General features: G+C 42.2%; 7 protein-coding genes across 17 annotated transcripts; 4 read left to right on the forward strand and 3 right to left on the reverse strand.

The window, feature by feature from the left end:
* Positions 1 to 19,053: 19,053 nt before the first annotated feature.
* GDA (guanine deaminase) lies at positions 19,054 to 83,476 on the reverse strand. 3 transcript variants are annotated; one of them, XM_054986324.1, is made up of 16 exons: positions 83,208 to 83,476; positions 73,018 to 73,106; positions 63,592 to 63,763; positions 54,854 to 54,941; positions 52,566 to 52,671; positions 49,920 to 49,947; positions 47,146 to 47,253; positions 43,184 to 43,291; positions 38,367 to 38,464; positions 36,890 to 36,957; positions 35,076 to 35,219; positions 29,349 to 29,467; positions 27,257 to 27,284; positions 25,500 to 25,559; positions 21,090 to 21,205; positions 19,054 to 19,333 (listed from the first exon to the last, which is right to left on the reverse strand). In XM_054986324.1, exons 1-15 carry the CDS (start codon positions 83,328 to 83,330, stop codon positions 21,093 to 21,095), a joined length of 1,452 nt encoding a protein of 483 aa, XP_054842299.1. In that variant the 5' UTR covers positions 83,331 to 83,476; the 3' UTR covers positions 19,054 to 19,333; positions 21,090 to 21,092. The 3 variants fall into 3 exon arrangements, with proteins under 3 accessions (XP_054842299.1, XP_054842298.1, XP_054842300.1); XM_054986323.1 differs by having other exon boundaries at positions 19,054 to 21,205; XM_054986325.1 differs by lacking the exons at positions 19,054 to 19,333; positions 21,090 to 21,205 and having other exon boundaries at positions 21,281 to 25,559.
* Positions 83,477 to 91,317: 7,841 nt separating this feature from the next.
* LOC129334768 (cell division cycle protein 20 homolog) lies at positions 91,318 to 92,917 on the reverse strand. The gene has a single exon (XM_054987076.1). The coding sequence runs from the start codon at positions 92,882 to 92,884 to the stop codon at positions 91,373 to 91,375; it is 1,512 nt and encodes a 503-aa protein (XP_054843051.1). The 5' UTR covers positions 92,885 to 92,917; the 3' UTR covers positions 91,318 to 91,372.
* A 40,092-nt stretch (positions 92,918 to 133,009) lies between these two features.
* On the reverse strand, positions 133,010 to 165,339 carry C8H9orf85 (chromosome 8 C9orf85 homolog). The gene is made up of 4 exons (XM_054986567.1): positions 165,026 to 165,339; positions 150,075 to 150,181; positions 138,417 to 138,530; positions 133,010 to 135,872 (listed from the first exon to the last, which is right to left on the reverse strand). The coding sequence occupies exons 1-4, from the start codon at positions 165,125 to 165,127 to the stop codon at positions 135,692 to 135,694; spliced, it is 504 nt and encodes a 167-aa protein (XP_054842542.1). The 5' UTR covers positions 165,128 to 165,339; the 3' UTR covers positions 133,010 to 135,691.
* Positions 165,340 to 165,397: 58 nt separating this feature from the next.
* ABHD17B (abhydrolase domain containing 17B, depalmitoylase) lies at positions 165,398 to 183,199 on the forward strand. Of its 3 annotated transcripts, none has more exons than XM_054986565.1 (5): positions 165,398 to 165,745; positions 165,977 to 166,179; positions 172,322 to 172,796; positions 177,024 to 177,203; positions 178,912 to 183,199. In XM_054986565.1, the coding sequence occupies exons 3-5, from the start codon at positions 172,330 to 172,332 to the stop codon at positions 179,129 to 179,131; spliced, it is 867 nt and encodes a 288-aa protein (XP_054842540.1). In that variant the 5' UTR covers positions 165,398 to 165,745; positions 165,977 to 166,179; positions 172,322 to 172,329; the 3' UTR covers positions 179,132 to 183,199. The 3 variants fall into 3 exon arrangements, with proteins under 3 accessions (XP_054842540.1, XP_054842541.1, XP_054842539.1); XM_054986566.1 differs by lacking the exon at positions 165,977 to 166,179 and having other exon boundaries at positions 172,322 to 172,555; positions 172,643 to 172,796; XM_054986564.1 differs by lacking the exon at positions 165,977 to 166,179 and having other exon boundaries at positions 165,399 to 165,745.
* Positions 183,200 to 199,508: 16,309 nt separating this feature from the next.
* On the forward strand, positions 199,509 to 260,165 carry CEMIP2 (cell migration inducing hyaluronidase 2). Of its 2 annotated transcripts, none has more exons than XM_054987086.1 (24): positions 199,509 to 199,593; positions 217,320 to 217,659; positions 220,457 to 220,597; positions 223,296 to 223,857; positions 229,443 to 229,606; positions 230,042 to 230,230; positions 235,509 to 235,678; positions 236,977 to 237,186; positions 238,726 to 238,931; positions 239,649 to 239,718; positions 240,921 to 241,049; positions 242,950 to 243,038; positions 243,829 to 243,960; positions 244,698 to 244,733; positions 245,085 to 245,240; positions 246,731 to 246,908; positions 248,627 to 248,842; positions 249,246 to 249,454; positions 251,121 to 251,303; positions 252,611 to 252,830; positions 256,027 to 256,125; positions 256,921 to 257,069; positions 259,464 to 259,567; positions 259,776 to 260,165. In XM_054987086.1, the coding sequence occupies exons 2-24, from the start codon at positions 217,332 to 217,334 to the stop codon at positions 259,964 to 259,966; spliced, it is 4,131 nt and encodes a 1,376-aa protein (XP_054843061.1). In that variant the 5' UTR covers positions 199,509 to 199,593; positions 217,320 to 217,331; the 3' UTR covers positions 259,967 to 260,165. The 2 variants fall into 2 exon arrangements, with proteins under 2 accessions (XP_054843061.1, XP_054843060.1); XM_054987085.1 differs by lacking the exon at positions 199,509 to 199,593 and adding an exon at positions 206,079 to 206,277.
* A 129,374-nt stretch (positions 260,166 to 389,539) lies between these two features.
* Positions 389,540 to 899,717, forward strand: TRPM3 (transient receptor potential cation channel subfamily M member 3). 4 transcript variants are annotated; one of them, XM_054986519.1, is made up of 26 exons: positions 389,540 to 389,716; positions 676,471 to 676,550; positions 678,591 to 678,795; positions 689,801 to 690,014; positions 691,514 to 691,638; positions 708,331 to 708,502; positions 729,505 to 729,679; positions 760,207 to 760,330; positions 784,417 to 784,489; positions 798,135 to 798,235; positions 801,753 to 801,887; positions 809,249 to 809,299; positions 834,177 to 834,212; positions 834,377 to 834,517; positions 837,669 to 837,698; positions 841,111 to 841,400; positions 842,791 to 843,019; positions 843,416 to 843,583; positions 865,233 to 865,373; positions 867,081 to 867,209; positions 870,624 to 870,875; positions 873,588 to 873,762; positions 887,179 to 887,329; positions 892,841 to 893,040; positions 895,631 to 895,763; positions 898,268 to 899,717. In XM_054986519.1, the coding sequence occupies exons 1-26, from the start codon at positions 389,540 to 389,542 to the stop codon at positions 899,715 to 899,717; spliced, it is 5,157 nt and encodes a 1,718-aa protein (XP_054842494.1). The 4 variants fall into 4 exon arrangements, with proteins under 4 accessions (XP_054842494.1, XP_054842495.1, XP_054842496.1 ...); XM_054986520.1 differs by lacking the exon at positions 837,669 to 837,698; XM_054986521.1 differs by lacking the exon at positions 834,177 to 834,212.
* Positions 899,718 to 966,334: 66,617 nt separating this feature from the next.
* KLF9 (KLF transcription factor 9) lies at positions 966,335 to 989,571 on the forward strand. Of its 3 annotated transcripts, none has more exons than XM_054987485.1 (2): positions 966,335 to 967,678; positions 979,339 to 979,958. In XM_054987485.1, exons 1-2 carry the CDS (start codon positions 967,153 to 967,155, stop codon positions 979,476 to 979,478), a joined length of 666 nt encoding a protein of 221 aa, XP_054843460.1. In that variant the 5' UTR covers positions 966,335 to 967,152; the 3' UTR covers positions 979,479 to 979,958. The 3 variants fall into 3 exon arrangements, 2 of the variants coding, with proteins under 2 accessions (XP_054843460.1, XP_054843458.1); XM_054987483.1 differs by lacking the exon at positions 979,339 to 979,958 and adding an exon at positions 984,852 to 989,571 and having other exon boundaries at positions 966,337 to 967,678; XR_008597562.1 differs by lacking the exon at positions 966,335 to 967,678 and adding an exon at positions 971,990 to 975,666 and having other exon boundaries at positions 979,339 to 979,458.
* The last annotated feature ends 7,056 nt before the right edge of the window (positions 989,572 to 996,627 follow it).

Here is a 996,627-nt window from a genome sequence, read left to right on the forward strand (position 1 = left end):
AGACTGGCACAAGCGGCTCCATCATGGTGAGCATCCCTTGCTTTCTGACACTCATTCTACTTATTCCAGCTATATGTGATATTCAAAAAAGATCTCAGTCGCACATGTCACACACCTTTGGGTAACATAGACTGTTGCCTCAGCATGGAGTGTGGGTTGATTTCTTTTCAAAGAAGCAAAATGATTGCATCTGTGCCTTGCAGGGTTTTTTCTAATCTAGAATGATCACGAACAGTGAAGTTTGTTTTAGTGAAGTTCAAATTCAACGGCAAAGCATCTTTTGCTTGGCACTAGATTAAATGTTTTTGCTTTGCAGTGGAGAGAAGAGTGCCACCTTCTGGATCCAGAGAGTCATAGCAAATAATAACATTTGAATTTCTTTAGTCACTCACAGATCCAGAGGAGTTAGCTGTGTTAGTCTGTAGTAGAAAAATGGCAGAGTCCAGTAGCACCTTTAAGACTTACCAACTTTACTGTAAGCTATCGAGAACCACAGTTCTCTTCGTCAGATGCGTGGACGAAGAGTCCAATGGCAAAGAGTCCATGCTACTGGACTCTTTGCCATTTTAGTCACTCACAACACAAAAAGCTTCGTCGCCACTTCATTACTTTGCACCACTGAGGGATCTTTCTGCAACATGGAGGCTTTCAGATGAAACAAACGGCTCCAGCTCTTTTCATGGGAGAGCTGCAAAAGAATCTGCTTACTACATGTCCCAGTACAACAACAGCAGCCAAAGTGAATAGATTTCAGATTGAAATGCTTATGAATTTCAAAAGCTAAGTGACTCAGAATCTAATTTTACCAAGCAGAATACTAATTAGCATTTCTGAAACTGGGCTTAATATGAAAGTAATCTCAGAAGTAATTAGGGATTTGCAACCAATGTTTTCCAAGACTTGAAAGTACAGAACCAAGGAATGTGGATGAGGGGGTTGAGGGCTTATAAAACTTTCATGTTATTCCCACTTCGATACGTTCATCACTATTGCCATGGCCATTTGGTGCAGAGTCACCAGAACTGGCACAGGTAGCAAGAGTTTGGCTGTCCCGGTCACAAAGGCTCAGGAGGCTGGATGTGGTCTAGCCTCAGGCCTCTTCTCCTGCCATCCTCTCTAGCATTGCCCTGCTGTCCGCTCCCAGCTCTGCAGAGGGGAACATACTGCAAGTTCTGAGTTTCATATTTTGGACTTGGCACCTTTGCCAAAAAACAACTAAAAGACTGACCACCTGGGCCTTTGTAGTTTCTTATCATTTGTTATCATTTGGTAAGCTCCCAGCATAGTAGTTCCCTATCACTTTTGAATTCTTATCCTTGCATCTTACCTTCATTTTTTAAAAACATTTTCCTATAAGCAACACAATTAACAACAATCATGGGGAGAGGGGAGAGCATTAAAATATGAGGCACCCACAAAGCTATCATCCTGAGGAACCAAAGGCCCCTCTGAAGGGTTCCATTTAATAAACCCTTCTAATAGGATTGCAAACTGGAGTTGAGAAATTCCTGGGGATTTGGGGGTGGAGCTTGGGGAGGGTGGGATTTGGGCAGGAAAGAGGAGGGAGCTCAGCAGGGTATAAGGCTATAGAGTTCACCCTCCAAAGTACCCATTTTCTCCAGGGGAACTGATCTCTGTCATCTGAAGATGAGTTGTAATTCTGGGAGAACGCCAGACCCTACCTGGAGGTTAGCAACCCTACCTCTTTTCATCCAATAACAGCTCTATGATACAATGATATTCAGTGGCATATAGCTTTTCTTAGTCATTTATGACCCAATAGACAAAAGAAGTAAAACAACTGCAATTGTTACACCTGAACTGTAATAAGCATTTCCCTTCACCAGCTGTTGGGGCAAGCTGGTGAACCTCTTAGCACGTACAGAGTTCTAGCACATGACCAAGCTGTAAGCATGCAAATGAGGACTGACACAACTTTTCTTAACCAAGAAAGATCTTTATTGAACTATAACAGACTACAGAATATAAGAAGCACACAAGTTAGGGAAAATAGATATTGTACAATGTTTGCAGCTACAAAAGAAAAGAAGATGCTATTGTCTGTCTCCGTAAGAATTACCACAGATTACCAAGTTCATTTCCTTCTCGAGATGGGCTTCTGGAGGAGGAAGCAAGCCCACAGAGTGGACCCTCTCTCTTCTGCATTCAGAACCTCACTGGAGCAGCGCAGCTAAATGGCTGCAGGTTCTTTTTGTACCCTCTCTTTCCCAAGGGTGGGGGAGAGTTCTGTCCTCTAAATCCAGCCTCTTTCCTAGCTAGCCATGGCTAGCTGCCTCCCTGTCACAGATTTCTTGTCTCTCAGGTTCCTAGTCTTATGATGGTACCAAAAGGCTAAAGCAACACACAATTATTTATCCCAAGTTGTCCATTTCCTGAATATCTAAAAGAGAGGTGTCAAGTTGAGCAAATGGCTTTTCAATTGCCCTGCTGCTCCGGCTCTCCAGGCTAGCTCAGAGCTTGATGATGAAAAGGTCACTCAGAGCCCGTTTGGTATGAAGAGGCCTAGGCCCAGTCCTAATAACGAGGGTCTTTTTTGGATCCTTATCAGCAAATAGAGATGTAACTATCTCTCATAGGGATATGAATCTGAACAAGCTGGCAAGCATGGTGAAATATAACACCCCCTGAGATTAATATACAGAGGGCACTCCAAAAGAATGTGTGCAACAGTTATTTTGAATGAAAGTATTATAAAATATGAATTCTGGAACTGAATTTTCAAAGTGGATGGAAACCACATATACAAACCAGCAAATGTCTCTTTAACATGGAAAATCGAAATAGCAAAAGGAACTCGACAGGGCTGTCCAATATCACTATTATTATTTATCTTGGCAATGGAAATATTGGCCACAAAAATTAGACAGGATACTAAAATTGCTGGAAAAAAAGAAGATAAAGAGTATAAGATGAACAGCTATGTGGATGATGTTGTTTTAAACGTAAATCTTTTTTACTGAAGTTGCTATAACAGTAAAAAACTCCAAACATTTCTTTGTATATATATAACCAGCAACCAAGACCATTGTAAAAACAATGGGCTCTAGAAAATGGCACTCCTCCCTGTGCCATGTCTGTGGAGAGGGGTGGGTAGGGACCAACAGGGAGGCCTCCCCCTTGTGGGACCCCCCAGCACAGGGCCCAGGCTGGACAAAGGAAGAGAAGCTGGCTGGCTGCTGCTGCTGCCTGTTGCACTCCCGGCCCAAGTGGGAGGTCGTAGCTGGGCCTTCCCATTGTGCTGGGCTTTCTTGAGCCTGCCAGCTGCCTCCATTGCCGCAGAGGTGGCAGGGAGGCCCAGTGTGGTGCCGCTCCCCTCTCAAGGCCCTGCAGCAATGGAGAAGGCTGCCGTACCCGTGCAGTCCTCTGGAGGCTTTTTTGGGAAGGCTGCTTCTCCAGGCTTATCCTAGCACAGGCACAGTATTGCCAATGACTCACTATGCCTGCGCCAGGATAAAAAAGGAGTCGCCAGAAACACGGGTTGCCTTTTATATATTAGAATGGAACAAATAATTAAACTTGGAAAGTATTCTGGATATAAACTGAACAAAAAGAAGACCAAGATAATGTTACCATTAGCAACTAAAGAAGAACAAGAAGAGAGAGAGAGAAATGACAAAATGTGTTTTCACCAAAAAGCCAATAAAATATTTAGGAATACATAAAACAATTTATATAAAAATAACTATCAAAAAGTCTGAGTAAGCATTATTGAAGATCTACAAAGATGGGAAATACTGAAAATTTCATAGTTAGGAAGAATTTCTGCTATCAAAATGATTGTATTACCAAAGTTGAATTTTCTGTTTCAAATGCTATTCAAAGTAACATCAAGAGCTAGAAGTTTCTCATGAACAGTCTTGAACCAGCTAGATCTATAAGAATCCCACCAAGTATCCATTACTGCTTAAATGTAGCCTAATAAATAGTCTAAATGCTTGCAACCAAGCCCTTGCCTCAAGGGAAGGTTGACCTAATTCAGAACAGAAAGCTACATCAGCTACATAACAAGGGATATTTAACAATTTCCATAAAAAAGATAAAAGTAAATTGTCAATATTTTCATTAACAGACACAATCCTTATGGCTACTCCATAAAGAATATTGGGAAAGACTTTGAAGTTGAAAATTATACTCCATGTAGTGAAAAAATATATAAAATTAAGTAACTAACAGTTTGCTGCCCTTTAATGGCACCCAAAATTCATCCTTGAGGTTGCCAATGCATCCTGCCACTCCTCCCCCCACAATAGATCAGGTGGTACAGACAAACCAGAATTTGCCACAAGAATAAAGCAAGCACATTGTAACTAGCAGCAAATTGCTTCTGGTAATTATTATATAAACGTAAGATGGAAGCAGACAAAATTATGAGGGAATTTGACAAGAAACATTTATGCCTGATCCCAAATTCCTCCAAGTACCCTTGGTCTTTAGCTGTGTCTTTCCTAACCCATCTCCTCCCTTCCATTTTTGTTGCCTTCTACCCTCCTCACATTTGGTGTCTCAACCCATACACCTTCTGGATCTGCTAGGCATTTTTCCTTTTCCAGTTCTTTTTGGGGGCACACAAGCTGTCCAGTAGAAATGGGCCTTGATGTCAAACATGCATTTCTCTCTAGGCCACTTTCCCCTTTCTACTTTTGTGTTGTCATCTTGTTGTCAGCCATCTTAGTAACAAGCACAAGCAGCTCCTAGAAAATTGTAGATGTTGAACATCACTTGAGAAAAAACAGCAAACAGGTTAATATGTAATCTTGCATTGGTTTAACACATTAAAGATGAAATCAGGGGTGCTGCTTACCCATTATTCCTCATTTCAACGGCACTTGCCTTCATGGAGTTCAGGTTCAAGGAGTTCAATTTAGTTTTATAACCATAATGGTAGGCATTGGTTGAGAAACAGCCATTTGCTGTATTCCACATCAAAACTCAACATAATCCATTAGATCACACTGCTTCTATAAAGTGGTCTCTCTTGCTGAAGTTATTTAGACCAGCATTATAAGGCTGTTCTTCTGAAACACTTATGCCCATAAGGATGCCGTTAAGGATACAGATCTGTTTGCATAACGCTTCCCGTGGTAAGCTTTGATATTGGCACAGAAAGCTAACCTTCGAAATGCTGCCTTTGTTCAATTCTGCATAAAGGCTTTCAGTTGTGAGTCTGATCTTTTAGTTCCAGCAAATTCATCTCCATGGTATCTGAATGCCTGGCAAAACAGGCTTTTTTCCCTCTCCAAGGCAATATATGAGATGGAACAATAGCTGAAAATGTTCAGTTGACTCACTGAAGTGGAAAGTAATAATTGTCTGTGGTAATGTTATATATTGTTCTCCGAATTTTGCCCAGGACTGGGAAAAATCTTGGGTGCTAGGTTGCCCACTGGCTATTCATTTATATAACAGATACTAAATATATTTCCCTATCATGGCAAACTTATCTCTTGGAACAATAAGCAGGAAGCAAAGCAACATTTGGCTTTCCTCTTGAAACAGCATACAAGTTTAATTGGCTTACAATATGTGGAACTGGTCCCAGGTTTGATTCATGGGGACCATATAGCACTCTATTTTTATCCTTCAAGATTACTTTCTTTAATATGGTCTAAAGAATTTTATCTTAAATCATAGAATCACAGAATCATAGAGTTGGAAGGGGCCATACAGACCATCTAGTCCAACCCCCTGCCCAGTGCAGGTTCAGTCTAAAGCATCTCTGACAAGTATTCATCCAGCCTCTTCTTGAAAACTGCCAGTGAGGGGGAGCTCACCACCTCCCTAGGCAGCTGATTCCACTTTTGAACTACTCTGACCGTGAAAAAGTTTTTCCTAATATCCAGCCGGTACCTTTGTGCATGTAATTTAAGCCCATTGCTTCGGGTCCTACCCTCTGCTGCCAACTGGAACAGCTCCTTGCCCTCCTCCAAATGACAGCCTTTCAAATATTTAAAGAGACCAATCATGTCCCCCCTCAACCTCTTTTCTCCAAACTAAACATTCCCAAGGCCGTCAGCCTTTCCTCATAGGGCTCAGTCTCCAGACCCCTGATCATCCTCGTCGCTCTCCTCTGCACCCTCTCGATTTTGTCCACATCCTTTTTGAAGTGAGGCCTCCAGAACTGCACACAATACTCCAGGTGCAGCCTGACCAAGGCAGTATAGAGAGGGGCTATGACCTCCTGCAATTTCGATGTTATGGCCCCTTTGATACAACCCAAGATTGAATTAGCCTTTTTTGCCACCGCATCACACTGACTGCTCATATTTAGCTTACAGTCCACTCTTACCCCAAGATCCCTTTCACATATACTACTGCCCAGAAGTGTATCCCCCATCCAGTATTTGTGCTTCCCATTTTTGTGGCCCAGATGTAATACTGTGCACTTGTCTTTGTTGAATTGCATCCTATTCACAGCTGCCCACTTCTCCAGAGTATTCAGGTCTTGTTAAATTTTAATTCTATCTTCTTGGGTGTTTGCTACTCCTCCCAATTTGGTATCATCAGCAGCAAATTTAATGAGCAGCCCTTCCACGCCTTCATCCAGATAATTGATAAAAATATTGAAAAGTACCGGGCCCAAAACCGAGCCCTGCGGCACCCCACTGGACACCTCCCTCCAATCTGATGAAATGCCGTTGACCACCACTCTTTGGGTGCAGTCCTCTAACCAGTTCCCTATCCACTGAACTGTCCTATAGTCCAGTCCACAGTCTTCCAGTTTGCCCATCAGAATGTCATGGGGGACCTTATCAAAAGCTTTATTGAAATCCAGATAGATCATGTCAACAGAGTTCCCCCAATCCAGTAAGCTCGTCACTCAATCAAAGAAGGAAACCAGCTTGGTCTGGCAAGATCTGTTAGGAACAAAACCATGCTGACTTCCCCGGATCACTGAGCGGTCCTTCAGATGCTTAGATTGATCCCTTTAAAATCTGTTCTAATATCTTCCCAGCAACAGCAGTCAGACTGGCCGGCCTGTAGTTTCCCGGGTCATCCTTCTTCCCTTTCTTAAAGATTGGGATAACATTTGCTCTTCTCCAATCTTGTGGCACATCCCCAGTCCTCCAGGAGGCCTTGAAGATGATGGACAGAGGTTCTGCAATTTCTCTAGAAAGTTCTTTCAGCACTCTTGAGTGCACCCCATCTGGCCCAGGGGATTTGTATTCATCCAGTGCAGCCAGATGCCTCTCCACAACCTCTCTGTCAATGTAAATTAGCCACTCAGGTGTCCTGCCACATTTTCTACTATCTCTAGATGTGCCTGAGTTCTTCAGGGAGAAAACAGAGGCAAAAAAGTCATTAAGCCTGTCTGCTTTTTCTCTGTCCTGCATCAGAGTTTCTCCATCTATAAATGATTCAATATATATCCTGTTAGAGCTTTTGATTCACAGAGGCTAGTTTCTTTATTTCCTAGGAAGTCTCAGACTAGGGCAAAGACTAGAAAGAAAAGAGATTTGTCAAAAGTCTATGCTCATTGATTTTGCCTCACCTTCCCAGCAAGCCACCAGATAAAGATCCCAAAGAATGAGACTGCTAAGGCAGCTACAGGATCTCATTTTGAACCAATCAAAACACATTTGATTGGTTCATTTGGGGTTCTACCTTTTGGTGAGCAAACCCATATAATCAATAGATTTTACTGTGACCCATTCCATTTGATGTCTAAAGCCCTCATTACATAAAATATAGAACATGACTCAGGTTACACAACTGACCAGGAGGTTCATCTTTAAAATTGGTGGGGGGACCAAATAAGTTTTAGAGCATGGTATGGTGGGAAGAGGGGCTTTAACCTTCCTTGCCTTCCATCCTGTGTCATTTTTTGCAGTATAAAAACAGTCATGATGTCTGGCCATTTGTCCTGATGCTAGTTCAGCATCAGGGCTGTCAGATGTCCAGTTTTGAGCTGGACAGTCTGATATTTGTGTTAGCTGTCTGAGAAATATATTGAGAAAAAATGGACATAGGAATGCCTGATATTTTCTAATTGAGACATCCAAGAAACGGGCAGCTCCAAAGGGAAAAGTTCAAGGGAGCTCAAAGATTAAAATAGAAAGGGAGTGAGAAAATAAAGGAGCAAAAGAAGAAATCAAACCCTAGGGCTTGACTGTGAAGTGTGGGTACTGGAAGGGAAACTGCAAATACTGCTAGCTTTTTCCATTGTTCTCCCCATCCTCAAGCAGCAGAGTAGTTTCTCCCCTCCTTGAAAGGGGCAGGTACAGCTTTATTATCCATGTGGCAGGCTCTCCCCTATGCTGGAAGGTAGGCAGTTAACTTTTGCTCAATGCTGTTGTGTTTTCCCCCCCTTTTCCCTTCTCAGGGAGCTGCTTTGCCTGCCTTGCCTAACCCCTCCAAGCTAGTTGCGTTTTAGAAACAGAGAAACATAGAGCTGGAAGAGACCCCAAAGGGCATCTAGTTCAACCCTCTGCCTAATGCAGGAAATTCCCAGCTATCCCCCCATCACCTCCGCCACTGACCTCTGCTCTACACCCACAAGAAGGGAAGAGACCTCAAGGATCTCCAGCCAATATTGCCGGGAGGAAAATTCTTTCCTGACCCCAAAGAGGTGGTCTGCATAACTCTAGGGATGTAAGAAGGGCCATGAGAAATTAACACCGTCTTATCCCTTCATGCCGTCCCTCGCCCCATCTGTGTACATTCATATTGAGTTGTAGAATCAGGTGGCCATCTAGCCTCTTCTTAAATACTTCCAAGGAAGGAGAGCCCACCACCTCCCAAGGAAACCTGTTCCACTAAGAAAACACTGTTAGGAAATTCCCCCTAATGTTTAGTCAAAAACTCTTTTGCTTTAATTTTAACTATTGTTTGTGGTCCAACTCTCTGGGCAAAAGAAAGCATCCATTTCATCCTCTATGTGACAGCCCTTCAAATACTCGAAGAGGGCTATCATATCACCTCTCAGTCACCTCCTCTCCAGGCTAAACATTTTCAGCTCTTCCAAACTCTCTTCATAGGACTTGGTATCCAGATCCCACACTATCTTTGTTGCCCTCTTTTGGACACGTTCCACCTTGTCAACATCTTTCTTAAACTGAGGTGCCCAAAACTGAACACAGTTCTCCAAGCAGGGGCTTTACCTCGCTCGCGGCCGGCCGGGCGCCCCCACGTGCGCACGAGTGCGCGTGCGCACCGGCCTGCGTGATGACGTCATGCGTGACGTTATCACGGGAGCACACGCGCCGCTGCCGGCCCGATTGCTGCGGCGGGCGGCCTCCGAGCTCTCCCACTCGGTTGCCTGCGCCGCCGCAGATGCCTGCCCGCGGTGGCTGCACCTGGCCAGGGGCTTGTGCTGGCGGTGGCAGCGGCACGGGGTGGGAAGGATAGGAGGCTGGTGCTTTGTGGCGCGCGCTCCCACCCGCCGAGCCTCCTCCGGCGCTCCCTCCGGCACCCCGCGCCTGCGGCCACCGCCTACCTGGCCTCAATAGGCCCGCCGCCCCTGTCTCCAAGTGAGGTCTAACCAGAGCACAGCAAAGTGATTTGAACACTATACTCCTGTTGATACAGCCTAAAATCACATTTGCCATTTTAACTACCGCATCACACTGCTGATTCTTCTTCAACGTATGATCTAGTACGAGCCCTAGATCCTTTCACCAAGACAAGTCTCCCCCATCCTATAATTAGGCCTTTGATTTTTCCTACCTAAATGCAGAACTTTGTTTATCTCTGTTGAAATTCATTTTGTTAGTTTTAGCCTGTCAAGATCACCTTAAACCTTTTCTGGCTCCCATTTTGGAAAAAAGGGACAACTTCTCTCTTTCTCTCAGTGGAATGCAGCTGCAAACAGAATGGGGGCAGGGCACTGTTCTAGCCAGTATTGGGAGCACCCATGATGAGGAACTTAAATTCCCACCATTCCCTCCAACAGCCCAATATTGGTAGCATGGTTGACCAGACAGTGGGGTGGGGGGTAGGGGTCTTGTCACTTTTCCAAAATCAGTGCAATAGGTCCCAAATCACTTCAGAGGTCATTTGTGCCACTGAGAACTAGTCTTGTTTCCCCATTCCACCCCTTGCCTTCTTCTCTCCCTTGGCAATCAGTGGCAGCAGCTTTTCCCATGAATCCCCCACTGTCTGGATTCCAGAGGCGATGAGGATGATATCGAGGGCAGGGGTGGCATCACTTTGCTTTATGCATCTTAATGGTATAAATATTTATTTACTTTATTTACACCCCAGTTTTCTCCCTAATGGGAACCCAAAGTGGCTCACAACATTCTCTCCAAAGCCATTTTATCCCCACAATAAAATTGATGAGTTGGGTGGAAATAAAGGAGGTGTGGGAAGGCATTCTTGACCTTTGCCTAGGGTTCCAGAGTCACTAAACCAGCCCTGTCTGTTGGGGGATCTGCCTGCCAGCACTGGTGTGGTGTAGGGTTGCCAGTCTCCCAATGGGGGCAGGGCATCCCCCGCTCCTATCCTCTGCCCCCTGCCACCATTCACCTGGCCAGTGGGGGGGGGAGATGGAGAATGGGCCTCCTGGGGTACGCTCTCAGAGCAGTGCAACAATGTTACTCCCAGGAGTGACGACTTCATTATGCAGGGCCTGGGAATGCTCCCACACTTTGTGCGGGGAAATTTAGGGCCCAAACAGGCCGATTCTTCAAGAAACTTGGCCCAGCATGAAGTTTGGGAGCACTCTCGGGGCCTGTGCGATGATGTCACTCCTGGAAGTGATGTTATCACACCATGCTGGGAGCTTCAGGAACTTCAGAAGGTAAATGCTGGATCTCCCCACCACCATCACCAGGAAGGTAAGAGAACCTGGCAACCCTAATGTGGTGTAAAGTGCACATAAGCAGTGATGGCACTTTGTGGGCTTCCTCTGTCACTGCCTCCTGCTTGGTGGACCACTTTGGCAAGCCATGTGATTCCCGCAATGTTGATAAATTTTATCAAGCATGTCTAGTATTTTTGTTGAACCCATCTGGCAACCCTAGTTCTACGTATCTTCCAAGGACACATGGGAAGACATGTGGAACTAAGAGTGGGACAAACAGCCCCTATGACCTTTTTGCTGCCAAAACCAGTGTGGGATGGAAGGGCGAAGACTCTCTTCCCACCATGCCATGCTTCAAAGCCGATTCAGGCTCTCTACAAATTTTTAAGGTGATTCTCCAGTCTAACCCTCCACCTTACTTGTTATGTCTCAAGTAATGAGGGCCCCAAGATGGGAAGTGTTTACAGTGTGGATTTTGGTTTAGATTGGGAAAATATTGGAACATGTTACACTAGAGGATTTTATGTGTCACAAACAACTCTGCTTGACTGTTCATTAAGACTACCATTTTTTATTCTTTTACACCAAAGGTCACTTGATTTCTCTAATACATTAGATCTCTATTTCATAGAAGCAGAATTCTAATATGCTATGAGAAATCAAGGCCCCTTTCATACGCGCCAGTTATCCCAATCTAACACCTTTCTTTTGAATTGCTGATTTCCCAGTTTCTGAAGTCTTCGTACATTGTTTTAAAAAATCCTTTCCTCTGATTTTTATTGAGCTGCACAGCTGAATCACTGCAGACTGTTACTTGAAAAGACTGAGGGCTATGGTGCCTTTAAATATGCCATCCTCTTTTCTTCCAGTCTTCTGTCTCCTTCCTCAGGCCCACCATTGGCCTTTGAGCCATGCACCCCACAATAATCCAGGTGCCTTTCTCCCTTCTTTTTGTTTCTTGAGCCAAATGAGTTTGGGTTGCCAGCTCTGGGTTGGGAAATTTCTGGAGATTTTGGGGAGTGGAGCCTGGAGAGGACAGGGTTTGGGGAGAAGCTTGAATGGAGTATAATACCATAGAGCGTACCCTCCAAAGCAGCCGTTTTCTTCAGGGGAACAAATATCTGTCACCTAGAAATCAGTTGTAATTCTAGGAGATCTCCAGTCACCACCTGGAGGCTTGCTCTGCAACGCTGTGAGGCACGCAGAGACAATTCTGCAAAACAGCTGAGAAGTAGGCCTGCCCCTGCTGGACTGCTATGGCCTTCTTCCTTCTTCCTGGTTTTTCATAGGAGCCTTATGCCTCCCCCCGCCCCACAACCTTCTAACTCCAGCTGGTTCAAGAGAGCAGGTAGGCAGCCACTAAGGTTGCCAGCCTCCAGGTAGTGGCTGGAGATCTCCTGGAATTACAACTGGTCACCAGGCCACAGAGATCAGTTCACCTGGAGAAAATGGCTACTTTGGGGGGGTGGACTCTATGGAATTATGCCATGCCAAGGCCCTTTGCCTCCACAAACCCCACTTTCTCCAGGTTTCTCCAGGTTTCACCCCCCAGATCTCCAGGAATTTCCCCACTTGGAGCTGGCAACCTTAGCAGCCACACAATCCTTAAAAAAAAAGTATATAATACGAGCACAAATCTTTAAAAGATAGAGAAAAAGAAGATTAAAACCAGATTAAAATCTCTGTTCTGCTCTTGCTTCAGAAAAAGCCAAGACAGCAAGGCAGAAAAACTGCACAAACATTGCATTGTGAAAGGGGCCCAAGTTACCATAATTATTTAGTTGAAAAGAAGGAAAACAGCTAGCTGTGCATGACTGATTGGTGTGCAGCACCAAACTCTGCTTTTATTAGTGTGTTCTGTATGGAAGCAGGGCCGGACCTAGGGTTGCCGGCGCCCAGGGCAACCCTAGTCCGACCCCTCTCGCGCACACACTTCTGTGACATTATCACGCAGGGCAGAATGTGCTGCCCGCATAGCATGCCAGCGAAAGCAGCATGTGGGGCTGGTAAGCCACCCGCGCCATTCGCCTCCCCGCAGGATACTTACTGCCTCTGGATGTGGAGGTTCCTTTTAGTCACCATAGCCACCAATGTGCATGACTAATGGTAGCTTCCATACAGGGCCGGATCGAGGGGGGGCAGGGGGGGTAGTCTGCCCCTGGTGCCGCCAGGGAGGGGGCGCCAGGAGCAGCTGCCAGCTGCCGCATGCTCCCAGCAGCTGGCAGCTGCTCCTGGCGCCCCTTCCCTGGTGGCGCCGGGGGCAGACTACCCCCCCTGCCCCCCCTCGATCCGGCCCTGTATGGAAGCTACCATTAGTCATGCACATTGGTGGCTATGGTGACTAAAAGGAACCTCCACATCCAGAGGCAGTAAGTATCTGAACACCAGTGCTGGGAGGCAGCATCAGAGCCTTGGCCTCTATGTCCTGAGTGTTGGTCCTCGAGGGCAACTGGTTGGTTGCTGTGAGAAACAGTATGTGGGACTAAATGGACTGCTGGCTCTTCTGGTGTTCTTCGGAACTGATGTTGCTGGAGGACAGGAGAGGGGAAGTGATAAAGGGGAAGGATATATTACCAACATACTCTGGAGTCTTGGACAAACTGTTCACAATTCAGTACTGAGTTCTGTGCACCTTAACCCCATCATTTCAGTAAGCTTTCAGTGTGCCTAATTCTGCATTTGGTTGTGGCTATATACTTCCATATTCATGGCAGCTGTCACTTTTTAAATAAAATTGTTCATTTTAGGAATCCAAATATATTGAATACAGATTCCAGGAGTATGGAACTGTGAAAAATTAATAGACCTGACTATTTATAGCCCGTAATGTCTAGATCTGGACTACAATTAGGCTTGGTTTAATCTAATGCCGTTGAGAAAATAGAAGCCTCATCCCTCTGTTCTAGACTCCAACATGCTGCATGCATAAATAACTATTTTTAAAACAGAAATTGGATTTTTCCAGTCAGTCTTTTCTCAGTTTTAGCACTTGCAAAGTAAATCTATAAAAATGTCTTTGCACAGAATTCATCAAAAAGGCAGTATCCTGTTTTTCCCCCTTACTGCTGATTATTAAAGACTCTTAACAACAAAGAGTACATTTGTAGCACTTGCTTCCCAGAGGGAATGGTGTGATGCTAATGCAGTTTGATTCCATTTTTATATCATGTGATGAACCTTAATCTAAAGGCAGCCATAAACAAGCTATATGCAAGGATGGCAGCCAGCTGTCACTTTGTACTCAGGCACAATAGCAGTAGCTGTTAATTCTAATATATCATTGTATTGATTTTACTGTTCTGCGTTTTTTAGTTAATTCTAATCAAGGTTGTATGAGACCTTTCCTGCTGGAATTTTCTTACTCGTTTAAGCATGCACACTCTACATTTATCCAGTTGGAAATAACATAAAAACAGCCTCATGCACCTTCCCATTACAAGGTTGACTCCTATGCCTACTTCCGCAATGTCATTGGTGCTCTGACATCTCACCAGTGATACCGGCTCCACAGACGCAAGAGGCAAATGTGGTGTCACTTTTAATGGTTTCCTCCTTGTTGTAGCTGCCTGTTTTGCATTGTTTGTGGTCTGTCGGGGTGCCCTCACTCTTGGCACTATTTTTCCAATGCTCACAGGTGGATGCTGTTATGACTTCCTCACACTAGCCCTCTGACCACCCCTGTGACTCTGACTCAGAGGAAGAGCCTGAAGAACAAAGGTTTGGGAACCAGGAGGACCAGAGAGTTCAGGCAGGGCCTGACGCTGCAGAGGCACCTGCGGACACCATCCTACCAGAGTCCACCAGAGAGAACTTGCCACCGGCCCTAGAGATAACCACTAGGTATCCACTAGCCAGGACATAAACCTTGGGCCTGTAGCTTCTCAGGATCCCACCCCACAAGAAGGGTGTTGGCAGAAGGCCTGGGCTGAGATAGAACGAAGGAGGCAAAGTGCCAGAATAGAAGCACACAATTCCAGCCCGGACCCAGAACAGGTCTCTGTGAGTAGGATCTAAGGCACAGCTCAGTCTCAGGAGCCTCAACACCTGCCAACAAATGCAGATGAGCACCTATTAAGGCCGAGGCTTGGAGAGACTGCATTGCTGGATTAACTGGTCTACTAGGACCCAGTCCCTACTCCTGAAGCAAGCCCAAGGCTTTAGAGAAGCCTAGACTTAGCCAGCCTACTGAGGGCAGGACAGATTTTGAGTGGAAAAGGAGGAAGATTTGCCTCCATGAATGCCTTCTGCTGGCCCTGCATAGAATTCAAATAGGAATGCCAGCTTGTCATCCGCAAATAGCTAAAAGTGATGTCACAAGACATTGAGTGATTCCGCGCACGTTGGATAATGCACTTCCAATCCTCTTTAGAGATCATTTGGAATGGATTTTTTCATGTGCAAAACAAAAAATCCACCTCAAACGATTGATAAAGTGCTTTGAAAGTGCATCATCCAACATGTGCAGAATCAGCAATTCAATGCCCCCCAACATTTTCCTCCTGCTGCCCAGAGGAAAGCATTGGGAGGGCAGCAGCGAAAGCGGGAAAACACCCACTACTACTGGGTAAGTGGCAACCCCAAATCTTACCTATCCTCTTTCTCCATTTCAATGGTCAGTAATAGTTGTTTAACAGCAATATTACAATGAGTGACATCTTTTCCAGAACTAAACAACAGTCTTGTGGCACTTTAAAGTCTAAAAATTTTATTGGATCATAATCTTCATGAGTTAGAGACTACTTCGTCAGACGCAGGAATTATAACATTGAAATGGCAGAGAGATTTAGACCCAGACTGAAATACTTCAGCAGAGAACTTTCAAAGGGACTTTCCAGAAAGAAGCTGCTAAATTGAAATTCATATATAGATTTGATACTATTGGAGTTTGTGAAGACTTGGGATGGTAAGCTATACAAAAAGTAATTATTCTTCCTTACAGGTTTATGAACACTAGTCAGATGCATCTACATATTTTGCCAATTCATCAACAAGTGGGAGAGGTCCACATCCAGTCCAAATAGATTATTCTTTTGACTGGAAATTATTTTTATTTGCATTGCTGCAGTTCAGTTCACATTCTGCTCTCCTGTTGCAAACAGAGAGCCAATTTATTGTTGCTTGACTGTTCATGAGTAGTTTGAGCCTGTTTCTTGGGTTATTTTTTGCATATCAAAACAGTACAATAAATACCGTGCAATCAGCAGTGTTTCACATGTATGCTCTCACATGGATGGATAAGAGTTCTGATTTCCTCCTCCCTCACAGACCGGTGTCACTGCATGCTGCTCAGGAACCAATCATAAATAAATAGTGAGCAAATTAATCAGTTTGCCAATAGTTATAGTTTTTTTAAAAATAAAGTCTTACCACTTGATGTTCAAGACTGTGCATTACGATTATTTTACACATGCACATATTCACAAAGCCTTATGGGAAGCATCCCTGCCATGTCATTTAATTACCTGACCCAGCATAGGGAGGAGAATTAATATCACTGACTATTCAGATACAAAAGCACTTGCAAGATAAGGACACAAAACACCCCACCACAGCTATTGTGCAGCTGCTGTGATGTTGGATAGCTGTTCAGCTTGGATTCCAGCAAACAGATCCAAGGCTCAGCTCATGAGTGATCATGCCTATCAAACATTAGGTCTGCCTGTTCACTGCAAAGTTTGCAGCATCCTAAAGTGGAATGTAATGCAACATACCTTGTTTTGGGAAATGAGTCTTCTGGCTCGTCTTTGAAAGCCTACCTCCAACCTGGATTTTTTGCTTTATGGCTCTGGATATAAATCACTGCCAAACAGGGCTTTTTTTTGAGCCGGAATGCCCCGGAACAGCGTTCCAGCAGCGCTTTAAAATACCCACGTTACCGGTGTCATGGCAGTATTTTAAAAACGGCCTATTTTGGCCATTTGGGGCCCGGATAGGGCACAAAACAGCCTAGACCAGGCCGCTGCCAGGCAGGGGACAGTTCCCCTGCCCAGCACTGGCCCGATCCAGGCAATTTTGGGCCATAAATGGGCTCAAAATAGCCTAAATGGCCCAAATCGGGGCTGAAACAGCCTGGATCAGGGCTGAAACAGCCAGGATCAGGCTGGTGCCAGGACGGGGAGGGTTCCCCTACCCGGCAGCAACCTAATCCAGGCCATTTTGGCCCCAACTTGGTCTGTTTCAGCACCGTTTGGGGCCCATTTAGGGGCAAAAATGGCCCAGATAGGGGCCAAAACAGCCAGGATCAGGCCGCTGCCAGGCAGGAGGACCCTCCTGTGCCTGGCAGTGGCCCGATCCTGGCTGTTTTGGCCATTTTGGGCCTATTTAGGGCCCAAAACGGCCAGGATTAGGGCCGAAATGGCCCGGATCAAGCTGGTGCCAGGCAAGAGAACCCTCCCCCGCCCAGCAGTGGCCCAATCCTGGCGATTTGGGCCTGAATTTGCCTCAAAATGGCCCAAAGGGGCACAAAACAGCCAGGATCACGCCTATGTCAGGCAGGTAAACACGCCCCCCCCCCACGTCAGCGGCCTAATCATGGCCATTTTGGGCCCCTTTTGGGCATTTTGGGCCCAATTCAGGCTCAAAATGGCCAGGATCAAGCCCAAAATGGCCAGCATTGGGTCCCTGCCACCCAGCAGCAGCCCGATCGTGGTCATTTTGTGCCCCTTTTTGGCCCAATTTGGTCATTTTGAACCCCTTATGGCCATTTTGGGCTCAAAATGGCCCGGATCGGCCTGGAACAGGTTGCTGCCACACAGGACAGCACTCCCCTGCCTGGCAGCTGCCCAATCCTGGCCATTTTTAGCAACTTTCAGCAATGTTGGGCCCAATTCAGGCCCAAAATGGCCACAATTGGGCCCAAAATGGCCAGGATTGGGCCGCTGCCCGGTGGGGGAGTGCTGTCCCATGTGGCAGCAGCCCATTCCAGGCCAATCTGGGCTGTTTCTGGCCCATTTGGGCCAAATTTAGCCCAGAATGGCCCGGATCACACCCTAAATGGCAACCTGGAACAGGTTGCTGCCACACGAGAGAGCACTCCCCCGCCTGGCAGCTGCCCAATCCTGGCCATTTTTGGCAACTTTCAGCAATGTTGGGCCCAATTCAGGCCCAAAATGGCCAGGATCGGGCTGCTGCCCTGCAGGCCAGCGCTCTCCCATGTGGCAACAGCCTGTTTCAGGCTGATCTGGACTGTTTTGGGTCCATTTGTCTTTCACTGCTCTGCACTTTAAGATGATGCAGACAGCTCTTTTGGCAGGGCGTTATTCTCACACCCCTATGGAACATCGCACCTGCATTTGTGGATTACCTACAGTGGAGAACCTTTCCTACTACCTACTTTATTGTCCATTATATAGTGTACCCAGAGCTAAATTTTTGGCTGGAATCCTATCAGTGACAAACAAATACTCTGAAATCGCGAAGATTGTGTTTTTGTTATCTGACACTGATAATCATGTGTCCTATAGAATCTCTCAGTTTGCACTTGCAGCCAAAAAGATGAAGATCTAAGGTGGTACTGAATTAGGCTGTTTCGTGACTCCTGGGATAATTTGGCATACTGTATTGTTTTAATTAATTTTAGTAACCTCTATAAACTGTGATAAGGGATTTAATTGTTTATTAGTCAATGTTTGGTGAATTGGGATGGCCTATGGCTATAGACAATAAACTCTTTGGACTTTGACTATATGCAGGATCTGAATCAGAATAGTAGTAGCAATTGAATTGCCCTTTCCTTTTGGCTCTTACTTGACAAAGGAAAGGCTTGACTTTGTGGTTTTATTTATTGTGGATAAAATCAGCTAGAAAAGAATAAAAAAATCACCTTGACAGAGTAGCACATCATTTGATTTTGTGACTTGTAGAATTCTTGTTTTCCTTTGTATGTCACCCAATGACTTGTGTAGCTAGTTATTTCATTCTGGGGTTTCCACAAGTAGACCCAATGCAAATCACTGCACCACCACCTTGTTTGTTTAAATCTTAAACATATAGCCCCTTTTCCACGTTTGGCAGAAATCCCAGATCAGACCCAACCAGGAATGGCAGTGACAAGAACATAAGGGCTTACTTGGGTGTTGTTGAAGGAAAGCAGCATATTGAGAAAGGGTTAAGCATCTCTCTTCCTCCGACTGCTTCCCCAGTGCAAACTGCACCCTTCCCTCTCCCATGCTTCTTTGCAGCTATTTGGCCAAGGGCTAGGCTGCAGGCCAGCACCAAGGTGGGGAGGAGGGCTAGAGGCAAAGCGAAAAAATACACAGGACAACCATAATAGAGTTTAAAAAGGCCACAACTTTATTGAATTACAGCTCACAGAGCACTGGTGCTGCATAAGGCACAGATCCGAGCATCGGCTGAACCACCTGCAAGCCATTGAACTGCCGCACCCCCTCAGACCAGGGCTTAAGGGGAGGGGGAACTATGGGGTGACAGTCAGTGGGATACCCCATGGGTGGACACCCTTGTGTAGATCCTCTGCCACCTGGGAGTGAGGTGGACCTGACAGCCCCCGAGCTGGGCATGCACTGGGGTAAGTTCTCAGACCTGGCTCTCCACCAAATATTGACTTCTTTTCTAAGGTGTAATAGAATTAAGGTGAGTAACAATGAACTTTGGAAGGCAAAAATGGCACAGCCAAATACTATCCACGTCATCTTAACTAACAACAGTAGGGTATATGAACAAATTCAGAAGACCTTTGTGCACATCGACAACATTTGTAGATCTATATAGAACTAATTACCTTCTGCTTCTGGATTTTTAAAAAATTAATTCAGTTTACTTTGTAGTGGCTGTAACAAAATGGAATTGGCAACAGTGTGTAATAATAAAATGGTTGCATTGTGTTTTCTAAAAAAATCTCAATATTTAGCTTAATATTATTCACTGGTTACTGCATCTGCTAAGCTCTGTATCCTTGGTTCATGCTGATTAAAAATATATATATTACTCTCAAGTTTCATTAACGGTTTCTTTCCTTGTCAGTTGATGGAATAAATTAGCAGTTTTACCCTCAAATGTGACTTCTAATCAAATCTTCATACATTATAAATAGTTGCTGTGCTAGGGCCTGGCCCAACCAGCTAAGCATGCCCAAGTGCCAATTGCAATGGGAAAGTTAAGCATGGGTAATAATCAAATTAAAAATATGCTTTCCCCTTAAAAACAACTATTGAAAGAGCAGTAAGGTGAAATAAATAGAATATGAGGAGGAAAAAGAAGAAAAAGAAAAATCCCCAAAATTTAAAGTTTAAACTTCAGAATTTTTATTACTGCTCACATGTTAACTTTCAGTTTTCACTACACTTGCCAAATATCCAGATCTTGATATCTAACTCAACTGCTGTAATTTGCTTTGGCTGTGGGCTGTGTACATCATCATCATCATAGATTTATATACCGCCCTTCAGGACAACTTAATGCCCACTCAGAGTGGTTTACAACGTATGTCATTATTATCCCCACACCATACACCCTGTGAGGTGGGTGGGGCTGAGAGAGCTCCAGAGACCTGCGACTAGCCCAAGGTCACCCAGCTGGCTTCAAGTGGAGGAGTGGGGAATCAAACCCGGCTCTCCAAATTAGAGTCCTGTGCTTTTAACCACTACACCAAACTGGCTCTCAGATTTTAGGTGCCCTTTGCTGAAATATTGATTCCTGTAGTAGAATGCTGATAACTGAAATGAGTATTTAAAATTGGTGTTTGAAACGTATGAGTCCACATTAATAGGAGTCTTCAGTTGTAAGCCTGACTATTGGAAATTCCAAATAGCAGCACCACCACCTGTATCCTTATCAAATCTGCAAGATCTGAAGATAGGTTTGAATTCCTTTGGTGGTTGGGATAACCAAGGAGGTTAACAGGTTTATTCTTTTAAGTTGAGTAGCACTTTATGCTTGCAGGGCTATAAAGGAGAGGCTATAGTCAGGACATACATAGGGGGAAAAACACCTCTGGCCATTCATCCTTTTGCACATCAGTATGAAAGTTCAGGAATTAAGCATCTCTCAACATTTCTCAAGCTACTAAACATATTTGCAGATGTCACTGCTCCTTTTGATTAGCCATTTTTCACTTGTTTCTTGCCTGCTTTTTCAGGACCAGCATTTGACCTATACTTTCTAAAGCCACTAGAAGACTAAAACTTCTGGACTGCCCAAGAAAACTAAAGATTCAAATCTCTCCCATTCCCCCAATTCTCAAAGATTCCCTCCCTCCAAATAACAGGCATCAAAAATACTAATGGGTCCACCTAAAGTCTGTATTTAGGCTATGGCACGTGGAGAAGGTAGCTGTTTCTCAAGATGTTTACCATAAAGTGACACTTACCATTCATAGGACCACAATTTTTGTGACAAATTCAAGTTCACCAATCTGCAAGGACCCTTGCCCAAAAGCTAAGCCCAAAGAGAAGTCATTCAGGGTTTCTCTGTTCAACTGTGTTTCTGCAGAACAATTCAATGAGGCATTATTATTCTCCCTCTGCCCCCCCCTCCCCCAGCAAACAGTCAGAGGGTAGCTAAAGTAAACACAATATCTTTATTTTGTTACATCTGCACAAAGGTGCTCATTTGGCACAACTGACAACAAAGCAGCCAGAACACTGAGCAACAATCACTATCCCAAATATGTTTCTCATCTGAGATTAAAAAAAAGAAGGTAAGGCCTAGCAAGGGCATTTCTTTGAAAAGCAGTTTAACATTTCTGCAAAATGGAATCAGTGTGTACTTTATGCCTGTACTGTTTTCTGTTACACATTGGAAAAAAGGGCTGAGTGCTCCCTTCCCCACATTTTACATATTCTAAATTTAGTCAACAAGATAAACACCCCACTACCTTTCCCTGTCTTGTGCATATGATTCATTAATCATATACAAACACAAAATGGCTATTTTTTCCCCTTTTGTTGGCTTCGGTGCTATGTGAAATCTTCTGGTGACAGTGAAAACGGGGCAAGCTGGCTTAATACTAACCAGCATAGTGGACACCAACAAACATGAGGATGAAGCTGCAGAATATAATGTCCCAACACAGAGAGAGATTTTTCTATGCTTTCTCCTCGTATCTACGGTAGATACCATTTCCCCCATTTGCTTCTCCTTGCTTCCAGTGATAGCAAATAAGACAGTATAGTGATAATATACGTAACTGACAATTTCCTTAAAAAATAGAAAAAGCCCACCAGCAATGGGGGGGAGGAAATGGAGGTGCCGAAATCCATCCCTTACTTCACATTTTCCCTCCAGCCCCTTCGAGTATTGATTGCCTAGAAGGATTGCACCAAAGCAGGTTTGGGGAAACCCACAGCAAATCGAGTAAAATCATGGAAGGTGGCTGAATGCAGAACATCATCATGCAAAAGCCCACATAATAACTACTGCAGTTTGGAGCAATGAAATACTGCTGGATCTTCCCAGAACAAAAAGGAGAACACTGCACTCTTATTCCAAGAAAATCAACACCATTGTAAAAATACTAGCATAAAAACAGTCATGGTATCTAAAATCTGTGAGTGCCACATTTTGGAGAACATTTGAATTGTGGTTATAGTTCAGCTAATATAATGTTGTTCAATTGTCATATGAAATTGCCTATATTTCTATTCAGTATTTAGATAATTTTTACAAACAGTAGCCCTACATTTTTGGTGTAAACCATCAGGGTGAAGCCCTTTATTTATTTATTTTGCCTTTTTCTCTTTTAAAGAAAGTTTACATACCCAATGCATTGGGGGAAAGTATTTGCTCTAAGTAAAGTGCAGTCCTTTGCCTTCACGAAAGCATCTGCTTGCAAATACTGCAGAACACAGAACACTAAAGGCAGGGCAACATTTTAAAGTGCAGAGACCTCTACTTGCCACACAGAAATAATTCAAATAACTGCATAAAGCACGGGCTATATTCAGCAGCAGGCTTCATTAACATCTTCACACAGAAGGTTAACAACTGCCACAGTAAGATAAAGACAGATTGAAACATTTAATTAAACTCCATTTGTAATAAAAAAGAAGGTGCTTGTGTCCACAAACTTAAGCAATTGTTCCCAGACAACTAGATTTCCATAATCTACCCCATATCTAAATTGCATGTTGGCATAGGACATATGAAAAAAAAAAAGAAACACCCAGTATCAAACTTTCTGAAAATTAATGTGATGGAGAACTTGAGGTTTCTCAACAGATGTCATCTGTTTGCAATGTTCAGGAATAGGTCCTTGATGGTCAATGCAACTCCTTCAGGTGACATCAGGACTTCGTTCTGCCTATTTATTTTGTTTTCCCTTTGCAACTGACCTATTTGGCAAGGATTTCTATTTTGCCTATATAACAATGAACAGGCATGAAGGCATCAATCACCTGTTCCTGTCAAACAAACCCAGGGACAACACTGCATGACAGATCCTAAAAGTATCCCACAGTAATATGAAAAGGATAAAAAGAAGGCACACATCCTTCCAAAAGTGCTATTTGTGTAATAATATTTATACGGTTCTTTTCCTAAGCAGACCTCAAACCCTGACTTCTATCAAAGTAGGGTGTTGATGCTCACGTACAATATTTTGCTTAAGGCTTCCCAGTGAGTCCCATGGCTGAACTGATATTTTAGCTGGAGTCACCTTCACAGTGCATGTTCTTAACATAATACCCCAGCAATTGAGACTGCTTTTATAGCTCAACCAACTGCACTCCAGATTAACAATCAGGGCTGCTACTAAAAGGAACAATAGCAAGGGATCCTTCTCTCTCCAAATTTTGAAAGGGGAAGTATTCTCTTTCCAATGAGGCACAGTCACTCCTGATTTATATCCCATTAGTCTACTCTCATTTATCAAGAATTTTAGAACTCCAGAAGAATATCGCTGCTTCTGACTCTAGCTCAGATGGCACCAGGAGTCTCTCACAATTCGCCAGATACAAAGCGAATCTAATTGCTGAACACACCGTGGCTGTTTGACTGGAAGGCTGGTGTAGGTCAGAGTGTGGGGATCTGGTTACTGTTGCTTCCCCTGTGCCAGCCATTTAAAAAACTTCTTATAGATAAACATTGCAAACCTATCATGAAAGTATACATCTAAATGTTTTACATTTTTACATAAATTTCCAACATCTGCTGCTGTAAAAGGAGCATGACATCTGCAGTGTTTACACCGGGATTTATACTTTTAATATTAAAATTAATACAGCGCCACCCCACTTGTTCAGTTTTATGCGCCATATTTCACTCATTTGACATCATATGAAATTTGTTCTTCTTACAGGAAAAGAACTCTGGAGGGTTTGAAGACCTCCTCTAAACTGAATCGCAAGTACAAGTTGAATAATTTTAGTGCAAAATGCAATTGTTTGTAAGGCATTGTTCATAAGGCCAGATTGCCTTATGCACATTGGCAATTATGCACACTACATGCACAGTGGTGTGAAGTCACCCCCAAACACTTCTGAAACCAGGAAAGCCACTTCCATAGAAGTAGCTGGAGAAGCATTTCCATGAGGAGGTGCATCACTTTGTCTCTGCCACCTGCCCCACATCTCCCATCCTAACAGCTTCTCCTCTTGAAGGGAAATATTCATTTACACTGTCATGGAGAGACAAAACTGGAGTGGGTGAGTTAGAACAGGGAAATGAACAAAGGCAAAGAGAAAAGGATGTGTATCTCCCCCCACCGCCCTGCTATTTCTCTGATCCCAAGTATATGAAGTGTTTTTACCCTGTTTCAGATGGAGAAGTGGTGTGATGTTACACACAAATGCACGTAATATTTCGTTTGTCCCTTAACATGTTATTCATATGAACATGCAATACAGACGGCTTAGAAATGAGCAACAAGGCAAGTATTTAGATCTGAAGCAGCATGGGACCTGGGATTCAAGTGTATGTGAATGTTCTTCTGCAATTGTTTGTCCAAATGAGATACATGACAATGCTAAAAATACACAAATATTTAGTAGTGCTTTAAGAAAGTAGACAAGCAGATTGTGATCTTACTGCTGGTCTTTCATCCTCAAGTGAAAGTGCTTTTCAAGGGAAGAAGGAAATAGGATGTTACCAAAATGCAGGAGATGGTTACAAAATAGGATTGTACAGAACTCGGACAAATCTGGATCTGCGCTCCGTTTTCCCTGGCCCTTTCTTAATCTTCCCTGTGAATAATTCCTGAGTATTTTCTGTTGTCAGCAAGGATGGGAAAAAATGGCTTTACATTTTGCTAGTTTTACTGTTGTATTTTGCTGTGCTCAACCAGTATTCTTAAACAGTGTCAGGGTTCAAAGAGCTGTTCTGATCCTCTTTCCTGTGCGCCCTCTGAAAAGCCATTCCAGAGGATTGGAGTAGCATGCACAAGTCAATGCAATCCCTCTCCCCCCATTCCATAGACATGCAGAGTGCTTTCTACTCAGATGTACTCTTGGATCTCAGCTGGTGCTCGCAAGCTTCTGTTTATGAGGGGAGTCCCATCAATTTGGTGGAACATACATATTCAGTATTACCGCTCTTATAAAAATATGTCAGTGGGTTGGGGGTCCATAGATGGAAGGCCCTCATCATATAAGTGGGATACATTTTTGGCACCATACTTATTTTGTATCTGATGAAATTCACAATCTTTTGTGCAAATCAGAAACATACTAAACAAAGGGAGCACAGCATAACAACAAGGCACCGCATTTTCACTCACTCCTTCCAAGCTACAGAATTACCACCAAAGCATGATGCAGAAAGAAAATCTAATCTTATACTGAACTTGAAAATGGGACCACCAGTTTGCCAGCCACATAGACTTCTTCAATATTCCGGTCATCACCTGAAATACCATACACACACAAAGAGTTAGGATTACCTAAATGTATGCATTCTTGTACCACTATTAATTATGCACATTTAGGTCTTCATATGTTTGCCCTAATTATGTCTAAAGTGAAGAGTGGCGTGCAATTTAAAGCACAAAAGGGCACACGGCTGAGGTGTGTGTGTGTGTATGTGCTGGATTCTTTTCCTGTTTTCTGCCATTACCCTTAGAATGCGTCTTTTTGTCCTCAACTGTGTTCTGGAGCCAGAAATGATTATGGTAGGAAAAAAGACATGGGGGCAGGGGAGGTATGATGAAAACGATAACAGGTAGAGCTAGGGTTCCAAAATCTTTACCCACACACATTTTTGGTGCTTTAAATTGACTGCTTCAGGCATATTGAGAACAAACCGTGTTGAAAACATCACAGGTTGTTTGGGCCTAAAGGCTAGTTCAGGCACATTCAGGCATATTGAGAACAAACCATGTTGAAAACATCACAGGTTGTTTGGGCCTAAAGGCTAGTTCATGCACATTCAGGCAAATTGAGAACAAACCATGTTGAAAACATCACAGGTTGTTTGGGCCTAAAGGCTAGTTCAGGCACATTCAGGCATATTGAGAACAAACCATGTTGAAAACATCACAGGTTGTTTGGGCCTAAAGGCTAGTTCATGCACATTCAGGCATATTGAGAACAAACCATGTTGAAAACATCACAGGTTGTTTGGGCCTAAAGGCTAGTTCATGCACATTCAGGCATATTGAGAACAAACCATGTTGAAAACATCACAGGTTGTTTGGGCCTAAAGGCTAGTTCATGCACATTCTTGTCTGTTCAGGAAATCCTGAATTTCCCTATGTACGAATCTGCATGAAGAAATGAAACATGTGAACCAGTTCATCATGGATATAACTGCAGCACTTGTTACAACGGCAGCTGTAAACTTCTGGGCCACACATTATATTGTTTGGTGTAAGGTATGCACAGTGAAGGCTGGGACTGTGTGAGTGAAGGAAAAGTATTTCCTCACCACTTTCATTCCACTTTGGGACAAGGAAGTGTGTACTGGAAAAATAAAATATATTGGAAAAATCTGGCCCCAGCAATAACCCTCTAAAAAGTTTTCTGTGCAACTTGAAAAAAGTGAGGGTAGCCATTGTGCAGTAGCTCCAGACAGTGTGGGACAGCGTTCCTTTCTTATTAAATGTTAGATGGGAATATATGTTTCCAAATGTAATGTGCCAGGGAAGCAGACAATGCCTTTATAAGGCATATGAGCAGCTTCACCTGCATCTTGTGCCTGAAGATGTCGTCAGCACCCACACATCGACACCAGCTTACCCATGTACAGTGGCATCCAATGCTCATCTATACACAGGCATTAGGTCATAGGATCAACCATTATTATTGCCCTCCAGTCACAATGCAAGTTTGTTTGCACATAGCAGGAATTCTACACATGCAGTCATCTTATTCTATGGAAAAACAGCTGGAGTGACTAATGGCCTATTTCAGTTTAGTCATTGTGAAACACTATTTTAATTCTCAAGAAAAACATTAAGAATAGATATACTAGATTAAAAATCTATGACTTAGCAAATTGAATAAATTTTAATTCTATTAAAGGAAGAAGATTTAGCTAAACAGAGCACAAGGATATCTGGTTTGCAATTCAATCATTAAAAAGATTTGTATAACTAATACATACCCAGATACAGGAATTTCTGGATAATATCCTAAAAAGGAGGAAAAAAATAAGTATTGAAAAAAACTGTTCATCTGTGCTGATAAAAGTAAACAGGCAACAACAACTTAATACTTGTTTATAAAACCAAACAAATGAGAAGGCAATTCACTTCTTAAGACAGTTTAGAAAATTCAATATTAACTTGAACTATTATAATAAATTCTGGTGTAGAAATTTTTAAATGCACATTATCAAGGCTGTTTTTCTGGTGAAAGAGGTGGGAGAACTGTCACCCATGGCAACTCCTGGGAGGAGGTGGTGTGTCTCTCACTACATGCACTTGGCGCATGCTCCTGGGACTGCACAATGATGTCACTTCCGGGAAGTGACATCATCACGCAGGCTCTGGCCGCCCCGGGAGCGCTCCTGTGCTCCATGGGGAGGAGGGTCCAATTTGGCCCAGATAAGGCTAAATTCAGCCCGGATCGGGCCTGAATCAGCCCGGAATGGGCCGCTCCACTGCAGAGGAGCAATCCCTCGCCCAGAAGTAGCTCGATTCGGGCCATTTTGGGTCAAAATTGGGCCAAAACAGGCCCAAAACAGCCTGGATCAGGCTGCTGCTGCACGGGAGAGCACTCCCCTGTCCAGCAGCAGCCCAAACATGGCTGTTTAGGGCCTGATTCGGGCCATTTTGGGCCCCAATTGGACCAAAATGGGCCCAAAATGGCCCAGGTCGGCCTGGAATGGGCTGCTGCCACATGGGAGAGCACTCCCCCACTGGGCAGCAGCCTGATCCCGGCCATTTTGGGCCCGATCCTGGCTGTTTCAGGCCTAAATTGGGCACAAAATGGCTGAAAGGGGCCAAAAATGGCCAGGATAGGGCCACTGTTAGGCAGGGGGGGGGTGTTACCCTACCCAGAAGAGATCCAAATCTGGCCATTTCAGGCCCATCCCAACTGTTTTGGGCCTGACTCTGGCCATTTGGGAGCAGAATTGGGCACAAAATGGCCCAAAGGGGCCCAAAATGACCAGGATCAGGCCACTGCTGGGCAGGGGAGTCTCCCTCTGCCTGGCAGGGGCCCGATCCTGGCCATTTCCGGCCTGATCCTGGCCATTTGGGCCTGAAATGGGCTCAAAACGGCCAAAACAGTCCCGAAACGGCCTGGATCGGGGCTGAAATGGCCTGGAACGGGGCACTGTTGGGTGGGGGAACCCTCCCATGCCTGGCCCTTTCAGCCCCAATCCAGGCCATTTTGGGCCCTAAATGGGCTCAAAATGGACAAAACGGCCTGGATCAGGGCTGAAACAGCCTGGAACAAGCTGCTGCCGGGCAGTTTTGGACCCTAAATGGGCCCCAAATGGCTGAAACGGCTCAGATCAGAGTCAAAACAGCCTAGAATGGGCCGATGCCAGGTGGGGGGTGCCTCCCCCGCCAGGCACTGACCCAATCCTGGCCATTTCGGACCCTAAATGGGCCCAAAATGGCCGAAACAGCCCAGATCAGGGCCGAAACGGCCTGGACTGTGCTACTGCTGGGCGGGGGAACCCTCCCCCACCCAGCAGCGTCCCCATCTGGGCCCAAAATGGCCAAAACAGGCCATTTTAAAAAATACCCATGTGTCACCAGTCACATGGGTATTTTAAAGAGCTGCTGGAACACCGTTCCTGGGCATTCCAGCTCAAAAAAATCCCTGCACATTATTATTTCCTATTACATCTTCTGTTGTTTCTAACATTGTCCAATAATCTTGTTTTCTTTTTTTTTCCAATGGAGTCTTTTAAAGATAACTCTGGGTTTCAGAAACAATAACAGGCGTGAATTAATTCATATTATTGTCATAAGTCTTCTGAGATTGTTTAATTTATCCATGATAAATGCCTTCAGATATTTTAAAAGCACTCTCTTACTCTTACATGAGATAGAAAGCTAGGAAACAAATCCAGGGTTTTCCTTATTTACAGTATCTTGATGTTAACACAACTTACGTGTTCCAATTTATCCTCATAGAGATGAAGCAACCATTAAGTCATGCACTCCAACCCATAGGCCTGAACTGGGATCCCCTTCCTCCACACTCTGACAATATGTTCCCATTACACAATATTTTATTACCTCAAATGTATCAGAAGCAAACAAGTCAAAAGGACTATCTGAGGCTTTGGTGTTGATAAGCAGTGCATCAAATTCTTTGCCAGCCTCAAAGTTTCCAATGACAGCATCTAGACCTAGGGCTATGAAACAGTGTCAATTAATACATTAACCTTTTCCCTTTCACACAAGCAAATTTTGTACACAAATATCTGATTCAACATGAGATGCAATATCTTTCAACTGAAATAAAATGTCCAACTGGATAATTACTGGTGAGCTAGTCATTGGATCGTCTCTGCTGCCATTCTCTGCTGCTGTTCTCTGCTGGAAATTGCTCCAATCTGACCAATCATTGACAAGCTACACGTAAGATTTTTTTTTAAGAATGTAAGACTAGTCTTCCTCCAGAGATGAGAGTACGTCCTCCAAAGCCTCCAATTAGTACTAAAATTAAGTACCAACCATAGTTCTTGACATTATCAGCAAACTATTCTCCCTACATACAATACATGCAGGAGAAACCTGGTTGAGACCATAATTCCAACCCTACAGGGTCACCATAAGCCACCTGTGATTTGATGACACTTTCCACCATAAGAAACATTTTTTAAAAAAATCTTCTCTATTCAAACTGGTGAAGGGTGGAATCGCATCAGTAAAACTCAAGGCAAACTCACAGAGGAGAAGCCAGACGGCTGTTATTCAGGGTGTCTGCCATTCCATGATGGGTCATATAAAGCAGTACATCCTCATTTAGATGGGGTAAATATATATCAGCAGTCAGACTAGTTCTTTGAATTAGAGCAAAATGCTCTAATTCAAAGAACTAGTCTGACTGCTGATATATATTTACCCCATCTAAAGTTTTCTGCCCCTTGGCAGGAAACTTTGAGGTTGGCAAAATCGGGGCATCAGACAGACGCCCTAAGATATATCCGATTCCTGAACTACCTTAGTAAAAATCTGAAGTGCTGACCTGATGAAGACCACAGGCATGGCTGGAAGGCAGGATTGTTTCTTTAGAGAAAGCCACAGCCACAGGATTCGCCGTGGGAATCCTGTACTGCCTATGCATTTCCTTGGGGAAAGGATATATATTAAGAGCAGAATTTTTATTCTGAATTATCATCTTCTTGCTTAGCAGGAAAAGTCTCCAGTCATGTTACAATCTTATCTGTCATTATTTTAAGATAGCCTGAGGGGGCATATTTCATCTCCTGCTGCCTGAATGCTCCCTTAACTCATAGTCTCTGAGTCTCTCTACATGAGACACCTTACATGAGGCTGCTCAAGTGTAGGGAGATGCAATGTTAGCCAGGAAGCATAGTTTAAAAAGACCTCTCTACACAAAGGTAGTTTTAAAAGAGAGAGCTCCTCAGAGAGAGCTCCTCAGAGGGTTCGCAGGAGGAGAAGATGAAATTAACAAACCCTCTGAGGGGTTTGGTGGTCAATCTCTGGAAGGTGTTTGTCAGTTGAACTCCAGATAATCTACTCCATCAATAGCCAGGCTTTCTGCCCCGTGGCAGGAAAGAGAGACTGAGGAGGCTCTTTCAACAGGCCTGTCTGGCCCAAACAGCTGCCATCTGATGCCTCTGATTCCATCCATGATGAGCCTCTCTATAGGGGAAAGGAGCCAACTACAGACCCCTCCTTTCCACTGGCCTATTTTCACGCATTGTGTTTTAGGTTTGTTTTGCTAGCCATCTTGAATTTTCTTGTGAAAAAGAAAAATGGCATATCAATACAATAAATAAATAACATGTATTTACTGATTTATTCTGATTTATCAGATTTGTTCTTGCTGTCACTATACTACCTCCCCCCACAAATAGTTCTCAAATTGTAGCATTCTGCCAGTGAATTCTCCTGGAAAATCCACTGAAAGCTGCTAATGAAATTTCACAAAAGGTAGCCTCTGGGATTTCAATCTGTGACATGGTAGTAGAAGTGTTCCTTGTATTTGGAAAGAAAACAGGAAATCCAATTAGTTTGTATGAGGAGATTTTCTTTATCTATATATATAAAGACAAGTGCCTGACTGACTCATCACCACCCAGCCCAAACCCCTGGACCTAGAAACATGAAATTTGGGGAGAACATTCCTTTCACGATGTAAACACCCACTAAGAAGGGATTTTAAGAAATTTGCCCCCTAAGGGTATAAAAAAGGGTTAAATGTGTTTTCCCAAAGGGATGCAGTTTCCCTGTGTGGTCAGTAGGCTGCTCCCTGCTTGCGTCCCCGCCCACTGCCAGCTCAACCCCTCTTCCCTGATTGGGCCAGCCTTTCAAGGTCTGATTGGGCTCACAACATTCCACACCTCTTACCCCCACCAGAGACAGTTGGAACACAGAAGTCATTTGCGTATGTGGCCTGATTGAGCCACACACCCACATTCTAAACAGTATGCAGTTGCTACTGGGAGGCACTGAATGTGTCCTGAAGTAAAATGTACTTCCTAGTCTTACCCTAAAAGTTTACTAGGGTTGCCAATTAACACCACCCCCCAAATGTTACATACCCGTAAGTATTGTAACTGGATTTAAAGTAGTTAAAATACTGTAGTGAAGCACAGATATCAAGCTCGTATTTACATATACTGTAAAAATGTGCTCTGACTTCCAGAAGCACAACAACAGTCAATGCAAAACTAGGCTGTTTAGTATATCAGGGTTACAAAATATCAGATTTTTGGAGACATTAAAGAATGAACGGACTTATTTTATTTTTTCCACTTCTGACTGAAATAAACTCCATGTATTATAAATTAGCATGAGATGAGAAAAGATACATTTCATTCTTTAATTTTTTTATTTTTAAAGTTACATTTCTGCCACAGAAAAATGAAAAAGAACAACGGGAAAATGATACAAAGGAAATTCTAACAATAGTATCTTTATAAGATTCATAGATAACAACCAATAAATGATTGAATCAGCATGACTACTGATGAGCATAATTTATCCAGTGGTGTCTCTGGTGCAATTTCCACATTAAACACAAGAGGGAGGTAAGAGATCAATATTCTTGCATGTTAGCCATACCCAGAGAAAGCTGAAGAAGTTGATGTTATACTCCAATTCCTGTAATATTCTAATTCTAAAATGGTAAAGCTGCTTCTGGGGAAATGATTGGAATCAGAAAAAGTGTCTAGCCCTTTCCCTAGGACTTGCAGGGGCATCTCATGTTCTCCTCCTGCCTCATGTCCTCTTTCCCTTCACTGCCTCCCACAATCTCTCCCCTTTTCCTACTTCCTTTTCTCCTTCCAATCCGCCTTTGTCTCTCCCTTATTTTCACCTTTCCCTCTTCAACCCCAGGCAGCCTCTCCCCTATGGCCCAGTTGCATTGTGCTGGCTGAGCTAGGCCCAGTTGCATGGTGAAGAATCTGCAAGGACTTGCAGGGTACTTCACTTTTCCCTACATCCCCTTCCTCACGCTATTTCCTCTTTTCCTCCTCCTGGCAGCCCCCATATGCTTACCTTTCCCTATGTCCTTCTCTCTTTCAAACCAATTAAACAACTTACCTTTTATCTGCTGCCATCTTCATCTAAATTTACTAATTTACTTCAGTTACATTCCACCTTTTTCCACAGTGGGGAACCCAAGCAGCTTACATCATGCTTCTTGCCTCCATGTTATCCTCACAACAACCCTGAGAGGTAGGTTAGGCTGAGATTGTGTGACTAGATCAAAGTCACCCAGTGAACTTGCACAGTAGACTGGTGATTTAAACCTGGGTCTCCCACATCCCACTCTGAAACTCTAACCACTACACTATATTAGTTTTAGGGGGAGACTGCTGTTGAGCAGCAGCCAGGGCTGGGTGAATCATGCAAGTAATGTGGTATAAAGTCATGCATTAGTTGTTTATGGGCCTGGTCCCAAGGAGTCCTCCCTCAAAGGCCAAAATAGCTATGGAAAAGGCCCTCCTGCCTTTTCCTGACAGAAACCAAGCCTGGAATACCTAACTGTTTCCTGGTTGCCTAGCAACAGCCACTGAGGGCATCTGGATAAAGCTACATGAGTTCCTTTCATTGTTTTGGGGTTTTTTTTAAAGCCCCAATGTATTTTTTTTTTAGTTTTCAGATTTTTCTACAAACTAGGGGAATTTTTCAGATGTGTCGGAAGATTGGTCTTGTCTGTTCACGGCTTCAGTTTGCAGGTTTAAGTATCCAAAGATAAGGGCCACTTGGCTATCCTAAGATGTAAAAGGCAAACCGTGTTGCCAACAACTCGCTTCTTATCCCCATCCATGCACAGAACGCAGGGATAAAAAGTGAGTGGGGGCAAAATGGTTTGCCTCCCCATCACACGGCTTTGGGAAGGCCCAGCGCCGTGGTGACAGGCCTTCCCACTGCTTCAGAGCTTCTCAGCTGGGCAGGAAGAAGGCGGGCGAACCACCACTTTCTCTCTGCCCAGCTGATCCGCGGCCTGGCCTGGTGGCCCACTGCTAGAGCCCCTTGTATTTTTTCACAATGGACTCTGCCGTTAGTTAGTATGTAAGATAATTCCTCTGTATACTGTAGACACATTTTATCCAGTTAATGTATATGATGACAATACACCATTAAATTGCTCAGCTGGGGGGCGGGCTTGCACACATCATCATGCTGGTTCTAAGGATGACTTATGGGGGTCTCAGGGCTTCCCTGTTTCATCTGGATCATAGGAAAACTTCTTTAAACTAATTCAAACAAGCAGGGAAATTAGAGGTGGCTGTGGGTGGGGCTTCCACGTAGAATGTCTGTCCGCAGCCAATGCAAGGAGGGGGTGGAGCTAAGGTCTGCCTTCACAATAGCAGAACTAAGCTCCACTTCTTATACTCTTTCAGCCCTTTCATGGGGAGAAGGGGGAGTTGTCGGGCTGCTGGGGGCCCCAGCTGGAGACTGGTATCCCCTCAGTACTTCTGCATCAATGTGATAATGGGGAGGTGTGGGTGGCATCAGTAGTGAGGACTGAGGAGTGCAGATACAGGGTGCGCAGAGAGCATCCCTACCTGCTCCACTCCACTCACTCCTGGTTCCACACTTGGAGCACCTTTTCACCCTTTATTTGACTACATGAAATGGTTCCTGTCCAAATAAAACATTTTCTTTTGTTTACTACATTTGTTTTCTATTTTCAATTTTTTTTACTGCCTCTCAGATGGCAAAAACTAAAATACATATATTAAGGTGGCATAGGGTCCTGTGCTTTGTGGGTCTCTCTCTTGCACTGGGTATATTAACAATTTTAGTCACAGGCAGTTAGGCATTTATACTTGTAAATTTCATAAGATTATAAAATAAAAAAATTGTGTAAGCTAAATTATAAATGAAGCATTTTTGCATTATTAAAATAGTAAAATGGGTTTAGTTTTCATTATAAAGTATTTATTACATATCTCCCCCTTTGCATGACTTCAAAATTGCTAGAAATTTTACATCTCTAATCTTATCGCAAAACTTTGAGCTTTGACCTACTTTGCCCACAGATTTTCACCAAATGCTGAAATCTCCTCCTAAATGGAACATTCATTCAGAGCCAAATTCAAACATCAAATACAAAATACAGATTTTAAGATCCATAGATGACCATGTAACCAGGAGGAAATCTCATTTGAGAATATGAGAACAAATATGTCACATTTATTTTAGTGTCAGCTGTAGCTTTATATTCTAGAGTCTAGTGGGTTCTTGAAAAAATTATCCTACAATTTGTTGAATTTATATTTCCTAGTGTAAAGAAGTAAAAAAAGTATGTTTCATTACCTTGGCTTCCTCCAAGAGTTGCTAGTCTAAACATTTCCTTAAGTGTTGAGCCTTCTTCATTCTCTTTAATTTTCAAGGTATTTGATACAATAACTGCCTTTCTGATAGCATCAAACATAGAAGCTGAATAACCACCAGCAACATCTGTAACAAAACCAGGAAATCAGCCTGTGGGAATGTACACTGTGTGAAACCATACGTTTAATTAAATGTGTGGATTAAGAGGCAAAGGCTCATTATTATAACACAGATGTGTCATAGGGGAAGCTTCTAATGGGGGAACCTCTTTTGCAACTGCCATTCCTCCTGTAGGGAATTCCCATCCAATTACTAACTGAGACTGACCCTGCTTAGCTTCTGAGGTCTGATGAGATTAGGCTCTCCTGGGCTATGCAAAGTAATAAATAATAATGGAAACGTTAGTGACCCAACATGTTTAGGATTGCACTAAAAGAGATTATTCTTCTTTTCCTATAGTAGTTCTTCAAGTTCTGTTAGTCAAGAAAGCAATGGAGGACTACACTTAGTTCCCACAATATTTTCTAAATGTTCCAATAAGACATTATAATCTATAGCAGTAGTTCTCCAACATCTTGATGTGGAACCCACTTCTACATTTATTCTACCACTGTAATCCAGTGATGCAGTGCTGTAGGCTGCCAGTAATGTGAATCTGAGAGGCACTGTGTGTGTAAGGTATGTCCATTGCCTCCCATATCACTGGGGGTAATGAATGGGGTCACAAAGTGATGGAGGGGAAGATGAGGGACTGTAGCACCTCCACCCCTTCTTCTTCTTTTCTCACTGCTGGAAGAAGGGTGGTGGTGAAACAGAGCCTTCTCTCCCAATGGAATTTCAGCCTTGCAATCTTCCTATGAGACACTCCTGACCCACTTTTGAGTCACAACCCACAGTCTGAGAAACACTGCTCTATAGCACCCAGAGTACTTGATAAATCAAAAAGAATTAAAAGTTCCTTTATCAAAGCCAGACTGAAAAGTGTCAAGGGCAGATGGGCTATCCAGGAAAGCCTGGAGTTGCCACCACCCATTCAATCACCCATCTTATTACTGGCACATAATCTGCTGCCCCTTCCCCTCCAGCTGGGGTCTCAGCTACACTTCTTTTAAAGCAGGGGGCGGGATTCCATTAGCCAAAGAAGAATTAATGATCTGATTAGTAGTATTTTCACCTTCTGCCATGTTTCAATTAATCAGGAAGGGTATCGATCTCATTTATAGGGGGCGGCCTTCAAAGCCCCAAGCACCCTGTCATCATTATTCAGGAAGATCAATTCAATCCTAATCATAAAAAAACATACTGGTGGTTCTACTAGTAGGCTGTATTTTTGATCTCGCTTCCAAGTTGAATCAGGTAAGAGAAACTTTACTGGAAAAGAATTTCACAAAACTGTCATAGCTAATTCAAATCTCTTCAAATGGATCTGTGCTATAAACATTCTGAGGGGATGAAGTACAAGTGACGCAGTATTAATGAAGCAACTTGTTTCGTGATTTGTGCCTCAGCATGCTGTTCCTTCACCCTTGATGGGCATTGCCAAATGGCCCTCCGCAGATGTTCTGAAGAACTATTGCTCTTATGGGAAAGTGCCATATATAGTTTCTATTGCACAATGCTCCACCTGTTTTCTTTGAAATTGTACATGTTCAATAAGCAAAATATAGTAATACGGCTTTCCATGTCACAGAAAAAGTGGTAATTTCTGTAGTAAAACAAAAGTTCCTCTCAATATGTGTCCTATCTTTAGTCTTTACAATGTGTTAAAATAAACAATTACACTGAAAATTACTAACCTGTGCCAAGTCCAAGCTTCACATTGTACTTCAGAACCTTTTTTACATTCAAAAAACCACTACACAATCTAGATAGGAAGAAGGGGGGAAAAAGAGAGAAAAGCCATCTTTGAAATTAAGGAGAATTACGAAAGACTGTGTTGAGACAGATGCATGGCTGTGACATTTCCAACATGAAAAGCCTTTCAAGTGTGAAAGCCTACTAAAAGAGAAGAAAGGGCTTGTGTACATTAATCTCCATTATAAATCTTGGCCCTTAAAAGGACTTTAAAAATAAAATCACTAAGTTATTTTCCATCGCTCACATTTCTTGCTTCCTTCCACTGTTTAGAGCTGGGAGTAAGTCCAGAACTACACAGTTACATATGCCACAAAGATGTTGCCAAAAACAGCTGTTCTGTTTGGAGTACTCCCATGACTCTCATTGTAGTGTGTAGGAACATTCATCATTTAACATGATGTCTTCACACTGCCACTTTATCTGACCCTGCTGCATATCACTAACTGTTGCTGGTAGGGAAACTCACATTGTGATCATGCCACATCACAGGGTAAATGTTTACATGTGCTTTGGCTTACAAAGGAAGAACTCAACAAAGACGGCAAATTTTGGCAGCATCTCCACAGTTTTGGTCTAACACATGGTCTCACTATCAGAGAGGACTGAAATGGAAGGCATGCCTCCAATTCTCTATTACAGCTTGGCACAGTAATGCTGCTCTTGAAAGTCATGTGTTGGATTCAACACAAAATCTCCATTAATGGAATGGATTTCTGTCAGCAGAGTGGGATTCTCTGCCTTCCTCTATTCTTCTCCCACCCAGGAAAACCATGAGGGGGCAGTTGGAGGTCTGGTGTGGTAAAAATCCTCCCTTCTGTCAACAGAAATTTCCATAGGATCCAGTCCCCCCGCTTCATCTTTATATCCAATTCGACACGTTCAGCAGCGAACAGACTGACTTGCTCTGATCCTGTTTGCATCATCAGAAGCTGCACTCCTTCTGTAACTGTTTTTGAAGCCTTCCCCCCACCATCTTTATTTTCATTCTAGGAAAAGTTGCAGCTGCTTACTTTGCAGCACAAGCCTATGCAGAGTTATTCCAGTCTAAACCCACTGAAATCAATGGATTTAGACTAGAGTAACTCAACATAGGATTGCACTTCCAGTATGTTTGTTAATGGTACAGGAGCTGGGCTGGTAAAAAAAAAAAAAGGCAACCTTAGAACGCCCAGATCTACTATCAGAGGTTGGGAACCAGAAATAAACAACTCTTCCCTTCCACAAATAGGGCACAGTAAATATCCATTCCCCCTGTAAGACTAGTCCTATGATTATTCTGTTTTAAAATTATGTAAATCTTCAGGTTATTTAGATTAAAACTTCAAAATCTAGATAAGACAGACAGCATTTTCGGGGGGGAAACTCTGTCTAGATTACTTAATTCATTTAATAATAAATAATACTATTTTTACTTACGCTATGTTTGAATTGGGGCAATGTGCAATGGCAGCTCCTCTAAGATTAAACAGTTTCAGTTCTTCATCCGAAAGATAGCAGCCATGAGCCAATATCGTCTAGAGACAAAACAGCATAATTTGCTTCCACTAGTGGTTGGGAATTACTACTGCTTTGTTTGTTCTTATATTTAGGAAGGATATGCAACACTGAAGGGTTATCTGACAGGACCTCTTGTCATGATGAGATACCAGTTCTGTTACCAGTTTCATGCCACAGAATAAGGGTGCTGTCCATTCCTTTGCCTGTATACAGAACCAGAATCCCATCCACTACAATGCAAGAAGGAAAGAGCTAAATGAACAGGCCACAGAGAATGAAGAAATAAAAGAGCTTCAGGACACTAATCAGAAGGTTTAGCAAAGTCATGTATTGGTCTATGTAATCGCTTCAGTATAAGCTACTCACACCCTGTAACCTCTGAATCTCTTGGATCTGCAGTGCAATCCTAAAAGGAGTTACTTTACCCTAAGCCTACTGAGTAACTCTTCTTAGGATTGCACTGCTGGAATTCAGTGAAATCTGTTTTCCACTTTTTTGGCAAAGTTCTGGTGAGAAGCTTTGAAACTTAACCTTTCTTCTAAGAGTCAAATTAGGTATAATAGGAATGACATACATAGTTGATTTCTATGGGATATACCATTTGTATCTATTTAATGTTTTGTTTAATCAGATATAGAGTGATCAGATTATTTTTAAATAAAAGTTTTAATGAATACATTGACTTTTTTGGCTGGGAAATACAGGGTTTTACTTGGAACTTGGAACAAATAAACAATCTTCAATGTCTTCTTTAGTGACTGAGGGATGTGCCTTGCAAAGACTAAATGTTGGAAGGGAGTATTCAGTCATCAAGCAGCACTTTGGTCTTGTGGATAATGCATTACTTTAATTCAGTCAAAGAGGTATTAATCTCCATCTGACTGTTTAAAGTAATGCCACCTTACAGCTGGGTCCCAGTGACCACTAAGCCTGAATAATAATAGATTTAAAGGTTCCAGTCCTCCAGCTGAACAGTTTCAAAGGGAGACTTCTGCAAGAAGCTGTTGGACAGGAATCTATGTGCAAACTTGATATTATCAGATTTGGAATCAACAAGGATTTGGAGTAGTTGGCATACTGCAAAAAGTAATCATTCTTCCTTAATGGGTTATGTGCATTATTCAGATTCATCCCAACTTGCCATTTCATCAACAGTTAGGAGTGGTCCACACCCAATCTGAAGGGTTTGTTTACTCTTTTGACTGGATCCTGTTTTCATATTGTATTTATTCATTTAAAACATTTATGTGCCACCTTTCCACTCAAATAGAGTCCCCAAGGCAGTGAACATTAAGGCATTCAAACATTTAAACCATATTTAAAATGTATATGTAAAATAATTAACAATGCAATAAAAGTATATAGATATATGAACACAACACAGCCAAGGAGGAGGGCCATAAGAGTTTACTGGGGATATGCCAAACAAAATGAAAAAGTCTTCACCTGCTGGTGGAAGAGAATGTTAGAGGGAGACAAATGAATCTCCTTGGGGAGTAAGTTCCAAAGTTTCAGTGCCACAACCGAGAAGGCCCTTTCTCAGGTTGCCACCTGTCTAGCCTCAGGTGGCGAGGGCATCTTAAGCAAGGCTTCCAAAGATGACTGGATGGGTTGGTTTGTATGGGAGAAGGTGGTCCTTAAGGTATGCTCACCCCCAAGCTGTATAGGGCTTTAAAGGTCAATGCCAGCACCTAAAAGTGGGCCTGGAAACTAATTGGGAGCTAGTGTAGATGGAACAAGACTGGAGCGATAGAGCAACCCACTCCAGTCAACATTCTGGTCACAGCATTCTGTATCAACTGCAGCTTCCAGACAGTCTTCAAGGGCAGCCCCACAAACAACTCATTGCTATCTCCATGTTATCAGAGCATGAACCACAGTGGCAAGATCTTTCCTGCCCAGAAAGGACTGCAGCCAGACTTGGTGGAAGGTATCCCAGGCAACTGCTGCCACCTGTTTATCTAACAGGAGGCCCAGGTCCAGCACCACCCCAAGCTACAAACCTGCTCTTTTATTGGGAGTACAACCCCACCCAGAACAGAAGATATCCCCATTCCTGGGACAAGCATTCTCTCCACCAGTAACACCTCTGTTTTGTCAGGGTTAAGAGTTTGTTAGCTCTCATCTATTCTAAAACTGCCTCCAAGCACCTGTTCACACTTTCCACAGCTTCCTGGGAAGCACAAGATAAGAGCTGAGTGTCATCTGGATATTGGTGGCAACTCAGTCCCAATCTCCAGACAACCTCTTTCAGGAGCTTTATATAGATGATGAAAAGTTTGAGGGACAAGACAGAGCCTTGCAGAACCCCAAGATGCAGAGCAGCAGTACCCCAGCATCACACTCTGAAGCCTACCTTCAAGGTAGGATCAAAACCACTGCAAAACAGTGCCAATCCCAAGCTTGAAAGGTAGTCCAGAAGGATACCATCATTAATGGTATCAAAAACCACTGAGAGGTCCAGGAGTCACACACACCCATCCATTTCCCGGTGCAGGTCATCCACCAGGTGACAAAGGCCGTTTCAGTCTTGTGACCAGGGCCGTCGTCACACAGGCATCTGTTCCGTTAAATTTACAGCATATAGCGTCATCGCTGATATCGGCACAGTAACGTTTCTTTGGGTCACCTTGTGTTTCTTCACGCTCCCAGCTGTCCACACCTAAGTGCTCTGTTCCGTTCTCTCTAATGGGCGCAGAAGCAGCTCCCCCCGCCCTTTTTTTGGCAGTTAATTTCGCTATAATGGAATAACATTAGCTTCCTAATGTACTGCTGTTTCCTGAATAATCTGAAATCCGTGTGCACAACTGAAGTTGTTGTCAGCTGGATGAGGCTGCAGTCTTCCACGCCTAAGATCCTCTTGGTAACGCAAAACTGAAAGCGGAAGTCAGATAGAACGGTTGCAGAGTTTAAAATTTTCCCGCGCAAAAAAAATAAAGGCATTATATCGCTATAACATCGTAATTAAAAAAAACCCCGGAAAATGACTGAACCAGGCCATTTTTAGCAAGGTGTGGTTTGGGGTTAAAATAAAAATTTCTCTAATGGCAATTCAGTCATTTTTACTTGTTTTCTTCAGCAGAAAATTTTCATTGTGTGATGTCGTTATAGCGATATAAGGACATTATTACAAAAAAAAGGGGGAGTTGCGGGAGAAATGGATTCTGGGATTGAGGAGAGAAAAAAAGGGTGGGCCTATGGCATGGCGAGGCGAAAAACATTGATGTGAGGCATTCACACTGAGGCGCAAAATATCGCGACTATCAAGCACAAAGCAGAACAGAGAAAATCGTATCAGTGTTGGAATAAGGTGGGAGTTTGCTGGGAAATTGTGCCATTTTCGCGCTAAATAGAAGCCCGTGTGACGACGGCCCAGGACTGAACTAGATTGCAATGGATCCAAACAATCCATTCAAGAATCCCTGAAGTTGCCCTGCCACCACTTGGTCAATCACCTTGCTCCAGAATGGTACATTTGAGACTGGATGGTAGTTATTCATCTCTCCTGGTCCAGAGGGAGTAGGTTTCTTTAGGAGTGGACACACCACTGCATGCTTCAAGGCAAGGATGACCAACCCCTCTCTCAAGAGAGGGGATTGGTCACGGATGCATTGGTCCTGGATGCAGTCCACTGACCACCAGCTTTGGCAGATTTAAGCAACCAGGAGAGGCAAAGGCCATACAAGCAGGTATTACTGTACAGGTAGTGGTATGTCTTAGACTTCCAAGAATCCTGTCCATATCCTCTGACCGGACAAGCTAAAAGATGCATTGTCCTGTATCAAAAAGGTGTGCTGTGCTCTTAGTGTTTACCTGCTCATGTTTTCTTTTGCTAATCTCTTGAGAGCTTTTATTTAAGCGACTCAAATTCAATTAAAGCGATGACTTGGAGTTTATGATGTTTGTATCATGTTTGCTTAAAAACGGAATGCTTTCTTAAACAAAGACATTGTATTTCTTGAAACAGAAAGTAATGTTTGTTTCTTAGAAACACATCTTCATAGCTTGCAGTTAATCCAGAAGATATACAATCTTTTGAACTGTTGGTGGTTCCAGTTTTAATAACTTTACGTAGAAACATAACATTTAATTGTCGAGTGACTGATGTTTTAGAGACAAACTGCTAATTAACACTATTTCTGCTAAACAAATACTATGCAACGCTGAAAATCCAAAGAGAAATTTTCAAAGAAACCTAGTCATATTCCCATGAGATTTTCAGCAATTGGATACCCTGCATGTCCTTGAAACACCTACCTTACAAGAATAATATATAAATTTATAATTTATGTTTCTAACAGTATCCTTCTAAGCAAAGTTAGACCCTTCTAAATTTATTGAAATTAATGGTCTTAGAAGAGCATAACTCTGCTTGAGATGACACTGAAAGTCAGGTTTACATTAACAGCGGTATCAAACTGCATTTATAATCTACTACAGAAATCACAATTAAATTTTTTAATGTTAAAGTGCTTCTTTGGCAAAACAATCACAAAGACGGCTTCTGGAAAACTCAATGCATTTATGATTTGTATCTTTTGTCAGAAGACCCTTACAAATTGGATCAAGCTAAAAGTAGATTTGGGATTAATATACTTTTATGCTTTCCCTCTTCTTGGGGCAAAAGACTGTGACTTTTTAATTAATTACTACTTTGAGAAACAGCATTTATCTTAACAGTAAACATTTACTCATGCATTTTCTACAATACATTTGTGTTCCTTAATATACTGTACCTTGTTTGTAAGAAGTTTATTTTTATCATATAATTCTGTATAATTTTGATAAGCAGGAAACATTTTTTCTACAAGCTTGATTTCTTCCTCTGTCTCACTTACGTGACTCTGTGAAAAGAAGAACCAGTCACCGTTTCATCAATTTCAACAACAAGGAACTATGTATTACATCTTTTTCAAAGCTTCATCACATAATGGCTTCATCACACAGAGTAGAATACACTGAGCTACACACACGGGGCCAACCAATTTGGGGCACCCTAGGCTAGGGCAGGGAAGCCATTCCTCCCCCATGAGACAGGGAGATGGGAAGATGTCATCCACTCTCCTCACTGCATGCACTGTGGTGGAGGGAAGAGGACCTTCTAGGCAGCCTACCAGGGCTGCTGCTTGTTACAACAGACCCCAATGCTGCCGGCAGGTGGGACAGCAGCCAGGCTGAATGGCATCCCTTCATGTCTGGCACTCTTGATGATTGCCTTGTGTGCCCGTAATGGATGGGCTAGCCCTGTTGGTGTTGGCAGAGTGCAAACAGAGCAGAGAAGTTATGCTGTGCTGATTAAAGAGGCTAAAAAGTTCATTTAAGAAATACATACATGAGAGTGAAGTGGAGAGATAGAGATATCTGACTACATCTTGTAGAAGAATGAATAAGGCAGGAGAGAGAAGCAGGATATTGCCCTATTTAGACCAATAGGAGACAAGGAAATGACCCCCAGGAAACAAGAGAGATGATGCTCTCTCTGTCTAAACTAAGTGACCCTTGCTGCCCCCTGCATAGAAGGCACTTCTTCCCTTCTTGCTGCTGCAGTACACCAGACATTGCAATTTCCAACAGTAGGAAGTGCTTTGAGATGCAGAGATCAAGTTAATCAAATAGGTTTAATGGAGAGCAGGAAGTTAGGACTGAATGTTGGACCAGCATCTTTAAAAGAATTAAACACACACACTCTTGGGTGTTGGGTTGGATTGGACTGGAGAATCTCACAAGCAGCCCACTTGTGTACATATAGTATCTAGCTGGATTGGTAGAATATGTTATAGGCACTTTGTAAATAATAGGAATGCCAGCAGCCATATTGTGGCTTTTGCTTACTTTCACCAGTACCCCAAACTAAGAGTGTGTGATCCAGATCTGGAAAACCAAAACAATTTTGTATCCCTAAAATTTGATTAAAATTCTCTAATCTGGTAGAACAAGATTAGAGAATCCTGAATTTGTCCAGCCCATCCTATGGGGAAAACTATCTTGGGGCCTGGGGGCAGGGGGGCTGTTCCCCACCAGCCTGGCATCAGTCTCCTGCCACAATGTGGAGCTGGCCTCCACTTTGCGCTGCTGTCTTCTCACTCACTGCTGCTCTGCACCTGCTGCGGCTGCCTGCTTTTCTCCATGAGGTGAGGGCCACGTGGCCCTTGCCTTGGGGAGAAAAGCAGGCAGCAGAGGCAGAGCAGCAGCGAGTGAGAGTGCTGTGGTACAAAGTGGAGGCCAGCTCTGTGCTGTGGCAGGAGAGTGGCAGACAGGAGGCAGCAGGCAGAGAGGCTGGGAGAGAAGCCAGCTGGGAACTTGGGGAGCCATGAGGGCACAGGCCAAAGGGGACAGTCTTGCCTTCCCTTCTCCATGCTTGGGGGGGGGAAGCATGGAGAAGCTGAATAATCCAGCCCATCAGAGTCTGGCTTCCAATCCGGAATACTCCAACGTACAGCTAGATTATGCTGGATCAGCATAAATACAGCTATTTACCTGGTTCATGAATCCAGGATCGCACACCACTACCTCAAAACTATACTGATTGAACTCTTTCTTCCTAGACTCTCTGTTGTACTCGTCTCTCCAAGAACATCTTTAAGCCAGGGTTAACATTTTATTTATTTTAAAACATTTACCACCTTTCAGCCAACCACTTCGAAGGTGGCTTCTAGAAAAAACATTAATTAGAAATGATTAAAATAAATAAGGAGCATTGTGTAGGCTTTAGTGCTAGACTGGGCATTATCCCTATGCAATTGTGAGCCCTTACCATTTCCCAAATGGAAATACTGTTCAATTAGATTAAAAATTAAAATTAAATCATTTAGACAAGTATTCTGCTCTAGCACTATGACCTGTGCAAGCAGAAATAGCTTTCTGGATATAACGTGTTTTTCTTTGTGCAACAGCATAGTACAACTTTAAAAAAACACTTCCACTAATATAATACTTTTCTCATCAATAGAAATGGACTGCAGGATACACACCTTTAAGCTTAATTAGTAAAACCAGAACATAGCAGAATAACTACATTGAGTTAAAAAACCCTGTACATTATCACAAAAACTAAAGATTTTTTCCTAGCACCTAAAACTAAATAGCAGACTATAAACTATAAGAGATGTAGAACTGAGGTGCCACTGTGAAAGAGGCCCTGTTTCAGGCATCCATCCCCCTGAAGAGTGAGTGGTCAGTGTACAATATCTAAATTTTCAGGCATGTTCATATGCCTCTTAGAAACTCCAGAAAAGGTATTTCAACAGCAATGAGAATGGGGCAAGACCAAAAGTAATGAAGACTTATATTTCCATTACTTAAATGTTTATGTAATTATAGCAACTCATATTGTGTTGCTGAATGACCAGTTCCAAGCAACTTTGATGAGAATCTTCTTAAGGGCAGGGAGAAAAGGACAGCAAAATAATCCCAACATTACTAAGAATGTAAGCACTTCATGGCAGAGTCTTATCATCTTCTTCTACCTTGTAATGCACCATGCAAATGGATAGCTTCATATAAAGAAACAAATAAAGCCTTGTTCTGGGGAAACAACATATCTTCTACTTAAAAAATAATAGTGGAAGATTTGTAAAGCCTTGACAGTACTGCCAGTATAGTGAAGTGGCAACAGTTTTTGAGCAGGATCTGTAAGACTCAGGTTCAAATCACCATTCTGCCATGAAAGACCTTGGGACAGTCACTCTCTCTCAGTCTAGCCTACCTCACCAGGTTGTTGTGAGGACTAAATGCTTTGGATCCCCATTTGAGAGAATGAAGTACAAAAATAAATAAATGTTGCCAATAGGGAAAAGGAAAACAGGTCAAAGACTCATGGAATGAAGAGATGTTCCTGTTTTGGGGTGAAGGTAAAGGAACAAGTCTTACTGGCACTCAGCACCCTTTTGCTTTATGTTGTTTTGTTTTAGAGGTGCTTAACACAAATATGTGTGTGACTAGTATGGGGAAATGGATAGTTTAAACCTCTAAAGTTTTTAAAAAATAAAGCTTCTAAAATATTAATATATTTTTGTGGGCAGATTCATAACCAGTAGATACCTCTTTTACTTACATAATCACCTTTCACACCATGTTCCAAATTTTAGTCAATTAGTAAACTGTGGAAAGAATCACATTTTCCCAGCAACAAAATATTTGAGTGGTGGCAAAAGTCCCCCACAAAAAGAAACACTACCTTGGAGAACAACACCTGCATCCCCAACAATAAGCAAGACACAATTTCACATTTATAGCGATAGACAACAATAATTCTCTTTTAACAGAATTGGCACAAATACATGGAATTCATGGCGAAGTAAGAAATGAATACAAAGGTTCTTTTTGTTTCCTGCATTAAGATTTGCATTCTGCAGGGAAATTAGGGCACTCTCAAAGAACAGTACAATTTTTAAGTCCCCATGGCTGATCTGTAAGCACACTTCACATGCAAGTTTATTCTTTCTTATGCTGCTCCTATGAACCTGAAGGAAACTGTTTCTGGCCTTCCATATGATCTTTCCCATGCATATCATGACTGACGCATCCGATATGAGAAGTTTATTTTTTTTAATGTGGTGCTATTGGTTACCCCAAAACCGCTGGAAGTTCCACTAACGGCGCAATCCTCTGCAGGGACAGCAAATCTCACTTCAATGGCTTTAGACTAGAGTAACACTGCATAAGACTGCATTGCAAATAAAACAAGAAAAAGTCTTACCTGCACATGAATGTCATGAGCCTCTGCCAGGTCCCCAAGGTTACTAAGCATCTCCTCTGTGCAGGATGGTCCAAAACGAGGTGTTACTACGGGATGCACTCTTGGATACTGGGAATATTCAAACGGGACCAGAAGTATAGAACAGAGATTTATATACTGTTGAGCTATACCTAGATATACCTAGATATCAGTTTGTTTCTTTAGTAATGATTTTTTATTTTATTTTTTATTTTATATTTCAATTTATATACCGCCCATCCTCAGGGGCTCTGGGCGGTGAACAGATTAAAATCAATAAAAACAGGAAAACAACCATACTAAAATCAATATACAAAACAATAATGAAATAAATTAACCAAATGCAATGGTGGGGATAACCCCCCCACCCAAAGGTGGGAGGCCGACATGGTACCACCCCCTTCAACCACCGAACGCCTGGCAGAACAGCTCTGTCTTACAGGCCCAGCGGAACGATAATATATCCTGCTGGGCCCGGGTCTCCATTGACAGAGCGTTCCACCAGGCTGGGGTCAGGACTGAAAAGGCCCTGGCCCTGGTTGAAGCAAGGCGGGCTTCCTTAGGGCTGGGGACCACCAGTAAACATTTATCCGCTGATCGAAGCGGTCTCCGGGGAACATACAGGGAGAGGCAGTCCTGAAGATATGCTGGTCCCAACCTGCTCAGGGCTTTAAAGGTAAGAACCAATACCTTGAACCTGATTCGGAATTCAACCGGAAGCCAGTGCAGCTGGCACAGGGCAGGTTTGATATGCGACTGGTAGGATATACCAGTCAGGACCCGCGCCGCCACATTCTGGACCAGTTGTAGTTTCCGGATCAGGCCCAGGGGTAGCCCAGCGTAGAGTGAGTTACAGTAATCTAGCCTGGAGGTGACCATTGCAATTACAAGGTTCTTCTCTATTAAAAGAGAGCAGCAAAGGAAAATGAAAAGATGACTTGTTTTTTTTCCCAAAGCACACTGTTTTGGCTTTAATTTGGTGAAAGCACAATACACACATAATAAAACAGTGGCATCAACCAGCTACTGCACAGTGCCCAGTGTGTACAATTTCAGGATTTAATTAGTTATTATTTACAAGGAGGGGACTATTTCATTACCAGGAAGTTTGTCTTCTTTGATTCAAGTCCAGCACAAAACTATTGTGCATTTAAAATAATGTAGTATCTTTCTTATATGTATAATGATAAATAGGCAAAATAAGAAATTATTAGGCAAACAAGGAAGGAAGAATTTGCTACTTTTTTATAAGGATCTGAATAAATACCAATATATAACTTACAAAGTATATTGTCTTCCTCTTACGCCTCATATAGCAACCCTGTGACGTAGCCCTTTCACATTCCCACTTTGCAGAACTCAATAACAGAGAACTCGGACAGCAATTTAAAGCCCATGATTTATAATGAACTAGGCACAACAGTGCAGACTCCATCTCTTTAAAGGAGGGTCCACCTCTACCTGGGCAGATCATGAGGGGGAGGGCAGGATGGGTTACATCAGTGCTTAGTTCTCGTGGTCCTTCTTACACGCCCAGGGTAATGCCAATCACCACCTTGGGGTCAGGTAGCAATTTTCCACAGGCCAGTTAGTCTAGGGATCCTGGAGGTGTTTTGCTATCTTCTGGGCATTGAGCAGGGGTCACTGGGGCAGTCAGGGCGGGGGGTAGTTGTGAATTTCCTGCATTGTGCAGGGGGTTGGACTGGATGACCCGAGAAGTCCCTTCCAACCCTATGAGTCTATGTATCAAATGTGTGCTGGGGATCCTGTGTTTAGAGCAAATCCACTTCCCACTTGCAGTTTTCTGACCCCAATACTGTTCCTTATCATCACTCTTCCTTCAGTTGGGTTCTAATGCTGGAAATGAAACCTGCTGGGATAAAAGAATCTGTGAGAGGGAAACTGTGGCCAAGAGGATGCCACTTTTTGCTTCAGACCCTGCTTTATGATTGAGAGGATCAGATCTACATTTAAAGAGATGGGTCTGCCATGTCTAGAACTCAGAAGCCCCAAAGTCAGCATTTATTCCATTAGTTCATACTTCCAATGACTCTAAACACAATGGTTGAGCTGTTCCCAGCTGTCCTGTTTTCTTTTGTAAGCTACCTTGAGTTCCCACATGAAAAGAAGCTGGAGTATGAATATTTTAACAATTAAATAAGTAAGTAAATAAATAAGCTCTTGCATAGAAAAGCATTCTATTTTTTTCATGTAGGCTGCATTCAGACATCATGACTAAAATTTGTGGTGCACAGAAACATGGCTAGGTGTTATGCTTGCATGCTCTTGTCTCTCCTATCTTTGCACATGAATGTGATTGAAAGTTGTTTAGTTTCAATTAAACTCCAGTGTGCTATGAATTCCAAATGCAGGTACCTGGGCAAATGGAGTTTATTTCCTCTCTACAAACCAGGGTTCTAAACCATGGTTTAATCCTTGTTTAAAATCCTGGTTTGAGGAAGAACCAAACTCCAGTTTGCTAAGATGGCTGCTTTGGGACTTTAGGGCTAACTGGAATTTTATGAAAGCAGAATCATTCAATCATGTTATGCAAGGGGAAAGCAGAAGCATTCGATCATGTTATGCAAGGGGAAAGGGAAAGAACGTGCAAGTCACTAACATACCAGGCTCGGCATCATTATGAACAAAACTTGTTCATTACGTGTGAATAGGGCTACAGGGGGGGAAAGGATGCATTTATAACATAGAATGATTAGTTACAGTTCTACAAGGATGAGAGATGCAGTTCTACTTACTTTCTTCTCGAGGATTCCTCTAACAAACCTGAGAAAATTGAGGATGGAAATTAAAATACATAAACAGTATTAGTTTCCATATTGTAGTTTGATACACAGATTGCTTATTAGATGTACATACAAAAAAGAACTGTGAATGCACAATAAATAAGCACTATTTTATACCAGCTAAGGATTTTGACCTAAAAAATGCATAAGCTGATAGTAATTAGCGACAGAGAAGTGGTCATTACTCTGCTTCCTGTGACAATGAAATAGATAACATAAACCATCAAGGGAAGGCATAATTATATACTACAGTGGCAGGTTTTTTTTTAAGTAAAAAAAGTCAATTTTGCTTGTGTATCAGAAAACCGAATGTATGCTATTTTGGTAGTCCTATTTTTAGATCGCATTAATTTATGCTTCATTTACAGTAATTATGTATACTGAAGATTTTAGAGAAATTTGAGATCTAATTTTACATTTGCTTCAAAACATCTCCTTTGATAATGTTAACCTCGTCTCTATCCAGAAAGGGGCACTTAGCTATTTGTAGAGACTGTAATGAAATGAACATTTCTGTGAAGGCATTTAAGGACACCCATTGGCTTTACAGCCTATATTAGGAGCACTTGTTCTTTCACTCTACAGGCATGTCACAAACACATCATGTATGTGAAAGTACTTCTGATATAGCTAGGTATTCTGCCACAGTTGAGCCAGTTATGTATAGGCACGTTAATACTCAAGTCTGGGCATTTTTTGCTAGCTGCCTAAAAACACACACTAAATGTGGATAGGAAAAACATTATCCGATGTAAGCCAGTACCTGCATGTACATGCAGAAATGTCAAGGAGCGACTACCTACAGGCCTGGTTAATTTCATAAAGTAGTACAACATCTTGTAAATTTGCACGTGTATACTAACTTATAGGATGTCTCAGTTCCTTGCTGCTAGCCACTGAGGAGGAGATGAGTGCTAAACGTTCACAGTGCCTTCTAAGCCCATAGATTTAGAAGGCTGAAACGGCACTGTCATTGACTGAACAGATAGGTAACCAGGTATTTTTATATGTCCTCGCAGTGTTTTTTCTGCTATATTTGTTAAAAGGGAAGTAGGAGCAAACGGCTACACAGCTTATCAAGTTTATCCTTCTCTTGAGCTTTCATCATACCCACTTCCAATTTTTCACACAAGGACAGTAAATAGAACTACAGTTGTAAAAAGAGAGACAAAAAGTGATTATAGCTCTAAGGAACAACAGGCTGTGGGATATGATGACTGATCCTGGGGAAAGCCTACAGTGCAGCATTCACTTGGTTGAACACATAGTTGAACTTAAGCCAATGCCTTTGTAACAGCCTCCTTTTACATTTCCTCCAGAGTTATTAATATGTCTTCTTGTGGTTTCATTCAACATACTGCACTATATGACGCTGAAGTGCATTGTGTGGTTATTTCTATAACTAAGGAAAAGAAATGGCAATGAGGGTGAAGGCTCCTGAAATGCAGGTGGCATGGAATTGAGGAGCAAGCAAAAAGTTACTTGAAGATGCTAAATCTGGGTAGAGGTTTTAGGAAACCTAGTCATTATAAGAATTTTATATATGATATTAATGGGAGGGGGTAAATTTGTATACCTTGGCCATTTCCAGAGGGCTTACCTGCACCTGGGACATCGCGCAACGTTTTGGATCGTGCCGGGGAAAACGCAAAATATCGCGTTTTCCCCGGCACAATCTGAAACATGGCGCGATGTCCCGGGTGCAGGTAAGCCATCTGGAAACGGCCCTGGTTAAACACTGTTTTTGTGAGAAAGGAGATTAATAAAAAATTTAAAAAAACAAAAAATGTATATCATCACTTGCCCCGTTTTTTACCTCTTTCCTCCTGGTCTATTATTCTTGTCATTAAATTGCATGCATTCAGAAAGCAACATATAGTCGTCGGGGAGGGCAGGGATACAGGGGGGCACCGCCAGTATGCCAGCATTATGTTACTTCTGGCAGAAATGTGGAAATGACATCATGTCTTTCCAGGAAACACTTTCAAGTTTTCCCCAGAAGTGACATCATCACGCTGATGGTGATTTTTTTTCTCCCACTGGCTAACAGAGTAGCAGTGGGCAATGGGATCTGCCAGCGGATAGATAACCCTACAGGGACTTAATATTGCACAGCACCCACAACATATTAAATACTGTTCAGGACAACACAGGCTCTACGTTTCTCTAACCCTATCGCATTATTTTTAAAAAGGCCTATTTTGACAAAGTTCTTTGCGAACTGGACTGGAGGTGTGAAATAAGCCCTAAACAGTGAAAACTAGTTCTGCTTACTGATATAAAGCAGACAGTTAGGCATAAGGAAAATAGAAACAGACACCACTTGTTTAAAAATACATTTGAAATATATTAAAGAAGAAATGTGCCACTTCAGTAGTAACTATTCAGATGGATTTTACGTGGCATAAAAATAGCTGGAACAGTAGAATCAGATTAAGACTTTCTGACAAAACCTTCAGCGTCTCCATTTTGATCAAGACTTTGTTCTGAGTTCCAGATGCTACACCTCCTGTTTCATCACTTTTAAGAAAAATATGTACAGGAAACATATGTACAGGGAAGCGTGTACAGGAAAGAGGAGTTGCATAAGATTTTTACCTTTCAGTCTCCTTGATAGATTCAGAGGTGGTCTCTTTATAATCAGGAAAACTCTCATTAATATCCATACAAACTTTACCCACAAATGCCCGTTGTCCAAATTTATCTGTGAGAAATGAAAGAGAAAAAACTCAGAAGAATGTTTTTCACCTGCACTGTTGCCAAGTCCATCTTTTTATACCACGTCAACAAATGTTGTCCTTGTAGGGCAAGTAGAGAGAGACAGTAGGAGATGGGGACATGCAAACTGCCATTGTTTCAATAGCACAACATCACTTCCAGCTAGAACCTTAAATAACATCATTGCATGAGGGTGGCAATCTAGGATTCCACTGTAACTACCATAGAATTTCTGTAAAGTATTATAGTCCTGATCTGGATGGCCCAAGCTAGCCTGATCTCATCAGATCTCGGAAGCAATCAGGGTTGGTTCTGGTTAGTACTTGGATGGGAGACCACCAAGGAAGTTGAGGGTTGCTACACAGAATCAGGCAACAGAAACTACCTCTGTTCATCTCTTACATTGAAAACTCTATGGGATCATCATATGTCAGATGCAACATGACAGCACTTTACACACACGCTATTTAAGATAATTTGAGCATGCAGGATACACTATGATCAAAACCTAATTAAATAAATAAACTTGATTCAAATCTCATCTTGGCAGCGAACACACAAGATGATCATAAGCAAGTCATTATCTTTCAGCCTCAGCACCCCACCTGCAACATGGAGATGATGACAGTAACCTACCTTACTGATAGGTTACTTACAGAACTTACTGAGCTAATGCTCTTTGTGGCCAGGTATCTGCATATCTGAATGGCTGCTTCTTCATGTACAAACCTGAGCAGTAGCTACTCTTATCATTTTCGTATCTCCCTTCCATCTCTATCATAAGGAGGTCTAGACGGTAGTGGCTCATTTTGTGTTTTTTTTACCGGTTGCCCAATTCTCTGGAACAGGCTATCTCCTTCTTAATAGGTTTAACTAGAACTTGTAAAATAGTTTTGCTTCAAAGAGTTTTCTGTGGATTTTTTTCTGGGTGGTTGTTTGGTTAATGTTTAATGGTATATATGGTTCTAGTCATTTTTACCTATATGGATTGTATTTTTCTGTTGTCTTTTATACTGTAAACTGCCTTGAGCTTGTGTTTATGGGGAAATGTGCACTAGAAATATTTTGAAGGAAGGAAGGAAGGAAGGAAGGAAGGAAGGACGGAAGGAAGGAAGGAAGGAAGGAAGGAAGGAAGGAATAAGCATACCAAAGGAGCTATTAAGTGCTAACTATTACTAGTGGATTGATTCCTTCTATAAACAGGATTCTTCCCCTAGCAAAAGGAGAAACGTTTTTTGTCAGACCATCAGACCGTCATATTGCAACTTACTCTGATCTTGAGCTCCCACCTACCCCCAAAAGCAGTATTTTAGACAGCACAGTGGGTTGGAGAGGGAAGGAGGACAGAAAAGTCCATTCATGACCCTGTGGATCCAACCTGCTATAATTTATACATAGCTGAGCCCTAGCTCAGTAGCAGAGCAACTGCTTAGCAATGCAAAAGGTCCCAGATTTAATCCTCAGCATCTCCAGTACTGATCAGGTAGTAGATCTCTGCCTGAGACCCATGAGAGCTGCTGCCAAGCTGAGTAGGCAATACTGACCTCAATGGACCAATGGTCTGATTCAGTATAAGCTATCTTCATTTGTAAATATGTATTCACAAATACATATTCTCAACTATTCATTGAGAACAGTTATATCAATAACTATTACATTCAACAGGCTTATGGACAAACAACATGGATATTTCCACCATACCGTGTTTGTGAACTTTCCAGAGAAACTTCACTGGCCATTGCTGGAGACAGACTGTAGACTGAGTAATATACAATGTTATCTTAAACTGATCTACTCAAAAATCCTACCAAAGTCTATTTAAGGAGGCTTATTCCCAGGAAAGCGCTCTTAGGGTTGCAGTGCTGTTCTTACCCAGAAAGGCAGGTCTTACACTATTAACCACATGAAAAAACACATGAAGAATCAGAGAGGGTTGTAAGGAACAAGCTTCTACAGAAGCGGACTTCCCACATTTGCCTTTGATTTCATACCATGGTACTGTACAGAGACCTTTTTCACAATTTCATTTGCAGTGCATTAGCCTGGGTCACAGATACAAAAGCCTTCTGTATGAATCACTGCACTGAAGAAATAAGTGATATCTAAGTTGGCTTCAGTTAACAACCGTGCCTTCTGAAATATCCTCTAGAAACATCTTATCATTTTACCTATAATATCAGCAAGAAGCAAAGAGGCATCTGTGTGAATTGTTGCAAAGTAGCAGGCTGTAGTTGTGCCATTCTTGAGTGTTCGCCTCTGTTAAGAGAATTCAATGTTTAATTAGTTGCAGAAAGAATTAGCAATATGCTCGCTACTTATTAAAGGAGTCATCACAGAGACAATGTCAGGTGCTCGGGATAACCTGTCATATTCAATACCCTCCTGCAGCCGAAGCTAATGCTGTTGGGGTGATTCTGTTATTCGAACCTGAGGTGGGGGAATGGGAGGTGTTCGTTCCTGTTGTAATCGCTCCCGAGCCTGGGAGCCTGCTTGACCTTGAACAGTCCATGAATCACACAGCCTTTTTTCCTGTCTGCAGAGTTAGAGGACTGTTAGGAGAAAGGGAGGAAATTAGGAGTAGCCTTGGGGAATCTATATCTGCTTGATACTTGTCTGTAGCTGCCAGTCCTAGCAAGGATGGCTTAAGTGTATGATACTGGCATCTTATCAATAAAGAACTTTTACTCATGAAGTGAAATCTCTTGAGAGTTGCTTGCCCGGCATCCTTACAGATATCTACTATGTTAGTGATCAAGTGGCCCAAAGACTACAATCACTGACTAATTGGCCTCTGTAGGGTATTTATCAGCATTATAATCTTTGGTAAGCAAATATGGCAGGTTTCTATGGAGTAACAAAAATCTTCAAGTCCTTTTTGATCAAAGACTATACTTAAAGCAACAAAAATCAGTATGCACAACACGGGCAATTATGTCTCTGTTATATCATCTACAACTCTATAAAATAATTTTTTGTTTTCAACCTGTATGATACTTTCAAAAGTCACCTCTAAGATTCCAAGTTTCCATCTTCAGCTTTTTTTAAACTGGCCTTCTGCCTTCTTGTTCCCTCTTTCCTGATCAGTTCGTTCTTCCTATTGTCTGCTCTTGCTTGATTGTACCTTCTTCATCTAGCTTTTTTATTTTATAATTACTAGGGTTGCCAGGTCCCCTGGCAAATGACAAGAGCTGGGGTGGCAGGGATGAGAACGTACCTGAGCACACATGCATGATCATGTCCCCAGCCTATAATGTCACTTTCAGTACAACCTGGAAGCAATGGTGTCATGCTGAGTCCAATTCTTTAGTAGCCAAAACCAGAGTTTTTGCCCCAAATACTATGGTTTCAGCCAAGTGTTAAAGAACTGGTCCTGGTGCAATTCTGTCACTTCCAGGTCATGCTATAAGTGACATTATCAGCTGAGGACGATGATGGCACACACACACCACACTTATTTGTTTTGTCTGGCATTCCATCAATGATCACTCCTCCTTGCCCTATGTTTTGTTGTATATTAGTTTTGTTGTTTATTGTTTTTATGGTGTGTTTTTGCTTTGTTTTAATGGTTTTTAAGATGCGTTTTTATTATGTATGTTTTTTATTTGTTAGCTGCCTTGGTGTCCCTGATGAAGGCAGAAAGGCAGAATATAAATTTTGAAAATAAATAAGCAACACAATCTGTCTTTTTCTCTATTTTACTTAGCTTTCTTTCCCATCCTATCTTAAGGAATTAGTGCAGGTTGCAATATATGATAATTTGGCCCTTTATTAACTTAAAAATATGAAAAGATATAGTAAAAATAACCCTTAAATATATTAATCCATAACAGCATAATCATTTGCATGTTTAAGCAAATATAAAACCCACAAATTCATTGGGACAAGCTTCTAGGTAAGTGTGCATAGTATTTTATTTCTCCTATTTCTTATTATTCTGAGTACAGAGGTCAATAACATTAGTAGCAACTTCAGAGTATGCTATGTATCTCAGTTGCTAGTATTGTGACCACAATTCAATTATGATTTCTAATTCAGGTTTGTACGAAGCCTAAAACTTTGCTGAAAACAAAGAAGGGAGAGATGGATTTGGAGCAATCAAAGGGAAGAGAGGGAGAGCAACAGCCCAAAGTTCACATCATGCCGGAACATGCTCTGGTGTTAAATATGTACTGAAATTTATGAGCACATTAGGGGCTGCAGTAAGATCAGCAAATTACTAATGTAGGGGAATGCTCACAACAATGCATAAACAGGGTTAACATACCTGTAACTTATGTTCATCGAGTTCTTCTGTGCTGACACACATGGGGGACTGCGCAGGCGCAGGCCAGCCGCCGGAGAATTTTCTAGAGCTTCCATGGCTCCGAAGGGGCCGTTTGTCGCGTGCCTCAGCGACCGTCGTCCCGCCCAAACGGTCACGTGATCCTCCAGCGACCAACGGCCCCTTCCCTCAGTTCTCCTTTGCCGCCGCTTGACCAACACACTTAGCCGTAACACCTTAAAACACATCAGATTCAGTTACAGCCACCACATCCTTGTGCATTGGAATTCACAGCGGGGTAGGAGGGAGGGTTGTGTGTCAGCACAGAAGAACTCGATGAACATAAGTTACAGGTATGTTAACCCTGTTTTCATCTTCGTTCTTCTGTGCCTCCACACATGGGAGTGTACCAAGCTTCACACAATAAGGAAGGTGGGGTGAAGTCCAACACAATTTTATTGAACAAACAAGAACAACAACAAATAGATATGCATATATACATCTATGTAAACTGTACAGTGATTCATCAGTAGTCAGTATTTACACATATATACACCCAAATATACATATATATATACACTCATTCACTCAAGGGTACCCAGCAGGTACGCCAAGAAAAACTACCCAAGACTCCCTCAGGAAAAAAGGGAGTGTAGGACAGCCCTAGCCACAGATACATCCTGCTCCGCATTGACATCAACGGCGTAATGCCTGACAAAGGTGTCTGCAGAGGACCATGTGGCTGCTTTACAAATGTTAACCAGGGGCACCCCCCTGAGGAGTGCCGAAGAGGATGCTTGGGACCGCGTGGAGTGGGCTCTGACATGAAGCGGGCAAGCCACCCCTGCTAGGGAATAGGCCTTGCTAATGGCCGTCACAATCCACCTAGACAGGGTCTGTGAGGAAGCCCTGTTACCCTTGTCCTTGGCCCCAAAACATACAAACAGGTGAGGACTGGAGCGGAATCCCTTCGTCCTATCCAGGTAATAGGCTAGGGCCCTCTTCAAGTCTAGGGAATGGAGGGCCTTTTCCCCCTTAGAGGAAGGTTGAGGAAAAAATGCAGGCAGTGAGATATCCTGCGAGAGGTGGAAGGCGGACACCACCTTGGGCAGAAACCCGAGGCAGGGACGCAGGACCACCTTGTTGGGATGAAACACAAGAAAGGGAGGGTCAGACCGCAGTGCAGACAGCTCACTGACCCTTCTGGCCGATGTGATGGCCACCAAGAATGCTACCTTGTAGGATAGCATATCCAAGGGGTATGTAGCCATAGGTTCAAATGGAGACAACATGAGACGTGAGAGCACCAAGGACAGTGACCACTGAGGCACTGGCGCCGACACAGGTGGGTAAAGATTGTACATGCCCTTAAGGAACTGGCGGGATTGTGGGTGAGAAAACACCGTAGCACCCTCAACTCGGGCGTGAACAGCTGATATCGCTGCCAGGTGGACCTTGAGGGAGGACACCTTCAAGCCCAGGCCACGCAAGTGGCACAAATACTCGAATACAACCCCCAAGGGACTGCTGTCAGGCACCACTCCTTTAGCAAGTGCCCAAAGTTCAAACCTGCGCCACTTGGCCGCATAAGCGCGCCTAGTGGATGGCCGACGGGCGTTCAGGAGGACCCTCTGTACCTCGTCAGTAAAGCCTACAGGGGAGGAACGATCCGCCAAGCCGTTAGGTGCAGCTTCCTGGGATCGTGGTGGACTAGGCTCCCGTTTAGGAGAAGGTCTTGCCGAGGGGGCAGACTCACATATGTCCGTTGGGACATCCGCAGGAGCTTCGGGAACCAAACCTGCCGTGGCCAGAAGGGGGCCACCAGGATGCAGTCCGTCCCGTCCTCCTCTATCTTGCACAGGACCCTGGGAATCAAGGGGAACAGAGGAAACATGTAGTGCAAGCCCTGCCTCCACGTAAACTGGAAGGCATCCCCAATAGAGAGGGGTCGCTCCCTGCCCTGGAACAGAACGTGTGGGCCTTGGTGGTCGCCGCAGTGGCGAACACGTCTATCACTGGATGACCCCACATCTGGAAGATCGGCCCAACGCACTCTACGTTCAGTTCCCACTCGTGGTCCAGCAAAGGGACCCTGCTGAGGGCATCTGCCCGGGCATTGTCTGACCCAGCCACGTGTATAGCACGGAGCGACACGCCGTTCCTGATAGCCCACTGCCAAGTGAGCGTGGCTTCCCGGCACAGGGCCATGGACACTGTGCCCCCCTGCTGATTCACGTAGTACATGGCAGTCATGTTGTCCGTCTGCACCAACACCTGACGATTTCTCAGCAGTGCTGTAAGAGACACAAGTGCGAAACGAATGGCCCTTAGTTCAAGCACATTGATATGGAGGGTCTTTTCCCTCTCAGACCAGACATCCTGCACAGACACATCACCACAGTAAGCCCCCCATCCCAACAGAGAGGCATCAGTGGTAACCGTGACGTCATGGTGCTGATACCCAAAGGGGGTCCCTTTAAACAAGTTGTCATCAGACAGCCACCAGTTCAAGGAGGAGAGGATGACCCTCGGGATAGAGAATTTGAGGGATGGAGGGTGCAGCAGAGCATCGTACCTCCGCACAAACCAGTTCTGGAGCGGACGCATACGCAGCCTAGCAAAGGGCACCACAGAGGTGGCCGCTGCCATATGCCCTAGTAAGCACTGGATAGTGCGCACAGACTGGAATCGGTTCCTTTTAAACATGGACACTAGACCCCTTAGGGACCGAGCCCTCTCCAAGGGGAGCAGGGCCTTACCCTCCACAGAGTCTAACAGTGCACCAATGTAGGACACCTTGCAGTTGGGCACCAGTTTGGATTTCTCAAAGTTCACCAGGAGCCCCAGGCGTTGGCAAGTGCTAAGTACCAAGCCAATGTCCTGCATCAGCCTAGACTCCGATTCAGCCACGATGAGCCAGTCATCGAGGTACGGAAAGATGGTACAGCCTTCTTCCCGCAGGAAGGAAACCACAGGGGCCACACATTTCGTGAACACTCGTGGGGCAGTGGACAGGCCAAAGGGGAGCACCTTATACCGGAAAACCCTTTGCCGGTAAACAAAGCTCAGGTATTTCCTGTGCTCCTCCCGTATCCCCACGTGAAAATATGCGTCCTTTAAGTCAAGGACCGCAAACCAATCCCCCTGTTTCAGCAAGGCGATCACAGCCGCCAATGTAACCATTTTGAATTTGGTCACCTTGAGGAAGGCATTAAGGCCCCTCAGATCTAAAATGGGACGTAAGCCCCCATCCTTCTTAGGGACCAGGAAGAACCTAGAGAAGAATCCCTTTACAGAGTCCTCATAGGGCAATTCTTCCACAGCACCCTTGGCCAAGAGCGACACGATCTCCGCATCCAGCTCGGCCATAGTGTTATTGACAGCTGTCAGGGGTGAACTGCATCTAGGCAGCTCAACGAACTCCAGCCCGTATCCCAGTTCAACAATAGTTAAGACCCATGAGTCAGATGTTATTGACTCCCACTCAGAGAGGAGTGGACTCAGTCTGTCCGAAAAGTTCGGGGATACGGCTGGCGTGACCCGTCAGTACTGCCTCCCGGCGCCCTGCTGATCTCTCTGCTGGGCTGGTTGTTGTGCCGGACGAGGCTTGAAGGGCCGACGCCTCCTTTGCTGTTGTGCGGGAGGGTAAGGCCGCTGCTGGTAGGCAGGATACTGTTGGTAGCCCGGCCGCTGCTGTTGGTATCTGCCCTGGTAGTGGTAAGGGCCGGACCGGGGAGCGTACCGTGGCCTGGAGGAGGGCTTGTCCGCAGGAGCCAGACCCAAGGATCGCGCCGTCTGCCTGTCCTCTTTTTTCTTTTTCAGGGTCTCGTCGGTGGACTTGGAGAACAGCGAGTCCCCTTCAAAGGGCATGCTCTCCACCCTGGAACGCACCTCCTGAGACAGGGCGGTCGACCGCAACCAGGAATGGCGCCTGAGGACCACCGCCGAAGCCATCCCCCGAGCGGCAGTGTCGGCAGCATGGCTCCCAGCATTCATTTGCTGTTTAGACAGCCTGACAGCCTCCGTTTGTAGTAGGGACACCACAGCCTTCTGCTCAGGTGGGAGGTCTCGGGTATAGGACGCCAACTTCTCCCAGAGGTACAGTTGGTACCCTGCCATGATGGTCTGGTAGTTGGCAATCCTCAGACCCAGCGAAGCGACGATGTACTGGCGCCTGCCCATGGCATCAAGCTTTCTGCCCTCTTTATCGGCAGGCACCGAGGAGTGACCCGATCGTCGGGGGTTGAATTCCTCCGTGACCAAAGAGGAAGGCGGAGGGTGCTTCACCAACGCCGGCCAGGTGCCCTGTTTGATTTTATACAGCTGCTTGATGCGCTTGGATGTCGGAGGCTGGTCACAGGGCACCTTCCACACCTTCTCCACGATCTCCTCAATACCCTCGAGCATGGGGAAGCCAATGGACGCCGGGTTGTCACCGTATATCCGCTTTAGCAGCTTGTCTTTGGTCTGTGGGGTTGCTGAGGAGATGTCCATCTCGAGGGCCTGGGCCATCCTCGCCATCTGGTTGGCGTAGATGCGGAGGTCCTCGAATGGGGAGCCCGTAGATGGCACCAGATCATCAGCCGGCGATGGTTCAGACCAGGATTCCGACTGGTACTCGGCCAGGCTCTCAACTTCTCCCTCCTCGGACCCGAGCTGGGAGTCCTCACCCTGGACTGGAGGGGGAAAACACGTTCGCCTCGACGTCGATGGCCCCGGTTCCGACTCGGAGAAACCAGCAGGTGCCCCTTCCCACTGGCAACGGTATGGCGAGGGAAGGTAGGAGGCTTGACGATGCCAGGATGCAGTGGATCGGGCAGATCGAGTGCTGTCCCCAGAACGGCGTCGCTCACGACTGTCCGCAGGTGGAGATGGACGGACAGGAGATGGACGGCTCCGACGAGGAGACGGGCTCGGTTCCAACCTCGGCGACCGAAGGGCAGGTGATGGTCGGCTCCGACGGCGCGGGCTGGGCTCCGGCCCCGACGAAAACTCTGCGGGCACCGTTTCAAAGGCCATCGGATCCGGCACCGGCACGGAGAGTTCCTCTGGTTCGGGGGAACCCAGATGAGGGGAAGGCGTGTGAGGAAGCACGATGACCTCCTCCTGGGGAGCGGGATGCCGATGATGTTTGGTCATCTTCTTTTTTGCCGGTTCCGAAGAAGACCTCGGAACCGACGCGCTCCTCGCCTTCGAAGGGGACCTCGGTTTCGACCTCTTAGACTTTATAGGGATCAAACCGGTCGTCGGTTCCGACCGGGGACTCGGTACCAGGATCCTCGGTTCCGATGTCGGTCTCGGATCCGACCTGGTGGATGACGCGCTACGGGGCGGCCGCGCCGGTCCCTGCGCTGGGGAGGCCGCTCTCGACGCTGAGGCACTCGGGGGACGCAGTTTCGACCCCGACCTCGCGGAGGCCACAGAGCCAGCTCTTGAGCGCCTTTCGGCAGAGGGGCTAGGGCCGGCCTTAGGTAACGGGGTCCCCTCGGACATGACCGACTGCCACAGCGACGAATTCAGTCGGGCCCTCCGATCTTGCCGGGCCTTGTTGGTGAAGCCCTGGCAGATCTTGCAGGCCGACACGTTATGGGTCTCCCCCAAACAAAAGAGGCACAGTTCATGGCCATCGGTTTTGGCCATCTTGGTGTGGCATTGGAGGCAATGCTTGAAGAGAGCAGTTGAGGCCATCTTCAGGGGCACGCGAAAGAAGGGTCAAAAACAGTCCGAGTCAAATTACCGAGTATTTCGCCAAAGTCCAGAGGGAGCTCCGATAGAATAGTCGAGGTCTGAAGTCCGAAGTCCAAAATCCAAGATTAATCAGTCAGAAAAGCACGAAGCACAAGCACAGAGCGCGAAGCTCAAACGTTCTCTCCAAGCGGCGGCAAGAAGAGAACTGAGGGAAGGGGCCGTTGGTCGCTGGAGGATCACGTGACCGTTTGGGCGGGAAGACGGTCGCTGAGGCGCGCGACAAACGGCCCCTTCGGAGCCATGGAAGCTCTAGAAAATTCTCCGGCGGCTGGCCTGCGCCTGCGCAGTCCCCCATGTGTGGAGGCACAGAAGAACGAAGATGAACTGTGCGGACTGGGGCCAGCGTACCTGAGGGACCATCTCTCCCCGTATATTCCCCAGAGGACCCTCCGATCAGGAGGAAAGAGATTGTTATCAGTCCCTGGCTCCAAGGAGGCCCGCCTGGCATCGACTAGAGCCAGAGCTTTCTCAGTCCTGGCTCCTACCTGGTGGAATGCTCTGTCTACCGAGACCAGGGCCCGGCAGGATCTGCTATCTTTCCGCCGGGCCTGTAAGAGAGAGTTGTTCCACCAGGCTTATGGCTGAGGCTGGGCCTCTACTGGCTGGAGGATACAACATCTACCCCCCCTCCCTATGAGAGCTGCCCACAGCTGTTCTTAAACTGCTGCTATGTTCAACTGTACTGTTGCACTATTTGTTATTAACTGTATTGCCGCCATAAAAAAAAAGAGTGCTGCTATTTTTATATTTTTGTATGGTGCTTTTAAATGTTTTATATGGAATGTTTTAAATGTTCTTAATGCTGTTATCCACCCTGAGCCTGCTCGCGGGTAGGGCGGAATACAAATACGATAAAATAAAATAAATAAATAATACTGTTATTAAGGTATTACTTACCACAGCTCTAGTGTACACCTCTTCGGCAAAATCACTGTCTTTGTATTTAGATTCTGTTGGATAAGTGTAATTCTTCAACCACTGCAAAAGAGGCAGATCCACTCGTGTTCCTAAAAAAGAGTACTGCGGAGCATGGATGTGTGTATCCACCAAACCTGGCATGAAGAACTCACTGAGGAGGAAAACCATGGGGGAAACTGTCTCAGTTTGTAAAATATTTTATAAGAATCTCATGCCACTGATCCCTGTGTCTTAACAATACACTTAAGCAATAATCCTCACTAGGATAGCACAGATTTGAGTCCAGTTGCACCTTAGAGACCAACCAGATTTTCAAGATATGAGCTTTCAAGAGCACAGTAATAATAAAAAGCTCTATAATAAAAATACTTTAATGAAGGAATTATTCCTTTTTCACCAGAAGCAGCTGCTGAGCTTATTTGGGCTGCGATAGGCATTTAGGGCTCAAGCCGCTCTAGAGTGATCTGGAAGTCCGAGACTTCAGTCTTAAAAGCATCAAACCTTGACAAAGTGACTCAGTGCTGGAAGAAGGTTTCCTGCATTAGTGACCTAAGAGGCAAAGTGCACAGACTGTGCAATCTCTATGTGCCATCATTGATTGTCATCTGAAGAAGAGAGAAAACCATGGGGAGGGGGCCGTGGTTACCTAGGGGTCCACTTAGCTGGACAAGTGATTTATTTTCCTGTGATGCTTGAGAAGTATTTCAGAGCGGTAACAGTAGCCCAGAGAGCATTTTTACCTAGAAGCCCATGATGGCACAGATCAGGCACTGCCAAGCATGCAGCCTGTACCAATATGGCCCAACATTTATTACTTATTTTAACCCTACCATTTCATATAAACCAGTTCTCAGAACAGTGAACAAGAATAAGAACAATCAGTGAACAAGGCATCATGAAAAAATAACATGAAATGAATAACAGCATTATCAGCTAGCACCATGTGAACTGAGCCTCAGCTCTGGGTTGGGAAATTCCTGGAGATTTGGGGACAGAAGTGTTTTGGGAAAGGAGGTAGCTCACCATGAATGTCATGCCATAAAATCTACCATCCAAAGCTGCCATTTTCTCCAGGGGAACTGATCTCTGTAGACAAATGGGAGTTCTGGGAGAACTCCAGACCTCACCTGGATGTTGACAACCCTAGCTATCCAGTTACTTGAACTATAAAGAAGGAATAGCAGGCTTAAATCAGAAGAACAACACTGGATGCAGAAAAGCAGGTTTGCAGAAATGGAAAGATAAATTGAACTCTGCATATTAGGGTTAATTCGTGGATCTAGAGACTGAGGAAGAAGTTACATATTAAAATGAAGGCATGGAAGATTGCTATAAAGAAATATGGAGCAAAATGTGCAAACATATGTGACATAAAAAGAAATTTTTATTGAATGACATCATTATGTGTGTTTCTTAGGGTTGTCAATGAGAGATGGACACGAAACGGGAAAAAAACGAACCCTGAGTTTCGTGGTTTGTCACATTCCATGAAACACGAACTTTCACAAAACTGGCCTGTTTTGTGAAATAATTTGTTAGGTTCGTTATTCGTCAGATCCCGGGGCCCTACAATGGCCCTCTTCATACTCAGAAATGTCAGACTTGTAGGGAGACTTCAGCAGGCTCTCCTCCAGCCACCCTCCAAGTAGCTCTCTTAAGGCTCTCTTTGCTGACTTTTCCCTCCCATCCTCCTGGCCTCCTGCTTTCTGCCGCTGCTGGAAGAAAAGTCAAGTGGAGCGGATCTGCTTACGTTTTCCTCTCTTCGGGTTCTCTTTCCTAACTTTTCCTTCCCGTCCTCCCATCCTCCTGTTGCTTTGGCGTGCCCTCCCCCCCCCCACCTCCATGTTCTCAAAGGAAAAGCCGAGCAGAGCGGATCTGCTCCGGGGAGCTTGGGGACAGGGAGTGGGAGGGCATGTCAGAGCAGCAGGACAGGAGGTAGAGTGTCAGGGAAGGGTTCCTGAAGCTGGCAAGCAGCGGCAGAAGTAGCTGCTCAGGCTACCGCTGCCACTGCTGCTCCACCATCCCGTTCTTAAAAATGGAGAAGGGACAGAGAGAGGGGAAGGATTCTCCGACTACAGTTCCCAGGTAAACTTGCACAGACTTGCATTCCTCAGCTCTCAGGTTGGCAGGGAGAGCTGCCTATCAAGGTTATGTGGGCTGAGATTGGGGTTTCCATGGCAACAAAAAGTCTGCGGACATTCCGGGCCTATGTTGCCTAGGGAATCAATGGATCAGCGCCAGCCTGTCTAGCATCACAAAGCATTCATGAATCAAACAAATCAGCCCCAAAAGTCATGGATTTCGTGAAAAACATGGCCCTACGAAATGCATTTTTGCAATACATGAATCGGCCTCATTCGTCACAAAATTTGATTTGTATTTTGATTTGTGCCCATGTCTATTGTCAACACTGGGTTGGGAAATTCCTGGAGATTTGGGCATGGGACTTGGTAGGAGTAGAGTTTGGGATGGGGAGAGAAGTCAGCAGAGACGTGATTCCATAGTATCTGCACTCCAAAGCTGCCATTTTCTCCTGGGGCGAGGGCTGAACTCTGCAGTCTGAATATCAATTGTAATTATGGGAGAATTCCAGGTCCCACCTGGAGATTGGTAATCCTAATATCTCTTCTCCCCTTTTCTCCCCTGCCCATCTCCCCCTTCCCTTTTTTTCTTTCAGGATGTCCTGCTTATGTGATTATCTCTATGTGTATAGAGAAACAGCACAGCATACACAAAAGACTTTAAAAAACTAAGGTTTTAATTAAGGAACTCATATGGGAGATATAAAATTGAGATGACTATGTTGAAGGACAAAGGGAAGGTGGGGAATTAAATGTGGGTAAATGTGCGCACAATAATAATTAGCTTGTTTAAAGCTAATTATGTTGGTTGATATGCCTTAATAAAATAAAATTACAATTAACAAAAAAGTAATGAAGAAATATTACACCTCCAAATATTCTAACATACAACTGCTTGGCCTCTTTACGTAGCAGCATGATTTTTCACCAGAATAATTTTCCCAGTTCAGGATCAACTGTACCTAAAGTTATTTAAGTTCAGGTCAATTATCACTCAGGAATTGGTCCAGTGCCTTTTATTCAACCACTATTCCGTCCCAAACCAGTTCATAAAGGAAAATAGCTCATTATGACAACAAGAAAGGTTGGAGGAAACTAAAAGTTCTATGCTTGCTTTACCAAGCACAGTTTTAGTTAAATAATCAGCAGTGAGATAACAGCAATGGCTCTGAAGGAACAATTAATGTGCCAATTCATCTTGACTGAATAAAGTTAAACGAATTGAGATTTTTGCTCTAGAAGGCTGACTTTGCGTCCGTCTTGATTTCTGCAAAATGAGAGACTAGAAAAAGCTCTGTTGTGTTTATATAGCCCAAATTGTCCCAATCTCCTACCCCAGCGCAGAGTAGCACAAGTAGCATTACCAACCTTGTTATGCCTGAAATAGTTAACCCTCTGCACCCTTCTCAATTAGACACAAAGGGCTGGAGTGAAGGGAGTGGTCTATAGAACTTTAATTGCAATTATAGGAGAGAGAACAAAATGCCAAAACTAGTTCCCTCTGGCTCCTCCCTTGAGCAGCCGAGTTTTTATAAGAAGCATGACATCACAATATCTGTGTATCTAATTACAATATAATTGGTTTACAGTTTATGTCGCAGTTAGAAATTTCAGTACACGTCACCTTTTTTAGTGCAAAGTCAGCTCATGTTACATTTGCACATCTGAGATCCTACAGAATAAGCTATTGTCTTGAGTATGGTTGTTGGGGGTTTTCCGGGCTGTATTGCCGTGGTCTTGGCATTGTAGTTCCTGACGTTTCGCCAGCAGCTGTGGCTGGCATCTTCAGAGGTGTAGCACCAAAAGACAGAGATCTCTCAGTGTCACAGTGTGGAAAAGATGTAGGTCATTTGTATCTACTCAGGAGGGGTGGGGTTGAGCTGAGTCATTCTGTAAGAGTTTCCCAGGGTGTGGAATGCTAATGGCGGGAGGCTTCACTGTATCCTGAGGAGGGTCTTTTGCATATGGATTGGTGCTTGATGTGCTAATCTTCTCTGCAGGGCTATTGTCGGGTGTGGAGTGTTTTGTTGGCCTGGTGTTTTTCAGAACTGGAGCCCATGCTCTGTTCATTCTTAAGGTTTCTTCTTTCCTGTTGAAGTTTTGCTTATGCTTGTGAATTTCAATGGCTTCCCTGTGCAGTCTGACAAAGTAGTTGGAAGTGTTGTCCAGTATTTTGGTGTCCTGGAATAAGATACTGTGCCCTGTTTGAGTTAGGCTATGTTCAGCCACTGCTGATTTTTCAGGCTGTCCAAGTCTGCAGTGTCTTTCATGTTCTTTTATTCTTGTCTGGATGCTACGCTTTGTGGTCCCGATGTAAACTTGTCCACAGCTGCAGGGTATACGGTATACTCCTGCAGAGGTGAGGGGGTCTCTGCTGTCTTTTGCTGATCGTAGCATCTGTTGTATGCAAGACTGAAGCACAGCCACCTAGACTATATGGACTCCCCAAAATACATAAAGATTCAGTCCCACTCCGACCCATTGTGAGTGCCATTGGTTCACCGACATATGAATTAGCTAGACATCTGGCAGATCTCCTGCAGGACCACATCGGGAAAACCTCGTCTTACATCAAAGATTCAGCAGATTTCATCAACAAAATCAGTTCTCTGAAACTCAATCCACAAGACATACTTGTCAGTTTCGATGTTGTATCCCTGTTTACCAAGGTTCCAGTAAAAGACACTATTGCACTGATTAATCAGATTTTCCCAGAGGATGTAACAGCCTTATTCCATCATTGTCTGACAACCAGTTACTTCCAATGGGACAACGAATTCTATGAACAGATGGATGGGGTGGCCATGGGGAGCCCACTCAGCCCAGTTATAGCAAACTTCTACATGGAACATTTTGAAAAAACAGCTCTAGAATCAGCACCCCACAAACCCAGTGTATGGTTCCGGTTTGTGGATGATACATTCATCATTTGGAGCCATGGGGAGGAAGAATTGAGGGAGTTTTTGAATCATCTCAACAACATCCACCTGAACATACAATTCACAATGGAGAAAGAAAGTGAGGGAAAACTCTCATTCCTGGATACCTTGGTCATCCGCAAAGCAAACTTTCAGTTAGGTCACAAGGTCTACAGGAAACCAACTCACACTGATCGGTACTTACACAAAAACTCCAATCACCACCCCCGACAGAAAAGAGGCATAATGAAAACATTAGTGGATCGTGCAAGACGGATATGTGAGCCGCGCTTTCTCAATGAGGAAATTAATCATCTAAACCACGCACTTCAGGCAAATGGCTACTCCAGAAATGAAATCCGAAGAGCAATCAAACCCAGGATGAATCAAACAACCAAGGAAAAACAGTCACCTACAGGAAAAGTGTTTTTGCCATATATCAAAGGAATTACTGATCAGATGGGAAAGCTTATGGAAAAGCATAACCTTCAAGCAGTATTCAGACCCACCCGAAAAATACAACAGATGCTACGATCAGCAAAAGACAGCAGAGACCCCCTCACCTCTGCAGGAGTATACCGTATACCCTGCAGCTGTGGACAAGTTTACATCGGGACCACAAAGCGTAGCATCCAGACAAGAATAAAAGAACATGAAAGACACTGCAGACTTGGACAGCCTGAAAAATCAGCAGTGGCTGAACATAGCCTAACTCAAACAGGGCACAGTATCTTATTCCAGGACACCAAAATACTGGACAACACTTCCAACTACTTTGTCAGACTGCACAGGGAAGCCATTGAAATTCACAAGCATAAGCAAAACTTCAACAGGAAAGAAGAAACCTTAAGAATGAACAGAGCATGGGCTCCAGTTCTGAAAAACACCAGGCCAACAAAACACTCCACACCCGACAATAGTCCTGCAGAGAAGATTAGCACATCAAGCACCAATCCATATGCAAAAGAACCTCCTCAGGTTACAGTGAAGCCTCCCGCCATTAGCATTCCACACCCTGGGAAACTCTTACAGAATGACTCAGCTCAACCCCACCCCTCCTGAGTAGATACAAATGACCTACATCTTTTCCACACTGTGACACTGAGAGATCTCTGTCTTTTGGTGCTACACCTCTGAAGATGCCAGCCACAGCTGCTGGCGAAACGTCAGGAACTACAATGCCAAGACCACGGCAATACAGCCCGGAAAACCCCCAACAACCATCGTTCTCCGGCCGTGAAAGCCTTCGACAATATGTCTTGAGTATGTTACCTTTTAAGAATTCTTTTCTGACTGAATGTATCTGGCAAACACACAATGCTAGCCTGTACCGTTATCTCGCCTTCGGCACTCAATGTAGCTAAACACAGCTTCTCAAAGTTACTAAGCAACTGTGAACTGCTTATAGCAAACACATAAGAAATCACTGCTTGTATTAGGTCCATCAGCATATAATTAATTATTATAGCTGAGTTTGGCCATAGTATCAACCTCAAGGTACAGCCTAAAGTTCTCCTAGGACTATAACTGATCTATAGACTATCAATACTTCTGGAGGAAATGGAAGGTTTGGAGGGTGGAGTCTATGGTATCATTTCCCTGCTGTGCTCATTCCCTTCTCCAAATTCTACCATCTGTGGTTCCCAGCCCTGCACCAGCGTATGCCAGGAGATTTTGGACTATTTGACGTTTAGTCTTGATTTTTAGTCAAATATTATATGCTGTTCGTAAGCATTTTGGCAAAAACTCAAGCCTTTTCTCATAGCATTAATTCTGCCGCAGTCCAACAACAACTTGACCCCTCTTGTACCAATCCTTAGCAATAACAGTTGTTTACCATGAGTATAAATCTTGACAATCTCAATAATCATAGAAAACAACCATGGACAGATTGAAAACAAGAATGTGTATCCAAGTGTATTATTTATTTTTAATGAGTGTTGGGTGAGTACTGTGTGAATGTGTTACTCAGCTGGATATCAGGCATATGATATGCACAAATGTGTCTTACATACACTGAAATCTGCCTTCCTTTCAACTGCACCAAAAGTAAAACAAAGAGATAGCACGCTGCTCTGCTAATTTTCTGCTATGCAAAACAACCCATATTTATTAACTCAGCAGGAGTTTGGAGCCAACCTGTTCTGGCAAAGCTTTATAAATGTAAACCAATGAAATCATTTCTGCCTCAAAGGAACGTTCTGTCTTCAGTACAGAGTACACTCCAATTGCAAATGCATTCACTTGCAAGAAAGGTTCACTGATTAAAGTTGGACTTCCAAGTAAATGTGCTCAGGATTGTAGCCTACAACTGCAACCTCCCACTTTTGAAAAGAAAAAGCGCACAATCTTTCAAAGACAGTGAAAAAGAGAAAAGAAACATGTTTGCAACGAGACGTAGAGGAGAAAAAAAAGTTTTGCAGGCCGAGAAAAGGAAAGGTAAGAAGGAACGCTAAGAACATTAGTAGGAATAAAGACCAAGCTTCAACAAGAAAATTCAGGAGTGTGAGAGGAAGTGCAAAACCCTCTTCCAAATGTGTCCTTAGCAATGTTGAAGAAAGAACCTCTCTGATATAAATGTAGGGAAGTCTATCAGGTATGTTTCAGCTCATCAGCAGTGTCTCAAATAAAGGGGGATTTGTTTCCTCAAAATTTCTGGAAATTCAAACTTCCCACTACTTACCAGGACACAAACTTTAAATGTGTGAAGTGTCCTGAACTGCTTTTTCTTATGCATCCATCTGTCATCTCTGAAATTTTGGCATTTTATGAACCTTTCCTAGTGATCATCCACATGAAATTTCATAGTGATGGGACAACTTATCACTTTGTTATAATGTCTGCAATTAAGGCATGTCACATTCCCTGTTGAGTGTTAAGAGCCACATAGCTGCCCAGGCAAATATCACCCCCCCCCCCCCCGCCCATTCTCCCCCAGCATGCAGGCTCTAATCAAATGCCACATGAAAACCAATTATGACTTGCCTGTTTCCATGGGCCTCCAAGATGATAACCCCCTCGCCCCCAGAACTTTCTCCCACTGTTTGTCTTGTTAGCTCTGCCCCTGTTAAAATTGTCAAAACTCTAAAACTCTACTTTTAACATTCTTAATTTTATAAAAAAATTCTCTGTGCTTTTAATTGTGTGATATTATGTGAAATCTGGTGTGGTTTTAATCTATAACTTGTACATTTTTAACAGACTTTTAAAATCTGTGTATTTTTAACATTGTTAGACTATTTCATTTTGTGTCCTTGAAACCTAGTGTAATACAATGTTTTAAATAAATCAAAATAAACAAATATGTGGCAGAAGTTTCTTAATTTAGTTCAAAACATCATTCAGTTATATAGAAAGAAGTTGAAAAACAAAATGGACAGCTCATGCACACTTCTGCTGCAACAGCAAAGAATTACAACGGTTCTCCAGACTATAGAGATTAGTCCCCATGGAGGAAATGGAGCTTGGGAGGGTGGAGTTTATGGCATCACGTCCCTGCTATGCTTTCTTCCCTCTCCAGATTTTGCCTTCAAGGGTTCCTAACCCTGCACCAGCAAATGCCAGGAGATTAGGGGGTGGGGTGCCTGGGAAGAGTGGAATTTCAGGAGGGTGTGTGACATCTTTTCTGAGTGACACTCTAGGAATTTGCTCTGATCTCTATGTTAAAGATCATAGTGACAAGAAGACATTCTTGGAGAATCACTATCTATGCCATTCCACTCCTATCATTTTTTTCTCTCATTCCTCAGATTATTAAGGGTGGGTTATTGAGGGCAGGGGTAGAGGGTTGCCCACTGGCAGCAAGCAAATGGCAAGCTTACAGCTTTCCCTTAGATAAGTCTTAGATGTACTGCTAACTCTATCCCTCCCCACAGCTGTAATTCAGAGACAATATATATTCCATTAGATTTATAGCCTACCATGTTTCTATCATGGTGCTCAGAGCAACATACACAGAATTCCCAAGAGGCTCCTATCCAGGCATTGACTAGATCAGACCTGCTCCAGGAAATCTTCTGTATTTGGTGCCCTCTAACCATACTCTGGTAAAAGAGGCCCAGCGTCATACAGTGACCAGGATTGGACTAGGATATGAAAAACTGGGGTTTTGACCACTTAGGCCATGAAGCTCTCTGGCTAGTCCCCGCACCCTAAACTATGCCACAGGTTGCTACAAGGAAAAATGGGATAATTCCATCTATGTACAACACCTGAGCTCCTTGGAGGAAGAACATGAATTTGAGGAATGAATAGTATCGATATATCTTACAGGATTTTTGTAATGATTCATAGAAAATGCATAAGGCACTTTGAGCAGCCAGAGAGTCGTGTTTCATAAATATTACTATTAAAAACATACAGGTGAAAATACATGATGACAAAAGGAAATTAAAATAAATGCATACTTGTTACTGAGCTCCCGTATTTCAGATGCTTTGAACCCCCATTTCTTTGCCAATTTCTCCTGTTCTTCAGCTGGTTCCAAAAAAGCAATCTAAAAAGAGGGGAAAGAATAAAGGTCTGTGTACATTTCATACAATTCTGCATTTGTGCTTCACATGGATTTAAAACAATTAAATTAGTTAGGTTACGAAACTCACTCAATGGCTGTGGCAAGCACTTAACCCTTCAACCTCAATACCCCACCTTCAGTATGGAGGTATTAATTATTACCTACCTTCCAGAGTGATGTAGAATTGACTAAGAGTAATGTAATGTACTTTGTATACCTCCAAAAGTGTGATGTAAATGCTAAGAATTATATTGGCTTGAATCCAACCAACTCTTGGAAGAAGGTTCTAACAGACAGGGCTCATTTCGAGGGGGAACACGCAGGAACGCAGTTCCAGCAGTTCCCCAAAGAGGTCACATGACAGGAGGCCCTACCCACCTGACTCTGAGCCATTTTGGCCTGGATTGGGGCCGGAACAGCCCGGATCAGGCCTCTGACGGGTGGTGGATCATTCTCCCACTCAGCAGCAGCCTGATCCTGACCATTTTGGGGCCCTTTTTGGCCACTTTCATCCCTTTTGCCATTTTGGGCCCAATTTCAGCCATGAATGGCCAGGATTGGGTACAAAACAGCCAGGATAGGTGATGTTGGGGGTGTGTGGCATATGTAAATCAGTTATGCTAATGACACTTCCGGTGATGCAAGGGGTTGGGCATATGCTAATGAGTTATGCTAATGAGTTCCTCCAGCTCTGTTTCTATTAAATGACCCCTGCTAACAGATGTTTATTTTTACTACACTCCCCTTCTCCCAGTTGTACATGGAGTTCCAGAATGCACACAGACAAAAAGTCATGAAAGCTGGGTAGGGCGGGGTTGTAGTGTAGGAAAAGGGGTGAAATCACTCCTCCTCCCTTTTCTAGCAATGGTACCACACTTGTACATGGCAGGTGATTTTGTATCTTCTTCTTACTCTCTTTAGCCCTGTCCCTTCTATGGCTTTTTGTGCAAGTGGTCCTACAGCACTAGGAATCATCTTTCCTTGAGACAGAAGAAACTACTGGGGTGGGAAGCACAGGGAAAATTGGAACATCCTCTGCTAGAGCTCCCAGGTCCCCCAGTGGGGGCAGGGGATCCCCCACTTCCACCCGCCACCAATCACCTGGCCGGTGGAGGGGGAAGGGTGGAAACAGGCTTCCTGGGCACACTCCAGGGGTGGCACAACAGCACTCCCAGGAGTGACATCATTGTGCCACCCTGAGAGTGCTCTTGGGCTTTGCAGTGTGCCAATTTGGGGCTGTTTGGGGCCCAAACCAGCCTGCTGCAAAGTGAGCATGCTCCCGGGCCTGGTTTCCAGGTCCCCCTGCCCCCCGGGCAGGAGGTGGGCAGCCTGGCACCTACCTTGTCTTCTCTGGCCATGCACACACTCCCAGCCTGCATGACATCACTTCTGGGAAGTGACATCATCATGCGGGCCACGGGCCACCCTGGAAGCACTCCCACGCTCCACAGGGGCCTGAATCAGTCCAAACTGGACCCAGATTGGACTGATTCAGCCTGGATCAGACTGCTGCTGAGTGTAGGAACGCTGCTGTGCTCTGCAGCATCCCAATCTGGGCTGATATGGGCCCAACCTAGGCTGATTTAGTCCTGAATTGGCCCCAAATTGTTGCCCAGATTGGGCAACTATGGTGCACAGGAGCCCACTGCACAGCCCGGGAGCACACCCCAAGAGGTGCGTTCCCCCCACTGGCCAGGAAAATGGGTGTGGAGAGTGGGAGCGGGGAATCCCCTGCCCCCAGTCGGGGACTGGCAACCCTACTACATGATGACATCCCTTTCAGGAAGGAGCGACAAAAATGTGAGTGCTGGGCCCCCCCATACTGGGAAGGTAAGGGGACCTGGCAACCCTATCCTCTGCTGATGGCTGATTGGATATTTGCTCAGATGGCCTACAAGAGAAGTTAGACACTTGTACATTGGATACAACAGTGGCTATTAGTGACAACAACAAAACTTCTAAAAGCTACACTTGGAAATAGGACGCTGGGCTGGACTGACCATCTGACACAGCAAGACAATTATTGATTCATGTGGCATTTACAAGTCTGAAAACTAGTGCTCTTACACAGTTAAAGAAATCTTAATAGATTAATAACATGAGTTTTAATCTGTCAATGAAATAGCCTGTATTTCTGAAGAAAAGGCACTGTTTTTGTCTTTAGATTATATATGCCCATATAACAGCAGATAATGCCTTAGAAGAGGCATTTCCTCTTGTGTTACCCCACTCCAGACCATATAAACGTTGCTGGAGAAAAGCAGAGTTACTGAAACCACCACAGCAAAAAAGATTGCAGGGGTTCTGCCTCATTCAAGTATTCAAACGATTTATTATCCATTTAAGTTATTTTGTAACTATTTCAACAATAGCTGCAATACAGCACAATACCCCTGTAACATCATCAGTATTGCTGCTGTTATTTTGGGGATTTATATGCCCCCTCTCCAGACCTGCTCAATAGTACCAAAATATTGCACAGAAGCTTCTAAACAGGACATGTTTTCAAACCAGTTACCCACACATAGTGACATATAGCTTGGCTTCCATGATGGCAAAAGCAGAAGGGGCAATAATTATGATGGGGCATCCTGTGTGGTAGCATCAGAAATACCTGTATGAACACACTGGACTCATCATGTGCGCTGTCTGGGCTTGTCCTTTATTAAGTTCCCTGATGATGAGAACTTACATTCACAGGAAACAGGTACTGAGAAAGTTCTGACTAAAACCCTAGAGAGCTAAGGGCAATCAGAACAAACTAAGGCCTTTTCCATATGGCATACTTACAGCGGGTTTTCCAGGTATTCAGCTCACCAAAATTGGATTCATTTTCAGGTTCTGTAATTCTGTACTTGAGAGAGCTGAACCAAAGCAGTGTTTGTTTTTTATTTCTGCACTTTAAAAAATGCCCTGTCTCTGCTACAGGGTTTTTGAGGGAAGACAAATGTCAGCGATTTCGTCAACGTGTTTTTTTGGCTGGATGGATTTTTGCACATGCATTGCAACATTGCAGCATTTGGACATTAAGGGAGTTGTGCTTAATTTCTACCTCACCCTGGCCGTTTTCACACTGTCTATAAATAGCCCGAGACTCACGGAAGGCTGCCGACTTCCTCGTGTGATTTTTAACACCATCCGATTACAAAACACCATAAATCAGTTTGTGCCGTTTTGTAAACCGATGGCGTCAAAAATCGCACAAGAAAGCCAGCAGCCTTCTGTGAGTCTTGCGCTATTTATAGACAGTGTGAAAACGGCCCCTGCTTGGGCTCCAAAGTTTAAAAGAAAATCCTATGTTTTGATTGGCTGAGGAATTCTGGCGGGAAAGTTTAAAATATTAAGCAGGATTTTCTCTTCTTTAAAATAACAATATTATATGTTGCAACATTATTGTTTTTTTTAAAAAAATTACAAATGAAAAAACAACCTGGACTAAAAAAACCCAGAAAACACAAAAAACTCTCACATAATCTTGTGCTGGTAGGAGTGTAAATTTACTGCTGAGGTCATACACACATCAAACAATGACACTGGGGCTAAGAATGGTGGAGGAAGAAACATTCACAGGAAACAGGTATTGGATGCAGGGGGATAAAAGGGAGGACAACAGGCAGGGCTTACACAGAAGAAAACATTCTGTTTAAAAGAGGTCTTTTAAACTTCGCTGTAAAAAAATCAGGGTTTGTGTGCATGAAGAAAAACTGCAGAATACCCTGGGAAAAATTGATTCTGCAGCTGATTCACCCTTTCACTGTGCAGAACGCAAAAAAGTCTGTGAAGCATTTTGGAGACTGGAGATCTCTCGGAATTACAACTCATCTCCAAACCACAGAGATTAGTTTAGCTGGAGAAAACTGTGACTTTGGAGGGTAGACTCTATGGCATTATACCCTGCTGAGCATCTTCCGCTCCCCAAACCCTACCCTCTCCAGGCTCCACCCCAAAATCGCCAAAAAATTTCCCAACCTGGAGTTAGCAATAATAGACTGAACCAAAGTATTCTGACCGAGTATACAGAACTTGGCAGAGACATTGAAGCTGTATGAGGTCAGAACTGGAAAAAAAGCCCCATGTGGAAAAGGCTTAAGCTAGATGGACCAATGGTTTTACTACATATAAAACAACTTCATACATTCATACATGTTTGTTGAACTAAATGGGATTCCCCTTTCATGACCTGCAAACAAGTACTTTCTCTGGTATTTTGCAATATGTCAATATATTTACGTTTATAAGTAATCAATTCATCAGTTAACACATGGACGCGCTGCAGATTTAAAAATTGGTCAACAGATCACATTTGTGTTTACTTCCCACTCTCCACCTCTAATCATTTGATTTTTCTCTTAACACTGCTTGATGGTTAGAAGATGCATCATTTGCAATTCACCAAATCTTGTTTTTAATTAATTAAACCTTTCCTCAGGCATTGGGTTGGTCTCACATATAAATATTTGCTGCTGATCATACAAAACAGAAACCCTAGAATTATTCACTAACTGTTCGTGCAAGGCAACAGCTTTGGGGTGGGGAGTATTATTATTATTTAAAGTGGCATGTTTTGGCATATTCATCTGCATTATCCAATTACTTAACAGATGCATATGCTTTATAACTCAGATTTTTCTGATGAACAATAAAAGAAATGCCACAGAGATGCTGAATACAAACTGGAAACAGGATGACTAACGCCACTTACTGAACACAAACTAGCTAACCAGAGTAAGTGAAAGAAAGACACGTAATGCCAGATGGCCAGTCTTGGAAGCAGGTTTGTAGTCATGGAAGAGGAGCTGCCAGTGCCTATACAGTATTCTAGCAAGGAGTGTTGCAGTGGTTCAGCTCTGCAGTTGCATCAATGCTGTACCACAATAATGAGAATGTCACTTTGAGAAGAAAGACAATGTAAAGACAACAAAGCAAGAAACACAAAGTTATTTTCATTTAAGCTGCAAAAGTTTAGACCGACACCAGGTTTTGATTTTCTGATGCTTTTGCACACAAACCTTCAGTTGTGAATATTCAACCTGTTTAGAATGATGAAGCAGAAGTCTGTTGAAATATACACGTTAAGTGTTGCTTGGTTTCTTATCACTCTTGATGCCTCATGGCTTAACATGTGAACGCACGCCACTGAAAAATTGTGGTTTGACATATTCATATGAATATCTGGTGTTTGACAAGCAGGCTACTCATCATGTCTACTCAGAATCATACTCAGGTCTATCTAATGGGGCTTGCTGCCAGCAGCGGCACCAGGGTTTTTGGCGCCTGTGGCCAGCCAGCCGGCCAAGCGCCCGTGCGCGCATGCACACACGCACACCAGCCTGTGTGATGACGTCACGTGTGACGTCATCACAGGTGCACACGTGCCGCCAGTCCGATTGCTGTGGCAAGCAGCTGGGATGGCGCGCAGGTGGCCTCTGAGCTCTCCTGCTCAGTTTCCCTGTGCCGCTGCAGACGCCTGCCCACCGCTGCTGAGCCTGGCCGGGGGAGTGTTCTGGCAGCGGTAGCGGCTCGGGGCAGGAAGGCTAGGAGGCTGCAGGTCCATGGCGCACGCTCCCGCCCCCCGCGCCTCCTCCAGCGCCCCCTCTGGCACCCCGCGCCCTGAGGCCACCACCTACCTGGCCTCAATGGGTGCACCAGCCCTGCTTGCTGCAGTGTCCTTATGACGGCACTTTTAAGTAAGGTAGCCCTCTAGTTGTCCCTGTAATATCAGTTTGATCTGCAGCAAATATTTCTGCTGTTACGGTCTCATTCACATGCAGCTTGAAAATAAATATTAGTAGTTTCAGTAACCTGTATCCAACCATGTTGTTCCTCCAATGGAACAGCATTTTGTTTATGGAGACAAGGGCAATGATTTCCACCAATTCTTTTTTCTACTATAGACAACCACTTTGCCCCCTATGCTGAGGGTCTACTGACTCCTAGGTACAAAATTTCAAGGGTCTCAGGGGTCTGCAACAAGAGGCAGAAATGGCCAAGTCTCGTTTTGTGAAGTTTGATACACAACACTGCTTTTATGATTTATGACTGTTTTATAACTATTTTAGATTGTTGTACAGCTCTTTGGATACTCATCTATTTTATGAAATTGAGTTGTTAAATGCCTAGCATACATAAAATTGTTGGGCACAAGAAAGAGGACTTTGGAACAGAAAAAGCCTGGAGGAACATAGCAGGGACCTCAGGACAGATCTAATTCCAGGGAAGTAGACATGTTAGTTTGTTGCTTAAAAAAAAAAGAGGGGGATCCTGTAACATCTTAAAGACTAATATTTATTGAAGCATAAGCTTTTGCAGGCTAGAGCCCACTTCAACAGATTAATTCAAAATTTTTACAGGCTGATGGAAAGAAGAAAAAATGGAAATGCAGATCATGACTTTTCTATGCAAAACTCAAAACTACGTAAGTACAGTGACAATTCACACTGGCAGCTGCTGTAGTTGGTGATAACAAGTTAACCTACTTATATTAAGTAATTTAACACCTGCAGTGGCTAAAATGAGAACTCTGATTAACTCTCTGAGAAAATGAGAACTCTGATTAACTCTTTGTTGATAGTCCAATGATTGAAAAATTATAATTCAGCATTTTTTCTTTGAAGTTCCTTTGAAGAAGAAAGCTGGCTTACAGATCAGCCCAAAATAAAGCCTAGTAGACTGAAACGTTTTCTGCATTAGCTATTTTTTATGTCAAATTTTTATCCATTAATTCTTTGTTTTGGAGACTGACATCTTTGTCCTATGTAGACTGTGGATCAGCATTGTTGACAGATAATTGTACATACCACATTAGAGGAGAATAGTATGGCTGACATTATTAGATCCTGTAATACTGTGGCCTGAGATGATATAGGGGCAGAATTGGGATCTGGGCTTGTTGCATGGTCTGCTCCCTGGGCTTATATTTCTTTCCATTAGGAAGTTTATTTTAGGATGATAGCACTAGAGAGCATGGTTAAACTGTAAGAGGCTAGCTAGAGTGGCAGCAGTAAATAAGTCCAGTTTTTAAAAAAGAGGATCAGGAGGAGAAAGCTTAAGTTTGCCTTCACTCCTGCAACATTATCCTTAACACATTCATCTCATTTGTTTGTTTGTTTGTTTGTTTGTTTACTTATTTATTTGGGTTATTTCTATGCCCGCTCTTCAGTGTCCTGCTCAAGATGGCTTACGACTAAAACAACATAACAAGATAAAAGCAAGTCATTAGACATAAACAGAGTAAAAATTATCCATAGAATAGAATTAGACCATTAAGATGGTAAGATAAAACCTCTAATTAAAATCCTGGGTAAAAAGATGTGTTTTGCCCTCAATCCTAAAAGAAAGTTAAGCTGCATCAGGCGAGCTTCAAGAGGGACAGTGTTCTAATAAGTGAGGTGCTACCACAGAAAATGCTCTGTTTATAGGCTCCACCCACCTCAACTCTGAAGGTGGGGGCAACAGAGAGCGGGGCTCAAGAGGCAGATCTTAACTTGCAGGCTGGATAGTATTGGAGGAGATGGTTCTGAATCTCATGAGAATACTTTAGGGCCAGCCTTTCCCTTTCCCCTCCCCAAAAGCCTAATCAGCAACCAGATATGCCAATGGCCTGTTTCAAAAAGGGAGCTGAACAATGAGCCATCAATCCACATTTGCTGAGACTACCATTCTCTCTCTATCTCTCTCTGGCTTGTGTTGGCATCTGGGGGCCAGGTGGCACTTCTCGATGGAATGGCATTGACTCTAGGACAACCTGTTGCTGAGTTTCATTTTAGCATATTATAAAAATATATGATAATAAAGCCAGCTTGCAAAGCTTCGTTTACTATTGTATATAAAATATGTGGTCTGAGGAAACGAAGAAAGGGACTATTAAATAGTCTGTAGAACAGAAGCTGCAACGCATGAATCAGATATCACTGCTATGCCAAACATACTTATTTATTATTCCCTGCAATCATACGTTGTCTGCACATACATGCACAATAATCAACTGCATTAAGGTTTTAAGCACTTACTTAAAGATGAACGTGGAACATATGATTGCACAACTCATTAAAAGAGCATCTAATTACTGACAAGTGTTTGCTGGCTCTAAGAATACATAAGGCCAGATGGCCAAAGCAGCAAAGCCTGCAAGCATTAAGCAATATTATCTGAGTAATGGCTCAGCAAAATTTGTATTTGCAGGTTCAATAAGTGGAGGAAGAAACCAAACATATATTTGGAGAAACTGAAATGCATAAAATACAAGAACGCAATATGATATTTATTATAAATGTACTTTTTGGGAATTGAACAACACAGAGGAGCAGAACGGGGGTGGGAAACAGTTATTTACAAGGCTGATTGGAGTAATCTATTCAGTGATGTAAATATATGGCTTTTAAAAAGCCAGTCTTGTGGATATATGTTCTGTAAGCCACTTATAAAGCAGATCTGCAGATGAATCATATTCATTTATTATTAATCTGGGAAGCAATCTCAGGGAGGAATGATTATTCACAGCTATAGATAGGATCAACCCATTATATAGCTGGAAATTTTCAGGGCAGCCACAGCTTTGAATTTCAAATCATATGAATCTAACAGAAACACTGAGCATAATTTGTGCTTTTTAAAATCCATTAACCATGCTCCACCCAATGAGTTTTTTCTAGCATTACTATTTTAAAAATCCTCAGAGATATTTAAAGTATTATATTTATATGAATTACTGATACACACCTGAAGCATATGTGACCAGTATTTATGACAAACAATGCCAAGAAATCCGTTAACTGCTTTTTATATCCCAGAATAAACCATACATACTTTCAGCAGTAATTTCTTATTCATAGTCTTCGTGCCAGCATGCAACATTTCCTTTCTATCATATATTCAAATACTCTCATAAACTCTTAAATATTATAATTTTACTTCAGAAACCTTAGCACTAATTTATGCTTTACATTTAATAAACACTATTGTATTTTCAGACTCTCAGGGAGGGAATGGTTATAAACACTTACTGTTTAGAACTATTCCCTCCCTTAGAGTCTGAAATAAAGGCAAAGTAGATTGTCAATTTCCTAACATATACTTATATGCATAAGAAATCAGGATTGTAACAGAACTGTAAAACAAGACAGTGTTTCATTATTTCAGTGCAGATTTATGAACCTGCCTGTGCAATCTATGTAAGCAATGCAAGCTCAGACAGCAGCATCATTTCTACTTTTAAGAAGCAACCTAAATATTGTTAACATTGAGCTTTCTCGAGCATATATATGAATTGAGTATATATGAATTATCATATTATTAAGTCTATATGAATTATCAATGCACATTCCAAACACGTTGTCCTTACGTAAGACAATGTCCAGAAATTGTATTATCATTTTATAGCATTTTTCTCTATGCTTCTGGCTTCAACTAAAAAAACTCACTCCGAAAACTCGTCATGCAATAAAACCTATCCCGCCTTCCAGGACTATCCCAACACGCCTCGGCACAACCTGCGATCTTTTGCATTTGGCACCATCTCGTTTAGTCAGTCTGCCAAGATCTCCCCAGACTGCCATTTTAAGACGGCACCACACTGCAGGTTGGGTTCCCACCGTGCCCTTCCAGCAACATCGCCTGCGCTCTCTTTGGGCTGAACACTAACCCTGCAGAACAGTGCTGTGACACACTAAATCCAGCCTGCTGCTTTGTGTGATGTGTGTGTGTTCACCATGCGTGCCTCGATTTGCGAGGGACTGATTCCGCGTCTCCTAGGAGGACGGGCGTTCCAGTGAAGGCCCGCCTCCCCTCATCTCTCTTGGTCACACCTCCGCCTCAGCGTTGCCTCCCCACCCCCAGTCCAGTCTTATATAACCCTCGTGGCCCCTTTACACCCCGCACCGCCTCCCTTGCCACAGCCCTCCAGCAACTGGAATCCGCACCCCCGCACACCCCAATCTATGGGTTATACAACCCCCGTGTCTGGCCCTTCTCCCCACGGCTCCCCGTCTCCCGCGCTGCCCTCGCCGCCACCCACGCCCTCGTGTTTGGCGAGGCGCGTCCACCAGCCGCGCACGTGCCAGCCGCCTCCCCTCGCGCCGGGCTCACCTTCCCGCTCTCCTCAACCCCCAACAGGTGGCCTTGCAGAATGTCCATCGGCGAAGAGCGGCTGGAGTGCACAAAGCTCCCCTTGAAGATGTGCGCCAGCGGCGATACCTGAGGAGAGCCCATTGCGCGCGCCTCAGCGGCCGACCGGGGCGAGGCGGGAGACGGCTACCGCGGGTGCCCGCTGCCGCTGCCGGCCTCCCCGCAGAGGCGCCCAGGAGCCGACGTCCTTCCTCTTTCGATGCCAAGAGCAGCTCCCGCAGCACCTGTCACCATCTCTCCACCCCCACCCGAAGACTTTCCCCCTTTGGGGTGTGGTTACAAGCACTGGCAGGCTCCCCACCCTCCGCTTCATTCCCGCCCAGTGGAGTCTGCAACTCGGCAAAGTGTCCGGCTCGAGCCTGGCTGAGAAGGAGGCGGGGTGGAAGCGGTGCGCGACTCTCCCTCACCTCAGCCTGTCCTGAGTGCGGGAGGAGCGACGTGGCTCTGACTCACTCGCTCTTTCGGTAATAAAAGCCACTCCTCACGGTAGCGAAGGAGCCGCGCCACAAAAAGCTCTTTTCCCAAAATCAAGATCACCAAGGAACAGCAGCCATCATTGCACGACGAACCGGTGGGTCCCAGACTGCAGCCCAGCCCCAGTCATTTATAATAGTAATGCCTGCTAAAGGAGATTCTGCTCCCCACTGCCTGGCTTTCAGTCCTATAGATAACACGAGATGAGAATCAACGATTGATTTTTTGTCATGACATCTCATTATTGAGGAGGGCAGAGTTGCAAAACAACGTGTAGCCCAGTCCCTAATAATTTCATCTCGGTTTGGGCATGTGTGAAAGAACATGTTTTCCATTGAAATCAATAGAAATGACTCTTGCATTGATTCCCTAAGATGATTAGTTTTACATCCAATGCTAAAAATTCAGCTCAGTTTTTTCAAGAGACATGTGACCCAGCTTTGGATCTCACTCTCCTGTCTCTGGAGACGATGTCCACCCCGTCTCTCAGGTGTGCTATGGGCTTTGTTCAGACCAGAAAGGCTGAAGTGTGAAATGCTCCAGCCTGCTATACAAAACTAGATAAAGATATATGTAGTGACAATGACTCATTAAGGGGAAATGGAAACATGTCAGAGTTGTATATTGCAATTTTAGAGCAAATGCACAAATTGAATACAAACCAGAACTCTCTAGTGCATCTTGTAAGTTATTACTGATAGGGATGCTGATACACCTACAGACCCAGCTTGTGTGGTGCTCCCCAGTGGCAATCAGGGCTCCTCTGCTGCTCTTAAGAAGTCTGATCCTATGTGTCAGGCTACTCATTAAAACAGCATGGTACAGTGCAGTGCAATCTCCAACACCTTGCCTATGCACGCTACAACAATGGAAGTCCTACTCTCCCTGCTGCCCACCAGACTCGCCACTGCTTCTCACCACTTGGCAGCCGGCCACATGGAGAAACAGTATTCAGATCGTCAGTTGTCCAGTGGCTACAATTAAATACTGCATTTCGTAAGGGGTCTTTGTTTGCTTTCATCTTTTTCTGTCTCATCATTGAAGCCTGTTTCACTCATGTATGCATTCACACAGCCCCAGGGAGTCACAGCACACACTGAATTCAGCTGCCTGACATGACTCTCCATGATCCAAGGGGGGAGTTAATGCAACCCACTGTGCAGATGAAGTGGTGACTGGCAAGGGAAAAGGAGGTAAAGCTGGACCATTTCAGTCATTTTGCAGCAAAAATGCTGCTTGGCAGCTGCCCAAGGTTAACTGTACCTATTAGAAATAGTTATATTTTGTTTGGTAGCAGAGTTACCCTGTCAGAAGCATTTTCCCCAATGTGCAATAATTAACCTTCAGGCAATTAAATTGTAGAAAAGATAGAACTTACAGTTTATTGAGGTAGATTCCATTCACCGCAATATCCTATAGAAGAACAAGAGTCTTAGATATCATCATCATCATCCTCATTTAATCATTACCAAAACATCTGCAGTACACAATACATAAAAATAATACACAAAATAAGCAAATATGCAGGAATTATAAATCTAGAAGTGATAAGAATATTAAAATACTAGACCAACTGCTTCCCAGTTGAACACACCAGTATGTAGAATCTTGCCACCTTAAAAGTAGTTTCATTAAAACAGTCAACTAGGAGAAGTATAAAAGTCATTGGCTCTGCCTGGATATTTGGATATAATTGGGATAATGTACATTTTCTAAGTGTCCTTATAGAATGAACGATCTAAAAGGACATGTTCAATTGTGTCTGTTGTGCCAGATTGACAGGGCAGAGACATTGGGAGTATGGGATACGTGCATATCTCGGTTCAAGAAGAGCAGATGGTAGCATATTAAAAAAGGCCAAAGTAAAAGTTCTGTGGCATTTAGGAAGTTCTAGTGTGTAAAGGTAATTTGTGGGACAAAATTTTTGTCACAGTTCCTGACTACTGGAGCAGAATGGGCCTGTAATCTATCATCTTGAAGGGCTGGATCCTGTATTCTCTGTTTAATTAATGCTCTGGCTTCCAAGTACCTAAGATTCAGTATGGCTGGACAGGAGAAACCAGATAGTTGTAATTTCTCCACAACTGCTCTCACCCGCTCTGAACGACAGTTGTCTGAGAGAATTAGTAAAATTAGCTGGGGCGGGAGGAGAAGGCTGAGCCAAAAACACATAGCTTGGAACCAGCCGTGTGCTTCAAGTGGAAGCAGCCCCTCCTCTACACAATGAGGCACCCCAAATATGATGTGAGGAATTTGTATTGAATTGCCTCTAGATGAGATAATTACCTTGTCCTGAAAGATGTTTATTGCATATGGTATATGAGAACCTTCTTTTGTTTAAAAAAAAATTGAAGTTGCTCTGACTGCTCTTTGGGCATTCTCAATTACATGGGAAAACAGCTCTCCATGAGCCAGACAACTGGAAAATTACTTCAAAATATCTGAATGTTTTAACTTGGTCAATCTCATGACAATCAATCTGTCACTTGTGTTTGATAAATCTTTTGGTGAAGACAAGAACTTTGGTCTTAGGGAAATTGATTGTTAACTGCTCCTCTTTACAGCAGGCCATAAGTGCTGGAGGGCTCTTCTGAGCCCTGCTTCTGAGTAGGATAGAATGACCATATCATCCACATATAACAATGTGGGGATTCGTCTCTTTGCCAGATTAGACAGATGGAAGTTGGATTGGTTAGGAGTCCTAGTCTAAAGCAGTACTTTCCCAATGGCACAGCGGACTTGTGCGTCATCCAGGCTGTATGAGTGTAAGAGGGAAATTCCCCATTTCGAGAGAGAGAGGGGTAGATGCAACTTCCGTTCGGAGGCCAGGACGCAAGAGAGGATACTCTCTCAAGGGAGACAGCGAGAGAAGAGGAGTCAGGAGGTGTTTCCACCTTAAACAAAGACAAGCAACTTGCTTATCAGGAAAGTGACACAGACACAGAGACACACGTAGCACTCCCCAATGTCCAAGGCATGCTGAGTTGCCTATCACAACAAGTGCCAAGGTGGGGAGATCCAAGGCTCAGCCTTTGAGCAGTTACAAGTAATTATTAGATGCAACAGATAACATATGTATGGAGCAAGATCCTCACATTCTTTTTATGACAGTCAAAGTTCAGTTCGCAAAGCAGGAAGAGTCTTCTCTAAGGAAGCACAAGCAGTTGTTGCCTAAATAGGATTCTTTCCTTTGCTTTGTGTGGCTTGCGGGGGGGGAGAGAAACTTCAACTATCGTTTTTGGCTCAGAAAATCTTTAAGAGTAAATTTTGTTGCATGGGAAAGTTAAAATGAAACTGTTGGCTAGTTCAAAAAGAGTTACTTGCTACATAAGGTAAACATTCCCAAGGTTCAAGAATCAGAGAGCAAATGAAATTTTATATACAAAGCAGTTTGAGGAAGTGGGAGTGGCAGGCTGCAGGGGACTCTGATTCAGGCACACAGTAGGTTGGATCAAGACTAAATTTTCTAATGAGAGAATGAACTTACCTGCCTCCCTCCTCCCACTGCAGCTCAATGATCCCCATGAAATGCCGCTCCTGAGGGACAGGAGACCCAGAGGGATGACATGAGGGGTGTGTGCAGCAAGAAGGAGAAATCTGTGGGAACAGCCAATTTAGTATCAATCCAATCCAGTGACATCACTCTACCACACTGGCATTCTTACAACTGGTTCACATCTGATGTCACTTCGTCCCTGTGGGTGCCTGAGGCTTATGCGGGGTTGCTGCTGAGTCATACTCAGACAGAGGCACCAGTTGTATGAATGTGCACATCTGCATGGGGTCTGTCGTCTGTATATGTAGCCACTGAGATTTAAGCCTTTTTGTTGCTTTTCTCCCCAGAGTGATCAAAAGCAGCTTATGAAATGGAAAAAAGGAACAAATTACAAAAACTAAACATACACACACACAAACTAACACAATAGCTGAGACTTGCAAATCATCACTCTGCCATGCTTCAAAGCAACCATGTAGAAGAACCTGTTCATACTACTACACATTGTGAGTAGAGGGAACTTCTATGTTCAGAGACAGGAAGCCTCTGAAACCCACTGCTAGGAAGTGACATCAGGGTTTAGTTTCTATGCCATGTTTGTTGGTCCTCCAGGACAACCAGTTGGCCACCGTGTGAAACAATGCTGAACTAGATGGGACTGTTGGTCTGATCCAGCAGGGGTCTTCTTACATTCACAGAAAAGGCACTGCATATATATAGATCCAGACAGCCGAGTTAGTCTGCAGTAGCAAAACAGCAAAGAGTCCAGTAGCATCTTTAAGACTAACCAACTTTATTGTAGCTTAAGCTTTGGAAAGCCACAGCGCTCTTCATATATATATAGACAGCATATATAGACAGCCTGGTTTCAAGCTCAGAATATGATCCACATGTTCTTGTAGTGTTCAAATGGGAGTGGCCATCATTGAATATAAACTGGTAGACCAATAGTAGTGTACATATAAATATACGTATAAATCCATGATGAATTTTGAGATATCAGCATGACTTAAGTTCCTGGATGGTGGTTGCAAATTAACCGTCAAAAGCACAAAGGAAAATGGCACCTAAAGAATTGTTCTGCCATATGGTATTAAAACCCCATTCTGTTTTGCTATGTTACTTAATTAATGTAATGGCTAACTATTCTATAGAGTTGTACATTTTTTCAGAAGATCTGTTTCTTTTATTTTAGAAAAGCACTAACTGCTGTTTAACTGGATTGAACAGTCTGCTTTGGGTGATAATGGTAGTTCAAGGTCTATTTCCCAGTTTTCTTGGCATTAAAGAGAGTTTTTCCAGGGACTCTCAGAAATCCATCAGTCAGAAAACAATGCATTTAAGGCTAGAACATTATTTATTTAATGTTATTTATTTAATGTTCTAGCCTCATTATTTAAGGCTAGAACATTATTACTGCCCTTAAGCAATAACCCAGCGCTTCATTTACTTAAGTCACCATTCAACCAAAAATTATTTGCATACCACACTTTCGATTTTAGCAGAAAGATAAATATACTAAATAACAATTTAGAGGAAGTGCACTTCTATGTATTTGTCCTTAGGATTGCACCCTGAGTTTAAATGAATCTTGATTTGTTCAGATCAATGGGCTGGCTGGAACTAATACTCTGCATAGCCACATCCCAGCACAATGATATTATCTGCTTTAGCTTTCAGCTGTTAGAAAGTTACTGAACCTAGAGGGTTGTGGTAGACCTCAAAATTTTAAATTCAAATCTTGGCTCAACAACAGGTTTGCCAAGTCCCCTTGGACAAGTTCCCACATTTCTTGTATAACATGTAGATTTTGTGGACAAAGTTCTTACATAGCTATGTCCACATGTAAACATAAATGGAGACTGATATGTTCTAACTATGAACTGAATCCAAGATATCTAGTTGTACTGCTGTATTGTTCGTTAATAGTTGTATTGCTGCCGCCAGGCAAAGAGTGCTGCTATTTTTATATGATGTTTTAATGTTTTAATATGGAACATTTTAAAATGATTTGAACGTTGTTATCCAACCTGAACCCGCTTGCGGGGAGGGTGGAATACAAATATGAAATAAATAAATAATAGTGTTGACCATCAAAGTCCCAAATGGCTTAGAATCAGTATACTTGAAGAATGATGCTTATCAGTATGAATCTGTCCAGGAAGTGAGGCAATTATTGGTGTCCTGTTCTGCACTGAATGAAGGAAAAAAATAAGAGGCTGCTTAGGGAGCAAGGCCCTTTCTGTGGTGGTCCCATCATTGTGAAATTCCAAGCTCCTGGAAGGTTGCATCACTCCTTTCCTTTTGGCTTTTTGAAAATTAGTTAAGTTTGTTTTGCAGCAGAGATCCTTTAATGGTTTTGTGCCTTGACCCACTGGCATTTAGCTCTTATTATTATAGATTTTATGGATAATTGGTTGCACTTATGTTTGTGTTAATGAAACACTTAGGTTTGTCTTAATGATCAGAAACAAGTTTCCCCCCTCCACTAATGAGGTTCACATCTGAAATTGAACCGCAAAACCTACACATCATTTTTAAAAAACAATGAGGAAGGCCATCACTTTAAAATACAATCTGTCATTTCTCCCTTTTCAAGTTCAGTACATTGTGCTCCTCTTGCTACAGAGAAAATTGATTTTAATGCATTGTTTACAGAACACTCTTTTTGTTTAGAATAATAAACCTGAGTGCTTCTAACAGAAAAAGATTCAGTACAAACCCTGCATTGTTATTATATTATTGTATATATTACAGATATTAATTATGGTTCTTTACTATTAGTATTAGTATTTTCTGTAACATGAAACAGAAGTCACAGAGTTGAAACCATTTGCTCTGAAGGTACAAGTTCCTGTCATGATAGTTAATTATTACTCCATTACATAAGTCATTTAATTTTATATTATGTAGCTGAGTTTAGTGGAAAACACTAGCAAGTTACAAAATGCTTTGACTTATTATTAGCTAAAAGCTCTTGTATAATAAGCACTAGGTTCAAACATAACAGAATTGTATAAATAGAATTTATTTTGTTATAGGCAAATAGAACCAATGAAAAAATATACCTGTATGGAAGATAGGCATCATACACTGGGAGTTCTAAGGGAATTGCTCGGTCTTAAAGGTCAATATAGGAACACACTAAACAGGAGAAAAAGAGGAAATGTACAGGATATAGGGCCCCTGATTTCTGTAGTAAACAACAAAGATTCTAGGCTCTTTTGGTCATTGACCTCTAGAAATTTAGGTAGAAGACTACCTCCCTCTTATTGTAACTTTGTTTCAGAATGGGTGTTATTTTTTAAGGAAATGTTCTCCTCTGAAAATCCTCTTCCATGTGATTTGATCCCTGCTGACCGCCCCTCTCCCCCGGCCTGATATTACTGAGATGGAAGTTACCTCCATGATTAAGTGCATACACTTTGGCAAAGCCCCAGTTGAGCTTAATAACAACAGCAACAACAACGACAACTGCATTTATATACCGCTCTTCTAGACAGATTAGCGCTCCACCCCAAGCAGTGAACAAGTCAGTTTTATTATTGTCCCCACAATACAGCTGGGAAGCTGGGACTGAGAGGAATGGCTTACCCAAGGCCACCTACTGAGCTCATGACAGTAGTGGGATTCAAACCAGTAGCGTACTGATTCACAGCTGAGCAATTTAGTGCCTAATAATTTGCTCAAGGCTAATCCAGCATGATGGGCTATGATTTTAGCGCCAATTTTCTCTGAGATTAACCTTTCAGAGAAGAGTCCTCCAATCTGGATGCATTCTATCATTGTTCCAATCTTTAAGAAAGGTCCTATATCAGACCCAGCAAATTATTGCCCTATTAGTCTTCTCTTGTCAGTGGCAAAGCTGTATACATCATATCTTTACCTCAAATTAGAGGAATGGATAACCTTAAACAACATCTTTGGGTGGGAACAAATAGGCTTTAGAAAGGGCTTTGCATCTCAAGATCATTGTTTGAGCTTAGCCCACCTAGTCAAAAAATACTCCTCACCACCCAAAGTTAAACTGTATGTTGCATTCACAGATCTTAAGAGAGCTTTTTTTTTTTTTTTTAGGGAAGCAGAGTGAAATTTATTAAATTGTTTAAAATTCTGTACATAAAGCAAATAGGGTGGGAGAGGAATGAGACAAGACTCAGCGGATGCCTTGATGAATAATGCTGCTCTTGGTGTTACTTTCTTTATCTTTCTTCCGTGATGGGTCCAGCTCAAAACAGCGCCAAAGTCTCAATGTCTCATCTGCTGCAGCTGATGCAACTGTGGACCCATCTGGGCTCATAGTCAGGCTTAGTACTCTAGCAGTGTGATCTTTCAACTCTGTCACCTTGGACACGGTTGGGTATTTCCACAATACAAGCTGGTTCTGAGCAAAGCCATGACCAGATACAAGCTCTTTGTAATTTGTAGACCAGCGGATAGCACACACCTGAGACTGTGCATCCACAGTGTTTAGACAGGTGCCCGAACATACATTCCAGATCCTGATATGCCTGTCACTGGTTCCACCTCCTGTTGCCAGGACATTGGACTGCCATGGACTCCAAGCCACAGCCTTAACAGCTCCCTGATGCTGTGTGAATGTTTGCACAGGACAATACCTCCCATTGTCCCCTTGGGTGTTTGGCCAAATGTTTACCAGGTTGTCATTTCCCCCACTAGCTATGTAACGACCATCAGGTGCCCATTTAAGCCCACACACTTCTTGTGTATGGCCAGCCAATGTTGTCACATGGTGCTCTGCCACACGAACATCATGATGATGAATGTGACCAGTCCGTGACCCACTGGAAAGGATGTAATTATTCCAACTTAGGGAGCTCACACGGGATGAGTGGCTGATCATGTTTCGTAGACGCTTCTTTTGCTGGACGTCCCACAACTGGACCTCTGCATTACTTGTGCCAATTGCAAGATAATTTCCTTCTTTAATCCAAGACACAGAGGAGATGTAGTCATCTGGGTGGTCCATCTGCATGAGCTGGATTATTTCTCGAGAATCATAGTTCCACAGATACACAGTTTTATCCAAAGCCACAGCCAGAAAGTTGAGGGAGCTCCAGTCAATAAGGTTCAAATAGTAGTCATTGCGGATATCTGGGGCATCTAGAATCCGATCTGACATGGAGGCTATGTATCTACCAGTCTTCTGAGTCGAGCCTGGAGTGTTCTTCTGGCTGTAGAGCACTTTGAGATTGTTCTGGTAGCCTTCAGGGGCATTCTGGGGCTTCCCACTCAGACGCAAGATTTTTGCCTCTTCTACATCAAAGCCGTTCAGATTCATTGCCCAGGCTTTCTGATGCTCCTTCTTTGTAGGTGTCTCATCAGAGGAGTCCTCTTTGGTCAAGAGGAAGTTGGCCACATCCATTTGCATGGCACTGCGATTAGGAATGTACCTGTCCCCTCCAGTTTTGTTTGGAGTATTCTGTGTTTTGGAGCCAGCCTTGCCTGGTGTCTTGGAGGGAGTTTTGCTGGTGCTATGAGACCTGTTGACTGGCTTCATGGGTGAAAGAGTGGTGTCTGGAGAGGGGCCAGTGCTAATAACAGCTTCTTTGGCTTTGCGCTGCCATCGTGCAGGAGGTGCATTGGGTATAGGAGCATCCAACTTCAACAGCCCATGCAAGTCACTCTCAAATAGGAACTGTGCCATCCGGATGAAATGCGTTTCTACAGCTCCAAACGAAACTCTTCGTACTGTTTTCCCCTTGCAGGATTTTAAATTCGCCACCTAGCACCACTATTGGTGATTTTGAACGTAACGGTCGTTGGGTCTAAGAGAGCTTTTGACATAATATCTAGGAGCAGACTGTGAGAAAACCTGGAACGCACTTCAATCGATAAAAGATTTCTCTGGCTAATAAAAAATCTCTGCTCGTGTGTGGCTCAACTCTGCTGTAGAGAAAAGGGAGAACTTACAGAGTGTATTCACCTTGACAGAAGAGTGAAGCAAGGTTGTCTTTTAGCACTTTTACTTTGTATTTGAATGACCTTGCAACAGTCCTTTCCTCAGAAGAATTCCATCCTTCGTATCTATCTTCAAATGCGTTAAATTTACTTCTTTATTGGATGATGCCATTCTTATGTCCCACGCTCAGGTTGGACTGAGAAGACTTTTAAGTTGCTTTTCAAAATACTGTAAAGATAAAGAACTAAAGATCAACTATTCAAAATCAAAGGTTATGGTCTTCTTCAAAGCTTAAAAAACTGCCCCCTCAGTCTGGAGACCTGATGGTGTCCAATTAGAGTAAGTCTCCAAATTTCCATACCTGGGGGTGGTCTTTGACTCCCTCTGTAACTGGCAATCTCTTTTTAAATTTGTAACAAATAAAATTAAACCTTTGGGATCAGCAGTTGAACGCTTTTTTTTTCCAAGGGAGGCAAATACATCCCAGGAGGTTTGTGTATATTTAATATGAAAATCATTCCACAACTCCTTTATGGAGTTTCAGTATGGATTCTCCAAGTAAACGAGAATTTAGATTATCCACTTTGCCATTTTCTGTGATGTATCACAGGAACCCCAAAATGTATAGCTGGGATAGCCTTAAGATTAGAACTGGGTCAGGGCTCTATTGAAGCCAAGGCATGGCTGCATGCATTCAAACACAGGCTAAAGGTTTTCTTCTCCACAAAGATGGATGGTCTGCTTTGCGAGCTAAATCAAGACCAATACTTCTCGCACTGGATGCAAGAAATAGATAAAAAACTATTTAGCCTATGGTTAGTAAAGGAAGATATACTGATATTTGGGAAGAGTTAATCTTTATCAACCATCAAGAAACAAATAATAGATCTAGATTACTCTAGCTCAGTTATACGCGCTTGGAGAATATGCTTAACCCAGTTCTTTGGCATTCTCCATCTCCAACCATCACAGCCTACATTAAACCCTTAACAGCTCCTCGCTATTGCAGAGCATTTATTTTTGCACATCTTAATGCTGCTCCTTCAGCAATTTTATATGGGAGATACTGTAAGGTACCCTATACAGATAGACTTTGCCAATGTGATATGGAAAAGGGCTCCTGCTCTCCTTACCCCCCCCCCCCCCGCTGTGGAGAAATGCTGCAGGGGAGGCAGAAAGAAGCACTTGCTCTTATGGCACCCACTGCCTTCTTCTCCCTGCACTGTGGGAAGGGGTAGGTGGAAAGGTGGCACCTACTTTCCTCCCCCCTTAGTGTTGCAAGGAGGTGAGATGGCACCCACTCTCCTGTCCCCCCCCCTCACTATCAGGAGACAGGAAGATGGTGCCTGCTCTCCCATGCTGAAAGGAGGCAGGGGGATGAAGAAAGACTGCTTTCTCTGTGATGAGAAGCTGTAGCCCACCTCCTTGCCCTCCCCCAGTCAGGTTCAGAAAAGGTGGCTTGGTGCAGCCAAGGATGGAGGAGGCCCACCATGGGATTGGGCAGTGTATCCAGGGCAGACCACAGTGCTGTGGGTAGGTGGGGCAATAGGGTTAGATGAGGTCCCCTCACCTATTCAAAGCAGTTTACAAAATAAAAAAAATAACAAGGGGTCATCATATAATCTGCTCCAAATGTTGAGTAGGGATTGCAATCATCAAGTTGGAAAGGGTCTTATAGGCCACCTAGTCATCCTCCTGCTCAATGCAAAGAACCCAAAGCAAGAACGTCTTTTGCAGATGGCTGCCCCAGTTCTGCTTGAAGGTCTCCAGCAACAGAACGGCCATCATCATCCCCCACGTAAACAATACGTAAGGGCCAAACATAGCGCTTTCGAGAATGGAGCCAAAATATTTGAGCAACTTCATACGTGGGGTTACATGTTTAGATAGCTGCACACATGAAATCATTTTTTAGTGTTCAGGACAGGAGAACTCCCCTTTGTGGGATTTTCTTCCTTTGTTTGCTATACTCATTGTCAAGGACTTTATTCCAGCATATTCCTGTGGGGCTTTTTAAGTGTTTTATTTTTCCAGTGTTTTCATGTCTAGTGGAAACTAGCATCCTCCTTTCATGTTCTATTTCAGGTCTATGTTTGTCGGTCTTCTATTTATATTTCAGTATTGTTGCTGCTTGTGAAAGTCAAATTCTGAACACTCACATTTACTTCAGAGTAGTTTGGCATTTCTGGCAAGTGGCTGAAAGCATTTAAGGGTCTGATGTCATGGCTTCAGTGGTATTGTTTGTTGGTTTAAACTTATTTCTTTCTAAAGGTGCTAAACCGTAGAACTTTCATAATAGTGAAAATCTTGCAGATTTTCACATTATCTAAAGCTTGGTGAAATGATATTCCATACACTCCAGCTTTTTAAAAAAATAAATCCTACTTTGAAGAGCGGCAGTGAAAAAGGTGAGTCCCATGAACTATGTTTTCATGAATCATGAACTGGGCCGGACCGTGCAAAATGTTGGTCCGTTTTCCAGACCGTGCCCACCTCTAGTGCACACTATTGCAGCCTTATGAGTCATGATACATACTGTTTCACTAAATGTGACATCACTTTCCTCAAAGTACATACCAATAGGACAGAACAATGCAATCCTAAATAGAGTTAGGACTGCTCTCTTAGTGTCAAATCTATTAATGGCAATTTTAAAGTGGGGGAGGTATAGCTATTCTCAGTGAATTCACATTATCTCACTTGCTATTCTGTTCTGTGTTCTGATGTGGTGAAGGGGTAAATTCTCTAGCATACAACACATTGCATACTTGGACAGTAGAGATGGTGGCTATATCACCAGAAACTGCTGCAGACAGAGGGGGGAAGGGGAGAATAGATGCAAATATTTCCTCCACAAACAAAAGACTCGTGTGTGTGTGTGTGTGTGTGTGTGTGTGTGAGAGAGAGAGAGAGAGAGAGAGAGAGAGAGAGAGAGAGAGAAAGGAACCAAATTAGACAAGAAACAAGAAATCTATGATGAGTAAGATCTTTGTACATGAGCTCTCGTGATGGTTTTAGTTTTATTTAAACTTTAAAAGGACATTGTTTTCATTGTTTTCAGTGGGCAAAAGAATCCAGAGGCCAGGTCTACTACCCTTTATTTAGAGCCCCTCCCCAGCTTTTTGATAGTATTTGTGCCCTTTAAACTTTACCAGGTTGTTATTTTCTATGAAGATAGACCTGGCCTCTGGAGTTTGGAAACCTGGTCTTTCCATCAAAAATAATAGCCCTTTAACATTTAAATGGCATGTATGCTATCAAGCAGCTGCTTGCTGGGACAACCTCTCTCTCCCTCCCTACTCATTTGCCTTCTGAAACTTAAAGCACTCCCAAAATTCCAGAAGATAAATTATCATTACTCCCAGAATTTTGGGAGGGTTTAGGGTAGTTTTTGATAACTCTGAGCTGGCCCCAAACTTCTAGGTTCAGATTTATTTTCTGCTCAGGTATACCCAAACACACACCCCTAATACCCCTAATCCAACGGGAGGCTGCTGAACTGGAATTCATATGCAAATTTGACTCTGTCAAGCTGGGACTGAATAGGGACTATGAATGGTTATCACATTATCACAGGTAACAGATTTCCTTTACAGAGGCGGGGTCTGGGGGAGCTCAGTGGCACCTGGCATGGGCTTTCGGGGACCACAGATCTCTTTGTCAGATGCATCTGGCAAGGAGAGCTGTGGTTATTGAAGGCTCATACTGCATTGAAATTGGATGGTCTAGCTGTTTGGCTGCTACAAACTAACAGGGCAAACTCCTTTGAAGCCAACTGATCCACACACCAAAAGGAGATGTTTACATATACTAGCAAAGGAATGTTTTGGTTGCACCCTCCCCCCCTAATTGCCTCTTCTCTCTCCTCCCCTTCTCCTCCCTCCTCTTCTATATTTGACCAGTCTCTGTATCATGCATCTGACGAAGAGAACTTGATTCTTGAAAGCTTATGCTACAATAAAATTGGTTAGTCTTAAAGGTGCTACTGGACTCTTTTTGATTTTGCTACCACAGACTAACACGGCTAACTCCTCTGCATCAATACGTAGGTAATGTATCCTTTCATCACATGTACATAGACAAACTCATAGTTAGAACTCATCATTTAAAAAAATCACAGTGTTTATTTATCTATGACTAACCAACTCTTTTTGTCCCTTCTCTGTTTAATCAACCAGGGGAAAATACAAGGCAGTGGTGACAAGTGTAGGTGGGTGGGTTAATGTGCACAGTAGATGCATGGGAAGTAACCCGGTGAACCACCTGAAATGCTTGCTGAACCATCAGCTCCTTGCTTGCAATAAGTGAGCAAAATGTGAACAGATAGATGCTTGATCCTGCCTACCATAAACCAGTGGCTGGAAGCAAGCTGAGCCCTAGTGGTGCACTAGCACCTCCCACCTGGCCACCCCAAGCATTTGCTTGTGCACAGAGCTGTCCCTGCTCACTTCAAAGATGCCTGACATGATGGGTTTTTTTGTAAAATTAAAAAAACCCCAGAAATTAGATTATCACCAAAGGATGTTGCTATGACTCATAATAACAGATATGACTCAGAAACTTCTGAAGTGTATGTATGTTCCAAACCTGAAATAGCTCAGGCAGAAAGAAGTGGATGAACAATTCATTCTCTTTGAGAACACTATCGTGGACATGTATTCATTCACAGGCTTCCGGTGCTAAAGTGCTCCTTTTTGCAAGGAGTTTCACTCAGGTACAAAAGAGGCACAAAAATAACAATAAAACCTCACTGTTTTTAATAGTGGAAATTATCCTACCAAAGCAAAATTGATACAGCTACCTATGTAGCTGTTGGAAGATGCTTTCATCTACATTCCATGATTCAAATAATTCCATGATTCCATAATTCATCTACGTTCCATGACTCAAATATTTTTCTAGGGGAGAAAAGTATTTTAAACAGGGATCCATAAACTCTGCCATAATGAGTAAGTTAAGGGGGGGAAACAGGTGTTTAGGCTTGCTTAGTTTGAAATGGCAAAGACAGCTAGTTGCTTCTAAGTGCTGTTCCTTGAATGGTCATCTATATATTAGTCACCCATATTGGTCCTGAAGTTTGGCAGGATGTTCAGCAATATACCTTACGAGCCATAAGGAACAATCTTAAGGAAGGTCTGTTCTCAAGCCAGTCCCATTTTATTCAGTAGGCTTACTCCCAAAGAAGTGTTCTTAAAATACATAACCTGCAACCGACAGCATATGAATTGGCTGTAGAGCAGCACAGAACTGACTTTTGAACACCTGTGCAAAATCAATGCAAAAACCCGGTAGAACTCTACACTGGAGTGGATTGTTACTAAGAAACCACCTGTAACGTTACTATAGTCATCATCATATACCTAATAACCAAGAGACCACCACCATCCCGAATGCAAATCCTTAAACCCGCAGATCAGGGCCAGTTGGCTACAAAGCAGATGCTTCTGCAATCTTGAGGGACTCTCCAGAGTTGCCGGAAAAACACCAAAAATACATCAGATATTTAAACACCCCATAGAGAATAGACTTGTCTACACAAGTGCAAACACAATGCATCTACCTCCAGCCTCCAGAGCAGAGGAGGCAAAGCTGTGGGTACCTGGCTGCCCAGGGATTTGCCACTGCCACTGCTGAGGGCTTGAAGTTGGAGCCAGGTAGGAAGTGCCACCACCTCTGCCACCAAAGAGATGAAGTTAGGGCAAAGTGTCTGGCTGCCTGGGAAGTCACCACCCCTGCTACCAAGGGCAAGGACCTGGCACTGGGTGAGGAGCAGTCTGTAGCTGTGAGGCCAAGAGCCATCCTCCAGCCACAATTCTCTCACTGAAGTGATGTGGATGGACAGGTGGGCCCAGAGAGTCCATTCAGCTGCCCCTGTTGAGGTCGGGATCCATGCCAGGCCTGATACTAACAGCAATGATGTTGGGGGGCAACTCCCTGGAATACCCGCTCTCCCCCCCCCCCAATTCTCATGGGTCCTCTGGCTTGTTCTAAATAATAATTATGTATACTAATTCCCAAAAACCCTTCATATATTAACTTGGTAATGAAAAGAAAAATACAGCAAGGATTTATAGATGATGTAATTGCTGCATTGTTTAATGTATCATGTTTAAATTGCTTATGCTTTCAATATTCGTTCTGTATTTGATTGTTGCTTGCTTATGCTTTGTATTGTTTAGTTTTAATTCTGTATCAGATTTCTGATAGTTTATGCTTTCTTTCAGTATTGTTATCCCTCTGTATCAGATTTCTACTTGTTTTCAAATTTTCTGATATCTAATAACCTATTGCATTGTTTATTTAATGTCCCAACTGTAGATCATATTGGCTTACAGTGTCTCAGTGAGAAAGGCAGACTATAAATAATGTAAATAAATAAGTAGCCTCCTCAGTGACACAAATTAAATAATGATCATGGGCATGGGCAGTGGGTACCATCCCCCCCCACACACACACACTTGCATTTCTTGGCCATTATCAGCTGTATGAATTGCTGAATAGTTTGTGACCAAATAATGTTTAATCATGCAGATTACCAAATAGCAATCCATGTTGCCAGTGAAGCTTTGTCTGGCCTCTGAGTGCCTTTACTGGTGACTCTTCCTAGAAATGTGAGCTTTCTGTGGTGATGTGGGTTTCTTTTTTTAAAAATGCATATTTTTATTTTAAAATATTTATACCCTGCTTTCCCTTGTGAATCAAGGTGGCATCATTATATCTAATTCTGAACTGATTATATAGATTTTGTGTATCAAAAATGTACACAATGAGACCAGGGACTCATGCGGGGGGGGGGGGGTCTACAAATTTGGATGAATCACCAAATTTGTAGAGAAACTTGAAATGTCAAAAAATAATACATTAGGATTTTAAAAAGCACAAAAATCAAAGAAACAATGTCTGCTTTCTTTAAGAAAATGTGACTGAGATCTCACAAAATTATGTTGCTTGTGGGTGTTGCTAGGCAATACTTAACCAAAATTTATGAGGCTTTGAAGCCTCATTTAATGTAAGTATCGGAGTGGGGGTTGAGATCTGCTTAAAATGGTAAAAGATAGGAGTAAGGGATGGTAAAGATGGAAGGGGAGAAGGAAACATGTAAAAAGGGAAAGCTGAAGACAGGTTCGGAAAAACAGGGGAGAACAGAGAGATTGTGTCAGGAGAGAAAAAACAAAGGAGTTAAGAGAAGGAATGAAGAAGGACTGACAAGAGGAAGATGGAGCGGGGAGGGGGGGAAGGTAGAGCGGGGGGAGAGGAAGCTGCAGGCACTACCAGGGAAGAGAAAGACATAAAGCAAGGTGGGAAATGAGCTCCCTTGGAGTCTTTATCGGTTTCTCACTTACAGAAATCTAAATTAAAAATTTATATTATATAGAAGAACCCCATTACAAGAAAATGCTTGTTTTTAAAAGATAACACACATTGTGGATAACAACACAGAGCATGTGTTTCCCTCTCTATGCAGGACAATTCAGGCAGACCCAGGTTGATAAGATTTTAGTCTCTTCAGTCCAGCTTTGGATCTCACAGCTTTTGGTTATTTCTTCTTTCCCTGCCCTTGGGGACAGTTGGGGGAAACCTGTTGGGAGGTGAAGCAGGTAGCTGCTGTAAGTCTTATCCGAACCTCAAGGGCTCTTCTGTGAACACGCTAGCCTCTTCTCAGCCATACTGCCACTGGCCAAAGGGAGTTATTTATAGTAAAAGCAAGTTGGGCACGAACAGGGAAAAAATTCTGAACACCCTGTTCGTTGTTCGTTGCCATCCACGAACAATGAACAACAAACAGAACAGAACATGTCCCCTTAATGAACATGTTCGGTGTTCGTGTTTGTGGCCCTTTAAAGATCCCTTTAAACTATCAGCTGACAGGTGGCAGGGGGAATTCCCCCTTGCCACCTGCCAGCTGATAGTTTAAAGGGCCCTTTCCTGCCACGTGCAAGGAGCAGGGCCCTTTAAACACCCCACAACCCCCACCCTCCACCCTAGCGCCGTCGGGCTGCTGCTGCCAGGTGCAAGAGGGACGGAGAGATTCTCTCCATCCCTCTGACAGCGGGCAGAGCTGGTGCCACAGGCTGCTTCTGCCCGCTGTCAGAGGGACAAGGAGGTTCGCCTCGTCCCTCTGACAGTGGGCACAGCCGGTGCCACCGTGGGGCCACTTCTGCCTGCTGTCAGAGGGACAAGGAGAGACTCCTCTGGTCCCTCTGACAGCAGACAGAGCTGGCGCTGGCACGGGGCCACTTCTGCCCGCTGTCAGAGAGATGAGGAGAGACTCCCCTGGTCCCTCTGACAGTGGGCAGAGCCAGTGCCATCGCAGGGCCGCTTCTGCCCGCTGTCAGAGAGATGAGGAGAATCTTCTCATCCCTCTGACAGTGGGCACAGCCGGTGCCACCGTGGGGCTGCTTCTGCCTGCTGTCAGAGGGACAAGGAGAGACTCCCCTGGTCCCTCTGACAGCGGACAGAGCCAGTGCCACCGCGGGGCCGCTTCTGCCCGCTGTCAGAGGGATGAGGAGAGACTCCCCTGGTCCCTCTGACAGCAGGCAGAGCTGGCACCACGGGGCTGCTCCTTCCCAGTGCCAGCAGGACAGAGAGATTCTCTCCATCCCTCTCACACCGGGAGAGCTGGCGCCACCCCCTTTGCTGTCATTTTCTCTTCACAGTGGCAAAAACTGTACTGCCTGTTGGAAGCTACTTTGGGGGGTTACAAAACTTACCTTCCCAATGTCCAATACCCACCAAATTTGCAGGGGACATAGTCCTCACTGTCCTCTGAAGACCCCCCAAGGTTCAGAGAGATTGCAGCACAGGAAAGGTATGATCCATGCCCCCCCTTTGCTGTCTATTTCTCTTCTGAGTGGCAAAAACTGGACTCTCTGCTGGAAGCTGAAGGGTTAAAGCCAGAAGGAAAGCCAGAAGGAGTTCAGACAGAGTTCAGTCCTTGCCGTTGCCAGGGGAATTGATTGAAGGTGCCTGAGTGTCTGGCTTCCTGAACAGCGGCCGAACGGAACGAACGAGGCGTGCGACAACCACCTGTTAGTTTGGAATGGGGACTCACAAATGGCCCATTTGCGAACAGACAAACGGGCTGTTCATGGGGTTTTTTCGTTTGTATTGCTGTTCGTGCCCATGTCTACTCAGGAATCCACCTCAAGAATTCCATGATAATTTCCCTTGACCATGGCATTCTGAACATTTGCATTATATTCTGGGAAATTAGGCTTTTGGTAGCTCTTGGTCATAGAGTTCTGATTCCAAACTATCAAGTTATCTGTGTTTATGTGTTCTCCTTTGAAGTACTGACTTCCACAATTTCCTTTAGAAAGTAGCAACGATTTATGAGATAAGAAACCACTACAGTTCTCTGAGACAGGAGATGGGTGAAACACATTGCAATGGGAAAGTTTTGTTTTTAATCCTTTACAACATGCAAAGCAGAATAAAATCTGTACACTCAGCTCTCATGGAAGTACTCACAAGAGATCATGTCACCCATATGGAACTTGGTAAACTGTATCATGTAGTACAGGACTGTTTTAGATGTAACCAAGAGCTAAGCTTTAAGAAGTTAGGACAAGGCTGTTGAGCCAGAAGCAGGTGAATAATTATAACATAGTAAGAGTCATATTCCAAGATAGAAAGGTTGTTTATATGCTTTTAGCAATGTACTCCTCAAACTTCTTCTCTGTTTCCCTTATTAACTTGCATTTGTTTTTGCCAGAGTTTGTACTCTAATTTTTCCTTATTGGCCATTATTATGCCTTTTTGACGCTGATGTTTAGCCACTCTGATGTCCTCTTTAACTTGTTTGTACCCTTTGTCATTTGTGATATGCATTTTAACTAGTGGGATTGCAGCTTCCTATGAACAAATAATTTTTGAGGAATGCCTAATTTCTGAAATTAAATGTGAATATGTTAGACATTCTGGACATTTTTTTAAACTAGCTAATGTTGCTGTCACTGATCACAAGTGTTCACAAGTGATAAGCACTGTTTAATCTCTAACTAGATTTATTTCCTGCTTCTCTGTATAGAGAAAAATGCTTTTTTTACCTAACTTTTGCAGAGGCCATGGCCATTTCCACATGGCTTACCTTCCCTTGGAACGACCCGGAACATTGCGCAAAAAACACAGATACGCATTGGGGAAAAAACGCAGAAGATCGCATTTTCTCACATGAGATTGGCACGACGGCGTGCAAATCTTGCGCGAGAAAACATGATCTTCCACCGTTTTTTGCGTGATGTTCCGGGTCGTTCTGAGGGAAGGTAAGCCATGTGGAAACAGCCCCTGTCTCCTGAAACTTTGGTCAAGAAGCCTTGCTGTTTTACTTAGAAATTCCTTAAGCCCAACTCCCCCATTTTCTCTTGTTAGCAGCCTCCTAAGAACAGAGCCGTCTCCAGGGTTTCAGCTCGCACTGACCTTGGAGATAAAGATAACGTGTTCTGCTGTGAGCAACTGAACTTCCATGGACAGTCAGATGAACCAATTGACATTCTTGATTTTGAGAACCAATTTGCACCTGCAAGATAGAGGGTTGGTGCCAGGGGCTGCAGCCTTTGCACCCATCCCCTTTTGCACGTAGTCCCCTGTTGCCAGTGACATCAGCATGTTGCTGCCTGATTGGATGCAGAGCCTGTACCACTGAGGCACCAAAATATAAACCAACTATCCAACATGGAGATTCAGACCTTAGGTGGGTTACAGTGAGCTTCCATTGTAACTCGCCCATCGTCTCCCACTGGATGGAAGCTCAGGCAACCACCCGTTTTGCTTTGCTGTGAAGCCTAGCCAGAGGCTGTGCCTCCCGCACCTTTGACAACCCTGTGATTTACCTTCTGCTGAAATACTCTTTTGTATAGTTAGAGCTTACAAAGCTATAGGCTTTTTTATCCTCACATCCTGTCTCATGCATTTATTATGACCTTGCACCTTAAATTAAATAGCTATATTATATTTCTGTGTGGGTTTGTTGACTTTAGAGTCTCAAAGCTTTAAATCATTCTGCTGAACTCACTTTTGCAAACACTTGTGAACCACCGACCATAAAGTTATTTTGCTGTGGGCTCTACTTGCAAAACCATTCTTGCAAGGTAGACTTCATTTTGCTTAGTTCCCTTACAGTCTTGGAGTGGTGTCCCTACACTCCTAGGCTTTGGGGAAACACTGAAGGACTGGTGGCAGATTTGTAGGGCATTTGGGGGACTTTCCCTCATTTGCCAGTTTTGTAACTTGTGTGAACTGGTCTATAGGGCACTGCCAGCTCTTCCCCTCAGCTGGGTTGAGGTGCCAGGGTCCTGTAGCTGCAACACTCTGGAATAATACTCTTCCACATGAGATCCTGATTCTCTATAACAATTAAGGAGTTTTCATTAGATGTGTGGGACCTTTCTACAATGTCTCTGGACTGGACTATGACATCTTGTCCTCTCTCAGATAGTTCAGGTCAGCCACCTAACTTCAAGAGAACAGGAGTGTCCCCTAAGAACTATAGAGACTATTACAATGAACACACTTGTATAACAACTTCTTTTCCTTCTACTTGAACTTTCCCACTAATCAAACTCTTGCCCAACCTTTTTAGCACACACTGCTGGTTATGATTCTCATTTGCTGTCATTGGGGTTCTCTTCATGAAAGGAGGCTTTTGCAGACAAAAGCAGTTCCAAAAATCATTTCAAACCAACACTAAAAACTAGAACAATACTTAAGAAGAAGAATGGGAACACAGTGATTTGGGAGAAAGGTCATTCATATTGCTAGGAATAAATGAGTGAGTAGATGGTTTCAATACTAGAGGGGGGAAGGTTAGTATAAAAGCATCTTCAAATTCATCCCTGAATTAATGTGTTTTTCAATAAAGGGAGGGGGTGGGAGGCAATAAGGGAAACTAATGCTAATAAAAAGTCCATCAAACAAGTTACTCAGGTCTGTATCATCATTCCTCTTCTAAGAACTATTTAAAATATGATAATCATAACAAAAGCTGTAAACTTGAAACCAATTGCTTTGATATCAGTAATTGCATGCATTGCTCTGTTAAAGGTTGTGAGTGATTTCAGCCTACATTTGTTTAGTGAAAAAAATCTGTATTCACAAATAGAATGAAGTTCTAAAGTTTTATGGCAGTTGCTATGCTAAAATAATTGCACCAGCTTAACTAAAAAGCATACGGATAATGGATCAGCATGCAATTTCTACAATTCATCTCCACTCTTTTTTCTTGGGTTTTCTATTTGAGCATCTACTTTTCTAATCTAATTGCCTAAGGCTTTCATTTTTAAGATAGCCTTTGCTCCCATATATGAAAGGCTTCTCTAAATAACACAACCTAGTCTGAGGATTTTTATTCTAATTTACCCCCCAAACATCTCTGCTACTGTGGCCATTGGTCACTAATCGTCATACTACCATCTCACTTTTTCTGATTTTATATTGGAGCATTTTTAGGCTGACTTTCTCTGAAACTGGACTGAGTTTCTTACCAGAATGGGAAAAGGAAATGGATGCCCTGGACATTTTCCTTTTTTATTCTCTCTGGGAATGGCTGCTTTTCCTTGTTTTTCCTTATTCCAGCTTCAAGAAAAAACAAATATGATTTACCCTTCATACTTTTTAGGAAAACCATGTATTAATGAAAGAATTTTTTAATAACTTTTTATTTATTCATTTTTATATAACTTTCACATAATGAAAGAAATTTCAGTATTAGGACATGCCGTGAAATAAGCTAATAAAGATATAGCATTTATAAATTCCTACTTTTCTTTCAGATTATTTCACCATCATTGCAATGCTAATAAAATTGCATGATGGGGAACGCTTGTATCATTGAGTCTGTAATACTGACCCAAAGTATTGGAATTGATGCCACTCAGGCCAGTGAAGGCAGAGCAGCTGGTCTATTTGCAGTCCCCTTGAATAAAACTTATAGGTTCATCTCTTCAGATGGGGCCCCAGTTGGTACAGCAGTTAGATTCTTGACTGGCACTGCCTTTTGGGAACAAATTTCACCACTTGTGAAAGCTTCACTTTCTTCCAGATTGAAAGTGTAGGTTATTACCTAAACAGCTTTGTGCCAGAAGGACCACCTGTTCCCATAGAAACCTGCCCACTGATTGTGGTAGTCTTCTCAGGCCACTGTTCCATGTTCTTCCATCTTCAAAGGCAGGGGAGGGGTACAACAAACTGACGAGTGTTCTAAGTGGTGGTTGCTCAGCTATTGAATGCACTCTTCTCATCTGTTTGGCTGGCACCAAGGCTACTGGTCTTTTAGCCAGTATTTTTTCTCTCAGGCATTGTTGATTTTTGATGGGTACATGTGTTTTGTAGTCTGACCTGCTATGAAGCATTTTAGTGGGACCTGGCACAATATTGCGGGTTTTTTATACTCAACTTTTAAATCGGTGGTTTTCTCTTTTTCTGTGAATTATTTTATTTAAATTCTAAGATTTTAATTGATATTTTTAGTACAGCCCTAAACAAAGTTAGACTCTTCTAAGACCATTGACTATATTTTTAGTATATCTTTATATTAGCCACCTCAGGTAGCACATTGGCAGAGAATTAGAAATATACACTAGGGCTGAGAAGAGCTGGGTTCAATGATCTGAAGGTGACGGGTCATTATTACTAACCTACCTTGCAGAGCTGTTTGGGGGATAAAAAGAGATTGATCCCTTCTAACAACTGATTTCCCGTTTTAGTATAATTCTTAAAATTGGGATTACAATTCCAACTCACTTCAGCAAGAAATATCAGTGCTTCAGTCACCTCATTATCTTGGATCATTCACATGTCACTGTGTTTCTCTACAGAACTGTGCATTCTGCCCACCAGAGAGAAGTCTTCTGTTGTTTATAGGACTATTAATCCAAGGTGAAAGAGAGATAAGAAACTTTGACCTTGCTAGCAATTGCTTAATTCCTTTCAGCCCATTACAGCCTGATTTGCCTTTTCAATAGTAAACAAAACCACCAAAGTTCAGTATTGCGGAGGTGCTGTTATCCCAGTGCAAACAAATGTTCAGTATTGCGAATATAACATATACCTTTGCATATCTTTTAATATCATCCTGTTCACAATGCAGATCTGGAATTGCTGTGAAAAAATAAGACCAGATACGTATTCTATCACTATAAATATGTGAAAGACTGATTGCAACATCTGTTACATAAAACAAGTTGACACCTGGCTTTTGTCTGCAAGCCCTTTCTAGCCATGGGCTCAGTTGCTGAGATAGCATGGAATGTTCACACACTTCTTGAGACAGAGTGTGCAGCTTATTTATTTAAATATTTGTACCTTGTTTTCCCTTCCAAACAGATCCCAAAGCAGCTGAACATATACAACATATACAAAACCATCCGAACAACCCTCAAAAAATTACATCTTGTCCAATCCTATGGCTATCAACCATGGGGAAAGAGTCATCGGGTTCTTGTTCTTTGGCTCCTACCTCTGGCCACATGCAAGCTTTATACCTGTGACAGGAAGGGAAAAGTAAACACTCAGCAAAGATGTTACAGCTGAGAAAGATGTTCTCCCCATTTTTTTCCAAATTGGCTGTAAAAACTAGGGAATGAAACAATTTCCATTTCAGTTTTGCATCTGGGGATTCCAAACTGTTATTGTTTTTCCCCAGCTGGGGCATTGCTGGCTCTGATCCAATCCATTTGGTGTGTTTCATTAGCATGAGTTTCTGCCCATTCTTTGCAATGGGGCAGGTGTTTTTGCACTGAATGGCACCAAAATTGCACAGAACACAGTCCCGCCTCTAAACCATTGACCAATCAAGTTTTTTCTCAGCTACACCACACACACACACTCAAAAACAGACCTGGAGAAGGTGAGTGTTGGCAAGTGCACATGGTAAGAAATTTTAAGCACTAGTGAATCAATGTCTGACTTACATCTGAGTAGAAAACAAGGTGTTGCCCTGCAAGGTTAAAAGAAAGTAGGGAAGAGGCAACCACATTAAAAACAATCCTGCTTTATGTTCACTTTTTTCCCTATAGTGACAATACATTATTACCTTTGGTGCTACGTTTCCTTCTCCTTCTTCCCACAGAAGTGTCTGTGGAATTGCAGCATATATTGAAGTCTTCCAGGACGTTTATCAAGTCACTTGATTGAAAAGACCATCACCTCCCTCCCACCACACTTTTCCTCACGGCGATCGTCCAAGTGCCCTGATTGGCCAGGGGTGGGGGGACAGAAAAGTGCCAAGATGGCACTGCAAAAAAAGCCAAGATATACCTCAGCATACCAAGATATACCTCTACTCAGATGTAAGTCACACATTATTCACTAGTGCTTACTCCCAGGGAAGTGTCTTTCGAATTGCAGCCTGTGATTGAAGTCTCTCTTCCAAACGTTCCAAAGCTGATATGTGGGGAAGGGAAGAGTTTCCCATTGCAAGGACCTGATTGACAGGGAAGCAATGCCATTTCCGGGGTGCCGGTGTGTGTGTGTGTACACTCATGCACATTGTGGTCATTCCCCCTTCCTGCCAACAGAGTTAATAAAGTAAGGGCTCTCTTCCTTTGGGATCTTATTGGTGAATGCTGTTCAGAAAAACAAGTTGTTGCCCTGCAAGGCAAGCCCAATGCCTGCTGCTACAAGGTACAAACTAAAACAAAACACAAACAGTTTTGTGTGGGAGGAATTTGTTACAATGTAGTTTCCTGAATTTGGTTCAATATTCCAGAAGCTGCTTCATTTCCGGGTGTATTTCAAGCTTGTTTTTTTTCGATATGCACAGGTGAGCTTGATCTCATCAGATCTCAGAAGCTAAAAAGGGTTGGCCTTGGTTAGTAATTGGATGGGAGACCTCCAACGAAGGCCAAGAGTGCAGGGACAGGCAATGGCAAACCACCTCTGTTAGTCTCTTGCCTTGAAAACCTCAGCAAGGGTTGCCATAAGTCAACTTTGACTTGAGGGCAGTCTCCAGCACACCCTTAGTGAAAACTCTTGCTCAAACCTGAGTGCCATTTTCGAGGAAAGCAAGATTTGCTAATGGGTAGCCAAGGAAGCTTTAGAAGTTTTGAAGGAGGGAAGTTTTAAAGAAGTTGAAGGAGGGAAGCACTTCATATACTAGTTTTAATTACTCAGCCAAATCCTTTATCTTTTCTCCAGTGGTAACTACTAACATTAGGCCAAGGTGATGCAGGCTGTAGCCTTCTCCAACTAGTCCCACTTTTAGTGGGGTCAGTGCAGTTCATCTCATATCTCATTCCCATCTCATATTTCCACATTTCTTGTTTGAATTGCACCCCGTCCTTCTGAGCTACGTGACTGATTGGCTTTCTGTCCCAAGGTGGCATTGAATGGTGGGGCAATGACCCATTTAAAGCGAGGATGCATTTAATTTACCAACATCCCATCCCATATTCTTTGCTGTCAACAAACACATGGCTTGCTACCTTTCAACAGAGAAGTACAGCTACTGCAATTACTATGGTTACAAATACTGCCAGCTAAACATAGTGACTGCAGTGCTTCTAGAATATAATTGGGCTGCCCACACTTTTTTTTTGCTTCAGGTTTCTTTACTAGTAAACGATATTTCAGACTTCATAGATATAGAACCAAGACCACGAGTGGAACATCACCATTAAGGGTGAGAGCTCATTTTCAGAGCAGGTGAATGTTCTGCTGGAAAAGATTAGAGGGGGAAAGAGACAGGAATGTGCCGTGTTGAATCCCTACTCTATCATGGAAGCTACCTGGGTGACTTTGGGCCAGTCACACACACACTCAGGTCCTCCTATCTCACAGGATTGTTGTGAGGATAAAATGGAAGACAGGAGAACTATGTGAGCTGTTTTGAGTCCCCACTGGGGAAAAAGCAGGGTTCAAATGAGGTAAAATAACTACATGTAGGCTGTAGGCATTATCTAGTCCAATCCCCTTTGTAGACATTGTGCCAGGACCTATAGTAGCTCTTCAAAGTCTCATGGGAACAGACACCATCACCTTCTACTAGACAATGGATGCTGCTGGAAATGAATTGCAGCCACATTCAACATCTGCCAGCTGATCATCATATATCCTTGTGACAAGCTTACCTTCAAAAGTCCTGGTCATTTTGCGTGGGTCAGACAGTCACAAAGGTGTGGGCAGGTCAGGACACTGTAGTGATTAATAGATTTGTAAAGCCATCCTAAGCAGTTACAGCCTCCTAAGCCCATTGCCCTCATGGGTGTAACTCTGATGACACAGTAGGATTGGAGAGAGCTGGGTTCATATTCACATTTAATTATTCTGTCTGAGACTAACCTTCCTCAAAGAGCTGTTGTGAAGATACAATGGAAGAGGGGAGTACCAAACACACTACCTCTAGCTCCTTCAAAGAAGGATGGAATAAAAAAAGCCAAAAAGGCAAGGACAGTGAGGGGAAGGAATAGCTGCTGTGGTCATTTCCTCAAAAGTCTAAAGAAGCAAAGGAAGCAAACAAAAGACATGAAATAAAAGCAAGAAAAAATGATTGAGTTTATTTTTTTAAAATCTGTATTTTCTTCACTATGCTGCTATTTCAAAAAAAGATATGAATTGTTTACTTATAACTGACTTAAATGTATATATAAAGTAGCGCAATCAGCTTGCTGGAAAAAAGAGGATATTAATACATTATTAGACAACTACCAGTAAGCTTGAAGCTAACAAAAAGAGGTGAACTCTTAAAATGTCATCACACTGATCTTGGGAATTCATGTCATGTGGCTGGATGCTTATTATTAACATATGTCTGGACTTTAAAAAATAAAAATTGGCTAATAACTATGATGATGGTCACTAATTGACAACAACTGCAATTTATTCATATTCTGTGTTACAGTAGTGGACATCTAGAACATCCTTCAACTTCTATAAAATACCAACTTTCATTAATTAAAAAAATTAACACCTTGTTTCATAATATGAGTCTTTTGTAATATTTTATTGCAAAATATTATTACCCCAGGAATATTGTTCAACAGGTGATGATGTACGAGGTACAATGTGAGAGTGGATCCACACATCATTTAATACTGGGCTATTAGAGTCATTCACCTTTGAGATTTTCCTGTCCAGACAGGAACTGAATGCTCACAACAGACCATTAGGTGTGGATTCTCCTGAGAAAAGTAACAGTTAAAAACAGAGGAGGAAGTGGGAAAAGATGGCAACCCTACACAGAACAGTGATATTTGTTCATAGCGCTGCAGGTATATGAGATGGGAATGAGGTATCATATACACATAAAGCCCAGCTGTACTCCACCTGTGATCTATCTGGATATTTGTACATAAAACAAATATTACAAACACACCATAAAGTTCTTGTGCCTTTTCTTCAAAAGAAAACCAACCCAGATAGCTGTTGCCCCACAAACCTCTTCCAAAGGTGGAAAGCATATGGAACATACCTTTACTGGGATAAATCCTGGTCCAAAAGCACTTAAAAGCCAACTAGATTACCAAGGTATGAGCTTTCAAGAGGCAAAGCTCCCTTGGTCAGATATGAGGAGTGGAAAAAGGAAGGAGTTTTTATAATCCAGGCAGAGGGTGGGAGGAGTATTGAAAATCTGAGTGTCAGGAAGTTAGCTATAGTTGGTGAAATACTTTAAATACTCAAAAGTATTAGATAAATGTAAAACAGCAACAACAGTATTTTGTTTGATTCACATTTTATCACAGGTGATTCATCCTGTATGTTTTTCTGTTCTCTATTTTGTGGTGCTAATTGCTTTTTCAAATAACTGATACCTGACCCTTTGGAGTCAATAGCATCCGTCCTTCCTCCCACACAGCACATCAATATATAGACACACAGAGCCAGTATGCATTAATATTGAGAAGGTTAAAAGAGAAACTAGGCAGATTCTGCTTTTTCCTGTTTGCAGAGGGAGTATTTTGAGTGTGTAGCAACACTGAAGGCCATAGTGAAGCATGCAGCAGGGTATAATTACAAGAACCCTTTTGCATACACAGATTAAGTAGAATTTACTCTGGCTGGATAAACTTTTATAAAATCTCAGATCAATGGAGGGTATAAATGACTGTATGTACTCTAGAGATGGGCACGAACCGAAATACGAACCAAAGTTTGTGATGAACCGGGACAGTTCGTGGTTCGCAAACTGGCAGTTCGTCAGAGCCCATTTCTGACAAACCACCATGAACTTTAGGCTGGTTTGTTTGGTTCAGGTTTTTTTTTTAAAAAAAATTTTTTTATTGTTTTCCAACACATATATATACCAACATGAGAGTTTTTACTCTCATTTTAATTGTAGATATCTATTATCTATTTCTTTATCTCTTATATTCCATCTTATTACATCAATTGTGAGTTCTATTATGTCATTATACAGTTAATCTTAGTATCATATTTATGTTTACCAATTATAGTTATTTGTCATCCATTTTTAGAAGGGATCCCATGGAAGAAGACTTCTCTGTACCATTTGCCCTTTCATTAACAATGTAAATTTATCCATTTCCACCATCTCCATTACCTTTGTTATTAATTCTTCTTGCTGGGGTATTCTTTGTTGTTTCCAATAGGTTGCTAATAAGATTCTAGCTGCTGTTACTATATGGATTACTAAGTGTTCTTGCTCTCTCTTTATATCCGACATATAGTTTAATAGAAAAAATTCTAGTTTCAAAGGATTTGTTATCTGTAAGATATTTTGTAATAACTTATGTACCATTATCCATTATTGTTTGCAAGACCACTACATGTGGAAAACTGTCCCTATACCTTCTTTACATTTCTAACACTTATTTGACATATTTTTAAACATTTTAGCCAGTCTAACTGGCATTAGATACCATCTATGGAACATCTTATATAAATTCTCTTTAAACACAGCAGATTTAGTTACTTTAACATTTACTTTCCATATCTTATTCCACTGTTCAATATCATTACCTAAATTCTGTATCCATAGTTGTAATGATTTCAAGAAATGGGTGCATGCGTCTTTAAATGTTTGGTGAGATAGGTGAAGAGTGGGGGAGAAAGAGAGAGATGAGTGAGTGATATGATTGGTTGATGACAGAGTGGGTGGAGTGAAGGCAGTTTTCAGTTACTGAGGGAGAGAAAAAGATTCAGTTAGGGCAAGAGAGGCGAGCTGTGTGCAGCCTGAGTGTGTTCATGTATTTGTGAGGGAAAGGCAACCTGAGTGGAAGCCTGAACTGAATGTGTCTGTGAGACTATATATTCACTCTATTTGAAGCAGGCAAACTGTGTGTGCGCCTGAGAGAGGAAGAATTGAGAGTGAAAAGAAAACAGGCTATCTGTGTGCTGTCTGAGGAGTTCTCTGTGAGAGAAATATAGAGCCTAGAGAAAGAGACTAACTGTGTGTGAAGCCTTAAAAGAGATCTGTGTGAATGAGTTTGGATGAAGCAACTAGAAGAACTAAGAATGACTTTTATGTAACCAATACGCTTCTTAAAAAAATAAACTTTGTTTTGTTATATCCCAGAGTTATCTCCCATTCCTATCCTCAGGGCCACATAGAACCACGAAGGAGCCTGACGCTCAAACACGTTACAAAAGGGAAAATTTAAATAAAACATTTTGGAATAATATATTCCTGGTGGCAGCAAACTACCCAGAGGGTGTAAGGGGGAGATTTAAAGCAAAATCCACCCTAAAGAAAGTGAAGATCATAACAATAGTGTTTTACATTTCTCCACTCCATCATTTTCTTTCATTTCCATTAGGAAGATATACATTTTATCAACTTTTCATCTGAGTCACATAACAGTTTTTCAAACTCTTTTGTTCTAGATATCTTTATTGTATCTGGATTCAATCTGAACTCTTGACCACCAGTCTAAATTAACATCTTGGTTTTGTAGTTCTTCTTTCGTTTTAGTAGTCCTTTATCGTCTAGATGCAGAGGAGTTAGCTGTGTTAGTCTGTAGTAGCAAAATCAAAAAGAGTCCAGTAGTAGCACCTTTAAGACTAACCAACTTTATTGTAGCATTAGCTTTCGAGAATCACCGTTCTCTTCGTCAGATGCATGGAGGGCAAGAAGAAACTGGTCAGATATATAGGTGGAGAGGGGAGGGCGGAGTAGATGCAAACAGTAGCTTCTGATATGGAGATCAGTTTGCTTCTGTTAAGGAAGTCGGTTGCTTCTGATAATGAGATAACCATTCATAGTCTCTATTGAATCCCAGCTTGACTGAGTCAAATTTACATATGAATTCCAATTCAGCAGCTTCCCGCTGGATTTTGTTTTTGAAAGGTTTCTGTTGAACTACAGTGACCTTTAAGTCCTTGATGGAATGTCCTGGTAGATTGAAGTGTTCTCCCACTGGTTTCTGGATGTTGCCATTTTTAATGTCAGATTTGTGTCCATTTATTCTTTTGTGCAGAGGTTGGCTGGTTTGTCCAATGTACAGAGCAGATGGACATTGTTGGCACATGAGGGCATATATCACATTGGAGGATGAGCAGTTGTAAGCTAGCAACTCTTTATATCTAATAATTTTACTTGCTGAACATACATTTGGTTGGGTGAATGCTTCTAATGGGGAGACCAATTGAGGGGTCTTCTCATATATTTGCGGTGCAATTTTTCCCCATATTGTCATAAGGGATTTCTTTATCAGGTGGTTTTTAAAATATTTATGTCCAACTGTCTTCCCATACCATACAAATGCATGCCATCCCAGCTGTAAGTCATGACCTTCAAGGGCTAGTAGTAATTGGTCTCTGCAGACAGCCTGGCACTGATCAATCACTTTCCTAGGCAACAGGGGATGGACTTCCTGCAGACTTTCTGTTGACCTGGAAGTGATGAATTGCTGACATGGATGTGACGTTTTCACGAACCAAACGAACTGGTTTGTGAACCAGGGCAGGTTTGCGAAAGTTCATGTTTCATGAAATGCAATGAACCACGGACTGCACTGTTCATTTTTTTCTAGTGTACTCTATCCTGGAAACAAAAAGCCACCTGGCATGGAGGGCTGCAGTGAGGAGGAAGAATCAGGTAAAATTGTCCACACTCCATCCATTGTCTACAGGGCTATTATGATCCTTAGCAATGCCTCTTCAGCGAAGAGGTATGTTGGGAAATGATCTACTACCATAAGCACTTCTGCTCAAGATTAACAGGATATCAACCATATTTTTTCTTATCATTAAAATTGCATGGAAATTCCTGGAGATTTGGGGTTGGGGGAGTTTGCAGATGATGGAGTTATAGGAAGGGAAAGAGCTCAGTGGGGCTATCGTTCCATATAGTCCCCCATCCAAAGTTGTCCTCATCTCCAGGAGAACTGATTTGATCTATGTAGTCTGGAGATCAGTTGTAATTGCAGGAGATCTCCAGGCCCCACCTAAGTACCATGTGGGGGTGGGGGTGGGGGATTCCCTGCTTCTCCCCTCTGCCCCCCTTGCATACCTTACTTGGACGGCAGGGAGGAAAGGTGTGGGATAGTGTAACAATGTCACTTCCTGTTTGGGGCCCAAATTGGCCCACTGTGAAGCATGTGCATGCTCCTGTACATGCTTATTATGCAAATAAGTGTCTTGAAAGGAGATGGGATTAACATAGTTGACCCTCAGATAAACGTCCCCTAGCACTTTTTGTTGCAGTCTATTTACCTATTTTGAATATTTATATTTCTCTTTCCAGTGAATGTACTTGAGGAGGCTCAGACAGTAAAATCATAAAACAGAATAAACACTATTAAAATTTGAAAAACTCATAAATAGCAAAGTACCCAGAACATAAATACAGCATAAAAAATTTATCAGTCTAAAATTGCTTCATAAAAAGCAGCAGATCATAAAAGCAATTTTAAAAGATCAACCCCCTAAAAAAAAATGTTTTGCCCTAGCATCTAAAAGATTAGGTTAGGTGGGAGGCATACCCTGTCTTTGGTTGCTACCCACTTCACCTTTGCAGGCAGGATCTCAGAGAAGTTGTGAAGAAGATCTTAACTAGCAGACTGGACAGTGTAGGAGAAGACAGTTCTTCATATATGAAAGATTATTAATACATTTGGTAAACATTTCCATTAGTTTGAATGGGAAACACATTCCCATCTCTAACTTCTCCACACCAACACATGTCTGGGATGAAATGTTCAGGAACTATATCACTTAAGCAAGGGAACCTTTTCTTTAGGGATGCCAGGTCCCTCTACCCTCCCAGTGGGAGGGGGGACATGGTGCTTACCTTTTTGGCATTTTTGGGTCCTCTGATGCCTACATGATGATGTCACTTCCAGAAAGTGATGTAATTGCACATATGTGGGACCATGCATGTGCTTATCAATGGGCCAATCTGGGTCCCGAATGGTTCACTTCCAGAGATGGTGCAATGATGTCACTCCTAGAGGTGATGTCATTGTGCCACCTTGGGAGCACACTGGGGGTGATGGTCCCCCACCATTCTTTCCCTGCCAGCCAGATGAATAGAGGTGGGGGGGCAAAGGATGGGAGCAGGGGATTCTCCTGCCCCTAGAGGGGGAAAGGCATCCCTGCTCCAAGCTTGTCATGGGTCAGTCTGGGCCCAGTGAAAGTGAGGACTCCTCAGGAAGAGAGGAGCCTTGTGTAGCCAGCCCTGACTCCTCAGGAGGAGCTTTGTTTAGCCAGCCATGACTCAGCAGAAACCAGTGATCAGGAAGAACAGGTGCTGGCTAATCAGAGTCCACAGCCAGCAACTGAGACGGAGACACTGGCACCTTCCATCCCCAACACCACAGAGGAAGCTCAGCCAGGGGCTTCCACCCCCCACCCCCCAGGTTTGCCCACACCCAAAGAGCACTGCAGATGAAGGTAGAGAGTGGAGCTGCAGGTGAGATGGCACAGTGCTTGCTTCCTGGGCTGATGCCAGCTGCTTGGAGATAGCGACAATGAGTAGCATCAGAACAGAGCCCAAGCAGCTAGCTGCAAACCACACCTGGCTATAAAAGCCAGTCTAGAGGAACTGCTAGGCATGGAAACAATGTGTTGGATTCCTGCTCCTGCTGTGACTACTCCCTTGAACCTTGCCTTGCTCCTATAGCTTTTGGACCGTGCCCTGTCTCCGCCTGTGCCTGCATCTAGACCTGACCTTACCAGTAACTGACCTATGGACCTCCTGACTTGGTTTTTGTATTTTGGACTCAGTCCTAGCTTTGGACTCATGCTCTGACTTTGGACTGGACTCTGACTACTCTGCTTGGGCTGACCCAGCACACAACAAAGCTCCTCTTCTCTAGAGGCAATGAAAGATGCAACATACTTCTAGTTCTGTTTTTTTTTTCTTGAGGATACACATTGGTACAGAGTACCATGATCTCTATGACATTCTCAAATAGCACTGTTGTAATTCCTTCTCTCCATATCACTGGGAGAAAATTCTCAGGGATTATAGCCCTCATCCAAGGGATTCTCCCGATCAAACTGCAGAGAGAGAAGGTAAAGGGTCTCTTTTTTACAGGCTATTAAATTCTGCCCTGTATAGGGACTGCAACAGAAAGTTAAAGTGATCTGAATTTTCTGGACATGAGTTCCACCCTTTAGCAGGGACTGAGTAAAAGAGTTCTACTCCCAGTTTGGGGATATCTTACTGCAGAAGAAAAGGCTTGCAAAAATCCAATTAAATCTGGAGAACTAGGCTAGAATAGCATCACATCCCTCAAATGAACAGACTAATTCTGCCGGGTATCAAACTTAATAGAACAGGAATTTCAGAGACAGTTTGATTGTTGCCTCCAGTTGTTGCCTAGGCGACAGATATGGCAAAAAGCATTCTATTAGGAATGACTGCTTGCTGGCCATCTCTTAAAATGGAATGTGTGCCTTTTAAAAATGAAAGTAAGTCATGCAAAGTTAGCTAAACTTTAGTCATTGTGGCTAACACAGACCTGCTATTAGTTCCCTCATCTGTTGTGACATATCTCAGTTCTATTCATTCTTTTATTTCTTAATTTGTCTGCAGCATTAAAATGATAGCTACCAGAGAAATAGCTCAACAGATCATAAAAGATGCGCTATAATGCTTGAATAATAGGTATTATGTGACAGTGTGCTGTAGTGATTAGAGAGCAGGATTAGAATCAAGACAGCCAAGGTTCCCGTTCCTGTTTCCAGGGGGCCTTGGGCTACTTGTTCTCTCTCAGGCAAACCTAAAACAGAGGCGGTGAGACTCTGTATGCTGCCTTGAGCTCCTAGAAGGAAGGATAAGATTTAAAAAATACAATAAGAGCCCTTACAATGATTAACAAAAAGAAAATGTCATGCACTCTATTCACTATTCATAATCAGCATTTTTTTTAAAAAAAACCCACCTTAAATATATAAACAGGCATTTAGAGTTGACAGTGTAAGAATAAAATAATAACACTGAATGCACAGGTTATGATCTTTGTTTAATGTTATTGAAGCAATTAACTTGCTTTGTTTCTGGGTTGGTATCCTCAGTTGCACCATATTTACACTCACATTTTGAACAGGTGCTGTAGTTTGTCCTCTTAAAATATACAGAAACTTGTGTTCCAACACAGCCAACGAGCAGTTTCCAGGGGAAAAAAATTAGATCTGCCTATGCAAATCAAGAGGCTAGATAGTAAAAAGGGTTAGGAAACAGAAGAAGGGGACAGTAGAGCATTAAGTGGTAATCTGAACTCTACAAGACACCCCACTTCAGCCAGTAGGGATGAGTCTTGGCCCTATATGCCCAATCTTTACCTGAGCCAGGGCAATTTCCTGTCTAAGCCGCCTGTGGAGAAATGCATTCTAAGGCCATTTCCACACAGGTTGAATAATGCACTTTCAATGCACTTTAGCAATCCTTTAGAAGTGGATTTTGTGTTTCACACATGAAAACCCAATTCCAAATGATCATTAAAGAGCATTGAAAGTGCATTATCCAGTGTGTGTGGAAGCAGCCTATTTGTCTGAGAACAGGTGGGAGGAGGGGAAGCTGCACCAAGTCTGGGGTTTTGGTCCTGTAGTTTTCGCTGCCTGGAAGAAGACAAAGGAGATGCCTTTTTACCTTCTGCTAAAAGCTGACCCTTCCAGGGTTTTTTTTTGGGGGGGGGGTGATGGCAGAGATTTGGAAGACTAAAATGCCAGAGATGATTCCTGTGGCCTTCAGGAAAAACTTCTTTGACCTGCCCAGCGGGTGAGCAAAGGGAGATAATAAAAACTCCTGGAGCAGGGAGGAGGCTTTCTTTCTGGCTAATTTCATCTGGAGGCTGAAGGAGCTCAGACCCCTGGCTGCTTGTAGGCAGCAGCCATTGGCCATGTGGAAGCTGGAGACCTGAACCAGGACTGTAAGGTATGAAAACTTCTCAGAAGCTTCGCTCATCTGAACAGGGTCTTCTGCATCTGCCATTCTGCACAGGGGCGAAATCAACAGCTGCCCATACATGGGCATTCTCTGTGGTGCCCCCCACCCTGTGGAACGGCCTGCCTGAGGAGGTCAGGAGAGCCCCCACTCTCCTGGCTTTCCACAGACTGAATTATTCCAAAGGGCTTTTTCACTCGGACAGGAGGGCTATATTGTAGGGAGGGGATCTCAAAAGAGTTACAGACCATAGACTTCACAACTATGTTGCCATACATACTATCTATTGCTTTAAGTATGTGCTTGTATGTACTACAGGGTATGATCCTACTTGGCAGCTCTGTGTTGTCTATGTCATTCCTAGAATTGCTTATGCTCTATTTCAGCATTTCTTCAACTCTGTATTGAATTTTGCTAATGTTATGTCTTTGTAAACTTGCATTTATTTACCCTATGGCATTGTTTACAGAAATGTCTTTGATATTGACTGTACTCATCTCATACTATATAATCTGCCTTGAGAAAAGCAGACTAAGAAAGACAGACAGACAGACTCATTAGGGTCAGTCTGGCAGTAACCACCAGATGACTTGCTACCATGCAAGTGCATGACTCACCCAGGCCTGACTGCTAGCTACTGTCCCCACAACATTTATATTTATTTATTTATTTTATTTATACCCTGCCCTCCCCGCAGATGGGCTCAGGGCGGCTAACAACATTAAAAAAATATGGGTGGGTGGGGCTGAGAGAGCTCCTAGAAGCTGCGACTAACCCAAGGTCACCCAGATGGCTTCAAGTGGAAGAGAGGGGAATCAAACTCGGTTCTCCGCCACTACACCAAACTACTACACCAAACTGAATCCCTAACTCTGCTGCAGAAGTTCACTGAGTTACACACCCTCAGCCTAATCTACCTCTCTCTTTCATTCCTTTTTTCTTTTTTTGTTTATGTTCCTGTTCCTTCATGTGAATCTTTGCTTGTTATCTGTTGTAATAAAATAAAAATAATAAAAAAGGGAACAAAAAGAGTTGTTGTGAGGATAAAACTGAGAATGGTATAAGCTGCTTTGGTATCCATTGTCATGATAGACGGGGAATAAGTGAAGTAAATAAATAACCCATATAACTAACCAATATAACTGAATATTCAGGGAAGATAAAAGTTTGGTTGCTGGGTGGGAAGAAGAGAAGGAAGCAGGGAAAGATGAGGATTTGGAGGTTGTCAGGAAGAGGGAAAGATGAAATAGTGGGAGAGAGGGATACTAGAGAAAGTGAAGTTTCCCCCACCAGTCCTTGCAGGTTTCCTACCATGCAAATAGGCCTGACAGGCACCATGCAGGTGCATTATGTCCTGGCAACTGGAACCACACAACTCAACAATATGTATTGTCGAAGGCTTTCACGGCCGGAAAACCCCCAACAACCAACTCAACAATAGTTTTACTATGACAGATGGAAGTAGGAAAATGGGAGAAGCTATGGGGGCTGCTAAGGAATGAAGAAACAGGGTGGGAGGATTAAATGAGATGCCCCTACAAGTTTTTGCTGGTGTCCCATTTGTCGACATATCTATTTCTCAACATGGCCAAATCTATGGACACGTAAATCCAGAGACTGAAGCCATGAACTGACCAGACAGATCTTTCTACAAATCTGAAAAAGGTCCAGGTTTCCAGAAGAATCTGAAATCCAAAATAAAAAAACAATGGGGGTTAAATGCTCCAAAATGATAGAATCACCTATAACTGTAACAACAACAACTGCCCTCAGTGGCCACTACTAGGCCACCATAGTACTACTGCCAGCCTTCAGCCATGCTTTCTGTCTCTGTAGAAGATAAAAGGAACAGGATAGGGCCCTTTCCAGGACTCTTTTGGCCTTTGAGGGAGAACTTATTGGGGCCACATGCACGTGCACACTCCCATGCCTACACTTCCTGGAAGTGACGTCATTGTATAGCACCATGAACAACAAAGAGGTAAGCGCCTGGCATCCCTATCACTTGGTGACTTTGGGCCAGTTACATCCTCAGACTAACCTACCTCACAGGATTGTTGCGAGGATAAACTTGGAGGACAGGAGGTCGATGTAAACTGCTTTGCATCCCCATTGTAGAGAAAGGCAAGGTATAAATTAAGTAAATAAATAATAAATATTGCTGAAGATGAGAAACAGATAAAATGCTGGATGGTTGGTAGATGGGAAGGAGAAGAAACAGGGAAAGTGGAAGATATGGGAGTTGCCAGTAGAAGGAAAAGGGGAAATATAGTAGGAAGATTAATACAGGTGTAAGTTGAGATGGCCCCTACAAGTCCTTGAAGGTTCCTCACTGCCAAATCCAGCCTGACAGCAGGCACTACACAAATGGGTCACGGTTTTACCAAGTAGAGGCTATAAGACAGAGGGAAGGAGGGAAAGCTAAAAATGGGGGAAGACAAAAGTAGATTGTTTGGTGGGTGGGAATGAGAAAGGGGAGCAGGAAAAGAGGGCTTTTAAGGAAGGGGAGGGGAAAATAAGAACTCCTCCCACAAGTCCTCACAGGTCCCCTCTTGTATTTTCTAAAATTTATCACTGGTAAAATGGATTAAGAGGACTTTGCCCTTTGAAATGTATAATTTCTGATTATAAACCTCATGGATTCAGGGATCATTTGCCAACTCCAGTCAAAGCTTTAGGTGGCTTATTCTAACTTGGTACTAAGGGGACATAATGCAAGGGATACCAGGACATTGTATTCAGACGTAATCCTTAAGACTGCTTAAGCTTTCTCCTGTTGATTTTTGCGGAAAGATTGACTAGCTCAGTGATATTCATTCAGCAGCTTGGGAGCGGTCTATGGCTCTTCTGAACACCATTCTCCAATTTACCACCTGTCCCCAGTTTTAGGAAGAAGGGCAAGAGCCTTGCCCAGTAGGGCTTCTGGTTGTCAGGTGGTGCTCACCCTGAAACAGCTGCTCTCAGAGGATCAGGTAAGCTGCAGACCTCCCTGAGGTACAAGCATCATGCCATGGATGGAAGTAAATGTGACTGTTTTGGTTGATAATAATGATAAATGTAGCTCTCCTATGAGCTGTGAACTGAGTACTAGACTAGTAGGTTGACCCCGATCAGTAGGAAAAGAAGACCCAACATGAGATGGATTGACTCAATAAAGTAAACCAAGGCTTTCCATTTGCAAGCAAAACTGTTCTAACAGCAAAACTGTTAATGATATGATGTTTTGGAGGACATTATTTCATAGAGTCACCATAACTTGGAAGCCATTTGGCAGCACATAACACCCGCACAAATCTGTGTCTTGCAACCACTAAGGCCTCTACTTTACTACAAATACATGGGAGGATGCTCAGCAGCCAGCAAAGTTCACTGCTGAAACTATGCTTTCCTAGATGGTCCTTCACCATGAGTAAGATTCTACTTCAAGGGGAACTGTGTGAATAACAGTAGCTTGCGAAATGTAAACTAGCCCTGTCTCAAGCTATTCTGCATTTGCACTGAATTTCAAATTCCACAAATCTCTGTTTATCTGAGATAATGGCTACATTATTTATATAACTGGCAGCAGTGAAAGAGTATACACCCACCCATCCACCTATGTAATATATTCAACTCCCTATTTGGAATCTAAGGTGTTACTGCCCAGAAAGATCTAAATAGATATGTAGTCTGTCTCTCTTTTTCTTGTGTGGATAGGCCAAGCAATGTGTTCTTTGTAAAGAAAACATTCAAAGACAGGACTCACATGATGCCATAAAGCCATGAAACTTGCTGGGTCATTTCAGCCAGCCACATACTTTCAGCCTAGTGAGGATAAAATATAAGAGGTGAACAATGTAAGCTGCTTTAGCCCCCCACTGAGGATAAAGGTAGGGTATAAGTGAAGCAAAATAACCACAATACACCCACAATAATAAGGCTAAGATGCTGAAAAAGAAATTGCTTATAAAGAAGTACTAAAAATTAAGTCCGATAAGGTTACTCAAGGTAAGCATCAGTGGCCTAGAACATCATTAAATATTTAGAGCCTCTTGAGGTACTGTGAGAAGCACATGTGTTGTCACACGTTGTACATCTTTCGTCCATGGAAATCCATTGTGAGTGGATGGAATATGGGTCACTCAATAGGAGCTTGCAAGACTTTTACATCTGTGGAACAAACAAGTCAGGCTGCTTCAACACAGAGCGCAGGAGACTGAAGAATATTCTGACCTCCATTAATTTCTACAGTTAAGAACAATCTTGGAGAACAAGGCTTCCAACCTTTATTTCAGTGACATCTAGTGTCTAAATGAGTATCTTCACAAGTGCTATCACAGTGGATATTAAATATAAGTGCCCCTTGTGTTTACATACGAAAAGTACACCCTATCAATTTAAAAGTACAGAGTTTTTTTCAACTGCTTCATAATACCCTTGGTAAGCAAATAAAAATAGCAATTATTGTATATGCAGATTCTTTCCAATATTTGCTACTGTCCTCCTTCATTTTGCATCGATTCAAAAGACACTGGAAACATCGTTCTGGGATCTTGAAATGTTTAATCTCCAACCTATAATTTGCTCATACAATAAATCATAGCGTCTTTTGAAATTTTCAAAGCTCCCACTTTATCTGCCATTCCTGGTCATCTTAGTCACCCATGCAGACCTTGATCCTGCTTTTGGAGACAGCAACATACAAATACTTCTAGTAGTCTATAATAGCAAACAGGTTAGTTAGCCCCAGACTACCACAGGTAGCACCGAGTTCCTTCTGGAATCCCCTATGCTTCTCGAGGATCAGGGTACAGTATAGAATGCAACATGGAGAAGCAATGTGAGAAGGGGAAATGGAAAGAAATCCCTTTGGTACACACACTCCTGCTCCATTACTGCCCACTACAGCAATAGTCATGGGGGCAGCGCTGCTGGTACTTACTGAGGATGGGACCATAAGAAGCATCAACAGATGACATCACTTATCAGGTTCCAAAACTACACCCTGCCTTTGGGGGGGAACAAGGGAAATGCCATGCCAGTCAATTTAATCTGGTGAGCCACTGTTTTGAATCCATGCCAGGGGATTGCTTACCTCTGGTATATATCATATATATTATATATGTCATATATATGATATATGCTTATTTTTTATTTTAAGAGACCCCCCCCCCCCCCGCTTTCCTTTCTCTGTTTTACAGAAGGGGCATACACGTATACAAAATGGACTGAACTTTTTTTTAAAAAAGCAAAATCCATTGAATAGAGAACACACATTAGGAACGCATGTGGGTCATTTAAATTGTACGTATCAAGGGCTTGTTTTAGCTTACTAACCTGTAAACAAAGAATCAGGAAATGACATAATGCTCCAACAATGGATGTAAGCATAGGTAGAATAAGTTCTTCATTTCATGGAAACAAGATAAGTCAGTCACTAGGGGCAGAGAATCACAGAACAGTACACAGCCAGTGATGGTAGTCTGTATTTTAACAGTTCAGTAAACCTTTAAGCAGCAAGCAAATTTTCCTACAGTGGCTAGGCTATCAGTACCATCCAGTTAGGGGTTTAAAACTGGAGTGACTCTGCCTAGTGTTGCACTGTTAACCTTGTAGCTTTGAAAGATTCCAAAATCTCTGGCTGACTATAAACCAAAGCGATTAGCTCTTTCTCCAAATCGTTTTTGCTGTCCAGAGGCTGTAGTTACCATATCAAAGTACCTAAAGATTTACATGGTGGTGATGGAGTGGTGTGATTCACTTTGATAAGATACCAAAGAGTAGTCATTACTTCTTGTTTGCATGACTGCGATGTCTGCAAATGCCTGGCCTTGCTCACGTGAGCTAGGGCTCTTTGAGTTAGGCGGTGTACAAGCCTGTGCCTTTAGACAACCATGGTGTGGAAATCAACACATCTCCCTCTGAAATTTCATTTCTGCCAGCCATTTTTAAGGAGGACTGGCTGAAACTTAAAAAATCCATGCCTGGATTTTTTCTTGCATCTTAAGCCACCCAGAGTATCCATTACTTTGAATGAGATCTTGTGCTCAGAACAAAGGACAATGTTTAGAGTACTTTTATTTTTAACTGCAAAAGAGCAACATCTGGAGGGCAGCAAGTGTGCTTACTAAAGCAGATTTCTGAAATGCTCCCAGTGTTACAACATCTGCATTTATTGATGCCCTTTATTTGGTTTGGCTCTTGTAAATGCAGTCATGCACACAGACAGGCTTCAATTGCTCAGCTTCACATGTTCAATGTAGCCTCCAGTGTACAAATACGAAATTATATGTGAATGGTAGTCTCCTGTGTATAAACACGAAATATATGAACAGTGTGTCACGGGCTGGGCCAGCCCAAGCAGGGTGGTGCAGGTCCAAACCTTGATACCAAGTCCAGAGGGAGTTTCAGGAGCCAAAAGCCAAGTCAAAGCAGTGGTCAGAGCACAAGCTAATGCCAGAGTTGAGTCCAGAGTCCAAGAGCAAGGTCAGGCACAGTCCAAGGTCAGTTACTGGTAGTGTCAAGTCCAACTGTAGGCACGGGCAAGGTTCACGGAGCACGGAGTGGTTGCAGGCAGTAGAGACGTTGCTTCCACGCCTGGCTGTTGCTCCTGACTGGCTTTTATAGCCAGGCATGGTTTTCAGCCAGCTGCTGGGGCTCCATCCTGAAGCTACTCATCATCACTCTCCAGCAGCTGGTGTCGGCTCAGGAGACGAGCACTGCGCCGTCTCTCCTGCAGCTCCAGTCTCTGGCGCTGTCTGCGGCGTTCTCTGGGTGTGGGTGAACCTAGGGGGGTGGAAGCCTCTGGCTGGGCTTCCCCTGTGGTGCTGGCAGTCCATGACTGAGCTTCCCCTGTGGAAGTCCCTGGCTGCACTTCCCCTGTGGTGCTGGGGCTGGAGAGTACTGATGGCTCTGCTTCAGCTGCTGGCTGTAGGCTCCGATTAGCCAGCAGCTGTGGCTCCTGATTACCAGCCTCTGCTGAGTCAGGGCTGGCTGCATGGAGCTCCTCTTCTCCTGAGGAGTCCTGGCTGGCTACACAAAGCCCCTCTCCTCCTGAGGAGGAGTCCTCGCTCTCACTGAGCCCAGGCTGGGCCATGACACAGTGGTCACCTCAGAAATCAGGAAAAATGGCTTCTGTAGATAATAATCTAAAAGTGTGTATACAAGACCTAGGTGAAGCTTTCAACAGTGGACAGGTGGTACCCAGGAGACTGCCAGCCCTGTAAGCCTTCTTGCTGTTGCTTTCTCTACACAGCTATTACTTAACTAACCCTAAATTAGTTTGGGAGAGGTACTAGTTCCAATAGCCAGATATCCCAGCAAGTAATTAAACAGAACTAGTCAGGCTTTTTATACCATCTCAGTACCTTTCTGGGACCATATGATAGCTGGATGGAAATGCTTAGGAAAGCCTATTCTTTAACCACAGCGTAAGCACATATCAAAATATCCGTGGCCTATCATACACAGTATATATACCCTACTAGGAGAGTCGCAGTCTAGTTCTGAAATAGCAATTTCCCATCATTCAGTTCTCATTAGAACTGAACAGTGCTAATCCAAGAGAATTGCCTCCAGATGTAGTTTTCAAATTAGATGTCAGCAGGCCATAAAACACTGCACAAGTCCTCCTGCGCCACTCCCCTTGTACTGAGCACTATTCCTCATCCCTGCTCCCCTTATCCACCTCTATGGACAACACATATAGTATTTGTATATCATTTGGGGAGGGGGGGCAACAGAAGCAGATTTGATTAAAAATACTGCCATGATCCACAGCATCGTAAATGAAATGGGTTGTAAATAGATCCTTATCTTTCCTCCGGCCTCTGTCCATTGACCAGTGATGAAGAGCTGATGCATTATGCCAGCATATTTAGCAAACAAGGTAGCAAGAGGCTTTATACAAATGGAAAGCAGGTATGTAGAAGCAAAAGTTACAATGGCAGTTTGGTATTTTTGCACTTGCATTGCCTGCTCACTGTAAGATACATGACCTCATTGCTCACAGATCAGAAAAGTGCTGCCGTAAGATAACTTCAAATAGAACTGGTTATTTTAAACAAGTGAGTAAGTAAACCTTACTGAGTTATCAGGTTGCTGAAAATGACACCAGAAGTTCAAAACTCTTGTGTAGGCTCTGCAAGTATTTGCATATTCAACAATCGGGCAGGTAGCCACTTGAAAGAAGCCATTTTGAACAGCACAATGTGGGTCACTTTGAGCGCATAGCTCCTTACACGGCCTTAACCATTTTAAAATATGCTGATGCAGATAAACCATTTGTGTGCGCATTGTCTTAAATGGGAAAATTTTAAGCAAAGGACCTGTAAATGGCAGTGGTGGTGGGGGGTTGGATATGGATAAAATCAACTGCCAGAAAGCTTACTGCAGGGGCCATCTTCCACACCGTTACTTTTTAAGAGGCTGCCAGCTAGGTTGCTTTAATAGCCAGATTGAACTTGTGCTAAATTGGGAGACTATTGCTACCAGTTGGAACAAATCTCTCAGACTAAGTATCTGCAAGCTGAACAATGAGTGTAAACAGAGGAGTCACTTATTTCAGGAAGTATTAAATATCATCCCTACCTCACCGCACCCTTCTACTTCCTGTTTTGTCCTCCTCACTGTGCCAGTTGCTTGGTTTGCCTTGCCAACAAAACTAATAGGTTTGACCACCGCAGCAGCAGCAGCAGAAACTGCCCTTTAGTTTTCACAACTGACAGTTCTGTGACGTATTTTCCTACCATGTCAGGATTTCCTCTCACCTTTTCGTGTGATAAACCACATAACTAGCAATGTTTTCCAGCCTTATTGCTGCTCACTGAAAGGATGTTTGCCCCATCTAAATTACTCTCTTGAGTAGAATTGATTACACAAAATATTCAGGATTTCCATTCCCAAAAGGTGCGAATGTGTCAGTTCTCTTTGCTAGCACCTGCACTGACGCAGCGATAGCAGGAAGGTAAGAAACACGGGCAGTGGCCAACGTCAGAGTTGCCTCAGGAAGACCCCCTTGAATAATAGTGAAACCTGATCTTTAAGCTTAATTAAGCTTAGTCCAAATGTCCACTGATCCACTTCCTATTATGATTGCCAAGCTGCAATGGATTATTTATCCATGTCTCATTAAAGCTTCCAAACTGTCCAGTTAAAGAGATTTATATCTCAACTATGAACAGCTCCACAGGATTTAATCATGAGACCTAAAAACAAAGATCTCTCTTTGAAGATCCTGTTACTTGGTACAAATAATTTATATGGGTTCTCCTTGTTTTAACTCTTCCCATCAAGGCACAGAGAGACTTCTATTAGAGTTTAATGTTTATTCTTTTTTTAATCTAATCTTTTTAATAAAGCAAGATACTAAGATAGAAAGGGCTATTAAAATAAAACTTATAAGCAATGAAGGGGTACATGCAGTAAGAATAATCTCTCTTAACATCTTTCAAATCTAAGATAGATTTAAAATCAGATATTATGAAATGCACTGAGTTTTCAATAGATGCACAGATATTTTTCTCTCCTAGATCTACATGAGATTTCCTTCATCAAAACCCTGATCTGCTATTTGGGTTAGCATCTTATATAGGAATTAGCATGTGCTATAAATAGAAACATCTTAAAATCTTTCACACATGACAACAATATAAAATATTACTGATTTTAGATTCAGCTGATTCTTTAGACTTTCAGTCATGCAACATTCTACCTAGCAAAGAGTGATGCCTAATCCAGTTGCAAGATAAGTGCATAAATCACTAGGTAACAGAAAACTTAAGTGAGCAGATCATGAATGGCCCAGAATCATTTGTCTACTACTGTCCCTACTTTTTTTTTTCTTTAATAAATTTTTATTGGATGGGTTGACATACATTTTACCAGTATTTTTACAACATATTTCCCCATACATTCATATATGCAGCCCACCCCCTCCCCCTCTCCCCTTTTCTATGTAGACTCCCAATAGCACTATGACTCCTTTATTTCTTATCGTTAACTCTATGTTACTTTCATTTGTCCCTATAACTAAAGGTAAAATCCTAACTTATTGTTTCTTACTACATTTCTATAATTATCAATAGACTACCCTTATTGTTTCCATCCCTTTTACAAATAAATTTAACTTTTACATTTTCCCAATCCAAACACTTTAATTTTGATCCCTAAGATAACACTTTAATTTAAAATTAATAACTTATTCCTTCAAAAAAAAATCCCTTCTGTAATTTCCATATCTTTTACACATAAATTTAACTTTGACATTTTACTCTCCCATAAAATTTTTTTTTTAAATTTTATTCTCCTTATTTTCTTGTCACTTCACTTATTTAACTCTACATTTTATATTTTCCAATTTGTTCATTTATCTTAGATTATTAATTTCCTTTAACTTTACATTTTAACCATGAATTCCATCCCCTAAGAAACTCTTGTAGCTTAAAGCTAAAAGCTTAGTCCTTTAAGTAATTCCTTCTTGTAACTTGAATCTTATGTTTATGTCTCTTTTCCAGGCTCTCTCTTTCACTTGAACAATCTTATCACTTGGCAACTTCTTAAAGTTGAACATAACTGGAGTTGGTTCTGTATTTCATGTTTGTTGTTAACTCTTGTAATTGCTTCTTTGAAAGTCCTGACAAAACTTCAATCATTTGTTCCTGCACACACTGTGTTTTCCCTGCTTGATATCTGTAGCTCTGTACTCAATTTCTGCCACACAATCTTGAAACACTTGTTCTTCCTCTTTAAAACTCGGTGTCAAATCGGTGGTTTTTTGCTCCCTTTCTTGAGTCATCTGCTTTGCTACTTGTAGCTCATTCTTTGGCTCCATTTCTGCTTTTAGTAAATCCTTTATATTTTTAATTAAGCTCTCTTCCATTTTCTGCATAGATTGTCTCAATCCTTCATAGCCCTCTGTAATTTTTTCCCCCAGCTATTCTATAGCCGATCCTATGGCAGCCTGCCATTCCTCCTCCACTTTCTTCATACTTCTTCACTAGATTTCTTCCCGCCCCAGATATCTTTATCATCTTTTAAAAGTTCAACTATTTTAATCTCACCAGATATCGGGTGGAGAGTCTCTATAGTAGCTTGCTTCGTCCTTTTCTCTTCCGGAATGGTGGGTATCCACTTCCTCTTGTCCTCTCGTTGCTATAGCTCACGTTTTCTTTTGTTTTCCTTCCGAGGTCTTCCTTGCTGTTTTCCCTTCCTTCTTCTTGCTCTCCAGATTAAGTCTCTCTAGGCAGTGCCACTTGCTGTTCTCCTTGCATTCTATTCTCTCGCGATGTTTGCTCCGCAGCTTCTCCACCTCTTCCCTTTTCTCACTGCTGGCTATCTCTCTCAAAACCGCAGGTATGTGTAAACAAATATTTTCACTTCTTTTACACTTTATAGTCTATCAAATTTCAATTTTTCCTTCAAGATGTCTGGCTCCTTTCTTGTTCTATCAGCTCAGTCCACAATTTTAACTTTTGATTAAATTCCTCTTCTCATTTTAAGTCCGAAAGCAAGATAAAGATCTTTTACCTCAATTTGTTCTGTTTGGGTCTTCCGTGCTGCCTCCTTCGTTTCCAATTGGCCAAATCTGGTTCTGAAGCTTGGTTTCTGGAGACCTTATGCCAAACAAATGACTCAAAGAGTACTGCAGAGATTTTAGCTTGCCCTTCTCCGAGGGGACCTCAAGGTGATGAGGGAAATCCTATATCCAGGACCTTCCCCACTGCCAAGATCACTCTCTCCGGGACTCGTAGTGTTCTAGCTCCTCTTCTACCTGTAGAGGAGTGGCAGCTGGTGATCTGAGCACCTGGCCTGCCCAAAACAGTCACTCTTGATGGTCCAGCTCCCTGGATGCACGTCAAGTCTCCATTAGCCAAACCAGAACTCTACTACTGTCCCTACTTTTAATTGGTTGTCAAATATAAAAGGAACACCTGTGTGGTTATATAACCTGTTGACAAACTATATTAATGTTTATACACAGTTCACTAGAATACATGTGTACAACTTGGGTATATTGTAATCTAATCCATATTCCCATTACAAAGCCATAACTGCTTGAACTACCTGTTGCTCTGCTGCAATAAATCAATCCCAGGTTGCTTTTTTAAATAAGATAAAGCCTTGTGTCAAGTCTTATGTAACTGCCAAATATGCAAGTTTCATAAGAAATTCTGGGCATGCTTATATCAACTGTCAAGTGCAGGAATTGGCAGTTTATTCTTAAACCCATTCTGTACCAGAGAGAGGCAACCTAATTGCCAATAGACACTACTTGGCTTCAAGGCTGTTTTTTAAAACAGCCTAGAAATTGTTGAAATCATGACAATCTTAGCTTTCATGCACAGGGGTGGGGTGGGGACTCGTATTTCTAGCCATCAGTGTTGTAACAACATCTTTGATTTGGTGAGGACAGGGATTTCATATATGATGCTGTGGATGCACCCATCTCCTTCTACATAATTTTTTAGTATATTGCTAAAAATACAACCAAACCGATTTAATCCTCCAAGCACTGCACTACTGTGCAACTCCCAGTCTTTTTAAAGGAGCTTTCAGAAAGGTCTCAAGCAAAAGCATCATTGAAATAGGTTTACATAAAGCAGGTAAGATATACATAAAGCAGGTATAACAAACTTGGGCAGAGAAGGGACTAACAGTGCAATCCTATGGAGTGTTACTCCAGTCTAAGCCCATTGAACTCAATGGGCTTAGACTGGAGTAACTATCCATAGGATTGCACTGCAAAAGTCTACTGATCAGTATTTGAATAATTTCTTACATAACATTTTCTAGATCTCAAGAGTACTGTAAGACTTATATCAAAATGTATGTTGTTCCAATATTATTAGATACAAGTCTGTAACAAAATATACAATTATTACTTATACAATAAACATGGGTGGAGGGCTTAATTGTGCAGATTTTCATATTCAGGAGTGCACCTTCAAACAAAATAGGGAACATGGCTGCTTTTACACTGGGATAGTTTTCAGTGGTGGTCAGGTTGCTGGTACAATTGTGTGTGAAATCACCCTTGTCATGGAGATCCCAGATGGCAGAGGGCAATGTATTTTCTCTGTATTGTTAACTGTGGGTTTCCTTTAAACCTGGTATGTATTGAAGCCCTCACCACACCAGCATGTTCTTATGCAACTGTCAGGACTTTTCACAACCCTCTTTTAATTTTTTAAAAACCTGGGCAGTGCCGCATAGGATAGCATAATATTACAACCTTTTAAAAGACTCCACATATTTATATAGGCACCACAGAATAATTCCCCATCACCCCTGTTTAAAGGTAAGCTGAGATGTGGATAATTCTCTTCTGTTATACTAATTGTCACTGCTACAAGGAAAAAAATGACAAGATAATACATCACAGCAATTACACTTGTTTTTGAGTATTTTTTCTTTAAATGTTTTGGCATTAGCAAAAGGCGGCTGGGTCCTCTCCTCTCCGTCAGTGTTGAAATACATTAATAATCATTTTATTGTGTAATTGTGCACTATTCTGAAATATCTACCCTCCACCTCAGGACAAATCATGAAGGATTAATAGTATTATTTATTTATAGTCTACCTGTCTCACTGATAGACAAGGTGGCTTACACAGTGCAAGTGAAAACAACAGTTAGGACATTTGGTGAGCAGATACTATAGGGAATGGTAAAAAAATAATAATCTGAAAACAAGCATAAAGTCAATGACAGAGATGAAATCTTTCTGAAACAAAGCATAACTTGCTAACTTGGCATATTTAGCAACATAGAAACTCCCAAAACATAATCACAGAACAGAACAGTGGCAATGTACTGCTGTTAAGTATGCTACAATGTTGCTCTGATCTGATCCCCAAAATAAAGTTTTATTGGTGCCAAAAATACTGGTGGAAGTTTCCCAGCAACTATAGAGAAGTTCACTGAAAAATGCAAAAGAAGAAAGGAAGTGAAGGGGCATTTCCTGTAATTTAAACATAAGGCATATTTTCCCTTTCAGACACACACAACTGTTCATGCCAATTGTCTGAGTAGACAATAGTGACTTGGATGGACCGAGGGTCTGATTCAGTATGAAGCAGCATTGTATGTGCAATAGCTTCCTGCCAGGGAAACACCATTTTTTAAAAGGTTTAAAATATAGCATGTATTTTTGAGGATGGAAAACGCTATTCTCAATTTGTGCACAAATACATGAACAAAAACAGAAAAAACCTACACGAGTCAAGTAGCTGAAATGTGGAAAATGCTTGGTAAAAGCAGCCCTGGAATGTGTTCATATGTTAATTCAAATCTCTGGAAAGAAATGAATGCAGTTACAGAAATATGCTATCAGGTGACGCTTTCTCTCATTTTGGATTCAAGTATAGGAATCATTTATGTTTTTGGCACAGAACACTTTATGACCAGAAGGTCTACAGGTGCTTCATACATAGAGAGCTCCCAGTGTTCATTATCAAGATTAGTTCCATATGGATGAAACGGCAATGCAGGGACAGAGTAAACCCTCAATTAAAACAACTGGAGAGCTATGGTTCAAAGAGCTCTATATGCACGTCTAAGTATCTGCAAATAAATTCTGGTTCAAGGAATATGTATGGCAAGGACTGTTCTAATTTAGGAAAAGTGACAACTTTTAGGCTCTGTTTATGAACTTAATACTCAGACAGATCCCTCAGGGGACTTGGATCAAGATACCCGAGACCTATAGGCTAATTTCTGAGTGCAGATTTCCAGAGGGATACAGCACCAAGTCAGGCACAAAATGATCACATTGTGTATATTTCATGTCCAAAATAAACCATTTCTACAAACACAAGCAAGAAAGATCCATAGTTCTCTAAACACTGACAGACACACCCTGGACAAAATCATTGCTTATGAAGATCAAGTGGAAACAGTTTCCAAATTCCCAGAGTACATACTTAAAACAGCACTGTTTCTTTTTCCAGTACTCCTCCTGGTGTGTGGTCAGTTCAAGCAAGGGTAAGCTATTGGTCCTCATCTAGATAAGACGCAGGGGAAAAAATTAAGGGAAAGGATGGGATGGGTTTATAAAGGCCTTTTCCCCTTTCGATTTCTCCAATAGGAAAAGACTCCACTGTTTTTTCTCAAATTTCCACTAAAAAAAACCCTGGAATAAAATCTGGGTTTCCCCAGGACTTCAAACACTGTGAAGATTTATTCCTCTGCCCCCGTTTGTGATTTAGCAACCTCTCACACAGCAGCTATTCTCCTTCTCAGCAGAAGAAGCCCTTATGTAGCTGTTGCCTTAGTCCCAATGGATGTAGTATCCCGTTCTACAAAAACAACTAATCACTGATAAAGGTCATTTCTAAAACTCACTTCAACATGATCAATAAGATTACTCCCTCATGGCCCTAAAACATTTGGTTCCCTAATATCACTGCCATTGCCATGGTTGTTTAACATATTGTTAGAACCCATCAACTAGGTAGTATATGAAATGCTTGCGCTCTTGCCCTCTTGTTTTACTGTTTTCCTGACCATTTCAGAGACTGCTTGTGGGTTTCTCAATAGCATCTTGCTGACCAACATTCATACAACATCCTCTTTAAAGATAGACCTTTGTTCTGATCCAGCTGTTCTAGTCACTGGGTAAAAAATGACTGGAAGTGTACAAGAAGTAGAGTTTCAATGTTTAAGGAGAAAAACCCTCTCACAAAATTAATCAAGTAAAGAAAAGAATTTGAAAGATGACATTCACTTACCCAATAAAGAGGGGAGGCTGTTAAGCCAAAGGTAGCTGGATGACATGGTGTATGGCAGCATGATAATCAGAAGGATTAAAGGGGAGGAAGCACAGTCAAGTTGTACAGCATTACTTCATTCAGACGACAATTTAGTAAAAGAAAGGTTTATTAAGTAATAGAATCCTCTAACAGATTTTGTTAATAAGACCTTTAAGGCAGCATAGCCTCATTAGTTTGCTGCAAACTATTCTCAATTGGCAGGAAGAAGAGGACTATTTCACACAACAGGCCATTGATCCACAGAACTCACTGCTACAAGATGTGGTGATGGGCACTGATTTAGATGCATTTTAAAAGGAGACTGGGCAGGTCTATCATTGCTGAGTAGTCATGATAACTAAATGAATGGCCACAGTTGGAAACAGGATGCTGTACTATATGGACCATTGGTTTGATCCAGCATGGTTATTTTTATCTTCAGATGTCTTTTATTAATTCCTTCACAGTGAAAGGCAACAGTCTTACATACGGCCTTCTGGCAAGAAATTCAATTCTTATCAGAACTTTCTTTGCAAAGAGGTCACTGGACTTCTGTTTTTTCAGGTTTCAAATTTTTAATCCGTTGCATGAGTAACTCCAGATCATCTTCCAAGCCACCTCCTAAGTTTAATTCACCACCACCCTCAAGGGTCTCTCTTGTGCTCTTCTGCTCATCATTTTGGGCTGCCTGTTCCTCAGTCTTCACTGGACTCGTCTGAATCCTAAAAAAAACCAACAACACACACACAGCAACATCTCTTGAGCTGAGCTTTTCCTGAATTTTCAAAATAGGATCAGACATATAAAAATTTGTTCCCTTTTGATTGCAGTAACCAGAGAGAAGCACTCCGGCCCAGAAAAAGCAGATAAATACTTTGCTATGTTAAGAGGAAACTGCTGTTACAAGCGAAATAAAAACCGGTGCTATACTCTAGATGTCACCCAGGTTTAGTTTCTTTTCTCTGTTTAGTGTTAATGGTGAGCCATTATTTGACAAACCCAAAGCATCTGCCTCTTTTACGACACGGCATTACTTAATCTTGCTTAAAGCTCTGTACTACAAAGTAGACATCAGCTTTATTGAAGTGACAAAGCTGTGCATTCAAAATACATTACACATTTTGGAATGTGGAATTATAAACTCACCGGTAGAGTGTTTATATGATAAAATCCCAGCAATTAGTAGCAGGAGAGAATACCTACTACTAAAGTATCAAGCATAATCTCACATGTTACTGGTATTTTACAAAAAACAGCACTCTCAGTGAGTTTCAAGATACTTAGGGGAAGAAGGGTGGGGTGGGTTTATAGCACTAGAAACTTGTGTTAACCCCAATCAATTCCTAGTACTGCCACTGTCAGACCCTATATAATGAAAATGTTTATAAATGGGTTTAGTACAGGTGAGAAGATACAGTCCTCTTGGTCTGTGTCCAGGTTCCACAGCGCAGCCCCCGGACTTGCCAGGAGGAGGAGACGGGAGACAGCTGGGAGACAGCCACCCAGTCGCCCCAGCAGGCTCCCAGAACCAGAACCTACCTACACAGGAGGGAGGGAAAGAAGCACCCAAGCCTCAGAGGGTTAGAAGGGGCAGGTGGAGGCCAGCTAGTCCCACCCTCCAGTGGGAGTCTAGGAGGCCAGGCAGGGAGAGTGGGTTCAACCCAGAGGGGGCCAGAGCAGAGGGAGAGGGAAAAGGAAGTGCAGACAGACAGATAGCAGCTGACCAAACAGAAACTGTACCAGCCAGGGAGGAGAAGCAGCCTCAGCAACCCAGAGCCAGGCCCCTGCCTGCAGGCCAGCTTGAAAGCAATAATCTAGCCCAGGGGAGGCCAGGAGCGAGGCAACACCAGGTGGAGCTGCCTGAGGCAATCTGGGGGAGAAGATGGGCAGTCAGCCAAAGAGGCTCAGCTAGACCTGCCTTCAGCCGTTAGCCCTGCCAGAGAGGCTGGATAGCCAGCCAACGAGGCCCAAGTGGCCCGGCCCAGTGCTTCCAGCCAAACGAGCACAGGTGCAGCTGCCTAAGCCAGCTAGGGCCATGGTTAGAAGGCAGCAGGAGGGCATGGCTGGCAGGTAGAGCATGGCAAGGCTGAGGGGATAAAAGGGAAGCCCTCTTACAGGGCATGGTGGGTTGAGTAGGAGTGATGGAGTGGAGGAGGAGTGGAGAGAAGCGAGAGAGTGCAAGGAGGAGAAGAGGAAAGCTGATGAAGGAGGAGAGGAAGAGTGATGATGGGGTCGGGTTCAGCAGGCCAGTGAGTGGACTGAGAGGGAGTCTGGGTGAGGTATACTGCCCCTCCTTCCACACAGCAGGGTCCCTGCAGTATCCCTTTGAAGTCAGAGCCAGGCCTGCCGGTGCCCCACCCAGCGGCGCCCGCAGCAAGCCCTGGCAGTCTTTTTGTTTTGTTAGGGGACATGTTCTGATGCCTGTGCTTCAGAACATGTCCTCCTCACCAGAACTCCTCCTCATCAGCATTCAAGAGCACAAGGAAAGAATAGCAAATAAATCAGTCATCATGGATCTGAAGGGCATTAATGTGGACAAAAGAGGTGCTCTTGCTGATGATTGCTACTTTACAAAACAAATGCAGAGGCTGTAATACTGCAATGGGGAAAACTATTTTCCTAAATGATCAAATTTTGATACAGTTTAGAAAGTGTCCCAGACATTAGTTGACATATAAATGCACACAAGAGTGGTTTACTGCTTACCTCAAGTGATGCATGGGCATCCAACAAATACCCGGGAATATAATTCAACCACATTCTACGTGCTGTACACATGTTTGTTCGGAAAGAACTGAATTTCTCCAGCAATAAAATGTTGCAATATGATTGCTGGGAAAATACTGCACACAATAGAACAGACAAACTACCTTAAGGCAAAAATGATAAATAGTCCTAAAACCAATGCATGAAGAGATCTTCAGCAAGCATTTCCATTAACAGACTGATCTGTTCAAGCAGGTTCATCCTAGTTACATAGATGGGAAATATCAACCAAGTTGTAAAGAGTTTACATTACCAAGAACAGATTGTTTGACCAAGCTAGCAATTATGTATATAATTTCCTCACCTCTGCTTAGCTTGTCGTATAAATTTCGGTTTCACTACCGTAAAGACTGAAGGTAGATTCTTAATGTATATTAAGAAGACCAAATAAATACATGCACATGTAACTCAAGTCCCATTTTCAATGTATGTATCATAAAACAATCAACTACATAAGAGCTCTAGGCACAAAAAAATCCCCCAATTTTAAGCATGCTTACGGAATAACTATTGTCTCTTGTTTCCCACACTTAGCACACAGCTCCAGTTCACAAGCACATGGTTTGCAGACTATGTGGTAAGAATCTTTGACAGTCTTCTGTAGACATTTCACACTATTAAGAAAGAAACAAAAGTCAATTAGGTTACTGTCCGTCATACCAATCTGCTAACTAAAGTTTTTATAACTATCCATCTATCTATAAAGAATTCTTACTATATTTATAGTCTGCCTTTTGCACTGAGACTCAAGGCAGATTACACAGTGTAAATTAATGCAATCAACAGAATGAGATATTCAATAAGCAATATAAAAGGCCTCAGACAACAAAAACCTGAAACAAAATCTGAAACAAGGCATATAAAATAATATTGATGCTGAAATATCATAGGAAATTTAAAGTGATAAAGGGGCCTTATTTTTTAATATTTACAAATATATCTAATGTAAGTGTTTGCATTCACACTTTTTTCATCACTACCAGGTGAACAGGCAGAGATTTTTTGGCACAACAACATCTACTCTATACTGCACCATACCTGTTTCTAAAAATACAAAGACACAAATTAATGTCTTTGGTCAGAATGCAATGTTGGCTTACATGGTACAGATCAGGTTGCTGAGTTTGCTGAAAACTGTAGTGAGTACTGTGAAAACAAAAGTGAGCATTGAAGCAATGCTTTTGTAACATGTGGGAAACATTGCAAGGTGCACACACCCTGGTGGGTACTTGCACTGCAGCAGGTTCTGGTGAGTGTATTGGCTTCATGTCTAATACTTAGTTAGCCCAACACAACTTCCTTGCTATGGACAATTTCCTGCCTTGCTTCTTGAGGGGCATGTTTAATCATGAATGGAGTATTGAACTCAAAAATGTAGATTATTGATTCTTCTAACTTTCCCACAGTTCTCTACATGGTAACATCAATCAGATATGCAGTGATTAACACAAGATCATGTTCAACTTAAGGCCTTAAAAAGCTTCAGCTACTGATTTCTGCATCTGGATACAAACTTGGGTTGAGTTTCCTACTCTGGTTGCATTTTTGTTGGCAAAATGGCTGTACGACTTTGTCCTCTTAGGACACTGCCATCTTTACAAAAATAAACAATGTCTCCAAATACAGCCAGTTACCACTTATAGTTTTCTTTCTCTAAACAAAGCAGCAGCTGTAGTCGAAAACCACCCCAGAAATTTTTGTATTTTGTCACTGGGACATTTTTTAAAACCCAAGCCTATTTAACATATTGGGTAAAAAATATCCCTCTAGCTTTTAAAAAAAAAGAAAACAGTGATCCAGGGAACCATTTTTAAGCACTCTGGATACTCCAGAGAATATTTGCAACAGCATAGCACAGAGAGATATGCTCATCAGGTAGAATTTTAAAGATACAAAAAAGTTAGAGATTAGTAATTTTAGATGTTTTCCTTTACAATTCCTTAGGTTCAAAGCACGGTTCTTGTTTCAAATAAAATCACAATACAGTATGTATAAGATTTTTACACGGAAGTCAAAGGATTACCTCCACTTTTGTCCTTTTTGGTATGTGTAGTTCAAAATATTAGTGGGCTTCCAAGACAAATGAGAAGCAAGCAGAGGCACCTGCCCCTTCACATCATGGACAGGAGGCCTAGCTTGGTGAGTTTTCAATATGGCTGTTTAGCTGAAGGAGGACTATATTGCCTGAAACAAGTTGGAACCTGCATGGTCTTAGGAAAGACTATTGTCTGCACTGGATTCTGTCTTCTTTTGCAGTCTCTCTATAACTATCGTTCTTCTAACTATACAACTACAGTACATAACTATGCACAATACAACTGTAACTATCGTAGTTTCCTTATGATAGTAAGCCACCTTGAAGGTCAATCAAAACCAAAGATATACATTTTCCAAATAAAAGCAAACTTAAGTGATTGATCAACCTGTCTCTTGACCGCACTTCAGGTGAGGGCTCACGTGACTGAAAGCTCCTCCATGCCAAACATTCCAACTGCATAGCAACTAACATTAGGGAGAAGAGTTTTAGCTTTGTCTTTTGTCTTAAATGCTAGAATGCAGTATTTTTTTTTAAACCTCCCCCACCCCATACCTGTAGCCTGAAATGGAACAGCTCAAGTTCAGTTTTATTGCTTCCGTGAGAATTAAGCTTTAGTCAAAAGGTTTACTTCACATGCCTTATTTCTCTCAACAGAAGTTTTATACAGTAATGTTGACATGGCAGCTTTTAAACAAGAGTAATCTCAAGGGTTATTTACAAGATAACCAGAAAAGAATTTTCTTGCATGCATCATCTAGTGATGCAAACACAGGTACCGCCACTCCAGAGGCAAACTACACACAAAGACATATAAATGTCAACTTTGTTTTACAATAAAAACAGCCAGCAATCATGAGTGACAGGTCTTAAGTCTGCATCCCATTAGTCATTTTTAGTTTCCCCTTTCCTGGTGGCTTTTCTCCTTGACTGGAGTAAGTGGGGGGTGAGGTGAGGTGAAAAACAGCCCAAAGCGAAAGCATTCCTTCCCTCATCTTCAGCTCAAAATCACTAAATAAAGAGATTTGCATGGAATGTGAAGGTTGCTCCTGAACGTAGAGTACAAGGGCCAATATTTATTCAACCGCTGTTGGTTTGGGACAGTGTACTTTCAATACTATTTACCTGGATTAACTTTTAAGGAGATGTTTCATGGCTCTTATGTAGAAGTGGGCACGAACTGGGAAAATACCGAACCGTGCGGTTTGTGATTAGTTCCATTTCATGAACCATGATTTTTCACAAACTTGCCCTGATTTGCTTGGTTTGTGAAAATGTCACTTCTGGTGCAGCAGAAGGTCACTTTGGGGGCTGCAGAAAGCCTATCCGCCCTGTTGCCTAGGAAACTGATTGATCGGCACCAGGCTGTCTGCAATGACGAACCAAACGAACTAGCCTAAAGTTCATGGTGGTTTGTCAGAAATGGGCTCTGATGAACCACTGGTTCGCGAACCATGAATTGGCCAGGTCCGTGACGAATTTTGGTTTGTATTTCTGTTCGTGCCCACCTCTACTCTTATGTAATGAAAGTAGTTGCAAAGGTTTTAATCATTTCCTTAATATGTTTCATTTTTTACAAATTAATACTTACAAATTAATAATAAACACACTAATGAGAAAACAGAGTTGCGCTTACCGTAACTACTGTTCATTGACGTCTTCTGTGCAGACACATATGGGACTGCGCCTGCGCAGGCCTGCCAACCGGAATTTTTCTTTTCTAGCCAACGTCCACTAGGGGGCGCATGTACGCACCAATGCGCATGCGTGGCTTTTCCCGCCCGAGCAACATTGGGCGACGTCGCCCCCTTCCCCTCAGTTTCTCCTTTGCCGCCGAATGCCTTCACATTATCTGGAAGAACACAGCGGGGTAGGAGGGAGGGTTGTGTGTCTGCACAGAAGACGTCAATGAACAGTAGTTACAGTAAGCGCAACTCTGTTTTCACTGTCCATCTTCTGTGCAGCCCCACATGGGAGACTCACAAGCCACTTACCCAGGAGGTGGGCATGTGTTCTCACTGAAAAAGAGACTGAAGTACTGCTTGACCAACAGCAGCCTCTTTCCTTTCCCACACATCTAGTGCATAATGCTTAGCAAACGTGTCAGAAGACGACCACGTTGCAGCCCTGCAGATGTCTTGCAAGGGCACGCCCCTAAGGAAGGCTGCAGAGGTAGCTTGCGCTCTGGTGGAATGAGCTTTAACTTCCAAAGGGCAAGGTAACTTAGCATGCGAGTAGCAGGCCCTAACAGTCTGAGTAACCCAGCGAGAAATTGATTGAGCTGTAGCAGCTTTTCCCTTCCTGGGCCCATAATAACACACAAACAGTTGTTTGGCACACCTAAACTGTGAAGTACGTTGAAGGTAAAATAAAATAGCCCTTCTCACATCCAAGGAATGTAAGGCCCTTTCAGAGTTATCAGAAGGGTCAGGAAAAAAGATAGGCAGGACAATGTCCTGTGAGGTATGAAACTGAGTGGAGACTTTACGTCTAAAACGAAGGTCAGGCCTCAGAACCACTTTATTTTGATGGACCTTCAGAAAAGGCGGATCCCACCTTAGGGCCACCAACTCACTAACTCTGCGGGCAGATGTAATGGCAATCAAGAAAGCCACTTTCCAGAACAACCATTTTAACTCACAAGTAGCTAGCGGTTCGAAGGGCGGTTTCATACTACTTGCAGTGACCACTGGGGAACAATTTCCTTGACTTGTGGAAACATGTTATGCAACCCTTTTAAAAAAGATTTCGACAAACTGTGGGAGAAAACCGTTTTCCCATCTATCTTAGGGTGGAAGGCTGAAATAGCTGCCAAAGAAACTTTAATGGAGGAATTAGAGAGTCCCCCATCCTTTAGAGACAGAAGGAACTCAAACACAGATGACAGATGGCAATCCCAAACATTCACCCCTCTGTCATTAGCCCAAGCTTCAAAACGCTTCCATTTAGCAGAGTATGACCTGCGAGTAGTGTCCCTACGCGCATTCAGCAAAATCTCAGCTACTCTGTCAGACATCCCTTCCGGCCCAGAATGTGCCAAGCAGTGAGGCTCAGTTTGGGTAGGTCGTGATAGCAAACCCCTTTGTCGGACAGAAGGTCCGGGTTCAGAGTGAACCGATAATATGACCCCTGTGAAAGCTGCATGATATGTTGGAACCAAGCTTGTCTGGGCCAAAAGGGCGCCACCAGAATTATGTGAGGCCCATCCCTCTGAATTTTGCTGATGACTCAAGACAACAGCAGGAACGGAGGGAAGGCGTAAAACAGGTGCCCTGTCCAGCGTATCTGGAACGCGTCCCCGAGGGAGAGGTGACCTAGACCTCCCCTGGAGCAAAATCGTGGGGCCTTCTTGTTGTCCTCCAATTCAAAGAGGTCTATGTCTGGAAACCCCCAGTCCAAAAAGATGGCGTTCAGGTAGCCGTCTGCTATGGTCCATTCGTAGCTGTCGGATCGCATATGACTCAGTTTGTCCGCGATGACATTGGTGGTGCCTGGAATATGGACCGCATGAATGAACACGCCTCTGTCCATGGCCCATTCCCAAATCCGAACGGCCTCGTCGCAGAGGGCCTTGGAGGTAGTGCCCCCTTGCTTGTTCAGGTAGAACATGGTGGTGCAATTTTCCGTGAGTACCTGAACGGATTTCTGCTGCAGCGTGTCTGCGAATGCGATAAGGGCATAGCGGACCGCTCTCAATTCTAGCAGGTTAATGTGATCTTCCCTTTCCTGCTCTGACCAGACCCCATGTGCCCTAAGGGCACCACACTGGGCTCCCCATCCTATCGTGGAGGCATCAGTCGAGATCGTGATCTCGGTTCGGATGGACCCAAATGCAATACCCCCAAGGAGGTTAGACTCATTGAGCCACCATCGTAAGGCACAGAGAACCCCTCTAGGAATGGAATTATCTCTTGTTCTGGGATTCGTGTTCAAAATCATGAACAGATAGGAACCACAGCTGGAGTGGTTGCATGTGCAATCGGGCCACAGGGGTAACTGCCGCAGAAGAGGCCATAAGACCCAGCAGTCTCTGGATAGCCGTTACCGACTGGAACCTACATCTTGAGAAGAGATTCACCATCCTGCCAATCTTTAGTGCACGTTCCCTGGGCAGAAAACCTCTATTTACATTGCCATCCAGTTCCATACCGATAAACAGTATTCTCCTGGATGGGGTAAGGTTAGATTTTTTGAGATTAACCAAAAGTCCTAACCTGGAGCAGGTGAACATCAACCTTATTAATTTGGGCCAGGAGTGCATCAGCAGAGGGTGCTGCCAAAAGCCAATCGTCAAGATAGGGATAGATGGTACAACCTTGTTCCCTCAAGTATGCCACTACAACAGCCATACATTTAGAAAAAACCCGGGGGGCTGTTGACAATCCAAAAGGGAGTACCTGATAATGGTAGGCCTTAGTGTTACAAATGAACCTAAGGTATCTCCTATGACTAGGATGAATGGCAAAGTGGAAGTATGCGTCCCCGAGATCCAGGACAGCGAACCACATATCCTCAGGCATTAACTGGAGGACTGTATTTAAGATTAGCATTCTGAACCGCTTTACGAGAATGAATTTATTCCATTCTCTCAGATCTAAGATGGGCCGTACGCCTCTATCCTTCTTGTCTACAAGGAACACCCTAGAGTAAAAACCCAAGAAGGGGTCCTGAGGGAGTACCTCCTGTACAGCTCCCTTCTCCAGCAGTGCTACAACCTCAGCCTGTAACTTATCAGAAGAGGATTGTACTGAGTGGTCAGGAAGAGACAACACTGGGTAAACATCAAACTGAATTTTATAACCAACTGTAACAATTTTAAGCACCCAACTATCAGTGGTAATCTCTGCCCATGCTGAGGCAAACTGAGCCAATCTGTTACCGAACACGACAGATTGTTCAAATTCTAGTCAGAACTGTTTCGGTTGAGTTGCTGACTCTTTAGCTTCGTGGGCCTGTTGACCGCGACGTGGGAGGTAGCTAGGCCTCCGGCACTGGAAAGAGCTCGTAGGCGGCTGGAACTTGCTGTAGGACCCATAACGTGGATACGGTTGATATCTCTGCTGTCGACCACGATAGCCCTGCGAGGAACGATACTGGAATCGATTCTCGGTGAATGGCCTGGTTGGGAGAATACCGTAGGAACGGGCTGTCAGCCGATCTTTATGTTTCTGCGACAGGTATTCATCCGTTTTCGAGGAAAACAGCAACTGACCCTCAAAGGGCAGATTTTCCACTTTGTTTCGTGTCTCAACAGGCAGTGCAGTTGTGCGGAGCCACGAGTATCTGCGGAGCACGATGGAAGATGCCAAAGCTCTAGCAGAGGTGTCAACCATGTCGCGACCAGCATTTATCTGTTGCCATGACAGTCGTAGGGCCTCATCCAGCACCACCTTTGCCAACACCCTCTGGTCTGCCGGAAGCTTTTCCATGAAAACCGCCATGTGATTCCAGAGGAAAATTTGATAGGCACCTATGATGGCCGAGTAGTTAGAGATTTTTAGTGTTAGGGCAGCAGACGAATATAATTTCTTGCCCAACGAATCGAGCTTTCTGCTCTCCTTGTCGATGGGTACAGCATAGGACCCTTGGCGTTGATGGGTCTGCATCTCCTCAGTAATGAGGGAAGAAGGCGGTGGATGTGAAAAGAGATATGAACAGACGTCATCTCTTGTCTTGTACAGAACTTCTAGTTTACAAGATGTCGGGTAAACTGAGGCTGGCTTCTCACAGATCGTGTTGATGATTTCCACCAAACCTTCAGTGAACGGGAATGCAATGGTTAGAGGATTCCCAGACTGGACATACTGCAGGATCTTATCCTTTGGTTTCGGATTCACAGCCGAAATCTCAATGTCCAAAGAACGGGCCATTCGGATCATCTGCTCAGTATAGAGCCGGTAGTCTTCCGAAGGTGAAATACGACCCGTCCCAATAATGATGTCATCAGGTGATGGGTCAGACTGAGGGCTAGGGCTTGGACCTTGGTAAGGCTCAGGCTGCCGGTAGGGCGAAGCACGCCCGGGAGAACCATAGTTGGAGAACTCACTCCGAGTGTCACCCCAATATTCTCTGCCAAAAGACGGAGAATAGGATCTGTGAGACCTTGCATAGAGGGAGCCCTCCCTGTCATATCCGCTCCTAGGCAAGTGATAAGGCAGGTTCTCTCTACCAGTGTAGTCGCCAGTAGACCACTTCTGGGTCACACGAGGTGGAGCGTCGGGCAGGTCACCGTCATCATCAGAGGAACGGTACGATGGGGGCGACAGGTGTGGTGAAGGGGTTGCGGGCTTCTCCCAGAGCACTTCATCAGTTTGGATGGAAGTCGATTGTCTGTGCTTCGACTTCCTTTTGGCCTTCTTCTCGCCTTTGGAGGCTAAGCCCTGTTCGGCACTTCGACTCCATTCCATCAGATCCGGAGGTGTCAAAATAGGCAACAGATCTGACGTCTTTGGTTCCGACGTAGCACTAGGCTGAGGCGAGTCAGCTCCGCGCGCTTCGGAACCGATGATGTTGGTTCCAGTGTCGGATCCGACAGCCCAGGGGCCGAGCCTGCCGGGATGTTCGGATCCGATGAAGTCCTGCGCACCTTCGGAGTCGACGTAGCCGGCTGTTCCGACCTCGAGGGAGACTTGGAGCGGTGTCGCTGCTTCCGAGTCAGCTCCGATTGCGGCGGTTTTGCGCGATCCGAAGCAGAGCCCGAAGCATCTTTCGGATCTGAGGGCGGAGTCGGGGCTTGTCGGATCCGATCTGGCAAGCGGGAGCGGGAGGTGGAAGCGGAGCTACGAACGGATCATCTGACCACCGAAGGGGTTTTGGCCGTCCCACTAACTGGTGGTGGTCCCCCAGGGGTATCAGGGGCTCCTGATGCCCGCATAGCCCACCTCCAAAGCAAGGCATTCAACCTGTTCGCCCTCTCAGTCCTGGTCTTGGGCATGAACCGTTGACAATGCTCACATCTCTCAATGATGTGTCCTTCACCCAAGCACTCGAGACAAACGGAATGGCCATCCGTTCTCATCATTTTCGTTGAACAGGTCGAACAGCGCTTAAACAGCGACTTCTCAGACATACTCTGACAGAAAGATGAACGATCTCACTCTCAAAAAATGTCACTCGGGCGGGAAAAGCCGTGCATGCGCATTGGTGCGTACGTGCGCCCCCTAGTGGACGTTGGCTAGTAAAGAAAAATTCCGGTCGGTAGGCCTGCGCAGGCGCAGTCCCATGTGGGGCTGCACAGAAGACAGACAGTGAATTTTAAGTTCTGGGGCCATACTCTACTTCCTAGAAATTCTGACATCTTAAAAAAAAAAGGAAGACTTGATCACAGCAGCATCCCACCACAAAGGGACAACAATCCTTCACTGAGTTTGACACCCTCAGCCCCTCCTCCTGACAAGTAACCCATAAGAGACAGAAATGCAGAAGACTCCTTGTATGGGAAAGTCATCAGGGCAATCCATTGAGATTCCTTAAAGCAAGGAAGAAGCTAAAGCAGCTACTGTGGTAAAGCAGCTGAGCTGCATCCTCATGCCTCACTTGCCATACAAAGGCTACCAGTTCAGTGGAAAATCAGGTTATTACAAAGGAGGATATTCAACCTTGAAACGTGGCCAGATAAATCTAACACGTTACATATAATAAAACTATGAGTAACAACAGAAATAATTTGGCATTGTAGTGATACAATCTTCCTTCTGACAAACAAAATCAGTATTTTTAACCACTACTGGGACAACATTTAAAACAAAAATGCAACCAAGCCAGTATTTTAGAGCACTAACAGTGCAATCCTAAGCATAGTTACACCTGTCTAAACCAATTGAATTCAATGGGCTTAGACTGGCATAACTCTGCTTAGGATTGCACTGTAAGTGTTGTTTTACAGATGTTTAGCAACCCATAAGTGTGCTGGAAAAAAATAAATAAGCTACAAGTATTAAGTTTCTGACTGCACGACCTGGTTATTTACCCCTCTAATATTTCCAGCTCTGAATCTTTCCATCCAGCATACCAAACACTGAAGCAGTATTGCTAAAATGCATAGATGACTACAGCAATTGGAGCTTGGAGCTCTGATCGTCCGCGTTGTTTTCAGGTTGATTTTCTCCTGCCGGGAGGTTGGCAAACGCGTTGATGCGTTCGCACGGGAAAACTTCTGCTGCAGCCGAGTTTCCTGCCGAAAAAGAGCTCCGCCGTGCTGCAGCGTCCTCAGCTGGCTGGATGGGGTGCGCGGCCTTCCCCTGCTCCTTCACCATCTGTGGCCGCTTAGGGGGTCTGGCCTCCACTGCTGGACGTTTCTCGCCGGTGGACCGTGCATACCTTGGAATGCCGGTGCTGGCTGTGCTCGGTCCTGCCGTCGGAAGGACGGCCTCCTGGGCACGATCCAAAGCCCTGTTCAGGAAGCTGTCTTTGGAGTCCAAAGACGCCCTGGATGCCATGGTTCCTTTTCCCGCTCTCCTCCGAGTAGAAGGGTGAAAAAATAGGAAGGGAAAAGGATCCAAGGGAAAAAGACTAGGAATAGAAACAGAAATAGAAAGTAGAAGGTAGGGAATTCAAGATCAGGAAAGAAATAGTAATGGGCTAGCAGAGCTATCCACAGGCAGAACTACTCTCCCCAGAGGCAGGAAAGAACTGAGGTCAGAGAGGGTGGTCCCACCTACTAGAGGAAGAGGAAGAAATTCTACTTCCTGCCTCCCCGATAGGATGGTGGGAAACACCCAAGATGTCCTCCGCCTCAGAGGGAGAAAGTGTCTTTCCTTATCACCTGAAAGTAAGAATCAGAAACTCAACTAGTATTTCCATCAACAGTTGATTGCTAGCAATCAAGCATAAAGAAGACAGGGTTTCTGGTTACTCATTTGTTAAAAGCCAATTTTAATTGGTTATTTTATAGGTAGGTTTTAAAATGTATTTTAGGTCAACCTGCATGACAGGCAGCTATGAAACTGAACAAAATATTTTCTTGCCAGTTTTCAGTGTGATGGCAGAATATAACGCTCTATTTCAGTGATGAAAGCTATTCCACAGAAAAAAATAAACCCTGTAAGCATTTTTTTCATATTAATATTAAAAAAACATACATTTGCTTTGACAGTTGGCAATTCGGCAAAACAGATTCAAAGTGGCTTCTTTAAATGGTTGAAATCTACCATATTTGCTGTATATACTACTGCAACACAAGTTTCTCCATCATTTATTTCTTTAACTCTTGAAAAGGAGCCACGTTTCATTCAAGGAATGTACCTAGATTCTGGTTTTCAATTTGTATATGAATCTCGAACCAGGAGACTGAGTGACAACTTATCTATCCTCTGCCCCATCATAATACTAATTCAGAAATTCTGTTTATAAGGAGCAATAAGAATGTGTGTGGGGGGGAGAGCAGGGGTCAGAATGTTACCCTTCAGGTACAAGTTTCTCTTTTTTTCAGAGATGTTTGTGTTAATTGCTAAAATGATCCTTACGGGTCCACAAGCTTCCAAGGGTAAGCAAAATCCCCAGTCAAGCTATCTTGTGCATTACGGAAAGGAGTGATACAAATATTTTAAATAAGCTTGTTTTTTCCTTCACTATAGCTGAGAAAGAACAAATGGCTGTAGTGATCATCATTTAGCCTGTGTATTTCTAAAACATATTTTCAAAAAGCTACTTGATTTTTTAGTAATCCTATATAGTTACAATGTCAAATGGCAATATCACATCTTAATAATATTTACCTCAAAGTAGTACTATAATTTTAACTATTGTAAAACAATCTTTGCCAAAAAATCATCACAAGGGTAAGTGTTCCATACTGACCCACAAAGAAAATATTGACACATGTCCAGAAAGAGAGAAAACCATTAACTTCTACATTATGATAAATGACAGACATTCCAAATATTCTTTTATTAAAAAGATGTGTATTGTAATATCAAAGGCGACATATATTAGTCTATGAATTTAAATTCAGAAGATTACACAACTGCATATTCCAGTCAAAACACTTTGTATAACATAAAACCACAGCCTAGGCACAAGAAAAATTCTCTATATCAAGAACAGAAAAAGTTGCATTTGTCCGCATAAACTTGCATGCATTATTTTACTGGGTAACAGCTAAGAAACTGTAAAATTCACTCACCATTTTTTAGGTTTAGTTAGTGGTTTGTACTTGTTGAACTTCACACGCCATTCTAAGACTTCTTTACAATGTTGACACAAACCTTCATGTAGTTTTGCATTAATTTTCTAGAAGAAATATAAAGAAGTTCACACTTACTTAATTGTATTTGAATGACAAATTTCAAAAATAGTTTAACTTTGATTTAAGAAACTTAAGATATTTTAATTACAATTTCCTTATAGCCATAGTCCACAATGCAAAGAGGTCCTTTCAGGGAACTGAATGCCTTCCTTACATTTACCAGGCTTTTTGTCTTTTTTCTTCAGTTCCCACATGTATATCGCCTTGGGAATCCCAAAAGCTATATGCTATATAGTTCGAGAAGCTGTTGAGCAAAGAACAAAGATTTCCGAATATATAGTGTTACCTGCATATTTCTCTGGACTATTTTGGACAAAGAGGATCTCTATAATTTTATGGCAAGACCAACCTATTGTAGGGGATCCAGAAGGAAACTTTTCCAGTTTGCTGCTCTCACTCCAGCCAACCATACCAACAAACTGCTGCATCTGGAGTCAGGGAACCCCCAGAAATAGTACTGTATGTTATGTGGGAGTCTGCAGTGAGAATGGGTGAGAAACACCCCTCTTCTGACAGCAGAAGCACACTTTTGTTTCAGAAAATGAGATCTGGATCCAGCTATTGTCTTTATAATTATTATGCAGATCTCTTGGAACCAAGTCCTTTAGCCTGACATAACAAGCAGTCAGGTTTTTAAATAAAAGTAGAAGTAAGCTTGGCCAGATGGAAGAACCACCATATTTGGGCTCAAGGGCCTCAGCATAACCAGTGGGATTTGACGTCTTTCTTTTCTTAATCTGCTCCTGAAAATCCCCTCAGTTTCCAGAAAGCTTTGCCAAGTGGCATAAAGCTTCTATAGCTTATAGGTTAAACGATGAGGTCCATTTACTCTTCTCAATCCCGTACAAACTTGTAAAGTATGCAGAATGATCTCAAGGCCATCCAGTCAGCTTCATGGCCAACTGGCAACCTGGGCCACCAACATTAAACCCAACACTAGCCATCAGTTCACACAAAACTGTGCTTATTTGATGATGCCTGGACAGCTAACTCTATTTTTATGGGCCCTTAGGCACATTGTCCACTTAGACCCCCATTGCACCAACACAACATTTCACCTCACCTCTTTCAACATACTTTTTATGAGTCAAAACAAAAATTGCCAATAACTTTTCCATTAAAGATGTTTAGCATGGCAAATATCTTTAATATTGTATTAACATGGTAGCAAGAATAACAGTCTAGTAGGAAACCTCCCCACTTGCAGCTAGTGTGAGGCAGACGTGGCTCAGCTATCTCAAAAGAGAACACATCACTGAAGAACATTCATCCTACTGCCCCAACATCCCTTCAGGAAGGTGCCTACTATTTGCTAGCTATTTAGACTTCAAGTTTTCTATACACCTCATAAAATATAGGGACTCTGATAAGCTAAGTGCAGAGCCTTTTCTGTTGGAGGGAAATTCCACACAGCTACGAGGAGTGGTATGATGTACTCAGACTTTCCTACCCATTTAGAAATGCTTATCTCTTCTCAGTCCTGGATACTAACAAAGAGTAGAATCAATAGGTGTATCACCTATGGTTCATAATCTAGCAAAGCATATCCTGCAGGATTTATAATAGTAGAAGGTGTGAAGAACTGAAGGTAGGAATCAGATCCTTCTGTGACGCGAGTTTCACTTTTCTTTTCAAATAAGGCCACATTGCAGTGACGATTTCTTTTAGCTGCACACAAAAGATATGACTTCCACATGATTAAGAACAATGAAGTCTCATAATTATTAAAACATATCTAAAATGACCATATTGTTTAATAATCATGTACCATAATCCACATGAGCCATTGGTGAAGAGTGCCCTCAAGTCAGAGTTGACTTATGGTGACCCCTGGTGGGGTTTTCATGGCAAGAGACTAACAGAGGTTAGAGGCTCATTAAGAAATATGTGGAACTGTAGTTCTCTTTGTAATGGTCAGTGCTGCAGCTCCCAAACTGATAAAAGGAGCTACCGAATCAATGAAAACATTTATACTTCATGTTGCCTTCTGCTCCAGATACGAATTTTACAACAGGCTTGGCTTGTTAACTGCAAAACACAGTTCACTTATGTTTCTATAAATGGCTCCTTGGAATGAAAGCATTTTTCTTATTTATTCTTATCCTGGGACCATTACCATGTTACATATGCAAGGCCTGTCCTACAGCAATTAGAGGGGGCACCGATTTCTGTGATTCACTAGATATACTGCATGTGTTTTCAACCTTATCTTCACAGTCACACGGACTAGAAATTTACTTTAAAAAAACCCTGAAAGGTGAGCTCTGAGAATGTTAAGTACACACAGCACATCTGCTATAGATGAACAATGGCTCAAAGCTGAACCAAAGCATCACCAAGCTGATACTTCGGCGTAAAATAAACTGTGGGATGCAAAATTCCCCCCCTCCCAGCTAACTGTCCTGATATATGCTTAATTCTTTTGTTTGCAAACTTCAAAGCCACATAACCAAGGCCACAGCACCAGGAAAAGAGAAGGAGTTACACATCGGTATAACTAATATGCCTGCCTGCCTTTTAGTACTGTGCTGAGAAGCTGCACTGTAGCATGGGAAGCACCTCCATATTACCTAGGGAATACATGGACACACCCACCCCTGCACAATGAAAGGCGAGGCAGCTTTGAAGTCTTCACTCCACACCACCTATCTATCGATCTATCGATCTATATATATATAGATATATATAGATAGATATAGATAGATATATAAAGACAAGTGTCCTGACTGACTCATCAATGCCCAGCCCAAACCCCTGGAAACATGAAATTTGGGGAGAACATTCCTTTCATGACACTCACTAAGAAGGGTTTTTAAGAAATTTGCCCCCTAAGGGGGTAAAAAGCAGTAACATGTGTTTTCACAAAGGGAGACAGCTTCCCTGTGTGGCTGGCAGGCTGCTGCCTGCTTGCACCCCCACCCACTGCCAGCTTGGCCACTTTTCCCTGATTGGGCCAGACTTTCAAGGTCATTTGCATATGCGGGATGATCGGGGTTCACAACATTCCACACCTCATCCCCCACCCCCCAGAGACAGTTGGAACAAAGAGGTCATTTGCATATGCGGCCTGATTGGTCCTCACCCCCCACATTCTAAACAGTATGTGATTGCTATTGGGAGTCATTGAATGTGTCCTGAAGTAAAATGTACGTCCCAGTTAAATACTGTGGCGAAGCACATGTATCAAGCTAGTTAAGTATAATATAGCAGTTTAAGGGCGGGGGGGAGTCAATAGCCTAAAATTCAGAACTGCTTCTGAATTCAAATTAGTGATCTGTTAATCTGGTGGCTGGAAGGTGGTTTAAATTGCCTAGATAAATTGAGCAAGAAAAGATGGCTCAGTGTTCAAGGTCAAAAGAGGCAGAAAAAAGTTAATTTTTTAAAAAATGTTACACAATAATGAATCTGATATTAGAGAGAGTCAAAGCAATGAAGAATAATTTGTAGAGGTATGATAACTAGGGCTATGCACTTCAGGATCCGCTTCGGGTAAAAAAACCAGAAGCGGACCCAATCCAGAAACCTTCGGTATTCCCAAAGCGGGGCCAGGAATACCGAAGCAAAGCTTTCCGAAGCATTCGGAAATGCTTCAGATAGCTTCAGGGCTTGTTTAAAGGGCCCCGCTGCTGCTTGAAAGCAGTGACGGGGCCGTTTAAACATCAACCCCCCACCTCCACCCCACCTACCTTGCAGTGGCCCTGGTCCAGCTCCTCTGCTGCCGCGCCGCCACCCCAGCCTGCCATTTGAGGGGCCAGAGGAGGCGGAGAAAGCCCTTCCTGCCTCTCAAATGGCTGCTGCGGCGCCAGCACACCGTGGCCATTTGAGAGGCAGGAAGGGCCGGAGGCAGCCTGTTATGATCTTTACTTTCCTTGGGGTAGATTTTGCCTTTAATCTTTCTCTTATACCCTCTGGGTAGTTTGCTGCCACCAGGAATATATTATTCCAAGATATTTTATTTAAATTTTCCCTTTGGTAATGTGCTTAAGCGTCAGGCTCCTTCGTGGTTCTATGTGGCCCTGAGGATAGGAATGGGATATAGCAATGACAGCTACTCTGGGATATAACAAAACAAAATAAACTTTTATTTAGTCAAGAAGCGTATCGGTTTCATAAACATAGTTCTCGGTTCTTAAAGTTACTTCATTTACTCTCATTCACACAGATCTCTTCTAAGGCTTCACACACAGTTTGCCTCTTTCCCTAACTCAATATTTCTCTCACAGAAAAGCTTAAAACTCCTCAGGCAGCACACAGCTAGCCTCTCTTTCTCTGACTCTCATTCACAGAAATATTAAACCTGCTCAGGCAGCACACAGCTGGCCTCTCTTTCCCTGACTGAGTGTCCTTTCACAAACATGCTCAGTTCAGGTTCCACACAGGTTATATTTCTCTCATAAATACTTCAGTATACTCAGGCAGCACACAGCTAGCCTGCTTTCTTCTGACTGAAACTTTTCTCTCTACTCTCAGTCTCAAACTGCATTCACTCCGCCCACCCTCTCAGTCATCAACCAATCATATCACTCACTCATCCATCTCCTTCACCCCCCACTCTTCACCTATCTCATCAAGCATTTAAAGATACAAGCACACATTTACTTGGAATCATTACACAGCCACTCCAGCCTTCCCCACCACCCTGCAGGCTTCGGCGGTGGCGCAGCGGCAGAGGAGCTGGCTGGCTCCAGGCCGCGCAGCCTTGTGCTGCTGCCGCCCAGCTGATAACCCTCCCGCCACCAGGTAAGTGGGTGGGAGTTGGAGGGGTCTCCCTAGGGTTGGGTGGAGGGTGGGGTGGGTCTCCCTGGGGGGTGGGGGTTGCCCCTGGGACGGTGGTGGTAGAGAGTTTCCCCCCTTCACTTCAGTATGCTCTGAATCTTCATGGAGCATACCGAAGCAATTTCCGGAACCAAAATCCGGAACTCAAATCCGGAACTCAAATCTGGCTTGCCACTTAGGATTTGGGGGTATTCTGGATCGGTTTCCCGCTTCGGATAAACCCAAAGTGGGAATACCAAATCTCCTTGCCCGCACACAGCCCTAATGATAACAGCAGAGTAAAGAAACTTAATGTTAAAAACACTTGTTTTCTTAAATTAAATATAATATATGAATGGCACTAGTTCAAATACTCAGAGTTCCAGGGCTTGTTGAATACAATAGAATAGCTGGAAGTTAATTTATTGCATAGTGGCAATCATTTTAGAACAAAGACATAAGACTATAAAAGAAAGGGATGTTAGCTTTAAAGTTAAGATGGCAGAATATAATTGCTAGTTATAAGACTCTTAAAGAAATACTCAGCTAATTTCAAATGTACAATACAAGGCAAATTTGTATACAATATTGAAAAAAAGTCGCTTAATTCTCAATATTTTTTAAAAATTACATTATTTACAGTCTGTCTCAGTGACACTCAAGGTGGATTACATAGTGTAAGTCAATATGAACTACAGGTGGAACATCCCATAAACAACATAATAGGTTATAGCAACAGTCAGTACATAGCAGTATGGTCTGCAGTCCCTATCCCTTTTCCAAAGCATCTCTCTGAACCATTTCACTACAGAACAGATTTACCGACCTTTTTTACCGATTTTTTACCGATGTAAAAAAGTCCTCGTGAATAATTCAGTTTTGCATAGTTTGCAGAAAACCAGGAGAGTGGGAGCCTTCCTAACCTCATCAGTCAGGCCATTCCACAATTTTATTTATACTTGCATTAACAAAATGCACCTATGAAAGTTAGAAACTATCAGCTTTTTGAGAAGTGCCTGGCATTTCAAAATGTCACTTGATTCATTTTTCTGCAACCATACATTGCATATTAAACAGAGGCAACCCTTATTTGTTATCAACTGGGGAGGGGGGGGGGAGAATCAGAGGCAATGAATCAATGGAAGACCAATAGCAAATGACAAAAACATTCATCTTATTAACACCATCCAAAATCAAAATGAAAAATGTTATTTTAGCATTTTTGCTGTGCTTCTGTGGCCACAGCTGGTGAGAAAACAGAAAAAGGCTGTACCTTCCACAAAGCTAAAAAGTATTTCAGTAGTCATGTTACAACCTTAAACTCATGCTGGACAAAAGAGTCAGAAATATTTATTTACCTGATCTACCCAGTGACATTTTCTTTGTCTAATCTTTCAAGCTCCATTATCTAACAAGAATTCCTGCTGTAACATGATTATCAAAGAGTTATTGTATGGGAGAAGAATGTTTGAGCGCTGTTATCCTGTGACTGAGGCTTCAGCTGATGGAAGCCAATAGCTTTAAGGACTGGAGCAGAAAGAAATAATCTTGAAATGCTGCTTTCCTGCTTCCATGAACAGTCCAGAATTATGAAGGGTGCAGTTCAGTTGGCTGGGATCTTATCTTTTGGATCCTGGTGTTTCAGAAGAAAAGAGATAGCGCTAAAAATCTGGTTTGTTTTCCTTACTGTTGGTATAATTTCTTACTTGCAGCATTTTATCTTGCTTGTGTGTGTCTAGGTATATCAGATCCGTGTAAAAATAAATATTAAAGAAGCTTTGAAAGTGGCCAAAAAAAAACAGCAATAGAAAAGGAGTCACCCAGTACTATCACAAAGTAAAATGTTTCTCACAGGATTTTCCAACAAAAGTAGCAGTGAACATTATGGCATGTGTTTACAGACTTCACAGTGTGGGGCTTCTCCCTCTCACTGCAGCCCTCTGAGGTTTTGTTCCAGGGGGTTAGCAGGCCCTCAGGGGAGCATGGAAGGTAAAGTGAGGATCTGTGGGGGTAGGGGGAAGTTGACAGAAGTCGCTCTTCCCTCTTACGAGCTCTTTAAATGTTGGCATATATCTGCTTCCCATGCAGTTCCAAACTGTCATTGTCAACTGCCACTGAGGAGGCCATCTGAGGAAGGGCAAGGAACATTCGAACATCTTGTTTTTATTGATTTTAACTTGTTCACTGCCCAGAGCCCCTGAGGATGGGCGGTTTATGAATTGAAATATAAACAAATAAATAAATAATGCCGGAATTCAGCTCAGCCGAGAATCCTTCACCAAGGAATAGTTTGCATTACATTTTTGACTGCTGACAGCTGCTTTGATAATAGATTCTGGCTGAAAAGCAGGATAAAAATATGATACATAAATGTAAGTCAAGCACAACTGTGCAAATTCTACCCTTTCAACATCGAGTTCCCTTCTGGCTTGTAAGAAATTATTAATGGTATCTTAGTCTCTTGGGTCTGACTGTTTTTTGTAAACACATATTCATTAATCTGGTATCTTTGCTGTAACAGGCTTCTCTAAATCTCAGGTGATGAATTCGGGAGGACATAGACAAGACTGCTCTAAGTGTTCAGATGGTAGGTGGATGAATAGACTGGGAAATTCACAGAGCATCAGCAGTAAGGCCATGCTGCACTATACAGAAGAGTATAATCCAACCCAACTTAGCTACTGTGACCAGAACTCTCAAAGGTTCAGAAGCAGTAAGTGATTGAGACAACCTTCAAGCTATATACTACTTTTTTAAAGCATCATCAGCCAAGGTGTCCTGATATAAAGTAACAAATGAAATGAGGGTAGGACACACAAACACTACAGAGTATATGACAAAAGCAAAGCCATAAAGGTGCAGTTCAATTTTTCTCAAATACAAAAATCTCTTCTCAATCACAAGTGTGTTGTAAACTACCGAACACATTTCAAAAATCTCTTTTGGGAACTTTTAAGACTAGATACGAGCAACTGTTCCCAACACAATACAATATTTGTAAGCAGGATTTAAAAACTGTCAGGGGTATACTATCCTTGACTTCATGGAGGAAGGATAGAATAAAAATGTAAATAAATAAGATGGTGTGCTAATAAAACCACGACATCAGTCTGGATCGTTAGACTATTGCTTCACTGGTTCCATTTCTACTGGAATATTGTCTACAGAAGACGAAGTTGGAGAAGAGGTCATGGTGTTCAATTATCTCCCCCTATGCTTTAACGTCTAGATGACACTGTTGGGAGAAGTTATCAATAATATGCATGTCACAAATCATGGACAAGGATGTTCTGAACTGGTACTTGAAGGCAGTAATGGGCTGATAAGGTCCAATAAACTGTTAGCTCAACTCAGAAGATTTAAATACTGTTCACTGGTGCTGTTCATGAATCAGGAGACAGCCTACTCTGAATGGGGTTGTATTCCCACAGAAGGAAGAAGAATGCCTGGGGTGTATGTGTGTGAAAATCAAGTTCAGATTTCATCTGTGTAATATCTTTAACTACCTGATTCATCAGCTGCTGCCCTTCCTCAGCAAGCATGGCCACAGTGATCCATCATCTTGTTACTTTCAAGTTAGCTGTAATATGCTCTTGAAGATACTTTGGAAGCTTCAATTAGCCCAGAATACAACACCAAGACCACTATTTCATGTGGATGATGGAGAACATATACTAGTGCTTAAAGACGTTCCGTGGCTGCCTGTTCATTTCTAGTTTCAATTCAAGATGCTGTTTTTGACTGATAAAGACTTACATAGCCTAGGTTCAAGATACTGCCCGTAAAGAGTCCAACAGGCACAATGCTGATAGCCCCAGGCCCTACTTTGTGCTCTCTTGCCTTCAGAAGGGAGGTAATTGGTTGCAAAGTATAAGAACTTTTTCACTCATATTCCCACTCTATCTAATACTCTTCCCTTTTCCCTGCAGTGAATATTTTTCAGGATCAGGCCAAAACCTTTTTTTGTTTTTTAAAGCTATGCCCAGGGCTTTTTTTCCGTGGGAACGCGGTGAAAGGGAGTTCTGGCACCTCTTGAAAATGATCACATGGCCGGTGGCCCTGCCCCCTGATCTCCAGATAGACGGGAGTTTAGACTGCCCTCTGTGCCGCCAGTGGCACGGAGGACAATCTAAACTCCCCTCTGTCTGGAGGTCAGGGGGCGGGGCCACCGGCCATATGACCATTTTCACCGAGGGCGATTTAAACTTTAAAAAACTCCCCCCTTGTTCCAGCTGACCCAAAGTGACGTCATTGTGCGGCCCTGAGTTCCACTACTGAGTTCCATTACCTCTTTTCCCAGAAAAAAAGCCCTGGCTATTCCCCCCTTTAAAAAAAAAAGGAGGGGGAGGGGGCATAGCTACCTTTTAATTGCTGGATTATTTCTTTTGACCTGTTTCAGCAGAAAAGGTAAATAAATCAGGATGTTTTTATAAAAATAAAATAAATAACATATGGAACAATTCTTTGGACTCATTCTTGGAAATTTTTCAGCTAAATAAAGCAAATTACCACACAATGCATAAAATCTGAAAAGGTAGGGAATTGACCATGATCCTAGCAGTTTTATACTGCTGAAAAAATTTGCCACAGATTCCAGTTATTCTGAAGAATCTATCTCTATTTTAGTTTATGTATATTAAGATATAAGTAAACATCACCCATTACCTGGTTTATTTCAAGAAGGCTATCAGGATAGATGTGCATAGGGAAGGCAACATATGAATAGCATACTGAAATAACTAGCCACACAAGATAGTTTCTATTTGTACTTCCTCACACTTGTTTTGTATTAATTAGTAAGCACAAAAAACAGAAGAAGATATAAAGGGATTTTGTATTCCTGGAAGCATTCTGGTTTCATTAACCATTTTAACAATTCGGGAGGCACCAAGCAAACTTCAAGGGACAGACCTGAAAGAAAACTCAGCGTTGCTAAGCAAGTCTCTTGGATGAAGAAAGAGCTCCAAGCTTGTCTTCCAAATACTTTACTATTCCATGAAAGCACTATGACATTCCAAATGAAAAGGGAAATGTTTCCTCCTAACCAGTATTTTTAACTATGTAATTTTGAAATGCGTTATTGGTTTTTAAACTGTACAAACTATTTAATGTAATTTTAAATTATTTGGTTGTAATCCGCCCTGAGCCTGCTAGTGTGGGGAGGGTAGACTATAAATCGAATATAAATAAATAAATAAAATAAAAAAGGCACACTCAACAATGCTTTAAGGTACTTAGCATGCAACAAGGCATGCACAGGAGTGCTTCATGCATGTAGCTGTAAACTGAACATTATTTCACAAGGATTACTCCAAAACCATTAATCACTAGTGGCTTGTCAAACAGGAATCTATCTATGATAAGGCTCAAGAGCCATTATTTTAATAGCAACAAAACATGAAATACAGTAATTATGAAACAAAAGCATGATACTCATTTCCTGTTTGACATACACTTCCTACTCCAGTTTGGTTTCTGCAAAGGCTAACTTTTAATGGTGTTCGCACATAATCTTGTAGTTGGCTAGACTTTCCTTTTATGTTAAATATTATACGTACCTCCATAAATCATACCAGCTACAAGACACCCGTAAAACTGGGGAAGGGAAGAATGAGATAAAAAGGGTCTAACCTAATTCCCTCTTTTGCAGCTTTACAGGGAAACTCTGGAAAAGGAAGGGAAAGGGCACACATTCCTGTACTGCTGTTCCTGAAGCTACAAAGCTGGACAGCCTGGCTGCCTCCAAGTCTCCTGGCACTGGAAGGTTAGGATAAAACTTCCTCCTCTGCCCTGCTGCCTCAAGCTTGCTTATTTTTATGTGAAGTTTAAGCAAAAAAACACACACAAAAATAACAATACATACACATTAAGAGGGGGACAAATAAAAGGGACAAAATCTAAATAGTGGCATAAATGCTTTCCCTTGCAATCAGAATGTCTCCAAAAATTTGTGCTATGTTGACATGCTGTAAGAGTTTTGCACCTCTTTTGTGGATGGCTATAGCTACACATAGGAAACTGGATAAAATTTTATTTAGGACTATTAGGACTAGAGGAAGATTGTGATTCTTTAAATTTAGGAGGTTAGATTTTTAGAATTTATTCATTATTTGGAATATATTTATTACATGAAATTTAATTTATCCAAGGCCGCTCAGTAAAGTTCACCACTTAATCTCAAAATAAAATGGATCACTGTTTAACGAGAGAAAAAATGACTTGCGCAGTTTTGAATAAATAAGATGAACTGATAGGGGTATGTGCTGAAGGCAAATGACTAAAGGAAAATGTCATCATTCTCCTGTAAATATGTATATTTTAAAGGAAAAGAGCCCGGTTCATAGGGACAAAGTTGGGGAAGAAAACTAAACACACTCTGAAAGAGCTGTCTTCAAAGTGTCTGAATGTACAAGATGTGCCAGGTAGCTTAAACCAGTCACTCTGCACAGCACAAGGGGATACAAATTAGAGCAATGACAAATGACTGTCTCAATCACCCACAACACACCACATCTATTATCTGAAATCAGGGCACTTTCTCCCATCCATCCTGTTTGCACTAACATACAAACCCAAGAGTGAAAGACAATCCTGCACAGATGCATCCAAGACCTCCAAAGCTTCTGCCCTGCTTATGCTCACCTCTCTTTTTTTGCACAGTGCACCTAGAAAGTGAAAGTGACTCCAATCTGAGCTGAGTTCAGCAGCAGGATAACTGCACAGTATTCCTAGTTAAAGTCATATGCTTCTGATCAAGCAACTTTTATGAATAGAATCTAACCATAGATATTTTAAAAGTTCTTTTTTAAGTTGAAGTGGCTTGAAAAGTATATGGACTGTGTGCACTGTACAACTTAAAAATTAAGTTGTAAAGTTCAACTTTTTAAAGTGGAAGTGGCTTGAAAAGTATATGGACTGTGTGCACTTGTACAACTTAAAAACAATTAGAATTCTGCACAATCAGAATTCTTTACCAAGCAAAGCTAAACTCTGCATCCTGCAAAAAATATGCAAATTTGAACATATTCTTCTGTTGACTTAATTTATTCTGCAATTTTCACTATTTGCATAACTATTTGCATAACTTTGCTCTGGTTAGGCAGAGCAAAAAAAGTGACCAATGCAAGGTGATCTAATGAGTCATAGCCTGACAAGGCATTCAGACCCTTTTCTTTCCAGCACTATTACACCATGCTGGTTCTCAGAGTTATCTGAGGCTACAAGTCAGAGGGGGTGGGGAATGTAGATAGGCTGCTTGGTATCAATCACACAGTTGTGACAATTCCATCTGCAAACTAGTGCTCTCCTTGGATGGCTGCTAGAGTGTGGAGGGCTGTAGCATTAGTGCTTGCGTAGCAACATGAATCCACTCAACTTAAGGTAACCAAGATGGAAAACAATAAAAACAGTAAAAAAAGTTAAACTCTTATGGACTTATACAAAATGATTAAAACAAACAAACTCATGAATGGAAAGTGTGTGTGTGTCAATGAGACTCAGTGAGGGAATGTCAGACAAAATATTAAAGTCAATATCCCTCTCGTTGAAGATCATGACAGAAGAGGACAGTCAAATTTCCCTGGGAAGGGAATTCTATAATTTTGGTGCCACAACTAAGGCGGCCCTTTCTTGGGTTGCTCCTCATATAGTAGGGGCACCCAAAGAAGATCCTCTGAAAATGACCATAATCATTGGGTAAGTAGGTTCATATGGGAGTAGGTAGTCCTTATGGTATGTTGGCCCCAAACCATATGGGGGTTTTAAGCACCTTGAACTGCACTCAGAAGCAAATTGGAGCCAGTGTAGGTGGGAAAAGACTCAAGAGAGGTGGTCCTTACTACTCATTCCCGCTAGAATTCTGGCTTCAGCTGTCTGCATCAATTGTAGCTTCCCCACACTCTTCAAGGGCAGCCCCACCTAGAGTACATTGTAGTAACCCAATAAACATTTTACTAAAGACAGGATCTTTTTTGCCAGGAATGGTAACAGCTAACTCATGAGTTGAAGCTGGTGAAAGGTACTTGTGGCCACCACTGCCACCCACTTTTTCACCAGGAGGTCCAGGTTCAGCAACATTTTCAAACTACGAACCTGCTCCCTTAGGGAGATTTCAACTATATCCAGAACAGGAAACACCTCCATTCCTGGGTCAGTTATTCCTTCCACTTCTAATACCTCTGTTTTATCAAGATTAAGTTTCAGTCTGTTAGTCCTCATCCATCCCAAACCTGCCTCCAGGCACTGGTTCATAGTTTCCACAGCCTCCCTGGGGTTCACTGGAAGCACAAAATACAGGGGAGTATCATCCATATACTGATGACAACCCAACCCAGATCTCAGGATTACCACTTCTAGCAGTTTCACATAGATTTTAAAAAGCACGGGGGACGAGATGGAACCTTGGACAACAGAGACTAAAGCACTGAGCAGCAGTCTCCCAGCACCCACTGAAACCTATCTTCCAGGTAGAACTGAAATCACTACAGGATGAAGCATCCCAGTCCTAACTCAAAAAGGCAGTCAAAAGAATACCATACTCAATTGAATTAAAAGCCATGGACTGGTCTGGGAAAATCAAAAGGATCACACTCCACCTGTCCATCTTTCAGTGCTGGTCACCAAGGGCAACAAGGCTATTTCACTCCCATAGCCAGGCCTGAAATCGAACTGGGAAGGATTAAATCAATTTTCTTCACCACATGTCCAATCACCTTGCTCAATAATGGTATATTTGAGACTGGACTTTATTTAATCACCCACAATAAGTTATGATGTACCTTTCTATTGCTAGCAGGCATAGTCTGGATGTGACACAATGATTGACAAGGTGCTGCACTAGGGACTCTACAGCAAGGCTGTTAGCTGTTTTTCCTCTGGATGCTGCCTCAGCCAGCCAATCTGATATTGTGTTGAGGACAAAGCATAAAAAACTGTGCAGTTTCTGCTGGCCTAAGCTGCCTTCTCATGCAGACCACTGGACTATGCTACACGTAATTTTTGACCATCACTTGCTATGGTCAAAATTACTACTTTAATTCTAACAAATGTGCTCATCACACTTAGCACCAATTAAAAGTATATCATAAAGTACAATAGCCATTTTAATTATGTAGCTGGCACTAAAAGTCATTGTCTGAGTTGTATTTCAGATTTACAATTGAGAAGTACCAACAAGCAAAGCTTTGCTTGTAAATTAAAACAAAATTATGCAACACTTTCAAATAACTTCCTAAGTTTAGCTAGATTTTATTCCTAGCTGTATCACTGACTCATTGTGTAGTTAACGATGAATCAGTAATGAGTCACTAAAATTGCCAGTCTACAAAGATAATATTTACACACTTCCCTGAAATATGTTGATTTGCTAGTGTGAGATAATGTGGGTAAAAAGGGCTGCATGCCCTTTCTGAGATATACTGATTCTTTCGGGTCAGATAAGGTGCGTAAATAGTAACCAGAGACTTCCTTTTGGAAGATTCAACTCTGACAAGGGCGACTGCAGGTAAACTCCCTTATCCTCAAGGAGTTTAAAGATTTAAGACTACTTTGTAGACATGTTTATTCTTCCTACACGCAGATGTCCTACTCAGCTACTTAAGTTTTTGAGGCTGAAACCCAACATTTTTAGATTGAAATGTTCAAATTTGTCTAAAGAAACAAGAATTCTTTTTCTAACCCCCCCCTTCAATTAAAACAAAACTATTAAGAGTCGACGTTCCTTCGCCACCATATAAAAGCGTTCAGACGGTTCTACTCATGTGTAATTAAATAAATAAACAGCATTGAAAATGCTTCACAGAAGATGTTATCTACATTTTCTTGCCTGGCAACGTAAGCCATCGTCATTAAGCCACTCGCAGCGTGACGACTATCAGCACACTGAACTTAGAGCGCTAGTACGCCTCCATTTCTTCTACTTTCACCCAGGCACTCCCAGTTCCCCAAGCATTAGGATAAACAAGGCGTACTCTCTTCTTTCAAGCAAACGGCCGAGGGTCACCAGCTTCCCTCTGCAGCCTACAGAGACCTCCTTTCTGGAAGGCGGAGGCAACAGCCCTGCCGCTGTGACGCACCTTGCGATGGGCGCTCGTGTCGTGTTTATCATTTCTGAAGACCTCCGCATTCTGGTGCCGCTGCGGCCGCGTGCGAACCACGTTTCCCCTTTGAGAGCTCATTCCCCACACATGCACTCAAACCCGGAAGTAAACCTTCGGGGTAGCGCCTCTTCACTTTCGGCATCGGATTGGCTGAGCCACCGCCAGAAAAAAGATCTTTCCCCTTGGCCCTTCGACCTCAGCGAGGCAGCTGAGATTGGCTCGGAAGCCGATGGTTCCGCCTCCATTCCAGGATCATTGGCGGCTACCTCCAGCGAAGAGTCTGACCTCATTCGCGGGTTTCTGAAGAGCGGCCGGTCGGTGAGGCAGAAGCCCCGCCCCTTTGCCCTCCTCGGCTGTCTTCTGTTTGCCCAGGCTTTCTCTTCCCTAATTCAGTTACTCGGGAGTGGAGCTACGGACAGACTGGAGCGCAGGCCGCGGTCACACACACTCGCCTCCATCGTTATCGAGCTTTTCGGGGAGTCCCTTTTCGGTGTTTGCCACGGCTGCGAGCAGAGCGTTGCCCGAGGCGCGGCGGTTACTCAGCACAAACCGACTCCTTTCAAACCTTCGAACGGCCCTTTGAGGCGGTGGGGGGAGCCGCGTGTCCCGTCCGCGAGCGAGCGAGCAAGCGCGCGCGCCGCCGCCCGACCAGGCAGTTGGCCGCGGCCGCGCGCTCTTGACGGAGCGCTAGGGAAGGTGAGTGGGCCGGTGGCCCTCAGCCTTGCTGGCCTGAGGCAGAACGGAAGGCACCTGCATGGGTCACTGCTCTGTGGGGTAGGGACGGACGGAGCTGGAGAATGGCTGGGAAGCCGCCGGCTCGCCCCTGGGGTGGCCCTGAGTGAGCCTGCCCTTCAGGGACTGGCAGCCTTGGCTCCGGTGCGCGCGCAGCCTCTCCTCCTCTTCCCCCCTTTCCCTTTTTTCATTCAGACCCGGGGCTTCGACCATCCGCAGCGCCTTGCTGGTTCTTGCAGGCCCGGGCGCTGCGATTCCTCAAAAGCGATTGGAAGGGTGGGCCGGATCGCGGCTCACTCGCGAGGTGTCAGCTGAGGGTAACTACTGCCATAGCTTGGGTTTGGGCAGCGATACTGGAATCAATGGCACGGCTGAGCTCATCTCGCAGGCGAATGAAGGTGGGGGTAGATCGGATGACATATTATGAACGGGAGGGGGTGTTATGGGAGAAACGTTCCTCTGGAAGGGAGGGGGACCTGCAGTGCAATCAGTGCCTCATTTGTATGTGAGAGAGCTGTTTCTCTTGGGTATAAGAAGTGTACTGTTCCAAGGGAATAGGCAAGAGCCAAGCAGCGCAAGCTTCTTTTTAAAAAAAAAACAGCGACAACGAAGCCTTTTTATCTTTTGTCTCCTCCACAACTGTATCCGTTTCTAGCCCTGTTGGATTTTAAGTCTGTAGAAAGTGTAAACAAAATTTTGGCTTAGAATCGTTTTGCTGGGTGGGACGCTTGTAAATAATTGCTTCTAGTTTGCCTGTCTTGTCAGCTAAAATAAATAGGAAAACATCTTGCTTCTGGTTGTTTCTGAGTTTCCAAAGCTACCCTAAGCTTTCAATCTTGTGATTGTGCAAAGAGGTACCAGTCTGAGATGACAAAATACACACAATTTTGGTAGCTGTGAATGGGCAGATTGTTGTGTGTGTTTTTTCTTTTCATAAAGGGAATGCTATAGTATAGTGATTTGGAATGTGCAAATATAAAATAATATGCAAATATTATGAAATAGGTTGCAGGTTGAGAATCAGCTGCTCTGTTTCTACTTGTTCATAACTTTACTTTTTAAAAAAATAAACTTGTTTATTTGAAACAGATCAAACATTCTTGGAAAACAGCTGGTATGACTTATGTCCTTCCTAGCAGCACAAGTATTTTCTACTCACCATTACTTCATGCTTTCAGTCTTTAAAAATACACTGTTATCTTATGGAGAAATAGAAAAGTGAAATCGCTCAAACCCCCCCCCCCCAGATTTGATGTTATTAATTTAGAATGGATGGTGGAGTAATTTTGCATTTGCACCCATGGCTTGTCAGTTTGTATACTGAATAATTTCCAGTCTTGTTTGTATGTTCATCATATTTAGGTATACTTCATTGGCATTAGTTGGCTTCAGTGAATCTTGTCCATGTGATATGTGACTTTAAAGTGGCTGGGAGCATGTTGAGTACAGCAGTATGGAAAAGACTCTAAATAGCTACAAAAAACATATGTCCACTTCTGACAAAATTAGGATACAATTCTATAGACATTTATCTGTGATGTTTTGATAAGCAAACTTTAAAAATTTGAAGGAACTTCACTTTATCACTTGCTTTGGAACTACCTTAAATCTTCAGTTGTGATGTCCCTAACACCGCCTTTAGTGAGCTATGGGTTCCAGTCTTCCACTTTGTTGATTATCAGTATTAACTTTCCGAAGAAACCTTTCTATAAGGAAATACTGTACTTAATTGAACAGTGTGCATATTAATATTTAGTGAGCAGACAACCTAATGAGATGTGGCAAATTCTACTGCAAGATTATTTTCCATGGATGTATTTAATATGTGTGGGAAAAACACAGTTTCAGAAAACTTTCATGAATATTCTGCAAATGTTGTTTAGTAGGGGTAAAATATCTTATTGGTTTCCAACGTTGAATGAAGTGAAAACATAGCTTACGTGTTTCATCTTTACGCTCTAAAGCGATACTAGGCCTAGGTTGCCATTACAAAAATAACAACTGTCCTTTATCATGGTTGGGAACATGGCTGTGTAGAATGGTCTGAAAAGAGGTCATGTATTCTCTGGATGAATCTAAATATCCACTAAAGACACACCTACAATTTTGATAAAATTAGGGTATATCTCATAGACACTTATTTTCAGTAAATCCTATTGAATTAATTTAAACTTCCTTAGATGCACAGAATGATGTTGCAAAACTGATCTATGAAATTTTCAACTTTAGAGAAATTGAATGGAAATCTTATATCACTTTGTTTTATATGATTCTGTTTTGAGAAGGTTTGCAATTTCTTTCAGATATTGATCACCTATTGTTGTGACTATAGCATACAATATAGTATTCAGTCTCAACAATACTTTTTTCGTACCGTTACCCAATACTTTTTGGAACGTTAATGTTTAGCTGCAATCCTAGGCAAACAACTGAAAATAAGTATGATTGAAACTTTGATATAACTGTTAATCACTCTGGTGTTAGTAACTAGGATCAAAACTTCCCAATCTATATCATTAAGAAAAATGTTTCCTTTGCCTGTTGCAACTTTTTGAATAGAAGCATGGTAGCTGCTTTAGTCTTGGTGTTTTATCTGCAGTCTTTTTAATTGGGAAGTGACATTTTTACATTTCTGTGCAAAAAATTCTTTTGAGGCCATCTTGTTATCACGGAACTTGTTGGACACCTGTACACCAAAAGTACAGTTTTCTGTTATCCCTCTTTATACTTGCCAGCCCTTCTGACCCTGGAAACATGATTTTGGGGATTGTGGAATCCACACAGAAGACTTACCCACATTGGTCAGGGGACTCTAGGGAGGGTGCTGGAGGTGGTAAAACCACCCCTCCTCTTTCTTCTGTCATTCAGAAGAATAACAAAAGACACAGTGGCTTCATTGGAGAGGGGCAATGACTCAATGGTAGAATATCTGCTTGGCATGCAGGAGTCTCAGGTTCAGTCCTGGCATCTTCAGTTATAAGAATTGGGTAGTAGGGGAGGTGACAGACCACTACCTGAGATACTGGAGAGCTGCTGTCTGTCTGAGCAGACAATACTGACTATAATGTACCAGTGGTCTGATTTAGTATAAGGCAGCTTTGTATGTTTCACTGATTCATATAGGCATTCTTCCATATGGGGTCTATGACCCCAGGAATTATCTTTCTGGAGATTGGAAGTGGCTGCAGAAACTGATAGAAACTGGAAAATCAGCATTCCTTGTTCATATGATAAAATACAGGCCATTGTTAATGTTGGTCTTGTGTAGTCAAATTGTTTAGGTAGTGAGACAGAAGCATTGCTTAGAATATACTTGAAGGTAATAGCATGAGCTACTCTTGCTGAAGGTAATGAGTTGCTGTATGTTACGCTTTCTGTTTAAATATCCAAGAGCTGGATAATGCTTTAGGGAAACATTTGTAGTAAGTGTTCTTCAGCAGACTTCATAACCATGACCATTCTAACAATAGACAAAATGTTATGGTTGTCTAGAAGTTTGCATCCAAAGAATTGGCTGTCTAGTACAAATCAAGATGCTTCCTCTTCCTTACTTGTATTCTGTTTTGTACTTGGTTAGCTGGTAGTGAAGTCAGAATTGTAATGGACAGAGGAAGATTCTGCCCTCATTTCTTCCTCAGTCAGCTCTGACCAATCAGATTTTAAATACTGAATGGAATGTTGGAGTGGGGGGAAATGAGGTGGTTTAACATCCAAGGACCAGCTGAAAAATGGGAGTTAGGTTTTTGGAGGGAGAGGTGGTTGGCAGTATCCTGGATTAGGCAGGGAGTCCAATAGGGACTTCAGAGTCTTGTTTAGACAGGCAGGGTTTGGATGCTGTTCCTGTTAAAAACAGTGAAGTTTTATTGCTTGCCTGGTCATTCCTTTCAATTTCAACCTCTTAGAAAACTTTGCAACCGCTAAGCATAGAGCACCTCCCAGCTCTAGTAACTTGTGCCATCTGTCATACTAGGGTGGGAAGGCGTTTAAATGTAAGTATGTTTGTTACCCTTGACTCTTGTGTTCTCATCAACCCATATAACCCACAGCAGACTGTATAGATTCTAGGGAGAAAGAGTTCTGATTGGTATCAGTTGTGCTCTGTTTTAAGTATCAAATTCTCTTGTGTAAAACAAAAGAAATTCACTTTGCCTTGCACTCCTAAAGCTGATGGTGGATCTTTTAATAAGGTGGGTGTGAGTGATGAGGTTACCTGAGGGATTTGTTTGGGGGTGGGTTAAATATATTAAAAAGTGAAAGGCCTGATCAGGGATTGCAACAACAGGTTCTCAGGCAGGCAGCCAAATCAAGCCAAACTGGAGGTATCCTTTGTTTCAAGAATAGGAGCAGAAGATTATGAATACCAGATCATAAAGGATTCCTCTCCCTTTGAAGTGTCTTCCTTTTCTGAGCAGCCTTCCTCTGCCATTAGGGACAGGCCGAGGAGGGTCAGGACACTCTACTTCGTTCCCTCTTTTGGTAGTCATATTACAATGTTAAAAAGACAATAGAAGGCACGATGGGCAAAATTCCCCTTTTCATGCTGTTTTAAAGCTAAAGAGATGTTCCCTAAGTCAGCTTAACTCCCTAGCCCATAGTTCCCCACCCCTCCAAGTGTTGCTTTCCCACTCAATTTCTTTCTTGCCAATATATGTAACTTCTCTTGTTCTTTACCAACTGTATGTAAGACTTTGCCCCAGTCCTTCCTCTTAATTCTTCCTTCAGAAGGCTTAGTCTTCGTATGTAGTGCAGTGGTGTGATAATGAGGTGTCAGAGTGCTGAGGTGGTAGAATGGATTGTATCACTTCAGACTGTAAGTGAGGGGTTCCATTTTTTTAAAGCTCCCCCTGTAAATAGAAAGCTAGCATGCTGATCTTTTACATGCAGGGTATTTTTAGAAGGGGAGGGGCCATAAAACTATGACTGCCCACCCACAGCTTTAAGTGGTACAGCTCATACTACCACTATTATGAGTATGACCCCTTTTCTAGGGTAGATTTTGCCTTTAATCTTTCCCTTACACCCTCTGGGTAGATTGCTGCTACCAGGAATATTATATTCCAAGATATTTTATTTAAATTTTCCCTTTGGTAATGTGCCTAAGCGTTAGGCTCCTTCGTGGTTCTGTGTGGCCCTGAGGATAGGAATGGGATATAGCAATGATGATAAAGCAATGACAGCTACTCTGGGATATAACAAAACAAAATAAACTTTTATTTTGTCAAGAAGCGTATTGGTTTCATAAAAGTAGTTCTTGGTTCTTAAAGTTACTTCATTTAAACTCATTCATACAGATCTCTTCTCAGGCTTCTCACACAGTTAGCCTCTTTCTCTAACTCAGTATTTCTCACAGACGTGCTTAAAGTTACTCAGGCTGCACGCAGCTTGCCTGCTTTCTTCTGACTGAATCTTTGCTCTCCACTCTCAGTCTAAACTGCATTCACTCTGCCCACACTCTTAGTCATCAACCAGTCATATCACTCACTCATCCCTCTCTCACCCCCACTCTTCACCGATCTCACACCAAGCATTTAAAGACACATGCACACATTTACTTGAAATCATTACAACCACCTTAATCTGCATTTGTAAACCACATTTAAGGTAACTTTTTTTTTTACCAATTCTTTTAGCCTCCCTGTCACATGTCCATCTTTTGTTGTTCTTCTGTAACATAGATTTGATGGAGTAGTCTTTTTAGCCCTGGTTCTTCCCTGTCAATAGCACAGTGATTCAAATTTCTGCCTTATGTAAACTCTACATCACCAGTTGTTTCGGATCTGTCACTGAATGTGAATATCTTTGAACAATCTCTGTATAGTATAGCTATTTCTAAGGTAATTTGTAGCAGCTTTTGCATAAACAGCAAATGATAAAATCCACATATCTATTTCTAAGGTAAATTGTAGCAGCTTCTTTGTGTAAAAAGACCAAATGATAAATATCACAAATTTTATGAGTATATAAACCTAAGCATTTCATATGCTTTTCTGAAGTCAGTTCTAATGTATTGTGTATGTGGTTTTAAAGATGGATGTGGTAATCTGGAAATAATACATTTTTAAAAATGTAGAGCTATTTGGTATTTCAGGATTCTGAAGATTTAATCTCTGAGCTATAACAAACTAAAAACATTATTTGCTGACTTATGTGTATTTCTCAAGACAAAGATGGGCATTGTCCTGTCCTATGTTTACTCATTTTTTGTGCTTTTGCATACATATTTTAGTTGTGGTTTTAATTATTTTTACAATGCTTGTTGTAACTTTTACCTGTCTTAGTTGACCTGATGGACAAGAAAAATGGAGTACATTTGTAAATAAATATAAATAAGCCAAATCAACTTTTGATCAAATTAATTTTGATATAAAGTTTAATATTTTATAGATGTTTAAACAAACAGTATTTTGTTTATTTAGACATTAATATCCCAAACACTTATAATTTGTACTAAAATATATGCAATCCTTATTCTGAAACCCCTGTTAAATGAATGTTCATGGAAATCCTTCCAATGGCTAATTTTTTCTCTTCTTATTTCAGATTAGAAGATGAATAATCTTTCATTTAGTGAACTCTGCTGCCTATTCTGCTGTCCACCATGTCCAGGCAAAATTGCTTCCAAACTGGCATTTTTGCCCCCAGACCCCACATATACACTGATGTGTGATGAAAGTGGGAGTCGCTGGACTCTACATCTTTCTGATCGCGCAGACTGGCAATACTCTTCGAGAGAAAAGGATGCCATTGAATGTTTCATGACTAGAACAAGCAAAGGTAACAGGATTGCCTGTATGTTTGTGCGTTGTTCTCCTAACGCCAAGTATACTTTGCTTTTCTCACATGGAAATGCTGTTGACTTAGGTCAGATGAGCAGCTTTTACATAGGACTTGGTTCACGGATTAATTGCAACATATTTTCATATGATTATTCTGGATACGGAGCAAGTTCTGGAAAACCAACAGAGAAGAATCTATATGCTGACATCGATGCTGCTTGGGTAGCTCTTAGAACAAGGTAAAGAGACAACTTATTGTAGTATATTTATACTAAATTTGAATGGAGTGTTTTTTCAAGAAGTTCTCAGTTTAAATTTGTGTTTCTTCTAGGGATGTGCACCAAAAAAAATCCAGAAATTCAGATCTGGGTTTCAGGGATCCCAAAAAAACCCAGCAATGTTTCTCTGACAAATCAGAGAATCCGGGATTTATTTGGCCATTATTCCTTATGGGAAAACCTATTCCTTATGGGAAAACCTATTCCTTATGGGAAAACCTATTCCTTATGGGAAAACCTATCTGGACATTATCCAGAGGGCTGGGAGGGGGCATTTTTCAAGCAAATTCCACCACATTTCCAGGGAACTGATTATACTCTAAAAACCAACCAAGTTTCAGGAAGATTGGAGCCTGGGTCCAATTCTGTGGATCCCTGAAGATGGTGCCCAAACCACTCTCCATTGTTTCCTATGGGGAATCCTTTCCAAGCAGGCTGTCAGGCAGAATCACACAGGGGCAAGGCTGCCAGTGGCCAAAGGCACCCTCCCAAATACAAGAAGAAGCCCAACAGAACGAAACTGAAGCAAGGGAATGGATAGAATCCCCCCCAGAACCAAAGTGAATCAAGGGAACCAACATCAAACCAGAGAATCAGATCAAAACAGAGAGAATTCCACCCAAACTGAAGCAACGGACACTGTTGCAACTTAATCCAGCTGAACCAGCATCACTCACAGAAGCTAGGCAGGTGTGGGGAGCTCCTGTATGAATTGACTATTCACTCCCCCCCCCCCCCCGTCTCTCTTTCCCTTCCCTTTTTGCAATAAAGTGGGGAAAGACCAGGAAGGGGCCAACCAGTGGCTGAAGCCATATTTCCCAGATTTATCTGGGGGGTCTGGATCTGGGCTCCCGGATTGGATCAAGGATTTTTTGATTTGATGAGAAAAGGCTGGATTTAGCCAGATTGGGAAAAATCTAGCTCCCCTCTCCAGATCTGGATTGCACACCCCTAGTTTTTTCACTCTCCCTCTAAAGGAAGTGAAATCAATTTAGTATGGCAAGCAAAAGTAGCAATTTGTTCTTATGCCAATAGTGATCAAAGTGAATGGGTAAATTACTGGTTTTATTCAGTAAAATCACCAATTCAGCAGCAAAGAGAACCAAATTAGTGGCTTAAAACTGCTCTTGATCTATACTTAGTTGGAAGTAAGTTTAATACAGTGGAATTCAATATGCACAAGATTGCATCTTTAGACGTCCTGTTGAAAATGCTCTTTATGCTGAGTTGTATGTTCAGGCAAAAACACATCGCGCTCCTGGAACAGTGTTGCTACAAAAAATTCAGTTCAGGGACTGAATGTTGCCATACATCAACATCTGTAGTCATTCCTGTATTAAAATATGGGTCAGAAGCTGGACATGAGAATTGAACTGGATAATTATTATAGGAGCATGGCTGAGGGGCATCCTGTGATTTGATAGTTACAAAATATACAATACAAAATTGCCCCCACGTATGCATGCACACATAAGTTCCTGGAAGCTGTACTCAGATACTATTTTATTCATGAAGTTTTTAGTGCAAACCACTCCAGACATTTAAAGGCTTACTTTAATAATAATGAAGCCCAGTGTTTTTTTATTGTTGTAATACATACATGAATGGCAGATAATTGGGAATAGCAAAATGGTAGTTTTGATAGAAGCAAGTCTATATAAAGTATGGTTTTTGTTTCTGAGGTTTTTTTCTGGCATTGGTATGGGGAATCTACAAGTGAGAATGAAATAAAGTTCTCTAGAAGAGCTTTTCTATACTTTAGTGTAAAATGTGTTAGAAAACTAGAATGCCATTGACATGAGCTGTGATATTGATAGCTATCAGTATTGCCTAAGAGTTATAAGAATTTGGGGGTGAGGGTGGGCAGAGCCCTATTATTACTTCACTTTTTCTAGAAGTTGATCTGCCAGATTTCCTTATACTCCAGATGTAGATAGAAGGAGGGAAAAAGGACTCCAATGTTGCTTTCTAAGCATTTGCATTTAATTTCCTTCTTTCTTGAATTAGTGCTATGGGAGGTGGAAAGGAGCTTGATGATGCACAGTTTATCCACCCCAACCTTTATTGCAAATGAGGGTATGGAGATTGCCCAGATGCTGGGGGAGGAGGGGTTGAAACATTTATGGTAGCATTGCCTTGCATATTAGTGGAGTGCTAGCAGTCTTGAGGTTTTGTAGAGATGTGACATTTCCAGAAATTTTTGAGATTGCATATCTTAGTTTTTACAGTCTGAGAAGGAAAATTACAATAGGGCTAGTAGTATAGTTTTATACTAGAAGTATAAAACCCTCTTGGGCATTTGGAAGAACTTGAATGGTTCTTCGGATACTGACCATTTAGCCTCTCTTATCACCTCTTCTTCCTGATACATCCTCTAACTTAACATGATCAATACTGAACATTAGAGATGGGCACAAAACGAACTCCGGAACAAAATTCCATGCGGAAAAGCCGGTTCGTAGTCAAAGATCCACGCGGTCCGTGGGACCACGTTTTCTGAACCAAACAAACTTTTCTTACCGTTCCGTTGCCAGTTTGGACACTTTTGGCTCCAAACACTCCCTCGCCCAAGCAACAGTGGCAGTCTTTAGCTTGCCCCCAATCTGAGGCCTCCAGGCTTGATTGGCAGCTGTCCCTGCCAACTAGAGAGCTCCCACTCTGGCCTATCCAGCTAGGAAAGGCAGGGGGAGGGTTAGAATCTCCAAGGCAACTAAGGAGATAGGCCTTCATCAGCCATGGTAACACCAATCTCTTCCTTCCAAAACCATGTTAGGCAGGTTTTTCTGCCAACCAGAGTGCTCCTGTGTTGTTCAATCTCTTGGCTTTTCCCATAAATAGCGGAAGCCATGTGAATCTTGGTTTCAGTTTCTCTAGAGTGGGAAAGAGAGGAGAGCTTGGTGGCTGGCTGTGGTGTTTGGATTGGGATTGGAACTTGGATGTTTGGCTGGCACTTCTGGCTGCTGGAAAAGGGGTTGAAAAGCCTCTTTTCTCTTGCTTTCTTTTTTTCTTACTGACTGGGGACTGGGGAGGTGTTTGGGAAAAGGGTGCTTTTTCCCTTTCTTCCCCCCATCCTCGTCTTAGCTTTTCACTCCCCTCCCCCAAGCCTTGTCTTAGGCCTTTGGCTGGAGGAGGGCCTACTGAAAACTCCCTGTGAGTTTGGGCTCTCTGAGCATGAAGGAGGCCGTCCTGGGCCACCTCGAACTGGTTCGGAAATTAGGTGAGTTTGTTAAGTTCGTGTTCCATGGAAATTAACAAACCATGAACCGAATGGTTCGGGGTTTTTTGTTCCGTGCCCATCTCTACTGAACATACTTTGTCTGGTTTTTTTTTTTTTTTTGGAACCACTTTGTTAGGGGTTTAAATAGCTTTTTCCTTCTAAATACTGGAAAGCAATGTGAACTCTGTCTGAGTGAGAAATATCTTTGTAGATTATGTAGTATATGATATTTATGTGTGTTCAGATTTGCCAGATTTCATAATGCTGCCAGATTTCATAGTGCTGCTGTGTGGACTCAAACAAATCCACTTTTTTCCCATTTTTCTTTGTGTTAATTGAACCAGTACATTTTTATTAACAGACCATATCATGTGCTAATATTGAAGTACAGTGTAGTGTATATTTTTGAATCAGTTGTATATGAGTGCTGTAAAAGAAACAAATTGTGACAATACAGCAACAGAAATGGGTGAAGCATAAGGGCTCAAAACAGCAAGAAAAACAAATAAAAAGGATATATGTATGCATCCCTACTTAAAAGAGAAGAATTTGCATAATTTTGTTTAGCAGATGCTTTTTCACTATGCTTATTTTGAAAGCAGGCAAACATTGTTTGCAGCCATATTGGTTCAAAAGTAAAATTTAGAAACAACAACCCCTCCTTAACTATCTCCATATTGCTTTTTATTAAGACCAAACAAAGTGACACAAAATAGCATGCAAGCTCTCAAGTCCACCAAAGTTCTTTATCAGGCTGAATGTTACAAAAATAAAAATGAGATGTGTACAAGAAAAGAAAAGATGCCTCAGGCCATGATTTTATGCACGTTGCAGAACGTGAATAAAGTTTCAAACTTGATGAAATGGCTGAAAATGATTTATTGTGCATAGTTCATATATGATGTACAAATCCAGGCTACCTGCTTTATTCATAAGGTACGTGTTTAACAGTAAACATTAACGTTTTTCAGGTATGGAATCCGCCCTGAAAATGTGATTATATATGGCCAAAGTATAGGAACAGTGCCATCTGTGGATCTTGCTGCTCGTTATGAAAGTGCTGCTGTAATTCTTCATTCTCCTCTGACCTCAGGGATGCGCGTAGCTTTTCCTGATACTAAGAAGACCTACTGCTTTGACGCATTCCCAAAGTAAGCTGTAGTATTTTTAAAAGTTTGAAAGTGGAGGTGAGCTACCTGGCACATTCCTTAAAGGAAAACCAGAAGGAAATACAATATGTGTGCGTGTAAAGTGCTGTCAAGTCGCAGTGACATAGGGTTATCTCATAGGGTTTTCAAAGCAAGAGGTGGTTTGTGTAGCAACCCTGGACTTTCTTGGTGGTCTCCCATTCAAGTACTAAGCAGAGTTGCTTCTGAGATCTAATGAGATCGGGCTAGCATGGGCCATTCAGGGTGTACAAAATGTTACTCTGTTTTACTCATTAACCAGGAATTGGTACTTTCTCCCCCTCACTACCATAATATATTTATAATTACAAGTAAAGACATCATAGCTGTTTCTGATCATGCCTTTATCCTCCTCTAGTTGCTAATCAATAGAATAGTTTATATTTTTTAAAATGTGACTCAGTAAAATTACTGAAGCACTAGATTACTTTCATTCTAAATGCAGACTCTGTACCTTTTTAGGCCACAGTTTAAAATGTGTACCTGTATATTATTCCCTACAGCTCAGTTACTGCCACCCCCCATAGAAGGAGCAAGTTAATCTAAAAGTAAAGGCCACTGTTAAAGGATCGCTAACCCAATTTGCCACATAACCTACCCCACAGAATTAGAAACAATTGACACCATGCAAAATATCAATTGGTAAAAATTATATTCCTAAGAGACTGCATTTACCCCTGCATATTCAATGCAGCGGTGTTGGGGGTGGGGGGGAGGACAGAGTTGATACCAAATTACTATCTAAAACAAATGTGCACTGGAAATTTTATCCAATTACCCACGAATGCAAATCAAATTCATGAGACAATGGTAAATTTCTCAAACCCTACAGATTTGTCAACTTTGGTTTTCTCCACTGTATTAGTTATCCAAGCTGGAATGCTTGTCTTGCCCTGCTCGAAAATGGGACAAAATGGATTATAAAAGACCAGAGACCAACTATTTTCCATTGGAGTGGTAGAGGATAGATACTAATGCCTGACCTTTACTGGAAAGCTCTGGAAAGTGGGAAAGTTACCCCCAATGCTGTATGATGCCTATTAATCATTCCCAAATTAGGCAAAAATCCATATAGTATTTCAGTTACAGACCTATATCACTGCTGACACAAATTCTAACATCAGTCCTACTAGATAGGTTATAAATGGAATTGCATATGTCCAAATCAAATAAACTTATTCATAAATACCAAGGCAATAGTGAAGACCTAATTTGTTAATACAAACAAAACTAGAGCCTGCATTTAAAATGTTTATGTTTAGTCATCTAAGTTGTGGTATGTACTGGCTTAAATGCTTCCAGTAAACTACCAGCAAGGAATGTAAAAAAGCAGTAGCTCCTTAAAGACCAACTGGGTTTCCAGGGTATAACCCTCCCACCCTCTGCTTGGATCATAAAGGCTCCTGCCTTTTTCCACTCCTTGTATCTGATGAAGGGAGCCTTGAGTCTCAAAAGCTCATTCCCTGGAAAGCTAGCCGGTCTTTAAGGTGCTATTGAACACAAATCTTGCTCTTCTACTCCAGACCAACACAGCTACCCACCTGAAACTCTTAGGTAATGTACATATTTCACAACCTTGGATATTTTAAACTCTACATTTAATTAAACATCAAGTAAAGATTATGACATTTTTATTATGACTAGTTGCATACTATTTTTTGTGTTCCTACAGCATTGACAAAATCTCTAAAATAACATCTCCAGTATTAATAATCCATGGGACTGAAGATGAAGTGATTGACTTTTCACATGGCCTAGCATTATTTGAACGCTGCCAAAGACCTGTGGAACCACTGTGGGTGGAAGGAGCAGGACACAATGATGTTGAGCTTTACGGACAGTATCTTGAAAGATTAAAACAATTTGTATCACAGGAACTGGTGAATTTGTAAATGGCTTTATATAGTTTATTGCTGTTGATTTTGTTGCAGAACTGCACAGCTTAGTAACCACAGCATAAAACCTGATGGTTTTGTTTTCAAATCAGGTCAGTTGCCTTCATAAATGTACAGGTAATGATTTGTAAACATAATTAATGAAGGTTTTAAAACCAGTGTTAACTGGAACAGTGAATGAGAAAGACAAGCTGGTGTGGTTTGTATATTTTGTGCAAGTTTTCTTAGACTACATGTAACTCAGTTTGCAAGTCTTTCTTAAGATGTACAAAAATCATAGGGAGAAAAGTAAAATTTTAATTATGTAAAATCAGATGCTGTAAAGTGTTGCCAAATGCTTTAGCATATCAAACAAATTTATATATGATATTTTTAAAACATCTCAAAATGTACTGTGACTCTGTTGCACAGGTGTAATTGAAGCAGTTGTAAAGTACAAATAGCCATTGCATTTGGAGGAATAAAGAAGGCTATGTAAACAACCACTGGATTTTATAGACCCTATTATATAGGGAACAAGTAAAAATGTTTTATTACTTTTCATGTCTTATTCTCAATGTTGCCTCTCTCTTTTCCTGGATGATTGATAGCCAAAACTGCCTATTTGGCCATTCACGTTGCTCTGCAAAAATAGGCACAAAATGTTGATTCTTCGTAAAATGTCCGGTTGACTGGGTCCATAGTAAAGCAACCAAATACTTAAGTGATTTTCCTGAACTCATTAATACTTGTTAAGAACTTTCTATTTGGCCATTTTGAAATGATCATGTGAAAAACCAGAACTTCAGTAGCAACTCTTAATATTGGTCTGAGTTTTGTACTGGCAACATGCAAAGTTGCAGTTGTCATTTCAGTTTTGATTTGAATGTTGATAAGTGTAGGACTAACTGTTTCAGTTCTGAGAATTCTACTAATGTACTCCTGTATATTGAAAAGAATGTTGACAATTAACTCGTAGTAAAATAAGTTGCCTTTCCCTTAAACAAATTCTGCTTGAATAAAATATAATAGATCTACAAATGTAGCCTAATAATTTGTAAACAAAGTAATACTCCAGTACACACTGTGCTTCTAATTTTAAAGCCTTATATAGTTTACTTGTTCTGCTGAATGTTGTGATTGTCTGTCTGAGAATATTCAATAATATATTATGTATTGTGAATACTTAGGTTCCAGTGCGTTAAACTAAAATAAGAGAAATGCCACATACTTGATACTGAGTTGTTTCTGCAAAGCATAAACTGTAAGTTCCTGACTAATTCATTCTTTGTGACAAGAGAAAAGCTAGAATAGCATAATTTCTGATAAGACTATCTTGCCAAAACCTGCTGCTCTGATTACCTGTCCCTCTTTCCTTCCAGAGGTCTTCCCTGATTTTGTCATGTTTCTGTTTGAGCTAAGGTATTCTGCCAGTCTGTAGTTTGCTTAAAAGTCATGCTGGTTTCTAATTTAACTTTGAATAGATTTTGTTTTATAAATGAAGGATTGAACACATTAAGTATACAGAGTAGGTCATTTTTAGACTGTCATATAGGAGGTAGCAAATGTCAAAGGTTTCAAGCAGTTACTATAATTTAGTGTAATGCCAAATTCAATTGAAACATGAGGTAATATGGTAACAGAACACACTTGTGCGCCCTTTGCCTTCCATCTCTCACCCCCCTCTCACATACAAGAGTGTACAGGGGAAAGTGCTGCTATGGTCAGAATTATGGCTGCAGATCATCTCCCCCTGTGTCACCCAGACTTGTTTGTGTGGTTCCCTACACAGGAGTAATTAGGTTGGGGGGAAAGGGAAACTAATTAACCCATGTGAACTGATGTTGTGTTAATGAAGAACGACTTTCAGTGCCAGTAGAAAGAACATCTCTCTCGTTCAGTTTTTTAAAGACCATGAATTGGAAATGTGTGTGCTAGCTTTGCTTCATACTCCCTGAGCTAATTTAATTGAGAAAATTACTTGGCATGTAAATACAAGTGCCTGAGTAAATCTGGTGGCTTACAATACTGCAAAATATGCATGCATTTCATAACAATGTGATCTTTGAAAGTGTCATAACTTACTACAGCAATTTTATAGTGTGCAACTTGAACTTTTATAGGCTCCATCTTCTTGCAAATACATTTGATCTACTCTGCACTGTTAAAATCAACTAGTTTAGTTATCCTTCACAAGAACAGAAACCTCTTTACTCCTTAAGTCCAGTTCCAGGAATGTATCTGTATTTTCTAATATCAAATTTGTTTGTAAAAGATGCATCCCTGGAACATGGTTCCTAAATTGTTTTTAGTTCAGATATGATATTGTAAAAGGGGAAATTGTTGGCTACGTTAATTGCTGCAAAGTGGAAATTTATTGTTGCTTTTCAGCTGAAATGATTAGAAGACACACAGCAGTGTTACTTCTGCATCACTTTGGTACTGTTGTTTGTATAATTAAAAATCTTACGTAGTATTTCACATTTTAAAATCTTCTGAACAGATGAAATTAATCCTACTGTCAGTGCATGTAGGCTGTAAGAAAACTTTAATATTGGCAATATTTACTTTTTTAAAAAAAAGAAAATTGACACTATATTTTAAGTAGCTATATATCTGCCAAGAATTGAGCTGCAGTTGGTAGCTCTGCTACCTCTATGCAGTCCATGTATTCGCTCTACTTTGGCAGTGATTTGAGATTAAAAATGCCTGTTCGATGTCAGTTTGCTATAAGGTGGCTGCAGCCACGTGGAGAGCTATTATCAGTCATTCTGAGTAGGTAGGTAGGTAGGTGCATTTTTCTCTCTCTCTCACTACCTCATATTTCAGATTGTAGTTATGAGGCAAGTGGAAGAATTTTCCTCATATGTGGCTGAAGTTGCCTTTCTGAGTTTACAAGTGGCTGTTGCGGCAAACTAGGCATTTTTATTCACTTTGGAGGATTCTGTGATTATACCAGTTCATTTCTTTATCAGCTAGAAAAGATAAACTTGTGGAAGATCATAATTATTGTCAAATAAGTGGTGCCAGCTATGTAAAAGGCTGTATAAACTGTTTCTCTTATATGGAGAAACATGATGAACTTTGTCAGGCCATGCCTATTCTGGAGAGCTTTTGACTAACCTGGGTCATGTATGTTTAGTGTTGGAGATTGGAAGATTCCACGTCAAAACTGAAAGAGAAACTACCAAAATATTATGCTTTTTGGAGATATTGAAAGCAAAGAATGTTCACATTTGTTCATGCATAATAGAATCAAGTTGCCTACTTAACATATTTTACACAAGGCTTTTATGAGGAGGCGTGTTACAGAGAACCTTTTTGTGCTAAGAGATGTAAGTATAGCTTCTGTTGTACTTCCATTCAGTAGAACCCTGATATTAAAAACAAATTTTATTAGCCCATACACTTCCAGTTTTGACCTGATGCTGATGCTGATTCTCCACTAAGACATTTTATAGAGCTACTAGCTACTAGTGTGCAGTGATTATTGCATTCAGTGAAAAGCCATTGATCAAAAAGTCTAGCTAACTTATAATTGGGACTAATGCTTGAAGTATTCCAAGGAAGGAAGGGAAAAGGCAGCTTTAGACTAGCAGCTTTGTTTTGTTTCTGTGCTGTGCATGGTTGGTCATAAAAGAAGCTGAGCAAAAGAAATGTGGCAGGTAGTAAAACTGAATCCCACTAACTTAGAGAGCAAAATGGATTCTTGTTTCACAACATTGTCTGCTTTTTTCTGAGCACTACCTCAAACTGCTCTGTTACTTTGGGATACTTGAGGCCCTGCCTTTGGAAGAGTTTGCAGCAGTTAAGGATGTGTTTTATTAATACAGTGTCTAAAATATGTTTTCCGTAAACACTGCTGGTAATTCTCTGAAATGAACTCTTTGCATTGAGTTAAAGGTGAAATATGTTAAATGTACTTTACAGCCACTGGCTAACTTTTTTCCTTATTTTTCCCTTCTGATAAGAGTGGGATTAATCTTAATGTTGAGTCTGAACTTTATCCACTGTCTTAACTGCTCAAAAATTCTGCCGATTATTGTACATTAAGACAATTCAAATAAAACCCAGCTTTTGGCTATATTCCTGTCTCTACTGTATGGTTCTGTGTTTTGCACATTATAGTTCCATTTCCAAATATTGGGAGGGGAAAAGATCTGATTTGAGTAATGATCCGCAAGTGTGCATTGTACAGTGATGTTAGCATACCTAGCTGATTTTCAGTAATGATTGTGTGCAACTTTACAGGACCGATTCACACAACACATAGAGTTTTTGTTCCCATCATGAAGATATTGTATCGCACATGTACTGGGAGTTCTGTGCCTCCCAAGCCTTTAGGGATCATAATCGGATGGTGACTCTAGCATGCCTAGAAAAGAGACTTAAGCCTTTCTTGCTTACTGTTTTCACAAACTGAATCTGCCCTCCTTTCAGTCTGTGAAAACAATGCAGAATATAGCCCTTGTGCACATGGGGTACAAAGTCCTTGTGGCTGCAGGGATTTTGTATCATTGGGCCTGCTGACAGAAATCTATTTTTTAAATATATTTTATTAAAACAAAAAAGGAATACAGAAAAAGAAAGGGGACAAGCAAGACAAATAGTGCTACAAGGATTATTAAAATACAGAGTACAAAAATCATAACTTTTATAGATACTAGAATAATAATTAGAATAATAATTAAGCCTATTTAGTGTATATTTAAAAAATAAAATAAAGCTCATTTAATTATCACTCCATCTTATTACCTTTTCTTAATAACAATAACAATGCTTATTACTTAATATAACCAATGGTCATAATCTTTAAGAGTGTTAAGGTACAGTAATATTGGAAATTCCAACCTGTTTCTATTCCTTATCTTAAAAAATGAAAAAAAATCCTTATTTCCCCTATATTTATCATTACGTTTTACTTATGCATTACTTAACAATAACAATGTTGACTTTTTGCCAATATTTCAATATTATCTACCATACAGTCTATTCTATCAATTATCTTTATATAGCTAATTATCTTACAGTCAGATTATAAAATACTATGGCACTATTTTACCTGAACAAGCAGGGAGGAACAGCATCGCTCACTCTGTGCTGAGGCGACAAGTGTTTGGAAGTACACGATAGACAATAATATCTTCCCTCAGGTCATTCACATAGCTGGCACAACAAACATCAGGGCGAACTTGCTCAGCCGATTGTTCCACCCTCATCATGAATGGGTGATCAACGAGGGATACATACTACCCATTTTCCATCAGTGGGGCTTCGTAGATGTTGACCTATTTGCAGACTCAAGCAACACAAGGGCCAAGACCGTTTGTTCTCTAACACAGTGGGATCCCAAATCCCTAGGGACGCATTTCAGATTACGTGGGACAAGGGACTATCCATTCCCTCCTATACCCTTGCTTCCAAGGGTATAGGAGGGAAGAATAGCGTTTTTCAGGACAGTGTATCCTTATCACCCCTTTCTGGCCCCATTGGGATTGGTTTCCCACTCTCTGGGGAGTTGGTTAGGGGTCAATTTATCCAACTTTCCCTGGAATCAGACCTGTTACAGAGGGAATTGTGTTCTCCCTCTGAGGCGGAGGACATCTTAGGTGGTTCCCACCATCCAATCAGGGAGGCAGGAACTAATTGTCTTCCTCCTGTCTAGCGTGTGGGACACCTCTCTTCAGTTCTGTTCCTGCCTCCAGAGAGAGCAGTCTTGTAGCAGACAAGTTCTGCTACTTACTAGGATTTCACTTTCCCATTCCTATTCCTTTGCTCTTTTTCCCCTCTAATCTTTCCTTTGTCTTTCAAACTCTGTTGACTTAAACTTTCATAGTTCCTCCCTATCTTCTTGCTGTTCTCTCCTGTCTCTTACTACTCTTCCTGGCTGACTGAGAGGATCACGGCAGCCATTTGGGGCTTTACTTGCATCCCAGACCATTCTCATGTCTGTACCTTTGTTTAAGTTTAATTCAAAATAATTCTTTTAGTTTATTTTTAAAGTCTTTAATAGTCCATTTTGTAACAGAGCTTCATTTAGTCTCCCCCTAAAGTCTCCCTTTTCCTGCTATAAGTCATGGTTACTGGATTATGATCTGAAAATGTCTTGGGTAGTACCTCTATTTTAACCACCTTGGTGGCAATTTCCCTTGATGTCAAAATCATATCTGTTCTTGAGAGAGATCTATGTCTTTCTGGAAAAAAAGTATACTCTCTTGCATTACCATTTTTCTGTCTCCACAAATCAATCAGACCTAAATTGTCCATTAGATCAAAAAAAGCTTTAGGTAGTATACCCTGATTCATCTTAATATGTTTCTCAGAGCATCTATCTATCTTTGGATTGATCACTCCATTCCAGTCCCCCATCAAACAATAGTTTTCATATGCTAGATTCATTAATCCCCAATTTTTTTATAAAATCCAGTTTTATTCTCATTTGGAGCTTAAAGACCCACCACCAATGTTTTTGTCCCTTGCACATCAATTTCTACCGCAACATATCTTCCATGCTCATCACCCATAAATTTAGGCTTTAAATGTGGCTTGATGTATAAAACAATTCCATTCTTCCTTTGGTATCTGCTGCTATAAATTTTTCACCAGGCTCCAATTCTTCATAGGCTCCAATTGATGCCTATATTTTTCAAGAAAGTCTCTGGCTTTATGTACTGAGTTCAGTTTAATCTTCGCCCTTGAAATGTAAAAATCACACCACCTGGAGTATCCCATCAAAAAGCAATATTTTTCTGTTTTAGCTTTTCCACCAGAAAGCTATAATCCTTGTGTTTATACAGAAATCAGATGGGAATTTCTTTCAAAACTATAATCTGGGCACCACCAATTATTAATTTTGTGATATAGTGCTGTTGCAGAATTTGCTTCTTCACTTTTCTTCTTACAAAGTGAACCAGCACATCCCTTTGGATCTTTCTCATTTTAGCAAATTTAGAGTTAGTTCTGTATATTCGATCAATTTCCATTTGCATTGCATCCTGATCCCAGTCCAAAAACTCCGCCAAAGCCGCAGTCATTTTGTCTACAATATCCTCACCATCTTCTTTGCATGGGTAAAAAACAAATCAATTGGCAGTTCTGAGCCATCCCTTTCGGCCTGTCCACCATGCCAAGATTGTTCACAAAGCTCCTGATCAACCCCATCGTATGTCTCAGAGAGAGAGGTGTTCATGTTCACTTGTGCCCAGACAAAATCTCCTGATCAGATCAAGTTCAAAAGAAAAATCTCACTATGACAATCAGTTCACCATTCAGTTCCTACAAGCTGGAACACCTGGGTATGATCATCAAAAGAGTGTTGTCTATCACTCACCAAAGAAAAGGTCACAAAGACCAAACAGCTCACCAAGACTATCATTCTCACGACACTACCCAAACTGATGGGTTTGCTAGTGGCCAGCAACAAGACGATACCTTGGGGTCGTCTACATGCAAGACTGCTTCAGACCTTTTTCAGATATTAACAACAGATCACAGAGAAGGCAGATCTGAAGTGGTACCATTCAGGTACCACTTCAGATCAAAAGATTCATGACCCCTTGAGAACAACAAATATTTACAGATGTAAGCATCACAGGTTAGACTCATCTTCCTATCCATATCTTGGAAATGTGAGCAATTTGTCTGGCCCTGAGATCAGATAATGAATTCACACAGAATTCGTGGAACAGAGTGTATCATCACATAAAATGCTGTCGTGGAACAGAGTGTATCATCACAACATCGACACACTCAGACTGACAGCATGGTTGATTCTACAGGAGGATCCTATTCAGCTGGTGTAGCTGATGTCCTCCAAAATGCCAGGAGACTGTCTACCCGCCTATCTTACAGTGTCAAATGGGATAAATTCAGGGAGTGGGTGAAACACAAGGGTCTGGACCCTATGATTTGTCCTTTTTCAGATATTTTGGAAATTTTGCTGAGTTTGAAACATGGTGGACTCTCTAACTCTTCTGTTGAGGTTTATTTGGCTGCTATTTCAGCCTTCCACCCTCATGTTGACCGGAAGACTTTTTTTCCCACCCAGCTTCGAAGTTGTTCCTAAAGGGACTTAATAACCTGTTTCCTCCAATCACTTCTATTGTACCACAGTGGTCCCTACCTTTAGTGTTGGCCAGGATTATCTCTAGACCTTTTGAACCCTTAGCTATGTGTCACCTACATTATTTGTCGATGAAAGTGGCCTTTTTGGTGGCTATTACTTCAGCACAGAGGGTGGGGGAATTAGCTGCTTTTGTGCAGATCCTCCTTATTTGAAAATCCACGCCAAAAAGGTGGTGTTGAGACCTAAACTAAGCTTCTTGCCTAAGGTAGTGTGAAAATTCCACCTAGCCCAGGAACTCACATTTCCTGTATTTTTTAGGGCACATTTGACAGAGGCTGAACATGCCCTCCATATGTTGGATGTGTGAAGGGCGCTTTTGTTTTATTTGGACAGGACAAAGCCCTTTCAAGTAGATTCTCAGCTTTTTGTTTGCTTTTCATATCCCAAGAAAGGGAGCAAAGCGAGTTCACAGACCTTAGCTAGATGGGTTGTTCAGGCGATTTTGTTATATGACAGCTAACTTGCCTTGTCCTTTGGAGGTTCATGCTCATTCCACTAGGTCACAAACTTCGTCTGCAGCACTGCTGAAGGGTGTACTATTCCAGGATATCTGCAGAACTGTGACGTGGGCCTCCATTGATACATTCGTGAAGCATTATGCCCTGGACATCCTGGACAGGAAGGAGATGTCAGTGGGCACGGCAGTTCTCCAGTCTTTTTTCCTGTGATGACTTCACTTTTTCCACCTCCCAGGTAATTTAGCTTGTTAATCTCCCATTTGGGACTGCACAGGAAGACCGATGATGAAAAAACAGTGTTGCTTACCTGTAACTGTTGTTCATCTAGGTCTTCCGTGCAGGCACACATACCCTCCCTCCTTCCCCACTGATGCTTTTGACTGTTTCTGGGCACAGCGGTGGCAGAGGACTGAGGGTATTGGGGGCACTCCCCCCACTTAAGGGGCCGTTTTTGGCGGGAAAGGACAGCCGCACATGCGCGCTAAGTGGCAACAGTGCCCCCTAGTGATATTAAGCTAGACAATCTCCAATATCGGTAGGCCTGCGTGTCTGCAGTCCCATATGTGCCTGCACGGAAGATCTAGATGAACAACAGCTACAAGTAAGCAACAGTGCTGGGGAGTGGACTCCCAACTGAAACCTCAACCTGAAGTGAGCGAATCGGGGCTGGAACTCCCGCAAGCTATAGGGGGGGAAGAGTTAAACCATCAAGGTAGCACCCTATTAGTAGCTGATTTATAATCTGTAATCATTCCTGGACAAAACCAACCTAGCTATTGTCACACACTATTTAGTAATCAGATACGATTATTCCAACATGTTCTAGATGGTGCTGCTCTTGAAGATATTTCAGAACCTTCTATTTGTCCAAAATGTGATAGTTAGGGTCTTTATGGGAACTTGCTGAAGTATTCATATGAAGTTAGTACTATACTATTTGTACCAGTTTCCAGGCTCAATATAGCTTGCTGATTTTGACACTCAAAGCTATAATTAGCTTACACCCAGAGTGTTTGAAGTATCATTTCCATTCTTATCAACCAAACTGAGACTTGAAATCAGTGCATGAGGCCTTTCTCTGAAAGCCAGCCTTAATAAAGGCTTGCCCGGTAGGAATCTGGAAACACAGGCAGAGCTGCCATTCAATACCAGCTGACAGGGAAGGTAAAAAGCTGGAAGTGCTAGGAAAAAAGTATACACATCTTTGGCTCTTAATTTTAAAATAGCAAACTATTCTGCAATAATGGGGGCCTATCAGATTTTTGGACCAAAGCGCTGGCCAGAGTCATCCAAGACTGTTGCCTCTCAAAGCAACAGATTAACGCAGTGCAGAATGTAGCTGACTCCTCCACAAGGACAGTGGTATCCTCATAGTTCTCAGAAGACACCCTTGGCTGCATTCTACTGCACTACCGATAGAAACAAGGTTGTTTGAGGACCAGACCCTATTCTCAGCTAAGACTGATGAGTACCTGTCCCAGAAGTGTAAAGATCATCAAGACTTTCAGGTCACATGGAGTCTTCCCTCCTTCACACCAACCAAGAAACAAGGCTACTGGCAGATACCAATCATACAGACGACACCAATTTAGGTATCAACCTTACCAGCAGTATCCTCATCATTGCTTGTTTCATGGCCTCAGCATCAGAGAAAACTCTTGCACAAGCCAGGACAGGGTACTCTAGCTTCTGCTCCTAAGAACCCATCCCAAAGTCATAAACAACAGTTCTGACTAGGAGGGGAAACCCCAGTGGTTTTTGGCAACAGGATTGCCCATTTTCTTTCAGGCTGGAAAAACATCACCACAGATCAAGTCCTTGAGTTGGTGGTTGTCTAATACTCACCTACATAAGGAATTAGAGTTTGAGTCCTTGGAGGCTGATGTCAGCCTCACCACCTACACCTCAATGGAAGCCTGGGGGGCTCATTGCCAACAAATGTTGGAGGGAGAAAAATTACATATCAATGTATTAGAATTATGAGCCATACATTATGCACTTGCCCCCTTTGTAGATACCACAGAGAGCCGAAGGGTCACAATACACACAGACAACTGCACAGCTATGTTTTATTTAAACAAGCAAGGGGAAACCACGTCAAGGACCCTTTGCAAGGAGTCCATTATGACATGAGACGGGTGTACTACATAGGGTACCTTACTAGGAGTTCACATTGCCAGCATGTCAAATATTACAGCCAACAAACTGAGCAGATTGTTATCTACCTTGTTTGAGTGGTCCCTGAAGGATTGTTACATACGACTGGTCTTCAACCATTGGGGCTCCCCAGAAGTAGACCTGTTTGCCACCAAAGGAAACCACAAAGCAACCCTATTCTGTTCCAGGGGGGAACAGATTCAGTAGGGGGTGCTTTTCAAATCAAATGGTTAGGATACCAGTTTTATGTTTTCCCACCTCTACCACTGATCTCGAGAATGATCAGGAAAATGCAGACAGATAAAACCAGATGCATATTGATAGCAACATTCTGGCCACATCAACCATGGTTTCAATGGTTACCTCTTCTAACCAGAAACAACTATCTCCACTTTCCAGTGGCACCAGGCTGAGCCTCACAGCATGATTAGTTTCCCCATAGAAAAAACTTTTTAGCTGGGGTAGCAGTAGCTATTTTGGAAACTAGAAACCCTAATTCTCACACTACACTTCAAAGCTGTTCCTCAGCGGTCTCTGCATTGTGTTCCCACCAGTGAAACCAATAGCACTGTAATGGTCACCATTCCTGGCATTGGCCAAGTTATTGTCCAGAGACACTTTGAACCTTTGGCAACTTGCCGCTGGTATTTTTAGTGGCTATCACATCAGATAGGTGTGTGAGTGAATTAGCCACATTAAGAATGGATCCACTTTTTCTTGTTATACACAAATAAGGTGGACCTTAGGCATAGCCTCCAATTCCTTCTTAAAGTAATATCTAAATTTCACACTTCCCAGGAAATAGTATTACCTATTCTCTTCCCCTCTCCCATTTCAGAGTCAGAAAAAGCTCTCCATTCACGCAGGCAGTGTTATTTTATCTGCACTACCTCCTTTTAGTCAGAGGTACAGTTGTTTATTTGTTATGTAGGCCATAAGAAAGGGGAAAAGGCATCTTCCCAAACCATCTCCAGATGGGTAGTTCAGACTATTAAGCTCTGTTATGAACAGGGTAACTTACCATGTCCATTGGAGATTAATGCCCATTCTACTAGGCCTCAGGCATCATCCGCAGCTTTCATCAGAGGAGTTCCCATATAGGACATCTACTGAAGTCAATAGGCTTAAAACAGCGTAATTCTGCTTAGGATGGCCGTAATCTTAATGGCACTTTCCTGTGTGTAAGCCCCTCTGAATAACATGCAACATATTCCTGAGTAGATATTCCATAAGGTAGTAATATAATTTTATGTGCTAATGAAGTTATAAATGATGCATTTTACAGTACAACAAACAGGTTGGACAGGAAAATAAGTATTGCATATATATATTTCCCCTATTTTTTTCCTGTGGTGTCATGATTATAGGCTTGTCAGATGTCCCTGGCAACCAGTGGGGGAGCAGAGCTTACTATGCTTCTTTCACGCAAGCACACTCCTGGCCAGCGTGCAATGATGTTACTTCTGGACGTGACATCAACATGCTGGCCACAGCAGTGCTCTCTATTTGGGGTTGAAATCAGCCTTGCATGAAGTGTGGGAGTACTCCCACAGCCAGTGCGATGATGTCACTTCCCGCTGATCTCCAGCAATCAACAGGCAGAGGGGCAAATTGCCAGGAGTTTGCCCACCACCAGCAGGCACTTGGGCAAGTCTAGCCATGAATCTGGGTTCCTGTGTCACCAATTATAAGTGTCCCTTCCCTGGGCCCAATGCTGATTAGTTGAGTGACCTCTATCCCATTCCCTGAGACTTTGATGTAGATATTCCCTCTTGACCTACATTTCCCAGGTACTCTCCAAGCTCAGGACTGGACCTGGTAGAATTGGAGGAAAAAGGTAAGCCAATTGTCACAGCAGATGGAGGATCTTGAAGAAAGTTAATTCAAGATCTTACTCAAAGAGGGGTGTGTTATCAACTCCCTAAAGCAGGACTGCAGTGAGACTGCTTTAAGAGGGAGATTGATCTAAATGGGATTAGGTATTGAAGAGGTAGGAGTTCATCTTAGGGAACTTCATTGTTTTCAGAGCTAGTTTGGTATAGCGGTTAAGAGCGGCAGACTCTAATCTGGAGAACTGGGTTTGATTCCCCACTCCTCCACTTGAAGCCAACTGGATCACCCTGGGTCAGTCACAGTTTCTAGGAGCTCTCTCAGCCCCACCCACCTCACAGGGTGATTGTTGTTGTGGGGATATATACTTTGTAAACTGCTCTGAGTGGGTGTTAAGTCATCCTGAAGGGCGGTATATGAATTGAATATTATTATTCATTGTTTTCTAGCTGGTTTTCTTGTTTAAAAGCCTACGATGCTATGGGGCTAAAAATTTAAACCCGTTGTTGTAAAGTTGTATTTTCTCCTCAGTGAATTGATATTTTAGCATTTATCTTCAGTGTTCAAGATGAAGTCTTCAACAAAAGCTAAGCCCTTCCTATCTTGACCTGGGAGCAGATCTAGAAGAGCAAAGGACAATTCATATTGTCCTTTGTCACACTTTCTCCCATAACTATACCTCCTCTCACACCATGTTTCTACAAAGTAAAGGTAATTTTTTTCACTACTGTAGTCTCTCTACCTCTCCTCTTTTCTCAACGAAGGGCTGATTCATCCATGTGCAATCTATCTTCTAGGCAGGCTCCCTAAGTAACTTATGACACACAGGTAATCTTAGCGCTGTCACAGGTATAAGATGTAATTGAGAACACTTGAACTCAACCCATTTCAGGTTGTTTCTGGTAGGGTAATCGGTTCACGTGCCTGTAGCCTGAAGTGCAAGTCTACACTTCTTGCACTCGACAGCCATAGTTGCACAACAGCTACCATTAAACTGACATAGGAACAGATAGGGTTAGCTTAGGATTCTAGATCTACCACAAGCTGTGTCTGCATCTGCAGGCTAAGGTCACAGAAGCTATACAAATTATTTTTATCTACAGTAAGAGTTTATTTGTAACAAATGAGATGGGGCTGGACTTATCTGCCTCTTTTGCTGAGCATAGAATGCCCATAAATTCCTCTAGTATTCTCTGAATTCCTTTGATACTCATATTTAATGTTAATTTCATGATTGGTAAATCCAATAATGGGTGAGATTGTGTTGACTTCTTTTTTTGTATCTGAGCAAAAGTAATTGATATTTTGTCAGTTTTTAAACAAAGTACATCTGAAAATAAATAAAATTGCTTTGCTACTCATAAAGTTTGTTTATTTTTAGGCCTCAACTGAGTGGTAAACTTGCTTTTAGGCTGTCCCAGTTCAGACTACAGATAAGGATTCTCATGGCTGAAAGTTTCTTCAGTTAAAAAAAAAATCCTCAGAAGACTATAGAGGTCCATCAGTGGCTATTAGCCACAAGGTATAGATGGAACTTTCTGTCTAGGGCAGTGATGGTCCGTATTCTTGGTGTTTGGGGGGGGCAATCAGTGGGAGGGCTTCTAGTGTCCCTTCCCCACTGGCAGACCTCCTGAGGATACCTAGTTTTTGGCCACTGTGTGACACAGTGTTGGACTGGATGGGCTATTGGCCTGATTCAACATGGCTTCTCTTATGTTCTTATAATGTCAAAGAGAAAGCTAGGCTAGAACCCTTTCCCTTAACACTTGTTTTAATGTGTCTTTTAAAATGGAGGAACATTAAATCAGGAGAGCGCACACTAGCATTCTGAAGCAGTGTGTGTTCTAGTCATAGGCGTAACACCTTAATGAACTAGGCCTTTGTTACAGGTTTTCTGAAGAGTATTTTAAATCAAAATTGCCGATAAGGCTTTCAGAATGAATACATGCCCTCTGCTGATGCTCACCTGTATTACAGGGATGACTAAGAATAATTGACTGTTGCAGACAAGTTTTGTTGATAGGAAACCACTGTTTTTTCCCCACATACTGCCAAATTAATAGAAGAAGTCAGACAACATTTTTTACAATTAACATATAAACCTGGGGGTGGGGTGGGGAGATTGTTAAATCAAATACAAAAGGAAACTTGGCTTAAGCCCACTAAAACAAAAAAAAGTTATATTAAGACCAGAATGTGTTCCATAATACCATATGCTATCTAATACTTGCTACCATAGCATAAGCTGCCACTAAATCTTAAATCTTAACAGAGTTTCAGGAGTTTATACCACATGCCATAAAATAGTTTCTGAAGGAGCAGTACTTAAATAGTTGTAAGAAACTGTTTAAAATGTTCTGTTTTATTCCATTCCAATTCATCCTACCTATAAAAAGCTCACAATGGTGTACCTGGTTCTCTCCTGTGTTTTATCTTCATGACAGTCCTTTGGGGTAGGCTAGTGGGATGGTGAGCGACTAGCCCAAAGAGTCAGCTTTGTGGCTCAGTGGGAATTTGATTCTGGGTCTCTCCAATCATAGTTTGACATGTTAGCTACTACATCATGTTTGCTCTCAGTATCAAAAAACGGGGGATCATTTTCAATTTCTTTGCATATACCACAAACCAAGCACGTCTTCCATTTAAATGTTTTACTATTAGCTTCATAGAATCCTCGAGTCATGGGAGGATGCTACATGCAAGCATACTCTTTATTTTAGCAAGCTTGCATAATCGTACTTCAAGTACACATGTGGTACATGTGATTTTTTTTTAAGTTCTAGGAAATGCAGAAGAATATGCACAGTAAAGAGGTGTATTTAAATATCTAAATCACATTCATTCAAGAGGATTTAGGCATTACTGAATGTTTTGGGACTGAGTACTTGCTTAAGATGGTCAACTGTCCAGGTGTTCATGAAATCAACAGGTACAGAAACTCCAACTAATTTTTCCTTCTAAACTAGTCTGTGTTCTGAGGCACTTTAGACTAGATGTTAGTGGAGCTAATGGATTACAAGACTTATGATTAGATCTGATCTCTGTGGGAAAATGTCCTAGAGGGAAGGATGATCTTGAAGACGAGGTTGAATCCAGCAGGTAGGCCACAATGCAAACAAAACTCCACTGCTAAGATCTCTCTATGGAAAAAGAAATGGTAACTATAAACAGTAATATAATTCCAAGGAAATGTATTCATTTCTCCCTTCAGTCACACTTTTGTGTATAAGTAGCACCGTTGTGTACAGTTCCATTGTTCTCTTATCTTCAAAATGGCTTTCAGTGACCATAAATGTTGAGCTTAAAAATAATTTCTGTTTTTATTATTGCTTCTCTGAAGCTAGCCTGAGCAGAAACAACACGTGACAAAATAGTATGTTAGTACTGATTTAAAACTACTTTGCTGTAGCATACAAGCATTTCTATGGGTAAAAGAAGGATGAGGGGGAACCGTTGGACCACTGAAAAGGCTATGTTGGGGATCATGGGATCTGTGTAGACAAAAGCCACATGGGATGGTAGCTACAGTAAAGAGACTCAGAAGAGAGAAAAAAGAAAAAATGAAAAGACACAACATGCACACACAAAAATTTCCTGTCAAATCCTGCCAGTATTGTGGCCCGTCCCCTGATGGATCTTAAAATGCATGGAATCTGTCTTGATCTCTTAGTGTGCATGTGAAGCAGTCACCTATGAGATCCTGCATTGGCGAGCAATGATAACCAGCAAGCTTGTGTGTCATACAGAAAGCATTTACAGTTCTTGGCCTTCTAGAGCCAACAACAAGGTATTTGCCCATGGTTTTCCAGATAGCAGTGAGTGCTCTTACATTTATGAAATACTGAAGTATGTGTTGCAATGCATTTTATGGAATTTCTGCTCAAATGGGGTTTGGGTGATAGGCATTTTGAGTGCTTAGTCACCTGCCACCCACACATTGGGGGAGACTTTCACATTCCTATCGCTGCTATTCCAGGCAGACTAGCAGGAACAGCACAGGAGACAGAGAGCTAATGGTGAGAAGTGATAGCTCTGAACTACCACCACAAGAAATACCATATGGAAAAGGCATTTGCTTCTTGCTTGCTCACTGATGCTACTAATTGGGGTATGAGGCACTGCTAGTCTGTGACTTCTAAATAGAAAAGAAATACAAAGGAATAGAAATACAAATGGGTTGGATTGCAGCAGTCTGCTGACCTAAGCCTGAGCAAGGAGTCTTCCTCGACCACCTAAGTAGTGTGTCCTTTGCCAGGGTTTAAGTTCTTTGACAAGAGAGGGATGGTCGGAGCCAAACCATTAACCATTATTCCATGTTTTGGAAATATACTGTCCCATCAGATGCTTGCATCCTGAAGATTGTCCCAAACAACTAGGTGGAGAACTACATGAAAGCAGGACATTCATGGCAAATACAGAGTGGGCCTGGTAGAACAGAGAAAGGTACCAGTTCATCCCTCTCTATAAATCGTACTTTCCCTTATGTCAACTTCTGAAGCCTTATATATGCCAGCCAGCTATCATGTTTGTCATTAACTTGGCTTTATTATGGCCATGTCTTGGAATTAAAAACATTTTCTTTGACATGCACTGGTAATGTTATTGAAGAATCCATCATCATATAGTTGCTTATCTGAGCTTACTGACATTATCGGTGACAAAAAAATGCCTTTATTGGCTTCTGCATTTTCCTACACGACCAGTGAGTATTTTGAAGATAGGAAGTAATATAAAATCATTACCTATCAACCCAGCTTTCTTAGTAAGCATATTTTAGTATCATTTAAACAGCAAGGATACTTGGCAATGGCCAGAAATTCTCTCTCTTACTAGAGTCTTACATCCTTTGAATTCATCACTTCACATTTATTTTAAAAGGAACAAGCAGGAACCTGCAACAACTTGTGAAGTGCATTTCATTTCCCCTTCCCCACTATTTACTCTCTTCCATGAAAGCCCCCATTGCCTCGCCCCTTTCCCTGTTTCCTTCTAGCCTTCCCACTCACCAGCCAACTTATCAGCCTCACCCCCACCCCCTTCCCCTCAACCATCTTCAGTTTTCCCACCTTCCCTACCCCCGGCAGCCTCTTCCAAAGAAAACTATGGCTCAGTTGTGTGGTGCTAGTTGTTGAGCCAAGGCCAGTTGCACAGTGGGGAACCTATAAGGACTGGACAGGGGTACCTCATTTTCCTTCATCTCCCCTTCCCCACTATTTCCATTTTTCCTCCTCCTGGCAACACACACAACCTCACTTTCCCCTGCTTCCTTCTCTCCTTCCCACCAACCCACCCACCCACTTTTATCTGCCCCCCATCTCCAGCTATATTTATTATTTAATCACTTCATTTATACCCCTCCTTTCTCCATCACTTGGATCCAAAGCAACCTACATTATTCTCCTCTCCTCCGTTTTATCCTGAGTCTAGTCATGTGAGTAGGGGCTGGCTTGGAGTGAAAAACTCTGGAAAATATGCCTTTCCCCTGGCCCTGCTCCTCAAAGGAGGGAGACAGAGAGGAAAATACAGTACTGGACCCTACCAAACCCTCCCAAAAGATGGAGAGAGGAAGGAAGTGGCAGCTTACTTAACCAATTGGCCAGACGCTGCCACCTCTATCTCAGGAGGGCTGAGCTTGGCATCTCTTGCCTTACACAGGCTCAGGCAGGAGTCACCTCCCTCATCTCACGCAGGCTTGGGTGGCTGAAGCCCCTCACCTCACATGGGGCTTGGGCGTGCCAAGCCAGGCAACACCTCCCTTATGTGGCTCAGGAGGGCCAGGTCAGGAGCCACCTCATTTGTCTTACACAGTACTTGGGCAGGCAAAGCTAGGAGCCACTTCCCATGGTCATGTATAATAGGTTTACTTTGTAATATCCATATCAGCTTTAATACACTTTTGAGGTTCTCTCATGGTATTAATAAATGAGGAAGAAATAGCTGTGTTTGCAGCAGTATACATTCAAAGTATGTTTTTTCACAACCACCAGATTCTCTCAAGTAATTTCAAAGTATACAAACAAATAACACTTGCCAGATGTCTGGAGCCAGACGGGGAGTGCCGCTCAGACGACACAGATGGTGACCCCCTCCCCCGGTGTTGCCATAGGCAGCACCTGCCTGAGACCAGAGCAGCAGGCCAGCAAGGACGCTGCTGAGAAAGGCTCAGCCAAAGAGAAGCACAATGGTGTGCAGTCCCACAATCCAGGGATAAGCAGCACAGAGGACCACTCAGCCTCTGTAGAGGCTGACAAGGCAGTGGGGCTCAGCCATGGCGAGAGAGACAACAAGGTGCCTGCTAGCAAAGGAAGCTGCCCCCACTGGCCTATCATGGTCCAGGCTGACTGTCAGCAGCCAAAAGAAATGCAGCTGGGCCCATGCCACCAGGCTGTGGCATCATCACCCAGCACCATGGCACAAGGCCCTCACTTGGGGCTGGGGCTGGCAATCACCACTGGAAGGCTGGGCCAGCTGGGGACCATCAACAAAGCACAAGAGCAGGGCTGGGGCAAGGCCATATAACAGCCCTGGGCCCAGGAGATAAGCCTCACCCTGGGGAGCAGGATGGGGCATCAATATAGGCTGGGAGGGGTAAAGAGGGCCTTCCCTGTCTGCTAAGGGTGGTTTCCTTGAGGTGATGCAACTCTGGCCTCCCATCTGCCATTTCTGAGGCCACTTGGGAGCCCGTGACCGGATGAGGAAGCCCCCTGACGAGCTGCCAGCAGGTGGCCAATGACAGGAGGGACCCCAGGGGCCAGCCATGGCAGCGACACCACGGCAGATGGGTGGATGTTGGACCCTGCACTAGAGGAGTCCCACACCAGATAACATAAATCCATTTGATTACAATAATCTCTGCGCCATGGATTTTCACAGTGTGCCAAAAAGGCCTCCCCAAATCCTGCACATGTCCAATCTGTAGTTTGCATTCAGACATCATAATAAACTATCATTTACAAACCATGAATCTGATTGGACCACAGCTGTACTCTCTAGATTCAAATAGCACCAAACCAGCTTTGAAGCCAAGATTTCAAACTAGGATTTGCAGCTGACATGTTATAACATCTGAATTCATGGGTTTGTTGAGCAGCACCACCGGTCATGGCTGCCTGCCTAGAAAGGAGAAGTGGGAGAGAGGGAAGCAGCAGAAAACCTGGGCCTATGCACACACCAGAATTTGTTTCTTGTATCTAGTAGATTAATTAGAGTTTGTTACACAAAGCACTTTAAACAGAACATGGTGTATTGTGATCCCTGAGTGCACCTTCACAATCTACAAATAAATTTTTAAATAACAAAATCTAGAATCAGTAGTCAATACAGCCAAATGTCGTAGTCACAGCTGCCTGCTTAAACTGATTTTACCATCTGTAACTTCGTATTAATCCAATGATGCAGAGCGCTATTATTTCATGTGAATTGAGATCCTGAATGGTTCAGAGGCACCTAAGTATTTGAACCACTGTTGATGTTCAGATCAGTTTCCTGGATGGTACTAAGCACCTGTGGCTCACCACTGAGAGAGTCAGAGCCATTCATGATCACAAATTCTGAGTTTATTAACCCAAATATGGAGTTAGGTCCGACACGTAAGCCTCACTAATGATGGTAGGAAAGCTTATTTCAAACGGTTAAGACTTCCAAGTAACATTTGGCTCAAAACAACATGTCACATGAGACAATTCCTGTTTTTGTAAGTCAGAAAAACAGAGTTTGGTGTGACATCCTGAGCCGAGTATGTGACAGATAATGCTCTTCCTGTGGCAGTGCTCAGCCTTTATATTCATTCCTCCCTGACAGCAAAGAAGATTATCTGCCTGTTTGCTAACTTTCCATACTGTTAACAGGGAGAAAGCAGATTCTGTGTTCTGTCTCTTCATTAAGAGGTTTGAACTCTCATAACAAAGCAGGTAAGTATAAAACTTTTTTGATTCTAGATTTATTTTAAAATTCTAAATACGAAGTCATATTCTAGTCATCAAATCTTCTAGCTGAGAAATATTTTGGCATATACCCAGTAATGTGATAATTGAAATATTGTACTTTTGCTTTTTAATTAGAAGAGATTGTGTCTTAGGGAATCTGATTCTAGCTTTGTTACATTATACTTCCAACAATGACAAAATTTCTCTCCAGTATTTCACTTTTGCTGCAAACAAAATATACTACATTTTCAGAGTAACAAATAATACTGTTCCTGGAGGTAGGAAATCCAGATTCTGTCCACTCACAAGATCTGGTAACTCTGATCTGTCAAGAACTAGAAAAAGAATGGCATCTTTGCAGACATTTCCTGAAGTCATTTACACTGACTTTATATATTTAAATATTTGTTGTGTAAAAATATTAAACCAAAACTCTCCTCCACATTTTAATTATCTGTAGCTGTTTTACCAGAAGTTTGAACCAGAAGCACCCATTTTGCACTTTGCTATGAAGATATGTGATTTTTGGAGGTCAGTTACTAGTAGGCAGCTCTTGGTAACAGTCACTAGGAGCTCTCTGTTGTATCTGCTCTCCTGTGTGAATATCACTTTCATCTTTGCAAGAAACCTTGTTGTCTTCAGTCATGCACTTATGCAACTTTGTTATTTATTGTGGTGCTGGTTGGATGTCATGATTGGGATGGTTCTCCTTCCTTCCCATCTGGCTCTGGCTGTTTGCCTAGCAAAAAGGATGGTTGTTTATGGGCTGACTGTGCTTGTGCTGTCATATCTGAACTCCTGTCAGTAAGAATGCTGAATTTTTTGGCCATACGGCCTAATTACTGGTCTCCTGGCCAGTGTGCTACTGTAGACTATTTTCTTCTTTTCAGTGGTGGCTGCTTGATACTGCAGCTGGTTTACCACAAAAGTGATACTTCTGCCATTCCAATTATTCCCACCTGTCCTTATTTGCGTCTCCTCCCATGCAAGCAACACTCCTACAAGCCATCTACTTCAACAGAGACTGAGGAAAAAAATATGGGTCCAAATCCAGATAGCAAGTCTTTGGCCAATGCTCCCCACTTTAACCAATCCATGGCATATGACTAACAGATAAGGCATAGAAGATGCACAATCTCCTCACATTCCTAATTTTTCTTAAAAGCAGGCACCAAATCAATCACACCGATGGTGCTGGGCTGGGATTCTTTTTTTAGTTCTCATTGAAGCACCAATTGTAACTCTCACTCAAAAGATGCTCCTCACATTTCAAGCACAGGGCAGAGAATGTCTCTGTGCCCTGCAAGTTCAGATCTCACAGCTTCACTTGCTCTCAGTGAGGTTCAACTGAAACCACAGAAGCTGCTGGAGACGCAAGAAAACTCCCCATGAACCTCCACTCCATTGTTCTTAATGCTGTCTGGGCATACCCAAGTTTACATAAACTGCCTCCTGGAAGCCACACTTGATATGGTTTCTGATAATATTTGCACATATGCAACACGAAGAAGGCTTTTGTAGATCCACAAAATGTAGATCCCACCAAATGCAGGCTGTAAAGCTGTATTTCCTCTTTTTAAAAAATCATAGCAAGCAGGGGTTCAACGGACTCCTGGAACTATGATTGTTATTGTTACTAGTGTGTGGAGGATATGTGTGTACTGGATTGGATAATATAAGGGGTCAATCAGCCATTGGACTATGTTGATGCCCTCCAAGTTTTGGTCATCATCACCCAAGCCTTTATAGATCAGGATTTACAAGAGGCCATCCATACATGCTTGGAATTTTTCATTGAACCTTGATGTGGATACATTAGAAGTGTTACCCAAATAAAACACTGTGTTTCCTCTGTTAGAACTCAGGTTAAGTTTAGGGTTACAAACCCTGCCATCTGCTTAGGAAAATAGAGAAGTAAGAAAAACTGCTATAATGACTAAAATAACTGAATTTCCTCAAAACTAAGAAAATGGAAATATTTAAAATATTCTTGTAGTTCTCCAATTAGCTGATTTTCATGTCATTTGCACTTGTATGGTAAATACAAGCGCTCACTCATTGCATGATCGGTCATGCAAATACAGAAGTCACTGTGTAGAAATTATATACTAAAAATCATCTTGTGCTTAGTTTGCCATGTCAAAATACCATGAAATTTAAGCCTATGGGAACCCTTAAAAGGATGGCATTTCCAATCATTGTTATTTTCTAAATCCTGGAACCAATACAATTTTATGGAACTAGCCTTTTCTCTTTATTGCATTGTTGATAAGCATCTACTTCCAGTCTTATGGCCAAACTACATGAGATGCTAGACACGTGATCTTCATGTGTCAGGTCGCGCAAACTTACCTGGAGGGGTAGCCTTTAAAAAAAACCCCAGCTGCCTGATGTGATTCTCAGCTGGAAAGAATTGCAACTGGAGGGACTCTCTCTCTCTCTCTCTCTCTCTCTCTCTCTCTGTCAAAAATCCTCCAGGAGCTCGTGATGGGGAGGGGACAACGTAACAGGAGGCAGGACAAAAGCCAAGGTTTTTTTACATGTGAGAGAGATTCCCAATCCCTCCCATTGTTTTTCTTCCGGCAGGGAATCACACTGCTGATTTTTTCTCACATGCAGCTTTTTTCCGGCTGCCTTCTGTTACACCCCCATCTCTGAGCTCCTGAAGGAAAACCAAGCTGAGTGGATTTTCTTACAAAGAACAGCCGTTCTACTGGAGAGATTCTTTCAAAAATCCACCTGGCTTGGTTTTCCTTCAGGAGCTCAGAGATTGCGGCAGGTCAGGGAGGATGTAACAGAAGGCAGCAGTAAAAAAAACCTGCACATCTGGGTAGCTCACTCGTGCTGGTGCCATGCAGGAAGACCAGGGCCTGGGCTGGGTGACACAGTTGCCAGAGGGGAGGGGCCAGGTGTTCAGTATTTGGGGAATATTTCCCTTGGATGGTCCCCTAAACTACTGGTGAATACTGGACACCTGGCAACCCTAAATGTGTATGTGTGGGCAACTTGATTTTGCCCACTTGCAGGGTGGACCTACAGAAAGTCCTGTCCAGATGAGTGAAATATAGGGGGAAAGAACTGGTTAGACCTTTAAAAGCCAAGGCTTGGACCTACATATCTAAAGGCTTATCTCCTCCCATATATCCTTCTGCACCAACTACTGTTGCCCCCTACTGGCTGTTCCCCACTTAAGGTATCCTGTTTGGCCTGTGCCTTTTCCACTGTAGCTCCTACTTTGCAGAAGCTCTTCAGGTGGGGGTAGGTGGGTGGATACCACTGTCTTCAGAAAAAAATAGTAGATGCTTCAAGGTCATATTTATTAATTTATTTACTTTACTTTTGAGAGCCAGTTTGGTGTAGTGGTTAAGAGCACGGGACTCTAATCTGGAGAGCCGGGTTTGATTCCCCACTCCTCCACTTGAAGCCAGCTGGGTGACCTTGGGCGAATCACAGTTCTCTGGAGCTCTCTCAGCCCCACCCACCTCACAAGGTGATTGTTGTGGGGTAATAATAGCATACTTTGTAAACCGCTCTGAGTGGGCATTAAGTTGTCCTGAAGGGCGGTATATAAATCAAATGTTATTATGTTATTATTTATTTATACCCTACCTTTGTTCCCCATGGGGACCCAAAGTAGCTTGCATCATTGTCCTCCCCTCCAGTTTATCCTCAAAAACAACCCTGTGAGGTTAGGCTGAGCGTGTGTGACTGGCCCAAGATCTCTGTGAGAGCTTCCATGGGAGAGCACAGATTTGAACCAGCGTCTTCTAGACCCTAGTCAGGCACTCTAACCACTATTCCACAAGCACACTCAGGGCTTTGAAAAGGGAATGAACTGCAGGTATCTCTTGTGGGGAAAGGAGGGGTTAATCAGGGGTTTTATGTTGTTGGGTTTTAAACTGAAATGGTTTTCATTATGGTTTGTAAAATGGCTTGAGGAAAGGTAGGATATAAATATTTAAATATATAAGATGATGTTGGATAGTGATCATATCCTTTTATGGGACTACAGTGTGTGCCTGGCTTAGATATTCAAATGAGCAGCATTTTGAGTACATTGATGACAATGGAGGAATAAAAGGCCATTTTATAGACTTCTGTGCTCCTACAGTGTAGGATTCTGATTACTTCATATGAACAGCAGCAAAAAGAATGACAGAACGCCCACACAGCAGCCTAGTTTCATCCTTTAAAAGGCAAAGTATAGACACACACACAAAACAGAAGACTCTCAGACCCTTGCCTGCATTCCTCTCCAGTGCATCTGATGTGCTCAGTCTGACTCCCCAAAATCTATCCCGGAATAAATATTCTTAATCTTTAAAGGGCACCTTAATGAGAACTTAGTTTTAATGGATGGATTTAACTGATTAAATCTACACTATTTGCATAAATAAACCAGTAGTTACGAAGAAAAGGCACTCTTAAGATGATGCATGGATCACAGCAGGGCCCATCTCAGAAGAGGAATTCCCTGCTGCGTTGCTGAGTCAGGGGCTCACCCGGTAGTCTCAAACTGACCCTCTGGGCTCACGTGACCAAATGTGGAGACCCAGCACCACAAACGCAGCAAAGCTCGAGAAGTAAGCAAAACGTTTTGTCAGTGGTTTCCTTGTTTAACTGCCAGAGGTCCTTGCACTGCTGGGGGCAGCCAGGACAAGAGAGCAGCAGCAGCAGCCACCTCCTCACACGGAAGAGTCACATGGAAGAGATGGGAAGGGAGAGCTCCCTCCAGTACAGATAGAAAAGATGGCTCAAATGTCCAGTCAATGCCACACCATTCTGTTGCAGCAAAGGCAGGAAAAAGCCTTGTGGGCTCTTCAACATCGAGGCTGCTATCCTATCCTTCCCTGCAGTGAACTCAGTTGAGCATAGTTGGACTTCTGACTGTACATTCAGACATCTAAGGTCTAAGTGGTTTCTTCCCTTTCCTAGGTAGGAATTGCCTATATCAGAGGCCAGGGGGCTGACAGCACCTGCCTTTAACTGAGGAAGTTAGATTTAGAGATCTACCAGACCACCTCTCTTCCTGTGCTCTGCCAGGGCAGCTTCACCCATCTGAACAGGGCCTTCTGTGGGTGCCACCTTGCAAATGGGCAAAATCAATAACTGCCTTGCACATGTGCATTCACTGTGGTGGCCCCCGCCTTATGGAATGGCCTGCCTGATGAGGTTAGGAGGGCTCTCACTCTCCTAATTTTCTGCATGCTATGCAAAACTCAGTTATTCAGGAGGGCTTTCTTACACAGGGAATAGGGCTGTAAGGAAATGGTTTAAAGAGATGCTTCAGTAAAGGAATAGGGATCATAGGCTATACCACTGTGTACTATATATTGATGCAAGTATGTTCCTACTAGGTAATTTCTGCACTGATTAACATGTCATGTTTAACTACTTATGGTCTGTTTTAGCATTCTTTCAGCTCTGTATCAGATTTCTGCTTGCAAATGATGTATTTGCAATATCCTATTGCATTGTTTATATGCCAACTGACTTACACTGTGTAGTCCACTTTTGAGTATCTGTGAGAAAAGAGGACTAAAAATCATGTAAAGAGGACTGTGAGAAAAGAGGACTAAAAATCACGTAAATAGGACTAAAAATCATGTAAAGAGGACTGTGAGAAAAGAGGACTAAAAATCATGTAAAGAGGACTAAAAATCATGTAAGTAAATAAATAAATAGAGGCTATTATTGTGCTTATATCCTTGTGTATAATCAGCCTTCTTTGCAAAGACCAAATACGCTGGAATACGTTGGAGCTGCAATTCTGTACTTCATATATAAAGGGGCAGTAAGACTTGCTTCCCAGTATATGTCCTACCTACAGAAACTTACAATCCAGTCCCATTGCGCTCGCAGGGGTCGCATAAATGATCGAGCTGTTCCCAAGTTATTGCACTACTTTTTCGTCGGCAACAGCAGTGACCTACTTCAACAGCACATACATTTCCCCCTTTCAACATCTGGAAGAGAGCTTCACCTCCAGCAGCAACTGAAAATTTTTGTATTGTGTCACAATCCTGCAGAACTTGTTTGAACCGTGGAACAAAAGAGCCGTGCTTAAGTAAGAGGGAACCCTCTTGCAATGACTTCCCCTGTCTTTAAACTATCCCGAGTCCGGCCTAAAGCTTTCATCCTGTAGCCCTTGCCCCATTAAACTCATTCGTAGCGCTGTACTAAAGGAAAAGCACGCAAAGAGAATCGGCCTCGGTGTGCGGATGCGAAGTCTTTCTTGCACATCCGTGCAAAAAGTTTCAGCCGAGCCCAGCAGTGGCTTCCGTCCAGGCCCTGCTGGGCAGGGGACGGGCGTGAAGCCACGGCTGCCTTCTGTTCCTCCCCCAGTAGCAGCCCAGGAAAAGGGGCCGCGCCTCGGCGGACTCCGCCTCCCGCACCGCCGAGGGAAGGAGAGGAGGGGGATGCCCGAGAAAGCCGGCCGAGCGCCGCTGGGGAGAGGAGGGGCCTGCGGCCGACTGGGCGGTGCGGCGTCGCGTCGGGCACAGCTTTTCGCCCACCAGGCAGCCGGGGGCGTCAGTTGTGTAAGGGCAGCAGTTCGGGCCGCCGGCTGGCGGGGCGCGAGAAGAGGCGCAGCAGCATGGCTCAGCCCCCTCCGCCCTGACCGCGCCTCCCTCTCCGCAGCCTCCTCCACAGCCCGTCCTCGAGGCCACGGTGAGTGCCGCCCTCCCGGCTCTTCGGCTCCCCAGGCGCAGAGCCTCTCGCCCCCGCCGCCTCCAGAGGAGCCCTCGCGCCGCGCCGCGCCTGTCTCTCCAGCTCTCCCTGGCTCCGGCCCCTTCGCCGAGCCGCTTTCCGCTCTGCTTCCTTCCCCACCTAGACTTCTTTTCGCCTGCCTCGCCTCAGCCGCTTTATCTCCTGCCTTGCCCCCCTTCTCAAGCCCCTGCGCCGTTCATTGTTGCCTTTCTTCTAGCTGCTCTCCCCTTCTCGGAAGAAGTCTCTACGAGCTGCAGTGCCCACCGGCCACCTTCGTCGTGCCCGCAGAGAAGATTACAGTCTGCAGTCAGAAAAGGGGGAGGGTTTGGACCCCCCCCCCCGATTTCTCTGTAGTTACCCTGGCTGTGAGTGAGTGGGGGGATGGGGTCATGTGCTGTGCTTCTTCATCGGTGTCGAGCATCATGCGCACAATCCCTCTGCTCCAGGTGCTAGTTTGGCAAGTTGAAAAAACCAAATGGCCATTACCCTGCTTACCTTAACTTGAATTGCCCTGTTCTTCTGCTCCTCCTCAGAATTGCTTCATAACATCCTCTTAGCAGTGTTTTGAAATTATGAAGGCTTATTCTGGGTTTTTGAACTGGAGAAGGAGAAAAGAAAAAAAGACCTGAACTCGCCTGTCCTCCCCCCTCCCCTTTTCACAGCTGCTTCATAACCTGCTTGGCCTCAAGAAAGTGGGCTGAGGGGATGCAGCTGTCATGTTCTTCAGCAGTTTCTCACCTCAGCAAGTACTAACCTCAGTACTAATGTCATAAAGTTTATCCATTACCTCTCACGCTAAATCTAATTACAGATGTGAAGGATATCCTCCTTATCTGTCCTCTTGTGAAAAGTGAAAGATTCTTAGCCTTTTCTGTCCCACTCCCCTAACAGTGCTGTGAAGAAACAACCCATCACTTATGTAGACAACTCTTACAGGGAATTAAGCTCCTATCAGCTTCTCTGGCATGAGTATCTGTTACTGAAGCAGAATGGGATTCCCAACCAGTGTCCCCTCCAGCTGGAGGATTACTCCCCTCCTCTGTGCACCACAACCATCTTACTTGTTTCAAATTCACAGACCACTTCTCAGAAAGTTGGTGTTGGATTGAAGGAACCTGAATTCTTAATATGTTTGTGTACATGAGTGCAAAAGTTCTCATCTTGTACTGAAGTCTTCTGGATTTTCACAAATATATGAGAATTTTGGCACTTCTGGAAACACAGTTTCCTACACTCTTTTCTTCCTCTTGGTTAGTATGCTGTAAACTGCTATGTCATTGCTGTCAGGTTGCTTAGTGAGTTGCTCAATATTGTACTTACAGATTTTATTGATTGTATGGGGAGAGGGATTATAGTTAAGTAAAGTGCATACTGTGCATTTGAAAAGTCCCAGATCCAATTCTAGGCATCTTCAGCCAAAATCAGGATCGTAGCCAAAACAGCTATTTACTCTTGAGATGCTGCTGGGCGATTTGCAAAATAGAAGTGTGTATTATAATTGGTTCTAAAAAGTTGGTCCATTATATTAGAAATGTGACATTCCTTTAAATAAAGGGATTGTAGCAGCTGTTAAATATTTTCTAACTTCTTTAGGTTGCCTTCTCCACAAGATGTATGCAACAAGGAGAAGTTTTAATGGGGAGGGTTGCTGGTTTAGGGTAGCATGCATGCTTTGCCCACAGAATATCCCTGGTTCTGTCTCTGCATCTCTAGCCACATGGGACTTGGTGAAGCTTTGTATATATTTATATATTTTGTATCAGAGAAAGATCTTTCCCTGAGAATTTGGAGAGCCCCAGTAGAGGCTGGACCAAGTATAAGGCAGCTTTATGTATACAGTGGTTATGACAATGAGCATGGTGCAAAACACTTGTTCTGGTTTCTTCTCTCTCTTGCTGCCCTCTCAACCTTTCAAACTTAACAAGCCATTCTTTATCTGTAGGGCTGTGTGCACACACAGAATTGAATTCCATCAGGTTAAAGAAAAGGTTAACAATCAAAGAAATGTACACTGAGTTTCTGTGGTGTTAAACGTGAATCATGATGATAAATTCAGAATGCTTAATAAGTAAGGAATGTTACATGTAACAGAAAATTATCTGTACCAGGATTCTTGCCTAAACTAAACAAAACTCACAAATTCAGTTATGGTGTTTTATTTGAACAGTATTTGAGTTGCTTTTCCTTTCTAAGTATTAAAACTCAAAGCCACATACAAGGATCAAAGCTTTATTAGATTGATCTGGTGTTCGTATTTATCTTTATCTTCTATGATGAACAGTATCGTAGGGAAGAAGTAGAAGAATTTTTATAATGTTAGTATAATATATTATGGTATGATTATATTAAATTAACCAGTATAAAGCAAGGCAGTGGGAAAGTAGTGGGTGAAACCAGCAAGCTTGCTTTTTGAAACTAGCCCTAGGCAACATTCTTAAGCATTTTCTTCTGAGCTGACATGTTTTTAAATTTTTGGCAAACTCAGAAGCTGCAATAGAATCACTAAGGATATTCAGATGTCCTTTTCACTTCAAGTTGTGGTGATATTTCCATTCAGCATGTGGGCATGATCAACATCATAGATTTTAAGGGAAAGAGATGAAAAAGTAAATCCTAGGAAGTGTACCTTTTTTTAGAGCACATAAATGTTTTTGATATGACATAAGGGACGGTTGATGGCCAGTCCCAACCTTGTCAGTCTGTAGTGGTGGTTCCTTCTTGGTACGGTGACCCATAAATCAAAATTGACTTGGTATGGTGACACATCCAGGGCAACCTGAGGATTTTCTGCTGCTCATCTAGTCCAGCATTCCATTTTGTATAGCAGCCAATCATATGTTTTTAAAAAAACCAACAAATGTCACACAAAGGGCACAGCTGCCCTCACTATGAACCCTAAGCAAGTGACACTCTGAAGTACACAGCCTTTGCATATGGAGGTTACATTCCGGCCTTTGACCATCCTCTTTTTCTCCATTACTCCCTCTACCCCCCCCCCCCAATTCTAAGAAACTCACTCTAGTAACCATCAGGACATGTTTCTCAATCAACATGCATGTGCAGTTGGTTCTTCTAGAAGCAGCTTCACCTGTGATTTTTCTACAGAGAGAACTATTCAAAAAGTCTGCCAAGAAAATGATGTGATGCGACGTCCCCCCATGGGTCAGTAATGACTCAGTGCTTGCACCTTTACCTTTTTAAACTATTCAACACAGGAAAATGTGTATATATAACATAATGTTATATTTTGCTTACTGAGATGGCACAAATGGTTACATTCATCACCCATGTCAGCATGTGTTCTTTTTTCAACTAAGAAACATGCAGGTAAACCACATACAAATGTCTTAGTTTTCAACCTCAGTACTGTGCAAGGGACTTAGTGTGGTACAAGCTGTGAAAGTACCACTAGTTTCCATCTAAATTTAGAAGCTATACATGGTTCTTTATCACTGGGTAAGAGCCATCATGCTTGAGAAAGGTAGATGCTAGGACCAAACGAAGCAACACCTCATCCTTGAGTCCACCAGATCTTGTTCTTAATGTTTAAAATCTCCATAGGGACCCAATCTTGCTTGAGACGGCAGTGCCGAGGGATGGAGACTCCTTTCTCCATCCCCTGCACAGTTTCCAAAAGCCAAATGTCTCCCCTCCCCATTAAAGTTGCAAGTTGGGGACTTGGGAAGGCAAGAACATGAGAAGTTGGCAATGAAAAAGAGGAGAGCAGTGTGAAGGATAGGAGAAGCAGCCGTTAGGGAGGGCTCCATCTCTGGTCTGTGTTTTTAGGTATATGACTTGTGTGTTAAAATATGGCATTCTATAAGGATGCTTCAGATAACAAGTTTACTAAAGCTACTGATGTCAATCCTCTCTGATCATTATTCACATGTGCAAGTGTCCTTGCTATTAGTGGGCTTGTATCTAGGACTGGAATTATTAAGTGCCTGCAATACTAAGCCAAGGATTGGAGTCATTGGCCAGCACAGCTGAGAGCACAGCTTATTGTTCCTAAATCTGTTCTCTGTGTATGTGTGTAGGAAAGCTTTATAAAAGTGTTTTTATATGAAATTTTATCCAAGTGTAACAAAGGAGTCATTGTGTATGGTTTAAATCTCTTGTGCAAACCTTCTGTGCAGCTTTGTTGGATTTTACTGAGTATATATTTATTTGCTATTTTTGGGGGGGGGAACTGTTATATCTTCCTTTAAGGAAGGATAGGATTTTTGAGCTTCTCAGTAGCTATTTCATATCATTACAAGTCTGGGTCTTTTAAAATTGGATTTTCAGTATATAACAGATGGAATAAAAGAGGCATTATAATAACTCCTAAAATACATAAGGGAGCACTTTCTCTCTTACCTTATTATTCCAAGACATTATAAACGAAGCTTAATAAATTTATCTGAACATTGAAACTTACTTCTCTGTGCTAAAGTTGCCACTTCTGTCTTGGGAAATTCCTGGGGATTGGGGGGGGGGGGGCGGTGCCTAGGGATGATGAGGTTTGGGGAGGGAGGTCAGCGGAGATGCTGTGCCCCAGAGCCTGCTCTCTAAAGTTGCTTCTCGCTCCAGGGAAGTGGATATCTGCTGTATGGAACCCAGTTGTAATTCTGAGAGAACTCCAGGCCCCAGCTGGAGGTTTGCTAAACTGCTACTCTATTCTGGGCCTTTTGATAATACTGTGATTTATTTAATAAGACAGTATTCCACACATGGTAGAGCCATTCAGTTTTGGAAGGAGGGTCTAACTTTTTCACGTTTCTTCTGTTGTTGCCACTGGTAAATAGGCTGAGAACCACTTCTACATCTGAAAGGGCAACATGTCATTTTACATCACTAACTTTTGCATAAGGGTATATCACAATCAACAAATCAAAACACCAGTTTCCCAAAGGGTTGAATTTTTAGCTTCTGAAACAGCGTAGATTAAATTTTGTTAGTGGCATAAGTCATGGAGGTTTTAGAAAATACAGTGGCCACAAACTTGCATCTTTAACCAAAAAGCGGGGACAAATAGACCCTGAGGCGGGCAAAAAATTGTGTGTGTGTGTGTGTGTGTGTGTGTAAAAACTTCATACTCTGCATATGCCTTAGTTAATTAGTTCAGTAGCCCCTTGGATTTTTTTATGCTTCCCCCACTGGTACTTTGTAAATTATCATGTATAGTAGTGTTCGCAGTTTTTGCCTTTCTGTAAATAAAAAACCTGACCTTTGTATAAAGATAACAGTGGTGAAAATATATTTTCTTACTTTCTCCCTGATGCCTTTACTGTTGTTCTGTTCCTTTACTGCCAAAGGGAAATACTTAATGAAAGGCTGGTGGGTTGTTTTTTTCTTAGCAGCTGGTGGCATACTTTGTGCTACCCCCAAGGGGAGACTATTTAACCCCCCCCCCGTACCAGATCTGTAAAGAACACTATTTATTTTGGGTAACAGTTACATTTAGTGGCTTTTGTCCAGAGCAGTGTTAGAAGATGAAAGCTAGTTGACCTATCCAAAGAAAGTTTGTGCAAAAACATGAAGTTTTTGGCTAGAATGAGTAAAAGTCATAAATCATATGAAATTCAATATTTTTACAAAGTTCAGCAACACTGTTGAATACAGAAGCTACTTAAAGGCTTCTCAGCAAATAGGAAGAATTTGTGCTTCTTGTATGGGCTAGCTCTGAAGAGTCAACAGTTTTTAAACACTGATTCTTTCTAAGAGCTATGCATTTAAATGGTTGCTGTTGATCAGGAACAATTTTGTACGGCATTTAATACCTGTTGAGTGAGCAGAGATAACCTGTTGTAGTGTCACCTTTGCAGGAGTGGATTATTGCAAGCCATTCTCCTACTTGGATAATATAGTCCTAGAGAATTCTCCATAGAAGCTAAAATGACAAAACTGAGGCTATAGTACTTTGGTCACATCATGAGAAGACAAAATTCTCTGGAAAAGTCAATAATGCTGGGAAAAGTGGAATACTTAAAACTAGATGGCTTGACTCAATAAAAGAAGCCACACCGTCCTCTAGTTTGCAAGATCTGAGCAAGTCTGTTAATGATAGGATGTTTTGGAGGTCTTTCATTCACAGGGTCAACATAGGTTGGAGGCAACTTGATGGCACATAACACACACACACACAGAAAAACCATGCCTTGTCTTGTATACCAAAGGGATAAATAATATTATTCATTGTTACAGAGCCCAGTAAGTTCTGTGGCCTAGTAAGAATTTAAGAGGTTCTCACTCTCTCAACTGCCTAATCTTTATGGTACTTACAAACTTACAAGTTATAAAAGAAAAACTTCTATTTTTTTTTCCTGAAGTAAATCAAGGATGCCCTTGAGTCATCAAGTCCTGGTAAAAATTACTAGTTTTCTTATTATTTCCCTTCCTGTTCCATGTTTTATTATTTGTATATTGATTTTAGTTTTTGTGTTTATCAATTTTAACTGTTCACCGCCCAGAGCCCCTGGGGATGGGCGGCATATACATTGCATAAATAAATAAATAAATAAATAAATAAATAAATAAATAAATAAATAAATAAATAAATAAATAAATAAATAAATGTTTCGATACTGAGTAGCAAACCTGATGGTCCTGTGCCTGTTAGTCAGGCAGCAAAATAAATAGCCCTTGTTTCTACAATTAGTCTGCAAATTAAAGAAAAGAAGAAAACCTCAAAAAGCCTGAGCATGTTCATTGTACCTAAGAGCCCACAGAATGTTTTAAGAAGTTGCAAGTCAGTTAAAGGGCGGAGGTGGAAGGACAAGGGCAAGTATGTGTGGGGGAAGCGTCTTGCTCCAGCCTTCTCCCCCTGTTTGGGATGAGTTGTGCTTTTGAAGGACTCTGGAACGAAGAGTCTTTGGCCTTGGTGGAGAGAAGAATTAATTAGTATTGGAAGACAAGTGTGTCAATCCTAATTAATCTCCACCCCACCCTGGAATTTCAGTAACCTGAGGGTGAAATTAGGTAGGGTGAAGGTGTGTCCCTTTCTGCATACATCTTCTCTCGTTTTTACATGCCGCTGATTGAACGGGATACCATTTATTGTTTTCACTGCACCAACTTTGGATGTTCTGTGTCCTTACTTAGAAGAAAGTGAAAGTAGAATATATATATGTTCACCATTTTGCATGACATGTAAAATGAATTTTGATTTTAAAAAATGCTTGTTAAGTTGAGATTAATGATCCAGCAAGTAAATGTTTCATTATTTTCTTAGCCAAAATATAAATATGCTGTCAAAGCAGCTGCATAAGGACATTGATGCTGACTTAGATTTTTATTGATATATAATATGATACAGTACCGATTGATATGAAAATGTAATTATTAAGCCTCAAAACTATAGAAAGACAGGTGAGAGGGAATAGAAACTTTTAAAAAAGCAACTTATTTAATAATGGCAACATTAGGCAATTATGCCTACCACAGAAAGCAGCTATTATATTAAAGCATGCAAATTTCATGGAATGATGGTACCAGCCACTAGGGCATTCTTTCTTACTTACTGGAGTAGTCTCGGGGCTCTTTGTTATGGCTCACATCCTTTCTTCCTCTAATGGCATTTGTCTTGCAAAGTGGAATTTGGAAACTTGATCCCATAAGCGGGGCCCTGAATAGCCTGACTCCCCCACCCCCATGAGATCAATCCATTCTTTGAAAAGGCTAGAAGACCAATGTCTTTATTCAGGGATAAAGCAGGCAGAACATACAATCCATATCCTGTTGAATTTATGGGTTCACTTCTTAACTGGCAGGCTGCGTACATCTAGACAGACAAAAATAAAGAATTTAGAAATGTGACATTGTATGAAAGAAAGCATTGTCACAAATTTGACGTTGGGCATATTTAGCGTTGTTTGAATCTTTTTAAAATTAAAAATTGGTAACTGTTCTAAATAGTTCTCATATGGGTAAAAGAAATAATAAGCAATGGTTTTTTTAAGTACAACAATTGGTCACTGTAGGTATTCTAATTAATTTATTTCATGAGGTTTGGCTCTTTACTATTCCTCATCTGCAGATTCCAAAGAAGCACCAGCATTTGCATAGCAATAAGTTCTATCCTGTTCTATGATCAGCATCTGTCGCAGATGGAAGTGTGTCTGCTGAGGACAAGAAGCTATGTTCTTAAACTTGAAAAATACAATCCTGTTCAAACGATTACTGGCTATTCCATCAATTCTGTCAGCTTTATGTTTCATATTTAGAACAAAAGAAATCCTTTAAAGACACTTTGTCCATGTGCTGTGGGGCTGTCCATTTTGCCCATGGAGTTTTATATGGCACAGGGACAGGTGCAAGGAACATAGAGTGCTTCAGCATGCTTTCTGCCCTGCATTGTTCTTACTCCTTCTAATGTTTCATTCTTCTCTTTGCTTTCATGCCTGAAAGAATACTGTGTCCTCTGAGGCATAATAATATTTTTTCATCCTGAAACTGGCGCCATAGCAAACTTCACCGCTTAAAAAAAATCTTCTTTATTTCTTGTTAAGATTTAAGATGTTAAATTGTTTTTTGTTGGTTTTTATGGGAAATACTGATTTATCTTCTTCTAGGTTTGCTGCCCTAACACACTGCACTAGATTTTAGTTTAATCTAGTCAAGTATACATTCACTACAGAAGTCCATTGCTGCTTACTAAAAACTTGATTTGGAGGATTGTCAGGATATCTCTTGCTTTAGGTTTTGAGAAAAGTGGTATGAACTTTGCATCCACTAGTCTGCAGTGGCACGAGAGGCCAAGGCACATTTTGCTGCAACAAATTAGCATTGGGCCATTCTTCTGAAATTGAGATGCAAGTGATGTGAAGCGCACAAAGGCCTGTGGCACGCTTGTTACATCAGATGCATTTTGTAGTAATCGGTCTGCATCTCTAGAGGTGTAAAATTTCTAGAAATACTTGAAATATGTGCAATACTTTCCTATGAAACCAAAACTTTTAAAAACTGAATTAACAAAATGAAATGCATTATTAATAATATCCGCATATATATAAAGTATGCCTAATACTTGAGAAAGAGTTGTGAACTGCTGCATCCTATGCTGCCATAGTACATGTGTCTCCAGTTTTTGCCATCTGAGAAGTAGGAAAAAGTAAACATTGAAAGTATGAAAAAATCAGAGTAAGTTTGTGAAAAATCAGAATTTGGATAGAAGCTCTCTCAAAGGACTCACAATTGGTATGACTGCTAGCATGTTTGGATAGTATGCTAAACTTTATAACACTGAGAACAATTAAGTCTTTGATAATGTATTAGCATAAAACACATAGTTGCTAAAATTTACATATAAACAAAAATCTTGAAAATACTGTATATGTTTACAATATAAAAGAGGATTTCCCCCCCTCTGCTTCCCAAAATTAGTTCTCAGACTTTGTGTTGTAGATTTGTAATGAGTGAAATGCTTTGTAGGATAAGGTATTTCTTACTCAGAAAGATAAAACGTTTCATAGGAGGTTTTTTCAAGTACTGTCAGTGATGTGGGTTTTCCAGAAAAAAAATTCCAGAGATTTTTCCTATTCAAATTTAAAATAATAATTTAAATGACAGCAAAATTTAAATGATATTAACAAAAGAAGGCAACTATAACACGTACAAGCCTGAACCGTCTACAAGAATTGGGGCTTGTCCAGGCTTCATATCCCACGTTCAGTCCATCTAACATGATGAATATGCAGCACAGCATCCCCAACAACTATAGATAAATGGACTACATTTTTATGTGTTTTGAATGTGAAAAACCTCACATTTTCTTCATTCTAAACTCAAAAAGTATTGCATGGAGTTTCTTTTCAATATTCCCCAAATTTTCCCATTTTTCTCTCCCAGAATTTTTCCAGGTTCTTTTCTGGGTCCTCACTTCCCTATGCATTTTACCCGACAACTAAAAAAAGTGACAAAGCCTAGAGAGGTCATGTAAATCCCATTCTCTGTTACACAATCCCAGCATCATATGAGTTGCTTGAACAGGATGCAGGCAATCCACTTACAGAGTTATCTGCTGATCTAACAGTCTGTTTTTCAGTTTTCAACAGTCCGGTTAAGTGTAATATCTTTAACTACCAGTCAGACCTGGAAGCTGACCTGGTGTGCTTTGGTTGGGCGAAGAGGAATGGGTAGATAGAACTCTCCCAATTGTGCTCTCTGTGTTTCTGAGTGCAGCACCAGCCTAGCTTGGTGGGGTGGGGAGGGGGGAGTGGCTGTGGTGCCTCGGGCTTTTGTGGCATTCTTTGTCAGCGAGAGCCCCAGTTTTGAGTGTATGTACCTGTTGCAAAGGACTAAGGACAGAATAGAAGTTCTCTTGGTAAGCTGCCCATTCTTCTGCACATCAGTCTTCCTGCCTGAGCTGACAGAGATGGTCTTTAGACTGCTGCTGAGGCCCTATTGGGTTTTTGGCTGTCAGAGTGTTGCTGCTGCTGTTAGTTTTGTTGAAATGTATTGGTTTGAATTTTCAGTTGTTTTCTTACTTATCGTTAACCACCTCCAGGTCCCTGGAGATGTGGCATATACACTTTCTAAGTAGAATAACAGTACTGACTCTTGACTGCTAAATTTCTTAAGCATTTATATTTATTAATGTAGCAAGCTTTAGTTGGGTTGGGGGTATATGAATCAAAATGTAGTCATAGTTGTCATGACTTGGATATGTGCTTCTATTTATTTTTTATGTGCTTCTATTTATTTTATATAATTACTTGTTTTCTAATTGCAAAAGCCGAAATACTTGTCCATAACTGGTTAATATTCTGTTGGTTTTTGCTCATCAGTGATATATTGCGAAATTGGCACATCAATGCTGATGTTGCAGTTCAGGATGGATTTTTCTTCCATGGAGCAACTGAATTTTGCGTATTGTTTTAGTTCCTGAATATTTGCAAAAAATTTTCCCTCTGCCTTAGTCAGGATGGTGCAAGTGGCAGGATACATACTAATGAAGTGTGTGATTCAAGTGAATTATCTAACAACTTGGATTTTAAATTGTAACTCTTTTGTTCTTGTTCTAGTGACTGTGTAACATGCAAGCCATTGATCCCAAGGGGAGTTCTCCTGCCTTCCTTCAGCCTCAGAATGGAAGCAGCCATAAATCTTCAGGATATGTCCCAGGAAGAATTGTCCCTTTTCGTCCTCCACCCCCTCCAAAGAGCCAGGCTTCAGCCAAATTTACCTCTGCAAGACAGGAAGCTCATGCGACAGTAGCATCCTCGGATGAGCAACGTCGTCAAGCAGAAGCTAGCAGGAAGAAAAGACACAAAAATACACTCATTTGCTTTGCCGTGTCTAGCTTTTCATTTTTTGTTGCACTTGCAGTTATTTTGGGAATAGCGTCAAAATATGCTCCTGATGGTGAGTTATTTATGTTTAAAACACCTAACTTGCTTTTACACCTATTTCTTTAAAAGGAAGCCTAGTGCAAGCTGGTATCACTTTAGTCTTGTTCACAGGTCAGGTAATCTGTGTTGAATGAATGTGCAGTGGAGTAATGGGATTATGCCTGTCAAACTTGGTCAAGCTCACCTCCATGCACTGGGCAGAATGTGTAAACAGTTCTCAGACACATCCAGTTAAATGTGCATAAGGCCATTAACTCAGGATCCCTACCACTTAAGTTTTGCTAGGTGGATTATCCCACTCATACTGACATCTACAGAGGTGTGTCCTTATGCTGCTTCCAGATGCCTCCACTTTATTGTTTGTTCGTTCTGTACAGATTACCTGATGAATAAAGAAGGTTTATGTCAAGACAGACTGTATTAAGGTGTTAAATTCTGAATAATTGCCAAGTCTGATGTAGTTTAACAAATAAAGGGTTTTTTTGTGTTGTCTGCCATACCCCCAATATCTGTTATTGGCCTTCCCCCCTGCTCTTTGTATTGTGTGAGTGTCCATATTTTTGAATTGCTTTAGTACCATTTTAAATATTGATTTAAATAGTTTGAAAATGTTGTTATAAAATGTTCAGTAGTGTTTTAATGTTCAGTAACTTAGTTTTAACCATTATATCTGCATTAGTGATTGACATCTACCTAACTTCATGTGCTTAAAGATAAATGTTTGGGATGTATGCCAGAGTGAAATACATATCTTCAGATAGATGAAAAATGAGAATAAAGTAGAATGCAGATATCATCAAACACTGCTGGAAACCATTAGGACTGAGGGATGTATGACATGTAACATATTATAGTTAAAGGATTGCAACATATGAATAATCCTGACTTCATAGTACCAAAGTTCTATGAAGTGTAACATGCTGTTTCTGGCAGTTTAAGCCACAATTATGATGAGTGTGCTTATTTCTCTGTATCTAAAAATCCTGCTATTGTCTGATATCCCGTACTTGTTTCTGAGAAACTTATACATGCATCAGCACCAGAGTCAAGCTATATATTACACATCTGTACATGTGACTTTATCCAGATGTGTACCAAGGTGCTAAAGGTTTGTATAATATCTGTTGTTGTGGTAAGAAAGAAGTAGGTAGAAGAGGCACTCAGTAGTAGTGATGAACGTATTTTATTTGCACAAATCTAAACTGGAAGCAATTCCTAAAAGCCTAGTGGATTGGTTTGTAAAATTGGCTCCAAAAGGGATTCGAAACAACTCTCATCCACAGGGACTGAATCAAAGGAAAGGCAAGCACACTGTTGGGAAACATTGTGACTCACTGGGGAAGAGGAATGGAGAAAAGAGAATGGGCAGGATGACCTAATGAGCTAGTAACTCTGAATCATTCCGGTTGGTGATGGGAACGTTACAAACAGCTGTCAAGATAATTTCACACAGAAGATCAAAAGAGTGACAGTCTCAGTTTCTCAGTTAAATGATAGTAGAGTAGAGGGTGTTTTAACCATAAAAATATCTGAGATTTGAAACAAGATTAAAGTGTCCTGGAACACTCGATATTTATATAAATGCTCTTCCTGTCTACCAAAATTAATACGCAATATGTACTGGTTTTAGTACATATGAAGAAAGAAAAAGTGCCCTGTAGCATAGTGGTTAAGTGGCTCGGCTTTGAATCAGTAGTTTGCTGATTTGACTTTCACCACTGCCATGAGCTCAGTCCGTGGTCTTGGATAAGCTTTTCCTCTCAGCTCCAGCTTCCTAGCTGTATTATGGAGATAATAATAACACTGTTTTTCTTCACTGCTCTAGTATGTCTAGAAGTGCAGTATATAAACACCCTATTGTTGTTGCGGTATTACCTTCCGAAACACTGAATTAGACCATCAGTCCATCGAGGTCAGTATTGTCCGCTCAGAGTGGCAATAGCACTCCAGCGTCTCAGACAGAGGTCTTTCACATCACCTACTGCCTGGTCCTTTCAACTCGAGATGCTGGAAATTGAACCTGGGTCCTTCTGCATGCAAAGCAGAATCTCCTCAACTGAACCACAGCCTGTCCTCCTTCAGTGGCTTTTAAAAACTGTTACGAGTTGGTAGCAATGACTATAATTACAGAGATCAGTTGAACAATCTTAGAAAGTCTTTTTGTGATTACTTGGGCAGAGCTTACAATGTTTTTGCTGAAACATGCTACAAATACTGATGTTTCCAAATGAAATAGTGATGAAGGATAGCAGAATGTATTGATCCATAGACTTCGTGGAAGTACTGCCTGATAGTTACATGGAGTGGTCTTATTATAGTAAGTCACTTGCTAGTTAGACAACAGAGGTCATGTGCATGAGAAAGTGTTGGTGCAAATGCAGAAGCAGCAAGAGAATGAAAGTTTGAGGATTGTCTGCTTGGATTTATTCATTGACTGGTGAGGGGTAATTTCTGTGTTCATAAGGATCACTCTAAACTCCAGGCAGTGGTCAGAAATGTATTCTGCCATTTTGTCTATGCGTGTACTTAACTGGAAGATTGCATTAAAAGTCAGAGAGAGAGAGAGAACTTGGTGTATAATTAATCTTTGTTCTTTCCTTTTTAACTATCTGAAACTCTTTTTTTTATTATCCATGATGATCCCTAATAGGAAAACGTTTACCACAGATTGGTAAAAATATGATAGAATTGTTGTGGGCCAGAAAAAATGTGTCACTGACCAGTGAGCCATCAGTTTGTTATCCCCATTATGAAGAGTTTCCCAGCTATTGAGGTGCTTTGATCTATAATTGTTTGCTTTTATATTGCAGAGAATTGTCCAGATCAGAATCCTCGCCTTAAGAACTGGAATCCTGGCCACGATAGAGAGAAGAAAGTCATAATCAAGCAGGGAGACTTGTTTCGTCTGACTACGGATGCCACAGTGTACTCTGTAGTTATACAGGATGGAGGTATGTCAAGCAACTGCATTGATTCAGCATATCTTGGAGGCATTTACATATAAAGTGAGGATGAGGGTCTGTATCTCATTGTTTGTACTTGTAGTTGGTAGAAATGCTAGTATTAATGGAAAAGATGGCATGAGTAAGGAGCATCAGGAAAAATTTAAGTAGTAGTTCATAATTTTCTTTTTATTTACCTGAGGCAGTTTCTTCCAAAGCATTTTAAATGGTGTGCACCAATGGCCTGGTTTTGCGCCTGTTAGATTTTTTTGAAAACATAACACTATCCTTGCTTTAGAACCCTACAGCATTTTAAAGTTTTGCATGATTGCATTCAAAGGGAGCAAAAAAATCCGTTAGTTCAACAAAAGTATTGCGGGATTAATTCAGTGATAGTGCACAATATTGTATTACATTTCAGCAGTTTCTCAATGCCACTTTGCACTTTGGAAAATACCACATCCTTAAAATGTAAGTTGTATCATTACAGTTGTGGGTTGCAGATGACATTCTCTCACCCTGGGAATTAAGGAAATTTGCATTTGTGAAGGTTCCAGTACATCTTGGTGATTTCTAAGAATAGAGAACAGAGTATGCAACTTTAGAATAGTCAATTGAAACAGAGTCTTCCTAAAGGAAGTTTCCTCCCAGTTTACATCCTGTGCAGCGGAAACAAGATATTACAATTTTATTCACAGCATTTAACCTAATATGGTACTAGGAACTGCGAAAGAACATTGCACAATGACAGTAAATCCAAGTGCCAGAAACCTAGGAGTAGTATCAGCAGCTTTACCCCAATATTTTTTTTAAAAAATTATTTTATTTATAATCTGCCTTCCTCCCTGAGACTCAAGGCAAATTAGACAAATTGCACAGTTTAAGTCAATACAATCAATGGCTCAGTAATCAATGGCTTCAGTAACAATGCAATATGGTATGAATTTCACAAATTTCAGTAAGATACAGGAACTGAAACAAAACATAAGCAATTAGACATGGCATATTAAATGACGCAGAAACTACCCAGTAGTTACACAGTAATATAGTCCACAGCCTCTATTCCTTAACTAAAGCACCTGTCGGAACCATTTCCTTATACTACAGCCCTCTCAACTATGTAAAAAAGCCCTTGTGAATAATTCCGCTTTGCATAGTTTGCAGAAACACAAGTGGGAAGGATCTCATCAGGCATGTCATTCCATAAGCTGGGTGTTACCACAGAGAATGTATGAACAGGAGTTGATTTTGCCCATTCGCAGGGTGGCATCTGCAGAAGGGCCTGTTAAGATGGATGAAGCTGCAGTGGCAGAATATAAGGAGAGAGGTAGTCCTATAGGTATGATGGACCAAGACCATGAAGAGCTTTGTATATGATAGCCATTAGCCAGTACTTTGAATCGAGCTTGGTAAGTGACAAGTAGCCAATGGAGTGATTGCAAAATTAGAGTAATATGCACGCTCTGCCTAGCTCCTGATAGTTACTAAGTTGCGGCATTTTGCACCAACTAGAATCTCCAAGATTACCTTCATTGAAAGTGGGGAGCACAGTGTCCTTCAAGATCTCTGCCTTCCCAACCAGCATCACTTCTGTCTTGTCTGGGTTTAGTTTCAGTTTGCTCACTTTCAACCATTTGACCGCAGCTGTCAAATCCAAGACATATACAGCATCACCCAGTGATCTGAATAGTGAGATATAGAGCTGGATGTTTTTTTCGCTTAGCATCACTTTTTCCCCTCCACTTCTTCAGAAGCTCTGCAGAGCCCCAGCATTCCATTCATCAACCAGTTGGTACCACTGTTACCCTCTTGATGTCACTGAGGGTGGAATTAGACTTTTAGCAGCTCTAGCTGTTCCTATGATAGCTGTTGATCTTTGGAGGATCTTCTGATCTTTGGATCAGAAGAGATCACCCGGAGCATTGGTGTTAAAAACAGATTGCTATTTATATATTCTCTTAATATTTAATACTGCTTTATCTTGCCCTTCCAAGGAGTTCAGGGTGGCAAATGTTTTTACTCTCCTACTTATCCTATCAACAAACTTATGCAGTAGGTTTGGTTGAGAGCGAGTGACTGCTTCAAGGTCATACAACAGGTTTCAAGGAAAATTTGGGATTTGAATTTGGCTTTCTCAGATCCTAGTCAAACTCTCTAACCATTATACCACACTAGCTCTCATCATTAAAAAACAAACAAACCTTGAAAGTTACTGTATAGATCTACATTCCATAGCTTGCCTATATAGGGCAGTTGATTTTATTAATCTGGTATATTTTAATCTTGTATTGTTGCCTTGACTCTCAGGACTCTTTTCAGTATATTTCCTGTTACTGTGTCCAAGTGGATAAAATATAAACATATAAAATATTTCTCTGTCATCTCTGTTTGTCTGTGGAGGCAGGATTTGGTTGGTAACTGTACAAGAACGTGATTGGGCTTGTAGCAAGGAGTACAGAATGTTTTGTTCAGCTTCTATGATGAGATCTTTGTTCTGTGTATCTGTTCTGATACTTCATGACATGCCGAACAATACTCATTGTTTCCTTTGAAAACTTATTTGTGTACGTAAAGTTAATGTTTACTAATGCTTACATTTCATTGTTAGTACTGTTATTTGGGTTGTTTTTTAACAACACAATGCAGTCATATTCTTCAAAATGGATACTACTAACTTAATTGCTTACCAAAATACTGTTTCTTGTAGGATTACTAGTATTTGGTGACAACGAACAAGGATCTAGAAACATTACACTACGAACACGTTTTATCCTGATAAAGGATGGTGGAGCGCTTCATATTGGAGCAGAGAAATGTCGCTATAAATCCAAAGCAACTATAATCTTGTATGGTAAATTGGAGGAAGGTGATTATATGCCAACATTTGGCAAAAAGTTTGTGGGTGTGGGCCCTGGTGGAACACTGGAATTGCATGGAACTCGAAAGTTATCGTGGACTTCTCTGTCAAAGACTCTGCATTCTTCAGGACTTGCCTCTGGCTCATATACCTTTGAAAAGGAGTTTTCCCGAGGCCTAAATGTAAGGGTTATTGACCAAGACACTGCAAACGTTTTGTGGATAGATAAATTTGATACTCATGAATCTCAAAATGAAAGCAGAAGACTCCAGGATTTTCTGAAGAGCCAAGATCTTGGTCGCATTGTTGCTATTGCTGTGGGAGATTCAGCTGCTAAAAGCTTACTAGATGAAACCAGAACAACCATACAGAATCTTCTGGGAAGTAAGCTCATCAAAGGATTAAGTTATAGGTAAAAGAGGGGGAAAATATTCTATTGTTCTTGCAAAAGGAAAATGTCTTATTTGAAAAAGTCTTATTTGAAAAACTGCTTTCTAAAAGTAAATTCTTCTGTTTTTAGTTCCCAAAGGGTTTGGAATGCTGCAGGGAGAAAGGGGATGGACGCATTCTGTGACTGTCTTCATTCCTAGTTCATACTTACATATTAATCTCCTTAATATATGGCAATATAAAGAACCCTCTCTTCCCATTTCTGTAAGAAAAAAATACAAATTCTTCTACAACTGTAGTTTTAAAATTGAATGTTTTGTGCAGTAAATATTTTAACAACTAATGCTTTAAAGACCACTTTAACCCTTCTTGGAACCCAGGCAGCTGCTTCTCAGTTAAAATTGCTGCAGGTAGTAAGCTCCTAACATATAAATGTGCAGCAAACAAGACATGGTAATTGATATGTGTCCAGTTTTCCCACATTGGTGTACTACCTGTGTAGGAAAGTTGTCTTCTGAGAAGCAATCCTCTTTTGAATTTTGTCCCTGGATCCTGAAAGTGTGCCTTCCTGTTAAGATTCCCTGAGTTGCTTTTACTTACTACTGGATGGCAGCAAGAGTGAGGAAGGAAAAGAAGAGAAAGGTATGGAATCCAAATACAATGAGCTAACCTGCTGTGGTTGGTTTACTTGTAGCTTGTATAGTCTTGGAGTTAGTTGAAAGAAAAATCTGGAATGTTTGATTTAAAAACCCTGTTGTTCCTTTAGCTAAGCCCTTATAACATTTTTACTGGCTACCTGTAATTTTAGAAGATGAGTAAGCCTTTTTCATTGTTGTTGCTACTGACATGTAATAACTCTATATTTAAGAACTAGAGAGAATCCTCTGTAAACATATACACAACACTACTGTACACAAATGTATGCGTGTACATCATATTCTTATGTCAGCCTCAGGTCTATTATTATTACTCCAGGTAAGAATTATTCTTTAATATGCTTTGTTGCTCTTAGGTGAAGAATGGTTAAAAGTGACTTGTTTCCAGTCTTTCTATCTTCAAGAATAAGAGGTCATTCTAAATTGGCTTAGGTCCTGGGACTGGAAAGTAGGGCAACAGGAATTTGCCTGGGGTTGATATCTTAGCTCCCAATTGTCTTTGTGCCTTGTCAGGCAGGCAGGAAGACAGGGCCAGTGTTGTGTAGTGGTTAGAGCATTAGACTGGGATCTGAGAGAGTCGGGTTCAAGTCTGTATTCTTACCTTGAAGCTTGCTGGGTCAGTCGCTTTCAACCTAACTTACGTCATAAGATTGTTATAATGATAAAAAGGAGAAAAAAGCAAATAAATAAGGACTCAGCCATAGGATATATTAGGGGGGGAGTCCTCCCTTTTGAAGTAATGCTTTAGAAGTGTTTCATTTATTTCAAAGAAGAAAAAATATTGCATAGCAGAGGTTTTAGAAATTTGTTACGCTCTCCCAAAAATTGCGGGGTAGGGGGGAGGTCCTGGTAGAGCATTACCAAATGGTTCTGTCTCCCCCCCCCCCCATAACATCTCTAGAGTCAAGTCAGAAGGGATGGGCCATGAGGTATATTGCAGAGAAAGTCATTGCTGAGGGAAATGTGGGCTTGGAAGACATTTCTTCTCCCACAAATTCATAAAGGGGGGAGAGCAAAGTGTGAAGTGATAACATTAGATGCAAATGCAAAGATTGCAGAGCCAATCCTACTTTGGTGCATCCGTTATCCATGCAGTCCCCTGCCACAAACCCTTCAGAAGTCTTCCCTGGAGGAATAGAGATGAGTCAGGATGGGAGAGTTCCAGTTTTTTTCCTATTCTGTAGGTGAAAATTGTTCACCCTGATTTTGTGTGGTGCCTTAAAGACATGTTTAATTACAAGCTTACAAGAGCTCTAGACAAGACAAAGCTTGCCAATATAGAGAAAGCTCAACATTTGTTGTAATGGTTGATTTTCTGCTTGCAAACATGCAAGCCCTCCACAGGTCTTGTGGCAAGAGCATTTCCCCAAGAAAATTGCCTAAGGGGTTGTTTAGGGCAATTCTTAAGCAAGGCCACAATTCCTTTCTTGTAATAATGGGTGGTGGAGGAGGAGAGTGCTGTCAAGTTCTAGCGAACTTATGGCAACCCTTAATGAGGTTTTCATGGCAAGGGACTAACAGAGGTGGTTTGCCATTGCCTGCCTCTGCAATGCTGGTCTGAATTGGAGGTCTCCCATCCAATTACTAACTAAGGCCGACCCTGCTTAGCTTCTGAGATCTGATGAGATCGGGCTTACCTGAGTGGTGGTGGGGAAATACACTAGGCACTCATCCCCTTTTTCTTAGGGGGTGCTTTTCACCAAAAGCTTGTTCCTTTCTCCAAAGCCAAGACAAAACTGCCACAGCTTCCAAATCCGTACAGAAATCCCTTCAGGAGACTTGAAAAGTGCCCTGAAGTGCTTTCTTAACATACCCACAACTACTTCAGGTGGGAAAGGAACATATCCACCATCTTGATCTCCTGTGCCAGCCCCTCCATACAAGGGTTCCAATAATCATACAGGAGCTTCTAGATCCACCTCTTCTGTATATTCATATTACATAGCCACAGACCCCAAGACAGACTTCTTCCATCAGAGGTGGTTGTTAGACAAGGCTATAAATAGTTTGCAGTTACCTTCTTTAACGGTGCAGTTCTAAGCAGAATTACACCCTGCTAAACCCACTTACTTCAATAGGCTTAGAATAGTGTAACTCTGCTTAGGCTGCAAGTCTTCCAGGCCTGTGGAGTGTGGATCTCGCTTTCTTATATGCCCCAGCTTCTGCCTTAATGATACTTTTAAAGCTATACAGGGGGAAAAAAGTGTGGGGTAAGCCTACCAAATCCAAACCTTTTCTTCTTTATACAAGCTTTATTTACTTTCAGAATATTACATGTATTTTTACTTAATTTATACTCCTACCTTTCTCCCCAATGGGGACCACCCAAGGTGACTTACATAATGCTCTTCTCCACCATTTTAATGTCGCAACAACCTTATGAGGTAGGTTAGGCTGAGAGTGTGTGACTGAGTCAAGGTCATCTTCCATGGTAGAATGGGGATTCGATCCTGGTTCTTCCAGATCCTAGTCCAAGACTCCAACCACTATACCACACTGGTTTTAAGTTTCAACGGTTCAGAAATGTGTTGCTGCTCCCACATTAACCATTAACTGCCCAGATAGAGTTCTCTGTAAAGACTTTGAGAGTTTTATAGTGGCCATGTGTGCTTCAGGAAGGATGGCAAGGATGAAGTCCTAAGTATGGGTGCACAGCAGTGGATGGGTGCACAGCACCAATAATAAGGCAGGAATGTGATTCATCCTCATCTGCATGACTTACCTCCCTCTTCCAGAAACACCACTGGGAGGTTGCCTGTCAATTTTTGGATACTTGAATTAAGATTACTGCAGATAAATGAGTTGTATGAGCAATGTATCTGCTGGAATCTCTCATAAATTCCATATAGTTATTTTCTGGCATTTCCTTCAGGAATCCAGAAAAGAAATTGTAGATAACATGGACAATTGAGCTATTAATGAGGGCTATTAAGCGGGTTCTGACCAAGGACCACCATGGTTCCAGAAAACTCGGAGTGACTAGGGAAATTCTAGTTTTCAGAGTGATGTGAAATGCTGGACAGAGACATCTGTGTTTAATTTCAGCAGAACATCTAAAGGGTACCCTGAGCTTATAGGTGTGTTGGCCTAAGTTGCCAGAAGGTGGATGTGGCCAGATGGATCAGACCAGTGTCCCTCCAGATGTTCAAGCAGTTTGGCATACTGGAAATAGACATATTTGCCAGTTGGTTAGACACGAAAGTTACGAACTTTAAAAGCAGATATGACGATACAGAAATCACCCTCATAGATTTCACAGTGTTAAATATCTGTGTTTTCACCCTGGTATATCTTGTATTGATATTTTTTTAGTTGCAGCTTGCATGGTTGCCATCCTATGCTTTATTCTGTATATAGCCCATTTGTTACTCTGCTGCTGCACCCATGCTTTCCTACAAGCTCTCCTCATGCCAAGACACATAAAGGGAAATATAAACAAATATATATCACTGAAGCAGAGAGAGCATGGATGCACAAACAGGATTGGTCATGCACAGAATAAAGTATAGGATGGTACACATGCAAGTGTGCATTTGTAGCTCTGACATGCACAGTGTGTTTTGTATTAAGGTTCATGGTTGATGTAGTTAATTATTTGACCTGTTTCATTTGGGCAAGAAGGAAACTCACGTTGCCTCTGCTGTGTAATTCTCATGCCACTTCTCATGCCAAGAGTATGCCTAATGGCAGCAATGGTAGAAAGCCACTTAAGTGGCATCCTATCTGACTTAAACATTCCTTAAGCGTGAATAAAGTTGGTCTGTAAATCATGTACAGCCATATGCAGAGTAGTTTAAGTTACAATAGGCGATTCATGATTGGACATGTTTTTCAGAAATTACTTCTGGGACAGAATGCGTATTAAAAATGCCAATCATTGGTTTTCATGAATAAACTTGTTCTGTCTAAATTTAGCTCTCCAGTTTTGAAAGTTTTAAATCAAGTAATTGCTGGAAATGTTGATACCAGTTGGCAAGCAACTTGAAGGGAAAGATGGTAGAGAGACTAATTCCCTTGGCTTCACTGCTATCAAGGGAGAGCTGGATTAAATTAAAGCTAATAGGAGGAAAATCAGGAGTAACCATAATGGAATGAATGTTATGTCAGAGCAGTATAGCTTTTCAGAGTCAGAATTGGGGAGGAGGATCTTGGCTTGCTTTGTGATCTTGGGCAAGTAATTTATAGGGTGTTTACAATGAGGGTTTTATACCAGTCTGATAAAGTGTCCTGTTATGTCCCTGGGAGTCTGTTTTCAGTAGGGTTGCAGGAAATTTTAGAGTTCCCAATGTCTTTCTCTGTTATTGACGTTTAGTATTGGGCTATCCTGAGTTTGCTTAAATATTGCAAAGACATACAGTTAGTTTTGTCTTGGAGGAATATTCTCAAGTTTCCCTGTTTATAAGATATGTATCATATATTTTGCTCTCCATTCCCATTTGTTGTTATGTGCTAATTTAAAAAATTGTGTTGTCTAAAAAAAGAATGTTAGAGTGACATCCAGTGACTAATACAATTATCATACTTTCACCTTTAGTAAATTAGTATTGCAAACCCTTACGTGTTACGATACTTTATGCACAGTCCTCTTCTCCACTTTCTAAAATGGCAGAATTTCCTACAACAGACCCTTCTCTAGTAATGCTTTAAGTGCAACAGAAAATGTAACTAAATTAATTTGGCTGGGGATATTTTTTAAAACATTCTTGTTCTTTATTATTTTTCTTTACTGTCTTTTGACATACAAATCTCTGCATATGGCTCGATTCTAAAAGATACTCATTTCCAAGCAGGTATTTTCTGTTACCTTCTATCTCTGAGGTTTACTGCTTTGGTTTGGTATTAAAGTTTCTACTTCAACAGCTTCAAGTAAAACAAGAGTTGTTGTTTTCACTTACAGGAACGTTGTTTAGGAGGCCTTTCTGCTTAAGATGTGTGCTTTGTTCTTTTGCAGGCAGGCCTGGGCTTTAGTTAGTGTTATTGGGGATGCAGATTGTAATGAATCGGTGAGAGACTATGAAAACCACAACACCAGAGGGAGAGCTCTTGCACAGAGAGAGTTCTTCACGATGGATGGTCAGAAGTTTGCTGTGAGAGCGTTCAGTGAATGGATTGATGGTAGGAATGTAATTTCTTCTTAAAAAAAAAAGTAATGAAAATGCTGTTGGAGCCACTTAAAAATTCTAAAAACACCTTTCTGTAGTACACACCTGTGTTCTCTTTGTGGCATGCTGGAAGCCAGAAGTTGTGTTGGATTCAAAGTTAAAATAATTCTAGATTGAATGGGAATACGTATATTGTTCTGTTCCTACAAGTGCCTTACCTTTTGTACTTGTTCATGAAGATAGGAGATTTAACACCAACTCTACCTGGGGCCTCACTGCCAGTATTAAGCAATTTGCTTCAAAATAGGAACAGTAATGGAAATCATATGAGAGAATGGTTGTTGGGTTATTGGCATTCTTTCAATATTGATGTTCATGATTTAAAATTCATAGTAGTAAAATGATATTTTATGAGAATTAACTTAGTTATTTACTTTATTGGTCGAAGGTGTCCAGAAATCAGGTTTCCAGGTTGAAGTAGTTCATGGAGTCATACTGGATATGCTGGAAGATGTTAGTACTTGGAAAGCTGAAGACCAAATTGTTGTTGCAAGCACTGATTATTCAATGCACCAGGCAGAAGAATTTACTCTCCTTCCTTGTCCAGAATGCAACAGATTTCAAGTCAAAGTTAGAGGTATGAGCTGAAGGGGTGGGGGAAGAAGCATATATATTAAGGTTCATATTTTCTTTTTATTTACAGCACTGCTGCCTTAAATTAATACACTTGCATTGATTTTCTGGCTTTTAGAATATGTTCCAGCTGCCTAACATCCGCTTTTGTCTAAATCCTCATTTGACCCTGACATGTACACACACCCTTTCTATCTACAAAACATTTACGGAACGGAAGTTTCAGCTCTTATGTGCGGCCTTTTGCGATTGGCTTAAATCTCTGTTTTTGCTCTGGTCTGGATTAAAATACATGTAGATAACAATGTCTCTTTTTTACTGAGCACATCTTATGCGCTTTCCTTTCAATCAGTGGTTTTGTGCTTCCTTAATTATACAAGCATTTGGAATTCTTAATGTCATTACTATCTCTTCTTACAAAGTTTTGTAGAATATATACTGGAGGGATGGTAGTGAGACATAAATTGATGGCAGGTATGTGATTTTCATTTTGACTGGGGTACATATCTAAAACTCTGATCTCGTTACTGAACTAAAGCAATTAAGAGTGTGTGTTCTCTTTTTCTCTCAGGAGTGAATCTCCTCTTGCTCACCATCTTTTATCTGTAGTTAAATCATATCAGCACCAAAACTATTTGCAGCTAAGGCCAACTGGGATTCTCTCAATCAGGGTAAAAGCTAGTTTTCGACTCCTGGTTAAGAGAGAAATCTGAGTACCATCAGCTAATCATTTTATGTATAGCGATTCCTCCATTGGATGCATGGTTGCATCTGCCTGCTGCTCTTCATCTCAAAAACTCTTCTTCTTGTTCTCAAACTCCCTTTCTTACTATGTCACAGCTGTTCAGACATTGAAGGGACCTCATTGGTCCTTTCCCATTGAGTTTCAAGCTGAAGGCAGTTGAGGTTGGTAACTAACAAGGTATGGACGTACATACAGGTGCAGCCATGAAATCATCCAAACATTTACTGAACAGCATAAGGAACAGAATCCATCTGATCTGTATTCAGAAGAGGATTGCCAGCTCTCTTCATGTTGTAAGGCTCCTATGTCTTTAAAAGCTGCCCACAGGCATCAGAATCATAGCTGTCCCTATGATTCCATGTCCATAGCAGGTACAGCTATGCTGGTCAAACAACTGCCCATTAAATAGTTTCCAGTAATGTAAGAACAGGCTAGAACAAGAGTTGGCAAACCCACCACAAAGCAGATTAATGCACACAGACAGCCACAACTGTATGTCATGTTAGTATGTCATGTTATAGACTCAGCCCTGCATTGCGCATCTTGGTGCCTATCCCTGTTAGTGTGCCACCTGGAAAGAGCCGGCAAATATCACTGGTACTCTGTGATATTTGGGCTGCTCTATGGAACTCTGTCCCTGCAAGGCAAAAAGGGGTCATGAGCATCTGGCCAGAAGACGCAGTGGTTGACGTGGCTGGTGTTCACCAGAAATATGGTTCTGCTTCTTGTTTCCCCTGCTTGTCTAGCTGGTGTAATCCTGCATGGTTCTTGCTAGTACCACAAGCTTGTTCTGCGGCATATCTCAAGGGGTTGACCCCATTTGAGAGCCAGTTTGGTGTAGTGGTTAAGAGTGCAGGACTCTAATCTGGAGAACTAGGTTTGATTCCTCATTGCTCCACTTGTAGCCAGCTGGGTGACCTTGGGTCAGTCACAGCTTCTAGGAACTCTCTCAGCCCCACCCACCTCACAAGGTGATTATTGTTGTGGGGATAATAATGACATACTTTGTAAACTGCTCTGGTGAGGGCGGTATATAAATCAAATGTTGTTGTTGTTATATTATTTCTGCACTCTGCATGTTTACTCTGTGCCCTCTATGGCAGACACCGCTAGCAACTCTTGATTGAGGGAGACATCTTGAGCCAATATACAATATGTGCTTATTTCTGGAGCAAAAGGAAAGAGGTGTTTGCAGCAGTCAAAATTTGAGGCAGAGGATGTCATTTCCTTGTTTATCTCTGTGGTGTATGTTGTTCTTGCATCCCTAGCTAGGTAATGAAACATGCAGGTTGATTTTTCTGTCCTGAGGCTGTGTATCTGTAAGGGTTCTGAGAAGTGCTAGCAATAGTGCATATTCTTCCTGGCTGTTCATGCAAAATGCTCTTTTTTCTGCAAAGTGCCTTTTATTTAGAGTTCCTTTCATGGAAGTCTCCCTCCCCCCATCTTCCCCCACACTTAGAACATCAAGGTATTCTAGGTGTGTCTGATTGAGGCCAGAGAGATGTAGCCCCATGCCATGCGTTCTCTCACTGGAGTTGTGGGCATCCTGGCTGGCATATATGTATGTGCAGTATATACTGCTTAGGAGAGCTGTGACAGGCTATAGACTCACTCTGTATCCTAAGCAGTGGCACTGCTTAGCTGTAGCGGGAGGCAGGGGAGGACTTGATCCCATTGAGATCCGTAGGAGTGTTTATAATTAGGTCAGCATTTCCATCAGTGTAAAGTGGCATGAGGTGCTAATTGTGCTGACCAAACCCTGCTCCTCCCTTCATGCTCCTCTAGTGCTGCATATTTCTGGTTCCTGTGCTGGCCCAGCATCAGTGGAGCACTAGGCCAGCATATCTGGTGTAGTGCTTACCTGGTGTCTTAAGCAGTTTCCACACGCGGCTTAGGATTGTGCTGTTAATGTCTGAATGTTCATTCCCTATGTCATGTTGTTCAGTGATGTTATTGACTGCCAGGGATATGTTTGTTATGCATAATGGCTTGTTGAAAAATTAATCTCTTTGATCTACTGCTCTCCAGGAGTTCATGATCACAGAATTTCTCTAGTTTTCCCATCAATTATATGCAGCTTTCCCCTGTTGTCTCCCAAATGCATTATGGGAAAGAAATAGAGAGCTAGATGATAACTCACTTCTTCTGAGCAGCCTTTATTAGACTCATCTAGGAAAAGGAAAGTCAACTGATTACTAGAATAGATTAAAAATAAAGCACACTTAGCCATAAGGAAATATGATTGAGGGCTATGTTGAAGGTGACTGAGAGTTCAGGTATCTGGAGTTGTCTAGGAAAACAGGGTGGCAAAAGGAGTTGAAGTCATCCAAACCTAGATGATATAACACTGTTATGAGAGAGAGAAAAATAGACCTAAGGTAAGTAGGGTTGTACAGTGTTATAGTATTGGTCAGTGTTACGTAAAAAGAGTGCACAGCTTCAGCTTCCAAGCACAGCTTATACATTTTATTTCCTTTTACAGATTGTGCTTTTAGTTTTATTTTAATTCTGAGTATTCTCTTGGGCAGCTTTTGGCCTGTAGAATGCTGCCCATTCTTCAAATACAGATCTCTTCATCTTATAGTAAATTCTTTCTCTGCTTCTTTTAGTCCTCAGACTTCAGCATCTGCAGAAAACTTGTGCCAACTTTCTCACACGAACAAGAGAAAGCAAGCAAATTATTCCCATATGCAAGAAGTACTTCGGCCTTCTATTCATTTAATATCCAGTTTCTTTCAGTGTTCCAAAAATGTGTCAAGGTCCCCATGCCTTTTTATTTCCTTCTCTTGGCTATTTATGATCTCGCTGGGTTTGGGTGCAAGAAAATCAAATTGGGCTTTTAACATCAGGAGCAGCCTCTTTGTATTTTAAATTTCCTTTACTTTTTATAGTTTGCATGTAATTGAGTGTCCCATTTTTTTGAAACATTTTTAAGAGGAATGTGAAAGTAAGATGATTTGTGAAAGAAGTTGTCAGTATTTTTTATCGGAAAGTAAAAGCTCGGAAGATGTTAAAAACGTTACCCAGAACTAAAACATTGTGAGTAGTTAATTGCCGTCGCCATTTTGTACTCTTTTTAAATATGCAAATAGCTCTAAAATTATTGTTATATAGCCATGAGACATATAAAGTCCCAGAGGCCAGTACTGTCACTTCTACTTCTGAAAATATTAATATAGGTCTTGTCTAGTGTTGGCATCCTATCCCAGTGTTTGGTGCATGACTTAGGCAAGCTTATCATGAGGCAGGCTCTGGAAGAGCATATTGTGAGAGTCATGTCAAGGGTCCCTTCAGCTGAGGCATGAATTTTTCAGGATTGCCCATGAGTCGTCATCCATGACCATTTCCAATATTGACATTCTGATTCCTGAGAATGCTCTCGCAAATAATTTCTTTGTGGAAAAGACTTCAGTATTTATATAGCCACACGTTCATACTTAACAGTATGTAACGTTCTTACAGGCCTTGATACAAATAACAACTAAACCCAATAGCCATTTTTATTCAAGTTGTCAGTTGATGACTTGCACCAATCCTAATAAGTTTCTAAAATGTTAGGCCATGTTTGAAATCCTTACTGTACTTGATCCAAGCCATGGTGGAGGGGTGGGTTTCTGGGTTTGTTTTTCCCAGGAAAAAAATGGAAAATTTGGGATAAATTAAAATTTGTGCAAAAACTTTTACTGAAAAATTGGAAAATTTGGGAGGAAATTAAAAGGTGTGCAAAACTTTTTACTGCTTTAACATCATACCATGCATTATTTATAACTTAACGTATACAGTCGTACAACTTGACATACTTATGATAAATAAAGAATAGAGGAACGTCTAAGCAAGTTTACTCAGAAGTAAATCATATGTTTTTCAGTGGTGCTTAATTGCAAGAAAGTGTCCTTAGGAAGTATTCAAGAGACCTGCAAACTTTTGCACCATGTGCTACTTTAGCAGATGTGTTTTTCACCTGAAAAATAAAGTAGAAACGCAAATTATGTAATAAACAAAAGGAAGTTTTAGGGAGTTGTGCATAAACAATCTCATACAGTCATGATAGGACTAGCAGCACATTTGGGTATCAAGCTAAATTTTTAAACATTAAACAAAACTGATGTTTTCAACTGCATTATATACATTATAGAAGATTAATTTTGGACCACAAAAGTCGCAACATATTTTCTAAATATTTTTATTGTTTAAATGTGCCATTTACAGTATCCATAGAAGTTACACCTAATTTTGTAGTTTGTTTCACATAAAGACCTTCATATTAGACATTTTGAGTGAATAAAACCTTGTCAAAGATAGTGTTTCACTCACTCCAGAAGAAAATAGTTTGTAGGAGCTTTTTACAGTGCTCTCCCAAATTAGCAGTTTTTCCACATCGGGAGGTGGGCAGGAGCCACAACCAGTAACTCCCCTCCCTCCAAACTCCCTCTAGCTTTTACATAATGAACTTTGTCAATTAAGCTTAGTAGATGGTACATATTCATATTAGATATGCAACAGTTGGTTTCTTTCTCTTGGTTTCTACATGAAACAGAAACTCCTCAGTTCCTTCATATAGGAGAAATTGTTGATGGAGTGGACATGAGAGCAGAGGTTGGAGTTCTTACCCGGAACATCTTAATTAAGGGAGAAACAGAAGATTCCTGCTACACTGGCAAGGACTGCCAGTTCTTCAGTTATGATACTTTTGGTGGACATATCAAGGTAGGGTGGGGCAGAATGTTTATTTGCTTCCAGGCTGCTCAGCATAAGACTGAAAAGTTTCCATAGATACCAAGATTAATTTTTATTTGGCAGAGACTTGGCTTTGCCATTTGACACTTCATTATTTTTCAAAAGCTTAAATTAATTGTCCAAAAAGGCATAGTTTTAAAAGTCAGAAATAAGGAAGGATACACGGAAAGTGAGCACAACTGTATTGAATTTTTACTAATCTAAAGATGGCAAATTTAGAATTTTCACACTAATAACAAAGCCCATTGTGGGAAAACATACAACAGACTCTAGAAAGGGGAGGGTGGGCAGGTGGACATTGCCTTCTACTCCATGACTGATCCTGGCCAGGTGAGGTAGGGGTGGGCATTGCCTCCTGCTCCACACCTGATTCTGGCTGGGTGAAGGGAGGGGCGGGCATTGCCACCTGCTCCGCTCCTGATCCCAGTTGGTTGAAGGGGAGGCTGACATTGTCTCCTGCTCTGTGCCTCATTCCATCCAGGTGAAGGGGGACGGGCATTGTTGCTTGCTCTGCGCCTAATCCTGGCTGAGTGAAGGGGGGAGGGCATTGCCACCTGCTCCACTCCTGATCCTGGCTAGATGAAGGAGAGGTGGGCATTGTCTCGTGCTCTGCTCCTGATTCCATCTGAGTGAAGGGGGGGCATTGCCACCTGCTCCGCTCCTGATCTCAGCTGGGTGAAGGGCAGAGGGCAGGCATTACCACTTGCTTCGTGCCTGATCCCAGCCTGGGCTTCCTGCTGCAGTGGGCTCTCGGAGGGACAGGCTGCCCCTTCTGGGCTTTCCTTCATGGCAGCGCCCTCTGGAGGCGCACCAGGGTAGGATATGAATGGTCTGGAACTTGGTTAGCCTTTTATATACTAGGATAGTTCTTGATTGATACGGAGAAGGGTTTTGTGGTTTGTAAAAGTTACACAGGAAAACAGATTAGGGCTGTGACAATCCTGTGTTACCAAGCAGATTAGGTAACAGATTCTCAGGGTAGTTAACAGAGATCCTTTAAACAGGAACTGCTAGTAAATGAACCTGGTATTTTATTCATGCAAAGTATGTATTTTATTAATGGCCGCTGCTTTTGTAACGGCAAGCAGCCAAATTTCAACTATGGGTGTTCTGCACAGTTATGAGTCTTGTTATGTTTTCCTGATCTTGTATATTGTTACATTTTCTCTGGGGTGAAATTGATGCCATAAGAGTGTGATTGAACAAACTCTTAATTCTTTTTTAAAAACAATAAACACTGCATAATCAATTGGATTTTTCTCTTTCAGATTGTGAAGAATTTCACATCTGTACATCTTTCCTATGTGGAGCTTAAACAAATGGGTCAACAGGTGCGAGGATCTTACTCTGTTCACTTTCACCAGTGTGGGGATGTGGATGAGAAAGGAGGATACAGCTACAAGACTTACATAGATGGTCTCTCAATTCATCATTGCTTCTCCAGATGTGTGGCCATTCATGCAACAAATGGCTTGTTGGTAAGAGCAGTGAAAAAATTATTTCTTCTAATGGCAATCGTGAAGAACAAAATGTTATTCCTTAATTTACTTTTAAGTGCAGTGACTAATGAAACTGCACTAAGAAGAACTGCTGGTTGTGGGGATTTAGGGGACAAGCAGTCCCTCTTCCAGGGTGGGAGTAGGGTCTGGACTGTACCCACTTTGGAACAGATACGAGAGTCTGCAGTGGGAGGAGGATAAACTGTTATAGATTTCCCAAGCATGGTTAGGAGATCAAGTAGCATTACATCTGCATAAGTCTTTGACAGTGGTTCAAGGGAGTGAACCTGTGTTTGGATCTAGCCATCATTTTCACTGAATCTAAGCCAATTCTCCTTCTTACTACAATCCCTTTCTTTGCAGCTCCCCTGATCTGAACAGCCTTTTTTTTTTGGTGGTCCAAAGGGGGACTCCCTCTTGCCTAGTTCTAAAAAAGCTTACTGATTTAACCCTGATCTACATCACCTTTGGTATTGGTGACTGTGAAGTATTACTTTCATGTCCAGTTTTAGGACTTGGACATTCACAGGGCTTGTTTTAGTGGTTCTGCTTCTGCTTAGCAAAGAGAATATGCAATATGATGGCAGTCTGATCTTCATTTTCCCAATATTTAGTGCCTTCAGAAACTATTACACATTTTCATATTTGAGTTGCTGTTTTGTTGCTGACATTAAGATTTTTTTTTGTTAGCTTGGGAATGTGATTGCTCCAGTATACCTCAGTACATGGTTAGCTGCATGTATATTTTATTGATTTATTTAAAGCATTTCTGTGCCACTTTTTGGACCTAACTCAGGCCCCAAGGTAGTCTGCAATCGCTGCTGGACAGCAGTGATAGAGAGACGGATGAATCTCTTGGGGAGAGGAGTTCCAGTGTTTTGGCACCACAACCAACAAGGCCCTTTCTTGGGTTGCCACCCTTCTAGCTTCAGAACGTGAGGCACACAAAGCAGGACCTCCCAAGATGACTGAAGTGGTTGAGGAGGTTCATATGGGAGTAGGTGTTACATAGTGGTGCTGGATTGTTTGGGCAATTATTAACTGTTCAGGAAAAATTCATTTTAAAGAAAAGTAAAGTTAAATCCACTCAGACATTGGTTTAAATGACGAACCAAGCAAAGAGAAACCACTGCAGTTTGGGTCCCCAGTGGCAGCTGTGTCTGTAGGATAACACTGGACAACCCATAGTGGGTTTCAGCCTTTTCATTAGTATTTACTTAGAAACATGTTTTTAAGTCTCTTTTCATTGTGATTGACACTGGAGGGTCAGAATTCTTGCTGTCTATTTATAGACATGTCTGGAGAAATGGCGATGCACGAGATTTAGTCAATATTCCGTTAGATGGCAAGAATTTCGAGTTTCGGCTCATGTTCTGTAGTTGAACAGAGATTATTTGTGTGGGCTATGGCTGTCATTCGGATTAACTCCCTCATTGCTTAGACTCGCAAATTGCAATTATACTAAAAAGTCTTTATAAAGGCAATTGGGAGTGACATTGCAAACTTTTATTTCTGTAGATAAAAGACACGATTGGCTACGATACACTAGGCCATTGTTTTTTCATGGAGGATGGCATTGAACAGAGGAATACACTGTTTCATAATCTAGGGCTGGTCACCAAACCAGGCACATTGCTTCCCACAGACAGGAATAGCACAATGTGCCTGGCTATGAGGGATCGAGTATATGGAAAATATGTGCCAGTGCCAGCCACAGACTGCATGTGAGTAGTTGGCTATACGAGGTACAAAAAGTTGCAAATCCTGTGCATGTTGACTTGCCCATCTGTTGAGGGGCAATTCCTTTTCAAGGTTAAGCTACTCACTAAGGACTCTCATGTTAATGGTTTTAAGGGGGAAGTGCGGTACAGGGGATAGTATTTTTGGTTTGGTCATAGAAGTACTAGATTAAAACCTCCGTTGATCTATGAGACTGATTGCATGACCTTATTCAAAACAGCTTAGCCTAAAAGGCATCTTAATAAGATTAAATTTGATGTATAGCACTGTGCTACAATATGGTTCTTTAGAAGTAGAATGCGTACAACATTCCTATCCTTTGTAGTAGAATGTTTAGCATTCTGAACCTAATTAACAAGTGCCATTAACATGATTTTTCAACCTTATGGATCAAACTTGAACACATCCCATCTTCCAGAGAAAATGCAAACTCTATGTAATTTTACTTCTGCTCTTTCTTAATCCTCGGTAGAGGAAAAGCAAATTCCTTTATGAAAGCCAGGTTAAGAGTATCCCATTTTGTTGCCAGAAATTGAAATGCTGATATATGCACTATTTCAAGAACTGAAGCTCAATTAATGGAAATATTAGAAAAGGCAAAGAATGATGCATGAAAAACCTATTACTTAATACTGGAGCTAGAAACTTTCTGTAAGACAGGTCTTTCATAATGTTCACTATATTTTACTAATATGTTGCAGGGCTGTTTCAACCTTTTGGATTGCTCATCCTAACAATCACCTTATAAATAATGTAGCTGCAGGCTCACAGGTGAGATTCCTGGGCATTGTGACTAACTGGTCATACTCTCCAAAACAAAGGCATATCTTCTACTGTGTGAAGGTCACATTTCACTCCATATTTGCACAATGAGCTTCCACTACATAGAGTTGAACTGTGAATGTCATCTTCAGAAGAGAATGCATTTCTATACTGTAACATTCTAAAGTGTATTTTAATGAACCTGTAATTTGGGACCTAAATGTCATGGAACATACAACGCATACCACTTTTTCTAGAGAATGTTTTTGCCTTAGAACTGAAAATTCTAATAAAAGCATGGATGGACACACTTAATTTTAAAAGAGGAAAAAATGAGTTAGTATAAAAATTAGTTGGTATAAAAATAGAAGAACATCAATGTTGTTATTCTTGCTGTGGAATTTCAGTGGAAAAAAAGGTATGCTTTATTAAATCTGAGGACGTTTCTGAACTTAAATTATTTCTACTTTTTCATATTCATATTCTTAATGGAGTCATATAATAATAATCATACATTCTTATTGGACTGAAATAATAGGTGGTTCAGTTTAATTTTATTGTTTATAAAGACAGACGTAAAAATCTATCCACAGGAATCTAGAGAATTTGGAAACCCAGGAGTTTGCAAGCTAGGCAGGAGCAATGTGATGACATTGTGAAAAGCAATATGCCATTTGGAACTGTATAAATATGCAATGTATTCTAGGCAAACATTTTGACATGAGATACTTGGAACTGATCCCTTTTTTGACTTAAAAATATGTAAACAATCCAGGGAATATTTGGAACAGAGTAATGAATATGTTAAAGGCTTTTCAGGACCAAGAAACTGAAGGAGACAAAAAGAACTGAATTTTTGTTGCTCCTTATTTGCCAGTGATTTGCACACTCACTGAATGGAGGGATAGATAATAAGTCTCATTCTAAGTCAGACTAGAATATTTCTTCTCTGGGTCAGTTTTTTTCTGTCTCGGACGAGAGAAGGAACCCATTTTTAAAACCTACTCTTCTTATTTAAAAAAAGCCCTGAAGGGAACATATCAACAGTTCTGTAACTACTGGAAAATTTTTACGTTTTCCTTGGTTGCTGAGGACAGAGCAATAGAAAGTTAAACTTACAAAGAGACTTGGTGAGGTATTAATGATAACATTGCTATGTGCACTTCTAAAATGACCTGTGACTGTAATTATTTGTCCTTTCTTAATTTAAGGATGCTGGAATATGGTATTTATTTCACAAGGTGCCTACAGGAGAATCTCGTGGATTGTTTCCTGAAACCAAAGCTGAACTCACACCACTAGGAATTTTCTATAACAACAAGGTCCACTCCAATTTCAAGGTGAGCAGTCTGGCAAGCTGTAGCCATGCATGGTTTACAGTCTCAAATCAAACTGGTAGTTAGCCCCTTGTCCAAAGTAAGCCCTAATTTAAGCTAGGCACAAGCTGTTACATGGTATACACATGCATGTGTTAAACGTTTTTGAGAACTAGGTAACATATTTTTTAATGTACATCATTAACAGTGTCTATCATCATATGTGAACATGTGTGTATGTTGTAGCCAATATGTTTAATTGTTATGGGAAGCTGCTTTTTTCTCTCTCCTATATTTGTCTAGCTGGCAGTTTTAGGTCCAAATGGCTACATTAATATTGCAGTTAATGGGCAGTTATAGGAAGTAACCATGTTATCTACTCAACTCATATACAAGACACTATGAACAAACCATGTATCTGTTTCTGTAAGTGACTATATATAATTATAAAAACACAACTGTGAGGGGTTAGTGGACTCACCCTTGCACTCACCTACTCCAGAGGAGCCCCCAGCAGAGAGCATCCCTCACCCAGTCACCACTGGGGCAGGCAGCTCAACTGGGGCTGTGGGGAAAGGAGCAAGGATGAGGCCATGCTCAGCAGTGTACAGCAGCAGTCTCAGAGCCTTGCAGGCCCAGCATATGATTCAGAATGGAGCCAGGGCTCTGGCAGCAGATTGCACCTGGAAGCTGGAGGAGGATACCAGCAGCAGCTGTAGCCTCCTGGGGCCTGAGCAGACAGGCAGAGAAGCCTCTTAAACCTTTAAGGAGGGCAGGACAGAAGCAAAGATGGCCTAGCCCAGGTTCCCTTCACTCATCTATGGTCCGTCCTGAGGAAAGGGTGTGGTCACTGCACTGAAGGGGAATCCTTCAGTTAGGCCTTGTTCCTATCTGATACACAGACAGTAGTTGTGGATACACATGAGGAGAACAGTGCAGGGTACTCAAACCTGTCTCGCCCCCCCCCCCCGGCCCCGTGACAAATGTGGAAGCAGAGACATTTTCAGGAAAGAAATCAGAGGGCCTACTAATTTCTCTCCTCCAGATGTCCCCCTCACACACACACATTTATTTTTGCCTCAACTGGCTTTAAAGCTCGAAACAAACTTGGCTGAGAGAAGATGCTAGTGGGGCATTTGTGGGAAAGAATCCACACACACGAGAAAAATTTATATAGAACTTTTCTGATCAGAACCTCTCCTTCATGCTTACTAATTATCTCCTACAATTGCCTCTTCTGCATCTAAACAAATAAAGCTCCGGACATCTGTTTTTATATGCCTGAGGTAAAACCATACCCCTTTAGGTATGTGTGATGAGCCGAATATATACCTGAAAAATAATTATTCAGCATTATTCAGGTATATCCAGAGATATCTGTCTTATTTGGGTATATTTGGATAAACCAGTATTACATTTTTGAATTATCCAGATATGTTCGGGAATATTCGGGAATTATATTTTAAAGAGTGCAGCAAAATATATTTAAAGAACTTCCAATAGTCTCTTTGTTTAGCAATAACAATGTAGAAATTTGAAAGCTAGTTTTGAATTCAGTTCAAAAAGAGTGTCAGGGCATCTGTCTCTGACCTCTTGAAGGTAGGGCATTCTGAAATGTTTACTTTTATATAACATTGTAATTTCCTGGTTTCTTTCAGTTTGTGAAAACTCCAAGCCCCGTTCAGAAATAGAATCTTACGCCTTCTGTTTTCATGTGGGAGGAGTGTAATTAAGAGCTGAAAGATACTGTACATAATATTGTATCATAGTGATTGGTCAGATTAGTCTCTTACTGCATAATTGCAAGCCAGCATGGTTTAGTGATTAGAGTGTCAGAGTATGATCTGGGAGATTAAATTAAAATAAAATGAATTAATAATAGCTGGAGGTGAAGAGACCTAATTTATTGCTTCATTTATTGTAGGCTGGTTTATTAATCGATAAAGGTGTTAAAACCACCAATGCGAGTGCTGAAGATCCAAGGGAATATCTGTGTTTGGACAACAATGCAAGGTAGAATATATTCCTTGAACTGAAAATTAGAGTATTAAATATAGGACACTCTTTTTTATTGATAGTGTATGTTTTATTGTTCTAACTATATGTTTGATTTCTTAACTCAGTTTTACAAAGTTCTTGCTCCAAGGCTAGGTAAAAAAAATTCAACATAGTTCCAGTCTTGTTGGTAACCTGGGTCACTGAACTCTTCAAGCTGTTTTTCTCCCTCTGACGTCAGGAAAAGCTGCCGTCCAAGTTTGTTTGCAATTCGTGTTCATCTCAGTTGAACTCCTGAGTTTAGTTACATTTGCTGTTAGGTGAAGCCGTTGTTGTATACTGAGATTTTAGAGTGATTATTGGGGATGTTTTGTTCATCAAAGCATAAACACTTTGCCTGTTTACTCTTATGTAAAAGCAAACACATTTGAACCATTGGTGTGCTCAGAGATAACTGCTTTTATCCATTTCTTTCATTTTCTCTTGCCTCATCAAGAACATGGAAAAGCCCAAGTGGCAAATGATTGTTATATTCTTTCAAGAAATAAAATGGTGTTAAATTGCCTGTGTTGCCTGCTTTCAATACATGGTGGCCTGTGCAGTTCAAAGCTTCCAAAGATTCATTTGTAGAGTGGAAATCGAGCATTACTTCAGGCCAGACTTAAAGTAAACCTCCTCTTCACACATTGCCTTTTTCTCCGTGCAAAAACTAATCTTGTTTATTTGCTGAACTGTAGTTTTGGGTGCCATGAAAATATGTGCAAGTATATTCAGAGCCATTTCTGATGTTTTTTTTTTCTTCTACAAGATTCCGGCCCCATCAAGATGCAGATCCTGAGAAGCCCCGTGTTGCAGCTGTAATAGATGGGCTAATTGCTTACAAAAACAATGACCACGGGGCTTGGGTCAGAGGAGGGGATATCATCATTCAGAACTCTGGGTAAGAGCCCAAGAACAACTATGTAAAATAAATGGTTCTTTTGAACAGCACTGCAAGAGCTAACTGTGCCAGTAAAACTGTGTACTGTTAATGTCTTGAAATATAAAGCTAACAAATATCAAAGTTTATCTCTTAAGGATTATCGCTTTTGCTTCGAATAATGAAAGCTGTGCATTTTCAGGCTTATATGGAAGTTTCAGAAGAATTTGGGGCAAAGCCAAGGATGGAGATGAAGCAAGTTAATTAAAAGTTAAACAATATGTTTTTCTAGAGTTGCATCACAGCAGTTGCTCAAGCAAAACATTTCCAGACTTCTAAAAAGATTTCATACAGCTTTTAGCTTTCATGCTTGGTAGTTTTCATCATTGCTCTGAGATTTAGGCTGCAATCCTATGCATGCTTCCCTGGAAAAAAGTAAAATTGAATTCAGTGGGACTTGCTTCTGCATAAATATGCCTAGGACCAGGTTATTAATTTCCACTCCGTTTTAAAATAAAGCATTCATTATTTCATCTCTCCTTTTACAAAACAAATCATTTTGATATCTTACAGTAAAGTAATTTACACTGACTATAAACATTTGTGGTGCCCCACCAAATGCCTACATAATGCGTCGGTGTATGTTAGTACAGTCATTGACATGCTTCTTCCAGTGGAGTTATTTGCTTCATATTGTATAATGTCTGAGGTCTAGATCATAGTGTTTGATTTTTGAAGCAGTGGTTTTTCTTTTCTAGATTTGCTGACAATGGAATAGGCCTGACCTTTGCCAGGTTAGTGCTATTTTGCTTAATTTCTTCACTTTCTTACTAGCCTTCTTTATTTTGGAATGTGACTGCACATTTTGTTTGTGCAGTTGTAATGAACTGGAAAGCAACAGCTAAAGCTGTGGAAGGATTTCTGTAGCCACTGGCTCAAAATAATGTCTGAGACCCGGGTTCCAAGCTAGCTCACCCACAGACTTCCTGTGATCTAAGTGTTGATGTACCATTAAAAAAATGTATATTTAGGATTTCCAAAAAAAGGTTTTTTGCTTTGGTGTTAAAGAAGGGATAATGTTGCCTCTTGGAAAGTCATTACAAAATCCTGTTGCTGATAATGATCCCTGACTTTGTTTTTGATAGTGATGGAAGCTTCCCAAAAGATGAGGGCTCTAGCCAGGAAGTTACAGACTCTCTGTTTGTTGGTGAAAGCAAGAATTATGGCTTTTCAGGTGGCCAGAACAAATACTGGGGAACCGGAGGAACTGACAGCAAAAATCGCACTCTGCCTAGAAATCGGTAAGAGAACAGAGTAGTCCTTCCAGAAATATTATTATTCTTTTCATTTTTCAAAAATGCAGTAAATATGGTGGTTAAACATAAGCTAGTTCACTACTTCTTCCATTGCCTCAAATCCAGGTTTTATGGCCTAGCCATATACAAACTCCAGTGTGGTAGCCAAGTTAGGCTGCTGTAGCAAAAAAGAAATCCAGTGGCACCTTATTTATTTATTCTAAGATACATATTTATACATTTATTCCAGGATAAGCTTTCATGAGACAGAGTTCACTTCTTCAAATACAATAAGAGAAATAAACTCCTTAACCTCATTTTTGCAGAAACTTGCAAATTTGCAAACAACTCTTCAGTTATTTGTGTGGCTTATTCCTGCTTTGATAAGAATCTCTTCACTGCTTCTCTACTAAACAACTCCCTGTTAGACAACATATTTAAACACACATGTGCACACTCACTTGCCTAAAAGATTCATCTGTTAAGTTCCAGAATGATTTGCCTTATGTCTGGAAGCAGCTAAATCCAGATCCATGAAAATAATTGCTTTGCTCATGCCTTTGCTCATTGCACAGTTCCTGTGCAAGTCAGCAGGCAGTTGCAAAGAACGTTGCAGAACAGGTATTTCACCCTCTCCAGAACTCCCATTTCTTTGTGGCTTAAATAGCAATGGGAATGATTATCTTTGATTTGCATGCACATTTATTTGGAAGTAAGTCTCACTGAGTGAAGCACTCTGAGCGTCGCCTTTGGCACTTATAATGTATGCAGTCTTTTCAGGGCTGTTTCCGGACAGAGCCCTTGTTGGTGCGCTGATTCAGCACTGTGGCAAGTCTTAGGCCAATTCACGTTACTCTGTGGGGGGCTAAGGTCTAGCAGGATTAGAGCAGAAAGCACAGTGCGAAAGAGGGATAATTGCACACAGTTTGCCTGTTATTTTGTGAAAGTTGTAATCCTCATACTCTGATTTAGTTAGCTTCAAAGGATGCTGATGTCTGTATGTACCCTTAAGTAAAGGACTTCCAAAGAACAACGGGAACAAGTATTGAGTTCATTTATAAATCTGATTGTGGTTCCCCAACTGAAATATACATTTACTTCAAAAATTTATTTTTTGCAGCTAGTTTTAACATGTTGGAGTGGGCTGTGGGCCCTTGGGCTAAAACAGGAATAGAAAGTTCATTAAATAGGATGTGAATATGGCCAGAATAAATATTATTGAAAAGTCTATTTTTGCCAGTACAGTGTGTGAGCACTGTTCTTAATGAAAAGCTGCCCATAATTTAAAAGAGATCTCACTGAATTTAATTGATGAATGTTGAACTTTTACAGCCCAATTTTAGGCATGTTTTAGGGTTTTTAAAGATTATATTGAATTTGCTCTTTGGTAACTACATAGCATTGCCACTTTTGTTATGAATATCTATACTAGCAAGTGTGTGTATGTGCTGTGTGGTTAAAAAGGTGTGTGTTTAATATATGTGTGATTTAAACAGGACTTTCCCAATCAGAGGCTTTCAGATTTATGATGGACCTATTCATCTCACCAGATGCACATTCGACAATTTTGTGCCAACTTCAGATAGATTCACCAGTGCAGTGGGATTTCTGTTGAAAAACACCTGGCAAATGACACCAAAAAACAATATTTCCCTAGTGAAGTTTGGCAAAAATGTAAGTTTTAGGGCTGAAGTACTAAAATAGGAGTGGGATTACTACTTAAAGGTAGTTGTGGGTTAATTTTATCTCTGAGGCTTCATTTGTGCATATTTGCTAACCCTCTGTTGTTGTTTTCCTCCAGTTGGTGAAGACTTTTTTCTTTGGTTTGGTGTTCCCTTAATTACCCTCATTCCCGTTTGTTAATTGCTGTTTTTATTTGTGTGTGCGTTTGTGGGGGGGATATATGTATTAATGTATATTAATGTGTTGTTTTTTTTAAAGTTGATTTTTTCATATCTTTTTTAATTGTTCACTGCCTAGAAGGCCCTCTTTTGGTAGAATGGTGGGATAAAAAATATTCTAAATAAATATCTTCTTATTGTTCCAGTGGCTTTATCCTTAACAAAATTTGTTAGTCAGTGCCTCCTCCATAAAGTTATTGAGCTCTGATCTGGCATCATCATTATATCTGGTGATTAATGGCTATAAAACTTTGGAAAGAGAAATTTCTTGAATTGGCGCTCTGCTAGCCTTCTTTGATGTTTTGTGAGTAAGAGCACTACTAAATGTATGCAAAGTTGAGGTTGTATTTTTGGTTACTTCAACAAATGCTGTCTTTCTAGACAGTTCCCTGGCGAGATCTCTTTGCCCAGATGCATTTTTATCACTCTTCCAACCTCTTTAGGTCAGATATCAACAAATAACTATAAAGAGATGTTTCTGGGGATACGAGTTGCAGGGAAGGTTGTTAAATATTTTTAGGGCACTGAGGAGACCTTCAGTCCGGCATTGTTTTTAGCGCTTCGGCGCGCTGTGTGTGTTCTTATGGAGCCTGTGCTTGCATGAACGATGGGGCTGATGGTGGGGCTGCTCCATGTTGAGGTGGCATCATCCCATCCCCCGAAAGTTTATCCCCACCTTTCTCCAAGACGCTTTTGGTTTTGATGCTATTGAAGCTAAAGGATTGAATAAGAACTTGTGGTGGAAGAGCCCACTGCCCCATAGGCAGTGTCCTGCCTTTCGAGTTGTCTCGGCTCCACTGGCTGCCCAAATCTGTGTCTGGTGATGCACTACTCTCCCAGCGTTCCTAATGCTCAGAGGGGTGTTCGTTCTCGTTCTCTCGTTCTCTCTCTCTCTCTCTCTCGTTCTCTCTCTCTCTCGTTCTCTCTCTCTCTCTCTCTCTCTCTCTCTCTCTCTCTCTCACTCACTCACTCACTCACTGTAGGAATTACCCACTGAGAGGACCAGTCCTTCCAGCTTCTCTTCCCTGCACTGAGTGTCTAAAGCCCCGCCTCATGCCTGTGTCTCCCTCTGTCCAGCAACTGGTTACTGCAGGGTCAGCTGCAATTGGTCACCAATAACAGTTTGTAGTAGAACCGTAGGATTTGAGTCAGCAGCACTTTGGAGACCAACAAGATTTCAGAGTATAAGATTTTGAGAGTCAAAGCTCCCTTCATTGGATTGAGCAAGGAATCCAAAAGGAAGGTGTAAACACACTATGTCTCTCACTCTGTACATGCAGTAGCTGATCTTATTTTAAGGCATAGATCCAGGGGAGTTAGCCATGTTAGTCTCGTCGCAAAATAGTAAAGAATCCAGTAGCACCTTTAAGACTAACCAACTTTATTGTAGCATAAGCTTTTGAGAACTAAAGATCTGACAAAGAGAACTGTGGTTATACTGTTAGTGAATGGTTAAGGGCAAAAGACTCATTTTTTTTCTTGTCTTCTAAGGTTTCTCTGAAAGTCTTTTTTGGAAAACCTGGTCCTTGGTTTGAAGAGAGTGATCTTGATGGTGACAAGAATTCTATATTCCATGATGTAGATGGATCAGTAACTGGATACAAGGACACATATGTTGGTAGAATGGATAACTACTTGATTCGGCATCCAGACTGTATTAATGAGACCAAGTGGAATGGAGTTATCTGCAGTGGGACCTATGCTCAGGTTAAAGGAGATGTCATTGTGTATTTTTGTGGTTAACATCCATAAAACGAGTTTTCTTTTCCACTTTTTACAAAAAATGAATTTGTATTTAGAATTCAGTCTATTCAGTAGGCCCAAAGATAACAGCAGAGAGATAGCTGTGTGATTTTTCATTTCATATAACCAGAAGCTCTCAGCATGTTGTCCTTTCCAGCATCTGAACCGAGCCTTTGCTTATATGCTCGGTCTCTGCTTGTCATGTCAATTCCGCACGTAATCCAGTGTAAACAGGATTTTTATCTAAACTTGGATGCACACCAAACTATTCAAACCTGTTAGGGCGTAGACTCTCTCCTTCCTTTTCATTTGTATTGTTTCCAGTTGATGTAATCACTATCTTTTCTAACGCTTGTTTTCTTTCTAGGTATATGTTCAGACATGGAACCCACAGAGTCTAAACATGAGTGTGGTGCGGGATGAATACCCTTACAACCCTATGATATTGCGGGGTATTAATCAGAGAGCTGCTTTCCAGCAGTACCAGCCTGTTGTGATGCTTCAGAAAGGCTATACAGTACATTGGAATGGACAAGCCCCACAAACAACCTTTTTTTACCTCATTAACTTCAACAAGTATGTTTCTTTTAATGCCTCATTTGGGGTTCAGAAGAATAGGATACTGTAGGCCTCAAAAAAAGAAGAAAAAAGTGTTACAGATGAATTTTCATCAAAGCAACAAAGCAAAAAAGGAAAAAATCTCAGTTCAATTAAAATACTTCTTGTTCCAGTAACAACCAACAATGCAAACTTAATTGATTTAATTTACACCTGTTGCCAATGAAGTTTAATGCACTGATTTTAATTTATTTATTTTCATAAATAGGAAAAATAGGGTATAAAGGTGGATTTTTAAAAGTCAAATTGGGGCCAGAATCCACCTGAAGTTCTCCAACACAAATCACATTTTAGTGTACGTCAGCAACTCCCATTCATTTCAATAGGACTTGTGCAGGAAAGAAAAAAATACAACCTTTTATCTTAGTTCCACACAGTAGAAAAATGTATTTTGTCTTGTATGCCATCTGTCTTCTGTTACCCACATTTGCAGTATTCAAAGAGATGGGTGTGGTCTAGAGCAGGGGTGGGCAAATTGCAGCCCGTGGGCCACATGCGGCCCGCTACAGAGTTTTCTGTGGCCCGCCAAGACAGTCAGAAAAATCTGCCTTGAACCGAGATTTGCAGCTATAGATGATATGAAATTAGCACAATAAATAAATTGAATAAAACTACCACTATTTTATTTAATTTATATTTATTGATTTTTATGATACAATTTATACCTTTTCTGAAAGGCAGAGTTAACTAATGAATGCAATCATTTTAAAAGGTGCGGCCCACCGCTAACCTCCGCTCCCACAAAGTGGCCCCCGAGCTAAAACAATTGCCCACCCCTGGTCTAGAGTATTACAAGGTCTTGGTTTAGGGGAACTTGCTGGGAGGATTCTGTTCAGTTATAGCCGGTTTTATTATTCCCAGTTTAGTTAAAGAAGCCATTTTGTTGCCGGTATTAGGCATGTGCAGTTCAGGAATTTGATTAGGAAAAAATGCTCGAATTAGACCTGATCCGTAAAGATTCAGGATTTCTGAATCTGGCCCCAATTCGGAAATCCCAAATCAGAAGCTTTGGAAAGCTTTGGGGCTGAGTTTAAAGGGCCCTGCCGCTGCTTGCAAGCAGCTTTGGGGCCCTTTAAACATCACCCCAGCCCCCCACCCACCCCCACTTACCTTGGCAGCAGCGGCAGCAGCAGTAGCTCCGGCCCTCCCCGCCACCCGCAGGCCGCAGCCATTTGAGTGACAGGAAGGGCTGGAGGAGGTGGCTCTGGCCTTCCCCACTGCCCTGCAGGCTCGCCACCCAGCTGATCACCCTCCCCCTCTCCCTCGGCCAGGTAAGTGGGTGGGGGGTGGAGGGGTTGCCCCGGGGTGGGGGTGGGAGAGTTGCTCCCCCTCACTTCAGTTTGCTCCAAATATTTATGGAGCATACCGAAGTGAGTAAATACCATCATTCCAAAGCGGCTTGCTGCTTCGGAATTATGGCATTTCCGAATTCCCCCCCCCCCCGCTTTGGATAAACCTGAAGTGGGAAACCTGAATCTTTTCAGGATGCACACCCCTAGCAGGGATGTGAGGATGGCTGCAGTCAGCATTGGCACATTTATAATGTTATATAATAATGATGAGTAAAAATAATTAACTGTAATAAACAGTAAAAGAAATATGGTTTTGTCTTGTTCTTTTCTAGGAATGACTGGATTCGGGTAGGCCTCTGTTACCCACCAGACACCTCTTTTCAAGTAACCTTTGATGTATTCCAAAGGCAGGCTTCTGCTTACTATAGTGTGGAAGACTACGTACCAGTATCTTCAATGGCAGAATTGCAGAAGAGGCAAACAGAGAAAACTTTCTACTTTGATAACAGCACTGGGTAGATACTTAGCATATCCAATGAATAATACTCAACTTTTTAAATTCAGCCTCAGATTTTGTACTTTTATTTTATTATATTTTGTGAGCAGTTTATGAAGTGTCAGCATAATTTTTTTTAAAATTAAACCTTCATAGTGTTTGTCACTTGCTTCCCTCTTCCAGACGGCATTGTACCATGAGTATAATACAGACTCTGTGTGACTTCTCTTTATAAATGGAGTAGCTTATCAACTTGTCATTTTGCCAAAGGTTATCTTATGTAGGCTGTTCTGAGTACACAGAATAACTGGAATTTCTGTTCATGAAATTTATTACCCAGCTTAGAGCATGGCATTCTGTACAGGCCTTTTTCAGAGTTGTTCTGAAGAGGACTGAAATAAGGATTAAACATTTTCTGTGCTTAAAAAGGTCTGTGTTTTTATGGGTAAGATAAATGTTAGTGTGGATGGGCATCTGCAAAGTGAATAAATATGGCTGGAGGTCATCTGTCTCTTTTCTGGAAGGGAGGAGAAGGCGGACTACTTTTTTTACCAGTTGAAGTTTGATGTTGACTCCAAGAGGTGCTTTCAGATTAGAGGAATTTTTTGATTTGTTTTTTTTTAATATTCAGCATGTTGTCATGGTACACATGCAAGGCAGATTGGAACTTGCAACTCTCTGATAACTCTTACAAACTTTATTGACATCTGAGGCTGGGGTTAAGCTCAGACAGTGTGATTTGCACAGTCCTATTAGAGAACCATCCAGGGATTATTGGGTAAAATGCCACGCGTTTTGTATTTTTTTAGGGGTCTGGCTACTGAGGCCTGAGCTTCCAGCTTAGCATTTAAGTCATTCAGCTAGTAATGCTGAAATATCTGTGTTGGTAGCATTGTTGTTGTTGGTATGTCATTTTAGTACATATTTCATGTTCATGCATAAAATATGGAATATTTAGACAGTGGAACAAATTTTAAACAGCATTATAGAAAACAAAAGCCCTGACCTGCCTAGCCCAGGCAAGCCCAATCTCCTCAGATCTCGGAAGCTAAACAGGGTCGGCCTTGGTTAGTAGTTGGATGAGAGACCTCCAGTGAAGACCAGGGTTGCAGAGGCAATGGCAAACCACCTCTGTTAGTCTCTTGCCATGAAGTCTCCACCAGGGGTCAAGTCAGCTATGTCTTGACGGTACTGTCCACCACCATAGAAAACAAAGGGTTAGTGATGAGTTGTGTGAAATAAATTTATATTACCTCCAAAGCTGGCTTTGCAATAATTCATGCTGTCCCTGTTCTCCCCCCTCCCTCCGTGGGTTTTCACCTGCAGGCTGCTGTTTCTGTTTCTTCATGCCAAATACCACAGGGATGGCCACAGTTACTGTTCATCTCAGGGATGTGAAAGAGTCAAAATTCAAGCTAACTTCCAGTCAACAGATCTCAGTAACTGCTTAGCAAACACTTATCCAAAGTATGCCCAGCAGCCAACTGTTACGAAGAGAATGCCCCCCAAAGTTACAGGTTCCTGTCAAAAATGTGGTGCAGCTCAGGTGAGAAAAGAACAAACTGAGTGTTAGGAATGATGAATGTTTAGTCTCTTAAAGTTATGTTCAAGATTTTCCGACATGGTGACGGAATACTTGCACAAACAGTTGAAGGAAGCAGGATTTAAAAGAAGAAATCCGAGATGGCCTAATGGCTAGAGGGGACATGGAGAGCCACTACTGTGGTAAAGGGTGGAGAGCACCAGATTAGGATCAGTGAGATCTGGGATCAAATCTCTGTTAAGCGATGGAGGGGACCTTGGACAGTTTCACAGTCTCAGCCTCATCTGACTACTTAAATGAAAAAATGAGACAGGAGAACTTGTACACTTCCTGAGCTTCATGAAAGGATGAGGTAAAATGTATAGAACAGTCCAGAGGGGAAAGTGAGGGAAGAAACCCAAGGAAATCGTTAGACTGGATAGTGTTCTTTTTACAAATCTTTAAAAATCTTTTGGAATCTGACGTTGCTTGAAAAAATTTGCACCATAATTATGACTTTCTAATGCCAATAGAAAGGATATTTCATACAGTGTTTGGTTTTAACATTCTCTGTGTGTTAATAGGCAAGGTGGTGAGTAAGGGGTCTGGTGGAAAGCTGTTTCATTGAAAAACAGTGCTGATAGCTAAGCGGCACATATTTGCATTTCACAACTTTGTGTATGCCTATTCTGATTTCCAGCTTTGAGAAAACTTTATTTAAAATGTTCCTCCATTTTGTTGCCTACTGGTTTCAATACTTAAACATGAATGCAATCATAATTTAGTATGATTGTATTAATTGCTTCCATGTGATCAAAATTAGGGCCACCCAAAAGGAGCAATAAAATGTATAAGTATCACTTTCCTAACGAACATTTTAAAATAATAATTAGTTGTCCTTTTTTGTATACTGTAAAAATTTTCCATACAGTTACTTGGCACAAACGACATCATTTTATATTCAGAGTATTGGGTAAAACAATTTATAGTTAACTTTAAAATAACTCTGTTAACAAGGCATGCCAGCATGTGGCATTTGGAGAACTTACAGATGGATCACTGCTTTCTCTAATGAGATGCAGATATGCACAAGCATAGCCAGGGCGGCGTTAAGGTTTCTGGCACCTGAGGCTGCCCCCCAGACTGCATGATTACGTCACTGTGTGTGATGTCATCACGCAGCAAGCCGGCCCCATTGACCGGCGGGCGGCTGGGACGGCATGCAGAGGCTGCCTGTGCTCCCAGTCGGGCGTGGCAGGTGGCTGGGGAGGTTTCACATGCCACCCCAGACACCTGCCGCTCCTGGCCCACAGCTGCTGCATCCGGCCCGGGGGTGTGTTGGTGGCAGCGGCACAGGGTGGGAGGACTGGCAGGCTGAAGCAGCTGCAGGCCAGGCATGCCAGCTCTGTGGCACGCGCCCCCTCCGGCGCCTCAATGGACGTGCCAGCCCTGTGCATAGCAAATGATGGGCATAATAGTAAAAATTAAAGTCTACTTCAGTCTTACTCGAATCTATGAGATTTAAGCACACAAATGTTCACTTTTATCACTCATTTTATTGGCATTACTGTTGTTTGGATTGCAGTTGAGGTTCAGTAGAACATTATTTATTTATTGTTAAATTTATAGTCTGTTTCCCCTGCAAGTGGGCTCAGAGTAACATCACATATCATATATCACAATAAAGTGACATTTAAAAAGAAGCATAAAACAGAGAACTCTAGGTGGCAGCCCATATTGCATTAACCTGACCAAAATACCTTTTGAGATAGGAACTGGCAGACAGTATCAAGCATATCAGTGGAAAGCTGGGCTCAGGAGGTTTCAATCCCCTCTCAGCAGGGGACCCCGCCGCTGGTCTGACCTCAGCCATACGCCTGATGGGACATTTCTGTCTTACAGGCCTAGTGGAAGGATAGCAAATTTTGCTGGGCCCTAGCTTCAACAGACAGAGATTTCTACCAGGTTGGTGCCAGGGCCAAAAAGGCTCTGGCTCTGGTCGAGGCTGGGCAAGCATCCTTGGGGCCAGGGATCACCAGTAGCTGTTTTTCAGCTGAGCGGAGCACCCTCCAGGGAACATGTGGTGAGAGGCAAATATGCTAGTCCCAGTCCGCTAAGGGCTTTATAAGTTAGTACCAAAATCTTGTCAGAGGCAGACAATGGCAGATCCACCTCTGTTAGTCTCTTGCAATGAAAACCCTACTAGGGGTTGCCATAAGTCAACTATGACTTGAGGGCACTCTCCACCACCACCAAAACCTTCAACCTGATCCAGAATTTCACTGGGAGCCAATGCAGCTGGCACAGAACCGGTATTATATGTGCCCTATATGTTGTCCTCATAAGGACATGTGCAGCCTCATTCTAGACTATTTGTAAGTTCTGGACCAGATTCAAGGGAAGCCCTGCATAGAGTGAGTTACAGTAATCTAATCTGGAGGTGACCATTGTCTAGGTCACAATCGTTAGGTCATGGGTTGAGAGGTAAGGGCGAAGCTGCCTGGCCTTTCGCAAATGGAAAAAGGCAGACCTGGCAATTGCTGTGACCTAGACCTCCATTGACCAAGGAGGCATCCAAGGAGGCATCCAGGATCACCCTTAGTCTCCTAACCATCTGAGTGGGCACAAGCGATGCCCCATCAAGGGTCAAGAGCTGGATTTATGAACCCAACAGCCCATGACCCAAGTACAGTATCGCCATCTTTGTGGGGTTCAGTTTTGGTTGACTCTGTTTCAACAATCCAGTCACAGCCTCAAAAGCTCTAGCCAAGGCAACTGGGGCGGAGTTGGGCTGGCCATCCATCAACAGATACAGCTGGGTGTCATCCAAGTTAGGTGCTGTAGTTCTGCCAGTAGAGCTTGCTTCATCAGTAACAACACTATCCCAGAAAGTAAAAAATGAATAAAGTTTATAAAGAAATTAAGAAATGTGCTGGACCTCAAACAAATCCTTACCTTTTAACAGGATAGATAGAGTGAGTGAGTGAGTGAGTGAGAGTGATTGATTGATCGATCGATCGATCGATCGATCGATTGATTGATTGTGCTTTGGTCAGACAGTAATGTTTCCTCTTTTATGTTTTACTATGTTAGTAATGTATGTCCTTTTGCCAGTTGACAATAAAACCTAAGGGCAATATTTTAAATTTAAATTAAAAAATTGTCTCAGACTTAAGTCTACAATTTTTTTACTACTTTTACTTGTATTTTTGTTATTTAGTTGGTATTTACCAGTTATCCTCATAAAACCTACCTCCTCATGCAAATTCAGACTTTGAGCAAAGAAGAGTTGCAAAGAAACAAAGAATCTTCAATCTCAGTGAGTATTTTTGTAATTTTTTGTGGGCTTTAATTTAACTGCACATTATGATATTAGTCCGTCATCCTTCCATGCCATAGAAGTAAACCAGCTTTGTGATGTTGAAATTCTGCTGTAGAAGTTTTAAATATATTTTTAGATAATACTAGTTGTTGGTCTGCTACAACTTTTCCATTTGGGCACCAAATACGAGGCTAGATGTGCAGCCATCCTTGGGGATTTGGATTTAGAGTTTTAATTCGTATTTATGACCTATAGCTTAATGCAGTTGTTACTATGAACTTTTAAGAATCTCAAGCACTCTGTGTGTAAAAAACATATACTGCTAGTATGCATAATATGATGGGCGGAGGGATTACTGCAGCAAATTTAAATTGTTTTACCTTTTAATAACAAGTTTCCATAAGCCAGTTAAAGTGAGCAGACTTGTCATTGGAGACAGTGGTGGTCTCATTTTTGTAAGGATAAGTAAAAGAATGTTTTTCTCACTGTGATATGGCTCAAAAGGTGATTGTTAACTTGGTATGGTGGTTTATGTAATGCAGAGGGAACAGGAAAAAGCCTAACCAAGGTTCCTTGGAGGCCATGGAATTCCCATCAACAGAGGGGTGTTTCTTTTTTGAAGAACAAGACAATTAGATGGCAGATTGTTGATTGCCAGAAACACACTGTAGCCATCTGTAAGCCAAATTATGATAAATGGGATAGAGCTGCTAGTTACAACAAATTATTGTATTTACAAATTACTGTTGTAGAAGGAAAAGGAAGTTTGATTTATGAGATCTCTCATTTCAGGTCAATGGAGTCACGTTTCCATTCAAAGATGTGGGTATATTCACTGTAGTCATTGATGCCTGTACTGGACAAGTAACAAAAAAAACATTTTTCCCTGAACCAGACATCAAGAAACTAGAAGAATATATAAAAAATGGAATTCCCCAAAGGTACATGATGCAACATAAACCCCTCTCCTTGCTAATAGCATTTTCTGTGAGCATTGCTTTTAGACCTTTCCTGTTTAGTTGAAATGCTCAGAGTTGCTTTGTTATAATAGTTAGTGTTTAAATTGCATTTATGGGACTTGTACTTTTGCTATGACTTGTTCATTGCATTTCTCTCTATATATGAAAATACAGAAGGAACTTGAATATTCTGGTATAAAAACTGACCAATAAAAGTTTCTATGTTGAGTTGCACATGGTCTTAGGTCTCAGAGATCTAAATTTTGTGCCAATAACAGTTGGATTATGCAACATAAACAAATTATGCAGATCAGACATACGTATATTTGTTCATTTTGCCTAATTTGCTTTATCTAGCCATAAGAGAGGAAAGAAAATTACTAGCATACTGAAGCCCTATCTTCTGAGTTAGGTGGTGATTTCAGATAATGTACCAACCTATGTATTTTGAAGATTACCTTTTAAGCCACAAAACTTGATTTTTAGTAATGCAAGCAAATTGAGATACTCAGTATTCTGAAATACACAGTATTAGATAGCTTTTCATAGAGTAGTTATGGAGACATGGAATGTACACCACCCTGCTTATATTCATTATAATCACTAGAGCATTTTTATAAACCAAAAAGCATGAATAATTTTAACTGAAACACTGTATAAATTGAATGCTATCTATATGTTTGTTCTTCTGTAAAAAGGTGGTGGTAATAGCAGATTTCTAATAACCTAGTCTCCATGGTTCATGTTTATGGTCTGCTTTCTACAACATACCAGGAATCATTGGTAAATAGAATTTTAAAAAGTAGTTGCTAGGATTAAATCCACCTTAACATACGCTATAATTTAACAGTTCTAAATGTATTCAATAATGAAGCAGTAATACTTTTCATTAATAAGATACAGTTTAAAGATCAACTTGTATAACTGAGATGGAACCCTACCAGCTTCCAATGTTTAACAGTATAACTGTAGATAATTATTATTCTCTCAGTAGTTGAAAGGTTATAGGCTTGTGTGTGTGTGTGTGTGTGTGTGTGTGTGTGTGTGTACATGCATGTGCACACGCCATCAAATTACAGTCGACTTACAGAGACCCCAGCAAGGGGCTTACAAGGCGAGTGAGAAGCACAGGTGGTTTGCCATTGCCCTTCTCTGCAGAGTCTTGTTTGGCAGTCGCCCATCCATGTACCAACTCTGCTTAGCTTCCGAGATCTGATAAGATCAGGCTATACCATACCGCCTTCCCTCTCATGGGCTTCTTTACCCCATGTTAATATCTATCTCAGCGGGTCAGAAAACAGATTTCGATAACTGTAACCCTAAACAGAACTATACCCATTGGTGTTTAACTTTCCTTAGGATGTTTCTGTAAATAGGTCAAGCTAGTTATTTATAACCGCAAACCAATATCCTCCTAGTGTATGTTAAAGTTTTGGCTTTTATTTCTTTAAGCTGAATACTTATCCAAGGTGACCTTGGCAAGCAGTTTGGCTTGGTTAGTTATAGGAAATCCATAGCAAACAGTAGCTGTTTCTGGATTTTGAAGTCTTCTCTACCTTGGCCAAAAACGGGGTGGGTGAGTCCAAAGTTAATCATTTAGGCTGTGTCGCAGCAGTTGGAAGAGATTTCCCCCTCAATAGAAATCCATTTCAATGTATGAAGTTGTTGTTGTTGTTACTATTATTATTATTATTTACTTTATACCCTGCCTTTCTCCCCAGTGGGTACCCAAAACAGTTTACATTGTTCTCTCCCCCATTTTATCTTCACAACAACCCTGTGAGGTAGGTTAGGCTAAGTGTGTGTAACGGGCCCATGGACACCCCACAAGCTTCTGTGGCAGAGCGGGGATTTGAACCTTAATTTCCCAGATCCTATCCCAGCACTCTAACCACTGCAGCACACTGGCTCAGTAAGATGCAAGCCATGATGTATATAGCTTGTATCTTATGAAGTATTAAAAAGACAGCTGTAGCATCTACTTCATAGACATTTGTTTTTGCAAGTAAACACATGTTGAAAGTTTCATGAAATGTCATAATATGAATGCCTGTCACCTAAATCTTGTTCCATAAAATACATTTTTACAATTTCTTTTCTTGGTAGCATCTCCACTTTCAAAAACAACTAGACAGTTAAGCTGTAGAAATAGTATTGATACTGTAGTAGGGCTATATGAACAACATTGTAAATTTAACAGAAAGAGAGTCTTTGTGAGAATATTCTTTGTTTGATATATGATCTTCTTCTAGCAATGTATTGACTCTACTACATGCTGCCTTTTAGAATTCAATAAAGATCATGCTTCTCTGTAAAATACATCTTTTTAGTATGTGTATTCAGTATCCAACCTTTCCTCTTCATCCTTTCTCTCAGGTCAATAGTTGTATTAAGCACCAGGGGAGATATAAAAAATCTTAACATTTCCCAAGCCTTAATGACTCTGGGAGCTGCAAAACTAGCCGGTCTTCAGAATACAGGTTTGTTCTGTTTTACAAATAAAATCTGTACAGTCATTACTGGTGACTTTTTGTGCAAATTTCTTGTTTTTTTATTAATGAGTTCTGGTCACTTTCAAGATAGATTGGTTGACAGTAGAATTTTTAAGAATGAATTTTTAATATGAATATTATTAATCTCTAAATATGTTGTTTTCTGTTCTGAAGTTTTTTTCTTTTCCTGTTACAGGGAGCACAAGCTTTCTGGGCTTCAAAGGAAATTTTAAACCATCATGGGTAAAGCTCTTTACTAGTCCTGCAGGGCAGGGTCAGATTGAAAAGTATATCCCTTTACAAGTGGAAGAATATGGTTGCACCCGAATGAGCACTAGCCGACGGAAAGATCTGGAACTTCTAAAGCAGGCTATAAATACACAGTAAAAGTTAAGGTGCCTGTGAGCACTGAAGACAATGTGAACTAATTTATTTATTTTAGAGGATTTGAAAATGTACTGTTTTCCCAAGTACATCACTTTGCTGTTTGGTCGGATGTACATCTACATTGATGCTTGAATGCCAGTCTGTGCACCTTTTGGATTGTAAAAAATATTAAAGAATTAAAGTATTTGTTTAAAAAGTGGTTTTGAGGGAAAGTATTTCTCGTTTTTAAATATTTTATTTAACAGTAATGGTTGCAATAACTTTTAACAACAAATATACAATAAGAATGAATGAACAAAACTATACAACAGTAACTAGTGGTTGACTTATACAAGCAAACAGTTGCAGACTGCAGTCTATTGAGGGAAAGTATTTCTGATGTTTGCATTTTTGTATTCTTGAGAGAATTGTTGAAAGTTCAGCTGTCATCTCTTGAGATGATTAAAAGTACAAAATTGGGTCTCGAAATATAAAAGATGTCTTCCACTAAAAACACACACATATGCAAATAATTTAAAATATTGTGTAATATTTTCCTTTATTTGCAAGCTTTCATATGAGTTCTGCTTACATGAATAATGTACATGTCAGCTAGGATTTTAGGAAAGAGTCCAGTGGCACCTTTAAGACTAACCAACTTTACTGTAGCATAAGTTTTCAAGAACCACAGTTCTCTTCGTCAGATGTATCTAATGAAGAGAACTGTGGTTCTCAAAAGCTTATGCTACAGTAAAGTTGGTTAGTCTTAAAGGTGCTACTGGACTCTTTCCTATTTTGCTACTACAGACTAACACGGCTAACTCCTCTGGAGCTAGGATTTTGACAGCAGAAACTGATGGATCAAGGAAATAAATTTTTGAAGTTATCCAGATCATGAAAGCTGAAGCTTTAGTGTTCTTTCATTTCACATATTAACATGTGAGCTGAGAAAAAGGTAATCAGTTATGTGTGAAGTGACCCCAAGTTTGGTTATTTAGCCAGTCTTTGAATAGTTTCAGGTGATTCTGTATGTGCTTATAATTCATGGCTACTGAAGACATGTCAAACAGCCTGTCTGCTCTCCTCTCCCTTCATCTCTAGGTGAAAGATCATTAGGATGGTTTCAAGTGAAAATATTTGCTGGACATTTGAAATCTTGCCACATGGAGGCATCTGCTGTCCCTGGTCAACTGTTGCCACGCACATGCAATCACTTAAAAACCTGGAAGAAGGGGCAGAGGATAGCTCTGCAACAAGTATGTCACTACTAGAGGTGGGCACGAACTAAAATACGAACTGAAGTTTGTCACGAACCGGGCCGGTTTGTGGTTTGCGAACTGGCAGTTCGTGGAAGCTCATTTCTCAAGAACCATGATAAATTTTAGCCCGGTTCATTTGGTTTGTATTTTGGTTCGTCACTGCAGAGAGCCTGGTGCCGATCAGTTTCCTAGGGGGTGGGGGTGGGCTCTCTGCAGTCCTTCTCCTGACCCGGAAGTGACATTTTCATGAAGCGAACAAACCGATTCGTGAACTGGGGCAAGTTCATGAAAGTTCGTGGTTCGTGAAACATGACAAACCACAAACCTCACCATTTGGAATTTTCCCAGTTCATGCCCTTCTCTAGTTCCTACGTGCTGTAGACCATTAACGCTCTATGCAGTAAGGCATCGTGCTTTTTTCAATAGCCAGCACACTTTTAAACCGCAAGATTTTGTTAACTGAGCAGTTGGAAATCCTAACTATACCCAGAACTTTAGACTGGTTGTGAAACAGTTTATGGGGTCATAGGATTATCTGACAAAGTGGACTCTGCTTTATACCATAATAAATCCATTAGCCTTTAAGGGACTACAAGACTTTTATTTTTATAGCTGCTATAGATTAACACAGCTATTCCCTCAGAGTAGCTTTTTCAGAGCATCATTGCTAGGGGGAAAAAGTGACCCATCATATAAGGACTGCTTTCTCTTTCAATTGTCCAGAGTGCAGACATTGCTTTAGGGATAGCACTTTCTCCTAGGGAAAAGGTAGGATCATTACTTTCACCTGGAGAGGAGAATGCCCTCCCTACTAATACAAAACTGGCAGGGAAGCCCTGCACTTCCTCGTCTTTCACTAATTGCTTTCACAGTTATCAACTATTTAAAAACAGAAAGACCATTGAGGAATATCCCTTTGGATTCTAAAGATGCCTGCCACACATACTTACAAATGTATGAATGCATACCAACCAGAAGTCTATAGCTGACAGCCAAGAATGGGAATTTACAGTAAATAACTTCCTTTTCTCTCCAAGTATCCAGAGAGCAGCCTGTATATCTGCAATATACAAAAGCCATGATTTCCCTCATCTCGAGTCCCCTAGAAAATGAGGACCTTCTTTTCAACCTGTGCCTTAATACTATACGGCTGAGAGTGTGAAGTTGCAGGCACCCCTGACACTAACCTGTATATTCTTTAGAGGAGATATTTGTAAAAAGTCTGTTGTCACCATTCCTCACAGCAGAGCCTCTCCAATCTCCAACTAGAAGTCAGGAAATACCTGGTTAGTAGAAAGTTCCTTGTCTTAGACTCTTTACAAAAAAGTTGCTAGACAGATCCTTTGACCTCCAGGGAGATAGATTCTAAGCTCTTTCATTTCTTACTACTGTTAAAAGGCAGAAATGTGTATTTGCATAGGATATATTTGATCAAAGTAGTATGTTCATATGCAGGGTTATATGATACATATTTGTGGTAGTACTTTCTTGGCTTTTTGGATAACTTTTTTCAGTATATAGATGAGACCAAGGAAGAGTTTATTACATAAAACCTGAAGTGAAATCAATGCTGTTCATGAATCAGTACCGTTCCAGAGATTATGGCTTGGATCCAGCATCATGTTTCTGTGGGCATTAAGGTCACTTCCCCTAAGAGCAGCATTTCAAGGTGTCATTTCAGGCTGCTGCTGTGCTGAGAGGTGAGAGTAGCATTCTGTGAGCAGAAATCTGCCCATGGAAATGTTGCACTGGATCCACATTCATATTCCCCCACGATTCTTAATTTTTCATATGTAAATTTCTGGATGGATTCTGTAGATGAACTGATACATGGATACCTGCTGCATATGTGGCCTGATGAAATGTGTTCCTCCCATCAGGATGGAGGTTTTTAAATCTATAATATTGCTTCCTTCTGGTAGAAAAAAATGACCAAGAAAACACATTCTAGGATGAGCTGCTAAGGCACCCTTTGGCAATGCAGAACTCTGTTTAATGTATGCTTTGCCTTTCCCCTACTGATGCAGTTACGTTTCCCTTTAGGAACCACACCTTGCTTGAACTTCTTTTGTTGGCTTTGGCACCCCTGTCCCCACTGCCAAAGAGGCAATCCTTTGTTCAGTTTAAAAACCTTCAGGGAGACTTGATTTAATCAATGGATTTTTTAAAATTTATGTTTGAGTCATTCTGTACACAAGCAAGGACACTGAGCAAGATAAAATTACTTTTGTTAAGTGCGCTTGCTTGTGTACTAAATCCCCACCACTCTCCCAGGACTGTTAGTTTCTTTGCAGGAAGTGTTTATCTGTGAAATGGATCATAAACATGCATGCTGTTTGCTTGATTGTAATCTATAGATAATTTGCCACTGTAAAGAAAGCAATACATAACCTGTTGTGGCATATTTCTAAATGACCTAGAAATCCTATTTCTCATAATGTGAGAAAGAAAAGAAGGGAGTGAGGAGAGAGAATAGCAAAGAGTCCAGTAGCACTTTTAAGACTAACCAACTTTACTGTAGCATAAGTTTTCGAGAATCACAGTTCTCTTCATCAGATGCATGAAGGGTAAGAAGAAACTGGTCAGATATATAGGTGGAGAGGGGAGGGGGGAGTAGATGCAATCAGTAGCTTCTGATAATGGGATCTTCTGATAATGAAATCAGTTACTTCTGATAATGAGATAACCATTTATAGTCCCTATTCAATCCAAGCCCGACTGAGTCAAATTTACATATGAATTCCAATTTGGCAGCTTCCCATTGGATTCTGTTTTTGAAAGGTTTCTGTTGAAGTACAGTGACCTTTAAGTCCTTGATGGAATGTCCTGATAGATTGAAGTGTTCTCCCACTGGTTTCTGGATGTTGCCATTTTTAATGTCAGATTTGTGTCCATTTATTCTTTTGTGCAGAGGTTGGCTGGTTTGTCCAATGTACAGAGCAGATGGGCATTGTTGGCACATGAGGGCATATATCACATTGGAGGATGAGCAGTTGTAAGAGCCGGAGACGGTGTAGTTGACGCCATTGGGTCCTGTAATTGTATTTCCTGGGTAGATATGAGGGCAGAGCTGGCATCTGGGTCTGTTGCAGGGTCTGGTACCTGTGTTGGTGACTCTGCTAGCTGATTCATGGTTGTAGGTGAGAAATTTTTTAAGGTTGCGGGTAGGCAACCTTAAATGACTTCTCACCTACAACCATGAATCGGCTAGCAGTCACCAACACAGGTCCCAGACCCTGCAACAGACCCAGATGCCAGCTCTGCCCTCATATCTACCCAGGAAATACAATTACAGGACCCAATGGCTCCAACTACACTATCTCTGGCTCTTACAACTGCTCATCCTCCACTAAAACTCTGGCTGAATGTGTAACTAGTGCTTAAATATACATGCATGCATGCACCTGACTTGTGTACACCACAACTTCAGCATTGTAACCTCTGTCCCTGTGGTTGCAGTAAATATTAGAGGCAAAAAAATTTTGTGCAGTATTTCAGTGCCAATTAGGTTGTTAAAGCAATCATATGCTGCAGACTTCAGGCTTCCTGTCATGGCCACAAGACATGTTTGGTTTTTGATTCTTGAATAGAAAGTTTGTTAAGTGTCTGATTAGGGCTGATTTTATGGGTTTTAGGCAATAAGAATAAACAGTAATGTTGATGTAAGAAAACATTGATTCCTTGCTCTCTGTTTCAATGGTCTAGTGAACTATACACACCGTATGCCAGAGCTAAGTAATTAATGGGAGCCATTTAAAGAAAAGCACAACAGATTTTGACACTGTTGTTAAAAGCTACACATGAGCATTCTTCAAAAATGAGGTTAGTAAGTTAAAAAAACACTAATAAGCACGTGCTAACAGATGCTGTTTATGGAGCACAATAAAACAGTGCAGAACAAAGTATTGAAGTGACTACTAGTGTGTACATACATATGCATGTACCACTTAACCTGTAAATGCTCACAAAGCAGAGCTGTTATGGAGGAAAAATAGTAACTGTTAGCTATAGAAGGTAACGATTAAAGGCCCTGTTGATACCATCTGTTGTTTGTATCAGGCATGGGACCATCAATTTGTAACAGATAATACCTATATTCTTACTATATACAAACAATTCTCTTCAAGCTCCCATCAAAGACTAGTTTTTACCAGGACTTCCTGGTAGTCTGGAACAGCCATGAAAAGAGACTTCTACAGATGCACAAAGGAAGTACTGATTTTCAGACAGTTGCATCTGGAGCCATATAATTTTATTGAAACTGTGGACCTCCCAGTCCAGTAAAAACTTTTTCCAAGTGTGAAAACATGAAATTGTATCTGCCTCTGACTTTGGCTTCCACAAATGAGAGAGGCTGTTCATACTTAGGCTGAAAGGGAAATGAAACATGCTAGATGGGCCAATCAGGATTATGATGCTGCTGAATGGTACTCTGAATTCAGCCATTCACATTGTAGCCCGCCCTCCAGATGGAAAATATCGACATGACTATTGTACAGCCTGGGAGGTGAGGCATCGGCCATGAACCACAGCGGGAACCTTGTTCCTGATGTCTGCCAGCTCTTTGGGATCATAGGGTGGCCACAGATAAAGCTTGCTAGCCTACAAGGATGATAGGTTTCTATCTATGTGAACATGTGTGATATTTTTTATTTTTGTTAATCTTCCGATGGTCATCCGAGAGGGAGTTGCCCATTTTACAGCACACCTGCTTGTAGTTAGTTGGTTGGATAGTCAGAATTTTCCAGATATTGCAAAAGGTAGAGATTGGTTCAAAAGTTAGCGTGCAGAGGAGTTGTGTATCATCTATCCCACAGTCAAAAGTAATGTGACTTGAAGCTTATCTCTACTTCATGTTCCACAGAGTTAAGTGGCTGTACATGAGAAGTTAGGGCACTGAAGAAAGTGTCCTCCTTGTGTATAGTTCCTGAAACATCCTGCTTCTACTCCAGCGAAGCATGAATAGGGTCATGGTGCTTGGAAAAGTTGTGTGATCTTACTCCTTAACCGTGGGGAGAATTCACTGTTTATTTTTCTTTGACAAATAAGCTGTCTAAAAGAGTCTGCACTATTTAAACTGTTGTCAGTAATGAGTTTTGATCACAAAACTGCTGTGCTGAATTGACATCTTGAGTAGGGGTGTGCAATATATACTCGAAAAATATTTGGAATTATTTAGGTACATCCCGCATATTCAGATAAACCAGTATTTACCTTATGAAATTATCTGGATATATTTGGGGGCTGCATTTTAAAATTTAGGAAAACTCGTAAAGGTATAAACGCAATCCTCTTTCCCTCAGTATAAGACTTATCCCTGTGATGTTAAAGAGAGAAAGATCGTAACAAATGGTTCCAGCTTTGTTGTTCAGGTTCTGTTCATCTTTTACCTTCTAATGGCTAGTCACCTCTCTTAAGGCTGTTCCAGAGAAGGGTGGTGCTCTGTAGCTTGGCATTTGAATTTGTGTTAATTTGGTTGCAAGCCATGCAGGTTTGCCTGGCATCCAATTTGAAGTAAAGAGTAGTCTTTGCATTACACAATTTGTAATGCACATATACTTGATACACTCTTAGGAGTTCTGAACTGGGAATTCTGAAGACACTCTACCACCCCTTGTCAGTGTGTGATTGATATGACTGCATAAAACCAAGCTAAAACAGAATCCATATGATAGTGGTGATGCTGGGTGGTAAAGATGATGTTCTGGAAGGGATTGCTTTGCTAACCCTGGATAGCTTGATCCTATTGCTTGATTCAGTGAAGAGTTTGAGATTTCATTACATCCTGCCCTGTTGATGGAAAAATGGATTACTATTAGTTCAAAAGTGCCTTCTACTAATTGCATTTTCTGAATAGATTGTCATCCCTTTTGAGAATCAGTTGATCTATGCTATATTGTAACCTATAGTACTTGTCAGCTCTTAACACACTCTACATGGGGTTGTCCTTAAAGACAATCTGGAAACTTGAAACATTGCAAAATGTGGTCTGTTGGCTGGAGTGAACGTATCACACCAGTTTTGTAACATTTGCATAGAGTGCCTATTTGTTTCAGGACCCTCACAGTCTGGGTCCCACGTTCCAATGGGATCTTCTGTCCTTATTTGAATTCATGAACCAGTGACTTCCCTCACAACATTGTCTTGTTGATCCATAACCATCTGCCGTGAGAAGTCAGGAGTTTATCTGTATTTCCAGTTTATAGTAAAGTATGCAAAAATATTTTAGTTACAAGGAATTTTTTAAAGGGCAAACATGAGGGCAAACATTTTGCCACATGGTTATGATATCCATTTATTGTGTGGTTTTAACTGTTTGTTGTAATTGCTGTTATTTTCTATAATATAATGAATGTGAACTGCCTTTGGCCCCCTTTTTGGGTAAGAATCTGTACAGTCACAACGTGATGCATTCATGAATATTGTGTTGCAAATTAGCTATTTTAAAAATGGGTGATCATTTATCTTGTTTATTGAAGTCATTTTGTCATCTTTCATGTCCTACAAAAGAAACACGTAGGCACATTGTTGTTTTATTGACCTAAACAATTCTACTTACTGCAGTTATAGACCTGTGCTTGGTCACAATTTGTTCTGCTGGTAGTAGGTTTTAATGGAAGGGTTTGGGGCTTATGAATTATTGTCTCTGAAACAGCAGTGCCATCCTTTTCAGTCTGTGTCTTCTGTCTTGTTGTGCTTTAGAAAGCAGAATCTTCAGGTATGAATAAAACATGTACAAGGCCTTGAGATGCTCTGCACAACTTACTGTTGAGCAACTCCCAAGTGTTTTTTTCCTAGCATCTACTGTTGTATCGGAAGAAGGCAGCTTTGACTTTCAAAGGCTCATACTCTGAAAATCTTGTCTTTAAGGTGTCAGAGGATTCAAACCTTGTTGTTCTACTGCAGACCCACACAGCTACCCTTAAACTATGTTATGCTCTAATTGTCCTTTCAAAGTCCCCCATATGCTCTTTCCCCAACCTGCTCGTTATCTGAATGGGTATGAATACATTTCCTAAGGTCCCACCCACAAAAAATACAATTTTTCAGCTGCCATTCCATCACAGCCACAGTTTTTGCTCATTGCACCACCAGCAAACTTTAGAAGTAATTAATAACTGCTATTAAGAACTCCCATGTGGAAACTCCATTGCCATTGCAAATAATCTGTTGCAAATTGTTCATGATACTATGTCCCACCTCAAGTCACAGTTACAGGACTACTTTCATTCCTATACAGATTTTTTCTTCTCTCTCACCCCAATCATGCATCTATGATTGTTTATGATTTGTACAGCTTCTCTCTTCTTGACAACCAGCCTATTGATTGTTATCAACTGTCTGGACTGTGCAGTGGAATGAGTCACTTTTCTCCTCCTGTAGCTGGAAGGCACTTCACTAGATGATAACTGTTCCACCTAAACTGTCTGGAAGATTCAGATACAGAATGACTGGTTCCACAGACAGATCACTGCCTCCAAGAAAGTTCAGTTGTCAGTCTTGGCATGTGGCCAGCAATGGCTGTCTTCTAAACAGAAAATCTCCAGAGAACAAAGAGACTCAGGCAAAAAGTAATGCCCAGTGTTTTCACTGATTAAGGTGAAGCCATTCTCACAAAAGGTCATTTTAATCATTAAAGTTAATGTATGCCCCTAATTTGAAACTATAATGAAGGAGGGTCTCAAAGTAAACCCTGGTTCAATTGAATTAACACTATTTGCCCAGGCTCTGTGTAAAGAAATACAAAGAGCTGTTGCTATGGATACCGGTGTAAAGATGTCTTGGTTGGAGGATGGATTAAAACCAGCACCACAAATGACTTTGCATAAGAAAAAGATTTTCCATTTCTGTAGCATTTACTCTAGAGAATTAATTTCCAGATGTTCATTACTAGAAACCTCCAGCACATGTGCCTCATCAAAGAGAACCTGTACACTGGAGATTTAATAAATGCTTAGGATTGTCCATCGCTGAATAATGATTAAAGGATGTCACTTTTTAAAAATCAGTTCCTTCTCATATTTGAGAAATAGCGGTTAAGATTCCTGAGCTGTGCCACAGATTACAGACAAATCTGATTTATAGATATGCACCTTTGACGTCTATGGCTAAAGCTTTGATGACTTGTGAGTTTAGATTAGAAATACAGAATTGATGAGCTGGTATTTTTACTGAACAGTAGTTTGACGTCGTGCAGCTTTTGAGTTCAACTTACTACTTTATAAGGCAAAATAAGCTACTCAGAAATGCCCACCCTGAAGAATTGTGGAGAGCACTTAGGTTGTCTCCTTTCCTCAGGAATTGGAAGACCATTCTTTTCAGCATCAAGGGGTCATAGAGACCATATCATTCTAGTCTCAGTACATTCAAGGTGCTAGTGCTTTAAAGGTGCTTTAAGGCCCTATGTGGTTTGGGACCAGCATACCTGAAGGACTGCCTGCTCCCATCTAAACTGACTGCTTACCAACCTACACAGTCATCTTCTAAGGCATTGCTTTGGGTGCCCGTGTCTTTGGAGTTTAGGAGAGGGTCTTCAGTCAGCACCAAATTCTGTCCCCAGACAGACTTGCCTAGCTCCTTCTGTTGTCGTCCTTCTATTGTCGTCTTCCACCAGCAGGAGAACATTTCTTTGTTTTGTCTGACATTCAGTGATCCCTCCTTCCTGTCCTATGTTTTAATTGTTGTTTTTATGTTTTTGTGTGCTTTTAGCTTTGTTTTTATTGTTTTAATGATGTGTTTCTGTTTGGATTAATGGTTTTTATGACATGTTTTCATAATGTATGTTTTAAACCAGTTAGCTGCCTTGGTGACCCTGATGAAGGCAAAAAGGTGGGGTCTACATTTTGTAAATAAAATAAATCTTTTCAGGTGAGGATTTAGCAGCTAATTTATCAAGGAATTTCCTGGAGGGCTAGCAGTGGTAGCTGATTTTTTTTTCACGAGGGTCAGATTTCTTTAAGCCATCATAGTCAACAGGAAAGATGGTTTAATAAATAAGGAAGGGGGTCATAGTTTTTTACATTCGAATTAAAGGTAAAAGTAGTCCCCTGTGCAAGCTCCAAGTCATTACTGACCCATGGTGGGATGTTGCATCACAATGTTTTCTTGGCAGACTTTTTGTTATGGGGTGGTTTGCCATTGCCTTCCCCAGTCATCTACACTTTACCCCCAGGAAACTGGGTACTCATTTTACTGACCTCGGAAGGATGGAAGATCGAGTCAACTTTGAGCCGGCTACCTGAACCCAGCTTCCGCCAGGGTCGAACTCGGTCACGAGCAGAGTTTGGGCTGCAGTACTGAAGTTTACCACTCTGCACCCCGGGGGCTCTTACATTTGAATTATAGGTATCAAATTTGGAAATTTTGTCTAGAGACAAAGGATCAAGTGGTAGGTGATGCGAAAGATCTCTGCCTGAGACCCTGGAGAGCCACATTCTGAGTAGACTAACCCTGAAGGAACTATGGTCTGATTCAGTATAAGGCAGTGCCATATGTTCATGTGGCGCCTGTTCAGAGTTGTGCCACCTTGGATGATCAGATCATCAGTGGGAGGAATGGAGCCATTTGGAATAAGCTTCAAAAGGAAATACCTCAGTGTATCCCCTTGGTGAGATTCAAGAACTCTTAAAGCTCCCCTTTTGAAAGTCATCCTTTGGCAAATGAGTCAGTTGTTGCCATTTTGGGTCTTTAGCCTGCTGTTTTCTAATTTGTCATTTTCACGCTGTTGATTTGTGGCTGTAGTTTCTTATCTACCACAGATGGTAATGTTTGTGCAAGTTTTATAATATTTGGTTTTAATTTGTTGGTAAGTGGACTTGAACAGTGGGAGAGGCAGGATAAAAGTTTTAAATAGATAATTAGATGTTTGTTTAGCTATATGAAGGCAGCTCTCGTTAGCCCTGATCTGACTTCTTTATAAAAATAATTTCTTGCCTTTCCATCCATATGGAAACTCAAGGTGCTCACACCAGCTCCATGAAAGCAATAATATATGTAACACAACTGAAGCTTCAAATCAAAACATTCCTATAAATAAAACATAATACCACAGGCAACAGTCAAAAAACCTTATTTTGCCTCTTGAAACTTGGCATGGATAAGTAGGCCTTTTTTTAAAGGGGTAAGGGAGATAGTGTATTGGACCATATCCATGAGGAGGGCTTACATTAGCATTGATGAACAGTACTCTTCGTCAGTGTTAGAAATTAACAAAGTCTTTTCCTTCCAAGATAGTTACAGCGGTCAGTGAAAATGTATTCCTAGGATGAGGAAAAATTTCAGGACTTTGGGTTTCTACCACAGTCCATTAATAGGCCACAACAGCTGACTTACACAGTCTGATTTATACAGTCAGCAAAGAAACTCTTTTTGTTCTTGCCAAGTAAATCAAAAGGTTGACTGAAGGTCAAGCTGAACAAGATTCCTGGTAAAATTGAGTCACTCCATAGCCAGTTTGGTGTAGTGGTTAAGAGCAGCAGGACTCTAATCTGTAGAACCGGGTTTGATTTCCCACTCCTCTGCTTGAAGCCAGCTGGGTGATCTTGGGTCACTCACAGCTCTGCCAGAGCTCTCTCAGCCCCACCCACCTCACAGGGGGATCGTCATGAGCATAATAATGACATACTTTGTAAACCTCTCTGAGCGGATGTTAAGTTGTCCTGAAGGGCAGTATATAAATTGAATACTACTACTACTACTACTACTACTACTACTTCTACTACTACTACTACTACCTGGGAACTGTAGTTTTCAAAGACAGAGCTGTACCCTGGGTAATGGGTTAGGGGAGTGATTCCCCTCATAGCCCTCCACCTGGTTGCTGCCACTACTGGCTGCTCATCCGGCTCCATTCCCATCCACCCCACTCTAGCTGCTTGTCTGCCTCCCTCCCTCCCTCTGGGTGACAGTGCAGGCCATTGCACACCACCGCCAGTTCCTTCCTGCCTTAACTCTCTTCCCTTGAACTTTGGGTAGCTGCATGCCCACACTTCCGGAGGAAGGAAGTGGCAGTGGTGCACAAGGGCCTGCACTGCCACCCAGACTGTGGGAAGGAGGCGGGCAGATGAGCAGCTGGAGTCAGGGGGGAGCCAGCATGAGGAGGGCTGTGAGAAAATCCCTCCCCCATCCCCCAGCACACAGCTCTGTCTTTGAAAATGGCAGTTTCCAGGTAAAATTGTGTCATCCGTCACAGGTTTAAAACTATACCCACAGTTTCATGTAGCTCCAGCCAATCATAGAAAAAAGTATTTACTAGCTAGGTCCAGTTTATGAACCAAACTTTATCTTCTCAGAATCTAAGTTTTGTAATCCCCAAACAATGGTGGGGTCCCATTGGCAGAAAGACTGCCGTATTTTTTAAGTGAATCCAGTAATAGTATGTATACTTTTGCTTTCTTGAAACACAAAACCTTAACATACTTCTGTAATGAATTCAGATATCAAATACAGTAACTTTTTCAACGATCATATGCATAACTTAATGTGGAGAATATAGACAAAAGCAGGGCTTTTTTTTCAGCCGGAACGTGGTGGAACTGTGTTCCAGCACCTCTCCAAAGTGATCAGGTGGCCCCACCCACCTGATTCCATTTCCTTCCTGTGTGCAGCCGAAGGCTTCCCGCTCTGTAGCTGCATGCTGAGCCAGCACGGGAAACAGGAGCAGGCCCTGAACCCCAGCTTGCTGAGGGGGAGCTGCCTCTACCACCACTTCATCGATTCCCCCGGGCAGAATGGAGCCTCCCCGAGAACACCACAGGAGATTTCCAGACAGACAGACAGTGAGTCCGCCCTTCCCTTCCTTGTTCCTGCGCTCCCACGGCACTGTCCTGCGTGTCTTCCTTCCTGCTAGCCTGCCCTAGTGCAAGCTGCAGAAAGGCCCTTTGCAACCCATGCTGGCTTGCTTCAGCTGTCCTGCGGGGAAGTCCCCTTTCTCCTTGCACACTGTGAGGAAAGGGGCCCTTTGCAACCCAGCTTCAGTTCACCTGCAGGGAAGTGCCAGCCAGCCAGCTGAAGCAGTGAGGGTTTAAAATTTAAAGAGCCTTTTTCTCCATGGCTTGCACACCACTTGGAAAATGACCCTTTGCAACCCAGCTTCAGCTGGCCTGTGGGGAAGTCCCTGCTAGCCAGCTGAAGGCACGGAAGTTTAAAATGTAAATATCCTGTCTGTGTGTGGTTTGCCAGCCACAGGGAAAGGGGCACTTTGTAACCTCGCGTCAGCATGCTTCAGCTGGCTGGCGGGGAAGCCCTGCTGGTCAGCTGAAGCCATAGGTTTAAAATTTAAAGACCCCACTGTTTGCATAATGAGACTCCTCCCCTGCCTTCTGTTTTACAGTGCTCCTGGGGGCAGCAGCGCCCTGAGCAATGATGTCACTTCCTGCATGTGTGCGTGTGGTGGCAGGGTAGCCACCTCCTGCTGGGAGTTGTCCCAGGTGCTGAACTGCTACCCTGAGTTCCACCACTGGTTTCCCCAGAGAAAAAAAGCCCTGGATAAGAGAATGCTGGGCTCAAAGCAGAAATTAGTACCTAGGCTTTGCAGAGCTTTACAAGGGATCTGTGAATGGACAGTAGCATAGTCATGATGTATTTTCTGTGGAATTCCAGCTTTGATATCCCACCCCAGTTGGTCTAGTCTGTGGCTTTAATGAATTAACTGCACCAGAGGTGCAGTAGTACTTTATCAATTGGCCTTCTTCTGCAGCATTTTCCAAGATATGCCTTGATCCAGACTTATATGTGTGAAATCCTACTTCTGCCAGGGTGAGAGTAGCTAGATAAGAGATTGTTTATCCATATTGGCAGTTCCGCAGGCACAGTCAGCAGCCAGAGTTATCTAAATTCATGCAGCCTTGTCAGATAATCAGCCATAGCCTCATGGTGTGTGTGTGTGTGTGTGTGTGTGTGTTAGACTTAGTCCCTCCTGGTCCTTCCCCTGCCAAGTGAAAAGACTACAAAATAAGGAGGGGTATGTAATTGTCTAAGGCTGCAATCCTATGTACACTCAACAGAGACCAAGATCCACTGAATATAGTGCATAGAAGCATGGGAAAATACAATAAATAAATTAATGCAGCATATGAACAAGGAAGAAACATCTGTATTTCTGTGAAGATTATTCAGGAAGCTGTACTTTATGTATTTATTTATTAAAAATACTAAATATCCATCCATCTCAGGTTAATTGCTCTGTCTGGGCAAACTAAGAATCCAGTCTTCTTAATATTTGTTAAATAACTGTGCAGAAATGACATCAGTATCGTAATTTAAAGGGGAAAATCAGCCGCACTTTTAAATTTTTAAGTTTGTATGTTGAACAGATACCACAGTAATACAGAACTATATTTCCTTTTTTTTTTTTTTTTTGCTTAGGTCTCCTTATTTCAGTAGAGGGCACTGTAACCATAGTACTGTTTGAGACCAGAGACAGTTTTTCTCTGTTGCACTGGCTTTTAAAGTGCAGTAAGTTTTTAATGGAGAAAAGCTAAAACATTTGGGAGTTTTTACTTTATAAAAATAACAAAGGGCATCTATTTTAGAGTTTTCAAAGTTAGCAATGATGTAGAAAGTAGATACAGAGTATTTTTGCCCTCTTTGCCCTAGGAAAGGCTGCAGCTGGCTCAGCTGCCAAAGCTGGTGCCCTTGCAACCACAGCAACGTGTTTACCCAACAGCAAGCCTAGGTCCAGCTTCACTCCAAGCTATGAACGTGCTCCTTTAGGAGGAGTGCAACCTCATCCAGAGCAGGATGAGGCTCAATTCCTGAGCCACCCACCCTCTCCTGTAGCACCTCCATTTTGTCAGAATTGTTTCCGCTTGTGAGCCCTCATCCATCCCCAAACTGCCAGAGGGATGCCATGATCAATGGTATCAAAATTCCCCAGTCTAAGGGAATGAACAGGGCTCACTCCCCCGTGCAGCTTCCACCACAGGTCATGCAACAGGCTATTTCAGTCCCACAAGCAGATCTGAAATTGGATTGGAACAGATTTTAAAAATTCACTTACTTCAGGAATCCCTGAAGTTGCCCAAAACCTTGCTCAGAATTGCCCATTTGAGACAGGGCAGTAGTTATTCAACTCTCTTTAGTCCAGAGTGGCTTTCTTTAGGAGCGGATACACCACTGCCCATTTCAAGGCAGAGACAACCCCTCCTCTCAAGGAGGCATTTACTGTCTCCTGGACCCAATCCACTGCCCTTCCCAACAGATTTAAGTAACCAGGTCATATAAACACATGGAAGAAATTAAATTTCCAAGGACTCTGTCCAATCTTCAAAGTAGACAAGCTGAAAGGTATCTCATGCAACTGGGTCAGTCGGCACTCTGGGATCATCTGATCTTGTCACTGCTGATGCAGAGTCCAGGTAGGAATAAATACAAGAGTTTTTATATGCCAAGTATTGAGGAAAATGGTCAAAAGTGTGCTACGGAGCGATCCACTTCCTCCTGTAGGCCAGAACCCAACAGGCCTCTGACCACCTACAACAATTCCACAGGTCTACAGTACAGTGTGCATATGCAATGGTTGCACAGGAATACTGTTTCTTACCACCATCACCACCTTGGAGGAAGCTTTTAAAATGAGCTCCAGCCCTTCTCAAATTTGGCCTGAGCCTTTATTCACTGTCATTCTAGCCATCTCCCTTATTATGTGCATTGTGTAATTCTCATGCTACATTCAATACAACAGAACATACAACTCAAAATACAACTGAACATGTGATTGAAACCCCACATTTATCTGGGTATTGATCCGCATTTTTATTTGTACAACATGTGCACATTGGCTCATTCTTATAAACAGTTTTACATGCAGGGTGTATGTGCATTCACTGTAACATGTGAATAGGGCTGATGTCCTGGCACACAGAAAATTAGCTTGTTAGAGAGAAGGCTAGGCTACAGAATCTGGGTTTCTGTGTGGGTGAAATTATTTTTTTATATGACGAAGCATTCCATATGTAGGCAGAGTTTCCATAAGCTATGGCCAACTGCTCCTGCCAATGTGTCCAGTTGCACAAGGTTTGTGGAAAATAAAGGTGGGCCAGGACTATGAGCTGATTTCCTATAAGTAGAGAAGCACCATCACTCTAGCACAGTTTCTTCTTTCCTAGCACCTGGCTGAAGTCATTTGATGAGGAGATGCTAGTTTCAGGCACAGGATATCTGTAGAGGAATGAACAATATGTGCCAGGCCAGCTACATTCCTGCAGTATCAGGACTAGATCTTCAGATCTCTTGGGGAGGCCCAATCCATCTGAGGAAGATTCTCAGAGTTTTATGCAGTTTAAAATATTGTTATTAGCTGAGGTTAAAGTATTATTAGCTGAGTTTAGCTATTTTATATGAATTGGTTTTATTAGTATTTTAAATGGTTATAAATATCGTAAATATACTATGGTTAGTAAACATATTGTGAACAGGCCTCAAAGTGATAAGCTGACATCCCCCCCCCCCTTTGGTCAAATTGGATTCTGAGCAAAAATTTCTAGCACTTATGGGTCCCCATTATATGCAGTTAAGAAAACAGGCTGTATTTGTCATTCCATGTCTTCTTCTTTTTGCCTTGGAATAAGTGTGTATTTGTTCATTTTGAAATTTCAGGCATGTGGATCGCCCAACATGCAAGACAGGTGTAAGAATACTTGAGTGGCAGTTTCTTGTGTGGGATCTTCTTTCTAGTGGACAGATCTAGTCCTGCCCCCATCAAATCTGAATGACACAGGGATCGCAGGTGAGGTGGTCTCATCAGCACGGCAACTATTTGGGCAAAAACACAGTGGAAGCTTTCCCTCTTTTGTTTCCTTTTCTTTGTCTTCATACTTTTACAGTCCTTGGTCCCTCATCTGCAACGTCCTTTGTGTTTTTATGTGTTTTCTTCACTACATTAATTCTATTGCCAGCAGTGGTACAAGATGCTTATCTTTGCCTATATCTCCCATGTCTACACCATGGTGACACTGTAAAAGAAGCTGCAGCTTTCAGTCTGCAAGACCAGAACCAGGCTGTTAATGATAGGAGATTCTGGAGGTCCTTAATTCATATAGTCTACATAATTCAGAAGTAACTTGATGCCACATATCCTTAAATCAACATCTGATTTGAAGAACTGGAAGATGCAGAAGTCACAGAATCACAGAACCACAGAATCACAGAGTTGGAAGGGGCCATACAGACCTTCTAGGCCAACCCCCTGCCCAATGCAGGATGAGCCTAAAGCATCTCTGACAAATATTCATCCAGCTTCTTCTTGAAAATGTCCAGTGAAGTCAACAGACCCATTCCTGTTATTTGATTTAAAAAGGCAATGTGCCATATTGTATTTACAATTTCACCAAGTTACTATGAGAATGACTATGGACATTATACCACTACAAAGAGTCACATCTTGGCTTCCTTTGGTCGTGACTCTCTCCTTTGCTGGACTGTTCCTTTGGTTGGTGACAGTTTGGGGGACTTGTCCGCCCCCCCACTCCCTGCCAGGTCATGAAAGAAGCAAACTCCATAATATAGCTGGGGCGGCCTCTTGAGATCAAAGCTGCTTTTCTCATCATTTGAGAATGTGTCCTTGGTTTAGGAGTTTCACCAAACTTTGAAGCCTGCACTTTTGATTTTTAAAATGACTGCGGGGGAGAGAAGCATCTATATTATTTGTTTAGGCTTTTACTTTACTCCCAAAGACCCAAACTGGAGTTGTAACATGTTAAAATGAACAACTGGAAAGCTACATAATATAAATTGTAGCATAATTACTCTACTTAGTCCTGGTCAGTCTAAAATGTCATGGTTATACAACATATCTGGTATATAATGAGCCATGGGAACCTTGGGAGCAAGCAAAGTTCATCTTAAAGAATAAACTATAGTTGCACCACAAGATGGCAGAAGCAGCTTAGCCTTGGTATGCAATAACAGGTGAAAGTTATGGATGTTAATAAGCAAAACATAAAAAGTAGACTCAATAATACTTCTTCTGTGGGAGTTGGTAGGAGAACACAAATAGAGGCAGGCCTGTTCATTGTCAATGCTTTTGCTGGAAGTATAATAATTCTGTGTCTGCCATGGCAGTGCCAGGCTACAGTGTATTACACAGCTTGCTCACTGTTGCTAGCATGGTGTGCAAGATTAATGACTTCTCCAGTGCCCTGGGAACAAAGGCTGTCTTGCTGAATAGATTTAATTACTGTGTCCTTATAATAAAATGCACTAATTATACAGCTGGTGCTTATGAAAGGAGAAAAACACTATATCAAGGGAGAGGTTACCTGTCGCCATGTGAAACTTTCAGGGTTTTAGTCAATATTCCCAGCAGGACAAGTCTTTCATTAAATGAAAATACATATGTATATGCCTGTGTAGAAAGAGACAGGAAAACCACACAAAATAACAGTATATGTTACAAGTGGGAAGGATTTCACTCAGACAGTTTCAGCTGCTTTATTTCTGAGGAATCTGCTCCCTCCCCTCAATAAAAAAACCATGTATAATTTGACAGGAATGGATACAGTAATTCAGCTTTGTTTGCTAAATTGAGTTGATACAAGCTCACATAGAATTGATTTGATTGATAAGCATGTGCCAAGCATAGTCCAGTCTTACATGTGTCCAATGTTCAATGTTTCAAGTGCATAAAGTAAGTCTGGATAGGGTCATTGTAATGATTCTAAGTGTGTGTGTCTTTAAATGCTTGGTGTGGTACGGATGAAGTATGGGGGTGAAAGAGAGGGATGAGTGAGCAATATGATTGGTTGATGACTGAGAGTGTGGGTGGCATGAATGCAGTTTTTAGTTATTGAGGGAGAGAAAAGATTCAGTCAGGGCAAGAGAGGCAAACTGTGTGCAGTCTGAGTATTTTTAAGCAGTTCTGAGAGAAATATTGAGTCAGGGCAAAAGAGGCGAGCCGAGTGCAGCCTGAAAGTGACTGTATTTTTGAGAGAGTCAACCTGTGTGGAAGCCTGAACTGTGTGTGTCTGTGAGACTATATATTCATTCTATTTGAAGCAGGCAAACTGTGTGCACCTGAGAGAGGAAGTCTAATCGAGTCAGAGGTTGATATCTGAAGCAGGCAAACTGTGTGTGAAGCCTGAGAGAAGATCTATGTTACTGTGTCTATGAAAAGAAACTTTAAGAACCAATAACACTTTGAAACCATCAAGCTTAAGAAATAATATGAAACTGATACGCTTCTTACAAAAATAAAAGTTTACTTTGTGTTTTTTTTAATATCCCAAAGTATCTGTTGTTCCTATATCCCATTCCTATCCTCAGGGCCACATAGTACCAAGAAAGAGCCTGATGCTTGAACACGTTACTAAAGTGGAAATTTAAATAAAATATCTTGGAATATAATATTCCTGGTGGCAGCAATGTACCCAGAGGGTGTAAGAGAAAGTATAAAGGCAAAATCTACCCAAGAGAAAAAAAGGGTCATAACAGTCATCCATTCTTTCTGAGGAAGAGAGATCCATGTATGGTTCCTCCTTGGATGAAGGGAGCTACACACATATACTAGATAGTTGAGTATGTGTGACGCACAGACATCCCTGAGAAGAAGGAAATAGAACACAACCTCTTCAATCCTGCAGTGCTGGCAGGCCTAAAAGGAAAATGAAAACTCATATGCTGCTACTGCCAGGTGCTTCTCCAGCCACGAAAAGGGAAATTGCCCCAGAGGTCCATTTGATACTCCAGGACCTCATGAGTGATCTCAGTTTTCCATGGGAGTGGATGGGGGGGGGTAAGTACTTCTGGTTTGTAGTGGGCTTTCTACCAAGACTGACAAATGCTTCACCATGCCAATCTTGACATTATTCCTAAGGGCAACTGTTTATTTCCTGTCAACCTCCCCCCCATCCCACTAGCAAATGGCAGCCATTCAATTATATAGGAGGAAGTAAAGGCAAGTATTCCATAGACAATCTATGGAGATAGTGGTGAGGCCTTCTCATGTTGCCTAAATCATTTTACTTTTATCTTTGGTACTACTCAGTGGGAGTCACTGGGATCTGAATTACCTCTATTTGCATAGCCAGCCCTCGGTCTCATTGCCTGACACTAGAGTATGATTGATTTCTCAAAACTAGCATTTATGTCTACAGTTACTGTGAGATTAGCCCACTGCCAGTAGCCTAAGGGCTCGTTGATGAGAACATGGCGGTTTGGTGACAGCCTGAGTATAATGACAGGCTCTCTCTGTTCCTTTCCTGAGCCACAGCAATATCACAGTTCCTACTTCTTCCCAGTGACTTGCAGCTTAAAAGGGCCCAGCTCCCCTTCCGTGGTTCTGTTCTCCTCAGAGGGAGCCATCTGTCAACAGATACCTCTGACGCAGGAGACAGAGAGAGAAAGATTCACAGCAATATAAAGGTACGAAAGGTGCCCTGATCATAAACACACTAAGGTGAATGTTCTTAGGGGATCATATTGCTCTCAATAGGTGTGAAGCTGTTAATGGGAGACCGCTGTGCTTATCTGAGACTTACCAGGTCCCAAACATTTATCAGTAAATACTTTGAACTTAACTGGTGTATAAAATGGTGGGCTTAGCTGTGCCTGCCTTCTCAAACACAAAAGAAGGGAGCAGAGAAAGCACAGCTTCAACAGGATTATTATTGTTCTTGTGTGGTAGACAAAATCCCAACAACTGTTTTAAGAGCCTTATTTTTTTCCAGTGTTAAATGACACTATAACAAAATAGAATTGACAAATGAAAGACTAGAAAATATAATGGGCAATCAAGAAAGTCACTCTTGGGATAAATCCAAAAGGTCTGACATACAAGGAAAATTCCATTGTCCATCCTGAGAGAGAGAGAGAGAGAGAAGGATTTCAAAGGGAGATGACTTCACAGTCTCAGGTCCGAAGGTATAAAGGTCCTGCTTCTAGAGCTCACATTGTACAAATAGAAGATAACTGAAGGACAGATGATGACTAGAGATAGGTAGAGGACTGATAAAGGGAGCCACATTCTGTAAAGTCTCTGTTGGTGGAGGGGCTTCATTAGATAAAAGACTCAACCGGTACAGCTGATGAAGTAAAGGCAGCACCTGCTTCTGGCTCTTACCATTCAGGGGAAGAAGGCCCCAACAGTTGGCACTGAACTGAAGGTTCTGAGTCATCCGCAAGGGTAGCCTCAAACAACACCCATCACAAACAGTTAAAGCTGGACGTCAAGCTACATGTGGCATTTGGGACAATGGATCCTGGATCTCCTAACGGGAAATTTATTTCCAAAACAAAACAAAGCAGCTTTGGGGAACACCAGCGGAATTGGGATGGATAGGTTAACTATTCCCCTGAACATTTTGTTTTGTTGACTGAAAATGACCCCAAAAGGTGTCCATATTGTGCCTGTATTTTTCCTCTCTAGCACAGCAAAACTGCCCTCCCTTCTCCAGCACCATAGGGGTAATCAATATTGCCTCCCTCCTCTGATGCTGCCTTTTGCCACTAAATTACATTTCAGAGAATCCTGTTGGGGATCCCCATCACAGCATGTAGTTTGACTCTCATAACATTTAAGGAGCCATGCAATGCAAGAGTGAAAATGTGATCCAAGCCCCCATCCTTCCTGGCGCTCGTTTGCAAGCTCTACTTAGGAATTTAGCCACTGGCTAAAAAGCAGTCAGAAGAAATGACAGATACAAAACAGCTAAAAAATCTGCTTTCTTGGTGCTAAAATGTGTGTTATATTTAACAATCCTCTCCCTGCTTTCCTTGTGTCATTTTGGCTTTGTCTGCGGAAAAAGTTCAGCAGACAGCTTTTATTAGGTTTTCCCCAAAGTCAGTTCATAAATTACGACTTGCTGAAGTTGCTTCTCTCTCTCTCTCTCTCTCTCTCTCTCTCTCTCTTTTGGGGAAAAAAAAGTGGCAGTATAATAGTTTCCTGCATTACTCAATCCCTGGTCAAAGTAACAGAAAGCAGAACAAAAGTCTTCCTGTGAATCGCATCAATTTTTAAAAATTGAACAGTTCAGTTGATTTTAATTCAAGACAAGTTCCCTAGTGAGAGTCTGGTCTTCCCTTGCAGCAGGAAAGTTTCAAGCTGTTCTTGAAATCTTCTTTCAGCTGGAGAACTCAAGAACAGTGGTAACAATTCCTCTCTACTTGTTCAAAATATGAGTTGGCAACTCAATTATTTTTTTTAAAAAAAAACCAAAGCAGAAACTGTCATCCAGGGGTTCCAACAGGCAGAAAACTTGAGGAGTAACTTCTTACTTTTAAAAAAGATATCTTTAAAAGTCTTTCAGTGGAAAAATTGGCTGCTGCCATATATGATCTCTGGATGCTGCTGAAAATGTAATCTTGTGTGTTCCAAAGGGACAAAATTTATAAAGTTAGTATTTGTCTCTCCTTTTTGCATAGGGAGGGAATGCAGTTGGCATACCAGTTTTATTGATGAAAGAAACAATCTTTGCTGCCGTTTCCATTTGGAGATCCAGGAGCAATGCTGGATCCAAGTGTACACCCAAACAGCTGCAAACCCGAGTCTTAAAATCCCATCCAACATGTACACCTACTTCCAGTTAACTCGTCTAAATTCAGTTTGTTTGCCCATATCATGTTCATGTTACTAATATCACACACTCATACTAGAATTATCCCTTGAATCATCTGGAAATGTCTTCCACATATAGGGGGCATTGCACCTCAACATTCCAGATGACCCACACAACCCTTTCATGTGAGACAACAAGAGCATCCCATGTACCAATAGCTATGGAATGGAGTAACGGTCGCCTAGCACATTCATCTGAAACTCCCCCCAATCCAATGCTAATTATCCAATCAACAAGGATATCACTATTGATGGTGTCAATAGCTGCTGAGAAGTCCAAGGGAATTTACAAGGATGTACTTCCATTATCCATCTCCCAGTATCCACTAGCGTGATCAGAGCTATTTCAGTACTAACCCAAGATAATATTCAGATTGAAGTGGAGCTAGACATGCTTGAACATCTTGCCTAAGAATATTATATTGGAGACTGATTGAAAGTAAGAATAAAGCAATTGGGAACCATTTCAAGTCAATAATGTACTTTTATCTTTTTTAAAACTTGGTTTTCAAAAGGAATAATGTAAAAAAAAATACAGCTTTGGTCATGCTAGTGGATAACCCATACATCCTTATAAATTCCCTTGGACTTCTAAACAGCTTTTGACACCATCTGTAGTGATATCCCTGTTGATTGGCTGGTTAGCCAGTGTTCTTTTTATGAGACACTAAATGGAAAATTAGTGAAATAATAAAGGATCAGATCATATATGGAAATAGAGTTTTTGTTTTTAAGTAGTGATTCACTAGATGTTACGAATTAGTAACATGCTGAAGAGATCAAAGATATAACTATACCTGGTTTTATTTTTCCATGTCCTATCTTATGTGATTAACTGGAATTTTACTGAATTTCATATATGTTTTATTATACATGCATCACCTTAATATTTTATAGCTGGCAAAAGTCACAAATAATGTGAAAATGAAGCCAAGTCAACAAAGAATGTACCAGTGAAAGTAACTGATACCATATAAAATATAGAAAGAACAAAACACGAATAGAAAAGATTTCTCTAATGAGAATGCAGCAAGTAATTTATTAATGGCAGAACATCTTCAATTTGTTTGTACCTCAAAGCTAAATGGCATTTGATTCCCTTCCTTAACTGTTATAAGCTGCCTGACACATTCATTGTATGAGAGAAATTTGCTCAGTTCTGTTAAATCAAGAGACATAGCCCATTGATATTCCCCATATTTATATATATACTATAAATAAAATAACACCTCCACTGCCCATTACTTCCAGTGACTATTTCTTAGTATCAATCAGTGCTAATGACAGGCTTGGCAGCTGAGCAGGAATTGCTGTTCTCAGTTTAGACCCCATCCAAATGCCACCTCTCTTCATTTGCACACTTTTCAAACATGTCAGCATTTCAGGTTCTTCCTTGGCAAAAGAGTTTTGAGCACTGCTGGTGTGACAATCTCTGTCTGTTGCCTTGGGTATCTTTTAATCAAGAGTGAATATTCACTTACCACAAGGCCATTAGAGGGGCAGACCACCAGAAACTTAGCTTCTGGAATATATTGAAAACTTTTTCTTTTTGCCTAGAGGCTGTGAAGCTACATGTGGGTGACTCAGCCATTAGTTTTCTAAATCTCAGTGTATCTTCACTAACAATGACATCTCATTGCTAACAATTCTATAGTCTTAAAATGCTTGCAGTTCCAGGGGAAGCAACCTTCCAATTGCTTTTCAAGCTGTGTGAAGTAGATTAACTTATTTACCAAAAAATAAATGTTATTGTAAAAAACCCCAACAACCATAAGCATACATTTAACAACCTAAAAGACAACAGCCTAATAGTGTAATCCTAAACAGAGTTACTCCAGTCTAAGCCCATGGGCATAGGTTTAGATTGGAGTAACTCTGTTTTGGATTGCACTGTAAGTCTAGGAAAATATTTCAGTATTTATACCCAAATGGAAAGAAAATGAAATGTTGACTTCATGTTCAATTTGTTAAACCAAGTGAACAAACTAGCATAAACTCTGCTTTAAGGACAATAAATAGTAAGTCTTGTCTTCAGCAGGGAGTCATAATTGTCTCCTAAGCACAGGCCATCTTTCAGTTCAATGTTTTTGGGAGGTGGGTTTTGCCTCCTTGTTTTCACGCAGCATTGTGGAGCATTCATGTATTTCTGAGGCTATCCTCAGCTTGACTCCAGTCTTTCTCAAACTGGCCTTGCTCTGAAGTATTGGGAAAGACGGAAGTAAAGCCTGGAGAGTTGCCGTGTGCATGGGAAAATTTGGATTTTCCAGCCTGCACGGAAGCCATTTCCCCAGCCCTGTTCCCATGGCAAACATTTCTTCTCCTCTCCACCTTGGGCGGCTTTAAAAAAAAACAACTAACACTATAATACCGATACATAGATAAACCATTGTAATGACAGCCATAGCAGCTTCTCTGGATTCTCAGCTTTCATTTAAAAAAAACAATAATCTCTAGCTCCTTCCTTTGCAAAGACAAGGGAAAAGGGAAGGGGCTAGATACACGCACACATTTTTTTAAATAAACAAAAGCTGAAAATTCAGTGAACCTGCTGCAACTATAGTTACAAAGGTATATTAATATCATGATATTCTGCTGTCAGTTTTTCAAAAACAATTGCAAAAGCCCTAGTGAGACCAGTCATTTCTGAGGGATCGGAGCAGGGAAACCTGACATACAGAAGCTATGGGTGTGCACTAAAAAAAATGATATTTTTTTGGATTTGGGTATCTGGAATACCATATATATTTAGTATTCCCAATATTAACGTCCAAAAATACTGCCATATAGTCGAATTCAGGGTTTATTTGGAATTCTGGATATATTGGTGTTTAGAAAATTGCTCAATATTTTTTGTAGCCCCCAGTGTTTGAAATATCTTATTTTTCTCCTTTTGTTTCCAGGATTAATTCCTGCAAACAAATTAGTTCCAGTATGTTATATTGATAGTCTGAGAGCTGCTGCAGCATAACTCCTACCTGAACTGTCCAGGTAAAATGGGAAGCCCTGCACCACATGCCCATATCCAAACCTTAGAAAACTAGGTTAATGCTGGTTTAGGAAGAAGTTGCAGAACAGATACCCACTGTTTGACCTGGGGTACATGATAGAAGGATAGCCTGAGACGAGATTACCTTACCTTTTTCATTTGTAGTATGGGGTCATTACACTTGTCAAGAATGTCGGCACTTTTGGAATTTTGAGGCAGGGTATTATATTCCAACTCAAGGGCAAACATGAAATGCCTGCTTTGGCAAGGAGATACTCTTTGGTTTCAGTTTCCAAAAAAAGGCAGGGGTTGCTTCCTCTTTAGCCTCAGCTAGGCTCAAAGATGAAAAAAGTCTGAATCTATAGCCACAGCAAAGGTGCATGGCTATGCCTGTCTTAGGTTCAATGCTTTGCTGGCAGGGAGCCATCTGAAACTCCCAGGTTTTTACTGCTATCCAAGTCACTTTGAATTTTATTCCCAAGACTCAAGAAGCAAGAGAACACCAAGAAATAAACCCCATGGACACCACATTGGGGATCTTAGGGACGATTTAGAAAGAATAGAATGAGAATTTATTGATTTAAAAAACAACAGTACCAGAAGCTCTTACAAACAATCAGTCCGATAGGAGACAGCTCAGGGCAGAGAAAACCTTTAACACAAGACCTATGTCACGTGTTTCATGCTGTTGCAGTCCCCTTCCAAGAATCACACTGATTCAGAAAGAAAGCTAACGAAGCACCAATTAGCTTCTTTCATCCAACTGCTGTTCAGCTATCACCTATCACCTTGGAGCTGCCAATCACAGTATTTCTTGTTTGACTCTCCCCTGTTTGGAAGCCATCTTCCATATATAGGAGAGGAGAGGTTCTAGGCACCTGTGTGTCTGTGTAAAGTGCCATCAAGTTGCTGCTGACTTCTGGCGACCCTAAAGGATTTTCAAGACAAGAGAGACTTGGTTTGCCATTGCCTGCCTCTGTGTGGTCTCCTATCCAAGTACTAATTAGGGCTAACCCTGCTTACCTTGAGATCCAAGTTAGAGACAGACAAAAAAAAGGGGAGGGGGCTGGAGAAACCATCAAACAAAGCAGCCAGCTATCCTTAGATACTCGGAGCGGCATCAGTCAGTCTTGTTTCAGATCAGAGCCCTACAGTGGTATCTTGCTTCATTATGGGTACCTCCAAAGTGGTTTTGAAGTGGGGTGATTGATTTCAGAGCATAATCGATTCTGAAACAAAAGTACACCCCAATATTTATATGCAACCAAGACAATTTCTTTTCTGCAAGTAAGCATATGAAACCATGAACCAATTGTTTAATTCAGTCTGTTAAATGGATAAAGAAGCCACTTAAAGGGTCAGCTCAGAGGAAAAGTTTTTTTTCCCTCCTTGAATACTTTGTGTTCCCAGCCCTCATAATTCCACAAGGGGATGGTGCTAAACCTTCTTGCTGATCCCTGGTGGTCCAAACAGTTGAAAGAGATTTGCAGCATCAGCATGGTGGGCCCAGAGAAAATGAGGGATTTATTCAGGGTTGGTTGTATAAACCCTGTATACAGTATGAGGTCTTTTTCTTGTGGCCACTGTCTCTTGCACCTTTGCATTAGCGCTACATCTTGCAAATAGTAGCATGGGAAGCTGCCATTTGGATTCAGCCACATTGATTATGAATAGCTATTTAGCAGCCATTTTTCATTTTAATTTATGGTTATTTGTAGTGTCCCTCTATGGCTTACATCTTTAAAAGAAAGAGGGGTGAAAACCATTTTTTTTAAGCAGTGCTAATAATCTGATTCTAATAAAGCCCTCGTCTGTCATCTTTTAATATATCATACTAATTAATCTATTTCAGCAAGGGAAAAAAAACATGGTCTCAAACACTTTCCAACTAATTTAAGGCTTTTTCTTGGCACGGGACATCCATTATTTTCATTTGAAAGGGCTCTAGGCCCATCAGAGTAAACCAGCCTTGGCAGAGACAACTTCCCACTGCCCTGCAAAATGTTCAGGGATGGTGCATGCCAGCTGCTTTCAAGAAAAAGGAAAGTTCGATGCCAAATGCTAAACTTTCAGTAGAAGTATGCCTCTTTAAGGAAAAGCTCTTCATTCCGTGATGACTTAGGAAATACCTGAAAAGCTTTTGATGTTACACGTAAACTCTATGGCAATGAAATTCTTATCTTTAATTAACACCTTTATTGTGGCTGCATAGAATTGTTTGTGTATTTTCTTTTTTGGTCTGCCTATACCAAATATATATTCGGACTTTTTGTCTCCTAGTCATATCAAAGACATTTATGGAGTCTGGGAAAAGTGTAAGACAAAACAACTTGTTAAATATTTGCTGATTAGTCTGAAGTGTGTGTGTGTGTGTGTGTGTGTGGGAGGGAGCAAGTAGAATTTAGTGGCAATAATCATAGGCCTGGGAAGCCCAAGTGATTCATCCAGTGAAATCAACCAACAATAAATTCAGGCAAGACCAATAGAAAAATAGTAGTTCTTTATGAATAATTGACAGAATTCGTTATAACAGCACACAATGGTCCATTGCACAAATTGGTTTAAAAAGAGGTTCAAGTAATGTTTTTCAAAGGGGATTAGATAAATTAATGTAGGATAGTTGTACATTAGCCATGAAAGTCAGGAATGGACCTTTCTTCTTTAGAGTAGGGTTTCCAAGCTTGAAATAAATTTGGTACCGTAGCAATGTAAGGGTGGGGCTTGGAGTAGATCAACTGCAGAACGCAATGTGTTGCCAAGGAGCAATGGTTCTTTTTGATCTGAGGACAATAAACACACAAGTGTTGAAGGAAAATAGATGTATTAAATACATGCAGAGAAAACACTCTGTACATCTAAGAGGTCTGTATTACAGTAGCATATATTTTCTACCAAGCAATATCCTTGCAGATGATATTGAGCCACTTCAGTTTGAACACATTTCAAAATGAAACAGTATCACAAACACAAACCAGGAACTAAAATGTATGTATTAGAGATCATTTAAAATAGAGAGAGAGACATAAAAAATAATGGATAGAGCAATGCACCATTTCTATAAGTAATGAACGATAATGTTGACTATACAAGATCTGATTGCACTTTGTTATTGTATACATGTTTAATTGATTGATGTTTAAATTTATATTTAATAATTAAAAAAGAGAGAGACAGACAACTCATTCCAGAGAGCCCAGGCTTATCTCCCATGTTATCCTATATAAAGCCTTTACATAGGCTTCTATGTAAAGCTTTTAAGAGAAATTAATCATAGCTATGGAATTGGATGTCATCAACATGCAGATGATACTCAGCTCTATATTTCACTATCCAAATCCCCTGGTGATGCACTAGTGGTCCTGTGTTACTGCCTGACAGTTGTGGTCAAATGACTGAAAGTGAACAAATTGAAACTGAACCCAGACAAAAAAGTGATGCTGGTTGAGAAGGCAGAGACCTTGAAGGACGTTTTGCTTTCTGCCTTCAGTGGAGTTCAGTTTACCATTGCAGATTTGGTTAACAGCCCAAGGCAGTGTTTCCCAATCTTTTCTCTATGGAGCCCCCCCCCCATGTTTACTGGCTAGAAAAAGTTGATGTTGGGGAGCACAGTTCAATTACTGCTAAATTGTTGTCAAGAAAATCAGTTCTAAAGAATTGTTTTGTGTGTGCATGCATGCTTACATAACCTTAATAACCACAATATTGCAAGTGATATTTGGAATTTTTCATGGTACTTCAGATTATTTTTTATTTATTTATTCCATGATTTCTCATGGAACCTCTGGTCCTGAGGAACCACAGAGTTCCATGAAACCCTGATTGGGAAACACTGGCCCAGGGGTTATACTTGATCCGGCATTGTTGCTGGAGAAGTTAATGTTTATGTGTAAAAACTGCCTTCTTCCAACGCAGTTTAGCATGCAAGGTGATCCCCTTGACACGACCAATCTGGCCACCTGGATCCATACCTGGTAACCTTGAGACTAGACTACTGTAATGTACTCTGCATGAGTCTCTCCTCAGCTCAGAGACACCAGTTGTGCAGAATGCTGCAGCGTGCTTATTATTGGCAGCTAGGCAGACCATGCATATTGCTCCCATTCTGCAGTCACTTCATTGGCTTCCCATTAGTTACCGGGATCAATTCAAGGTATTGGCTATTACAAGAGCCAGTTTGGTGTAGTGGTTAAAAGCGGCAGGACTCTAATCTGGAGTATCAGGTTTCATTCCTCACTCTTCTGCTTGAAGCCAGCTGGGTGACCTTCGATCAGTCACAGCTCTTCCAGAGCTCTCTCAGCCTCACCCACCTCACAGGGTGATTGTTGTGGGCATAATAATAACATAATTTGTAAACAGCTCTGAGTGGTTGTTAAGTTGTCCTTGAAGGGTGGTATATAAATTGAACTGAATTACATATAAAGCCCTCCATGACCTTGGTCCCTTGTATCTGCGAGACCACCTCTTTCCCTATGCTCTACCATGGCACTTTGCTCATCTACTGCAGGTACCACCCTCCAAAAGGGCAAAATCAACAACCACCCATACACATGCATTCTCTGTAATGGCCCCCACCTTATGGAATATCTGCCTGATGATATTAGGAGGGCTGCCACTCTCTTGGATTTTGCACAAATTGTGCAATTATTCAGGAGGGCTTTTTTACACAGGCTGTATGTAAGGAAAAGGTTCAATGAGATGCATTAGTAAAGAGATAGGGACTATAGATTATACTACATATACTGTCTGTTGCTGTAAGTATGTTCCTACTGGGTGGTTTCTACACTGTTTATTATGTCATGTTTAATTACTGGTAGGTTGCTGTGTTGTTCTGCTGTAGAACGGCAGTATATGAGTCCAGTGGCACTTTAGAGACCAACAAGATATTCAGTGTATAAGCTTTTGTCAAAGTTCCCTTCTTCAGACTCAGATACATCTATTTGAATAAGGGGGCTTTGACTCTCAAAAGCTTATACCCTGAGTATTGTGTTGGTCTGTAAGGTGCCACTAAACTCAAATCCTGATGTTTAATTATTTATGCTTTCTTTCAGCATTCTTTCAGCTCTATATCAGATTTCTTCTTTTCAATTTTCATGTGCATACCTATTGTATTGTTTATTGAATATCTCAGATGTCAGTCATATTAACATACACTATGTTATCTGCCTTGAGTCACAGTGAGAAAAGTGGACAACAAATAAACAAATAAATAAAAATACAAGCCAAATCATGCACATGAAAAAGAAATATATATGACATTAAGGATGCTCAGAAATTATATTAAGAGAAAGTGATTGTGTACAAGGGGGAAATACAACTGCAAGCTCCAGCCTATTCCAAGTGCTTTCAAAATTGCTTGTGACGAGAGCCGAAGTATGTATATGATCTCTTTCTTTTTTTTTGTTCGGATTCTATCGGGCTAATTTAGAAATCAAACTTGCAACACAAATGTAATTTAAGACATTTCTTTAAACCAAACCTTTCAATGATCAAAGCAATACAACTGTTTTTTAAACCAAACACCTAAGTACAACAAAGAACAGAAACTTGCAGCCAAGCCAAGCAAATGGTTGTCTTTTGAAAACACTTCAGGGTAGGCAAAGTCCAACTTTTTGGGTCCCACCAAGTGCCAGAGTCCTTTGCTCTATGGACCAAGGATATAAAATTTACAAGCTATCAGTTACTTAGAGAGAATTAGTACAAAATGTTTTTTAGATGGTACACTACTCCCAAAGACATTGCGAGAATCAGTAAGGGTTAGTGGACAGTGCTGGAAATGTCAATGCACGGATGCAACATTTTATCATATGTGGTGGACTTGTAAGAAAGCGCAAAAATATTGGATAAAGATACATGAAGAGATGCAGAAAATTTTCAAATTCAGATTTGAGCTAAATCCAAAAAACATGCAATTAAACATCTTCCAAAATAATGTCAGAAAAGAACAGGGAGACCTTTCCTGTTACATGGTGACAGCAGTAAGAGTGCTATGCGCAGCAAAATGGAAAGTAGATATGTGCCCTGATGTGTCAGGGTGGATAGATAAGATCTATAAATATCCATCAATGGCCAAATTAACCACTTATGTACATAATAGACAAATAGCTGAATTTTGGGGGAAATTGAAGGCTTTCTTTGACTATTTAGGATAAAATTAAGATTAATTAAGGTAACTCAGTACAAAGATAAGAAGATTAACTAGGGAAATGATTAACCAAAACAGTTGATATTAAAGATTGTATAAGTAACCAAGGAGAGGGAAGGAAAGCTATTACACAGTTAAGCTCTGTTATTATAAATTTTGACTGTATCTTTCTATTAGTTTAACCTCATTTCAAATGTAGTGTATATGTTTTAAACTAATTTCAAATGTACTAAGTTTGTATAAATTTCAAACTAATCCCAAATGTAGTATTTGTATAAGTTTTTATGCACTTTCTATTGTTACATCTTTTCTTTTTAAATACATTTCTATATTTTTTAAAAAATTAAAAACCCTAACTTTAGATGTATTCTGATGGGTTTCGAACTGACTGGGACCAAGACTGAAAAGATCCTGAAGTTATAGTGGATGGCTCAATGAAACTATCAGAGTGCAGCAGTGGTGAAAAAAGCAAACTCCACGCAGGGGATTATTAGAAAAGGGGTTGGGAATAAAATGACAAATGTTGTTGTGCCCGTGGTGCAATCTCATTTGGAATACTGTGTGGAGTTCTGGTCACCATGTCTCTGAAAACTGGGGAAAGCACAAGAGAGGACAACCAAGGTGATTAAGATGTTGGAGCACCTTCCTGTGAAAAAAAAATCCTGGGGATTTTCACTCTAGGGGAAAAAATATGGCTAAGGTGGGACCTGGTATACATTTATAAAATTATGAATGGGGTAGAGAAAGCAGATGTTTTCTTCTTCCATAATACTAGAACTCAGGGGCACCCAAGTAATTTGATGGACAATAGGTGCGGGGCAGGCAAAAGGAACTATTTCTTTACTCAATGAGTAATTCAGTCGTGGAATTCACTGCCAGCGTAGATAGTGATGGCCATGAGCTTAGATGGCTTTAAACAGATTCATGAAGGATTAGGGTGGCTGCAAGCCGTGAAGAACCATGACCTCCATATTCAGAGGCAGTAAACCTCTAAAACCTAGCACTAGGGTGCAATATCAGGGGGCCTTGGCCTCTGTGCCCTCTGTTTGTTAGGCTCTCTAGGGCAACTAGCTGGCAGCCGCATGAAACATAATGCTTAACTAGATGGACCACTAGTCTGATCCAGCTGGCTTTACTTAAGTATAGAGCTAAACATGAGAAGTGGGGAATGTTGAAATTCAAATGATTTAGATTAATGAGATACATTTTTTTTGCTCCTGCTAGTATTTTAAAATTGTACATCTTAGGTTGGCATAAGCATGTACAAATTTACAAGATCTTCTCATTTTTCTTTCATGCTACTCTTAATTCTGGTTGATTCTCAAATCTTGCATAAACCTATTCAAGTTTAATTGATCCAATATTGGAAGTATTTTTATCAACATAATGACATAATGACAGAGCCCCTGGGGGATGGGCGGTATATAAATTGAATAAATAAAGTAAATAAAATAAATTTTTGAAAGTATATTTAACAAATGTGTCTCAAATGCTAACAGCACCACTCGGCAATATTAATTGATATTAATTGGTTGGTTTTTAAAAACAATGTTGTCTATAGGCTTAATGACTGGCTTAATAGTAAGACTGCGCAAGCACGAGGCATTACTGACCCATGGGGGGGACGTCCCATCACAAAATTTTCTTGGCTGACTTTTATTATGGGGTGGTTTGTCATTGCCTTCCCCAGTCAACTACACTTTACCCTTGGGAAACTGGGTACTCATTTTACTGACCTCAGAAGGATGGAAGGCTGAGTCAACCTTGAGCCGGCTACTTGAACCCAGCTTCTGCCAGGATCGAACTCAGGTCATGAACAGAGCTTGGGCTGCAGTACTGCAGCTTACCCTCTGCGCCAATGCAAATTTGCTTTTTCTTCCTGCTATTAGCTTGCAATTTCTATTTGTCACTGCATTAATAATGGTATAGAAGGAAAACTTGCTTTCTGTTTCTCCTGTTGGTTGTTAATGACATCATATGAACCATACTTAATTCAGATGTTATTCTAAATGTTATTCTTGCCTGCCCATATCTGAAGAAGAGAGCTTTTACTCTCAAAGGCTTATAACCCGAATATTTTGTGGGTCTTTAAGGTGCCACTGGACTCAAACCCTGCTGTTCTACTGCCCCCTAGTGGCTGATGTTAAGCATATATGCTGTGATCACAAACATGAAGCTGTCTTACACTGCATCAGACTATGGCCATTTTCACACTACTTACTTGCTTCTGGAACATCGCGAAACGTAGCACAAAAACTGTGGAAGATAGCGCCTTCTCGCGAGAGTTTTGCGCGATGTCGTGCAAAACTCTCGTGAGAAGATGCTATCTTCCGCGTTTTTTGCGCTACATTTCGCGAAGTTTCGGAAGCAAGTAAGTAGTGTGAAAACGGCCTATAGGTCCATTAAGATTGGTATTGTCTACTTATATGGGTAGTAAGTCTCCAGGGACTCAGGAAGAGGCCTTTCACATCACCTACTGCCCAGCCTTTTTAACTGGATATGCCAAGGTTTGAACCTGTGGCCTTCTGCATACAAAGCCAAGGCTCTTCTACTGAGCCGCAACCCCTCCCTTTTGAAAGGAATCCTCCTCTGTATGCATTGCCCCTTTGCTGGCCAGTTCCTTCTGGCTTTTGAACCATTTCTGCACGCACGTGCTCTCTCTCTCTCTCTCTCTCTCTCTCTCTCTCTCTCTTTCACACACACACACGCACGCACGCATGCACGCACGCACACCTGCCTTTCTGGATCAAGCCAAAGGGCCATCTAGTTGAGCATTTGATTTCCTTTGGTGACTTTTAAATGATAATCTCTAAATTTCAGCAAATAAACAACAATGGCACAATAAAATATGATCCAGTACTTTGTTTTTGAGCATAAATACAACATCAAGACCATTCGAAAACCCTTAAGGAGCAGGATCCTAAAGATCATTCTTTATTTTTATTTATTCTTTATTTTATTTATGTTATTTATAGTCTATCTTTCTCGCTGAAAATCAAGGAAAATTACAGTAAGTCAATACAATCAACAGTGGGACATGCAAAAAAGTACAGTAGGGTTTAGATTGCAAATATTAGAAAATAAGCAGAAATCTGATATACAGCTGATACGAGGCTGAAACAAAGCACAAGCATTTAAACACAACATGTTAAACGATGCAGAAATTGATGTATTGTCGAAGGCTTTCACGGCCGGAGAGCGATGTTTGTTGTGGGCTGGCATCTGAAGATGCCAGCCACAGCTGCTGGCGAAACGTCAGGAACTACAATGCCAAGACCACGGCAATACAGCCCGGAAAACCCACAACAACAATCGATGCAGAAATTACCTGGTAGGAGCATAATTACGGCTACATACCACATTAGGAACTATACAGTAGTAGACTCTACAATCCCTGTTTCTTAACCAAAGATTCTCTCTAAACCAGCCCTCTTACCTGTGTAAGAAAGCCCTCCTGAATAATTGTCTTGCATAGTTTGTGGGAGCTCTTCTCACAATTGTTAAGTGCTAATGTTAACGTTGTCCCACAGGTATTGTTCTGTGCCAGCTGCTCCTAGTCTCCAGGAATATAACTGGTGTGGTTCTCCCTCTGCTATACTGAGGGAATCTTCTTCCACTTATTGCATGTAGTAGATGAGCCTAGCTGTGCTAAATTTGCCTGGGCTCCCGTTGCAATTGGAAGGGTTTGTGGGATGCTGGTAATTTATGATTTGCGTGCATATTCTGTGGTGTTGTGCAATGATGTCACTTCCATTGTGACTTGGAAGCAACAGTGTCACACCAGAACTGAATCTACCTGGTGTGATGGTGTGGCTTCTGGGTTGCATCAGAAGTGATGTCATTAGCTGGGAATGTGGGCATATCCAGGCTGTTTTGCCTGTCTGCCTTCCGGCCTGCCTCCTCTTGCTGGCTGCCATCTGGCAGCCCTAGTTGCGCACCCCGGGTGAAGAGCCATAGGACGAGAGTCCTTGTGCTCTCATGCTTCAGCTCATCCCAAGAGGCTTGTACTTCTGACGAGGGGCTGGCTCTTTGAAGCTGGATAAACTGCCATCTGATTTCACCTTTATAGACAAAGCTTAATGTTGTTGGACTTTGTCCTCGTTAAACAAAGCCTTTGTGACTTAAGCTTTCATTTTGGAAGAATTTAAACTAAGGGATAGTGAAGTATAATTTTTTAAGCCTGTCGACCCATAGGCCCATAACCCCATAAAAATGGCAGTCAATGTGTACAAAAGTCGAAAGTCAGCCCGTTACTGTTTGTATTCTGATTACTGAAACTTAATAAAAAGATGTGTGGGTCTTCTTTGTAATGCGTATGGGAAACTGATCCAGGTTGCTGACGTGCAATGTAAGGACTGTGAACTGTGTCTTGCTAAGACTTTTTCCCTAGGAAAGCTTTACTTTCCCCAACTGATCTGGGATGAGACACCATGCTGTGGAAACAGATGGCCCTTGGTAGTTAATGTGTGACCTTTGGAGTGTCTATATTAGGCCTAAAATCTAACATGTTAATTTTATCCCATTCTTCCTCCAAAGAGTTCAGAGTAGCATACCTGGATCTCCCTTTTCCATTGTACCCCTACCTTCCAAGGTAGGTAAGGTTCACAGAGCATCACTGGTCCAATGTCATTAAATGACCTTCATGGCTGACTGGATATGAATTTGAGTTACCTCAGTTCTAACCTGACACTCTAACTGCTATACCACACTGTCTCAATAGTTCTTAAAAGGTATAGCTTCTTGAGCAAAGACTAATATAGTTTCAGCAAGAAAATTCTCAGCAGTAAGTCCAATATCTGAACCAAAAGCATGCAACTAGACTGTAGAGATTCATCAATCATACTTTATTTCTCGCTGTTCCTGGCAAGTTGCCCTCTGCCCTCCCTCCGGTCTCAGAGGTCGTTCCAACAGTTCTTATGTAAAGGTATAAGTACAAGACTAAATAAAAAGGCCGAAGGTGTAAATCTTCACCAAGTGAAAAAATCAAATGGATGTTGTGGTGCTCCCAAAACAGGCCTATTAGATCTGTGTGTCAGAAGTACACCAGGCTTTTCCAGTGTGCAGAAAATACTCTCTAAAATGCTGGAACTTCTCCTCAGCCATATAATCTACTAGTTAGTGCTGTTGAAACAATAGAATTTATCCAAATATATGGAGGAGCAAGACAGTGTCTCTAGCTAAATACTATAGGTGGAGATATAATTAATCTCTTATATGAAAGGATTCATGTGTGAATTGAGCAATTATTGAAAATGGGAAGTAACTGGATTTGCTAATCCCAGCTGTTTGCTTCCCTGAGCCTGTGCAAATAGTTATCTAGAGTACAGCTGAGTGGACAGACAAGGGATCAAGAATGTGCCCGCTGGCCCTGTCCTGACAGCTACATATCCAAAATCCTGTCCAAACAGGACCTGCTGTGTGATTACACTCTTGTGTGTAATAAGTACCTCACACTTTGCAGGGTAAGACTGTGTGCACTTAAGCTCTAAGTGAACAAGGGCATGTGACAGCAGCAGCTTCCTCTCAGCATATTCATGTGTGTGCTGTCATGACGCTGGGGGTAAAAGTGAGGAGAATTTGGTGGCTCAACAATACTGAGGGATGGATGTGCTGTTCTACACCATATGTAGAACATGGTGATGTATAAGTGGAATATAACAGAACCTGGCTGGTCATGAGAAGAGGCTGGCAGACATTATAGACTTTTCAAAGTTCTGTTCTTGATTATCTGCTAGAAGACATTTTGTATCTGGCTGGTAGACAACTGCAGTGACAGGCAAGCAAAACAGGACCATTGTAACTAAGGCTGGTTTGGGATGATACAATCAATTTGATTACAACTAGCAGAATGCTATTAAAATGCTTTAACACTTCAGATACCCTGGATGGTTTTCATCAGTCTACCATTCTGGAGGTACTTGTTACTAGACGTCTGTAAGAGGGTCAATGGCCACCAAACATAAATATGTTCTGAGCTATCAGTGTTTCCATAGTGGTTGTCTGCAAATTTATGCTATGACCTGAGAGTGACAAACATCCTGTGCTAGGATAAAGCCTTATCCTAGTGCAGTCCAGTTCAAACCAATGTGGCTCTTTTTAAAACAGGCAGGCATGACTTTTGAATGAGCCGGTGCAGTCAATCAGCCACGTATTTGGGTGTACCAAATGTTAGACAACACCTGTTCTAGAAGTCAGGGAACCCCCCTGGAATGGATGCCTGGGTGTTTTGATGGATTTAAAAACAGCATACATTCTAAAACTAGCAGAGAGTAAATATGTGCATATGTAAATACATGTGTTTGTTTACATTGCAGTCTAAAGTGGGAAGGTGCATCGTTCTGTTATACATTAAATATGAGTGTTACTTGGGTAAGAGGCTCTCTTAAACCCACTGAAAGTGTCAAATGCAAATACATCAGGTTTGCTGTGTGGTTTTCTGCAGGCATTTTCTCTTATGAATCCCAAATATAAGATACAATTGCCAATGTCTAGTTATTGTGCATTTCTACAGAAGCTGATGTTTGCATAAAGGGCAATCTCTGAATAAATGTAATCTCCTTCCCCCAGTTCTATGTAAAGGTCATATTTTTATCCCTGCATTGTCATTCTTCCTATTATAACCCCCCTCCAGTTATTATTCATATCGCCTGGCTAACAATATCCTGTATATTTGCAGTATTTATTACTCTCTGCTAAGCATCTCACTCAACCTCTTTCCTGAGTTAATAGGCTACTTCCAGTGGTCTTTCTGAACTGCTCTCCCACCAGTTGAGAAGAAAGTGTGACTTTAGTTTTTATTGCAGAAATAAATTCAATGAAGCATTTCCTCAAGAGATGGGAGGGGGCAGGAAGGTAGGGACATGAACTAAGGAGGTTGTTGGTTCAGGCTCCCAGGGGGTTATTCTCCGATTTGCATTTTTATCTCTTAGGTTCCACTGATTCCATCTTCATACAATCTCTTGGATAAAGTGAAAAAGGGAAAATATAAATAATGCATGATGTTATTGGCCAAGAAATATTGCGAGAATTCACTTCAAACAGCATACTCTATTACATTGTTAGATTCTCTGAGCTGTTCCATTAGAGCTCATTTAAACATGTAATATTTCCCAATTAAGTGTGTTGGTGGGAATTATTCATTTTAATAATTAAATAGTTTCCAACGCTCCCTGAAGAGTGTTACCATGGAGGATTTGACCCACTGCTGGGAATATTCACCGCATGCTAATGTACCGTGTGGGGTGACTGCTTAATGTCAGAGCGGCATTTGCATGATACTAGCCTTGACAATTTGGAGCTGCGCTTCTGAGGCTATCTTTGTCGCTGCTGCTTTCTTTTAACTAAACAATCTGGTTTCAGACTAAATAAACCTGTGATGGGGCAATCCTAAGCATGTCTCCTCAGAAGTAAATTCTATTCTGATCAAAATCAGCTTAGTAGGGAGTATGCTTAGGACTGCGGCCAGAATGTAGTGACTTTCTAATCAGTTCTGAACTGAGCTCCCTACATTACAGTGAAGGTTTGTCAACCACAATAAAAATGTACATGGAGTTCATGTGTTCACACATCTATGTCCATCATTTATTTAATTTCTGATCCTATAGTGACTTGTAGATGGATATAAAAGCATTGTATTGGAGGTGATATGAAATGATAAAGGATTTGTGGTATTTGATCTGGAGTAGCTGATTCACACATGCATTTTATCACTTGATGTCAGGGTCCAGTGATGAACATGAGTCAGCTTTTATTTTCCCTCCCATCATACCATAAAGCCTGAGAGAATAATATATAGCCACTGCTTTTTATTTCTGAAGAACATGTAATCCTATTACTTCTGATGAACATTAATGATATTGTCTCTGTGGAATACAGGGAATAGTTTATCTTTGGCTTCTCTATTATTATGCTGAATTGGCTAATATACAAGGAATGACTCTAATGAAAATTATCCAGTTTCCTTTTTTTGCAACAAAATATAGCCAATCACACCTATTTTAGTAATTTTTAAATGTGTAGAAGTCCTGCTAAATTTATATTAAATATCAGCTTGTGTGTTCATCCATACTTTATCGCATAGGTGAAAAGTCAGTAGTCAAGAGATGAGTATCACACTGCACTACCTAGATTTGAGTAAACAACATGGTATTCTTGGTTTAACTGTATGGATGAGAGCTATAGGTGGTTTTGAGTTGGCTGTCATGCGGTTAATGGGCATTTGTTCTCAATATCTTATTCAAAAAAAGAAAAGCTGCACTAATGCAGGGCACAAGTTTAGAAAAGAAAAATAAGGTGCTGTAGGAGGATAGTTTTACTGGCAATATAGATCCCAACACATTTCGCTTCAAGTTTCATCAGGGAACTGATTAATCTTCACCTAATAAAAGAATGCATGACACGTGAATCGCAACAAGCAAAGCACAGCAGGACATTTGTGAGGTAGAATTAGAACTGAATGTAATGTTCTGGCATTGAATAAGAGACAGTGGATTTATAAAAAATGAAAATGTGGCTAGTGGGTAGCAACAACATCTCCAAAGGAATTCATTATACCATCCAATACTATTCACAATCTTTCTTATTTTTAATAATCTTCAAATAGCCAGTGAAGTAGGTTGTACAGACTTACTGTTCCCATGTTTTTCTGTTTTCCCTTGTCCTATCTAATCTCTTTCCACCACCTCCCTCCGCCACCCACTTCCAAATGGTTACCAATCTGTGAGATTCTTGCTCATTTGAGACAGTTGTGAGAGCTGGCCCTGCTCTCTGTGGAAAAACAACTCTACCTAATTTCCTTCCTACATTGCAATCCCATATGTGTGCTATCAAAACATTGTCCTCTAGAACCACATTACTATAGCAACTTCTACTTCTTCCTTATATCTTAATTTTCTTGGTGATAGCATAGATGATATTTGAGATTACAAAAAAAATTGCTTAGTAGATTTTTGTGTGATCATTAAAAAAACCTTCAAAACGTCATGGGTAAATAAACCCATTTGATGCCAGGTGGAAAATAGCAAAGTATATATTCTCGAAATATGTTTTGGTTTATTTTTGAAAATAATTATTTTAGGGTGGTTTTTGTTTGTTTTTTAAAATGTTATTGTAAGCCAGTTTGGTGTAGTGGTTACTACACCATGATTACAGTTTGGTGTAGTGATTAAGAGCGCGGGACTCTCATCTGTAGAACTGAGTTTGATTCCCCACTCCTCCGCTTGATGCCAGCTGGGTGACCTTGAGTCAGTCACAGCTTCTAGGAGCTCTTTCAGCCCCACCCACCTCACAGGGAGTTTGTTGTGAGGATAATAATAACATACTTTGTAAACCAGTCTTAGTGGGTCTTAAGTTGTCCTGAAGGGCGGTATATAAATCGAATGTTATTATAAGCATGTTTTGATGTTTTTATTCATAGAGAGTCATAAGATTCTAAATGCAGTTATGGTGTTGTGAATGTTGTAGCACTCAAATGGTATAAAGCAACTTCATTGACTCACCTATGGTTTAACAAAACACCGTTTTGTGATATCTGAATACAAATTGTTCAATGAACTAAGAACCTGGCTTCTTAATCACAATTTGTACTAATTGTGGTTTATTGACATGTGAATTAACAGCCAAAAAGGGGGGGGGGGAGCCTGCACCAATGTACGGTCCAGGAAAAGAAAAAGAAAAAAATGCAGTGGGAGAATTGTTCTTCTCCACTTAAAGCCAGCTGGGTGAGCTTGGGCTAGTCACAGTTCTCTGGAGCTGTCTCAGCCCCACCCTCCTCACAGGGTGTTTGTTGTGGGGATAATAATGACATACTTTGTAAACCGCTCTGAGTGGGCATTAAGTTGTCCTGAAGGGCGGTATATAAATCAAATGTTATTATTATTATGTTATTATTATAGATCCCAAGGTGTTTCCTTGTAGCATTGTCAGGGGATCTAATAAAAAAGAATTAAAAGAAAATTGTATTAAAAGTAAGTAATTTATAGTAGTTGGATCTGATTTTCTGTTTGTTGCATTTTGTTCTTTTGATAGGCTTCAGTTGAAATAGAGGCTTGAATCCAATTCCTGCATTCCACAGGTGCTTCACTCCAGCTACAGCACAGCACAGCACAGCACATTGCCTCTGCCACTATTACTTGTGTTTGCACAGAGATGAATGGATTTCAATGAGCCTTGCACAAACAGAAGTACTATAGGCAGCCAGAGTGCAGTGTGTACAGAACATGGTCATAGGATCCAAGCCAATAAATATGAACTTGGATCTAGGCGATTAAAAGAAACATTATTCATAGCAGGATGGATGGCGCAACATTATGTCATTGTAGAACCATAGACCAAGGTTCCCTGCTGCCAAGGTTTTACATACAAAGTGCATTCACAGTAGGTGGGCTAGCATCCAATGCTCTGTTCCGCCATTGAACTAACCCTGCACAGGTGATCCACCTGCTTGTTCACTCACTATGCAGGGAAGTACAGAGGGAAATAGCTCACTGGCCACATCCTCACCTCCATGCAATTGCTGTCCGGTCTGGATGGTGCAAATAAGCAGACAAAGTGCCTGTGTGCACATGTTCTTCCTGTGAACAGCAATGATCCAAAAGTAGTGCTACTGATTATGGGGAGGGGGCATACCCATGGGCACTTCCTCTGCACGTTCACCCCATGCAGACTGCTCAGCAACTTTGTGAAAGGGGGGGCAGAGCAGCAGCTTATGCCCATTCTATCTCCCTATGCAGTGAGTTAACGCACCAGAGGGGCTGCTTGCATACGGCTTGTGAGAAGACTGCTATTGTGTAGCTATCACTCACTTGAGCTAACGTTTTGTACCAGAAACACTCTGAGTCCAGTGGGGTGTAGTATATGTAGAGGTCATCGGGATGAACTCATTACAACTTTTGGCATTATCATCTCTGCCATTAATAGTTTTGGTGTCAGTCCAGTCCTTATCTCTTAGCTTCAATTCAGCAGCTCTCCAGTGAGAATAATTGTGTCTTGTCTTGCCTGCAAACCAAGGGGCACATAAACATGTTAGAAGTTTAAAGAGTAGTTTGGGTATTTGTCATAAGAGGACTTTAAAGGGATGATGCTGGTGGTGCATATTACATTACTTGTGTTTCCCTATCAAGAGTGAACATACCGGTTAACTATGGCCAGCCAGCACAGTGGTGATTATCACTGCTGTGGCACTCATTTAGAACAAGATAAGCACTTGTAACACATGTTGCAACTCAACAAGAGTAATGATTAAGGATAACGGTGACAATAAATAGCCCAAATAATTTGGAAACCAGGAGACCTGCTTACTCTGACCATTTCTACCAAAAGTGCCAACATCTGCGCTCGTATAATTTATTTTCTACAATGAACATTGCAGGTTACGATATCTTTTCCATTCTGAAATACAAAATGGTTTATTCATTTACATATCTCCTTATTATCACTTCCTTGATGAACTTCATGAATGGAAACGACCAAAATTAGAATATTTATGTGAACCACTTTCTTTCTTAGCTAACATGTTCTTTTGCCTCCTCTCTGTCTGCTACCTAATCTATTAGAGCCGATGATCAATTAGAGTCTGAAGAAAGAATCTGGCTTGTGTAGGAAAACCAACCAACACATGTTTAATTTAGCTCTAAAAGCAGAGAGAAAAATGTGACAGGCAAATTCCTCTTGGGATAAAGCAGAGACATCTGTCTGCGTTTTCTGATCATGATAATTAATGTGTACAAGCCATTGAATGAGAGTAGGATGGTAATTTTAGATATACCTGGTTATGGTTCGTTCACAGTCTTCATCTGGAAATCCATATCCAGGAAGAAATGCTTGAATCGCCTACACTGGTAATTCAGATTAAATTATTTGCAATATTGTAGATTTATAGCTGGATATTTATCAAGAACTTGTTATCTAAAGTGAAAATTCTACTGAAGAATGATAGGGTATGGACAAAATCTATCGTTAGGCACTGAGGACAAGAAAAACGCATGAAGACTATTCTTTTTGCAGGACTAAAACTTTATACGAAGGAAACATTATCTGTACCCACAAATTTTATATGATTCCAGATTTACTTTTTAGCTAAGTAACTCAATATATAATAAGAACCACTTTACATGAAAAAAATCCAGCCCTCCCAGCCTGCAGACCCAGCTGTTAGGGCTGGGGGCTGCCTTTGCTGCCCTGGAAGGGGAAAGCAGCAGGGCACACCTCTGGCCCTTGGGGCGTTCAAGAGGTGGGGTGGAGCTGAATGCCTTAAAAAGGCAGTTCTAGCCCCCAGCCCTTTAGTGTTCACCTTGTGCTTGGCCCACCTGTCTGCCCTGTAGCAGTGCAGGTGTCACCAGTTGCTGGTTGCCAGGGCCAGGTAGGATTTTTTCCCCCCTTTCCCCCTATTGGCCATTGGGAAGAGGTGTTTTTTTGCCTACCTTGTACTGCGTGCAGGGGTTGTGGTAATTGGTTCCAGGTGGAGCTGCAAATAGGTTGTTAGTGGCAGGATAGAGTTTGGGAAAAGTCAGCAGGCTGGTGAGCACCCTTGGCATATCCTCATTGGAGGGGAATTGGGGTCTGTCAGGAGTTGCTGGCTGCTTCACGTTCCAGTTTTGAGGACAGACTGCCTGGTGGGGAAGCCCTGGACAAGCTGGTCCTCTCCCAGGCTTCACTGCTTGGGTGGTTGGAGCTTTAGGGGGGGGACCATTTTGCCTGGCTTGGGTTCCAGCCATGTACATGGATGGTTTGCAGTGGGGCTCATGGAGACAGGTCAGGGTGAAGGTCCAGGGATGACCCCAGGGCCTGACCTGTACCGCTAGTTAGGGCCTTGCCATGTTAGTGTTTATATTGTTGTCAAATAAATGTGGCCCATTAGTACCCAAGTCTTGTTTCTGCCTCTTTATTCCGACGGGGGCGGGGGGCAAACCTGTTTTGCCTTGTGCAAGATGAGATAATTAGCGATTCCTGCTTTTGCAGGAAACTACTGTTTCCCATAACAACCAAACTGGTTTGTAGTTTCCTTACAATCCAGGATTATAAATCAAGATTAAACCACTATTGGTTTGTAGTTTAGATGACACAAAATATTGTTTGCCATGAAAGTAGAAGTAAATCACTATGTCACTAAGCTCAAGAGAAGGGGAATGAGAAGGTAGACTCTTTCAATCGGTCCAAAAGTAAAAATACTTTTCATTAGGACTAATCCAATGATACATAACAGTGTTCAAGTGGTTTAGTTTCTCAGAACCAGGATTGCCAACCTCCAGATGGATATGCACAAAGGAGAGTATCACGGAAAAAAACAAACCAAAACAACCAGCTGTGAAAACTATGTCACAAATCAAAGAGATACATTTTTTTAAAAAAAATAGTTTTCTCATATAAGGATAGGGGAAACGGTAGGAAGTAAGGTAAACAGTAAACATAATATCTGCTTGAGTTAGAATTCTACTTATCTACACATTTTCATCTTACCATTTGAGCAATCATTTAACTGTGATTATTAGTAACACATTACAATAATATCTTCATATGTTTACTACATTCAAGTCATTGTTTTTTATCCAATTATAAAATGGTGTCCATGGGGCAGCAAAATCTTCTTCAATTTGTCCTTTCATTAATGAAGTTAGTTTGCCCATTTCTGCATTTTCCATTATCTTCACTATCAATTCTTCCTGTTGGGGTATTATTGATCTTTTCCAATAAGATGCTAGTAGGATTCTTGCTGCTGTTACTCCATGAATTATAAAGTATTTCTGATCTTTATCCAGCTCTTTTGGCACACAGTTTAACAGAAATATCTCAGGTTTAAAAGGAATTATACACTGTAAAAATTTTTTGCAAAAGATTATGTACCATTATCCAGAATTTATGCACTTCTTTACAAGTCCACCACATATGATAAAATGTTCCTGTATGCTTCACACACTTCCAACAGTTATTTGACATATTTTTGTACATTTTAGCAAGTCTATCCAGAGTCAAATACCATCTATAGAACATCTTGTATAGATTCTTCTTAAATGCAACTGACTTAGTTATTTTAACATTGACCTTCCGTATCTTATTCCATTGCATTGAATCTAAATTACATCCTAAATTCTGTGCCCATTTAGTTTTATATTCTTCTGCCCCCTCATTTTTCTTCTTCATTTGCATTAAAAAGACATCTTTTTATCAACTTCTCATCAGAGTTACCGAGCAAGTTTTCAAAGGCATTTTGTTCTACATAAAAACCTCCCAGCTTTTTATCCTTATTATATCTGGACTCAATCTGGGCCCTTGACCACCTGTAAATTGATACCTTGCCTCTGTAGTTCCTCTTTTGTTTTTAATGCTCCTTTATCGTCTAGAAGGTCTTTGTATACAAAGAGATATATCATATACATCATACAATGACACATTTAAAGGTATAAACCCAATAAAGTTTTAATTTATATGCATTTAATCATATGCCATCATTTTAGTATCTAATAAAGTTCTCTAATGCCTAAGGAAAAATTTCTCAATAACATAGCAGAGGTAGGCTATATAAATTTCGAGCCCCCTCAAAGAACTAGCAAAATATCCAAAGCTTATACATAAAGACTATCTCAGAATAGTAAAGTGCTAGTGCATTCAAACCATTCAAGAAATATATTGTACAAACAGTTTGATTAGTCCTCTATGTAATACCAGTCACTACGAAAAAATTCACAATCTAATAGTTCATCATATAGTAGGAAAAGTCCTTTTAAACCATTCTTTAAAGTGTGTCAGTGCAAATATAATCCATTCATAAATAGTTCATGTAAAGTTGTTGTCTGTCCTGCAATACTTGGGTCAAATCCACATTACTCATTCTAAGTCGCATGTTCCCCGCGTTCCCCACGCAATCCCGAGTGCCGGTCACATTACCTCATTAAACAGACGCATTTCATTCGCATTTCTCCCGAATATGTGGTCACAGGTTTTCAACGGGAGTTTCACGGTGGCTGTGAATGGACCAATGCGCAATTTACGCGTTTTTTTTTTTAAAAACCACCCCCCTTCCTGTCTCTCCGGCCGTTCCGAGAGTTCTTATTGGCTGATTCAACTTGCAAGTGCTCCGTAGTCTGCAAAAGACTGTTTTTGACTTCATAGCATTGGCTTTATTGATTATGCTGTTTCTGAATCAAATCTGGTAGTTTGAAAAATCATTTTGGGGTGAATCCATCCTCAGAACGGACTCACGAAACTTCCTTTTTAACTGTTTTTTATTTTTTTTATTTTATATTACTGTAATATCGAAATTACAAAATATCAAAATAATGACACTCCAAGGAAGTGAAACTTCATTAAAATTCAGGCACTGAACTGTCCTGCATAGGAAATGCCCACGAAAGCTTCCCACATGCTTCCAAATTTCCAAAAAAGAAACGGGAGAGAGCCATCAGTGCTGTCAGTGGGGGAAAGAGAGGCATCATTATCTTCAATGATGTTTCTTTATAAGGCAAGATCGAAATAACGGAAAAGTGTGCTAAAATTTTTTTTAAAAATGGGCGGGAAAAAAGGTCCCACCCAAAAAAGCGGTTTTCGAGCGGCCGTGTGACCAGAGGGACGCGCGAGAAAGACGGATTGGAAGCAGGAATGTGAACGAAGAGGAAAAAATCGCGATTGGAGGCAAATGGAAGATATCCGATAAACATGCGGGTAATGGGTGAATGTGGATTCGACCTTGAAGTAATCCAAATTGGTCCTTTGCTCCTTCTTAGTGAATACATTTCGAACTGTGATCATAACGGGTAATCTGGTTCATTTTCCCCGTTTCCAGACTTCTTTTTCAGAGTAGTCACACTTTCTAAAACATGAATATAAAAAAAATCAAAGATCAAGCCTGATAGATATACAATTAAATTGCAAGGAAAAACACATTTCTGAGTACTCACAATAAGATTTTCACTGTATCAAGATGTCATGATCTGGCTGTGCCCTGGCTGTGCCAGGAAGGCCTAGTAAGGCCTTAGAAGCCTGTTAGCAGTGGGAGTAGGCCTGCCTACAATTCCCAGGAGCCCCTGGGCCATTTTGGCGCCCTTTTTGGCCAATCAGACCACAGGGGGCTAGTGCTATATAAGTCTGGGAGGAAAAAAAGCCTGTGCTTTTTCTCCCAGGGAGCAGGCCAGAGGAGGTTTCTGCTAGGGAGAGAGGCCCTCATCCAGGTAGGGTGAGAAGACAGGCCTGGCAGACAGAGGGACAGTGAGTTCAGTCACGCTAGGGCCTTTTGTTTATTTTGCTTTCACCCATCTATTGTTGCTAATGCGCCTTGCTTGCTTGTTTGTTTGTTTGATATTAACTGACCTCCTTGTAAATAAATCCTTTTGTTTGTTGTTACTCTGCTAGGTCCTCACACCTGTTTATTGGCCAAGCTATGGAGGTCAGAAGGATTGGGAGGGTACTCTGGGCCCTAAATCCCAGAGTGGTGGCAGCATATGGTGGCTCACCCTACCTGAGGCATGACACAAGTATAGATAGTTTGGTTTAAACGCCCCCCCCCCTGAGATGGGGCCTGGAAATCCCCATTACAGCTGATCTCTAGATAAGAGATCATTTCCTCTGGAAAGAATGGCTGCTTTGGAGGAGGGTCTCTATAGCATTATACCCCATCGAGGTCCCTCCTGTACCCAAACACTGCCCTCCCTAGGCCACACCCCAAATCTTCAGGATTTTCCCAATCCTGAACCCTTTCCGGAACTCATTATCAGGCCACTTGTTACAAAAGAAGAGGAAAGTAGATCTTCCAGGACATTATTTTAAGACCTTGTCATGCCAGCATATGCTGTGTATATCTTCTGCCTGCTTTCAAGTTGCTGCAGGCAAAGGGCCATAAAAGCAAGAGGTAGTGAATGAACTAAACTCCATACCAACACTTCCTCACCAACGTCCCTCTTAGAGAGAATCCAAGTCCCCCTTCAATATTTTTTTAATGTATTTGAACCACACAGTATGATCTCTCTTCCTTGGCCACAGTCTACTGAGAGCTAAGCTACAAGAGAGGAATTACATGAGGAGGAGCACGTGAAAGGAGTTGCCATGTTAGCCAGGATGCTTAGTGTTAAAAGAGATCGGAAGACTTTGTCAATTTCCCCTGTCTACAGAGCCAGAGAGATGGCTGCTCAGATGGCTTATTCCTGTTCGCCTCTTAGGGAGGTGATACTGACAGAGCCTTCCAGAGGCAAAGAGGAAATTAACAAACCTTCTGAGCAGCATCTCCCTAGCTCTGTAGAGAGGGGAAATTGATAGAGCCTTCCAATCTCTTTTAAAACTTAGCTTCCCAGCTAACATTGCGGCTCCCTTCACGTGTTCCTCCTTGTGTAATTTGTCTCTTGTAGCTTGGCTCTCAGTTATCTATGATCTATAAAGGTCTTGGTTATAAAGGACTATCAGTGCAATCTAAAAACACTTTCCTTGTACAATCAGCCCCACTGATTAGACCAGAGTAGGATTGTGAACAGACTTGTTTAGGTTGACACTGCCTATCTCTGAAGTGAACAAACCCATGCTGCTATTTTTCCTTTTAGCCCATAGATTCACTATCTGTACAAGCAAGGTTTTGGGGGGGGGGGGAAATAGCAAAAGACACCCACAGCACAAGCAAAGTTGAGCTCAAATTCAGGTAATTTAAGTCTGCTGACTAGGTGAGAAGTTCAGCTAAAGCAGCAGCAGATGGTGTGTTAACATTTTTAATTTTTAGATACATTTATTTAGAAAAAAATTTAACCCACCACTTCCATATAACATTTCTAAGGCAGTTGATAATATTGATGGAATCCAGTGACAAATACTATACATTCTATTTAATCTATTGCACTACCATTGCAATACAATTTCTTAGCACTACAAGCCAAGAAGAGAAACCACATACAATGCCAAAATCCTTTATTCTTATTATACTTAAGGGAACTTAAGTGGATACACTTATCAGACTCTATAGAGATCACTGAAACATAGATGCACCCAAAGTTTCCTTGAGTAAGTCTGGGTTTTGTTACACGCATTCTTTCTCCCAACACCCTCCAGCTAGCTAGAAGCTCATTGGGCACATGCGTTCCCAGGGCATTCCTGCCTTAACAGCCCTATAGCCTTATTTCATTGTTGCATGAAAACTGTGTAGAGTGTAACATCAAAAGAGTGCTGCAGCGGTTGGTGTGTTCTACTAGGGTTGCTTCCACAAAGAACTCTTTCTTCATATATGCCTGCAAATGGGAGAGTTTTTTATTTGGGCTTCTGCATGACTTCATTTTGCATTATTTGCCGAACTTCTAGGTATTCTGCTCTACTGCAAGTTTTCCCAAACATGCTCGAGAAGGAAGTTCAGGTATATTATAATAGTGATGTTAATACTGCAATATGAATACCTCCTATTTAAAAAAATAGTAAAAACCTCATTGAAGGTGAAAGGGTGAACTGGAGGGCATGAGGAGAAAGCATGGAGAAAATCTCCATCTGGAGGCTCAACGGCTGTTGTGAAAGCAGTGGAAGCAGTTTAAGACTGAATAGGAAAAAACAAGGGAAAAATCCTCACTCTGCCATGAAGTTCACCGAGTAACCTTGGGCATTAAATTTCTCTCAATATAAACCTACTTCATAGGACTATCATGAGGATAAACTGACTGGAGGACTATATATATGCAGGGAGGATGCATTGATGCTTTGAGCACAGAGCAAGATCTGAGCTTCTTGCTGAGTTGGCTAAAAACATTGGATGGCACCAGACACTTGATCTCAATGTCAATTTCATGCCATCTCTATGGGATAAAATAAACCATGGTCTCTTATTTTCCTGTTAATATTAGTGATCACACCTGTTTCCCCTCTGCCCAATATAATGAATAGTGGAGGAAGAAAGGAAACTCTGTTCCAAATTAATCACAGCAGGGGTACCCAGCATAGTACACATGTGTTCCATAGTGCCCACTGACACCTTTCCAGTCACCCACCAAGTGTATTTAGAAAGTGGACGGGGCCAGATGGGACTTTTTTCCCAGGTGGGCTTCTGATTGGCCATTAGAGATCTGATTGGCTATGTAGATATTTTAAAAATATTCCTTTAGCATCAGCTGCCATCACAGCATAGAGATTTTCACTGTGTGGCTGAAGGTAAGCTGTACAATGCAAGAAAAGTTTTTAAAATAATATGCTCATTTAGAAGGGCATCCTGTTAAACAGAGCTGCTTCCTGAAATGTTGAAGAGCTCCTATTATAGTTATGCATAACTTCACTCCCTGACATTTTGTGGTTGGCTCCGCCTCCTGTGGCAGCCATTTTGTGGTTGTGCCCACCTGTTTCAGAATTCCAAAGGCACCTGTGAGCTTTCAAAGGTTGGGGACTCCTACTTCACAGCTATGGAGATTCACTGCCACCTCACATACTAAGGTAGGAAAAAGCCTCAAAGTTCGTCACATATTACAAGGAACAGCAAAAAAATGAAGCACAAATGAACTATAATGCCTTTTTTCACATCTTTTTGTAACATTTGAAGGAGAAGCTTGGAAATTTCCCTGTAGAATGAGAGCAAAAACAGGCTCTGTCTCTCTCCTCCCTGAGAGAGAAGAACAACAAAACAAATTCTTTCCTCACACTTTTACTGCTCTTGTACAGATGAGAGCGCCCCATTGTCTTTGTAACATGGAACATGTTCATTAATTTTACTTTATGTCCTATATGGATCGTGAACATGTGTCTTGGAGCAGGTCGGCACTGCTGGTGTTGTTAGATCTCTTGGCAGCATTTGACACGGTTGACTATGAATTGTTGACCCACTGCCTCATTGATATGGGGATACAAGGGACTCCCTTACAGTGGCTTGTCTCCTTTCTCCATAGTCAGGGACAGAGGGTGGCACGATACTCTCCCCTTTGTTGTTTAATCTTTATATGAGCCCCCCTTGCCCAGCTGGCATGAAGTTTCAGACTGGGTTGACACCAGTAAGCAGAAGATACCCAGTTGTATCTGTTGATGGACAGCTGGCCTGACTCTGCTCTGGAGGTACTAGCGAGCGTTTTGGAGGCCATGTCTGGATGAATGAAGCAGAGTCGACTGAATTTGAATCCCTTGAAGACGGAGGTCCTGTACTTAGGTCATGGGATGTTGGATCTGGGGATCCAGCTCTTGACCTTTGATGGGGCACCACTTGTACCTGTTCCAGCAGTCAGGAGCCTAGGGGTGATGCTGGATACCTCCTTATCAATGGAAGCCCTGGTCACAGCAGTTGCCATGTCTGCCTTCTTTCATCTTTGGCAGGTCAGGCAGCTTGCCCCTTACCTTTCGACCCATGACCTAACAACAATGATCCATGTAACTCACCTCCAGGTTGGACTACTGTAACTTGCTCTATGCAGGGCTTCCCTTGGGTCTGATCCAGACATTACAACAAGTCCAGAATGCTACTGCATGTATCCTAACCAGTATTCCATATAGGGTACATATCACTCCCATCTTGCTGCAGTTACACTTGGCTCCCTGTGGAGTTCCAGATAGATTTAAGATTTTGGTGCTGATGTACAGAGCCCTTAGCAGACTGGGACCAGCATACCTGCAGGACTGCCTCTTGTCATATGTACCCCAGAGAGTACTTAGATCAGCTGATGAACATCTACTGGTGGTCCCTGGTCCCAGGGAGGCTCAACTGGCCTCAACTAGAGCCAAGGCCTTTTCGGTCCTGACTCCAATCTGGTGAAACTCTCTGTCTGTAGATACTTGGGCCCACTAGGATCTTTTATCTTTTCAGCAGGCCTATAAGACCGAGATGTTCAGCCAGGCATATAGTTGAGGCTGGCCTTGCGCCAGTCTCCTGTCAGGAGGAAGGACTGTATAGTCATCTCACCCCCACCACTGGAGTTATAATGCAACTAGAATGGCTGTTTCCACCTTCCCTCCCTTTAAGAGTTCCTCTCTCTATGGGAAGGGGTGGTTGACAGGGGCCAACATCTTGGGAAATTGTATTTTATCATAATTTTACTGTATTTTATGCTTGCTAGGATGATCTAGTCTTACTATGTTTTAAATGTATTTACATCCTATTGTGACCCGCCCCTCCGCGTTTGCGGGGAAGGAGGGCTAAAAGTCCAATAAATGAAATGAATCAGGGCCAAAGTGCCCTATCAGTTGCTCACCTTAAATGATGCTCTTATACTTGATACCAGTAAAAGTCCATCAGGCTATCTCTTGAGTTTCTCTCCCACCATTCCATTTAGATATTTTTGATACACTAACCAGAGGGAATTTCTGCTTCTTTTTTCGGAGAGAAAAATGTTCTTCTTTCATACTGATTCAGTAAAAGGGATTGAATATAACTAGTAAATGTGTTGATTTCTATTCTAATGGAACAGTAGTGGGTTTACTCAAATGTATCCCAATAGTTTGGCTTTGATGTCAGAAAGCATCGCCTTCATGCATCTTGTTTGAAGTTAACATAGCTGGTCCTCTGTGTTAATCAGTTCTAACATAACCAGGTGAAACAGCCTGTTAAGTAAGTCCTCCTACTGTTTTATTACATTTTGTCACTTTTTTCCTAAGTGTCAAAATGTTTCACTTTAATTTCAAGTAATGACTCGTTTTGTTGGGGGGAAAACTGCATAGCAATGCACTGGGGGAATTGCCTTATGAATCCAACAAAGTTCGATAAATAGAGCCACGTTGTCTATAAATAGACTACGACCCAATGAATTTTTGTGTCAGAAAGCATTTCACGCCATTATTAATAATTGGTGTAGTTCACAGAACACTTAAAAAGCCAGCTAGGATAATTATTACCTAGGCTGAAAGGCAATATAAGCACCCAAATAGGGGAAATTGATCTTTTTACCTCAGGTGACAGATGGTACTATTTTTTTCTCCTCCCTATGAACCGATTATCTCCACAGTTGACAAAACACCGGGGTTTTACTGTCGGAGTCAGCTTAAGGCACAGAGTGATTAGTCTTCATTTCCACACCTGCAGCTCCATAGGCAGCAATGTCACAAGAGAGGGGATTAGCCAAAGCCAATCACTCTAACCTGTGGCAGAAGCAACACACCAGAAGTCTGAAAGCATTCCCCGTTCTTGTCACCTACACCACTGTAGCAAGATCTGCTGGCTTAACCCGCACATTTCTCTTCTGTAGACTTCACAGAATGAAGAACAGACAAGTGGATTCCTACTGGCTGAACTTTTGAATAAAGTCCATTAGTCCCAATGAAGAACAAACCGGGCAATTTGGTGAGTCTTGAATTTACATTTTTTTAAGAGAGCGTTGTCATATCCAGTACTTCCAGGCCTTTAATAATTGGTTTTGAACACAGAATTTCAACTCTTGAAGCATTTTCTACATGAGGTGCTCATTGGATAGAGAAAGTGCAGTTGATGGAGGAAACTTAGACATTTGTACATCATTGCACGTGAAATGTTAATTAAAATACTGTTTGCATTCATTTTTGTGAATGAATTTTCAAAGATGCTGCTATGACATGTTGTTAGGACATAACAGCAAATAGTACTTGGTGTAAGTAAGACAATGGAAATGTGAGACCTTCCTTATATAAATTCTTTCCAGTTTTGATGCAACAGAAATGCAATAGCTGCAAAACTATCATAGGATATAATGTACTTTAAAAATCCACGCATTTGATATGCATAAAATAGTTTGTTATTCTTTTCAGATATTGGGCAGAATATATTTTATATTGCCATGCTAAATATATCAATCTAGTTGTATACCGATAACACAATTGTTTTTAAATATACTAACAAAACCTTGATCATTTTATTTATAGATAAGTACATAATCAAAAAGTTAGTGATTTATCAGTTTCTGAACTGCAAATGAATGGAATCCTGAATTAAAATGAATTGCAGATAAATAAAATCATGAAGTATAAATTTAACTTCTCTAAGACTAACAGTCTTTACAGGTTGCTCCAGTATAAGCCAATTGAAATGAATGGTGTTAGCCTGGAGTAATCACATAGGATTGCATTGTATATATGATATCATTGTACAACTGTTTTTTATTTACATGCTATGTTATTTATACTACATAATCCAACTCCTCTTGAAGTTTTTTTTAATCCAATTATCATATCGAATGATAATAAAGTCTTGGTTTATGGGAACTTTCTCCTGCAATTATTTAAAACTATGATAAAGGCATATACATTTTTATTACAGAGCTATTAAAACTCATTGTCATGATCAAGTCAAAGATGAACATTTCTACCATTCAATAATATTAAAGAGAAAGGTCAGCATGTACTTTAAATTTCTTCACTTGAAATCAATAGGACTTTTAAAAATGCTTAGGTCTGGCAGGCTTATTCAGACCGTAACAGTGCAATCCTAAACAGAGTTACACCTGTCTAAAGCCACTGAAGACAATCCATTTAGAAGGATATAACTCAGTTTAGGATTGCACTATAAGGATCTTATTTTGAAATGTTCAGGTAGCGTAACTAATTTTGTTTCTGGAAATATTGTCAGCTAACATGAATATTTTTCAGTAGGAAAAAATATTGATTGTTTACCATAAGCTAACAAACGCTGAAACTATACTAAAGTTATACTTGTACCTAGTTGGATCTGATGCTTTATTTAATTTTACTATCACATTAATAATGTTTGGAAAAGATAGGTTTCCTGAATACTAAAGGACAGAGGTAAGTATGCCAGTATATGCCAGTATACTTGATATGCCAGTAGGGTTCTGGTATCAGTCATTAATATTTTGAAAATAGGGTTCTGGTATCAGTCATTAATATTTTGAAAATATTCTCATATATATATTATTGGCTGGAGTTGTCTCTTGGGCAGATTACAAAGATTACAGTAGATGCTTGTGAATCTATTATATGTCTCTAAAAGAAATTATATTAATTTGTTTTTTCACTTTTTATTATTGCATTTATTGATATGGGGAAATATTGTATGACTTTTTGATAGTTCATTTCAGCTGTAAATTTGGATTTGTTTCACATTCATGGTCATTAAAAGCTTTGGACTTTGTCTAAGAAGTTTGATGTTCTTTTCTATAACATTTTGAGATGAGCATTGTAGAGTGGAAACTGCTTGTGTTTGATTGTGTTTATTTGAAAAGTTTGTGATGGTCTTACTTGGTCAGAACAAATTTCTTTTCTGTTGTAATTTCATGTGAGAAATGGAAAATGATGTTGGCTTTAACATAATAGGATTTTTTTTTTAAAAAAAATTGTATTAATGTTTCTTTCCATGGACTTTAGAAACTGTATTTGCTGGTTTCATCACCTGACATTTATTAATACACACAATTGCAAAACATTTAGTGATTAGGAACTCTTGCTTTTGGTGCTTAGATAATCTCTACAGCCATACATAGTGTTTAAACTTCAAATGAGAAGCAGCCAGCAGAAGAATACCCAGTTAGGCAATAAACACTCGACTATCATGGGACTTCTTCGTAAACTGAAAATAATAAGAATAAAAAGTATCACAAGAAACAATCTCTAGAGAAATTACTCTAAGCCTTATCATCATGGACTTTGTTTCTTACTGGAGTCTTAAAAGATGAATAATTTTGAATGAAATTTTTTGTATTATGTCATATATCCACTAATATCGATTTTAGATTACAGCATAAATTAGACTTGGAAAACTCCGTAGATGGTTCAGAATGAGTGCATGTAAATGGTAAAATGGTAAACTGCACTGGCAAAAAATGGTACAGATTTTATACCTCCTGGCTTCCCCCTATTAAGCAGAAGTTATATAAAAACAGTTTCTCCTTGGCTTTTGCTTGATTTCCTGATTGCCAGCATCTATAACAAATAATTATTTGAATCGTACTAACAGTTCTCTGATTTAGTTTAAGTTGTATCACTAATCTTACCCTTGCAGCCCAGCAAAAGCCAGGGTTGCTTAGAGAGATTAAAGTAATACTTTAAATAGCATCTGAAAAATCACTTCCCTTTTTATGACATAATATCAAATTGGAATTGAGAAAGGCACACATTGGTCACTAAAACATGAGGGCTTTTTCATGGACACTAACAACTGAGCAGCGTGAGTTGATCAGAGTTATTCTTTTATTTTAGAATAGGAAAAGCATTAGATTCATATGCTCTTCCTGTATACTTCCAGCAGACAGAGGAATGTTGACTGAAATTTATTAAAACTGTATTTGAGCAAGCATATAAATGTATACTTAAAAGTGTGTACAGTACCAGTCTCTGTCAGGGTTTGGGGGTGAGATATGGAAGTAAAGACATGCTCAGTGCATAGAAACAGGCCTTGGACAGAAAAAAATTGCATACGTTTTAAAGCTTAAACCAGGAAACATGTCAAGCTATACTTTCTCACAATCCCGGACAATGATCCATCCTGTCTACTCCTATCTAACTTCGCAAACACAGCTCTGGTGCTCTTTGCATATTCCCATAATGATAAATTTTTGCCCCAAAGGACAGAGGTAAGGAGGTTTTTTCCCCCCTAAGGATATTTTTGTGCCTTCATGGACGAACTAAATACAGCCAAGGCAGAATAATTCTTATTACATTTTCCAAGACTGGAACGTCATCAGTATTTTAAAAAGCAATACGAGTTTTTAAAACAAAATCCTGCATCTACTTTCTCCGAACATATTATGATGTGAGGACCCATTCATCTGTCCACCCATCCATATAAAATGGGTTCTTGATTTTTTAAAAGAGAAAATTTAGTACACGAGTGTGAAGAATGAAAGCTCACATCACCTGTCTGTGTTGCTTTAAGTGGTTTTCTTCCAGCCTGGCTAATTTCTAATATTTAAGCTGGACAGGGAGAAAAATGTTTCAAACAACAGAGTGGAGTAAGTCAGGGCAAGGGAGGAGGAAGGGCTGAACTCCAGTTTTTTTCTAAAAACAGAATAAGTCCCCCTCCCACCTACATTTTGCACATGACGAGGCAAACAGATGAGTACGCATACATGGACTCCCCCCCCCTCCCATCAAGTGCAGTTTGACTCTGATGCTCTGTCTTTTATAATGAATATAATCCTAAAGGAGATTTTCATCCTATAGCATTATCATGATTGCTGCAGCATGGTTTAGAGGTAATTAAGAGTAAATACTTACTCTCTGTTTGTAGGACGGCTGAGGCTGACCACAGAGTGGCATTACAGCCTAGGTATCTACCTATATTTAAAGCATAACACCCATTTTGGCTTAGATACAACCAATATTACACCCCGCCCCCCGGAGCATATTTTAATCTTCTTTTTGTATTTCAAAAGAGGATATTCAAAACCGCATGCCTGCAGAAACGTTTTTGAATTAATATGGTAGTTCTGAAATCAGGCTTGTAATGAAAAACCAAGGATTCTATAACTGTGAATGCTGACTAAAAACAGAATATTAGCATCTTCTTAGGCACATAAAATAAAAGCCTTTCACCAGCTGAAATGTCTTATTTTATGCACTTTTTGCACCACCTGGTCTCCAGGTGCATCTGGTAACCCCACAGTTCACTGATCAACACTGGTTGTTAAAAATACTTTTCTGGCTCAAAATCGCAAACAACTTTCAAATCATCTCTCTCTCTTTTTTTTTATAAAGAAATATATGCATAGAGAATGATTTTCAGTTTGTTGTGCGGTAGAAGCTATTCAGATGTGTTACTTTTTTAAAAAAGTTAACAATGTGGTTGGGTGATGTCTCTCACCTTTTCTGCTTGTAGCAAAAAAAACATACACATCATTTCACAAATCAGAATTAATTATTTTGGTTTCTGTAGTAGAAGTTTTGAATTTCTTATACTGAGAAATTTTGAATTTCTTATACTGAGAAATTATTGACAGTCTTCAGTGTTTAGGGGAAGTGTGACTACTCTCTTCTCACCAGCATCGTACTTGTTAGCAATAATTTCCCTTCATAGAATCCTAGAGTTGGAAGGGGCCATACAGACCATCTAGTTCAACCCCCTGCCCAGTGCAGGATCAGCCTAAAGCATCTCTGACAAGTATTCATCCAGCCTCTTCTTGAAAACTGCTTCTTACCTACCTACTTTTGTATAACACATCCAGGTGATAGGCAAGAAAAGTGGCAAAGAAACAGAATAGTAAAAACCTGTTCCTTCATAGTTTTACTGTGGTTAATTTTCTAGTTGGTACTGCTATTTCCTGTGGTTGCTTACACTTCAGGTTTATCCACTGTAAAATACTACAGATGACAGGAGAGAAGAATTGCTTTTGCAACTGAAATAACACTAGGATTGTTCAAATTAAAAAGATTAATGCCACAATGCTACACACTCTTTAAGCCTTTTTATGCTCCTAGAACCTGCTACTTCTGATAATGAATATTTTAGTATGTTAATAATGTGAAAAGGAGTTATATATTTGTTTAGATTTTTTAGATGCCACATAATCATTTGCAGTTGGGTTGAAATATTTATATTTTAATTGGCTAACAAGCAATACATTGTGAATAAATACAAAATTTAAAGATGAAATATTGCCACACTTTTATATCCATGGGAACTTGACTGATACAAGGTGTATGGCTCTCTGGGGTCCTTTTTGTACTTGACACTTTGGAGTAAATGTGAATAGACCAAGGATATTATAAAAAAGTGGCAAACCGCAAACTCTGTGCTTCTCTTCAGAATATCCTATTCCTGGTGAGTGTTAAGGATCTCTGCAGACTTCACTCAACAGCACTGTGATCGAACAAAGCTATACAAAAGTATCAGGCCCAATTTGGAAAGCTTCGTTATTTCTGGATTTGGGATTTGGAAATCCCAAAGCAAAGTTTCACGAAGCATTCATAATGCTTCGGGAAGCTTCGGGGGTCCCAGAAGTTAAGTTTAAAGAGTCCTTTTGCAAGCAACAGGGCCCTTTAAACGTTACCATTCCCACCCTTTCCTCCCCAGCCCCACTTATGTGGCACCGGCTGGAGGATAAGGCCCTCTTGCATCCCTGCTGGCCTCTGGTGGTGGCGGCCCTCTCTGCTGGCCATCTGCGCCAGCACGGTGCCGACGGCAGGGAAGGCTCTGTCTGTTGGCCAGCCACTCTGGCCACAGCGGCAGCAGGGAAGGCCCTCTCTGCTGGCCAGCCGCACTGGCACAGCGCTGGCAGCAGAGAAGGCCCTCTCTGCCGGACAGCTGCACCAGCCATGGCTGGCCAGCAGACAGGGCCTTCCCTGCCGCCAGCGCCGCGCCAGCCGCAGAGATGGCAGGGAAGGCCCTGTCTGCCAGCCAGCCACACCGGTGCGGCACCAGCAGCAGGGAAGGCCAGCTGGAGCCTGACCAGGTAAGTGAGGTGGGGTGTGGGGGGATGGGGTTAAAAGGTAGAGGTGGTAGTTTAAGGGTGGGGTGGCCTCCCCCTCCCCATCACTTCAGTATGCGCCAAATCTTTACGCAGCATACCAAAGCAACTTCAAAACCCGAATCTGAAGCGGCATGCCGCTTTGGATTTCAGGGTTTATTCCGAAACTTTATTCAGGGTTTATTCCGAAACCTGAATATTTTTTGGGTGCACACCCCTACTTATTACTTAGATATCTCTGTGTGCCATTAGTACCAGCCCATCCACACAGCTAACCCTGTAGCATAAGTAGTGTGCAAAACTTCTCAGCATGGTGTTCAAGAAGAATTTTGATAGAAAAATCAATGTGATCCAGTCAGGAACTCCTGTCATGTATAAGTGAGAAGGACCGTTTATGTCATGTACATGTCAAAGTCCTCAGCATACCCTCCTAGAAAATGAAATATAACTGCTGGATGTATCATAGGAAGTACTTTGTTGGAATAGAACTAGAAAATCCATTCTAAAATTAAAAGCTGTCTGGAACAGAAACAAGATTTAAAATTAGCATTCCTTGGTTCATTCTTTTTGTATAATAGATTGATAGAGATATTTTCTAGGGACATAACATGCTCCAGGCTCATGTGTTAAAACCATAAATAGAAAGCAATTGATTGCCTAGATATTAAGTCTCAACCTCACTCTGAATTTACAGTTTGTTTGCCTTCTGTTGTGTCAGCAAGCATGCATCAAATCAGAATAACTACACAGCAATTTACAAGTTATGTGGCTGATCCAAACAGCATTTCTCTTGCTCTGATTTTACTAAATTGACTCTCAGTGATGACATCATGTAGCCACACTGCTGGCTAAGGATAGATGTTAAGAAGACAATTGTGTTGAGACAGACACAGGAAATGATAGCAGTGAACAAGAGTGAAAAAGGTCAACATTTTCTATTTGAAATTTTAAAGGAATGACTGAATTAAGATAGGGAGATTACAGAGAGAAGCCAAAGAAATTCTATGTATTGATGGTCATTTCTGAGGAAAGTGAACAGATCACCTTTGTCAGTGAGGGGGTCTGAATAACTAATCCTTTATGTGCAATCCTCTCTACAGATATCTGATGCCCAATCTTATCGCATATAGTAAGAGTTACTGTTGAGAAAATATGACAGGATGTCAGTCCAGAGTAACAGTAATCTATTAGGATTGCAAACCTCCAGACGGGGCCTGAAGTTCTCCCAGAATTACAACTGATTTCCCGAAATAAGTTTCCCTGGAATATACAGCATACATTTATACGGTATACAGAAATCAGTTTCCCTGGAGGCAATGACAGCTTCAGAGGATGAGCTTTATGGCATCACATCCTTGCTTGATCTTTCCCCGCTCCCCAAACTCTCCCAAAGCAGCACCCCGAAATCTCTAGGAGTTTCCTATACTGACACTGGTCACTATGTAGTATGGCACTGATCTATATTCTGAATTCCCTCTTTACTTAGCCAGTAGGAGGGGAGCAACTTCCTGGGTTGTGCTTAGCAATGTAAAAGGCAAATTCTTTGCTTTGATTTTTGGAAAATAGATATTGAATTGACTTCTTTTTGCTCCTATTAGTCTAGTTATGTTGAAGGCAAGACTAATTGACCAGTGCTGGATATGGATGTCTTTAGATTCCCAACACATTGCTGAGCTAAATGTACTGATGGGAAATTAAGTCTCTGCTTTTAAAAGAGTTCTCAGTAATTACTTCTTTCAACTGTCTTGGCTACAGAATACCTTTCAGCATGTGCTTTCTTTTTTAGCTGCCATGCTTATTAAAATGATCGTTACTTTTGTACATCAACTGGCAGGAAATGATGTGCAAATTAACAGTACATTTTCTGCTTTGCTCTTCCTGCAGTCTCATCATTAAAATTTATGGAGGAAATAATAGGTCAGAAATTGCTCAAAATGTTCATACTCTCCAAGAAAATTTCACAGGCAGATGTTAACATGGTACATAGAATCAGAAATGAGCTAGAGTTGTTAAATGAAAAGTGAGCTATATGTATTTGCATAGAAATAGGTCAATAGAGCTTTCATTGTCGGGATGCGAAGTAAATGTAGAGCTTTGCATTCCCTCTCTTCCCTGTTGTCCTTAAAAAAATTTTTTTCCTTCTGATTTTCATTGGATTTTTTATGCTTCTATTTCTTTGCTTATATTTCCCCCCCCCACCTTGTAGCAGTTTCATTTTCCCCATTATTCAGTCCTCTTTCCCCCTTACTTCAACTATGTGCTCTTTCTTGTAAAAGCAAAACCCCAGCTCTACTTTGGCTGTGTAACAGAAATGTAATATGGCAGAAAGAAACAGTTTGTATGAAAAATGGTGAGTTGTGTCATGAAGACCAAGCATGAAAAACAGGAGGCAGCAGTTTTAAATATATGCAATGTTTTATTGTTGTTGTTGTTGTTGTTGTTGTTGTTGTTGTTGTTACAGCCAACTTAACTAACTTCCAGAACTTCCTTTTTGACTTTCTAAACTGGTATAAACTCTGGTGTGGAATGAGGCCAGTTAAAAAGAGACTAAATTACTGGCCAGGATGAAGGATTGGCTTTGGATGGGCAGCCTGCTGTTGTCACTGGTGGCCACCAAAACTGTTGGATTCCAAAGGGAATAAAGTTAGAGAGCTGAATTTCTCACTGCATTCAAGCAACTTGTTGGGACTCGGGTCATCTGGTTAAATTCCACATCCCTTGTGACAGAATGGGGTTTGTCCAGGACTTTTTTTTGCCATTACCATGTGGTAATGATTTTCACATATATTCACATTTTAGTGTTGGCGCTATTATTTTAGATGTATGGGTTTTGATATTTATATTCTACTGTAGTATTGATTTTTACAACATTTTTTATTTTTCAACAATTTTTTGATTTAACAAATTTATCAACAGTAAACAAAAGTAAACAAGTTTTAACAGTACAGGTAAATTGGTAAAACAAAAACAGAGAGAGAGAGAGAGAGAGAGAGAGAGATTTGAAGTGCCTACATGTAGCCTACAATAACTGTAGTATTGATTTTTAATGTTTTTATTCCTATTTTAATATTACATTACTGATTTCAATGTTTGTATTTATATTACTTTAGTAGTGTTTTTATGTGTGTTGTGAACCACCTTGAGCACTAAATATGGTGGAGAGGCAGCATACAAACAAAAACAAACAAACAAAGTATTATCTGGTAACATGGGATCACTCTGCAAGGAGGCAAATGGTTCGACACCTCACAGTGCAAGAGGTTACAGCATTACATGGGAAAGCATTTGCTGTAAACTACCTTAAATGAGGGTCAACTTCTATAAATGATACCAAGTCACAGAACAAAAAAATGCCAGCAGGAGTGTCTATACATGTTGGCTGACTAAACTTTGTGTGTTACATTCGAGCTTTGTAAGAGCTTCAGTGTGCAATAAAGAATATTTTCAGTCTACACTTCAAGTCATGAATAATTAATATTAATTGGTATGCAATAAAATCCCTGAATAATTATCAACATTATTCAAAAGTCAGTCAAGCTTCCGGAGCCCCCTCTGATCAAGCAAATCAAAACATGTTGCATGTTAGTATAGGTTAGAGGTTAGTATAATAATTATGCTAAAAATGAGAAATAAATTGCTGTTTGTCCTGTTTGTGCCATTCTTCAAGAATTTTCCAAATTTACAGGCCTGAGGCCAGAGTCAATATATCAGTTTGTGCTGTCTGTTAAAATACTGTTTATTGTTGCACTCTGTAAGTTAACCTTATGCTTAGTTGTTATAAATAATGTTATATAATTATAAGCTCCTATTGACACGCATTCATGAGAACTGAAGGTTGAGATACTGTTTCTGATTCATCCATATCCATTCATAATATATCAGATGATAAGGTAATATTGACCCAAGCAGTGCTGTTAGCCCCTAGGCAGCCTTTGCTTTTTCCTGAATGCAAAGGATCTGTTGAATTGACTTCTTAGAATGGAAATGCTGGAATTCACTTGTAAGTACTTCATCTTTTACAAATCATATGAACTTCCACTTGGAAACCCAAAGGAGGGATTTTATCATGGACAAAACGTGCTCTTTTTTACATGGCAGGATGTATAGAAGCACTGCCTGGAGCACTTTTTAAAAAACTCTAGGCCAATGGGAAATGCTGCACCCACCTTTGTGAATGGGAGATGGGTAAACCAGTATGACATTTCTAGCATACTCTGCTTGAGTTCCCTTTACATCCTTTACAACTAGCTAAATAGAATGTGCATCTCTGTGGTTTCCTGAGAATGTGCTAAACCATTTGAGCAAGAACTAATTAGTTGTGACTTGGATGTAGAGGGTAAACTTCCAAGCTGATCTATTTTAAAATATTTTAAGAATATTTAAAGAATTTTAAGAAACATATATTTAGTTACACACTAAATCCATCTAATTGTCTAATAGTTTATAATCAATATTTAAATCTAAAATGGATTTAGGGTCATTTTGAATTATGAAAGCAGTATGGTTTACATGAGTATAGAGATCGTCAGTGCAATCCTGAAAGCCCACTGCTAATGTCCATAGGTAATCAGCAACATTCTATGGACATTCCACAGAGGGGGAAAAAAAAACAAGCGCTCTGCCAGGGTTCCAAAGTCCTAAATCCACTGGCAACACCCACCAACCAGGAAGCAGTGCCCTGATTGTTATCCTAAATGGGGGTCTCCTTGCAAGTTGGAAGAGTAAGTATGCAAAGAGAGGCAGCAAGTGGGGGTAACTGCGCGATCACCAATTTTTACCAGGTCCCTGCCCTCAGAGGGTTCTCAAAATGACCAAGCGGGTGTTTAAAGCATGATTTTTATTAAAGGGGTATTGAAAGCAATCATACATACAGAGTTTCCTAGGAAAACCAGGGAGAAGTTTGGGTAGAGTTTCAGGGTTTGGGGGTTATATTTACCAGTCCAGAAGGGAAGTAGTTTCAGCATCCAGTGCTTTATAGCAAGAAGAGAGAGGAGGGCCTCAGACATGCTGTATGAGGGTGTATGCTTGTGGATCCGAAGGGCACACACACTGAACGAGACAGCGGGTAGTCCAATTATACTGTGGAACATTCCCTGGGGCAGGAGTACATCTTCTGCCCCAAAACAGTAACTTAATGGCTGTCTCTGGGGTGAGACAGAGAATTGAAAGGCTGCCTCTGGGGTGGGACAATGAGAACTGAGAGGCTGTCTCTGGGGTGGGACAATGAACTGGAAAGCTGTCTCTAGGGTGAGACAATAAACTGTGAAGATTAGATTAAGTCTTCCTGGCCAAAGCTAAAGTTATCAATGATGACTGACGACCTGTGATGGTTGGATAATTGAGGTAATCAGAGGCCTGAATAGCCAGGAATGGAAGAATGGATAAGGGAACAGTCAGCAGGATGTTAGAGAGATGAATTCAGGAACTCCTGGGAGATCCTATTGTCTTAGGATCTTTGCACATCTCCTAGGCTTGGGAGCTGAAAGCTGGTTTCGCCTGGTAACTCACAATCTAGTAATTTTCCATCTCCTGGCAGCCATTTTACGGCCTTGCTAAGCAGTGTTTTTGTGTTTAAAAACATACAGAGAAGGGCTTATGATATTGCCATATTTATAAGCCTTCTATTAGTGTGAGGCCAGCTCTGACCGCTAACATGATGATATCACTGTGAATCGTGTACACAGGTCCAGCCAATGTGGACACCCTGATGACACATCATGTCTGCTCACAGGTGGAGTACCAGAAGACAATGAGGAAAGTTCTGTGGATTCTATAACCCCACAGAGGCACATACTTAACTTTAGTGTAAGACCTAAGTTTCAAGTTGACATATACAAATTTCGTGGGCTTCAAATATTTATATTTTCTGGTGTATTTTGACTTTTTCTACCATACAATGTGTAATAATTAGTGGTTAATAAGATACAGGGTTAAGATTTCAAGAATTAAGATAGGAAGAACAGGATCTGAGATTAGAATTTAGCCCTGTAAAAAACAAAGCACTTACTGGGGGGATGGGGGGAGGAGATTGGTCCCAGAATAGATGGGGTAGATAGTCAGTTTCTCTGGTTCTGCCAGATCTGGTTACATGTTAGGTATTCTGGGGGAGCTTGAGCTGTTGTTCATGTGCCTGGAATTCTTCTAAGGACTCCCCCCACCCCCACCCCACTGATGCTTACTTTACTAGATGTACCTGCACATAACCTGCACCAGGAACCATGGGAAGGACATTTGAACCCCAACCACACCAGTAACCCTCCACCTGGGTACTACAAGATACATCCTGTACATACTCCTTCAGAACCACCTTGGGACTGGGAGGCACCATTTTGCAGTGGTTTTGGTATTATCTCTAAGGTAGGTTTCAGAGTGTTGTGCTGGGGGACTGCTGCTTAGTCCCTTGGCCTGTGGCCTATAAAGTTCCACGAGGTTCTATCTTGTGTCCCATGCTTTTCAACATCTGTATAAAACTACTGGGGAAAGTTATCCAGAGATAGGGGCTGAGCTACCACCAATATGCTCTTCCATATTGCATGATAGATGCTATATGGAATCATCATAATTTCCAGAATGCATGATAGATACAGCTCTATCATCCATTTCTAACAGATCCTCAGGAGGCTGTGGAAATTGTGAACAGGTGCCTGAAGGCAGTTTTGGAATGAGTGAGGGCTAACAAGCTGAAACTGAATCCTGACAAACTGGAAGTGCTACTCATGGAGGGAAAGTTTGACCCAGTAAAACTTGTCTCCTATTCTGGATGGATTTGCACTCCTTTTAAAGGGGAGGGGGGAAGGCAGAGATGGCCAGGGGTACCTTTAACTAACTTTGTCTGGTGAACCAGCTCCAGTAGGAAAATTCTTGCAACTGTGGTAAATTGATAAAATCTAGATTAGATTACTGCAGTGCACTCTATTTGGGACAGCCCTTGAAGAATGACCACAAGCAACAGTTGTTATTAGGGTTGGGAAACTCCTGGAGATTTGGATGTAGGTCCTGGAGTGGACAGGGTTGAGGAGAGAATAATCCCATAGAATAATCCCACCCTCCAAAGCAGCAACTTTCTGCCAGAGATCTGATCTCTGTAGTCTGGAGATCAATTGTAATTTCAGTCTCCATCTGTAGGCTGTCAATTGTAAATGTGATAGAATATTGCAGTCAGACCACTGACTGGAGTGGGTCCTAGGAACCGTATCAACCCTGTCTTGTTCTGTTTTCGCTGGCTCTAAATTTGCTTTTTGGCCCAATTCAAGTTGCTAGTATTGACCTTTAAAGCTTTAGTACTGATTTGGGGCCAGCATGCCAGAAGGAGGAAAACCTCCTCCTACCTGACCTCTCTGGTAATCTTCAGAGGCCTGCTTTGGTTGCCCCCTGCCACCTGAGGCTAGACAGGTGGCAACTTGAGAAATGGTCTTCTCAGTTGTGATGCTGAAAATTTCGGAATCCTTTCCACTATTGTTGTCTTCCTTCCTAACTCTTATTAGTCCTCTTCCCTGTTTGTTATATTTTAATTATTTTAAATATTTTATATGTGTTTGTATTTTAAATGCTTTTCAATGTCTGAATTTTTTTAATGTTTGAAGTGTTTCAGTGTTCACTACCTTGGGAGTTCCAGAATTAGGTGGAAAGGTGGCACAGATATGCAACCAACCAACCAACCAACCAACCAACCAATCAAATCTAGTTCTGAGCACTTCCTTTGTTCTTCCAGGATGTCAGTGTGTTCTGACATTTTATTAAGGTGCTGAATAGCTTTCACTTGAAGTCTTAGTTTTGTAATTCATCTGTCCCTTGAGTGTGTTTGGTTTGACTTTATCTGCCACCTGCCAAATGCTACAGACAAGTTTCCAGCTTTCTGCCAGGGGTGGGGGAATCCCTTGCCCTGTTTCCCACCACTGCTCCTGTGGCCAGGAGAAGAATATGCACCAATGCAATTAACATAGTCTGAACACCATTTACCAAAGGTTGTTTAATTAGATGAGCTTGGAATGTCCACAGCACAAACAGAAGTGTTACATGGGTGTTCTTGTGATACTTCAAAGAGGATGGACTTAAACAAATTATTAGATCAGTTCCTGAATCCATGATCCAAATTAAGAAAAAAATTCCTGTGAAAAAATATCAAAAAGCAGGTAAAATGATACTAGCATTCACTTTGTTATCTTGGTTCATAGACTATTTATATGAAATACAATTTGATGATTTCTGGATTAAGAGATTTTGACATTAGGAAAAAGAGAGCTGTTAATCATTACTTAGTGAAAGTGTAGATTTGACATGATACGAATATTTGTTTTGGAGAAAATCAGAAACGTTTTAGTTTAGATTGTTTGTTAATTTTTTCTGTGTTATATATGTTTCTGTATGTTGAGTACTTGTTTTTGTTTATGTGTAACTGTAGTTTTTTTAGGTTTGTTTTTAATTATATAAAACTTTTAATTAAAAAAGTAAGGTTTTATTTGTAAAACCTGGAGCATCATAAGGGATTCCTAAGAACTGTATGTTATTCTCACTGATCCATTCCCCTTGGAGTATCTCTTGAAGCTGTATCTGAAGTAAAATAACTGAGGAGATTAAAAAGAAAAACTTTAATTAGATCTCTGTACTTGCAATGTTTTTGACTAGGACAACTAAGGCTGCAAGAGATGAAAATTACATGTGCTTAATTTAGTATATTATTCACAAGATTAAAAACTATAAATAGTAAGATCTATCATATCTATACCAACTAGCTGTCTTCATAAACTTGCCATATATTCACATTTGTAAGTACTCAAATGAATCAAACTGCTTTTTAAAAAAGTGTTGAAATAGTATGTTGCAAAATATGAACATGGGCACATCTGTAATAAAGTGTAACTTTAAAATGAATACATAATGCATGCAATTACCTAAAAGTATACACAGAAGAACTTTGTAGTACTAAGAATATACACAGAAGCATTGTAATTACCAAGAAGGAATGTTACATAATAACACTAGATCTTATTTTGCTGTCAAGGTTAAAATTATTTACTAAAGGAATGAATGTGCTTCCCTTTTTGAAGCAAAGAATAAAAAACTATGGGTGTGCAAGCTTTTCAGAGTGATGCAGCCACTGATGAAATAAAAATAAACACAACAATTAACTCTACAAAATATTTGACACTTTTTTCTTCCAAGATCCACCAAGTTGAGAAATAGTGCAGTTTTAATCATTAAACTGTATAAAGTTCACACAATTATTCACAAGTAAGAATGTCCTAAGTTACTACATAGTCAGAAAGAAAAAATATATATTGTAAATGTATATATTAGAAATACATTTTTTATTTTTTAGGTTTCTTTGTTACCTGCAGGTAATTTGTATTCAGTCCTTTCGATTTACCTAGAAAATTATTGCATTTATGTGGGTAACTAGTTTCTCTTTAATATTCAGTTACTTTCAAGCCTCTAATAATTAGTAAGACTTTATACTCTTCTCCCTTCTGTCTGCAGTCCTTTCTGGCCCATGTTCCTTGAATATCTGCTTTTGGAATAGCTTTTCATTGGCTTGAACTCCAACAACTCTCTTCTTTTAAGCAAGGAGCCTGCCTCCCGAGCAAGAACCTTTCTGCTAGAAGAAGAACCTTCATTGAGTGCATCCCACTAAGAGCTGTTCATTGTTTTCTACATTATCTAACACAGAGGTCCCCAATCCCATTCAGCTTGTGGATGCTTTTGGAATATTGAGAACTGACAGTGGGCAACAGCATAAAATGACTGCCACGGGGTTCTCGGACAATCACAAAATGTTAGTAGGTTGAAGCCAAGCATCCTTCTACAATGGAGGCAGCTGTTTCTGAAAGGATTCTCTTGCAGACATAAAACAGCTCCTGCTCCAACAAAGTGCAGGAAAGCAAGAAGGGGCTGTTTCCTTTGGGAAGGAGATACTTTAGGTAAGAAGCAAATGGGCGCCACAGGTAGGTGCCACAGGGCCCACAAGTGCCACATTGGGGATCACTCTTCTAGCAAATCCAGGTTCCCCATGTAAGTATTTCTGCTATGATTTATTCTCCTGAGAATGATTTAAATCACTAGGAGGAGATAATATCAGTGTTGGTTGTTGGGGGTTTTCCGGGCTGTATTGCCGTGGTCTTGGCATTGTAGTTCCTGACGTTTCGCCAGCAGCTGTGGCTGGCATCTTCAGAGGTGTAGCACCAAAAGACAGAGATCTCTCAGTGTCACAGTGTGGAAAAGATGTAGGTCATTTGTATCTACTCAGGAGGGGTGGGGTTGAGCTGAGTCATTCTGTAAGAGTTTCCCAGGGTGTGGAATGCTAATGGCGGGAGGCTTCACTGTATCCTGAGGAGGTTCTTTTGCATATGGATTGGTGCTTGATGTGCTAATCTTCTCTGCAGGGCTATTGTCGGGTGTGGAGTGTTTTGTTGGCCTGGTGTTTTTCAGAACTGGAGCCCATGCTCTGTTCATTCTTAAGGTTTCTTCTTTCCTGTTGAAGTTTTGCTTATGCTTGTGAATTTCAATGGCTTCCCTGTGCAGTCTGACAAAGTAGTTGGAAGTGTTGTCCAGTATTTTGGTGTCCTGGAATAAGATACTGTGCCCTGTTTGAGTTAGGCTATGTTCAGCCACTGCTGATTTTTCAGGCTGTCCAAGTCTGCAGTGTCTTTCATGTTCTTTTATTCTTGTCTGGATGCTATGCTTTGTGGTCCCGATGTAAACTTGTCCACAGCTGCAGGGTATACGGTATACTCCTGCAGAGGTGAGGGGGTCTCTGCTGTCTTTTGCTGATCGTAGCATCTGTTGTATTTTTCGGGTGGGTCTGAATACTGCTTGAAGGTTGTGCTTTTTCATAAGCTTTCCCATCTGATCAGTAATTCCTTTGATATATGGCAAAAACACTTTTCCTGTAGGTGACTGTTTTTCCTTGGTTGTTTGATTCATCCTGGGTTTGATTGCTCTTCGGATTTCATTTCTGGAGTAGCCATTTGCCTGAAGTGCGTGGTTTAGATGATTAATTTCCTCATTGAGAAAGCGCGGCTCACATATCCGTCTTGCACGATCCACTAATGTTTTCATTATGCCTCTTTTCTGTCGGGGGTGGTGATTGGAGTTTTTGTGTAAGTACCGATCAGTATGAGTTGGTTTCCTGTAGACCTTGTGACCTAACTGAAAGTTTGCTTTGCGGATGACCAAGGTATCCAGGCAAATGGCTACTCCAGAAATGAAATCCGAAGAGCAATCAAACCCAGGATGAATCAAACAACCAAGGAAAAACAGTCACCTACAGGAAAAGTGTTTTTGCCATATATCAAAGGAATTACTGATGGGAAAGCTTATGAAAAAGCACAACCTTCAAGCAGTATTCAGACCCACCCGAAAAATACAACAGATGCTACGATCAGCAAAAGACAGCAGAGACCCCCTCACCTCTGCAGGAGTATACCGTATACCCTGCAGCTGTGGACAAGTTTACATCGGGACCACAAAGCGTAGCATCCAGACAAGAATAAAAGAACATGAAAGACACTGCAGACTTGGACAGCCTGAAAAATCAGCAGTGGCTGAACATAGCCTAACTCAAACAGGGCACAGTATCTTATTCCAGGACACCAAAATACTGGACAACACTTCCAACTACTTTGTCAGACTGCACAGGGAAGCCATTGAAATTCACAAGCATAAGCAAAACTTCAACAGGAAAGAAGAAACCTTAAGAATGAACAGAGCATGGGCTCCAGTTCTGAAAAACACCAGGCCAACAAAACACTCCACACCCGACAATAGCCCTGCAGAGAAGATTAGCACATCAAGCACCAATCCATATGCAAAAGAACCTCCTCAGGATACAGTGAAGCCTCCCGCCATTAGCATTCCACACCCTGGGAAACTCTTACAGAATGACTCAGCTCAACCCCACCCCTCCTGAGTAGATACAAATGACCTACATCTTTTCCACACTGTGACACTGAGAGATCTCTGTCTTTTGGTGCTACACCTCTGAAGATGCCAGCCACAGCTGCTGGCGAAACGTCAGGAACTACAATGCCAAGACCACGGCAATACAGCCCGGAAAACCCCCAACAACCATCGTTCTCCGGCTGTGAAAGCCTTCGACAATACAATATCAGTGTTTCCCTTAATTTGCAATTTAGTAATCTATTAAACAGTAGGAAAAATTCAACCGGTTGCAAATAATAGTTATGCATAAAACTTTTATATGCTGTATCTGAAGATCCAGGCATCAAATACAAATATAGCTACATTTATTTTTAATTATGGGTTGGCATTCATTTGGCATACAATAATAATCTCCTTGCTTAGATTACAGAGCGTTCAAACACTTACCAGGCTGATTTAATGTAATAACTTCAATTTGAAATGCAATTGCATTTGAAAGGTTTATCATTTTCTCTTTTATTCTTGTTTCTGTCGATACCTTAGTAACCTCCAGTGCAGAAGAAAGGCTCTAAAATAATATTTTAGATTTGGCGTTTAAATCGTTCTACCTGGGATACATGATATGTTTGGCTAAATGTAGAGGATTCTGTCAGCATAAACAAGCAAAGTACCCCCATCCCACCATCCAGATCTGTCTTCTCTGAAGCTCCTGCCTATTTGGAGTCCTTCGATGAGAATGCCTCATTTAGCTTTGTTCCAATGTAATTGTGTAAGAAGCACAGTCTATTAGCCAAATGTCTGATTACTTTCCAGGTCACTCATATAATGAAACTGTACTGTATCGTGAAAATTTTAAATGAGCAATTATAAATCATGGATATCAGTAATGGAGTCAATGCCCCTCTGTTTGAATTGCAATTTGATTGCAGCTTGACAAAAATATTCATCTTTTGGAGAGCTTGAAACTGTTCTAAATTGTATCACAAATGCACATGAATCCTCACTCAGCTTTTCTATGGCTGTTCTTGTGGGGCACATATTCTCCAATATTTGCCCCACCCACCTAATAGAAAATATAGCAATACTTACAAAAGAGGTTTTTCTTTGCTGTCTTAGGTCTTTGGGGTATGTGTGAGTGCATGTGATAGAGTGTTTGGTGTGTGCGTGTGGGTACACATGCATAGAAGCTGCATAGTTTGTCTCTAATATTCTAGTTGGTCCACTTTGCTTGTCTGACTCCATAAGCCGAGCGTATTCTTGTCAGTCCAATTTTCTAAATGACATCAAAATACTTCGCACACTCTTACTCTACTGCCTGGGAATTCCAGCTTGATCCAGTAAATTCTGTGCAAGCATCAATATAAAGAATGCCACTGGCTAATAAATGCCACACACTCAACAGTTACAAAAGCAGTACACACATTCAAAATGCAACCAGTTTTGAATGATGCATGCATTATGAGCATATGGAGCATATGTAATATAACCAGACCATCAAATGGTGAGCATGCTTCAACAGTAATATGCAGATCCAAAACTACTCAAAATAGAACTCACTTTGAATAGCAAACACATTGTCAATAAGATCATATAAGGTGCTCAGCTGCAGAGGAAATGGAAATTGCAAACTAGGTAAGTTTGATTTTTGAATACCTTATTAGTAAAAATTGAACCATTCCTAATTAATAGTGAAAGGGAAAGGAAATATAGAGTAAACCAGCTCTCTTACTATTCTTGTCTACTGTGCTGATAGTAGGACCAATTCTAGCTTAGCTTCAGGTTACCAGTTACCAGAGCAATACAAGAAAAAAAATATACTGATATAGCTTCAATGTTGCTAAAGTAATGAAGGACAGGAAGGATACAGAGTGTGAGAGAAAGAAATAGGCCCTTCCACAATATGCTTTCCCCAATGCAACAGTAGAAATCTCCTTATGGAAACAGTTTTCTCATGTGCTGTAGTTTTAGGGCACAAGAGAATGTGAAACAATTAAGACCATTTCAAAAACAGGCTTGCAGCATGAAGAATTGTAGGAATTGCCCAGTTCAAGTTCTTAGGTTCCAGTCATACATTATTCTAAGTATAGATCTAGGGACCCATTTGGTATAGTGGTTAAGAGCAGTGGGACTCTAATCTGGAGAGCCAGGTTTGATTCCTCTCTCCTCCTCTTGAAGCCTGCTGGGTGACCTTGAGTCAGCTACAGCTCTTAGAGTTATCTCAGCCCCACCTACCTCACAGGGTGATTGTTGTGGGAATAATAATAATATACTTTGTAAACCACTCTGAGTGTGGCATTAAGTTGTCCTGAAGGGCACTATATAAATCAAATGTTGTTGTTATTACATATTAACAAATAAATGACTCAGCAAATATATGCTTGACAAGAATGTTGCCCAATGAGAAGAGTTTGCTGATGGTTCCATTGAACTTTGGTGTGCTATCTGGCATTTCTATGCATAGCATTTCTATATTCTGCCTTTGATTGCACCACCTCAGTTAGGAGTATCTTGTGATTTTAAATAAGCATGAATTTTATTTGAGTTATCTCTGTAGCTGCTGTAGCACAGTGAGTAAGTGGCTAGGTTGCAAATCATCACTCTGTTGGTTCTAATTGGTGGCCTTGGGTAAACCATTTCTTTCAGCCTCAGCTCCCCAGCTGTATTGTGGGGATAATAATAATATTGACATTGTTCACTACTCTGAGTGGGGCACTAATCTGTCTAGAATTGCGATATAGATGCACAGTTATTATTATTTTATTATTTGGGGAGGCTAAGATTGGTTTGTATCTACTGGCAGGTAGGCAAACCTTCACAAACTTGATTTGCAGGTAGCAGCAAAGGTCCATGCTTTTCCCTCCCAGTAATGGGCAGTATACCTACCTACAAGCCACTGTCGAGGCAGAGTCTATGTCTCTTCCCCCATGATAAGCAGATGAGAGGGAAAAGGCAGAGGCTAAGACTTCTTCCCCCAATGATGAATACATGTCAAACCAGATGTGACATGAAAGGACCAGTGACGAGAAAGGATCAGATACTCTTTCTCTATGATTCAAGTCTTGAAATCTCTCGTAATATTTAATTTTCCCCAGTACAATTCTTGTCCCCATCAGCTGCTATTCAGTGAAGATGTGATGCAACAAAACTGCACTGGCTTGAAAAAATTAAAACACAGGGCAGAGGTTTACAAAGGTTAAAGTAAAATCTCCAGCAAAAGTGACTTGCTCCATTAGGGTCTAAATATATGAACAAGAAGGTGACTTTGAGTTGCAACTGACTCATGGTGACCCCATCCACGTGGTGTTCCAGGCAAGAGAAAATCAGAGGTGGTTTTCCATTGCCTTTCACCACATTGCAACCCCGTCTTCCTTAACAACAACAACAACAACAACAACAACAACAACAACAACAACAACAACAACAACAACAACAACAACAACAACAACAACGTTCAATTTATAAACTGCCCTTATAACTTAACAACTTTAGACCCACTCAGAGCGGGTTACAAAGTATGCTATTCTTATCCCCACAACAAAACACCCTGTGAGGTGGGTGGGGCTGAGAGAGCTCCTAGAAGCTGTGACTGAACCAAGGTCACCCAGCTGGTTTCAAGTGGAAGAGTGGGGAATTAAACGTGGTTCTCCACATTAGAGTCCCACCACACTCTTAACCACTACACAAAACTGGCTCTTGTTAGTCTCCCATCCAAATAATGACCTTGCTAACCACGATGTTAAAACTATGATTGGATACTGCCAGCATGTTGAAAGTGGTAATAGAAGCTGTTCAGGGCCTGATTAGATGGAACCCTCTTTTCCTACTTTTCCCAGATGGAACACTTTTCTTTTTAAACTCTTTTTTCTTGTGTGATTTTAAAACCAACACCCTATCATAGATTCTGGTCTGAAATAGAAATTGAGTGAATAAAGGAAGCAGGCATGACAATTTGCTTATTTTTATATTTACAAAACATATTTTTCTCTGTTCTTCTTGTTTCATCTTTGGAGATAAGCAACGATTGGATTGATGCCCAGAACAATCTCATCAGCTCGTTCTGAACAAGTATGAATTTTGCTACATGAGAAAGGTCTGCTATAGCTCAGAGAGGAACTTATGACATGCCATTGGAAGTCACAAATCAGAGGATTTTGGTATGGTCATGTGGCTTTCACATCACTCAGCCAATAGACACCTAAAGCTCTCAGATATGGGTTGTATGAGAATATCTAATTTTTAAGAAAGTGCTTTGGCGAGATTCTTAAAATTGTATTTTATTTTTTAGATCTAAGATCTATTAGGGATTATGACATGTCTGCTTATTTGCTTCTCATTTCTTTTAGATATGGAACTGCAATTTGTATATTTGCCGTTTCTGTATATTTGACTGTTTTCAAGATTGATTTGATTGGCTTTAAATTAAAGTCTTAAAAAGGCAATCATGAGTGATTTTTGGCTAGGATACATGATTTTCACTTTATACCTGGAATAAACAAACTTCTGATTTTTCTTCAGTCAGAAAGCTGTTAAGTTGTAAAATGAGGATGAAGAAGAGAACAGCACTTTTAATTCAGTTTAGTGGTTTAGAGGTTAAAGTATTGCTTTAAAATAGACAAAGAGCCTCTTCTGTTTTCATATGTCTGTTTCAAAAGTAATGCTCCCCTCCTCCACAGAAGAGAAAATGCCCCTCATCATTCTCCCCTGTGCTATTATTAGTCCTCAAAGGGAAAAAAAAGATGGTCCTCTGATCTTTGCCTCTGTACTATAATAATGTTGAGGGGTCGGTTTCGGTTGCAAAACATAATGGGGCGGGTGAGGTTACCCCCCTTTCTTTGGCTCTATATAACCCTGATCCAAATCAAGCCATTAAATGGCTTATTTTTGTACTTTTTAAACCATTGGGTGGCTCGTAGGACCTCATGATAGCTGTAACGGCACATGCCACAATATACACAGTCTTAGAACTCATATCTGTAGGTTTGGCATACCCATCAAATCCTAGCTGTAGAGTCTAATTCAGGCTTAAAGTTGGAACTAGTAAATATACTAACAATAAACTTTCTGTAACTAGGGCCATTTCCACACGGCTTACCTGCTTGCATTATGTCCCAGCAGATCGCGCAAAAAACACGGAAGATCGCGGGTTTTTGCGCGAGATTTGCGTGACGTCATGTGACGTCACGCAAATCTCGCGCGAAAAAATGCGATCGTCCGCATTTTTTATGCAATCTGCCAGGACATAACGCAAGCAGGTAAGCTGTGTGGAAACGGCCCTAGTTCTCCACAGTCTGCATTTGCTTCATCCATAATGTTCAAATCAGCACTCTGTGTGTGTATGTAATGACTGATGTCAAGTACGAAGCTCCTTTTTCAAGATATTATTAGCTTCAGTAATATATAGCCTCTGAACTGTTTATTGGTCAGGCTATGAAGAAATTTATCCTTCTTTATAGAGTTCATGGCACATCTTCCAAATGGAAAAAAAAAGAAAAGGTATCATGTGAACACAATCTGTTAAAGACCATTAATGTTCTGTATGGTTTAATTAATGTTAAATATTCCAATAGACATTTACTGAGGCATAATGAAGCGACATAGTAATAATAGCCCCCTAGATTTTAGAATCTCCATGACAACAAGTTTTGCAGTTTAAAATTGTAGATTTCTATAACTGTTGGATAGCCGAGACTTGACTAAATGCTCTATAACATCACACGCATTTGAAAACGTTACTTTTTGTGTGTGTTGACTGGCATAAGCCCTTCACTTACAAGTTGAAATTTTTATAATGATGCTGTAAAATAGAAATGTCTAGCTGTTTTAATCAGAAACTTTAAAAGGGGAAGACAAAGTCCTTCAAAGGATTTGATTGAAGATATTTTTAAAGATATCTTTAATTCTAACAGTAGCTCAGAATATGTCTGTTTACTGCCTTCCCATCGACAACCCCTCTTTGCAATTTTAAAGTCTGCTGCCTACTTTGTTTTTCCTGCAAACTGCTTTGCTCATGTCCCTCCACTTTTCAATATGCTTGCTTCTTTTTTTAAAAGAAACTTTAAGTTTCTGTAAAAACATAATTGCATTTTCTTACTCTGTATAAACCGTGTCTCGTCTATCTCTGTATGCCCCATAACATCTCTCTTTTTCTGATACTCACAGTTTGCCCTGTTCATATGACCAATGTGGGTTTACTGCACATGTGGAAGGAACAGGTCACAATAGCATGCTCGGCATATGGATTGTATCCAGACGGCCTCCTTGCATAAGAAATGATTAATCTCTGGAGTCTAGGGGCAGGCCTTGCCACTGCAGTTCCCCCTTTCTTTCACATATTCAGCACATGAACATTAATTGCGTGAATACGACTTTAAACTTTCAAAACCTAGAGTCAGTCATTCTGTCTCCAGTTTCTAACCTTTTTTTCTTGTGCCATTAAAAAAATCACTATGATAATTCATATAGAAAAAAGAATCTAAATAGCTAATTTTCATGATCGAGAGGGGGCTCACTCCTCCCTCTTGACCACCAGTTCCTCCTGGTAGCATGTCACCACTCAAATTAAACAGGCTTGACCCTTCATCAGCTGTTTTGGGGAACTGGTGAGCCTCCAAGTGTGTACAGAGCACTAGGAATGGCTCAAGCAGGAGGCCCATGAGTGAAGACATATTGGTACAGTTTAACTTAACCAAAGAGAGGTCTTTATTGGAATACAGCAGAATATAAAATGTAGATAGCACACAGTATCTAGGGAACTGCCTTGCATTAGGCTTGCAGTTAATGGGTTTTCCAAGCTCTTGGTGGGGCCTGGAGATCTCCCAGAATCACAACTGATCTCCAGATGATAGAGATCAGTTCCCCTGGGAAAAATGGCTGCTTTGTAGAGTGGATTCTATGGCATTATACCCTGCTGAGTTCCCTCCGCAAAACCCACCCTCCTCAGGCTGCCTCCCCACAAAATCTCAAGGAATTTCCTAACCTGGAGTTGGCAACAATGTTCTCTCTAAGTGGTTCAGTGTTGTGAGCCAGAAATCTACTTTGTGAACAGCAAATTGTAAGTTTTGAGTGTACCTTTTCCAAAATCAGAATTCATTTGATTTAATGACTTTTGAATTTAATGATTGTCTGAGCATTGGTATTGAGTGCCATCAATATGTTGATGATACCCACTTAAATAAGTCTCCTAGACTGTAATCTCCACATTGGGCCACTGCATGGTAACTGTGGCCAAGAGATAGAGGGAAAACAATGGGAAACTGAATCCAGAAAAGGCAAAGGTGATGTTGGTTAGAGAGGTTAATATACTGGAGGGATCTGCATGTAGGTTGGCAATGCTGTTTTAGATGGGAGAAAGGGGGGAGCAGAGCGAAGTACTCCTCCAAAGAATGTGAGGCCCTAAAAAAGGGTGAAAATTGCCTTCCAGTCCAGATTTTGCAGGGTTAGAAACCCAGGGATAACTGGCCCAGGAGCACACAGCTTGGACGGGGAGATAAACAGAATGAGGAGGCTGCCGGGCAAGGAAGATTCATGGATGCTGCTGGTTCAGTCCTGCTCTGGTTCCAGCCCAACATAGCTGAGCAGGATGGGCAGGGGGACCTCGCATAGGCCCAGCAGAGAGGCCAGGTGGGTGTGGTGGCAGAGCCCTCCTGCATGGCCCTGGTAGAGGAGGAAGAACGGGAGCGAGTAGGGACTGGCTGCCTCCCTCTCCTCCTCAGCAGCTGGGCTGCTCTGCTCCATGCCTGGGGCAGCCACATCGCACCCTCCTCCATCCCTCAGCCTGGCAACTTTTCCCACAGGGTGAGTGTTGCGCCGCCACCTCAGCCCCTTCCCAGGCCCAGGCAGGCCACAGCCCAAACAACCATTTTGCCACTGACATGCGAATTACTACTCTATGGATCAATGCAGATATAAAGTACTCTGTAGTTCAAAATTTACAACTCCTGACACTTTTCCAGGAATTAATCAGAACCAGCTAATACCAGATAAAAAACCATGCTAGTGATCAAAAGATAATATTAATGTTTTTAAAAATGAAAAGGATCTAACAGCTTTCAAGATATATAATTTTTCAAAAAGCAATAAATTAGGTTAATATTAAGCTGAGGAAGGTGCTGGTCCAAAATTTATATAAAAGACAATGGAATCTGTGAATCTTCTCAGGATATTTGGGGTGCCAGAACTACTGTTTGTACCTACGCTGCTTTCTGCTCCAAAACTGAGTTCTTGCTAGGTGACCTCAGCAAGTCACACACACTCAGTTTAACCTACCTCACAGGATTGCTGTGAGTATCAAATGGAGGACATGTGAGCAATGTAAGCTGCTTTGGGTCCACACGGGGGAGAAGGCACGGTATACCTTGACATAGCTAATCTGGGCACTTGGATCCAAGCCATAGTAACATTAACTATTGTAATACACTGAGCTCCAATTCTTCTCTTGAAATCTACCCAGAGCCTTATGGTGGAGTAAGCCTAATTTTGCAGTACAGGGGGCATGTAACATTTCCAGTTCCTTATTCACATCTCTTGCCATTACAAGCTTCTGGGAGGCAGCTCAAATAGGAGCTTTTTTGCTTCAGAACAAGCCTTTGGATTGCCACCAGCTCATATTGTTACCTGAATGGTACTCCTTGTGAGAAAGGGGGGAATTAGCAGCAAAGAGTAAGCTAAACAAGAGGGGTAATGAGTGAGAACTCCACCAATTTTTACGGGGTTCCCTCCCCAAGGAAACTGACAAGACTGATGTTCTTCAAAGTAAAGAGTAATTTTATTGAGAAAGGAAAACTCACATATACACAAGAAGTTTCTCACAAACACTCAAGATGCATAGGAAAAGCAGTGATGAAAGTGGAATAGATTTGAAGGATTTTAGGGTGATAATTGCCTATCTGGGGAGTAGAGCAGAGTAGTCCACAGAGGAAGAGGGTTTCAAATGGCCCTCATTCTCAACCAGGAGAGTCTTAGGGAATGTGACCCTAAGGGTACAGCACTCGGATCCAGGAGAGCATTTTGAGAGCTCTGGTATTTATAGGGCAAAACGTGTTCTGAGGCTGGGGAGCCCCCTCAGCCATTGGGACAAAGACATTAAAGGTAATCTCCTAGGAATAACAAAGGTTTGATTACCTTCGATTAATGCTTACTGGCAGAGAACAGACAACAATCCAAGTAGATGTTACAGATCAGGGGACTTTAAGTCCCCATCCACCTGGCAGTAGATTGGTGGAGCAGAAAGGGAAGGGAGAGCAGTCTAAAATCAGCAGCTTGTTTGGCCTTCAGAGCTGACATTTAATCACTAAATCCCTGCTAGCCTTACAGGTCAGCAGGATGGGGAGGGCGAACATGTCCAGATTGATGGTTTGCTTGGCCCTTCTAAGTACAAGCTGAGGGGAAGGACTAGGCAATAGCCCCCAGTAGTTGGCACCTTGACACTGGCCCCGCTCACTCACTGGAGGCTCCTCCGTTCCTGTCAGAAGATGAGAAGTTGCACAGGGTCTGCAGAGCCTACAGGACTACATTTAAAAACAGGACAGATGATGACATGCTAGTCTTCCTCTCATGACACTGAAGGAGAGTGGCTGAGGGGCGGAAGAGATGCAAATCTAACCCCCTCTCATTTCCAAGGCCAAGAAGAACACTGCCTTAGGCCAGACAGAGGGGTGGCTCCTCATTTCTACAGAGAGAGGCTCCTCATTTCTACAGTTGCCTTGTTAGTTAATTTTTACCATCAATCTGATCAATACATTAATCTGATTTGGTGCACACTGGTAGAAGACGCTTGTTGTGCAAATCTTCTTTAAATTGACATTTGATTCTTCTCTGTGCATCACACTAAGTGCTCTGAAAGGTTATCCAAAGCTAGTTTTGATTTTGCAAGTACAAAACGCACTGAGGTCAGTTGAACTTTTGAATTTATCATCACTATGAGAACATGTCAGTGCTGAAAGTGCAGTGGGATAGGATGAGAAACCATCCCTCATGCAGACATAAAACCATCCTTCTTATCAGTGGATGAAAATCATCCCAGGAGGCAGCAAGATAACAGCAGTATTAAGAAAAGATAAGGAGAAATTTTCATGTTCATACCAATCTGGTAAATCTGTATTGTATATAGTTGTATTTTAGTTAATTTTTATCTAATGGGGTTTATGCAGGGCTTTTTTTCAGCTGGAATGCGGTGGAACGGAGTTCCGGAACCTCTTGAAAATGGTCACATGGCTGGTGGCTCTGTCCCCTGATCTCCAGACAGAGGGGAGTTTAGATTGCCCTCCGTGCCGCCGAGTGGTGCGGCTGCTGGCGGAGGAGAAAGAGCTCAAGCCTTTCTCCCAAGCTTTTTTTCCTTATGCAAAAACAGTGCAGGATGTGTGTGTGTCTCATTTTTGCTGCTGCATATGCACACAATACCTCCATGTGCATGGAGTTGACTCTGTGGAGAACTTTTAAAGGAAGGAATGTTTAGAGTGAGTGGCATGGAGGGCAATCTAAACTCTCCTCTGTCTGGAGATCAGGGGGTGGGACCACCAGCCATGTGACTATTTTCTCCTAGGGCAACCCATTGAGTTCCACCACCTCTTTTCCCAGAAAAAAAGCCCCGAGTTTATGTAATTTTGTGACAGCCTATGGATTTACACAATCAACTCTGAACTGAACTGATCTTCTAGTCTGGGCCAGGCTAGCTAGAAATAGGCTGTGCTGAGCTTGGAGCTCAGAAATCGGATATAAATAAAATTTCTCTGGGCAGGGATCGATGGCAGTATCCTGAGCCCTGTTTTCATCTGGGCTTGATCAGGTCAGAGGTGTTTGTGTAGTTGTGCCTAGGAAGGACTGGAACTGCAAAGGAAGATCTCTTTCCAAGTGCCTGTTTCTTCAGCTCTGACTTTATCAAGGCTAAAAGCTAGAAATAGGCTGTACTGGGAATTTCCAGAGTATGGCAGAAGAATCCCAGTTGTTGAGAACCCTGCTCCATCATCACTAGGGGAACACAAGAAGAATATCTGGAAATTCCCTTGAAGGCATCTCATACCTAATATTAAGCAATGTGAGTCACATGTGGCATAAAAATAAAAGATAGATGCTCTAGGAAAACTTTCCTGTATCAAGCAACCAGCTCTTTTACATGTGATAATCTGTGGAAATTCCATATTTTATCTTTGGAAAATTCCAGAGTGAAGCCTCAAACAACACTAATAATTCTTTATGTAATAGAGAGGCAAGAGAAGGGAATGCATGGATTGCATTTGAACTCTGTTCATTTTTCACCTGCATAACAGGTGGCAAGTGATTAGTTAATCTCTGACAGTGTTGATTATATATTAGTTGAGTGTGAGGAGAAAAGACAAGCCCAGATTCAATTCAGACACACCCCCATTGTAGCATATTTGTTTACATTTATATCCTGCTTTTCTTCCCAGTGAGAACCCAAAGCAGCGTACAACATTCTCCCCATCTACATTTTATTGTCATAACCCTGTGAGGTGGGTGGAAGGGGATTTATTTTAGAGTACTCTGTGTGTCAATTCAACTCCCCCTTCAGCCTCACACAGAATTAAGACACCAAAGCAGTGGTCTATCAAAAAATATGGGTTTTTAATTGTTTATAAATAACCCAGATGCATATTTTCTCTCTCTGATTCATATGCACAAAGACCAGTTACACCAGGAGATCTTATATACCCTTAGTGCTAGCTGTTTACAGAATATTTGCTATTTGTTTACAGAATAAAAGATCAAAAAGGTTATTGCAAACACCCTGTCAGAATGACGCAAAAGGATGCATTTCCCAGAATGCATGGCATCCGACATGCGTGAGTGATGACTTATACAAACATTTGAAAAGCTGGAGCCGTATTTTTATTATGTTATACTTCTGGAAAGGAGCTCATTCAAGGTTAAATTTTTTTTTATAACAATTTTATTGGATGGGTTGACATACAATTCATTCATATCTTACAGATACATTTCCCCTTTTAACCCTAGATGCATCCCAACCCCTCCCCCTCCCCCCTTTTCTTTGCAGACTCCCGACAGCACTACGGTCCCATATTTTCTTATCATTTGTTCTATATTACTTTTCATTTGTCCCTACTAACTAGAGGTAAAATCCTAACTTACCATTGCTTAATACAATTCTGTAACTATTAATAAACTATCAAAAAAGCCATCAAAACATATTTCTTTTGCTCATATACGTTTCTTCAGACCATTCATTTATAATTCCCATTTTTTTTATATAGATACATTTAGCTTAATATTTTCCCAAATAACACTATAGTTTAAGATTAACAATTTAACCTTTCTCTTTATCCATTTGCATAGTTAACTTTACATTACATTTCCCAATTTTTCCATTTGTCTTATTTTGCTAATTTCTTCATTTAACTCACAACATTTCATTTGCATCCTACCAATAAACAAGCAAACAAAAAAAAACTTTTAACAATTTAACCTTCCTCTTAATTCCTTCTACCATTTTATATATAAATTTATTTGGTATCAGTTACCTAGTTAACTATACATTACATTTCCCTTATTCAATTTATCCTAATTTACTAATTTCTTCAATTAACTTTTAATCTTAAAAACAACATACATCTCAATTCTAAGAAATGAAAAATAAACTCTTCAAACTTTAAATTGTGGCCTCAGTCTTTTAAGTAACTCCCACTTGTTGCTTGATTCTTGTCTTCCTATTACTTTTCTCGGCTTTCTTCTTCACTTGAATTCTTCTATCACTTGATGGTTTCTTCCATTTGAAGTAACTGGGGATGGCTCTCTCTTTCATGCTTGTTGCTAATCCTTGCATTTGATTCTTTAAAAATCCTGATGCATCTTCATTCAATTCTTCTTGCAAATACTGCTCCGTTTCTCCTCGTCTCTCGCGTTTTTGTTGTTTACATCCTGCTGTTTCGTACTCAATTTCTGCCACCTGCTCCTTTCCTTGAGTTGTCTGCCTTGTTGCTTGCTCTTCATCACTCCATTCCACACCTCTTTTAACTATATCCTTGATGCTTTTAATTAGACTTTCGTTCATTTCCCGAATAAGTTGTATCAACGCTTTGTGACCCTCTACAACTTTTTCTCCCAGCAATTTTATAGCTAATCACATGGCAGCCTGCCGTTTCTTCTCCACTCTCTTCAAATTTGCACTAGATTTCTCCCCCCCGACATCTTCTTTATTTTTTACTTTAAATATTCATATTATTTTAATCTCACCGGATATCGGGCAGAGAGTCTCTGTGGCAACTTTAAAGTAGTTCAAAATAATGAATATCCGCTTCCTCTTGCCTTCTTGCTGCTATATCTCGCGTTGTTTCTTCAGGGTCCTCTTTGCTGCTTTACTTCCTTCTTCCTGTTTGCCAAATCAAGCCTCTCTAGGCAGTTCCGCTCGGTGTTCTTCTTACATTCCGTTCTCTCGCGATATTTACACAGCCGTTCCTTCACCTCCTCCCCTTTTCTCACAGCCTGCTATCTCTCTCCAAACCGCAAGTATGCATAAACAAAAGTTATTTTCTCTTCTTTTACGCTTTATAATCTTTCAAATTTCAAATCTTCCTTCAAAATATCTTGCTCCTGTCTTATTTTATCATCACAGTCCACAATTTTCATTTTTAGTAGAAATTTTCCTTCTCTTTTTAAATCTGAAAGCCAGATAAAGATCTTTTACCTCGATTTGTTCCGTTTGGGTCTTTCGTGCTGCCTCATTCATTACCCATTAGCCAAATCTGGTTCTGAAGCTTGGGTCCTGGCGGGCTTATGCCGAACAGCGACTCAGAGAGTGCTGCAGAGATGTTAGCTCGTCCTTCTTCGAGAGTACCTCAAAGCGATGTGGGAGATCCATCGTCCTGGACCCTCCCCCCCGCTGAGATTTCACTCTCTCTGGAACTTGTAGTGTTCTGGCTCCTCTCCTACCTGGAGAGGAGTGGCAGCCGGTGATCAGAGCACCTGGCCTGCCCGAAACAGTCACTCTTGATGGTCCAGCTCCCTGGACCACTTCAGCCCGCCATTAGCCAAACCGGAAGTCCCATTCAAGGTTAAATCTCAATCATAAAGAGGATTTTTATACTTTGCTCAGTGACCCTTCTCGCCTACCCGAGACCTCGCTGACCTGCAGGGTATCCTCAGGAGGAAGAATTGTAACACTAGAGCAAGGCTACCATAAATATTTGTGCTTTTAGCTGCGATGTATGCTCACAAAAAGATTTTTTTTAAAAGGTCTAAAAATCCTTTTAACAGTAGGTTTGGCTGAAAGTGTGTGGCAGGCCCAAGGTCACCTAGCAAGCTTCCATGGCAGAGTGAGGATTCAAACCTGCGTCTCCCAGATCCTAGTCCGACACTCTAATCATGTCACAAAAATGGTTTTGAATCAGTTCAGCACCAGGTGGCAAAACGTATAGTTTCATGAAAGCCCTTCAGTACCCAGCTGCCCTGTCACTATTGAGGCTGGCCTTTGCTCAGAGCTGCAGCCGTTTGGGGAAATGGAATCCAGAGCGGCTGTTATCTGTAGCCAAGCTGACAGCGGCCAGGACATACGTTGTGCAGCTCTGGTATAGAACAACCAAGCTGCATCATGAAAGTTTTAGAAAGTTTAAACTACTTGTAGTTATTACAAGATAGTCTGCCTCCAGGGTTTTTTAAATACCTTGTTTATTGTTTGATAGATAATGGGATGCACTCCTTCTCTAGGGCAAATTTGTTATTAGGAATTAATGTTATGTTGCTGTGAAGATTGAGGCTGTAGCATTCATATCAATTTGTTCTACAAGTAGATGTGTGTATATGAAGCAACCATCTGTCTCCATGACCTTTTATCTGTATTCAGCTATCATCCCCTAATATTACATGAGTGTCACGTTATTTTTTTATAAACCAACATATAGTTTGATGTATTGTATCATACCAATTTTCTGACTACAAATATACTAGGCATTTCGTGGTGAATGTGTTTGACAGCAGGCCCTACTGCATTCGGCTCTCCCAAACACAGGTCAGCCAATCACCAAATTTGTTCTGCTCTCCCACTGAACAACTCAAATGGCTCTGAACAGAAACTCCTTCCAAACTTTTTGCTGAATCCTTACCTTGCAGAGACCTAGTGAGAAGTTAGGAAGTGGATATCAAAAGCAAACTCAGGGAATATCAGTTTAGCATCTGCATCTGCCCTTCACCCCACCCCCAAGCTTCTCTCACTGGAATACAGGAAGAAGCTTGGGATGGGGACAACAGGACTGATTGGCTTCTTTTCCCCTCCACCCTAATCTGTCAGCTTGGGCTGCATAGAAAAGGAGCAGACTGGTATGGAGAGGGACAGAAGTGTATTCCTCCCCAAGATGGCAGCTTGGGCTGCAGGGACTAGAAGCAGAAGATGAAAGAACTGTTCCCCCCCCTCCCTCTGCCAAACTGACATAACAGGCTATAGAAAATACAATGATCTGCTTCTTTCATCTCACCCCAAACTGAGAATTTGGGCTGCAGAAAAAGGAGCAGATCTCTGCAGTCCAGAGTTAGTTTTGGGTGGAGACAACAGTTCTTTCATTACCATCCCAAAGTGACAGAATGAGCTGCAGAGATTTGCTCCTATTCTCTACAGCATAAGTTGCTTATGGGGCAAGAAGCAATCTGCTTCTCTGCTCCCCAAAACTGAAAACTTGGGTTGCAGATAATGGGAGCAGATTGCCTCTATTTGCTGTAGCCCATTCTCTCAGTTTTTTTTGGGGGGGGGGAAGAAACCACTTTTGTCCCCATCCAAAACTGAAGAATGGCTGCAGAGGATTGAGCAATCTGCTTCTATTCTCTACAACTGAAGCCTCCAGCTTGGTGGGAAGTAATCTGCTTCTCCCCACACACACGAGAAATTTCTTTCATTTTCACCTCAAACTGACAGAATGGCCTATAGAGAAAATAACAGAATAATCTGAAAGCTTGGGTTGCCAGAGAACAGGAGCAACCATCTGCTTCTGTTATCTGTAGATAAGCTGACGAGATGTGATCTGCTTCTCCTTCCCCCAACCCAAACTGAGAATTTGGGGGGAGTATCAAGCTGCTTCTTCCCACCTGCTAGGGCTGCAAAGGATAGGAGCATATTGCTCTTGTTATCCACAGCCCAAGTTACAAGTGTCAGGAGAAGAGAAAAGAATGATCTTCTTTTCTCTCATCTCAAGCTGGCAATTTGGGGTGGGGAAAAGAGAAGAGGAATTAGATGAGATGGGAGAGATATGGTAGTGGAAGAAGATCAAGCTGGGAAAAGGACCGTAGACAGCTCTTTCTGGCTATTCCTCTAACTGGAGACCATATCAACAACCTACTAGGCTATAATGTCTTGCTGCTAAATGCCAGGCCAGTAACAGGCAAAACTGCAGCCATTGAGAATTTATCCTGGAAGGGAGGGCTGGCCAAACATGTATCATTGAGACTTGGTTGGTGGGAGGGATGGGTTAACCTCTCCCAACTATGTCCCTCAGGGTATTCAGTGATACATAATCAGCATAAGCCTGGTGGGCTGGGAGGTGGTATCCTGGTAATCTCCATAGCATTGTGCCTTATCCAAAACACTTTCAGTTTTGAGGCTGTGTACCTAGTGTTGGGATTGCAAGACAGGACTGGGATTCTGTTGGTTTACTGCCCACCCTGCTGCCTATCTCTCTGCCTGAGCTGGTCTTGGGGGTAGTGTTGAAGACCCCCAAGCTGGTTGGGGGACTTCGACATTCATGCTGAGGCTGCCTTGTCAGAAGCAGCTCAGGATTTTATAGCATCCGTGACAACCATACATTCTGTGTGTCATGATGACTGAGTAGGCTCTTTCTTGAGTTGCCAATTGTCTAGACCCAGATGGCAAGAACACCCAGAGCAAGACCTCTGAAGATGACTGTGGTGGTTTGGATAGGTTCCTATGGGAGTAGGCAGCCCTTCAGGTATGCTGGCTCCAAGTCATATAGAGCTAAAAGTCAATACCGGCACCTTGAATTGGGTCTGGGGAGTCACTGTAGATGGAACGAGACTGGATCCCATGACCAACTCCACTCAACATTGTGGCCACAGCATTCTGTACCAACTCTAGCTTCTGGACTGTCTTCTACATTTTAAGAAATTCTACAAGGACTACATTCTACAATCCCAGAACAAATTCCTGCTGGATTCTCTGAAAACATTTTAAAATATGTTGTATTGGCATAGTCCCCCAGGGGCCAGAGTGCAGAGGCCAGTCCTGATCAGGAAGCAAAGAATAAATAGAGTCAGCATTCCAGAGCAACCACAAGTCAGGTTGAATCCAAGGGCCAGAGTTCCAGAGAAACCACAAGTCGGATCCAGTCCAAGGGTCAGAGTTTCAGAGAAGCCAAGCGTCAAGTCAACTCCAGCCCAAGGGTCAGCGTTCCAGAGCTTGGGCAACAGCAAGGCCAGTGGAGCAGCCATAAAATGTACTAGTTGTTTCCACAAGCTGCTGCTCCTTCCAGCCGTTTTTATGGCAAAGGCTTAATGAGCTAAACTGTAAGCCACTTACTAGGCTGATATCCTGAACTTATTCATCTTGGTCATTTGGCAGTTGCTGCTGGCTCATGAGGCATGCACTCCTTCTGCGCTCTTGAAGCTCTACCTGTCTCTTAACAGTGCCAGTGCTGCAAGGGTGTTGGCAAAGAAGGAGGGGAGGAGCAGGCTTCTGCAGCCTTGTTGGCTGCATCAGAGTTCCCTGACACTGGGTCTGTTCAGCTGAATGCTGTGCTAGTTGATTAGCCGACAATTGCTCTTCATCAGACTCAAGGTCAGCTGCAGCTGGGTCAGTTGGGGGGGGGGGGGAGAGGGGTGAACTGCAGGCAGCTTTTCGTCTGATGACTTCACTGAGCACAGGACAAGGCTGTCTTGTGACGTAATTGTTTGTGCAAAATAATTGCAAAGCAATATTTAATATTATAAACTTTTAATTTAGCAAATCCTTTCCACTGCAGAGGTATGTTGATATAGCTTTTCCACCATGTTAATGTCTTTGCTTTGCCAACAATCTGTAGGTCCAATCTGAATTCTTTTTATCAGCACATAGAAACACTGCTTATCACTATGGGAGTTTGATAATCTAATTTCTATTGTTTAAGTAATCATGATAGACCTAGAAATTTGATAACATTCTATTTGGGAACAGCATGTTTCTGTCTGTCATTTTTCAGTAATATAACATTTATAAAATGAAATTGTTAAATAGAAAGGCGTATGTGGACCTGCCACTAGAGATATAGCTTTGGCTATGGTTAATTTTAGTAATTTAGTATTTTTGTTGATCTATTTTATCATAATCATGGTTTTCTGTTAATGTATTTTACTGCCATTATCTTGTTTTATGTTTCTATCTTTTTATTGAAGATCTTTTCAAGTACTTTTAAAGTGGAGAATGTGACTATAAAATACATATATGAGAATATCCCATACTTGGCTTTAGTTAGTAGTTAGATTTGCACTGATAAGGCATTGTGGGTGAGAAACCCATTGGATCAAATCTTTATTTTATTTATATATTTATTTATGTAATTTATAATCCGCCTTTCTCACTGAGAACTTCCTCAGGGCTGGAAGAGAGAAAATGAAGGCCTTCATTGAGAGTTAGCTGGGGTATTTTGGAATGACTGAGAGGAATTTAGCAGGTCTATATATTGAGTTTCTAGAGCAGAAAGTTACGTTTTATTTTACTTATACCTTTCTCTTATACGGTGCTCCCGGGGGGGGGGTCTCTTATCAAAAGGGACGACTAGCTCCATATCTGCTTTTATTCATCAATATTGCCAATAGTTCCAATCCATTCAGTGCCTTCCAGAACCTTAATATTATTGCCTACAACAGAAAAATACCTAAAGGTTTGGGTTCTCAGGATGGATCAGCCCTTAGAGCATATTCTGTATTAAAGTGCATGAGTTTCAGTTTATCCTTGTAAATGCAACTTTAAGTATTCTGAATTTATACCACATCTAATTATGCACTGCCTTAGCATTACATTTCTTTTAATTTTGTTATCCTTTACTTTGATATACTGCTTTTATTATCTTATTGGCCTGCTGTTTATAAATAATTAAAAAATAAATCATGCCTGCTCTGGTATTATAGTTTCATTTATGTTATGTTTCTCAGTGTATTACTTAAGACAGCTTTTCAAGACAAATGAAGTTAGAAAATCCACCCACTCAAGCAAAACTAGCTCTAAATTCTTGTGGATAAGTAATTATTTTTATATCACATTCTGAGTAAATAGGACAAACTAAGCCTCTCTTCCACAGCTGCAGCAAAAATGACTTGCAATCCCCTTTGATTCATTTTCAATTTCTTTTCTTTTCCTAAAAAAGTAGCATCCAGACTTCCTTCATTCACATCTCAATAAACTTGATCAAGATGATCTAGAGAATCATTCTAAATTCTGCAGACTTGAGAATTTATAATTCCTTTAACACAAATAAAAACAATTAATCTACAAAAAGAATACTTCGGGTTTTTTTGTATTTTGCTATTCAGTTTCATCATCATTCTCTTTTTATATTTTAAACTGAAAGGTTTTTAAAATATGAGAAGAGACAAAATAGAGACCTGTCTATAAAGATGAATCATAATTAGTCAATATTGTCAACCCATGTAGTGAAGAATCAGTGGAATAAAAACTAAAAGGAGGTTAGACATACAACTATAAACAGTGGATTGTTTAAACAGTAGTATCCATAACACTCAGGGTGCAGTGCTCAACAAACTGTGGTCTGTGAATCCAGATGACCACAATGAGTATAAAACAAGTATAAATCCTATTTTGAAATCTGGCTTTGGTGCTGACCACCACAACTACCTGGACCGCCAGACCATCTGCACTCAAATGTTTCAACTGAGATTTGCTGAACCACGATTTATAAACCACAATTTACTGTTATCATCTGAATACAGCTATAATGAACCAAATCTAATAAACAGAGTTTTCCCATTATTAGAGGCTGGATTGCTCCCCTGGTAAAAAAACAAAACAAATCTTAATTAGACTTTATCACATGAATCATGCAAGTTCCTGTTGTAATGGGTGGTATCTGTCTATATTTGATAATTATATTTACCAATGTCATTTGTATACTTTAAGTATCTTTCCAAATATTATTTTACTGGTAAAATAGTATTCTCATGCAGTTCTTTTTTTCTTGATTTCACCTTTGAGATTTTATGTATAATTAGTAACATGCCTAATGAGTATTATTAGTATTTTATGGCATTTATAATCTTAAAATAATTATTATATCAAGTAAATTTAAACAAAAATGGAGAAGTACAGCCAGCATGAGAATCTATATCAAGTATGTCAAATGTGTCAGAAAGTGTGATCGATATATATATATATATACTAAAAGGGGGAGGGTAGGAAAACCATGAAATATGTAGTGGTTAGCCATTTTTTACTTTTATTTTAACTGGAAAAGTTGTATATAAACTTTATCTTTATCTCTGTCTGGAAATCTTGAGAGTATCTTTTCCATTAGCTGTATTCTTAGTGCCATACTATTCCTCATTCTCAATTCTTTTTATAGCTGTTACTTTGAGATCCAGTTGTCATACAATGCCAGTAGAGATCATATGCTTTTTACTGATACTTAGCTTTTAGTTCAAAGGTTGTTTTTAGCCTTTTTATGAGTCCCCAACACAACATATTGAGCTTCCCTAAGCTAATCAAACCAAAAGTATTTTAATGTTTATATGAATTGGATAAAAAGCTCAATCAGTTTGATCTCCCTCTCTCCCTCCATGATGTAGGCTGTATACGGAGTGAGGATGAAGAAAAAAATTCCATTCAATCCAGTAATTTAGACAAGCGTTCTCCTTAGTGTAAGGATTTGGATGGCTGCTAGGCAAGGTTACAACTAGAGATGGGCACGAACAGCAAAACGAACAAAAAAAAAGCCACGAAGAGCCCAATCGGCTGTTTGCGAACAAGCTGTTTGTGAGGCCCCATTCTAAACGAACAGGTGGGTGTCGCAAGCCTCGTTCGTTGCTGATCGTTAAGCCAGACAGTCTGGCGCCTGCAATCAATTTCCTTGGCAACGGGAGGCCGGGATTGTCTGAACTCTGTCTGAACTCCTGCTGTTGCCCTGGAAACCCCAATCTAACCCCAATTTAGCTTGATAGGCAGGTCTTCCTTCCAAGTGTGGAGCTCCACATTTGTTAGAAGGGAGCAAAGAGCAGGGGGGAGGGGGCTCCCAGCTCTGGCTTAGTTTGCAGACAGTGGAGAGGGAGAGAGTTGCTGTTAGCATTTTGACAGAGAGAGTGCATTGGAGCTTGAATTTTCTTTGTGTGTGGTGGGATAGGGATAGACCCCTTCAAGTTCCAGGGCTGCTGCCAGGCTCTGGGCCAAGCTATTATTTATTATTGATACCTTTCCTGCTGCCTACTCAGGTAAGGTTTCTGGGAGTGGTGCAGTAGGGATCTTGACCAAACTTGGATGATGGCTGGAGGAGAGCCTGCTGGCCCCCGCGAATAGCCAACTATGAACATGTTCGTGAACAGGGCCATGTTCATGGTTGTTCGTGAGTCCCTGTTTGTGGATGGCAACGTTTTTTTTTTCTGTTCGTGCCCATCTCTAGTTACAACACCATTACCACTCTCATCACTTACACTCCAATAAGATCTTATATATCTGGCCCAATGATTGTGTCTTATCATACTTGAAAGAAAAGATGTTTGGGATTAAGAAAATTCATACCAAGTACCCAGTATATAGTAACTCATGTTGAATCACGTGTCTAAATGTTGCCCTAATTGATTTATTATCTCTGTCATGAGTCAGCCTGGTGCCCCCACCTCATTGCCAGCCATTGCATTCTCCTTGGAGGACGAGGAATTTAAAGAACTGGCTATGGAGCCTCTGTCAGAGGAGCTGCAATCAGAACAGCAGAAACCCACTGGAGAAGCCTCCAGGGGCATGGGCTCATGCAGGGCCAAAGGGAAGCTGCCAGCAGAGAAGCCTGCGCTGCCAGCATCCCTCGAACCAGCAACGGGATGGAAAGGCTGGGAAAGCGTGGCAGTTCGGGAGCAATGGAGGAGCACCTGTCTGCACGATCAGTGCCAGGCATTGCTAATTTCCAAGGATGAGGCGCTGCACTCAGAAGAAGAGGGAACACCTGCACCTCAGCTTATTAACTGAGCATGAGGATAAAAGGAAGCAACCTTTTTCGCCACTCCCTGCGACCTACATTCCTGTGCCTGGAAGCTCTTGACCCCACCTTGTATCCTGCTCCCCACAGATAGAACTCTTGACTTACAACCTTGATTCGACTTCTGGAACTGCCCACGACTGCCTTGCGTTTGGACTGCCTTGCCTGTGGATTGACTTGGTCCGTTAAACTTGCTCTTGGACTGCCTTGCTCATGTATGAATTTGGACTACCTGACCACTTGTGGGCTACCTTGGTTACCATGTGCCCCAATTCAGCCCTTGGTGGGTGCCTAGCCCTTGAGCGCAACTATCTCTGTTAATAATACAAGTCCCTTGTTTGGATGGTGATGAAGAAAAGTCCAAGATGCCTTTATCTGCTCTTATACACACATCTTAGTGATGGCAGTGCTGCTGATATTCTAATTTGAAACTAATAGACAAACTTTTCCCACAGATTTATGTGATTTGAGGAATACTTGAGTTGGCTGATTGATTGGTTAATTGATTGATTGACTGAGTGAGTGATTGGTCAGTTTTCTCAGTGGGACCCAAGGTGGATTAAAAGTATAGTAAAACAAATTTTCAGTCAATCAGTAAGTAGATTACAATATGTAATATTATCAGGCAGTTAGTGAGCAGATTACAAAATATGATAACATTTGAATCCAACAGCAAGTTTCCTAGTAAGAGAAAATAATGCAGTTGGGCTAGGATTGTAGAATGGGGGTGGGGGGGTGGGGGGTGGGGAGAACAATGATGCAAGCTTCTCTGTTTAAGGCAACAAGACAGTCTAGGAAAGACTTTATCCCCAATAAAAGTCACCTCCTGAGTAGAACCATTACACCATAGATTTGCTCCTTCTATAAGAATGCCCTCCTGAGCAATTCTGTTTTGCAGATTTTGTGAAATGATCGAAGTCCAGGGACCTTCCTAATAGCCTCAGGCAGACTGTCCTGCAGTATAGGAGCCACCACAGAGAATGTGCATGAATGGGAAATTGGCAATTTTACTTCTTTGCAGGATTGCACCATCAGAAAGCTTTGCTCACATGAACATAGGAGGAGAGCCAGTCCTGCACCTTGGTGATCTCATCCAAACAAAACTTGAATCTGCATAGACTTTGTAAGTCATATACCGTTGTTGAAATCTACAGATTTCATCCTTTCAGTCCAGTCTTTAAGACCAAGTGCAGCTAAATTTAATTTAAATACATTTCAAAGTTAATTAATAAATGGTGCCTAAAAGAAAGTAAGGCAGGCACCAGATGAGCCTCATGGGGAAATGGCATTCCAAAGGCAAGGTTGCCACCACCTAACTTCTGAAGATAGGGTCACAAAAAAGAAGCGTAATTGGTGGGTAGAGCAGTATGGATATGAAGCCCCTCCCTTGAATGTGATGTCGCAAACAGACCTCCCTGATCTCAGAACAGTCTTGCCAGGTCCCCTGTCCCCAGCCACTCTCCCAGGCTTGGCTCCCTGCAGCTGCTCACCTGGCTGGTGGAGAGGAAAGGCACCTGGAAAGACCAAGGGCCAGCCTGAGGCGAATGCATGAAGCACACATGTGCCCACCCATTGCATCAGACAATGACATCATTTCTAGCACAATACAGAAGTGCTGGGTTGTGCTGTGGACCTATTTTCAAAGAATCCCCTCCCCAGTGCAATCGGATGCTTCCTTATTGCAGTGGAAATGATGTCATTTTCTCGCAACATGGGACTGCCGGTAGCCCTCTGGCCAATGGGCCCTTACCAAGGCATCGCCATTCCCATGAATCAGGCATCAGACCTTGACCTGAGGACAGAAATCAGTTCCCCTGGAGAAAATGGCTAAGATCCCTCCTGTCCCTAAGTCTCACCTCTCCAGGCTCTACCTCCCAAATCTCCTGGAATTTCCTAACCCAGAGATGCAACCCTGTTAACCAAACTCCTTTCTCTCCATGTTTCGCCTTCAGATATCCAGGAGTTTGCCATGTCAGAGTTGGCAATACTAGTCAAGCTGTTATTTGAATTTTAAACGTATATTTGTGGCCTACATGTATAAAATTTCATTTTGACAATCTTGTTTAATAGTTTTACCGGCACATAGAAGGTCAAACAGTTTGGTTAAATCCTAAGTTCAATTGTCCAATTAGTTTTTATTTATAATGATTAGGAGATTCCAATAGCAGTGGAAGATTTCTCTTGAATATATCCCATCATTATATTTGGATGATTTACAGTTGTTCAAAAGAAACCACTTGAAAAGGGAATCAGAGAAAGCAAGGATCGCACATCAGAAAGTCCACAAATGGTTTGAGACGGGAGTAATTCTGCATAGAATTGCACCATCAGTGTAATTAAATAGAGCTTCACATTATTTCTGCTGATTTCACCTGACTATTATTAAGAGAGACACTCCAGAAAGGGCATTTATCACTAAAATGTTAAATTTTTACTACATCTGAAGGGGAAGTTTCATTCTCATTTGAATTAAAAAACAAGACAAAACCTCACATCATTATTTTTATCTGATGTTTTAGACTGCCAAGTTACCAATTTTTTAACTATATTTTTTATGAGGTGAACCAAAACATGTATTCCTGTAATATATCATTAAGGCTTTGCTCAGATTAGGTTTCTATTTTATTTAGCCATCTATAGTGCCTGTTTCCAGAAAAGCAATTATATTGCAATAACAAGGGGACTTCTGCAACACACGCACACACACACACACACACACACACACACTTTTTGACAGATGTTTTTAACAAGCCTTTTAACACATCCATGTTACACTGTATAATTTTTTTAATGTGTGCATGAGTAGGAAGTGTTTTGTTGTATAAAACCTGCAAAAAAACTTAAACATTTTCAAGCAGAAAGAGAGTGTAGGTGGTAAAAAAAAAAAGCTAGACAGTTTTACCTTTTTAATGCTGCAGTCTTACCAATTAAAATTTAATGTAGTATGGCTTTGATTTTAACATACTGTTTGTATGAAACTTTAGTTATGTACGTTATGACAGATGAAAAGATAAATTGTCTATGGGATGATAAAAATTGTTTTTTATGTTTAGGTTTATATATATATATATATATATATATATATATATATATATATATATATATATATATATATATATATATATATATATATATATATATATATATATAAACTTGTTAGTGTAGAAGAAATGAATAAAAAGAAAAGGTGGATGGACCTTCCTATGCTGGCGGAAATTTAAGTATGGAAACTTCACCCAGTTTCAGAAGGTATCAAAACAAATAGTGTTAAGTTCAGATGACATTTTTTGCCATTACTTTATTATAACACATCATACTCCTTATCTTATTTTCTTATATTTAACACTACATATTAATCATGGTTTTACATTGCTATAGGAACCATCTGCCACTGCCAGTCTGAGAGCCAAGCTACAAGTGACGCCTTACACAGGTTGGACACTTGTCAGCTTACCTCAAGTTTTGATGGGAAATTTAGGCGTCCTGGTTTTACAGCTTGGCTCTCCATTACAGCTGCAAGACCAGGATGCCTACATTTCCCATCAAAACTTGAGGGAAGCTGACAAGTGTCCAACCTGTGTCAGGCATCACTTGTAGCTTGGCTCTGAGTATACAATACTGACTGAATGACCAATGGTCTGGTTCATTTGTTTTCATGTGCAAGATACAAATGGTTGGCATTTTGTGTGACTAGGGAAACACACATTTTCCAGCTTTGATATGCTTGACTGGATGGCCAAATTTTTGAGGCTCTGTATTTGTGTGCCTCAGAGCTATAAAATGTGCTTTACTCCTATTCACCCCAAATGGTGACTCTATGTATTGGAAAGATTATCTGCAGTACATGCTCCCATTATGGAAGTGTCACATGCTACAACCCTATAATTGAACAGGGCTTGGATTTTTCATAGGTTTTTTTCAGATAGAAGATAATTTTTTTTTGTTAAATGACAGGTAATTTTAAAAATTATGTTCAGTTTATAGCACAAGCCACAACACCTATCTGTTTTCCTGAATAATCAGTTGTAGCCTTACTCTGAACTGTCCTGTTACATTATCATCTTCCTTTGATTAAAAAGCAGTTCATGTTTCAGCACATTCAGAGATTCTCCTTGGTGAAAAAGATAAATGTAGGTGTGAGTATGACTGAATCAAAAAGACTCTAAAAGATGGAGCCACCATCCATAACATTGGATTGAAATCCATTGATTTCCATTGTCTGGAGTGCAGGTAATTCTATCAACACTTGGAGTGCGCACAGACAACCTCTTGATCACATATAGCGACCAGCGATATGAGATCTCCTTGGATGGGGTTACACATCCCCTGAAAGATCAGGTTTATAGCTTAGAAGTGCTGCTTAACACAGTTACCTTGGAAAGCTAGGTGGCTGCAGTAGCTTGGAGTACATTTGTCCAGCTTCAGCTGGTGCACCAGCTGAATTCATTCCTGATTCAGTCAGATCTAGCCACAGTGATCCATGATTCTATCCTTTAAAGCCCTACATGGCTTGGGACCAGGCATCTGAAGGATCAGCTTCTGTATTTTCCTGGCTAGGAGTTAAGATCACAGGAAAAGGCATTCTTGACTGTCCCATCAACCAAAGAAGCTGGTTGTTGGGTAAACAGTAGAGAGCCTTTTTGGTGGCAGTCTCATTATTGTGGCACAATCTCCCCAGTGAGGTACACCTGGCCTCCTCATTCTCTAGCTTCAGGAGGCAGGTGAAAACTATTTTATTTAGCACAGCTTTTAATGTATTTTAACTGTTTTAACTAGAGATGGCACGAACAGAAAAAAACCGAACATGATGTTTGTTGTTTGTTGCCATCCACAAACAGGGATTCACGAACATCAACGGACATGACATGTTCACGAACATGTTCGTAGTTGGAGGTTCATGGGAGCCAGAATGACCTCCTTGGGACTTAGCTGAACTTTAGCTGGGGAAAGAAGAGTCCATGGGTCTCCCCCTTTCATATCATTTTCTCTTAACAGTGACAAAAACTGGACTGTGCTGGAAGCTAATTGAGGAGTTACAAACTGACCTTTCCAATGTCCAATACCCACCAAATTTGCATGGGAAATAGTCCTCACTGTCCTCTGAAGATCCTCCAAGTTTCAGAGAGATTGCACCCCGAGAAAGGCATGATCCATGGGTCTCCCCCTTTCATGACATTTTCTCTTCACAGTGGCAAAAACCAGACTGTCTGCTGGAAGCTACTTTGAGAGGTTACAACCTGACCTTTCCAATGTCCAATACCCACTACATTTGCAGGGGACATAGTCCTCACTGTCCTCTGAAGAGCTCCCCAAGTTTCAGAGAGATTGCACCCTGGGAAAGGCATGATCCATGGGTCTCCCCCTTTCCTGTCATTTTCTCTTCAGTGGCAAAAACTGGACTGTCTGCTGGAAGCGACTTTGAGGCAGGGCTGGTGCATCCTTTGATGCAGGGCTGGCAACCGCTTTGAGCGCTGATGCGCTAGAGGGGGTGCCAGGGGCAGAGGTGCATGCTGCAGAGCTGGTGGCAGCAGCGCTGGTGGCTGAACGGGAGGGATGGAAAGCTGCCTGTGCGCCGTCCCAGCTGCCTGCCATGCCTGGCCCACAGCTGCTGCAGCCTCTTAGCCCTCCCGCCCTGCGCTGCCGCCAGCACGTGCCCCTGCCTGGGTGCAGCAGCCACGGGCCAGGCATGGCAAACGTCTGGGGTGGCATGTGGAGCAATGGAGTGGGAGGGCTGGATGGGTGCATGCGTGCCTCCCCAGCCACCTGCCATGCCTGGGTGGGAGCATGCACCAGCGGTGGCAGCGTGGGGCAGTCTGAGAGTGCAGCCTCCCAGCCCTCCCGCCCAGCTGCCCCGTGCTGGCATCAGTACACAGCTGGGGGCCAGGTGTGGCAGGCGACTGGGGCAGCATGGGGCAACTGAGCAGTGACATCATCATGCAGTCCGGGCATGTGTGCGGGGGCAGCAACAGACCTGAAGCTGTCCTGGCCTCGGGCGCCAGAAACCCTGGTGCTGGCCCTGCTTTGAGGGGTTACAAACTGACCTTCCCAATGTCCAATACTCACCAAATTTGCAGGGGACATAGTCCTCACGGTCCTCTGAAGATCCCCCAAGTTTCAGAGAGATTGCACCCTGGGAAAGGCATGATCCATGGGTCCCTCCCTTTCCTGTTATTTTCTTTTCACAGTGGAAAAAACGGGACTGTCTGCTGGAAGCTAGTTTGAGGGGTTACAAGCCAGAAGGAAAGCCAGGAGTTCAGACAGAGTTCAGGCAGTCCATGCCTATGTTGCCAGGGAAATTGATTGAAAGGTGCCAGACTTTCTGGCTTTATGAACGGCTGACAAATGCCGTGAAGAGGGCTTGGAACAAACACATGTTCGCCGGGAACAGGGCCTCATGAACAGCCTGCTCATGAACAGTAGATTGGGCTGTTCGTGGCTTCCTTTGGTTCGTATTGCTGTTTGTGCCCATCTCTAGTTGTAACTCTGTTTTTAACTGTTGTATTATTGTTTATATTTATATTGTTTTTATTTTGTACTGCAAGCCTTCTTGAGAACTTTTGGAGCAAAGATGGGCAATAAATGTTTAAAATCAATCAAACAATCAATGAGGATCATGGTCTGTGCTCATCCATGCTATGATTTTCTGCGAATGCCTATTACACTAAAAATAGTGGAAAATCCTCTGAGATCTGTTGTGCTGCAAATTTTGCTGGCTGAAACTACCAGAGATATTATCTAATTGTTGAAGTAAAATAATGTTGGGTTTCAAGATGCAAGTTGGTAAAATGTCAATCATAAAAGCAATCCAGAACGACTCATTGAAAAGAAGCGTGTAAGAAGTCTGCTCTGCTGCCTCTCTAGGTTTGATCTGTTTTATACAGCTTAGAATGTCTAGCCTGTGTGAAATATTTGTACTAAAAATGAGTTGCCACAGCAAAAAAAAATTGTAAGAAACATATACTGTAACTACCTATCTAGCCTAAGGATTGATATGGATGCTAGGACAAGTCCTGCATCCATGCTTCCAAGATGGAGGGAGAAGAAGGAGAGAGATGTTACCTGGAACAATGCCAGGAAGAGAAGAAATGAGAGGGAGGAAATCAGGAGGAGGAAATCCTGAGAATAGCAATCTTCACATCAAAGGACAGAGCAGTAAACAGTAAACAGAATGCCCTGACCTCTCTATCTTTCTAACTCTTTGGTTTGTCCCCCTCTGAAACCTGAGAAAGGAACAGTGTTGAATCCTCCTCTTCCAACAGGAAAGGCTAGAGCATACACGTACATGCTGTACTTGCCCTTGGATTGTCTGTGTTTCTTTGCTAACCTGTGCATTTAATGAGCTCTCAGTTCAATCTGTGTATCTTGTAGATTTAAGAAGCAAGGCACCACAGCACTGCTAGAGCTGTGAAAAGAGAAAAATGTAAGAACATTTCATTTGGTCATGAGTTGCTTTTGAGATAATATTCAACAACATAATATTTCTAAATTGTTTACTATGTCTAATTGCTTTTATTATGGAGTGAGGGTGGGCAGAGTGGTCTGAGTAAGAGAGCCAGTATGATGTAGTAGCTAGCGTACTTTACTAGCACTGAGGAGATCCATATCCAAATCCTTGCTCACTTATGGGCTCTGCCAAAATCTCTGAACCTATAGGGCTGTTGTGAGGATAAAATGGAGGTTGAAAGAAACATGTATGAGATCCTGAGATTACGGAAAGAAGAGCAGGATAAAATGTGATTGATAACTACCTGGGTTGTCTCAATATATGACTGCATGTGTAGGTATATATTTTAGCACTATAGTAAATCCTTTATTCAAGACCTTAGCATGTGAGATAGGGTGCCATGATATGCTTTGATCTTTTGGGGGAAGGTATTATACACTTGTCAGACTTGGATAGGCCAGGCATGACCAAACTCCAGAAAGGGTCACCATGTTGATCTTTGGTAGCGCATATTGCACTCTACAAGAATGGCAAAACAAAATAAACAAGCTGGAAATACACCAGGAAATCGCTGGTTCGTTTCATTAATGCAGCTTCCAGGATGGTGAAACAAATATGGGAAACACTGTAATGACTCCTCCCTGCCGAAAAGTTTGTTTGGTTTGGTTTATAACAACAACAACAACAACATTTGATTTATATTCCACCCTTCAAGACAACTTAATACCCACTCAGAGCGGTTTACAAAGAATTATTATTATCCTCATGACAATCACCCTGTGAAGTGGGTGGGGCTGAAAGAGTTCCAAGAAGCTTTGACTGACCCAAGGTCACCCAGCTGGCTTCAAGTAGAGGAGTGGGGAATCAAAGCTGGCTCTCCATATTAGAGTCCTGCCGCTCTTAACCACTACACCAAACTCGCTCTTATCATTCAGCAGCTGCATAGGCAGGCAGGCATTGGGCCGCAGTGATAGGCAGCAGCATCTCTAATTGTTTTCCTTAATGTCAAACTAACAATTGGATCCCAAGAGGAGAGACTGAGCCGCAGCATAGCGTAAGGACTGCTGTGTGATCCGGGGAAGTCAACATGGTTTTGTCCCCAACAGATCTTGTCAGACCAACCTGGTTTCCTTCTTTGATCGAGTGACGAGATAACTGGATCGTGGGAACTCTTGTTGATGTGATTTACCGAGATTTCAGTAAAGCTTTTGATAAGGTTTCTCATGACATTCTAATGGGTAAACTGGAAGACTGCGGACTGGACTATAGGACAGTTCGATGGATAGGAAACTGGTTAGAGGACTGCACCCAAAGAGTGGTGGTCAATGGGGTTTCATTAGATTGGAGGGAGGTGTCCAGTGGGGTGCCACAGGGCTTGATTTTGGGACTGGTACTTTTAATATTTTTATCAGTGATTTGGATGAAGGGGTAAACGGGCTACTCATTAAATTTGCTGATGATACCAAATTGGGAGGAGTGGCAAACACCCAAGAAGACAGAGTTAAAATTCAACTAGACCTGAATGCTCTGGAGAAGTGCGCGGTTGTGAACAGGATGCAATTCAACATAGATAAGTGCACAGTATTACATCTGCGCCACAAAAATGTGAAGCACAAATACATTATGGGGGATACACTTCTGGGTAGTAGTGTATGCAAAAGAGATCTTGGGGTAAGAGTGGACTGTAAACTAAATATGAGCAGTCAGTGTGATGTGGTGGCAAAAAAGGCAAACTCAGTCTTAGGTTGTATCAAAAGGGCCATTGCATCAAAATCGCAGGAGGTCATAGTCCCTCTCTATACTGCCTTGGTCAGGCCTTACCTGGAGTACTGTGTGCAGTTCTCAAGGCCTCACTTCAAAAAGGACGTGGATAAAATCAAGAGGATGCAGAAGAGAGCGATGAGAATGATCAGGGGTCTGGAGACTGAGCCCTACGAGGAAAGGCTGAGGGCCTTGGGAATGTTTAGTTTGGAGAAGAGGAGATGGGGGGGGACATGATTGCTCTCTTTAAATATTTGAAAGGCTGTCATTTGGAGGAGGGTGAGGAGCTGTTCTAATTGGCAGCAGAGGATAGGACCCGAAGCAACAGGCTTAAATTACATGCAGAAAGGAATCGGCTGGATATTAGGAAAAACTTTTTCACGGTCAGAGTAGTTCAAAAGTGGAATCAGCTGCCTAGGAAGGTGGTGAGCTCCCCCTCACTGGCAGTTTTCAAGAAGAGGCTGGATGAATACTTGTCAGAGATGCTTTAGGCTGATCCTGCACTGGGCAGGGGGTTGGGGGGGTTGGACTAGAAGTTCTGTATGGCCCCTTCCAATTCTGTGATTCTGTAACTCCATTGGCAGGAAGGGAAACGTGTGCATTGCATATGAGTGCATTTTTTTTCTTCAGTGCTTCCCAGGCAATGGAATTGGTACTGAGGGGCTCCAATTTGGAAAAAACTTGCTTTGTGCCAGGGAGAGGAGCAGCAGACTGCACAGAATCATCAGCGTCACCTTACCAATCACTTTCTTTGAGCTTTAATGCATAATGCAAGAAAAGGTTGGCAAGCAACCAGTGTCTACAATCAAATGTTACTTTGAACCTAAAAATGTTAACATTTTTACACATTCAATTCCTCCTCAGTTCTATATGTTCATTTGCCAGAGGAGTTAAACATAATACATAAAGCCCTGACCTGGATAGCTCATGCAAGCCAGAGCTCATTAGATCTCAGAAGCTAAGCAGGATTGGTCTTGGTTAGTATACTGGATGGGAGACTTCCAAGAATAGACCTTAGTTGAAGAGGTGGGCAGTAGCAAACTACCTCTGTTAGTTACTTGCCATGAAAACCTCACCAGGGGTCTCCATAAGTCAGCACTCTCCACCACCAATTTACATAAAATCAATGTAGAACACAGCTAATAGTCATCATTATTGTATAGAAATGGACAGAGTTTTTTTAAAGGAATGTGAAAGACATCCTGGCAAATAACTACATGAATTCCTTTTCTATAATTAGCCATACAATTTCCAACTAAGGTTTTGTTATCATGGGGATATAGTTCCCGTTGTCAATCGCTGTCTAATATTTGTAGAGCTGAAACTCATTCTACCCCTCTCAGTTTAGTTCAGAGCATAAGCAAAATTAGTTATACCATAAAGAGAGCGAGTGTGGTATGCTAGTGTTGGACTGTGCCTGCAGAGATGCAGTTCACACCCCTGCTTATCATCAAACTCTCTGGATGATTTTGGGTCAGTCATTTTATTAATGTACCTCCTAGAGTTGACTGGAGGTCGAGGAAGCAACACATTCCACACCCTCAATTCTTTGAAGGAATGGTGGGATAAAAATGTAGATGAAGATGATGGTAATAATGTTGATAATGGTCTGCCTGTCATTAAATCCTCTAGTTTGGGTTGAAGGAAAGGGGTCAGCTTAGAATCCTTTACTGCTCTGAAGTGGGCCCTGCGTGAACTGAAAATATGTCCAAAAGCTTCTCCAATATCACATAAGCTTCTAGTGTGTTGTCTGAATTTTCAGGGTGAGTTTGTCATTGTGGAAGCAGTGTGACAGCCTGGAATATGCTACTTTTGGTATAACAGATGCTTTTTGGATTGTGCCACAGTAGTGTTGCCAACTCCTGGTTGGGAAATTCCTGGAGATTTGGAGGTGGAGCCAGGAAAGGGCAGGGTTTGGAAAGAGGATGGACTTCATCTGGCTATAATACCATAGAGTCCACCTTTCAAGCCAGCCATTTTCTCCAGGGGAACTTATCTCTGTCACCTGGAGATCAGTTGTAATTCCAGGAGATCTCAAGCCACCACCTGGAGACTGGCAACCCAATGCCACACCCAACATGGTTGTCTATCTGTATTCCTTCTGTACAGTGCAGAAGAAGCAGATACTTATGCAACATATTGTATGTCACACAAGGACATACAAAAGATTTGTGCAGCTGGCTGAAAGTAAGAACTTGGGCATTTGTTATCTGCAACACAATCAGCAGAGGAAGGAGCAGCAGGTGGGACAGCTGGAGGTGTCCAGAAATACTGCTGGAAATACCAGCAGTGTTGCAGCTCATGTGGCCTGACTGAAGTAATTACCACTAGAGGACCAACAACTGAAACTATAATCAATGCATTAACACAAATGGACAGCACAAGTCATGTTTAATTACACAAGTATATTTGGTGTACAGGAGTAGTAGCCTCGTGTTGAAATGGATACATGTTAAATATGTCAGTTCCCAGCCCTGAAATAGTCCTTCACAGCTCACTGAATACAAAACTAGTACATGAAAGTTTAATATGGCAACTTTCTTATATGATAGCAGCATCGAAGCATGTTCAGTTCTCTCTGTGTGTATTACATTTGTATCCCACCTTTCTGTTGCCTCATGGCCACTAAGGCAGCTAACAGTTTAAATATCATAAAAATAATTAAAACCAAAATTAAAATGCATATGTAATAGTACAGGAAAAAGTAATTAAAACAAAAAGCAGGAAAAAGCGAGCACAGCCTGACAAAATAGAAAGTTATTCATCTGCTGGTGGAAGACGGGCCGTTTCCACACGGTTTACCTTTTATCGGGATACAGCGTCTTCACGTGTGAAATCGCACCAGGAAGTCGCTGTTATCGCACGAGAACACGCTGTTATTGTACGATTTTGCACGAGAACACACTGCATCCTGGCAAAAGGTAAGCTGTGTGGAAACGGCCATGGTCAGAAGTGGACAAATGAATGTCCCAGGAAAGGAATTCCATAGTTTTGGTGCCATAATAAAGAAGGTTCTGTTTTACTTGCCACCTGCCTAATCTCAGAAAGTGGGGGGTAGCTGAAGCATGGCCTTGGTAGATGACTGTAATGGTCAGGCAGGTTCATATGGAAATAAATGGTCCTTCAGACATACTGATCCAATGCTGAATATGACTGTAAAGTAAAGATAACACGAGCATTTTGAGGGTCTGGAAACAAATTGGAAGCCAATATAGATGGAACAGGGCTGGAGTGGTATGGTCCCTACAATGCAGTCCAGTAAAAATCCTGGCTGCAGCATTCTGTACCAACTGCTGTTTCTGAACAATTTGCAAAGCAGTCTCCTTTAGAGTGCATTGCAGTAATCTAATCTATATGTTATCAGGACATTCATCACAGTGGCCAGAACTTCTCTGTCTGCAGCTGGCTAACCAGTCAAAAATTGTCAAAGATACTGCTGGCCATAGTTGCCATCTGTTTCTACAATACTAGGCCCAAGTCCAGAAGCCCCTCCTTCATGTAGCTATGGATCTGCTCCTTCAAAGAGAGGACAGTCAAATCCAGAAAAGTGATATCTTAAAGCCTAGGCTGGACCTTCCACTCACCAACAGAGCTTCTGTCTTGTTGGGATTAAGCTTTAGTCTGTTAGCTTGCACCCATACCAAAACTCCTGCCTGGGACTGATTCAGGTTTCTATAGCCTGCTGGGGCCTGCAAGGGGGCGAGTAGTGGTAACCATAGGATTGCCAGGTCCTTTTAGTCCCCCAGCGAGAGACTGGGAGCCTTGCACTTACCCTGGCTTGCATCAAGAAGTGATGTCATCTCGCGGGTGGCCCAAGAGTGCTGTCACGCTCGCCAAAGGGCTGAATTGCCCCCCGCAGGCCCAATTCAGTCTGAAATGGGCCTGTTGCGGGACATGGGAGTGCGCTGCAGCAGGGCGTGGGTGTACGCCGCACCGCCCTGGTGTGCAATGTGCCACTGGGGGGGGTGCTCTGGGGGGGGCGCACCTGCTGTCCAGGTAAGTGGGGGGGAGGTGGGAACAGGGGATCCCCCACCCCTGAGGGGGGAATGGCAAGCCTAAGTAACGAAAGCACCAATTTATGAGACCTATCTTCCATGTAGGACTGGAATCAACACAAAATGGTGCCTCTCAGCTCCAACCCCGAAAAATACCATGATTGATGGTATCAAAAACTACTGAGAGAGGACTTCCGGTTTGGGATTCATGGAGGTCTAACGCAGCTCCATTTGCGGAGCTGACCGGACTGCCGTTTTAACCGGCCGGAGGGGTGAAAATAACCCGCGGCCGACTGCTCTCAGGCGGGGAGCAGGCAAAGAACGCTCAAGACCCTAGGGTGAGCTAGATCTCGGATGAGGGGGGGCTCTACTCAAGGAGTCTCCCCCCCAATCCTTGAGGTCCCACCTTGCGACGGGTCGGCTATAATCTCTGCGGCAGTTCTGGGGCCAATTCGGCTGGCATAAGACCTACATACCCAAGCTTCGATCGGGGAGGGAAGTCGAGAGGAGAATTTAAGATCGAAACAGCGATTACAACCCGAGAAAGTTGAAGAGAAGGTAAAGATCGCTATCTCTTGAAACGGGACAGATTGATAAAAACAGAGAGGAAAGAAAGTAGATTTTTAAACTGCAACAGACTAGTGAAAAGGAGGTGAAGACTCGGCAGGAGTTGTATTTTAAAAGAGACTAAATTTAAAGAAGTTATTGCAAAAATCGGACTATTGTTTTGAATACCTGTGGTTTTGGAGCTGTGGGAAAAAGACACCATCGCGAGACCTGCTGTGGGAAGACGGGAGACAGGAAGTGCGTAACAACAATAGAGTGGCTGGAGGGAAGCGGCCCTTGCCGACGGACAGGAAGTAGGGAATCGCCATTTTTGAAAAGGGAAGGGTCGCGGCTTCAGCGGAAGAGGAAGTAGGCCATCTTGGATTACAATAACATAGAGAAACCATAGAGAAAAGACGCCCGACATTTTGGATACAAAAAATTAATTTTGGCAAAGATTGGGACATTTGAAAAAAAGGAAAACGTTTAAACATACGCCACGGAGCTAAGGAAGAGAGCAGATTCGTGGGAGCGAGCTAAAGCAAGCCCCACGATGTCGAAAAAAGAGTGGCAATCGGCAATAGAAAATTTGGACAAAAAGCTTATAGACATGATGAAAGAACTTAAGGACACGAAATTGGAGCTTATTAAAGAGGTCAAAGAAGTTACACAGACAGTAAAGTCGGAGCTGTCAGAAGTGAAAAAAGGCGTGGAAACGATTAGTAGTGAATTACAAGGAACGCAGCAGAGAGTTAAAACAGTAGAAGACGCGATGGAGAATTTAATAGAAACGCAACAAACAGAGATGAGACTGGTGAAGGGGAGGATGTCAGTTGCAGAAACTAAACACATGGAGAAGCAGCTTCGTTTTCGTGGTCTGCCAGAAGTGGAAGGGAAGTCAGCGCAAGAACAGATGACTGAGGTGTTGGCTGATTACCTGGGGAAGGAGGAGGAGGAAATTGTGGCTATCCTAGATGTGGCGTACCGTGTGAACTCGAGAATTGCAACCCAGAGGAAACTACCAAGGGATGTGATTGTGCAGTTTACAACTAGAAACATGAAAGAGAGGATTGTGACAAAACAATTTCAAGATCCATTGGAGATTGATGGCAAGACGATTATCATAATGAAGGAACTGCCCAGATCAGTGTTACTGGACAGGAAAAAATATAGAGTGCTAATTCAAACTTTGAAGGACATGAATATCAGATACAGATGGGAGTTACCGGAAGGAGTGTCCTTTGAGTTTGGAGGGGCAAAAAAACGCATCAGATCTGAGCGGGAGATGGAGAGATTTATCAAGGACAATGAAAAAGACTTACCAACAAAACCATGAATATGGAGTGTAATGTATTATCTTGGAATGTAAATGGACTAAACTCACCGAATAAGAGGAAAAATATTTTTCATTGGCTACTAAAACAAAAATGTGATATTGTTTGTTTGCAGGAGACCCATATTAGAAAACAGGATGTAAAATATTTAAAATCTGGAAAATTGGGCAAAGAATTTGTAGCGGCCTCTAACAAGAAAAAAAGAGGAGTGGTGTTGTACATAAAAGAGGAGCTGCAGCCAAAATTTGTTATGAGAGATGTGGAAGCTAGATTTGTAGCGGTGGAATGTAATTGGAATTTAAAGAGAGTGTTGGTAGTCGGACTTTATGCACCTAACGGTGCAAAGGAAAGCTTCTTTGAGGATTTAAGGAAGCATTTAGACGATCTTGTATATGACCAGATAATTCTTGCTGGAGATTTTAATGGAGTGACAGATTTGGAACTAGATAAAAAGACTACAACAGCACAAAAGAAAAGAGGACTATTGCCAAAGCTTTTTTTTGAGTTGATTCAACAAGAGACTCTCGAAGATGTATGGAGGAGAGAATATCCTAAAACCAAACAGTTTACTTTTTATTCTGCAAGGCATCTTACATTATCAAGAATTGATATGATCTGGGCCTCAAAGGACTTAGCGTTATGGACTAAGGAGGTAGAAATAATGCCGATGGTAGGCTCAGATCACAATCCAATTATGTGGAAATTTGGAAAAAGGAGAAAAAGGAAAGCCTGGAGAATAAATGAGGACTTGCTACAGGAAAGTGAAAATATGGAAATATTGAGAAGAGAGACAAAGTTTTTTATACAATATAACGTGAATAAAGAAGTACCAACCAGTAAAGTTTGGGACGCGTACAAGGCGGTTGTAAGGGGCATACTAATGGACTTAAATGGCAGAGCAAGGAAAAAGAAAGAGGAGAAAAGACAAGAGATTGAGGAGAAAATAAAGGCCAAAGAAATACAGTTAAAAAAGAGACCAGGGAAAAAGAAAATACATCAGGAAATTAAAATTCTTCAAGAACAGTTAACAGCAATGAGTAATAAAGAATTGGAGTGGAACCTTAAAAGACTGAATCAAAAAGCTTTTGAGGGTGCTAATAAACCTGGGAAATATTTGGCATGGCAATTGAAGAAGAAAAGGGAAAAGAAAATAATAAATAAAATCTGTGAAGAAAATAAAACGTACCTGGAGCAGACTACCATTAGTAGAGCCTTTTATAAATTTTATGCTAAGCTGTATAATAAAAAAGAAGTAACCAAAGAATCAATAGCATCATATTTGGAGAAAACCAAACTTCCAGAGATCTCGGAAGCTTGGAGAAATAAGTTGAATAGTGAAGTAACTGATGAGGAAATAAGTAAGGCAATATAATCTGCAAATCTAGGAAAGGCGCCAGGGCCAGATGGACTTACGGCTAAATTTTATAAGACAATGGCCAACGAACTGGCACCATTCCTAAAAGAGGTGATGAACGGAGTTTTTAGGGATCAAAGAATTCCAGACACTTGGAGCGAAGCGAATATATCATTGATCCCAAAAGAGGGCCAAGATTTGACTAACGTGAAAAATTACAGACCTATATCACTACTTAACAATGATTATAAAATTTTTACGAAGATATTGGCGGAGAGACTGAAGGGATGGCTCTCGGAAGTCATAGAGGAGGAACAAGCAGGCTTTTTGCCAGACAGACAAATAAGAGACAATTTAAGGACAGTGATCAATGCTATTGAATATTATGATAAGCGTTGTGACAAAGAGGTTGGTTTCTTCTTTGTAGACGCTGAAAAAGCGTTTGACAATTTAAACTGGGATTTTTTGTTTGCCACTATGGAAAAGCTACAATTGGGAGAAAGATTCATCAGAGCAATTAAAGAAATTTATAGAGACCAGACTGCAGCAATTGTAGTGAATGATGAACTGACCAAGAAATTGACGATTAGTAAAGGAACAAGACAAGGTTGCCCGTTATCTCCATTGTTGTTCATTTTAGTATTGGAGATTCTGATGATACAAATACGACAAGACGAGGAAATACGAGGAATAAAAATAAAGGACTATTCATACAAGGTTAGAGCATTTGCAGATGACATAATGTTAATTGTAGAAGATCCATTGGAGAACATGCCAAAAGTGATAGACAAGATCAAGGAGTTTGGTGACTTGGCAGGTTTCTTCATTAACAAAAAGAAGTCAAAGATATTATGTAAAAACATGACTAAGCAGAAACAACAATTGTTAATGGAAACAACGGACTGTGAAGTAACTAGTAAGGTGAAATATTTGGGAGTTGAGCTGACTGCAAAAAATATAGATTTGTTCAAGAATAATTATGAAAAATTATGGACTCAGATAGAGAGAGACTTGATCAAATGGAATAGACTGAATTTGTCATGGTTGGGCAGGATTGCAGCAGTTAAGATGAATGTGTTACCAAGAGTAATGTTTTTGCTACAGACAATACCAATCATCAGAGACTCTAAACAATTTGAAAAATGGCAGAGGAAAATATCAGATTTTGTTTGGGCAGGCAAGAAGCCTCGAGTGAAAGTAAAAGTTCTACAAGATGCAAAGGAAAGAGGCGGAATGCAACTGCCCAACCTGAGACTTTACCATGATGCAATCTGCCTAGTTTGGTTAAAAGAGTGGATGACATTAAAGAATAAGAAACTATTAGCCCTAGAGGGATATAAAAAAATTTTTGGATGGCACGCATACCTATGGCATGACAAAGTAAAGGTCAACTCGATGTTCCTGCATCATTTTGTAAGGAGAAGTTTATATACAATCTGGAAGAAGTACAGAATTTACCTACAAGAAGGAACCCCTTTGTGGGTGGTTCCATACGAGGTGATAGATCCGAGAGCTGTTGATAATGAACAACAATGTTTAACGTACAAAGAAATAACTAAAACTGAAGTGTCTAAACTTAGAATAAAGACGCAAGAGGAACTATCACCGAACTACGATTGGTTCCAGTATAGACAGATCAGAGATTTGTATAACTCGGACTCTGTAAAGGGAGGTATACGAACAGAGAATTCGGAACTAGAGCAGACCCTTTTTAAAGAGGACAAGAAAAGAATATCCAAGGTATACCAAGTACTGTTGAAATGGTATACCGAGGATGAGACAGTTAAAACACAAATGGTGAAATGGGCTATAAATTTTAATAAAGAAATAACAATGGAGGCATGGGAATACTTGTGGAAAACTACAATGAAGACAACGACATGTATTAATATTAAAGAGAACATTTTCAAAATGATCTATCGTTGGTACATGACACCAAAGAAGATTGCGCTAGGAAACTTGAACACTTCTAATAAATGCTGGAAATGTAGAAAGCATGAGGGCTCCCTCTATCATATGTGGTGGTCGTGTGAGGTAGCTAGGCAGTTCTGGGGGGAAATAATAAGAGAAATGAGTGAAATTTTACAGTTTCAAATAAATAAGAACCCAGAACTCCTGCTGCTAAACTTGGGAATGGAGGGAATCCCAGCCCACCATAGGACGTTGATATTTTATATGACTGCAGCAGCTAGACTTTTGTATGCGCAGAAATGGAAAGTACAAGAAGTGCCAACTATTGAAGATTGGATCTACAAATTGCTGTATATGGCTGAAATGGACAAGATGACAAGAAAACTGAGAGATCTGGACTCAGGGCAGTTTAACACAGACTGGGAGAAGCTGAAACAATATCTGGAGAAGAAGTGGGAGGTGGGGGGAAAACTGTGGCAGTTTGAGAACTACTGAAGTACAATAAAAGTATAAAAGAGAGGGGTGACTTTACCGGGGGAGGAAGAGAAATGTGAATTTATAAGCAGTTAGATTAATTAATTGATTGAGATATATATAGATATGTAAAGGTTAATTGATAGAATATTGATAGAGAATAATTAACGGTTTAAACATGAGGATTGAGTAATTAACAATATTTTTTTTTACTTGATAAGACTTATATGCACCAAACTGAATGTATAGAAGAGTTAAAATGACTGACTATGTGATGAGTTATATAGAGATACTATAAAAAGAAGAAATGATTAATATAGAGAGAACAAATCAAATTGTTTGATTTAAATGTGGGAAATTTTTATGGTTTATGACATACAGAAATATTCAAAACTGGAAAATGGGATAAATTGTTTATCTAAAGAAGTATAGTTTGGATGTTTAGTAAGTAAAAGAGTTAAAGATGTACTGCTTAATATAATGGAGAATATATATTTGTTTTAGATAGAGGAAATTAATAGAAGTAAGGGAAAAGGGACAGAGGGTGGGAAAGCTGTTGGAAGTCAACAAAAGGGGGGGAAAGGGAGGGGGTTAGAAACGAAAAATTAGGGGATAATTGAATGCAATGTAATGTAAAAATATTAATGTTCTAACCCAATAAAAATTTTACAAAAAAAAAAAACTACTGAGAGATTCAGGAAAAATCAGTCACAGTTCCTTTGTCCATCTCCCAGCTCAGATCATTCATGGCTGTTTCAGTTCCATAATCAGGCCTGAGTTGAGATTTGAAATAATCCAAACAATCTGCTTCATTCAGGAATTCGTGAAGTTGTCCTGTCGCCATTCGTTCAATTACTTTGCTCAAGAATGGAACTTATGAGACTGGACAATAATTTTCAAATGTCCTGGGTCCAGAACAGGTTTCTTTATTAGTGGATGAACTACAGCTAGTTTCAAGGGAGATGACCACTCCCTCTCTCAGAGATACATTACTTCTTGGATCCCCCCTCTGGCAGAGTTAAGCAGTCAAGAATAGTAAGGGTCATACAAAGAGGACCGAATCAAAGGATCCAGTCCACATCCTTAGATTGAACAAAAGTATCCCAAACAACTGGACAAGTCAGCACTTTGGCACCATCAGATTGTCACTGCTAATGTAGAGTTCACATTTGTATGGATGCAAGACATTTTATCTGCAAAGTTTCAGGTGGGTAGAAGAGCAAATTTGAATCTAGTAGCACCTTGAAGGCCAATAAGATTTTCAGTATATAAGCTTTCAAAAGTCAAAGCTCTTTTCATCAGCTACAAGTAGGAATTGCGATCCCTCAGCCCTTGTATCCCGGTGACAAGGTGGCAGGGTGTTGTGAAGAAGGGAGTCAGGATGCAAAGGTACAATGCAAAATATAATCAGCTTGATTAGAGCAGGGAAGAAATGCTTAGGGACAGAACATTTATTTATTTTATTGAATTTATAGTCCACTCTCCCTGCAAGTGGGCTCAGAGTGGATAACAATGCAGAAAATGAGCATCTGTAGTGAGATAAGGACCGTATGTTCCTATTCAGCCATGTTGGAGGGGGTCCATTGTTCTGAATTGTGAATAACTCAAGTTCAGCAATCTACCCTAAAAGCTTCACTATTTGAGGACTGCCACTCTTATGTGAGCAATGACAGGAAAATTAAAATGTTCTCCCACTGATTTTTTGTTGTGATTTTTAATGTTAGATTTATGTCCACTAATTCTTTCGTGTAGGGACTTACATGTTTGTCTGATGTAGGAGGCAGAAGGGCACTGCTGACACTTAATAGCAAGTATACCATTGGAAGATGAGCAAGTGATGGTATGGTATGGTGTTTTTATGACCAGTGACTATGCTGTTGGAGTGAATATAAGAACAGAACTGGCATCTCAGTCTATTGCAGACCCTGGTCCCAGAGTCTGTGTCCATGTTAAGAAGTGCATTATTATGAGTGAGAAGTTGTTTAAGGTTGTGGAGCTGCCTGGGGGCAAGAAAAAGTTTTGCTTCTCAATGCCTGTGAAGGAGGAGCATCATCGTCCGGCATAGACTGCAGTTCATTAATGATGAGTTGGACTGGTTTGGATGTGACCACCAGTAGTGTTCTGTTGTTGTTTCTTTAGGATCTGTCTTATAGTAGGTCATCCCTTGATCTGTTTTCATACTATGTCTGGAGAGTATTGCAATTCCAAAAATGTTTGTTGTACATCCTACAGGTGAGAACCTCTTTCAGAGGGATTTGAACAGATGCAGCTATAACGTAGAGCATGGCTGTAGACCATGGATTGTTTGGTGCGCTTCAGATGGTGACTGGGGCATGTAGATATGTATGGCAATCAGTAGGTTTTTGATACGAGGTGGTTTTTATTCTTCCATCATGTATTTGTACAGAGGTGTCTAGAAAATGTACTTCTTGTGTGGATTGCATAGGTTGGTGGTGGGATGGAAGTTGCTGAAGGCTTGGTGAAATTTCTCCAGTGCTTCTTTACCATATGTCCCGATGATAAAAAATGTTATAAATAGACCTCAAATACAAGATGGATGTTAACAGGTGGGAGCTGAGGAAGCATTGCTCCAGTCAGCCATGAAAAAAATGGCATATTATGGTGGTGTACAGGTAACCTGGCTGGGCCATTGATTTGAAGAAATAAATCACCAAGTTGTGAAGAAGTTGTGGGTGAGGAAAAACTGGCAGAGATCGGTAGTGAGCTGTGTTGTCAGAGATATTGTTTCTAATGGTTTGTAGTTAGGGTTGCCAAGGCTCTATACTCTTCTGGCAGTGTGGGGGGAGGAACCTGGTACTTACTGGGAGTCTCCTTGCATGTGTGTGAAGCAAATATACTCTCCTGGCACCAATGCAATGATGTAAATTGCAGGAAGTGATGTCATTGTGCTGGCAGCAGGAGTGCTCCGAAGCTTTGTGTGGGACCAATTCAGCCCAGTGGGGGCCATAACTGGCCCCTATGAAGTGTGGGAGCTTGCCCATAGATATGATGACATCACTTCAGGAAGTGACATTGTCACACCTGCCAGAAGTGTGTCACTGTGCACTTTTCTGGCAGGGTCCTTGCCTCCTGGCCTCCATCCTGCTGGCTAGGTAAGTGGTGGCTGGGATGGGGAAATGTTGGGAGTAGGGGATCTCCGCCCCCACTGTGGAGATGGAATCGCTACTTGTAGTCCATTTTTGTGGGGAATATTGGTACATAGGAACTCAACATCCATGGTGGGCAAAATAGGTTATGTGGAAGATTATCAACAAATTGTATTTTTATCAGAAAGTCTGTGATGTCTACCATTCCTCTAGTATGCACTACCAATGATCAACATATAACTGGGGGCATTGATGGCATGGAGTCTGAGAATGGAGTCCATGTGCCCAAATACCTCTACAGTGAAGGTGCTGTGACAGACAGGAGTAGTTCCAGCTCCACTTCTCTTGGGAAACAGCCGATAATAGCTGACAGAATGCTGGGCCAGTGACCGTTGAGAGTCTGTTAGAAGTTCACTTAAGGCAGTTACTTAGAGAGAAGGTATTGGAAACTGCTAAGGAAGGTGGTAGAGATCTGGCTGTTAATATTTGTTCTGTTACATAATTATTCCCTGTCTAACCACAATATATCTATGAGTTTTAAAAGCATCCTCTCCTATGTTCTATGTTATAAATAAAAGTTGTTTGTTCTGTTTTAACCCTGGCTGGCATGATGTTATTGGCCAAGGAGAAATAAAACACACACAAACATTAAGCACTCCAGTCATCATGACCAGTAGTCCTGGTTATGGCAGCATATTATTTAATTAATTAATTAATTAATTAATTAATTACATTTTTAGACCGCCCTCCCCGTCAGATGGGCTCAGGGCGGTTTGACAACAAATTAAAAACAGTAAAAACATTATAAAAACATTAAAACATCATATAAAAAACCATTAAAATTGGTGGGTGTAGAATATTAAAATGCAGCATTGTCCTGCATGGGTGGTGGAGGGTCTTCAGTGGTATGGCCAGTGAGAGGACAGCCTAGCCCCCACCAAATGCCCGGTGGAACATCTCCGTCTTGCAGGCCCGGCGGAAAGATAACAAATCCTGCCGGGCCTTAGTTTCCTTATTAGGGAACATTAATTCTGAGATTCCTGTCCTAAGCAGTAGCTCTAAGCAGTAGCTAGACAAGGGAACTGGCTGCATGTCTGGTGGAGTCTCTGCAAAGAGGCAAGAGGGGACCCTGTGTAGATTTGGGTAAGGGCTCTCTGCCTGGAAAATAGATGGTAACGTGTTGTCTTTTGGCCTCCTGAATGTACTCTGATTGGTCCATGATAACAACTGCTCCTTTTTTGTAAGCTTCTTTAATCATGATGTCTAGATTTTTTCTGAGGCTGTTTATTACATTTCTTTTGGCATGAGTGAGGTTGTATTGTGAGGGATGATGTTCCTTGATCACATCAGTTTTGTCACCCTAATGGGTGGGGGTCTCCATGTGAATTGGAGGAATTAACTTTCAAGGAGATGCAGCGAGAGGGGATAACTGGGATCTCCACCAATGTATACCAGGATCGTTTCCTTAGAGAACTCTTATAAAAACAGGCAGATGTTTTACAGGAAAGGTTTATTTTATTGACAGAGAAATAAAAGACAAATGTACAGAGAACCACATGCACAACATACACACAGAGCCAGCTAAGAAAACAATGAGGAAACAGGGAGAGCAATTCAGGTCAGAATGATATTTATTAGTCCTGGAAAGGCGGAAGGTTCATGGGAACAGCAGCAAAATGACCAGTGCTTCATGAAAGAGAAGGGAGTCCTCAGACATAATCTGAGGTTGCATGGATGGATCCCAGAACACAAACAGCACATAGCTGGGGAGTCTAATTATAGGGCAAAACTTATCCTGGAACAAAACTGACATCTCGCCTCAAAGATAATGGCTTGATGGCTTGTCCGGAGTTTTGGACAATGTTAGGAGAGGCTCAATGGCTCTACCTGAGTTAAACAGAAGGTGTGAATGAGGCTTGATGACCTAGCAATTGCTGGATGGGGAGAGCCATCAGGTTCACTGAATAGCTCTGATTTGGAAAAGTGGGTTGAGGAAGAAAGGAAAGGTGTTGACGAGATTAATAGTAAGCCTCTTTGTTCTTAGGTATCGGTCACTCTCTGGGGCATGGGTGCGTCAGCTAGCCAGACTACCCATGACTCACATTCTGGTAATTTTTCAGCTCCAAGCATGCTGGGAACCATTCTGCCTTGTTTGGAAGTGCCATGTGCTCATGGCATATGAGGAAGGGGTTTAGATCCATAAACTGCCCTTTTCAGCATGAAGAAGGGTCTGAATGCTAACAGTTTGGGCTCAGTAGCTAAAAGCATTCTATGTAGTGATCTATCTAGTATGGCACTGTGACCATCATGGAAAAGTCCATACTGAGCCATTTTTCTTATGGATGGGGTGGTGGAGAAGGGAAAGGGACTTTGCATGGATCCCCTCCCCAGCCATTACTGAAATGCCATATTAGGATATTTTCTGCATGGGGCTTTTTCATCAGCTCTGGCCCCAGAGTGATTCTGAGCCTGCCTGGCGGGGAGAGCGGACTAAAAATCTAATCTAATAATAATAATAATAAATAATAATTAAATTCCTCTCCAGATTTTTGCATGGTCAAAATACCCTGATTCAGTCTCCAAACTGCTTCCCAGATTTTTTTTGCATTCTGCAATTAATATTTGAACTTCAAGTGGGTGTACTAAGTTTCACAAGTTATCACATTATAAACCAAGTATATAAGCAAAGGCCTTGCAAATAAATTGATTGCTTAATAGCTGTTAAAAACACTTCTTTCAGAGCTAAGGTTGTCCTTTCAAAACTGAAACATTAAAAAAGGAAAATACAACTAAGAGTACAATTTGGTGAATGCTTACTTAAAACAAAAATAATATTAATTATCAGGCTGAATGCCCTCACCTATAACAGCAATTGTCTGTTAACAGCAATTGTTCATAATAGCTTTAAGGACCTTGCTATAAATTTAAGAGTATACCTATTTCCTTTAGTATTATAATAGTACAAGCCCGATCCAACACCAGTATTGGGTGGAAGGTTATCCTTGATTCACAGACATCAAGTTTTCAGGCTAAAAGAAAAAAACAGAGGAGCTTCTTCCAGCACTGGAGAAGGGCTTTAAAGGTCAAACCAGCACACTGAAGCATAATTGGAAACTCAGTAGCAGCTGGACTAAAACTGGTGTTATGAGTTCCCGAAATCCTGCTCAAAACAAGGCAAGCAGCAGCATTTTGCAGTCTTTAAGGGCAGTCCCACATAGAACCAAATTTCCAAGAATATTAGAATACAAACAGTGATAAGGCTGTAAAGTGATCACCCTTCATCAGATGGAGTGCTCCAATGTGGGCTTCTAAAGCTGAATTTTAAAAAAAAATCACTCCCAGACTCTCATATATTCTATGTGCCTCTCCCCCAGGCTGTTTGAAGCGTATGGACTACATACAACTATTTGTGAGATATCACTAGGGTTGACAGTCCGCTGCTGGGGGTGAGGGATCCCCCATTCTCATCCTCCACCCCTGCCCCCGCTTACCTGGCTGACAGGGGAGGCACGGGCTTCCCAGGGGTGCACTCCCAGACAGTGCAGAGTGCTCCCACGGGCCCAATCTGGCCTGGATTAGCCCAGAGTGGACCGCTGTGGAACACGGGAGTGCTCCCGCGCGCTGCAGAGGCCCATTCCAGGACAATTCAGGCCTGATCTGGGCCTATTTGGACCTGATCTGGTCCAATTCGGCCCAAATAGGCCCAGATCGGGCCGCTGTGGAACATGGGAATGCTCCAACACTCCACAGCGCCCTGTTCCATGCTCATTCGGGCCTGATCCAGACCAACTTGGGCCCAGTGCTCCCATGCTCTGCAGCAGCCTGTTCCAGGCCGATCCGGGCCCAATCTGGCATGCTTCAGGCCGAATTGGGCCCGATTCGTCCCCCCCTGGAGTGCGAGAGCACTCCCGGGCTGGCTGCAGCCTGCGCAATTATGTCACTTCCCAGAAGAAACAGAAGAGAAGGTAGGTGCCGGGTCCCCCACCTCCCACTGGGAGGACAGGGGGACCTGGCAACCCTAGATGTCACAATGAGTGTTTTTCACAGTATAGGTAACTTGGACAGTGATTGGGCAACCATGAACTTCAAGGGGATAACATCTTTAAGAGAAATTAGGGCTTCATACATCCACAGATGGGAAGTGTTAAGTGCTGCACATATTGGAGTGGGGAAAAGGCAGAGTCATTAATTAGTGTTAGTCCTTTGCACCACTTTTTTCAGTATGCAGCAGTAAAAGGAAACTATTTGATAAATGATTAGTGAACTTGAAATAAAGCTGACGCATGTTTTGATTTCAGCTCTATATTCAGTTCTCTCCTTTCTCCTTTCTGCTCCCACTTTTGGCACAAGTTGCAAGCCAACAGTGTAAAGCAAACTTGCCATGCTGAGGTGATCTGAGAAACAGAATGGAATCCTTGACAATAGCTGCTGCTATTGCTATAATAGCTGCTTAATTTAATTATTGCTATATTATAACTTAAATATTGCTATAATAGCTGTTTAACATTTCCACATTACCACTTCCTGATTTTTTTAAAAAAGATTCTCATGCCCTTAGCATTTGTGTGACAGAGAAAGTTTGAGAAAATCATACCACTGTACCAATGGGAGCTACCTAGGGTTCCTTCCTAACCTCCTGTTGGGGCTTGGAGTTCTCAAATTACAGTGGATCTGCAGGGGACAGAGATTGGTTCCCCTGGAGTAAAAGGCAGTGGACAGCATCACATGCATATTGACCTCTGACCTCTCTCCGCTCCCCAAACTATGCCATCCTCATGCACCATCCCCAGATCTTCAGGCCTTTCCCCAGACTGTACTGGCAACCTTAGAGATACTGTACTTGACATTTTTTTCTTTACTGATCAGCTATTAGAAATGGACAATAATGTACTGGCAGAGTACCTTTGCAGCAGTCAGGACACTGATTGACCAAAAGTAACAAAATATTTATTAATAGAGCTAACAAACTGAATAGGAAAGAGAAGGAAAAGTAGCTGCCTTGATAGCAAGTTTTTGAGAGAAGGAAAAAAATTATCCTGAGAGCAGCATTCTGTAGACAGAAAAGGAGAAAACCCTTTATTGGAAAGAAGGTAGTCTCCCTACAGTCCTGTCAAACTAGAACTTTCTGCCTCCTGAAGGATCTTCTCCTTCTTTGTACAAAATATTGGGATTTTGTATTAATTTAGTTTAGTTCAGCAAAGTTTAGCAGAGTTATAATGTTATGAAGGTGTGAACCAGCATGCAGAAAATCACTCTTTAGTGAATTCAAGTGCAAAAAAGCTAGAATGTACATTTTTGAAACAGTTTCCAATTTGCAACATTTCTTGGAAAAGAAAGAATCCCAGTCTAAATAAACATCATATATGCATGGCTGGCACGTCCAGCATCATGGATGCATGTGGTCAAGCCTCAGCTGCAGGAGAGAGATGTGAGTGTTTCATCTTTGGAAGCGAAGAGAGAAGACAGAGAATCTCTTTTACAATGGGGCACAAGAAGAGAGGAGGGGTTAGAGAGGTGTTTCCACCTTTGACAAAGAAAAGCATCTTGCTCATCAGAAAAAAAAATGTACAGAGAGAAATGCAGGCCCTCCCCCCACCCCATGTCCAGGTAGGCCGAGTTGCTTCTATTCCAACACATGCTCTAGTCTATCATTGGCAACCCTATCTATATTAAGAAGTGCCTTTTGTAGGTCATTAATGCTCTAAATGAGGATTGAGTTACATATATATCCTGGGAACTACAACCTGACCTCTGTCCCAGGAGCAGATATTAAAGGTGTCAATCTGCAAGCAGATATTAAATCTGGAGCAGATATTAAAGGTGTCAGTCTTCAAGCATCTGCTGGGCAACACGGTCAAGGCAGCATGGATTTGTCCCCAACAGATCCTGCCAGACCAAACTCATCTCCTGTGAATAAGTGACAGGCTTATTGAATTGCAGGAATGCTCTCAATGCCATTTATCAGGATTTCAGTAAAGCTTTTGACAAAGTTCCTCATGATGTTCTGATGGGTAAACTGGAGGACTGTGGACTGGACTCTAGGATGGATAGATGGCTAGGGAACGACACCCAAAGAGTAGTTGTCAATGACATCATGTCTGATTGGAGGGGGCGCTCAGTTTTAAATCTAATATGAGCAGTCAGTGTGATGCAGCAGTAAAAAATGCAAAAGCAATCTTGGGGTGTACCAACAAAGGGATAACATCTAAATCACAGGATGTCACTGTTCCACTATATACCCCATTGGCCAGGCCCCACCTGGAGTATCGTGTGCAGTTCTCGAGACTTCATTTTAAAAAGGATGTGAACAATTTGGAACGAGTGCAGAGAAGAGCAACCAAGATGATCAGCGGCCTGGACATCAAGCCCTACGAGGAAAGACTGAGGGGCTTGGTTTGGAAAGAGGACACTGAGGAGAGACATGATTGCTCTCTTTAAGTATTTAAAAGGCTGTCACTTAGGGGAGGGAAGGGAGCTGTTCCTGTTGGCAACAGAGGATAGGACTCAAAACAATAGGTTTAAACTACAGGAAGGAAGGTACCGGCTGGACAACAGGAAAAACTTCTTCATGTTTCAAGTAATTCAACAGTGGAATTGGCTGCTTAAGCACTAGCAATCTTCAAGGAGCAGCTTGGCAAAAACTTGTTTGGGGTGCTTTAGGTCGTTCCTGCACTAGGCAGGGGGTTGGACTAGATGGTCTTTAAGGACCCTTCCAACTCTAGGATTCTATGAATTCACTTTCTATCATATGTACACTTTCTACCACAATGTACACTATTAAAACAGGTCTCATGCAATAATAAACTATGCAAGAATAAGTACCTTCCAATTGTATTTGTTTTTTTACTACAGCTTCTGTTTCATTTCTGTTCTAAAAAGTGAAATTTATATTAATATGGCATTCAGTTTTGCTGCCCACACTTGATGAAGGATCACATGGTAACAATAAATAATGTACTACTAAGTAATACATTTTAACAGATAGCTCTGGGAATATGGTAGATCTAAAGGATGTAAAAGTGGCTGTCCTCAAACAAAGAAGCTTCAAGGGCAGATTACAACGTGAGATTGCTGAATCCGAGTTCATTCAAAAGTTCAGAACAATGGAACCGCCAGGCCTGAATAGAGACACAGAATTCTTATCTCACTACAGACGCTAATTTCTGCTCTAATCAAGCTGCATTATACATTACATCCTGACTCCCTTCTTTGTAAAGACAACTTGTTAGAGCAACCAAGATGATCAGGGGCCTGGACATCAAGCCCTATGAGGAAAGACTGAGGGACTTGGGAATGTTCCGTCTGGAAAAGAGGACATTGAGGAGAGACGTGATTGCTCTCTTTAAGTATTTAAAAGGCTGTCACTTAGGGGAGGGGAGGGAGCTGTTCCTATTGGCAACAGAGGATAGGACTCAAAACAATGGGTTTAAACTATAGGAGGGAAGGTACTGGCTGGACATTAGGAAAAATGTCTTCATGTTAAAGAGTAATCCAGCAGTCTTCAAGGAGGAGCTGGACAAATATTTGTCAGGGATGCTTTAGGCTGTTCTTGTGCTGGGCAGGGGGTTGGACTAGATGGTCTGTAAGACCCCTTCCAACTCTAGAATTCTATGATTCTATATATATTCATATTTTGGCAGTTTAAAACTATTTATTTATTTATTTCACTTATACTCCACCTTGTCCCCCAATGAAGACCCAAAGTGGCTAACATAATTCTCCTCTCCTCCATTTTATCTTCACAACAACCCTGGGAGGTAGGTCAGGCTGAGTGTGTGTGCTTGGCCCTAGTCTTCTGGCTCCTAGTCAAACACTAACCATTACACCATTTTTTATTTTTTTATTTTTTTTATCACACAAAGCTGATTTGTTTTATTATGTGTCCATGGTGGCTTACAATTAAAATTTTAAAACCACAAATAGTAATGACAATACAATATAACCTATGATAAAACCATTACACCATGAAGTCTCTCTCTAGGAGAGACTAGGAGACAACTTATCTGTATCCTGCATGTATAGAATTTTTCTTCTGTAGTTCAGATAATAGATAATAAAATTAACAATTCCTAAACTGAGAATGAGTATAATACAGTGTGTGTGTGTGTGTGTGTGCGTATAACTTACATATATACTGTCAAGTCTTATTTAGTATAAACATTTACTTCTGGATATGTCACGTCCCATGTAGTAGGTCAAACTACTGCAGTAGTTTTTTCAATACTCTTTAGTCTCTGAAGACAAATATTAATAAAACAGAGGAAGCTACATAGAAAAAAAACCCTCCGTTTTTCTTAATTGAAATTGTTGAAGCAATCACCACAGACATTAGGATGATGCTCACTACCTTCAAATAATATCTTGCAGTTTTATAGGTTGCTTTCACATACAGTCAGCAGGATCCTATGGATCACTATCAGTGCAAGCCCAACACCCGAAGGCCCTGTACCACCACTGAAAAAGAACTATCTCTGGTCACCACTCCCCTCACCTTGGCAGGTGGGGAACAGATTATTCTCCCTCTGAGGCGGAGGACATCTTGGGTGATTCCCATCATCCAATCGGGGAGGCAAGAAGTTGATTTTTCTTCCTCTTCCTGTGGTGAGTGGGACCACCGTCTCTCTTCTCAGTTCTGTTTCTGCCTCCGGGGAGAGCAGTTCTTCTGTAGGCTAGCTCTGCTGCCTTCTTCTTTCTCGCTATTCCTACCCACACGTTCATATTTTCTCTACACTCTTTTCAACTCTAGCTATTTCCTTCTCTATTTCCTCCTCCCCTTTCTCATCTATTGTTAGGGAATTAAAGAAAGGGGACAGATGGCTTCCAGAGAGTCATCAGACTCGGAAGACAGTTTCATGGAGAAGGCAATGGGTTGTTCCCAAGGAGCCGTCCTTCCGGCGGTGGGGACAAACCCAACTGGCACTGGCATGCCTCACAAGCTTGCATGGTTCCCCGGCGAGGAGACAACTGAGGAGGAGAGACGGCCTTCCAGAAAATGGCCCTGTCTGACTCAGAGGGAGCTTGTGAATGCCGCGCGCCACAGCCAGCAGGCTGAGAGCAGCGCCACCCAGCAGAGCTCTTTTTCGGCAGGAAACAGAGACGTGGCAGACAATTTCCCACCTAATCTAAAAGACGTGCTTGCCAATCTTCCGGCAGGAGAAATGCGGCAAAAACAACATGTAGACATTCGGAGCTCCTGGCGAGATGCCCAAGTGATCTTTTCACTGTTATGTCTCTGGAATTCCTCTCTACAATCCAGCAGGCTATGAGGGAGGAAATTCTGTCTCTCTGTAATGCTGAGTTACCAAGTCTGGTCATACCTCCTCCACCACGTTACCTGTGACCTCATAGGGGAACTGAGGCCAGGGCGGCCCATGGCCCACAAAAGCAGACAGGAAGAACTCTCGGGGCAAGGTTCTGGATAAGTCAGCCAGATGGCTAGAGGAGGAACCCTCATCTAGTGAGAACTCAGATAAGGGAGAATTCCTGCCCAAGGAAGAGGAAGAGGCCTCTACCCCCGAGCAGTCCAATAGACTTTTCCAAGCTGAAGATTACCAACACCTTTTAGCAAAAACCCTGTTGGCTCTGGAGATGCAGGAGAACCAATGGGGGGAGGAGGAGGAACCCAAACCAGAGGGATCCAAAGCTAGACCCAGGGGTAACAGGGAATTCTTCCCCAGATCGGAGGACAAGGTCAAAGTATTTTGAGTGCCAATTGAAGGTGGAATGGTCCATGCCAGTGGCTTGTAAACATTTTCCTAATACTCTTAAAAAGTTATATACTGCCTAACTTTGCTAATGAGTTTTTGCAAGTACCAGCCATCAATGCCCCAGTAGCTGCCTTACAATCTCAAGGTTTACTCTACGAAGATGGGCAAGGTACAATAAGAGACAGCCTAGATAAGGGTGATGTAGCATTAAAGAGAGCTCATGAGGCAATGGCCATGGCAATCAAGGCCTCAGGCATAGCATAGACAGTCTCAAGAGCTTCAGTCGTATGGATCAGGAGACTGTTCCAACTCCTACCAGGAAACAACAAACGCCTCCTGGAAGCGGCGAATAGAATTCTCAAAGCCAGCATATTCACAGCGGATGCCACCCGTGATGTTCTATCCTTTTCCTCCAGAGTGATGGCTTCTGCAGCAGTGGCAAAACGTCTCCTGTGGTTCAGGGCCTGGCCAGCAGACTTTTAGTCCAAAGTTATTCTGATGTCCTACCCTTACCAAGGTGGAAAATTCTTTGGTGACCACCTCGAAAAAATCTTAGTGGAAACCAAAGATAAGAAGAAAGCACTTCCACAGCCCTTGAAAAGAACTGAGAGATGTTCGTTTGAGTTTCAGCCCTTCAGGTCGCACCACATGCTGCCCAGACGTCATCAGGAGACAAGGCGAACATGGAACCTTCCAGGTGGAAATTGAGCGGGAATCCCTCCATCGGGAGGGCTACCCACCAGAGATCGTAGATACTGTACTTGCTTCCAGGAAAAAGTCTACTGTTAAGATCTACAATCCAACCTGGAAAGCCTTTACACGTTGGTGCAGACGTAAGAAAATAGATCCTCTGAAACCGTCCCTGAGTAATATACTGGATTTCTTGCAAGAAGATCTGAATAGAAGCCTGAAACCGGAAACTCTGAAAAAGCAAATAGCAGCTATCAGCACAGTCATTCCCATGGTGGGAAAGATACCCCTCGCCTTTCATACACGTTAGAGGAGATTCCTCTGTGGAGCGACCCTGTTGAATCCACCCACGGTACACCATTTTCCTACCTGGCGTCTGAATGTGGCCTGTTGGCTCTTACGAAGTCTCCTTTTGAACTGGTGAGAGACATCTCTCTGAGATGGCTGAAACTGAAGACTATCTTCTTAGTGGCCATAACATCAGCATGTTGCATTTGGAGATGGGCACACTATTTATACTCCCGGACCTGTGCATGTTTCATAAAGAAAAGGTGGTCCTATGGACCGATCCGACATTCTTACCTAAGGCATACTCAAAATTCCATCGATCTCAAGAAATTAATCTGCCCTCATTTTGCCCAGACCCAAAACACCCACGAGAATGGGAATGGCACAACTTAGATGTGTGGAAAACCCTCAAGACATACATAATCAGAACAGAGTCAGTTCACCAAGCACTCTCTCTTTTCATCAACATCACCCAGCCAAAATTGGGCCAACGTATGTCATCAGCAGCAATTGCATATAGCATCAAGTCCAGCGTTTGGGAAGCGTATAAAGCCCTCAAGATGAAATCCCAACTGAAATTATGGCATACTCTCCCAGAGGTGCAGCAACCTGCGGAGAAATGCCTCTGTAGAAGACATATGGAAGGTGGCCACTTGGTCCTCATTATCTATCTTTGTCAGGCCCACGTACTCATTGGCAGACGCAGCCTTCAGCAGAAGAGTGCTACAACATGTAGTAGAAGACAAAGATCTCATCCCACTCAGATGTTAGCAAACTGCTTTGGGAGCACCCAAGATGTCCTCCACCTCAGAGGGAGAATGGACCTTTGGATACTTACCGTGAAGGGTCCTTCTCCCCTGATGTTAGGAGGACATCTTGCCTTCCCAAGATCTTCGTCATACAAGAACAGAATCTGCTGCAGAGATCCAGATATCTCTTTTCCTTCTCATACTGAATATCTTAATCTACCCTGTCTGCTCTGTATCCTTTTCTTGTTTAAGGGTTTATCTTATAGTTTTCAGATGGGTACACACATAAGGAGTACACTGCTGAGGGGAGTCACCCGAACTGAGAAGAGAGAGCATGGTCCCACTCACCACAGGAAGAGGAAGAAAAATCAACTTCCTGCCTCCCTGATTGGATGGTGGGAATCACCCAAGATGTCCTCCTAACCTCAGAGGAGAAGGACCTTTCACGGTAAGTGTCCAAACGTCCATTTTATTTATTTACTAGCTTGATACCCACGCTTCACTATGGTATTTAACTACTTTAAATCCAGTTATAATACTTATGGGTATGTAACATTTTTTGGTTTGTGGTTTGTTTTTGTTTTTTGAGTTGGCAACCTTAGTGAACTTTTAGGGGAAGACTGGGAGGTGCATTGCATTTTACCTCATGACACATTCAATGAGTCCCAGTATCAACTGCATACTTTTTAGAATGTGGGGGGTAAGGACCAATCAGGCCACATACACAACTGTCCTATGTGTTCCATAGGTCATTTGTGTATGTGGCCTGATTGGTCTCGAGGGTGGGGGGAGATGACCCTAACAGCACCACTCATGCAGCTATTCCAGATAGGGTGTGGAGGGGCAGCAAGTCAATCTGACACACCTTCTGGAAATTTTTCAACTCCAGCTGGGGCTGGCACCTATTCTGCCTTGCCAGGCAGTGTTTATGGCACATGAGGAGGGGTTTGTGATATTTCATATCCATCAACTGTTCTTTTCCAGAGGGGGTCTGACTGCTAACAACTGGAGGTTTAGGGTGGGTGGCAGCATGGTGAAAGGCTTTGTGAGGGTTCACTGCCATAGATGGTTGTACCATTATGGCAAAATACACCATAACAGACACTGTGTCTGTTGGAAAGTGCCTACCTCTGCTTATTTTCTAATATCTCAGTTTGGAGCACAACACACTTTCACTAATGCATGTTCATCCTACCAAGATTATATTGTGTGTGTGTGTGCATTTCTAAAAACATGCAAATAAATAAAGCCAAAGAATGCTTAATTTAAAAAGTGCCTAATCTCATACACATCTGCAATTTACATTTTTGACTTGTAAGCTGTACTCTTATTTCATGTTTGCAGTGACTATGCCTAGTTAACGTTTCTCTGTTGATCAGGAAAGCTTTTATGAGCATGAAACGTCTTAGTTCGACCCCGTGAAGTTCAGCGCACCTTTCTCGTTACAAGATCGAGCAGAAAATGGCCTTGAAACGTGCGCTTCCCGTCTCCTCCCCTGCAGCGGTCCCTAGCACTTGCTGCGTTGGTCTTGAAGGGTTGTTTGTGAGGAGATCTTGGCGTTAGGATTACCTCCTCGCACCTGGAAAGAGCGCGCAGGGGGAGGGAGAGTGCCTCTCGCTAAACTCGCGGGTTCTCCCTCCCCTACCCCGTCTCTTGGCAACGTAATTTTTCAAAAAGCAAGCTTGGGGTGCTGTTGGTACCGGGCGTGTGGCGCCAACGCCGAGGAAGGCGAGAGCGCGGGACTTCGGGCGGTTCCCTTCCCGCCAGCCCTCCTGGCGCTGCTGGGTGGCGCCCGTAGGGCAGCACCGAGCTTCGGCTCCACAGCTGGTTCTCGGCCGCAGCCATCCCCGGGGGAGGAGGGGGGGTCGGGGGAGAGGGCGCGCGCGCGCCGGCTTTGAGGCGCGGGTGAGAACGCCGGCAGCTGCCTCGGAGCCGGCTCCCCAGAGAGCCGCTTTGGGGCGAGGGGAGGCGCTTGGCTCTGCCTAGGAAGCGAAGCGCCTGCGAGGCTGCGCTTGGCTCTGAGCGCGGAAGATGGGGAAGAAGTGGCGGAGTCCCAGCGAGGCGGAGAAAGGCTCCCTAGACAAGGAAGAACTTGGCCGGCGAAGAAGCAGGAGCGCCAGCCGGGGGAGGTTTGCGGAGTCCTGGAAGAGGTTAAGTTCCCGGCGAGGCTCCGCCAAGCGCGCTGGGCTCCAGTCGCAGCAGCCCGCGGTAAGTGCCTAGCTCTGGGCGCCGCCCCCCTTGGGGCGGCGGGTCAGCTTCCAGGTTAGCCGGCGGAGCTCTTGTGGTAGCGAACAGGTGGCTGCGCCCTTGGGGTCGGAGTCGCCTGCGGAGAATTGGGAAGGAAGGTCCCCTGGCGACCCGTTCGGGCTTTGGTGGCCCCTTCCTCTGGCCAGAGCTGAGGCGACGGTGCTGCTCTGTGGCAAGATCAAAGCTCACCGGAGGCGGCCTTCGCGCGCAGCAGGGCAGGATGCCGGATCGCGCGCGGTCTTAAGGGCAGCGGGCCGATCCAGTGCGCCAGGCTGTTCTCTCCAACACGGGGTGAAGGTGGCAAGGTTGTGGGAATTCTGGGATCTGTTGGCAGCACACCAGAGTCACGGGCTGAGTTTCTTTGGAATCGGTGGCACCAGAGGGAACAAAGACTTCCATGACAAGAGTCACCTCAGCTTAGGAAGTGATTGGTTATCTGAACTCAACCATATTCTTAGTAGTTAGGCTATAAGAAATGACTTTCCTTGACCTATTTTTCCGGGTAAAAGCACTGTGCTATATCAACACAATAACAGGTATTATGTTAGTGAAACACATTTTACAAATGTAAACTTCCAACCTGCTTGTTTTATCATTGGCTGTAACATGATCTTAGCATTGACAGCACATTTTTTAAAAAGTAGTAAGCCGTTTTAGTAGTTAGATGCCGTCTGTATTTTTTGCGTGATGGCAAGTTCTAACCGAGTGATAGACGCTCTTTGGAGAGTGATAGACGCTCTTTGGAAAGAGCGTCTCCAGTAACTAGCACAGTGAGTAGTGAAATCCACCTGTTGCTTGTACTTAAACAAAATATATCTATTTAACACGCTCACTAAAATTAAGTGAGCCTGTCTTTATGTATTGATGACAGCATTGGTTTGAATAGTAGAGAGGTTTGCTAAAATTGCTTTAGGCTATATATTTTTATTACCATACACTGAACTGCAATTCATTTCCCTGAATCTTGTTAAGCAATGCGTAATTATTTTACATATGACTTATTTTTTGCTTTCTGAAAACACTCATTTTCAGAGGTGTTACTCAAGCTTTTATTTCTCAGCATGATACTTGTTTCAGGAAAAATGCTGATTTATTACAAAGAAAACCCTTCAAAACATTTAGATTGCTTATCCATGGGAATGTAAAAGCAACAGATTTAAAGTGGCTTATCTATTTTGGAATGTACTGTTCTGAGAAGTGTGTGTGAAAGTTGAGGGGGATTAATGTCGATGAGTTAATAGCTTTGAGAAGTTTTTCATTGTATTTGTTTACTTTTGTTAAGGTAGTGTTTTCCCCTCAGAGGTACTTTGGTTTGTCAGTTTTTAAAAAGATGTGTTTTTGTTTATGAAAACTGTGATTTATTAGCTGCTGGGGGGAATCATCAACAGGTTGCAGCAGCATAACAAAGAGAAGAAAAGGGGGGGATGATGTAGTGAGGGTGCCATGACAACCAAAATCTGGAGGAACAACTTGGTTCTGATACTGACAGAACTATGCTAGTAATCATTGTTTTTGTTAATTTTTGGTTTTGTATTTCCCTCAAGTACATGTATAGTATATGAACAAGTATTTGAGCTGTGATCCGAACATTACAGAACATTCAGTAGAGTCTGCAGTACCCAGCTCGGTTTGCTATAAATCATCTTATACGGTGCATTTTAATACTTTGAACAAAGATTCTAAACAAGATGCTGGAAAAACCATAGATGGGAAACAGGTGTGTATTTATACCTCTAACATCAGAGTGGACAAAAGAAAAACCCCTTCCCGCTGCATGAATAGTTATGACAAAAATATTCAAGTAACAAAATTATACAAACAGAACATACATCCCCACCCCCAATAGAAGAATAATCAAATCAGTAGATTTAGATTGGAGTAATTTTATAGGATTGCACTGTCAGTCACATAACTAACAAATAACAGTTTCTAGGAAAGAATGCATAACAACAAGTGTTATTGAAGTATTAAGAAAGTGACAGAAACACTGGTGCCCAGACTTACCTGGGTGAGCCAGTTGCAGGTAGCGCGGGGGTGGGTGGGGGTGGGGAAGCGGAGGGCTAAATGTATGGCAGCTGCCATGTTCCTTCAGGCTGTGGGGCTTCTGGTGACAGTTGATGGGGAGCCCACGCAGCCGTGGTTTGAACTGCTGGCTAGCATCTTGTTCAGAATCTTTGTTCACAGTATTAAAATGCACAGTATATTATGATTTATAGCACTTTCAGCAATTGGCTGGAAACCGCTATATGTAGTCATGTAATAATTGGGCTGACTCAGTTCCCAGTTAATTTAAGCATTAAGGCATTCACCATATTAATTTAGATAATTTATTATAATATATCAAGCTACAAAATGAGTCCCAGGTGCATGGCTGGAAAGGTTTAAGGGTAACCTAAAAACTTTTTAAAAACCTAGCATGTTTCTAATCCTTGTCATTGAACCAAAAATATTGACAAGCAGTGAGGTGTCAAATACTTAGGGAATGTACATAGGTCTCTCCTCTCAGCTAACTTGGGGACTCCAGTTGGTGCAGAATGCTGCAGCTCCATTATTACCAGGATCTAGGAGAAGGATGAATATTACTCCCGTTCTGCAGTCTCTCTATTGACTACCTGTCAGATACTGGGCTCAATTCAACCTATCACATACAAAGCTCTTCGTTGCCTTGGTCAGGCCTCTCTCCTATGCTCTGCCATGGCAGCTTCATTCATCTGAACAGGGCCTTATGCAGGTGCCACCTTGCACATCGGCAAAATCACCAGTTTTCTGTACTCATGCATTCTCTGCAGTGGTACCACCTCATGGAATGGCTTACCCGAAGAGGTCAGGAAAGTTCTCACTCTGCTTTCTTTCCACAAATGATGCAAAACCAAATTATTCAAGAGTGCATTTTACTCATATAGGAGGGCTGTACTGTAAGGAAGTGGTCTCAAAGAGATACATTAGTAAATAGACACGGACCATCTACTTTACTACTACTACTACTTTACTACTTTACTACTACTACTACTACATGCATCTGACGAAGAGAACTGTGGTTCTCGAAAGCTTATGCTACAATAAAATTGGTTAATCTTAAAGGTGCTACTGGACTCTTTTTGATTTTATTTTACTACTATGTACTATATATTGCTTGAAGAATGATCCTACTTGGTAATTCTATGTTGTTTAGTATGTCAGTCTTAGAATTGCTTATACACTGTTTCAGCATTTCTTCAACTCTGTATTGGATTTCTGCAGTCTTTGGATTTCCAGATCTTTGCAAATTTGCATTTTATTATTGTATTATATTATTTATTGAAATGTCCTTGAAATTGACTGTACAAATTTACACTGTGTAATCTACTTTGAGTCTCAATGAGAGAGGCAGACTAAAAGTAACTTAAATAAATACTTAATCTGGCACAGATTACTTCTTGTGGTGTTTGTTCTGGTTCTGATAAAGTTTATCCAGTTTTCTCAACAGTCAACTGCTATCTCTTATTCTTTTTCTTTCTGCACCACTGCCTTTTCTATTTCTGTTTATTTTTTTTTTTGAAAAATTTTTTATTGGGTTAGAACATTTTTATTTTTACATTACAATCAATTTTCCCCTAATTTTTCGTTTCTAACCCCCTCCCTTTCCCCCCCTTTTGTTGACTTCCAACAGCTTTCCCACCCTCTGTCCCTTTTCCCTTACTTCTATTAAATTCCTCTGTCTAAAACAGATATACATTTTCCATTATATTAAGCAGTGCATCATTAACTCCTTTAATTATTATACACCCAAACTATACGTCTTTAGATAAACAATTTATCCCATTTTCCAGTTTTGAATAATTCTATATAAACCTATAAAAATATATAAACCATAAAAATTTCCCACATTTAAATCAAACAATTTGATTTATTCTCTATATATTACTCATTTCAACTTTTTATGGTAATTCTATATAACTCCTCAGATACTCAACCAATTCAACTCTTCTATACATTCAGTTTGGTGCATATAAATCTTGTCAAAGAAAGAAAATATTGTTAGTTAGTCAATCCTCATGTTTAAACCTTATCATTAATTATTCTCTATCAGTTGACCTATACATATCTATATATATCTCAATCAATTAATCTAACTGCTTATAAATTCACATTTCTCTTCCTCCCCCGGTAAAGTCACCCCTCTCTTTTATACTTTTATTATATTTCAGTAGTTCTCAAACTGCCACAGTTTTCCTCCCACCTCCCATTTCTTCTCCAGGTATTGTTTCAGCTTCTCCCAGTCTGTGTTGAACTGCCCTGAGTCCAGATCTCTCAGTTTTCTTGTCATCTTGTCCATTTCAGCCATATACAGCAATTTGTAGATCCAATCTTCAATAGTTGGTACTTCTTGTACTTTCCATTTCTGCGCATACAAAAGTCTAGCTGCTGCAGTCATATAAAAAATCAACGTCCTATGATGGGCTGGAATTCCCTCCATTCCCAAGTTTAGCAGCAGGAGTTCTGGGTTCTTATTTATTTGAAACTGTAAAATTTCACTCATTTCTCTTATTATTTCCCCCCAGAACTGCCTAGCTACCTCACACGACCACCACATATGATAGAGGGAGCCCTCATGTTTCTTACATTTCCAGCATTTATTAGAAGTATTCAAATTCCCTAGCGCAATCTTCTTTGGTGTCATGTACCAACGATAGATCATTTTGAAAATGTTCTCTTTAATATTGATACACGTCGTTGTCTTCATTGTAGTTTTCCACAAGTATTCCCATGCCTCCATTGTTATTTCTTTATTGAAATTTATAGCCCATTTCACCATCTGTGTTTTAACTATCTCATCCTCAGTATACCATTTCAGCAATACTTGGTATACCTTGGATATTCTTTTCTTGTCTTCTTTAAGAAGGGTCTGCTCTAGTTCCGAGTTCTCTGTTCGTATGCCCCCTTTTGCAAAGTCTGAGTTGTATAAGTCTCTAATCTGTCTATACTGAAACCAATCATAGTTAGGTGATAGTTCCTCTTGCGTCTTTATTCTAAGTTTAGATACTTCAATCTTAGTTATTTCTTTGTACGTTAAACATTGTTGTTCATTATCCACAGCTCTCGGATCTATCACCTCATATGGAACCACCCACAAGGGGGTTCCTTCTTGTTGGTAAGTTCTATACTTCTTCCAGATTGTAAATAGACTTCTCCTTACAAAATGATGCAGGAACATCGAGTTGACCTTTACTTTATCATGCCATAGGTATGCGTGCCATCCAAAAATTTTTTTATATCCCTCTAGGGCTAATAGTTTCTTATTCTTTAATGTCATCCACTCTTTTAGCCAAACTAGGCAGATTGCATCATGATAAAGTCTCAGATTGGGCAGTTGCATTCCGCCTCTCTCCTTTGCATCTTGTAAAACTTTTACTTTCACTCGAGGCTTCTTGCCTGCCCAAACAAAATCTGATATTTTCCTCTGCCATTTTTCAAATTGTTTAGAGTCTCTGATGATTGGTATTGTCTGTAACAAAAACATTACTCTTGGTAACACATTCATCTTAACTGCTGCAATCCTGCCCAACCATGACAGGTTCAATCTATTCCATTTGATCAAGTCTCTCTCTATCTGAGTCCATAATTTTTCATAATTATTCTTGAACAAATCTATATTTTTTGCAGTCAGCTCAACTCCCAAATATTTCACCTTACTAGTTACTTCACAATCCGTTGTTTCCATTAACAATTGTTGTTTCTGCTTAGTCATGTTTTTGCATAATATCTTTGACTTCTTTTTGTTAATGAAGAAACCTGCCAAATCTCCAAACTCCTTGATCTTGTCTATCACTTTTGGCATGTTCTCCAGTGGGTCTTCTACAATTAACATTATGTCGTCTGCAAATGCTCTGACCTTATATGAATAGTCCTTTATTTTTATTCCTCGTATTTCCTCATCTTGTCGAATTTGTATCATCAGAATCTCCAATACTAAAATGAACAACAATGGAGATAACGGGCAACCTTGTCTTGTTCCTTTACTAATCGTCAATTTTTTGGTCAATTCATCATTCACTACAATTGCTGCAGTCTGGTCTCTATAGATTTCCTTGATTGCTCTGACGAATCTTTCTCCCAATTGTAGCTTTTCCATAGTGGCAAACATAAAGTCCCAGTTTAAATTGTCAAACGCTTTTTCAGCGTCTACAAAGAAGAAACCAACCTCTTTGTCACAACGCTTGTCGTAGTATTCAATAGCATTGATCACTGTCCTTAAGTTGTCTCTTATTTGTCTGTCTGGCAAAAAGCCTGCTTGTTCCTCCTCTATGACTTCCGAGAGCCACCCCTTCAATCTCTCCGCCAATATCTTCGCAAAAATTTTATAGTCATTATTGAGTAGTGATATAGGCCTATAATTTTTCACGCTAGTCAGATCTTGGCCCTCTTTTGGGATCAATGATATATTCGCTTCGCTCCAAGTGTCTGGAATTCTTTGATCCCTAAAAACTCCGTTCATCACCTCTTTTAGGAATGGTGCCAGTTCATTGGCCATTGTCTTATAAAATTTAGCCGTAAGTCCATCTGGCCCTGGCGCCTTTCCTAGATTTGCGGATTGTATTGCCATATTTATTTCCTCATCAGTTACTTCACTGTTCAGCTTATTTCTCCAAGCTTCCGAGATCTCTGGAAGTTTAGTTTCCTCCAAATATGATGCTATTGATTCTTTGTTTACTTCTTTTTTATTATACAGCTTAGCGTAAAATTTATAAAAGGCTCTGCTAATGGTAGTCTGCTCCCAATACGTTTTGTTTTCTTCACAAATTTTATTTATTATTTTCTTTTCCCTTTTCTTCTTTAATTGCCATGCCAAATATTTCCCAGGTTTATTAGCACCCTCAAAAGCTTTTTGATTCAGTCTTTTAAGGTTCCACTCCAATTCTTTGTTACTCATTGCTGTTAACTGTTCTTGAAGAATTTTGATTTCCTGATGTATTTTCTTTTTCCCTGGTCTCTTTTTTAACTGTACTTCTTTGGCCTTTATTTTCTCCTCAATCTCTTGTCTTTTCTCCTCTTTCTTTTTCCTTGCTCTACCATTTAAGTCCATTAGTATGCCCCTTACAACCGCCTTGTACGCGTCCCAAACTTTACTGGTTGGTACTTCTTTATTCACGTTGTATTGTATAAAAAACTTAGTCTCTCTTCTCAGTGTTTCCATATTCTCACTTTCCTGTAACAGGTCCTCATTTATTCTCCAGGCTTTCCTTTTTCTCCTTTTTCCAAATTTCCACATAATTGGGTTGTGATCTGAGCCTACCATCGGCATTATTTCTACCTCCTTAGTCCATAGCGCTAAGTCCTTTGAGGCCCAGATCATATCAATTCTTGATAATGTAAGATGCCTTGCAGAATAAAAAGTAAACTGTTTGGTTTTAGGATATTCTCTCCTCCATACGTCTTCGAGAGTCTCTTGTTGAATCAACTCAAAAAAAAGCTTTGGCAATAGTCCTCTTTTCTTTTGTGCTTTTGTAGTCTTTTTGTCTAATTCCAAATCTGTCACTCCATTGAAATCTCCAGCAAGAATTATCTGGTCATATACAAGATCGTCTAGGTGCTTCCTTAAGTCCTCAAAGAAGCTTTCCTTTGCACCGTTAGGTGCATAAAGTCCGACTACCAACACTCTCTTTAAGTTCCAATTACATTCCACTGCTACAAATCTAGCTTCCACATCTCTCATAACAAATTTTGGCTGCAGCTCCTCTTTTATATACAACACCACTCCTCTTTTTTTCTTGTTGGAAGCCGCTACAAATTCTTTGCCCAATTTTCCAGATTTTAAATATTTTACATCCTGTTTTCTAATGTGGGTCTCCTGCAAACAAACAATATCACATTTTTGTTTTAGTAGCCAATGAAAAATATTTTTTCTCTTATTCGGTGAGTTTAGTCCATTTACATTCCAAGATAATACTTTACACTCCATATTCATGGTTTTGTTGGTAAGTCTTTTTCATTGTCCTTGATAAATCTCTCCATCTCCCGCTCAGATCTGATGCGTTTTTTTGCCCCTCCAAACTCAAAGGACACTCCTTCCGGTAACTCCCATCTGTATCTGATATTCATGTCCTTCAAAGTCTGAATTAGCACTCTATATTTTTTCCTGTCCAATAACACTGATCTGGGCAGTTCCTTCATTATAATAATCGTCTTGCCATCAATCTCCAATGGATCTTGAAATTGTTTGGTCACAATCCTCTCTTTCATATTTCTAGTTGTAAACTGCACAATCACATCCCTTGGTAGTTTCCTCTGGGTTGCAATTCTCGAGTTCACACGATACGCCACATCTAGGATAGCCACAATTTCCTCCTCCTCCTTCCCCAGGTAATCAGCCAACACCTCAGTCATCTGTTCTTGCGCTGACTTCCCTTCCACTTCTGGCAGACCGCGAAAACGAAGCTGCTTCTCCATGTGTTTAGTTTCTGCAACTGACATCCTCCCCTTCACCAGCCTCATCTCTGTTTGTTGCGTGTCTATTAAATTCTCCATCGCGTCTTCTACTGTTTTAACTCTCTGCTGCGTTCCTTGTAATTCACTGCTAATCGTTTCCACACCTTTTTTCACTTCTGACAGCTCCGACTTTACTGTCTGTGTAACTTCCTTGACCTCTTTAATAAGCTCCAATTTCGTGTCCTTAAGTTCTTTCATCATGTCTATAAGTTTTTTGTCCAAGTTTTCTATTGCCGATTGCCACTCTTTTTTCGACATCGTGGGGCTTGCTTTAGCTCGCTCCCACGAATCTGCTCTCTTCCTCAGCTCCGTGGCGTATAATTAAACGTTTTCCTTTTTTTTAAATGTCCCAATCTTTACCAAAATTAACTTTTTATACCCAAAATGTCGGGCGTCTTTTCTCTATGGTTTCTCTATGTTATTATAATCCAAGATGGCCTACTTCCTCTTCCGCTGAAGCCACGACCCTTCCACTTTCAAAGATGGCGATTCCCCACTTCCTGTCCTTTGGCAAGGGCCGCTTCCCTCCAGCCACTCTATTGTTGTTACGCACTTCCTGTCTCCCGTCTTCCCACAGCAGGTCTCGCGATGGTGTCTTTTTCCCACAGCTCCAAAACCACAGGTATTCAAAACAATAGTCCGATTTTTGTAATAACTTCTTTAAACTTAGTCTCTTTTAAAATACAACTCCTGCCGAGTCTTCACCTCCTTTTCGCTAGTCTGTTGCAGTTTAAAAGTCTACTTTCTTTCCTCTCTGTTTTTGTCAATCTGTCCCGTTTCAAGAGATAGCGATCTTTACCTTCTCTCCAGCTTTCTCGGGTTGTAATCGCTGTTTCGATCTTAAATTCTCCTCTCGACTTCCCTCCCCGATCGAAGCTTGGGTATGTAGGTCTTATGCCAGCCGAATTGGCCCCAAAATTGCCGCAGAGATTATAGCCGACCCGTCGCAAGGTGGGACCTCAAGGATCGGGGGGGAGACTCCTTGTGTAGAGCCCCCCCTCGTCCGAGATCTAACTCACCCTAGGGTCTTGAGCGTTCTTTGCCTGCTCCCCGCCTGAGAGCAGTCGGCCGCGGGTTATTTTCACCCCTCCGGCCGGTTAAAACGGCAATCCGGTCAGCTCCACAAATGGAGCTGCGTTAGACCTCCATGAATCCCAAACCGGAAGTCTTCTATTTCTGTTTATGATGGTCCAGTGCCAGTATCCATTGTGTCTTGTAAACTGCCCTTTTTATCTAGCAAGTATAGGCATTCAAGCAAGTCTAGAGTACATGTGTTAGCTGGTGTATAAGGTTCCCTGCTCTGTCAAATATTCCTCCTGTACTTGACTTTTTAGTGGTTGTTACCAGTTTACCAGTAGAAATAATTAATTTGATGACTCTGCTTTCCCACTTTGGTGTAGTGGCTAAGAGCACAGGACTCTAATCTGGAGAACCGGGTTTGATTCCTCACTCCTCCACTTGAGGCCAGCTGGGTGATTTTGGGTCAGTCACAGCTTCTAGGCCAGTGATGGCGAACCTTTTTGAGCCCGAGTGTCCAAACTGCAACACAAAATCAACTTACTTACTTCAAAGTGCCAGCACTGCAATTAAACCTGAATACTGACGTTTTAGTTAAGAAAAAACAACTCATACAGTTGTCCCAACTAATTAACATCTCTCTCTCTCTCTCTCTCTCTCTCTCTCTCTCTCTCTCTCTCTCTCTCTCTCTCTCACTCACTCACGAGCCATGACTGAAAGTAAAGCAAGTTAAATCAAAGCAGTTTGCCCTTCTTTAGACCAGCAGCTTGCAAGCACGCTCTCTCTCTCTCACACACACACACTCACTCAAGAGCCGTGACTAAAAGTAAATCAAGTTAAATCAAAGCAGTTTGCCCTTCTTTAGACCAGCAGCTTGCAAGCACGCTCTCTCTCTCTCTCTCTCTCACACACACTCACTCAAGAGCCATGACTAAAAGTAAAGCAAGTTAAATCAAAGCAGTTTGCCCTTCTTTAGACCAGCAGCTTGCAAGCTCTCTCTCTCTCTCTCTCTCTCTCTCTCTCTCTCATACTCACTCAAGAGCCACGACTGAAAGTAAAGCAAGTTAAATCAAAGCAGTTTGCCCTTCTTTAGACCAGCAGCTTGCAAGTGTTGCATGTTCTTGGTCCTACTCCTAGTTATTTGATCCAAAGTTTAGAACTTCAAAGTCTCATTGAATGCTTAACAATCTTCCAATGAAATTATGGGATTTAAAAGCACTTAATTTTGGTTGTTTGTATTTTTGTACATAATTTTGGAATTCTCCATTCTCTATTTTCAGTAATCTCTCTTGAGTCAGTGTAGTTCTGTTATATTTCGCTTTTGGAATATGAGTTTACCAACAGTTGTATCATGTTCCAAATTATTTGAAACCCATCAAAAATCTGAATGTGTTGTTAAATTACTTGTATCTTTATAAAGGACCCTACCTCCCTAATTGTTCTCCTAGTCTGGGATCTGAGTAGAGGCAACCTGAATCTCATGTACCTAACTCTGACACTAGTAAGCACCTGCATGGGAGAGCCTGGACTTCATCAGTGTACATTCTAAGTAGGCTACCAAATGTTCTTGAGAACTGGAGAAATGCTGCTGCCAGATATCACAAGTACAAACCAGAAGTATTACTTTAAGAAATCTCTTGCAGTTCATATTTCCAAGCCCATTAGAGCAAAACTGGCCTACCTTTTTTTAAAAGGTCAGTTCTGAACTGATTTTTGCTGCTGCAACCACCTATCTTGATCCAGTTCTGTGATAGCTGATTCATCCCCTCTAGATGCTGTGCTGCTGGAACAACTTGCAGTTTAAGGCATCCTGTGGATTTTGTCCCATGTCTTAAGTGCAGGCAGCCCCCTTATATTGTTCTGAATCACAGTGTAGTTGTGAGAGAACTGTATGACAAATATGGTGCATGTTTGTCAGAACTCTAAATCTGGGCAATTTCATCTGGACAAAATCAGATCATCCTGAAATCCTTTCTCAATATTTTATTTGTTGATAGGTGCGTGTGGTTAATTTCTTTTTCCACTCCTATTTCCATACTTAGCAGGGGGATAGTTACATTTCTCCCCTTTAATCAAGCTTTGTCAAGATGGTATGATGGGTTATTTATTACCCTCGGTATTGCTTTCTTGGATTTCTCTGTTCCACCTAATTCTACCTTTGAAATGGTAATCCTATTGGATTGAAGTTCCATTACTCTAGGCATGACCTTATTTACCATACTCATGGTTTATGCTTTCCTTCCTTTTACAACCTCTTTGAGGACCTGTCAGCTATTCATTGAACCCTATTGCCTGAAACTGTATGTTGACTTTCCCAGGAGTGACTATTTTTCTCTAAAAAATTGTGACTCAAATCTTCCGGCAAGTTTATTTTTGCTATCTAGATAGTCTCTTTTCCTGATGATGAGCTGTAGCACCTATATTCTTTTTCATGTCTGAATAGTGTGATCTCTGGCCTTTACAAAAAAAGAGGTTTTTTTAAAAAAAATGTAAACACTCTTCTTGGTATTAAGCCTTTGCCTCCTCATTTTATTGCTTTGTGCTTATGTTCAACTTACAGATAAAAAAATTTGGGGTAAGGATAATTAAAATATCATGGCCCAGTGAACAGTAGTGATAGAATTACCTCTTAATGAGGTTCTGAATAATTTTGTTCAGGAGGAAACTAGCTGTATTCAAAGGCGAGAACTGCCTGAGACCCAATTTGCCCTTTGTTTCCATGATAGCCACCTGCCCATCCACCAACATGCTGCTACAGAAAATGATTGAAATTTTGTATTTTCCATTTTATTACCTTGAGATGAAATATGTATTTCTAGCTTATCTTTGAAATTGTTCCAGTTCAAATTTTAAGGCAGAGAGACAACTTGATAGACCTAGCGCTATGCATGTTTGCTCAGAAGTAGATGTTATCGACTTAGTAAGATTTAATCCTAAAATTTAAGAATTTTAGCTTTAATTTGCAGCCAAATGGGTAGCCACAAAGTATCTGCAGATATCAGCGAAAACACTAGTGGGGGTCCACAGTTTTGAAATGTTTCCGATATCTGCAATCAAGAAAACAACTGATTGGGGGGACTTGTCCTTCTTTTTCATAGACTTGTTATCTCCAGCAGTTACTGTCTCTCTATGGCTATTCTGATTGCAGTCATTCTCTCATTCCAGATGTGTCAAATGAACAAACACGGTTTCATTGGCTTTTGGATGACAGGGGGAAGGGCTTGATAGCCTCATTCAAAATGTCCTGGCATAGACTCTGAGATAGGGTTGCTGTCCCCCTGGTGGGGGCAGAGGACCCCCTGCTCCCACCTTCTGCTCCTCCCACTCATCTGGCCAGTGAAGGGAGGGAAGGCAGGGGAACAGGCCTCCTAGGTGGTTTCCCAAGGTAGCTCAATGACGTCACTCTCTGTAGTGACGTCATTGTGCTGCGCTGAGAATGCTCCTATACCTTGCAGTGGGCTGATTTGTGCCCCAAATGTTTGGGACCCAAAGGGGCCCACTGCAAAACACCTTTGCGATGATGCCACTTCCCGAAAGTGATGATATCGTGCATGCCCAGGGAGCACATGTGCGCATTGCATGTGTGTGAAGAAGAATGAAAAGTTGAGTCTCCATCTTCTGCTGGGAGGGTAAGAGGACCTGGTAGCCCTACTCTGAGAACAAACTGTAGGGATCTCTAGTGAACCTGGAAATTAGTAGGAGGACTTTTGGGCCTGAATATAGCAGGCCTTCCCTCACTCGCCAGCGGTATCCTGAAGTCCGCTTCCCAGCTCGTATGCTGGAATAGTGGAGCAGTTACCAAAAAAGATTTGCCTAAGGAAGTCAGAAACAGTAATATGAAAGAACTCACTGGAGGATGGAAATCTGAATTTATTAAGTGTTTCTTTAGGCTAGACTGTAGCAGTAACAGATGCTGGAAGTTCTCATGTACACTGCTGGGAAATGAATTTTCTGGTAGGCCTTTGTCATAAAGAAGGCAAACAGGTGTCTGCAAAATACCAGCAAACGCCTTCATTTCTATTGTGTAGCAGTGCATGTGTAGTTCCTTGTACAAATTATGCATAGAGGCAGGTGTTACAGCATATTTACATTGAGTGCATATGAATTGTAAATGATTCCTCCTCCCAGATCCTATGAAAGCTTATTTGTCACAAGTTTAATTTAATCAAATTAATCTGTATGACTGTTTTCTCATAATCTCTTACATGTCAGGTGAATTTTAAAATGGAATTGTTAAATAAACAGGAAAATGAAACTAGCTGTGAATGACAGTGATGCAAATGTTTTAGTACTCTGTGTAATGGGAAAGAATATTGGATAATAGCTGAAGTGGTAATAGGATGGTTTATTTCATATGCTTACCACCTATTATTTCCACTAAATGAAAATGGTATATTTACTGTGGATGTTTCTCCAAAGAGGCCTAAATAAGAAAAGAAGATATCAGGAAGTACAGTTTGGTGTGAATGCCTCAGTGCGCCTCTTCTTCACTTGTTCCACGTAAGACTGCCATTTACCCAAATACAAGCAGTATAATTTGCATTTTATGCAAATCATTTTCTAGCTATACAAATAAAGTAGTTTATTTGTTGCATTGTCTACCAATTGCTTCATGTTGTTTCTTAGTAACTGTTAAACCTAATGAAGGATTCTCAGGCCAGAGTTTGTTCATGCTTTCTTCTCACTGAAAAACTTGCAGGGAAAAGGTGTAGAAAACTGCCATGTATTCCTGTTTTCAGTTCATGGCTCCAGCAGTAGGCAGCTCCTCATCTGCTCTGTGTGGCTGTTCATCAGAGGAAGATAAAAGCATATTTCTTTATCTTGTGGAACTTAACCAAAGTTAGTAGATGCCATAACATTCTCATACCTGAAATAAGATTTAGGATACTTACAGTGCAATTCTACTACCTTGGTGGTCTGCCATCCCATTCTGCTGCATGTGCGGATTCACTCTCTGTGAAATATGGATTATATCGCAGGAGTCCACTCCTAAATTACACAGATGTATGAGGAACTTTCTGTGCCACCAGCTCTAAACTAAAATGCCTCATTGATGGATGGGCTGGCCGATTAACTTACAGGGAACTTTTTCAGTGGGCTGCTGCCCTAACAGGCCACTGGGGCAAAGAGCAAAAAATCCCAAACCCTCCAGAAACTCTGCCAGTGCCTCAGGAGGCCATTTTGAGCTGCAGTGATAGGGTTGCCAGCCTCCAGGTGGTAGCTGGAGATCTCCTGGAATTACAACTGATCTCCAGGTGACAGAGATCAGTTCCCTTGGAGAAAATGGCTGCTTTGGAGGTTGGCCTCTATGGCATTATACCATTCTGAAGCCCCTCCCCCAAACCCCGCTCTCTCCAGGCTCCACCCCGAAATCTCCAGGAATTTCCCAGCCTGGACCTGGCAACCCTATGCAGTGATGATCAGTGTCAGCTCACAAATTGCCTCCATCTACACCGCAGGCAGTTTGTTGGAGGAGTTAATGTGCGAGCCACTGCCTATTTCTTAGTGCAGCTGAGCTGAGTGGCCCTTTCAGTGCTGGCTTCTAGCACAGCAAGGCCACTCAACTAGCTTGCTCCAGGAGCAGTATTCACTTCCCAGTCTACCACTGCCCCCATCCTGAGATTCCATTTTTCTTTTGATTTCCTTTTGTCCCAGGCTTTATGTGTGATTGTTGAGTATCCTTCCTGGATCCCTCATAGACTTCCTGTTATATATGTGATCTAATTAATGTATAATTTATTTCCCCAAGAAGATAGTTACAGGTGGATTGTTGTGTTGATCTGCAGTAGAAGAGCAAGATTCAAGGGTATGGGTTTTCAATAGTCAACACTCCCTTCATCAGGTATTTGATGAAGGGAACTTTGACTCTTGAAAGTTCATATCTTGGAAATCTGTTTGGTCTCTGAGGTGCAACTGAACTTGAATCTTGCTCTTATTTCTCCAAGAATTCATGCAACTAAGCAATCAGGGTAGGCAAAAATTTTACTGAACTGAGATCAAAGAACAGGAAATAAAAACCAAGGGAGGGTAAGACTGAAAGGAACATGTTGTATGGCACTCTTCTTTTTCTTTTTACACTCTTATGCTTCTGTAGGATGGTGTCACTCTCATGCCAGTGCTGCCTGGTAAGTGAAGTCCAATGCATCACTAAAGAGTCTGGGAAATAAGTATAGAAGAATTTTAAAATAAATCAGATCCCACCATTCCCTGCTGGTTCTGGGTCTTCTAAAAATGGCATGGGGAGGTGATAGGGAAGATTAAGTTGCTAGCTAACCCACTTGTTTTCCTTGTTCTTTTGTATAAGCATTACTTTTTCTACGTTTGTGTCATAACATGTTGGCTTGGTAGTAACAGGTAGTGTGAGGGACAGATTCCTTTGCCTCTTGAGTCACCAAAACTGTTTTCCATTTTTTGTCCAGTTTCATAAACTTTTCAGCAGTTGACTAACACAATAATGTGGTGGTAAATATTTGACTGGAACAATATAAACAAACATGCAGAAGTCAATTTTGCTAAGACATTTGTGTTTTCTAAATATGCGATGAAATCTAATGAGATTTGCTTGATAATGTGATCACTTTTTAACTCCAGTAGTTCTGCACGTCATTGTAGAACAATTAAAAGTGCCACTGCTTCTGTCTGGATTTTTAATATGAACACCCTTGACTTTACTGACTGTGGAACAGTAGGTGAAGGTAGGTGTGTACATGCTTGCATGCAGTGACTTAATTTTTTTTAATTTCCTAGGACAGCAACTGTTGTGTACTGCAGGGTGTACTTTTAAGTGGTAGTTTATTAGCAGCACTGTTTTGGTTTATTAATACTGTTACTCTAACTACTATATGTGTGACTCATTCCCCTAATTTCTATAGCGCAGTAGTAGCAGTGTGTACTCTTGCTGACTGTTATGTGCTATATTCCAGGATAATTATATTGTTTAAAATATTGTTAAATGTTTTGAAGGTTAAAGAACAGCAGTAGCTTATGTACTCACCAACACTGGCCAAATAAATATTAGTATGCTTATTTGCACAACATGAAAGAATGTTTCATCATAATGGCTTGCTGAGTGAGGGAAAAATTAAGTTCTGTTAAATGCAGAGATGAATGTGATCTAAAAAAATTGGAATAGATATTTAAATGTACATTTCTGTGACCTGTAAATTTTCTATATTGATGGCCCTGAAGTATATTAACAAGTTGAACTATAGCATACAACTAAGTAGGCTTGCCAACCTTCAGGTCATGGCGGGAGATCTCCTGGAATTATAATTGACCTCCAGACTGCAGATATCAGTTCCCCTAGAAAAAAATTACTGCTTTGGATGGTGAACTCTGTGGCATTATACCCTGCTGTGGCCCCTCCCCTTGTTAAATCCCACCGTCTCCAGGCTCCACCCCCAAAATCTCCAGGAATTTCTCAACTTGGAGCTGGCAATCCTACAACTAAGCCTCTCTGTTAAAATTATGCTGGTGATGAAAGCTGAACCACTCTATTTGTATGTCTGAATTCAAGTCTGGTAGCACCTTAAAGACTAACAATATTTCCCGGAGTATAAACTTTCCAAAGTCAAAGCTCACTTTATCAGATACAAGTCTGGGGAGAGACAGAGCCTAAAATACTGGCCGAAAAAGGACCTTGTGTACTTAAAATTCGCAATTTCTGTCAGTAACCCAAATTTCATGGTATTCACATTAGTTCAAGGGGAATACTAATAGGGAAGGAGATGAAGTATCTTCCTATTGAAAGGAAGGTTCATTAGGTTCTTGGGCAGATCCATATTACAACTCTTCTGATGGAGAAAAAATGTAAGATTATTGCCCTGCAGCTATTGGTTGTTTATTTTGGCTCAGGTGTGGGAAGTTCCCATGAAGTTATAAAACACCCTTTTAATTAAGGGGATGCTAATTTTCTATGCAGACCAGGTTTATCTCATCAGAGATTATATTTTATTACCTTTAATCCAAATCATGGTTCTCTGATTTGATCCAAGTTGGAGTCTCCCTGTAGCTCTGGTTGCATAGATCCTAGAAATATAAGGTCATTGGAGGTGACATTTCTATGTTTCTGCATAGAGGACTGCACAGGAGTAACAACAGGAAGGGAGGAGTTATGATATCACCAGTATCAAGGTCAGGACCATGGACAGCAGACCAAGAGAGTATAGGAATAGGAAACATAAACCAAGCAAAAGGAAGGCTGCCATAGCCAAGCCAAGAGTCAGAGCCACTAAGAAATCCTATCCATTGCCAAGTGACCTAATTTCATCTTCCTGCTGTTCTTCTCAGTGTGCATGCAAAAGCACTTTTGCTGTCAGTGAATGATATCTTTATAGGTGTTTATCACCTAAAAGGTGAGGCTCTGTAATGTGCCAGAGGTCCCATCTCATGCATTGAAGGCCAGTGTTCTAAAGTTCTACAAAATGTTTACTATGTATGTTTCTTTAGGAAAATTAAAGTAAGTTTTGTAAACAGCTGGTCTTATTAAATCAAGTGAAATTGTATTGTAAGGATTTTAATCTTGTGTAATTAATACCTCCCCATTAATGAACCTAGTGAAAACTGGAGTTACAAAACAAAACAGAGGTCCACTGTAAGCTGTCTAAAATATTTTTTTTAAAAAAAACTGAGAAAGCTTCTTGTAAGAACTTACGACCTTGAGTAAGTTTCGTAAGTAACGTAGGACCTTGGTTGAGTAAGTAAATACTGAGGCAAATCTTGGGAAAGAGCATTAAATCATTCCTAAAACCTTTTCACATGATAGTCTAGTGGATTGTATATGAAGATGATTTGTCACTTATAAAAGGAATTTCTTTGTATGGAATACTAAGTTTAGATTCAGTCTAGTACTGTAAGCTATGTGAGCACCTCAAATCTGGATGGATCTTGAGGATATGGATAATATAAATTTGGGATAATATAATCTGATGAAATGGAAATGTTGACAGCTAGGCTAATATCTAACAAAACTTGTTGAAATAAAAAATCCGATGTGATGCTGTGATGGATTGTAGCCACAGTTTTGTAACTGAGGTTGTAACTGAGATTGGCTTCATTTTCACAATTCCAAGTACTCAATTTCCAGGGAGAATGGAGCTAAACTAAGAAAAACTTATAGGTATTCAGTGTGAGGTAGCTAGATTATGCTTTAAAAATGTTCTGAGCAACCTGAAGCACCATGAAATCTAATCTTATGAGGAAAATGGACAAAAGATCTGGAAATACCAGTGCAACAAAATATCACCATCACCATCTTCTCCTCCTTGCATCCATGTACAGTATGCATGAGGCTGGTACCCCAGGCAAAAAATATACAGTAGATTGTTATTGAATGAAAATAGGCCGCAATTTTATTGATTACAGACGTTGGATCATTGACACATCATAGAGCAAGAGAACTACTGCATCAAATGGCCCTGCAGCTCAATGACATGAATTCCCCAGCCTGCCTGCTGAGTACCATGGGATGGCAGGGGGTGTAGTACCCATCTAGGCATGACCCTGGTGGTCCCTGCCACCCAGGATGAATCCTGCAATGGCTAGCCCAGGCATACCCTCTGGCTTCCCCCAGCTCCCTCAAACAGACTTTGAAAACAGGGGCGAGCCACTTAGCCAGCTAGACTCAGAGCATTGGGACAGTTGGAGCCCAACCCTCTCTCCAAGCAATTCTCACCCTGTGTCTAGAGGAAGGCACACCCCTAAAAAAAACCCCTGGGCCCACAGCCAATCTGGCCTCACAGAGAAAAATCCTTCCTGGTTCCCCGAGAGGCAACTGGGTATACACTGCCTGGGCACCATCACTTTTGTTCTGCTTCCCCTTCTGTGCACACAAAAACATTTCTAATGATGTAGAGAGAAAGCTTTTTGTAGAATTTGAAGTAAGTTGCACCAGAGTTGGTTTGCTCCCCTCAGCTGTTTCTGTTTTGATTCTTAGCTTGAAGATTTACTTTGGCGTGCATCTGATATTTTACAGGATGTTATTTTGAAAATAGCTTCTGGGTTTTGATCTATTAGACTTCAATCGTTGAGAAGTGTCTTATTGAGAAAAACCTTCTCATCTTTTGTGAAATCGCAAGGTGATGCTTTTATGTGGGAAGTTTCAATAAATTCTTGATGGATATAGAAAGAGGCATGCCTTGTGAAAGGTCAGTAGAACTGCAGCATCCTTACTCCTGATTAAATAAAGCATAAATTTAGTTATGTTTAATTTGTGCTGTAAATTTGTTGCTGAGTTTTCTTTAAAAGAATGACAGGTTAGATTTAAAGGCTGTATAAGTAATGGAAACAAGAGACTTTTGCAACCTTTTATAGATAAATTATTGTTTCATGTTTCCTAAAGATAAAATTGTGGTGATTCTGGTGGTCCCCCAAAAGCACAGAAACAGTGAGGTGATGCTCTATATTGTACTAGTCAGTAGTTTAAAGATGGTGCAGATTAATCAACACAAGAAGTAAAACAAGAGTTTATTGGCCTCCTCTTACTTATTAGTTTTTGTATAAAAAAATGGACTTGATTGCTAAACAGATTTTTTTCTTGTTCATAGGTTAATAGTTCTGATTCTTCATTTCTCAAATTATAGTCTGTTGTAGTGGATGTCTGGATGTAAAACAATCGTATGTACTTAGGGTTGCCAGGTCCCCTTACCCTCCCAGCAGGATGGGGGAACCCAGCGCTTACCTTCTCATCGCTCCTGGTGTGTTCCAGGAAGTGATGTCATCACACAGGCATGGGAGCTCTCGCGGGGTGGCACGATGACATCACTTCCTGGGAGTGATGTCACTCTCAGAGTGGTGCAATGACATCACCTCCTGGGAGTGATGTCATCACGCCACGCTGAGAGTGCACCTAGGAGGCCTGTTCCGGCCCCTGCCCCCCATTGGAGGGTTGAAGTGGGGGATCCCCTGCCCCTACTTGGGGAATGGGATCCCTGTATGTACTATGCATCAATATTGTCCTAAAATAGTTTTATAACTTCAAAGAAGGTGGCAAAATAAATGGCTTACATTTACAAAATCTCTGGGAATCACTTTAAACTCTGAACTTTATATTACCCATTCTAGAAATGGCATTCCCAGGATGATATTACATGGTTTGTGGATGTGTTAGAGGCTTGGATACTGGATTTTCTTTTACTTCTTGCTCCTGTTGGAAAACTGATTTTGAACACAGTAGGTCAAAGTGCTGTTGGCTCTCTCAGCCCCAAAGTAACAGAGACATAGAGCTCTGATGATAAAAATGGTATTTTCTGTGTTTTGCATTGTTGGAGCAGATCTTATTATTGTTGAATTCTCTTATTTTCACTGACATGGCCTGTAATTTAAGATAACATCTGTATGAAAACAATGGAAAGTGAGGTTAGAGAAGAGACCTGACTGCACAATAGAAATTATGGTTTGTAATGGCTACTCATTCTCATTTTCATTCTTTCTCTCTACTTGAAAATGTCAGAAAGCCTGTGGGGAAAGAATTCTGCATTCACTGAATACATTTTTAGCAAGTTATTGTATTCTGCTGGAACACTAAACATGTGCTGCCGAGGTAATGTTGCTAGAATAGTTATAATTAAAGTTATTGTAGGTCTTGTCCCACAGGATATGAAATCCCTGCAGAAGACTCACAGGTATGAAAAAGTGCTGTTTCTTGTCAATATGTGTTTTGGTTTAGGCAAACAAAGCATTTCTGCTACCTTTTCATGGCATGTTATAGCCATCAAAACATTTGCAGTTGATACAACTAATCATGATCCTTTAAGAGAAAGTGGTTTAGAATGATGAATACTTAAGAAACTCAAAGCTTTCTTCTAGGGGGAAAAAATGAAAAGCAACTTGAAGAAGACAGTTCTTTTTAAAGATGGCCATGCTATTTAAATGAAGCTTTGACACTGAACTGGGTATAATAAATTTATTTTGCCAAATCTCCTGAAGTGTAATCTGTCAAAGTTTTTATATGAAAATATAATGATAAAAACATAGTATTAACACTAAGAAAAATTGAATCCAGAAAGATGAGTTTTTGTTTTATACTAGTTGGACTTTTAAAGATATCTAATGTTGAAGTTGTATATCATAGGTCTAACTTGGTCATTTAAAAAACAAAACATGCTGTTTTGATACACGTGAAATATTTTCCTTGCTCTTTTCATTGTGAACTTAACCAAGAGCCAATGACTTAAATATGGAGCACTTCATTATCATGATGAAAGAAAAGTTGTTGATGATGATGAACACATCCAGGATCAGACATTAACTTGACATGCAGCAGAAGCGTTGATTGATTGGGCCTCAAATAATTGTAGACTTCTTTATTTTTATATCTTGGAATAAAGGGAAATATCCTAATCTAAAGAGTTACATTCCCTAATTCTATACTACGTCCTGAAAGTATAGGCAGCGAGGCTGAGTTGTAAGTCTGTGGGAAAGGGGCCTTCATGGCGGAGCATGGCAGCTTGCATCCTTCTCCTTGAAAGGCCATGCGAGAAGAGATTCTCCCAAGAGGCATAGGGACAAGGAGGAGGAGTCAGGAGGCATCCCCACCTTAGACAAAAGAGTGGCAGATTGCTAGAGTTACACAAACATATAAGAGAGACATGCAGCGCCCCCCATTGTCCAAGGCATGCTGAGTCACCTATTCCAACAAAATAAACATGGGAATTGTGCAATTAGGGAGGCACCTGCTAGTTCAGCTCAGTCTGCTTGCTACTTATGAACAGGGAGATGATTTTTCATCGAACAGCTTGATCCTGTTTGTTGAGTTACTTTTCATGTATTCTGTGCAGTAATCAGTGTTTCAGACGTGGATATCCTCACACACTCAGATGGGAATCCCACTTCCCCCTCTTTTCCTAGACCTATTGTTGCTGCATGCCACCTGGCAGCCAATTGTATATTGTTTATTTAAACTGACAGCTGTATTTTTAAAGAAGATTTAGTGTTTAATTAACAATCCATTCATGAATCCTGGATAGCATGATCTCACCTATTGCACAGACTGAAAACATCTACAAGGCAATGAAACAAAACTCTACCGCCACCGCTACTGCTCAGCTGTAAGGCTGATTGAAAGCTATTCAGGGGAGAGAATGGACAGATGATCACCATCACTGTCAAAGGCGGTATGTTTGCCTATCAAATGTGTTCAATGTGAAGTTTGTGACAGCCCTAATCATGATATGACATAAGAACAGTGAGCAGAGACCGAGTCACGGGCAATGCTAGCTACGTTTTTTCCGTGCCTGAAATGGAAAGTCAAAATGACACTTTCCCCCAGTCAAAATGATGTGCCAGTGGACACTTTCGTCATAAGCATTTTGCACCTTGTGACAGAGGGTTTTTTTTTCATAGTTAATATATCTTAAATAGTGATGAGGATTAGGTACAAAAAGTAAGAATATTGGCAAGTAAATATAAAGTAAGTAACTTAATCTGGGTGAGACAATAGCAATAAAGAAAACATGATGTATGTTGTATTTAAGAATAAAAGAAGAGTTGGAAGATGTGTAGGCCCTGTTGGCTGGAAACAGAAGCTGGGTGACAATTATTGATTCTTGTCCTTTCTGTGGATTGGTTGGTTTTATGGAGTAAAAGCCTGATTGGAAGGCGGATTTTTATGGCTACTGGGATCGTTAATGACATTGGGACAGTTAGAAAAGAAAGGGAAGAGGAGACCTGGGAAGCCTGGAAAACAGGGACAGGAAAAGTGTGGGGGGCGGGCGGGAGGGGGTATGTGGCTCAATGTTGGATAATCTACTTTGCATGTAGAAAGTTACAAGTTTAATCCCTGGACATTTCCATTTGAAAAGATCTGGTTGGAGGTTATGGAAGGACCTGAGTCCCTAGATAGCTTCTGCTAGTCAGAATAAACAATACTGACCTTGATAGACCAGCCGTCTGAATTGGTATAGGGCAGTTTCATGTATTCGAAAGAATATCTGTGGACATTGCTTACCAAATAAGTGACCCCTCCCCCCACCAGGTTGGACTTGTTAAACTCAAATGTCATTTATTATTTTTAAAAAACTAAAACTAAAACTTAAAGTTTTTAACTAAAACTTGCTTAGTTGATTTTGTAATGATTAAAACTTTAAAAGATTGTTTCAATAATCTGCAAAATGGTACAGTATATTCAGTTCCTATTTGATGTAATATCTAACTAAATAGTACCCTAAGATACAATGGATCAGTTCTGTTTCCTGGCAGTTGTGATAATGGTGTGCTTCAGGGCTCTTTGTTGCTCTCCCATGCTTTTTGCCATCTATTCAACTATTCAAAAAGGCTTTTTACTCAAATGGGAGGTCTGTATTATAGGGATGGGGTCTCAAATGCTTCACTGAGTTGGGGATCATAGACTTCATCACTATTTTTGCCTTATCTGCTGTTTTAAATATGTACTCCTATGTACAGCCAGCGCTCCATGTTGTCTAATGTTAGTCCTAGAATTGATTATGTTTTGCTCCAGTATTTTTTCTACTCTGTCTTGGATCCTTGCTAATGCTATGTCTTTTAAACTTGTATCTGTTTACCTTATGGTACTGTATTGAAATGTACTTGATAGTGATTGTATTAACCTCATACTGTGTAATCCGCCTTGAGTCTCAGTGAGAAAGGCGGACTATAAATGACGTAAATAAATAAATAAATAAATATGGCTGAAGTTATCAGGAGTCCTGACTCAGGAGGACTCTATTTCTCCTTTTCATCCAAGTCCGATGGAACAGTTGATGTGCTAACTGCATGCCTGGAGGTAGTAACAAGGTGAATCAGAATAAATAAACTGAAGCTAACACCAGACAAGAGAGAGATGCTGTTAGGTAGGGAATTCAGACTAGGAATCTGGTTTATTGCCTGTTGGATAGGATAGTCTTAAGGTGCAGGTTTGCACTGGAGCATCCAGCCTTGTCTTTGGATGCTCCAGTGTAATGCCCTTGCTCTTGAGACTCGCCAGACACTTAACACTACTCTGTTTTAGTTGTCAAGCTGAAACATTTCTTTTTATCCAGACTTTTAAAGACTGTTGATCTGTTAACTTTTTTATAATCTGCTTTTAACCTAGGAATATGCTGGTCAACATTTTGTTAGTTTTATGCTGTGGTTGAGTTTTAATGCAAGATTTTATTTCTGAATTTTATGGCAGTTTTAGATTTTTTATTTTGTTTTAATTTTGTAAGCTGCCATTGGGTGGAATCCCTGTAGAGGTGGAATAGAATTTTTTTAAACAAAATCAGTAATTGAAAGCACCTTTTTGCCAGGGCCGGTGGTGCACCTGTTGTATCCTTTCTTGGATGCACGGGAACTACCTTTATTACTCATGTTCATGTCACATCAAAGCTTACATGGGCTGCTACTGAAACTTCAGCTGTCCAAAATACTGTAGCAGGGGTATAGCCAGGGATATCAACCCTGTGTAGCAGAACAGCCCCTGCAGGTGCTTCTCCTCCATTGTGGGAATGTGAAATTATCCCAGCTCACTCACATCCCAAGTTATTTGACTTTCATGAGAAGTTAATCTTCCAGTCTTATTCTATCACTACCAAACAGAAATAAGAACTGACACTCCTAGAAACCTTTAGACATATGTTTAGACTCACTGGAAAATAAACCATTTCTTTTATTTCTTTTTGTGCCTTTAAAAAGTACATAATCCAGAGTAGTCTCAGAGCGGAACTACAAGTGACAAAAGGCACAGATTGGACACTTGTCAGCTTCCCTCAAGTTTTGATGGGAAATGTAGGCAGCTTGGCGGAATGTTGGACAAGTGACAGTTGGAAAGTCCATTGGACAGCAGTCAGAGAGCCAAGCTGCAAGACTAGGATGCCTACATTTCCGATCAAAACTTGAGGGATGCTGACAAGTGTCCAATCTGTGCCTTTTGTCACTTGTAGTTCTGCTCTCAGTTTACAATGACAACTTAAAATCTTAACATGATTTTTAGCATACTCTTTCTCCCTCTCCCTCTCTTTTAAAATATACACACTCTCATCCCCCACACCCCTTTGGTTTAAGACAAGATTAACCTCTTCTCTAGAGTTGCCAGGTACCCATAGGCTCCCTGATAGGAGGAGGGGGGCAGTGCTCTCTGAAGGTATGTTCTTCATGTGTGTGCTCCCAGTCCTCGATGTGATTATGTCACTTTTGGATATGACATTGTGTTGGCACAGGAATGCGCTTGTGCTTTGACTGGGGCTGATTCTTTGAGAATTGGCCTGTTTGGGGCCAAAATCGGCCCCCACTAAGCATGGGAGAACTTCTGTGGACGGCAGTGATGATGTCACTTCAGGAAGTGACATTCTTGTACCCCAGTGGGAGCATGCCCACCGTACATTTCCCTGAGTTGCCTGCTGGTGGCGGGCTTGCCACATCTCACCAATCGCCAGTGATCAGTAGGAGTGTAAACCGTCAGTGGCAGGCACCTGGGGAACAGAAATTTAAGACTCAGCTTAACTTCTGTGCCATGTTCTCAATATACATATTCAAAATCTTGTATATTTTGTTTACATTTAAATTATTATTTGTGCACTAACAATTTGCCTTGATCTTATAGCTAAAAATTGGGTTCAGGAAGCAAGATTTGACTCCAGCAGGATTTGAATCCAGTGGTACCTTAGGGACCAACAAGATTTTCAAGGTCTAAGCTTTCGACAGTCAGAGCTCCCTTCTTCAGACAGTGTGTCAGAAGTACATACGTATCTAATCATTTCTGCTTGACATACCCATCAAAAATTGTGTAGCACAGCTGTAAGAGACTAGCCCAAGGCCACTCAGTGAAGCATTGCTAGAAAATTCTTAAATACAGAATATAATTTTGAGGAACTATAATGAAAGCTCCCCCTCTCTTAAGTTTGCTTACTGATGAAGCTGCTACCATGGTGTTATAATCCAAAGCATTCATGTCAGAGAGGTCAGACAGCTGTCTACTGAATAATATCCAGATTCTTCTAAACTAATTTAATTCTTTTTATTGCTTGGATTAATCCCTTACTAAAAAAAATTACGTTTTGCACCAGATATCATATCTTCCATGTATTATAATTGCATTATATTAAAAATAAAGAAGTTGCAAGCAAATCTTCATTTGCACTCAAACACATTCTTTTTGAGATAATGAACCGTGCAAAGAGGATTCTAAGATGAGAAGTATCACATTGTTATTCACCTGGAACATACTGAAGATTTTAGTATAATATTTTAGTATATTTTTCTTGCTTTCATTTTGGAGACATAACTGGTGAAAAAAGGGGGCAGAAAAGGAGTTAGGTTTCTTTTTCTTTATTCTCCATAGAAACTTTATTACCTTGTCGATGAGAACAAAAAGAATAGCACCTGTTTCTAATCTCTGGATAAAGATTTAACTATCAGACTTGAAATGGATTGTGTGAATCTTGCAACCCTAGGAACTATCACTCTGGGGTCATGAAGAGCTACAGAAAAGGAGAGGAATGCAGGAAAAATTCCACATACAGGTACTAGGTGCTAATTGGGTTACGGTCTAACTGAGGTGTTGCATAAAGGGATGAACTTTAATGAATCAAACCAACCAGTCTGAGGACTGCTTCTTTTTATCTGGCATGTAATGTATTACAGCACTGTGGGCAGTCCCACCCTGGTTCAGGGGCAGAAACTAGGGTTGCCAGGTCCACCAGGGTCCAAACAGGGAGGCAAAAAAATGACCCCATTTTCCAGTGCAACTCTGAAGCTATTGGGGGTGATTTATTAAAGAATTGCTCTCAAACACTAACAATTTTAATGAATAACCCCAGGCATGACCTATAGCTTTCCTGTTGTGCCTGAAAGTGACATCATTTTCTGGTGCTTAGGGAAGTGTGTGCACGCACTGTGTGCATGACTGCCCTGTGGTGACTCCCCCCACCAGAAGGTGAGTGGAGGTGGAGGGCAGGGCCTAAGACCAGAGGATTCCCCCACCCTCAGTGTGGGATAGCTCCCGTAACAAGAACAGAGCTAGCTCTTCTGTCCTCATGACCTCACTAAGAGAGTGCTAAAGGATCTGCCTAACCCAAACACCTATGATCCAGGTTCTTAAAGGCACCCATTCCTTAATGGTTCCTCTACCTAAAACCAAGCCTGACATAGAAAATTGCTTCACTTTCATAGTCAATGTTAGCTGCAAGCTGCCTTGCATAGTGGTTAAGTGACTGAAAATCAACATTCTGCTGGTTCGACATTCATAACAATGTCGTTGTTATTAATTCAGTAAAGTGTGTGTGTGCTTGAGTGCGTGCAGAGGAACAAACTTACACTTGCAGCTTGGTTCAAGCTTTAGAAAATAAATATCAGTTCTGTATTATAGGAACTCTACGGAGGATAGGAAAGGAGCAGAGATAGCATTCTATTCTTCATATTTAGTCTAGGATGTTGAGAGATGCAGGATGGGTGTTCTGCCCTCATAAATGCTAAGACGGAGAAGCGAGATGAAGAGAGGAACATGTTATACAAAAAGTCTCTAAGGGTATCAGTCTGCACTTCAAAAGGATAGTTCTAGATCAGAGAGAAAAAGAATGGAGAGGTCCTGGAACCTCTATCTGCCTGTCTCTGTCTAGCTGTAACCTGAGACCAGAGGACAGTCCAAAGCCCTTCTTGTCTTACAATCAACACCTGGATGTGCTCTCCTTCAGCTTGCTGCTCTAGTCACAGAACTGTTTATTTTTATTAGGCTCTAATTTAGCAGCTATAAACCACCATCAGCTTCTCTGTGAAAATATCACATGATGATCTTGGAGTTTGTTACATTTACTATCTTATGTGAAAAAAATAAAAATCTTAATAAAAACAATGGCTGTATGGGGGAGGCAATGTGAGAGGTCAATTTATTCTGGTGCTGTATTGACCGTCTGTGGGAACAATTATTCAGTTATATGTCCTTTTACTTAGCTTTTCTGGTGTTTGAACTTCTAGAAAACAAAGCTAAAGCCTGAGGTGTCTGAGATAAAATTCTGAGGTGTTGAACACACCCTGCAAACTTTTTTTGTAGCTCTGTTATTGTAATAAGATAATAAGGCTTTGTTTATTGCTTGTGACTAATGGAAGGCATTGAAGATGGGAGGGAAACAGAAAGCATTTCCATGGAAACCACATTAATGGTCCAGACAAGGAGGAAAATGCAGGGTGGGTTTGATTTCCAGACATTATTGTACAGTTTGGTTTTGTTGGTGTTTTGAAGAATCAGCAATCACAGATAACAAAAATTGCAACATAATAATAGAGGTATATATTGCAGTGCACCAACCATAGCTAAATCTCGTCAGATAGTTCTAGTGTTCTGTTCTCAACAGGAAGGTATTTCACCTATTTCATTAGGGTAGAAATAAAAGTTATGAGGGAAATGTTTCCATCTTTGAATGCCCCTTATAATGCTAATAAGGGGTAGGATGAATTTACAGGAGAGAATTGACTGGCAGTTGATACCCTTTCCTGAAAGTCAGCCCTTCCCTGCTAATGAACTCTTCCCTTTTTCTTTTACTGGATTTCCTAGTTGGGCTTCAGAGCCTAAAGAAACTCAGTGGCAGAAAAAGAATAATCTGAGTAATATTTGCCGTGGGGAATGTTTCTAAATCAAGGTTTTTCTGTGTATGCTGTCAAGTGACAGCTGACTTATGGTGACCCTGTAGGGTTTTCAAGGCCAGAGACATTCAGACATTATTTACCATTGCCTGCATCTGGACAGCAACCCTGGCCTTCCTTGGTGGTTTCCCATCAAAGTATTAACCAGTCCAGGACTAACCTTGCTTAGCTTCCAAGTTCTGATGAGAACAGGCTACCTGGACCATCTAAGCCCAGTACTGACTTATAAATGAGTCATGCACTGCTACATTAAGTCTGCCAACTCTGGGTTGGGAAATTCCTGGACATTTTGGGGGTGGAGCCTGACATGGGCTGGGAATGGTCAAGGGAGGAGAGCTCCACAGCATATAATGTTAGAGTCCATCATCCAAAGCAGCCATTTTCTCCATGAGGCAGCTCTCTATATTAGGGTTACCAGTCCCTTCTGTGGGAGCAGGGCATACCCTGATCCCAGCCTTCACTTTCTGCCACCACTCACCTGGCTGGTGTGGGGGGGAAATGTGGAGAATGGGTCTAGGAGCTTCAGAGTGCACAGAGGAGCTCCAGAGATCTTTCTTGTTGAGCCGGGAAGGATATTCCCAGCACGACAAGGAAGGGAAGGCCCGTGTGCGGGGCTGATTTGATGAAATTTTATCAAATCAAATTTCATTAAATCATCCCCTCACAGGGCCTTCCTTTCCTTGTCATTTTTAGCATGACAAGGAAGAGCTCTGGAGCATGAATGTGTGAAGTAAGTCCCCCCCATTTGCCTATGTGCCTCCTCATGACCACCCAGTCCCCTGGTTGGGCTCCAGGATACCTGGCAACCCTACTCTATAGTCTGGACAACTACCACCATCTTGTGCTTATATACCACTCTTCAGGACAGATTAATTTTATACTCAGAGCAGTTAACATGTCAGTGTTATTATTATCTCCACAACAGATGCCCTGTGAGGTAGGTGGGGCTGAGAGAACTCTGAGAGAGCTGTGACTGTCCCAAGGTCACCCAGTTGCCTTCAAGTGGAAGAGTGGGGAATCAAAACCGGTTCACCAGATTAGAGCCCTGCCACTCTTAACTACTACACCAAACTGGCTCTTACACCAAACTACCTCTGGGAGGTCTGGGAGATCTCAAGGCCCACCAGGAGGTTGGCAGTCCTCCCCTAGGATGAAAATCATTTTCCTTTTCTAAAATCCCAGACCCTAGTTTTCTCTTCTTCCATGCACTTCAGAAATTAAGTCTAATTCATTTACTCTTTGGAGCTATCCAGGGAAAGGACAAGTTTGACATAGCCAAGAACATGTTATCAAGAATGTGTAGCTTCCATAAATGGAGATAAATCAGCTGCAGTACTTGTGGTCATTTGTTTAATTCTGGTGAGGGCTTACAGTTCCATTGAATGGTGGCTCAGGATTAGACATGGGCACTAACAGAAAAAAAACGAACATGGTGTTTGTTGTTTGTTGCCATCCACAAACAACGAACAATGAACACTGACAAACATGATCCTGTAATGAACATGTTTGTTGTTCATTGTTCGTGGGGGCCAGCAGGCTCTCCTCCAGCCATCAAGATCCCTACTGCACCACTCCCAGAAATCCTACCTGAGCAGGCAGAAGGAAATGTACCAATAATAAATAATAGCTTGGCCTCAGAGCCTGGCAGCAGCCCTGGAACTTGAAGGGGTAGATCGCTACTGCACTACTCCCAGAAACCCTACCTGAGCAGGCAGCAGGAAAGGTACCAATAATAAAAAATAGTTTGGCCCCAGAACCTGGCAGCAGCCCTGGAACCTGAAGGGGTAGATCCCTATCCCACCAAACACAAAGAAAATTCAAGCTCCAATGCACTCACCCTGTCTCTCTAACAGCAGCTGTCTCTCCCTGAAAGCCAGAGCTGGGAGCCCACCTCCCCCCGTCTTTTCCTCTTGTAACAAATTTGGTGCTCCAGTCCACACTTCGAAGGAAGACCTGCCTATCAAGCTAAATTGGGCTTAGATTGGGGTTTCCAGGGCAACAGCAGGAGTTCAAACAGAGTTCAGACAACCCCTGCCTGAGTTGCCATGGGAATTGATTGCAGGTGCCAGACTGTCTGGCTTGACGAACAGCAACGAATGGCAACGAACCAGGCTTGCAATGACCACCTGTTCGTTTAGAATGGGTCCTCACGAACAGCTTGTTCGCGAACAGCAGATTGGGCTGTTTGTGGGGGTTTTTTGTTCGTATTGCTGTTTGTGCCCATCTCTACTCAGGATTAGAACTGTCTGGCAACTTCTGAAGTAGCTGCTTCTTGTTGTATGGCCAGTTCCTGACACCAGCAACAAAACTGGCACTTGTTGGTACTGAGTTTTTGCATTCTGTGGCTGGAGGCATGTGAAGATATATTGCTGAGTGCTAATTCACTCTGTCGTGGAACTGGACTCATGGCATCCTCAAGGATCAGCATAACTTCCCCGTAATGCTTCCATCGATATATTCAACACCACCTCTCCTGGGTCACAATTCCATTTGACAGCCACAAACGCTTGTGGTTTTTTTTCCATAATTGTTCAGACACTTTAGAACAATCTCCCTGAGGATGTGAGGAAAGTTACCTTGTTGTTAACTTTCAGGAGGGGCTGTAAAACTAAACTGTTTAAAAGAATATTTGAGGCTTTTTGAAAGGTGTTGGCAACAGTTTGAAAAACCTGAAATGCTGGGCAACTTTTTGAAACTTGTGATTATGTTCCCAAGATAATAAAAGTTTTGTAAAAAGAAATGTTTTGCTCATAGTATATATATTTCCTGTTTTGTGTTAAGTCTTATTAGATCTATATGTACACCTGTTGTTGCCTGTTTTGAGTCACACTGTGAGGGAGAAAGGTGGGCTTATAAATATTTTAAATAAACTAAGAACACTCATCAGTAGACTGATTGAAGAAATGGGTTGGAGGACATATAAGAGCTACTACAAGTTTTTTAAAATAATTATTTGCACCAGCTAGAAAGCTGAGGTTTGGCTGTAAGTGCAAATGGAAACATAGATGGGCTTAATGCAGTTCCAGTTGAGCAAGATCAGTTGCCCTTTGGAAGAAACCAATGACATTTATATGGAAATAAATGAATTGTAGTTCTTTGCACATGCACAAGTTTTTAATCACCTGACGAATTAATCCAGTGAAACATATCACTAAAAGGTATGCTAAGAAATAAACTTTCAATGAACTTTCTGTTAGTCAAAGATATACCAAGAAGTATTACTTTGTACATTGATATATGTATAGTTTGCTCTTTGAGTGACACTGATGGATTGATGTCCCTTGTAGTTTTCAGGCCAAAAAGCCAAATGGATCTGTTCCTAGTTCCCTAAGAGCATTAATTAACAGTAATTAATGAGTCACACTGCACTTTTGAAATCAATGAGAGGGTTTAAGGCTAGTAATTTAAATACCAGGAGAATTTACATGCATTTGCTGCCATTTTTAAGAAGTAAGAAATATATTTGTTGAGGTCATAAAGATTCATGCTGTGTTAAACTTTAAGATAATTTCCTGTGAATGGAATTGAGACTCAAGGAACAACAAAAGAAATGAATGTTCTGTATAAGAATTTTATAATAACTATTTTCTACACAGGCGTCTGTCTGAAACTACAGTTTTGTTGTAGGCTTGCCAGCCTCCAGGTAGTGGCTGAAGATCTCCTGAAATTACACCTGGTTTCTAGGTGACAGATATAATTTCTCCTGGAGAAAATGGCTACTTTGGAATTTGGCCTGTATGCCATTATACCCTGCTGAGGTCGCCTCTCCTTACCAAAACCTGCCTTCCCTAGGCTCCACCCCAAAAGTCTCCAGGAATTTTCCAACCTGGAGCTGGCAACCCTAGGTATATGTTTTCTCTGTTTAATGACAATGACTTTGCCAATTATAGTTTTAGGAGAAAGTCTTATGAATGACAAGCGAAGCAGAACAGATTTTTTTCACTGAGACATTTTTCTTTGACTGGCCACCTTCTGTAATTTTTCTGCAGTGTAGCCTTTTCATGATAACTTGTTAGCCTGCCCCTTTATTCTTTTGCTAGGATGAGCTATAGACATTCTCTAGAACTTATTTGGGAACCAGATCTCCTTTTGACAGATACATTGTTATGAGTTTGGCTACTTTCATTACTGTTGAATGATCCTATTAGCAGGGAACTAATGAGTAATCAGAGACTTGACAAAGAACATGTTCTTTTATAGATGAAGATGTTTCCCTTAATAACCTGGAGTTTCTCTTCAGGGTTTGGAAGATGATACCCTCAAGCTAGTGGATGGGACAATGAAATGTTTGGGAGAGGAAGAAGCAGCTCAAGCTGGAGCTAGCCAAAGCTCAGTTGCAGCCTCATGGAGCTGAAATGGTAGCTCTCCTGGAAAAGGATGCAAGATTAGCAGTTGTTCTGTTAGCTATTGATATGCTTAGCAAAAACAAGCAACTCAGATATATGTATGATACTGCAGTGAAATGATTAGGAACTCAGGGAATGGGATTTATTAGCTAACAAATTCCTGAGGTTCAAGTTAGAAAATTTGAGGAGGCAAACAATATTCTACAAACAAGTATTTTCCAGAGTATAAATATTATTCAGTATATAAATTACTTATGACATATATTTTCTTGCCTTTCCAATTAAGAAAGTCTTCTGCTGAATGAAGGCACTGAACTAGAATAATTATTTTGCTGTCTTGTGAAAAAGCATCTCAAATTGCTTTGTAACTACCAATTGCAAAGGGAAATGTTTATGGATACTTTTAAATCTTGCAAATATGTACAAATGAAAGTAAATACAGTCAAAAGCTAGCCTGGTTTTGGTCTTTATTAGAGAGAAATTAACCAGTCAAAAAAGACTACACGAACACGCTGGTCAAATATCTGTCAAATTATGATCAGTCACATTTAGAACAACAAAAAAGATACTTTGTGGCTCTCAAGTAGTCCAATAATGTCTGCTAGCATTTTGGGAGATTGAAACCTCCATACAGGGCCAAATGCAGCCTGTAGAATGTTGTAATTGGAAATATTACCATTCCAATCTGGGCGAGAAGCTGTATTTTGTCTGAAAAAATGTAAGGGGAAGGGGATGGTTCAATCATTCTTGTGTTTGCATTTGTAATGGTCTTTAGTCTTGCATTTTTTGTGGCCCTATAATGTAAACTTCATATGTAACAAAGGATCAGATCAAAAGTGATGGCCCAAAGCTTTCTAGACATTTCCAGTGGCTAGAAAGGTGGGTAATATCTTTGCAGTTCTTCTCAGTACTCCTAAGGGGCAAACTTTGCTGGCAAACAAATGACACTACAATGAAACTGGTAACATCCCACATACACAGTGATGTTCTTGACTTCGGGAAATATTTGATGTTGATTGACTATGGCAAATTAATGAGTAGTCAATTGGCAGGCATTACAATCCTGGGAAGCTAATCTTATCATTACCATGTATTGTCGAAGGCTTTCACGGCCGGAGAACGATGGTTGTTGGGGGTTTTCCGGGCTGTATTGCCGTGGTCTTGGCCAAGACCACGGCAATACAGCCCGGAAAACCCCCAACAACCATCTTATCATTACCATTAGCACACATGAGAAAAAATCATTATAAATATTTTACTTTGATGCTCTGCAAGTATACTCCAGACAGTGAAAGTGTTTAATAGGACTTTGGTGGTAGAAAGTGCCTTTGAATCATAGATGTCTTATGGTGACTCCTGCTGGGGCTTTCAAGGCAAGAGACATTCCGAGGTAGTTTGCCATTGCCTGCCTCTGCATAGCAACCCTTGTCTTTGTTGGTGGTCTCCCATCCAATTACTAACCAAGGCCAACCCTGCTTAGATTCTGAGATCTGACAAGATCAGCCTTTTGGCCTATCCGGGTTAGAAAAGTAAGACTTTCGATTATTTAACCAATTACCATTTAATCAGCCTTAGTTTTTTCTCTAGTAAAAGCAGAATAGTAATGACTTGCCCTTACTGAATAACTATGAGGGTAAGTGACTTACAGAATGAACTGATGTCTGTTGTTATGATGAGGGTGCAGAAGCAAGACTTGTATATTGCTGGGATGTATGTTGCTCTCCTTCGTGGTACTCTGTTAGACATGTGGAGCATTGGAACGTTTTGTCTCATGGTTTAGCCAAACCTAAATGCTTTTAAGTCTCAGTTGTTTCATTGAAGAGAATTAAGTGTGTGAGACGGAAAGGGAGAGAGAGAGAGAGCACACGAGTGCTCTGGCAAATCTGACATTTTCTGTATTGACTGTCTTTTTAATTTCTCAGTCATTCAAAAGATTTCCTGCAGACGATGGAGATTTTTGGGGTAATGTATGTGTTTGATCCTATTATTTTGTTGTTCACTGCATCTGTTTTCTAGGTGTGTGTTGAATTGTTCTAACTTTAAATGCCTAATGTTCAACTCTTAGTCAATATTTGTAGCCTTTAATGAAGTTTTCATTCTTATTACATTTTTTAACCTTTATCAAAGTAATGGACATAGAAGATATGACAATCTATCATTATAAAATGATGCTGGCCCATGCAAAAGATGAAGACAGGATAGCAATGTTAAAAAATAATTTTTAGAGGGGGAAGATTTCTGGAAAGTTTATCCCATAACAAAGTGTTTTCATCACTATGGTTGTTAAGGTACCTCTAAATGTTAGAAAATGAAGTGTAATGAAAGGTACATAGGCTTGGATCAAGACTAGTGTTTCCACCATCTTATTTGTTGACATGCTGAACCTTTCTGTACAAAATAGTTTCTATTCTGTAAAAGTGTATTTGTGTGGGTCTTTTGCCACTCTTTTCATTTCCACTTCTTGTAAAACTCCTGCCATATTATCAAGCCCTCAAGTGCCAGTGACAGTCTGCATTGATCATGAACTGACTACACAAGCCTGAGGACTTTGAACTTGTCAAATCTATGTTTATGCCACAGTCTGATCTGTCATAAAAGTCGGATATTCCTTCAACCGGCTGACTTTGTCACCTAAAAAAGTAGACTTAATCGTGGTGTATCCTCTTAGTAGTGATCAGTGTATATGCATATATGTTTTTGTACTGTACACATACAGTGATTTTTAACCTTTAACCCACTGTCACCAACCAAATTATTAACATTAACACTAAATGCTCCTTAGTCACATGTAAAAAATTGACATAAAATCATACTCCAGAGACGGCAACTTAATTTACATAAATATATTTATGTCATATGCATCCAGTATATTCAATGAAACTCTTGTGCCTACTGACATCTTAATGTTAAATTTGAGTTCTGTTTGCTGTGTGTCAGGTAAAGGACAGGGGAGAGATTCTGGATCTGGGACTTTAGCCTCAGGGCAGGGTGAACTGTGCAAAATACCTCCTTGCCTCCACCATTTTAAGCCATTGTAAATTGGATGAAGAATTTGCCTGAAATTCTTGTTGCTCTCAAAAGTTCTGAGTGCTTCCGCAAGTACATAGCTTGCCCTTGGTGAGCATATGGGCTCAAAAATCATGCCTTTATACCCGTAGATTCCCACATGGTAGTTCCTACAGATTTTTTAGCAGTCACATCAATATCTTCATAAACCAGCCAGACCTTCACTTTTGCCCTACAGGTTGATCATATCCATGTTTATTTGCAAGCAAGTTCTATTGATTTCTTGATACATATCCCAAAGTAGTCACATGCAATATTGGAACATTTGATTATTTAGGTCACAAGAAGAAACAGTCTGCAATATTCCCTCTTGTAATTAGGCATGAGGTAAAATGCACTGCGCTGCAATCATAGTTTAGGATTGCTCTATAAATGTTACACAGTCTGAGATTCCTGTATCCTCATTAGTTTTAGAATATTAATTTATTCAGAAATGAATAACTTTAATCATCATTATTATACAGAAGAACATAAATTATTCTTTATAATTCCTATGAATTACAATTACATGCAAAAATTTCAAGTCCTTGTTATATGTAACTTGAAGTTAGTAAAAAAATATCCTTTTCTCTCTGTCCCTTGTGTCATATTTATATATGATCTGCTTTTTGGTTAATCAACTGTCAACTATTGGTACTAGTAAGCCCTCATGCAATTGAAAAATGTTGGTTAAATTCAGAATGTGTCTTATCACCTATGTGTTTTGGCTTTGACTTAAGCTTTTAATCTGTGAATTGACATTCTTATTACCATGTAAATGAACATGATGGCTCTGAGTTAATTTTTAGTTTGACCTGCTTATTCATGACATATTTAAAACATAAACGGCATTCTCAAGTATACAGTGAATGTAAGTTAAATGCAGTGAGATAGTGTTCGATTTAAAAACATACTCCTGTACTTAGATTGTAGCGTTCTAGTTGAAAGAAGCCTTCCAGGCCACTTAATTTAACCCTTAGCCCTGTGAAAAAAATCCTAAGTATGGCATAGCTGACAATTTTGATACAGTTTCTACTTGAAGACCTCATGCAAGAGAGACCTCTCTCCCAATAAATGGTTCCATTGTTGAACCACTCTTGTTAGGAGAACTGCTCTCCTAATATGCAACTGTAATTCAAGACCATTAAATGTATTCTTGTTATCTGGATTAACAGAGATCATGTCTTTGCCCTCTTCCATGTGATAGTCCTTCAGGTAGTTGTAGAACACAAACAAGACTCCTGTTAGTCCTCTGTTGTTCAGATTAATCATATCCAGTTCCCTTAACCCTTCCAAATCCTCAGTCAAATTTGTTGTGTTCCTCTGAACTCATTCAAATGTGGCTTCATCTTTCTTAAAGTGTGACACTGAGATTTGAACACAATACGTGTGTTCAATGAGATCTTTCCAGTGTAGAATAGACCACTGGGGCCACTGACAATCAGCAGATGAAACCAACAAAGACTGGGGAGGAGACCGCCCCCACGGTAGGAGGCTGAATTGGGGCTTCAACCACCAAAGGCAGAAAGAAATATCAAAATAATACCAATTATAGTATGTAGAAAACTTATATTTAGCTTTGATATAATAGCCTTTAAATTATGCCATTTTTAAAAAGTTACTGAACTTTTTCCTTCCTTCAACTTGTGACGTAAGGAAAAATATGTAGGCAGCCGGTTTGTCATCCTCCTGCCTGGAGGGAGAGCCCCCCCCCCACTTGCTTCCCCCTAGCCTCACTTGCCTGGCTAGCCTGGTGTGGGGGGGAGGCATGGAGGGGAGGAGATTGTGTGCACACGCTCCCCCGTCACACTGGTGACAGAGGACCTGCAGGTGTACTGAAGCCCAGATGAGTAAAAATTGCTTCCAAATGGGCAATTTTTACTCAATTGGGCTTCAGCTCAACCTGCAGCTTCTCTGTCATGCTCATTTTCTGGTGAGATGAACTGTGGATTGTGGTGAAGCCCAGTTCAGTAAAAGCTGCCTGTTTGGAGGCTATTTTTACTCAACTGGGCTTCCATGCACCCTATAGCTCCTCTATCATGCTGGAAAACAATGTCATTTTCTGGTGTGATGGGAGAGCACAGGCGCACATGCGCACTTTGCACACATGTAGGAGTTAAGTACCCCGCTGTCCCCACCCCCACCCCCTTCACAACCCTTGTAGGCAGTGAAGGATACTAGTTACAAGTTGTTAGAGAACATTTTTAGATGCTGAGCATTATTCCAAATTATGTTGTTTATATGGCATTGGTATACTTCCTAATGTACTAGGCTAGACTATACATGAAGTTCCAAATTCTTCTGATATGCAAGTTGATATTCAGGTGTTACTAAGAATAATAATTTTTGTGTGTCTCTGAATAACTTATTTATCGGTCATCTATAATTTCTTCTATGAATTCCTGATTCTTTGAATAATACTAATCCTTTGAGTTGGTTTTAGTAAAACAAACAAAGCAGTAAGGGGTGACAAAATTGGATGAGGTTTATATCTAATTAAAGTTTGAGAGTTACAGCTGCTACATGTTTGTATAATAATTAAAGGATATTACCAGTAGCTAATTAATACGAACATGAGGCACAATTGGAATGCCACCATTAGAAAAGCTGAGCTACTACAAGGAGCAGCCAACAAAAAAATCAAGCGGTAGCAATGAAGAGGAGAGGTGACGGATCCCACATTTTCATTCTCTTTTGTTTCTAATGCTGTGCATTTTGTGTAGCCATTTTGTTTTCAGTTGTATATTCAGTGTTACTGAAAATGTTGCAGTTTTTTCTGCCAGTCATTCGTTGTTTAATTGCATTTTCTAAAATTCTATCTAATCTAGAAGCCTAATTTGGGTATACTTAACCGGGTCCTCTGCGTAGGTTTCTCGCTTCTTCTGTTATTTCTATATATTTTCCAAGGAGGCATGGTGTCATCATTACATGATACATTCCCTTTGGCATCAGCTGCAGTCTCGGGTTCTATCACTGATTGTTTCTATGGCTCTCATGATAAACCTGTTGCTGGTAGATTGGTAGAAAGTGGCATATAAGGCATATATTATTTCACAACAGTTCAAGTATGTTTGTTTCTAAGTTGTGTAATCTTAATGTTTAATTCCAAACATATGCTTATGAAGTTTGTGCCATTTTGCTAGGTTGATTTAAATTGCGCAAGATTTTCACTAAAGCACTCTTACTTTCTTGCTGAACTGTAAACTAATTTACAGTCTAAGCTAGAGGACATCTTTTGCTGTCTAACATCATAAAGGGGGCTGTTTAATTTTACATATCAGATATGTCTCATTCTGTGTAACTTGCTCAAAGGCTCCTCATTTTAAATGACAAAAGTGATTATTAAGATCATGAAGTTCCAAAGATCATACAAAACAGAAAGTATCTTCATCTGCTGGAGGAAGAATGGCAACAGAAAGGGAAGGGATGACTCTTCATGGGCAGAGTTTAGATGCCATAACCAAGAAGTCCATCTCACAGGTTGCCACTCATCTAACCTCAGAAGTGGAAGCAACTGAAGCAGAGCCTCAGAAGACCATAGCTATTGGGTAGGGTTTGTAAAGGAGCAAATTACAAATGTTATTGTGATAAAATTACATTTGAGTTCTATCAAGTTCAGGATTTAAGGCAGAATTAATTTCACTGCCTTTGGGGAAGGGGAAGTAGAATATTGTACACATTTCTTTGATGCCTGAGTCAATTACAGAATATACATTGGATGATGGGCTTTCTTCCCCTCCCCAAGGTCAGCTTTGACAATCTCAAAGACTGATAGTTGTGCCTGTCCCCCAAACCAGAAATGTGTGAGAGAAGGTTTATTTCATTCCCCTGAAACATCTGATGGTACTATTATTGGCAGTGCTTAGGGTTTGTTTTTTTCCAGGGTTTCCACTTAGAGTGGAACAAGGACTAGAGTAAGTCCCCTTGGTCACTGAAAGTTGGATTTGAGACTTATCCTTGTGCCAGACAGTGAAAATTTAGCTAAGTGGAGCAAGACCTGTTACAGTTCTGTAAGACGTGGAAAATGAAGATGTTCCGACGGGCCTTTGATTGAGAGCCAGCGAATTGTCCCGTTCCTGTTTGTCACACCCCGTTCTCTGCTGACGGCCACCCAGGGCTGTGCCACAGCTATGTACATAGTTCTTTAGATATTTATTATAGCCTGAATTGATCATGACACCAGTATGTTTGTATTGTTTTATGGTTTTTTAAGATATGTATGTGGTTTTAATTGTGTAATATATGTTGTTAGCTGCCCTGAGCCTGTTTGTGGAAGGGCAGGGTATAAATCTAATTAATTAATTAAATAAATAAATAAATTCTTGTTGAGAATGATGAGCACTGCATTCAACAGTGTAAGTGGCCTTAGGGATATACTGTGTTAAAAGAGTGTGTGTAAAGGATGTAAGTAAATAAAACTTTATAACTGCAGTTTCACTTCATAGCGGAAGGGGCAGGAAGGGGGAGGGCAAGAAGGGGGAGAAAGAGCACAGTCTAACAAAAAGATCAAAGTTATGTTTATTCTCAGCATATGGGCCTGGCACAACAATCAAATGAGTTTAAAAGCAGGGTCCTAATATAACACATGGTATTGGAGGGGCCAGAGTAGGAAGATGGGATATTAGAGTTTGAACAGGCCTGTTAAAGAGCTGAACAATTGATGGCTGCCCTTTTTTCCAGCTCTCTCCTTAAGCTTGGGGGACTTCAGATGTCCTGTTGGTTTACCATCCCCCTTGCAGCTGACTCTGCTCAGTGTCTTGTCGCTAAGAAGATTACTATCATCCAAGATTTAATACTAGATAAGAAGGCCGACCTGGCATTTATTGCCAAGAACTGATTGAATAGTGCTGCCTATCTTGTTTTTTTGCTCAAAAGGAGGGGGAGTTTTGCTCCTAAGAATAAGTTTCTGTTTACTATAATAAGTTCTCTTACCGTTTAACCCACTTGCTGTTAGAGGAGGATTGTAGCTTGTTAGAGGAGGATTGTAGCTAAAAGAAATAAACAAAACTAAAGATGCTAGCTTTCTGCCAAATCTTGTTCTAGATGACATACAGATATGAATATTTTCCATTTTACAGTTAACCCATTAGAAAATAATCAAGTGAAATCACTTACTATATTGCAATTCCTCTTGAGTGCCATGGTAGAAAGGAAGAATTTAAAAAAAACTTAATCAAGATTCTACCAAGACATTGTATTCCGAATCCTGAACCAATATTGTGGGTGTGGCTAAAACTTCAGATGAAATTTTGTTCAGAATGGCTGGAACAATGTTTCTGCCTTGTTTTTCATCTTAGTGGCAGTGATCTCAAGACTGATAGGGAAAGAAAAGAGGACTAGGGACAAAGAGAACTAGGGACAAAGTGTAAGCATATTTTCTCTTCTAATATCACCCAGTGAATCCACCAAACTCTATATTGTGTGGAGGCATAAGAGAGCCAATTTAGTGTGTTGCTAATAGGGCCGTAGTAAAAACAAAAATTAAAATAGTTTCTTTTAAAATAATCTTTACTTAATTTTTGTTGATAACTTTCCCCATGGGACAATGGTTATAGTATCTTCCAAGGGCTTTCTGTTAACTGGTTTTAACCATATTAAAATATTTTAGTGTTAATGATTTGGTGTTAGCAGAGGGGGACTACCTTTACCTTTAATAGCTGAAATCAAAAACAAAATTTGGAGAACAAAAATACTGGGCTAACAGCTTCTTAGAAAATTTGACTCTCATATTCTGACGATTTTCCAACTCTTGGAGTTTACAATATTACATATAGCTTTCCTGAAAATAACATCTAAAGAAATATTTTCATTATCAGGAACTTCAGAATGTGTTTCTGTTAGCAGTTTCAGAATGGACTGATAAGTTTTCTCATGGAAAAGCATGTTAGGCTGCACTCATACTTACAATTACTGATATGGAGGCGGGGGAGGTCTTCCCCATGCCAAAGTAATATACTGCTGTAGTGTGGAGGGGACTATGTAGATGCCTTTCATGCATCTTTCAGACAGGTGCAGTCTGAATAAAAAGGACTGTGCAATTTGGCCAGTACTATGTCTCTTTTCTTTAAATGCTTATGGTGTAGGCACAAGGAATTAGATGATGATGATGATGATGATGATGATGATGATTAAAATTTATAGTCCACCCTCCCCACAAGTGGGCTGAGGGTGGATTACATCATACAATAAACCCAATAAATAAAACAGTAAAATCAAAGAATCGCAAAATCCAAGATTCAAGTTCAGGGGCATAAAACATAGCTCCACAACATAAGTTCCCGGTGTTCCAGGACGAGATTCCCTTCTCCCTTCCCTGCAACCCATACAAAGAGAAGAGAGGGAGTGGAGATGTGTGTGGATACTCAGTTGTTCACTATTCATATGTGGGGGGAAGATGGTCGTATTGCTCCCCCACTAGTAGGAGACCGGCAGAGAGGCTGATTTAGCAAATCTAAATGCTGGCCTCAATCAGCATTGCAGGCCTGCCAAAAGGACATAAGGTCTTGGTGGGTCCGAGTGTCTTCCGAAAGAGAGTTCCACCAGGTTGGGGCCAGGACCGAAAATAACCTGGCCCTAGTCAAGGCCAGTCGAGCCTCCCTGGGGCCAGGGACCACTAGTAGATGTTTTCTTGTTGATCTAAGTGGGGTACATACGACTAGTGGTGTGGGAGCTCAGTGACCTTATTTTAAGGTCCAATATGTTGTGATAATAAGGTGGCAGTAAATGCATTTCAGATTTGCTCTAGCACCCCCAAATACAAAATGAGACAATAAAGACAAAGACAACTGAGTGTGGGTTCAACTAGTTTTGTTTATTTATTTAAATTCAGTTAAATGGCTGATCTATGTAGCTCCTTATTTGAATAAACTGACCATTTTAAGGGCGATCTGTGCTAGGCAACTGCTCCAAGTGACCATTGGGCAGGTCCACCCTGACTCCAAACTCGGCCAGAAGTTGTTGCTGGCCTTGTTTATCCTACCCTGCACAGCCATTCTGTGCTGAAAGGAGCTCAACTTCATCCGCATCCCCTGATGGGCCACAAGGCACATACCAGGTTAGAGAGATGCCACTCTCAACACCTGGGGCACTATTTCACAGCACCACCCAGCTGCGCAGCATGTGATGGCCTATTCCAAACACCCTCCTTATCACCATACTGAATCAGGGTGTTTGCCAATTAACCCTATCTATCCGGAGTGACCTGCCATTTTCCTGCCATAAAAAGGGTAGGGTTCCCAGGTCCCCCAGTGGGGGTGAGGATCCCCCTCTCCTACCCCCTGCCAACACTCAACTAGCTGGTGGAGAGGAAAAGTGAAGGAATGGGCCTCCTGGGCATGATCCCGGGGCAGTGTGATGACGTCGCTCCTGAAATTGGCTCGTTGTGAAGCACAGAAGCACTCCTGGGTCCAAATCAGCCCATTTGGGGCCCAAAGTGGCTTGCTGCAAAGTATGAGAATGCTCCCGCCCTTGGCAATGATGTCACTTCCCAGAAGTGATGCCATTGTGTGGCCCCAGGAGCATGTGTGCAAAGGCAAAGGTGCATTACAGGTCCCCCCTTCCCATTGGGAGGGTAAAGGGACCTGGCAACCCTAATAAGGGGATTGGTTAGCCTAGCTTAACACCTTCTGACTTTAATGTTATGCAGGCCTTGACAAAGATCAGTGAGTAAACATACAGCCCTGCTCTGAAAGTTGACTTCTGTCATACCTATTCAGGTGCAGCATATAGCTTCAAATCAAGGAGTAAGAAATGTAAACCCCTCAGGCTGAAAGCCTCCAGCCATACTACCATATTGGCCTTATGTCTGGCCTTCTTGATTCTGAAAAGTTTGAAGTTTCCCCTCCAGATTCTCATTTGAAGGAATCCTATGACTACAACCAGCATGTCTGTGTGCATTTCCTTCTTTTTGCTATGTCCCCTAATGCTCTAGTTATAAATAAGTGCAGTAACTCTGTTCTGCACCAGATTGTTCTCTGCTACAGCAGTTGCTAGTATCTCAGGATGACTGCCCTTCCTCAAGACCTTGTGGGAAGAGGGCAGGGACTGGATCCACAATGCTTGCAAAACCATTGGATGCTTGCAAGAGGGGAAAAGGCCCAGTTGGTTCCACTAGTGCTGACTTCTGCCATTCTCTTCATTCAAACACAATGGGGTGATCCAAGAAGAGAACCCTGACTGGACTGCACAATATCCCTTACGTGAAAGAAAATAATTCACAGTGTGTTATCTGAATGACTGTTCTGCTTCGATCAGACAGACAATCTTCCCGCTAGGGTTGCCAGGTCCCCTTACCCTCCCGGTGGGAGTGGGGGACCGGGCACTCACCTTTGCATTGCTTTACATAAGCACTACAGCAGCACCTTGCTTTAAAGTAGCTTTGGGAGTGGAGACTAAAGACTTGAATATGTGAGTACATACGGACTTGCGTGCGACAGCAAAGTCCTACTCCCCACACTGATGTGGAAAGGAACAAACTAGTGAAACAGGCTGCAAGAAAAGAAAGGAAGAATCTCTCACTCTCGCAAGATTGATGCCCACAAATTATTTTTATTGGCCAGTCTCTGATCTTCCCTTTCTGGGCAAAGTGATTGAGAGAGTGGTAGCTGACCAACTCCAGACCTTCTTGGATAACTCTAGCGCTCTGGACCCTTTCCAATCAGGCTTCAGACCGGGGCATGGGACAGAGACAGCACTAGTAGCATTAGTGGATGATCTCCATCTGAATATGGACAAAGGCCATGCCTCCTTACTGCTTCTATTGGATCTATCTGCAGTCTTTGATACAGTAGACCATGCCATCCTGTTGAGGTGTTTAAAAACAGAAGTGGGTGTCAAAGGATGTGTCCTGGACTGGTTTAAATCGTTTCTCTTGGAGTGGACTCAAAGGGTTGCCGTTGGAGATCAGCAATCTCCAGAATGGGAACTATCTTGTGAGGTTCTACAGAGCACAATGTTACCTCTCATGTTATTCAACCTCTACATAAAGCCTTTAGGAGAACTTATTCACAGCTATGGAGTTGGATGTCATCAATATGCAGATGACACCCAACTCTATATCTCGCTATCCAGGTCCCCAAAGGATGCAGTAGAAATCTTGGATCGCTGCCTGACAGCCATGGTGGAATGGTTGAAAAACTACAAATTGAAATTGAACCCAGACAAGACCAAAGTGATGCTTGTTGGGAAGGCAGAGTTCTTGAAGGACATTGTACTCCCTACTTTCGATGGCATTCGTCTTACCCCTGCAGACTGGGGGCCAAGCTACAAGTGACAAATGACACTTGAACGGCAAGTGTATTTCTCCTTGTTCACTTGCCCTCCACTTGCGCTCCACTCGATCCACATGCCGTTCAAGTGTCATTTGTCACTTGTAGCTTGGCCCTCAGTTAAAAGCCTGGGGGTTATACTGGACCCAGCGTTATTACTAGAAAAACAAGTTAAGGCAGCGGCAAAAAATGCTTTCTACAACCTCACTCTAGCCTGGAAGATGGATTCTTATCTAGACACTGCTGACCTGGCCACTTGGATCCATGCTATGGTAACATCAAGGCTTGACTATTGTAACGCTCTATACATTGGCCTCCCATCTAAGTTAACTAGGAGGCTCCAATTAGTGCAAAATGCTGCAGCTCGGTTGTTATCAGGAGCGAGCAGGAGCATGAACATCACTCCCATCCTACAGTCCCTCCACTGGCTACCCTTCGTTTAACGTGCTCAGTTCAAGGTATTAGTTATTACATACAAATTTTTCGCGGCTTTGGCATACCTATGGGACTGCCTCCCTCCCTATGTTCCTCCATGGCAGCTTCACTCATCTGAACAGGGTCTCCTGCAGGTGCCTGGCTGCACACAGGTGAAGTCAGCAGCAGCCCTTACATGGGCTTTCTCTGTGGTGGCCCCTATCCTGTGGAATGACCTGCCTGAGGATGTCAGAAGAGCCCCCACTCTCCTGGCTTTCCGTAAACGATGCAAAACCAAACTATTCAAAAAGGCTTTTTACTCAAATGGGAGGGCTGGATTGTAGGGATGAGGTCACAGATGCTTCACTAACGAGTTGGGGATCATAGACTTCATCATCATTTTTGCCTTATATATTATCTGCTGCTTTAAATACGTACTCCTATGTACAACCAGCGTTCCATGTTGTCTAATGTTAGTCCTAGAATTGATTATGTTTTGCTTCAGTATTTTCTACTGTCTTGGATCCTTGCTAATGCTATGTCTTTAAACTTGTGTTTACCTTATGGTAGTGTATTGAAATGTACTTACTTGATACTGATTGTATTAACCTCATACTGTGTAATCCGCCTTGAGTCTCAGTGAGAAAGGCAGACTATAAATGACGTAAATAAATAAATAAATAAATAAATAAATAAATAAATAAATAAATAAATAAATTCAAGTTGAGAAATCCAAACAACCTTGTAAAGTTTCTCACACTACTGTGCAAAGATAAATTCAAAACTACCTCTAAATGGGAAGAGCTTATTGGCATGTATTTTGCATGCCCCATATTTGTACAATGCCTGAGACAAGGAATTATTATTTCTGATGAGGCCATCCAATAATCATTTAGCAAAAATGAGCGAAGAGCTTAAACTTTCAGGAAGTTCGCCTACACAAGCACATGGGAGTGGGAGACACCATGTGCTAGTACACCTCCCATTCATTTCCGCAGAGTTTGTGCAGGAGAACTTGTGCAGGATTGGCCCCTGATTGCCATCTGGCAACTGCCAACTGCCACTGAGGCAGTTGGTATGACAGTCCACCAACTGCCTCGGATTGCCACCAGTCAATCCACCGTATCACTTGGCCTGATGCCTCAGCATACCTCAGATCACCACCTGGCTGGGGAGGTTTCAGTTTGCCTCAGGTAACCTACTGCTGATCTGTTGCCTCTCTTAGCCAAGCATGCCCCCACTTTGGGTCTCAGCAACGCTGGCTGGCCTCCATCTTGCATCTCTCTCAGACACTTTGCACCTCTCTGGGCCATTGGGAAGGCAATTTGCATTTCTCTCAGCCATGCAGGGCTCCGCTTTGTGTCTCCCTCTTTAAAAAGTATCTGGGCTGAGGGGCAAAATTACCTCAATCTGCCTACTGTGTCTGGAGAAGAGTACTCCTTGTTTGTAGGCCGTTTATTTTCAAGGCAAGGCATGATAGAGCCTACATCTCTGGCTCAATTGCTGAAGGACAAATGAGTTCATACTGTAGCCAGTTCCTGAACAGTGTCAGATGTGCCTGGATTCTGTTGTGCTGAGATTGGTTCTGGCACCTTCTGTGGCCCAGACCTCATTTCCAGTGGATAGTAACTCCTGCTGATTCCTCTTATAGAGTCTTGGAGCTGCATCTAAAAACACCCTTCGCACACAAACACAAGCACTGAGAGAATCCTAATACTGTTATTCCTAGGCTGTTTATGGATTTGGATGGCACTTAAACTTGAGAGATCTGGCTTTAGATCACTCATCATTAGAAACAGTCAAAGAGGACATCCCTATTCCAAAGGTGACATTATGTTTGTGAAGAATTCTTGGCCATTTTGATGTTTGGGGTGAGGGGAAGCTTATCAATTCTGACACTGCAGCTGTGGTTCCAGGACCACCTACAGCTCTTTGATTACCTAATGCTCTTTTCCAGTCCCATTGACTCATTATGACCAGCAGCCCCAAAATAGGGGTATTATTCTTACTACGGCTGGTACCAACTATATGACTGATCTTATCCACCTTATGACCGCTCGTCTCTCCCTCCAGCAGAGGGAAAACTCTAGGATTACTCTCCATGATAATCAAGACATGTGCCACTATAATTCATATGGAACTGTGTGGTTCCAAGAGACAGTGTCTTTCTGCCTCACTCACAGAAGGCACAAACCACAACCTCTTTCTGGACAGCGGACTCTTAACCTAAGGGTCATTTCTCCATCCAAACATTGGCACTTTTTGCACTCGGTTTTTAGAGCATGTTTGTACCTGTTCCGCATCCCATGTTTGCAAGGTTTTCACACTTTCAAAGCAGTCATGGGACACAGTTCCGCTTTTTGTCCACTGTATCCCCGATTTTTCTCCCTGCGGATATACGGCAATGTTTTTTTAAGTCTGCTGCTGACTGGCAGCTGGCCCGCATTTTGCTAATGTGAACACTTTCCCCCCTTTTTGCTTCTTTCCTCCCCTCTCCTTTTCCCTAGGAGCTGATTGGTTTGTGCAGAATGAACCACTCCCACCCTCCTCAGCTCTCTGAACTCCTTGTCCACCATTTTTTTTAGTAAAGCGAGGTAAGGGTCACAAGGCTGCTTCTCGGTTGGTTTCCTTCCTCCTGGGTATGCACACACTCTTTTACTTTTTTCCCAAAGTCAGGAACGATTCCTAAGCTTGCTGCTAATTCCCCGCTGGCTTTAAAAGCAAGGAAATGGTTAAATAACTACTTTCTCCTTCCTCCTGTAGAGTATGCACACACTTTTTTTTAAAAGACAAGAATGGGTTGCAACATTGTAATGTTACTGCACTTTCTTCCTGTCTTTAAAAGTCAGGAAAGGATTAAATGGCTGCTTTTCCCTCTCTCCCAGGTATATTTCAGGCTTGCTGGGAGAGGATGAATCGGCAGCATTTTAACCCTTTCCTGGCTTGATTAAAAAAAAAGAGAGAGTGGTTCGTTTTCCCCCAGAACTCTGCCACCAATTGCCTCTCCAGAGGGCAGGGGACAGCCCAATCAGCAAAAGGGTGGGGGATGGGTTCCAACATTGCAGTACTACTACACATGTGTGACGTGAATTGCAAAGCCCCAAAAGCCTGAAACTGCACTGAGGCTTCAAAGTGGGTTTGAAATGAAGCACAGATGCCAAATCGAAACTGCAGTGGACAGTGTGCAATGAATAGGTGCAATGCCGAAGCCACTGCGATCGGGGCAAATGCTCATAAATGGGAGTTTAAACCGTAAGTGCGAAAAGGGCCATTGAGAGCCTACACTTGACAGCTTGACTCATTCATTCCTGAAGTGTTCCCTTTCAGATTCTGTTGAAGTTTTACTTACTGCCAAGAAATCTTCCACCTGCCTGTCCTATACTTTCCAATGGAGAAGATTTTCAGACTGGGCTTAAAAAAAAAAATCTAGACCTAGTCTCCTGTTCACTAGGGAATATTTTTTTTACTACCTCTTGCATATAGTCAGGGGGAGGTCTTCCTTCCTCTTCAGTTAGATTCCACTTAGCATCTATAGAGTTTTTCCTTGAACATATTAAGGGGAGATCCGGTTTTGCACAAAAAGCATCCAAATGTTTCCTATAAAGGCTCCTTCATAGATTCCCTCCCATCTCCCATCCTGCTCTGCATGGAGCCTCTCCCTGTTCTTGTCAAGGCTAATAGCCAGCCTTCCAAGTCTATGACTACCAGTTCCCTCTATCTGTTGATTATGAAAACAATTTTCCTAGCAATGATGACAACTGCTTTCAAAAAATGCTCTGGACCCAGTTTCCTGTCCAATATGGAATACATTTACTACCTCCTGCATTGAGTGGGGTCTACTCATAAGGCCAACAAGTTACAAGTCCTTAGGCATGATTCATCCATTTTGAAGATAGAGAGGAAAGTAAAGGACTATTTTTAACCCAAATAGCATTTGGGTTAAAACCCGGAAAATCCACAACAACCAAATAGCATTGTCTTTCCATGTCAATTAGGACATTTCCCTGCCAGTCTCTCCCCCCACCCCTCACCTAAGGATCCTAATGAGCGCTCTTTGCACTCTTGTGATGCAAGAAGAGTATTACTTTTCTACCTCAATAGGACAAAAGGATTTTGGAAGAATCCAAATTTGTTTAATGTTTACAGTGACCCAAAGAAAAGTCATATAAAAAGGTCAGGCTGATGGTGCAGTTAAAAATTCAAAAAGACTTCTTCAGGGGAATCTGTTAGTTTTTTGATGTTTCTTCAACAGGGAGGGAGTGAAGAGTGCCCTCAAGTTATAGCTGACTTATGGCAAGAGACAAACAGAGGTGGTTTGCCATTGCCTGCCTCTGCAACCCTGGTCTTCACTGGAGGTCTTTCATCCAAGTACTAACCAAGGCTGACCCTGCTTAGCTTCTGAGATCTGATTAGATCAGGCTCATCTGGCTATCCAGGTCAGGGCCCTTCAACAGGAACATAAGATAAATAGCAATTTCAATTGCTATTGTTGGAATATGCAGTGCCTGATGTACAAGAAAAGATGTTGCTCCAGTAGGAGTCGACATATGAAAGGCTGGTCAGATAGGGATGGGGATTTATATTTTCTTCCATCTGCTGAATGTCATATCTTTGTGTGACCCACAACAATGCTATTTTCAGGCTTTTCTTACTTTTTCTTGAAAGAACTTTTCGCTCCTACCATATAGCTCCACCCTCTCTCTGTCAATCTATGGCAATTCTTAAATAAACTTCACTAGTTCTTTAGTCAGTTTGTGTCACTGTGTTCAGTACTCACTCTGTGAAGACACATACTAGATGATCTGCAGTGCATTTTAAAATTGTTGCTGTACATAGTCCTTTTTCAGTATATTAACAATAAATGCAACTAGAGACACCTAGTGGCTTGAATATGAAACATAAGCAATTGGCATGGCTTTCAACAACACTGTAGCTTATAAATGTTAAAGTCAAATGCATTTCTATAATTAAATAGTTGTTGATACAGACGTTGTGTCCTTAATGCTAGGCATCAGAATAAGAATGCAATGTGGTTTCAAACAGGAGCACAGTCAAGTTATTTTGCTGTATAGAGTTCCCCTTATAACTTCCTTTTTCTCTGCTTCTGGACACTAACAGTGAAAACCCTAAGCAAAGTTATTCCAGTTTAAGGCTATTGAAATAAATGGGTTTAGACTGGAGTAGTTCTAGTTAGGAATTCACTGTAAGTCCTGGAGTGGAGGAGGACAGTCTAAAGCATTGGCCTGGATTAAAGGAACAGAGTTGTCAGAAACACCACAGCAATGTAGTATGTTTAATTCTCCAGAAAGACAAACGTGCCTAGCTATTTTCTGTGAAATCAAGCGCAACAATAAATTTGCTATATAATGTTACATTTATATAAGGATGACTATATTTTTCATGTTGGGGAATATGTGAAGGCTTAATTTTTCTCCATCTGCTGTTCTGATTTTGGTTAGTCTGGATTACTTGAAAAAGCAGATAAACATTTCTATATCCTATACCTCTGTTAATTTAGTTTCTCTTTTAATCTCTATCCTTAAAGTACTATCTTGCTTTCTTACTGTTAAAGGAAGACCCACCTTACCTTTGACATTATGATGCCCATAGCTTTCTTCCACATTTCAAAAGTATATCTTGAATATGACAGGAGGTTATAAGGTGTTGTCTTGAGGGTATCTTACTATTTTAACATAATGCATATTTTAATTTTAAGTATATTGTTGTTATAGATTAAGCACAAATGAGCATCAGCCTTACATGTGAAAATTCCTTTATTTATCTACACATTAAATGAGTTGCTTTTTTAACTCTATGACAGTACTGAAAACAAAGAACCCCTAACATCAGAAACAGCTGATTAAAATTGCAACATTCAAACATCAAAAGCACAAAAGATGTTGAAAATTTAATGCAACAACAAATAAAGTTGAAGGCTTAGCAAAAACTTTTAATTGATAAAAGTTTTTCATAAAGGGAAAGAACATTGCTTGCTTACTTATTTCATTTATACCCTGCCATTCTCCCTATTGGACTCAAAGTTGCTTACTGTTCTCCTCTCCTCCATTTTTTCCCTCATTACAACTCTGTGAAGTAGGTTAGGCTGAGAGTATGTGACCAGAGATGGGCATGAATAGGAAAAAACAACAATGAACATGATATTCATTGTTCGTTGCCATCCACGAACATGGATGGCCCTGTTCACGAACATGTTTGTGGTTGGCTGTTCGTGGGGGCCAGCAGGTTCTCCCCCAGCCATCTCCCCTACTGCACCACTCCCAGAAACCTGACCTGAGCAGGCAGCAGGAAAGGTACCAATAATACATAATAGCTTCGCCCCAGAGTCTGGCAGCAGTCTTGGAACTTGAAGGGGTAGATTCCTATCCCACCACAAACAAAGAAAATCCAAGCTCCAATGCACTCTATCAAAATGCCAACAACAAATGTCTCTCCACTGTCTGCAAAGTCAGAGCTGGGAGCCCTCCCCACACCCGCTCTTTGCTCCCTTGTAACAAATTTGGAACTCCACACTTGAAAGGAAGACCTGCCTATCAAGCTAAATTGGGCTTAGATTGGGGTTTCCAGGGCAACAGCAGGTGGTCAGACAGAGTTCAGACAATCCCTGCCTAAGTTGCAAAGGGAATTGATTGCAAGTGCCAGACTGTATGGCTTGATGAACATCAACGAACGAGGCTTGCAACGACCATCTGTTCGTTTAGAATGGGGCCTCACAAACAGCTTGTTCGCGAACAGTAGATTGGGCTGTTCATGGCATTTTTTGGTTCGTATTGCTGTTCGTGCCCATCTCTATATGTGACTAGTCCAAGCAAGCTTCCATTGTAGAGAGGGATTTGCTGCCTAAGCCAACTGGATTCCCCACAGAAAGGTGTTACCACAAGGTGGGACTAAAAAGCCTTGTTCCTCTCTAAGTTATGTGAGGCTGTTATGAGATTTAAATATGACTTCATCTAATCAGACAAGGTTGTTTCTAGGGGAGGCCAAACTTACTGACTTTCATATGCTACTCTTCAAAAATTTGAGAGATGTAAGACTACATGGTGTGTTATTTTTGCTAACAATTCATCTTACAAAAATATGAATGTTATTTAAGCCTTGCCGTATCTCAATAAATCAGAATACAAAAAATTATGGACTAAGGATATAAAATTTACAAATTGTCAGTTACTGAGAGAAAATTGGTATAAAATATTCTTTAGATGGTACGCTTCTCCCAAAGACATTGTGAGAATTAGTAAGGATTACAGTGGACACTGTTGGAAATGTCAGAGTATAGATTCTCGTTCTATCATATGGGGTGGACCAGCAAGATAATGTGAACATATGGATAAAGATACATGAAGAGATGCAGAAGATCCTTAAACTTAGATTTGAATTAAATAAAAAAATTACTCTTAAAATATCCTACCTACTAATCTTCGTGTCAAAGTGACAGTGACAAAGTGACAAAGAACAAATATTAAAACATTAAAAACATTAAAACAACATTTAAAATGTATATATAAATACAGAAACCTATAGGCAAGCACACACAAACCAGGGAGGAGGCCAATAAGAGTTTACTGAGATTACAGCAAACCAAACAAAAAGGTCTTCATTTCAAAGTTTTGGCACCAAGGCTGAGAAGGGTCTTTCTCAGGTTGCTACCCATATAGCCTCAAATGATGGGGGCACCTGATGAAAGGCCTTCGATGACTGGAGTGGACTAGTAGGGTTATATGGGAAAAAATGGTTCTTAAGGTATGCTGGTTCCAAGCCATATAGGGTTCCTAGGTAACTAGGGTTACCAACTTTAATGTGATGCCTGGAGTTCTCACAGAATTACAGCTAATCTCCAGATTACAGAGATCAGTTCCCCTAGAAGTGGCAGCCTTGGGGACAGACTCTATATCGTATCATATCCTTGCTAAGCTCCTCACCCTGCCCAAACTCTGCCTTTCCCAGGTACCACTCCCAAATCTCCAGGAATTTCCCAAGCTGCAGCTGGAAATTATAGAACTAACATTTGATTGCAGTTTTCCATATCTTCAGTGTAATTATATTAATACTCTACACTTAAGTATGAATTAACCATCTGAATCATGACTAAAGGACAAAACTGGTGTCCAAAGCAAAATGGCTTTTTGCCATAGTAAGAAGTTGGTGAGGTCAGTGTGTTGTACATAAGTTGTACAACACTTAAGTTGTATTATTTGTTCCACAGTTTGCAATCTTATGTAGACATATTTTGAAGCAAATCTAAGTGGGGCTTACTTTCAAGTAAATATTCATAAATCCTAGTGAGATGCGAAAATATGTTTGCTGGGAAGTTGGTCATACTTGGGAATTTTGTTTTGCTTGTATGATCAGATCTTAGGGTTGCGGGGTGAAACCTGGGGAAACCTGGAGAAAGTAGGGTTTGGGGAGGGAAAGGACCTTGGCATTGCATAATTCCATAAAGTCCATTCCCCAAAGTAGCCATTTTCTCCAGGTGAACTGATCTCTGTGGCCTGGAGGCCAGTTGTAATTCCGGGAGATCTCCAGCCACTACCTGGAGGCTGGCAACCCTATCAGATCTGTAGGCCCAGATGTACCAGTGGGTGGACTAGGTATATGCCTAGGACCTCAAACTTCAAGGGCACCATAAATGTTTGAAAGAAAATCAGAGCCTATGTACAAACAACAGAGTTTCTCAAATTTGCCTGAATAAAATTTAAAATCAGGTTACTTTATCCTACTTTATGTTAGTCATGCAACCTCTGAATTTGCATTCTGAGTGAATTTAAGTGGGTGTTACACATTAGCTAGAAAGAACATCTTATACAAATTGAATTTTGGGTTTTGTGAAAAGGCCTTACAACCAGGTATTAAGTCTCTATTCTTAGTATATTTAAGAAAAGGAACACCTCCACACATCTGAAATTGTCCCAGGAATTTTGGTAGGTTTTTTTCCCTTTCTTGTAGGGGTTTTTCTTTCTTTGTATTTAAGATCATTGCTTGGTAACAAATTGAAGACAATTAGGTAGTTATGCTATTACTTCTACATTTAAAACTGTATCCTAAGAAGCAGCGCTTCTGCACACTTATACATTTTTGCGCAACTGATAAACTACTGTATTTACTTCTAGTTAGATAAAAATCTTAACCACTGAATAGTGTATTGAATTAATTAAAAGACTCATCCATGGCTTAGCTGAAGCCTTCCTGTAGCACAGCACAGAGCAGATGGCTCTGTTTCTATACAAAAATCTCTCAGTTACATTCAAAAGCCTTAGTTGATAAAAGGCACAAGGGGCAACTTCTGACATTTGTTTATCTAAAGACAATCTAGAGCCTAGAACTATCATAGGGTTCTTCAACCTTTTAGAACCTGCAGGCTAGGGTTGCCAGGTCCCCTTACCCTCCTGTCAGAGGAGGTACTTGGCACTCACCTTGAATTTGTTCTTTGTGTGTATGAAAAGCATGTGCATGTGTGCCCATGCCTATGTGATGACATCACTTCCAGGAAGTGACACTGTCACGTAGGTTCAGGAGCGCGTACGTGCTTTACACTGGGCCTATTTGGGCCCCAAATGGGCCCAATTGAGCCTTTTTTGAGCCCAAATTGGTCCCATGCAAGGCATGAGAGCACTTCTGATGTGTCACTCCTGTCATTGCACTGCTCCGGGAGTGCACCCTGGAGACCTTTTCCTCCACCTTTCCTCCCTACTGGCCAGGTGAGTGGTGGCAGATGGTGGGAGCAGGGAATTCCCCGCTCCCACGGGAAAATGCCCTGACCTGGATAGCCCAGGTAAGCCTGATCTTGTCAGATCTCAGAAGCTAAGCAGGGTCAGCCTAGGTTAGTAATTGGATGGGAGACCTCCAATGAAGACCAGGGTTGCAGAGGTTGGCAATGGCAAACCACCATGTCTGTTGCCGTGAAAACCCCACCAGGGGGGATTCATTTTCGTTTTCGCGGCCATGTCGGACGCTCCTCTTTGCAGGTCCGAGAGGAAGCGTCCGAGCACCCTGACCGGGCAGCTGATCTGCAAAGATTAGCCCCCAGGACTCCCAGGGAGGGAGCCAGGGTCCAGGACGCTGCGGGAAGAACCTTCTGGCAAATCGAGGCAGGGGGTAAATTGCCCGTTTGTCCCCATGGAGGCCGGCAGACATGCACGGCACCCTGCGTGCTGCCGGGCCACGGAAAACGGCAAAGAACAGGACTAGGCGGAAGCCTGTAAGTAAGCGAATCCCTTCTGTTATTACAAGCGTATGCGAAGGAGTGGTGGGATCTGAAGTTAAGAAGACTCGGATTTCTTCCCCCTCGCTGAGTTTCAGAAGATTGGCGGTCCCCCCCCCCCCTAAAATGGCAGCGAAAAAATAGAGTCCCGCTTTGGGCAAGTCAATTTCGGCTGTCCTGCAGGGGAAAGCGGAGTCGCTGGAGGAATTGGTGAAAAGATCGGTCATCGAAGCCATAAAACCCTTTGTTGACAAGCTGAATGAAACAGATCAAAGGGTGGGCTTAATTGAGAGCGATGTGAAAGCCATTAAGGAAGCAGTGGGGGGGGGCAGAGAAGTCTGCTCGGGAAAATGCGTCACTCATGAGAGCAACGAACAAGGAGCTAAAGCTGGTGGAAAACCAGCTGATCGGGCTGCAAGTGGAACGAACACAGACTGTTTTGCGTCTCCAGAATGTTAAAGAGGAGGAAAATGAGGATCTAAGGGAGCTTGCCTCGGAATTATTGGCGTCACCCGCGAGGGCAACTAAGGAAGAGGTGAAAAGCGCCATTTTGGAAGTCCGCCGGGCTTCTTCAAAATATGCAATGAAGCGGCAGCTGCCTCGCGAGATTTTTATTGAGTTTGCATCCAGGAAGGTTTGAGACACTATCCTATTTAACTCATATAATGCGGACTTGGACTTTCTGGAAAATAAAGTCAAGATACTGAAGGACGTTCCATTTCTAGTTCGGAAAAGAAGATTTAAGTACAAAAAGCTCGCAGCTCTCCTGAGGGAACGAGGGATAAAGTATAAATGGCTATTTCCGGAAGGAATTTGGTTTAATTATAAAGATCAAGCCTACAAGATAAACTCAGAGGATCAGCTAAGGGATTTTGTGGACAAAAATCAAGAATTCGGGCAAGATATCATGCAAAATGAAGAAGATTCGAAGCCTGAAGGGAGGGGGGAGGCAGTGAGCGCAGTGGCTGTAGCTGCTCAGAGAGAACTGCGTCTGAGGCCCAGGGCGGGGGGGAAGAAAATTTAATATGGGTTGTATTTTGTATTTAGCAAGGTCAACCACTCCATCATTGCTTTATGAAGGCTTAAATTTTTAACCATGGCAGTATGAAGGGAAAACATTGTAGTGTAGTGTTTATTGTTTGTATGTAACCCCCCCCTTTTTTTCCAGACCTCCTTCCCTCTTTCTTTCTTCTTTCCCTTGGCCCCTTTCCTAGTACTTTTGTAGTTTTTTTTGTAGATTTCTGTTTTAGATATTAAAAATAAAAAAAAAATTCCAAAAAAAAAAGAAAACCCCACCATGGGTCACCATAAGTCATCTTTGACTTGAGGGCACCACACACGCAGGCACGCACACACTTTTGGGATTTTGAAGAATGGGGAGCACCAACCCAAAATGGCTGCCACAAGAGCTATATAGAATACCTCCCCACTTATTTTGTAAATAGGTTTGCCAACTCCAGATTGGAAAATTCCTAGAGAATCAGGGATGGATCCTGCGGAGGGCAGAGTTTGGAATGGGGAGGGAACTTAGCAGGAATGTGATGCTATAGAATCCACCATCCAAAAGCTGCTATTTCCTCCTGGAGAACATATCTCTGTGGTCTGGAGTTTAGTGGTAATCCCAGGAGAATGTCAGTCCCCACTTGGAGGCTGGCAACCATGTTTGTAAAAGAGACATAGAAAGAGAATCAAAAAGGAAGGAAAACCCAAGCGGGTAAAGAGATAGAGATTGGGGATTTAGAAGAAACAAACAAAGGCCTGAGGGTAGAATGGACCACATGCTGACTAAAGGATGCCCAAGTGCTTATCAGTCATCCTTATCTTTCAGTCGGTGCAGCTGCTATTACAGCTGTGGAAAACTTGTCATTGGAATGAGAGCTGCTAATAACAAGCCCTGACTTACAATGTACCCACCTACTTTCTCTAAAGCTTTGGTGGGCACCAGGGAAAGTACTGGCAGACACCATGGTGACAACAGGTGCCATGCTGGGTAACTAGGGCTCTCAGGTCCCCTATACCCTTCTGGAGGGATGGGGAGGGGGGACCTGGAACTTACTGGCAGTTATCTTTTTGCATGCACATGATGACGTAACTTACAGGAACTGACACCATCATGCCAGCCGCGGGTGTGCTCCTGCAGTTTGCGTGGAGCTCAATGGGAATATGATGCTGTATAGTCCAGCCTGCCAAAGTGCCATTTCTTGCAGGGATCTAATCTTGGTAGTCTGGAGAACAGCTGTATTTCTGGGAAAACTCCAGGTTCCCTATAGCATACCATGGTCAGTGATGTCAAAAGCCACTGAGAGATCCAGGAAGACCAGAAGAGTGTACTCTGTCTATTGATTAACTATTGTCTGAATCCATATTTGAAAGATCTAGATACTAGGTTTTATCTAGGAATACCTGGAGTTGTTCAGCCATCACTCTTTCCAAGACTTTCTCTCAAAAGAGTAGGTTGGATACAGGGCCATGTCATATAAAGATGATATCTTCGAAAGTGGTCTAATTTTAGTTTTTTTAAACACTGAAGGTGCTGTGTTTTCCTCTAATGAGCAGGAAAATCCATCCATTCTATCACCCTTCTTAGCAGATTTCATATGCCTCCAGCAGCACAAATCTTTGAATGGGGAAGGCCTCATATCTCCAAGTAACCTGTGTATGTGCTCAGACTGTTTTCATAGAGAGTTGCAGTCAGAACATATGGTAATGCAACTGAATTTCATTCCTCTCTTTTATTTTGTTGTTTCAGCCACTTGATGGCAGCCCTCTATTTCTTTCAAGGGATTTCCTTTAAAAAAAAATCAGATCCAACAATTTTCCAGCTCTCTAATGGTTCGTTGCTTTTAATGCCTTTATAGATCAAGATTTTCCTGCAACAGGAAGGAAAGTTCTTGTATTTTATCCGTTAAATGAAATCTTGAAAGGTTTTATTCTTGAGAGAACTCTCATGGAGACACAGTAGTTATATAATTATAAGGACACATGTGTTTCCTTTTCATTACACAGTGTCCAATTAGATTAATATGAAAATATTTTATTATTATAATAATAATATAAGCAGAAGACATGCAAGGACTTGTGAGAGGGGCATCTCATTTTCCTTTTCCCAGCTATTTCCTTTTTCCCTTCTCTGGAAACCCCCACAGCTGCTATACTTTTCTTGTTTCTTTCTCTCCTTGTATACCCATGAACATACATGAAGCTACCTTACATCTTGGTCCATCTCAGTATTGTCTACTCAGACTGGAAGTGGCTCTCCAGGGTCTCAGGCAGAGGTGTTTCACATCACATACTGCCAGATTCTTTCAGTGGAGATGCCAGGTATTGAACCTAGAACCTTCCACATGTCAAGCAGATGCTCTGCCACTGAGCCTTGGGCCTTCCTTCCAGACAACTTGCCTTTATCTGCTCCCCTGTCTTTAGCTTTCTTTTCTCCCTCTCAGCTTACATCATTCTCCTCTCCTCCATTTTATCCTCACAGCAATCTTGTGAGGTAGGTTAGGTTGAGAGAGAGAGAGCGCTTGGCTCAAGGTCACCCAATGAGTTTCCTCAAGAGTGGGGATTTGAATCTGGGTCTCCCAGATCCTAGCCTGAAGACTGAACCACTGGGGCTGGAGGGGTTTGGGATGTTAAAAGCCCCCTGCCGCGTGCAAGCGGCATGAAAGGGGCCCTTTAAATTTCAGTTGCCAGGTGGGGGGATCCCCCTGCTTGCCAGCTGAATTTTAAAAGGACCAGCTGCTTGCAGGAGGCAGGGAAAGGGCCCTTTAAACTCAGCCCCCAAAACTTCTCAAAGCAACCCATGCTTCAGAAAGCTTTGATTCAGGATTTCCGAATCTTTACAGATCGGGTCCGATCTGGGTATTTTTCCTGAATCGGAAACCCGAAGCACACACCCTGCCTCCTCCCTGTGCTCCCTGCCTCCTCCCTGTGCTTCCACCCAGCAGCTAATCTACTGCTTGAGGGCACAAAAACACAGGCCTTTGCCAAGGAGAGCAGAGCTTGGGCTCTGCCTCCCTGCATTGTTTTCTGCATGGCATGGAACTGAATGAAGCTGATGAAGAAAAGTTAGATGAGGGAGAGAGAAGTGTATATATGAACTGGGGTGGGGGAAGAAGGGCAGGTATTCTGTACATAATTCAAGGCATGTTTTTTTCTTAACTGAAATAAACTATGCCTGCAATCCTAAACTAGACTCACTGAACTCCAAGGGATTTATTTGTGAATGTGCAGACGTAGGGTTGTGTTCTGTGAGGATGTGTGCAAAAGTGCTGTTTTGGGCCAGTTTTGACCACACTGAGACACTGGTTTTCAACATGAACAATAAAAACAATAAAAAGATTCCACACGAACAATAAAAATTCTGTATGTCCGTACAAGGATTTATTGTGTTTCCTAAAGTCCTAAGGTTGTCTGCTCCAGATTAGGAAATTCCTGGAGATTTGGGGAGGAGTTTGAGGAGGGCAGGGTTTGGGAAGGGGAAAGATCTCAACAGAGTATAAACACCAAAGCGTCCACACGGCCATTTTCTCCAGGGAAAATGATCTTTGGAGATGACCTATAATTCCAGGAGATTGCCAGGCCCTACCTTGAGGTTACCACCAGTAACAAAGGAAGGCAGCAACCAGTTAACACACAATTAATGTTGATATAGTGTATTATGCAAATTGATAAACAAACAATGTATAATATGCAAATTGATAATGTACACAAATTGAAAAGAACAAAAATTGAAAAGAGCAAGTTGCAAATGCAATAATATGAAAAAGGCAAATTGCAAGTACAATAATAATGATAAACCAGCACAATAATAATGGACTAGCATTCAAGCAGTTAATATTTGAAAGGAGCAAGTTGCAAGTACAATAATAATAAACCAGCAATCAAAAAATCTGTTGGTACTGTCCTTCATGCGGTAGGTTTATATACAGTTCATGGAATCAAAGGAATTTGTGTTGGGGTAGTGCTCCAATTAAAGATAACAAATGACTCTGTTGGAAAGCCGCCAACGGACGAATGCTTGCATCCTATAACATTTCCGTTTCACCAACTAGGCTTCCTCAGGGCAATAATCTACGATGACACAAAAACAATTAGCCAGACACTCCATTTTTTATCTTCATGGATTTCACCCCCGAACTTATAAAACACTGTACTTACAAGGAAACACACCCAAAATTTCTATCACAGTGTAAATAATTCAATACAGTCCAACCAACAGGACAGGATACCACTCCACAGTGGGAGAGCTCCGACGGGAAATCACCATGTCCGCGTTGCTAATTAGCAGCCTTTTTGTAAACTGGAACCTTAAAGGTACATGCAGATATAACTGTCCATGGGGAGATTTAAAGAAACAGAGTTATAAAAAACAAGAAAGATCCATCTCACTATTCAGACCTCCTGGGGTGATGCTTTGTAACTTAAAAATAAATTCCATCTCCACTTGTAAGAGTTTCTGGGAACAGTCAGCTTGTAGAGGCTGCTGTACTACTTGCAGGACCGACACCTTCATGTCTCTAGGCTCATGACCCACTCCAATAAAGTGAGATACCAGGGGGGCTTCAGTATTCTGGGTTCGAATCCGTGATAAATGTTCTTGAATTCTCACCCTGAGGGGTCTAGTAGTGCTCCCTATGTAACATAAATTGCAGATACACTGGATGATGTATACTATATTCGATGTTTTGCAGTTAGAAAAAATAGGCACAGTGTGGATGGTCTTTAGAGGTGGATGATTTATGGACCTTAAATCAATCATAAGGTTACAAACACTACACCCCCCGCATGGATGATGTCCACGTGGGAGCTCATGAGGTGGAGGGCTGCTCCTAAATTCAGATCAAATTAAAATGTCCTTGATGTTCTTAGAGCAGCGATATCCTATGGCAGGGGGGCGCTCACATCCAGGGATTTCCTCTAGTAAATGACAGTGGTGTTGAATCACTTTGCTAATGTCAGATGAAACCAGCGAATAGTCTAACGCCCATTTTATCCTTTTGGTGCTTGCCCTTTTGGTTTGTTTTGCGGTTTCCCTACCTTGAGGTTGGCAACCCTATCCAAAGGGAATCAGTTGCTAGGAAAGGTCATGGATAGTTTGATACAAAATGTGAAAATTAAACTGGTATCTACAGTGACTACCACTTTGCCCTGCTGTTGCACATGGTTCCCTATTTGTGAAGGATCACTGTTTCTTTCACTGGCTCCCTTATTTTGCATCTATTCAGTGTAGTACATATGGCAACTTTTTGCCATAGTTTCCAAAATTCTACCCAGTGTTGGCTAACACTTGCTATGTGTGAGATAGCAAATGAGACTAAGTTTCTGAGAACACAAAAAGGATAATTTTTTATTTTGTAAACTTTATTGATCATTTTTAACACCAAATATAACAAATGTATAACATAATGCATTTTTTATTGAACATGCAAATACAAAATGCAATAATAATCCAATAATTATGAACAGCAGGATATCAAATATAGTCTTTGAAATAACTCTTAGCTTGACTATATACATTGCTTCTGTTGATTTTACCAAAATCATATATAATGCGACATTTGACAGTGTGTTATTGCTATTTATATTATACTATAAATAGAGAATATGTCAAAAAAGCTGGTTTGGAGTTTGGAGATCATTCTTGCTGATATGATTGAAAAATGGCATATATATAATGCATTCATTTTCTTTGCTGAGATTCTCTAGACACAAAATTTTTAATTTTTTCCATTCGATAGACCTTCTTGTATCGGTTTCCAGGTCTTCTGATAATGGAGAGACAACTGTACAGTTGACAGTATCCTGATAGGGGTGGATGATTCTGACCCCCAGCTCTTATTTACCATCCAAGGATAATTTTTTAAAAAAATCCATCAGGCCTATGGTGTGATGTCACTTAGGGGGAAAAACAAGAAGTGATGTAACATTAGTCCTCTGTAGGAATCACCAGAATCGCTAGAATGCCAATTGCTAGAGAAGCGTGGTTATCACTTCTGGGCTTTTCCTGGAAGTGACATCACACTGTTACTGATGGCTGCTCCCATGCCCTTGTCCCCTGGTCTTTCACTGGTTGAGATAGCAGGCATGAGTGCACTGGCTCCAGCCCCACCTCCAGCTTCTGTATGGTCGGCTGGTTGTCTGCATGATGGGACAACACAGAAGTGTTCACATATACCCTCCCACCCCGTGGTGGAAACATTGCTTTCCAAACATAGGCAATCATGGAGAGGGAGCACACAAGAGGACGCTATACACATTTGCACTGTGCTGATGATCCTGTGATCATGTGGAGGCAGTGGGTGGGTCCAGCACACTCATGCCCCAATAAAGATTTTGTTTTAAACTGCCCTAGATCTTTATTAGAGCCCCATGGCACAGAGTGGTAAGCTTCAGAACTTCAGCCCAAGCTCTGCTCATGACCTGAGTTCGATCCTGGTGGAAGCTGGGTTCACATAGCTGCCTCAAGGTTGACTCAGCCTTCCATTCTTCCGAGGTTGGTAAAATGAGTACCCAGTTTCCCGGGGGTAAAGTGTAGATGACTGGGGAAGGCAATGGCAAACCACCCCGTAAAAAGTCTGCCAAGAAAACGTGATGTGACATCCCCCCATGGGTCAGCAATGACTCAGTGCTTGCACAGGTGCTTGCATCTTTACCTTTAGATCTTTATTATAGCTTCTGCTTATATTACCTTAAACTTTTACCTCAGAAGGGCCCTGTTCACAACTCACACTACTCTCCCTCTTCCCACAACTTCGTATGTTCTCTACTTTACCTGGGCTTATATCTTGAGAACACCTTCCCTTTGGAATTTGCATACCACTGGTAACAATATGGGTGGCATTTTGCCCTGTTTGTGTGACATATATTGCTGCCTCATTAACTCCCTTGGTTTTCCCAAAATGTTTTTGGTGCCACTGGTTTTTGTGCCTTAGACCTCTTCAGTTGAACTGGTATAGGAAGGCTTATTTATTGATGGTAGTATGACAGAACAGTCAGCTTGTGGGGGTGGCTCTGAGGTGAAAAGCAGGTCCTTTTTTGCTTCATCAGAAGTAGAATTTATTCATAAGTACATGAGCATGATGATTGCAGTCTTGATAAGCATATTGGTTTCAGAATAGGTTTATAAGCTTGGTTTCAAAATAATTATATATTCTTAAAATTATATTCACAGACCCAATAACAAAGACTCATTTTTCACACAGATCTTCACTAATAAAATAAACTCTCCTGTCATGCGCATAGACATATTCACTCAGGCTTTTCCATGCAGCTTGCCTCACCTAGACAAAGTTTGCTTGTGTAATGCATTTTACATAGGTCTCCTCTCTAAGTTTACTTGGAGATTTTAGTTGGTGCAGAACAGTGCAGCCTGGTTATCATTGGGAGCTAGGAGAAGAATTAATATCACTCCCATTCTGCAGTCTCTCCACTGGCTACCTATCAGTTATTGGGCTCAATTCAAAGTATTATATATCACATACAAAACTCTTCATGGTCTAGCATATCTATGGGACTGCCTTTCTCCCTATGTTCCACCACAGCAGCTTTTTCAGAGCCCTTTGTTTTGTGTGTGCGTGCGTGCGTGCATGTGTGTGTAATGTAACTGTGTAATGCAACTTGGTGGATCAGTGGCTGTGTGACTTTGATGCCGTTAAGTGCAAAAACAGCTGCCCCAAAGAACCTGGAAGTCCCCATTGCAAAGAATGGGGCAGAAACTCATAACAAACTCAGAACAAAAACCCCCCAAACAAATTAGATCTGAGTCAGCAATGCCCCATTCATAAAATAATAATAATATAGTTCCTCCAGAAACCCTGAATCTGAATGTGAAATGGAAATTTTTTGAGGGCATACCTCTATTCAACCCCCCTACATTAATACACACAAACTTATTTACATACAATATATTACACCTACCCTTTCCTTCTGTGTATTCAGTCAGTACATGGAGAGATCTTGTGTACAAGGCTGTTGCTTGTCATTGTTTGAAGACTTAGTGTAGTAGCTTTGCTAAGCAAATGGACAGCCAGGCTTCTTCCCCCTGCCACTCACTGGTTCCAATGGGAATTAAATTATGCATCACATACTGAACATTCTTCTGCTTCTATTCCTTCTCCACCCAGTATGTATGTGCTGTCAGTACATACATCTCAAAATGCAATAAGATGAAAGAAAAATACATGAATGAGGATGAATAAGCCGGATGGGAAAATAAAAATCAGTTTTCACTCCTTTTGTGTGACAACTGATGCCTTAATCTCTAAAAACTGGCTTGTACTTTCCTATTTGCTTGGTTTTTTGCTTTTAAAAAACCATAAGGAAGAAAGGCTTTAGGGGATTAGATGATACAGAGGAAAATATTGCATAATATTCTAGCCACACTTACTCTTAAAAAAATGATTTCTGTACAATATACGTCTGAGCAGGTATGAGTGACTCTTCCTTGCCATTCTGTTCTGTGAGAGCAGTGGGAGAGGCTGAGAACTGTTGCCCAGCTGGAAAGGGAAGGGAAAGGTGGCTGCTTCCCACAGACATTGCTAGCCTGCCCAGAAGGGTGGGTGAGTTAATGAAACGGTGAGTAAGTAAGAACAGTAACTGGCCCTTGATAGTGCTAGTGCTCTTTGTCACTGCCTGGCACCTGTAAATGGCAGGGAAGAGCAATTCTTTTATCAGTCAAACTGTTCTCTACTGCTTAGTGGCTCCCCTCACCATACACATATGCACAGAGGGAGACTAGTCCTGTGGTCCTGTGATGTTCCTTCGAGCCCTTCAACCACTTAGAGGGCTTAACGAAGCATAAAAGAACCAGTGCTCTGCTGACTTTTCCAGGGCAGGACAGTAGCATGATCAATATATGTCCACCAGTATGCTATGTATGTGGTAGCAAATAGAGGAAATCTCATCCAAAATCTTTAGCTGACACTGAAAGTCTGTTGCTGAAACCAATCAGCTATACACATGCACACACGAACACACACAATTGTAAAAAAGTGGTAAAGGGGAAATCAGAAACTCAAATCCATCTTGGTATTCTCTGAAATTAAAGGTAGAATGTGTACTTGAAAAGGAGACCTGGCTGCCAATTTTTCCTCCTCTCACCACTGTACCATACCTACAATTTCTGTCACATATATATAAACTTATCCCTTAGTGTATCTATTTAAACCTGGCTCTTTCCCCCTCCATTTCTTTGTGTGCAACTGTTTCTAGTTGTTTGTTCTACATATAGGGAAAGTATGAAGGAAGATGGCGAGAGAGCCATTATCAGGATTTACAGCCAAACTGTCAGATGTAAGCTGTATGTGGAATGTGATGAGGTGTGCAGCTGGGGCTTCCTCTTTCTCAGCTCTTATTTGATGAAGAAAGCAGCATTGTAAAAAGTCCCTTCACTGAGTATTGAGGGAGCCCAGTTTTGTTCAACCTTTGCCACTAAACTTCCAGATGTACAAACTACTGAATTAATAGCTGGCTTGACTGTCAGTGTTGCATCTTCTTGAATGTTTAAAGGAGGTTGCACTTTTAAGCACTACCTGGTTGTGTTGTGTTTGTATGTCTATAAATTTTTATTGAATTTTTTAGTAATGTTTATATATACTTTTAAAATGCTGGTCTATTAATGTTTTTATGTATGCCGCCTTGGGGACCCTATTTGGGGGGAAAGGTGGCATAGAAACATTTTAAATAAATAAAATCTCTTCATTTGCCAAACAAATCTTATGTTCCATGTAAAAACAATTGAGAATTGCTTGGGAAATAGGAGGTTTCATAATATTGTTATGCACAAACTTGTGCCTTAGGTGTCCCTCTCGCCAATCACAATAAGAGACACACACACCACGGAGTCCTGTAGAATGAAGCAATATATGATTGTTTAATTTAAACAATGGAGGAGCCCCTTTTTCACAGGAGTAGGTGGTCTCCTTGTGTCCGGAGCTCATCAAAATTACAATAGAAACACAGGCAATTAATACTTTCAGATAATCATAACAATATTACAATATTCTAATATTTGATATCTTACTGGCTCGTAACATCTAGGGTCAGTTCTGATTTGAAGATGCAATTCTGGGCTGGCCCCTCTATTTGGGGGAATTCCAGTCTTCACAGTTTTTTTCCTCTGCCCTCATTTTAGAAGGACACTGTCTAACCTTTTACCTACTTTCTTCTGGGCATAATACTTTCAAGGGCGCCAATGAATCTCAATCTGGTGCCTTGATATCTTCTGATAACTGAAATCTGTGGATAGGAAGGGATGTTTTCCTATTCGTGCCCTTTTCCCCAGTTCCTTCTCAGCTTTAAGGAAGATAATACCACAGGTGGCCAAAACCAGCTTGCTGCATCAAATCAGTTTTCTACAAAAGGCTCTCTGGTACTGATTTCTATTGGAATCTATAGAATAATATAACATATAATACAAGTGCAGCCCTAAAAGCAGTATATCAGTTCTTACAGAGTTTCAAGTCTTCTTGTTTCAAGTGTCAAATTCTTACAGGTTACATTACAAGTAGTACTTTGGCTCCTGAGCATAGAAAAAGTGCAAAGGATGTAATACTGAAAAAACATAGGTTTAGTATATAAAAATAAGTATATAAAAAACCTCCAAATCTATATCCATCAATATCACAGAGGCCAGATAATCAGCATTTGATAAAAGCAATATAATAATTCAGTAAAACAATAATTCAATAAAAACATACAAACTATGGTTGCCAGGTTCCCCTGACAACTGGCAGGAGTGTGTGATTGGGAGCATATTCACCCTCCAAGGTCTTTCTCATTTACGTGCATCAGCGTGCACACACTCCTGCATAGTGACATCACTTCCAGTGTGACTGAAAGAGACAGCTTTACACCAGGGCTAATTCTTTAAGAATCAAACACAGTATTTTCACTATGTTTGGGGCACTATGTGTTGGGCATAATGCTGTCACTTCCGGTATAATTGAATGTGATGTCATTGCACAGGGCTCAGTACTGTGCCTGTTACCTTCCGATGGCAAGCAATCTGGGTGGCCTTTGTCCTCCTGCCAATCACCAGCAATTGGTGGACAGACAGGCAAATCACTGGGAGTGGGCATCTCACCAGTGGGCACCTGACAAAAATACAAAAAACACAAAACCAAAAACCAGGAAGGAGGCCAATAACAGTTAACTGTTTAAAACAGATACAGACTCCATGTGTATAAATTTTTATACAAACAAAAAGACAAAGCTAATGCCTGTGTAGTTTCCAAGCAGTCTTCAAAGGCTATAAAGCATACTGTATTATGTAAAATATGTAAATTATGCAGAGAATGCAGTATGTAAAGCACATTGCAGCAGTCCAGTCTAGATGTGATCAGAGCACAGATAACTATGGCCACATCCTACCTCTCAAGGATATAGCAAGAATTCTATATGCGACAGTGAAGGCTTGAACTTCCATCTATAAATAATCCTCATAACTAAAGATGTGCAGCAGAAAAATATTCGCGTTTCCTGTTTTGAGTTTACCCGAAGTGAGAAAACAATTTGGAATGACCCAAATTCCAAAGCAGCAAGCCGCTTCGGGATTTGGGTGTTTGAATCACTTCAGTGTGCTCTATAAAGATTTGATGCACACCGAAGCTCAGAGCCTACCTTCTTGTGCTGCTCATGAGGAGCAGGAGAAGGGACACATTCAAACGCCCCACACCAGCTTCACCCAAAGCATTGAGTGAAGCTGGCGGCGGGGCATTTGAAACTGACAGCTAGAAAAGTACTGTGGGAGCGGCTGTTGCTGCTTTGCCCAAAACTTCCCGAAGTGATACAAATCGCTTTGGAAAGCTTTGATTTGGTATGTCTGAATCAGACCAGCAATGCTGGGCCTGATTCAGGAATCCCAAATCTTTATGATTCAGGCCCAATTTGAGGGGGGGGGGGTTCCGAATCAGAACCCAAATCACTCACTCCTATTCATAAAATCAGTAAGTTGCAAACTTTTTCTTTCAAGGAAATGCAACCTTATCTAAAGCATGGACGCTCTTAGGAGTACTCTAACCTCTATCAAATGCCAGTCTGAACATTCATTGCCTCACTTGATTCAATTGAAAAGTATAAATGAAGCTGAGTGTTTTGCATATTGGTGGCATGTCAATTCAACTGTGGCAGGTAGGGTTGCTGACCTCCAGGTGGGGCATGGACACTTCCAGAATCACAACCAATCTCCAGATGACAGAGATTGGTTCCTCTGGAGAAATGGCTGCTTTGGAGGGCTGGACTCAATGACGTTATACCCACTGAGATCCCTCCCCCGGCTTCACCCCCAAATCTCCAGGAATTTCCTAACTTGGATTTGGCAAGCCTAGTGGTACAGCATACTATTTCCACATCCTTAGACTATTCTGAATAATACTTTTTCAAGCAACTGTAATGATCCTGATTTTCCTTAGCAATCTGGCAATGACCTAAACTCATAGAATCATAGAGCTGGAAGGGCCTCCAGGATCATCTAGTCCAACCCCTTGCACAATGCAGAAAATTCACAACTATCCCTCCTCACACCCCCCCCCCTTGTGACTCGTGCATTACCTGCTCTAGAGCACTACCTGTTCTAATAGTAGAGTCCAAATCCTGACAGATGATCTGTGAATATTTGTCTGTAAAATATCTAACAAGTAAGTCATAGAACACTTTAGTATTATCAGAGGGCAGACAGAGGACGTTTTTCACACGCTCTAACCCTCTGGAAAATCGCTCAAAACTCATGGCATGAAGCATCTTCCTAGTGTGATTTACTGGCATGATCCCGTTTAATGGCATGTTTTCTGATGTCATTGCACCATTAAAGGGGATCGTGCCGGGAAATAGCGCTAGGAAGACACTTCATGCCATGAGGTTACGAACGTGTGTGAAAATGGCTGAGTTTAGCTGGATGGTTTTGAGCAGATACAATAGGACTAAAAAATCATAGTATGCTGAAATCATGGAGAAATAAAATTACTAATGTAGCAATGGGAGACTTCTCTTTTGCTTGTCTTCTGAAAGTTTTGTATTTTGTTACATTGGCAATACAACTAAGCGGTGTGCAGCATTACTGAAATTATTAAAAGGAGAGAGATGACAAAAGCATATTTGGTAAAATCCCCAAACACACATTAAAACTGGATTCTAAGGTCAAACTGTTCTAAGCTAACATATTATTTTTAATGTCATTCAAGATATCACATGATGTCATAAATATGAAAGCAGGATACAAACAAACAAAAGGTTTGATTTCATAGTTTCACTTTGGTGAAATCTGTTTCCAACTGTATCACAGGGAAGCATATTATAAAATTGGATGAAAGTAATGGAAATATTTCACAACATAGTTGTGTCTCTTGAGAATGAGCAATCTTGCCATAAATTTGTGCACATGTACTAGGACCTCTTTAGCTTTATAGAAGTATCTCTCTAAATCTCAGCAGAGATAACAGGCTATACTTACTGCAAGATCCCAGCAATTAAAGCAGCATTATTTATTAATGCACAAAAATTACTGTAATGCCTAGCACTGAAAACTCCAGGAATACATTTATTACAACATGCTAAATTTTGTCTTTGAATTGTATAAATGTTGAATAATTCAGTTCTCCCTGTTCAAACCATTTTAGTCAACAGCCTTATAGAAGAATTGAATATGAATATATGTCACTAACTTAAAGTATGCAAAATAAGTAATGGCCACTTTGTTACCCTGTGAGGTCTCCTTGTGAGTTGGGGGAATTAGCGTGCAAGGAGAGCCTGCGAGAGGGGTAACTTAGGGATTTTTACACCTGTGTATACGAGGTTCCCTTCCTCTAGAGAACTCTTTCAATAAAGTAGATGTTCAACCAAAAGGGATTTTTATTTATAAAATATTAAAGATCAGCAGCATAAAATACACACACCAGATACACATACAGCACACATACAGAGCTAACTACAGAAACAGTGAGGAAAGTGGGAATAGAAGTTCAAGAGTTGAGTTATATTTACCAGTTCCAGGAGAGCTTGGAGAGCGAAGAAGTTTCTGCTAAGGAGCAGCATGGATGGCCAGCATCTCATGGAAGGGGAGAGAGGGGACTCAGATATAGTCTGAGGGTGTTTGGGGGGAAATTCCAGAACACACAATGAACACATGGCAGGACAGTCAGATATACTATGAGACATGCCGTGAGGTAGGACTGAGAGTCTTTGCCCTTAAAAAATTACATGATGGAGTTGTGACAATAGGACCGAGAAAGCTTGATTGTGCCTTCCTGAGAGGAATTAAAGGTGTAAAAAGATTATTGATGACTACTGATGGCTGGATGGGTAAGGCTTATCAGTCCCTGAGTGACTCAGGTGGGAAAATGGGATCAGGAAAGATCAGGAGGGTGAATAATGAGATTAACTCAAGAGCTGCTGGAGACCCTTTAGTTATTCAGTTCTGCACATCTCTGGGGTGGGAGCTAAAGCTAGTCTGACCTCATACTCACATTCTAGTAGTTTTCCATCTTAGCCGGACAGTCTGCTTGGGCTTTTAAAGCACATGAGGAGAGGGACTTATGATATTCCATATCCATAAGCCTTCTTTAATAATGTGAGGGCAGGTCTGACCAACAATTTGTGGTGATGGCACAAATGAAGACAGAGATCTCTTTTGAATATGCACATTATAGGAATATTTGACATGATAACTTGAGTCTAATGATAAAGTTGTGACAGGAACAGTCACTTAATTTTGAGTCATGCCTAAAAGACTTAAAATGTTTGGAACACCTCCATGCTAGGCATAATACCAGTCTATAATTAGCATCTATGATAAAATAAAGAACCTTACATGTCATCAAATACATTTTTCAATGAAATGCGAGAGGGGCATCATATCTAGAAGTGTTTAGAAGTCACTGCAGAGCCATTTTATTTACTAAGGCAAACAAATGGATTGTAGGCAGCAGGCATTTTTTAGCAGGAGCTATTTGTGGTTTTATTGTATGTTTTATATGTGAATTTGTAAGCTGCCTCGAGGCATGAGGAAAGGTGGAGTATAAATCGTACAATAAATTACATAAATAGTTTGTTAGAATATGGGCCTATAGCAGTAGGACAGCATTTCTTTCATATCTAAAATGAATGTGGCATGATGTTTAGCCTTGTTAAGAAATTGTTAAAGAACAACGAATCTAGAATGATGAAAGCTTTTTAGAAGAATGAGTAGGATTTATACATGTTGGTAAATCTTATCCATGGTTGTTTCTTAAGATTCCTCAGCTGTCACATATTCCAGCAAAGCAATATGATGGAAGACAACACTCAAGCTGTACAGAAGGAATTAACTATGAAATTGGAGAGGGGGGGGCTTCTACCATCATAGATAAATCAGAGGCTTTGCCTTTTACTTGGCAAATGACAGAAAGCTGTACACAGATCTAGAAAAGATAAAACAGGATTACTCTGAAATAAATATCTTGAAAAAAAGAGGAGGACAGGCAGTGGCAAAGTTGTGTAGCAATTTGTGACAAGGGAGGGGGAAGGAATTGGCTGGAATATGTACTCATTGTATTGCTTATCTGGTTCGATTATTTAAAAGGAATTGACAGGGGACAGCTTTTGGAAATCTCTTGGATTTTTTTAACAGTGCTAGGATATCGGCTGGCTGAGTAGAAAGGCAGATTCAGTTCTGGTTACTTGCCATGCCCCAAGAGCCGTATGTTCAGTTGATGTGCAGCCCAATCCACAGGACAAATAGTGCTCCTCATAGCTATTTTCAATCAAGAAAATGGTACAGGGAAAAGGCAGGAGGCCCATCTCCCGTGTCCAATGGTCCTGAGCTGAACTGCCAGGGGCAAGTTCTCCAATGGGAACTGGCATCTGGCATGTGAATGAATGAATGAAAGTCAGATCAGGGAACCGAAACACAACCCACTAGAAGCTGAAATGTGTTGCTTAGCCTTCATATTAACCCCTTAAACTGCATTATGAAAGCTACATAAAGACTGGGTTCCAGGAAGTCAATTAATGTTCTAGTTTTACAAGTGAGAACAAAGTGATTTAGCTCAAGATCAGTCATTGCGACTAGGGAAGAGAATTTTTATCTCGAGTTTTTTAAGGTTTAAAAAAAATCCTGTGCAGAATTGAGCTGAGAGATGCTGAACACCATCAACTCCTTCACAAATCTGTGCCATAAATCAACTAGAGAGTATTCTTGATAAGATAGAAATAATATTTAAGACAGAGTTCCTTCCAAAAACTTTTGCATATTTAAAAATCTATATTCTATTTTCCTCCCTGCTAGGGATTCAAAGCAGCTTATAGAGAAATACAGATATAATTTAAACAACCAACCAACAACAAAATGCATAGTACAGCTCCAAAGCCTGGGCTGGTCCAGGAGGCCCTGAATCACTGGGCTGGCTTAATCAGGGGCATAGATTGTGAGCCATGGGCTAAACACGAGTGATGTATATGAGACATACTCCTGGAGGGGTAGCTTATTACAATTGCATATTACAATAAAAAGAGTGGTGGAGAGTGCCTTCAAGTCATAGCTGACTTTTGCCGACCCCTGGTGGAGTTTTCACGGCAAGAGACTAACAGTGGTAGTTTGCCATTACCTGCCTCTGCAACCCTGGTCTTCATTGGAGGTCTCCAATCTAATTACTAGTCAAGGCAACCCTGCTTAGCTTTTGATATCTGATGAGACCAGGCTCACCTGGGCTATCCAGGTCAGGGCACAATAAGGAGGGAAGAGGCTGAATTTTTTTTTTTATACACAAGGTACTTTTTGGATATTCTTTTAATTGAAAACTAGGGGAACATATTCCATATTCAGGCCTTTTTCATGTTCCATGTACTGTGTGATTGTGCTACATCTACAGTGGCTATTTATTGATACTACAAAATCTAAAACAGTGATGAAGTTAGATTTTGTTCTTATTTGTTAATGGCTGGCACTGGAAGTAAGCTATGTAATTATGTATTATCCTCTGTTAGACAGAAACTGGCTTGTTTTGAGACAATGTTGGTAACAGCTTTTTTGCAACATTCTCACAAGCAGTCACAGTAATCTTGTAATTAATGACCCAGCACAACACAAGAATACTTCTGCTCCACTGGCTTGTTCAAATTGACTTATTTTGTATTTATCTGGTTTTTTAGATTAAAATGTTTCAGATGCGGAGAGAATTAGAAGATAGCAAGTACATATTTCTTGCAGGAGCTTAATTTGGGGAGAAAGAGTATTTGCATATTCACTTCCTATTATCACATTCATTGATTAAAAATATAATTATTACAGCAAAATGTCCTAGTACACAAATGTTTCGCAAATTAAAATCTATGTTGCTCTCAAAGTGCTGGGATCATCATTAAAATTGATTTTTTAAACAATGCTTTAAGATTTATTTGGATTTCAGAGGCTTCTTTCCCATTGATCTTTAGTGGATTTCTGCTTCTGCTTTTACTCAAATGTCTGCTTCTAGACCATAAACAGCCTTAACATAATTTTTTCACTCTTTCTCTGTACATTCTAATTTTTCTACCATACTAAAACAAAACAGTACAGAAAATTCCAATAGCCTTCTATTCTCTCTACTACCAATTCCCACATAATAGCGGGAACATTCACTTTAATTTCTTTGCCTTTTCTTGGTATTGGTTAGGTTTATTTCTGTTACCGTTTATTAACCTATTAATCTTAAAGCTTTCCTTTTATTACACTGAAGTGTTTCTGACTGCAACCCTGCTCCAAGAAGTTATACATAACTGCTCTCTGCAGTCCTGCCTAACTCTTCTGACTGTGAACCTTTCTGTCTCACTGAGTAAAATACCTAAGTTCTGCAACACGGCCAATATGTTTGCTTCAAACTAAGGTCCTCCCACATTTCATCATAGACCACCCAAGAATCTTGTCCATTTACCAGGCTTTTTTCAGCAGAGGCTGCAACAGTGGAGAGCTTGAGCCAAGCGTGCTTCTAGGTGGGGTAAGGCGGAGCCTCAAATGGAAGTAAACACCTCTGCCACATTGCTGTTAGCATGGCACTATGGTGTGCACCAGGATGGATTAGAACGTTGTTGAGGAGGGAAAAATATACTGGAATCCTATGAAAACCCTCTCTGCATATAAAGGAATTGCGTTGTCTGACAATTGTGGGTTTTTGGGTTTTTTTACCTATTCTTTACAAGACCTATTCAGATTTCTGTAAATTTAGGCTATAAAGAATTAAGTTGTATCAAGATCCAGAGGAGTTAACTGTGTTTGTCTGTAGTTGCAAAATAGTAAAGAGTCCAGTAGCACCTTTAAGACTAACCAACTTTACTGTAGCGTAAGCTGTCGAGAACCGCAGTTCTCTTCGTCAGATGCCTGGAGGGTATGCATACATCTGACTAAGAGAACTGTGGTTCTCGAAAGTTTATGCTACAATAAAGTTGGTTAATCTTAAAGGTGCTACTGAGTGCTTTACTAAGTTGTATCAACTGTTGGATGATGCCAGAGAAAGTTCTAGCAGGTTATTTTCTTTTGGCCTCTGCCTTTTTTTTTTACCCCGTCTCAATCACTTCCATTCAGGCTGATGAAATGTAGGTTACAGACTGGAATGGTCAAGTGGCATCTCCTCTGTCCCACCCGCAATTAAACAAAGACCTGCGCCTCGATCAGGCAAAAGGTCGAACAGGTGTAACATTATTTCTAAGATCTCTTGCAGGAAGCTCACAAACAGGGCTTGAGGGTTCTCCTGAATAGAATTTACACCACCATCCTGATCAGACTCGCGCCATTTTAAATCCGTTGATGTCAAAGCTAATTGCTGTTTACATTCCTGCTTTGTAAAGCATATGGAGGACTGAAGGGAGCTCATGTAAGTGTGGGCTGAGGGGAGGAAAGAGCCTTATTATTATAATCCGTCTGGCCCAGCTGAAAAAACAAACTCCCATCATTTTAAATATAATTAATTAGACATTAAGGGCAGATTTGTTTCTAAGTCAGCTCCTGAAGAGATCATCAGGGCTAAGAATATCTTAATCTAGAATAGCTGTCTTTCTAGGAAATACACGAAGATTTATCAGCCCTGAATGTAAGTGTCCTCACACAGCCACCAAAGGTGAGAGGTATGCAGAAAGTTAAAAATTCAGCTGCTGCTCTTCTTCCAGGCTGCTCTTCTTTCTAGCCTGGAATGTGGGGTATATTTTTACATGGTGTGCTGGGATTCATAACAGTATTAGGATGTGGGGGGCAGTGACTGTGGATGGAGGAAGATCTTATTGTAGTCCAGTGTAGGCCATCAGTGAAAAAGGGGAAAGCAACAGAGAGGTAACAGTGAAAATCAAACTATGTTTTGAACAAAAAACCAATAGTCCTTCAATAATCAGTGTCTGGTAATGGCCAGGTGTAAATTTTAAAGGAAGTGAACAATGGCTCCATTTTATACATTTATACATCGTAGATTATAGATCATGGCATTCTTTATCAAGTTACCAAAGATGGGTGGGATATAAGCAGGAGGGATTCTTAATGTGCAGTCTACATAAACTCTGCAATTCTAAATCAGATTAGTACCAATTTAATAAGAAAGGTATATAATTCTAAATCAATAGGTTCCTGGCGATTTCCCATCCAGTTATTTACCACACAGATACTTGTGTAATTTCAGCAGGGCGCTTCACTATGTGCCATTCATCTGTACCTTGGGACCAAAAGTTCTTCATACATCAAAGATGTTGCAGCACACACAGGATCAAAGAGAGTACCACTGTGCTAGAATGGTGGATACTAATTCCACAAGGGTAGCATGTTGTGGTATACAAAGAGGTACCTTCATACTTGACCTGTCTGAAGGCTTAAGAAGTTTATTTAGGGTGATCAGGAATTCCACAATGATGCTCTTTGGCTTGGTAATAAACTGGGGTAAGAATGGCTGTGATTATTCACTCAGTCAGAGGAGGGTAAGGATATGTCCAAAAGTGTGTGTACACACAAGGAAAATACACATATACGTATTTAATCAGATACACGTGCAGTTGAAGATCACACACTTAACATCCTTGCATGCCCACTACAGTCCAATATTCACCACCCACCACTGCACAGTTCTACGGTTTTCTTAAGAGACTTCCCCCTAAACCCACAGATGTCATAGAATGGACTCATAAGTCTCTCATGAATGCCACTTTTGTATTAAGCCCATGGCTTTGAGTCAACCCCCTATTATAGACATATGTCTATTGAAGAATGATAATTTTAAATATTTTTGGAGCATATGGATCTAGTGGGTTGGTGGCCAATGAGGTGAAGACTGGATTCTTTAACAAAACATAGAGACATAAAAGCAGTTGCAAATAATAATTTAGAAATGAGCACTATAACAGAACTCATGATTTGCAAGAAAAAACAACAGAGAAAACTGTTGGCAGCTTTAAAATAGCAGACTTGTTATTACACACTTTTAATAACCTTTTGAAATGAATCTATTTTAAACGCTTTTCCTAATCACACTATCCAAGTTTGTGGTAATTGTGCAGAATCCTAAAAATATCTCCTTGTATAAGAATTTTTTAAAAACCCTCCAAACTATGGATTGGCACCTGAGTTTGGAAAACAAAGCCCCTTTAATGGCCAAAATAATGACGAATAATCATAATATATAAAGCGGCTCATAGATGCATTTATTTAATTTCATTTATGCCCTGCCCTTAGGGTTGCCAAACGGGCGAATTGTGCCCGTTAGGGGCTTAAATTGGCCCATTGTGAAGCACAGAAGCTCTCCAGGGCCCTCTCAGCAGCACTCCTGATTTCAGGGCTGATTTCAGCCCCAAGTAGGCCTGATTCAGCCTGCTGCGGCGTGTGGGAGAGCTGCCAGGAGGGCCCTAGAGAGTTCCTGGGCTTCACAGCCGGCCAATTTCAACCCCAAATGGACTGAAATTGGCTCACTGTGGAGCACCGTGCTCCCAGGAGTGGCATGAGGCTCTGCGCAATGACATCACTTCCCGGAAGGTCTCCTGCCTCTTGCCCCAAGAGTGAGGGGATTTGGCAACCCTACCTGCCCTTCTTCCCAGTTGGGACTCAAAGTAATTTACGTTATTATCCTTTCCTCCATTCTATCCTCACAACAACCCTGTGAAGTACGTTAGGTTGAGAGTGTGTGACTAGCCCAAGGCCACCCAGCACGCTTCTGTGCTAGAGCTGGGATGCAGAGTAGATATGCTCCACTTCACTAATAAGCTATCTTCACCATGTTGCTTACTTTGATTTCTCTGTTTTGCATTATTGTGACAGCCAGTGCTATGCAGCGTTAGATAGTGATTAGTGTGAAAGTATAATTTGGGAGCCCAGGTTGGAATCCCCACTTTGCCATGGAAGCAGACTGGGCGACCTTGAGCCAGTCACACACACTCATGTTATATGGAGAAATTCTCATTACGGTTTTAAAACACCTCCTATTTTAATGCTACCAAAATTAGCACTCTAGTATCTGTTCTCTGTATTGCAAGAGCCAAATCACAGTTGTGTGTCCATGATCAGTTTAGAGTTTATAACCAGAACAATTTTGATTGTGGTGGTAAAGGTTGATAAGTATCTGATTAGATATTGTTATTTTTCTTCATGTTGAGTTTTTGTTAAGACAAGCTTGAAATGAACAGCATAGGTGGTAGAAGTGGTGCTGCTGAAAGAGATTTTTAAAATATTTGTGGGAGTTTGAATTTTAACACTAATATTTTACACAATGCTTTAATTAGCACAATTTCCTACGCCCTGCTGTTCAAATATTATTTCTGTCTCATCTACACAAAAACAGAACATGGCACTTTGAACCAGCTAAAATGCAATAAATCTGTGTCTGAGTACCAAATATATCCCCAAAGAATTTCTGTTATGTGTTCAGAAGAATTATTTGACTTAAATTCAGCTGATAATGTTAACTAATCTACAGTTTGGAAAAGCTTGTGGAATTTGTGGACTAGATTTTGGTAACTATCTCATAATGCAGAAGTATGTTAACTTGAATGTACTGATTTATATTTACTAAAAATATTTTGCTTGGCAGAAATCTTAAATATATCTTGCAGTTTTGACACATTATCACAAAAGTCATATATGATGAGTAATGAGCAGTTTTCCAGGATATTCCTAAAATTATTGACACCACTGCATAAATGCCTAGTGTAGGACATTTGTAACTGCCCAGTACAGAAAATTGTTAACTCTCATATTTAGAGTTGCCATCTTCCATGTAGGGCTTGGAGATCAGGAATTATAACCAGTCTCCGGATTACAGGCATCAGTTCCCTTTGAGAAAATGACAGCTTTGGATGGGGGACTCTATAGCACCATACCCTGCTGATCTCCCTCCCATCTCCAAACCCTGACTTTCCCAGGCTCCTCTCCCAAATTTCCAGGAATTTCCCAGCCTGGACTGGTTAACACTACCTTACCTTGTGTTTACCTTATACTGGCACTGCTTGCATGTACATTGTTCAAGATGGGAATGCCAGAGATTAAATTTACTTGTCTTGCAGTTTCAGTTGCACATGGTATCACACATAGTCACTTAAAAACACCTTCTTAAGAATGTAAAGAATGTGACAAATACCTCACTGGCTGAGACTCAAGACCAGTCTTGTCCAGCATTCTGTCTATAAGGCATAACCCTGATAGCCATCTCCATTTGCTTTCCCCAAGAATCTATAAATTGGAAATGTACTTTCTGTAAAACTAAAGGTTCTTTTTATGGCTAATAGGCCTCACAGTAGTCATCCTCTAAGAAATTTTAATGTGAGGTTTCCTATATGTACCTTTGGAGAAACTAAATTCCTACACAAGAAGTAATGATTTTGAAAGACAAAAGCATATTCAATATTTTTGTCAGGCTTTGGCTGGGCCATAGCTGCACAGGGCGTCGGTGTGCCTGAACTGCAGTCCTTGGCTGTGGACAGGGACTACCCAGGTCTCCGCTCTGTGGAAGGAGGGGAGGTAAACATCACCCTTGCTCCCTCTCTACCACTCGCATGCCTGCTCAACCTGTCAGGGTCCCAGCAGCATCCTCCTACTTCTGCTCGGTTTCCTTCTCTCTTTCATCTCGCTAGCTTTCCCCTACTCTCCTAACCTCCTCCTCACTCCTACACAACCCACCCCACCCTGTGGGTGGACTTCCCTTATATCCCTTCACCCATTCCTGGCTCCACCTGCCACGCCCTTGGCTGTCCTAGGCAGCCACACCTGTGGTTGCTTTGCTGGCTGCCTTGGCCTTTCTCTGTTAAGGGCCTCAGGCAGCCTCACCTGTGGCTGCTTTGCTCTCAGCCCCACCTGGTTCTGGCAGATTCCTTCTAGCCTGCCTGCAGGCTGGGGCGTGGCCCTGTGCTGCCCATGAACTTCTCAATTGAGAATTGCTTAAATAATGGCTATTGGTAATGATAAGCAGGGAAAGATAAGAGTCTAATATACTAATTTAAAAATAGATTGGGAAATATTAGTTTAACTTACAGTGAATAACTTTCTTCTGTAAACAACTGAGAGAAAACAAATTTAAACTATCCATAATGCTGTTTTTATAATGGCTTCTCTGGATGTAACTGAATTTTAGAACACCCTGTGACTTATGCAAATATATGAAATGAAAGTATAGATTTAATCATTTTAGACTATATATTTCATGTTATTGGGGAGAGACTTCATCTGTGTATCCAAAACTAAGGGTAATTAAATATTTAACAGTAAAAATGTGGAGAATTATGTTTGAAGAAGAAAAATAAATAAGTTAATGCTGGGGAAGATAAAGTAATTTGGGGTCATGCATTACTTATGGATCATTCTACATGGCGGTAATGTGAAGAGGCTGCACAAAACATGATAAAATGGTTGAATAAGCTGAAGGAGTTTTCAAAGGTAAAGTTCTATTTTATTGTATTATAAGATTTTAACTTTCCAAGATTATTATCATTATTTATTTCATTTATAGCCTGCCCTCCCCACAAGCAGTCTCAGGGCGGGTTACAACAAAAATAAAAACACAGCCATAACAATAAAATCACAAATCTTACAATACAGCACTTCAACAATTCACCTGCTGAAAGGGTGAAAGGGTGGGTTGATATCCTGTGGAATCTATGAGATTTGCGAGACCCCATTCTTTCCTACTGGTCTCTGTTTCCTCCAGTCTTGCTTGGCTCTTGTCACTGCCATTTTCCCATCCTGTTGCCCCCATTTTTAAAATTCAGCCCCCCCCTTTGTACCTGGCACCATTGTATGGATTTCTTGATTCACACTCTTAACTTCAGAACCAGTCTCCCACTATTACTGGTGAAGGATAGAGAAAAGAGAGGGTCATTCTTTATTTTATTTTTTATTTTATTTATGTCATTTGTAGTCTGCCTTTCTCACACAGACTCAAGGTGGAATACAGAGTTTGAGATTAGTACAATTAGTATCAAGGACATTTCCATAAACAGTGACATAGGGTAAACAAATACAAGTTTACAAAGACATGGCATTAGCAAGAATCCAGTACAGAGTTGAAGATATGCTGAAACAGAGCATAATCAATTCTAGGACTGACATTAGACAACATGAAGCACAGGTAGTACATAGGAGTACATATTTAAAGCAACAGATAATATGAAAGGCAACACAGTGGTGAAGTCTAAGGTCCCTAACTCATTAGTGAAGCATCCCCCCTCCCCACAATACCCTCCTCCTATCTGAGTAAAAAGCCTTTTTGAATAATTCAGTTTCGCATTGTTTGCGGAAAGCCAGGAGAGTAGAGAAAGCCCACGTACAGGCTGCTGTTGATTTTACCCCTGTGCAGGGTGGTACCTGCAGGAGACCGTGTTCAGATGAGCAAGGCTGCTGTGGAGGAACATAGGGAGGGAGGCAGTCCCATAGGCATGCCAGACCAAGGCTGTGAAGAGCTTTGTATGTAATAACCAATACCTTGAACTGAGCACAGTAACTGATAGGTAGCCAAAGGCGTGACCGCAGGATGGGAGTGATGTTCATGTTCCTGCTCGCTCCTAGTAATAGTCGAGCATCAGAATTTTGCACCAATTGGAGCTTCTTAGTTAATAATAGTCAAGTTTTGATGTTACCATAGCATAGATCCAGGTCAAAGTAAGAAGCCATCTTCCAGGCTCAAGTGAGGTTGTAGAAAGCATTTTTTGTGGCTGCCTTAGCTTGTTTTTCTGGTAGTGGCACTGGATCCAGTAAAACCCCTAGGCAAAAGTAATAACAACAACAACAACATTCGATTTATATACCCCCCTTCAGGACAACTTAATGCCCACTCAGAGCGGTTTACAAAGTATGCTATTATTATCTTCACAACAAACACCCTGTGAGGTGGGTGGGGCTAAAAGAGCTCCAGAGAGCTGTGACTAGCCCAAGGGCACCCAGCTGGCTTCAAGTGGAGGAATGGGGAGTCAAACCTGGCTCTCCAGATTAGAGTCCCGCGCTCTTAACCACTTAACCACTACACTATCCAACCAGTCAGATAAACTCCATCGAAAGTGGGGAGTACAATGTCCTTCAAAATCTCTGCCTTCCCAACAAACATCACTTCGTCTTGTCTGGGTTCAGTTTCAATGTGTTCTTTTTCAGCCATTTCAGCATGGCTATCAGGCAGTGATTTCTAGGGTATCCCGGGGGGACCTGAATAGCAAGATATAGAATTAGGTATCATCTGCATATTTATTTATTTATTTGTTATTCGATTTATAAACCCTCCATCCTCAGGGGCTCTGGGCGGTGAACAACAGTTAAAATCAATAAAAACAAGAAAACAATAATTCTAAAATCAACATACAATAAACAACAATAAAATAAAGTAACCAAATACATTAAGGTGCAATGGTGGGGAGAATCCCCCACCCCAAAGGCGGGAGGCCAACATGGCACCGCCCCCTTCAACCACTGAATGCCTGGTGGAAGAGCTCTGTCTTACAGGCCTGGTGGAACGATAATATGTCACGCTGGGCCCGGGTCTGCATTGACAGAGCGTTCCACCAGGCTGGGGCCAGGACTGAAAAGGCCCTGGCCCTGGCCCTGGTTGAAGTGAGGCAGGCTTCCTTAGGGCCGGGGACCACCAGTAAACATTTATCCACTGATCGAAGTGGTCTCCGGGGAACATACAGGGAGAGGCAATCCTGAAGATATGCTGGTCCCAACCCGCTCAGGGCTTTAAAGGTAAGAATCAACACCTTGAACCTGATTCGGAATTCAACTGGAAGCCAGTGCAGCTGGCGCAGGACAGGTGTGATAAGTGACTGGTAGGATATACCAGTCAGGACCCGCGCTGCCACATTCTGGACCAGTTGTAGTTTCCGGATCAGGCCCAGGGGTAGCCCAGTGTAGAGCGAGTTACAGTAATCTACTCTGGAAGTGACCATTGCATGGGTCACTGTAGCCAGGTCCTCGGGCGTCGGGTAAGGGGCAAGTTGCCTGATCTGACGGAGATGGAAAAATGCAGACTTGGCAACCACCATGACCTGGGCCTCCATCGACAGGGAGGCATGCAGGAGCACACCCAGACTCTTCACCACTGGCAAAGTTGCCAGCGGTGCCAGTTGATGACATCCAACTCCATAGCTGTGAATGAGTTCTCCTAGCAACTCTGCCAACTCATAAAGGGTGCTTATGGGGGAGCTGGATGGTCTGTAGACAAGCAGGATACCCAATATTGTTAATTCTCAGAGACAGGCAGTCAATACCAGCTATAGCTTGCACTGGAGGTCTGTGGAAGTTGTAGGACTCATGCAGAATAATAGCAACCCCTCCTCCCTGGCTACCAAAGCAAGGTTAGTGTAGGGCAGCATAGCCAGGGGGAATTAGTTGGGATAGACACACCTTGTCATTTTCCTGCAGCCATGTCTCTGTTATTCAAGCCACATCTTCCTGCAACATCCCAGCAATGCATGCAACTTGGTTCCTAACAGATGTGGTATTGCATAATATTACTGTAGCGGGAGTGGGGGGTAGAAGCTGCCCTGTTGTCAGCAGGTGGAATACTAGAGAGATTGGATAAGCAGCGAGCATTCATGCTTGATGCTGGATGCCTTTGGTAAGTCCCACTCCCGTATCTGCCAGCTCCTAACTGCACTTGAATAGTAAATTCACCAGTCCTTTTCAAGCAAGCAAGCAAGTAGTAAATCAAAAGCTCAGGATTGAAACCCACAACCACGTATTGGAATATCAAACATACTGGGGGTCTCAACTCAGGCAAGAGTCTAGGGCTACAATCATAGTATATTTAAGCAAGCAGTGTTGATCAGGTGTTGCAACCATCCCAGAAGCAGTTCATACTATAGTGATGTTCTTCCTATCCTCTTGTGTCCTCCAACTTGTGTAGCAGATGCTCCCCAGCTCCCTCCTACTTCCCTTCCACTGAAGGAAACCAAAGATCCATCTCTCTTTCTGTGCGCTTTTACGCACAATGCAGGGAAACACTCTGCACAGTGAAATCTACAAAACTCATTCATTGAATAACCTTTGAAATTGAGAGCCAGGTTGGTGTAGTGGTTAAGAGTGGCAGGGCTCTATCTGGAGAACTGGGTTTGATTCCCCATTTCTCCACTTGAAGCCACCTTGGGTCAGTCACAGCTCTTCCAGAGCTCTCTCAGCCTCACCCACCTCTCAGGGTGATTGTTGTTGTGGGGATAATAATATCATCCTTTGTAAACAACTCTGAGAGAGCATTGAGTTATCCTGAAGGTCTGTATATAAATCAAATGTTATTATTATGATTAAATTAAAGTTTTTAAAATGCAACTTCAAAAGCTCCTCCTCCCTCCTTTCACTCTCTACAATAGATTCCAACTGTCCCTGGTTCAGCACTCTACCCCATCTCATTGATTGCTTCTCAGGAGAAGTGGAGCTGGAGTCAGTCTTGTCCATCACAGGCACTAGCATCAAAACAGAGAATCCCACCTGAACCAATGTCAAACCAGAGAATCCCATCGGAGGACACCGTTGGAAACCCAACAGAGCCTGTGTCACTCTAATGTGCTAGGCAGAACCCAGGGCTAGTAAAAGCCCACAGAACCAATGCCAAACCATAGAATCTCATCAGAACCAAACTGAAGCAAGGACATTGCTGCCAGCCCAACAGAATCAACATCAAACCAGAGAATTCTGAGAAGCTTGTAAAGGGTAGGGGGGAGACTCTTCTCCCTCCTGCTTCACTCTCCACTTCCCTGGGGTGAAAAAGCCCAGGAAAGCTCCCAAAATAAGAAAAAAGAGCTTGCTGAAGCAGCCAGCCAGCTTTCAAATGGCTGCCGCTGCATTTGCTGGATAAACCCAAATAGGTTTATCTGTCATTAAGGTATTTCATATTATCAAATATATTTGGGATTCTCTAATGTTACACGGTATACTGCTCTGAGTGTGACATTCATCTGTCCAGAAGAGTAGTATATAAGCACATGATTGTCGTTGTTGTTATTTTAATCAATTTTTATAATTTTTAATGCATTATAGAATCTTAGATTTGGAATGGGTCTTACAGACTATCTAGTCCAACCCCCTGCCCAATGCAGGAACAGCCTAAAGCATCCCTGACAAGTATTTGTCCAGCTGCTCCTTGAAGACTGCCAATGGGTTCATTATTATTTAGTATTTATAGCTTTTAAACTTGTCACCCTCTCAAATGCTAGAAATAGGGTTCAATGAAAACTGAAATAAATGTGATTCTAATTGTATTTGTTGGACAGCTTCAACTTAATTTGGCTGTAGCATTTAAAATTACAGATAACTATTTGATGGATAAGTGACTGGATAAAAACAATTCATACCCAAATAATTTGTTGAAACTGTACATGAGCTTGCAAATGGCTCACAGAGAAAAACTTAAAAGATTAAAAATTCTTTTATGCTACCTAGATACGATGGCCTCAGGCAGTGTACAAGAGGGAATCAGAAATATTAATTACATTGCTTTTACAGAAAGAAATTCTCTGATATATCCAAAGAGTTTCTTTATCAGTAGAGTTTCACAGAGGAAAAATAAGAGGGTGTTTTTTAACAGCTTTTTAAAAGCAGTAAGGATATCTTGAGTTATCCCTGCTATCTTGATTATCATTCCTTGTGGAGAGGGGCTCACTGGTAGAGCATCTGCTTTGCATGCAGAAGGTCCATGGTTCAACTTCCAGCATTTCCAGTTAAAAGGATCAGTAGAAGATGTGAAAGCACCCTCTGCATTGGACCCTGGAGAGCTGCTGCATGTCTGAGTAGACAATACTAACATTGATGTACCAGTGGTTTGGTTCAGTATACAACAGCTTCATGTGTTAATGAACTTTATCATTTGTATATCTGTCAGTCTATGGAAAGCAGGATACTCTGATTTCGTCTCCCACCCCTTGCAGCAAGAAATCCAAGGTCTCTTGAGTCAAAGGTTCTTTATTGAGAGATTATATATTCAGGAAGGACAAGTGTCCATAGGTTATCCAAAGGCTAAAGCAAGCTTCTGGCTGTACATAGATCTCTTGCTGAGAATGACGTAATAGGGGCTTGCTACAGTATATCAAACCCTCTAAACCATCCCCCACCCCCGGTGTCTACCCAGCTGCTCCAGAAGATGGGAAAGTGAAAGGAGCTGTCCCAAGGCTGCTGAGGTGAGCCATCTCAGATAAGGCTGTCTCGGGAACCAAGCTGCTCCTGCTAACACACACAGGAAATAATACTGGAAAAGTACAGCAAGCAAAAACAATATAGAAGGACTGTGGGCAGCAGACCTGACATTTCTGCCCCTCCAAAGGCCTCCCCTCACCCACCAGGTCCCGGCCTGTCTGGGTATTTCTTGTGGAATTTGGCAGTTAGTTTAGGGGCATTTACGTGGGAGGCTTTTACCCACTCCCTAAAGCTTTCATCAAAGTCTTTCCACCTGAGAAGGTAATAAAGGTTTTTGATGTATTGTCGAAGGCTTTCACGGCCGGAGAACGATGGTTGTTGTGGGTTTTCCGGGCTGTATTGCCGTGGTCTTGCCATTGTAGTTCCTGACATTTCGCCAGCAGCTGTGGCTGGCATCTTCAGAGGTGTAGCACCAAAAGACAGAGATCTCTCATATACAAAAAGACTTTTCCACACTGTGACACTGAGAGATCTCTGTCTTTTGGTGCTACACCTCTGAAGATGCCAGCCACAGCTGCTGGCGAAATGTCAGGAACTACAATGCCAAGACCACGGCAATACAGCCCGGAAAACCCACAACAACCAATAAAGGTTTTTGTTTTTTATTAGGGTGTGGGATTCCTTTTTCTGGGTGCCATTCATCAGGTTGTGGAGCTTTCTTTGATAGGCTGAAGTGGAACGTTGAGTGAATCTGGCGTAGGTTCTTTGGTAGTTCAAGTTCCACTGTCACATCATTAATCACTTTCTTGACTGGGAACTGTCCCATGTATTTAAGTCCTAACTTTTTACATGGTTGTTCACTTTTGAAGTGTTTAGTGGAAACATACACTTTTTTCAACGTTTTTTTGGATGAGTTCCCATTGCTCTGTGAGAGATGACCACCATTCTCCCAAGTCTCCAGGTTTCTGTGAATCTGGAGTCGATTCAAATGGCAGGGCTTGCCACTCGTATCCTTGTGTTATTTTGAAGGGGGAGGCTCCTGTAGAACTGTGTATTGCGTTGTTATATGCATATTCTGCATAATGGATAAAGTCGGTCCAGTTGTCTTGTTGATAATTGATATAACATCTGAGAAAATGTTCTAGTACTTGATTAATTCTTTCCGATTGTCCATCCATTTGTGGATGATGGGCGGAGCTAATTCCCTGTTCAATTCCTGCAACTTGTAGGAGCTCCCGCCAGAAGTTGGCAACGAATTGTACGCCTCTGTCTGAGATTACTTTGAGTGGGAACGAATGCAACCTATGTGTTTCATGAACAGGGTTGCCAGCTTTTTTGCAGTGGGAATAGCAGTACATGGAATAAAATGTGCCTGTTTGGAAAACAAGTCCACCACTACTAGAATACATGTGCACCCTTTTGAGGGTGGATGACAATATCTCATGCTCTCTTATTCCTATAAATAGCACAAACTGACTCTATGGCATGTGCTTATCTTGTAATTCATATGATTTGTAAGTACTTAACTTTGGGACTGCCTCTCACTCTGTACTCCCTGGAGGCTGCTTTGATCAGCAGACAAACAACTACTGGTGATCCCTGGCGCCAAGGAGATTCATCGTGCTTCAACCAGGGCCAGGGCTTTTTTGGTCTTGGCACCTACCTGGTGGAACTGTCTGTCTGAGGAGGTCTGGTCTCAACAAGATTTGCTATCATTTCACTGGGCCTGCAAGACGGAGATGTTCCACCAGGCTTATGGGGTTTGAGGTGGACAAATCATCCAAACACCCCTCCCAGTGGGGGGAGGATATGTGCCCAACCCTACACTAGCTGAGTTTTAATCGCCCTGCCTTGTGGGCTTGAGGTACCATGTAGGGTACAAATATGAGCTGCCTTGTTTCTGTTTAAATGCTGTACTTTCATGATTGCTATGAATGTTTTTAATTGTTTTAACTGTTTTATATCTATGTACTTATGATGTGAATCTGCTCTGACCCCGCTCGCAGGCTAAGCGGACTATAAATTAAATAAATAAATAATAAATAATAATGGCTTGCTAAATTGACAACCTGGATTTTTGCCTCTTAAGGCTATACACAGCAAATTGTAAGAATGCTATTGCTGAATAGCAGCCAATGAAGAGAGGAGTTTTGAGACAGCAGTTGAGGCAAGGTTTCCCCAAGGAGCTTGGAGAAAACATATCATGTGAATACAGCCTTTCTACCCTCTATAAATAATGGTCCCTGTCACTGCATTCCTGAACTGAGAACCAGGGTTGCAATTCAAAGGGTAACAACAACAACAACATTTGATTTATATACTGCCCTTCAGAACAACTTGATGCCCACTCAGAGCAGTTTACAAAGTATGACATTATTATCTCCACAACAAAACACCCTGAGAGCTTCAGAGAACTGTGACTAGCCCAAGGTCACCCAGCTGGCTACAAGTGGAGGAGTGGGGAATCAAACACAGCTTTGTAAGTACTTAACTTAAAAATGTAACATTTTTTGGATTGTGGGTGGTGTTTTTTTTAAGTTGGTTTTGCAGTATAATAGCATAGTACCCAAACTTCACGAAGGTGTTTGAATAAAGCAAAGTGTTTTATCCTTATTCAGGAGTTTTGTACCGTCTTTCTTCAACTGTCTGCAGTTTCCTTTACCTGATTTTTACCTCAGAACACAGACTTCCACAGCTGACCAATCAGAGAGAAGGGGGTGCAAGCAGACAAGAGCCTGCCAGCCACACAGGAAAGCCAGGCCCCACAGGGAGATTGGCAACCCTAGTGAACTTTTAGGGGAAGACTGGGAGGTGCATTTTACCTCAGGACACATTCAATGACTCCCAATAGCAACTGCATGCTGTTTCGAATGTGGGGGGTGAGGACTAATCAGGCTGCATTCGCAAATGACCTTGAAAGACTGCTCAATCAGGGAAGAGTGGCAGAGCTGGCGGTGGGCAGGGGCTCAAGCAGGCAGCAGCCTGCCAGCCACACAGGGAAGCTGTATTCCTTTGGGAAAACACGTTTGACCCCTTTTTACCTCCTTAGGGGACAAATTTCTTAAAATCCCTTCTTAATGGGTGTTTACCTCAGGAAAGGAATGTTCTCCCCAAATTTCATGTTTCTAGGTCCAGGAGTTTGGGCTGGGCATTGATGAGTCAGTCAGGATACTTGTCTTTATATATATATAGATTATGGAGGACAATTATTTATTGAGAAACAAGCAATAGATCAGGCTTTCTTTATTTTCTTTTTGATGGTTAAATTAGGACACTCTTAAGAAAACTAGGCAAAAGCACCTATTTCTCCTGAGAAAACTCACGATTTATCAACTTTTTGACTTACATAAAAACATCATAATGTAAGGGGTGCCCTGCTAGATCAGACAAGTCCTCCATCTGACCCAGCATCCTGCCTCACACAGTGGCCAATGAGTTGCCCTGGAGGACAAAGTCTGAAAGAAAAAATGCAATAAAAAGTTTACTGTAAATGCATTAGCATATTTTCAAAAGAAACGTTTCCTGTTTTTTGCATCTAGAGATGCAAGGATGAGCATGTTCGATTTTCCATCCAAATGAGAGTAGCCATAATTTTATTCTGTTTGGATTCAATTTATTTTCAGTCCTTTTAATGTTTCTTGCAGTAAGATACACTTCAGATTCTCTGAAATGACAAATTGATTTGAAATGAAATGCAGATATCTTATGTGCTGGGAGGTGGTAATTACTGAATTAATAATTCAACAGGACTGCTTCTTTCTTCTTTCAGTTAGCAGACATGAAATTCTTCCAGCAATGTATGTTGCAAATATTTTTTTGAGGCTTTCACAATGCTGATGGTGTCAATTTCTTTCAGATCATTGAAGGAATTTAATATAGGGGAAAATCCATTTTCAGAGTTTGTTTCAATAACGTGCTAAATTGATTCAGTACTCTAAGGTATATTGAGACAAAATTAAATCAGGTTTTGTGAAAAGGGAGAAAAAGAGTTTTGTTGCTGTGGTTTTAAGAAAATTTACATCCACAGGATAATGTGAACACTAAAAGGATGTTGATAAAGTAATTTATATAATCTGTGTATATTTCTACAATTCATTTTTAAAAAAATGAAAAATGCTGCCCTATGAACTTATTCTACAACATTTCTTCTGTTCCGTCTGTATTATTTATGCCAATAAAGGTCGTTGCTGTGTTGCTGTGTAAAAAAGGAAATTAACAACACTAGAATTTTTCATCCATGTGCATCAAAAGTTTAAAATTAACATTACAGTAGAGTCCAGTAGCACCTTTAAGACTAATCAATTTTATTGTGGCACAAGCTTTCAAGAACCATAGTTCTCTTCATCAGATGCATGGAATCTGATGAAGAGAACTGTGGTTCTCAAAAGCTTATGCTACAGCAAAGTTGGTTAGTCTTAAAGGTGCTACTGGACTCTACTATTTTGAGACTACAGACTAATATGGCTGACTCCTCTTGAGCTATTAACATTAAGGGTTAGTTTTGGATAATATAAGTCTTTATTAGATCAATTATTTTTGTCTGCGAGGCAGAATGTATATAACAGCTTCCTCTTACCTCTTCTCTCCCTTCTTAGCTTAGAAATGAGATGGGAAAGGGGAGTCATAAGGGAAGATTTGACCTATTCTGTGCAGTAATGCCTTTGGCAAATGTAAAGGAAAAAGAAAAGAGACCTATATTATTAAGTGTAAGCTTGTGGAACACAATTTGTTCTTTCGACATTTTCATGGTATTAATAATCCCTTATGAATGCATCTAAAATTATGTATATTTGATCTTTAATCTTCAGTGGAAGAAACCTTGTGAGATTCTTGGGTTTATTTTTCAGTGGCTCTATTTTAGTTGTTCAGGAAAACTCCCTAATATGTTGTTATTTATGTCAATAGACATTGGATTGATTTCTTCAATTTTGTCATAGGGAAAAGATAAATGACCTCCGTTTTTTAACCAATAACATTTATTTATGCTTTAACAAATAACATACATGAGACAGTGTAATGAAATGGACAGATGATCTGGGATTTTTGGTTGAAATCCCTGTTCTGCCATGGAAGCTTCCTGAGTGACCTTGGACCAGCCTCGCACTTCAAGCCTAACCTACCTCATAGGGTTACTGTGAGGATAAAATGGAGGAGAGGAGAATAATATCCGCTGCATTAGATCCCATTGGAGAGAAAGGCAGTGTGTGAATTAAGCAATTAAGTAAAATAATGATATGACAAAGAGGAAAATAAAATAGAACTAAAATGTTAGGAAGCATAAATAATAGATATTGATCCAAAGTACACCAACTAAAGCTAGGTTGAATACACAAACATTGTTTTAGAAAACAACTTAAAATTGTTTTTTTTTAATATAAAATACCTTTTACCACCTCTGGATAATACAATTACTTGTAATTATGTGATGATTGCATTTTATAGGAAATTAAGATTTATGTCTTGATTGTCAAATGGAAAGAGAGTGGGAACTGTTGGTTTAAGCAACAATATCTTGCTGTTACCAAGATATCTGTAAAAATCCTGGCCATAATGCATCTTGTTCTAAAGAACCAACATGTGGAATAATGTATAGGTTAGAATATAAGACTAGGATCTGGAATATCTGGGTTCAACACCCCTAGTCTGCCATGGTTTTTACCTTAGAGATTCTTGAAGAGTCATGACTACACTTCCTGTTTTGAAACAGAAAGTGATGTCCCAACAGTATTCCCCCGTTCCTCTAGTGCTCCACTGAGCAAGGGCAAAAGACTAGGAAGTCCCTCATTGGAACCTGGTAAGTGGTGGCCCTGTTGTTGTCCATATTTTCTTCCTTTTTTAAAAAAATAACTCTACTTTGATATCACCTCTAATGTAAGTTTTAAAAGCTTCACAAATGTTAGGAAATTATACCTTAGCAGTAAGGTTCATACTAAAAAAACTCTTTAATCTCATTTCTTACACTTTCAATAACCCTAGAATTTTTTATTGGGTTGCCATTAAGTCTCCAAGATCTGTTTCTTATTATCTTAAAAGAAAATTGAACTAGAGCTGGAAAATAATCTGCAGAGACTGCACTCACTTTAGCTCTTCTATAAGAGAAGTGAATAAAAAGTAAAATTCGTTTTAGTAGGATTACTGCACCTATATACCTACACCAAACTCAACCATTTTAACCATTCCTGAAAATTATGGGGAATTAGCAATCCAAATACACTGCTGCATCAATACATCATTGATGTGCTCCATAAAATAATTTAATATCTGTTATCTGTTGTATATATATTCATGGATGACTTTAGGGGAAATTTTCAAGAGATTTACCCCATTGCCACGCATTTTTCTTTTCTATTAAAAAAATACAGTATGAGTACATATTTGTACCATTCAAGCAGCTGATGTCCATTGTTATGGATGTTCATAACAAAGAACATGAGAAATTAAAGCAAACCTTTTAGCGAAGAAAGATTCAAATGGTTCTGCATGTTTTGTGTAAAATAGCTAAGATGTGTTTGAAGATACTGGCACCTGTTGAGGCTAATGATGGGTGAAAACTCCAGTGTGCAGCACAGAACCACTCACACTTTTGAGAGCATCCCTATTGATCATTCAACAATATTTGATAACCATTTATGGGTATTCAGAATGCTTACAAAATGTATTGTGTGCACCTAGCTAAGTGACTGTCTTCCTTTTCATCAGCTCCTTCCCTTTCAAGTCACAAAACTTAACCACTACAGCTACAGAGACCTTATTAAATATACTCTGTTCAAGACCAGTCCTCTGTATTTTTTCTCCTCTTTGCAACCTTCTCCAGCATGACTTCCTGCCAGAGCTGATAGAGATTGTAGCTTTGGGAACTTCCCAAATTGAATTAGAAGGCTGACACACCCACCCACCCTGCCAATTCCCATCAACACCAGCAGTCTAGTAAGTTCTAAGCATGCACCAACAGTGACTTGCAGAAATAGATGACTGCTGGCATGATGATGTTCCACCAGCACAGATGTATATACTTTCAAAATACTGCTTATTTTAAATAGTGACCATATCATCAATATGAGTATGATAAGTTTATGGTTGTTGTGGGTTTTCCGGGCTGTATTGCCGTGGTCTTGGCATTGTAGTTCCTGACATTTCGCCAGCAGCTGTGGCTGGCATCTTCAGAGGTGTAGCACCAAAAGACAGAGATCTCTCAGTGTGACTGTGACACTGAGAGATCTCTGTCTTTTGGTGCTACACCTCTGAAGATGCCAGCCACAGCTGCTGGCGAAATGTCAGGAACTACAATGCCAAGACCACGGCAATACAGCCCGGAAAACCCACAACAACCATCGTTCTCCGGCCGTGAAAGCCTTCGACAATACATGATAAGTTTAGTTTTTGAACACGTTATTTGCAAGGATTGTAACATCACTTGTTGAGATACTTACAGAGATGTTACAGACACTGTATTGGTGTACAGTAAAGTGGAAGGAACACATAAGCAAATATCAATTCTACGTTTGATTCCGTATGGCATTGTGAACAATATCCTTTATGCATATCCTTTACATCTCCTTTATGAGATTTGGGACTAATAAAACCAGAGGGAGGAATATAGAGAGAATATATTAATAGCCAATCATTTATTTCACATGTTCTACTTTTAAAAGATAATAAGTAAATAGTAATTTAAACTGTTTTTTTATTATATTGTAAAAAGTATGTAAGGGCTGTATTTCAAACTTGATTTTCTTGAATTGCTTTTATTATTATTGGTTATACCTGTCTAGAGTGTTTGTATTCTATTTATAATTTAAGTTAAATTTAAGATAACATTAATCAAACAAGATGTTAAATACATCCACTAAAATGAGAAAAACCTATAATTTTAGTGGTTACAGTGAGGGAACCAGGTTTGAATCCTCACTTGTCGTGGAAGCCTGCTGGGTGACCTTGGACCAGTCTCATACTCTCAGCCTAATCTGCCCCACAGAGTTCTTGTGAGGATAACATGGAGGAGAGGAGAATTATGCAAGTCACTTTGGGTCTCCATTGGGGAGAAAGGTGGGGTAAAAATGAATAAAAAATCGAATGAAGGAAGGCTTTTATATATACTCGGGGTTGGGGACAGGGACTATAATTTATACTGTTAACATTTTAGTCTGCAAATCACCCTGTATTCCATTTTTGCATATGCAAAGGGTTTCTGATGTCCTGAAAATTGTATTTCTCTGCCATCCCTTTTAGTTTGTATAATACGCATCCAACAAAGAGATCTAGAGAACTCAAAAACTTCCTCACAATTCTCTGATGTTTTGTTCAGTCCAAATTAAAAAAATTGCATTACTAATGTGCTTGGCATCATTTATATTGCTTTCAAGGAAATATTAGACTGAGACTAGATTTTGCTCATCCACACATCAGATGATTATATTAAAAACCTCAGGCACATGCAGCACATTAAACACACACAGGGCTGGTGTGTTCAATAAATACCCTGTGAAAGATATCCTGACATTTGAGTAAGACTGGACCTCTGTTCAGCTGCACCTGCAATATAACTGCCACGTAGCTTGTATTTGCAGCCAGCTAGCTGAATTCATTCTTGTCCACTTGACACCATTCAGTCATCACTAAATCTTTTGGTTCATTTTTAGAACTTCAGGCTCTCTCAAAAGAAGCAAGAATATATTAGGATACTCATCTCTCCATATTTTTACTGGGTAGCTGGAACAAGATGATGATCCCACAAAGGAAAGGAATTTTCACCATATACGTAATGCTGCAGAATTGCCAACTATCTGCTGACCCTCGGGTCAGAACTGGCACCACCTGCAGAAGACTAGTCATTCCTGTAATATAGGTTTACCAATTCCAGCTTGGGAAATTCCTAGAGATTTGGAGATGGTGCTTGGGGAAGGCAACAGTCAGGGAGGGGAGCTATGTGAGGATGTGATTCCATAGAGTCTGTCCTCCAAAGCTGCCATTTCTTCCAGGGGAATAAATCTCTATAGTCAGGAGATCAGTTATAATTCAGGGAGAATTGCAAGCCCACCGAAGGTTGGCAACCCTACCCCACTTCTATGCTGGGGTACCAGACCCAGACCCAAGACTTACTTGGCAGGCCATAAACACCTCCCACCCCAGCCTTCTGGCCCACTACCCTGTTAAGTCTGAATAGGCAGACAGAACAGAAATATACTTTGGCTTGCCATGTGCAGCTAGGGTTGCCGGGTCCCCTTACCCTCCTGGAGGAAGAGAGAGACCTGGGGCTTACCTTTTTGCCTCTCTCATCATGCTTCCTGTATACACATGAAGCGCACTCCTGCACCTGCGCAAGGGACCATAGACTTCACCCATAGACTTTACCACTATGTTAACTTACATGCTATGTGTTGTTTTAAATATGTGCCCCTATGTCAGTTCTAGAATTGCTTATGTTCTGTTTCAGCATTTCTTCAACTCTGTATTGAATTCTTGCTAATGTTATTGTAAACTTGTGTTTATTTACCCTATAGCATTGTTTATCAAATTGTTCTTGATACTGACTGTACTAATCTTGCACTGTGTAATCCACCTTGAGTCTCAGTGAGACATGCATACTGTCACTTCCTGGAAGTGTTCACTTCCCATTTTGGGCTTAAATTGGCCCACTGCGAAGGTGGTGTGATGATATCACTCCTGGGAAGTGATGTTGTTGTGCCATCCCGGGAGCACACCTTGGAGGCCTGTTCCCACACCTTTCCCCCTCACCAGCCAGGTAAGTGGTGGCGGGGGGCAGAGGGTGAAGGCAGGGAATCCTGCACCCCCCACACACAGGGCATGGGATCTCTATATGCAGCTCAGGCCTCTTCCCACATGATGCTGCAGTTCCAACAGACCTTTTGGTCTGTTGCTGACCAGGATGACCTAACTGTCTATACACTTATTTTCGGACACCATTCTTTGAACCACTTATAAGGGCCATAGGCTCCAGCCAACCTGCTACTGAACTGAATTCCTTTAACACAAGGCACTGTGTTAAGAAATCTGATAGCTTTTAGATGGAAATTCCAAAGGATAAACTGTAAAGCAGCTGTGAATCCTTTAACTGGAATACTAAAATTGAAATTTGAAGCTCATTGAGGTCCTTAACTATAAATATCAAAATTGGAGGACAATAATAGTAATAATAACAACAACATTCGATTTATATACCACCCTTCAGGATGACTTAAGTTAACACCCACTCAGAGTGGTTTACTAAGTATGCCATTATTATCCCCACAACAAAACACCCTGTGTGGTGGGTGGGGCTAAGAGAACTAGAAGCTGTGACTGACCCAGGTCACCCAGCTGGCTTCAAGTGGAGGAGTGAGGCATCAAACCCAGTTCTCCAGATTAGAGTCCTGCACTCTTAATCACTACACCAAACTGGCTCTCCAAACAAGACAGTCTCAGATCCTTTAACTAGAAATGCATAGTTGTAATACGAAAGCCCAGCAGCTAAAAGTGAGGGGGAAAGATGTGGATAGACAGGTATTATTCAATAAAGCTGATGAAGACAAGGGAAACATTTCTGAATCCTTGTAGGAGATGAGTAGTAGAGCCATAGCCTATCAGGAACAGCACCAATGTGCAACCATAGAACCAACATGATTGGAAGGGATGGATTTGTATGCATGGCCCTCTGTATCCTGAACTTCATTGTAGACAAAAGAGTAGCCTTATGCCTCATGGTATCATGCCTATGCTAAATAAGTGGTTTGATAAGTCACCAAAGCTACAGAAAATCAGGTATATAATTAAACATTCCCAGGTTCCATTTTTGAGTCTGTAAGAGTACTGCCAAGTACAAATAATTGTCTCTGTATATCTGATTAAGCAACAATAGTTTTCATTGTGTATGTATGCAGATTTCTACTGGATCCACCTGACAGCCATACCCAAAATCTAGCCATAAGAAAATAAGTCCATGAGAGAAGTAGTGATTATAGCTACTATTTTTCTCACAGATTTATTTATCAACATTTTGAAGGCAAGCTGAGGGAAAATCACTTATTAGGTAGAATGCCACTTTTATCGTCAAGTTCAAAATACAATAAAATCTGCCAAGGGAATAAGAACACAAAGTATAAATTTATGCTTCAACTGAGGACAGCTTATTAAAACTGAAAAGAATTTTTTTCTTTTGTAAAGAACTGCCATTTGTAACATTTTGCAGACCAATCAAGATGAAATAAATTCTGATAAGTGTCTTTCTCCTTTCTTCTTCTCATGGCATATTTTGCTTTTCTGTATCCGGTGGTCCTGTCTACTTCAGTTCGTACCAGACTGCTGTTGTGTTAATGTTTAATATGTTGCCCATGTGCAATCATGAGTTTGGTGTATTAGGGATGCCATCCTACTGGTGGAGGTGAGAGATCCCCTACCCCCAGCTCCCTTTGGAGCTCGCTTTAAGCTCCCCTTTCTGCTGCTTGGAGAGAATTTTTGTAAATAGCCATTGGGCCGATAGTATGATGTCAGTTCCAGGGAAAGCCCTGCAGCGATGTCACCCATCTCTAGGAATTTCTAGAAACTGTGATAAAAAATCTGATGATTCTTAGAAAGAAAATATGTCATTTTGGGGTGGGGGGAGGGGGAACCCAGAAGTGACAGCAGTCCTCTCTAGAAATTGCTAACAATTCTGTGATTTTACCATAGAATTTCTGGTGATTCCTAGAGATTTGGATGTTACTTCTGGGTTTTCCATGGGAGGGATTTCATGCTGTCAGTTATGGCTGCCACCATGTCTCTGCTACCCGGTTTTGCCACTGATTGTCAGGCTGGGCCTGGCTACCCTAGGTATGCATGCACAAGTATGCTGAATTGCTGATTGCTGGAGCTGATGAAAGGAGGGAGGGACCATAGTTCAGTATTGTAGTGCTATTAGAAGGGATCGGGTTGTTTGATGTTTTAGTGTATTATATGTTTTAGATTAAATTTTGAGTTTTAGGCTGAATTGAATCATTGCTATCTTTAAAAGAATTGTAGAGTAGTTGAATATTTTTGAATGTAGTACATTCAAAAGTAGTACATACTTTTTTACCTGTTGTGTTTAGCTCTGACAGCCTTGTTTTACTGTGTCCTGTGCTGGGACTTCTCCACATCATGAACCAAGCCCGAAGAAAGTCTTGGCATATATTAAATCAGAATGAGGAAGGAGACTAGGCAAGGAACACATTCCAATAAGAAAGAAAGAAAGAAAGAAAGAAAGAAAGAAAGAAAGAAAGAAAGAAAGAAAGAAAGAAAGAAAGAAAGAAAGAAAGAAAGAAAGAAAGAAAGAATCCTATCCTTTTGTAATTTGTTAGCCTTTCAATGGCACGTTTCCCCCCTCATAAATTTTTCAAGAATGTTAGTGCGCAGTAAGTGATTAAAACCCATATAATCAGTTATAGATACTGGTTATGCACTGTGCTGAGGTAACCCAGGAGAGAGCAACTTCCCTTCCCCCCATGACTGATGCAGTTGCCCGTAGTTTTTACAAAACAAATTTATTTTCGCTTCTGAAGAAGAGTAAAAGCTTATTTTGCCAATTGATTGATGTTTTTCAGATGTAATAACTTAAACATGTCCTTAATATATACAGTTAAATTGGATGGCAGTTTCTTTTAAAGTGCTACGGTGTCACAGTATGTACTCACAGTCGTACACCCAATTGCAGGCTTCTTTGCGTTGTTGAGAGAGAAGAGTATGCTTTTAAGGCTCAATAAGATCTGTTCCATTTACTGCTGCCTTTAACCCAAGAGATCAATGTCAGAAGTGTGGACTTTTATCTGTTCAGTCCCCAAATTTCCCCAGTCCAATTTACCATAGAGACCAGATTAGCTTTACTTCTGGATGCTACCCTGATACAATGCCTAAAGTCTAACCTATCTCCCTGAGATAGCCTTCCTTGCTTAACCCAGTATACCTAAATCTGTCCTTTACATGTTAATCCCTATCTCTGCATCTCTTTGCTCGCCAAGCACTCTGATAGCCTCTCTTGTCTCCTCTCCTCTCCTCTTGAGGCCAAATGAGATAGAAACAGCATCCACAGGTCTGACCTTGTTCCTACCCTCTACATCTTTTCAGATGTTGAAACAGCCATAGGTGTGTTTGCGTGTAGCCATTTTGGCACTTGAAAAGGCACAGAGTGGGTGGTATTAGTGTGATTTATGTTTGAATTAATGTATAAAAGAAATGGCACAGGTTGGCGAGGGTGGACTTGATTCTCGAAAGCTTATGCTACAATAAAATTGGTTAGTCTTAAAGGTGCTACTGGACTCTTTTTGATTTTGCTACCACAGACTAACATGGCTAACTCCTCTGCATCTATGAGGGTGGGAGGAGTTCCTTAACCTGCAACTCTGTGGGCTCAGTCAGGATCAGATACTCACAGCATTTTTAAATTACTTTAAAATGGCAGTGGCACACATGCATTGGACCAGTGGACGTTATTACATTTAGTTTACCCCTCAGAGGTTCCACAGCCTCCCATTGGTTGATGTTGCCGGGAATTAGCATGCTCTCTTAGGTATGGATTTGCTGTGATGCCTGGAAGGCCATCTGTCATCTCCATGGAGAATATAGTCAGTGCTTAGTGAGATTCTGAGGCTTTAATCTGTATGGAAGATACGTCTTTATTCTACTCACACCTTAATTCTTAGTGTGTTGTGAGGGGAGGGTTCAGTACACTTTGTATATGGTTAGAATTTTTTTTCCTTTTGCTGGAACAAGATATCTCTCTTAGCAGAAGGGAGTTGTACAATCTTCGTGTGCTGTGAATGTAAAAGGTACTTCAGTTCCTTAAACCCAGTTCCTATGTGTTATTTTAAGTGTTACATTACAGTGAGAAATATTTCTCTGGAATGTATCTCTTTGTTGTGACATATTTAACCTGATTATATAAAAAGCTTGAGAAATAGCAAGCTTCTCTGGGTTTTAAGTCCCAGTAGTGCTTATGAATACATCATTATGCAGTGATACATTCATAAGCAACATATCTTGCATGAAATCAGTGTGGGAAAGTCGCAAGGGGATAAGCAGTAGAAAATAAATTCAGGTGACTTTTGAGGGGGGAATATATTTTTCAGAGGCTCAATAAAGCACCAGAGGAGCTGAAAGGTGCAGCCCACGAGAACTTGCTATGCTGTGGAGGAAGTGACATAGCAAGGACTTTGCTACTCAAATCTTAAATTATGTTATAGTCACTTGGGATAGCAAAAGGACTTGGGCAAAACTTAGAAGTTGTGATAACTTTAGTATGACAAAAGTAAGTGTGTGAAACTGGTTAATAGTGTAGCTTTGGTGAGCACCTTGTTCTCTAGTGCTGTGTGGTAATGAATAATTGAATCAAATTATTGAATAAGTTAAGAAGATTTTAGAAATTTTTCAAGGTGTCAGCTTGCGTACAAACCTCTTCATGGCTTTGGTTCCTTATATCTGTGGGACCATCTCTCCCCCTATTCTCCATTATGACAGCTTCGCTTATTGGAGCAGAGTCTTCAGGAGGTACAAACTTGTGAATGGGCAAAATCAACAACTGCCCATACATGTGCATTCTTAATCATTGTGGCCCCACTTTATGGAAAGAGTCCCATTCTCCTGGCTTTCCACAAACTATGCAAAACTGAATTATTCAAGACAGCTTTCCTACATAAATGATACAGTTGTACTGCAACAAAATGGTTCCATAAAATATTTACGTAATGAGTTAGGGACTATGATCCATATTACAATGCACAGTTCATTCTGTCTATTATAAGTAGGATCATATTATGTAATTTTTGCATTGTTTAACATGTTGTGTTAATACTTAGATTCTGCTTCATTTCTGTTTAGATTTATTGGTTGGTTCCAGATTTCTCCAATGCAAATCGTATTGCACCATTTATTGGATGTCCCATCCTTTTGATTGTTTTTACTTACTCTGTGTAGTCCACTTTGAGTATATTGTATATTTTATAAATTAGAGGTTAGGTAGTAGATCTTGCAAAAAAAGGCATTATGTACAGCAGTGAGGTCCTACCTACTTGAACATCAATTGTTTACTGCAAGCCAATACACATTTTAAAAATTGCATTTAGTAGATTGAACAGCCACCCACACTGATTTTTTTTATAGAGAAGGTGCAAGATAGAGTCCTCTCTTACTATGGGTGCCCAAAGTAGTATGCAGACCAAATCTATTTTTACAGTGTGAAGGAGGATAATGAATATCTAGAGAAAAGCTGTATGACCATTACTGTTCTAGTTCAGATGAATAACTCATTTTTTCTTTAAAAACTGATCTATGCTTTATCCATACAGTGCAGATGTAAAAATTACACAGGGTAGATAGCCCATGGTTTTCCATTTTGCTGTAAGTCTCTAAGGTTTAGTAAAGCTTTGTGCATTGCATAAATATATTTCTAGCATAAATGTTTCTGTTAAAGTTGGAAATGCTTACATTTCAGCGTAAGTTGTACAGAACTTTCCCTCACAACTAATAACTTTTTCCTATCAATATGCAAAGCAATCACTGAAGTTTCTGTCCTCCTCCTTTTTTTGAATTACCCTTGTGGAAACTCACTGAATGGTTAAACATATCTTGTGTGAATGTTTCAATATGTGCGGTATTGTTGGCCTGATCAGAGTCTTACTAAAACACTGTTGTCCTCTGACTTCAGTAGATAGAGGAACAGTAATAAGAATGGGATCCATGTTGCAGAAGCCCCTGAAAAGGAGTTCTTTTTCTACCCAGAACCATCACAAAAATTCACTGTCAGTTCCTGGCAGGTAGATCCCTCAGCCCCTCTCCAGTGAACACACATTGGTTCCAGTAGAAAAGCTTTATTCAGGATTTGACAGTTCAGGTCTGCACTCCATCACGGAACTTGGTAGAAGTGATAAGGAAAGGCAAGCAGTTCTATGTTATACTTGATTTTCCCTCGCTCAACTGTTAAGGTTTTGGCGCGCAGTATACACAGGTCCTGTGAGAACCCTTTTTAGTTATGGCTAGACATTCAGTATACAATCATACATTCCCAGCATCTGGGCGAAGTAGCAAGAGCTGGTATCTGGATGCTCCGAGGTCACTGCTAGCTCAGAAGAGCATATTTCTATAAGATAGCATGAGAGGCTCACTCTGGGTCTCACAAAGTAACACTTGTACTAAGGAGAGAATACATCAGGTTAATAATTAGCATTGTGGTTACAACATACAGACAATCATGGCATGAATGAACACAGACATGACAACCATCACAAAAGTTCACTTACAGTGTAATCCTAAGCAGAGTTACTCCAGTTTAAGCCAATTGATTTCAATGGACTTAGACTGGAGTAACTCTTCTTAGGTTTGCATTGTTATTGGCAGCACTGCAGGTATGGGAAATGCTGATGAGGGTGATATCTGTCACCTCCTCTTTTGCTGGCGCTGGCTGGGAAAATGCCAAACCCCAATAATATTACCAGTTGCTCAGGGCCTCACTTCACATTTGAGTGGCAGCAATAGGCTTGGAAGCAACAGTGGTTATATCCAGGCATATCATATTCTCCCATGCTGTCATGAAGTCCCAGTGCTGGAGCATACCAATTCTCAGTGCTGAGCTGCCAATACCTTAATTGTATCACTCCTGGCAGCTGCTTAGGTAGATGGCCAGTGCTGACTATGTCCCTCCTTGCCAAATACGTGACATTTTGGTGTCTTGAGTAGTTTATAGCTTGAAAAGTGTGCCAAACTGAGGTTTTCTTGGGCATAGAGGTTTGCAGCAAATAATTTACAAAAAGAGTCTAAGATTTGTGCTATTGCCAATGGGATTCCTCAGAAGCTTATCTGTAGTTTCTCAGTTAGCAAATCAACACTGAAATAGAGCTTGTCTATCACTACTAACTATAACTTCCATTATGCAAGTTTTCAACGTCATACTCTAGCCAGTGTCTTGTGTAAGTCAATGCATTCCTTGGGATAGATCCCAGGATCTTCTGCATTGCATGAGAGTTCTGTGGCAGTCATTCAGGACTTCTTGATGTAGACGGTATTTCCCAAAAGAAAGTTTGAAAGCCACTGATCTATACCAAGACACAAAATCTGTGTTTTTAAACAGCTGTCTTTGTCATTATCCTCCTCTCTCTTCCATTTCCTCCCACTACTTTATTCTGTAATAGATTTCAAAGGGAACCTTTGTACTGACATTTAGATTTGCGACTTAGGAAATATCTTTGTTCTCACTTGACTTTGTAGTTATTTATAACAAGCCATGCAATCTTATTTAAAAAGCTATACTGTAATTTTCACCCTAACTTGTCCAACAAAGCCAATCCAGAGCATCTTACCTATGGGGAAAAAACCACTCAAATAAATTCAGGTCCACATAATGGGTACAAGGGGTATACTTTATTTCATTAAATAGTAATTTCTAATTTATCTCAGTGATTCTTTGCATTTAAAACTGTAGCATGGTGTCTTCTAAGGCAGTGGTGGTCACTCCATGGCTCCCGGAGAGCCCTATTGCAATGACCATCATCAGTCAAAAAGTGTCACATGACTATGGTATGTCCTTGTGCACTACCCAACCAAACATATTCATATTATAATACAAGATATAACTGTTAATTTAAAAGGTTATATATTTAACTGGCCAGCTAAGTCTTGAGCAGGCTCTGCAAGTGAAGAATGGGCAAGGAGGTAGAAGAAAAGGGACCTCAAGCTTCCCAATTCAGGAGCTTGTCTGGTTCAGGCCCTGAGCACTCCAAAGGGAGAGGCACCAAGCCAGTGCTGGTGGCCAGCTCAGAGAAAGCTCCTGCAGTGGGAGGCCTGTGTACCCTTCATTCCTCTTGCCATTATCTTGCCCTCTTCCTCATAAGAAGCCTGCTCTCAAGTGAAAGTAAGATTGCCAAAAGTGCCTGGAGGATAGCAAGCTGGCATTTCATAAAAGGAAAAATACCAGCAATTTACTGTAGCCAGTTCGTTCTTCTCTCAGGTGGCTGCCATAGTTGTTATGGTAGTTTCAATCTCTCTTCTCTATAGCCAGAATCCACTAGGGTGCTGGGATAAGAATGCAGAGGCTGCAGAGAAGGTAGGGTGGTTTGGGACATGATGGGTCTTTTACTTCCATTCCAGGCATGAGGCCTGCAGCTTTAGTAAGCTTGCAGTTACCCATCTGCCAATCGCTCCAGCAGCAGCTGTTTCAATGTAGGAACCACTTGACAACCACAAGCCCCACTGGGAACATAGGAAGATAGTCCCATCTGGATCATAGATCAGGTGCCAAATTGGGGAGCAGTGCTCAAAAGAGCCACTGGTGCCATGTCAAAAAGCCTCCTGCTGAGCCAATGAGTATCACTGGTCTAAGGAGATCTGGAGATCTGACACCCTAAGCAATCACATCCTTGTAAGTCTGTTGAAGTTAATGGGCTTAGAAGAGTGTAACTCTTCTTAGTATGGCACTGCAATCCTTCTCAGAACTGTACTCAGGTCTAATCACTGAGGCTTATCCCTAGGAAAGTGATTTTGGGATTGCACTATTAGAGCCCATACGGGTTTTGAAGATTTAGTTTGCATGTCACTCATGCTCATTTCAAGATAGTGTAAGCCATTAAGTTCTGGTGTGCATTTCGATATAAAAATGTGTGGAAATAATTAATTTTGTTAGGAGACTACTTAATCTTGTATTCTTTTAAAGTTTATTTATGTAAGCTGTAAAATAACTATCTGGAGCTCCCAAAAAATAAATCTGTGTTGTCATGGATACAAACAGGAGGAAGCTTAGTTTATAAATTTATTATGAGTCTCACTATTTTTAGTAGTTGTTAAAAAAGATAGCAAAATTTGGTTCAGTTCTGGTAGTCTTGTTAATTTCATTGATCATTCCATTAGCAAAGTTAACGTGCCATTTTAGGATTCTACATAATTGATATCCTGAGCTGGTTTCCACTCACACTCCCCAAACATTGTTTAAATATTGTGCTTCAGCAATCACCATCTTTGTTGCTTTTGCTAGCATCCCAACAAGAAAATATACTTTTAGATTTTAAAATTGCTCTTAAAATTATCACCCCAAACATCAAATTACTATTGGAAATAAGGTTAGAACCACATGTTTTCAGGACAGTGGCTTGGATTTGGAGAAAAAGAATTCTGATTGTATGGAAGGAGTGTCTCCAGTGTCCAGTAATTTCCTTCCGTCATTGCTCTGGCTGCTGTCCCCTACATCAGATCCCTCACTACTGTGGACAGGACTTTTTAAGCATCTTTTTCAAAAGGCACAAGTGGATACAGCAGAAACTAGAATGTGGGAAAGCCTTTCAGCATAGTCAGAACTTTGCTCACGTGTATCTGTCTTTGGTACTAGAAAACCAGTTGCCTGAAAGATAACAATGTATGCACTTTCATATATATGAAATATTAAGTACCAGGCATTATGGGATCTCAGTAGGAATCCTCATTAAACAGATGTTATAATGAAAAAGTGTCAAGCTTGTTTAAGACCAAAACAAGAGTTGCAAGGCATTAATGTGAAACACTTTGCATGGAGCAACGCACATTGACTGTAAGTTGCTTTCAAGCATAACTACATGTTATGAGGGGAAGACTGAGTTCTCATCCTTGTGTTTCGTCCTCATTTGGGATACAAATGCAAGGGTTGGCTGGCAGAAGGGGAGGCTTAATTCTTTACACCTGCCAAGTCTGCCCCTGCATATGCCCCTCCAAGCAGTCTCTGAGAAATAAGGCTAGCTGCAAGAAGGGAATACAGGTTAGGGAAGATTTATGGGTGGGATTCAATCAAGAAGGTATTAATCAAATATGCCTGCTAATGTTCCACAGCAAGTGTCCCCCACTTTCTTTGCATTCCTATCATTTTGGCAAATGTAAGGTGGGAACCAAGAATGTGTAGTTCTGTTCTTATTTCTCAGAAAGTATGGTTAGCACTAGAGGTGTGCAAAATCAAACAAATGAACTGGAAATACACCAGCATGAAAGAGCTTCCTTTCATATACCAAGGAACACACTTCTCCCCAGGCAGCCCCCAACCCTTTTAAAATTGATGGAGAGATGGGCTGCCTGGGGTCACCAGGTGCCCCAACCTCCCGAGACCGGCCCTCTAACACTTCATGAATTCTGAAATCCCCCGTGGCTTCTGGTAGGCCACATGCCTTGCTTGCAAAGGCTAAAGCAGCCAGCTGTCCCCTAACAGACCTGACCAAAAGGCCCCTCCTACGCTGAACCACACAAAAGTTCATCACATGTTCAGGTGGAATACACAATAACTGCTGAATCCCAACCATCTTCCTAAACTCATGAAGCTGCCCTACCACATGGTTGTAGGCCCTGCATGTGCTGGGGGCAATGGATAGTTGGATAGTCCTGTTTGCTTCCACCATCCAAGCTGCCAAAGCTCTTGCTGGTTGCTCATGATGGTTGCCTGTTGGCCCCAGGGGCAAGCTGCCAAAATAGTTTCATCTGTTGGCGAGACAAAGTGTCTGCCACACCATTGTTAATTTCCGGAATGTGTCTGGCCCAAAATTGAATATTTAACTGCAGGCATTTCAGGGTGAAGGCACGCACAAGCCTCATTACCCTGGGAGATTTGGATGACAAAGTGTTGACCACATGCATGACCGCCAAGTTGTCACACCAAAAGTAGACTGCTTGGTTGTCCAACTCTGGTCCCCAAAGCCAAACTGCCACTAATAAGGGGAAAAATTCTAAAAACGTCTTTGGACAACCCCTGTGCTATCCAATCTGTCAGCCATTGATTGGCACACCAGTGGCCTCGAAAAAATACTCCAAAACTTGTAGACCCAGAGGCGTCAGAAGTGACTTGGAGCTCTGCATCTAACAGTAGGTCCTCCCTCCAAAAAGTCACCCCATTGAAAGAATCTAAGAACTCCTGCCAGACCTCCAAGTCCTCCCACATACCCTTACTAATCCATAATGGATGATGGGGCAACCGCAAGGTCCCCATAGCATTGCACAGCCATCTGAGGAAAGCCCTCTCCGGGCCAACTGCCTTACAGGCAAAATTTAAATGGCCAACTAATTGCTGCAACTCAAGAAGCGTCACCTTGCCCTCACTCAAACATTCAACCAGCCGTGCTCTGAGATCTACCACCTTTTCTAGGGGCAACCTCAAGGTTTGCTGGACCGCGTCTTGTTCTATGCCCAGAAACGTTAAAACTACATTGAATTCAGCCCAAACCAAATGGGCAGTTCTAGGAGGCTGGGGTGGCATTTTGGAAGCAAAATGCACCAAACCTTCAGGGGACCCTCTCCCAACCCTCCTCCCATGGCCTCCCAGGTTTCAGGGAGATTGAATTTGGGAGCCATGGAATGCCTCCCCAAAGAAGGTTGACCACCCCAGTCACCGCACTTATTTGTTTCTATTGTGGGAAAATCTGGACTCCCACAGTAGAAATACATGGAATGTGGCATCCATGGCCACAGGCAGAAACCCCCTTTCAGTCAACCCCCAACAGCCCAACAAAACCAAAGACAAACTTCCCCAAATTCCCCAGCAATCCCCCCCCCCACCAGCTGGCTGGCCAGCCACTCCCCATGTTTCTCTATGACGAGAACTTTTAAAATGTCTTTCCCAGGGGCACTTGTGCACAGAGCGGGGGTGCCACAGCAGAGACACACTCCTGAATGCATGCTCATTACTGGGAAAGCACAACAGAAGCAAAGAAACACACCTCAAAATTCCCTGGCACCCCCAGAGCAAGCTGGCCAGCCACTCTTCATGGTTCTCTATGGGACCAACCATCACAACAAAGAATCACACACACACACACACACACACACACACAAAATTAATTTAAAAAATTTATTTCTTGGTAACAGCATTAAAAACATCACATCAATGTCAAATCACAATGTAAAGTCCTAGATTAAATCAACTCCACCAGAAACACAACCAAAAACACAGCAAAAATATTTTTTTTAATTACAATTCTTGGATTTCTGGCCCACCCTCTCCACAAGCGGGCTAAGGATGGGTAACAGCATTAATAGCACACTCAGATCATGCAACATACAGCCCCACATTGAAACAAAATCTAACATCACACCAGAGAATCACAAACCAAAAATAATTTTTGAAAATTTTATTTCTTGGATTTCTGGCCCACTCTCTCCACAAGCGGGCTAAGGATGGGTAACAGCATTAATAGCACATTCAGATCACACAACATACAGTCCCACATTGATACAAAATTTAACATCACACCAGAGAATCACACACCAAAAATATTTTTTTAGAAATTTTCTTTCTCGGATTTAGGGCTTAAGTCAGACAAGCCCCCAATTCAAACCAGCCAGTCACTGTAGCAGCATTTTTTTAAAAAATAAAATAATAATGTCCTTCCAGAGAATCACCCAATCAGGAAGGGAAGAGCTGCTTGCTGCTGCAGCGACTGGCTCTTTATCTCAGCCAATCAGTCCCTTCCCTGATTCACCACCAGTCACCACCCTCTCCTCCTCCCTCTCCTAAAAACAGGAGAGGGAAGAGCTCTTTGAAGCCTTTTTCCTCTTGCCGCGGCAAGGGAAAAAAGGCTTCACAGAGCAATCCGAAGCAACCCGAATCACTTGCTTTGCTTCAGGTTTCCTGAATCGGACCAGCTGTGCTGGGGCCGATTCGGGAATCACAGATCAACCCGAATCGGGGTTGATTCGGGTTTCTGAAACCCGAAGCGCACATCCCTACTAACGAGAGACGGGTGTTTTCCAAAACAAGAGTATTTTTACTTAAAGGGGAAACTCAAACACACAGCAAGAGACAACTCACAAACACACAAGGTTCCTAGGAAAGCCATGGTGAAAGGGGGAATAGATTTCAGGTGATAATTACCTATCAGAGGAGTAGAGTAATCCGTGTATGAAGAAGACTTCAAACAGCCAGCGACCAGAGAGGCTCAGATAGGGATTGGATCTTGAGTAAACATGTACAAAGTGGCTGGGGCAAAGCCAGAAATAGGGCCAAAGGGGCCCTAAGGCTGGAGAGTAACTCCAGCCTGTGAAACAAAGGCCTAAGTGGTTGTCTCCTGGGATTCATGGTTCTTACCTTTAAAGCCCTGAGCAGGTTGGGACCAGCATATCTTCGGGACTGCCTCTTCTTGTATGTTCCCCAGAGACTGCTTTGATCAGCGGATAAATGTTTACTGGTGGTCCCCAGCCCTAAGGAAGCCCGCCTTGCTTCAACCAGGGCCAGGGCCTTTTCAGTCCTGGCCCCAGCCTGGTGGAACACTCTGTCAATGGAGACCCGGGCCCAGTGGGGACATATTATTGTTCCATCGGGCCTGTAAGATAGAGCTGTTCCACCAGGTGTTTGGTGGTTGAAGGGGGCGGTGCCATGTTGGCCTCCCACCTTTGGGGTGAGGGGTTCTCCCCACCATTGCACCTTAATGTATTTGGTTAATTTATTTTATTATTGCTTATTGTATGTTGATTTTAGAATTATTGTTTTCTTGTTTTTATTGATTTTAACTGTTGTTCACTGCCCAGAGCCCCTGAGGATGGGCGGTTTATAAATTGAAATAATGATGATGATGATGATGTCACTGATGTTTTAATTCTGGGTATTGTGTACAATAGTTTGTATGTTTTGCATGTATTTCCAACATAGGAATTAGCTGAGTCTTTTAGAAATAATTTTATATAGTTAACCACTCATGAAGACAGATTATAGAAATAAGTTTGGTCTTTTATCTTATAACTGACAATATGAAAGTTTTATATGCTTATAGTTTAGAATTAGGATTAATAATCTAGTGTTTACATGTATACCTCAGCTTCTGTTGTTTTTAGACCTCATTTTATCTTCCTCCTCTCCCATTCCATGCTTATAATGTAAATCTCAAGATGAATACAGATTGTTATTTGTGGATCATGGAATTCTTCCTCCTTCCTCTCATTAAAACAATGGCATTAGTTGTGATCTAACTAGTAAATTGATCAGATGCAGTGGAGAAGCATCACTACAGTGCGTGTGTGTTTGAGAGCATGTCCGTCTGTTTTCCTAATTACAGCAGCATTCCTTAGTTACTGGTATGGCCAAGCTAAGGCATAGGCAAGGGTGATTTGGTGGAAAATCTGATTAATCAATGCAATAGTGTCTTTTACTCATTGTGAGTGCCATTGGTTCACCGACATATGAATTAGCTAGACATCTGGCAGATCTCCTGCAGGACCACATCGGGAAAACCTCGTCTTACATCAAAGATTCAGCAGATTTCATCAACAAAATCAGTTCTCTGAAACTCAATCCACAAGACATACTTGTCAGTTTTGATGTTGTATCCCTGTTTACCAAGGTTCCAGTAAAAGACACTATTGCATTGATTAATCAGATTTTCCCAGAGGATGTAACAGCCTTATTCCATCATTGTCTGACAACCAGTTACTTCCAATGGGACAACGAATTCTATGAACAGATGGATGGGGTGGCCATGGGGAGCCCACTCAGCCCAGTTATAGCAAACTTCTACATGGAACATTTTGAAAAAACAGCTCTAGAATCAGCACCCCACAAACCCAGTGTATGGTTCCGGTTTGTGGATGATACATTCATCATTTGGAGCCATGGGGAGGAAGAATTGAGGGAGTTTTTGAATCATCTCAACAACATCCACCTGAACATACAATTCACAATGGAGAAAGAAAGTGAGGGAAAACTCTCATTCCTGGATACCTTGGTCATCCGCAAAGCAAACTTTCAGTTAGGTCACAAGGTCTACAGGAAACCAACTCACACTGATCGGTACTTACACAAAAACTCCAATCACCACCCCCGACAGAAAAGAGGCATAATGAAAACATTAGTGGATCGTGCAAGACGGATATGTGAGCCGCGCTTTCTCAATGAGGAAATTAATCATCTAAACCACGCACTTCAGGCAAATGGCTACTCCAGAAATGAAATCCGAAGAGCAATCAAACCCAGGATGAATCAAACAACCAAGGAAAAACAGTCACCTACAGGAAAAGTGTTTTTGCCATATATCAAAGGAATTACTGATCAGATGGGAAAGCTTATGGAAAAGCATAACCTTCAAGCAGTATTCAGACCCACCCGAAAAATACAACAGATGCTACGATCAGCAAAAGACAGCAGAGACCCCCTCACCTCTGCAGGAGTATACCGTATACCCTGCAGCTGTGGACAAGTTTACATCGGGACCACAAAGCGTAGCATCCAGACAAGAATAAAAGAACATGAAAGACACTGCAGACTTGGACAGCCTGAAAAATCAGCAGTGGCTGAACATAGCCTAACTCAAACAGGGCACAGTATCTTATTCCAGGACACCAAAATGCTGGACAACACTTCCAACTACTTTGTCAGACTGCACAGGGAAGCCATTGAAATTCACAAGCATAAGCAAAACTTCAACAGGAAAGAAGAAACCTTAAGAATGAACAGAGCATGGGCTCCAGTTCTGAAAAACACCAGGCCAACAAAACACTCCACACCCGACAATAGCCCTGCAGAGAAGATTAGCACATCAAGCACCAATCCATATGCAAAAGAACCTCCTCAGGTTACAGTGAAGCCTCCCGCCATTAGCATTCCACACCCTGGGAAACTCTTACAGAATGACTCAGCTCAACCCCACCCCTCCTGAGTAGATACAAATGACCTACATCTTTTCCACACTGTGACACTGAGAGATCTCTGTCTTTTGGTGCTACACCTCTGAAGATGCCAGCCACAGCTGCTGGCGAAACGTCAGGAACTACAATGCCAAGACCACGGCAATACAGCCCGGAAAACCCCCAACAACCAACTTTACTACTGTTTTCATTTTTAAAGGTTATTACTATAGTGCTAGCCACACTCCCAGGGGACCTAGCCAGTATACTTTGAAGTTCTATGAAAATCTTAAAAACTGGTTTGATGGCATTCCCATTATAGAACTCTCAAAAGTGAACATGGGTTCAACTGTGCAGTGCTATCTCCAAGTGTTTGAAAAGCAATGAACTATACTTAGCTTTTTGGTTAATCAGTTCTACATTTTATACAGCATCTAGTTTACTGAAGTTGCTAAACAAACACACGTATGTATTATGTGCCATGTGCTTAAGACTTATGGCAACCCTATGAATGACTTCCAAAATGCCCTGTCATTGATAGCCTTGCTCAGGTCTTACAAACTGAAGGCCATGGCTTCCTTTATCGAGTCAATCTATCTTATGTTAGTTCTTCCTCTTTTTTTACTGCCTTCCACTTTTCCTAGCATTATTGGCTGTTTCAGTGAGTCTTGTCTTCTCATGATGCTACCACAGTACAATAGCCTCAATACCCTGAATTCAGGGAGAATTCAGGCTTGCTCTGATTTAGAACCAACTTAGTTGTATTTTTGACCATCCATAGTATCCATAAAACTCTCCTCCAACACCTTTTTCAAATGAATCAATTTTCTTCAAGTCAGCTTTCTTCATTGTCCATTCAATGTCCCACTTTCACATCCATATATAGTAATGGGGAATACCATAGTCAGAATTATTTTGTTATTGGTTTCCAGAAACACTTTCTTGCACTTAACGATCTTTTCTAGTTCCATCATGGCTGCTTTGGCAATCATTCTCCAAAGTCCCACCTATCCTCTTGGGTCTGGCTCTGAACCAATCCTTGTGATTTAAGACTTATGCAAATCTAAGTGTTTGCTCCTGAAATTCCATGGGATGGGAGGGGGTGAGCCAGCATCATCTTAAGAAGGGATAAGAGCAGGGCTTTTTTTCAGGGGGAACGCAGGGGAACGGAGTTATGGAACCTCTTGAAATGGTCACATGGCTGGTGGCCCTGCTGCCGATCTCCAGACAGAGGGGAGTTTAGATTGCCCTCCACACCACTCAACGGCACGGAGGGCAATCTAAACTCCCCTCTGTCTGGAGATCGGCAGCAGGGCCACCAGCCATGTGACCATTTTCTCTGAGGGCAATCCACTGAGTTCCACCACCTCTTTTCCCAGAAAAAAAGCCCTGGATAAGAGATCATTTTTCCCATCAGACAGAGATTCGGTAGCAATAGATAACAGCATAAGTTAGATAGCCTTTTTATTCTGGCTTTTAGTTAGGATTTGTGGTCCAGTTAGAAGGAAACTGGTTTAGGGAAATAAGCAAGCACCTCGTTAAGGGCCCATCAAATCTAATTTCCTGCCAGCTACAGTAAAAAAAGTTACGGTTGAACCTTGAGTGCTGAGGAGCTCTATCTGGAGAAAAAGGAATCAAATTTCCCTTTTTGTGTTTGGTAGCAAAGCCACAGAGTTTTTGTTGTAAAATTTTGAGCATCACTTTGCTTGTATGGGAAATTATTACAACAGAGCCGCACTCTTTGGTGTCTCTTTTTTGGATTTGGAATGTAGATGGAGTGTTTGCAGTCCATGGAGTTTTGTTTTGCTTTCCATATTTGTTGGTATACACTTGTTAAGATTTTGATGGACTCAGTTTCTGTAGCTTGAAATAGCTCTATTTATGTCTAACACTCCAGGTGTTTTTCCAGTTGCTTTAGGTGCAGCTTTCACTTCACTTTCTAAAATTGCAGGTTCTTCACCAAAAAAAATTCCTCTTTGAAGGACTCTGTCATTCTTTCATCACTTCTGTACAGTGCATTGTTTCCATTTTTCTTTATTTTTTACTGATCGTATGTATTTCCATCCTAATCATATGTATTTCAGTGTTGATTTTTCAGCATCCCTAGCTGTAGTTTGAATTTCTCTTTGATTTTTTGCATCTTGTGGAACAGATCTCTGGTTCTTCCTTTTTTGTTGTTCGCTTCTATTTGTTTGCACTGTTTATTATAATAGTTCTGTTTGTCTCTGTGTGCAAGTCGCTGGAAAGCTGCATTTAGAGTTCTGATTCAATTTCTATTACCTTTTGTTTCAGTTTGGTGTAGTGGTCAAGAGTGGCGGGACTCTAATCTGGAGAGCCGGGTTTGATTCCCCACTCCTCCACGAAGCCAGCTGGGTGACCTTGGGCTAGTCACAGTTCCCTGGAGCTCTCTCAGCCCCACCCACCTCACAGGGTGATTGTTGTGGGGTAATAATAACACTTTGTAAACCTCTCTGAGTGGGCATTAAGTTGTCCTGAAGGGCGGTATATAAATTGAATGTTGTTGTTGTTGTTGTTGTTATATGTCTGTCTTCAGCAAGTTTAAGAGTTTCACCAGTAGGATTGCAAGGTTTCCCTGGTAACTGGCAGGAGACTGGGGGAGCAGGGGGATACAGTACTTACCTTGGTAATCCTTGTACGCGCCTCTATGCCTCGCTGTGATGACATCACTTCCAGAAGTGACATCGCATGGGGAGGGGGGGAAGCACTATGTTTCTTAAGGAATCTAACCTGGTGCTCCCACCATGGGCAATATACTCAAGGCCATGGACAATACACTGAATGCTTCAGCACATGAAATAGCATTTGTTGCAGCAGTATTACTGTCTAGATTTCAGTGAAATCTTCCTTTCAGTGAAAAGGAATTAAATATAACACTTTCACATTCCTCCCAGAAAAAGTTATAGTTAAAATAATTCTATGGTTGTTGTGGATTTTCCGTGCTGTATAGCCGTGGTCTTGGCATTGTAGTTCCTGACGTTTTGCCAGCAGCTGTGACTGGCATCTTCAGAGGTGTAGCACCAAAAGAGATCTTTCAGTGTCACAGTGTGGAAAAGATGCTGGCAGGTAATTTATATCTACTCAGGAAGGTGGGGTTAGGCTGAGTTATCCTGTAAGAGTTTCCCAGGGTGTGGAATGCTAATGGAGAGAGGCTTCACTGTATCCTGAGGAGGTTCTTTTGCATATGGATTAGTGCTTGATATGCTAATCTTCTCTGCAGGGCTATTGTAGGGTATAGAGTATTTTGTTAGCCTGGTGTTTTTCAGGACTGGAAACCATGCTCTATTCATTCTTAAAGTCTCTTCTTTCCTGTTGAAATTGTGCTTATGCTTATGAATTTCAATGGCTTCCTTGTGCAATCTGACAAAGTAGTTGGAAGTGTTGTCCAGTATTTTAGTGTCCTGGAATAGGATACTGTGTCCTATTTGAGTTAGGCTATGTTCAGCCACTGCTGATTTTTCCGGATGGCCAAGTCTGCAGTGTCTTTCATGTTCTTTTATGTTTTATTTTATTTTTTCCAGGAGCAGCTGGACAAAAACTTGTTGGGGATGCTTTAGGCTGTTCCTGCATTGGGCAGGAGGTTGGACTAAATGGTCTTTAAGGCCCCTTCCAACTCTAGAATTCTATTAATTCACTTTCTACCATTTATATCCACAATGTACACTATTAAAGTAGGTCTCATGCACAGATAACTGGAAACAAAATTGTGTGTACTATACATAGCCACAGGATAATAAACTGTGTAAGAATAAGTACCTTCCAATTGTATTTGTTTTCTACCACAGCTTCTGTTTCATTTCTGTTCTAAAAAGTGAAATCCATATTAATATGGCATTTTAATTTTGCTGCTCGCGCTTTATGGAGGATAACATAGTAACAGTAAATAATGTACTACTAAGTAATAAATTTTAACTAGAAGTGGGCATGGACCGAGAAAACTCCATGGACCATTGGACCATGGTTCATTGAATTTCATGGACCACGGACCATGAATTTTGCACGGACCTGCCAGGTTCACGGACCGGTTCATCATTCCATGGGCCATCACTTCCGAGGACCCAAGACCACCCCTTTTGCACTCAGAGATGCCAAACTCACAGGAAGGCTTCAGCAGGCTCTCCTCCAGCCACACTCCAAGTTTGGTCAAGATTGCATTTTGGAGGTCTGAGTTATAGACCCCCACAAAGCGGCTGCCCCCAGGAAACTTCCAGTAGATACTAGGACTCACAAATGCCAATTGACTTCCATTGGCTTGCAGCACCAAAAAGTTACAATGAAGCAAAATCAAACAGAAAAGGCTGGGGGAAGAGCCCCTTCACTCACCACACAGACACCTTCCCAGATGTTGCCTAGGGAATTAATTCTAGAGAAGAATGGGAGCTCTCTGGTTGGCTGCCTATCAAGATTTTGAGGGCTAAGATTGGTGTTTCCATGGCTGCAGAACGCCCATCCCCTCTGTTGCCTAGGGAATTAATTCTTGCTCCTTGCTTGCATAGAGCACAATGGGAGCTCTCTGGTTGGCAGCCAGAGCTACCTATCAGAGCTACCTACCTTTTAAGGTCTGCAGAAGGACTGCGGATGTCTCCTCCATTGCCTAGGGAATTGATAGATCAGCGCCAAGATGTCTGGACTCATGGACCACAGACCAATGGACTGGCCCAAATGGACCAAAGTTCGTGAAAAACATAAGTCCCATGAACTGCGTGTTCGTGAACCACAAACCAGGCTGGTCCTTGTCAAATTGAGGTCCATTTTGTGGTCCGTGCCCACCTCTAATTTTAACAGATAGCTCTGGGTATATGGTAGATCTAAAAAATCTAAATAATGTAAAAGAATGTAAAAGAATGTAAAAGAATGTAAAGAATCTAAAGAATGTAAAAGTGGCTATCCTCAAACGAAGAAGCTTCAAGGGCAAATTACAACGTGAGATTGCTGAACTTGAGTTCATTCAAAGTTCAGAACAATGGAACTTCCAGGCCTGAATAGAGACATAGGATTCTTATCTCACTACAGATACTAATTTCTGACTGGGATATAAAGACTCAGGGATCTTCACTCTTTGTATCTGATGAAAGGAAGGTTTGACTCTTGAGAAAACTTATTCTCTGGAAATCTTGTTTGTCTCTAAGGTGCTACTGGACTCAGACCCTGTTGTTCTATTGCAGACCAACATGGCTACCTATCTGAAACTAAATGATGTAACAAATTATTCAGTATGTGATATTTACAAACTATACTGTAAAGACAACGTTAAAGATGTTTTAAAGAATTAAGCTCACCAGATTAAATTGAACATGTACAAAATAGAGTTTGCATTTTAATTCTTCCAGTGCCCTTTATAATCAATTACACACTTGTATTCTTTGCATGTAGTTCCTGGGTAAAAGCTGCCTTTCAGATCCAAGTTCACAGTCCTGTTATGTGCAAGTTGTTGATAGTCACTGATCACTGCAGCAACTGGCAGTGTGGCCACAGTACTTACAGTACTTGTGTGTGTGTGGAAAGAGCACTCTCGTTTGGATGTTTGAAGACAGTGAGTGCTACAGAACATTTAACCTCATGGAGAGTTATAGACTAATCCATACAATCATCTTTCATGATGTAAACTTGTGGTCTTCAGATTTTGCCACTATTATTATCTATTACTTGTCCCCTTTCCCTTGAAGTTAATGCATATTTCTAAAACAACTGTTATTAGGATCAAACTTCCCGATATCAAATCCAGCTACATACCCCTTTGTTTAAAAAATATACATAATGTGATGAAACTGAAAAAATTACATAATTATGACAAGGAAGTGCTTTCAACATGCTAGGTATGCAAGTGCAAAATATTGTGCCCAAGACAGTTGCCTGTGGTAAAAACTCCAAACTTATTTCTTTCCTATCTTTCCTTCTTACATAGAAAGCTTTTCACTATTAAGGATATAATAATATGAGAAATACTTTCAAACAAATGTTCTCTAATATGCTTTTTGAAGTTCTACCATGTCAGGCCTTCAAATGTTTAAGTCATCTCTCAAATCTTAAATGGTAAGATTTTTTTTGGTGGGGGGGAGAGAATTCATATTTATATGTGTAAATGGAATGTCAAAACCCTACAGAACAAGAGTGGACAAATTTAATCAGCCTCTGACCATAACACACAAGCCGTCCTTGAATATAAGAAAGCACAGCCTATGTTATGGTATTTAAAGGAGCCCAGCATTAACATTTTGTTTTGATTAAGAAATCTGTTACAGCTTCAGATGACTGAATACTAAAGTGGAGTCTCAAAACTTTACTAGGGAAAAACCACAGTCTTGAATGACCTAATGTTGGTGTATATGGCTAAAAAGCTATAGGAAGATTCAGCAGCAGTCCACAATCCTAGTTTTAAGCTTGTCCTACCTGTTTTCCCCCCTGTAGATTCCTGCAGTTAGTCAGTTTGTTCTGACTGTGCTAGGAATAAGAAAAGTCTCTAAAATCATCAGACATTCCTTATCAGGATACAAAAAGGGGCGAAAGTGTCTACCAAAACAAATATAACAGATTGCTTTAATAAAATAAAAGTAGTATGTCTGTAACATCCTAACATCCACTATATTTCATATTTATAAAATGAAATCTCATAATTTCCCCCTAACTGTTGTATTTGGGAGTATGTGTGTTGTTTTTGTTTCATGTCACCTTATTACTTTCTTTGCAGATAACTACACCTGTAATTCCAAATAGCAGTTTACTGGGGCTAGGAAACATCAGGTAATTTATGAGTAATACACAGGAGACCTAAGTGTTGTTGCCACAGAGTTGCCACCGTCACCAGAGGAAAAATTGTACTTCTAACTGAAAGTATAGTTGTTTAATTCTGGTAACCTAAGCAGAAAATAAATGTAGTTTTTTTTAAAAATTCCAAAGTGTGGGGCCAAGGATGTTCCTTATCCTCTTTGCAATTCAAGCAGAGGTTTTAATTTGGCTTATGGTGTCCATAAGAGAAAAATTTGCACATGCTTCTAACCTGGCTTGGGAAAGTTTACGGAGGGAGCGATACTGCCCAGGCTAAAAGCACTATGTGGTGAACTTGCGTGTTACTTCCAACCGGCACCTCTAGACATTTCTGGGATATACATTTATTTCATGTGCATTATTTCATGTGATTTACCACCTCTTGCTTTCTCCGGCACACCAGACCTAAGGGAAGGGATTTGCTTCTGCCCTATCTGCTCCCTCCCCCTACAAACTTACAGTGTGACAGAAACCATTTTGAAAGCTCTCACTCATCTCTGTGTATTAGGGCAATCAGTCTCTTTTCTGAATCATTTGCCAGTGATTTGATTGAAATTTAATATATGAATTTAAAAATCAGTGTTCCTCTTCTGTACCACTTATGTGGGAATGCTCACTCAGTACATTTAAAAAATGGTAAACATGAACAAGGAAACGTGAACAAGGTTTTGCTTATAGTAATGCTGCAGCATTTTGATACTGCTTTGCCTTTTCTTTTTCTTTTATAACAAGTTCTCCGAAGGCTAAGCACTTCCTCCTCCTTCGATGAAGTGAACATCCCTGTATTCCAGTAGCCAAGAATACACACAGAGACTGAGAGAGCATACAAGGGGAAATTCTGCTGTTCCTCTGCAGCAGGGCTACCCCAAATTAATTGCAGGAGCGTGAGATACATTTCTACTCATGAAGGAGTGGAGCTAGTACAACCCGCAACCTACGTGCTTAAGATAAAATCCAGGGTTTGAAAAAAAAAATCACCTGGAGATGCTGTTTAAAGAATTGCCTTAAGCAACCCTTTGATGTGTAAAGTTTCACATGGTTTCCTTAGAAAATTTTCATCTGAATTTGTATTCAGTTTTATTTTTTTTCATAAAAATGGCATTGTGCCAGGAGACAGCCTTACTAATTTTCTAATAATAAAATGCTTGTATTGTTGTATAGTATTAAATCAGTTATAATTTAAAATCTTCAGACAGAAAAAGCCAAAGGGTGAGCACTGTTATATTTTTGACTGTTTCAAACCCATCTTTCGCACAGTGAATGTTAGCCCCTCCCTCCTCTTTGAAAGCTTTATCTCTTTTCTTGCAGAGCTCTGCCAGGGAAATTGGGGACTACCCTTTTCCTTTGCTTGATTTATACGTCCTGTTGCCATCTCTCTGTGATAAAAGAGCAAAACTAATGGCTTGTACTCTGAAGGGAGAGAGGGAATGAGAATGAGCACACGGCTCTTACTGCAGGCTTTACAAAAAAAATACAGGCTGTCCCTTTGCTTATAACACAGTGCAGCCCTCCCCTGAGCAGAAGCAAGCAGTTTGATTGCTCCCGTTCAACCACATTTGGTATGCATGAGCACTACTGCTCCAAGCCAGGAGGGTGTTTTCTTAAGGAGGCTCTGTAGCAAAGGCAAATGTACTTTGCCAGCCTTTCAGCCAAGTTATAGGAGCCATCGGTCCTACGGAATTGCAGATGTGGACACCTAATGGATGTGGGATGTCAACAACGTGGAAGAGCACTTATTTTGTAGGCATTTGGGAAGTGTGTGCTTCATTATCCCAGTGGAATTTTTGAGGTCATGAGTCAAAGTGATGCTCCTCGGCCACTAAACTGGACCATTCGGAAGCTTTGCCATGCTGCCTTTCTCCCATCTGTCAGACTTCTTAAGGTACCGTAATTATTGATGTGTGTTTCTCCATTTCTCGTGTTGCATAACTGAAGTACATATCAATGATGACTTTTGGCACCGATTTTCCCCTGTGTCTTTTTACCTGTCATTTTAGAAATTTTATTGCCCACACACAGCTAGCAAAAGTGCATGTTTTTAAAGAATGAATTGTATATTTACCACTGGTACTGTGGTCTGAGATGCATCTGATGCTGGAGCGATGTTTGATTCAAGAGAGCAAGCAAGGGAAATTGATTTTGGGCTGTGTTGATGAATTGTGAAAAGTCTCAGCAGCTGTCCATTTCTATTACTTATGTCTCCAGAGCCACCTATGGGCACTGTACAGTATGATGTTCGCCTTTGGCAATTGCAGCTAATTTCTTAAGGCAGCTTATATAAATGGGTGGTTTGAAGTATGGATGTGGTTATTTGAGGTCTGCCTCTGAGTAGGTAGGGGATGGTATGGCAAAACTGTCTAATTATTCATTCCTTTCAATGTAGAAACAAATATGGTTGGTTGTCAGAGATGTTCTTAAAAACAGACACTCTCTTGGCTTAAGTCCCATCCTTTTCACTGGGAGAATATGATGTGCACTGGATCTCTGTTTTGTCCTAAGGAACAATGTGTAAGGTACAGGTAATAAAGATGTACCCTGGTTCAATTAATTTCTAAGGAGAATACATTAATCAGCAGTCCTTTTTATTCTGTATGCATTCAGAAGTTTGTTTAACTAGACATAAAAGCCAATATTAATTTGGAAGCAAGTTTCATAGAGACTTGGTCCCAAAAGTGTTCATAGGTTGAGAGAGATGAAAAAACTATGCTTGGAGGGCAATTCCATTGTTCTTTTTCTTTTAAAAAAAAGAAAAGCAGTCTTGAAAGCAGAAGTTGAGAGCAGGAAGGGCAGTGGGCCACTTGTCCACTCAGAACTCTCTCTTCAGTTGTCACAAGCTGCTTTCCTACCAATAAGCAAATGGCAGGAAAAGCAAAGGTTAAGCTGCTCCCACCCCTTGCACATGCCTTCTGGTCTTTCTGTTCTTCATTTCAACATCTAAGCATACTCCTAAAAAGGGGATTTGTAAGAATACGTTAAAATTTAGTTTAAGGAATGAGATTAGATTGTTACATTTCTTGGAATATATCTCACTGGCTTCTGTATATTCTCAGTAAACGACGATTTTATAAGGACTACATCTGTTCATCCTCTCAATCATGCTCCTTCTGGAGCTTATACCACAAGCCCAACAACCGTTTTATTGTGGCAAGGGGGCCAGGGGAGTGAAACAGGAGTTTAGTTTCTATTTCCCCTCCCATGCTGTATTGCTTAGACTTTGGACCTAGGCATTACTGTGTGTTGCAGTAGCTACTGGCTCTGCAAATACAATGCAGCACAAGACAAGGGACTTTTCTGGAGGAGAGGGGGATAGTGTACCGCTGTTGTGTCCCATCTGGCAAAGCAGGCCATTGACTCCTGGTGACAGCAGCAACATTTGTGCCAGCTAGCTGTAGTAGGAGGGTAATTCCTTCTGTTTTTAAGCGATGAGAAGTATGGAGCTGTCCAGCTCTGCCTTATTTGTTCATACAGGATGTCACAGTGGCTGATACAGTGCAAGCTTCTGCTTGCATGGTAGTAGTTTACAGAAAAAAATAAGGTCAGGGTGCCCATGTGATTATCATGAGAGTGTAATACAACTCACCATTTTAGTACTTCGGCAACCAACATTAAAGAATAAAATAAACAGGCGAGTGCCATAATCTAGAGAACTCTCTGAATGCTTCTGTAAATTCAGCCAGGCTTTTAAAAATTGGTTTTCTATCAATAGCAATCAGCCGCATTCTTGGCAAGGAGCTTTTGAAACTTAGGGGAATTTTGGTAGCTATTTGTAATACAATATTGGAGTTTGGTATCAGTTCAAAGAAGGAAAGAAGTCGAAATTATTTTCCTAAAGAAATTTTCCTCTGGTTGATGGCAAAATCTGGAACTCTTATATAAACAGATTCTATCAATGTTGCCTCCTAATGTACTTGTCCTGTTATTATTGCATATGGTCAAAACTGTAATGTTAATTAATTTAAAATCCAATACACCTTTTCTAAATTTGAATTATTTCTAAGAGTACTTTTCTGACAGATGCTAATGTTCACTCTTACTATCAAACCTTGCTGCTTGTGTATGTTTCACATATTAGACTAATGGCCATGAGATACATGTATAATAGCATCTTTCACTTTAAATATTTTCAGAATTATTTTATATTCTTTTTCACCAAACAGCTATTGTATTAATCAGTTTTGGTATCACAGGGCACTAGTCCTGAAGTGATTAATGTCATGAAACTCTGAGGGTACTGAACAGGTAATCTCTAGGTTAATTAGAATGGAATTCTAAAACAGAGTTATGTTCTTCTAAATCCATGGGATTTAGGTGTAACTGTTTAGGACTGCACTGTTTATTTTCATATAGTATTAAACTGTTCTCCTTGGATGAACCCACAGTGGGTAACATACGGGACACAGTGGTCTGATTTTTATTTAGCTAAGCAAGGATCATTCACAGCTGCTGACAAGCTGGACCGTCGCCAACTCTATTTCTTCCTATGCTTTTGTTTCAGGCAAATGTGTCTGTTCTGACCTCCTTCATTAATACCCTCATTGTTTAGAAACGGTTGTATAAACCTTTTTCTTTTAGCATTTCATTTTATTAACAGGCAACTTAAGGAATTTAGTACATTTTCAGCGCTATTCTAAGAAGAATTGCAGCTTCTAAACCCACTGCTTTAGGATGGTACAGTTAGTATATTCTGTTTAGAAAAAACAAAGCTGTCAGAGATTTGAGCCCATGAATTGGTCAGTATATCGAAAACCTTGAGGCTAGACTGTCGTGTTCGGAGGACATTATGTGCCTAACAGCTGTCTTCGGGCATGAGATACGCAGCATCAGATCCTTTACCTGCAAAGCATTATATCTTCGGATTGGACAGGCCCAACATCAGTACAAGAAGACTGGCCTTCTGCCCTTGTTTATTGATAGAGTAGAATCTTATGCCTGCTTCACTTTGGGTGGAGTCTCCTTTCCAGGCCCATACAAGTGTCTAGCATCTGTTTAAAGGACCCTGAGCTCAACAACAGCATTCTAGGTCTGTTTCTGCCCCTGCCCTAGCCCAGTTCTGACATAATCTTTCTGTGGTTAAACGGCCCTCCCGGCTGGTGGCACTAGCACTTGAGCTGGGGGCTGCACTTTGCCTCCCTGGAATGAAGGGGAGGCAACACCATTTCCCAGCCATCCGGGTCTTGGCCGGGGGATAGAGCCAGCAGTCTGTTCAGGCCGCTCCACCTGCCCCGGCCACAGTTGCTTTCAGTGCTCGGCCCACCCTCCTCACGCTGTATCGGTGCAGGATTAGCTGGTTGCTGTACGTACCCAGAGCCAGGTAGGATTTTTTTTCCCTTTTCCCAAATTGGTGCTGTGGAGATTTGTTTCACCTACCTTGCACCACTTACCAGGGTTGAGATAATTGGCATAGGATGGTGCCTGTTAGTTTTATCATGAGCAGGATAGAGTTTGGGGAGAGGGAGCGGGCCGTTGAGCACCCTTGGCACTTCCCCATTGGTGGGGAAGAGGGGTCTGCTAGAAGCAGCTGGTACTGCTTCTGATGGCTGCCAGCTGTGTGGGCAGACTGCCTGCAGGAATCCCATGTGCAAGTCCTTCCCTCACTGCTATATGGCTGAGGCTCAGGAGCTTGAAAGCAGGGAACCAAATTGCCTGGCTGGCCGGGTCCCAGCCATCCATGTGGATGGCTTGCACCCGGGGCTTTGGGGCTTGCCCAGACAGGTCAAGGTGGAGGTCCAGGGGTAACCCCGTGGTTTGATCTGTACCGCTAGTCGGCCCTTGCCACAATTATTAGTTGATGTTCTTGGTTGATGTTAATTTAATAAAGGTTTCTACCTGTTGGCCTTCAGTTTATTTTTTGGTGTCAGCTACTTGAGATCTTGCAAACCTGCTGCCAATCTGAATAGACAGTTCTGACCTTGATGGACCAAGGGTCTGATTCGTTATAATTCATGTGTATAAGGTATTTTTTGCGCTCACGGTTTAAAGCGCCATTTTTTAGCAGTCGTAGTGGCTTCGGCTTGGCACCTATCCTTTCACACTTCCCAGCAGTTTCGATTTGGCCTCTCACAATTCCTTTCAGACAACTGCCTGGAAGCCTCTGTTCAGTTTCGGGCTTTCCAGGCATTAGTGCACATCACCTTTTTAAAAAAACTTTGAGCATGCATGGTAACATCCCTGTGTTACATCTTTGGACAGACAAGCCTCCCCCCCATGCCGCCCCTTCACCCACCCACCCCTGCTCTATACTGCTCCAACATTTTGTTATTAAAATTTTAGTTGAGGTTAATATATTCCGAACTAGCTCATAATGTTGCTTCCTCACCATTGTGGGTAATGGCCCAAAGAAAACGTTTAAAGGATCTGCTGGTATGTCAAACCGAGCTATTAAATACCCAGTAATATGATTGTTAAAGCAGATCTTGTTTACATCTAGGGAATCCTGCTTTTTCAGGGAATTTGCATAGATGAGCCATACCTGATAAAGTGTGAACATATCCTTATAAATAAAGATGTATAGGTCTTTCTTGCTTGAGGGTATTAGGGAGGCTTGGCCTAGCAGCTTTATAAACTAAGATGGGCATCTAGTTTAGTGAGTTACTGTGAATTACTGGTCATGCCTCATGGTGAAGTACAAAGGTAAGGTGGTGTAATTTGATTGGCAAGTAATATGTAGCTTGTGGGTTGTCCAAACCTAGCACAAATCCTGATACTCTGAGTTTCTGCTCTTATCTAGTCAGCATAGCAGTACTTTCTGCCAGGTGCACTTTCAATTCCAGCCATTAGTCTTAGTTATCCTGAAGATCAAAGCTCAGCTACAGTTGTATTATATCTAGGTCAGCTTTCAACTGTGTGTCATATGACCACTTCAGTTTGTTATGTGTGTTAGGGTTGGGGTTGTGTGTGTTGGGGGGTTAACCCATAACCCCCAACTGTGTGTTATGACCACCAAGGCCGGGACCTTGGGGACTCTGAGCACTTCCACAGTGAATGCCACCTCAGTGCAGAGTTCCCATCTAACAAACTCTCTTAGATTCATTTCTTGTTTTGAAATGTACTCTGTAATAAAATGTGCTCTGTATCTGTATTCTGCTCTCTTGGTTGCTTGGCTTTCTGACCTTGTAATTTCACTACCAGAATTTTTCTGTGTGTACTTTGTGACAATATAAAACTGAGTGTAAATACAGGAGTAGGATAGGCAGTAGAAACAATAACTGAAAGAAAGATGACATGTACAGATGTAGACAAATAATGCTGCTATTTGTGATACTAACTTTTCTTTTTTCCAAGATAACACGGTAAATCTGTTGAATAAAATAAACATGGGAGCTGGAAACTGTTTTGAAGCAGTATACATCCCTGGCTGCTGCAGGAAATACAGCCAACTAATAGTACATGAAAGAAACTCCCCAAGGCCCCGGCCTCTTACCTACACTAGGGTTTGTTTGAACTCAAGGTGCAAGCAGGAGGGGAAGAAAGAGACAGGACACCAGTACATCTTGAAGCAGTTATAGCTTTTTTTGAATACATAAAACAGATAAAATTTCAGCAGGCTTGCGTTATATTTACCCACAAATGAGGCTTGGCCAAACTGATGAGATTTTTTGACAGTTTGGGATAAACCTATCAAAGGAGATTTCTGTCTCAACCTCTTTGAGGCTGCCTTTTATACCCTCTTTCTCTCTTCTTTGAGTTCTTATTTGGAGAGGTTGCCAAGGCACTCATGCCTATGTGTGCCTTCCTGATTGGACATTGCCATTGACACATGTTCCCAGTATGCTTGGATATCTTTACCAACACAATTTTCTAACACCTGGTACAGGTCCCTCTGAATTTTAGTACCCAGAAACTGTCTAACTTGGGTAACTTGCCCTTTTTTCCATCTATGATCTTTAGGCTCCTTGACACCTCTTAAGGGGTGGACTTCCAGATCAGTTTCCTTAACTCCATGGTTCAACTGTATTCCTATACCCATTGTTATGCTTAGTTCCAAACACTTTCCTCTTAAAAGCAAATACAATTGCATATTAAATTAGAGAGAGAGAGAGAGACCCTCTGTTCCCCTTGGTCCAATTCAAGTCACCCAGCAAACAAGTTATTTTTTATTTCAACTAGAATACAGGAAATCTGTGATCAACCAGCTGGCTTCCATGGCAGTTGAATCAAGATTGTGGTATGTTGAAAACTCGGGTTGGAGGGGAAATTACGCTAAACAAAAGATCAAATTGGAATGGGGAAATCTGGGTTGTGGCCTCCAGGTTTATCAGAAAGTAGGGAAAACTGGGACCTATCACTTTCATAAGGATCACCTCATGTATGGTGTGGAATTGGAAAATTAAGTTGAATAGTGTCCTTATTGTTGTACCTTTAGAGTCTAGTTACTGTGCATAGAACTATCTTACGGCATAGGCCTAAAGTGGCATGGTTGAAGGGGTGTGTACTGGTAAACCAAGTTTATGTCAAAAACATGGTAATGTTTCTTAATAGCGATGATGTATCCTTGATGGACGTTAATTGTTAGGATACATGTTTGTAATCAAAGCAAATACTACAGAACTAACATAAGACTCAGCTGCTGTAGCACAGTGGTTAAGTAGCTGGGCTGCAAATCTGTACTCTGCTGGTTCAAATCCCATTTTTGCCATGAGCTCAGCAGGTGGCCATTCATCTCAGCCCCAGTTCCCCAGCTGTATTGTGGAGATAATAATAACACTGACTTTGTTCACCACTCTGAGTGGGGCACTAATCTATCTAGAAGAGCAGTATATAAGCGCAGTGTTGTTTTTGTGGTTGTTGTTATTACTATTGCTGCTTTCTTCTCTAAAGGGAACAACTTGAGTAAGTGTAGAGCGCTCAACACTATGTTGAGAAAAGGTATGCAGTGAGTTAGTCACTTTCAATAATAACTATCAACTCAGCAGCTTCATATACTGCCATAAATTATTGGTTGTTTCAGTTACAGATGTTGCTTCAAACCAGTATAATCCATTAAGTACTTTTTTCAAAGTAGCTTTTGTGAGACTCTTCCATGAGTCCTGCTGAAATAACTGTGTTGTGTAGCATCAGGATTGGCAAACTACAGATACTTTACATAGCAATGACATGTTCCAAGGCATAATTAATACCTTAATTATTACCAAGGCATAATTAATACCCTTATCCACCCAATTTACTATCCATTGGATAGTAAATCCATTACTATCCATTGGATAGTAAATTGTAAATTGGATAGTAAATTTACTATCCATTGGATAGTAAATTGGAAAACTCCGATTGATTATATGTGTGTTTTAACAATAGCAGTTAAGGAATAAGAATAATATGTTTGGGGATACTTTCTATACTTTCCAGCAATAACTGGAAACTTTCTTTCATGTTTTCTGATTGAAAAGCATAGTCATTTTGCTCTGTAGCATGAGTAAAGATCAGCTTGAATCCTTATAAATATCCACAGTGAAATAAACAGTAATTTGTAGTTTCTACCTATCATAACCTGATTTCCCCATGTTCCTCTCTGTATGAGAGCACCTGAAAGGAGACAGGGAAAGATGTGTGTGCGAGAAACAGGATTTGCACCACTTGACCCCTCCTTTCCTGACGTATGGGGTAGTGCCTTTTCTCTTGCCTTAGCCACAGATAGAGGCTGTGTTTGTGCATGTGCACTGCTTCACAACCCCTCCTCTCCTGGCCAGCTAACTGTAGCCCAGTCAGGAGTATCTGGTCTGTCAATGGACAAGCAGCCATGCACCCTGGGTGAAATCTTTCAAAAGCAGTCTGCAGTCTTTAAAAGGGGGGACATTTTTATTTACTAAAATGCATGGTAACAGCAAGACTTGATTATTATGATGCACTCTACATAGGCCTGCCCTCTAAGTCAATTTGGAGACTCCAATTGGTGCAGAATGCCGCAGTTCAATTATTATCAAGAGCTAGGTGGAGCATGCATATTACTCCCATTCTGCAGTCCATTGTCTTCCTATCAGTTACTGGGCTCAGTTCAATGTACTGGATATCACGTACAAAGCCCTTCATGGTCTTGGCCCACAATATCTGCAGGACTGCCTCTCTCCCTATGCTCCACTATGGCAGCTTCACTCATCTGAACACGGCCTTCTGCAGGTACCACCCTTCAAATGGGCAAAATGAGTAACTGCCTGTATGTCAGCATTCTCTGTCGTAGCCCCCACTTTATGGAATGGAGTGCCTGATGAGGTTAGGAGAGCTCTCACTCTCCTAGGTTTCTGCAAACTATGCAAAACCTAATTATTCAGGGCAACTTTCATACACAGGTAATAGGGTTGTGCTGTAAATGGTTCAGAGAGATGCATTGGTACAGGGACAGGGTTTGTAGACTATGCTACTGTGTACTGTCTGTGGTTATAATTATGCTTCTGCTGGATAGTTCTGTGAGTATGTCATAGCAATCTGTTTTATGTTGCGTTTCAGCATTGTTTTTAGCACTGTATTGGATTTCTGCTTGTTTTGTTTCAGCATTGTTTTTCACCTCTATATCAGATTTCTGCTTGTTTTCACATTCCTGCTTTTCTTACCCTATTGTATTGTTTATTGAAAGTCCCAGACACTGGCCATATTGACTTATTTTATATAATCTACCTTGAGTCTTAAGTGAGAGAGGCAGATTATAAAAAATGGGAATAAATATCCACTTGGGGTCATTAGTCATCATCACTGGTTGCTCTGACGTGAGTATTTGCATCTGGTCACTGGTCAGCCGCTCACATTGGGACAAAGCATCAGCAGTGGCACTGTCTTTGCCTTTTATATGCTGGATATTAAGCTTATACACTTGAACACACCAGGACCATCTCTGCAATAAAGTGCTGGTGTTTTTCATTGTTTGCAGCCATTTCAATTAGTAGCATGAATGTTTGGCCCCCAAATAAAGCTTTTCAACTTGGTGAGAGCCCGCAAGTAGCCAGACACTCTTTTTGCACAAACTAATAGTTCTGCTTCCTGTCAGTCTTCTGCTCAGGTGAGCTATCAGGTATCTAGCGCCATCCCTATTGTAATGTGGGCTCCCATACTTACACATCACCATCCTATGATGTCAAGAGAGGAATATTGTGTGTTTCATTTCTAATGTAACATGAATAGATCATGATAACATAGGCTGCGCTCCCCTGGATGTCTCGGTCCCAGCAGAGACTGCTAATTGTTTCTCCTTCCCTGCTTCAATACTGCATTACAATAGGTCAATATTTTTTTCCATTTTATTCGGCTTTTTTGGGTGGGGGCAACTGCAAAAACTTGACTGAGTTTATAAGAAAAAAGACTTAATTCTTAACCTTCCTTCTGAGGCTCAAGTCCAACATCCAATGGGGTGGGCTTAATCACTGGGCAACTACTCTGGGCCCTGTACTGGCACACCCTCCAGCTGCCCATGCACCCAGTATATAAACCCATTGTGGCGCAGCTTGTCAGCCTTTGGCGGGGTGAGGGAGGAAGTCTGGGACACCTTCTGCACCTTCCCACTGCCCAAGAATTGACCAAGCATCATCAGATCCCTCACTTTCTCTGCTATATCAGCTTTTCAAGAGGTAATTTGTTAAAAAGATTTTCCAGAGTTGCCCCAAAGGTTATCTATGATTTCCCAGCTGTAAAGTTCTGAATCTCTTTCTGAAATGATCAGGCTCTAACTTGAGCCTGTCATATATTGCCTAGGATTGCCAGCCTCCAGGTAATGGCTGGAGATCTCCCGGAATTACAACTGGTCTCCAGGCCACAGACATCAGTTTACCTGGAGAAAATGGCTACTTTGGGGGATGGACTCTATGGAATTATGCCATGCCAAGGTCCTTTCCCTCCCCAAACCCCACTTTCTCTGGGTTTCTCCAGGTTTCACCTCCAAGATCTCCAGGAATTTCCCAATTTGGAACTGGCAACCCTATATATTGCCTGTTTGAAATCTTTATATTTTTTAATTTGTGTCTAAGGAGAAACTTTCATGTACCTTTGCTAGGTATATATTTCATGAACTGTGTGGTAGGAATGTTCCACATTTTGTGCAGCTTTCTCAAAAGTAGCCAAGAAAACCTGGAGATCTTCCCCTACTACACATGCAACACAATCATAAAGAGAGTTACTCCAGTCTAGGCCCATTGATTTCAATAGACTTAGACAGGAGTAACTCTCCCTAGGATTGCACTGATGAAGTAAAATCTTTAGGTGTCATCCTTGAAGGATTTAGACCCCCTCTTATTATTCTCTCCTTCAAGCAGTTTTTCTCATCCAAAGTCCTCACATTTCAGCCTTTCCCTCTCAAAATTTAATTTCTCTGTCTCAGCTCTGTCTTATTTCTTCAAGTCTGAGTTTCTCTGCTTCTGTTTTTATTTGTTGCTTCTTCTCATACTGCAATTTCTTTATCTGTTGTTCTCTGTCATACTCCAACTTCTTTTCCTCAAGTCTAAACTTCTCCTGTGATTCCAGAGCTCTTAATCTATTCTGCTTTTTCAGAACCCCTGTGTATGGGTGTGCAGTTTGGTCCAGAATTCAGATTAAAATACTGAATTGTGGCTGATATGGTAAAATTTGGGTATTCTGAATCAAAAATCAGGTAGCCTGAATTTTTTGCGAATTTTCAGGAAAAAAAATAGTAAAATTTAGCCATTGTTTCCTATGGAAAAATCACTCTGCGAGCTAGCTGGAGGGGTCATATTTCAACTAAACTTCACCAAATTTGGACAGAACCTACTCCTGACAGTCCTCTAAAGCTGAACTCAACCCAGAAAAAGCCCAACAGAACCGAACTGAAGGGAGGGAAGCAGAAGGAAAACTGTTGCAGCTTAGCTCAAAAGAAGTAAACTGAAGCACAGGAATGAATCCCTGCAGAACCAAAGTGAAGGAAGGGGACCAACAGAACCAGTGTCATTCACAGCAACCAGGCACTGGGTTCAGCCAGTGGGGAAACACCACAGAAAGGAACCAAGCAGTACCCAACCACAAGCACAAGGCATTCCCTTGCTTGATGAATATTTATGATTATTTATGAATGTTTATTAGCTGTATATTTATTGTAGTATATTTATTGTGGAATATTTATCACATTTGTGCACTTGTACCTTTGTAAGAATTAAAAATTTAAAAATTTACAAAATATATTAAACATATAACCTTCGAGGTATGTAATTTGTTTTGGAGTGTTCTACACTTGGAGGACCCCTCTTATCTGGGTATAATATTTAAAGCAACCACTGTAACAAATTCTCTTAAAATTGTATATATTTGGTAAATAATGGATCACACAAATTCAAATATTTCATGCTGACCAATACATAGTAGAGTTCCAATTCTGTACCATCCTTTCTGAAAGGAGTGCCAAGTGAGCAATTCAGGCTACAGGACTGTGAAGTGAAATAGAGTAATTTTCATCCATCTGAGCAACCAAACAGGTTAGATACAATATAGAAGTGGAGCCCTTAGGACTGAGTGGAGATTTATGTCGAACTCTGTAATGAAGCATGAAATAAAGTCTCTATAGAAAACTTTCCCTTTCTCTGAATAACATGGTGACATGAAATAGTTGGACATAAATGGCCTTCAGCACCGCCTACTTAACCAATAGTGAAGAATGTACCCTATAGCAGTATTGTTTTTTAAAAAATAATCATATTCAATATACATTTCAGTTGTGTTAATTCAGGAGAGTGTTTTCTGTTTAAATATTTGAGTGAAATAGTTTCTTTCTACCTCTGGCCTCATAACTTCAAGGTAAAAGACTTAATTAATTAGGTCTTCAATTTAAGAATATCCTTGGCAACCAAAAGACAAGTAGAAATTCAATTTTCAATTACTCATACTTTTAGGAATCATCACATGCTAATTACAGCATATGCCCCACTTAAAGCAAAGTACATATCCTAAAAATAATGTTATGGCTGAATGCAAATTGTTTCTTACAATGCCAAAAAGTTAAAGACAACATAGGATTGTCATCATATGTACTTCTTTCGAAATTACTGTACACTTGTGATCTAGGTTATGCAAAGAAACATGTATTTTATCTCCAAACTGATTAATATGTTATACTTAACTGTTCACATATACCCACTGAATAGCGTAAGTCAGCTCTAAGTATATCCTTGCCATTGCCTACGTATACTGCCTTTGCATTCTGGGTATTTTTGTTCACCCTTAGAAGTCTGTCCCTTTTTTAAAAATCCTATTTATTGTGTCACCTAAACTATTAAGTTATTTTAAAGCATTATTTAAGCAATTATCTGAAAAAAGTACATTAAACAAATTGTGACATTCATGTTTATAAATCAAAGTAGTAGTGATGAAAGTGGAATAATATTCCTTCCTTCCTTCCTCTAACAACAGACTGTGCCTCCATGTCAAAGTGGTTCATCAGTAGATTTCTTTTCTCTAGTGTCTTAGACAAACCTACCTTAGAGCTTGGTTACTCTCAGTCTGAAGAGAGGATAGGGAGCAGGTCCAAGGCCCATGTGACCTTTCCCAGCCTAGGTGATTGCCACCATCCAGCTGGGCTCATCAATGATTCTCATGCCATGTCAATCTTGGCTCTACCTCTTCCATTTGCTGCTGGCCAGTGGAGCACGCCAGGCAGCCCAGGGGACTGTGTGGCTACTGCTAATGCCATTGGGATTGCACCTGTTACTGCTCCAGAGGAGCTGCCAGTCATCTGGAAGGTAAGGAAGGAACCATCCTGGACAGTCTTACATTGCAAGAAATGTTGGCCTGATCTGCATGGCTGAAACCATGTTTTTAGGGGCTCTGGGCAAAATAACTTCCGCAATCCCATGGGCAGGGCCTTCATGTGTCTATAGAGTTTAAAGGTAAGCAGAACTGGCCTTCTTTTCTAGACAACCTTTTGTCTAGGGTTGCCAACTAGAGATCTCCCAGAATTATAAATGATCTACAGACTACAGAGATCAGTTCCTCTGGAGAAAATAGCTGCTTTGGAAGTGCACTCTATGGCATTATTACCTACTGAGGTCCCGCCCTCCCAGGCTACACTCCCAAACTTCCACCAATTTCCCATTCCAGAGTTGGCAACTCTTCTGTTGGCCCTGATAGTCAACCAATTCCAGCTGGCAGCAGTGTTCAGAAAAGAACCAAGCTAAGCATTGGTCAAACTCCTTCGAGACATATGTTGAACACACTACACTATAGGAGCTAAACAGATATATGTATTCTGGGAAGTATGTATGAAAATACATTTATTTTGAAACTTCTATGAAGAATATGTTTTGCAGCTTCACCATAAGCAGAAAAACTAAGCAAAGTATGGGGAGAAAAAGAAAAGATTTTAGGTATGTTTGGAGAAATGCTACTTTGAGCTTAGTTGGACTCCTGCATTTGCACAGGGGCCTTTTCCCCTGCTGCTCAGAACAACTTTAATGTACCATGGAGCTTTAAGAATAAACTCTTGGGGGGAAATATGTGTTAAGGTCTTGTGGAAGTATATGAATATGAATGGCGTTCAAGGGTGTTATGATAGATATCTCTTTCATAATAGCCAGTTGTGAATAATTTAAGTCAGATTACTGATCTAAATCTGATTGATATGCCCCCAGACACTTGGCTAACTCAACCCTTCATATCATTCAGTTAAACTTATACTGACTGTTATTTTTTTCTCAATTGAAATTCTGAGCTCCCAGAATTGACTTATAACTGTAAATTTTCCTGAAGTAAAAAATAAAGGCTTATTTTTGTTCTTGATTTCGGGTTTAGTCAATACATCATGTTGTCAGCATATAAGAAAAGGTCATGCTTTCACATGAGTTTGAACTTTTGTAGTGTATGCAGTAATGATCTCTATTAGAACAGAAAGTGTTTCCATGCATATTGCCAACACAATACTGCCACTTTGGAAGTGGAGCATTCAGAAGCGAATGCAGAGAGTGCTAAGGAGGACTCTATAAGACTGCTTTATCATAGAATTCTAGTATCAACGTGTGTTTGTCTGCCTTAATGAAAACCCTCTGCTTGACATTTTCTTTTATATCAGAAGTACCTTTCTAGTTCTCATCTTGTAAAAGAAAAAGTAAGGAGTTGTCAAGTGGAAAAAAGAGAAATGGCTTAGATATGTTGTGCTTTTTAATTAAATATGAAAGATTGCTGGCTGTAACTAGGCTGCATCTGTGTTATTGCTGAGAAAAAGAGAGACTGTATAAAACTCCAGAAGAACACCTCGACGTGGTAGCAATTGCACAGAATTGGACTGGGAGGTTTAAATTCCCCAGAAACAAACCAAGCTGAGTGACCTTTTCTGCTCTAAAAACCAGCACTGCAGAGCCACTCAACAGCACCATCAATGATCATTGGCTTAACTATTACCTCCCAGAAATTGGCAGCTGACTGGCTGTGCAGAAGGAGACAGTGGGTGAGCTGACACCATCACAGTTGGTGAAGGCTCAAAGCTGATGGAGTAGACAACTCAGTGTGCCCTGGACACTGGGGGTACTGCATGCCTCTGTGGAAATATGTGCTACTCTCTTGTTAAGTAAGCAGCTTCTCTTTATCTAAGGTGGGACCGCCTCCTGACTCCTCCTCTGTCTCTGTCTTCCCTTGGGAGATTCTCTTCCCTTTCTTATGCCAATTCCTTCTGAAGGGGAAGGATATATTTTTCACAGTACCTGCCATGAAGGCCTTATCCAAACAACCACATGACCTGCATGCAGCCTTGAAGCTGAACTATTCAGCCGTGGTAATAGAGAAAGTGATTCTTTAGACTAGGACTCTTTATTTCTACTCCAAGACATTGCCATGAATGGAATCTACCTTGAAAAGCTCCTTTCGCCCTACAGTTTGATTGCCTGAAGATTACTTATTGCATGTTGGGGAAAATGCTTCTGACTTGGTAACTCTGCTAGCAAATGAAATATATTTCTAATAAAAGACAAGTGGCCTATGAGGCACTGGAGCTGCGATCTGCTTGTTCCTCCTGACTACCATTGACCCTTCAGGGTAGCAACCCACCTGGAAATTTCTCTGTAAGTCAAATGGCCTGTCTACCCCTGCTGTGACATCCTTTTCAGAATTTAATTCTTCAAATTTGTGAATATAAAAGTATCGTTCATTATGTGAGGGTAGAACTGTATACATAACTTCAAGTAACTCTGGGAAGTAGGGTACTCTAACCAGAACTTTAATTATTTTATGCTTAGATCTGCAGCTCATGACTGTCATTCACTGCTAGGTTTTTCTGGCGGCGATTTTAGAAAAGGATAAATGTAATACTGGGCATGCAGGAAGATAGCAAATGAGAAATGATAGCATTTTTTAAAGGAGCCTTCCGTGAGAGAAAGAGTCCATATATGTTATTGTTTTAATCAACTGTTCTAAAATATATTGGAGGTATCTCCATTTTTAAAGAGAAAGTTCAGAAATGTGGAATCTTCCCCTGAAGTTCTTAGGTGGTTTATTTAAAAACATGAGCAGGGTTCTAATAGATTGTTGGACATGAGCTGTGTATAGAATCAAGCTGATTTAGTTTTTTGATATGACTCGCTGAACTTGTTTAGGATGAGCAGATTTAGGATTATATTCCACCACCATCCTCCACAGGACATTATATGTTACTATGTCATCTTTCCCATATAAACTGTACTTCATTCCTCCTATCAATGTTATTATACCCTAAATTCTAGATTGGGGCGACCCAAAAGTCACACAAGAAGGTCCTGTTAGTCTCCAAGTAAATAACTCTCCACTCCTCCCCTCTAGTGCTGCTGCAGTCATTTTCCCCATCCTTAACATGGGTGTAGTGCCAGTAAAGGTTGCTGAATTGCAATTTCCCCCATCCTTCCCTTTAAAGCTACCACTGCAGCTTCTCTTCCCTTTCTTGCGAAGTAGTAGGAGGCGTGCGTGCGTGCACACACACACACACACCCCTTTTACTCTGGATGTGGAAAAGAGGCCAAGAAAATATGGAGGCAACTGTTTATAAATAAAATATAAAATATTGAGGTAACTGCATATTTCATCACTTCAGGGCAAGTTGCAGTTTGTGGTGGTGATTTGCTTTGAAAAAACAGCAGAGGAAAGGTTTATCCCAACTGAGCATGGTAGTCATGTTCTAAAATGCTGTAATTTTTCTACAAGCCCTCATTTTGTGACTGAGTGAACTATCTGAGCTGCCATTTTCTGACAAGGTTCTTGAAAAAAATTAAGTAGCTCCCAGAAATATATTTCCTTTTCTGACCTCCCCAACTCTAGATGGCTGTTGTATGGCTGTTGCCTCTTCCCTACCAACCCTCCAGGCTTGCATCCAGATGCAGCCACTCTGTAAAAATGTATAGAAAGATACAAAAAACATGGCACAAGGTAAATATGAACCCTTCTCAGCCTTCTGCAGAGCTGATGCACAGAAAAATCTAGTTGGTTCAGGCTGTTCAGCATTTCCTCCCACAGAACGGTTCCTTTCCTGGATGGATTTTTCTGAATGGTTTTGAAGACGTTCATTTTCTGGAAGGCTTTTGAGTTAGATCAGTAAGAAATAGTGTGATGGGGGAACAGCACTATTAGAATCTTTTATTTTATTAATTGCTTTGCTTTTTATTATATTTTAGTGATTTCAACTGTGTTTAACTGAATATTTAATTGTACCTTATTGGCCATTTTTGATTTAATTGTATTTTAATGTTGTTGCAAACTGCCTTTGGGACTTTTAGTTGAAAGGGGATTATAAACCTGTCTATATACCTGATGTGGTTGGGTGGAGATTATTTTCAGAAGCTCTCTTCATTTTATATGCTTGCCAAATTACTGTCAACAGCAATTTGTTATGCAGAAACACAGAAGAGCTACAGCAGATCCCAAAAGAAATAAGAAGTCATTCCAAGGTGTTGTTGAAGAGTATGACAGGAATTAAGTGAAGAAAGTGAATGTGTTTTCTCTAAAATGAGTCACAAAAGGAAAATGCTGTTGAAGAATAGCCATCTAAGCACAAGGATAATATTGGGTAAATGTTCAATCACTCAATTAGGGTGTCTCTCTTCATGCAGGCTTTTAAAGAATTGGGTCCGGGTTCCTCAGAGCTGAACTACACAATATGAATGACATGCGAACAACACGCAAAGAGACTTACATGTGTCTCCCCATTGCTTTCCTGTACACTTGGCAGCACGGCCAGGCTGCACTTGATCCTGTGTCCGTGCTGGCACGAGTTTCTTCTGCGTTCCTCCAAGATGCAGGAATGGTATCCCAGCATGCAACACCAGTGTATGCATGCTTAAACCATCCTCTGTAACCATCCCCTGTCCCCTATTACCTTTCTGTGCAGGAAGAGGGAAGCAGAAGCAAAACAGAACCACCACTCGGTAACAGTGACTCGATGATATGGTCCACAGACACTCGCCAATGTAAACTGCTTTTTTGCTGACATGTGCACAGAGCAGAGCCACGGACACGAGTTCATCAGGGTAAAAGAGACACGGGAAGGTGAGGAAAAGAACTGAATCTGGCCACTCACATAGACTTGTGTAATTCGTCTCGTGTAGTTCAGCTCTCGGATCCAACTTAGGTTTAGAGATGGGCATGAACCAGAAAAAGAAGAACCATGTGGTTCTCGTGTAGTTCGGGTCTCGGATCCAACTTAGGTTTAGAGATGGGCATGAACCAGAAAAAGAAGAACCATGCGGTCCATGGTTCATCATGTTTCACGAACCATGAACTTTCACGAACCTGCTGCAGTTCACAAATCGGTTCGTTTTGGTTCATAAAAATGTCACGTCTGGGTCAGCAGAAGGTCACTTCCGGGTCAGCAGAAGGTCTGCAGGAAGTCCATACCCTGTTGCCTAGGAAACTGATTGATCAACACCAGACTGTCTGCAGTGATGAACTGAAAGCGAACCAAATGAACCAGCCTAAAGTTTGTGGTGGTTTGTCAGAAATGGGATCTGACAAACCTCTGGTTCATGAACCACGAACCGGCCTGGTTCGTCATGAATTTTGGTTCATATTTCGGTTTGTGCCCATCTCTACTCAGGTTCCCAGTAGCCACATAGTAGCTGTGGGAAATGGTTGTTAAAAAATGAAGGAGAGCCCAAATGGCCTCAGAATACTACTGCAGGGGGAGGGAAGGCTCCTACATCCCCCTCAAGCTATTTCCCTGCATCAAAATAGCATGGGAGAGGGTATTTCCCTGTTTTTACTGCTTCACATGCATAGAATATGTGGAGCAGCAAAAACAGAGATATCCTCACTCACTATTTTGGAATACGGCTTGAGGGGAGGAAGAAGCGCTTCTTCCCCTCATAGTGGCATTCTGAGGCCATTTGGGCTCTCTCTTATTTTTTAACAGCCATTTCCCACAGCCAAACAATAGCTGTGGGAACCTAAGTTGGCGTCTGAGGAACCTGGACCCAACTCTTTAAGATCCTGCATGTCTAGAGAGAGAATTAGAGAGCAACTCTAAACACATCTACTGCAAATCCTACTCTTAAATATACTCATTAAATATACTCTTAAGCTTCTACTGACCGTTTTCTGTGACAATTTTTAAATGTTTTCCTCTTGTGTATTCTTTGAAGTTGTCAGATTTTTTTTATTTTATTCTTAAATAGCAAACTAATCTCAGTACAGTTCTTATATGCCTGATATTTCTGTTTGGCTTCCATCCCTTCCATATTTATACCATTGGAAATACCTAGTTGTGCCAGTCAAAAGTGTCCACATTACTCCAAGAAAACCAGAGTGGAACAGGCTAGCAAATCTGAATATCTGAGGAAGCATTTTCAGTATGTTGAACTGAATCTGAGAAACAGACTATCAAGGGAGGTAATTAAGCAGATCAGGAATGTATTTCAAGAAAATAGGATATTTCTATGGCTACATAGAAGCCAAGGAGCCTGCCATAGCTCTCCTGAGCCTGCTTATGTGGGGAGGGTGGAATAGAAATAGAAACAAATAAATAAATACATTTTGTGGTATATATAAATACACAAAGTAACATAGTTAAGTCCAAAGCATCACTTAATTAGCAATAATCTGAATATTCCAGTTCTTGTAAGTGTAGGCAGTGCAATTGCTTTTAAAAATATACATTTAGAAGTGCTCTTTTTATAAGACTACTATAGGCTAGACTACTGTAATATGCTCAATGCAGGGCTTCCCTTGGGTCTGATCCGGCGATTGCAGCAGATCCAAACCACAGCGGTGCATGTCATCATCAGGGTGCCAAGCACTGCACATATAACACCAGTATTGCGCCAGTTACATTAGCTGCCAGTAGAGTACCAAATCAAGTTCAAGATTTTGGTAATGACCTATAAAGCCCTATGTGGACTGGGACTGGCATATCAGTGGAATCGCCTCTCCCTATATGTGCCCCAGAGGACGCTCCGTTCTGGCGATAAACATCTATTAATGGTCCCTGGCCCCAGGGAGGCCTGCCTGGCCTCTACCAGAGCCAGGGCCTTTTCGGTTCTGGCTCCAACCTGGTGGAATGCTCTGTTCAATGAGACCAAGGCCCGGCAGGATCTGTTATCTTTCCGCTGGGCCTGTAAGATGGAGCTATTCCACCAGGTGTATGGTCAGGGCTGAGCTGGGCCCCACCAGCCGATTTGGAGAAGAATGTGCCCCTCCCTATCAGGAGTATACACCACCAGACTATGTTTTTATCTGCTTATCTGTTTATCTATTTAAGTACTTTAGGAATGGTTGGGTGAGAGACTGATGGACTTTCGTGCTGCTGTTGTAATTTTTGAAATTCTGTAATTTTTAAATATTTATATCATATCTATTTGTGGTTTTAAATCTTTCTGAAATGTAAGTTTTATTGGAATGTTTATGAAGTGTAATCTGCCCTGAGCCTGCTGGTGTGGGGAGGGCGGAATATAAATTGAAGCAAATAAATAAATATTTTCAAACAGCACATACTATTATAGAAAGTTGGTCAAGATGGAAAGTGAATGAATCACACTTAACATTTTAAATATATGTTATCAAGATAAACTGCAGGGTGGATAAAATGCTCCACCCTTATGAATCTATTTATTTTCTTTTTAAACTCAGAATAATCGTTTTAAATAACACTTATGATATAAACTATCTCAAGCTGCATGTACCTAATTGTAATGAGGACAGCTCTACAGTCTGTAATATCACAAAGACATCTTTAAATATTTTCCATCAGAACAGTACCTATATTTTATTAAACTAATGAGCACTTATTATTGTCAAAACCTACTTCATACCATTTCTATATCCATGTATAGTGAAAAGTGCTGTAAAATTACTATAATCCAGATCAAATAATTAGTGATGGGTACAGGGAGCTTGAGAGCACATCCAGGGTTCTGCCACTCACTTGTAAGGGCTGCTCTGTTAAATGAAGATTAATTTGCTGGGACTGTTAGGGTGACCCCTGTACTTCCTTTGGCATGCTTGTGGTATTCCAAATCAGGGCACATGAATGCAATGTATAGCACACTAAGTCAATTTCAACGGCGTAGCTATCTCCAGGCTGTAGCTTCTTCTTGCCTCACTATCTCAAATATTGGCCTTTGGCTAGAGACTGGGGTACTGCACAGCACATTAGAGTGACAGTATGTGTTGTGTTTATTTAGCCATTATAAGGAAGAAACATGGAGTGGTGACATCTCCATGTCTTCTGCAACATCTAGGTAAACCAAAAGCTGAAATAGATTTTAATGAAACTTCAACTATATTCAACTAGCAACAGAGCCCTTTTTTAAAAAAATGGCCCTAGAAAACCCAGGGACACTGGGCTTCCTGCTGCCATGGCTCCCTCTAGAGGGGAGAGTGGGCTCACCTGGCCATCCTGCCGCCGCGGTTCCCTCTGGCTGTCCTGCTGCTGCAGCTCACTCTGGAGGGGTGTGATGGCTTGCCTGGTCATCCCGCCACCACAGCTCCCTCTGGAGGAGTGGGCAGGCTCACCTGGCCATCCTGCTGCAACGGCTCCTTTCAGAGTGGTGGATGGTTTTGCCTGCCTGTCCTGCCACCACAGCTCACTCTGGAAGGGTGGGATGGGCCCGCCTGGCTGTCCCACCACGGCAGCTCCCTCTGGAAGGCACATTGGCTACAACACACTTTTTATCCTGGTGCTCCTGCGCAGGCACATCAGGATAAAAAGTGCGCCGTTGCCAACATTCTTTGCCTTTTATATAGAAAGATATAGTTGCTTCCCTTTCAAAATTCTCCCAGATTCTGCCTCTTGCAGTGTCCTTCAGCCTAGTATGGATTGGACTCAAACCTGGTCTAATTGAGGGTTTATTATTTAACCTTGGAAAATGGAGACAGCTACTGGTCCCCAAACACATTGGGGGCAGTGAAGTAATCTACTATAACCTGTCCATGAAGAGCACTGACTCAGACTCTACATCTGCTGGTGACAAGATACCATGGAAGGTTCCACTCCTGCTAGTCCTCCCCCCCCCACTCCAGTTTCCTTGTAGTTTCCTAGAAGATTGTTGTTAATCGTTCAGCTCAGTTTGGGTCCTATGTGTAAGAAAGCTGTCTTTCCCTTCAAGTCCTGTTTTTTTTCTGGATCAAAGCCTTGCTTTAACTCCGATCAAGTCAGACTTAGAAAGGGTTCCTTATGGTATTTGAACCTTAGGATGAGAAATTGGTGGTACAAGCTTCTCTATATGTATTTATTTGTTTAATTCAATTTATATTCTGCTCTCCCTGCAAGCGGGCTCATGTTAGGGACGAACTTCTCTGTATTGTTCAGATTCATTCATTTATCCATGAGTTCCTTTGTGAATGTTTTTTATGAAATAAAAAACAAACAATTTAAATGTTGGTAAAATATGAACTCATAGCATTCCAAAAATGTTGTAAATTTCACTGAAATTCACAGTTAAAGGGTTCCAAAAAGCAGATACTGTGAAAGATCTGTCTTTGCCAATGACATGATTTTGTATATAAGCATAACAGTCTTCAGGGATATTCAGACAGGGCACATAGGATACCTAAGCCACAGAAGAATGCCTTTTTTCCAACTTTTTTATGTGAAGGTATGATGGGCCAGGAAAAAAGCAGAGTTACCCAGTGCCTTATCTGTTCTATGACTGACTAAGGTGGTACAAACAGACAACTGCTACGACATTAGAATATATAATGTTCTGGGTTCTACATTTTGCAGTATTCATAGAGTGCTTCAGGTGGTGATACCAGTCAGATCAGTAGATTCAATAGATCAGCAGCACTCACTTGGTGGCTTGGGAGTCACCTGTAGAGATGGGCACGGACAGGAAAAAAAAACAAAACACAATGTTCGTTGGTCATTGCCATTCATGAACAAGGATTCATGAACATCAACGGACATGATGTGTTCATGAACATGTTCATAGTTGGAGGTTCATGGGAGCCAGAACAGCCCCCTTGGGACTTAGCTGAACTTGAGCTGGGGAAAGGAGAGTCCATGGGTTTTCCCCTTTCATGTCATTTTCTCTTCACAGCAAAAACTGGACTGTCTGCTAGAAGATAATTGAGGAGTTACAAACTGACCTTCCCAATGTCCAATACCCACCAAATTTGCAGGGGACATAGTCCTCACTGTTCTCTGAAGACCCCCCCCCCCAAGTTTCAGAGAGATTGGACCCTGGGAAAGCCATGATCCATGGGTACTTCCCTTTCCTGTCATTTACTCTTCACAGTGGCAAAAACTGTCTGCTGGAAGCTACTTTGAGGGGTTACAAGCCAGAAGGAAAGCGAGAAGGAGTTCAGACAGTCCATGTCTATGTTGCCAGGGGAACTGATTGAAAGGCGCCAGGCTGTCTGGCTTTACGAATGGCTGACAAATGCCACAAAGAGGGCTTGGAACGAACACATGTTCCCTGGGACCGGGGCCTCACGAACAGCTTGCTCGCGAACAGTGGATTGGGCTGTTCATGGCTTTTTTTTGTTCGTATTGCTGTTCGTGCCCATCTCTAGTCACTGGCGGTTCTTTGACATGTCAGCTGTAGCTCTTCTGATCACCATTCCCCAGTGTGGAAAGTGGACAAGGCCATTGCCTGGTAAGGATTGTGGTTGGCAAGTGATTCTTGGAGGGACTGGAGGATGCGAAGGTGCCATAGCTTTCAGCCCTGTGTTACAGATGGAAGGGCCCATCCTCTCTGCAGCCTCTATTCTCTCATCTCAGGACCTGGAGAGCGGGCTGCAGAGAAGAGGAAGGACAACTATCACCACAGCAGCCAACCAGGAAAAGAGCTAGTTGGCTACAGAGATGTGGCGATTTTATTCCCATTTTTCTGCTGCCAACTTGCTTTCCTCTGGGTGTCTTGGCAGTCTCACTGTCTTGCCTGGGTGTTTCATGCTGAGCACAGAGTGAGAAAGCAGGGAAGGAAGACCTTCCTGTCACTCCAGATACACAAAGGCTAGCTAAGATTCAACAGTGGTGGGGAGAGTCAGCCCTAAATGCTCGAAGGTACTCTAGTAATTTAAAAGTTATCATTTTATATTTAACAGTAATAGTTATATTGTACATTATTGTATTGTGTATGTGGTGAGGTGGTGCCCAGGGCATATAGTTGTCATGTGGCTCTTTTGGTTGATGGTAAACTTGGAGTGAGTACTAATGCAGTAGATTAACACTGAAAATGATTTTGTTAGTATTGAGAGCATTTACAATATTAAATAATGGGCGTATTTCAAATCAGATCTTGATTAAATTCTGACTGAACATCCCTGTGACAGTGTTCACTAAAGCATAAAAAGGCTACAAAATAGAAGTGTACAAGAGGTTATATTTGTTTTATGATGCTCATTTATGTACTTTGAAACATATCGACGTATTCCAGTATTCTTATTAGTTTTAAGGGGATTTTAGCGTATCTAACTTTTGACCAGATTGTGGAACACATACACATACTGACTCTTGTTCTCTCACACACATAGAGAGAGGAGAGAGGTTTTCTATGTATAAACAGGTTTAATAAGGAGGCCTGTTTTGCTTATAATAAACACATACGCACAAAATAGCAACTATTTGTGTAAGGCTCTTATGTCAGACAAAAAAAGATTTCTTGCCAATGTGACTTCAGTGTACTGTATGAAAACAGGAAAATACAGATGGATAATTGGGTGAACAGGCTTTGCTTAACCAACTGTGGAACAAATGGATACTCAGATTTAGGTCACAAGAAGCTTTAATAGTTGCTTGGTCCATTCTGTGGTGACACTGAGAAATAACCAGAGATACTCTGGATTCTAAACACACTAACCGTGCACTCTTAGACAAAGTTTTGCCCTTCGAAATTCACTGAAGACATTGGGCTTAGAAGGGTATAACTCTGCTTAAGACTGTACTATCAAATTGCTGCTAAATATGAAACCTGGAGTCCTTTCTGAAGTACATTCCAAATGTCTGAGACACATTTAAATCGGAGGCACAATTTATTTATTAAAATATTTTAACTTCCCTGAAGATAGCCAACAATAACAACAAAGAATACAAAATAAATGATATAAACCTTGCAAAATAAGAACTTCACAAACAATAAAACAAAAAAGCAGAAGCCACATATTACAACAGAGATAAAATCAAAAACAGCAAAACAAAAACAAGGTATTACAACAAAAAATAAATGACAAAAATAGAGGAAAGGCCTGGCTCTTGTTATCCAACCGAAGTATACTCTGAAAGACCAAAAGCTTGAGCTGACATCTAAAAACAGAGAAGAATCCAAGCATATCTTCAAGGGCAGAGAATTCTGCCTTCTAAGATGGTAATAAGACACAAGGCAAATAGTTCATGTGAGTAGTGGTGAGGTGATGTATTCAGAATTTATACCATTTAGGGTTTTAAAGATCAACATTAGCACCTGGGCTTGGAAACAAATTGATCTGAAAAACTGTTTCTAGACAGTTTTTAAAAGCAGCCCCACACAGAGCACATTACTGTAATGTAATTGCATATAAAAATTACAGGCATATACCTGAAAAGGATTATCTTTAGAACATGTAAATACTACTACTACTGCTGAGGTGGCTGCTGCTAACAACAACAACAATTTAATAATAAAATAGGAGTTATCTGCCCTCAGAATACCTCAAGCAGTGACTGCACGAGTCTCTGTCCTAGACAGTTTCCAGAGCAGTGGCTCGTATAGCTAGCTATGCAACAAGCAGCCTTATCTGAAAGGTGGGTATTCTTTTTCCTGCTTCTCTGAATCAGGTCTGATTGAATGATTTAATCACACTTGAGTGAGAGAGGCAGAACAATAACATAAACCCAGTGTAAGTGTATTGGAAGGAGGGAATGTTAAAAGAGTGAATCAAATTCAGGCGTAGAAAGGTCTTCTGCAGGTCAATGTTTGGGCTCATGAGAGACTTCAATTATTTAATGAATTTCTTGCAACACAGTTGACTTTGCCTGTGATGATCTGGTGTCCCTTGGCATAAAATTTGGGAATTACTTTACACCCTAATTGTAATATTATTTACTGCATATGTCAATCTGCTAATTTCATCTGCATAATCTAATTGGCATTTGTTCACATTTGTGGAATATATAAACCAAAATATTTGTAACACTGTTTTAAAAAACTCGTAAACATTATTTATATAAATTCTGCACACAAAAACAGTGTGTCTGTTCCAAATAAACATGTAGTTCTACTGACTGGTAATGCCATCAATAAATAGATGAGCTTTGCTACTGAAACTGAGAGAAGATTTTTTTTCTTGAAAAAAAAATTGAACTAATCAGTTCTGGAATTAAAGCAGTACAAGCCTTAATCTTTAACAGATGGTAACATATCCTACAGTAATCTATTTGAATAAAGGAAATGAGAAGACAAGAAAATGACCTTTAAAGCAACGATTTTACTGTAAGGAATTGTCCACAGATTATATTTTGCATTGGTTGCCAGCTTGGTTTGTAAGAGTATGAGTAATATCATTTTGACCAAACATTTTGTAATTGTAATTTTTGTAACTTTTTTTTCTAAAAGGCATTTATGTATTAGAAATATTTATCATATCTAATTCCCAAGGTTAGCCTTTGTACAGATTTAAGAAAAAAAACCCCGAATCGCCAATGAATGTTTTGATAAGATTTCTGAAAACCCAGGGCAACCTATAAGCTGACAGAAAATAAGATGTTTTAAAAAATAGTAACTGTGATTATGCCTCCCCTCCCCCCCCCAAATAAGACAACCTCCCCCCATCCGAAACAAACTAGAATTTAAGCAGTAGAGTGCTATGTAAGCAAGGGAAAGCTGTATACTTCTCACCGCACCACCTTTACTATATCATCAGAAGTACAGCAACAAGTGTGAAGGAGGGGAAAGAAATGCAGAGTCAGAGGGAGAGGGGAAAAGCAAGGATGAATCTGAGGAAGTGGGAGGCTGACTGGAGGTAAATAAGTCCTCACTGTATCATATATTAAACATATGTTATATTAGTAAACCTTAATTTATAGATGTGTGTATTATATGGATGCCAGTATTTTCTATGCACTTGCCATTACTATAGTTCATCTCATCACAATTCTTGAACATTTCTGTATGTTCAAGTGAGCTAAATATTATCTATGTTAACAAAGAACTTTTGAATCAGCAAATAAACCAGGGAAATGGTTGATTTATAAACTGCAAAAAGGGAGAGAAAATGATATTGAAAATACAAGAGGGAGACATTGTATTAACCAGTGGCTATACAAAAAGCATTTCATCAGTATTATTCTACCTTATATAAGAGTTGTGATATACCAATGGAAAAATAGATGAATATGTTAGAAAACAAAGGATACTCAGGATTTCAGAACAATAAAGGCAAATTATGAATGAGAGCGACATGACAGAGACATGGCAGAATACCCTCCCTGACAAGATTTAAACAGTTGTACAAGTCTGTTATTTTCTTGTGGGCTGTTGGAAATTGAAACCAGTTGATGTTAATGCTGCTTCAAATAGTTGTGTCCGTTCTGGGTTTTGATCTCTCAAGGCTGAAAAGTAGTGACTTTGGAGCTCTGGGTTTATAGCAAAAATAGGGTAATTATTGTCCTGCGGGCCTGTATTTTTATTGCTTTTTGCTTTTATGGGCTATGTTTTCTGTGACAATTTAAGATTTTTATTCCTCTTGGTAGGATGTCAGTTAACTGCTAGTTTCATCATGCATCTGAAATAAAGTCTGGGAATCAGAATGTCTTCCAGAATATAATGCTTTCATAATTTGCTCTTCTGTACTGAGACAGATATATGCTGGATTTAGCAAGAGGCCCTGTCTATTCTGTCTAGAGATGCCAGCCTTGAAACAGCTGATATATTCATGGTGTTCAGAGATCATTGCCTTATTTCTTGTTAGATATAAAGAATCCTTTGCAGGTGGCAGGCACACAGTAGGGGCAAATTGTTTGTGCACTTGTAGACTATAGACTATAACCAACTTTCAGAAAAGAAAATGCACTTAGAAAGCTTAATTTTCTTTTAGCAAATATACACAGCAGGGTATTATTTCCAGACAATAAATCATTAATGTACTACAGAAGGCTTTTAAGTTACCTGTAGAGAATTTTTAAAAGGTAATTAAATTTGACTTATGAAGAGTTTACAGTCCCCTTTCGAAAAGAGGTGTGCAAAAATTGTATATTTCACCATATTCCCTTGATTCCTGTACATTAAACATTTGACACACTGCTACTGTCAATATAATTGCTTTAAAATGTGATGGTACTATAGTAAAAGTAGAGATGAAGCTGCAAAATAAGGTAATTTCAGATAGGGGATTATTATTTATTGCCTTCCACAAGGTGGAAGCCACAACAGAGAATGCACAGTTATGGAAGCTGTTAATCTTAGCCCCTTGCAGGGTGTCAATTTGTCAAGATTTTATTTGGATGAGTCGAGTTGTGGCAGTGCTGTGTGGTTGAACAGATGGTCCTAAAGATGTATGAGTTCAAGGCCATAAATGGACTTGTAGGTGATGACCAGGATCTACTCAATAGCTAATGGAGTCATAGCAGAATAAGTGCAATACTTCATCTAGCTGCTGATAGTAATTGAGCCTTCATAGTCTGTACCAGCTGAAACTTCTGAAGTATCTTCAAGGCATACCCATACATGTAGAGTATACATGTAGACGGTAGTCTAGCCTTGAGGTTACAATGGCCCAGATCCATGTGACCAGATTTACTGGCATATAAACAACCTACACAGAGATTTACACGTTATTCATTTCATATTGACCACATACTATCATATGTACAATTTTTTTTCCTTAACAAAAATTCTAAATTAATACACACCCCAAGTAATTTTGTAGATTCAGGATTCACTGCCTTTATGTTAAAAGGGAAAGTCTGTCTCTCTTTGTTAAGCTTCTTGCTTTGTTTACTAGGATGGTGGTCTTGATGAAGGAGGTCTAAACAAACTGAAGACAATATTGTAGAAAAGCTGTTAAAACATTTGTGAAGGGACACTTTGGGGGGTGCACTGGTTTTCAAAGGCCGCTGAACTTTGTTGAAAATCTTATAAAGTGACTGTGGAGACACGTTGAATGCATGTACTCATTGCATTCAGGATAGATTGTGAGCAGTCCACCTAGCCCTCTGCTATTTAATACCTGCTTATGACTGGAAAAAATCATAAAGCCTTAACTAATGCACTTCATACTGCAGTAGCAAGCTGCCCAGATGGGCAAAACCTTGCCAGCTCCCAGCCAGGAGACTGGAATGCACATGCCATGTGAATGGAATGCTGAGTGATTAGGTGTCATTGACTCCTGTCCACCCAGCCTTGGAATGTGCAGCCTCGACAAGAAAGGCACTTGAGGGTTTATCCTAACCATTCCCTTTGGGCATTCCAAACTCCTTTCTCCCATTAACTACAACCCCAGCTAAAATCCTATCCAGCAATCAAAGGCCATCAATCAGCTCTGATAAGTTTAAACTCTTCCTGGGATCATTTAACCAAAACTCTAAATTCATCAACCAACCCCTTAGACAAGCCTTCGACAAGCCTTCGACAATACAACCCCTTAGACACTTAATTAAAACTACAGTTCCTTAAAAATACTTATTGCAACATATTATTACTGCTGCAAGACTGGTTTATGTACAGCTCTGGAAACAAAAGTGCATACCTGACGAGAAAAAATTAATAGTGAAGTTGTTACATTGTATAGAAATGGACAGACTTACCTCAATTCTGAATTTAGAAAATAACAAAACTTTTGTAGACAGATGGAAAGACATATATGTTAGGCTGAATTTGACAACCAAGTATATTATATCATGAAACTTATATTAGTTATTATATCGGATGTATAATCAAGTTATATAAGAATATCACTTTGGAGTATTTTTGCACCACTCCCCTGTGTAAATGATTGAAAATTCTTAATAAAAATATTTTTTAAAAAACAACAACTACTACAGTTCCTTGTCAGGCACCGGGAACAGGCGGGATAACGCACCCCAGCAGACCAATCAAAGCTAATTTTGATCAATGCAGGAGACAACCATTAAGGTCTTTGTCTTTTGGGCTAAAGTCACATTCCATCCCCAGGGCTTACTTTGCCCTATAATTACTTGGGCTTTGCCCCAGCCAAATTGTGCACATTTACTTGGATCCAAGCACTGTGCCCTCAGAATCCTTTGAATCTTCTGGCAAGGAATGCTAGTCATCAGAGCCTCCTTCCTCTGCGGACCTCTCTACTCTTCGGATTGATAACTATCACCCAAATCCTACAACTGTTTTCCCCATTTTATTTTATTTATTTATTTACATAATTTATAGTCTGCCTTTCTCACTGAGACTCAAGGCAGATTACACAGTATGAGGTTAATACAATCAGTATCCAGTAAGTACATTTCAATACAATACCATAAGGTAAACATATACAAGTTTAAAGACATAGCATTAGCAAGGATCCAAGACATAGAGATACTGAAGCAAAACATAATCAGTTCTATGACTAACAGACAGCATGGAGCAATGGTTGTACATAGAAGTACATATTTAAAGCAGCAGATAATATATGAGGCAAAAATGGTGATGAAGTCTGTGATCCCCAACTTGTTAGTGAAGCCCATCCCTACAATGCAGCCCTCCCATTTGAGTAAAAAGCCTTTTTGAATAGTTCGGTTTTGCATTGTTTACGGAAAGCCAGGAGAGTGGGGGCTCTTCTGACTTCCTCAGGCAGATCATTCCACAGGATAGGGGCCACCACAGAGAAAGCCCATGTATGGGCTGCTGCTGTCTTCACCTTTGTGCAGCCTGGTACCTGCAGGAGACCCTGTTCAGATGAGCAAAGCTGTCATGGAGAAACATAGGGAGGGAGGCGGTCCTGTAGGTATGCCGGACTAAAGCCGTAAAGAATGCTTTTCTTAGGATTCTTGTATGCTTGTGTTTTGCATTGCTTCTTGCTGTGTGTGTTTGAATTTCTGTTTAAATATAAGAAAACTTTTTGTTTTGGAAAACACCCGTCTAGTGAGTTTCCTTGGGGAAGGGACCTAGTATACAAAGATCTTGCTTGTTACCGCCTCTCACAGCTTTCTCCTTGTTTGCTAATTCCCCCTACTCACAAGGAGACCCATGTAGGTAAAAAGATGTGAAATACATATTCTATCCTTCATTGGCCTGAAATCGTAATGAACAGAGCCACTTTTCTTGGAAGAACAATTAACAGGTTATTTGAGGATATACTCTGACAAGATTTTGTTTCTATGGTCCTTGAGCTTAGATTTTGTAAAAGAAGTTTATCAAAATAATATATGGTTAATTTTTTTAAGCTTTCCAAGTACAAAATATTCATTGCATGTTTTGTATTTTGTTTAGAGCTTGACAAAACCGAACCTCATAAGAACATTATAATTACCTTTTACCAGATAACGCCTCTGGAGTCTGTCACTTTCAGTGTCCCTGAAAGCTACATTAAAAAGACTTGTCAGAGAGAGCTAGCACCACAGATTACTTTGTAACACTTGGTTGCTTTGGAAAGAAGGAATTTTCTTTACTGCAAGATCCCACCTCATCAATATTGCATTCTTTTTATTCTCTCTGGCTAACTTAAAAGTAGGCGGAGTACATCTAATTTGTTCTAGAAAACAGTGCATTGAGGGTTTTAATGTCATTATATTAGCTACAAGGATCTAACGCCAAAAATATTTTGGAAGGTTCTTTTTCTGTATTGCAGCTTTCCAATATGCTTATAGAACCAAAGAAAATTTCAGTTAGTAACCTATAACATTTAACTGCTGAAGATGTAATTTCATAGTATAAATTGGAAGAGATGGAGTGAAGATAAAAAGCAGCTGCTGTGTAGATGATATATAAAAAGATAAACTTCAGCATTTTGTAATCATATTTCCATTCTTCGTGGGAATTCTAATCTTTTGATTTTAGACCACGTATTAACATTTCCATATATTTGTATAAGGAATGCAGAATCTCATAAGAGTGTATGAGAGAGTACAGGATTATGTATAATATCTTTGTGCACATTTATAAGCAAACTGCTTGCTGCACATATAAAATTTTGCAACACATCAGCACGTTGCTGCAGTTTTTATGCACCAATAAATAGCATCTTCTGTCACCCTGTACTGCCTTTTCCCCACTAAATACACATTCTAAAATGAAACAAAAAAAATGACATTTCTGTGAAGTAGTGTACTGAAATAAACTGATTTCTTCTATAATGCTCTATCCGTCACATTTTTCTCAACTTTCCTCAAGAGATCACAGTGGCGTGATTCTCCTCTCCTTATGGTTCTTTCCAGAAGTATATTGGAGCACTTTAAAACATTTTTTGAGACATTGCTTATAGTAGTGCTTTCCTCTTTTATTTATGTAAAGGAAGTTAGTCATACACTAAAGTGTAGTGGTCTCTTAGGACTTTTCTGTGTATTCCCACAGGACCATACACATGGAGAACACACAGAAATAAATGCACCCATATATGCACACACCGTTTGAAGAAATAATCTCTGTGTCACTTACACAAACACACTGTTCCTATGTAATTGATGGTCAACGAAGTTCTTGATAATATTCTTAACACTGATATGGAACATGTAAATTTATGCTTCAGTTATGCTTCAAATGTTTTTTTCTGGTTTCTTAAAAGGCATTTCACCACTGAAGAGGCTTGTGACATCTTAAAGATCAATGAATATAATGTGGTATAAGTTTGTGTTAGTCACAAGGAGTGATTCCTGTATATAAAACTGTATATAAAAAAGCACAAAGCAAATCGAGGTCAAGAGAACTAATATTCCAAGACACAGGAATGTGTTACATTTTTTAATTTATTTTGTTTATATCCCACCTTTCTCCAAATAAGGACCCAAGGCAGCTCACCTCACTCTCCTCTTCTCCATTTTATCCTAACAATAAACTCTATGAGGTAGGTTAGGCTAAGAGTGTGTGACTGGTCCAAGGTCATCCAGCAAGCTTCCATGACAGAGTGGAGATTCAAAGAGGGCTTCCTGGTCCCCTGCCATGACAGCAGATTCCTCCCATCCAGAATCCAAGTTCAGCTGGGCAGTGGAGGGAGTGAGCAGAGATAGGCTGGAGCACACTGCACGTAGGCTCTGCAGGCCTGATCATGTCACTTTCAGTTTAAACTGGAAAGCTATAGCATCTCAGAGTGGCCAGTTCTCAAAGAAAGAGCAAATGCTATGTATTGGGTCTGATGAGACATTGTAACTTCTACTTTAAACTGGAACTGATGTCATTGGGCCTGCAGAACTGCATACTCTGGCCTGCCTCTGTTCACCAGGAGAGCAGGCTCAGCACTCCAGCACTGCCCCACTTTTCAGGGGTGGTGGTGGTCTTGCAACCCTAGATTTGAACCTGGTTCTCTCATATCCTGGCCAACACTCTTACACTATACCACACTGCAAAACAAAAACAAGATCCAGTCAAAAGAGTAAAAAATGTAGTCAGAGTGAGACAGAAGGTCTCCCAACTGTTGATAAATGGGAAAATAAGATAAATAATGGTTGTTGTGGATTTTCTGGGCTGTATAGCCATGGTCTTGGCATTGTAGTTCCTGACATTTCGCCGCAGCTGTGACTGGCATCTTCAGAGGTGTAGCACCAAAAGACAGAGATCTCTCAGTGTCACAGTGTGGAGAAGATGTTGGCAGGTAATTTATATCTACTCAGGAAGATAGGGTTGGGCTGAGTCATCCTGTAAGAGTTTCCCAGGGTGTGGAATGCTAATGGAGGGAAGCTTCACTGTATCCTGAGGAGGTTCTTTTGCATATGGATTGGTGCTTGATATGCTAATCTTCTCTTTAGGGCTATTGTCGGGTATAGAGTATTTTGTTAGCCTGGTGTTTTTCAGGACTGGAAACCATGCTCTATTCATTCTTAAAGTCTCTTCTTTCCTGTTGAAATTGTGCTTATGCTTATGAATTTCAATGGCTTCCGTGTGCAATCTGATGAAGTAGTTGGAAGTGTTGTCCAGTATTTTAGTGTCCTGGAATAGGATACTGTGTCCTGTTTGAGTTCAGCTATGTTCAGCCACTGCTGATTTTTCCGGATGGCCGAGTCTGCAGTGCCTTTCATGTTCTTTTATTCTTGTCTGGATGCTACGCTGTGTGGTCCCGATGTAAACTTGTCCACAGCTGCAGGGTATGCGGTATACTCCTGCAGAGGTGAGGGGGTCTCTACTGTCTTTTGCTGATCGTAGCATCTGTTGTATTTTTCTGGTGGGTCTGAATACTGTTTGTAGGTTGTGTTTTTTCATAGACAAAACAAGAGGGGGAATTCCACTTCCAATACAAGGATACACAGAAAGGAAAGAAGTGGAAGAAGCACAATCGTAATTACAAAATGCAATTATATTCCACAAAATTGCAATTGCAAACTCCACAAACGTGCAGAATCACAATTCTTCCGCTACAATAGGTAATGTGATACAAAAAATTCAAGCCGTAATACATATAGGCAATAGGCTATGTAGAGGTACCAGTCAAAAGTCCAATTGAAGACCAATCATGGTCGTATTAAGTAACAGTGTGAATGCGTATACAAAAAGCAGTGCTGCAAGCAGATAATTGGTGAAGTAAGTGGATGGCAACGAGTATGAGCCGGCAGTCTTTCTTCGCTCGTTTCAGACTGCAATGTCTTTCTTCAGGCCACCATATCTGGAAATAACAATGCACAGTAATACTACAATTATCATGCCAATAGCACAAGATGTTAGAAAATTAGACACCATTCAATTACTTACATCAAGGAAAAATTTCCAGTCCATTCAATTCCACCAGAGTACCGCATCCATAATACCTTAAGTTATCCAATGTGAAACACGAGCCCTCCTTTCCCATATAAATACATCTCCTGATAGGTTAATTGAAACACGCCCAAATTCATAAGGGTTCCATTGCACTTTTCCCCATTTACCAATTACATGTATTATATATAGTTTTTAATAAATATTTCAATAATAAATACTTGATAAAAATATTAAAACTTTTAGAATGTAGTATATTTCAAATGGGGAAGGCACCTAGAGAACCGGCGTTTAAGGGGAGGGCGAGAAGATTGAAGGGAGGGGAAAGGGGGAAGGAGAAAAGGAGGAGGAAAGATCATATAAGAGAACTTAAAGGGGACTAAATAATTGCATAATTCGACATAAGGACCAGGTAGAGGGATTCATGAACTGGGTTAATGGGATCGATCCTAACATTAAATTCACATATCAAAGCAGTTCAGAACATCTCTCCTTTTTAGATGTGATTGTGTTTAAACAAGCAATGGGATCACTTGGGGTCAAGCCTTATAGAAAACCCACAGATAGAGCAGCTTACCTGGAATATACATCTCACCATCGATCAGCTCTGAAGAAAAATATACCAGTGGGACAATTCCTCCGTATTAAAAGGAATGCTACGGTCCGACAAGACTTCCAGAAAGAGGCAGTACGAATGGGGGCAGCCTTTATGGCACGTAATTACCCCAGCTGGACTGTAAATCGGGCTATGAGAAGAGCCGAGTCAACACCCCGATCCCACCTACTCACTTATAGACCTCGAGATCGGGACTCAGATAGGATTACCTGGGCCATCGATTTCACTCCTATGTCAGGAGCGATCACTCAGACCATCAGAAAGTACTGGAATATACTTAAAAACTTACCTGGATGTGACAAACCACCTCAAATTGGCTACCGGAGAACCAAGAGCCTGCGGGACATGTTGGTGCACTCTGACTTCAGGAGAGGGACCGAAAAAAACGATCTTCCATTAGGACATTTCCCCTGTGGTCATTGCAGTGTATGCCACCCACTCACCGGTAAACCACTCTACTCCAGGTCTTTCTCTACATGCAATACTTCATATGTTGTCTATCTCCTTCAGTGTAGTTGTGGTCTCCTGTACGTGGGATGCACCACCCGCCCGGTCCGCCTCTGCATCCAAGAGCACATCTCAAGGATAAAAAATCCTAATATGGACACACCTTTATACCAACATTTCCGCTCTACACATCTTAATGACAGAACCTTTCATTTCTCGGTCTTGGAAACGATATCGAAGTCTGAACATCATGTGAAGTTCCTCCTTCAAGCAGAAATCAGATGGATCTTTCGATTAAACACTATGATCCCCCGTGGCCTTAATCATGACATCGATTTTTCATCCTTTTTATGAATATAACAATAGGCCTTATATAGTCCCCTTTAAGTTCTCTTATATGATCTTTCCTCCTCCTTTTCTCCTTCCCCCTTTCCCCTCCCTTCAATCTTCTCGCCCTCCCCTTAAACGCCGGTTCTCTAGGTGCCTTCCCCATTTGAAATATACTACATTCTAAAAGTTTTAATATTTTTATCAAGTATTTATTATTGAAATATTTATTAAAAACTATATATAATACATGTAATTGGTAAATGGGGAAAAGTGCAATGGAACCCTTATGAATTTGGGCGTGTTTCAATTAACCTATCAGGAGATGTATTTATATGGGAAAGGAGGGCTCGTGTTTCACATTGGATAACTTAAGGTATTATGGATGCGGTACTCTGGTGGAATTGAATGGACTGGAAATTTTTCCTTGATGTAAGTAATTGAATGGTGTCTAATTTTCTAACATCTTGTGCTATTGGCATGATAATTGTAGTATTACTGTGCATTGTTATTTCCAGATATGGTGGCCTGAAGAAAGACATTGCAGTCTGAAACGAGCGAAGAAAGACTGCCGGCTCATACTCGTTGCCATCCACTTACTTCACCAATTATCTGCTTGCAGCACTGCTTTTTGTATACGCATTCACACTGTTACTTAATACGACCATGATTGGTCTTCAATTGGACTTTTGACTGGTACCTCTACATAGCCTATTGCCTATATGTATTACGGCTTGAATTTTTTGTATCACATTACCTATTGTAGCGGAAGAATTGTGATTCTGCACGTTTGTGGAGTTTGCAATTGCAATTTTGTGGAATATAATTGCATTTTGTAATTACGATTGTGCTTCTTCCACTTCTTTCCTTTCTGTGTATCCCTGTGTTTTTTCATAAGCTTTCCCATCTGATCAGTGATTCCTTTGATATATGGCAAAAACACTTTTCCTGTGGGAGACTGTTTTTCCTTAGTTGTTTGATTTATCCTTGGTTTAATCGCTCTTCTGATTTCATTTCTGGAGTAGCCATTTGCTTGAAGTGCGTGGTTCAGATGATTAGTTTCCTCGTTGAGAAAGTGCAGTTCACATATCCGTCTTGCACGGTCTACTAAACACTCTACATCCTACAATAGCCCTGCAGAGAAGATTAGCATATCAAGCACCAATCCATATGCAAAAGAACCTCCTCAGGATACAGTGAAGCCTCCCTCCATTAGCATTCCACACCCTGGGAAACGCTTTCAGGATGACTCAGCCCAAACCCACCTTCCTGAGTAGATATAAATTACCTGCCAACATCTTCTCCACACTGTGACACTGAGAGATCTTTGTCTTTTGGTGCTACATCTCTGAAGATGCCAGTCACAGCTTCTGGCGAAATGTCAGGAACTACAATGCCAAGACCACGGCTATACAGCCCGGAAAATCCACAACAACCATAGTTCTCCAGCTGTGAAAGCCTTCGGCAAGATAAATAATGTATATTAACTTGTAAAGGGGAGATGCACACACATTCTGTAGTAGTCTAGCCTTTATTAGGTTCAAGTCTGATACAGGCACATCTACCTATGAATTCCAGCTCTGTAACTTCTTGCAGGAATCTCCTTATAATAGTCTCCTAAAGTTCTGATGGAATGTACTCGGGCCCACAAAAGCTCATACCACACCACAGTACATTTTCTGATTTTTAAGATGCCACAAGACTTTTGGTTTTGATTGTTTTAGTTGCTACAGACTTACCCAGCTATCCATATAGAATGTTTATAGTTTGGTTTATTTGCTAAATAAAATAAATTGTTTGGCACAAAACTTGCATTGAAAGTGTGCTAGAAAATGAAGCAACAAAGAAAATGTTAGTTTTGTGGAGCAAAGGAGCTTTGGGACAGATTCCACAAGAAAATGTGCTGCTCTCATGGGACATGCCTTTGCTGGGAGAATTTGATTTAGGCTTTGGAGTCTTACCCCTAAAATGTCATATACATGTTTAAAACAACCTATCATTTCAGATCACCAAGTGAAGCCTTTAGGGAATTTTGGGCACAGGCAACTTAATAACAGCTAGTGGGCAAAGCACTGCTTCTTTAGAAAGCCTGGACATTATGCCAGTGTCGAAATGAAAGCTGAGCTCTGCTGCAGTCTCTGTCCCCTGGAGTCTTGAGTACTGACTACTTGAAAGTTTGACCCTAAGCCTCTTTCAGATTCTGTCACAGAATATATAGTCCGTAAATATAACACAGGGGAGGATTTTGTTTTCGTCACTTAAACTCATAGGATTGACTTGATTAAATTAAATTCACATAGACTGCCCTTATGTTTCAGAGAACAAACAAACAAAATATGTGTTACATCTAAATGTATATTAAATACTGATTTCCTGTTTTTTATTTTACAATCAATAGAAATTAAAACCCACATTTAATGTCATTGCTAGAATTTTTACGCTTCTTATAACACCCTGTGACACTTTTATTTAAGGAACTTCCAGTTCATTTCAGTTTCTGTCTTGGGACTTAGCCCTAATAATTATTAATTAAGGTGCAACACAATAAAATCATCCATTTATGATTTGATGTTAAGCTGTGTCCAGAAAGTAATAAGAACCAAGTATAGCTACAGGAACCCAACTGTAATTCTCTCCCAACAATTTACCCATATTAGAAAGTGGGCGACTATATTTTTGTTTTCAGTGGAAATTTCTAAATTGCCATCAAGGGTAGCTCTCATTTTAGAATTTGATTTTATTAAGGTAATTGTTGGGTTTGAATCTAATAAAAAAGTATGTCTCCTCCTCACTAGGTGGTATTGGCACAAGGTGTTTTTAAGAACCACCATAACTTAGGCTTCCAGGCACAGCAGTATATCCAGAACTATCTACAGTCCAGAAACCTTGGATATTTGAGAAGAATGAACACTACATCCTACCAAGTATGCTTTTGGGGCGGGGGTGAACTAGGGACAGTTCCACTCTTACATGACTTTCCATTTGAAGAGTGGCCGTTTCCGCACGGCTTACCTCAACCTGGAACGCTGTGCAACATGCCGAAAAAAACGCAGAAGATCGCGTTTTCTCATGCAAGTTTTGTGTGATGTTGCGCAACATCGCGCAAAATTTGCACGAGAAAATGCGATCTTCAGCGTTTTTTTCGGCATGTTGCACAGCGTTCTGGGTTGAGGTAAGCCATGCGGAAATGGCCAGTGTTCTGCTTGCAGAATATTTCATCCAAGTGGTAAAGCACTTCATTCCTATTTTATGCCAGTTTCAAAGGCTGCTGGTTTGTTTCTGGGCCCAATTTCAGTTGCTGTTTTTGACTTTTAATGTTCCAGTTACTCTGAGACTGAGATCCTTAAAGGACTGTCTACTCCCATAAGCACCCGGCTACGCTATGGAGGGGCCTCCCGCTCATTGTGGAGTTCTGACCTCCTGCTATAGCTGAAGATTTCCCAGGAATTACCTCTGGACCATACTAGGGCTTCATTAGCTGGCACGGGAAAATGGGCGGAAATTCAGGTTGCTGTTTCCCTGGTGGGGTGGGGGTAGAGTTGCCAGGTCCCTATACCCTCCAGGAGGGAGGGGAGACCTGGCACTTACCTCATGCTAGTAGTGTGCTTTCTGTTTGCATGCATGCTCTGGCACCTGCACGTTGATGTCACTCCTGGAAGTGATATTATTACACTGGCCACAGGAGTGCTCCCATGCTGAAAGTCAGCCCCAAATGAAGCATGGGAGCACTTCTGTGGCTGGGCAGTGATGTCAGTTCCAGGCAACGTCTGGCAGCTTGCTACCTCCCGCTAATCGCTGGCTGATTGGCGGCCAAGGGTGCAAGCCCCTGGAAGTTTGCCTGCCACTGGTGGGGATCTGGCAACACTAGGCAGGGGAACCCCTGCTCCTAGCCTCCCCCCCCCACTCATCTGGCTGGTGAGGGGAAAGATGAGGGAATGGGCCTTCCAGGGTGCACTCCCAGTGCAGCATGACAGCATCACATCCAGGAGTGACGTCATCGTTCAGGCCCAAGGAGTGCTTTCTCGGGCCTGAACGTTTTTAATCTTCACCTTTTGGTAACAAATTCTTATGGTTTACACTGGTAAAAAAGTCTTTGTTTAAAGTTCTACTTCTTTTTGCTAGTTATCTTCCCAGCTAGGTGAATGCAGACCCTTTGGAATCCGTTAACTCATCAGCTCTGAGACATACATAATCATGCACTTTTTAAGGGGTAGCTTGAATTTTCAGCATCTATAGCATTCAGTCTCTGAGATATGATGGAAGTCCCTGTGGAAATAAGTATGAATAGTTTCACAGCTACCAAGAAACGCTGGGTTGCACCTGTAATAAAAATTCACAATATGTACATGCTTTTGGAATAACTGATGCTAGAGAGATGTGATGCAGAATTTATTTTCTCAGGAACGAATTGCTGTTTAAAATAAACAGGTGGGGCAGAAGATGGAAGCTGTCTTTACATGCAGGAGCAAACATAATGTTAGTACAAGTGTCCCTTGCTATACATAGGCAGTACCATTCGCCCACTTAGAACAAGAATCCAAGAGCATATATCTAGGATAAAAAACGGGGTAATAGAAGCACCTTTGGTTGGCCATTTCCACCAGTGTAAACACTCACACCATGACTTTAAAGTCTCTGTCATTGAACATCTAGACCGTCCACACGCTTCGGACACAGGTAAAGTACTCATGCAGTTGGAATCCAAATGGATTTTCCAACTTAATACTCTTTCACCGCATGGATTAAACTTAGAGATTGTTTACTCTTGTTTCCTATGAGAATTGTGATTCATTGTAAGTAGTGGAATTCCCCCGGACCTTCCTCCAGCTGCAATTGGTTTAGATAGAACATTGATTGATTCGGCCCCGAATGAGAGATATATACACAGTCATTACCTAATCTATTACTTGTCCGTTAGCACCACCTCTTCACAAGCCATAGGAGAGTATAGCTGGAGATTGTAACACATTGTAAGTGAACATATATTTGAGTTTCAAATGTATTTTTACATGTAATATTATGTATGTATTTGCTGACTGCATTTTATATTTACAGTGTGTCCAGTCCTGAATTCTTTCATGCCCAGGATGAAGTGAGTTTCACTCACGAAACGGGTTAATGATACTTGCCTGCACATTCCCGTCGGCGTTTTTTGAATAATTTAAATTATTGGACTGTGAATGACATAACACCTCTCTGTGAATCTCCACCTCCGGCTTTCTATCAAAATAAGACACTTGGCACTTTAACTGAATGAAACGAACTGTACGGACGACAAAGATTTTTCAAATGATAGGTTTACTGAATATGACTGTATTTTTGTATTGTGTATTTATTAACTGTATAATTGCACTATTGCACTTCTGCACTTTCATATGATATACAGATTACACAACTATTGTGAATTTGTTCCCTGGAGTTGTTGTTTGTTCACTGGTGGGGATCTGGCAACACTAGGCAGGGGAACCCCTGCTCCTAGCCTCCCCCCCCCACTCATCTGGCTGGTGAGGGGAAAGATGAGGGAATGGGCCTTCCAGGGTGCACTCCCAGTGCAGCATGACAGCATCACATCCAGGAGTGACGTCATCGTTCAGGCCCAAGGAGTGCTTTCTCGGGCCTGAACGTTTTTAATCTTCACCTTTTGGTAACAAATTCTTATGGTTTACACTGGTAAAAAAGTCTTTGTTTAAAGTTCTACTTCTTTTTGCTAGTTATCTTCCCAGCTAGGTGAATGCAGACCCTTTGGAATCCGTTAACTCATCAGCTCTGAGACATACATAATCATGCACTTTTTAAGGGGTAGCTTGAATTTTCAGCATCTATAGCATTCAGTCTCTGAGATATGATGGAAGTCCCTGTGGAAATAAGTATGAATAGTTTCACAGCTACCAAGAAACGCTGGGTTGCACCTGTAATAAAAATTCACAATATGTACATGCTTTTGGAATAACTGATGCTAGAGAGATGTGATGCAGAATTTATTTTCTCAGGAACGAATTGCTGTTTAAAATAAACAGGTGGGGCAGAAGATGGAAGCTGTCTTTACATGCAGGAGCAAACATAATGTTAGTACAAGTCTGAACATTTGAAATGCAATTTTCTCTTGCAAATGACACCCTGTCAGTCTTGAATTGAATATTCATAATACAACTGGGAGGCAAATGGAATTTACTGAAGCAATTGTGTTTTTGAAGAAATCAGCATCTTAAACTCTGTCTGCAAGAAAGCATCTTGGAATAATATTGATGAGTGTGATTCAAGCAATTGTTCCCCATAAGTATTTATATATTTATTTAGATATTTATAACTCACTTTTTTCCTCAATGAGGACCCAAAGCAACTTATATTATTCTCTCCTCCTTGTCCTGTGGAGTGGGATGTCATCAATATGCAGATGGTACCCAACCCTATATCTCACTATCCAGGTCCCCACAGGATGCAGTAAAAATCTTGGGTCCTTGCCTGACAGCTGTGGTGAAACCCAGACAATATGGAAGTGATGCTTGTTGGGAAGGTCAAGATCTTGAAGGACATTGTACTTCCCACTTTTGATGGAGATTATCTGACCCTTGCAAACTCAACTAAGAGCCTAGGGGTTATACTGGATCTAGCGCTACTACCAGAAAAGCAAGTTAAGACAGCCACAAAAGATGCTTTCTACAACCTCATTCTAGCCTGAAAGATGGCTTCCTATCTGGACGTGGCTGACCTGGCCACCTGGATCCATGCTATTGTAACCTCAAGACTCGACTATTAGAATGCACTATACATAGGTCTCCCATGTAAGTTAACTAGGAGACTCCAAGTGGTACAAAACACTGTGGCTCGGCTGTTATCAAGAGCAAGCAGGAGCATGAATATCACTCCCATCCTGCAGTCACTCCATTGGCTACCTATCAGTTACTGTGCTCAGTTCAAGGTATTGGTTATCACTTAAAAGCACTTCACGGCCTTGATCCAGCCTATCTATGGGACCACCTATCTCCTTATGTTCCTCCACAATCATTTGAACAGGGTCTCCTGCAGGTGCCAGCCTGCACATGGGCAAAATCAACAGCTTCCCATACTGTGCATTCTCTGTGGTGGCCTCTACCCTGTGGAACGGCCTACCTGGGGAGGTCATGAAAGCTGCCACTCTCCTGGCTTTCCGCAAACAATGCAAAACTGAATGATTCAAAAAGGCTTTTTACTCAGCTAGGAAGGCTGTCTTATAGGGAGGGGTCTCTCTCAGATACTTCACTAAGGACTTCGGAACCATAGGCTTCTCCATTATGTTGCCTTATGTCCCATCTGTTGCTTAACTGCTACCTGTACTCCATGTATGATCTTACTGGGTAGTTATATGTTGTCTAATGTCAGTCCTAGAATTGCTTATGCCCTGTTTCAGCATTTCTTCAACTCTGTATTGGATTGTTGCTAATGCTATGTCTTTGTAAACTTGTATTTATTTACCCCATGACATTTTTTATGGAAATGTCCTTGATATTGATTGTACTAATGACACACTATGTGTGCTTTGAGTCTCAGTGAGAAAGGCAGACTATAAAGGACATAAATGAATAAATAAAATACCTACTTCAGTCTTACTTTTGCTTTACTGGAGAGCCAGTGCGGTTAGAGTAGCATGAACGGGGAAATCTCTACTTTGTCAAACTTCCATTCTGCCACGAAGCTTGCTTTGTGACCTTGGACTAGTTACTCTCTCAGCCTATCTTACTTTACAAGGTTGTTTTGAGGCTAAAGTAGAGGAGGGGAAAACAATATACACTACCTTGAGCTCCTTGGAGGAAGGACAGAATTAAAATGTACTTAATAATAATAGTAAGCAAGTAACTTTTTTAAAGACTTGTTATATATTTTTATTTCAATTTACAAACATACAGACATAAAATACAAACTACAATTGTACAAACAAAATATAAACTATAATCATTTGTGTTCAATATCATACATTTATATAGAACTTACTTAAATTTACTTTTAATATTTCACTTCTAATTTAAATATCTTTATTCTGTTTTTACATCTATACATCTATCTTCATACCTAATCACATTTTATTAACAAATAACTTTTTTCTTATAAGCATGTATTACCTCTTTTCTTCTATCATTCTCTGTGTTAATTTAATTTTGTTCTTGATTTTCAGCTATCTGATTGAAAAAAAACTTTCCATTTTTCTTGACATTCTGAAGTCAGTTTGTTATGTATAAAAGATGTTAATTTTGCCATTGATGTATATTTATTTAGTTTGTTCTTCCATTCCTTCAGGTCTGGGCATTAAACTGCCTTCCACTTTGCGGCAAATACTACTCTTGCCGCCATCACCCTAGGCTTAAATAATTCACCGTGTATTTTTGTAATCTGTTAAGCAAGTAACATTTGGGAAGTGCTGTCTATGAGATAACAAAGTTTAAAGGCCCAGTGTCCTGCTTTAAATTTGATGACATCCTTGATGCTTATCTTTTCATCTAGTTCTGCCTCAGGCAGAATTCTCAAGAGCCACTTGAAGTATTTTTCAGTTCCTCTCCTGCAGTTGGTAGGTGTGAGTGTATAAAAAACAGAACGGCAGTTTTAAATGAGCTTGTATCAGGTTCCTGACTGTGAAAAGCATACAGTTTTAAATATAGTCTATTGGTTTCTCAATAGATTGGCCATACAGAGAGGCTGATTCATAATCCGCTTTCAGTCTTCCTGTACTTTTACAATGCATGTGTGATTTAGGCCTCAGCTGGTGGGCACTCTGGAGTGTGCCTAAAGATTTAAAACAATGGGCTGGCTCACTGTTTTTGTTTGTGTAGTGCCATGTGAAGTACTGTTGGTCACTTGAGATTAATGAAGTGGACTCAAAGAAATACATAAGTAAAGGGACAGGAACTGTAGACTTTACTACTCTGTTGTTTGATCCTACTGGATAGTTTATATGTTATTTAATATGTCAGTCTTAGAATTGCTTATGCGCTGTTTTAGCATTTCTTTAACTTTGTATTAGATTCTTGCTAGTTTTAAAGCTTTGCAAATTTTGCATTTATATACCCGAATACATTGTTTATTGAAACGTCTTTGAAATTGACCATACTCGCCCTCACTGTGTAATCCACCATGAGTCTCAGTGAGAAAGGCAAACTATAAATAGTGTATATAAATAAATTCATAGTTTTCTTCTCTTACACAGAAGCACTACAACAGTTTGAGAATTCTCACATGATGATAATATAAATCTATTTTCCCAAATAAATCTAAGGAATTAGGAGAGGGGACTGAAACATATGAACCAGCAATGAATTAGGTTGGAGTTATTCCACTCACCCTGCTCCATGAATAGCCAGAAACATCTACCTGTGCTTGCAAAATGCTACTTACTGCTAATCAAACAAAATGAAGAGAAAATATAGTTTGAATATACCACCTTGTTGATGAAAAACTACTGCACAATGTTTGCGAAACTCCTACATGAGATCTTTGCCCATTGATCTGGAATGTGAGATCTGTCTGGAATCATGCATTTACAATAACATTATGTTTATAACTTGTACTTTTCAAAAAGTATTTCTAGACATCGATGGCCTTTTGCTTCTGCTTTTTATCCAAGAAGTTTGGTTTCCTTTTATGTGAACTGCTCTATATTTAGATATTTGGGAGCCATTAACATGTTATCTTTCTGGACAACCTTTTGGGGTTGGGACTAGGAGGCAGTGGCTTTGGTCCTGCTTTGAATGTAGGTTTCAGAATGTGGTGCTGGGAGACTGCTGCTCTGCTCCTTGGTCTCTGGCCTCTGGGGTTCTGCAAGGTTTCCTTTTGATCTCTGTTCATTCAATATCTATATAAAGCCTCTTGGAGAGGTCATCCAGAGATTTGGACTGAGTTGCCACCCATATGGGGATGACCCTCAGCTCTATGTCATGCTTCCAACAGATCCCAGGTGACTGTGGAAACTGTGAGCAGGTGTCTGGAGGCAGTTTTGGGATGCATGAAGGCTAAAAAGCTGAAACTTAATCCTGACAAAATGCAGGTGCTACTGGTGGTAGGAAGGTCTGACCAAAGAATGTGGATATTTCCTGTCCTGGAGATACACTCCCCATAAAGGAGTGGGTTTGTAGTTTGGGGGTGCTACTGGATCTATGCCTCCTATTGGATAAACAGGTGGCAGTGGTGGATGGGGCAACTGTCACCAACTCCAGCTGGTGAGACAGCTGTGGTTCTTCCTGGGCAGGAAAGATCTTGTTATTGTGGTGAATGCTCAGGTAACATTCAGATTAGATTACTGCAATGAACTCTTGTGTGGGGCTGCCCTTGAAGACTGTCCAGAAATTGCAGTTGGTACTGAATGCTGCAGCTAGAGTGTGTCTTTGAGACTATATCATTTCTGTCTTGTTCCATCTGCACTGGCTCCCAATTTGCTTTTGGGCCTAATTCTGGGTGCTTTTATTGACCTATAAAGCCCTATATGGCTTGAGGCCAGAATACCTTAAGGATCGCCTCTCTCCATATGAACCTACCTATCAACATTGGCCATCTTTAGAGGCCTGGCTTTGGCCTAAGATAAAAAATGTAATGAAAGAAATAAAAGCTTTCTTTCGCTTGTTACTCAAACAATTAAAAACCCACATCTTTTAAAAATAGTGAAAAGTCCAGTAGCACTTTTAAGACCACACAACTTTATTGAGCCATAGGCTTTCAAAAACCGCAGCTCTCTTCGTCAGATGCCAAGAGCTGCAGGCACTCCATAAAAAGGTGCCTGCACATACCTCCTCAAAAAAAATGAGTAGAGAACGTTTTTTTCAAAACTCCTCCATTATTGGTAATAAGCTGATTTGCAGAGGTTGAATTAAAATGCCCCAAAATATCTTGTTAGAGTAGTAACAAGGGGGTTGTTTGCATTTTTATGTGACTTCATTTCAACAGCCTGCTGATATATACTTTCTGAAATATTCCACGACAAAGTATTTACAACATCATTTTAAATCCATCATAGGTACTCATCTTATACATAGACTCCCCATTGTGCTGGTTTTTTTCAGGGTATGACATGCTGACTAGACTAGCAATACATGAAAATTTCAGAGCAGGAGCAAAATGTGCTGTGCGTTTTAAAAGTTGACCTAGAAAGCCAAGATATAAATTATTGATATATTGAAAGCGTAACTCCCCCCCCCCCCAGTTACTGAGACTCCTTCACTACATATTATTCAAATGTTGTTTGAAATCTTGAACGGGGGGAGCGTGGCAGCATTCTTTGCAGCCAAGTCGATCAGTATCTTTTATTTGAAGGGGCTTAGTAATGGTTCTTTTCCGTTGTTTTCTTTTTCTAAACATAAACATTAAGGTTAAATTTGTATTTTCAAGTTTTGTGATTAATGCCACAAAATTAATCACAAAATTTGTGATTAATGCAGGAGCTGGGTAAGGAAAATCGCCTGGCAGGTTTACATAACCCTTCTCTTGTTCCACCATTTTTTCCTGCAAATGTACACCTCAAGGCTATGTTTATCAAATCCACTAGGGCTTCTTCAAATCTCAGAACATAATTAGGGAGAATACACTTAAAACTGCCAGATAAGGGGCATTTTCATGTAAGAATCAGCAAGCCTGGGGATGATGAAGCGCTGAATATTCCCCATAAGATCTCCTCATGCCATTTGTTCTATACAGATTGGGAATCTCATTATTGCTTTATAAAAGGTAGATCCATCCTCAGGCATCTAACAAACTCCTTGGGTTGTGTGAGGGACTGCCATGAGGAATTTCAGTGAGATGTGATTTGCAATTTCCTCAGACGAAACCCATTTCCCAGTTGCATGGAGCCCTCTATTGGGACCATGATGTGCAGGAAGAAGGAGCATCAGCTACCCCCTCCCCACGCATGCAGAGTTCCCTGCAGAAAAAGTTCATGTCTTGTTGAACATCCTCAGTGTGGACCAGATGCAACCTGAGGACTTTGCAACATGTAGTTAAGCCCAGAATCTACGATCATTAACATAATGAGTAATTCCAAACCTGAGAAAATTAATGTAATTATATGTCAGATGTCTGGCACAAAAAAGAAGAAGAACCCTGCCAACAGGAGATATAGCGTATATAGGTAAAGGTAGTTCCCTGTGCAAGCACTGAGTCATTACTGACCCATGGGGGGATGTCGCATCACAACGTTTTCTTGGCAGACTTTTTGTTACGGAGTGGTTTGGCATTGCCTTCCCCAGTCATCTACACTTTACCCCCAGGAAACTGGGGAACTCATTTTACCGACCTCAGAAGGATGGAAGGCTGAGTCAACCTTGAGCCAGCTACCTGAACCCAGCATCCGCCAGGATCAAACTCAGGTTGTGTGATTCGTGAACATACCTTGGGCTGCAGTACTGCAGCTTACCACTCTGTGCCACGGGGGTCTATAGGGTCTCAAAATATAGATGAGCCAATCATAAACATATTTATAGAATATAAAGTGACAAGTACGTACAGTGAACAGATATTCCACATGTATAGACCTCAGTAAATACAGTACATACACATATCATTCCAATGAGTCAAATAATGTATACATCAAATGTAATACATACAAATGCAATCTCATAAGTAAATATAAATGGCCATTATACAGTCAACAGTCCATAGAAAGTTAATAGTCCATAGATAAATTCTTCTTTTTCTTGCATATTGTATTGCATTTGATTTATTTATTGTATTTATTAGACTCAATAGAATTATATGTGTATGTACTGTATTTATTGAGGTCCTTACATGTGGAATAGTAAGAGCCTCGTGGCGCAGAGTGGTAAGCTGCAGTACTGCAGTCCAAGCTCTGCTCACGACCTGAGTTCGATCCCGGTGGAAGCTGGGTTCAGGTAGCCAGCTCAAGGTTGAGTCAGCCTTCCATCCTTCCAAGGTTGGTAAAATGAGTACCCAGTTTCCTGGGGGTAAAGTGTAGATGACTGGGGAAGGCAATGGCAAACCAGCTCGTAAAAGGTCTGCCAAGAAAACGTTGTGGTGCAACGTCCCCCCATGGGTCAGTAATGACACGGTGCTTGCACAGGGGGCTACCTTTACCTTTACCTATACTTGTGGAATGGGCCTTTGGACAGTTACTGTGAAGGGTCCTTCTCCTCTGAGGACAGGAGGACATCTGTGTGTGTTTCCCACCGTCCTATCAGGGAGGCAGGAAGTTGAAACTTCTTCCTCTTGTAGGTGGGACCACCCCCTGGTCTTCAGTTCGGGTGACTCCCCTCAGCAGTTTTGACTCCTTCATATAAACTGTAATCTATAACTATATCAACTTGTTAATAACTGAAAACAGAGAAGATAAAACACAACGTGCCGAAGAGTGGCAACTAGGAATAGATGAAAAATCACACATATAGAGAATCACAGTGGAATCACAAAATACTGGTATGAAGTCGGTGGTCTTGATAGTAGACGAAGATCCTGGGAGGGCCAGATGTCCTCCTGTCCTCAGAGGAGAAGGACCCTTCACGGTAAGTATCCAAAGGCCCATTCTCCCTCTGAGGCAGGAGGACATCTGTGGGTGCTCCCAAAGCAGTCCTTCATCGACCGGGCGGGATCGTATCTTCGTCTTCGACCACATGTTGTAGAACTCTCCGACCGAAGGCCGCGTCCGCCGACGCGTACGTGTGCAGTTGATAGTGTTTAATGAACGTGGATATAGTTGTCCAGGTGGCAGCTTTGCAGATGTCGTCAGTCGATGTGTTACGTCTGAGTGCTGCGTTGGTGGCTGCACTCCTCGCTGAATGTGCTGTAATTCCCGAAGGGATGTCCAGCTTGAGGGCTTTGTAGGCTTCCCGAATGCACAACTTGATGTTATAGGCGATGGCCGAGGACGACATGCGTTGACCTAGTCTTGGCTGTGACACATTTATGAACAAGGAATCCGTCTGGCAAATCTTTTCAGTCTGTATTATGTAAGACTTAATGGCCCGACGGACATCCAAATTGTGCCACTCTCTTTCCCTGGGATGACTAGGGTTGGGGCAAAAGGACGGCAGGTTGATCTCCTGTGCCCGATGGAAGGTGGAGTAAGCCTTTGGTAAGAAGGACGGATCAGTCCGTAACACCACCTTCTCCTTGTGGAAGATGCACAGATCTGGCCTAATAGACAGAGCGCCAAGCTCCGACATCCTGCGCGCCGAAGTTATTGCCACCAAGAAAATGGTTTTAAGTCTCAGCCATTTCAGAGCGATGTCCTTGATAGGCTCAAATGGCGGCTTGGTGAGTGCTGCTAACACGACGTTCAGACGCCAGGTCGGGAAACGATGCACCACTGGAGGGTTGAGCAGGGTGGCCCCTCTGAGAAATCTCTTGATATGTTGATGAGACACGAGGGGAATACCGTCAATCTCCTGAACGACAGTACCAATTGCTGCTATTTGTTTTCTCAGGGTCGCTGGTCGTAGTCCCCTGTCTAGCCCCTCCTGCAGAAAACCCAGGACGGAATTTAGAGAGGGACCTAGGGAATCCACCCCCTTACGTCGGCACCATCTGTGGAAAGCTTTCCATGCACAATTGTAGACCCTGATTGTGGAGCATTTCTGGAAGCCAGGATGGTATCTATGATCTTTGGTGCGTAGCCCTGTCGCTGGAGATGTCGCCTCTCAATTTCCACCCTGTCAGTGACCACCATTCTGGGTGGGGATGACAGATAGGGCCCTGGTGCAACAGATCCGCGGATATTGGCAGACGTACCGGGGATGCCACTGACATCAATCGTAGATCGGAAAACCAGGGACGCCTGGGCCACCACGGTGCCACTAGAATCACAGTTGCCCCTTGCTCCCGGATCCGTTGAAGTAGCTTGGGTATCGTCGGTAACGGCAGGAAGGCATATAGAAGGGTCCTTGGCCATGGGCATGTGAGAGCGTCTACTCCCTCTGCTCTGGGATGGAAGAACCTTGAGTAAAATCTCGGTAACTGAGCGTTCTGATGAGAGGCGAACAAGTCTACCTTCGGAGTTCCGAAGTAGTCCGTCAGTAGGAGAAAGACGTCCCTCTTGAGGGTCCACTCTCCCGGGTGCAGGGTCTCCCTGCTCAGCCAGTCTGCCCGGGTGTTGAGAATTCCCTGGATGTGCTCTGCTCGAATGGAAGAGAGGTTTCTCTCCGCCCATATCAGGATCTGGTTGGCTTCTCTTTGGAGACCTGACGACCTGGTCCCTCCCTGTATGTTGATGTATGCTTTGGTAGCTATATTGTCCGTGCGAATCAAGATGTGGCAGCGAAAGATCCGTCCGCCAAAGTGATGCAATGCCCTCAGGACAGCCTTCATCTCTAGGACATTTATAGGGAGTTTCCTCTCCTTCTCTGACCAGCATCCTTGGACTGGGATCCCGTCTAGGATCGCGCCCCATCCCAACAGGCTGGCGTCTGTGAAAATCTGCGTCGGATGATGCAATAGAAAATTCTTGCCCTGGCCGAGGTTTGAGTCCTTGGTCCACCAGAGAAGACTTTCTTTTACTGTCCGTGGAACCTGGAGTTTGGTATTTGCTTTCTGTGCAATGTGGAATTGAAATGGTCATAGCAGGGATTGCAGAGGTCTGGTGTGGAACCGTCCCCAGTACATAGCCTCCGAGTTTGCCACTAGGAGACCCAGCAGTTTGGATAATTCCATTATCGGGGAAGACGGAGATTTGACTACATCCATTACTAGTGCCTTGGTCTTGGTTCTCGTTTTCTCTGGAAGAAAGAGACAGCCCTTCCTCGTGTCTATCGTCAGACCTAACTGTTCTAGCCGTTGCGAGGGCGTCAGAGAGCATTTTGCCCGGTTGACAAGGAACCCGTGCCTTTCCAGGAACTGGATGGTGAATGCTGTCTCTTCCCGCGAGGCTTCTGCCGAAGTCGATCTCAGGAGAATGTCGTCCAGATACGGGTGTACATGGATGCCCCTCTCTCTGAGCTTCATTACCGGAACAACTAGCAGCTTGGTAAAGACTCTCGGAGCTGTCGCGAGGCCAAAGGGCATTGCCCTGAACTGCAGGTGAGTGTCCCCCACGCAGAATCTGAGGAACCTGCGATGGGTGGGAGCAATGGGTACATGCAAATAGGCTTCTGTTAAGTCTATTGAAGTCAAGAACTCTCCCTGCTGTAGGGCTTCCGCAATGGACCGGAGAGTTTCCATCCTGAAGTGTCTCAACTTGATGAACCCGTTTACATACTTCAGGTCCAGGATGGAGCGCCAATCCCCATTCTTCTTGGGAACAGTAAAGAAGATCGAGTAGACGCCCCGCCCCTTCTCGTCCGAGGGAACCGGCTCGACAGCTCTTATGTCTATCAGGTGTTGTATAGCCTGGGAAGTTATAGCGCGCCTGAGAGGGTCTTTCTTGAGAGGTGAGCGGAGGAACCATTCCGGTGGGAGGGAGAAGAACTCTATTAAGTAACCACTTGAGACAATTTCTGAAACCCAGGCGTCCGCCTCGGAGTCCATCCACGCCTGCTGGAATAGAAGCAGATGTCCCCCCACCGGAATGTTCAAGGAGTCAGGGCCGGGGTCCCTTGTCATCAGCATCCTGTCTGTTGCCGCGAAGACCCTGAGATTTCCCAAATTTTGCGTGGAAGTTTCCTCGTCTCGGTTGTCCTCTGGATGAGCCCCAACCGCGCTTGTGTTCTTGTCTGTTCCTAGGTAAAGTGTGTTGGGTTCTGAATGGCTGGTAAGAATACGAACGTCTTGGAGTGTATTTCAGTGAACGTGGGAGGGACTTCTTCTTGTCCTTGGTCTCCACCAGGACCTTCTCGAGGGGCTCCCCAAAGAGTTTTCCCCCTTGAAATGGGTAGGCTAAGAGAATCAACTTTGCTTGTAGATCTGCAGGCCAGGTTCTAATCCAGAGGAGATGTCTGACTGCGGTGGTGGAGGCCATGGCCCTGGAGGTAAGGGACAGAGAGTCCAGAGTGGCGTCCGCCGTGAAGGTACAGGCCTTGAGAATCCTGTTGGCACCCTCCAGCAGTCGTCTATTGTTGTTGGGGAGCAATTGGATGAGTCTCCTTGTCCATACCACTGCAGCCCACAACACCGTGGAGGCGATGGCTGACGCTTTGATGGAGGTGGCTAAGGCCTCGTGAGCTCTCTTGAGTATGGCTTCACCTTTCTTGTCCAGTCCATCCTTAATGTTGCCATGTCCATCTTCGGAAAGCAGACCTTGAGACTGCAACGCTGCCACTGGGGCGTCTACGATGGGTACCTGTAACCGCTCATCAGCAAAGTTAGAAACAACGTAGATCTTTTTTCAGGCATGCGGGACCTGCTTACATGCTGCCGGCATGGACCATTCAGCCTTTAGCTGACGTTCAAAAAATTCAGGGAATGGGAACACTCTAGCTTTGCTTTCTGACCTGGGGAAGAATTCCCTGTTCCCTTTGGGTCTAGCCTTGTGTCCCTTAGTCTTTGCTTCCTCCTCCTCATCCCCCTTCTCGGCTTCATTTAAGTCCAGAGCTGACAGGGTTTTTGATAGCAGATATTGGAAATCTTCCATCTGAAAAAGTCTATTGGGCTGGTCAGGAATATCACTATCAGCCTCCTGATCATCTTCTGATAAAAATTCCCCACCCTCAGATTCCTCCCTGAGGGACTGCTCTTCCTCCCTCCACCTGGGGGATGGGTCTGGCACTTTACTCTGGGGCTGTTTTCTGGCCGCCTTGGTGGGCCACGAGCCCCCCTGGGGACTTCTACTAGGAGTCCAGTGGCTCTGGAGGAGGATGGACCAGGCTGGTCTGAATTGCAGAGGTCCAATATTGCAGCTCTGACGGAGTCCCTAATAGCCACCAGCATCTCTGGGGATAAGGGAGAGGAAGAGGCAGCAGCACTTACTTGGTCTTCAGGAGTGTCAGCGCTGAGACTCTGTGCAGGAGTTGCTGTTCCGTGTTGCCTATCTCCCGCCGGGAGGTTGGCAAGCACGTCTTTGCGTTTTGGCGGGAAAGCACTGTCTGCAGCTTTTCCCGCCGATTCTGAGTCCTGCGCCGCCGCGCCGCTGTCCTCTCTCTTCCTCCTGCGTCCCGCGGCTTTCTCCGGCTCCCGGTCAGTTGTTCAGGGCCGTTTTCTGGCGGGCTGATCTGTAGGTGACACTCCTCCACCGGGGGTCCGATCATGTCTGCGCAGCAAGTCGGAGCCGGTCAGGTCTGCTCCCGCCACTGGCAGGACGGCTCCAGGGAGGCAGCCCTCAGCCCTCTCCATGAAGGAATCTTCGGAGTCCGATGACTCCCTTGTCTCCATAGAAGCTTTCTCTCTCCAAGATATGGACAGAAGTAAGGTAAAGGATAGAAAAAGAAAGTGAAAGGAGTATAGGTAGCAGAGCTAACCTAAACTAGAACTGCTCTCCCCTGAGGCAGGAAAAGAACTGAAGACCAGGGGGTGGTCCCACCTACAAGAGGAAGAAGTTTCAACTTCCTGCCTCCCTGATAGGACGGTGGGAAACACCCACAGATGTCCTCCTGCCTCAGAGGGAGAATATCTGTTCACTGTATGCACTTCTCACTTTATGTTCTATACATGTGCTTATGACTGGTTCATCTATATTTTGCGACCCTATATATGCTATATCTCTGGTTGGTGGGGTACTCCCCCTTCTTTGTGCTAGGTTTTTTCCCCAGAGGAGCCTCTCTTTTTGCTTGTAAGTCAGAGTCTGTGGCTGAGGCCCCCTCCATCTTGGCCTCAGATGAGCCTTAGAAAGGAGAAGAGGAGAGGAGAGGAATGGCTCTTCCTCCCTTGCCTGCTTTTTACTGGTTCCCCTGGGAGCAGGACATCCCTGGACCCTCCCAATCATTCTTGGCATGAATCCTGGGAACAAGCAAGTCCTGGGTCAATGGGATTTTCCCCCTCCCCCACTTGCTCTTTCCCATCCTTCCTGCTGCCTTTTATAGGGCCAAGCTTCTGGCCCCTGCAAACCTATAGAAGCTGTTGTCATTGTCACCTGCTTCTCCTCCCAGTCCCTCTGAAAGGGAGCATGGCTACCTCTGGCTAGTCTGTTGGCTGCTGTGTTGGGCCTGACCAGCCCTCCTCCAACATTTGCCAGCCCTCCATGTCAGCCCATTCATTCTGTGTTGATTGTGCTGGTCAGCTCATCTGTGCCACTTCTTGCAATCTCTGGGAGTCTGAGCTCTGAGCCTTCTGTCAGTTCCTCCACAGGTAGCAGCTTTATCCTGGATCCATAGGCCACTCCTTCTGTAGCTGCTTGGGCAGGCTCTGCCTGAAGCTCTCTATCTCGCTCTGCTGGCTGGGCATGGCACCTTCAGCTAGGCCTGCTATGGGCTGGGACTGCCCCTGACCTAGAGATGAATATATGGAGTGTGGACATTATAGTTACTCATGTCTGAGTAGTCATAAGAGCGCTTGGGTGATCTTGGGGGAAATCAACATCTCTTATCCCAATCTACAATGCAGAGTTTTTCTGAGAATCCAGTTTGTACTCAGAGCTACAACACCACTTTTCATTTTAACAGATTGTCATAGCCATCTCTCATTTAGAGCAAGGTTTAGTCATTAACAGGCCCTCTTATACTTTGAATAATTAATATTCTTGTAATCAGCAAAAAAGTGCAAGTTTAATGGAACACAGGGGGGGAAACAAGATCGTTTTTTGATATAAATGAACAAAAATGATGACCTTTTTTGGAAATAAAATTTTGCAAGTACAGCCTTTCATTTTGGGGTGAGAGAAAACATGAGCAGTATGTATGCTATGAAGCGGCAGTACTTTTTGCTGCCTGATTCCAAGCATGTTTATTCAGAAATAAACTGTACTGTGTTAAATGGGGATTACTGCTTAGTAACTGTGCAATAGGATTGTAGCCTTGGAAGAAAATGCTTGTTAATGTCCATTTTAATAACATCATTTTTCTCTTAGTGAATTTTGTAATTTCAGAAGCCTTTTTATAATTATGGTCATATCTACTCTACTTCTTTTTATTTAATTAGAGAAGATGAGATTTTTTCATTCCTCCCAGTTGCTGAAGCCATGATCCAAAGAGACATGGAAGCTTTCTAAAATGAATCGTGACTGGCCTCTTGAGTAGTTAAGTCTCACTGAAAACTGAAGACAAAGCTGCATCAACAAGTATGGAAGTCTTCTTTGCACTGACGTATTCAGGAGGTTTTGGCAAGGTACCTTGTCAAAGTCTATTGGAATTTCAAACGTATAATGCTTAGGATGCTTAGGATCTTAGGTGAGGTGTGTAAATCTAAATACCCCAACTTCATCTTTTCTGGTTGCTTACTGTCAGCACTGCACCAAGTCAGTTTGGGAGTAATTTACCTGTGTCTTGTTCTACCCATTTAGGATAGACTATAAGACTTCAGGGCAAGAAATATATCTCCTGTTCTGTATCTAGAAGCCTTTTACTACATGCATACATTTGGAAACAGTAATGGTTTATATAATGAGTATACAAGCAAAGACTTTCCCAGAATGACCAGGCATATGGCAGGCTTCCTGGAGGTCAGAATTAGGCTTAGGCCAAAATATCTCTGCTTCTGTCCCTCCCTGCCTGTCTTCTGCCATGCTGTTATTGGCTGCTGCCAAGACATTGATCTACTCTACTATCAACAAGCAGACAGGTAGCCATATTAGTCTGTTGTAAATCAAAGTTCAGTGGCACCTTAAAGACTAACAATATTTATTTCAACATAAGCATTTGTGAGTCAGAGCTCACTTGTTCAGATAAAGGAGATCTGGTAGACAATTATACATTTGAAATTCCAAAAGACTTGGACAAGGTACCTTGCCAAAACCTCCTGAATAAGTTCAGCAGTCATGACATAAGAGGATGCAGCCTCTTATGTATTAAAAGTTGGTTAAATGGCAGGAAACAGAGAGTAGGAATAAGTAGAAAGTTCTTGCAGTGGAGGGAATTAAGTACTGTGATCCCACACAGATAGGTATTGGGACTGGTAGTATTTAATTTGTTCATTAGTAGTGTAGTAGCCAAGTTGGCAGATGACCCCAAATTTTTCAGGATGATGAAAACCCAGCAGGTTGTGAAGGGCTACACTAGGATCTCTCTAAATCAGACAAGTGAGCAACGTGGCAAATGAGGCTGAACATGAGTTAGTGTAAAGTGATGCATATTGGAACAAAATCCTATAATTTTAAAACATATATGTTGATGGAATCTGAACTGATTGAGATTGAGATCTTGCGGTTATAACGGAACGACTGAGAAAAATGTTGATCCCATATGTGGCAGTGGTGAAAACGGCAAACTCAGTGCTAAGAATTATTAGGAAAGGGATTGGTGGGGGCAAAGCAGCCAATGTAATGCCAGTCCATTAAGTCAGAGTGCAGCCTACTTTGGAATAGTGTGTGCTGGATATTGCAGAGCTGGAAGAAATACAAAAGAGGGCAACCAAGATAATTACATGGTTGAAACATGTTTATTATGATGATAGGCTAGAAAGTCTGGAACAGCTAAGGGGAATATGATAGAGGCTTATAAAGTGATGCATTGGGTGGAGAAATTGGATAGAAAAAGCTTTTCCTCCATCTTACATAATACTAGAATTTGGGGGCACTCAATGAAATTATTGGGAAATAGATTCAGGAAATACTTTTTTACTCGACATTAAATTGTACAATTCACTGCCAGTGAAGGTCGTGATGGCCAAAGCACAGATAGCTTTAAAGGGGGTTATAAATAAAAGGAGTGCAGGGAGTGCAAATGCACAGGCACACACCCTGGGAAGAGGAGTTGGGATGTAAAATTCATCACTGAAAAAATACTAAAACTTTCAACATCTCTCCATTTTAAAGAAAATGTGCCAATATTTAAAGAACACATACTGATTTGGATAGAGGACAGATAAACCCGAGCTGAACAGAGGAGGGGAGAGTTAGAGAGAGCAGTTAACCCAATTTCACTTTCATTTTCAGCAAGTCCTATAGTGAGAAGGTTGAGCTGGTGCCAGAGTTTTCAGGCCTCCTGCTATGGCAGAAACTTTCCTGCCAGCAACCAGCTTTTCCTGAGCTCCACCATAGAGTGTCCAGCAAATCCTAGAGTAGCATGACATCGCTTCTGGGATTTCCCAGAAGTGACATCACACAATCATTGATAGCACCTCCTATGTCCGCAGTCACACAGACTCCTGCAGGTTGCCATGCCATGCAACTCTAGCTATTGCTAGCCTACTATTCAGGCAAGTGGATCTACTGTTTGTTGTGCTGTTCCCCCTCCCCCAATTGCCAATATATTGTACTGTCAGGTGTGGAATGGGAAGTTCTAAGTATGCACTGAGCCATAACACTTATTACATGAGATCTTGAGCCAGTCACTACCTCTTACCCTAACCTATTGGACAGGGTTATTGTTGAGATAAAATGGGAAATGGAGAGCCATGTATACCTTCCTGAGCTCCTAGGAGGAAAGGTGCATATAAATGCAGTAGTAATCATAATTTTGGCAAGTAAATCTAATTCTCATCTATACTCACAAAGGAAACAAGAAGTGGGTAAAATGCTTCAATCAGAAGCCTAAATTTACACAATTTACACAAGATCTTAAATGCAACTATGGCTCCTCTCCTACCCTCTGCCTGTTTCTGCAAAGGTTTATGGTATTGTTTGCCAATCCCTATTTGGTGTAGTGGTTAAGAACACGGGACTCTAATTTGGGGAGCTGGGTTTGATTCCCCACTCCTCCACTTGAAGCCAGCTGGGTGACCTTTGGCGAGTCACAGCTCTCTGGAGCTGTCTCAGCCCCACCCACCTCACAGGGTGATTGTTGTGGAGTAATAATAACATACTTTGTAAACTGCACTGAGTGGGCATTAAGTTGTCCTGAAGGGTGGTATATAAATCGAATGATGTTGTTGTTGTTAAAATTAAAATTAATAAACATTAATGAAAAGTTGTTGTATGGATGTGGATAACAGTATACAGGAGCAGACTTACCCAGTATTGTTCTTGTTGTTACTGAATTGTAGGGGTATTCCTTTGTTCTTGCCCTATTTACAGTTGATGGGCAGATGTGAAAAGAAAACATTCTGTTTTTTGTGAGTGGGGAAAGAAATAGCATTTGCTCCCTATCCCTGGCTGCCAATAATGGTAGTATTCCAAGAGGAATCCTCTTGTGAACTTCTGAGTTGCCTCATGAAAAACTGGCCTGTGTCCAGAAAATGCATATATCTTCTGCTTTGTTGGTTATGTTTTATGTTGCTGGTCTTCAACCATAATAAATGATGGACTGATTGCTACGTTGCTGTCTCTATGAGCCAAAGTAGATATAACATTTTTTAAATGAGTCAAGTTGGGCGGCACATACATCTCTGCAACAGGGCAAATAATTCCTTCCCCCAGGCTGTTTCAGATACAGAAAATGGCACCGCGGGAAGCTGAAGCACCGTATCCTCCTTCTGCTATGTGGTATTTGGGAAATTATCAATATTATTAGTAACAAAGCCCGTTGTGGAAAAAATATAACGGGCTCTAGAAAGGGGAGGGTGGGCAGGTGGGCATTGCCTCGTCATCCATGACTGATCCCGGCCAGGTGAAGGCATGGGGTGGGCATTGCCACCTTCTCTGTGCCTGATCCTGGCAGGGTGATGGTGGGGGGAGGGCATCGCCCCTTGCTCTGTGCCTGATCCCAGATGGGTGAAGGCAGGTGTCGTGGGAATTATGGAGTTTGGTTCTGAAAATCCCAGGCTGGCATTGCGACCTGTTCTGTGTCTGATCCCAGTTGGATGAAGGTGGGGGCGGGCATTACCACCTGCTCCGCACTTGATCCCAGCTGGGTGAAGGTGGGGGGGCAGGCATTACCACCTGCTCCGCATTTGATCCCAGCTGGGTGAAGGTGGGGGGGGGCAGGCATTACCACCTACTCCGCACTTGATCCCAGCTGGGTGAAGATGGAGGGTGGGAATTGCTACATGCTCCGCTCCTGATCCCACCTGGGTGAAGGGGGGGGGATTGCCACCTGCTCCGCTCCTGATTCTAGCTGGTTGAAAGCAGAGAATGGGCCTTGCCACCTGCTCCGCTCCTGATCCCAGCTAAGTGAAGGCAGGGTGCAGGCAGTGCTACCTGCTCTTTTCCTGATCTCAGCTGTGTGATGGGGAGGGGGTGGGCCTTGCCGCCTGCTGATCCTGGCCTGGGCTTCCTGACCTGGCACGCTCTCAGAGGGACAGGCAGCCTCTTCTGGGCTTCCCTCTACAGCTGCGCCCTCTGGAGGCACACCAGGGTAGGAAATGAGTTGTCTGGAATATAGTATATAGTAGAAAACACAAGTAATTAAAAATAGCATAAAATAACACCAAGCAACCTAAAATATCCATAAAACACTCATCAGGCTAGAAGCAAAAAAACAGCTTAAAAGATATTTTGAGGCTCCTCCCTCACTGGTACCCACCCCCCCATCCAACTGTCCATCAGCCTGTCAGCTTCCCAAGAAAAGTGGCCTCAGGTGGGCAGGGCAAGGGGTTACACTACTTGTTCCTTCTCCTGCCCAGAAAGTGATAGCACGACCCAGCCATCTCTCCCTATGCTTCCTCCTCAGGCCTACTTTTAAAGGATTTCTCTTTTCCCACCTCCCTGGGTTTCCTCCCAGTTTTCACCAAGCCTCCCTGAGTGACCCTTCTCCCAGCCTATCCAGTGGGAGAGCTGGGTAGATTCTGCAGCCTCCTGACCCCACCTACTCCATTTCAACCCAGGGTGTGACACTTATTCTCCTCTCTGCCTGGCTCACCTCTACTGCTTCTGAAGCGTCTTCAGTGTCTCAATTGGTTGCTTGGCTAGGGGCTGTTGACCAGGGTTGGTCATAGGTGTCAGCAGCTGCTGTTCTGATGGGGAAGGCAGCCCAGGACTCTGTGGAGGTTCCTGTTGGTGAGGCACTGATGGAGGAGGTGCTTCAGGGCCTGGGGATGGTGCCTGCTGCTGAAAGGCTGCTGGGAAGGGTGGAGAGGAGGATGGCATTGCTGGACATATATAGAACACCTCAATCAAATCCATGGGTAAAAAGAACTCTTTTGACACCTAAAAGACTGGTGCCTGTTTACAACAATGGAGCATCACTTCTGGATTGTTTTACTTAGGTCTGAGCCCCAGCTTTATTTCAGTAGTTTGAACCCCCAGGAAAAAAAATATTTATAGCCTGGTTAGATAGATTCATGGAGGAGAGGCCCAGCAATAGCTACTAACCATGGTGGCTCAAGGAAGCCTCCATTAGGGTTGTCAGGCAACCTGCGGGAGACTGGAGTAAGGAAATGGGGGAGCCACTATCAGGCGATTGGCTGTTTTTGTTTTTTTGTTTCAGAGTATCCCCTGTCCCCACCAAGGGTTTGGCAGCCCTAGCCTCCATATACAGAGTTATCAATTCTCTGGCCTCTGTGCCCTGCTGTGCCACACGGCAATTGGCTGGTTGTGGTGTGAAGCAGTATGCTGGACTAGGTGGACCAGTGGTCTGGTCCAGAAATCTGTACTTATGTTCTGAAGTTATTTATGAAGAGGAAATCATTTTGGGAATTCTTCCATGGAAAATTGAAGGCGAAAAGAGAAGAGCTGAAACAGAGAGAGGCTTGGTATGATAAATCTTTTAAGTGCAATTCTCTATATAAGGGACAGAAACCAATTTAGTTGTTACATATAATGGATGAGGAGAGAAGTCAGAGCCTCTGCCTCTTTGGGGATACAAATAAACAAAGTAATGAAATAGGATAAATACAACTTAGCAGGGTGAAGCAATCTGAAAATTAACCAACAGTAGTACAGGGTTGTAGTACAATAACGACATCCAACTGACATTTCTAAAAAGTGGCCCCTGTAGAGGTGTTAGAAATTGTAGTGAGTAAGGATCTCTTGTTTATGCCAGGATGACAATTAGTGTTTGCTTCTTGATGAGTTCTAATTCAGCACATGTTGTAAATTCCTTTTGAAGTATTTGGAGAGGGGTGTAGAATAGTGACTTTGAGATCTGCAATGATATGTCCAGGGAGATTACTCACTAGTTCCTGAATGTTCTGATTTATTATGTCAGATTTGTGTTTACTGATACTCTCATGTATTCTCTTGTACGTTTGTTCAATGTTAATAGTAGATAGTAGAAGGGCATTATTTCAGTCAAGGAGCACCCCTGCTTCTCTGGAGTGAGATACCTCCCAAATAGGGATGCCAGACCCCTGGCGGGGGCAGGGGATTCCCCACCCCCTGCCCCCACTTACCTGGCCAGTGGGGGGGGGCGCACACCTTCCGTGCATGCTCTCCTGTAGCGCTGTGTGCTCCCATGGATCCGGGCCAAAAAGGGCCCAAAACAAGCCCAATATGGGCCCGTTTTGGGCCACTGCAGAGCACAGGAGTGCTCCCGTGCTCCGCAGTGGCCCCAATCCGAGCCCCTGTGCAGCGTGGGCGCGCTCCCGGGGGCACATGATGACATCACTTCCCAGAAGTGATGTTATCGCAGTTGTGGGAGCGTGTGCACTTCCCACCACAAGAGGTAAGTGCAAGGAGCCAGCCCCCCCCAGGAGGTTAAGAGGGACTGGCAACCCTATTCCCAAAGCCAGTGAACAAGCTAATATGATAGCATATAAATATCAGCTAGAATGAGCAGGGCAAACATGCTCAGTGCTCTGGTTGCTAGTGTGCCAGTGAGGCATGTATTTGTTAAATTACTCTTCTCTCTAGTCTTTCCCTGACACTTTCCATCCTAAGAAACATAAACTTCTAGACAGAGAAATGGCAACTAAAAGCAGAGTACAACAGCAGGCACTTACAGCAGTGCCAAAGTAAGGGGCCAGCCAGAACAGGCCTAGTCAGTTGGTATCTTTTAAAAATTATTATTATTATTAAAGCAAAAAAAGGGGGTACAGAAAAAAGGGGGGAAGGGGACAAGTAGACGTGAAACTGTGCTACAAGGATTATTGAAATACAAAGTACCAGAGTCATGACCTTTATGGATATTAAAATAGCTATTGAATATTTTTCCAGAATAAGCAACACATGCAAATTTCGAACCTATTTCTACTTGTTATTCTAGTAATAATAAAGAAAGAGAGAGAAAAAATGTTAACTCTAACACTGCATATTACTTGATATAACTGATTATCACAATCTTTGAGAGCCTTAAAATAAGAATTCTAACCTATTTCTGCTCATTACTTTTTACTTATACTTTACATAACTGTAACAATGTTGACTTTTAGCCAATGTTACAATATTATAAAATCTATTATCTTTATATAACTAATTATATTACAATCGAGTTATCAAATATATCAGAATGCAATCATTTTCAAATCTGCAAACTAAAGCAGCTTATGAATTTTATCAGTTATAATTGGCCTTCTATTTATGTAATTTGTCAAGTTTGCCATCACTGCGTATTCTGACATTTTGTCATTCCAAATTTCCCTGGTTGGGCATTCTCCTTCTTTTCATTTGCTTGCCATTACTCCATCAGCAAATATCGAAATAGTTTGTGTAATGTTCTGTCCACATCATCTGGTATAATTCCCAACAGCATAGTCTGAGGTTTCATAGCCAAGTTAATTTTTAAAATTTTCTGAATCTCAGCATGTATATCTTTCCAATTTTTTTTTACTTTTTTTACATGTCCACCACGTATGAAAGAAAGAACCATCTGCATCCTTACATTTTCAGCATTACCCTGTATGTGAGTTTGTATCTGATGGAGAAAATTTCATTTCAAAATTAAGAGACTTGTGGTCAGTTTGAAGTTTAATTCATTACTATATGAATGTATGTCCCTGTATGGCATGACTATGCAGAGCTCATGTGAATGTTAGGTACTATATATTTTCATTAAGGTTTTAGTCAATTATTTAATAAAGGTACAATACTGGCAAGCAACTGAAATATATAGTACTATATAGTACTCGTTTGGAGATGCAGGACACTATTTGGATGATATGTGGAGTAAATTTAAATGTTATCCCTACTGTATGAAAGAATTGCATAGGTAAGAACTCAACAGTGTCTTTGATGAGGAAGCTGTGATATTTGAATAGAAGCCTTCAGCAGTAGCCTAGTTTGTTCTGCAGCTGAAAGAGATAAGTTGTCTCTTTCTATATTGTTTGTTGGAATGCCTATTGTTTGGCATTGTTTTTCCCCCTGGTTACCAGTACTTACAGCGCAATCCTATGGCCGGCCCCAACGCTGACGCGGCTGCACTGGTGGTGTGGCGGCGGCGCCGGGCCGGATCCTGTGCCAGCAAAGTGTGGCCGCAGCGGCGCCCGCAGTGGCGCAGAGATGCAATTTTGGAGAACCAGAAAGTGTTGTGGGCGGGTCTGATGCACGGCCGCCGCCAGGCGCAGCCAAAGGGCGCTGTTCCTGACAAGCGTCAGGGGGAGGGGCCAGGAAAGGCGCAGCCTATGGGCAGCACGTGATCCCGGCCAGGCCCCAGAGCAGCAGGCAAACCGCGCCCATGCCGGCAGACTGCCTCGGCTCGTGTGTCGGGCGGGGCTCGCAGTCGGGAAGGAGAGGGGTGGGAGTAGTCTGAGAAGCCTTTCCCCCGTTTGCCCAATGTAGCACCAAGTCCGTGGCGGCCGCGTCCAGAGAGGTTGGCATGGGACTGGCAGGCGCCCTGCCATGAGGAATCCAGGGCAGCAGCCAGTCTCTGGCAGCAGGGGACAGCCCCCAAGTGGCGCTGAAGGGGAGGGCTGGCCTGAGGCCGCCACCAAGAGACAGACACAGCGGGCCTGCCCCCTCGTCCCCATCCCAAGGCAAAGAACACAGACACCCATTGCACAGAAATCAGCCTTTATTATTATATCATCCCACCTCCCCCAGCAGACGTGAGGAAGGGGAGGCGTGTAGGAGAGCCGTCTGTGCAGCAAAACACCCCACCCCACCCCCAAGGCGGCAGCGGCGGTCACCGGCGAGGCCGGCGGCCGGACCCCCTTGGCCGTCCACGGGCCCGGCCTCTCGCACGCAACTGGGCCAGAGGGAGGGGTGCCTCTGGGGCGGGTGGAGCTGCTGCAGCGGGTGGGGCCGGAGGGTCGAGGATGGCGACGAGCCGCCCGAGCAGGGCTTCGGCACGGACTTGAGAGGCACGGACCCCTTCCCCCACTTCCAGTACCGCAGCCATGAACTCCCGGCCGCGGTTGTTCGCCTCCTCCCATGCAGCGTGCACCTCTAGCCGCTCCCTCTCGATCGCCGCCCACATTGCGGCTAGTGTCGGGGGAAGCCGCTGGGCAGGGCGGGGGCCGCGAGCCCGTGCGCCTGGAAGGATCCCCTCCATGGGCCCCTCCCCCTCAGAGGCGGAGCCAGGTCCTTCCCGCACACGGCCCATGGCACCCGGGGGCGGGGGGGCTGGAGGGGATGGTGCTGCAGGCTGGGACAGCTCCTCGAGCGGCTCTGTTGATGAGGTGTCCTGAACCGGCGGAGTCCCAGGGCCACCTTCACCCTCCACCGACACAGGGAAGCCGAGCGACTGCAGGAGAGCCGCTCCGGCAGCAGAGGTCCTCCGGGAGGGTGGCAGCTCGCGCAGCTGGGCAATCACCTCCCCGCCTATCTCCAGGCGCATGGTCCCTGCTGGAGCGAGACATGGGTGGGAAGAGGCCCCAGGGAGGGAAGAGCAGCGGCCCAACATGGGCTGCCACAGGCCACCGAGCCGGGCCAAGCACACCCATTCCAACTGCGGCCGCAGCCCCTTGTCTTGAGACCGGTCGGCGCCATGAGTGGCCTTGGATGTGTGGCCGAGGCCGGCGGCCGAGCCGGTCCCTGGCCCCACCAGCAGCAGGGCCACAGATACATACCGTGCTCTGGATCCATGCCCCCCGACGGGCCCGGTTGAGGCTCCTCGTCGCTGGCAGCAGGGGCTTGCTGTGGCGGTGGAAGGGCTGCCGGTTCCTGGGCCCCGCTCTCTGCCGGGGGGGCACAGACTCCGCTGCCTCTGCCTCCGCCTGGCTTGGGTCTGGACCCTCAGGGGCCGTGCCTACTCATGGGAGAGGCCCTGTCACACATGTGCCACGATCCATACGTCCCCCCCCCTCGCCTCCCTGAATCCACAAATACTAACCGGGCAGGACCTCAACGCCCAGGCCGCCCACCACCGCCTCCGGGATGACCGCTCGCATGACCGCCTCTGGGCCTGGGAGCCCCTCGTCAAGGGCCCGCTCATAAGGAACCCCCTGAGACATGAGGAGGCGCACTCGTTTGCGCGCGGGCCCGAAAGAATCATTCCAGCGCTTCATTGCCGAGTGAGCAGTGCGGGGCGCATTGCCCACAGCCGAGACCCTGTCAGCTGCCATCTGCCAGAATGCCCGTCGTCGAGACCGGGACGAGGCGCCCCTGTGCGTGCTCAGGGCGACCTCCGCATTCTCCACCACGAGCCCAAAAAGAAGCACTCTCTCGGCCTCTGTCCAGTTTGCATGGCGCTGGCTTCCGCCGCCACTAGTGCTCTCAGCAGACATGGGGGTAGTGCCCGCTGGAATGTCCGGTCCCCGAGATAAGTGGTGGGAACCAGCCACCTAGTCATGTGCTCACCCATCCCCTTGGCAAGATGGAGGAGGGCACAGGGGGTGCAGGACCGGGAAGGGTGGCTGGGACGGCCCATGCAGCGGACAGAGGACCTGCTCCTGAGCACCACTTGCAACGGGCCGCTGAGACCGGTAGGCCTGCTGCTTCCAGGTGCGTGGGGGGGAGGGTTCAGGGTGCTGGAACTCAACCTGCGTTCCTTCCAGGCAGGACCTTGATCATCCCCGCCTGGTGCCCGCCACTGCCGCCGCGGCTCCCAGCCATCCGGACCAGCCACCTCCTGCCAGCCGTGTTTGTCCGAGCGGCCCTCAGGCGGCGCCGCCTCAGACGCCGCCGCCGGTTCCAGGCCAGGGTGCCATTCCTGCTCCTGGGCGACATGACTTGCCTGGACCGCTTCCGCCTGGACAGGGCAGCCATACAGGCTCTGTGCGAGGAGCTCGCGCCCGCCCTTCAGGGGCAAGCTGCGGCTCCCCGGGGCATCCCCGTCCTCCAGAGGGTCCTGCTGTCCCTCCGCTACCTTGCGACCGGCTCCTTCCAGGGAGTCATGGCTGAGGCCTTGGAGGTCTCCCAGTCATCCGCCAGCCGCTGCCTGCATGCCTTCCTGGACGCCCTAGTTGGTCGGATCCGCGAGCACATCCACTTTCCCACCTCGGAGGCAGAGTTGGCACCCATCCGGGCTGGCTTCTCCTCCTTTGCAGGCTTCCCCAATGTGATTGGAGCAGTCGACTGCACGCATGTGGCCATATGCGCTCCCAGAGAGGAGCCGCAGGTCTACAGGAATCGGCACCGGTTCTACAGTATCAACGTCCAGGCAGCCTGTGACCACCAGGGGATCTTCACGGACCTCGTTGCCAAGTTCCCGGGAAGCGTCCACGACGCACAGATCTTCACCACCTCCGGCCTGAACAGGCTCCTGTCATCATGGCCTGAGGGGAGAGGCTGGCTCCTAGGTCAGGAGTTGGTGGGGGAGCTGTGAGGGGACGGGGATGGGAAGGGAGATCCTAACTCCGCCTCCCCTTGCAGGTGACCGTGGCTATCCATTGCTGCCTTACCTCCTGACGCCATACCCTGCGGATGAGCCCGCCGACAGAGCCAACCACAACCAGGCCCACCGGCGCACGAGGATGGTGATCGAACGTGCTTTCGGTCAGCTGAAAATGCGCTTCAGATGCCTCCATCACACGGGCGGCCGCCTGGCCATGCAGCCGTTCACCGTCGCCAAGCTCGTGGCTGCCTGTGTCATGCTGCACAATATTGCCGTGCGCCAGCAGCTCCCCTTGCCAGCCACAGAGGGCCTAGGCGAGGACCCCTGGCTGCTGCCCGCCGGTCGCCTTTCTCCTGACGCCCCTGCAGAGCCCCAGGAGCATGACTGAGCTGTGCGAGACAGGGTCGTGGAGCACCTGTGGCATGCTGCGCGCTGAGGGCCATGCCTGGCCATGGGTGGCTCGGCCGGCCAAACACTCGCCCTTTACGCCCCTATGGTGTCCCAGGCGGCCCCTCCGAGTCCCCGCTCCCTCAACCCCTGCATGTAGAGAGCATGGGAAAGCCGCCCCGGCCAGCAGCCACCGCCCCCCATGGACGGGCTGCACGGGAAAAGCGGTTAACAAACTTGGCTTTATTCCCAATCGATTCCAGGGCCGCATCAGGCGCCCAGAGAGCAGCTTGCCAACCCAGAACCCCGGCCTCAGCAGCCAGGAGGGTGAGGGCTAGGTAGCGCATCGGAGCAGGGGGAGGCCAGCGGCTCTGCCACGGCATCCCCGTTACAGAGCAGGGGCCCGGCTGGGGTCCAAGATGCCTGTGCCTGGGATGGCATATCGGCAGCTGCCCGGCCGTCTGCGGGGACAGGCTCCAGCTTCGGCCGCTTCCTGCCAGGCCCCTCCACTGGGTCACCCTCTGGGTCTTCAGCGGGTGGCGGGTAGTGGGGTGGAGACCAGGCGGTGAAGCCCCTCCCAAGTTCCTCCTCATCTGGCGAGGGGCTCTGGGCGGGCGCCGCTGTGGGGGCAAGAGGTGGGGGATGGGAGCATCAGGGCCCCTGTGGGCTCTGGGGTTGTCGTCGCGGCCGCAAGCCGCCCCACCCCACATGCCCGTGCCCCTCCTGTTGGCGAGACTCACATGGTGCCGCTGCCCGCGCCTGCTGGAATGCCCCGTGAACCCGGTCCATGGCAGCCATCCACCTGTCATTGATGGTCCCTGCAGAGGGGGGAGAGAGGGAGGGGGCACCCGTTGGTGGCAGCCCGGCATCTGCTGCAAGCACCTGCAACCTGCGCCTCGACGGAAGTGGCTGGGACGCCTCCGGGCCCTTACGGCCTGCCCTCTGTGGCAGCGGAGGAGGCTCCCTGGATGGCGCCGAGGACCCTGACTTACTGCGCGCGGGGCCCGCAGCCACCTCCTCTTCCAGGAGGTCATGCTCCACCTCGCACAGCGCCGTGTCTAGCCACGCTCGTATGAGGTGGGCCTCCTCCGCACGGCCAGGGAAGAGCTCCTCCAGGTAAACTGGCCGCGCAGTCATCGCACCTTCATCTGCCAGGAGGTCATTCCCGGCTGCCTTGGCAATGAGCTGGGCCCCGAGCCTGGCCACCCACTGCTCCCGCCACCCGTCGCCCTCCATGCAGCCGGGACCGCTGTGGGTATAGTGTTTCTGTGCTGCCCACCGAACTACACCGCCCGCCGGCATGACCTTGGAGGGTCTGAGATGTAACAATTCCCTATCTTCTGTCTGGCAGCTGCATAGTTCATGGATAGGTTCAGCACAGGACCCCCCCGTCTCAGACCTGTGGGTTGGAGGGGAGGGGGCCGTGGTGGTTGGCTTCCTATGGCCCCAGGGCCCTCTTCCCTTGCGGGGATGCTGTGCTGCTCAAGTGCATCCTTGCGGGACGTGAACCCTTGGGCCTGGCTGTACGTTGCGCCGTGGGACTGGGAATAAAGCTCATCTACACATGGACCCGTGTCTGCCTGCGATACTTTGGTGAACTGCCAGCCATATCCTGCCCTGGCACCATGAGCGCATGACCAGGCCCGCGGTGACAGCGCATCCCTTCCAAGGGGGGGGGGCTTAGGATGCACAAGGACTGGCCAGGGGCCGCTCTGGCATGTCTTCCATATTGCCCTAACGCACCTGCCCTGCCTGGCATGCCGCCCTGAGCTGGGGCAGTCACGCAACCTGCCATCGGGGGGCCCTCCCGGGCCTGGGGTGGCCACCCAGCCTGCATGGCCCGGCCGGGGAAGGGGCACGCTGTGGCAGCCAGCCGGGGGGCCTCGGGCTCCCGCATTTTAGCCACTTTGTGCAGCTGATGCGCTCTTCCACTGCCCCTGTGGGCGGGGCCAGTGGCCTTCCCTGCAGGATTGGCGGGGCTGGCAGCCTCGGAGTGGTTCCCCCCCCCGGCAGGGCAACGCGAGTGGCCACAATTGCTGAACGCAGGAGACGGCGCCGAGCCAGGGCGGAGCCACGCGCAGCCTCGGACACACCCCACCCCTCCCAACAACCATGGCCTGTTGGCGTGGGAGGCTGGCAACTGCTCCACGGGATTGGATGCGAGGCAGGACGCCCTGGGGTGGAAGGTGTTGGAATGACCAATGGGGCTGCTGCAGACGCCCGAGGGGCTGGACCCACTCTAGGAGGCGGCCGCTCATGGGACTGTGTTGCTGGGGCTGCGGCTGCGATGGGGGCGACCCTCCCCAGGCGCGCGAGACCTCCTGCCCGGGATATGGCATCAGCCTGCCACCACCCTGGATTCTCCATTGGTGGGGGCTAGGGTTCCAGCGAGCGGACCGTTTCCCCTGCCATCTCCCGCCCCCTTGCAGCGGCAGCTCGCACCACCCTCTCCCTGGCTTATCGGGTGCCAGCTACTCTCCCCACCGGGGATTGATCCCCCTCCCCGCTCACATGCCCCGCCCCAACCCTCTACCTGGCCATAGATGCAGGGGGGTTAGCCGTGTTAGCCTGTGGTAGCGAATTCAAAAAGGGTCCCGTAGCACCTTTACAACTATCCAGTTTTATTGTGGCATAGGCTTCTGAGAATCAAGTTCTCTTCGGCAGATGGGTGGTACAGACACTGGTCAAATACAGAGGAGGAGGGGGGAGGAGGAGGGAGGGAGGGGGCGGGGAGGCAAGACGGGGTGTGTCGGATACATTTGTGGCAATGTGCAGGTGGGGAGATGTGACGGGAGTGTTGGGGGAGGGGCGGAGGACGAAGTCAGACTCGCAGACACAGAAGACAGTTGTTGTACATCTCGTTTTATTGCACTGGAAAGAGCGGGCTTGCGTTTAGGCTGGCGAGGGAGCCAGAGCATTCCACACAGCCCTCCTTCCCGCTCGGAGGGGCGGGGCTGGGATGCAGGCCGCAGCGCGACGGTGCTTCCTGGGCTGCAGCCAACCGTCCGTCAGAGATGTTTGGGGAGGGCGGGGCACGGGGGAGCAGCCATGCCCTGGACGTGCCTGTGGGGGAAAAAGACACGTGTGGGCTTTGCTTCGTTCCACTGGCAAGGCAAGCCCCACACTCCGCCATCCGGGGGGGGGGTTGCACATGGTCGAGGGCAGCAGCTGATGCCTGACGGTCTGGCGAGGATGCACTCAGCCTTGGGAAGCCTTTACCTTTATGGGAGGGAATGAGCTGGTCACAAGAAACACCTGGCCACATGTGGTTTTCGAGGCGCCTGCCTCTGAGGCAGCCAGGGGCGGCCATGGTTGCCCCCCACCCCTGCTGGGCCTCACCCAAAGCGGCAAGTGAGCGGGTGGGTTCAGGTGAATGGGCGGTTTGCACTAATCTGCGGAATGCCCCCCCACCTCCTCCTTACCTGTCAGCGCTCCATCGGTCATCACCAGGTGGGAGCGCCAGAGTCAGGGCACCTGCAAGGAAACGGGAGAGCATGCGGTTAATTTGCAAAGTGTCATTCCCTTCTGCCACGGAAGGGTTAGTTTGTTTGTGCTTAGTTAGAAGCAACTAGCATGCATGAGTCCAGTTAGCTGTTGAGTCATTCTTTCTATCACGGTAGAAAGAGACTTAGGCAGACATTTGCACCTCTTCCCCTTTATGCGAAGTTCCCCCAGTTTTTCGCAAAGTCCCCCGAGTGCATTCTGCGCCTGCCAATGTGAATGCCCTCAGCCCGTTTCGGTTTTCAAAGGGGCAATGCCACTCAGCAGACAGCAGAGCCTCCGGCCGAGTGCTCACTTACCTGGGGGTTTGGGCGGCGCTGGCCGGATGTTTTGTAGGGCGCGGTCGCAGGTGATTGGGTGCAGAGAGGGGGGCTCGTCCACGCCGGGCGCGCACGCTGATTGGTCCCCGGGATAGTTCTCATCCTATGCTCCTTCGGGCCATAGGGGCGGGGCGGGGCGCTCAGAGAGGGGGCTGATTTTTCGCCGTTCCATGGACGCCTATGGGCTACGCCTTCTTTTTCCGTGGCGTAGCTTTTTTGCGCCGCTGTGGGCGTTCCCGCTTCTGGAGGAGCTTAGGGAGCGGACTAACTCCGACCCCGCCTTGCTCCCCGCCCCCCCTGCGTCGGCGTAGGGCTCTACGCCACTCCTGCGCCGCCGCCCGGGCGCCTGTGGCTTGCACCGGTGCTGGCCCGCCGGCGGGCCAGCGCCGCGTCCCAGCACGGGCGGAGGGCCACTTACGCGGGCGTACGGGCTAGATGCGCCCTCACAAGCCTTAGTTCGGTTCCTGTTCACTTTCCGTGCCCTTCTTAGGATTGGGCTGCCCGATACCCACTCTGCAAGCCATTGTTTCTTCCTCTTTGAATGCTGAATTGCATGCTATTTTTTAAAAAAATAGATATTTTTTGAAATGAGATTTTTTTTTAACAAAATGGATTATTGTTATATTCAGTACTAGGGCTGGTTTGGAATGGTATTTACTGCATATATGATATACTGCTTTAATAAGCCATCTCTCACACATTTTATATTTCCATGGAAAAAATAATATGAATGCAATGATGAGTGGGGAAAACTTGGATATATGGAGACTATCTATCGATCGATCTAGTACTATCTATCGATCGATCTATCTATCTAGTACTGGTCATATACTTATTGCTTTAAGCAGAAATTAAAATGAGAATAATCTTACTTAATATCATCTCTCTGATGTTTAATTATTGCCCCTATATATTTTGCCACAGAAAGAATAACAGAATTATTTGTATCCGATAATAACCATGCTATCTGCACTCTCATATTAGGTAGGTCCAGGGCTTTTTTTCAGCAGGAACGTGGTGAACAGAGTTCCGGAACCTCTTGAAAATGATCACATGGCTGGTGGCCCTGCCCCCTGATCTCCATACAGAGGGGAGTTGAGATTGCCCTCCGTGCTGCTGAGCGGCACGGAGGGCAATCTAAACTCCCCTCTATCTGGAGATCAGGGGGTGGGGCCACCAGCCATGCGACCATTTCCGCCAAGGGCAACCCACTGAGTTCCGCCACCTCTTTTCCCAGAAAAAAAGCCCTGGGTAGGTCCATATTTTTAAGTAGAGAGATGATTAAACTAGCCCTCAACACAAAATATGGGACACTTTATAATAATATGTTCAATGGTTTCAATTTCATCATATAGGCATCTGCTAGGGTTGCCAGTCCCCCACTGGGGGCAGGGAGAGAAGGTGCATTCCGGGACGTGCTCATGGATGGCACGGTGCACTCCCAGGCAGTGTGGCATGCTCCTGTGCTCCGCAGCGGCTAGATTTGGGCCAATTCAAGCCAGAATCCAGCTGAATCAGGCCCGATTCAGCCTGAATCAGGCCACTGCAGAGCATGGCAGGGCTCCTATGCTCCGCAGCAACCCAATTCAGCTTGATTCAAGCCGGATTTTGGCTGAATTGGAGTCCAGGAAGGGATGTCATTGTGCAGGCCAGGAAGAAAGGGAGGGAGAAAAGGAAAGGTAGGTGCTGGGCCTCCCACCTCCCACCCGGGATGTCCAACTTCCTAACACACATTTTTATTTGCCTAATTATATATTTGCTCTCTGTAATCGTGACCAGGTGTGTGCACCTAAAAAATATTTGGGTATTATTTCGTGAAGCGGGAAAACAACCCAAAATGACCCAAATCCTGAAGCAGCAAGTTCCTCAGGGAATCAAGTGTTTAAAAGCTTCGGTATGCTCCGTAAAAATTCAGAGCATACCAAAGCTCAAAGCCACCCTTCCCATGCTGCTTGCAACGTGGGGCTTTCAAACGCCTCACACTGATGTGCACCGATGTACATCGGATGAAGTGGGCACAGAGCATTTGTAACTGACAGCGTCTCTTCTCCTGTCACTAGCGAGTGGCAGGAAAAGGGGCACTTTGAAACGTGGGGTATTGCTTCAGCTGACTAGTATTGCTTCTGTTTCACTAGCTTGCAAGCCGCATGGAAACAGGCACTTCCCCCAGGGCATTGCTTCAGCCAGTCTTCTCACAGTTCCTCCAGGTGTTCTTGCCACCATCCTTACCACCACCACCACTGCTGATGAAGGTTGGGGAAATTCATGGAGTTTGGGGGAAGGATCCTGGAGAAGGCAGGATTTAGGGAGGGATGGGCCCTCTGTGGGGTATAACATCAGTTCCAAACCAACAATTTTCTTCAGGGGAAGTGATCTTTGTAGTCTGGAGGTCATTTGTAATTCTGGAGGATGACAATCCTACTGCTGGTGCTGCTCAGGACAGATAGCATCAATCTCATATGTAGTGTGTGCAATTGTACGTTGGGCCATAGCAGTGGTTTTACTTGGATTTCAAATTTTATGATACCTTATGTATTTCTGATTAAGAATGTATCTTGTCAAGCCACTAACTGAGATAGAAGTTCAGGGAAACCGCAATGCCATTCTCAAGATTCCATTTTTTATCTTATTTTCCAGACCAGCCATAGAACTATGCTGCTGTACAGCAAACCTTTTTGGCTAAGGTACTGGAGGATTCTGACTGAAAAAGGTCATAGAAAAATACCCAATCAGCACCTTGAAGCATATTAATGTACATATTTCTAGACAGGCAACTTGGATTTGGCCTGACCTGGATGGCCCAGGCTAGCCTGATCTTGTTAGATTTTGGAAGCTAAGCAGCGTAGACCCTGATTAGTATTGAATAGAAGATCACCAAGGAAGTCCAGGGTTGTTACACAGAGGCAGGTAATGCCAAGCCATCTGCCCAGAATGTCTCTTGCCTTGAAACTTTTACAGGATCACTGTAAGTCACCTGCAACTTGACAGCACTTCCCACCACCACCTTGGACTCACTTTTCCACAGTCTCAGAAACACGGCTCATCTGGAAGCATTTTACACGTGTACCACAGACACCACAGACAGTTAGTACACCACACCAAAGATAGTACATTATAATTTACAGGAAATCTTTAGTATAGTACATTATTTCCAGCGATCTACAGCCATGAACACAGAAATACAGTATTGGCCTAATGGTGTTTTGCAGTTAGGCATTAGGAAGAATGTTCAATATGGTCTAGGAAGATGCTTAAATTCTGCGTCTGCATGAAACTTATTGGATGGTTGTTGTCAAGCCATCTCTCAACCTAAGCTACACCATTTAATGTACCAGGATATTTCCAAGTGGGCTGCTGCCAACTGCATTATGTTGGTAGGGCCTGAATTCAGCCAAACATCCAAATGCATTGCCACGACTGTAGTGACTAGAGATGGGCATGATCAAAAAAAAATTGCCGATCCAGCTGATTGTGGATTGGCGCCAGTGACGATCCCAACTAAACGATCCACACTGATCATTTCCCGTTCCCGATCCGTGGATCGTGGAGGCCAAAGCGGGGCGCGCTGCTATTCCCAGCTATGTGGGAAGGTGGGTGTTGGCGGCGGCCAGCGGGCCCGGGGAGATGGCGATGAGATGCCTCCCCTCAGGGGGCAGGGGGTCTAGCCGCTCGCCGGTGGCACTCCCCATGTGCCCGTCCACCAGGCCAAAAAGGAGTGCGCTGGTGAGAAAAGAACGGTGGGTGATGGCGGCGGCATCTGTGTTTGTGTTTGGCTGTCTATGTTTGGCCGTCAGAGCTGCCTATCAAGGTTTGCAGGGATGAGATTGGAGTGCCCATGGCTACAGAACACCCCCTCCCCCTCCCTCCCCTGGGTGTCTTCTCCCAGCTGGTGACTGCTTTGCTGCTCCGTGGTTGGAAGGAAGCCCTGCTGATCAAGGAAAGCTGGGCTTCCATTCGGGTTTCCAGGGCAACAGAAGGAGGGGAAACACAGCTCAGGCATTCCCCTGGCTCCGTTGCCCCGGGAATAGATTACTGGTGCCTGAGTGTCTGGCTTCCCGATCCAAGCACGATCCAGCCCCGATCCAGCCCCCTCCCGATCGCTGGATCGTTGGCCGTGGCCGATCACAATCCGCTGAGTCACAATCACATAATCGCCATTATCGTGGTTTTTTTTGGATCGTAATGCGGATCGTGCCCATCTCTAGTAGTGACTGATTGGCTCAGCTTACCATGGGGCTGCAGAGACAGTCTTCATCAGAGCCTATTGGGAAGCTTGCAGTGGCAAATCTTAGTTCTGACCACATCAGAAGCCAGTCAGGGACAAGTATGACATACCTGCAAGAAAGTGGCTGTCCCATGGTGGCATCCATCTTTCTAATGCCACAATATCAGCTGGGCAGCAACAGCCAGGGGACAGGTAACGGCAGGCATGTTGCTGAAATTCTGGCAGGCTGTACTAAAAATTTTCAGGTTTAAGGTTACTCCCATCATGAAACACAACTGGCTGTGGGAAGCAGTTGTATCCCCATGGAACTCCACAATCTAAGCATTTAACATTCTACTATTACTTTCTGTACTGACTTCATCTATTATGCCCTTGTATACAAAATAGCATATCTGACCTGCATGAATATGAAGAGGAGGAAAATGAATCTAAAGTCACTAAAATAGGGTTGTTTTTTTCAAAAAAGAAGATTGGCATCTAATTATTAAAAATTATTTGGACATTACTGCTTGCCGTTTGAAATTTTGGTTTACTTATTCATGATTAAACTGTATTCTTGGCTTTTTCATGCAGTGGGCCATTTTAAGGGACTGTTTCTTATAGTGTATTTCTTATAGTGTATTTCTTATAGTGTATTTCTATTTCTATTTTGAGGAATGTGAGGAGAAAGTTAGCATTTTTTAAAATGGAATATTAACTTCCTTGGGACCAAATCCAAACAAAACTCTGATAAGAGATGCCACCAAAGATGAAGTATAGATTGTTTGCTATGCTGGGGTGGGGTAAAAATACTGAAAGACATGTACATGGATAATCTCTTGTTCTATATATAAGCAGTAGTGCGTGGACAAAGTTGAAAAGAAAAAAATGAGAGAGTATAATTTGTTATGTTGTAAGACTGAAAGAATAAATATTGCAGGGCTAAACAGATGCTCCGTGTTTTTCTCAGAATTATGTTTTGAAGGCAATCCTGTTTTATGATCTATAAAGCAATGCCCTTTCTTCCAGTTTTAAAATGACAAAAGCAGAAGCTTAAGAAAATTTATTGAAAGGTTTGTATTAATTTATATATATATAACATGCCTCTCACTCCATCTACAGAGGCACAAATCCACTAACTGTATGAACTGGATAATCCTGAATTCATTCTCTCTTACCTCCTTCCCAATAATACATGCATACTGAAGGTTCTTCTCCTGAACAGTGCACACTTTCTTTAATGATGGCAGTTTTTCTTTAATGATGGCAGTTACTAAAATGTGTTGCAAATGACCTTGAAGAAAAAGAGGGTAAAGGCAACGTTCATTTTCTGTTTTTAGTCATGAATTGTATTAATAGCTACTAATCACATTAAACAAGCACATTATGTATTGTAACACTTGTTAATTTTGTCATTTATAATTAATTGAATCTCCATCCATGTGTTTTTTGTAGTGTGGTAGGCTGTCCATGTCCATCATGAAAAAGCCCTAACAATAGAAGAAAATTTTTCCAGTCCTCCAGGGGTGAGCTGGGTGCACAAATTATTTTGCTAGGACATATTTTGCATTGACAAAACACTGCTCTTGTGGTAAAACATTCTTCAACCAGAGCTAATTAATATGTAACTACTGTCTTTTCAATGTATTCCCTTGAAATTTAAATGTCTCTCATCAATTGAAAATGAATAGTTCTGTCCAACAAAAATATAGTTTCTGTTCTTTGAGTGTTACTTAGGCGTATTGATTATCAGTAGTTGTGCCCTTCATTTACAATTTTGATAATGTTATAATGAATATTTTTCAGTCTCTGTAATGTACTGAACTATCCATTAGTTATATTTTACATTTGAACAACTACTACTTTTGGAATGTTTCTGGCAATAACTGATAATATTAACATTTCTCTTTTGCAATGAAAAGATAATAGATATTTAGATTGAAGCTTTCATGTTCACGAATATTTGGAACTGTCATAAGAGCTGACAGACTAATTGCACAATCCTATGCAGAGTTATTGCAATCTAAATGCATTATTTCAATGAGCTTAAACTGGAGTAAATCTGCATAGGATTGCACTGTAAAGTGTTTCCACAACAGTAAAATATAACACAATTACCATAATTAGTGCACACAATTATAATAATGGTACCAAACAATGTAATTATCAATCAGTGGCTCTCCTATTCTTTTATTGTTACACCCCAACTTTTGTAGCTTTTGTTGTTTTTTCCCTTATGTGTAAAATAGAAGTGTAATCTCGGTGGTTTATATACAACCTGTGCTACTATTTTATGTCATACTAAGAATCTTAATATATAATTGAGTTAGCATGTTTCAGATTACTCACTTTATACCCTGGTGCACAACCAGAGGGCACTGCCACAGAGGAAAGCCCAGGTAACTCACCATATTGCTCCAGAAAACATGCCGTGGTGGGAAACGCAGGCCAGGAACAGGAGCGGAGCAGGTGGCAATGCCCTCCCCGCGCCTTAACCCAGCTGCTATTATGTGTGGAGCAGGTGGCAATGCCCACCCCCACCTTATGTATTATTGGTACCTTCTCTGCTGCCTGCTCAGGTAAGGTTTCTGGGAGTGGTGTGGTAGGGATCTACCCCTTCAAGTTCTAGGGCTGCTGCCAGGCTCTGGGGTCAAGCTATTATTTATTATTGGTACTTTTCCTGGTGCCTGCTCAGGTCAGGTTTATGGGAGAGGTGCAGTAGAGAACTTGACTTGGTTGATGGCTGGAGGAGAGCCTGCTGGCCCCACAAACAGCCAACCACGAACATGTTCGTGAACAGGGCCATGTTCGTGGTTGTTCATGACGTCCCTGTTCATGGATGGCAACGAACAACAAACATTATGTTTGGTTGTTGTGGGTTTTCCGGGCTGTATTGCCATGGTCTTGGCATTGTAGTTCCTGACGTTTCGCCAGCAGCTGTGGCTGGCATCTTCAGAGGTGTAGCACCAAAAGACAGAGATCTCTCAGTGTGTGCTTTCTTGTTCCGAAATGTTTCCAATCTCCGGGTCTGTTGGAATGTTTCCTCCCCGTAGAGGTGTTCGATGTATTGTCGAAGGCTTTCACGGCCGGAGAACGATGGTTGTTGTGGGTTTTCCGGGCTGTATTGCCGTGGTCTTGGCATTGTAGTTCCTGACGTTTCGCCAGCAGCTGTGGCTGGCATCTTCAGAGGTGTAGCACCAAAAGACAGAGATCTCTCAGTGTCTTGAGAGATCTCAAGATCTCTCAGTGTCTTGAGAGATTGAAAGACTGAGAGATCTCTGTCTTTTGGTGCTACACCTCTGAAGATGCCAGCCACAGCTGCTGGCGAAACGTCAGGAACTACAATGCCAAGACCACGGCAATACAGCCCGGAAAACCCACAACAACCATCGTTCTCCAGCCGTGAAAGCCTTCGACAATACAAACATTATGTTTGTTGTTGTTGTTTTCTGTTCGTGCCCATCTCTAGCCATGAGGCTCTTTCGGTTGATAGAAAATGCAAATGTAGCTCTCTGTGAACTGTGGAGTGTGGACTGTCTGGTGAGGAAAGTAAGGAGATTTGCAGGAGGAGAGTAGTCTGAGTTGGCAGCACACTGCCCCATTTGATCTGTGGCCAAGCCTCCACCTTTAATGTCCTTTGCAAGGAAGAGGTGCTATCATATTATAGTATTCCCTTGTAAATGCAACCATGATGCATGTGGGCTGTTAGTACGGGGAGATAACCATTTATTTAAATTTTTCTATGACTGTCGTAGCTGGAATCTTATGAATCATCATTACACCAAATGCCATTTATTCATGTAGCCTTATACAACACCTGCTCCTCAGTCTGGAATATAAATGTTGATATTAAACCATCTAAGAACAAAGAATGACTAAATTGTCCCTTGTTAGTCATTTTTAAGATCAAAATATTTAGATCATCAGCCATTTTGTAAAAGTATGTTTCAAATAAAAATAAATCCTTTTTTTAAAAAAAAAAATCTGTAGGTTTCATTATAACCAAAAATATATACAGGTTTTTCGGTTTAAATTTTTCTGATCTTTCTAGTGGGGAAGCTTCCAGAAATATAGACTGTAGCATACACAAAATGCTTATTGTAAATGTACAATATTATAGAGCGATGCTATTTTGACACAGTTTCCAAAATGCATGCTAGAAATTGATTCCTTGATGTGAGAAAGTCTGAGAAGGTCGTTATCTGAAAGTATCCAATACCTATTCATGATGGGCATTTAGCATCCTAATTAATAACCATCACTTGGTTCACAAAAATAATGAACTGTTTAAAGCTTTTTAGGGAGATTTCAAACAGTATATAAATCTATTATGGTTCACACAATAGTGATGGATTATCTGTGGCAAACCATTGGCAGCAAGATTTTATTTCCCCTAACTCCCACAAATCTCTTTATTCAGCATATTTCTAAATTTAATTATCTAGCACTTGTCATTTCTAATTTTAGCTAGTATGGTACGGTGGTAAATTCACCACTTTTCGAACAGGTATTTCTTGGTGAATTTTAGTTGGTCATATTCTGTCTGTGTGTTTAGTGATAATAAGATGTTAAAAGGACTATGGCAATACAGTCCTTTTAAAGTCATTGCTAGCCTTTAATTTGTGATTAAGATTTGTAATGATGCGTATCTTATTATGATAGTACAGGATCCATAGGCTCTCCATTTTGCCCCATACCATACCTCAAGGAAGATACTTTTTTCTATCACACCCAACAAAAGGGAATCCTTTTCAAGCTTCTTTTTCCACTAAATGAACAGAGAATGAGCAACTAAACCTCTCTTTAAGCACGTTAAAGGACCCTTTTTCAATTGGGTCCTCAGGCTCTCCCCTACTTTCTGAGCATAAGACACATTCATGGAAACAAGACTTTCCTGACATTTCAATATCCAAAATTCCATTTCTTTTCTTTTACTTGCTTGGTAGCATGGTTCAGGTGAAACAATTAATGTAATGCAGACAGACTGCAAAATTAGATATTAAATCTGTGCAAGGAAGTTACTGGTTGAAACAATATTAAGGAAGAAAATTTCTATTTAAAGAAATTAAGCAAAGGACAAAATAAAAGTATGGAAATAAATATATCCCTTTCCTCAAGTTCTTTAATTTACCTTTCAGCACCTAACTTGGAATTCTATCATTGTTTCCGTTTAATTCAAGACTAGGGATGTGCACCGGAAAAATATTTGGCTTTCCTGCTTTGGGTTTACTTGAAGTGGGAAAACAATTAGGAATAATCTAAGTATTCCTAAACAATTAGGAATAACGTAGCCACTTCAGGATTCAGGTGTTTGAATTGCTTCGGTATGCTCCATAAAGATTTGGAGCACACCAAAGCTCAAAGCAACACTTTTCTTGCTGCTTGCCACACCCTTGCATCCGGTGAAGCTAGCAGTGCAGTGTTTAAAAGCGCCCCTTTTCATGCCACTTGCAAGTGGCACAAAAAGGGCAGTTTTCAAACTTCCCGCCCCACTGCTTTTCCCGCTGGGAGAGGGAGGAGGTTCCCATCGGGTGGAAAAAAGGCAGAGCGGGAAGTTTGAAAGCAAGCAAGCAGCTAGAAAAGTATTGCAGGCCCAGCTCCTGCTGCTTTGCCTGAAGCTTCCTGAAGCAATAAAAATCACTTCGGAAAGCTTTGCTTCGGGATTCCCTAATTGGCTCAGCAATGCTGGGGTCGATTTGGGAATCCCAAATCTTTACAAATCAGGCCTGATTCGGATTAAAAACCCGAATCGGAAACTCGAATTGCACATCCATATTCAAGACTATAAAGTGGATAAGACCTTTAGCTCCATTTTATAGTCTCTCACCTATGGTCAGACTAGGATTTGAACCCCACTCTGAGTGAAACTACAAGTGATGGCTTCTCTGGGTTTTAAATCCATGTCTGTTGACACCATTTTAATTGATTTGTAGTTTTTCTAACACAGAACCATGAGCCCCCCTCTCCAGAACAAATGCACAGTGGGGCAACCCCAGTTGACCAGGCTTGCTGACTGACAAGCTTGCCTGAGGAAGATGCAGGAAGAAGACTGCGACCCAGCTACCCCTTTCCACACCTCTCTGATCATAAGGTAGATGACCACTGCCTGCCCTGCCTCCCTATAATTCTCTGATACTTCTTTACAAAGGGACCAGAGAGAAAGAGGGAAGAGCAGGCATGCTGGGCTTCAGCAGGCAGAAGGAACTGGAGGTGTCTAGTCCCTCGGCCCATCCTGGCTCCTTTCAGTTTTGAAAGTTCCCTGAATCCTTCGCTGACAGCTTTCAGAAAACTCTGTGCAAGGTCTATAAGCGGGGCAGAATCTGTGCCTGCATTTGGGCACTTTCAGAATGCACCCAACCTTCTAGGATAGATAAGTGGTCATGAATCACTCTGCACTATTCCTGAGGAATGCTTCAATCCTGCTTTCATAGGAAAGATATACAAGGCAGCTCATAATACAAAATCTATTCATTTTTTACTATAGTTAGGATTTCCAAGTGACATCCCCAGGCACTCGGGTTGCCAGGTCCCAGAACCCTGAGGACATCATTTCCAGGAAGTGACATCATCATGTGGGTCACATGCCACCATTTGAGCCTGATTCAGCCTGATTTCAGGCCGTTTATCCATATTATTCCTTGTCAGCAATTATAGGGGATGTATGAATTCAGACTTGGTGAAAATGCCACAGTACCTGTTGTTTGAAGACAAAAAACTATAGAGCGAATGTCATCTGATCAATTTTCAATCCTTTTCTGCAAAGCACTCATTATGGATCCTGCCTTGTCCCCAGATGTTTATGGAAAGTAGACTAATAATGGTTTTAGATTTCAGGCAGCCGGGGACTGAAACACACAGAAGGCCTCAGATTAGTGTTATAGACTGACAAAGAATAATAACGTGGTAATCAGGACTAGACATGGGCACGAATGGGGAAAAAAACCCAAACAAGTTGTTCGTTGTTCGTTGCAATCCATCAACAATGAACAACGAACAGTAACGAACATGATCCTGTTCACAAACAAGTTTGTTGTTAGTTGTTCATGGCCCTTTAAAGATCCCTTTAAACTATCAGCTGGCAGGTGGCAGGGGGGATTCCCCCCACCGCCTGCCAGCTGATAGTTTAAAGGGCCCTTTCCTGCCACGTGCAAGGAGTTACAAACTGACCTTCCCAATGTCCAATAACCAACAAATTTGCAGGGGACATAGTCCTCACTGTCCTCCGAAGACCCCCCACACACAAGTTTCAGAGAGATTGCACCCCGGGAAAGGCATGTTGCATGGGTCTCCCCCTTTGTTGTCATTTTCTCTTCACAGTGGCAAAAACGGGACTCTCTACAGGAAGTTACATTGAGGGGTTACAAACTGACCTTCCAAATGTCCAGTACTCAATTGGACCCAATTCTGCCAAATGGTTTAATGAAAAACAAAGTCCATTCCCATGTTCCAGGGTTTTAGCTAATGAGGGAAGTTACAATTGGCATACTGTATCTCCCCCCGCCTTGTCCTCAAATGTTGCTAGTGCTTGAGAAGAAAGTATAAGCAAATACTACCAGAAACAAATGCTCAGCTGTCAAAACCCAGGAAAGCAGCTTTCTCTGATTTATTGTCTTCCAGTTACAGCCAGAAGTAGACTGAATGCACCAAAGAATTAGAGTTGCTCAATAATATGCAAACAAGGCTACCAAGATCTGAAGAAATGGAATAAGATATTCTAGGTCTGGTTTGGTGGCTATATCACCACTTTGACGTACCAATAATTAATTTCCAAAATACAAATGACACTTGATCAAAGTTGCAGTTTCAAATAATGAAATCTGAAAAAAGATTTCAGGTTCTTTTCCGTGTTTTAATTCATATTAGCTTTCCTGGGATACACTGTCATTTTTTTCCACAACTTTTTTCCACAACTGAGCTAGCAACTTAATGTCAATGAAATTGGGAGTCTCCTGAATGTCTTAAGGTCTACTCAAACATTTCAGAAACTATGTAAGGGATACAGCTTACATAACTTTTTTTCCTGTTTTGAATAACAATGAAAGATATGAGAGACAATGAGAGCCAGTTTGGTGCAGTGGTCAAGAGTGGCGGGACTCCAATCTGGAGAACCGGGTTTGATTCCCCACTCCTCCAAGCCAACTGGGTAACCTTGGGTCAGTCACAGCTTCCTGGAGCTCTCTCAGCCCCACTCACCTCACGGGTTGATTGTCATGGGGATAATAACAACACTTTGTAAACCAATGGGCATTAAGTTGTCCTGAAGGGCAGTATATAAATCGAATGTTGTTATAGACAGTATGTTCCAGAATTCCAGTGCTTTCATAGAATTTTAGTGTAGTTATTTTGGTTTTGTCTTGCTACATTTTTGCCATGAAAGTATTCCGTCTTTTGCATACAAATTCAAATGTTAATTTTATATTTATTGACTTGTGTTGAGCAGATCTGTATTAATATTTAGTGGACAGATGTTGGACTTTAGATCTATTTTCCTTTTGTTTCTATTTTGTTGCTGTTTTCTTCTCAGCAGGGAAGCAATTATTTTATTAACAAGTTGCTCTGGAAAATCTGTTCTTGGATTTGAATAAGTGAAACCAGGAAAAGATCAGTAGATGATTTTGAAAGTTAAATTAATCTGTGAAACAATTACTCTTTTTTTAAAATGTGTATGTTTCTGTAAGTTTGCTAAAACTTCACTTTTTCTGCTATGGAATGGTATGGGTCATTACATCCTCAGATCTTCACCTGGTCCAAATATATATTGCTGCTCCTCTACCAATCCTGCTGGCCCAAGCACTTCCCAGTTTTTTCTACAGTGAGCCAGCTACGTGAAAATTCCCCGTATTTAATCTCTTTGCTGATTTAATTCAGCAGCCCAGGGAAGGGGTTCTGTGGTTGATTCCTTCCACTCCAGGGGCCCCTGTATCTGTGAAAATTATTAGTGACTAGAAACAAAGCCCATTGTGGGGAAAAATACAATGGGCTCTAGAAAGGCGAGAGCAGGCAGGCAGGCATTTCCTCCTCCTCCATCACTGATCCCAGCCAGTGAAGGAGGGGGTGGGCATTGCCACCCGCTCCACACCTGATCTCAGCAATGTGAAGGGTTGGTGGGCTTTGCTACCTGCTGCATGCCTGATACCGGCCGAGTAAAGTGAGGCAGGCATTGCCACCTGCTCTGCTCCTGATCCCAACCAGGTGAAGGGAAAATGGGCATTGCCTTCTGCTCTGCGCCTGATTACAGCTGGGTGAAAGGTGGCAGGCATTGCTGCCTGCTCCAAGCCTGATCCCAGCTGGGTGAAGAGGGTGGTTGGGCATTGCCACCTGTTCCTTGCTGGGTGAAGGGAGGAATGGGCATTACCTTCTGCTCCTCGCCTGATCCTGACAGGCAAAGGCGGGTGGTGGGCTTTGCTACGTGCTCCGCTCCTGATCCCAACTGGGTGAAGGGGGTGCGGGCCACGTTCTCTGCTCTTGATTCTGGCAGGTTGAAAGGGGGCAAAGATTGGTGCCTGCTTGGCACCTGCTTCTGACAGGGTGAAGATGGGGTGGGCATTGTCACCTGCTCAGTGCCTTATTCCAGTAGATTGAGGGGGCGGGCATTGCCACCTGCAACACTTCTTATCCTGGCTGGGTGAAGAGAAGAAGGGAATTGCCTCCTGCTCTGTACCTGATCCCACTCAGGTGAAGGCACTTGGTGGGCACTGGCACCTGCTCCACTACTGATCCCAGCTGGGTGAAGGCCATGGGCATTGCCATCTTCTCTGCTCCTCATCCTACCTGGGTGAAGGGGGGTGGGCATTGCCACCTGCTCTGCTCCTACTACCAGCTGGGTTAAGGCAGAGAGTGGGCATAGCCACCTGCCCCACTCCTGATTGCAGCTGGATGAAGGGGGTGGGCATAGTCACCCGCTTCACTCCTAATACCAGCTGAGTTAAGGCAGGGTGTGTTCATTGCCACTTGCTCTACTCCTAATACCAGCTGGGTAAAGGCATGGGCAGGCATTGCCACCTGCTCCGCTCCTGATCCCAGCTGGCTTAAAGGAGGTGGACATTGCCACCTTCTCCGCAAAAAATGCCAGTTATGATAAGGTGGGGGTGGGCATTGCCACCTGCTTCACTCCTAATACCAGCTGGATTAAGGTGGGGGTGGGCATTGTCACCCTTTCCGCTCCTAATACCAGCTAGGTTAAGGCAGGGGTGGGCATTACCACCTGCTGCACTCCTGATCCCAGCTGGCTGAAGGGGGGCGGGCATTACCACCAGCTCTGCTCCAAATACCACCTGGGTTAAAGTGGGGGTGGGCATTGCCACCTCCTCTGCTCCTAACACCAGCTGGGTTAAGGCAGGGGCGGGCATTACCACCCGCTCCACTCCTGATCCCAGCTGGCTGAAGGGGAGGTGGGCATTGCTACCTTCTCTGCTCCTAATACCACCTGGGTGAAGGCAGGGGTGGGCATTGCCACCTGTTACGCTCCTAATATCCGCTGTGTTAAGGTGAGGTATAGGCATTGCCCCCTTCTCCACTCCTAATACCAGCTGGCTTAAGGCAGGGGGCAGACATTGCCACCTGCTCCGCTCCTAATTCCAGCTGGGTTAAGGTGGGGGAGGGGTGGCATTGCCACCTTCTCTGCTCCTAATACCAGCTGGATTAAGGTGGGTTGGCCATTGCCACCTTCTCCACTCCTAAGACCAGCTCTGTTAAGGCAGGGGGGCGGGCATTGCCATCTGATCTACTCCTGATCCCAGCTGGGTGAAGGGGAGGTAGGTATTGTCACCTGCTCTGCTCCTGATCCCAGCTAGGTGAAAGGGAGAGGGCATTGCCTCCTGCTCCGCTCCTAATATCAGCTGGGTTAAGGTGGGGGGGCTGGCATTGCCACTTTTCCACTCCTAATAACAGCTGGTTAAGGCAGAGCGTGAGTGTTACTACCTGCTCTGCTCCTGATCCCAGCTGGCTGAAGGGGGTGGGTATTGCCACCTGCTCCACTCCTAATATCAGCTGGGTTAATGTGGGGGCGGGCATTGACACCTGCTCTGCTCCTAATACCAGATGGGTTAAGGCAGGGGGTGGGCATCGTTATCTGCTCCACTCCTAATACCAGCTGGCTGAAGGGGAGCTGGCATTGCCACCTGCTCCGCTCCTAATACCAGCTGGGTTAAGGCAGGGTGCGGTCATTGCCATCTTCTCTACTCCTAATACCAGCTGGCTGAAGGGGGGCAGGCATTGCCACCTGCTCCGCTACTAATACCAGCTGGGTTAAGGTGGGGGTGGGCATTGCCACCTTCTCCACACCTAATAGCAGCTAGGTTAAGGAGCAGGGAGGGCATTGCCACCTGCTCCGCTCCTGTTCCCGGCCTGGGCTTCCCACTACGGCATGTTTTCTGGAGCGATATGGTGAGTTATCTGGGCTTTCCTCTGTGGCAGCGCCCTTTGGTTGTGCACCAGGGTATAAAGTGAGTCATCTGAAACATGCTTACTCAATTATATAGTAAGATTCTTAATGCTTGCAAGGTATTTCAAGAGGAAGATATATTCTACAGTTCAGACTTTTCCCTAAAAAACAGTTTTTCTCAAAAAGCACGTTTTTCACTGCAAGATGTAAAATTCTAAGGACCCTAACCATGTTAGGCTCTACTGTCAATGATAGTTCTTAAGTGTATCAGCTAACAAATATGTTACCCACCTTTGGATTACTACAAAAGGTCATTCCACACTATAATAAAATTTGGCTTAGTAGTGCTATTTTTATTCTAGTCCCTGTGCAGCATCCGTAGTGGGATGCCATGTCCCCATTTCACTGATCCATTTGACTAGGCTGTTTTCATCTTTGTGTGTGTGCATTTGTATAAATGGAGCTAGATAAGCTCTTCACCTTCGAGACAATAATTATTTTTAAAATTTATCTTTCATTACTATACCATACTGGTACTCAGTATATTTACAGGTCCTACAATTGCAACATAGCTTCCAGCACTAATCTATAATACAGGAACATGGGATGAAAACTGCATGGAGCCAGATACAAGCAATATGGAAATCTGGCCAGGTTAAGTGTTTGTTGTGTATGTCCATCACAGAGATTCATATTGTAGGGACTTTATATTCAGCATACAGAAAAGTGTGTGTACAAAGATTGTTTCAATCAGTGCCTTTCCTTCAATTAGGATATGATTTGTGAATCTGAACTGATAAGAGTAACAAAAATATGTGTGTGTGTGTGTGTGTGTGTGTGCGCGTGCGTGCACACACACATGCATGTCCATAGGTTCAGTTAAACCATAGAATTTTGCCCAAATGCTTGAGCATCCCCAGCAACATCATTTCTGGGCACATAAGGAGTGATGTCACCACAATGCTACTGTCATCAACAAATTGCAAGCAAGTCCACCCCCAACTGGTAGGCCTCCTGGCCCTGTCTGTGTCACCTACCTTTGTTCCAGTGAACAACAGAAGGAAAACATCACTGACCCCCAGTGCTCTCGGAACTGACCAAAGCTGTCTTAATATTTACCATAGAATTTAGGAATTGCTAGAGCATTGCAGATTAACAGTGACTCCAATTCTTGGTGAAGATGGATGCTTCCCCTCACTGGCCCCTCTTTTTAAAGTGACACCACCTCCAAACAGCTCCCAGAGAGCATGGGCCTGGGACCCCTAGGAGATATATTCACATCTTTACCTAAGAACAGATAACAAGAATTGTACTGTCAAATAGTTAAGGTATTTTGCAGGGCAACTTTTGAAGGCCTGGTTTAAGGTTTGGGCGATCTTGGTCAATATGCCTCGAGACCTCCCCATTCTGCCTCTCATTCAAACCTATGTTACCGTCGCTTGCGTACATTGTTGCCCTGCTCTGCAAATGAGGAGCAATACCTGCTAGGAGTAACGATGGCATCTTTCACAAAGAGAAAGGAAGAGACATCTAGTGGCTGAGAAAGTGTCAGCAAGGGCATATCAGATGGGTGGCAGAACGGGCCTCCTTCTGAACCTTGGCAGTTTGTGAGCTGATCCTAGTAGCTGCCAGTAGTCAGTCAGCTACCACTTTGCCCTCTTCCTCTGCACTGACAACACAGTTCCAAGGATGGGTGGGCCAAAGGATACAGTGAGAAGCTGCAGCTACCAAATGACTGCTTCCATATGGCAGTAATAACAGAGCCGTTGAGAGTATTGGGGTGAGGCAAAGAGCATCTTTTCGCTCTTCTTCCTCAGCATAAAAGAGAAGGGAGAAGACAACATGGGACCACTGCAGAGCACAGTGTAATAAGTAGGGCAAACATGAGAGTCCTAAACCTCCCAAGGAGGCTCAATGCAAGTGTCACCCAGAGAAACATATCAGGCAGTAGTGGCTGCTGCTGTGCTAACTTCTGATGCCAACAAGTAATCAGAATTTAAAAATGGGGCATTTTTGTACCTAACAGTAAAAAAAAAAACCCCACATACAAAGTTTACCTTATAGTAGAGGCTAGAATTTCTGCAACAACTAAAGCAAGCGACAAGTAGGGTTGCCAGGTGGAAGCTGGCAACTAGTGGGAGGCTTGGGAGCAGGGACATGGGGGGGGGGTCAACATCCTATGTGCTGCTATGTCACTTCAGGGGGAAACCCAGACGTGGTATAGGGTAGTTCTAAAAATCTGGGGATTTCTAGAGCTACCCAACATCATTTGGGGTTTTCTCTGGCAAGGACATGGCAGAGACATGGGGTGCAGGACATCCTATGCACCACTATGTGTATGGTCTTACCATAGACTTTGCAGCAATTCCTAGAGCTATATTATGCCACTTCTGGGTTTTGCCTGGCACAGATGATGCTGGCATTTAAAAATAATTTTCTCCCACTGTCACTTGGAATGGTGACAAGAAAGCTGCAGGCAGGAGGCCTTTTGCCATAGTGGAAGGTATGGCATCCCTATCTACAGATACTGTCCATCATTTAATCTGTCTTTTCTGGACAAGGTTATTGAGAAAGTGGTGGCAAACCAACTGTAAGTCTTTCTGAATGACACATTTGCTGTTAACTCCTTTCAAAAACACAAAACGAGAGAGGCACGGAGCAACCAACCAAAACAATGTATATAACCGTGCCCGACTAACTATGCAGCATGTGTGCTGTGTAGATTATTACTTTCAATAAACGAGCTTCAATGAGCCATTCAATCAATAATGCTTACACTCCAAAATATGTCATAAATGCTGAAGATGTGAATTTATTATTCCAACCACTAGGGTGTATTATCCACGAAGGTCATACTCTGTTCGTAACACGTATAGGTACATAAACAATGTTACCATCTACAATACCAATCAATATTTCCAATACAATTAGTGTAACTGCTGACGGGTTCGCCAGCAAGAGGTTCCCGTTCCGGATGCCCCTTTCTCAAAGCAGTTACCAAAATAACAGTTCTGATGGCTGTAATATCTCAATAAATAAAACAATGAATCAACACATTTCTCAACCTTCAAAGTACATAGTGGCAGCACGCTCAATAGCGTCAGCCTGTAAGAGTTTCCCAGGGTGTGGAATGCTAATGGCGGGAGGCTTCACTGTATCCTGAGGAGGTTCTTTTGCATATGGATTGGTGATTCCTGTATATAAAACTGTATATAAAACTGTATATAAAAAAGCACAAAGCAAATCGAGGTCAAGAGAACTAATATTCCAAGACACAGGAATGTGTTACATTTTTTAATTTATTTTGTTTATATCCCACCTTTCTCCAAATAAGGACCCAAGGCAGCTCACCTCACTCTCCTCTCTTCCATTTTATCCTAACAATAACCTCTGTGAGGTAGGTTAGGCTAAGAGTGTGTGACTGGTCCAAGGTCATCCAGCAAGCTTCCATGACAGAGTGGAGATTCAAAGAGGGCTTCCTGGTCCCCTGCCATGACAGCAGATTCCTCACATCCAGAATCCAAGTTCAGCTGGCCAGCGGAGGGAGGGAGCAGAGATAGGCTGGAGCACACTGCATGTAGGCTCTGCACGCCTGATCATGTCACTTCCAGTTTAAACTGGAAAGCTATAGCATCTCAGAGTGGCCAGTTCTCAAAGAAAGAGCAAATGCTATGTATTGGATCTGATGAGACATTGTAACTTCTACTTTAAACTGGAACTGATGTCATTGGGCCTGCAGAACTGCATACTCTGGCCTGCCTCTGTGCACCAGGAGAGCACGCTCAGCACTCCAGCACCGCCCCACTTTTCAGGGGTGGTGGTGGTCTTGCAACCCTAGATTTGAACCTGGTTCTCTCATATCCTGGCCCAACACTCTTACACTATACCACACTGCAAAACAAAAACAAGATCCAGTCAAAAGAGTGAGACAGAAGGTCTCCCAACTGTTGATAAATGGGAAAATAAGATAAATAATGGTTGTTGTGGGTTTTCTGGGCTGTATAGCCGTGGTCTTGGCATTGTAGTTCCTGACATTTCGCCAGCAGCTGTGACTGGCATCTTCAGAGGTGTAGCACCAAAAGACAGATATCTCTCAGTGTCACAGTGTGGAGAAGATGTTGGCAGGTAATTTATATCTACTCAGGAAGATAGGGTTGGGCTGAGTCATCCTGTAAGAGTTTCCCAGGGTGTGGAATGCTAATGGCGGGAGGCTTCACTGTATCCTGAGGAAGTTCTTTTGCATATGGATTGGTGCTTGATATGCTAATCTTCTCTTTAGGGCTATTGTCGGGTATAGAGTATTTTGTTAGCCTGGTGTTTTTCAGGACTGGAAACCATGCTCTATTCATTCTTAAAGTCTCTTCTTTCCTGTTGAAATTGTGCTTGTGCTTATGAATTTCAATGGCTTCCCTGTGCAATCTGATGAAGTAGTTGGAAGTGTTGTCCAGTATTTTAGTGTCCTGGAATAGGATACTGTGTCCTGTTTGAGTTCGGCTATGTTCAGCCACTGCTGATTTTTCCGGATGGCCGAGTCTGCAGTGTCTTTCATGTTCTTTTATTCTTGTCTGGATGCTACGCTGTGTGGTCCCGATGTAAACTTGTCCACAGCTGCAGGGTATGCGGTATACTCCTGCAGAGGTGAGGGGGTCTCTACTGTCTTTTGCTGATCTTACAGGACAACTCAGCCCAACCCTACCTTCCTGAGTAGATATAAATTACCTGCCAACTTCTTTTCCACACTGTGACACTGAGAGATCTCTGTCTTTTGGTGCTACACCTCTGAAGATGCCAGCCACAGTTGCTGGCAGAACGTCAGGAACTACAACGCCAAGACCACAGCTATACAGCCCGGAAAATCCACAACAACCATCGTTCTCTGGCCGTGAACGCCTTCGACAATATGTTGTTATTATCCCCACAACATAACACCCTGTGAGGTGGGTGGGGCTGAGAGAGATCCTAGAAGCTGTGACTGACCCAAGGTCACCCAGCTGGCTACAAGTGGAGGAGTGGGGCATCAAACCCAGCTCTCCAGATTAGAGTCCCGTGCTCTTAACCACTACACCAAACTGGTTCTCTTGTATATTGTTTATGCTGTATTAAGATCTTGTGTATCTTGTATTAAGAGTAGCAGTTGTTGTGGAGATATGTAAATATTGCTACGGTAAGACCTGGAAATTGAAAAGTCTGATTTCTCACTGCAGTGCTGCATTGTGTTTCATTGCATATGTCTCACAACCGTAGGAAAGAAAAAATCCTGTCACAGTACAATTTCTACATGTGTTTAGCAGGCCATACAGTCAAAAACACTCACTCTAGAAGATGATGCATTTTTTTTCCAACTGAAGTATTCTGAGTTCAGAGTGAAGATGAGAGAATAATTACCAGCAATGGTCAGCATTAATGGACAAACAGTCAAAGGGAGATTACGTATTTATTTTTTGCCACAGCCATTCATTTAGATCAAATGTTAGATCTACTGCTTTGAATCATTTTCCAAGTTGTGTTATAAAGTCATGAAATGCTGAAAGTAGTATCTTAAACTTATTTAGTTCCATGCAAAATGAACCCTTTAGGTATGAATGGTATGACTAGAGACAACAGGTGTTCTGGTACACTCCATGCTGTCCAATTTCTATTATTTTTTTTAAATCCAGTGTAAAGCATGTTAAATAATTTGGAACCCACAGCTGCTTCTTTAGTTCTAATGGTTCATAGAAAATCTAAACGCTCCACTATTTTATTTAAAATTTTAGCAACTTTTATACTTGCAAAAATTCATCTATTCTTCATTGGGCTTCAGAAGCTGTGAATGTTTTCATTTGGCAATTCATAATAGTTTGTTGGTGCATCTGGAGTTTGTGTTAGAAACTGTGCATATATGCATTCCTGGTTCCCATGCTGCAGTCTCCTTTTCGTCCTTCCCCTATTATCCATTCTGTGCTTTTTTATTGGTTTGTGACCACAGTTTTTGGTGTTCTAATTGTGATGTGATAAACAAACAGAATGACTGTACAAATTTTGATACTTCTGCAGCTGTAGTTCCACAGTCAGAGTTCCAGAATATTCCACCCAACTCTAAGATCGTCTTCGTCCTTCTGTGCAGCCCCACATTGGGACTGCGCAGGCGCAGGCCAGCCGCGGAAAAGATTTTTCTAGCTTTAAGAGATGTGAAGGGGACGTTCGGATCCACCGCGCATGCGCGCCGGTGTTCCCGCCAATTTTGAATGCATATATATCCGAACGTCCCCGGCATTCCCTCAGTTCCTTTTTCGCCGCCGTCGAAAAGGTTCTTATTGTCTAGCGTTCGTTCTCAGCGTCTCTTCGGAGTTTTGGATCGTTTCTTCTGCTGGTCGGTATTTTCCCCTTGTCATCTGTCGGGAGATACCGTTCATTATGTCGCAGACATCTTTGTTTAAAAAGTGTCATAAATGCGGCACTAAGATGACCCACTCGGACGGCCATGAGCTCTGCCTCATCTGCCTGGGCGAGGGGCATGTTGTTGAGCGCTGCTCCATTTGTATGTCCTTCACTCCGAAGGCAAGGAGTGATCGGAAGGCCAGGCTCCGTGCCTTCTTGTGGGATGCCAACCTTCTCCCCCCCAAGCCATCGGGCTCTTCGGGAGATAGGCCGCGCTCCACCGCTCCGTCACCGGCGCCGTCTCGTAAGTCGCCAGAGCCGCTCCCCTCGGAACCAACGGGGCAACCCGTTCCGGAGGCCCGACCTGATTCCGGTTCCGGGGATCGTCCTTCGAGCCGGAAGGCCAAGAAGCGTTCCGCGCCCAAGCCGAAGTCCTCCTCCAAGCCTTCGGTTCCGGAGGCTGTTTCGGAGCCTCCGTCCAAGAAGGCCAAGGCGAAGTCGAGGGCCAAGGGCCGTCCGTTGTCCCCAGCTCCGACTGCGCTGCCTGGTTCTCCGGCCGAACCAGTCCTGATACCCGACGATGTGGTGAGTCTCCACACCCCGTCGCCTCCTTGCACGCCTCCTCCGTCGGTTCCCGAGGAATTCATGCCGTTTCCGCCTTTCCCGGAACCGTTCCAATCTTTTGAGCGCTCCCTGCCGTCCGCCCCGGCGCCTTCAGAGGCCTCCGTTCCACTGCCGTCTACCTCGTCGGTTCCGATGCCTCTTCGCTGGCCTGCCCCGGTTCCTGCTCCTCTGCCCCCTTGCCAGCCGGTCGCGGGGGTTGGGAACATGACCTCCTGGCAGGATTTTGTGGCGTGGTTCCAGCAGTCGCTGCCCTTCCTGCAACATCCGTCGGTTCTGATGGTCTCCGTTCCGGCTCAGCCAGTCTGGCTCCCTGCACCCGCTCCTCCACCTCCGGGCTTGCCTCTGCGACCGCCGGTTCCTGCAACTTATCCGTCGGCCCCGACCGCTCACCGGTCTTCGGTTCCGACGCAAACCTCGCCGGAGTTTTCGGATTCCGAGGATGAGGAAGGTCTGGCGTCCCCGTCGGAGTGCTCTTCAGACGCGGCCTCGGATCCTTCCCCGGATGACACCGTGGGTGGGCCCCGCTCATCGTCCCCGAATGACGATTACAGGCTGTTCTCCGAACAAATGGTGCGGATGGCCGCCGCGCTGGAGATATACGTCTCCTCCACGACCTCCAAGCCCAAGAGTAAGCTGCTGGAGGCACTGTATTCCGGGTCCCCCGCGTCGGTGGCGTTTCCCCCTGTGGAGGATTTTGTTGATAATGCTCTCGCGCTCTGGCAGACGCCGGCGTCCGTGTCCGCGACGGCAAAGAAGGTAGAAAGGTACTACCGTTTGAAGCAAGATGATTGCCCGTACCTCTTCAATCACCCGAAACCCTCGTCCATCGTGGCTGAGGAGGGTCAGGCTCGGTTCCGTTCCGGTTCCTCGTCGGCCCCGGCGGACCGAGAAGGCAGAAAGCTGGATGGCGTGGGCAGGAAACTCTACTCGTCCGCGTCTCTGGGATTCCGTATTGCCAACTTCCAGGCCATAATGGGATCCTATAATCTATTCCTGTGGAAGAGGCTGTCCTCTTACCTCTCCGACCTCCCGGAGGATTGCCGCCACCTGGTTAAGGCCCTCCAAGCCGAGGCCGTGAAGCTGTCAAAACAGCAGATGACAGCGGGCAAGGACGCCGCCGACTCTGCAGCGCGAGCGATGGCAACTTCGGTGGTCCTGCGTCGGCACGCCTGGCTCCGGTCCACGGCCCTGCCTCCAGAGAAGAAGGCGAAGGTGGAGGATTTCCCGTTCGAGGGGCCCCAGCTCTTCTCGGAGAAGACGGATGAGTCCCTCTCCCTGATGAAGAAGAATCAGCAGACGGCCAAGTCCCTCGGAGTCGCCCCCTCAGCCCAGTCGTCGGGTCCGAGGTATCGCTATGGTCGGTTCCGATCCTACCAGACCCCTTACCAGCCTTACCAGCAGCGTCAAGGGCGCTTCTTCTCGGGCCAATCCTACGGTCACCGATCCTACTCTGCCCAGCAGCGTCACCCTTCCAGGCGCTCCGGCCGGTCCAAGGGCAGGCAACAGCCCTCTTCACCCAAGCCTTCGACCTCGGCGCAGAAGCCCTCGGTCTTCTGACTGCGCCTGAACGCTCCCCTGTTGGCCTCCGAGGATGCTTCCTCTGCTGCCCAGTTTCTGGACAGGCTTCGACCTTTTTTTGCCCTGTTGGCAACGTGTTACCTCTGACACTTGGGTCCTGTCCATTGTGGCCCATGGTTACAAGTTAATGTTTACGGATGCACCCCCTCTCTCTCTCCCTCCCCGTTGTTCTCCATGTTGTGATGTTGTGTTACACAATAATGTTATGGAGTTGGTTACCAAAGGTGCTGTCCGGGTGGTCAATGTCTCTACTTCCCCATGGGGATTTTATTCCAGATACTTCCTTGTGGATAAGAAGGGTGGAGGTTCCCGGCCTATCTTAGACCTTAGAGGCCTCAACGGTTATTTGAAGGCTGAGAAGTTTCGCATGCTGACCCTCGCGCGGGTCATGGAACTCCTGGAAGTGGGCGTCTGGCTGGCCATTCTAGACCTGAAGGATGCCTACTTCCACATTTCTATATTTGAGGGCCACAGGAAATACCTGCGGTTTGTGTATGGGAATTCTGTGTATGAATATACAGTGTTGCCCTTTGGGCTAGCCTCTGCACCCAGAGTGTTCACAAAGTGCATGGCCACCGTAGTGGCATACCTGCGGTCCCAGGGTTGCTTTATCTACCCGTACCTGGATGACTGGCTCCTGGTGGGACCCTCGCCTGACTCTCTCCAGGCCCATATTGCCCTCACTTTGTCCGTGCTGGCTAGATTGGGCTTGGTGGTTAATGGGGATAAGTCTATCCTGACCCCAGGCATGGCCATTAGGTTTATTGGGGTCCATTTCAATTCCCTGCTGGGTAGAGCCTACCTGCCCCCAGACCGGTTGGCCAGGCTTTCTGCTTTAGCCCGGCATTTTATGCATTGTCGGTACCAGACGGCCCTTTTGGTTCAGACTCTGTTGGGCCTTATGGCCTCCTCCACAGGGGTGGTTTTCTTTGCGCGCCTGCGTATGAGGCCTCTGCAAAACTGGTTTGTCCGGAGGTACAACCCCCTCACCATGGGTCAGCACCAGAGGTTTTCCATCCCCAGGGTGGTGCTGCGCTCTCTGGCCTGGTGGACTGTCCCTGGAAACCTGTCTGAAGGTTGTCCTTTCGGCCCCTTCCTAGCTGAGGTCACGGTTTATACCGATGCCTCCAACTTGGGATGGGGAGGGCGCTGTGGACAGCTTTCGGCTCAGGGCATCTGGTCCCCATCTGAGGCATCCATGCATATCAACCTTCTTGAGCTTAGGGCGATCCGTTACTCCCTCGCTTCTTTTGCAGATGCCATTCGGAACAGGAGGGTTCAGGTCCTGTCGGACAATACCACGGCCTGCTACTACCTCAACAAGCAGGGAGGAACGGTCTCGCTCAAGCTCTGCAAGGAGGCGACGACTCTATGGAATTGGGCCATGGTCAACAACGTCCTTCCCAGAGCCGTGCACATTGCCGGGGATCTCAACACCTCGGCGGATGCGCTGAGCAGGGTGTTTCTGCCTCAGCACGAGTGGTCCCTAAACAGGGTTTACCTCGACCAGGTTTTCCGCACATGGGGCACGCCTTTGGTCGACCTCTTCGCCACTGCCCGCAACAAACAGGCCCCGCTGTTCTGCTCCCGGGCTGGCATTGGCCGCCACTCCCTAGGGGATGCCTTCCAAATACCTTGGTCCCCAGGGCTCTTTTATGCCTTCCCGCCCTTCCCGCTCCTGTACAAGGTTCTTTCCAGGGTCAGGGCCTTCCGGACCCACTGTATCCTCGTTGCCCCTCGGTGGCCTCGCCAGGATTGGTTCCCCCTTTTACTTTCCCTGTCCCAGGGGCGATGCCTCCCCCTGCCTCACGCCCCGGACCTCTTAACCAGGGACGGGGTGTGGCATCACGATGTGGCTGTACTGAATCTGACTGCCTGGCTTCTGGGCACCCGGGAGTGAGCCTCTCTTCTGGAGTGCTTGGGGTGATCTTGAATGCCCGGAAACCGTCTACCAGGTTGTCCTATCAGAGGAAGTGGTCACGTTTTTCCCGGTGGTTGGCCCTGAAGGGGGTTTCTCCCTTTAGTTGCCCGCTTCCTGTCATCCTGGACTACCTCCTGGAACTCTGCTCCCAGGGCCTTGCGTTTTCCAGTGTTAAGGTCCACATGGCTGCAATCTCTGCCTTCCATGAGCAGATTGATGGGAAGACAGTTTTTACTCACTGGCTTTCCAAGCAGTTCCTGAAGGGCCTGTTCAAGACCTTCCCTCCTAGGGCCCATCCCATTCCGCAATGGAGTCTCTCCCTGGTTCTCTCCCGGCTGATGCTCCAGCCCTTTGAGCCTCTATCTTCTTGTCCCCTACCTTTGCTCACTCAGAAGGTGGCTTTCCTGGTAGCAATCACGTCCTCTAGGCGTGTTGGGGAGCTGTCTGCCCTGCGGTGTGACCCTCCCTTCCTGCAGTTTTTCCCTGGTACTGTCATGCTCCACACTAGCATGGAGTTTCTGCCCAAGGTAGTCTCAAGGTTTCACCTACAGCAAAAGGTGTTCCTCCCTTCCTTTTTTCCAACACCCTCATCCCCAGGGGAACGAGCACTACACACATTAGATGTAAAGCGTGCTTTATTGTTTTATTTGCACCGCACCAAATGTTTCAGGAAGTCTCCTGCCCTGTTTGTGTGTTACTCTGGCCCTCGCAAGGGCTCACCTGCTTCTGCCCAGTCCATCTCTCGCTGGATTGTGTCTACGATTAAACTTTGCTATCAGCATGCTGGAGTCCAGTGTCCCTTGTTGGTTACCGCTCATTCCACTCGAGCGCAAGCTGCTTCTGCTGCCTTCCTGCGAGGAGTGCCGCTCCGGGACGTCTGCCAAGCTGCGACATGGTCCACTGCAGACACTTTCATCAAGCACTATTCTGTGGATGTGCATGCACGACGTGACTCGGCTGTGGGCACAGCTGTCCTGCAGTCCTTGTTCAAGTAGACACTCACACCCGCCCCCATTGGTGAGATGCTAGTTACTCTCCCAATGTGGGGCTGCACAGAAGGACGAAGACGATAAACAGGGTTTCTCACCTGTAACTGTTGATCGTCGAGTCTCTTCTGTGCAGACACACATTCCCTCCCGCCTGCCCCGCTGTGAGTGCTTGGTTTCTTCCATTGTTTCTCCGGCGGCTCAGGTGAACTGAGGGAATGCCGGGGACGTTCGGATATATATGCATTCAAAATTGGCGGGAACACCGGCGCGCATGCGCGGTGGATCCGAACGTCCCCTTCACATCTCTTAAAGCTAGAAAAATCTTTTCCGCGGCTGGCCTGCGCCTGCGCAGTCCCAATGTGTGTCTGCACAGAAGAGACTCGACGATCAACAGTTACAGGTGAGAAACCCTGTTTTTCCTCCCCAGGCCTGGTAATGTTCTAAGCTTTGCTGTCCACATGAACTTGTCTCAGGATTGTCTCAATCTGACATTAAGGTGCTTCTTTTTAATACCATCTGGTCTTCCTTCCTTTCTATATTTTACTCTTTTTAGCCTCTCTCTCTCTCTCTGTCTCCTCACACTCACAGTAATCATGACATGAAAGAACCAGTTGCCTAGTAACCCTCAAAATGGCCACTGAGATCTCACCTTGAAGTCTTCGTAGTGCTCTTATAAGTTGCAGGTCTTGTCTCTATGATTTTTGAGGCTCTTAACCCTCCGAAGATTTTTTTTTAAATCTGATTTTTCTGCAAACCTGAAACTTCCCCCAAGTTAGCATAAAAGTCTTCTCTATCTCTCCTGCCCTTGTCATATAGATTTTATGAACCACATTCTAGGATCAGATTCAGAATTCAATATATAGATAAAATTCAGTATGCTCTAGATAAAAAGTGTCTTTAAAATAAACATTTGTACCTTCAGTAATTGTAAATACATAATTTGTACAGTTAGTCATTTGACAAGTACCATCTTTCATAATGTTTGATCAGTTGGTTTTATGTAGTTAAAAATAAATGTAGACAGCTACCATTTGTTTGGTTTAGATATTTTATGGGCTTGTTGATATTTTTGTTATCTAATGCCATGAGGCAGCATGGTATAGTCCGATCTCATCAGACCTCAGAAGCTAAGCAGGGTCAGTGCTTAGATGGGAGAGTACCAAGGAAGACTCTGTGGAGGAAGGCAATGGCAAACCACCTCTACTTGCCTTGAAAGCTCCTTGATGGGGTCATCATAAGTCAGTTGTGACAGCATTTCACACACACAACGCCATAAGTAAGAAAAATTAATCTATTTACTTGCCTTTCAACAGGCACCCTAACAATTTGAAGGTAAAAAATTGCCTAATGTCTTTGTGTTAGATATGTAAATTAAGAATACCATATTTATTTAACTAAAATGAGTATACAGCTTGGTATTACTGAGTAGCAAATTACATTTCTACTGATCCTTCACTTTGCCATCTGCCACATTTCTCATTGGATCAACAGCATAGAGTATTAGCAGTTGCATTCAAATTCTTAAGCCCAAGTGTCATCTCTATTTTTTTTTTCATAAAAAGATTTGATTGTAGTTGTTATTGCTATTGCTTCTTTTTGACAAGGTGCAAGACAATTTTTTTGAATTTGTTTCTCTCATAAATAGAATTTGTTGTCTGTCTTGCATCACTGCAAATTACTGCTTTATTATTCCAGAGTCCTTTTTATATCAGAGACACTAATCTACAGTAAGTGGAGAGTTTATTGCAGATTTTAGTATTACATCACTGTCCTCAGATTGCTGTGATCATTTTCCATCAAATATCACAAAATGGAGTAGAAACCAAGAAGTAACCAGATAATTCCCCCCCCCCATGGTGTTTGCAGAAATTCTGGACTCCAGATTTGTTTTGAGTTTTAGATTAACCCATCCATGATTTGGGAGCCATTGTACACCTGGATACAGAAGAAGATTGAAGAAACCTAGCTTATAGTCAAGATGGGGACCTTTATGGACAATAACTAAAAATAAATGGAAAAATAGAAAATAATAGCTGAGCCGCAGAACATAAAGAGGTATCTGTAATAAGAATTATGAGTTTGAAACATATTAGACTGAATGGTGCAATGTGTTAAATTTACAAACATATGATTTTTTTCCCCTTCTATTCTGTATCCCTTATCTGTTATAAAAAAATAAAAAGTTTCTAAACATGATCCTGTGATTCAGCCATCATAGGAAAAGTGAATCTACATAATGACAAAAGAGCCTCTAATGGGATATTGAAATATATTTAATTAGAAAATTCACCTTTGTTTATTTAGTGCATTTTTATTATCCTCTTCCTCAAAGAAGCTCTCCCTTTTTTATCCTCACCACACCCCTGAGAAGTATGTTAGGTTAAAAGCAATGGCCCAAGATCACTCATTGTTTCACAGGAAACATGGAACTGAACCTGGGAATCTTCAATACTAGTTTAGGAATCTAACCACTATTCCACACTAGATTTCATAATATATTGCCGGTCATGTAATAACACATTCACTACCAAACACAACCAATTTCTCTTTTCTGCAAGCACTACCCTCAAACCAACCAATTGTAGTTCTTATTTTAAAGATGGAGATAATAATTTAATGCATGAAGGGGCCTTATACTGGGTCAGACCATTAATCTATCAAGCACAGTACTGTCTACTTTGACTGGTAGTGGAGTCTCTCCGGGGTCTCAGGCAGAGGTCTTTCACATGACCTATGGTCCGATCCTTTTTTTAACTGGACATACTAGGAATTTAACCAGGGACCTTCCACATGTTAAGCAGATACTGTACCACCCTAAGCCTTGACACCACCCCATTCCTTTAAAAAGGGTTAACATTTGTACTTAAATTTGGTATCTTTAGTGTGCATTTAACAAGAAATTTTAAAATTGATTGCAAATATATACTTTGCAGCATACACAAGCTTTACTTTTATACATGGGGACATATGGCTAAAACATGGATTTTCATGTCAAAACTCAATAGCACCTCTTCTTTTCCTTACACAAATACTGTATCCTTTTAAGAAAATAGATGGGACTAGAACATAAGATCCGATTCTTCTTTCATAGTCTACTATTATGTAGCTTACCATGTTAAGAACAAAGGACTGAGTACATTGGGTATTAGGGTATATTCTTAAGGTCAAGAAAGGGAGAAAATGAAGAGAGACAAAATGTCGAGAGAGATTCAAGGGCAGGTTTTTTAAAGCATTAAATGGTATCAAATCATCTACTTCTATTGAAACTTGAATGTGTCACTTTGAACTTTTAAAAAGACTCCTTACACTCATATTTCCAAGGTGCACTTGCCTCATTTGGACAGACTGATGAAACTAAGTCGAAGGTTTCCTAAACAACATCCACCTTGTATGTCAATTTCTGTCATAAATAGCAGATGCTATTGACAGTTACCATTTCACTCAGGCGCCTTGGTTCAATTCTTACTATTAATTTCCTTACAAATTGTTTCCCCTTGACTAGATTCAGGAATGTGCCACCATGACAAACAGTGTGCTGTCCCAATCATCCTGGTTGCCAGCCACACATAAGTCCTTAGTTCTACTTGCACTGCTTCTATTACTAGGGGGAGTTAACCTTACTACATGCCATATATAATATATAATATATAGGAGGGTTAGCCTCCCCTTAAATAATAAGCGACTGTAACTTTAAAAAATGAATACACTCTCAGTGGCTGTTGTGGGGTTTGCTAGACAGCCACAATACTATTGCCAGCCTTCAAGCCTTTATTTCTGTCAGTAAAAGGCAGGGGGAAGGGAAAGGCCCATTTCCAGGGCTGTTTTGGCCTCTGAGGGAGGACTCAGCTAGGCCAGGCCCAGTAGCTACCACCAGGTAACTTGCTACCACCCGATTTGGCAGACCCAGCTGCTCATGTGTGTTCAACAGCAATGAGTTAAACAACAGCCAATGTGCTGTAGTGGTTAGAATTTCAGGCTAGGATCCAGGAGACCCAGGCTTGAATCTCCACTCTGCTGCAGAAGCTCACTGGATGACCTTGAGCCAGTCACAAATTCTCAGCCTAACTTACCTCACAGGGTTGATGGGAGAGGTGAATGACCTAAGCTGCTTTGGGTCCTCATTGTGGAGAAAGGTGGGATATAAATGAACTAAATGAATAAGCATACCTGCAGATGAGGGAACAGATGGAAGGTAGGCTGGCATTTGGGAAGGAGAGAAGGAACAGGGAAAGGTGAAGGTATGGGTGGGCAGGAGGAAGGAAATATCACACACACACACACCATGCCCCCAATCCTCTCCCTGATTTCCAGGTTCAAATTGGAAGCCTTATAAGGAAGGGAAAGAGGAAATAATGGGGAAGGGAATATGAGATGCTGCCCACAACTCCTTGTGTGCTCCCTCCTTGTCCTAGTCTGATAATCAAGTCACACATACATACACACGCCAAAGTGTACCAATCACTTTCAGCATTTTCCAATATATTATCTATATTTCCAATATGTTAATTTGTTACCATTTCATTCTGGATTTGATGCTAGCTATGACAAAGCCTTTATGCAGAGCAATTAATATAAAGGTCAGGGCACAGAGCAAGATATATATATATATCTTACTTTTCTGACAGAGTACATTGCTCTTTTGCAGCCTATTTGATGGTTTATCCCAGAGGAGAAGCACTTGTTTGACAACAGCAGTTTTAACATATTTATACTCCTGAATGCTGAGAACATTTGTTTTTTGAAAATCACAACAGATAGGGAAATATTCAAATATTCAGTTCCATAAAAAGAAGGCAGTATTGTATGACTTTATGACTCATCAATATTTTAACTCTTAGTTTCATGATAGAAAACAAAACTAGCAAATCTTTCAGGAAGGCTCATTTTTAAACATTATATTAAATGCATAGTGAGTAAAACCAGGGACTCTTGTTTATAATATTTTTGCATTGAGAATCTACTACACACATTCAGAATACTCAGGGCCCACAAGTCATGTGTGGCAGGGGTGTGGAGACCTCACCTTATGGACAAAAATCTTTCATACCTCTTTCCACCCAGGCAGGTAAGGGCTGGGAGTCCATGACCCATCACACACCACCTGTCCAGCTGCCACTACAGCAGGAAAAGAGCCCCGACTCAAATGCTCACAGGGTCCCCTCTCTCCTCTTCCACCAGACAGGCGGCCAGTTCCCTGTATTTGCTTCCCCTCACTCAGCTGCAGCCCCAGGCTACTGGGGAAAAGGTAACTCTGAGGTAGTTTCCTTATATATACGCTGCCACCATTTAGACTAGGCCCATTTAACATGACCAGAGTGCTTGTATATGCAGAGGAGTTAGCCGTGTTAGTCTGTGGTAGCAAAATCAAAAAGAGTCCAGTAGCACCTTTAAGACTAACCAATTTTATTGTAGCATAAGCTTTCGAGAATCAAGTTCTCTTCGTCAGATGCCTGATACAGAGACTGGTCAAATACAGAAGAGGAGGAGAGAGAAGAGGCAATTAGGGGGAGGAAGGGGGAGGGAGCAATCAAAACATTCCTTGTAAACATCTCCTTTTAGTGTGTGTATCAGTTGGCTTCAAAGGAGTTTGCCCTGTTAGTTTGTAGCAGCCAAACAGCTAGACCATCCAATTCCAATGCAGTATGGGCCTTCGATAACCACAGCTCTCCCTGCCAGATGCATCTGACAAAGAGATCTGTGGTTCCCGAAAGCCCATGCCAGGTGCCACTGAGCTCCCCCAGACCCCACCTCTGTAAAGGAAATCTGTTACCTGTGGTAATGTGATAACCATTCATAGTCCCTATTCAGTCCCAGCTTGACAGAGTCAAATTTGCATATGAATTCCAGTTCAGCTCTCAGTTCTCTCTCTCTTTCTCTCTCTCTCTCTCTGTCTGTCTGTCTGTCTGTCTGTCTTATATCACTGCTGCTCTATCCAATAGCCCTGACTTCCTTCTCAAAACCATCACTGAATTTCACTTTGATCATCTTACCCCCTCCGCACTTTTGGACTTTCTCCTGATTAAGCCTTGGCTTGGCAGTGTGCCTTTCCCCTTCCTCCCTCGTTCAGTGCTTCTCCCAATTAATTGATAATACCCCTTCTGCTTCCCCATCTAAAACTCCAACCTTCAAGTGTCTCCCTTTTCTCACATTGAGACAGTTACACAACAACAAACACAGATAAAAGCTGGTTTTAATACATTTTCCATGCAGCTGCAAAATATTCATTTGAAGTAGGAAGTTTAGTTTTATGCAGTGAATGCATTTATTGTCTGAATCCGTTTTGAATGCCTCGCCTTCATGATCTTTTTACCCCTTCCTTGTAGCCAGTATAATTACTCTGTTGAATATGAATTGTTCCCTTTTCCTTTTTCTACAATATTGCTTCCAAACATGCTTGCATCTACCACAGATTTTAAAAATTCCAAATACCAAAAGTCAGAAGTGCATTGTAAAGCATATCCCCCTTTATTCCATGAAATGTTCTCCTAATTGCCAGATCATTCATTCTGTCATTCACTGAGGAGAGCTTTTCCTCAACGTTCCACCCGTTACCCCAATATCTCCAGATTTTAGACTTGATCTCCACAAGGAGACTGTGTAGAGGAAAGTTCAATAAATCACTTGGAATTTTAGGTACTACTTATTCACTAGCAATTCAGCTACATCTCTCTACTCCACATCTTTCCTTATCCATTCAGCTCAACACCAAAGAAAAAGCAGAAATTGATACAGATTTGAACCTACTGTGAGGAAACTGTGAAACGTTGCAATTATAATGTTGTTCATACCACACTAATTTTGTTTCTTACTGTAGAGGTGCTTCTGCATCTAGTCTGCATATACAATTCTCAATCCAGCATGGTAATCCAAACATATAAATCTGTGCCTGCACAGGGAACCTTTTGATGGACTGTAACAAATACAGATAATATTTCTACTTGTTCCTTGCTTGCTTATTTAACTGTGTCCTTTTTCTCTCTCTGGAGAAAATGGGTGCTTTGGAAGATATCATTTTTACAGAAGTGGAATTTTTGTATCTGTTTCTGTCAAACATATATTTGAAAAGTATTTTTAACAGTAAACATGTTAATCTGATTTAACATGAAGCATCTGTGCACACACTGCAAGTTTTTAAAAATTGTCAACTGAGATCTTGCGAGATAACAGCATTGACGTTGCCTAGCAGTTTCATACAACCAGGAATAAAGAAGAGGTAAGAAGGGGCCAAGGGAAGGGAACAAAAGCAGCAGCAACAGGGTCAGGGGAAGAGTTGCATGGGAAAGTAGCAAAATAGTAAAGGGTCCAGTAGCATCTTTAAGACTAACTAACTTTATTGTAGCATAAGCTTTCAAGAGCCACAGCAATCTTCATCAGATGCAAGGAAAAGTAGAAAGCAGTGATGAGGGAGGGAGGAGAGAAAGCAGAGATGGGAGAGCCTTCTTCTACCCCAACCCTCTTGCATCCTCCCCTCTCCCTTGCTGCATTGTTCTCCCCCCACCCCAGCCCACTGTCCCAGGGCAATCCTCTCTCCAGCTCCTCCTATTGCCACATCATGCAGGTAACCCCTGTAATGGCAGCTGAGATCTCTCAATGCTGTTGCAAGATCTCTTTTTCCCCTTTACTTCTCAATTATATTTATTTAAAATATTTAAAGCTACTTTCTATCCAGTTTAGGCTCCCCTATCTACCTGCCTGCCTGCCTACCTGTCTGTCGCTGGAGGGTGAGGTTTGCCAAGAGGAAGAACATCAGCAGGACATAATGCCATACAGTTCACGCTCCAAAGCAGCCATTTTCTCCTCTGAGTGATCTCCAGTCCCCCCTGGAGACTTGCAAGCCTTGTTCTTTTTGATATTTGGGATCTAAGCCAGCATCTTGTAGATTTTCTGAAATATACTAACTAAATTGAAGATTTAATACACCTATGTTTAGTGAGATAAACTCCTTAAAGTCAACTGCACTGTAAAGTAGGCCAGCATTTTTAACATGCTTTTTTACAAGGTATATATGTGCAGTGCATATGTACTCAGTTATCAGACTCCTTAAGTAAATTCTCCTTAAGTGAATTATTTTGCCATTGTGCTCTGTAATTTATTGGGCTGTTAATACTGTTAATTTCCTGTTTTATTACTGAGGAAGTATTGTAACAACCAGTTTTTAAAACTGTCATTTCATTTTGCTAAGGTTCAGCACCACTATCAATAGAAACTTAACTGTCTAAAATGTATACGCCACAAAGAAATAGTTAGTGGCTTTATTACGCAAAGAATGACCCAATATTTCCAACTAATAGAATGTGATATGCCTAAGAGCCGGAATGGTCAGTAGGCGATCTGTCAGGGCTATAGTAATCCTTCCTCAGTAGGTGAGGCTGCATCATCTTCTGAAATGTACAGATCTCCCAAGCGTATTGGCAGAAGAGGGGCAGTGACTATGGCTGGGAGAGTCTGGTTCTCAAACATCTTGGCAGGGGAAAATTCAGCCCAAGGTTAAATAAGTTGTGCACCCCTGGTTTGTAACCCTTTGCTCACTGACATAGAAACTGGATGGTGTGTGTATGTTATTTTAAATATACGTTTTTTAGTATCAGTTTTTAAGTGTGTTCTTAAAGTTGACTATTAATTTATTGTGTTTAATGATGATGTGAGCCGCCCTGAGCCCATTCATGGGGAGGGTGGGATATAAGTCATATAAAATAAATAATTGTGCCGTCAAGTCACAAACTATGAACTATGGCGACCCTATGAATGAAAGACCTCCAAAAATGTCCTATCATTAATAGTCTTGCTCAGATCTTGCAAACTGGAGGACATGGCTTCTTTTATTGAGTCAAGCCATCTCATTTTGGGTCTTTCTCTTTTCCTACTACCTCCCACTTTTCCTAGCATTATTGACTTTCTCACAGAGTCTTGTCTTCTCATGATGTGGCTAAAATACAATAGCCTCAGTGTAATGATTTTAAGTGTGTGTACATTCTTTAAATGTTAGGTGTGATACAGATGAAGAGTGGGATGAAAGAGGGATGAGTGAGTGAGATGGCTGGTTGATGACTGAGAGTGTGAGTGGAGTTGAGAAGTGTGATGAGTGAAATTTGATTGGACAGTAGCAGTGCTCTAAGGGTGGAGTGAACTGTAGTTTTTAGTTACTGAGTGGAAAGAAAAGATTCATTCTGCATTCTGGTTTAGACAGGCAAGCTGTGAATTGCTGAGAGAAATACAACCTGTGTGGAAGCCTGAACTCTGTGTGTCTGAGAGAAAACAGTCATTGTATCTAAAGTGGGCAAATTGTGTGTGCACCTGAGAGAGAGAGTTATATATGTCTGTGTTACTGAGCCTATGTAAGGAAACGTAAGAGCTGATTAAGCTTAAGTAATAGTGTGAAACCAATATGCTTCTTGTAAAGATAAAAGTTTATTTTGGTTTGTTTATTTTTTGTTCACCTCATAGTATATGTTGTTTCTATATCCCATTCCTATCCTCAGGACCACATAGTCCCACAAAGGCACCTGACACTTGGGCACATTATTAAAGGGGAAATTTAAATTAACTATTCTGGAATATAATCCCTGGTGGTAGCAATTTACCCAGAGGGTGCAAGAAGAAGAGGATTAAAGGCAAAATCTAAGGACAGAAAGTGAATCGTGACACACAGTCTCCTCGTTTCAGCTTCTAGGGAGAATTCAGTCTTGATTTGATCTAGAACCCACTTATTTGTCTTTTTGGTCATCCACAGTATCTGTAAAACTCCCTTCCAGCACCACATTTTTAAATGAATCAACTTTCTTCCTGTCAAATTTCTTCAATGTCCAGCTCTCACATCAATGCATAGTAATGAGGAATACCATAGTATGGATTATCTTGATCTTGGTCCCCAAAGAGACATCCATACCCTTAAGGATCTTTTCTAGTTCCTTCATGGATGTGCTTCCAAGTCTTAATCTCCTTCTGATTTCTTGGGTGCAGTCTCCCTTGACTGACTCAAGGAATCGAAAATCTTGAAGAATTTCAGTTTCCTCATTTTCAGCTATAAAATTATGTAATTCTGAAGTATTACTTTAGTCTTCTTTAGCTGTAATCTTGTTTTGGCACTTTCTCCTTTAACCTTCATCAGTAGTCATTTCAAGTCTTCACTATTTTCTGCCAGTAATGTCATCTGCATATCTAAAATTGTTAAGGTTCCTTCCACCAATTTTCACTCCACCTTTTCCTGAATCCAATCCAGACTTCCTTATGATACGTTTTGCGTAGAGGTTGAACAGATAGGGGGATAATATGCATCCTTGTCTAACACCTCTGTCAATTGGAAACCATTCTGTTTTCCCATATTCTATCCTAACAGTAGTCTCTTGTCCAGAGTACAGGTTGTATATTGAAACAATCAGATGTTGTGGCATCCCCTTTTCTTTTAACATCATCCATAGCTTTTCATGCTCCATACAGTCAAAAACTTGGCTGTATAAAACAGAATGGTTTTCTTCTGAAATCCTCTGGTATGTTCCATTAGCCATCATAAATTTGTAATGTGATCTCTAGTGCCTCTCACTTTTTTGAATCCAGCTTAAACATCTGGCATTTCTCATTCCATATATGGAAAGAGTCTTTGCTGTAGAATTTTGAGCATCACTTTAATTGCATGGGAAATTAATGTGATGGTCTGATAGTTGCTGCACTTTTTGGCATCCCCTTGTTTTGGAATTTGAATGTAGACTGAGCATTTCTAGTCTGTGAGCCATTGTTTTGTTTTCCCTATTTGTTGACAGATCCTAGCTTGAAATAGCTCTGTTGGTATCTCGTCTACTCCTGGTGCTTCCCCCCCCCCATTGCTTTGAGTTTAACTTTTACTTCACTTTCTAAGATTTCTGGTTCTTCGTTAAGAGATTCTTCTTTGAATCTTCTTTGAATCTTCTTTGAATCTATCATCCTTCCGTCTCTTCTGTAGAGTTCTTCAGTGTATTGTTTCCATCTTTCCTTTATTTTGTCCTATCAGGTACTTTATTTCTATGTTGATCTTTCAGCATCCCAGGCTGTGGTTTGAATTTCCCTTTGATTTCCTAGATAAGAACAGATCTCTTGTTCTTCCTTTTTGTAGTACTCTTCTATTTCTTTGCACTGGTTATTATAATAAATTTCTTTGTGTGCCCTCATGGCTGCGTGCAAGTTGCTGAAAAGCTGCATTTAGAATTCTAACTCTATTTCTGTCACCTTTTGCTTTTGCTTCTTGTCTGTCTTTAACTATTTTAAGCATTTCCTCAGTTATCCATTAAGGCTTCTCTTTCTTTTGGCTACAAGAATAGTCTTTCCACATTCTTCCTTGATAATATCTCTGGTTTCAGCCTATAGTTCTTCCAGTTTATGATCAATTAAACTTAGCATTGTGAATCTGTTTTTACATTCTGTCTTTACATTCTTCAGGAATATTATTTAAATATTTTGGTGCTATGATTCTTACACAATGCAATCCTAAGAAGAGTTACTCCATTCTAAGCCCATTGAAATCAATAGGCTTAGACTGGAGTAATTCTTCATAGGATTACACTGTTAGTGTTTCTCTTCAGCTTTATTCTGATTTTTTATGTTACTGACTTATTATCTATACCACAATCTGCTTCCGGTCTTGTTTTGGCAGACAGAATAGAACTTCTCCATCTTCTGCTTCCAATTATGTAGTCTCATTTTAGTACATAGTTGTATTTAATCCTTGGATATGTTTAAATTTGGAATTAATGCACTTGTTATGTCCTACTGTATATGCCAATCTGAATTTTGATCTTGGAACATAATAATAAACTGAATTATGTAATCTATTTGGTTCCTCTATTGGCCTCTTGTGATTTCCACATATACAATCATCTTTTTTGGATGTATTAGCAGTGAAGAGGTTGTTGACTTTACAAAATTCTGTGAGTCATTCTCCTGCTTCATTTCATAATCCTAGTCCAAATTTTCCTACAATGTTTGATTCTGCTTTGTCTACTATTTTTGCATTCCAGTCACCTATGATTATCAGTATAACTTGTTTAGGTGTTTGATCAATTTCTTCTTGGGCACTTGTATAAAAGTTTTCCATTTCTTCCTCCTCACCATCTATAGTTGGGACATAAACTTGAATGGTGGTTATGTTAATAGGTTTCCCATGAAGTCTGATTGATATTAATCAGTCAGACTTAGCTTTATTGCTCTTGACTGCTTGTGCTATGTCTCACCTCACTATTAGAGCAACACCATTTTCTTTTGAGTGTGTCATTTCTGCAGTAAAACACTTTGTAGTTTTCTAGTTTTCTATAACAACAACAACATTCGATTTATATACTGCCCTTCAGGACAACTTAAGAGTGGTTTACAAAGCATGTCAATTATTATCCCCACAACAAACACCCTGTGAGGTGGGTGGGGCTGAGAGAGCTCAAGAGAACTGTGACTAGCCCAAGGTCACCCAGCTGGCTTCAAGTGGAGGAGTGAGGTATCAAACCCGGCTCTCCAGATTAGAGTTCCGTGCTCTTAACCACTACACCAAACTGGCTCTCAATGACAGTGTCCTGATTTGGTCCACATTAGTCCACTAACACCCAGAATTGCAATGTTTAAATGTTCCATTTCTTGTTTTATGATTTCTAGCTTACTTCTCACATTCCATGTTCCTATTATGTGTGTTGCACAGCTCTGGATGTTTCTTTTGCATCTATTCACGTCCGCAACTGGATATCCTTTCAGCTTTAATCCAGTCCCATAATTAAGAATAATGCTGTTTGTACTTGTACACTCCTTGGCTCTTCCTCGGTAGCCAATTGAATGCCATCCAGCACTATATCTTTTTCATTTTGGATTGTCTCATCATAGGGTTTTCAAGGTAAGAGATTATCAGAAGTGGTTTACCATTGCCTTATTAAAACAAAAAATTAACAAAAAAACCTTTGTCAGATGAACTGTTCCCAGATTTCTTCTAGCAAAGTTCCCATGCCTTTGGAGGTTTCACTGAAAGACCACAGAATCACAGGTAGGGCTGTCCCTATCACTACTTGCTTATGATAGGCATAGGTGTGCTCATCAACTGTCCATCTGTTAAGCTGTGGAGGCATAGTGTGAGGCGGTGGGGGAGCTGACAACCAAGAAGTTTCCAGAAGAGACAAAATAAAGTGTCTTTTAGAGTTTGCAACCCTCTCTTTAAAACAATCGCGAGCAGTAAATTTTAAGATTTAGATACACAGTACTGGAAAAGATACAGCCAAGATTCAAAAACATGCAATATCTTATTTTAAAAGAAAGGAAGCAAAACACAAACTAGTTTTGCATTATTTTGACTGAGGCTAGGCTATGGGGAAACATTCTGGTGCACATATAAGTACATGCCTTAGTACTAGGAGTATCACATGAACTTGCAGATTACTAATCCTTCCCACCTTTTCTTATGACCTCTTTAGATGGACATTTGACTCCTTTTTCAGTTTCAGACCTAACAATGGAAAGCATTACTTCTATGCCATAGGTTATGAGGTTGCCATAGTTAAGGCAACCGCAATCTACAATCAGTCTGCAAATCCACTTTATAGCCATATGATTTGGGCCAACCACAGTAAACAATGAAATTGGTGTACATAAAATAATAATCTTAAATAAATTTTAAAGTCAGCAGGAGGGTGAATGTTTGCCTAGAATAGAGCAGTGGAGTATGAAAGCCCAAGGAAAAGGAAGAAGAAGGAATGAGAGATGCACAAAAGTCTGTGTGGTGTTTCCAATTAACCACTGTTAGACAATTAAGAAGCATTACCCCAGGCCTATATGAGGGGAGGTTAATTTTGTTTTTTAAATATATATTTTTATTTGTAAACAATAAACAATGAATACAAAATTTAAAAAACAAACAGGATCGATATAAAATACAAGAAAAAATAAAAAGTTGATCTAAACTGGGCTGTACATGTGGATAATCCAGCAGTCATGTCCATGACCTTGACTAGAGAATAAAAATGAACGAGACAGCTCTTAAGTCATAGAGTGTACATCCTAGTTCTCCAGGTTGTGCTCTGTCTATCTACACAATTGCGAGGAAGAATTTAGCAGCAGGACATGTAATGGAAACTGGTTGACTGACCTTTGCACAGGAGGAGAAGTCTTTTCTCACAGCAGTCAATAAAAATTTACCATTAATTCCTGTGGGGAAAGGCTAAATGCATCTTCCATACCCTTTTGTTTTAAATTTAACTTGCTCAGGATGGATTTGGGGGTGGAGGTAACAAACAAGGCCAAATTGTTTAGGAGGATGAATATAAGGCAGCCTTCATCATTTTTTGATCTATTACACTGTGCAAGAACATCTGATCATTCTTCCTTTTATTCTTTCTGATATTAAGTAACAGGATGGTCACAGTGGGGTTTTTTTAAACCTAATGTAGGCAATGCTTGCCTACCTGCTTGCTAGGCCAGGTTCTCATATTACATCTCAGATATTTCTGAAACAGTTGACAACACCACTGGACTGCTAATACAGAACGTATTATAATTTAAAGTAATCTTCCACAGGTTATAAAATAATTATTCATATGATAGGCCGTGTCTTTCAGTCTCTTCAAGCATAGTCCATACTTCACACATCTGTATTACAAAGCACAGAAAACTACAGAAATAACTGTATCCTGTATCTGTGATTGTGCCTCTTGAATAGTGATAGAGTATAAAGATTTCTATATATATTTTCTCATTAGATTTGGATTTTAAATTGGGCTGATAGCAGTAGAACTTAAATGTAAACAAAAACTGTACAAGAGGAATCCTTAACAGGTTTACTCAGAATTCTACTGAAGTCTATTTAGTGGGGCTTACTTCCAGGCAAGTGTTCTTAGCATTGCAATGTTAATGTATCAGCCACAACTGTTAAATGTTCTCATGTTTTTAATTTTAAATTGAATTTTGGTAAGCTTCTTATACATTTCTAGCAGCTCATAAAAAGGCCTTAGAATTAAATGTGGATTAACTGTATAACATACAATAATCTAATTATGACATGCTCAGTTTTTTACCTTTGTTAGATTTTGAGCTGAAGAGTGAAACAGTAATTTATGCATCCCATTAACTTCTGTAGTGTTTAAGAGATTAAAAGGGTATTAAAAATAGGTTGCTGGGCTTCATCTTTAATCACAGCATTTGAGATCCTAGGTGGTCTTGAAACATATACTCTGTTACTTCTGCTCTTGAGACTGTTATAAGTTGGTATAAAGCTGAAATTGATGCAATTGACTGGTCTAACAGAACAGGAAGGGAAGCATTCCCTCCACCAGCATGTAGATGGAAAAGCAGAAACAACCCAACCATCTTCATCAAAAACAGAACCCTGCACTCTGATGGAAAAATTTACTCATCAGATTAGATTGGTAAAACATAGAGACTGTGTTGGTTGTTGTGGGTTTTCCGGGCTGTATTGCTGTGGTCTTGGCATTGTAGTTCCTGATGTTTCGCCAGCAGCTGTGGCTGGCATCTTCAGAGGTGTCACCACTGAGAGATCTCTGTCTTTTGGTGCTACACCTCTGAAGATGCCAGCCACAGCTGCTGGCGAAACGTCAGGAACTACAATGCCAAGACCACGGCAATACAGCCCGGAAAACCCACAACAACCATCGTTCTCCGGCCGTGAAAGCCTTCGACATAGAGAGTGTGTGGTTGCTTTTTATGTTGTTTGGAATCCATTTGCTAGTCAGCACTCAACACCAACAGCCCTCCATTCTCCATTCAATACTAGGAATTTATGAACAATGAGATTTGACAAATAAGGGTGTGCAAAATGAAACCAATGAGCCAGAAATACACTCAGAAATTGGGGTTTCAGTTTATTGGAGCAGCATCTGGAATGGTGAAACAAATTTGGGAAACAAAGCTGTAATGCCCCCCCCTCAAAAGTTCATGTGTTTTGTTTTAGTTCTTACTGCACAGTGGCAGGTGGCAGCATTTGTAACTGTTTCCCTTAACTGCAACCAACCAGTCAGATCCCAAGAGGAGAGACTGAGCCCTAGTATAGTGTAACTTTGTTGGTGGGAATGAGCACATTGTGCATGAGTGCATTTTGTCTTTGGTGCCTCCTAGGCAATGGCATTGTCACTGAGTGGCTCATTCTCGTAGGGACTGATTCACAAAAAACTTGCTTTGCCCCAGGGAGGGGAGCAGCAGATGGCATATTGGTATTGCCTTGTCTGCTGATACCTTTCTGTGAGTTCTTACACACAATGCATGTAAAGGCCGGCAAGCAACCAATGTCCATATGGGTGTGCACATGTGGGTTTGAGGAGGAAATGGTCTCTTTCCGCCTGTGAGACCCTGGCAGCCCCAAAGGTTCATGTTATGCAGATATGAGTGAAAATTGGAAATAATAAACAATTATTAAAAGAGAGCTACACTAAGGAGGACCCAGGCATGTGTGGACCCAGTTGTCCAATAGTGGCCTTCTGCTGCTGCAGTTTTGCTTAGGTGCCACCATTGTGACCGGTCCTGGATGCTGGACTAGATGGGCTACTGGTCCGATCCAGAAAGGCTCTTCTTAGGTTCCTGCCCTGGCCTGCATTGCAGCAAAGGTGGCACCAGGGAACAAACCAGGATTTAGCCAGGATACCTGCATTTGTACATTACATGAATCCATAGTTAAGAAGACTCATTGTGAAAAAGAATGGCATTGCAATCTGCAATACAGAAGCAAATGGAGAACATTGGTGAATGGAAGTTTTTAAAATATTTACTCCGAACTAAGAGGAGACACATTGTGGCATGTGAAAAATGTGCTGCCTCTCACTGTGCAATTCTATGCAGTTACTCCAGTGTATGCCCATTGTAAACTGGAATAACTCTGCATAGGATTGCACTGATAATAGTTTTAGAGAGTTCAGTTTCTGATCTAGCACATTATTTTTAAATGCTTATTTATTATAACCAGAGGAACAAAACTCACTCCAAGACATTTCAGGGAGAAAGAGCATTTTAAAAGATTTAAATATTATCCCCAAAAATTAAGTATGAGGGACATATTCAGATTCATAAAACTTGCTTGTTTTTGATTACTAAAAATAATATAGAGCTCTCTATTTTAAAAAAATGTGTGGCTGCTTTCAGATGCTAGGCATGATTTCTTTTGCCTGTTGACATCTGCGCTACTATGATCAGAATCCTGTTCCCAGGAGCCAGCTGATATAACAACAGTCCCTTTTACAAGTACCACGTTTTACTTGCATGCTTTATAAAAATGCCTCCAAGAATCAGCAGTGCTGTGCATTTCTCATCAGTATTCAACAGATAATCAGGTGGTGTAGAGTTGTTGAGGGTAAGATTGATTATGCTTTTGTTTAGTTTCATTTGTCTTCTTGCCTACTGGTCAGGACTTTGTAAGCTGCCTTTTGCTGCTGGGAAAAGAGAGATCTTGATATTTTAATAAAATAAATATCACAGAATGATATAGGAGCACCATACCCAGATAGGTACATGTAATCAGTGTTAATTAGTGTGGAATCTCCTACTATAGAAATCCTCTTGAGAAGCCAATTGTTAGTGAACACTGGTATAACCTTTACAATCAGGGTTTAATTCGGTCCCAGGAGCTATTATCAGTAACATGACTTGAGCCTATAAAACAACAATAGTAAAAAAAAATTGACTTTCAGTATATCTTTTTAGCATATCCAGAGTAGATTTTCTTCAATGCCGAGTGACCTTAACAACAGACTTTATGTATCAGAGATGGAAAGAAGGTCAGAGGAGTGCCTGCATTCAAGAGTTCCCTTTGCCTTTCTATTTCTCTGTAAGTGTCAAAAGACAGAACCAGGTCTACATGTCTCTGTTGGTATTTGTAATCGATTCACTAGATTTTAGTAGTAGTACATATATAGCTTCTCTACATGGGTCTTTAAATTACAGTACAATCATAGCGCAATCCTATTCAGATCTACTCAGAATCCTATTTTTGTCTATTCAATAGGACTTATTCCCAGGAAAGCGTTCTTAGCATTGCACTGTTAATTCTCTAATTTCTATACATGTACAATGAAAGTATTGTTCAAAGCTAAAGTTACCTGAAAGCAGGAAAAAAGAGTGCCCAGGCAATTAGAATATAGAGAGCCTGGTTAATTACAGGCATTATTTAATCTTTGAAACACCCAATCTTATTTCTGGAACGGAGAATGCTATTCTGAACTAATTGCGAGCTTGCAATTAAAGTTAATATGGTCAGCAAAAATATGTGACTGAAATATTATGCAAATCATGCAAGGTTATGGATATATCTCTGTCACTGATTTGAATGACAGGAGCACGCATATGCATAACACATTGAAATTAGAGGATTTTAAAAGTGGATGCCTGTTCCTGAATTGTGTAAAAGTTCTCTTATTTATGGTAGCAACTTTGGATACAGTATCAGATATTCTAGATCTTAAAATGCATTTATGATGGAATACATGAGTATATGGTTGGAGTGTGTGTGTGTGTTCGTGCATGTGTGATTGATAGAATTCCTATCTACTGAAAAGAACCCACAGTAATTCCTGGCTAGTGCAAGATAAGAAAGATGTTCTGCTGTCCTCAAAACAGAAACATGGAGGAATGTTCCAGGAATGTGGAACATGTAAAAGAGGGTTTCCAAAACCTAATTGAGAATCACTAATTAAATAATAGAATGTACAGAATTGTGAAAATAAATTAGCTTTCAGCATTTCAAAAGGTCACTTTTATATTGCCATTTGCAAAGTGAAATGTCAGTTGGAATAGGGGCCTGATTCAACATGATCAATAAGATGCACATAGGTCCAATCAGAGCTACCAGAATTTAGTGGCCTGTGAGTCAGACTAGGCCAGGGAGATCCATGTTCAGATCCCTGCTTAGGCACAGAATGCACTGCATGGCTTTGGGTGGGTCACTATAGATTAACCCAACATATCTCAAAGGGTTGTTCTGGGTGTAAAATGGAGAGAGGGGCACCTATTCATCATTCCATGCTCCATGATGCAAGCATGGGATAATATTTAAAAAAGATGCTGAAACCAGAGTACTAGCCTACTTTAGAAGCCTGAATGCCTGTCTCACAGCATGGTGACCTCTTAGCAGTAATTCTGAAGAAAGTTATTTTACCTAAGTATGATCAAGTTTGGCCCATTCATCATCCAGGATGGGAGCAACTATAAAGCTTTTCAGCTGCTATACTGGCATACACTTCTTTCTGATCAGTTCTGGATATTAACCTCAGCTGTAGCTAGAAGATAGCTCCCATGTAGATGTAGTAACCATGATTTGGATCTTGCTCCTCACCCTTTGAGATTGCTCCCTTCCTTCCTTGTAGTCTCTTAGCTTCATGGTTCCAGTATTAGCAAGCACAGTTCACTAGCTAGTCAAAGTACTTGCTAATATGAAATGAATGCTGCAGAAATGTGCTTCAGCACAGCTGTAAGCAATGACAGGAACCAAAAGAAGATATTAAAGTATTAATAATCTATAAAACAGTATCTGTGAGTAGAGAAGACATTAATTTTGTAGCTAATGGAAATTGCATATTTACTGGCTATCATTTCTATTCATAAACCATAACATGAATTATGATTTAATTTTGTTTCTAGTAAGTTATAAGTATTATAAGAATCATAAATACAGCTGTGCATGTTTTATGCATATATTGGAGTAATCTTGAATCAGAACTCAACAATGGTATTGTTGACATGATTTATTAACATGTTTGCTTTCATGATTTTAATTGAAATAATTTTATCCAGCATTGTGTAGTATTCAAATAACAGAGTGGCAGCAGCATAGTGGTTAAGTGGCCATGCTATAAATCAGCACTCTCCTGGTTCTAATTCTACTACTGCAATGAGCTCAGCAGGTGGCCTTGGGTAACCCATTCCTCAGAACTAAAGCTCTCCAGCTGTATTGTGGGAATAATAATAAAAACTGATTTTGTTCACCTCTCTGAGTGAGGCACTAATCTGTCTAGAAGAGCCAAATATAAGCACAGTTATTGTTATTAAATTTACATCCTGAATTTGTGCAGCATTTAAAGTCCATCCAATGGAAGGCTCAGCCCTCCTGTGCCTAGCTATTTCTTTCTTTGCCTTCTCTATTCACTGATTCTCATTGTCCTGCATGTCAAATCCAGTTTTCTTCATACTATATGCCTATTCATGCCTGTGTAGACATTTTGGGTTGGATCCAAAGAACCATGAGCAGAATTCTACTTTCCGACCAGATCTTGATTATTTCCCAATTTTCTGAATTTTTCCATGAAACCTAAAAAACCTCTGCTCTTCAGGCACAGTTACACATTCCGCTGAAGGATATTTAGGATTGCACTACATCTCTGCTCCTAAGCCCTGACAATACACTATGCTACAGATATCAACAGTTCCACACATATTATAGTTACCCTTCAAAACTGCAGGTGTGACTGAATCACTACGTGAACCAGGACTATGTGTGCTAGATTTAATTAACAGAAATTTATAGACTAGCATTACATCTGATGAACAGTCTTAAGGCTAATAGGATCTTCATCCTTTACTGCATCTTTCCTTTCCTTAGCCACCTTTTCTCCCATCCAGTGATACAGCTGCCATGTGAAAAATTTAGCTATCTCCCCCAAAACTGAAGTCTGTTAATTACAGTAAAAACCAAAGCTGCTAAATCAGCTGACTTACAATATTCTGGTATTTGTAACTAGAGATGGGCATGAACCCCAAAAAAACACAAACCATGAGATTTGTGGTTCATGGGTTTTCACAAACCACGAACCACAAACTGGCATGGAACTGGGGTCAGTTACAAACCAGTTCGTGGGGTTTAAATGCCCCTTTCCAGCTGCTTAGCAGCAGCAGGGAAAACAGCATTTACCAGTTTAAAGGTCCCTTTCCTGCCTTGCAAGTGGCAGGTCCCTTTAAACTATCAGCTGGCAGGCGGCAGGGGGGATCCCCCCCCTTGCTGCCTGCCAGCTGAGGGTTTAAAGGGACATGCCAATGGCAGGGACCTTTAAACTGCTCAAACCCCAGCACCCCACCACACCCCAACCCCAGCCTCAGCCCCAGCCCTACACTTACCTTCCCCTGCGGTGTGATATCACAGCAGCCATTCGAGGGGCAGGGAGGCCGTTTTCAGCCTCCTCCGCTGCCCTGTGGGCCCATGCAGCAGCAAAAGAGGCCAAAAATGGCCTTCCTGCTCCTCGCAGGGGGAGAATACCGCGGGCCGCAGCTCAAGGTAGGTGGGGGTGGGGGCTGGGGTTTGGGCAGTTTAAAGGGCCCTGTTACGACAGGTCTCTTTAAACTATCAGCTGGCAGGCGGCAAAGGGGGGTCCCCCCTGCCGCCTGCCAGTTGATAGTTTAAAGGGACCTGCCACTTGCAAGTTTATATGGCCATTTCCCCAGGGAAATGGCCATTTAAGCGGCCCCTTTAAATACAACCCAACAAACCAGTAGACCAGTTTGTGGAAACAAGCTTCCATGAACCACTGGTTCGCGAACCATGAACTGGCCTGGTTCATGTGTTTTTTTGGGGTCATAATTCAATTCATGCCCATCTCTATTTGTAACCACAGGAAATAATATTTAGCACAGATGAAAAATGACTGCTTATTCCCAGCTCAGTATTGTGGTGTATACTTTTTTCTTTCAGGAAGAAGGAATGAAAGGAGTACATGATGTTATAAGGATGATATAAGAAAATTAGGAGGAGATTTAAAAAAATTTATAGTTGCCGTAAGGGGTGAGTGATGAATCTTGTATACCTGGGGCCAGATGATGGAGAGAGATTCACTCTGTTATTTCTGCAGCAGCCCATTGTAGGTTTGGAATTGAGTGCCACCAATATGCTGACAACATCCAACTCTATATTTCTGTTGAAATCGCCTGACGGTGCAATATGTATGTATGTATTTAAAATATTTCTATGCTGTCTTTCCACCCAAATAGAATCAGGGCTGCGAACATATCCCGAATTTTTTCCCTTCAGCTGCTGACTCGCACTTGGCCCGGTCTATGTATGTGTGAACAGTTTGCCTCTCTCAACCCCCCTCACCCTTTCCTATTGTAAGTTGATTGGCGAGAGCATATTTAACCACACCCACCCTCATCAGCTCCCCAAATGCTTCTTTTGCCATTGTTTTTTCTAAAGGACGTTCAGTGGCAGTGCGGTGAAGCATCCTCTGCTTACCCAGCCGGATGGCAGTGGAGAGCCCAGTGCCCGCCTGGCCTGGCCCGAGCAGGGAAAGCAGAGCACAGAGCGGGAGGAAGGTGGGCAGGGGCGGGATCCCAGGCATACGTATGCAAGCTCACCCTCCAGCGCCTCTGTCCAAGTGAAGCCCCTGTGGAATTGGGACTTGGATAAGCGGGCAGCTGGGGGAGAGGCTTTCAGCTGTGTGAAGCGCTCGGCACATGGGGTGGGGGTGAGCCCACTGTAATCTTCGCTCAGCTGCCTCTTGCTCTTGCCAAATCCCAGCGAGTTTGTGAACCGGGGATTTACAAGCTGTTACCTGAGGCTCCGAGTGAAGGAGGATTGGAGGCTGGTAATGAGCAAGGGGCGCGTCTGCTTTTCCTTTAGTTTTTTTTGTATTCCTGAAGAGGAGCAATGTTTTAGTGTTGTAAAATTATGCACAAATACAGTATGCACTGTTAAACATAAGCATAGGCACGTAACACTCTGTGTACTGGGAGGGGAGTGCTCCCTCGGGCCATATGTCCACTCAGCCTCTCCTCTCTTCTGGCTCCCTGGAATCTTGCTGCCGCTGCTTCCTATCTCTTTCAAGCTTCCCCATCACAACTGAGTTTTTTGATGCTCTGTATCTCACCTCCTTCTCCATGAGCTGAGTCATCTGTGTGATCAAATACAACCCACCCTCGTCAGCTCCCCATCTGCTTTCCCCTTATTTTTTCTTTATTTCTGAAGATAAATGTTTCAGCGTTGTGAATTTATGTACAAATACTTTAAGCATTAAACACAAATACATTACGCTCCCTTCAGTCACCATGACTAGTACCCCTTGATGGATCTCTCCTGTCTGTATGTGTCTAAGCCCCATTTAAAGCGATCTATGATCAAGGCCATCACTATCTCTACTGGCGTCAAATTCCACATTTTAATAACTCATTGAGTAAAGACGCATTTCCTTTTGTTTGTCCTCAACTTATTTCCCAACAATTTCATTGTGTGCCCCAAGTTCTAATACTATGGAAAAGGGAGGAAAAGCTTCCCATATCTACTTTTTGCAACCCATGCATAATTTGAATAATTTTTATATCCTGTTGATTTTCCTGCAGCAACTTTCTTCCTCAATTTGCTTAATAATTATCTTTTTAATAATAGTTCATACTAATTTATCTGGAATAGACACTGGCCATCAGGAGCATGCACATGTGAAGATTCCCTGTAAGTACTGGTGTCCCCTCCACCCCCATCAGGAGGGTACAGGGACCTGTGAACTCTATTTATCAGGGAACCTTAAATATCAGAACTCATATGTAGAGAAAGGAAATTGTGAGCCCTTTTGGAATCCAATGTACAATAAAAAGTATGAGTTAAAACTATAAGCACTTGTAAAGTAATTCTAAAAAGACCAGCATTTCTAGGATTTTACAAATTAGGATTTCCATGAATAATGCAAGGTAAAGAATGAGAATATCAGTACTCTCTTGGCACTATGCTCAATGAAATAGTAAACTAGGTGATCCCATGCTTGTAGTAGGGCAATGAAATAGGGATATAGAATATGGGATGCTACATGCATAATGAGGGAACATCCCAGATATGCAGAAAAATATTTGTTTGTAAATTGGAGGGACTGCTGATGAAGCTTGCATACACACAGCTGTTGACAAAGTATGGAAAAGTATGACAGTATCCCAACCCCAGTGAGCAGCACTCAGCAAGCCAGCTCTTTCCTTCTCTTGGAGATGAGGCAACCCTCCCCCCTGTCTTGGGGAGTGGGGCCCTTTTTCAGGGTGATTTTAGCCTCTTCATCTGCCACTTTTGGGAGCTGTTGATAGGGTTGCCAGAAGAACTGAACCTACCTGATTAGATTTGACTGGGCTGGCCTCTCTGAGGAGTGGAGCAGCAGAGCACTGCCTCTTTCCCTTGTCCAGGCCAGCCTCGCTGAAGGGTAGAAGGGTAGAGCAAGGCTTGGCCCAGGCCGCAGCAGTGCCCCTTTCCCTCATTCAAGTCAGCCTCTCTGGAGGGCAAAGCAGCAGAATGAGACCCAGCCCAGGCCACAGCGGTGCTTTTTTCTCTCACAGGCTGTTGCCAGATGTCCAGTATTTTGATCCCATTTCCCCCGGACATTCCAAGATAACTCTGGACACCTGGCAACCCTACATGGCAAATCACAGCTCTGCCTGCAATAAAGGTGGTGTGAGTTGGAGTTAGGGATGCCAGGTCCCCCCCCCCAGCCCCTGAGCGGGAAGCTTGAGGCCTGGCACCAGTCTTGGTAATGATGTCACTTCCAGGAAGTGACATCATTGCACAGGCCACGTGCCGCCCTGGGAGCGCTCTTATGCTCTGTAAGGGGCCTGATCCAGGCCTGATTCAGTCCAATCCAGGCTAATTTGGCCCAGATTTGGACCCGATCAAGGCCAATTCAGCTCCAATTTGGGCCATTTTGGCCCAGATCTGGCTGCTGTGGTGCATGGGAGCGCTACTGTGCTTTGCAGCAGCCTTATTCAGGCCTGATCCCAGCCAATTCAGGCTCAATCCAGGCAGTTGCAGAAGCATACCATGCCTCCCAGTGGTGCGCCCAGGAGGCACATGCCCCCATCTTTTCTCTCTGCCAGCCAGCTAGGCGGGGATGGGGGGCGCATGGGGGGATCCTCTGCTCCCAGCAGGGGACTGGCAACCTAGTTGTAGTGGCTTTTCTGTGGTATGAGGGGAGGGCAGTGACAGTATCCTTGCAGCCTAAGGGTATGGCAAAGTCATTTGCCTAGGCTGCCAAAAGTCCTTGGTTCAGACCTGAGGTTGGTTCCCTTACTGCTTAACTATAAAATCCTAACTACTTAACTATAAAATCCTGGTTGGTTCCCTAACTACTTAACTATAAAAATTGATTTAATTGGGTTTAGACAAGAAGAACTCTGCATACAATTGCACTGCAGTTGGTGTGTGAGAAAGGGAGAAAGGGGAAATATAATTCGGGCACTTGTCCCTCTGGGGGAAAAAACTCTGCTACATAGCATGGAACATGGGAAGTAAAAAATACCATCCCTTCCATTCCTTGCTGTGAATACTCACAAATATTGACCATTTTATTTTCAATCCCTTTTCTAATGATCTCTTGAATTGATTTTTTTTATCACTGCTGCAAACTGAGTTATCATACTCAGTCTAGTATAAAGACCTCTAAAGCTTAAGTAAATAATTCATAGGGAGACTTTAGACATGGCACCATTTCTCTGCTTCAGCTGTCCTCCTCTATTATTGATATAATATTTCCTACTTCTATTGAGTCCTTTAATGTACAAGAAGTAAAGCAACTTGTTATGTAGTTCTACTATTTTTACCATTCCCCCCCCATCCTCCCTCCCTTGCTCCCTACTTTGAATTTTATAATATCTGCTAAAAATTACAAGAACTCTGTATGAACCAGTTTGTCAAATGGAGCATTTGTATAACATCAGTAATATTTATGTTATGGGTTGCCTGTGTAAACTGAGCATAATAGCATAATCCTCAGAACACATTGCTGGGAGTAAGCCCACTGAATAGGCTTCTGTAGGATTCTGGGCAGACCTGTTTAGGATTATATTACTGATACGCTAAGGAGAAAACTCCCAATACCCAAGATTAGAAGGATCACAGTATTCAAGTCAGATCCCATTTTACCAGAATTCATCGCTAATTATTATTAACAAGCAGTAAGGAAGTATGGAAGGGCATATACCTATATATTGATAAAGTTTTCACACTTTTTTTCTTTTTGTTTTATTTTGAGCCTTTTGTATGGTAAATTAGTAAATATTAGTGGATATAGCATCTAATGACATTTTTGCCTCTGCCATATTTCTGTTACTCTTTTCTCTCTCCGGCTTCAACTCCCGTTAGATGACATTTATTGAATATGTTGCCTGATACTTGCAAGGTTAGTCAAAATTTTAAAACTCCTATTTGCAATTTCCAGTTATTAGACTTACAAGGTTTTCAGATCCCGTGCTACCTTTATTTTACCTTTCTTGCACAGGATGATTCCCTCAAAAAAACAATTATTTTTTGTGTGGACTATATAGATCAAAAAATTTATTTCAAGCTTTTTGTGATGATATTGATGGTGGGCCTGTGAATATCCCTTCCAACAGCAGTCTACGTGCCCACATTGAAAATATTAGTGGGTGACAGATTCATCAATGGCAATGACAGCATATAAAATGTTGAAATATGTCATGTTTGCTGTTGTGGATTGTGAAAAAACACAAAATATCAATATTTCCTCATAGCATGTAGTACTTGTTTGATTGAAATATGGTTTTCTAGCAAATTACAACACTGATACTCTAGTGCCACCTGCTGAAAAGTATTTCAGTCCCACCATAATGGCAAAGAATTTCACATTCCAAAGTCAGTGTTGTTAAGGAGAGAATTATGAATTCTTAAAGTGCTGCTGCTGCTTGAAATGGTTGTTTGATCCGCAGCAGATTATAGTGTTTTTCAAAAACCATGTTGAAAACAGAACTTTGGGAAGAGAATGTCCCTGCTATTGTGCTGTACATTATTAGGCCCAATAAATTCAAATTCAAAAATGAAACTTCACATCTAGTGTTTAGATTTATCTATTTGTAGATACTTAGTGAAGTACTTAATGGAAGTATCATTGAACAATTTTACCAAACACTAAAATATGTTTTTCCCTCTTACGTGCATCATAAAAGCAACATAAAATTTGCCCCCTAGTGTGATGTTTTTGCAAGGTCTTCGCTGACAAAATCTCTCTCATCTGTTCAGACTTGAAGGCCAAGTTGAGAGCAGATCTGATACCTGAGGTGTTAGAAGCACCTGCTTGTCCCTTTGTTATGGATACTTTCAGATTGATACTGTCTGTCTATGGATGCTGACAGGCTCCTTGGAAGAGTTAGGGCCACTAATTGTGCTCTGGACTCATTCCAATCCTAACTTTTATTGCTGGGAAAAGATAACGAAGCCATTAGTGAAAACCATCAACTCCTCCCTGATTGTGGGACCCCCCTGCCCTAAACCTTTGAAGGAGGCAGTTATTAGACTTTGCTTAAAAAACCTTCATGAGGCGGACAGTTCTAGGCCAGCTTCCAATTTTTTAAGGAAGGTAATAAAGTGTGTGGTGGCAGAGCAGATCCAGGGCTTCCTGGATGAAACATCTGCCCTTCTCCCTTTCCAATCTGGTTTCAGGTTTGGATGTGGGACCGAAATGGCTTAGTTGGATTGATGAATGATCTTTGCTTAAAGTTGGTCAGGGGACAATCTTCCCTGTTGATACTGTTAGACTTTTGAAGTTCAGTTTTATTTGTTGTGATCCTCAGTCAGCCATATACTACAAACAAGTCAACAATACACAAAAACTAATACATAAAGGAATAATACATTCTATAAGAGATTCATATCGCTGATAAATGAAGAAATTATTAAAATTCTGGAGCAATTGCTTCCTTGTTGAACATGCCATGGCTCAACATTTTGTGACCTTAAGGGTTTTATCGAAACAATCAACAAGGAGAAGAGCGATCTACCCAAATACTTGGACAAGATTGGGGCAATATATCGTTTCCGAATGTCTTTTTTTTTTTTAGTTTCTATATGTTTTATTTGAAGAAGAAAATAACAATAAACAGTAAGCAATGTATAAAAGAATATATAGTTTCAGAATGTCTTTGTAAAATGAACAGTGCAAAAGGACATGTTCAACTGTAACAGTACCCAATTGACAGGGACAGATACGCTGAGAGTATGGAATATGAGAGTATTTCCCTTCAAGTAGGGTTTATAGTGGCACTTTGAAGCAGGCCAAGGTAAAGATTCTACTGTAATTAGGCAGTTCTAATGTATAGGACTAGTCTACTGTGGCAAATTTTTTTGCCATAGTTCCCAGCCACCAGAGCAAACTGGGCCTGCTCTCTGTCAACTTGAAGCATTATATCCCATATTTTTTGTTTAATTATTCCTTTAGTTCCCAAGAACCCAAGATGCTGTACGACTGGGAGGGTTAAACCATAAGATTATAATTTCTCCTCAACATCTCTCACCCACCTCAAACAATAATTATCTAGGAGTTTTAATTAGGTTAATCCAGGGAGGACAGATGTTAACTTGAGCCAGAAACATATTGCTTGAAACCAGACATGTAATTCAAGTGGAACCAACCCGACTCCACTTTGAGAAGAGTGTGGGGTACAAAGGGCGGAATTCCAAATACTGATCTGAGGAATTTGGATTGGATTGCTTCTAATTTGCAATAATCTTTATATATGTGTAACTCCCTGAGTCCCAAGGCCAGGTTCAAATTCTAGAGTAATGTTAACAAATTTGAAATGTAAATCCCATTTATTTATGTGTTATTAAATGTAACATAACGCAACTGTGAGAAATGCTCCCAAAGCTCCCAAGGTTCGTTTTTTGGTTTGTCACTGCAGACAGCCTGATGCTAATCAATCAGTTTCCTAGGCAACAGGGGATGGACTTCCTGCGGAGCTTCTGCTGACCCGGAAGTGAACTTTGCTGGCCCGGAAGTGAACTTCTGCTGACCTGGAAGTGATGGTTTTCTGACCTGGATGTGACATTTTCACGAGTCAAACAAACCAGTTTGCGAACCAGGGACAGGTTCATGAAAGTTCATAGTTTGTGGTTCATGAAGTTTGATGAACCACAAACCACATGATTCATTTTTTTCCTGGTTTGTGCCCATCTCTAGTCCTAGGTATCCAGGCCTTCTTGCAACAGCAGGTGCTCTTCTTATAAAGATGCTGGATGAATCTTCAAACTTGTTCGTTGCCTTAGGAGCAGTTCCCCTTTCTTCCTAGCAAGATGAAGTGGGGCAGCTCTATACTAGGGTGATGACCTCAGGCAGTCAGTGAAGAGTTCAGCTGTCAGTAATTCTTGCTTTTTGCTCTTCCCAGCTTCTTCAGCTCTTCCTAGCCACTGCTGCTCTCCCAGGGAGAAGCGTTCAATTCTTCCCAGCTAGCAGTTTCAGCTGTCTTCTTTGGATCCAGAGCTTGGAAACATCTAAGGATCCACAGTGTACTAATCAGACTGAGGCATCAAACCCTTTTTCCAGTACAAGCTTACATATGCATTTCTGTGAACCACACATAAGTTGGGATAAGACTTTACCCTGAAAATCTTTAGTTGCATAGAGTATATGTGAGCCCCCTTTTGAAAAGAAGAATCTTAAAGTTGCTGAGACAGCTCTTTGATCATTCTTGATAACATGGGAAAGTGATAAGGAAATTTTTGTAATATTACTATGCTGCCAATTATAAATCCCCTACTACCACTTACCCAAATATATTCAAGACGCCAAACAGTGATGCAAAGAGATATGAGCTTTATTTTTCAATAAAACCCAGATGTATACTCTCTCAAGGATATATGCATAAAGACCAGTTACATCAGGGGATCTTATATACCCTCAGGACTGATTGTTTACAGAATAATTGTTAATTGTTTACAGAATAAAAGCTTGAGAAGGTTAATATAAACACCCCATCAGAATGATTCAAAATGATGCATTTCCCAGAATGCATGGCATCTGACAAGCTTGAGTGACAAATGAATTATACAAATATTTGAAATGCTGGACCCATATTTTTGTTATACTTCTGAGAAGAAGCTCAATCAAGGTTAAATCTTAATCATACCAAGAATATGTTTATACTTTGCTCAGTGACCCTTCTCGCCTACCCCAGACCTAGCTGACCTGCAGGATATTTTCAGGAGGAAGGATTATAACACTAGAGCAAGGCTACTGTAATATTTGTACTTTTAGCTGGGTTGTATGCTCACAACAAGATTTTATGGAAAGCGGTCTAAAAAATCCTTTAACAGAAAGCTCAGCTCTCCTTGAGCCAGACAATTGAAAAACTACTAATAGATATTTAAACACTTTAACTTGTTCAGTCTCACGACCATCAATCTGCCACAATTGTTCCCTGGGGCCTTCTCCATCTTTAGTTAATCTATTAACCTCTTAAATTCTGCTACCAAGACTGAGGGCCAAGGGGAAAGATATCCCATAACAATAGGTGACATACAGTGCACAGAAATGAGTATCCTGGGATTTGGCAGATACCTCACAAGGAGCCTTGGGCCTACCGGCTGGAATCCATCCAAGACTATTCTCCAAAAGAGTGAAAAGTCTTTGGATATGGCGGCCTGGGTGAGTCAAAGCCAGAGTCCCTTTACTGCTTTTCTCTTTTTCTTTTTTTTCTTTTTAAATTTTTAATTAACCTTTTATATCATTGTTTTGGGGAGCATAGATTGGGGGAGATTGCACATGCATATCTTAGCCTATAATGAATAAACTGCTATGTTGACACAGTTGACCACTCTATTCTTATCTACTAGTTTTAATATGGAGTTGAAGGTAAAGCTCTTTGGTGGTTTTACTCTTTTTTTGTCTGAGTGGACACAAAGAGTCTCCACTGGAGTTGTGGAATCATCTGGGTGGGCTTTGTCTTGTACAGAACCACAGGATTCTATTCTCTCCCCCATGCTCTTTAATATATAGGGCTCTTTCCATATGTCCCAGTACACCAACTACCATCCTCAGGCAGCCATTTCTTGGCTGCCCCACCACTTAGCGTGGCCCATCTTGGCACAGACCAGAGACCAGGCCTTTTCCATCATGGTCCCTGCTCTGTGTAATGGACTCCCTGAAGAGGTGAGGGGAACCCCCTCCTTGGAGATACTCAGAAGATGCTGCAAGGCTTGCTTATTTGCCAGGGATTTTGAGGGTATGCGAAAGGCAAGCATCATTTAAGGTGAAGAAAAAGAGATTTCATTCTGGTTTTAATTTGGGGGGAAATAGTCATTTTGTAAGCTGCCATGAGCTATGTGGAAAGGTGGAGTAGAAATGTTTTGATAAATGTAATATCCAGGCTGCTTGGTTTTGGAGACTCAATGAGAATTCACGTTTAGAAGTGTTTTGGAAATGTGTTATGTATTCAGGCTGCTTAAATGTGGAGGCTCAATGAAAATGGGTTTTTGATGGTATGCTGTTTATGTACAATTATATAAGATTCGTTTGGGATACGGCTACACACCCGATGAAGATCTTGGCAGAAACAGGAATCGACAAACAACCCCCCTTGGACTGTTTATGGGGATGCTGTTTTGTTCAAAAGATAGCCATTCATTGAAGTACATTATATACTGCCTATTTTGTGCAAGCCTTTAAGAAATTGTCGAAGGCTTTCACAGCCGGAGAACGATGATTGTTGTGGATTTTCCAGGCTGTATAGCCGTGGTCTTGGCATTGTAGTTCCTGACGTTTCGCCAGCAGCTGTGACTGGCATCTTCAGAGGTGTAGCACCAAAAGATAGAGATCTGTAAGAGATCTCTGTCTTTTGGTGCTACACCTTTGAAGATGCCAGTCACAGCTGCTGGCATGAAAGGTATTGGCTACACCTCTGAAGATGCCAGTCGCAGCTGCTGACATGAAAGGTATTGGCTACACCTCTGAAGATACCAGTCGCAGCTGCTGACATGAAAGGTATTGGCTGTCGCAGTGGAAATTATATGTTCCAAAAAAAAGAGGGGGAGGAAATAATGAACTGGAAATGGGCAGGAACATAAAAAGATGGTGCTGGTATAAGCGCCACAGTCATTTCAAACAATGAAATGCAATGCCGTAGAAGCGCACAATGGCAAGAAAGGTTTTTTTTAAAAAAAACTGGCTCAGCCTTGCATTGCAAACAAGTGACTTTGTGTGAAAAAGTTAAAAAAATTCTTTAGCAACAAGCAATCAAACCAGTTGTGTCTGAAATGGAACAAAAAATCCACTAGCAATCAGAAGCGAAAACTTTTTATAAAGGCTGCATGAAATAAATAAGTTATTGAAATAAAACTGGAAGTTTGTTCAAAGACAGGCCGTGCTTCTTATGAAGGTAGAAAGAACAGACTATGAAACAATATCCATATCTTTTTCTCCAGATTGTTGATTGTATTTCCAAGCATGCAATGTGTTATATTTATTTACTTTAAAAAACGTTTTACTTCTTTTATACCCCACCTTTCTCCCTAATGGAGACTAACGTGGTTTACATCTTCCTTCTGTCCTCTGTTTTATCTTCACAACAGCCCTGTGAGGTAGATTAAACCAAGAGTATGTGATTGGCCCAAGGTCACTCAGGGGATTTGAACAGTTCCTAGTTTAATACTCTGAGCACTATACTACGTTGGATCTTTTCACCAGCATACACGTTTCTTACTATTTTTAAAAAATTCTATATATAGTGTGGAGTGTCATGAGGACCCATACCTCATATATGGACTCTGAGAAGGCAGCATGGAAATATCCTCAGTAAATAAATAAATACTGACACAACTAATCCTTCAAACTAAATCCAGTACTTTATTCAGGTAATCTGAGCAATTTTGCAATATCTTGCCTTGCAAGACTTACTCGTAAGCATGCTGCATTAGAATTTTTACAAGTGGGCAATGGCAGCAAATCTGTCACCCCCCCCCCCCCAATTGGATTAGTTCGATGAATATGTCACCTTAAGGTTGCCTAAAATGGCTAAAATGTGGATTAGACGTGTGAATTGAGTGATCTAGTATACAAAATGGATGATCATCAAAATGCCTTCTCTCTCTCTCTCTCTCTCTCTCTGTGTGTGTGTGTGTGTAAGACTAGATTAGGTGAAAAAAACTTGACACACAGATACCAGGTTCATCACAACCCTGTTTAGAATCATGAATAAATCACTTGCCTTTGTATTGCTCTTTTATTTCTAATAAAATCTCTGAATTGTATGTTATCTGGTTTATTATATCCTATCTATAGACTACACAGCTTGCAAAAGGGAAAGAAATTTTCTTACTATGCTAGTACAGTTTGTGTGAGCCCTTTATGATGCTACTTTGCCAAGTACATACAATGGCTATAATCCCTATAACCAAACGTGTCAGTCATTTTTCTCTGTAATAATCACAGGAGAATGAAGTCTGTCTGATGAATGGGGTAGCATTCAAATAACTAAAAGATCTCACATAGCTGTTGTCAAGAATTGAACTCAGCAGTGTTACAGACTGCATTCATGTCTTCCTCATTGTCAATGATTGGAGACAGGAATATTACTTAAACAAAGACTTGTAAGCGTGGGATTTTGCATGCAGGCAACTGACCAAAGTATGATCTCACAATAAGTCTATCATCACTTTTAGAATTTTAATGGCATAGATATGTTTGTAAGAATCTAAATCATTAGGGGGATCTCTTTCATTTTTGTAAGGAGAAAAGGAAATGGCAGAACGTGTATCTTTCACTACAGATGTTTGCTCTGGTAGGCACTGTTGCTAATGTTAATAATTTAAAATCAGTTGATTTTGAATTGAAGATGTTGCATTGTGTGTTTACAACTATACAGAAGTTATGTTCCTGCCCAAAGACCAAAACATCTGGCTTTGACAGAACAGAAGTAAAAGTGAGGATTGGACTATGTTGTATTTCCTGTTCCTCTTGCTTATTCTTTTCCTTCCTTCCTTCCTTCCTTCCTTGTTTTATAGTTGCTCTTAAAAGTTCCTTTCCTTCCTCTGGCTTTCCTTTCTTTATCTAAGAAACTTCGTGAGAGTTTCATCCATAATTTGTACATCACTTCAAAAGCAGCCTATTAGCATACTATACTTTCCATTTGGTGTCACCCATTACTTGACTGTAGAAAGTGAATGAAATTTCAAAAGGGAATGAAATTTCAAAATTGATCAAGACTCAATGTATGTTGCTAACTTAGAATCTTGTTCATTTTTATAATAAAGACTAGACTGTCACTGCAAAAAGAGCAATTCTACAATTCTACTGTTACTTGCTTTTATCTCATCAAGATATCATACAGATTCTGATGGCAGATGAATAATATCAGAATATTTCACATCTAGATATTTGAAAAGTCTGCCATATTTTCATTTGGACATGGGAATTCTTATCATTTTTTCCCTGTTGTGTTTTGCTTTATCTTAAAATCCATATAGGTATTGCTGTAGCATAAAGTTGCCAGGTCCCCTTATTCTTCTGGTGGGAGGGGGGAACCTGCCACTCACTTTGTTTTTCTTCCTTGAGTGCACAAAAGAGACATCACGGAAGTGACATGCAGAAGTCATTGCGCAGGCCTGGAAGCACGCATGCACTTTGCACCAGACCAATTTGGGTGCCAAACAGGCCCTAATCATTCTGTTTGGGGCCCAAATCAGCCCCGTGCAAAGTGCAGGAGTACTTCCGGTAGGGTTGCCAGCTCCAAGTTGGGAAATTCCAGGAGATCTCGGGGGTGAAACCTGGAGAAACCTGGAAAAAGTGGGGTTTGGGGAGGGAAAAGACCTTGGCATGGCATAATTCCATAGAGTCCACCCCCCAAAGTAGCCATTTTCTCCAGGTGAACTGATCCCTGTGGCCTGGAGACCAGTTGTAATTCCGGGAGATCTCCAGCCACTACCTGGAGGCTGACAACCCAACTCCCGGAGCAGCACAATGGTGTCATTCCCAGGAATGACATCATTGCACTGCCCCAGGAGCTCACCGTGGAGACATGTTCCCTTGCCTTTCCTCCCTGCCAGCCAGGTGAATGGTGATGGGTGCAGGGAATTCCCTGCCCTCATTGGGGAATGGCAGCCTTACTATAGCAGTTATAGAAATCCAATAAAAAGGTTGAAAGACTGAAGTCATTTCTGCAGTTATATAATTTAACTCAGTAGAGTTTGATCAAGTTGACCCAGTGTGGATATGGAGCTGCTTGTGCACAAGAACTTTCCCATTCCCCATGGAAGGAGCCACTGACACTTCAGAGTTTGAACAGGCCAATTCCTCTCCCTCCACCACCCCTTACACTATTCTCAGGATTCCATTCTCTCTGCAGCTGTTGGTTAATGTTCAAAATATTATTTTTGCATAACTGGGGAAGTATGTAGAGATCTCTGTCTTGTCTGTACGTGGCCTGGTTTTGCAGCTTTTGTCTTCCACACATGGCCAACTATTTTACCATTAGCTATCGTGATAAATGTTTCATTAATCCTTAATCTATGGATATTGTTTTCTTTAACAGCAAGTTTACCAACCAGTTAGATCCCAAGAGAAGAAACCAGGCACTTAGCATTATAGCAATTAATCAATTAATTATACCAATTAATTAAATGCATGAGTGCATTTTTTGTTCGGCACTTCCTAGGCAATGACATTGTTACTGTGAGGAAGTGTGCCACTGGGAGGAAGCGGTCTGTTGACTCATTAAATTTCATCAAAGCCTCAGAAGACTTAAATCATAATCTTTTGGGGCTTGCTGCTCTTTCTTTTGGTGTAAATGGCAAACATGTAACCCAATGAAACCCCAGCTAGTACATAGTTCCCACCTACGCATCAACCAATGTAGTTTTCTCTTCAGGTTTCTGCAACATCCCCCCACCCCATCCATCCAGCATCTGCCCACCAAAACACTACTTTAAAAAGAACAGTTTTCCACACAGTATGATGCTGAGAGCCATTGGCCTACTTGCCCCTGCCTGCCCACACAGCAAAATGAAAAGTTATGAGGGGAAAAAGAGGTCAGTTGAGGTTGATGGTTGACACCTTCTGCCTACCTGGCTGCACTTGGGCAATGGAGGAGATGCAGTATTTAAGGCGAGACAGCCCGTTTTCCAACAGAACACTATAATGGAAGAATTTGCTGTTGATCCAGGAATGGACCAGAAGATGGCCAAGGGGCCTCCAGTTCCCTTATTATATCAACCATGGCCAGAGGAACAAAATTTTAGCTGCAAAAAAGCTCCCCAAAGCCTCACAGCTAATAGCCAAATTTCTAATTTGTATTGGTATATTTGGTAGATACAATAAAACTTTATAAATAGATATAAAAAAACTTTATTTAACAGGCAGGGATTGAGTAAGTGTAGTCAGGTGATGGAAATGCAAAGGTAAAATTTTGTTGGTATTACAGAATATACTTTATGTAACAGGCAAAATAGTATCCTTGAAGATTATTTTCATGTATTTTTGGTTCTTAACAGTGAGGGGGTTTTACTTAGTAATTTAGGTACAGCAACAATGTTTCTTCAGGAAGTTTTCTATGACAGTTCAGGTTTTCTGGAGTTAGCCACTTTCTTTGTGCACCTAACATGTTCTTTTCTTGAAAGAAGAGGATATTTCTATCTCGTGAGTAGTCTAAAACCATTTTTCCTCACAACAGATCCAGGATCCAGATCCAGATCTAGTTCCAGAGTCAAACCCCCTTAGAAACTGGGCAGGAATTAATCTTCTCAGAAAATATAACCCCTTTTCTTTTTTGGCTTGAAAGAAACCTTCCTCAGAACAATACTACTACAGTTAAGGCAAAGGAGTCTTCTCTCTTCACTCTAAGGTGAACCTGTCTGACTTTTCTTGTCAGACTTCGTGACTTCAAATCTTGTCAAAAACCAACTGACTGCCTTCAGACTGGTTCTAAAGGACAGAAACTCCAGAATGGAATAATTTGTTTTTAAAAACCCACTCTTCAGCACTTGTTTGATCACACTGGCGCTGACTAATCAGAGAGGAGGGAGCAGCTTGTCATTCAAGCTCTCTAATCTAGGGAATGGTTAACCTTTCTCCTCTCTGCTCTCTGATTTTGCTGCATTTTGGAAATCTGCTGTTAATTGTAGTCTGTCACAACTGATTACAACTATAGTGAAAAGTGTGCAAAATTATATGAAAGCTAAGAATACTGCACATGGAGCCCCACAACTGAGCAGATAGGGCCCCCCTCAGGACACTTTAATTTGGGAACATGGCGCAGAGAGTATATGAAGAACCTAAGAACTGCAAGCGAGATAATAAACAATAATATTTTATACTGGCAACAGTTTAATCTATTTCTCCCTTAGGTGGTTGTGCATGACTGTGTATGAATATATGCATATTTGACAGGTTTTACATAATGACAATGATTCATTTGGAAAGATTATACTTTATTTTTCTAGAGACTTATGCTGTAAATGTTATACCTTAGTAAACTATAAAATTGTGACTGCAATCAAACTGAAAAGATGGAGTGAATTTAAAAATCTAAGCCAATGTACCAAGTGAGGTAATGCCTTCAATATTTTATACTTATTAGTTTGAATCTGTTAACTAATTTATATTTTAAGTAATGATTATTCAGAAGTTGTAGGATCAGACAGAACAGAAATTTAAATACTCAAATTACTTGAAGTTGTATGTTTCACATTTGATTAAGTGTGTAATATTTGAGAAGTAGAGGTTACTCAAGAATTGCATAAAGAGAGCTACATTGTCTAAAAAACTAGTTCCTGAAGAGAAAGTTAGATCCTTATGAGGAAATCTAATGAGGTCTACTCAAAAATAAGTCCCATTTTATTCATTGGGGCTTCTAGTCAAAAAAGTGTTCCTAGAATTGCAGCCTGAGTTTCTGAGTTGTATATTAGACCAGCAAAGACTATTTTTATAACTAACAAACAGACATACAATAAGAATAAAGCTAGTTTTCCAGCTGATTTCAAATATTATTGAATTCTAAATATTATTAAGTATGCCTTATAAATTCCATTAAAATGACAAAGTAATGCATTTGCAACTATTAATATTGTTAGAATTGGTGTATGAAACATGCTAAAATCTATGCCAGACGTAATTAAAGAATTGTTCAAATGGCCTTCTGCAGGGCTTTGGATATCTGTGAGAAATGGTTTCTGAAATTGTTCTGTAATGTGCTAGAAATGACATTACTAAAATTCATCTTTCTGGTCCAGTAGATCACTTAGGCATTCACATTTATCATTCTGTGATTGCAAAATTGTTAGCATTACTTTTTCATTACATTGGCTCAAGAGAGAGGGATGTAATGCTCTGTCAAATTGAAGCATTTAATATGAGACGTCCTACCATGGGTCAGTAATGACTCGGTGCTTGCACAGGGGACTACCTTTACCTTTAATATCTGCTTCAGAAAAAATATCTTGACTGAACTATACAAGAAAAAAGATTTATTTTAGACAATAATGAAAATGGTGCCTGATATGACTCATAGGTAGAGATGGGCGTGAACAAAAAAAAGCCACGAACAGCCCAATCTGCTGTTCACATACAAGCTGTTTGTGAGGCCCCATTCTAAACGAACAGGTGGTCGTTGCAAACCTCGTTCGTTGCTGTTCGTCTGTCTGGCACCTGCAATCAGTTCCCTTGGCAACTTAGGCAGGGATTGTCTGAACTCTGTCTGAACTCCTGCTGTTGCCCTGGAAACCCCAATCTAAGTCCAGTTTAGCTTGATAGGTAGGTCTTCCTTTCAAGTGTGGAGCTCCAAATTTGTTACAAGAGAGCAAAGAGCAGGGGGGAGGGGGCTCCCAACTCTGGCTTAGTTTGCAGACAGTGGACAGGGTGAGAGTTGCTGTTGGCATTTTGATAGAGAGAGTACATTGGAGCTTGAATTTTCTTTGTGTGTGGTGGGATAGGGATCTACCCCTTCAAGTTCCAGGGCTGCTGCCAGGCTCTGGGCCAAGCTATTATTTATTATTGGTACCTTTCCTGGTGCTTGTTCAGGTCAGGTTTCTGGGAGAGGTGCAGTAGCAATCTTGACTTGGATAATGGCTGGAGGAGAGCCTGCTGGCCCCCACGAACAACCAACCACGAACATGTTCGTGAACAGGGCCATGTTCGTGAGTCCCTGTTCATGGATGGCAACGAACAACGAACATCATGTTCATTTTTTTCTGTTCGTGCCCATCTCTACTCATAGGTAGATCACATGAGGCAATGCAAAAACATTATAAGCCAGATGGAGGTGATCATAGATAATGAGCAACCAGGACAGCTACTGCAGGCCCCACATTCAATGTGGACCTCCATCCAGCTGCAACCCTGCTGCCCAACAAAAAGCAGGCATACAAGTGCCCCCACTTGTGCCTGCCCAATATGGGGCTGAAATAGCCAGCTTACAGCAACAGTGGAGGCTCCTGTCTGCTTCAAAAGGGGCCAGGCATGCTCTTGGCGGGCATGGCACGCTCCTAGGCAGCATGGTTCGCTACCATGCACCATAGCAGCCCAATTCAACCTGAATCAGGCTGGATTTGGGTCCAATTTGGCCCTGATTTGGTCAGATCAGGCTCGATTCGGGCTACTGCAGTGCTCCACAGCAGCTGGATTCAGGATTGATTCAGGCCAGATTTGGGCCTGATTCAGCCTGAATCAAGCCACTGTGGAATGTAGCAGCACTCCCCATGCTCCACAATGGCTGGATTCGGGCCAATTTTGGTCTTAATTGGGCCAATAGGGCTGAATCAGGCCTGATTAGCCCCCCTGCAGAGTGTGGGAGTGCTCCCTGGAAGTAACGTCATTGCAGGGGCCAGGAGCTCATGCACATGTTCCGTGTACATGAGAGAGGGGACCTGAAAGGTAAGTGCAGGGCATCCGACCTACTGCCTGGGGGCTTGGGTGACCTGACAACCTTAAGTGGCACTGGGGAACAAGCTATGATTGTTATTGCGACTTACTGTTGAGGTGTTCAACCAACTCCAAATCAATATCATGGTATTTTAATTGGAGGAGCTCTTTAAGGTGTATTTTCGCCTAGTGCTTGCTTCTCCAACTTATCCATCTCCCTCTATAAGGGCAGATTGTCAGGCACACCTTATTTGATTGTAGGAACAATTGTTGGGTATTCTTCTTATACATAGTCTCACCACTTGAACTCAAGTGCTCCCCCAGAGGCTTAGGCTCTTATCACAAGCCTGTTGCAGTCTTAGTCGTTTCACTGGAGCATTCCCCCACTGGGCCTGTCGCAGCTTATCTAGCTTCGATGATAGCAGCCTTATTTACGAGATAAGGTCATTAACCTTCCTTTCCATACTTCCCATGTTCTTAAAGAGGTGTTCAACTGTACTGGCAATTAAGTTAAGAAGGGAGAATTCAATAGATGGAGATGCCTCTTCATTTAAATCATTCAATAGCTGGCTTTGCTGTATCTTTAAGGACCCTGCCCCTGTTGAGGGCTCAGCGTCTTCTACATTCCCCTTATCAGATAAACATATTGGGTCCCCTTCTGAGGGCATCTCTTCCCAGAGGGGAGAAGCGGTTAGATGTTTCAATAGCAAATTCAGAATGAGCCAGCTCAAATCTGTTTCTAAGGGGAAATAAGTCTCCCATCTTCATCTGTTCAGTAATAGGCAGGAGGGGCGACTCCCCCGTATCTCTTGGCTGCTTGCCCGAGGCCATTAAGACCAGGAATTCTTTAGAACACTGAGCAACACCCTCCAGATACAGATGTTACTTAGAATGCCTTAAAAAACCTTTAAAGTCTAGCGGTCAAGCTGACAATAAATTCAGAGTTCACACACAGCTGCCCTGTCAGGTATCCAAGTCAGCTTCCAGGAACATGCAGTCAGACTTATATATCCAGGAGACTCAGATAAAACTCAATTAAAACAGTAAAATAGTAAAATAAAAATATACTGAGATAAAAGCCACGGAGCTCCAGATTACGCATCTGGTCTGGTCGCCATCTTTTTTTCTTCAAGCTATGATTGTGCCAGGGGTTTGCATACAAATATCACATAAAAACATAGTTAACACTAACTTTGGTTAATTAGCCAACTTCAAACCATGGTTTCAGATCCTGGTTTAACATACCCTAACTAACAATAGTTAGTGGAGTACCGTCTTTAGATGATCACATTAATCATAGCTAGTTTAATTAAACCATGGTTTCACTTGACGTCTGGATCAAGGCATAGTCATAACTTGGGAACTGATGTAGTGATGTAGTGAATCTGCATGACTCAGGAAAGTATCTCATATTACATCTCATATCAAAACTAGGTCCACCATTATATTTAGAATCCCACTGTTTCCCACAAGTATGTATATTCTGATCATATGTCGAATCAATGTTCATAGAAATGTACAAGCACGTGTTAGCATTTAAGGCCTCAATGGCCTGAGTGACCTGGTCATCTTAAAGGAACACTACCCATACAAACTTGCTCATCCATTGAGACCTACACTGACAGCCCTTCTCCAGGTCCACCTACCAGCAGACATTAAGTGGATGGTTACTGAGGAAAGTACCTTTTATGTGGTGGCACCCAGCTGTTTTTCCTAATGCTTGCTTATCACCATCATGGATGTCCACTGGATGCCAAAGTCCATTCAGTTCATCTGAGCTTTTAATGATAACAAAGGCATCTGCTGTGATTGTTTTGATTTGTTTTTAATTTGGGGTGATTCTATTATTCATATGTTAGATTGTTTTTTATATGGTTTTTGTTGAGAGAGTAAAGAATGTACACTACCTTCAGGAATTCTTTAGTAGAAAAATTAAGGAAAAGGTTTTTTTTTTAAGAATAAATAGTAATATTAACTTTTTTTGTTATTGACCCCTCTGTGCCCTTTCCACAGATAAACTACATGAGGAAATATCAGTGTTTTCTTCTACTTAATGGAGACATTAGTGACCTTACGACATCAACAGCCATTACACCAATTTTTACTCTGTTCTCAGATCTTGTTACACACCTGTGTTTCTAAATCCAATTGATGCACATAAGGAACAGATATATGGTAAAATGTCAGTTAAAATAGTAATTTGTATGAAAGATTTTCAATTTTGAAACATTCTATAAACATATTAACAAGGATAGAGAGATGCTACAGTTGAATGTGACAGGTAGGCATCTTTTAAGTTATTGACATTGTTTAATATCTCATATGTTCATATCAAGCGGCTTTATTTATCTGTTTGTTTGTTTATTAAATGTGTGTTTCAACCCTCCAGACCTGCTCAAGAAGCTCACAACAATAAAACAAAACAAAACATACAGTATTCCCCCACCCCCACCCCCATAGCTGCAGTTTGCTAGTATAGTAAATGCAGGCCCTAGTGGCTTATCCTAACAGAAAACATCTTTTTTTTGCATGTAGCATTGCTCATTACTTCTCAACTCCATGTTGTGCAATGTGCTTATTATACAATGAAGAAATCAGAAACCCTGTATTATTACTTGAGGGACCTTTCAGGTTATTGTTACCTGAAGATCCTTTCTGAATTCTTCCTGCTTATAGAAATATGTTTCTAGCTGTTCAGAAAGCTTGAACAATTTTAGATATTTTATTGATTAGTTTCATATATAGTGACAAACTCGAGCCAATACTTCATTTGCCCTCATAAGTACACCAATTACCAGGTGAAAGGACAGTATTATGTGGTCATTAATTTCTTGGATGAAGCAGTGACCAGTGCATTAATGCATTTGTGCTTACCTTAAATTAGTTCTGTGTCCTTAGTTACTTCCAGGGGGCTGGTAGCAGGTTTATTGTCAGCAGCTAGGCTGTCAGTGGCGTCTGTTGTCCCATTCTTATTACATGCCAACACCAGGAGTCTCTGTAATCAATAAAGTTTAGGACTAATTTTTCTAAGATGTCTGCACTGTCCTTCTTTCACTCCCCTTCTGGTTAGTCCCTGTTCTGTGTCCAAAGTCCAAAGTAAAATTAAAATTATCCTAATCATCTGAAAAGACAGTTGTATAGCACTGAAATGCACAGAGGAGAAAATTAAATGGCCAAGTATTAAGGTAACAAGCAGGGCCAATTTTCACATAAAGAAGCTGAGCTGGATGCCACTGGTGGGGATAACAGTGAGAAAGCAAGTTAATGTGGAATCTGAACGATAAGCAAGGGGAGTTGGTGGTAGCAGTCTCCAAGGTGATGAGGGACCATTGCTGCTGCTGCTGCTTCCTACAGTGAACAAGAGCGTAAAATGTGTCATGGGCATCGTCAGAACTGATTTGCTCAGTGACTCCTCTTTAGAAAAGGAGGCTTCATAGTCACAAAACCCCTCCCTGAAAAATATATATATTTTTCAGGGAGGGGTATTTTACTGGTAATGCAGCATGATCTTGCATTTCATTTTGCATCTGTACTGAAATCCCTTCCAATTAGTTTTTTACAAGGGAGGAGCAAAGAGCACTCTCAGCCAGTGAAAGCTGCAGAGGCTGCTATTCTCCTTCTCCCCTTCCTTCCCTCTTTACCCCTCCTTGTGGGCTGGACAGAGACTTTTATCTTTGTGAATGTAGAAAAGACATAGATTTTTCGGAGGCCCATAGAATTCAAAAGCTTTGCTCAATTTCCTTCAAAGAAGGGGGTTGTTTGAAGGACAGGCAGAAGATACTGTGCTGCAATTTTGGTGACATGTGGTTTAAAATAATGACTTCACTCTCCCCAAAAGGTCCTCATAGGGAATAATGGAAGTGCAATGATGGCAGAGGTGTGTGTGTCTGCAGCAGAAGTCTTCCTCACTTTCTGAAGGGAAACAAACAAAAAACCACAAGAAGGAAAGAAGCAAAATGCAGAGTTTTCAGTGGAAAGTTAAATATATATATATTGTTAGTCACTGAAAGAGTAGGGAAATGAAATGAATGCAGACGGTATTGTTTTTTAAAATGCTGGTTGCCGGCTGGAGCTTTCCTACTGGCTGTTGCTTGGTGACCATTTTTGGAATTAGTAGACTGTGGCTGCACAGAGGGAGACCTGCTTTGGGGTCTGTTAAATTGCCCACCCCCTTTGTTCAATCTGTGTAATATTTAAGGGTTTCTTAGATTAGAGGCAGGACTGTGTTCTCTGCCATTTTGGTGGTGCTAAGTGCAAAAACAGCTGCCTCCAATTGGTCCCTCTTCCTCTTCCCCCATTGAAAAGAATGGCCATGAAAATCATGGGAATAGAAAAATACTAATGAATTTCAGCATCTACAGTTTTCCTATCCTAATAAATGTAAACATTAGGTTGACACAGTGGTCTTGAATCTGTCAAAGTTTGTTCTTCTATTTCTGAATAGTATCCATAGAATCTTGTTAACGATTCCCCACCCCTTCCCCATATCTGGTGTCATGGCCCAGTCTGAGAGTGAGGTCTCCTCTGGAGGAGAGGAGCCTCGTGTAGCCAGCCAGGACTCCTCAGGAGAAGAGGAGCCCTGTGTAGCCAGCCCTAGCCCTGATTCAGCAGAAGCCAGCAATCAGAAGCAACAGCTGCTGGCTGATCAGAGCTTACAGCCAGCAGCTGAGGCACCAGCACCCTCTAGCTCCAATACTACAGAGGAAGCTCAGCCAGGGACTTCTACAGGTGCAGCGCAGCCAAGAGCCTTCACCCCCCCCAGGTTCACCCACGCCCAAGGAAGGCCGCAGGCAGTGCCAGAGACTGGAACTGCAGGAGAGATGGCGCAGTGCTCGCCTCTTGAGCCAACGCCAGCTGCTGGAGAGTGACAATGAGTAGTGGCAGGATAGAGCCCCAGCAGCTGGCTGAAAACCACGCCTGGCTATAAGAGCCAGTCTGGAGGAACTGCAGGGCGTGGAAGCAACGTGTTTACTGCCTGCAACCACTCTGTGTTTTGTGAACCTTGCCTGTGCCTGCTTTTGGACCTGACACTATTGGTGACTGACCTTGGACTGTGCCTGACCTTGCTTTTGGACTCTGGACTCACTCCTGGCTTTATCTCGTGCTCTGACCACCGGTTTGACTTGGCTTTTGCTCTTGGAACTCCCCTTTGACTCTGGCCTTAAGGTTTGGACTTGAACCACCCTGCTTGGGCTGGCCCAGCCCGTGACATCTAGTTTAGGATCTAGGAGATGGTTCTGTTTGCAAGAAGATTTGATATGTATTATATTTTTCTTCTGCCAGTTTAGACAATGAATGAACTTATGCTTCTCATTGCTCCAGAAGTCTGGCTAAGAAACCAATACATTTTATGCATGAATTCACTTTATTCAGATTGAGTTGAGGGTGTAAGCAAAGAATTAATAAAAAATAAATATTGCTAATTCTTGAAGTTAAAAGAACGCAAGCTGATCCAGGCACAAAAGAGTCAATGAGGTCACTCACGTAAGAAAGCCTGATTCTTTTTAAAAAGTATCTTGAAATTAAAATACACATTGTTATGTCAATAATAGAATATCTGGCACAATTGAACTATATTGGGTTACACTGGTTTGGAAAATAGGCTTCAGTATGAAAGTGCTTCTGAAATTATTGTTTCTGCTTGTGATGATATAAACATAGTTATCTCTGGGTAATTTATAGTCTTGATGATATATGTGGAAAAAATAGTTGTCACTCCTGAATTTATCGCCCATGATTTTCATTTGAGTGCCCTCAGGTTCTTGTATTTTGGGAGGCTGAAAAAGTGCCCTTTTTTCTCTTCCTTCACACCATGCTTACTTTTATAAATCTCTAGCACTCCCCACCCCACACAGTCTTCTTTTTTTCTCAACTGAAAAACTCCAAACTCTTTAGCCTTTCCTTGTAGGAAATGTGTTTCAATCTCTTAATTATTTTGGTTGCTCATACCTGACTAAAGAAGCAACATTATTTTCTCCTCTGTTGCAAGAGTTCCTGCAGACTAAATTCTGCCTCAGCTGGCCCACTTGTCTTCGGCAGGTACTCCCCATTCTCTTTAAGGCATCCCTGCCTTAATTAAACAAAAATTTTCCATATAGGGTGCTTGCTTTCAGGTGGGGCCTGGAGATCTCCTTGATGTGCAACTGATATCAAGACTGCTGATATCAGTTCCTCTGGAGAAAATGGCTGCTTTCAAGAGTGGGCTCTATGGCATTATACCCTGCTGAGATCCCTCAGCTCCCTGAAGCCCAACTTTCCCAGGCTCCATTCCCAGATATCCAGGAATTTCCATACCTGGAGTTGGCAGCCATATTTCCATATGACTCCGTTTGTTTTTGTTGAACCAATGTTCAATGCTGAGGAAAGAGAAGAGAGAAGTGCCATGGTTTTGCTGACCATTGTAACACTTTGTCAACAGAACTGCTGCAGTAGTTTTTCCATTTGTCATACAACATATACTGGTTGGCTCAATATTTTCAATGTAAACAGCAGCACATGTCAAACTGGGAAGAAATGCTCCCAATATAAATCTCCGGATTTATACCTCTGTGCCAGATGTCATTTATTTATAGACTTATTTTACATCATATAGTCTGTTTACATTATTTATAAACTGTACAGTCAATTCAAATACATTTCAGTAAACAATGTAATTGGGTATATAAATACAAATTTGCAAAGATTTAAAACTAGCAGGTATCTAATACAGAGCTGAAGAAATGCTAATCAGAGCATAAGCTATTTTAAGACTGACATATTAACATATAAACTATCTAGTAGAATCATACAGCAACAGACAGTATATAGAAATAAAATCTATAGTCCCTATCCCTTTACTTATGCATCTCTTCGAGACCACTATTTTACAGTACAGCCCTCCCAGCTGAGTAAAAAACCCTCTTGAATAATTCAGTTTCTCATCATTTATGGAAAGCCAGGAGAGTGGGAATTTTTCTGACCTCTTCAGGTAGGCCATTCCATGGGGTGGGGGCCATCACATGTACATCTACAGGTGTTATCCAAATAGTTGGGGGAAATTAGCTTAAAGAAGAAAAGGCCAGAGGGTAACTAGGATTCTCCACCAATGTTTATGGGGGATTTTTCAATGGAGACCTCTCAAAATAAACCAGCCAGATGCTTATCCAGAAAGGTTTTTATTGAAAGAGAAGTAAAAGGACAAACATACAATCATACACAGAACACATACAAGGCTAACTAAGAGGAAATCGGGGGAGAAAGCAATTTTAGGGAAGGCTATAATCACCAGTCTTGAAGATTGAGGTCCATAGAGGCAGCAGCAAAATGACTAGCATTTCACAGACAGAAGGCCCAAACAGATTTGGGGCTGTATGTATGAGCTCCAGAACACACACACACTGGTGCCTGGGGTCCTCAAATACAGGGCAAAATGTTCCCTGGGACAAGCTGATGTATTCTCCCTAAAACAATAACTTGATGTGTTTTCCAGTGGTGGTTGCTTGATGACCCTGTAAGTACTGGGTGGCAAAAGCTACCAAGTTTGGTGAATAGTGTTAGGTGTTGCTTAAGTAGGGTAAATGGGTCTGGGGAAGTGAGACAGTCATGTGTGAGATTAGTCAAGAGCGTCTTGGGAGACCCATTGTTCTAAATTATGCATCTCTTTGGGGCATGGAGGGGCCATTAGCTCTGACCTTCTTCTAAAACACTTTCCTAAGTGCCTACCTAGCTGGCATCCCTTCTGTTTCATTTTAGGCCAGGCAGTGTCTTGCGCTTAAACTGCCCCTCAGCAAGAGGAGGTCCAACTGCTGACAGTGAGAGGAAGTCTGACAGCTATTACGAGAAGCTGTTGATTTTCCCCGTGTGCAAGGTGCCACCTGCTGAAGGCCCTGTTCAGATGATCAAAGCTGCCATGACCGAAAATAGGAAGAGAGGCAGTTCTGTAGGTATTCCAAACCAAAGCCATGAAGAGCTTCATATGTAATAGCCAGTACCTTGAATTGACCCCGGTAGCTGATAGGCAACCAATGGAATAACTGCAAAATGGGAGTAATATTCATGTTCCTCCTTGTTCTCGATAATCAATGAGTTGCAGCATTCTGCACCAGCTGGAGTTTCCAAGTTAATTTCGAGGAGAGACCTATGTACAAGTCTTCTGGCTTCTGGGCCTCAGCACAATGTGTAATATTTCTCTGTCTATAGATAAAGATTATTGTAATGAGAAGTGGCTTAAAACAAATAATTAACTAACAATACTGCAGTCTCTAAGTATTTTTCTTGAACTAAGGTTATGTGATTAGGGATGCCAGATCTCCCACTATAATGGCATCCTGCTTCTTGCTTGCCAGCACCTCAGACACCAGTGGGTGGAACTGCAAAGGAATGGAGTACACACAGATATGGTGCCAGTGACTAATTAAAAAAAAAAAAACAGAAGTGACAGCATGGCTCTGGTTTTACCATGGAGGGTTCTTTTTGTCGATTCTAGAGCATCTAATAGCATCTCTGTTTTTACTGGAAGTGACATCAGTGCACCAGTGGACCAGGCTCCACGCCCATTGTCTGCCATCCCTAGCCTAGCAATTCTTCTTATTATCTTAGTGAAAGTGGTCAATGTACCAGTTCCCTAATAATGTTAAAAACTGAGTATTTCTAAATTTTAATACAAAGTAATCATTTCCTCCCCCTCCCCATTTCCCTTGCTTAAAAGAGATTTTGCTTTTGGCTTTGGATTATCCTGAAAAAAATTCACTGAATAGAAAAGGAGACATTTTCTGGGAAACTACTTAACAGTTGCTATTGATATAATTTAGGAAAATGCTTCTGAACTTTTGAATAGTGTTTTCATTTAAAGATTTGTTTCGTCAGCACACAGTCATCTTTTCATTCTCAAGAACGTTAACAAAGAACATTTGTTAACAATTGTTGTCTGAATAGATTATTTCCTGTAAACTCACATATATAACATTAATACATGACTCATGTATTTCAAACTAGGTTGTGGTATGAGTTGCATAGAAAAGCATGAATTGCCTTTCCCTGCCAAGTAACCCTTTGAATAAAACTGGAAAAAAACTTTATCTGTGTCATCTGAAGTCTTTGTGTCTGCCTGTTCTTGTATTTGCCTTTCATAAGAAGCTATATATATGCCAGGAAGTCTAGAAACTTAGACCATTAGAGAATGAAACTCCAGTTCAGCATCAGGTCCTGCTGGAGTTCTCCGCTTCTTTAAGCTTCTAGCGCAGAAAAACAGAGCCTTATGATGTTGATAGTTACCGTCTACTCTTATTGACCTGGGTGATTGATTACACTTTCTAAGCTATATACGTAAATAAGAATACCATTTCCCCCAAAATGTATGGCACGTGGTTATCCCTGTTTACATCTTATATATTTGCTAACAGTGTTTCATATGGTTGTGAAATTTAAATGGAAGCTATTAAGTAGAAAATGTGGATGTTGCTGACCCGCTCTAACATCTCTATTGCTAATTTGCCTCATTGTGCACTAGTGTCACATTATTTCTATCTTCATGTGGCTAGTCCCAGAATATTGTGCAGAGAAAACAGATGATTTTGCAGAAAGCTGTAGAGGGAGAAGGAAGACTTTTTAAAGTCTTTTCACTTTTTGACAGTACAACTGCAACCATCAAAGCTCAGAATCGAAATTCTGGCATAACCATATTTTACAAAATGTCTGTATATCTTATATTGTGGCATCAGAAATAATCAATGAGATCCAGATCATTGTTTTAATTTCTTCCTGTTATCTAGTAGTGCGTAAGCCATGCAGTGAATCTCTTGTTTCCATGTTCTATTAAATTTTCTTTTTTATAAAGTTGTGTACAAAAAAGAAATGAACTGTTGCTGAATCTCTTTTTCCATATATGTTATTCCGTTTGACTTTTTTACTCCTATTCGTCTTCTTCTTTCTGATTCTTTTCTTAAGCATTGAGCCAGGAATCTGCCAGGATTGTTCACATGTTCAAAGACTTTCTGTTTCAGAAAGCTTAGTTTCTTCTGCATTTCTTCGGTTTGTAACATGTTCAATTGGTTTTTCAATTGTTTAATTTCCATTAATATTGAATTCTTAAGCTATTTCTTATGCTGCTCTTCTGAATCTCTTGTTTGTACAGAACATCTTCAACAAACATTCCAGTTTTGTTGTTGCATCCTGTGCTGTTCAACAAGGCTCAGGCTTATCCCCCATCCTCCTTATCCTCTCTTTGTAAAGCCTTTAAAACAACTTGTTCATGATTTCAGAGTAGTTTTCCATCAATATTCTGGCGTAGCGTCATCAGTACACCCAACTCTGTGTTTCTTTACCAAAATAGCCTGCTGAAGCTATAGAGGTCCTGAGCCAGCTACTGACAGCTGTGGTTAAATGGCTAAGGAAGAACAAGTTGAAACTGAGTCTTGACAAGATGAAGGTAATGCTGGTTGGGAATCTTGAGGTCATGAAGGACACTGTGCTTATAGTAATAACATTCGATTTAAATACCTCCCTTCAGGATAACTTAGCACCCACTCAGAGCGGTTTACAAAGTATGCTATTATTATCCCCACAACAACAAACATCCTGTGAGGTGGGTGGGGCTGAGAGAGCTCCTAGAAGCTGTGACTGACCCAAGGTCACCCAGCTGGCTTCAAGTGGAGGAGTGGAGAATCAAACCCAGTTCTCCAGATTAGAGTCCCGCACTTTTAACCACTACACTAAACTGGCTTCCCACTATTGATGGGATCCAGCTGACACTTGCCGACTACATGAAGAGCCAGGGGCTTACAACATTACTGCTAAAGATGCAAGTTACTGAAGCTGCAAAAAATGTATTCTTCTAAATTCATTTAACCTAGAAAATGACTCCCCTACCCTACCTTGAACTGGGTGATCTGACTACATGGGTCCATACTATGGTTACCTCAAGGCTAGACTATTGTGATGGGTCTGCCCTTAGTAAACTCAGAAACTCTAGTGCATATCCTACTTTTATGGGTTACTGACCAGTTACCAGATACTGGTTATCACCTACAAAGCCAATCATGCCTTGGACCCATATACCTGCAGGATTGTCTGTCCCACGCCACCATGACAGCTTCAATCAACTGGGCAAAATCTTTTGAGGATGCTGCCCTGAAAATGGGCATAATTGGCAACTGTCCATACACATGTGGCTGTCACCTTATGGAACAGTCTGCCTGAAGAGGTCAGGAAGGCTCTCATATTTCTGTTGTTTTGCAGACTGTGCAAACAGAATATTCAGAATGTCATGTTTATAAAGGGATTAGAATTGTAGTATAGTAGAACAATTCAGGAGAGCATTTTCATAAATGAATAGGATTGTAGGATACCACCATGTTTATTGTAGGTGTCATTATCTTCGATCTTTGTAAACCACTTCCTGAATTGCATTTTGCCTTAGGCAGTTTGTTTGCATTGTTTTCTAATTCTGTAATCCTAGTCTTATTGTATTGTTCATTGGATGTCTTACGCTGTCTGATTGCATTGTTTTTATATTTTGTAATCCTCCTTGAGTCTTAGTCAGAAAAATGGGTATAAAAGAACAAACACATATAAAACCTACTTGTAATTTTTTTCTTTTTTTAATGAGCATCCTTTATTGAATAGCTGCTAAATTTGGCTTTCAGGTTCTATTTCATTAGCTAATGGTCACTGAAAGCTATTTTTTTGCCTCAAGCAGGAATCCTTCATAAGTGCTTTGAAGTACTAAATGTGTAAAGTATAGACTATACAGCCATCTTTCCCCTTTTTGGTTCAATAGGGAAAAGTAATTAATTTGTTCAGCCTTTCTACTGTGAGGGAACATAAAATTAAACCAACTAATCCACTTCACTGAAGGCACTTAACAAAGCACACACAAGCTTCAATTAACCATGACTTAATAAAAGTACTAATCTGTATTAATGAAGTCTTTCAACAAATCACACTGAAACAATGCTTAAGTAATAATCAGCAAGTTTAGGGACTCAGGGACTCACTGTGAGAAATAGTTGGAATGCCCTGTATAATCAAATTCCACAAGATTTAGACAAAACAAATATCAGAAAATGTCCAAGTAATTTTTCCATAGCTGAATTAGTTACAACCTGTGCATTAAAATTGTTTTCTATACAAAAGTAGTTACATTGGTAGATCAAATCAAGTCAAAACATGCTGGTTATGTTAAGCTATTTTAATGCCTTTGCTTCCATCACATAGATTATAAATATTTAGCACTAATTGCTAAATTCTGTTGTCATGAGTGATTATTCATATGTGAACATTCCTTTCACTCTAATGATCTAAGTGTTAATGCCTTTTCAAAAATTACCATTATTCTTTTGTAGGCATGGTGGAGTTAGGTGCTATGAAAATTTCTGGACACAAAACCTAATGATTCAAAAAAGCTTTTTAATCAGATAGGAGGGGGTCTATTGTAGGGAGGGGATCTCAGATGATCCACTAATGAGTTAGGAACGATAGACTTCACCAATATGTCGTACTGGATTCCTGCGAATATCTTTGTGAACTTGGATCTATTCACCCTAAGGCATTGTTCATGGAAATGTTCCTGATATTGACTGTACTAATCTCACACTGTGTAATCCGACTTGAATCTCAGTGAGAAAGGCAGACTATAAATGACATCAATAAATAAAAATGAATTCGAACTTTATTTAATATGGGAGACTGAAAAAATAGCATGCACAGAATTCTTGAACATTTGACAATGCTGCAAATAGTCTGAGGCTAGGACTAACAAACAAAGCAGAACACAAGTTCCCCAATGACTTCAGATATGGCAGGAAGGACACTCTAGCCTTTATTATGGCCAGAGGTGCAAAGGCCGCCGATAGGTTGCACCTTGCTCTTCCTCCATAAAAGAACAATTTGCTCACCTGCCAGTTGCCTTAGGGATGCAGACATGAAGTAAAGATCTTTGGTTCTGTTGTTAGTCAAAGGGGAAGGACTGCTGAGTAGTTTTTATTTGTTACTGTTATTATGATCCACATTGATTTGACCAAAAGGCAGGTTAAATCTCTTTAAAGTAAATAAATAAATAGGATGTGCACAAGGATTGAAACAATATAATATCAGTGCAAAATAAACTTCGTGTGCTTTCAGATTCTGTCAGGGAATGATGAACAACATCAGGTGTGTGCCCTATTAGCAGTTTACTGCTGGCAAGTACAGTGTGGTGCACAGAGAGCTCCTGCTCCCTCAAGGAATATATTCTATACATACAATTTCCACCCTATAAGAATGCAAAATAATAGATAGTGTAGGTTCTATCAGAAGTTTAGATGAACATGTGGAGGTCAGGAGTTGTATCCTGTCTAAGTAATTAATTACCATGTACCGCCAAAGATCAGAGAAAACTAAGATACACCTGGCACTTAAAACAACAGGAAAATTGGGAAGGAATTCCTCAGATAGGATGCAATAACTGAACAGGGGGTTATATTTGATAGTCACCTACCTTATCTTTGAACACGGTACCACAGAAAGAAGGTCCCATAGCAGGTAAACTCAAACTTCCTGCTGGACAACATAGTAATTTATATTCATACTGGGGATATGCATTGTCTGTGATACTTGCATCTGTAATACTTATTTTTCAGATCAAATAAGGTCAAAAAGTACAATTTCTGTGCTTCTGTGAAAATGTATAGTAATGACTGGCATTTAAGTTTTCCATTGTATCACATTACTTTTCTGAGGACACTGGTGTATAATACAGTTTGCTCCTTTCCTTTCTTCTTCCAAACTTCTTTTATTTAAAATTTAAATTAATTGGATATCAGTTTGTTAGATCCCAGTGTGCAGAATATTTGTAACTTTGATATTTAAAAAAATAATTCTCCAAAATATAGTTCTGTGGTATAGGCCCTTTATAGAAATCTCTCTGGCTATTTCTCCCAAGAAAGATGTATTAATATGCACAGTTGCACATTAGAGCAGAAAATGAGTATCTTTGGCAGGCGAACGTAATCTGTGTCTAATAACCTTGAATAGCCTCAGTAATGTCAAATTTAGCCTGCATATCACACAGCAACCATATAGGGTATGGCTTTCCTTTCACTTTAATATTCAAAGCAGATGATTAGAAAAACAAGAAAAATTACTATCAACCCAAAATATTTTCATAATATTTAATCTTAATGTTGAATCTTTTTGTTACAGTAGATAAAATGTGGATTTTTGTACTACTGGAATTATGTACTTATAACCATCCTGCATTGTTAGAATTAATTGAAGGCTGCAGTTGAATGGTTAAGGCTGATAATGCTGCAGGATCAGTCCTGCTTGTTCTTCCTCAGGACACTCACAGCCTACCTGATGTCCTCTGCCTTGTCAAGGTCTAGAGGGTAAAACAAAGAAGAGCTAGATGAGACAAGTTGAGGTACTGACTAGACATGGGCATGAACTGGAAAAAAAACAAGCCACATGATTCGTGGTTTGTCGCATTTCCACGAACCAGGAACCACGAACTTCACAACCCTTTCCCAGTTCACGAATCGGGTTCGTGGTTCATGGAATTTCACTATCAAACACCCCAAGCTGGCTTCAGCCCATCAGCTGAAGCCGGTGCAGAGTGTGTGAAGCTGACAGCCCATTGGCAGGAGAACGGGGTTGTCAGCTTTACTCAACCCGCGCTGGCTTCAGCCCATTGGCTGAAGCTGGTGCAGGGTCTGTGAAACTGACAGCCCCTGTTCTCCTGCCACCCAGGCTGAACCCAGTGTGGGGTGTGTCAGACTGACAGCCCCCATTTTCCTGCTGCCCTGGGCAGAAAGAGAACGGGGGCAGTCAGTTTCACAGAGCCGGTGCCAGCTTCAGCCCATGGGCTGAACCCCGCAGGGGGTCTGTTAAACTGACAGACCCCATTTTCCTGCCACCCTGGGCATAAAGAGAATGGGGGCTGTCAGTTTCACAGACCCTGCTCCAGCTTCAGCCCATGGGCTGAACCCTGTGCAGCGGCTGTCAAACTGACAGCCCCCATTTTCCTGCCGCCCTGGGCGTAAAGAGAACGTGGGCTGTCAGTTTCACAGACTCTGTGCCAGCTTCAGCCCATGGGCTGAACCCAGCACGTGGTGTGTGAAACTGACAGCTGTTGTTCTCCTTCCGCTCAGGTGGCAGAACAGGGCTCTCAGTTTCACTCACCCTGCGCTGGGTTCAGCCCATGGGCTGAAGCCGGCGCAGGGTGTGTTAAACTGACAGCCCCCTTCTCCTGCTGCTCACTGGCAGCAGGGGAACAGGGCTGTCAGTTTCACTCACCCCTCAGCTGTGCCAGCCTGTCTGGGGTCACAAACTGCTCACGAATTGCACGAACTGGGCCAAAAAAGTCTCTGGGCGTTCATTAACATGCGGTTGCATGAACTGCATGTTAACGAACCACGAATTGGCCAGGTTCGTGCTTTTTTTTGGTTCTTATTGCGGTTCGTGCCCACCTCTAGTACTGACAAAGAGAGGTATTATTCAGTATTGAGACCACAGAAATAAGCATGACCAGAAATCTCCCATAAAAAGATATCAGGCTTGGTGTGGGGTGTGGGTAACTTTTATGGATCAGTATAATTTCTCTGCAATTTCTTTCTGTGACCATTAATGGAGGGGGGTGAGGTAAAGACTGGAACACTGGCTCTAGCCTTGCCTGAAAAATGTAAGTTGCTCAGTTGAATCCTTCCTGACACTTTATTTCAGATAATTCACTTGTCCACTAGAGTTTAAAATAGAAGTGTTCAAGAATAGTCATGGTTACATTGTGCTTTTGCATACTATATACCATAGAAATTGCTGTATGTCAAATTTGTCAGCCCAATGTATCAGATTCAGGAAAGATTTTGACAATAATGGGATGATAAGCCCAGAAGATCTGTTTTAGTGATTATATTCTGTTTTGCAAGACAAGAGGGAAGGAATATACATTATCATCAATTTATTCTGCTTATATGACCTTAGGCCTTAAGCACAGTTAAACATAATTAAAATCTAATATAAATATACAATCACCAGATGGCAAGGAAAGGAGTATACAGGAATAAATTATCAATAAAGCCCTGTAAAGGAAAACCTTGACATATTATGTACTTTTGTTTTCTGTTTTAAGAGAAATGTGGAACAAATTGAATATGTATATACCGTAATCTGTTAATTAGTAATGGACTTGGTTATTTATTACTATTGGTTAAACACTCATTCTTGTATCATCACAGCAGTATTCCTACTTTAGACTCATTATATAATATTGTTTGTTCTTTTGGGGGGAGAAATTTCCAAAAATAGGACATCTGCTTGAAATATATCCCCTCTTTAATTACAAATGGAGGAAGAATTTCATGCTGCCTGGTTTTATTATGATCTTGCTATCAGTGAACTTTGTCAGTTCATGCTTATAAGCACAGCTGTTCTCAGTTCACTTTCTATCTAGAACATATTAGCTTCACAATACAGCCGGGGAGCTAGGGCTGAGAAGAGAAGCTTACCCAAGGCCACCTGCTGCGCTTATGGCAGTAGTGGTATTCAAACCAGCAGACTCGTGACTTGCATCCCAACCCCTTAATCAGCATGCTACATTCCGCATAGTCTCTGCCTATCTATATAAGCTTTTTTCTCATGATTAGGGACCCTGATTTTTTGCTAGGGTTTTTTGGGGGGTGGCAGAGGACAAATACAGATAGTGCTGTTCTCAATGACAGGACTGGATTAAAGCCAAAAAGACATCCATTTGTTGATGTGAACAGATGCAAATGGAAGGTCCAAAGCTGTACAACATATATCATGTGGATCATGAAAAGCTGTGAGTGGTGTTAAAAGAAATGGGTACACCACAACATCCAATTGTTTTGCTGCACAACCTGTACTTTGAACAATTCGGCCCCCGGCCGGCTGGCAGCCAAGGGCTTGAGGCCGGGGACCGCATTTGCTGCCATGGAGGATAAGCGGCAGCGTTTCCCCAGCCTCTCAGGGTCACATGGGAAGGGGGTGGGGCTAAGTGCCTTAACAGGACAGCCCTGCCTCTGCATCAGCACTTGCTGCCTCATGCTCGGCCCACCCGCCCGCCCAGTAGCAGTGCAGGTTTTTGACCGGTTGCCTTTTGGGGGGCCAGGTAGGAATTTTTCCTTTCTTTCCCTGACTGGCCTTGGGGAAGGAAGTTTTTTGCCTACCTTGTACTGCTTGCTGGAGCTGTGGCTATTGGACTACAGTGGTGCTGTATAGGCCATCAATGGCAGAATTTAGTTGGGGGGATGTTAGCAGGACGGTGAGTACCCTTGGCACATCCCCATTGGTGGGGATATTAGGGGCCTGTCAGGATCGGCTGGCATGCTTGGCAGCGGCCAGTTAAGAGGGCTGCCTGGTGGGATCTCCTGGACAAGTCCTTCCCTCATGCTCTGCGGCGGAGGTGCTTGGAGCTTTAAGGGGGAAACCATCCGCCAGGCCGGCAGGATCCCAGCCATGCATGTGAATGGCTCGCATCCTGGGCAGCAGGTCTCGCCCAGACAGGTCAAGGCGGGGTCCAGGGGAGTGACCCCAGGGCTTGGCCTGTACCGCTGGTTAGGAAGGAGTATTAACAGTTTGAGAGGTACAATGATACCACATTACTGGCAGAAAATAGTGAGAAATTATTGATGATGGTTAAAGGGGAAAGTGCCAAAACAAGATTACAGATGAATATCAAAAAGACAAAAGTAATTACTGAAGAATTACACAATTTAAGGCTGATAATGAAGAAACTGAAATTTTTTATTCCTTGGTTCAACCATCAACCAAAAGGGAGATGGCAACCAAGAAATCAGAAGACAATTGAGACTTGGAAGATCAGCCACAAAGGAACTAGAAAAGATCCTTAAGGACAAAGATGTGTCACTGGAATCCAAGATCAAGATAAGTCACAGTGTGGTATTCCACATTACTATGTATGGATGTGAAAGTTGGACAATGAAGAAAGATGAGAAGAGGAAAGTTGAAGTTTGAAATGTGGTGTTGGAGGGGAGTTTTACAGATACCATGGATGGCTAAACAAATTTCAGTGGGTTCTAGATCAAATCAAGACTGAATTCTCGCTAGAAGCTAAAATGATGAAATTGAGACTGTTGTACTTTGTCCACATCATGAGGAGACAAGAATCGCGGGGAAAAGACAACAATACTACAAAAAGTGGAAGGCAGTAACAAAAGAGGAAGATGCAAAATGAGATGGCTTGACTTCTACAAAGGAAGTCATGACCTCCAGTTTGCAAGCTCTGAGCAAGACTGTTAAAGATAGGACATTTTGGTGGTCTTTCATTCATAGGGTCGCCATAAGTTGGATATGACTTGATGGCACGTAATACACACACACATATCATAACTGAATTGCCGGCATAAACAACATACTCAAGCACTGGAAAAAGCTTACTTTTCATCAAGAGTCACAAATATTTTATATATGTGTGTACTAGCACTGCCATTTGGTAACTGCATTGATTAAACAAATATATAGAATCGTCGCGTTAGAAGGGGCTTACAGACCAACCCCTGCCAAATGCAGGACCAGCCTAAAGCATCTCCAACAAGTATTCATCCAGCTGCTCCTTGAGGACTGCCAGTGGGAGGAACCCACCACATCCCTAGGCAGCCCATTCCACTGCTGGATTACTCTTAATGTGAAAAAGTTTTTCCTGATGCCTAGCCAGTATGTTCCCTTCTGTCTTTTAAACCCATTGTTTTGAGTCCTATCCTCGGTTGTCAACAAGAGCAGCTCCTTTCCCTCCACTAAGTGACAGTCTTTTAAATGTTTAGAGAGTAATCATGTCTCTCCTCAACCTCCTCCAAACTGATTATTCTCAGGTCCCTCAGTCTTTCCTCACAGGGCTTAGTCCCCAAGCCCCTGATTTCCAAGCCCTCCAAGCTCCAAGCCCCTGCTCTCTTCTGCACTCGTTCCACTTTGTCCACATTCTTTTTGAAACGAGGCCTCCAGATCTGCACACAATACTTCAGATGAGGCCTGACCAGATGAGGCCTGACCAACAATGTTGTGTACATTGTACATCATAATGCTTCTCTTCTTTGCATATGCTGCTATTGTTAGAGTTTACCAGCAGTATGGATTCTCATGGAGGAGGAGGAAACAACAGCATCAGTAATTCCAGTGCAATTGTATGTGTCAGTCACTAATCAAGAGGAACACCTATTGCTGAGTCTCGGTACATTTTTCCTACCAGTCTTCTTCCCAGCAGCCTGGTTTAAACAATGAGTTCTCTCAAGGAAGGAGTTCAAGAGTCAGACTGGAAAGGAAACACATACATTTACATGTGCCTGGCTCCAGATACTGTTGTTCTGTAAACTGCATTTCCATGTAAAAGAATTTCAAGTCAAAATGCAAGATCAACAAATCAGATAAGATTCTTAGACGCTAAGGGATTAAGTGATTAAATATATTCTGAGTATGTGTCAACAGTAGCCACTGGTTTAGTATGATGAATGCTAACAGACACAAAGTAGCACATGAACTCAAACAAATCTTATTTTTAATTGCAAATAGATTAGCCATTTGTGAAAATGGGGTATTAACTAAAATAGCATTACAGATAAGGATAACTGGCATTTTCTGAGCACCATTAGTTTTGTGGCATTATGATTACCCATGTACATGAACTGATCAAAGGAGTTGTCTGTTTGTATAAAGACTGAAACATGGGAGCTCGTTATAGCAACCTCTTTTTCCCCTACCTCCTAAAAATAAGTTCTTATGAATCCTCTAAGTACCCAAAGGTAGAGTGACTTAGCCTTAACAATACTAATATGTATCAACAGACTCAAAATATCCTAGTTTAGTTCAGTTTCAGTCATAAAATTATTTGAATGAAGGATAGTTTAAAATTGCAAACTCCTGTGAACCTTGTTTTATAATACCCTTAATTGTAATACTGATCTAAAGTTGCATCAAGTAAACTATGTTCTTCATTCTGAAATAATGTCCAGTGATTATAAAATATCACATTTCATTTCTTCCTGTTGTGCACTTGAATACAAAGGACAATTGAAGATTGTTCTTGGAAAGGCTCAAATGGTAACTTTTTTCTTAGTATCAACTACAGAAGGAACAGAAAGTTCAGAGACCATGTGATAAGTGTTAAAAGCTGTCGCTTCTGTAAAGGGTCAATGCATGAAAGTGCCACAAAGAGTACTAGGAACACTGACATTTGCCTGCTCAGCATTATTTTATCGTGTGCAATTTCTTATCAGTGGATGAAGCTATGATGGTCTGATACAAATATATCATAACTATACAGAAAGTTAAAGGTGGGTAGCCGTATTAGTCAGAAATCTTGTGCTCCTATACAGAAAGTGTATAACAGCATCCTGACAAGTGTATTGCCTATGAATTGTGGCCTGACAAGTCTGCATCTGATCACAAAGTGATAGTTTACTTTTTGGCAATATTTAATGAGAGCAGTTAATACCTCCAGACTGACTAAGGATATATGTAAACAGATTTAGATGTATTTAAATTGATAACCATGGGCCTAAATAAAATGTATGTTTAAGTGCCCATAAAAATAAAAAATTGAGTCATCTTTATTGCATTACTTTGAATAAGATGTACCTTGTAATATCCATTAGAATGTTCATTCACATAAGTTGTACATTAATGCCTTTTTTATCGTGCAAGTTGCTAGACAGCTATGCATTTTAATGTGATGGTAGGGGTGGTGGTGGTGGTAAAGATGATGATGATGGTGGTGATGATTTTAAAAAGAAGACAGGATCATGTCTCACATCATATATGAATTGTTCAAAAAGGATTTGATCAGGTATCAGCTCTGTACTTATACCTGAGCAGACTTTACATGACCATACTGTTATTGCTTCTTCTTGGTAAGCCTAGTTTTCTAATGTGAGTTCTCTCACTGGTTTCCATTACTGCATCTGTTCAATATTAATGCTGTTGTTTTTATAAAAAATGATTATTGGGTAACGATTTTATTATTGTGTTTTCAACTGTATTAAGTTTCTTTATGGACTTCAGGTGCCTGAAGGCAGAATAGTAACCTATATTATTTTAAAAGCTAGAATATTATCAAGTTTACGATAAAGGAAACAGGAAAGTGGGTCAATGTTTTAGAGGGAGGACTGTGTTCAGTGTGATTTTTGTGACATTCAATGCAAAAGCAGCTGACACAAAGAGCCTGGGCTAAAACTCATGATTACAAAAAAAACCAAATGGATTACATCTAAACCAGGAACATCCCAGCCAGAAAAAGACAGTAACAGTGCTTGTCTCTTTTCTCCACAGTCGAGGACAGAGGGTGGCGCTTGGGGAGAAATTGTCACCCCATCACCCATTGGTGTGCAGGGTCCTGCAGGGGGCAATACCCTCCCCTTTACTGATTAACATCTACATGACCCCCTTGCCCAGTTGGTGCGAAGTTTCGGGCTTGGGTGTCATCAGTATGCAGATAACACCCAGCTGTATCTGGTGATGGACAGCTGGCCCGGCTCAGCCCCAGATGTCCTGGAACATACGTTTGCAGCCGTGACTGATTGGTTGAAACAGAGTCGACTGAAACTGAACCCAACAAAGACGGAGGTCCTGTACTTGAGCCACGGAGGACTGGATTCGGGACTCCAGCTCCCGGCCCTCAATGGGGCACAGCTTGTGCCAGTTCTGAGGGTTAAGAGCCTGGGGGTGATCCTAGATGCCTCCCTGAAAATGGAGGCATAGGTCACAGTGGTTGTCAGGTCTTCTTTTTTCCACCTGCGGCAGACCAGGCAACTTGTCCCTTACCTGTCTACCTGTGACTTAACTACAGTGATCCAGGCAATGGTCATCTCTAGGTTAGATTACTGTAACTCGCTCTATGCAGGCCTACTCTTGAGCCTGACCCGAAGATTACAGCTGGTGCAAAATGCAGTGGCGCGCATCATTATGAAAGCACCAAATAGGGCGCATATTACACCAATATTGTGCGAGCTGCATTGGTTACCAGTGGAGTATCGGATCAGGTTCAAAGTCTTGGTATTGACCTATAAGGCCCTGTGCGGACTGGGGCCAGCATACCTGAGGGACCGTCTCTCCCTGTATATTCCCCAGAGGACCCTCTGATTGGGAGGAAAGAAATTGTTATCAGTCCCTGGCTCCAAGGAGGCCCACCTGGCTTCGACTAGAGCCAGAGCTTTCTCAGTCCTGGCTCCTACCTGGTGGAACGCTCTGACTACTGAGACCAGGGCCCGGCAGGATCTACTATCTTTCCACTGGGCCTGTAAGACAGAGTTGTTCCACCAGGCTTATGGCTGAGGCTGGGCCTCTGCTGGCTAGAGGATACAACATCTACTCCCCTCCCTATGAGAGCTGCCCACCACTGTTCTTAAGCTGCTGCTATATTCAATTGTACTGTTGCATTATTTATTATTGCCGCCATCAGGAAAAAGAGTGCTGCTATTTTTTATATTTTTGTATGATGCTTTTAAATGTTTTATATGGAATGTTTTAAATGTTCTTAATGCTGTTATCCACCCTGAGCCTGCTCGCGGAGAGGGCGGAATACAAATATGATAAAATAAATAAATAAAATAGTTGATTTGGAAGTGCCGGATCTGAAAATGAAAAGGAAATTTTTTCAGTGCACACTTCTGATCACCTGGAGGCTGCCAACCCTAAAGATCAGCTGTGTATGAGAACATTTGGCATAAAAGTGTTACAACAATTGTTGACAGCATTCTGGGGGAGAATACAGATGGTAGCAGATTAACAAAAATGGCATAATAATAAAAATGTTAACATTACTATTTTCTGCAAAGGGGGTTATATAGGGATTTCTGCAGTTGCTACCAAAGTTTTCATCATCTACCATCACCACTCTGTGACCTAATTTGCACTGAAACATAATTTGCTCCTATCTTCCAGTTTCTCTACAACTGTACATCAAACATTTCTCACTTTCTTGGATGATAAATTGATTAGATGATAAACATTGTATTGAAAGGCAATTGCAAGCATTTTTAATAGGAACTGTTGTTGATGAACAGTAATATGTTTTTCACTACACTGAGATTCCCAGCAGTTGCTGAACAAACACACTGGTTTCATTCTTTAGAGATTAAAAATATCTCATGTGTGTTCAGGTTCTTTCCAGCTTAGTACACTGTTTCGTTTGAAGGATTTGCTTTCCTGAGTTGAACTTTCAGAACTCAGAACACCTTATCACACTTTCACAAGACCTTCTTTTTGAAAATTTTAAAAAAGCAGCCTGTCAGGACTTGTGCTTGCTAAATCCAAGCTCTCAAGGGATTTGTTTTTCTTTTGGCGTCAGATTAGATGTCCAAATGAAGTGGTGTTTTGGAGCTGTGAGTGAATGTCTGTAGAACTCTTAATGAGGCTAATCCCATGGCAGCACATTCCAAGTAGCTAATGGGCGCAAGTTCATTGCTTACTTTAACATCTCCTGGTTAAGAATGGAATGAATGACTTGTCCGGTGGGTAGTCATGAGAGTATTATTATCAGCAGAAAGACCAGCAGCAACGGCATGTTGACAACACAAATTGACCAGGGAGAACTTTAGAAAGACTGAAATGTGGATACTCAGGTAAAAAAAAAAAGTAATAATTATTATTGCTTTAAATTTAATAACAAAATCTGTATTTTACAAACTTAAATTTAGTGCAAATTCCACTAGACCTAAGAATGTATGGAATTTATGTGATGATAATTACGTTTTCTAATTGCTGCCGGAACTACAATGAAGAGCAAAATTACAATGCAACATAAATTAGTTTAATTCAGGCAGCACAGCATCATTCAGAATTTGCATTGTACATATTTAACATTAAAAATATATAAAATAAAATTTATCAAGCCATTTTTTGTTTTGTTTCCATGTCTTGATTCAGCAATGTATGGCAAGTGTTTAATGAATGTAAATCAATTTTTTTAATTAATGCAAATTAATGCTGATATGCTTTATGTTTGAATGATCCTTATTGAACTACTGAACTGTTGCTTGTTCAGCCCATAGAATGGAATAGTTTGTGGAAGTAAAAATTTTAAGTTATGAAAATAAAAAGGCACTGGTGATGTGTTTGAGGCAAAAAGATTAGTGGTCCAGATTTTTAGAAGAGTTTTTGGTTCTCTAATAATAAAAGAGAATGACACCTCTGATTTATTTTGAAGATAATGGTAAGATTGAAATATAAAGATATTGTGTTATAAAAAATGTATTTTATCTTGTAGCTGAAATTAAGAACAGACCTAATACACTATACAGTACTTGAATTTCTTGATGTTCTGAGCTGGCACAGAGAAAGAACAACTAGCAATAGAATAACAATAGAAATAGAAATAGCCCTTCACCACTGCTGCAGACAGAATCCTTAGCTCTGCCCCTGCTTACAAGCTTCCTAGAGACATCTGACTGGCCACTCTTACAAAAAGAATGCTTAAAAACAAAGAGCTCAACCTGATCCAGCAAGGCATTTCTTTTCTTTCTAATAATAAATGTAATATGTTACTTTTAAATTTAATTTTGTTAGTTCAGCTACTGTTTTTTCCCCTTCCTAAACCTTTTAGGGACAGCTTTCCAAAAATATTTATTGGATAAATCTCCCCAAAACTACATTAACTTGTTTTGTACATTTCCATAAAGGTTCATAATTGTATTACACAATGAACTTTTAGAAAAGCCAGCCAATTTGAATAATGTAGTTCCTCAAGGGTGGTTTTGTACTAAGAAATTGTTCAGCCAGGAAAACCCAAGGAGATTTAGCATGGAAAGGCAGTTTTATGCTTTCTGGGAAAACAATCAGAGTCCTAGGCACCTTATTAAGATTGAAAAGGAAAGCAATTAAACTCCATATAGCATAAGGAGTTTTGTATTCAATCCTATTTCTTAAAAATTACTCATAAACTTGTGTGTTATCCAGTATTGTAATTTTTAAAGACATTATGTATATGCATTATCTTCTACACATTAATATTATGCGATGATTTGCTAACTACTCTTTATTCATTTATCAAAAGTTTTTACACTGTGATGCTTTTTTCAGTGTATTTTGTGATAATAATTTCTGATTTAAACATATACAGTTGGGAGTAAGTCCAAATAAATAGGTATATAGGATAGGGTTTTCAGTAAGTACTGACTTTTAATGACTATAAATGTCATTAAAAGCTGAACTATGGAGAAGATCCATATGAAACTTGCTTACAAGGTGAAACATCACGGGTGGATTCTTTTCCACTATGCTGGAAAAATAGTGATGAACATAGACATCTCTGGCATATAATAATAATGCGATCTTGCATGTTTTTAATATTAATTTGAAAATACATTATAGAGTTCTTCAAAGTTAAAAATTAATAATGATATTGCTTCACGCCACCCGAAGAAACTATATTTGAAATTATATTACTGGTTTCCTTATTCTGTGCTGCCTGACCCACAGTAGAATTTTGCCTAAGAAGCAAGCCAAAAGCAACTTAAACTATTTCTGCTTGCTCCCTGCCTGCACAGTTTAAATTATTCCAAAGGATTAAGTAGAGACTATATACAGCAAAAATAAGAGAGAAGGCTTTGGATATAATTTAGATGCTCAAATGTGGGGAGCTCACTACTGTTAACAAGTACAAGTCTGGTCCTATTTAAGAGGTCGTTTGTCTATAAAACTCTTTCCTTGTTAAAATCCATACATTGCGTGAAGTATTTTATAGAAGAAAAAGGGGAAATGAATTAAAATTTTAAAATAAACTGCAAAGTTTGCCAAGGTTCCAACCAAGTGCAAGTTGGATGGAAGAGTATTTCAGGGTATTGACATGATGTTTTGTGTGTATTTCTGTAGAATGTGTGCTGATTTTTTTAATGATGTCTTCATCATGAAGTTTGTTTTTTTACTTATATTAAAACACATTTGCTCTACCTTTCCTCATGGTTCAAGGCAGTTTACAATAGCAGATTAAAAACATTTACAGCTAGAACCAAAATAAAATAGCAACCCCTGAATTCCTCTCACTCTCCCCTTAAAAGATGCCTGTCATTCAAACCCCCCTCAACAACTTTGGCCAACAGGCATGCATTGCAATGCCTCCTAAAGATCATCAAGGTGGGAGCTCCCCTCACCTCTTCGGGGAACCCATTTCACATAGCAGGGGCCATAATGGAAAAGGCCTGAGCTCTGGTTGATGCCAAAACTTAGGGCTACCCTAAGAGGCAAGATCACCTACAGATGAATGCCTGGAGACTATAGTGGGCTTGTGGGTACATATGGAAGGAGACAGTTCTTACAGTTACCTAAGAATTGTTTCTTTGTATACATTTTATGGTTCAGATCCTGCAAAACATTTTCTGCTGATGTGGGAGGAGGGTTTGTTTTTTATTTTGTTTTTGCTGATTCCTCCCTTCCATGGTAGACCTCTGACTCTCCCCACATGGTGTGCCAAGGTATTCTCTCTACCCCAGGAACAGCAGTACGGGAGGGCGGCGTATTATGGGCTGCAGTAGGAGCTTCTGGTGGAAAGCTTTTCCATCCACAGTCCTTTTGCATCAAGATCCAACCCTACAAATATAATTATTCATACTGACACAGTTAAGAGAGACTAATCTCTGGCAGCTAAGTGAAAGGATTATTGTTTTGCATTGGGTTTCTCTAGAGTAATTTTTAATATGCTTATAGTGACTTGAACTATGCCTTATAGATAATAGAGTTTTAGAAATAGTAATGATTCCTTTTTTATCCACTCAGTATACAAACTTTCTATCCAGACATATGTATATGACCACACTACCTGTTCTGCCTGCTTCTTCATAATTAGTGGATTTTGTAGCTTATTCAGAATAAGCAGAACCTGAAGTTTTATATGACACTACTGCAAACTCTTCAAATGGACAGCATGGCAGCTCGTTTACTTCAAGAAATAAATACATTTTTGATGCAGTGAAGTCAGCTACAATCAGTGATAATTTGTTGGTGACATTAGGAGCTGCCATATATTTTCTTTAATCCAGCATTGTTAATTTTGTATCCTTTTCGGTTGTTAGTATTTCTAGTGTATGATTGTGTATTCATCAATAATAACTTGCTGCTTTTCATTTTCATATAAAATTTGATACAACATTTTGCAGCCTAGTAGACTAAGCAAATAATAATTTGTCAATCATGTGCAATGTATGGCTACTCTATATTTCATCTTTTTCTTCAGCTCTCATTGAAAATGATCAGTCAAATCTACATTACAGGGCAGACCGGGCAGATGCCTAAACATGGCACTGTGCCATTATTATTGAGTGCCAACTAGAAAGCATTACACAGACAAGTTCTTGCACTCAAATTGTTTTTAAATGTGTATGGTGTTGTTAATCTGGAAGTAAAACAAACTTTTGAACTGCTACACTCTTGCCGAACCTTGCCTCTCCCTTGCCCAACTCATTTGCTTCTATAGATGCTCTTCTTATTTAACATTCCTTCCTGCAGCTGTATTTCCTTTCCCTCTAACTTTTTAGCATAAATCATATGATTCTCTGTGTAGTATACTGATAATAACCTTTATTTTAAAAAAAAAAATCTAAAAGGGTTCAGTGCTCGTAGTATCAAAAAAGAGTGCTTTCATCAACAGTAGAAAGAGGGAAGTCAAGTGTTTTTCTCACCATTTTGTGAGGCTTGATGTGTACTTTATTTCCATTCATTGTCCTTTATTGATAATGTAAATATTAACTGAGTATGCAATTCATCAAGCCCTGCAAGAATCCTAGTAGAGCAGAACACAGCCTCTGGATGGCTGCTTCAAAACATCATGTGTTAAAATGTTTCCTGGTTGTTTTAAACTTAAATTGCACAGGAAAATTCTTTTATGGGTTAATTTTGTAATGTTTTTCCCTTTTTCAGGCTCAGAAGTCATGGATAGAGAGAGCATTTTACAAACGGGAATGTGTTCATATCATACCCAGCACCAAAGACCTCCATAGGTAATTGCATTGCACTGGGGGGGTTTTCTTACTGCATGTCAGATTACGCTAAACCTGTTATACTACGCTACTCTGCTACTATTACTACACTATTTGCATGTCTGTTAAAGAGAAATGCAATTCTCTTCTAGCAATTTCATAGGTATCCAATCCTCTTATAATTAATAGATGCCTTTAGTTCTGATATTCTTTATCTAGTAAAATAGTTACCAGACAATCCTAAATGGTCTACTTGGAAGTAAGTCCTATTTAAGCTTTCCATCATCACCTTACTCAGGGCAGGGGATCTCACGCTGCCAGCGAGCACTTCCCTCTACCACTCAGCTAGCCAGCGGGGGTTGGGGGGTGAGGGAATAGAAGGAAATGGGAGCATGCTAGCAGCATCCTGATGTCACTCCCTTGTGCCTGGAACTGACATCAGTGTTTTGCAGGGGTTAAATGACAGAGTTTTGCCCAAATACCACAGCATCCCTGACATGCCCCAGGAAATTGCTGATGTCATTTGTGGGTGCACAGGAGTGAAGTCAATGCTCTGCCAGCAATGTGAAGATGTCAGTGGTGAGGCCCCCCACAATCTAGTAAGTCCCCTTCACTTCCCATTGAATAAAGCACTGTTCTTAACGAATGCTTCCTGATTGTATTACAAAGATAAATCATAATAAGCATAATCCACACTAACAAGTGTAGTATCTTCATCTGCAGATAAATTCATTTAACCATATAGCCTTGAAAAAAAGGTGGGGAAATTTGGAATTACCTTCTCTCTCTATTTTTCTATTGAAAAGGAGCTTTTGATTTGCTTAAAATGTCATGAAAATGAATTGTTTTAAAAGTTATTGTCAGCCCAATATGGAAAAAATATTTGCTGTGCCACTTAATTTGGTTTGCATGTCCGCTCACATCTCGTGTACTTGAAAACACTGTAGTAATCTTTTTATATCTTCTTAAAGTAGACCCTGTTCCTGACAGCTGTTCTGCACCCTGGGGTAGCTTCTCAAATGTGTTTCTTGTGGATGCTTACACGTGATAATGTTCCATCAGAAAGATTTTAAAAGCAGCTGTAGTAAAGCACGTATTATATGGATGCTGAAATCCTTGGGAGATAAAGCGGTGCTTAATCAGGATGTTTGGGTGCAGCACCCCAAAAGCAAGCTTTTGTTGGCACTGACACCCAGATGGGCCAGTACAAGATGCCACTGTAACTACTTTGTGAAAATAAGCAATACAAAATGGAAACACAAAGGATTTATAGAAGGACAAGATATCTACATATTTAGTTTTACAGACAGAGGACAAACCAGAGGACACTCTGGCAGTTTCATAATTAAATCCTCCCAGATATGTTTAAAGAGCAATTGAAGTTGTGTGGCACCTCACTTCAGATTGGGACTACATGGAGAAGTCCTACTCTGGTGAATGTTGTCTTTTTTAGTTTTTTTAAAAAGGGCTAATAATAGTGTGTGGAGAACAGTTTTGATTATAGCAACCATGTGGGATTACAAGGATTAAGCTTTCTCTCTCTCTGCTCTGTACAACTCTGATTCAAATTGGTATCAAACACCTGAAATTGAGCTTTAAAAGGTGGAGGAAGATCTGTGATCACTGCCTTATTTCGTTTGAACTTAAGCAGCAACTTTGGCAAGTTACCTAACTGGAATGAAGAAAATTGCACTAACCGAAATTCTCCTGTAAATAAAATATTAAAATAATTGCTATTTTTGTTTTTTAAAATATGTGTTGGTACTGATATATAAGGTTGCATTAATTCCCACCAATTTCTCCATCAGGAGTTAGAAGCGCCCCCCTCCCCCGCCCAGGGTGCTAGTAGTATTCAGTATCAGTGTGTACCACCACAAAAAAAGCCCTGATTAAAGTAACTGGAGTCCTCTGCACTTTTACATCTGGAGCACAGATCATAATCGTATTATACTCCAGTCTGTTTATTGGCAGTGTTGAAATGTTATGTTACAAACTTTGCAATGAGTTAAGTGAAATCTAACCTGTTTCTTGATAAGCCAATTTTTGTTTAACGCCCCATAGGTGTTGCTGTGGACGCCTAATAGGTCAACATGTGGGACTTACTCCAAGTATCTCTGTTATTCAGAATGAGAAAAATGAAAGCCGGCTTACTCGAAATGACCTCCAATCAGAGAAGTGGTCAATCAGCAAGCACACTCAGCTCAGCCCTACAGATGCCTTTGGAACCATTGAGTTCCAAGGAGGCGGCCACTCAAACAAAGCCATGGTAATGAAATATCATGTACTGCTAAAATGTGCTTCTCACATTCTGAATTGCTATATGTATATGTTTGCCTTTGTTCCAAGGGATTATCCAGGAAATGGATCTTGTAGAAAGGAAATGAAAAAATGTAGCCTTAAAAAGTCTGGAATATTAAAGTCCTCCTATCACATTACAGTTTTTAAGTCCAGTGGCACCTTAGAGAACAACAAGATTTTCTGGGTGTAAGCTTTTAAGAGTTCCCTCACTCTCAAAAGCTTACACCTTGAAAGTCTTGTTGGTCTCTAAGATGCCTCTGGACTCAAATCCTGCAGTTCTACTGCAGACCAACACAGCTACCCACTTAAAATTACAATTTTTTACTGTAAGAGCCAAACTAAACATGACAGTGAACTTGTGGTTGTCATGGTTTTGCCATCACCACTTTAAACTGCCAAGAGGGCTCAATCTTGATCAGGCCCGCACCACAGACCTCTTTCTCCTTCACTTCATGCTTTTTCAACTGCTGAAACAAGAGGGTTGCATTTTAAATTGGTGACACAAAGCATCGCATTTAGTTTGGCCCTAAGATTCTTCACATAACTGTAATATCAGGAGAGTCTTTATGTAAGTCCTATGTAGGTGGGCTGAGAATACAATAGTTTATTAGTCATCATGAGTAAATGTAAAAAATTTGCTTTCCACTATTTTAGTCATATACAGGAATACTCGAGTAACTTAAAAATAATGTTAAAGTTTGGCCTGATTTATGCCATGTTCAGTCCTCAGAGCAGATTCCAAACGGTTCAGAAAATACATTCTGCTGTGTTTGTTAAACAAATTCTTTATAGAATGAACTGGAGTTCAGACAGATTAAAAGGTGTTTTTCAGAAATGAAAAATGTCATCCAACAACATCCAAAACATTTCAGATCCTATCAGTTTTTTCAAGTCAATTCTGCAGAGCACTGGTTGTTTTCCCCTAATGGTTCTGCACCAACTTCATAACCTCCTCAGAAAATCCGTATGTCACTTATGGAACTAGATGACAGCTCAATATGATAATCCATTAGATATTGCCTGATTCTTTCCCATGAGATTCATTATTGCACATACAATGAAACAGTAGCAATTTAATAGGTACAAGCAAATTTTCAGCCAAATGTTCTTTATTCTTCACATGTCTGCTTCTGAGGGAGGAACTACACGTTCTTTTTTTTTTTTAAAGGACTGCCACCAAAGCTGGCTGTTGAGTCATTTTGCACTCTGAAATCAACATATGGTATGTTTTTCTACCCACACTAAATATTATCAGCAGAGAGTGGCCTTTTCTACATGGGGACAAATGCGTGTGGTTTCTCCATTGCTGCTGTAGCTGCACTTCCATATGGCAGGCTTCCCTAAAGTTTCTCTGCTATAGCCCCCTTGCAGCAGTCATCCCCCAGGCCCGCAGGGCATTTCAGTTTTTTTTAATCAGCAAGTGAATAGCATTATATCGATATATCGATATTACAGGCTTTCATTTTTTAAAAACTTTTCATTCTTCAAAAAGTAAGTCTTTAGCCCCTTTCATTGCAGAGACCCCTTTCCCATCATAGCTCTTCAACAGGCTGGGCAAGAGGTTTACTTTTTAAAAAAATGAAAACTGGAAATTCAGCGAATCCAACTTAGTAAAACCTAAGGTTTCCCGTCCATATGTCAACCATCCAGGTTTTGCTGCAATCTTTCTTAAAACTTCTCATCATAGCAGGTTTGGGAAAGATGGGTGAAAAGCCATAGAAAGTCTAGGAGGTGAACCAATGCACCGTGATGCTCCAGGGAAGAGATATGTCTTCCCAACAGTGGCCGTCGTCACACAGCCATAAATTTAGCGCCAAACTAGTGCCATCTCCTGCTGAATGCTCACCTTATTCCGGCTATCTTGCGATTTTGCCATTCTCCCCAGTTCATGCTTTGTGACTCTTTATGTCATCTTTATCCACTTCCATGTGAATGCCCTGAACCGACTATGAATCCTTTGCAACACCAAAACGCTCACTCTCCCCGATCATCTGTCTCACCTGACACTGATTCTCCTGCCCTACACTCCCACAAGCCCCAGCATGACCCGCAATTAAGTCTCAAAGTATTTTTTTTAAAAAAACATCAGCCTTATAGCGCTATAGCGCTATTCTGCCACGGGTGGGAAACCTCTACTACCTATCACGGTTGGCTTTTGGGTTGGCCCAGCACAACATTGGTATAATAGAAGAGTGATATAGCGCAAATATGCGGAAAAATTTTTTTTTTAAGGGGGCAGGATTTTTAGGGCCCCATTTTCGGAGGCACTTTGACTGACCATCAAATTGCACTTTTCCCTTTTAATGTGACTGACTGGAAGTGCAAGCAGTCGTCAAAAGATGGGAGAATCTGTTCTAATAACAATAACAGAAGAAACTATTTCTAGTGCAAAACTGATGAAATTAGAGCCCGTGTGACGTCAGCCAGTATAAAACCTGGAGCAAACAGTCGATGTGGAAACAACCAGTGACAAGGGAAGATAAATCATTCCAGAATATGAGCTGAACTACACTTTATAGAAGGTAACAGTGGATTGCCACCCTAGTCGGAATGATGAGATAGACACCAAGCTTGGATCTAAGGGCCACTTTATTAAATTAACGTCAACCAAGAACACTGACCAATAACTGTGGCAACGGCCTACTAGTGGTACAGGTCAAGTCACGGGATCACCCCTGGACCACCACCTTGACCTGTCTGGGTGAGTCCTGAAGCCCCGGGTGTGAGCCACTGTCACTTGATAAAGTAAAATATTCATTTTTGAGATCATGGCACCAAGACATAGATAACGGTAACGCAGAGCATGAAATCTTATATTTTCTTAGTTTTGGCAATTGAGTAAAAGATAGATAAAATTCCACTGCTTTCTACAGTGAAAAAAGAATATGAAAAAGTCTAGTTTATTAAAATCATGCTTCTTTAATATAACATAACCATTCCCTCTCTCTAGAGCAGTCCCACATTTATTAAAGAAAGAAGGAACTCTCCTTATTGATGAGACTTCCATGGAAAACATCAGGCACTGTGGGATACTGAATGCAGTCTTGTGTGTGTTTCCACAAACTTTCAGTTTATCTCTGAAAAAGTAATTTGTTCTTTCCACAAAGAATATTTTGCTCTGAGAAGATGCAATTATCTTATTTTGTCCATACTACAAGATTCCTTACTTTACAAAATAACCAAATGCAACATAAAATAGAATTATTTGATTGTTCTTATGTAGTATTGCCTATACCCAGAATAATGATATCAGGCAAAATGAAATCAGACTTGTCTCTGTACAGAGACCTGAAAAACGTGCTCAGTGCTCTCACATAAATATTAGAACTCTTTCCCCTCTGCCAGTTTAGTAGTTCTCTTGTCCTCCTTAGTTCTATTTAAGTAGGGTTGCCAGCTCCAGGGTGGGAAATTCCTTGAGATTTGGGAGTAGAACCCAGAGAGGGCAGGGTTTGGGGAAGGACATCAGCAGGGTATAATGCCATAGAGTCCTTCAAAGCAGCCATTTTCTCCAGGGGAACGGATCCCTGTTGATTGTAAATCCGTTTTAATCCTGAGAGATCTTCAGGCCCCATCTAGAGGTCTGAAACCTTATATTGAAAGCTATTCAGCTTCCCAACTTTCCTGAATGTGATATATATTAACCCACCAGCAAAGAAAATAGCTGTTTCAGTTGGATTTTCCTAGCCAGACTGGACTGTGTCAGTCGCAGTTACTTTGTACTGGTATAAGAGAGAGATTGTAAAATGAACATATTAGGGAAACAATGAACTGCTAAAACCTCAAACTCTGTATTCAAAATTTCAGCTTTCAAAGTGTATTGTTTAATTTGTACATCATTATGTATCCCAATGCCCAGAGTGTTATACAGAAGATAAAATTATGAACTATTTTGTCTGCAAAGAATATTTCAAATTCACCAGAGTGAGTCAATAAACATACACTTTAGGTGGAGACTGCATGGGTATGTTAAGCACTTACTACCTGAATGCAACTTCAAAGTAGGGGTGTGCGCTTTGGGAATCCGATTCAGGTAAAATGTCCAAATCAATCCCGAAGCATTCGTAATGATTCAGAAAGCTTCGGGTCAAGGAGTTTAAATGCCCATTTCAAGGCCACTGCGCAGCGGCAGGGAAAGGGGCATTTAAATGGCCTGAATCAGCTGCTCATCGGGGGCTTTCCCAACGAGCAGCTGAGTGCCAGCACTGCTGTCAGGGCCAGGGAACCCCCATCCCCGTCCACAGTGGCTGAATGGGGTGGCGGGGAAGCAGGCATATGCCTGCAAGTTCCCACCAGCCGGGTGCTTCCTTCAGCCACCACAGACAGGACCAGGGAACTCTCCGGCCCTGTCTGCGGTGGCTTAATGGGGTGGCGGGGAAGGAGGCATATGCCTGTGAGTCCCCACCAGCCGGGTGCTCCCTTCTGCTGCTGCGGATGGGACCGGGGAACTCTCCAGCCCCGTCCACGGTGGCTGAATGGGGTGGCGGGGAAGCAGGCGTAAGCCTGCACCTCCCTGCTGGGCACGGAAGAAACAGCCCAGTGCACTCGCCCTCCTGGTGAGAGGGGGGGAATTTCTCCTCCCTTTCTCACCGGGAAAGTCTGCCCTGCCAGACTGCTTCTCCCCGATGTCAAAGAGACAGGGAGATTTTCTATGTCTCTTTGACACCAGGGAGAGACAGCCCAGCACGCTCGCCCTCCCGGTGAGAAGGGGGGGAGGAATTTCTCCTCCCTTTTGCACCAGGAAGGTCTGCGCTGCCAGGCTGCTTCTCCCTGATGTCAAAGAGACAGCAAGATTTTCTCTGTCTCTTTGAAATTGACACACCGGGAAGAGACAGCCCAGTACGCTGGCTCTTCCAGTGAGAGAGGAGGGGGGATTTCCCCTCACTCTCAGCACCGGGAAAGTCACTGCCAGGCTTCTTCTCCTGGGTGTCAGAGGGAGCAGCCCTGCAGCACCAGCCCTTTAAACTATCAGCTGGCAGGCAGCAGGGGGGAATCCCCCTTCTGCCTGCCAGCTGATAGTTTAAAGGGATCTTTAAAGGGCCAGGTAAGTGCGCTTGAGGGGAGGGGGGGCTAAGTGGGGTGGGTGGGGTGGGGTGGGTGGGGGTGCTGGGAGAAAACCCAGCCCCCTGAATCACTTTGGAATGCTCCGAATCTTTCCAGAGCATTCCAAAGCAATTTAAATACCCGAATCTGAAGCGGCTTGCCACTTCGGGTTTGGCGTATTTCCGAATGTTTTTCCTGCTTCGGGTTTCCGAATATTTTCAGCGTGCACACCCCTACTTCAAAGGTGCCGTGACCGCTCAGAAAGATTTCTCTGCAGATCCCATAGCCAGGCCATATTCTTTTTTTGGAACAAGAAGTGATCATCCTTTCCCAGTTTATCTCAGATTCATAAACAACAATGCAAATCAGAATGGAGGGAGACAATGGATGAGAGCAACAATGCTGCCTCTTTTTATACATGAGCAGGAGAAACAGACTAGGGTGATGATAGGCTGGTAAGACAATATCTTTTTCATTTGCTCCTTTGATTGTAGATGAAAGTGCTGGACTAGTCCAGGCAGCCATCCAATTTGTGGAGTTATTAATGCAAGCTCTTGCAGCAGCCAGGTCATGAAGATCTGTCATAAATGCACACAGACACTTTTAGGTTCAAAATGCTGTTTTAACAGGGCCCCATTATCCCAGGCTTGGCTGTTGGTGAGACAATCCACTATCCTGAAAACTTCACCTTGTTGTGAGCAAGCAGCTGAGATTTTGAGGAATGAACTGTTGCTAAATCCAAAATTAGATGGAATAGTCTGCTGTGCAAAACTACAGAGGGAATGTGTTCAAAGCAGAATCATAATAAGGGCACCAAATGTCTGTAACAACAAGGTCAGGCAGGAATGGCAGCCAAAAAATACAACCTCTGAGACTGCTGGCTGTTCATTGTGTTGCAGATAATGGTGCTTGCTTGATCAAATGTAAACAAGTCACAGTGCTCTCTGTGGAATAAAATAACCTTTTTTTACAAGGAAATTGTTATCTTTATAGTATATTTTCTATATATATACATGTTCAATAATATAATGTTTCTTCTTTTTACTTAAAAATAGTAGATCATCCCTCACTTTAAAAAAATCTAGGTCCAAATTTTCTTCAATTATCTAAAACTCACAAATCAATCAAGGCAATTTACCTGCTGTAGTTCTCATTTTTTCCATGCAGTTATAGAACCAACATACCAAATACATGCACCTTATTTTATTTAAAATATTTATATCTTGCATTCTGACCGAATGATCCTAAGGCACATTACAAATTGCTACGTGTTTTAGATACGCTTTTCTTGGCAAAAAAAAGGAGGGGTGGGTGGGAAAGTAGTGATTCAAATGCCTGGCTGCAGGCAATATGAAATGCATGTATTTTGTTGTTCAGTGTCTGTAGACTAGTACAAAACGTATCATATCATATGTAAGATTAAGTGATGGTGATAAAGTTCATAATTACCTGTATTGCCTTGCACCTAATTCTTACATTTCCCTGATAGCTCATATGTAAAATGAGATACTGTTAAGTCACAGTAAGAGAACTATGGTAATTTCTGACTCTGATGGTTTTTCCAGAAAGTTTCTCTAGTCAGTTGTTTTCCAAATGAATTTTCCTGTTAGCACTAGTCTTCCCTTCTGTTTTCTTGCTCTGTTTAGCTTATGAAGTTGCTCCCAAAAGTCCCAGCATGAAAGTCTCTGTAATTCCTGGAGCCTTTGGGGGAGGCATTTGCTTAGCTCTGTAGGAGGTGCAATTAGCATCCTGACTAGGGCAACAAACATACTTAAATTAACATCCTTGTGCTTGTGCATACAGTCCATAAAAATAGAAAATATTTAAATTTGCAATCTCTTCAAGCAATGAGGTTATTTCACTGTTTAGCAATAGCACTCATAAGTGGGAACCCAAATATGATTTGAGATCCCCATTGTCAGAAGTCCCCCCAAGTAAACACCTGAGCAGTTATCACAATGTAAATGTTTGTTACATTGCTTGACAGTATTGCCCAATACTTAACCAGCCAATTTTCCAAGGCAGCCTTTCAAACAGCTTTAGAATGGTATGCAGAAGAGCATCTGTTTCCCAAAAGGAATTAGCCTGTTTGAACAGCCTCAGTATTAGCTGCTTGTGATATATAGTATTTTCAGGGCAATACTAAACAAATTCCAAAGGACCTAAAAGGGTGTAATTCCTGTTTCTGGTTTTATTTGGTGGTAGGTGGTGTTATTAATTACAACAATTTGACTCCCTGCTCCTTCATTTTCTTCAGAAAATCACTGGTGCTCCTAACTGTGTAGCTGGAGTATCATTGAGGGCAGAACTAGGACTCAGGTCCTTTGAAGCACGGGTATGGGCTGCAACTTTTAGGTTTTGGATTAAAACCCTGTTCTCTACAAAATCAAATGGCTATTTGCACCTGCTACAAACTGATTCCTACCAAAGCCCTTGGAGAAAGCTGATCGAAAACCGTGTCCAGGCCTTGGGTATTAACCCTAATAATCTGAAATAACAAGGTCCCTCAGCAGCTCTTTCTTTGATTTTAGGTAGTTTGAGTAATCTGGACTACAGAAGTACTATGATAAGGGCACGTAGAGTATGCTCACCGATATACTTGGGCCTAACATTGCCGCAATCTCTTCCAACTTATTTTGATTTCCTGACAGTTCCACGTTATCAACAATTGTTTATGTTAGCTAGACTGAATGCCATTCCATCAGGAGAGTTGCTGGGATGCTTAAATAAGGTTCCCTACTCTGAGCGACTCTGCCAATGCGGCTCTGGCCAAATAGACGCTCTTCAAAATTGTCTATTTGAATGCAGTGTTCTAAACGTGGCAAGAGACAGCTAGACCCAGGACCCAGGCAGTATAGAGGATAATTTAAGGCTTCTTTTAGCAGGTGTGGATTTTAGTAGTACTTTAGCAGTAGCCAAGTTTCTCTTCCAATCAGTTAAGGAAAAAAACTTATTAAATTTTTAAATTTTTAATACTATACAGATTACATATTAAAAATTTTGCCTTTTAATTCTAATTCTACTGTGGCACTGCTCAGAGCTGAATAGGCTGCATGAGCAGTATCATTAAAGTAAAGTAAAAAGTAATTACAACAATATATGGAACTTGCTCAGAGTGTTCTACTATAACACTATCTTTCCATTCCAATAGTTACAAAATTCAGTCTGAGACACAAAGAGCCAAATATCTTGAACTCAATATTGTTACATGACAGTACCCAAGAATTATGGCTCTCCTGATAAAAATTAAAAGGCAGTCCTTTGCTCATAAAGCATATCAGTCTTCTTGATCATGCAGCAGCAAAGTCTCCAGCACCCTATTATTTTAACCATGTTATTGTATTCACTTTTAAAATCATGATGATGTAAAAACAATACAGGTTCATTGTTTGCTCATGTAGCATACAGTGTATAAATACTGGCTAATCATATTTGAGCATATTGATATTAGAACTGCATACTGTGCTTTTCAGCTTGCATTCCCATTCCAATTAAAACAGAAAACTAGAAGGTGTCACATTGCATGTTGTGTTTCCTTTTCCTTCTGCTCAGGGATTGTTCCTACATCATATTGCAGTTCTCTGCATTCCCTGAAATGCCACTTCTAAGGACTGGGGATACCATGCAGGGCACTGCAGAGAGAAGGGTAATCTACAGATGCAAAGTGAAATACACTTCCACTGATGCAAAAGGGGGGTTGGAATGGATCCAACCAAATAGTTTATTGATTTGTTTTGTCGAAGGCTTTCACGGCCGGAGAACGATGGTTGTTGGGGGTTTTCCGGGCTGTATTGCCGTGGTCTTGGCATTGTAGTTCCTGACGTTTCGCCAGCAGCTGTGGCTGGCATCTTCAGAGGTGTAGCACCAAAAGACAGAGATCTCTCAGTGTCACAGTGTGGAAAAGATGTAGGTCATTTGTATCTACTCAGGAGGGGTGGGGTTGAGCTGAGTCATTCTGTAAGAGTTTCCCAGGGTGTGGAATGCTAATGGCGGGAGGCTTCACTGATTCATTCTGTAAGAGTTTCCCAGGGTGTGGAATGCTAATGGCGGGAGGCTTCACTGTATCCTGGAGGAGGTTCTTTTGCATATGGATTGGTGCTTGATGTGCTAATCTTCTCTGCAGGGCTATTGTCGGGTGTGGAGTGTTTTGTTGGCCTGGTGTTTTTCAGAACTGGAGCCCATGCTCTGTTCATTCTTAAGGTTTCTTCTTTCCTGTTGAAGTTTTGCTTATGCTTGTGAATTTCAATGGCTTCCCTGTGCAGTCTGACAAAGTAGTTGGAAGTGTTGTCCAGTATTTTGGTGTCCTGGAATAAGATACTGTGCCCTGTTTGAGTTAGGCTATGTTCAGCCACTGCTGATTTTTCAGGCTGTCCAAGTCTGCAGTGTCTTTCATGTTCTTTTATTCTTGTCTGGATGCTACGCTTTGTGGTCCCGATGTAAACTTGTCCACAGCTGCAGGGTATACGGTATACTCCTGCAGAGGTGAGGGGGTCTCTGCTGTCTTTTGCTGATCGTAGCATCTGTTGTATTTTTCGGGTGGGTCTGAATACTGCTTGAAGGTTATGCTTTTTCATAAGCTTTCCCATCTGATCAGTAATTCCTTTGATATATGGCAAAAACACTTTTCCTGTAGGTGACTGTTTTTCCTTGGTTGTTTATTGAGTTTATTGATTATTATAGATGTTTTAAAATGTTATTTGTGCTGTTGTAACTAATATTTGTTTGCAGTGGCTATAGGCCAAGACTATTTTTTACAAAATATTTGTATCTTATAGGGCAGTCCTATGTAGTTACTTAGCAGGTTTTAATAGGAGCCAAAAGCGGCCTGCATGCTGGTTGTATCCTTCCCCACAACAGCAATCTCAGATCCACTACCAGCCAGAGTGCCAATGCTTTCCATATACTAAATGCTTTACAGTTTAATCCATATCACAATATAATAAATGATTTTTTTTAAACCCTGATATGTGAATTGTTCAAGGCAACTCCACAACTCCACTGTAGAACAAACTGCTTTCAGAACTCTGCATTGAAACAGTTTGTCATGTGGTATAGTTTGGGTGTATAATAAGTAAAGGAGTTAAAGATGTACTGCTTAATATAATGGAGAATGTATATCTGTTTTAGACAGAGGAATTTAATAGAAGTAAGGGAAAAGGGACAGAGGGTGGGAAAGCTGTTGGAAGTCAACAAAAGGGGGGGAAAGGGAGGGGGTTAGAAACGAAAAATTAGGGGAAAATTGACGGTAATGTAAAAATAAAAATGTTCTAACCCAATAAAAAAATTTTCAAAAAAAAAAAGAAACAGTTTGTCATGTGGCTGTCCTGAAACAGACATGTAAACCCCAACTGAATGGGCTGAACAAGATTTGCTCTCCTTTGAACCCCTTTGCTTTGTAAATAGTTCTCAGAAGATCAAGTAATATAAAACACTTGTATGATGCTCCCTCCTCCTCTTTCCTTTTTCTTTGTCCTTGAACAGCAGAATTGACACTAGAAGCTATTTTAAAATTCAAAAATAACTAATTTATTTTAGAGGGGGAAAGTCAGGTGAAATCAGGGGCTGAAAAATTCTGAGTAATTCAACAGAAATATCTCTGAGGTAAAATCAGTACTTGCACAGAGTTCTTATGCTCTTCACAGATACTTAAATTTTTATTTTAGAGGCTTTTGTTCCTGTGTTTTCCCCCAAACACTTGGGTGCACTTTCTTTTAGTATTATCTTTCTCGTTTGGGTTTAAGAAAGCTGGTACTCACTTTCTAGTACCTCAAACCCCCTTCTCTTCAAATACCAGTGTTTGCATGCATCTTAATTTCCTAGAATGCCATTCTTAGATAGACTCTTGAGTAAGAGTTTGAAAAGATGGAAGTGATACATTAATGCCAATTTGTTTTCTTTGCTTTTCAAAAATACCCATGACCCTCATTCTTTAGTATGTGCGTGTGTCTTTTGACACAAAGCCTGACCTTCTTCTCCACTTGATGACCAAGGAATGGCAACTTGAGCTCCCCAAGCTTCTCATCTCTGTGCATGGAGGTCTCCAGAACTTTGAACTTCAGCCCAAGCTCAAGCAAGTTTTTGGGAAAGGCCTCATTAAAGCTGCCATGACAACTGGGGCATGGATATTTACTGGAGGAGTTAACACAGGTAACTGCAATTTGATAAAGGAGATCCTAGAACTACCAGGACACAAAAAGACTTGCATTATTCCACATGTCATTGCATGGGAAGAAGTGAACAAAGAAATGCTTTGATAATACTTTACTTGCACTTACATGGAAAATTAGGTGATTTAACTGTTCGTTGCATTTTTATCCTGGTTTCCTTTAAGGAGCTCAGAGTAGCATATATAGCATTTCCAGATGGTCTTCCATCTTAGACCCTTATATTTTTAGCTTTAAATACATAAAGTTTTCAGTCACCTGTAAACCATGCTAAATGGATAGAAGTGGGTAATAGCTAGGGGAGACAAGACATTCACAAAACAGAGTCTGGAGTTACTATAACTGAAGAAAACACAAGCTTGGAATACAGAGAACTGAAACTAGAAGTCAAGGGATATTGAGATATGTTAATTTAAGAAAGTAAAAAAGAGTGCCTCCAATTGTAATTTTAAAAAGGCAATTTGTAGCTTTGATGTCATAAAAACATTCCAGAATCCCTGGCTCTAATAATTATCCCAAATGGTCACAGCATCTACAAGAAGGAGGATCTTCATAGGGCAGATTCCTCTCCCCCTTTGCCCTTTCTCAGTGCTTGTGTGTAAGGCCATTATGGGTAATCTCACATTTTTTGGTTGAACAGATGGTTTAAGCTTGATAGTGACATGGGATTTGTACACAGATCTATTTCCCATAACAGCCTGGTGTAATATCTACATCTCCACCTTTGGACATGCACTAAAGAAGAAGAGGACTTTGCTATGCCTTATGAGAATCCCCTTCATGAGCTGGGTCTTTTTCCTGTGAAAAGACATTGTGCCCCCCCTCCATTCTTTCCTTTTCCTCTTAGTATTAGATTTCTGAACAGCTTTTTCAGACACTTTTCATCTCTGAATCCTCTGTTCTGAAAATATACAGATGAAAACATATGTAGTTTCAACTTGAGATGTGGCGGGTGCTTCCTTATAAGAAGGGGTGTGGAGAGCCTACATTTCTTAACCAGCCTTTGATATATCTTGGTGTATTGCATTACAGGACAGTCTTAGATAAAGCTTTCCAGTAACCCAAGCTTTCTCTGTCTCAAATCCCTTCCTCAGTCTAGACCAGGAATCAGAGAAGTAGCTGTGAGAGAGCTAAATAAACTTGCAATCCCCTATTATCCTCAGAGCGTTGGTATCCAAACCATAGATAAATACAATGGCTGGCTTTCTGTCCTCTGAAATCCCATAATTTTTTTCAGTTGCATTCAAGTTTCCGTGTCTCAAAATCTGAAAATTTTAGCACAGAATACCAGAAAAACCAAAAAACAATAAAAGCAGTAGTGTTACTGCTCTAGTATTATTCGTTTATTTTCTTGGAGGCTAGTTATTGGTTGTGCAAGAGTGTTAACGTTAAGAGTTCCTGTTTTAATGTAGAGTGTGCAATAGAAATGTTTTAAATAAATAAACTACATACATACACACATAGTATCTTTTTATTTTTCAGGAGTTATTCGACATGTTGGTGATGCACTGAAAGACCATGCTTCAAAATCTAGAGGGAAGATCTGCACAATTGGTATAGCTCCTTGGGGAATTGTAGAAAACCAAGAGGATCTGATTGGCAAAGATGTAAGTCTGTGGCTTCTCTATAGTATAACATATTGCCAAGTTTGGTGTAGTGAGTGGTGGGATTCTAATCTGGAGAACTGGGTTTGATACCCCACTCCTCCACTGGAAGCCAGCTGGGTAACCTTGGGTCAGTCACAGCTCTCTGAGAGCTCTCTCCGCCTCATCCATTTCACAGGGTGATTGTTGTGGGGATAATAATAACATACTTTGTAAACCGCTCTGAGTAGGTGTTAAATTGTCCTGCAGGGCAGTATATAAATCGTATGTTGTTGTTGTTGTTGTTAATGTATTCTGGATTGAGTTATTCAAATTTACTCAGATAGAAGTCATACTTTCTTTGTTTGCTTGCTTAGAGATTTTTTCCTGCCCCATAGAGCTTACAATGGAAATTTTATCAGAAGGGAAACAACAGAGGGAAAGCAGGTAGGGAGAAGAATACACTTCATTCCATTTATGGCTTTTATTTCCATAGGGAAGAAAGGATGCTAAACTGTATGGAAAAGGTGGATATCAGGAGAGATTTGATAACAGTAAGAGAAGACTTCTGAGGTCTGGGTGGAGGACATTCAACAACAGAGAGTTAGAGCTGGCTATGATCAGCATATGTGTTGAAATGAAATCCATGGGCTTTTATGAAGTTTCCCAAGGATACTATTTAAACAGGGAATAGAAAAGAACTAAGGGCAGATTCCTGGAACACCCTAATGAAGAAAACAATGGATAAGAGATTAAAAAGATTGGAGGAGAAATAGATGTTCAGAATCCTATAAACCCTAAACTGTGATGGGTTACATCAACTATAATTCCCTAGAAATACTATAAAACCATTTTCTTAATGGTAGACTAAAAAGGTACACCAGCTTTCTGCAAAACCTGACCTTCTTTCCATAAAGATAAGATAGGGGTCATTTCGTAGAAAAATAGCTGCAGGAACTCATTAGCATAACTCATTAGCACAACTCATTTGTATATGTCATGCCCCTTGACATCACCAGAAGGGTGTCATTAGCATAACTTATTTGCATATGTCCCACCCCCTGACATCACCTATCCTGGCTGTTCTGGACCCAATCCTGGCCATTCAGGGCTGAAATTGGGTCCAAAATGGCTGAAAGGGGCTGAAAATGGCCAAAAAGGGGCCCAAAATGGTCAGGATTGGGCCGCTGCTGAGCGGGAGAGTGATCCACCACCTGTTAGAGGCCCCATCCTGGCCGTTTCGGAACCAATCCTGGCTGTTTGGGGCCTCATCCTGGCCATTTTGGGCCTGTTTCGGCCTGGATCGGGGCCAAAACGGCCCCAAAATGGCCAAAAATCAGGTGGGTGGGGCCACTTAACATGTGACCTTTTTGGAGAACTACTGGAACTGCGTTCCTGCACGTTCCCCCTCAAAATGAGCCCTGAGATAAGAGAATGTAAGGCTCTCCTATGGCACTGACAAATGAAAGCAGAATATCACTACTCTAAGAAATGTCTGTTTGAGCTGAGTTGAAATAAAATATTTCACCTTGGCCATTTTCACATGGCCATGCGCCCAGAAGATCGTACAAAACTCACGGCGTAAAAGCGTCTTCCTAGCGCGATTTCCCAGCAGAATCCTGTTTAATGGCACTTTTTCTGATGTCATTGGGCCATTAAAGGGGATCGTGCCGGGAGATCGTGCTGGGAAGACGCTTCATGCCGTGAGTTTGCGTGATCTCCCAGAGCGCGTGTGAAAATGGCCCTTGTCCATAAATATATGAGCAATGGCAACCCCATTGTATATATTAGCCCAATGGTAGCAAGTATGAATATGATGTGGGATCTCTAGCAGAGAGAGGTTACCTTTTCATCACAAGTGCCAAAAAATGTCTATCTGTAAATCTCTGCCTGTAAAGATGTTGGTATGCCAACAAACAATATGGGGGAAATGGGTTGTACTTGTAGCAGATCAAGCCTAACTGGTGCTGGCTGCATCTCAGTGATTCACCTGAGACTCGGCTGTTGGTTGTGTATGTCTGGGAGGTGATAATGGTCAAGAACCATGCCTCTTGCCTTCTCCTGAACTGCTGGGCCCAGCAGTGTCACTAGTGCTTTGTTTGAGTGGCAGAGATTTGATCTGCTATGCCACTGTCAAGACATAAGCCAGTGTTTCCCTACAGCAGATTTGTAGTAATGGCTCCCAACTGGACATGGAAACCATTCCATATGTGTATGTATATTACTGGCATTTGTATACATTTGCTTCATTTATACCCCACATTTCTTCCCAACGAGAACCCAAAGTTGCTTACATTGTTTTCCTTTCCTCCATTTTATCCTTGCAACAACCCTGTGAGGTAGGTGAGGCTGATAGTGTGTGACTGGCCCAATGTCACCCAGTGAGCTTTCACAGCAGATTGGGGATTCGAACCATGATCTCTCAGATCCTAGTCTGACACTTTAACCACTTCACCACACTGATTCTCATTGTATTCTTAAGTGTGATCATACATGACAGAGGTATTTTAAAGAACTCGCACAGTGCTCATGAGGAAAACCTTCATTCTTTTATACTTTCATACAGTATTGGTGTATTTGGTAGATACAATAAAATCCCCCAAAGATCAATGTCTCTGTTTCTCTAACCAAAGGATAGGAATTCATTTACTTCACTGTATCTATAGATTTCCTTTTATATTTGGATCTCCAAGAAACATTTATTTCAGGCCTGCTCAGTAAATCTACTATGTAAATGGATTTTGAAAAGATCTGTTACTTAATTTGTGATTGGGATAAATATATGAGCTACAAGACAGCACTTTTTGCTGTAACTGTTAGGAAAATCAGAGCTAAGCATGCTATGTCTTGTAGAGATAATCATCTAATTTAAGTGCAATACAATAAACTTATTTTTCTAGTTCACCTTTCTCACTGAGACTCAAGGCAGATTACACAGTGTAAGTCAACACAATCAACAGGCTGGGATATCCAATAAACAATGCTAGGTTTGGATTGCAGAAATTTGAAAACAATCTGATACAGAGCTGAAACAATGATGAAACAAAGCATAAGCATTTAAACATGACATGTTAAATGATGCAGAAATTACCTAATAGGAGCATACTTACAGCAACAGACAGTACACAGTAATATATTCCACAGTCCCTAGCCCTTTACCAAAGCATCTTTCTGAACCATTTCATTATAGTATGACTGTACCTGGGTATAAAATGCCCTCCTGAGTAATTCAGTTTTGCATAATTTGCAAAAGGTCAGGAGAGTGGGAGCCTTCCTGACCTCATCAGGCAGGCTATTCCATTAGGTGGGGGCCACTACAGAGAATGCCAATGTACAGGCAGTTGTTGATTTTGCCCTTTTGTAGGGTGGCACCTGCCGAAGACCCTGTTCAGATGAGTGATGCTGCCATAGTAAAGCAAATGAAGAGTCAGTCCTGCAGATATAATGGACCAAGACCATGAAGGGTTTTGTATGTGATACCTTGAACTGAGCCCAGTAACTGACTGGAAAACAATGGAGTGATTGCAGAATAGGAGTAATTTTGCATGCTCCACCTAGCTCCTGATAATAACCAAGCTATGGCATTCTGCACCAACTGGAATCCCCAAATTGACTATGAGAGGAGACCTATGTATGCATTACAGTAGTCTAGTCTCAATGTTGCTATGACATGGATCCAGATGGCCATATTGGCCATGTAAAAGCAGGGGGGCATCTTGTCCCCTACACTAAGTCGGAAGAAAGTGAGGGTCAACTGAACCCCTCTGAAAGTAGGAAGAACAGTGTCTTTCAACGTATCTGCCTTTCCAACCAGCATCACTTGTCTCTCTCTCTTCAGTTTCAGTTTGTTTGCTTTCAGCCATTTGACCACAGCAATCAGGCAGTGGTTCAAAACCTTTACTACATCACCAGGGAATTAGATAGATACAGAGCTGAGTGTCATTCACATATTAATGACATCCAGTTCCAAAGCTATGCATGATTTCTCCTAAAGGCTTTACATAGAGGTTAAATAACTTGAGGAATAGGATTGCACCCTGTGGAACCCCTCAAGACAACTCCCACACAGAAGATAACTGGGCAACCATGGCCTTGAGGAACAATTTAAACCTGTCCAAGGCATATCCCCAATATCTACTTCTGCTTCCAAATGGTATGACCTATTGTATCAAAGGCTATAAATGGATCTAGGAGGAGCACCCAAGAAGCATGGCCTTTGTCTACATTCAGATGGAGGTAATCAACTAAAGCCACCAGAGCCATCTCCGCCCTATAACCAGGCCCAAAACCAGATTGAAAAGGGTCCAGAGCACCACAGTTACTCAAGAAGACCTGTTGTTGGTCTGCTACTGTTCTCTCAATCACTTTGCTTAGAAAGGAAAGATTAGAGACTGGGTGATAATTGGCCACATATTTTTTCCAGGTATGACTTATTATTACATAGTGGGTGGATAACAGCCTCTTTGAGTGACTGAGAGGAGGTGTCTTATGCGTACTTTTAGAGATATTGTTATAATTTTGATCCAAAAATATAACGGTTGAAATATATAAAGGTTTGGGGGATATGTATTTTGGCTATATCCACAAAACCCACTTTATATACACATGAGGAACATTGTTATGGTATTAAGCAATGTATTGAACTGAATTGAACTGAACTGAATAATCAATATTACCAAATGCTGCAGAGAGATGGAGGATTGGTAGAACCCTTTAACTTTGTTACTGGCAAGATTGTCAGTGAGTTTGGTGAGGGCAGTGTCAGTGGAAATTGTAGAGAGTTAAAAGCAGAGAAAAAGAAGAGAAGGCCAAAACAGCAGGACTAACAATGCAATCCTAAAAAGATTTTCTTCAGTCTAAGCCCATTGATTTCAATGGAATTAGACTGGAGTAACTCTCCTTAGGATTGCAGATGGGAATAACTCTCTTTAGGATTGCACTTTAATCAGCATAGTTCAAAAGTTCAGAGACAGAGGATACAATGGAAATTGTGAATCAGTTAAATAAGAAGAATGGGGCCAAAGGATAGCTTTTTATGAATGAGAAAAAAAGTCTTGTTTATCTACAGTGGGCAAGAATTGGAGGAGAAGGTTAGGTTGAATACATGGTGGAGTGAAGGAAGAATAATGGGGAAATGGCAGCGAAAAGTTGAAAAAGAATCAAGTGTGTGGACGTGGGGATTGAATTAGGTCAGTTGAGTAGTCTCATACTTGAGATTCTATAAATGATGTCAAGATTAAAACAGAGAAGTTGCTTTTATAAGATACATACGCTGAAAGTTCTAGAAGTGCTTGGTACATGGATAACTTTATAAATGTTTATAAAAAAATAAGAAAATTACACAATCCAACAGGGTAGCTCTGTTGCTCTGTGGTAAGCAAAACAGCATAGAATGTAGGAACACCTTAAAGACTACCATAGGCTTTCATGATCCAAAGTTTACTTTTTCAGATGCATGAAGAGATATGTTTAATTGGCAAATATTTATTTTAGAATGTATATCCTATTACTTAGACCACAGCCTCTTGGGGCAGCTCACAACATAATAAAGAATAATAAATATTATGACAGCAGAAACAATGCAATGCAACCACAATAAAAGCTATTAAAACCAACTGAAGAATAGCTCCTGTAAATCATATAATAAACATATAAATGAAGCACTCAGGTTTTAATATAAATAAAACAGTACAGCAGGAAACCAACTCAACAAGATATGATTTGAGTTACCTAACCAGTCCAACAGAGCAGCAAAACCATAAACTAGCAAAATAAACCATGATCCAACCTTTTAGCTATGGGTACAAACAGAAGGGTGGTAAGGAGCAACAGGCTATCACAACTAGACATGGGCACCAATCGAAATATGAATCAAATTTCATGACGAATTGGGCCGATTTGTGTATAGTGAAAATGAGTTTTGTAGGGGCTCATTTTTCATGAAATCCTAATGACTTTTGGGGCTGATTCATTCAATTCATGAATGCTTCGTGATGCTAGACAGGCTGGTGCTGATCCATTGATTCCCTAGGCATCATAGACCTGGAATGTCTGCAGATCTTTTGTTGCCATGGAAACCCCAATCTTAGCCCACATAATCTTGATAGGCAGCTCTCCCTGCCAGCCTGTCATGTCTGTGTTCAGTCATGCTATGATTGTCTGTTGTAACCAAAATGCTCATTATTAACCTGATGTATTCTCTCCTTAGTACAAGTGTTACTTTGTGAGACCCAGAGTGGGAGTGTTACAAAGTGTTACTTTGTGAGACCCTCTCCTGTTATCTTATAGAAATATGCTCTCTCAGCTAGCACTGACCTCGGAGCATCCAGATGCTAGCTCTTACTACTTCACCCAGATGCTGGGAATGTATGATTGTGTACTGAATGTCTAGTCATAACTAAAAAGGGTTCTCACAGGACCCGTGTATACTGTGCGCCAAAACCTTAACAGTTTTTGAGCACAGGAAAATCAAGTATAACATAGAACTGCTTGCCTTGCCTTATCACTTCTAAGAAGCTCCGTGCTGGAGTTCAGACCTGAACGGTCAGATCCTGAATAAAGCTTTTCTACTGGAACCAATGTGTGTTCACTGGAGATGGGCTGAGGGGTCTACCTGCCAGGAACCGCCAACCTAAGAGTTGAGCAATGTGGGTCTGTGCAAGTTTACCTGGGAACTGCAGTCAGAGACTCCTTCCCCTCTCTGTTCCCCTTTTCCGTTTTTAAGAACAGAATGGAGGAGTAGCAGCAGTGGCAGCCTCAGCAGCTCCTTCTGCCATTGCACACTGCTTGCCAGCTTCAGGAACCCTTCCCTGACTCTTTCCCTCCTGTTCTCCTGCTGCTCTGATATGCCTTCCCACCCACCCCTGCCCCCAAGCTCCCCAGAGTGGATCCTGAGCAGATCTGCTCTGCTTGGCTTTTCCTTCGAGAACTTGGAGGTGGGGGAGAGGGCATGTCAGAGCAACAGGAGGATGGGAGGACAGGAAGGAAAAGTCAGCAAAGAGAACCTGAAGAGAGGAAAACCCAAGCAGATTCACTCTGCTTGACTTTTCTTCCAACAGTGGCAGAAAGCAGGAGGCCAGGACTACAAGAGGGAAAAGTCAGCAAAGAGAGCCTGAAGAGAGCTACTTGGAGGGTGGCTGGAGGAGAGCCTGCTGAAGTCTTCCTGTGAGTTTGGCATCTCTGGGTATGAAGGGGGCCAGGACCTGACGAATTACGAACCTGACGAATCGTTTCACAAAACAAGACAATTTTATGAACGTTCATGGTTCATGTTTCGTGGAACACAACGAACCCTGAAACTCAGGGTTCGTTTTTCCCCATTTCGTGCCCATCTCCAATCACAAAACAGCCATTACCAGTGGATCTCCCCTGATAATTTATGGATAAGGCTGTTTCAGAGCCAATTTCTCATGAAGGTAATAAGGAAGGAGCAGGGTTTGCTCCCGCCTGCAGAAAGTGAGAGTCAACTAGTTGAAGCAGAGCAGTCCTTGGCGGGCAGTGACTGTGTTGGGGTTGACAAAGTGCACTTAAGGAGCTGCCATCAGCCTCCCACCCCCTCTCCACTGATTTCATAATACATGCAAGCTAGTTGCTGTTTGGGAGCTGTGTAGAAATCCCCCCCTTTGGTGCAATTGGTCTAAGCCAAGGGTTTTTTTTTACCACCTGCTCTGAATAGGACACAGGAACACCCCAGGCTTAGCAGGTTTGAGGTTGTATATGGGTAAAGTTGACTGAGTGGTATTGGTACACAGTGAAGCTTTGGTGAGTACCCTGAGGCATCAGTTAGTAGGGAGAAGGGGCAATCCTCAGACAAGAAGCCTGGGCCATCTAGGCATTCCTGGATCTGAAACAGAACCCCCTTGAAGAATGCCTTTGTCCTTGACCCATAGGCCTTGCAGCTAGGGGGACTGGATGTGGCATACCTCCCTCGAGTAATAAATTGCTTGGTGAGACAGAGACTGAACTGTACAGAGCAAACAGCTCAGATCTCAGATCAGCCTCTCTCGTAACATCTTGGCTGCATAAACAGGAGGCCTGACTTTTCTGAATATCATCAATGTACTACAGGTAGGTCCAGAAGGGGATGACACATTTGTGCTGCACATCCCTTGATCAATGTGAAGTTTAGTTAAATAAAGTTGGCCCTTTTATTATCCCAGCAAATGGGGTTAGCTCTCCTTATTCCACATCTGTCAGCAAAGAGAAAGCATTCCTGTTTTAATGGCCAATAAATTCTCCCTTGCGGAACAGGCACAGAAAGAGATAAGAGTTTTTTCCCAAATGTCTTTTCCACCATAAGTATATAGACAGGGATGGGTTTGGGACATTGTTAAACAGACACAAGAGATGCTAAACCCTGCATACTTACTTGAACCCTGTGTATGTTTCATTCATTTTGACATTTTTCATCCAACTTCCAGCCTTGCTTTCACACATGTTGAATAATGTGTTGCTTTCACACACATTGGATAAACTTTCACTGCACTTTCAATGCACTTTAGCAATCGTTTGCAACTAAATCCAGCTGCAAACGTATGCTAAAGTGCATTACCCAGTATGTGTGAAAGCAGACCGCATTTGCTGGCAGGATTAGCCTAGGAAAAATGAAATGCTTCACAAACTCAGATAAGGTGCAGGAGGCAAATTGCTTTAACCTTTTTACCCTCAAGTTCTATATTTGTAAAAATATACAGACCAATTCCCCTTTCCATTTTATAAAAGAATGCAACAAAGTTTAGGAGTTATTTGGATATATCTCTTTACTTGCCCCATTTCCTAATAATGTATTTGTTGCAAGTTTCTTTGTTCCTGCCAATAACTGCCAATGATAAAGAGTGGGTGCAAGAAAACTTATAATAGTACAGGGTAAGTGGTCAGAAACATTACAGGTGAGAAGAAAAGCATTCATAATGAGATTGTTACTTTCAGTGGCCGCTTCAAATCATGTGTAATACCTTGTGACAAAATTGGGATTCTCTGTCTTGCATTCATTTTAAAAGTATATATTAAAACAGGGTTTTAATTACTTTGCTGTTCATTTAATGTAAACCATTGCCTTAACTTTCTGTTGTCTAATGTTCAAGTACATTTTAATAAATTCCCTTGTGATTATTTATGAATTCCAGATTTGGTAAAAATACTACTGTTTACTTAGTAAACTGCTCTGATAAGAATGGTCTATATTTTGCTTTACTGAACACATGGATTAAATCTAAATCAAGTGACAAAGAATACAGTGAAAAAGCAACTGTCTCACTGTGCAAAAATCTCCGTTAGAAGCAAATCAATCAACAGTAATCGGCTTATAAAGTACAAATGCTTCTTGTGACATGATGAGTATATGTCGGGTTAGTTCACTGTCAAAATGGGAAACTGTCAAAACACTCCTCTGTTGTCTGGAATAAAAAACACTAGCAGACACAATGGAGGCACGTTATATTTCCAAGATAATAATCCAGTCCTGCCTATCTATTTGTCTCATTTTCTCTCACACAGTGTGTTTAACTTAGTCAGCACCAGTGTTTAGAAGGATGTTATGAGCATTTTGAGGCCATAATTTTTTCATTGTGGCTTTGATGACCACGATACATTTTTATTAAAGCAGCTCACACAGACCCAGAAGTTGGAGATAGTTAAGGGCAAGGACACAGAGATCCAAACTGTTTAATTTGCTTATTGCTTCCCATATTAAATCTGTCATGGAATTCTTGTCTACTCTGTGAAACGGTCTTTCACCAAAAATCCAAGCAACCTGCTTATTTAGACAAAATCCATATATCTGGTTTATGCACTCATCATCACCAGCTCACCATTCCTAAAGAAAGTCCCAGAGCCCTTTCTTAAAACTGTGTGTTAAAAGTCTGACCAGTTCCTTTCCTCCATAGTTGCTGTCTGTTCTTTCACTGGTATGTTAAAAACACTTCGTGCATGTTCAGATTATTTTTTTCTTTATGTGACCTGGAATTGAACCCAGGCTTTCAAAATCTGCTCACTGCTGACAGTTCTGATAGCTTCCAAAAGGCTTCAATGCCTTACTACCATCCCAGGACTTTGGGATGTTTTACCTAAAAAATCAGAGGCTTTTTAGACTGTCAATTTATAGTGCAACTAATATACAGTTGTTATTCATTTGTTGTGCAGGATCTGACTAGTGGGGCCATTATTGTCTGGACTGGAATTGCATGAGTCACAGCGAGGCACTCCTTGCACAGTGCCCATGCCATCACTGATATAACACAAGTCCCACCCACCCATCTAGGTGTGGGTCACGTTGTCATACTAATACCATACTCATCTTGTAAAGAGGAAGATATGCATGGAAGGTAAAACTTCTAAAGTTTTCCCACTCATAGCTGTGGATAGTTTCTACACTTTAACCAGGCTGAATCTTGCCTGAAGGCAAGAATGGCAAAGGATTCCTTATGCTTCCCTGTGAAGCTATTCACTTTCAGTTTCCATGTGTGCCCCTCCTTGAAAGCTCAGTTTTCCATCTCTTCTGTGATGGATGACACATCTTCCATTGTTTATTTTTTTAAATGAGAGAAAAGAACAACAGCATAGCCCTCATTCAGCAAACTTGTGCTCATGCTGAATAGCAGCCTCTGGATCAGGACTTACAGGACTATAGCACTAAGGCTAAAATTCAGTAGGACTTGCTTTTACATCCTTGTATTGATAGTGAGGTACGATATGAAGCAGTAGAAATACAAGATTCATTGTATTATTATTGACATTTGTCAGAGAAACGTATCATTGGTAAAAACAATTACATGCACAGCAAATCCAAAACTCTTTCTTGGCACTAAATCAATTGTATTCTGAAAGCATACTTTCTGAGTTCACCATGAAAGTTTTCAAGATCATATGCACCACGTGTCTTCTCATATGTCTAGCTCACAGACGTGAAATAAAGGAAGCTTGGGAAGACTTTTTAACTTGAAGTTGAAACTCCCTGTAATTGTCTCTAGAGATTACTCTGGAGTCTGAAGTTATGACTGAACCATGTATTCAGCCCCTTAAAGTTAGCTTATAGAATCTGAATTTGTTCCTGGAGTTATTATTACTCTGCCAAATCGCTCAATGTTGTATGGCTGCTTTTCCAACAACAAGCAACTAATTTTGTTACCTGTGCATAAACGGACCGATGTCAATAAGAGGCAAACAACTATTGCATGAACAGAATGAAAAGGGGATGTGTGCACAAACACAAGAAAAGTAAGCAATTGCTTATTTAGCTTGTAGATGGGTGTAGAATGAAAATGCACCTGTTCTTGTCAGGCAATACATCTGTAGTCTAAAGTATGCCTCGATCCAGGAGAAGATTAATGTAGTTTTCCCTGATCTGATTTGGATTTGTGTTGCTATTTTTTGCATTCTTTATTTTGATGTGATATTGCATTGATGAGTGTGCACACATGCACACAGATGTGACTTCTGTTTTTAATTCCTTCCTGTTTTATGAGCCAAAATATAGTCTGCATTGTAGGTGGTGAACAGTGACAGTAAAAAAATGCTAATATTTTATGTTTTAGAGTGGAGAGCTATGATGGAAGAAGCAACCTCTCCTGGATGCGTTCCAAATCTAAGCAGCTAGGCACTGTGATAAAAGGCAAAACCATCCCCAAGGGAGCTGGGGGCAGAAAAGATTTATTGCAGGATGCACCATATGGGGCAGATTATTGCCCCTCCCTTTATCTTTAGGTAAAGTAGCAGACGCTGTATCTCTAGAACTCACCTGCTGAGCATGACGAAGGGTAGAGAGGTTAAGAGGCTAAGGATTCTCCATGAATTTGCATGAAATAGTTGAGCAATTGTTTTAATATATGTAATATTCCTTTTTAAAATTTGTTTTGGATGGTTCTTTAAGAAACTCTCACGGGATCTGTGAATTCTTGCTAAGCAAACTTATTTATAATATACTAACTTTATTCTAGGAATCAAACATGTTCAGATATTATTTTAACTGGTTCTAGGTTCCAACCATGAAAATTCGTCCTTTTTAAATCTTGAGACTTTTGAATAACTTAAACTACTATTGTGCTAATGATATTTACTGATTTATTTCACTTTAATGCATTAATTTATTGTGGTTTAACATTATCACTTACATTGATTTTCTTTTAATTTTTATCATGTTCTGCTATCGTGTTCTTCCATATTTTTATCTTTCTGTGACACTTCGTGAGTAAGTCAGTCTCTGTTATTGCCTCTTGATGGCTTCTGGTAACAGCACCACTTCCTGCTTCTACTTCAACAGCACTCAGTGGTGGGAATAATAACATTGTAGCCTATAGCACTATCTGATAATAACTTGAAGCACATTACCTTTCCTTTAGAGATAAAGATAACATGTAAATTATGACCTTTTCATTTAACCTTCTACGAAGTGCACTTGACTTACATTTTTGTGAAACATATTGGATGCAATGCATCATTTAGAATGATTAAGAGTAGAGATGGGCACGATCTGCATTACGATAAAAAAAAAAACCCACAATAATGGCGATCGTGCGATCGTGACCCGGTGGATCATTATCGTCCACGGCCAACGATCCAGCAATCGGGAGGGGCCTGGATCGGGGCGATCAGGCTCGGATCGGGGATCCAGACACTCAGGCACCAGCAATCTATTCCCCTGGCAATGGAGCCAGGGGAATGCCTGAGCTCTGTTTGCCCTCCTTCTGTTGCCCTGGATACCTGAATGGAAGCCCAGCTTGCCTTGATCCGCAGGGCTTCCTTCCAACCATGGAGCAGCAAAGCAGTCACCAGCTGGGAGAAGACACCCAGGGGAAGGAGGGGGAAGGGGGTGTTCTGTAGCCGTGGGCACTCCAATCTCATCCCTGCAAACCCTGATAGGCAGCTCTGACTGCCAAACACAGACAGCCAAACACAGATGCCGCCGGCATCACCCACCGTTCCTGTATTGCTGGTAACAGCAGGGCGCCCCTCCGCTTTTGCCTCCACGATCCACGGATCGGGAATGGGAGATGCTCGGTGCGGGTCGTTAAATCGGGATCGTCGCCAGCACCGATCCACGATCAGCTTGATCGTTAATTTTTTTTTTATCATGCCCACCTCTAATTAAGAGATTCTCATAATACAACAATATTGAATGAGTACTGCTAACTGATCTGGTAAAAAATATCCTTTCCCTTAATTTCTCTTACCTGGACCCTAAGAGACAACGGGGCAAAACTTCAGCCCAAGGCAAAGAATGGATACAGTGTGGACATGTGAGATTGTTTTGGCCTAGACAGTCATCCCATAAATATTTACTGAGCTTTAGAATAATAGAATAATAAATTGCTTATGAATGAAATTACTTCTGTCATAAATAGCATCATCTTACAAAATTGGACTGTACAGCTGCAGAGTTTTTACCAGTTATAGACTTGCTCTTTTCAGACCTGCTTATTTTGTCTGTCTAGCAGAATGAAATCTGCTGTGCTCTGTGATAGAATATGTAACAATTACAGAGGAAAACAGAAGCTTTCATTTGCCTGCAAATGGCATTCAAAAGCATAGTAAGTACAGACTAAGCACAAAAGAAGATGTTGCTAGCTTGGAACGTTAAACAAGTGATCTTGTTTGCAAACAGTTGATTTTGAGATAGCTCTGCCTTGTTTGGACAAAAACATAAAAAAGAACTCTATGTTGTAGAGATGGTGGGAGGAAGGTAACAGGTTTGTTTTCTGTTTCCTACTAAGATCTTCTAGTGACAGAAGAAAGAGTAAAAAAAATCCAAATCTGTGAAGCAAAAGAGATAATATTATTTCCTGGAATATCGGTACTGTTTTGAACTCCTTTCAGTTTAAGTGCTGTTGAAATCTTTTACAAAGTCATTGTAACTTTTTCCTTTTTTCCTCTCTTCCCGTACATCACAGAACAAATCCAGATTTGGTCTGTGCATGCTTGGGAAACTCAGAACTCCAGATCATCTCTCTCAACCTGCACTAGAGGAAAATGTATTTTGGCCCTAAGGGTCTAACTACACAATAATTTGGCTATGAGTCAGGTTGAGGTCCCCTTAGCCCAAGCTGCTTTCCCTGCAACCCTGTAGTAGCTGTGGGGAACCTGCTTCACCAAGAACTACACAGCCTTATACGGATTGGGTATAGGAGAGATGAAACAGCCCCATGGGAAAGACTGGAGCTCCTCCTACCCTGGTGCCATGGTCCCAGTCTGAACCAGGCCCTGCAGCACTTGAGGAACTAAGTTCCCCATAGCTGCCATGGTGCTGCTGGGAAAGCAAGTTGGGTCAGCAGAAACCCAGCCTGACTTGTGGCTAAACAAATGGTGTAGTCTGGAATTAATGTACAGTTATTTCAATGGCTTTTGGATAATCTAGTACAAAATGTATTGCGTTTACTGGAAAGGAAGATGATATTTTTCTAAAAGTGGGTGTGTATCTTCCAACATGAACAGGGAATTCTGCCAAATGGTTGCTTAGCTGAGTCAAGGCAGGGCTGATATGAGAGGTAATTCTCTCCCTGTACATGTGGAGAGCATTGGAAGAACTGTGGGGAGAGTGTTGGAAAAAATGAACACTACCCTAATATGACAGCAGAGAGGAGTGGCAGTGAAAGTCAAGCAGCAGCTGGCAAGCTCTGACATTTAGGCTGGTCTGAGGGCCAAATGACACATTTGTGTTTTTAAAGAGTTGGGTCCGGGTTCCTGCACCCAACTTGGGTTCTCCACAGCCACTCAGCAGCTACAGGGAACAGCTTTAAAAAAAAATTGTGGCGAGCCCAAATGGGATCAGAACACTGTCATGGAAGAGGAAGAACTCTTGCCTCCCCCCCCCCAAGCCATTTCCCAACACACAAACTGTGCTGAGGGAATTGTTTCCCTATTTTTGCTGCTCCGTGGAGTATTCTGGGTGGACCAGCAACAATGGATAAATAATTCCCTTCAGTGCTGTTTCTACACAGGAAGACGGCTGGGGGAAACAGGAGTCCTTTTCTCCCCTGCAATGGCATTCTAAGCTCATTTTTAAAAAGCTAATCCACAAAGCTGTTGTGTGGCTGCAAGGAACTCGAGGTGGTCGAACTCTTTAAAAACGTAAGTCTGTAGTTCGGCCTTGAGTTGCAGATGGATAGAGAAAAAGGTAAACAGATTGACTAGTTGGTTTCAGAACTGTGGTTCCTTCTCTGGTGAACAGTGAAAAGTGGCAGGACAGTGAAGGGAGAATGAGCTTCACTGCTGCAGAGTTATCATGAGCTCTGCTTTCCCCACCTTTGCTTCTCTACTGACCCACATTTCTGGCTCCAAATCCTGGTCTACAATGTTTGCTTTTCTGTGCTTCAGGCAGGGTGTAGCTTTTTAAAAAGGCCATATATCAGCATATGCCTTGTCATGTTGTCTTGTTTTGGCTTTTGAAAAACCAGTCTGTTCCGTCTCTCTTGGTTGTGGGGGGCGGGGGTGTCCTCATACATTCAGGGTCATCTTTCCAGTAGTACTGTACTGCATTTTTACAACTATGGGTATATTTAAACCACATATTCTGAGTTAGTCTCTCTGTGATATGTGCAACTGTTATAAAAATGATGACATGGTATTTTCTCAAGTAGCAGTTGTGGTCCATAAAATATATATTAAGATAAAATAATTCGAGATCATCACTGAAAGATTTCTAAACTATCAAATGGATTGTCTCACATTCTAATGTGAGAAGATTTAAAACAGCTTTCTTCCTCTAAATGGATTTTCTAAGATTTGAAGGAAGAAAGCTAATACTGACCTTTTCACATTAGAATGTGAAATTAGAAGTATAATTTGGACATCATAAAAACATACATTTCCTCAAAGATAAGATCATATTATGGTTGCCACATTTTCTAAGATGTTCAAGTTATGACTTCTGGATGCAGCAATATATTTTACCTTTTTCTCTTGTGTTCTGGAATCCTACTCTCATACCATTGCCTCAGACCATTGCTTCAACCAGTAGGTCATAAACCAGAAGTATGTCACAGAGTACCACTTGCTGGGTTGTTATGAGCCCTATGCATCCACCTTTGTTTGCTGCTAGTACACCATTCTGAAAGGACCTGCAGCTTGGTGAGACAAAGTTGCTTAGTGGCAATCACAAGCAGAGACTTCAGCTCCTCTTTCTGTCACATGTAGGGCTGCCAACCCCCGGTGGGGGCAGGGGATCCCCCGCCCCCACCCTCCCACCCCCGCCCCACTTACCTGGCCAGCGGGGGGGTGCACCTTCCATGCGCGCCCCCCTGCGGTGCTGCGCGCCCCCACGCACAGCAGCCCCAGGATCAGGTCTGTTTTGGCCTGGATCGGGGCCCCTGTGGAGTGCAGGAGCATTCCTGCACTCCGCAGGGGCCCACAACAGGCCCGATCAGCGCCCCAATGGGGGCTGCGTGATGACATCACTCGCAGAAGTGACGTCATCATGCTTGCAGGAGCACGCGCGCATGCGCAAAGTGCGCACACGCACACACTCCTCCAAGGTAAGAGCCAGGCCCCAGTCTCCCGCTGGGAGATCGAGGGGGCCTGGCAACCCTAGTCACATGACTATGATATCACATGATTATGATGACATGTTTTGTCACACGCTTGGTGCATTTCATTGTGCTGCATGAAGGCTCAAGGTGGGTCCTGGGTCTGGAAAAATGGAAGGCCCCTGAGCTAGACTAACTTCTGTCAGAAATTCCATGCTATTTCTCATTATGGTTACATTCTCTTTTTTCTCTTCTGATGCAGGTAGTCCGGCCATACCAAACGATGTCCAATCCAATGAGTAAACTAACAGTACTTAACAGCATGCACTCTCATTTTATTCTGGCTGATAATGGGACCACAGGCAAATATGGAGCGGAAGTGAAACTTCGTAGACAGTTGGAAAAGCACATTTCACTTCAGAAGATAAATACGAGTAAGCAGATCACTGTGTTCCTTTTCTTAACTGTATGATTTTACAGTGACAAATGGAAGAACACATTCTAGATGTTAAAAGTGTGTGGAAAAACTGTCATAAACCTTCTTTTTATCATCTCCTCCTCCTGTATGCCACTAAACGGAAGGCGATGTTAGGGGTGTGCATAGTTGAACAATATGATTCTTTAGAGCCAATCATCCAGGCTACCTGCAGATTCCAGCAAATTGTTTGAGACAGTAATTTGGATTATGTGTAGTGTTTGCACTGCACATAGTGATACACAACAAAATCATTAAGTGGTCAGATTGCATTAATGGGTCTGCACAGTGGCATATATCAATAAACAGCTGATTCCAGTAATGGTTTTTACTATGATTAGTTATCAAATGACACATATATACAAAGGGATCTGGTGAACTCATAATCCAAATTCTGAACAATCCAAAGTGCTAGTGGGAGCAACAATACTCAGCAAGGTATGAAAGAAAGAAGAGGATAGTATTTGTATGTAATGGCTGGAAGAAATTCAATAAAGTGGTTTAGAATGATCCGGAAGTCGGGAAAAATAAACTTAAGGCAAGTAGCATGAAGTATATTGGAGAAACTCACTTATTGTTCATTATTGGTCTTCTGTGCAGTCCCACATGGGACTGCGCGTGTGCAGGCCTGCTGATAGGTAGGTTCTGCTGCTTAAAATTCATCTAGTGGGTGCCTGTCCCCTCCCAGTTGCACAGCCATTTCCCACCAAAGCAGCCTGCATTTTGGGAGAGGCAGCATCCCCAACTCTTAGTTCCTCTTTTACCACCAGGTAGAGAGGTTCCTCTGCAGCATTCCTCTGTCCTTACCATGCCAGCTTTTCCTTTTCTTTTTGCACCACTCACACCTGGATGGGGAGAGAGTGAGAATGAAGGAATAAGGTTAGGTAGTTTTCTTCCAACTTCTAAAATGTCTGAAAAAGCCCTATTTAAGAGATGCACACAGTGCAATACAGAGATGACAGAAACGGACAGGCACTCTCTTTGCCTCATCTGTCTGGGGAAGGCCACAACATCAATTCCCGTAAGTACTGTCAGAGCTTCATTCCAAAATCCTGGGCGGAAAGGGCCACTAGACACAAAGCTGCACCCTGGGAGCAGGGTATTATTGGCTGCAAATAGCCCATTTGCTAAATCAGCCAAAACCTCTGCCCTTGCAGATCTTCCTGACTGGTCAGATCCAATCCCACTAGCAGGTTTGTCCTCAAAGACTCCCATTGGATCTGGTGATGTCTTCTCAGATCCAACAACATCATTTGATGTTGACCACTCCTAACCTCTCAGAGCTGATGCCGCCCTCACTGATCCATCAACATCAATCAGCCTCCAGCACTCTGAGTCCATCAGCTTCTATGACTTCTTGGATCTGACAGCTCTCCAAATCCAGGAAGTCAGAATTGACAGCTAGAGCTTCCTTCTCAACACCCACTCCATCAGGTACACACGGATCCAAACCCTGACAGATCCAGATCTGAGGGAATAGAACGGTCTGCTCCTGAGCCCTTGGAACCACCCAGGAAGAAGGTTAGATCCAGGTCACAACATTCTTCCAGGCAGAAAGAGGTCTCCCACAGAAGACTCATTATAGATTTGGAAGCTGGTAGGGTGGAAGTGGGGTCTAAGCACCCAGTTGGTGCTTAGACCCAGTTCTTCCCACAGGTGGTTTCTAAATTCCATACATCACAGGAACTGATATCCCCTGTTTTTCCCCCTTCTCCTATGTCTGAAGCAGAGAGGGCACTCCATACATTGGATGTTAGAAAGGCTATACTTTTCTACCTAAACCATACAGCATCTTTCAGGTCAGATATCTAGTTATTTGTTTGCTATGCAGGCCAAATAAAGGAAAGAGGGCTAACTCACAGACAATTGCTAAGTGGGTAGTGCAGGCATTTCAGAATGCGCTATGAACAGACTGACTTACTTTGTCCACTAGGGATTCATGCCCATTCCACCAGGACACAGGTGTCTTCAGCAGCTCTTCTTAAAGGTGCAGAGCTGCGACATGGACATTGGCCTACACCTTCCTCAGATGCTATGCCCTAGATATCCACAACAGGAAGGAAGCAGCAGTGTGTCAAGCAGTCCTACAAACTCTGTTCTAGTGAAGAGCCCAACCCTCCTCCTTGAGTAAGTGGCTTGCTAAATTCTTATGTAGGACTCCACAGAGGACCAACAAAGAAAACAGGGTTGCACTTACCTATAACTGTTGTTCATTGAGGTCTGCTGTGCACTCTTCACTACTTATTACCTGGAAAATCTGAAAGTCAGGGGCACTCCCCCTCCCAGAACGTGGGTCGTTTCAGCAGGAAACTGCCTCATGTGCACTTTGGAAGGGAACAGATGCCCTCTAGATGAATTTTAAGCTACAGAACCTACCGATCAGCAGGACTTCGTATGCATAGTCCCATGTTTGCCTGCACAAAAGACCTCAATGAACAAATTAAGTGTAACCCTGTTTTCAAAGAGTATTGTGGATAGGCAAAACCTGAAGTTTCTATTATTGCCTTCTCCAACTTCAGCTTCTTGTATTACATCACAGGCTGCCATGGTCAACTTTATAATGGGGTAACTTTCAGTGGTTGACTCAGGTGGCAAATTTTGCAAGGAGATAATATCACATCCTACTCACTGCCACCCCGCCCACTGCCCGCCCACCTGTCAGCTGCCTCCTGTGCCTGAGAGTGCTGATACTCCCCCAGGAACTTTTGAAAGCAGCTGTACAAACCATTTTCAAAATTCATGCAAGATTACTTCTTTCTCACAAAAGTTCACCCACCACTTTTGGTTACCTTTTCCCAGGACAAACAAAATTATGGCTGAACTTTTGCAAAAGGAACTAAGCCTGATAGGGACCATGTGGCTTATTAGGGATCAATCGTGCAAAGAGAGTTTATCTCTTCCAGTTCCTGGATGAGATGTCAGTAGAGATTAGGGACAGAAATGGGGGAGGCAATAAGTAACCTTGAGCCATCACTGATGAGATTCCACAAAATTTGCGGGACATTTCAAGTTTAAGTCAGAAGAGAGGCCTCCATAGTGAAAACATCCTTGATTGGATCCTGTTCAATGATTACTTGGAGGCAACCATGTTTAAAAGGAAGAAAGGTGATAGCATAAATTGTGATTGTCTGATCTATGATCTGGAGAATAGGGGGGCAGATTAAAAGCTACAGCATCATGCTCATGTTTGGCATCCAAGATAAGATGCTGAGATTCAGCAGCTGACCACAACATAAGACCTAAAATCCCTGATAGATATCAACTTTCAGGCATAAAAATACTGCATTAAAGGTGAAAGAGCTGAAATAGTCATGTATCAAATTACTTTTTAACATCTTGACTGCACACCGTTGATGAAAGGATTTTTTAAAGTAGTAAGGTTTTTTCTATGATAAATCAACAGTCAATCAGATAATAAGCTGCAAGTAAATTGAAGATGCCACCTGCTGTCAGCAAGAATTAATGTTTTATTCCCACCAATAATTTAAGACACAGTTGTACATGGATCTGTGTATCCAAATCAAACAGGACTAATAGTAGTCCAGACAGAAAACATGGGCCACATTGGGCATATCCTGCACAATAAAATCTGTATAGACTATTTAGTAAAAGCAATGTACTATATTGTACATATTTAGAAAAGGAAAACGTTTAGGGGAAAATCCCTGTAGATCAGGAATTTTTAAATGTCATGACATTACTGCGTGACATCATCACACAGTGCGACGAGTGCTGCCCCGCGGCAAGCCAGCTGTCCTGGCGTGCTGCAGAGCTGGCGGCGGCAGTGCGAGTGGCTGGGAGGCCACCTGCGCCATTCACCTGCCCCGCAGGACAGGGGGTAGCTGGCTTGCTGTGCACCCCCTGTCCTGCGGGGCAGGCGAATGGTGCAGGCAGCCTCCCAGCCACCCCTGCTGCGTTTTGCCTGCCCCACAGAGCAGGGGGTGGCCGGCTTGCCACACGTCCCCTGTCATGCTGGGCAGGCGAATAGTGCAGGCAGCCTCCCAGCCACACACACTGCCTTTCGCCTGCCCCACAGGACAGGGGGTGGCCAGCTTGCCATGTGCCCCCTGTCCTGCGGGGCAGGCGAATGGCGTGGGCGGTCTCCCAGCCACCCGCGTTGCCTTTCACCTGCCCCTGTCCTGCTGCCCGCACGCTCTTGGGGCTGGCAGCTGCACCTGGCGCCCCTCTTTGGTGGCGCCGGGGGCAGACTACCCCCCCTGCCCCCCCATCATTCCAGCCCTGGAACTCATTGCCTGTCCTCTTAGCTGTGGAACTGGGCAAACAGGACAGAAAATGCTCATTCACAAGACCACTTTATCACACGCGCAATAATATGAGGAAAACATAGCTCATAGTGATTTTCCCACATCAGAAGTGATAGTGTGAATCAGGACTTAAATATTTATTTATTTAGAAAATTCCTATGCCACCTCCTCACAAACCCTGTTCAAGTCAGCTTGCAAAGTAAAACATAATATAAACATAAAACACCATGAAAGTCATTGACAATTAATAAACTACTAAAAACCCAGAATTAAAAAACCAGCCAGAGTATAAAATGTTTAGCAGCTTAAAACAAGTTGCAGGCTAGATGCAGACTCTAAAAATTATTTTTAAAAGAGCAACTCCTTAAGATAAATTCAGAGTAAAAAGCAGTATTTTGGCCTGGTGCCTAAGGGTCAGACTAGACGTGCAGGTTTTTAAAGAGTTGGATCTGGGGAACAGAGCGTTTCCCCTTCTCCCTATTATGGAAAACAGCTTGGGGGGAGACAGAATCTCTTCTTCCTCCTGTGGTGGACTTCTGAGGCCATTTGGGCTCTCCTTTATTTTTTAATAGCCATTCCCCACAGCTGCTGTGCAATGTGGGGAACCTGAGTTGGGTCTAAGGACCCTGGACCCAACTCTTTAAAATCCTGCATGTCTAGTTTGACCCTAAAAGGGAGTAGGGTAGGTGCCAGGTGAATCTCACGGGACAGAGCATTCTACAGGTGAGGTGCCACCACTGAAAAAGCCCTATCTCTGGTCACGTCCTGTCTTATCTCTGAAGACAGTCACAAGGAGCAAGTTTTAATTGGTGGGTGGGCAGTACAGGAAGAGGCAGATTTAAAATGACCCCCAAGCCATTTAGAGCCATAAATGTAAGAACTAACACTCTGAATTGTGTCAGGAAACAGACAGGCAGCCAGTACAGTTCTTTCAACGCAGGTGATATGATCCCTGTATCCAACAGCAGCCTGGCTGCTGCATTCTGGTCTTCCTTTTTTATTATTTTGTAACATCCAGCATGAAGAAGAGTTCTGGAAAACTTGAAAGCTTGCATGCTCTTATGTGTTACTTGGTTGGCCTAGTAAAAGGTATTAGGTGGATTGAGTTCTGGGGTTTTAGATGCTGCATTTTGGGTTAGCTGAGGTTTCTAGGCGGTTTTCAAAGGCAGCTCCTCATAGAACACAAAAGACTTTTCTTGTTTCTTCACTGTGAGAAGAATGAGGTAGATGACTTTCATCCACTGAAGAAATGTTTCCCTAGGGTTGTTAAAGTATAATGTCAGTCTCTCTAATGAAGCAGTTTATAATAGAGGAGGTGCGAGTTTTTCCCTGACTCTTCTCATCTAGTCCTGTTTACATGTGTGTGTTGACTGGGACTAGAGCATGAACTGTTTTCTCCTCCAATAGTGTTGGCTGATGTTATAAGAGGCCATTGTTTTTCACATGTGGGTTCTTCCCATGTATTTGCTTATGTCTCATAAAACAGGATAGGACTTAAATGATTCTATCCATTTTCTTTAAGTCTTCCTACTACCAACCTCAGATAAGAATAAAAGTTACCAATCCCTTAAGTATACATTAGAACAACTTTTGAATCTGTAATACAGTAATGTGTTCTTTCTCGGGCCAGCAACTATCACTTCCATTTGTGTTAATTTTACTAGGATGTAACAAGTTATTTATACATATATAAGCTATTGTTGTCTTGGAAATCCAACACTATGGTAAACCAGTTAGTTTTGGAAGTACTATAATCCTGTCTTGCTTTGTGCAGCTAGAGAAGTAGGTAGTACTTCTTTTATGATTTATATTAGATACAGTTAGAATCATATTATTGGCAATAGTCTGTGTTGGCTTTCAATGTTAATTCATGCTCCAATGCCATTACAAATCACAAGAGACATCAAGAAATGCTTAACAGCCAGACACACCACATCACACAAAATTATTACACCCTTTGTAGTTCATTTGTGCCCTCACTTGCCCCTTGTTTCATATTGATTTTTAGTTCTAAATATGGTCTTAACTGGAGGGATCAGTGCCATTTCAGTGTTTAATTTCCAGATGTTACTGTAAGCAGATAGTGCTTGACTAGACAAAAATGCTGTATATGTTGATGTGGAACATTCGGGTGAGATACAGCTGGGACTCATTGCTGAGGGTGAACATGGCAGTACTGCAAATTGCAGTCAGAATTGGTGGAAATGGCTATTATTTCATTTCCTAAAATATGACTGTGTTGATATATTATTCTCTTCTGAAGAAGCTTGGCTGAGCTTACATTCCTAATATTGCATTTATTCTTGAAACATGTTGATATTGTATACTTCAAGTATATTTTCAAGCTCAGCTTGGTATGACTAATTTCACAGACAATTTCGCAGCCAACGATGTGCGACTTCAACCGACCAGCTGTGACAAATTCCATGTAAGAACTCAATACTGTCCTAGTGCCTGTATCACTAGAACTTTCCTTTAAATTAATTCCTGTTACATTCTTTCTAAAAACAAAACTTTCAAACTTCTACCTTGCCGGTATTACCATAAAGTTTTAAACAGAGGCCTTTATTCTTAGGATGGGAAAATATTCAGACAATGAGTCTTTGCAAAAAACTGAATTTATGGGTTGATTACACAGAACTGTGAGCAGAAAGAAAATAGCTGCTAGTGCTGTTCTGCAAATACTTGCTCAAAAGATCATGTAGTCCTGAAGTATTTTATTTTACGTACCCCACCTTTCAGTCAAATGATCTCCAGGAGAATTAACAATGAAATCCTAAGCAGAGTTACACTCTTCTAAATCTGTTGAAGCCAATAGGCTTAATAGGGAGTAACTGCTTAAGAAGGCAATATAAAACAGGGCATGAAACGACTGCAGATGGCTCATTTCTTGCCAATGAGCAGGTAAGAGAAATGCCAGAGGTACAATTTTAAAACTTGGTGGCTGTCTTTAGAAGGACTGTAGTAAGCATAGGAGAAAATATCTCTTCCAGGAAAGTGTGCTGCTAAAATAAGTAGGTTCTGTAGTAACTACTGTACTTCCACCTATGCAGGAGGATATACAAGTGGCTGTACAAACTTTTTCAAGAGGAAGAACATACATGTTTCCTGCACTTTAGCCATTATATGAGTAAAAAAGTACTTTGGCTCCAATCCTGTGTGCCCTCTTAATAGTTCAAAAAACTATTTTCAAAGATGAAGTCCTTATCACTTATGTTCTTATCTGCTATGAACTTCAGGCACTCCAAACTAAGAGTAGGTAATGAATCTCTACAAACTGTATCCACCCATTAAGTGGCCATTTCCACACTACTCACCTTCATTCGGAACGCTGCGGAACGTTGCGAAAAAAAACATGGAAGATTGTGTTTTGCGCTATCTTCTGCGTTTTTTTCATGACATTCCGCAGCATTCCGGATGAAGGTGAGTAGTGTGGAAACAGCCAGTCTTTCATACAACAAAATGGGAACCAGGTTGGGTGAATGAATGAAGAGTCTTAGGCAGTTAGATATGGTCTGTAGGTTATCTTTGTTTTGGACATAATTATTCCACAATGTTGTAAGTCAACAAAATAAAATTCATTTTATGAGTGTCTGCATTTAGTGTTGCCAGATCCCCCAGGGGCCCAAGCAAGGTTCAGGAGGCTGGAGGGCAGGGGCAGCAGCTCCCCCGTTATGCCAGAAAATGATGTCATTTTCCAGTGTGACAGGGGAGCAGGGGAGCGTACCTGCTTCCCCCCCCATGTGTTTCCCCTACCCCGGTCAGGTGAGTGGGGCCATGGGGCAGCAGGTGGGGGCAGGGGGTGAAAGCCAGTTTAATGTAACGGTTAGAGTGCTGGACTAAGAGACCTGTGCTCAAACACTCAACCTGTCACAAGGCTCACTGAATGACCTTGGAACCAACGGCCTTCTTTAATTCTAACCTACTTTTCAGGGGGGTTGTGAGAGCAAAATGGAAGACCATTCCTTGGAGAAAGAGAGAGATAAAAATATAGAGGTGTGTACTGAAAAAAAAAATCCATTTCAGTTCTGAATTAGGGGCTTCAAAATGAACTCCATTCCATTATTGGTTTGTTCCAGGTGGGCCATTGTCGGTTCAGATCGAATTTGTTTGTCTTTCTGTTATCATGAATTTTGGCCCATTGCACACACATGAGCATTGGCTGCTCATGTGCACACACACACACACTGTTCTTTTCAAGGGGGATTGGGGAAACAAGGCTCTGAGGCAGCAGTTTTTGCACTTAACAGCACCAAAATCGCACAAAACTGAGTCCTCCCTCTCAACCATCAACCTGCTGTGTTTCCCCTTAAGTACACTACATACTCATGACTATGGACCCCCTATGAAGGTGACTGTCGGTGACTGGGCACACACTATATCGGCAAAATGGTAGCGGTAGTGCAAGTCCAATCAGCCCAGTATAGTGATGGCATTAAATTTAAACATCCTTCTTTCTGTTCCCTTTTTTCCTTTTCCAAGTGATGATAGTACCAATAAATTATTCTTACCTCTGTGTCCTTGCGTGTTGGTTGCTGCCTTGTTTCCATATGCTTCTTTTCAATTTCATCCCAATCCCATGATAAGACCCAAAGGAAAGAGAACTGGAGATGGAGGCTGGAAACTACACATGTCCCATGTGGCCAGTGGCTGGGTAGCAGCCTGACCAACATCACCTCTCTTTCCCTGAAGAAATGCCGCTTGGTGGTGGTTCTTCAAGTGATCCCTTAGCACAGAAGTGGAGAGATGAGCAAGCTCTCTCCCCTGGCTGATCCTCCATCTGCAGAGCTGGCACTAAGCATATCTGGGGTCCCGTTTTCTGAAAGTAATTCCATACTGAGGAGGTTGCTGTGCAGCCCACTCACCTGCTCACATTCAGTGGGTGCCTGTTGAGCTACCTTCTGTGAGGTGGTCAGGGAATACACAGCGTGGCTGACAGGGACTGGAGGGGTTGCCTGGGGGGAGGACATGAGGTGCGATATCCCCAAAGAACAGCTCCACCTCTTCCTCTTCCACACACCCATGGCTCCCCTCCTCCCCACCTCAGGACTGCTGGACTCCACAGGAACATAAGAAGGGGCATCAGTGACTAAACCCTCCTCCAGCCCATCAGAAAGCCTCTGTATCACTAGGGTGACTGCCAGCTTTACTTCTTCCATGTCAGCACCAAACATCACATCAGACAACTGCTCCCTCTGGTCCTCCTCAGCAGTAGAAAATGCAAATTGTTCCATGACCCCTCTGGTCCTCCAGCTGCTGCTGAGTCACAACAGATGCCAGAGTTTCAGAGGAAGCAGCACACCCATTCCCAGTTGCACCAGTTGCCTGCCAAACCTGTGTAGGTGGCACAGCAGCACTAGCAGTCTCAGTTAAGCCAGACTCAGAGATACCTACAGGCTTCAGCAAGTGTTGCACCCCAGAGCCATTCTTACGTGGCCCGCTGCTCATAGTGAATACTAGGAGTGTTGTTCCTCACCAAGTGTGCTGAAATAGCCCTGTACACCCACAGCCTAAGGTTGCTACAGTTTAGGTAGACCTCAGCTGCAGTGTCCTCTCCACTGACATTTCAAACCCAAAGGAACCTGACCACTCCCTGGGCTGAACAGTGTTGGTAGGGTACAGTAATACTCCCTACAAGACCAGTTTGGTTCAAACTGAGTCCTCCTAAGCAGAACTTCACAGGACAAAGCAATGAAAAGGGCCCCAGTGCACATTCTTACAGGCAAGACAAAAACACCTACCTCTAAACTACCAGAAACCTGAAGCTTAAGCCACCCCTACCTCCATGCACTCCAGCTCACCATAGGAGATAGAGCCAACAATGGTGATCAGACCCAAACCATGCTTCCACTCAGTCTGTCAGTATCAGGCCTGAAGGCCAACAGGTGATGTTAGTCCAAGGTACACACCCACATAACACAACATATTCAGTTGGTGTTATCCTGCTGTTACTGTTCCTGTAGGAGCTAAGCCATCATCCTAATGACAAGCATGCAACCCAACCAACAGTATAAATTTTCCTCCACACACGCCCTGCCCACAAATCAAGCAGTGCTGTTCCTCCCAGTAGAAAAGTTCACCCGATGGAAGAGTAGCATGCCCTAGACCACACTTTACAGAACATGACAGGACTGTGGAAGACCCTCCCCTCCCCAGCATTGGTGCAACATGGCCTCATCCACTTGACCATTTGGGGGAGTTGAGCTCAGGCTTTATAGGGGATCCAGCAGGCAATGCAGCACAGAGAGGTGGGCTGGGTGGCCCTCTGGCCTCCTCCCAGTCCCATGAGGATTGGGTGGTGGTGGTGCAGCCAGGCCTCTTGATTTGAACTAGAGGGGAGGGGATTCCTTTACCATTTCCTAAGCTTCCCCTAACTTCACCACCACCACCATTTTCAGAAAGAAAATAAAAAGAAGAGAAAGGAAGCGGGGATGAGGATACAGGTGCCGGTCCAAGCGGTCATTCACTGATGCAGATGCAGAGATAGGGACACCAGTTAGATGAATCCATTGATGTAAAACACAATTCTACATCAACATTCACTCAAAGGCAGGCATGATGTTTTCTTTCTAAATTGTAATTCACAGATACTTCTAAATGGCTGTGAAAAACTAGGTGGAACTGCTTCTTTACGACTCAATCAGGCTGTGTGATAAAGAGGAAAGAACTTGGGAGGGTGTAAAAATAGTGAAATGGTGAGTTTAGGTACTGTATTTAGTAACATGGAACCATATTGAGTGACAAATGGGTAGAATGACTGCTTTGGGGTCAAAAACGTGATAGGACTGCCAGAAAGTGGGACTCTTATCCTTCCAGTAGTCCCCAAAGCCGCCTGTCTATTGTTTAACTTGGTATTGTTCCTGTCTTTTCTAATCCACAACCTTTCCTGTTCTATCTTTTCATTCCAACACTAAAGCTGGGGACAGCAATGTATTCTCCAGCAAAATCTTAATCAACATAATCATTATCTCTTGTGTATGTATGTATTATCTCTTGTCTTTATTCATGTGTAAGGCAGCTATCTATGTGCCTGAATACATAACACTCAATTCTCATCCTCTTTTACTCTAATATACCCCTGTGTTTGCATTGATCATATTCTTCTTATGTGAATGTACGCTTCATGTCTCTGACTAAATGTTGTTAGTTCCTAAAGATACATTGGACTCTTGGTTAATTTTAAGTGCAGTAGACCAACATAACTAGCTATGTGGATATACTGTGTTATTATAGAGATACCCAACTCCCTATAAGCAAATTAGACTTTACCTGTTGTCCCTCAAGGGGATTGCATATCGTAGCATCTGATTGCCCTTTAGCTACAGATTGTGCTGTCCTCCATGTGTTCCTCAAAGTATTTTTGTCACACTTCATCTCATACCTTTTGACTTTTCTCGGTTTTCAATGTGCCTAGATACATGGAGGAGCATTCTGTTTTGTTATTCCCACAACTGCCAAATGAAATGTCACAACCTAAACACAGGCTTACAACATCAGGGAGTTGCGGAATCAAGTCTACAGTTAAGTAGTAAAGCATTTTCTGACAAAATTTAGGGGAAAAAAAGATGAAAAACAGCTAAATTACAAATAGGGGACCCGCAAAGACTTGCATGGGGTATCTCATTTCTCCACATATCCCCTCCCCCATGATTTCCTCTTTCTCTTCCCTGGCAGCTCCATTAGCCTCTCCTCTTTTCCTACTTCCTTCTCTCCTTCCTACCTACCATTCAACCTACCTATATCTACCCCATGTCTGCCGTTTTTCCTCCTTCTCTATTCCATCCTGACGACTCTCCCTGGGAATTCTAGCTGGAATAACCAGTGGTCAAGCCTAGTTGAGTGATGGCCACTACCTCTAGGACAGGCTGAATTGTGTGGGTAGTGAATTTCTGGTATTCTCCTCTGTGTCTGTCCCCAGCAGACCTCCCATGTCAGGGGAAATGACAGGGGAGGGGGACAGGACCCTTTACAGGGCTATTTTGGTCTCCAAATCCAGCCCTGCTTTCCCTAATTGCTTTGCCTTACAGAAACCAAGGCTTGGAATGCTTCGTAATATTGTTGGGGTTGGCTAGCAACCCCACCCCAACAGCCACTGAAAGTTCAGTGGGCATTCTTAAAGCTATAGACATTGTTACTGTTATGGGGTGTGTGTGTGTTAATCCTTTGGTGTATTAAGATTTCAGATTTTTCTGCAGCCCTTAGAGTTCCTTCAGGTTTGTAGAGAAATGGCCCCAGTCTGTCCTTAGTTCCATTTTGTGGCTCTATCAATCATATCGACTAAATATAATGATAGGAATTTTAAACACAGGTGATTGGATTCCTCCAGCTTCATCCTGCTTAGAGTCTGATCCCCCTCTACTCCTGGGAATTCAATCCAAAGTTATTCTATCAAAATTTTTGAATTGTAAGGAGCAGAATTCCAAGTATAAAGTGGGAATTATTCTCCCCTTCCCTACGCTGTCTTACCACCATTTTAGAAACATTTTTTAACCAACAAGAACACTGTTTGGGGGGGGGGAGTGTTCTTAGCACAGCAGTTCCATAGTCCTGCAGTTTAGGGTTCATAGCAAATTTATTCCCACCGTTTCTCTAAGCTTCCCTAATGTACACCAAGCTTGTGTGATCTCCAAGCATAGATTTTTACATTAAGCAAACTCAGGGATTCATTCATTCTCTATATATCATTGTTTACTGTAAAAAGGAAGTCCCATGAGCTTAGGCTTGCCATTCCCCTGGTGGGGGTGTGGGATTTCCCACTTGCAGCCTCCACTCCCTGCCACCTCTCGCCTAGTTGGCGAGGGGAAAAAGGTGCAGGGATTTGATGGTCAAAGGGAAGCAATCTCCAATATCCTCCAGAGCGCTCCCACATGTATCCACGCCATGGCAGGAATAATGTCATTCCTGGCATGACAAGGAAGTAATGGGTCATGCCAGGGGCTGATTGAATGTGCAAGGTAATGCCCTCCTGTGCCTCCCCCCAATCTTCCTATCATCTGATTTGTCTCTCCAGGGACCTGCCAACCCTACGTAAGTTGGGATTTGATTTTATGAGAAGTCCAAAGGAGAGGAACAAATATGAGTCTAAAATCTAATTTTAGAATTGGAGGCAGGAAGTTATTTTCTGATTTATTTATGTGTGAAATAGGTTGACAGGTTGCCATAGTTCAGATATTTGTAAACATAGGTGTTTGCAAAAAAAATCAAATACACTATCATGATGTTTCTTTTGTTTAATATTTGAAAATGCACTATCTACTCTATGTTTTCCAGTTGTCATGTTATTCTATAGAAAGAGAGATGGAACATATTTCATGCATGTTCAGTAGCTGCTGCCTGCTATCACAGAAGGTATAAGTAAAACAGTTTGCTGCTGGCAAAAAAGGGATTTGCTATGCAGAGTCAATTCTAGGTATTTCGCTGATTTTCTGATTTCTAGAAAAAGTACGAATTTATGAAGCGATGGCAGATGTGGACATTAAAATGTGTGGTTCTGAGTATCATACATAAACAGTGCTGTTCTAAGCAGAGTTACACCATTCTAAGCCCATTAACTTCAGTGGATTTAGCAAGGTGTAACTCTGGTTAAGATGCCACTGAAAATTGTAGCTCTTAATCTCTAGAATCTACCCCAGTGATTATATATCAAAAGCTACCCATCGGCCATGTAGTTTTCCTGTGTGAATGCTCGTCTTTGTTCTCAGTAAACGTAACATTATGTTTCTTTTTAGAACAGCTGATTGAACACAATAAACCTGTTGAGAAAATAAAGAGAACACACTGAGCTCTTAAAAAGAAAAGTGTTTCTTCAAAGCATTCATGGAATAATAGAAAATAAGGGGACAAAATAATCTTGAAAATGCATTTGCAACAGTTAACGCATTGTATAGAAATCAAAATACTTTTGTCTGAAATTGGTTCCTATCAAACTACCCAGTATGTTAGTCCAAATTGGCTTGTACGGCATCAGAAACCAAACCTCCAAGGTGCTTCACAGAGTCATGGACTTAAAAGTGTTAAATTTTCTGAAATGATAGGCTATTTCATACCTAAAGCATCTGTGACTGATGTCTATTCAATCTTTTTTTTGAGGGGGGGACCAAGAAAAGCAGATCCACAACTGCCCAAGGTATACCCCACTCCATGAACCCTGTTTGCAAAACTAGATGTTTTCATGAGAGGGGCTGCATGTCTTCTCAAAGAAAGCTTTGTGAAATAGTGGTCATTTCTGGTACAGATGCATGCTGCCATTTCATAACTGGCAGATTATTTTTAAAATAATGGAATATGGTGTTAGTAATTCAGATGTCATGATTCCATAATCCATATCACAGAAGTGCAGAATTTGGTACTGGGCACAGAACTCAACTGTCAAAACTTTGGCTTTCATATTTTTAAGTTTCTGGATATTAAGTCTCTAAAATTTGTTGCTGGAAAAGCCCACAGAAATGTCTGAAGTGGAAACTCAGTAGGATTTCTAGTAATCAGAATATGAAATCTTTTAAATAATGTCTTTCTAAGCCATGGCAGAAATAGAATAGATTGTACAAACCAAGAACATGTGTGCAATTTGCTTTACCTGCATAATTTATACAGGACACATAGCAGGGCTTTTTTTCTGGGAACAGAGGTGGTGGAACTCAATGGGTTGCCCTCAGAAAAAATGGTCACATGGCCGGTGGCCCCGCCCCCCGATCTCCAGTCAGAGGGGAGTATAGATTGCCCTCTGCGCTGCTCAGCGGCGCGGAGGGCAATCTAAACTCCCCTCTGTCTGGAGATCAGGGGGTGGGGCCACCAGCCATGTGACCATTTCCAAGAGGTTCTGGAACTCCGTTCTCCCGCGTTCCCCCTGAAAAAAAGCCCTGACACATAGTAATATTTATGTTTGTATTTGTGTAAACATTGAGTTGTGTTAGTGTAGATTTTTGACAGATACAGACTGACTATGAAATAGCAACAAGAAGTGTTTCTGAAGGGCTTGTAATCAACCATGAAATTATTCATTTTGTGTCACAAATTACTTCATTCCTTGCTTAAAAGCAATGGATTGGCTCAAGGATCTGTTCCAAATACGCAACAATAGCCAATTAAAGCCTATGTAGTTCCAGTGGGTTTTGTTTGGAATTTTTTCCCTCTTTCAACTGTTTCTACCTTCTGAGATCACAATAAGGAGGTCTGTTTCCTTTTTAAGAAAAACAACAGTTCAGTTTATGTCTCAGATCAAGTCATAAATTCCAAACTCTTGCACTGAGGCAAAGAGATAGTAGGAATGACCAAGGTGCTTACTGGTTCATTATACTTGACTAAAAATATAATCTATTTTTTAAAATTGACCTCTGTGTCTTTCAAGTAAGTGAGTAACCCTCTAAACTATTGAGTTCCATATTATTTTAGTGAACATAGAGAGAGAGAGATTTTATTTTATGGTGAAAAATCAACAGAATAAAACATACAAAGATTACATAGTATTATGCAGTTTAATTCAAATGGTTATATGAAGCCAAATTTATTTTTCCAGAATATGGACTAAAATGGACTGCAGAAGAAAGTAGGGGAAATTCAAGTTGAGCATGAATTCCAGAACTGTTAAGTGTCTGCAGTACCTATTCATGTGACCTATGGACTTCCCTTTGTCATCCTATGCCTGAGTATATATGAAGGGGGCTGGGAAGGCAAAGGGACGTTCAATTGTCATCACTGGCATCTTCTCTGACCATTACATCATCATCAAATGCATTGGAATGCTCATTTACTTATGACCTGGTCTTCCTTCACATTCTGTTCAGTAATTAATGCTTATCTGCAGTGTAGGGTTGCCAACTCTGGGTTGGGAAATTCCTGGAGATTTGGGGGTAGAGCCTGAGGAGGACAGGGTTTGGGAAGGGGAGAGACTTTAGGGGGTATAATGCCTTAGGACACAGCATCAAAAGCAGCCATTTTCTCCAGGGGATCTGATTTCCGTAGTCTAGAGATCAATGATAGTTCCAGAAGATCTCCAGGATCCACCTGTAGATTGGCAACCCAACTTCAGTGCTACCTTGGTGTTGGTTGTGGCTGGGAACTGAATATGGACAAAGGAGCTCAATTGGAATCCAGAGACAACTGAAGTTAGTATGGATATGGTGGTCTTGTGACCTAGGAATAATAGGGCCTTGAAACTCTTCATCCTCTAGATGCACAAGCTGATGGTCTTCAGATGCCCCTGGATGCGTTTTTCTACCTGGGATTCCCAGGTGACTAGGCATACCAGGGATTTGTAAATTGCAGAGTTATTCCTAGGTTCAGGGGTTTTCTTTTGGAGATACTTTTGTCCATTGTCATTCAGGCAATATTTCTGCAAATATTTTTAGATATGAAATGACTTACATGTAGTGCATTGTGAAATATCAGCTAATTTTCCTGTCTTTAGTAATTGCAGTGCCCTGCTGCTTTCCAGTTTCAAACTTGTTCTAATACAAAATCTAGCATGAAATTAGCAGTGATACTTTCAAATCTATCTAGGGAAATTTCCTTTAGAAATTTATTTCAACTATTATATATGAGTAGAAGATACCTGGCATGACATGTGTGTGTGTTTGTATATTTTAACAGATAAACAGACAGTCTGTCTTTAATCAATGTTTTCTGTGGGCCATGATCAAATGTCTAATTTGTCAAAGAATAAACTTTGACATCATTTTGTTATGTCCCTGATGGGGTCCTGTAGTGTGTATGGTGATTGGGGTCTGTCCATAAGGAAAGTAAACATTGCAAATGTATTAATTTTAAGATTGTTCAGTTGAAGTGTGTTTATTCTTTAATCTTTTGGCTCATTCCTTGTAACACAAAGCCATCTAAGTCCACTTCTAATTAGCAAACAACCAGTCTTTAAAAGCAAGCCTAGAGTCCAAGAGAAGGTTTCTAAACCATTTCATGCCATTCCACATAGCATCTACAAGTGACACCTGACACAGGTTGGACACTTGTCAGCTTCTCTCAAGTTTTGATGGGAAATGTAGGCATCCTGGTCTTGCAGCTGTAATGGAGAGCCAAGCTGTAAAACCAGAATGCCTACATTTCCCATCAAAGCTTGAGGTAAGCTGACAAGTGTCCAACCTGTGTAAGGCATCATTTGTATCTTGGCTCTTAGCCTAGCTAAAGCAACATCTGGCTTATTATTGTTCTAATGGTATGTCAGCAATAGTTAGTCACACAGAAATGGATGTGCTGAATTTGACTGCATCATTACAATGTCATGTATGTGAGACTTCCAGGACTTCCTCATGTTAAGGATACTTCCAAGAGAAGTTCTTTACCATAGCTATTAACCTAGTCCCTTTAACAGGGCAATGGTTCATCATAATTTGTTGCTTTTAGGAAAATGCTAGGAATTCAGAGGGTGGAAATTCCTTCCCTTAAGTATTCTGATTCATATTGGAAATAGACCTATAGGTTCCATGGTAGGAAAGCTGTCTGAGGCTCTGTGTATATGCTTGTGTGGATCCCCTTTTTTGTCAGTATCTTCTTGACATTCCTTGCTGTTATATAATAGCACTGTAGAGAAGGATATTTCACACACACACAAAAACCCTCCTGTTAGAATATGCACACACTAACCTTTTATCCCCATTCTGTCACTCTAGGTATTACCCTGAGAGCCAAACTGCCAAACGCTCACTGGGGCAAAGTCCCATTAAATGCTGCTGTCAACACTGCAATTAGTTTATACTGCAAAGGTGCACATGGAATACCTGAGTGGTGAAGCATATCTAGAAACAGGCAGGCTTAGTGCAAGACTTAATTGCAAATGACATTTGGATGGAGCAGGGGGAGCCGTATGTTCACATTACTGAGCAAACTCTAAAACTCTTAATACAATGCGTGCAAAGAAAATTTCTGCTGAGATTAACATGCAGGTCAAACAAGTGGAACCAAAGGCCAGAAGGGGCTTTGCTTAATAGTATTTCCTTTGGGTGAAGGTAAGACTTCACTACCTGATGGAATAGCATTAAATGTTTCTCTCTCCAAGGGTTCCTTTGAAAATGATAGTATACATGAATAGAAGAAAGAAAAGCTGTTGTTATGTAATGCTTTTATATAACAGGAAAATATTTCTGTTCATCTAGTCTTTTCATACTAAGAAGCAATTGTTTTGCTCATATATTTCAAAGGACATGAACAGGCATGATTATTTGTCTTTCAGTCTCCCCAGCTTTACATATATGTAAAATGGATGCCGATAAGTTGTCATTTCTTTTTACAAACAGAGATTGTGCTTCTAAATATCTAAACTGCCTCTTTTATACAAACTGTCAACATTCTATTGAAGGCCAAAATAAACCACTGGCGTGCTACAGAAATTAGAATCATCATGTTTATCACTTCCTAATAAGTTGCAACATTTACCTGGTGTAATATCAACATGATATTTTACATTTTCCTGCCTCTGCCAGTAGTAGGCAAAAATGTAGAGCAGAGAGCAGGAAAATTCAGAATGTCAAGACATATGGTAAGTGTTATTACACATTAGAGGAGAATTTTTCACAGGACTGCCATAGTTAAGCCAACAGTCCTCTGCCTTTGATAATATCTAGTTTTGCCCTTGCTTAAATGCCTCATTGGAAATAAATGGAGTATCCATTTTGTTTTAAAATTAAACTAGTGGGGCCAAGAATACATGTATTTATGTTTACTAAATGTGAGGAATTTTTTTTTGACCATTATAGTGTTAAAAGTATATATTTTGTTTTATCTTTTTTACTGTGATTAACATGGACTGCTCACTTTAAGTTTATGGTCTCTTATTTACCATACAGCACTCTATACTTTGTATGATATCCATTTTGATTCCTAAATAGCCTTGCCAGTTAAATTGAGAGCCAAGCTATAAGTGATGAATGATACAGGTTGGACACTTGTCAGCTTCCCTCAAGTTTTGATGGGAAATGTAGGCATCCTGGTCTTGCAGCTTGGCTCTCCGACTGCTGTCCAATGGACTTTTCAATTGTCCCTTGTCCAACATTCCGCCAAGCTGCCTACATTTCCCATCAAAATTTGAGGGAAGCTGACAAGTGTCCAACCTGTGTCATTCGTCACTTGTAGTTTGGCCCTGAGATGGCAGGGACTCATTGATACAGGTATCATAAGGAAGAGAGATACTCAGCTGAATGGGAGCCATTGGTTTTCTTCCTTATTTGTAAAACAAAGAAGCCTGTATTTTTGGACAACTGTTGATGCTGGGCTATCCTGGACCAACCAGATTCATAGCAGTAGAGCCATATTTCCCTTCTCACAATACTTAGAGGAGAGTGATCCTCCCTCTATCCCTTCAGATCTGGGTGAGATTAGCTAGTCTCCTGGGGGCCAGGAAGAAGTTTGAGGGGCTCCTTTCAAACTGACCTCGAGAGGTTCCTCTTTTTCACCTGATCCATACTGCTCTGAGGGGGTGGTGTTGTGAGTTGCCTCAACTGGCCAAGTTATGCTGTTGAGGCTTCAGCTATCGTAGGCAGAATTGGTGCAAGGTAGGTATTTAATCAGCAAATTTAGATTGACAAGCACCCCGAGGCATCTGTGGACAGAGAGAGATGACCAATCCAGACACTGTGGAAACCAGCGTAGGGAAATAGCGTTGATGAATATCTCCCAGCACAGACTTGATGGGCTGCTAAAGAAAAGAATAGCATGAGGGTGGTACCAAGCCGAGCTTCAAGACAGAGCTGGTCTGCCCATATATTGGCAAACCCACAGGAAACCTGGGCCTGCATAATAATAAAATTAAAGTTAACATTAAATGTTTAGAAGTTCAGCTATGAAGTTTTAATAAACCTTAGATTAACCCAATAAAGTCTCTGGTGTCTTTATTTGTGGCATGTCGTAGCAACAGTGTTACCCTTAAGATTCCATTAATGAGATTTTGGGCACTGTCAAAATAATGCTCATGGACAATTTAGAAACTATGGAATTCACTAATGGCACCAATCTGTGTTTTCTTAGAAGTTCTTTCCTTCCTTGTATGCCATTTTGGACTTCAGCCCTTTCAAAGCAATGAGAGTGCTGCACCCCCTTTCCCTGCATTTTTTCATACACAATAGTTTAAGGCAGATTTAGATGTATTTTATAATTGTGTTCCAGCTGTTATTTAGGGGTAACTGTCATGGCAGACAGTTAAGAGGGACTATAACTTGTTCCAATGGAGTGCCTGCATAAGCAGGATTTCAGAAGACAAAGTAAGTGCTCACATTCATTTCTATGTCTGCTCAGAGCTGTTCACTCCAACGGGATAAATGGAGAAGCTATTGTATACATAGTAGTTCCGTGTGCACATGGCGGTTTATGTATAAATTAGGTGCTGAACTGATATAAGACTGAAGGACAATGATATACACAAGAGAGAAGGATCAGATTTCTATGCTGTGATTTATCATATGGCTACCCTTCAATATTTCTGTTCAGATCTAACTTGCTTCTCTTCATTTAAATAGGGTAGCCAATATGAAAATTAGCTAGCTAGCAAATTATCTACCAAACAGGTACAATCCTTAATGAAGCTTCATGAACTAATGCTTGCTATTTCCTCTGCAGGGAACCTCTTTTGAGTATAGTACAGGTGTTAAGAATGCTGCTTTGGCTTAATAATTTCAATTTGTTTCCTTTTCTGTTGTTGTTTGATTTGCTGGCTTTCTTGTTTTGTTTTGTTTTGTTTCTGTTTACTTCACTACAGGGATTGGGCAGGGTGTTCCAGTGGTGGCGCTCATTGTGGAAGGTGGACCCAATGTAATTTCTATTGTCCTGGAATATCTACGCGATACTCCCCCCGTTCCAGTTGTAGTCTGTGATGGCAGTGGTCGAGCATCTGACATCCTTGCATTTGGACACAAGTACTCTGAAGAAGGAGGGTGAGTCTGTTGTTTGACTGTATCGGTGAGACAGATCCTTCTTTGCAAGCATTTCCCATTGTTTGCCCTTTTCAGGAATACCAGCAGTAAAAACTATATTTTGTAATTAGTCTATAAATTAATCATCATAAGTTACAGTTAAAGCACTCGTGGAGCTCAGGAATATGAGTTCTTTAGACCACAAGCGAATGAGAAGACATTGGACACATGACTGTTCCATGTACTGTGTCAACATGTACAAAGCAAGTAAGTAAAGTACAGTAAACGCTGTCTTGGTGGCAGCAGAGAGACTTTCCTGCTTGTGAAGTTTGCACCAGATACCTTCTTGCTTATAGGTTTGTATTGAGGCCTCTTGCTACATAGCTTCCTAGGAAAGATTTTATTCTTTTCTATATAATTATGTAAGAAAGGGCTTCAGACACAGAGTAAGAGACAAGTTACAGCAATGGTATCTATTTCCTGCCTGGACTACTAGCTTACGTATAGCAGATTAGAAGTCCTCCTGGCTCAAGAAGACATTTTTTCCACACAGGAATTCCCTCCTTTGTATCCCTTATCCAGTCTTGCCTCTTTACTGCACCCACAGTGCATTCCTAAACAGAATTACATCTTCCGAAGCCTATGAGCTTAGATTGGATCAACTGACTGGTTTTACAGGTCACTGACCACCTGTTGATTCACCTGCTACATCTAAATTCAGAGAAAGAGCTCATAGGCACTACAGAGAAACATTACTGTTTAGGGCATATAGGACTATCTGACAGAGCATGGGATTCCTTATGAAAAAATAACTGCACCCCCCCCCACTCCCCGCCAAGAATCAAATCTTAGAGAAGTATACAGGTAAAATAGACAGTATATGTTAGACATTCCAACAATTATTCTTGACAGCAGCTATTGTTTACTATGCTTTCTGAGAAATGATTGGTTGTACTATAAATTCTGCATCAAAACATGTCATATTCTTAAGGGCTGGTGGTGGTGATAGTAGTAGCAGTATCGCCCACTTTATTTCCCTCATAAATGCAAATTATGTCAGAATCCCAGGACATCTTCTATCAGACACTGACCAGCCTCAGACCTGGAGCATGACACATCCTCCAACCCTATCCTGGGAAAGCATTTCAAACTTTTCTAATCCTAGTGAATGATTAGGACAGCCTTAAAGGTATTGCAAGCGATAATTCCTGGTTCCTGTTTGTGAGTCTAAAGGTACCACTTTGAAATAGCTCTGTAACATACTATTCTTACTTGTAACAAATACAAAATATTGCTGTAAAAAAATGACATCTCCCTAACATTTTCATTTTATTAACTTTTGTAACTTTGTTTAATATACTTTTCAGACCTTTACTATATAAAGTACCCCAAATGTTAGATTATTCATGTAGAGGCTTTAGCTCATTCGGGAAATTATCTGTGGAATGGGGAGAGGAAAGGCTCGTGTTCCCTTTATTATGCTGTTTCAACTGTAGCTGCTGGTTAATATATGAACCAAGGCAGTATTTCTCACTTCATTCATATTTCACACAGCTGCAATGAAAAATCACACTTAAATTTGGGCAGCCCTCCTTAGTTTATGCATTTCTTCAAGGCACACAGTATTTTCTAATTGATTTGCACTGGTTGACCATCTTGAGTAAAATGGGCTCATAGCACCAACCAGTTTAGAGTTCCTCTGCTTTGAATAATAGTATCAACCTGTTCGTTTCAGTACCTTAAAATGCCTTCTTGCAGTGGGAAGCACATGTACTGATTTAATACACAAATAAGAAGAGTGCTATATTGCTATGCTGTGGAGAAATGTCTTTAAAGAAACACTAATTAATATGGGTTTAGAGCTATACCTGACATTCAGGGATTGAGGGTCACATGAAGAATCGGATATCAGTTTTGGGGCCAGTCTTGGTCTTTACTTCTCTGCAAAGTTTAGAGACGTGCTCTCCTGCTATATCAGCTGTCTTCTCTCTCCCCAGCATCAAGAGCCAACTGTAACTCAACTGCTATAGTGACAACACTCTATGTCCAGAGAGGCAGACCTTTGAACCTGACTCCTTTTCTTTTTGCTGCAGGTTTTAAACATAGTGCACATACAGTTAAACCCTATGGTATAGACACAAATCTTGCCATATTTTATTCTATACAGTGGTGGCTATCTGAAATATTTTATGTATACATGTACACAATAAATGACGTGACAACTGTTGCTAACTAACACAAGGCAGAATACAGAATCACAATCCAGGGACTTGAACAGATTTTAGAATTTTGAAATGAGCCTTGTTTGGACCAATTTAAGTTTTAAGTACAGCTAAGTGTGTAACACTGTGTGCCCAGAAAGTCTTTGTATTCCATACATCTATGACTTCTCTTTGCAGTCTGGTGTAGCATTTACAACTCTGGAACATCACAAAATTTCCTTTATCATAAAAAAGTTACTAATAGATATAAGTCCGGAAGTATAAAGACAGTCAGCAGGATATGGTGTTTTGTGGTCAGAAGGTAGAATTTCAGTACCCTGTACTAAATACAGTCTATTATATCTATATGCATATATCATTATACTAGCCATCTTTTAATCCAAAAATAACAGATTTAGATTTAAGGATCAAATTAGGTGCACAATGAAGAGCCTTGTACAGCCTTGATGACATTTTGGGTTTTACCTATACCTATTTGTGTACATGTTTGTCTGTATCTGAAGTGGGGGGGGGGAGCGTGGAGGCCAAGACAGACGGAGGGAAGAAGGCCTTGGCATTCCACAGCTGAGCATTTTGAACTGAATCTCAGTCTTGGAAGCAGATTGTGAAAAATAGAAGAGGAATGTTACAAATTTATATCATGTCCAATAATTCATTCTTGGGAAAGGATTTATTTGGTTTGTTGCATAATTTTAATGGATAAGGGGCTTGACATAAATTGCAATTATTTTGTCTTCACCCAGAATGGCTGCTTCTTCTTTGTAATTCTCTTGCACACACTACACTGTCTGATAAAGGGAACTCACAGTTATATAAGCTACACTCAGGGAAAGCAGTTCAGCACCTACTGTTTGCTAAAGAAAATGTTCATGTGGTGACTTTATTGGTGCACAGGTGCATGTAAATAGCTGCAAGGATATGAAGAGAAAGAAAAGAGGATCAAAACCAGTATTTTATTGTACTGCCCAGCCTCATCAATAAAAAAGCACTATTTAACAGTCACTTAGAACTGGCAGCAGCTGCTGCTTATCTTCAGCTGAAGAACTGATGTAATTTACTGACAACAACCCACTAAATAATTTAGGGTTGGCTATGGACCAGATCCTGCAACTCATCTGTTCATTGCAGCTTCATAGCTGAAAGGCCACAATGCAATTTAGTGCTGTGTACGTTACCCTCTCCGACACAGGGCATCATTTCAAAAGAGACTTCCATGTCAGACAAAAGATGCCAAGGCCCTGTCATCTGTCTCTCTGCTAGATCTGCCAGAACAAAGGAAGGAGCCATTCTGCTGAGATTTGGTGTTCAATTAGACTGCCAAATGAGAAAATGAACTCATTCAGGCACCAGCCCTGCAAATATTATTGCTTGGGTTGGAAAGTGACTTTGTTGGGAACAGCCTGTGTCTGAGGAGTCTGAGCTTGAACAAGTTGCCACTAGAATCGCAAGCTTCGTTTCTCTTGCTCCACTTACTCTATTTAATAAATCATCAGTAGCTCCAAAACATTGTCTTATCATATAGCTGAATATAAATCAAATCTACTATGCACATCCTTCTCCTTAAACGCGCATGCTTGTATACATCGTGGCCACAGAGATCATCTTCAGTCAAAATTGCCCAAATTCCTCTATTCAGCCTGCTGCTACTGCAGTCCTCCTGATTCCCTTATGATGGAGTCCATTGCTTTTATCACCTTTTATGCCAGACTTTTTATTTTGCTTACTAATCTCCAATCAAATGCAAACATACTATGAAGACATCTTTGGGATAAGACTGTGGGAAATACTGGAAAAATGGGTAGCTGTAGATGGGGTTGAAAGGATGGAGAGACCACTGATACTAGAGGCTATTAGATATGCATGTTGCCCAGGGATATTCTAGTCTGGAGGCAACAATAGTTCATTTTCAATCTTCTGTGCTGTCCTACATGGGACTGCGCATGTGCAGGCCAGCCAATTGGTAGGAATTCTGTAGCTTTAAGACATAGATGGCATTTCATCTTCGTTCTTCTGTGCCTCCACACATGGGGACTGCGCAGGCGCAGGCCAGCCGCCGGAGAATTTTCTAGAGCTTCCATGGCTCCGAAGGGGCCGTTTGTCGCGCGCCTCAGCGACCGTTTTCCCGCCCAAACGGTCACGTGATCCTCCAGCGACCAACGGCCCCTTCCCTCAGTTCTCTTCTTGCCGCCGCTTGGAGAGAACGTGAGCTTCGTTGCTCTGTGCTTTTTTGTGCTTCGTGCTTTATTCTGACTGATTGCTTGGCTTTTGACTTCGGACTTCGTGACCTCGACTATTCTTCGGATCTCGTTTTGGACATTGTTGTGGACTCGGTAATTTGACTCGGACTGTTTTTGACCTTCCTTTCGCGTGCCCCTGAAGATGGCCTCAAAGGCTCTCTTCAAGCATTGCCTCCAATGCCACACGAAAATGGCCAAAACCGATGGCCATGAACTGTGCCTGTTCTGTTTGGGAGAGACCCATAATGTGACGGCCTGTAAAATTTGCCAGGGCTTCACCAGCAAGGCCCGGCAGGAGCGCAAGGCCCGATTGAATTCCTCCCTGTGGCAGAAGGTCATGTCCGGAGGCGCTCCGTTGCCCTCCTCCAAGGCCGGCCCAAGCCCCTCTGCCGAACGGCATTCCAGAGCTGGCTCAGTGGCCTCCGCGAGGTCGGGGTCGAAACCGCGTCCCCCGAGTACCTCGGCGTCGAGAGCGGCCTCTCCAGCGCAGGGACCGGTGCGGCCGCCCCGTAGCGCGTCATCTACCAGGTCGGATCCGAGACCAGCTTCGGAACCGAGGATCCTGGTACCGAGTCCCCGGTCGGAACCGACGGTCGGATCGGTTCCGATGAAGCTTAAGAGGTCGAAGCCGAGGTCCCCTTCGAAGGCGAGGAGCGCGTCGGTTCCGAGGTCTTCTTCGGAACCAGCGAAGAAGAAGAAGAAGACCAAGCATCATCGGTCGCCGCGTCCCGCTCCTCAGGAGGAGGTCATCGTGCTTCCTCACACGCCTTCCCCTCACCTGGGCTCCCCGGAGCCAGAGGACATCTCCGTGCAGGTGCCGGATCCGATGGCCTTCGAGACGGTGCCCGCGGAATTCTCGTCGGGGCCGGAGCCGAGCCCGCACCGTCGGAGCCGACCATCGCTTGCCCTTCGGTCGCCGAGGCTGGAACCGAGCCCATCTCCTCGTCGGAGCCGTCCGTCGCCTGTCCGTCCGTCTCCACCTCTGGTCGGTCGTGAGCGGCATGGTTCCGGGGACAGTGTCCGATCAGTCCGGTCCACTGCGTCCCGGCATCGGCAGGCTTCCTACCTCCCCTCGCCATACCGTTGCCAATGGGAGGGGGCACCTGCGGGCTTCTCCGTGTCGGAACCGAGGCCTTCGACGTCGAGGTCGGCGTGGGCTCCCCCTCCGCTCCAGGTTCCGGAATCCCAGCTCGGTTCCGATGAGGAGGATGGGGAGAGCTTTGGCGGCTACCAGTCGGAGTCCTGGTCCGAACCATCGCCAGCTGAGGAGCTAGTGCCATCTGCGGACTCGCCATTCGAGGACCTCCGCATCTACGCCGATCAGATGGCAAGGATGGCCAAGGCTCTCGAGATGGACATCTCTTCGGCACTTCCCCAGACCAAGGACAAGCTCCTCAAACGTATCTATGGAGATAATCCGGCGTACGTAGGCTTCCCCATGCTCGAGGGTATTGGGGAGATTGTGGAGAAGGTGTGGCAGGTGCCCTGTGATCAACCTCCAACGTCCAAGCGCATCGAGCAGCTTTACAAGATCAAGCAGGGCACCTGGCCGGCGTTGGTGAAACACCCTCCACCTTCCTCCTTGGTCACAGAGGAGTTCAACCCCCGACGATCGGGTCACTCCTTGGTGCCTGCCGATAAAGAGGGCAAGAAGCTTGATGCCATGGGCAGGCGCCAGTACATCGTCGCTTCGCTGGGTCTGAGGATTGCCAACTACCAGACCATCATGGCAGGGTACCAGCTGTACCTCTGGGAGAAGTTGGCATCCTATACCCGGGACCTCCCTCCTGAGCAGAAGGCTGTGGTGTCCCTGCTACAGACGGAGGCTGTGAGGCTGTCTAAGCAGCAGATGAACGCTGGGAGCCACGCTGCTGACACTGCTGCTAGAGGGATGGCGTCGGCGGTGGTCCTCAGGCGCCACTCCTGGTTGCGGTCTACGGCCCTGTCCCAGGAGGTGCGTTCCAGGGTGGAGAGCATGCCCTTTGAAGGGGACTCGCTGTTCTCCAAATCGACCGACGAGACCCTGAAAAAGAAAAAAGAGGACAGGCAGACGGCGCGGTCCTTGGGTCTGGCTCCAGCGGACAAGCCCTCCTCCAGGTCACGGTACGCTCCCCGGTCCGGCCCTTACCACTACCAGGGCAGATACCAACAGCAGCGGCCGGGCTATCATCAGTATCCTGCCTACCAGCAGCGGCCCTACCCTCCCGCACAACAGCAGAGGAGGCGTCGGCCCTTCAAGCCTCGTCAGGCACAGCAACCGGCCCTGCAGAAAGACCAGCAGGGCGCCGGGAGGCAGTACTGACAGGTCGCGCCAGCCGTACCCCCGAACTTTTCGGACAGACTTAGTCCACTCCTCTCTGAGTGGGAGTCAATAACATCTGACTCATGGGTCTTAACTATTGTTGAACTGGGGTACGGGCTGGAGTTTGTTGAGCTGCCTAGATGCAGTTCACCCCTGACAGCTGTCAATAACACTATGGCCGAGCTGGATGCGGAGATCGTGTCGCTCTTGGCCAAGGGTGCTGTGGAAGAATTGCCCTATGACGACTCTGTAAAGGGTTTCTTCTCTAGGTTCTTCCTGGTCCCTAAGAAGGATGGGGGCTTACGTCCCATCTTAGATCTGAGGGGCCTTAATGCCTTCCTCAAGGTGACCAAATTCAAAATGGTAACGTTGGCGGCTGTGATCGCCTTGCTGAAACAGGGGGATTGGTTTGCGGTTCTTGACTTAAAAGACGCATACTTTCACGTGGGCATACGGAAGGAGCACAGGAAATACCTGAGCTTTGTTTACCGGCAAAGGGTTTTCCGGTATAAGGTGCTCCCCTTTGGCCTGTCCACTGCCCCACGAGTGTTCACTAAATGTGTGGCCCCTGTGGTTTCCTTCCTACGGGAAGAAGGCTGTACCATCTTTCCGTACCTCGATGACTGGCTCATCGTGGCTGACTCAGAGTCTAGGCTGGTGCAGGACATTGGCTTGGTACTTAGCACGTGCCAACGCCTGGGGCTCCTGGTGAACTTGGAGAAATCCAAACTGGTGCCCAACTGCAAGGTGTCCTACATTGGTGCACTTTTGGACTCTGTGGAGGGTAAGGCCCTGCTCCCCTTGAAGAGGGCTCGGTCCCTAAGGGGTCTAGTGTCCATGTTTAAAAGGAACCGGTTCCAGTCTGTGCGCACTATCCAGTGCTTACTAGGGCATATGGCAGCAGCCACCTCTGTGGTGCCTTTCGCTAGGCTGCGTATGCGCCCTCTCCAGAACTGGTTTGTGCGGAGGTACGATGCTCTACTGCACCCTCCGTCCCTCAAATTCTCTATCCCAAGGGTCATCCTCTCCTCCTTGGACTGGTGGCTGTCTGATGACAACTTGTTTAGAGGGACCCCTTTTGGGTATCAACACCATGACATCACGGTTACCACTGATGCCTCTCTGATGGGATGGGGTGCTTACTGTGGTGATGTGGCTGTGCAAGATGTCTGGTCTGACAGGGAAAAGACCCTCCATATCAATGTGCTTGAACTAAGGGCCATTCGTTTCGCACTTGTGTCTCTTACAGCACTGCTGAGAAATCGTCAGGTGTTGGTGCAGACGGACAACACGACTGCCATGTACTACGTGAATCAGCAGGGGGGCACAGTGTCCATGGCCGTGTGCCGGGAAGCCACACTCACTTGGCAGTGGGCTATCAAGAACGGCGTGTCGCTCCGTGCTATACACGTGGCTGGGTCAGACAATGCCCGGGCAGATGCCCTCAGCAGGGTCCCTTTACTGGAACACGAGTGGGAACTGAACGTAGAGTGCGTTGGGCCGATCTTCCAGATGTGGGGTCATCCAGTGATAGATGTGTTCGCCACTGCGGCGACCACCAAGGCCCACACGTTCTGTTCCAGGGCAGGGAGCGACCCCCTCTCTATTGGGGATGCCTTCCAGTTTACGTGGACGCAGGGCTTGCACTACATGTTTCCTCCGTTCCCCTTGATTCCCAGGGTCCTGTGCAAGATAGAGGAGGACGGGACGGACTGCATCCTAGTGGCCCCCTTCTGGCCACGGCAGGTTTGGTTCCCGAAGCTCCTGCGGATGTCCAAACGGACGTATGTGAGTCTGCCTCCTCGGCAAGACCTTCTCCTAAACGGGAGCCTAGTCCACCACGATCCCAAGCAGCTGCACCTAACGGCTTGGCAGATCGTTCCTCCCCGATAGGCTTTACTGACGAGGTACAAAGGGTCCTCCTGAATGCTCGTCGGCCATCCACTAGGCGCGCTTATGCGGCCAAGTGGCGCAGGTTTGAGCTCTGGGCACTTGCCAGAGGGGTGGTGCCTGACAGCAGTCCCTTGGGGGTTGTATTCGAGTATTTGTGCCACTTGCGTGGTATGGGCTTGAAGGTTTCCTCCCTCAAGGTCCACCTGGCAGCGATATCAGCTGCTCACACCCGAATTGAGGGTGCTACGGTGTTTTCTCACCCACAATCCCGCCAGTTCCTTAAGGGCATGTACAATCTTTACCCACCTGTGTCTGCGCCAGTGCCTCGGTGGTCACTGTCCTTGGTGCTCTCACATCTCATGTTGCCTCCATTTGAACCTATGGCTACATGCCCCTTGGATATGCTATCCTACAAGGTAGCATTCTTGGTGGCCGTCACGTCGGCCAGAAGGGTCAGTGAACTGTCTGCACTGCGGTCTGACCCTCCCTTTCTTGTGTTTCATCCCAACAAGGTGGTCCTGCGTCCCTGCCTTGAGTTCCTGCCCAAGGTGGTGTCCGCCTTCCACCTCTCGCAGGATATCTCACTGCCTGCATTCTTTCCTCAACCCTCCTCTAAGGGGGAAAAGGCCCTCCATACCCTAGACTTGAAGAGGGCCCTAGCCTATTACCTGGATAGGACGAAGGGATTCCGCTCCAGTCCTCACCTGTTTGTATGTTTTGGGGCCAAGGACAAGGGTAACAGGGCTTCCTCACAGACCCTGTCTAGGTGGATTGTGACGGCCATTAGCAAGGCCTATTCCCTGGCAGGGGTGGCTTGCCCGCTTCATGTCAGAGCCCACTCCACGCGGTCCCAAGCATCCTCTTCGGCACTCCTCAGGGGGGTGCCCCTGGTTAACATTTGTAAAGCAGCCACATGGTCCTCTGCAGACACCTTTGTCAGGCATTACGCCGTTGATGTCAATGCGGAGCAGGATGTATCTGTGGCCAAGGCTGTCTTACACTCCCTCTTTTCCTGAGGGAGTTTTGGTATGACTTTCTTGACGTACCTGTTGGGTACCCTTGAGTGAAAGTGTGTATATATGTACCTGGGGGTGTGTATATATGTAAATATTGAGTATTTATGTGTCCTTACACAGTATTTTTACATAGATGTATATATGCATATCTATTTATTGTTGTTCTTGTTTGCTTAATAAAATTGTGTTGGACTTCACCCCCGCCTTCCTTATTGTGTGAAGCTTGGTACACTCCCATGTGTGGAGGCACAGAAGAACGAAGATGAAAACAGGGTTAACATACCTGTAACTTATGTTCATCGAGTTCTTCTGTGCTGACACACAACCCTCCCTCCTACCCCGCTGTGAACTCCAATGCACAATACTGTGTTGGCTGTAACGGAAATTGGTGTTTTTAAGGTGTTATGGCTGAAGTGTGTTGGTCAAGCGGCGGCAAGGGAGAACTGAGGGAAGGGGCCGTTGGTCGCTGGAGGATCACGTGACCGTTTGGGCGGGAAAACGGTCGCTGAGGCGCGCGACAAACGGCCCCTTCGGAGCCATGGAAGCTCTAGAAAATTCTCCGGCGGCTGGCCTGCGCCTGCGCAGTCCCCATGTGTGTCAGCACAGAAGAACTCGATGAACATAAGTTACAGGCATGTTAACCCTGTTATCCTCCCCTTCCAGAGTGCATGTATGGTTCCTATACATCTGTATAGGAGAGGGTGCCCCCTTCCCTCAGTTCTTCTTTTGTCAAGGGTCAGAGCAGAGTTTCTGTAGCATTTGCGGTTAGGAGGGCCCATCAGTGAACTTCTCCTGGCAACTGCTTTCACTAGCTTCATTGCCACTGGTGACCAGTAAGAAAAAGATAAAAATTATTCTGATGGCCAATAAAGCCTTGTTCAAAAAGTGCTCACCTTGCAGCTCTGTGAGTCTCCCCTAGCTTGGGGCAGGGCATGTGCTTGTCCAAGGTGATTTCCTTGAGGTGATGAGGGTTCCCCACAACTTCAGAATTGGGAGTGTGGTGTGAGATTGCATCAATCGGACATCTCCACTAGCTCTCCAGGGGCTGGCCTGTCTCTTTCTGGCATAGGTACAGCATCCCTGTTGTCTCCTCCCCAGCTGTATTTTTGGAGAACTCTTTTATAACCTTCGCCCCATCCCAGCCCCACCTTTCCATTCCTGGCCCTATTGGGGAGGCTAACCAATGGGCTAGGGATTGGAATGACACCTAGACTCAACCCCTCCCCCCACTAGCCCTGTCCCCTCCTTCTGGTATCCATAACACCTGTGATTGGCTCTTCCCTGACTACCATTTGCCCTCCTCCTTCCCCGGACAGGCACAAAAAGGTTGAGGATGGATCGGCACTCCCTTTGTCTGATCTGCCTAGAACAGGGCTACAATGTAGGGGCATGTAAATATTACCAGGTCTTCACCCCTAAAGTCCGTGATGAGAGAGCCACCCAACTGGAAGCAATGCTTTAGGAAAGGACTTTATCGTGCTCCAGCAACCCAACAACTAAGTCATCTGCCCAAGCGAAGCATATGGAGATATCTGGGTCAATGCCCCCAGGGTGGGGAGGCTTGAAACTGAGTGTCTCTGGTCTATTGGATCTGACAACATTGCCTGAGATCCAACCTCAATCCCATTCAAGATACCTATCAGAGTCAACCTCCTGGGCTCTTTCCTCGACCCCAATTCAGGGTTGATTGTGCTCAGATCCACAACTAAGGTGCTCTGTATGCAGCACCTCAGAGCCTCCAGCAAAGAAGTTCAAGTGTAAGTATCCCCAGAAGGTGGCTGATCAGAGAATGACAAAACCAGAACCAACAAGCACAGACTTGGGAATTATAGAAGTGCCTACAACTCCATCGGTAAGATCTTGGTCCTCTTTGCAGTCATCTTTGGAGGAGGAGGATGAAGTACCTCAAGTCCAATTGGATCCAGCTCATTGGAGCCGTAAGCACTACTTGTATCAAGGGTACTACTTGATACGCTACTTGTATCAAGTGGATCCTCCTCATTCTTTGATGTCAGCCCACCTCTCAGACTTAGAGTCTAACAAGGCTGTATCCGAGTGAAGCCTGAGTAGTCCTTGAGTCCGTCCCCAGATGAGAATGTCAGAAGCAGGGAGGCAGTATCCCCTTTGGATGAGGTTATACTCAGAGCAAATGATGAGGATAGCCAAGTCTTTGGATATTGACATGTCTTCATCAGAACTCAAGCCCAAGGATAAAATTCTCCAGCATTTATATTTGGGAAATCCATCTTCTTTAACCTTCCGTATGATAGATGGCTTTGTGCAAGAAATCAGCCTCCAGTCTAGTGACATCCAGGAAGGTGGGGGATATGTATAAGATGAAGGAGGATAACCGCTGCTTCCTCTTTACTCCCTAGGCTCTCTCTTTTCTAATAACTGAGTAAAGGCAGGGCAAGCAGAGGCAAGGAGCTCACTGCATGCCCACAGATAAGGAAGGCAAAAAGCTGACTGCTGTGGGTCAAAAAAGTTACACTTCATTGGCTCTGAACATTAAAATTGCCAATTACATCACCATTATGGGAGCCTACTAGATATTTCTATGGAATAAGATGGCATTTTACAATAAGCAGTTACCTGAGGATAAACAGAGCTTGGCAAAGGTCATCCAGGAGAAGGCACTATGCTTATCCAAGTAGCAAATCAATGTACAAAAGCACATGGCTGATTCACCTACATGGGCTCTTCCATGTTCAGTGGTGCTGAGGAGGCATGCATGGCTGCAGTCAACTGTGCTTCCTGTGGAAAGAAGAAACAGAGTGGAGGATGTGCCTTTTGAGGGATAAGTAGAGATGGGCACAAATCGAAACACGAACCAAAATTCGTGACGAACCAGGCTGGTTAGTCAGATCCCATTTCTGATGAACCACCATGAACTTTAGGCTGGTTTGTTTGGTTCATTTTTCAGTTCATCACTGCAGACAGCCTGGCGCTGATCAATCAGTTTCGTAGACAACAGTTTCGTAGGCTTCCTGCAGACCTTCTGCTGACTCAGAAGTGACCTTCTGCTGACCCGGAAGTGATAATTTGCTGGCCTGGAAGTGACATTTTCATGAAACAAAACAAACCAATTAATGAACCGGGGCAGTTTCGTGAAAGTTCGTGAAATGTGAAACGTGACGAACCAAGAACCGCATGGTTCGTTTTTTCTCTGGTTCGTGCCCATCTCTAGGGATAAGCTCTCTTCTCCCAAAAGACTGTTGAGTACCTTTCCCAGAAAAGAAAAGATAGGCAAACAGCTAGATCTTACAGGATGCTTCCTCCTCAAGATCCAGGCAGTACACCAGGCAGCACCAGTATAGGGCTAAAAAGTTCAGATACCAACCTCCACATTAGTAATTCTAAGCACAGCAACCTAAGGCAGAAATGTTCACACAGGCAGGCGCAGCAGGCCCATTCCCATAAAGACAGAAACAGCCCTTCTGACTAGAAGATTCCCAGGCTTTGGGGATAGGCTTTTCCAATTTGTTGCCTTTTGGCACTTGTTTACCACTGATATGTGGGTGTTAAGCATTATCCAGAATGGTTATAAAATAGAATTTTATGAACATCTGTGTGAGTCTACCTAACCGGGTTACTAACAAGTCCTCACCTGAGCTGTTTAAAGAGTTGCAGACACTGGTACAGAAAGGGGCAGTCCAAAGCATACCCGACTCAGAGTTCTAATGGCAGTTCCTCTCTAGATTTTTTCTGTTAGACAAGAAAGATGGGGGGTTTAGACCCATTATAGACCCTGAGGAGCTTTAATAAGTTTGTTGGGGTATGAAAATTTAGGACGTTTACTATGCCCGTGGTTCTTCAGTTACTATTTACAGATTCCTAGTTTGCAGTCTTAGATCCCCAGGACTTCTGTTTCCATATAGCAATACACTCATCACATAGGAAGTTTTTGAGATTCCTGTGTAGGGGCAAATTTACCAATACCAGGTTTTGCTATTTGGTTTAGCTACCCCCCCCACTAGCTTTTAGCAATTGTATTGTGGTCATGGTGGCACACCTGAGAATGGCAGGCTGTTCTGTCTACCCTTACCTTGGTCACTAGTTGATTACAGCTTAATTAAGAGATACTCTGAGTGAGCACATTGCATTCATTATTGAAATTTGCAAGAGGTTGGGACTGGCCATCAACAGGAAGAAGTCCGAATTATTGCCCTCCAAAGTGGTTCAGTTCATAGGGGCTTCCCTGGATTCAACTTAGAACAGGGCATTCTTTCCCACAGGGCATGTAAAATTAAATCTATGATAAGATTATTAAGGAGAGTCAGACACCAATTGGTTCTTATGATTCCAAAATTACTTGGCCTCTTAGCAGAAACCATGCAGTAGTCCTCTTAGCAAGAATGCATATGAGGAGACTGCATATTTGGTTCTTGCAAGTATACAATCCGAGATTGCATTCACAGGCTAAGAAGTATTTGGTCCCTGGGTCATAGTGAAGTCACTAAGTTGGTGGCTGGAAGATGTGCACCTGTTTAGAGGTTCCACATTCAGTCCCCCAGAGGTCGATGTTACAATCACCACAGGCAGGGCCGGTGCCAGAGTTTCTGGAGCCTGAGGCCAGGGGCAGCTTCAGGGCTGTTGCCACGTGTGAGCAAAGAGAGCACCCAGACAGCGTGATGATGTCACTGCATGTGACATCATCACGCAGATGCTGCTGCGAGCCAGCCTCATTGGCGCAGCAGGCTGTTGGGACAGCGCACGGATGGCCTCTCATCCCTCCCACTCAGTTGCCCCGCACCGCCCTGGCTGCGTGCTGCGCCTGGCCTGCAGCTGTGTGCAGGCAGCAGCGGCAGCACAAGGCAACTGAGCAGGAGGGCTGGGAGGCTGCCCACTCAGAATGCCCCGTGCTGCCGCCGCCAGCACACACTCCCAGCCGGGTGCAGCAGCTGTAGGCCAGGCATGGCAGGTGGCCAGGGTGGTGTGTGGACGGCTTCCCAGCCCTTCCGCTCAGCTGCCAGCACTGCTGCCGCCAGCTCTGTGGCATGCGCCCCTGCCTCTTTCCCGCACCCCCTCCAGTGCCTCAGCACTGGAAGCAGCTGCCGAACCCGCCTCCATGGACACACCAGCCCTGACCCCAGGTGCGTCACTGGTGGGATGAGGGGCCCACTGTCAACAAACTACAGTTCATGGGACCTGGTTGGAACAGGAGAAAACAATCACATTAACGTCCTAGAACTGTGTGCCATCCATTATGCCCTTACCTCCCTCTCAGATATGGTGCACAACAAAGTATCCCAAATCCACACCGACAACTGAACAGTGATGTTCTGTTTAAACAAACAAGGTGGCTGTCCTGGCCTGCAGGCTCCCATTACTGGGACTGGGAAACAGACTGGGCTCCAACACCCACTCCAAGGCTGACACTCCAGAGGCTAGGCAAGACGTGGTCGTTCAGTCCAAGGTCAGGGTTCCAGCAGGCAGGCTAGGCAGGGTCAGGAAGTCCAAGGTCAGGGCTCCAGCAGGCTAGGTGAGGCCAAGGGTCTAGTAATCAGGCTTTCAGGCAAGGTAAGGCAGAGTGACTGGCTTTACAGCAATTGTACAGATTGCATCCACACTCAGCAGCCTCTCTTGACTGGTTTATAGCCTCAGTGCTAAGGGCCATGAGTGCAGCCAATTGCTTGGGCAAGGATCCTGCACCTACTCTTTCTCATCATCAGGAGCCAGCTGGCGCCGGCTCAGGAGGCGTGCACTTTGCCTCCTTGCCTGCAGTTCCCTTCTCAGCTTCCATCTACGACACTCTAAGGGTGGAGGTGAAACTGCAGGGCTGGGGCCAGCTAACTGAGCTTCACCTGCTGGATTAGAGCTAGAGGGTGTTGGCTCTGCTTCAGGGGTTGGTTGTACCTGCTGATCAGCACCCTGCTGGTCAGCTTCTGTCAGCTCCCCTTCTCATGAGGAGTCCTTAGTTTGTGGTAGTTCCAGGCTGGCTGCACAGGGCTCCTCTTCCCCTGAGGAGTCTTCACTATCACTGAGCCCTGGCTGACTCATGACACCAGCACAACTTCTTAGAAACTATGGAAGCCCTATCTAGGAATGGGCGTACAGCATGGGATCTCCCTCCAAGCAATTTACATGGCTGGGCCTGACAATGTAGAAGCAGATAGGCTGAGCTGGCTAGGTTCAGCAAATCATGAATGGTCCCTAAACAGCTGCTACCTCCAGGTTTTTATACACTGGGTTATACCAGATCTCTTTGCCAGAAAACAATGCCAAAGCTCCTCTTTTCTGTTCCCAGGAAAGGGTAGATGAGTTGTCCATTGGAAATGCATTTCAGATCACCTGGACAAGAGCATTGTCCTATGCCTTCCTACCTCTGCCTCTGACACCTCACATATTCAGCAAGATACAGGCAGAGAGAACTAGGTGCATCTTAGTGATATCCTTTTGGCCACAACTACCCTGGTTTCATCAGTTATTGATGTGAGCCTGGAACAATTACATCCACTTCCCCGTAGTCTAGACAAGGGCAAGCAAGGCAGCATGATGTGCCCAGACTCAAGCTTACAGCTTGGCTGATATCTCAGTGATGTCGGAAGCTGATAGGGTGGTTGGGGTACTTTTGAATGCCAGGAAAAGAAACATAAGACAATCATATGTAAGGAAGTAGAATAGGTTTCCAGCTTGGCCAGGAAACAGGGGGCCTCACCCTATGCTTGTCCTATACCAAAGGTCCTCAGTTATCTCATTGTTCTTAAACTGACAGGGCTGTCTATATCCTTGGTGGCTACATTCCTTGTAGCAGTTACATCAGCTAGGCATATGAGTGAAGTGGCAGCCCTGAGGATGGATCCACCATTCATAAAAATACATCACCAAGAGGTAGTGCTTAGGACAAGCCTGCAGTTCCTGCCCAAATGGTATCAAAATTCCACAACTCCCAGGACATCCTCCTCATGTTTTTCCCATCACCATCTTCAGATACTGAAAGGTCCCTAGATACACTTGATGCAAAGAGGGGCATATTTTACCTCGACCATACAGCCTCTTTCTGTACAGACGTGCGACTTTTCATTTGCTATTTGGGACCAAGAAAGGGCAAAGGGGCATCATTCCAGACTATCTCAAGGTGGGTGGTACAGACCATTAAGATTTGTTATGGGCTGACACAGTTACCTTATCCTTTGGAAGTACATGCGTATTCCACCAGATCACAGGCTGCTTCAGCAGCCTTCCTCAAGGGAGTAATAGAAAAAAACAAACAAGATCCCAAGAATGAGAAACAAGTCACTTCAAAGCACCAGTACTAGGTATGGATCCAAAACAAAATAAAGTTTTATCTAGTCAGTAATCTTCATCTTTACAATCAAAATGGCAATGCAACAAATGTGACAACATGAACCAACATACACCATCATTTTCTTGTTGGCAGAAATACAGCAAGCCTTTTTCAGTGCATAGTGGAGTGCCCCACCAGCACTAAATGACCCCCCCCCACACACACACACACACCATCAGTTTACCATGTATTTCTTATAATCTCATTTCTTTTTTCTTTTTTTTAAAAAAACCTTTTATTTTTTTTTACAATCTCATTTCTTGGGAGTGACTTTTGGGGGATGCAAGGGTCTTGGAGAGGGAGCAGATGTCAAAAAATTCTTCTGCAAATTCATTCCATTCATGGAAGGACTGGATCCAACCTGCCATTTAAAAACTCAGTGATAAATTAATGCTATATAATTCATTGCTACCTTTTCTTGTGTGTGGGGAGAGGGAATGTCTCTCTATATACAAGGATTTCTGATTGTTGATGGGTGGGAAGTATACTGTTGTAAACATGCTGTTGTAATGTACTGAATCAGTGACAAACCGCCTCTGAATGTATCTTGTCTTGAAAACCTGGCTGCAACTTGACTATTTATACACACAGTGTATTGAATGTAATTTGTATCACTATGAGCCAAGCTACAAGTGATGAATGACACTTGAACAGCAAGTAAACAGACTCACGTGTATTCTTCCCTGTTGAAATTTTTCGTAACATGGCAGTAAATACCACTACCTGGTAAATATCATACCACTAAACCTCTGTTTAAAAGGATACGGCATTTTTTTTCTCCAGGTTATTGGCAACCCTAATATCTTTGAGAAACAGTGGAATTTTTTTGCCTACTTTCGAAATAAGCTGCACAATTTTCCTTAAATATAATATACAGCTTCAGAATTATCTGACATTTTTCATGATAGTGGCATAGCATCACAGTCTTTCCTTCTTCAGCACTAATATCGTAGAAATTGTTTTTCCCTAGCTGTCCATATTAGAAACTGCTGTTTGTGCTCTTTGGCAAAGTATAAATTGACAGGTGGGTATAACTTTTAGTAAAAAGATAGCTATAACGGTCCTTTCCCGCAGCCCCCACCAGAATGAACCAAGTCTGAGGAGAGATCACTTAGAATAATTTTATAAAGTTGTCTGCAGTATAATATTCTGTATGGCACCAAGAAATCCCCCTCCTCAAAATACATGGTGTTACAAGGTTTTTTATTAGTTTTTAAATAGATTTCTTTCTTTGAAAAGCATGCAGCAGATGCACACACATCCCAGCATGTTATGGAATATTTTCTTTTGAAACATTCAAATTTCATTAACAATATTTTTTCTGTTAGTGTTTCACTTAGGAGTTAAATGTATTCGATCAGAATATGTTTGCAATCCAGTCTTACTGCTTTGTTGATATTTATGGAATTAGGAAACAAGAAAACACAGCAAACAGACTTTTGTTGGTACCTGTCTAAAAGTGGAAGCATGTGTTTGTAAACATCCCCCTCCCCTTGTAAGTATGCATCTTGCTAAATTATTTGTAAGGAGATATGTCTTTAGGAGAAGAAGGAGCACATGCCCCATTGCTCAGTTAGCTAAACTTACCTAGATCAAGTTATTAACATGTAGTTGCTGCAGAATGTGGATTTTTTTCCAATGACAAATGAGCATTCAGGTATTGATATTCTGCAGTACTTTCAATGTGATGTTGTGACAGAATGGGCATTAAATGCAAGGTTTACCAAATGCTGCTTCCAGAGAGCAGAAGTTTAAAGGTTAAAACAACTGCCTGATGGCCTGCTGCTCCCCCCTCTTTGTGATTGGCCATTGAGAAGGTAACAAATTGGTGTTGACAGGATTGTTAGGAGATAGAGGAAGCTTGTAATCTGAACAGGGATGGTCAGACAAAGCTTCCTCTATATAAGGAAAAGGAGGGGGGGGAAGTTGCCCTAACTCTGACAGTTTAAGATTGATGAAAAGCTTTTAGTTGTTGAACTAAAGCCAGCACTAATTTTACTCAGATGGGATAGAACTGGGAGTGTATGATTGGCAGAGGAAGTGGGCAGTAAAGAGACTCCCCTTCAGCCAAAAGAATAGGGTTATGTCTTTAGTAGAAAAATAATTCCTGCCCAGTATCTGGAAAGGGGATTGAGCTCTGGAGTACCCTGGGTCTGGAGTAAAAGGAGAAGAGTGCTGTGTTTAAGTCTGATCACCTATGCTGGGAAGTAAAATCAATGAAGGGAACTTTGCTTTAAGTAACTAAAGTCTGAAACTACCAACCTCTCACCTCTAAGATCTGTAAATATTTGAAACTAAGCTGTAAGAAGACTTTTGTGCCCAGTGCTTGAGAAGTATTCTGCCCAACAAACAAAATTTACCTCATCTTTCCTTTCTCTGCCTACCTACATACCATTCCTGCCTGTTGATTAAATCTGCTGTTAACTTTTTGAACTTTATTTAGCCTCTAGTGCCATTTCATTTTAAAGGAGATATGGGTCTCTGCTTTTCCTGTTCTCAGTCTTGGTCTGGGTAATAAACCAACTATATATATGTTCTTGAAGTGTGGGACAAAAGGAATTCTAAGTTATACCCAGATACATGCTACCAAAGGCTTCCCAGCCCCAGCAAACCACCTTGTTGGTTTAGGAGTGGGGGAGGAGTGGGTCTGCTTTACTATAGATGTCCACTCCAATGCATATTGGAATACATATCCCATCCATATTTTGTGGCAACTAGTCGCACATTTGCTTGGTTCATATGTCACAAAAATGATTTATTTTAACTGTGCTTTGTTGTGATAAACCAAGTAGAAGCCCTCCACTACCTATACTTTATTAAGATACATCAAACCAGGATCCAAAACCATGATTTGAAGTTGGTTTATTCACCACAGTTATTCTTAACTATAGTTCTTCATTGTGTTACCTGGTGTTGCCACTGCAGAATGTTTGAAATGGCTGTAAAATACAACCTGTTGCTAGTGCTACATATTTATATATAAATTAAGCATTAAAAAATAAAAATAAATTTGTTCATTATTAAATGGTGTGAGGTGGCTGCATATTAAGGGAAGGAGGAAGTTATTTGGCATTACTGCGCAAGTGTATTCCGAAAGGTATACAGATACAGTAAATTTAGAAGTGGTTCCCACTTCAAAAAGTCTGAGAACTACTGGTTTAACAAAATTTGATAGATTATGTGGCACTATAAAGTTTCCTCATTATATGATCCGTGAGTATGGCAATGTGGTGAAGAAGAATTTTCAAATTTTAAAAAATGACAAGCAGGAGCAGATCAGGGGAATAGTTGCTACAGAAAAGTACAACAAAAATCATGGAAGAGTGAGAAATAAGGGATTTTCATAAACCCCTTTCCCCAATAATGACTGTGGTATCAAAAGCAGAACATTATAAAAATTCAGGATATGCTTTTCTCCTCCAGCCATTGTAATCTTTCTCCTGCACCAAATATGGATTGTTTCTCATATTACACATGCTGAGGCAGTGTCGCGCACAGGGCTGGGCACAGCAGGCAGAAGGCTCACTGGTACTGCAGGGCTGAACACAGCAGGCAGGAGTTCAGTATTACAGAAGACAGCAAACCAGGAGTCAGGCCAGGTGTCAGGGTCAGGCTATCAGTCAGAGAGAGAGGGGCAAATTGCAAAAAAAGGGGGGGTAGAGAGCTTAGCCACAATTCAACCACACACTACACAACCAAAAAAGCTCACCCCAGGCGGAAAAATGCAACTTTAAGCAATTTAAATGTGTAATACAAAAAATACAAGGAACATTAAGTAATTCCAAAGAATAGTAATTATACAATATTATTGCCAATAATAGCTGAGGCTAGTATAGTCCCCAATTTCACTGAAAGGGCAACGGCCCTAGTAGACATATATAACAGCCGTAGTCCAACAAGCTGTCCCGGTCCAATGCATGTAGAAACAAATTAAAGCCACTGAGGCAGAAAACTCCGCATATGTTGGATAATTTCCTGGGAGTTCACAATTGTAATTTATGTTATGTTATGGCCTGATGAAAGACGTATTTAGGTCTGAAACGAGATAAAGAGAACGATTTGGCCGGCTTATGCTCGTTAGCGTCGGACCGGGACGTTTTTCTGCCTCAGTGGCTTTAATTTGTTTCTACATGCATTGGACCGGGACAGCTTGTTGGACTACGGCTGTTATATATGTCTACTAGGGCCGTTGCCCTTTCAGTGAAATTGGGGACTATACTAGCCTCAGCTATTATTGGCAATAATATTGTATAATTACTATTCTTTGGAATTACTTAATGTTCCTTGTATTTTTTGTATTACACATTTAAATTGCTTAAAGTTGCATTTTTCCGCCTGGGGTGAGCTTTTTTGGTTGTGTAGTGTGTGGTAGAGAGAGAGGGGCAGGCAGAAGAGTAGTCAGTAGGCAGGCCAAGGTCAAAGTCCAAGCAAGCAGTAGAGCAGGGTACACGAACATCCAGGTAGCAGGGACAGGCAGGATCAGTAGAGAAGGGCACAAACAGAAAAAAAACGAACATGATGTTCGTTGTTCATTGCCATCCACGAACAGGGACTCACGAACAACCATGAACATGGCCCTGTTCACGAACATGTTCGTGGTTGGCTGTTTGTGGGGGCCAGCAGGCTCTCCTCCAACCATCATCCAAGTCAAGATCCCTACTGCACCACTCCCAGAAACCTGACCTGAACAGGCACCAGGCAATGCACTCTCTCTTTCAAAATGCTAACAGCAGCTCTGGAAGTCCTCCTGCCCCCTGCTCTTTGCTCCCTTGTTGTAACAAATTTGGAGCTCCACACTTGAAAGGAAGACCTGTCTATTAAGCTGAATTGGGCTTAGAGTGGCGTTTCCAGGGCAACAGCAGGAGTTCAGACAGAGTTCAGACAATCCCTGCCTAAGTTGCCAAGGGAATTGCTTGCAGGTGCCAGACTGTCTAGCTTGATGAACAGCAACGAACGAGGCTTGCAATGACCGCCTGTTTGTTTAGAATGGGGCCTCACGAATAGCTTGTTCACAAACAGCAGATTAGGCTCTTCATGGCTTTTTTTTGTTCGTATTGCTGTTCATGCCCATCTCTAATCAGAAGGCACTCTCACTGTTCTTGAGAAATTCTCTGATATAGTGTGATCTTATTTATATCTTTATACCCCTTTATATCTCAGGAAAAGGGAGGTATAGCTTTACTTTAAGGCAAATTACTGTTCTGCTGTTCATTACTTTTAAACTTGCAGTTATTAGATGTCCTCAGGAAACCTTTCTAAATCAATTGTTAAGAAACTGCTGCATGCTGTGAACTGTTATGATGTTCTGGAATACATTCACTGGGATGCATGGTGTATTGGCAATTTTGGGTTGAATCTAGCTATTCCTCCATGGAAACTGAGAATGTGCCCTGGAATGCCCCGAGTAGTTGCTGGTGAGTCCGCATTGGAAAGGAAGAGATCATGATGGCAGACAAGCTCTTTGTTAGAGAGCTTTGTCTACTATTGGTTATTTTTTCATAGAGGAATCCCCACTAAGCTTCTGAGGAATCCTAGGGACACATTTTGACAACTGCCGTTTGAACTGTTCATTTGCTTCAAATCACTCCTCTTGGCATTTTGTAAGACGAGCAAAACAAACTGATAATAAGTTTTTCTTTTTATCTCAGAAGGTCAGTTGCCTTGGACAATCTTTAACTTAAAAAAAACCTGGTACCTCTAGTAGATGTATGCAGCTGTGGCATTTTAGTCATCTTTAATCAAGCAGGAAGCACTGACTGTGAAGAGTTTGATTTAATAATACTTGATTTTTTTCCCCGTTTAGGAGATTTTTAAAGAAATACTAGACATGGATTTGATCAGAATTAAAACAAGGTTTTTCCCCCTATGGCCTTAGTAAATTTTCTTCCCTTTTTGATTAAATTGGCTTCTATAATAAATGGTAGAATGACAAACCTATCTTTGAGACTTTAAATGAGAAAACAATGATGGTAGTATGAGAGCTTTCATACTTCAATGGATACATTTTCTGAATGGCTAAATCAAACAGCAATTCATAATGTATTTTGTAGAAACAGCACATAAATGAATATTCTCAGTGACTAGCATTTCCGTTGTTAGAAATTGGCTACAAGAACTGATATTTCATGAAATATTTTGTTCTGATGCCATTAAGTAATACCACCCACCTTAGAAATAATATTTAAAAGATTCCTGTAAGATACGTGCACACGTCTGATTTTCAAATGCAGACCTTCTTGACTAGGCTTAGACAAATGAAAATTGCTGGTGATTATATAATGTAATCACCCTGAAATGGCATCTAGGGATGTCATTTGGATAGCAACTAATAAAAAATGGAGAGGCCTTGTTCTTTGATATAGCTGTTATTACTAATCCAAACTGAAATAATAACTTTTGGAAATGATTGGGAAAGGTTATTAATCTTCAGTATGCTACAGCGTTGCTGTTTTTACAGTTTGACCAAGATAGCAGGAAGGAGAGAATGATTCATCAGATAATGCAAATTACAAGAACATTATCCAATCGGTGGAGTTATACTAAGTTATCCACCAAGGAAGATAGCATTTCCACCAATAATTGCCCTGCCTCAGAAACTGCATGAGCTGAATTTTTTTTCAGTGCACACCTCTAATGTATAGGTTCTTCAGTAGTCTATGTTGCTATTGCTATTGTGTAATGGAGCTATTATGACTGGGAGGGCTCTCCTTCCCAGTCTTCGGTTCCCTTCGTAAGGCTGCTACCACCAAACTCAAAAAGCTTAATCCTTCACCAGCTGTTTGGGATGAGACTTTGTGTATGTGCAAAGTTCTAGCAAATGGCCCCTGGTAGGAGACCCCTGGATAATAACACTATTGACACAGCTTGACATAACCAAAGAAAGATCTTTATTGTACTACAGTAGAATATAAAATACAGAAAGCACACAGTATATAGGAAGCTATCGTGCATTAAAAAACAGAAAGAAAAGAAAAAGGTCTCATTGCTAACTACCCATTGAGAGTTACAACTAGACATGGGCACGATCCAAAAAATAATCCCAATTTAGCTGATCGTGATTCCGCGGCGGCGCCAAACCCAGGTACCCGAACCTCATCAATCAAGTCCCGTTTCTGATACAGAATCGGGAATCGGGAAGGCCGACGCGGGAGGGCGCCCCACCACCAACACTCCCCCAGACCAGAGTGACCAGGCACTAGAGTGTGTAATGCTGTGTGAGCCCTCAGCCAAGGAGAGGTGCCCACTGAGCTTGGCCCCAGAGCTAGACGGCAGCCCTGGAAGCAGAGAGAGAGAATAGGAATAGAGCCCAACCCCAGCTGCAACACTCCCCCCCAGACCTGAGCCCTCAGCCGAGGTGCCCACTGAGCTTGGCGCCAGAGCTAGGCGGCAGCCCTGGAACCAGAGGAGATAGCTCCCTATTCCCTAATTCCCTATCCGCTGAAGCCCAAAGCTAAAGCTCCCTCTCTCTCTCTCTCTCTCTCTTGCGCTTTCTCTCTCCAAAAGTGGCAAGCGAGAGCTCGCCTCTGTCCCACTCCACCCGCAAGCGGAAAGTGAAACTTTGTTGCACAGCACATGGCTATTTATAAAGCCTGGGTCTGCTACGCAGGAGGGCTGTGTTTGGCCGTAAGAGCTGCCTCTCAGGCTTTGCAGGGACGAGATTCAAGTGCCCATGGCTACAGAAGAACACCCCTTCCCCCGCCCTCCCCTTTCTTCTCCCAAGTGGACAAGACGGGCACGCGCTTTTCTGTCTGCTCCGTGGTTGGAAGGAAGCCCTGCGGATCAAGGAAAGCTGGGCTTCCATTCACGTTTCCAGGGCGACAGAAGGAGGGCAAACAGCTCCGGCATTCCCCAGGCTCCGTTCCCTTGGGAACAGATGGCTGGCGCAAGACTGTCTGCAGACTGCAATCCCGAACGTAAACTGATTGATCCAATCGAGACCCGATAGAGTGCCCCACCTGACCACTGAACCAGGAGCCGTGGACGGAACCGATCAGCCCGGTCCCGATGGTGAAAACACCAAAATTGGGGCAATTTTCAGACCGTAATTCCGATCGTGCCCATGTCTAGTTACAACCTGTCAAACTGTACCTGGAACATCCCTGATGGATGGGAGTTTGTTGTTTAGGGAGGTAAGGGATAGAGGCTGGGCCTCTCTCAAATAGTGATAGGCCCTACACATGAAAGGCTACACCTTGGACTTAATATTTTTCACTGAGCCTTTGAGGGAAAGTCTTGTTTCAATGTTAGCGATTCAGCCTAAACTGTGGTCAGACCACCATTTACTGAAGGCAGAAGTAAATATGGTCCCAACACCTTGCAAAATAGGGGGTCCAGTTAAAATGATTTGACCACAAAGGCTCATGGTGTCATGGTGCAGCCAGGGCTCAGTGACACTGAAGGCTCCTCAGAGGAGGAGGGGCCCTATGTAACCAGGCCAGAGTTGACAGGAGCCAACCAGCAGGGGAATGAGGAGAAGGCATGCCAGGACCGACAGCCAGAAGCTGGGTCAGAAGCAACTCCATCGTCCAGCTCTGACCCAGCAGGTGAAGGCCAGCTAGCCACTCCCAGCCCTCCAGGATCACCAGTGCTGCTGGAACACCATAGACACAGACTAAGGGCAAAATTAAAGCAAAAAGGCACAGCGCATGCTTGAAGGCTCGAAGGCAACTGCCTACTGACAGTGAAGATGAGTCTTTACAGGACTGTGCCTGAGAAGCCAGCTGGGTGTGTAACGTATGGGTGTGCAGACTTTAAAGCCTCCAGAGAAATGCTTCTGGGCGTGGACACAACGTGTACGTTGAGATGCTGACCTGCCAACACTATCTGATTGATTACTGGAAGACTGACCTCAGCCTGAACAACTCTGAATTTTGGTTACTCCTTTTCTGACTTGTTATCTTGAAAGATTGGTTGCTGGGAGACCCAACCCCTGCTTGAACGACCTGACCTGACTTTGTTATTCAGAGTAACTGGAAGGGACACTGTAATCTGATACCAGAGCCCGGCCACCAGGACACATGGAACCTTCTAGATTCCAAAATGCCTTGCAGGGCCTTAGAATTCCAGACAGATACTCCATGGAAGTTGCTGTAGGAATGTGGAACGCAAAGCTCCTTGAAGCTATAGGCATCATTGCTTCTTGTCAATCCCTCTGGCCCCTGGGATGGAAGCTAGCCCCATGGTTTACTATGAAGCTGGATGACCTAAAGAGGGTTGGAAGATGTCTAAAAAGATGCTGGTGAAAAGCTTGCTCGGAAGCTGATAGAGCATGCCACAGAGCCCACCGGAGGACCCTTGAGCAGAAATGAAGATGGCAAAGAAATGATATTTCTTGGCAATCATTGTGTCAGCTAGTTCATGACTGTCCCAACGGTTTAAGATATCCAGACACCTTTTAACTCTTAAATCTGAACCTTTACAGTCCCAGTAACAGACAATTAGCTGCAAGGCCTTTGCTAAATTTTTCACTGATAAAATAGCATAAATACGCTCTGATCTAGCTGTTAGCTGCAATGCACACGAGATAGAAGGAATGCTTAATACACCATCTGGCTTACATTTGGACTGCCTTTAACCAATTACAGTGACAGATCTTAACAGGATTCCGACATCTATGAAAGCCACTACTTGTGTGCTTGACCCTTGCCCATCTTGGCTGTTAATATCAAGTAAGGACCACATAAGTGAACCACTGAGGTCTATTGTAGATCTATCACTAATTCAGGGCACCTTCCCCCAGCCACTCAAACAGGCAGTTATCCATCTGCTAATTAAAAAACCATCCTTATACAAAAGTGATATGGCCAATCTCTAATCTGCCCTTTCTGGGCAAAATGATTGAGAGATCTGACTAACTACAAACTTTCTTGGATAACTCTAGTGCTCTGGACCCTTTGCAGTCTGGATTCAGACCAAGGCACAGGACAGAGAAGGCACTAGTGGCATTTGTAGATGATGTTTGTCTGAACATAGACAAAGGGCATGCTTCCTTATTATTACTCCTGGATCTGTCTGTAGCCTTTGTCACAGTAGACCATGCCATCCTGTTGAAGCGTCTAGAGAGAGAAGTGGGCATCAAAGGATGTGCCTCGGACTGGTTTAAATCATTTCTCATGTAATGGACTTTCTCATGTAAAGGGTTGCTGTCGGAGATCAGCTATCACCAGAATGGTAACTATCTTGCGCAATCCTGCAGGGCACAGTCTTATCTCCCACGTTATTCAACCTCTACATAAAGCCTTTAGGAGAACTTATTTACAGCTATGAAGATTCAGTAGAAATCTTTGCTCACTGCCTGATAGCTGTGATGAAATGTCTGAAAACAAACAAATTGAAATTAAAGCCAGACATGACAGAAGTGATGTTTGTTGGGAAGGCAGAAATCCTGAAGGACATTGTACTCCCCACTTTCGATGGAGTTGGTCTGATCCTTGCAGACTCGGTTAAGAGCCTAGGGATTATACTGGATCCAGTGCTATTACTAGAAAAACAAGTTAAGGCAGCCACAAAAAATACTTTCTACAGCCTCTTCCTAGCCTGGAAAATGGCTTCTTACCTCGACATGGCCAACCTGGCCACCTGGTTCCATGCAATGGTAACATCAAGATTTGACTATTGTAATGCAGTATACATAGATCTCCCATCTAAACTAACTAGCAGACTCCAATTTAAGCAAAATACTGTGGCTCAACTCAGGAGCAAGCAGGAGCATGAACATCACTCTCATCCTGCAGTCACTCCACTGACTACCCATTAGTTACTGTGCTCAGTTCAAGGTATTAGTTATCGCTTACAAAGCTTTTCACAGCCTTGGTCCGGCATACTTACGGGATCACCTCCCTCTCTATGTTCCTCCAGGGCAGCTTCACTCTTCCGAACAGGATCTCCTGCAGGTGCCACCCTGCACATTGGCGAAATCGACAGCAGCCCCTACACAGGCTTTATCTGTGGTGGCCCCCACCCTGTAGAATGGCCTGCCTGAGGAGGTCAGGAGAGACCCCAGTCTCCTGGCTTTCCACAAATGATACAAAACCAAATTATTCAAAAAAGCTTTGTACTCAGGTAGAAGGGCTGTATTGTAGGGAGGAGATCTCAGATGATCTGCGAATGAGTTAAGAATCTTAGACCTCACCACTATGTTGTATTGGGTTCCTACCAATGCTGTGTCTTTGTGAACATGTATCTATTTACCCTATGGCATTGTTAATGGAAATGTTCCTGATACTGACTGTACTAATCTCATACTGTGTAATCCTCCTTCAGTTTCAGTGAGAAAGGCAGACTATAAATAAATAAATAAATAAATAAATAAATAAATAAATAAATAAATAAATAAATAAATAAATAAATAAATAAATAAATAAATAAATAAATAAATAAATAAATAAATAAATAAATAAATGCTAGTGCTTTCCTTTCTCCATCACTGATGAAACACACACACAAAAGGCTGCAGAGCCTTTTTAACCCCTCTCTCTCCAGGGCAGGGGAGACTTTCTCTCCCTCCTGGGGAGTTAGGACTTATTAATTTTCTTTTAGTTGCAGCTAGGATACTTCTTGCTCAGTGTTGGAAAAATGCTAAAGAGATTTACTTGGATAGGTGGCATTGTGAATTAAGAAATATGGCGACACTTGAAAAATAAACAGACAAGATTAGATTAATTCAGAGGAGAAAAAAGAAAGATGATTTCAAGATAATTTTGAATAGCTTCAAAGTTTATTTAAAGGAATTTCCAGAAGATAGCTCTTTTTACAAAATTCTTTAATTGGACGGAAACCCTTATTTAAAACTTGACTAACAATAGTAGAGGATATTATCATTCAAAAATGGATATAATAATTTTGTTAATTTATAGCCAATTGGATGGAAGCTCCCCCATCCACGTTCTTTGTCTTTCCCTTTTTCTTTTTTAGTACTTGGTAACAATTATATAATATGATGGTATTAACTATTGTTTGGTTATCAGATGAGGTTATCAGATGATTGTGTTTTGTTTTATTTTCTTGTGTGGTATTTGTTGTGTATAATATAAAACGAGAAAAAAGAAACAAAGTTGCCATTTTCTTCTTCTGTAGAGTCTTCCTTGGTAGTCCCCCATCCATGTACCAAACCTGCTTAGTTCCATGATCTGATGAAATCAGGCTGTACCGTGGTGCCTTCCCTCTCCCACATTACTGGAGATACCTCATTTGGCTGGACTAGACGAAGTATTTTAAAAGTGGAAGCCACATTGAACTTGATTGTCTATAGGATGTCAATACATGATCGATTCCTATGGCATCACAAGCAAAAAAAAATTTTAGCTTGTGAAAAAAAATCAGAAACTGTTGTATTGTATGAAAAGATGTTACTTTGTGTTTTCATAATTAAATCTGCAAATAGGGAAGAGCGTGACTAAATATTCATTTAAAACTTAATGAATCTTTGCAATAAAAAATGCATCAAAGGTGCCACGATAAATGAACTTCCTAATACATCCTGCTTACCTGCTGGCAGAACAATGTGTTCAGCACATTTAGGCAGCATAAAAGCTGCATCTCATCCAGGCTTGTCAAGTGTAATAGAACACTTTAACGGTGGGTAAATTTCCAAGCCTGTCTGCCAAATAATGAACTGAAACCAAATTGATGCAAAGATGCCTCATTGTGCAAAAGGCCTGAAAAACTTCCTTCCTTCTCTTTATCTGAGCATACCATACTTGTAACATACCAATTTTGATGCATTCTTACCTTATAGACATGACTGAATGTATGCTAGGATTCTGCAAATGCAGGAAAAGCGCAAAATGCATTCAGAATTCACCCTCTTACAAATCTCAGCTTTCATTTTCAAAAGACAGGGTTCTGGCATTTATCACAAAGCAGAGAGGCTTAAATCCACAAGGACAATTACTGATTAAATTAAATGAGTAACAAGGAACCATGAACAAAATTTCCAGTGGTGAGCAGGTTTTAGTGCATCTCTGCACTCCTCCCAAATCAGAGTAGTAATGACAGAAAACAAGCAAATTAAGAAAAAATATGAAAATTTACCTGATTTAAAGCTTTTTGATGCAAAATTTAGGTTTGGGGTTGCCAGACCCCCTTACACCGAAAGCAAGGGTTGGGGGCGGGCAGGCATGCAGAGGGGCGGTCCATCTTCCTCACATGCGGTCACTCTGGAGGCCTCAGTTATGCCACTTCCAGTTGAAAACCAAAAGCTACAGGTTCTAAGCAGGGCCAAAATCGCCCCCAAACATAGCATTTTCACTATTTGGGGTTGTTTTGGCGCAATGGGGACCACGTTGCTTCCAGTTTTCAACCAGAAATATGTCATCAAGGCTCCCAGAGTGCATGCACTTACCATTTTACTGTGTGCTCTGGGGACCCCCAGCCTGCCGCTCCCCTCCTTCACCCCTCCCCACCAGCCAGGGGAGTGGGTCTGAGGGTGTGGGGAATCGCCTGCCCCCACCAGGGGCTGACATCCCTATTTATGTTACCTTGGCTCAGATAGTTGATTTCTTCCACACAGACAAAATGCAGTCCCAAATATAAGTTATCTGTTTCATGCTAGAAATTTAAAAAACCCTTCTCTGACTTTTTGAATTTCAGTCTTATCAATGAATCTCTGAGGGATCAATTGCTTGTTACCATCCAGAAGACCTTCACTTACACCCGGACCCAGGCACAGCATCTCTTCATAATCCTCATGGAGTGCATGAAGAAGAAGGAACTGGTAGGCATTGGCAAACATATTTTCTAGATATGAAATCAGAAAGGCCCCAATACATACTGGCCTAATGGATGTGTAATGTTCCCAATCCCAAGGCCCAAGAAGATGTTATTTTATTGGTGAGTTGGATCTGGGTTCACCCAACCCAACCCAACCCATCTTGTTTTTCCTGAATGTAGACAAAGGCTATGCTGCTTTTTTTCCCCTTCTGGATCTGTCTGCAGCCTTCTGTACAGTAAACTATGCCATCGTGTTGAGGCATTTGGAGGCAGAAGTGGGTATTGAGGGATCTCCCTTGGACTGGTGCAGAGATCTTGAAGGATATTATACTCTCCACTTCTGATGGTGTTCGTCTGACCCTTGCAGACTTAGTTAAGAGCCTAAAGGTTATACCGGATTCAGCGCTACTGCTAGAAAAAAAAGCTAAGGCATATCCAAAAAATTGCTTTCTGCAAACTCAGTCTAGCCTGGAAGATGGCCCCCTAACTTGCCACAGCCGATCAGGCCACCTGGATCCATGCCAGGGTAACAGCAAGACACGACTACTGTACTGCATTTTAGATAGGTCTTCCCTAAAAGTTAATTTGAAGACTGTAGCTCAGTTATGATTGAGAGGTAGCAGAAACATGAATATTACTGTCATTCTGCAGTCACTCTATTGGCTACCTATCAGTTACTGGGCTCAATTCAACGTATTGGCTATCACATTCGAAAGCTCGTCGCAACGTTGGTCCATCATATCTTTGGGACCACCTCTCTCCCTGTGTTCTACCATGACAGCTTCATTCATCCAAACAGGGCCTTCTGCAGGTGCCATCTTGCACACGGGCAAATTCAACAACTGCCTGCACACATGCATTCACTGTGGTAGCCCCCATATTATGGAATGGCCTATCTGAAGAGGTCAAGAAAGCTCCCACTCTCCAGGCTTTCTACAAACTATGAAAAATTGAATTATTCAAGAGAACTTTTTACTCAGATGGGAAGGCTGTATGGTAGAGAAGTGGTCTCAAGAGGATGCATTGGTAAGACGATGGGGACTGTAGACTTTACTGCTGTGTACTGCTTTTTGCTGTAGGTATAATCCTGCTGGGTAATTTCTGTAGATAGTGATTATAAACTTTACTTCTGTGTACTATGTGTTGCTGTAAGTGTGGGTAGTTTCTGTTTTGTTTAATATGTCAGGCTTAGAATTCCTTGTGTTCAATTTCTTTGGCTCTGCATTTCTTTGGCTATGTATTGGATTGCTATTGGTTTTCAATCTTTGAAAATTTGCGTTCATATACCATATTACATTATTTGTTGCAATAACTTTGAAATTGCCTGTGCTGACTCACACTGTGATCTGCCTTGAGTCTCAGTGAGAAAGGCAGACAATAAATAACATAAATATATAAAATAGTTTCAGGTAGGTACCCATGTTAAAATTGAGATATTTGAAGAAGGGAGCTTTTACTTTCAAAAGCCTATCCAATGAAAATCTTGTTGGTCTCTAAGCTGCTACTGCTGTTATACAGAGAGTTACTCCCATGGGCTTAGTTACTCCCCTCTGAGCCCATGGATTTCACTGGACTCTGAGTCTGTGTAGGTTTGCACTGTAAAAGTACCATATCGAGCCATGGTAGATGATATTAATATAAATGCAATGGCTGAATAAAGCCCCTTTGATTGAAATAATCACACTGCTAGTCACTTGTTATTTAGACTGGCGTGCATGAGTGTTTGTAGGATTGTGATCTAGCCTAAGCTACTAAATGGTTGCTTTTCTCCTTCAGTGCTGCTGGGTTCAGTGGATTCAGTAGCACTATTGCATTGTATTAGTTATGGTCATATAAGGACAGGGATTTAGATGACAGATGCCTTCTAGTATTCAGAGTAAAGGAATTCTTGAATACCAAGAGCACGCATCCATATTAAGCAAGCTCGGGAAAACATTTAATTAGTTTCTAGCTAAAGGGAAACAAAAAATCCCATCTCTGTTTGGCAATCATGATTGATGAAGCTTTTTTGTCTTGCTTGATAGCTTTTCATTTACTTCCTTTGCCAACAAGAGAGAGCAGCATTTGTGTTCACAATGAAATCTCATGATTTTACAGATTCATATAATCTTCTTGAAATGGCCCATTCTAGAGTGAAAACTTGATCACATATTCGAACAGTTGCTTCATGATGTCACTAGCAAAATATAAAAGAATAGAAGAGACAACCAATATGCACTGTGATTTTAATTTCTATTGTTATATTCTTATTAACTTGTGTAAATCTATCAACACAAAACATTTCACAGCTCAGCCATGTGAAAATCTCTTAAGCTGAATTTTCCTAGTCCAGAAAATTAAAGAATGAGAAATGTTAACAACCATTTAAATGCATACCTCAAACTGGTTTCTCCGGAGTCTTTGGATTTTATCTTCATCATCTCCTTCCCTATGTCAAAATGATGAGATACAAGCTGAATATTGAATAGTTCTCGGGACCTTCTGGTAGGTCACATGGTCCACAGTCTGCAGGCACTAGAGAAACAGGAAAAAAATGAACCCTTAGTTTCGTGGTTCATCGCATTCCATCAACCACAAACTTTCACAAAATTGTCCTATTTCGTGAAACAATTTGTTAGGTTCATGATTTGTCAGATCCCGGGGGCGTACAATGGCCCTGTTCATACCCAGAGATGCCAAACTCACAGGCAGACTTCAAAGGCATCCTCACCCAACAACCTTCCCAGCAAGGACAAGAGCAGAAAATAAGAAAGAGTCTTTTGAAGCAGCAGCAAATCCAGCCAAAAGCTCCCAAACCTACTCTCTCTCACTCCAAATCCCAGCAACAGCTCCTCCCTCTCCCTTTGTCTATTGGAACTGAAAGCAGGAGGCACAGAGCTGTGCCTTATATAAGACACACTCACATAGAGCAGAAGAGGAGCTCTCTGGTTGGCAGACAGACCTGCCTAGCAGGGTTTGGAGGGATGAGATTGGTGTTCCCATGGCTACAGAAGGCCTATCTCTCCCCTACTTGTAGGTCTCATAGAACAGAACGGGTGATCTCAGGTTGACACGGAGAGCTGCCTATCAAGGTTATGTGGGCTAAGATTGGGGTTTTCATGGCAACTAAAGGTCTGCAGACATTCTGGGCCTATGTTGCCTAGGGAATCAATGTATCGGCGCCAGCCTGTCTGGCATCACAAAGCATTCACAAATCAAATGAATTGGCCCCAAAAGTAGTGGATTTCATGAAAAACGTGGCCCCACAAAACACGTTTTCGAAGTACATAAATCAGCCCAAATTCATCACAAAATTTCATTCGTATTTCAATTCGTGCCCACGTCTACTTACTACCATTACAAAGCCAGTGAATGCTCATTTCCTATCTTCATTTTCTATACCTGATTGTGGAACAATGGAACCAGCACTTGGATTTAATCTATTTCCCCCTTTTCTTTCTGTCCTTCAAAATGAGTCTATCAACAAACTTTTCTTGTTTGACGTTTCCATTGGATCAATACAACTGATATTATCATATGCCAAGTAGCTTTGGGGGAATGCTTGAATAACCTTTATTCCCATGAATTTCTGTAAAGCAAAATTCATAAAGTATGATATAAAATAGAAAAAGCATTGAGGGATTGAGGAGTGGGAAGAGAAATTGCTTTTTAAAAATAGCTTGATAAATTTCTCCCATTGACATGCTGGTATCCTCCTTGTGCTTGGTCACTTATATAGATGTTGAGCACTTGATCAACATTTTAAAAATCACATGTGAAAAGTGACCAGATGGTAACATTTCAAAAAAGATAATGCCACAGTTTTATAAACTGAAAAATAAGAGAATTACAGTGTTTGTGAAGCTCCTATAGTTAGGCAATGAAAAGAAACAGAAAGACAGCTGTTATTTTAAGGAACTAGTGACTTTTTTATTATTAGCTTGTCTGGCAGACTCACAAACAGTATGCCAATATTGCTATGATGCTTTTTCTAAGCACTAGAATTTTAAACAAGTGGCCACTAAGAACACATGTAGGGCTTGTTTAGGCAAACAGGGCTGATCAAAACATTTTTAGGAATTGTTGCTCCACGCTCCTCAGGAATTCCTGTTACTGAGTAAGGTTCCATGAGACCCAGAACTGTCTATCCTTCCTGTCTGGCAATAGCTCTTCAAAGCCTCTTTCTTTTCCAGCCTTGTTCCCTATTATTTTTTTCCCAGGTGAAGAGGGCAGAAATTGAACCTATGACAATCTATATGCAAAAGTCATTCTCTTCCACTGAGCTATGGAACTTCTCCAAGTTCTAAGAGTAGATGTTGCATGACCTGAAATGGTACATTTAACTCCTAAACCTGAAGTTGTGTCATGGTGTGCCTGTGCCAGTTTGACAACCTCTGTCCCATATTATTAAGGAATTCTATTTTAGCCTTTAGCTTGGTTCAGAATCATATAATGCCAAGGTTTAATAAAACTAGTCATCAATGGAGGCTCCTCCATAAGGGGACTTGGTCCCTCCAAGATAAAATGAAAGGGAAAAAAGAAAAAAAAAGTATTTAAAGACTTCATTGTATTTTATTACTCAAATATTTCTCTGTGACCTAGGCTAAGTCACTGATTGATTAATTCTGGTTTTCTTCTGGTTGTCGAATCCTATGTCTTCTCTCTCATGTCTTGAGTCTCTAGTTACAAGCTGGCTTTTCACTTGATTTGCAATCTGAAGAGAAATCAGAGTATGGCTTCAAGGCAAATGTCACATGAGAAGACCTTGCGATCAGTACAGAGAGGGCCACTTTACTTCTTGGGGAATTACCAAAGCTTTCAGGAAAGGGCTGTTGAGCAGTGGAGGCAACCTCCCCAAGGTTTGCTTGCTTGCCTACCAATCGCTGATGACTTGTGGGAGGTTGCAGGCCACCCACTGATCACCTGCCACCAGCAGGCACCCCAGGCAAAGTTGTGGTGTGTGTGATCCCAGTGGAAACAACAGCATCAGTTCCAGAAATAATTCATTGCACTAGCCATGGGAATGCTCCCATGCTGCACATGGGGGTAGTGCTCACGAATCAACCCTGTGGGAAGCATGGAAGCACTCCCACAGCTGGCACAATGATGTGACTCCCAGAAGTGGCATCATTGCATTGGCACCAGGGATGCACGTACGTTTTGCACCCTGGTGCCAGAGAGTACTGGGTCCCCTCTGCCTCCTGGGAGGGTATAGGGACCTGATAATGCAACTGCTGAGGCTACCCAGACTCAGTTGTGAGGCAATTTTCAACCAATCACATAAATCCAGCAAGCCTTGCATGGGGCAGGCCCATCTTCCTTCCTGTTGGCTAATTTTTCCCTATTAGAGGAAGGCCATAGATAGAACAAGTTGTCATATTAGGAAGAAAAGGCTCAAATCTAAAAAGAAAATTCCCTCTTCCCTTTGAAAGTGGCCTGGGTCTGAAGGGTATAGAAAAAGGTAGGCCCCTAGCCTAGATTTTTATGTTCAAATTTGCCCTTCATTATCCCCTCCATCCCACCAAGGAATGATGTTCAAATCTGTGTCTCTTCTCTTCAAGGAGCTCTAAATGCTATACACTTCATCTCCCCCAGCCCCCTTTTATCCTCAAAAACCCCTGTGTTTAAGCTGTGAGAAGTGGCTGTCCTAATTATCTAACTACATCTGAAGCGATCAATATTAATTCTTTTTTAATAGATAAAAAGGCATAAATGTTTTTAAAGTGTAAATGTGTTCAGTTTTGTCTTAAGGTTGGAGCCTCCATGGGATAAGTGTTAATATCCAAGAGGTTATTGAAAGCAATCATGGAGGTTTTAATAGTGTCAGTGTTCGGCAGGTCCTCCTGCAGTGTAAAGGTGGTGATAGCAACTCCGGCTTTCATCGACAGGTCCATCCTGACTGTCCCTTGCCGTCCCTTGCTGGCCAGCACAAACCTGGGGGGGCAAGAGAGAGGGCTCCCCCACAGGCCTCAGAATGGGTGAGCTCCAGCACTGAATGGCTTGCTGCACCACCTCAGAAGGTGCCCCTTGCATCAGGGACAATCTTCTTCTCTCCTCTCCGGCTGGGAACTGGAGCCCTCCTTTTATCCTCCCCCTTAATGCCATCCCCACCCCCTCCCATGATCCCACCCCCAAGGTGAGGCCTAACACCTGGGCTAGGTGTGGCCACATGCCCCCATCCCTCCCAGGCCTATGTGGCCAATTGGCTCTGACCCCCATCCCTCTGGGTTGTTCCCGCACCCAGCCAATGTCATCCTGGGCTGCCCTGGCCCTGGGCCAATTAACAGCCCTCTGATGGCTGGTGGGGGCAGGCTCGTTCCTGGGGCATTCTCCCCCAGCTGAGGTCAGGATGGTGCTGGTTGGGGCGAAGCCTCATGGAGCCAGACACTTGCAAGTGCCACGATCCGTCGGCACGCTCTTGGCTCTGCAGCCCATCTTCAGCCTGGCAGGGCCAAGAAGGCCATCGTCTCAGCTCTTCTGCTGGGGCCTAGGCTTCGGGCGCGCCACCCCTTTCTGCCACGCTGTTGCTGGTGTGGCCCTCGTGCCGCTCCTCTTGCCGCTTCTCTGGTCGCCGGCTCATCCTGCCTCCTGTGTCTTGGAGCCTCCTCCCGATGCTCGGCTGGTGAGTGCCTGTGAGGGGGGGGGTCGTGGCTGTCAGTCTGAGACCGGGACCCAGCGAGGGCCATCCCCAGACAAATAGTCTGGTAAAAAATGTTTTGGGAAAGAGGAAGGACTTGTCCAGGAATAACTTCAGAGTTGGCTTCCCTGTGCTGCACTGGAGTATTGGGAGGGCTGTCTCTGTACTGTTGTTTCACTAGAGTTGCCAGGTCCTCCTGACAACAGTCAGGGGAGCACTACACTCATCTGCACCATCCTCACATGCACGCTCCGGGGCTTGGATGCAATGATATCACTTCTGGAAGTGATCATGCAAGGTGCTAAGTATTACATGCACCGTCCCTCACCTCACACAATGACATTACATCAAAAGCAATGTCATCACTCACGGAGCTGGGACACTGTGTCTAGAAAAGAACCTAGGTGTCGTTTACCCAATATCTTGTAGGATGATTATGTTTAACAGGGTGCTTGTTTGCATTCTTTTCATTTTATCTCAAACTGTGATTCTTCCACTGAATATGGAAGAAAATAAGAGAACAAAATGATATCCCAGAATAACTGATGATGTAAATAAATCCTACCTAATCAGTTTTTGACTATGCAGAACACATTTCAAGCGAGAGAAATGAAACCCCTATTTAGAAAAAGAGTTTGATAGAAGCACAGATCCTTTAGTATATAAAATGGAATTTAAATGGATATTGAATTGATTTCTTAAATCAAAGCCAGGATAAGTATTCCTACTGCCATGATTCATACAAGCATGACGTAGTGACCACTTGGCATTCAATATTGCTATTATAGTTAATAAGGACTTCCTGTGTGAATAAGTGTTTTGCAGTTGGGTCTATGGAGATGATATAAATTCATATAAATGTAGTGCATTTGTACTGATAGAGTTTATAATTTAGAGATATTTCTTATAGTTAACTGTTGGGGAACTGGTAGTTTGAGTATTTGTCCAAAGATCACACGATCTTAATTCTAGAACATGTCTTAGATCAGTGATACTTATTCTCAGTTGCTCTTATGTCTCAGAGCAACACGTGGCTCTTTAATATACCATCCATGGCTCTTCTGACATTGTTTGCCAGTGGGACACACACCCTATGTTCCAGGAAAGTGGGCAAGACCATCGTCTGGTGGGGTTTGAGGATGGCAAGTAGTTTGCACCTTGACTGCAGCCAGAGAGACTGAAGGACAGATAAGCTGTGAACCTTCCTGATAGGCAAGCCTTGTGCCAGGGACGGAATTAAGCAACCCCACACCCTCCTCTTCAGCCTCTATAATCTATTACACTCTCATCCCAGTACCCAAGTGTTTGCCAGGAAGAGAACAAGCTGGCTGCATAAAACAGAGAGTAAAACCACCAGCACTACGGCAGCCTCCCTTTCTCCATGGCCAGCTTGCTCTCTTTCAGGTGCCTTGGCAATTTCACTCTCTCACCTGACCTGTTGTGCCTCATGTTGAGGAGAGACCAGGCAGAGAGGGGAGCCTTTCCACTCCCTCTAGTTCAGTGTTGGGAATCAGGATTGGGAATCATCAGGATTGGGAATCATCAGGGGTTGTGCAAGAAATCAGCCAAGAATTCAACATTTGTGCAAAAATAGACAAGTCCAAATATCACACTGAAAGTAAACCTTATATGAACTTTGGATATGAACTTTGGATATGATTTGATATTTGATATTTGTGTGGGGGGAGTGGAATTACTTCACTTTTTTCTTACAATGTACACTCACATACACACAAATAACAGCTCTTTACAAATACATTTTTTGGACAATAAATTAGCAGTAATTGAATTGTGCTCTCCGCTGTCAGCTTTTTCTGGCCTGTAAATGTTTTCATAGGTAGGAATTCCTCAGGATTTGAGAAATTATTTTAGAGGTTCCTCCATGGGAAAAAGATTGGAAAACACTGCTCATACACAAGGGTTGGCAAAGGTTCAGCAGTGGTAGGGAGAGACTACCCTCCATGCACACAAGTACTCTGGAAATTTAAAATATTAATATTATTATTTATTATGAAATATTTATAGTTCTCTTTTATATTATGGTATATGTGTGTTTGTTGGGATGGTGCACGGAGCATAAGGTAGCCATATAACCCTGGCAGCTGTGGCTCTCCAGGAGCTACGGAGTTACCATCATTGCCCTAGAGACTGCTGAACAAGGTCAAGATTCAGGTCTAGTGGCACCTTATGGACCAACTCGATTTCCAGGGTGTGAGCTTTCAAGAGTCAAAGCTCCCTTTATCAGACACATGGAGTGGAAAAAGGAAGAAGTGTTGGAAGTTCAAGTACAGAATGGGAGGGGTATAGCAAATCTGATTGTCAGGAAGCTGGCTATACATGATATAATTAGCTAGATAGAACATGGGTGTGAAGTGTGTAAAATTAGCATCTGTGATGTGAAAAATCCTATATCCTAATTCAACCCTGGGGAATTCATTGTTCCAAATTAGCAAATAAGCTTAATTTCACGTAGTAATTTTCTTTTGAAGTATGTTTGCTTGAGAACTGCTAGGTCAGCGAACTGTTTAACATTTTCTGCTCCAGGTTTTTGAATGTTCTGATTTTTAATATCAGATTTATGTTCATTTATTCTTTTGCAAAGGGACTGACCTCTTTGTCAAATATAGAGAGTTGAAGGGCATTGCTGACATTTGACGGCATATATAATGTTAGAAGATGAACAAGTGAATGAGCCTGAGATGGTATAGCTGGTGTTATGAGATCCAGTGATTGTAATGTTGGAGTGGATATGTGGGCAGAGCTGGCATCATGAACTTCTTCTCCCCTCCACAACACTGTTGTGCCACTCAGTACTACATATCTAAAATGTCCAATAAATCATACTGCTAGCTGAGGGCTTTGTTAAGTCCCTGACCTACTTATATTATTGTTCTCTTTCCAGTTTGCCCTGACCTGGATAGCCCAGCCAAGCCAGATATCGTCAGATCTCGGAAGCTAAACAGGGTTGGACTTGGTTAGTAATTGGATGGAAGACCCTCCAACAAAGACCAGGGTTGCAGAGACAGGCAGTGGCAGACCACCTCTATTAGTCACTTGCTATGAGAAGCCCACTAGGGGGTTACCATAAGTCAGGGGTGGCCACACTTGCTTAATGTAAGAGCCACATAGAATAAACCTGAGATGTTTGAGAGCCACAAGACATGATGCATTGAAGTGACTTCAGAGGAAGAGGCAGGTTTGGGAGGAGTGCCCTGAAATGACATCACAGGAAGGGGTGGGGTTTTGGCACAGTATGCTGGAAGTGACATCATCTGAAGGGGTGGAGCTTGGGAAGGACTACCACCTGACCTTTGACCTGGAAGTGACATCACAAAAGTGATGTCATCCTTGCAAGGCACCACCTCCAAAGTATTCTGGCTCCACCCCCAAAGACCCCAGGTATTTTTTTAGTTGGACTTGGCAACCCCAATGTTTTATTGAAAATAGGAAATATGTGGAAAGAAAGAAGGAAGGAAAAAAGAAAAGGGAGGAAGGGAAAGATATGGAAAGATAGAAAAGAAGAAAAAGAAAGAAGACATGGAAAGAAGGAAGGATAAAAAAGGAAAGAAAGAAAGATAAGGAAGGAAGGCATGGAAAGATGGAAAGAAGGAAGGAAAGAAAAAAGGAAAGTGAAAAACAAGGAAGGAAGGCATGGAAAGATACGGAAAGAAGTAAAGAGGAAGGAAGGGAAAGAAGGAAAGAAATACATGAAAGGAAGGAAAGAAGACGTGGAAAGATATGGAAAGATATGAAAAGAAGTAAAGAGGAAGGAAGGAAGACATGGAGAGACATGGAAAGAAAGAAAAGAAGGAAGGAAGGAAGAAAGGAAGGAAGGAAGGAAGGAAAGGTATGGAAATATATGGAAAGAAGAAAAGAAAGGAAGATGGAAAGAAGGAAAGAAAGAAGTGGAAAGAAAGAAGGATGAAAGGAAAAAAAGAAAGAAAGATGGAAAGAAGGAAAGAAAGAAATGGAAAGAAGGAAAGAGAAAGGAAGGAAGGAGGGAAGAAAGAAAAAGAAATCAAGAAAGGAAGTTTCACAAAAGCAGAGCCACACAATCTTAAAGCAAGCACATGTCCTCTGAAGCAAACGCACTCCCTGATCCTCCATCTCAGCTATCTTGCACACGCTTATGGGTGAGCCAGTCCTCTGTGCAACGAATGGGGCTTCCATCCATGCAAAAGCATCCCAGCGCAGGCTGCGCTTCATGCCATGAGCGGCTCTCAGCAGCTGCGCACTTGCCTACTCGGGAGTAAGCCAGCAAACAGGAAGTCCTGGGCCACCTCTGCCTTATGGCACAAGTCAGCTGTGACTTGATGACACTCTCCATTACCCACCTTTCCAGTTTAGCTGATTTCCACTTCGGTCATATATAGTTCAGAATCACGTTAAATTTTTTGCATAATTTTGCATAATTTCATCCTAATAAAGACTGCAGTATTAAACATTGATATAAATATCTTTTATATTATGGTATGTGTGTGTTTGGTGAGATGGTGTATAGAGATGAAGCAGTCTTTTAGGATAGTGTAAATAATAGAAGGTACCTTTATTGATCTGAGAAGGCTACTGTACAAATTCTAACTTCTGTATCTTTTTATATTTGACATACAGAGTCAGCTATTGAAAGGATAATTGCAGCTGGCTTGTAGACACTCTGATGGACCTTAAAATAAATTCTAAACATTGTAGAACTGAATAGGAGTACAACTTCATAATGTTTATGTCCCATTACATCTATCAAGACTGACTGGGAGCACCCAATAGGGCACTTTTGGTAGCTAACACATAAGGAAAAAGCATATTAGATCATCTGCCCCTACCAAGCAATTAGCTGCAAGTAGAAGAGCCGTTATATGCATGCAGCTGCCGCACCCAATATTTCCCGGTTTTCTTCAATTGAGGAGGCAGAATCATGTATACGGTCTTCCTTCCTCCGCTGAAATGAATTGAAAGACATAAGCAGAAGGACCATGCATATGACTGGAAGTGGACAAATATGTACAAAGTCTAATATAACATTTTAAAGTTATTATTTATATAACTATAAAAAATTAAGTGCGGCAGTGTAATTATTTACATTTTCTCATTACTTTGGGATGATTTGCTATAGAACAATCTAAGGGCTCATAAAATATGTGACAAGAATCTTTAAATATATCTCTGAATGCTTCTTGAAAAATGTGTTGGCAGCAATTACAGAGGATTATTTTCCTCCTAGAATAAGCGTTGCAGTGGGTGTTCTCCTGAGAGCTGGTAATCTGTAATGTTTTTACCTTGAAATTCAGGTTGACTTTCAAAAGGTAATGATTCAATGTTTTATTCAATATGCCACTCAGTTCCTGTTTTGCTATTAACCTACTTAAGTCAGTTTTTGTTTTGGAAAAATATGTGCAGGAAGCTTGATTCTACATGTTGTCAAGACATCTAAGGAATCCTGTTTCTTTCAATAACAGCCACTTGTTTTGCATCAGGAAAAAAAATCAGTGAGGTTGCATATCGTATCAATTCTTCACCTAGTAAACACTGGAACTTATCAATATTTATTGATGAAAATGAATGCACTTCCTTCCTAGCTTGCATCCATCCAGATGTTTCTAAGGACCTAGACCTACATTGACATTTTCTGCAGTTAAGGAAGCTGCCACAGATAGCTGTATGATTTTCTGCAAAGATCAGTAGGTTTATATCTCAACCTTCCTCACATTTACTCAGAATTAAGTTCCATTGATTTCTGTGGAGCTGACCTCCTAAAAAATGTGCATAGGACTGTAACCTTAATTACCCTCTTTTATTCTAGGTTTATCCTCTGCCATATTTTTTTTCAAAAGCTTCCTGATCTAGATTTAACCATCACATGGTAGCACTGAGTGGCAAGGTGATGACCCCAGATATTCCTGAAAATTTCTGGAAATATATGGGACCCAGGTACTGGTGTTCCCAGGAATCCGAAATACCATTCTGGGTACCCAAATATACCTCAGAAATACTGATGATACTGATACGGATATATATTCAGATTGGATATATTCAGGTGCAACATCCTTGCCTCTTTTGAGAGGCTGGAGTGGCTGTTTTTCAACCAAATAATGCCAAAATTGCAGGGGATCTAGTGCTGCCTATGCTCTAAAGACACCCCAAGTTTCAAGCAAACTGGACCTATAACAAATTTAGGAGCAGGAGGATCAATAATGGCCAAATATGTGAATTCTTACTAAAAGACCAAGGGGATAGGAAAATGGACTCTATATCACAAGACTACTGCCTTATAAATCAGGTCTTCTGCTGCCGGCTGCATAGTGTCCAAAGCTTCCATTCGGAGGTTCAAAAGTTCCTCCATTACCCCTAATTTCCGTCCTATCTCCATAAGACCCTCATCAAAATTCATAAAGGACTTACTTTCCTAGCCAATTCCAGCCTGGATGCTGTCCAGCAATGGCAGGTGATGTCATGGCTGACTACCATGTTTGGTTATATAACTGCAACCTAGCTTCCAGAAATAACGTGTAGAGAATGTTTTTGGGCAGGGGCTTTTTGGTAATAATGCTTTGAAATATTTTATTGTAGAAACCAAGAATAAGAAATGCACCATGTTGTTTGCCTTTTAGAATTACAGGAAACACCTCCAATCAGATATGAAACTTTTTTTGCTCTTCTACTCCCTATTCCACACCCAGGGATACTAAAATAAGATCTGCCTGGAATAAATCCAGATACTAAGCTAGACCTGCTTGTAACATTTCCCACCCTGGTATCCATCAGGTTACCCTTTCTCTTGGTTACCCATTTTCTGCAACTAGCCAGCAAGGAGGAAGTGATGCACAACCCTGTCTAGAGGCTAGGAGGAGATTGTTTTGTCCTAGGGAAACCCAAATTTCCCTGCCTCCACCCAACTTTCTTATCAGCTTTCCTTTCAGTAGCTGCCACCACATAGAAGTTAATTTACCCCTCTCATGATTATCTGCAATGTATCCAGTTTTTAAAATGTTTCATATTTGCATTTACATCTATTCTTGTTTTCAAATTTCTGCAATGCATACCCTATTGTCGTGTTTGTTGGATGCCCCAGCTATTAGTTATATTCACCTACGCTATGTAATCTACCCTGAGTCTCAGTGAGAAAGGCATTTTATAAATAACATAAAATAAATAAAAAATAAAAACAGAGGAAATTTTCTAACCTTCAGATATCAGACTGGCCTCTAATTCATCTCTCTGCCCCAGCCCTGGGAAAGTTGATCGCTTCTCAGGTCTGAAGGTGCAATAAAAGTTTGTAGGGCAGTGCATCCTTTGCTCAAACTTCACCTTGGGATGGAGGAATGGTGTTTTGCCTTTTGGTGCCCAGCTCCGTGGCATACATGCCCCTACATGCCTAAAAGTAGCCAAGTCATGGAGCCTGGGGACACTAGTGGAACTCACAAGGAGGGAGAGAGATCCCCCTCTCTAAAGAGAGTGTTTAAAAAAGGTATGTAGCTTTTTGTGTTTGTGGTTCATCTACAAGGAGAAAAGGGGATAGAATAGGATTCCCTGACTCTCCACCAAATGAGGTGCACCCATCCTGAAGAGACAGCCAACTATTTTTTTAAGTATTTTTATTGTTTTTCACATATACATAGAAAGAGTATGAGACAGTTATCATTATGCTTGCCTATATCCATTATCTAGTTCTTCACCTCCTATATTTCATCTTACTACATTTTTAACTGTGAGTTCCATTATATCATATGCTATTTTCCTTAATATTACATTACATTTAATCATTAGATTTATTTGTCATCCATTTGTAGAAGGGATCCCATGCTGTGGAAAAGTCTTCTTCCATTTGTCCTTTCATTAGCGAAGTTAATTTGTCCATTTCCGCAGTTTCCATTACTTTCGCTATTAACTCTTGCTGTGGAATTTTTTGTTGTTTCCAGTAAGTCGCTAATAAGATTCTGGCCACCGTTACTATATGAATTATCAGATGTTTTTGCTCCTTGCTCATATCCAGCATACAATTTAGTAAAAAAAGTTTCTGGTTTGTGAGCATGTTAGCCCATGCATAAATCAGGCTTATTCTTATCATAAACTCGAGTTTGTATATGGTTCGTATTCATAAACTTTCAGCGTTATATCATGCAAAAATATGAACCTCTCAGCACTATTCTTACACATCTTATTGTTAGGGGAAATGCAGAGTATATAAGTAACATTTACATAACCTCCTTTTACCAAAATGCCTACTTTATTTTTTCCCACCTAAGCAGCTTATCTTTCTCCCTCTGATATTCTCTATCCCTTATTTTGCTGTCAAGGAAACTTTACGTGGAAATATTCAAGCACAACTAGCTGAATTATAAATGCTAAGGTATACTGGAATAGAAGTTGCTGTTCTAGTAAAAGGGCCATCATATATTAATAACCCTATCTGCAAAAGGAAGCTAGCAATAGTTTCTATTGCTTGTGGCTAAAGCAGTGTACATTGATAAAACACCTTCCACAGTAGCTAAGGAAAACATGAGCGATTAAAATTCTGGCCTAACAGTAGCTCACTCTAACTTCTTATAGCTTCTCTAAGGAGGAGCACTGAAGCAGTTGTGAAAGACATTATTTTTGTCCCCGAGAGCACTAATAAACAGCAGTACCTTAGATTTCATCTTGTATGGGGAGTACTGCTTACTGCTTAATATTGCTTCTGTATCTTTTCTTGCATCATACAGTTTCTGTTTTGTTAACAGAAGAGTCCATCAGTCTTTGTCAAGAATAAATTTATTTCCTTTGCTTCTTGTTATGCCCCCTTGCAACAGACAGAATAAAATATGTAGCAATATGATTGGTGCTGATACATTACATTTCTTGTTCTTTCAAGATGACATTTGATAGCACTTGGAATGCAATTCATCCTTTCCCCCTTTGTGTTCAGTAGGCTAATGTTACACTTTGAAAGAAAATGGCATGTATTCTACCACTTTGCTCAACATAGTCTGAAGCCTTCCTTCATCTAAAAGAAGCTTCCTCCACCTTGGATGTTTCTGTGCTGAGCAAAGTGATAGGATTCACATCTGTGTGTGTGTGTTAAGAATGGTAGGACTCTAATCTGGAGAACCAGTTTGATTCCCCATCCTCCACCTGAAGCCAGCTGGGTGACCTTGGGTCAGTCACAGCTTTTCAAAGCTCTCTCAGGCCCACCCACCTCACAGGGTGATTGTTGTGGGGATAATAATAACATACTTTGTAAATCGCTCTGAGTGGGCGTTAAGTTGTCCTGAAGGGCTGTATATAAATCGAATGTTATTATTATATTAATTCACTGATCTTAAAATTAATAACTTCAGTCCCTTAAGGCTACCATGGCCACAGTTTTCTTGTGTCTCATTTATCTGCACAAAGCCCCGTTGTATAGGTTACTATAAGTCCCACTTCAGATGGGTGGAACTGAAGCCAAATGTTAAGGCTACCCTCTGAGCCCTGTCCACATACTTCCTTTTCTTTTAGTTCCAATTCCAACATTTTACCCAAAGGAAGATAAATACAGGATTTGATGAGCATGTGTCTTTTCCTGTTCCCTATACTTTAAGACCAAGCAGTATTGGTGGTCATATTTGAGGTACCTTACCCTGTAACAGCCCTTCCTCAATCATGCCAGCATATGCAGATTTGAAAATACACAACTGCTGAAATGCATTGAGTTCTGAGCATCTTGGACACGAAAATGTTAATTATCATTTTTTCTCAAAAAGTTACATGATAGAATGTTACTCCAAAACTGTTCCAGCTGATAAAATTACAAGTTGCCATTTCCTAAAAACTGCTCAGTTATTGCAGAGAAAAATCACTTTGTTTCTTCTACTTCACAATTTTCGCATGAATCAACCTTCCATTCAGATCTATGGAATGTTGGTACTATCTCTGCATTGTGTTCTTCAGGCTTTTACTATCCATTTACTATTTGAGTTATTCTGCATACATTCTGTCTGGGAAGTGCCTGGAAACAGAGACAGATGCATATTTTTTTAGTCGCTCCTGGAAAATTTATGGCAAATAAAGGGGACTTTTTTCCAAATTTAAAAAAATAGGAGTGCTCAGCAGCATTCAGCAAAAATAGCCTTTGGCTTGAACACAATGGCCTTTTACCTGGGGATCTGGGAGATAGTATTTTATTAAATTGACCCAACAGGTCACATCAGATTAGGCAAATGCTGTGTAGTTTATGGGAATGGGTGAGAACAGAGATAAAAGAAAGGAAGGGAGACATATAGTTAATTTAATCATTTGTGCTAATTCTTCGAGAAGATAGTGACTTTTTTTAGTTAGAGATATGAGATGAAGAAGAGAGATAATACGAAGAAGAATTATGATTATCTTCTTGTCTTGGTATCTGCTGCTTTGCCAAAAAAAAATTCCCCTAACCTTCTATACCCTAATTTTAACTGTTAAATTCTAGCCTCTAGTAGTATTAAAATGGTATTGAGGTCTCCGTGTCTAATTAAAGTGACCTGTATAGACCCCATAAGAATTACCATTGGGAATATTTACATACCTTCATAAAATCCCTATCTTAAAGTCACTTCCCTCATTTTGTAACAATATTTTTCTTGAACAATATAACTTGTTTGCTGAAGGAGCTGTCTTTTTAGATATATTTAGGAGGTGATTGTCCATGTATGAATATCCAAGTGTGAGGAATATGTATATCTATTGTCTGTTGCTTTCAGAATTCATCAAGGTTTAATATTATTGGCGTTCATACATGAATATCAGCTTTGTTCTTGAGTGCTACTTTTTCAGTATCTTTCCATGTATTTTGATTTAGGTATGTTTGATTATAAGTGTGTATTGAGCATTTTTTTAGAGCTGCCAATTACTGCTTGAGTTTTACATTACATAATCATTGTCATCTGAGTTTTTGGAAGGTCATTACTTTTGTCTTCCTAGTAAATCATTTTGCAACTGTGAAACTGTTGTGCTTCACAGTAGAAAATGTCAGTCTGGTTGCCACAGCAACACCATGGGCCCTATATTATCTGCCTTATCCTAGGTGGCTGGGTAGCAGCTGCCTGCTATCCACTACAAAAGTTTCATTGTGGCCTATAATCTTCATATTCCACTTCCTTCCCCCAACCCTCACCCCATATATCTGTTCTGTTTCTGCAAGGCTTCTGACCCAAAGAGGGCTGCTGTGACTTTTAATTGTGGAAAGATCAGAGAACATTTTGCAAACATATTCCTGTTTTCTGCAGTGGCAGAATACTGTGAACCTGAGACCCTTTCCTCTGCCCACCACTGCTGTTCAGTTATTCAGCATTTCTCAATGCTAAATATTGGTAATCCCACCTATAGAAAGCAGAATATCTTTCTCTACAATTTCCTAGCTGCCATCTGATGGACAGCAGCTATAGAGAAACTTGTGGATTTTGAAACACCTTGTTATTCAGGGGCTATCATCTTCTAGCAACTGTCAGGAAACTCCAGGAAGGCCTTTTATCAATTAGGATAGGTCTAGCGATATCACCTGATTCGCCACCATACTGCAGACATCCAACAGGGCAAACAGCTGGTGATGTAGCCCCCTGCTCTCCGGCAAAAGAGGATAAAGCATCCCCTTCTGTTACCATTTTTTTCCAGCAGATGAAATTTTTTTTGTTTCATTTGATGTTCCTCAGGACCAGGTGACACCATTTTAAAAGCATTAGCAGTCAGACTTGCCCCCACACAATATTAGAAGGCTCATGAATATAGTTATATCATAAGTCCCTTCTCTGACTGTGTTTCAAGCACTACAACTAATGCCCAAGAAGGCAGAAATATGGAACCCAGATCCCGGCCGGAAGATGGAACATGCGAACATGGGGGATGACAGGTGAGGCCAGCTCACCCCTCCCACACCCCAGAGATGTGTTAAGGATCCTGATACAATAGGGCCTTCCCTGAGTTCCTAAATCAATCACTGCAACACACCCTATTGATCTCCCCTTAACCACTTTCTCATTCTTAGGCAATTCAGGGAGCTGATAGCCTCACCCATCCATACTTCGTGGATTGTCAATCATTATTGATAACTTTAGATCGTCTTCGTCCTTCTGTGCAGCCCCACATTGGGACTGCGCAGGCGCAGGCCGGCTGGCCTGCACCTGCGCAGACCCAATGTGTGTCTGCACAGAAGAGACTCGACGATCAACAGTTACAGGTGAGAAACCCTGTTTTTCCTCCTGGGAATACCTAATCAAACCTTCCTAGTTAATTGTCACACCCCAGAGATAGTTTGCAGGTTCATTGTCCCACTTCAGAGACAATTCGCCAGCTCTTTGTCATGCCTTGGAGATGACTTCTCAATTCTTTGTCCCACCCTGGGATAAATCATTAAGTCTTTGGGGGCAGAAGATGCAATCTTGCCCCTGGGCAGGATCCACAGTATAATTGGCCTGCCCCTCTGCCATAGCTGTGTTCATGGATCCAGCACCCACCCTCAAACCTCTGTTCAAGCTCTTCTGCCTTTTACACACTGATTGCTCAATCCTCTCTCTCCTGGATGCCCTCTTCTGGATGGTAATTATCACCCAATCCTTTAAAACTCTATCCAACTTTCACCACTGCTTTCCAGTTAGCTCTGAGTGTGAGCTGTGTAAGTTTTGTTTGCTGCTGATCATTGTTATTTTCAATCAAAATCCCCTTTTGGTTGAAACATCTGTCTAGTTATTGAAAGAGTTCTCTAGTCAGGACAATCCTCATGTACACTGGTGGAAATCTCAAAGTTTCCCCCTTTCGCTGCCTCTCTTTGCATGCTAATTCCCCCAACGTGCAAGGAAACTGTCAGTTCCTGGCAGGTAGACCCCTCAGCCCCTCTCCAGTGAACACCCATTGGTTCCAGTAGAAAAGCTTTATTTAGAATGTGACAGTTCAGGTCTGCACTCCAGCACAGAGCTTGGTAGAAGTGATAAGGCAAGGTGAGCAGTTCTATGTTATACTTTATTTTCCTGCGCTCAAATAACTGTTAAGGTTTTGGCATGCAGTATACATAGGTCCTGTGAGAACCCTTTTTAGTTACGGTTCTCATCAGGGTACTGTAAAGCTGGTTCAAAAATGAATGCTTTTTTTAGCTGGTTGAATGTATCCTGGCATTCTTGTGACCAATTCAACTTTGCACTTGGTTTTGTCTCTTGTAGCCCTTTTCCTTTGGTTTTGAGCAAGTCAGTTAATGGCAGGGATATTTGGGCAAAGTTTTTAATAAAGGAGCAGTAGAAGTTTGCAAATCCCAGGAAGGGTTGCAACTGTCTCCTGGTTTTAGGGGTTCCCACTCCAGTACTGGTTGGATTTTTTGCGGGTCCATTTTGAATCCCTGCCCTGAGACTCTGTAGCCGAAGAAGTCCAATTCCTCTTTATGGAATTCACATTTGGACAGCTTTACAGGCAAATGATTGTCTTTTAGGGCTTTTAACATTTTCCTGACCAGTTCAACATGTGATTTTTAATCAAGAGAATAGATTAACACGTCATCTAGGTAAACCACCACACCTTTGTACAGGTGTTCATGCAGTACTTCATTAATTACATTCATAAAAACAACAGGAGCCCCTTGAAGTCCGAACGGCATGACCCAGTACTCAAATTGCCCCAAAGGGGTGTTGAAAGCAGTTTTCCATTCATCCCCCTCCCGAATTCTTACCCGGAAGTAAGCGTCTTTCAAGTCCAGTTTAGAGAAGATTTTCCCTTGGGCGACCACGCTTAGCAAATCTTTGATGAGAAGGAGGGGGTATGCATTTGACATGGAAATCGCATTTATTCCTCTGTAGTCTGTACAGAGTCTCAGCCCCCCATCCTTTTTCTTGTGGAACAAGACGAGAGCAGCATGGGAGTAGCTGGCTGGGCAGATGAATCCTTGTGCCAGGTTTTTGTCAATGAACTCCCTGAGCTCTTTCCATAGTCATCAGGGAACAGGTGGCCCCAGTTTTGGAAAAATTCCAATGCTTGTATCATAAAAAATCCCAGTTTTTCTGGGGCTCTGTTGAAACTTGCTTCAAGTTTCGGCCAGCCGGGATCCTCTCCCCTCACAAATGGCATTAGTGGTCCTGGTGCTTGCACATCTGGATGCCCCGGCTGCAGAGGAAACATCCATCCGTCGTGAGGTGGTGGCACCAGCCCCCCCACCCATGGTTGTGGTCCCAATCTGGGTTGGACGTGCAGTATCCGCCCGAGAGGTTGTTGGGGAGGGATGTCTCATGGAGGTTGGGGCCCTGGCACTGGAATCTGCCACAATGGGTGGTGCGGTCACAGGTTGGGTTGAGTTGAGTTCCAATCCGTTGGGTCTGTAGGGGCTGTGCAGCCCGGGTAGTTGGGTCGGCTAGTCTGGTCGACTGGTTGGGTTCCTGGCCAAGGGACCGCATTTTGCAACCTCCCAACTGGAAGTATTTGTAATCCCATCTGCTCTGTGGTAGCAGGACCCATTTGTAATCCACTTTGGGGCGCGATAATAATAATGATAATAATATTTGATTTATATACCACCCTTCAGAACAACTTAATGCCCACTCAGAGTGGTTTACAAAGTATGTCATTATCCCCCCCACAGCAAACACCCTGTGAGGTTGGTGGGGCTGAGAGAGCTCCAGAGAACTGTGACTAGCCCAGGGTCACCCAGCTGGCTTCAAGTGGAGGAGTGAGGAATCAAACCCAGTTTTCCATATTAGAGTCCTGAGCTCTTAACCACTACATCAAACTGGCTCTCAAAATGACTTTCCTGATGGCCGGGGTAGGGGACCTCTGAAGGTGGATCCTGTAAGTGAAGAGAATGTGGTGCTCCCATGTGGCAGAACGATGATCTGGATCTTGCCACTCCCAGATGACGAAATTCTGACCTGGTGCACAGCTCTTAGTCTCCCTTGAGATCCCATGGGTAGTCCAGCTTGTTGCTGATCGCCAGTAGTAGCAGCCATGTTCCTCACAGAGGAGGGGGGGTTCAAGGAGGGGTGTGCTACCTGCCAGGAGACTGGGAGAGAGGGGATTAATCCTGGGATCCCTCCCAACCTCCAGGTAAGTCCTTGTAGGGCAAGTAGTTCACTTTTCACCTCCTGCAACTCGCCACAGATCCGGCGTATGTATCGGAGGTCAGCATCATCTTCTGCCTCGAGATTCATAATAAACTTCCAGCAGGGTAACACTTCCCCAGGGCATATAGCTTTCCTTTCTAAGGGTGGAACGAAAATACTGCTCCACCATAGAATCCCACCATAAGTCCATTCCATTTCCCGCTGACGCCCCTTCCGCGGTTTGGTCCACCCTGGCAGAGTCTATGAGGTGGCTCCCTGCTTGATACTTTTCCCTCCTTGTCCTCGTGGCAAGCTTCCAATGGGGGGATTGAGTTTGGAGTAGCATTTCATCCATGTAGCTCTCCATGAGTCCCATGATGGGGTCAGGATGTCTCCATGCATCTGGAGTCAGGTAGGGTTCCTGCCCGTGCCCCCAGGGTTGATTCCCAGGGTCTTGTGGCCAAGCCATCGCTCCAGACTCCACTGAAGCTCAGGCAGTACTTGGGGTCCCAAGTCCATGCTAACCCATATCAGGTGGAGCTGTCGGTGGTATTTCCAGAGTCGGTGGCCACTCCACCTCCAGTTCCAATGCATCTCCTAAGTTTAGTATGGGATAGTCCCCATATAGAAGCGATAGCTTCTCCAACTCCGTCTTTCCTGGGTCTTCCTCATACGACATAGTGCCAGTAGTTAGCTCCCAAGGTAGACAGGTGGAGAGAAAATGGGACTTCTACCAAAATGTCAGTTCCTGGCAGGCAGATCCCTCAGCCCCTCTCCAGTGAACACACATTGGTTCCAGTAGAAAAGCTTTATTTAGGATTTGACAGTTCAGGTCTGCACTCCAGCACGGAGCTTGGTAGAAGTGATAAGGCAAGGCAAGCAGTTCTATGTTATACTTGATTTTCCCACGCTCAAATAACTGTTACGGTTTTGGCACGCAATATACACAGGTCCTGTGAGAACCCTTTTTAGTTATGGCTAGACATTCAGTATACAATCATACATTCCCAGCATCTGGGCGAAGTAGCAAGAGCTGGCATCTGGACACTCCAAGGTCAGTGCTAGCTCAGAGGAGCATATTTCTATAAGATAACAGGAGAGGCCCACTCTGGATCTCACAAAGTAACACTTGTATTAAGGAGAGAATACATCAGGTTAATAATGAGCATTGTGGTTACAACATACAAACAATCACAACATGACTGAACACAGACATGACAGAAACCTTCCCATTGGGTGACAGTAGTTCTTTAAAAATTGCCACAGGACCCCAATCTGGATTGTGCACACAGTGCACGGCCTCAGGTGCTCTTGTTCCTCCCATGCCTTTTCAAGTGCCAGAACAGCCACCCTACTGGGATAAGAGCTTCTGGGAATGCCATGCCCCACGTGCGATGTGGACTGGGGCCCCACATTTTTTAAAGAACTACAACTGCTTTTTCAATGGCATTAGCAGGCATGTGATGGATCTGGGGCTGCTGTCTAATATTTTAAACTGTTTTAAATATTTTAATTGTGGTATTACATCTTGTATGTTTTTAGCTCTGGTTTAACTGTTTTAATGACGTATTCTTGTTATTATTTGGCTGATTTTAATTATTTTAAAATGTAGTTTTATTATATATATTTTAACTTGATAGCCACCTTGGTAGTCCTTGTGAGGGAAGAAAGGCGGGAGATAAATTTTATTGAACAAGCATACATATGTACTGTTACATGGCACAGAAATTGTGGCTTAATTTACAACTTCTTATGTATTTCAGAACATAGGTGAATTTCTAAGTTGATTAGCCTGTCTTTTAAAGGTTTCTTTGGCAAATGCCAACTATTTCCGTTTTTAAAAACAGTTATTATTTATAAGATCTATTAATGTTATTAAGAACAAAAGAGTCTTGTGGTGCAGTAATAATGAACAGGTTTATTGTGGTTTAAGCTTCCATGGTCTAGAACCCATTTTGGTTGAGGTCTGTATTTCTGTTTTTGTTATTTTATTAATGTGTTACATTGTTGTTGTTTGTATTTAGGATTAAAAACAAGTTTTAAAGATGCTTTTGTTGAATAAATCTACCATTTTACTGTACTGGAATAGAAAAAAGTGATTAATTATCTTAGTTCCACATTGCAAAGAACTGGTGAAAATCACACTGACATTTTTACAGCAGTAAGGTTGTTGCCCTATTACTGGCTTTATGCAACTCTGTGAATTCCTTTCCCACTCAAAACAGGTACCACAGAAAGACAATTGCTGTGAATTGTATAATAATGTATTGCGTATCATGTATCCCATACAGAAAATCCCTTTAAGATCTGAAGGGGAAGAATTTGCTCAGATCACTTTTCAGTTTTGTTTGCCCATTATATTTCCCTACTGAAGTTTGTTTGTTTTGCTATGGTGGTAAGGTGCTGCTTATTTAAGTGCCAGGTTTAAAAAACCTGAAAAATTCTCTAACAATCTTATTGCCCTCTGCATTTTAGATTACGGTGTTTCGCATGGGATCAGAAGGGCACCAGGACATTGATCTAGCCATCTTGACAGCCTTGCTAAAAGGTAATAGAGCTTCCCAGTGCAGCAAACCCATGACAAATCCAAACCAATTTCTCTCTCTTTCCCACGTACATTGCAGTACTGCATTTATAATTTTTGTGTCATGCAACATCTAGGTTTTACTGTGCAATAGTTATAAAAGTGATAGTGTTTCTTCTGAATTCTGTTATCACAAGCTATTACTATGCCCTTTGTGGCAGATGAACTGATTGAGGTAGGGTCAGATTGAATGTCTGTCCTTCAAATTCACTTCCTTGGTTTACACAAAATGCAAAATCACAATTTAATTAAACTAATTATAGTTATCACAATGGTTTGCACTTTTCACTAATTATGACCATATCACTAATTGTGGTTGGATCACATCCGTCAAATCAGGACCAGAAACGAAACTGGATTGTTAACGTAGTCTTAATTATAGTTTTGCCAGTATGAACAAATGTGGAAATCCTAACAAGCCACAGTTGTTCCCAAGCACCACCTTTCCACCCTCCCATTTATCATGGCAAACCAGGATCTGTGTGATCACTTCAGAAATCAACCATAATTAAAATAGATAATGGTTTTGTGGTATGTCTACTCTGAAACAAAATAAAAGTCCCATAGCACCGGCAAGAGCAATATTTATTTCAGTATTTATTGTTAGTTTTTCAATTGACACGACTTTTTAAATTTTGCTACAATAGATTAACACAGCTATGTCACTGTTCATCTGAACCAAGCCACTGTTTATCAGACTATCCCAGGGGTTCACAAACTTTTTGAGCCTGTGGGCACCTTTGGAAGTCTGACATAGCGCAGTGGTGCAGCCACAAAATGGCTGCACACAGGAGCCAGAGCCAGCCCCAAAATGGTTGCCCCAGCTACCTTTCAGTCACACAGTGCAGATCCTTGTGCTATGGTAGCAACTGCTGCCAAAGCAATATTTTTAAAAGTCTGTGCGGCCTCATTGTCCAATGGCCAATCAGAAGCCTTCCTGGGCAAAAGCCCACCTGGCCCTGCCCACTTTTAAAGAACATTTGGTGGATGCCAAGAAAGGTGTCAATGAACACCATGGTGCCAGGTTGGGGGCCCTTAAGCTATACCATATGGCTGCCATTTTCAAACTTCAGTCTTTGTCCTCCTTTATTGTAACTGAGTGTGCCATTTGTGGCAGGAGAAACATTTATATAAAGAAATAAAAATTCGAATTGGAGAGATTTTGGAGATATATATCAGCAGTTTCTTCAAAGCCTACAATAATTTTTGGTGAACCAGCTATAGAAGGATCATTGATGAATAGTTGCCATGATCTGTCTCCTCCTTTGTGCCGCATAAAGGGAAGGGAAGAGTTTGTGCCAATAGTTTTCCTGTCAAATACTAAAAGAGACTATATAATTTACAAAGAACCCAGTCTCCTTATGTGTGTGACACTAACATTTTCTGAATGATAAGCAACATATAAACAGGCAAGGGAAAGGGAAACATTTGACCCAAAATAACAAATTAAAATTTATAATCCCATTCCACATCCAATTCATTATTCAAGGCAACAATGGGCCTTTTCAGATTATCTTATTTCATAGACTGGATGAAAATGAGGAGAAGCAAAATTGCAGTGGAAAGCCTTACTCCTGACCTGTAGTTTGGGGAATGTTCTCAGAGTATGCTGAGCATTTGCTGGTCAGAAGTGGTCCTCCTCCTCCTCACATCTGCTCACTCCACACACTGACATCACTTGCAAAGGACAACTATAGTGACAAGTCTGAATCTAATCACAGATAGCAAAATAGCAGAGTCCAGTAGCACCTTTAAGACTAACCAACTTTATTGTAGCATAAGCTTTCAAGAGTCACAGCTCTCTTCGTCAGATGCATCAGGCATCTGACAAAGAGAGCTGTGGCTCTCAAAAGCTTATGCTACAATAAAGTTGGTTAGTCTTAAAGGTGCTACTGGACTCTGCTATTTTGCTACTGCAGACTAACATGACTAACTCCTCTGGATCTAATCACAGATAATTAATCTCACTTCCATTAAGACAAAAATGTTCCTTAATAGTGCCAATAAAGACAGTCCACGTGTTCCTTTTCTCTGTTGGTTCACAGTGTTGTTTTGCTATAGAACAAGACTTGTTATGGGCCAAGCCAGTCAAGTGTAAAAATGGTCCATTGTTCCTGACCCAGTAAATGAAAGTCCTTATCCACTTAAAGCATGTCATAATTCCCATCAAAGTATCTTTTTTTATTATCTCAAAAGGCTGGGCACGATCATAATTTCTAGTCAATGCAGTGTTGACCTCCTTCAGCTGATGCATGCTGAGAAAAACATTAATGTTTCTCCCCTCAAGCGTTCAATAACTGTTCTTTGAATAGAATTATCTTCTATTTTTGAAGATCACTCCAAGCTTGCTCAATTTCCAACTACCAAGTAGCTAGAAGAAGAGATATAACTAGATTCTATTTTTTTAATCTTTAGAGAGCCTTCTTATCATCAGAACACCCAGTTCATAACAGCCACCGAAAGGGAAAGCTTCGGCAGGCCAGATATGCCCATGAGTTTTACTCCTACGCTTGATTATTTAAATAGCCACTGACAACAATATCATAGCTAAAGATTTTAGTTCTGCCCTGTTTTACTCTGGCAAGGTATTGAAACTTCAAATCATATTATCTATTTTCATTATGTAAGCATTAATAGCCCTCTGCAGCCATAGGTATGCTGAAATCAATACCCATAGAGAGCAATGGGCCACAAACTAGCCTGCCCACATAAAATCACCAGCTCTTGAGAATGCATGCAGGTTCTGTTAGAAGAGGAAGTTTAATGCTGTCCCTTCCCTCGGGTTTTAGAGAGGGACAAACCAGAAAGTTAGAAAGACAGAGAGGTCAGGGCATTTGTTTACTCTTTACTTCCCCGAACTAGCCTTTGATGTGTAGATTGCTAATCTCAGGACTAGAGATGGGCACGAACAGCAATACGAACAAAAAAAAAAGCCACAAACAGCCCAATCTGCTGTTCGCGAGCAAACTGTTCATGAGGCCCCGTTCCCAGCTAACATGTGTTCATTCCAAGCCTTTTTCATGGCATTCATCAGCCGTTCATAAAGACAGACAGTCTGGCACCTTTCAATCAGTTCCCCTGGCAACATAGGCATGGACTGTCTGAACTCTGTCTGAACTCCTGGCTTTCCTTCTGGCTTGTGACCCCTCAAAGTAGCTTCCAGCAGACAGTCCAGTTTTTTCCACTGTGAAAAGAAAATGACAGTAGAGGGACGGACCCATAGATCATGGCTTTCCCAGGGTCCAATCTCTCTGAAACTTGCAGGGTGTTCAGAAGACAGTGAGGCCTATGTCCCCTGCAAATTTGGTGAGTATTGGACATTGGGAAGGTCAGTTTATAACCCCTCAATTAGCTTCCAGCAGACAGTCCAGTTTTTGCCACTGAGAAGAGAACATGACATGAAAGGGGGAGACCCATGGACTCCCATTTCCCCGGCTCAAGTTCAGCTAAGTCCCAAGGGGGCTGTTCTGGCTCCCATGAACCTCTTGACTACGAACATGTTCGTGAACATGTCATGTCCATCTATGTTTGTGAATCCCTGTTTGTGGATGGCAATGAACAACAAACGTTGTGTTCGGGTTTTTTTCCTGTTCGTGCCCATCTGTACTCAGGACTTCATCCACATGACATCCTTCTCTCTGTCACACAACCATCCTCCTCTCTTTGTCACACAATCATCTCTTCTCTCCATCTTGCACCATGGATGCAGGACTTGTCCTGCAAACCATTCCCATTCTTAAACTAGACAGATAAACAGGAATCTATCTCTCCTCTTTCCTATCAGAGTATGGCATTCCTATAATAAAGACCTCTCATTTCTTTTCTAAACCAAGCTAAGTGTAAGTTTGTTATTTTCTCTCACACACACATTAGCCAGCAAACTCCAACATCCATCACATTCTTCCCTGTGATTGTTGCTACTCTGCCCAGTTTTATATACCTTTGAATAGGTTATGGGGCCCAATTTAAGAGTGACAAAAAGGAGCATACAAAGCTGTGCTTTCCTAATTCAGCTGAGAAAAGTTGAAGCTGGCAGGCTTACTAAGCAAATTGATTTGCCCTTGGCTGATGTGGTTTAGAGAACCTTAGAGAACAATAGGAAACATGAGTTTGGATGACAGTGGAGCTGGGGCTGTCTCTACTAGCAGCTCGCAGCAAAACCCTGCTCCCTCTAATCCACAGAGGTCAAGTGAGAAAAATCTCCAGCCTGAAGATTGGCACCCTTTGGTCCATCTGAAGAATGGGAACTCTTCAGCTTGGAGCTCTCTGGAACTTCATGGGATTTTGGAGGTAATTACTAGTGAACTCCCATCTCCCACAAATCCCCATGGGAATTGCAGGACTGGGAAGGATCTTATCTGTTGTGTAGTATCTGAGGAGCAGATAGTGCTGATCCATACTGTTAAAACTGCTAAAGAAAATGTTGAATTACTAGCATCACTTCGTAAGAGAACTGGCTGGTCTCTGATCAGTTAATCAAAAAGGCAACTTGCCAGCATCCAATACAAAGAAGGAGAACCCTTTGATAAGAATTCGGCCTAGTTGATGCATGTCTTCAACCAGCCAAGTGAGGCAGACAGACTTCTGCCACAGGGAGACAAATTATCTACCCTTTTCATTTCTCTACCAAGCAGTTCTGCTAACATTATCAGCCATTTAGACTACCAATGTTATATTATTTATTCAAGCTGCAGATGCAATTTTACTGGAAACAGAATGTAGGGACTGCTTATGAGAAACTGAGAGCCTGTAGTGTGCAAATAAAGTTCATATGAGATAGAAAGGAAAAGGACCAAATGCCTCGTGGTTCAAACAAAGAACGAGGATTACATTTTTGGCAGGCAACGTGACTTTAGAGGAGGTGCTGGGAAAACAAGGGAATTTGCATGGCAGGATGGAGCACACTGGTAGACTCTGACTGAATACTTAATTTGTAAAGGAACAGGACACAGAGCAAGCATTTGTCCTTCAAAGCTGCCTGCAAGCAGCAGGGCTGTTGAGAGAGAAAGAGGGAGAGAGAGAGCATTTCAGACAGAGAGCCCATTTCTGAAGAAAGCAAATTTAAGAGGGGAAAGATGCCCAAATCCAATCTTTCTTACCACATTGTGATGAATAATGAATTTGGAAGTGACAACTAGACTCTGGTGCGACCTCTCATTTTGTTTCTAATGCATATTTATTTACTGAATTGAAAGATATTGCTTTAACAACTGTCCAAACTGCTGAAGGAAAACCCTGCAGAATCTCTAAGATGGGAACTGTTGTGTTAAACTGCAAATTGTCAAATGGAAGAACACATGAACTCCTCTTAAATGATGTGCTTTATGCACCTAACTTCAAATCAAACTTCATGTCTCAATCAAAGCTGGATACAGAAGACTATGGATTTAATTGCAAAAATGGTGTACAATTTCCTTGGATGGGAGATGCATACAATGGCCACGCTAAGTAAAGGTCTCTATAATGTGGAAGGAGACAATAACAGCACTCTGGGGCCTACTCAGGAGCAAGCAACCCTTACTAAGTCATGTGCAGACAAACACCACTTGCACCTATGGCACAAAAGACTAGGTCATACCAGTTATGAGCACATTCTTCAAATGCAAGAAGGCGAAGCTTGAAGTTTATGACTAGACATGGGCACGATCAGAATTACCATTTCAAAAAAACCCCGATTTTGGCATTTGCGCCATCATGACTCAGCTAATCGGTTCCGTCCACAGCAACCGATCCAGCAGTCGGGGGGTTGCTTGTTTGATCGGATATATCGGCTTCTGTTCGGAATTGCAGGGACTCTGGCACCAGTAATTTATTCCCGGGACAACGGAGCCAGGGGAATGAGCTGTATTTTCCCTCCTTCTGTCGCCCTCGAAACACTAATGGAAGCCCAGCTTTCCTTGATTAGCAGGCTTCCTTCCAACCACGGAGCAGCAACCCAGGGGAGGGAGGGGGAACGGGGTGTTCTGAAGCCATGGGCACAAAGGAAAGGCAAAAGGCAGTGCGGGTGGCTGGGAGGCTGCCTGTGCCATTTGTCTTTCCCCAGGACAAGGGACACGTGGGCAAGCCAGCCACCCCTTGTCCTGGGGAAAGGCAAAAGGCAGTGCGGGTGGCTGGGAGGCTGCCTGCGCCGTTCGTCTTTCCCCAGGACAAGGGGTGCATGGGCAAGCCAGCCACCCCTTGTCTTGGGGAAAGGCAGAAGGCAGTGCGGGAGGCTGGGAGGCCGCCTGCGCCGTTCGCCTTTCCCCAGGACAAGGGGCGCGTGGGCAAGCTGGCCGCCCCTTGTCTTGCAGGGCAGGTGAACGGTGCGGGCAGCCACCAAGCCACTCGCACCACCGCCAGCTCCGCAGCGCACCGGAACAGCCGGCTTGCTGCGTGGGCGGGGGGGCAAACCAGGAGCGCACGCGCGCAAGAGCCTGACTACGGTTGCACTGGGCGCTGGCAACCGTAGATCCGGCCCTGGGAATGTCCCCTCCCTGAGGGGAGGCAGCTCGTTGCCGGGTTAAAAACTTCCCCCCCTCTACTCTAAGTGTGTGTGTGTGTGTGTGTGTGTGTGTGTGTGTGTGTGTGTGTGTGTGTGTGTGTGTGTGTGTGTGTGTGTGTGTGTGTGTGTGTGTGTGTGTGAATGTCCCCTCCCTCCCTGAAGAGAGGCAGCTCATCGCCCGCCGGGCCTGGTGGCCACTGCCACCAACCACCATTCCTATATCGCTGGAAACAGCAGGGCGCCCTCCCGCTTTGGCCTTCCCGATTCTGGATCGGAAATGGGACTTGATCGGTTAGAATCGGTGGCCTGGGTTCGGCAGCGGCCCGGATCCACGAATGGCTTAATCGGTATTTTTTTTTATCGTGCCCATCTCTATTTATGACTTCAGTCGTGAAAATAGTGAAGAAGAAGAAGAAGAAGAAGAAGAAGAAGAAGAAGAAGAAGAAGAAGAAGAAGAAGGCTTAGCTAATAGAATTGATCTAGAACGTCGCTAAAAAAATATGTTTTCTTAGCAACCAGGAATAAGAGATCAAAGACCTTATATCCTTCATGAATATGAAAGTAGTATTTGTAATTGCCACTACTGTAGAACTAAGCTACATAAACGAACTAGATGACACTGAAAGACTACTGAGAAACAACAAATAACATATTGCTATAAGCAAACTACTGTAAATTAGTACAGTGACAAGACCCGACATAAGTGCTGCAGTGGGTCTACTAGGCAGAAAATCTTCAGGACCAAACTTCAAAGATTAGAATGTAGTCAAGAAACTTCTTAGATATCTGAAAGGTACAGCACATTTCAAGCTCAAGCTTCCAGCCAATAACAAACCTGAACTAATTGTGTACACAGATGCTAACTATGGAGAAGACTTGGAAACCAGATTATCTACCAGTAGACATGCTTTCTTCTGCGGAGGTGGAATGATAAGTTGGTCAAGCAAAAGGCAAGACGCTGTTACAGAAGCTGAATAGCTCTCAGCTGGACTATGTTGTCAAGAGATAATATGGCTACAGTGGCTGCTAGAAGATCTTGGAATAGAAATTCCACTACCCATAACAATCTATGAAGACCATCAAAGCTGTATCAAGCTCTCACAGAGAGATGATGTCCACCAGCATACCAGCATACCAAGCATATCGACATGAAGTATTATCTAGTGAAAGAACTACAACAGAAAGGCATCGCAGAGATAATCTACTTTCCATCCACAGAAATTATTGCTGACACCCTAACCAAGCTACTTCCAAGAGTTCACTTTTAAACTCTACAACAAAAGTTGAACCTTAGACTGATCAAGTGAAGGCAGGAGAGGGTGTTAGAAGAGGAAATTAATGCTGCGCCTTTCCTCAGGTTTAGAGGGGGACAAACCAGAAAGTTAGAAAGATAGAGAGGTCAGGGCATTCATTTACTCTTTACTTCCCTGAATTATCCTTTGATATGTAGATTGCTAATCTCAGGACTTCCTCCTTGTGACATTCTTCTCTTCCTCTGTTTGTCACACAACCATCTCTTCTCTCCATCTTGTACCATCTTGTCCTGCAATCCATTCCTATCCTTAGACTAGACAGATAGATAACAGCCTATCTCTCCTCTTGCCTACCAGAGTTCTTATAATAAAGAACTCTTATTTCTTTTCTAAACCAAGCTAAGTGTAGGTTTGTTATTTTCTCTCACTTACACACTAGCCAGCAACCTTCAACACCCATCATGTTCTTCCCTGCAATTGTTGCCACTCTGCCCAGCTTTGTGTACCTTTTAATAGGCCCCAGCCCTGTCCTCTGTGATTGGGAACATTTGACAGAACAGTATTCCTGATCAATGAGCTGTACTATCTGTGTGTACACTTTGTACAGGATGCTGCACTCACAAGCTGGCAGTTTTTACAGGACTTGGCCAGCACGCTCATTCACTATCCCATTTTATGTGCATTGATGTCAGTGGGCAGGTATCATCATCAGAGGTCTTGTAACTACATTTTGTTGATAATTGCTTTGAATCAGACAGTTCTATTACACAAAAGCCTACCTTTTCACTTTTACAAATGGATGGATGGGAGAACAAGAGTCACAGAACTTAGCTTACTATGAGAATTGATCCTTAGTGATCCTGACTTAATATAATACCCTGTTTATAGTGGGGAAACACCAGGCCCAGCTTATTTGCAACCCACTTTAATTGCCAATCTGCTAGCAGGCCAGGGTTGTTTTTTTTCAGCCCCCTCCCTAACATAATTTACTGGGCTGCTCAAATCCTTGCAGTGTCTGAATAGTTAAAAGTTTGAAAGAAGCAGGCTGGATGATATATGGTCGTTTCCATTAGGGCTACCTAATCTGTTGTGCTGTTCACTGAAGCGTGTTGTTAAGCTAACCTGAGCCTGATGGCTCCAAGTTCGTTCTAGCTTGTAAATGTGCTATGACTCATGCTCAGACAGTATCCATCCTACAGCTGCCGAACAATATTGCTCCCATTTTGCCGTCCTGTAACAAAAAGGGCAATGAGTATCAACCATGAAATGATTCCATATTTGCTTTGAAACAAAAATGCAGGAGATTAATTTAGCAGATAACTTTCAGTGTAAAACTGACAGATTGCTAATAATACATGTTCTGAAAAACTTGCTTCTAGCAGCAAAGAAGTCAGGAGGAGCTCTTTTCTCCCCTACGCCACTGCGTACATGTAAGAAACTAACCATGCCTAGTCTGTTCCTTGGTCTACTCAAGCATTGGTTCAGGCTTTTCAGCCTAGTTAAAAGCTAGTTTAGAAGTAAAGAAAGCCTTTTCCTATGGGAAAGTGCAGTCAGGGTGACCCAGGTTCCCAAGACAGGTAAGTAAGTAAAATGAAATCAGCCACAGGTCAAAAGAACTTAATCAAAAGAGTTTAATGTCTATAGCCATAGGCCGTCACAATTCACCAAACATCGACGAATAAACAATTAAAACCATTACCACAGTTTGTATAGGTTACTAAAATTAATTAAAACAGTACCGTACGCCAAACTGTCCCAGGAGTCACGAAACAGCCTCATTCAGTACCACCTTAGATCTTATCTTTTTGGCTGCAAGTGCAAACTGAGGGACTCTATAGAACACATGATTATCATTGTCAGATAACAAAAACACAGTCTTCTCGATTTCAGAGTACATGTTTGTTACTGATAGGATTCTGGCCAAAAATTTAGCTCTGGGTACACTAGATAATGGATAATAAAGTAGGTAGTGGGAAAGGTTCTCCACTGTAGGTAATCCACAAATGTAGGTGCGATGTTCCATAGGGGCGTGAGAATAACATCCTGCCAAAAGAGCTGTCTGAATCAACTTGATCAGAACATGGAAAGGAGTTTTCACACCGGCATTCCATCTCATTAATGCATAGCGCTCTGGGAGTGGAATAATTGGGTCCCACTTGGGCAGATGTGCCACCTGCAGGGGCATATCATCACAGATTGAGCCTTTCATTGATTGGTCAAGCTGCTCAGACTATACTGAGGGCATGTAGTCTTAAAGCCTGAACAGTCACTTTAATTACATCCTTCCTTAGGATCATATCCTTGTAGTTAGGGATCATATCCATTGATTCTGGTAACAGCCTCCCTGGATGCTATTCTTAGAGATAGTTGCTGGTAAAAACTTGTAACTATATGCCATCTTGTCTTTGTTCTCTGAACTTTGGGCTCTGAAGTTGTGCCTGGACTTTTGTGCTCCAGCTAAAAGGTAACCCCTGGTTTAAGACTGAAAGCCTTTACAGTGTTATTAGGTTAGGTATTTAGCTTCTTATTATTTTCTTCTCTTGTTTTGTATATATATATAATTTGTATTTTCTTGCACTTTTTAAAATAAACTTTATTTATTATATCCTTGTGGAGTTATTTGGGTTCCAGTGCTTCATTCTAAATCTAGCTCCTCAGCCTGTTTGCCATAGCTGCCCAAGTAATTGCTTTGTGGAACTCAGTCTGCAATGTATTCTACCTTGTAGGGCTGGCTTCCATTTTGCTTTACACCTGGTAGGACTTGGGGCTTGCCTCTTGGCCTCCAGTTGAGAGTTAGTCAAAGACGCTGGTGGTGGCATTGCTATCCTGGAAGTGAGGCTTTACTTTCAGTTTTCAGTGTTTTGACTCTGTCTTAACTCCGTAAGAAAACTGCCTCGTGGGACAGGAAGGTTTCCCATACAAAACATACCTTAGCAAGAGAGGGAAAGATAGGTATGGGAAAGGCTTGCAAACAGACAGAGTTCCCCCATATATTACGAGCAGAAATAGTGTTTCAAAGTAGATGGCACTTTATGCACTTTATGTAGATGACATGGCACTTTATAGAAGACCTGTCCTCATATTCTTCATGATTTATTCTAGACAAAAATAATTTGTCTAGACTCAATGTAAGTGGAATCCCTAGTACTATGGTTTGTTCCCAGTTTTTGCAGAGGTGGGAATTTCACAGTAATTTTGTCCACTCTGTGCCCTATCCAATTTAAAGTATATTGTTGGTTGATCCTGACTATAGTCCTTTTACTCTTAGTGGAAACAGCAGAGATTTTTGCTTTGCTGTGATGTAACAGTAGCATGATGTAAATCCGCCTGAGAGTCACAGAGAAAAAGAAGCCAGCTTTCTAACATGGATAGACAAATGAAGGGGGTTTCCTAGCAACAACACAAAAACCACATGATCACTCTCAGAGCAATGTTTCTGCTTTGATCAGGTTTCATTCCCTTTAAAATCTGAAGGCACTATAAAGCAGGAAATCAAAGAGGTTTCCATTGGATTAATTTTAATGTGAAGAGAAAAAATAATATAAAGATGTATAAAATCCTGCTGAAGCTGCTCTAGCCCTCAGATAGTGAATTAGACTAGTATACCAAATAATGTAAACAAGACATTTGTGCCCTCATTGCACTTGAGACATTTCTTTGCCATCTCTTTAGTATTTCCTCTTTGTTCATAAATTGCGTATTCGCATATTCATCCACAGATGTTTCCAGATTTTAATCCTAAAAAATACAACCCAGATAAATCTGATGGACCTTGATTAAGGTTATTAATTTCATGGATGCAAGTGGCCGTTTCCTGCACAGCAATAACAACCTGAAAATAAAAGGAGCAAAGGCTTGCTCAGGAACATAGAAAAGTACTTCATATTCAGAGATTCCTTAGTCATAGTTTATTGCTTTCTTTTGCTGGGTCTACTCAACATATTTTTGCCAAAATTTGTTTGCATGGGTCTGGAGTGTGGGTGGGTGTGCATGCATGCACAAGTGTGTGAGTGAAGGAGAATTTTTTTTTCTATCATGTCACATTTATGTGGTACAGCAATCTGAGACTTGAATACAGCCCACTGAAGAAAGATAATTGCTCTAGAAATGCTGGATATTGGACATGGCCTCATTACAGCACAGTGACTGAGGCAGCATCCACATCAACACTCTTGTCATCTTTCATTCCATTTCATCTCATTTTGATTTCCTCTTTGACATTAAATAATTCCCATGCACAGGCTTCTGACTAGCCCAGGATTTTGATTTTCATTTTTTAATTAACAATACAGGCTGAATGTGTATAGTTACACTCGGGCACTTTCTAATAAGATTTGTGCATTGTCCTGACTTATGGTCAGGAGCTTACAGTCATGAGGGACTGTATAACCAATTTCTAGGATCATGGCACAGTCTAATTCTGTCACTTTTGCTGAAAAGAAAAAAAATAGGAGGATGTCTAGGTGCACAGTTAGAATGACCAGGGGAAAGCACAATGTGAGAAGCATTTTGGAACCATTATACATAATATGACTTTTAATTAATTAAAGAGGGAAATCTGTTTCTTTCTGCTACATTCATATATTTTATGCTCTGTATTGTGAGAAGGGTTGGATAGAGGTAGGATGGTCAGCCCCCGCCCCCACCAGAAAAGCTATATTTTGCTATGTTTTTGCTATGTTTGGGTCCGATTCATAGAGAATTGTCCCCACTGAGACACCACAGCTTCCAGTTTAAACTGGAAGTGATGTCATTTGTACTTGTTGAATGCTTGCATAGCGAGCTGTGACCAGCCTCCGCTCATCTTTCTCTGTCCCCCACCTGGCAGTCAAATAAGTGGCAGAGGCTGGGGGCAGCGGATTCCTCACCATGGCAAGGGACTGGGCAGCCCTAGAGAGAGGGAAAGGAGACTTTCTGAGAGTACTCATTGTCATTCTTGCCCTACCCAGCAGAAAGCAGTGGCTGGAACAAATCCTTCTACACTTAGGTACTACTTGCACTGGTGCAAGGTGGTCCTATACTTCCCCTGCTAAGTAGCCTCAAAGTGAAAAGATCCCCTAATCCAGTTAAAGTGATGAGAGTTGACTTAGTCATTACAAACTCTTTTCATGGAGACTCACAGTGCAGTCCTAAGATGAGTTACATCCTTCCAAGTCCATTGAGGTCACTGGGTTTAGAGGGATGTAACTCAGGTTAGGATCGCACTCATGATCTATTTTGCTGGAAAGAAGCCATAGAATGAGAGAGTAGTCAGGTATGATCAAATACTTCAGGCTATGCAAAAGATATAATAAAAGGCTGGTGTTGTTTAGTCTTCCAAAGTATAATTGAGATGCACAGTGGTTAGAGTATCAGACTAGAACCTGGGACCTGGTTAGAGAATCGCACCTGGTTAGAGTATTGGACTAGGACCTAGGACCTGGTTAAGGTATCGGACTAGGACTAGGACCTGGGACCCAAATCCCCGCTCTGTTACGTCATCTTACCAGGTGACCTTGGGCCTGTCACAAGTCTCAGCCTAATCTAACTCACAAGGTGGTTGTTGTGAGAATAAAGTGGAGGGGAAGAGAGCAATGTGATAAGCTACTCTGTGTCCCAATTACAGAGAAAAGCAGTATATAAAGTTACCAATACCTGTAAAAAGGGCAAATGTTAATATTCCTTACTTGTTCATATTTTGTTTTTTAGAAAGTTGTTTCTAAGCTTCTTAAAATTTCAGATAAAAACATACCACCATGTCTTTGCTCAGTCTCTCTCCTTTTTCTTTCTCTCCTCTGTCTACTCTTTCATGCCTGACCTCCCTCTCCATTCATATGTGCTAGACCACTGATAATATTTAATGTATGCTTATATTTTTCCCCATCTCTTTGTACAGGAGCTAATGCATCTGCTCCAGATCAACTGAGTCTAGCATTAGCCTGGAACAGAGTAGACATCGCTCGCAGCCAGATTTTTATTTATGGGCAACAGTGGCCGGTAAAGTATACACATTGTTACTAATATTATTTTCAATTTAGTCTGAGGAAATTCATTTTTGAAGGGGTTTTCTTCTACAAAAAGGGGTTTCCCAAAGCACAATAAATATTATTGAAAGGAGGCCTTCCTACTTTTCTGAAAGGAAATGTTGCCATCTAGGGGCCTTTTTAAAGTATAGCATAACTGTCCAGGAGTCTATGTTGTATTTATGATAGTGAAGTCCCAGACTGTGGTGTGCTCTCTTGGAATGTCCATTTACTCGGGAAACATAATTGTTTGCACTCCAGCATCTGTAAGGGAAAAATTAACAGTCTGACTGTGACTAAAACCTCACAAATGAGTCAAGTTGACTGGGATGATTTCTAAAATCTGGGGAAGCGAAGGGTTAGGGAGCCTAGAAGCAAGACGGAATGGTGCCCAGTTACAAGAGTAGACTAAGAAATAGTAGCCTGAAACATCTGTTGAAGGCTTGAGGAAAAGGGCATATGAGACAGGAACTGAGGCAAGAAAGAAATAATCAAAGAAAGGCTTCTGAAAAAACTTCATAGCCCTTAAGGTAATGAAATCTATGAACCAGTGAAAAAGCTGGATAGGTTGCAGAACAGGAACAGTTACTGGAGGAAATTAGGTAAGTCGCTGAGGAACTGAAAGCCTTCTTCACACATGTCATAAAAGCAACAGATGATGGATAGAAGCCAATGTCTGAATGACTTCGAGAAGGAAGAAAACACATAGCGATCTAAATAAAATGTAGGCGACAAGAAATGAAGTTCTGGGTCTAAATGACAAATTAAGAATTAACAAGTCAACAGTCTGCCTGGCACACACCTGAGAATTCTTAGAGAACTCAAATGTGGAAGTTTGTTTTTGTTTTTTAAGAAATCAAGGGAAATCCAGGAAATTACAGGCCTCTTTTTTGAACAAATTAAAATTAAAAAATCTAGGAAAGCTAGAGTTGTTAGACATATATAAGATTTACTGAGGAAGAATCAACATGGATTCTGAAAAAGGAATTCCTGCCTCACTAACATTTTGGATGGTTTTAAGAATGTCAATACTGGGTCCAAATAGGGATAATTTGCAGAAGATCTTTGGACACAGTTCCTCTTTAAACGTTCTACAGTAAATTTAGCAAGCATGGGACAGAGGACAGGAAGTAGAAAGTAAGAAAAAATAATGGCTGAAAGTATTGGGACTCTGCTTTGAGACTAATGCCACTGATGAATTGGAGTCAAGTGTGAGTATAAATATGAAGATGTCATTAAATAATTCAGGAGGGTGAAATTCCAGGCAGGCAGTGAAGTGTTCTAAAGGATTGCCCATGCTAAGTGAATGAGCAACAATATCTACATGATTCATTGTAAGTAGGTGTAAAGTAATAAACAGTGGGCCAATAATCAGACCTAATAGGTTGTGGAAAAGATCAGGAGGAGCTGTTTTAGCAGATAGTTGAAATTAAAGGTCAACTAAGTATGTGGCAGAGAGAAAAAGGCAAATTCCGTGCTGGTGTCATTAGAAATAGGAAAGGACTGAAAATAAAAATGTCAGTATTCTAATACATTTATTTTTTTAAAAAAATCTTTATTACTGTGTACAGTGCAGGATTGTCCACCTAAAAAGAAAATGTCAGAACTGGAATATGTTTTAAAAAAAAAGGTAACCAAAATTATGAAGGAAGTTGGTGCACCTTCTCTATGATGAAAGAATAAAGTGCCTGCAAAAAGAAGAAACTTTTTTTAGATTTATAAAATTATGTTTGTTGTGGACAGAGATCATTTTTCTTCATCTCATAGAATTCTCAGCAACTCAGAAACTAATCAGCATTTGATTCAAGACAAAGAAAGTATCTGTTCACACAGATTATGGAATTAACTGCTATCCGGGTGGGGATTACTACTAGTTTAGATGACTTTAAAACAGGGTTATGCCACTTCTAGAAAGACTGGTTTACCAGTCATGATAATTAAATTAAATTAAATGTAACCTCCAGCAGAGGCAGAATATTTTTGAATACCAGTCACTAGAAGTCAAAAAATAAGAGTAATCTCTTGCCCTCATGCCCTGCCTTTGAACTTCCTGGAACAATTTGACTGGCCACAGTCCAGGTTACTTAGATCCAGAAAGGAATGTGAATAATTTCTGTGGATTGGATCCAGGCAAAATTTTCCAATGGTAGAATGGACATTTCCTACTTCTCCCGTCACACTCCGACCCACTAATTTCCTCAAAAAGCTGTTCTTGGGGGATAAAGGCACTGAGCAGTAATGGGAATAGAGTCGGCAGTGGTTGCAGGTGGCAGGGAAGCAAGCAAGTCCCTCTCTGCAAAGTCCATGGATGGTTGAATAAATGCCACTGTGATCCTTTGTAACTTTGTGTCTAATTCCAATTTAATAGTTCATTCTCAAGTGATTAGTTTTGAATAGAGATGGGCACGAACAGCAATATGAACTAAAAAAGCCACGAACAGCCCAATCTGCTGTTTGCGAACAAGCTATTCATGAGGCCCCATTCTAAACATACAGGTGGTCATTGCAAGCCTCGTTCATTGCTGTTCGTCAAGCCAGACAGTCTGGCACCTGCAATCAATTCCCTTGGCAACTTAGGCAGGGATTGTCTGAACTCTGTCTGAACTCCTGATGTTGCCCTGGAAACCCCAATCTAAGTCCAATTTAGCTTGATAGGCAGGTCTTCCTTTCAAGTGTTGAGCTCCAAATTTGTTACAACAAGGGAACAAGACCAGGGGGGAGGGGTGCTCCCAGCTCTGGCTTTGCAGACAGTGAAGAGGGAGAGAGACAGCTGCTGTTGGAATTTTGATAGAGAGAGTGCATTGGAGCTTGAATTTTCTTTGTGTGTGGTGGGATAGGGATCTACCCCTTCAGGTTCCAGGGCTGCTGCTAGGCTCTGGGCCAAGTTATTATTTATTATTGGTGCCTTTCCTGGTGCCTGTTCAGGTCAGGTTTCTGGGAGTGGTGCAGTAGGGATGTTGACCAAACTTGGATGATGGCTGGAGGAGAGCCTGCTGGCCCCCACAAACATCCAACCACAAATATGTTCGTGAACAGGTCATGCTCGTAAGTGTTTGTGAGTCCCTATGCATGGATGGCAACAAACAACGAACATCATGTCCAGGTTTTTTTTCTGTTCGTGCCCATCTCTAGTTCTGAATAGAAATCTGAGATTGAGGTCTTCTGCAGTGAGCACATACGTTGAAAATGTATGTGAAAATAGGTAAGTTAAATACATTTTTTTTAAAAAATTATCCCAGATTCCTCTTGGGCCCAGCCTACAAACCTGTCCTTAGGAAAATTCCATAAAGGCAGCCTATGCAGAGGTAATATTTGCATCTGTTGCATGCTCCCAGTATTATGTTTAGTAGTCATTATATTAGTGAGGACTTTTATGCAGGAATCTGCATTTGAGATGCCAGAAAAGGTATGAAGGAATGCCATTCTGTGCTAAAGTCATCTAGATACTAACTGACGCTAAGGAAAATCTGCTTGGCTTATTTCCTTTGTAGGTGGGGTCCCTTGAACAAGCAATGCTGGATGCCTTGGTGTTGGACAGAGTGGATTTTGTGAAATTGCTCATAGAGAATGGAGTAAGCATGCACCGTTTTCTCACCATCTCCAGACTAGAGGAATTGTACAATACGGTAGGGCCAAGTTAAGCAAATTTTCTATCTGTTTGTTTGTTTCACCTTCACATAGAATTAGAATGGTGCCCACAAAATCATCCAACAAGCTCCTTATAAATGAGTTAATGGTTGCTGCAGATCATAAGATATCCCTGCTGTTTTAAATTTGGCATTTGTAATGAAACCTGACTACGACTCACCAGCTTATTTTTCAACTGCATCCTGTCATGGCTATTAAAACATACTTTTCTAAAATGGCAAGCACCCGCCACGACCTCTCTCTCTTACAATTTTTTATCAATAGAAAAGAAAGTAGTACTATTCCTTTTTTAAAAAAATCATTCTGCCCTAATCCAAAATGTAACATTGTTTTTTGTGATTTGAGTCTGCCTGTTCTTTAAGAGGACTTTTGGAAAGCTACAGAGTTCTGTTTAGCTGCAACACTTCCCACACACAACTGCCATCATTGTCAAAACTGCAAATTAGCCAAGAGAGACGTAAAGAACTCTGAAATAGTGTCAGAAGTCCTTTTTAGAGTTACCTCCTGACAGAGGCTCTGTGTATTAAGAGCTGTAAGACAGGTAACAACTTAAGATGAGTAACAATTTTCCCCAGCATGGAGATACAGGGAATGGATTGAAAGGATTGCCACCTAATAAGAGTTTAATGTTGTGGTGGAGGGGGAAGGTGCTAATCCTAAACCTGTGTCAGGTATTCCACATGGTGGAGTATCATTATGGGTCCATTACCATATTTCTAAAGTGAGGTATGATGTGGAGACTAGCATGTATGGCTACCTCATTCATGTGATTTCCTTCTCCTCTTCCCCACTTTTGATAGAGAAGGTTTGTGCAAATCAGGTGGACATATTTGTAGGTGGTATCCATGAAGGATTCATATGATACAATATGTTACTTGAGGTGCATGCTACATGGAAAATGAAAGACATTGCTTTCCATACGAAAGCATAGGCCATATAATGCCTATTATTTCTTCATAAATGCCTGGAATTGATCTTAGCCCTTTGTGATTCATATCAGTTAATCAAATTACCTATCTTCCAGGTGCACACAAAAAAAGCTGATGTGTGCACTGTTAGAATGTTTCCCCCCAGAAAATATTACAATTATATGCTTCATCTGTTACTGGAAATCTGATGGCTGTTGTCTTCATCACTGGTCAAAATAATCTGAATCTCTGCTATGGGAAGTAGGCTAGATGACTCTTGGCCTAATTCAGCAAAGTTCTCCTTATGCTTTTATGGGGGCCTCTGCTGCTTTTAACAAGTGTATCAAATTTAGGTAAAGCACCAAGTCATTACTGACCCATGGGGGGACATCGCATCATGATGTTTTCTTGGCAGACTTTGCCATTGCCTTCTCCAGTCATCTACACTTTACCCCCAGGAAACTGGGTACTCATTTTACCAACCTCGGAAGGATGGAAGGCTGAGTCAACCTTGAGCCGGCTATTTGAACCTGGCTTCCGCCAGGATCAAACTCAGGTCGTGAGCAGAGCTTGGACTGTAGTACTGCAGCTTACTACTCTGTACCACGGGGCTCTTACTGTTGTCCATATTTTCAGTCAAAAATAGGCCTCCCTTCCCTTACTTAATGAAAGTATCTGTCTCTACTTCCATATAAATAGAAGATGGATAAAAGTTTCATTTTCTGTTTTGAATTATTATAAGTTATATGGAAATTAAAAAGTCAGTTAACATGGATAAATAGCTACTTTTTAAAGTATTCACAGTTTAGTTTAATGGCAGATTCAGACCACATGCTATTCACTATGACTGCAGTTATACAATAGCATGGTGGGAAGTTTTTATTCTTTAAAGATTTATTGCAAAACAATAGTAGAAGTAAATGCTTACTTGTTTAAGTTCTTGGCCGTAATAAGAAATAAACAAACATAATCACACTTAAAAACAATGCATAGAATAAAGTAGCTCAAAATATGTACAGGATAATGTAGAGCTCATCTACTCTTATCCAGATTACAGTAGACTGTGTGGAAGGTAAAATAGATTTGCCGTTGCATTTTGGCTACTCAAAGCAACATTAGCTGTTGTTTGCAAAATCATCTTTTTCTCACTAAACCAGCAAATTGCAGATTTTAATAGGATCCTCAATCTTTCAAAAACTTAGGAAGGAAATTGTTATGTACATTCTATGAAAAATACTGTAAAACATATGCTATGGCACATCTCAATTATTTTCTCCCCACAAATACAAAAACATGAAGCACAGGGTACATTTTAGAACTGTCCTTCTAGAACAATGTTAACTGCAGTTCTAGAAGGGCAGTCTGAATTCTTAAGGTAATTGCTCTATTTGTATCTAATTTAAACAATTTCACATAATATTTTCTGAGTCATGATTAAATGTTATTTTTTCATACCATGGTGCTAATTTAACAATGGCAAAAGAGAGAATCGGTGTTTTTCCATAAAAAGCACTGCATTGGCTACATTCCAACACATGAATTCCCCCAGAGAAGCTTATGACTGAATCACTTGAGTAATTCTATGACACTATAGCAGCAATCCTAAGAACCCTTTCTGAAGAGTAAGCCCCCTTAAATAAAATAGACTTAAGCTGCTTCCACACGTCCTTAATGGGACAGCCTGCCAATGGAACTCTGGCGGGTTATCTCACTCATTACACACCTCATCATTTCCCATGCATGAGTGAATCATGATGATCCCGGTTTTTAAGTGTTTTTTGTGAGACCTGTTTTGGTCCGTGTTTATTTTTGATTCAAGTTTTCCACGTGATTATCCCTACTAGACATGGGCACGATCCAAAAAAAAAATACCGATCAAACTGTTCGTGGATCCACGCTGGTGACGAGTCCACATCACCGATTCACTCCAATCAAATCCTGTTTCCGATCTGGAATCTGGGATTGGAGGGGTGCCCCCCCCCCACACACTTAGAGCAGATGGGGAAAAACGTTTTTAACCCGGCGACGAGCCACCTCCCCTCAGGGAGGGGCTTTTCTCACACACACACACACACATGCATGCACTTAGAGCAGAGGGGGGGGAAGTTTTTAACACGTCCCTGCCTCTCCAAATAGAGAGAGAGACACACACCCTGTCAACAAGTTTCAGCCAGCTTTTAAAAAAAAGCAGGGATAGAATCCTCCATCCCACCCGATTTTAAAAGCAAGCAGCCAGTCTTCCAAAAGCATATTTTAAACAGGAAGAAAGTAAAACCAGGATCCTCGCGGATCCTATGGTTTTTTAAATAGGAAAAACACAAATGAAACATCAAATCACATACCAACTTCTTGCAAAAAGCAGGCACTGGGCTGAGAAGCCAGGAGGAGAGAGATATCTCTTTTCAGTTAACTCTTTCAGCACTGAACGACCTCAGGAGAGGAGTGCAAAAAAGCTTGATAGCTGCTCTCAAAGCAAGGGTTTTTTGAAAGAGTTAACACTGAGAATTGTTTTTCCTCGCTAGGGAAAATATTATCAAGTTTCAAACAGAGCTCAGGCACTCCCCTGCCTCCGTTGCCAGGGGAACAGATTGTTGGCGCCTGAATGTCTAACTTCCCGGTCCTATCACGATCGCCCCGGAGTCCCGACTGCTGGATTGTTTGCCGTGGAAGACAACGATCCACCAGGTCACGATTGGGAGATTGCTATTATCGTGGGGGTTTTTTGATCGTAATCCAGATTGTGCCCATCTCTAATCCCTACTATTTCAATGCATGCAGAGGCTTTTTTGTGCTTCAGAAGAGCTCTCCCACAAATCTCCAACCTCTCCCCTCCTTTAAACATCACATATGTGCCTGGCTCACGTGCATGATCGTATAATTCCTCCCCTCCCCCCCCCCCTTTTTAAAACTTTTTTAAACGTTCCTTACACTATTACGATATCAACATATACAAAGGGAATCATATTGCAGTGCTTGCTACACTGGATCACTCAGCAACTGGACTATCAGTCTAGGAACAATATTGTTTTTAAAATGTTTATTTGTCCACATTTCTCCTGAGCATCTCAGGAGGACTCAAGGCAGGCAACAGCAACTCTCTAAAAACAATCTGATAAAATAAACATAAAACAACAGATACAAAACATTAAAAACTAGTTTTAAAACCCCAATTCCCCCAACATCAGAGTATTCCCCCTTTATCCAGGCTCAGGCTCCCTCAAAAACTCTGTGGAATAACTATGTTTTGCAGCCTCATCAGAAAGCCAAGAGGGTGGATGTCCCCCTGACTTCTGCTGGCAGACTGTTCCAGAGGCATAGGCCAGCCGCTGAGAGCCAAGCTACAAGTGACGACTCACAAGTGAACAGACTCATGTGTATTCCTCCCTGTTCACTTGCCCTCCACTTGCACTCCACTTGATCACATATTCCTCCTCCAATAGCAAGATATTTTAGGACGGGAGCAGTGAAGAAGGTTGAAAAAAAAATCAGATGTTCCAGTATTATAATTCTCAGAGGAAAAAAAGTTTTTTCTAACAGTCCTTCAAAGCAACACAGAAAAACAGAGTAATTTCAAGGAAAACTAGGAAGTGGTTATCCCTCACTATTTCTATGGAAACAATTTTGTTTAATTTCTCATCATTATAGATAAAGCACTGCTTAGGGACTCCTAATATGAAATGTACAGTGCAATCTTAATTACACCCTTCTAAGCCCATTGATTTAAAACAAAAATTGGGGAGGGGAATGAATAAATTCCTTATCTTCAGCTTCTAAAATCTTAAAATGGAATATGGTATGTGTTGCAGACTTACTCGATTACATAGTGTTGGCTGCAAAAGACATTGCAGGATGCACCAAAGGCCACTGGGTCAGCAGAACACAAAAAAAGCCACTATTCTTTTTAAGAATATAAAGCCATCAGCTAACCAGATGTTACTTACCCTTCTATAAGCAATCGTGATCAGTAGGAAGAAAGCTTGAGGATTTCCATAGGCTGATTTCTTTGTAGGCCATCTGAATTCAACCCAAAAAGTAATTAGAAAGTGAATTTTTTTTCCAAAAAGTGCTTATTAAAGTATAAATTTGTCATTCTAATCTGCATCAATGATTATTAAAACACTAAATAATTCATCTGAAAGGAGGTGGATAAATTTAATATGATTGTTTTCAAATTGTGGAAGAAAAACCCATTCTTTGACCTTCTTTTAATCACCAGTAGATTAGCACTGTTAAAAGCTTATTAGAATGTGTTTTAAAATAAGGACTGATAGATTTGTAGCCTGATCCTATGCATGTTTACTCAGAAGTACATCCCTTTGCATTCAGTGGGGGTTTTTCCCAGGTGCATAGGATTACAGGCCTTGTGGGTTGGATCCCATAGACATTTTGCTGAGTCCTCTCCTCAGTGCAGGCACCCCAGGTAACTTACCACTGTCAGTACATGCCTACACACATCAATATGTGAGGGTGTATAACATATTTACTGTTAGGTGCAAGCACCGAGTCATTACTGACCCATGTGGGGGATGTTGCATCATGATGTTTTCTTGGCAGATTTTTTTGTTATGGGGTGGTTTGCCATTGCCTTCCACAGTCATCTACACTTTACCCCCAGGAAACTGGGTACTCATTTTACTGACCTTGGAAGGATGGAAGGCTGAGGGTCAAGCTACAAGTGACGAATTACACTTGCCTGGCAAGTGAACAGACTCACGTGTATTCCTCCCTGTTCACTTGCCCTCCACTTGCCCTCCACTTGATCACGTAGTGATCAAGTGGAGGGCAAGTGAACAGGGAGGAGTACACGTGAGTCTGTTCACTTGCCAGGCAAGTGTAATTTGTCACGTAGCTTGGCTCTGAGTCAACCTTGAGCCGGTTATGTGAACCTGGCTTCCGCCAGGATCGAACTCAGGTCATGAGCAGAGCTTGGGCTGCAGTAATGCAGCTTACCACTCTGCACCACAGGGCTCCTTATTTACTATTTACTGTTTCATGGCGCAAAAATTAAGTTGTGGCTTAATGTATTCTTCCCACGTATTTTGGAAAATAGGGTGAATTTCTAACAGTGAAATCAATAGGCTTAGACTAGAGTAACTCTGCTCAGGATTTCACTGTAAATTGCTTAACTCTTCTTTTAAACTGATTTTTTAAAATTATAACCATTTCTTTGGCTGATGCCATTGATTCAGTTTTTAAACACTCCATTATTAAGTGTAAGAACTACTGATGTTATTGAGAACAGAGAGGAGTCTTGTGGTGCTGTTATAACACCACACCATGTGCTTCTATGGACTAGAACTCACTTAGGCTGGGTTTTATGTTTCCATTTTTGTCAACCCTAACCCCAGTCCACATGGCTTTTTATCTGCAAGGGGCCCCTAATCTGCATCAATGGCTGTCCTTGTCTTTCAATGATCCCAGGGAGCTGCTTAGATGAGTGAAAGAAAGAGAAAGGGGAACATTGGCACAATACAACCATGCCTATATTATTGACTCAAAGCTACAAGTGACTTTCTTCATGTGGAGAACACTAGATTTTCCTCGCAAGATTACCTGGGAAGTGAAGTCCGAGTGGTCCTTCCCCTCTCTGTTAGAATCACTGCCTGAAGACCCACAAGACGGCTTCGTTTGGGGGCGGGCAGCTGCTACTTTCTCCCAGGGCGTCCTGTGGGCTGCCTGCTCCTGGGGAGCTGCTCTGGAATCAGCACCATCGGTGAAACTTCAGCTGCAGTGACAGCGGAAGAATCTGCAGCAGATCCTTCCACTGTCGCTGCGGCTGAAACTTCACCGACGCTACTGCTTTCTCCAGACGAAGCCCTCTTGTGGGTCTTCAGGCAGCGATTCTAACAGAGAGGGGAAGGACCACTCAGACTTTACTTCCCAGGTAACCTTGCGAGAAAAATCTAGTGTTCTCCACGCGAAGAAAGTCACTTGTAGTCACACTCTGAGACCAAAGTACAAAAATTACATACAAGTAAGAGAAACAGGGTACTGTCACTTTGGATTTATCTGCCGCAGTGAGGCAAGCATATTTCTGCAACAGTGAGGCAAGCATATTTCCAAATAAGCTACACCACTGTTCATGTAATTAATTATTATACATAAATTACTTCTTTACTCTGAGATTAGTTTGGGATAGTATTTATACTTATTGAATTAATCCAGATTAAATATGTCTGATCATGAGAATGTTCCCTCAAAATGCACTGTGACAAAAGACAATGTAGTACTTCCTAAGGAAAAATTATATTATTAGAGATTTTGCAAAAGATTGATAAAATAGGTAATTTTCATGCTGTCTTTAGTTTTCAGGTTTTTAAAGAGCCAAACATAAAGGACCACTGAGCACTTTGATGCATTGTACTTTATTTCCATCAGCATCTACTAAATAGATCAAAACTATTTGATTCTCTGTTGTTGATCATTTTCAGAGACACGGACCATCCAATACGTTATATCATCTTGTCAGAGATGTCAAAAAGGTAAGAGTCCAACAGATGGACAGTAGCTTGAAGGTAATGCCATCGTTGCTTCTTGTCATTAGAGATAGCCTCTGTTTTGCATGAGCTTTCAGTGAGAGCCCTTCCTCCTATCTTCTGCCATTCCAACTGTGCAGTGTGTGTTTGTTCTGTCTCAACTTTCTGTGAATAATGCAGTTAATTAATTACTATGCTGCTATGTCAATAGTTTATAAATGCTTTCGCTAGCTGGAATTGTAGGTATTTTTTCATGCCTTTATGTTGTTAGATATTTTTTATGGATTTATATTAGCTATATTTTTTATATCTACCACAATTTTGGATGCTATGTTGTAGGGCAGTGCTGGACCCTGTAAATATCTAATTGTGCTGAATCTTGAATCACTGCAACGTTTTCCATTTCCATTCTGTGTTATACGCTATGATAGCCTTCATCTCCATTTAAAAAACAAAAAGAATGCAGTTTAACAAGAAATCAGTTGTTCTCTGAACCATTAAACAGAACTTGAATAGAGGGCTGACAAAACTTTATAATGACCAATGATTAAAAATAAAAAGTTTTTTTAATTATTATGAGAAAAAAAAACTATATCAAAAATAGGAGTGTTAAAACTTTCTCTGTCTGCCAAAAGAGCAAAATGGGCAGAAATACCATTTTCTTATTACCACAGAGGTCATCATAACTAACATGATCATGTATAGCAGTAGGAGGACAATTCATTTTCAAGAAGTTGTAAAAGTTGTGGTGGTTCGGGTCTAGTTTCCTTCTTGCTTCCTTAAACATTTGACCACATACTCCTTTCCATCACAATGCAAAGTGTGCAGTCTGAAGTACTTGTACTGAAGGCCCAGTTTGGTATCTTAGTTTACCCATTGCCCAGTGCTTCATCTGTAGGGAGTATGTATAAAAACAGATCTAGACGGATAAGAGGGAGAGATGGGCTTTAAAACTAAGTGGGACTATTGGAGTGGGACTCTGGAAAGCATAGAAACAAATTGCTTTCCAGTTTATAGAAAAGACAACTAAGGGGGAACCAGGACAGATGTCTATAAAATTATTCATGGGGTGGAGAAAGTGGATCAAGAGGAGTCTTTCTCCCTTTTCCACATTACAGAGTCCATAGTTTGGGTGTAGGATTTTCACCCTGTATAATACTCCGATGTGGATCACAGGTTCTCTGAATTCCCATGTAGGCATTGCCTGATTTAGATAAGGACCATGGCTCACGTGTTTGTTTACTTACTTACTTACTTACTTACTTACTTACTTACTTACTTACTTACTTACTTACTTACTTACTTACTTACTTACTTACTTACTTACTTACTTACTTACTTACTTACTTACTAAAACATTTTACACTGTCTTTCCTTGTGGTTCAAGATGGCTTACAATAACAGATTGAAAACATTTACATTTTAAATCAAAATAAAATAACCCCCAAATCCACACACACCCCTTAACAGATGCCTGCCTTTCAAACCCCCTGAAAAGCCCTGGTAAACAGACAGGGTTTGCCCTGCTTCCTAAAGATCTCCAAGTTGAGAAATCCCCTCACCTCTTCAAGGAGCCCATTCCACAGATCTGGGACCACAATGGAAAACCCCCGAGCTCTGGTCAATGTCAGACAGGCCACCCAAAGAGGTGGGATTATAAACAGAAGGCTACCTGAAGACTATAGCTGGTACACATATGGAAAGAGTATAATTATTTCCAAATGGGCAACATATGTTCCCAGAAGCTAGCCCCTGACAATAGCGGGGCTGCTGCATTTTGGATCAGTTGTTGTTTTGGGGTTGTTTTCAAGGACAGCCCCACGTAGGGTATATTGTAATAACCCAACCAAGAAGTTACAGAAGTATGAAACAGCATAGCCAAATCAACTGAGTCTAGGTAACAAAAGAGCTGGTGAATCAGATGCAGCTGATAGAAAGCACTCCTGGCCACCATGCCAACCTGTTTTTCAAAGAGCAAGGCAAGGTCCATGAGCATCCTCAAGTTCTTAACTTGCTCTGAAAAAGCCAACTTCACTCCATCTTGGACAAGTAGATTCAGTGCCTCTAGGATATCAGCCTTCCTGATCAGTATTACCTCTGTCTTGTCTGTATTCAGCTTCAGCTTATTCTGCCTTAGCCATCTGACCAAAGACTCAATGTGCCACTTCAGACAGATGCATCTGGAGGCTTGGATAATGGGTGTCATCTGCATATTGATGACACCCAACCTCACAAAGCTCTGGACAATTACATTCAATGGCCTCATACATATACATATACATACACATACACATACACATACACATACACATACACATACACATACACATACACATACACATACACATACACATATACATATACATATACATATACATATACATATACATATACATATACATATACATATACATATACATACACTTGATTTTGCACTTCCAGTGGAAACTCTTTGTGTTTGGTCAGACAGAAAAGACCAAAACACCAAACCCATATTCAAGCTGGTAGATGAGAATGGAGTGGTCAACTGTGTCTAAGGCCACTGAAAGATCTAACAGTATCAACAGGGAAGGTTGTCCCCTGTCCAACTAAACAGAGATCATCTACCAGTGCAACTAAAGCCATCTCGGTACCAAACTCCAATTTGAAACTACACTGAACTGGGTCACAGGCAGATGTGTGATCCAAGAGGAAAGGGCTTCAGTTTTCTCCTCCCTGTGCTGTTTTCATGATGTAAAAGAGCTGGTGCACTATTTAGCTTGAAGGCACTACCCAACCCATGTAGCATGTCTTACCATTACACAGGATAGGGATCCCATATCCAACCTGTGTACTCTGTAATATGTGAATCCATATATAATACAAGAACTTGGGGGCATCCAATGAAGGTCAAGAAGAACTTCTTCATTCAACAATAAAATTGTGGGATTCACTGCCACAGGTTATAGCTATGAACCCGAATTTAGATGGTTTTAAAAGAAGAATAGACAAATTCACAGAGGATTGGTACGTCAATAGCTATTAACCATGATGACTTATGGAATACCCACATTCAAAGGTATTAACCCTGTTAAAAGTAACAACAACAAGACAATATGTTACCCTTCTTGGGAAGCTTGTTGGCCTTCCATGAGCATCTGGTTGGCTACTATATGAAAAACTATGCTGGGCTAGATGGGCCATTAAGGGGCAGCCTCTCATACTTTCTTATATTTATCAAAATTCGGTTCAGTTGTGCCAAGAACTACCTTTTGCTTTGTAACCAAATTATCTATAGATGTGGATTATTAGGTAGATAACCTCAAGTTTCTGTATCACCTCTGTTGTTCACATGTAAAAATCATATGCCAAATCCCTTGGTATGGTTGTACCCAAATCAAAGCCAGAGATCATAATTTAAGGCTTTCTGCTGTTCTTTTTTTCTGTGAACTTCAAGCAACTAGGACAGATTTTGTTTGAAAATGTGAGATTATTTTTGTGCCGTTCACTGTTTTGGACTCCTTCTCCTCCTCTGTTTCCACTCCTTGTAAGAAACATTTAAATATCAAGTCTCAATGTTTCAATAGCTCATAATGAGTCTATTGTAGTGAAATTAAATTGTATTGCACTCGAGCATTTTCCCACCTAAGAAATGTTTTCATCACAAATTTAAGTGGCTTTTAGAAAATATGCCAAAACCTGGAAATCTTTATGAGACATGCTGTTTTTTATACCCAAGAGGCAGGGAAGCCCTAGTTTGGGTCACTGAACGATGAATACAAAGTAGCTGAGAGCAATATCCCATAGGCTTTAATCAGAAATCTATCCTATTGGGAGATACTCTTTTCATTTTTTAAATGTTGAGAAAAAATTGTGCAGTGCTACAATGTATTAGACTGCTTACTGTGATCCCATACTGGAGCAGTGGTATTCCTTCCTTTTCAGTCAATCAATCAGGTAGCCTGACACAAATTTAAATGAAATGGCGTTATAGAAAATAGCCTCTTAATGGAATGTATCATTATTTTGACAGTCAAATGGTTCGCTGTGCATGGCAGAGACGGATGAGTGTTCTGAAGCAGGTCTTCTAGCTCAGCTGCATTTTAAAGCCTGGCAGCAACACTTCCAATTTTACCTCTAATCTCTTGGGATCTAAAATAAATCAGGTTTTAAAATGTGCTATGTTGAGATATTACTAGGGGTGTGCAAGGAAAAAACTTTCGGCTTTCTTGTTTCGGGATTACCCGAAACAAGATTCTCTACCGGCATTAGCCGAATGCCGAAACAAGAATCTCTTTCGGGATTCGGGATTCGGCATTATTTCGGCATTCTTTCGGGATTCTTTCGGGTTTTTTTGCTGGGAAAATGCCTCCGTCTTTCAGGACGCCTGGAGGAGGCATTTTCCCACCAAATAAGCCCAAAATTGGTGGGGACCTTCCTCTAACCCTTCTCTAACACCCACCCAAGTTTCAGACAGATTGGACTTTGGGGGGCCATGTTATGGCCCCCCAAAGCAGGTCCCCCCATCCTCCCATAAAGGAGCATCTTCTTCATTATTTCCTATGGGGAAAAATGAAGAAGCAGGCTTCCTTTGCCAGGGGTGGCATTTTGCATGCAAAATGCCCCCCAGCCCTCAGGGGCCCTTCTCCCACCCCTCCTCCCACCCCCCACCGAGGCTCAGCCTGCTCCCACTTGGGGGGGCCATTTCATGGCCTCCCCAAGTAGGTGCTCTAATCTCTACCACTGACAGCTGGGGGAGGCTTGTGTTGCCAGGGGTGGCATTTTGCATGCAAAATGCCCCCCAACCCTCTGGGGCCCTTCTCCCACCCCTCCTCCCACCCCCCACCAAGGCTCAGCCTGCTCCCACTTGGGGGGGCCATTTCATGGCCTCCCCAAGTAGGTGCTCTCAGCCCCTAAAGTCCACCCTTCACAGCCCCACACAAACCCAATTCCCCCCCAGCTGCCACACACAGACCCAAATCCCCCCAGTAGCCCCTCACAGACCCAAATCAACCCCCACCTGCCCCACACCCACCATAACCCCAGGAACAGGCTGGCCTGCCCTCCCCTTTTGGGAACCCCTAAACTCTCTTTCCCAGGGCAGTTCTGCACAGACAAGGGGTGCCACAATGGTGGCAGTGCCAAATCGTCCCTGGGAAAGAGCACCTGCCCTGGCACACAGACAACCACCCCCCTGACCCCCCCACCACCCGCAGAGAAGGCTGGCCAGCCTGCCCCATTGTTCCCTATGCTGGGAACCAACCTCCCATCAAAGAAGGGAACACAGACACACAATCATTAAGTTTAAAAAACCTTTATTTTCTCATTTTCAAATTACAAGTGGTCAACAAATCACAACATATTACACTTATTGTCCCTCATAGCACAACACAACACAATTAACTACACATCAGAGAATCTTAAACACAATTTTTTTTTTGAAATGGACAAACAGTAAAGTTTTGAACATTACAACAGGTCACATAGTGAGCGGGCACAACAGGGCATGGAAACAGAAGATGATCATAATAACTACCAGCCTAATACAACTCTCCCTCCATAAAACGACTTAATGGGGGGGAACCACTGCAACAAAATCCCCCCCCCAACCCTCTGGGGCCCTTCTCCCACCCTTCCTCCCATCCCCCCACCAAGGCTCAGCCTGCTCCCACTTGGGGGGGCCATTTCATGGCCTCCCCAAGTGGGTGCTCTGCTCTCATCTCTACCACTGACAGCTGGGAGAGGCTTGTCTTGCCAGGGGTGGCATTTTGCATGCCAAATGCCACCCTCACCCTCAGGGGCCCTTCTCCCACCCTTCCCCCCACCCCCCACCACATGCATTCCTTGACAATCAAGAAATCTGGAGTTAAATATAATGTGCATGTAAGTCCCTCAAAGACAGAAGCAATATGACCCATTTGATTTCCACAACCTCAGACACAATTAGGGATCCGTTTCCCCTTGGTGGGGGATCCCCCACTCTCACCTATCACCCCGAAGGGGGAAAGTCAGTGAATGAGCCTTCAAGGTACGCTCCAGGGGCTGCTGCCGTGATGTCACTGATGTCATCTGGCTGCCCTGAGAGTATGCCTGTGCTTTGCAGTGGGCTGATTTGGGCCCTGCAGGCCAAAGCAGGATCCCTTGTGGCCCAAATCTGCCTGCTGTGAATTGTGCGTGCTCCCCAGCCTTGTGTGATGATCACATCACTTCCTAGAACAGACATCATCATGCCAGAGCATTGCCATTAAATGATCATGCGTGTGTGAACAGACCCTATGTATCCTGTAGGCTTCAGTGATGGTATAGTAATGTTTTCACTCACATTATAGAGAGAGAGAGAGAGAGAGAGAAGGGGGGGAGGCACTGAAGCTAGATTATTTCTTCTATTTTACTGTCCCCTTCCAAAGCCAGGGTGGCATTGGCACAATGCCCCCCTCCCCCCGGCCAGAGCCTTAGTACCAGTATGCATTGACAGGCCCATGCATCATAGTCCTTTTTGAGACCCAGCCAAGTTGTGTGCCTTTTGGAGAAAAATGTTCAAGTTGCTGGTGGGGGTATGAACAATTTTTAGATATCCACTGTAGTGCAATGGCTAGAGAGTTGGTCTAGAATCTGGCAGACTCTGATTCTGTGCCTTGTAGGCTTGATGGATGTTCTTGGCTCAGCCTAAGTAAACAATTGTGTTGTGTTTTCCAGAGGCAGTCTAGGTGATTTTGGGGCCCTGGACAAATGTTCTTGACGGGGCCCCAGAACCAGTGCCGCCCCACCACTGGCTCCTTGCCAAGGCCAAGCAATTTGGCAACCTAGGCCCCAGATAGAGTGGGCAGGAGTGCGTTGTTTCCTTCCTCCCCCCCCCTCCACCCCCTCATACAACTAAGAAGGCCATCGGTGGAGTCACTCCAATGTGAGGCATGGAGCAGCTGTCTATTGTTAGCCTGGTTGTGATGAGGGTGAAACAAATCAAGGGAGAACAGCAATGTGTAAACCACTCTAGGTTCCCATGGGGGAGAAAACCGGGGCATAAGATAAACCTTTAATTTGGTGGGGAGGGGGTATATACATTTTATGTGTATGTGTCTGTATGTTTTATGCATTCAAATCACTTGTGGTGTACTTTAGAATTATATTGAGCTCCACAGTATCCCAAAAACCTTGTCCATGTATTGCAAACCGAAGTCAATCTACCACATCTAGGGTATTCTTCTTTTCCCTACTGCCTTCAATTTTTCTTAGCATTATTGTCTTTTCTAGTGAACCTTGTCTTCTCATGATGTGACATAAGCACTATCATCAATTGATATCTTCAAGGGAGAAAGCAGGCCTGATTTGGTCTGGACATGTCTTTTTCGGAGTCCATGGTACATGTAAATTGAAACTTTCTTCCCACTTCACAGTGTGAATGCTTTTTCCTCCTATGAGCTTTGTCTAAATTTTACTGTACTGATACTGCTCATTTGGCCAAAAGGCCTGCCCTTGATCAATGCCACATTAAATACTTCATAATAAAAATATGTTTTTAGAACCATTTAAAAGTGTCCTTAAGTGCCATACGCCGATTTAAAAAACCATAAGCTAAATGTTTGGGAACACAACCAGATATGTGAATGACTGAAATGCAGCCCAATCCCACTGCTACTTAAAATCCATTTTTGATGGAGGTCTGGATTGTCTTACATTGGTGTCATTGGGCTTGGAATCAGGAACCTGGAAGCGTTCCATGGGGGCTACAACTTTCATGCCAAGGCTAAGAGGGTGGGAACGGGATCTCTCTGGGGTGGAAAACTCTGGCCTTGGAAGTTACTGGCAATTTGGGGGTGGGACTTGTGGAAAGGAAAATCTGAGTAGGGATCTCCCCCAGAATCCATGGTCCGCATTTGCCCTCTAAAGAGATTGCCCTTGGAAGCAGCCAGTTTCTCTGTAGGGAACTACTCTCTCTAACCTGAACTCAAGCCCAACCAGGAGTTTGGCAGCCCTAGGAAAATTTCAGAAAAAGATGGCAAAGGAGGGCCAGCAACTGATGGAGGCATGGAAGCCCACACCAGGACAGTAGCAGGGGCCTACTTGGGCACAAGGGACAACCAGTGCTCTCATCCCCCATAGTCCACTCCTTACAGCCCCACACAAACCCAGTTCCCCCACCCCAGCTGCCACACACAGACCCAAATCCTCCACTCAGCCCCTCTCAGAACCAAAACCACCCTCAGCTGCCCCACACCCAGTACCCCAGGAACAGGCTGGCCAGCCTGCCCCATTGTTCCCTATGCTGGGAACCAACCTCCCATCAAAGAAGGGAACACAGACACACAATCATTAAGTTTAAAAAACCTTTATTTTCTCATTTTCAAATTACAAGTGGTCAACAAATCACAACATATTACACTTATTGTCCCTCATAGCACAACACAACACAATTAACTACACATCAGAGAATCTTAAACACAATTTTTTTTTTGAAATGGACAAACAGTAAAGTTTTGAACATTACAACAGGTTACATAGTGAGCGGGCACAACAGGGCATGGAAACAGAAGATGATCATAATAACTACCAGCCTAATACAACTCTCCCTCCATAAAACGACTTAATGGGGGGGAACCACTGCAACAGGGTCCAGCAGAACCTATGTCATTTCCTGTGGCTGTGCTTTCAGTTCAGACACACAAAGCTGAACTGGGCACTTCCAAGGCACTGGACAATGGTATTTCTGGAGCAGTTCTGCAGAGGTCTCCCCCCACCCCCACACCAGCCTCAGAATTTACCTGGGAACATCTGTGAGAGATCATCATTGGCCGGTGCCCATCCACCACTCTTCCCGCATCCCCCAACCATGCAAACCCAACATTAACATCAAATTTTTTTTTTTAAACATGAACAGAACATCAACTTTTAAAAAACATAAGCACAACATTTTTTTTTGGGTTTTTTTCCTTTTTTTTACATGAACAGAACATCAACTTTTAAAAAACATAATCACAACATTTTTTTGGGTTTTTTTTCCTTTTTTTTACATGAATAGAACATCAACTTTTAAAAAACATAAGCACAACATTTTTTTTTGGTTTTTTTTCCTTTTTTTTACATGAACAGAACATCAACTTTTAAAAAACATAATCACAACATTTTTTTGGGTTTTTTTTCCTTTTTTTTACATGAACAGAACATCAACTTTTAAAAAACATAATCACAACATTTTTGGGGGTTTTTTTTCCTTTTTTTTACATGAACAGAACATCAACTTTTAAAAAACATAATCACAACATTTTTTTTTGGTTTTTTTTCCTTTTTTTTACATGAACAGAACATCAACTTTCAAAAAACAGTACAACAATTCTTCTACAATTTTTTTTACAATGATTTCATCTGATAAAAACACCTAAGCAATCCCTATCTAACCTGTTTCTCCCTCCAGTAGCAATCCATGTTTCTGGGGCATTATTTTTCATAATAAATTTGGTCCCACAGGGTATGTCTCAGTGATGGGAGATGTTTTGAATACCCTGGGGGGGGGCTTTCAAATTGCTGGGTGTTTTCCCTTTGCCACTGGTTCCTAACCACCCTCCCTCTACTGGCCGGTTTTAACTGTATATACAGGGTTTTATACAGGGGAGAGCGCGATTCCAAAGGATTGGACTCATAGAGGATGCAGGCCACAAGTTGGGCTCACCTCAGTCACTCTGGAAGTCCAGTCCTGAGAAATCGAAGAGGCGAGAGTTGACCTTCAGGAAGGTCAACTGCTCGACTCTCCATGGGAGAAGGCGAGTGCGATGTGGGCCGACAATGTCGCCCGCATGTGAAAAGACGCGCTCGCTCTCCACGCTCGTCGGAGGGCATGAGAGCAGCCGCTGCGCCTCGAGGGAGAGGTCCGGCCAGACCGACTCCTTCCTGGCCCAGTAGCTGAGCGGATCGGTGGAGAGCGACTCGCAGGGCTCCGCGAGGTAGTCCCTGACCATCGCCTCCGCCGGATCCTCTCTCACGGTCCTCACGACCCCAGAGGGGACGAGGGCCCACCGGAGCATCTCCATCTCCATCGGCACTCCGGTGGTGGCCTCGGGGGGGGCCTGCGCAGAGGGGGCGTCAGAGGGACCCGCACGGCAGGGCCCCTCTTGCGTCCCCCCTGTCGACAGGCGTCCCCTCTTGGCCTGCCTGCGCCTCACCCAAGAGCAGAGCCCGTCTCTGGCTTGGGTGAGGTTCCCGTCCCGCTCGGCGAAAGTGCCCTTTATGCGCGGGTCACACATGGTCGCCAACATGTATGACTCTTCCTTAGTGAGAGGAGTTAGCCTGGCAGCTATGCCCTGCTGCAGCCTTCTCACTAATGCGCGCACCGCTGGAACAAGGTCAGCACGGGGCGCGACCCGGTCTGCAAGGGTGGCCAGATTCCTCTGGAGCGTGTGCACCAGGGGAATGACCAGACCGAGGGTCGCCGTGTCTGACGAGACCGCCACAGTGAAGTCCTTGAAGGGCTTCAGGACCTCCACTGTCTGGGTGATGGTGAGCCAATCCTCCCGGTTGAACTCACCCACCTGACTCGCACCGCGGTGCTCGGAGAGCCACGCGTGGAGTGCGGCCTGCTGCTCCACCAAGCGCTCAAGCATGGCGCAGGTGGAGTTCCAGCGAGTGCTGACGTCAGTGATCAGAGCGTGCTCTGGCACACCTGTCCTGACCTGTGTCTGGCGCAGTTCGTGCGTGGCCTTCACGCTGCGCGAGAAGTGACCCGTGAGCCTCCGACATTTCTGGACAAGTAACTGGAGTTCACGGGTCCGGGTATCCACGGGTTCCTTCGAGGAGCCCAACCCCAGCGCATCTCTCACCACTAGGTGAAGCTTGTGAGCGGCACAGTAGACGCTCTCTCGGCTCACTAGATGCGCCGCTGCCCTCATGTTCTTGCCACCGTCCGTCACCATGCATCCCACGGTGGCGGGTCCCTGGCCTATCCACTCGTCCAACTGTCTCCTTAAGGTGGCAGCGATGTTCTCCGCCGTGTGGGACACGTCGAGCACCTCGGCGTGAAGCAAGGCCTTGCAGTAGCCGGCCTGGCGGTCTCGCATCCTTCCCTGTCTAGCTGTGCTAGGCACCTCCCCCCGGCCCCCACCCAGAACCGACTCGGGTTCCCACCAGTGAGCAGTAAGCGAGAGGTACGCTTGCTGCACACTTGGGCAGGTCCAGATGTCCGATGTGAAGTGCACAGTTCTCCCGGCAACCCGGGACAGCTGTGCCTTCACATGATCCCTGGCAGCCCTGTAAAACGAGGGCACCACCGATCTGCTCAACGACGTGCGAGCAGGGACGGCGTACCAGGGAAAGCAATCTTGGAGCAGCCCTGAGAAGCCGAAGTCTTCAACTACGGAATACGGTTGCCCATCCACTGCTATCATGTTGACGATGTGGCGCGTGATGCGCCTGCTCGCCCTCCGGATCCCCTCTCTGGGCACACTAGCGCCCTGCATACCAAGCATCTCCGGGAGAGAGGCTTGGCGTCCCTTTCCTGCAGGTACCCTTGGGGGGAGAGCACCAGAGGAGCCTGCCTCCTTCTGGCTAGCTGGCGGCCGTGCGGCGCCACTCGAACCCTCCTCCCGAAGAAGCACCGCCTGGTGGTGCCTCTTCATATGGTACCTCATCCCAGACGTGGAGAGATGCCACACATCTTTGCCACGGCTGACGCGCTGCCTACAATGCAGGCACAGGGCTGCTCGGGGATCCTCCGTTGTCTGGAAGTGCTTCCAGAGTTCGGAGGAAAAGGGCATCCCACGCTTCCCAGGAGAAGCGCGTTCGGGACCACCCTGCGGCACCTCCTGTGAGGTGCTCTGGCCGGACACACCGTGTCCCACTCTCGGCCGGGCAGGTGGGGATGGACGAGGCTGAAGGGGCAGAGATGTGGGCTCTTCCACCACAGTCTCTGCCTCTTCCTCCCGCGTCCTCTCCTCCTGCACAGCCGCGAGAGGCCTGCTGCTGGCCTCAGAGGAAACTGGGGTGGACCGCCCCAGGGGGGGTCTCACGGGCAGTTCCTCCAACATCCTCCGGGTTCCTGGGGTGAGCGGGAGCGCAGGGAAAGTCATGTGCTCCGCGCCCATCCCAGGAGACACCACATGCTGCCCCTCCTCCAGCAGCTGGCTCGCAACCACTGGAGGAGGAGGAGCCTCAGCAGCAGGCCCCTGCCCAGTGCCAGCCCCTGCCTCACGCACCCGGGTTGGGGGTGGCCCTCCAGCAGCTGCCTCAGGAAAGAGAGTCTTGCGAACCCTCTTCCTGTCACCAGAAGCCAGGCTGGTGAACGGCAGCAGCGCAGGGGAGGGCCTCCTCCGCTCAGATGGAGGGGCTGCCGCAGCAGTCCCCCTCCCCCTCCCCTCCTCCCCTCTAGATTTCTCCCTAGCCTTTCCCCCGGGTCCCCTCTCTGCTTTCCTCTCTGACATACTTTCCCCTCCCAAATTCAACCCTAACTAATCAGAAAAGATTTAGAAAACAAAGGTCAACTTTGTTTTCAAGACCTAACTAACCTGCTATAAATCTGTGTTTCTAGTGGCTCTGTGACTTGGAGATGAACAATCAAGTGCCTTTTTAAGCAACCCTATTTATGTCAGGGAACCTGAGCCTGCCAATCAGCTGAATTCCTCTGGAATTGAGCTGGCCCTAAACCCCAATAACAGGTGACGAAGCCTTAAACACTCACACACTAGTATGCCCGGGCCGGCCTGGCACCACCACGTGTGCCAGAGATGGGCAGTGGAACCCTAGTTATGGGGGCACTAATGGGAAGCCTATTGACAGCTATTACAAATTTTTATATATATATATATATATATATAGAATTCAAACCTAACACTCACTCACTAATGCTTTCCCTGCTGAGTCCCTATTTAGTTTTTTAAAAAAAACTAGGCTCGGTTTCCCTAATAATTATGTTGAGGGCAATTATCCACTGATCACCTACCAACTGGCCTACCTACCTAAGAGACACTATTTAGCGGGACCGATGTATCTGTGGTATGTCGGTGTGGGGTGTGGATGTGGTGTTTTGAAGATGAGCCTCCCCCCTCCCAAGCTAGCAAGAACCCACCCCCAAGGCCACCCAAATGTCAACCCGGACTCGCTCACACTAACACCAGTCCTGCAGTCCAGCGATGTTCAGGCGGTCTTGCAGCTGGTCCTCCTCTCCTCCACGATGCTGTCAAGAAAATTGGAAATGTTAGCAGAGTCAACACCACACGCCGCACACGCAACCCCAAAATTCAAGGCCCCGTTGCACAAGCCAAGTCAGCCCCCCCCCCCTTAAAGGCTAGGGCCAACCAGCAGCAAAACAAAACACATCCACCCAGCAGAGCTTCTGGCCTGTGCAGGCCAGAAGCTGGCACACTCATTTTTTAGTCCTGTGAAACAGCAGTTCATGCCCACCCCACACTCAAACTTGAAAAATGAAACATGAAAGAAAGCTGGCACTGCGATCAATGCTGGCCCCCCTAACCCCCAAACAATATCCTCTTGCCCAACCAGAAAATGCCCCCCCCCCCCGGCCCAAGCCATAAAGACAGAGCCAAAGCATATGCTCGCAGGTAGGCACAGCAGCAGACATAAGCTCAAAAACCAAATTTAACAACAACCCTACCAGTCCACCAGTGCAGATGTCCAGCAATGTTGATCCTCCACGCAGAGATCTGCAGGCCGATGTCCACCAAGTGCAGTCCAGTCCAGAAGAGGTCCACCAACGATAAACAACCTGAATGTGAAGCAAAACAGTGAGTGCCAGGCCAGCAAACGGGAAGGGTTACCAAAGCCGGAGCAGCAGGCCTGTGTGTGGGCCGAAGGCTGGCACAGTTGATCAGGACGGAGCCTGTTGGGAATCCTTGCAAGCAGGGGACCAGACACAGAAACGCAAGCCACACCATTCCAGATTGTGGAGCACAACTGTGAGTGCCAGGCCAGCAACCAAAAAGGGTTACCTTGGCCAAAGCAGCATACCTGTGTGTGGCCCACAGGCTGGCACAGTTGATCAGGACGGAGCCTGTTGGGAATCCTTGCTAGCAGGGGACCAGACACAGAAAGGCAAGCCACACCATTCCAGATTGTGAAGCACAACTGTGAGAGCCAGCCAGAAGAAAGGCTTCTGGCCTGTGTAGGCCCGAAGCTGGCACACTCTGGTTTTAATCTTCAAACAGTGGATCAAGCTTAAAGAAGGCAAGCACAACAACCAATGCAGAACCCCCCCCCCCCCACCATCAAACATTGTCTGCCCAACCTGTCCCCCAGGCCATACCTGTGTGTGGCCCACAGGCTGGCACAGTTGATCAGGACGGAGCCTGTTGGGAATCCTTGCTAGCAGGGGACCAGACACAGAAAGGCAAGCCACACCATTCCAGATTGTGAAGCACAACTGTGAGAGCCAGCCAGAAGAAAGGCTTCTGGCCTGTGTAGGCCCGAAGCTGGCACACTCTGGTTTTAATCTTCAAACAGTGGATCAAGCTTAAAGAAGGCAAGCACAACAACCAATGCTGAAACCCCCCCCCCCACCATCAAACATTGTCTGCCCAACCTGTCCCCCAGGCCATACCTGTGTGTGGCCCACAGGCTGGCACAGTTGATCAGGACGGAGCCTGTTGGGAATCCTTGCTAGCAGGGGACCAGACACAGAAAGGCAAGCCACACCATTCCAGATTGTGAAGCACAACTGTGAGAGCCAGCCAGAAGAAAGGCTTCTGGCCTGTGTAGGCCCGAAGCTGGCACACTCTGGTTTTAATCTTCAAACAGTGGATCAAGCTTAAAGAAGGCAAGCACAACAACCAATGCAGAACCCCCCCCCCCCCCACCATCAAACATTGTCTGCCCAACCTGTCCCCCAGGCCATACCTGTGTGTGGCCCACAGGCTGGCACAGTTGATCAGGACGGAGCCTGTTGGGAATCCTTGCTAGCAGGGGACCAGACACAGAAAGGCAAGCCACACCATTCCAGATTGTGAAGCACAACTGTGAGAGCCAGCCAGAAGAAAGGCTTCTGGCCTGTGTAGGCCCGAAGCTGGCACACTCTGGTTTTAATCTTCAAACAGTGGATCAAGCTTAAAGAAGGCAAGCACAACAACCAATGCTGAAACCCCCCCCCCCACCATCAAACATTGTCTGCCCAACCTGTCCCCCAGGCCATACCTGTGTGTGGCCCACAGGCTGGCACAGTTGATCAGGACGGAGCCTGTTGGGAATCCTTGCTAGCAGGGGACCAGACACAGAAAGGCAAGCCACACCATTCCAGATTGTGAAGCACAACTGTGAGAGCCAGCCAGAAGAAAGGCTTCTGGCCTGTGTAGGCCCGAAGCTGGCACACTCTGGTTTTAATCTTAAAACAGTGGATCAAGCTTAAAGAAGGCAAGCACAACAACCAATGCTGAAACCCCCCCCCCCCCACCATCAAAGATTGTCTGCCCAACCTGTCCCCCAGGCCATACCTGTGTGTGGCCCACAGGCTGGCACAGTTGATCAGGACGGAGCCTGTTGGGAATCCTTGCTAGCAGGGGACCAGACACAGAAAGGCAAGCCACACCATTCCAGATTGTGAAGCACAACTGTGAGAGCCAGCCAGAAGAAAGGCTTCTGGCCTGTGTAGGCCCGAAGCTGGCACACTCTGGTTTTAATCTTAAAACAGTGGATCAAGCTTAAAGAAGGCAAGCACAACAACCAATGCTGAACCCCCCCCCCCACCATCAAAGATTGTCTGCCCAACCTGTCCCCCAGGCCATACCTGTGTGTGGCCCACAGGCTGGCACAGTTGATCAGGACGGAGCCTGTTGGGAATCCTTGCTAGCAGGGGACCAGACACAGAAAGGCAAGCCACACCATTCCAGATTGTGAAGCACAACTGTGAGAGCCAGCCAGAAGAAAGGCTTCTGGCCTGTGTAGGCCCGAAGCTGGCACACTCTGGTTTTAATCTTAAAACAGTGGATCAAGCTTAAAGAAGGCAAGCACAGCAACCAATGCTGAAACCCCCCCCCCCCCCACCATCAAAGATTGTCTGCCCAACCTGTCCCCCAGGCCATACCTGTGTGTGGCCCACAGGCTGGCACAGTTGATCAGGACGGAGCCTGTTGGGAATCCTTGCTAGCAGGGGACCAGACACAGAAAGGCAAGCCACACCATTCCAGATTGTGAAGCACAACTGTGAGAGCCAGCCAGAAGAAAGGCTTCTGGCCTGTGTAGGCCCGAAGCTGGCACACTCTGGTTTTAATCTTAAAACAGTGGATCAAGCTTAAAGAAGGCAAGCACAACAACCAATGCTGAAACCCCCCCCCCCCACCATCAAAGATTGTCTGCCCAACCTGTCCCCCAGGCCATACCTGTGTGTGGCCCACAGGCTGGCACAGTTGATCAGGACGGAGCCTGTTGGGAATCCTTGCTAGCAGGGGACCAGACACAGAAAGGCAAGCCACACCATTCCAGATTGTGAGGCACAACTGTGAGAGCCAGCCAGAAGAAAGGCTTCTGGCCTGTGTAGGCCCAAAGCTGGCACACTCTGTTTTTAATCTTAAAACAGTGGATCAAGCTTAAAGAAGGCAAGCACAACAACCAATGCTGAAACCCCCCCCCCCACCATCAAACATTGTCTGCCCAACCTGTCCCCCAGGCCATACCTGTGTGTGGCCCACAGGCTGGCACAGTTGATCAGGACGGAGCCTGTTGGGAATCCTTGCTAGCAGGGGACCAGACACAGAAAGGCAAGCCACACCATTCCAGATTGTGAAGCACAACTGTGAGAGCCAGCCAGAAGAAAGGCTTCTGGCCTGTGTAGGCCCGAAGCTGGCACACTCTGGTTTTAATCTTCAAACAGTGGATCAAGCTTAAAGAAGGCAAGCACAACAACCAATGCAGAACCCCCCCCCCCCACCATCAAACATTGTCTGCCCAACCTGTCCCCCAGGCCATACCTGTGTGTGGCCCACAGGCTGGCACAGTTGATCAGGACGGAGCCTGTTGGGAATCCTTGCTAGCAGGGGACCAGACACAGAAAGGCAAGCCACACCATTCCAGATTGTGAAGCACAACTGTGAGAGCCAGCCAGAAGAAAGGCTTCTGGCCTGTGTAGGCCCGAAGCTGGCACACTCTGGTTTTAATCTTAAAACAGTGGATCAAGCTTAAAGAAGGCAAGCACAACAACCAATGCTGAAACCCCCCCCCCCCCACCATCAAACATTGTCTGCCCAACCTGTCCCCCAGGCCATACCTGTGTGTGGCCCACAGGCTGGCACAGTTGATCAGGACGGAGCCTGTTGGGAATCCTTGCTAGCAGGGGACCAGACACAGAAAGGCAAGCCACACCATTCCAGATTGTGAAGCACAACTGTGAGAGCCAGCCAGAAGAAAGGCTTCTGGCCTGTGTAGGCCCGAAGCTGGCACACTCTGGTTTTAATCTTAAAACAGTGGATCAAGCTTAAAGAAGGCAAGCACAACAACCAATGCTGAAACCCCCCCCCCCCACCATCAAAGATTGTCTGCCCAACCTGTCCCCCAGGCCATACCTGTGTGTGGCCCACAGGCTGGCACAGTTGATCAGGACGGAGCCTGTTGGGAATCCTTGCTAGCAGGGGACCAGACACAGAAAGGCAAGCCACACCATTCCAGATTGTGAAGCACAACTGTGAGAGCCAGCCAGAAGAAAGGCTTCTGGCCTGTGTAGGCCCGAAGCTGGCACACTCTGGTTTTAATCTTAAAACAGTGGATCAAGCTTAAAGAAGGCAAGCACAACAACCAATGCTGAACCCCCCCCCCCCCCACCATCAAAGATTGTCTGCCCAACCTGTCCCCCAGGCCATACCTGTGTGTGGCCCACAGGCTGGCACAGTTGATCAGGACGGAGCCTGTTGGGAATCCTTGCTAGCAGGGGACCAGACACAGAAAGGCAAGCCACACCATTCCAGATTGTGAAGCACAACTGTGAGAGCCAGCCAGAAGAAAGGCTTCTGGCCTGTGTAGGCCCGAAGCTGGCACACTCTGGTTTTAATCTTAAAACAGTGGATCAAGCTTAAAGAAGGCAAGCACAGCAACCAATGCTGAAACCCCCCCCCCCACCATCAAAGATTGTCTGCCCAACCTGTCCCCCAGGCCATACCTGTGTGTGGCCCACAGGCTGGCACAGTTGATCAGGACGGAGCCTGTTGGGAATCCTTGCTAGCAGGGGACCAGACACAGAAAGGCAAGCCACACCATTCCAGATTGTGAAGCACAACTGTGAGAGCCAGCCAGAAGAAAGGCTTCTGGCCTGTGTAGGCCCGAAGCTGGCACACTCTGGTTTTAATCTTAAAACAGTGGATCAAGCTTAAAGAAGGCAAGCACAACAACCAATGCTGAAACCCCCCCCCCCCCACCATCAAAGATTGTCTGCCCAACCTGTCCCCCAGGCCATACCTGTGTGTGGCCCACAGGCTGGCACAGTTGATCAGGACGGAGCCTGTTGGGAATCCTTGCTAGCAGGGGACCAGACACAGAAAGGCAAGCCACACCATTCCAGATTGTGAGGCACAACTGTGAGAGCCAGCCAGAAGAAAGGCTTCTGGCCTGTGTAGGCCCAAAGCTGGCACACTCTGTTTTTAATCTTAAAACAGTGGATCAAGCTTAAAGAAGGCAAGCACAACAACCAATGCTGAACCCCCCCCCCCCACCATCAAACATTGTCTGCCCAACCTGTCCCCCAGGCCATACCTGTGTGTGGCCCACAGGCTGGCACAGTTGATCAGGACGGAGCCTGTTGGGAATCCTTGCTAGCAGGGGACCAGACACAGAAAGGCAAGCCACACCATTCCAGATTGTGAAGCACAACTGTGAGAGCCAGCCAGAAGAAAGGCTTCTGGCCTGTGTAGGCCCAAAGCTGGCACACTCTTGTTTTAATCTTCAAACAGTGGATCAAGCTTAAAGAAGGCAAGCACAACAACCAATGCTGAAACCCCCCCCCCCCCACCATCAAACATTGTCTGCCCAACCTGTCCCCCAGGCCATACCTGTGTGTGGCCCACAGGCTGGCACAGTTGATCAGGACGGAGCCTGTTGGGAATCCTTGCAAGCAGGGGACCAGACACAGAAAAGCAAGCCACACCATTCCAGATTGTGGAGCACAACTGTGAGAGCCAGCCAGAAGAAAGGCTTCTGGCCTGTGTAGGCCCAAAGCTGGCACACTCTTGTTTTAATCTTCAAACAGTGGATCAAGCTTAAAGAAGGCAAGCACAACAACCAATGCTGAAACCCCCACCCCACCATCAAACATTGTCTGCCCAACCTGTCCCCCAGGCCATGCCAAGAATAAACTGCAACACCTTTTTGCAGAGGCAGGCCACAGCAGCACATTGCCCGGCATCAAAAAAATTTACAAAAATTTTAAAAAGGCCTACCAGGTGTCCTCTCAGGATGTCCAGCACAGTTGATCCTCCAGGCAGATGTCCTCCAGGCTCCAGGTGCAGTCTCTCTTCTTCTCCTCTCTCGGTCACAGCTCAGCAGCAGCAGCAACAGAAGTGTTCCAGACAGTCTTGCTCCAAATTTAAATCCCCTGCTGCAGCCTCAGCCAAAGATTTAAATCTATTGGCTGGCATGAGAATGCAGCAGTGGGATTGGTGACTCCTAAAGTCCCCAGTCCCCTGCCTTTCCCCACCCACACTCCAAGAGCCACCCTCCTCCTGCTCCCCCTCCCCTACCTGTTAGTTTTGGCGGGAATCTCTGCTGCTTTGCAAATGCAAAGTGCAATGCAATGCTTGCACCTTGCATTTGCAAGGCAAAGCAGGATTCCCTATCCTCCTTTGCAAGAGGGGTGGGGGGTGACAGAAGGAGTGAGTGATTCACTCCTTCTCCCCCCCTCCCCTCTTCTAAGAGCCTGCAGGAAGCCTTTGCTTCCAGCAGGATTTTGCTAGCCGCTTGCTAAGGCAAACGGCTAGCAAAATCAAAATGGCGATTCTCGAATGCCGAAAGAATGCCGAAAGAATCCCGAAACGTTTCGGGTTTTTCTTTCGGCATCGGCAATCCCGAAACGTTTCGGCATTCCCCGAAACGTTTCGGGATTCTTGAAGAATGCCGAAACACTTTTGTTTCGGCATTCTTTCGGCATTCAGAATGCCGAAACGCACATCCCTAGATATTACCCATGCAAAAATCTACATCTACTTGGTATTAGTGAATAAGAATTTAAATGTTAGGACTACCAAGTAATTGAAACCTGTACACCTTCAAGGCATTCACATATTAAGCAGCCAATTATGAGGACTACACAGAAAAAATAACAAAGTAATAGTTAGCAAATTTCAAAGAATTCAAGGATAGGTGAAGAATGCTGTGAACTTTGGAAAGCCAAGGGTTTTTTTTCTGGGGAAAGAGGTGGGGGAACTCTCACCTGGGGCAACCCCTAGGAGAAGGTGGCACCCCTGTCATTACATGCATGTGTGTGCAGTGCATGCACGCTGCTAGCACTGTGTGATGACACCACTTCCAGGAAGTGACATCATCACATAGGCTGTGGCCGCACCAGGAGTGCTCCCGTGCTCCATGAGGGGCCCAATTTGGCCGGATCTGGCCAAATTTGGCCTGGATTGGGCCTGAATCAGCCTGGAATGGGCTGCTGCCGTGCAGGAGAACACTCCCCCACCTGGCAGCAGCCCAATCCTGGCCGCTTCGGGCCTATCCTGGCCATTTAGGATACAAATTGGGCCAAAATGGGCCCAAAACGGTCAGGATGGGGCCCAAAACGGCTAGGATTGGGCCAGAATTGGCCTGGAATGGGCTGCTGCCACGCGGGAGTGTACTCCTCTACCTGCGGCCCAATCCTGACCATTTGGCACAAAGTGGGCCAAAATGGGCCCAAAATGGGCCAGAACAGGCCCAAATAGGCTGGGAATGCACTACTGCTGCACAGGAGAGCACTTCCACACCCGGCGGCAGCCAATCCTGGCTGCTTTGGGCCCAATCTTGGCCATATAGGGCCGAAATTGGGCCAAAATGGACCCTAAATGGCCAGGATCAGGCCCAAATCAGCCTGGAACAGGCTGCTGCTGCATGAGAGTGTACTCCCCCACCCAGCAGTGACCAGATCGTAGCCATTTCAGGCCTGATCCTGGCTGTTTCAGGCACAAAATGGCCAGGATTGGGCTCCATTTAGCCTGAATCGGGCCGCTGCCGAGCGGGAGCGTGCTCCCCAGCTCAGCAGCAGCCTGTTCCAAGCCATTCTCCCACCCTCCTGCTGCGTGTGCTCCCCCCCCCCCCGCCCCTGGATCAGGCTTACCTTTGCTCCAGGGGAACTGATCTCCATCGGGAGATCAGGGAGCAGGACCACCACACACAAAGAGGTGCCAGAACGCCGTTCTTGAGGATTTCAGCAGGAAAAGAAGCCCTGCTTTTACCATGTAATCCTAAACAGAGTTATACCTTTTGAAGTCCAAAGGGTTTACAAGGCTGCTCTTTTGCTTAGGATGGCACTATTAATAAGATAGCACTGCATCAGTTGAAGGTATGATGAAGCAACTTTTCTGTCTTCGCAGACATCTGCCCTCTTTTCCACAAAGCATGCAAAGGTGCTAGTGTTACCAATACATTTAAACTATCACATATTTATTTTGTGAATGAAATATAACAGCATTGTTGAAATTGGCAAATCTCCATATTTTTACCCTGAAAGAGCCTATTTATACGACTATGTTTTATCTTGCTGATAACCCTTCTCTGTCTTATTCTCTCCATCACACCAGCTCTAGCCTCAAGCCAATATGAGCAGCATCCAGGGCTTTTTTTCAGCGGGAACGTGGTGGAATGGAGTTCCAGCACTCTTGAAAATGGTCACATCGCCGGTGGCCCCGCCCCCTGATCTCCAGACAGAGGGGGGTTTAGATCGCCCTCTGCACCGGCACGGAGGGCAATCTAAACTCCCCTCTGTCTGGAGATCAGGGGGAGGGGCCACCGGCCATGTGACCATTTTCACCGAGGGCGATTTAAACTTTACAAAACTCCCCCCTCGTTCCAGCTGACCCAAAGTGATGTCATTGTGCAGTCCTGAGTTCCACCACCTCTTTCTCCAGAAAATAAGCCCTGGCAGCATCTGATCCTGGCCTCACACAATGTATGTGGCCTTGCCAGTATTTTTATAAAAGGGGAAGAGAAAAAGTACAACTTTCAGAGAAGTATTAAAATGGGGACCTTTAAAAATTCACACTGTATTGCTCTGCATAGGAAAGAAGAGGCAGCCTAACCTTGCCAGCGCTTTTATTTTAAAGGACTTTATGAGTGCTGTTAATAAGTGTTCCCACATGGTCCTTCAAATCTAATAATATCCTTTATCTGATCTATGTTGTTTTAATTAGTTTGAGAGGCAAGTGTAGAGGATTACTTGTTAGACCCTGTGTGTTTGCTGAAAAATGGAAGGTTTCTGGTAGTGTGGAAACCATATTTGTCCTACACGTCTCTCCCCAGGGTTTAATGATTTGCTTATACTAACAACTGGGGAAAGAATTGGAAGCAAACAGTGCCACCTAATGTTTGTTTCATTTAAATTTCCAGTTTATTAATTTCTCTTTCATAGGCACAGTTCAGAGGTAGATAATTTCCTGGTTGCTTGTATTGAGTAGTTTCATTCTTGAGATATGTACACATCAAAAATTTAGCACCCTCAGTAATGGCTTCTCGATTTCCATAATTTTACTCATAAGCATATTTATTTAGAAGAAGTAATTCTTTTCAGTGGAAGCTACTTCCAAGTAAGCATGCTTTGGATTGTAAATTGTAGGAAGGACATTGGCAGAATTGTTGTTTAAAAGGCTTTCTGACATAACTGCTACTACTGTTGAATATTTCATCATGATTCTAGTCCAAATTTGGACTAAAATGGATACTTCACAAGGTTGTTATGAAGGGGAGGAGATTTGTATGCTACCATGAGTTTCTTGAAAGTATAAAGTAGAGCAATATAAAAATGTAATAGGTTCAAAAATGTAACTGGTATCTAAAATACGGACTTTCTTTGGTTTATCTACTATTTCTAGAATTTCTGTACATGCCTTATAATCTGAAAAGCAGAAAGACAACAAGTGATTCACAATTGATGCTACATTCTTAAGTATGGATTGCTGAGCACAGCATACATGGACCTGCCACTGAATGCAAAGAGAGCACATTTGTAAAATTTGCAGGCATCTCTTTGAAATGTTTGCGATTTGGAAACCAGGCTTTTCATGATCACCTATTCCTAGTGTTTTAACTGGGGACACATGCCAAATTTTATACATGTGCTTTGTTCATATTTAACACGAAACTCCCAAGCTTTATTTTCAGGTTCCCATGTGTAATACCAAGTATAAAATGAGACCCAATCTGATTTTTGCTTTAAACTAATCTCATTAATTAAGAAAGTCTGAGGCAGATATTGCAATACATAGTAAGGGGAGCCATTTTTGGTATTTTCTAGGCATATACAGTCCTATGTATTGATATTATAATATCAGCAAAGTAACACACATTTATTGAAGAGACATATAAAGGAAATCCAGCAAGGGCCACAAGTTTTCTGTACTTTGGAGGGAGGGGTGTTGTAAACCGGTATTGCATGACAGTTTTTTGCCAATAGCTACCAAACTCCAGCACTTTTTTGGAGCATCCACATGATGTCATGATCTAATCATGCTCAAATCGTCATTTCCAAATCCTCGATATCCTTTTTCCAAAATTTGTTTTTGCTGATTTGGCAGCCCCTTTTGGCTGCCATTTTTCATGACATAGCACTAGATTGCTTGGGGGGGGCACTTTTAAAAAAAATCGGTAATAGCTAGATCAGTATAGCATGGTTAAACTAAACTATGGTTACACTAAACTATTACAATAATATGATAGTTATTCTGAATACCCAGCTTTCATTTTTTAAAATAAAAATAAGTATCTAGCCCTTTTTGTTGCAGAGATGTAAAGGATGCACCTTCGGTGTTCTGTCTCTGCAAAGAAAAAGATAAGACCGTAACCTTTAAAAAGAGATTAATATTTAGAGGAATTTAATTTTCTAATACTATAGTGATCTAGCTTTGCTGATTTTTTTAGAATTCCAAAAAAGCCCTCCAGTGGGGACGGAAAACAGGGGAAATGGCAGACACAATGGGCTGAAGCAAGGAAATTGCTGGAAAAGCTGCTGTGTAGCTGCTCGTCTCTGCATTCACAGCAACAGGTACATGGAGAATTGTCTCCATGTGGAAACAGTTTTAATAGAACAATTGGTTAAAACAGAATAAATTGCCTTACATGAAAATTCTCATAAGATAATTATATCTAGAAAAAAAGCACTAAATTTATATGTATATCTCTAAAAATCAAATTTCAAAACCAGCAAACAGGTGAAGTCACAGAACTATGTGCTGCCCATCACCATTTTCTGAACGTTTAACCTTTCTAGGTATATGACCGCACAGCAGAGAAAATCAATTGCCAAATGCTCTGCTGAATGGCACATTTTGAAAGACATTTTTTATCACTTTTGATTTCATGAATACCTGGTTTGCTAGTAATGGGAACAAGGGCTATCTTTTTCCAGAAGTAAAAGTGACAGCTATAATTAGGGCAAAATAGGCAGGAACACTGTGGATTCTGATTCTGCAAACTGCTAAAGATTCTAGATTGGATTTAAGAAGGAAAAAACTATCATATCTCAGAATCAGTTCTGTGAAATACAATCATAATAGTGTGACAGAGGCAGACAGAGACATATATTCAGCACTATCGTAGGCAGACACAGGAAATATTCCTCAAAGATGAGAACCCAGCAAGAGTGTTCTGAAAAATGCTTTACCTTCATGCTTTTTTTTTGTTCTGCAGTGGTGTCTCCTGTTTTCCTTTCCAGAAGAGCCTGAGTCCTGTGTTCTGAAATTTATTATCTTCTGTTACTGCTACCTTTTACTGCATCTTCTTATTTAATTTATGTCTTCTTTCCAAGCGTGAATATCCAGGTTTCGGTTGGATCTATTTTAAGGTGAATTAATTAACCAGCATAATAATACTATCTTTTGTTTTCTTAACTCGTTCATTTAATTTTTAAAAACTCTCATACTTATAGAAAAGTCTGTGGAATAGACAAAATAATCAACTTTTTTCCTCGCCTTGTTCTGTTTGTCTTTTCTTCCAATGAAATTATAGGGAAACCTACCTCCAGATTATAGGATAAGTCTAATTGATATTGGCCTGGTGATTGAGTACCTGATGGGAGGAGCTTATCGCTGTAATTATACTCGAAAACGCTTCCGAACACTCTATCACAACTTGTTTGGCCCCAAAAGAGTAAGAATTGTTGTGGGGGGGAGGCGTTAAAACTATTTCATAAAAGCACAGAGATAAGGGGCTAGGATAAGTGGTACATTGGCCATGTGAACTACAAGACAAAACAAATGTTGACTGAACAATGTTAAATGGGGCTGCGACTATTTGCTTATAATGTATTCTACAAACTCCAGTTCATCACAAGATTGAAAAACATGCACATCTTTGTTAAAGCTACATATTCTATCTATCTATCCAGCTAGATAGACAGACAGACAGACAGACAGACAGACAGACAGATAAAACATTTGTTAGGCACCTTTCTACCATGCAGAAACCTTATAATATAAATAAAAATAATCACAGATAAAACCAGGGCTTTTTTGAGCCGGAAGGCCCCAGAACAGTGTTCCAGCAGCTTCTTAAAATTTTTAAAGAGCCTATTTTGGCCAGTTTGGACCCATATTAAACTCAAAACACTGGATCTGGCTGCTGCCGGGCGGGGGAGGGTTCCCCTGCCTGGCACTGGCCTGATCCTGGCCATTTTGGCCCCAATCTGGGCCGTTTGGGACCCTAAATAGGCCCAAAATAGCCAAAATGGCACAGAAACGGTCCAGATCGGGACCAAAATGGCCAGGATCGGGTTGGTACCCCCCCTTGCCTGGCAGCAGCCCATTCCAGGCCATTTTGAGCCCCTTTGGGCCATTTTGGGCCCAATTCAGGCCCCAAATGGCCAGGATCGGGCCCAAAACGGCCAGGATTGGGCTGCTGCCCAGTGGGGGAGTGCTCTCCCATGTGGCAGCAGCCCATTCCAGGCCAATCCAGGCTATTTCTGGCCTGTTTTGGCCCAATTTGGGCCCAGAATGGCCCAGATCGTCCCCTAAATGGCCAGTTTCGGGCTGCTGCCCTGCAGAGGAGTGCTCTCCTGTGTGGCAACAGCCTGTTCCAGGCTGATCCTGGTCATTTGGGGCCAATTTGGGCACAATTTGGGCCCAAAATGGCCCAGATCTGGCCACTACTGGCTGGGGAGTGCTCCCCCACAGTGGAGCATCCCTTTCTGGGCCAAATCGGACCCTCCCCATGGAGCACAGGAGCACTCCTGGGGCAACCCTACCTACATGATGACATCACTTCCCGGAAGTGACATCATCATGCAGTCCTGGGATAGTGTGCACTGCGCACGCATGTATTGACAGCTGTACCACCTCCTCCCAGGAGTTGCCCTGGGTGAGAGTTCCCCCACCTCTTTCTCCAGAAAAAAAACCCTGTATAAATCCAACACATCAAAACAACAATTTAAAAACAACAGTTAGGACTTCCAGTAACATAAAACAACATTAATTAAAAGCACCCTAAATTTAAAAAATCTTCAGCTGCCTCCTGAAAATCAATAATGAAGGTGCCAGGCACACTTCATTGGGGATGCTGTTTCATAATCATGGAAGTGCCACTGAAAAGGCCATCTCTCATGTACCTACCTGGTGAACTTCTTTAGCTGATGGGACAGTTAGGAGGGCCTCTTCCTGTGATCGTAATTCCCAAGCAGGAACATATTGGAGAAGACTGTCCTTCAGATATTTATGTCATTTATTTATGTCATACACTGATCTCAAGTCATAAAGGCCTAAACTCACACCTTGAATTGTGACGTGGAAATGGTTTGGTAGCCAGTGTATTTGCTGTAATACTGAGGTTACATGATCCCAATAGCTGGCCCCTAGCAGCAGTCTAGCCACAGCATTCTGCACTAGCTGCAGCTTCTGAATATTCTTTAAGGGTAGCCCCAAGTAGAGCACATATACGTACTTCCTGGTCATGCACTGTGAGAAACTAAGCAGGAGATACAGGAGAGCTAACTCCCCTAGTATAGAATTACGAAAATGCTGTTATAGTTTAGTTAGTTTAGTTTATTCGGTGTTTAACCTGCCCTCCCCACAAGTGGGCTCAGGACGGGGTACAACAGTCATAAAATACAATTGCATAACAAATTTTACAATAAAATTCAGCAATTAAAATCATATATATACAAAAACCTCCAATGGTTGGCTACACATTCCTGCCCCCAGCATACAAAGAGGAGACAGACTGACACATGAGCTGTACTCGAATACTGGAGACCGGTGGGAGGCTCAATGATGGTCCTGACGCTGGCCTCAACCGTAAGCCTGGTGGAACATCTACATCTTGCAGGCCTGCCGAAATGATACAAGATCCTGGCAGGCCCGAGTGTCCTCAGACAGAGAGTTCCACCAGGTTGGGGCCAGGACCGAAAAGGCCCCAACCTTTGTGATAGTAGTCATGTGACAGTAGGGCAGACAAGGGACAGTGACAGTACTGTGCAGTTGCTGAAGTCAATATGGGCATTATCTGGGGAAGGAGTTGTGGCTCAGTGGTAGACCATGGATGGGCTAAGGAAATTCATGTCATGCAATTTTCCTCTCCAGGGAAACAATGAACCACACTATCCATTCATGATTAACTGTACAACAATCTGTAGTTGCATTTCCCCGAATTAGCATTTTACAATGATGGGTCAATTCTGATACAATGGGTCATGCAACTATTGTATAGAAATCCACAAGCAGTGAAAAAAGAGGTTCTGGAAAGAAATATCAGTGGCTTATGACATAAGATTAGTTCCAAACTTCCACAAGGAAGTTTCCTGCCTTCCTCTTCTTTCTTCAGAGCACTGCACATAAATATCCTAACCCTGAAAAGCCATTCCTGAAGAGATTGTTCTTTTCTCTTTCTGGAAACACTGTAGGATTCAGCATGGAGGCCAGTAATGGGCAAAGACAATTTAGCACTACCGTGCAAACTCTTTCTCACAAAAGCGTGTAGGGTGGGGATTTCTGCCAGTTCTTCTTCCCATGTAACTCCCTGTATTGCATCCACTGTTATCTAACCCTAACATCAGAACATACTTGCTTTGGGATCGCAACTGCCCTTTAGATGCAGTGAAATATCGTAGGACATTTTACTTTATGCGCTTATTACAGTTCAACATAAATTAACAAACTCCTGAGGTCTTATAATATATATATAGACTGGCCTTCCATAATCAGAACAGTGTGTATAGACTTAGCTGTGGAAGCGGGTTTTATTGTTGTTGTTAGTCTCTGCTTTAATGAACACAACATAAATCATTGTTCATTTCTCTTTCTGTCTACAGCCCAAAGCCCTGAAACTTCTGGGGATGGAGGTAACTGGCATGTAATCAATTCTAATGACTTTTTCCCCCTTATCATTATCAGAACCAAACATATTCATTATCATAGCAGATTTCAACTCACAAAGTATTTGTGAATTAAATGCTACTAAAGAAAAGTGCATTACTCATGAATGATACTGTGAATAAGATGTGGCATGTGATAGTAGGGCAGACAAGGGACAGTGACAGTACTGTGCAGTTGCTGAAGTCAATATGGGCATCATCTGGGGAAGGAGTTGTGGCTCAGTGGTAGAGCATCTACTTGGCAGGTCCCAGGTTCAAACCCCAGCATCTCCAATTGAAAGGGTCAGGCATTAGGAGTGTGCATAACAGAATTCTCAAACAGAAAATATACACACAAGTTGTTTTTCCAATCATTACCTTGATTTTCCAGAATGGTAACACAAATCCAAAATGCTTGGGAATCATTAAAATCCTCCATAAAAATATCTATTCTTTTTTTCAAGTTCCAGTGCTTACCAGCCATGCAACATGAATTTCCTGGGCAATGGAGCTTTCCCTTTGCAAGAGAGGAGCACAGAGCAATCCCAAGCTGCAGAGAGCTGCCATTCTCATTCTCCTTTGTATGGTGGGAAGAAAGTATTTTTCTCTCTGACAGTAGAAAGCCTGAGCTTAATCAGGGGCCCATAGAATTTAAACCCTTTGTTCAATTTGCTTAAAAAATATTATTGTTAGTCAATCATAGTAAAAGTAGGAAAATGAAATGAATGCAGGGTTTTTTAAAACGTTAAGTGGCCAGCTAGAGCTCTCCTGTTGGCTGATGCTTGATAGCCATTTTAGGAGCCAGTAGAGATAAATTAGTATTTCTGTGCAGAGAGTAACCTAGTTTTGCAGTCTGTAAAATCAACCCTCCCTTGTCCAATTTTCTTGAAACTTGAGGTTTTTTTGGTAGATAGTCAGAAAAGGCTCCACTGCAATCTTAGTGTGACATTTGATTGAAAAAGTGTAACTCGAGCCCCCCTAAAAAAAACTCCCCATAGGAAATAATGGCAGACCAATGAGATGAGGGGTAGATCTGCAGTGAAAACCTTTCTCACTTTCTGAAAGGAAACAAACAACAAACTCCAACAAGGAAGGATGGTAAATTCAGTTTTCAGTGGAAAGATAAGAGCTTTGTTATTGTCCATCACACTAAGTGTAGGGGACCCTGACCACCTATAAACTACCTCTGTTAGTCTCTTGCCATGAAAACCCTGCCAGGGGTCGCCATAAGTCACCTATGACTTGAGGGCACTCTCCACCACCACCATAAGTGATGGGGAATTAAATGAATGCAGACAGGGCCTTGGTTTTTTTAATGCTGGTGGCTAGCCAGAGCTCTCCTGCTAGCTGCTGCTTGACAGCCATTTTAGGGATTAGTATAGAGAACGTAGCATGGCTGCACAGAGAGACTCTAGAAACACTAAATTGACCCCCTTTGTTTAATTTGCTTGGAATGTATGGATACTTTAGATCAAAGGAAAGACTGTGTTCTGGGCAAATTTGGTGCCATTATCTTTATAAACAGCAGCCCTAGACCCTTGTATCCATTCTCCATTGAAAATAATGGTTCCAGAACACTAGAACCCCAAAAAAATACACAGATTTGAAACCAAACATTTTCTACCCTATCAGGTAGTGGGTGATATGAAGGACTTCTGCTTGAAACCTGGAAGAGCCACTGCCATTCTGAGTAGACTTTGATAGACTAGTCTAATTCAGTAAAGACAACTTCATGTGCTCCTTATATACATATTGAAGGCAGTATCTAAGTGAGCAGCCCTCATAAGTTTTTTTTTTTCCCAGCAGCCTGCAGGAGGTGCAATCTGCTCTTTCACCCACACATAGACAGAAAATGCATGACTGTTGTTCAAAGCTGTCAAAAGCTCAATAGCAAAAAAAAAAAAAAAGCCCTGTGTCTATATGGCCCTTGAAAGCTTGCATCTCAGTCTTTCCACAATTCCGTACACTACTTTCCACTTCTAGTCTAGCAAATATAATCTTTATTTACCTAATTCTCAAGCAAAATACTTCCAAGTATTTCCAGTTTGCATCAAGGCTTAAATTGGTCAGCAAGATATTCATACAGAATGTTTCTGCACAAGCAAAGTTCAGATCATGTAGATAACCCATTTGGAACACAACATGCAAAAGAAATAGAAGCAAACCCTTCATACTTCGCAACATGTAATTAAGTGACAGGTAATTCTGATACCCTATCATACATCAAAATTAAGTGAAAGCAATGCAGAAAAAATATGTATTTAGCAGAGAAACAGTGACAGTTGCAGGATCTCATAACAGAAGCCAAAACAAAAAGGGGACGGGGAAAATAAGAGACAGATGACACTGGTGGTCTTTTTAAATAAGATATTGTTCAATTTCTTCTCAGCAAATGTATTTTTCAGTCAATTTAATGAAGTAGCTATGATTAGAAGTAAGACAACTGGCATATAAGACAACTGGCTTTCCCAAGAGGATTATTCAGCAGATACTATTAATGCAATGTGGAGTACTTCATGCCATTTCCCCAGAATAAATCATCTCCTCCAGAAGCTGCTAAATCATACCTTCCATCCTTTTGCCACATGGCACATATAGACTTCATAAAGGATCTTTTATGTTCCTTGTGGAGCAAATAGCCTGTTGGGGTTCATTTGGCTTGGGGAAAGTTAAGCAACTCTTTCCCGATTTGCTCACATACCACAGCAGCTTTTTAAAAAGTGTAAGATCTGATCCAGCAGTGGTTCAGTTTGTCCCTAATTTTATACATAGGATTGGATGACTAAGGGCACCAGGCTGTAGATAACCATATGGAAGTATATGAATATTGGGTGAGCAACTGATTCAGACAAAATGAAGAAAGCAAGTGTGCCATGTGTGGCTGTAACAAAGGAATGAATAGGGCTGCCAGGTCCCCCAGTGCGGGTAGGGGATCTCTTGCTCCCAGCCTCTGCCATCTTCTGCCATTCACCTGGCTGGTGGGGGGGGAGAGGCCCAGGGAATGGGCCTGGGAGGCAAAAAAACAAAAAAAAACAGAGCCAACCCGCTGTGGGCATGCTCTTGCCAAGCGCAACATCACTTCCTGAAGTGATGCCATCATGCTTGTCAACAGGCATGTCCCTGTGCTTCACAGGGGCTTCGATTTGCCCCTGTGAAGTACAGCAGCAAGTCCCCCACCGGGTGCAATGACGTCACTTCCAGAAGTGACATCATCATGCCTGCCAGGAGCACATGCACGTGCAACCACCGGGAGGGTAAGGGGACGTGGCAACCATAGGAACAAGCCTTATATTTTCAAAAAGTGAAAAAGAACAACTATAAATAATGTAAATAAATAAAAATACAACATTAAGTGATTGACATTGTTTTGCTCTATTGGTTTCTCCCCCATTTTTAACAGGATGATGTTCCAATACGGAGGGGAAGAAAGACAACTAAAAAACGAGAGGAGGAAGTGGATATTGACTTGGATGACCCTGAGATTAACCATTTCCCTTTCCCTTTCCATGAGTTGATGGTGTGGGCTGTTCTGATGAAGCGGCAGAAGATGGCCCTATTCTTTTGGCAACACGGAGAGGAAGCCATGGCTAAGGCTTTAGTAGCCTGCAAGCTCTGCAAAGCCATGGCCCATGAAGCATCAGAGAATGATATGGTAGATGATATATCTCAAGAACTGAACCACAACTCCAGGTTGGGTGATTAGTTTATTGTTTATTTGTTTATTTCAATTAAAATGTATTAAAATCAGGGCCTTTTTTTCAGGGGGAACACGGGGGAACGGAGTTCCGGAACCTCTTGAAAATGGTCACATGGCCGGTGGCCCCACCCCCTGATCTCCAGACAGAGGGGAGTTGAGATTGCCCTCCGTGCCGCTCAGCAGCGCAGAGGGCAATCTCAACTCCCCTCTGTCTGGAGATCAGGGGGTGGGGCCACCAGCCATGTGACCATTTTCTCTGAGGGCAACCCACTGAGTTCCACCACCTCTTTTCCCAGAAAAAAGCCCTGATTAAAATTATGCTATTTCCACTGTGCTGACAAAAGCCAGAAAGTTAATCCACTGATGATGAGGTGACCTCCAATAATACTTCTATGTATACCTCTGCTGTTAGGATATTGTGCACAGAAAGAAATCTTGGTTGACTTTAAAAGTGATAACAGCATTTATAAGGGAGATCTCAATGTCTCAGGTATGTAGGACCGAGACCATCAAAGCTATCATAGTCAAAATCAGCACCTTAGATTATGCCTGTAAGGTAATGGGTAATCAGTGCAGATGCAACGTAACCCATATAATGCACTCTCAGTGACATAAACCTATTAAGAGGAAGACTGTTGCATGTTGCACCATCTAGGGCTGCCCAGCATAGCATATTGTAATAGTCAAGCCTGGAAGTTAGGAAGAAATGAATGCTGGTTTCTAGACAAGCTTTGACCAGACAGAAAGCCTTGGGACAAGATGAAGAGATGGATGGAGTGGAAGATACTCTGGGGGATACCCTCCTCCTCCTGAGATTCCAGGTTTAGCTGTGTTTGCTACGAAATCAGGGAAGACCAAAAATCATCTGCTATGAGGATGCTTAACAAAGAAGCATGCAAAGAAATGTTAACGCACCCCCCTCTCACAAATAACAAGATTTGTCAGTTGTCATTACCTACATTTTATCCTGTAGCCACCTCAATGAGTTCATCTGCTGTCAATCCCTCAGGAGTGTCTCCAACTAAACTTTAGATAAATACCAAGTACAGAGAACCTGATTTGAGTGAAAAGGACCTAGTAAAAACGTCCTTTAGAAATCTGTTTTTGTTACAGATACATAAGGAACATGGTGGTTCAGATGTAAATATTCAGGTAAGTGGCAAAGAAAAAAAGGAAATTAGAGGGAGCTTCAGGTTCTTAGAAATTATGATTTAAGAAACTCAGCTAGGTATTTAACCTAAAGCACCAACATTTCAAATGAATGTGAGCATCTCAGCCAGGACTACTGAAGTGTGGCATAGCCCTTGCAGCAGAAGCTGTTACCAATAGTTTACATTCCATAGAACAGACTTCACAAGATAACAAAAACGCCCTGTGTTGCAGGGATTTTGGCCAGCTGGCAGTGGAGTTGCTGGACCAATCCTACAAGCAGGATGAGCAGCTGGCAATGAAACTACTGACCTATGAGCTGAAGAACTGGAGCAATGCCACATGCCTGCAACTCGCAGTGGCAGCCAAGCATCGAGATTTCATTGCCCACACTTGTAGCCAAATGCTGCTCACAGACATGTGGATGGGCAGGCTTCGGATGCGTAAAAATTCAAGTCTAAAGGTTAGGACTACTTTAAAATTAAATAATATCTTGAAGCTCAGGGGGAAAGTTATGCAGAATTCTCCACAGGTGGTTTATTAATAAAAAGCATGGATGGTGCCTTGTCTTGTTACTTGCAAAAAATAAATTCCGGTTTAAAATCTTAAAGGAACTGCCATTATGAAACAAGACATATGATGTGGCAAGACTCTACTTGCCCATTCTAAAGATGGTGAAGATGTCGGGGCTTTAGTTGTTGCTCCTGACATCCCTCCATTACCCACATTATGGCTGCACTAGCCCCTAGCTGATCATTTTGAAAACCACATGCACAAAGCCATATGCCCGAATGGCCTAAAGAACATACCCATAACCTGTTCATTGTGCTGATTATTGTTATCATTATTATTGCTTTAGGTAATTCTAGGAATTCTACTTCCTCCTTCAATTCTCAGCTTGGAGTTCAAGAACAAAGATGACATGCCTTACATGTCTCAAGCCCAAGAATTCCAGCTTCAAGAGAAAGAGCCAGAGGAATCCGAAAAGCCAGTTAAAGAAAAAGAAGAGGAGGACATGGAACTCACAGTAAGGGGGAAACCTTGCAAAAGGTGGTCTGCATATACATTACTCTCTGGCTGACTTCTGTATGGCAGAGTGTGTAATTCTCCAAAGATTTATCCTGGCATTCTCCTGTGGTCCAAAAGTGGGGCAGTCCAAACTCCTGGGTAGCTCCTCCTCCTTCTCTTACGCAGGGCCAGCCAACTTTGCGATCCTAAGGGGGAGGGGCTTCCCCAGCTCTTCAGTTTTTTCCGGCCCTGCTCAGCAGGGAAGACACACTTCTTGCTCCTCTGGAGCAGCGATCCTAATAAAAAGAAGAAGACTGAGCGCTTGGTTCGTAGGGGATAAGGAAGGACCTGTTCCTCCCCCCTCCCCCCACTCATAAGCCTGCCGGGGAAGGCAACAGCAACGCAGCAGCAAGCTGCGGTTGCGAGCCGCAGAGCTGACATCCCTTGTGAAATAGGGCCCGGTGTCTGCAGGGGCCACGGCGAAGCACGGGAAAAGCAGCTGCTGTGGGAATGGACGTCGGCTGCTTTTGGCGCCAAAAAGCAGCGGCTGCCCCGAACGGAGCGCCAGAATGCCTAAACGCAGTAAGATCCTCTGAACGAGGAAAGGGGGGGCAGGTATGGTGCTAAGAGGAGCCTGGAAAGTAGCCCCGTTCGGGCTGCCCCGAACGGAGCGCCAGAATGCCTAAACGCAGTAAGATCCTCTGAACGAGGAAGGGGGGGCAGGTATGGTGCTAAGAGGAGCCTGGAAAGTAGCCCCGTTCGGGCTGCCCCAAACGGAGCGCCAGAATGCCTAAACGCAGTAAGATCCTCTGAACGAGGAAAGGGGGGGCAGGTATGGTGCTAAGAGGAGCCTGGAAAGTAGCCCCGTTTTTTACTGTAGGCACCCAGGTTTAGCTGCCTGAATTCAAGTAACCCTGCTTTTTGCACTTTCATTTTTAGGCTGGGCGGGAGAGGCCCTTTGGCAGGAATATGGAAAAGGAGAGCCACCCTTCAGAGGTAGCTGCTAGTGGTATGGAGGCAAAAAAGAGAAGGGTGGAGGACTGGTTAGGGAAGGACTCAAGTGCTTCTGATGAAACCCAGTCGTGCTCAGACATCTCTGACCAATCTTTAGAGAGAGAGGAAGGAGAGTTGTCTGAGGAGGAAGAGGGTTAGGCAAGCCAAGTTCAAACCAGGCTTTTTCCTCAGGAAGTATATAAAAAGCTTCTGGATAAGGTGCTGAGGACTCTAGAGATAACACAAACAAATCAAGGCCCACAGGATGCAGACCAATCATACCCCCAAGGCTTGGAAAGGGCCCTGCCAAAAATGGGACACAAGCAATCAGGAGTACCACTCCCAGCTGCTTTTCATAGTGAATGGGATAACCCGGCAAAGCCTAAGGTGTACCACTCTGTATTTCATAAGCTTTATTCCATGACACCTGATACAGCTAAGAAGATCAAGCTTCTTATTGTGGACGACCCGGTCTCCAGCCTTGCCACTACATCAGTCCTACCAATGGATGCTAAAGGTATGCCCAAAGATTCTTCAGACAAAAAGATTGAACAAGCGCTGCGCAGGAACTTTGAGGCCTCAGCGGCATCGCTGAGATCTTCGGCTACGGGATCCTTATTTGCCAGAGCTGCATACACTTGGGCATCAGACTTAGCTTCAGCAGGCAGAGAGGTTCCCAAGGAGGTCAAGAACGAAGTTAAGAAGATAGCTCTAGCCATGGCATTTGCAGCAGACGCCACACTAGATTCGTTCCAGATGTCCTCAAGGGCCATGGGTTTCAATGTGGCTGCAAGATGTAACACATGGCTGAGAAACAGGGACATTGACCCCCAAGCACGCAGCAGAGTGGCGGCTATTCCTTTTGCTGGAAGCAAGTTATTTGGAGAAGCCTTGGACAGATACTTGGTAGAAGACACGGAAAAGAAAAAGGTCCTGCCCTCAAAGAAAAGAGACGCCAAGTTCAAGAGCAGGCATTCCTTTCGTGAGGGCAAGAGGACACCAAGATTGGGAACTGACAGACCATTCAAAAACAGGTGGCAATCTAGACAGCGGAATGAAGGCAGATCCTTCAGTTTCAGGAAGTCATCCGCGCAAGCGAAAGGCCCAAAGAAAGGCAGACAAGCATGACTATCAACAGTCAATCTCTCAAATAGGAGGGAGACTACAAAAATTTGCAGACCAGTGGAATCTAACAGTATCGGATAAATGGGTACTGGACATAGTATCCAAAGGTTACTCCTTGGAGTTCGAAATGATTCCACGACGGCGATTTATACAGCTTCCAAGGAACTCCTTTCAACCAAAACACGTCAAGATAGAGGAAGCCATTCAACACCTACTAGAGATTCAGGCCATAGAACCAGTACCAATACAGCATCGGAGACTGGGAGTGTACTCAGTGTTTTTCATCATTCCAAAGAAAAATGGGGACGTCAGAGCAGTCTTGGATCTAAGCTGGCTGAATTAGTACATAAAGTCACGCAAATTCAAGATGGAGACAATGAGGTCTACCACTGGAGCCATACAGAAAGGAGACTTTCTGGCCTCCATAGATCTGTCGGAGGCCTATCTGCACATCCCCATTCGAGTAGCACACCGGAAATACCTCCGCTTCGCTTACGACGGGAAACACTATCAGTACAAAGCCCTGCCATTTGGACTGAAGTCTGCTCCAAGAGTGTTCACCAAGGTGTTGGTAACACTTATTGCCTTTCTCAGAACACAAGGAATAGCCCTGTCCCCATATCTGGACGACATCCTCATCAAGGCCCCGTCCCTGGTGTCAGCTCAGGAGGCAGTGAGGGTGACTACGGAATGTCTGGAAAGGCACGGTTTTATAATCAACAAGCAAAAGAGCTCACTCGAACCAGCGCAACGGATAGCCCATCTGGGAGTGATTGTCGACACGATCAAAGACAAAGCCTTCGTGTCCCCGGAGAGACAGCAGAAGATTGTGAACACAATAAGGTCAGTTCAAAAAGAGAGACAGGTGGAAGTGATGCAATTGGCGAAGCTGCAAGGAATGTTGGTGTTGTGCCAGGAGACACTCCAATGGTCGAGGTTCCACACACGCCCTCTGCAACAATTTCTTCAACCATATCAGAAGGCCATTTCTCACAAACGGCACATGTTAGTAGAAATACCAGATGCCCTGTCCAGGGAGTTGGATTGGTGGATGGAGCCGAGCAGATTCCTGGAGGGATCACCGCTGAGAGAACCAAAGAGACTTATACTGACTACAGATGCAAGCCTGACAGGATGGGGAGCACACATGGAGGGCAGGATGATACAAGGGTCATGGAACGACACGGAGAAGACATTCAGTATAAACATGTTGGAGTTGAGAGCCATAAAAAATGGCCTTTGGAAACTCAAGGATTGCCTGAAGGGACAGCACGTCATGGTCCACACAGATAATATGACGGCCAAAGCTTATATAAACAAGCAAGGAGGCAACCGGTTCAAAACGCTGTGCAAAGAGGCAAGGGAAATCTTCCTCTGGTCAGAACTGAATCTGAAGTCCATAAAGGCCATACACGTAGCCGGTCAGCAGAACGATCTGGCGGACTGGCTAAGCCGGAACAGAGTGGACCAGTCCGAGTGGAGACTGAATACTCAGGTATTCCAACAAATATGTCAAAGATTTGGAAAGCTAGAGGTGGACCTGTTTGCAAAGCCCCAGAATGCTCAGGTCCCGAAGTTCTTTTCCAGACTGAGGAATGCGAAGCATTAGGCACAGATGCACTGAGCAAAGACTGGCCGAGGACACTTCTGTATGCATTTCCACCAATACAGATCTTGCACAGAGTAATTCAGAAAGTAGTGGAACAACAGGCAGAAATGGTATTGGTTGCCCCCTTCTGGCCAAGGAGGCAATGGTTCCAAGATCTGGGAAGGCTGTCACTGGAAAAACCATGGAAGCTTCCTTACAGGGAGGACCTGTTATCACAGGGGAAGATACTTCATCCGAATCCAGGTTCCCTAAGATTAGCAGCTTGGAGGTTGAGTGTGGCCAACTGCAAGAACTAGGGTATTCCGAGAAGGCGATTGCCATAATGATGGCATCGTGAAGGAATTCAACAAACAATAGCTATGATAACACATGGCAGGTCTTTAACACGTGGTGTACAGAGAAAGGTCTGAATCCAATGACAGCATCGGTAAAGAGGATTTTGCTATTCCTACAAGAAGGGCTGGATAAACGGCTTAGCACCAGCACCCTAAAAAGACAGATAGCAGCGATTTCAGCAGTTAGAAGATCCAAGAAGGGAACATCACTCACGAAACATCCTCATGTCAAGAGATTCTTGAGGGGTGCTATGCTGTTAAACCCCCCACAAGTGCATAGGTTTCCCACTTGGAATCTCAACCTGGTGCTTACATCACTTACGAGAGAGCCCTTTGAGCCTATGGCAACATGCTCATTGAAACTGCTGACTTTAAAGACAATTTTTCTGGTCGGAATTACGTCAGCTCGGAGGGTGTCCAAAATTGGAGCACTATCAGTTAATAGAGACTTGTGTGTCTTCCATAACGATAGAGTAGTGCTTAGGTTAGACCCTACCTTTGTCCCTAAAGTGAACTCACTCTTTCACCGGGAGGAGGATATAGTTTTGCCTTCCTTCTGTGCAAACCCCAAACACGATAGAGAGAAGGAATGGCACAAGTTAGATGTGAAAAGGGCACTGAGTTACTACATAGACAGAACCAAACACATTCGCAAGACAGAGAGAATGTTTGTTTCCTTTGGGAAGTGTTCCCTGGGAGGGAAAGTGACAACATCCACATTAAGTAGATGGATACGAGAGTGTATCATTTTGGCGTATAAGGCTAGGAGGTGGAGCTCCCTGACGGAATAACAGCTCACTCACTAAGGGGTGCAGCCACATCAGCGGCCTATAGGGCCTTCCCATCATTAGAGAGAGTATGTAGAGCTACAACATGGAAATCTGTACATACCTTCACTAGGCACTACAAGGTGGACCAGATGGCATCTGCAGAGGCAGCATTTGGAAGGCGGGTGCTCCACCATGTACTGTAGATTAACAATAAAATAAAAGAACAGGAAATACCCACCCGAGGGTACACTGCTATGCATACATCCCAGGAGTTTGGACTGCCCCACTTTTGGACCACAGGAGAATGGAAGATTTGCATACACTTACCGCGAAGCTTCCTTTCTCGGTGGTCCAGAAGTGGGGCAGTCCACAAAACCCACCCAGTTTATCTTAGCCAGGACTGTGTACATAAAACAGAAAAGACAAGGTGGGGGAAAAGGTTTATGCTTGGTTGCATTTTATTGGTTCTAAGTTATTGTGTTAGTGTTCTAGACCTGTAGGACTGAAAGTTTGGAGTTGAGAATGAACACTGGAGGGGTAATCCGGGCTTGGATATGAACTGAAGAGCTGGGGAAGCCCCTCCCCCTTAGGATCGCAAAGTTGGCTGGCCCTGTGTAAGAGAAGGAGGAGGAGCTACCCAGGAGTTTGGACTGCCCCACTTCCGGACCACCGAGAAAGGAAGCTTCACGGTAAGTGTATGCAAATCTTCCATTTCCTACTGAAATTAGTTGTAGCTTTGCATAAGTAGTAGTCCTGTAAACATTAGAATTGTGAGTACAGGCTGTGCATGTAGCGTGAGGAGTTAGATCATGCCCAGTGATTCAACCCTTCCTGTGTGCTGCTCCTATCTACACACATTCAGTTCTATATTGGCACAGAGACTACACACATCCAAACTGTTACCTACATAGGCTTCACCCATAAGATTGGGAAAGTATCTACATACATCTCTGCACACAAGCGCCATGCATAAATAGGTGTCAAATAGGTTATGTTCAGAAGAATTTCCTGATTTGAACACATTGTGGTAATCAGATCAGTTCTATTTCTGCTTTCAGAAATGATCACTGGAAACTTTGAGAAACCTAAACAGAGTTACTCTTCTAAGCGGATTTATTTTAGCAGACTTAGAAAGATGTAAACTAGTTTGAGATTGCACTGCATATATTATTAAGAAGAATGGAAAGACTTTGTTAAAGTGACTGAGCAAGCTCACATCTTAGCAAGATGTCTGAGTACACAATGATTCTGTATCATGCTATTAGAAAGAACACCATTACTTAGTGACCAGGCATGGAAGATTTACAGAAGGTAGTTGAAGAATGCCCTCCCAAATGCAACCATTATTGGCTATCATTACTGCAATGTGGTGATGGTGGAGAATGCCCTCAAGTATTAGCTGAATTATGGCATCCCCTGGTGGGGTTTTCATGGCAAGAGACTAACAGAGGTGGTTTGCCATTGCCTGCCTCTGCAACCTTGGTCTTCATTGGCGGTTTCCCATCCAATTACTAACCAAGGCCGACCCTGATTAGCTTCTGAGATCTGATAAGATCAGGCTCACCTGGGCTATCCAGGTCAGAGCCATTACTGCAATACCTAAGTTAAAAAGGTCATAGTGGGTTGGATCCTATATATTATTCCAGTTTGGTGACACTTGGACTTATCCTACAATTGCAATTGCTCCGGCTCTCCAAATTGTTCCTGAGAGTCCACTGACACCATCACCATCCAGAGCAACATTTCAGGGAGTACAATGGGCTGTAGTGGGAATTCAGAAGTTCCATTCTAACCCTATTAGATTAACCCTGGACTCTCAGAAAGATTCAACAGCAATGTTGTTATATTGTCATGTATCATTTTGATAGCTCCAGGTTTAAATCTCAAAAATGAAAAAAAATCTCTAAAAATCTGTCTGTTAGATGTAGTATTACATTCTAACAATGACAAGCACACATTCTAAGCAAAGAGTTCTTCAGTCTGATAAACTAAGATGCTAGTATCAGTCACATGGTTTCTTAAATATGTTTATCTCTTTAACTTGCCCCTTGTCTAGGGCTCAGATGTAACCTAAGAATAACTCTGCCAGGTAAAATTTGGCTAAAGCATATATGCTTCTTTTCCAAGGATAAATTTATTTTTTAAAAGTACGTATGACCACAAATATGACCACAAATATGACCCATTATGGAAAATAAGCAGGCTCAGACTTGTGCAAATCTCCAGGATGTGTTAGCAGTTAAATTAAGGGTGATAAGGAAAACTGAGTTGAACCTGTAGCGGTTCTGAGAAAAGTGCGGAGATGTTTCCTATGGCAATTTGCACAAGGTGGTTAAGATTTGTTGGGTTTTAGAATATTGTGGTTTGAGATTATACACTGAAATAGATAAATCTTCACAGACGTTCCATCTTTACAAGTCTAGCTAGACTTCAAATTCACTGACCAATATACATTCTAGATTAGTTACTCTGATAATTGTCATTTGCATACTTTTCTTCCCATTGATTATTTTTCCTGCCATTTTATTTGCATTTTCATTATAAAAAACTGCATTGTAAACATACTCCTTGGCAAACACTTAAAGAAAGGGATGTATCCATTGGAAGTTGGTGTTTAACCAAATGGTCCTGGGAGACTTTGCAACACTAGTTTTAAATGAATATATTGTACACAAAAGAGATAATCAAGCCACTGTGATCATTAAAAATCCCCAAGCTGGTATAAGACTTCACGAGGATTTTTATGAGATTGCAGCTATGTATTGGTCTCTCAGTGCCCATATTCTGTTGAGGAACAACAATTAAGTTTTGTTTGATTAAATTTTGTTAAAAACGAGGCTGTTTTCTACAGGGCACAAGCAAGAGCTGTCCCCAAGACCTTGGCTGCAGGCAAGCTGAAGGCTCTGCCTACAAGACCCCAAATTCAGGGAAGCAGAAGACCCTAGGCACAACATCAACCTACAGGAACCCTATCCAGGCAAGATCCTCGACAATGGGGAAAGAGGAAACGATCAGAAGCCAGCATGAGATTGACAGGTTGCTTTCCTCTGAAAAGAGCTTAATCAGCTTTATCTGCCGCTCTTTATTGTTGGCTTCTGATCAATAAATGAAGTGCTTATTCAGATCCAATAAGCACAATCTGTTTCATGGTTCAAATGTAGTCAGTAGTGATTGCCATCTCTCTCTCTCTCTCTCTCTGTGATGCTCCCAGTTCCTTTTCAGTACCGTCTCCCCCTGTGGTCTGTGAACTCCTTCCTAGCTGACAATACTGAAGCACAATGTGCTGAAATGTATTGTTTCATTCCTAGAGAAATAGCTTTTTCCTAGAGAAATAGTTTTTAAAAGAATGTGCAATAGTGCGATTGTGTAATAGTGCAGTGTAAATGGATGAAGCATCACTGTTATATCATTAATTGTAGTCAAATGTAGTCAGTAGTGATTGCCATCTCTCTCTCTCTCTCTCTCTCTCTCTGTGATGCTCCCAGTTCCTTTTCAGTACCATCTCCCCCTGTGGTCTGTGAACTCCTTCCTAGCTGACAATACTGAAGCACAATGTGCTGAAATGTATTGTTTCATTCCTAGAGAAATAGCACGGTTTTGCACTTTACCTTCTCTCAACCCTTTGACAAAACCCTTTGTCTGACACTAATCTTCATAGTGTATAGCCCTTATGCCTCTGAGGATCCTATGTATGGTCAGATTTTATGCAGTCTACCCCAGAGGATTCAGCTGGCCTTAAATGGGTTTGATTCTTCTGCTGCTGGGAATCTAACATTTCTGACTATAAGGATGTAGATGCTGGACATGCTCGAGGCTAAAAATACATGTTTGAGGAGAGACATTTCTTGCATGCAGTAGTAAACCAGTGAACTGCTCAGCATCTTCATTGAATAAGGACCTGTGCTGGTAAATACGTTTTTAAAAGAGGGTGCAATAGTGCAATAGTTTTTAAAAGAATGTGCAATAGTGCGATTGTGTAATAGTGCAGTGTAAATGGATGAAGCATCACTGTTATATCATTAATTGTATCAATCTGTGCAAGCATCTCCAACCATTAGTGCACTGCTGTGGAGCTTTGTTGGAACCAATAAATGACATTAAATGCAACATCAATCTAAACCTTTCTCTACTTCAGTTTAGGAGGAGAGTTAGCATGGCAGAAGTATGAGGGGCTGAAAATATGTGGATTTAAAGCAACCCAAAAATGTTTCAGCTATTATGGAGCTATCTGTGTCACTGCATGACTACCCAGCTAAGATCTGATAGTAATTTTTATAATACGATTATATCTGTTAGGTTGTGTAGCAAAATGGACTTGCTAAGCTTTGGGACCTACAATGATGCAAGCTATTCTGCACCGCTGCAGCTAGTTATACTGTAATAAAGACAAGGAGCTGTGGTTCCCTACATGCAGTAATTGGATGCAGTACTATGATAGCATCACAGAATGTTCAAAAATATTCTGGTTGCTGAAGCATAGAAGGATTAACTATAGAATCTTCATAAACAGTCTGGTTTCTGAGAGATGATAAATTTATTTGGAAAAAAAATTAAAGTTCCGGGGTCAAGTTGTGAGGATATGTGAGGAAGCTGCAGGAAGAGGAGACCAGGAGCAGGGAAAGAGCAGGAAATCCACAGGCGAGCATTGTGAGCAAAGGAAACAAGCGGAGAAGACTAATAAACCAGAGAGATGACGAGAAATGTAGCATTAGTGGAGATAAAGGCCTAATGAAAAGGGCAGAAGATTTAATGAAAGACGAGGCCAATGGAATGAAGACAGTGCAAAAAAGTTCAAACACATTAAAAGGATGAGAATGTAAATAGTTTGAAAAAGGTGGGGACCGGCAAATGTGCTTAGCTTTCAGAGAAACTGATATTTAGACTTGCTGAAATTTGTAGGGCAGAATAATAGGAACTTTGCAAAATCACCACCGGAGAGGTCACGGAGATGTGGTTTACTGCCACATCAAATGCAGGCTCAGGCATGCTGATCAGGATCAGTTTACTTCAACTTACCACAGCTCTTAAAAACATTCCAAAAGGATGCTACTGAAAGGTGCTTTATGCATCCACACATGATTCATCCTGACTCAGGATGAATCATAGTAAAGCTGTAGGTTTTTAAAAAATCAGAATCCACCTACATATATATCAGCCTTCTAGCAAATTATCTTCTGTTTCCACCCTTTCTACCTTCTCACACTGAAAACAGCTTGTCAGCTCGTTGCAAACTATTTACTGTCTTTAGCTCTTTCTGCAATATGTGAATAATGAGATTTTTCAGAATCTGACACCAACATGAACATCCATGGTTCTGAAAGTCAGACTTGGCACATATTGGTGCTCAGCAGTCCATGGTTATTTCTGTGAAATTATAGCACAATAGAAACATTCTCAACAAGGAAAGAAATGAAGCAGTCATCTAAAAAAGGGCCAGAGGCTCACATGTAACTTCTATTCAAGAGGATGTCATTGATATAGCAGTAATAATTAATTGGTATTGTGCCATACAATGAAAAATTAAAATCTGGCAATTACAGCATTTCAAATATTATTTTCAGTTCTGTTCCATTCTCATAGACCAAAAATTAGAACCAAGTTATTTCTAAAATTAAAAGGAAAAGGACTATGTTCCTAAAACTGCTTCCTTGCTTCTTGCACAAGTCTTCTATTCCAGATCTTTAAAATAATAAAATAGCATTTCTCTCTCTTTCCGTAAGTGTGCCATTTAAATTCTTGCAGCTAACAAATAAGTAATGGTTTCAGTTCTGATCATTTATACCTTGTTGAACAGTCAGGGCATTTCATGTCCTCTTGGGAAATAAGAATTTGTAAAAGGACACCTTGACGTCTGGCTTTAAATAATATCCTCTTTCAAACATAATTCTCCAAACCTGGGAATGCATGAAACTGCATGAGCCAAAGCCCCCAAAGAAGCCTTGCAGTATTATATAGTTCCAAATGGCAATTTGCCATTAAAATATACTACAAAAGACCGTTTTCTTTGCTATCATAGAATGCTCCCTGGACATCAGTTTCACACCATCCCCACTTATACATTGAAATATGTAAGTAAATGGCAATAAAATGGCAAGGGCTTATAGGATTACAGTCTAACTCAGAGATCTCTAAAGTGGTGTCTGCCAGTAGGTTTCTTGGCAACCATTTGCTTCTTCCACAAAACAAATAGCTAGTCCTGGCTTTCCTCCAACTCATTAAAACAGGAGATGCTTCCAAAAAATCCAAACGGCATCATCTTTGTGCCTCCATCATAGGAAGGATGCTTGCCTTGCTTCCCAACATTTTGTGATTGGCCCCAATGCCTCCTGGCTGCCATTCTGTGATTGGTCTTGACCCCATGGCAGATATTTTACAGTGGCTCTTTCCTTATTCCCAAAATTCAAAAAGCCCCCATAGAGACCCTCAGTTGTAAATATTCAACCCATTCTGCCAGGCAACCAATTGGGATTTTGTTCACCATCCTCAAAACCCAAAACAGCCATCTGGATTTCAAAGTCTATTCGTACACAAACATTAAAATAAATGAACAGCTGGTTGAGCCTAAAGCATATGCCTTGTATGCAGAAACATAACTTCTCATCTCCAATTAAAGGGGCCTTCAATATTAGGGCTACTAATCTTGGCATTATAGAATGCCAAGATTGCTGGGGCAGGGGAAACAAATTTTTGTTTCTCTGTAACAGTGATATGCTATGATTCAAACTACACAATACGATTAGATGTGACTCAGATCTAGGATTGCCAGCCTCCAGCCTGGGGCCCTAGAGATCCCCCAGGAAAACAATGTAGGGAAGAGGCTGAAGTATGCAACTCTGCCTAGGACTGCACTGCTGGAAGACTATCAAACAAGTATAATATCAACCAGGTTCTGGCATACAGATACAATGGTAATATATTGTTATATATGTATTATTTATGGTAGGAAGTGCTGTCAAGTTGTAGCCCCACCTGTATTGTTTTCAAAATAAACTTTTCATTAAGGTTAGGAAAACATAAATGCTCCAAACCTTGAGCATCAACTACCTTCTAAGGCCAGCAAGGCATCCTTAAACATTGTGAATAAAAATGATGTAAAATGAACAGGCAGGACCCTTTAATTCATTCTAAGCACCATTCACTAGTTGTACACTTATATTCACACGCAAGCTTAATGATTAAAACAAATCACAAAATAAACATTTTAAAAGTATATAATTTCAGTTATTCTTCTGTTCATTTGAGATATATCAACTATATTTTCACATTACCTGTTTCTCATGATAGATTCAAGAGCTAGTTTGTTGTAGTGGTTACAAGTGGCAGGACTCTAATCTTGAGAGCCAGGTTTGATTCCCCACTCCTCCGTTTGAAACCAGCTGGGTGACCTTGGGTCAGTCACAGCTTCTTGGAGCTGTCTCAGTCCCACCCATCTCACAGGGTGATTGTTGTGAGGATAATAACACACTTTGTAAACTGCGCTGAGTGGGCATTAAGTGACCTGAAGGGCAGTATATAAATTGAATGTTGTTGTTTTGTTTTGTTTTTTCTGAAAATAGTTTCCAAAGCAGGTTACAATAAATCTAAAAACAGCATAAATGCACATCAAACCAATCAAGAAAGCATCTGTTGGGCTCATTGATCAGGGGAGGTCAGCAGAACTGGGGGCTAAAGTCCCAATCCCTGCAGAGCATCCCTGAACACAGTTGGGGAGATGCCACCATTTCCTCCAACTATTCTACCACAGAGAAGAGGGGAAACAAGCCTCTGGCCTTACTGGACATTACCTATGCTGAGCCTCCCACAAAAGAGTTATAAAGGACCAAAGTGGCTGGGTGCTGGTTAAGTTGAAGCCAGAATCAAGAAATACCTCACAGTTACAAAGAATACTTTTGTTTTTAAAATTGTGCATAAAAAGTTATATTTTAGAAAGTGTGCCAAGGGACAGATAAAACAATAAAGCTAATTAAAACCTACACTATACATATCAGAAGAGTCATAACCAATCTAAACCATGATGGTAACTTGTATGTACAACACTGCATTCTTAGTCAGGTTGAGCCAGCTGATGGTGCTTAAAAGTGATCCCAGACATGGCAGCCACTTGACCATATAGGAGTAGTAGGAAATTCAGGAACACCCCTAAACTGTGGACTTGGGTATTCAGAGGCAGGACAACACCATCTAAGTGAAAGTACATTTTTTCCTACCTTCGTTATTGGAAGTTACAAATTTCTGATACTATTTCATGTAATAGGACAGAGTGAAAGTTACCAAATTTGCCATAAATAGCAAGATTTTCTAGCAATCTGCGTTTAAAACTTCACCTGTCTAGAAAAATAGAAGATTCAAATTTCAAAAGAAATGCTCAGTTTCACCTTGACTATTGACTGGCAACTGCTGCTATATAATCAAAATTTCTTCTCTGTGAAATCTGAAGGGACAATCACTTACTGCATTTATGCTTGCTATCTAAGGAAAATATTGAAGTAGAAATCATTCCCATCACTTTCAGATCATACTTTCCTGCATGTTTTGTTCCCAGCCTCATAGGTGTCAGTTCTGTCTTCTGTAGTCCATTGATTTGTTATGTTAACTTTTTCTATCAAATAAAGAGTTACCTAAGCAAATTACAGAGAGAACAATAAAATAAGCAAAAAGCAGATACCTGAGTTGGTTCTCCAAGAACTGAAATGTGGAAAGGACTTTATGGGTTATGAAAAATAGCTTGTTATTCACAAAGGGAATAGAGATTTTATGAATGTACTTTAATGCACAGTGGGATGTTACATGATTCTTATTGTAAAATTAAGCACTCAGTGGATAACTATTAATCACTCAATCAAATATTTATTGTAGCTGTAGGCCATAACAGCCTAACCCCATAACACAATTCATTTCAGTACAAGTTAGACAGTCCGTTGTAGCAAAATACAAATTAACAGGATTTAAAATATCTGTAAAAATAAATGGTACAATAAAACCCTAGAATAAAATATATTTATAATTTGGCTAAAATTCTTGTGGAAGCTAAAAGTCTTGTAGGGTCAGCTAGGATTAGCCTCTTCCTTACTTTTGTTAATAGAAAGATAAAAGTAGTCACCTTAAGAGTAACATCTGGGATGACATCAGCAAATAAAAACTTAATGCATTCCTCCTCTGAACCAGAAAAATTTGTGAGAAAGGGGTTCAGGAATTTGTTTCTAATGAGCTTGTAATAGGGGCAATGTAAAATGTAGTAAAAAATATCTTCTACCTCATTGGAACCGCAAGGGCAAAGGCACTGAGCCTCTGGTATTTTTTAATATCTACTCCGAATATATGCTGATGGCACGGTTTGGGAACACGCTTGGGTAAATGCCTTCCTTGAGTGGACGTTAGGAAGGTCAACTAAGTAACATGAAAAAAATATTTTTCTTAAATAACTAAGTTATTTAGTTATAACTTAGAGGATAACTAAAGAAAAGTGTAGTCAAACAAGTACCTTGAACATCAAGGAAACTAATTTTAAGGAAGGAAGAGAAATACTAGGAGGATTTCACAGCTAGATAATCTATCAGGGAAAGGAGACCAAGAGCAGGACTTCTGGAAAAGGAATTCTGCAGGCACCATCAAGAAAATGACCAAGAAAAGTTAGAGACATCAAAAGCCATAAGTGTGACTGCATAAAAAGCTAAGTGATGAGCAGAAAATCAAACATGGTACGTATACAACATAAAAGAAGGTGCAGGACAGCTACAGCTAAGAACAAGCGGCAGCTGGCAAAGAAAACTTAAGAAAAACAAAAAGGGCTTTTTCACCTCTGTTCTAAGGAAGCAGACGGAAATAGTAGCCCAGTTGCACAGAAAGGATGGTAAGATGATGGTCTTGGGCAGCTCCTATTTGGTCTCTACCTTCTCCCCAAAGGAGAATTATGTGCCTAACAGAAAAAAGAGCCAAAAATACACTCAGAAATTGCTGGTTTGTTTTCTTAAAGCAGCTTCCAATACGCTAAACCACATTCAGGAAACTAAATTGTAATGAGTCCCACCCACCCAAAAGTTTGTTTGCTTCATTTCATTTTGAACCTTGCAGCAGCAGGCAAGCACTAGGCTTGCCTCGCAGGGCAGCATCTTGTTTTCCTGAACAGCATTCGCCAATCAAAGTCCAAAGCAAGACTTCACATTAATCATTAATTCTGTTAGTGGGAAAGGGGAAAGAGTGCAATGAGTATGAGTGCATCTCCCTAGGAAATGCATCTTTGTCGCTTCCCAGGAAATGGTATTGGACCTGCCAATTGGATCCTCACAAGGGGAGACTCCTCCCCATCCTGCCTATCAGCTTTGAAAATGTTTGGAAGGGAAACTTCAATCATAGGCTGAAATTCAAAAGACACTTCTCTGGGAGTAAGCACTATTGACTAACATGGACCTTAAATCTGAGTAGACCTGTCAGGGTGCATCTTGTTTTGGTTTGTAGTGCTACCCAGGCACTAGTCTGTCTCCCCTCCCCCCCCCCAGGCAGGGCACTGGACAATCACTGTGAGTAAAAGTGCCGCAGGGTGTGGGAAAATGGTGCATTGTTGGTTTGGAACCTCCAGATCCAAAACTGTAACAGAAGTATTTTCAGTGCACTGCACACCCCTAATGTACAATTTCACCTGATTAGTGAGGGGGACACAATAACTGCTCAAAATTGTTAAGAAATTGGTCAGACAATACCTAGTTATCTTAAATGATTTCAAGTCTTCAGTGCCAGACAAATTATGCTCTAGGTTACTAAAGGAACTTGCTGATACACTTTCAGAACCTCTGTCTATTTCTACTGCCATGAGCTCAGTAGGTGGCCTTGGGTAAGCCACTCCTCTCAGCCCCAGCTCCCTAGCTGAATTGTGGGGATAATAATAACACTAACTTGTTCACCGCTCTGGGTGAGGCACTAGTCTGTCTAGAAGAGCAGTATATAAGCGCAGTTATTATTATTATTACTACTACTACTACTACACTAGTACTACTACTACTATATAGGAAAAATCTTGGAAGACATAAGCTACTATGAGACTCCAGACAGACAAACAGGCTCCAGTTTTTCAAAAGGGAGGATCTAGGACACTGCAGACCAGTGTAACTTCAATACTGTGGAAGATAACTACAACAGATTATGAATCAGTCAATCCATAAACGTCTTGAAAGCAACACAGTGATTAGCAAAAGCTAGCAATAAGTCAAGAACAAATCCTGCCAGCCTAATCTTATCTCTTTTTTATGAGGTTACTAGTTTAGTGGATTGTGAGAATGCTGTGGGCATAATATATTTGTATGTGTATTGCTCTTTTCTGACCAGTGAGAAGTTACAGAGGCTAGAGTTTTTCCAGGATGGTTTATTTTCAAAAGAAAAGCACTGAAGATTTACAGTATTTTTATAGAATTTTATTTAGTTACAAACTAGAGGTAGAGCACAGGTGGGGGCACAGAGGCATTCCTACAGGACAGCAAATCTGCTACTGTACAGCAGATTCCCACACTGAGAGATCTGGTTCTCTGCTTTTCGTTCTGCTCTCCAAGCATGCCTAACAGTGCTGCCTTTTCATAAATACCTGCCCACTCCTTTCAGCTGTGCACATCCTTTGGAAATGGGATGTGCACAGCTCTAGTGTCAAGAGTGAGATACTAGGATAGGGTTCACAGAGAATCAGACTCTCCTAGCCCAAATACAGTTGCTGACCCAGCTGCAAGTATTTATGCCTCGCTTTGAAACAGTGTCCTGCTTCAGTGAATGGAATAATGAACAGGCAGAAGATCTTCCCTGCAGAATATACCCCCAGACTATGGCAAGACTGAAAGTTTTAAAGCTAGGCTTCAACTGGCCTGAGATTCAGGACAGAAGTGTAAAAGAAGAATGAGACTGGCTTTTTCCAGAATTGCCATGGAACAATATTTTGACTGGAACCTCTTCCTGCTCCCCATAGAAGAAAGAGGAACACAGCTCATCAGAGTGTGTGTGTGTGTGTGTGTGTGAGGGGGGATGCATTTGGAATTAAGTGCTTTTGATAAGCTTCTTACAGCAAAGAGAAGTGGAGATCTTTGGGAGAAGTAAGTAATTTTGCAGTGTTGTGATTATTAAGATTTTTGTTTTGTTCTGTTAAGCGTGCTTGTATTTCGGCTGGAAAGAAAAATGTTGCTTGATTGCTTGAGTATGCGGCTGCAACACAAAACGAATGTAAATGAGGTTAAATGTCTGTGATTAGCTAGCATATATATCTTTCCAGATTGCAGCTGTTATGGATACCAAAAAGAATTTTCATTCTGTGTCTCCTGAACATGTACAAAAATCACTACTAGGGCTTTGCAGGGTGCAAACATTGTTAAAATAAAAATCAAAGTTTAGAGAATTCAAACAATAACAAGAAAGGAGCTGAACTGCTGATGTGCACCTGTGCAAGAATGAGGAAATACTTTAGCAATATGATTATTTTGCTTATTTTTGATTCCTTGTTAATTTGTTATTTTTTCTAGAAGGCAACCTGTATAGTCAGGTGACTAGACATTTCTAGGAAGGTGGTGGTGTAACAAGTCTGGATTTTAATAACTATAGCTCTGTCTATCGTATTTGACAAAAAGAAAGGTAATGTTTCAGTATCTCGTCAATGGATCTTAATTGCCCTGGTCAAGCAGCCATCAGAGATTAAAGAAGGTGACTCTTCCCATGACTGAATGAAGTGGGCAGGTGTATTCTGTGTTAAAAGGAAAGAAGTGTAGCTGAAGATGCTAGGAGAGACAAAGAGAGAATCGGAGTCACTGATGCTAGTTGGCCAAAGCATCTGGGGTGTGTGGTGCCAGACCTCTCTGGATAGAAAGTGGGGAAGCATATCTGGTGACAACTGAGAAGTCCTCTGTGCATGCACTTGTGATCTAACTGTATATTGTTAAATAAAGCAAATGCCATATGTCTCCTGTGCTCTCTCTTCCAAAAGGAACTGCCCAGAAATTTCTCACTGATCAGGGAAGTAGGATGTGTCTAATGATATTTTTATTTCAGCAATGCATTTGATAAATTCTCCCATCATGTTTTTCTTTGCAAGCTAGTTAAAGGGCTAGTTAAAGGCCAGTACCATCATCTGGCTTCGCATATGGCTAAAGAACCATATTCATAGCTTATCAATGGCACTTCATCAGTCTGGCAAGAGATTTTGAATGGGGTGCCAGAGGGCTCTCTCCTGGGACCAGTACCTTTCTGAAGAGATGGAGAGATTCCTTATCAAATCCAAAGATTCAGGGGGAGGTAGAATGGATAGCTAATAGCTTAGAAGACTAAATTTTAAATCGTCTTGATGGGTTGGGAAGCTGGGCTAACAAAATGGAATTGCAACATTTTGCATTTAGGCAAAGAGAATAAAATGCACAGATAGAAGAAGGAAGTTCTTGGCAATAGTACAGTCAATCTCAAGTTGAATATGAGTCAGCAGTAGACATAGGCACGAACAGAAAAAAACAACAAGCTGTTTGTTGCCATCCACGAACAACAAACAGTACCGAACATAACCCCTGCTCACAAACATGTTCGTTGTTTGTGGCCCCTTAAAGATCCCTTTAAACTATCAGCTGGCAGGCGGCAGGGGAATTCCCCCCCGCCTGCCAGCTGATAGTTTAAAGGGCCCTTTCCTGCCATGTGCAAGGGGCAGGGCCCTTTAAACACCCCACAAACTGACCTTCCCAATGTCCAATACCCACTAAATTTGCAGGGGACATAGTCCTCACTGTCCTCCGAAGACCCCCCAAGTTTCAGAGAGATTGCACCCCGGGAAAGGCATGATCCATGTGTCCCTCCCCCTTTGCTGTCATTTTCTCTTTACAGTAGCAAAAACGAAACTGCCTGTTGGAAGGCAGCTACTTCGAGGGGTTACAAACTGACCTTCCCAATGTCCAATACCCATCAAATTTGCAGGGGACATAGTCTTCACGGTCCTCCGAAGACCCCCAAGTTTCAGAGAGATTGCACCCCGGGAAAGGCATGATGCATGGGTCTCCCCTGTTGTTGTCATTTTCTCTTCACAGTGGCCATAACGGGACACTCCTCTGGAAGTACTTTGAAAGGTTAAAGTCAGAAGGAAATCCAGAAGGAGTTCAGACAGAGTTCAGTCCCATTGCCAGGGGAATTGATTGAAAGGCCCCAGACTGTCTGGTTCGACTAGTGGCTGAGGAAGGCAACGAACAAGGCTTGCAACGACCACTTGTTCATTTATAATGGAGCCTCACGAACAGCTTGTTCATGAACAGACGAATGGGCTGTTCGTGGTTTTTTTCCATTCGTAATACTGTTCGTGCCCATGTCTAGTCAGCAGTATGACACCACTGCAACAAGTTTTAGGCTGCATTAATAGAAGCCAAGGTTGCTAGCTTCAAGTTGAGAAATCCTTTGAGATTTAGAGGATAGAGCCTGGGGAAGACAAGGTTTGAGAAGGAGAAGGACCTCAGAAGAGTATAATGCCATTTACTCCAGGAAAATTTATCTCTGGAGATCAGTTGTAATTCCAGAGATATCCAGGAACCATGTGGAGGTTGACAATCCTTGTACTGAAGCACCGTACAAGAAATAATAGTTACACCCTATTCTACACTAGGCAGATCTTAGTTATTTATTTATTTTTATTTATTTATGTAATTTATATTTCGCCTTTCTCACTGAGACTCAAGGCAAATTACATAGTGTGAGATTAGTACAATCAGTGACAAGGACAAGGGCAGGCATTTCCATACAGTGTCAAGGACATTTCCATAAAACAATGTCATAGGGTAAATGAATGCAAGTTTACAAAGATATAGTATTAGCAAGGATCCAATATGGGGTTGAAAAATTGCTGAAACAGAACATAATCAATTCTAGGACTTAAACAACATGAAACACAGGTAGTATATACGAGTACATATTTAAAGCAACAGATAATATGTAAGGCAACATAATGGTGAAATCAATGGTTTCTAACTCATTAGTGAGACATCTGGGACCCCTTTCCTACAACACCGCCCTCTTAGCTGAGAAAAAGGCCTTTTTGAATAATTCAGTTTTGCATTGTTTGTGGAAAGCCAGGAGGGTGGGGTTTCTCCTAACCTCCTCAGGCAGGCTGTTCCATAGGGTAGGGGCTACCACAGAGAAAGCCCATGTACGGGCTGCTGTTGATTTTGCCCATGTACTGGCTGGCACCTGCAAGAGACTCTGTTCAGATGAGCAAAGCTGCCGTGGAGGGACATAGGGAGGGAGGTGGTCCCGTGGGTGTGCTGGACCAAGGCCATGAAGAGCTTTGTATGTAATAACCAATATCTTGAACTGAGCACAGTAACTGATAGGTAGCCAATGGAGTGACTGTAGGATGGGAATGATGTTCAAGCTCCCGCTCGCTCCTGATAATAGTCGAGCTGCAGCATTTTGCACCAATTGGAGCCTCCTAGTTAACTTAGATGGGAGACCAATGTATAATGCATTACAATAGTCAAGTTTTGATGTTACTGTAGCGTGGATCCAGGTGGCCAGGTCGGCCGTGTCAAGTTAAGAAGCCATTTTCCAGGCTAGAGTGAGATTGTAGTAAGCATTTTTTGCAGCTGCCTTAACTTGTTTTTCTAGTAGTAGCGCTGGATCCAGTATAACCCCCTAGACTCTTATCCAAGTCTACAAGGGTCAAATGAACTCCATCGGAAAAACAATGTTTTTCAAGATCACCAACTTCCCAACAAGCGTCACTTCAGTCTTGTCTGAGTTCAGTTTTAATTTGTTGTTTTTCAGCTATTTCACTACAGCTGTCAGGCAGCGATCTAAGATTTCTACTGCATCCTGTGGGGACCAGAATAGCAAGATATAGAGTTGAGTAACATCTGCATATTGATGATATCCAACTCCATAGCTGCAAATGAGTTCTCCTAAAGGTTTTACATAGAGGTTGAATAACATGGGAGATAAGACTGCACCCTGCAGGACCCCACAACATAGTTCCCATTGTGGGGATAGCTGATCTGCAATGGCAACCTTTTGAGTCCATCCCATGAGAAACAATTTAAACCAGTCCAAGGCATATCCTTTGATGCCCACTTCTGTTTCTAAACATGTCAACCGGATGGCACGGCCTACTGTGTCAAAGGCTGCAGACAGATCCAGGAGGAGCAATAAGGAGGCATGGCCTTTGTCTATATTCAGACAGAGATCATCCACTAACACTGCTAGTGCCGTCTCTGTCCCATGCCCTGGTCTGAATCCAGACTGGAAAGGGTCTAGAAAGTGCTAGAGTTTTCCAAGAAGATCCGGGGTTGGTCAGCTACTGCTCTCTCAATCACTTTGCCCAGAAAGGGCAGGTCTTATCTGTTCAATTTTGAGGTTTGTACTTTAAGAAAGATATAAGCAAACTGAAGCAGGCAACAAAAATGAAAAACAAGCCCTAAGAGGAAAGGTTGAAGGAATTGGGTATGTTTAGCACGGAGAAGAGTAATATAAGCATGGTCATTCTAATCAAATGCCTAAAGACTTGTTTTCTGCCATTCCAGAAGGCAAGTCTAGATCTAATGGGTTTAAATTACAGGAGGGTAGATTTCAGCTGAATATTAGGAGGAACTTTCTAGCAATAAGAGCTCTTCAACAATAGAACCACTTCCCTGGAAGAAGGGGCGGGCACTCTCCTTTGCTGCAGTCTTCAATCTGATGCTAGACAGCTATCTGTCAGAGAAGGCAGATGGGTTTTCTGTGTTCACCAGAGATTTGCATTAAATAGCTTATAAGGCTTTTTGAGTCTATGTTTGTCTTCGTTGAATCTAATCAAACTAAACTGGCAATTTGCAGTTAATCAACTATAGCAGTTTCTATTCTTTTTCACTTTAGGCAATGCTGGGACGTAGCAATGGAGAGTCAACACGAAAGAAGGAGGAAGAGGAAGTTCATAGCAGACATATATTGATTCCCTTTGGACGCAAGATCTATGAATTCTACAATGCACCGATTGTTAAATTTTGGTTTTACACTGTAAGGGGGAACTATTACTTTGTTATCTGTTATTAGTGGCACAAACTTGAATACGCCCATTCATTTAGTATGTTTTCATTGCATTAACCATGCAGTATTTGAATATCTAACTATGCACAAATGGGTTATAGAAGAATTTGAGCTCCTCTGTATGTTACTGGATAGTAACTAGGAACTAGTGGAATATGCTTATTCCAGTTCCTGCCAACTTAATGAGAGGGAATACAAGGATAGTCAACAAAAAATTGGCTTCCACAGTTGTAACTGTTAATGAAAGATCAGCTCTGATACTCACACAGTGTCTGCACCCTGACAGAACTCCAGCATGAGACAAGTTACCTGTTCACTGTCACTTCAGTAGACTGCAGCTGTATAAGATCCCCAGCACAGAAAAGGAGTTCTGCCTACTATGGAGTGAATAAAGGAAATTCTGCAAAGAGAGGGTTATGTAGGGTATACGGATGTGCACTTGAAAGAAATTCATTTTCGTTTGGACTTTGGGAATCATTCCCATTCTAGTATTCTGGATTATTCAGATTCCCAATACCATTTTGAGATTCAGATTCATCGATAGGCCCAAGCTAAGGTAGCACAAAGGAAGTGAAGTGCCAGACTGGCTGCATGCTACCTCTGTAGATCAACAGCAGAGGGCTGAGAGTGGTACTTCTTTGCAGGATTATGGCCAGTGTTCAGAGCAGCCTTAGGAATTCCAGCACCCGCTGGCTGCATAGCCAGCCCAATTACCACCCAGCCTAATTAAACTGAGCCCTGGGAAGACTGCCCTGCTCAATCAACCAGTCCACCAGATATAAGACTTGTGTTATTAGTTTTAGTGTCAAGGGCTTGGTATCAACTGGACTGGCCCTAATTCCAGAGTGCAGAACAAACCCAAAGAAACCCAACAAAATCACAAGCCAGTGTGGCAAGCCCATCACAACCAATTACAAACCAGCAAATCCAAGCCAAACCAACTTAGCAAGAGATGCTGTTGCAAGCCAAACAGAACGCAAGTCAAACCACAGAAGCCAAACAGAACCAAGGGCCAATATGGCAAGCCCAATACAATGTCAAACCAGAGAATCCAAGTCAACAAACCTGCAAGCCAGTACCAAGGCAGCCAGCCAAACCTGGAAAGACACTGACACCCACTGACATCATTTCCCCAAGGAAGCTTCAGGACATGAGAGAGAGGGGATTGGGGTACCCAAGTTCTCTTATCCCTGGAGTCTGTATCCTATTCCACACGGGCCTGCAGGAAGCTCTCAGGAGCTGCAGCTGCCCTTCATCACTCGTACTCCTGTTCCCTCCCACACCCACAAAGAAGAACGACAACAGCAATATAGTGTGCATGAGCTTTGTTTTAGTTACTTCTCTGGGTTCTGCTTGTTTTAATTGAGATACTCATCTCCTTTCCTAACATCTCTTGTTCCAATGATATTTGTGGCTTTTAATCTTTATGACAATAGATACATGAATATACCTGAAAATACTGCATCAGTATTTTGCAGATACATATTCGGACCAGATATATCCAGGGGAGAATGCATTAGAACTCTTGCCCCACAAGGAGGTCATGGCCCGGAATGTAAACCTTCTTGTCAGAATCTTACATTTTTACACAAATAATTTGATTAGGCGTGGAGAACTGTTACATATGGATGAGGTAACCTATATGACCAGCAGAAAACTGAGTTTATTTCTTTGTAGATGGCTTACATTGGGTACCTGATGCTGTTCAACTATATTGTGTTGGTGAAGATGGATCGCTGGCCTTCCACACAGGAATGGATAGTAATCTCGTATATTTTCACATTGGGGATAGAGAAGATGAGAGAGGTAATATTGTGAAAGGCCTGTAAATAGAAATGCTTTCTCATGTTCTGTTTTTCCTCAGGGATTAATTTGTTGTTTTGAATTTATCACAACTATCTTTTTCTTTTAAAAAAAAAAGTCATGTAAAGAGTAGAATTTTAATATAGTATTTTTGTGTGCTCCTGTTTTTAAAATTGATATTCTCTTCCTTCCTGCATTAAAATGTCATTTGTATTTTCTACAGGCAAGTATAAAAACTTGAATTGCTAGAATGCAGTTTTTAAATTTAACCTCAGCTTGATTTGACATCTAAATTCAGGCACTTCATAAAAACTGGAGTTTGTTTCATGACTGCAAACTGGGACCAGAATTAAATCATGATTTAAAACCACAATTTACAATTATGATATAAACCCCAATTTGTTAGGCTTGCAAATTGGATCAAAGACTCTCTAAACCGGAAACTCTTCAAACTCTGCTTCATGCAAAGAAGGGAGAGGGCGGGATAGGAGAAGCAGATCCCTCAAACCTGGGAATAAGCCAAGCTTGACCTTAGGACGGGAAAAAAGCAGTTTGCTCATCATACAGATATAGCCATACATAACAAGCAAGTTGTATGTAAAGAGTAATGGAAAGCAAGAAAAATTATATTCACAACAACCACAAGGGGGCTCTTTGTCATTGATTTTAAAGGTTTTGAGGAATTTGATGTAGCGGAAAGATAAGTAATATGTATGTTACATTTTCTTTTTTTTTTCTTTTTTTTTTTTCATAACTACAAAACACTACACCAGACTATCACAAGGAAAGGGAAGAGGGAAGGGACAAAGGGGAGTGGAAAAAGAAAAAGGGGGGGGAATGAACTACAAACACTAAACACTACACTTCAATGTTTCCCTTCATACTGTCATAATACAAAAATAGCTCCATAGAATAATGATGGAGTGGTTAATCATACAGAGAATAAACATTTCAAATTCTGATTAAACTTTCCTCCCCCTTCTGGGTCCCGGACGCAATTCTCTCTGTGCAACTGCTGTTGCAATGCTCTCCTCTTCCCCCCCCCCCTCCGGCTCCTCCTTTTCTTCGTTCTTGGTGCAGCAGAATTCTGGGTTTTTATTCTCAAAATCCTTTAGTTGATCTTCTGATAATATCTTATAGGCCTGATCTTTATATCTGAACCATATTCCTTCCGGGAATAACCATTTGTACTTTATTCCATGGTCCCTCAGAAGAGCTGCAAACTTTTTATATTTAAAACGCCGTTTCCGGACTAGAAATGGAACGTCCTTCAAAATCTTGACTTTCAAACCCATAAAGTCCAAATCCGCATTGTATGAGTTATATAGGATGGTGTCCCGAATCTTTTTAGTTGAAAAGTCAATAATGATCTCACGAGGCAACTGTCGCTTTGTTGCATATTTTGAAGAAGCCCGACGGACCTCCAAAATGGCGCTTTTAACCTCTTCTTTAGTCGTCCTCGCGGGTGTCGCCAGTAGTTCCGAGACCAAATCCCACAGATCCTCATTTTCCTCCTCTTTCACGTTTTGGAGACGCAAAATTGTCTGCGTTCGTTCCACTTGTAGCCCGATCAGTTGGTTCTCCACCAACTTCAACTCCTTTTTTGTAGCCTTCACAAGTGACGCACTTTCCAGAGCAGACTTTTCTGCCCCCCCCGCTGCTGCCTTAATGGTTTTCACCTCGCTTTCAATTAAGCCCACCCTTTGATCAGTTTCGTTCAGCTTGTCAACAAAGGGTTTTATAGCTTCCACCACCGCCCTGCGCACCAATTCTTCGAGCGACTCCCCTTTCTGCAAGGTGGCCGAGATTGACTTACCGAGAGCGGGACTTTGCTTCTTTGCTGCCATTTGGGGGGGGGGCGCCAACAAAATTCTGGAACTCCACGAAGGGGAAGAGCGAGTCTTCTTCAGATCAACCTCTCCTTCACAAACGCTTGTAGAACAGAAGGGATTCGCTTGTTTACAGGCTTCCGCCTGTTTCTTTTACTTGCCGTTTCTCGTTGCCCGGCGGCACTCGAGGCGCCGCGCACATCTGCCGGCCTCCATAGGGACAAACGGGCAATTCCCTCCCCGCATTGATTTCGGGGAGTTCTTCCCGCCGCGTCCCGGACCCTGGCTCCCTCCCTGGGAGTCCTGGGGGCTAATCCTTGCAGATCAGCCGCCCGGTCAGGGTGCCCGGTCGTTTCCTCCCGGACCAGCCGAGAGGAGCGTCCGGCATGGCTGAGAAAACGAAACCGACCATGTATGTTACATTTTCCAAAGAATTCTTTTCAGTTAAGTTGTTGTATCTTTATTTTATTTCCACTTATAAATATTTTTGAAAAATTGCTTGCTGATCTATAAATGTCGTTATGGCCTAGAGAGCATTCAGAGAAAGTGACTCCAAAATTTATACTGCAGTATCTCTAGAGATATTTTGTCTTCTTAGAATCCAGATTAACACCTATAAAGAGATTCCAATCAAATAGACTCCAAAAATTGCAGGCCAGATTAGTGCTAATGATTATTAAATAAAAAAGGAAACTCTAAATTTAATAGAATCACAATCTGTTCATAGGGTGTTCTACAAACAGAACAGAAGCTTTATTAATAAAGTAATGTCTTGTGCAGAATACAGATCTTAATAGCTATGTTTAAGCACCAAATCTGTCTGTAAAAAGAAAGTCTAACCCACTTTTTAAAGCACCTTATCCATATAGCAGAAAAGGGGGGGGGGTCATTCGGCAAGACTAGAAAGCAATCATAAATTAATGTAGAGTATGACGATATTATCCAACCCTGCAAAAGCATTGCAAAGGTTGCAGTGTGAAGACATACCCAAGTACACTGTAAATTCCAGTAAGAGGCAAGTATACTGCAGGTTGTCAACAGTCTGCCTTGATGCAATTTTCACAGACAATGTATGCCCAGAGTCCCTTGGAGGGACAGAAATTGTCTAAAACCAATAAAGAACTATGTCATCATGACCATGTCATCCAATGCAGATGTCCAAGAGCTGGAGCATTACTTTAGACAGACCAAGGCTGCAGGAAAGCCTCGCCATGTTTGCTTCATGAAGGAGACGTGCAAAGAACATTATGGCAATTATGAGTAAACAATGAAGCATCTCATGCATAAGGGGGGAGCAGGAAGGGCCCCGCTGAATCATCATTCATGTGTTTCCCTGGAACCCATTAAAGTACTGCTTCTCCCGGCCCTTCCTGTTCTGTCCCACGTTAAATTTCAGGCATCCCTCCATGCTCTCTAATGGGTGTCTGTCTTGGAGGCCAAGACGTTTGTGCTTCCCGTGCTGACGGAAGAACAGTTTCTTAAATTTGATTTTGGCTTGTGTAGTGTATGAATACTTGCCATGTTTCCCCCATCAGGAGTTAAAGTGAAGTAGCAAGTCTATCCCTACATCCTCTTTCGTGTTCTCTAGATATTAATGTCAGAACCTGGGAAGCTGCTGCAGAAGGTGAAAGTTTGGCTTCAAGAATATTGGAACGTTACCGATCTCATTGCCATTCTCCTGTTCTCTGTGGGTATGATACTTCGCCTCCAGGATCTGCCACTCAGGAGTGATGGCCGAGTGATATACTGTGTCAACATCATTTACTGGTATATCCGATTGCTAGACATCTTCGGGGTGAACAAGTATTTGGGGCCATATGTAATGATGATTGGGAAAATGGTAAGAAAAGTTTCCCATCCTTCATGTTTGTATTGCATGTTAAAAGTGAAGAAATAGGCATTGCTAACTTCATTCAACCTCAGGGTTTAGCACTAAACCTGTCCCTAGGCAATGCAAAATTCTTACCATTAGCCACCAAAAGAATACACAAGCATTTTCTGCATCTTCCTCCACACCATCTGTCTTCACTTTCTTAGCGTGTTGGGGAGGGGTGCCTCAAGCATCTGCAAAGAGATGTTTTCAACAGCAAATATTTTATTGCTCCCCTGTCATGTTTTTGGTTATTTATTTAGATTTATATCCCATTCCCACCCATTGCAGGGGGGAAAAACCCTATAGAGTATATGTGTTGCTGTTCTTCATTACAGTATTTCCAGGCTTTTCTTCAAAGAGTCCAGACAATTTTTGAATATATTTTTGAGAAACATTAAAGTCTAATAAAAACTGAAAAGGAAATCTCAAGGACACTTAAAGGAGTGATTACTAAATTGGTGCCTGCTGGCATGTTTTTGATGCCCACTTGCTTTTTCCTCAAAGCATCTCTTTCTCAAAGTAGCATGCCACTCCTTCTTTCTCTTCCCTGTAGCGAGAGAGATATCAAAAGAGCCTAGGAGGCATCAACTTTGTGTCTTCAGGGAGCACCCATTTTGAAACAGTTGTTTCCTTCAAAAGAGGGTGCTTGGCTTGCCCCGGAACCTCCTTACATTTTGTGGAAATTCCTTACATTTTCTGATTGGTCTAAGCCCATAGACAGGCATTTTGGGATTGGTACTCTTACACACAGCAGTCATTTTGTTGTGGTGCTTGCTACCTATTCTCAAAATTCCAAAAGTGCCCACAGGTTCAACAAGATTTAGGACCCTGACTTTGAGGAATGACAATAGATAGGAGAGTGGAGTAGAGCAGCCCTGATAGGAGGGCTCATTCCCTGACATTTGATGGTTGGCTCCGCCTCCTGTGGCAGCCATTTTATAGTTGCACCCAACCACTTTGTGCCCATAGACTCAAAAAGGTTGAGGACCTCCGCTTTAGCTTGTTACCCATCCTAAGCTTTGGAATGGGAAGAGATATAGTCCTATACAAATCAATGGGCTTAGAAAGGTGTGATTCTGCATAGGATTGCACTGTAAATGAAGCAAATCTACATAGGTCTTCCACTGATAGAAAAGGGGCACTTTATATTAGAACATGCCCTGACCTGGATAGCTCAGGTGAGCCTGATCTCGTCAGATCTCAGAAGCCAAGCAGGGTTAGCCTTGGATGGGAGACCTCCAGCAAAGACCAGGGCTGTAGAGGCAGGCAATGGCAAACCACCTCTGATAGTCTCTTGCCATGAAAACCCTGCCAGGGGTTGCCATAAGTCAACTGTGACTTGAGGACACCACATACGCACACGCACGCACGCACACACACACACACATATATGAGAACATAGTAAATTGGTATGTAAATATATCCTATGAACAGACTGTTATATTTGAATCTTCAAACCATTTTTGAGAAACATTACTGAATTCTTGTCAAAATTAGAACGCCTTCAAAGCAATAAGCAATTTGGAGGGGTTCATCTTGAAGTACATTGTAACATGCATGTGCATTTCTTAATTCCCATGAAGTGACTACTCAACACCTTAACTTATGAAGCTAACTTATAACTGCGTGAATCCACTGGTTCATCTAGTTAATATGATCTTTTCTGACTTGAGTAGTAACTAGCAACACTCTGTCTTGAGCAAAGGAAGATCTTTCCAAACATCTGCTGTTACAGAGATTCTTTAACTGGGGATCCAAGCAATTGAACTGGAGACATTTTGCATGAAAAGTATGTGTTGTACAACAAATCTACAGCCTCTCTCCAGATAATAACTCATAGCTGAATATGTGAATTGTCTCCATTTTAAAAAGCACTGTGGTTGAGTTGATATAATATAAACAAAGATCTTTGATATTAGTAATAAGATAGCTCCTTCACATGGCCAAGCCATCTCTTGATATGATATATACAAACTGGCCTTGAAAAATTTCTATGGGAAAAGCCCCTGCAGTTCTTTTATTTGGATATAAAATTTAGAACCACACCTGACATCAACCTCAGTCAATAATTATGGAAATCAAAAGTGGCTGATTACTTTCGCTATGTATTTCTGGACATTATATAGGTTAGAATAAGTTAAACCAGTAAAATTCCTGTTCTTATGTCCAAACTAATTTTCAATATTTGAATTTGAAAAAAGAAATGCAGGGCATTAATTGTCCATAAGTATTCCTCAGAGGAGGTTTTTGATACAGCTTGCAACTTCTATTGCTGTGTCTACACTATATGTAGTGTAGTGCTAAGATAAAAGATATATGTCAACCTATGTAGAATTCTACAAAATAAACACTTTGATGGAGTCTCCTTGAGAAAGGTGGGTATAAGTAACATAAATAAATGCGTGCCTTTGCATCAAAGGGATTACAAGAATAAAATATGTCTCAAAAGCAAGGCATCTGAAGAGCCAATGGGATCCTGGAAAAGACAGCAGAAACCTGGACCAGTCCCAAGGATACAATAGGGGTGTGAAAGAAATAGCCATGACAAGCCAAATCACTTGTTTACATTACTGCAGCAATAGCAGTAAAAGGCCAGGTCGTTTGTATAATCTTTCCAAACATTTTCATTAACTTCATAGAACAAAGGAGCCAAACTATTTCTCTTTTTTTTCTTTTCAGATGATAGATATGATGTATTTTGTCATTATAATGCTGGTGGTTCTGATGAGCTTTGGTGTTGCAAGGCAAGCAATTCTTTTTCCCAATGAAGAGCCTTCATGGAAACTGGCAAAGAACATTTTTTACATGCCATACTGGATGATCTATGGGGAAGTGTTTGCGGACCAGATAGACCGTAAGCAAGTTTATGATTCTCATACTCCAAAGTCAGGTATCAACCTTTGATCAGGTGATGTCTTAAAAGATCATTTTAAACTCTCTCAATAAATGGCTCAGGATAGAGGACTCAAATATCACAGGAAAGTATAAATCTGCTAATGCCATTAAATTGTTAATTTTGGAAGATAACATCTATATTTGCAAGTAAATATAGCCATAACTCTGCTAAGCTATTCCTTTACTTTGTGGCACAGATAAATCACATTGGAAACAATCATAGCAACCAATTTATTATTTTAATTATGGGGGAATGTCTGAAGTATTTGTGGTATGTTGAATGGTACATGGAAGACATAAGGTATATCTACACAACAAACAAATCTTGATTTTATAAGTAGTTTAACTGTCATGGTATTCCTCAAGGAATTCTGGGAATTGCAGTTTGATGAGGGTGACTGCGCATTCTGTTAGAGGTCCCTATCATCCTTCACAGAACTGCAAGTCCAGGGAGAGGAAATGACATTTAAACATGTTTATATCTGTAATGTGTATTATACCCTGTTTCATTTTTCCATCCATCACTTTGATTTTGGAACATGCACATCAAACACAGTTTGCTAGTAAGCATTTAGCACAGAAAGTTACTGAACTAGACGTCTTCTTCTCATGACCTGTTTCCTTCTACTGATATATCCTGCAACAAGCAATATTATTTTGCCAAGTTCTGTCCAGCCATTAAGCAGGAGATGAAGGTCACAGTGTGTTTGAATCCGAAACCTATTTCCATATATGTTTTCCTGAGAATTCAATTGCCTGGCTATCGGCCAATGCCAGAGTTATCTTTTAATGAACCCTCCTGGTGCCACCTGGTGCGACAGGCCAGTACAGATCAGGGGTGACACGAAATGAACAATGAGAGGAGGGTGCAGTCAGGCATGCAGGTGAAGATTAGTTTGCACACCTTGTTGCCCATGTCCATGGGTGGCACTTAAAAGAAAGAATTTGCTTCAATGGAGGTTAGTTAGAAACCCCTCCATCTGCGTTCATAGAGATGTTATAAAACAAAGTGCATCTTCAGAAGCCTGTACTCAGTAAGGCTCATGCATATGTAGAATTCAAGAATATGAAATGAAAGAAGAGGTATTTCAGTTCTTTAGACTGTCCAGTCTGCATTAAAATAATTTCATCTGTACTGGCATTCACCTTAACTGACCCCCATCTCAATATTCCCATAAGAATGGGGAAACTACTAGAAAATTCATTATGAATGCTTTTTCTTCCTAAAGTTTATAACAATACATACTATCATCATAAAAGGATTCTGTCTAGAAAATTATCCTTCCTTTTTTTTTTCTTCAGTGGCCACATGGTATGCAAGCAAACAAAAAAACTGGTATTCATCGATTTTTTTTTCTTCCTGAGTTTGTTTCTTCTTTGTTCCATCTTCTTTTCTATATTACAAAAGTTTTCCTTCTTGGAGTATAGCAACAGTGCAGTCCTAACCAAAGTCACACCCTTTTAAGTCCATGAAAGCCAATGGATTTAAGACTGAGGACTGCATCGCAAGTTTGTGATATCTCTGACGAAGGGAGGGGGAGGGGAGAGTCACACACACTGTAGTTTCACAAAGGCTGTTCCTCTACAAGTGGCCATTTATTGATGTTGTACTAAGAAACTGGCATAGTGCAACAAATGCCGCAGCAATCCAGCTTTGGGGGGTGGGGGAGGCGTTCTTTTTTTCAGTGATGTGCTGATTCTAGTTTAGAACCATGCAAATGGAGAAAGGAAAGGACAGGAGTCTCTCAACATGAGCAGAGTGTGGCTGTAGATGTCTTTTGACAGGCTGGTGGATGCTGAGGCCATGCATGGAGATTCAGCATAAATCCGTGCTGCTTGAGCTGTGCATGGTGATGCAAAAAAAAAAAAAATCACTTCAGCATCAAGTAATACGTTTCTCCAGCCAGCCAGGTTGTGAAAGAACTTGTACCGTATTTCTCTTGGAAGGCTTATTCAGATGGCCATGTCTCAGGGATTAATGAGTTCTTACACTTTAGCATTGGGGGGGGGGGAGCAGGATGTCCTGCGTTTGTATTGTGCAAATGTGTCCTTTTTTTCTTGATATGTCCAGTCCGTTCACAAAGGTTTGGGGCTATCTGCTTGCTAGTAATTCTTTGTATTAATAAAGTACGTTTCTGCACAACGTTCTAAAATTAAGGACAAAGAAAAAATGTTACCTGACCACATTTGGGGGATATTTTATGTAACAAGGATCACTCACAAATTTAAATCTAGCTTCATGTCTGAATTTGCCCTAAGAGAGAAGAAGCCTGGGCTGGAATAGTGTGTGTGTTTTCAAGGAAATCTCCCTGCAGCCTCCGAAACTGAAGCTATCTTGGGTCTTACAGTCTTGCACAATCCATTGTCAAACAATAATCTGATTTCTCACATGTAACATGGTAATAGTCTCAAATATGTCAATTTGTAGCATAGGCAAAAAGTTGTAGTTTGGTTAAATTATATATTATTAGGTATTAACTTTTGGCACTGTTTATTTTTAATCTTACAGCCATATATTCTCCACACTGGTCTAAGCTAAATCAGCCACAATGGAGAACTCTGGAGTGTTTGTACTTTCTCAAATGTCAGCTAGCCCACCCTAACAGCTCAACATTCTTTAATAACCTTATTCTAACCTTAACAGTATCTTTTTTGTCCAGTTTTTGTTTTTGTTTTGTTTTCTTGAATTTTTGACCACTTCTTGCTGGCCCTAAATTCTGATTCCCATCCAATATTTACAACCTTCACAGTATACATTGGACTAAATTTTAGATAATATACTGTTGAATTTGAGAAACATACAAATACAGCTCAAAATAGCTTTGCCTTTTTGTGTACGTTTGATAAGCATGACAGTAGGCTGGCCAAGTTAATCGTCCACCTCATCAACTGGCAGCCTCTCCATTCCATAGATGTGTTTCCATGACTGTATTAAAGCCCTTGAAACAACACATCTAGTGGTTTCCAATCTCATGCATGGTCTCTGTAATTTTGGTGGTAAACAATTGCCTGAAATCTTTTTTATTCTGAAAAAATTGAATGTGCATGGATATTCTAAAGACTGTACTAGGAGTTAAAATGTATTTACAGAGCAGAAGTTCTTTAATTAAGAGTAAATAATGATTTAATATTTGCAGTGTTCATACATATCTATATATGAACCCAGAAATAACGACATTCATATTATCCTTATATACCGGGGGTATACTTGGAGCCTTGTTCTTCAGTGTCTGACCTAGGAGTCCACTTGAGTGCCTCCGTCCTCATTTCTCTGACTAGACTGTGAGGCCTCTGTCCCCATCCCTCCCATTACTATTGTCACACGTGCTAAAGCAAAGACCATTGCACACTATAGAAGGAATCAAGATGTGGAAGGAACTAAAATCAGTTTGCATTTGTTTCAACATTGCTGTGCTACAATTCATTACCCCAGTTAGGCAGTGCACTGACCTCCGGGGCCCGTGTCATGTGTTACTGCAATTTCTTCCTGGGACTCATCTGGTGTTCTTCCTTCACCTAGTACTCTTTCAGCCATGAAACCCTTGTTATTTGCCTTATCTTGATGTTGGCTTGGAGGTTGTTCTCATTCTTTAGTTCATGAAGTATTAGAAGGAATATAAAAAAAAATTATCCTCGATGTTCTCTGTCATAAGCTGCATTTAGTATCGTGACATTGCTTGAAAGGAAGAAGTCTTCAATTTTGGCAGGGAATGTTTTCCTCTGGGAAATGCTTGTGCTGCCAAAGGATGGGAGACATCCTTCTTAGTTGTTTTAGCTTCTATTTTTTCTCAGTACATATTCCAGAAATGTGATGTACTTTCATAAAATCACATGTACATAGGGTTGCCAGGTCCCTCTCCCCTCCTGCTGGGAGCGGAGGGAACCTGGCACTTACTTCGTGTTGGGCACATGGTCCTTCTCACTGCGTGCTTTGTGTGCACACACCCCTGGAGTGATGTAGTGATGTCGCTTCTGGAAGTGATGCCACTACAAAGTGCTGCAGTCCAGAAGTGATGCATGCATGGCACGTGTTCCCTGGATGCCTGTCGGTGGCGGGCAACCTCCGGGGGGCTCGCTACCTCCTGCCAATCACTGGGCGATTGCCAGAGGAGGGGGCAAATCCCCAGGAGTTTGCCTGCCACCAACAGCCACTTAGGAACCCTACATGCAAGGCCCATTAAAGAATGAACAATGTCTGAGCCATTACTATTGTAAGTACTATAGGTTGCCAGCCCCAGGTTGAGAAATTACTGGAGATTTGGAAGGGGTGCCTGGGGAGAGCAGAATTTGAGAAGGCGAGGGAGCTCAAAGGGGATATGATGACATACAGTCTGCCCTTTGCCATGTCCTATAGGAGAAGGAATCTCTTAGTCTGGAGATCAGCTATAATTCCAGGAGAACTTCAGGACCTACCTCAAGGCTAGCAACTCTAGGGTCGAATCCACATTCACCCTTTACCCGCATGTTTATCGGATATCTTCCATTTGCCTCCAATCCGCGATTTTTTCCTCTTCGTTCACATTCCTGCTTCCAATCTGTCTTTCTCGCGCGTCCCTCCGGTCACATGGCCGCTTGAAAACCACTTTTTTGGGCGGGACCTTTTTCCCCCGCCCTTTTTAAAAAAATTTTGAGTGCACTTTTCCGTTATTTCGATCTTGCCTTATAAAGAAACATCATTGAAGATAATGATGCCTCTCTTTCCCCCACTGACAGCACTGATGGCTCTCTCCCATTTCTTTTTTGGAAATTTGGAAGTATGTGGGAAGCTTTCGTGGGCATTTCCTATGCAGGACAGTTCAGTACTTGAATTTTACTGAAGTTTCACTTCCTTGGAGTGTCATTATTTCGATATTTCGTAATTTCGATATTACAGTAATATAAAATAAAAAAAATAAAAAACAGTTAAAAAGGAAGTTTCGCGAGTCCGTTCTGAGGATGGATTCACCCCAAAATGATTTTTCAAACTACCAGATTTGATTCAGAAACAGCATAATCAATAAATCCAATGCTATGAAGTCAAAAACAGTCTCTTGCAGACTACGGAGCACTTGCAAGTTGAATCAGCCAATAGGAACTCTCGGAACGGCTGGGAAGAGACAGGAAGGGGGGTGGTTTTTAAAAAAAACGCGTAAATTGCGCATTGGCCCGTTCACGGCCACCGTGAAACTCCCATTGAAAACCTGTGACCACATATTCGGGAGAAATGCGAATGAAATGCGTCTGTTTAATGAGGTAATGTGACCGGCGCTCGGGATTGCGTGGGGAATGCGGGGAACATGCGATTTAGAATGAGTAATGTGGATTTGACCTAGGTCTGAAAATATTGTCAAAATCCTAGTCACAGTGAATGCTCTAGTCATGAAGCTGGCATAAATGTAGCCATTGGCTCTTGTTAGTTGACTAAGGAAGAGGAAGAGACTAATTGAAAAGGCAACGAATCAGACAGGAAATTACAAAAAGAACACAGAAGAGAACATGGGAAACGAGGCTGACATAACATCCAAAAAAATGGGAGGGAAGAATGCAGGCATCTGCATTTCTATACAGAGTAACTGAAATTATACAAATGTGAACAAAATTGCACGGAAACAAAGTTTTCCTGTTTATGCTCACATCTCTTTTTAATAGCCATTTATCTGATTATTAGCACCATGTCTATGGATTACAAAATAATCCAGGCAGTGCAATGCCTGCCACGGTAAAGACACAGGTAGCCAAATTGTTTCCTGCCACCATCTGATGGGGTGGCAGGGGACCATCCTCTGATGGGGCATGAGACCCAATGTCTCATGCCCCATTTGCACTGATGTGGGCCAGGGCAAACTGAATCTGCAATGCTAATGCTGTGAATCTCCCTTCTATAGATTTCTCCTGGGAATCCATACTGGTGAACTTTTGCAAATCCACATAAGTAAATTTCTATTAAGGTTTGGAAAGGGGAAGTTGCCCTAACTCTAATCATACTTGCTACTGGTCTTCAAGAGTTGGATCTAGGCTAATGTTTTCCATGGGCTCAAGGAGTTCTGCTTATAGGAAGTAAGCCCCCTGCCCTTCGTCTGCTGTGATACCCCAGATCCCAGGACAGAATTTTAGAGGGCATTTCAGGCAACTAAGGGAGGGGAAGGTTTTATGCCTGCGGAAAGTTAGTCTGGATTCAAGCCCAAAGTAGAAACATGTGTTTCCTTCTAAATATTCCTGATGTGAGCAATTTCAGTATCATATTATCAGTTCTGCTTTGCCAGGCATTCTACAAGTTGTATTTCCAAACTTTGACGCTAAATCAAAGAACCATAAAACTCATTCTATGAGTCCAAAATAAGCGTAGACTGTTTTTCTCAAACCTTCCCACCATCTCCAGACATAGTAAATTGCTTCTAAAATTGAGGGCATTTCAAAAACAGTTTCTGAAATACAAAAAGTCTGCTGATCAAAGGAAAATGCAAATGAACCAAGTAGATCCTAGCCGTTATTGTTTTGTTTCATTATTGTTATACAACCACAGAAAATCATTAATATCATTAAGAATAAGAAAATCAACCACTTCACATGCAAAATGCATTAAAATACTAAAATCAATAAAAGAGTAAAAAGAGTAGCCAAATCAAATCAATATGAACGGTAAAACCAACATCATATTAAAGCAACAAGTAAACACCAGTCAAAGGCCTTCCAGAAGAGATGGTGTCAGTTTCCTCTTCTAGAGGAGGGAATTCCATAGACTGGGTGCGTCTATGAAAAAGCTTTCCCACAGGAGCCTCATTTGTTGTTGTCAAGGCTTAGGAAGATTGATATGAAAGAATGCCACCTTTTAATTACTTTGGATCCAAGACACTTATTAATGTGATTTGGCTGCTGCATCCCATATGTTCCTGCCTGGGATTTAAGGAGACACCTTCTTGACTGTCCCATCAGCTAAAGAAGCCCACCTGGTGGGTCCATGAGAAAGGGCCTTTTTGTGGCAATTCCACAATTATGGAACAGCATCCCCAGGGAAGTGCACCTGGCTCCTTCACTATCGATCTTCAGGAGGCCGCTTAAAAACATTTTTTATTGAAGACTGCTTTTAATTAGCTTTGTTTTTATGTTACTGGCAGTACTAAATAAACTGTGTTGTTTTTAAACTGTGGCCGAATCCACACTACCGTTGTTCTTGCGGCAGTTTTTCACTTCTGCAGCGCCATTCCTTCATCTGTTCACATGCATCGTCTCCAAAGCCGTCATTAATTCGCCATGGCGTCGCCACAGCCCATTGCACTTTCGCCGCGGGTTATCTTTTGATGAATAACTGCCCTCCGTTGAATTCCAAGCCTCTCTTGACCCGCCTCCCAATTAAGGAGTAATTCTCCGCCTTTGTCCCCACCCCTTTTTTTAAAAAATAAGAGTACCGTGTCGATATGGCGACATCTCATCATATTAATCTCATTTTAAAAAAGCGGGCAGACCTCAAATATCAGAGGAACAATTTCATATGTTAATTCAATTTATATATTGGGGGGGGGCATCCACATGATACTGAAATCATGGCTCATGTTACGCCCCGACACGGACTGTGCCGACAAGTTAGGCACAGATTTCAATTTTCCAAAGACAAAATGAAGCTCTGCTGTGGGATGCTGCTGTAGGTGATCGTGACTGCTCACCCATTCCCGGATGATTTCAACCAGCATGCAGGCTGTGATGTTCCGAGCGCTCATCGTAAGTGTCTCGGGTGATTTTTTAAAATATATTATCTTAATGGTGTTGTTGTACCATTGAACCAGGATGCTTACTCGTCGATATAGCGTCAATTTGTCCTTTTAAAAAAAAAAAAAACCGCGGAGCCGTTCGGGTTTTTCCCGCCCCTTTACCCGTCTTTTTGAAAGGGGATGTGATCAACGGATTGCGCAGGAGAAGCGCTATTCAAAGGGTGATGTGGACAAACAAGCGAAGAATGCGCAATAACAGATGGAGCAATCATTGCACAAGAAAAGCGGGAGCTAAGGTAGTGTGGAATCGGCCTATGTTTTTATTTGTGATTGTTTTTATTAATATTCTAAGCTGCCTTGAAAGAAAGGCAGCTAACAAATGTTTTAAAACCCATTTCAAATCCACACTCTGCCATGGAAGCTTGCTGGATGACGATGGACCCCTCAGCCCAACCTACCTCACAGAGTAGTTGTAAAGTTAAATGGGCAGAAGGAACAACAATCCTGTAAACCACTTTCGATCCCCATAGGCAAGAATGGACCAGGAGGCCAAAATGGCCTGGGAAAGGGCCCTGCTCATTCCCCCATCTCCCTCTGATGGATGCCTAGCTGGGCAAGTCACACATGCCCTCTAACTTGGCTGTGGGTCTGCCTTTATCTGCCCAGAGTAAGGAATAGCCGTCTCCAATTTGCCACTCCTGAGGAATTTAGGAGGGGAAGAAAAAATAGCTTTCACATAGTGATACTCTAGGAATTTCCTCAGGTAAATCTCCCCTATAGCAAAGTCCATAGACACTAGAGGAGGCCTCCTAGATCATCATCACCCATAAGTGACAGCACATCCTCCCAAACCTTTGCCCTCTCCAGCTGCCCCCTCCCCAAATCTCCTGGCACTAGCTGAGACAATGTTGGGAAACCTACTTGGCTGTAGCCTTAGTTAAGTCAGATGGTGGCAGTTACCTCACCTCCCAGTCCAGGAAACCCAGGTGCTGTCTGCAAGCCTGGGCTTGGCAGGAGAAGTGGCAGGTGATTGTCATGCAAGCTGTATGGGCAGCAGCAGCCCACCAGCATCCTGCTACTCTGCAACTGTTTGTGCTGTGCCAGACAGAGGAAGAACAAGTGAAAGAATCCATGATGAAATGGGCAAAAGACTTTTTATCCTCTGTGGTGGACTTGTACTAAAGCCAAAAGGTTTTGGATACCAATACATTCACTAAAGATCAATATACAATTGAATTCAGAGGCTTTTGTTTTGGGACTAATCTCGCTGCCGTTGTCATATATAAAAACAAAGTTCCATGATTTTTTTCCCAACAGTCTGTTGGAAAAAAAGTCATGGAACTTTGTTTTTATACATGACAACGGCAGCAAGATTTTTATATGTGCAAAAGTGGAAAGATTCGGCAATTCCTACAATAGAGGAATGGTTGGTGAAAATGCTGGAACTAGAGATGGCTAAACTTACTTCTTTGATTAGAGAAAATATCTACATTTATTGCTGACTGGAAACCCTTATAAACTTTTTTCATGAAATAAACTGAAATGAATGGATGGTTTGTGGTTTTGACAATTAAGGAAAAAAATAGATAAATTGGAAAAAGAGAGAGCTTTTCATTGTAACCATAGAGTAAGAGAGAGTTTTATAACTGTACTTAAATTTTCCTCAGAGAAAATTGGAAGCCTTTTTTTTCTTTATATTTTTTCTTAATTTTTTTCTTTTTTTTTCTTTTTTCCTTTTTCCTTTTTCCGCTCTTTTCTGTCTTGCCTTCTTTTTTCTCTCTTTTCTTTCTATGCTCTATTTATGTTATGTTTTGTTATTTGTATATTGTCTGTTCAAATAAACTTTTAAAAAAGAAGCTAAACAAAGTTGGCTTTGATTAGTAATTGGATGGGAGACCTCCAAAGAAAGCTAGAGTTGCAGAGGCAAGCAATAGCAAACCTCCTCTGTTAGTCTTTTGCCCAGCAGGGGTTGCCATAACTCAAATATGACTTGAGAGCAGTTTCCACCACCACATTAGTCCTGACATTTTTTCTAAATTCTTTGCAGATAAAATATCTCTCATCCAACTTGGACTTAGTGTTTATACAAACCAAGTCGTATAGGTGTCAAAAGCATGATTAATACATGTTTATATGGGTAGCATTGCATTGGTCTCTCTGATGGAAGCTGACAGGGTTATGGGAGTTGTGAAGGCCATTTCCATTAAGTCTGATCCATAATTATTGATGGTTGGTAAAATCATGCATGCATAGCTTGAGGGCACCAATATTATTAACAGTGTTTTGGTAGAGGATCACTTCCCAAAACCTCTGAAGGAAGCAATTATCAGACCATTGTTGAAGAAGCTCTCTTTCCCAGTAGTGTTTGATCCAGTGAGTTTTAGGCCAATTTCTAACCTATCCTTTGTAGGTAAGGAGATGGAATAGGCTGTGGCAGAGCAATTCCAAATGTTCCTGGACAACTCATTGCCCCTTGACACATTCCAATCTGTCTTTAGCCTGGCTTTGAAACTGGGACATCAGTCAATGGCTTTGGTAAATGATCGGCATGTACAGACAAATAAAAATAATACTTTAGGGGCTCATTTTATTGGATCTGTTGACCATTCCATCTTGTTGCATCATCTGTTGTATCAGGCAGGTATTAGAGGACTGACTCTAAAATACTTTCAGTTTTTCTCTGTGAGAGAGTGGTTAAAGGGAGGTGCAGAATGAATTCCCTGACAGCTGGCATGTAGGGTGTCAGGATTTCTATACTCTCCCCTATGTTGCTCAGTACTATTGTGAGGCAACTTGGTAAGATCATTCAGACCTCTGCAGTTGGATGTCACCAATATGCTGATCACACACACACACACACACAGCTTCAGGACTGCTGTCTTGATACTGAGAACATTTCATGTATGTTGTACTCAGCTGGCTAAGGGAGAATAAGCTAGAAGTAAATTGAGGCAAGAAGAGGTGATAGGGTTGCCAGCTCCAAGCTGAGAAATTCCTGGAGATTTGGGAGGTGAAACTTGGTGGAGGCAGGGTTTGGAAAGGGAAAGAACCTCAGCATAATATAATTCCATAGAATTCACCCTCTAAAGCAACCATTTTCTCCAGGTGATCTCTGTGGCCTGGGGATCAGTAGTAATTCCAGGAGATCTCCAGCCACTATCTGGAGGCTGGCAACCCTAAGAGGTGATGATGGTTGGAAGATCTCCTGTCCATTCTACCATCATTAGAAAGGGTCTTCATGGCTTTGATCCATGCTTTGTAAACCTCAAGGTGAGATTATTATATTGTGCTGCATGTAGAGCTGCCCTTGAAGACAACTTGGAAACTTAAATTAGTGCACATTGCAGCTGCCTGCCTATTGACAGGAACTAGTAAATCCAGCCATTCTACACTGAGTGAAATTCAAATGTCTGATTTTGATCTTTAAAGCCTTTAATGGCTTGAGACTCATATACATGTTGGACTGCTCCTCCCAGTATGTGCCCTCCAGACCACTACACTCATTGCAGCAAGGGCTGCCGGTAATCTCAAAGCCAGGGGGCGTGAGGAGTGTATCTGCTGAACTTGTGCTTTTCTTGTCGCAGCAGCCCCAGTCCTTTAGAATGGGCTGTTGGAACAAATGTGAGCAGCACCATTTCTGGCAGTGTTTAGAGAAGAGCGCAAGACTGAACTTTTTAAAAAGGCCTTTTGGTAGTTCATTATCGTTCCTTGTTACTTTTGTTTGTTGGCCCTGGAAAGAGGGGTTTCTGTTATTCTGTGTATTTGTTGATATAATAGTTTAATATCACTTGAGTTTCTTTTACTAAGAGTATGCACAAAAACTACTTCAAGTGATTACCATTTTCAGAAAAGTGTTATAAAATATTTTAAATAAATAAATGTTGAAGACCTATCCTGGATAGGCTTTGCATTTAACTGTTCCTGCATTGCTGTGGTGTTTCGGTTGTACTTTTGATCTCTTCTTATCATGGTATTCTTTGGAAAGGAAAAGTGACATAGACGTTTGCAAAACAAATCATACTTTAACTCAAGTAGCTTGGTAATTAATGTGGGCTATTTTTTATTAACAAAGGAAGAAGCCTTAGAAAAGAATTACAAATATGAAAAAGATTAACAAATATTAAATTACATTGCAAGTCCCCACTAAAACACCAAATTCATATAATTTAGTGGCCTCTCATAAATGTTATATAATTATAAATGCTCAAAAGAGAATATTCACCATCCTTTGAAACACAAAATGTATTCCTTTATGATCTCCATATCCCATCCTTCTTTGAGTAGGGCCCATGGCTCAATGGTACAACGTCTGCTTGGCATGCAGATGGTCCCAGGTTCAATCCACAGCATTCCAGTTAAAATGAATTTGTAGCAGGTGATATGAAAGACCTCTGCCTGAGACCCCGGAGAGCTGCTGCCAGTCTGAGTAGACTAGACAGCACTGACTTTGATGGACCAATGAATCATTATAAGGCAGCCTCATGTGTTCATCATGACACTCAACACAGCATGCAGAGAGCTGCAGGTGGTTTCTCATGCAGGCACAGACGAGATCCAGACATGCTTAACTTGAGCAAAGTTGCATTATCCTGTGTCTTCTTACCCTGGGATCTCTGAGATGAAAATTTCCAACAGAATTGATGGGAACATCAGGTAACTTTTGAAATCTGCATAAAGGGATGGGGGGGCTTGTTTATTAAACATCCACAAGGGAAGGATTGGAAAATTATTGCCCTGATAAAAATGCTCTGTGCTCATCAAGGAATATGAATTAATTCCATTTTAAATCCTCTGTGAGAGGCGATCTGTTTAAAAAGAAACTAGAGAAATCCTCCATGGCTAGCAATCCTTTAAAGCTGAATTTTTAAAAAAGTAGAAATCCGTTCTTTTAAATTAATATAAAGAATGAATGTAGCCAAAGTTTTCAGTACTCTTTTTCCCATTCTATGAAGGAAAGTGGGCTTTTCACTAATATCTGTTATATCATGCTTCCTATAGTTTTAAGCATAGATTAACAATGCTTTGGATTAAAATTGCTGTATGAATTGCTGTATTAATGCTTTGAAACCGTCAAACAGCCTAATTCAGTAAATCTCAAGCTGTGTGCTTCTTGGCACTAGAGAACAACTAGAATGTCACAGGAAATTATTTTTTTTTAAAAGCAAAGATTCCTGAGAGCCCCAGCACCCATTCACAAAGCAGGCTTCAATCCTGTTGTCTTTGCATGGTTTGCCATTTTAACCTCACCTCCATTCAGACAGCCTATGGCAAGAGACAGGAATTCTCCTGTATCAGACATGACTGGTTCCTTTCATCCTTGTGATACAGAGATACGGTAGAGGAGGCACACCTGGAGCACAGGCTCCATGGCTCGTACAGAAAATGGGCTCATCTGAGGGTAGAAGCTTCTTGCTGTGTCACACTTGAAAACTTTTTAGTGTGTAAGAGGGAAGAAAAACCTGTGCACCTTTGTGGGACAGTAGCTGAATACTCACTTTTTGTACTCGAGGAGGCCAGTGTTTAATTTCAACATCAGGTTTCTCTACATAGTTTAATTAAGATGAGGAGAGATCTTGTGGCTACTGATGAACATTTTGTTAATTTGAATGTTGTTTTTAAGTATTCTATTAGTTAAAGGTTTTAAAAATTAAGATTTATTTTCGTTCTTCTTCTCCCCTGTTTCTTCTCAGCTCCTTGTGGTCAAAATGAAACAAGAGAGGATGGTAAAGTAATCCAGCTGCCACCCTGCAAAACAGGAGCATGGATAGTTCCGGCCATCATGGCTTGCTACCTCTTGGTCGCAAACATTCTTCTTGTGAATTTACTCATTGCTGTCTTTAAGTGAGTTTCACAGCCCTGCATATATGGCTGTTTTTTAAAACTTTCAATGACTTATAGTAACCATTGCACAAACTAGTATTGGATGCTCAGGTATGCAATTGGTTAAATGAGACTGAACTTGTGAGAGTTACTGAGCATTTATGTGTTTCACACTGTTGTCGTTGTGCATGAAAGTATAAATCAGACAAAACTTTTTTGTTTTGAACCATTCAGAAGGTAAGTGCTCTGGTTTCTAGCCTGAGCTTCTCTGTCAAGGACTAACTAACTAGCCATGATGTAGGAGATATTTGAAGTGTCCATCAACATTTTTAACTTTAAGACAAGGAGTTCTGAACTTAATTGGGCATTAGAAGGAGGTGCTTAAATTTTCACCCAAAAGCAGTTTTTGCAATCATATCTTCCATCAGTTACTTTGTCCCCCTTAATGGAATGATATATGGGCCGGGAAGCGGCTGTTGTTGTTGGAAAGCAACTTCTTTTATCACATGGCTTTTCTGCTCAGATTCAAAGCTGGTTGCATTAAAAGTGAGAACAAAGGTGAGAGACTCCATCTCTTGTCTTGCATAAATGTCTGTGTACAGAGAAGTCCTTCAACTTGTGCAGACGTCCGGTGCAAACAACTACTGTTATTAACTGTATTCTCCTCACATTAGAGACCAAGGATAAATTAGGCATCCTGCTTGTTTACTGTTTACAATACTGACCACCTAGGTTAGTTCCCCAGTGGGCACCCTTTATGAGTTAGAATTCCAGATACATACTCTGTTGATGGTGTGGTGGGAGTGTGAAATGTGAAGCTCCTTGAAGCTACCAACAAGATTAGCCTTTGTTGATCTTTTCCACACTTGAGGCAGAATCTAGCCCCCTTGTTTATCACTGAGCTGGACCACCTGAAGACGACTGGGAGATGTCTCAAATGATATTGGGTGAGAATTCGTATTGAATCTGACAGACTGTGCTATAGAAAGAATATGGAAGACTGGAAGACCTATGAAGTGGTGGTGATGGGGCAAAGAAATGTTACTTCCTTCTCTGCTACTATTGCATCAGTTAGTTCACGTTCCTCCCAGTTGTTCCAGGTAGCTCAGCATCTGCTGTCTTCTACATCTGAGCCTTTATTAACTAAAAAGCAGATTATTAGTTGTACTTTTGCTATTTTTTATTTTTTATTTTTTTTATTTGCTGATAAAATACTGAGAATACACTCTGATCTAGATGCTAGTTGTAACATAGGTTCACCAGAAGAAAAGTGTAATACACTGCCTGGTCTATTTAAGGATTCGGTTTCTGAGGTGGATGTTGACAAGATCCTGGAATCTGTGAAGGCCACTATTGTGTCCTGGATCCTTACCTATCCTGACTGCTAAAATCATGTGAGGACTACATCAGCAAGCCCTTAGTATCTATTATAAATCAATCATTAACTCAGGGTACCTTCTCTTGGACATTCACAGACAGTTATCCATCCACTACTAGTCTCTACAGAAAAATGATGTGGCTACTGGCCAATTATTGCCCAGTATCTAATCTGCCCTTTTTGGGCAAAGTGATTAAGAGACAAAGACCAACTCCAGGTCTTCTTGGATAACTCATCTGTTCGGCATCCTTTTCAGCTGGCTTCAAGCTTTGGAAACAATAATGGCCATGCTGGCTTTAGTTGACAACCATTGTCTTGATGTAGACATTATTCCTGCGGGGTTCATCTGCAGCCTTTGATATAGTGGACTATGCCATCTTGTTGAGGTGCTTGGAGGCAGAAGTAGGTATTGGGGTGTGTGCATTAGAATGGTTTGAATAATTACTCATGGACCAGACTCAAAGGATTGCCATTGGAGACCAGCTATCAGCAATGTGAGGCCTATCCTTTGGGGTTCCACAAGGTACAATTCTATCCCCCATGCTTTTCAATCTCTATATAAACTCCTTAGTTGTCGTTTGGGGGTTGGCTGTCATCAAAATGCTGATGATACTCAACTGTATATATCTTTTTCCAAATTTCCTGGTGATGCAGTAGAGGTCCTGAATCACTACCTGGCTGCTGTGGCTAAATTGATAAGAATGAACAAATTGAAAATAAACCTTTGAAAAACAGGGTTATGTTGGTTAGAAAGGTGGAGTTCTTGAAGGACATTGTGCTCCCTACTTTCAGTGAGGTTCAGCTGACCTTTGCTGACTCAGTTAAGTGCCCAGGAGTTATATTGGATCCAACATTTCTGCTGTAGAAGCAAGTTAGTGCAGCTGCAAAAAATGCTTTGTTCCAACTCATGCCTCCCTACTTTGTTGCAGCCAATGTGGCCACCTGGATCCACACCACAGTAACACTGAGACTAGACTACTGTAATGCACTCTACATTGGTCTCCCCTCAAAGTCAACTTGGACACTCCAGCTAGTGCAGAATGCTGCAGCTCGGCTATTATCAGGAACTAAGTGGAACAAACGCCCATTCTGCAGTCACTTCATTAGCTACCCATCGTTTACTGGGCTCGATTTAAAGTTTTTGCTAACACATACAAAGCCCTTCATGGCCTCATATCTGCGGGATCTCCAGTCCCCTTATGCTCCTCCACAACAGGTTCACTCATCTGAGCAGAGCCTTCTGCAGTTGCTAGCCAACAGATGGGCAAAATCAACAACAGCCCATGTACACACATGCTGTTGTGGCACCCACCTTATAGAATGGCCTGCCAGTCAAGGTCAGGAAGGCTCACTCTCTCCAGGCTTTCTGCAAACTATGCAAAACTGAATTATTCAAGAGGACTTTTCTTTAAAAGATAATAGGGCCATACTGTAACTAAATGATTCAGAAAAGTATTAGTATTAGTATTGGTATATTCAATTTTTAGCTTGCCCTTCCCATGAACGGGCTCAGGGTGGGTTATATCAGATATAAAATACAATATAAGATCATAATAAAATCAAGTAATCATAATACACAATAAAATCTACAGTTTGTAATCCCCAAGATGGTAGTCCTCATCCTTGGCATCCCCCCCCCCGCCCAGTACATAAAGAGGAAGAAAGGGAAAGGAAGGAGGGGGCAACATTTGAATTGGGCTGATTCATGAGGGTGGCCAGGATGATAACACAGCCCCCTCCCAAACAGGAGACTAGTAGGAAGGCTCACCTGATAGCACAGAACGGCCTCAACCATGTGCCTGTCAGAACATCTCTGTCTTACAGGCCCGCCGAAAAGACAGAAGGCAGGCAGGCCTTGGCAGGCCCGAATGTCCCCAGTCAGAGAGTTCCACCAGGTTGGAATACTTTGGTAAAGGGTTAGGGACTGTGGTCTGTACTACTATATATAGTTCATACTGTCTGTTGCAGTAAGCAGGATCCTACTATGTAATTTTTGCACTGTTTATCATTCATGTTAATACTTATACTTTGCTTTAGCTCTGTTTCAGATTTCTGTTTTTTTCCAGATGTCTACAATCTATTGCATTGTTTACTGGATGTCCCATCCTGTTGACTGTATTGACTTACTCTGAGTAATCCATCTTGCAAAGCAGTCCATATATAAATCAGACAGACAGACAGACAGACAGACAGACAGAGTGTATGTTGGTGTGCTAAGGGTTGGGTTCATATAGAGAGCCAAGTAATTGTCCGCCCATTTCCTGGCCCTTATGTTAGGATAAGAGTCTTGAATGCCTTTCAGATAAACATCATGTTCACAGCCATCCCCCTCTCTCCATGGTAGAGTCTCCCAGCATTTCCAGTCTTTGTGGGTTGGTCTATGAACGGAACCATTAAAAATATAACTTTACCCATGTTTTCCTCTTTGACCAAACTCAGCATATTCTTTCAAACAGGGATGTGCATTCCGGTAATACTGAATTAAATAGCTAAATAAGGAAGGCATTTTCATTAATGCTATTATAACAAAAACAAAAAATCAATATGACATCTGTTAATATTTGGTAATATTCAATCTTTCATTATTCTGGCACATGGTTGTTTGGTTCTGTATTTATGGAAACTACTGTACTGTCCATCAGGGCTGGCACCACTCCCATCTCTGCTGCTACTTCAGCAGGCCAATCTGGGTCTACTGATCGAAGGCTGCACCAATGTCTGGCACAAAAGAAAGAGATTTTCTGCCTATTAGCCCCCTGTCTAGCCAACAGTGATGGTGACAGATCCTGGGACATAGCAGCATAGTAAGGTGGGCAGTGAAGAAGAAAGGAAAAAATGATGGGAACTAACAGAATTAAGAAAAGGTTTTTTTAAAACTAAAATGAACTGAAAATTAAAACAAAAAAAATTGCTCACCCTACTTCTAAATTAGCATTAGATTACAATCTATTAGTAGCTTGGAGTCTTATGGAAACACAATACATAAAACTTCTCAACTGTAACTGCTGTTATCGTCCATTTCAAAGGCATTCCTTTTATCAACTCTCCCTGGATTCCCTCTCTCTGATAGTCACATGGGAGACATAGCAATGTCCTTCCTTTCCATACCACTGAAGTATTATGAGAAGTCTCACTAATCCATATAGGAGCCTTTGCTACCTCTCCTCACTATGCTGGAATGGCAAGAAGAGGTGGTGCGGGTGTTTGTAAAACCCACTGTATGGGTTCTCCTATGTGATCAAGGTTCTCCAGGTACAATGGCAGCAGAAAGAAAGAAAGAAAGAAAGAAAGAAAGAAAGAAAGAAAGAAAGAAACAAACAAACAAACAAACAAACAAACAAACAAACAAACAAACAAACAAAATTACTCCTTCTGTTCTACTGCAATTTCAGAACCCAATCATTGTTGACAAAAATAATGTCTATGGATTACAGAAATCGCACTTGAGAAGGTTTATGAATACTTTCCCTATTGTGCCCTATTCTGATGGCCAAATGTTACATATTTTAAATGTAACTCTAAGATTTTTAAAATATAAACTTAAAAACTTAATGTGTGAATGTGACCGTGTATTTGAAAACACAGAGTTACTTGGGAATTTTAATCAGACAGCTAGGATTGGCGGTGGGAGGGAAGGTGACATGGTATAGCCTGATCTTGTCAGATCTCAGAAGCTAAGCAGGGTCAGTACTTGGATGGGCAACCACCAAGGAAAGACTCTGCAGAGGAAGGCAATGGCAAACCACTTCTGCTTCTCACTTGCCTTGGAAGCCACTTTCTGGGGTTACCATAAGTTGTTTGCAACTTGACGGCAGATAACATACACAGGATTGGCTACAGCTGCACGTTCAATGTACAGTCAACTTTGTTTGCACATACTGGGTTGGATCCAGATTAAATTGGTAATTGCCACTGATCCCCCTTTCCCACTACAGTGCTTCTCCCCCGCCCCCGCATATTTCCGTAGGGTCCCCTATCCCACAGGAGCACCATTTTGTGAACATTAGTGGGAGGGAGGAGGCAGGAAAGTTCCATTCTGTCATAGGAAAATTAGATTCGACCAACCCTCTGTGTGGAACCACCCTGCTACTGCATATGAAACCTTAGAAAATCTGTCTGCTTATCAGAGATTTATTTCTTCTTTCTTTTTTTAGCAACACATTTTTTGAAGTTAAATCTATATCTAATCAAGTATGGAAGTTTCAGAGGTATCAGCTTATTATGACATTCCATGAAAGACCAGTCTTACCCCCTCCTCTGATCATCTTCAGTCACATGACTATGATATGTCAACATATATGCTGCAGGTGGCGGAAACATGAAAGTGACCCAGATGAGACAGACTATGGGTTGAGTAAGTTTCATTCAGTTTCTCCTTTGCAGATCTGTAAAAGTAAAGGAGACTTATTCAGATTTACTTTGTTATCTCTACGTTCGGAGACCATCTAAAGATCATAAGTAGGGCACTGGCATAAGAGGCAGATGTGCGAACAGTATTACTAAAGACCCTTGAGGACAGAGTGGAGGATAGAAGCAACAATGACTCTGTGCTGAGGAGTACTAGACTCCCAAGCTGCTGACCGTATGGAGATTCCACTAGTGTAACATATAATGTAGACATTGGCTGTTTCCACATGCCCTTAAAGGGATGGCCTACTCACGGAATGTTGGTGACGTCTCCATTTGCAAAATGTTTGTGGGTCATTTGGCTTCCATTTTTTCAGTGCCTTTGCTTTGACCGTGGAAAGTGTGTTCCCAGAAAAGGCAACAAAAAACAGAAGCCAAACGGCTTGCAACCATTTTGCAAATGGAGACATCTGGATTCCTGGGGAATCCGCCAGCATTTGGTGAGTGGGCCATCCCTTTAAGGGTGTGTGAAAATGGCCATTATCATTCCTTAGAGCTCCAAGTTTTCTAAGGCCCATTTTCTATGTTATATATGTGAAATGGCTGTCACAACCATATCAAAATCACATATTTGCCTCTCTACACAGTTAGCTGCTCATATTTACAGTAATCATAAGATGGAATCTATGTATCCTTCTTAAACTCTGTTCCCCAGACCCTTAGTAATAGAGCAGCCACTTGGTTTCTGTTTTTTACTTTGGTACAAGAGACTAGCATGACTATCTTTAGACATTCTTACTTGTACAGGAGGACAGAGTTAAGAATAGAGATGGGCACGAATCAAATTATGACCCCAAAAAATTCACGAACCAGGCTAGTTCGTGGTTCGCTAACCAGTGGTTCATGGAAGCTCATTTCCACGAACTTCCATGAACTGGTCTACTGGTTCATTTGGGTCGTAAAGGGGCAGTTTAAATGGCCATTTCCCCAGAAAAATGGCCATATAAACTTTTCCTGTGGCTTGCAAGCGGCAGGTCCCTTTGAACTGTCAGCTGGAAGGCGGCAGGAGGCATCCTCCCCCTTCTCCCGCAAGAGGTGGGAAGGCCGTTTTTGGCCTCTTCTTCTGCTGCATGGGCCCGCAGGGCGGCGGAGGAGGCTGAAAATGGCCTTCCCACCCCTTAAATGGTGGCCGCTGCAGCCATTTGAGCAGTTTAAAGGGCCCTGCTGCTTGCAAGCGGCAGGTCCCTTTAAACTATCAGCTGGCAGGCAGCAATGGGGGATCCCCTCCTGCCACCTGCCAGCTGAAAGTTTAAAGGGATCTGTCACTTGCAAGGCAGGAAAGAGCCCTTTAACTGTCAAATGTGCTTTTCCCTGCTGCTGCTAAGCGGCCGGAAAGGGCCATTTAAACCCCACTAACCATGAACTGGTTTGTGAGCTGGCCCCAGTTCATGCCAGTTTGTGCCAGCATGGTTCGTGAAAATCCATGAACCTCATGGTTCAGGTTTTTTTGTGGTTCGTGCCCATCTCTAGTTAAGAAGCAGAGGACGTAGTAGGGTGTCAAAGAAAATAATTTAATCTTATTCTGAACATGGCCAAAAATGCAGATAAAAATCCACATAGTAGGGCCAAATACAGAGAAGGGATGTATTTCTACAGACCTGGAAACCGCAGCACTAAAGCCTTGGACTAAGCAGTCTTGACAGCAGTAGCTGTAACAGAACATCAAGTGGTGAGTGGGGCAAAGTAAAGAAAAGGCTAGGGAAACAGACAGTGAATGTAGAAAACAGGGAGGGGTGAGAAAAAAGGCTCCACAAAAGAGAAAGCAGGAGAGGAAAATGGTGGGGAGGCAGAGTGGAGAAAAGGCTGCAAAGAGAGAAAGAATAGAAATCATGGATGGGAAAGAAAAGCCAGGTAGGAAGGTAGGAAAATACCTACCAGGCAGGTAGGAAAATAGGCTCAGTAGCGAGAAGGGAACAGAAACGTAACAGTAGAGGAAAGCCTACAAAGAAAAAGAGTGGAAGTGGGAGTAGTGAGAAAAGAGAGGAAAACAGGAGAGGAAGCCTGAAAAGAGAAAGAAGGTGGAGGTCATCGGGGGAGGACAGGATTTTTCTTCCCTGTGAGTTCCATGGGTCCCCTGCTTGTACTGCCTAACTCTGAGGATGAGCAAGATTTGGGTCCAGTAGCCCCTTAAAGACCAGATAGATTCCCATGATATGAGCTTTCAAGAGCCAGACCTCCCTTCGTCAGATACAAGGAGTATTTCCACCTCTTGTATATGAGGAAGGGAACTCTGCCTCTCGAAAGCTCATACCCTGGAAATCTAGCTGGTCTTTAAGGTCTACTGGACCCCAATCTTGCTTTGCTACTACAGACTAACATGGCTACCCACCTAAAACTAAATCTGAGGATATAATTTTGCCTTCCAGAGTCTCACATTACTCTACAAACCGTAATATATATAAAGTTTGTTTGGACTTATTCATTTGAATTTTTTTAAAAAAAAATCATTGTTGGCAGCACTTTTTGAAGCCTTATGATGATTGTTAATTGATTTCTTTTAACTACTGTTTTATCACTGTCTCCTGTGTCTTATACAGAACTTTTTATAACAGATGATGAGCTGAAAAAAGTTCATGACTTTGAGGAACAATGCATAGAAGAATATTTCAGAGAGAAAGAGGATAGATTCAATTCTTCCAATGATGAAAGAATCCGTGTTACATCCGAAAGGTACATTGCTTTTCGTTTTCTATATAGTGCACCATTTGTCATTTGTCACTCTTAGCATTTCTTGAAATTTGGGAAGGAAAAGGCTTTTTAAGGCATTTATTCCAACTTAATGCATTACAGTCTTGAAACTAGCACTTAATTTCCACTTTAATGCATTGCAGTCTCTAAACTAGGTAAAACTTTCATGAAAATTCACAAGGCAAATTCTTTCTGCTGAAAAGGGATGTTTATTTTTACAATCCAGTCTTCCAGATAAAAGTCCTATGGTATAATCCATCGAAAAGAAGTGTTTAAAGAGGAAGCATTCCCGTGTGCAATGTGGTTATCACAGTTTTACTTTCCGACTCCTCTTGTTGGATCAGGAGGGATGTCGTTTTTCAAAGACAGTGATTCAACCACCAAGTGGCAATTTTGTCAGGCTGTGATGATTTCACAGGGTAGGATAAATAACATAAATGGGAACTATTTCGGCCCTCATTAGAAGTCACTTTCAAGGGTCCCCTGAGTTCTCAGGCCCATTTGCTAAGCTAGTTGTTGGATTGTATTGCTTGAACAATAGAGACTCAAGGCCTAACTAGACAAGACATTGGGAGATCCATATATTCCTAAAATTGTTAAGGTAGAAAACCAACAGCACAGAGTGACAAGCCCTGGACTGGCACCATGGTGTGATGGGGAGAAAAGAGGCTGAATTCTGTTACCCCTGTTCAGTTTCACCAATTAAAATTGATCTCCCTCAGACTCTTAGAAGAGAGGCATCATCTTTTTGCGTGGGGCTAATAAGTTTCACCTGTGGAGTTTTAATCAAAACACATGCATGGCTATTTTGTCTTTTGAAATGACTGAAAGGTCTGATCCAGTTTGAACTGAAACTAGAGGTGTGCATTCAGTATACCTTGTTTGAAAATATACCCCCAGATCATTGTCTTGGGTCCGCTTGGGTATATCTGAAGTGATCCAAAACACTCTTGAAATTAGTCCCCCAGAATTTTGGGAGTGTGTTGGGTCTCAAGAAGGCCAGGAGGCAAAGAGAAGAAACTGCTGGACTTACCATACTGGCTGCATCTGCACAGGAGGCTTCTCCCTGCCACAGGAACACAGGCATCAGAGCTCACCCTTGCAACCAGAGAATGATGGGCTGGCCAGCTGAGGTAGCAAGGGGCTACAGCACTCCTACACGACTTGGCTGACTTGTGAAAATGGGAGGTCCAAACAAGACTGAAACAATCCCAGAACAGTTTCAGTAATCTTGAAAAACTGGGATAATAGTACCACAATGCCTTCCCCAAAATCTGGATCTGAAATTAATACATCTTTTTTAAAAATGCCTATTCATGACTAAGACTACATTTCTTGGCCCTTTGGATCGCAGCAATGGAATGCAAATATTGCCCAAAGTGATAAATCTTTGTATCCTATAAAATTCAGACTGTGAGAGAGAGAGGGAGAGAGAGAAGCGTATACAGCATAAATCAACTCTATTTGTTTTAATTACAATTACACATACTTTTAGCATTATTGGGAGTTTTAAACGGTACAACTTTTTATGTATATTTGTCTCTGGAAGAATACTTGATGGCAGTGCCTTTTTCATGAATTAAGCACTGCTCCAAGTTATTGGCAACTTTACAAAATGTATTAAGTCCTCAGTTTGCAAGTGTATTTTTCTTTACATCCCATACATCTGGTTTATAATTGATGGTTATAGAATTTAGACAACAATAAATAGGAAATTTAAATTTGTGCTGCATGTATCTAAGGCCTTCAAACATAGAAATATAAGAAGTTAAATGTATAGCTTAATAAAATTGTCTTTTAAAAAAAATTCAGAACTTACACAATGGGTTCACTGGGGCAGAACAGGAACAACACAACTAGAACCCAGTGACTAAGGAGTCAAAAATCAAAAATCAACAACCATATCTTGTGAAATTTACTAAATAAGCAAAGTGCAAAATGCAAAATATATCAATGAACATGTAAATGAAGTACAAATCATAAGTCAAAAATTCAAGAATGGAGTGAAGAACAGAAATACCCAATATTTCATATGCACAATGGCAGGCCCTGCCTAGGGCATGAAAACCCTTGGGACAGTCCTAGTGATGCTGTTTGTTTCCAATTTCCAAATAGATTGGAGAGTTTGCTCCCTGCACAGCTATACATAAGGAGGTCTAAAATTATGACTAAACCAAGAGCTCTGATGTGCCTGTCTGAGATGAACTCCACATTTTGGTTGTCAGTTTGCTAACAGGAGTATCCCAGTACTCTGTTTTGTTTTCCTATCCCATTCAAAACCATTTGGATTTAATACCCAAAGCTAAAGAAGCAAATAGCCCTAGGAAACATGGGCATCATGCAGGGATCACTGGCATAAGACCTGACCATTGATAAATAGGACAAATATGCCTTCTTGTTCAAAAGTAATTGCTGTGCTCTCTCTCTCTCTCTCTCTCTCTCTCTCTCTCTCTCTCTCTCTCTCTCTCTCTCTCTCTCTTTTCTAGGGTGGAGAATATGGCTATGAGATTGGAAGAGGTGAATGAACGAGAGCATTGCATGAAGGCATCGCTTCAGACTGTAGACATCCGGCTTGCTCAGTTGGAAGATATGATAGGGCGAATGGCTACAGCATTAGACAAGCTGACTGGCCTGGACAGAGGAGAAACAACTAAGATACGGTCTCGAACATCTTCTGACTGTACTGACACAGCCTACATTGTCAGACAGAGCAGCTTCAACAGCCAGGAAGGAAATGCATATAAACTTCAAGAGAGTATTGATCCCCCTGGAGAAGAGTCTATGTCACCAACTTCTCCAACAGTAATGCCCCGCTTACGAAGTCATTCCTTCTATGCAGTGAACATGAAGGACAAGTGTGGGTTGGAGAAGTTTGAAAGTATTTTTAAAGAAAGGGCTGTGAGCCTCCACCGCGCAAGTAGCTCTCACTCCGTGTCGAAAGAGCAAAAAGTACCTATAGTGCCTACAAGCACTCTATCAATTGCCCCAGACTCCAGACGGCCTTCCTCCTGCATAGACATTTATGTTTCTGCCATGGATGAGCTGCAGTCTGTTATAGAACCCCTTGACAGTTCAATGAATATACTTGGAACTGGAGACCCCGCTCTCCAAGCTCAGATAGCTTCTAGTGTTCTCTCAAGTAGTGCCTATACAAGTGGTACTCCTGGTGACAAAATTTCAGGACGGAGTATTGATTATGAAGACACCTCTTTGATGGAAACAAGAGTTTTTTCTTCAGACTATTCACAAATCACAGACAGCCAAAACCTCTTGGATTCTGACCCTCCCCTATACCATACCTTAGAGCGTTCTAAAAGCAGCCGATACCTGGCTACCACCCCATTTCTTTTGGAGGAACCACCTATAGTCAAGTCTCACAGTTTCATGTTCTCTCCTTCCAGAAGCTACTTCAGCAGCCTTGGAGTACCAGTCAAAACAGCAGAGTACACAAGCATTACAGACTGCATAGATACCAGGTGTGTCAATGCTCCTCAAACCGTTATAGAAAGGTCCAGTTTCCCTGGAATTCACGGAGACAAAATAGATGATTTAGGATGCTGCCACCCAGAGAGAGAAGCGGAACTAAGTCACCCAGGCTCTGATAATGAGGATACTGAAACCAAAGACAAAAGAGTGGTTTCTTTGTCTCCTCAAGATAGTAGCAATACATCAAGAACATTGTCAAATAATATACCACTTCCAAAAATAGAGCGAGCCAACAGTTACTCTGCAGATGAATCCAACTTGTTGTATTCACACACAAGGAAAAGCTACTCCATCAGTGACAAACTTGATAGGCAGCGCAACGCAACAAGCCTTCGAAATACGTTCCAGAGGAGCAAGTCATCCAAACCAGAAAACAGAGGGGACAGCTTGTCAATGAGAAGACTCTCTAGAACAGGCGCATTCCATAGCTTTGAAAGCAAGCACAGTTAGGGGCAGCACATGTGTCACAAGAAGAATTGCCTGAGAATTTTGTCTGCTGTCCAGTTCATTTCCTTAGCAGAATGACGTAGCCTCAGACCATAATATGCCAGCAACAGCTGGCATCTGCCACCAGTCAAGTTAGCACTTTGGTAATCTCAGTGCCAAGCACTGAGGTTCTATGTCTTGACCTAGTTGGCATTTGCACTTAATGGGGGGAGGGTAATTACAAAGACATTATTTTTAAAAACCTTTATGACATCATGAATATATGGGTGAATAATTTCAGAAATCTGCCTTTAACAAAGGAATATATTGGTTAAACAACAACATGCATACAAATAAGGTAATGTTTTCATTTTTATTATGTTGACTTTTACACCAGAACCATCGTGATCGCTCGTGACGGGCATCTTTGTACTATTCTATAGGAACTAAAAGCAAATCTGACTTCAGATTCCCTGCAGTCTTTTCACATCCTTATATTTCTGTCTGATCACTGTAAAGTGTAGCAAGTTACCAGTCACCCAGAGTTCACCTGTCTCTTTTTTGTATTAACTGCTAGTGCCACAAATCTTTATATTTTCAAGAAGGGAAGAAAAGAAATGCCTTTTGTATAGCAGCACAACAGAAAGGGAAACATTTCTATTATAGTCACATGATTTCCTGTATTAAACAGGCATTTTAGCACAGTTGAGCAAGCTCAGGATGAATGTAATTAAGTGGAACAGTAAATATTTATTTTTTTATCATCACTTGTCCTCAGTTTAGAAAGTATTTCATGGAACCTTGTCAAACTGTTGTGCTCAACTGGTGAAAAAAAAAAGCAGGACTAATTTCATGCTCACACTGTTCTCTGCAACATTTCCATATCGTTTTTCCTGTGTTCGCATTTGTTGTTACTTGGGGCAGGGGTTGGGGGTCATTGCCATGTTCTTCTAACTTTTCCGCCATTGAGCTGCCATTATTTCATGTTAAGGCATGGTTGTTATAACATTTTAATAATTATAGTACTGTATGGAAGCTTATCACTTGGTGTGATCTCAGATGAGCACAGAACAACTGGAGATGTTGAATGATGTTCTTTTCTGACCAAACAAAGACCTTTAGCGATTAGTTAAAACACCAAAGTGTTTTAAGATTTCAGATAACTGCAAAAGCCATTTCTTTAAAATATGCTTTCATTCTACGGAAAGGCAAAATAGCAAGACGAAAAGCCCCTGCCCTGGAATGGAAGAGACTCTTCCATCCCCTCCTTCAGGCCTAACCTCCAGCAATGCAGTACCCCACTGGGATTAACAGTGGTTAATAACTGCTGATAACATGGGGTAATACAACAAAGACATCACAGCACCCTCCAGGAGACACCTTAATTATGAAACACATTTAAAGAAATAATTTAATAATTTTGTAGTCAAATGCTTGCTCCCATATATATCTGCCACTCTGCTTTGTTGCTAATTAATATATAAGTTAAATTTTCAAATATGCTTTGAGATTATTGGTGTGCAATTGAGGTAATTGGCACTGACGAAATGCCTTTTAGCATTTTTAACAATCTCAGCCTAAAATGTTTGTGTTTCAGCCCTCTTCTGGAGGACTAAGCACTAAAAGATTCAACTCTGGATGTCTACATTTGTCTTGTTCATCGAAGGATGAAAATGGGGATGAAAGGAAATATTATAAGCAGCCAGTCTTTGAGCACAGTTGCATGTTGATTTAAAATACAAAAACAACAAAAGCAACTTCCCTAGTCACTGGTGTCTTTCATTGATCTAACAGTACCCAATTTATTTGCAATGCACTGTTCTGATATCTTTTGTAGTAGGTCAAGAGAAGTATTTTTGCCTGGTCTGAGTGTGTAACAAACATCACTTAAGATGTGCTGACTTATGGATACATTTTCTTTGATAAATGGCTTCAAAGGTGCCAATTTTTACAGATCTAAGTAAATATAATACCCCAACATGTGAGTTAGAGCCTTGATGCCAGAGTATTTGCTTAATAAAAACAACTTCAGCAAAGGTCACTTAACCCTTTCTCATCTGCTGTTTCCCTGGTTTAAATCACACCCAAAGTGCTTCCTTTTTCCAGGGATTTCAAATGCTTGTTTGCCAATGCTAGTTTTTTTTTTTAAAAAAAGATGGGCATCTGATACATACATCTTATGCTTAACATACAGTTGGCCACTATCTAGGATTTGTACTAAAAAGTGCTTTCTCTGATGCTTTTCAATCTTTAATTTCAATTCTAAAACTACTGACCTGGATGTGACATTTTCATGAACCAAATGAACCGGTTCACGAACCAGGGGCAGGTTCGTGAAAGTTCGTGGTTCATGGTTCATAAAATTTGACGAACCACGAACCACATGGTTCGTGCCCATCTCTACTTATGACCACCCCAATAAGATGCTTTCAAGGCAAGTGAGAAGCAGAGGTGGTTTGCCGTTGGCTTCCTCTTCAGAATCTTCCTTTGGCAGTCCCCCTTCCAAGTCCCAACCCTGCTTAGCTTCCAAGATTTGAGGAGATTGGAATATACCATGCCATCTTGCCTCCCAACATATTGGCCTAGGATCTAGGAAATCCCACTGTGCCAAGAAGCTCACTGGGAGACTTTGGGCAAAGGCCAGAGCTCAGAAGGAGGGCTGATGGTTATAATTTCTATTGCAAAAAAAAAGCAATCAGCAGGCAATAAGATATCTTTCTAAAGACCACATGAATATCAGACTCAGTATTTTTCTTGGGCACCCTATGCACCTACTCTGAAATATGAAATCCATATAACATTATTTATGAATAGCATGCATACATATAAATTGTAGCTCTTATTGGGGGGGGGAGTGCCAATCATAAATTACAGTTGATCACAAGAACAAAACTTATTCCTGAGTATAAAACAAAACACTGTGGTTGAAATGAGAACAAGGAAGCAGGTGTCCAACAGGTATCTTAAATCAAACAGGTTTATATCTAGGAATCAGTGGAATGGAGAATGACTCTCTCTCATTTTACATATCATCATCAACCATATAAATGCATTTTAAAAAAATTATAGATATATTGTGTTCCTAATGTCACCTCTGAAAATACCTTTTGCTTCTCCAGATTAGTACCCTTTCCCTCCCCCAAAACTGCCATAAACATTCTGTCATTCACTTCATATCTTCTTTGCTAAGTAAGTACACTGTACAGGGATACTGAGAAATAATTCAGTACAGGGATACTGAGAAATAATTCAGAATTGTTTCCAAGTCAATCTGTTGTACAAAGAATTAAAATTAAAATGAAATCTGAATCCTGGGTACAAGGAACCAAGAATCTTTGGGTGTGATCAAACCATAGCTTGCTACGAAAGTGTAAGTGTAAGAGAGAAAAGTAGAGGGAAAGGGAGACGCAAAAGAGCTACAAAATCCCCCATGAGTATTGAAATAAGTGAAGTAAACCAAAGCAAAGAATTTGGCCGTTTCCTCACTGTCTAAAAATAGCACGATACTCATGGAAGGCTACTGGCCTCTTCGCGCGATTTTTGATGCCATCCGTTTACAAAACACCACAAACGTGATTTGTGGTGTTTTGTAAACAGAAACGGATAGTGTCAAAAATCCATGAGGAGGCCAGCCGCCTTCTGTGAGTATCGCACTATTTTTAGACCATGGGGAAACAGCCTATATTTAGGAACACGGATGGGAGCACAACCTTACTTTTCTTCTTTGAGTAAGTGTCATTATGAACATGTAGGGATATAGAAAATATGTATTGAAGTGACCTGTGAGATTCTAAAAGGCAGTTTTCCACAAATGTTTCCTGTTAATTCTAAATCATTATGCCTCTTATGATGGTTGCTGTGAATCTGTCTGATGGATAAAACTTCAGGGAGGTATCAATACCCCAGCCAGAGTGTATACTACGACACCACTCAGCTTTGTGCAGAGACTTACCCCAATGGAAAGAGCCTGCCTCTTTTTCCTCCAGCACTAGAGACTCTTCCAGTCCTGCAGGATGCTCCACTTAGCTGAGTGGAGCAGTCAGAGGCTACACATACAGGCCCGTTTTTAATATCCTGTGCAATTTGCTATATTAGCTTTAAAGTGAGGGAGGGGGAAATGAGGGGAGTCTCATTTATTCAAATAGGATGAGGGTGATCCTGAAAGGCTAGATAAGCATCAGTCTAACATACAAACAAAGAGGAAAGCCACATTGTCATGAAGTTCTTATCCAATTGGTTTGGATAATCAGATGCCCCAACTATTTTATCTATTAACTGCTATATAATGAAATATTTCTGTCCCATGTATAATCCAATATGATGGTGACATGTTGTCATGTTAGTGAATGCTACAGGGCTGCATTTGACTTTGCGCTGTACAGTCAGATGTTCATTAGCCTGTAACATTCAGTAATACCACACATGTACTGAACAGAAGTTCTGCTAGCCAGCATTGCCAGCATTATATAATATGCATTTTTGGGGGAGTCACAATCTGTAGCTGCTATGTGTTTCACTTTCTTCTGTATAAGCTCCACTGTTGATGTCTATGAGCTGACGTATAATTCTCTAATGAGCCACTGTGAGCTGTGATAGAGCATTGTGATTGTGTGAGAGAACAAACCGGCATGTTATGCAAAAGATATAACTAATTTTAAAGTAATATTTTAAAAACTCAGTTGAGTTAGCTGTTTGTTTACATAAGCAGGACAATTAAGGAAGCAGTGTACAGTATTTTTAAAATATTTTCATATAGTGATTCATTCTGTCGTTTCCAGTTTGAGTGATGCTATTCTATAGTTGGGTATACACTTGTCCTAGATATTGAATTATAGCACATGATTCTTTCACAATAATAGTGTGATAATGACTGAAATAATTTCTTCTTCCTTAAATTTCAGTCTTCTTTTGTGCCGATTAAAATGCATGCATTGTTCCATTATTCCTTTGGATTGCTATGGGGTTTAATATTTCAATATTGCCTGCCTGTAATAATGAATCCAGTTGCAATTAATTAATAATTTTGGACTTTTACCATACTCTACAATACATTAGTTTTAATGAAATTGATCTTAATAGCAGTTCAATATTACCTGAAATGAAGTATTGAACCATGTAGGTGTTAAACCTACAACATTTCTGATTGAAATAATTCTGTTTTGGAAATAAGGTACTTCATACCTATTTTTAGCTTAGATCTGTTATCAAGCAGCAGCAAAGTACAAATTACAAATTTGTAACAATTATCAGAAAAAAAATTAAAACCCATAAATCTATCAAAGACCCTGAATTCTCCAGAACATTTCACCTTTTTTTTTGAAGTTTGTGGAAAGATGTATGTTTGTGTGTCTTTGCATAGAATGTGTGCTTCTTTCTCAGGGTTTAGGTGGCTTAGAAGACACAACTATTGTGTGAGAAGGCAGTTGTTCCACACTTGATCAATGTAAAAATGAAACTTACTCAGTTTTGCAGGCCAGTGTCCATATAGAAAAGTCAGGGCTTGCACAGTAAACAGCCTAACAACCCATTCCTAAAGTCTGCAGCATCAACAAAACTTGCCACTGTAGAACTGGGTTTGTGGGGAGATGTGCTATTGCAAATAAATATTTAGGATATAGCAAGGATCTTCAAGCTAATGGCCTCAAAGAGACCCCAATGATGTTAGGGGAAGCTTTTTTTAAAAAAAAAAGAACTGGTTTGAAGATAAAAATATCTAATTGTTCCAGGTCAAAGAGATGAGTGGCCAGAATTTTTGTTTTATTTTGCTTTCTTCCCATATTAAATATTGGCAATTTGATGAGCTGGACTGAGCCCAGTGAGAGGAGATAAAATGCAGCTGTGAAATTTTTAATAGTTTAAACAAGAAATAGCTTTGTTTCATATTCTCAGGTTGTTTCTTTAGTGGATTCAAGAATCAGTTAAAAGAAATTACTAATTCTTGGATTCTAGCATTCAAAAAAAGATTTATATAGGATTAAGCGTTTTTAATGTTTATTATGTTTTTAATGGCAAATTTACAGATATGTGCCCATTTAAGAAGAGAAACGTGTATTTTCAGATTTTGTAGGAGAATAACAAAATATGGTCCCTTCAAAAGTAACCATGTGGGAATACTTCTTCTGGTCCATCACACATGTAATTGTCCAAATTTCCCTTATTTCAAAGTACTGTCAAAAATCCAACCCATAGAACACTCCAAAGAAAAATCCCAAAGATGCCCCCTGTTTTATTTTTTAAAGTTTTTTCATGACAACCCAGATTCTACATCTTCAATGGAACAGTATGGAAAAGAATAATAGAAATATGCTGTTCAGGTTCCATCTATTCCTTCTCTGTGTCCTCTTCAAATCCAAAACATTTGTATCTCAAAAGGATGATCATATTCAGTCCTACTTTTGCTGTGCTTTTTTTGTTTTATCTGCAGTCATCAGTGCATCCTGGAATTTGGTCAGAGGCCATCTTTTACTTTTTTAATGGATAAAGTAGCTTCTTCAAGTGTAAATTGAAGTTTTTAAGAGACACATGCCCTGATCCAGAGTCCTATGCGCTCTCAAGGATCAGCTGTCTACTGTGAAATGAACTGGAATACTATTTTGGGTGGGGGAGATCTAAGCTCTTGTCGAGAACTCTTGCACTTGAAGCAAATCACAAATCGTGGGCAATAATTTAAATGTGCCTCAGTATAGCTGCAAATAGTTTTGGAACTTGACTGCTCAGCTCTGCACTGCCCTCTTGGATTGGAAATGGTAGCTTAAAGCTAGGGGAACAGAATCAGCAAAGGCACCGTAGCCATTAGATTAGAACCAGCCTTATTTCGGCTGAGACTGGCATTAAAAGCCTAGTTATTCCCCTCCTTTTTAAAAAACCAACAACCATAAAGCATTCCTTTCATCCAATCTGTAAGGGAACAACACATTATTCTTGCTCCTTTAGGTGGTTTGTGCATGATAATTGGAAAATAGTTGCCTGAATGTTGCAAAATGGGGACATTCTGTTCATTGTGGATAAACAATAATTGAAATATTGTATATGTATGTCTGTGATGATGAGATGTATTAAAGGGATATTTTTCTCTGATCACTATGGCTGATCACCAATATGAAGGGCGTTTCTATGCTGCTATTGCTGTCTGGAACAGTGTTTGCAACCTACCCTATCAGCTAATAGATTATATATTAGTACGATTATCATTTGCAAATATTACACAGGAATAATTTATTTAAAATAACCAATGAAAATGTAATTTTTAAATTATTTCCTAGAGGATTTTATTCGTTCAACCATACAATATATGTATCTAGGAGAATGGTCCTTTTAAAGTTCTACTGGATTCACAATGCACTTTTAGGCTGTATATTTAGATATGTAATAAAAAGAAGCTGGCAGATGCTGCAGTAGGACTTTTGAAATTTCTGTAACAAATGTTTTGCAATAAAAAGGGATGTAGTTCAAAACAAGATGAGAGCTCTCTGGTCCCTTTTTTGTGGTCAATTTCCAACATCCAGATCAAACAATGGAAGGCTTTTATGCCACCAGTATCACACTACCAATTTATTATTACCTGTACCTGGCATGTTTGGTTTTCCACATTTGCTTATTAATAACCTGAATATGCAAAGCTGCCACCATCATTTCACATCACTGTTTCTTTTGATTCTGAGTCATATTAGAAACAACCAAGAAATGTTTCCGATGCATTTTGTGAGCGGTGAAGTAACACAGAATGTTTGCTGGTGTTGAACATTCAATAAAAAGATAAACATAGACAACTTCTAAGTGAGGGCATGGTATTCCCTTATTGTTTTTTTCTTATCATGCTCAAATAATTGTCTAAATAGGGCTACACCAGGACCTTATTAACACTGCTGAGGCAGGGAGGCCAACCTGTTACGGCATTCATATACGCGTCTGAATGTGGATTCTTTCAGATTTTCAGCAATTTCAGACATTATGGGTGGAGGACATGCAGCTGACTAAATTGGCATGTCCACTTCCTTACTGATACCTGGTGGGAGGAAAAACGACCGCAGGCGAGGTGGTATGGAAAACCAAACCTACCAATTTATCATCACCTGCTCCTGGCATGTTTGGTTTTCCATATTTGCTTAAAACCCACACAGGGGTGGTGTGGAAGGTATGGGTAGGGTTCAGAACCATTGTTGCCTTGTATGGGAACTACACTAGGAACTGATAAGGCCATCATGTTGTTAGTATTATGGATATTATCCAACCTGAACACATACCAGTGATGGACAAGAAAGACATCTAATTTGATCAAAATACATATATGCTAGCAAAATCCTCATGTCCAATACCTCTTTCAGGTAAGTAATTATATTGTGCCATAAGAAGAAGAAACCAAGAGAGTTTAGGGCATACCATGCAAGTGCTATAAGAAGAAAAAGACAAAAGACCTGTTTTAAACTCACACACACCTTAACTATTAAGCTGTGTCATATGTGACGGAGGGGGCACAGAACACTCCCAGAGAAGACATTCAATCACAAGAGTATCTGTCCAAATACATTTATCAGTTGAAGTCTACCTGTGAGGATGGATTCATTAAATGGTCTTATACCACATACAAAGGGAGGAAGAGGTAATTTAACGCGCTGAAGTAGCAAACACTTGATGGTGCTGAACTCTAGCCCTGCCTTCCACTTTCTTTCTCCTCTTAACCCCACATTTAATTTCCCAGTTACTTTAATAAGGAAGCAAAGCCAACTGAGAACAGAGTGTTACATTCAGATGACTGCGCTCCATCATTTCTAAAATGGCTCATAATCTGGAAATCAAACATTGTCATGAGATTAGTAAAAGAACTGTGTGGGTTTTAAGTGAATTCATATCCAGGCACATACACACAAGACTGGTTTCCAGGTACAAAAGCCTTCTCTGGCAGCACTTTGGTAAGATGTATGATGTCCCCCCCCCCCGAACACATTTTAAAGCAGAACACCCACATTATAAAAGAGCAGGAGGAGGGGTATTTCAGTAGTTTTTAATATATATATTATTTTCAGCCATCACCTTCACAAGCTGAAAAAAGTGCTTCACCTTCTTGTTTGCCTCTTGCCTGGAAAAGTGATGTCATGGTTTCCTTTCTCTGCTTCTTGTTACTATGCACTTTATTTTCTGCCCTTAAAATCACTTTCTTAGCTATTCTATACCCCACCCCTTACTTATCCTGCTGGCTCTTCCCTCACATCTCTTCATGTCTCACAATTGTGTGGCATTGTTCCTTCTCACCCAGTAGAATGCATTAGCATGCATCTGTGGTGGAAAAGGTGAAAGCTGTGTGATGCTCAGAGTGAGGGATGGTACCATACAGCTGCATTCCGATTGGCCGTGTTGTTGAGCCGGCCAATCAGGATTCCCCTACAGACTAATGAATAGCGAATAGGGTTTCTGGATACCGGGTGTTTGCTATTGGTTGAGTTCTATTGTGGGCATGTTTTTGGTGGCGAGTTGAGTGTTCTATAACTGCTGTTTTGATGTTTGTGCTTTGAGTGGTGATGTTCCTGTTAACAAAGAGTTATTGGAAATCAGTTGAACTGTTGTACCGACTACATAAGAACAAATCTCCTGGAATTACAACTGACCCCTCCCCCAGGGAACAGAAATCAGTTCCCTTGGAGAAAATGGCTGCTTTGGAGGTTGGCCTCGATCGCATTATATCCTGCTGAGGTCCCCCCCCCCTCCCCAAACTCTGCGCTCCCCAGGTATCACCCCGCAAATTACCAGGAATTTCCCATCCTAGAGCTGGCAACCCTAAAATAAGGATTGGTAGATTAACAGAAAAGTAATTTTTAAAGAAAAGTGACAAAAAATAATCAACAAAGTTCATTTAAAAATTAGGATATCTGTACTACCTTCCACCTACTTGGTGATTATTCTTAATGTTACTTTCATTGCCCTTGTGATTGTAGAGCATTCGACAATCAGTTGAGCAGTAAATTCCTGCCCCACTCTAGCTGTTTCCCAGATTCCCTTTCCCATCCCTTTCCAAGCAATCTGGACAAAAACTGCCTATACTTTCCCCCTTATGGGGCTGCAACAAAAAGGACTAGAGGCTAATGAGCTACCTTTGGGGGGTTTTTTTACAAAAATGAAAACAGGGAATTCAGATGATCAAGTATATCATGGCAATCAATAGTTATAACTCTATTACACTGTGGTGTGGGAGCAAATACCTGTTCTTTAAAAGCTTTCGAAAAAGCCTCTAGAAGGTAGCACTAATGGGAAAGTGAGAAGCTGATGAAAAGAAGGTGGTGCCAATTTTGGTGGGACCATCAGAAATGCATGGCTTCCCATCCAGGTGGTATGCAAATACACTCGGACTTGGGGTATGCACTTCAAGAATGTTCATTTAGTTTCAGTATTTCAGAAAGGGTATAATTACCAATCTCCCCAAATTTCAAGAATATTGATTCCATTTGGGGTAAATGTTGGGGGTTCAGGAAAATCAGGAATTAGATATGGCTGCCATCCAGACTGTGGACACCAGACCAACCACTAATGAAAACCTAGGAAGTTTTTTTTTTAATCTTAAAAAGACATTTAAAGGGACTCCACAGCAGCAGTAATTTGGCAGCCTAGCCTCAGCATGTTTGCTCACTCTCTCCCTCCTCCCTCACTGCTTCTGCTGCCAGTGAGGGAGAGATGGAGCCCACAGCAGGGCTGGCTGCCACAACAGGGTCCCAGCTGGCTCTTCTCCCTTCTCAGCTAGCCAGTAAACTCCCCAAAGCTGAAACACCCCCATCCAAAAGGAGATACATTTTCAGCAGACCCAAAGTTTCAGGAGTGTTTTAGGTCATTTCAAGTATTGCTGAACCAAAAAGCATTTCAGGTATTGCTTAAACAAAAAAGCAAATTTTGGGGCATCGTTTCAGCTCAAAAATATCCTAATTAACTTGGATTCCTTCTTTCAAAAAAAAAGATCATAGCCATTGGGCAAGACTGAAGCAAAACAAGGGAAACGCTGGAGAATGGACAATTAGAAGGCAACATTGTGTGGATGCTCACAAAAAAAGGCAAAATAGTTTGGAAGCAAAGGTAGAGTAAACATCCATGGAAGCAGCCCTAATTATTTTACACAACAAACCAACAATTGTAAGCAAAAAAAGCATTTAGAACCTTAGAATGAATGTCTAGTTTATACAATCCTAGAGACAGGCTATGGCATCAACATTCTGTATAAGAGGCAAACAATGTGCCATTCATTTTATTGTGGTTAGGGTTACTAGTGAGCTGCTACTAGTTAAATGAACCCAATGCCATTAAAAAGAACATTTGTTCCAATGTCTACAATGTGCATCAATTGGTGCTATTATAATTTATTCACACAATGAGCTTACTGTTAATATTTTTTTTAGAAAACTGGCTCTGAATTTCAAGTAGTTTTGATTCAATGCAATTGTTATTTGTAAATCCAAGTACAAACATGGACCACGTCTCAAAACTTGGTTATTATGGTGTATTGTCAGAACATTAACTCAATAATTCCATAAGAAAACAATACTGAAATCTTTCTGCAGTAGTTTGTTTCTTCTATTTTCATAACTGGAAACACCCCACCAATTTCTTTAGATGGCAAAAGATCGAACCGAAGTAAACCAAAATGAGCTTTTAACATATCATGGCAGTCATCCCAAGTTAAAATTATATTGCCATACTTGGAATCTTTTCAGAGTAATGCTCTCTATCTCTGGCACGTGGCCAGCTGACAGACTATATGATAGTCAAATGCTATTAAGAGGTCTAATAAAACCATCAGGATAATAATATTTTCTATTAGCCCCAGATAAACAGCATCCACCAAGTCCACTAAAGCTTCAGATTGCCAAATAAGAAGCAGGAATGCCATACATTGAAAATTTTAATCATGCAGGAATAGTTACAAGTTAACTAAAACATTCACATTGTTGCTACATCTAAAAATGAAATGTAAGGTAATGGTCAGTAACCAGAGGGATTGTCTCAATTAAGGAATATATTTTTCAGGAAAGCAGGAGGGGGGGGGGCGTCTAATGACTGTTTCTTTAGACTGAATCGCATTTTAATTTCTCCTGAGTGGGAAGAATTGATGACTTGTTCCTAGAGCAGAGTCAGTTTCTCCTGGCTGCTTTTTAACAACCAAGAGGACCATGGGTTCAAAATACATGTGGCCTTAGACATCATCAAACAACCTTTTACCCTGTGTAATTCCAACTATTGGGACCCAGGGGTCTTTAAAATGCTTAACTTTTATTCAATCATACCTATTATTGTTGTCATTCATCTTCTTATTATGTCCCCATCTGGAAAACACTTCCATACAGTCATTATCATAGTGGTGTACCATTTGATTCAGCCTTCTTGCGTGAACTGTGCATTCCTAGTGATCTCCAACACTAATGTGTAGAGATTTTTATATGATGAGGCAATTTCATATTGCAAGCATCTTCCCGACATTACATACCAACACATAAAATGCAAATGTATTTGGTGATGCCCTCCACATTGAACCATTTTTCAGTGGCTTCCGTATGAGGATCATAATGCTTGAACTAGCCAATATATTGCTATATAGCACCTTTCTTTCCATAAAGCCACAACAGTCAAACTTGCCTTTATCATCTGTGCTATTCAATTAGGATCAGTTTACCTTCTTCAGACACAAACTTACCAGTCCAATACCGATCCAATCCAAGGCCTGAATAAAATTTCCCAGTTAAGGAAACAGAGGTATAACGACATGTTTCTTCCATTTTTAGTACAGAAATAGATCTCTCAATATTATCTTTCTTGTTGCCTATATTTTAAGCCTTAGCTGTGGCATGCAATGAAACAGCTGGTGCCTATAAAGCCCTATGCAGACTGGGCTCAGCATACCTTTGGGACCGCCTCTCCCCATATGTTCCCCGGAGGTCACTTTGATCAGCCACTAAGCACTTGCTGATGGTCCCTGGCCCCAGGGAGGTCCGCCTGGCCTCTACCAGAGCCAGGGCCTTTTCGGTCCTGGCTCCGACCTGGTGGAACTGTCTGAGGAAACTAGGGCCTGGCAGGATTTGTTATCTTTCCGCCGGACCTGCAAGACGGAGATGTTCCACCAGGCATTTGGTGGGGGCTAGGCTGTCCTCTCGCCAGCCATACCACTGAAGACCTTCCACCACCCATGCAGGAAAATGCTGTATTTTAATATTTCATACTCGCCAATTTTAATTGTTTATGATATAATGTTTTAATGTTTTTATAATATTTTTACTGTTTTAAACTGTTGATAAACCACCCTGAGCCTGTCTGATGGGGAGGGAGGTCTAGAAATGTGATAAAATAAAATAAATAAATAATAAATTATAATTAACATAAAAGTTAAAAGTCTGTACCTGGTACCCACCCAATAAGAAACCTTTATAGCTTGCTTCTTAGCATCTGTAGTGTTAGTAATCACCTAGTGTTCTGCTGCCCAGTAATTTAGCTTACCGGGTACTCATAAGTTCATCCCAGTGATGTTAAAAGCAGTTTTCAGAAGAAAAATAGCATAAGTGAAAAAAGTGCAAAGCCCTGTTCCTTCACCAAGGTATCTCCCCTCAAATTACATCCTCTCAGTTACATGGTGTATGTGTGAGTGTATTAAAAGAATCAGAAAATTCTCTATAAAGAGACAGCATAGAAATGTTCTAACTAAATAGATAGATGTTCCTCTAAGTACACCTACAATTGTAAAATTTCTTTCAGTATTCCATATTATAAGACTGACCACATGATGTCACTATTTCCTCTGATAATGTGTGCCTGACGCCAAGACAAGAAGCACCCGTATCTGCTTAAAATGGGAATTATGTTTAAGAACTCAACCTAAGAACCCAGTGAGGACTGAATGGGGTCAGCCTAGGCTAGCATGACCCAACTTTGTGATTTCCCTGGATCTACAACAGTAAAGGAGGATGCCATTAATCATATCGACACAGATGTGCAGTTTTTAATATTTAAAATTCTTATTTTTCCCTTAGGACACAATAAACAGAACAAAAAGAAATACTATGTACATTGGTATGTATGTATGTATGTATGTATGTATGTATGTATGTATGTATGTATGTATGTATGTATGTATGTATGTAAACAATGAAAAGAATTATTTTGGACTCAGGGTTCAAAGTTAAGGGATTTTTTGTAGACACGTTGTTCTGTATTAATTTAGCTCTATGCAGGACAGTGTTTGTCTCTGATGCTGCAGGCTGTTGTTTCAGTTGTAGACTCCTTCGGTAATACATCAGGCTGAAATCCTCCCTTATTCTTGAAACACTAACATTCAGGCTTATCAGCTAGGCCTCAGGTCAAGTTACTTCTGCTGCTCCATAGAGATAAAACCTTCAGTCCTATACAGGCTAGAATCTTCAGGCCCTGAAGAACAGAAGAAGCGTGCTTCACTGGCTTGCAACTTTTTTTCCCATATAAGGTAACCCATTCATGCATGTCAGCTTTGTAAGCTCTAATGGAATGATTTGAAGTCCTTAGATTCTCAGTATTTTGGAGCAGGGGCTACACAATGATGGTTTGAACCACAGCTGCATCAAGCAAACTTCCTTAGGACCTACACATAACATAATTTGGGGATTGTCATAATAAAATAACAGAGAGATGAGCTGTGATTAGGTGAAGACCCTTCTAAACAAGCCTGCAGTTGTTGTTCTGATCCATTAACAGGAAAAGGAAGTCATAGTAATATTCAGAATAGAAACTGTCTGGTGTTTGAAGTGGGAAAAAATGTATCTCAGGAAACTGAACCTGAGATGAAGCATCATTTTCCACAGTGCAACTCCTAAGATTATTTCAGTTATCCCACAGAATTCACACTGGGATGAGAAATTAGGTCTGTCTCAAGTGAGCTGCACTACGGAATGGTCGTCACTCAGCTGCTGTAGAATAAAGGGTTTTCAACTGGACAGTAGGGCATATGCTGGCTTCTCAGTGGTTTGACAAGGAAATTGGATTCCCCACCTTAAACCTGCAGGAACAAACAGACACACACACACACATTCTCTACTCTTTGAGGAAAGAGAAAGGTCCCTTTCAATCACTCCCCATCATTCATCCATACATACACAAGAGCTCCTGACAGCTGGAGTGGAGTTAGAACAAGGAAGTAGGGCCTGAGGGGAGAGAAAGTACCAGCTGCTGTTTAAAAATATATATACTTCTTAGTAAATGCTTTTTAAATTCTATGTGGAAGAACAACTGATCATGACTTTGAGCCCAGCTTTCCTCATAATAAAATGCTAGTGCCAAGATAAACAAAGGTATGGTTTGAATCAATACATACTGATTTAGCAGTTACGGGGAAAGCCTATTGGTAACTGAATCTCAAACAGGAGATGGCCAGAATGTAAAAACGGGGCATACCCATTAACCACATTTTACTCTCAAAACTGAGTGAATCAATTGACATGTAACACAAAGCCGTATTATAATTAAGCTAACCATATTTCATTGATCATCCTAACCCTATGGTTAATGCCACCACAATCTGAAGCCCAGGCATTAAAGCTGGTTTATCAACCAGTTAGTCTTAACTATAGTTTTGCATAGATGAATGTGATATCGTGGTTTTATCCTGGTTTGTTTCCTGCCAACCCTCCCCACCCGCCCTGTGTACAGAGTCATCTGGCAAAAACAGCCCAAAACTAAAGCATTATTGCCAGCTCTTGCTAGAATCAAGCCTCTCTTAACCCTTGGCTATAAGACTTCTCTCTCCATACCTGCCTTCATTCTTTTATTTATTTATGAATTTATTTCAAATATTTATTTCTTGCCTTTCCACAGCCATGCAGCAAGCTCTTCTGGGCTTCTAAAACATGATCTGGCGGGATTGTTTTCTGGGGGTGGGTGGAGGTTAGGCCAAAGATGTTGCAACTATTGGCTGATAATAATCTTATCCACGAGTGCTTCTTTCTCAGCTTTTGACTTTCAACTGTTGTGTTCCCCTGACATAGTTCAGAAGTTGTTGGCTCAATGATGTGAATCAGTATAAGGCAGCTTCATATAAACTCTTGAACTGAAGTCTGGATGCATTGGCCAGAGTTTCAGGTGCTAACATAAAATCAACATCTCATGACTTTCTAACAGTGTCACCCTAAAGACTGATGGGTCTAGAAAGGTGTTAATTTCATTCTTCATTGCACTGTAATCACTGATCAACAGTGCTACATCTACAATTGTTTATAGGAACTGGTATAGAAATCCTTATTCTTCAGGTTCTATAACACAAGTTATGGCTTTAAAACATGCTTCCTTGAAAGTATGAGGTGGAAAGCAAACACTAGAAGTATGGAATTTTAATATTTTAATTATTTGAAAGCTTGCTAACTGGGCTCCTTCATTTAACAAGAAGCAACTCTCATCAGTTTTTAGCAGTTGTTTGGGTGACATCAGCTTGTTATCACCATAGTAACAATCAAACTGAAAGTGCATTTTTGATATGATGTATCTTTAACTAGGGATGGGCTCCGGCAAAGCAGGGCAGCGACACCTTCTAAACAGCTGCATTGAATGGCAGCAGCAAGGTGCTATTGGCCAAGGGGAGTCAACGACGAGTACAACTATGTTAAAATCACTTGGAGTTGTATGTGGCACTGGCATGCTGTTGCTAGGTGATGTCAGAAACTGCACTGTTGGTAGAAGTTCAGAAAACAAATCTAGTTCAGTAGTTTTGGCAAGCTGCTTGAGAAAGTTAGTTGTACTTCTCCAACCCTTGTCAAATGATTTGAAATCAGAGGATGGATTCTTTTCTTCAGTACAAAGCTACATTAAGTACTTTACAGAAACAACAATTTTCTGGTGGATATATAAAGGTTTTTGAGAACACACATGTCAAGAATATATTCCATAGAAAAAATTGACTCATGGGAGGTATATGGGAGGTATATTTGCCCAAGATTTTTAAAAAGACAAATATATTCACAAAAATGGCTGGCAGGAGATGTCATTTGGAAGCATCAATTAACTCAATGAACTCAACAAACTTTTAAAATTAAGCCATAGGAATGTCAACAGCCTACGGATGGATCCATACACTACAATGATATTATAAGGAAACTGGCAGGTCAAAACACACAACTGCAGCAAATGAATTTGACATTGTAAATGGGATTAACATTTTGTTGAAGTTTTAGGTAAGTTTGTGCAACTTCAGCTTCTTTACAGCAGGAGAACTATCTGAGAAACACTGCACTGGATTTTATACCCCTTTCATATATTCTTGGTTCTTAACAGTGAGAGATATTTTACTTAGTAATTTAGTTACAGCAACAGTGTTTCTTCAGGAATTTTCCTATGACAGTTTTTCTGGAATTAGTTACTTTCTTGGTGCACCTAACTTGCTCTTTTCTTGAAACTAGAGGGTACTTCTATCTCCTGAGTAGTCTAAAACCATTTCCCCTTCACAACAGACCCAGGGTCCTCCTCAGAGCCAACCCCCTTTCAATACTGGGCAGGAATTAATCTTATTCTCCAGAAGATAGAACCCCTCTTTTTTTTGGCTTGAAAGGGAGTCTCAACCCACTGACCAACTACTTTTGCTCAAAACACACCCTCAGTTCTCTGGTCTCTTACTTCAGCTTATGCTGACACTTAGACTTTGCATTCTTAGGCAGAAGTCTTCTTCAGGACAATAATACTACAGTTAAGGCAAAGGAGTCTTCTCCCTTCACTTTAAAGGTGAACCTGTCTGACTTTTCTTCTCAGACTTCCTGACTCCAAATCCTGTCAGAAACTCACTGACTGCCTTCAGAGTGGTTCTAACTGACAGAAACACTGGTATGGAATAAAAATAACTCTGACCAATCAGAGAAGAGGAAGCAGCCTGTCACTGAAGCTTTCCATTCTAGGGAATCGTTAACCCTTCCCCTCTCTGATTTTGCTGCACTATGGAAACCTGCTGTTAAGTGCTGTCCATCACAGCATGTAATGAATCTGGTGGGCAGTAGATTCAGGATGGACCAAGGAAATATTTCGTTACACCATGAAGGATTAAAATGTGGAATTTGCTGCCAGAGGATGTAGTGATGATCACAGGCACAGACAGCTTTAAAGTGGGATTAGACAGATTCATGGAAGATAAGTCTATCTGCTAGCCATGGTAACTAAAGGGAACCTCCCATAGTGAGGCAGGAAATTTCTGAATACCAGTTCCAGAAGGCAACATTGGAGAAGACATTGGACACTATGCCCTGTTGTTGGCCTTCCAGAGTCACTGGTTGGCCACTGTGTGAGATAGAACACGGGACTAGATGGCCCACTAGACTGATTCAGCAAGGCTCTTCCTGTGCTCTATTTGTATCTGATGCTTACTAGGTGTCCTTGAAGAAATCACAGTCATTCAAGGATTGTATACCTGTTACATTTGAGAAGAGTCCACATGGCCAGAAAGAATGGGATCATGCTAGATAGCCCCACACCTTATGAATATTCAGCATATACCATATACACTTTCAGAAGTTGCACTGATTGCACATCAAAAAGGCATGATATTGCTCTCTCCTGTACATGTGTTCACAGTACATAGTCTCTCTTAAATATTTATAGTTAAAATTCTGACCTTAGATACTTGGAACATAAGAGAGTGCAGATGTACATAAGAACAGCCATGTTGGATGAGACAAATGATCCCTCTAGTCCAACATCCTGTCTAAAGGCCAGTTGGACACCCCTGGAAAGCCCAAAAGCAAGACACAGAGGCTTAGGCCTGCTCTTGTGGTAATAACAACAACAACAACAACAACATTCGATTGATATACTGCCCTTCAGGATGACTTAACACCCACTCAGAGCTGTTTACAAAGTATGTTATTATTATCCCCACAACAACACACCCTGTGAGGTGGGTGGGGCTGAGAGAGCTAGAAGCTGTGACTGACCCAAGGTCACCCAGCTGGCTTCAAGTGGAGGAGTGAGAAATAAAATCTAGTTCTCCAGATTACAGTCCCGCGCTCTTAGTCCCTGGTGCTAGTATTCTACTGTTGACAAGGGCTGTTTCCGCACATCCTTATAGGGACGGCCTGCTCACAGAATGTTCACAACTTTTCCCCAGGAATCCAGACATCTCCATTTGCAAAACAGTTGCAGGCTGTTTAGTTTCCAGATTTTTGGCACCTTTTCTGGCACTGCGCTTTCCCACGGTCCCAGAAAAGGCGCCCCAAAAAAGGAAACCAAACAGGCTGCAACCATTTTATAAATGGAGACATCTGGATTCCTGGGCAAAAGCTGCCAGCGTTCCATGAGTGGGCTGTCCCTATAAGGATGTGTGGAAACAGCCAAGGAGGTTCATAGTTAATGTTCATAGTTAATAACCATAGAGGGACTTAGCTCCATAAATTTGTTAAATCATTTAAACTTGTGCTCATCATCACTATATCTAGTGTGTGAGGCTCTCCCCTGCTCTGGTCCTGCCTTTGTGGGTTCAGCTGTAGTGTCATCGACTGGGCAGATCATGGCTGGGTGACCCAGGTCTCAGGAGAAGAGCATAGGGTGGGCTAACGTCACCCAGGCGTCCTCTCACATCATATGAAAGAGGAATAAAAAGTTCTCTCTAGCCACTTTGCCCACTTCATTCATAATTTTAATGCTCCAATGCCTTAATAATTTTAGTTGCCCCATTACATACCTTTTCCAGCTCTGCAATAGTCTATTTGAGATGTGGCAAAGAGAACTGCATTCTGTTTTTCAAATAAGTCTGCACCTTATATCTATCTATACAAGGGCATTACAATATTGGCTATTTTATTTATCACTGCAGTCACAAACTGAGTTAACATGTTCATCGTGACACTGTTGTTCCTGGTAAGTTATTATCAGATCAGACCCTATCAGTCTACGGGTAAAGAAATGACTTTTGCCTTAAAGAGCATCACTTCATACAAACTTACAGTAAACCCCATTTGCAGAGTTGCTGTCATTTCACTCAGTTTGGACTGATCTTTCTAAGGTTCCTCAAAATCTACATTGCTGAATAATAGCACCAGACCCAGTTCCATTCTCTGTCCTTATCCACTGTTTGCTTCCCTCCATTGCAAGAACTCCTAATCTTTACTTTCTGTTATTTAACCAGTCTCTAATTAGGGTTACCAGATCCCCCTACCCCCAGGAAGGAGGTGAGAGGCCCGGCCGGCACTTACCCTCTGTTCACTGGTCACGTGCGTGCAAAGCGTGTGTGCATGCACACTCCCAGCCTGCATGATGACATCATTTTTGGGAAGTGACATTGTCGCACAGGCCACCCTGGGAGCAATCCTGCGCTCTGTAGGGACCCGAATCAGGCCAATGTGGGCCAAATCAGGCCTGATTTGGGCCGATTCAGCCCAGATCAGGCCACTGAAGAGCATGGGAGCACTGCTGCATTCCACAGCAGCCTGGTCCAGGCCCAATCTGGGCTGATTCGGCCCCCATTCAGGCCAGTTCAGCCCGGATCAATCCACTGCAGAGCATGGGAGCACTACTGTGCTCCACAAAAGCCTGATTCGTACCTATTTGGAACCGATCTGGGCCTATTTGACCGTGAATTGGGCTTGATTTGGGCCGGTTTGGGCTCAGGAGTGTGCCGCGTGTTCCAGGAGCACACTCTGGAGGCGCATCCCCCCGGCCACTGGCCAGGTAAGTGGGGCAGGGGGTGCAGGGTGGGAGTGAGGGATCCCCTACCCCCAGTGGAGGACTGGTATGACAGCAGCTGCCTTCTTATCCTATGGCTGCTAAGTTTATTCAAGAGCCTATGTGGAGGGTTTGGTTAAAATTATTTTGCAAGTCCAAGGTTTTTTTGGAATGTCTACCAGATCTTCCTTATCCATAGTTGTTCATGGTCTCACATTAAAAAAACGGGATGCCTAACCCCCAGCTGGAGGCAGGGCATCCCTTGCCATCACTGCTGCCTTCTGCCACCACTCACCTGGTCAGTGGAGGGGGGGAGGTGTGGGGAGAGTAATTGGATCATGTAGTGAAATGGCATGTGTGCACTCCACAAGCTTCTGATGATATCACTTCCAGTTTAAACCAGAAGTGATAGGGTCTCAGTGGGGCTTATTATTCAGGATTTGGATCAAAACGTAGCAAAAACATAGCTGAGACTCCATTGCTTCCGTTTTAAACTGGAGGTGGCGTCACTGGTGTTGGAATAGGCAACTCAGCATGCCTTGGACACTGGGGGCACTGCATGTCTTTCTGAACATATATGTAGGTCTAGCAATCTGCTACTCTTTTGTCTAAGGTCGGAACGCCTCCTGACTCCTCCTTCTTGCTTCTATGCCTATGTAAGTTGTATCTTTCTATGATTTTGTCTGAAGACTAATTAATGCACGTTTTAAGGGTTTAAATGTTTCTGCCTAAACAACTCTGCTGTGTTACTATAAAGGTTTCACATAACTAGCCAGAGACTAACTGTGTTACTATAAGCAGAGTTGTGCAATTTGATGAGCAACAAAGGAGCAACCAGAATGCTGCTACACTTTACCCTTCAGAGGGAGATGATGATGACAGCCAGCTGCTGCTGTATTGGCCAGATGACATCGCTATGCAGATACGACCAGATATCCAACCTGTTGATGAGGCAATGGATGCAGCCACTGAGCAGATGCAACCAGAAGCCCGACCAGGTGAGAGAGTAAAGGCACAAATTCCCAGGCCAGTAGATGTGCCCGAGGAGCCAGAGCCCGCTGCAGAGGCAGAGGTCACTCAGGACCTCAGGCACTCTCAGCACATCATCAGAGGAGTTCCAGCTGAGAGACTGACCTACCTCGTAAGGTTGTCGCTGCCACAAGAACCAACTTCATGGGCCGAAGTTCAATGAATGCCAGAACCAGAAGCAAGGAAATGGAAGCAAGCAGCACAAGAGGAAATGGAAGCTCTACACAAGAACAAAATATGGACCCTCACTAAACTACCTAAGGGTAAGAATGTTATTGGATATAAATTGGTTTTTAAAGCTAAGAAAGATGAAAATGGTGCAGTTGAGAGATACAAGGCTAGATTAGTAGCCAAAGGATATTCTCAGATTTATGGAACTGATTATGACCAAACTTTTGCACCAGTTGCAAAATATTCCGCAATTAGGTCGCTTTTAAGCACAGCAGCTTCCAGAAACATGCAAACAGAACACCTGGATATAAAGACTGCATTTTTACATGGTGAAATTGAGGAAGAATTGTATGTGACTCAACCACCAGAGTTTATAGATGAAAAGAATAAACACTTAGTATGCAAACTTCAGAAAGGACTTTATGGTCTTAAGCAAGCTATGAAATATGGTTGTTGTGGATTTTCCAGGCTGTATTGCCGTGGTCTTGGCATTGTAGTTCCTGACGTTTAGCCAGCAGCTGTGACTGGCATCTTCAGAGGTGTAGCACCAAAAGACAGAGATCTCTCAGTGTTTGACAACCATCGTTCTCAGGCCATGAAAGCCTTCGACAATATATCAAGCTATGAAATCTTGGAATGATAAACTGACCAAAATGTTACTTGATCTAGGTTTTAAACGAGACAAAGTTTACCTCTTTCTTTACAGTAGGTACACAAATGGGAGATGGACTTTGGCTTATGTTGATGATCTTATTGTTTGTCATGAAAATTCAAATGATTGTGCTGAAATTATATCTCATCTAAACAAGGAAGTCGAAGTGAAATGCTTGGGGCAATGCTAATTTTTACTTGGGAATCTAGATTGAAAGAGAAGCAGATGGCCGTTACCTTCTCAGCCAAAGACAGAAGATACTAGAACTTCTGGAAAGTTTTGGACTAGAAAATGCCAATCCAACGCCCACACCAATGGAAGGAGGTTTTCTAAAGGAAAAGGAACCAAATGAACCTCTACCGGAGAATAACAAGTACAGAACTACCATAGGCAAGCTTCTTTACCTAGCAATGACAACAAGACCTGATATTGCAACAGCTGTAGGTATTTTGTCCAGGAGGGTAAGTAAACCCACTGTGAATGATTGGACCACAGTAAACAGAGTTATGAGATATTTAAAGGGTACTGCAGATTTTAAATTAAGGCTGCCAGCTAGTAGAAATCCCACACTATTGGGATATGCTGATGCAGACTGGCCTAAAGATAATTCAGATTGGAAATCCACTACTGGTTTTGTGTTTTGCTATGGGGATGGTGATATAAGCTGGGCAAGTCATAAACATGAAATTGTCGCCCTTTCATCCACTGAAGCAGAACATGTGTCAGCTTCAGAAGCATGCAGAGATTTACAGATGTTTTTAACATAAGGATTTTGGTATTGCAGAACCTTTACAAGTTAACATGCTAGAAGATAACCAAAGTTGTATAGCTCTTTCTCTTCTAGAAGGAAATACCGCACGCTCAAGACACGTTGGAATGCGACAGCAGTTCATAAAGGAACTTCAAGGACAAGGAATTGTCAAGCTGCACTACTGTCCCACTGAAGAAATGACAGTGGATATCTTTACCAAGTCATTGCCCAGAGAAAAGTACCAAGGTCTATGAAGTGACCTGAACATTGTGAATGCTGATGGCAGAGAGAGTGTTGGAATAGGCAACTCAGCATGCCTTAGACACTAGCGGGTGCTGCATCTCTCTCTGAACATATATGTAGGTCTAGCAATCTGCCACTCTTTTGTCTAAGGTGGGAATGCCTCCTGACTCCTCCTTCTTGTCTCTATGCCTCTTGGGAGATTTCTCTCTCTTCCCACATGGTTTTCCAAAGAGAAGGATGTAACCTAGCATGCTCCGCCATGAAGGCCTCATCCACAGACCCACATTTTCAACCTTGCTGCCTAGTTTTCAGGCCGTAGTTTAGAATTAGGGACTGTAACTCTTTAGATTAGGATCTTTCCCTTTTACTACAAGATATTGCTATGGAAGGAATCTATTTCAATAAAACTGTAAGTTGTATCTTTCTATGATTTTGTATGAAGACCAATTCATGCATGTTTTAAAGGTTTAAACGCTTCTGCCTAAATAGCTCTGCTGTTACTCTGCTGTGTTACTATAAAGGTTTCACATAACTATAGTTTCAAACCAAGAAACCTAAATATAAAAAATTCCAATAACTGGGAGCACACAAAAGAGAAGAACACGCCCCACTGTCAGGAGCCCTTCCCCCAATTACAAGGTAGGAGGGCCCAGCAACCCTACAAAGAAAGCCAAAGTTTTGTAAAACGGGACTTCCTTTTACAGAAGCCATTGCTGATTCGTTCACCTTTTCTGTGGAAGAGTCTATTATCTTTCTGTATCAGGGAAGCTATCAACTAATTTTATTGTACCTTTTTTTCTCTCTGACATGCCAATAAAGGGTGTGTGTGTGTGATTTATTGAACTCTATACTATCTCTAATATACGCAGCCATCTTACCACCAATACATCCTTCCATGTTCTATTGATTTTTCCCATATCCATACTCATTTTTTCAGAAATACCTACAACATGTATGTGCTCATTTAGCACCAGCACTGCAGTTCTTCCATCCTATTCATGGGGGTATTGTTTAATTTAAATGTGTTGTTGTTGTGATGCCAATGTTCATCACTGTAGCACTATAGCACTAATCTATACTTGGTCAAAACACCAGAATGTGCTGGAAATGAACTGAAAATTAAAAAAGAGGTGCTGGTGGAAGCACTACAGACATTTCAAACAGTATTCCATAGTGCATGGGAAGCACATTGAAAACTTGAAAAGCAGAGAAAGGGGTTTTCAAAAAAAACCAGTTCAACCCCACATTGCAAATGGGACACAACAGGTAAAGAAGATCCGTTAGCAACCAACAGCCAGACCACTTGTGTCTGAAATGACATCCAAAAATTGGTTTACAAGGGCTATATGAAAATAGCCTCCATTCAGGAGCTTCTAATACTTGCACACTAAGACCATTCGCTTGCTTCCTTGGCCAGGCACCCTTGGTGTGCACGTGTTCCCCTACAACTCTTTGATGTCTTTAAATGGCTGCTATTTCCTTCCATTTGTATACTGTCAAGGTCTCATCATCTGTGAGTTATGACTCGTTTTAAATGGGCTGCTCCCGAACTCCTGTCAGCTTTCCCGAAAAAGTTAGCTTAAAATCTGCTCTGCGAACTTTCTGGGTTAAGAGACATCAATGGCCTTCCATTTCAGTTCAGAGTCTCTCTCTCGTATACAGGTTTGGCTTGTCTCAAACTATTCTACCACATTAACACGCATCATCCTAATTTTTAATTACTCCCCACCATTTCCTTCATTTTCCTCCCCTGCCCTTTAATCTACTTTGTCTTTCCCCCCACCAATCTAGACATGGGATCTTAACACAGATGCACCTTTAAAATTTTCTCTCTTTAGATATTGTGTTGGCAGTTATTAAAATAAAAACATCGATAAACTCAGTACAGCTGTCTAGTCGGCCCATGCATGTAACAGGTAGCAGTCCTAAGAATGGTAAGTGATCCTGGACTTTAGCTGCCTGTCTAGTGACATTCCTGTTCCAGGACTGCATGACACTACACTTCCCAACACAGTTGGTGCTGACATGCATCATGAAGGGTGACTTCGCACCCACACTACCAGCCTATGTAGACAGTGCATGATGCCCACAACCTTCCACAGGAAGGCAAGTCAATACACACTCAAAACACCCATCACAGAATTGGATCCCAAGGTCTGGCACATGTTTCTGAGACAGCTTCCATGGCTCTGACCCAATGAACCCTAGCTAAAGTTAAGCAACACATGCGTACTTGCTAACCCCCTGGTAACCTGCCAGTGTGTGAATTACACTCCCCTGTTGAACGCATCTGCTAATAGAGTGCTACAGACAAGAGAATGCAAAGGCCAATGAACAGTGTAAACATGAAGACAAAAAATGGTTATGCCAAAAAGGTGTGGGAGCCATTAAAGAAACTGCTACAAAACAAAACCATTCTACAAACTAAAACATGATTAGAGACATACAGCTGGAAGGCAGTACTCTAAATATTGTTAAGGGTAAATGCTGTTTGCCTGTTCATAAATTTCCTAAAGATTCTACCCTGCTTCAGGTTTGTAACTATGGAAATAAGTGGTCAAAAAAAGCTAATATCCAGGTGTACAGCAGAGCTGAGCACATTATAATCACAGCCAGCGCATTTAAATTAAAATGACTAATAATGACTTTTAAAACTAATAATTGAAAGCCAGAGAATCGTGTGTGTGCACACCCACAAATACGAATTCATGTGGTGAAATTGTACCGATACTGCAGCAAAAAGGATGATGCCGCTTCATAAAGCCTGAAATAGCAGAACAAAAAGTTCATTCGATAAGTGGGTTACACAAGGATGACAAGGGATGATCAAAAACTGATTTACATAAATGCATACATATCATATCATATAAAAATCAATGGGATTTAGAAGGGTGCAAAGTTGTTTAGGATTGCACTGTCAGCAAGCTAGCAGATCTTGAGCTCTGCAAGCCCTGATATTAACTAAGCTCTTCTTAATAACTAATTCTTAATGATCAAGAAACTTCATTGTCAGAACTTGAATCCAAAATGGTTGGGTCAGTCCTGGGTCTCAGGGTCATCGGTTATCGTGTTTATTATAGTTTTGGGTTTTGTTACCAGCCTCTCTGCATTTTTTTTTTTGCAACTTCCGTTAGTAGGCTGGTACTTAAATCCTCTTTAACGCTGTGATGTCAAAATATCTTCTTAATTCCTAACATGCTGGATTCCCATACTATAATTGCACAGCAACGGACTACAGAAACAAAATGATGAAATCGACAATCATAGCTTTTTCAAGGCTTGTTTTTACACGACGTGGACAACCCAGAAGAAGGAAACGCCTGCACTGCAAGCCACTTCTTAACATGATGTGCTGTTTTTGATTAAACCAAAATAAACAGAAGAGGTTTTGAACCCTTTTTTCCCCTGCATGTCAAATTACTTATGCTTTGTTTCAGCAATGCTTCACCTCTGTCTTCAAATGTTATGCTTCTTTTTTCAAATTTCTGTAATCTGTAGCTATTGTATTGTTTATTGAATGTCGCAGTTGTTGATCATACTGTCTTACCCTGTGTAATCTTCCTTGAGTCTCAGTGAGAAAGGTGGGCTATAAATAAATAAATAAGGCTCAGGAAGAGGATGTCCTTCCCTCCCTCCACACTTAACTCATGAGTTCAAGCTTACTTTGAAATTGAAGATCTGGAAAGGAAATATATGCTGTAGTAAAAATAAGGGAAAGGAAAACAATGCTCAGCTCGGTCAGATACCATTTCTGTAAATTAACTAGGTTACATTAACAGGGTCTCCCCCTCCCTGCCTTCCAAGCATTCTTGTTTATATTTGGAAGGTATTTTCTTGTTTTAGTCAAAGCAGGGGAAAAATCCTAAATGGTTCAAAGGAAACCAAATCTTTGGCATTTTTAGAAAAAGAAATCTCTCCCCAATTCTCTTCCGTGTAACTGTGTGGTTCCTGAGACACAGTGGGCTGGAGAAGTTCAGCTTCAGTTCACAGAAGAGAACATTCTGTTCTCTGCACAACAGGCAGGACTGCTGTAAAACAAGATCAACAACATGAGCTCAGCAACAGCCCCACAATAGAGACGCTCTTAGTCCATGAGCTAGTCAAAGGACTACATCTACATTAGAAAAATACACACACGGGCAGGCATGGATGTGAGATCAAGGTCAGCAAACGAGCTGACTTTTTGCCCTAGGAGATGAATTGTTCCCTGCTGGAAAAGGGTTTTGTTCCCATCCTCTGCCAGTTTAATTATAACTAAACCAAGTGCAAGGAAACAATACCCCGCCCCATCACAATGCCCTCCTGTGTTTTGGACATGTGTTTGATTAAACGATTTTAATATTTTTGTGCCCGGATGCTGGTTTTCAAGAAAATCTTTTGCTGTCTTCAGTGAGGTTGCACAGGATAATACAGCACAGAATTTACCCTGGATGTGTTTTGGATTAAAACTAACAAAAAGCTGCAACCTTTAATAAAAGAGAGGCATTTTATATTGTTCCTTCTGATCCTCGTCTGTACACTGAAACAAATGAACTTTCACCTCTTAACCTTTATTGTTTAGAATGATCTGGTGTCACTAGTGTGACATAGCCAGAGATCAAATGAAACCTTATCTTTTTTAATGTCCTGCATCTTCAGACCTGAGTAAAGTCGCAGATAGATATTATGCACAGGGAGTGTTATCTCAAACTGAAGGTGCACAACTCTATAAAACACAACACAACTCTATAAAACGTTTGGGTGGATGCACTGTTTAACCTTGAAACAGATGTTTATGACCATTCCTATATGCTGATTCTGGGCTTGTTAAAATGCAGGGCTGCTGCTTGCATTAACAGACTATTACAAACTATTACACACTAGGTAGTTCCATACAAGAAATACATGGCAAAGTGGGGCAGCTCTGTGAATGTGCAATGGAGGGGTATGATTGGCCAGTTTCCTAAGCTATGTACACAATATGGTCACCATGATAGTACAATAACTTCATGTGAAGGTATCCACATTACTTTCTACATGGAAAAGCCTTCTGAACAAAACATTTTGTAGTATGCAAATCAACTTTTAATACAGGTTTATTGTAAAAAAAATTAAATTAAATGGAATGCTAGGAGGCTGAGAAAACAAAGATAGAATCCTCTTTTTGTGCAAATTATAACAAGTAATTATCCTAGTTAGACACTTTAAATATGGAAAACTGAAGGCCTGACAGCCTCTTCCTCTATTGAATCCATCTTTTCTATCTTTGTGTCCAATGCAAATCTTAATGCAAGGACAATACTAGCTAAGGGGTAGAGTGACTCAAGAAAACATCCCAAGGAAAGAAGAAGTGGGTAGAGGGATATCCGGCACAGCAATAATTATCAAATTAACCATAACCTTATAAAAATGTGACTTGATGATGTCACCAAGATTCTTATTTATTTATTTCATTTCTAGACCGCCCTCCCCATCAGACAGGCTCAGGGCGGTGTAACAGCATACAATTTGTAACATGCAGTTTAAAAACAATAAAAACATTTTAAATAAACATTAAAACACTATTCCATATACAATAACATTTCTTAATTGGCAGATATAAATATTAAAATACAGCATTTTAGGTGCAGGGCCTGGCTCTTACATCATGCCCTGTGCCACACGAGCTCCTGCATGAGTGGTGGATGGTCTTCAATGGTGTGGCCAGCAAGAGGACAGCCTAGCCCCCACCAAATGCCTAGTGGAACATCTCCATCTTGCAGGCCCAGCGGAAAGATAACAAATCCCACCAGGCCCTAGTTTCCTCAGACAGAGAGTTCCACCAGGTCGGAGCCAGGACCGAAAAGGCCCTGGCTCTGGTAGAGGCCAGATGGACCTCCCTGGGGCCAGGGACCATCAGCAAGTGCTTAGTGGCTGATCAAAGCGACCTCCAGGGAACATATGGGGAGAGGCGGTCCCAAAGGTATGCTGGCCCCAGTCCGCGTAGGGCTTTGCAGGTCAACACCAGAACCTTGAACCGGACCCAGTACTCAACTGGTAACCAGTGCAGCTGTCAGAGGATGGGTGTTATATGTGCCATGATTGGAGCTCTGGCAACCACTCATGCAGCTGCATTCTGAACCAGCTGCAGTTTCTGGATCAAGCCCAAGGAAAGCCCTGCGTAAAGTGAGTTACAGTAGTTTAATCTGGAGGTGACCGTTGCCTGGATCACTGTCGTAAGGTCATGGATCGATAAGTAAGGGACAAGTTGTCGAGCCTGTCTTAGGTAGCAAAATGAGGATCAAACAACCGCTGTGACCTGTGCCTCCATAGACAGAGAAGCATCCAGGACCACCCCCAGGCTCCTCGCTCTCGACACCGGCATAAGTGGGGAGCCGGAGTCCCACACCCATGGACCCTAGACCCACATGCAGGACTTCTGTCTTCAAGGGATTCAGTCTCAGCCGTCTCTGCTTCAACCATCCAGTCACAGCTTCAAAGGCACGTTCCAGGACATCTAGGGCAGAGTCAGACTGGCCGTCCATCATCAGATACAGTTGGGTGTCATCTGCATACTGATGGCACCCAAGTCTGAAACTCTATACCAGCTGGGTGAGGGGGCACATATATACGTTAAATGGCAAGGGGGAGAGTATTGCCCCTTGAGGGATACCACACACCAACGGGTGGTGGGATGACAACTTCTCCTCTAGTGCCACCCTCTGTCCCCAACCGTGGAGAAAAGAGACAAACCACTTCAAGGCCGTCCCTCAAATCCCCACATTGGCAAGGCGGTGGATCAACAGGTCATGATTGACCATGTCAACTGCTGCTGATCTAACAATAGCAGCAGCGCCGACCCCCCTTGATCCAGCTGTCTATGGAGATAATCCATCAGGGCGACCAGTAATGTCTTTGTCCTATGTCCCGGACGGAAGCCAGACTGGAAAGGATCTAGGGATGAGGAATCATTCAGGAAGACCTGCAACTGCTCTACCACCGCCCGCTCAATCACCTTACCCAGGAACGGGAGGTTCAAAACTGGGTGGTAACTGACCGGGTCAATAGGGTCCAAAGATGGTTTTTTCAGGAGAGGCCTAACCACAGCTTCCTTCAACGCTTCCAGAAAGATCCCAGAGCTCAGAAACATGTTGACAATGGCCTCCAGGGCATCCCGTAGCCCATCTACGCTGGCCTTCACCAGCCACAAAGGGCACGGGTCCAAGGAGCATGTGGTAGGCATAACTGCTCGCAGGATCCTGTCAATCTCATCCCCAGAGAGTGGGCTAAATTGGTCTAATGTTATCCCAGAAGACGGCCAAGGGGCCTCCAGTTTGCTCACTGTATCAACTGTGGCTGGGAGATCACGGCGGAGAGACAAGATTTTATCAGCAAAAAAGCTCCCCAAAGCTTCACAGCCAATATCCGAATTTAAATTTTCACAGTCCCCTCCTGATAAGGAGGCCAAGGACCAAACCACATTAAACAATTTTGCTGGGCATGAGCTAGCTGATGCAATGGAGGCTGCAGAGAACTCTTTCTTTGTAGCCTTCACTGCCATTGTATAGGCTTTCATAAACGTCCTATAGGATGTTCTTGCCTCTTCGTCGTGAGTTCGCCGCTATACTTGCTCTAGCTATCTCAGCTCCTGCTTCTTCCGTCATAGCTCCTCTGTATACCAGGGAGCTAGTTTGGTATGGGGGCGGAGAGGGCAATGGGGGGGGCGATTTTATTGATGGCTTTGGAAAGACTGACCTGCCAGTCTTCCGCTAGCTCATCCAATGAACCGCCAGGGAGCATCGGATCCCACAGAGCATTCTGGAAACCAATTGGATCCATAAGTCTCCGCGGGCAAGTGTAAATAAGCTCACCGCCCTTGCAGGGGGGTGGGTGGGATATCCAGCCGAGCCTTCAGGACCATGTGGTCTGACCATGTTGAGTGTTCATTATCATGAACATTCAACATCCTATCCATCAGTCAGCGTCATAAAGGAATACTGTGCTTACCCAGCCAGCAGGCGCTAAAGGAAAGGTACCTTCATCCTCTTACTCCAGACTGCCTCCATTGTCTCCAGTCTCCTGCCAAAGCCAATCACTGGGCAAATGTGAGGGCTTCACTAGTTGGACAGGATGAAATGGAACTACTGGTTGACACAAACTTGAAATTTCTACAGGCTTTGAAATTAAAAAAAATAATGTGAAAGAAGAGAGGGAGAAGGGGGGGAAACTTCACAACTGCATCAGGAAAAATTGTGGAAAGATAGTGCACATGCACTGCCATCACTTGCAATGTCAGTGCCTGATGACTAAATAAATCTAAGATTGCTAAAATATCTAATAGAATCAATAGGATATAATTTGGCCTCACTATTTATAAGCTCAATTTAGGTCCGTGCCTTGGTCAAGAGCAGTCTTGCCAGTATTTCTTTTGACCTACTCTGGACCTGACATTCTTTATGCTGTACTCATACTCATACTAACAGCATAATATTCAAGCTGTGTCTGATTGACCTGAAATGAATGCCTTATTTACTTTTAAGCAGGGCTTTTTTTCTGGGAAAACAGGTAATGGAACTCAGTGGGTTGCCAGCACAGGGGGCAACTCTTGGCGGGAGGTGGTGCCCCCGGTACCACATGTGCACGCACAAAGTACACGCATGCTCCCAGAGCCAATGATGTCACTTTGTGTCAGCTGGAACGAAGGGGGAGTTTTTTAAAGTTTAAATCGTCCTCGGCGAGAATGGTCACGTGGCTGGTGGCACCGCCCCCTGATCTCCAGACAGAGGGGAGTTTAGATTGTTTAGTTTAGATTGTTTAGTTTAAACTCCCCTCTGTCTGGAGATCAGGGGGTGGGGCCACCAGCCATGTGACCATTTTCAAGAGGTTCCAGAACTCTGTTCCACCGCGTTCCAGCAGAAAAAAAGCCCTGCTTTTAAGTATCTGGAAAGATGTGTGATCTAGTACTGGAGTATCAGAATGCACAACCTGCCAAAAGTTCGAACAAATAAAATACATTTTAGAAAAGTACTTGGTACTTGAAAGGGAGGGAGGGTGCAAATAGGGTCAGAAAAGTTGTCCTGTTGATTACAATTATTGGGCAAGCTTCTATTAAAAGGGATGTTCCTTGAATAGAAAGAAATGAGGAATTTTGTCTGACAGTCATTCATTTTGATCTGGGAACTCTCACTCTGCATCCCCTTCCTCTCCTCCAAACCTATTATGATCCCATTGCCTCCTCCCCCTTCCTGCTCTTCCCTCCCTCATTCTCTTTGGGGGCACTACTCATAGGGTTACTGGGTGTCCAGTTTTCACCTGGACAGTCCAGCATTTTGGGGGACTTTCTGAGGGAAATAGACTGAAAATATCAGACATATAAATGTCCGATATTTTTGTGCGTGGGGCAGTTCATGCAGGAGCAGCAGGAGAGCGCCACCAAGGCTGGCCTCATCATCTCATCCACCACAAAGGGAGGGTGTTCCGTGCCAGCCAGCCACCTACCCAGCCCGTGAGTCTGCCTCCGGCCTTGAGGTGCATCCAAAGCTCTGTCACTTGCTTATCTGCCCAGCCTGCCCACCTGGCCTCTTGTGCACCAGGGGAGTAGCCAGCCAGCCTGCGCAGGCCCCACCACCCTGCCCCATAAATGAGCCAGCAAGGCCGCTGCTGTGGCACTGGTGGCCCTCCGGGGCTGCACAGGCAGAGGCGTGCCAACAGGGCAAGTGCAAGGGAGCAAGCCACAGCCAGGCCCTTGGGAAGCAGAGCCCCTGCAAAATCCACCCAGCCACCACTGCATGTTGCAGAGGACATCACTTCTGGAAGTTACGTCACCGCACCAGTACCCAGGAGTGCATGCATGAATAAATCTATTCCAGTAGGTTCGGCGGGGAGGGGGGGGGTCCCCTCTGTCCAGTATTTTTTAAGAACCCATCTGGCGACCCTAACTATTCACATGTAATAAAACAGGTGGGATCCAGTTTTGGACTAGCTATGGGAGCATACATCTTGCTGAACAGGATGGCTCCCACTCGGAATTGTTGCAATTGCTTCTTCATTGCTTATTCCCCAGTTTTCATGATTATCATATATATGATTTACTGGCTAGTATATTCCCTAGTAATATTATAGCGTATCTATTGTTTTGCTTTTGCATCCACTCTATTTCCTCATTTTTTTCCTTTCTGCTTGTGTATGGCTCAATCTTAGATGGTTCTCCCCCCACTTCAAAATTCTCCCCAAATAGCACCTCTAAGGTGATGCCTGTGAATACACAGACTTTGGATACCTTGCCTTTGAGTCAGGAGCTGTACATGTAAAGGTCAGATTCATGTAGCAGATCCTAAAAAGTAACAAGACAATGCATTGGTATGATAATTTATCACATATACCTGGTTGTCTCATCATGACATGGCACTTAATTCCTATGGTTGTCTGGCTTGATCTAAGATGGAGTCTACTTATACCTCTGGCTGAATAATCCCTAGCTGCATAGAGAATTTTGAGGGTAACACTTACTCATAATTTCAAGTTGTCTGAAAGGCCCAGAAAATGCAGGTGACTGACAGTGTCAGTTAATAGAAAGTCGAGGGTTAATTCCTATAACATGATGAAAATAACAAGCAGGGGACATGCAAGGACTTGTGGGGGACAGCTCACTCCCCCCTCCCCCATTATTTCATCTTTCCCTAAAAGCTCTCCAAAGCTCCTCCCCTTTTCCTTCTTCCTTCTCTCCTTCCCACCTACCACTGCTGCTGCCTGAGCCTCAGCCTTCCCTCTTTCCCTCCCCCTGCCATCTTCTGCCAAAAACTATGGCCCAATTACAGAGTTTTGGATATGGGGCTGGGCCCAATATTGGGCAATAAGGGACTCTCAAGGACTTGTCAGGAGCACCTCATTTCCCCCCTGTATCTCCTTCTCACACTATTTCCTCTTTCCCTCCTCCTGGCAACCAAATGCCCTCACCTTTCCCTGCTCTCCTTCTTAGACACCAACCAACCTACCTTTTATCTGCCTCCCATCTTCAGCTATATTTATTATTTCATTTATACTCTGCCTTCCTTCAAAGTGGTGAGCCAAGCAACTTACATCATTCTTCTCTCCTCCATTTTATCCTCACAACAACGCTGTGAGGTAAGTTAGGCTCAGAATGTATAACTGGCCCACGGTCACCCGGTGAGCTTCCATGGCAGAGTGGTGGTTTGACTGTAGATCTCACAGATCCTAGTCTGAAACTCTTAACCACTTGGGCTTTTGTAGGGTGAGTCTTGTTGAACTCTAACAAGCAGCTGGGCTTGGATGAATCATGGAAGGTGCATGGTAGCAAATAACCTGGCAGCTGTTGCATGGCCTAGCCCCAACAAGTCCTCCCTCAAAGGCCAAAACAGCCCTGCAAAAGCCCACCCACCCCATCTTTTATTGACTGAAACCAAGGCTTGAAGACTTAAAAATTTGTGCTTGCCTAAAAAAGGCCACTAAAGACATTCATTTCTTAAAGCTACAAGTGCTGTTTCTATTAAGGGGGGCGGCGGAATATCCCCTAATGCTGTTTGTTTTAGATTTCAGATTATTCTGCAAACCTGCAGCATTTTCAGGTTTATAGAAAGATGTGTTTTGTCTCTTCATGGCTCCAATCTCTGGATTTAAATATCCACAGATTTGACCATGTTGAATACCGATAATGACTCAGATACAAGAAACACTTGTAAACAAAAGCTTTGGCAATTGTAAAATAGTCTGTCACTCTGAATGTCAAATAGGACTGACTCCAGGTTAAGGGGGCTCCCAAGGGGGGAAAAACAGACCAGGAAAGGAACCTTACATCCCCAGCAAATATTCCTCTACCACAGGCATCTTCTCCTCCCTCCTTCACACCTTCTACACAGAAGTCAGGAGGTAGCTCTTTACTACCATCAATCACCCATGGACATGTAGTGATTCCTGCTAGTTGGCGCAGTGGCCTACCTTCTCCCTCTGGGTGGAAGCTGCGGCTGCTCACTTGGGCAGGCAAGTTGAGCAAGTGAGTGAATGGCAGCAAACAGTACCGGCTCTATGCAGTCTAGCAGAAGCTCAGAAATAGGAAGAGAAGACATCTGTTGTCACAGTGGGTGACATGCCAATTGAAGGAGACTGAATCTCTTGCGGGGCTTACCCACCTCAGCTGCTCACCAGAGGGACAGGGACAACCAAAAGATCAGTGGTAATCCCTGCTAGCTGCCATTGTTTCTTAGTTGTTCGGTCATAAGTAATTGCACTTAGGACACACACCATCACTACACACTTACCTCATCTTCCTTGGCACAGCAATGGCTGGGCTTAGCCTTCTTACGTATTGAAATGGGGAATGCAAACACAGCAGAGGAGAAGAGGAATGGGAAAATGATGTGCCACTGCTTCCATGGGCAGTGGCACACTTCCAGGTAAGGGAAGAAGTTCCAGTTCCTCTGAGAGCCCAGTCTAGCTATGGTTATCACTGTCTTGGGCCTCAGGAGCTACCTAGTAATGTAAAACGCTGGTGCCTATTATTTCAATATATGGTATGATATTTTGAGGTTGGCCATTGTTTCTTCCTTTGAGTATTCTATATATGTGACATCCAGGCCAGCATCAGCAGTTGAGACCCATAGACTAGAAGAGGAATACACAATTTAGTGGAGACATTAGGGGAGAGAGTGAGCTGTTGCCATCTCTCGTTGGTGTGACTATGTTGAGAATCAGCCTCCCAGTGAGAAATGAGATATCAGTCTTCCCCCTACCCTTGCTCCTATGATGAAGCAGGGGCTGTTGGGGTGATTTTTTCCCTGATGAGAGAAGGATCTGGATATCAGCAGAGTACCATTCCCTCATACTTCTTTTGGCCCTGCCAACAACAAACATCTCGCTTAAAAGGGTGCTCTGTGGCTAGTGCTAGTGAAGACAAAAGAAGCACAACAAACTGGTTCTCTGCTCCCTCTGCTGCAACTGAATGACAACACCAGAAAACAGGAGTTAATTCCTGTGTCACGCAAGGGCTGCTGGGGTAGCCTTCCATTTGCTGATTGGTGGAGCACCCAGAGGGGGGAACATTGCTTTCTCATTCTCTTCTTGGCCCTACCTACACTGGCCACAAGATCAGTGTCGATAGGGCAAAAGGAGCGCGAGGAAGTTGTCCTCTGCTTTCTTCTTCACTGCCTCTGACACCCCCTCATAGGAAATGGGAGGTCGTGTATCTCAGTGGGAAGGGTGTCAGTGACTGAATAAGAAGGTGTGTCCCTTGAATTTTAAAGGCGTATTGTACAAAAGTACTCCCTGAAAACCTGAAACTGGCTAGGTGCAACCCTTTTGATGGGTGTATTTACACAGAAAATATTTTTACACCCAACATTTTGTTTTCCACAGAACTGCATCACATTTACAGCTCATCTGGCAGAAATCCCTATCATTTCCATGTGTTTATCACACTTTTAATCTGAACTCAGTATGTTTAAAGGTGTCACCCTCTTTACCTCACTGCCTGTCATCTGTCTCCACCAATTTTTGCAAATCCTCAGAAAGGCTTTGATCATGGTAAGTTGGTTCGGATGAATTCTTCCCCCACCGCACTGCTTGCTCCCTTCTTCGTGTGAATGGATTAACTTCTGTACGCATACAGTCACTGCATTCATATGCAATTATTCATAATTAATCTCAGTGTATCCATGTTTTGATTTCTGCTTCGAAGAAACTATTTCAAAAGGCTTCTCTACGCTATATTTTATTCTGATTGTATAATATGTGGCTCCAGTTCTAGAGATGCTTTGCTGAAACATAGAACTTTCCTAAACTAGATTTTCTGGCAGAAAACACAAAGTATGATTCAGTCAAATCTAAGTGTAAAGTCCGTCTGATTTCAACAGGAGACAGTTAATCAATGGGAGTTATAATGGCTTTACTTTGTCTTTGGATCATTCCCACAATGGATACTCAAAGAAAACATTCTTTCTTGGGCCACCCTGGATTGTCTTTTTTCACATAAACTTTTACAGGCCAATATTTACCCATCCTTAGATAGGTTTCTATGTGTCCTTTGTAACTGTGCAGCAAAAGGAATTTGCTAGGGGTTTGCTAACAACACACAGTAAAGTCTACAAGCCTGCGAGGAGTAATTTCTCAGGGAAGCAACAACCAACTGGTATTTGTCTTCTCCCTTTTCCAAATTCTTGAATTTTACCATTGCTACCTGTATTCTGCTTACATAAGATGTTTCATTCCAAAGACAATAGTATTTCACAAACCGTTTATACCAAAATCCTTTCATTCTTTGGGGGGCTCTGAAGTGAGGAGCAAAAGAGGAAACTGGTAGCATTGAATGGAAACAAGATTACTTTTGTTATTTCAGTGGAACTGAACTAGCTTATATGGTCACTGAATTAGTCTGTGTCTCCAAAAATTCTGGATTAAGGATCAACAAGGCAGTCTGCATTTACCTCTTATTCAATTTGGTCATGTTGTAAGGGAGAGATGCTGAACCATTCGGATCATAGTCCCATAAAACTATGCTTTGATACCTTTAGAGAATCAGACTTTGTGCTGATTTTGTGACACTTCATGCTCTCCACTTTCCAAATGGCGGGGGGGGGGGGGAGGATGAAGCCTCTTCTTCATGCATCCCATGGTTCTAATCCAAATTGAACACTGCGTGTATGGGAATTAAGTAGAATCTACAATTCACATCTATATGTCGGGCCCTGTTACCCGACATGCAACCTGTGGTAGTCAATATTGTGTGAATTGTTTAAAATAGAAGCTAGGTCCTGGGACGAGAGGTAGAGTGCCAGTTGCCTGACTTGCCAAAGATGGAAAAATGCAGACCTGGCAACTGTTGTGACAGTCTCCATTGAAACCATGGCATCCAGGATCACACCTGGCTCTTCACCATTGACAAAAGAGTTTTGTTCAGGTATCCAAATTATAAACAAGAACACAGTTCTGTTTTTTTAAGATTTCTACTTATCTTGTTTCTCTCATATGTGTTTAAGCAAGAAGCAGTGTGAATGCTTGCACAGGTCAGAGAATGCTGTTCTCCACATTGTATAATTTATTTATGCTGAATAACATCTAATGAGAACAGTCCATTTATTTTTTCTTATATATTGTAGTAATATAGTGCAGTGAAAGTGCAATCTACAAGCAGCATAGCAGGGTGGACTGGCCCCACGTGTCTTGCCCTAATGCTATTACAGCTTGGGTATATCAACACAATACATTTTTGGAATGCCTAACTATGGATTGGATCCTATAGATACATGGCAGCACTAATGATAAATGGGATCCATGGGATCTAACCCAGTGAAACTGAGTGCTTAATATATCATGATCAGGGCTTTTTTTCCAGCTGGAATGCGGTGGAACGGAGTTCCGGCACCTCTTGACAATGGTGACAAGGCCGGTGGCCCTGCCCCCTGATCTCCAGACAGAGGGGAGTTTAGATTGCTCTCCGCCTGGTGTGGAGGGCAATCTAAACTCCCCTCTGTCTGTAGATCAGGGGGCGGGGCCACCGGCCATGTCACCATTTTCACCAAGGGCGATTTAAACTTTAAAAAACTTCACCCTTGTTCCAGCCGACCTAAAGTGACATCATTGTGTGGTCCTGAGTTCCACCACCTCTTTACCCAGAAAAAAAGCCCTGATCATGATATATGGCAAAAATCCAACTCGCTAATATTGAAATGCATGTCTTCTTTTGGTAAAGCAACATTTAACATGTTCTTGTGTCTCTAAAACAGCTTGTACTAAATGGAGAAACAAAGCCATTGCCAGTAAAACCAACTGACAGCTCCAAATCATTCAAGGCCCTGAAACCTCCGACGGCCTGTGTTCTGTTCCCAGCTGGTGGCACAGGAGCAAGCTAAGAGGGTGACGGATTATCCAACAAGGTCAAAAGTGCACAGGACAATGACACTTGGCATTTACGCTGAAAAGACTAGATGGATTTTTCCACATATAAACTGGATCTGAACAAGTAATGCATGTATTGTTATTCCTAGACAGGAAATGTTATTCTTTGTTTGTGATGCCTAAAAATAAATGACACCATGGGGCCATTGCACAGTCTCGGAAAAGATGGATTGAAAATAGAAAATAGGAATTCCTGGTATGTAAAAATTAATCTAAAAAATCTGAACTCCACCCTATCGTTAAAGCTATAAACCGCTACAGATCATTTTAGTGCTATTTGCTCTCTGCAAAACGGGTACAAAATAGCAATCCAAAGTTATCAAGTAATCAAGACTACTCGCTGAAAAAAGGAGGACTGCGGCATTCATAAAGTATTATTTTAGAAGTAGTTTTAAATGTTTTACAAGTATAAGACTAACAGTATCAGTTGTTATTGCTGTAGCTACTGATTTTTGTCTCAACCAAACCCAGAAACTGGTTAGAGTAGAGAATTACGCCCAATCCAAAGGGTGTAGTAGTCAGAACGCTGGACTAAGATGTGGGAAACCCAGGTTCAAATCCACACTCTGCCACATAAATTCACTGGATGATCTTGAACCACTCACTGGAGATGGGAAGAATTGTGATGTATGACAATTTGGTGAGTCCCCAGTGGAGAGAAAAGCAAAGTTAAATTATCTAAATTAATAAATAAAATCTCGTCTCAATTGGCTTGATTTTGAAGATATTGTATGATAGATTTCCCAATATGAGTGTTATCAGCAGTTTTAGTTATGGCCAAAATACACCAGTAAGAAAACAGCTAATAGAGTCAAACATATATAGGCTCAGACAGATTGCCTGTGCTGTGTAAGGGGTCCATAGTACTGTGTCAGTGGATGGGCACGAAGAGGACAGAGGGGCCAGTAACTGCCCCTTGTGCCACCTGATTTCTGAATGTGTTCACTGGCAGCCCTGTGCTTCCATGCAATATTTTGCAATGGAAGAGGTGGACCTGGTGTTTGTGACCGAGACCTGGGTATGGGAAGGTGAAACTGTCAGCCTAGGACTTTACAAAGCAAGTTCCTTGTAGAATATTTATTTACAGATATAAAGACTGATCGGGTGGGAATCAACCGAGACACTAGCTTCAGAGTAAATCAGTTCAGCCTACCAAGCTCCTAAATGCTGCTTCCACTAGCTTTTTGCAGAGTGCTTTCTCTTTGGACAAATCCTTAATGACTATCTTTCCTGGTCTCTTGCTCACACCCATATTCAAACCGTGCAATCCAATGCTGGAACCCTCTCCCACCATGCTAGTGGGTGTGAGCGCAGCTGAGTATCTCAGTGATCTGGTTTGATTGGCCATAAATTTAAAATTCACTATAGATGGCTAAATTACCACAACGCTAAAGAGATACTTTGAAAGAACAAGTTCATACCACCAGTGAGTACATTTGAGCAGATTTTAAACAATCCAGGTTGCGGTAGAACAACGCCACTCCTCTTTTTCTTTCACAGAAGCAGCATCCCAGCCATCTACTATTTTCACCACTAGAGCTAGAGTGAGCTGCTAGTGAATCAACATCTTGGTTGGTACAACATTTTTAGCCATAAAGTATTCTTCAGGCAGCAGTTAAAATAGAAGTGACATTTCAGCAAATAAAGTAATGGTAAACAGTAGGACTGTTCACATTTTTAGGACTAAGAGTAGTCACAAGCCTTTGTTGGGAAGATGACTGAGGGATAAATGAATACATGTCGACGTATGAATTCCTGGTGCATACGTGGAATATGCTGAACAATGTTACATATGAATGCAAGACAAAAAAATTTATCTGTGCCCAATTACCTCTCACCTTGTGCCACGGACCATGTTGCTTGGTTCAGTATAGGTGTGTAGGCCACAGGGGTTTTGTAGCTGGTGCCAACTCCATTTAGAAATACATCATGGCTGGTATCCAAAGAATTTATGTAGACACATGTAAGTGCTTGCATGTGTTCATAGTGGTTTCCCCTCTCTTTTTCCCAGCCATTAACTACTTGTATTGCATCAGAAGCCACTCCTAAAGATTTTTTGAGACTGGGAATGACTTATTTGGGAGGAGGAGGGAAGGTGGGAAATGTGGGTTTGAAGGGAAGTCCCATTGCGCACATCAAAGCTCCCTGAATGACCTTTGATATCCTGTTTTCAAACGAGTTTCCTTTTCCATAGGCAAGTGTACTATTCTAAGTATATGTAGGTATGCAATTCGTTCTGTTCTTCATTTGAAGTACATCTCAAATTATGCTGTATTGACTTTTTTATATGAGAATTTTGCAATTTCACCATTCTCTGCTTTCCTGTATGCCTAAATCAACAACATCCATATAGGACGAATTTCTGCCATGAAGGCTTATCTGACAAATGTGCAAGGTTGTACTATTATGCTGCGTGGAAGCAAATAAAAGAGCATTAAAACTGTAGTAGGTTAAAAAAACACACACAGTTTCATCTGGATGTACATTTTACCTGGGCACCTGGGAAGGAATCAGCATGTGACAATCCCCACCAGAAACCACAGCGGTGATATTTGATTTTTGAGATTTCTGTCCATACACATTTTATCACATAATAGGTCTCAGCAAGGATATTTGCATCTCAGTGTAGCTGCATTATCACACACCTACCTGGTCTCAGATATATGTGCTGCAGATAACACAGCCCTGGTTTGCACTGCAGTTGGCTCATTTAAATGCATTTTCATCCTACCCCTCCTTAAGGACAGCACACATGATTCTTCCCTCTTCCATTTATTCTCATAACAACTTTATTTACTTGTTTTCTTCATTTACATCATGTTGGAATTCTTTAAAAAGTATAATGTGTCACTGCTCAGGCTTTAGATCCAGCATAGTCACAGCAGCAGAGACTTCTTTCTTTTTGACAGGAGCTGCAAAAGACAATTGGTGCTTCTTTCTTTCTCACTTGAAACACGTTTCCGAACAATCATCTCTTGCTAACCTTAAGACAACCCAGGGTTCACTTTTTAATGTGGTTTCCTATACCTATTATTATGTTTCAACTTTACAGATGATGTCTTTCAAAAACAATGACTTTAAAAAATTGTTTTGTTTGGCTGTTCTCAAGCTATATTCTAAGACCTTCATCCTAAACAGAATCACACCTGCTGAATGTTTAGGTTTTCACTGTAAGAGAACCAAGTCAATTCAAAGCCATTGTTATCTGCCAAACTTTAACTATGATTAAAAGACTGAACAGCATTATCTCTGAATACTATTTCCAAGGGGATAGAGAACAAGACAAGCTGTTCTCATGCTTGTATACTTATATACTGGTTGTATACTTCCAGGAAGCATCTGGTTGATTCCTATTGGACACAGGATATTGGACTAGATAGGACCAGACATGGGCATGAACAGGAAAAAAATGAACATGGTGTTAATTGTTTGTTGCCATCCATGAACAAAGAACAATGAACACTGACGAACATGATCCTGTCACGAACATGTTCATTGTTCGTTGTTTGTGGGGGCCAGCAGGCTCTCCTCCGGCCATCAAGATCCCTACTGCACCACTCCCAGAAACCCTACCTGAGCAGGCAGCAGGAAAGGTACCAATAATAAATAATAGCTTAACCCCAGAGCCTGGCAGCAGCCCTAGAACCTGAAGGAGTAGATCCCTATCCCACCACACACAAAGAAAAATCAAGCTCTAATGCACTCACCCTGTCTCTCTAACAGCAGCTGTCTCTCCCTGAAAGCCAGAGCTGGGAGCCCCCCTCCCCCTTGGTCTTTTCCTCTTGTAACAAATTTGGAGCTCCAGCCCACACTCGAAAGGAAGACCTGCCTATCAAGCTAAATTAGGCTTAGATTGGAAGTTCAGACAGAGTTCAGACAATCCCTGCCTAAATTGCCAAGGGAATTGATTGCAGGTGCCAGACTGTCTGGCTTGATGAACAGAAACCAACAGCAGTGAACGAGGTTTGCAACGACCACCTGTTCATTTAGAATGGGGCCTCACGAACAGCTTGTTCGCGAACAGCAGATTGGGCTGTTTGTGGGGGTTTTTAGTTCGTATTGCTGTTCATGCCCATCTCTAGATAGGACCCTAAGGCTGATCCTTCAAAGCTCTCCTTAGTTATGACACATAGTACTCATTTTTGCCCTGGGCTAAGAAGGACAAAGAAACAAGAAGAGAGGAAGGTAATGAGGAATTGTCATTCTCCAAGACACAGTACCAGAGAAGTGTCAGAGAAGCAGGGCAGGCAGGCTCCTGTCATGGATGATCCAGTGTGTTGGCTCCATTGAGAAACTCTGCAACTGGACTGGTGGCAGAAAGATTATCTGTCTCTCCCTACCAATGGCCTACAAACTTCAAGGAGGCCTTTCACAAACTTTGGGAACTGTGAATTTAGTCTAACTGCTGACTATCCTTGCTGACACTTGTTATAATATCTTCCTGGCAATCCAGCCTCTAGATTTGGCTGGATTTGTAAAGTGTTTGGGTTTTTTAAAAAAGTAATGTTGACCTAATTCAGACTGTTAGACTGCAACAAAATTCCAGATTCCAAATAGCCATAGGAGGATAGATTAAGTTCCACCATTTCATTGCTGACTGATTCAGAGGGCACAATAATGGCCAGTGCACTTTGTTTATAGGTGACATACATACCAACAAGATTTTCTGCTAGCTCTACAGGAAGAACAATTAATTAATAATGTTCTAAGAGAATAAGAAGCTGCACCGTTGTCAAGCCAGTAGTACAGAACAATATGCCAAAATGCCAATTGCCATTAATTTGTCCCAGTTGATAAGAAGTACATCCTCTTAACAGCTAAAAATGTTTGTAGCTTAGAAAAAGGTTTCGGGGGTGGGAGTGGTACCAAAATCATAGTGTGTTATACTTTCAAAACCCTAGTCTCAGCCAATGTCAAAAGGGAGATGAACCAGACATGTTGCTAATTACACAGGTGCAAATGTGCTAGTCTCCACATTGTATTAATGCAATCTGAAGTCCCACATTCTGCCTCATTGTAAGGAACTTAAGCTGTACAATTGTATCTATGCACTACGTGAATTCAGCTGAAGTCTTATGCAGATCCCAAGTGGACATAGATGTGGTATGGAAGAAGCAATTTGCTGTAAGCAGAATTGTACCCATCTAAGTACGTTGAGGTAAACGGGATTGGAAGGTTGTAACTCAGTTTAGGATTGGTCAGTAAAATATCTTTGTTAAGAAGCTGCATATAGATCTGACACAGGATTAGGGTTGCCAACTTTGAGTCAGAAAATTCCTGGAGATTTGGGGAGGCAAGGGAGGGAGAGATTTAGAAAAGAGAGGGTCCTCAGTATGATATAATGTCATACAGTCCCCCCTCCAAAGTAGCCATTTTCTCCAGGAGCATCGATCTTCGTATCCTGGGGATCAGTTGTAATTCTGGAAGATCTCCAGACCCCACCTAGAAGTTGCAAACCTTCCACAGGATATTGTACTGTACAAATTCTTTTCCAATAACCATTGTTATTGTTTATTTTGTAAGATATGTGTCCCTCCTCACTTCCAAGATGCTCAGTTTTGGCATATATGGAGTTAGCTTGCTTTTCTTTTCATAACAACATTGTGAGTTAGGTTATGCTGAGAAATAATGATTTTCCCACAGCTGCCCAGTGAGATTCATCGCTGAGTTTGGATTTGAGCCTGAGCTTCCCACACCAAAATCCACCCACTGTACCATACTGTTGCTAAAGCTGTTGATCATGAGGTGTTCTTGTCATCATGGTAAACACTTGTGGGATTGCTCTTGGAACAGTTTTACTCATTTGTTGCTGGAAAATTCTAAACAGTGGTGACGAGCTGTTGTTTGTAGTCCATGATGTTCTTGCAGTCTCAATAACATCCTTCTTTATTGCTCCTTTTGTTCATACGTGTGTGTGTGTGTGTGTGTGTGTGTGTGTGACTGTGACTAGACGAGACTCGAGGGTAAGGTGAACTTAATGTGTTAATATCCTTTAATGTCTTTTATTTTTATCCAACATAGGTTGTCACCTGAGTGTGATCAGGGAATAGGCTTACAAGCTGCAAGCAGCCAATAAATGATTATTATCTGTGGAATCTCCCTCCCTCCCTCCCTATGTTTCTCCATGGCAGCTTCGCTCATCTGAACAGGGTCTCCTGCAGGTGCCAGGCTGCACATGGGCAAAATCAACAGCAGCCTATACACGGGCTTTCTCTGTGGTGGCCCCTATCCTGTGGAATGACCTGCCTGAGGAAGTCAGAAGAGCCCCCACTCTCCTGGCTTTTTGTAAACAATGCAAAACCAAACTATTCAAAAAGGCTTTTTACTCAAATGGGAGGGCTGTATTGTAGGGATGGGTCTCAGATGCTATGCTAATGAGTTAGGGACCATAGACTTCATCACTATATTGCCTTACGTATTATCTGCTGCTTTTAATATGTACTCATAGAATCATAGAATCATAGAGTTGGAAGGGGCCATACAGACCATCTAGTCCAACCCCCTGCCCAGTGCAGGATCAGCCTAAAGCATCTCTGACAAGTATTCATCCAGCCTCTTCTTGAAAACTGCCAGTGAAGGGGAACTCACCACCTCCCTAGGCAGCTGATTCCACTTTTGAACTACTCTGACCGTGAAAAAGTTTTTCCTGATATCCAGCCAGTACATTTGTGCATGTAATTTAAGCCCATTGCTTCGGGTCCTACCCTCTGCTGCCAACTGGAACAGCTCTTTGCCCTCCTCCAAATGACAGCCTTTCAAATATTTAAAGAGAGCAATCATGTCCCCCCTCAACCTCCTCTTCTCCAAACTAAACATTCCCAAGGCCCTCAGCCTTTCCTCGTAGGGCTCAGTCTCCAGACCCCTGATCATTCTTGTCACTCTCCTCTGTACCCTCTCGATTTTGGCCACATCCTTTTTGAAGTGAGGCCTCCAGAACTGCACACAATACTCCAGGTGTGGCCTGACCAAGGCAGTATAGAGAGGGGCTATGACCTCCTGCGATTTCGATGCTATGGCCCCTTTGATACAACCCAGGATTGAATTAACCTTTTTTGCCACCGCATCACACTGACTGCTCATATTCAGTTTACAGTCCACTCTTACCCCAAGATCCCTTTCACATATACTACTGCCCAGAAGTGTATCCCCCATCCAGTATTTGTGCTTCTCATTTTTGTGGCCCAGATGTAATACTGGGCACTTGTCTTTGTTGAATTGCATCATATTCACAGCTGCCCACTTCTCCAGAGTATTCAGGTCTTGTTGAATTTTAATTCTATCTTCTTGGGTGTTTGCTACTCCTCCCAATTTGGTATCATCAGCAAATTTAATGAGCAGCCCTTCCACGCCTTCATCCAGATCATTGATAAAAATATTGAAAAGTACCGGGCCCAAAACTGAGCGCTGCAGCACCCCACTAGACACCTCCCTCCAATCTGATGAAACGCCGTTGACCACCACTCTTTGAGTGCAGTCCTCCAACCAGTTCCCTATCCACTGAACTGTCCTATAGTCCACTCCACAGTCTTCCAGTTTGCCCATCAGAATGTCATGGGGGACCTTATCAAAAGCTTTACTGAAATCCAGAAAAATCACATCAACAGAGTTCCCCTGATCCAGTAAGCTGGTCACTCGATCAAAGAAGGAAACCAGGTTGGTCTGGCAAGATCTGTTAGGAACAAAACCATGCTGACTTCCCTGGATCACTGAGTGGTCCTTCAGATGCTTACAGATTGATCCCTTTAAAATCTGCTCTAATATCTTCCCAGCAACAGAAGTCAGACTGACCGGCCTGTAGTTTCCCGGGTCATCCTTCTTCCCTTTCTTAAAGATTGGGATAACATTCACTCTTCTCCAATCTTGTGGCACATCCCCAGTCCTCCAGGAGGCCTTGAAAATGATGGACAGGGGTTCGGCAAGTTCTCTGGAAAGTTCTTTCAGCACTCTTGGGTGCACCCCATCCGGCCCAGGGGATTTGTATTCATCCAGTGCAGCCAGATGCCTCTCCACTACCTCTCTGTCAATGTCAATTAGCCACTCAGGTGTCCTGCCACATTTTCTACTATCTCTAGATGTGCCTGAGTTCTTCAGGGAGAAAACAGAGGCAAAAAAGTCATTAAGCCTGTCTGCTTTTTCTCTGTCCTGCATCAGAGTTTCTCCATCTACTCCCAACAGCGGTCCAATTGCCTCTTTTACCTTGCGTTTGCTTCTCACATATCTGTAGAAGTTTTTCTTATTGCAGCGAGCCCTCCTGGCCAGACCCAGCTCATACTGAGCTTTGGCCTCTCTGATGGCTGATCTACAGTACCTAGTAACCCTCATATACTCCTCTTTAGAGGTCTGTCCTTCTCTCCATTTCTTGAACATTTCCTTTTTCTCCCTTAGCTTATTCTGGAGCTCTCTGTGCATCCACATCGGTTTCTTGGAGCCCTTACCATGTTTCTGTCTTGCTGGGATAGTGAGGGCTTGAGCTTGCAAAAGCTCATGTTTGAGAATGGCCCACCCTTCACTCGCTCCTTTCCCTTCCAGCACACTCCCCCACGGAATGACTCTCATCAAGCCTCTGAGTTCATCGCAGTTGGCCCTACGAAAATCTAACCTACAAGTCTGGCTACGAACTTCCTTGGCTCCCCACAGCAACTGGAATTCAAGAAGGACATGGTCACTTCCCCCTAAGGTCCCCACCACCTTCATCTCATCTACCAATTCTTCCCTGTTGGTTAATATCAAGTCTAGTATGGCTGAACCCCTTGTAGCTTCCTCCACCTTTTGAAAAAGGAAGTTATCGGCCAGGCAGGTCAGGAAATTGCGTGATTCATGACGCTTTGCTGAGCCTGTCTCCCAGCACACATCAGGGAAGTTGAAGTCACCCATAATTACAAGGTTCTGATGTCTGGATACTCTGCCAATCTATTCAAAGAGGGCAGCATCCATTTCTTCTCGCTGGTCAGGTGGTCTATAGCAGACTCCAACAATAATACCCTTTGTCCTTCCTCCCCTTATTTCTACCCATATACTTTCCACCGGGTTGTCCGCCCCATTCTCCATAACTTCTTGACAATCAAGCCCTCTCTTCACATACAACACCACTCCACCTCCTCTTCTACTCTTCTGGTTTTTCTTGAACAACTCATACCCATCCACTAGCACATTCCAGTCATGGGAATCATCCCACCAAGTCTCAGTAATTCCTACTATGTCATAGCCCTCTGTTTGCAATAGAAGCTCAAGCTCTTCTTTCTTATTGCCCATACTTTGGGCATTGGTATATAGACACTTGTAGCCTTGTACCTTTGTTTGACCTTTCCTACCCAGGTGGGTCCCCACTGTGTTCACTTCATCATTGGAGTCGCCATGTCGATCGTCCCCTGCCCCTTGCGGCATCAGTTTAAAGCTGTCCTGATGAAGTTCTCCAGATTCGTTCCAAACGTTTTCTTCCCTGCCCTTGAGAGGTGAAGCCCATCATGTGCTAGAAGGCCTTCTCTAAGAAAACCTATCCCATGGTCCCAGAACCCAAAGCGCTCCTGCCGGCACCACCATCTCAGCCAGCGATTCACCTCCAGTATGGTCCGCTCCCTGCGTGCTCCTCTTCCTGTGACTGGAAGGATAGAAGAGAATACCACCTGAGCCCCTAATGTCTTCAACTGCCTTCCAAGGGCTTCATAATCCTCTTTAATTCTTGCAACAGTATTCGAAGCTGTGTCGTTCGTTCCCACAGGAATCAGCACAAACGGGTACTTATCAGCAGGCTTGATGAGTTTTGGCAGCTGGTTGGTAATATCCTGAATTCTGGCTCCCGGCAAGCAACACATCTCTCGGAATAGGGGATGTGGCCCAGAGACATGGCGTTCCATACCCCTGAGCAAGGAGTCCCCGACAACTACCACCTTCCGTTTTTTTCCACTTCCATGTGGCCCCATGTCTTCTGCACTCCCTCTTCCAGATCTTGGCGGTTCTCCTTCCACTGTCACCTCTGTCACCATCTCTAGCACTTCACTGTACCACCAGTGCTCCATGTTGTCTAATGTTAGTTCTAGAATTGATTAAGTTCTGCTTCAGTATTTTTTCTACTCTGTATTGGATTCTTGCTAATACTATGTATTTTAAACCTGTATCTATTTATCCTATGGCAGTGTTTATGGAAATGTCCTTGATGCTGTATTGAAATGTACATGTTACTGATTGTACTAATCTCATACTGTGTAATCCACCTTGAGTCTCAGTGAGAAAGGTGGACTATAAATGACATAAATAAATAAATCAAGCAAGCAAGCAAGCAAGCTGGGGGGGGGGGGAACCTTGAGTTTTTCTTTACTGTTCAGGCTTATAGCATTTGTTTTTTTGTGTGTCCATCATTCTAAAATTTCAGAACATAGTGGCAGCAAGAGTATTTTGACTATATTCATCTGCTACAAAAACTGTAACTCTTCCTATCTGATCCAGATTTATACTATTATTTTCCTCATAACACTAACACTGGAGAAATATGCATATGTGTAAGTTTTTAGGTTTCTTGAGATATCAAGGGAAGATTAAAAATTGCCTGAGGGAAACAGAGACACACTGTTGACATTCTAGCACTATTCGACCTGCAATCTCTGGTCTCTGTGGCACTGACTAGAAAGAGACTAGATACATGGTTGTTGTGTGTTTTCCGGGCTGTATTGCCGTGGTTTTGGCATTGTAGTTCCTGACGTTTCACCAGCAGCTGTGGCTGGCATCTTCAGAGGTATAGCACCAAAAGACAGAGATCTCTCAGTGTCACAGTGTGGAAAAGATGTTGGCAGGTCATTTGTATCTACTCAGGAGGGGTGGGGTCGAGCTGAGTCATCCTGTAAGAGTTTCCCAGGGTGTGGAATGCTAATGGCGGGAGGCTTCACTGTATCCTGAGGAGGTTCTTTTGCATATGGATTGGTGCTTGATGTGCTAATCTTCTCTGCAGGGCTATTGTTGAGTATAGAGTGTTTTGTTAGCCTGGTGTTTTTCAGAACTGGAAACCATGCTCTGTTCATTCTTAAGGTTTCTTCTTTCCTGTTGAAGTTTTGCTTATGCTTGTGAATTTCAATGGCTTCCCTGTGCAGACTAGATACACATTTATAACCCACTACCACAATAATCACACACACACAAAAAACCCTGAGCTGGGGAAGGACACCATGTGGTGCTCAAGGCTTCCCTTTTAGTTACCCAAATTCTTTTTAGAATTAGGAAGACCTCAGAGTTTAAAGCCTTAAATGGTCTAGTCCATTTCCTCCTTGCAATATCTACATAAGATACACACTGGAATTCCTCATGACTATATTACCTGTCTACCAAATCCTAGTGAGAGATGTGTGTACAGACTTGTTCCCCAGTCACTCAACCACCTCTCCTGGAGACCTGTTAAACCTTGAACAAATTCTGAAAATATTGTATTATTTTCATATTTGGGCTTGCTTTCCATAGTTGACTTTGGCAGATTTTAAGGGGGGAAATCAGTTTGTTTTAATGCTCTTTGGTATTTTTTTAAATACATATCTGCATGAATCCGTGCATAAGTAGTCTGTGTAAATGATACAAAACTTAAACCCCCAAAATAAATTTATTCAGTCGCCAACAACTCTCCTTCATCTGCACAAATTTCGGTTCCCACCAGCCCTGAGTATATGTAAACAACCAAATTAACAGATGTATCTTGCTGCATGGCTGGAAGGTTATCTTGGAGAATGGCTCAGGAGCGCCCCCTGTAACCAGAGCCTCTAGCGGTTGCAGCAGTGGTGGACTGGCTGAAATCAAACGCTCCGCGGTATCTTTTTCAGAAATTTCAAAGATAAGGGAGTGGGACACAGGCATTGAACAGCCTGTTCCGTGGAATGCTCGCTACGTGGCTGAGGTATAACCCTTATGTTCTATGCAGCTTTGATGTCCTGGAATGAGGGACATTCCTCTAAAGGAAGGGAAATCTGGCAGCCGTAAGGCGATGCTACCCCCTGGGAGGTCCCTAGCTGACGAGCTCTTCGCCGGGGAAGCGAGGTGGGGGTGCAATAGCTGCTCTGCATGTGAGAAGCGGAGCAAAGGACTAAGAGTGGTGTGTGACAGGAGAAATTCCCAAACAAGCCTGGTAATCTGAAGCCCCCTGGATTTCACACAGCGCTGGCGCAGCCAGGCTCACTTTTTTTTTTCCCTTTCCGAAGGGGGGTCTCCAGCGTAAACACGCCCTTTCCAGGGAAATCTCATGACTGCGAATGTTTGGCGATGGGGCTGCCCAGAGAAAGTAAACAGCAGGACTGCAATGCCAGCTTCCAGGAGGGAGGCAACAGCTGCTCCTGCTCCTCCCTTGCTCTCCCCCCTCCGCCCGCGGGAGTGCTCCCAGCGTCTCGGGGAGGGAGAGAGAAGGCAAAACCCCAAACCGGAGCCCGGAGGCTGCACCCTTGCCCGAACGTGCCGCCTCGAGAAGCGTCAAGTGCGCGGCTAGTTCAGCGGGGCGGCGAACGTGGCGCTGGCAGGGGCGGCGGCTGCCTGTGCCGAGCACGCGACCGCGCAAGGCTCGCGTGGCCAGGCGGGGGGCGGCCAAGCGACCCCCTTTCACGAGCCCAAACAAGCTCTCTGTGTCTCGTGTGGTGATAATATGGATGCGGGGGCGGCGGGGTGGGGTAGGCTGCGGAGCACGCGCTTTCGATGTGTACAACATGGAGGACGGAGGAAGCCTGAGAAGCGACGGGAGGGGCGGCGGAGGAGAGGAACGGAGGGTTATTTGAGGTGAAACGGGGAGGAGCCCGCGAGAGGCAGCAGGAGGGGAGGAGGAGAGAGAGAGGAGGGGAGGGAGGGAGGCCTCTGCTGCTCCTGCTGGGTGGGAGAGGAGGCGGCGGGCGGGGGGACGGCTGTGACAGGAGGGAAAGGATGTGGGTGGGCGAGGAGGGTAGGAAGTGAAGCGGCGGGGGAGTGCGTGCGTGTGGGTGGGTGTGGGGCTCGCCGGGGGAGGAATGGATGGGGCGGGTTACCAAGGGGGTGATTAGGCACACGCGGGGAATGGGGGGGGCGCTGATGTCACGCCGCGCGAGGAGGGCATTTCTGTGGGGTTGTGGTGCGTGTGCCAAGCGTCTCTTCTGGCTAGGCTCGTTCTTTGACAGAATGACCCGCATTTTAGAGCACGACATCCCCACAGAGATTGTTCATCAGAATATGCATATATTTATAAATAAAGATCTCTGTGTAGAGACTTGTTCCTGTCTTCTGAGAACCCTTGGAGCATCCTAGAACAAGTCACAGAACGCAACTCGCAATTCTGGCACGTCCCTTTGGAGTGGGGGCGGTGCGGGGGTGATTTTGATCTGACAGGTTGAAGTCACCTCCACAGAGAAGGGAAGGGTGAAGTGAAAGGAAGTGTGGGGACCTGATGACTAACGGGAGGCAGGGTCCCCTAACCCTGGGCGAAGGACTAGATAATAATGGGTGGTGGTGGTCAGTCTGCTTTAGATATTCAGCCAACGAGGTGGCGAGGGAGGCGGGAGGGCAAGTGGGGGAGAGAGAAAAGGAGAAGAAGGGGGCGGGGAGGAGGATGGAACAAACTGTTAAAAAACACCAGCTACAGGAAACGCATCAATCTGACTCACTGCGTGAAGCTACAGAGAGAGAAAAATAGTGCAGCTCAAATGTGTCATTTACGTACATGCATGCTACGTTTAAAGGAGATGCGAGGGGGGCTTGTAGTGGTGGCTTTTTGTTTCAGAGGAGGGGCCTGCGGCGCCCCCGGCGTGTTCTGCTCTGTCTCAACGGTCTATTAATAAATATGCACCAGCCTGGGTTCATTTACATACATATTTATCAGTTGAGCCAGCGTAGGTGGTGCACCATGAAACCCACCCCCCACCATCGTGTGTCTCTGTGTGTGTGTGTTCTCTTCCTACAGAATACCTTGTTGCGAGCCATCAGCTTCCCAAGCATATGCATTTTATATAGCTGTATCATATTGAGGGTGAGGGCGGGTGTGGGTGGTGCTAATTCGCAACCCTTCGCATAGCTCATTCTGAAGCTACAAGCTTTTGGCTCCGGAGTTGCCATTAAAAAGCACAAGTCGCATCCGCAAGTATCGAAAGGGTCGAAAAGAGGGCCCATCATTCCCTGCAGATGCGGATCTGGAATTGGCTGTCCCCTTCCCCAAGCAGTGAATGTGCCACGGTGATCCAGCGTTTACATGGAATGACATGAACGCTGATGATGGCCCGGGGCCAGAAGTCACGCAGCAACCTTCGCTGTCAGTGAAGCCAGCCCTTGTTTCGCTCCCTCCCCCTCCAAATGCCACCCCACCCCCTTCCTATCTGCTTCTGTCTGTCTCTGAGGTGTAGGTGCTAATTTCAGTGCAGCTCACGTGGGTCTGGGCGCCCTGAGCTTCATGCACGAGCTGGGGGCGGGCTCACCAGCCCCCAATCTAGGGCAGTTTGTTCAACTGCAGTAAAGGGAGCTCGATGTTCCAGCAGCGAAGGGATTTCTGAGAACTGGGACTGTGTCCTCAGATGAACTCAGCTCCTTCTCCTCCTCCTCCCTTCTGCTGCCTGCAGAACAGCTTTAAAAGGGCGATGTCTGTACTTTTGCCTGAACAGCGTGTGGCTTCGGTGCACGTACATCTGCAGCCTGCAGTGCAGTCTGTTAGCACGGCCCCACCAGTATTCGCTCTGCATCGAATGGGAGAATGTTGCTGAACTTCTGTAAACAGTTATGTTGGGGACTCGGGGAGTGCTGGGAAGGCTAAACTTGCCGGCTAGAACTGTGAGAAAGGTAGCCATTTTTCTATCCATGCAAACAGCAAAATGCTTGTTTGCCTTTCTAATGACAAGATTTTTTTTTAATGAGTGGGACAACTTCAGTTTCAGTACCTCTTAAACGGTGTTCATTACTTCTTCAGATTTCTCCAGCTTCCTAACATCCTGTAATATATTAACAGGAATACCACATACTACTGGAGCAATTCCAAAGAAACCACCCTGCCTCCTTTGCATCCTGTCTCTTTCAGATCTTGCCTTCCCTCATGGAGGCAGCCGCATCAGTTCCTTTTTTGTCTCACATTCTTCTGTTCTTGCCCATCCACCCAATGCTTGGAATGTTCTTCCAATAACATTTGCACAGGCCTCACCCACTTTTTATTCATTTCCCTCCTAAAGACGTATCTATCAGACAATCTTGGAAAAAATGTTGAGTGGGTAACAAGGTTTCAGCCTCTTCGTACATTTCCTTATGGTACATCTGTATTAGAAAACACAGAGTGTGCCAAAGGGATTACTAGAGTCAGTGCGGCCCATTTGACAGAATATTGTTAAACGTGGGCCCAGAGTCATGCAGCACGTGGCCCAGGCTAAGCCACTATCTCTAAACTTCAGGTTCCTGTTTGTGAAATAAGAATATCAGGGGTAGCTAGCTTACCTGCTTCACAGATCACAAGGGTACTCTGAAAGACCGTAAAGCATTTTGCATAGTAAAGTGTTATGATATGAGAGATAATCCATCCAAAGTTAAGCACTTATGCTATTATTTGATACCATGCGTAACTTTTCCACTAAATCAAACAGGACATTTTATTTAGATTTTTATAACCCCCCTTCTCCCCACTGGGGATCCCCAGTGGCTTATAACATTCTCTCCCCCTCTATTTTATCTGCCACCATACCTTGCTTCCCAGGAGAAAGGAGGATGGCCAGTGGCTTCCCACCTGCCTTCCCTCTCTGAAGGGGGGCAAGAAGTGTAGGTGGCAGCTTCTCCATGGTGCACCTCACCTTACTGGGGTGCTGGGGGGTGAGGAGAGCAGGCATTGCTTCCTGATGCAGCATGGGGGTGAGGAGGTGGGCAGCAGCTTCTTCCTGCACCCTGGAGTGTGGGGAAGGGGAGCTGTAGCTCTGTGGGGTGTGTGAAATTACTCACCTTACTGGGATGCTGGGTGAAAAGTCCTTGTCCAGCCCTGACTGGGTCTCCAGCTCCTTGACTGACATTTTAACCACTTCACCATGCTGGTTCTAGTCCTTATTGGCTGGATTGTGCCCATTGTTAACAATATGTTTTAACATGAATTAAATATTAGTTCCCCCTTATCCCACACCGGCTCAAAGTGCCAAGGGGGTGGCAACGTATGACTTACCATTCGTGGCTGTCGTACGGCTAAGTGTGTTGGGTTGGGGAAAGCAGTGGTGAACTACCCTGGAAAAACTTCACTGCGAGACTCTGCGGATCTCTCTCGACGCGCTATAGGACAGAAAGGCCTGGAGGGGGACGATCTACAGAGTAGCCGAGGGTCGGACGCGACTGTGTGGCTTGGATCGGATCGGAAATATTAGTTACATTTTTAAAAGACTGCAAATTCTACTGGTTTAAAACATTAAAAAGGCCAACAGAAAAAAAGGGAAAATTTAAATGACAGGATGTCCTTCACACACAAACACCAAGAACATGAGTGCTAATTAGAAAACAGAAAGGCCAGGACATGATGCAAGGACTGCACCTGCAATTCATGATATGTACTGTAGCAAATATAATGCAAAAGTGAGCTGGTTGCATAAGTACCAAAACGATTCTCAGTGAAACCAGAGAAGGAGATATCAGAGGCTTGTAGACCCCTTTTGAGATGGCTGGACTATATACTAGATGGTTTTTGTTATCTTTGTTATCTTTTCCTACTCAATATAACTTGGGGCTACCACTAGTATACACTACTAGTGGTAGCCCCAAATACACTACTAGTGGTAGCCTACACTAAACCCACAGTTTACTAAGTTTACAGTTTTCAAATGACACAAAAATTATTCTAGAAAACCTCTGTTGAGTTGATTTAGCGGTGTGTGAAAACAGTAGAAAACCATAGAAAGGCAGTAAAATTATTAAACAGTTTTATTTTTAAATGTTTTCTGTTTCCTGCCAGTATTAAGTGTGCTAACTGAAACCAGTTCTGCATAATATTTTTAAAACACTTGGATATTTGTAGCAGAGATTATGAATGGTCTATGAGCAGTCCCATGTTACTATATACTAGATGGTTTTTGTTATCTTTTCCTACTCTGTGCTTCTGTGCCGTTTTAAAACCTGGCATTTTGCAATACTGATCCTAACATGGGAAGAGTCTTGTACTAATATCATTTGAGACACCAGATGTCTCAATGAAGAGGCTATCGTCATGTGTGCATTATTGATCCAAGTATGGCCAGTTCAACATATATTTACAAAATAATATAAATGCAAGTGTCTCGCTCAAGTGGCACTCCTTTGATAATCATTTATTTCAGATACATTGCAAACAATATAACTTGGGGCTACCACTAGTATATATGAAATTATTCTAAAGACTAAGGAAATTTCATCTTTGGAAATCACACTGGAGTGGATTAATATTCACAGTCAGTTGTAATCTGATTGCCATATTTAAGACTGAACAGGAACGTGAGACTAGCTGGTGACCTAGGCAAGAGAGAAGAATCTTAGAGGCTAAAGTGAGGCCATCTTCCCTGTATCATATATCACTATCAGCTTAAGTGATACAACCTAAAATGGTATTGGGGTTTTGAACCATAGTATCCCACCATCCTCCCACTATCCAGCCCTCCAAAAAGTAGTTCTCTGGGCCACAGTATGTATGTGACTATGTATGACTGTTTTAGAAAATTGCCCATAACTACCCAGAGCCTACACTAAACCCACAGTTTACTAAGTTTACAGTTTTCAAATGACACAAAAATTATTCTAGAAAACCTCTGTTGAGTTGATTTAGCGGTGTGTGAAAACAGTAGAAAACCATAGAAAGGCAGTGAAATTATTAAACAGTTTTATTTTTAAATGTTTTCTGTTTCCTGCCAGTATTAAGTGTGCTAACTGAAACCAGTTCTGCATAATATTTTTAAAACACTTGGATATTTGTAGCAGAGATTATGAATGGTCTATGAGCAGTCCCATGTTACTATTGTTACTTACAGTGCAATCCTAAACACTTGAAGACAATGGGATTAAACTGGGCCGATTCCAGACGGCCCTCTGCCTCCCGAAACGTTGCGCGTTGTCGCGCGTCGTCGCGCGGAAAACGCGAAATATCGCGTTTTCTCGCGCAAGTTTTGCGCGACCTCGCGCAAAACTCGCGCGAGAAAACGCGATATTTTGCGTTTTCCGCGCGACGACGCGCAACGTTTCGGGAGGCAGAGGGCCGTCTGGAATCAGCCCTGGTGTAACTCTTTTTAGGATATAGCACTAACCACCTTGATTTTTAAACATAATTGAGAGCATTCTGAACTTTGATCATTTTTACGTCAACCGAGGGATCCCAAATTTAACTTAATCTCTGCAAATCTACATTTGTGGATCCTAGAAAGCATTTAAGACAGAAAGTGGCTTTCATTTATGATTAATAATAAATACAGTACAGAACATACATGCAATTACAGATAAATTATTTAAACATCATGCAAGAAAAAAAATCTCCAAGCCCCAAAGAAACAGAGAACGTAGTACCTAAAATCTTCTTAAACATTTGGATTTGAAACCTTGCTGCCATACTGTCATGCCTCAGGTGGGGTGAGCCACCTTATGCTGCCACCACTCTGGGATTTAGGGTCCCTTGGGAAGGCCCAGAGTACCCTCCCAACCCTTCTGACCTCCGTAGCTTGGCCAATAAACAGGCATGAGGACTGAGCAGAGTAACAAACAAAATAGTTTATTTACAAGGAGGTCAGTTAATCAAACAACAAACAAGCAAGCAAAGTGCATTAGCAACCATAGATGGGTGAAAGCAAAATAAACAAGATGCCCTAGCGTGACTGAACTCACTGTCCCTCTGCCTGCCAGGCCTGTCTTCTCACCTTACCTGGATGAGGGCCTCTCCCTAGCAGAAACCTCCTCTGGCCTGCTCCCTGGGAGAAAGAACACAGGCTTTTTTTCCCTCCCAGACTTATATAGCATTAGCCCCCTGTGTTCTGACTGGCCAAAAAGGGCACCAAAACGGTCCAGAATTGTATGCAGGCCTACTCCCACTGCTAAGAGGCTTCTGAGGCCTTGCTAGGCCGTCCTGGCACAGCCAAATCATGACACATACTAATAAGGATTTGCAACTGGTGCAGAAGATACAGACTATATATTCACTTCTGAATCTGAAAGTCAGAGAAGTCTACTGTGATGGTGCCGTTCTGACATTATGTTTAGCATAGCACAAATGTTTATACTAATTCTTCTGTAAAATTTCTGAACACTGACATAGCATAGTGTTCATATTGTCATGAATATAACTAGAACTATAGGGGAACAATTGCTGGATATGACAAAGAAAGTTGTTCAAGACACCTATGCACACAGAAATAGGGCTAGTCTGGCCCCATTGCTAGACAGGCCACAAAGGGCATCTAGAAGTCTAGAAAAAACAAGATTGGAGACGGGCATTAAGCAATAGTTACACAGTTGTATTGCCATGTGTTGATTAGAAGAGCCATCTAACTCATACGAATGCATACAATGTACCAAGGCCCAGGCGCAGGGAGTGTCTGAGAATGGCAGGAATGTCTAACTTCATAGAGGCTGGTAATATTACTCGAGGATAGTTACATTGGTGGAGGGACAAAAGATATTAGATGTATGCGAAACTTGTAATCACTAATTCTACATAGATTTTGTTAATACAAAAAGTAGCAAGAATGAACTAGCTATTGTTATATGTTTCAAGAAGAGGTTTCAAATACGGATAATCTTGGCCGTTTCCACACAGCTTACCTTATTCTGCAAAATAGCGAAATCTCCCACAAAATCTCACGAGAAGACGCTGTTATCGCGTCTTCTTGCACGATAACAGCGTCTTCTCGCGAGATTTCGCTATTTTGCAGAATAAGGTAAGCCGTATGGAAACGGCCATAGTTCGGTGTATAAAATCATAAAGATAAGTTATCCAAAAATTTGAGTCTCTGAAGCAACTACTGTTAAAAAAAGTTTCTGAAACTCTATAAATATGAGAAACTAATCTGAAAGAGAGCTTTCTTTTTGGAGGGGCTCCTTGCTTGTCACCTTTGTATTTTTGAGTTAGATACTTTTTTGGACTCATGTAATGCTCTCCTTTAATGATCTATATAGTTACAATAGATGGTATGATTTTCTGTTGATCGAGTTGATATCAAGAATACTAAATAAATATTTTTTAATAATAAAGGCTTAAAATGGAAGTAGAGATTCCACAATTGTTTTACTTGTGTACAAATAACCAGTAACAAACCTATTTGTGGTGTACCTCTTGCCAGGAGTTAAATGATTTGATACAGGAAAGCAAACTAGACGGTCAGAGCTTCGTAAGTGCATGCCTGTATCTGAATCAGGCCTGACCATCCAGAACAATATTTCATCATTCAGTCTTCAGTAGGAAAGACATTTCAACAAACATTAATTTTATCCAGTGATTCATTAAATAATCCGAGAGCCTGTTTTCATAGAAATAAGCACATTTTTAAAATCCCCAAGGAAAACTGAATAAAATCCTCTGTTTTCAATGAATTATTTCTAACTTTTCCCATCCTGAAAAACCTGTAGTAGATTTTCCAGAAAAAGCAAGCAAAGGGCATTGTTTCTTGCAACTTGCATGGAAAGAGAAAGATCCATGAATTTCTTCCATCCCTGGTTTCCATGGCAGGGGTTAGAAGGGGAAAAATGAAGTCTTACATCACATTGTTTTCCTGTCTATCTAAATCCAGGCATACTGTGCTTAAAAAGAGACTGTGAGAGGCCTAAGAGGCCTGACCTACAATTCTACTCATCTGCGGATTCACTAGGCTCACCAACCTCCAAAACTCCATCTATAACATGAAAACAACAAGATTGTTGTGAAGATAAACAGGAAATGGAAATACAGCCATCACAAATCTAAATGAATGTAAGAAACTGTTAATTCTGCCCTAATTCACATGTATCTGAATCTTGCTTCTCCACAACAACAAAAAAGGTAGTGATTCTTACTCTTTCCCTTTTGCTTACACCCACAATAGTTTTTGTCTCTCTGTTTAAGAATGGCTCACTGGTTCTGACCTGAATCCCAATCCATTCTTCATTCATTCAATCTGAGGTCACACTACATTCCTCTTTTATGTCTTTCCATTGGAGGCAGCTTAAGGTATTGGTCTCTTCTTCCTGGGCAGAAGGACAAGAAGCCATCTCAAACTCTTTTCAGCTTCCTGACCTTGACCCTGACTTGAATGACTTCAGCAAAATCTGCCAGTTGTGCTCACCGTCTGCTCTGTGTGATTGTCCCACAATGTGAACACCTGTCCATTTGTTGACTGACAGTGCAATCCTATATACAGCTACTCCATTCTAAACTCATTGATTTCAGTGGGCTCAGTTAGAGAAACCCTGCATAGGATTCAATTGCGATTCTCAGAATAATCACCAAATTTGATTTGACCTCTTTTCTTGGCGGTTGGGGGAATCTCAATTTTGTGTTTAGGCTGCTGAAAAGTGAAATAAACATTATCACCATTAAGAAAAGACAATAGCAAATTATTTTAAACAATGTATATAGAACCGCTAGTTGTAAAAACTGGTAGTAATTTGGAAACATTTCCAGGAGAATGGGATATTCTTATATACAACTGCTCATGTACAACTCTTCTGATGAATATCATTTTGGCTCTTAAACTATTTTGAGGCTCTGCTTAAATTATTAAACACTGGCCTTAAACACAATAAATTGGGTCCAATAAATCTGCCATATCAATGACCAGCATTATTTAAGATTCAAGCTGTAAACAATAGAAGAAACAAATACAGTTTTACGTTGTGAAAAGCCTATCTCAGCTGAGAAAAAGAATACCATATCTCACAGTTATATGACGAAATCTAATGAGCACAAAGTATTATCTAGTACTTGCCTTTTTTGTATCTGCATGAGGGGTGGGATTCAAAGAACTCTCCTCAAAAACCCTGTGACTGAACTACTATCCTTAAGATCAGAGGATGTACATTGACGTTGTCAAGTATACTACAGTATACTCAGGGCTTTTTTTCTGGGAAAAGAGGTGGTGGAACTCAGTGGGTTGCCCTTGGAGAAAATGGTCACATGGCTGGTGGCCCCGCCCCCTGATCTCCAGACAGAGGGGAGTTTAGATTGCCCTCTGGAGATCAGGGGGCGGGGCCACGAGCCATGTGACCATTTTCAAGAGGTTCCAGAACTCCATGCCACTGCGTTCCAGCTGAAAAAAAGCCCTGAGTATACTACAGGCTCATTCAGGGCCAAAAATCACATAATGCTGAAATGTATGTAGAGTTTTTGACAGGGGGGTAATTGACCCAATGTTCTTTTCCTTTATAAAATACAGTATACAAAACTGCAATTGGAGAGGGCAGTGAAAGGAGTTTCCTTCTGAAAGGTTTTCTGCTAAAATTCCACATACACCCCAGCGGCTTTTCCAAATGGGTACCAGAATGGAGGTGGAGAGTGGAGATTAGGTTCTAAGAAAACTGCTCAAAGGGAATGGCTTATGAAATCATCTCCTACCAGTCTTCTGTAGGAAACTGTTGTCTCAGCACCTACACTTTATAAAAGAAAACAAAGTTTGGGAGAGGAAACAATATTTGAACCAACATCTTGTGTAGTCTGACTCTGAGCCTTGCTCACAAATCTTCCTTCCCATCTCTCCCTCTCTCTCCCTTCCCTCATGGTTGGTATCTTTTTACAGCAATTCCACAGAGGAAGCTCTTTCTGGGAAAGGGTACGAGAGAGGGAACTCTCGCTTCTTGGTCCCCATGCTGCTTTCATTTGATCAGGCTAAAGAAAATGAGGCTTCTTCTGTGTTCTATCGCTATACATGTCTCTGACACAATCAGAGAAGATGGGAGAACCTATGTTTACATTTGTACTGCAGGGATAACTGTAAATACCTCTCTGAGCTGACATTCTGGAGTACCAGATGGATTTCCACATCATTTCCCCAGGAAGTCAGGCCTTGTGAAGCTGGAGTTCAACCAAATGAAATCCACTCAGGACTGTAGGCCTGGATTCTTCCCTAGGCCATCATAATCGTGACTTGCTTCCAGGTGCTTCCTTCATCAACTGTAATTCTCCACCCTATTCTATCATTGAGTACACAGCACCTGTTCTCCACTGTGAAATTTCTAGGAAGTGCTGCGTGCTATCTTTCTTCCTTGAAGTTCCATGCCCAGGCTAAACTGGGCCCAGATCTCAAAAAACTGGCAGAGACGTTCCCAGCTTCCCTCCCCTCCCATATCCAACATATTAGACCTGGGAACTGTAGTTCCAAACAGGAGCTAAGACTCTCTACCCAAGAATTATCAACACACTCACAAAACCACAATTCCAAGACTCACTTCAGGGAAGTCAAGGCAGTAAGTCCCTCCTCAATGATAATCTGCTTCTCCAATATGTATTCATGATTTACAGTGCAATCCTAGAGTCACTCCCTTCAAAGGCAATTGAAGGAAATAGACTTAGAAGAGTGCAGCTCTGCTTATGAGTGAGCTGTTAGATCTAGCTTCATGCGTTATGTGAGAGAAGGTACTCTGAGATCATAAAACATAAGGGCTTGGGTCCCATCAAAAATTACCACTGAGAGAAGAATTTCCACCAGCAGAACAAGACTTTCTCACCTTTCCTTCCTACTACAGCCTGCAATGTTGCTGCTGGGGGGGGGTTGCCCCCCCACACCAGAACTGCATAAGGTCTGCCACAGGCCACAGTAAAATCCACCCCTCCCTCAACAGAAATGCTCTTTAGGATCCTACCAAAAAGATTCCAGTCATGTCTTAGCCACTTTCCCATGGTCCAAATCATTGGTTATGTATAGGCTAACTCCTTTTTCAGGAGCATATTTCATTGCACAGTCATCTTACAGATAGGCTACCCAAGTTAATAGCCCTCCTGTTATTATTCTTATACTAATTATCCTTGCTGATATCAAAAACAGATTAATCAAGAACTTCTAATATTATGCAGGGTCTTGCAAATTCTATGTGTAGTTGATGCTATGCCAGAGTTACAAAGAGGCTACAAGAAGAAATATTGCCTCTCTAGCCAAATCTATGCTATGTCTGCAAGTGACTATCTGATGCCTTAGAGGAAGAGTAAAAAGTTTGTCAAATTAAGCAATAAAAACAACAACAACATTCGATTTATATACCGCCCTTCTGGATGACTTAACACTCACTCAGAGCGGTTTACAAAGTATGCTATTATTATCCCCACAATAAACACCCTGTGAAGTGGGTGGGGCTGAGAGAGCTCCTAGAAGCTGTTACTCACCCAAGGTCACCCAGCTGGCTTCAAGCGGAGGAGTGGGGAATCAAAACCGGCTCTCCAGATTAGAGTACCACGTTCTTAACCACTACATTAAACTGGTGTAGGAGTTACACTGGAAAAAAATCCTTCTGGAAAAGTACAGGATCTCACCATCTCTTCACTTGGGATCTTTGATACAGAAGCCTTCTTTTTACTTTGAGCAACCTCCTTTTTTAATTAAACAGCCTAGAGTCATCTTGTTATGCTGGTGACCGAAGTGCAGAAAAGTGCCTCCAGACATACAATGGCACATTAGATTGTGTAGCTAATCTTTTTTCCTCCCAGTTACTTTGGGTTGAAACAATTACAATAAAATAAATTGGATAGTTTCATTGTTTGATGAAGTCCTGGTTCAAAGTACACACACAGCTGCTGGTACAAGTAGAGATTTACCAAGAGCTCTGCCAATACATCTGCACCTTTTTTCTCATATGAATTATCATGTAAGATTGAAAAAGCATGTGTGCACCACATTTCGCAACATATAAAAAGCACTCCTCTTGAATTATGAGCATTGAGTGCATCTCTCTGCTATGGAATAGTCTGCTGGGATCTGTTTGCCTTCATATGTGTCATCGCTTAACAAAGGCTCTGGCTACACAGGCCCGAGAGATTGTGTGCTAAATTAACACCAGTCAAACACATATGATGAGCACTGAAGTACAGGTAAAGAGAACGACCAGTAAAGGGGAAATACTGAATTATTTGAAAATAAGGAAGCATTGTAGCAGAATGTGGCTGAGGGGATATCAGCCAAGGGCAATTCATAAATAACCTCTTTATCATAGCATCAATGAGTCCAACAAGCAGTTCAAAGGCTAAGATGTAAAATCTGGAATAAGGTAGATCTGATTATGAAAGAGTGTACATAACACAATTTATGGTAAAATCAGAACCTACAAGAGCTAAGCTGGGATAAGTTACCTTGAACAAAGGCCACTTCTGCAGCAACAGTTGCCTAATCAACGACTTTCCTTTTTGACAGGGCAGAGTAATTTACTTCTGTAGTGTAAAGAAACAAGTACATTTTAATAATATATGGGAAGTACATGAACTTAATAGCATGTATAAATAGGGACTGTCCTCTAATGTTCCAAATCTAAACACAGCAGAAACTGCTGGCATGTACTTCCAAGAATTTTTTTAAATCAGACTTTGTTCATCATCATCATCATATCCCTTTATTGGCATAACAACAATCACAAGATTGATAAGGCATCCTATCCATAACATATAAAAACTTTCAATGATAAATCAGACTTTGTTCTTCCAACTACTTACTCTGCAGTAAATCACTCTCAGAAACAGAACTATTTCAAGGGGGTTTGATCATTTGAGTCAAGCTTTTTCCTTATCGAATGATAGTGTCACAAATATTAAATTATAAGAACCCATAAGAACTTGCAGGGGGCATCTTGTTTAATCCCCCCCCAATATTTCCTCTGTCCTTTTTCTTCTTTCCTTCTGTGGCCCAAGGTCACCCAATGAGCTTCCACAGTAGAGTGAGGATTCTAGCCTGGGTCTCTCAAATCATAGTCTGAAACTCTAACCACACTGGCTTTCATGTGGTAGTTTCTGTTGAACAGTAACAAGCAGATAGGTTTGCCAGTGGCCTGGCCCTTATGGGTCCCACAAAAGTCAAAATAGCCCTGCAAAGGCCCCTGCTCCTGTCTTTTACTGACAGAAATCAAGGCTTGAAGGCTGTCAATACTGTTGTGGTTGCCTAGCAACAGCCACTGACAGTATCTGTTTTTTTAAATCATTTTATCATTTTGTGGTTTTTAACTCTCCCTCCATGTGTTTTAGACTTCAGATTTTTTGGCCAAAAACTTCCCCAAAATTCTCCTCAAAAAAATTCCCCCCAAATTCTCCTCAGGTTTGTCATGCTTCCTCCCTCTTGGCTGTCCAGAAATAAACAAATCCAAAGAAAGTAACTAGTCCTTATTAATTGATCTTGAATATCACTTGAATATCACAATCAAATCTGGTTTATTTTATAAAATCTGCAGTATCCTTTGCCTTTGACATAAGGTCCCTGACAATTTCCCAAACCTATATGAACTCCTTTGCCAACCTGTTGAATCATATTTTAAATTATAATTATTCATTAATTTTCTTAAGATAACACAGGAAAAACATATTACTGTAACTTCAGATGAGAAATTGCATTAATCTATTGCAGCAAAAGAAAAGTGTAGTGGCCCCTAAAAGACTAGTTAGATTTAAGACTTCTGGAATAAATTGTTAGTCTTTTTAATGTGGCACTGGACTTTTCATATATTACCATAGTACACAGAGACGTCTCCGAGTACAACCCTGAACGCTATAAAATAAAATTAGGCCCGATCATGATTTAATCAGAGATCAAGAAAACAAAATTACAACCTTATTTTACAAGAAAATTACAATATAAAATGACACGGCTCTCGAGCTTATGGCTATTATATTGTGGCTGCATAATCGCCTTTCACAGCACCATGTCCTCCAATGTCCAAAGTTTACATTTTACTCCCCCAAGCTCTCCATTCCATCTAGTCTCCTTAGCTCTCTAGGTTTACAAGTGAGAACCGCTCGGAATGTATTTGTGATTGGCGGAGCCAATGTAAGTGACATCAGCCCCATCACTTTCGATTGGCTCGCTGGTTGCTGGGACTGTAAGTGCTTCTAGTGAGGCATTTAACCCGATCTCTACCACTCGGCAAACTTCGTGTCCTGGCGACCAGAAATGGCGAAAGGTCGTCCGGGAGGGTCAGGGACTGCGCGGGAGAGCAATGCAATGACCCTCTGCGCTCCGGAGCAGTGCGCTGCGCCCTCGTAAGCCAGCGAAACGCCAAATCGCGACTAGTCCGTAACTTCCCCCGCCAGGGCGCTGCTGGCGCGCCTTCTTCAGCCTGCTCGAGTTGCCCTTTTAAATAGGGGCGGCGAGACTCCGGGAGTAGCACGAGGCATCGGGAGGGAGCGGCAGGATTGGCCGAGCCTGCGCTTGATAGACACACCTCCCATGCAAAAAGGCCCTTCTGAGTGGAAGGGGGAGAAGGTAAACAGAGTTGAATCACTCTCCCGGTTGACCAATTGGGGGTGTTGGGGTGGGCTCGCTGGAACCTTTGCGTGATGGGCTTCTGCGAAACTGGTCCTGAGCAAGACTGTGCCGGAAGAGCGAGGCGCTGTCGGCGAGGGGGGAGCGAGGCAGGCAGCGGGCAAAAGTGTCTCCCGGTAGACCTCGGGCTTGGGCTGAGGGTGCCACGCCGCCGCGCCTTATGAGCGGCTGGAAGCGCCGGGAAGCCTGAGGAAGGGCGCCCGAAAGGCGGCAGCGCGATCGACCGAGGTCCTCCTGGGCTTGATTTTGTATTTTTCTTTTTTCTTTTGCTGCGGGCTGGAGGGGACAGACGAGGGAAGCCCCCCTTGGTGCTACGTGAATTACTTGAAACCACCGCCTGTGACCCTGTCTTCTGAAGCGAGCCTTACACCCGCCGCCGTACAGCGTGCTGGGAGCGCATGAAAAGCCGGAGTTTGCCGGCGTCTGGGGGAAGGGGGCGCGAGGAAACGGCGCCGGCCGAGGTCAAGAGGTAGGCGCGGTGCGTTTCTCCCTCTCGGGGGAGGGTCACGGATGGTCGCGGTTATGTAAAGGGCTCAGCCGCCGGAGTGTGGATCCCTTGCCTGGCTTGCCGAGGTACCCCACCCCGCCTGCCCCCGTGCTCCGCAGCCTGAAGGCAGCCTGCTGATTGCAACACCCCCACCTACCCACCCACCCACCCCTCCGAGAGGGCGAGGGCGACTCCAGGCAGGCAGCGAGCAAGTTTTCGCAATTGGGCTCTCCTCGCTCGTTCGCCGGGAACGGTGGCTGATCGTCGCCCGCAGGATGTCGGCAGTGGCTTACATGGACTTCGTGGCTGCCCAGTGCCTGGTGTCCATTTCCAACCGCGCCGTGGCACAGCAAGACGCGACCCGCGAAGCCGAGCTGCTGAAGATGCCCGAGGAAGAGGAGGAGGAAGCAGCGACGGGAGTCGTGACCAAGGAAATGAACGACCCCAGGGACGCCTGGAAGGATTATTGCACGTTGGTGACCATTGCCAAAAGCTTGTTGGACCTGAACAAATACAGACCCCTCCCCGCCCCCTCCATCTGCAGCGACAGCGTGGAAAGCCCCGACGAGGATGCGGGTTCCGATAGCGACGTGACCACCGAGTCTGGGTCGAGCCCTTCCCACAGCCCGGCGGAGGGGCAGGAGGCTGGCGGCGGGCCCGACCCCCTCTCGCTCCTGCGCAGCGGAGTGCCGCCCAAGGGGAAACTGGCCACCGAAAAGAGACACAAATGCCCCTACAGTGGATGTGGCAAAGTCTATGGCAAATCATCCCATCTCAAAGCCCATTACAGAGTGCATACAGGTTAGCTGTGGGCTCGCTTTCCCAGGGGGCGGGGCGGGGCGGGGGCAGGGCGGGCGCCGGCGGGGCTCACGCGATCGCGGAGCAGGCGGTGACCCAGCGGGCGAGCCTGCCAGAGCGCCAGGCCGGCTCTCAGCAATGCCTGCAGGGGCTCCCAGGCGAACGGCGGGCCGAGGGCTGGCGGTCTCCCTTCTATCCCCTCAGCGAGTTGTCCTGGTTTGAACCCTTCGGAGAGATGCTGTGGTTATTTTAGCCTTTCTCGCTTCCCGCCTCCCGCGGCTGTATCCGAGCCCTCCCGCCGGCGCTTCTAAGCAGCCGTTAGGACAGAGGGGCTGCATTTGGGCACAGGGTGTTGGTGCGAGTGGCACGTCCAGAGTGTGCCTGGAGAGGAGAGCGGAGGGGGTTTGGCTGGCTCGTCATGCTGCTGAAGCCTGTTTGCCTCTCATGCATCTGTATATCACTGAGGTGTGCTGCTTACCCTGAGAAGATCGGGCCAGTAGAGGAGCTGTTTCGCTCAAAAAAATAATGCTTCTTTCAGGCTGGAAGGAACTGAAGGGGAAAACCTGCTTAAGGTTGTGCATGCATTAAAGCCATTTAGAGGTTGCCATCTTCTGAGCAGGATTTCGTGGTGGCTCTTTTTTTCTTTACCAAAACAGTCCAGAACTTCATAGATTGTTGCCTGGCCTTCTAGTTGGATAAACCAGAAGGTAGAGTGCTTACTATGCCTCTCTTTAGCTGCTTCCGAAAGTAATATTTCACAGCTGTATTTGGGTTCACCTCAGGGGCAGATCTTGGTCCCATAAACATCACTGGGCGTGGCCTGGTCTCGGTGGTCATGGACTAATGACATATTTTCCAAATTCTCATGAAGAAACACGTGGACGCTCGCAACGTCCAAAGGAGTTGGAATAATGTAAATTGTCTAGTAACTGGAATAAATTATTTGGAGAGTAAGAAAGGCTAAGGAAGGCAAGATATGGTGAAACTCTCACCTTAGCAAAGTTGCCCATTTATTTATGCTGAACATTCACTTGACAATATAATACTGTAGTTATACGTCTATAATGAGAAAAACCAAATGCCTGCCCCTTTTCAGAGTTTTTCATTTGGCCGTTGATAAAATAATGACCAGCTTAATTCTAGCCATTGGTGTTATGACACGTTGCCCAGCAATCTTATTCTTCTGGTTTTAGAAGCTGATGTTGAGTCTGCCTTGAATAAGCTGATGCTTCCGTTTAAGGGAATGCCTGTTGTTGATTCCTAGTTTAAAACCCAGCCACTTGTGAAAGGTCACATTCACCACAACTGAGCATGTCTGGTACTTCATTGCAGTCATTGGTGATGCATCCCTAGAATTTGGTGAATATGCTTAAAGGTGAAAGCAGATTGCTACTGCGTGTGGCTGTTGAAGGAGGCCTTTTGTGGAAGACTCAATGGTTAAGGACCTCTTCATTTTCCAGCAAAGTGTCTTGCAGCTTTATGAGAAAAGCTGCTTATTTTTATGTATGGCATTCAGCACACTTTATTACCTTAATGTGCCTGTTGATGATTAATGTGATGGTTATATATTGGTAGTCATGTACTGAGAGAGCATGTGCCTATATTTTCCTTGGTATTTTCTTGGTCATATATGAGGGGCAACATGGGATGAATCTTACATTTAACTGGTGCTTTCCTTGGCTGTCTCTGTAAAGAAAAAGGTCCACCATGGAATGGTTGTACTTGTAATCCTCCTCCGTTTCTAGAGATAGACTTCTTAGTGCGGGCATGATGCAACAAGGATTTTCAATATCATCTCAGTCCACACTGCACAGTAAACAGCTTTCCTTTTCTACTGGTATGAATTTTTCCAGAATTGCAACATTTACTTTATTTGGATCCAGAACCCTATTTTTCCATAAAGCAGGATGCCCTCACCCAGCCCTTGTGAGTTGGAGGACAGAGCTATTTGGCAGAAAGCTATCTAGTAATATGAAAATGTGACTGCTCTAGCAACTCAGATTCTTACAAACTATTGTCATGATTTAGGCTGCAAGCTTTTTTTAATTTAAAAAGTGCTGCATGGCGTATACCTACTTGCGTAACTCTCTTAAAGCTCTGCGTGTGTAAGCTGGAGTCATAGCACAAGGGCCAGGAAAGGAGAAACTGATATTGCTCAGTATTTGCTTTTCTTTTTTAGGCAACTGTGTTTTTTTCCTTTTGATTCAGCTGAAACAGGAAGAGGTCTTCACACAGGGAGCCAACACAAGAGGGTAGTGCTGCTGCAAAAAAATCAGATCTGTACACTAAACTGCACCTCCCTCACTAGGAGGGTGTGGCAAAGTGTGGATTTTGGTTGACCTTCCCCTGAAGTGCCTTTCCCAGTGGCCTTGTTTTGGCTACAGTGGGAGGATACTTGGCAGCAAGTCCCAGTCCTGTTTTTTTGCTCGCAGTGCTGGCGTCATATGAAGTGCAGGAGGGAAGATGAACCGGAAAAGAAGTGTTGTAAGTCACTCAGCAGTAATTCCTGTCACTAGAATAAAGAGTGAGGAAGGAAAGGAGTAGGGAAGCTATAGCCAGCTTCCTTGCAATGTTAGAAGTACCATAACGAGAAGTCCGTTGCTGAGAATGCCACATTGGCTTCCCTTCTCGATTAAAAAGTGAACAGTAATATCTATGAGCATCAAACATGAGAAAGTAACAGGTAGGTATAAATGTATTTTTACCAAGTAAGAGTTTTCCCAAAAGTCATCAATTCAGATGGACTGAAGTTTTATTTAGTAGTATAACTAGGGTTGCCAGACTCCAGGTGGGGGCTGGAGATGTCCTGGAATTACAAGTGATCCCCACGCAACAGTTGCCTTGGAGAAAACGACTGCTTCGGAGGGTGAACTTGTATAGGCCACTCCCCTCCCTGGGATCAATCCCGAAATCTCCAGAGTTGGCAACCCTAAGCATAACCTAACAAAATGGAAAAGAAGCAATTCAGTTAGTTTGAAGATCTGCATATTGTGGAATGAGCCACTGGCTCATATTCTACAGATAACGGTTCATCGTTCTAGCAACTGTTTGCTGAGGCCTTGTGCAAGGGAAATGATCGGCCTATCTTTTACCAGCTGGAAGAGTATTCAGGGTAGAAATTAACACAAACCATATTTTCTGTTTGGTTTTAAAATTATTTTATATCCCTGCTCATTTAGAGTAAGCAGCTTTATAATTTGATTAGAGCTCCTAGTAGTTGAATATTTCTTAAGCCAGTTGAACCCTTGGCTGATAAATCACAACATACTTTAGTGTCAACCAGATTTAAATACCACTGTAGTAAAAATCTCACACAGTGGTAACACCGAGGAAGCCATATATAGTCTTCAGTTCAAACAGTCTATAGGTCAAGATGCAAAATGTCACTGAAAAAAGTCTGTGTCCTCAGCAAATAACAGAACTTCACAGTAGTGCTAAAGTTTGCTTTCCAGATTTAAAACCCATGGTTCCCATTCCATTCATTTTGCATTCCACAGCTACACTGTGGTATTTCCTGAGTAGATCCACTCCTCCATCAGATATGAGAGCTGGATTAAATGTTTTCTTCATTTTTTTTAAACCACATTTCTTCCTCTTGTATTTTCAAGGTTTCAGGTATACTTAACATAACAGATCTCTTCTGGACTAATTTCATGTATGTTTTTTCCCCAGTGCAGTCCTTCCTATTCTCCATGTACCCTTAGCCACCTCCTGGTCTTACGTTTTTAATGTTTATCAGATTCTCTCAGATTTGTTCCGAAGAAAATTTTCAGGATTTTGTCATGGCACCAATTCATCCTCTATTGTAGTGACACAGTTTGTCACGTGCTTTGCTGGACTGAACTGGTTAAAGACTGCAGATGGGCATCTTGATGTTTGCAAAGAGCTGGTGCCCGGAGCTGTAAGGACCAAACCATCTCCAGCCACAGGGCTTGCTACTGTGATGAAATGTTCCTCTGGCTTAGACTAAGTTGGTGCAGTGCCTCTCTTGCCTTAGTAGGGAAAGACCCATTGATGTTGCAGGGGAATTTTTTGCAAAGCCTTTGTCCAGAACTATGGAGGTTCCAATTTATGCTGTTGAAAATTAGGCTGAAAGTATTTATTTCAGTAGAAATTTCATTGCAGCATGAAAGTATGTTGTTCTATACATCTGAGCAGGGCTTTTTTCTGGGGAAAGAGGTGGTGGAACTCAGTGGGTTGCCCTTGGAGAAAATGCTCACATGGCTGGTGGCCCCGCCCCCTGATCTCCAGACAGAGGGGAGTTGGCGCGGAGGGCAATCTAAACTCCCCTCTGTCTGGAGATTAGGGGGAAGGGCCACCAGCCATGTGACCATTTTCAAGAGGTTCCAGAACTCCGTTCCCCTGCGTTCCCCCTGGAAAAAAAGCCCTGCATCTGAGGTAAGAATTCCAGTAGGATGAAGCTCTTTTCATGGTTCACAAATAAGAAGTTAGTATCTGGCTAGCTACATGCAGGAAGAATGACTTTTTATGTAAAAGAAATAGAAAGTAATCGTTTATATGATGGGGATAGTGTATGCCTCTTGGTGGTATCCATGTGAGTTTGGGGGTTTTAGTATAAATTATAAAAATTATTTTTTCCTTGAAGAATCCTCTGCAGCAGAGAATAACAAGGTACAAGTTACCTTATGGTCTGATTGTATGCCTAAGAAAGGTTTTACACAATGCATTTTATTTCCCCACATAATTCCCAACCACCCACAATTATATACTCAGCAGAATGAAAATACAATGTCTGAATGGGAGGATCATGGCTTTAGTCAGCAGTAACTTTGGTGAATACGACTAGTCTGAGTTGAAGGCAATAATTGTTCTTTTCAAGGATCCCTTCATTCTCCATTCCGAATGCATGTCTTAGCCTGTACTCATTTAGAGTAAGTTATACAGCAACTAATATATGTAAAATTTCATGGAAAAGCAAGGCTAGAATGAGAATGGACTAGTTTTGATGAAGTTCTCGCAACCATTGTTTCTTGATGCCCACTTTGTTTTCATCTGATGTGAGAGCAACTAAATGTTTCAGTCAAACAATAAAAAAGGAAGATTCACATTTAAGGAGAAAGGAATGAGCAGCAGAGAGTTACTTATTCATCCGTTTGATCCTTTCATACCAAGACTAGTAATTCTTGTTGCCAGTAATGGACATATTGAAAATGCCAGTATGAATAAATTATTGCACCCTGTTGCACTTAGCATAGAAAAACATATGTTGCTTTTATGTTCTAAACAATACTTATGTGTGCTGCTTAAAAATGACAGTATCTCTTTGGGCAAGTGAATTCACCCTTGAAAACAGTATAATATTCCCATGAAGTCAATGCTTCCCTTCTTGGATCAAGAAACCAAGTTGAGATCCCAATGTCTGGACTCTCCAATAGGAAAAGAGCCCTTTCTCTAACATGTCAGACTATTTGGCTTCCGTGAGAGGTAAAGTATTACTGCTGTATATTGTCTGGGCCCAGGTAATGTCTCCTGCCTCAGTCGGGGGGGGGGCGGACTTTAATCCAATTTTCTAAATTCTGTAAATAAAACAAAGAAGCAAGTTTGAAATAGCTAAAATCATGTAAAGCATAGCGAGTATAACAATACAACTTTTCTCATAATAGAATCTCAGTGTGGAGAATTCCTGGCTGCTTGCATATATCTCAAGATTCAATTGTGCCACAACAAAACAATCCTGTAGGAACAGAGAGATATTTTGCCCATTTGTCATGTATATGCTGGAGCAGTTTGGATAGCTTTGGATTCTTGCCCCTTGTGCTTGTCTACAGAGATCTGCTGTATTATACATTGACACAAATTACCTTTGCCCTCAAGCATAGGAATCATGAACCATGAAGCTAAAAGCTGTACTTCTCAAAACTTGTCTAAAAAACTAATTGGTCATAGAGTTGCCACAACTGGGACTATTCTGTGATGCTCCCTGTCCCCTGCCCTTTCTCAATGGAGCAGCAAGATGAAATTGTGGTGGGGGAGGGAGACATGGAAGTCACTTCTCATTTTAGAACAGGAAGTGATGCCATGATGCTCTAGGAATTTCAGTGGGTTTTTTTTGACATTCCTAAATTGTCATGATGTTATTTCATGTTTCAAAACAGGAAATGACTTCCAAGAAGCCACCTCCCCTCCTCCCATGCTGCCAGTAGGATTGTCATATGCCCACTGGAGCAAGAGAACTCTGCCCCTAGTAGGCCTTTGTTGCCACCACTCAATTGGGGTGGGGGTAGGGTTCCCAGGTGCCCGCTGGTGGCAGGCAAACTCCCGAGGATTTGCCCCCTTGTCCACTGATTGCCTGATTGAAGGGGCACAAACTCCCGGAGCTTGCCCACCATTGACTGGCGCCTCAGGAGTGCGCACCGTGCATGCGCTTCCACTCGGCGTGGCGATGTCACTTCCGTAATTGATCTTGCACTAGCAGTGGGAGCATCCACATGCTCTGTTTGAAGCCAATTTGGGCCCCAAACTGGCTGAATCAGAGCCATGGGAGCGCTCCCATGGCTGGCGCAACAGTGCCACTTATGGAAGTGATGGCGGCACACACCCAAGGTGGTGACATCACTTCTGGAAATGACTTCATTATGCCACCACCAGAGCATGCATGCACTTTGCAAGTGTGTGAAGAGGTCCCATGTGCCAGGTCCCAATGCTCCCGGCGGGAGGCTAGATGGACCTGCCAACCCTAGGTGGGGGGGAATGAGGGATGGATGCCAGCATCCCCAGCGCGCTGGCCTCACTTCTGGCACAACAAGAACTGACATCAGTATGGTGATACTCTAGTAGTGAGTCAAAACTCTATGGTTAAACCATGAAGTTTTGGCTAATGCCAAAGTGTCTCCAGTGACATAATGAGACCCCACTTCTAGAGGCGAGTCTCTTGCTGATTTCTAGTCTCATCCTGGCAACCTAGCTCCTAGAGATTGCCAGCCAAGAGCTGGCATTCCTAATCAGTTGTCAACTACATTGAATGTCCAGTAAGGCAGTAGAAGAAGAGCTGGTTTTATACCCCACCCTTTCCTACCTAAAGGAGTCTCAGAGCAGCTTACAATCACCTTCCTCTCCCCGCAACAAACACCCTGTGTAGTAGATGGGGCTGAGGGAGCTGTGGCTGGCTTCAAGTGGAGGAGTGGGGAATCAAACCCGGTTAGTCCTGTCGCTTTTAACTGCTACACCAGACTGGTTCTTAGCTGTGTGAGTGTTGCAGCAAAAACAAGAGTGCCTCATGATAGCTTAAAGATTAACATAGCTTGTTTTAAAGTAACACAGGACTCCTTTTTGTTCTTTCCTACATATAATAGCCTTTCTAGCCTAATCTCTATTATTTAGGCATGTTTTAGTATCTAGTAGACAACGTGCCAGTACTAATAGAACTTCACATACCTTAGGTCTGAATGCATTTTCTTTCTTGTTGGCATCAGAATCTTTGCAGCCACTGCATGTGTGCGTTTTGGCCAGCTGATTTTTTGATCACGTATAAGAAGGAAAAGAATGCTTTGTAGGCCTGCTGCCAGCTGGCTTGAATGAAGTATCCAGATGCTTGTGAACATCTGGATTCAATGACAGTGGAATTCTAGATTTGGAGATCAAGTCTTTGGAACTGGGCATTCAGACTGTGTTGCCCAGCCCATAATCATTTGCTTTGGATAAGAAATGCCAGGAGATGAATGGAAAAACACGCAGCCGTAGTACAAAAGCCCCATGGTAACACCAGCCATTCTGGAACAACAACAAGAAGAATTGATTTGAGTTGGCCATCCCTGAAGACTTAACAGCTTCTGGATGGTTCTGAGATATACATTGCTAAAATGACCACGCATCAAGACGGAGGTGAGAAGCACCACAAAGCTTAGCACTAATGCAGAAGAGTAGATGTGTGCCTGGAGGATGACCGACCTTATCAAGACCCTAATCTCTCTTGGAAGAAAGCAAGAATGACACAAATTCCAGAGGTCTTTGGAGCCAAAAAGGAATGCAAGGTATGTTGGATTGTCTTGTTTGTATTGTTCTGTGAGCATTGGATTAGGGACTGTGGGAACATTCTTCATCTATCCATCAAGTTATGGGATAGATGAAAGTCTTCTTGAGGTAAAGATAGCTGCATTTTTCCTGGAACTCATGTTTTTCTAACGATATGTTACATCTTGGCTCTCTATAATATTCAGACCAACTCTCACATTGTCTGTAAAAATCTAGTGTAATCTGAAGCATGCCTTTCCCCTCTGTAGTTTGTGTAGGTAAACTAAGCAGATACATTTTTAAAATCCAGATGCCGTGTAAATGCTGCTTGAAGTCCTCATTCTCAAAACCATTTATTTTGAAGTAATTAACCAATTTTAGTGGGACTGGTCCAATATAAGCAGGAACACCAGCTCAGGGGCCCATCAAATGGAGTATTCTGTTTCCAAGAGTTGCTAACCAGAGATTCCAGGGAAGGCCTCTCACAGTAGCCCTGTCTTGTTTGCCTCCACTAGCTGGTAGCTCCAGCAGAGTTCATTCTAAGCTTCCCGCCCCCCCTACTGCATAAGTAGCCAGAGCAGTCTTGTCCCATCCAAATGCTCTAGAATTTTCACTAAACCCCGCACCGGGGGAAATGTCAAAGGGAGGAAAAAAATATGACAATGAAAGACAGCTTTCAACTTCTTTTTCTTCCCCCCGCCCCATCTATTTTTAGGAAGCTGTCAATCTCTTTATTAAGCTCCATATGCTCAATTGCACGAAAATTGCACAGAATCCTCAGTAGAATTCTTATCTCTACTTGGATTGCAGTGTTAGTTCAATGTATACTTTCTTTTCTCATCACATGCAATATGTCTAATTGCACATCAGATAAATAATAACAATAACAACAACATTTGATTTATATACCACCCTTCAGGGCAATTTTAACATCTACCCAGAGCGGTTTATGAAGTATGTTATTATTATCCCCACCACACACACTCTGTGAGGTGGGTGAAATCCAGTTAGATTGCTGGACCTCCAGTTAGACTGCTGGTGAACATGGAGACAGTGGGGGAGGGGGATGTCAGTCCTGAATTTGCCTATTAATATCATTGGGTGACCCCAAATTCTAGTGGTGTGAGCGGGGCGAATTCTTGATATTCTTTACCATTTGTAATTTTTAAATGACCCAAAATCTTGATAATGTTTAGTTGCCCATTATGTGTTCCATTTGCAGCTCAACGATACTTTTCCAGTTGCTTCATTACAAAAAAATCCTGAAACTGTATTCAAAGTATTTGAGTCCAGTGGCACTTTAGAGACCAACAAGATTTTCAGAGTGTACAGCTTTCGAGAGTCAGAGCTCCCGCCTTCTTTGTCTGGACTCAAATCCTGAGGTTCTACTGCAGAATGCAGATCAATACAGCTATCCACCTAACTATATTCCAAGTATGACTGACCCATGGTTTTCTAAAAAGACCTTCTGATACTTACTGTTTTATTTTCAGTCCCATGCTCCTAACATGTACCCCTGCTCCTAACTCATAACATGAAAATTACAGCCTGGAACAGGAATCCAGAGGGGCATCTTCCAGTGCATTTCATCTGCCTCCCCATTCTTTCTTGCCGCCCTGAAATTTCTTATGCAAGTTCAAAATACAGTTTCGGCATAAAAGCTTCAAAGGAAGAATTCTGTCTGAGTTGCTCTCATGCTCTCCTGAGCTCTAAGCAATAGTTCAAGAAGCACTTAGGCCCCTTCTGGAAAGTCCCCTGAATGGGAAACTCTAGAGGAGAAAGAATGTGTTCAGGTTGTTCATCATAACCACTCCCTGTTGTTTCCTTACTGTGTAAATTAGCCTCTCATCAGGGATGGGATGTAGCTTGGCATTTCTGGATATAGTTCTGGGTTTAATTTGGGGGGGTTGAGTATGAAAGGGCATATTGCTTCAAATGCCTTCCCATGGCTACCCATTATGTCTACGTAAACGTCACTTGTGTGCGCCTCCTGACCCTTTTTATTTAGGTCTTATTGGGGACCCAAAGCAGTTAACCACACTATTCTCCCTTCTCCCTTCTTTATTTTATCATCACAACCAGGGCTTTTTTTCAGCTGGAATGCGGTGGAACAGAGTTCCAGCACCTCTTGAAAATGGTCATATGGCTGGTGGTCCCACCCCTGATCTCCAGACAGAGGGGAGTTTAGATTGCCCTCTGTCTGGAGATCAGGGGGTGGGGCCACCGGCCATGTGACCATTTTTGCCGAGGGTGATTTAAACTTTAAAAAACTCCCTCCTTGTTCCAGCTGACCCAAAGTGACATCATTATGTGGTCCTGAATTCCACCACTGAGTTCCACCACCTCTTTTCCCAGAAAAAAAGCCCTGATCACAACAAACCTGTTATGTAGTTTAGGCTGGCTGGCACAAGGTAACCCAGCAAGCTTCCATGGTAGACTGAGGATTGGAACCTGGTTCCCAGATCCTAGTCTAACCACTACACCACACTGGCACTCTTACCATATCCCACTGCAGCTGACTCAGTAAAGAGATGGGGAGGGGGTAAAGTCTGTGCTAAATCCCCTTAACAAGAGAGGTGACCAAGGCCTTTTCAGTTGTTCCCTTCTGAAAGCTGCTCCCAAATATACCTGCAGTTACTCAACCATAACAAAGTTCAAAAAGTAGAGTTCGCTTCTGGGGGAAAGCTCTTTATGTTTAATTTCTGCCTGGAGTTTTAATAAAAATATTAAGATGGTTTAAAAAGTTTTTCAAAAGTAATTAAAATGTGTATTGTTGATTTTAACTTTTGCATTCACTGCTTTGTATCTCTGTAAGAAAAGCAGTATATGAAGAAATAATAGTTTGGAACTACTGTATTGTGCATTTTTAAAAATGGCTATTATATGGAAATAATGAGCAGCAACAAGCAGATAAGTTTGGTCCCTTTTCTGGTCTTCTCTGAAGCTTTGTGCATTGCCTTTGGAATAAACTACATTGTCCCCCACCACCAGTGGGCACTTCCCATCACTGCTCAGCTGACTGGACGTGGGGATGGTGGTAAATTGGGGGAGACCTCAGCAGCATGCTGACATCACTCCCATGTGACCCAGGAAGTTATAGTCTGGCAACGCACTGACACTACTGAGCTCACGGGAATGATGTCATAATGACATTGCCAGCAAGCTCCTCAATAAGTACACCCCCGGTTGCTAGGACACCTGTCTGTAACGGTGTTTCATTCTGTTATTCTACCTGAGTATTAGCTGGTCTATTAAAATTGTTAAGCGGGTGGATCCAAGGCCAACCACCAAGTGCGGGGCTTGAAAGTAGCCATGTTCTTAACTATTCTTTGCCTTCTAGAGTAATCTCTGCAAAGTTCTTAATAATGGTAGCGCTAAGTTTTATAATCCAACACATTTGGAATAATGTTCTTTTTTTCTTCTTGGCTTCTGAAGAATTTATTCCAGGGCCCAGTATGTGCAATTTTTATTTCGAATATAATGATTGTTTCTTCACTCATCCATCCTGATTTTCTGTCTTCAGTTTCTGTTTTTTTCTCCACAAAAATTAAACTGACTTTTCACACACCCCTTTTTACTAAGCCATTTCGCAAGATGGCTCTAAATTAAGGGAAAAACAAACTGTTGCATTGTATCCTTGCTGCTCTGCTTGTACTATTAATCATGTTAATTGCCTCTGTTTCTCATTCCAGAAAAAACCATCATACCGCTTGGGAAGGCAAAGGTGTTTGTCACAATGAGAGGTGGAGGGTTGGCTTTTATGGCTGAAGACCTGAGAACATTTAGTAGAAGGAAACAGAAAATTCCATTCTTAATCTGCACAGAGACTTGACAGGAACACTGACAGAATGCCAAATTCATGAATGCAACCTAGATAAACCTTTAAAAAACAAAAACAAAACTGATTTAAGCCAGAGGAGAGCAAAAATGCTGCAGAATCTATCCAACGTGATATCCAAACGAGGCTTCCATGGCAGCTGTTCCATGGGAAATGTATGAAAATAGATGAGTTAGCACAGGCAGCTAGCTGCCTTATCTCCTCCCAACTGCATGAATGTCATATTCTGCACTCCTTAGTGAAACCCTTAGATATGAATAATGCCAGCTGTTGCTGGACTGCTTTATCTCTTTTGTTGCCTGTTGCCTTCTCATATATTTCTTCCACTACTATAGAGTAGAGGATGAATTCACCAAAATGTGTCTTTTGGATCCTCAAGGTGTGCTGGTGTGCTAGCATTTGCTTCATTTTGGGCTCTTAATTAACCTGTACTGTGTGGTTATTTTTCAAATAAAGATTCACATATATTTTGAACTCGCTGTCTCTGTCAATCTGTTGTATATTATAAAGTATTTGCAGAATATTACTGCCATTCAACTACTTTGTCTTCTCCATTTACTAATAGCCTTTTGAATTTGAAGTTCTCTTTCTACCATTTCAAATGAAACTCATCATAGTTAAATATGTTTAATAGCCCTCTGTATTAATTCCCATTTCCTCACTTTTTCAGCCCTCAGCAATAGTATTTACCCTGTCTACTCTTGTATAAATCAAATGTATATATGCCTATACTGTCTCATTTAACTGGACTTAACAGGAATGGGTTCATGGTTCAATGGTAGAGCATCTGCTTTACATGCAGGAGGTGCCAGGCTCAGTCCTTGGCATCTCCAGTTAAGGAAACTCAGGTGACAAGTAATATGAAAGACCTCTACTGGATAGCTGCTGCTAGTCAGATTACACAGTGCTGATGACCAATGATCTAACTCGGTATAAGGCACCTTCATGTGTTCCTGAGAGAAATACAAACTCCTTTTTTTAGATTGTACACTCGCTGCATGCTTTTGCACACCTGCCTAGTTTATTTAACAGTTGTGTTTACAAAGGCGGAGAATTCAACAAGCGCATGGGCTCTTCCATACATTTAGTTGCTTACAAGACTTAAGTTATCAAATATCTTTAGAAAGCATCTTTGCAAGTAGTGTGGAAAAGAACAGAGAAAAGAGAGCAATGGGATTGTTGTGGCATTAGGGCATAGAAGCAAGTTGAGAGAGGGGAGGCATTTGGGATGGGATCAGATGTTCATGCTATTCCCTCTTGAAACGTTCCCCATCATGATAGGTTTGAACGGAAGGCACCAGTGCTATGGAAGACATCACTTCCTAGCTCTATCCACTGGATAGTGGAAGAATCTTAACAACTCATGATGAGCCGCAAAAGATTCTGGAATCTAGAAATACTGGGGAGGGTGTTACTGCCTCAGGTATTCTCTTTAGCTATAAATAAAAGAAAGAACACTTGAAAAGCTGAGAGTTCCCTACAGCCTATAGTTTTTCCAGCTATTCTAGAGTGCAAATATAACAACCCACTTCTTAAGTATCACAATAGATTCTTTTCTTTTATCTGGAAGGAAGTTGGTAAATTTATGTAGTCACCATTGGAGTCCTTTCATTGCCTCTTTATAGTCCAGAAGATATCAATCCTGAACCTTCATGATCTTCAGAATATTTGACACTTTGGCCTTTTATTCCATATATATATTGTTCTATCTATCCACTCCTTAGCAGTGTAAATCTCAGTCGGGTATCTTTCAAGACAACAAGAGTTGGCCATTTTCCATTGCCAAGACACTGAATCTATTGGAAATAGTCTAGTGCTTCATTCTTGGGCTGAATTCTGCCGAAGTATAAAAATGTCTCTTGCTCAGAGTCCAGGGCATTACCCGTAGAAAGTTGAATGCCAATAGCTCATAGGATGCCCATTTTAACACCTGTGTATACATTTTTCTGCAAGCTATGATGTAAAAACGGGCAATCAAATTCTTAGACTTAGTTGAGTTTCACCCAAAACGGCATGGCACAGACCCTACCAGGTTCAACTTCAAGGAATGCTGCAGACTCAAGCTACCCTTTCCATTTTTATTTTGTGTCTACCTCCTACAAAGAAAACAGGTGTGGGCATTGTTCACCTCATTGTTTTGACCGGGGGTGGTGGTGGTGGTGGTGGTGGTGGTGGGCTTACCGGCTGAGGTTTAATGAGCGTCTTCCAAAGTCCTTGTTATGGTTTTTGAGAACCCACTCTCCACTCTATAACAAAAATTCATCTGATGCATTAACAGGTGCCATACAATCCAATTGTATGCAGAGCTATACCAGTCTAAATCCATTTATTTCAGTAGGCTTTAACTGGAGTGACTCTGCGTAAGATTGCACTAAGTTTTCTTGTACATGGGATGATAACTCTCATATCTTCAGACACACAAAAATGACTCAAGAGGTCATACTTCAGATCATATCATATCCATGAATGTTTAATTAATTTTTTCCTGTTAAAGTGGCTGTCCTTTCAATTAGATATTATTTAGTAAGCACTTACCACCCCTATCACTCTGTCAGATAGTACAGATATTCTCTTTGCATGTGCAAAACTGCTTCTTCTGTTGATGAGAATAGGGAAGAAACCTATGTGCTTTGCTAGATCCCTCTGCCCTTATTACCAACGAGCCTTCACTTTCTACCTGTATTCTTGCCAAAATTCTATATGTGTTCAAATATCAGTTTGGCTGAAAAATAAACATGATTTATATGGCTTATGCTGTGACAAGAATTTGGAATTCTTTCATGCAGATCTTGCCTTGGTACAGAGTTTGGACATTTCGGGCACAATCTTCTGTATAGGTTGGTTGATTCTGCCTACCCAGAGACTGACATTTTCTTTTGAAATATAGCTCACTGTAGTGGGTTTGAAAGGATTGGAAGCAGTGAGTGGGTATGAATATTTGGCAGGTTATGTCATCTTCCCAGATCAGTAATGTGTATATTGGTCTCTCTAAGGGCAGCCTGTAGGAGGAAAAGTTATTCCTAATGGTTGTTTGCTGAGAGTAAATGGCTATGTCATTAGTATTATGTATTTTGCTTTAACGTGGCAGGTTTTGACACACTAAATCACATCAGGTCTTGTTGATATATCTAAGGTAATTGGCGAGGAGGGGGGATGGAGTTCAATATATTGAATGAAATCAGCCAGGGCAGTAGATATGGCAGATTTATTTTTATTTATTTATTTGGATGTGAATCTTTTTTATTCTTATTCCTCACAGTTACAGTTGGCTTTATTAAGATGCCGTGAGTGAGAGATCACAAGTTAGCAGACTTGTACATACAAAAATAATTAATCACGTCCTACAAGCTGCTTGTGCACATGAAAGAGGAGAGGGTAAGAAAACTGACACAGGCTTGTAGAGATGATTCATAGAAAACCAAGCTGACCTTGTACACAATCCTTGGCGCTTACTACACTGGCTACAGTCCAGGTGAAATGTTTTGAAGGTCTTACAGTAAATGATGTTCTGACCAGCATTCCATTCCAATTTGAGCATAACAATAAAAGCATTCATCTTTGGCCATAACTGAAGAAAATATATCTCTATTTGTTTGGGTAAGCACTGAGACCATAAAAGTCTGTGGAACATAGAAGGACTCAGACGGTCTGGGTTTCCTAGAGGCAGTCATACATGCACAACTATCCTTATATTCCAAGCAACCTCTGACAGGAGACATTCTGTGATGTGTCCTCCAGCTCAACTTTTTTTTTTTTATCAACACAATCACAATCTGGCGCATGCTTATGTTATATTGGAATGACAGGTCCTAAATGGTCCATAGCTGGTCCATAGGGGCCTGTGTGTTGAGGTTGGTAGATGATGTTAAACTGGTAAACAGAGTTGGGGCATGCTACCAGCTGGACAGTTGGGTGTGTCTAAAGTGATCTTCTTGAGAATTGGATCTGACAACTTTGCTTATGTGAACTATATTTTGAAATGCTGAAAATATTTATAATAGGGGCTGAGAGATTAAATAATAACACTATAGAAATCAATGGCAAGTGAATATGAAAATGTGTATTCTGTGCATTTCTTTGGGGATCTTTGCTGTCAATACGAGACATGCTTTCTTAGATATGTTGACCTCAGGCTCTTAACAGAAGTTGATACAAATGGAAGTTATAGCATATTTTAAAATAGAAAAGAGTCCAGTTGCACCTTTAAAACTAGCCAACTTTACAGTAGCATAAGCTTTCAAGAACCACAGTTCTCTTCGTCAGATGCATGCATGTAAAGTTGGTTAGTCTTAAAGGTGCTACTGGACTCTTTTCTATTTTGCTGCTACAGACTAACATGGCTAACTCCTCTGAGCATATTTTAAGGAACTCATTTATAAAGGTCTGTTTTGTCTTCACTTTGTGTTAGTGATTAACTTTGAAACAATCCTTCATTTTTAAAATATGTATTTGAGGGGGAAATGGGGATAACAAAAATGCAAAAAGGATACTATTTTTTTAAAAAGGCAACAAAAATAAACTTATTTGTCATACTCTTAAAACTGAAAATGCAGTGACAGATAATGAGGGTCTGTAAAGATTATAAGGTATGATCATTTGGTTTTCCTTCTCAGAGTTTAGTAAAACAACTAAATGCGCACAAATAGGTTGTACGATACGGTTGTATGTCGATGTCCTGCTTATTATACCACACAGTCCACAGTCTCCATAATTTGCCAGGTTAAAAAATGAGAGTGTTTTGATATCTTTTGGCACCGGGAAATTTCTACACTACTCTGTTGTTGCTGGGGCTAGAAACATTAATAAACATGATTGATTTGTTTTGTACAGATCAAATCAAATCAAATTTATTATATGGCCAAAGACCAGCATACAGTGAATACTACAAAATTACAGAGTTAAAATTATTAGTAAAAGTTTTGTACAGATTAAAAGCTGTGTATCTGAGTATAGATAGGAATGGTGATGGCTCTGTCGTAAAGCACATGCTTTTGGTATCTGATGTTCCAAGCTCAAATCCCCAGCTTCTTAGTAGTGTGTAGGAAAATCTTTCCCTTAGGATTCTAAAGGAAGTATTTCTGGTACTTATTGCCAGAATCGGGCTATCTGTTCTGAGCATCCTGTTCCATTGCATTTGGACACTAGGAGGTGCCTCTGTGCCTCAACTAGATTTTAATTAAAGCTATTTCTACTGGAGTCCACTGTGCTGTGTAGTTCACAAAACCATTAATTGTGTATCTGTGAACCCCACTATCAAAATATTTCAGTATTTCTACCAGTGTTTGAACAATGAAATTTAATTTGCCAGCCTTGACTGTTGTGTTCCTGTTTCTTTTAACTCTCTCATTTGATGTTACCTTTCCACAGGTGAACGACCATTCCCTTGCACATGGCCAGATTGCCTTAAAAAGTTCTCCCGCTCTGATGAGCTAACACGGCACTACCGAACCCACACTGGTGAGAAGCAGTTTCGATGTCCGCTTTGTGAGAAGCGGTTCATGAGGAGCGACCACCTGACAAAGCATGCCCGTCGCCACACCGAGTTCCATCCTAGCATGATCAAGCGATCTAAAAAGGCTAGCTCTGTCTCCTTTTGAGTGACAGACTAGAATCAAGGGTTGGGGCAGGGGGGACAACCATTGTTGCAAAAGGCATAACTGATCAGCACAAATATGTCCGCCACTGTACAGTAAATTCCCCCTACTTGCATTTTTAAAGCACATGTAGCTGGAAGTTTAACATTTTGTCCAGTCCACCCTGCTATGCTACAAACAACAGTCTTAAACCAGTGGCTGCTGGGTGGGAGTGGGGAGGGGGGCAATGTGGGGATCAGCAGAAGTAATGCAACTTTTTTGTAGTTTAAAGAATCAACACTGGTGTATATATGTCTGACTGGGTGGTTTGACCTGTGACACCACAGTAGTGATTCCAAGCTCTTTGTGATTGCTGTGTCATGGACATGTTTTGTTGACTAATGTAATGCTGCTTGTATTTAAAACAAACAAAAACAACAAAAAAAGTTTAGTAAAACCACTTTCCAACTCACTCAGATATTTCTCAATTAAAACTCCATAGCACATTTTTAGAAGACGATTCACTTCTCTCAATGACCCATCCTGTTCAAGACTGTTAAGAAAAAAATCATTACATCCGTTGTTCATATTTGCTGATTGATATTTTAAGAAAGAAAAAGAAGCTGACATTTATACTGAAGAGGACCTGTTCAGTACACAATCCAGTTTTTTTCTCTCTTTTGAATATAAGCTGTTCTTTTCCCCACTGAAAACATGCTATCAGTCCAATTCAATACGCAAAAAGGGGAAGAAACAAAGAAATCAGCTCAGATTACTTCCGATGTCACATTTATTTTGGCTCCCTTATTCCGTTGCCATTTACAAAACAAGAACACCACCACAAGTCATTCTGAAGAATGTGGCAGGAGCTGGAGACGAGGTTCTCCCCCACGCACACACACACACTTGCATCTGAAAACCATGTACTGTACTGTATTATATAAATACCACTAACAGTGCTTTATTCTGCTGTATTTCGTTGGAATGAATGCATAACAGCAGCAACCATCTTTATAAGCTACCACTTTTGTAAAGGTTTTTTTTCCTGACAATGACCTCTCTCAAAGGTGCATCCTCTACATCCACTTGCCAGATTCCTGTGACAGCCAATGGGAACTGTGTGTGTTTATGGAAGCTTTTCTCCCTACAATCCAATCTCTCTGCTAATTGAGACAACTAAAACTGGTTTTTAAAAAGTACTTTTCAAGAGACTTCTGCTTTTTTTCATAACTCGCAGCTGTTGTACCGAGTATGGGGAAAAACAACAACAACACAACCACAAAAATGAGGTCATGAAAATCTAATATGCAGGAGGTGTGTCTAAATATGTGTTGTGGCATGCCACTATGTACCTTGCTATCTTTACCCCATGTGTCAGGCTTGAAGTATTCGATGATATGGCAATATTTCATCTCTGGAAAAGCAAAAGGTTGCTCTTTAAAAGACGAGCCAAGGTGTCATTGGAAGAAACCTCTTACATCTAGCCAAGTAGTCATCTTTGTTAATGTTAGAAGCATGAACCTTACAAAGGTTGTTATCATGGACTTTCCCTCCCCCATCTCTTGTAATGGTGGAGAACTATGTTTACAGACTTCCCCCCTCAGAATCATTCTACTGGTCTGCTATTTTTTACTCCTCCTTCACAGAGAAGGCAGGAGAGGTGCAAATGTCCTATTGAAGGCTAAATTCATCCATGAGGTAATCACATTGCAGCCAGTGGGGTTATAACAGGATCAATTTAACCCATCTTTGTAAAGAATCTGTACATACAAATCTTGTGAAGTACTACAGTATCTTCTCGTTTCACCTGATGAAAAGCTTGCTTCCTAGAAAAAAAATCCAACATCTCAGAGAGTAGAGTATTCTACAATCGTCCGTGGCTTCCAGCACTAGAACTCAGTATGCATCTAGCATTTTTACTTGTGTGGTTCATTATAAAATCTGTCTATGCGAAGAGAATGGCTTCTAAATAAAGGTGTTAGGGGCACTGAACAATCTATGGGATTTCAAAAACAAAAAGGGATGAGTTTTCTTCAGTGAAGACATGTCAGGAAACCAAGCACACTTTCTACCTCCGTTTCAGCTTTTTGAAACGTTTGTTTTATGATAAACCAAAATTAATTTCTGGTGTCCAAAATAAATTGTAGGGACGTTTGTTCTTCCTTATACAAATAAGTAGCCTGGCTATTTCTATTGCTCTAGTGTAATAAGTATTCTGCTTTACCAGTACTGTTAATGCTGCCTTGTTTGATTAGGGGTCAGGACCGTGGGGTAGGCCAGCAACTCACAACATAGTATTGATACAACTGTCCTCCCCTTCTATACAAGACCAGTTTTTAAGATCATAAATTCTAACGCGAGTCCTACAAACCCAACAGTTGCTCAAACTTTTACTGTTGCTCTGATGTAGGACAAGTGCAGTATTAGCTACGTAGAGCCTGAATGCTGAATGCTGTTATTTCACCTTAAATACAACACAAATCACAGGCACTTGCCACCGCCATGACAAATAATCAGGACACACAGGCACAAGATGCAAAGATGTGGTAGGATAGTGGTTAGGGTATTTGCCTACTTCCATAATGGGTGTGGGATCATGTTTTACTGGATGTCACAGGCAAATTATAATGTGATTCCTTCCATTGAGAAGTCCAAGATGTGCAGGCACCCTGCTAGCGTCATTGCTCCTTTGCATAATGTGGGATGTAGAAATGGGGATGCCTTAACCATGCCACCAAACAGCTTGGAATAATACTTTGCTGTGCCCTAAAGTGCATTTCTGCACACAGCTTAGGCATCCAAGCTTGAATGTTGTAAGCAGAGTATATTTTAAAACAAAAACCAGTGAATTGTTCCTGCATTCTCATGTGCAAAACTTACCATAGGTAATGCATATATCTTTATTTAGGTTTATCTTTAGGGACTATTCCATTTATAAAATTTTCCCCAAACAGCAATCAACATTAGAGTTTGCAATACTTGGACATTATAGAGAGGGGCACACGCCCACCTTGCTTGGGGTGGTTGTCTTCTTAGTGCGGTTGCTTTGTTAAGGCTAAATTGGTGGTGTGCCTTGGAGATGAAAAATTTTGTATGAGACTGCTAATCTCGTTAATATTGTGTGCTCAACAGCACCATACAACAATGTTAAATCTATTAGAAAACCCATTCATTACAAGCAACCATGGTGGCTATATGTGGCAGGGGAGAGCAGCTACTGGGACACCACAAGCGGGGTGATTGTGCGCACCAGGCCTTGGGCCTCAGATTAACAGAGATTGCTCTCTCCACTACTTTAATAGGTATGGGTGTGCATAACCAGATCTCTATGTTTGCAATGGCAACCATCATGAGGCTGGGATGCCTGAATGTCACTTCACTACGAAGTGGCACTGGGGAGGGGGTCCAGGGGTGATGCTATGGATGAGGGATACATAATCCTTTCCAAGTCCATTGCTTCCTGCCTGAACCTATCTTTGGACAGAGTCAAGAGGAAGGAAAGCAGTTGGGGTATGCTATAGGGGGGAAAGTGGGCAGGGACAAATTAGTCACTGCTACACCTCCTCCTTTGCAAATTCTCCCCAGCTCCACAGTGACATTGGTTTGCAGCCCCATTTATTAAAAAGTATGTACATAGGCTCAAATATGTATGTGAAAATGTTATATGGAAAGGGTATCTTAGCTACCTGTGCCCCAGAAAATATGCATTTAGGCGGAACGTTCAGGAGGTCATGAAATAGAAGCCTGTTTATTTGGCTGTGAGCCTCAACAAACTTACTTGAAAGTAAGTTTCATTGAAATGAATGGAACTTGTTTCCAAATAAATACAATTAGTATTGGGATATATATCATGCTTCTTAGGAGTCTTCCAAAAGTAAGCTACCCAGTTTTTTAACCACTAACAAAAAAAATGTGGAAAAGTTTGTTGCTTTTGGAGTAAAAGATAGTAGTGAATTTCATGTGCAAACTTACAATGTAGTAAAATCAGCTGCATTTTTAACAAAAGGGAATTTGGAAGGAGACAATTTCAAGTGTTGAGAAGAAAACCAAGTTATCTGAGAACCTATTTGCCACGTTACTCTGAAAAATTCTTTAGAGTGCTGACGTTAAGACGGCTCCTCTCCTCAATTCAGAAAGACCTTCCTGGAGAAGCCATGGCTTTAAACTACAGCTATACAAACAACATCTTTTGTGAACAATTTTGATGACTTCTATACAGGTCTCTTTTCCATTTGCCGATGGACTTAGCCCAGTATGCACCAGATCGGACATACTCTTCAAATGCTGTTTTACTACAGATTAACCATCTGTAACACTGTAAAATACCAACCTTTACAAGTTTGATCCATTTTATTTTTGTACAGTATTCGTATTCTTTCTAAGTTATTTTGCTGTCCTGTTTTGTAAATCACATGAAATTGTAAAAAAAACAAAAAAGTAGGCATAGGTGTTTTTTGTACATATGTATATAAATTGTCCAAATAAAAAAATAAAAAGAAACTTGTTGCTTGGGATGATTTGAGTCAGTGTATGATTGCACAAAATGTAACTTTAATTATCGTTAACTACTGCCAGAACATGAGCTTTTTTTTCTTTTTGAAACCAGTGGAATGACTGAGTTGACATTCTTGATCTTCAAGAAGTGAGGAAATTAATGATAATGATAACAGCAGCAGCAACAATTGCGCTTATATACTGCTCTTCTAGACGATAGAGTGTCCGCTCAGAACAGTGAACAAAGTCATTATTATTATTATTATTATTATTCCCTGGGAAGCTGGGGCTGAGAGGAGTGGCTTACCCAAGGCTGCCTGCTAAGCTCATGGCAGTAGCGGGATTTGAACCAGCAGAGTGCTGATTTGCATCCCAACCACTTAAACCCTATGCTATTGCAAGGTCCCAGCAGCTGGGTTCAATCTGGGATGAGTTTGTTCTCCTCTACATGCAGCTACTGGGTGGGACTTACAACCTACTGAGACCTGCAGTAGGTACTCTGGTAGACAAGACCAGTGCAGATCTTGAGCCATTTCCTTTCAGCATAACCCTATCACTTGTGTAAGAAAGCCATGGCACATTGCGCAAGCAATGTTAAGCCCAAGATTTAGAGCACCAACAGCAAGTAGGGTGAGCAGTAAAGGTATACCAGAAAGCCTGGGGACAGTCAAGTTGACAGGTGACCCCACCGTAAATTCTGGATTTGCTTATTGTTAAATACAAATGGATACAAGTTTTGAAACAACTCTGAAAAAGTTTGAGCTTTGGAAAGCAGTAGTATAGGCAAACCCTTGAAGAGGCTCCATGGAGCCCAGATTGCCAGCTCAATGGAGAAGAGCTAGTGTGGTCTAGTGATTAAAATGCCACGGAAGCTTAGTGGGTGACTTTGGGCCAATCACACATGCTCAGCCTAACCTATAAAATGGGGGAGAGGAGAACAATGTATAAGCTTCTTTGGGTCTCCATTAGGGAGAAAGGCAGAGTATAAATGAAGTAAATACACAAAGTATATTTAAAAGCTTCACTTCAAAAGTTTAAAAAAAACTGAGGGGGCTAACACTGATGTCACAAAACAGTTACCTTTTCACCATTTTGTAATTTCTCAATACAGTATCAGGTTTGAAAACATAATTCCAATTTTCACTTAATCAAATTCTGCTCAGGAAACAGAAGATAAGTAGGACATAACCCTGTAACACATTTTTCTGCTCCTAGATGGCCCTTGTTAATGAGGACAACACTTTTTATTATACGTAGTGACAGCGAAAGGAAGGAAAGACCTTTCTCATACAGAAAGTGTTTTTTAAAATTCCATTCTCCAGAACATATTGATTACTAACTTCCCTATACATGGAAGAATCTTCTTAACAGGCTCTTCAAAAATTGGCTTCACCTATTTTCTGTGTCTTGGCAACCTGAAAACTAACACAGGCATATCTTGGTAACAACAAAAGTTTTCCTGAACTAAAACTAGAATGCATGAAGTGTACTACATTTTCCAGTTGATAACATTTCATGTACCTGAAGTAGTGGATTGTTGTATACAAAAGCTTGACACAATAGGTCTGTCAGTCTTTAAAGTGCCACAGTGTTTTGTCCACAGTATTTATTTCTTTAAAATAAATTTAAAATTTAAAATTGTGTTATCAGGCTGCATGACACCAACAACACTTTCTGAAATATCCAAAAACAAAACCCATATAATACCTTTTAAGACCAATTATCATCATAACACAACACTATGGACCAACTCAGTTACCTGTCTTTTTAATTTCGAAGATACATCATTCTGGATAATAAAAAACTCAACCTCATCAATGGACCACTGGGTGAGATTTATAATTTAACTTTCAGCTGAAATTAGAGGAAAAATATCTATTTTTATTTATTTATTTATTTATTTAAAAAGTATTAGCTGCCTTTCTACTTTATGGCACTCAAGACATCATACAATATAAATTAAACAAACATACATAAAAATACACAAAAGGCCACAACTTAGTATCACAATTTAGGACTGCCAATAAATAGAAGTCAAATGCTGTCCTAAATAAAACCGTCTTCAACTGACTCCTAAAATCGGAAGTGAGGGAGCCAGGCGTACCTCCTTGGGGAGGTTGTTCCATAGTCATGGGATTGCCACCAAAAAGGCCCTCTCTCATGTACCCACCAGAGAAGCTTCTTTAGGCAATGCAACAGTCAGGAGGACCTAACCCTGTGGGTTTTTTTAATGCCCAGGTTGGAATATAAGGGGAAAACATATGAGAAATATCTAAGAGATATTTTACTCTTGCGTATTCATTGCCTAAGAATTATAGTATCAAATGATGATTTGCAAATGTGAACAAGCCAGTCCCAAACCATCAAGTATCATGGAAATGATATTCCTGTCAACCTGCATCACCTCAAATGCTTTTACATGCAGCTGATTCAAGTTGCAAAGTCAACTGTTGCATAGTGAGGAATCAGATTACATACATGCCTGTGTGAACTGGCCTTAAGAAAAGCAGAGGACGGAAATCTTCGTGCATGTTTCTAGCATGGGACAGCAAGTGTTTAATTTTTAATGTGCACTGAAACATCTAATTAAGTGAAGAAGCGCTTGCAACTGTAGGAAAACAGACCTCGCTACAAAATAAGTGACTGATTACAAAGAGTACAGAAGTTTCAGCTAATAATTTCAGCATCCTGAAAAACCGTAAGTGCAAAAACAGTGTTAAAATAAATATTACAATAGTTAACTTAGTGGAATACGTTCTCATTACTAGCAGAACTTGAACATTCACCATTTCCTTGGGCTGGATCCAAGGAGCTGCAAGCACTATTCCGCTGATGGAATGGATGCTTCCCATTTCTTCGTCTTCTGCACCCCCCACCCCATTGGAAAATTTCCTTGTGAGAGTCTGGGGACCCTCAGGGATAGTATGCATTGCAGTGCAGCAGATTGCAGCTCCTGTAGGGAAACCTTAGAAATGGCAGGCTCCCACTTTGCATGAACAAGGCAAGAATCCAGCTCCTCATATCCATCACATCGCCCAAATCCTCTTCAAACCTCTGCTTAAACTTCATGTATATGTTCTGTATCAAATTTCACAATTTTGTTTTTTCAAATAAAGCATTTTTTTTCTGCATTTCCCTACAGTCTTGATATTTTCTCCAGTGTTTATTTCTTTAGAAACGTGTTATCAAGGCATACAGCGAACACAATAAAAGCCAATGAAAACATCCTCAAATTCTGAAAATAAAAATAATCCCAGTAACAAAGCAAGAACTTTACCCAAGTAGCAAGACTCACAGCAGCCTTAAAGTGTCCAAGGGCCAGTTTCCTTTCTACCCACCCAAGTCTAGCCCGCTCAATCCTATGTTTACACCGAAGTATTTTCCACTGAATTCAATGGATCTTACTTAAGGTTGCCAGATGCCCACTAGGAGCAGGGGATTCCCTGCCACCCCTTCGCCATCCGCTACTGGTGCTTAACGGAATGGTGAAGAGACAGCCGGTAGAGGATGGGAGGAGGAAAGCATTGCACAGCACCATAAGTCCCTTCTGGCTAGGAACCCAGAAGTGATGTGGCCACATTGTGCAGTGCTCTAGGAGTTTCCCTGACTTCTGTGTTTTTTACCACAGAATGTCAGGGAAATCCTAAAATGTTGGTTAACGTGATGACGGCACTTCCAGTACTCAGCTGGAAGCGAGATCGCAGCACCAAGCGACACAATTTCACCAGGTCTGCCCTCCCCCTCCAGTCTGTTGCTGTTTATGAGCACTGGACAGGCAACCCTAATCTTAGTCCTATGTGCTCAGGTCTGTGCTGAAGTTCCTACTGGTAAAAATAAGCATAGCATTCTGCTGTTAAGAGCAATAACAAGACACAGTTTCACTCCTCAAAACAAAAAGTGTATTCCATATCCTCAAGGCAGAGGCTAAAATGGTCAAGTATTCGTTCTTATTCCTTTCACTGATGAAGCCCTAAGAAAGACCCCCCCCCCGCCCCCAGATCTTAAAAAATAAAAAGGGGAGGAAGTTTTTTTATTTGGAGAGGCACTGTTAGATACATGTAGGCCCCAGGCTGAGAAATAATTTTAAGGCCTACATTTCAATATTGAATTTGACTAAGAAATCAGTACATTTACCAATTGAAAATATTATCACCTGTATTTGTATAGGAGGTCTGTTTCAGGGGGAGTACTTTGTACAGGGCCCAATATTCCTCCTCCATCATCACTATGATGAATTAAATTATTTCTATGGCATCACCAATGAACATAGTTTCAGAAGGGTAGATATCCGGGTCTGCAGTTAAAGACTAGTTATATTGCCAAGGTATGAGCTTGAGCTCATGCCTTGGAAGTAGGCTTATCAGTTGCCCGCCAGTGGCAGGCAATCTCCCTGGGGTTTGCTCAGTTGTCTGCTGATTGCTGGCGATTGGCAGGAGGTGGCAACTCCCCCTCTGATTGCCCACCACCAACAGGAAACCCAGGAGAGTGCACACTGGGCAAGCTCCCGGAGGGGTGCAATGATGTCACTTTTTGAATTGATGTCGTCGCGCTGGCCATGTGCATGCTCCTGCTCTTTACTGGGGTCAATTTTGGCCCCAAATGGGCTAGAAGTATCCCCATGCAAAGTGTAGGAGCATGCCGGTGGCCAGTGTGATGTCACTTCCCAGAACTAACATTATCATGCCTTTCCTGGAGCACACGTGCACTTTGTGCATATGTGAGGGCTAGCGTTGCCAGGTCCCTCTCACCTCCTGCCAGGAGGGTAGGGACACCTGGCACTCACCTCATGCCATCCATGAGGATCCACTTCCAGAAGTGACCGCCACACCTGTTGGAGTGTGTGCGTGATGCATGTTTCTGAGGTGCCTGCCGGAGGCAGGCAACCTCCAGGGACTTGCCATCTCCCACTGATCCTTGGGCGACTGACAGAGGGGGGCAAGTCCCCAGGAGTTTGCCTGCCGCCAGTGGGCACCTGGGAACTCTAGTGAGGGCTCAATGTAGCTACTGCTCCTCCTTGCAGGGAGGATATAGGGACCTGGGAAGTTGGGAACCCTACTTGGAAATCTAGTTGGTCTTTAAGGTGCTATTGGACCCAGATGAATTTAGTTTACCATCCCACAATATGCTGTCATAGTTGTTGGACTCCACAGCTACCCACCATTGAACTTTGCCAAATTGTGTTCAAGTAGTATTACTTACTAACCTCAAGCAGAAAAGAGCGAGTCAGTCTCTCCACAATAGGTTCAGATCCTGAAGGAATTCTGCTTCCCTATTTTCAGTTTATCAATGTACTTTCCAACAACATTGTATTCCCAACTCTAATATCCAAGTTGTTTTTCCAGGCTGAAGTGCGTGCCACCCCTCTCCCCAATCATTCTTCTGAATGTGACACTAATGCCAGAGCTTTTTGGCTGTGAGGAAACACCATTCAGCTGAAAATAGTTTTAAAAACAAGTATAATCCCACAACTTTGTTGCACTCATTGACTGGCAGTCAGTCAGTATTACAGTGACCTCTGGTGGCCAATCTGGGCAGCTGGCGCTCAAGTTTTCCTTTACAGGATGTAATTTGGCTGAGGATTCTGTTTCAGTCAGTAGAACATCTTTCCCACAGATGAACTCTCTAGTTGCTTGAAGCACACATTGTGCTCAGCGAAGAGTCAGCATGCACTTCTGTGTACACAAGGTACTAACAAACGCTTGAAGGCTGTAGAACTGATAGAAGCAACAATTCATACGACCCATCATATCAACGTTAACAGGTCTTTCAACGTTAGAAATACCATCACCCCCTTCCAAAGTCCACGACTTCACTTGCATTAAGGAAACCTGCACTTATATTCTAAGCAAAGTTACCCCTATCTAATTACAATGAATTCAATGGTCTCAGAAGGGCATGTAACTCGGCTTAGGATGGCACTACAGGTGACTGAAAGCAGCTCAGCCTTTCAGAAAACCGGAAAGTAAACCTTCCCTTTGGCGTGCCTTAATGGGCATTAGTACCCCTTTCAACATTCTACATTATAGACGGCAGCAGCTAGACTTTTGTATGCGCAAAAATGGAAAATACAAGAAGTGCCAACTATTGAAGATTGGATCCACAAATTGCTGTATATGGCAGAAATGGACAAAATGACAAGAAAATTGAGAAACCTGGACCCAGGACAGTTTAACACAGACTGGGAGAAGCTGAGAAGAAATGGGAGGTGGGAGGAGAACTGTGGCAGTTTGAGAATTACTGAAGTACAATAAAATGTAGAGGGGGGTGACTTTACCGGGGAGGAGAAGAGGTAAAAGAGTATGTCTAAGCAGTTATGATATTAGATTGATATATATAGAATAATAAATAGAATATTGATAGAAAACAATTAATCATAAGGGTTAACTATAAGGATTGACTAACTAATAATATTTTCTTTTTGATTCCGTACAATGTACCAAACTGTTTATCTGAAGCTGTATATGAGTCAAATTGATTGATATCATATATAGACTTATGGTTGAAGGGGAATAGAAATACTAATGTAAACAAATATAACTAAAATAGAAAGAAGAAGACAGAATGAATAACATATAGAGTATAAGTTAAACTGGCTGATTTATATGAATGTATGGTTTACATAGTTTATGATACATAGAAATATTTGAAAGTGGAATAATGAAAAATGGGATAAATTGTTTATCTACTATGGGAAAAGGGACTCATAGTCAGGGTACAGAGTATTAAAAATAATTAAAGAAGTATTGCTTAGAATAAAGGGAGAATATATATTTGTTAGATAGAGGAATATATAAAGAGTAAGGGAAAAGGGACAAAGGGTTGGAAAACTGTTGGAAGTCAACAAAAAGGGGGGGGGAAAGGGAGGGGGTTAGAAATTGGGAAATGGGAAAATTGATTGTAATGTGTAAACATTTGATCCTAACCCAATAAAAAAATTTTCAAAAAAAATAATTCTACATTATAATAATTCTATAATAATTCTGGGCTAGTTGGTGAAGTGAGATTACTGACCCTTGTTTAACTAAAACTGTTGTGTTATTGTGATCCTAATATACCAACAGAAATTATAGTAACTA

The sequence above is a fragment of the Eublepharis macularius genome, chromosome 8 (genome assembly GCF_028583425.1).
Source record: "Eublepharis macularius isolate TG4126 chromosome 8, MPM_Emac_v1.0, whole genome shotgun sequence".
In the NCBI taxonomy this organism is placed as follows: Eukaryota; Metazoa; Chordata; class Lepidosauria; order Squamata; family Eublepharidae; genus Eublepharis; species Eublepharis macularius.

Excerpts from the sequence above, each read along its gene's own strand:
- ABHD17B (XM_054986565.1), top strand. The coding sequence starts at position 172,330 with ATGAATAATCTTTCATTTAGTGAACTCTGCTGCCTATTCTGCTGTCCA. Across the intron at positions 172,797-177,023 it reads TGGGTAGCTCTTAGAACAAG|GTATGGAATCCGCCCTGAAA; the intron begins GTAAAGAGACAA and ends AACGTTTTTCAG. Across the intron at positions 177,204-178,911 it reads TGCTTTGACGCATTCCCAAA|CATTGACAAAATCTCTAAAA; the intron begins GTAAGCTGTAGT and ends GTGTTCCTACAG.
- CEMIP2 (XM_054987086.1), top strand. The coding sequence starts at position 217,332 with ATGCAAGCCATTGATCCCAAGGGGAGTTCTCCTGCCTTCCTTCAGCCT. Across the intron at positions 238,932-239,648 it reads GTGCCAGCCACAGACTGCAT|GGCTGTTTCAACCTTTTGGA; the intron begins GTGAGTAGTTGG and ends AATATGTTGCAG. Across the intron at positions 252,831-256,026 it reads AAAAATGTGGTGCAGCTCAG|TTGGTATTTACCAGTTATCC; the intron begins GTGAGAAAAGAA and ends TTTGTTATTTAG.
- KLF9 (XM_054987483.1), top strand. The coding sequence starts at position 967,153 with ATGTCGGCAGTGGCTTACATGGACTTCGTGGCTGCCCAGTGCCTGGTG. Across the intron at positions 967,679-984,851 it reads CCATTACAGAGTGCATACAG|GTGAACGACCATTCCCTTGC; the intron begins GTTAGCTGTGGG and ends ACCTTTCCACAG.
- GDA (XM_054986324.1), bottom strand. The coding sequence starts at position 83,330 with ATGGGCTCTCCTCAGGTATCGCCGCTGGCGCACATCTTCAAGGGGAGC. Across the intron at positions 36,958-38,366 it reads TGCCCCAATTCAAACATAGC|ATTGTGTAGTGGTTTTTTGA; the intron begins GTAAGTAAAAAT and ends CTTCCTATCTAG. Across the intron at positions 21,206-25,499 it reads ACTGGTGGTCCCATTTTCAA|AAACACAGTTGAACAGAGAA; the intron begins GTTCAGTATAAG and ends ATTGTTCTGCAG.
- TRPM3 (XM_054986519.1), top strand. The coding sequence starts at position 389,540 with ATGGGGAAGAAGTGGCGGAGTCCCAGCGAGGCGGAGAAAGGCTCCCTA. Across the intron at positions 784,490-798,134 it reads CTTGACAGCCTTGCTAAAAG|GAGCTAATGCATCTGCTCCA; the intron begins GTAATAGAGCTT and ends CTCTTTGTACAG. Across the intron at positions 841,401-842,790 it reads GAACTGAACCACAACTCCAG|GGATTTTGGCCAGCTGGCAG; the intron begins GTTGGGTGATTA and ends CCTGTGTTGCAG.
- LOC129334768 (XM_054987076.1), bottom strand. The coding sequence starts at position 92,884 with ATGGCACAGTTCCTATTTGAGAGTGACTTGCATGGGCTGTTGAAGTTG.
- C8H9orf85 (XM_054986567.1), bottom strand. The coding sequence starts at position 165,127 with ATGAGCTCTCAAAGGGGAAACGTGGTTCGCACGCGGCCGCAGCGGCAC. Across the intron at positions 150,182-165,025 it reads ACACGAGCGCCCATCGCAAG|AAAATTAATGCAAAACTACA; the intron begins GTGCGTCACAGC and ends TATTTCTTCTAG. Across the intron at positions 138,531-150,074 it reads CTAACTAAACCTAAAAAATG|TGTGAAATGTCTACAGAAGA; the intron begins GTGAGTGAATTT and ends CTTTCTTAATAG.